Raw genomic sequence first — 1,153,433 nt, 5'->3', positions numbered from 1 at the left:
GATGTATTGAATCGGGACGCAATTTGAGTGATCCATCGTCATTAGGCGGCCCTGAATGTTACAATTCACTGTCGGTTTTTCGTCCGATTCGAAAATCTTTGACTCACAGCAGAACGGCCATAAGGTGCCCGACGCAGCAATAGACCCATGGAGAAGAGTCTGCTGGAGGACGATGTATTGAATCGGGACGCAATTTGAGTGATCCATCGTCATTAGGTGGCCCTGAACGTTACAATTCACTATCAGTTTTTCGTCCCATTCGATAATCTAGACTCACAGCAGAACGGCCATAAGGTGCCCGAGGCAGCAATAGACCCATGGAGACAAGTCTGCTGGAGGACGATGTATTGAATCGGGACGCAATTTGAGTGATCCATCGTCATTAGGTGGCCCTGAACGTTACAATTCACTATCAGTTTTTCGTCCCATTCGATAATCTAGACTCACAGCAGAACGGCCATAAGGTGCCCGAGGCAGCAATAGACCCATGGAGACAAGTCTGCTGGAGGACGATGTATTGAATCGGGACGCAATTTGAGTGATCCATCGTCATTAGGTGGCCCTGAACGTTACAATTCACTATCAGTTTTTCGTCCCATTCGATAATCTAGAATCACAGCAGAACAGCCATAAGGTGCCCGAGGCAGCAATAGACCCATGGAGACAAGTCTGCTGGAGGACGATGTATTGTATCGGGACGCAATTTGAGTGATCCATCGTCATTACGTGGCCCTGAACGTTACAATTCACTATCAGTTTTTCGTCCGATTCGAAAATCTTTGACTCAGCAGAACGGCCAAAAGGTGCCCGAGGCAGCAATAGACCCATGGAGACAAGTCGGCTGGAGGACGATGTATTGAATCGGGACGCAATTTCAGTGTTCCATCGTCAATAGGTGGCCCTGAAAGTAACAACCCACTATCAGTTTTTCGTCCGATTCGAAAACCTTTGACTCACAGCAGAACGGCCATAAGGTGCCCGAGGCAGAAATAGACCCATGGAGACAAGTCTGCTGGAGGACGATGTATTGAATCGGGACGCAATTTAAGTGATTCATCGCCATTAGGTGGCCCTGAACGTTACAATTAACTATCAGTTTTTCGTCCCATTCGATAAACTAAACTCACAGCAGAACGGCCATAAGGTGCCCGAGGCAGCAATAGACCCATGAAGACAAGTCTGCTGGAGGACGATGTATTGAATCGGGACGCAATTTGAGTGTTCCATCGTCATTAGGAGGCCATGAACGTTACAATTCACTATCAGTTTTTCGTCCGACTCGAAAATCTTTGACTCACAGCAGAACGGCCATAAGGTGCCCAAGGCAGCAGTAGACCCATGAAGACAAGTCTGCTGGAGGACGATGTATTGAATCGGGACGCAATTTGAGTGATCCATCGTCATTAGGTGGCCCTGAACATTACAATTCACTTTCAGTTTTTCGTCCGATTCGAAAATCTTTGACTCACAGCAGAACGGACATAAGGTGCCCGAGGCAGCAATAGACCCATGGAGACAAGTCTGCTGGAGGACGATGTATTGAATCGGGACGCAATTTGAGTGATCCATCGTCATTAGGTGGCCCTGAACGTTACAATTCACTATCAGTTTTTCGTCGGATTCGAAAATCTTTGACTCAGCAGAACGGCCAAAAGGTGCCCGAGGCACCAATAGACCCATGGAGACAAGTCGGCTGGAGGACGATGTATTGAATCGGGACGCAATTTGAGTGTTCCATCGTCATTAGGAGGCCATGAACGTTACAATTCACTATCAGTTTTTCGTCCGACTCGAAAATCCTTGACTCACAGCAGAACGGCCATAAGGTGCCCGAGGCAGCAATAGACCCATGGAGACAAGTCTGCTGGAGGACGATGTATTGAATCGGGACGCAATTTGAGTGTTCCATCGTCATTAGGAGGCCATGAACGTTACAATTCACTATCAGTTTTTCGTCCGACTCGAAAATCCTTGACTCACAGCAGAACGGCCATAAGGTGCCCGAGGCAGCAATAGACCCATGGAGACAAGTCTGCTGGAGGACGATGTATTGAATCGGGACGCAATTTGAGTGATCCATCGTCATTAGGTGGCCCTGAACAATACAATTCACTATCAGTTTTTCGTCGGATTCGAAAATCTTTGACTCAGCAGAACGGCCAAAAGGTGCCCGAGGCACCAATAGCCCCATAGAGACAAGTCTGCTGGAGGACGATGTATTGAATCGGGACGCATTTTGAGTGTTCCATCGTCATTAGGAGGCCCTGAATGTTACAATTAACTATCAGTTTTTCGTCCCATTTGATAATCTAGACTCACGGGAGAACGACATAAGGAGCCCGAGGCAGCAATAGACCCATGGAGACAAGTCTGCTGGAGGACGATGTATTGAATCGGGACGCAATTTGAGTGATCCATCGTCATTAGGTGGCCCTGAAAGTTACAATTCACTATCAGTTTTTTGTCCAATTCGAAAATCTTTGACACAGCAGAACGGCCATAAGGTGCCCGAAGCAGCAATAGACCCATGGAGACAAGTCTGCAGGAGGGCGATGTATTGAATCGGGACGCAATTTTAGTGATCCATCGTCATTAGGTGGCCCTGAACGTTACAATTCACTATCAGTTTTTCGTCCGATTCGAAAATCTTTGACTCACAGCAGAACGGCCATAAGGTGCCCGAGGCATCAATAGACGCATGGAGACAAGTCTGCTGGAGGACGATGTATTGAATCGGGACGCAATTTGAGTGATCCATCGTCATTAGGTGGCCTTGAATGTTACAATTGACTTTCAGTTTTTCGACCGATTCGAAAATCTTTGACTCACAGCAGAACTGCCATAAGGTGCCCGAGGCAGCAATAGACCCATGGAGACAAGTCTGCTGGAGGACGATGTATTGAATCGGGACTCAATTTGAGTGTTCCATCGTCATTAGGAGGCCCTGAATGTTACAATTAACTATCAGTTTTTCGTCCCATTCGATAATCTAGACCCACGGGAGAACGACCATAAGGTGCCGGAGGCAAGTCTGCATGAGGACGATGTATTGAATCGGGACGCAATTTGAGTGATCCATCGTTATTAGGTGGCCCTGAACGTTACAATTCACTATCAGTTTTTTGTCCGACTCGAAAATCTTTGACTCACAGCAGAACGGCCATAAGGTGCCCGAGGCAGCAATAGACCCATGGAGACAAGTCTGCTGGAGGACGATGTATCGAATCGGGACACAATTTGAGTGATCCATCGTCATTACGTGGCCCTGAACGTTACAATTCACTATCAGTTTTTCGTCCCATTCGATAATCTAGACTCACAGCACAACGGCCATAAGGTGCCCGACGCAGCAATAGACCCATGGAGACAAGTCTGCTGGAGGACGATGTATTGAATCGGGACGCAATTTGAGTGATCCATCGTCATTAGGTGGCCCTGAACGTTACAATTCACTATCAGTTTTTCGTCCCATTCGATAATCTAGACTCACAGCAGAACGGCCATAAGGTGCCCGAGGCAGCAATAGACCCATGGAGACAAGTCTGCTGGAGGACGATGTATTGAATCGGGACGCAATTTGAGTGATCCATCGTCATTAGGTGGCCCTGAATGTTACAATTCACTATCAGTTTTTCGTCAGATTCGAAAACAGCAGAACGGCCATAAGGTGCCCAAGGCAGCAGTAGATCCATGAAGACAAGTCTGCTGGAGGACGATGTATTGAATCGGAACGCAATTTGAGGTTTCCATCGTCATTAGGAGGCCCTGAACGTTACAATTCACTATCAGTTTTTCGTCCGATTCGAAAATCTTTGACTCACAGCAGAACGGCCATAAGGTGCCCGAGGCATCAATAGACGCATGGAGACAAGTCTGCTGGAGGACGATGTATTGAATCGGGACGCAATTTGAGTGATCCATCGTCATTAGGTGGCCTTGAATGTTACAATTGACTTTCAGTTTTTCGACCGATTCGAAAATCTTTGACTCACAGCAGAACGGCCATAAGGTGCCCGAGGCATCAATAGACGCATGGAGACAAGTCTGCTGGAGGACGATGTATTGAATCGGGACGCAATTTGAGTGTTCCATCGTCATTAGGAGGCCCTGAATGTTACAATTAACTATCAGTTTTTCGTCCCATTTGATAATCTAGACTCACGGGAGAACGACATAAGGAGCCCGAGGCAGCAATAGACCCATGGAGACAAGTCTGTTGGAGGACGATGTATTGAATCGGGACGCAATTTGAGTGATCCATCGTCATTAGGTGGCCCTGAAAGTTACAATTCACTATCAGTTTTTTGTCCAATTCGAAAATCTTTGACACAGCAGAACGGCCATAAGGTGCCCGAAGCAGCAATAGACCCATGGAGACAAGTCTGCAGGAGGGCGATGTATTGAATCGGGACGCAATTTTAGTGATCCATCGTCATTAGGTGGCCCTGAACGTTACAATTCACTATCAGTTTTTCGTCCGATTCGAAAATCTTTGACTCACAGCAGAACGGCCATAAGGTGCCCGAGGCATCAATAGACGCATGGAGACAAGTCTGCTGGAGGACGATGTATTGAATCGGGACGCAATTTGAGTGATCCATCGTCATTAGGTGGCCTTGAATGTTACAATTGACTTTCAGTTTTTCGACCGATTCGAAAATCTTTGACTCACAGCAGAACTGCCATAAGGTGCCCGAGGCAGCAATAGACCCATGGAGACAAGTCTGCTGGAGGACGATGTATTGAATCGGGACTCAATTTGAGTGTTCCATCGTCATTAGGAGGCCCTGAATGTTACAATTAACTATCAGTTTTTCGTCCCATTCGATAATCTAGACCCACGGGAGAACGACCATAAGGTGCCGGAGGCAAGTCTGCATGAGGACGATGTATTGAATCGGGACGCAATTTGAGTGATCCATCGTTATTAGGTGGCCCTGAACGTTACAATTCACTATCAGTTTTTTGTCCGACTCGAAAATCTTTGACTCACAGCAGAACGGCCATAAGGTGCCCGAGGCAGCAATAGACCCATGGAGACAAGTCTGCTGGAGGACGATGTATCGAATCGGGACACAATTTGAGTGATCCATCGTCATTACGTGGCCCTGAACGTTACAATTCACTATCAGTTTTTCGTCCCATTCGATAATCTAGACTCACAGCACAACGGCCATAAGGTGCCCGACGCAGCAATAGACCCATGGAGACAAGTCTGCTGGAGGACGATGTATTGAATCGGGACGCAATTTGAGTGATCCATCGTCATTAGGTGGCCCTGAACGTTACAATTCACTATCAGTTTTTCGTCCCATTCGATAATCTAGACTCACAGCAGAACGGCCATAAGGTGCCCGAGGCAGCAATAGACCCATGGAGACAAGTCTGCTGGAGGACGATGTATTGAATCGGGACGCAATTTGAGTGATCCATCGTCATTAGGTGGCCCTGAATGTTACAATTCACTATCAGTTTTTCGTCAGATTCGAAAACAGCAGAACGGCCATAAGGTGCCCAAGGCAGCAGTAGATCCATGAAGACAAGTCTGCTGGAGGACGATGTATTGAATCGGAACGCAATTTGAGGTTTCCATCGTCATTAGGAGGCCCTGAACGTTACAATTCACTATCAGTTTTTCGTCCGATTCGAAAATCTTTGACTCACAGCAGAACGGCCATAAGGTGCCCGAGGCATCAATAGACGCATGGAGACAAGTCTGCTGGAGGACGATGTATTGAATCGGGACGCAATTTGAGTGATCCATCGTCATTAGGTGGCCTTGAATGTTACAATTGACTTTCAGTTTTTCGACCGATTCGAAAATCTTTGACTCACAGCAGAACTGCCATAAGGTGCCCGAGGCAGCAATAGACCCATGGAGACAAGTCTGCTGGAGGACGATGTATTGAATCGGGACTCAATTTGAGTGTTCCATCGTCATTAGGAGGCCCTGAATGTTACAATTAACTATCAGTTTTTCGTCCCATTCGATAATCTAGACCCACGGGAGAACGACCATAAGGTGCCGGAGGCAAGTCTGCATGAGGACGATGTATTGAATCGGGACGCAATTTGAGTGATCCATCGTTATTAGGTGGCCCTGAACGTTACAATTCACTATCAGTTTTTTGTCCGACTCGAAAATCTTTGACTCACAGCAGAACGGCCATAAGGTGCCCGAGGCAGCAATAGACCCATGGAGACAAGTCTGCTGGAGGACGATGTATCGAATCGGGACACAATTTGAGTGATCCATCGTCATTACGTGGCCCTGAACGTTACAATTCACTATCAGTTTTTCGTCCCATTCGATAATCTAGACTCACAGCACAACGGCCATAAGGTGCCCGACGCAGCAATAGACCCATGGAGACAAGTCTGCTGGAGGACGATGTATTGAATCGGGACGCAATTTGAGTGATCCATCGTCATTAGGTGGCCCTGAACGTTACAATTCACTATCAGTTTTTCGTCCCATTCGATAATCTAGACTCACAGCAGAACGGCCATAAGGTGCCCGAGGCAGCAATAGACCCATGGAGACAAGTCTGCTGGAGGACGATGTATTGAATCGGGACGCAATTTGAGTGATCCATCGTCATTAGGTGGCCCTGAAAGTTACAATTCACTATCAGTTTTTTGTCCAATTCGAAAATCTTTGACACAGCAGAACGGCCATAAGGTGCCCGAAGCAGCAATAGACCCATGGAGACAAGTCTGCAGGAGGGCGATGTATTGAATCGGGACGCAATTTTAGTGATCCATCGTCATTAGGTGGCCCTGAACGTTACAATTCACTATCAGTTTTTCGTCCGATTCGAAAATCTTTGACTCACAGCAGAACGGCCATAAGGTGCCCGAGGCATCAATAGACGCATGGAGACAAGTCTGCTGGAGGACGATGTATTGAATCGGGACGCAATTTGAGTGATCCATCGTCATTAGGTGGCCTTGAATGTTACAATTGACTTTCAGTTTTTCGACCGATTCGAAAATCTTTGACTCACAGCAGAACTGCCATAAGGTGCCCGAGGCAGCAATAGACCCATGGAGACAAGTCTGCTGGAGGACGATGTATTGAATCGGGACTCAATTTGAGTGTTCCATCGTCATTAGGAGGCCCTGAATGTTACAATTAACTATCAGTTTTTCGTCCCATTCGATAATCTAGACCCACGGGAGAACGACCATAAGGTGCCGGAGGCAAGTCTGCATGAGGACGATGTATTGAATCGGGACGCAATTTGAGTGATCCATCGTTATTAGGTGGCCCTGAACGTTACAATTCACTATCAGTTTTTTGTCCGACTCGAAAATCTTTGACTCACAGCAGAACGGCCATAAGGTGCCCGAGGCAGCAATAGACCCATGGAGACAAGTCTGCTGGAGGACGATGTATCGAATCGGGACACAATTTGAGTGATCCATCGTCATTACGTGGCCCTGAACGTTACAATTCACTATCAGTTTTTCGTCCCATTCGATAATCTAGACTCACAGCACAACGGCCATAAGGTGCCCGACGCAGCAATAGACCCATGGAGACAAGTCTGCTGGAGGACGATGTATTGAATCGGGACGCAATTTGAGTGATCCATCGTCATTAGGTGGCCCTGAACGTTACAATTCACTATCAGTTTTTCGTCCCATTCGATAATCTAGACTCACAGCAGAACGGCCATAAGGTGCCCGAGGCAGCAATAGACCCATGGAGACAAGTCTGCTGGAGGACGATGTATTGAATCGGGACGCAATTTGAGTGATCCATCGTCATTAGGTGGCCCTGAATGTTACAATTCACTATCAGTTTTTCGTCAGATTCGAAAACAGCAGAACGGCCATAAGGTGCCCAAGGCAGCAGTAGATCCATGAAGACAAGTCTGCTGGAGGACGATGTATTGAATCGGAACGCAATTTGAGGTTTCCATCGTCATTAGGAGGCCCTGAACGTTACAATTCACTATCAGTTTTTCGTCCGATTCGAAAATCTTTGACTCACAGCAGAACGGCCATAAGGTGCCCGAGGCATCAATAGACGCATGGAGACAAGTCTGCTGGAGGACGATGTATTGAATCGGGACGCAATTTGAGTGATCCATCGTCATTAGGTGGCCTTGAATGTTACAATTGACTTTCAGTTTTTCGACCGATTCGAAAATCTTTGACTCACAGCAGAACTGCCATAAGGTGCCCGAGGCAGCAATAGACCCATGGAGACAAGTCTGCTGGAGGACGATGTATTGAATCGGGACTCAATTTGAGTGTTCCATCGTCATTAGGAGGCCCTGAATGTTACAATTAACTATCAGTTTTTCGTCCCATTCGATAATCTAGACCCACGGGAGAACGACCATAAGGTGCCGGAGGCAAGTCTGCATGAGGACGATGTATTGAATCGGGACGCAATTTGAGTGATCCATCGTTATTAGGTGGCCCTGAACGTTACAATTCACTATCAGTTTTTTGTCCGACTCGAAAATCTTTGACTCACAGCAGAACGGCCATAAGGTGCCCGAGGCAGCAATAGACCCATGGAGACAAGTCTGCTGGAGGACGATGTATCGAATCGGGACACAATTTGAGTGATCCATCGTCATTAGGTGGCCCTGAATGTTACAATTCACTATCAGTTTTTCGACCGATTCGAAAATCTTTGAGCACAGCAGAACGGCCGTAAGGTGCCCGAGGCAGCAATAGACGCATGGATACAAGTCAGCTGGATGACGATGTATTGAATCGGGACGCAATTTGAGTGATCCATCGTCATTAGGCGGCCCTGAATGTTACAATTCACTGTCGGTTTTTCGTCCGATTCGAAAATGTTTGACTCACAGCAGAACGGCCATAAGGTGGCTGACGCAGCAATAGACCCATGGAGACAAGTCTGCTGGAGAACGATGTATTGAATCGGGACGCAATTTGAGTGATCCATCGTCATTAGGTGGCCCTGAACGTTACAATTCACTATCAGTTTTTCGTCCCATTCGATAATCTAGACTCACAGCAGAACGGCCATAAGGTGCCCGAGGCAGCAATAGACCCATGGAGACAAGTCTGCTGGAGGACGATGTATTGAATCGGGACGCAATTTGAGTGATCCATCGTCATTACGTGGCCCTGAACGTTACAATTCACTATCAGTTTTTCGTCCCATTCGATAATCTAGAATCACAGCAGAACAGCCATAAGGTGCCCGAGGCAGCAATAGACCCATGGAGACAAGTCTGCTGGAGGACGATGTATTGAATCGGGACGCAATTTGAGTGATCCATCGTCATTACGTGGCCCTGAACGTTACAATTCACTATCAGTTTTTCGTCCGATTCGAAAATCTTTGACTCAGCAGAACGGCCAAAAGGTCCCCGAGGCAGCAATAGACCCATGGAGACAAGTCGGCTGGAGGACGATGTATTGAATCAGGATGCAATTTGAGTGTTCCATCGTCAATAGGTGGCCCTGAACGTAACAATCCACTATCAGTTTTTCGTCCGATTCGAAAACCTTTGACTCACAGCAGAACGGCCATAAGGTGCCCAAGGCAGCAATAGACCCATGGAGACAAGTCTGCTGGAGGACGATGTATTGAATCGGGACGCAATTTAAGTGATTCATCGCCATTAGGTGGCCCTGAACGTTACAATTAACTATCAGTTTTTCGTCCCATTCGATAAACTAAACTCACAGCAGAACGGCCATAAGGTGCCCGAGGCAGCAATAGACCCATGAAGACAAGTCTGCTGGAGGATGATGTATTGAATCGGGACGCAATTTGAGTGTTCCATCGTCATTAGGAGGCCATGAACGTTACAATTCACTATCAGTTTTTCGTCCGACTCGAAAATCTTTGACTCACAGCAGAACGGCCATAAGGTGCCCAAGGCAGCAGTAGACCCATGAAGACAAGTCTGCTAGAGGACGATGTATTGAATCGGGACGCAATTTGAGTGATCCATCGTCATTAGGTGGCCCTGAACATTACAATTCACTATCAGTTTTTCGTCCGATTCGAAAATCTTTGACTCACAGCAGAACGGACATAAGGTGCCCGAGGCAGCAATAGACCCATGGAGACAAGTCTGCTGGAGGACGATGTATTGAATCGGGACGCAATTTGAGTGATCCATCGTCATTAGGTGGCCCTGCACGTTACAATTCACTATCAGTTTTTCGTCCGATTCGAAAATCTTTGACTCAGCAGAACGGCCAAAAGGTGCCCGAGGCAGCAATAGACCCATGGAGACAAGTCGGCTGGAGGACGATGTATTGAATCGGGACGCAATTTGAGTGTTCCATCGTCATTAGGAGGCCATGAACGTTACAATTCACTATCAGTTTTTCGTCCGACTCGAAAATCTTTGACTCACAGCAGAACGGCAATAAGGTGCCCGAGGCAGCAATAGACCCTTGGAGACAAGTCTGCTGGAGGACGATGTATTGAATCGGGACGCAATTTGAGTGATCCATCGTCATTAGGTGGCCCTGAACATTACAATTCACTATCAGTTTTTCGTCCGATTCGAAAATCTTTGAGTCACAGCAGAACAGCCATAAGGTGCCCGAGGCAGCAATAGACGCATGGAGACAAGTCAGCTGGAGAACTATGCATTGAATCGGGACGCAATTTGAGTGATCCATCGTCATTAGGCGGCCATGAATGTTACAATTCACTGTCAGTTTTTCGTCCGATTCGAAAATCTTTGACTCACAGCAGAAGGGCCATAAGGTGCCCGAGGCAGCAATAGCCCCATAGAGACAAGTCTGCTGGAGGACGATGTATTGAATCGGGACGCATTTTGAGTGTTCCATCGTCATTAGGAGGCCCTGAATGTTACAATTAACTATCAGTTTTTCGTCCCATTTGATAATCGAGACTCACGGGAGAACGACATAAGGTGCCCGAGGCAGCAATAGACCCATGGAGACAAGTCTGCTGGAGGACGATGTATTGAATCGGGACGCAATTTGAGTGATCCATCGTCATTAGGTGGCCCTGAACGTTACAATTCACTATCAGTTTTTCGTGCGATTCGAAAATCTTTGACTCACAGCAGAACGGCCATAAGGTGCCCGAAGCAGCAATAGACCCATGGAGACAAGTCTGCTGGAGGACGATGTATTGAATCGGGACGCAATTTTAGTGATCCATCGTCATTAGGTGGCCCTGAACGTTACAATTCACTATGACTTTTTCGTCCGATTCGAAAATCTTTGAGTCACAGCAGAACGGCCATAAGGTGCCCGAGGCATCAATAGACGCATGGAGACAAGTCTGCTGGAGGACGATGTATTGAATCGGGACGCAATTTGAGTGATCCATCGTCATTAGGTGGCCCTGAATGTTACAATTCACTTTCAGTTTTTCGACCGATTCGAAAATCTTTGACTCACAGCAGAACGGCCATAAGGTGCCCGAGGCAGCAATAGACCCATGGAGACAAGTCTGCTGGAGGACAATGTATTGAATCGGGACTCAATTTGAGTGTTCCATCGTCATTAGGAGGCCCTGAATGTTACAATTAACTATCAGTTTTTCGTCCCATTCGATAATCTAGACCCACGGGAGAACGACCATAAGGTGCCCGAGGCAGCAATAGACCCATGGAGACAATTCGGCTGAAGGACGATGTATTGAATCGGGCCGCAATTTGAGTGATCCATCGTCATTAGGTGGCCCTGAACGTTACAATTCACTATCAGTTTTTCGTCCCATTCGATAATCTAGACTCACAGCACAACGGCTATAAGGTGCTCGACGCAGCAATAGACCCATGGAGACAAGTCTGCTGGAGGACGATGTATTGAATCGGGACGCAATTTGAGTGATCCATCGTCATTAGGTGGCCCTGAACGTTACAATTCACTATCAGTTTTTCGTCCCATTCGATAATTTAGACTCACAGCAGAACGGCCATAAGGTGCCCGAGGCAGCAATAGACGCATGGAGACAAGTCTGCTGGAGGACGGTGTATTGAATCGGGACGCAATTTGAGTGATCCATCGTCATTAGGTGGCCCTGAATGTTACAATTCACTATCAGTTTTTCGTCAGATTCGAAAACAGCAGAACGGCCACAAGGTGCCCAAGGCAGCAGTAGACCCATGAAGACAAGTCTGCTGGAGGACGATGTATTGAATCGGAACGCAATTTGAGGTTTCCATCGTCATTAGGAGGCCCTGAACGTTACAATTCACTATCAGTTTTTCGTCCGATTCGAAAATCTTTGACTCACAGCAGAACGGCCATAAGGTGCCCGAGGCAGCAATAGACCCATGGAGACAAGTTTGCTGGAGGACGATGTATTGAATCGGGACGCAATTTGAGTGTTCCATCGTCATTAGGAGGCCATGAACGTTACAATTCACTAACAGTTTTTCGTCCGACTCGAAAATCTTTGACTCACAGCAGAACGGCCATAAGGTGCCCGAGGCAGCAATAGACCCATGGAGACAAGTCTGCTGGAGGACGATGTATTGAATCGGGACGCAATTTGAGTGATCCATCGTCATTAGCTGGCCCTGAACATTACAATTCACTATCAGTTTTTCGACCGATTCGAAAATCTTTGAGTCACAGCAGAACGGCCATAATGTGCCCGAGGCAGCAATAGACGCATGGATACAAGTCAGCTGGATGACGATGTATTGAATCGGGACGCAATTTGAGTGATCCATCGTCATTAGGCGGCCCTGAATGTTACAATTCACTGTCGGTTTTTCGTCCGATTCGAAAATCTTTGACTCACAGCAGAACGGCCATAAGGTGCCCGACGCAGCAATAGACCCATGGAGACAAGTCGGCTGGAGGACGATGTATTGAATCGGGACGCAATTTGAGTGATCCATCGTCATTAGGTGGCCCTGAACGTTACAATTCACTATCAGTTTTTCGTCCCATTCGATAATCTAGACTCACAGCAGAACGGCCATAAGGTGCCCGAGGCAGCAATAGACCCATGGAGACAAGTCTGCTGGAGGACGATGTATTGAATCGGGACGCAATTTGAGTGATCCATCGTCATTAGGTGGCCCTGAACGTTACAATTCACTATCAGTTTTTCGTCCGATTCGAAAATCTTTGACTCAGCAGAACGGCCAAAAGGTGCCCGAGGCAGCAATAGACCCATGGAGACAACTCGGCTGGAGGCCGATGTATTGAATCGGGACGCAATTTGAGTGTTCCATCGTCAATAGGTGGCCCTGAACGTAACAATCCACTATCAGTTTTTCGTCCGTTTCGAAAACCTTTGACTCACAGCAGAACGGCCATAAGGTGCCCGAGGCAGCAATAGACCCATGGAGACAAGTCTGCTGGAGGACGATGTATTGAATCGGGACGCAATTTAAGTGATTCATCGCCATTAGGTGGCCCTGAACGTTACAATTAACTATCAGTTTTTCGTCCCATTCGATAAACTAAACTCACAGCAGAACGGCCATAAGGTGCCCGAGGCAGCAATAGACCCATGAAGACAAGTCCGCTGGAGGACGATGTATTGAATCGGGACGCAATTTGAGTGTTCCATCGTTATTAGGAGGCCATGAACGTTACAATTCACTATCAGTTTTTCGTCCGACTCGAAAATCTTTGACTCACAGCAGAACGGCCATAAGGTGCCCAAGGCAGCAGTAGACCCATGAAGACAAGTCTGCTGGAGGACGATGTATTGAATCGGGACGCAATTTGAGTGATCCATCGTCATTAGGTGGCCCTGAACATTACAATTCACTATCAGTTTTTCGTCCGATTCGAAAATCTTTGACTCACAGCAGAACGGACATAAGGTGCCCGAGGCAGCAATAGACCCATGGAGACAAGTCTGCTGGAGGACGATGTATTGAATCGGGACGCAATTTGAGTGATCCATCGTCATTAGGTGGCCCTGAAAGTTACAATTCACTATCAGTTTTTCGTCCCATTCGATAATCTAGACTCACAGCAGAACGGCCATAAGGCGCCCGAGGCAGCAATAGACCCATGGAGACAAGTCTGCTGGAGGACGATGTATTGAATCGGGACGCAATTTGAGTGATCCATCGTCATTAGGTGGCCCTGAACGTTACAATTCACTATCAGTTTTTCGTCCCATTCGCTAATCTAGACTCACAGCAGAACGGCCATAAGGTGCCCGAGGCAGCAATAGACCCATGGAGACAATTCTGCTGGAGGACGATGTATTGAATCGGGACGCAATTTGAAAGATCCATCGTCATTAGGTGGCCCTGAACGCTACAATTCACTATCAGTTTTTCGTCCCATTCGATAATCTAGACTCACAGCAGAACGGCCATAAGGTGCCAAAGGCAGCAATAGACCCATGGAGTCAAGTCTGCTGGTGGACGATGTATTGAATCGGGACGCAAATTGAATGATCCATCGTCAGTAGGTGGCCCTGAACGTTACAATTCACTATCAGTTTTTCGTCCCATTCGATAATCTAGACTCACAGCAGAACGGCCATAAGGTGCCCGAGGCAGCAATAGACCCATGGAGACAAGTCGGCTGGAGGACGATGTATTGAATCGGGACGCAATTTGAGTGATCCATCGTCATTAGGTGGCCCAGAATGTTACAATTCACTATCAGTTTTTCGTCAGATTCGAAAATCTTTGACTCACAGCAGAACGGACATAAGGTGCCCAAGGCAGCAGTAGACCCATGAAGACAAGTCTGCTGGAGGACGATGTATTGAATCGGAACGCAATTTGAGGTTTCCATCGTCATTAGGAGGCCCTGAACGTTACAATTCACTATCAGTTTTTCGTCCGATTCGAAAATCTTTGACTAACAGCAGAACGGCCATAAGGTGCCCGAGGCAGCAATAGACCCATGGAGACAAGTTTGCTGGAGGACGATGTATTGAATCGGGACGCAATTTGAGTGTTCCATCGTCATTAGGAGGCCATGAACGTTACAATTCACTAACAGTTTTTCGTCCGACTCGAAAATCTTTGACTCACAGCAGAACGGCCATAAGGTGCCCGAGGCAGCAATAGACCCATGGAGACAAGTCTGCTGGAGGACGATGTATAGAATCGGGACGAAATTTGAGTGATCCATCGTCATTAGGTGGCCCTGAACATTACAATTCACTATCAGTTTTTCGACCGATTCGAAAATCTTTAACTCACAGCAGAACGGCCATAAGGTGCCCGAGGCAGCAATAGACGCATGGATACAAGTCAGCTGGATGACGATGTATTGAATCGGGACGCAATTTGAGTGATCCATCGTCATTAGGCGGCCCTGAATGTTACAATTCACTGTCGGTTTTTCGTCCGATTCGAAAATCTTTGACTCACAGCAGAACGGCCATAAGGTGCCCGACGCAGCAATAGACCCATGGAGACAAGTCTGCTGGAGGACGATGTATTGAATCGGGACGCAATTTGAGTGATCCATCGTCATTAGGTGGCCCTGAACGTTACAATTCACTATCAGTTTTTCGTCCCATTCGATAATCTAGACTCACAGCAGAACGGCCATAAGGTGCCCGAGGCAGCAATAGACCCATGGAGACAAGTCTGCTGGAGGACGATGTATTGAATCGGGACGCAATTTGAGTGATCCATCGTCATTACGTGGCCCTGAACGTTACAATTCACTATCAGTTTTTCGTCCGATTCGAAAATCTTTGAGTCAGCAGAACGGCCGAAAGGTGCCCGAGGCAGCAATAGACCCATGGAGACAAGTCGGCTGGAGGACGATGTATTGAATCGGGACGCAATTTGAGTGTTCCATCGTCAATAGGTGGCCCTGAACGTAACAATCCACTATCAATTTTTCGTCCGATTCGAAAACCTTTGACTCACAGCAGAACGGCCATAAGATGCCCGAGGCAGCAATAGACCCATGGAGGCAAGTCTGCTGGAGGACGATGTATTGAATCGGGACGCAATTTAAGTGATTCATCGCCATTAGGTGGCCCTGAACGTTACAATTAACTATCAGTTTTTCGTCCCATTCCATAAACTAAACTCACAGCAGAACGGCAATAAGTTGCCCGAGGCAGCAATAGACCCATGAAGACAAATCTGCTGGAGGACGATGTATTGAATCGGCACGCAATTTGAGTGTTCCATCGTCATTAGGAGGCCATGAACGTTACAATTCACTATCAGTTTTTCGTCCGACTCGAAAATCTTTGACTCACAGCAGAACGGACATAAGGTGCCCGAGGCAGCAATAGACCCATGGAGACAAGTCTGCTGGAGGACGATGTATTGAATCGGGACGCAATTTGAGTGATCCATCGTCATTAGGCGGCCCTGAACGTTACAATTCACTATCAGTTTTTCGTCCCATTCGATAATCTAGACTCACAGCAGAACGGCCATATGGCGCCCGAGGCAGCAATAGACCCATGGAGACAAGTCTGCTGGAGGACGATGTATTGAATCGGGACGCAATTTGAGTGTTCCATCGTCATTAGGAGGCCATGAACGTTACAATTCACTATCAGTTTTTCGTCCGACTCGAAAATCTTTGACTCACAGCAGAACGGCCATAAGGTGCCCGAGGCAGCAATAGACCCATGGAGACAAGTCTGCTGGAAGACGATGTATTGAATCGGGACGCAATTTGAGTGATCCATCGTCATTAGGTGGCCCTGAACATTACAATTCACTATCAGTTTTTCGACCGATTGGAAAATCTTTGAGTCACAGCAGAACGGCCATAAGGTGCCCGAGGCAGCAAGAGACGCATGGATACAAGTCAGCTGGATGACGATGTATTGATTCGGGACGCAATTTGAGTGATCCGTCGTAATTAGGCGGCCCTGAATGCTACAATTCACTGTCGCTTTTGGTCCGATTCGAAAATCTTTGACTCACAGCAGAACGGCCATAAGGTGCCCGACGCAGCAGTAGACCCATGGAGACAAGTCTGCTGGAGGACGATGTATTGAATCGGGACGCAATTTGAGTGATCCATCGTCATTAGGTGGCCCTGAATGTTACAATTCACTATCAGTTTTTCGTCCCATTCGATAATCTAGAATCACAGCAGAACAGCCATAAGGTGCCCGAGGCAGCAATAGACCCATGGAGACAAGTCTGCTGGAGGACGATGTATTGAATCGGGACGCAATTTGAATGATCCATCGTCATTAGGTGGCCCTGAACGTTACAATTCACTATCAGTTTTTCGTCCGATTCGAAAATCTTTGAGTCACAGCAGAACGGCCATAAGGTGCCCGAGGCAGCAATAGACCCATGGAAACAAGTCTGCTGGAGGACGATGTATTGAATCGGGACGCAATTTGAGTGATCCATCGTCATTACGTGGCCCTGAACGTTACAATTCACTATCAGTTTTTCGTCCGATTCGAAAATCTTTGACTCAGCAGAACGGCCAAAAGGTGCCCGAGGCAGCAATAGACCCATGGAGACAAGTCGGCTGGAGGGCGATGTATTGAATCGGGACGCAATTTGAGTGTTCCATCGTCAATAGGTGGCCCTGAACGTAACAATCCACTATCAATTTTTCGTCCGATTCGAAAACCTTTGACTCACAGCAGAACGGCCATAAGATGCCCGAGGCAGCAATAGACCCATGGAGACAAGTCTGCTGGAGGACGATGTATTGAATCGGGACGCAATTTAAGTGATTCATCGCCATTAGGTGGCCCTGAACGTTACAATTAACTATCAGTTTTTCGTCCCATTCGATAAACTAAACTCACAGCAGAACGGCCATAAGGTGCCCGAGGCAGCAATAGACCCATGAAGACAAGTCTGCTGGAGGACGATGTATTGAATCGGCACGCAATTTGAGTGTTCCGTCGTCATTAGGAGGCCATGAACGTTACAATTCGCTATCAGTTTTTCGTCCGACTCGAAAACCTTTGACTCACAGCAGAACGGCCATAAGGTGCCCAAGGCAGCAGTATACCCATGAAGACAAGTCTGCTGGAGGACGATGTATTGAATCGGGACGCAATTTGAGTGATCCATCGTCATTAGGTGGCCCTGAACATTACAATTCACTATCAGTTTTTCGTCCGATTCGAAAATCTTTGACTCACAGCAGAACGGACATAAGGTGCCCGAGGCAGCAATAGACCCATGGAGACAAGTCTGCTGGAGGACGATGTATTGAATCGGGACGCAATTTGAGTGATCCATCGTCATTAGGTGGCCCTGAACGTTACAATTCACTATCAGTTTTTCGTCCCATTCGATAATCTAGACTCACAGCAGAACGGCCATAAGGCGCCCGAGGCAGCAATAGTCCCATGGAGACAAGTGTGCTGGAGGACGATGTATTGAATCGGGACGCAATTTGAGTGATCCATCGTCATTAGGTGGCCCTGAACGTTACAATTCACTATCAGTTTTTCGTCCCATTCGATAATCTAGACTCACAGCAGAACGGCCATAAGGCGCCCGAGGCAGCAATAGACCCATGGAGACAAGTCTGCTGGAGGACGATGTATTGAAGCGGGACGCAATTTAAGTGATTCATCGCCATTAGGTGGCCCTGAACTTTACAATTAACTATCAGTTTTTCGTCCCATTCGATAAACTAAACTCACAGCAGAACGGCCATAAGGTGCCCGAGGCAGCAATAGACCCATGAAGACAAGTCTGCTGGAGGACGATGTATTGAATCGGCACGCAATTTGAGTGTTCCATCGTTATTAGGAGGCCATGAACGTTACAATTCACTATCAGTTTTTCGTCCGACTCGAAAATCTTTGACTCACAGCAGAACGGCCATAAGGTGCCCAAGGCAGCAGTAGACCCATGAAGACAAGTCGGCTGGAGGACGATGTATTGAATCGGGACGCAATTTGAGTGATCCATCGTCATTACGTGCCCCTGAACGTTACAATTCACTATCAGTTTTTCGTCCGATTCGAAAATCTTTGACTCAGCAGAACGGCCAAAAGGTGCCCGAGGCAGCAATAGACCCATGGAGACAAGTCGGCTGGAGGACGATGTATTGAATCGGGACGCAATTTGAGTGATCCATCGTCATTAGGTGGCCCTGAACGTTACAATTCACTATCAGTTTTTCGTCCCATTCGATAATCTAGACTCACAGCAGAACAGCCATAAGGTGCCCGAGGCAGCAATAGACCCATGGAGACAAGTCGGCTGGAGGACGATGTATTGAATCGGGACGCAATTTGAGTGATCCATCGTCATTAGGTGGCCCTGAACGTTACAATTCACTGTCGGTTTTTCGTCCGATCCAAAAATCTTTGACTCACAGCAGAACGGCCATATGGTGCCCGACGCAGCAATAGACCCATGGAGACAAGTCTGCTGGAGGACGATGTATTGAATCGGGACGCAATTTGAGTGATCCATCGTCATTAGGTGGCCCTGAATGTTACAATTCACTATCAGTTTTTCATCCTATTCGATAATCTAGACTCACAGCAGAACGGCCATAAGGTGCCCGAGGCAGCAATAGTCCCATGGAGTCAAGTCGGCTAGTGGACGATGTACTGAATCGGGACGCAATTTGTGTGGTCCATCGTCATTAGGTGGCCCTGAATGTTACAAATCACTATCAGGTTTTTCGTCCGATTCGAAAATCTTTGAGTCACAGCAGAACGGCCATAAGGTGCCCGAGGCAGCAATAGAAACATGGATACAAGTCAGCTGGATGACGATGTATTGAATCGGGACGCAATTTGAGTGATCCATCGTCATTAGGCGGCCCTGAATGTTACAATTCACTGTCGGTTTTTCGTCCGAATCATAAATCTTTTACTCACAGCAGAACGGCCATAAGGTGCCCGACGCAGCAATAGACCCATGGAGACAAGTCTGCTGGAGGACGATGTATTGAATCGGGACGCAATTTGAGTGATCCATCGTCATTAGGTGGCCCTGAACGTTACAATTCACCATCAGTTTTTCGTCCCATTCGATAATCTAGACTCACAGCAGAACGGCCATAAGGTGCCCGAGGCAGCAATAGACCCATGGAGACAAGTCGGCTGGAGGACGATGTATTGAATCGGGACGCAATTTGAGTGATCCATCGTCATTAGGTGGCCCTGAACGTTACAATTCACTATCAGTTTTTCGTCCCATTCGATAATCTAGACTCACAGCAGAACGGCCATAAGGTGCCCGAGGCAGCAATAGACCCATGGAGACAAGTCTGCTGGAGGACGATGTATTGAATCGGGACGCAATTTGAGTGATCCATCGTCATTGGGTGGCCCTGAACGTTACAATTCACTATCAGTTTTTCGTCCCATTCGATAATTCAGAATCACAGCATAACAGCCATAAGGTGCCCGAGACAGCAATAGACCCATGGAGACAAGTTTGCTGGAGGACGATGTATTGAATCGGGACGCAATTTGAATGTTCCATCGTCATTAGGTGGCCTTGAACGTTACAATTCACTATCAGTTTTTCGTCCGATTCGAAAATCTTTGAGTCACAGCAGAACGGCCAAAAGGTGCCCGAGGCAGCAATAGACCCATGGAGACAAGTCGGCTGGAGGACGATGTATTGAATCGGGACGCAATTTGAGTGTTCCATCGTCAATAGGTGGCCCTGAACGTAACAATCCACTATCAGTTTTTCGTCCGTTTCGAAAACCTTTGACTCACAGCAGAACGGCCATAAGGTGCCCGAGGCAGCAATAGACCCATGGAGACAAGTCTGCTGGAGGACGATGTATTGAATCGGGACGCTATTTATGTGATTCATCGCCATTAGGTGGCCCTGAACATTACAATTAACTATCAGTTTTTGGCCCATTCGATAAACTAAACTCACAGCAGAACGGCCATAAGGTGCCCGAGGCAGCAATAGACCCATGAAGACAAGTCTGCTGGAGGACGATGTATTGAATCGGGACGCAATTTGAGTGTTCCATCGTCATTAGGAGGCCATGAACGTTACAATTCACTATCAGTTTTTCGTCCGACTCGAAAATCTTTGACTCTCAGCAGAACGGCCATAAGGTGCCCAAGGCAGCAGTAGACCCATGAAGACAAGTCTGCTGGAGGACGATGTATTGAATCGGGACGCAATTTGAGTGATCCTTCGTCATTAGGTGGCCCTGAACATTACAATTCACTATCAGTTTTTCGTCCGATTCGAAAATCTTTGACTCACAGCAGAACGGACATAAGGTGCCCGAGGCAGCAATAGACCCATGGAGACAAGTCTGCTGGAGGACGATGTATTGAATCGGGACGCAATTTGAGTGATCCATCGACATTAGGTGGCCCTGAACGATACAATTCACTATCAGTTTTTCGTCCCATTCGATAATCTAGACTCACAGCAGAACGGCCATAAGGCGCCCGAGGCAGCAATAGACCCATGGGGACAAGTCTGCTGGAGGACGATGTATTGAATCGGGACGCAATTTGAGTGATCCATCGTCATTGGGTGGCCCTGAACGTTACAATTCACTATCAGTTTTTCGTCCCATTCGATAATTCAGAATCACAGCATAACAGCCTTAAGGTGCCCGAGACAGCAATAGACCCATGGAGACAAGTTTGCTGGAGGACGATGTATTGAATCGGGACGCAATTTGAATGTTCCATCGTCATTAGGTGGCCTTGAACGTTACAATTCACTATCAGTTTTTCGTCCGATTCGAAAATCTTTGAGTCACAGCAGAACGGCCAAAAGGTGCCCGAGGCAGCAATAGACCCATGGAGACAAGTCGGCTGGAGGACGATGTATTGAATCGGGACGCAATTTGAGTGTTCCATCGTCAATAGGTGGCCCTGAACGTAACAATCCACTATCAGTTTTTCGTCCGTTTCGAAAACCTTTGACTCACAGCAGAACGGCCATAAGGTGCCCGAGGCAGCAATAGACCCATGGAGACAAGTCTGCTGGAGGACGATGTATTGAATCGGGACGCTATTTATGTGATTCATCGCCATTAGGTGGCCCTGAACATTACAATTAACTATCAGTTTTTGGCCCATTCGATAAACTAAACTCACAGCAGAACGGCCATAAGGTGCCCGAGGCAGCAATAGACCCATGAAGACAAGTCTGCTGGAGGACGATGTATTGAATCGGGACGCAATTTGAGTGTTCCATCGTCATTAGGAGGCCATGAACGTTACAATTCACTATCAGTTTTTCGTCCGACTCGAAAATCTTTGACTCACAGCAGAACGACCATAAGGTGCCCGAGGCAGCAATAGACCCATGGAGACAAGTCTGCTGGAGGACGATGTATTGAATCGGGACGCAATTTGAGTGATCCATCGTCATTAGGTGGCCCTGAACATTACAATTCACTATCAGTTTTTCGACCGATTGGAAAATCTTTGAGTCACAGCAGAACGGCCGTAAGGTGCCCGAGGCAGCAACAGACGCATGGATACAAGTCAGCTGGATGACGATGTATTGATTCGGGACGCAATTTGAGTGATCCATCGTCATTAGGCGGCCCTGAATGTTACAATTCACTGTCGGTTTTTCGTCCGATTCGAAAATCTTTGACTCACAGCAGAACGGCCATAAGGTGCCCGACGCAGCAATAGACCCATGGAGACAAGTCTGCTGGAGGACGATGTATTGAATCGGGACGCAATTTGAATGATCCATCGTCATTAGGTGGCCCTGAACGTTACAATTCACTATCAGTTTTTCGTCCCATTCGATAATCTAGACTCACAGCAGAACGGCAATAAGGCGCCCGAGGCAGCAATAGACCCATGGAGACAAGTGTGCTGGAGGACGATGTATTGAATCGGGACGCAATTTGAGTGATCCATCGTCATTAGGTGGCCCTGAACGTTACAATTCACTATCAGTTTTTCGTCCCATTCGATAATCTAACCTCACAGCACAACGGCCATAAGGCGCCCGAGGCAGCAATAGACCCATGGAGACAAGTCTGCTGGAGGACGATGTATTGAATCGGGACGCAATTTAAGTGATTCATCGCCATTAGGTGGCCCTGAACGTTACAATTAACTATCAGTTTTTCGTCCCATTCGATAAACTAAACTCACAGCAGAACGGCCATAAGGTGCCCGAGGCAGCAATAGACCCATGAAGACAAGTCTGCTGGAGGACGATGTATTGAATCGGCACGCAATTTGAGTGTTCCATCGTTATTAGGAGGCCATGAACGTTACAATTCACTATCAGTTTTTCGTCCGACTCGAAAATCTTTGACTCACAATAGAACGGCCATAAGGTGCCCAAGGCAGCAGTAGACCCATTAAGACAAGTCGGCTGGAGGACGATGTATTGAATCGGGACGCAATTTGAGTGATCTATCGTCATTACGTGGCCCTGAACGTTACAATTCACTATCAGTTTTTCGTCCGATTCGAAAATCTTTGACTCAGCAGAACGGCCAAAAGGTGCCCGAGGCAGCAATAGACCCATGGAGACAAGTCGGCTGGAGGACGATGTATTGAATCGGGACGCAATTTGAGTGATCCATCGTCATTAGGTGGCCCTGAACGTTACAATTCACTATCAGTTTTTCGTCCCATTCGATAATCTAGACTCACAGCAGAACGGCCATAAGGTGCCCGAGGCAGCAATAGACCCATGGAGACAAGTCGGCTGGAGGACGATGTATTGAATCGGGACGCAATTTGAGTGATCCATCGTCATTAGGTGGCCCTGAACGTTACAATTCACTGTCGGTTTTTCGTCCGATTCAAAAATCTTTGACTCACAGCAGAACGGCCATATGGTGCCCGACGCAGCAATAGACCCATGGAGACAAGTCTGCTGGAGGACGATGTATTGAATCGGGACGCAATTTGAGTGATCCATCGTCATTAGGTGGCCCTGAACGTTACAATTCACTATCAGTTTTTCATCCCATTCGATAATCTAGACTCACAGCAGAACGGCCATAAGGTGCCAGAGGCAGCAATAGTCCCATGGAGTCAAGTCGGCTAGTGGACGATGTACTGAATCGGGACGCAATTTGTGTGGTCCATCGTCATTAGGTGGCCCTGAATGTTACAAATCACTATCAGGTTTTTCGTCCGATTCGAAAATCTTTGAGTCACAGCAGAACGGCCATAAGGTGCCCGAGGCAGCAATAGAAACATGGATACAAGTCAGCTGGATGACGATGTATTGAATCGGGACGCAATTTGAGTGATCCATTGTCATTAGGCGGCCCTGAATGTTACAATTCACTGTCGGTTTTTGGTCCGATTCATAAATCTTTGACTCACAGCAGAACGGCCATAAGGTGCCCGACGCAGCAATAGACCCATGGAGACAAGTCTGCTGGAGGACTATGTATTGAATCGGGACGCAATTTGAGTGATCCATCGTCATTAGGTGGCCCTGAACGTTACAATTCACCATCAGTTTTTCGTCCCATTCGATAATCTAGACTCACAGCAGAACGGCCATAAGGTGCCCGAGGCAGCAATAGACCCATGGAGACAAGTCGGCTGGAGGACGATGTATTGAATCGGGACGCAATTTGAGTGATCCATCGTCATTAGGTGGCCCTGAACGTTACAATTCACTATCAGTTTTTCGTCCCATTCGATAATCTAGACTCACAGCAGAACGGCCATAAGGTGCCCGAGGCAGCAATAGACCCATGGAGAAAGTCTGCTGGAGGACGATGTATTGAATCGGGACGCAATTTGAGTGATCCATCGTCATTGGGTGGCCCTCAACGTTACAATTCACTATCAGTTTTTCGTCCCATTCGATAATTCAGAATCACAGCATAACAGCCATAAGGTGCCCGAGACAGCAATAGACTCATGGGGACAAGTCTGCTGGAGGACGATGTATTGAATCGGGACGCAATTTGAATGTTCCATCGTCATTAGGTGGCCTTGAACGTTACAATTCACTATCAGTTTTTCGTCCGATTCGAAAATCTTTGAGTCACAGCAGAACGGCCATAAGGTGCCCGAGGCAGCAATAGACCCATGGAAACAAGTCTGCTGGAGGACGATGTATTGAATCGGGACGCAATTTGAGTGATCCATCGTCATTACGTGGCCCTGAACGTTACAATTCACTATCAGTTTTTCGTCCGATTCGAAAATCTTTGACTCAGCAGAACGGCCAAAAGGTGCCCGAGGCAGCAATAGACCCATGGAGACAAGTCGGCTGGAGGACGATGTATTGAATCGGGACGCAATTTGAGTGATCCATCGTCATTACGTGGCCCTGAACGTTACAATTCACTATCAGTTTTTCATCCCATTCGATAATCTAGACTCACAGCAGAACGGCCATAAGGTGCCCGAGGCAGCAATAGTCCCATGGAGTCACGTCGGCTAGTGGACGATGTACTGAATCGGGACGCAATTTGTGTGGTCCATCGTCATTAGGTGGCCCTGAATGTTACAAATCACTATCAGGTTTTTCGTCCGATTCGAAAATCTCTGAGTCACAGCAGCACGGCCATAAGGTGCCCGAGGCAGCAATAGAAACTTGGATACAAGTCAGCTGGATGACGATGTATTGAATCGGGACGCAATTTGAGTGATCCATCGTCATTAGGCGGCCCTGAATGTTACAATTCACTGTCGGTTTTTCGTCCGATTCGAAAATCTTTGACTCACAGCAGAACGGCCATAAGGTGCCCGAGGCAGCAATAGACCCATGGAGACAAGTCGGCTGGAGGACGATGTATTGAATCGGGACGCAATTTGAGTGATCCATCGTCATTAGGTGGCCCTGGACGTTACAATTCACCATCAGTTTTTCGTCCCATTCGATAATCTAGACTCACAGCGGAACGGCCATAAGGTGCCCGAGGCAGCAATAGACCCATGGAGACAAGTCGGCTGGAGGACGATGTATTGAATCGGGACGCAATTTGAGTGATCCATCGTCATTAGGTGGCCCTGAACGTTACAATTCACTATCAGTTTTTCGTCCCATTCGATAATCTAGACTCACAGCAGAACGGCCATAAGGTGCCCGAGGCAGCAATAGACCCATGGAGACAAGTCTGCTGGAGGACGATGTATTGAATCGGGACGCAATTTGAGTGATCCATCGTCATTAGGTGGCCCTGAACGTTACAATTCACTATCAGTTTTTCGTCCCATTCGATAATTCAGAGTCACAGCAGAACAGCCATAAGGTGCCCGAGACAGCAATAGACCCATGGAGACAAGTCTGCTGGAGGACGATGTATTGAATCGGGACGCAATTTGAATGTTCCATCGTCATTAGGTGGCCTTGAACGTTACAATTCACTATCAGTTTTTCGTCCGATTCGAAAATCTTTGAGTCACGGCAGAACGGCCATAAGGTGCCCGAGGCAGCAATAGACCCATGGAAACAAGTCTGCTGGAGGACGATGTATTGAATCGGGACGCAATTTATGTGATTCATCGCCATTAGGTAGCCCTGAACGTTACAATTAACTATCAGTTTTTCGTCCCATTCGATAAACTAAACTCACAGCAGAACGGCCATAAGGTGCCCGAGGCAGCAATAGACCCATGAAGACAAGTCTGCTGGAGGACGATGTATTGAATCGGGACGCAATTTGAGTGTTCCATCGACATTAGGAGGCCATGAACGTTACAATTCACTATCAGTTTTTCGTCCGACTCGAAAATCTTTGACTCACAGCAGAACGGCCATAAGGTGCCCAAGGCAGCAGTAGACCCATGAAGACAAGTCTGCTGGAGGACGATGTATTGAATCGGGACGCAATTTGAGTTTTCCATCGTCATTAGGAGGCCCTGAACGTTACAATTCACTATCAGTTTTTCGTCCGATTCGAAAATCTTTGACTCACAGCAGAACGGCCATAAGGTGCCCGAGGCAGCAATAGACCCATGGAGGCAAGTCTGCTGGAGGACGATGTATTGAATCGGGACGCAATTTGAGTGTTCCATCGTCATTAGGAGGCCATGAACGTTACAATTCACTATCAGTTTTTCGTCCGACTCGAAAATCTTTGACTCACAGCAGAACGGCCATAAGGTGCCCGAGGCAGCAATAGACCCATGGAGACAAGTCTGCTGGAGGACGATGTATTGAATCGGGACGCAATTTGAGTGATCCATCGTCATTAGGTGGCCCTGAACATTACAATTCACTATCAGTTTTTCGACCGATTCGAAAATCTTTGAGTCACAGCAGAACGGCCATAAGGTGCCCGACGCAGCAATAGACCCATGGAGACAAGTCTGCTGGAGGACGATGTATTGAATCGGGACGCAATTTCAGTGATCCATCGTCTTTAGGTGGCCCTGAACGTTACAATTAACTATCACTTTTTCGTCCCATTCGATAATCTAGAGTCACAGCAGAACGGCCATAAGGTGCCCGAGGCAGCAATAGACCCATGGAGACAAGTCGGCTGGAGGACGATGTAATGAATCGGGACGCAATTTGAGTGATCCATCGTCATTAGGTGGCCCTGAACGTTACAATTCACTATCAGCTTTTCGTCCCATTCGATAATCTAGACTCACAGCAGAACGGCCATAAGGTGCCCGAGGCAGCAATAGACCCATGGAGACAAGTCTGCTGGAGGACGATGTATTGAATCGGGACGCAATTTGAGTGATCCATCTCATTAGGTGGCCCTGAACGTTACAATTCACTATCAGTTTTTCGTCCCATTCGATAATCTAGAATCACAGCAGAACAGCCATAAGGTGCCCGAGGCAGCAATAGACCCATGGAGACAAGTCTGCTGGAGGACGATGTATTGAATCGGGACGCAATTTGAATGATCCATCGTCATTAGGTGGCCCTGAACGTTACAATTCACTATCAGTTTTTCGTCCGATTCGAAAATCTTTGAGTCACAGCAGAACGGCCATAAGGTGCCCGAGGCAGCAATAGACCCATGGAAACAAGTCTGCTGGAGGACGATGTATTGAATCGGGACGCAATTTGAGTGATCCATCGTCATTAGGTGGCCCTGAACGTTACAATTCACTATCAGTTTTTCGTCCGATTCGAAAATCTTTGACTCACAGCAGAACGGATTTAAGGTGCCCGAGGCAGCAATAGACCCATGGAGACAAGTCTGCTGGAGGACGATGTATTGAATCGGGACGCAATTTGAGTGATCCATCGTCATTAGGAGGCCATGAACGTTACAATTCACTATCAGTTTTTCGTCAGATTCGAAAATCTTTGACTCACAGCAGAACGGCCATAAGGTGCCGAAGGCAGCAGGAGACCCATGAAGACAAGTCTGCTGGAGGACGATGTATTGAATCGGGACGCTATTTGAGTTTTCCATCGTCATTAGGAGGCCCTGAACGTTACAATTCACTATCAGTTTTTCGTCCGATTCGAATATCTTTGAGTCACAGCAGAACGGCCATAAGGTGCCCGACGCAGCAATAGACCCATGGAGACAAGTCTGCTGGAGGACGATGTATTGAATCGGGACGCAATTTCAGTGATCCATCGTCATTAGGTGGCCCTGAGCGTTACAATTCACTATCAGTTTTTCCTCCCATTCGATAATCTAGACTCACAGCAGAACGGCCATAAGGTGCCCGAGGCAGCAATAGACCCATGGAGACAAGTCTGCTGGAGGACGATGTATTGAATCGGGACGCAATTTGAGTGATCCATCGTCATTAGGTGGCCCTGAAAGTTACAATTCACTATCAGTTTTTCGTCCCATTCGATAATCTAGAATCACAGCAGAACAGCCATAAGGTGCCCGAGGCAGCAATAGACCCATGGAGACAAGTCTGCTGGAGGACGATGTATTGAATCGGGACGCAATTTAAGTGATTCATCGCCATTAGGTGGCCCTGAACGTTACAATTAACTATCAGTTTTTCGTCCCATTCGATAAACTAAACTCACAGCAGAACGGCCATAAGGTGCCCGAGGCAGCAATAGCCCCATGAAGACAAGTCTGCTGGTGGACGATGTATTGAATCGGGACGCAATTTGAGTGTTCCATCGTCATTAGGAGGCCATGAACGTTACAATTCACTATCAGTTTTTCGTCCGACTCGAAAATCTTTGACTCACAGCAGAACGGCCATAAGGTGCCCAAGGCAGCAGTAGACCCATGAAGACAAGTCTGCTGGAGGACGATGTATTGAATCGGGACGCAATTTGAGTGATCCTTCGTCATTAGGTGGCCCTGAACATTACAATTCACTATCAGTTTTTCGTCCGATTCGAAAATCTTTGACTCACAGCAGAACGGACATAAGGTGCCCGAGGCAGCAATAGACCCATGGAGACAAGTCTGCTGGAGGACGATGTATTGAATCGGGACGCAATTTGAGTGATCCATCGTCATTAGGTGGCCCTGAACGTTACAATTCACTATCAGTTTTTCGTCCCATTCGATAATCTAGACTCACAGCAGAACGGCCATAAGGCGCCCGAGGCAGCAATAGACCCATGGAGACAAGTCTGCTGGAGGACGATGTATTGAATCGGGACGCAATTTGAGTGATCCATCTCATTAGGTGGCCCTGAACGTTACAATTCACTATCAGTTTTTCGTCCCATTCGATAATCTAGAATCACAGCAGAACTGCCATAAGGTGCCCGAGGCAGCAATAGACCCATGGAGACAAGTCTGCTGGAGGACGATGTATTGAATCGGGACGCAATTTGAATGATCCATCGTCATTAGGTGGCCCTGAACGTTACAATTCACTATCAGTTTTTCGTCCGATTCGAAAATCTTTGAGTCACAGCAGAACGGCCATAAGGTGCCCGAGGCAGCAATAGACCCATGGAAACAAGTCTGCTGGAGGACGATGTATTGAATCGGGACGCAATTTGAGTGATCCATCGTCATTAGGTGGCCCTGAACGTTACAATTCACTGACGGTTTTTCGTCCGATTCAAAAATCTTTGACTCACAGCAGAACGGCCATATGGTGCCCGACGCAGCAATAGACCCATGGAGACAAGTCTGCTGGAGGACGATGTATTGAATCGGGACGAATTTTGAGTGATCCTTCGTCATTAGGTGGCCCTGAACATTACAATTCACTATCAGTTTTTCGTCCGATTCGAAAATCTTTGACTCACAGCAGAACGGATTTAAGGTGCCCGAGGCAGCAATAGACCCATGGAGACAAGTCTGCTGGAGGACGATGTATTGAATCGGGACGCAATTTGAGTGATCCATCGTCATTAGGAGGCCATGAACGTTACAATTCACTATCAGTTTTTTGTCCGACTCGAAAATCTTTGACTCACAGCAGAACGGCCATAAGGTGCCCGAGGCAGCAATAGACCCATGGAGACAAGTCTGCTGGAGGACGATGTATTGAATCGGGACGCAATTTGAGTGATCCTTCGTCATTAGGTGGCCCTGAACATTACAATTCACTATCAGTTTTTCGTCCGATTCGAAAATCTTTGACTCACAGCAGAACGGACATAAGGTGCCCGAGGCAGCAATAGACCCATGGAGACAAGTCTGCTGGAGGACGATGTATTGAATCGGGACGCAATTTGAGTGATCCATCGTCATTAGGTGGCCCTGAACGTTACAATTCACTATCAGTTTTTCGTCCCATTCGATAATCTAGACTCACAGCAGAACGGCCATAAGGCGCCCGAAGCAGCAATAGACCAATGGAGACAAGTCTGCTGGAGGACGATGTATTGAATCGGGACGCAATTTGAGTGATCCATCGTCATTAGGTGGCCCTGAACGTTACAATTCACTATCAGTTTTTCGTCCCATTCGCTAAACTAGACTCACAGAAGAACGGCCATAAGGTGCCCGAGGCAGCAATAGACCCATGGAGACAATTCTGCTGGAGGACGATGTATTGAATCGGGACGCAATTTGAAAGATCCATCGTCATTAGGTGGCCCTGAACGTTACAATTCACTATCAGTTTTTCGTCCCATTCGATAATCTAGACTCACAGCAGAACGGCCATAAGGTGCCAAAGGCAGCAATAGACCCATGGAGACAGGTCTGCTGGAGGACGATGTATTGAATCGGGACGCAATTTGAGTGATCCATCGTCATTAGGTGGCCCTAAATGTTACAATTCACTATCAGTTTTTCGTCAGATTCGAAAATCTTTGACTCACAGCAGAACGGCCATAAGGTGCCGAAGGCAGCAGGAGACCCATGAAGACAAGTCTGCTGGAGGACGATGTATTGAATCGGGACGCTATTTGAGTTTTCCATCGTCATTAGGAGGCCCTGAACGTTACAATTCACTATCAGTTTTTCGTCCGATTCGAATATCTTTGAGTCACAGCAGAACGGCCATAAGGTGCCCGACGCAGCAATAGACCCATGGAGACAAGTCTGCTGGAGGACGATGTATTGAATCGGGACGCAATTTCAGTGATCCATCGTCATTAGGTGGCCCTGAGCGTTACAATTCACTATCAGTTTTTCCTCCCATTCGATAAACTAGACTCACAGCAGAACGGCCATAAGGTGCCCGAGGCAGCAATAGACCCATGGAGACAAGTCTGCTGGAGGACGATGTATTGAATCGGGACGCAATTTGAGTGATCCATCGTCATTAGGTGGCCCTGAAAGTTACAATTCACTATCAGTTTTTCGTCCCATTCGAAAATCTAGAATCACAGCAGAACAGCCATAAGGTGCCCGAGGCAGCAATAGACCCATGGAGACAAGTCTGCTGGAGGACGATGTATTGAATCGGGACGCAATTTAAGTGATTCATCGCCATTAGGTGGCCCTGAACGTTACAATTAACTATCAGTTTTTCGTCCCATTCGATAAACTAAACTCACAGCAGAACGGCCATAAGGTGCCCGAGGCAGCAATAGCCCCATGAAGACAAGTCTGCTGGTGGACGATGTATTGAATCGGGACGCAATTTGAGTGTTCCATCGTCATTAGGAGGCCATGAACGTTACAATTCACTATCAGTTTTTCGTCCGACTCGAAAATCTTTGACTCACAGCAGAACGGCCATAAGGTGCCCAAGGCAGCAGTAGACCCATGAAGACAAGTCTGCTGGAGGACGATGTATTGAATCGGGACGCAATTTGAGTGATCCTTCGTCATTAGGTGGCCCTGAACATTACAATTCACTATCAGTTTTTCGTCCGATTCGAAAATCTTTGACTCACAGCAGAACGGACATAAGGTGCCCGAGGCAGCAATAGACCCATGGAGACAAGTCTGCTGGAGGACGATGTATTGAATCGGGACGCAATTTGAGTGATCCATCGTCATTAGGTGGCCCTGAACGTTACAATTCACTATCAGTTTTTCGTCCCATTCGATAATCTAGACTCACAGCAGAACGGCCATAAGGCGCCCGAGGCAGCAATAGACCCATGGAGACAAGTCTGCTGGAGGACGATGTATTGAATCGGGACGCAATTTGAGTGATCCATCTCATTAGGTGGCCCTGAACGTTACAATTCACTATCAGTTTTTCGTCCCATTCGATAATCTAGAATCACAGCAGAACTGCCATAAGGTGCCCGAGGCAGCAATAGACCCATGGAGACAAGTCTGCTGGAGGACGATGTATTGAATCGGGACGCAATTTGAGTGATCCATCGTCATTAGGTGGCCCTGAACGTTACAATTCACTGACGGTTTTTCGTCCGATTCAAAAATCTTTGACTCACAGCAGAACGGCCATATGGTGCCCGACGCAGCAATAGACCCATGGAGACAAGTCTGCTGGAGGACGATGTATTGAATCGGGACGAATTTTGAGTGATCCTTCGTCATTAGGTGGCCCTGAACATTACAATTCACTATCAGTTTTTCGTCCGATTCGAAAATCTTTGACTCACAGCAGAACGGACATAAGGTGCCCGAGGCAGCAATAGACCCATGGAGACAAGTCTGCTGGAGGACGATGTATTGAATCGGGACGCAATTTGAGTGATCCATCGTCATTAGGTGGCCCTAAATGTTACAATTCACTATCAGTTTTTCGTCAGATTCGAAAATCTTTGACTCACAGCAGAACGGCCATAAGGTGCCCGAGGCAGCAATAGACCCATGGAGACAAGTCGGCTGGAGGACGATGTAATGAATCGGGACGCAATTTGAGTGATCCATCGTCATTAGGTGGCCCTGAACGTTACAATTCACTATCAGCTTTTCGTCCCATTCGATAATCTAGACTCACAGCAGAACGGCCATAAGGTGCCCGAGGCAGCAATAGACCCATGGAGACAAGTCTGCTGGAGGACGATGTATTGAATCGGGACGCAATTTGAGTGATCCATCGTCATTAGGTGGCCCTGAACGTTACAATTCACTATCAGTTTTTCGTCCCATTCGATAATCTAGAATCACAGCAAAACAGCCATAAGGTGCCGGAGGCAGCAATAGACCCATGGAGACAAGTCTGCTGGAGGACGATGTATTGAATCGGGACGCAATTTGAATGATCCATCGTCATTAGGTGGCCCTGAACGTTACAATTCACTATCAGTTTTTCGTCCGATTCGAAAATCTTTGAGTCACAGCAGAACGGCCATAAGGTGCCCGAGGCAGCAATAGACCCATGGAAACAAGTCTGCTGGAGGACGATGTATTGAATCGGGACGCAATTTGAGTGATCCATCGTCATTAGGTGGCCCTGAACGTTACAATTCACTGTCGGTTTTTCGTCCGATTCAAAAATCTTTGACTCACAGCAGAACGGCCATATGGTGCCCGACGCAGCAATAGACCCATGGAGACAAGTCTGCTGTAGGACGATGTATTGAATCGGGACGCAATTTGAGTGATCCTTCGTCATTAGGTGGCCCTGAACATTACAATTCACTATCAGTTTTTCGTCCGATTCGAAAATCTTTGACTCACAGCAGAACGGACATAAGGTGCCCGAGGCAGCAATAGACCCATGGAGACAAGTCTGCTGGAGGACGATGTATTGAATCGGGACGCAATTTGAGTGATCCATCGTCATTAGGTGGCCCTGAACGTTACAATTCACTATCAGTTTTTCGTCCCATTCGATAATCTAGACTCACAGCAGAACGGCCATAAGGCGCCCGAAGCAGCAATAGACCCATGGAGACAAGTCTGCTGGAGGACGATGTAGTGAATCGGGACGCAATTTGAGTGATCCATCGTCATTAGGTGGCCCTGAACGTTACAATTCACTATCAGTTTTTCGTCCCATTCGCTAATCTAGACTCACAGAAGAACGGCCATAAGGTGCCCGAGGCAGCAATAGACCCATGGAGACAATTCTGCTGGAGGACGATGTATTGAATCGGGACGCAATTTGAAAGATCCATCGTCATTAGGTGGCCCTGAACGTTACAATTCACTATCAGTTTTTCGTCCCATTCGATAATCTAGACTCACAGCAGAACGGCCATAAGGTGCCAAAGGCAGCAATAGACCCATGGAGACAGGTCTGCTGGAGGACGATGTATTGAATCGGGACGCAATTTGAGTGATCCATCGTCATTAGGTGGCCCTAAATGTTACAATTCACTATCAGTTTTTCGTCAGATTCGAAAATCTTTGACTCACAGCAGAACGGCCATAAGGTGCCGAAGGCAGCAGTAGACCCATGAAGAGAAGTCTTCTGGAGGACGATGTATTGAATCGGGACGCTATTTGAGTTTTCCATCGTCATTAGGAGGCCCTGAACGTTACAATTCACTATCAGTTTTTCGTCCGATTCGAATATCTTTGAGTCACAGCAGAACGGCCATAAGGTGCCCGACGCAGCAATAGACCCATGGAGACAAGTCTGCTGGAGGACGATGTATTGAATCGGGACGCAATTTCAGTGATCCATCGTCATTAGGTGGCCCTGAGCGTTACAATTCACTATCAGTTTTTCCTCCCATTCGATAATCTAGACTCACAGCAGAACGGCCATAAGGTGCCCGAGGCAGCAATAGACCCATGGAGACAAGTCTGCTGGAGGACGATGTATTGAATCGGGACGCAATTTGAGTGATCCATTGTCATTAGGTGGCCCTGAAAGTTACAATTCACTATCAGTTTTTCGTCCCATTCGATAATCTAGAATCACAGCAGAACAGCCATAAGGTGCCCGAGGCAGCAATAGACCCATGGAGACAAGTCTGCAGGAGGACGATGTATTGAATCGGGACGCAATTTAAGTGATTCATCGCCATTAGGTGGCCCTGAACGTTACAATTAACTATCAGTTTTTCGTCCCATTCGATAAACTAAACTCACAGCAGAACGGCCATAAGGTGCCCGAGGCAGCAATAGACCCATGAAGACAAGTCTGCTGGTGGACGATGTATTGAATCGGGACGCAATTTGAGTGTTCCATCGTCATTAGGAGGCCATGAACGTTACAATTCACTATCAGTTTTTCGTCCGACTCGAAAATCTTTGACTCACAGCAGAACGGCCATAAGGTGCCCAAGGCAGCAGTAGACCCATGAAGACAAGTCTGCTGGAGGACGATGTATTGAATCGGGACGCAATTTGAGTGATCCTTCGTCATTAGGTGGCCCTGAACATTACAATTCACTATCAGTTTTTCGTCCGATTCGAAAATCTTTGACTCACAGCAGAACGGACATAAGGTGCCCGAGGCAGCAATAGACCCATGGAGACAAGTCTGCTGGAGGACGATGTATTGAATCGGGACGCAATTTGAGTGATCCATCGTCATTAGGTGGCCCTGAACGTTACAATTCACTATCAGTTTTTCGTCCCATTCGATAATCTAGACTCACAGCAGAACGGCCATAAGGCGCCCGAGGCAGCAATAGACCCATGGAGACAAGTCTGCTGGAGGACGATGTATTGAATCGGGACGCAATTTGAGTGATCCATCGTCATTAGGTGGCCCTGAACGTTACAATTCACTATCAGTTTTTCGTCCCATTCGCTAATCTAGACTCACAGCAGAACGGCCATAAGGTGCCCGAGGCAGCAATAGACCCATGGAGACAATTCTGCTGGAGGACGATGTATTGAATCGGGACGCAATTTGAAAGATCCATCGTCATTAGGTGGCCCTGAACGTTACAATTCACTATCAGTTTTTCGTCCCATTCGATAATCTAGACTCACAGCAGAACGGCCATAAGGTGCCAAAGGCAGCAATAGACCCATGGAGACAAGTCTGCTGGAGGACGATGTATTGAATCGGGACGCAATTTGAGTGATCCATCGTCATTAGGTGGCCCTGAATGTTACAATTCACTATCAGTTTTTCGTCAGATTCGAAAATCTTTGACTCACAGCAGAACGGCCATAAGGTGCCCAAGGCAGCAGTAGACCCATGAAGACAAGTCTGCTGGAGGACGATGTATTGAATCGGGACGCAATTTGAGTGTTCCAACGTCATTAGGAGGCCATGAACGTTACAATTCACTATCAGTTTTTCGTCCGACTCGAAAATCTTTGACTCACAGCAGAACGGCCATAAGGTGCCCGAGGCAGCAATAGACCCATGGAGACAAGTGTGCTGGAGGACGATGTATTGAATCGGGACGCAATTTGAGTGATCCATCGTCATTAGGTGGCCCTGAACATTACAATTCACTATCAGTTTTTCGACCGATTCGAAAATCTTTGAGTCGCAGCAGAACGGCCATAAGGTGCCCGACGCAGCAATAGACCCATGGAGACAAGTCTGCTGGAGGACGATGTATTGAATCGGGACGCAATTTCAGTGATCCATCGTCATTAGGTGGCCCTGAACGTTACAATTCACTATCAGTTTTTCGTCCCATTCGATAATCTAGAGTCACAGCAGAACGGCCATAAGGTGCCCGAGGCAGCAATAGACCCATGGAGACAAGTCTGCTGGAGGACGATGTAATGAATCGGACGCAATTTGAGTGATCCATCGTCATTAGGTGGCCCTGAACGTTACAATTCACTATCAGCTTTTCGTCCCATTCGATAATCTAGACTCACAGCAGAACGGCCATAAGGTGCCCGAGGCAGCAATAGACCCATGGAGACAAGTCTGCTGGAGGACGATGTATTGAATCGGGACACAATTTGAGTGATCCATCGTCATTAGGAGGCCCTGAACGTTACAATTCACTATCAGTTTTTCGTCCCATTCGATAATCTAGAATCACAGCAGAACAGCCATAAGGTGCCCGAGGCAGCAATAGACCCATGGAGACAAGTCTGCTGGAGGACGATGTATTGAATCGGGACGCAATTTGAGTGATCCATCGTCATTACGTGGCCCTGAACGTTACAATTCACTATCAGTTTTTCGTCCGATTCGAAAATCTTTGACTCAGCAGAACGGCCATAAGGTGCCCGAGGCAGCAATAGACCCATGGAAACAAGTCTGCTGGAGGACGATGTATTGAATCGGGACGCAATTTGAGTGATCCATCGTCATTACGTGGCCCTGAACGTTACAATTCACTATCAGTTTTTCGTCCGATTCGAAAATTTTTGACTCAGCAGAACGGCCAAAAGGCGCCCGAGGCAGCAATAGACCCATGGAGACAAGTCGGCTGGAGGACGATGTATTGAATCGGGACGCAATTTGAGTGTTCCATCGTCATTAGGAGGCCATGAACGTTACAATTCACTATCAGTTTTTCGTCCGACTCGAAAATCTTTGACTCACAGCAGAACGGCCATAAGGTGCCCGAGGCAGCAATAGACCCATGGAGACAAGTCTGCTGGAGGACGATGTATTGAATCGTGACGCAATTTGAGTGATCCATCGTCATTAGGTGGCCCTGAAATATACAATTCACTATCAGTTTTTCGTCCGATTCGAAAATCTTTGAGTCACAGCAGAACAGCCATAAGGTGCCCGAGGCAGCAATAGACGCATGGAGACAAGACAGCTGGAGGACTATGTATTGAATCGGGACGCAATTTGAGTGATCCATCGTCATTAGGAGGCCCTGAATGTTACAATTAACTATCAGTTTTTCGTCCCATTTGATAATCTAGACTCACGGGAGAACGACATAAGGTGCCCGAGGCAGCAATAGACCCATGGAGACAAGTCTGCTGGAGGACGATGTATTGAATCGGGACGCAATTTGAGTGATCCATCGTCATTAGTTGGCCCTGAACGTTACAATTCACTATCAGTTTTTCGTCCCATTCGATAATTCAGAATCACAGCAGAACAGCCATAAGGTGCCCGAGACAGCAATAGACCCATGGAGACAAGTCTGCTGGAGGACGATGTATTGAATCGGGACGCAATTTGAATGTTCCATCGTCATTAGGTGGCCTTGAACGTTACAATTCACTATCAGTTTTTCGTCCGATTCGAAAATGTTTGAGTCACAGCAGAACGGCCATAAGGTGCCCGAGGCAGCAATAGACCCATGGAAACAAGTCTGCTGGAGGACGATGTATTGAATCGGGAAGCAATTTGAGTGATCCATCGTCATTACGTGGCCCTGAACGTTACAATTCACTATCAGTTTTTCGTCCGATTCGAAAATCTTTGACTCAGCAGAACGGCCAAAAGGTGCCCGAGGCAGCAATAGACCCATGGAGACAAGTCGGCTGGAGGACGATGTATTGAATCGGGACGCAATTTGAGTGTTCCATCGTCAATAGGTGGCCCTGAAAGTAACAATCCACTATCAGTTTTTCGTCCGATTCGAAAACCTTTGACTCACAGCAGAACGGCCATGAGGTGCCCGAGGCAGCAATAGACCCATGGAGACAAGTCTGCTGGAGGACGATGTATTGAATCGGGACGCAATTTAAGTGATTCATCGCCATTAGGTGGCCCTGAACGTTACAATTAACTATCAGTTTTTCGTCCCATTCGATAAACTAAACTCACAGCAGAACGGCCATAAGGTGCCCGAGGCAGCAATAGACCCATGAAGACAAGTCTGCTGGAGGACGATGTATTGAATCAGGACGCAATTTGAGTGTTCCATCGTCATTAGGAGGCCATGAACGTTACAATTCACTATCAGTTTTTCGTCCGACTCGAAAATCTTTGACTCACAGCAGAACGGCCATAAGGTGCCCAAGGCAGCAGTAGACCCATGAAGACAAGTCTGCTGGAGGACGATGTATTGAATCGGGACGCAATTTGAGTGATCCTTCGTCATTAGGTGGCCCTGAACATTACAATTCACTATCAGTTTTTCGTCCGATTCGAAAATCTTTGACTCACAGCAGAACGGACATAAGGTGCCCGAGGCAGCAATAGACCCATGGAGACAAGTCTGCTGGAGGACGATGTATTGAATCGGGACGCAATTTGAGTGATCCATCGTCATTAGGTGGCCCTGAACGTTACAATTCACTATCAGTTTTTCGTCCCATTCGATAATCTAGACTCACAGCAGAACGGCCATAAGGCGCCCGAGGCAGCAATAGACCCATGGAGACAAGTCTGCCGGAGGACGATGTATTGAATCGGGACGCAATTTGAGTGATCCATCGTCATTAGGTGGCCCTGAACGTTACAATTCACTATCAGTTATTCGTCCCATTCGCTAATCTAGACTCACAGCAGAACGGCCATAAGGTGCCCGAGGCAGCAATAGACCCATGGAGACAAGTCTGCTGGAGGACGATGTATTGAATCGGGACGCAATTTGAGTGATCCATCGTCATTAGGTGGCCCTGAATGTTACAATTCACTATCAGTTTTTCGTCAGATTCGAAAATCTTTGACTCACAGCAGAACGGCCATAAGGTGCCCAAGGCAGCAGTAGACCCATGAAGACAAGTCTGCTGGAGGACGATGTATTGAATCGGGACGCAATTTGAGTTTTCCATCGTCATTAGGAGGCCCTGAACGTTACAATTCACTATCAGTTTTTCGTCCGATTCGAAAATCTTTGACTCACAGCAGAACGGCCATAAGGTGCCCGAGGCAGCAATAGACCCATGGAGACAAGTCTGCTGGAGGACGATGTATTGAATCGTGTCGCAATTTGAGTGTTCCATCGTCATTAGGAGGCCATGAACGTTACAATTCACTATCAGTTTTTCGACCGATTCGAAAATCTTTGAGTCACAGCAGAACGGCCATAGGGTGCCCGACGCAGCAATAGACCCATGGAGACAAGTCTGCTGGAGGACGATGTATTGAATCGGGACGCTATTTCAGTGATCCATCGTCATTAGGTGGCCCTGAACGTTACAATTCACTATCAGCTTTTCGTCCCATTCGATAATCTAGACTCACAGCAGAACGGCCATAAGGTGCCCGAGGCAGCAATAGACCCATGGAGACAAGTCTGCTGGAGGACGATGTATTGAATCGGGACGCAATTTGAGTGATCCATCGTCATTAGGTGGCCCTGAACGTACAATTCACTATCAGTTTTTCTTCCGATTCAAAAATCTTTGACTCACAGCAGAACGGCCATAAGGTGCCCGAGGCAGCAATAGACCCATGGAGACAAGTCTGCTGGAGGACGATGTATTGAATCGGGACGCAATTTGAGTGATCCATCGTCATTACGTGGCCCTGAACGTTACAATTCACTTTCAGTTTTTCGTCCGATTCGAAAATCTTTGACTCAGCAGAACGGCCATAAGGTGCCCGAGGCAGCAATAGACCCATGGAAACAAGTCTGCTGGAGGACGATGTATTGAATCGGGACGCAATTTGAGTGATCCATCGTCATTACGTGGCCCTGAACGTTACAATTCACTATCAGTTTTTCGTCCGATTCGAAAATTTTTGACTCAGCAGAACGGCCAAAAGGCGCCCGAGGCAGCAATAGACCCATGGAGACAAGTCGGCTGGAGGACGATGTATTGAATCGGGACGCAATTTGAGTGTTCCATCGTCATTAGGAGGCCATGAACGTTACAATTCACTATCAGTTTTTCGTCCGACTCGAAAATCTTTGACTCACAGCAGAACGGCCATAAGGTGCCCGAGGCAGCAATAGACCCATGGAGACAAGTCTGCTGGAGGACGATGTATTGAATCGTGACGCAATTTGAGTGATCCATCGTCATTAGGTGGCCCTGAAATATACAATTCACTATCAGTTTTTCGTCCGATTCGAAAATCTTTGAGTCACAGCAGAACAGCCATAAGGTGCCCGAGGCAGCAATAGACGCATGGAGACAAGTCAGCTGGAGGACTATGTATTGAATCGGGACGCAATTTGAGTGATCCATCGTCATTAGGAGGCCCTGAATGTTACAATTAACTATCAGTTTTTCGTCCCATTTGATAATCTAGACTCACGGGAGAACGACATAAGGTGCCCGAGGCAGCAATAGACCCATGGAGACAAGTCTGCTGGAGGACGATGTATTGAATCGGGACGCAATTTGAGTGATCCATCGTCATTAGGTGGCCCTGAACGTTACAATTCACTATCAGTTTTTCGTCCCATTCGATAATTCAGAATCACAGCAGAACAGCCATAAGGTGCCCGAGACAGCAATAGACCCATGGAGACAAGTCTGCTGGAGGACGATGTATTGAATCGGGACGCAATTTGAATGTTCCATCGTCATTAGGTGGCCTTGAACGTTACAATTCACTATCAGTTTTTCGTCCGATTCGAAAATGTTTGAGTCACAGCAGAACGGCCATAAGGTGCCCGAGGCAGCAATAGACCCATGGAAACAAGTCTGCTGGAGGACGATGTATTGAATCGGGAAGCAATTTGAGTGATCCATCGTCATTACGTGGCCCTGAACGTTACAATTCACTATCAGTTTTTCGTCCGATTCGAAAATCTTTGACTCAGCAGAACGGCCAAAAGGTGCCCGAGGCAGCAATAGACCCATGGAGACAAGTCGGCTGGAGGACGATGTATTGAATCGGGACGCAATTTGAGTGTTCCATCGTCAATAGGTGGCCCTGAACGTAACAATCCACTATCAGTTTTTCGTCCGATTCGAAAACCTTTGACTCACAGCAGAACGGCCATAAGGTGCCCGAGGCAGCAATAGACCCATGGAGACAAGTCTGCTGGAGGACGATGTATTGAATCGGGACGCAATTTAAGTGATTCATCGCCATTAGGTGGCCCTGAACGTTACAATTAACTATCAGTTTTTCGTCCCATTCGATAAACTAAACTCACAGCAGAACGGCCATAAGGTGCCCGAGGCAGCAATAGACCCATGAAGACAAGTCTGCTGGAGGACGATGTATTGAATCAGGACGCAATTTGAGTGTTCCATCGTCATTAGGAGGCCATGAACGTTACAATTCACTATCAGTTTTTCGTCCGACTCGAAAATCTTTGACTCACAGCAGAACGGCCATAAGGTGCCCAAGGCAGCAGTAGACCCATGAAGACAAGTCTGCTGGAGGACGATGTATTGAATCGGGACGCAATTTGAGTGATCCTTCGTCATTAGGTGGCCCTGAACATTACAATTCACTATCAGTTTTTCGTCCGATTCGAAAATCTTTGACTCACAGCAGAACGGACATAAGGTGCCCGAGGCAGCAATAGACCCATGGAGACAAGTCTGCTGGAGGACGATGTATTGAATCGGGACGCAATTTGAGTGATCCATCGTCATTAGGTGGCCCTGAACGTTACAATTCACTATCAGTTTTTCGTCCCATTCGATAATCTAGACTCACAGCAGAACGGCCATAAGGCGCCTGAGGCAGCAATAGACCCATGGAGACAAGTCTGCTGGAGGACGATGTATTGAATCGGGACGCAATTTGAGTGATCCATCGTCATTAGGTGGCCCTGAACGTTACAATTCACTATCAGTTATTCGTCCCATTCGCTAATCTAGACTCACAGCAGAACGGCCATAAGGTGCCCGAGGCAGCAATAGACCCATGGAGACAAGTCTGCTGGAGGACGATGTATTGAATCGGGACGCAATTTGAGTGATCCATCGTCATTAGGTGGCCCTGAATGTTACAATTCACTATCAGTTTTTCGTCAGATTCGAAAATCTTTGACTCACAGCAGAACGGCCATAAGGTGCCCAAGGCAGCAGTAGACCCATGAAGACAAGTCTGCTGGAGGACGATGTATTGAATCGGGACGCAATTTGAGTTTTCCATCGTCATTAGGAGGCCCTGAACGTTACAATTCACTATCAGTTTTTCGTCCGATTCGAAAATCTTTGACTCACAGCAGAACGGCCATAAGGTGCCCGAGGCAGCAATAGACCCATGGAGACAAGTCTGCTGGAGGACGATGTATTGAATCGGGACGCAATTTGAGTGTTCCATCGTCATTAGGAGGCCATGAACGTTACAATTCACTATCAGTTTTTCGACCGATTCGAAAATCTTTGAGTCACAGCAGAACGGCCATAGGGTGCCCGACGCAGTAATAGACCCATGGAGACAAGTCTGCTGGAGGACGATGTATTGAATCGGGACGCTATTTCAGTGATCCATCGTCATTAGGTGGCCCTGAACGTTACAATTCACTATCAGTTTTTCTTCCCATTCGATAATCTAGAGTCGCAGCAGAACGGCCATAAGGTGCCCGAGGCAGCAATAGACCCATGGAGACAAGTCGGCTGGAGGACGATGTAATGAATCGGGACGCAATTTGAGTGATCCATCGTCATTAGGTGGCCCTGAACGTTACAATTCACTATCAGTTTTTCGTCCCATTCGATAATCTAGAATCACAGCAGAACAGCCATAAGGTGCCCGAGGCAGCAATAGACCCATGGAGACAAGTCTGCTGGAGGACGATGTATTGAATCGGGACGCAATTTGAGTGATCCATCGTCATTACGTGGCCCTGAACGTTACAATTCACTATCAGTTTTTCGTCCGATTCGAAAATCTTTGACTCAGCAGAACGGCCAAAAGGTGCCCGAGGCAGGAATAGACCCATGGAGACTAGTCTGCTGGAGGACGATGTATTGAATCGGGACGCAATTTGAGTGATCCATCGTCATTAGGTGGCCCTGAAAATTACAATTCACTATCAGTTTTTCGTCCGATTCGAAAATCTTTGAGTCACAGCAGAACAGCCATAAGGTGCCCGAGGCAGCAATAGACGCATGGAGACAAGTCAGCTGGAGGACTATGTATTGAATCGGGACGCAATTTGAGTGATCCATCGTCATTAGGCGACCATGAATGTTCCAATTCACTGTCAGTTTTTCGTCCGATTCGAAAATCTTTGACTCACAGCAGAAGGGCCATAAGGTGCCCGAGGCAGCAATAGCCCCATAGAGACAAGTCTGCTGGAGGACGATGTATTGAATCGGGACGCATTTTGAGTGTTCCATCGTCATTAGGAGGCCCTGAATGTTACAATTAACTATCAGTTTTTCGTCCCATTTGATAATCTAGACACACGGGAGAACGACATAAGGTGCCCGAGGCAGCAATAGACCCATGGAGACAAATCTGCTGGAGGACGATGTATTGAATCGGAACGCAATTTGAGTGATCCATCGTCATTAGGTGGCCCTGAACGTTACAATTCACTATCAGTTTTTCGTCCCATTCGATGATGTAGAATCACAGCAGAACAGCCATAAGGTGCCCGAGGCAGCAATAGACCCATGGAGACAAGTCTGCTGGAGGACGATGTATTGAATCGGGACGCAATTTGAGTGATCCATCGTCATTAGGTGGCCCTGAACGTTACAATTCACTATCAGTTTTTCGTCCGATTCGAAAATCTTTGAGTCACAGCAGAACGGCCATAAGGTGCCCGAGGCAGCAATAGACCCATGGAAACAAGTCTGCTGGAGGACGATGTATTGAATCGGGATGCAATTTGAGTGATCCATCGTAATTACGTGGCCCTGAACGTTACAAATCACTATCAGTTTTTCGTCCGATTCGAAAATCTTTGACTCAGCAGAACGGCCATAAGGTGCCCGAGGCAGCAATAGACCCATGGAAACAAGTCTGCTGGAGGACGATGTATTGAATCGGGACGCAATTTGAGTGATCCATCGTCATTACGTGGCCCTGAAAGTTACAATTCACTATCAGTTTTTCGTCCGATTCGAAATTCTTTGACTCAGCAGAACGGCCAAAAGGTGCCCGAGGCAGCAATAGACCCATGGAGACAAGTCGGCTGGAGGACGATGTATTGAATCGGGACGCAATTTGAGTGTTCCATCGTCATTAGGAGGCCATGAACGTTACAATTCACTATCAGTTTTTCGTCCGACTCGAAAATCTTTGACTCACAGCAGAACGGCCATAAGGTGCCCGAGGCAGCAATAGACCCATGGAGACAAGTGTGCAGGAGGACGATGTATTGAATCGGGACGCAATTTGAGTGATCCATCGTCATTAGGTGGCCCTGAACATTACAATTCACTATCAGTTTTTCGACCGATTCGAAAATCTTTGACTCACAGCAGAACGGCCATAAGGTGCCCGACGCAGCAATAGACCCATGGAGACAAGTCTGCTGGAGGACGATGTATTGAATCGGGACGCAATTTCAGTGATCCATCGTCATTAGGTGGCCCTGAATGTTACAATTCACTATCAGTTTTTCGTCCCATTCGATAATCTAGAGTCACAGCTGAACGGCCATAAGGTGCCCGAGGCAGCAATAGACCCATGGAGACAAGTCTGCTGGAGGACGATGTAATGAATCGGACGCAATTTGAGTGATCCATAGTCATTAGGTGGCCCTGAACGGTACAATTCACTATCAGCTTTTCGTCCCATTCGATAATCTAGACTCACAGCAGAACGGCCAAAAGGTGCCCGAGGCAGCAATAGACCCATGGAGACAAGTCTGCTGGAGGACGATGTATTGAATCGGGACGCAATTTGAGTGATCCATCGTCATTAGGTGGCCCTGAACGTTACAATTCAATATCAGTTTTTCGTCCCATTCGATAATCTAGAATCACAGCAGAACAGCCATAAGGTGCCCGAGGCAGCAATAGACCCATGGAGACAAGTCTGCTGGAGGACGATGTATTGAATCGGGACGCAATTTGAATGATCCATCGTCATTAGGTGGCCCTGAACGTTACAATTCACTATCAGGTTTTCGTCCGATTCGAAAATCTTTGAGTCACAGCAGAACGGCCGTAAGGTGCCCGAGGTAGCAATAGACCCATGGAAACAAGTCTGCTGGAGGACGATGTATTGAATCGGGACGCAATTTGAGTGATCCATCGTCATTACGTGGCCCTGAAATTTACAATTCACTATCAGTTTTTCGTCCGATTCGAAATTCTTTGACTCAGCAGAACGGCCAAAAGGTGCCCGAGGCAGCAATAGACGCATGGAGACAAGTCAGCTGGAGGACTATGTATTGAATCGGGACGCAATTTGAGTGATCCATCGTCATTAGGCGGCCATGAATGTTACAATTCACTGTCATTTTTTCGTCCGATTCGAAAATCTTTGACTCACAGCAGAAGGGCCATAAGGTGCCCGAGGCAGCAATAGCCCCATAGAGACAAGTCTGCTGGAGGACGATGTATTGAATCGGGACGCATTTTGAGTGTTCCATCGTCATTAGGAGGCCCTGAATGTTACAATTAACTATCAGTTTTTCGTCCCATTTGATAATCTAGACTCACGGGAGAACGACATAAGGTGCCCGAGGCAGCAATAGACCCATTGAGACAAGTCTGCTGGAGGACGATGTATTGAATCGGGACGCAATTTGAGTGATCTATCGTCATTAGGTGGCCCTGAACGTTACAATTCACTATCAGTTTTTCGTCCCATTCGATAATTCAGAATCACAGCAGAACAGCCATAAGGTGCCCGAGACAGCAATAGACCCATGGAGACAAGTCTGCTGGAGGACGATGTATTGAATCGGGACGCAATTTGAGTGATCCATCGTAATTACGTGGCCCTGAACGTTACAATTCAGTATCAGTTTTTCGTCCGATTCGAAAATCTTTGACTCAGCAGAACGGCCATAAGGTGCCCGAGGCAGCAATAGACCCATGGAAACAAGTCTGCTGGAGGACGATGTATTGAATCGGGACGCAATTTGAGTGATCCATCGTCATTACGTGGCCCTGAAAGTTACAATTCACTATCAGTTTTTCGTCCGATTCGAAATTCTTTGACTCAGCAGAACGGCCAAAAGGTGCCCGAGGCAGCAATACACCCATGGAGACAAGTCGGCTGGAGGACGATGTATTGAATCGGGACGCAATTTGAGTGTTCCATCGTCATTAGGAGGCCATGAACGTTACAATTCACTATCAGTTTTTCGTCCGACTCGAAAATCTTTGACTCACAGCAGAACGGCCATAAGGTGCCCCAGGCAGCAATAGACCCATGGAGACAAGTCGGCTGGAGGACGATGTATTGAATCGGGACGCAATTTGAGTGATCCATCGTCATTAGGTGGCCCTGAATGTTACAGTTCACTATCAGTTTTTCGTCCGATTCGAAAATCTTTGACTAACAGCAGAACGGCCATAAGGTGCCCGAGGCAGCAATAGACCCATGAAGACAAGTCTGCTGGAGGACGATGTATTGAATCGGGACGCAATTTGAGTGATCCATCGTCATTAGGTGGCCCTGAACGTTACAATTCACTATCAGTTTTTCGTCCGATTCGAAAATCTTTGACTCAGCAGAACGGCCATAAGGTGCCCGAGGCAGCAATAGACCCATGGAAACAAGTCTGCTGGAGGACGATGTATTGAATCGGGACGCAATTTGAGTGATCCATCGTCATTACGTGGCCCTGAAAGTTACAATTCACTATCAGTTTTTCGTCCGATTCGAAATTCTTTGACTCAGCAGAACGGCCAAAAGGTGCCCGAGGCAGCAATAGACCCATGGAGACAAGTCGGCAGGAGGACGATGTATTGAATCGGGACGCAATTTGAGTGTTCCATCGTCATTAGGAGGCCATGAACGTTACAATTCACTATCAGTTTTTCGTCCGACTCGAAAATCTTTGACTCACAGCAGAACGGCCATAAGGTGCCCGAGGCAGCAATAGACCCATGGAGACAAGTGTGCTGGAGGACGATGTATTGAATCGGGACGCAATTTGAGTGATCCATCGTCATTAGGTGGCCCTGAACATTACAATTCACTATCAGTTTTTCGACCGATTCGAAAATCTTTGAGTCACAGCAGAACGGCCATAAGGTGCCCGACGCAGCTATAGACCCATGGAGACAAGTCTGCTGGAGGACGATGTATCGGGACGCAATTTCAGTGATCCATCGTCATTAGGTGGCCCTGAACGTTACAATTCACTATCAGTTTTTCGTCCCATTCGATAATCTAGAGTCACAGCAGAACGGCCATAAGGTGCCCGAGGCAGCAATAGACCCATGGAGACAAGTCTGCTGGAGGACGATGTAATGAATCGGACGCAATTTGAGTGATCCATCGTCATTAGGTGGCCCTGAACGGTACAATTCACTATCAGCTTTTCGTCCCATTCGATAATCTAGACTCACAGCAGAACGGCCAAAAGGTGCCCGAGGCAGCAATAGACCCATGGAGACAAGTCTGCTGGAGGACGATGTATTGAATCGGGACGCAATTTGAGTGATCCATCGTCATTAGGTGGCCCTGAACGTTACAATTCACTATCAGTTTTTCGTCCCATTCGATAATCTAGAATCACAGCAGAACAGCCATAAGGTGCCCGAGGCAGCAATAGACCCATGGAGACAAGTCTGCTGGAGGACGATGTATTGAATCGGGACGCAATTTGAATGATCCATCGTCATTAGGTGGCCCTGAACGTTACAATTCACTATCAGTTTTTCGTCCGATTCGAAAATCTTTGAGTCACAGCAGAACGGCCATAAGGTGCCCGAGGCAGCAATAGACCCATGGAAACAAGTCTGCTGGAGGACGATGTATTGAATCGGGACGCAATTTGAGTGATCCATCGTCATTACGTGGCCCTGAACGTTACAATTCACTATCAGTTTTTCGTCCGATTCGAAAATCTTTGACTCAGCAGAACGGCCATAAGGTGCCCGAGGCAGCAATAGACCCATGGAAACAAGTCTGCTGGAGGACGATGTATTGAATCGGGACGCAATTTGAGTGATCCATCGTCATTACGTGGCCCTGAACGTTACAATTCACTATCAGTTTTTCGTCCGATTCGAAAATTTTTGACTCAGCAGAACGGCCAAAAGGTGCCCGAGGCAGCAATAGACCCATGGAGACAAGTCGGCTGGAGGACGATGTATTGAATCGGGACGCAATTTGAGTGTTCCATCGTCATTAGGAGGGCATGAACGTTACAATTCACTATCAGTTTTTCGTCCGACTCGAAAATCTTTGACTCACAGCAGAACGGCCATAAGGTGCCCGAGGCAGCAATAGACCCATGGAGACAAGTCTGCTGGAGGACGATGTATTGAATCGTGACGCAATTTGAGTGATCCATCGTCATTAGGTGGCCCTGAAATTTACAATTCACTATCAGTTTTTCGTCCGATTCGAAAATCTTTGAGTCACAGCAGAACAGCCATAAGGTGCCCGAGGCAGCAATAGACGCATGGAGACAAGTCAGCTGGAGGACTATGTATTGAATCGGGACGCAATTTGAGTGATCCATCGTCATTAGGCGGCCATGAATGTTACAATTCACTGTCATTTTTTCGTCCGATTCGAAAATCTTTGACTCACAGCAGAAGGGCCATAAGGTGCCCGAGGCAGCAATAGCCCCATAGAGACAAGCCTGCTGGAGGATTATGTATTGAATCGGGACGCATTTTGAGTGTTCCATCGTCATTAGGAGGCCCTGAATGTTACAATTAACTATCAGTTTTTCGTCCCATTTGATAATCTAGACTCACGGGAGAACGACATAAGGTGCCCGAGGCAGCAATAGACCCATGGAGACAAGTCTGCTGGAGGACGATGTATTGAATCGGGACGCAATTTGAGTCATCCATCGTCATTAGGTGGCCCTGAACGTTACAATTCACTATCAGTTTTTCGTCCCATTCGATAATTCAGAATCACAGCAGAACAGCCATAAGGTGCCCGAGACAGCAATAGACCCATGGAGACAAGTCTGCTGGAGGACGATGTATTGAATCGGGACGCAATTTGAATGTTCCATCGTCATTAGGTGGCCTTGAACGTTACAATTCACTATCAGTTTTTCGTCCGATTCGAAAATCTTTGAGTCACAGCAGAACGGCCATAAGGTGCCCGAGGCAGCAATAGACCCATGGAAACAAGTCTGCTGGAGGACGATGTATTGAATCGGGAAGCAACTTGAGTGATCCATCGTCATTACGTGGCCCTGAACGTTACAATTCACTATCAGTTTTTCGTCCGATTCGAAAATCTTTGACTCAGCAGAACGGCCAAAAGGTGCCCGAGGCAGCAATAGACCCATGGAGACAAGTCGGCTGGAGGACGATGTATTGAATCGGGACGCAATTTGAGTGTTCCATCGTCAATAGGTGGCCCTGAACGTAACAATCCACTATCAGTTTTTCGTCCGATTCGAAAACCTTTGACTCACAGCAGAACGGCCATAAGGTGCCCGAGGCAGCAATAGACCCATGGAGACAAGTCTGCTGGAGGACGATGTATTGAATCGGGACGCAATTTAAGTGATTCATCGCCATTAGGTGGCCCTGAACGTTACAATTAACTATCAGTTTTTCGTCCCATTCGATAAACTAAACTCACAGCAGAACGGCCATAAGGTGCCCGAGGCAGCAATAGACCCATGAAGACAAGTCTGCTGGAGTACGATGTATTGAATCGGGACGCAATTTGAGTGTTCCATCGTCATTAGGAGGCCATGAACGTTACAATTCACTATCAGTTTTTCGTCGGACTCGAAAATCTTTGACTCACAGCAGAACGGCCATAAGGTGCCCAAGGCAGCAGTAGACCCATGAAGACAAGTCTGCTGGAGGACGATGTATTGAATCGGGACGCAATTTGAGTGATCCTTCGTCATTAGGTGGCCCTGAACATTACAATTCACTATCAGTTTTTCGTCCGATTCGAAAATCTTTGACTCACAGCAGAACGGACATAAGGTGCCCGAGGCAGCAATAGACCCATGGAGACAAGTCTGCTGGAGGACGATGTATTGAATCGGGACGCAATTTGAGTGATCCATCGTCATTAGGTGGCCCTGAACGTTACAATTCACTATCAGTTTTTCGTCCCATTCGATAATCTAGACTCACAGCAGAACGGCCATAAGGCGCCCGAGGCAGCAATAGACCCATGGAGACAAGTCTGCTGGAGGACGATGTACTGAATCGGGACGCAATTTGAGTGATCCATCGTCATTAGGTGGCCCTGAACGTTACAATTCACTATCAGTTTTTCGTCCCATTCGATAATCTAGACTCACAGCAGAACGGCCATAAGGTGCCAAAGGCAGCAATAGACCCATGGAGACAAGTCTGCTGGAGGACGATGTATTGAATCGGGACGCAATTTGAGTGATCCATCGTCATTAGGTGGCCCTGAATGTTACAATTCACTATCAGTTTTTCGTCAGATTCGAAAATCTTTGACTCACAGCAGAACGGCCATAAGGTGCCCAAGGCAGCAGTAGACCCATGAAGACAAGTCTGCTGGAGGACGATGTATTGAATCGGGACGCAATTTGAGTTTTCCATCGTCATTAGGAGGCCCTGAACGTTACAATTCACTATCAGTTTTTCGTCCGATTCGAAAATCTTTGACTCACAGCAGAACGGCCATAAGGTGCCCGAGGCAGCAATAGACCCATGGAGACAAGTCTGCTGGAGGACGATGTATTGAATCGGGACGCAATTTGAGTGTTCCATCGTCATTAGGAGGCCATGAACGTTACAATTCACTATCAGTTTTTCGTCCGACTCGAAAATCTTTGACTCACAGCAGAACGGCCATAAGGTGCCCGAGGCAGCAGTAGACCCATGGAGACAAGTCTGCTGGAGGACGATGTATTGAATCGGGACGCAATTTGAGTGATCCATCGTCATTAGGTGGCCCTGAACATTACAATTCACTATCAGTTTTTCGACCGATTCGAAAATCTTTGAGTCACAGCAGAACGGCCATAGGGTGCCCGAGGCAGCAATAGAAACATGGAGACAAGTCGGCTGCAGGACGATGTATTGAATCGGGCCGCAATTTGAGTGATCCATCGTCATTAGGTGGCCCTGAACATTACAATTCACTATCAGTTTTTCGACCGATTCGAAAATCTTTGAGTGACAGCAGAACGGCCATAGAGTGCCCGACGCAGCAATAGACCCATGGAGAGAAGTCTGCTGGAGGACGATATATTGAATCGGGACGCTATTTCAGTGATCCATCGTCATTAGGTGGCCCTGAACGTTACAATTCACTATCAGTTTTTCGTCCCATTCGATAATCTAGAGTCGCAGCAGAACGGCCATAAGGTGCCCGAGGCAGCAATAGACCCATGGAGACAAGTCGGCTGGAGGACAATGTAATGAATCGGGACGCAATTTGAGTGATCCATCGTCATTAGGTGGCCCTGAACGTTACAATTCACTATCAGCTTTTCGTCCCATTCGATAATCTAGACTCACAGCAGAACGGCCATAAGGTGCCCGAGGCAGCAATAGACCCATGGAGACAAGTCTGCTGGAGGACGATGTATTGAATCGGGACGCAATTTGAGTGATCCATCGTCATTAGGTGGCCCTGAAGGTTACAATTCACTATCAGTTTTTCGTCCCATTCGATAATCTAGAATCACAGCAGAACAGCCATAAGGTGCCCGAGGCAGCAATAGACCCATGGAGACAAGTCTGCTGGAGGACGATGTATTGAATCGGGACGCAATTTGAGTGATCCATCGTCATTACGTGGCCCTGAACGTTACAATTCACTATCAGTTTTTCGTCCGATTCGAAAATCTTTGACTCAGCAGAACGGCCAAAACGTGCCCGAGGCAGGAATAGACCCATGGAGACAAGTCTGCTGGAGGACGATGTATTGAATCGGGACGCAATTTGAGTGATCCATCGTCATTAGGTGGCCCTGAACGTTACAATTCACTATCAGTTTTTCGTCCCATTCGATAATCTAGACTCACAGCAGAACGGCCATAAGGCGCCCGAGGCAGCAATGTATTGAATCGGGACGCAATTTGAGTGATCCATCGTCATTAGGTGGCCCTGAAAATTACATTCACTATCAGTTTTTCGTCCGATTCGAAAATCTTTGAGTCACAGCAGAACAGCCATAAGGTGCCCGAGGCAGCAATAGACGCATGGAGACAAGTCAGCTGGAGGACTATGTATTGAATCGGGACGCAATTTGAGTGATCCATCGTCATTAGGCGACCATGAATGTTACAATTCACTGTCAGTTTTTCGTCCGATTCGAAAATCTTTGACTCACAGCAGAAGGGCCATAAGGTGCCCGAGGCAGCAATAGCCCCATAGAGACAAGTCTGCTGGAGGACGATGTATTGAATCGGGACGCAATTTGAGTGATCCATCGTCATTAGGTGGCCCTGAAAATTACATTCACTATCAGTTTTTCGTCCGATTCGAAAATCTTTGAGTCACAGCAGAACAGCCATAAGGTGCCCGAGGCAGCAATAGACCCATGGAGACAAGTCTGCTGGAGGACGATGTATTGAATCGGAACGCAATTTGAGTGATCCATCGTCATTAGGTGGCCCTGAACGTTACAATTCACTATCAGTTTTTCGTCCCATTCGATGACGTAGAATCACAGCAGAACAGCCATAAGGTGCCCGAGGCAGCAATAGACCCATGGAGACAAGTCTGCTGGAGGACGATGTATTGAATCGGGACGCAATTTGAATGATCTATCGTCATTAGGTGGCCCTGAACGTTACAATTCAGTATCAGTTTTTCGTCCGATTCGAAAATCTTTGAGTCACAGCAGAACGGCCATAAGGTGCCCGAGGCAGCAATAGACCCATGGAAACAAGTCTGCTGGAGGACGATGTATTGAATCGGGACGCAATTTGAGTGATCCATCGTAATTACGTGGCCCTGAACGTTACAATTCACTATCAGTTTTTCGTCCGATTCGAAAATCTTTGACTCAGCAGGACGGCCATAAGGTGCCCGAGGCAGCAATAGACCCATGGAAACAAGTCTGCTGGAGGACGATGTATTGAATCGGGACGCAATTTGAGTGATCCATCGTCATTACGTGGCCCTGAAAGTTACAATTCACTATCAGTTTTTCGTCCGATTCGAAATTCTTTGACTCAGCAGAACGGCCAAAAGGTGCCCGAGGCAGCAATAGACCCATGGAGACAAGTCGGCTGGAGGACGATGTATTGAATCGGGACGCAATTTGAGTGTTCCATCGTCATTAGGAGGCCATGAACGTTGCAATTCACTATCAGTTTTTCGTCCGACTCGAAAATCTTTGACTCACAGCAGAACGGCCATAAGGTGCCCGAGGGAGCAATAGACCCATGGAGACAAGTCTGCTGGAGGACGATGTATTGAATCGGGACGCAATTTGAGTGATCCATCGTCATTAGGTGGCCCTGAAAATTACAATCCACTATCAGTTTTTCGTCCGATTCGAAAATCTTTGAGTCACAGCAGAACAGCCATAAGGTGCCCGAGGCAGCAATAGACGCATGGAGACAAGTCAGCTGGAGGACTATGTATTGAATCGGGACGCAATTTGAGTGATCCATCGTCATTAGGCGGCCATGAATGTTACAATTCACTGTCAGTTTTTCGTCCGATTCGAAAATCTTTGACTCACAGCAGAAGGGCCATAAGGTGCCCGAGGCAGCAATAGCCCCATAGAGACAAGTCTGCTGGAGGACGATGTATTGAATCGGGACTCATTTTTAGTGTTCCATCGTCATTAGGAGGCCCTGTATGTTACAATTAACTATCAGTTTTTCGTCCCATTTGATAATCTAGACTCACGAGAGAACGACGTACGGTGCCTGAGGCAGCAATAGACCCATGGAGACAAGTCTGCTGGAGGACGATGTATTGAATCGGGTCGCAATTTGAGTGATCCATCGTCATTAGGTGGCCCTGAACGTTACAATTCACTATCAGTTTTTTGTCCAATTCGAAAATCTTTGACACAGCAGAACGGCCATAAGGTGCCCGAAGCAGCAATAGACCCATGGAGACAAGTCTGCTGGAGGACGATGTATTGAATCGGGACGCAATTTGAGTGATCCATCGTCATTAGGTGGCCCTGAACGTTACAATTCACTATCAGTTTATCGTCCGATTCGAAAATCTTTGAGTCACAGCAGAACGGCCATAAGGTGCCCGAGGCATCAATAGACGCATGGAGACAAGTCTGCTGGAGGACGATGTATTGAATCGGGACGCAATTTGAGTGATCCATCGTCATTAGGTGGCCCTGAATGTTACATTTCACTTTCAGTTTTTCGACCGATTCGAAAATCTTTGACTCACAGCAGAACGGCCATAAGGTACCCGAGGCAGCAATAGACCCATGGAGACAAGTCTGCCGGAGGACGATGTATTGAATCGGGACGCAATTTGAGTGATCCATCGTCATTAGGTGGCCCTGAATGTTACAATTCACTATCAGTTTTTCGTCAGATTCGAAAATCTTTGACTCGTAGCAGAACGGCCATAAGGTGCCCGAGGCAGCAATAGACCCATGGAGACAAGTCGGCTGGAGGACGATGTATTGAATCGGAACGCAATTTGAGTGATCCATCGTCATTAGGTGGCTCTGAAAGTTACAATTCACTATCAGTTTTTCGTCAGATTCGAAAAACTTTGACTCACAGCAGAACGGCCATAAGGTGCCCAAGCCAGCAGTAGACCCATGAGGACAAGTCTGCTGGAGGACGATGTATTGAATCGGGACTCAATTTGAGTCATCCATCGTCATTAGGTGGCCCTGAATGTTACAATTCACTTTCAGTTTTTCGTCCGATTCGAAAATCTTTGAGTCACAGCAGAACGGCCATAAGGTGCCCGAGGCAGCAATAGACGCATGGAGACAAGTCAGCTGGAGGACGATATATTGAATCGGGACGCAATTTGAGTGATCCATCGTCATTAGGCGGCCCTGAATGTTACAATTCACTGTCAGTTTTTCGTCCGATTCGAAAATCTTTGACTCACAGCAGAACGGCCATAAGGTGCCCGAGGCAGCAATAGACCCATGGAGACAAGTCTGCTGGAGGACGATGTATTGAATCGGGACGCATTTTGAGTGTTCCATCGTCATTAGGAGGCCCTGAATGTTACAATTAACTATCAGTTTTTCGTCCCATTCGATAATCTAGACTCACGGGAGAACGACCATAAGGTGCCCGAGGCATCAATAGACCCATGGAGACAAGTCTGCTGGAGGACGATGTATTGAATCGGGACGCAATTTGAGTGATCCATCGTCATTAGGTGGCCCTGAACGTTACAATTCACTGTCAGTTTTTTGTCCAATTCGAAAATCATTGACACAGCAGAACGGCCATAAGGTGCCCGAGGCAGCAATAGACCCATGGAGACAGGTCTGCTGGAGGACGATGTATTGAATCGGGACGCAATTTGAATGATCAATCGTCATTAGGTGGCCTTGAACGTTACAATTCACTATCAGTTTTTCGTCCCATTCCATAATCTAGACTCAATGCAGAACGGCCATAAGGTGCCCGAGGCAGCAATAGAATCATGGAGACAAGTCTGCTGGAGGACGATGTATTGAATCGGGACGCAATTTGAGTGATCCATCGTCATTAGGTGGCCCTGAACGTTACAATTCACTATCTGTTTTTCGTCCCATTCGATAATCTAGACTCACAGCAGAACGGCCATAAGGTGCCCGAGGCAGCAATAGACCCATGGAGACAAGTCTGCTGGAGGACGATGTATTGAATCGGGACGCAATTTGAATGATCCATCGTCATTAGGTGGCCCTGAATGTTACAATTCACTATCAGTTTTTCGTCAGATTCGAAAATCTTTGACTCACAGCAGAACGGCCATAAGGTGCCCGAGGCAGCAATAGACCCATGGAGACAAGTCTGCTGGAGGACGATGTATTGAATCGGGACGCAATTTGAGTGTTCCATCGTCATTAGGAGGCCCTGAACGTTCAATTCACTATCAGTTTTTCGTCCGATTCGAGAATTTTTGAGTCACAGCAGAACGGCCATAAGGTGCCCGAGGCAGCAATAGAATCATGGAAACAAGTCTGCTGGAGGACGATGTATTGAATCGGGACGCAATTTGAGTGATCCATCGTCATTAGGTGGCCCTGAACATTACAATTCACTATCAGTTTTTCGTCCCATTCGATAATCTAGACTCACAGCAGAACGGCCATAAGGTGCCCGAGGCAGCAATAGACCCATGGAGACAAGTCGGCTGGAGGACGATGTATTGAATCGGGACGCAATTTGAGTGATCCATCGTCATTAGGTAGCCCTGAACGTTACAATTCACTATCAGTTTTTCGTCCGATTCGAAAATCTTTGAGTCACAGCAGAACGGCCATAAGGTGCCCGAGGCAGCAATAGACCCATGGAAACAAGTCTGCTGGAGGACGATGTATTGAATCGGGACGCAATTTGAGTGATCATTCGTCATTACGTGGCCATGAACGTTACAATTCACTATCAGATTTTCGTCCGATTCGAAAATCTTTGACTCAGCAGAACGGCCAAAAGGTGCCCGAGGCAGCAATAGACCCATGGAGACAAGTCGGCTGGAGGACGATGTATTGAATCGGGACGCAATTTGAGTGTTCCATCGTCAATAGGTGGCCCTGAACGTAACAATTCACTATCAGTTTTTCGTCCGATTCGAAAATCTTTGACTCACAGCAGAACGGCCATAAGGTGCCCGAGGCAGCAATAGACCCGTGGAGACACGTCTGCTGGAGGACGATGTATTGAATCGGGACGCAATTTGAGTGATCATTCGTCATTACGTGGCCCTGAACGTAACAATTCACTATCAGTTTTTCGTCCGATTCGAAAATTTTTGACTCACAGCAGAACGGCCATAAGGTGCCCAGGCAGCAATAGACCCATGGAGACAAGTCTGCTGGAGGACGATGTATTGAATCGGGACGCAATTTGAGTGTTCCATCGTCATTAGGAGGCCATGAACGTTGCAATTCACTATCAGTTTTTCTTCCGACACGAAAATCTTTGACTCACAGCAGAACGGCCATAAGGTGCCCGAGGTAGCAATAGACCCATGGAAACAAGTCTGCTGGAGGACGATGTATTGAATCGGGACGCAATTTGAGTGATTCATCGTCATTAGGTGGCCCTGAACGTTACAATTAACTATCAGTTTTTCGTCCCATTCGATAAACTAAACTCACAGCAGAACGGCCATAAGGTGCCCGAGGCAGCAATAGTCCCATGGAGACAAGTCTGCTGGAGGACGATGTATTGAATCGGGACGCAATTTGAGTGTTCCATCGTCATTAGGAGGCCATGAACGTTACAATTCACTATCAGTTTTTCGTCCGATTCGAAAATCTTTGACTCACAGCAGAACGGCTATAAGGTGCCCGAGGCAGCAATAGACCCATGGAGACAAGTCTGCTGGAATACGATGTATTGAATCGGGACGCCATTTGAGTGATCCATCGTCATTAGGTGGCCCTGAACGTTACAATTCACTATCAGTTTTTCGTCCGATTCGAAAATCTTTGAGTCACAGCAGAACAGCCATAATGTGCCCGAGGCAGCAATAGACGCATGGAGACAAGTCAGCTGGAGGACGATGTATTGTATCGGGACGCAATTTGAGTGATCCATCGTCATTAGGCGGCCCTGAATGTTACAATTCACTGTCAGTTTTTCGTCCGATTCGAAAATCTTTGACTCACAGCAGAACGGCCATAAGGTGCCCGAGGCAGCAATAGACCCATGGAGACAAGTCTGCTGGAGGACGATGTATTGAATCGGGACGCAATTTGAATGATCCATCGTCATTAGGTGGCCCTGAACGTTACAATTCACTATCAGTTTTTCGTCCCATTCGATAAACTAAACTCACAGCAGAACAGCCATAAGGTGCCAGAGGAAGCAATAGACCCATGTAGTCAAGTCGGCTGGAGGACGATGTATTGAATCGGGACGCAATTTGTGTGGTCCATTGTCATTAGGTGGCCCTGAATGTTACAATTCACTATCAGTTTTTCGTCCGATTCGAAAATCTTTGACTCACAGCAGAACGGCCATAAGGTGCCCGAGGCAGCAATAGACCCATGGAGACAAGTCGGCTGGAGGACGATGTATTGAATCGGAACGCAATTTGAGTGATCCATCGTCATTATGTGGCCCTGAAAGTTACAATTCACTATCAGTTTTTCGTCAGATTCGAGAATCTTTGACTCACAGCAGAACTGCCATAAGGTGCCCAAGGCAGCCAGAGACCCATGAAGACAAGTCTGCTGGAGGACGATGTATTGAATCTGGACGCAATTTGAGGTTTCCATCGTCATTAGGAGGCCCTGAACGGTACAATTCACTATCAGTTTTTCGTCCGATTCGAAAATCTTTGACTCACAGCAGAACGGCCATAAGGTGCCCGAGGCAGCAATAGACCCATGGAGACAAGTCTGCTGGAGGACGATGTATTGAATCGGGACGCAATTTGAATGATCCATCGTCATTGGGTGGCCCTGAATGTTACAATTCACTATCAGTTTTTCGTCAGATTCGAAAATCTTTGACTCACAGCAGAACGGCCATAAGGTGCCCGAGGCAGCAATAGACCCATGGAGACAAGTCTGCTGGAGGACGATGTATTGAATCGAGACGCAATTTGAGTGTTCCATCGTCATTAGGAGGCCCTGAACGTTCAATTCACTATCAGTTTTTCGTCCGATTCGAGAATCTTTGAGTCACAGCAGAACGGCCATAAGGTGCCCGAGGCAGCAATAGACCCATGGAAACAAGTCTGCTGGAGGACGATGTATTGAATCGGGACGCAATTTGAGTGATCCATCGTCATTAGGTGGCCCTGAACGTTACAATTCACTATCAGATTTTCGTCCGATTCGAAAATCTTTGACTCAGCAGAACGGCCAAAAGGTGCCCGAGGCAGCAATAGACCCATGGAGACAAGTCGGCTGGAGGACGATGTATTGAATCGGGACGCAATTTGAGTGTTCCATCGTCAATAGGTGGCCCTGAACGTAACAATTCACTATCAGTTTTTCGTCCGATTCGAAAATCTTTGAGTCACAGCAGAACGGCCATAAGGTGCCCGAGGCAGCAATAGACCCATGGAAACAAGTCTGCTGGAGGACGATGTATTGAATCGGGACGCAATTTGAATGATCCATCGTCATTAGGTGGCCCTGAACGTTACAATTCACTATCAGTTTTTCGTCCCATTCGATAAACTAAACTCACAGCAGAACAGCCATAAGGTGCCAGAGGAAGCAATAGACCCATGTAGTCAAGTCGGCTGGAGGACGATGTATTGAATCGGGACGCAATTTGTGTGGTCCATTGTCATTAGGTGGCCCTGAATGTTACAATTCACTATCAGTTTTTCGTCCGATTCGAAAATCTTTGACTCACAGCAGAACGGCCATAAGGTGCCCGAGGCAGCAATAGACCCATGGAGACAAGTCGGCTGGAGGACGATGTATTGAATCGGAACGCAATTTGAGTGATCCATCGTCATTATGTGGGCCTGAAAGTTACAATTCACTATCAGTTTTTCGTCAGATTCGAGAATCTTTGACTCACAGCAGAACTGCCATAAGGTGCCCAAGGCAGCAGTAGACCCATGAAGACAAGTCTGCTGGAGGACGATGTATTGAATCTGGACGCAATTTGAGGTTTCCATCGTCATTAGGAGGCCCTGAACGGTACAATTCACTATCAGTTTTTCGTCCGATTCGAAAATCTTTGACTCACAGCAGAACGGCCATAAGGTGCCCGAGGCAGCAATAGACCCATGGAGACAAGTCTGCTGGAGGACGATGTATTGAATCGGGACGCAATTTGAATGATCCATCGTCATTGGGTGGCCCTGAGTGTTACAATTCACTATCAGTTTTTCGTCAGATTCGAAAATCTTTGACTCACAGCAGAACGGCCATAAGGTGCCCGAGGCAGCAATAGACCCATGGAGACAAGTCTGCTGGAGGACGATGTATTGAATCGGGACGCAATTTGAGTGTTCCATCGTCATTAGGAGGCCCTGAACGTTCAATTCACTATCAGTTTTTCGTCCGATTCGAGAATCTTTGAGTCACAGCAGAACGGCCATAAGGTGCCCGAGGCAGCAATAGACCCATGGAAACAAGTCTGCTGGAGGACGATGTATTGAATCGGGACGCAATTTGAGTGATCCATCGTCATTAGGTGGCCCTGAACGTTACAATTCACTATCAGTTTTTCGTCCCATTCGATAATCTAGACTCACAGCAGAACGGCCATAAGGTGCCCGAGGCAGCAATAGACCCATGGAGACAAGTCGGCTGGAGGACGATGTATTGAATCGGGACGCAATTTGAGTGATCCATCGTCATTAGGTGGCCCTGAACGTTACAATTCACTATCAGTTTTTCGTCCCATTCGATAATCTAGACTCACAGCAGAACGGCCATAAGGTGCCCGAGGCAGCAATAGACCCATGGAGACAAGTCGGCTGGAGGACGATGTATTGAATCGGGACGCAATTTGAGTGATCCATCGTCATTAGGTGGCCCTGAACGTTACAATTCACTATCAGTTTTTCGTCCCATTCGATAATCTAGAATCACAGCAGAACAGCCATAAGGTGCCCGAGGCAGCAATAGACCCATGGAGACAAGTCTGCTTGAGGACGATGTATTGAATCGGGACGCAATTTGAATGATCCATCGTCATTAGGTGGCCCTGAACGTTACAATTCACTATCAGTTTTTCGTCCGATTCGAAAATCTTTGAGTCACAGCAGAACGGCCATAAGGTGCCCGAGGCAGCAATAGACCCATGGAAACAAGTCTGCTGGAGGACGATGTATTGAATCGGGACGCAATTTGAGTGATCATTCGTCATTACGTGGCCCTGAACGTTACAATTCACTATCAGATTTTCGTCCGATTCGAAAATCTTTGACTCAGCAGAACGGCCAAAAGGTGCCCGAGGCAGCAATAGACCCATGGAGACAAGTCGGCTGGAGGACGATGTATTGAATCGGGACGCAATTTGAGTGTTCCTGAACGTAACAATTCACTATCAGTTTTTCGTCCGATTCGAAAATCTTTGACTCACAGCAGAACGGCCATAAGGTGCCCGAGGCAGCAATAGACCCATGGAGACAAGTCTGCTGGAGGACGGTGTATTGAATCGGGACGCAATTTGAGTGATTCATCGTCATTAGGTGGCCCTGAACGTTACAATTAACTATCAGTTTTTCGTCCCATTCGATAAACTAAACTCACAGCAGAACGGCCATAAGGTGCCCGAGGCAGCAATAGTCCCATGGAGACAAGTCTGCTGGAGGACGATGTATTGAATCGGGACGCAATTTGAGTGTTCCATCGTCATTAGGAGGCCATGAACGTTACAATTCACTATCAGTTTTTCGTTCGACTCGAAAATCTTTGACTCACAGCAGAACGGCCATAAGGTGCCCGAGGCAGCAATAGACCCATGGAGACAAGTCTGCTGGAGGACGATGTATTGAATCGGGACGCAATTTGAGTGATCCATCGTCATTAGGTGGCCCTGAACATTACAATTCACTATCAGTTTTTCGTCCGATTCGAAAATCTTTGAGTCACAGCAGAACAGCCATAATGTGCCCGAGGCAGCAATAGACAAATGGAGACAAGTCAGCTGGAGGACGATGTATTGTATCGGGACGCAATTTGAGTGATCCATCGTCATTAGGCGGCCCTGAATGTTACAATTCACTGTCAGTTTTTCGTCCGATTCGAAAATCTTTGACTCACAGCAGAACGGCCATAAGGTGCCCGAGGCAGCAATAGACCCATGGAGACAAGTCTGCTGGAGGACGATGTATTGAATCGGGACGAATTTTGAGTGTTCCATCGTCATTAGGAGGCCCTGAATGTTACAATTAACTATCAGTTTTTCGTCCCATTCGATAATCTAGACTCACAGGAGAACGACATAAGGTGCCCGAGGCAGCAATAGACCCATGGAGACAAGTCTGCTGGAGGACGATGTATTGAATCGGGACGCAATTTGAGTGATCCATGGGTCATGAACATGAACATGAACATGAACGTTACAATTCACTATCAGTTTTTTGTCCAATTCGAAAATCTTTGACACAGCAGAACAGCCATAATGTGCCCGAGGCAGCAATAGACAAATGGAGACAAGTCAGCTGGAGGACGATGTATTGTATCGGGACGCAATTTGAGTGATCCATCGTCATTAGGCGGCCCTGAATGTTACAATTCACTGTCAGTTTTTCGTCCGATTCGAAAATCTTTGACTCACAGCAGAACGGCCATAAGGTGCCCGAGGCAGCAATAGACCCATGGAGACAAGTCTGCTGGAGGACGATGTATTGAATCGGGACGAATTTTGATCCTGAATGTTACAATTAACTATCAGTTTTTCGTCCCATTCGATAATCTAGACTCACAGGAGAACGACATAAGGTGCCCGAAGCAGCAATAGACCCATGGAGACAAGTCTGCTGGAGGACGATGTATTGAATCGGGACGCAATTTGAATGATCCATCGTCATTAGGTGGCCTTGAACGTTACAATTCACTATCAGTTTTTCGTCCCATTCGATAATCTAGACTCACAGCAGAACGGCCATAAGGTGCCCGAGGCAGCAATCGACCCATGGAGACAAGTCTGCTGGAGGACGATGTATTGAATCGGGACGCAATTTGAATGACCCATCGTCATTAGGTGGCCCTGAACGTTACAATTCACTATCAGTTTTTCGTCCCATTCGATAAACTAAACTCACAGCAGAACAGCCATAAGGTGCCAGAGGAAGCAATAGTCCCATGGAGTCAAGTCGGCTGGAGGACGATGTATTGAATCGGGACGCAATTTGTGTGGTCCATTGTCATTAGGTGGCCCTGAATGTTACAATTCACTATCAGTTTTTCGTACGATTCGAAAATCTTTGACTCACAGCAGAACGGCCATAAGGTGCCCGAGGCAGCAATAGACCCATGGAGACAAGTCGGCTGGAGGACGATGTATTGAATCGGAACGCAATTTGAGTGATCCATCGTCATTATGTGGCCCTGAAAGTTACAATTCACTATCAGTTTTTCGTCAGATTCGAGAATCTTTGACTCACAGCAGAACGGTCATAAGGTGCCCAAGGCAGCAGTAGACCCATGAAGACAAGTCTGCTGGAGGACGATATATTGAATCGGGACGCAATTTGAGGTTTCCATCGTCATTAGGAGGCCCTGAACGGTACAATTCACTATCAGTTTTTCGTCCGATTCGAAAATCTTTGACTCACAGCAGAACGGCCATAAGGTGCCCGAGGCAGCAATAGACCCATGGAGACAAGTCTGCTGGAGGACGATGTATTGAATCGGGACGCAATTTGAGTGATCCATCGTCATTACGTGGCCCTGAACGTTACAATTCACTATCAGTTTTTCGTCCCATTCGATGATCTAGACTCACAGCAGAACGGCCATTAGGTGCCCGAGACAGCAATAGACCCATGGAGACAAGTCGGCTGGAGGACGATGTATTGAATCGGGAAGCAATTTGAGTGATCCATCGTCATTAGGTGGCCCTGAACGTTACAATTCACTATCAGTTTTTCGTCCCATTCGATAATCTAGACTCACAGCAGAACGGACATAAGGTGCCCGAGGCAGCAATAGACCCATGGAGACAAGTCTGCTGGAGGACGATGTATTGAATCGGGACGCAATTTGAGTGATCCATCGTCATTAGGTGGCCCTGAACGTTACAATTCACTATCAGTTTTTCGTCCGATTCGAAATTCTTTGAGTCACAGCGGAACAGCCATAAGGTGCCCGAGGCAGCAATAGACGCATGGAGACAAGTCAGCTGGAGGACGATGTATTGAATCGGGACGCAATTTGAGTGATCCATCGTCATTAGGCGGCCCTGAATGTTACAATTCACTGTCAGTTTTTCGTCCGATTCGAAAATCTTTGACTCACAGCAGAACGGCCATAAGGTGCCCGAGGCAGCAATAGACCCATGGAGACAAGTCTGCTGGAGGACGATGTATTGAATCGGGACGCAATTTGAGTGATCCATCGTCATTACGTGGCCCTGAACGTTACAATTCACTATCAGTTTTTCGTCCCATTCGATAATCTAGACTCACGGGAGAACGACATAAGGTGCCCGAGGCAGCAATAGACCCATGAAGACAAGTCTGCTGGAGGACGATGTATTGAATCGGGACGCAATTTGAGGTTTCCATCGTAATTAGGAGGCCCTGAACGGTACAATTCACTATCAGCTTTTCGTCCGATTCGAAAATCTTTGACTCACAGCAGAACGGCCATAAGGTGCCCGAGGCAGCAATAGACCCATGGAGACAAGTCTGCTGGAGGACGATGTATTGAATCGGGACGCAATTTGAGTGTTCCATCGTCATTAGGAGGCCATGAACGTTACAATTCACTATCAGTTTTTCGTCCGACTCGAAAATCTTTGACTCACAGCAGAACGGCCATAAGGTGCCCGAGGCAGCAATAGACCCATGGAGACAAGTCTGCTGGAGGACGATGTATTGAATCGGGACGCAATGTGAGTGATCCATCGTCATTAGGTGGCCCTGAACGTTACAATTCACTATCAGTTTTTCGTCCCATTCAATAATCTAGACTCACAGCAGAACGGCCATAAGGTGCCCGAGGCAGCAGTAGACCCATGGAGACAAGTCGGCTGGAGGACGATGTATTGAATCGGGACGCAATTTGAGTGTTCCATCGTCAATAGGTGGCCCTGAACGTAACAATTCATTTTTTCGTCCGATTCGAAAATCTTTGACTCACAGCAGAACGGCCAAAAGGTTCCCGAGGCAGCAATAGACCGATGGAGACAAGTCTGCTGGAGGACGATGTATTGAATCGGGACGCAATTTGAGTGATTCATCGTCATTAGGTGGCCTTGAACGTTACAATTAACTATCAGTTTTTCGTCCCATTCGATAAACTAAACTCAGAGCAGAACGGCCATAAGGTGCCCGAGGCAGCAATAGACCCATGGAGACAAGTCTGCTGGAGGACGATGTATTGAATCGGGACGCAATTTGAGTGATCCATCGTCATTAGGTGGCCCTGAACGTTACAATTCACTATCAGTTTTTCGTCCCATTCGATAATCTAGACTCACAGCAGAACGGCCATAAGGTGCCCGAGGCAGCAATAGACCCATGGAGACAAGTCGGCTGGAGGACGATGTATTGAATCGGGACGCACTTTGAGTGTTCCATCGTCAACGTAACAATTCAGTTTTTCGTCCGATTCGAAAATCTTTGACTCACAGGAGAACGGCCATAAGGTGCCCGAGGCAGCAATAGACCCATGGAGACAATTCTGCTGGAGGACGATGTATTGAATCGGGACGCAATTTAAGTGATTCATCGTCATTAGGTGGCCCTGAACGTTACAATTAACTATCAGTTTTTCGTCCCATTTGATAAACTAAACTCACAGCAGAACGGCCATAAGGTGCCCGAGGCAGCAATAGACCCATGGAGACAAGTCTGCTGGAGGACGATGTATTGAATCGGGACGCAATTTGAGTGTTCCATCGTCAGTAGGAGGCGATGAACGTTACAATTCACTATCAGTTTTTCGTCCGACTCGAAAATCTTTGACTCACAGCAGAACGGCCATAAAGTGCCCGAGGCAGCAATAGACCCATGGAAACAAGTCTGCTGGAGGACGATGTATTGAATCGGGACGCAATTTGAGTGATCCATCGTCATTAGGTGGCCCTGAACATTACAATTCACTGTCAGTTTTTCGTCCGATTCGAAAATCTTTGACTCACAGCAGAACGGCCATAAGGTGCCCGAGGCAGTAATAGACCCATGGAGACAAGTCTGCTGGAGGACGATGTATTGAATCGGGACGCATTTTGAGTGTTCCATCGTCATTAGGAGGCCCTGAATGTTACAATTAACTATCAGTTTTTCGTCCCATTCGATAATCTAGACTCACGGGAGAACGACATAAGGAGCCCGAGGCAGCAATAGACCCATGAAGACAAGTCTGCTGGAGGACGATGTATTGAATCGGGACGCAATTTGAGGTTTCCATCGTCGTTAGGAGGCCCTGAACGGTACAATTCACTATCAGTTTTTCGTCCGATTCGAAAATCTTTGACTCACAGCAGAACGGCCATAAGGTGCCCCAGGCAGCAATAGACCCATGGAGACAAGTCTGCTGGAGGACGATGTATTGAATCGGGACGCAATTTGAGTGTTCCATCGTCATTAGGAGGCCATGAACGTTACAATTCACTATCAGTTTTTCGTCCGACTCGAAAATCTTTGACTCACAGCAGAACGGCCATAAGGTGCCCGAGGCAGCAATAGACCCATGGAGACAAGTCTGCTGGAGGACGATGTATTGAATCGGGACGCAATTTGAGTGATCCATCGTCATTAGGTGGCCCTGAACGTTACAATTCACTATCAGTTTTTCGTCCCATTCGATAATCTAGACTCACAGCAGAACGGCCATAAGGTGCCCGAGGCAGCAATAGACCCATGGAGACAAGTCGGCTGGAGGACGATGTATTGAATCGGGACGCAATTTGAGTGTTCCATCGTCAATAGGTGGCCCTGAACGTAACAATTCACTATCAGTTTTTCGTCCGATTCGAAAATCTTTGACTCACAGCAGAACGGCCATAAGGTGCCCGAGGGAGCAATAGACCCATGGAGACAAGTCTGCTGGAGGACGATGTATTGAATCGGGACGCAATTTGAGTGATCCATCGTCATTAGGTGGCCCTGAACGTTACAATTCACTATCAGTTTTCCGTCCCATTCGATAATCTAGACTCACAGCAGAACGGCCGTAAGGTGCCCGAGGCAGCAATAGACCCATGGAGACAAGTCGGCTGGAGGACGATGTATTGAATCGGGACGCAATTTGAGTGTTCCATCGTCAATAGGTGGCCCTGAACGTAACAATTCACTATCAGTTTTTCGTCCGATTCGAAAATCTTTGACTCACAGCAGAACGGCCATAAGGTGCCCGAGGCAGCAATAGACCCATGGAGACAAGTCTGCTGGAGGACGGTGTATTGAATCGGGACGCAATTTAAGTGATTCATCGTCATTAGGTGGCCCTGAACGTTACAATTAACTATCAGTTTTTCGTCCCATTCGATAAACTAAACTCACAGCAGAACGGCCATAAGGTGCCCGAGGCGGCAATAGACCCATGGAGACAAGTCTGCTGGAGGACGATGTATTGAATCGGGACGCAATTTGAGTGTTCCATCGTCAGTAGGAGGCCATGAACGTTACAATTCACTATCAGTTTTTCGTCCGACTCGAAAATCTTTGACTCACAGCAGAACGGCCATAAAGTGCCCGAGGCAGCAATACACCCATGGAAACAAGTATGCTGGAGGACGATGTATTGAATCGGGACGCAATTTGAGTGATCCATCGTCATTAGGTGGCCCTGAACGTTACAATTCACTATCAGTTTTCCGTCCCATTCGATAATCTAGACTCACAGCAGAACGGCCGTAAGGTGCCCGAGGCAGCAATAGACCCATGGAGACAAGTCGGCTGGAGGACGATGTATTGAATCGGGACGCAATTTGAGTGTTCCATCGTCAATAGGTGGCCCTGAACGTAACAATTCACTATCAGTTTTTCGTCCGATTCGAAAATCTTTGACTCACAGCAGAACGGCCATAAGGTGCCCGAGGCAGCAATAGACCCATGGAGACAAGTCTGCTGGAGGACGATGTATTGAATCGGGACGCAATTTAAGTGATTCATCGTCATTAGGTGGCCTCTGAACGTTACAATTAACTATCAGTTTTTCGTCCCATTCGATAAACTAAACTCACAGCAGAACGGCCATAAGGTGCCCGAGGCGGCAATAGACCCATGGAGACAAGTCTGCTGGAGGACGATGTATTGAATCGGGACGCAATTTGAGTGTTCCATCGTCAGTAGGAGGCCATGAACGTTACAATTCACTATCAGTTTTTCGTCCGACTCGAAAATCTTTGACTCACAGCAGAACGGCCATAAAGTGCCCGAGGCAGCAATACACCCATGGAAACAAGTATGCTAGAGGACGATGTATTGAATCGGGACGCAATTTGAGTGATCCATCGTCATTAGGTGGCCCTGAACATTACAATTCACTATCAGTTTTTCGTCCGATTCGAAAATCTTTGAGTCACAGCGGAACAGCCATAAGGTGCCCGAGGCAGCAATAGACGCATGGAGACAAGTCAGCTGGAGGACGATGTATTGAATCGGGACGCAATTTGAGTGATCCATCGTCATTAGGCGGCCCTGAATGTTACAATTCACTGTCAGTTTTTCGTCCGATTCGAAAATCTTTGACTCACAGCAGAACGGCCATAAGGTGCCCGAGGCAGTAATAGACCCATGGAGACAAGTCTGCTGGAGGACGATGTATTGAATCGGGACGCATTTTGAGTGTTCCATCGTCATTAGGAGGCCCTGAATGTTACATTTAACTATCAGTTTTTCGTCCCATTCGATAATCTAGACTCACGGGAGAACGACATAAGGTGCCCGAGGCAGCAATAGATCCATGGAGACAAGTCTGCTGGAGGACGATGTATTGAATCGGGACGCAATTTGAGTGATCCATCGTCATTACGTGGCCCTGAACGTTACAATTCACTATCAGTTTTTCGTCCCATTCGATGATCTAGACTCACAGCAGAACGGCCATAAGGTGTTTGAGGCAGCAATAGACCCATGGAGACAATTCGGCTGGAGGACGATGTATTGAATCGGGACGCAATTTGAGTGATCCATCGTCATTAGGTGGCCCTGAACGTTACAATTCACTATCAGTTTTTCGTCCCATTCGATAATCTAGACTCACAGCAGAACGGCCATAAGGTGCCCGAGGCAGCAATAGACCCATGGAGACAAGTCTGCTGGAGGACGATGTATTGAATCGGGACGCAATTTGAGTGATCCATCGTCATTAGGTGGCCCTGAACGTTACAATTCACTATCCGTTTTTCGTCCCATTCGATAATCTAGACTCACAGCAGAACGGCCATAAGGTGCCCGAGGCAGCAATAGACCCATGGAGACAAGTCGGCTGGAGGACGATGTATTGAATCGGGACGCAATTTGAGTGTTCCATCGTCAGTAGGAGGCCATGAACGTTACAATTCACTATCAGTTTTTCGTCCGACTCGAAAATCTTTGACTCACAGCAGAACGGCCATAAAGTGCCCGAGGCAGCAATAGACCCATGGAAACAAGTCTGCTGGAGGACGATGTATTGAATCAGGACGCAATTTGAGTGATCCATCGTCATTAGGTGGCCCTGAACATTGCAATTCACTATCAGTTTTTCGTCCGATTCGAAAATCTTTGAGTCACAGCGGAACAGCCATAAGGTGCCCGAGGAAGCATTAGACGCATGGAGACAAGTCAGCTGGAGGACGATGTATTGAATCGGGACGCAATTTGAGTGATCCATCGTCATTAGGCGGCCCTGAATGTTACAATTCACTGTCAGTTTTTCGTCCGATTCGAAAATCTTTGACTCTCAGCAGAACGGCCATAAGGTGCCCGAGGCAGTAATAGACCCATGGAGACAATTCGGCTGGAGGACGATGTATTGAATCGGGACGCATTTTGAGTGTTCCATCGTCATTAGGAGGCCCTGAATGTTACAATTAACTATCAGTTTTTCGTCCCATTCGATAATCTAGACTCACGGGAGAACGACATAAGGTGCCCGAGGCAGCAATAGACCCATGAAGACAAGTCTGCTGGAGGACGATGTATTGAATCGGGACGCAATTTGAGGTTTCCATCGTCATTAGGAGGCCCTGAACGGTACAATTCACTATCAGTTTTTCGTCCGATTCGAAAATCTTTGACTCACAGCAGAACGGCCATAAGGTGCCCGAGGCAGCAATAGACCAATGGAGACAAGTCTGCTGAAGGACGATGTATTGAATCGGGACGCAATTTGAGTGATTCATCGTCATTAGGTGGCCCTGAACGTTACAATTAACTATCAGTTTTTCGTCTCATTCGATAAACTAAACTCACAGCAGAACGGCCATAAGGTGGCCGAGGCAGCAATAGACCCATGGAGACAAGTCGGCTGGAGGACGATGTATTGAATCGGGACGCAATTTGAGTGTTCCATCGTCAATAGGTGGCCCTGAACGTAACAATTCACTATCAGTTTTTCGTCCGATTCGAAAATCTTTGACTCACAGCAGAACGGCCATAAGGTGCCCGAGGCAGCAATAGACCCATGGAGACAAGTCTGCTGGAGGACGATGTATTGAATCGGGACGCAATTTGAGTGATTCATCGTCATTAGGTGGCCCTGAACGTTACAATTAACTATCAGTTTTTCGTCCCATTCGATAAACTAAACTCACAGCAGAACGGCCATAAGGTGCCCGAGGCAGCAATAGACCCATGGAGACAAGTCTGCTGGAGGACGATGTATTGAATCGGGACGCAATTTGAGTGTTCCATCGTCATTAGGAGGCCATGAACGTTACAATTCACTATCAGTTTTTCGTCCGACTCGAAAATCTTTGACTCACAGCAGAACGGCCATAAGGTGCCCGAGGCAGCAATAGACCCATGGAAACAAGTCTGCTGGAGGACGATGTATTGAATCGGGACGGAATTTGAGTGATCCATCGTCATTAGGTGGCCCTGAACATTACAATTCACTATCAGTTTTTCGTCCGATTCGAAAATCTTTGAGTCACAGCAGAACAGCCATAAGGTGCCCGAGGCAGCAATAGACCCATGGAGACAAGTCGGCTGGAGGACGATGTATTGAATCGGGACGCAATTTGAGTGTTCCATCGTCAATAGGTGGCCCTGAACGTAACAATTCACTATCAGTTTTTCGTCCGATTCGAAAATCTTTGACTCACAGCAGAACGGCCATAAGGTGCCCGAGGCAGCAATAGACCCATGGAGACAAGTCTGCTGGAGGACGATGTATTGAATCGGGACGCAATTTGAGTGATTCATCGTCATTAGGTGGCCCTGAACATTACAATTAACTATCAGTTTTTCGTCCCATTCGATAAACTAAACTCACAGCAGAACGGCCATAAGGTGCCCGAGGCAGCAATAGACCCATGGAGACAAGTCTGCTGGAGGACGATGTATTGAATCGGGACGCAATTTGAGTGTTCCATCGTCATTAGGAGGCCATGAACGTTACAATTCACTATCAGTTTTTCGTCCAAATCGAAAATCTTTGACTCACAGCAGAACGGCAATAAGGTGCCCGAGGCAGCAATAGACCCATGGAAACAAGTCTGCTGGAGGACGATGTATTGAATCGGGACGGAATTTGAGTGATCCATCGTCATTAGGTGGCCCTGAACATTACAATTCACTATCAGTTTTTCGTCCGATTCGAAAATCTTTGAGTCACAGCAGAACAGCCATAAGGTGACCGAGGCAGCTTTAGACCCATGGAGACAAGTCGGCTGGAGGACGATGTATAGAATCGGGACGCAATTTGAGTGTTCCATCGTCAATAGGTGGCCCTGAACGTAACAATTCACTATCAGTTTTTCGTCCGATTCGAAAATCTTTGACTCACAGCAGAACGGCCATAAGGTGCCCGAGGCAGCAATAGACCCATGGAGACAAGTCTGCTGGAGGACGTTGTATTGAATCGGGACGCAATTTGAATGATCCATCGTCATTAGGTGGCCCTGATCGTTACAATTCACTATCAGTTTTTCGTCCCATTCGATAATCTAGACTCACAGCAGAACGGCCATAAGGTGCCCGAGGCAGCAATAGACCCATGGAGACAAGTCGGCTGGAGGACGATGTATTGAATCGGGACGCAATTTGAGTGTTCCATCGTCAATAGGTGGCCCTGAACGTAACAATTCACTATCAGTTTTTCGTCCGATTCGAAAATCTTTGACTCACAGCAGAACGGCCATAAGGTGCCCGTGGCAGCAATAGACCCATGGAGACAAGTCTGCTGGAGGACGATGTATTGAATCGGGACGCAATTTAAGTGATTCATCGTCATTAGGTGGCCCTGAACGTTACAATTAACTATCAGTTTTTCGTCCCATTCGATAAACTAAACTCACAGCAGAACGGCCATAAGGTGCCCGAGGCAGCAATAGACCCATGGAGACAAGTCTGCTGGAGGACGATGTATTGAATCGGGATGCAATTTGAGTGTTCCATCGTCAGTAGGTGGCCATGAACGTTACAATACACTATCAGTTTTTCGTCCGACTCGAAAATCTTTGTCTCACAGCAGAACGGCCATAAAGTGCCCGAGGCAGCAATAGACCCATGGAAACAAGTCTGCTGGAGGACGATGTATTGAATCGGGACGCAATTTGAGTGATCCATCGTCATTAGGTGGCCCTGAACATTACAATTCACTATCAGTTTTTCGTCCGATTCGAAAATCTTTGACTCTCAGCAGAACGGCCATAAGGTGCCCGAGGCAGTATTAGACCCATGGAGACAAGTCTGCTGGAGGACGATGTATTGAATCGGGACGCATTTTGAGTGTTCCATCGTCATTAGGAGGCCCTGAATGTTACAATTAACTATCAGTTTTTCGTCCCATTCGATAATCTAGACTCACGGGAGAACGACATAAGGTGCCCGAGGCAGCAATAGACCCATGAAGACAAGTCTGCTGGAGGACGATGTATTGAATCGGGACGCAATTTGAGGTTTCCATCGTCATTAGGAGGCCCTGAACGGTACAATTCACTATCAGTTTTTCGTCCGATTCGAAAATCTTTGACTCACAGCAGAACGGCCATAAGGTGCCCGAGGCAGCAATAGACCAATGGAGACAAGTCTGCTGAAGGACGATGTATTGAATCGGGACGCAATTTGAGTGATTCATCGTCATTAGGTGGCCCTGAACGTTACAATTAACTATCAGTTTTTCGTCTCATTCGATAAACTAAACTCACAGCAGAACGGCCATAAGGTGGCCGAGGCAGCAATAGACCCATGGAGACAAGTCGGCTGGAGGACGATGTATTGAATCGGGACGCAATTTGAGTGTTCCATCGTCAATAGGTGGCCCTGAACGTAACAATTCACTATCAGTTTTTCGTCCGATTCGAAAATCTTTGACTCACAGCAGAACGGCCATAAGGTGCCCGAGGCAGCTATAGACCCATGGAGACAAGTCTGCTGGAGGACGATGTATTGAATCGGGACGCAATTTGAGTGATTCATCGTCATTAGGTGGCCCTGAACATTACAATTAACTATCAGTTTTTCGTCCCATTCGATAAACTAAACTCACAGCAGAACGGCCATAAGGTGCCCGAGGCAGCAATAGACCCATGGAGACAAGTCTGCTGGAGGACGATGTATTGAATCGGGACGCAATTTGAGTGTTCCATCGTCATTAGGAGGCCATGAACGTTACAATTCACTATCAGTTTTTCGTCCGACTCGAAAATCTTTGACTCACAGCAGAACGGCCATAAGGTGCCCGAGGCAGCAATAGACCCATGGAAACAAGTCTGCTGGAGGACGATGTATTGAATCGGGACGGAATTTGAGTGATCCATCGTCATTAGGTGGCCCTGAACATTACAATTCACTATCAGTTTTTCGTCCGATTCGAAAATCTTTGAGTCACAGCAGAACAGCCATAAGGTGACCGAGGCAGCTTTAGACCCATGGAGACAAGTCGGCTGGAGGACGATGTATAGAATCGGGACGCAATTTGAGTGTTCCATCGTCATTAGGTGGCCCTGAACGTAACAATTCACTATCAGTTTTTCGTCCGATTCGAAAATCTTTGACTCACAGCAGAACGGCCATAAGGTGCCCGAGGCAGCAATAGACCCATGGAGACAAGTCTGCTGGAGGACGATGTATTGAATCGGGACGCAATTTGAATGATCCATCGTCATTAGGTGGCCCTGATCGTTACAATTCACTATCAGTTTTTCGTCCCATTCGATAATCTAGACTCACAGCAGAACGGCCATAAGGTGCCCGAGGCAGCAATAGACCCATGGAGACAAGTCGGCTGGAGGACGATGTATTGAATCGGGACGCAATTTGAGTGTTCCATCGTCAATAGGTGGCCCTGAACGTAACAATTCACTATCTGTTTTTCGTCCGATTCGAAAATCTTTGACTCACAGCAGAACGGCCATAAGGTGCCCGTGGCAGCAATAGACCCATGGAGACAAGTCTGCTGGAGGACGATGTATTGAATCGGGACGCAATTTAAGTGATTCATCGTCATTAGGTGGCCCTGAACGTTACAATTAACTATCAGTTTTTCGTCCCATTCGATAAACTAAACTCACAGCAGAACGGCCATAAGGTGCCCGAGGCAGCAATAGACCCATGGAGACAAGTCTGCTGGAGGACGATGTATTGAATCGGGATGCAATTTGAGTGTTCCATCGTCAGTAGGTGGCCATGAACGTTACAATACACTATCAGTTTTTCGTCCGACTCGAAAATCTTTGTCTCACAGCAGAACGGCCATAAAGTGCCCGAGGCAGCAATAGACCCATGGAAACAAGTCTGCTGGAGGACGATGTATTGAATCGGGACGCAATTTGAGTGATCCATCGTCATTAGGTGGCCCTGAACATTACAATTCACTATCAGTTTTTCGTCCGATTCGAAAATCTTTGACTCTCAGCAGAACGGCCATAAGGTGCCCGAGGCAGTATTAGACCCATGGAGACAAGTCTGCTGGAGGACGATGTATTGAATCGGGACGCATTTTGAGTGTTCCATCGTCATTAGGAGGCCCTGAATGTTACAATTAACTATCAGTTTTTCGTCCCATTCGATAATCTAGACTCACGGGAGAACGACATATGGTGCCCGAGGCAGCAATAGACCCATGAAGACAAGTCTGCTGGAGGACGATGTATTGAATCGGGACGCAATTTGAGGTTTCCATCGTCATTAGGAGGCCCTGAACGGTACAATTCACTATCAGTTATTCGTCCGATTCGAAAATCTTTGACTCACAGCAGAACGGCCATAAGGTGCCCGAGGCAGCAATAGACCCATGGAGACAAGTCTGCTGGAGGACGATGTATTGAATCGGGACGCAATTTGAGTGATCCATCGTCATTACGTGGCCCTGAACGTTACAATTCACTATCAGTTTTTCGTCCCATTCGATGATCTAGACTCACAGCAGAACGGCCATAAGGTGCCCGAGGCAGCAATAGACCCATGGAGACAATTCGGCTGGAGGACGATGTATTGAATCGGGACGCAATTTGAGTGATCCATCGTCATTAGGTGGCCCTGAACGTTATAATTCACTATCAGTTTTTCGTCCCATTCGATAATCTAGACTCACAGCAGAACGGCCATAAGGTGCACGAGGCAGCAATAGACCCATGGAGACAAGTCTGCTGGAGGACGATGTATTGAATCGGGACGCAATTTCAGTGATCCATCGTCATTAGGTGGCCCTGAACATTACAATTCACTATCAGTTTTTCGTCCCATTCGATAATCTAGACTCACAGCAGAACGGCCATAAGGTGCCCGAGGCAGCAATAGACCCATGGAGACAAGTCGGCTGGAGGACGATGCATTGAATCGGGACGCAATTTGAGTGTTCCATCGTCAATAGGTGGCCCTGAACGTAACAATTCACTATCAGCTTTTCGTCCGATTCGAAAATCTTTGACTCACAGCAGAACGGCCATAAGGTGCCCGAGGCAGCAATAGACCCATGGAGACAAGTCTGCTGGAGGACGATGTATTGAATCGGGACGCAATTTGAGGTTTCCATCGTCATTAGGAGGCCCTGAACGTTCAATTTACTATCAGTTTTTCGTCCGATTCGAAAATCTTTGAGTCACAGCAGAACGGCTATAAGGTGCCCGAGGCAGCAATAGACCCATGGAAACAAGTCTGCTGTAGGACGATGTATTGAATCGGGACGCACTTTGAGTAATCCATCGTCATTAGGTGGCCCTGAACGTTACAATTCACTATCAGTTTTTCGTCCGATTCGAAAATCTTTGACTCAGCAGAACGGCCAAAAGGTGCCCGAGGCAGCAATAGACCCATGGAGACATGTCGGCTGGAGGACGATGTAATGAATCGGGACGCAATTTGAGTGTTCCATCGTCAATAGGTGGCCCTGAACGTAACAATTCACTATCAGTTTTTCGTCCGATTCGAAAATCTTTGACTCACAGCAGAACGGCCATAAGGTGCCCGAGGCAGCAATAGACCCATGGAGACAAGTCTGCTGGAGGACGATGTATTGAATCGGGACGCAATTTGAGTGATCCATCGTCATTAGGTGGCCCTGAACGTTACAATTAACTATCAGTTTTTCGTCCCATTCGATAAACTAAACTCACAGCAGAACGGCCATAAGGTGCCAGAGGAAGCAATAGACCCATGGTGTCAAGCCGGCTGGAGGACGATGTATTGAATCGGGACGCAATTTGTGTGGTCCATTGTCATTAGGTGGCCCTGAATGTTACAATTCACTATCAGTTTTTCGTCCGATTCGAAAATCTTTGACTCACAGCAGAACGGCCATAAGGTGCCCGAGGCAGCAATAGACCCATGAAGACAACTCTGCTGGAGGACGATGTATTGAATCGGGACGCAATTTGAGGTTTCCATCGTCATTAGGAGGCCATGAACGTTACAATTCACTATCAGTTTCTCGTCCGACTCGAAAATCTTTGACTCACAGCAGAACGGCCATAAGGTGCCCGAGGCACCAAAAGACCCATGGAGACAAGTCTGCTGGAGGACGATGTATTGAATCGGGACGCAATTTGAGTGATCCATCGTCTTTACGTGGCCCTGAACGTTACAATTCACTATCAGTTTTTCGTCCCATTCGATGATCTAGACTCACAGCAGAACGGCCATAAGGTGCCCGAGGCAGCAATAGACCCATGGAGACAAGTCGGTTGGAGGACGATGTATTGAATCGGGACGCAATTTGAGTGATCCATCTTCATTAGGTGGTCCTGAACGTTACAATTCACTATCAGTTTTTCGTCCCATTCGATAATCTAGACTCACAGCAGAACGGCCATAAGGCCCCCGAGGCAGCATTAGACCCATGGAGACAAGTGTGCTGGAGGACGATGTATTTAATCGGGACGCAATTTGAGTGATCCATCGTCATTAGGTGGCCCTGAACGTTACAATTCACTATCAGTTTTTCGTCCCATTCGATAATCTAGACTCACAGCAGAACGGCCATAAGGTGCCCGAGCCAGCAATAGACCCATGGAGACAAGTCGGCTGGAGGACGATGTATTGAATCGGGACGCAATTTGAGTGTTCCATCGTCAATTGGTGGCCCTGAACGTAACAATTCACTATCAGTTTTTCGTCCGATTCGAAAATCTTTGACTCACAGCAGAACGGCCATAAGGTGCCCGAGGCAGCAATAGACCCATGGAGACAAGTCTGCTGGAGGACGATGTATTGAATCGGGACGCAATTTGAGTGATTCATCGTCATTAGGTGGCCCTGAACGTTACAATTAACTATCAGTTTTTCGTCCCATTCGATAATCTAGACTCACGAAAGAACGACCTAAGGTGCCCGAGGCAGCAATAGACCCATGGAGACACGTATGCTGGAGGACGATGTATTGAATCGGGACGCAATTTGAGTGATCCATCGTCATTAGGTGGCCCTGAACGTTACAATTCACTATCAAGTTTTTTGTCCAATTCGAAAATCTTTGACACAGCAGAACGGCCATAAGGTGCCCGAAGCAGCAATAGACCCATGGAGACAAGTCTGCTGGAGTACGATGTATTGAATCGGGACGCAATTTGAGTGATCCATCGTCATTACGTGGCCCTGAACGTTACAATTCACTATCAGTTTTTCGTCCTATTCGATGATCTAGACACACAGCAGAACGGCCATAAGGTGCCCGAGGCAGCAATAGACCCGTGGAGACAAGTCGGCTGGAGGACGATGTATTGAATCGGGACGCAATTTGAGTGATCCATCGTCATTAGGTGGCCCTGAACGTTACAATTCACTATCAGTTTTTCGTCCCTTTCGATAATCTAGACTCACAGCAGAACGGCCATAAGGTGCCCGAGGCAGCAATAGACCCATGGAGACAAGTCTGCTGGAGGACGATGTATTGAATCGGGACGCAATTTGAGTGATCCATCGTCATTAGGTGGCCCTGAACGTTACAATTCACTATCAGTTTTTCGTCCCATTCGATAATCTAGACTCACAGCAGAACGGCCATAAGATGCCCGAGGCAGCAATAGACCCATGGAGACAAGTCTGCTGGAGGACGATGTATTGAATCGGGACGCAATTTGAGTGATCCATCGTCATTAGGTGGCCCTGAACGTTACAATTCACTATCAGTTTTTCGTCCCATTCGATAATCTAGACCCACAGCAGAACGGCCATAAGGTGCCTGAGGCAGCAATAGACCCATGGAGACAAGACTGCTGGAGGACGATGTATTGAATCGGGACGCAATTTGAGTGATCCATCGTCATTAGGTGGCCCTGAACGTTACAATTCACTATCAGTTTTTCTTCCCATTCGATAATCTAGACTCACAGCAGAACGGCCATAAGGTGCCCGAGGCAGCAATAGACCCATGGAGACAAGTCTGCTGGAGGACGATGTATTGAATCGGGACGCAATTTGAATGATCCATCGTCATTAGGTGGCCCTGAACGTTACAATTCACTATCAGTTTTTCGTCCCATTCGATAATCTACACTCACAGCAGAACGGCCATAAGGTGCCCGAGGCAGCAATCGACCCATGGAGACAAGTCTGCTGGAGGACGATGTATTGATTCGGACGCAATTTGAATGATCCATCGTCATTAGGTGGCCCTGAACGTTACAATTCACTATCAGTTTTTCGTCCCATTCAATAATCTAGACTCACAGCAGAACGGCCATAAGGTGCCCGAGGCAGCAATAGACCCATGGAGACAAGTCTGCTGGAGGACGATGTATTGAATCGGGTCGCAATTTGAGTAATCCATCGTCATTAGGTGGCCCTGAACGTTACAATTCACTATCAGTTTTTTCGTCAGATTCGAAAATCTTTGACTCTCAGCAGAACGGCCATAAGGTGCCCAAGGCAGCAGTAGACCCATGAAAACAAGTCTGCTGGAGGACGATGTATTGAATCGGGACGCAATTTGAGGTTTCCATCGTCATTAGGAGGCCCTGAACGTTACAATTCACTATCAGTTTTTCGTCCGATTCGAAAATCTTTGACTCACAGCAGAACGGCCATAAGGTGCCCGAGGCAGCAATAGACCCATGGAGACAAGTCTGCTGGAGGACGATGTATTGAATCGGGACGCAATTTGAGTGTTCCATCGTCATTAGGAGGCCCTGAACGTTCAATTCACTATCAGTTTTTCGTCCGATTCGAAAATCTTTGAGTCACAGCAGAACGGCCATAAGGTGCCCGAGGCAGCAATAGACCCATGGAAACAAGTCGGCTGGAGGACGATGTATTGAATCGGGACGCAATTTGAGTGTTCCATCGTCAATAGGTGGCCCTGAACGTAACAATTCTCTATCAGTTTTTCGTCCGATTCGAAAATCTTTGACTCACAGCAGAACGGCCATAAGGTGCACGAGGCAGCAATAGACCCATGGAGACAAGTCTGCTGGAGGACGATGTATTGAATCGGGACGCAATTTGAATGATCCATCGTCATTAGGTGGCCCTGATCGTTACAATTCACTATCAGTTTTTCGTCCCATTCGATAATCTAGACTCACAGCAGAACGGCCATAAGGTGCCCGAGGCAGCAATAGACCCATGGAGACAAGTCGGCTGGAGGACGATGTATTGAATCGGGACGCAATTTGAGTGTTCCATCGTCAATAGGTGGCCCTGAACGTAACAATTCACTATCAGTTTTTCGTCCGATTCGAAAATCTTTGACTCACAGCAGAACGGCCATAAGGTGCCCGTGGCAGCAATAGACCCATGGAGACAAGTCTGCTGGAGGACGATGTATTGAATCGGGACGCAATTTAAGTGATTCATCGTCATTAGGTGGCCCTGAACGTTACAATTAACTATCAGTTTTTCGTCCCATTCGATAAACTAAACTCACAGCAGAACGGCCATAAGGTGCCCGAGGCAGCAATAGACCCATGGAGACAAGTCTGCTGGAGGACGATGTATTGAATCGGGATGCAATTTGAGTGTTCCATCGTCAGTAGGTGGCCATGAACGTTACAATTCACTATCAGTTTTTCGTCCGACTCGAAAATCTTTGTCTCACAGCAGAACGGCCATAAAGTGCCCGAGGCAGCAATAGACCCATGGAAACAAGTCTGCTGGAGGACGATGTATTGAATCGGGACGCAATTTGAGTGATCCATCGTCATTAGGTGGCCCTGAACATTACAATTCACTATCAGTTTTTCGTCCGATTCGAAAATCTTTGACTCTCAGCAGAACGGCCATAAGGTGCCCGAGGCAGTATTAGACCCATGGAGACAAGTCTGCTGGAGGACGATGTATTGAATCGGGACGCATTTTGAGTGTTCCATCGTCATTAGGAGGCCCTGAATGTTACAATTAACTATTAGTTTTTCGTCCCATTCGATAATCTAGACTCACGGGAGAACGACATAAGGTGCCCGAGGCAGCAATAGACCCATGGAGACAAGTCTGCTGGAGGACGATGTATTGAATCGGGACGCAATTTGAGTGTTCCATCGTCATTAGGAGGCCATGAACGTTACAATTCACTATCAGTTTTTCGTTGGACTCGAAAATCTTTGACTCACAGCAGAACGGCCATAAGGTGCCCGAGGCAGCAATAGACCCATGGAGACAAGTCTGCTGGAGGACGATGTATTGAATCGGGACGCAATTTGAGTGATCCATCGTCATTACGTGGCCCTGAACGTTACAATTCACTATCAGTTTTTCGTCCCATTCGATGATCTAGACTCACAGCAGAACGGCCATAAGGTGCCCGAGGCAGCAATAGACCCATGGAGACAATTCGGCTGGAGGACGATGTATTGAATCGGGACGCAATTTGAGTGATCCATCGTCATTAGGTGGCCCTGAACGTTATAATTCACTATCAGTTTTTCGTCCCATTCGATAATCTAGACTCACAGCAGAACGGCCATAAGGTGCCCGAGGCAGCAATAGACCCATGGAGACAAGTCTGCTGGAGGACGATGTATTGAATCGGGACGCAATTTCAGTGATCCATCGTCATTAGGTGGCCCTGAACATTACAATTCACTATCAGTTTTTCGTCCCATTCGATAATCTAGACTCACAGCAGAACGGCCATAAGGTGCCCGAGGCAGCAATAGACCCATGGAGACAAGTCGGCTGGAGGACGATGCATTGAATCGGGACGCAATTTGAGTGTTCCATCGTCAATAGGTGGCCCTGAACGTAACAATTCACTATCAGCTTTTCGTTCGATTCGAAAATCTTTGACTCACAGCAGAACGGCCATAAGGTGCCCGAGGCAGCAATACACCCATGGAGACAAGTCTGCTGGAGGACGATGTATTGAATCGGGACGCAATTTGAGGTTTCCATCGTCATTAGGAGGCCATGAACGTTACAATTCACTATCAGTATCTCGTCCGACTCGAAAATCTTTGACTCACAGCAGAACGGCCATAAGGTGCCCGAGGCACCAATAGACCCATGGAGACAAGTCTGCTGGAGGACGATGTATTGAATCGGGACGCAATTTGAGTGATCCATCGTCTTTACGTGGCCCTGAACGTTACAATTCACTATCAGTTTTTCGTCCGATTCGAAAATCTTTGACTCACAGCAGAACGGCCATAAGGTGCCCGAGGCAGCAATAGACCCATGGAGACAAGTCTGCTGGAGGACGATGTATTGAATCGGGACGCAATTTGAGTGATCCATCGTCATTACGTGGCCCTGAACGTTACAATTAACTATCAGTTTTTCGTCCCATTCGATAAACTAAACTCACAGCAGAACGGCCATAAGGTGCCAGAGGAAGCAATAGACCCATGGTGTCAAGCCGGCTGGAGGACGATGTATTGAATCGGGACGCAATTTGTGTGGTCCATTGTCATTAGGTGGCCCTGAATGTTACAATTCACTATCAGTTTTTCGTCCGATTCGAAAATCTTTGGCTCACAGCAGAACGGCCATAAGGTGCCCGAGGCAGCAATAGACCCATGAAGACAACTCTGCTGGAGGACGATGTATTGAATCGGGACGCAATTTGAGGTTTCCATCGTCATTAGGAGGCCATGAACGTTACAATTCACTATCAGTATCTCGTCCGACTCGAAAATCTTTGACTCACAGCAGAACGGCCATAAGGTGCCCGAGGCACCAATAGACCCATGGAGACAAGTCTGCTGGAGGACGATGTATTGAATCGGGACGCAATTTGAGTGATCCATCGTCTTTACGTGGCCCTGAACGTTACAATTCACTATCAGTTTTTCGTCCCATTCGATGATCTAGACTCACAGCAGAACGGCCATAAGGTGCCCGAGGCAGCAATAGACCCATGGAGACAAGTCGGTTGGAGGACGATGTATTGAATCGGGACGCAATTTGAGTGATCCATCTTCATTAGGTGGTCCTGAACGTTACAATTCACTATCAGTTTTTCGTCCCATTCGATAATCTAGACTCACAGCAGAACGGCCATAAGGCCCCCGAGGCAGCATTAGACCCATGGAGACAAGTCTGCTGGAGGACGATGTATTTAATCGGGACGCAATTTGAGTGATCCATCGTCATTAGGTGGCCCTGAACGTTACAATTCACTATCAGTTTTTCGTCCCATTCGATAATCTAGACTCACAGCAGAACGGCCATAAGGTGCCCGAGCCAGCAATAGACCCATGGAGACAAGTCGGCTGGAGGACGATGTATTGAATCGGGACGCAATTTGAGTGTTCCATCGTCAATTGGTGGCCCTGAACGTAACAATTCACTATCAGTTTTTCGTCCGATTCGAAAATCTTTGACTCACAGCAGAACGGCCATAAGGTGCCCGAGGCAGCAATAGACCCATGGAGACAAGTCTGCTGGAGGACGATGTATTGAATCGGGACGCAATTTGAGTGATTCATCGTCATTAGGTGGCCCTGAACGTTACAATTAACTATCAGTTTTTCGTCCCATTCGATAAACTAAACTCACAGCAGAACGGCCATAAGGTGCCCGAGGCAGCAGTAGACCCATGGAGACAAGTCTGCTGGAGGACGATGTATTGAATCGGGATGCAATTTGAGTGTTCCATCGTCATTAGGAGGCCATGAACGTTACAGATCACTATCAGTTTTTCGTCCGACTCGAAAATCTTTGACTCACAGCAGAACGGCCATAAGGTGCCCGAGGCAGCAATAGACCCATGGAAACAAGTCTGCTGGAGGACGATGTATTGAATCGGGACGCAATTTGAGTGATCCATCGTCATTAGGTGGCCCTGAACATTACAATTCACTATCAGTTATTCGTCCGATTCGAAAATCTTTGAGTCACAGCAGAACAGCCATAAGGTGCCCGAGGTAGCAATAGACGCATGGAGACAAGTCAGCTGGAGGACGATGTATTGAATCGGGACGCAATTTGAGTGATCCATCGTCATTAGGCGGCCCTGAATGTTACAATTCACTGTCAGTTTTTCGTCCGATTCGAAAATCTTTGACTCACAGCAGAACGGCCATAAGGTGCCCGAGGCAGTAATAGACCCATGGAGACAAGTCTGCTGGAGGACGATGTATTGAATCGGGACGCATTTTAAGTGTTCCATCGTCATTAGGAGGCCCTGAATGTTACAATTAACTATCAGTTTTTCGTCCCATTCGATAATCTAGACTCACGAAAGAACGACATAAGGTGCCCGAGGCAGCAATAGATCCATGGAGACACGTCTGCTGGAGGACGATGTATTGAATCGGGACGCAATTTGAGTGATCCATCGTCATTACGTGGCCCTGAACGTTACAATTCACTATCAAGTTTTTTGTCCAATTCGAAAATCTTTGACACAGCAGAACGGCCATAAGGTGCCCGAAGCAGCAATAGACCCATGGAGACAAGTCTGCTGGAGTACGATGTATTGAATCGGGACGCAATTTGAGTGATCCATCGTCATTACGTGGCCCTGAACGTTACAATTCACTATCAGTTTTTCGTCCTATTCGATGATCTAGACACACAGCAGAACGGCCATAAGGTGCCCGTGGCAGCAATAGACCCGTGGAGACAAGTCGGCTGGAGGACGATGTATTGATTCGGGACGCAATTTGAGTGATCCATCGTCATTAGGTGGCCCTGAACGTTACAATTCACTATCAGTTTTTAATCCCTTTCGATAATCTAGACTCACAGCAGAACGGCCATAAGGTGCCCGAGGCAGCAATAGACCCATGGAGAAAAGTCTGCTGGAGGACGATGTATTGAATCGGGACGCAATTTGAGTGATCCATCGTCATTAGGTGGCCCTGAACGTTACAATTCACTATCAGTTTTTCGTCCCATTCGATAATCTAGACTCACAGCAGAACGGCCATAAGATGCCCGAGGCAGCAATAGACCCATGGAGACAAGTCTGCTGGAGGACGATGTATTGAATCGGGACGCAATTTGAGTGATCCATCGTCATTAGGTGGCCCTGAACGTTACAATTCACTATCAGTTTTTCGTCCCATTCGATAATCTAGACCCACAGCAGAACGGCCATAAGGTGCCCGAGGCAGCAATAGACCCATGGAGACAAGACTGCTGGAGGACGATGTATTGAATCGGGACGCAATTTGAGTGATCCATCGTCATTAGTTGGCCCTGAACGTTACAATTCACTATCAGTTTTTCTTCCCATTCGATAATCTAGACTGACAGCAGAACGGCCATAAGGTGCCCGAGGCAGCAATAGACCCATGGAGACAAGTCTGCTGGAGGACGATGTATTGAATCGGGACGCAATTTGAATGATCCATCGTCATTAGGTGGCCCTGAACGTTACAATTCACTATCAGTTTTTCGTCCCATTCGATAATCTACACTCACAGCAGAACGGCCATAAGGTGCCCGAGGCAGCAATCGACCCATGGAGACAAGTCTGCTGGAGGACGATGTATTGATTCGGACGCAATTTGAATGATCCATCGTCATTAGATGGCCCTGAACGTTACAATTCACTATCAGTTTTTCGTCCCATTCAATAATCTAGACTCACAGCAGAACGGCCATAAGGTGCCCGAGGCAGCAATAGACCCATGGAGACAAGTCTGCTGGAGGACGATGTATTGAATCGGGACGCAATTTGAGTAATCCATCGTCATTAGGTGGCCCTGAACGTTACAATTCACTATCAGTTTTTTCGTCAGATTCGAAAATCTTTGACTCTCAGCAGAACGGCCATAAGGTGCCCAAGGCAGCAGTAGACCCATGAAAACAAGTCTGCTGGAGGACGATGTATTGAATCGGGACGCAATTTGAGGTTTCCATCGTCATTAGGAGGCCCCGAACGTTACAATTCACTATCAGTTTTTCGTCCGATTCGAAAATCTTTGACTCACAGCAGAACGGCCATAAGGTGCCCGAGGCAGCAATAGACCCATGGAGACAAGTCTGCTGGAGGACGATGTATTGAATCGGGACGCAATTTGAGTGTTCCATCGTCATTAGGAGGCCCTGAACGTTCAATTCACTATCAGTTTTTCGTCCGATTCGAAAATCTTTGAGTCACAGCAGAACGGCCATAAGGTGCCCGAGGCAGCAATAGACGCATGGAAACAAGTCTGCTGTAGGTCGACGTATTGAATCGGGACGCAATTTGAGTGATCCATCGTCATTAGGTGGCCCTGAACGTTACAATTCACTATCCGTTTTTCGTTCGATTCGAAAATCTTTGACTCAGCAGAACGGCCAAAAGGTGCCCGAGGCAGCAATAGACCCATGGAGACATGTCGGCTGGAGGACGATGTATTGAATCGGGACGCAATTTGAGTGTCCCATCGTCAATAGGTGGCCCTGAACGTAACAATTCACTATCAGTTTTTCGTCCGATTCGAAAATCTTTGACTCACAGCAGAACGGCCATAAGGTGCCCGAGGCAGCAATAGACCCATGGAGACAAGTCTGCTGGAGGACGATGTATTGAATCGGGACGCAATTTGAGTGATCCATCGTCATTAGGTGGCCCTGAACGTTACAATTAACTATCAGTTTTTCGTCCCATTCGATAAACTAAACTCACAGCAGAACGGCCATAAGGTGCCAGAGGAAGCAATAGACCCATGGAGTCAAGTCGGCTGGAGGACGATGTATTGAATCGGGACGCAATTTGTGTGGTCCATTGTCATTAGGTGGCCCTGATTGTTACAATTCACTATCAGTTTTTCGTTCGATTCGGAAATCTTTGACTCACAGCAGAACGGCCATAAGGTGACCGAGGCAGCAATAGACCCATGGAGACAAGTCGGCTGGAGGACGATGTATTGAATCGGGACGCAATTTGAGTGATCCATCGTCATTAGGTGGCCCTGAACGTTACAATTCACTATCAGTTTTCCGTCCCATTCGATAATCCAGATTCACACTAGAACGGCCATAAGGTGCCCGAGGCAGCAATAGACCCATGGAGACAAGTCTGCTGGAGGACGATGTATTGAATCGGGACTCAATTTGAGTGTTCCATCGTCATTAGGAGGCCCTGAATGTTACAATTAACTATCAGTTTTTCGTCCCATTCGATAATCTAGACCCACGGGAGAACGACCATAAGGTGCCGGAGGCAGCAATAGACCCATGGAGACAAGTCTGCTGGAGGACGATGTATTGAATCGGGACGCAATTTGAATGATCCATCGTCATTAGGTGGCCCTGAACGTTACAATTCACTATCAGTTTTTCGTCCCATTCGATAATCTAGACTCACAGCAGAACGGCCATAAGGTGCCCGAGGCAGCAATAGACCCATGGAGACAAGTCTGCTGGAGGACGATGTATTGAATCGGGACGCAATTTGAGTGATCCATCGTCATTAGGTGGCCCTGAATGTTACAATTCACTATCAGTTTTTCGTCAGATTCGAAAATCTTTGACTCACAGCAGAACGGCCATAAGGTGCCCAAGGCAGCAGTAGACCCATGAAGACAAGTCTGCTGGAGGACGATGTATTGAATCGGGACGCAATTTGAGGTTTCCATCGTCATTAGGAGGCCCTGAACGTTACAATTCACTATCAGTTTTTCGTCCGATTCGTAAATCTTTGACTCAGCAGAACAGCCATAAGGCGCCCGAGGCAGCAATAGACGCATGGAGACAAGTCTGCTGGAGGACGATGTATTGAATCGGGACGCAATTTGAGTGATCCATCGTCATTAGGCGGCCCTGAATGTTACAATTCACTGTCAGTTCTTCGTCCCATTCGATAACCTAGACTCACGGGAGAACGACATAAGGTGCCCGAGGCAGCAATAGACCCATGGAGACACGTCTGCTGGAGGACGATGTATTGAATCGGGACGCAATTTGAGTGATCCATCGTCATTAGGTGGCCCTGAACGTTACAATTCACTATCAAGCTTTTTGTCCAATTCGAAAATCTTTGACACAGCAGAACGGCCATAAGGTGCCCGAAGCAGCAATAGACCCATGGAGACAAGTCTGCTGGAGTACGATGTATTGAATCGGGACGCAATTTGAGTGATCCATCGTCATTACGTGGCCCTGAACGTTACAATTCACTATCAGTTTTTCGTCCTATTCGATGATCTAGACACACAGCAGAACGGCCATAAGGTGCCCGTGGCAGCAATAGACCCGTGGAGACAAGTCGGCTGGAGGACGATGTATTGAATCGGGACGCAATTTGAGTGATCCATCGTCATTAGGTGGCCCTGAACGTTACAATTCACTATCAGTTTTTCGTCCCTTTCGATAATCTAGACTCACAGCAGAACGGCCATAAGGTGCCCGAGGCAGCAATAGACCCATGGAGACAAGTCTGCTGGAGGACGATGTATTGAATCGGGACGCAATTTGAGTGATCCATCGTCATTAGGTGGCCCTGAACGTTACAATTCACTATCAGTTTTTCGTCCCATTCGATAATCTAGACTCACAGCAGAACGGCCATAAGATGCCCGAGGCAGCAATAGACCCATGGAGACAACTCTGCTGGAGGACGATGTATTGAATCGGGACGCAATTTGAGTGATCCATCGTCATTAGGTGGCCCTGAACGTTACAATTCACTATCAGTTTTTCGTCCCATTCGATAATCTAGACCCACAGCAGAACGGCCATAAGGTGCCCGAGGCAGCAATAGACCCATGGAGACAAGACTGCTGGAGGACGATGTATTGAATCGGGACGCAATTTGAGTGATCCATCGTCATTAGGTGGCCCTGAACGTTACAATTCACTATCAGTTTTTCTTCCCATTCGATAATCTAGACTCACAGCAGAACGGCCATAAGGTGCCCGAGGCAGCAATAGACCCATGGAGACAAGTCTGCTGGAGGACGATGTATTGAATCGGGACGCAATTTGAATGATCCATCGTCATTAGGTGGCCCTGAACGTTACAATTCACTATCAGTTTTTCGTCCCATTCGATAATCTACACTCACAGCAGAACGGCCATAAGGTGCCCGAGGCAGCAATCGACCCATGGAGACAAGTCTGCTGGAGGACGATGTATTGATTCGGACGCAATTTGAATGATCCATCGTCATTAGGTGGCCCTGAACGTTACAATTCACTATCAGTTTTTCGTCCCATTCAATAATCTAGACTCACAGCAGAACGGCCATAAGGTGCCCGAGGCAGCAATAGACCCATGGAGACAAGTCTGCTGGAGGACGATGTATTGAATCGGGACGCAATTTGAGTGATCCATCGTCATTAGGTGGCCCTGAACGTTACAATTCACTATCAGTTTTTCGTCCCATTCGATAATCTAGACCCACAGCAGAACGGCCATAAGGTGCCCGAGGCAGCAATAGACCCATGGAGACAAGACTGCTGGAGGACGATGTATTGAATCGGGACGCAATTTGAGTGATCCATCGTCATTAGGTGGCCCTGAACGTTACAATTCACTATCAGTTTTTCTTCCCATTCGATAATCTAGACTCACAGCAGAACGGCCATAAGGTGCCCGAGGCAGCAATAGACCCATGGAGACAAGTCTGCTGGAGGACGATGTATTGAATCGGGACGCAATTTGAATGATCCATCGTCATTAGGTGGCCCTGAACGTTACAATTCACTATCAGTTTTTCGTCCCATTCGATAATCTACACTCACAGCAGAACGGCCATAAGGTGCCCGAGGCAGCAATCGACCCATGGAGACAAGTCTGCTGGAGGACGATGTATTGATTCGGACGCAATTTGAATGATCCATCGTCATTAGGTGGCCTTAACGTGACAATTCACTATCAGTTTTTCGTCCCATTCAATAATCTAGACTCACAGCAGAACGGCCATAAGGTGCCCGAGGCAGCAATAGACCCATGGAGACAAGTCTGCTGGAGGACGATGTATTGAATCGGGACGCAATTTGAGTAATCCATCGTCATTAGGTGGCCCGGAACGTTACAATTCACTATCAGTTTTTTCGTCAGATTCGAAAATCTTTGACTCTCAGCAGAACGGCCATAAGGTGCCCAAGGCAGCAGTAGACCCATGAAAACAAGTCTGCTGGAGGACGATGTATTGAATCGGGACGCAATTTGTGTGGTCCATTGTCATTAGGTGGCCCTGATTGTTACAATTCACTATCAGTTTTTCGTTCGATTCGGAAATCTTTGACTCACAGCAGAACGGCCATAAGGTGCCCGAGGCAGCAATAGACCCATGGAGACAAGTCGGCTGGAGGACGATGTATTGAATCGGGACGCAATTTGAGTGATCCATCGTCATTAGGTGGCCCTGAACGTTACAATTCACTATCAGTTTTTCGTCCCATTCGATAATCCAGATTCACACTAGAACGGCCATAAGGTGCCCGAGGCAGCAATAGACCCATGGAGACAAGTCGGCTGGAGGACGATGTATTGAATCGGGACTCAATTTGAGTGTTCCATCGTCATTAGGAGGCCCTGAATGTTACAATTAACTATCAGTTTTTCGTCCCATTCGATAATCTAGACCCACGGGAGAACGACCATAAGGTGCCGGAGGCAGCAATAGACCCATGGAGACAAGTCTGCTGGAGGACGATGTATTGAATCGGGACGCAATTTGAATGATCCATCGTCATTAGGTGGCCCTGAACGTTACAATTCACTATCAGTTTTTCGTCCCATTCGATAATCTACACTCACAGCAGAACGGCCATAAGGTGCCCGAGGCAGCAATCGACCCATGGAGACAAGTCTGCTGGAGTACGATGTATTGAATCGGGACGCAATTTGAATGATCCATCGTCATTAGGTGGCCCTGAACGTTACAATTCACTATCAGTTTTTCGTCCCATTCGATAATCTAGACTCACAGCAGAACGGCCATAAGGTGCCCGAGGCAGCAATAGACCCATGGAGACAAGTCTGCTGGAGGACGATGTATTGAATCGGGACGCAATTTGAGTGATCCATCGTCATTAGGTGGCCCTGAATGTTACAATTCACTATCAGTTTTTCGTCAGATTCGAAAATCTTTGACTCACAGCAGAACGGCCATAAGGTGCCCAAGGCAGCAGTAGACCCATGAAGACAAGTCTGCTGGAGGACGATGTATTGAATCTGGACGCAATTTGAGGTTTCCATCGTCATTAGGAGGCCCTGAACGTTACAATTCACTATCAGTTTTTCGTCCGATGCGTAAATCTTTGACTCAGCAGAACAGCCATAAGGCGCCCGAGGCAGCAATAGACGCATGGAGACAAGTCAGCTGGAGGACGATGTATTGAATCGGGACGCAATTTGAGTGATCCATCGTCATTAGGCGGCCCTGAATGTTACAATTCACTGTCAGTTCTTCGTCCGATTCGAAAATCTTTGACTCACAGCAGAACGGCCATAAGGTGCCCGAGGCAGTAATAGACCCATGGAGACAAGTCTGCTGGAGGACGATGTATTGAATCGGGACTCATTTTGAGTGTTCCATCGTCATTAGGAGGCCCTGAATGTTACAATTAACTATCAGTTTTTCGTCCCATTCGATAACCTAGACTCACGGGAGAACGACATAAGGTGCCCGAGGCAGCAATAGACCCATGGAGACACGTCTGCTGGAGGACGATGTATTGAATCGGGACGCAATTTGAGTGATCCATCGTCATTAGGTGGCCCTGAACGTTACAATTCACCATCAAGTTTTTTGTCCAATTCGAAAATCTTTGACACAGCAGAACAGCCATAAGGTGCCCGAAGCAGCAATAGACCCATGGAGACAAGTCTGCTGGAGTACGATGTATTGAATCGGGACGCAATTTGAGTGATCCATCGTCATTACGTGGCCCTGAACGTTACAATTCACTATCAGTTTTTCGTCCTATTCGATGATCTAGACACACAGCAGAACGGCCATAAGGTGCCCGTGGCAGCAATAGACCCGTGGAGACAAGTCGGCTGGAGGACGATGTATTGAATCGGGACGCAATTTGAGTGATCCATCGTCATTAGGTGGCCCTGAACGTTACAATTCACTATCAGTTTTTCGTCCCTTTCGATAATCTAGACTCACAGCAGAACGGCCATAAGGTGCCCGAGGCAGCAATAGACCCATGGAGACAAGTCTGCTGGAGGACGATGTATTGAATCGGGACGCAATTTGAGTGATCCATCGTCATTAGGTGGCCCTGAACGTTACAATTCAGTATCAGTTTTGAGTAATCCATCGTCATTAGGTGGCCCTGAACGTTACAATTCACTATCAGTTTTTTCGTCAGATTCGAAAATCTTTGACTCTCAGCAGAACGGCCATAAGGTGCCCAAGGCAGCAGTAGACCCATGAAAAAAGTCTGCTGGAGGACGATGTATTGAATCGGGACGCAATTTGAGGTTTCCATCGTCATTAGGAGGCCCTGAACGTTACAATTCACTATCAGTTTTTCGTCCGATTCGAAAATCTTTGACTCACAGCAGAACGGCCATAAGGTGCCCGAGGCAGCAATAGACCCATGGAGACAAGTCTGCTGGAGGACGATGTATTGAATCGGGACGCAATTTGAGTGATCCATCGTCATTAGGAGGCCCTGAACGTTCAATTCACTATCAGTTTTTCGTCCGATTCGAAAATCTTTGAGTCACAGCAGAACGGCCATAAGGTGCCCGAGGCAGCAATAGACCCATGGAAACAAGTCTGCTGTAGGACGACGTATTGAATCGGGACGCAATTTGAGTGATCCATCGTCATTAGGTGGCCCTGAACGTTACAATTCACTATCCGTTTTTCGTCCGATTCGAAAATCTTTGACTCAGCAGAACGGCCAAAAGGTGCCCGAGGCAGCAATAGACCCATGGAGACATGTCGGCTGGAGGACGATGTATTGAATCGGGACGCAATTTGAGTGTCCCATCGTCAATAGGTGGCCCTGAACGTAACAATTAACTATCAGTTTTTCGTCCGATTCGAAAATCTTTGACTCACAGCAGAACGGCCATAAGGTGCCCGAGGCAGCAATAGACCCATGGAGACAAGTCTGCTGGAGGACGATGTATTGAATCGGGACGCAATTTGAGTGATCCATCGTCATTAGGTGGCCCTGAACGTTACAATTAACTATCAGTTTTTCGTCCCATTCGATAAACTAAACTCACAGCAGAACGGCCATAAGGTGCCAGAGGAAGCAATAGACCCATGGAGTCAAGTCGGCTGGAGGACGATGTATTGAATCGGGACGCAATTTGTGTGGTGCATTGTCATTAGGTGGCCCTGATTGTTACAAATCACTATCAGTTTTTCGTTCGATTCGGAAATCTTTGACTCACAGCAGAACGGCCATAAGGTGCCCGAGGCAGCAATAGACCCATGGAGACAAGTCGGCTGGAGGACGATGTATTGAATCGGGACTCAATTTGAGTGTTCCATCGTCATTAGGAGGCCCTGAATGTTACAATTAACTATCAGTTTTTCGTCCCATTCGATAATCTAGACCCACGGGAGAACGACCATAAGGTGCCGGAGGCAGCAATAGACCCATGGAGACAAGTCTGCTGGAGGACGATGTATTGAATCGGGACGCAATTTGAATGATACATCGTCATTAGGTGGCCCTGAACGTTACAATTCACTATCAGTTTTTCGTCCCATTCGATAATCTACACTCACAGCAGAACGGCCATAAGGTGCCCGAGGCAGCAATCGACCCATGGAGACAAGTCTGCTGGAGTACGATGTATTGAATCGGGACGCAATTTGAATGATCCATCGTCATTAGGTGGCCCTGAACGTTACAATTCACTATCAGTTTTTCGTCCCATTCGATAATCTAGACTCACAGCAGAACGGCCATAAGGTGCCCGAGGCAGCAATAGACCCATGGAGACAAGTCTGCTGGAGGACGATGTATTGAATCGGGACGCAATTTGAGTGATCCATCGTCATTAGGTGGCCCTGAATGTTACAATTCACTATCTGTTTTTCGTCAGATTCGAAAATCTTTGACTCACAGCAGAACGGCCATAAGGTGCCCAAGGCAGCAGTAGACCCATGAAGACAAGTCTGCTGGAGGACGATGTATTGAATCGGGACGCAATTTGAGGTTTCCATCGTCATTAGGAGGCCCTGAACGTTACAATTCACTATCAGTTTTTCGTCCGATTCGTAAATCTTTGACTCAGCAGAACAGCCATAAGGCGCCCGAGGCAGCAATAGACGCATGGAGACAAGTCAGCTGGAGGACGATGTATTGAATCGGGACGCAATTTGAGTGATCCATCGTCATTAGGCGGCCCTGAATGTTACAATTCACTGTCAGTTCTTCGTCCGATTCGAAAATCTTTGACTCACAGCAGAACGGCCATAAGGTGCCCGAGGCAGTAATAGACCCATGGAGACAAGTCTGCTGGAGGACGATGTATTGAATCGGGACGCATTTTGAGTGTTCCATCGTCATTAGGAGGCCCTGAATGTTACAATTAACTATCAGTTTTTCGTCCCATTCGATAACCTAGACTCACGGGAGAACGACATAAGGTGCCCGAGGCAGCAATAGACCCATGGAGACACGTCTGCTGGAGGACGATGTATTGAATCGGGACGCAATTTGAGTGATCCATCGTCATTAGGTGGCCCTGAACGTTACAATTCACTATCAGTTTTTTGTCCAATGAGAAAATCTTTGACACAGCAGAACGGCCATAAGGTGCCCGAAGCAGCAATAGACCCATGGAGACAAGTCTGCTGGAGGACGATGTATTGAATCGGGACGCAATTTGAGTGACCCATCGTCATTACGTTGCCCTGAACGTTACAATTCACTATCAGTTTTTCGTCCTATTCGATGATCTAGACTCACAGCAGAACGGCCATAAGGTGCCCGAGGCAGCAAAAGACCCATGGAGACAAGTCGGCTGGAGGACGATGTATTGAATCGGGACGCAATTTGAGTGATCCATCGTCATTACGTGGCCCTGAACGTTACAATTCACTATCAGTTTTTCGTCCCATTCGATAATCTAGACCCACAGCAGAACGGCCATAAGGTGCCCGAGGCAGCAATAGACCCATGGAGACAAGTCTGCTGGAGGACGATGTATTGAATCGGGACGCAATTTGAGTGATCCATCGTCATTAGGTGGCCCTGAACGTTACAATTCACTATCAGTTTTTCGTCCCACTCGGTAATCTAGACTCACAGCAGAACGGCCATAAGGTGCCCGAGGCAGCAATAGACCCATGGAGACAAGTCTGCTGGAGGACGATGTATTGAATCGGGACGCAATTTGAATGATCCATCGTCATTAGGTGGCCCTGAACGTTACAATTCACTATCAGTTTTTCGTCCCATTCGATAATCTAGACTCACAGCAGAACGGCCATAAGGTGCCCGAGGCACCAATAGACCCATGGAGACAAGTCTGCTGGAGGACGATGTATTGAATCGGGACGCAATTTGAGTAATCCATCGTCATTAGGTGGCCCTGATCGTTACAATTCACTATCAGTTTTTCGTCAGATTCGAAAATCTTTGACTCTCAGCAGAACGGCCATAAGGTGCCCAAGGCAGCAGTAGACCCATGAAAACAAGTCTGCTGGAGGACGATGTATTGAATCGGGACGCAATTTGAGGTTTCCATCGTCATTAGGAGGCCCTGAACGTTACAATTCACTATCAGTTTTTCGTCCGATTCGAAAATCTTTGACTCACAGCAGAACGGCCATAAGGTGCCCGAGGCAGCAATAGACCCATGGAGACAAGTCTGCTGGAGGACGATGTATTGAATCGGGACGCAATTTGAGTGTTCCATCGTCATTAGGAGGCCCTGAACGTTCAATTCACTATCAGTTTTTCGTCCGATTCGAAAATCTTTGAGTCACAGCAGAACTGCCATAAGGTGCCCGAGGCAGCAATAGACCCATGGAAACAAGTCTGCTGGAGGACGATGTATTGAATCGGGACGCAATTTGAGTGATCCATCGTCATTAGGTGGCCCTGAACGTTACAATTCACTATCAGTTTTTCGTCCGATTCGAAAATCTTTGACTCAGCAGAACGGCCAAAAGGTGCCCGAGGCAGCAATAGACCCATGGAGACATCTCGGCTGGAGGACGATGTATTGAATCGGGACGCAATTTGAGTGTTCCATCGTCAATAGGTGGCCCTGAACGTAACAATTCACTATCAGTTTTTCGTCCGATTCGAAAATCTTTGACTCACAGCAGAACAGCCATAAGGTGCCCGAAGCAGCAATAGACCAATGGAGACAAGTCTGCTGGAGGACGATGTATTGAATCGGGACGCAAGTTGAGTGATCCATCGTCATTAGGTGGCCCTGAACGTTACAATTAACTATCAGTTTTTCGTCCCATTCGATAAACTAAACTCACAGCAGAACGGCCTTAAGGTGCCAGAGGAAGCAATAGACCCATGGAGTCAAGTCGGCTGGAGGACGATGTATTGAATCGAGACGCAATTTGTGTGGCCCATTGTCATTAGGTGGCCCTGAATGTTACAATTCACTATCAGTTTTTCGTCCGATTCGAAAGTCTTTGACTCACAGCAGAACGGCCATAAGGTGCCCGAGGCAGCAATAGACCCATGGAGACAAGTCGGCTGGAGGTTGATGTATTGAATCGGGACGCAATTTGAGTGTTCCATCGTCATTAGGTGGCCCTGAACGTTACAATTCACTATCAGTTTTTCGTCCCATTCGATAATCCAGATTCACAGCAGAACGGCCATAAGGTGCCCGAGGCAGCAATAGACCCATGGAGACAAGTCTGCTGGAAGACGATGTATTGAATCGGGACTCAATTTGAGTGTTCCATCGTCATTAGGAGGCCCTGAATGTTACAATTAACTATCAGTTTTTCGTCCCATTCGATAATCTAGACCCACGGGAGAACGACCATAAGGTGCCGGAGGCAGCAATAGACCCATGGAGACAAGTCTGCTGGAGGATGATGTATTGAATCGGGACGCAATTTGAATGATACATCGTCATTACGTGGCCCTGAACGTTACAATTCACTATCAGTTTTTCGTCCCATTCGATTATCTACACTCACAGCAGAACGGACATAAGGTGCCCGAGGCAGCAATCGACCCATGAAGACAAGTCTGCTGGAGGACGATGTATTGAATCGGGACGCAATTTGAATGATCCATCGTCATTAGGTGGCCCTGAACGTTACAATTCACTATCAGTTTTTCGTCCGATTCGATAATCTAGACTCACAGCAGAACGGCCATAAGGTGCCCGAGGCAGCAATAGACCCATGGAGTCAAGTCTGCTGGAGGACGATGTATTGAATCGGGACGCAATTTGAGTGATCCATCGTCATTAGGTGGCCCTGAATGTTAGAATTCACTATCAGTTTTTCGTCAGATTCGAAAATCTTTGACTCACAGCAGAACGGCCATAAGGTGCCCAAGGCAGCAGTAGACCCATGAAGACAAGTCTGCTGGAGGACGATGTATTGAATCGGGACGCAATTTGAGGTTTCCATCGTCATTAGGAGGCCCTGAACGTTACAATTCACTATCAGTTTTTCGTCCGATTCGAAAATCTTTGACTCACAGCAGAACGGCCATAAGGTGCCCGAGGCAGCAATAGACCCATGGAGACAAGTCTGCTGGAGGACGATGTATTGAATCGGGACGCAATTTGAGTGTTCCATCGTCATTAGGAGGCCCTGAACGTTCAATTCACTATCAGTTTTTCGTCCGATTCGAAAATCTTTGAGTCACAGCAGAACGGCCATAAGGTGCCCGAGGCAGCAATAGACCCATGGAAGCAAGTCTGCTGTAGAACGATTTATTGAATCGGGACGCAATTTGAGTGATCCATCGTCATTAGGTGGCCCTCAACGTTACAATTCACTATCAGTTTTTCGTCCGATTCGAAAATCTTTGACTCAGCAGAACGGCCAAAAGGTGCCCGAGGCAGCAATAGACCCATGGAGACATGTCGGCTGGAGGACGATGTATTGAATCGGGACGCAATTTGAGTGTTCCATCGTCATTAGGTGGCCCTGAATGTTACAATTAACTATCAGTTATTCGTCCCATTCGATAAACTAAACTCACAGCAGAACGGCCATAAGGTGCCAGAGGAAGCAATAGACCCATGGAGTCAAGTCGGCTGGAGGACGATGTATTGAATCGGGACGCAATTTGTGTGGCCCATTGTCATTAGGTGGCCCTGAATGTTACAATTCACTATCAGTTTTTCGTCCGATTCGAAAATCTTTGACTCACAGCAGAATGGCCATAAGGTGCCCGAGGCAGCAATAGACCCATGGAGACAAGTCCGCTGGAGGACGATGTATTGAATCGGAACGCAATTTGAGTGATCCATCGTCATTAGGTGGCCCTGAAAGTTACAATACACTATCAGTTTTTCGTCAGATTCGAAAATCTTTGACTCACAGCATAACGGCCATAAGGTGCCCAAGGCAGCAGTAGACCCTTGAAGACAAGTCTGCTGGAGGACGATGTACTGAATCGGGACGCAATTTGAGGATTCCATCGTCATTAGGAGGCCCTGAATGGTACAATTCACTATCAGTTTTTCGTCCGATTCGAAAATCTTTGACTCACAGCAGTACGGCCATAAGGTGCCCGAGGCAGCAATAGACCCATGGAGACAAGTCTGCTGGAGGACGATGTATTGAATCGGGACGCAGTTTGAGTGTTCCATCGTCATTATGAGGCCATGAACGTTACAAATCACTATCAGTTTTTCGTCCGACTCGAAAGTCTTTGACTCACAGCAGAACGGCCATAAGGTGCCCGAGGCAGCAATAGACCCATGGAGACAAGTCTGCTGGAGGACGATGTATTGAATCGGGACGCAATTTGAGTGATCCATCGTCATTACGTGGCCCTGAACGTTACAATTCACTATCAGTTTTTCGTCCCATTCGATGATCTAGACTCACAGCAGAACGGCCATAAGGTGCCCGAGGCAGCAATAGACCCATGGAGACAAGTCGGCTGGAGGACGATGTATTGAATCGGGACGCAATTTGAGTGATCCATCGTCATTAGGTGGCCCTGAACGTTACAATTCACTATCAGTTTTTCGTCCCATTCGATAATCTAGACTCACAGCAGAACGGACATAAGGTGCCCGAGGCAGCAATAGACCCATGGAGACAAGTCTGCTGGAGGACGATGAATTGAATCGGGACGAAATTTGAGTGATCCATCGTCATTAGGTGGCCCTGAACGTTACAATTCACTATCAGTTTTTCGTCCCATTCGATAATCTAGACTCACAGCAGAACGGCCATAAGGTGCCCGAGGCAGCAATAGACCCATGGAGACAAGTCGGCTGGAGGACGATGTATTGAATCGGGACGCAATTTGAGTGATCCATCGTCAATAGGTGGCCCTGAACGTAACAATTCACTATCAGTTTTTCGTCCGATTCGAAAATCTTTGACTCACAGCAGAACGGCCATAAGGTGCCCGAGGCAGCAATTGACCCATGGAGGCAAGTCTGCTGGAGGACGATGTATTGAATCGGGACGCAATTTGAGTGTTCCATCGTCATTAGGAGGCCATGAACGTTACAATTCACTATCAGTTTTTCGTCCGACTCGAAAATCTTTGACTCACAGCAGAACGGCCATAAGGTGCCCGAGGCAGCAATAGACCCATGGAAACAAGTCTGCTGGAGGACGATGTATTGAATCGGGACGCAATTTGAGTGATCCATCGTCATTAGGTGGCCCTGAACATTGAAATTCACTATCAGTTTTTCGTCCGATTCGAAAATCTTTGAGTCACAGCAGAACAGCCATAAGGTGCCCGAGGCAGCAATAGACTCATGGAGACAAGTCAGCTGGAGGACGATGTGTTGAATCGGGACGCCATTTGAGTGATCCATCGTCATTAGGCGGCCCTGAATGTTACAATTCACTGTCAGTTTTTCGTCCGATTCGAAAATCATTGACTCACAGCAGAACGGCCATAAGGTGCCCGAGGCAGCAATAGACCCATGGAGACAAGTCTGCTGGAGGACGATGTATTGAATCGGGACGCATTTTGAGTGTTCCATCGTCATTAGGATGCCCTGAATGTTACAATTAACTATTAGTTTTTCGTCCCATTCGATAATCTAGACTCACGGGAGAACGACATAAGGTGCCCGAGGCAGCAATAGACCCATGGAGACAAGTCTGCTGGAGGACGATGTATAGAATCGGGACGCAATTTGAGTGATCCATCGTCATTAGGTGGCCCTGAACGTTACAATTCACCATCAGTTTTTTGTCCAATTCGAAAATCTTTGACACAGCAGAACGGCCATAAGGTGCCCGAAGCAGCAATAGACCCATGGAGACAAGTCTGCTGGAGGACGATGTATTGAATCGGGACGCAATTTGAGTGATCCATTGTCATTAGGCGGCCCTGAATGTTACAATTCACTATCAGTTTTTCGTCCCATTCGATGATCTAGACTCACAGCAGAACGGCCATAAGGTGCCCGAGGCAGCAATATACCCATGGAGACAAGTCGGCTGGAGGACGATGTATTGAATCGGGACGCAATTTGAGTGATCCATCGTCATTAGGTGGCCCTGATCGTTACAATTCACTATCAGTTTTTCGTCCCATTCGATAATCTAGACTCACAGCAGAACGGCCATAAGGTGCCCGAGGCAGCAATAGACCCATGGAGACAAGTCGGCTGGAGGACGATGTATTGAATCGGGACGCAATTTGAGTGTTCCATCGTCATTAGGAGGCCCTGAACGTTCAATTCACTATCAGTTTTTCGTCCGATTCGAAAATCTTTGAGTCACAGCAGAACGGCCATAAGGTGCCCGAGGCAGCAATAGACCCATGGAAACAAGTCTGCTGTAGGACGATGTATTGAATCGGGACGCAATTTGAGTGATCCATCGTCATTAGGTGGCCCTGAACGTTACAATTCACTATCAGTTTTTCGTCCGATTCGAAATTCTTTGACTCAGCAGAACGGCCAAAAGGTGCCCGAGGCAGCAATAGACCCATGGAGACATGTCGGCTGGATGACGATGTATTGAATCGGGACGCAATTTGAGTGTTCCATCGTCAATAGGTGGCCCTGAACGTTACAATTAACTATCAGTTTTTCGTCCCATTCGATAAACTAAACTCACAGCAGAACGGCCATAAGGTGCCCGAGGCAGCAATAGACCCATGGAGACAAGTCGGCTGGAGGACGATGTATTGAATCGGGACGCAATTTGAGTGTTCCATCGTCATTAGGAGGCCATGAACGTTACAATTCGCTATCAGTTTTTCGTCCGACTCGAAAATCTTTGACTCACAGCAGAACGGCCATAAGGTGAACGAGGCAGCAATAGACCCATGGAAACAAGTCTGCTGGAGGACGATGTATTGAATCGGGACGCAATTTGAGTGATCCATCGTCATTAGGTGGCCCTGAACATTAAAATTCACTATCAGTTTTTCGTCCGATTCGAAAATCTTTGAGTCACAGCAGAACAGCCATAAGGTGCCCGAGGCAGCAATAGACGCATGCAGACAAGTCAGCTGGAGGACGATGTATTGAATCGGGACGCAATTTGAGTGATCCATCGTCATTAGGCGGCCCTGAATGTTACAATTCACTGTCAGTTTTTCGTCCGATTCGAAAATCATTGACTCACAGCAGAACGGCCATAAGGTGCCCGAGGCAGGAATAGACCCATGGAGACAAGTCTGCTAGAGGACGATGTATTGAATCGGGACGCATTTTGAGTGTTCCATCGTCATTAGGAGGCCCTGAATGTTACAATTAACTATTAGTTTTTCGTCCCATTCGATAATCTAGACTCACGGGAGAACGACATAAGGTGCCCGAGGCAGCAATAGACCCATGGAGACAAGTCTGCTGGAGGACGATGTATTGAATCGGGACGCAATTTGAGTGATCCATCGTCATTAGGTGGCCCTGAACGTTACAATTCACTATCAGTTTTTTGTCCAATTCGAAAATCTTTGACACAGCAGAACGGCCATAAAGTGCCCGAAGCAGCAATAGACCCATGGAGACAAGTCTGCTGGAGGACGATGTATTGAATCGGGACGCAATTTGAGTGATCCATCGTCATTAGGCGGCCCTGAATGTTACAATTCACTATCAGTTTTTCGTCCCATTCGATGATCTAGACTCACAGCAGAACGGCCATAAGGTGCCCGAGGCAGCAATAGACCCATGGAGACAAGTCGGCTGGCGGACGATGTATTGAATCGGGACGCAATTTGAGTGATCCATCGTCATTAGGTGGCCCTGATCGTTACAATTCACTATCAGTTTTTCGTCCCATTCGATAATCTAGACTCACAGCAGAACGGCCATAAGGTGCCCGAGGCAGCAATAGACCCATGGAGACAAGTCGGCTGGAGGACGATGTATTGAATCGGGACGCAATTTGAGTGTTCCATCGTCATTAGGAGGCCCTGAACGTTCAATTCACTATCAGTTTTTCGTCCGATTCGAAAATCTTTGAGTCACAGCAGAACGGCCATAAGGAGCCCGAGGCAGCAATAGACCCATGGAAACAAGTCTGCTGTAGGACGATGTATTGAATCGGGACGCAATTTGAGTGATCCATCGTCATTAGGTGGCCCTGAACGTTACAATTCACTATCAGTTTTTCGTCCGATTCGAAAATCTTTGACTCAGCAGAACGGCCAAAAGGTGCCCGAGGCAGCAATAGACCCATGGAGACATGTCGGCTGGATGACGATGTATTGAATCGGGACGCAATTTGAGTGTTCCATCGTCAATAGGTGGCCCTGAACGTAACAATTCACTATCAGTTTTTCGTCCGATTCGAAAATCTTTGACTCACAGCAGAACGGCCATAAGGTGCCCGAGGCAGCAACAGACCCATGGAGACAAGTCTGCTGGAGGACGATGTATTGAATCGGGACGCAATTTGAGTGATTCATCGTCATTAGGTGGCCCTGAACGTTACAATTAACTATCAGTTTTTCGTCCCATTCGATAAACTAAACTCACAGCAGAACGGCCATAAGGTGCCCGAGGCAGCAATAGACCCATGGAGACAAGTCGGCTGGAGGACGATGTATTGAATCGGGACGCAATTTGAGTGTTCCATCGTCATTAGGAGGCCATGAACGTTACAATTCGCTATCAGTTTTTCGTCCGACTCGAAAATCTTTGACTCACAGCAGAACGGCCATAAGGTGAACGAGGCAGCAATAGACCCATGGAAACAAGTCTGCTGGAGGACGATGTATTGAATCGGGACGCAATTTGAGTGATCCATCGTCATTAGGTGGCCCTGAACATTAAGATTCACTATCAGTTTTTCGTCCGATTCGAAAATCTTTGAGTCACAGCAGAACAGCCATAAGGTGCCCGAGGCAGCAATAGACGCATGCAGACAAGTCAGCTGGAGGACGATGTATTGAATCGGGACGCAATTTGAGTGATCCATCGTCATTAGGCGGCCCTGAATGTTACAATTCACTGTCAGTTTTTCGTCCGATTCGAAAATCATTGACTCACAGCAGAACGGCCATAAGGTGCCCGAGGCAGGATTAGACCCATGGAGACAAGTCTGCTAGAGGACGATGTATTGAATCGGGACGCATTTTGAGTGTTCCATCGTCATTAGGAGGCCCTGAATGTTACAATTAACTATTAGTTTTTCGTCCCATTCGATAATCTAGACTCACGGGAGAACGACATAAGGTGCCCGAGGCAGCAATAGACCCATGGAGACAAGTCTGCTGGAGGACGATGTATTGAATCGGGACGCAATTTGAGTGATCCATCGTCATTAGGTGGCCCTGAACGTTACAATTCACTATCAGTTTTTTGTCCAATTCGAAAATCTTTGACACAGCAGAACGGCCATAAGGTGCCCGAAGCAGCAATAGACCCATGGAGACAAGTCTGCTGGAGGACGATGTATTGAATCGGGACGCAATTTGAGTGATCCACCGTCATTAGACGGCCCTGAATGTTACAATTCACTATCAGTTTTTCGTCCCATTCGATGATCTAGACTCACAGCAGAACGGCCATAAGGTGCCCGAGGCAGCAATAGACCCATGGAGACAAGTCGGCTGGAGGACGATGTATTGAATCGGGACGCAATTTGAGTGATCCATCGTCATTAGGTGGCCCTGAACGTTACAATTCACTATCAGTTTTACGTCCCATTCGATAATCTAGACTCACAGCAGAACGGCCATAAGGTGCCCGAGGCAGCAATAGACCCATGGAGACAAGTCGGCTGGAGGACGATGTATTGAATCGGGACGAAATTTGAGTGTTCCATCGTCCTTAGGAGGCCCTGAACGTTCAATTCACTTTCAGTTTTTCGTCCGATTCGCAAATCTTTGAGTCACAGCAGAACGGCCATAAGGTGCCCGAGGCAGCAATAGACCCATGGAAACAAGTCTGCTGTAGGACGACGTATTGAATCGGGACGCAATTTGAGTGATCCATCGTCATTAGGTGGCCCTGAACGTTACAATTCACTATCAGTTTTTCGTCCGATTCGAAAATCTTTGACTCAGCAGAACGGCCAAAAGGTGCCCGAGGCAGCAATAGACCCATGGAGACATGTCGGCTGGAGGACGATGTATTGAATCGGGACGCAATTTGAGTGTTCCATCGTCAATAGGGGGCCCTGAACGTAACAATTCACTATCAGTTTCTCGTCCGATTCGAAAATCTTTGACTCACAGCAGAACGGCCATAAGGTGCCCGAGGCAGCAATAGACCCATGGAGGCAAGTCTGCTGGAGGACGATGTATTGAATCGGGACGCAATTTGAGTGATCCATCGTCATTAGGTGGCCCTGAATGTTACAATTAACTATCAGTTTTTCGTCCCATTCGATAAACTAAACTCACAGCAGAACGGCCATAAGGTGCCAGAGGAAGCAATAGACCCATGGAGTCAAGTCGGCTGGAGGACGATGTATTGAATCGGGACGCAATTTGTGTGGCCTATTGTCATTAGGTGGCCCTGAATGTTACAATTCACTATCAGTTTTTCGTCAGATTCGAAAATCTTTGACTCACAGCATAACGGCCATAAGGTGCCCAAGGCAGCAGTAGATCCTTGAAGACAAGTCTGCTGGAGGATGATGTACTGAATCGGGACGCAATTTGAGGTTTCCATCGTCATTAGGAGGCCCTGAATGGTACAATTCACTATCAGTTTTTCGTCCGATTCGAAAATCTTTGACTCACAGCAGAACGGCCATAAGGTGCCCCAGGCAGCAATAGACCCATGGAGACAAGTCTGCTGGAGGACGATGTATTGAATCGGGACGCAATTTGAGTGTTCCATCGTCATTATGAGGCCATGAACGTTACAATTCACTATCAGTTTTTCGTCCGACTCGAAAATCTTTGACTCACAGCAGAACGGCCATAAGGTGCCCGAGGCAGCAATAGACCCAAGAAGACAAGTCTGCTGGAGGACGATGTATTGAATCGGGACGCAATTTGAGTGATCCATCGTCATTACGTGGCCCTGAACGTTACAATTCACTATCAGTTTTTCGTCCCATTCGATGATTTAGACTGACAGCAGAACGGCCATAAGGTGCCCGAGGCAGCAATAGACCCATGGAGACAAGTCGGCTGGAGGACGATGTATTGAATCGGGACGCAATTTGAGTGATCCATCGTCATTAGGTGGCCCTGAACGTTACAATTCACTATCAGTTTTTCGTCCCATTCGATAATCTAGACTCACAGCAGAACGGACATAAGGTGCCCGAGGCAGCAATAGACCCATGGAGACAAGTCTGCTGGAGGACGATGTATTGAATCGGGACGCAATTTGAGTGATCCATCGTCATTAGGTGGCCCTGAACGTTACAATTCACTATCAGTTTTTCGTCCCATTCGATAATCTAGACTCACAGCAGAACGGCCACAAGGTGCCCGAGGCAGCAATAGACCCATGGAGTTAAGTCGGCTGGAGGACGATGTATTGAATCGGGACGCAATTTGAGTGTTCCATCGTCAATAGGTGGCCCTGAACGTAACAATTCACTATCAGTTTTTCGTCGATTCGAAAATCTTTGACTCACAGCAGAACGGCCATAAGGTGCCCGAGGCAGCAATAGACCCATGGAGGCAAGTCTGCTGGAGGACGATGTATTGAATCGGGACGCAATTTGAGTGATCCATCGTCATTAGGTGGCCCTGAATGTTACAATTAACTATCAGTTTTTCGTCCCATTCGATAAACTAAACTCACAGCAGAACGGCCATAAGGTGCCAGAGGAAGCAATAGACCCATGGAGTCAAGTCGGCTGGAGGACGATGTATTGAATCGGGACGCAATTTTGTGGCCCATTGTCATTAGGTGGCCCTGAATGTTACAATTCACTATCAGTTTTTCGTCAGATTCGAAAATCTTTGACTCACAGCATAACGGCCATAAGGTGCCCAAGGCAGCAGTAGACCCTTGAAGACAAGTCTGCTGGAGGATGATGTACTGAATCGGGACGCAATTTGAGGTTTCCATCGTCATTAGGAGGCCCTGAATGGTACAATTCACTATCAGTTTTTCGTCCGATTCGAAAATCTTTGACTCACAGCAGAACGGCCATAAGGTGCCCCAGGCAGCAATAGACCCATGGAGACAAGTCTGCTGGAGGACGATGTATTGAATCGGGACGCAATTTGAGTGTTCCATCGTCATTATGAGGCCATGAACGTTACAATTCACTATCAGTTTTTCGTCCGACTCGAAAATCTTTGACTCACAGCAGAACGGCCATAAGGTGCCCGAGGCAGCAATAGACCCAAGAAGACAAGTCTGCTGGAGGACGATGTATTGAATCGGGACGCAATTTGAGTGATCCATCGTCATTACGTGGCCCTGAACGTTACAATTCACTATCAGTTTTTCGTCCCATTCGATGATTTAGACTGACAGCAGAACGGCCATAAGGTGCCCGAGGCAGCAATAGACCCATGGAGACAAGTCGGCTGGAGGACGATGTATTGAATCGGGACGCAATTTGAGTGATCCATCGTCATTAGGTGGCCCTGAACGTTACAATTCACTATCAGTTTTTCGTCCCATTCGATAATCTAGACTCACAGCAGAACGGACATAAGGTGCCCGAGGCAGCAATAGACCCATGGAGACAAGTCTGCTGGAGGACGATGTATTGAATCGGGACGCAATTTGAGTGATCCATCGTCATTAGGTGGCCCTGAACGTTACAATTCACTATCAGTTTTTCGTCCCATTCGATAATCTAGACTCACAGCAGAACGGCCATAAGGTGCCCGAGGCAGCAACAGACCCATGGAGACAAGTCGGCTGGAGGACGATGTATTGAATCGGGACGCAATTTGAGTGTTCCATCGTCAATAGGTGGCCCTGAACGTAACAATTCACTATCAGTTTTTCGTCGATTCGAAAACTTTGACTCACAGCAGAACGGCCATAAGGTGCCCGAGGCAGCAATAGACCCATGGAGACAAGTCTGCTGGAGGACGATGTATTGAATCGGGACGCAATTTGAGTGATTCATCGTCATTAGGTGGCCCTGAACGTTACAATTAACTATCAGTTTTTCGTCCCATTCGATAAACTAAACTCACAGCAGAACGGCCATAAGGTGCCCGAGGTAGCAATAGACCCATGGAGACAAGTCTGCTGGAGGACGATGTATTGAATCGGGACGCAATTTGAGTGTTCCATCGTCATTAGGAGGCCATGAACGTTACAATTCACTATCAGTTTTTCGTCCGACTCGAAAATCTTTGACTCACAGCAGAACGGCCATAAGGTGCCCGAGGCAGCAATAGACCCATGGAAACAAGTCTGCTGGAGGACGATGTATTGAATCGGGACGCAATTTGAGTGATCCATCGTCATTAGGTGGCCCTGATCATTAAAATTCACTATCAGTTTTTCGTCCGATTCGAAAATCTTTGAGTCACAGCAGAACAGCCATAAGGTGCCCGAGGCAGCAATAGACGCATGGAGACAAGTCAGCTGGAGGACGATGTATTGAATCGGGACGCAATTTGAGTGATCCATCGTCATTAGGCGGCCCTGAATGTTACAATTCACTGTCAGTTTTTCGTCCGATTCGAAAATCATTGACTCACAGCAGAACGGCCATAAGGTGCCCGAGGCAGCAATAGACCCATGGAGACAAGTCGGCTGGAGGACGATGTATTGAATCGGGACGCAATTTGAGTGATCCATCGTCAATAGGTGGCCCTGAACATTAAAATTCACTATCAGTTTTTCGTCCGATTCGAAAATCTTTGAGTCACAGCAGAACAGCCATAAGGTGCCCGACGTAGCAATTGACGCATGGAGACAAGTCAGCTGGAGGACGATGTTTTGAATCGGGACGCAATTTGAGTGATCCATCGTCATTAGGTGGCCCTGAACGTTACAATTCACTATCAGTTTTTTGTCCAATTCGAAAATCTTTGACACAGCAGAACGGCCATAAGGTGCCCGAAGCAGCAATAGACCCATGGAGACAAGTCTGCTGGAGGACGATGTATTGAATCGGGACGCAATTTGAGTGATCCATTGTCATTACGTGGCCCTGAACGTTACAATTCACTATCAGTTTTTCGTCCCATTCGATGATCTAGACTCACAGCAGAACGGCCATAAGGTGCCCGAGGCAGCAATAGACCCATGGAGACAAGTCGGCTGGAGGACGATGTATTGAATCGGGACGCAATTTGAGTGATCCATCGTCATTAGGTGGCCCGGAACGTTACAATTCACTATCAGTTTTTCGTCCCATTCGATAATCTAGACTCACAGCAGAACGGCCATAAGGTGCCCGAGGCAGCAATAGACCCATGGAGACAAGTCTGCTGGAGGACGATGTATTGATTCGGGACGCAATTTGAGTGATCCATCGTCATTAGGTGGCCCTGAACGTTACAATTCACTATCAGTTTTTCGTCCCATTCGATAATCTAGACTCACAGCAGAACAGCCATAAGGTGCCCGAGGCAGCAATAGACCCATGGAGACAAGTCTGCTGGAGGACGATGTATTGAATCGGGACTCAATTTGAATGATCCATCGTCATTAGGTGGCCCTGAACGTTACAATTCACTATCAGTTTTTCGTCCCATTCGATAATCTACACTCACAGCAAAACGGCCATAAGGTGCCCGAGGCAGCAATCGACCCATGGAGACAAGTCGGCTGGAGGACGATGTATTGAATCGGGACGCAATTTGTGTGGCCCATTGTCATTAGGTGGCCCTGAATGTTACAATTCACTATCAGTTTTTCGTCAGATTCGAAAATCTTTGACTCACAGCATAACGGCCATAAGGTGCCCAAGGCAGCAGTAGACCCTTGAAGACAAGTCTGCTGGAGGATGATGTACTGAATCGGGACGCAATTTGAGGTTTCCATCGTCATTAGGAGGCCCTGAATGGTACAATTCACTATCAGTTTTTCGTCCGATTCGAAAATCTTTGACTCACAGCAGAACGGCCATAAGGTGCCCCAGGCAACAATAGACCCATGGAGACAAGTCTGCTGGAGGACGATGTATTGAATCGGGACGCAATTTGAGTGTTCCATCGTCATTATGAGGCCATGAACGTTACAATTCACTATCAGTTTTTCGTCCGACTCGAAAATCTTTGACTCACAGCAGAACGGCCATAAGGTGCCCGAGGCAGCAATAGACCCAAGAAGACAAGTCTGCTGGAGGACGATGTATTGAATCGGGACGCAATTTGAGTGATCCATCGTCATTACGTGGCCCTGAACGTTACAATTCACTATCAGTTTTTCGTCCCATTCGATGATTTAGACTGACAGCAGAACGGCCATAAGGTGCCCGAGGCAGCAATAGACCCATGGAGACAAGTCGGCTGGAGGACGATGTATTGAATCGGGACGCAATTTGAGTGATCCATCGTCATTAGGTGGCCCTGAACGTTACAATTCACTATCAGTTTTTCGTCCCATTCGATAATCTACACTCACAGCAGAACGGCCATAAGGTGCCCGAGGCAGCAATCGACCCATGGAGACAAGTCGGCTGGAGGACGATGTATTGAATCGGGACGCAATTTGAATGATCCATCGTCATTAGGTGGCCCTGAACGTTACAATTCACTATCAGTTTTTCGTCCCATTCGATAATCTAGACTCACAGCAGAACGGCCATAAGGTGCCCGAGGCAGCAATAGACCCATGGAGACAAGTCTGCTGGAGGACGATGTATTGAATCGGGACGCAATTTGAGTGATCCATCGTCATTAGGTGGCCCTGAATGTTACAATTCACTATCAGTTTTTCGTCAGATTCGAAAATCTTTGACTCACAGCAGAACGGCCATAAGGTGCCCAAGGCAGCAGTACACCCATGAAGACAAGTCGGCTGGAGGACGATGTATTGAATCGGGACGCAATTTGAATGATCCATCGTCATTAGGAGGCCCTGAACGTTCAATTCAAAATCAGATTTTCGTCCGATTCGAAAATCTTTGAGTCACAGCAGAACGGCCATAAGGTGCCCGAGGCAGCAATAGACCCATGGAAACAAGTCTGCTGTAGGACGATGTATTGAATCGGGACGCAATTTGAGTGATCCATCGTCATTAGGTGGCCCTGAACCTTACAATTCAGTATCAGTTTTTCGTCCGATTCGAAAATCTTTGACTCAGCAGAACGGCCAAAAGGTGCCCGAGGCAGCAATAGACCCATGGAGACATGTCGGCTGGAGGACGATGTATTGAATCGGGACGCAATTTGAGTATTCCATCGTCAATAGGTGGCCCTGAACGTAACAATTCACTATCAGTTTTTGGTCCGATTCGAAAATCTTTGACTCACAGCAGAACGGCCATAAGGTGCCCGAGGCAGCAATAGACCCATGGAGACAAGTCTGCTGGAGGACGATGTATTGAATCGGGACGCAATTTGAGTGATCCATCGTCATTAGGTGGCCCTGAACGGTACAATTCACTATCAGTTTTTCGTCCGATTCGAAAATCTTTGACTCACAGCAGAACGGCCATAAGGTGCCCGAGGCAGCAATAGACCCATGGAGACAAGTCTGCTGGAGGACGATGTATTGAATCGGGACTCAATTTGAGTGTTCCATCGTCATTAGGAGGCCCTGAATGTTACATTTAACTATCAGTTTATCGTCCCATTCGATAATCTAGAGCCACGGGAGAACGACTATAAGGTGCCGGAGGCAGCAGTAGACCCATGGAGACAAGTCTGCTGGAGGACGATGTATTGAATCGGGACGCAATTTGAGGTTTCCATCGTCATTAGGAGGCCCTGAACGTTACAATTCACTATCAGTTTTTCGTCCGATTCGAAAATCTTTGACTCACAGCAGAACGGCCATAAGGTGCCCGAGGCAGCAATAGAGCCATGGAAACAAGTCTGCTGTAGGACGATGTATTGAATCGGGACGCAATTTGAGTGATCCATCGTCATTAGGTGGCCCTGAACGTTACAATTCACTATCAGTTTTTCGTCCGATTCGAAAATCTTTGACTCAGCAGAACGGCCAAAAGGTGCCCGAGGCAGCAATAGACGCATGGAGACATGTCGGCTGGAGGACGATGTATTGAATCGGGACGCAATTTGGGTGTTCCATCGTCAATAGGTGGCCCTGAACGTAACAATTCACTATCAGTTTTTCGTCCGATTCGAAAATCTTTGACTCACAGCAGAACGGCCATAAGGTGCCCGAGGCAGCAATAGACCCATGGAGACAAGTCTGCTGGAGGACGATGTATTGAATCGGGACGCAATTTGAGTGATCCATCGTCATTAGGTGGCCCTGAACGTTACAATTAACTATCAGTTTTTCGTCCCATTCGATAAACTAAACTCACAGCAGAACGGCCATAAGGTGCCCGAGGCAGCAATAGACCCATGGGGTCAAGTCGGCTGGAGGACGATGTATTGAATCGGGACGCAATTTGTGTGGTCCATTGTCATTACGTGGCCCTGAATGTTACAAATCACTATCAGTTTTTCGTCCGATTCGAAAATCTTTGACACACAGCAGAACGGCCATAAGGTGCCCGAGGCAGCAATAGACCCATGGAAACAAGTCTGCTGGAGGACGATGGATTGAATCGGGACGCAATTTGATTGTTCCATCGTCATTAGGAGGCCATGAACGTTACAATTCACTATCAGTTTTTCGTCCGACTCGAAAATCTTTGACTCACAGCAGAACGGCCGTAAGGTGCCCGAGGCAGCAATAGACCCATGGAGAGAAGTCAGCTGGAGGACGATGTATTGAATCGGGACGCAATTTCAGTGATCCATCGTCATTAGGTGGCCCTGAATGTTACAATTCACTATCAGTTTTTCGTCCGATTCGAAAATCTTTGACTCACAGCAGAACGGCCATAAGGTGCCCGAGGCAGCAATAGACCCATAGAGACATGTTGGCTGGAGGACGATGTGTTGAATCGGGACGCAATTTGAGTGTTCCATCGTCAATAGGTGGCCCTGAACGTAACAATTCACTATCAGTTTTTCGTCCGATTCGAAAATCTTTGACTCACAGCAGAACGGCCATAAGGTGCCCGAGGCAGCAATAGACCCATGGAGACAAGTCTGCTGGAGGACGATGTATTGAATCGGGACGCAATTTGAGTGATCCATCGTCATTAGGTGGCCCTGAACGATACAATTAACTCTCAGTTTTTCGTCCCATTCGATAAACTAAACTCACAGCAGAACGGCCATAAGGTGCCAGAGGAAGCAATAGACCCATGGAGTCAAGTCGGCTGGAGGACGATGTATTGAATCGGGACGCAATTTGTGTGGTCCATTGTCATTAGGTGGCCCTGAATGTTACAATTCACTATCAGTTTTTCGTCCGATTCGAAAATCTTTGACTCACAGCAGAACGGCTATAAGGTGCCCGAGGCAGCAATAGACTCATGGAGACAAGTCGGCTGGAGGACGATGTATTGAATCGGGACGCAATTTGAGTGATCCATCGTCATTAGGTGGCCCTGAACGTTACAATTCACTATCAGTTTTTCGTCCCATTCGATAATCCAGATTCACAGCAGAACGGCCATAAGGTGCCCGAGGCAGCAATAGACCCATGGAGACAAGTCTGCTGGAGGACGATGTATTGAATCGGGACGCAATTTGAGTGATCCATCGTCATTAGGTGGACCTGAACGTAACAATTCACTATCAGTTTTTCGTCCGATTCGAAAATCTTTGACTCACAGCAGAACGGCCATAAGGTGCCCGAGGCAGCAATAGACCCATGGAGACAAGTCTGCTGGAGGACGATGTATTGAATCGGGACTCAATTTGAGTGTTCCATCGTCATTAGGAGGCCCTGAATGTTACAATTAACTATCAGTTTTTCGTCCCATTCGATAATCTAGACCCACGGGAGAACGACCATAAGGTGCCGGAGGCAGCAATAGACCCATGGAGACAAGTCTGCTGGAGGACGATGTATTGAATCGGGACGCAATTTGAGTGATCCATCGTTATTAGGTGGCCCTGAACGTTACAATTCACTATCAGTTTTTTGTCCGACTCGAAAATCTTTGACTCACAGCAGAACGGCCATAAGGTGCCCGAGGCAGCAATAGACCCGTGGAGACAAGTCTGCTGGAGGACGATGTATTGAATCGGGACGCAATTTGGGTGATCCATCGTCATTACGTGGCCCTGAACGTTACAATTCACTATCAGTTTTTCGTCCCATTCGATGATCTAGACTGACAGCAGAACGGCCATAAGGTGCCCGAGGCAGCAATAGACCCATGGAGACAAGTCGGCTGGAGGACGATGTATTGAATCGGGACGCAATTTGAGTGATCCATCGTCATTAGGTGGCCCTGAACGTTACAATTCACTATCAGTTTTTCGGCCCATTCGATAATCTAGACTCACAGCAGAACGGCCATAAGGTGCCCGAGGCAGCAATAGACCCATGGAGACAAGTCTGCTGGAGGACGATGTATTGAATCGGGACGCAATTTGAGTGATCCATCGTCATTAGGTGGCCCTGAACGTTACAATTAACTATCAGTTTTTCGTCCCATTCGATAAACTAAACCCACAGCAGAACGGCCATAAGGTGCCAGAGGAAGCAATAGACCCATGGAGTCAAGTCGGCTGGAGGACGATGTATTGAATCGGGACGCAATTTGTGTGGTCCATTGTCATTAGGTGGCCCTGAATGTTACAATTCACTATCAGTTTTTCGTCCGATTCGAAAATCTTTGACTCACAGCAGAACGGCCATAAGGTGCCCGAGACACCAATAGACCCATGGAGACAAGTCGACTGGAGGACGATGTATTGAATCGGGACGCAATTTGAGTGATCCATCGTCATTAGGTGGCCTGAACGTTACAATTAACTATCAGTTTTTCGTCCCATTCGATAAACTAAAATTACAGCAGAACGGCCATAAGGTGCCAGAGGAAGCAATAGACCCATGGAGTCAAGTCGGCTGGAGGACGATGTATTGAATCGGGACGCAATTTGTGTGGTCCATTGTCATTAGGTGGCCCTGAATGTTACAATTCACTATCAGTTTTTCGTCCGATTCGAAAATCTTTGACACACAGCAGAACGGCCATAAGGTGCCCGAGGCAGCAATAGACCCATGGAAACAAGTCTGCTGGAGGACGATGGATTGAATCGGGACGCAATTTGATTGTTCCATCGTCATTAGGAGGCCATGAACGTTACAATTCACTATCAGTTTTTCGTCCGACTCGAAAATCTTTGACTCACAGCAGAACGGCCGTAAGGTGCCCGAGGCAGCAATAGACCCATGGAGAGAAGTCAGCTGGAGGACGATGTATTGAATCGGGACGCAATTTCAGTGATCCATCGTCATTAGGTGGCCCTGAATGTTACAATTCACTATCAGTTTTTCGTCCGATTCGAAAATCTTTGACTCACAGCAGAACGGCCATAAGGTGCCCGAGGCAGCAATAGACCCATAGAGACATGTTGGCTGGAGGACGATGTGTTGAATCGGGACGCAATTTGAGTGTTCCATCGTCAATAGGTGGCCCTGAACGTAACAATTCACTATCAGTTTTTCGTCCGATTCGAAAATCTTTGACTCACAGCAGAACGGCCATAAGGTGCCCGAGGCAGCAATAGACCCATGGAGACAAGTCTGCTGGAGGACGATGTATTGAATCGGGACGCAATTTGAGTGATCCATCGTCATTAGGTGGCCCTGAACGATACAATTAACTCTCAGTTTTTCGTCCCATTCGATAAACTAAACTCACAGCAGAACGGCCATAAGGTGCCAGAGGAAGCAATAGACCCATGGAGTCAAGTCGGCTGGAGGACGATGTATTGAATCGGGACGCAATTTGTGTGGTCCATTGTCATTAGGTGGCCCTGAATGTTACAATTCACTATCAGTTTTTCGTCCGATTCGAAAATCTTTGACTCACAGCAGAACGGCTATAAGGTGCCCGAGGCAGCAATAGACTCATGGAGACAAGTCGGCTGGAGGACGATGTATTGAATCGGGACGCAATTTGAGTGATCCATCGTCATTAGGTGGCCCTGAACGTTACAATTCACTATCAGTTTTTCGTCCCATTCGATAATCCAGATTCACAGCAGAACGGCCATAAGGTGCCCGCGGCAGCAATAGACCCATGGAGACAAGTCTGCTGGAGGACGATGTATTGAATCGGGACGCAATTTGAGTGATCCATCGTCATTAGGTGGACCTGAACGTAACAATTCACTATCAGTTTTTCGTCCGATTCGAAAATCTTTGACTCACAGCAGAACGGCCATAAGGTGCCCGAGGCAGCAATAGACCCATGGAGACAAGTCTGCTGGAGGACGATGTATTGAATCGGGACTCAATTTGAGTGTTCCATCGTCATTAGGAGGCCCTGAATGTTACAATTAACTATCAGTTTTTCGTCCCATTCGATAATCTAGACCCACGGGAGAACGACCATAAGGTGCCGGAGGCAGCAATAGACCCATGGAGACAAGTCTGCTGGAGGACGATGTATTGAATCGGGACGCAATTTGAGTGATCCATCGTTATTAGGTGGCCCTGAACGTTACAATTCACTATCAGTTTTTTGTCCGACTCGAAAATCTTTGACTCACAGCAGAACGGCCATAAGGTGCCCGAGGCAGCAATAGACCCGTGGAGACAAGTCTGCTGGAGGACGATGTATTGAATCGGGACGCAATTTGAGTGATCCATCGTCATTACGTGGCCCTGAACGTTACAATTCACTATCAGTTTTTCGTCCCATTCGATGATCTAGACTGACAGCAGAACGGCCATAAGGTGCCCGAGGCAGCAATAGACCCATGGAGACAAGTCGGCTGGAGGACGATGTATTGAATCGGGACGCAATTTGAGTGATCCATCGTCATTAGGTGGCCCTGAACGTTACAATTAACTATCAGTTTTTCGTCCCATTCGATAAACTAAACCCACAGCAGAACGGCCATAAGGTGCCAGAGGAAGCAATAGACCCATGGAGTCAAGTCGGCTGGAGGACGATGTATTGAATCGGGACGCAATTTGTGTGGTCCATTGTCATTAGGTGGCCCTGAATGTTACAATTCACTATCAGTTTTTCGTCCGATTCGAAAATCTTTGACTCACAGCAGAACGGCCATAAGGTGCCCGAGACACCAATAGACCCATGGAGACAAGTCGACTGGAGGACGATGTATTGAATCGGGACGCAATTTGAGTGATCCATCGTCATTAGGTGGCCTGAACGTTACAATTAACTATCAGTTTTTCGTCCCATTCGATAAACTAAAATTACAACAGAACGGCCATAAGGTGCCAGAGGAAGCAATAGACCCATGGAGTCAAGTCGGCTGGAGGACGATGTATTGAATCGGGACGCAATTTGTGTGGTCCATTGTCATTAGGTGGCCCTGAATGTTACAATTCACTATCAGTTTTTCGTCCGATTCGAAAATCTTTGACTCACAGCAGAACGGCTATAAGGTGCCCGAGGCAGCAATAGACTCATGGAGACAAGTCGGCTGGAGGACGATGTATTGAATCGGGACGCAATTTGAGTGATCCATCGTCATTAGGTGGCCCTGAACGTTACAATTCACTATCAGTTTTTCGTCCCATTCGATAATCCAGATTCACAGCAGAACGGCCATAAGGTGCCCGAGGCAGCAATAGACCCATGGAGACAAGTCTGCTGGAGGACGATGTATTGAATCGGGACGCAATTTGAGTGATCCATCGTCATTAGGTGGCCCTGAACGTAACAATTCACTATCAGTTTTTCGTCCGATTCGAAAATCTTTGACTCACAGCAGAACGGCCATAAGGTGCCCGAGGCAGCAATTGACCCATGGAGACAAGTCTGCTGGAGGACGATGTATTGAATCGGGACTCAATTTGAGTGTTCCATCGTCATTAGGAGGCCCTGAATGTTACAATTAACTATCAGTTTTTCGTCCCATTCGATAATCTAGACCCACGGGAGAACGACCATAAGGTGCCGGAGGCAGCAATAGACCCATGGAGACAAGTCTGCTGGAGGACGATGTATTGAATCGGGACGCAATTTGAGTGATCCATCGTTATTAGGTGGCCCTGAACGTTACAATTCACTATCAGTTTTTTGTCCGACTCGAAAATCTTTGACTCACAGCAGAACGGCCATAAGGTGCCCGAGGCAGCAATAGACCCATGGAGACAAGTCTGCTGGAGGACGATGTATTGAATCGGGACGCAATTTGAGTGATCCATCGTCATTAGGTGGCCCTGAACGTTACAGTTTTTCGTCCCATTCGATAAACTAAACTCACAGCAGAACGGCCATAAGGTGCCAGAGGAAGCAATAGACCCATGGAGACAAATCTGCTGGAGGACGATGTATTGAATCGGGACGCAATTTGAGTGATCCATCGTTATTAGATGGCCCTGAACGTTACAATTCACTATCAGTTTTTTGTCCGACTCGAAAATCTTTGACTCACAGCAGAACGGCCATAAGGTGCCCGAGGCAGCAATAGACCCATGGAGACAAGTCTGCTGGAGGACGATGTATTGAATCGGGACGCAATTTGAGTGATCCATCGTCATTACGTGGCCCTGAACGTTACAATTCACTATCAGTTTTTCGTCCCATTCGATGATCTAGACTGACAGCAGAACGGCCATAAGGTGCCCGAGGCAGCAATAGACCCATGGAGACAAGTCGGCTGGAGGACGATGTATTGAATCGGGACGCAATTTGAGTGATCCATCGTCATTAGGTGGCCCTGAACGTTACAATTCACTATCAGTTTTTCGGCCCATTCGATAATCTAGACTCACAGCAGAACGGCCATAAGGTGCCCGAGGCAGCAATAGACCCATGGAGACAAGTCTGCTGGAGGACGATGTATTGAATCGGGACGCAATTTGAGAGATCCATCGTCATTAGGTGGCCCTGAACGTTACAATTAACTATCAGTTTTTCGTCCCATTCGATAAACTAAACCCACAGCAGAACGGCCATAAGGTGCCAGAGGAAGCAATAGACCCATGGAGGCAAGTCGGCTGGAGGACGATGTATTGAATCGGGACGCAATTTGTGTGGTCCATTGTCATTAGGTGGCCCTGAATGTTACAATTCACTATCAGTTTTTCGTCCGATTCGAAAATCTTTGACTCACAGCAGAACGGCCATAAGGTGCCCGAGACACCAATAGACCCATGGAGACAAGTCGACTGGAGGACGATGTATTGAATCGGGACGCAATTTGAGTGATCCATCGTCATTAGGTGGCCTGAACGTTACAATTAACTATCAGTTTTTCGTCCCATTCGATAAACTAAAATTACAGCAGAACGGCCATTAGGTGCCAGAGGAAGCAATAGACCCATGGAGTCAAGTCGGCTGGAGGACGATGTATTGAATCGGGACGCAATTTTTGTGGTCCATTGTCATTAGGTGGCCCTGAATGTTACAATTCACTATCAGTTTTTCGTCCGATTCGAAAATCTTTGACTCACAGCAGAACGGCTATAAGGTGCCCGAGGCAGCAATAGACTCATGGAGACAAGTCGGCTGGAGGACGATGTATTGAATCGGGACGCAATTTGAGTGATCCATCGTCATTAGGTGGCCCTGAACGTTACAATTCACTATCAGTTTTTCGTCCCATTCGATAATCCAGATTCACAGCAGAACGGCCATAAGGTGCCCGAGGCAGCAATAGACCCATGGAGACAAGTCTGCTGGAGGACGATGTATTGAATCGGGACGCAATTTGAGTGATCCATCGTCATTAGGTGGCCCTGAACGTAACAATTCACTATCAGTTTTTCGTCCGATTCGAAAATCTTTGACTCACAGCAGAACGGCCATAAGGTGCCCGAGGCAGCAATTGACCCATGGAGACAAGTCTGCTGGAGGACGATGTATTGAATCGGGACTCAATTTGAGTGTTCCATCGTCATTAGGAGGCCCTGAATGTTACAATTAACTATCAGTTTTTCGTCCCATTCGATAATCTAGACCCACGGGAGAACGACCATAAGGTGCCGGAGGCAGCAATAGACCCATGGAGACAAGTCTGCTGGAGGACGATGTATTGAATCGGGACGCAATTTGAGGGATCCATCGTTATTAGGTGGCCCTGAACGTTACAATTCACTATCAGTTTTTTGTCCGACTCGAAAATCTTTGACTCACAGCAGAACGGCCATAAGGTGCCCGAGGCAGCAATAGACCCATGGAGACAAGTCTGCTGGAGGACGATGTATTGAATCGGGACGCAATTTGAGTGATCCATCGTCATTAGGTGGCCCTGAACGTTACAGTTTTTCGTCCCATTCGATAAACTAAACTCACAGCAGAACGGCCATAAGGTGCCAGAGGAAGCAATAGACCCATGGAGACAAATCTGCTGGAGGACGATGTATTGAATCGGGACGCAATTTGAGTGATCCATCGTCATTAGGTGGCCCTGAACGGTACAATTCACTATCAGTTTTTCGTCCGATTCGAAAATCTTTGACTCACAGCAGAACGGCCATAAGGTGCCCGAGGCAGCAATAGACCCATGGAGACAAGTCTGCTGGAGGACGATGTATTGAATCGGGACTCAATTTGAGTGATCCATCGTCATTAGGTGGCCCTGAACGTTACAATTCACTATCAGTTTTTCGTCCCATTCGATAATCCAGATTCACAGCAGAACGGCCATAAGGTGCCCGAGGCAGCAATAGACGCATGGAGACAAGTCTGCTGGAGGACGATGTATTGAATCGGGACGCAATTTGAGTGATCCATCGTCATTAGGTGGCCCTGAACGGTACAATTCACTATCAGTTTTTCGTCCGATTCAAAAATCTTTGACTCACAGCAGAACGGCCATAATGTGCCCGAGGCAGCAATAGACCCATGGAGACAAGTCTGCTGCTGGACGATGTATTGAATCGGGACGCAATTTGAGTGTTCCATCGTCATTAGGAGGCCTTGAACGTTCAATTCACTATCAGTTTTTCGTCCGATTCGAAAATCTTTGAGTCACAGCAGAACGGCCATAAGGTGCCCGAGGCAGCAATAGACCCATGGAAACAAGTCTGCTGTAGGACGATGTATTGAATCGGGACGCAATTTGAGTGATCCATCGTCATTAGGTGGCCCTGAACGTTACAATTCACTATCAGTTTTTCGTCAGATTCGAAAATCTTTGACTCAGCAGAACGGCCAAAAGGTGCCCGAGGCAGCAATAGACCCATGGAGACATGTCGGCTGGAGGACGATGTATTGAATCGGGACGCAATATGTGTGGTCCATTGTCATTAGGTGGCCCTGAATGTTACAATTCACTATCAGTTTTTCGTCCGATTCGAAAATCTTTGACTCACAGCAGAACGGCCATAAGGTGCCCGAGGCAGCAATAGACCCATGGAAACAAGTCTGCTGGAGGACGATGTATTGAATCGGGACGCAATTTGATTGTTCCATCGTCATTAGGAGGCCATGAACGTACAATTCACTATCAGTTTTTCGTCCGACTCGAAAATCTTTGACTCACAGCAGAACGGCCAAAAGGTGCCCGAGGCAGCAATAGACCCATCGAGACAAGTCAGCTGGAGGACGATGTATTGAATCGGGACGCAATTTGACTGATCCATCGTCATTAGGCGGCCCTGAATGTTACAATTCACTGTCAGTTTTTCGTCCGATTCGAAAATCTTTGACTCACAGCAGAACGGCCATAACGTGCCCGAGGCAGCAATAGACCCATGGAGACAAGTCTGCTGGAGGACGATGTATTGAATCGGGACGCATTTTGAGTGTTCCATCGTCATTAGGAGGCCCTGAATGTTACAATTAACTATCAGTTTTTCGTCCCATTCGATAATCTAGACTCACGGGAGAACGACCATAAGGTGCCCGAGGCAGCAATAGACCCATGGAGACAAGTCTGCTGGAGGACGATGTATTGAATCGGGACGCAATTTGAGTGATCCATCGTCATTAGGTGGCCCTGAACGCTACAATTCACTATCAGTTTTTTGTCCAATTCGAAAATCTTTGACAGCAGAACGGCCATAAGGTGCCCGAGGCAGCAATAGACCCATGGAGACAGGTCTGCTGGAGGACGATGTATTGAATCGGGACGCAATATGAGTGATCCATCGTCAGTAGGTGGCCCTGAACGTTACAATTCACTATCAGTTTTTCGTCCGATTCGAAAATCTTTGAGTCACAGCAGAATGGCCATAAGGTGCCCGAGGCATCAATAGACGCATGGAGACAAGTCATCTGGAGGACGATGTATTGAATCGGGACGCAATTTCAGTGATCCATCATCATTAGGTGGCCCTGAATGTTACAATTCACTATCAGTTTTTCGTCAGATTCGAAAATCTTTGACTCACAGCAGAACGGATATAAGGTGCCCAAGGCAGCAGTAGACCCATGAAGACAAGTCTGCTGGAGGACGATGTATTGAATCGGGACGCAATTTGAGGTTTCCATCGTCATTAGGAGGCCCTGAACGTTACAATTCACTATCAGTTTTTCGTCCGATTCGAAAATCTTTGACTCACAGTAGAACGGCCATAAGGTGCCCGAGGCAGCAATAGACCCATGGAGAATGTCGGCTGGAGGACGATGTATTGAATCGGGACGCAATTTGAGTGTTCCATCGTCAATAGGTGGCCCTGAACGTAATAATTCACTATCAGTTTTTCGTCCGATTCGAAAATCTTTGACTCACAGCAGAACGGCCATAAGGTGCCCGAGGCAGCAATAGACCCATGGAGACAAGTCTGCTGGAGGACGATGTATTGAATCGGGACGCAATTTGAGTGATCCATCGTCATTAGGTGGCCCTGAACGTTACAATTAACTATCAGTTTTTCGTCCCATTCGATAAACTAAACTCACAGCAGAACGGCCATAAGGTGCCAGAGGAAGCAATAGACCCATGGAGTCAAGTAGGCTGGAGGACGATGTATTGAATCGGGACGCAATTTGTGTGGTCCATCGTCATTAGGTGGCCCTGAACGCTACAATTCACTATCAGTTTTTCGTCCCATTCGATAATCCAGATTCACAGCAGAACGGCCATAAGGTGCCCGAGGCAGCAATAGACCCATGGAGACAAGTCTGCTGGAGGACGATGTATTGAATCGGGACGCAATTTGAGTGATCCATCGTCATTAGGTGGCCCTGAACGTAACAATTCACTATCAGTTTTTCGTCCGATTCGAAAATCTTTGACTCACAGCAGAACGGCCATAAGGTGCCCGAGGCAGCAATAGACCCATGGAGACAAGTCTGCTGGAGGACGAAGTATTGAATCGGGACTCAATTTGAGTGTTCCATCGTCATTAGGAGGCCCTGAATGTTACAATTAACTATCAGTTTTTCGTCCCATTCGATAATCTAGACCCACGGGAGAACGACCATAAGGTGCCGGAGGCAGCAATAGACCCATGGAGACAAGTCTGCTGGAGGACGATGTATTGAATCGGGACGCAATTTGAGTGATCAATCGTTATTAGGTGGCCCTGAACGTTACAATTCACTATCAGTTTTTCGTCCGACTCGAAAATCTTTGACTCACAGCAGAACGGCCATAAGGTGCCCGAGGCAGCAATAGACCCATGGAGACAAGTCTGCTGGAGGACGATGTATTGAATCGGGACGCAATTTGAGTGATCCATCGTCATTACGTGGCCCTGAACGTTATAATTCACTATCAGTTTTTCGTCCCATTCGATGATCTAGACTGACAGCAGAACGGACATAAGGTGCCCGAGGCAGCAATAGACCCATGGAGACAAGTCGGCTGGAGGACGATGTATTGAATCGGGACGCAATTTGAGTGATCCATCGTCATTAGGTGGCCCTGAACGTTACAATTCACTATCAGTTTTTCGGCCCATTCGATAATCTAGACTCACAGCAGAACGGCCATAAGGTGCCCGAGGCAGCAATAGACCCATGGAGACAAGTCTGCTGGAGGGCGATGTATTGAATCGGGACGCAATTTGAGTGATCCATCGTCATTAGGTGGCAACTGAACGTTACAATTAACTATCAGTTTTTCGTCCCATTCGATAAACTAAACTCACAGCAGAACGGCCATAAGGTGCCAGAGGAAGCAATAGACCCATGGAGTCAAGTCGGCTGGAGGACGATGTATTGTATCGGGACGCAATTTGTGTGGTCCATTGTCATTAGGTGACCCTGAATGTTACAATTCACTATCAGTTTTTCGTCCGATTCGAAAATCTTTGACTCACAGCAGAACGGCTATAAGGTGCCCGAGGCAGCAATAGACTCATGGAGACAAGTCGGCTGGAGGACGATGTATTGAATCGGGACGCAATTTGAGTGATCCATCGTCATTAGGTGGCCCTGAACGTTACAATTCACTATCAGTTTTTCGTCCCATTCGATAATCCAGATTCACAGCAGAACGGCCATAAGGTGCCCGAGGCAGCAATAGACCCATGGAGACAAGTCTGCTGGAGGACGATGTATTGAATCGGGACGCAATTTGAGTGATCCATCGTCATTAGGTGGCCCTGAACGTAACAATTCACTATCAGTTTTTCGTCCGATTCGAAAATCTTTGACTCACAGCAGAACGGCCATAAGGTGCCCGAGGCAGCAATAGACCCATGGAGACAAGTCTGCTGGAGGACGATGTATTGAATCGGGACGCAATTTGAATGATCCATCGTCATTAGGTGGCCCTGAACGTTACAATTCACTATCAGTTTTTCGCCCCATTCGATAATCTACACTCACAGCAGAACGGGCAAAAGGTGCCCGAGGCAGCAATAGACCCATGGAGACATGTCGGCTGGAGGACGATGTATTGAATCGGGACGCAATTTGAGTGTTCCATCGTCAATAGGTGGCCCTGAACGTAACAATTCACTATCAGTTTTTGGTCCGATTCGAAAATCTTTGACTCACAGCAGAACGGCCATAAGGTGCCCGAGGCAGCAATAGACCCATGGAGACAAGTCTGCTGGAGGACGATGTATTGAATCGGGACGCAATTTGAGTGATCCATCGTCATTAGGTGGCCCTGAACGTTACAATTAACTATCAGTTTTTCGTCCCATTCGATAAACTAAAATCACAGCAGAACGGCCATAAGGTGCCAGAGAAAGCAATAGACCCATGGAGTCAAGTCGGCTGGAGGACGATGTATTGAATCGGGACGCAATTTGTGTGGTCCATTGTCATTAGGTGGCCCTGAATGTTACAATTCACTATCAGTTTTTCGTCAGATTCGAAAATCTTTGACTCACAGCAGAACGGCCATAAGGTGCCCAAGGCAGCAGTACAAACATGAAGACAAGTCTGCTGGAGGACGATGTATTGAATCGGGACGCAATTTGAGGTTTCCATCGTCATTAGGAGGCCCTGAACGTTACAATTCACAATCAGTTTTTCGTACGATTCGAAAATCCTTGACTCACAGCAGAACGGCCATAAGGTGCCCGAGGCAGCAATAGGCCAATGGAGACAAGTCTGCTGGAGGACGATGTATTGAATCGGGACGCAATGTGGGTGTTCCAACGTCAATAGGTGCCCCTGAACGTAACAATTCACTATCAGTTTTTCGTCCGATTCGAAAATCTTTGACTCACAGCAGAACGGCCATAAGGTGCCCGAGGCAGCAATAGACCCATGGAGACAAGTCTGCTGGAGGACGATGTATTGAATCGGGACGCAATTTGAGTGTTCCATCGTCATTAGGAGGCCACGAACGTTACAATTCACTATCAGCTTTTCGTCCGACACGAAAATCTTTGACTCACAGCAGAACGGCCGTAAGGTGCCCGAGGCAGCAATAGACCCATGGAGACAAGTCTGCTGGAGGACGAAGTATTGAATCGGGACTCAATTTGAGTGTTCCATCGTCATTAGGAGGCCCTGAATGTTACAATTAACTATCAGTTTTTCGTCCCATTCGATAATCTAGACCCACGGGAGAACGACCATAAGGTGCCGGAGGCAGCAATAGACCCATGGAGACAAGTCTGCTGGAGGACGATGTATTGAATCGGGACGCAATTTGAGTGATCCATCGTCATTAGGTGGCCCTGAACGTTACAATTAACTATCAGTTTTTCGTCCCATTCGATAAACTAAACTCACAGCAGAACGGCCATAAGGTGCCAGAGGAAGCAATAGACCCATGGAGTCAAGTAGGCTGGAGGACGATGTATTGAATCGGGACGCAATTTGTGTGGTCCATCGTCATTAGGTGGCCCTGAACGTTACAATTCACTATCAGTTTTTCGTCCCATTCGATAATCCAGATTCACAGCAGAACGGCCATAAGGTGCCCGAGGCAGCAATAGACCCATGGAGACAAGTCTGCTGGAGGACGATGTATTGAATCGGGACGCAATTTGAGTGATCCATCGTCATTAGGTGGCCCTGAACGTAACAATTCACTATCAGTTTTTCGTCCGATTCGAAAATCTTTGACTCACAGCAGAACGGCCATAAGGTGCCCGAGGCAGCAATAGACCCATGGAGACAAGTCTGCTGGAGGACGAAGTATTGAATCGGGACTCATTTTGAGTGTTCCATCGTCATTAGGAGGCCCTGAATGTTACAATTAACTATCAGTTTTTCGTCCCATTCGATAATCTAGACCCACGGGAGAACGACCATAAGGTGCCGGAGGCAGCAATAGACCCATGGAGACAAGTCTGCTGGAGGACGATGTATTGAATCGGGACGCAATTTGAGTGATCAATCGTTATTAGGTGGCCCTGAACGTTACAATTCACTATCAGTTTTTCGTCCGACTCGAAAATCTTTGACTCACAGCAGAACGGCCATAAGGTGCCCGAGGCAGCAATAGACCCATGGAGACAAGTCTGCTGGAGGACGATGTATTGAATCGGGACGCAATTTGAGTGATCCATCGTCATTACGTGGCCCTGAACGTTATAATTCACTATCAGTTTTTCGTCCCATTCGATGATCTAGACTGACAGCAGAACGGACATAAGGTGCCCGAGGCAGCAATAGACCCATGGAGACAAGTCGGCTGGAGGACGATGTATTGAATCGGGACGCAATTTGAGTGATCCATCGTCATTAGGTGGCCCTGAACGTTACAATTCACTATCAGTTTTTCGGCCCATTCGATAATCTAGACTCACAGCAGAACGGCCATAAGGTGCCCGAGGCAGCAATAGACCCATGGAGACAAGTCTGCTGGAGGGCGATGTATTGAATCGGGACGCAATTTGAGTGATCCATCGTCATTAGGTGGCAACTGAACGTTACAATTAACTATCAGTTTTTCGTCCCATTCGATAAACTAAACTCACAGCAGAACGGCCATAAGGTGCCAGAGGAAGCAATAGACCCATGGAGTCAAGTCGGCAGGAGGACGATGTATTGTATCGGGACGCAATTTGTGTGGTCCATTGTCATTAGGTGACCCTGAATGTTACAATTCACTATCAGTTTTTCGTCCGATTCGAAAATCTTTGACTCACAGCAGAACGGCTATAAGGTGCCCGAGGCAGCAATAGACTCATGGAGACAAGTCGGCTGGAGGACGATGTATTGAATCGGGACGCAATTTGAGTGATCCATCGTCATTAGGTGGCCCTGAACGTTACAATTCACTATCAGTTTTTCGTCCCATTCGATAATCCAGATTCACAGCAGAACGGCCATAAGGTGCCCGAGGCAGCAATAGACCCATGGAGACAAGTCTGCTGGAGGACGATGTATTGAATCGGGACGCAATTTGAGTGATCCATCGTCATTAGGTGGCCCTGAACGTAACAATTCACTATCAGTTTTTCGTCCGATTCGAAAATCTTTGACTCACAGCAGAACGGCCATAAGGTGCCCGAGGCAGCAATAGACCCATGGAGACAAGTCTGCTGGAGGACGATGTATTGAATCGGGACGCAATTTGAATGATCCATCGTCATTAGGTGGCCCTGAACGTTACAATTCACTATCAGTTTTTCGTCCCATTCGATAATCTACACTCACAGCAGAACGGGCAAAAGGTGCCCGAGGCAGCAATAGACCCATGGAGACATGTCGGCTGGAGGACGATGTATTGAATCGGGACGCAATTTGAGTGTTCCATCGTCAATAGGTGGCCCTGAACGTAACAATTCACTATCAGTTTTTGGTCCGATTCGAAAATCTTTGACTCACAGCAGAACGGCCATAAGGTGCCCGAGGCAGCAATAGACCCATGGAGACAAGTCTGCTGGAGGACGATGTATTGAATCGGGACGCAATTTGAGTGATCCATCGTCATTAGGTGGCCCTGAACGTTACAATTAACTATCAGTTTTTCGTCCCATTCGATAAACTAAACTCACAGCAGAACGGCCATAAGGTGCCAGAGGAAGCAATAGACCCATGGAGTCAAGTCGGCTGGAGGACGATGTATTGAATCGGGACGCAATTTGTGTGGTCCATTGTCATTAGGTGGCCCTGAATGTTACAATTCACTATCAGTTTTTCGTCAGATTCGAAAATCTTTGACTCACAGCAGAACGGCCATAAGGTGCCCAAGGCAGCAGTACAAACATGAAGACAAGTCTGCTGGAGGACGATGTATTGAATTGGGACGCAATTTGAGGTTTCCATCGTCATTAGGAGGCCCTGAACGTTACAATTCACAATCAGTTTTTCGTACGATTCGAAAATCCTTGACTCACAGCAGAACGGCCATAAGGTGCCCGAGGCAGCAATAGGCCAATGGAGACAAGTCTGCTGGAGGACGATGTATTGAATCGGGACGCAATTTGAGTGTTCCATCGTCATTAGGAGGCCCTGAACGTTCAATTCACTATCAGTTTTTCGTCCGATTCGAAAATCTTTGACTCACAGCAGAACGGCCATAAGGTGCCCGAGGCAGCAATAGACCCATGGAAAAAAGTCTGCTGTAGGACGATGTATTGAATCGGGACGCAATTTGAGTGATCCATCGTCATTAGGTGGCCCTGATCGTTACAATTCACTATCAGTTTTTCGTCCGATTCGAAAATCTTTGACTCAGCAGAACGGCCAAAAGGTGCCCGAGGCAGCAATAGACCCATGGAGACATGTCGACTGGAGGACGATGTATTGAATCGGGACGCAATTTGAGTGTTCCATCGTCAATAGGTGGCCCTGAACGTAACAATTCACTATCAGTTTTTCGTCCGATTCGAAAATCTATGACTCACAGCAGAACGGCCATAAGGTGCCCGAGGCAGCCTTAGACCCATGGAGACAAGTCTGCTGGAGGACGATGTATTGAATCGGGACGCAATTTGAGTGATCCATCGTCATTAGGTGGCCCTGAACGTTACAATTAACTATCAGTTTTTCGTCCCATTCGATAAACTAAACTCACAGCAGAACGGCCATAAGGTGCCAGAGAAAGCAATAGACCCATGGAGTCAAGTCGGCTGGAGGACGATGTATTGAATCGGGACGCAATTTGTGTGGTCCATTGTCATTAGGTGGCCCTGAATGTTACAATTCACTATCAGTTTTTCGTCCCATTCGATAATCCAGATTCACAGCTGAACGGCCATAAGGTGCCCGAGGCAGCAATAGACCCATGGAGACAAGTCATCTGTAGGACGATGTATTGAATCGGGACGCAATTTGAGTGATCCATCGTCATTAGGTGGCCCTGAACGTTACAATTCACTATCAGTTTTTTGTCCCATTCGATAATCCAGATTCACAGCAGAACGGCCATAAAGTGCCCGAGACAGCAATAGACCCATGGAGACAAGTCTGCTGGAGGACGATGTATTGAATCGGGAAGTAATTTGAGTGTTCCATCGTCATTAGGAGGCCCTGAACGTTCAATTCACTATCAGTTTTTCGTCCGATTCGAAAATCTTTGAGTCACAGCAGAACGGCCATAAGGTGCCCGAGGCAGCAATAGACCCATGGAAACAAGTCTGCTGTAGGACGATGTATTGAATCGGGACGCAATTTGAGTGATCCATCGTCATTAGGTGGCCCTGAACGTTACAATTCACTATCAGTTTTTCGTCCGATTCGAAAATCTTTGACTCAGCAGAACGGCCAAAAGGTGCCCGAGGCAGCAATAGATCCATGGGGACATGTCGGCTGGAGGATGATGTATTGAATCGGGACACAATTTGGGTGTTCCATCGTCAATAGGTGGCCGTGAACGTAACAATTCACTATCAGGTGCCCGAGGCAGCAATAGACCCATGGAGACAAGTCTGCTGGAGGACGATGTATTGAATCGGGACGCAATTTGAGTGATCCATCGTCATTAGGTGGCCCTGAACGTTACAATTAACTATCAGCTTTTCGTCCCATTCGATAAACTAAACTCACAGCAGAACGGCCATAAGGTGCCAGAGGAAGCAATAGACCCATGGAGTCAAGTCGGCTGGAGGACGATGTATTGAATCGGGACGCAATTTGTGTGGTCCATTGTCATTAGGTGGCCCTGAATGTTACAATTCACTATCAGTTTTTCGTCCGATTCGAAAATCTTTGACTCACAGCAGAACGGCCATAAGGTGCCCGACGCAGCAATAGACCCATGGAGACAAGTCTGCTGGAGGACGATGTATTGAATCGGGACGCAATTTGAGGTTTCCATCGTCATTAGGAGGCCCTGAACGTTACAATTCACTATCAGTTTTTCGGCCCATTCGATAATCTAGACTCACAGCAGAACGGCCATAAGGTGCCCGAGGCAGCAATAGACCCATGGAGACAAGTCTGCTGGAGGGCGATGTATTGAATCGGGACGCAATTTGAGTGATCCATCGTCATTAGGTGGCCCTGAACGTTACAATTAACTATCAGTTTTTCGTCCCATTCGATAAACTAAACTCACAGCAGAACGGCCATAAGGTGCCAGAGGAAGCAATAGACCCATGGAGTCAAGTCGGCTGGAGGACGATGTATTGTATCGGGACGCAATTTGTGTGGTCCATTGTCATTAGGTGACCCTGAATGTTACAATTCACTATCAGTTTTTCGTCCGATTCGAAAATCTTTGACTCACAGCAGAACGGCTATAAGGTGCCCGAGGCAGCAATAGACTCATGGAGACAAGTCGGCTGGAGGACGATGTATTTAATCGGGACGCAATTTGAGTGATCCATCGTCATTAGGTGGCCCTGAACGTTACAATTCACTATCAGATTTTCGTCCCATTCGATAATCCAGATACACAGCAGAACGGCCATAAGGTGCCCGAGGCAGCAATAGACCCATGGAGACAAGTCTGCTGGAGGACGATGTATTGAATCGGGACGCAATTTGAGTGATCCATCGTCATTAGGTGGCCCTGAACGTAACAATTCACTATCAGTTTTTCGTCCGATTCGAAAATCTTTGACTCACAGCAGAACGGCCATAAGGTGCCCGAGGCAGCAATAGACCCATGGAGACAAGTCTGCTGGAGGACGATGTATTGAATCGGGACGCAATTTGAATGATCCATCGTCATTAGGTGGCCCTGAACGTTACGATTCACTATCAGTTTTTCGTCCCATTCGATAATCTACACTCACAGCAGAACGGGCAAAAGGTGCCCGAGGCAGCAATAGACCCATGGAGACATGTCGGCTGGAGGACGATGTATTGAATCGGGACGCAATTTGAGTGTTCCATCGTCAATAGGTGGCCCTGAACGTAACAGTTCACTATCAGTTTTTGGTCCGATTCGAAAATCTTTGACTCACAGCAGAACGGCCATAAGGTGCCCGAGGCAGCAATAGACCCATGGAGACAAGTCTGCTGGAGGACGATGTATTGAATCGGGACGCAATTTGAGTGATCCATCGTCATTAGGTGGCCCTGAACGTTACAATTAACTATCAGTTTTTCGTCCCATTCGATAAACTAAACTCACAGCAGAACGGCCATAAGGTGCCAGAGGAAGCAATAGACCCATGGAGTCAAGTCGGCTGGAGGACGATGTATTGAATCGGGACGCAATTTGTGTGGTCCATTGTCATTAGGTGGCCCTGAATGTTACAATTCACTATCAGTTTTTCGTCAGATTCGAAAATCTTTGACTCACAGCAGAACGGCCATAAGGTGCCCAAGGCAGCAGTACAAACATGAAGACAAGTCTGCTGGAGGACGATGTATTGAATCGGGACGCAATTTGAGGTTTCCATCGTCATTAGGAGGCCCTGAACGTTACAATTCACTATCAGTTTTTCGTACGATTCGAAAATCCTTGACTCACAGCAGAACGGCCATAAGGTGCCCGAGGCAGCAATAGACCAATGGAGACAAGTCTGCTGGAGGACGATGTATTGAATCGGAACGCAATTTGAGTGTTCCATCGTCATTAGGAGGCCCTGAACGTTCAATTCACTATCAGTTTTTCGTCCGATTCGAAAATCTTTGACTCACAGCAGAACGGCCATAAGGTGCCCGAGGCAGCAATAGACCCATGGAAACAAGTCTGCTGTAGGACGATGTATTGAATCGGGACGCAATTTGAGTGATCCATCGTCATTAGGTGGCCCTGATCGTTACAATTCACTATCAGTTTTCGTCCGATTCGAAAATCTTTGACTCAGCAGAACGGCCAAAAGGTGCCCGAGGCAGCAATAGACCCATGGAGACATGTCGACTGGAGGACGATGTATTGAATCGGGACGCAATTTGAGTGTTCCATCGTCAATAGGTGGCCCTGAACGTAACAATTCACTATCAGTTTTTCGTCCGATTCGAAAATCTATGACTCACAGCAGAACGGCCATAAGGTGCCCGAGGCAGCCTTAGACCCATGGAGACAAGTCTGCTGGAGGACGATGTATTGAATCGGGACGCAATTTGAGTGATCCATCGTCATTAGGTGGCCCTGAACGTTACAATTAACTATCAGTTTTTCGTCCCATTCGATAAACTAAACTCACAGCAGAACGGCCATAAGGTGCCAGAGAAAGCAATAGACCCATGGAGTCAAGTCGGCTGGAGGACGATGTATTGAATCGGGACGCAATTTGTGTGGTCCATTGTCATTAGGTGGCCCTGAATGTTACAATTCACTATCAGTTTTTCGTCCCATTCGATAATCCAGATTCACAGCTGAACGGCCATAAGGTGCCCGAGGCAGCAATAGACCCATGGAGACAAGTCATCTGTAGGACGATGTATTGAATCGGGACGCAATTTGAGTGATCCATCGTCATTAGGTGGCCCTGAACGTTACAATTCACTATCAGTTTTTCGTCCCATTCGATAATCCAGATTCACAGCAGAACGGCCATAAAGTGCCCGAGACAGCAATAGACCCATGGAGACAAGTCTGCTGGAGGACGATGTATTGAATCGGGAAGTAATTTGAGTGTTCCATCGTCATTAGGAGGCCCTGAACGTTCAATTCACTATCAGTTTTTCGTCCGATTCGAAAATCTTTGAGTCACAGCAGAACGGCCATAAGGTGCCCGAGGCAGCAATAGACCCATGGAAACAAGTCTGCTGTAGGACGATGTATTGAATCGGGACGCAATTTGAGTGATCCATCGTCATTAGGTGGCCCTGAACGTTACAATTCACTATCAGTTTTTCGTCCGATTCGAAAATCTTTGACTCAGCAGAACGGCCAAAAGGTGCCCGAGGCAGCAATAGATCCATGGGGACATGTCGGCTGGAGGATGATGTATTGAATCGGGACACAATTTGGGTGTTCCATCGTCAATAGGTGGCCGTGAACGTAACAATTCACTATCAGGTGCCCGAGGCAGCAATAGACCCATGGAGACAAGTCTGCTGGAGGACGATGTATTGAATCGGGACGCAATTTGAGTGATCCATCGTCATTAGGTGGCCCTGAACGTTACAATTAACTATCAGCTTTTCGTCCCATTCGATAAACTAAACTCACAGCAGAACGGCCATAAGGTGCCAGAGGAAGCAATAGACCCATGGAGTCAAGTCGGCTGGAGGACGATGTATTGAATCGGGACGCAATTTGTGTGGTCCATTGTCATTAGGTGGCCCTGAATGTTACAATTCACTATCAGTTTTTCGTCCGATTCGAAAATCTTTGACTCACAGCAGAACGGCCATAAGGTGCCCGACGCAGCAATAGACCCATGGAGACAAGTCTGCTGGAGGACGATGTATTGAATCGGGACGCAATTTGAGGTTTCCATCGTCATTAGGAGGCCCTGAACGTTACAATTCACTATCAGTTTTTCGTACGATTAGAAAATCCTTCACTCACAGCAGAACGGCCATAAGGTGCCCGAGGCAGCAATAGACCAATGGAGACAAGTCTGCTGGAGGACGATGTATTGAATCGGGACGCAATTTGAGTGTTCCATCGTCATTAGGAGGCCCTGAACGTTCAATTCACTATCAGTTTTTCGTCCGATTCGAAAATCTTTGACTCACAGCAGAACGGCCATAAGGTGCCCGAGGCAGCAATAGACCCATGGAAACAAGTCTGCTGTAGGACGATGTATTGAATCGGGACGCAATTTGAGTGATCCATCGTCATTAGGTGGCCCTGAACGTTACAATTCACTATCAGTTTTTCGTCCGATTCGAAAATCTTTGACTCAGCAGAACGGCCAAAAGGTGCCCGAGGCAGCAATAGATCCATGGAGACATGTCGGCTGGAGGATGATGTATTGAATCGGGACGCAATTTGGGTGTTCCATCGTCAATAGGTGGCCCTGAACGTAACAATTCACTATCAGTTTTTCGTCCGATTCGAAAATCTTTGACTCACAGCAGAACGGCCATAAGGTGCCCGAGGCAGCAATAGACCCATGGAGACAAGTCTGCTGGAGGACGATGTATTGAATCGGGACGCAATTTGAGTGATCCATCGTCATTACGTGGCCCTGAACGTTACAATTCACTATCAGTTTTTCGTCCCATTCGATGATCTAGACTGACAGCAGAACGGCCATAAGGTGCCCGAGGCAGCAATAGACCCATGGAGACAAGTCGGCTGGAGGACGATGTATTGAATCGGGACGCAATTTGAGTGATCCATCGTCATTAGGTGGCCCTGAACGTTACAATTCACTATCAGTTTTTCGGCCCATTCGATAATCTAGACTCACAGCAGAACGGCCATAAGGTGCCCGAGGCAGCAATAGACCCATGGAGACAAGACTGCTGGCGGACGATGTATTGAATCGGGACGCAATTTGAATGATCCATCGTCATTAGGTGGCCCTGAATGTTACAATTCACTATCAGTTTTTGGTCCCATTCGATAATCTACACTCACAGCAGAACGGGCAAAAGGTGCCCGAGGCAGCAATAGACCCATGGAGACATGTCGGCTGGAGGACGATGTATTGAATCGGGACGGAATTTGAGTGTTCCATCGTCAATAGGTGGCCCTGAACGTAACAATTCACTATCAGTTTTTGGTCCGATTCGAAAATCTTTGACTCACAGCAGAACGGCCATAAGGTGCCCAAGGCAGCAGTACAACCATGAAGACAAGTCTGCTGGAGGACGATGTATTGAATCGGGACGCAATTTGAGGTTTCCATCGTCATTAGGAAGCCCTGAACGTTACAATTCACTATCAGTTTTTCGTCCGATTCGAAAATCTTTGACTCAGCAGAACGGCCAAAAGGTGCCCGAGGCAGCAATAGACCCATGGAGACATGTCGGCTGGAGGACGATGTGTTGAATCGGGACGCAATTTGAGTGTTCCATCGTCAATAGGTGGCCCTGAACGTAACAATTCACTATCAGTTTTTTGTCCGATTCGAAAATCTATGACTCACAGCAGAACGGCCATAAGGTGCCCGAGGCAGCAATAGACCCATGGAGACAAGTCTGCTGGAGGACGATGTATTGAATCGGGACGCAATTTGAGTGATCCATCGTCATTAGGTGGCCCTGAACGTTACAATTAACTATCAGTTTTTCGTCCCATTCGATAAACTAAACTCACAGCAGAACGGCCATAAGGTGCAGGAGAAAGCAATAGACCCATGGAGTCAAGTCGGCTGGAGGACGATGTATTGAATCGGGACACAATTTGTGTGGTCCATTGTCATTAGGTGGCCCTGAATGTTACAATTCACTATCAGTTTTTCGTCCCATTCGATAATCCAGATTCACAGCAGAACGGCCATAAGGTGCCCGAGGCAGCAATAGACCCATGGAGACAAGTCTGCTGGAGGACGATGTATTGAATCGGGACGCAATTTGAGTGATCCAACGTCATTAGGTGGCCCTGAACGTTACAATTCACTATCAGTTTTTCGTCCCATTCGATAATCCAGATTCACAGCAGAACGGCCATAAGGTGCCCGAGACCGCAATAGACCCATGGAGACAAGTCTGCTGGAGGACGATGTATGGAATCGGGACGTAATTTGAGTGTTCCATCGTCATTAGGAGGCCCTGAACGTTCAATTCACTATCAGTTTTTCGTCCGATTCGAAAATCTTTGAGTCACAGCAGAACGGCCATGAGGTGCCCGAGGCAGCAATAGACCCATGGAGACAAGTCTGCTGGAGGACGATGTATTGAATCGGGACGTAATTTGAGTGTTCCATCGTCATTAGGAGGCCCTGAACGTTCAATTCACTATCAGTTTTTCGTCCGATTCGAAAATCTTTGAGTCACAGCAGAACGGCCATAAGGTGCCCGAGACAGCAATAGACCCATGGAAACAAGTCTGCTGTAGGACGATGTATTGAATCGGGACGCAATTTGAGTGATCCATCGTCATTAGGTGGCCCTGAACGTTACAATTAACTATCAGTTTTTCGTCCCATTCGATAAACTAAACTCACAGCAGAACGGCCATAAGGTGCCAGAGGAAGCAATAGACCCATGGAGTCAAGTCGGCTGGAGGACGATGTATTGAATCGGGACCCAATTTGTGTGGTCCATTGTCATTAGGTGTCCCTGAATGTTACAATTCACTATCAGTTTTTCGTCCGATTCGAAAATCTTTGACTCACAGCAGAACGGCCATAAGGTGCCCGAGGCAGCAATAGACCCATGGAGACAAGTCTGCTGGAGGACGATGTATTGAATCGGGACGCAATTTGAGGTTTCCATCGTCATTAGGAGGCCCTGAACGTTACAATTCACTATCAGTTTTTCGTACGATTCGAAAATCCTTGACTCACAGCAGAACGGCCATAAGGTGCCCGAGGCAGCAATAGACCAATGGAGACAAGTCTGCTGGAGGACGATGTATTGAATCGGGACGCAATTTGAGTGTTCCATCGTCATTAGGAGGCCCTGAACGTTCAATTCACTATCGGTTTTTCGTCCGATTCGAAAATCTTTGACTCACAGCAGAACGGCCATAAGGTGCCCGAGGCAGCAATAGACCCATGGAAACAAGTCTGCTGTAGGACGATGTATTGAATCGGGACGCAATTTGAGTGATCCATCGTCATTAGGTGGCCCTGATCGTTACAATTCACTATCAGTTTTTCGTCCGATTCGAAAATCTTTGACTCAGCAGAACGGCCAAAAGGTGCCCGAGGCAGCAATAGACCCATGGAGACATGTCGGCTGGAGGACGATGTATTGAATCGGGACGCAATTTGAGTGTTCCATCGTCAATAGGTGGCCCTGAACGTAACAATTCACTATCAGTTTTTCGTCCGATTCGAAAATCTATGTCTCACAGCAGAACGGTCATAAGGTGCCCGAGGCAGCAATAGACCCATGGAGACAAGTCTGCTGGAGGACGATGTATTGAATCGGGACGCAATTTGAGTGATCCATCGTCATTAGGTGGCCCTGAACGTTACAATTAACTATCAGTTTTTCGTCCCATTCGATAAACTAAACTCACAGCAGAACGGCCATAAGGTGCCAGAGAAAGCAATAGACCCATGGAGTCAAGTCGGCTGGAGGACGATGTATTGAATCGGGACGCAATTTGTGTGGTCCATTGTCATTAGGTGGCCCTGAATGTTACAATTCACTATCAGTTTTTCGTCCCATTCGATAATCCAGATTCACAGCAGAACGGCCATAAGGTGCCCGAGGCAGCAATAGACCCATGGAGACAAGTCTGCTGGAGGACGATGTATTGAATCGGGACGCAATTTGAGTGATCCATCGTCATTAGGTGGCCCTGAACGTTACAATTCACTATCAGTTTTTCGTCCCATTCGATAATCCAGATTCACAGCAGAACGGCCATAAAGTGCCCGAGACAGCAATAGACCCATGGAGACAAGTCTGCTGGAGGACGATGTATTGAATCGGGACGTAATTTGAGTGTTCCATCGTCATTAGGAGGCCCTGAACGTTCAATTCACTATCAGTTTTTCGTCCGATTCTAAAATCTTTGAGTCACAGCAGAACGGCCATAAGGTGCCCGAGGCAGCAATAGACCCATGGAAACAAGTCTGCTGTAGGACGATGTATTGAATCGGGACGCAATTTGAGTGATCCATCGTCATTAGGTGGCCCTGAACGTTACAATTCACTATCAGTTTTTCGTCCGATTCGAAAATCTTTGACTCAGCAGAACGGCCAAAAGGTGCCCGAGGCAGCAATAGATCCATGGAGACATGTCGGCTGGAGGATGATGTATTGAATCGGGACGCAATTTGGGTGTTCCAACGTCAATAGGTGGCCCTGAACGTAACAATTCACTATCAGTTTTTCGTCCGATTCGAAAATCTTTGACTCACAGCAGAACGGCCATAAGGTGCCCGAGGCAGCAATAGACCCATGGAGACAAGTCTGCTGGAGGACGATGTATTGAATCGGGACGCAATTTGAGTGATCCATCGTCATTACGTGGCCCTGAACGTTACAATTCACTATCTGTTTTTCGTCCCATTCGATGATCTAGACTGACAGCAGAAAGGCCATAAGGTGCCCGACGCAGCAATAGACCCATGGAGACAAGTCGGCTGGAGGACGATGTATTGAATCGGGACGCAATTTGAGTGATCCATCGTCATTAGGTGGCCCTGAACGTTACAATTCACTATCAGTTTTTCGGCCCATTCGATAATCTAGACTCACAGCAGAACGGCCATAAGGTGCCCGAGGCAGCAATAGACCCATGGAGACAAGCCTGCTGGCGGACGATGTATTGAATCGGGACGCAATTTGAATGATCCATCGTCATTAGGTGGCCCTGAACGTTACAATTCACTATCAGTTTTTGGTCCCATTCGATAATCTACACTCACAGCAGAACGGGCAAAAGGTGCCCGAGGCAGCAATAGACCCATGGAGACATGTCGGCTGGAGGACGATGTATTGAATCGGGACGCAATTTGAGTGTTCCATCGTCAATAGGTGGCCCTGAACGTAACAATTCACTATCAGCTTTTCGTCCGATTAGAAAATCTTTGACTCACAGCAGAACGGCCATAAGGTGCCCGAGGCAGCAATAGACCCATGGAGATAAGTCTGCTGGAGGACGATGTATTGAATCGGGACGCAATTTGAGGTTTCCATCGTCATTAGGAGGCCCTGAACGTTCAATTTACTATCAGTTTTTCGTCCGATTCGAAAATCTTTGAGTCACAGCAGAACGGCTATAAGGTGCCCGAGGCAGCAATAGTCCCATGGAAACAAGTCTGCTGTAGGACGATGTATTGAATCGGGACGCAATTTGAGTAATCCATCGTCATTAGGTGGCCCTGAACGTTACAATTCACTATCAGTTTTTCGTCCGATTCGAAAATCTTTGACTCAGCAGAACGGCCATAAGGTGCCCAAGGCAGCAGTACAACCATGAAGACAAGTCTGCTGGAGGACGATGTATTGAATCGGGACGCAATTTGAGGTTTCCATCGTCATTAGGAGGCCCTGAACGTTACAATTCACTATCAGTTTTTCGTCCGATTCGAAAATCTTTGACTCAGCAGAACGGCCAAAAGGTGCCCGAGGCAGCAATAGACCTATGGGGACATGTCGGCTGGAGGACGATGTATTGAATCGGGACGCAATTTGTGTGGTCCATTGTCATTAGGTGGCCCTGAATGTTACAATTCACTATCAGTTTTTCGGCCCATTCGATAATCTAGACACACAGCAGAACGGCCATAAGGTGCCCGAGGCAGCAATAGACCCTTGGAGACAAGTCTGCTGGAGGACGATGTATTGAATCGGGACGCAATTTGAGTGATCCATCGTCATTAGGTGGCCCTGAACGTTACAATTAACTATCAGTTTTTCGTCCCATTCGATAAACTAAACTCACAGCAGAACGGCCATAAGGTGCAGGAGAAAGCAATAGACCCATGGAGTCAAGTCGGCTGGAGGACGATGTATTGAATCGGGACGCAATTTGTGTGGTCCATTGTCATTAGGTGGCCCTGAATGTTACAATTCACTATCAGTTTTTCGTCCCATTCGATAATCCAGATTCACAGCAGAACGGCCATAAGGTGCCCGAAGCAGCAATAGACCCATGGAGACAAGTCTGCTGGAGGACGATGTATTGAATCGGGACGTAATTTGAGTGTTCCATCGTCATTAGGAGGCCCTGAACGTTCAATTCACTATCAGTTTTTCGTCCGATTCGAAAATCTTTGAGTCACAGCAGAACGGCCATGAGGTGCCCGAGGCAGCAATAGACCCATGGAGACAAGTCTGCTGGAGGACGATGTATTGAATCGGGACGTAATTTGAGTGTTCCATCGTCATTAGGAGGCCCTGAACGTTCAATTCACTATCAGTTTTTCGTCCGATTCGAAAATCTTTGACTCAGCAGAACGGCCAAAAGGTGCCCGAGGCAGCAAGAGATCCATGGAGACATGTCGGCTGGAGGATGATGTATTGAATCGGGACGCAATTTGGGTGTTCCATCGTCAATAGGTGGCCCTGAACGTAACAATTCACTATCAGTTTTTCGTCCGATTCGAAAATCTTTGACTCACAGCAGAACGGCCATAAGGTGCCCGAGGCAGCAATAGACCCATGGAGACAAGTCTGCTGGAGGACGATGTATTGAATCGGGACGCAATTTGAGTGATCCATCGTCATTACGTGGCCCTGAACGTTACAATTCACTATCAGTTTTTCGTCCCATTCGATAATCCAGATTCACAGCAGAACGGCCATAAGGTGCCCGAGACAGCAATAGACCCATGGAGACAAGTCTGCTGGAGGACGATGTATTGAATCGGGACGTAATTTGAGTGTTCCATCGTCATTAGGAGGCCCTGAACGTTCAATTCACTATCAGTTTTTCGTCCGATTCGAAAATCTTTGAGCCACAGCAGAACGGCCATAAGGTGCCCGAGGCAGCAATAGACCCATGGAAACAAGCCTGCTGTAGGACGATGTATTGAATCGGGACGCAATTTGAGTGATCCATCGTCATTAGGTGGCCCTGAACGTTACAATTCACTATCAGTTTTTCGTCCGATTCGAAAATCTTTGACTCAGCAGAACGGCAAAAAGGTGCCCGAGGCAGCAATAGATCCATGGAGACATGTCGGCTGGAGGATGATGTATTGAATCGGGACGCAATGTGGGTGTTCCAACGTCAATAGGTGGCCCTGAACGTAACAATTCACTATCAGTTTTTCGTCCGATTCGAAAATCTTTGACTCACAGCAGAACGGCCATAAGGTGCCCGAGGCAGCAATAGACCCATGGAGACAAGTCTGCTGGAGGACGATGTATTGAATCGGGACGCAATTTGAGTGTTCCATCGTCATTAGGAGGCCACGAACGTTACAATTCACTATCAGTTTTTCGTCCGACACGAAAATCTTTGACTCACAGCAGAACGGCCGTAAGGTGCCCGAGGCAGCAATAGACCCATGGAGACAAGTCAGCTGGAGGACGATGTATTAAATCGGGACGCAATTTGAGTGATCCATCGTCATTACGTGGCCCTGAACGTAACAATTCACTATCAGTTTTTCGTCCGATTCGAAAATCTTTGACTCACAGCAGAACGGCCATAAGGTGCCAGAGGAAGCAATAGACCCATGGAGTCAAGTCGGCTGGAGGACGATGTATTGAATCGGGACGCAATTTGTGTGGTCCATTGTCATTAGGTGGCCCTGAATGTTACAATTCACTATCAGTTTTTCGTCCGATTCGAAAATCTTTGACTCAGCAGAACGGCCAAAAGGTGCCCGAGGCAGCAATAGATCCATGGAGACATGTCGGCTGGAGGACGATGTATTGAATCGGGACGCAATTTGAGTGTTCCATCGTCAATAGGTGGCCCTGAACGTAACAATTCACTATCAGTTTTTCGTCCGATTCGAAAATCTATGACTCACAGCAGAACGGCCATAAGGTGCCCGAGGCAGCAATAGACCCATGGAGACAAATCTGCTGGAGGACGATGTATTGAATCGGGACGCAATTTGAGTGATCCATCGTCATTAGGTGGCCCTGAACGTTACAATTAACTATCAGTTTTTCGTCCCATTCGATAAACTAAACTCACAGCAGAACGGCCATAAGGTGCCAGAGAAAGCAATAGACCCATGGAGTCAAGTCGGCTGGAGGACGATGTATTGAATCGGGACGCAATTTGTGTGGTCCATTGTCATTAGGTGGCCCTGAATGTTACAATTCACTATCAGTTTTTCGTCCCATTCGATAATCCAGATTCACAGCAGAACGGCCATAAGGTGCCCGAGGCAGCAATAGACCCATGGAGACAAGTCTGCTGGAGGACGATGTATTGAATCGGGACGCAATTTGAGTGATCCAACGTCATTAGGTGGCCCTGAACGTTACAATTCACTATCAGTTTTTCGTCCCATTCGATAATCCAGATTCACAGCAGAACGGCCATAAGGTGCCCGAGACAGCAATAGACCCATGGAGACAAGTCTGCTGGAGGACGATGTATTGAATCGGGACGTAATTTGAGTGTTCCATCGTCATTAGGAGGCCCTGAACGTTCAATTCACTATCAGTTTTTCGTCCGATTCGAAAATCTTTGAGCCACAGCAGAACGGCCATAAGGTGCCCGAGGCAGCAATAGACCCATGGAAACAAGCCTGCTGTAGGACGATGTATTGAATCGGGACGCAATTTGAGTGATCCATCGTCATTAGGTGGCCCTGAACGTTACAATTCACTATCAGTTTTTCGTCCGATTCGAAAATCTTTGACTCAGCAGAACGGCCAAAAGGTGCCCGAGGCAGCAATAGATCCATGGAGACATGTCGGCTGGAGGATGATGTATTGAATCGGGACGCAATGTGGGTGTTCCAACGTCAATAGGTGCCCCTGAACGTAACAATTCACTATCAGTGTTTCGTCCGATTCGAAAATCTTTGACTCACAGCAGAACGGCCATAAGGTGCCCGAGGCAGCAATAGACCCATGGAGACAAGTCTGCTGGAGGACGATGTATTGAATCGGGACGCAATTTGAGTGTTCCATCGTCATTAGGAGGCCACGAACGTTACAATTCACTATCAGCTTTTCGTCCGACACGAAAATCTTTGACTCACAGCAGAACGGCCGTAAGGTGCCCGAGGCAGCAATAGACCCATGGAGACAAGTCAGCTGGAGGACGATGTATTAAATCGGGACGCAATTTGAGTGATCCATCGTCATTACGTGGCCCTGAACGTAACAATTCACTATCAGTTTTTCGTCCGATTCGAAAATCTTTGACTCACAGCAGAACGGCCATAAGGTGCCCGAGGCAGCAATAGACCCATGGAGACAAGTCTGCTGGAGGACGATGTATTGAATCGGGACGCAATTTGAGTGATCCATCGTCATTACGTGGCCCTGAACGTTACAATTCACTATCAGTTTTTCGTCCCATTCGATAATCCAGATTCACAGCAGAACGGCCATAAGGTGCCCGAGACAGCAATAGACCCATGGAGACAAGTCTGCTGGAGGACGATGTATTGAATCGGGACGTAATTTGAGTGTTCCATCGTCATTAGGAGGCCCTGAACGTTCAATTCACTATCAGTTTTTCGTCCGATTCGAAAATCTTTGAGCCACAGCAGAACGGCCATAAGGTGCCCGAGGCAGCAATAGACCCATGGAAACAAGCCTGCTGTAGGACGATGTATTGAATCGGGACGCAATTTGAGTGATCCATCGTCATTAGGTGGCCCTGAACGTTACAATTCACTATCAGTTTTTCGTCCGATTCGAAAATCTTTGACTCAGCAGAACGGCAAAAAGGTGCCCGAGGCAGCAATAGATCCATGGAGACATGTCGGCTGGAGGATGATGTATTGAATCGGGACGCAATGTGGGTGTTCCAACGTCAATAGGTGGCCCTGAACGTAACAATTCACTATCAGTTTTTCGTCCGATTCGAAAATCTTTGACTCACAGCAGAACGGCCATAAGGTGCCCGAGGCAGCAATAGACCCATGGAGACAAGTCTGCTGGAGGACGATGTATTGAATCGGGACGCAATTTGAGTGTTCCATCGTCATTAGGAGGCCACGAACGTTACAATTCACTATCAGTTTTTCGTCCGACACGAAAATCTTTGACTCACAGCAGAACGGCCGTAAGGTGCCCGAGGCAGCAATAGACCCATGGAGACAAGTCAGCTGGAGGACGATGTATTAAATCGGGACGCAATTTGAGTGATCCATCGTCATTACGTGGCCCTGAACGTAACAATTCACTATCAGTTTTTCGTCCGATTCGAAAATCTTTGACTCACAGCAGAACGGCCATAAGGTGCCAGAGGAAGCAATAGACCCATGGAGTCAAGTCGGCTGGAGGACGATGTATTGAATCGGGACGCAATTTGTGTGGTCCATTGTCATTAGGTGGCCCTGAATGTTACAATTCACTATCAGTTTTTCGTCCGATTCGAAAATCTTTGACTCAGCAGAACGGCCAAAAGGTGCCCGAGGCAGCAATAGATCCATGGAGACATGTCGGCTGGAGGACGATGTATTGAATCGGGACGCAATTTGAGTGTTCCATCGTCAATAGGTGGCCCTGAACGTAACAATTCACTATCAGTTTTTCGTCCGATTCGAAAATCTATGACTCACAGCAGAACGGCCATAAGGTGCCCGAGGCAGCAATAGACCCATGGAGACAAATCTGCTGGAGGACGATGTATTGAATCGGGACGCAATTTGAGTGATCCATCGTCATTAGGTGGCCCTGAACGTTACAATTAACTATCAGTTTTTCGTCCCATTCGATAAACTAAACTCACAGCAGAACGGCCATAAGGTGCCAGAGAAAGCAATAGACCCATGGAGTCAAGTCGGCTGGAGGACGATGTATTGAATCGGGACGCAATTTGTGTGGTCCATTGTCATTAGGTGGCCCTGAATGTTACAATTCACTATCAGTTTTTCGTCCCATTCGATAATCCAGATTCACAGCAGAACGGCCATAAGGTGCCCGAGGCAGCAATAGACCCATGGAGACAAGTCTGCTGGAGGACGATGTATTGAATCGGGACGCAATTTGAGTGATCCAACGTCATTAGGTGGCCCTGAACGTTACAATTCACTATCAGTTTTTCGTCCCATTCGATAATCCAGATTCACAGCAGAACGGCCATAAGGTGCCCGAGACAGCAATAGACCCATGGAGACAAGTCTGCTGGAGGACGATGTATTGAATCGGGACGTAATTTGAGTGTTCCATCGTCATTAGGAGGCCCTGAACGTTCAATTCACTATCAGTTTTTCGTCCGATTCGAAAATCTTTGAGCCACAGCAGAACGGCCATAAGGTGCCCGAGGCAGCAATAGACCCATGGAAACAAGCCTGCTGTAGGACGATGTATTGAATCGGGACGCAATTTGAGTGATCCATCGTCATTAGGTGGCCCTGAACGTTACAATTCACTATCAGTTTTTCGTCCCATTCGATAATCCAGATTCACAGCAGAACGGCCATAAAGTGCCCGAGACAGCAATAGACCCATGGAGACAAGTCTGCTGGAGGACGATGTATTGAATCGGGACGTAATTTGAGTGTTCCATCGTCATTAGGAGGCCCTGAACGTTCAATTCACTATCAGTTTTTCGTCCGATTCTAAAATCTTTGAGTCACAGCAGAACGGCCATAAGGTGCCCGAGGCAGCAATAGACCCATGGAAACAAGTCTGCTGTAGGACGATGTATTGAATCGGGACGCAATTTGAGTGATCCATCGTCATTAGGTGGCCCTGAACGTTACAATTCACTATCAGTTTTTCGTCCGATTCGAAAATCTTTGACTCAGCAGAACGGCCAAAAGGTGCCCGAGGCAGCAATAGATCCATGGAGACATGTCGGCTGGAGGATGATGTATTGAATCGGGACGCAATTTGGGTGTTCCAACGTCAATAGGTGGCCCTGAACGTAACAATTCACTATCAGTTTTTCGTCCGATTCGAAAATCTTTGACTCACAGCAGAACGGCCATAAGGTGCCCGAGGCAGCAATAGACCCATGGAGACAAGTCTGCTGGAGGACGATGTATTGAATCGGGACGCAATTTGAGTGATCCATCGTCATTACGTGGCCCTGAACGTTACAATTCACTATCTGTTTTTCGTCCCATTCGATGATCTAGACTGACAGCAGAAAGGCCATAAGGTGCCCGACGCAGCAATAGACCCATGGAGACAAGTCGGCTGGAGGACGATGTATTGAATCGGGACGCAATTTGAGTGATCCATCGTCATTAGGTGGCCCTGAACGTTACAATTCACTATCAGTTTTTCGGCCCATTCGATAATCTAGACTCACAGCAGAACGGCCATAAGGTGCCCGAGGCAGCAATAGACCCATGGAGACAAGCCTGCTGGCGGACGATGTATTGAATCGGGACGCAATTTGAATGATCCATCGTCATTAGGTGGCCCTGAACGTTACAATTCACTATCAGTTTTTGGTCCCATTCGATAATCTACACTCACAGCAGAACGGGCAAAAGGTGCCCGAGGCAGCAATAGACCCATGGAGACATGTCGGCTGGAGGACGATGTATTGAATCGGGACGCAATTTGAGTGTTCCATCGTCAATAGGTGGCCCTGAACGTAACAATTCACTATCAGCTTTTCGTCCGATTAGAAAATCTTTGACTCACAGCAGAACGGCCATAAGGTGCCCGAGGCAGCAATAGACCCATGGAGATAAGTCTGCTGGAGGACGATGTATTGAATCGGGACGCAATTTGAGGTTTCCATCGTCATTAGGAGGCCCTGAACGTTCAATTTACTATCAGTTTTTCGTCCGATTCGAAAATCTTTGAGTCACAGCAGAACGGCTATAAGGTGCCCGAGGCAGCAATAGTCCCATGGAAACAAGTCTGCTGTAGGACGATGTATTGAATCGGGACGCAATTTGAGTAATCCATCGTCATTAGGTGGCCCTGAACGTTACAATTCACTATCAGTTTTTCGTCCGATTCGAAAATCTTTGACTCAGCAGAACGGCCATAAGGTGCCCAAGGCAGCAGTACAACCATGAAGACAAGTCTGCTGGAGGACGATGTATTGAATCGGGACGCAATTTGAGGTTTCCATCGTCATTAGGAGGCCCTGAACGTTACAATTCACTATCAGTTTTTCGTCCGATTCGAAAATCTTTGACTCAGCAGAACGGCCAAAAGGTGCCCGAGGCAGCAATAGACCTATGGGGACATGTCGGCTGGAGGACGATGTATTGAATCGGGACGCAATTTGAGTGTTCCATCGTCAATAGGTGGCCCTGAACGTAACAATTCACTATCAGTTTTTCGTCCGATTCGAAAATCTATGACTCACAGCAGAACGGCCATAAGGTGCCCGAGGCAGCAATAGACCCATGGAGACAAGTCTGCTGGAGGACGATGTATTGAATCGGGACGCAATTTGAGTGATCCATCGTCATTAGGTGGCCCTGAACGTTACAATTAACTATCAGTTTTTCGTCCCATTCTATAAACTAAACTCACAGCAGAACGGCCATAAGGTGCAGGAGAAAGCAATAGACCCATGGAGTCAAGTCGGCTGGAGGACGATGTATTGAATCGGGACGCAATTTGTGTGGTCCATTGTCATTAGGTGGCCCTGAATGTTACAATTCACTATCAGTTTTTCGGCCCATTCGATAATCTAGACACACAGCAGAACGGCCATAAGGTGCCCGAGGCAGCAATAGACCCTTGGAGACAAGTCTGCTGGAGGACGATGTATTGAATCGGGACGCAATTTGAGTGATCCATCGTCATTAGGTGGCCCTGAACGTTACAATTAACTATCAGTTTTTCGTCCCATTCGATAAACTAAACTCACAGCAGAACGGCCATAAGGTGCAGGAGAAAGCAATAGACCCATGGAGTCAAGTCGGCTGGAGGACGATGTATTGAATCGGGACGCAATTTGTGTGGTCCATTGTCATTAGGTGGCCCTGAATGTTACAATTCACTATCAGTTTTTCGTCCCATTCGATAATCCAGATTCACAGCAGAACGGCCATAAGGTGCCCGAAGCAGCAATAGACCCATGGAGACAAGTCTGCTGGAGGACGATGTATTGAATCGGGACGTAATTTGAGTGTTCCATCGTCATTAGGAGGCCCTGAACGTTCAATTCACTATCAGTTTTTCGTCCGATTCGAAAATCTTTGAGTCACAGCAGAACGGCCATGAGGTGCCCGAGGCAGCAATAGACCCATGGAGACAAGTCTGCTGGAGGACGATGTATTGAATCGGGACGTAATTTGAGTGTTCCATCGTCATTAGGAGGCCCTGAACGTTCAATTCACTATCAGTTTTTCGTCCGATTCGAAAATCTTTGACTCAGCAGAACGGCCAAAAGGTGCCCGAGGCAGCAAGAGATCCATGGAGACATGTCGGCTGGAGGATGATGTATTGAATCGGGACGCAATTTGGGTGTTCCATCGTCAATAGGTGGCCCTGAACGTAACAATTCACTATCAGTTTTTCGTCCGATTCGAAAATCTTTGACTCACAGCAGAACGGCCATAAGGTGCCCGAGGCAGCAATAGACCCATGGAGACAAGTCTGCTGGAGGACGATGTATTGAATCGGGACGCAATTTGAGTGATCCATCGTCATTACGTGGCCCTGAACGTTACAATTCACTATCAGTTTTTCGTCCCATTCGATAATCCAGATTCACAGCAGAACGGCCATAAGGTGCCCGAGACAGCAATAGACCCATGGAGACAAGTCTGCTGGAGGACGATGTATTGAATCGGGACGTAATTTGAGTGTTCCATCGTCATTAGGAGGCCCTGAACGTTCAATTCACTATCAGTTTTTCGTCCGATTCGAAAATCTTTGAGCCACAGCAGAACGGCCATAAGGTGCCCGAGGCAGCAATAGACCCATGGAAACAAGCCTGCTGTAGGACGATGTATTGAATCGGGACGCAATTTGAGTGATCCATCGTCATTAGGTGGCCCTGAACGTTACAATTCACTATCAGTTTTTCGTCCGATTCGAAAATCTTTGACTCAGCAGAACGGCAAAAAGGTGCCCGAGGCAGCAATAGATCCATGGAGACATGTCGGCTGGAGGATGATGTATTGAATCGGGACGCAATGTGGGTGTTCCAACGTCAATAGGTGGCCCTGAACGTAACAATTCACTATCAGTTTTTCGTCCGATTCGAAAATCTTTGACTCACAGCAGAACGGCCATAAGGTGCCCGAGGCAGCAATAGACCCATGGAGACAAGTCTGCTGGAGGACGATGTATTGAATCGGGACGCAATTTGAGTGTTCCATCGTCATTAGGAGGCCACGAACGTTACAATTCACTATCAGTTTTTCGTCCGACACGAAAATCTTTGACTCACAGCAGAACGGCCGTAAGGTGCCCGAGGCAGCAATAGACCCATGGAGACAAGTCAGCTGGAGGACGATGTATTAAATCGGGACGCAATTTGAGTGATCCATCGTCATTACGTGGCCCTGAACGTAACAATTCACTATCAGTTTTTCGTCCGATTCGAAAATCTTTGACTCACAGCAGAACGGCCATAAGGTGCCAGAGGAAGCAATAGACCCATGGAGTCAAGTCGGCTGGAGGACGATGTATTGAATCGGGACGCAATTTGTGTGGTCCATTGTCATTAGGTGGCCCTGAATGTTACAATTCACTATCAGTTTTTCGTCCGATTCGAAAATCTTTGACTCAGCAGAACGGCCAAAAGGTGCCCGAGGCAGCAATAGATCCATGGAGACATGTCGGCTGGAGGACGATGTATTGAATCGGGACGCAATTTGAGTGTTCCATCGTCAATAGGTGGCCCTGAACGTAACAATTCACTATCAGTTTTTCGTCCGATTCGAAAATCTATGACTCACAGCAGAACGGCCATAAGGTGCCCGAGGCAGCAATAGACCCATGGAGACAAATCTGCTGGAGGACGATGTATTGAATCGGGACGCAATTTGAGTGATCCATCGTCATTAGGTGGCCCTGAACGTTACAATTAACTATCAGTTTTTCGTCCCATTCGATAAACTAAACTCACAGCAGAACGGCCATAAGGTGCCAGAGAAAGCAATAGACCCATGGAGTCAAGTCGGCTGGAGGACGATGTATTGAATCGGGACGCAATTTGTGTGGTCCATTGTCATTAGGTGGCCCTGAATGTTACAATTCACTATCAGTTTTTCGTCCCATTCGATAATCCAGATTCACAGCAGAACGGCCATAAGGTGCCCGAGGCAGCAATAGACCCATGGAGACAAGTCTGCTGGAGGACGATGTATTGAATCGGGACGCAATTTGAGTGATCCAACGTCATTAGGTGGCCCTGAACGTTACAATTCACTATCAGTTTTTCGTCCCATTCGATAATCCAGATTCACAGCAGAACGGCCATAAGGTGCCCGAGACAGCAATAGACCCATGGAGACAAGTCTGCTGGAGGACGATGTATTGAATCGGGACGTAATTTGAGTGTTCCATCGTCATTAGGAGGCCCTGAACGTTCAATTCACTATCAGTTTTTCGTCCGATTCGAAAATCTTTGAGCCACAGCAGAACGGCCATAAGGTGCCCGAGGCAGCAATAGACCCATGGAAACAAGCCTGCTGTAGGACGATGTATTGAATCGGGACGCAATTTGAGTGATCCATCGTCATTAGGTGGCCCTGAACGTTACAATTCACTATCAGTTTTTCGTCCGATTCGAAAATCTTTGACTCAGCAGAACGGCCAAAAGGTGCCCGAGGCAGCAATAGATCCATGGAGACATGTCGGCTGGAGGATGATGTATTGAATCGGGACGCAATGTGGGTGTTCCAACGTCAATAGGTGCCCCTGAACGTAACAATTCACTATCAGTGTTTCGTCCGATTCGAAAATCTTTGACTCACAGCAGAACGGCCATAAGGTGCCCGAGGCAGCAATAGACCCATGGAGACAAGTCTGCTGGAGGACGATGTATTGAATCGGGACGCAATTTGAGTGTTCCATCGTCATTAGGAGGCCACGAACGTTACAATTCACTATCAGCTTTTCGTCCGACACGAAAATCTTTGACTCACAGCAGAACGGCCGTAAGGTGCCCGAGGCAGCAATAGACCCATGGAGACAAGTCAGCTGGAGGACGATGTATTAAATCGGGACGCAATTTGAGTGATCCATCGTCATTACGTGGCCCTGAACGTAACAATTCACTATCAGTTTTTCGTCCGATTCGAAAATCTTTGACTCACAGCAGAACGGCCATAAGGTGCCCGAGGCAGCAATAGACCCATGGAGACAAGTCTGCTGGAGGACGATGTATTGAATCGGGACTCAATTTGAGTGTTCCATCGTCATTAGGAGGCCCTGAATGTTACAATTAACTATCAGTTTTTCGTCCCATTCGATAATCTAGACCCACGGGAGAACGACCATAAGGTGCCGGAGGCAGCAGTAGACCCATGGAGACAAGTCTGCTGGAGGACGATGTATTGAATCGGACGCAATTTGAGTGATCCATCGTTATTAGGTGGCCCTGAACGTTACAATTCACTATCAGTTTTTTGTCCGACTCGAAAATCTTTAACTCACAGCAGAACGGCCATAAGGTGCCCGAGGCAGCAATAGACCCATGGAGACAAGTCTGCTGGAGGACGATGTATTGAATCGGGACGCAATTTGAGTGATCCATCGTCATTAGGTGGCCCTGAACGTTACAATTCACTATCAGTTTTTCGTCCCATTCGATAATCTAGACTCACAGCAGAACGGCCATAAGGTGCCCGAGGCAGCAATAGACCCATGGAGACAAGTCTGCTGGAGGACGATGTATTGAATCGGGACGCAATTTGAGTGATCCATCGTCATTAGGTGGCCCTGAATGTTACAATTCACTATCAGTTTTTCGTCAGATTCGAAAATCTTTGACTCACAGCAGAACGGCCATAAGGTGCCCAAGGCAGCAGTAGACCCGTGAAGACAAGTCTGCTGGAGGACGATGTATTGAATCGGGAAGCTATTTGAGGTTTCCATCGTCATTAGGAGGCCCTGAACGTTACAATTCACTATCAGTTTTTCGTCCGATTCGAAAATCTTTGACTCACAGCAGAACGGCCATAAGGTGCCCGAGGCAGCAATAGACCCATGGAGACAAGTCTGCTGGAGGACGATGTATTGAATCGGGACGCAATTTGAGTGTTCCATCGTCATTAGGAGGCCCTGAACGTTCAATTCACTATCAGTTTTTCGTCCGATTCGAAAATCTTTGACTCACAGCAGAACGGCCATAAGGTGCCCGAGGCAGCAATAGACCAATGGAAACAAGTCTGCTGTTGGACGATGTATTGCATCGGGACGCAATTTGAGTGATCCATCGTCATTAGGTGGCCCTGAACGTTACAATTCACTATCAGTTTTCGTCTGATTCGAAAATCTTTGACTCAGCAGAACGGCCAAAAGTTGCCCGAGGCAGCAATAGACCCATGGAGACATGTCGGCTGGAGGACGATGTATTGAATCGGGACGCAATTTGAGTGTTCCATCGTCAATAGGTGGCCCTGAACGTAACAATTCACTATCAGTTTTTCGTCCGATTCGAAAATCTATGACTCACAGCAGAACGGCCATAAGGTGCCCGAGGCAGCAATAGACCCATGGAGACAAGTCTGCTGGAGGACGATGTATTGAATCGGGACGCAATTTGAGTGATCCATCGTCATTAGGTGGCCCTGAACGTTACAATTAACTATCAGTTTTTCGTCCCATTCGATAAACTAAACTCACAGCAGAACGGTCATAAGGTGCCAGAGAAAGCAATAGACCCATGGAGTCAAGTCGGCTGGAGGACGATGTATTGAATCGGGACGCAATTTGTGTGGTCCATTGTCATTAGGTGGCCCTGAATGTTACAATTCACTATCAGTCTTTCGTCCCATTCGATAATCCAGATTCACAGCAGAACAGCCATAAGGTGCCCGAGGCAGCAATAGACCCATGGAGACAAGTCTGCTGGAGGACGATGTATTGAATCGGGACGCAATTTGAGTGATCCATCGTCATTAGGTGGCCCTGAACGTTACAATTAACTATCAGTTTTTCGTCCCATTCGATAAACTAAACTCACAGCAGAACGGCCATAAGGTGCCAGAGGAAGCAATAGACCCATGGGGTCAAGTCGGCTGGAGGACGATGTATTGAATCGGGACGCAATTTGTGTGGTCCATTGTCATTAGGTGGCCCTGAATGTTACAATTCACTATCAGTTTTTCGTCCGATTCGAAAATCTTTGACTCACAGCAGAACGGCCATAAGGTGCCCGAGGCAGCAATAGACCCATGGAAACAAGTCTGGTGGAGGACGATGTATTGAATCGGGACGCAATTTGAGTGTTCCATCGTGATTAGGAGGCCATGAACGTTACAATTCACTATCAGTTTTTCGTCCGACTCGAAAATCTTTGACTCACAGCAGAACGGCCGTAAGGTGCCCGAGGCAGCAATAGACCCATGGAGACAAGTCAGCTGGAGGACGATGTATTGAATCGGGACGCAATTTGAGTGATCCATCGTCATTAGGTGGCCCTGAACGTAACAATTCACTATCAGTTTTTCGTCCGATTCGAAAATCTTTGACTCACAGCAGAACGGCCATAAGGTGCCCGAGGCAGCAATAGACCCATGGAGACAATTCTGCTGGAGGACGATGTATTGAATCGGGACTCAATTTGAGTGTTCCATCGTCATTAGGAGGCCCTGAATGTTACAATTAACTATCAGTTTTTCGTCCCAATCGATAATCTAGACCCACGGGAGAACGACCATAAGGTGCCGGAGGCAGCAATAGACCCATGGAGACAAGTCTGCTGGAGGACGATGTATTGAATCGGACGCAATTTGAGTGATCCATCGTTATTAGGTGGCCCTGAACGTTACAATTCACTATCAGTTTTTTGTCCGACTCGAAAATCTTTGACTCACAGCAGAACGGCCATAAGGTGCCCGAGGCAGCAATAGACCCATGGAGACAAGTCTGCTGGAGGACGATGTATTGAATCGGGACGCAATTTGAGTGATCCATCGTCATTACGTGGCCCTGAACGTTACAATTCACTATCAGTTTTTCGTCCCATTCGATGATCTAGACTGACAGCAGAACGGCCATAAGGTGCCCGAGGCAGCAATAGACCCATGGAGGAAAGTCGGCTGGAGGACGATGTATTGAATCGGGACGCAATTTGAGTGATCCATCATCATTAGGTGGCCCTGAACGTTACAATTCACTATCAGTTTTTCGTCCCATTCGATAATCTAAACTCACAGCAGAACGGCCATAAGGTGCCCGAGGCAGCAATAGACCCATGGAGACAAGTCTGCTGGAGGACGATGTATTGAATCGGGACGCAATTTGAATGATCCATCGTCATTAGGTGGCCCTGAACGTTACAATTCACTATCAGTTCTTCGTCCCATTCGATAATTTACACTCACAGCAGAACGGCCATAAGGTGCCCGAGGTAGCAATCGACCCATGGAGACAAGTCTGCTGGAGGACGATGTATTGAATCGGGACGCAATTTGAATGATCCATCGTCCTTAGGTGGCCCTGAACGTTACAATTCACTATCAGTTTTTCGTCCCATTCGATAATATAGACTCACAGCAGAACGGCCATAAGGTGCCCGAGGCAGCAATAGACCCATGGAGACAAGTCTGCTGGAGGACGATGTATTGAATCGGGACGCTATTAGAGGTTTCCATCGTCATTAGGAGGCCCTGAACGTTACAATTCACTATCAGTTTTTCGTCCGATTCGAAAATCTTTGACTCACAGCAGAACGGCCATAAGGTGCCCGAGGCAGCAATAGACCCATGGAGACAAGTCTGCTGGAGGACGATGTATTGAATCGGGACGCAATTTGAGTGTTCCATCGTCATTAGGAGGCCCTGAACGTTCAATTCACTATCAGTTTTTCGTCCGATTCGAAAATCTTTGAGTCACAGCAGAACGGCCATAAGGTGCCCGAGGCAGCAATAGACCCATGGAAACAAGTCTGCTGTAGGACGATGTATTGAATCAGGACACAATTTGAGTGATCCATCGTCATTAGGTGGCCCTGAACGTTACAATTCACTATCAGTTTTTCGTCCGATTCGAAAATCTTTGACTCAGCAGAACGGGCAAAAGGTGCCCGAGGCAGCAATAGACCCATGGAGACATGTCGGCTGGAGGACGATGTATTGAATCGGGACGCAATTTGAGTGTTCCATCGTCAATAGGTGGCCCTGAACGTAACAATTCACTATCAGTTTTTGGTCCGATTCGAAAATCTTTGACTCACAGCAGAACGGCCATAAGGTGCCCGAGGCAGCAATAGACCCATGGAGACAAGTCTGCTGGAGGACGATGTATTGAATCGGGACGCAATTTGAGTGATCCATCGTCATTAGGTGGCCCTGAACGGTACAATTCACTATCAGTTTTTCGTCCGATTCGAAAATCTTTGACTCACAGCAGAACGGCCATAAGGTGCCCGAGGCAGCAATAGACCCATGGAGACAAGTCTGCTGGAGGACGATGTATTGTATCGGGACTCAATTTGAGTGTTCCATCGTCATTAGGAGGCCCTGAATATTACAATTAACTATCAGTTTATCGTCCCATTCGATAATCTAGACCCACTGGAGAACGACCATAAGGTGCCGGAGGCAGCAATAGACCCATGGAGACAAGTCTGCTGGAGGACGATGTATTGAATCGGGACGTTACAATTCACTATCAGTTTTTCGTCCGATTCGAAAATCTTTGACTCACAGCAGAACGGCCATAAGGTGCCCGAGGCAGCAATAGACCCATGGAGACAAGTCTGCTGGAGGACGATGTATTGAATCGGGACGCAATTTGAGTGTTACATCGTCATTAGGAGGCCCTGAACGTTCAATTCACTATCAGTTTTTCGTCCGATTCGAAAATCTTTGACTCAGCAGAACGGCCAAAAGGTGCCCGAGGCAGCAATAGACCCATGGAGACATGTCGGCTGGAGGACGATGTATTGAATCGGGACGCAATTTGGGTGTTCCATCGTCAATAGGTGGCCCTGAACGTAACAATTCACTATCAGTTTTTCGTCCGATTCGAAAGTCTTTGACTCACAGCAGAACGGCCATAAGGTGCCCGAGGCAGCAATAGACCCATGGAGACAAGTCTGCTGGAGGACGATGTATTGAATCGGGACGCAATTTGAGTGTTCCATCGTCATTAGGAGGCCCTGAACGTTCAATTCACTATCAGTTTTTCATCCGATTCGAAAATCTTTGAGTCACAGCAGAACGGCCATAAGGTGCCCGAGGCAGCTATAGACCCATGGAAACAAGTCTGCTGTAGGACGATGTATTGAATCGGGACGCAATTTGAGTGATCCATCGTCATTAGGTGGCCCTGAACGTTACAATTCACTATCAGTTTTTCGTCCGATTCGAAAATCTTGGACTCAGCAGAACGGCCAAACGGTGCCCGAGGCAGCAATAGACCCATGGAGACATGTCGGCTGGAGGACGATGTATTGAATCGGGACGCAATTTGGGTGTTCCATCGTCAATAGGTGGCGCTGAACGTAACAATTCACTATCAGTTTTTCGTCCGATTCGAAAATCTTTGACTCACAGCAGAACGGCCATAAGGTGCCCGAGGCAGCAATAGACCCATGGAGACAAGTCTTCTGGAGGACGATGTATTGAATCGGGACGCAATTTGAGTGATCCATCGTCATTAGGTGGCCCTGAACGTTACAATTAACTATCAGTTTTTCGTCCCATTCGATAAACTAAACTCACAGCAGAACGGCCATAAGGTGCCAGAGGAAGCAATAGACCCATGGGGTCAAGTCGGCTGGAGGACGATGTATTGAATCGGGACGCAATTTGTGTGGTCCATTGTCATTACGTGGCCCTGAATGTTACAATTCACTATCAGTTTTTCGTCCGATTCGAAAATCTTTGACTCACAGCAGAACGGCCATAAGGTGCCCGAGGCAGCAATAGACCCATGGAAACAAGTCTGCTGGAGGACGATGTATTGAATCGGGACGCAATTTGAGTGTTCCATCGTCATTAGGAGGCCATGAACGTTACAATTCACTATCAGTTTTTCGTCCGACTCGAAAATCTTTGACTCACAGCAGAACGGCCGTAAGGTGCCCGAGGCAGCAATAGACCCATGGAGACAAGTCAGCTGGAGGACGATGTATTGAATCGGGACGCAATTTGAGTGATCCATCATCATTAGGCGGCCCTGAATGTTACAATTCACTGTCAGTTTTTCGTCCGATTCGAAAATCTTTGACTCACAGCAGAACGGCCATAACGTGCCCGAGGCAGCAATAGACCCATGGAGACAAGTCTGCTGGAGGACGATGTATTGAATCGGGACGCATTTTGAGTGTTCCATCGTCATTAGGAGGCCCTGAATGTTACAATTAACTATCAGTTTTTCGTCCCATTCGATAATCTAGACTCACGGGAGAACGACCATAAGGTGCCCGAGGCAGCAATAGACCCATGGAGACAAGTCTGCTGGAGGACGATGTATTGAATCGGGACGCAATTTGAGTGATCCACCGTCATTAGGTGGCCCTGAACGTTACAATTCACTATCAGTTTTTCGTCCGATTCGAAAATCATTGAGTCACAGCAGAACGGCCATAAGGTGCCCGAGGCATCAATAGACGCATGGAGACAAGTCATCTGTAGGACGATGTATTGAATCGGGACGCAATTTCAGTGATCCATCGTGATTAGGTGGCCCTGAATGTTGCAATTCACTATCAGTTTTTCGTCAGATTCGAAAATCTTTGACTCACAGCAGAACGGCCATAAGGTGCCCAAGGCAGCAGTAGACCCATGAAGACAAGTCTGCTGGAGGACGATGTATTGAATCGGGACGCAATTTGAGGTTTCCATCGTCATTAGGAGGCCCTGAACGTTACAATTCACTATCAGTTTTTCGTCCGATTCGAAAATCTTTGACTCACAGCAGAACGGCCATAAGGTGCCCGAGGCAGCAATAGACCCATGGAGACAAGTCTGCTGGAGGACGATGTATTGAATCGGGACGCAATTTGAGTGATCCATCGTCATTAGGTGGCCCTGAACGTTACAATTAACTATCAGTTTTTCGTCCCATTCGATAAACTAAACTCACAGCAGAACGGCCATAAGGTGCCAGAGGAAGCAATAGACCCATGGAGTCAAGTCGGCTGGAGGACGATGTATTGAATCGGGACGCAATTTGTGTGGTCCATTGTCATTAGGTGGCCCTGAATGTTACAATTCACTATCAGTTTTTCGTCCGATTCGAAAATCTTTGACTCACAGCAGAACGACTATAAGGTGCCCGAGGCAGCAATAGACTCATGGAGACAAGTCGGCTGGAGGGCGATGTATTGAATCGGGACGCAATTTGAGTGATCCATCGTCATTAGGTGGCCCTGAACGTTACAATTCACTATCAGTTTTTTGTCCGACTCGAAAATCTTTGACTCACAGCAGAACGGCCATAAGGTGCCCGAGGCAGCAATAGACCCATGGAGACAAGTCTGCTGGAGGACGATGTATTGAATCGGGACGCAATTTGAGTGATCCATCGTCATTACGTGGCCCTGAACGTTACAATTCACTATCAGTTTTTCGTCCCATTCGATGATCTAGACTGACAGCAGAACGGCCATAAGTTGCCCGAGGCAGCAATAGACCCATGGAGAAAAGTCGGCTGGAGGACGATGTATTGAATCGGGACGCAATTTGAGTGATCCATCATCATTAGGTGGCCGTGAACGTTACAATTCACTATCAGTTTTTCGTCCCATTCGATAATCTAGACTCACAGCAGAACGGCCATAAGGTGCCCGAGGCAGCAATAGACCCATGGAGACAAGTCTGCTGGAGGACGATGTATTGAATCGGGACGCAATTTGAATGATCCATCGTCATTAGGTGGCCCTGAACGTTACAATTCACTATCAGTTCTTCGTCCCATTCGATAAACTACACTCACAGCAGAACGGCCATAAGGTGCCCGAGGCAGCAATCGACCCATGGAGACAAGTCTGCTGGAGGACGATGTATTGAATCGGGACGCAATTTGAATGATCCATCGTCCTTAGGTGGCCCTGAACGTTACAATTCACTATCAGTTATTCGTCCCATTCGATAATCTAGACTCACAGCAGAACGGCCATAAGGTGCCCGAGGCAGCAATAGACCCATGGAGACAAGTCTGCTGGAGGACGATGTATTGAATCGGGACGCTATTAGAGGTTTCCATCGTCATTAGGAGGCCCTGAACGTTACAATTCACTATCAGTTTTTCGTCCGATTCGAAAATCTTTGACTCACAGCAGAACGGCCATAAGGTGCCCGAGGCAGCAATAGACCCAGGGAGACAAGTCTGCTGGAGGACGATGTATTGAATCGGGACGCAATTTGAGTGTTCCATCGTCATTAGGAGGCCCTGAACGTTCAATTCACTATCAGTTTTTCGTCCGATTCGAAAATCTTTGAGTCACAGCAGAACGGCCATAAGGTGCCCGAGGCAGCAATAGACCCATGGAAACAAGTCTGCTGTAGGACGATGTATTGAATCGGGACACAATTTGAGTGATCCATCGTCATTAGGTGGCCCTGAATGTTACAATTCACTATCAGTTTTTCGTCCGATTCGAAAATCTTTGACTCAGCAGAACGGGCAAAAGGTGCCCGAGGCAGCAATAGACCCATGGAGACATGTCGGCTGGAGGACGATGTATTGAATCGGGACGCAATTTGAGTGTTCCATCGTCAATAGGTGGCCCTGAACGTAACAATTCACTATCAGTTTTTGGTCCGATTCGAAAATCTTTGACTCACAGCAGAACGGCCATAAGGTGCCCGAGGCAGCAATAGACCCATGGAGACAAGTCTGCTGGAGGACGATGTATTGAATCGGGACGCAATTTGAGTGATCCATCGTCATTAGGTGGCCCTGAACGGTACAATTCACTATCAGTTTTTCGTCCGATTCGAAAATCTTTGACTCACAGCAGAACGGCCATAAGGTGCCCGAGGCAGCAATAGACCCATGGAGACAAGTCTGCTGGAGGACGATGTATTGAATCGGGACTCAATTTGAGTGTTCCATCGTCATTAGGAGGCCCTGAATATTACAATTAACTATCAGTTTATCGTCCCATTCGATAATCTAGACCCACTGGAGAACGACCATAAGGTGCCGGAGGCAGCAATAGACCCATGGAGACAAGTCTGCTGGAGGACGATGTATTGAATCGGGACGCAATTTGAGGTTTCAATCGTCATTAGGAGGCCCTGAACGTTCAATTCACTATCAGTTTTTCGTCCGATTCGAAAATCTTTGACTCAGCAGAACGGCCAAAAGGTGCCCGAGGCAGCAATAGACCCATGGAGACATGTCGGCTGGAGGACGATGTATTGAATCGGGACGCAATTTGGGTGTTCCATCGTCAATAGGTGGCCCTGAACGTAACAATTCACTATCAGTTTTTCGTCCGATTCGAAAATCTTTGACTCACAGCAGAACGGCCATAAGGTGCCCGAGGCAGCAATAGACCCATGGAGACAAGTCTGCTGGAGGACGATGTATTGAATCGGGACGCAATTTGAGTGTTCCATCGTCATTAGGAGGCCCTGAACGTTCAATTCACTATCAGTTTTTCATCCGATTCGAAAATCTTTGAGTCACAGCAGAACGGCCATAAGGTGCCCGAGGCAGCAATAGACCCATGGAAACAAGTCTGCTGTAGGACGATGTATTGAATCGGGACGCAATTTGAGTGATCCATCGTCATTAGGTGGCCCTGAACGTTACAATTCACTATCAGTTTTTCGTCCGATTCGAAAATCTTGGACTCAGCAGAACGGCCAATAGGTGCCCGAGGCAGCAATAGACCCATGGAGACATGTCGGCTGGAGGACGATGTATTGAATCGGGACGCAATTTGGGTGTTCCATCGTCAATAGGTGGCGCTGAACGTAACAATTCACTATCAGTTTTTCGTCCGATTCGAAAATCTTTGACTCACAGCAGAACGGCCATAAGGTGCTCAAGGCAGCAGTAGACCCATGAAGACAAGTCTGCTGGAGGACGATGTATTGAATCGGGACGCAATTTGAGGTTTCCATCGTCATTAGGAGGCCCTGAACGTTACAATTCACTATCAGTTTTTCGTCCGATTCGAAAATCTTTGACTCACAGCAGAACGGCCATAAGGTGCCCGAGGCAGCAATAGACCCATGGAGACATGTCGGCTGGAGGACGATGTATTGAATCGGGACGCAATTTGAGTGTTCCATCGTCAATAGGTGGCCCTGAACGTAACAATTCACTATCAGTTTTTCGACCGATTCGAAAATCTTTGACCCACAGCAGAACGGCCATAAGGTGCCCGAGGCAGCAATAGACCCATGGTGACAAGTCTGCTGGAGGACGATGTATTGAATCGGGACGCAATTTGAGTGATCCATCGTCATTAGGTGGCCCTGAACGTTACAATTCACTATCAGTTTTTCGTCCCATTCGATAAACTAAACTCACAGCAGAACGGCCATAAGGTGCCAGAGGAAGCAATAGACCCATGGAGTCAAGTCGGCTGGAGGACGATGTATTGAATCGGGACGCAATTTGTGTGGTCCATTGTCATTAGGTGGCCCTGAATGTTACAATTCACTATCAGTTTTTCGTCCGATTCGAAAATCTTTGACTCACAGCAGAACGACTATAAGGTGCCCGAGGCAGCAATAGACTCATGGAGACAAGTCGGCTGGAGGGCGATGTATTGAATCGGGACGGAATTTGAGTGATCCATCGTCATTAGGTGGCCCTGAACGTTACAATTCACTATCAGTTTTTCGTCCCATTCGATAATCCAGATTCACAGCAGAACGGCCATAAGGTGCACGAGGCAGCAATAGACCCATGGAGACAAGTCTGCTCGAGGACGATGTATTGAATCGGGACGCAATTTGAGTGATCCATCGTCATTAGGTGGCCCTGAACGTAACAATTCACTATCAGTTTTTCGTCCGATTCGAAAATCTTTGACTCACAGCAGAACGTCCATAAGGTGCCCGAGGCAGCAATAGACCCATGGAGACAAGTCTGCTGGAGGACGATGTATTGAATCGGGACGCAATTTGAGTGTTCCATCGTCATTAGGAGGCTCTGAACGTTCAATTCACTATCAGTTTTTCGTCCGATTCGAAAATCTTTGAGGCACAGCAAACGGCCATAAGGTGCCCGAGGCAGCACTAGACCCATGGAAACAAGTCTGCTGTAGGACGATGTATTGAATCGGGACGCAATTTGAGTGATCCATCGTCATTAGGTGGCCCTGAACGTTACAATTCACTATCAGTTTTTCGTCCGATTCGAAAATCTTTGACTCAGCAGAACGGCCAAAAGGTGCCCGAGGCAGCAATAGACCCATGGAGACATGTCGACTGGAGGACGATGTATTGAATCGGGACGCAATTTGGGTGTTCCATCGTCAATAGGTGGCCTTGAACGTAACAATTCACTATCAGTTTTTCGTCCGATTCGAAAATCTTTGACTCACAGCAGAACGGCCATAAGGTGCCCGAGGCAGCAATAGACCCATGGAGACAAGTCTGCTGGAGGACGATGTATTGAATCGGGACGCAATTTGAGTGATCCATCGTCATTAGGTGGCCCTGAACGTTACAATTAGCTATCAGTTTTTCGTCCCATTCGATAAACTAAACTCACAGCAGAACGGCCATAAGGTGCCCGAGGCAGCAATAGACCCATGGAAACAAGTCTGCTGGAGGACGATGTATTGAATCGGGACGCAATTTGAGTGTTCCATCGTCATTAGGAGGCCATGAACGTTACAATTCACTATCAGTTTTTCGTCCGACTCGAAAATCTTTGACTCACAGCAGAACGGGCCTAAGGTGCCCGAGGCAGCAATAGCCCCATGGAGACAAGTCAGCTGGAGGACGATGTATTGAATCGGGACGCAATTTGAGTGATCCATCGTCATTAGGCGGCCCTGAATGTTACAATTCACTGTCAGTTTTTCGTCCGATTCGAAAATCTTTGACTCACAGCAGAACGGCCATAACGTGCCCGAGGCAGCAATAGACCCATGGAGACAAGTCTGCTGGAGGACGATGTATTGAATCGGGACGAAATTTGAGTGATCCATCGTCATTAGGTGGCCCTGAACGTTACAATTCACTATCAGTTTTTCGTCCGATTCGAAAATCTTTGAGTCACAGCAGAATGGCCATAAGGTGCCCGAGGCATCAATAGACGCATGGAGACAAGTCATCTGGAGGACGATGTATTGAATCGGGACGCAATTTCAGTGATCCATCGTCATTAGGTGGCCCAGAATGTTACAATTCACTATCAGTTTTTCGTCAGATTCGAAAATCTTTGACTCACAGCAGAACGGCCATAAGATGCCCAAGGCAGCAGTAGACCCATGAAGACAAGTCTGCTGGAGGACGATGTATTGAATCGGGACGCAATTTGAGGTTTCCATCGTCATTAGGAGGCCCTGAACGTTACAATTCACTATCAGTTTTTCGTCCGATTCGAAAATCTTTGACTCACAGCAGAACGGCCATAAGGTGCCCGAGGCAGCAATAGACCCATGGAGACATGTCGGCTGGAGGACGATGTATTGAATCGGGACGCAATTTGAGTGTTCCATCGTCAATAGGTGGCCCTGAACGTAACAATTCACTATCAGTTTTTCGTCCGTTCGAAAATCTTTGACTCACAGCAGAACGGCCATAAGGTGCCCGAGGCAGCAATAGACCCATGGAGACAAGTCTGCTGGAGGACGATGTATTGAATCGGGACGCAATTTGAGTGATCCATCGTCATTAGGTGGCCCTGAACATTACAATTCACTATCAGTTTTTCGACCGATTCGAAAATCTTTGAGTCACAGCAGAACGGCCATAAGGTGCCCGAGGCAGCAATAGACGCATGGAGACAAGTCAGCTGGAGGACGATGTATTGAATCGGGACGCAATTTGAGTGATCCATCGTCATTAGGCGGCCCTGAATGTTACAATTCACTGTCGGTTTTTCGTCCGATTCGAAAATCTTTGACTCACAGCAGAACGGCCATAAGGTGCCCGAGGCAGCAATAGACCCATGGAGACAAGTCTGCTGGAGGACGATGTATTGAATCGGGACGCATTTTGAGTGTTCCATCGTCATTAGGAGGCCCTGAATGTTACAATTAACTATCAGTTTTTTGTCCCATTCGATAATCTAGACTCACGGGAGAACGACCATAAGGTGCCCGACGCAGCAATAGACCCATGGAGACAAGTCTGCTGGAGGACGATGTATTGAATCGGGACGCAATTTGAGTGATCCATCGTCATTAGGTGGCCCTGAACGTTACAGTTCACTATCAGTTTTTCGTCCCATTCGATAATCTAGACTCACAGCAGAACGGCCATAAGGCGCCCGAGGCAGCAATAGACCCATGGAGACAAGTCTGCTGGAGGACGATGTATTGTATCGGGACGCAATTTGAGTGATCCATCGTCATTAGGTGGCCCTGAACGTTACAATTCACTATCAGTTTTTCGTCCCATTCGATAATCTAGACTCACAGCAGAACGGCCATAAGGTGCCCGGGGCAGCAATAGACCCATGGAGTCAAGTCGGCTGGAGGACGATGTATTGAATCGGGACGCAATTTGTGTGGTCCATCGTCATTAGGTGGCCCTGAATGTTACAATTCACTATCAGTTTTTCGTCCGATTCGAAAATCTTTGACTCACAGCAGAACGGCCATATGGTGCCCGAGGCAGCAATAGACCCATGGAGACAAGTCTGCTGGAGGACGATGTATTGAATCGGGACGCAATTTGAGTGATCCATCGTCATTAGGTGGCCCTGAACATTACAATTCACTATCAGTTTTTCGTCCGATTCGAAAATCTTTGAGTCACAGCAGAACGGCCATAAGGTGCCCGAGGCAGCAATAGACGCATGGAGAGAAGTCAGCTGGAGGACGATGTATTGAATCGGGACGCAATTTGAGTGATCCATCGTCATTAGGTGGCCCTGAACGTTACAATTCACTATCAGTTTTTCGTCCCATTCGATAATCTAGACTCACAGCAGAACGGCTATAAGGTGCCCGAGGCAGCAATAGACCCATGGAGACAAGTCGGCTGGAGGACGATGTATTGAATCGGGACGCAATTTGAGTGTTCCATCGTCATTAGGTGGCCCTGAACGTTTCAATTCACTATCAGTTTTTCGTCCCATTCGATAATCTAGACTCACAGCAGAAAGGCCATAAGGTGCCCGAGGCAGCAATAGACCCATGGAGACAAGTCTGCTGGAGGACGATGTATTGAATCGGTACGCATTTTGAGTGTTCCATCGTCATTAGTAGGCCATGAGCGTTACAATTCACTATCAGTTTTTCGTCCGACTCGAAAATCTTTGACTCACAGCAGAACGGCTATAAGGTGCCCGAGGCAGCAATAGACCCATTGAGGCAAGTCTGCTGGAGGACGATGTATTGAATCGGGACGCAATTTGAGGTTTCCATCGTCATTAGGAGGTCCTGAACGTTACAATTCACTATCAGTTTTTCGTCCGATTCGAAAATCTTTGACTCATAGCAGAACGGCCATAAGGTGCCCGAGGCAGCAATAGACCCATGGAGACAAGTCTGCTGGAGGACGATGTATTGAATCGGGACGCATTTTGAGTGTTCCATCGTCATTAGGAGGCCCTGAATGTTACAATTAACTATCAGTTTTTCGTCCCATTCGATAATCTAGACTCACGGGAGAACGACCATAAGGTGCCCGAGGCAGCAATAGACCCATGGAGACAAGTCTGCTGGAGGACGATGTATTGAATCGGGACGCAATTTGAGTGATCCATCGTCATTAGGTGGCCCTGAACGTTACAATTCACTATCAGTTTTTCGTCCCATTCGATAATCTAGACTCACAGCAGAACGGCCATAAGGTGCCCGAGGCAGCAATAGACCCATGGAGACAAGTCGGCTGGAGGACGATGTATTGAATCGGGACGCAATTTGAGTGTTCCATCGTCATTAGGTGGCCCTGAACGTTTCAATTCACTATCAGTTTTTCGTCCCATTCGATAATCTAGACTCACAGCAGAAAGGCCATAAGGTGCCCGAGGCAGCAATAGACCCATGGAGACAAGTTTGCTGGAGGACGATGTATTGAATCGGGACGCAATTTGAATGATCCATCGTCATTAGGTGGCCCTGAACGTTACAATTGACTATCAGTTTTTCGTCCCATTCGATAATCTAGACTCACAGCAGAACGGCCATAAGGTGCCCGAGGCAGCAATAGACCCATGGAGACAAGTATGCTGGAGGACGATGTATTCAATCGGGACGCAATTTGAGTGTTCCATCGTCATTAGGAGGCCCTGAACGTTACAATTGACTATCAGTTTTTCGTCCGATTCGAAAATCTTTGACTCACAGCAGAACGGCCATAAGGTGCCCGAGGCAGCAATAGACCCATGGAGACAAGTCTGCTGGAGGACGATGTATTGAATCGGGACGCAATTTGAGTGATCCATCGTCATTAGGTGGCCCTGAATGTTACAATTCACTATCAGTTTTTCGTCAGATTCGAAAATCTTTGACTCACAGCAGAACGGCCATAAGGTGCCCGAGGCAGCAATAGACCCATGGAGATAAGTCTGCTGGAGGACGATGTATTGAATCGGTACGCATTTTGAGTGTTCCATCGTCATTAGGAGGCCATGAGCGTTACAATTCACTATCAGTTTTTCGTCCGACTCGAAAATCTTTGACTCACAGCAGAACGGCCATAAGGTGCCCGAGGCAGCAATAGACCCATGGAGACAAGTCTGCTGGAGGACGATGTATTGAATCGGGACGCAATTTGAGTGATCCATCGTCATTAGGTGGCCCTGAACATTACAATTCACTATCAGTTTTTCGACCGATTCGAAAATCTTTGACTCACAGCAGAACGGCCATAAGGTGCCCGAGGCAGCAATAGACCCATGGAGATAAGTCTGCTGGAGGACGATGTATTGAATCGGTACGCATTTTGAGTGTTCCATCGTCATTAGGAGGCCATGAGCGTTACAATTCACTATCAGTTTTTCGTCCGACTCGAAAATCTTTGACTCACAGCAGAACGGCCATAAGGTGCCCGAGGCAGCAATAGACCCATGGAGACAAGTCAGCTGGAGGACGATGTATTGAATCGGGACGCAATTTGAGTGATCCATCGTCATTAGGCGGCCCTGAATGTTACAATTCACTGTCGGTTTTTCGTCCGATTCGAAAATCTTTGACTCACAGCAGAACGGCCATAAGGTGCCCGAGGCAGCAATAGACCCATGGAGACAAGTCTGCTGGAGGACGATGTATTGAATCGGGACGCATTTTGAGTGTTCCATCGTCATTAGGAGGCCCTGAATGTTACAATTAACTATCAGTTTTTCGTCCCATTCGATAATCTAGACTCACGGGAGAACGACCATAAGGTGCCCGAGGCAGCAATAGACCCATGGAGACAAGTCTGCTGGAGGACGATGTATTGAATCGGGACGCAATTTGAGTGATCCATCGTCATTAGGTGGCCCTGAACGTTACAATTCACTATCAGTTTTTCGTCCCATTCGATAATCTAGACTCACAGCAGAACGGCCATAAGGTGCCCGAGGCAGCAATAGACCCATGGAGACAAGTCGGCTGGAGGACGATGTATTGAATCGGGACGCAATTTGAGTGATCCATCGTCATTAGGTGGCCCTGAACGTTACAGTTCACTATCAGTTTTTCGTCCCATTCGATAATCTAGACTCACAGCAGAACGGCCACAAGGCGCCCGAGGCAGCAATAGACCCATGGAGACAAGTCTGCTGGAGGACGATGTATTGTATCGGGACGCAATTTGAGTGATCCATCGTCATTAGGTGGCCCTGAACGTTACAATTCACTATCAGTTTTTCGTCCCATTCGATAATCTAGACTCACAGCAGAACGGCCATAAGGTGCCCGGGGCAGCAATAGACCCATGGAGTCAAGTCGGCTGGAGGACGATGTATTGAATCGGGACGCAATTTGTGTGGTCCATAGACATTAGGTGGCCCTGAACATTACAATTCACTATCAGTTTTTCGTCCGATTCGAAAATCTTTGAGTCACAGCAGAACGGCCATAAGGTGCCCGAGGCAGCAATAGACGCATGGAGAGAAGTCAGCTGGAGGACGATGTATTGAATCGGGACGCAATTTGAGTGATCCATCGTCATTAGGTGGCCCTGAACGTTACAATTCACTATCAGTTTTTCGTCCCATTCGATAATCTAGACTCACAGCAGAACGGCCATAAGGTGCCCGAGGCAGCAATAGACCCATGGAGACAAGTCGGCTGGAGGACGAACAATTGAATCGGGACGCAATTTGAGTGATCCATCGTCATTAGGTGGCCCTGAACGTTACAATTCACTATCAGTTTTTCGTCCCATTCGATAATCTAGACTCACAGCAGAACGGCCATAAGGCGCCCGAGGCAGCAATACACCCATGGAGACAAGTCTGCTGGAGGACGATGTATTGAATCGGAACGCAATTTGAGTGATCCATCGTCATTAGGTGGCCCTGAACGTTACAATTCACTATCAGTTTTTCGTCCCATTCGATAATCTAGACTCACAGCACAACGGCCATAAGGTGCCCGGGGCAGCAATAGACCCATGGAGTCAAGTCGGCTGGAGGACGATGTATTGAATCGGGACGCAATTTGTGTGGTCCATCGTCATTAGGTGGCCCTGAATGTTACAATTCACTATCATTTTTTCGTCCGATTCTAAAATCTTTGACTCACAGCAGAACGGCCATATGGCGCCCGAGGCAGCAATAGACCCATGGAGACAAGTCTGCTGGAGGACGATGTATTGAATCGGGACGCAATTTGAGTGATCCATCGTCATTAGGTGGCCCTGAACATTACAATTCACTATCAGTTTTTCGTCCGATTCGAAAATCTTTGACTCACAGCAGAACGGCTATAAGGTGCCCGAGGCAGCAATAGACCCATGGAGGCAAGTCTGCTGGAGGACGATGTATTGAATCGGGACGCAATTTGAGGTTTCCATCGTCATTAGGAGGCCCTGAACGTTACAATTCACTATCAGTTTTTCGTCCGATTCGAAAATCTTTGACTCATAGCAGAACGGCCATAAGGTGCCCGAGGCAGCAATAGACCCATGGAAACAAGTCTGCTGGAGGACGATGTATTGAATCGGGACGCATTTTGAGTGTTCCATCGTCATTAGGAGGCCCTGAATGTTACAATTAACTATCAGTTTTTCGTCCCATTCGATAATCTAGACTCACGGGAGAACGACCATAAGGTGCCCGAGGCAGCAATAGACCCATGGAGACAAGTCTGCTGGAGGACGATGTATTGAATCGGGACGCAATTTGAGTGATCCATCGTCATTAGGTGGCCCTGAACGTTACAATTCACTATCAGTTTTTCGTCCCATTCGATAATCTAGACTCACAGCAGAACGGCCATAAGGTGCCCGAGGCAGCAATAGACCCATGGAGACAAGTCGGCTGGAGGACGATGTATTGAATCGGGACGCAATTTGAGTGTTCCATCGTCATTAGGTGGCCCTGAACGTTTCAATTCACTATCAGTTTTTCGTCCCATTCGATAATCTAGACTCACAGCAGAAAGGCCATAAGGTGCCCGAGGCAGCAATAGACGCATGGAGACAAGTATGCTGGAGGACGATGTATTCAATCGGGACGCAATTTGAGTGTTCCATCGTCATTAGGAGGCCCTGAGCGTTACAATTCACTATCAGTTTTTCGTCCGATTCGAAAATCTTTGAGTCACAGCAGAACGGCCATAAGGTGCCCGAGGCAGCAATAGACCCATGGAAACAAGTCTGCTGGAGGACGATGTATTGAATCGGGACGCAATTTGAGTGATCCATCGTCATTAGGTGGCCCTGAACGTTACAATTCACTATCAGTTTTTCGTCCAATTGGAAGATCTTTGACTCAGCAGAACGGCCAAAAGGTGCCCGAGGCAGCAATAGACCCATGGAGACAAGTCGGCTGGAGGACGATGTATTGAATCGGGACGCAATTTGAGTGTTCCATCGTCAATAGGTGGCCCTGAACGTAACAATTCACTATCAGTTTTTCGTCCGATTCGAAAATCTTTGACTCACAGCAGAACGGCCATAAGGTGCCCGAGGCAGCAATAGACCCATGGAGACAAGTCTGCTGGAGGACGATGTATTGAATCGGGACGCAATTTGAGTGATCCTACGTCATTAGGTGGCCCTGAATGTTACAATTCACTATCAGTTTTTCGTCAGATTCGAAAATCTTTGACTCACAGCAGAACGGCCATAAGGTGCCCGAGGCAGCAATAGACCCATGGAGACAAGTCTGCTGGAGGACGATGTATTGAATCGGTACGCATTTTGAGTGTTCCATCGTCATTAGGAGGCCATGAGCGTTACAATTCACTATCAGTTTTTCGTCCGACTCAAAAATCTTTGACTCACAGCAGAACGGCCATAAGGTGCCCGAGGCAGCAATAGACCCATGGAGACAAGTCTGCTGGAGGACGATGTATTGAATCGGGACGCAATTTGAGTGATCCATCGTCATTAGGTGGCCCTGAACATTACAATTCACTATCAGTTTTTCGACCGATTCGAAAATCTTTGAGTCACAGCAGAACGGCCATAAGGTGCCCGAGGCAGCAATAGACGCATTGAGACAAGTCAGCTGGAGGGCGATGTATTGAATCGGGACGCAATTTGAGTGATCCATCGTCATTAGGCGGCCCTGAATGTTACAATTCACTGTCGGTTTTTCGTCCGATTCGAAAATCTTTGACTCACAGCAGAACGGCCATAAGGTGCCCGAGGCAGCAATAGACCCATGGAGACAAGTCTGCTGGAGGACGATGTATTGAATCGGGACGCATTTTGAGTGTTCCATCGTCATTAGGAGGCCCTGAATGTTACAATTAACTATCAGTTTTTCGTCACATTCGATAATCTAGACTCACGGGAGAACGACCATAAGGTGCCCGAGGCAGCAATAGACCCATGGAGACAAGTCTGCTGGAGGACGATGTATTGAATCGGGACGCAATTTGAGTGATCCATCGTCATTAGGTGGCCCTGAACGTTACAATTCACTATCAGTTTTTCGTCCCATTCGATAATCTAGACTCACAGCAGAACAGCCATAAGGTGCCCGAGGCAGCAATAGACCCATGGAGACAAGTCGGCTGGAGGACGATGTATTGAATCGGGCCGCAATTTGAGTGATCCATCGTCATTAGGTGGCCCTGAACGTTACAGTTCACTATCAGTTTTTCGTCCCATTCGATAATCTAGACTCACAGCAGAACGGCCCTAAGGTGCCCGGGGCAGCATTAGACCCATGGAGTCAAGTCGGCTGGAGGACGATGTATTGAATCGGGACGCAATTTGTGTGGTCCATCGTCATTAGGTGGCCCTGAACATTACAATTCACTATCAGTTTTTCGTCCGATTCGAAAATATTTGACTCACAGCGGAACAGCTGTAAGGTGCCCGAGGCAGCAATAGACCCATGGAGGCAAGTCTGCTGGAGGACGATGTATTGAATCGGGACGCAATTTGAGGTTTCCATCGTCATTAGGAGGCCCTGAACGTTACAATTCACTATCAGTTTTTCGTCCGATTCGAAAATCTTTGACTCATAGCAGAACGGCCATAAGGGGCCCGAGGCAGCAATAGACCCATGGAGACAAGTGTGCTGGAGGACGATGTATTGAATCGGGACGCATTTTGAGTGTTCCATCGTCATTAGGAGGCCCTGAATGTTACAATTAACTATCAGTTTTTCGTCCCATTCGATAATCTAGACTCACGGGAGAACGACCATAAGGTGCCCGAGGCAGCAATAGACCCATGGAGACAAGTCTGCTGGAGGACGATGTATTGAATCGGGACGCAATTTGAGTGATCCATCGTCATTAGGTGGCCCTGAACGTTACAATTCACTATCAGTTTTTCGTCCCATTCGATAATCTAGACTCACAGCAGAAAGGCCATAAGGTGCCCGAGGCAGCAATAGACCCATGGAGACAAGTCTGCTGGAGGACGATGTATTGAATCGGGACGCAATTTGAATGATCCATCGTCATTAGGTGGCCCTGAACGTTACAATTCACTATCAGTTTTTCGTCCGATTCGAAAATCTTTGAGTCACAGCAGAACGGCCGTAAGGTGCCCGAGGCAGCAATAGACCCATGGAAACAAGTCTGCTGGAGGACATTGTATTGAATCGGGACGCAATTTGAGTGATCCATCGTCATTAGGTGGCCCTGAACGTTACAATTCACTATCAGTTTTTCGTCCGATTCGAAAATCTTTGACTCAGCAGAACGGCCAAAAGGTGCCCGAGGCAGCAATAGACCCATGGAGACAAGTCGGCTGGAGGACGATGTATTGAATCGGGACGCAATTTGAGTGTTCCATCGTCAATAGGTGGCCCTGAACGTAACAATTCACTATCAGTTTTTCGTCCGATTCGAAAATCTTTGACTCACAGCAGAACGGCCATAAGGTGCCCGAGGCAGCAATAGACCCATGGAGACAAGTCTGCTGGAGGACGATGTATTGAATCGGGACGGAATTTGAGTGATCCATCGTCATTAGGTGGCTCTGAACGTTACAATTAACTATCAGTTTTTCGCCCCATTCGATAAACTAAACTCTCAGCAGAACGGCCATAAGGTGCCAGAAGAAGCAATAGACCCATGGAGTCAAGTCGGCTGGAGGACGATGTATTGAATCGGGACGCAATTTGTGTGGTCCATTGTCATTAGGTGGCCCTGAATGTTACAATTCACTATCAGTTTTTCGTACCATTCGATAATCTAGACTCACGGGAGAACGACCATAAGGTGCCCGAGGCAGCAATAGACCCATGGAGACAAGTCTGCTGGAGGACTATGTATTGAATCGGGACGGAATTTGAGTGATCCATCGTCATTAGGTGGCCCTGAACGTTACAATTCACTATCAGTTTTTTGTCCAATTCGATAATCTTTGACACAGCAGAACGGCCATAAGGTGCCCGAGGCAGCAATAGACCCATGGAGACAAGTCTGCTGGAGGACGATGTATTGAATCGGGACGCAAGTTGAGTGATCCATCGTCATTAGGTGGCCCTGAACGTTACAATTCACTATCAGTTTTTCGTCCCATTCGATAATCTAGACTCACAGCAGAACGGCCATAAGGTGCCCGGGGCAGCAATAGACCCATGGAGACAAGTCGGCTGGAGGACGATGTATTGAATCGGGACGCAATTTGAGTGATCCATCGTCATTAGGTGGCCCTGAACTTTACAATTAACTATCAGTTTTTCGTCCCATTCGATAAACTAAACTCACAGCAGAACGGCCATAAGGTGCCAGAGGAAGCAATAGACCCATGGGGTCAAGTCGGCTGGAGGACGATGTATTGAATCGGGACGCAATTTGTGTGGTCCATTGTCATTACGTGGCCCTGAATGTTACAATTCACTATCAGTTTTTCGTCCGATTCGAAAATCTTTGACTCACAGCAGAACGGCCATAAGGTGCCCGAGGCAGCAATAGACCCATGGAAACAAGTCTGCTGGAGGACGATGTATTGAATCGGGACGCAATTTGAGTGTTCCATCGTCATTAGGAGGCCATGAACGTTACAATTCACTATCAGTTTTTCGTCCGACTCGAAAATCTTTGACTCACAGCAGAACGGCCGTAAGGTGCCCGAGGCAGCAATAGACCCATGGAGACAAGTCAGCTGGAGGACGATGTATTGAATCGGGACGCAATTTGAGTGATCCATCATCATTAGGCGGCCCTGAATGTTACAATTCACTGTCAGTTTTTCGTCCGATTCGAAAATCTTTGACTCACAGCAGAACGGCCATAACGTGCCCGAGGCAGCAATAGACCCATGGAGACAAGTCTGCTGGAGGACGATGTATTGAATCGGGACGCATTTTGAGTGTTCCATCGTCATTAGGAGGCCCTGAATGTTACAATTAACTATCAGTTTTTCGTCCCATTCGATAATCTAGACTCACGGGAGAACGACCATAAGGTGCCCGAGGCAGCAATAGACCCATGGAGACAAGTCTGCTGGAGGACGATGTATTGAATCGGGACGCAATTTGAGTGATCCACCGTCATTAGGTGGCCCTGAACGTTACAATTCACTATCAGTTTTTCGTCCGATTCGAAAATCATTGAGTCACAGCAGAACGGCCATAAGGTGCCCGAGGCATCAATAGACGCATGGAGACAAGTCATCTGTAGGACGATGTATTGAATCGGGACGCAATTTCAGTGATCCATCGTCATTAGGTGGCCCTGAATGTTGCAATTCACTATCAGTTTTTCGTCAGATTCGAAAATCTTTGACTCACAGCAGAACGGCCATAAGGTGCCCAAGGCAGCAGTAGACCCATGAAGACAAGTCTGCTGGAGGACGATGTATTGAATCGGGACGCAATTTGAGGTTTCCATCGTCATTAGGAGGCCCTGAACGTTACAATTCACTATCAGTTTTTCGTCCGATTCGAAAATCTTTGACTCACAGCAGAACGGCCATAAGGTGCCCGAGGCAGCAATAGACCCATGGAGACATGTCGGCTGCAGGACGATGTATTGAATCGGGACGCAATTTGAGTGTTCCATCGTCAATAGGTGGCCATGAACGTAACAATTCACTATCAGTTTTTCGACCGATTCGAAAATCTTTGACTCACAGCAGAACGGCCATAAGGTGCCCGAGGCAGCAATAGACCCATGGAGACAAGTCTGCTGGAGGACGATGTATTGAATCGGGACGCAATTTGAGTGATCCATCGTCATTAGGTGGCCCTGAACGTTACAATTAACTATCAGTTTTTCGTCCCATTCGATAAACTAAACTCACAGCAGAACGGCCATAAGGTGCCAGAGGAAGCAATAGACCCATGGGGTCAAGTCGGCTGGAGGACGATGTATTGAATCGGGACGCAATTTGTGTGGTCCATTGTCATTACGTGGCCCTGAATGTTACAATTCACTATCAGTTTTTCGTCCGATTCGAAAATCTTTGACTCACAGCAGAACGGCCATAAGGTGCCCGAGGCAGCAATAGACCCATGGAAACAAGTCTGCTGGAGGACGATGTATTGAATCGGGACGCAATTTGAGTGTTCCATCGTCATTAGGAGGCCATGAACGTTACAATTCACTATCAGTTTTTCGTCCGACTCGAAAATCTTTGACTCACAGCAGAACGGCCGTAAGGTGCCCGAGGCAGCAATAGACCCATGGAGACAAGTCAGCTGGAGGACGATGTATTGAATCGGGACGCAATTTGAGTGATCCATCATCATTAGGCGGCCCTGAATGTTACAATTCACTGTCAGTTTTTCGTCCGATTCGAAAATCTTTGACTCACAGCAGAACGGCCATAACGTGCCCGAGGCAGCAATAGACCCATGGAGACAAGTCTGCTGGAGGACGATGTATTGAATCGGGACGCATTTTGAGTGTTCCATCGTCATTAGGAGGCCCTGAATGTTACAATTAACTATCAGTTTTTCGTCCCATTCGATAATCTAGACTCACGGGAGAACGACCATAAGGTGCCCGAGGCAGCAATAGACCCATGGAGACAAGTCTGCTGGAGGACGATGTATTGAATCGGGACGCAATTTGAGTGATCCACCGTCATTAGGTGGCCCTGAACGTTACAATTCACTATCAGTTTTTCGTCCGATTCGAAAATCATTGAGTCACAGCAGAACGGCCATAAGGTGCCCGAGGCATCAATAGACGCATGGAGACAAGTCATCTGTAGGACGATGTATTGAATCGGGACGCAATTTCAGTGATCCATCGTCATTAGGTGGCCCTGAATGTTGCAATTCACTATCAGTTTTTCGTCAGATTCGAAAATCTTTGACTCACAGCAGAACGGCCATAAGGTGCCCAAGGCAGCAGTAGACCCATGAAGACAAGTCTGCTGGAGGACGATGTATTGAATCGGGACGCAATTTGAGGTTTCCATCGTCATTAGGAGGCCCTGAACGTTACAATTCACTATCAGTTTTTCGTCCGATTCGAAAATCTTTGACTCACAGCAGAACGGCCATAAGGTGCCCGAGGCAGCAATAGACCCATGGAGACATGTCGGCTGCAGGACGATGTATTGAATCGGGACGCAATTTGAGTGTTCCATCGTCAATAGGTGGCCATGAACGTAACAATTCACTATCAGTTTTTCGACCGATTCGAAAATCTTTGACTCACAGCAGAACGGCCATAAGGTGCCCGAGGCAGCAATAGACCCATGGAGACAAGTCTGCTGGAGGACGATGTATTGAATCGGGACGCAATTTGAGTGATCCATCGTCATTAGGTGGCCCTGAACGTTACAATTAACTATCAGTTTTTCGTCCCATTCGATAAACTAAACTCACAGCAGAACGGCCATAAGGTGCCAGAGGAAGCAATAGACCCATGGAGTCAAGTCGGCTGGAGGACGATGTATTGAATCGGGACGCAATTTGTGTGGTCCATTGTCATTAGGTGGCCCTGAATGTTACAATTCACTATCAGTTTTTCGTCCGATTCGAAAATCTTTGACTCACAGCAGAACGACTATAAGGTGCCCGAGGCAGCAATAGACTCATGGAGACAAGTCGGCTGGAGGGCGATGTATTGAATCGGGACGCAATTTGAGTGATCCATCGTCATTAGGTGGCCCTGAACGTTACAATTCACTATCAGTTTTTTGTCCGACTCGAAAATCTTTGACTCACAGCAGAACGGCCATAAGGTGCCCGAGGCAGCAATAGACCCATGGAGACAAGTCTGCTGGAGGACGATGTATTGAATCGGGACGCAATTTGAGTGATCCATCGTCATTACGTGGCCCTGAACGTTACAATTCACTATCAGTTTTTCGTCCCATTCGATGATCTAGACTGACAGCAGAACGGCCATAAGGTGCCCGAGGCAGCAATAGACCCATGGAGAAAAGTCGGCTGGAGGACGATGTATTGAATCGGGACGCAATTTGAGTGATCCATCATCATTAGGTGGCCCTGAACGTTACAATTCACTATCAGTTTTTCGTCCCATTCGATAATCTAGACTCACAGCAGAACGGCCATAAGGTGCCCGAGGCAGCAATAGACCCATGGAGACAAGTCTGCTGGAGGACGATGTATTGAATCGGGACGCAATTTGAATGATCCATCGTCATTAGGTGGCCCTGAACGTTACAATTCACTATCAGTTCTTCGTCCCATTCGATAATCTACACTCACAGCAGAACGGCCATAAGGTGCCCGAGGCAGCAATCGACCCATGGAGACAAGTCTGCTGGAGGACGATGTATTGAATCGGGACGCAATTTGAATGATCCATCGTCCTTAGGTGGCCCTGAACGTTACAATTCACTATCAGTTGTTCGTCCCATTCGATAATCTAGACTCACAGCAGAACGGCCATAAGGTGCCCGAGGCAGCAATAGACCCATGGAGACAAGTCTGCTGGAGGACGATGTATTGAATCGGGACGCTATTAGAGGTTTCCATCGTCATTAGGAGGCCCTGAACGTTACAATTCACTATCAGTTTTTCGTCCGATTCGAAAATCTTTGACTCACAGCAGAACGGCCATAAGGTGCCCGAGGCAGCAATAGACCCAGGGAGACAAGTCTGCTGGAGGACGATGTATTGAATCGGGACGCAATTTGAGTGTTCCATCGTCATTAGGAGGCCCTGAACGTTCAATTCACTATCAGTTTTTCGTCCGATTCGAAAATCTTTGAGTCACAGCAGAACGGCCATAAGGTGCCCGAGGCAGCAATAGACCCATGGAAACAAGTCTGCTGTAGGACGATGTATTGAATCGGGACACAATTTGAGTGATCCATCGTCATTAGGTGGCCCTGAATGTTACAATTCACTATCAGTTTTTCGTCCGATTCGAAAATCTTTGACTCAGCAGAACGGGCAAAAGGTGCCCGAGGCAGCAATAGACCCATGGAGACATGTCGGCTGGAGGACGATGTATTGAATCGGGACGCAATTTGAGTGTTCCATCGTCAATAGGTGGCCCTGAACGTAACAATTCACTATCAGTTTTTGGTCCGATTCGAAAATCTTTGTCTCACAGCAGAACGGCCATAAGGTGCCCGAGGCAGCAATAGACCCATGGAGACAAGTCTGCTGGAGGACGATGTATTGAATCGGGACGCAATTTGAGTGATCCATCGTCATTAGGTGGCCCTGAACGGTACAATTCACTATCAGTTTTTCGTCCGATTCGAAAATCTTTGACTCACAGCAGAACGGCCATAAGGTGCCCGAGGCAGCAATAGACCCATGGAGACAAGTCTGCTGGAGGACGATGTATTGAATCGGGACTCAATTTGAGTGTTCCATCGTCATTAGGAGGCCCTGAATATTACAATTAACTATCAGTTTATCGTCCCATTCGATAATCTAGAAGCCGGCCGAAGTGGCCGTGCGGTTAAAGGCGCTGCAGTCTGGAACCGCAAGACCGCTACGGTCGCAGGTTCGAATCCTGCCTCGGGCATGGATGTTTGTGATGTCCTTAGGTTAGTTAGGTTTAACTAGTTCTAAGTTCTAGGGGACTAATGACCTCAGCGGTTGAGTCCCATAGTGCTCAGAGCCATTTGAACCATAATCTAGACCCACTGGAGAACGACCATAAGGTGCCGGAGGCAGCAATAGACCCATGGAGACAAGTCTGCTGGAGGACGATGTATTGAATCGGGACGCAATTTGAGGTTTCAATCGTCATTAGGAGGCCCTGAACGTTCAATTCACTATCAGTTTTTCGTCCGATTCGAAAATCTTTGACTCAGCAGAACGGCCAAAAGGTGCCCGAGGCAGCAATAGACCCATGGAGACATGTCGGCTGGAGGACGATGTATTGAATCGGGACGCAATTTGGGTGTTCCATCGTCAATAGGTGGCCCTGAACGTAACAATTCACTATCAGTTTTTCGTCCGATTCGAAAATCTTTGACTCACAGCAGAACGGCCATAAGGTGCCCGAGGCAGCAATAGACCCATGGAGACAAGTCTGCTGGAGGACGATGTATTGAATCGGGACGCAATTTGAGTGATCCATCGTCATTAGGTGGCCCTGAACGTTACAATTCACTATCAGTTTTTCGTCCGATTCGAAAATCATTGAGTCACAGCAGAACGGCCATAAGGTGCCCGAGGCATCAATAGACGCATGGAGACAAGTCATCTGTAGGACGATGTATTGAATCGGGACGCAATTTCAGTGATCCATCGTCATTAGGTGGCCCTGAATGTTGCAATTCACTATCAGTTTTTCGTCAGATTCGAAAATCTTTGACTCACAGCAGAACGGCCATAAGGTGCCCAAGGCAGCAGTAGACCCATGAAGACAAGTCTGCTGGAGGACGATGTATTGAATCGGGACGCAATTTGAGGTTTCCATCGTCATTAGGAGGCCCTGAACGTTACAATTCACTATCAGTTTTTCGTCCGATTCGAAAATCTTTGACTCACAGCAGAACGGCCATAAGGTGCCCGAGGCAGCAATAGACCCATGGAGACATGTCGGCTGCAGGACGATGTATTGAATCGGGACGCAATTTGAGTGTTCCATCGTCAATAGGTGGCCATGAACGTAACAATTCACTATCAGTTTTTCGACCGATTCGAAAATCTTTGACTCACAGCAGAACGGCCATAAGGTGCCCGAGGCAGCAATAGACCCATGGAGACAAGTCTGCTGGAGGACGATGTATTGAATCGGGACGCAATTTGAGTGATCCATCGTCATTAGGTGGCCCTGAACGTTACAATTAACTATCAGTTTTTCGTCCCATTCGATAAACTAAACTCACAGCAGAACGGCCATAAGGTGCCAGAGGAAGCAATAGACCCATGGAGTCAAGTCGGCTGGAGGACGATGTATTGAATCGGGACGCAATTTGTGTGGTCCATTGTCATTAGGTGGCCCTGAATGTTACAATTCACTATCAGTTTTTCGTCCGATTCGAAAATCTTTGACTCACAGCAGAACGACTATAAGGTGCCCGAGGCAGCAATAGACTCATGGAGACAAGTCGGCTGGAGGGCGATGTATTGAATCGGGACGCAATTTGAGTGATCCATCGTCATTAGGTGGCCCTGAACGTTACAATTCACTATCAGTTTTTTGTCCGACTCGAAAATCTTTGACTCACAGCAGAACGGCCATAAGGTGCCCGAGGCAGCAATAGACCCATGGAGACAAGTCTGCTGGAGGACGATGTATTGAATCGGGACGCAATTTGAGTGATCCATCGTCATTACGTGGCCCTGAACGTTACAATTCACTATCAGTTTTTCGTCCCATTCGATGATCTAGACTGACAGCAGAACGGCCATAAGGTGCCCGAGGCAGCAATAGACCCATGGAGAAAAGTCGGCTGGAGGACGATGTATTGAATCGGGACGCAATTTGAGTGATCCATCATCATTAGGTGGCCCTGAACGTTACAATTCACTATCAGTTTTTCGTCCCATTCGATAATCTAGACTCTCAGCAGAACGGCCATAAGGTGCCCGAGGCAGCAATAGACCCATGGAGACAAGTCTGCTGGAGGACGATGTATTGAATCGGGACGCAATTTGAATGATCCATCGTCATTAGGTGGCCCTGAACGTTACAATTCACTATCAGTTCTTCGTCCCATTCGATAATCTACACTCACAGCAGAACGGCCATAAGGTGCCCGAGGCAGCAATCGACCCATGGAGACAAGTCTGCTGGAGGACGATGTATTGAATCGGGACGCAATTTGAATGATCCATCGTCCTTAGGTGGCCCTGAACGTTACAATTCACTATCAGTTGTTCGTCCCATTCGATAATCTAGACTCACAGCAGAACGGCCATAAGGTGCCCGAGGCAGCAATAGACCCATGGAGACAAGTCTGCTGGAGGACGATGTATTGAATCGGGACGCTATTAGAGGTTTCCATCGTCATTAGGAGGCCCTGAACGTTACAATTCACTATCAGTTTTTCGTCCGATTCGAAAATCTTTGACTCACAGCAGAACGGCCATAAGGTGCCCGAGGCAGCAATAGACCCAGGGAGACAAGTCTGCTGGAGGACGATGTATTGAATCGGGACGCAATTTGAGTGTTCCATCGTCATTAGGAGGCCCTGAACGTTCAATTCACTATCAGTTTTTCGTCCGATTCGAAAATCTTTGAGTCACAGCAGAACGGCCATAAGGTGCCCGAGGCAGCAATAGACCCATGGAAACAAGTCTGCTGTAGGACGATGTATTGAATCGGGACACAATTTGAGTGATCCATCGTCATTAGGTGGCCCTGAATGTTACAATTCACTATCAGTTTTTCGTCCGATTCGAAAATCTTTGACTCAGCAGAACGGGCAAAAGGTGCCCGAGGCAGCAATAGACCCATGGAGACATGTCGGCTGGAGGACGATGTATTGAATCGGGACGCAATTTGAGTGTTCCATCGTCAATAGGTGGCCCTGAACGTAACAATTCACTATCAGTTTTTGGTCCGATTCGAAAATCTTTGACTCACAGCAGAACGGCCATAAGGTGCCCGAGGCAGCAATAGACCCATGGAGACAAGTCTGCTGGAGGACGATGTATTGAATCGGGACGCAATTTGAGTGATCCATCGTCATTAGGTGGCCCTGAACGGTACAATTCACTATCAGTTTTTCGTCCGATTCGAAAATCTTTGACTCACAGCAGAACGGCCATAAGGTGCCCGAGGCAGCAATAGACCCATGGAGACAAGTCTGCTGGAGGACGATGTATTGAATCGGGACTCAATTTGAGTGTTCCATCGTCATTAGGAGGCCCTGAATATTACAATTAACTATCAGTTTATCGTCCCATTCGATAATCTAGAAGCCGGCCGAAGTGGCCGTGCGGTTAAAGGCGCTGCAGTCTGGAACCGCAAGACCGCTACGGTCGCAGGTTCGAATCCTGCCTCGGGCATGGATGTTTGTGATGTCCTTAGGTTAGTTAGGTTTAACTAGTTCTAAGTTCTAGGGGACTAATGACCTCAGCGGTTGAGTCCCATAGTGCTCAGAGCCATTTGAACCATAATCTAGACCCACTGGAGAACGACCATAAGGTGCCGGAGGCAGCAATAGACCCATGGAGACAAGTCTGCTGGAGGACGATGTATTGAATCGGGACGCAATTTGAGGTTTCAATCGTCATTAGGAGGCCCTGAACGTTCAATTCACTATCAGTTTTTCGTCCGATTCGAAAATCTTTGACTCAGCAGAACGGCCAAAAGGTGCCCGAGGCAGCAATAGACCCATGGAGACATGTCGGCTGGAGGACGATGTATTGAATCGGGACGCAATTTGGGTGTTCCATCGTCAATAGGTGGCCCTGAACGTAACAATTCACTATCAGTTTTTCGTCCGATTCGAAAATCTTTGACTCACAGCAGAACGGCCATAAGGTGCCCGAGGCAGCAATAGACCCATGGAGACAAGTCTGCTGGAGGACGATGTATTGAATCGGGACGCAATTTGAGTGTTCCATCGTCATTAGGAGGCCCTGAACGTTCAATTCACTATCAGTTTTTCATCCGATTCGAAAATCTTTGAGTCACAGCAGAACGGCCATAAGGTGCCCGAGGCAGCAATAGACCCATGGAAACAAGTCTGCTGTAGGACGATGTATTGAATCGGGACGCAATTTGAGTGATCCATCGTCATTAGGTGGCCCTGAACGTTACAATTCACTATCAGTTTTTCGTCCGATTCGAAAATCTTGGACTCAGCAGAACGGCCAAAAGGTGCCCGAGGCAGCAATAGACCCATGGAGACATGTCGGCTGGAGGACGATGTATTGAATCGGGACGCAATTTGGGTGTTCCATCGTCAATAGGTGGCGCTGAACGTAACAATTCACTATCTGTTTTTCGTCCGATTCGAAAATCTTTGACTCACAGCAGAACGGCCATAAGGTGCCCAAGGCAGCAGTAGACCCATGAAGACAAGTCTGCTGGAGGACGATGTATTGAATCGGGACGCAATTTGAGGTTTCCATCGTCATTAGGAGGCCCTGAACGTTACAATTCACTATCAGTTTTTCGTCCGATTCGAAAATCTTTGACTCACAGCAGAACGGCCATAAGGTGCCCGAGGCAGCAATAGACCCATGGAAACAAGTCTGCTGGAGGACGATGTATTGAATCGGGACGCAATTTGAGTGTTCCATCGTCATTAGGAGGCCATGAACGTTACAATTCACTATCAGTTTTTCGTCCGACTCGAAAATCTTTGACTCACAGCAGAACGGGCCTAAGGTGCCCGAGGCAGCAATAGCCCCATGGAGACAAGTCAGCTGGAGGACGATGTATTGAATCGGGACGCAATTTGAGTGATCCATCGTCATTAGGCGGCCCTGAATGTTACAATTCACTGTCAGTTTTTCGTCCGATTCGAAAATCTTTGACTCACAGCAGAACGGCCATAACGTGCCCGAGGCAGCAATAGACCCATGGAGACAAGTCTGCTGGAGGACGATGTATTGAATCGGGACGAAATTTGAGTGATCCATCGTCATTAGGTGGCCCTGAACGTTACAATTCACTATCAGTTTTTCGTCCGATTCGAAAATCTTTGAGTCACAGCAGAATGGCCATAAGGTGCCCGAGGCATCAATAGACGCATGGAGACAAGTCATCTGGAGGACGATGTATTGAATCGGGACGCAATTTCAGTGATCCATCGTCATTAGGTGGCCCTGAATGTTACAATTCACTATCAGTTTTTCGTCAGATTCGAAAATCTTTGACTCACAGCAGAACGGCCATAAGATGCCCAAGGCAGCAGTAGACCCATGAAGACAAGTCTGCTGGAGGACGATGTATTGAATCGGGACGCAATTTGAGGTTTCCATCGTCATTAGGAGGCCCTGAACGTTACAATTCACCATCAGTTTTTCGTCCGATTCGAAAATCTTTGACTCACAGCAGAACGGCCATAAGGTGCCCGAGGCAGCAATAGACCCATGGAGACATGTCGGCTGGAGGACGATGTATTGAATCGGGACGCAATTTGAGTGTTCCATCGTCAATAGGTGGCCCTGAACGTAACAATTCACTATCAGTTTTTCGTCCGATTCGAAAATCTTTGACTCACAGCAGAACGGCCATAAGGTGCCCGAGGCAGCAATAGACCCATGGAGACAAGTCTGCTGGAGGACGATGTATTGAATCGGGACGCAATTTGAGTGATCCATCGTCATTAGGTGGCCCTGAACATTACAATTCACTATCAGTTTTTCGACCGATTCGAAAATCTTTGAGTCACAGCAGAACGGCCATAAGGTGCCCGAGGCAGCAATAGACGCATGGAGACAAGTCAGCTGGAGGACGATGTATTGAATCGGGACGCAATTTGAGTGATCCATCGTCATTAGGCGGCCCTGAATGTTACAATTCACTGTCGGTTTTTCGTCCGATTCGAAAATCTTTGACTCACAGCAGAACGGCCATAAGGTGCCCGAGGCAGCAATAGACCCATGGAGACAAGTCTGCTGGAGGACGATGTATTGAATCGGGACGCATTTTGAGTGTTCCATCGTCATTAGGAGGCCCTGAATGTTACAATTAACTATCAGTTTTTTGTCCCATTCGATAATCTAGACTCACGGGAGAACGACCATAAGGTGCCCGAGGCAGCAATAGACCCATGGAGACAAGTCTGCTGGAGGACGATGTATTGAATCGGGACGCAATTTGAGTGATCCATCGTCATTAGGTGGCCCTGAACGTTACAATTCACTATCAGTTTTTCGTCCCATTCGATAATCTAGACTCACAGCAGAACGGCCATAAGGTGCCCGAGGCAGCAATAGACCCATGGAGACAAGTCGGCTGGAGGACGATGTATTGAATCGGGACGCAATTTGAGTGATCCATCGTCATTAGGTGGCCCTGAACGTTACAGTTCACTATCAGTTTTTCGTCCCATTCGATAATCTAGACTCACAGCAGAACGGCCATAAGGCGCCCGAGGCAGCAATAGACCCATGGAGACAAGTCTGCTGGAGGACGATGTATTGTATCGGGACGCAATTTGAGTGATCCATCGTCATTAGGTGGCCCTGAACGTTACAATTCACTATCAGTTTTTCGTCCCATTCGATAATCTAGACTCACAGCAGAACGGCCATAAGGTGCCCGGGGCAGCAATAGACCCATGGAGTCAAGTCGGCTGGAGGACGATGTATTGAATCGGGACGCAATTTGTGTGGTCCATCGTCATTAGGTGGCCCTGAATGTTACAATTCACTATCAGTTTTTCGTCCGATTCGAAAATCTTTGACTCACAGCAGAACGGCCATATGGTGCCCGAGGCAGCAATAGACCCATGGAGACACGTCTGCTGGAGGACGATGTATTGAATCGGGACGCAATTTGAGTGATCCATCGTCATTAGGTGGCCCTGAACATTACAATTCTCTATCAGTTTTTCGTCCGATTCGAAAATCTTTGAGTCACAGCAGAACGGCCATAAGGTGCCCGAGGCAGCAATAGACGCATGGAGAGAAGTCAGCTGGAGGACGATGTATTGAATCGGGACGCAATTTGAGTGATCCATCGTCATTAGGTGGCCCTGAAGGTTACGATTCACTATCAGTTTTTCGTCCCATTCGATAATCTAGACTCACAGCAGAACGGCCATAAGGTGCCCGAGGCAGCAATAGACCCATGGAGACAAGTCGGCTGGAGGACGATGTATTTAATCGGGACGCAATTTGAGTGTTCCATCGTCATTAGGTGGCCCTGAACGTTTCAATTCACTATCAGTTTTTCGTCCCATTCGATAATCTAGACTCACAGCAGAAAGGCCATAAGGTGCCCGAGGCAGCAATAGACCCATGGAGACAAGTCTGCTGGAGGACGATGTATTGAATCGGTACGCATTTTGAGTGTTCCATCGTCATTAGGAGGCCATGAGCGTTACAATTCACTATCACTTTTTCGTCCGACTCGAAAATCTTTGACTCACAGCAGAACGGCTATAAGGTGCCCGAGGCAGCAATAGACCCATGGAGACAAGTCTGCTGGAGGACGATGTATTGAATCGGGACGCAATTTGAGGTTTCCATCGTCATTAGGAGGTCCTGAACGTTACAATTCACTATCAGTTTTTCGTCCGACTCGAAAATCTTTGACTCATAGCAGAACGGCCATAAGGTGCCCGAGGCAGCAATAGACCCATGGAGACAAGTCTGCTGGAGGACGATGTATTGAATCGGGACGCATTTTGAGTGTTCCATCGTCATTAGGAGGCCCTGAATGTTACAATTAACTATCAGTTTTTCGTCCCATTCGATAATCTAGACTCACGGGAGAACGACCATAAGGTGCCCGAGGCAGCAATAGACCCATGGAGACAAGTCTGCTGGAGGACGATGTATTGAATCGGGACGCAATTTGAGTGATCCATCGTCATTAGGTGGCCCTGAACGTTACAATTCACTATCAGTTTTTCGTCCCATTCGATAATCTAGACTCACAGCAGAACGGCCATAAGGTGCCCGAGGCAGCAATAGACCCATGGAGACAAGTCGGCTGGAGGACGATGTATTGAATCGGGACGCAATTTGAGTGTTCCATCGTCATTAGGTGGCCCTGAACGTTTCAATTCACTATCAGTTTTTCGTCCCATTCGATAATCTAGACTCACAGCAGAAAGGCCATAAGGTGCCCGAGGCAGCAATAGACCCATGGAGACAAGTTTGCTGGAGGACGATGTATTGAATCGGGACGCAATTTGAATGATCCATCGTCATTAGGTGGCCCTGAACGTTACAATTCACTATCAGTTTTTCGTCCCATTCGATAATCTAGACTCACAGCAGAACGGCCATAAGGTGCCCGAGGCAGCAATAGACCCATGGAGACAAGTATGCTGGAGGACGATGTATTCAATCGGGACGCAATTTGAGTGTTCCATCGTCATTAGGAGGCCCTGAGCGTTACAATTGACTATCAGTTTTTCGTCCGATTCGAAAATCTTTGAGTCACAGCAGAACGGCCATAAGGTGCCCGAGGCAGCAATAGACCCATGGAGACAAGTCTGCTGGAGGACGATGTATTGAGTCGGGACGCAATTTGAGTGATCCATCGTCATTAGGTGGCCCTGAACGTTACAATTCACTATCAGTTTTTCGTCCGATTCGAAAATCTTTGACTCAGCAGAACGGCCAAAAGGTGCCCGAGGCAGCAATAGACCCATGGAGACAAGTCGGCTGGAGGACGATGTATTGAATCGGGACGCAATTTGAGTGTTCCATCGTCAATAGGTGGCCCTGAACGTAACAATTCACTATCAGTTTTTCGTCCGATTCGAAAATCTTTGACTCACAGCAGAACGGCCATAAGGTGCCCGAGGCAGCAATAGACCCATGGAGACAAGTCTGCTGGAGGACGATGTATTGAATCGGGACGCAATTTGAGTGATCCATCGTCATTAGGTGGCCCTGAATGTTACAATTCACTATCAGTTTTTCGTCAGATTCGAAAATCTTTGACTCACACCAGAACGGCCGTAAGGTGCCCGAGGCAGCAATAGACCCATGGAGACAAGTCTGCTGGAGGACGATGTATTGAATCGGTACGCATTTTGAGTGTTCCATCGTCATTAGGAGGCCATGAGCGTTACAATTCACTATCAGTTTTTCGTCCGACTCGAAAATCTTTGACTCACAGCAGAACGGCCATAAGGTGCCCGAGGCAGCAATAGACCCATGGAGACAAGTCTGCTGGAGGACGATGTATTGAATCGGGACGCAATTTGAGTGTTCCATCGTCATTAGGAGGCCATGAGCGTTACAATTCACTATCAGTTTTTCGTCCGACTCGAAACTCTTTGACCCACAGCAGAACGGCCATTAGGTGCCCGAGGCAGCAAAGACCCATGGAGACAAGTCTGCTGGAGGACGATGTATTGAATCGGGACGCATTTTGAGTGTTCCATCGTCATTAGGAGGCCCTGAATGTTACAATTAACTATCAGTTTTTCGTCCCATTCGATAATCTAGACTCACGGGAGAACGACCATAAGGTGCCCGAGGCAGCAATAGACCCATGGAGACAAGTCTGCTGGAGGACGATGTATTGAATCGGGACGCAATTTGAGTGATCCATCGTCATTAGGTGGCCCTGAACGTTACAATTCACTATCAGTTTTTCGTCCCATTCGATAATCTAGACTCACAGCAGAACGGCCATAAGGTGCCCGAGGCAGCAATAGACCCATGGAGACAAGTCTGCTGGAGGACGATGTATTGAATCGGGACGCAATTTGAGTGATCCATCGTCATTAGGTGGCCCTGAACGTTACAATTCACTATCAGTTTTTCGTCCCATTCGATAATCTAGACTCACAGCAGAACGGCCATAAGGTGCCCGAGGCAGCAATAGACCCATGGAGTCAAGTCGGCTGGAGGACGATGTATTGAATCGGGACGCAATTTGTGTGGTCCATCGACATTAGGTGGCCCTGAACATTACAATTCACTATCAGTTTTTCGTCCGATTCGAAAATCTTTGAGTCACAGCAGAACGGCCATAAGGTGCCCGAGGCAGCAATAGACGCATGGAGAGAAGTCAGCTGGAGGACGATGTATTGAATCGGGACGCAATTTGAGTGATCCATCGTCATTAGGTGGCCCTGAACATTACAATTCACTATTAGTTTTTCGTCCGATTCGAAAAACTTTGACTCACAGCAGAACGGCTATAAGGTGCCCGAGGCAGCAATAGACCCATGGAGGCAAGTCTGCTGGAGGACGATGTATTGAATCGGGACGCAATTTGAGGTTTCCATCGTCATTAGGAGGCCCTGAACGTTACAATTCACTATCAGTTTTTCGTCCGATTCGAAAATCTTTGACTCATAGCAGAACGGCCATAAGGTGCCCGAGGCAGCAATAGACCCATGGAGACAAGTCTGCTGGAGGACGATGTATTGAATCGGGACGCATTTTGAGTGTTCCATCGTCATTAGGAGGCCCTGAATGTTACAATTAACTATCAGTTTTTCGTCCCATTCGATAATCTAGACTCACGGGAGAACGACCATAAGGTGCCCGAGGCAGCAATAGACCCATGGAGACAAGTCTGCTGGAGGACGATGTATTGAATCGGGACGCAATTTGAGTGATCCATCGTCATTAGGTGGCCCTGAACGTTACAATTCACTATCAGTTTTTCGTCCCATTCGATAATCTAGACTCACAGCAGAACGGCCATAAGGTGCCCGAGGCAGCAATAGACCCATGGAGACAAGTCGGCTGGAGGACGATGTATTGAATCGGGACGCAATTTGAGTGTTCCATCGTCATTAGGTGGCCCTGAACGTTTCAATTCACTATCAGTTTTTCGTCCCATTCGATAATCTAGACTCACAGCAGAAAGGCCATAAGGTGCCCGAGGCAGCAATAGACGCATGGAGACAAGTCTGCTGGAGGACGATGTATTGAATCGGGATGCAATTTGAATGATCCATCGTCATTAGGTGGCCCTGAACGTTACAATTGACTATCAGTTTTTCGTCCCATTCGATAATCTAGACTCACAGCAGAACGGCCATAAGGTGCCCGAGGCAGCAATAGACCCATGGAGACAAGTATGCTGGAGGACGATGTATTCAATCGGGACGCAATTTGAGTGTTCCATCGTCATTAGGAGGCCCTGAGCGTTACAATTCACTATCAGTTTTTCGTCCGATTCGAAAATCTTTGAGTCACAGCAGAACGGCCATAAGGTGCCCGAGGCATCAATAGACCCATGGAAACAAGTCTGCTGGAGGACGATGTATTGAATCGGGACGCAATTTGAGTGATCCATCGTCATTAGGTGGCCCTGAACGTTACAATTCACTATCAGTTTTTCGTCCAATTGGAAAACCTTTGACTCAGCAGAACGGCCAAAAGGTGCCCGAGGCAGCAATAGACCCATGGAGACAAGTCGGCTGGAGGACGATGTATTGAATCGGGACGCAATTTGAGTGTTCCATCGTCAATAGGTGGCCCTGAACGTAACAATTCACTATCAGTTTTTCGTCCGATTCGAAAATCTTTGACTCACAGCAGAACGGCCATAAGGTGCCCGAGGCAGCAATAGACCCATGGAGACAAGTCTGCTGGAGGACGATGTATTGAATCGGGACGCAATTTGAGTGATCCTACGTCATTAGGTGGCCCTGAATGTTACAATTCACTATCAGTTTTTCGTCAGATTCGAAAATCTTTGACTCACAGCAGAACGGCCATAAGGTGCCCGAGGCAGCAATAGACCCATGGAGACAAGTCTGCTGGAGGACGATGTATTGAATCGGTACGCATTTTGAGTGTTCCATCGTCATTAGGAGGCCATGAGCGTTACAATTCACTATCAGTTTTTCGTCCGACTCGAAAATCTTTGACTCACAGCAGAACGGCCATAAGGTGCCCGAGGCAGCAATAGACCCATGGAGACAAGTCAGCTGGAGGGCGATGTATTGAATCGGGACGCAATTTGAGTGATCCATCGTCATTAGGCGGCCCTGAATGTTACCATTCACTGTCGGTTTTTCGTCCGATTCGAAAATCTTTGACTCACAGCAGAACGGCCATAAGGTGCCCGAGGCAGCAATAGACCCATGGAGACAAGTCTGCTGGAGGACGATGTATTGAATCGGGACGCAATTTGAGGTTTCCATCGTCATTAGGAGGCCCTGAACGTTACAATTCACTATCAGTTTTTCGTCCGATTCGAAAATCTTTGACTCATAGCAGAACGGCCATAAGGGGCCCGAGGCAGCAATAGACCCACGGAGACAAGTGTGCTGGAGGACGATGTATTGAATCGGGACGCATTTTGAGTGTTCCATCGTCATTAGGAGGCCCTGAATGTTACAATTAACTATCAGTTTTTCGTCCCATTCGATAATCTAGACTCGCGGGAGAACGACCATAAGGTGCCCGAGGCAGCAATAGACCCATGGAGACAAGTCTGCTGGAGGACGATGTATTGAATCAGGACGCAATTTGAGTGATCCATCGTCATTAGGTGGCCCTGAACGTTACAATTCACTATCAGTTTTTCGTCCCATTCGATAATCTAGACTCACAGCAGAATGGCCATAAGGTGCCCGAGGCAGCAATAGACCCATGGAGACAAGTCTGCTGGAGGACGATGTATTGAATCGGGGTCGCAATTTGAATGATCCATCGTCATTAGGTGGCCCTGAACGTTACAATTCACTATCAGTTTTTCGTCCGATTCGAAAATCTTTGAGTCACAGCAGAACGGCCGTAAGGTGCCCGAGGCAGCAATAGACCCATGGAAACAAGTCTGCTGGAGGACATTGTATTGAATCGGGACGCAATTTGAGTGATCCATCGTCATTAGGTGGCCCTGAACGTTGCAATTCACTATCAGTTTTTCGTCCGATTCGAAAATCTTTGACTCAGCAGAACGGCCAAAAGGTGCCCGAGGCAGCAATAGACCCATGGAGACAAGTCGGCTGGAGGACGATGTATTGAATCGGGACGCAATTTGAGTGTTCCATCGTCAATAGGTGGCCCTGAACGTAACAATTCACTATCAGTTTTTCGTCCGATTCGAAAATCTTTGACTCACAGCAGAACGGCCATAAGGTGCCCGAGGCAGCAATAGACCCATGGAGACAAGTCTGCTGGAGGACGATGTATTGAATCGGGACGCAATTTGAGTGATCCATCGTCATTAGGTAGCTCTGAACGTTACAATTAACTATCAGTTTTTCGCCCCATTCGATAAACTAAACTCTCAGCAGAACGGCCATAAGGTGCCAGAAGAAGCAATAGACCCATGGAGTCAAGTCGGCTGGAGGACGATGTATTGAATCGGGACGCAATTTGTGTGGTCCATTGTCATTAGGTGGCCCTGAATGTTACAATTCACTATCAGTTTTTCGTACCATTCGATAATCTAGACTCACGGGAGAACGACCATAAGGTGCCCGAGGCAGCAATAGACCCATGGAGACAAGTCTGCTGGAGGACTATGTATTGAATCGGGACGGAATTTGAGTGATCCATCGTCATTAGGTGGCCCTGAACGTTACAATTCACTATCAGTTTTTTGTCCAATTCGAAAATCTTTGACACAGCAGAACGGCCATAAGGTGCCCGAGGCAGCAATAGACCCATGGAGACAAGTCTGCTGGAGGACGATGTATTGAATCGGGACGCAATTTGAGTGATCCATCGTCATTAGGTGGCCCTGAACGTTACAATTCACTATCAGTTTTTCGTCCGAATCGAAAATCTTTGAGTCACAGCAGAACGGCCATAAGGTGCCCGAGGCAGCAATAGACCCATGGAGACAAGTCTGCTGGAGGACGATGTATTGAATCGGGACGCAAGTTGAGTGATCCATCGTCATTAGGTGGCCCTGAACGTTACAATTCACTATCAGTTTTTCGTCCCATTCGATAATCTAGACTCACAGCAGAACGGCCATAAGGTGCCCGAGGCAGCAATAGACCCATGGAGACAAGTCGGCTGGAGGACGATGTATTGAATCGGGACGCAATTTGAGTGATCCATCGTCATTAGGTGGCCCTGAACGTTACAGTTCACTATCAGTTTTTCGTCCCATTCGATAATCTAGACTCACAGCAGAACGGCCATAAGGTGCCCGGGGCAGCAATAGACCCATGGAGTCAAGTCGGCTGGAGGACGATGTATTGAATCGGGACGCAATTTGTGTGGTCCATCGTCATTAGGTGGCCCTGAATGTTACAATTCACTATCAGTTTTTCGTCCGATTCGAAAATCTTTGACTCACAGCAGAACGGCCATATGGTGCCCGAGGCAGCAATAGACCCATGGAGACAAGTCTGCTGGAGGACGATGTATTGAATCGGGACGCAATTTGAGTGATCCATCGTCATTAGGTGGCCCTGAACGTTACAATTCACTATCAGTTTTTCGTCCGATTCGAAAATCTTTGACTCATAGCAGAACGGCCATAAGGGGCCCGAGGCAGCAATAGACCCATGGAGACAAGTGTGCTGGAGGACGATGTATTGAATCGGGACGCATTTTGAGTGTTCCATCGTCATTAGGAGGCCCTGAATGTTACAATTAACTATCAGTTTTTCGTCCCATTCGATAATCTAGACTCACGGGAGAACGACCATAAGGTGCCCGAGGCAGCAATAGACCCATGGAGACAAGTCTGCTGGAGGACGATGTATTGAATCGGGACGCAATTTGAATGATCCATCGTCATTAGGTGGCCCTGAACGTTACAATTCACTATCAGTTTTTCGTCCGATTCGAAAATCTTTGAGTCACAGCAGAACGGCCGTAAGGTGCCCGAGGCAGCAATAGACCCTTGGGAAACAAGTCTGCTGGAGGACATTGTATTGAATCGGGACGCAATTTGAGTGATCCATCGTCATTAGGTGGCCCTGAACGTTACAATTCACTATCAGTTTTTCGTCCGATTCGAAAATCTTTGACTCAGCAGAACGGCCAAAAGGTGCCCGAGGCAGCAATAGACCCATGGAGACAAGTCGGCTGGAGGACGATGTATTGAATCGGGACGCAATTTGAGTGTTCCATCGTCAATAGGTGGCCCTGAACGTAACAATTCACTATCAGTTTTTCGTCCGATTCGAAAATCTTTGACTCACAGCAGAACGGCCATAAGGTGCCCGAGGCAGCAATAGACCCATGGAGACAAGTCTGCTGGAGGACGATGTATTGAATCGGGACGCAATTTGAGTGATCCATCGTCATTAGGTGGCCCTGAACGTTACAATTAACTATCAGTTTTTCGCCCCATTCGATAAACTAAACTCTCAGCAGAACGGCCATAAGGTGCCAGAAGAAGCAATAGACCCATGGAGTCAAGTCGGCTGGAGGACGATGTATTGAATCGGGACGCAATTTGTGTGGTCCATTGTCATTAGGTGGCCCTGAATGTTACAATTCACTATCAGTTTTTCGTACCATTCGATAATCTAGACTCACGGGAGAACGACCATAAGGTGCCCGAGGCAGCAATAGACCCATGGAGACAAGTCTGCTGGAGGACTATGTATTGAATCGGGACGGAATTTGAGGGATCCATCGTCATTAGGTGGCCCTGAACGTTACAATTCACTATCAGTTTTTTGTCCAATTCGAAAATCTTTGACACAGCAGGACGGCCATAAGGTGCCCGAGGCAGCAATAGACCCATGGAGACAAGTCTGCTGGAGGACGATGTATTGAATCGGGACGCAATTTGAGTGATCCATCGTCATTAGGTGGCCCTGAACGTTACAATTCACTATCAGTTTTTCGTCCGAATCGAAAATCTTTGAGTCACAGCAGAACGGCCATAAGGTGCCCGAGGCAGCAATAGACCCATGGAGACAAGTCTGCTGGAGGACGATGTATTGAATCGGGACGCAAGTTGAGTGATCCATCGTCATTAGGTGGCCCTGAACGTTACAATTCACTATCAGTTTTTCGTCCCATTCGATAATCTAGACTCACAGCAGAACGGCCATAAGGTGCCCGGGGCAGCAATAGACCCATGGAGACAAGTCGGCTGGAGGACGATGTATTGAATCGGGACGCAATTTGAGTGATCCATCGTCATTAGGTGGGCCTGAACGTTACAATTCACTATCAGTTTTTCGTCCCATTCGATAATCTAGACTCACAGCAGAACGGCCATAAGGTGCCCGAGGCAGCAATAGACCCATGGAGACAAGTCTGCTGGAGGACGATGTATTGAATCGGGACGCAATTTGAGTGATCCATCGTCATTAGGTGGCCCTGAACGTTACAATTCACTATCAGTTTTTCGTCCCATTCGATAATCTAGACTCACAGCAGAACGGTCATAAGGTGCCCGAGGCAGCAATAGACCCTTGGAGACAAGTCTGCTGGTGGACGATGTAATGAATCGGGGCGCAATTTGAGTGATCCATCGTCATTAGGTGGCCCTGAACGTTACAATTCATTATCAGTTTTTCGTCCGATTCGAAAATCTTTGACTCACAGCAGAACGGCCATAAGGTGCCCGAGGCAGCAATAGACCCATGGAGACAAGTCTGCTGGAGGACGATGTATTGAATCGGGACGCAATTTGAGTGATCCATCGTCATTAGGTGGCCCTGAATGTTACAATTCACTATCAGTTTTTCGTCCGATTCGAAAATCTTTGACTCACAGCAGAACGGCCATAAGGTGCCCAAGGCAGCAGTAGACCCATGAAGACAAGTCTGCTGGAGGACGATGTATTGAATCGGAAACGCAATTTGAGGTTTCCATCGTCATTAGGAGGCCCTGAACGTTACAATACACTATCAGTTTTTCGTCCGATTCGAAAATCTTAGACTCCCAGCAGAACGGCCATAAGGTGCCCGAGGCAGCAATAGACCCATGGAGACAAGTCTGCTGGAGGACGATGTATTGAATCGGGACGCAATTTGAGTGTTCCATCGTCATTAGGAGGCCATGAGCGTTACAATTCACTATCAGTTTTTCGTCCGACTCGAAAATCTTTGACCCACAGCAGAACGGCCATAAGGTGCCCGAGGCAGCAATTGACCCATGGAGACAAGTCTGCTGCAGGACGATGTATTGAATCGGGACGCAATTTGAGTGATCCATCGTCATTAGGTGGCCGTGAACATTACAATTCACTATCAGTTTTTCGACCGATTCGAAAATCTTTGAGTCACAGCACAACGGCCATAAGGTGCCCGAGGCAGCAATAGACGCATGGAGACAAGTCAGCTGGAGGACGATGTATTGAATCGGGACGCAATTTGAGTGATCCATCGTCATTAGGTGGGCCTGAACGTTACAATTCACTATCAGTTTTTCGTCCCATTCGATAATCTAGACTCACAGCAGAACGGCCATAAGGTGCCCAACGCAGCAGTAGACCCATGAAGACAAGTCTGCTGGAGGACGATGTATTGAATCGGGACGTAATTTGATTGTTCCATCGTCATTAGGAGGCCATGAACGTTACAATTCACTATCAGTTTTACGTCCGATTCGAAAATATTTGACTCACAGCAGAACGGCCATGAGGTGCCCGAGGCAGCAAAAGACCCATGGAGACAAGTCTGCTGCAGGACGATGTATTTAATCGGGTCGCAATTTGAGTGATCCATCGTCATTAGGTGGCCCTGAACGTTGCAATTCACTATCAGTTTTGTGTCCGATTCGAAAATCTTTGACTCACAGCAGAACGGCCATAAGGTGCACGAGGCAGCAATAGACCCATGGAGACAAGTCCGCTGGAGGACGATGTATTAAATCGGGACGCAATTTGAGTGATGCATCGTCATTAGGTGGCCCTGAACGTTACAATTCACTATCAGTTTTTCGTCCCATTCGATAATCTAGACTCACAGCAGAACGGCCATAAGGTGCCCGAGGCAGCAATAGACCCATGGAGGCAAGTCAGCTGGAGGACGATGTATTGAATCGGGACGCAATTTGAGTGATCCTTCGTCATTAGGTGGCCCTGAACGTTACAATTCGCTATCAGTTTTTCGTCCCATTCGATAATCTAGACTCACAACAGAACGGCCATAAGGCGCCCGAGGCAGCAATAGACCCATGGAGACAAGTCTGCTGGAGGACGATGTATTGAATCGGGACGCAATATGAGTGATCCATCGTCATTAGGTGGCCCTGAACGTTACAATTCACTATCAGTTTTTCGTCCCATTCGATAATCTAGACTCACAGCAGAACGTCCATAAGGTGCCCGAGGCAGCAATAGACCCATGGAGACAAGTCCGCTGGAGGACGATGTATTAAATCGGGACGCAATTTGAGTGATCCATCGTCATTAGGTGGGCCTGAACGTTACAATTCACTATCAGTTTTTCGTCCCATTCGATAATCTAGACTCACAGCAGAACGCTCATAAGGTGCCCGAGGCAGCAATAGACCCATGGAGACAAGTCTGCTGGAGGACGATGTATTGAATCGGGGCGCAATTTGAGTGATCCATCGTCATTAGGTGGCCCTGAACGTTACAATTCATTATCAGTTTTTCGTCCGATTCGAAAATCTTTGACTCACAGCAGAACGGCCATAAGGTGCCCGAGGCAGCAATACACCCATGGAGACAAGTCTGCTGGAGGACGATGTATTGAATCGGGACGCAATTTGAGTGATCCATCGTCATTAGGTGGCCCTGAATGTTACAATTCACTATCAGTTTTTCGTCCGACTCGAAAATCTTTGACTCACAGCAGAACGGCCATAAGGTGCCCAAGGCAGCAGTAGACCCATGAAGACAAGTCTGCTGGAGGACGATGTATTGAATCGGAAACGCAATTTGAGGTTTCCATCGTCATTAGGAGGCCCTGAACGTTACAATTCACTATCAGTTTTTCGTCCGATTCGAAAATCTTTGACTCACAGCAGAACGGCCGTAAGGTGCCCGTGGCAGCAATAGACCCATGGAGACAAGTCTGCTGGAGGACGATGTATTGAATCGGGACGCAATTTGCCGGCCGGGGTGACCAAGCGGTTAAAGGCGCTACAGTCTGGAACCGCGCGACCGCTGCGGTCGCAGGTTCGAATCCTGCCTCGGGCATGGATGTGTGTGATGTCCTTAGGTTAGTTAGGTTTAAGTAGTTCTAAGTTCTAGGGGACTGATGACCATAGAAGTTAAGTCCCATAGTGCTCAGAGCCAGCCGGGACGCAATTTGTGTGGTCCATCGTCATTAGGTGGCCCTGAATGTTAAAATTCACTATCAGTTTTTCGTCCGATTCGAAAATCTTTGACTCACAGCAGAACGGCCATATGGTGCCCGAGGCAGCAATAGACCCATGGAGACAAGTCTGCTGGAGGACGATGTATTGAATCGGGACGCAATTTGAGTGATCCATCGTCATTAGGTGGGCCTGAACGTTACAATTCACTATCAGTTTTTCGTCCCATTCGATAATCTAGACTCACGGGAGAACGACCATAAGGTGCCCGAGGCAGCAATAGACCCATGGAGACAAGTCTGCTGGAGGACGATGTATTGAATCGGGTCGCAATTTGAGTGATCCATCGTCATTAGGTGGCCCTGAACGTTACAATTCACTATCAGTTTTGTGTCCGATTCGAAAATCTTTGACTCACAGCAGAACGGCCATAAGGTGCCCGAGGCAGCAATAGACCCATGGAGGCAAGTCAGCTGGAGGACGATGTATTGAATCGGGACGCAATTTGAGTGATCCATCGTCATTAGGTGGCCCTGAACGTTACAATAACTATCAGTTTTTCGTCCCATTCGATAATCTAGACTCACAGCAGAACGGCCATAAGGTGCCCGAGGCAGCAATAGACCCATGGAGACAAGTCTGCTGGAGGACGATGTATTGAATCGGGACGCAATTTGAGTGATCCATCGTCATTAGGTGGCCCTGAACGTTACAATTCACTATCAGTTTTTCGTCCCATTCGATAATCTAGACTCACAGCAGAACGCCCGTAAGGTGCCCGGGGCAGCAATAGACCCATGGAGTCAAGTCGGCTGGAGGACGATGTATTGAATCGGGACGCAATATGTGTGGTCCATCGACATTAGGTGGCCCTGAATGTTACAATTCACTATCAGTTTTTCGTCCGATTCGAAAATCTTTGACTCACAGCAGAACGGCCATATGGTGCCCGAGGCAGCAATAGACCCATGGAGACAAGTCTGCTAGAGGACGATGTATTGAATCGGGACGCAATTTGAGTGATCCATCGTCATTAGGTGGGCCTGAACGTTACAATTCACTATCAGTTTTTCGTCCCATTCGATAATCTAGACTCACAGCAGAACGGCCATAAGGTGCCCGAGGCAGCAATAGACCCATTGAGACAAGTCAGCTGGAGGACGATGTATTGAATCGGGACGCAATTTGAGTGATCCATCGTCATTAGGCGGCCCTGAATGTTACAATTCACTGTCAGTTTTTCGTCCGATTCGAAAATCTTTGACTCACAGCAGAACGGCCATAAGGTGCCCGTGGCAGCAATAGACCCATGGAGACAAGTCTGCTGGAGGACGATGTATTGAATCGGGACGCAATTTGAGTGATCCATCGTCATTAGGTGGGCCTGAACGTTACAATTCACTATCAGTTTTTCGTCCCATTCGATAATCTAGACTCACGGGAGAACGACCATAAGGTGCCCGAGGCAGCAATAGACCCATGGAGACAAGTCTGCTGGAGGACGATGTATGGAATCGGGACGCAAGTTGAGTGATCCATTGTCATTAGGTGGCCCTGAACGTTACAATTCATTATCAGTTTTTCGTCCCATTCGATAATCTAGACTCACAGCAGAACGGCCATAAGGTGCCCGAGGCAGCAATAGACCCATGGAGACAAGTCGGCTGGAGGACGATGTATTGAATCGGGACGCAATTTGAGTGATCCATCGTCATTAGGTGGGCCTGAACGTTACAATTCACTATCAGTTTTTCGTCCCATTCGATAATCTAGACTCACAGCAGAACGGCCATAAGGTGCCCGAGGCAGCAATAGACCCATGGAGACAAGTCTGCTGGAGGACGATGTATTGAATCGGGACGCAATTTGAATGATCCATCGTCATTAGGTGGCCCTGAACGTTACAATTCACTATCAGTTATTCGTCCCATTCGATAATCTAGATTCACAGCAGAACGGCCATAAGGTGCCCGAGGCAGCAATAGACCCATGGAGACAAGTCTGCTGGAGGACGATGTATTGAATCGGGACGCAATTTGAGTGATCCATCGTCATTAGGTGGCCCTGAACGTTACAATTCACTATCAGTTTTTCGTCCGATTCGAAAATCTTTGACTCACAGCAGAACGGCCATAAGGTGCCCAAGGCAGCAGTAGACCCATGAAGACAAGTCTGCTGGAGGACGATGTATTGAATCGGGACGCAATTTGAGGTTTCCATCGTCATTAGGAGGCCCTGAACGTTACAATTCACTATCAGTTTTTCGTCCGATTCGAAAATCTTTGACTCACAGCAGAACGGCCATAAGGTGCCCGAGGCAGCAATACACCCATGGAGACAAGTCTGCTGGAGGACGATGTATTGAATCGGGACGCAATTTGAGTGATCCATCGTCATTAGGTGGGCCTGAACGTTACAATTCACTATCATTTTTTCGTCCCATTCGATAATCTAGACTCACAGCAGAACGGCCATAAGGTGCCCGAGGCAGCAATAGACCCATGGAGACAAGTCAGCTGGAGGACGATGTATTGAATCGGGACGCAATTTGAGTGATCCATCGTCATTAGGCGGCCCTGAATGTTACAATTCACTGTCAGTTTTTCGTCCGATTCGAAAATCTTTGACTCACAGCAGAACGGCCATAAGGTGCACGAGGCAGCAATAGCCCCATGGAGACAAGTCTACTGGAGGACGATGTATTGAATCGGGACGCAATTTGAGTGATCCATCGTCATTAGGTGGGCCTGAACGTTACAATTCACTATCAGTTTTTCGTCCCATTCGATAATCTAGACTCACGGGAGAACGACCATAAGGTGCCCGAGGCAGCAATAGACCCATGGAGACAAGTCTGCTGGAGGACGATGTATTGAATCGGGACGCAAGTTGAGTGATCCATTGTCATTAGGTGGCCCTGAACGTTACAATTCATTATCAGTTTTTCGTCCCATTCGATAATCTAGACTCACAGCAGAACGGCCATAAGGTGCCCGAGGCAGCAATAGACCCATGGAGACAAGTCGGCTGGAGGACGATGTATTGAATCGGGACGCAATTTGAGTGATCCATCGTCATTAGGTGGGCCTGAACGTTACAATTCACTATCAGTTTTTCGTCCCATTCGATAATCTAGACTCACAGCAGAACGGCCATAAGGTGCCCGAGGGAGCAATAGACCCATGGAGACAAGTCTGCTGGAGGACGATGTATTGAATCGGGACGCAATTTGAATGATCCATCGTCATTAGGTGGCCCTGAACGTTACAATTCACTATCAGTTATTCGTCCCATTCGATAATCTAGATTTACAGCAGAACGGCCATAAGGTGCCCGAGGCAGCAATAGACCCATGGAGACAAGTCTGCTGGAGGACGATGTATTGAATCGGGACGCAATTTGAGTGATCCATCGTCATTAGGTGGCCCTGAACGTTACAATTCACTATCAGTTTTTCGTCCCATTCGATAATCTAGACTCACAGCAGAACGGTCATAAGGTGCCCGAGGCAGCAATAGACCCATGGAGACAAGTCTGCTGGAGGACGATGTATTGAATCGGGACGCAATTTGAGTGATCCACCGTCATTAGGAGGCCATGAGCGTTACAATTCACTATCAGTTTTTCGTCCGAATCGAAAATCTTTGACTCACAGCAGAACGGCCATAAGGTGCCCGAGGCAGCAATAGACCCATGGAGACAAGTCTGCTGGAGGACGATGTATTGAATCGGGACGCAATTTGAGTGATCCATCGTTATTAGGTGGCCCTGAACGTTACAATTCACTATCAGTTTTTCGTCCGATTCGAAAATCTTTGACTCACAGCAGAACGGCCATAAGGTGCCCAAGGCAGCAGTAGACCCATGAAGACAAGTCTGCTGGAGGACGATGTATTGAATCGGGACGCAATTTGAGGTTTCCATCGTCATTAGGAGGCCCTGAACGTTACAATTCACTATCAGTTTTTCGTCCGATTCGAAAATCTTTGACTCACAGCAGAACGGCCATAAGGTGCCCGAGGCAGCAATACACCCATGGAGACAAGTCTGCTGGAGGACGATGTATTGAGTCGGGACGCAATTTGAGTGTTCCATCGTCATTAGGAGGCCATGAGCGTTACAATTCACTATCAGTTTTTCGTCCGACTCGAAAATCTTTGACCCAAAGCAGAACGGCCATAAGGTGCCCGAGGCAGCAATAGACCCATGGAGACAAGTCTGCTGCAGGACGATGTATTGAATCGGGACGCAATTTGAGTGATCCATCGTCATTAGGTGGCCCTGAACATTACAATTCACTATCAGTTTTTCGACCGATTTGAAAATCTTTGAGTCACAGCAGAACGGCCATAAGGTGCCCGAGGCAGCAATAGACGCATGGAGACAAGTCAGCTAGAGGACGATGTATTGAATCGGGACGCAATTTGAGTGATCCATCGTCATTAGGTGGCCCTGAACGTTACAATTCACTATCAGTTTTTCGTCCCATTCGATAATCTAGACTCACTGCAGAACGGCCATAAGGCGCCCGAGGCAGCAATAGACCCATGGAGACAAGTCTGCTGGAGGACGATGTATTGAATCGGGACGCAATTTGAGTGATCCATCGTCATTAGGTGGGCCTGAACGTAACAATTCTCTATCAGTTTTTCGTCCCATTCGATAATCTAGACTCACAGCAGAACGGCCATAAGGTGCCCAAGGCAGCAGTAGACCCATGAAGACAAGTCTGCTGGAGGACGATGTATTGAATCGGGACGTAATTTGAGTGTTCCATCGTCATTAGGAGGCCATGAACGTTACAATTCACTATCAGTTTTACGTCCGATTCGAAAATCTTTGACTCACAGCAGAACGGCCATAAGGTGCCCGAGGCAGCAATAGACCCATGGAGTCATGTCGGCTGGAGGACGATGTATTGAATCGGGACGCAATTTGTGTGGTCCATCGTCATTAGGTGGCCCTGAATGTTACAATTCACTATCAGTTTTTCGTCCGATTCGAAAATCTTTGACTCACAGCAGAACGGCCATATGGTGCCCGAGGTAGCAATAGACCCATGGAGACAAGTCTGCTGGAGGACGATGTATTGGATCGGGACGCAATTTGAGTGATCCATCGTCATTAGGTGGTCCTGAAGGTTACAATTAACTAACGGTTTTTCGACCCATTCGATAATCTAGACTCACGGGAGAACGACCATAAGGTGCCCGAGGCAGCAATAGACCCAAGGAGACAAGTGTGCTGGAGGACGATGTATTGAATCGGGTCGCAATTTAAGTGATCCATCGTCATTAGGTGGCCCTGAACGTTACAATTCACTATCAGTTTTGTGTCCGATTCGAAAATTTTTGACTCACAGCAGAACGGCCATAAGGTGCACGAGGCAGCAATAGACCCATGGAGACAAGTCCGCTGGAGGACGATGTATTAAATCGGGACGCAATTTGAGTGATCCATCGTCATTAGGTGGCCCTGAACGTTACAATTCACTATCAGTTTTTCGTCCCATTCGATAATCTAGACTCACAGCAGAACGGCCATAAGGTGCCCGAGGCAGCAATATACCCATGGAGACAAGTCTGCTGGAGGACGATGTATTGAATCGGGACGCAATTTGAGTGATCCATCGTCATTAGGTGGCCCTGAATGTTACAATTCACTATCAGTTTTTCGTCAGATTCGAAAATCTTTGACTCACAGCAGAACGGCCATAAGGTGCCCGAGGCTGCAATAGACCCATGGAGACAAGTCTGCTGGAGGACGATGTATTGAATCGGTACGCAATTTGAGTGTTCCATCGTCATTAGGAGGCCATGAGCGTGACAACTCACTATCAGTTTTTCGTCTGACTCGAAAATCATTGACTCACAGCAGAACGGCCATAAGGTGCCCGAGGCAGCAATAGACCCATGGAGACAAGTCTGCTGCAGGACGATGTATTGAATCGGGACGCAATTTGAGTGATCCAACGTCATTAGGTGGCCCTGAACATTACAATTCACTATCAGTTTTTCGACCGATTCGAAAATCTTTGAGTCACAGCAGAACGGCCATAAGGTGCCCGAGGCAGCAATAGACGCATGGAGACAAGTCAGCTGGAGGACGATGTATTGAATCGGGACGCAATTTGAGTGATCCATCGTCATTAGGCGGCCCTGAATGTTTCAATTCACTGTCGGTTTTTCGTCCGATTCGAAAATCTTTGACTCACAGCAGAACGGCCATAAGGTGCCCGAGGCAGCAATAGACCCATGGAGACAAGTCTGCTGGAGGACGATGTATTGGATCGGGACGCATTTTGAGTGTTCCATCGTCATTAGGAGGCCCTGAATGTTACAATTAACTATCAGTTTTTCGTCCCATTCGATAATCTAGACTCACGGGAGAACGACCATAAGGTGCCCGAGGCAGCAATAGACCCATGGAGACAAGTCATCTGGAGGACGATGTATTGAATCGGGACGCAATTTGAGTGATCCATCGTCATTAGGTGGCCCCGAATGCTACAATTCACTTTCAGTTTTTCGTCCGATTCGAAAATCTTTGACTCACAGCAGAACGGCCATAAGGTGCCCGAGGCAGCAATAGACCCATGGAGACAAGTCTGCTGGAGGACGATGTATTGAATCGGGACGCAAGTTGAGTGATCCATCGTCATTAGGTGGCCCTGAACGTTACAATTCACTATCAGTTTTTCGTCCCATTCGATAATCTAGACTCACAGCAGAACGGCCATAAGGTGCCCGGGGCAGCAATAGACCCATGGAGACAAGTCGGCTGGAGGACGATGTATTGAATCGGGACGCAATTGGAGTGATCCATCGTCATTAGGTGGGCCTGAACGTTACAATTCACTATCAGTTTTTCGTCCCATTCGATAATCTAGACTCACAGCAGAACGGCCATAAGGTGCCCGAGGCAGCAATAGACCCATGGAGACAAGTCTGCTGGAGGACGATGTATTGAATCGGGACGCAATTTGAGTGATCCATCGTCATTAGGTGGCCCTGAACGTTACAATTCACTATCAGTTATTCGTCCCATTCGATAATCTAGATTCACAGCAGAACGGCCATAAGGTGCCCGAGGCAGCAATAGACCCATGGAGACAAGTCTGCTGGAGGACGATGTATTGAATTGGGACGCAATTTGAGTGTTCCACCGTCATTAGGAGGCCATGAGCATTACAATTCACTATCAGTTTTTCGTCCGAATCGAAAATCTTTGACTCACAGCAGAACGGCCATAAGGTGCCCGAGGCAGCAATAGACCCATGGAGACAAGTCTGCTGGAGGACGATGTATTGAATCGGGACGCAATTTGAGTGATCCATCGTCATTAGGTGGCCTTGAACATTACAATTCACTATCAGTTTTTCGACCGATTCGAAAATCTTTGGGTCACAGCACAACGGCCATAAGGTGCCCGAGGCAGCAATAGACGCATGGAGACAAGTCAGCTGGAGGACGATGTATGGAATCGGGACGCAATTTGAGTGATCCATCGTCATTAGGTGGCCCTGAACGTTACAATTCACTATCAGTTTTTCGTCCCATTCGATAATCTAGACTCACAGCAGAACGGCCATAAGGTGCCCAAGGCAGCAGTAGACCCATGAAGACAAGTCTGCTGGAGGACGATGTATTGAATCGGGACGTAATTTGAGTGTTCCATCGTCATTAGGAGGCCATGAACGTTACAATTCACTATCAGTTTTACGTCCGATTCGAAAATATTTGACTCACAGCAGAACGGCCATAAGGTGCCCGAGGCAGCAATAGACCCATGGAGTCAAGTCGGCTGGAGGACGATGTATTGAATCGGGACGCAATTTGTGTGGTCCATCGTCATTAGGTGGCCCTGAATGTTACAATTCACTATCAGTTTTTCGTCCGATTCGAAAATCTTTGACCCACAGCAGAACGGCCATATGGATCCCTAGGCAGCAATAGACCCATGGAGACAAGTCTGCTGGAGGACGATGTATTGGATCGGGACGCAATTTGAGTGATCCATCGTCATTAGGTGGCCCTGAAGGTTACAATTAACTAACGGTTTTTCGTCCCATTCGATAATCTAGACTCACGGGAGAACGACCATAAGGTGCCCGAGGCAGTAATAGACCCATGGAGACAAGTCTGCTGGAGGACGATGTATTGAATCGGGTCGCAATTTGAGTGATCCATCGTCATTAGGTGGCCCTGAACGTTACAATTCACTATCAGTTCTGTGTCCGATTCGAAAATCTTTGACTCACAGCATAACGGCCATAAGGTGCACGAGGCAGCAATAGACCCATGGAGACAAGTCCGCTGGAGGACGATGTATTAAATCGGGACGCAATTTGAGTGATCCATCGTCATTAGGTGGCCCTGAACGTTACAATTCACTATCAGTTTTTCGTCCCATTCGATAATCTAGACTCACAGCAGAACGGCCATAAGGTGCCCGAGGCAGCAATAGACCCATGGAGGCAAGTCAGCTGGAGGACGATGTATTGAATCGGGACGCAATTTGAGTGATCCATCGTCATTAGGTGGCCCTGAACGTTACAATTCGCTATCAGTTTTTCGTCCCATTCGATAATCTAGACTCACAACAGAACGGCCATAAGGCGCCCGAGGCAGCAATAGACCCATAGAGACAAGTCTGCTGGAGGACGATGTATTGAATCGGGACGCAATTTGAGTGATCCATCGTCATTAGGTGGCCCTGAACGTTACAATTCACTATCAGTTTTTCGTCCCATTCGATAATCTAGACTCACAGCAGAACGGCCATAAGGTGCCCGAGGCAGCAATAGACCCATGGAGACAAGTCTGCTGGAGGACGATGTATTGAACCGGGACGCAATTTGAAAGATCCATCGTCATTAGGTGGCCCTGAACGTTACAATTCACTATCAGTTTTTCGTCCCATTCGATAATCTAGACTCACAGCAGAACGGCCATAAGGTGCCCGAGGCAGCAATAGACCCATGGAGACAAGTCTGCTGGAGGACGATGTATTGAATCGGGACGCAATTTGAGTGATCCATCGTCATTAGGTGGCCCTGAACGTTACAATTCACTATCAGTTCTTCGTCCCATTCGATAATCTAGACTCACAGCAGAACGGCCATAAGGTGCCCGGGGCAGCAATAGACACATGGAGTCAAGTCGGCTGGAGGACGATGTATTGAATCGGGACGCAATTTGTGTGGTCCATCGTCATTAGGTGGCCCTGAACGTTTCAATTCACTATCAGTTTTTCGTCCCATTCGATAATCTAGACTCACAGCAGAACGGTCATAAGGTGCCCGAGGCAGCAATAGACCCATGGAGACAAGTCTGCTGGAGGACGATGTATTGAATCGGGGCGCAATTTGAGTGATCCATCGTCATTAGGTGGCCCTGAACGTTACAATTCATTATCAGTTTTTCGTCCGATTCGAAAATCTTTGACTCACAGCAGAACGGCCATAAGGTGCCCGAGGCAGCAATAGACCCATGGAGACAAGTCTGCTGGAGGACGATGTATTGAATCGGGACGCAATTTGAGTGATCCATCGTCATTAGGTGGCCCTGAATGTTACAATTCACTATCAGTTTTTCGTCCGATTCGAAAATCTTTGACTCACAGCAGAACGGCCATAAGGTGCCCAAGGCAGTAGTAGACCCATGAAGACAAGTCTGCTGGAGGACGATGTATTGAATCGGAAACGCAATTTGAGGTTTCCATCGTCATTAGGAGGCCCTGAACGTTACAATTCACTATCAGTTTTTCGTCCGATTCGAAAATCTTTGACTCACAGCAGAACAGCCATAAGGTGCCCGAGGCAGCAATACACCCATGGAGACAAGTCTGCTGCAGGACGATGTATTGAATCGGGTCGCAATTTGAGTGATCCATCGTCATTAGGTGGCCCTGAACGTTACAATTCACTATCAGTTTTTCGTTCCATTCGATAATCTAGACTCACAGCAGAACGGCCATAAGGTGCCCGGGGCAGCAATAGACCCATGGAGTCAATTCGGCTGGAGGACGATGTATTGAATCGGGACGCAATTTGTGTGGTCCATCGTCATTAGGTGGCCCTGAATGTTACAATTCACTATCAGTTTTTCGTCCGATTCGAAAATCTTTGACTCACAGCAGAACGGCCATATGGTGCCCGAGGCAGCAATAGACCCATGGAGACAAGTCTGCTGGAGGACGATGTATTGAATCGGGACGCAATTTGAGTGATCCATCGTCATTAGGTGGGCCTGAACGTTACAATTCACTATCAGTTTTTCGTCCCATTCGATAATCTAGACTCACAGCAGAACGGCCATAAGGTGCCCGAGGCAGCAATAGACCCATGGAGACAAGTCTGCTGGAGGACGATGTATTGAATCGGGACGCAATTTGAGTGATCCATCGTCATTAGGCGGCCCTGAATGTTACAATTCACTGTCAGTTTTTCGTCCGATTCGAAAATCTTTGACTCACAGCAGAACGGCCATAAGGTGCTCGAGGCAGCAATAGACCCATGGAGACAAGTCTGCTGGAGGACTATGTATTGAATCGGGACGCAATTTGAGTGATCCATCGTCATTAGGTGGGCCTGAACGTTACAATTCACTATCAGTTTTTCGTCCCATTCGATAATCTAGACTCACGGGAGAACGACCATAAGGTGCCCGAGGCAGCAATAGACCCATGGAGACAAGTCTGCTGGAGGACGATGTATTGAATCGGGTCGCAATTTGAGTGATCCATCGTCATTAGGTGGCCCTGAACGTTACAATTCACTATCAGTGTTGTGTCCGATTCGAAAATCTTTGACTCACAGCAGAACGGCCATAAGGTGCACGAGGCAGCAATAGACCCATGGAGACAAGTCCGCTGGAGGACGATGTATTAAATCGGGACGCAATTTGAGTGATCCATCGTCATTAGGTGGCACTGAACGTTACAATTCACTATCAGTTTTTCGTCCCATTCGATAATCTAGACTCACAGCAGAACGGCCATAAGGTGCCCGAGGCAGCAATATACCCATGGAGGCAAGTCAGCTGGAGAACGATGTATTGAATCGGGACGCAATTTGAGTGATCCATCGTCATTAGGTGGCCCTGAACGTTACAATTCGCTATCAGTTTTTCGTCCCATTCGATAATCTAGACTCTCAACAGAACGGCCATAAGGCGCCCGAGGCAGCAATAGACCCATGGAGACAAGTCTGCTGGAGGACGATGTACTGAATCGGGACGCAATTTGAGTGATCCATCGTCATTAGGTGGCCCTGAACGTTACAATTCACTATCAGTTTTTCGTCCCATTCGATAATCTAGACTCACAGCAGAACGGCCACAAGGTGCCCGAGGCAGCAATAGACCCATGGAGACAAGTCTGCTGGAGGACGATGTATTGAATCGGGACGCAATTTGAGTGATCCATCGTCATTAGGTGGGCCTGAACGTTACAATTCACTATCAGTTTTTCGTCCCATTCGATAATCTAGACTCACAGCAGAACGGCCATAAGGAGCCCGAGGTAGCAATAGACCCATGGAGACAAGTCAGCTGGAGGACGATGTATTGAATCGGGACGCAATTTGAGTGATCCATCGTCATTAGGCGGCCCTGAATGTTACAATTCACTGTCAGTTTTTCGTCCGATTCGAAAATCTTTGACTCACAGCAGAACGGCCATAAGGTGCCCGAGGCAGCAATAGACCCATGGAGACAAGTCTGCTGGAGGACGATGTATTGAATCGGGACGCAATTTGAGTGATCCATCGTCATTAGGTGGGCCTGAACGTTACAATTCACTATCAGTTTTTCGTCCCATTCGATAATCTAGACTCACGGGAGAACGACCATAAGGTGCCCGAGGCAGCAATAGACCCATGGAGACAAGTCTGCTGGAGGACGATGTATTGAATCGGGACGCAATTTGAGTGATCCATCGTCATTAGGTGGCCCTGAACGTTACAATTCACTATCAGTTTTTCGTCCCATTCGATAATCTAGACTCACAGCAGAACGGCCATAAGGTGCCCGAGGCAGCAATAGACCCATGGAGACAAGTCGGCTGGAGGACGATGTATTGAATCGGGACGCAATTTGAGTGATCCATCGTCATTAGGTGGGCCTGAACGTTACAATTCACTATCAGTTTTTCGTCCCATTCGATAATCTAGACTCACAGCAGAACGGCCATAAGGTGCCCGAGGCAGCAATAGACCCATGGAGACAAGTCTGCTGGAGGACGATGTATTGAATCGGGACGCAATTTGAATGATCCATCGTCATTAGGTGGCCCTGAACGTTACAATTCACTATCAGTTATTCGTCCCATTCGATAATCTAGATTCACAGCAGAACGGCCATAAGGTGCCCGAGGCAGCAATAGACCCATGGAGACAAGTCTGCTGGAGGACGATGTATTGAATCGGGACGCAATTTGAGTGATCCATCGTCATTAGGTGGCCCTGAACGTTACAATTCACTATCAGTTTTTCGTCCCATTCGATAATCTAGACTCACAGCAGAACGGTCATAAGGTGCCCGAGGCAGCAATAGACCCATGGAGACAAGTCTGCTGGAGGACAATGTATTGAATCGGGACGCAATTTGAGTGTTCCATCGTCATTAGGAGGCCATGAGCGTTACAATTCACTATCAGTTTTTCGTCCGAATCGAAAATCTTTGACTCACAGCAGAACGGCCATAAGGTGCCCGAGGCAGCAATAGACCCATGGAGACAAGTCTGCTGGAGGACGATGTATTGAATCGGGACGCAATTTGAGTGATCCATCGTCATTAGGTGGCCCTGAACGTTACAATTCATTATCAGTTTTTCGTCCGATTCGAAAATCTTTGACCCACAGCAGAACGGCCATAAGGTGCCCGAGGCAGCAATAGACCCATGGAGACAAGTCTGCTGGAGGACGATGTATTGAATCGGGACGCAATTTGAGTGATCCGTCGTCATTAGGTGGCCCTGAACGTTACAATTCACTATCAGTTTTTCGTCCGATTCGAAAATCTTTGACTCACAGCAGAACGGCCATAAGGTGCCCAAGGCAGCAGTAGACCCATGAAGACAAGTCTGCTGGAGGACGATGTATTGAATCAGGACGCAATTTGAGGTTTCCATCGTCATTAGGAGGCCCTGAACGTTACAATTCACTATCAGTTTTTCGACCGATTCGAAAATCTTTGACTCACAGCAGAACGGCCATAAGGTGCCCGAGGCAGCAATACACCCATGGAGACAAGTCTGCTGGAGGACGATGTATTGAATCGGGACGCAATTTGAGTGTTCCATCGTCATTAGGAGGCCATGAGCGTTACAATTCACTATCAGTTTTTCGTCCGACTCGAAAATCATTGACCCACAGCAGAACGGCCATAAGGTGCCCGAGGCAGCAATAGACCCATGGAGACAAGTCTGCTGCAGGACGATGTATTGAATCGGGACGCAATTTGAGTGATCCATCGTCATTAGGTGGCCCTGAACATTACAATTCACTATCAGTTTTTCGACCGATTTGAAAATCTTTGAGTCACAGCAGAACGGCCATAAGGTGCCCGAGGCAGCAATAGACGCATGGAGACAAGTCAGCTGGAGGACGATGTATTGAATCGGGACGCAATTTGAGTGATCCATCGTCATTAGGTGGCCCTGAACGTTACAATTCACTATCAGTTTTTCGTCCCATTCGATAATCTAGACTCACAGCAGAACGGCCATAAGGCGCCCGAGGCAGCAATAGACCCATGGAGACAAGTCTGCTGGAGGACGATGTATTGAATCGGGACGCAATTTGAGTGATCCATCGTCATTATGTGGGCCTGAACGTAACAATTCACTATCAGTTTTTCGTCCCATTCGATAATCTAGACTCACAGCAGAACGGCCATAAGGTGCCCAAGGCAGCAGTAGACCCATGAAGACAAGTCTGCTGGAGGACGATGTATTGAATCGGGACGTAATTTGAGTGTTCCATCGTCATTAGGAGGCCATGAACGTTACAATTCACTATCAGTTTTACGTCCGATTCGAAAATCTTTGACTCACAGCAGAACGGCCATAAGGTGCCCGAGGCAGCAATAGACCCATGGAGTCAAGTCGGCTGGAGGACGATGTATTGAATCGGGACGCAATTTGTGTGGTCCATCGTCATTAGGTGGCCCTGAATGTTACAATTCACTATCAGTTTTTCGTCCCATTCGAAAATCTTTGACTCACAGCAGAACGGCCATATGGTGCCCGAGGCAGCAATAGACCCATGGAGACAAGTCTGCTGGAGGACGATGTATTGGATCGGGACGCAATTTGAGTGATCCATCGTCATTAGGTGGTCCTGAAGGTTACAATTAACTAACGGTTTTTCGTCCCAATCGATAATCTAGACTCACGGGAGAACGACCATAAGGTGCCCGAGGCAGCAATAGACCCATGGAGACAAGTGTGCTGGAGGACGATGTATTGAATCGGGTCGCAATTTGAGTGATCCATCGTCATTAGGTGGCCCTGAACGTTACAATTCACTATCAGTTTTGTGTCCGATTCGAAAATCTTTGACTCACAGCAGAACGGCCATAAGGTGCACGAGGCAGCAATAGACCCATGGAGACAAGTCCGCTGGAGGACGATGTATTAAATCGGGACGCAATTTGAGTGATCCATCGTCATTAGGTGGCCCTGAATGTTACAATTAAAATCAGTTTTTCGTCCCATTCGATAATCTAGACTCACGGGAGAACGACCATAAGGTGCCCGAGGCAGCAATGGACCCATGGAGACAAGTCATCTGGAGGACGATGTATTGAATCGGGACGCAATTTGAGTGATCCATCGTCATTAGGTGGGCCTGAACGTTACAATTCACTATCAGTTTTTCGTCCCATTCGATAATCTAGACTCACAGCAGAACGGCCATAAGGTGCCCGAGGCAGCAATAGACCCATGGAGACAAGTCTGCTGGAGGACGATGTATTGAATCGGGACGCAATTTGAATGATCCATCGTCATTAGGTGGCCCTGAACGTTACAATTCACTCTCAGTTATTCGTCCCATTCGATAATCTAGATTCACAGCAGAACGGCCATAAGGTGCCCGAGGCAGCAATAGACCCATGGAGACAAGTCTGCTGGAGGACGATGTATTGAATCGGGACGCAATTTGAGTGATCCATCGTCATTAGGTGGCCCTGAACGTTACGATTCACTATCAGTTTTTCGTCCCATTCGATAATCAAGACTCACAGCAGAACGGTCATAAGGTGCCCGAGGCAGCAATAGACCCATGGAGACAAGTCTACTGGAGGACGATGTATTGAATCGGGCCGCAATTTGAGTGATCCATCGTCATTAGGTGGCCCTGAACGTTACAATTCATTATCAGTTTTTCGTCCGATTAGAAAATCTTTGACTCACAGCAGAAAGGCCATAAGGTGCCCGAGGCAGCAATAGACCCATGGAGACAAGTCTGCTGGAGGACGATGTATTGAATCGGGACGCAATTTGAGTGATCCATCGTCATTAGGTGGCCCTGAATGTTACAATTCACTATCAGTTTTTCGTCCGATTCGAAAATCTTTGACTCACAGCAGAACGGCCATAAGGTGCCCAAGGCAGCAGTAGACCCATGAAGACAAGTCTGCTGGAGGACGATGTATTGAATCGGAAACGCAATTTGAGGTTTCCATCGTCATTAGGAGGCCCTGAACGTTACAATTCACTATCAGTTTTTCGTCCGATTCGAAAATCTCTGACTCACAGCAGAACGGCCATAAGGTGCCCGAGGCAGCAATACACCCATGGAGGACGATGTATTGAATCGGGACGCAATTTGAGTGTTCCATCGTCATTAGGAGGCCATGAGCATTACAATTCACTATCAGTTTTTCATCCGACTAGAAAATCTTTGACCCACAGCAGAACGGCCATAAGGTGCCCGAGGCAGCAATAGACCCATGGAGACAAGTCTGCTGCAGGACGATGTATTGAATCGGGACGCAATTTGAGTGATCCATCGTCATTAGGTGGCCCTGAACATTACAATTCACTATCAGTTTTTCGACCGATTCGAAAATCTTTGAGTCACAGCAGAACGGCCATAAGGTGCCCGAGGCAGCAATAGACGCATGGAGACAAGTCAGCTGGAGGACGATGTATGGAATCGGGACGCAATTTGAGTGATCCATCGTCATTAGGTGGCCCTGAACGTTACAATTCACTATCAGTTTTTCGTCCGATTCGAAAATCTTTGACTCACAGCAGAACGGCCATAAGGTGCCCAAGGCAGCAGTAGACCCATGAAGACAAGTCTGCTGGAGGACGATGTATTGAATCGGGACGTAATTTGAGTGTTCCATCGTCATTAGGAGGCCATGAACGTTACAATTCACTATCAGTTTTACGTCCGATTCGAAAATATTTGACTCACAGCAGAACGGCCATAAGGTGCCCGAGGCAGCAATAGACCCATGGAGTCAAGTCGGCTGGAGGACGATGTATTGAATCGGGACGCAATTTGTGTGGTCCATCGTCAGTACGTAGCCCTGAAAATTACAATTCATTATCAGTTTTTCGTCCGATTCGAAAATCTTTGACTCACAGCAGAAAGGCCATAAGGTGCCCGAGGCAGCAATAGACCCATGGAGACAAGTCTGCTGGAGGACGATGTATTGAATCGAGACGCAATTTGAGTGATCCATCGTCATTAGGTGGCCCTGAATGTTACAATTCACTATCAGTTTTTCGTCCGATTCGAAAATCTTTGACTCACAGCAGAACGGCCATAAGGTGCCCAAGGCAGCAGTAGACCCATGAAGACAAGTCTGCTGGAGGACGATGTATTGAATCGGAAACGCAATTTGAGGTTTCCATCGTCATTAGGAGGCCCTGAACGTTACAATTCACTATCAGTTTTTCGTCCGATTCGAAAATCTTTGACTCACAGCAGAACGGCCATAAGGTGCCCGAGGCAGCAATACACCCATGGAGACAAGTCTGCTGGAGGACGATGTATTGAATCGGGACGCAATTTGAGTGTTCCATCGTCATTAGGAGGCCATGAGCGTTACAATTCACTATCAGTTTTTCGTTCGACTAGAAAATCTTTGACCCACAGCAGAACGGCCATAAGGTGCCCGAGGCAGCAATAGACCCATGGAGACAAGTCTGCTGCAGGGCGATGTATTGAATCGGGACGCAATTTGAGTGATCCATCGTCATTAGGTGGCACTGAACATTACAATTCACTATCAGTTTTTCGACCGATTCGAAAATCTTTGAGTCACAGCAGAACGGCCATAAGGTGCCCGAGGCAGCAATAGACGCATGGAGACAAGTCAGCTGGAGGACGATGTATGGAATCGGGACGCAATTTGAGTGATCCATCGTCATTAGGTGGCCCTGAACGTTACAATTCACTATCAGTTTTTCGTCCGATTCGAAAATCTTTGACTCACAGCAGAACGGCCATTAGGTGCCCAAGGCAGCAGTAGACCCATGAAGACAAGTCTGCTGGAGGACGATGTATTGAATCGGGACGTAATTTGAGTGTTCCATCGTCATTAGGAGGCCATGAACGTTACAATTCACTATCAGTTTTACGTCCGATTCGAAAATATTTGACTCACAGCAGAACGGCCATAAGGTGCCCGAGGCAGCAATAGGCCCATGGAGTCATGTCGGCTGGAGGACGATGTATTGAATCGGGACGCAATTTGTGTGGTCCATCGTCATTAGGTGGCCCTGAATGTTACAATTCACTATCAGTTTTTCGTCCGATTCGAAAATCTTTGACTCACAGCAGAACGGCCATATGGTGCCCGAGGCAGCAATAGACCCATGGAGACAAGTCTGCTGGAGGACGATGTATTGGATCGGGACGCAATTTGAGTGATCCATCGTCATTAGGTGGCCCTGAAGGTTACAATTAACTAACGGTTTTTCGTCCCATTCGATAATCTAGACTCACGGGAGAACGACCATAAGGTGCATGAGGCAGCAATAGACCCATGGAGACAAGTCTGCTGGAGGACGATGTATTGAATCGGGTCGCAATTTGAGTGATCCATCGTCATTAGGTGGCCCTGAACGTTACAATTCACTATCAGTTTTTCGTTCCATTCGAAAATCTTTGACTCACAGCAGAACGGCCATAAGGTGCACGAGGCAGCAATAGACCCATGGAGACAAGTCCGCTGGAGGACGATGTATTAAATCGGGACGCAATTTGAGTGATCCATCGTCATTAGGTGGCCCTGAACGTTAGAATTCACTATCAGTTTTTCGTCCCTTTCGATAATCTAGACTCACAGCAGAACGGCCATAAGGTGCCCGAGGCAGCAATAGACCCATGGAGACAAGTCTGCTGGAGGACGATGTATTGAATCGGGACGCAATTTGAGTGATCCATCGTCATTAGGTGGCCCTCAACGTTACAATTCACTATCAGTTCTTCGTCCCATTCGATAATCTAGACTCACAGCAGAACGGCCATAAGGTGCCCGGGGCAGCAATAGACCCATGGAGTCAAGTCGGCTGGAGGACGATGTATTGAATCGGGACGCAATTTGAGTGATCCATCGTCATTAGGTGGCCCTGAACATTACAATTCACTATCAGTTTTTCGTCCGATTCGAAAATCTTTGACTCATAGCTGAACGGCCATAAGGTGCCCGAGGCAGCAATAGACCCATGGAGACAAGTCTGCTGGAGGACGATGTATTGAATCGGGACGCATTTTGAGTGTTCCATCGTCATTAGGAGGCCCTGAATGTTACAATTCACTATCAGTTCTTCGTCCCATTCGATAATCTAGACTCACGGGAGAACGACCATAAGGTGCCCGAGGCATCAATAGACCCATGGAGACAAGTCTGCTGGAGGACGATGTATTGAATCGGGACGCAATTTGAGTGATCCATCGTCATTAAGTGGCCCTGAACGTTACAATTCACTATCAGTTTTTCGTCCCATTCGATAATCTAGACTAACAGCAGAAAGGCCATAAGGTGCCCGAGGCAGCAATGGACCCATGGAGACAAGTCGGCTGGAGGACGATGTATTGAATCGGGACGCAATTTGAGTGATCCATCGTCATTAGGTGGCCCTGAACGTTTCAATTCACTATCAGTTTTTCGTCCCATTCGATAAACTAAACTCTCAGCAGAACGGCCATAAGGTGCCAGAGGAAGCAATAGACCCATGGAGTCAAGTCGGCTGGAGGACGATGTATTGAATCGGGACGCAATTTGTGTGGTCCATTGTCATTAGGTGGCCCTGAATGTTACAATTCACTATCAGTTTTTCGTCCCATTCGATAATCTAGACTCACGGGAGAACGACCATAAGGTGCCCGAGGCAGCAATAGACCCATGGAGACAAGTCTGCTGGAGGACGATGTATAGAATCGGGACGCAAGTTGAGTGATCCATTGTCATTAGGTGGCCCTGAACGTTACAATTCACTATCAGTTTTTCGTCCCATTCGATAATCTAGACTCACAGCAGAACGGCCATAAGGTGCCCGAGGCAGCAATAGACCCATGGAGACAAGTCGGCTGGAGGACGATGTATTGAATCGGGACGCAATTTGAGTGATCCATCGTCATTAGGTGGGCCTGAACGTTACAATTCACTATCAGTTTTTCGTCCCATTCGATAATCTAGACTCACAGCAGAACGGCCACAAGGTGCCCGAGGCAGCAATAGACCCATGGAGACAAGTCTGCTGGAGGACGATGTATTGAATCGGGAGGCAATTTGAATGATCCATCGTCATTAGGTGGCCCTGAACGTTACAATTCACTATCAGTTTTTCGTCCCATTCGATAATCTAGACTCACAGCAGAACGGCCATAAGGTGCCCGAGGCAGCAATAGACCCATGGAGACAAGTCTGCTGGAGGACGATGTATTGAATCGGGACGCAATTTGAATGATCCATCGTCATTAGGTGGCCCTGAACGTTACAATTCACTATCAGTTATTCGTCCCATTCGATAATCTAGATTCACAGCAGAACGGCCATAAGGTGCCCGAGGCAGCAATAGACCCATGGAGACAAGTCTGCTGGAGGACGATGTATTGAATCGGGACGCAATTTGAGTGATCCATCGTCAATAGGTGGCCCTGAACGTTACAATTCACTATCAGTTTTTCGTCCCATTCGATAATCTAGACTCACAGCAGAACGGTCATAAGGTGCCCGAGGCAGCAATAGACCCATGGAGACTAGTCTGCTGGAGGACGATGTATTGAATCGGGACGCAATTTGAGTGTTCCATCGTCATTAGGAGGCCATGAGCGTTACAATTCACTATCAGTTTTTCGTCCGACTCGAAAATTTTTGACTCACAGCAGAACGGCCATAAGGTGCCCGAGGCAGCAATAGACCCATGGAGACAAGTCTCCTGCAGGACGATGTATTGAATCGGGACGCAATTTGAGTGATCCATCGTCATTAGGAGGCCCTGAACGTTACAATTCTTTATCAGTTTTTCGTCCGATTCGAAAATCTTTGACTCACAGGAGAACGGCCATAAGGTGCCCGAGGCAGCAATAGACCCATGGAGACAAGTCTGCTGGAGGGCGATGTATTGAATCGGGACGCAATTTGAGTGATCCATCGTCATTAGGTGGCCCTGAACGTTACAATTCACTATCAGTTTTTCGTCCGATTCGAAAATCTTTGACTCACAGCAGAACGGCCATAAGGTGCCCAAGGCAGCAGTAGACCCATGAAGACAAGTCTGCTGGAGGACGATGTATTGAATCGGGACGCAATTTGAGGTTTCCATCGTCATTATGAGGCCCTGAACGTTACAATTCACTATCAGTTTTTCGTCCGATTCGAAAATCTTTGACTCACAGCAGAACGGCAATAAGGTCCCCGAGGCAGCAATACACCCATGGAGACAAGTCTGCTGGAGGACGATGTATTGAATCGGGACGCAATTTGAGTGTTCCATCGTCATTAGGAGGCCATGAGCGTTACAATTCACTATCAGTTTTTCGTCCGACTCGAAACTCTTTGACCCACAGCAGAACGGCCATTAGGTGCCCGAGGCAGCAAAGACCCATGGAGACAAGTCTGCTGGAGGACGATGTATTGAATCGGGACGCATTTTGAGTGTTCCATCGTCATTAGGAGGCCCTGAATGTTACAATTAACTATCAGTTTTTCGTCCCATTCGATAATCTAGACTCACGGGAGAACGACCATAAGGTGCCCGACGCAGCAATAGACCCATGGAGACAAGTCTGCTGGAGGACGATGTATTGAATCGGGACGCAATTTGAGTGATCCATCGTCATTAGGTGGCCCTGAACGTTACAATTCACTATCAGTTTTTCGTCCCATTCGATAATCTAGACTCACAGCAGAACGGCCATAAGGTGCCCGAGGCAGCAATAGACCCATGGAGACAAGTCATCTGGAGGACGATGTATTGAATCGGGACGCAATTTGAGTGATCCATCGTCATTAGGTGGGCCTGAACGTTACAATTCACTATCAGTTTTTCGTCCCATTCGATAATCTAGACTCACAGCAGAACGGCCATAAGGTGCCCGAGGCAGCAATAGACCCCTGGAGACAAGTCTGCTGGAGGACGATGTATTGAATCGGGACGCAATTTGAATGATCCATCGTCATTAGGTGGCCCTGAACGTTACAATTCACTATCAGTTATTCGTCCCATTCGATAATCTAGATTCACAGCAGAACGGCCATAAGGTGCCCGAGGCAGCAATAGACCCATGGAGACAAGTCTGCTGGAGGACGATGTATTGAATCGGGACGCAATTTGAGTGATCCATCGTCATTAGGTGGCCCTGAACGTTACAATTCACTATCAGTTTTTCATCCCATTCGATAATCTAGACTCACAGCAGAACGGTCATAAGGTGCCCGAGGCAGCAATAGACCCATGGAGACAAGTCTGCTGGAGGACGATGTATTGAGTCGGGGCGCAATTTGAGTGATCCATCGTCATTAGGTGGCCCTGAACGTTACAATTCATTATCAGTTTTTCGTCCGATTCGAAAATCTTTGACTCACAGCAGAAAGGCCATAAGGTGCCCGAGGCAGCAATAGACCCATGGAGACAAGTCTGCTGGAGGACGATGTATTGAATCGGGACGCAATTTGAGTGATCCATCGTCATTAGGTGGCCCTGAATGTTACAATTCACTATCAGTTTTTCGTCCGATTCGAAAATCTTTGACTCACAGTAGAACGGCCATAAGGTGCCCAAGGCAGCAGTAGACCCATGAAGACAAGTCTGCTGGAGGACGATGTATTGAATCGGAAACGCAATTTGAGGTTTCCATCGTCATTAGGAGACCCTGAACGTTACAATTCACTATCAGTTTTTCGTCCAATTCGAAAATCTTTGACTCACAGCAGAACGGCCATAAGGTGCCCGAGGCAGCAATACACCCATGGAGACAAGTCTGCTGGAGGACGATGTATTGAATCGGGACGCAATTTGAGTGTTCCATCGTCATTAGGAGGCCATGAGCGTTACAATTCACTATCAGTTTTTCGTCCGACTAGAAAATCTTTGACCCACAGCAGAACGGCCATAAGGTGCCCGAGGCAGCAATAGACCCATGGAGACAAGTCTGCTGCAGGACGATGTATTGAATCGGGACGCAATTTGAGTGATCCATCGTCATTAGGTGGCCCTGAACATTACAATTCACTATCAGTTTTTCGACCGATTCGAAAATCTTTGAGTCACAGCAGAACGGCCATAAGGTGCCCGAGGCAGCAATAGACGCATGGAGACAAGTCAGCTGGAGGACGATGTATGGAATCGGGACGCAATTTGAGTGATCCATCGTCATTAGGTGGCCCTGAACGTTACAATTCACTATCAGTTTTTCGTCCGATTCGAAAATCTTTGACTCACAGTAGAACGGCCATAAGGTGCCCAAGGCAGCAGTAGACCCATGAAGACAAGTCTGCTGGAGGACGATGTATTGAATCGGGACGTAATTTGAGTGTTCCATCGTCATTAGGAGGCCACGAACGTTACAATTCACTATCAGTTTTACGTCCGATTCGAAAATATTTGACTCACAGCAGAACGGCCATAAGGTGCCCGAGGCAGCAATAGACCCATGGAGTCAAGTCGGCTGGAGGACGATGTATTGAATCGGGACGCAATTTGTGTGGTCCATCGTCATTAGGTGGCCCTGAACGTTACAATTCATTATCAGTTTTTCGTCCGATTCGAAAATCTTTGACTCACAGCAGAAAGGCCATAAGGTGCCCGAGGCAGCAATAGACCCATGGAGACAAGTCTGCTGGAGGACGATGTATTGAATCGGGACGCAATTTGAGTGATCCATCGTCATTAGGTGGCCCTGAATGTTACAATTCACTATCAGTTTTTCGTCCGATTCGAAAATCTTTGACTCACAGCAGAACGGCCATAAGGTGCCCAAGGCAGCAGTAGACCCATGAAGACAAGTCTGCTGGAGGACGATGTATTGAATCGGAAACGCAATTTGAGGTTTCCATCGTCATTAGGAGGCCCTGAACGTTACAATTCACTATCAGTTTTTCGTCCGATTCGAAAATCTTTGACTCACAGCAGAACGGCCATAAGGTGCCCGAGGCAGCAATACACCCATGGAGACAAGTCTGCTGGAGGACGATGTATTGAATCGGGACGCAATTTGAGTGTTCCATCGTCATTAGGAGGCCATGAGCGTTAAAATTCACTATCAGTTTTTCGTCCGACTAGAAAATCTTTGACCCACAGCAGAACGGCCATAAGGTGCCCGAGGCAGCAATAGACCCATGGAGACAAGTCTGCTGCAGGACGATGTACTGAATCGGGACGCAATTTGAGTGATCCATCGTCATTAGGTGGCCCTGAACATTACAATTCACTATCAGTTTTTCGACCGATTCGAAAATCTTTGAGTCACAGCAGAACGGCCATAAGGTGCCCGAGGCAGCAATAGACGCATGGAGACAAGTCAGCTGGAGGACGATGTATGGAATCGGGACGCAATTTGTGTGATCCATCGTCATTAGGTGGCCCTGAACGTTACAATTCACTATCAGTTTTTCGTCCGATTCGAAAATCTTTGACTCACAGCAGAACGGCCATAAGGTGCCCAAGGCAGCAGTAGACCCATGAAGACAAGTCTGCTGGAGGACGATGTATTGAATCGGGACGTAATTTGAGTGTTCCATCGTCATTAGGATGCCATGAACGTTACAATTCACTATCAGTTTTACGTCCGATTCAAAAATATTTGACTCACAGCAGAACGGCCATAAGGTGCCCGAGGCAGCAATAGACCCATGGAGTCAAGACGGCTGGAGGACGATGTATTGAATCGGGACGCAATTTGTGTGGTCCATCGTCATTAGGTGGCCCTGAATGTTACAATTCACTATCAGTTTTTCGTCCGATTCGAAAATCTTTGACTCACAGCTGAACGGCCATATGGTGCCCGAGGCAGCAATAGACCCATGGAGACAAGTCTGCTGGAGGACGATGTATTGGATCGGGACGCAATTTGAGTGATCCATCGTCATTAGGTGGCCCTGAAGGTTACAATTAACTAACGGTTTTTCGTCCCATTCGATAATCTAGACTCACGGGAGAACGACCATAAGGTGCCCGAGGCAGCAATAGACCCATGGAGACAAGTCTGCTGGAGGACGATGTATTGAATCGGGTCGCAATTTGAGTGATCCATCGTCATTAGGTGGCCCTGAACGTTACAATTCACTATCAGTTTTGTGTCCGATTCGAAAATCTTTGACTCACAGCAGAACGGCCATAAGGTGCACGAGGCAGCAATAGACCCATGGAGACAAGTCCGCTGGAGGACGATGTATTAAATCGGGACGCAATTTGAGTGATCCATCGTCATTAGGTGGCCCTGAACGTTACAATTCACTATCAGTTTTTCGTCCCATTCGATAATCTAGACTCACAGCAGAACGGCCATAAGGTGCCCGAGGCAGCAATAGACCCATGGAGGCAAGTCAGCTGGAGGACGATGTATTGAATCGGGACGCAATTTGAGTGATCCATCGTCATTAGGTGGCCCTGAACGTTACAATTCGCTATCAGTTTTTCGTCCCATTCGATAATCTAGACTCACAACAGAACGGCCATAAGGCGCCCGAGGCAGCAATAGACCCATGGAGACAAGTCTGCTGGAGGACGATGTATTGAATGTGGACGCAATTTGAGTGATCCATCGTCATTAGGTGGCCCTGAACGTTACAATTCACTATCAGTTTTTCGTCCCATTCGATAATCTAGACTCACAGCAGAACGGCCATAAGGTGCCCGAGGCAGCAATAGACCCATGGAGACAAGTCTGCTGGAGGACGATGTATTGAATCGGGACGCAATTTGAAAGATCCATCGTCATTAGGTGGCCCTGAACGTTACAATTCACTATCAGTTTTTCGTCCCATTCGATAATCTAGACTCACAGCAGAACGGCCATAAGGTGCCCGAGGCAGCAATAGACACATGGAGACAAGTCTGCTGGAGGACGATGTATTGAATCGGGACGCAATTTGAGTGATCCATCGTAATTAGGTGGCCCTGAACGTTACAATTCACTATCAGTTCTTCGTCCCATTCGATAATCTAGACTCACAGCAGAACGGCCATAAGGTGCCCGGGGCAGCAATAGACCCATGGAGTCAAGTCGGCTGGAGGACGATGTATTGAATCGGGACGCTATTTGTGTGGTCCATCGTCATTACGTGGCCCTGAATGTTACAATTCACTATCAGTTTTTCGTCCGATTCGAAAATCTTTGACTCACAGCAGAACGGCCGTATGGTGCCCGAGGCAGCAATAGACCCATGGAGACAAGTCTGCTGGAGGACGATGTATTGAATCGGGACGCAATTTGAGTGATCCATCGTCATTAGGTGGCCCTGAACATTACAATTCACTATCAGTTTTTCGTCCGACTCGAAAATCTTTGACTCACAGCAGAACGGCTATAAGGTGCCCGAGGCAGCAATAGACCCATGGAGGCAAGTCTGCTGGAGGACGATGTATTGAATCGGGACGCAATTTGAGGTTTCCATCGTCATTAGGAGGCCCTGAACGTTACAATTCACTATCAGTTTTTCGTCCGATTCGAAAATCTTTGACTCATAGCAGAACGGCCATAAGGGGCCCGAGGCAGCAATAGACCCATGGAGACAAGTCTGCTGGAGGACGATGTATTGAATCGGGACGCATTTTGAGTGTTCCATCGTCATTAGGAGGCCCTGAATGTTAGAATTAACTATCAGTTTTTCGTCCCATTCGATAATCTAGACTCACGGGAGAACGACCATAAGGTGCCCGAGGCAGCAATAGACCCATGGAGACAAGTCTGCTGGAGGACGATGTATTGAATCGGGACGCAATTTGAGTGATCCATCGTCATTAGGTGGCCCTGAACGTTACAATTCACTATCAGTTTTTCGTCCCATTCGATAATCTAGACTCACAGCAGTAAGGCCATAAGGTGCCCGAGGCAGCAATAGACCCATGGAGACAAGTCGGCTGGAGGACGATGTATTGAATCGGGACGCAATTTGAGTGATCCATCGTCATTAGGTGGCCCTGAACGTTTCAATTCATTATCAGTTTTTCGTCCCATTCGATAAACTAAACTCTCAGCAGAACGGCCATAAGGTGCCAGAGGAAGCAATAGACCCATGGAGTCAAGTCGGCTGGAGGACGATGTATTGAATCGGGACGCAATTTGTGTGGTCCATTGTCATTAGGTGGCCCTGAATGTTACAATTCACTATCAGTTTTTCGTCCCATTCGATAATCTAGACTCACGGGAGAACGACCATAAGGTGCCCGAGGCAGCAATAGACCCATGGAGACAAGTCTGCTGGAGGACGATGTATTGAATCGGGACGCAAGTTGAGTGATCCATTGTCATTAGGTGGCCCTGAACGTTACAATTCACTATCACTTTTTCGTCCCATTCGATAATCTAGACTCACAGCAGAACGGCCATAAGGTGCCCGAGGCAGCAATAGATCCATGGAGACAAGTCGGCTGGAGGACGATGTATTGAATCGGGACGCAATTTGAGTGATCCATCGTCATTAGGTGGGCCTGAACGTTACAATTCACTATCAGTTTTTCGTCCCATTCGATAATCTAGACTCACAGCAGAACGGCCATAAGATGCCCGAGGCAGCAATAGACCCATGGAGACAAGTCTGCTGGAGGACGATGTATTGAATCGGGACGCAATTTGAATGATCCATCGTCATTAGGTGGCCCTGAACGTTACAATTCACTATCAGTTATTCGTCCCATTCGATAATCTAGATTCATAGCAGAACGGCCATAAGGTGCCCGAGGCAGCAATAGACCCATGGAGACAAGTCTGCTGGAGGACGATGTATTGAATCGGGACGCAATTTGAGTGATCCATCGTCATTAGGTGGCCCTGAACGTTACAATTCACTATCAGTTTTTCGTCCCATTCGATAATCTAGACTCACAGCAGAACGGTCATAAGGTGCCCGAGGCAGCAATAGACCCATGGAGACAAGTCTGCTGGAGGACTATGTATTGAATCGGGACGTAATTTGAGTGTTCCATCGTCATTAGGAGGCCATGAGCGTTACAATTCACTATCTGTTTTTCGTCCGACTCGAAAATCTTTGACTCACAGCAGAACGGCCAAAAGGTGCCCGAGGCAGCAATAGACCCATGGAGACAAGTCTCCTGCAGGACGATGTATTGAATCGGGACGCAATTTGAGTGATCCATCGTCATTAGGTGGCCCTGAACGTTACAATTCATTATCAGTTTTTCGTCCGATTCGAAAATCTTTGACTCACAGCAGAACGGCCATAAGGTGCCCGAGGCAGCAATAGACCCATGGAGACAAGTCTGCTGGAGGACGATGTATTGAATCGGGACGCAATTTGAAAGATCCATCGTCATTAGGTGGCCCTGAACGTTACAATTCACTATCAGTTTTTCGTCCGATTCGAAAATCTTTGACTCACAGCAGAACGGCCATAAGGTGCCCAAGGCAGCAGTAGACCCATGAAGACAAGTCTGCTGGAGGACGATGTATTGAATCGGGACGCAATTTGAGGTTTCCATCGTCATTAGGAGGCCCTGAACGTTACAATTCACTATCAGTTTTTCGTCCGATTCGAAAATCTTTGACTCACAGCAGAACGGCCATAAGGTGCCCGAGGCAGCAATAGACCCATGGAGACAAGTCTGCTGGAGGACGATGTATTGAATCGGGACGCAATTTGAGTGTTCCATCGTCATTAGGAGGCCATGAGCGTTACAATTCACTATCAGTTTTTCGTCCGACTCGAAAATCTTTGACCTACAGCAGAACGGCCATAAGGTGCCCGAGGCAGCAATAGACCCATGGAGACAAGTCTGCTGGAGGACGATGTTTTGAATCGGGACGCATTTTGAGTGTTCCATCGTCATTAGGAGGCCCTGAATGTTACAATTAACTATCAGTTTTTCGTCCCATTCGATAATCTAGACTCACGGGAGAACGACCATAAGGTGCCCGACGCAGCAATAGACCCATGGAGACAAGTCTGCTGGAGGACGATGTATTGAATCGGGACGCAATTTGAGTGATCCATCGTCATTAGGTGGCCCTGAACGTTACAATTCACTATCAGTTTTTCGTCCCATTCGATAATCTAGACTCACAGCAGAACGGCCATAAGGTCCCCGAGGCAGCAATAGACCCATGGAGACAAGTCAGCTGGAGGACGATGTATTGAATCGGGACGCAATTTGAGTGATCCATCGTCATTAGGTGGCCCTGAACGTTACAATTCACTATCAGTTCTTCGTCCCATTCGATAATCTAGACTCACAGCAGAACGGCCATAAGGTGCCCGGGGCAGCAATAGACCCATGGAGTCAAGTCGGCTGGAGGACGATGTATTGAATCGGGACGCTATTTGTGTGGTCCATCGTCATTACGTGGCCCTGAATGTTACAATTCACTATCAGTTTTTCGTCCGATTCGAAAATCTTTGACTCACAGCAGAACGGCCGTATGGTGCCCGAGGCAGCAATAGACCCATGGAGACAAGTCTGCTGGAGGACGATGTATTGAATCGGGACGCAATTTGAGTGATCCATCGTCATTAGGTGGCCCTGAACATTACAATTCACTATCAGTTTTTCGTCCGACTCGAAAATCTTTGACTCACAGCAGAACGGCTATAAGGTGCCCGAGGCAGCAATAGACCCATGGAGGCAAGTCTGCTGGAGGACGATGTATTGAATCGGGACGCAATTTGAGGTTTCCATCGTCATTAGGAGGCCCTGAACGTTACAATTCACTATCAGTTTTTCGTCCGATTCGAAAATCTTTGACTCATAGCAGAACGGCCATAAGGGGCCCGAGGCAGCAATAGACCCATGGAGACAAGTCTGCTGGAGGACGATGTATTGAATCGGGACGCATTTTGAGTGTTCCATCGTCATTAGGAGGCCCTGAATGTTACAATTAACTATCAGTTTTTCGTCCCATTCGATAATCTAGACTCACGGGAGAACGACCATAAGGTGCCCGAGGCAGCAATAGACCCATGGAGACAAGTCTGCTGGAGGACGATGTATTGAATCGGGACGCAATTTGAGTGATCCATCGTCATTAGGTGGCCCTGAACGTTACAATTCACTATCAGTTTTTCGTCCCATTCGATAATCTAGACTCACAGCAGTAAGGCCATAAGGTGCCCGAGGCAGCAATAGACCCATGGAGACAAGTCGGCTGGAGGACGATGTATTGAATCGGGACGCAATTTGAGTGATCCATCGTCATTAGGTGGCCCTGAACGTTTCAATTCATTATCAGTTTTTCGTCCCATTCGATAAACTAAACTCTCAGCAGAACGGCCATAAGGTGCCAGAGGAAGCAATAGACCCATGGAGTCAAGTCGGCTGGAGGACGATGTATTGAATCGGGACGCAATTTGTGTGGTCCATTGTCATTAGGTGGCCCTGAATGTTACAATTCACTATCAGTTTTTCGTCCCATTCGATAATCTAGACTCACGGGAGAACGACCATAAGGTGCCCGAGGCAGCAATAGACCCATGGAGACAAGTCTGCTGGAGGACGATGTATTGAATCGGGACGCAAGTTGAGTGATCCATTGTCATTAGGTGGCCCTGAACGTTACAATTCACTATCACTTTTTCGTCCCATTCGATAATCTAGACTCACAGCAGAACGGCCATAAGGTGCCCGAGGCAGCAATAGACCCATGGAGACAAGTCGGCTGGAGGACGATGTATTGAATCGGGACGCAATTTGAGTGATCCATCGTCATTAGGTGGGCCTGAACGTTACAATTCACTATCAGTTTTTCGTCCCATTCGATAATCTAGACTCACAGCAGAACGGCCATAAGATGCCCGAGGCAGCAATAGACCCATGGAGACAAGTCTGCTGGAGGACGATGTATTGAATCGGGACGCAATTTGAATGATCCATCGTCATTAGGTGGCCCTGAACGTTACAATTCACTATCAGTTATTCGTCCCATTCGATAATCTAGATTCATAGCAGAACGGCCATAAGGTGCCCGAGGCAGCAATAGACCCATGGAGACAAGTCTGCTGGAGGACGATGTATTGAATCGGGACGCAATTTGAGTGATCCATCGTCATTAGGTGGCCCTGAACGTTACAATTCACTATCAGTTTTTCGTCCCATTCGATAATCTAGACTCACAGCAGAACGGTCATAAGGTGCCCGAGGCAGCAATAGACCCATGGAGACAAGTCTGCTGGAGGACTATGTATTGAATCGGGACGTAATTTGAGTGTTCCATCGTCATTAGGAGGCCATGAGCGTTACAATTCACTATCTGTTTTTCGTCCGACTCGAAAATCTTTGACTCACAGCAGAACGGCCAAAAGGTGCCCGAGGCAGCAATAGACCCATGGAGACAAGTCTCCTGCAGGACGATGTATTGAATCGGGACGCAATTTGAGTGATCCATCGTCATTAGGTGGCCCTGAACGTTACAATTCATTATCAGTTTTTCGTCCGATTCGAAAATCTTTGACTCACAGCAGAACGGCCATAAGGTGCCCGAGGCAGCAATAGACCCATGGAGACAAGTCTGCTGGAGGACGATGTATTGAATCGGGACGCAATTTGAAAGATCCATCGTCATTAGGTGGCCCTGAACGTTACAATTCACTATCAGTTTTTCGTCCGATTCGAAAATCTTTGACTCACAGCAGAACGGCCATAAGGTGCCCAAGGCAGCAGTAGACCCATGAAGACAAGTCTGCTGGAGGACGATGTATTGAATCGGGACGCAATTTGAGGTTTCCATCGTCATTAGGAGGCCCTGAACGTTACAATTCACTATCAGTTTTTCGTCCGATTCGAAAATCTTTGACTCACAGCAGAACGGCCATAAGGTGCCCGAGGCAGCAATAGACCCATGGAGACAAGTCTGCTGGAGGACGATGTATTGAATCGGGACGCAATTTGAGTGTTCCATCGTCATTAGGAGGCCATGAGCGTTACAATTCACTATCAGTTTTTCGTCCGACTCGAAAATCTTTGACCTACAGCAGAACGGCCATAAGGTGCCCGAGGCAGCAATAGACCCATGGAGACAAGTCTGCTGGAGGACGATGTTTTGAATCGGGACGCATTTTGAGTGTTCCATCGTCATTAGGAGGCCCTGAATGTTACAATTAACTATCAGTTTTTCGTCCCATTCGATAATCTAGACTCACGGGAGAACGACCATAAGGTGCCCGACGCAGCAATAGACCCATGGAGACAAGTCTGCTGGAGGACGATGTATTGAATCGGGACGCAATTTGAGTGATCCATCGTCATTAGGTGGCCCTGAACGTTACAATTCACTATCAGTTTTTCGTCCCATTCGATAATCTAGACTCACAGCAGAACGGCCATAAGGTCCCCGAGGCAGCAATAGACCCATGGAGACAAGTCAGCTGGAGGACGATGTATTGAATCGGGACGCAATTTGAGTGATCCATCGTCATTAGGTGGCCCTGAACGTTACAATTCGCTATCAGTTTTTCGTCCCATTCGATAATCTAGACTCACAGCACAACGGCCATAAGGCGCCCGAGGCAGCAATAGACCCATGGAGACAAGTCTGCTGGAGGACGATGTATTGAATCGGGACGCAATTTGAGTGATCCATCGTCATTAGGTGGCCCTGAACGTTACAATTCACTATCAGTTTTTCGTCCCATTCGATAATCTAGACTCACAGCAGAACGGCCATACGGTGCCCGAGGCAGCAATAGACCCATGGAGACAAGTCATCTGGAGGACGATGTATTGAATCGGGACGCAATTTGAGTGATCCATCGTCATTAGGTGGCCCTGAACGTTACAATTCACTATCAGCTTTCGTCCCATTCGATAATCTAGACTCACAGCAGAACGGCCATAAGGTGCCCGAGGCAGCAATAGACCCATGGAGACAAGTCTGCTGGAGGACGATGTATTGAATCGGGACGCAATTTGAGTGATCCATCGTCATTAGGTGGCCCTGAATGTTACAATTCACTATCAGTTTTTCGTCAGATTCGAAAATCTTTGACTCACAGCAGAACGGCCATAAGGTGCCCGAGGCTGCAATAGACCCATGGAGACAAGTCTGCTGGAGGACGATGTATTGAATCGGTACGCAATTTGAGTGTTCCATCGTCATTAGGAGGCCATGAGCGTTACAATTCACTATCAGTTTTTCGTCCGACTCGAAAATCTTTGACTCACAGCAGAACGGCCATAAGGTGCCCGAGGCAGCAATAGACCCATGGAGACAAGTCTGCTGCAGGACGATGTATTGAATCGGGACGCAATTTGAGTGATCCATCGTCATTAGGTGGCCCTGAACATTACAATTCACTATCAGTTTTTCGACCGATTCGAAAATCCTTGTGTCACAGCAGAACGGCCATAAGGTGCCCGAGGCAGCAATAGACGCATGGAGACAAGTCAGCTGGAGGACGATGTATTGAATCGGGACGCAATTTGAGTGATCCATCGTCATTAGGCGGCCCTGAATGTTACAATTCACTGTCGGTTTTTCGTCCGATTCGAAAATCTTTGACTCACAGCAGAACGGCCATAAGGTGCCCGAGGCAGCAATAGACCCATGGAGACAAGTCTGCTGGAGGACGATGTATTGAATCGGGACGCATTTTGAGTGTTCCATCGTCATTAGGAGGCCCTGAATGTTACAATTAACTATCAGTTTTTCGTCCCATTCGATAATCTAGACTCACGGGAGAACGACCATAAGGTGCCCGAGGCAGCAATAGACCCATGGAGACAAGTCTGCTGGAAGACGATGTATTGAATCGGGACGCAATTTGAGTGATCCATCGTCATTAGGTGGCCCTGAACGTTACAATTCACTATCAGTTTTTCGTCCCATTCGATAATCTAGACTCACAGCAGAACGGCCATAAGGTGCCCGAGGCAGCAATAGACCCATGGAGACAAGTCGGCTGGAGGACGATGTATTGAATCGGGACGCAATTTGAGTGATCCATCGTCATTAGGTGGCCCTGAACGTTACAATTCACTATCAGTTTTTCGTCCCATTCGATAATCTAGACTCACAGCAGAACGGCCATAAGGCGCCCGAGGCAGCAATAGACCCATGGAGACAAGTCTGCTGGAGGACGATGTATTGAATCGGGACGCAATTTGAGTGATCCATCGTCATTAGGTGGCCCTGAACGTTACAATTCACTATCAGTTTTTCGTCCCATTCGATAATCTAGACTCACAGCAGAACGGCCATAAGGTGCCCGGGGCAGCAATAGACCCATGGAGTCAAGTCGGCTGGAGGACGATGTATTGAATCGGGACGCAATTTGAGTGATCCATCGTCATTAGGTGGCCCTGAACGTTACAATTCACTATCAGTTTTTCGTCCGATTCGAAAATCTTTGACTCACAGCAGAACGGCCATAAGGTGCCCAAGGCAGCAGTAGACCCATGAAGACAAGTCTGCTGGAGGACGATGTATTGAATCGGGACGCAATTTGAGGTTTCCATCGTCATTAGGAGGCCCTGAACGTTACAATTCACTATCAGTTTTTCGTCCGATTCGAAAATCTTTGACTCACAGCAGAACGGCCATAAGGTGCCCGAGGCAGCAATACACCCATGGAGACAAGTCTGCTGGAGGACGATGTATTGAATCGGGACGCAATTTGAGTGTTCCATCGTCATTAGGAGGCCATGAGCGTTACAATTCACTATCAGTTTTTCGTCCGACTCGAAAATCTTTGACTCACAGCAGAACGGCCATAAGGTGCCCGAGGCAGCAATAGACCCATGGAGACAAGTCTGCTGCAGGACGATGTATTGAATCGGGCCGCAATTTGAGTGATCCATCGTCATTAGGTGGCCCTGAACATTACAATTCACTATCAGTTTTTCGACCGATTTGAAAATCTTTGAGTCACAGCAGAACGGCCATAAGGTGCCCGAGGCAGCAATAGACGCATGGAGACAAGTCAGCTGGAGGACGATGTATTGAATCGGGACGCAATTTGAGTGATCCATCGTCATTAGGTGGCCCTGAACGTTACAATTCACTATCAGTTTTTCGTCCCATTCGATAATCTAGACTCACAGCAGAACGGCCATAAGGCGCCCGAGGCAGCAATAGACCCATGGAGACAAGTCTGCTGGAGGACGATGTATTGAATCGGGACGTAATTTGAGTGTTCCATCGTCATTAGGAGGCCATGAACGTTACAATTCACTATCAGTTTTACGTCCGATTCGAAAATCTTTGACTCACAGCAGAACGGCCATAAGGTGCACGAGGCAGCAATAGACCCATGGAGTCAAGTCGGCTGGAGGACGATGTATTGAATCGGGACGCAATTTGTGTGGTCCATCGTCATTAGGTGGCCCTGAATGTTACAATTCACTATCAGTTTTTCGTCCGATTCGAAAATCTTTGACTCACAGCAGAACGGCCATATGGTGCCCGAGGCAGCAATAGACCCATGGAGACAAGTCTGCTGGAGGACGATGTATTGGATCGGGACGCAATTTGAGTGATCCATCGTCATTAGGTGGTCCTGAAGGATACAATTAACTAACGGTTTTTCGTCCCATTCGATAATCTAGACTCACGGGAGAACGACCATAAGGTGCCCGAGGCAGCAATAGACCCATGGAGACAAGTGTGCTGGAGGACGATGTATTGAATCGGGTCGCAATTTGAGTGATCCATCGTCATTAGGTGGCCCTGAACGTTACAATTCACTATCAGTTTTGTGTCCGATTCGAAAATCTTTGACTCACAGCAGAACGGCCATAAGGTGCACGAGGCAGCAATAGACCCATGGAGACATGTCCGCTGGAGGACGATGTATTAAATCGGGACGCAATTTGAGTGATCCATCGTCATTAGGTGGCCCTGAACGTTACAATTCACTATCAGTTTTTCGTCCCATTCGATAATCTAGACTCATAGCAGAACGGCCATAAGGTGCCCGAGGCAGCAATAGACCCATGGAGACAAGTCTGCTGGAAGACGATGTATTGAATCGGGACGCAATTTCAGTGATCCATCGTCATTAGGTGGCCCTGAATGTTACAATTCACTATCAGTTTTTCGTCAGATTCGAAAATCTTTGACTCACAGCAGAACGGCCATAAGGTGCCCGAGGCTGCAATAGACCCATGGAGGCAAGTCTGCTGGAGGACGATGTATTGAATCGGTACGCAATTTGAGTGTTCCATCGTCATTAGGAGGCCATGAGCGTTACAATTCACTATCAGTTTTTCGTCCGACTCGAAAATCTTTGACTCACAGCAGAACGGCCATAAGGTGCCCGAGGCAGCAATAGACCCATGGAGACAAGTCTGCTGGAGGACGATGTATTGAATCGGGACGCAATTTGAGTGTTCCATCGTCATTAGGAGGCCATGAGCGTTACAATTCACTATCAGTTTTTCGTCCGACTCGAAAATCTTTGACTCACAGCAGAACGGCCATAAGGTGCCCGAGGCAGCAATAGACCCATGGAGACAAGTCTCCTGCAGGACGATGTATTGAATCGGGACGCAATTTGAGTGATCCATCGTCATTAGGTGGCCCTGAACGTTACAATTCATTATCAGTTTTTCGTCCGATTCGAAAATCTTTGACTCACAGCAGAACGGCCATAAGGTGCCCGAGGCAGCAATAGACCCATGGAGACAAGTCTGCTGGAGGACGATGTATTGAATCGGGACGCAATTTGAAAGATCCATCGTCATTAGGTGGCCCTGAACGTTACAATTCACTATCAGTTTTTCGTCCGATTCGAAAATCTTTGACTCACAGCAGAACGGCCATAAGGTGCCCAAGGCAGCAGTAGACCCATGAAGACAAGTCTGCTGGAGGACGATGTATTGAATCGGGACGCAATTTGAGGTTTCCATCGTCATTAGGAGGCCCTGAACGTTACAATTCACTATCAGTTTTTCGTCCGATTCGAAAATCTTTGACTCACAGCAGAACGGCCATAAGGTGCCGGAGGCAGCAATACACCCATGGAGACAAGTCTGCTGGAGGACGATGTATTGAATCGGGACGCAATTTGAGTGTTCCATCGTCATTAGGAGGCCATGAACGTTACAATTCACTATCAGTTTTTCGTCCGATTCGAAAATCTTTGACCTACAGCAGAACGGCCATAAGGTGCCCGAGGCAGCAATAGACCCATGGAGACAAGTCTGCTGGAGGACGATGTATTGAATCGGGACGCATTTTGAGTGTTCCATCGTCATTAGGAGGCCCTGAATGTTACAATTAACTATCAGTTTTTCGTCCCATTCGATAATCTAGACTCACGGGAGAACGACCATAAGGTGCCCGACGCAGCAATAGACCCATGGAGATAAGTCTGCTGGAGGACGATGTATTGAATCGGGACGCAATTTGAGTGATCCATCGTCATTAGGTGGCCCTGAACGTTACAATACACTATCAGTTTTTCGTCCCATTCGATAATCTAGACTCACAGCAGAACGGCCATAAGGTCCCCGAGGCAGCAATAGACCCATGGAGACAAGTCAGCTGGAGGACGATGTATTGAATCGGGACGCAATTTGAGTGATCCATCGTCATTAGGTGGCCCTGAACGTTACAATTCACTATCAGTTTTTCGTCCCATTCGATAATCAAGACTCACAGCAGAACGGCCATAAGGCGCCCGAGGCAGCAATAGACCCATGGAGACAAGTCTGCTGGAGGACGATGTATTGAATCGGGACGTAATTTGAGTGTTCCATCGTCATTAGGAGGCCATGAACGTTACAATTCACTATCAGTTTTACGTCCGATTCGAAAATCTTTGACTCACAGCAGAACGGCCATAAGGTGCCCGAGGCAGCAATAGACCCATGGAGTCAAGTCGGCTGGAGGACGATGTATTGAATCGGGACGCAATTTGTGTGGTCCATCGTCATTAGGTGGCCCTAATGTTACAATTCACTATCAGTTTTTCGTCCGATTCGAAAATCTTTGACTCACAGCAGAACGGCCATATGGTGCCCGAGGCAGCAATAGACCCATGGAGACAAGTCTGCTGGAGGACGATGTATTGGATCGGGACGCAATTTGAGTGATCCATCGTCATTAGGTGGTCCTGAAGGTTACAATTAACTAACGGTTTTTCGTCCCATTCGATAATCTAGACTCACGGGAGAACGACCATAAGGTGCCCGAGGCAGCAATAGACCCATGGAGACAAGTGTGCTGGAGGACGATGTATTGAATCGGGTCGCAATTTGAGTGATCCATCGTCATTAGGTGGCCCTGAACGTTACAATTCACTATCAGTTTTGTGTCCGATTCGAAAATCTTTGACTCACAGCAGAACGGCCATAAGGTGCACGAGGCAGCAATAGACCCATGGAGACATGTCGGCTGGAGGACGATGTATTAAATCGGGACGCAATTTGAGTGATCCATCGTCATTAGGTGGCCCTGAACGTTACAATTCACTATCAGTTTTTCGTCCCATTCGATAATCTAGACTCACAGCAGAACGGCCATAAGGTGCCCGAGGCAGCAATAGACCCATGGAGACAAGTCTGCTGGAAGACGATGTATTGAATCGGGACGCAATTTCAGTGAACCATCGTCATTAGGTGGCCCTGAATGTTACAATTCACTATCAGTTTTTCGTCAGATTCGAAAATCTTTGACTCACAGCAGAACGGCCATAAGGTGCCCGAGGCTGCAATAGACCCATGGAGGCAAGTCTGCTGGAGGACGATGTATTGAATCGGTACGCAATTTGAGTGTTCCATCGTCATTAGGAGGCCATGAGCGTTACATTTCACTATCAGTTTTTCGTCCGACTCGAAAATCTTTGACTCACAGCAGAACGGCCATAAGGTGCCCGAGGCAGCAATAGACCCATGGAGAGAAGTCTGCTGGAGGACGATGTATTGAATCGGGACGCAATTTGAGTGTTCCATCGTCATTAGGAGGCCATGAGCGTTACAATTCACTATCAGTTTTTCGTCCGACTCGAAAATCTTTGACTCACAGCAGAACGGCCATAAGGTGCCCGAGGCAGCAATAGACCCATGGAGACAAGTCTCCTGCAGGACGATGTATTGAATCGGGACGCAATTTGAGTGATCCATCGTCATTAGGTGGCCCTGAACGTTACAATTCATTATCAGTTTTTCGTCCGATTCGAAAATCTTTGACTCACAGCAGAACGGCCATAAGGTGCCCGAGGCAGCAATAGACCCATGGAGACAAGTCTGCTGGAGGACGATGTATTGAATCGGGACGCAATTTGAAAGATCCATCGTCATTAGGTGGCCCTGAACGTTACAATTCACTATCAGTTTTTCGTCCGATTCGAAAATCTTTGACTCACAGCAGAACGGCCATAAGGTGCCCAAGGCAGCAGTAGACCCATGAAGACAAGTCTGCTGGAGGACGATGTATTGAATCGGGACGCAATTTGAGGTTTCCATCGTCATTAGGAGGCCCTGAACGTTACAATTCACTATCAGTTTATCGTTCGATTCGAAAATCTTTGACTCACAGCAGAACGGCCATAAGGTGCCCGAGGCAGCAATACACCCATGGAGACAAGTCTGCTGGAGGACGATGTATTGAATCGGGACGCAATTTGAGTGTTCCATCGTCATTAGGAGGCCATGAGCGTTACAATTCACTATCAGTTTTTCGTCCGACTCGAAAATCTTTGACCTACAGCAGAACGGCCATAAGGTGCCCGAGGCAGCAATAGACCCATGGAGACAAGTCTGCTGGAGGACGATGTATTGAATCGGGACGCATTTTGAGTGTTCCATCGTCATTAGGAGGCCCTGAATGTTACAATTAACTATCAGTTTTTCGTCCCATTCGATAATCTAGACTCACGGGAGAACGACCATAAGGTGCCCGACGCAGCAATAGACCCATGGAGATAAGTCTGCTGGAGGACGATGTATTGAATCGGGACGCAATTTGAGTGATCCATCGTCATTAGGTGGCCCTGAACGTTACAATTCACTATCAGTTTTTCGTCCCATTCGATAATCTAGACTCACAGCAGAACGGCCATAAGGTCCCCGAGGCAGCAATAGACCCATGGAGACAAGTCAGCTGGAGGACGATGTATTGAATCGGGACGCAATTTGAAAGATCCATCGTCATTAGGTGGCCCTGAACGTTACAATTCACTATCAGCTTTCGTCCCATTCGATAATCTAGACTCACAGCAGAACGGCCATAAGGTGCCCGAGGCTGCAATAGACCCATGGAGACAAGTCTGCTGGAGGACGATGTATTGAATCGGTACGCAATTTGAGTGTTCCATCGTCATTAGGAGGCCATGAGCGTTACAATTCACTATCAGTTTTTCGTTCGACTCGAAAATCTTTGACTCACAGCAGAACGGCCATAAGGTGCCCGAGGCAGCAATAGACCCATGGAGACAAGTCTGCTGCAGGACGATGTATTGAATCGGGACGCAATTTGAGTGATCCATCGTCATTAGGTAGCCCTGAACATTACAATTCACTATCAGTTTTTCGACCGATTCGAAAATCTTTGTGTCACAGCAGAACGGCCATAAGGTGCCCGAGGCAGCAATAGACGCAAGGAGACAAGTCAGCTGGAGGACGATGTATTGAATCGGGACGCAATTTGAGTGATCCATCGTCATTAGGCGGCCCTGAATGTTACAATTCACTGTCGGTTTTTCGTCCGATTCGAAAATCTTTGACTCACAGCAGAACGGCCATAAGGTGCCCGAGGCAGCAATAGACCCATGGAGACAAGTCTGCTGGAGGACGATGTATTGAATCGGGAGGCATTTTGAGTGTTCCATCGTCATTAGGAGGCCCTGAATGTTACAATTAACTATCAGTTTTTCGTCCCATTCGATAGTCTAGACTCACGGGAGAACGACCATAAGGTGCCCGAGGCAGCAATAGACCCATGGAGACAAGTCTGCTGGAGGACGATGTATTGAATCGGGACGCAATTTGAGTGATCCATCGTCATTAGGTGGCCCTGAACGTTACAATTCACTATCAGTTTTTCGTCCCATTCGATAATCTAGACTCACAGCAGAACGGCCATAAGGTGCCCGAGGCAGCAATAGACCCATGGAGACAAGTCGGCTGGAGGACGATGTATTGAATCGGGACGCAATTTGAGTGATCCATCGTCATTAGGTGGCCCTGAACGTTACAATTCACTATCAGTTTTTCGTCCCATTCGATAATCTAGACTCACAGCAGAACGGCCATAAGGCGCCCGAAGCAGCAATAGACCCATGGAGACAAGTCTGCTGGAGGACGATGTATTGAATCGGGACGCAATTTGAGTGATCCATCGTCATTAGGTGGCCCTGAACGTTACCATTCACTATCAGTTTTTCGTCCCATTCGATAATCTAGACTCACAGCAGAACGGCCATGAGGTGCCCGGGGCAGCAATAGACCCATGGAGTCAAGTCGGCTGGAGGACGATGTATTGAATCGGGACGCAATTTGAGTGATCCATCGTCATTAGGTGGCCCTGAACGTTACAATTCACTATCAGTTTTTCGTCCGATTCGAAAATCTTTGACTCACAGCAGAACGGCCATAAGGTGCCCAAGGCAGCAGTAGACCCATGAAGACAAGTCTGCTGGAGGACGGTGTATTGAATCGGGACGCAATTTGAGGTTTCCATCGTCATTAGGAGGCCCTGAACGTTGCAATTCACTATCAGTTTTTCGTCCGATTCGAAAATCTTTGACTCACAGCAGAACGGCCATAAGGTGCCCGAGGCAGCAATAGACCCATGGAGACAAGTCTGCTGGAGGACGATGTATTGAATCGGGACGCAATTTGAGTGTTCCATCGTCATTAGGAGGCCATGAGCGTTACAATTCACTATCAGTTTTTCGTCCGACTCGAAAATCTCAGACCCACAGCAGAACGGCCATAAGGTGCCCGAGGCAGCAATAGACCCATGGAGACAAGTCTGCTGCAGGACGATGTATTGAATCGGGACGCAATTTGAGTGATCCATCGTCATTAGGTGGCCCTGAACATTACAATTCACTATCAGTTTTTCGACCGATTTGAAAATCTTTGAGTCACAGCAGAACGGCCATAAGGTGCCCGAGGCAGCAATAGACGCATGGAGACAAGTCAGCTGGAGGACGATGTATTGAATCGGGACGCAATTTGAGTGATCCATCGTCATTAGGTGGCCCTGAACGTTACAATTCACTATCAGTTTTTCGTCCCATTCGATAATCTAGACTCACAGCAGAACGGCCATAAGGCGCCCGAGGCAGCAATAGACCCATGGAGACAAGTCTGCTGGAGGACGATGTATTGAATCGGGACGTAATTTGAGTGTTCCATCGTCATTAGGAGGCCATGAACGTTACAATTCACTATCAGTTTTACGTCCGATTCGAAAATCTTTGACTCACAGCAGAACGGCCATAAGGTGCCCGAGGCAGCAATAGACCCATGGAGTCAAGTCGGCTGGAGGACGATGTATTGAATCGGGACGCAATTTGTGTGGTCCATCGTCATTAGGTGGCCCTGAATGTTCCAATTCACTATCAGTTTTTCGTCCGATTCGAAAATCTTTGACTCACAGAAGAACGGCCATATGGTGCCCGAGGCAGCAATAGACCCATGGAGACAAGTCTGCTGGAGGACGATGTATTGGATCGGGACGCAATTTGAGTGATCCATCGTCATTAGGTGGTCCTGAAGGTTACAATTAACTAACGGTTTTTCGTCCCATTCGATAATCTAGACTCACAGCAGAACGACCATAAGGTGCCCGAGGCAGCAATAGACCCATGGAGACAAGTGTGCTGGAGGACGATGTATTGAACCGGGTCGCAATTTGAGTGATCCATCGTCATTAGGTGGCCCTGAACGTTACAATTCACTATCAGTTTTGTGTCCGATTCGAAAATCTTTGACTCACAGCAGAACGGCCATAAGGTGCACGAGGCAGCAATAGACCCATGGAGACATGTCCGCTGGAGGACGATGTATTAAATCGGGTAGCAATTTGAGTGATCCATCGTCATTAGGTGGCCCTGAACGTTACAATTCACTATCAGTTTTTCGTCCCATTCGATAATCTAGACTCACAGCAGAACGGCCATAAGGTGCCCGAGGCAGCAATAGACCCATGGAGACAAGTCTGCTGGAAGACGATGTATTGAATCGGGACGCAATTTGAGTGATCCATCGTCATTAGGTGGCCCTGAATGTTACAATTCACTATCAGTTTTTCGTCCGATTTTAAAATCTTTGACTCACAGCAGAACGGCCATAAGGTGCCCGAGGCTGCAATAGACCCATGGAGGCAAGTCTGCTGGAGGACGATGTATTGAATCGGTACGCAATTTGAGTGTTCCATCGTCATTAGGAGGCCATGAGCGTTACAATTCACTATCAGTTTTTCGTCCGACTCGAAAATCTTTGACTCACAGCAGAACGGCCATAAGGTGCCCGAGGCAGCAATAGACCCATGGAGACAAGTCTGCTGCAGGACGATGTATTGAATCGGGATGCAATTTGAGTGATCCATCGTCATTAGGTGGCCCTGAACATTACAATTCACTATCAGTTTTTCGACCGATTCGAAAATCTTTGAGTCACAGCAGAACGGCCATAAGGTGCCCGAGGCAGCAATAGACGCATGGAGACAAGTCAGCTGGAGGACGATGTATTGAATCGGGACGCAATTTGAGTGATCCATCGTCATTAGGCGGCCCTGAATGTTACAATTCACTGTCGGTTTTTCGTCCGATTCGAAAATCTTTGACTCACAGCAGAACGGCCATAAGGTGCCCGAGGCAGCAATAGACCCATGGAACAAGTCTGCTCGAGGACGATGTATTGAATCGGGACGCATTTTGAGTGTTCCATCGTCATTAGGAGGCCCTGAATGTTACAATTAACTATCAGTTTTTCGTCCCATTCGATAATCTAGACTCACGGGAGAACGACCATAAGGTGCCCGAGGCAGCAATAGACCCATGGAGACAAGTCTGCTGGAGGACGATGTATTGAATCGGGACGCAATTTGAGTGATCCATCGTCATTAGGTGGCCCTGAACGTTACAATTCACTATCAGTTTTTCGTCCCATTCGATAATCTAGACTCACAGCAGAACGGCCATAAGGTGCCCGAGGCAGCAATAGACCCATGGAGACAAGTCAGCTGGAGGACGATGTTTTGAATCGGGACGCAATTTGAGTGATCCATCGTCATTAGGTGGCCCTGAACGTTACAATTCGCTATCAGTTTTTCGTCCCATTCGACAATCCAGACTCACAGCACAACGGCCATAGGGCGCCCGAGGCAGAAATAGACCCATGGAGACAAGTCTGCTGGAGGACGATGTATTGAATCGGGACGCAATTTGAGTGATCCATCGTCATTAGGTGGCCCTGAACGTTACAATTCACTATCAGTTTTTCGTCCCATTCGATAATCTAGACTCACAGCAGAACGGCCATAAGGTGCCCGAGGCAGCAATAGACCCATGGAGACAAGTCTGCTGGAGGACGATGTATTGAATCGGGACGCAATTTGAAAGATCCATCGTCATTAGGTGGCCCTGAACGTTACAATTCACTATCAGCTTTCGTCCCATTCGATAATCTAGACTCACAGCAGAACGGCCATATGGTGCCCGAGGCAGCAATAGACCCATGGAGACTAGTCTGCTGGAGGACGATGTATTGAATCGGGACGCAATTTGAGTGATCCATCGTCATTAGGTGGCCCTGAATGTTAGAATTCACTATCAGTTTTTCGTCAGATTCGAAAATCTTTGACTCACAGCAGAACGGCCATAAGGTGCCCGAGGCTGCAATAGACCCATGGAGACAAGTCTGCTGGAGGACGATGTATTGAATCGGTACGCAATTTGAGTGTTCCATCGTCATTAGGAGGCCATGAGGGTTACAATTCACTATCAGTTTTTCGTCCGACTCGAAAATCTTTGACTCACAGCAGAACGGCCATAAGGTGCCCGAGGCAGCAATAGACCCATGGAGACAAGTCTGCTGCAGGACGATGTATTGAATCGGGACGCAATTTGAGTGATCCATCGTCATTAGGTGGCCCTGAACATTACAATTCACTATCAGTTTTTCGACCGATTCGAAAATGTTTGAGTCACAGCAGAACGGCCATAAGGTGCCCGAGGCAGCAATAGACGCATGGAGACAAGTCAGCTGGAGGACGATGTATTGAATCGGGACGCAATTTGAGTGATCCATCGTCATTAGGCGGCCCTGAATGTTACATTTCACTGTCGGTTTTTCGTCCGATTCGAAAATCTTTGACTCACAGCAGAACGGCCATAAGGTGCCCGAGGCAGCAATAGACCCATGGAGACAAGTCTGCTGGAGGACGATGTATTGAATCGGGACGCATTTTGAGTGTTCCATCGTCATTAGGAGGCCCTGAATGTTACAATTAACTATCAGTTTTTCGTCCCATTCGATAATCTAGACTCACAGCAGAACGGTCATAAGATGCCCGGGGCAGCAATAGATCCATGGAGTCAAGTCGGCTGGAGGACGATGTATTGAATCGGGACGCAATTTGTGTGGTCCATCGTCATTAGGTGGCCCTGAATGTAACAATTCACTATCACTTTTTCGTCCGATTCGAAAATCTTTGACTCACAGCAGAACGGCCATATGGTGCCCGAGGCAGCAATAGACCCATGGAGACAAGTCTGCTGGAGGACGATGTATTGAATCGGGACGCAATTTGAGTGTTCCATCGTCATTAGGAGGCCCTGAATGTTACAATTAACTAACGGTTTTTCGTCCCATTCGATAATCTAGACTCACGGGAGAACGACCATAAGGTGCCCGAGGCAGCAATAGACCCATGGAGACAAGTCTGCTGGAGGACGATGTATTGAATCGGGACGCAATTTGAGTGATCCATCGTCATTAGGTGGCCCTGAATGTTACAATTCACTATCAGTTTTTCGTCAGATTCGAAGAACTTTGACTCACAGCAGAACGGCCATAAGGTGTCCAAGGCAGCAGTAGACCCAAGAAGACAAGTCTGCTGGAGGACGATGTATTGAATCGGGACGCAATTTGAGGTTTCCATCGTCATTAGGAGGCCCTGAACGTTACAATTCACTATCAGTTTTTCGTCCGATTCGAAAATCTTTGACTCATAGCAGAACGGCCATAAGGTGCCCGCGGCAGCAATAGACCCATGGAGACAAGACTGCTGGAGGACGATGTATTGAATCGGGACGCATTTTGAGTGTTCCATCGTCATTAGGAGGCCCTGAATGTTACAATTAACTATCAGTTTTTCGTCCCATTCGATAATCTAGACTCACGGGAGAACGACCATAAGGTGCCCGAGGCAGCAATAGACCCATGGAGACAAGTCTGCTGGAGGACGATGTATTGAATCGGGACGCAATTTGAGTGATCCATCGTCATTAGGTGGCCCTGAACGTTACAATTCAGTATCAGTTTTTCGTCCCATTCGATAATCTAGACTCACAGCAGAACGGCCATAAGGTGCACGAGGCAGCAATAGACTCATGGAGACAAGTCGGCTGGAGGACGATGTATTGAATCGGGACGCAATTTGAGTGATCCATCGTCATTAGGTGGCCCTGAACTTTTCAATTCACTATCAGTTTTTCGTCCCATTCGATAATCTAGACTCACAGCAGAAAGGCCATAAGGTGCCCGAGGCAGCAATAGACCCATGGAGACAAGTCTGCTGGAGGACCATGTATTGAATCGGGACGCAATTTGAATGATCCATCGTCATTAGGTGGCCCTGAATGTTACAATTGACTATCAGTTTTTCGTCCCATTCGATAATCTAGACTCACAGCAGAACGGCCATAAGGTGCCCGAGGCAGCAATAGACCCATGGAGACAAGTATGCTGGAGGACGATGTATTCAATCGGGACGCAATTTGAGTGTTCCATCGTCATTAGGAGGCCCTGAACGTTACAATTCACTATCAGTTTTTCGTCCGATTCGAAAATCTTTGAGTCACAGCAGAACGGCCATAAGGTGCCCGAGGCAGCAATAGACCCATGGAAGCAAGTCTGCTGGAGGACGATGTATTGAATCGGGACGCAATTTGAGTGATCCATCGTCATTAGGTGGCCCTGAACGTTACAATTCACTATCAGTTTTTCGTCCGATTCGAAAATCTTTGACTCAGCAGAATGGAAAAAAGGTGCCCGAGGCAGCAATAGACCCATGGAGACAAGTCGGCTGGAGGACGATGTATTGAATCGGGACGCAATTTGAGTGTTCCATCGTCAATAGGTGGCCCTGAACGTAACAATTCACTATCAGTTTTTCGTCCGATTCGAAAATCTTTGACTCACAGCAGAACGGACATAAGGTGCCCGAGGCAGCAATAGGCCCATGGAGACAAGTCTGCTGGAGGACGATGTATTGAATCGGGACGCAATTTGAGTGATCCATCGTCATTAGGTGGCCCTGAACGTTACAATTAACTATCAGTTTTTCGTCCCATTCGATAAACTAAACTCTCAGCAGAACGGCCATAAGGTGCCAGAGGAAGCAATAGACCCATGGACTCAAGTCGGCTGGAGGACGATGTATTGAATCGGGACGCAATTTGTGTGGTCCATTGTCATTAGGTGGCCCTGAATGTTACAATTCACTATCAGTTTTTCGTCCCATTCGATAATCTAGACTCACGGGAGAACGACCATAAGGTGCCCGAGGCAGCAATAGACCCATGGAGACAAGTCTGCAGGAGGACTATGTATTGAATCGGGACGGAATTTTAGTGATCCATCGTCATTAGGTGGCCCTGAATGTTACAATTCACTTTCAGTTTTTCGCCGATTGGAAAATCTTTGACTCATAGCAGAACGGCCATAAGGTGCCCGAGGCAGCAATAGACCCATGGAGACAAGTCGGCTGGAGCACGATGTATTGAATCGGGACGCAATTTGAGTGATCCATCGTCATTAGGTGGGCCTGAACGTTACAATTCACTATCAGTTTTTCGTCCCATTCGATAATCTAGACTCACAGCAGAACGGCCATAAGGTGCCCGAGGCAGCAATAGACCCATGGAGACAAGTCTGCTGGAGGACGATGTATTCAATCGGGACGCAATTAGAATGATCCATCGTCATTAGGTGGCCCTGAACGTTACAATTCACTATCAGTTTTTCGTCCCATTCGATAATCTAGAGTCACAGCAGAACGGCCATAAGGTGCCCGAGGCAGCAATAGACCCATGGAGACAAGTCTGCTGGATTACGATGTATTGAATCGGGACGCAATTTGAATGATCCATCGTCATTAGGTGGCCCTGAACGTTATAATTCACTATCAGTTATTCGTCCCATTCGATAATCTAGATTCACAGCAGAACGGCCATAAGGTGCCCGAGGCAGCAATAGACCCATGGAGACAAGTCTGCTGGAGGACGATGTATTGAGTCGGGACGCAATTTGAGTGATCCATCGTCATTAGGTGGCCCTGAAAGTTACAATTCACTATCAGTTTTTCGTCCCATTCGATAATCTAGACCCACAGCAGAACGGTCATAAGGTGCCCGAGGCAGCAATAGACCCATGGAGACAAGTCTGCTGGAGGACGATGTATTGAATCGGGACGCAATTCGAGTGATCCATCGTCATTAGGTGGCCCTGAACATTACAATTCACTATCAGTTTTTCGTCCGATTCGAAAATCTTTGACACACAGCAAAACGGCTATAAGGTGCCCGAGGCAGCAATAGACCCATGGAGGCAAGTCTGCTGGAGGACGATGTATTGGAACGGGACGCAATTTGAGTGTTCCATCGTCATTAGGAGGCCCTGAATGTTAAAATTAACTAACGGTTTTTCGTCCCATTCGATAATCTAGACTCACGGGAGAACGACCATAAGGTGCCCCAGGCAGCAATAGACCCATGGAGACAAGTCTGCTGGAGGACGATGTATTGAATCGGGACGCAATTTGAGTGATCCATCGTCATTAGGTGGCCCTGAATGTTACAATTCACTATCAGTTTTTCGTCAGATTTGAAAATCTTTGACTCACAGCAGAACGGCCATAAGGTGCCCAAGGCAGCAGTAGACACATGAAGACAAGTCTGCTGGAGGACGATGTATTGAATCGGGACGCAATTTGAGGTTTCCATCGTCATTAGGAGGCCCTGAACGTTACAATTCACTATCAGTTTTTCGTCCGATTCGAAAATCTTTGACTCATAGCAGAACGGCCATAAGGTGCCCGAGGCAGCAATAGACCCATGGAGACAAGACTGCTGGAGGACGATGTATTGAATCGGGACGCATTTTGAGTGTTCCATCGTCATTAGGAGGCCCTGAATGTTACAATTAACTATCAGTTTTTCGTCCCATTCGATAATCTAGACTCACGGGAGAACGACCATAAGGTGCCCGAGGCAGCAATAGTCCCATGGAGACAAGTCTGCTGGAAGACGATGTATTGATTCGGGACGCAATTTGAGTGATCCATCGTCATTAGGTGGCCCTGAACGTTACAATTCAGTATCAGTTTTTCGTCCCATTCGACAATCTAGACTCACAGCAAAAAGGCCATAAGGTGCCCGAGGCAGCAATAGACCCATGGAGACAAGTCTGCTGGAGGACGATGTATTGAATCGGGACGCAATTTGAATGATCCATCGTCATTAGGTGGCCCTGAATGTTACAAATGACTATCAGTTTTTCGTCCCATTCGATAATCTAGACTCACAGCAGAACGGCCATAAGGTGCCGGAGGCAGCAATAGACCCATGGAGACAAGTATGCTGGAGGACGATGTATTCAATCGGGACGCAATTTGAGTGTTCCATCGTCATTAGGAGGCCCTGAACGTTACAATTCACTATCAGTTTTTCGTCCTATTCGAAAATCTTTGAGTCACAGCAGAACGGCCATAAGGTGCCCGAGGCAGCAATAGACCCATGGAAACAAGTCTGCTGGAGGACGATGTATTGAATCGGGACGCAATTTGAGTGATCCATCGTCATTAGGTGGCCCTGAACGTTACAATTCACTATCAGTTTTTCGTCCGATTCGAAAATCTTTGACTCAGCAGAATGGACAAAAGGTGCCCGAGGCAGCAATAGACCCATGGAGACAAGTCGGCTGGAGGACGATGTATTGAATCGGGACGCAATTTGAGTGTTCCATCGTCAATAGGTGGCCCTGAACGTAACAATTCACTATCAGTTTTTCGTCCGATTCGAAAATCTTTGACTCACAGCAGAACGGCCATAAGGTGCCCGAGGCAGCAATAGGCCCATGGAGACAAGTCTGCTGGAGGACGATGTATTGAATCGGGACGCAATTTTAGTGATCCATCGTCATTAGGTGGCACTGAACGTTACAATTCACTATCAGTTTTTCGTCCCATTCGATAAACTAAACTCTCAGCAGAACGGCCATAAGGTGCCAGAGGAAGCAATAGACCCATGGAGTCAAGTCGGCTGGAGGACGATGTATTGAATCGGGACGCAATTTGTGTGGTCCATTGTCATTAGGTGGCACTGAATGTTACAATTCACTATCAGTTTTTCGTCCCATTCGATAATCTAGACTCACGGGAGAACGACCATAAGGTGCCCGAGGCAGCAATAGACCCATGGAGACAAGTCTGCTGGAGGACTATGTATTGAATCGGGACGGAATTTTAGTGATCCATCGTCATTAGGTGGCCCTGAACGTTACAATTCACTATCAGTTTTTTGTCCAATTCGAAAATCTTTGACACAGCAGAACGGCAATGAGGTGCCCGAGGCAGCAATGGACCCATGGAGACAAGTCTGCTGGAGGACGATGTATTGAATCGGGACGCAATTTGAGTGATCCATCGTCATTAGGTGGCCCTGAACGTTACAATTCACTATCAGTTTTTCGTCCGAATCGAAAATCTTTGAGTCACAGCAGAACGGCCATAAGGTGCCCGAGGCATCAATAGACGCATGGAGACAAGTCATCTGGAGGACGATGTATTGAATCGGGACGCAATTTGAGTGATCCATCGTCATTAGGTGGCCCTGAATGTTACAATTCACGTTCATTTTTTCGTCCGATTGGAAAATCTTTGACTCATAGCAGAACGGCCATAAGGTGCCCGAGGCAGCAATAGACCCATGGAGACAAGTCGGCTGGAGGACGATGTATTGAATCGGGACGCAATTTGAGTGATCCATCGTCATTAGGTGGGCCTGAACGTTACAATTCACTATCAGTTTTTCGTCCCATTCGATAATCTAGACTCACAGCAGAACGGCCATAAGGTGCCCGAGGCAGCAATAGACCCATGGAGACAAGTCTGCTGGAGGACGATGTATTGAATCGGGACGCAATTAGAATGATCCATCGTCATTAGGTGGCCCTGAACGTTACAATTCACTATCAGTTTTTCGTCCCATTCGATAATCTAGACTCACAGCAGAACGGCCATAAGGTGCCCGAGGCAGCAATAGACCCATGGAGACAAGTCTGCTGGATTACGATGTATTGAATCGGGACGCAATTTGAATGAACCATCGTCATTAGGTGGCCCTGAACGTTACAATTCACTATCAGTTATTCGTCCCATTCGATAATCTAGATTCACAGCAGAACGGCCATAAGGTGCCCGAGGCAGCAATAGACCCATGGAGACAAGTCTGCTGGAGGACGATGTATTGAGTCGGGACGCAATTTGTTGATCCATCGTCATTAGGTGGCCCTGAACGTTACAATTCACTATCAGTTTTTCATCCAATTCGATAATCTAGACTCACAGCAGAACGGTCATAAGGTGCCCGAGGCAGCGACAGACCCATGGATACAAGTCTGCTGGAGGACGATGTATTGAATCGGGACGCAATTTGAGTGTTCCATCGTCATTAGGAGGCCATGAGCGTTACAATTCACTATCAGTTTTTCGTCCGACTCGAAAATCTTTGACTCACAGCAGAACAGCCATAAGGTGCCCGAGGCAGCAATAGACCCATTGAGACAAGTCTGCTGCAGGACGATGTATTGAATCGGGACGCAATTTGAGTGATCCATCGTCATTAGGTGGCCCTGAACGTTACAATTCACTATCAGTTTTTCGTCCGATTCGAAAATCTTTGACTCACAGCAGAACGGCCATAAGGTGCCCGAGGCAGCAATAGACCCATGAAGACAAGTCTGCTGGAGGACGATGTATTGAATCGGGACGCAATTTGAGTGATCCATCGTCATTAGGTGGCCCTGAATGTTACAATTCACTATCAGTTTTTCGTCAGATTCGAAAATCTTTGACTCACAGCAGAACGGCCATAAGGTGCCCAAGGCAGCAGTAGACCCATGAAGACAAGTCTGCTGGACGACGATGAATTGAATCGGGACACAATTTGAGTTTTCCATCGTCATTAGGAGGCCCTGAACGTTACAATTCACTATCAGTTTTTCGTCCGATTCGAAAATCTTTGACTCACAGCAGAACGGCCATAAAGTACCCGAGGCAGCAATAGACCCATGGAGACAATTCTGCTGGAGGACGATGTATTGAATCGGGACGCAATTTGAGTGTTCCATCGTCATTAGGTGGCCCTGAATGTTACAATTCACTATCAGTTTTTTGTCCAATTCGAAAATCTTTGACACAGCAGAACGGCCATAAGGTGCCCGAGGCAGCAATAGACCCATGGAGACAAGTCGGCTGGAGGCCGATGTATTGAATCGGGACGCAATTTGAGTGATCCATCGTCATTAGGTGGCCCTGAACGTTACAATTCACTATCAGTTATTCGTCCCATTCGATAATCTAGATTCACAGCAGAACGGCCATAAGGTGCCAGAGGCAGCAATAGACCCATGGAGACAAGTCTGCTGGAGGACGATGTATTGAGTCGGGACGCAATTTGAGTGATCCATCGTCATTAGGTGGCCCTGAACGTTACAATTCACTATCAGTTTTTCGTCCCATTCGATAATCTAGACTCACAGCAGAACGGTCATAAGGTGCCCGAGGCAGCAATAGACCCATGGAGACAAGTCTGCTGGAGGACGATGTATTGAATCGGAACGCAATTTGAGTGTTCCATCGTCATTAGGAGGCCATGAGCGTTACAATTCACTATCAGTTTTTCGTCCGACTCGAAAATCTTTGACTCACAGCATTACGGCCATAAGGTGCCCGAGGCAGCAATAGACCCATTGAGACAAGTCTGCTGAAGGACGATGTATTGAATCGGGACGCAATTTGAGTGATCCATCGTCATTAGGTGGCCCTGAATGTTACAATTCACTATCAGTTTTTCGTCAGATTTGAAAATCTTTGACTCACAGCAGAACGGCCATAAGGTGCCCAAGGCAGCAGTAGACACATGAAGACAAGTCTGCTGGAGGACGATGTATTGAATCGGGACGCAATTTGAGGTTTCCATCGTCATTAGGAGGCCCTGAACGTTACAATTCACTATCAGTTTTTCGTCCGATTCGAAAATCTTTGACTCATAGCAGAACGGCCATAAGGTGCCCGAGGCAGCAATAGACCCATGGAGACAAGACTGCTGGAGGACGATGTATTGAATCGGGACGCATTTTGAGTGTTCCATCGTCATTAGGAAGCCCTGAATGTTACAATTAACTATCAGTTTTTCGTCCCATTCGATAATCTAGACTCACGGGAGAACGACCATAAGGTGCCCGAGGCAGCAATAGTCACATGGACAAGTCTGCTGGAGGACAATGTATTGAATCGGGACGCAATTTGAGTGATCCATCGTCATTAGGTGGCCCTGAACGTTACAATTCAGTATCAGTTTTTCGTCCCATTCGATAATCTAGACTCACAGCAGAACGGCCATAAGGTGCCCGAGGCAGCAATAGACTCATGGAGACAAGTCGGCTGGAGGACGATGTATTGAATGGGGACGCAATTTGAGTGATCCATCGTCATTAGGTGGCCCTGAACGTTTCAATTCACTATCAGTTTTTCGTCCCATTCGAAAATCTAGACTCACAGCAGAAAGGCCATAAGGTGCCCGAGGCAGCAATAGACCCATGGAGACAAGTCTGCTGGAGGACGATGTATTGAATCGGGACGCAATTTGAATGATCCATCGTCATTAGGTGGCCCTGAATGTTACAATTGACTATCAGTTTTTCGTCCCATTCGATAATCTAGACTCACAGCAGAACGGCCATAAGGTGCCCGAGGCAGCAATAGACCCATGGAGACAAGTCTGCTGGAGGACGATGTATTCAATCGGGACGCAATTTGAGTGTTCCATCGTCATTAGGAGGCCCTGAACGTTACAATTCACTATCAGTTTTTCGTCCGATTCGAAAATCTTTGAGTCACAGCAGAACGGCCATAAGGTGCCGAGGCAGCAATAGACCCATGGAAACAAGTCTGCTGGAGGACGATGTATTGAATCGGGACGCAATTTGAGTGATCCATCGTCATTAGGTGGCCCTGAACGTTACAATTCACTATCAGTTTTTCGTCCGATTCGAAAATCTTTGACGCAGCAGAATGGACAAAAGGTGCCCGAGGCAGCAATAGACCCATGGAGACAAGTCGGCTGGAGGACGATGTATTGAATCGGGACGCAATTTGAGTGCTCCATCGTCAATAGGTGGCCCTGAACGTAACAATTCACTATCAGTTTTTCGTCCGATTCGAAAATCTTTGACTCACAGCAGAACGGCCATAAGGTGCCCGAGGCAGCAATAGGCCCATGGAGACAAGTCTGCTGGAGGACGATGTATTGAATCGGGACGCAGTTTGAGTGATCCATCGTCATTAGGTGGCCCTGAACGTTACAATTAACTATCAGTTTTTCGTCCCATTCGATAAACTAAACTCTCAGCAGAACGGCCATAAGGTGCCAGAGGAAGCAATAGACCCATGGAGTCAAGTCGGCTGGAGGACGATGTATTGAATCGGGACGCAATTTGTGTGGTCCATTGTCATTAGGTGGCACTGAATGTTACAATTCACTATCAGTTTTTCGTCCCATTCGATAATCTAGACACACGGGAGAACGACCATAAGGTGCCTGAGGCAGCAATAGACCCATGGAGACAAGTCTGCTGGAGGACTATGTATTGAATCGGGACGGAATTTGAGTGATCCATCGTCATTAGGTGGCCCTGAACGTTACAATTCACTATCAGTTTTTCTTCCCATTCGATAATCTAGACTCACAGCAGAACGGCCATAAGAAGCACGAGGCAGCAATAGACCCATGGAGACAAGTCTGCTGGATTACGATGTATTGAATCGGGACGCAATTTGAATGATCCATCGTCATTAGGTGGCCCTGAACGTTACAATTCACTATCAGTTTTTCGTCCCATTCGATAATCTAGACTCACAGCAGAACGGCCATAAGGTGCCCGAGGCAGCAATAGACCCATGGAGACAAGTCTGCTGGATTACGATGTAATGAATCGGGACGCAATTTGAATGATCCATCGTCATTAGGTGGCCCTGAACGTTACAATTCACTATCAGTTATTCGTCCCATTCGATAATCTAGATTCACAGCAGAACGGCCATAAGGTGCCCGAGGCAGCAATAGACCCATGGAGACATGTCTGCTGGAGGACGATGTATTGAGTCGGGACGCAATTTGAGTGATCCATCGTCATTAGGTGGCCCTGAACGTTACAATTCACTATCAGTTTTTCGTCCCATTCGATAATCTAGACTCACAGCAGAACGGTCATAAGGTGCCCGAGGCAGCAATAGACCCATGGATACAAGACTGCTGGAGGACGATGTATTGAATCGGGACGCAATTTGAGTGTTCCATCGTCATTAGGAGGCCATGAGCGTTACAATTCACTATCAGTTTTTCGTCCGATTCGAAAATCTTTGACTCACAGCAGAACGGCCATAAGGTGCCCGAGGCAGCAATAGACCCATGAGACAAGTCTGCTGCAGGACGATGTATTGATTCGGGACGCAATTTGAGTGATCCATCGTCATTAGGTGGCCCTGAACGTTACAATTCACTATCAGTTTTTCGTCCGATTCGAAAATCTTTGACTCACAGCAGAACGGCCATAAGGTGCCCGAGGCAGCAATAGACCCATGGAGACATGTCTGCTGGAGGACGATGTATTGAATCGGGACGCAATTTGAGTGATCCATCGTCATTAGGTGGCCCTGAATGTTACAATTCACTATCAGTTTTTCGTCAGATTCGAAAATCTTTGACTCACAGCAGAACGGCCATAAGGTGCCCAAGGCAGCAGTAGACCCATGAAGACAAGTCTGCTGGAGGACGATGTATTGAATCGGGACACAATTTGAGTTTTCCATCGTCATTAGGAGGCCCTGAACGTTACAATTCACTATCAGTTTTTCGTCCGATTCGAAAATCTTTGACTCACAGCAGAACGGCCATAAGGTGCCCGAGGCAGCAATAGACCCATGGAGACAATTCTGCTGGAGGACGATGTATTGAATCGGGACGCAATTTGAGTGTTCCATCGTCATTAGAAGGCCCTGAACGTTACGATTCACTATCAGTTTTTCGTCCGATTCGAAAATCTTTGAGTCACAGCAGAACTGCCATAAGGTGCCCGAGGCAGCATTTTACCCATGGAGACAAGTCTGCTGGAGGACGATGTATTGAATCGGGACGCAATTTGAGTGATCCATCGTCATTAGGTGGCCCTGAACGTTACATTTAACTATCAGTTTTTCGTCCCATTCGATAAACTAAACTCTCAGCAGAACGGCCATAAGTTGCCAGAGGAAGCAATAGACCCATGGAGTCAAGTCGGCTGGAGGACGATGTATTGAATCGGGACGCAATTTGTGTGGTCCATTGTCATTAGGTGGCCCTGAATGTTACAATTCACTATCAGTTTTTCGTCCCATTCGATAATCTAGACTCACGGGAGAACGACCATAAGGTGCCCGAGGCAGCAATAGACCCATGGAGACATGTCTGCTGGAGGACTATGTATTGAATCGGGACGGAATTTGAGTGATCCATCGTCATTAGGTGGCCCTGAACGTTACAATTCACTATCAGTTTTTTGTCCAATTCGAAAATCTTTGACACAGCAGAACGGCCATAAGGTGCCCGAGGCAGCAATAGACCCATGGAGACAAGTCGGCTGGAGGACGATGTATTGAATCGGGACGCAATTTGAGTGATCCATCGTCATTAGGTGGGCCTGAACGTAAGAATTCACTATCAGTTTTTCGTCCCATTCGATAATCTAGACTCACAGCAGAACGGCCATAAGGTGCCCGAGGCAGCAATAGACCCATGGAGACAAGTCTGCTGGAGGACGATGTATTGAATCGGGACGCAATTAGAATGATCCATCGTCATTAGGTGGCCCTGAACGTTACAATTCACTATCAGTTTTTCGTCCCATTCGATAATCTAGACTCACAGCAGAACGGCCATAAGGTGCCCGAGGAAGCAATAGACCCATGGAGACAAGTCTGCTGGATTACGATGTATTGAATCGGGACGCAATTTGAATGATCCATCGTCATTAGGTGGCCCTGAACGTTACAATTCACTATCAGTTTTTCGTCCCATTCGATAATCTAGACTCACAGCAGAACGGTCATAAGGTGCCCGAGGCAGCAATAGACCCATGGAGACAAGTCTGCTGGAGGACGATGTATTGAATCGGGACGCAATTTGAGTGATCCATCGTCATTAGGTGGCCCTGAACGTTACAATTCACTATCAGTTTTTCGTCCGATTCGAAAATCTTTGACTCACAGCAGAACGGCCATAAGGTGCCCGAGGCAGCAATAGACCCATGGAGACAAGTCTGCTGGAGGACGATGTATTGAATCGGGACGCAATTTGAGTGATCCATCGTCAGTAGGTGGCCCTGAATGTTATAATTCACTATCGGTTTTTCGTCAGATTCGAAAATCTTTGACTCACAGCAGAACGGCCATAAGGTGCCCAAGGCAGCAGTAGACCCATGAAGACATGTCTGCTGGAGGACGATGTATTGAATCGGGACACAATTTGAGTTTTCCATCGTCATTAGGAGGCCCTGAACGTTACAATTCACTATCAGTTTTTCGTCCGATTCGAAAATCTTTGACTCACAGCAGAACGGCCATAAGGTGCCCGAGGCAGCAATAGACCCATGGAGACAATTTTGCTGGAGGACGATGTATTGAATCGGGACGCAATTTGAGTGTTCCATCGTCATTAGAAGGCCCTGAACGTTACGATTCACTATCAGTTTTTCGTCCGATTCGAAAATCTTTGAGTCACAGCAGAACGGCCATAAGGTGCCCGAGGCAGCATTGGACCCATGGAGACAAGTCTGCTGGAGGACGATGTATTGAATCGGGACGCATTTTTAATGATCCATCGTCATTAGGTGGCCCTGAACGTTACATTTAACTATCAGTTTTTCGTCCCATTCGATAAACTAAACTCTCAGCAGAACGGCCATAAGTTGCCAGAGGAAGCAATAGACCCATGGAGTCAAGTCGGCTGGAGGACGATGTATTGAATCGGGACGCAATTTGTGTGGTCCATTGTCATTAGGTGGCCCTGAATGTTACAATTCACTATCAGTTTTTCGTCCCATTCGATAATCTAGACTCACGGGAGAACGACCATAAGGTGCCCGAGGCAGCAATAGACCCATGGAGACATGTCTGCTGGAGGACTATGTATTGAATCGGGACGGAATTTGAGTGATCCATCGTTATTAGGTGGCCCTGAACGTTACAATTCACTATCAGTTTTTTGTCCAATTCGAAAATCTTTGACACAGCAGAACGGCCATAAGGTGCCCGAGGCAGCAATAGACCCATGGAGACAAGTCGGCTGGAGGACGATGTATTGAATCGGGACGCAATTTGAGTGATCCATCGTCATTAGGTGGGCCTGAACGTAACAATTCACTATCAGTTTTTCGTCCCATTCGATAATCTAGACTCACAGCAGAACGGCCATAAGGTGCCCGAGGCAGCAATAGACCCATGGAGACAAGTCTGCTGGAGGACGATGTATTGAATCGGGACGCAATTAGAATGATCCATCGTCATTAGGTGGCCCTGAACGTTACAATTCACTATCAGTTTTTCGTCCCATTCGATAATCTAGACTCACAGCAGAACGGCCATAAGGTGCCCGAGGAAGCAATAGACCCATGGAGACAAGTCTGCTGGATTACGATGTATTGAATCGGGACGCAATTTGAATGATCCATCGTCATTAGGTGGCCCTGAACGTTACAATTCACTATCAGTTTTTCGTCCCATTCGATAATCTAGACTCACAGCAGAACGGTCATAAGGTGCCCGAGGCAGCAATAGACCCATGGAGACAAGTCTGCTGGAGGACGATGTATTGAATCGGGACGCAATTTGAGTGTTCCATCGTCATTAGGAGGCCATGAGCGTTACAATTCACTATCAGTTTTTCGTCCGACTCGAAAATCTTTGACTCACAGCAGAACGGCCATAAGGTGCCCGAGGCAGCAATAGACCCATTGAGACAAGTCTGCTGCAGGACGATGTATTGAATCGGGACGCAATTTGAGTGATCCATCGTCATTAGGTGGCCCTGAACGTTACAATTCACTATCAGTTTTTCGTCCGATTCGAAAATCTTTGACTCACAGCAGAACGGCCATAAGGTGCCCGAGGCAGCAATAGACCCATGGAGACAAGTCTGCTGGAGGACGATGTATTGAATCGGGACGCAATTTGAGTGATCCATCGTCATTAGGTGGCCCTGAATGTTACAATTCACTATCAGTTTTTCGTCAGATTCGAAAATCCTTGACTCACAGCAGAACGGCCATAAGGTGCCCAAGGCAGCAGTAGACCCATGAAGACAAGTCTGCTGGAGGACGATGTATTGAATCGGGACGCAATTTGAGTTTTCCATCGTCATTAGGAGGCCCTGAACGTTACAATTCACTATCAGTTTTTCGTCCGATTCGAAAATCTTTGACTCACAGCAGAACGGCCATAAGGTGCCCGAGGGAGCAATAGACCCATGGAGACAATTCTGCTGGAGGACGATGTATTGAATCGGGACGCAATTTGAGTGATCCATCGTCATTAGGTGGCCCTGAACGTTACAATTAACTATCAGTTTTTCGTCCCATTCGATAAACTAAACTCTCAGCAGAACGGCCATAAGTTGCCAGAGGAAGCAATAGACCCATGGAGTCAAGTCGGCTGGAGGACGATGTATTGAATCGGGACGCAATTTGTGTGGTCCATTGTCATTAGGTGGCCCTGAATGTTACAATTCACTATCAGTTTTTCGCCCCATTCGATAATCTAGACTCACGGGAGAACGACCATAAGGTGCCCGAGGCAGCAATAGACCCATGGAGACAAGTCTGCTGGAGGACTATGTATTGAATCGGGACGGAATTTGAGTGATCCATCGTCATTAGGTGGCCCTGAACGTTACAATTCACTATCAGTTTTTCGTCCAATTCGAAAATCTTTGACACAGCAGAACGGCCAATGAGGTGCCCGAGGCAGCAATAGACCCATGGAGACAAGTCTGCTGGAGGACGATGTATTGAATCGGGACGCAATTTGAAAGATCCATCGTCATTAGGTGGCCCTGAACGTTACAATTCACTATCAGTTTTTCGTACGAATCGAAAATCTTTGAGTCACAGCAGAACGGCTATAAGGTGCCCGAGGCATCAATAGACGCATGGAGACAAGTCATCTGGAGGACGATGTATTGAATCGGGACGCAAGTTGAGTGATCCATCGTCATTAGGTGGCCCTGAACGTTACAATTCACTATCAGTTTTTCGTCCCATTCGATAATCTAGACTCACAGCAGAACGGCCATAAGGTGCCCGAGGCAGCAATAGACCCATTGTGACAAGTCGGCTGGAGGACGATGTATTGAATCGGAACGCAATTTGAGTGATCCATCGTCATTAGGTGGCCCTGAATGTTACAATTCACTTTCAGTTTTTCGTCCGATTGGAAAATCTTTGACTCACAGCACAACGGCCATAAGGTGCCCGAGGCAGCAATAGGCCCATGGAGACAAGTCTGCTGGAGGACGATGTATTGAATCGGGACGCAAGTTGAGTGATCCATCGTCATTAGGTGGCCCTGAACGTTACAATTCACTATCAGTTTTTCGTCCCATTCGATAATCTAGACTCACAGCAGAACGGCCATAAGGTGCCCGAGGCAGCAATAGACCCATTGTGACAAGTCGGCTGGAGGACGATGTATTGAATCGGGACGCAATTTGAGTGATCCATCGTCATTAGGTGGGCCTGAACGTTGCAATTCACTATCAGTTTTTCGTCCCATTCGATAATCTAGACTCACAGCAGAACGGCCATAAGGTGCCCGAGGCAGCAATAGACCCATGGAGACAAGTCTGCTGGAGGACGATGTATTGAATCGGGACGCAATTAGAATGATCCATCGTCATTAGGTGGCCCTGAACGTTACAATTCACTATCAGTTTTTCGTCCCATTCGATAACCTAGACTCACAGCAGAAAGGCCATAAGGTGCCCGAGGCAGCAATAGACCCATGGAGACAAGTCTGCTGGAGGACGATGTATTGAATCGGGACGCAATTTTAATGATCCATCGTCATTAGGTGGCCCTGAACGTTACAATTCACTATCAGTTTTTCGTCCCATTCGATATCCTAGACTCACAGCAGAAAGGCCATAAGGTGCCCGAGGCAGCAATAGACCCATGGAGACAAGTCTGCTGCAGGACGATGTATTGAATCGGGACGCAATTTGAGTGATCCATCGTCATTAGGTGGCCCTGAACGTTACAATTCACTATCAGTTTTTCGTCCCATTCGATATCCTAGACTCACAGCAGAAAGGCCATAAGGTGCCCGAGGCAGCAATAGACCCATGGAGACAAGTCTGCTGGAGGACGATGTATTGAATCGGGACGCAATTTGAGTGATCCATCGTCATTAGGTGGCCCTGAACGTTACAATTCACTATCAGTTTTTCGTACGAATCGAAAATCTTTGAGTCACAGCAGAACGGCTATAAGGTGCCCGAGGCATCAATAGACGCATGGAGACAAGTCATCTGGAGGACGATGTATAGAATCGGAACGCAATTTGAGTGATCCATCGTCATTAGGTGGCCCTGAATGTTACAATTCACTTTCAGTTTTTCGTCCGATTGGAAAATCTTTGACTCACAGCACAACGGCCATAAGGTGCCCGAGGCAGCAATAGGCCCATGGAGACAAGTCTGCTGGAGGACGATGTATTGAATCGGGACGCAAGTTGAGTGATCCATCGTCATTAGGTGGCCCTGAACGTTACAATTCACTATCAGTTTTTCGTCCCATTCGATAATCTAGACTCACAGCAGAACGGCCATAAGGTGCCCGAGGCAGCAATAGACCCATGGAGACAAGTCGGCTGGAGGACGATGTATTGAATCGGGACGCAATTTGAGTGATCCATCGTCATTAGGTGGGCCTGAACGTTGCAATTCACTATCAGTTTTTCGTCCCATTCGATAATCTAGACTCACAGCAGAACGGCCATAAGGTGCCCGAGGCAGCAATAGACCCATGGAGACAAGTCTGCTGGAGGACGATGTATTGAATCGGGACGCAATTAGAATGATCCATCGTCATTAGGTGGCCCTGAACGTTACAATTCACTATCAGTTTTTCGTCCCATTCGATAACCTAGACTCACAGCAGAAAGGCCATAAGGTGCCCGAGGCAGCAATAGACCCATGGAGACAAGTCTGCTGGAGGACGATGTATTGAATCGGGACGCAATTTTAATGATCCATCGTCATTAGGTGGCCCTGAACGTTACAATTCACTATCAGTTATTCGTCCCATTCGATAATCTAGATTCACAGCAGAACGGCCATAAGGTGCCCGAGGCAGCAATAGACCCATGGAGACAAATCTGCTGGAGGACAATGAATTGAGTCGGGACGCAATTTGAGTGATCCATCGTCATTAGGTGGCCCTGAACGGTACAATTCACTATCAGTTTTTCGTCCCATTCGATAATCTAGACTCACAGCAGAACGGTCATAAGGTGCCCGAGGCAGCAATAGACCAATGGAGACAAGTCTGCTGGAGGACGATGTATTGAATCGGGACGCAATTTGAGTGTTCCATCGTCATTAGGTGGCCATGAGCGTTACAATTCACTATCAGTGTTTCGTCCGACTCGAAAATCTTTGACTCACAGCAGAACGGCCATAAGGTGCCCGAGGCAGCAATAGACCCATGGAGACAAGTCTGCTGCAGGACGATGTATTGAATCGGGACGCAATTTGAGTGATCCATCGTCATTAGGTGGCCCTGAACGTTACAATTCACTATCAGTTTTTCGTCCGATTCGAAAATCTTTGACTCACAGCAGAACGGCCATAAGGTGCCCGAGGCAGCAATAGACCCATGGAGACAAGTCTGCTGGAGGACGATGTATTGAATCGGGACGCAATTTGAGTGATCCATCGTCATTAGGTGGCCCTGAATGTTACAATTCACTATCAGTTTTTCGTCAGATTCGAAAATCTTTGACTCACAGCAGAACGGCCATAAGGTGCCCAAGGCAGCAGTAGACCCATGAAGACAAGTCTGCTGGAGGACGATGTATTGAATCGGGACGCAATTTGAGGTTTCCATCGTCATTAGGAGGCCCTGAACGTTACAATTCACTATCAGTTTTTCGTCCGATTCGAAAATCTTTGACTCACAGCAGAACGGCCATAAGGTGCCCGAGGCAGCAATAGACCCATGGAGACAAGTCTGCTGCAGGACGATGTATTGAATCGGGACGCAATTTGAGTGATCCATCGTCATTAGGTGGCCCTGAACATTACAATTCACTATCAGTTTTTCGACCGATTCGAAAATCTTTGAGTCACAGCAGAACGGCCATAAGGTGCCCGAGGCAGCAATAGACGCATGGAGACAAGTCAGGTGGAGGACGATGTATTGAATCGGGACGCAATTTGAGTGATCCATCGTCATTAGGCGGCCCTGAATGTTACAATTAACTATCAGTTTTCGTCCCATTCGATAATCTAGACTCACCGGAGAACGACCATAAGGTGCCCGAGGCAGCAATAGACCCATGGAGACAAGTCTGCTGGAGGACTATGTATTGAATCGGGACGGAATTTGAGTGATCCATCGTCATTAGGTGGCCCTGAACGTTACTATTCACTATCAGTTTTTTGTCCAATTCGAAAATCTTTGACACAGCAGAACGGCCATAAGGTGCAGCAATAGACCCAGTGAGACAAGTCTGCTGGAGGACGATGTATTGAATCGGGACGGAATTTGAGTGATCCATCGTCATTAGGTGGCCCTGAACGTTACAATTCACTATCAGTTTTTTGTCCAATTCGAAAATCTTTGACACAGCAGAACGGCCATAAGGTGCAGCTATAGACCCATGGAGACAAGTCTGCTGGAGGACGATGTATTGAATCGGGACGCAAGTTGAGTGATCCATCGTCATCCATCGTCCTGAACGTTACAATTCACTATTAGTTTTTCGTCCCATTCGATAATCTAGACTCACAGCAGAACGGCCATAAGGTGCCCGAGGCAGCAATAGACCCATGGAGACAAGTCGGCTGGAGGACGATGTATTGAATCGGGACGCAATTTGAGTGATCCATCGTCATTAGGTGGGCCTGAGCGTTACAATTCACTATCAGTTTTTCGTCCCTTTCGATAATCTAGACTCACAGCAGAACGGCCATAAGGTGCCCGAGGCAGCAATAGACCCATGAAGACAAGTCTGCTGGAGGACGATGTATTGAATCGGGACGCAATTAGAATGATCCATCGTCATTAGGTGGCCCTGAACGTTACAATTCACTATCAATTATTCGTCCCATTCGATAATCTAGACTCACAGCAGAACGGCCATAAGGTGCCCGAGGCAGCAATAGACCCATGGAGACAAGTCGGCTGGAGGACGATGTATTGAATCGGGACGCAATTTGAGTGATCCATCGTCATTAGGTGGCCCTGAACGTTACAATTCACAATCAGTTTTTCGTCCCATTCGATAATCTAGACTCACAGCAGAACGGCAATAAGGTGCCCGAGGCAGCAATAGACCCATGGAGAGAAGTCTGCTGGAGGACGATGTATTGAATCGGGACGCAATTTGAGTGATCCATCGTCATTAGGTGGCCCTGAACGTTACAATTCACTATCAGTTTTTCGTCCCATTCGATAATCTAGACTCACAGCAGAACGGCCATAAGGTGCCCGAGGCAGCAATAGACCCATGGAGACAAGTCTGCTGGAGGACGATGTATTGAATCGGGACGCAATTTGAGTGATCCATCGTCATTAGGTGGCCCTGAACGTTACAATTCACTATCAGTTTTTCGTCCGATTCGAAAATCTTTGACTCACAGCAGAACGGCCATAAGGTGCCCGATGCAGCAATAGACCCATGGAGGCAAGTCTGCTGGAGGACGATGTATTGAATCGGGACGCAATTTGACTGTTCCATCGTCATTAGGAGGCCATGAACGTTACAATTCACTATCAGTTTTTCGTCCGACTCGAAAATCTTTGACTCACAGCAGAACGGCCATAAGGTACCCGAGGCAGCAATAGACCCATGGAGACAAGAGTGCTGGAGGACGATGTATTGAATCGGGACGCAATTTGAGTGATCCATCGTCATTATGTGGCCCTGAACATTACTATTCACTATCAGTTTTTCGTCCGATTCGAAAATCTTTGAGTCACAGCAGAACGGCCATAAGGTGCCCGAGGCAGCAATAGACGCATGGAGACAAGTCAGCTGGAGGACGATGTATTGAATCGGGACGCAATTTGAGTGATCCATCGTCATTAGGCGGCCCAGAATGTTACAATTCACTGTCAGTTTTTCGTCCGATTCGAAAATCTTTGACTCACAGCAGAACGGCCACAAGGTTCCCGAGGCAGCAATAGACCCATGGAGACAAGTCTGCTGGAGGACGATGTATTGAATCGGAACGCATTTTGAGTGTTCCATCGTCATTAGGAGGCCCTGAATGTTACAATTAACTATCAGTTTTTCGTCCCATTCGATAATCTAGACACACGGGAGAACGACCATAAGGTGCCCGAGGCAGCAATAGACCCATGGAGACAAGTCTGCTGGAGGACGATGTATTGAATCGGGACGCAATTTGAGTGATCCATCGTCATTAGGTGGCCCTGAACGTTACAATTCACTATCAGTTCTTTGTCCGATTCGAAAATCTTTGACTCACAGCAGAACGGCCATAAGGTGCCCGAGGCAGCAATAGACCCATGGAGACAAGTCTGCTGGAGGACGATGTATTGAATCGGGACGCAATTTGAGTAATCCATCGTCATTAGGTGGCCCTGAACGTTACAATTCACTATCAGTTTTTCGTCCGATTCGAAAATCTTTGAGTCACAGCAGAACGGCCATAAGGTGCCCGAGGCAGCAATAGACCCATGGAGACAAGTCTGCTGCAGGACGATGTATTGAATCGGGACGCAATTTGAGTGATCCATCGTCATTAGGTGGCCCTGAACATTACAATTCACTATCAGTTTTTCGACCGATTCGAAAATCTTTGAGTCACAGCAGAACGGCCATAAGGTGCCCGAGGCAGCAATAGACGCATGGAGACAAGTCAGCTGGAGGACGATGTATTAAATCGGGACGCAATTTGAGTGATCCATCGTCATTAGGCGGCCCTGAAAGTTACAATTCACTGTCGGTTTTTCGTCCGATTCGAAAATCTTTGACTCACAGCAGAACGGCCATAAGGTGCCCGAGGCAGCAATAGACCCATGGAGACAAGTCTGCTGGAGGACGATGTATTGAATCGGGACGCATTTTGAGTGATCCATCGTCATTAGGAGGCCCTGAATGTTACAATTAACTATCAGTTTTTCGTCCCATTCGATAATCTAGACTCACGGGAGAACGACCATAAGGTGCCCGAGGCAGCAATAGACCCATGGAGACAAGTCTGCTGGAGGACTATGTATTGAATCGGGACGGAATTTGAGTGATCCATCGTCATTAGGTGGCCCTGAACGTTACAATTCACTATCAGTTTTTTGTCCAATTCGAAAATCTTTGACACAGCAGAACGGCCATAAGGTGCAGCTATAGACCCATGGAGACAAGTCTGCTGGAGGACGATGTATTGAATCGGGACGCAAGTTGAGTGATCCATCGTCATCCATCGTCCTGAACGTTACAATTCACTATCAGTTTTTCGTCCCATTCGATAATCTAGACTCACAGCAGAACGGCCATAAGGTGCCCGAGGCAGCAATAGTCCCATGGAGACAAGTCGGCTGGAGGACGATGTATTGAATCGGGACGCAATTTGAGTGATCCATCGTCATTAGGTGGCCCTGAATGTTACAATTAACTATCAGTTTTTCGTCCCATTCGATAATCTAGACTCACGGGAGAACGACCATAAGGTGCCCGAGGCAGCAATAGACCCATGGAGACAAGTCTGCTGGAGGACTATGTATTGAATCGGGACGGAATTTGAGTGATCCATCGTCATTAGGTGGCCCTGAACGTTACAATTCACTATCAGTTTTTAGTCCAATTCGAAAATCTTTGACACAGCAGAACGGCCATAAGGTGCAGCTATAGACCCATGGAGACAAGTCTGCTGGAGGACGATGTATTGAATCGGGACGCAAGTTGAGTGATCCATCGTCATCCATCGTCCTGAACGTTACAATTCACTATCAGTTTTTCGTCCCATTCGATAATCTAGACTCACAGCAGAACGGCCATAAGGTGCCCGAGGCAGCAATAGACCCATGGAGACAAGTCGGCTGGAGGACGATGTATTGAATCGGGACGCAATTTGAGTGATCCATCGTCATTAGGTGGGCCTGAGCGTTACAATTCACTATCAGTTTTTCGTCCCTTTCGATAATCTAGACTCACAGCAGAACGGCCATAAGGTGCCCGAGGCAGCAATAGACCCATGAAAACAAGTCTGCTGGAGGACGATGTATTGAATCGGGACGCAATTAGAATGATCCATCGTCATTAGGTGGCCCTGAACGTTACAATTCACTATCAATTATTCGTCCCATTCGATAATCTAGACTCACAGCAGAACGGCCATAAGGTGCCCGAGGCAGCAATAGACCCATGGAGACAAGACTGCTGGAGGACGATGTATTGAATCGGGACGCAATTTGAGTGATCCATAGTCATTAGGTGGCCCTGAACGTTACAATTCACAATCAGTTTTTCGTCCCATTCGATAATCTAGACTCACAGCAGAACGGCAATAAGGTGCCCGAGGCAGCAATAGACCCATGGAGGCAAGTCTGCTGGAGGACGATGTATTGAATCGGGACGCAATTTGAGTGATCCATCGTCATTAGGTGGCCCTGAACGTTACAATTCACTATCAGTTTTTCGTCCCATTCGATAATCTAGACTCACAGCAGAACGGCCATAAGGTGCCCGAGGCAGCAATAGACCCATGGAGACAAGTCTGCTGGAGGACGATGTATTGAATCGGGACGCAATTTGAGTGATCCATCGTCATTAGGTGGCCCTGAACGTTACAATTCACTATCAGTTTTTCGTCCGATTCGAAAATCTTTGACTCACAGCAGAACGGCCATAAGGTGCCCGAGGCAGCAATAGACCCATGGAGGCAAGTCTGCTGGAGAACGATGTATTGAATCGGGACGCAATTTGAGTTTCCATCGTCATTAGGAGGCCATGAAAGTTACAATTCACTATCAGTTTTTCGTCCGACTCGAAAATCTTTGACTCACAGCAGAACGGCCATAAGGTACCCGAGGCAGCAATAGACCCATGGAGACAAGAGTGCTGGAGGACGATGTATTGAATCGGGACGCAATTTGAGTGATCCATCGTCATTAGGTGGCCCTGAACATTACTATTCACTATCAGTTTTTCGTCCGATTCGAAAAATCTTTGAGTCACAGCAGAACGGCCATAAGGTGCCCGAGGCAGCAATAGACGCATGGAGACAAGTCAGCTGGAGGACGATGTATTGAATCGGGACGCAATTTGAGTGATCCATCGTCATTAGGCGGCCCAGAATGTTACAATTCACTGTCAGTTTTTCGTCCGATTCGGACTCACAGCAGAACGGCCATAAGGTTCCCGAGGCAGCAATAGACCCATGGAGACAAGTCTGCTGGAGGACGATGTATTGAATCGGGACGCAATTTGAGTGATCCATCGTCATTAGGTGGCCCTGAACGTTACAATTCACTATCAGTTCTTTGTCCGATTCGAAAATCTTTGACTCACAGCAGAACGGCCATAAGGTGCCCGAGGCAGCAATAGACCCATGCAGACAAGTCTGCTGGAGGACGATGTATTGAATCGGGACGCAATTTGAGTAATCCATCGTCATTAGGTGGCCCTGAACGTTACAATTCACTATCAGTTTTTCGTCCGATTCGAAAATCTTTGAGTCACAGCAGAACGGCCATAAGGTGCCCGAGGCAGCAATAGACGCTAGGAGACAAGTCATCTGGAGGACGATGTATTGAATCGGGACGCAATTTGAGTGATCCATCGTTATTAGGTGGCCCTGAATGTTACAATTCACTTTCAGTTTTTCGTCCGATTCGAAAATCTTTCACTCACAGCAGAACGGCCATAAGGTGCCCGAGGCAGCAATAGACCCATGCAGACAAGTCTGCTGGAGGACGATGTATTGAATCGGGACGCAATTTGAGTGATCCATCGTCATTAGGTGGCCCTGAACGTTACAATTCACTATCAGTTTTTCGTCCCATTCGATAATCTAGACTCACAGCAGAACGTCCATAAGGTGCCCGAGGCAGTTATAGACCCATGGAGACAAGTCTGCTGGAGGACGATGTATTGAATCAGTACGCAATTTGAATGATCCATCGTCATTAGGTGGCCCTGAACGTTACAATTCACTATCAGTTTTTCGTCCCATTCGATAATCTAGTCTCACAGCAGAACGTCCATAAGGTGCCCGAGGCCGCAATAGACCCATGGAGACAAGTCTGCTGGAGGACGATGTATTGAATCGGGACGCAATTTGAGGTTTCTATCGTCATTAGGAGGCCCTGAACGTTACAATTCACTATCAGTTTTTCGTCCGATTCGAAAATCTTTGACTCACAGCAGAACGGCCATAAGGTGCCCGAGGCAGCAATAGACCCATGGAGACAAGTCTGCTAGAGGACGATGTATTGAATCGGGACGCAATTTGAGTGTTCCATCGTCATTAGGAGGCCATGAACGTTACAATTCACTATCAGTTTTTCGTCCGACACGAAAATCTTTGACTCACAGCAGAACGGCTATAAGGTGCCCGAGGCAGCAATAGACCCATGGAGACAAGTCTGCTGGAGGACGATGTATTGAATCGGGACGCATTTTGAGTGTTCCATCGTCATTAGGAGGCCCTGAATGTTACAATTAACTATCAGTTTTTCGTCCCATTCGATAATCTAGACACACGGGAGAACGACCATAAGGTGCCCGAGGCAGCAATAGACCCATGGAGACAAGTCTGCTGGAGGACGATGTATTGAATCGGGACGCAATTTGAGTGATCCATCGTCATTAGGTGGCCCTGAACGTTACAATTCACTATCAGTTCTTTGTCCGATTCGAAAATCTTTGACTCACAGCAGAACGGCCATAAGGTGCCCGAGGGAGCAATAGACCCATGCAGACAAGTCTGCTGGAGGACGATGTATTGAATCGGGACGCAATTTGAGTGATCCATCGTCAATAGGTGGCACTGAACGTTACAATTCACTATCAGTTTTTCGTCCGATTCGAAAATCTTTGAGTCACAGCAGAACGGCCATAAGGTGCCCGAGGCAGCAATAGACGCATGGAGACAAGTCATCTGGAGGACGATGTATTGAATCGGGACGCAATTTGAGTGATCCATCGTTATTAGGTGGCCCTGAATGTTACAATTCACTTTCAGTTCTTCGTCCGATTCGAAAATCTTTGACTCACAGCAGAACGGCCATAAGGTGCCCGAGGCAGCAATAGACCCATGCAGACAAGTCTGCTGGAGGACGATGTATTGAATCGGGACGCAATTTGAGTGATCCATCGTCATTAGGTGGCCCTGAACGTTACAATTCACTATCAGTTTTTCGTCCGACTCGAAAATCTTTGACTCACAGCAGAACGGCTATAAGGTGCCCGAGGCAGCAATAGACCCATGGAGACAAGAGTGCTCGAGGACGATGTATTGAATCGGGACGCAATTTGAGTGATCCATCGTCATTAGGTGGCCCTGAACATTACAATTCACTATCACTTTTTCGTCCGATTCGAAAATCTTTGAGTCACAGCAGAACGGCCATAAGGTGTCAGAGGAAGCAATAGACCCATGGAGTCAAGTCGGCTGGAGGACGATGTATTGATTCGGGACGCAATTTGTGTGGTCCATTGTCATTAGGTGGCACTGAATGTTACAATTCACTATCAGTTTTTCGTCCCATTCGATAATCTAGACTCACGGGAGAACGACCATAAGGTGCCCGAGGCAGCAATAGACCCATGGAGACAAGTCTGCTGGAGGACTATGTATTGAATCGGGACGGAATTTTAGTGATCCATCGTCATTAGGTGGCCCTGAACGTTACAATTCACTATCAGTCTTTTGTCCAATTCGAAAATCTTTGACACAGCAGAACGGCCATAAGGTGCCCGAGGCAGCAATAGACCCATGGAGTCAAGTCTGCTGGAGGGCGATGTATTGAATCGGGACGCAATTTGAGTGATCCATCGTCATTAGGTGGACCTGAACGTTACAATTCACTATCAGTTTTTCGTCCGAATCGAAAATCTTTGTGTCACAGCAGAACGGCCATAAGGTGCCCGAGGCATCAATAGACGCATGGAGACAAGTCATCTGGAGGACGATGTATTGAATCGGGACGCAATTTGAGTGATCCATCGTCATTAGGTGGCCCTGAATGTTACAATTCACTTTCAGTTTTTCGTCCGATTGGAAAATCTTTGACTCATAGCAGAACGGCCATAAGGTGCCCGAGGCAGCAATAGACCCATGGAGACAAGTCGGCTGGAGGACGATGTATTGAATCGGGACGCAATTTGAGTGATCCATCGTCATTAGGTGGGCCTGAAAGTTACAATTCACTATCAGTTTTTCGTCCCATTCGATAATCTAGACCTCACGGGAGAACGACCATAAGGTGCCCGAGGCAGCAATAGACCCATGGAGACAAGTCTGCTGGAGGACTATGTATTGAATCGGGACGGAATTTGAGTGATCCATCGTCATTAGGTGGCCCTGAACGTTACAATTCACTATCAGTTTTTCGTCCCATTCGATAATCTAGACTCACAGCAGAACGGCCATAAGGTGCACGAGGCAGCAATAGACCCATGGAGACAAGTCTGCTGGATTACGATGTATTGAATCGGGACGCAATTTGAATGATCCATCGTCATTAGGTGGCCCTGAACGTTACAATTCACTATCAGTTTTTCGTCCCATTCGATAATCTAGACTCACAGCAGAACGGCCATAAGGTGCCCGAGGCAGCAATAGACCCATGGAGACAAGTCTGCTGGATTACGATGTATTGAATCGGGACGCAATTTGAATGATCCATCGTCATTAGGTGGCCCTGAACGTTACAATTCACTATCAGTTATTCGTCCCATTCGATAATCTAGATTCACAGCAGAACGGCCATAAGGTGCCCGAGGCAGCAATAGACCCATGGAGACATGTCTGCTGGAGGACGATGTATTGAGTCGGGACGCAATTTGAGTGATCCATCGTCATTAGGTGGCCCTGAACGTTACAATTCACTATCAGTTTTTCGTCCCATTCGATAATCTAGACTCACAGCAGAACGGTCATAATGTGCCCGAGGCAGCAATAGACCCATGGATACAAGTCTGCTGGAGGACGATGTATTGAATCGGGACGCAATTTGAGTGTTCCATCGTCATTAGGAGGCCATGAGCGTTACAATTCACTATCAGTTTTTCGTCCGACTCGAAAATCTTTGACTCACAGCAGAACGGCCATAAGGTGCCCGAGGCAGCAATAGACCCATTGAGACAAGTCTGCTGCAGGACGATGTATTGAATCGGGACGCAATTTGAGTGATCCATCGTCATTAGGTGGCCCTGAACGTTACAATTCACTATCAGTTTTTCGTCCGATTCGAAAATCTTTGACTCACAGCAGAACGGCCATAAGGTGCCCGAGGCAGCAATAGACCCATGGAGACAAGTCTGCTGGAGGACGATGTATTGAATCGGGACGCAATTTGAGTGATCCATCGTCTTTAGGTGGCCCTGAATGTTACAATTCACTATCAGTTTTTCGTCAGATTCGAAAATCTTTGTCTCACAGCAGAACGGCCATAAGGTGCCCAAGGCAGCAGTAGACCCATGAAGACAAGTCTGCTGGAGGACGATGTATTGAATCGGGACACAATTTGAGTTTTCCATCGTCATTAGGAGGCCCTGAACGTTACAATTCACTATCAGTTTTTCGTCCGATTCGAAAATCTTTGACTCACAATTGAACGGCCATAAGGTGCCCGAGGCAGCAATAGACCCATGGAGACAATTCTGCTGGAGGACGATGTATTGAATCGGGACGCAATTTGAGTGTTCCATCGTCATTAGGAGGCCCTGAACGTTACAATTCACTATCAGTTTTTCGTCCGATTCGAAAATCTTTGAGTCACAGCAGAACGGCCATAAGGTGCCCGAGGCAGCATTGGACCCATGGAGACAAGTCTGCTGGAGGACGATGTATTGAATCGGGACGCAATTTGAGTGATCCATCGTCATTAGGTGGCCCTGAACGTTACATTTAACTATCAGTTTTTCGTCCCATTCGATAAACTAAACTCTCAGCAGAACGGCCATAAGTTGCCAGAGGAAGCAATAGACCCATGGAGTCAAGTCGGCTGGAGGACGATGTATTGAATCGGGACGCAATTTGTGTGGTCCATTGTCATTAGGTGGCCCTGAATGTTACAATTCACTATCAGTTTTTCGTCCCATTCGATAATCTAGACTTACGGGAGAACGACCATAAGGTGCCCGAGGCAGCAATAGACCCATGGAGACAAGGCTGCTGGAGGACGATGTATTGAATCGGGACGCAATTAGAATGATCCATCGTCATTAGGTGGCCCTGAACGTTACAATTCACTATCAGTTTTTCGTCCCATTCGATAATCTAGACTCACAGCAGAACGGCCATAAGGTGCCCGAGGAAGCAATAGACCCATGGAGACAAGTCTGCTGGATTACGATGTATTGAATCGGGACGCAATTTGAATGATCCATCGTCATTAGGTGGCCCTGAACGTTACAATTCACTATCAGTTTTTCGTCCCATTCGATAATCTAGACTCACAGCAGAACGGTCATAAGGTGCCCGAGGCAGCAATAAACCCATGGAGACAAGTCTGCTGGAGGACGATGTATTGAATCGGGACGCAATTTGAGTGTTCCATCGTCATTAGGAGGCCATGAGCGTTACAATTCACTATCAGTTTTTCGTCCGACTCGAAAATCTTTGACTCACAGCAGAACGGCCATAAGGTGCCCGAGGCAGCAATAGACCCATTGAGACAAGTCTGCTGCAGGACGATGTATTGAATCGGGACGCAATTTGAGTGATCCATCGTCATTAGGTGACCCTGAACGTTACAATTCACTATCAGTTTTTCGTCCGATTCGAAATTCTTTGACTCACAGCAGAACGGCCATAAGGTGCCCGAGGCAGCAATAGACCCATGGAGACAAGTCTGCTGGAGGACGATGTATTGAATCGGGACGCAATTTGAGTGATCCATCGTCATTAGGTGGCCCTGAATGTTACAATTCACTATCAGTTTTTCGTCAGATTCGAAAATCTTTGACTCACAGCAGAACGGCCATAAGGTGCCCAAGGCAGCAGTAGACCCATGAAGACAAGTCTGCTGGAGGACGATGTATTGAATCGGGACGCAATTTGAGTTTTCCATCGTCATTAGGAGGCCCTGAACGTTACAATTCACTATCAGTTTTTGGTCCAATTCGAAAATCTTTGACACAGCAGAACGGCCATAAGGTGCCCGAGGCAGCAATAGACCCATGGAGACAAGTCTGCTGGAGGACGATGTATTGAATCGGGACGCAATTTGAGTGATCCATCGTCATTATGTGGCCCTGAACGTTACAATTCACTATCAGTTTTTCGTACGAATCGAAAATCTTTGAGTCACAGCAGAACGGCTATAAGGTGCCCGAGGCATCAATAGACGCATGGAGACAAGTCATCTGGAGGACGATGTATAGAATCGGAACGCAATTTGAGTGATCCATCGTCATTAGGTGGCCCTGAATGTTACAATTCACTTTCAGTTTTTCGTCCGATTGGAAAATCTTTGACTCACAGCACAACGGCCATAAGGTGCCCGAGGCAGCAATAGGCCCATGGAGACAAGTCTGCTGGAGGACGATGTATTGAATCGGGACGCAAGTTGAGTGATCCATCGTCATTAGGTGGCCCTGAACGTTACAATTCACTATCAGTTTTTCGTCCCATTCGATAATCTAGACTCACAGCAGAACGGCCATAAGGTGCCCGAGGCAGCAATAGACCCATGGAGACAAGTCGGCTGGAGGACGATGTATTGAATCGGGACGCAATTTGAGTGATCCATCGTCATTAGGTGGGCCTGAACGTTACAATTCACTATCAGTTTTTCGTCCCATTCGATTATCTAGACTCACAGCAGAACGGCCATAAGGTGCCCGAGGCAGCAATAGACCCATGGAGACAAGTCTGCTGGAGGACGATGTATTGAATCGGGACGCAATTAGAATGATCCATCGTCATTAGGTGGCCCTGAACGTTACAATTAACTATCAGTTTTTCGTCCCATTCGATAAACTAAACTCTCAGCAGAACGGCCATAAGTTGCCAGAGGAAGCAATAGACCCATGGAGTCAAGTCGGCTGGAGGACGATGTATTGAATCGGGACGCAATTTGTGTGGTCCATTGTCATTAGGTGGCCCTGAATGTTACAATTCACTATCAGTTTTTCGCCCCATTCGAAAATCTTTGAGTCACAGCAGAACGGCCATAAGGTGCCCGAGGCAGCAATAGACCCATGGAGACAAGTCTGCTGGAGGACGATGTATTGAATCGGGACGCAATTTGAGTGATCCATCGTCATTAGGTGGCCCTGAACGTTACAATTCACTATCAGTTTTTTGTCCAATTCGAAAATCTTTGACACAGCAGAACGGCCATAAGGTGCCCGAGGCAGCAATAGACCCATGGAGACAAGTCTGCTGGAGGACGATGTATTGAATCGGGACGCAATTTGAGTGATCCATCGTCATTAGGTGGCCCTGAACGTTACAATTCACTATCAGTTTTTCGTACGAATCGAAAATCTTTGAGTCACAGCAGAACGGCTATAAGGTGCCCGAGGCATCAATAGACGCATGGAGACAAGTCTGCTGGAGGACAATGAATTGAGTCGGGACGCAATTTGAGTGATCCATCGTCATTAGGTGGCCCTGAACGTTACAATTCACTATCAGTTTTTCGTCCCATTCGATAATCTAGACTCACAGCAGAACGGTCATAAGGTGCCCGAGGCAGCAATAGACCAATGGAGACAAGTCTGCTGGAGGACGATGTATTGAATCGGGACGCAATTTGAGTGTTCCATCGTCATTAGGTGGCCATGAGCGTTACAATTCACTATCAGTGTTTCGTCCGACTCGAAAATCTTTGACTCACAGCAGAACGGCCATAAGGTGCCCGAGGCAGCAATAGACCCATGGAGACAAGTCTGCTGCAGGACGATGTATTGAATCGGGACGCAATTTGAGTGATCCATCGTCATTAGGTGGCCCTGAACGTTACAATTCACTATCAGTTTTTCGTCCGATTCGAAAATCTTTGACTCACAGCAGAACGGCCATAAGGTGCCCGAGGCAGCAATAGACCCATGGAGACAAGTCTGCTGGAGGACGATGTATTGAATCGGGACGCAATTTGAGTGATCCATCGTCATTAGGTGGCCCTGAATGTTACAATTCACTATCAGTTTTTCGTCAGATTCGAAAATCTTTGACTCACAGCAGAACGGCCATAAGGTGCCCAAGGCAGCAGTAGACCCATGAAGACAAGTCTGCTGGAGGACGATGTATTGAATCGGGACGCAATTTGAGGTTTCCATCGTCATTAGGAGGCCCTGAACGTTACAATTCACTATCAGTTTTTCGTCCGATTCGAAAATCTTAGACTCACAGCAGAACGGCCATAAGGTGCCTGAGGCAGCAATACACCCATGGAGACAAGTCTGCTGGAGGACGATGTATTGAATCGGGACGCAATTTGAGTGTTCCATCGTCATTAGGAGGCCATGAGCGTTACAATTCACTATCAGTTTTTCGTCCGACTCGAAAATCTTTGACTCACAGCAGAACGGCCATAAGGTGCCCGAGGCAGCAATAGACCCATGGAGACAAGTCTGCTGCAGGACGATGTATTGAATCGGGACGCAATTTGAGTGATCCATCGTCATTAGGTGGCCCTGAACGTTACAATTCACTATCAGTTTTTCGACCGATTCGAAAATCTTTGAGTCACAGCAGAACGGCCATAAGGTGCCCGAGGCATCAATAGACGCATGGAGACAAGTCAGCTGGAGGACGATGTATTGAATCGGGACGCAATTTGAGTGATCCATCGTCATTAGGTGGCCCTGAACGTTACAATTCACTATCAGTTTTTCGACCGATTCGAAAATCTTTGAGTCACAGCAGAACGGCCATAAGGTGCCCGAGACAGCAATAGACCCATGGAGACAAGTCTGCTGGAGGACGATGTATTGAATCGGGACGCATTTTGAGTGATCCATCGTCATTAGGAGGCCCTGAATGTTACAATTAACTATCAGTTTTTCGTCCCATTCGATAATCTAGACTCACGGGGGAACGACCATAAGGTGCCCGAGGCAGCAATAGACCCATGGAGACAAGTCTGCTGGAGGACTATGTATTGAATCGGGACGGAATTTGAGTGATCCATCGTCATTAGGTGGCCCTGAACGTTACAATTCACTATCAGTTTTTTGTCCAATTCGAAAATCTTTGACACAGCAGAACGGCCATAAGGTGCAGCAATAGACCCATGGAGACAAGTCTGCTGGAGGGCGATGTATTGAATCGGGACGGAATTTGAGTGATCCATCGGCATTAGGTGGCCCTGAACGTTACAATTCACTATCAGTTTTTTGTCCAATTCGAAAATCTTTGACACAGCAGAACGGCCATAAGGTGCAGCTATAGACCCATGGAGACAAGTCTGCTGGAGGACGATGTATTGAATCGGGACGCAAGTTGAGTGATCCATCGTCATCCATCGTCCTGAACGTTACAATTCACTATCAGTTTTTCGTCCCATTCGATAATCTAGACTCACAGCAGAACGGCCATAAGGTGCCCGAGGCAGCAATAGACCCATGGAGACAAGTCGGCTGGAGGACGATGTATTGAATCGGGACGCAATTTGAGTGATCCATCGTCATTAGGTGGGCCTGAGCGTTACAATTCACTATCAGTTTTTCGTCCCTTTCGATAATCTAGACTCACAGCAGAACGGCCATAAGGTGCCCGAGGCAGCAATAGACCCATGAAGACAAGTCTGCTGGAGGACGATGTATTGAATCGGGACGCAATTAGAATGATCCATCGTCATTAGGTGGCCCTGAACGTTACAATTCACTATCAATTATTCGTCCCATTCGATAATCTAGACTCACAGCAGAACGGCCATAAGGTGCCCGAGGCAGCAATAGACCCATGGAGACAAGAGTGCTGGAGGACGATGTATTGAATCGGGACGCAATTTGAGTGATCCATCGTCATTAGGTGGCCCTGAATGTTACAATTCACTATCAGTTTTTCGTCCCATTCGATAATCTAGACTCACAGCAGAACGGCCATAAGGTGCCCGAGTCAGCAATAGACCCATGGAGACAAGTCGGCTGGAGGACGATGTATTGAATCGGGACTCAATTTGAGTGATCCATCGTCATTAGGTGGCCCTGAACGTTACAATTCACAATCAGTTTTTCGTCCCATTCGATAATCTAGACTCACAGCAGAACGGCAATAAGGTGCCCGAGGCAGCAATAGACCCATGGCGAGAAGTCTGCTGGAGGACGATGTATTGAATCGGGACGCAATTTGAGTGATCCATCGTCATTAGGTGGCCCTGAACGTTACAATTCACTATCAGTTTTTCGTCCCATTCGATAATCTAGACTCACAGCAGAACGGCCATAAGGTGCCCGAGGCAGCAATAGACCCATGGAGACAAGTCTGCTGGAGGACGATGTATTGAATCGGGACGCAATTTGAGTGATCCATCGTCATTAGGTGGCCCTGAACGTTACAATTCACTATCAGTTTTTCGTCCGATTCGAAAATCTTTGACTCACAGCAGAACGGCCATAAGGTGCCCGAGGCAGCAATAGACCCATGGAGGCAACTCTGCTGGAGGACGATGTATTGAATCGGGACGCAATTTGAGTGTTCCATCGTCATTAGGAGGCCATGAACGTTACAATTCACTATCAGTTTTTCGTCCGACTCGAAAATCTTTGACTCATAGTAGAACGGCCATAAGGTACCCGAGGCAGCAATAGACCCATGGAGACAAGAGTGCTGGAGGACGATGTATTGAATCGGGACGCAATTTGAGTGATCCATCGTCATTAGGTGGCCCTGAACATTACTATTCACTATCAGTTTTTCGTCCGATTCGAAAATCTTTGAGTCACAGCAGAACGGCCATAAGGTGCCCGAGGCAGCAATAGACGCATGGAGACAAGTCAGCTGGTGGACGATGTATTGAATCGGGACGCAATTTGAGTGATCCATCGTCATTAGGCGGCCCAGAATGTTACAATTCACTGTCAGTTTTTCGTCCGATTCGAAAATCTTTGACTCACAGCAGAACGGCCATAAGGTTCCCGAGGCAGCAATAGACCCATGGAGACAAGTCTGCTGGAGGACGATGTATTGAATCGGGACGCATTTTGAGTGTTCCATCGTCATTAGGAGGCCCTGAATGTTACAATTAACTATCAGTTTTTCGTCCCATTCGATAATCTAGACACACGGGAGAACGACCATAAGGTGCCCGAGGCAGCAATAGACCCATGGAGACAAGTCTGCTGGAGGACGATGTATTGAATCGGGACGCAATTTGAGTGATCCATCGTCATTAGGTGGCCCTGAACGTTACAATTCACTATCAGTTCTTTGTCCGATTCGAAAATCTTTGACTCACAGCAGAACGGCCATAAGGTGCCCGAGGCAGCAATAGACCCATGCAGACAAGTCTGCTGGAGGACGATGTATTGAATCGGGACGCAATTTGAGTAATCCATCGTCATTAGGTGGCCCTGAACGTTACAATTCACTATCAGTTTTTCGTCCGATTCGAAAATCTTTGAGTCACAGCAGAACGGCCATAAGGTGCCCGAGGCAGCAATAGACCCATGCAGACAAGTCTGCTGGAGGACGATGTATTGAATCGGGACGCAATTTGAGTAATCCATCGTCATTAGGTGGCCCTGAACATTACAATTCACTATCAGTTTTTCGTCCGATTCGAAAATCTTTGAGTCACAGCAGAACGGCCATAAGGTGCCCGAGGCAGCAATAGACGCAAGGAGACAAGTCATCTGGAGGACGATGTATTGAATCGGGACGCAATTTGAGTGATCCATCGTTATTAGGCGGCCCTGAATGTTACAATTCACTTTCAGTTTTTCGTCCGATTCGAAAATCTTTCACTCACAGCAGAACGGCCATAAGGTGCCCGAGGCAGCAATAGACCCATGCAGACAAGTCTGCTGGAGGACGATGTATTGAATCGGGACGCAATTTGAGTGATCCATCGTCATTAGGTGGCCCTGAACGTTACAATTCACTATCAGTTTTTCGTCCCATTCGATAATCTAGACTCACAGCAGAACGTCCATAAGGTGCCCGAGGCAGTAATAGACCCATGGAGACAAGTCTGCTGGAGGACGATGTATTGAATCAGTACGCAATTTGAATGATCCATCGTCATTAGGTGGCCCTGAACGTTACAATTCACTATCAGTTTTTCGTCCCATTCGATAATCTAGACTCACAGCAGAACGTCCATAAGGTGCCCGAGGCCGCAATAGACCCATGGAGACAAGTCTGCTGGAGGACGATGTATTGAATCGGGACGCAATTTGAGTGATCCATCGTCATTAGGTGGCCCTGAACGTTACAATTCACTATCAGTTTTTCGTCCCATTCGATAATCTAGACTCACAGCAGAACGGCCGTAAGGTGCCCGAGGCAGCAATAGACCCATGGAGACAAGTCTGCTGGAGGACGATGTATTGAATCGGGACGCAATTTGAGGTTTCTATCGTCATTAGGAGGCCCTGAACGTTACAATTCACTATCAGTTTTTCGTCCGATTCGAAAATCTTTGACTCACAGCAGAACGGCCATAAGGTGCCCGAGGCAGCAATAGACCCATGGAGACAAGTCTGCTGGAGGACGATGTATTGAATCGGGACGCAATTTGAGTGTTCCATCGTCATTAGGAGGCCATGAACGTTACAATTCACTATCAGTTTTTCGTCCGACTCGAAAATCTTTGACTCACAGCAGAACGGCTATAAGGTGCCCGAGGCAGCAATAGACCCATGGAGACAAGAGTGCTGGAGGACGATGTATTGAATCGGGACGCAATTTGAGTGATCCATTGTCATTAGATGGCCCTGAACATTACAATTCACTATCAGTTTTTCGTCCGATTCGAAAATCTTTGAGTAACAGCAGAACGGCCATAAGGTGCCCGAGGCAGCAATAGAGCCATGGAGACAAGTCTGCTGGAGGACGATGTATTGAATCGGGACGCAATTTGAGTGTTCCATCGTCATTAGGAGGCCATGAACGTTACAATTCACTATCTGTTTTTCGTCCGACTCGAAAATCTTTGACTCACAGCAGAACGGCCATAAGTTGCCCGAGGCAGCAATAGACCCATGGGGACAAGAGTGCTGGAGGACGATGTATTGAATCGGGACGCAATTTGAGTGATCCATCGTCATTAGGTGGCCCTGAACATTACAATTCACTATCAGTTTTTCGTCCGATTCGAAAATCTTTGAGTCACAGCAGAACGGCCATAAGGTGCCCGAGGCAGCAATAGACGCATGGAGACAAGTCATCTGGAGGATGATGTATTGAATCGGGACGCAATTTGAGTGATCCATCGTTATTAGGTGGCCCTGAATGTTACAATTCACTTTCAGTTTTTCGTCCGATTCGAAAATCTTTCACTCACAGCAGAACGGCCATAAGGTGCCCGAGGCAGCAATAGACCCATGCAGACAAGTCTGCTGGAGGACGATGTATTGAATCGGGACGCAATTTGAGTGATCCATCGTCATTAGGTGGCCCTGAACGTTACAATTCACTATCAGTTTTTCGTCCCATTCGATAATCTAGACTCACAGCAGAACGTCCAGAAGGTGCCCGAGGCAGCAATAGACCCATGGAGACAAGTCTGCTGGAGGACGATGTATTGAATCGGGACGCAATTTGAGTGTTCCATCGTCATTAGGAGGCCATGAACGTTACAATTCACTATCAGTTTTTCGTCCGACTCGAAAATCTTTGACTCACAGCAGAACGGCTATAAGGTGCCCGAGGCAGCAATAGACCCATGGAGACAAGAGTGCTGGAGGACGATGTATTGAATCGGGACGCAATTTGAGTGATCCATCGTCATTAGGTGGCTCTGAACATTACAATTCACTATCAGTTTTTCGTCCGATTCGAAAATCTTTGAGTCACAGCAGAACGGCCATAAGGTGCCCGAGGCAGCAATAGACCCATGGAGACAAGTCTGCTGGAGGACGATGTATTAAATCGGGACGCATTTTGAGTTATCCATCGTCATTAGGAGGCCCTGAATGTTACAATTAACTATCAGTTTTTCGTCCCATTCGATAATCTAGACCCACGGGAGAACGACCATAAGGTGCCCGAGGCAGCAATAGACCCATGGAGACAAGTCTGCTGGAGGACTATGTATTGAATCGGGACGGAATTTGAGTGATCCATCGTCATTAGGTGGCCCTGAACGTTACAATTCACTATCAGTTTTTTGTCCAATTCGAAAATCTTTGACACAGCAGAACGGCCATAAGGTGCCAGAGGCAGCAATAGACCCATAGAGACAAGTCTGCTGGAGGACAATGTATTGAATCGGGACGCAATTTCAGTGATCCATCGTCATTAGGTGGCCCTGAACGTTACAATTCACTATCAGTTTTTCGTCCGATTCGAAAATCTTTGAGTCACGGCAGAACGGCCATAAGGTGCCCGAGGCATCAATAGACGCATGGAGACAAGTCATCTGGAGGACGATGTATTGAATCGGGACGCACTTTGAGTGATCCATCGTCATTAGGTGGCAATGAATGTTACAATTCACTTTCAGTTTTTCGTCCGATTCGAAAATCTTAGACTCACAGCAGAACGGCCATAAGGTGCCCGAGGCAGCAATAGACCCATGGAGACAAGTCTGCTGGAGGACGATGTATTGAATCGGGACGCAAGTTGAGTGTTCCATCGTCATTAGGTGGCCCTGAACGTTACAATTCACTATCAGTTTTTCGTCCCATTCGATAATTTAGACTCACAGCAGAACGGCCATATGGTGCCCGAGGCAGCAATAGACCCATAGAGACAAGTCGGCTGGAGGACGATGTATTGAATCGGGACGCAATTTGAGTGATCCATCGTCATTAGGTGGGCCTGAACGTTACAATTCACTATCAGTTTTTCGTCCCATTCGATAATCTAGACTCACAGCAGAACGGCCGTAAGGTGCCCGAGGCAGCAATAGACCCATGAAGACAAGTCTGCTGGAGGACGATGTATTGAATCGGGACGCAATTAGAATGATCCATCGTCATTAGGTGGCCCTGAACGTTACAATTCACTATCAGTTTTTCGTCCCATTCGATAATCTAGACTCACAGCAGAACGGCCTTAAGGTGCCCGAGGCAGCAATAGACCCATGGAGACAAGTCTGCTGGAGGACGATGTATTGAATCGGGACGCAATTTGAGTGATCCATCGTCATTAGGTGGCCCTGAACGTTACAATTCACTATCAGTTTTTCGTCCCATTCGATAATCTAGACTCACAGCAGAACGGCCATAAGGTGCCCGAGGCAGCAATAGACCCATGGAGACAAGTCGGCTGGAGGACCATGTATTGAATCGGGACGCAATTTGAGTGATCCATCGTCATTAGGTGGCCCTGAACGTTACAATTCACAATCAGTTTTTCGTCCCATTCGATAATCTAGACTCACAGCAGAACGGCAATAAGGTGCCCGAGGCAGCAATAGACCCATGGAGACAAGTCTGCTGGAGGACGATGTATTGAATCGGGACGCAATTTGAGTGATCCATCGTCATTAGGAGGCCCTGAACGTTACAATTCACTATCAGTTTTTCGTCCGATTCGAAAATCTTTGACTCACAGCAGAACGGCCATAAGGTGCCCGAGGCAGCAATAGACCCATGGAGACAAGTCTGCTGGAGGACGATGTATTGAATCGGGACGCAATTTGAGTGTTCCATCGTCATTAGGAGGCCATGAACGTTACAATTCACTATCAGTTTTTCGTCCGACTCGAAAATCTTTGACTCACAGCAGAACGGCCATAAGGTGCCCGAGGCAGGAATAGACCCATGGAGACAAGAGTGCTGGAGGACGATGTATTGAATCTGGACGCAATTTGAGTGATCCATCGTCATTAGGTGGCCCTGAACATTACAATTCACTATCAGTTTTTCGTCCGATTCGAAAATCTTTGAGTCACAGCAGAACGGCCATAAGGTGCCCGAGGCAGCAATAGACGCATGGAGACAAGTCAGCTGGAGGACGATGTATTGAATCGGGACGCAATTTGAGTGATCCATCGTCATTAGGCTGCCCAGAATGTTACAATTCACTGTCAGTTTTTCGTCCGATTCGAAAATCTTTGACTCACAGCAGAACGGCCATAAGGTTCCCGAGGCAGCAATAGACCCATGGAGACAAGTCTGCTGGAGGACGATGTACTGAATCGGGACGCATTTTGAATGTTCCATCGTCATGGGGAGGCCCTGAATGTTACAATTAACTATCAGTTTTTCGTCCCATTCCATAATCTAGACACACGGGAGAACGACCTTAAGGTGCCCGAGGCAGCAATTGACCCATGGAGACAAGTCTGCTGGAGGACGATGTATTGAATCGGGACGCAATTTGAGTGATCCATCGTCATTAGGTGGCCCTGAACGTTACAATTCACTATCAGTTCTTTGTCCGATTCGAAAATCTTTGACTCACAGCAGAACGGCCATAAGGTGCCCGAGGCAGCAATAGACCCATGCAGACAAGTCTGCTGGAGGACGATGTATTGAATCGGGACGCAATTTGAATGATCCATCGTCATTAGGTGGCCCTGAACGTTACAATTCACTATCAGTTTTTCGTCCGATTCGAAAATCTTTGAGTCACAGCAGAACGGCCATAAGGTGCCCGAGGCAGCAATAGACGCATGGAGACAAGTCATCTGGAGGACGATGTATTGAATCGGGACGCAATTTGAGTGATCCATCGTCATTAGGTGGCCCTGAACGTTACAATTCACTATCAGTTTTTCGTCCCATTCGATAATCTAGACTCACAGCAGAACGGCCATAAGGTGCCCGAGGCAGCAATAGACCCATGGAGACAAGTCTGCTGGAGGACGCTGTATTGAATCGGGACGCAATTTGAGGTTTCCATCGTCATTAGGAGGCCATGAACGTTACAATTCACTATCAGTTTTTCGTCCGATTCGAAAATCTTTGACTCACAGCAGAACGGTCATAAGGTGCCCGAGGCAGCAATAGACCCATGGAGACAAGTCTGCTGGAGGACGATGTATTGAATCGGGACGCAATTTGAGTGTTCCATCGTCATTAGGAGGCCATGAACGTTACAATTCACTATCAGTTTTTCGTCCGACTCGAAAATCTTTGACTCACAGCAGAACGGCCGTAAGGTGCCCGAGGCAGTAATAGACCCATGGAGACAAGTCTGCTGGAGGACGATGTATTGAATCGGGACGCAATTTGAGTGATCCATCGTCATTAGGTGGCCCTGAACGTTACAATTCACTATCAGTTTTTCGTCCCATTCGATAATCTAGACTCACAGCAGAACGGCCATAAGGTGCCCGAGGCAGCAATAGACCCATGGAGACAAGTCTGCTGGAGGACGATGTATTGAATCGGGACGCAGTTTGAGGTTTCCATCGTCATTAGGAGGCCCTGAACGTTACAATTCACTATCAGTTTTTCGTCCGATTCGAAAATCTTTGACTCACAGCAGAACGGCCATAAGGTGCCCGAGGCAGCAATAGACCCATGGAGACAAGTCTTCTGGAGGACGATGTATTGAATCGGGACGCAATTTGAGTGTTCCATCGTCATTAGGAGGCCATGAACGTTACAATTCACTATCAGTTTTTCGTCCGACTCGAAAATCTTTGACTCACAGCAGAACGGCCATAAGGTGCCCGAGGCAGCAATAGACCCATGGAGACAAGAGTGCTGGAGGACGATGTATTGAATCGGGACGCAATTTGAGTGATCCATCGTCATTAGGTGGCCCTGAACATTACAATTCACTATCAGTTTTTCGTCCGATTCGAAAATCTTTGAGTCACAGCAGAACGGCCATAAGGTGCCCGAGGCAGCAATAGACGCATGGAGACAAGTCAGCTGGAGGACGATGTATTGAATCGGGACGCAATTTGAATGATCCATCGTCATTAGGTGGCCCTGAACGTTACAATTCACTATCAGTTTTTCGTCCCATTCGATAATCTAGACTCACAGCAGAACGTCCATAAGGTGCCCGAGGCAGCAATAGACCCATGGAGACAAGTCTGCTGGAGGACGATGTATTGAATCGGGACGCAATTTGAATGATCCATCGTCATTAGGTGGCCCTGAACGTTACAATTCACTATCAGTTTTTCGTCCCATTCGATAATCTAGACTCACAGCAGAACGTCCATAAGGTGCCCGAGGCAGCAATAGACTCATGGAGACAAGTCTGCTGGAGGACGATATATTGAATCGGGACGCAATTTGAGTGATCCATCGTCATTAGTTGGCCCTGAACGTTACAATTCACTATCAGGTTTTCGTCCCATTCGATAATCTAGACTCGCAGCAGAACGGCCATAAGGTGCCCGAGGCAGCAATAGACCCATGGAGACAAGTCTGCTGGAGGACGATGTATTGAATCGGGACGCAATTTGAGTGTTCCATCGTCATTAGGAGGCCATGAACGTTACAATTCACTATCAGTTTTTCGTCCGACTCGAAAATCTTTGACTCACAGCAGAACGGCTATAAGGTGCCCGAGGCAGCAATAGACCCATGGATACAAGAGTGCTGGAGGACGATGTATTGAATCGGGACGCAATTTGGGTGATCCATCGTCATTAGGTGGCCCTGAACATTACAATTCACTATCAGTTTTTCGTCCGATTCGAAAATCTTTGAGTCACAGCAGAACGGCCATAAGGTGCCCGAGGCAGCAATAGACGCATGGAGACAAGTCAGCTGGAGGACGATGTATTGAATCGGGACGCATTTTGAGTGATCCATCGTCATTAGGCGGCCCTGAATGTTACAATTCACTGTCGGTTTTTCGTCCGATTCGAAAATCTTTGACTCACAGCAGAACGGCCATAAGGTGCCCGAGGCAGCAATAGACCCATGGAGACAAGTCTGCTGGAGGACGATATATTAAATCGGGACGCATTTTGAGTGATCCATCGTCATTAGGAGGCCCTGAATGTTACAATTAACTATCAGTTTTTCGTCCCATTCGATAATCTAGACTCACGGGAGAACGACCATAAGGTGCCCGAGGCAGCAATAGACCCATGGAGACAAGTCTGCTGGAGGACTATGTATTGAATCGGGACGGAATTTGAGTGATCCATCGTCATTAGGTGGCCATGAACGTTACAATTCACTATCAGTTTTTTGTCCAATTCGAAAATCTTTGACACAGCAGAACGGCCATAAGGTGCCAGAGGCAGCAATAGACCCATAGAGACAAGTCTGCTGGAGGACAATGTATTGAATCGGGACGCAATTTGAGTGATCCATCGTCATTAGGTGGCCCTGAACGTTACAATTCACTATCAGTTTTCCGACCGATTCGAAAATCTTTGAGTCACAGCAGAACTTCCATAAGGTGCCCGAGGCATCAATAGACGCATGGAGACAAGTCATCTGGAGGACGATGTATTGAATCGGGACGCACTTTGAGTGATCCATCGTCATTAGGTGGCCCTGAATGTTACAATTCACTTTCAGTTTTTCGTTCGATTCGAAAATCTTTGACTCACAGCAGAACGGCCATAAGGTGTCCGAGGCAGCAATAGACCCATGGAGACAAGTCTGCTGGAGGACGATGTATTGAATCGGGACGCAAGTTGAGTGATCCATCGTCATTAAGTGGCCCTGAACGTTACAATTCACTATCAGTTTTTCGTCCCATTCGATAATCTAGACTCACAGCAGAACGGCCATAAGGTGCCCGAGGCAGCAATAGACCCATGGAGACAAGTCGGCTGGAGGACGATGTATTGAATCGGGACGCAATTTGAGTGATCCATCGTCATTAGGTGGGCCTGAACGTTACAATTCACTATAAGTTTTTCGTCCCATTCGATAATCTAGACCCACAGCAGAACGGCCATAAAGTGCCCGAGGCAGCAATAGACCCATGAAGACAAGTCTGCTGGAGGACGATGTATTGAATCGGGACGCAATTAGAATGATCCATCGTCATTAGGTGGCCCTGAACGTTACAATTCACTATCAGTGTTTCGTCCCATTCGATAATCTAGACTCACGGCAGAACGGCCTTAAGGTGCCCGAGGCAGCAATAGACCCATGGAGACAAGTCTGCTGGAGGACGATGTATTGAATCGGGACGCAATTTGAATGATCCATCGTCATTAGGTGGCCCTGAACGTTACAATTCACTATCAATTATTCGTCCCATTCGATAATCTAGACTCACAGCAGAACGGCCATAAGGTGCCCGAGACAGCAATAGACCCATGGAGACAAGTCTGCTGGAGGATGATGTATTGAATCGGGACGCAATTTGAGTGATCCATCGTCATTAGGTGGCCCTGAACGTTACAATTCACTATCTGTTTTTCGTCCCATTCGATAATCTAGACTTACAGCAGAACGGCCATAAGGTGCCCGAGGCAGCAATAGACCCATGGAGACAAGTCGGCTGGAGGACGATGTATTGAATCGGGACGCAATTTCAGTGATCCATCGTCATTGGTGGCCCTGAACGTTACAATACACAATCAGTTTTTCGTCCCATTCGATAATCTAGACTCACAGCAGAACGGCAATAAGGTGCCCGAGGCAGCAATAGACCCATGGAGACAAGTCTGCTGGAGGACGATGTATTGAATCGGGACGCAATTTGAGTGATCCATCGTCATTAGGTGGCCCTGAACGTTACAATTCACTATCAGTTTTTCGTCCCATTCGATAATCTAGACTCACAGCAGAACGGCCACAAGGTGCCCGAGGCAGCAATAGACCCATGGAGACAAGTCTGCTGGAGGACGATGTATTGAATCGGGACGCAATTTGAGTGATCCATCGTCATTAGGAGGCCATGAACGTTACAATTCACTATCAGTTTTTCGTCCGACTCGAAAATCTTTGACTCACAGCAGAACGGCCATAAGATGCCCGAGGCAGCAATAGACCCATGGAGACAAGTCTGCTGGAGGACGATGTATTGAATCGGGACGCAATTTGAGTGATCCATCGTCATTAGGTGGCCCTGAACGTTACAATTCACTATCAGTTCTTTGTCCGATTCGAAAAACTTTGACTCACAGCAGAACGGCCATAAGGTGCCCGAGGCAGCAATAGACGCATGGAGACAAGTCTGCTGGAGGACGATGTATTGAATCGGGACGCAATTTGAGGTTTCCATCGTCATTAGGAGGCCATGAACGTTACAATTCACTATCAGTTTTTCGTCCGATTCGAAAATCTTTGACTCACAGCAGAACGGCCATAAGGTGCCCGAGGCAGCAATAGACCCATGGAGACAAGTCTGCTGGAGGACGATGTATTGAATCGGACGCAATTTGAGTGTTCCATCGTCATTAGGAGGCCATGAACGTTACAATTCACTATCAGTTTTTCGTCCGACTCGAAAATCTTTGACTCACAGCAGAACGGCCATAAGGTGCCCGAGGCAGCAATAAACCCATGGAGTCAAGAGTGCTGGAGGACGATGTATTGAATCGGGACGCAATTTGAGTGATCGATCGTCATTAGGTGGCCCTGAACATTACAATTCACTATCAGTTTTTCGTCCGATTCGAAAATCTTTGAGTCACAGCAGAACGGCCATAAGGTGCCCGAGGCAGCAATAGACGCATGGAGACAAGTCAGCTGGAGGACGATGTATTGAATCGGGACGCAATTTGAGTGATCCATCATCATTAGGCGGCCCTGAATGTTACAATTCACTTTCAGTTTTTCGTCCGATTCGAAAATCTTTCACTCACAGCAGAACGGCCATAAGGTGCCCGAGGCAGCAATAGACCCATGCAGACAAGTCTGCTGGAGGACGATGTATTGAATCGGGACGCAATTTGAGTGATCCATCGTCATTAGGTGGCCCTGAACGTTACAATTCACTATCAGTTTTTCGTCCCATTCGATAATCTAGACTCACAGCAGAACGTCCATAAGGTGCCCGAGGCAGCAATAGACCCATGGAGACAAGTCTGCTGGAGGACGATGTATTGAATCGGGACGCAATTTGAATGATCCATCGTCATTAGATGGCCGTGAACGTTACAATTCACTATCAGTTTTCCGTCCCATTCGATAATCTAGACTCACAGCAGAACGTCCATAAGGTGCCCGAGGCAGCAATAGACTCATGGAGACAAGTCTGCTGGAGGACGATATATTGAATCGGGACGCAATTTGAGTGATCCATCGTCATTAGTTGGCCCTGAACGTTACAATTCACTATCAGGTTTTCGTCCCATTCGATAATCTAGACTCACAGCAGAACGGCCATAAGGTGCCCGAGGCAGCAATAGACCCATGGAGACAAGTCTGCTGGAGGACGATGTATTGAATCGGGACGCAATTTGAGGTTTCTATCGTCATTAGGAGGCCCTGAACGTTACAATTCACTATCACTTTTTGGTCCGATTCGAAAATCTTTGACTCACAGCAGAACGGCCATAAGGTGCCCGAGGCAGCAATAGACCCATGGAGACAAGTCTGCTGGAGGACGATGTATTGAATCGGGACGCAATTTGAGTGTTCCATCGTCATTAGGAGGCAATGAACGTTACAATTCACTATCAGTATTTCGTCCGTCTCGAAAATCTTTGACTCACAGCAGAACGGCTATAAGGTGCCCGAGGCAGCAATAGACCCATGGAGACAAGAGTGCTGGAGGACGATGTATTGAATCGGGACGCAATTTGAGTGATCCATCGTCATTAGGTGGCCCTGAACATTACAATTCACTATCAGTTTTTCGTCCGATTCGAAAATGTTTGAGTCACAGCAGAACGGCCATAAGGTGCCCGAGGCAGCAATAGACGCATGGAGACAAGTCAGCTGGAGGACGATGTATTGAATCGGGACGCAATTTGAGTGATCCATCGTCATTAGGCGGCCCTGAATGTTACAATTCACTGTCGGTTTTTCGTCCGATTCGAAAATCTTTGACTCACAGCAGAACGGCCATAAGGTGCCCGAGGCAGCAATAGACCCATGGAGACAAGTCTGCTGGAGGACGATATATTAAATCGGGACGCATTTTGAGTGATCCATCGTCATTAGGAGGCCCTGAATGTTACAATTAACTATCAGTTTTTCGTCCCATTCGATAATCTAGACTCACGGGAGAACGACCATAAGGTGCCCGAGGCATCAATAGACGCATGGAGACAAGTCATCTGGAGGACGATGTATTGAATCGGGACGCACTTTGAGTGATCCATCGTCATTAGGTGGCCCTGAATGTTACAATTCACTTTCAGTTTTTCGTTCGATTCGAAAATCTTTGACTCACAGCAGAACGGCCATAAGGTGCCCGAGGCAGCAATAGACCCATGGAGACAAGTCTGCTGGAGGACGATGTATTGAATCGGGACGCAAGTTGAGTGATCCATCGTCATTAAGTGGCCCTGAACGTTACAATTCACTATCAGTTTTTCGTCCCATTCGATAATCTAGACTCACAGCAGAACGGCCATAAGGTGCCCGAGGCAGCAATAGACCCATGGAGACAAGTCGGCTGGAGGACGATGTATTGAATCGGGACGCAATTTGAGTGATCCATCGTCATTAGGTGGGCCTGAACGTTACAATTCACTATAAGTTTTTCGTCCCATTCGATAATCTAGACCCACAGCAGAACGGCCATAAGGTGCCCGAGGCAGCAATAGACCCATGAAGACAAGTCTGCTGGAGGACGATGTATTGAATCGGGACGCAATTAGAATGATCCATCGTCATTAGGTGGCCCTGAACGTTACAATTCACTATCAGTGTTTCGTCCCATTCGATAATCTAGACTCACGGCAGAACGGCCTTAAGGTGCCCGAGGCAGCAATAGACCCATGGAGACAAGTCTGCTGGAGGACGATGTATTGAATCGGGACGCAATTTGAATGATCCATCGTCATTAGGTGGCCCTGAACGTTACAATTCACTATCAATTATTCGTCCCATTCGATAATCTAGACTCACAGCAGAACGGCCATAAGGTGCCCGAGACAGCAATAGACCCATGGAGACAAGTCTGCTGGAGGATGATGTATTGAATCGGGACGCAATTTGAGTGATCCATCGTCATTAGGTGGCCCTGAACGTTACAATTCACTATCTGTTTTTCGTCCCTTTCGATAATCTAGACTCACAGCAGAACGGCCATAAGGTGCCCGAGGCAGCAATAGACCCATGGAGACAAGTCGGCTGGAGGACGATGTATTGAATCGGGACGCAATTTGAGTGATCCATCGTCATTGGTGGCCCTGAACGTTACAATTCACAATCAGTTTTTCGTCCCATTCGATAATCTAGACTCACAGCAGAACGGCAATATTGTGCCCGAGGCAGCAATAGACCCATGGAGACAAGTCTGCTGGAGGACGATGTATTGAATCGGGACGCAATTTGAGTGATCCATCGTCATTAGGTGGCCCTGAACGTTACAATTCACTATCAGTTTTTCGTCCCATTCGATAATCTAGACTCACAGCAGAACGGCCACAAGGTGCCCGAGGCAGCAATAGACCCATGGAGACAAGTCTGCTGGAGGACGATGTATTGAATCGGGACGCAATTTGAGTGATCCATCGTCATTAGGAGGCCATGAACGTTACAATTCACTATCAGTTTTTCGTCCGACTCGAAAATCTTTGACTCACAGCAGAACGGCCATAAGATGCCCGAGGCAGCAATAGACCCATGGAGACAAGTCTGCTGGAGGACGATGTATTGAATCGGGACGCAATTTGAGTGATCCATCGTCATTAGGTGGCCCTGAACGTTACAATTCACTATCAGTTCTTTGTCCGATTCGAAAAACTTTGACTCACAGCAGAACGGCCATAAGGTGCCCGAGGCAGCAATAGACGCATGGAGACAAGTCTGCTGGAGGACGATGTATTGAATCGGGACGCAATTTGAGGTTTCCATCGTCATTAGGAGGCCATGAACGTTACAATTCACTATCAGTTTTTCGTCCGATTCGAAAATCTTTGACTCACAGCAGAACGGCCATAAGGTGCCCGAGGCAGCAATAGACCCATGGAGACAAGTCTGCTGGAGGACGATGTATTGAATCGGGACGCAATTTGAGTGTTCCATCGTCATTAGGAGGCCATGAACGTTACAATTCACTATCAGTTTTTCGTCCGACTCGAAAATCTTTGACTCACAGCAGAACGGCCATAAGGTGCCCGAGGCAGCAATAGACCCATGGAGTCAAGAGTGCTGGAGGACGATGTATTGAATCGGGACGCAATTTGAGTGATCCATCGTCATTAGGTGGCCCTGAACATTACAATTCACTATCAGTTTTTCGTCCGATTCGAAAATCTTTGAGTCACAGCAGAACGGCCATAAGGTGCCCGAGGCAGCAATAGACGCATGGAGACAAGTCAGCTGGAGGACCATGTATTGAATCGGGACGCAATTTGAGTGATCCATCATCATTAGGCGGCCCTGAATGTTACAATTCACTGTCGGTTTTTCGTCCGATTCGAAAATCTTTGACTCACAGCAGAACGGCCATAAGGTGCCCGAGGCAGCAATAGACCCATGGAGACAAGTCTGCTGGAGGACGATGTATTGAATCGGGACGCATTTTGAGTGATCCATCGTCATTAGGAGGCCCTGAATGTTACAATTAACTATCAGTTTTTCGTCCCATTCGATAATCTAGACTCACAGCAGAACGGCCATAAGGTGCCCGAGGCAGCAATAGACCCATGGAGACAAGTCTGCTGGAGGACGATGTATTGAATCGGGACGCAATTTGAGGTTTCCATCGTCATTAGGAGGCCATGAACGTTACAATTCACTATCAGTTTTTCGTCCGATTCGAAAATCTTTGACTCACAGCAGAACGGCCATAAGGTGCCCGAGGCAGCAATAGACCCATGGAGACAAGTCTGCTGGAGGACGATGTATTGAATCGGGACGCAATTTGAGTGTTCCATCGTCATTAGGAGGCCATGAACGTTACAATTCACTATCAGTTTTTCGTCCGACTCGAAAATCTTTGACTCACAGCAGAACGGCCATAAGGTGCCCGAGGCAGCAATAGACCCATGGAGTCAAGAGTGCAGGAGGACGATGTATTGAATCGGGACGCAATTTGAGTGATCCATCGTCATTAGGTGGCCCTGAACATTACAATTCACTATCAGTTTTTCGTCCGATTCGAAAATCTTTGAGTCACAGCAGAACGGCCATAAGGTGCCCGAGGCAGCAATAGACGCATGGAGACAAGTCAGCTGGAGGACGATGTATTGAATCGGGACGCAATTTGAGTGATCCATCATCATTAGGCGGCCCTGAATGTTACAATTCACTGTCGGTTTTTCGTCCGATTCGAAAATCTTTGACTCACAGCAGAACGGCCATAAGGTGCCCGAGGCAGCAATAGACCCATGGAGACAAGTCTGCTGGAGGACGATGTATTGAATCGGGACGCAATTTGAATGATCCATCGTCATTAGGTAGCCCTGAACGTTACAATTCACTATCAATTATTCGTCCCATTCGATAATCTAGACTCACAGCAGAACGGCCATAAGGTGCCCGAGGCAGCAATAGACCCATGGAGACAAGTCGGCTGGAGGACGATGTATTGAATCGGGACGCAATTTGAGTGAACCATCGTCATTAGGTGGCCCTGAACGTTACAATTCACAATCAGTTTTTCGTCCCATTCGATAATCTAGACTCACAGCAGAACGGCAATAAGGTGCCCGAGGCTGCAATAGACCCATGGAGACAAGTCTGCTGGAGGACAATGTATTGAATCGGGACGCAATTTGAGTGATCCATCGTCATTAGGTGGCCCTGAACGTTACAATTCACTATCAGTTTTTCGTCCCATTCGATAATCTAGACTCACAGCAGAACGGCCATAAGGTGCCCGAGGCAGCAATAGACCCATGGAGACAAGTCTGCTGGAGGACGATGTATTGAATCGGGACGCATTTTGTATGTTCCATCGTCATGAGGAGGCCCTGAATGTTACAATTAACTATCAGTTTTTCGTCCCATTCGATAATCTAGACACACGGGAGAACGGCCATAAGGCGCCCGAGGCAGCAATAGACCCATGGAGACAAGTCTGCTGGAGGACGATGTATTGAATCGGGACGCAATTTGAGTGTTCCATCGTCATTAGGAGGCCATGAACGTTACAATTCACTATCAGTTTTTCGTCCGACTCGAAAATCTTTGACTCACAGCAGAACGGCCATAAGGTGCCCGAGGCAGCAATAGACCCATGGAGACAAGAGTGCTGGAGGACGATGTATTGAATCGGGACGCAATTTGAGTGATCCATCGTCATTAGGTGGCCCTGAACATCAGTTTTTCGTCCGATTCGAAAATCTTTGAGTCACAGCAGAACGGCCATAAGGTGCCCGAGGCAGCAATAGACGCATGGAGACAAGTCAGCTGGAGGACGATGTATTGAATCGGGACGCAATTTGAGTGATCCATCGTCATTAGGCTGCCCAGAATGTTACAATTCACTGTCAGTTTTTCGTCCGATTCGATAATCTAGACACACGGGAGAACGGCCATAAGGTGCCCGAGGGAGCAATAGACCCATGGAGACAAGTCTGCTGGAGGACGATGTATTGAATCGGGACGCAAGTTGAGTGATCCATCGTCATTAGGTGGCCCTGAACGTTACAATTCACTATCAGTTTTTCGTCCCATTCGATAATCTAGACTCACAGCAGAACGGCCATAAGGTGCCCGAGGCAGCAATAGACCCATGGAGACAAGTCGGCTGGAGGACGATGTATTGAATCGGGACGCAATTTGAGTGATCCATCGTCATTAGGTGGGCCTGAACGTTACAATTCACTATCAGTTTTTCGTCCCATTCGATAATCTAGACTCACAGCAGAACGGCCACAAGGTGCCCGAGGCAGCAATAGACCCATGGAGACAAGTCTGCTGGAGGACGATGTATTGAATCGGGACGCAATTTGAGGTTTCCATCGTCATTAGGAGGCCCTGAACGTTACAATTCACTATCAGTTTTTCGTCCGATTCGAAAATCTTTGACTCACAGCAGAACGGCCATAAGGTGCCCGAGGCAGCACTAGACCCATGGAGACAAGTCTGCTGGAGGACGATGTATTGAATCGGGACGCAATTTGAGTGTTCCATCGTCATTAGGAGGCCATGAACGTTACAATTCACTATCAGTTTTTCGTCCGACTCGAAAATCTTTGACTCACAGCAGAACGGCCATAAGGTGCCCGAGGCAGCAATAGACCCATGGAGACAAGTCTGCTGGAGGACGATGTATTGAATCGGGACGCAATTTGAGTGATCCATCGTCATTAGGTGGCCCTGAACGTAACAATTCACTATCAGTTCTTTGTCCGATTCGAAAAACTTTGACTCACAGCAGAACGGCCATAAGGTGCCCGAGGCAGCAATACACCCATGCAGACAAGTCTGCTGGAGGACGATGTATTGAATCGGGACGCAATTTGAATGATCCATCGTCATTAGGTGGCCCTGAACGTTTCAATTCACTATCCGTTTTTCGTCCGATTCGAAAATCTTTGAGTCACAGCAGAACGGCCATAAAGTGCCCGAGGCAGCAATAGACGCATGGAGACAAGTCATCTGGAGGACGATGTATTGAATCGGGACGCAATTTGAGTGATCCATCGTCATTAGGAGGCCCTGAACGTTACAATTCACTATCAGTTTTTCGTCCCATTCGATAATGTAGACTCACAGCAGAACGGCCATAAGGTGCCCTAGGCAGCAATAGACCCATGGAGACAAGTCTGCTGGAGGACGATGTATTGAATCGGGACGCAATTTGAGGTTTCCATCGTCATTAGGAGGCCATGAACGTTACAATTCACTATCAGTTTTTCGTCCGATTCGAAAATCTTTGACTCACAGCAGAACGGCCATAAGGTGCCCGAGGCAGCAATAGACCCATGGAGACAAGTCTGCTGGAGGACGATGTATTGAATCGGGACGCAATTTGAGTGTTCCATCGTCATTAGGAGGCCATGAACGTTACAATTCACTATCAGTTTTTCGTCCGACTCGAAAATCTTTGACTCACAGCAGAACGGCCATAAGGTGCCCGAGGCAGCAATAGACCCATGGAGTCAAGAGTGCTGGAGGACGATGTATTGAATCGGGACGCAATTTGAGTGATCCATCGTCATTAGGTGGCCCTGAACATTACAATTCACTATCAGTTTTTCGTCCGATTCGAAAATCTTTGAGTCACAGCAGAACGGCTATAAGGTGCCCGAGACAGCAATAGACGCATGGAGACAAGTCAGCTGGAGGACGATGTATTGAATCGGGACGCAATTTGAGTGATCCATCATCATTAGGCGGCCCTGAATGTTACAATTCACTGTCGGTTTTTCGTCCGATTCGAAAATCTTTGACTCACAGCAGAACGGCCATAAGGTGCCCGAGGCAGCAATAGACCCATGGAGACAAGTCTGCTGGAGGACGATGTATTGAATCGGGACGCATTTTGAGTGATCCATCGTCATTAGGAGGCCCTGAATGTTACAATTAACTATCAGTTTTTCGTCCCATTCGATAATCTAGACTCACGGGAGAACGACCATAAGGTGCCCGAGGCAGCAATAGACCCATGGAGACAAGTCTGCTGGAGGACTATGTATTGAATCGGGACGGAATTTGAGTGATCCATCGTCATTAGGTGGCCCTGAACGTTACAATTCACTATCAGTTTTTTGTCCAATTCGAAAATCTTTGACACAGCAGAACGGCCATAAGGTGCCCGAGGCAGCAATAGACCCATAGAGACAAGTCTGCTGGAGGACGATGTATTAAATCGGGACGCAATTTGAGTGATCCATCGTCATTAGGTGGCCCTGAACGTTACAATTCACTATCAGTTTTTCGTCCGATTCGAAAATCTTTGAGTCACAGCAGAACGGCCATAAGGTGCCCGAGGCATCAATAGACGCATGGAGACAAGTCATCTGGAGGACGATGTATTGAATCGGGACGCAATTTGAGTGATCCATCGTCATTAGGTTGCCCTGAATGTTACAATTCACTTTCAGTTTTTCGTCCGATTCGAAAATCTTTGACTCACAGCAGAACGGCCATAAGGTGCCCGAGGCAGCAATAGACCCATGGAGACAAGTCTGCTGGAGGACGATGTATTGAATCGGGACGCAATTTGAGGTTTCCATCGTCATTAGGAGGCCCTGAACGTTACAATTCACTATCAGTTTTTCGTCCGATTCGAAAATCTTTGACTCACTGCAGAACGGCCATAAGGTGCCCGAGGCAGCAATAGATCCATGGAGACAAGTCTGCTGGAGGACGATGTATTGAATCGGGACGCAATTTGAGTGTTCCATCGTCATTAGGAGGCCATGAACGTTACAATTCACTATCAGGTTTTCGTCCGACTCGAAAATCTTTGACTCACAGCAGAACGGCCATAAGGTGCCCGAGGCAGCATTAGACCCATGGAGACAAGTCTGCTGGAGGACGATGTATTGAATCGGGACGCAATTTGAGTGATCCATCGTCATTAGGTGGCCCTGAACGTTACAATTCACTATCAGTTTTTCGTCCCATTCGATAATCTAGACTCACAGCAGAACGGCCATAAGGTGCCCGAGGCAGCAATAGACCCATGGAGACAAGTCTGCTGGAGGACGATGTATTGAATCGGGACGCAATTTGAGGTTTCCATCGTCATTAGGAGGCCCTGAACGTTACAATTCACTATCAGTTTTTCGTCCGATTCGAAAATCTTTGACTCACAGCAGAACGGCCATAAGGTGCCCGAGGCAGCAATAGACCCATGGAGACAAGAGTGCTGGAGGACGATGTATTGAATCGGGACGCAATTTGAGTGATCCATCGTCATTAGGTGGCCCTGAACATTACAATTCACTATCAGTTTTTCGTCCGATTCGAAAATCTTTGAGTCACAGCAGAACGGCCATAAGGTGAACGAGGCAGCAAAAGACGCATGGAGACAAGTCAGCTGGAGGACGATGTATTGAATCGGGACGCAATTTGAATGATCCATCATCATTAGGCGGCCCTGAATGTTACAATTCACTGTCGGTTTTTCGTCCGATTCGAAAATCTTTGACTCACAGCAGAACGGCCATAAGGTGCCCGAGGCAGCAATAGACCCATGGAGACAAGTCTGCTGCAGGACTATGTATTGAATCGGGACCGCAATTTGAGTGATCCATCGTCATTAGGTGGCCCTGAACGTTACAATTCACTATCAGTTTTTTGTCCAATTCGAAAATCTTTGACACAGCAGAACGGCCATAAGGTTCCCGAGGCAGCAATAGACCCATAGAGACAAGTCTGCTGGAGGACGATGTATTGAGTCGGGACGCCTTTTGAGTGATACATCGTCATTAGGTGGCCCTGAACGTTACAATTCACTATCAGTTTTTCGTCCGATTCAAAAATCTTTGAGTCACAGCAGAACGGCCATAAGGTGCCCGAGGCATCAATAGACGCATGGAGACAAGTCATCTGGAGGACGATGTATTGAATCGGGACGCAATTTGAGTGATCCATCGTCATTAGGTGGCCCTGAATGTTACAATTCACTTTCAGTTTTTCGTCCGATTCGAAAATCTTTGACTCACAGCAGAACGGCCATAAGGTGCCCGAGGCAGCAATAGACCCATGGAGACAAGTCTGCTGGAGGACGATGTATTGAATCGGGACGCATTTTGAGTGATCCATCGTCATTAGGAGGCCCTGAATGTTACAATTATCTATCAGTTTTTCGTCCCATTCGATAATCTAGACTCACGGGAGAACGACCATAAGGTGCCCGAGGCAGCAATAGACCCATGGAGACAAGTGTGCTGGAGGACTATGTATTGAATCGGGACGGAATTTGAGTGATCCATCGTCATTAGGTGGCCCTGAACGTTACAATTCACTATCAGTTTTTTGTCCAATTCGAAAATCTTTGACACAGCAGAACGGCCATAAGGTGCCCGAGGCAGCAATAGACCCATAGAGACAAGTCTGCTGGAGGACGATGTATTGAATCGGGACGCAATTTGAGTGATCCATCGTCATTAGGTGGCCCTGAACGTTACAATTCACTATCAGTTTTTCGTCCGATTCGAAAATCTTTGAGTCACAGCAGAGCGGCCATAAGGTGCCCGAGGCATCAATAGACGCATGGAGACAAGTCATCTGGAGGACGATGTATTGAATCGGGACGCAATTTGAGTGATCCATCGTCATTAGGTTGCCCTGAATGTTACAATTCACTTTCAGTTTTTCGTCCGATTCGAAAATCTTTGACTCACAGCAGAACGGCCATAAGGTGCCCGAGGCAGCAATAGACCCATGGAGACAAGTCTGCTGGAGGACGATGTATTGAATCGGGACGCAAGTTGAGTGATCCATCGTCATTAGGTGGCCCTGAACGTTACAATTCACTATCAGTTTTTCGTCCCATTCGATAATCTAGACTCACAGCAGAACGGCCATAAGGTGCCCGAGGCAGCAATAGACCCATGGAGACAAGTCGGCTGGAGGACGATGTATTGAATCGGGACGCAATTTGAGTGATCCATCGTCATTAGGTTGGCCTGAACGTTACAATTCACTATCAGTTTTTCGTCCCATTCGATAATCTAGACTCACAGCAGAACGGCCATAAGGTGCCCGAGGCAGCAATAGACCCATGGAGACAAGTCTGCTGGAGGACGATGTATTGAATCGGGACGCAATTTGAATGATCCATCGTCAATAGGTAGCCCTGAACGTTACAATTCACTATCAATTATTCGTCCCATTCGATAATCTAGACTCACAGCAGAACGGCCATAAGGTGCCCGAGGCAGCAATAGACCCATGGAGACAAGTCTGCTGGAGGACGATGTATTGAATCGGGACGCAATTTGAGTGATCCATCGTCATTAGGTGGCCCTTAACGTTACAATTCACTATCAGTTTTTCGTCCCATTCGATGATCTAGACTCACAGCAGAACGGCCATAAGGTGCCCGAGGCAGCAATAGACCCATGGAGACAAGTCGGCTGGAGGACGATGTATTGAATCGGGACGCAATTTGAGTGATCCATCGTCATTAGGTGGCCCTGAACGTTAAAATTCACAATCAGTTTTTCGTCCCATTCGATAATCTAGACTCACAGCAGAACGGCAATAAGGTGCCCGAGGCAGCAATAGACCCATGGAGACAAGTCTGCTGGAGGACGATGTATTGAATCGGGACGCAATTTGAGTGATCCATCGTCATTAGGTGGCCCTGAACGTTACAATTCACTATCAGTTTTTCGTCCCATTCGATAATCTAGACTCACAGCAGAACGGCCATAAGGTGCCCGAGGCAGCAATAGACCCATGGAGACAAGTCTGCTGGAGGACGATGTATTGAATCAGGACGCAATTTGAGGTTTCCATCGTCATTAGGAGGCCCTGAACGTTACAATTCACTATCAGTTTTGCGTCCGATTCGAAAATCTTTGACTCACAGCAGAACGGCCATAAGGTGCCCGAGGCAGCAATAGATCCATGGAGACAAGTCTGCTGGAGGACGATGTATTGAATCGGGACGCAATTTGAGTGTTCCATCGTCATTAGGAGGCCATGAACGTTACAATTCACTATCAGGTTTTCGTCCGACTCGAAAATCTTTGACTCACAGCAGAACGGCCATAAGGTGCCCGAGGCAGCATTAGACCCATGGAGACAAGTCTGCTGGAGGACGATGTATTGAATCGGGACGCAATTTGAGTGATCCATCGTCATTAGGTGGCCCTGAACGTTACAATTCACTATCAGTTTTTCGTCAGATTCGATAATCTAGACTCACAGCAGAACGGCCATAAGGTGCCCGAGGCAGCAATAGACCCATGGAGACAAGTCTGCTGGAGGACGATGTATTGAATCGGGACGCAATTTGAGGTTTCCATCGTCATTAGGAGGCCCTGAACGTTACAATTCACTATCAGTTTTTCGTCCGATTCGAAAATCTTTGACTCACAGCAGAACGGCCATAAGGTGCCCGAGGCAGCAATAGACCCATGGAGACAAGAGTGCTGGAGGACGATGTATTGAATCGGGACGCAATTTGAGTGATCCATCGTCATTAGGTGGCCCTGAACATTACAATTCACTATCAGTTTTTCGTCCGATTCGAAAATCTTTGAGTCACAGCAGAACGGCCATAAGGTGAACGAGGCAGCAATAGACGCATGGAGACAAGTCAGCTGGAGGACGATGTATTGAATCGGGAAGCAATTTGAGTGATCCATCATCATTAGGCGGCCCTGAATGTTACAATTCACTGTCGGTTTTTCGTCCGATTCGAAAATCTTTGACTCACAGCAGAACGGCCATAAGGTGCCCGAGGCAGCAATAGACCCATGGAGACAAGTCTGCTGGAGGACTATGTATTGAATCGGGACGGAATTTGAGTGATCCATCGTCATTAGGTGGCCCTGAACGTTACAATTCACTATCAGTTTTTTGTCCAATTCGAAAATCTTTGACACAGCAGAACGGCCATAAGGTGCCCGAGGCAGCAATAGACCCATAGAGACAAGTCTGCTGGAGGACGATGTATTGAATCGGGACGCAATTTGAGTGATCCATCGTCATTAGGTGGCCCTGAACGTTACAATTCACTATCAGTTTTTCGTCCGATTCGAAAATCTTTGAGTCACAGCAGAACGGCCATAAGGTGCCCGAGGCATCAATAGACGCATGGAGACAAGTCATCTGGAGGACGATGTATTGAATCGGGACGCAATTTGAGTGATCCATCGTCATTAGGTGGCCCTGAATGTTACAATTCACTTTCAGTTTTTCGTCCGATTCGAAAATCTTTGACTCACAGCAGAACGGCCATAAGGTGCCCGAGGCAGCAATAGACCCATGGAGACAAGTCTGCTGGAGGACGATGTATTGAATCGGGACGCAAGTTGAGTGATCCATCGTCATTAGGTGGGCCTGAACCTTACAATTCACTATCAGTTTTTCGTCTCATTCGATAATCTAGACTCACAGCAGAACGGCCATAAGGTGCCCGAGGCAGCAATAGACCCATGGAGACAAGTCTGCTGGAGGACGATGTATTGAATCGGCACGCAATTTGAATGATCCATCGTCATTAGGTGGCCGTGAACGTTACAATTCACTATCAATTATTCGTCCCATTCGATAATCTAGACTCACAGCAGAACGGCCATAAGGTGCCCGAGGCAGCAATAGACCCATGGAGACAATTCTGCTGGAGGACGATGTATTGAATCGGGACGCAATTTGAGTGATCCATCGTCATTAGGTGGCCCTGAACGTTACAATTCACTATCAGTTTTTCGTCCCATTCGATGATCTAGACTCACAGCAGAACGGCCATAAGGTGCCCGAGGCAGCAATAGACCCATGGAGACAAGTCGGCTGGAGGACGATGTATTGAATCGGGACGCAATTTGAGTGATCCATCGTCATTAGGAGGCCCTAAACGTTACAATTCACTATCAGTTTTTCGTCCGATTCGAAAATCTTTGACTCACAGCAGAACGGCCATAAGGTGCCCGAGGCAGCAATAGACCCATGGAGACAAGTCTGCTGGAGGACGATGTATTGAATCGGGACGCAATTTGAGTGTTCCATCGTCATTAGGAGGCCATGAACGTTTCAATTCACTATCAGTTTTTCGTCCGACTCGAAAATCTTTGACTCACAGCAGAACGGCCATAAGGTGCCCGTGGCAGCAATAGACCCATGGAGACAAGTCTGCTGGAGGACGATGTATTGAATCGGGACGCAATTTGAGTGATCCATCGTCATTAGGTGGCCCTGAACGTTACAATTCACTATCAGTTCTTTGTCCGATTCGAAAATCTTTGAGTCACAGCAGAACGGCCATAAGGTGCCCGAGGCAGCAATAGACCCATGCAGACAAGTCTGCTGCAGGACGATGTATTGAATCGGGACGCAATTTGAGTGATCCATCGTCATTAGGTGGCCCTGAACGTTACAATTCACTATCAGTTTTTCGTCCGATTCGAAAATCTTTGAGTCACAGCAGAACGGCCATAAGGTGCAGAAGGCAGCAATAGACGCATGGAGACAAGTCATCTGGAGGACGATGTATTGAATCGGGACGCAATTTGAATGATCCATCGTTATTAGGTGGCCCTGAATGTTACAATTCACTTTCAGTATTTCGTCCGATTCGAAAATCTTTCACTCACAGCAGAACGGCCATAAGGTGCCCGAGGCAGCAATAGACCCAAGCAGACAAGTTTGCTGGAGGACGATGTATTGCATCGGGACGCAATTTGAATGATCCATCGTCATTAGGTGGCCCTGAACGTTACAATTCACTATCCGTTTTTCGTCCCATTCGATAATCTAGACTCACAGCAGAACGTCCATAAGGTCCCGAGGCAGCAATAGACCCATGGAGACAAGTCTGCTGGAGGACGATGTATTGAATCGGGACGCAATTTGAATGATCCATCGTCATTAGGTGGCCCTGAACGTTACAATTCACTATAAGTTTTTCGTCCCATTCGATAATCTAGACTCACAGCAGAACGGCCATAAGGTGCCCGAGGCAGCAATAGACCCATGGAGACAAGTCTGCTGGAGGACGATGTATTGAATCGGGACGCAATTTGAATGATCCATCGTCATTAGGTGGCCCTGAACGTTACAATTCACTATCAGTTTTTCGTCCCATTCGATAATCTAGACTCACAGCAGAACGGCCATAAGGTGCCCGAGGCAGCAATAGACCCATGGAGACAAGTCTGCTGGAGGACGATGTATTGAATCGGGACGCAATTTGAGTGATCCATCGTCATTAGGTGGCCTTGAATGTTACAATTCACTATCAGTTTTGCGTCAGATTGGAAAATCTTTGACTCACAGCAGAACGGCCATAAGGTGCCCAAGGCAGCAGTAGACCCATGAAGACAAGTGTGCTGGAGTACGATGTATTGAATCGGGACGCAATTTGAGTGATCCATCGTCATTAGGTGGCCCTGAATGATACAATTCACTTTCAGTTTTTCGTCCGATTCGAAAATCTTTGACTCACAGCAGAACGGCCATAAGGTGCCCGAGGCAGCAATAGACCCATGGAGACAAGTCGGCTGGAGGACGATGTATTGAATCGGGACGCAATTTGAGTGATCCATCGTCATTAGGAGGCCCTAAACGTTACAATTCACTATCAGTTTTTCGTCCGATTCGAAAATCTTTGACTCACAGCAGAACGGCCATAAGGTGCCCGAGGCAGCAATAGACCCATGGAGACAAGTCTGCTGGAGGACGATGTATTGAATCGGGACGCAATTTGAGTGTTCCATCGTCATTAGGAGGCCCTGAACGTTACAATTCACTATCAGTTTTGCGTCCGATTCGAAAATCTTTGACTCACAGCAGAACGGCCATAAGGTGCCCGAGGCAGCAATAGATCCATGGAGACAAGTCTGCTGGAGGACGATGTATTGAATCGGGACGCAATTTGAGTGTTCCATCGTCATTAGGAGGCCATGAACGTTACAATTCACTATCAGGTTTTCGTCCGACTCGAAAATCTTTGACTCACAGCAGAACGGCCATAAGGTGCCCGAGGCAGCATTAGACCCATGGAGACAAGTCTGCTGGAGGACGATGTATTGAATCGGGACGCAATTTGAGTGATCCATCGTCATTAGGTGGCCCTGAACGTTACAATTCACTATCAGTTTTTCGTCAGATTCGATAATCTAGACTCACAGCAGAACGGCCATAAGGTGCCCGAGGCAGCAATAGACCCATGGAGACAAGTCTGCTGGAGGACGATGTATTGAATCGGGACGCAATTTGAGGTTTCCATCGTCATTAGGAGGCCCTGAACGTTACAATTCACTATCAGTTTTTCGTCCGATTCGAAAATCTTTGACTCACAGCAGAACGGCCATAAGGTGCCCGAGGCAGCAATAGACCCATGGAGACAAGAGTGCTGGAGGACGATGTATTGAATCGGGACGCAATTTGAGTGATCCATCGTCATTAGGTGGCCCTGAACATTACAATTCACTATCAGTTTTTCGTCCGATTCGAAAATCTTTGAGTCACAGCAGAACGGCCATAAGGTGAACGAGGCAGCAATAGACGCATGGAGACAAGTCAGCTGGAGGACGATGTATTGAATCGGGAAGCAATTTGAGTGATCCATCATCATTAGGCGGCCCTGAATGTTACAATTCACTGTCGGTTTTTCGTCCGATTCGAAAATCTTTGACTCACAGCAGAACGGCCATAAGGTGCCCGAGGCAGCAATAGACCCATGGAGACAAGTCTGCTGGAGGACTATGTATTGAATCGGGACGGAATTTGAGTGATCCATCGTCATTAGGTGGCCCTGAACGTTACAATTCACTATCAGTTTTTTGTCCAATTCGAAAATCTTTGACACAGCAGAACGGCCATAAGGTGCCCGAGGCAGCAATAGACCCATAGAGACAAGTCTGCTGGAGGACGATGTATTGAATCGGGACGCAATTTGAGTGATCCATCGTCATTAGGTGGCCCTGAACGTTACAATTCACTATCAGTTTTTCGTCCGATTCGAAAATCTTTGAGTCACAGCAGAACGGCCATAAGGTGCCCGAGGCATCAATAGACGCATGGAGACAAGTCATCTGGAGGACGATGTATTGAATCGGGACGCAATTTGAGTGATCCATCGTCATTAGGTGGCCCTGAATGTTACAATTCACTTTCAGTTTTTCGTCCGATTCGAAAATCTTTGACTCACAGCAGAACGGCCATAAGGTGCCCGAGGCAGCAATAGACCCATGGAGACAAGTCTGCTGGAGGACGATGTATTGAATCGGGACGCAAGTTGAGTGATCCATCGTCATTAGGTGGGCCTGAACCTTACAATTCACTATCAGTTTTTCGTCTCATTCGATAATCTAGACTCACAGCAGAACGGCCATAAGGTGCCCGAGGCAGCAATAGACCCATGGAGACAAGTCTGCTGGAGGACGATGTATTGAATCGGGACGCAATTTGAATGATCCATCGTCATTAGGTGGCCGTGAACGTTACAATTCACTATCAATTATTCGTCCCATTCGATAATCTAGACTCACAGCAGAACGGCCATAAGGTGCCCGAGGCAGCAATAGACCCATGGAGACAATTCTGCTGGAGGACGATGTATTGAATCGGGACGCAATTTGAGTGATCCATCGTCATTAGGTGGCCCTGAACGTTACAATTCACTATCAGTTTTTCGTCCCATTCGATGATCTAGACTCACAGCAGAACGGCCATAAGGTGCCCGAGGCAGCAATAGACCCATGGAGACAAGTCGGCTGGAGGACGATGTATTGAATCGGGACGCAATTTGAGTGATCCATCGTCATTAGGAGGCCCTAAACGTTACAATTCACTATCAGTTTTTCGTCCGATTCGAAAATCTTTGACTCACAGCAGAACGGCCATAAGGTGCCCGAGGCAGCAATAGACCCATGGAGACAAGTCTGCTGGAGGACGATGTATTGAATCGGGACGCAATTTGAGTGTTCCATCGTCATTAGGAGGCCATGAACGTTTCAATTCACTATCAGTTTTTCGTCCGACTCGAAAATCTTTGACTCACAGCAGAACGGCCATAAGGTGCCCGTGGCAGCAATAGACCCATGGAGACAAGTCTGCTGGAGGACGATGTATTGAATCGGGACGCAATTTGAGTGATCCATCGTCATTAGGTGGCCCTGAACGTTACAATTCACTATCAGTTCTTTGTCCGATTCGAAAATCTTTGAGTCACAGCAGAACGGCCATAAGGTGCCCGAGGCAGCAATAGACCCATGCAGACAAGTCTGCTGCAGGACGATGTATTGAATCGGGACGCAATTTGAGTGATCCATCGTCATTAGGTGGCCCTGAACGTTACAATTCACTATCAGTTTTTCGTCCGATTCGAAAATCTTTGAGTCACAGCAGAACGGCCATAAGGTGCAGAAGGCAGCAATAGACGCATGGAGACAAGTCATCTGGAGGACGATGTATTGAATCGGGACGCAATTTGAATGATCCATCGTTATTAGGTGGCCCTGAATGTTACAATTCACTTTCAGTATTTCGTCCGATTCGAAAATCTTTCACTCACAGCAGAACGGCCATAAGGTGCCCGAGGCAGCAATAGACCCAAGCAGACAAGTTTGCTGGAGGACGATGTATTGAATCGGGACGCAATTTGAATGATCCATCGTCATTAGGTGGCCCTGAACGTTACAATTCACTATCCGTTTTTCGTCCCATTCGATAATCTAGACTCACAGCAGAACGTCCATAAGGTCCCGAGGCAGCAATAGACCCATGGAGACAAGTCTGCTGGAGGACGATGTATTGAATCGGGACGCAATTTGAATGATCCATCGTCATTAGGTGGCCCTGAACGTTACAATTCACTATAAGTTTTTCGTCCCATTCGATAATCTAGACTCACAGCAGAACGGCCATAAGGTGCCCGAGGCAGCAATAGACCCATGGAGACAAGTCTGCTGGAGGACGATGTATTGAATCGGGACGCAATTTGAATGATCCATCGTCATTAGGTGGCCCTGAACGTTACAATTCACTATCAGTTTTTCGTCCCATTCGATAATCTAGACTCACAGCAGAACGGCCATAAGGTGCCCGAGGCAGCAATAGACCCATGGAGACAAGTCTGCTGGAGGACGATGTATTGAATCGGGACGCAATTTGAGTGATCCATCGTCATTAGGTGGCCTTGAATGTTACAATTCACTATCAGTTTTGCGTCAGATTGGAAAATCTTTGACTCACAGCAGAACGGCCATAAGGTGCCCAAGGCAGCAGTAGACCCATGAAGACAAGTGTGCTGGAGTACGATGTATTGAATCGGGACGCAATTTGAGTGATCCATCGTCATTAGGTGGCCCTGAATGTTACAATTCACTTTCAGTTTTTCGTCCGATTCGAAAATCTTTGACTCACAGCAGAACGGCCATAAGGTGCCCGAGGCAGCAATAGACCCATGGAGACAAGTCGGCTGGAGGACGATGTATTGAATCGGGACGCAATTTGAGTGATCCATCGTCATTAGGTGGCCCTGAACGTAACAATTCACTATCAGTTTTTCGTCCCATTCGATAATCTAGACTCACAGCAGAACGCCCATAAGGTGCCCGAGGCAGCAATAGACCCATGGAGACAAGTCGGCTGGAGGACGATGTATTGAATCGGGACGCAATTTGACTGACCCATCGTCATTAGGTGGGCCTGAACGTTACAATTCACTATCAGTTTTTCGTCCCATTCGATAATCTAGACTCACAGCAGAATGGCCATAAGGTGCCCGAGGCAGCAATAGACCCATGGAGACAAGTCTGCTGGAGGACGATGTATTGAATCGGGACGCAATTAGAATGATCCATCGTCATTAGGTGGCCCTGAACGTTACAATTCACTATCAGTTTTTCGTCCCATTCGATAATCTAGACTCACAGCAGAACGGCCATAAGGTGCCCGAGGCAGCAATAGACCCATGGAGACAAGTCTGCTGGAGGACGATGTATTGAATCGGGACGCAATTTGAATGATCCATCGTCATTTGGTGGCCCTGAACGTTACAATTCACTATAAGTTTTTCGTCCCATTCGATAATCTAGACTCACAGCAGAACGGCCATAAGGTGCCCGAGGCAGCAATAGACCCATGGAGACAAGTCTGCTGGAGGACGATGTATTGAATCGGGACGCAATTTGAGTGATCCATCGTCATTAGGTGGCCCTGAACGTTACAATTCACTATCAGTTTTTCGTCCGATTCGAAAATCTTTGACTCACAGCAGAACGGCCATAAGGTGCCCGAGGCAGCAATAGACCCATGGAGACAAGTCTGCTGGAGGACGATGTATTGAATCGGGACGCAATTTGAGTGTTCCATCGTCATTAGGAGGCCCTGAACGTTACAATTCACTATCAGTTTTGCGTCCGATTCGAAAATCTTTGACTCACAGCAGAACGGCCATAAGGTGCCCGAGGCAGCAATAGATCCATGGAGACAAGTCTGCTGGAGGACGATGTATTGAATCGGGACGCAATTTGAGTGTTCCATCGTCATTAGGAGGCCATGAACGTTACAATTCACTATCAGGTTTTCGTCCGACTCGAAAATCTTTGACTCACAGCAGAACGGCCATAAGGTGCCCGAGGCAGCATTAGACCCATGGAGACAAGTCTGCTGGAGGACGATGTATTGAATCGGGACGCAATTTGAGTGATCCATCGTCATTAGGTGGCCCTGAACGTTACAATTCACTATCAGTTTTTCGTCAGATTCGATAATCTAGACTCACAGCAGAACGGCCATAAGGTGCCCGAGGCAGCAATAGACCCATGGAGACAAGTCTGCTGGAGGACGATGTATTGAATCGGGACGCAATTTGAGGTTTCCATCGTCATTAGGAGGCCCTGAACGTTACAATTCACTATCAGTTTTTCGTCCGATTCGAAAATCTTTGACTCACAGCAGAACGGCCATAAGGTGCCCGAGGCAGCAATAGACCCATGGAGACAAGAGTGCTGGAGGACGATGTATTGAATCGGGACGCAATTTGAGTGATCCATCGTCATTAGGTGGCCCTGAACATTACAATTCACTATCAGTTTTTCGTCCGATTCGAAAATCTTTGAGTCACAGCAGAACGGCCATAAGGTGAACGAGGCAGCAATAGACGCATGGAGACAAGTCAGCTGGAGGACGATGTATTGAATCGGGAAGCAATTTGAGTGATCCATCATCATTAGGCGGCCCTGAATGTTACAATTCACTGTCGGTTTTTCGTCCGATTCGAAAATCTTTGACTCACAGCAGAACGGCCATAAGGTGCCCGAGGCAGCAATAGACCCATGGAGACAAGTCTGCTGGAGGACTATGTATTGAATCGGGACGGAATTTGAGTGATCCATCGTCATTAGGTGGCCCTGAACGTTACAATTCACTATCAGTTTTTTGTCCAATTCGAAAATCTTTGACACAGCAGAACGGCCATAAGGTGCCCGAGGCAGCAATAGACCCATAGAGACAAGTCTGCTGGAGGACGATGTATTGAATCGGGACGCAATTTGAGTGATCCATCGTCATTAGGTGGCCCTGAACGTTACAATTCACTATCAGTTTTTCGTCCGATTCGAAAATCTTTGAGTCACAGCAGAACGGCCATAAGGTGCCCGAGGCATCAATAGACGCATGGAGACAAGTCATCTGGAGGACGATGTATTGAATCGGGACGCAATTTGAGTGATCCATCGTCATTAGGTGGCCCTGAATGTTACAATTCACTTTCAGTTTTTCGTCCGATTCGAAAATCTTTGACTCACAGCAGAACGGCCATAAGGTGCCCGAGGCAGCAATAGACCCATGGAGACAAGTCTGCTGGAGGACGATGTATTGAATCGGGACGCAAGTTGAGTGATCCATCGTCATTAGGTGGGCCTGAACCTTACAATTCACTATCAGTTTTTCGTCTCATTCGATAATCTAGACTCACAGCAGAACGGCCATAAGGTGCCCGAGGCAGCAATAGACCCATGGAGACAAGTCTGCTGGAGGACGATGTATTGAATCGGGACGCAATTTGAATGATCCATCGTCATTAGGTGGCCGTGAACGTTACAATTCACTATCAATTATTCGTCCCATTCGATAATCTAGACTCACAGCAGAACGGCCATAAGGTGCCCGAGGCAGCAATAGACCCATGGAGACAATTCTGCTGGAGGACGATGTATTGAATCGGGACGCAATTTGAGTGATCCATCGTCATTAGGTGGCCCTGAACGTTACAATTCACTATCAGTTTTTCGTCCCATTCGATGATCTAGACTCACAGCAGAACGGCCATAAGGTGCCCGAGGCAGCAATAGACCCATGGAGACAAGTCGGCTGGAGGACGATGTATTGAATCGGGACGCAATTTGAGTGATCCATCGTCATTAGGAGGCCCTAAACGTTACAATTCACTATCAGTTTTTCGTCCGATTCGAAAATCTTTGACTCACAGCAGAACGGCCATAAGGTGCCCGAGGCAGCAATAGACCCAAGCAGACAAGTTTGCTGGAGGACGATGTATTGAATCGGGACGCAATTTGAATGATCCATCGTCATTAGGTGGCCCTGAACGTTACAATTCACTATAAGTTTTTCGTCCCATTCGATAATCTAGACTCACAGCAGAACGGCCATAAGGTGCCCGAGGCAGCAATAGACCCATGGAGACAAGTCTGCTGGAGGACGATGTATTGAATCGGGACGCAATTTGAATGATCCATCGTCATTAGGTGGCCCTGAACGTTACAATTCACTATCAGTTTTTCGTCCCATTCGATAATCTAGACTCACAGCAGAACGGCCATAAGGTGCCCGAGGCAGCAATAGACCCATGGAGACAAGTCTGCTGGAGGACGATGTATTGAATCGGGACGCAATTTGAGTGATCCATCGTCATTAGGTGGCCTTGAATGTTACAATTCACTATCAGTTTTGCGTCAGATTGGAAAATCTTTGACTCACAGCAGAACGGCCATAAGGTGCCCAAGGCAGCAGTAGACCCATGAAGACAAGTGTGCTGGAGTACGATGTATTGAATCGGGACGCAATTTGAGTGATCCATCGTCATTAGGTGGCCCTGAATGTTACAATTCACTTTCAGTTTTTCGTCCGATTCGAAAATCTTTGACTCACAGCAGAACGGCCATAAGGTGCCCGAGGCAGCAATAGACCCATGGAGACAAGTCGGCTGGAGGACGATGTATTGAATTGGGGCGCAATTTGAGTGATCCATCGTCATTAGGTGGCCCTGAACGTAACAATTCACTATCAGTTTTTCGTCCCATTCGATAATCTAGACTCACAGCAGAACGCCCATAAGGTGCCCGAGGCAGCAATAGACCCATGGAGACAAGTCGGCTGGAGGACGATGTATTGAATCGGGACGCAATTTGACTGACCCATCGTCATTAGGTGGGCCTGAACGTTACAATTCACTATCAGTTTTTCGTCCCATTCGATAATCTAGACTCACAGCAGAATGGCCATAAGGTGCCCGAGGCAGCAATAGACCCATGGAGACAAGTCTGCTGGAGGACGATGTATTGAATCGGGACGCAATTAGAATGATCCATCGTCATTAGGTGGCCCTGAACGTTACAATTCACTATCAGTTTTTCGTCCCATTCGATAATCTAGACTCACAGCAGAACGGCCATAAGGTGCCCGAGGCAGCAATAGACCCATGGAGACAAGTCTGCTGGAGGACGATGTATTGAATCGGGACGCAATTTGAATGATCCATCGTCATTTGGTGGCCCTGAACGTTACAATTCACTATAAGTTTTTCGTCCCATTCGATAATCTAGACTCACAGCAGAACGGCCATAAGGTGCCCGAGGCAGCAATAGACCCATGGAGACAAGTCTGCTGGAGGACGATGTATTGAATCGGGACGCAATTTGAGTGATCCATCGTCATTAGGTGGCCCTGAACGTTACAATTCACTATCAGTTTTTCGTCCGATTCGAAAATCTTTGACTCACAGCAGAACGGCCATAAGGTGCCCGAGGCAGCAATAGACCCATGGAGACAAGTCTGCTGGAGGACGATGTATTGAATCGGGACGCAATTTGAGTGTTCCATCGTCATTAGGAGGCCCTGAACGTTACAATTCACTATCAGTTTTGCGTCCGATTCGAAAATCTTTGACTCACAGCAGAACGGCCATAAGGTGCCCGAGGCAGCAATAGATCCATGGAGACAAGTCTGCTGGAGGACGATGTATTGAATCGGGACGCAATTTGAGTGTTCCATCGTCATTAGGAGGCCATGAACGTTACAATTCACTATCAGGTTTTCGTCCGACTCGAAAATCTTTGACTCACAGCAGAACGGCCATAAGGTGCCCGAGGCAGCATTAGACCCATGGAGACAAGTCTGCTGGAGGACGATGTATTGAATCGGGACGCAATTTGAGTGATCCATCGTCATTAGGTGGCCCTGAACGTTACAATTCACTATCAGTTTTTCGTCAGATTCGATAATCTAGACTCACAGCAGAACGGCCATAAGGTGCCCGAGGCAGCAATAGACCCATGGAGACAAGTCTGCTGGAGGACGATGTATTGAATCGGGACGCAATTTGAGGTTTCCATCGTCATTAGGAGGCCCTGAACGTTACAATTCACTATCAGTTTTTCGTCCGATTCGAAAATCTTTGACTCACAGCAGAACGGCCATAAGGTGCCCGAGGCAGCAATAGACCCATGGAGACAAGAGTGCTGGAGGACGATGTATTGAATCGGGACGCAATTTGAGTGATCCATCGTCATTAGGTGGCCCTGAACATTACAATTCACTATCAGTTTTTCGTCCGATTCGAAAATCTTTGAGTCACAGCAGAACGGCCATAAGGTGAACGAGGCAGCAATAGACGCATGGAGACAAGTCAGCTGGAGGACGATGTATTGAATCGGGAAGCAATTTGAGTGATCCATCATCATTAGGCGGCCCTGAATGTTACAATTCACTGTCGGTTTTTCGTCCGATTCGAAAATCTTTGACTCACAGCAGAACGGCCATAAGGTGCCCGAGGCAGCAATAGACCCATGGAGACAAGTCTGCTGGAGGACTATGTATTGAATCGGGACGGAATTTGAGTGATCCATCGTCATTAGGTGGCCCTGAACGTTACAATTCACTATCAGTTTTTTGTCCAATTCGAAAATCTTTGACACAGCAGAACGGCCATAAGGTGCCCGAGGCAGCAATAGACCCATAGAGACAAGTCTGCTGGAGGACGATGTATTGAATCGGGACGCAATTTGAGTGATCCATCGTCATTAGGTGGCCCTGAACGTTACAATTCACTATCAGTTTTTCGTCCGATTCGAAAATCTTTGAGTCACAGCAGAACGGCCATAAGGTGCCCGAGGCATCAATAGACGCATGGAGACAAGTCATCTGGAGGACGATGTATTGAATCGGGACGCAATTTGAGTGATCCATCGTCATTAGGTGGCCCTGAATGTTACAATTCACTTTCAGTTTTTCGTCCGATTCGAAAATCTTTGACTCACAGCAGAACGGCCATAAGGTGCCCGAGGCAGCAATAGACCCATGGAGACAAGTCTGCTGGAGGACGATGTATTGAATCGGGACGCAAGTTGAGTGATCCATCGTCATTAGGTGGGCCTGAACCTTACAATTCACTATCAGTTTTTCGTCTCATTCGATAATCTAGACTCACAGCAGAACGGCCATAAGGTGCCAGAGGCAGCAATAGACCCATGGAGACAAGTCTGCTGGAGGACGATGTATTGAATCGGGACGCAATTTGAATGATCCATCGTCATTAGGTGGCCGTGAACGTTACAATTCACTATCAATTATTCGTCCCATTCGATAATCTAGACTCACAGCAGAACGGCCATAAGGTGCCCGAGGCAGCAATAGACCCATGGAGACAATTCTGCTGGAGGACGATGTATTGAATCGGGACGCAATTTGAGTGATCCATCGTCATTAGGTGGCCCTGAACGTTACAATTCACTATCAGTTTTTCGTCCCATTCGATGATCTAGACTCACAGCAGAACGGCCATAAGGTGCCCGAGGCAGCAATAGACCCATGGAGACAAGTCGGCTGGAGGACGATGTATTGAATCGGGACGCAATTTGAGTGATCCATCGTCATTAGGAGGCCCTAAACGTTACAATTCACTATCAGTTTTTCGTCCGATTCGAAAATCTTTGACTCACAGCAGAACGGCCATAAGGTGCCCGAGGCAGCAATAGACCCATGGAGACAAGTCTGCTGGAGGACGATGTATTGAATCGGGACGCAATTTGAGTGTTCCATCGTCATTAGGAGGCCATGAACGTTTCAATTCACTATCAGTTTTTCGTCCGACTCGAAAATCTTTGACTCACAGCAGAACGGCCATAAGGTGCCCGTGGCAGCAATAGACCCATGGAGACAAGTCTGCTGGAGGACGATGTATTGAATCGGGACGCAATTTGAGTGATCCATCGTCATTAGGTGGCCCTGAACGTTACAATTCACTATCAGTTCTTTGTCCGATTCGAAAATCTTTGAGTCACAGCAGAACGGCCATAAGGTGCCCGAGGCAGCAATAGACCCATGCAGACAAGTCTGCTGCAGGACGATGTATTGAATCGGGACGCAATTTGAGTGATCCATCGTCATTAGGTGGCCCTGAACGTTACAATTCACTATCAGTTTTTCGTCCGATTCGAAAATCTTTGAGTCACAGCAGAACGGCCATAAGGTGCAGAAGGCAGCAATAGACGCATGGAGACAAGTCATCTGGAGGACGATGTATTGAATCGGGACGCAATTTGAATGATCCATCGTTATTAGGTGGCCCTGAATGTTACAATTCACTTTCAGTATTTCGTCCGATTCGAAAATCTTTCACTCACAGCAGAACGGCCATAAGGTGCCCGAGGCAGCAATAGACCCAAGCAGACAAGTTTGCTGGAGGACGATGTATTGAATCGGGACGCAATTTGAATGATCCATCGTCATTAGGTGGCCCTGAACGTTACAATTCACTATCCGTTTTTCGTCCCATTCGATAATCTAGACTCACAGCAGAACGTCCATAAGGTCCCGAGGCAGCAATAGACCCATGGAGACAAGTCTGCTGGAGGACGATGTATTGAATCGGGACGCAATTTGAATGATCCATCGTCATTAGGTGGCCCTGAACGTTACAATTCACTATAAGTTTTTCGTCCCATTCGATAATCTAGACTCACAGCAGAACGGCCATAAGGTGCCCGAGGCAGCAATAGACCCATGGAGACAAGTCTGCTGGAGGACGATGTATTGAATCGGGACGCAATTTGAATGATCCATCGTCATTAGGTGGCCCTGAACGTTACAATTCACTATCAGTTTTTCGTCCCATTCGATAATCTAGACTCACAGCAGAACGGCCATAAGGTGCCCGAGGCAGCAATAGACCCATGGAGACAAGTCTGCTGGAGGACGATGTATTGAATCGGGACGCAATTTGAGTGATCCATCGTCATTAGGTGGCCTTGAATGTTACAATTCACTATCAGTTTTGCGTCAGATTGGAAAATCTTTGACTCACAGCAGAACGGCCATAAGGTGCCCAAGGCAGCAGTAGACCCATGAAGACAAGTGTGCTGGAGTACGATGTATTGAATCGGGACGCAATTTGAGTGATCCATCGTCATTAGGTGGCCCTGAATGTTACAATTCACTTTCAGTTTTTCGTCCGATTCGAAAATCTTTGACTCACAGCAGAACGGCCATAAGGTGCCCGAGGCAGCAATAGACCCATGGAGACAAGTCGGCTGGAGGACGATGTATTGAATCGGGACGCAATTTGAGTGATCCATCGTCATTAGGTGGCCCTGAACGTAACAATTCACTATCAGTTTTTCGTCCCATTCGATAATCTAGACTCACAGCAGAACGCCCATAAGGTGCCCGAGGCAGCAATAGACCCATGGAGACAAGTCGGCTGGAGGACGATGTATTGAATCGGGACGCAATTTGACTGACCCATCGTCATTAGGTGGGCCTGAACGTTACAATTCACTATCAGTTTTTCGTCCCATTCGATAATCTAGACTCACAGCAGAATGGCCATAAGGTGCCCGAGGCAGCAATAGACCCATGGAGACAAGTCTGCTGGAGGACGATGTATTGAATCGGGACGCAATTAGAATGATCCATCGTCATTAGGTGGCCCTGAACGTTACAATTCACTATCAGTTTTTCGTCCCATTCGATAATCTAGACTCACAGCAGAACGGCCATAAGGTGCCCGAGGCAGCAATAGACCCATGGAGACAAGTCTGCTGGAGGACGATGTATTGAATCGGGACGCAATTTGAATGATCCATCGTCATTTGGTGGCCCTGAACGTTACAATTCACTATAAGTTTTTCGTCCCATTCGATAATCTAGACTCACAGCAGAACGGCCATAAGGTGCCCGAGGCAGCAATAGACCCATGGAGACAAGTCTGCTGGAGGACGATGTATTGAATCGGGACGCAATTTGAGTGATCCATCGTCATTAGGTGGCCCTGAACGTTACAATTCACTATCAATTTTTCGTCCCATTCGATAATCTAGACTCACAGCAGAACGGCCATAAGGTGCCCGAGCAGCAATAGACCCATGGAGACAAGTCTGCTGGAGGACGATGTATTGATTCGGGAAGCAATTTGAGTGATCCATCGTCATTATGTGGCCCTGAACGTTACAATTCACTATCAGTTTTTCGTCCGATTCGAAAATCTTTGAGTCACAGCAGAACGGCCATAAGGTGCCCGAGGCAGCAATAGACGCATGGAGACAGGTCATCTGGAGGACGATGTATTGAATCGGGACGCAATTTCAGTGATCCATCATCATTAGGTGGCCATGAATGTTACAATTCACTATCAGTTTTTCGTCTCATTCGATAATCTAGACACACAGCAGAGCGGCCATAAGTGCCCGAGGCAGCAATAGACCCATGGAGACAAGTCTGCTGGAGGACAATGTATTGAATCGGGACGCAATTTGAATGATCCATCGTCATTAGGTGGCCCTGAACGTTACAATTCACTATCAGTTCTTCGTCTCATTCGATAATCTAGACTCACAGCAGAACGGCCATAAGGTGCCCGAGGCAGCAATAGACCCATGGAGACAAGTCTGCTGGAGGACGATGTATTGAATCGGGACGCAATTTGAGTGATCCATCGTTATTAGGTGGCCCTGAATGTTACAATTCACTATCAGTTTTTCGTCAGATTCGAAAATCTTTGACTCACAGCAGAACGGCCATAAGGTGCCCAAGGCAGCAGTAGACCCATGAAGACAAGTCTGCTGGAGGACGATGTATTGAATCGGGACGCAATTTGAGGTTTCCATCGTCATTAGGAGGCCCTGAACGTTACAATTCACAATCCGTTTTTCGTCCGATTCGAAAATTTGTGACTCACAGCAGAACGGCCATAAGGTGCCCGAGGCAGCAATAGACGCATGGAGACAAGTCATCTAGAGGACGATGTATTGAATCGGGACGCAATTTGAGTGATCCATCGTCATTAGGTGGCCCTGAATGTTACAATTCACTTTCAGTTTTTCGTCCGATTCGATAATCTTTCACTCACAGCAGAACGGCCATAAGGTGCCCGACGCAGCAATAGACCCATGGAGACAAGTCATCTGAAGGACGATGTATTGAATCGGGACGCAATTTGAGTGATCCATCGTCACTAGGTGGCCATGAATGTTACAATTCACTATCAGTTTTTCGTCCCATTCGATAATCTAGACTCACAGCAGAACGGCCATAAGGTGCCCGAGGCAGCAATAGACCCATGGAGACAAGTCTGCTGGAGGACGATGTATTGAATCGGGACGCAATTTGAATGATCCGTCGTCATTAGGTGGCCCTGAACGTTACAATTCACTATCAGTTTTTCGTCCCATTCGATAATCTAGACTTACATCAGAACGGCCATAAGGTGCCCGAGGCAGCAATAGACCCATGGAGACAAGTCTGCTGGAGGACGATGTATTGAATCGGGACGCAATTTGAATGATCCATCGTCATTAGGTGGCCCTGAACGTTACAATTCACTATCAGTTTTTCGTCCCATTCGATAATCTAGACTCACAGCAGAACGGCCATAAGGTGCCCGAGGCAGCAATAGACCCATGGAGACAAGTCTGCTGGAGGACGATGTATTGAATCGGGACGCAAATTGAGTGATCCATCGTCATTAGGTGGCCCTGAATGTTACAATTCACTATCAGTTTTTCGTCAGATTCGAAAATCTTTGACTCACAGCAGAACGGCCATAAGGTGCCCAAGGCAGCAGTAGACCCATTAAGACAAGTCTGCTGGAGGACGATGTATTGAATCGGGACGCAATTTGAGGTTTCCATCGTCATTAGTAAACCCTGAACGTTACAATTCACAATCAGTTTTTCGTCCGATTCGAAAATCTTTGACTCACAGCAGAACGGCCATAAGGTGCCCGAGGCAGCAATAGACCCATGGAGACAAGTCTGCTGGAGGACGATGTATTGAAACGGGACGCAATTTGAGTGATCCATCGTCATTAGGAGGCCATGAACGTTACAATTCACTATCAGTTTTTCGTCCGACTCGAAAATCTTTGACTCACAGCAGATCGGCCACAAGGTGCCCGAGGCAGCAATAGACCCATGGAGACAAGTCTCCTGGAGGACGATGTATTGAATCGGGACGCAATTTGAGTGATCCATCGTCATTAGGTGGCCCTGAACGTTACAATTCACTATCAGTTTTTCGTACCATTCGATAATCTAGACTCACAGCAGAACGGCCATAAGGTGCCCGAGGCAGCAATAGACCCATGGAGACAAGTCTGCTGGAGGACGATGTATTGAATCGGGACGCAATTTGAGGTGTCCATCGTCATTAGGAGGCCCTGAACGTTACAATTCACTATCAGTTTTTCGTCCGATTCGAAAATCTTTGACTCACAGCAGAACGGCCGTAAGGTGCCCGAGGCAGCAATAGACCCATGGAGACAAGTCTGCTGGAGGACGATGTATTGAATCGGGACGCAATTTGAGTGTTCCATCGTCATTAGGAGGCCATGAACGTTACAATTCACTATCAGTTTTTCGTCCGACTCGAAAATCTTTGACTCACAGCAGAACGGCCATAAGGTGCCCAAGGCAGCAATAGACCCATGGAGACAAGACTGCTGGAGGACGATGTATTGAATCGAGACGCAATTTGAGTGATCCATCGTCATTAGGTAGCCCTGAATATTACAATTCACTATCAGTTTTTCGTCCGATTCGAAAATCTTTGAGTCACAGCAGAACGGCCATAAGGTGCCCGAGGCAGCAATAGACGCATGGAGACAAGTCAGCTGGAGGACGATGTATTGAATCGGGACGCAATATGAGTGATCCATCGTCATTAGGCGGCCCTGAATGTTACAATTCACTGTCGGTTTTTCGTCCGATTCGAAAATCTTTGACTCACAGCAGAACGGCCATAAGGTGCCCGAGGCAGCAATAGACCCATGGAGACAAGTCTGCTGGAGGACGATGTATTGAATCGGGACGCATTTTGAGTGTTCCATCGTCATTAGGAGGCCCTGAATGTTACAATTAACTATCAGTTTTTCGTCCCATTCGATAATCTAGACCCACGGGAGATCGACTATAAGGTGCCCGAGGCAGCAATAGACCCATGGAGACAAGTCTGCTGGAGGCCGATGTATTGAATCGGGACGCAATTTGAGTGATCCATCGTCATTAGGTGGCCCTGAACGTTACAATTCACTATCAGTTCTTTGTCCGATTCGAAAACCTTTGACTCACAGCAGAACGGCCATAAGGTGCCCGAGGCAGCAATAGACCCATGGAGACAAGTCTGCTGGAGGACGATGTATTGAACCGGGACGCAATTTGAGTGATCCATCGTCGTTAGGTGGCCCTGAACGTTACAATTCACTATCAGTTTTTAGTCCCATTCGATAATCTAGACTCACAGCAGAACGGCCATAAGGTGTCCGAGGCAGCAATAGACCCATGGAGACAAGTCTGCTGGAGGACGATGTATGGAATCGGGACGCAATTTGAGTGATCCATCGTCATTAGGTGGCCCTGAACGTTACATTTCACTATCAGTTTTTCGTCCCATTCGATAATCTAGACTCACAGCAGAACGGCCATCAGGTGCCCGAGGTAGCAATAGACCCATGGAGACAAGTCTGCTGGAGGACGATGTATTGAATCGGGACGCAATTTGAGGTTTCCATCGTCATTACGAGGCCCTGAACGTTACAATTCACTATCAGTTTTTCGTCCGATTCGAAAATCTTTGACTCACAGCAGAACGGCCTAAGGTGCCCGAGGCAGCAATAGACCCATGGAGACAAGTCTGCTGGAGGACGATGTATTGAATCGGGACGCAATTTGAATGATCCATCGTCATTAGGTGGCCCTGAACGTTACAATTCACTATCAGTTTTTCGTCCCACTCGATAATCTAGACTCACAGCAGAACGGCCATAAGGTGCCCGAGGCAGCAATAGACCCATGGAGACAAGTCTGCTGGAGGACGATGTATTGAATCGGGACGCAATTTGAGTGATCCATCGTCATTAGGTGGCCCTGAATGTTACAATTTACTATCAGTTTTTCGTCAGATTCGAAAATCTTTGACTCACAGCAGAACGGCCATAAGGTGCCCAAGGCAGCAGTAGACCCATTAAGACAAGTCTGCTGGAGGACGATGTATTGAATCGGGACGCAATTTGAGGTTTCTATCGTCATTAGGAGGCCCTGAACGTTACAATTCACAATCAGTTTTTCGTCCGATTCGAAAATCTTTGACTCACAGCAGAACGGCCATAAGGTGCCCGAGGCAGCAATAGACCCATGGAGACAAGTCTGCTGGAGGACGATGTATTGAATCGGGACGCAATTTGAGTGTTCCATCGTCATTAGGAGGCCATGAACGTCACAATTCACTATCAGTTTTTCGTCCGACTCGAAAATCTTTGACTCACAGCAGAACGGCCATAAGGTGCCCGAGGCAGCAATAGACCCATGGAGACAAGAGTGCTGGAGGACGATGTATTGAATCGGGACGCAATTTGAGTGATCCATCGTCATTAGGTGGCCCTGAACATTACAATTCACTATCAGTTTTTCGTCCGATTCGAAAATCTTTGAGTCACAGCAGAACGGCCATAAGGTGAACGAGGCAGCAATAGACGCATGGAGACAAGTCAGCTGGAGGACGATGTATTGAATCGGGACGCAATTTGAGTGATCCATCATCATTAGGTGGCCCTGAATGTTACAATTCACTGTCGGTTTTTCGTCCGATTCGAAAATCTTTGACTCACAGCAGAACGGCCATAAGGTGCCCGAGGCAGCAATAGACCCATGGAGACAAGTCTGCTGGAGGACTATGTATTGAATCGGGACGGAATTTGAGAGATCCATCGTCATTAGGTGGCCCTGAACGTTACAATTCACTATCAGTTTTTTGTCCAATTCGAAAATCTTTGACACAGCAGAACGGCCATAAGGTGCCCGAGGCAGCAATAGACCCATAGAGACAAGTCTGCTGGAGGACGATGTATTGAATCGGGACGCAATTTGAGTGATCCATCGTCATTAGGTGGCCCTGAACGTTACAATTCACTATCAGTTTTTCGTCCGATTCGAAAATCTTTGAGTCACAGCAGAACGGCCATAAGGTGCCCGAGGCATCAATAGACGCATGGAGACAAGTCATCTGGAGGACGATGTATTGAATCGGGACGCAATTTGAGTGATCCATCGTCATTAGGTGGCCCTGAATGTTACAATTCACTTTCAGTTTTTCGTCCGATTCGAAAATCTTTGACTCACAGCAGAACGGCCATAAGGTGCCCGAGGCAGCAATAGACCCATGGAGACAAGTCTGCTGGAGGACGATGTATTGAATCGGGACGCAAGTTGAGTGATCCATCGTCATTAGGTGGGCCTGAACGTTACAATTCACTATCAGTTTCTCGTCTCATTCGATAATCTAGACTCACAGCAGAACGGCCATAAGGTGCCCGAGGCAGCAATAGACCCATGGAGACAAGTCTGCTGGAGGACGATGTATTGAATCGGGACGCAATTTGAATGATCCATCGTCATTAGGTGGCCCTGAACGTTACAATTCACTATCAATTATTCGTCCTATTCGATAATCTAGACTCACAGCAGAACGGCCATAAGGTGCCCGAGGCAGCAATAGACCCATGGAGACAAGTCTGCTGGAGGACGATGTATTGAATCGGGACGCAATTTGAGTGATCCATCGTCATTAGGTGGCCCTGAACGTTACAATTCACTATCAGTTTTTCGTCCCATTCGATGATCTAGACTCACAGCAGAACGGCCATAAGGTGCCCGAGGCAGCAATAGACCCATGGAGACAAGTCGGCTGGAGGACGATGTATTGAATTGGGACGCAATTTGAGTGATCCATCGTCATTAGGTGGCCCTGAACGTTACAATTCACAATCAGTTTTTCGTCCCATTCGATAATCTAGACTCACAGCAGAACGGCAATAAGGTGCCCGAGGCAGCAATAGACCCATGGAGACAAGTCTGCTGGAGGACGATGTATTGAATCGGGACGCAATTTGAGTGATCCATCGTCATTAGGTGGCCCTGAACGTTACAATTCACTATCAGTTTTTCGTCCCATTCGATAATCTAGACTCACAGCAGAACGGCCATAAGGTGCCCGAGGCAGCAATAGACCCATGGAGACAAGTCTGCTGGAGGACGATGTATTGAATCGGGACGCAATTTGAGGTTTCCATCGTCATTAGGAGGCCCTAAACGTTACAATTCACTATCAGTTTTTCGTCCGATTCGAAAATCTTTGACTCACAGCAGAACGGCCATAAGGTGCCCGAGGCAGCAATAGACCCATGGAGACAAGTCTGCTGGAGGACGATGTATTGAATCGGGACGCAATTTGAGTGTTCCATCGTCATTAGGAGGCCATGAACGTTTCAATTCACTATCAGTTTTTCGTCCGACTCGAAAATCTTTGACTCACAGCAGAACGGCCATAAGGTGCCCGAGGCAGCAATAGACCCATGGAGACAAGTCTGCTGGAGGACGATGTATTGAATCGGGACGCAATTTGAGTGATCCATCGTCATTAGGTGGCCCTGAACGTTACAATTCACTATCAGTTCTTTGTCCGATTCGAAAATCTTTGACTCACAGCAGAACGGCCATATGGTGCCCGAGGCAGCAATAGACCCATGCAGACAAGTCTGCTGGAGGACGATGTATTGAATCGGGACGCAATTTGAGTGATCCATCGTCATTAGGTGGCCCTGAACGTTACAATTCACTATCAGTTTTTCGTCCGATTCGAAAATCTTTGAGTCACAGCAGAACGGCCATAAGGTGCAGAAGGCAGCAATAGACGCATGGAGACAAGTCATCTGGAGGACGATGTATTGAATCGGGACGCAATTTGAATGATCCATCGTTATTAGGTGGCCCTGAATGTTACAATTCACTTTCAGGTTTTCGTCCGATTCGAAAATCTTTCACTCACAGCAGAACGGCCATAAGGTGCCCGAGGCAGCAATAGACCCAAGCAGACAAGTTTGCTGGAGGACGATGTATTGAATCGGGACGCAATTTGAATGATCCATCGTCATTAGGTGGCCCTGAACGTTACAATTCACTATCAGTTTTTCGTCCCATTCGATAATCTAGACTCACAGCAGAACGTCCATAAGGTCCCGAGGCAGCAATAGACCCATGGAGACAAGTCTGCTGGAGGACGATGTATTGAATCGGGACGCAATTTGAATGATCCATCGTCATTAGGTGGCCCTGAACGTTACAATTCACTATAAGTTTTTCGTCGCATTCGATAATCTAGACTCACAGCAGAACGGCCATAAGGTGCCCGAGGCAGCAATAGACCCATGGAGACAAGTCTGCTGGAGGACGATGTATTGAATCGGGACGCAATTTGAATGATCCATCGTCATTAGGTGGCCCTGAACGTTACAATTCACTATCAGTTTTCCGTCCCATTCGATAATCTAGACTCACAGCAGAACGGCCATAAGGTGCCCGAGGCAGCAATAGACCCATGGAGACAAGTCTGCTGGAGGACGATGTATTGAATCGGGACGCAATTTGAGTGATCCATCGTCATTAGGTGGCCTTGAATGTTACAATTCACTATCAGTTTTGCGTCAGATTGGAAAATCTTTGACTCACAGCAGAACGGCCATAAGGTGCCCAAGGCAGCAGTAGACCCATGAAGACAAGTGTGCTGGAGGACGATGTATTGAATCGGGACGCAATTTGAGTGATCCATCGTCATTAGGTGGCTCTGAATGTTACAATTCACTTTCAGTTTTTCGTCCGATTCGAAAATCTTTGACTCACAGCAGAACGGCCATAAGGTGCCCGAGGCAGCAATAGACCCATGGAGACAAGTCATCTGGAGGACGATGTATTGAATCGGGACGCAATTTGAGTGATCCATCGTCATTAGGTGGCCCTGAACGTTACAATTCACTATCAGTTTTTCGTCCCATTCGATAATCTAGACTCACAGCAGAACGCCCATAAGGTGCCCGAGGCAGCAATAGACCCATGGAGACAAGTCGGCTGGAGGACGATGTATTGAATCGGGACGCAATTTGAATGATCCATCGTCATTAGGTGGCCCTGAACGTTACAATTCACTATCAATTATTCGTCCTATTCGATAATCTAGACTCACAGCAGAACGGCCATAAGGTGCCCGAGGCAGCAATAGACCCATGGAGACAAGTCTTCTGGAGGACGATGTATTGAATCGGGACGCAATTTGAGTGATCCATCGTCATTAGGTGGCCCTGAACGTTACAATTCACTATCAGTTTTTCGTCCCATTCGATGATCTAGACTCACAGCAGAACGGCCATAAGGTGCCCGAGGCAGCAATAGACCCATGGAGACAAGTCGGCTGGAGGACGATGTATTGAATCGGGACGCAATTTGAGTGATCCATCGTCATTAGGTGGCCCTGAACGTTACAATTCACAATCAGTTTTTCGTCCCATTCGATAATCTAGACTCACAGCAGAACGGCAATAAGGTGCCCGAGGCAGCAATAGACCCATGGAGACAAGTCTGCTGGAGGACGATGTATTGAATCGGGACGCAATTTGAGTGATCCATCGTCATTAGGTGGCCCTGAACGTTACAATTCACTATCAGTTTTTCGTCCCATTCGATAATCTAGACTCACAGCAGAACGGCCATAAGGTGCCCGAGGCAGCAATAGACCCATGGAGACAAGTCATCTGGAGGACGATGTATTGAATCGGGACGCAATTTGAATGATCCATCGTTATTAGGTGGCCCTGAATGTTACAATTCACTTTCAGTTTTTCGTCCTATTCGAAAATCTTTCACTCACAGCAGAACGGCCATAAGGTGCCCGAGGCAGCAATAGACCCAAGCAGACAAGTTTGCTGGAGGACGATGTATTGAATCGGGACGCAATTTGAGTGATCCATCGTCATTAGGTGGCCTTGAATGTTACAATTCACTATCAGTTTTGCGTCAGATTGGAAAATCTTTGACTCACAGCAGAACGGCCATAAGGTGCCCAAGGCAGCAGTAGACCCATGAAGACAAGTGTGCTGGAGGACGATGTATTGAATCGGGACGCAATTTGAGTGATCCATCGTCATTAGGTGGCCCTGAATGTTACAATTCACTTTCAGTTTTTCGTCCGATTCGAAAATCTTTGACTCACAGCAGAACGGCCATAAGGTGCCCGAGGCAGCAATTGATGCATGGAGACAAGTCATCTGGAGGACGATGTATTGAATCGGGACGCAATTTGAGTGATACACCATCATTAGGTGGCCATGAATGTTACAATTCACTATCAGTTTTTCGTCCCATTCGATAATCTAGACTCACAGCAGAACGGCCATAAGGTGCCCGAGGCAGCAATAGACCCATGGAGACAAGTCTGCTGGAGGACGGTGTATTGAATCGGGACGCAATTTGAATGATCCATCGTCATTAGGTGGCCCTGAACGTTACAATTCACTATCAGTTTTTCGTCCCATTCGATAATCTAGACACACAGCAGAACGGCCATAAGGTGCCCGAGGCAGCAATAGACCCATGGAGACAAGTCTGCTGGAGGACAATGTATTGAATCGGGACGCAATTTGAATGATCCATCGTCATTAGGTGGCCCTGAACGTTACAATTCACTATCAGTTCTTCGTCCCATTCGATAATCTAGACTCACAGCAGAACGGCCATTAGGTGCCCGAGGCAGCAATATACCCATGGAGACAAGTCTGCTGGAGGACGATGTATTGAATCGGGACGCAATTTGAGTGATCCATCGTTATTAGGTGGCCCTGAATGTTACAATTCACTATCAGTTTTTCGTCAGATTCGAAAATCTTTGACTCACAGCAGAACGGCCATAAGGTCCCCAAGGCAGCAGTAGACCCATGAAGACAAGTCTGCTGGAGGACGATGTATTGAATCGGGACGCAATTTGAGGTTTCCATCGTCATTAGGAGGCACTGAACGTTACAATTCACAATCAGTTTTTCGTCCGATTCGAAAATTTTTGACTCACAGCAGAACGGCCATAAGGTGCCCGAGGCAGCAATAGACGCATGGAGACAAGTCATCTAGAGGACGATGTATTGAATCGGGACGCAATTTGAGTGATCCATAGTCATTAGGTGGCCCTGAATGTTACAATTCACTTTCAGTTTTTCGTCCGATTCGATAATCTTTCACTCACAGCAGCACGGCCATAAGGTGCCCGACGCAGCAATAGACCCATGGAGACAAGTCATCTGAAGGACGATGTATTGAATCGGGACGCAATTTGAGTGATCCATCGTCACTAGGTGGCCATGAATGTTACAATTCACTATCAGTTTTTCGTCCCATTCGATAATCTAGACTCACAGCAGAACGGCCATAAGGTGCCCGAGGCAGCAATAGACCCATGGAGACAAGTCTGCTGGAGGACGATGTATTGAATCGGGACGCAATTTGAATGATCCATCGTCATTAGGTGGCCCTGAACGTTACAATTCACTATCAGTTTTTCGTCCCATTCGATAATCTAGACTCACATCAGAACGGCCATAAGGTGCCCGAGGCAGCAATAGACCCATGGAGACAAGTCTGCTGGAGGACGATGTATTGAATCGGGACGCAATTTGTATGATCCATCGTCATTAGGTGGCCCTGAACGTTACAATTCACTATCAGTTTTTCGTCCCATTCGATAATCTAGACTCACAGCAGAACGGCCATAAGGTGCCCGAGGCAGCAATAGACCAATGGAGACAAGTCTGCTGGAGGACGATGTATTGAATCGGGACGCAATTTGAGTGATCCATCGTCATTAGGTGGCCCTGAATGTTACAATTCACTATCAGTTTTTCGTCAGATTCGAAAATCTTTGACTCACAGCAGAACGGCCATAAGGTGCCCAAGGCAGCAGTAGACCCATTAAGACAAGTCTGCTGGAGGACGATGTATTGAATCGGGACGCAATTTGAGGTTTCCATCGTCATTAGGAGGCCCTGAACGTTACAATTCACAATCAGTTTTTCGTCCGATTCGAAAATCTTTGACTCACAGCAGAACGGCCATAAGGTGCCCGAGGCAGCAATAGACCCATGGAGACAAGTCTCCTGGAGGACGATGTATTGAATCGGGACGCAATTTGAGTGATCCATCGTCACTAGGTGGCCCTGAACGTTACAATTCACTATCAGTTTTTCGTCCCATTCGATAATCTAGACTCACAGCAGAACGGCCATAAGGTGCCCGAGGCAGCAATAGACCCATGGAGACAAGTCTGCTGGAGGACGATGTATTGAATCGGGACGCAATTTGAGGTTTCCATCGTCATTAGGAGGCCCTGAACGTTACAATTCACTATCAGTTTTTCGTCCGATTCGAAAATCTTTGACTCACAGCAGAACGGCCGTAAGGTGCCCGAGGCAGCAATAGACCCATGGAGACAAGTCTGCTGGAGGACGATGTATTGAATCGCGACGCAATTTGAGTGTTCCATCGTCATTAGGTGGCCCTGAACGTTACAATTCACTATCAGTTTTTCGTCCCATTCGATAATCTAGACTCACAGCAGAACGTCCATAAGGTCCCGAGGCAGCAATAGACCCATGGAGACAAGTCTGCTGGAGGACGATGTATTGAATCGCGACGCAATTTGAGTGTTCCATCGTCATTAGGAGGCCATGAACGTTACAATTCACTATCAGTTTTTCGTCCGACTCGAAAATCTTTGACTCACAGCAGAACGGCCATAAGGTGCCCAAGGCAGCAATAGACCCATGGAGACAAGACTGCTGGAGGACGATGTATTGAATCGAGACGCAATTTGAGTGATCAATCGTCATTAGGTAGCCCTGAACATTACAATTCACTATCAGTTTTTCGTCCGATTCGAAAATCTTTGAGTCACAGCAGAACGGCCATAAGGTGCCCGAGGCAGCAATAGACGCATGGAGACAAGTCAGCTGGAGGACGATGTATTGAATCGGGACGCAATATGAGTGATCCATCGTCATTAGGCGGCCCTGAATGTTACAATTCACTGTCGGTTTTTCGTCCGATTCGAAACTCTTTGACTCACAGCAGAACGGCCATAAGGTGCCCGAGGCAGCAATAGACCCATGGAGACAAGTCTGCTGGAGGACGATGTATTGAATCGCGACGCATTTTGAGTGTTCCATCGTCATTAGGAGGCCATGAACGTTACAATTCACTATCAGTTTTTCGTCCGACTCGAAAATCTTTGACTCACAGCAGATCGGCCACAAGGTGCCCGAGGCAGCAATAGACCCATGGAGACAAGTCTCCTGGAGGACGATGTATTGAATCGGGACGCAATTTGAGTGATCCATCGTCACTAGGTGGCCCTGAACGTTACAATTCACTATCAGTTTTTCGTCCCATTCGATAATCTAGACTCACAGCAGAACGGCCATAAGGTGCCCGAGGCAGCAATAGACCCATGGAGACAAGTCTGCTGGAGGACGATGTATTGAATCGGGACGCAATTTGAGGTTTCCATCGTCATTAGGAGGCCCTGAACGTTACAATTCACTATCAGTTTTTCGTCCGATTCGAAAATCTTTGACTCACAGCAGAACGGCCGTAAGGTGCCCGAGGCAGCAATAGACCCATGGAGACAAGTCTGCTGGAGGACGATGTATTGAATCGCGACGCAATTTGAGTGTTCCATCGTCATTAGGAGGCCATGAACGTTACAATTCACTATCAGTTTTTCGTCCGACTCGAAAATCTTTGACTCACAGCAGAACGGCCATAAGGTGCCCAAGGCAGCAATAGACCCATGGAGACAAGACTGCTGGAGGACGATGTATTGAATCGAGACGCAATTTGAGTGATCCATCGTCATTAGGTAGCCCTGAACATTACAATTCACTATCAGTTTTTCGTCCGATTCGAAAATCTTTGAGTCACAGCAGAACGGCCATAAGGTGCCCGAGGCAGCAATAGACGCATGGAGACAAGTCAGCTGGAGGACGATGTATTGAATCGGGACGCAATTTGAGTGATCCATCGTCATTAGGCGGCCCTGAATGTTACAATTCACTGTCGGTTTTTCGTCCGATTCGAAACTCTTTGACTCACAGCAGAACGGCCATAAGGTGCCCGAGGCAGCAATAGACCCATGGAGACAAGTCTGCTGGAGGACGATGTATTGAATCGCGACGCATTTTGAGTGTTCCATCGTCATTAGGAGGCCCTGAATGTTACAATTAACTATCAGTTTTTCGTCCCATTCGATAATCTAGACCGACGGGAGATCGACTATAAGGTGCCCGAGGCAGCAATAGACCCATGGAGACAAGTCTGCTGGAGGCCGATGTATTGAATCGGGACGCAATTTGAGTGATCCATCGTCATTAGGTGGCCCTGAACGTTACAATTCACTATCAGTTCTTAGTCCGATTCGAAAATCTTTGACTCACAGCAGAACGGCCATAAGGTGCCCGAGGAAGCAATAGACCCATGGAGACAAGTCTGCTGGAGGACGATGTATTGAATCGGGACGCAATTTGAGTGATCCATCGTCATTAGGTGGCCCTGAACGTTACAATTCACTATCAGTTTTTAGTCCCATTCGATAATCTAGACTCACAGCAGAACGGCCATAAGGTGCCCGAGGCAGCAATAGACCCATGGAGACAAGTCTGCTGGAGGACGATGTATTGAATCGGGACGCAATTTGAGTGATCCATCGTCATTAGGTGGCCCTGAACGTTACATTTCACTATCAGTTTTTCGTCCCATTCGATAATCTAGACTCACAGCAGAACGGCCATCAGGTGCCCGAGGTAGCAATAGACCCATGGAGACAAGTCTGCTGGAGGACGAAGTATTGAATCGGGACGCAATTTGAGGTTTCCATCGTCATTACGAGGCCCTGAACGTTACAATTCACTATCAGTTTTTCGTCCGATTCGAAAATCTTTGACTCACAGCAGAACGGCCGTAAGGTGCCCGAGGCAGCAATAGACCCATGGAGACAAGTCTGCTGGACGACGATGTATTGAATCGGGACGCAATTTGAATGATCCATCGTCATTAGGTGGCCCTGAACGTTACAATTCACTATCAGTTCTTCGTCCCATTCGATAATCTAGACTCACAGCAGAACGGCCATTAGGTGCCCGAGGCAGCAATAGACCCATGGAGACAAGTCTGCTGGAGGACGATGTATTGAATCGGGACGCAATTTGAGTGATCCATCGTTATTAGGTGGCCCTGAATGTTACAATTCACTATCAGTTTTTCGTCAGATTCGAAAATCTTTGACTCACAGCAGAACGGCCATAAGGTCCCCAAGGCAGCAGTAGACCCATGAAGACAAGTCTGCTGGAGGACGATGTATTGAATCGGGACGCAATTTGAGGTTTCCATCGTCATTAGGAGGCACTGAACGTTACAATTCACAATCAGTTTTTCGTCCGATTCGAAAATTTTTGACTCACAGCAGAACGGCCATAAGGTGCCCGAGGCAGCAATAGACGCATGGAGACAAGTCATCTAGAGGACGATGTATTGAATCGGGACGCAATTTGAGTGATCCATCGTCATTAGGTGGCCCTGAATGTTACAATTCACTTTCAGTTTTTCGTCCGATTCGATAATCTTTCACTCACAGCAGAACGGCCATAAGGTGCCCGACGCAGCAATAGACCCATGGAGACAAGTCATCTGAAGGACGATGTATTGAATCGGGACGCAATTTGAGTGATCCATCGTCACTAGGTGGCCATGAATGTTACAATTCACTATCAGTTTTTCGTCCCATTCGATAATCTAGACTCACAGCAGAACGGCCATAAGGTGCCCGAGGCAGCAATAGACCCATGGAGACAAGTCAGCTGGAGGACGATGTATTGAATCGGGACGCAATTTGAATGATCCATCGTCATTAGGTGGCCCTGAACGTTACAATTCACTATCAGTTTTTCGTCCCATTCGATAATCTAGACTCACATCAGAACGGCCATAAGGTGCCCGAGGCAGCAATAGACCCATGGAGACAAGTCTGCTGGAGGACGATGTATTGAATCGGGACGCAATTTGAATGATCCATCGTCATTAGGTGGCCCTGAACGTTACAATTCACTATCAGTTTTTCGTCCCATTCGATAATCTAGACTCACAGCAGAACGGCCATAAGGTGCCCGAGGCAGCAATAGACCAATGGAGACAAGTCTGCTGGAGGACGATGTATTGAATCGGGACGCAATTTGAGTGATCCATCGTCATTAGGTGGCCCTGAATGTTACAATTCACTATCAGTTTTTCGTCAGATTCGAAAATCTTTGACTCACAGCAGAACGGCCATAAGGTGCCCAAGGCAGCAGTAGACCCATTAAGACAAGTCTGCTGGAGGACGATGTATTGAATCGGGACGCAATTTGAGGTTTCCATCGTCATTAGGAGGCCCTGAACGTTACAATTCACAATCAGTTTTTCGTCCGATTCGAAAATCTTTGACTCACAGCAGAACGGCCATAAGGTGCCCGAGGCAGCAATAGACCCATGGAGACAAGTCTGCTGGAGGACGATGTATTGAATCGGGACGCAATTTGAGTGTTCCATCGTCATTAGGAGGCCATGAACGTTACAATTCACTATCAGTTTTTCGTCCGACTCGAAAATCTTTGACTCACAGCAGATCGGCCCCAAGGTGCCCGAGGCAGCAATAGACCCATGGAGACAAGTCTCCTGGAGGACGATGTATTGAATCGGGACGCAATTTGAGTGATCCATCGTCACTAGGTGGCCCTGAACGTTACAATTCACTATCAGTTTTTCGTCCCATTCGATAATCTAGACTCACAGCAGAACGGCCATAAGGTGCCCGAGGCAGCAATAGACCCATGGAGACAAGTCTGCTGGAGGACGATGTATTGAATCGGGACGCAATTTGAGGTTTCCATCGTCATTAGGAGGCCCTGAACGTTACAATTCACTATCAGTTTTTCGTCCGATTCGAAAATCTTTGACTCACAGCAGAACGGCCGTAAGGTGCCCGAGGCAGCAATAGACCCATGGAGACAAGTCTGCTGGAGGACGATGTATTGAATCGCGACGCAATTTGAGTGTTCCATCGTCATTAGAAGGCCATGAACGTTACAATTCACTATCAGTTTTTCGTCCGACTCGAAAATCTTTGACTCACAGCAGAACGGCCATAAGGTGCCCAAGGCAGCAATAGACCCATGGAGACAAGACTGCTGGAGGACGATGTATTGAATCGAGACGCAATTTGAGTGATCCATCGTCATTAGGTAGCCCTGAACATTACAATTCACTATCAGTTTTTCGTCCGATTCGAAAATCTTTGAGTCACAGCAGAACGGCCATAAGGTGCCCGAGGCAGCAATAGACGCATGGAGACAAGTCAGCTGGAGGACGATGTATTGAATCGGGACGCAATATGAGTGATCCATCGTCATTAGGCGGCCCTGAATGTTACAATTCACTGTCGGTTTTTCGTCCGATTCGAAACTCTTTGACTCACAGCAGAACGGCCATAAGGTGCCCGAGGCAGCAATAGACCCATGGAGACAAGTCTGCTGGAGGACGATGTATTGAATCGCGACGCATTTTGAGTGTTCCATCGTCATTAGGAGGCCATGAACGTTACAATTCACTATCAGTTTTTCGTCCGACTCGAAAATCTTTGACTCACAGCAGATCGGCCACAAGGTGCCCGAGGCAGCAATAGACCCATGGAGACAAGTCTCCTGGAGGACGATGTATTGAATCGGGACGCAATTTGAGTGATCCATCAACACTAGGTGGCCCTGAACGTTACAATTCACTATCAGTTTTTCGTCCCATTCGATAATCTAGACTCACAGCAGAACGGCCATAAGGTGCCCGAGGCAGCAATAGACCCATGGAGACAAGTCTGCTGGAGGACGATGTATTGAATCGCGACGCAATTTGAGTGTTCCATCGTCATTAGGAGGCAATGAACGTTACAATTCACTATCAGTTTTTCGTCCGACTCGAAAATCTTTGACTCACAGCAGAACGGCCATAAGGTGCCCAAGGCAGCAATAGACCCATGGAGACAAGACTGCTGGAGGACGATGTATTGAATCGAGACGCTATTTGAGTGATCCATCGTCATTAGGTAGCCCTGAACATTACAATTCACTATCAGTTTTTCGTCCGATTCGAAAATCTTTGAGTCACAGCAGAACGGCCATAAGGTGCCCGAGGCAGCAATAGACGCATGGAGACAAGTCAGCTGGAGGACGATGTATTGAATCGGGACGCAATATGAGTGATCCATCGTCATTAGGCGGCCCTGAATGTTACAATTCACTGTCGGTTTTTCGTCCGATTCGAAACTCTTTGTCTCACAGCAGAACGGCCATAAGGTGCCCGAGGCAGCAATAGACCCATGGAGACAAGTCTGCTGGAGGACGATGTATTGAATCGCGACGCATTTTGAGTGTTCCATCGTCATTAGGAGGCCCTGAATGTTACAATTAACTATCAGTTTTTCGTCCCATTCGATAATCTAGACCGACGGGAGATCGACTATAAGGTGCCCGAGGCAGCAATAGACCCATGGAGACAAGTCTGCTGGAGGCCGATGTATTGAATCGGGACGCAATTTGAGTGATCCATCGTCATTAGGTGGCCCTGAACGTTACAATTCACTATCAGTTCTTTGTCCGATTCGAAAATCTTTGACTCACAGCAGAACGGCCATAAGGTGCCCTAGGCAGCAATAGACCCATGGAGACAAGTCTGCTGGAGGACGATGTATTGAATCGGGACGCAATTTGAGTGATCCATCGTCATTAGGTGGCCCTGAACGTTACAATTCACTATCAGTTTTTAGTCCCATTCGATAATCTAGACTCACAGCAGAACGGCCATAAGGTGCCCGAGGCAGCAATAGACCCATGGAGACAAGTCTGCTGGAGGACGATGTATTGAATCGGGACGCAATTTGAGTGATCCATCGTCATTAGGTGGCCCTGAACGTTACATTTCACTATCAGTTTTTCGTCCCATTCGATAATCTAGACTCACAGCAGAACGGCCATCAGGTGCCCGAGGTAGCAATAGACCCATGGAGACAAGTCTGCTGGAGGACGAAGTATTGAATCGGGACGCAATTTGAGGTTTCCATCGTCATTACGAGGCCCTGAACGTTACAATTCACTATCAGTTTTTCGTCCGATTCGAAAATCTTTGACTCACAGCAGAACGGCCGTAAGGTGCCTGAGGCAGCAATAGCCCCATGGAGACAAGTCTGCTGGACGACGATGTATTGAATCGGGACGCAATTTGAATGATCCATCGTCATTAGGTGGCCCTGAACGTTACAATTCACTATCAGTTTTTCGTCCCATTCGATAATCTAGACTCACAGCAGAACGGCCATAAGGTGCCCGAGGCAGCAATAGACCCATGGAGACAAGTCTGCTGGAGGACGATGTATTGAATCGGGACGCAGTTTGAGTGATCCATCGGCATTAGGTGGCCCTGAATGTTACAATTCACTATCAGTTTTTCGTCAGATTCGAAAATCTTTGACTCACAGCAGAACGGCCATAAGGTGCCCAAGGCAGCAGTAGACCCATTAAGACAAGTCTGCTGGAGGACGATGTATTGAATCGGGACGCAATTTGAGGTTTCCATCGTCATTAGGAGGCCCTGAACGTTACAATTCACAATCAGTTTTTCGTCCGATTCGAAAATCTTTGACTCACAGCAGAACGGCCATAAGGTGCCCGAGGCAGCAATAGACCCATGGAGACAAGTCTGCTGGAGGACGATGTATTGAATCGGGACGCAATTTGAGTGTTCCATCGTCATTAGGAGGCCATGAACGTTACAATTCACTATCAGTTTTTCTCCGACTCGAAAATCTTTGACTCACAGCAGATCGGCCACAAGGTGCCCGAGGCAGCAATAGACCCATGGAGACAAGTCTCCTGGAGGACGATGTATTGAATCGGGACGCAATTTGAGTGATCCATCGTCATTAGGTGGCCCTGAACGTTACAATTCACTATCAGTTTTTCGTCCCATTCGATAATCTAGACTCACAGCAGAACGGCCATAAGGTGCCCGAGGCAGCAATAGACCCATGGAGACAAGTCTGCTGGAGGACTATGTATTGAATCGGGACGCAATTTGAGGTTTCCATCGTCATTAGGAGGCCCTGATCGTTACAATTCACTATCAGTTTTTCGTCCGATTCGAAAATCTTTGACTCACAGCAGAACGGCCGTAAGGTGCCCGAGGCAGCAATAGACGCATGGAGACAAGTCAGCTGGAGGACGATGTATTGAATCGGGACGCAATATGAGTGATCCATCGTCATTAGGCGGCCCTGAATGTTACAATTCACTGTCGGTTTTTCGTCCGATTCGAAACTCTTTGACTCACAGCAGAACGGCCATAAGGTGCCCGAGGCAGCAATAGACCCATGGAGACAGGTCTGCTGGAGGACGATGTATTGAATCGCGACGCATTTTGAGTGTTCCATCGTCATTAGGAGGCCATGAACGTTACAATTCACTATCAGTTTTTCGTCCGACTCGAAAATCTTTGACTCACAGCAGATCGGCCACAAGGTGCCCGAGGCAGCAATAGACCCATGGAGACAAGTCTCCTGGAGGACGATGTATTGAATCGGGACGCAATTTGAGTGATCCATCGTCACTAGGTGGCCCTGAACGTTACAATTCACTATCAGTTTTTCGTCCCATTCGATAATCTAGACTCACAGCAGAACGGCCATAAGGTGCCCGAGGCAGCAATAGACCCATGGAGACAAGTCTGCTGGAGGACGATGTATTGAATCGGGACGCAATTTGAGGTTTCCATCGTCATTAGGAGGCCCTGAACGTTACAATTCACTATCAGTTTTTCGTCTGATTCGAAAATCTTTGACTCACAGCAGAACGGCCGTAAGGTGCCCGAGGCAGCAATAGACCCATGGAGACAAGTCTGCTGGAGGACGATGTATTGAATCGGGACGCAATTTGAGTGATCCATCGTCATTAGGTGGCCCTGAACGTTACAATTCACTATCAGTTTTTAGTCCCATTCGATAATCTAGACTCACAGCAGAACGGCCATAAGGTGCCCGAGGCAGCAATAGACCCATGGAGACAAGTCTGCTGGAGGACGATGTATTGAATCGGGACGCAATTTGAGTGATCCATCGTCATTAGGTGGCCCTGAACGTTACATTTCACTATCAGTTTTTCGTCCCATTCGATAATCTAGACTCACAGCAGAACGGCCATGAGGTGCCCGAGGTAGCAATAGACCCATGGAGACAAGTCTGCTGGAGGACGAAGTATTGAATCGGGACGCAATTTGAGGTTTCCATCGTCATTACGAGGCCCTGAACGTTACAATTCACTATCAGTTTTTCGTCCGATTCGAAAATCTTTGACTCACAGCAGAACGGCCGTAAGGTGCCTGAGGCAGCAATAGACCCATGGAGACAAGTCTGCTGGACGACGATGTATTGAATCGGGACGCAATTTGAATGATCCATCGTCATTAGGTGGCCCTGAACGTTACAATTCACTATCAGTTTTTCGTCCCATTCGATAATCTAGACTCACAGCAGAACGGCCATAAGGTGCCCGAGGCAGCAATAGACCCATGGAGACAAGTCTGCTGGAGGACGATGTATTGAATCGGGACGCAGTTTGAGTGATCCATCGGCATTAGGTGGCCCTGAATGTTACAATTCACTATCAGTTTTTCGTCAGATTCGAAAATCTTTGACTCACAGCAGAACGGCCATAAGGTGCCCAAGGCAGCAGTAGACCCATTAAGACAAGTCTGCTGGAGGACGATGTATTGAATCGGGACGCAATTTGAGTGTTCCATCGTCATTAGGAGGACATGAACGTTACAATTCACTATCAGTTTTTCGTCCGACTCGAAAATCTTTGACTCACAGCAGATCGGCCACAAGGTGCCCGAGGCAGCAATAGACCCATGGAGACAAGTCTCCTGGAGGACGATGTATTGAATCGGGACGCAATTTGAGTGATCCATCGTCATTAGGTGGCCCTGAACGTTACAATTCACTATCAGTTTTTCGTCCCATTCGATAATCTAGACTCACAGCAGAACGGCCATAAGGTGCCCGAGGCAGCAATAGACCCATGGAGACAAGTCTGCTGGAGGACTATGTATTGAATCGGGACGCAATTTGAGGTTTCCATCGTCATTAGGAGGCCCTGATCGTTACAATTCACTATCAGTTTTTCGTCCGATTCGAAAATCTTTGACTCACAGCAGAACGGCCGTAAGGTGCCCGAGGCAGCAATAGACCCATGGAGACAAGTCTGCTGGAGGACGATGTATTGAATCGGGACGCAATTTGAGTGTTCCATCGTCATTAGGAGGCCATGAACGTTACAATTCACTATCAGTTTTTCGTCCGACTCGAAAATCTTTGACTCACAGCAGAACGGCCATAAGGTGCCCAAGGCAGCAATAGACCCATGGAGACAAGACTGCTGGAGGACGATGTATTGAATCGGGACGCAATTTGAGTGATCCATCGTCATTAGGTAGCCCTGAAGATTACAATTCACTATCAGTTTTTCGTCCGATTCGAAAATCTTTCACTCATAGCAGAACGGCCATAAGGTGCCCGACGCAGCAATAGACCCATGGAGACAAGTCATCTGAAGGACGCTGTATTGAATCGGGACGCAATTTGAGTGATCCATCGTCACTAGGTGGCCATGAATGTTACAATTCACTATCAGTTTTTCGTCCCATTCGATAATCTAGACTCACAGCAGAACGGCCATAAGGTGCCCGAGGCAGCAATAGACCCATGGAGACAAGTCTGCTGGAGGACGATGTATTGAATCGGGACGCAATTTGAATGATCCATCGTCATTAGGTGGCCCTGAACGTTACAATTCACTATCAGTTTTTCGTCCCATTCGATAATCTAGACTCACATCAGAACGGCCATAAGGTGCCCGAGGCAGCAATAGACCCATGGAGACAAGTCTGCTGGAGGACGATGTATTGAATCGGGACGCAATTTGAATGATCCATCGTCATTAGGTGGCCCTGAACGTTACAATTCACTATCAGTTTTTCGTCCCATTCGATAATCTAGACTCACAGCAGAACGGCCATAAGGTGCCCGAGGCAGCAATAGACCAATGGAGACAAGTCTGCTGGAGGACGATGTATTGAATCGGGACGCAATTTGAGTGATCCATCGTCATTAGGTGGCCCTGAATGTTACAATTCACTATCAGTTTTTCGTCAGATTCGAAAATCTTTGACTCACAGCAGAACGGCCATAAGGTGCCCAAGGCAGCAGTAGACCCATTAAGACAAGTCTGCTGGAGGACGATGTATTGAATCGGGACGCAATTTGAGGTTTCCATCGTCATTAGGAGGCCCTGAACGTTACAATTCACAATCAGTTTTTCGTCCGATTCGAAAATCTTTGACTCACAGCAGAACGGCCATAAGGTGCCCGAGGCAGCAATAGACCCATGGAGACAAGTCTGCTGGAGGACGATGTATTGAATCGGGACGCAATTTGAGTGTTCCATCGTCATTAGGAGGCCATGAACGTTACAATTCACTATCAGTTTTTCGTCCGACTCGAAAATCTTTGACTCACAGCAGATCGGCCACAAGGTGCCCGAGGCAGCAATAGACCCATGGAGACAAGTCTCCTGGAGGACGATGTATTGAATCGGGACGCAATTTGAGTGATCCATCGTCATTAGGTGGCCCTGAACGTTACAATTCACTATCAGTTTTTCGTCCCATTCGATAATCTAGACTCACAGCAGAACGGCCATAAGGTGCCCGAGGCAGCAATAGACCCATGGAGACAAGTCTGCTGGAGGACGATGTATTGAATCGGGACGCAATTTGAGGTTTCCATCGTCATTAGGAGGCCCTGAACGTTACAATTCATTATCAGTTTTTCGTCCGATTCGAAAATCTTTGACTCACAACAGAACGGCCGTAAGGTGCCCGAGGCAGCAATAGACCCATGGAGACAAGTCTGCTGGAGGACGATGTATTGAATCGCGACGCAATTTGAGTGTTCCATCGTCATTAGGAGGCCATGAACGTTACAATTCACTATCAGTTTTTCGTCCGACTCGAAAATCTTTGACTCACAGCAGAACGGCCATAAGGTGCCCAAGGCAGCAATAGACCCATGGAGACAAGACTGCTGGAGGACGATGTATTGAATCGAGACGCAATTTGAGTGATCCATCGTCATTAGGTAGCCCTGAACATTACAATTCACTATCAGTTTTTCGTCCGATTCGAAAATCTTTGAGTCACAGCAGAACGGCCATAAGGTGCCCGAGGCAGCAATAGACGCATGGAGACAAGTCAGCTGGAGGACTATGTATTGAATCGGGACGCAATATGAGTGATCCATCGTCATTAGGCGGCCCTGAATGTTACAATTCACTGTCGGTTTTTCGTCCGATTCGAAACTCTTTGACTCACAGCAGAACGGCCATAAGGTGCCCGAGGCAGCAATAGACCCATGGAGACAAGTCTGCTGGAGGACGATGTATTGAATCGGGACGCAATTTGAGTGATCCATCGTCATTAGGTGGCCCTGAACGTTACAATTCACTATCAGTTTTTAGTCCCATTCGATAATCTAGACTCACAGCAGAACGGCCATAAGGTGCCCGAGGCAGCAATAGACCCATGGAGACAAGTCTGCTGGAGGACGATGTATTGAATCGGGACGCAATTTGAGTGGTCCATCGTCATTAGGTGGCCCTGAACGTTACATTTCACTATCAGTTTTTCGTCCCATTCGATAATCTAGACTCACAGCAGAACGGCCATCAGGTGCCCGAGGTAGCAATAGACCCATGGAGACAAGTCTGCTGGAGGACGAAGTATTGAATCGGGACGCAATTTGAGGTTTCCATCGTCATTACGAGGCCCTGAACGTTACAATTCACTATCAGTTTTTCGTCCGATTCGAAAATCTTTGACTCACAGCAGAACGGCCGTAAGGTGCCCGAGGCAGCAATAGACCCATGGAGACAAGTCTGCTGGAGGACGATGTATTGAATCGGGACGCAATTTGAATGATCCATCGTCATTAGGTGGCCCTGAACGTTACAATTCACTATCAGTTTTTCGTCCCATTCGATAATCTAGACTCACAGCAGAACGGCCATAAGGTGCCCGAGGCAGCAATAGACCCATGGAGACAAGTCTGCTGGAGGACGATGTATTGAATCGGGACGCAGTTTGAGTGATCCATCGGCATTAGGTGGCCCTGAATGTTACAATTCACTATCAGTTTTTCGTCAGATTCGAAAATCTTTGACTCACAGCAGAACGGCCATAAGGTGCCCAAGGCAGCAGTAGACCCATTAAGACAAGTCTGCTGGAGGACGATGTATTGAATCGGGACGCAATTTGAGGTTTCCATCGTCATTACGAGGCCCTGAACGTTACAATTCACTATCAGTTTTTCGTCCGATTCGAAAAGCTCTTACTCACAGCAGAACGGCCGTAAGGTGCCTGAGGCAGCAATAGACCCATGGAGACAAGTCTGCTGGACGACGATGTATTGAATCGGGACGCAATTTGAATGATCCATCGTCATTAGGTGGCCCTGAACGTTACAATTCACTATCAGTTTTTCGTCCCATTCGATAATCTAGACTCACAGCAGAACGGCCATAAGGTGCCCGAGGCAGCAATAGACCCATGGAGACAAGTCTGCTGGAGGACGATGTATTGAATCGGGACGCAGTTTGAGTGATCCATCGGCATTAGGTGGCCCTGAATGTTACAATTCACTATCAGTTTTTCGTCAGATTCGAAAATTTTTGACTCACAGCAGAACGGCCATAAGGTGCCCAAGGCAGCAGTAGACCCATTAAGACAAGTCTGCTGGAGGACGATGTATTGAATCGGGACGCAATTTGAGGTTTCCATCGTCATTAGGAGGCCCTGAACGTTACAATTCACAATCAGTTTTTCGTCCGATTCGAAAATCTTTGACTCACAGCAGAACGGCCATAAGGTGCCCGAGGCAGCAATAGACCCATGGAGACAAGTCTGCTGGAGGACGATGTATTGAATCGGGACGCAATTTGAGTGTTCCATCGTCATTAGGAGGCCATGAACGTTACAATTCACTATCAGTTTTTCTCCGACTCGAAAATCTTTGACTCACAGCAGATCGGCCACAAGGTGCCCGAGGCAGCAATAGACCCATGGAGACAAGTCTCCTGGAGGACGATGTATTGAATCGGGACGCAATTTGAGTGATCCATCGTCATTAGGTGGCCCTGAACGTTACAATTCACTATCAGTTTTTCGTCCCATTCGATAATCTAGACTCACAGCAGAACGGCCATAAGGTGCCCGAGGCAGCAATAGACCCATGGAGACAAGTCTGCTGGAGGACTATGTATTGAATCGGGACGCAATTTGAGGTTTCCATCGTCATTAGGAGGCCCTGATCGTTACAATTCACTATCAGTTTTTCGTCCGATTCGAAAATCTTTGACTCACAGCAGAACGGCCGTAAGGTGCCCGAGGCAGCAATAGACCCATGGAGACAAGTCTGCTGGAGGACGATGTATTGAATCGGGACGCAATTTGAGTGTTCCATCGTCATTAGGAGGCCATGAACGTTACAATTCACTATCAGTTTTTCGTCCGACTCGAAAATCTTTGACTCACAGCAGAACGGCCATAAGGTGCCCAAGGCAGCAATAGACCCATGGAGACAAGACTGCTGGAGGACGATGTATTGAATCGGGACGCAATTTGAGTGATCCATCGTCATTAGGTAGCCCTGAAGATTACAATTCACTATCAGTTTTTCGTCCGATTCGAAAATCTTTCACTCACAGCAGAACGGCCATAAGGTGCCCGACGCAGCAATAGACCCATGGAGACAAGTCATCTGAAGGACGCTGTATTGAATCGGGACGCAATTTGAGTGATCCATCGTCACTAGGTGGCCATGAATGTTACAATTCACTATCAGTTTTTCGTCCCATTCGATAATCTAGACTCACAGCAGAACGGCCATAAGGTGCCCGAGGCAGCAATAGACCCATGGAGACAAGTCTGCTGGAGGACGATGTATTGAATCGGGACGCAATTTGAATGATCCATCGTCATTAGGTGGCCCTGAACGTTACAATTCACTATCAGTTTTTCGTCCCATTCGATAATCTAGACTCACATCAGAACGGCCATAAGGTGCCCGAGGCAGCAATAGACCCATGGAGACAAGTCTGCTGGAGGACGATGTATTGAATCGGGACGCAATTTGAATGATCCATCGTCATTAGGTGGCCCTGAACGTTACAATTCACTATCAGTTTTTCGTCCCATTCGATAATCTAGACTCACAGCAGTACGGCCATAAGGTGCCCGAGGCAGCAATAGACCAATGGAGACAAGTCTGCTGGAGGACGATGTATTGAATCGGGACGCAATTTGAGTGATCCATCGTCATTAGGTGGCCCTGAATGTTACAATTCACTATCAGTTTTTCGTCAGATTCGAAAATCTTTGACTCACAGCAGAACGGCCATAAGGTGCCCAAGGCAGCAGTAGACCCATTAAGACAAGTCTGCTGGAGGACGATGTATTGAATCGGGACGCAATTTGAGGTTTCCATCGTCATTAGGAGGCCCTGAACGTTACAATTCACAATCAGTTTTTCGTCCGATTCGAAAATCTTTGACTCACAGCAGAACGGCCATAAGGTGCCCGAGGCAGCAATAGACCCATGGAGACAAGTCTGCTGGAGGACGATGTATTGAATCGGGACGCAATTTGAGTGTTCCATCGTCATTAGGAGGCCATGAACGTTACAATTCACTATCAGTTTTTCGTCCCATTCGATAATCTAGACTCACAGCAGAACGGCCATAAGGTGCCCGAGGCAGCAATAGACCCATGGAGACAAGTCTGCTGGAGGACGATGTACTGAATCGGGACGCAATTTGAGGTTTCCATCGTCATTAGGAGGCCCTGAACGTTACAATTCACTATCAGTTTTTCGTCCGATTCGAAAATCTTTGACTCACAGCAGAACGGCCGTAAGGTGCCCGAGGCAGCAATAGACCTATGGAGACAAGTCTGCTGGAGGACGATGTATTGAATCGCGACGCAATTTGAGTGTTCCATCGTCATTAGGAGGCCCTGAACGTTACAATTCACTATCAGTTTTTCGTCCGACTCGAAAATCTTTGACTCACAGCAGAACGGCCATAAGGTGCCCAAGGCAGCAATAGACCCATGGAGACAAGACTGCTGGAGGACGATGTATTGAATCGAGACGCAATTTGAGTGATCCATCGTCATTAGGTAGCCCTGAACATTACAATTCACTATCAGTTTTTCGTCCGATTCGAAAATCTTTGAGTCACAGCAGAACGGCCATAAGGTGCCCGAGGCAGCAATAGACGCATGGAGACAAGTCAGCTGGAGGACTATGTATTGAATCGGGACGCAATATGAGTGATCCATCGTCATTAGGCGGCCCTGAATGTTACAATTCACTGTCGGTTTTTCGTCCGATTCGAAACTCTTTGACTCACAGCAGAACGGCCATAAGGTGCCCGAGGCAGCAATAGACCCATGGAGACAAGTCTGCTGGAGGCCGATGTATTGAATCGGGACGCAATTTGAGTGATCCATCGTCATTAGGTGGCCCTGAACGTTACAATTCACTATCAGTTCTTTGTCCGATTCGAAAATCTTTGACTCACAGCAGAACGGCCATAAGGTGCCCGAGGCAGCAATAGACCCATGGAGACAAGTCTGCTGGAGGACGATGTATTGAATCGGGACGCAATTTGAGTGATCCATCGTCATTAGGTGGCCCTGAACGTTACAATTCACTATCAGTTTTTAGTCCCATTCGATAATCTAGACTCACAGCAGAACGGCCATAAGGTGCCCGAGGCAGCAATAGACCCATGGAGACAAGTCTGCTGGAGGACGATGTATTGAATCGGGACGCAATTTGAGTGGTCCATCGTCATTAGGTGGCCCTGAACGTTACATTTCACTATCAGTTTTTCGTCCCATTCGATAATCTAGACTCACAGCAGAACGGCCATCAGGTGCCCGAGGTAGCAATAGACCCATGGAGACAAGTCTGCTGGAGGACGAAGTATTGAATCGGGACGCAATTTGAGGTTTCCATCGTCATTACGAGGCCCTGAACGTTACAATTCACTATCAGTTTTTCGTCCGATTCGAAAATCTTTGACTCACAGCAGAACGGCCGTAAGGTGCCCGAGGCAGCAATAGACCCATGGAGACAAGTCTGCTGGAGGACGATGTATTGAATCGGGACGCAATTTGAATGATCCATCGTCATTAGGTGGCCCTGAACGTTACAATTCACTATCAGTTTTTCGTCCCATTCGATAATCTAGACTCACAGCAGAACGGCCATAAGGTGCCCGAGGCAGCAATAGACCCATGGAGACAAGTCTGCTGGAGGACGATGTATTGAATCGGGACGCAGTTTGAGTGATCCATCGGCATTAGGTGGCCCTGAATGTTACAATTCACTATCAGTTTTTCGTCAGATTCGAAAATCTTTGACTCACAGCAGAACGGCCATAAGGTGCCCAAGGCAGCAGTAGACCCATTAAGACAAGTCTGCTGGAGGACGATGTATTGAATCGGGACGCAATTTGAGGTTTCCATCGTCATTACGAGGCCCTGAACGTTACAATTCACTATCAGTTTTTCGTCCGATTCGAAAATCTTTGACTCACAGCAGAACGGCCGTAAGGTGCCCGAGGCAGCAATAGACCCATGGAGACAAGTCTGCTGGAGGACGATGTATTGAATCGGGACGCAATTTGAGTGGTCCATCGTCATTAGGTGGCCCTGAACGTTACATTTCACTATCAGTTTTTCGTCCCATTCGATAATCTAGACTCACAGCAGAACGGCCATCAGGTGCCCGAGGTAGCAATAGACCCATGGAGACAAGTCTGCTGGAGGACGAAGTATTGAATCGGGACGCAATTTGAGGTTTCCATCGTCATTACGAGGCCCTGAACGTTACAATTCACTATCAGTTTTTCGTCCGATTCGAAAATCTTTGACTCACAGCAGAACGGCCGTAAGGTGCCCGAGGCAGCAATAGACCCATGGAGACAAGTCTGCTGGAGGACGATGTATTGAATCGGGACGCAATTTGAATGATCCATCGTCATTAGGTGGCCCTGAACGTTACAATTCACTATCAGTTTTTCGTCCCATTCGATAATCTAGACTCACAGCAGAACGGCCATAAGGTGCCCGAGGCAGCAATAGACCCATGGAGACAAGTCTGCTGGAGGACGATGTATTGAATCGGGACGCAGTTTGAGTGATCCATCGGCATTAGGTGGCCCTGAATGTTACAATTCACTATCAGTTTTTCGTCAGATTCGAAAATCTTTGACTCACAGCAGAACGGCCATAAGGTGCCCAAGGCAGCAGTAGACCCATTAAGACAAGTCTGCTGGAGGACGATGTATTGAATCGGGACGCAATTTGAGGTTTCCATCGTCATTAGGAGGCCCTGAACGTTACAATTCACAATCAGTTTTTCGTCCGATTCGAAAATCTTTGACTCACAGCAGAACGGCCATAAGGTGCCCGAGGCAGCAATAGACCCATGGAGACAAGTCTGCTGGAGGACGATGTATTGAATCGGGACGCAATTTGAGTGTTCCATCGTCATTAGGAGGCCATGAACGTTACAATTCACTATCAGTTTTTCGTCCGACTCGAAAATCTTTGACTCACAGCAGATCGGCCACAAGGTGCCCGAGGCAGCAATAGACCCATGGAGACAAGTCTCCTGGAGGACGATGTATTGAATCGGGACGCAATTTGAGTGATCCATCGTCATTAGGTGGCCCTGAACGTTACAATTCACTATCAGTTTTTCGTCCCATTCGATAATCTAGACTCACAGCAGAACGGCCATAAGGTGCCCGAGGCAGCAATAGACCCATGCAGACAAGTCTGCTGGAGGACTATGTATTGAATCGGGACGCAATTTGAGGTTTCCATCGTCATTAGGAGGCCCTGATCGTTACAATTCACTATCAGTTTTTCGTCCGATTCGAAAATCTTTGACTCACAGCAGAACGGCCGTAAGGTGCCCGAGGCAGCAATAGACCCATGGAGACAAGTCTGCTGGAGGACGATGTATTGAATCGGGACGCAATTTGAGTGTTCCATCGTCATTAGGAGGCCATGAACGTTACAATTCACTATCAGTTTTTCGTCCGACTCGAAAATCTTTGACTCACAGCAGAACGGCCATAAGGTGCCCAAGGCAGCAATAGACCCATGGAGACAAGACTGCTGGAGGACGATGTATTGAATCGAGACGCAATTTGAGTGATCCATCGTCATTAGGTAGCCCTGAACATTACAATTCACTATCAGTTTTTCGTCCGATTCGAAAATCTTTGAGTCACAGCAGAACGGCCATAAGGTGCCCGAGGCAGCAATAGACGCATGGCGACAAGTCAGCTGGAGGACGATGTATTGAATCGGGACGCAATATGAGTGATCCATCGTCATTAGGCGGCCCTGAATGTTTTAATTCACTGTCAGTTTTTCGTCCGATTCGAAAATCTTTGACTCACAGCAGAACGGCCATAAGGTGCCCGAAGCAGCAATAGACCCATGGAGACAAGTCTGCTGGAGGCCGATGTATTGAATCGGGACGCAATTTGAGTGATCCATCGTCATTAGGTGGCCCTGAACGTTACAATTCACTATCAGTTCTTTGTCCGATTCGAAAATCTTTGACTCACAGCAGAACGGCCATAAGGTGCCCGAGGCAGCAATAGACCCATGGAGACAAGTCTGCTGGAGGACGATGTATTGAATCGGGACGCAATTTGAGTGATCCATCGTTATTAGGTGGCCCTGAACGTTACAATTCACTATCAGTTTTTAGTCCCATTCGATAATCTAGACTCACAGCAGAACGGCCATAAGGTGCCCGAGGCAGCAATAGACCCATGGAGACAAGTCTGCTGGAGGACGATGTATTGAATCGGGACGCAATTTGAGTGATCCATCGTCATTAGGTGGCCCTGAACGTTACATTTCACTATCAGTTTTTCGTCCCATTCGATAATCTAGACTCACAGCAGAACGGCCATAAGGTGCCCGAGGCAGCAATAGACCCATGGAGACAAGTCTGCTGGAGGACGATGTATTGAATCGGGACGCAATTTGAGGTTTCCATCGTCATTACGAGGCCCTGAACGTTACAATTCACTATCAGTTTTTCGTCCGATTCGAAAATCTTTGACTGACAGCAGAACGGCCGTAAGGTGCCCGAGGCAGCAATAGACCCATGGAGACAAGTCTGCTGGAGGACGATGTATTGAATCGGGACGCAATTTGAGTGTTCCATCGTCATTAGGAGGCCATGAACGTTACAATTCACTATCAGTTTTTCGTCCGACTCGAAAATCTTTGACTCACAGCAGAACGGCCATAAGGTGCCCAAGGCAGCAATAGACCCATGGAGACAAGACTGCTGGAGGACGATGTATTGAATCGGGACGCAATTTGAGTGATCCATCGTCATTAGGTAGCCCTGAACATTACAATTCACTATCAGTTTTTCGTCCGATTCGAAAATCTTTGTGTCACAGCAGAACGGCCATAAGGTGCCCGAGGCAGCAATAGACGCATGGAGACAAGTCTGCTGGAGGACGATGTATTGAATCGGAACGCAATTTGAGTGATCCATCGTCATTAGGCGGCCCAGAATGTTACAATTCACTTTCAGTTTTTCGTCCGATTCGAAAATCTTTCACTCACAGCAGAACGGCCATAAGGTGCCCGAGGCAGCAATAAACCCATGGAGGCAAGTCTGCTGGAGGACGATGTATTGAATAGGGGCGCAATTTGAGTGATCCATCGTCATTAGGTGGCCCTGAACGTTACAATTCACTATCAGTTTTTCGTCCCATTCGATAATCTAGACTCACAGCAGAACGGCCATAAGGTGCCCGAGGCAGCAATAGACCCATGGAGACAAGTCTGCTGGAGGACGATGTAATGAATCGGGACGCAATTTGAATGATCCATCGTCGTTAGGTGGCCCTGAACGTTACAATTCACTATCAGTTTTTCGTCCCATTCGATATTCTAGACTCACAGCAGAACGGACATAAGGTGCCCGGGGCAGCAATAGACCCATGGAGACAAGTCTGCTGGAGGACGATGTATTGAATCGGGACGCAATTTGAATGATCCATCGTCATTAGGTGGCCCTAAACGTTACAATTCACTATCAGTTTTTCGTCCGATTCGAAAATCTTTGACTCACAGCAGAACGGCCATAAGGTGCCCGAGGCAGCAATAGACCCATGGAGACAAGTCTGCTGGAGAACGATGTATTGAATCGGGACGCAATTTGAGTGTTCCATCGTCATTAGGAGGCCATGAACGTTACAATTCACTATCAGTTTTTCGTCCGACTCGAAAATCTTTGACTCACAGCAGAACGGCAATAAGGTGCCCGAGGCAGCAATAGACCCATGGAGACAAGACTGCTGGAGGACGATGTATTGAATCGGGACGCAATTTGAGTGATCCATCGTCATTAGGTGGCCCTGAACATTACAATTCACTATCAGTTTTTCGTCCGATTCAAAAATCTTTGACTCACAGCAGAACGGCCATAAGGTGCCCGAGGCAGCAATAGACCCATGGAGACAAGTCTGCTGGAGGAAGATGTATTGAATCGGGACGCTATTTGAGTGTTCCATCGTCATTAGGAGGCCCTGAATGTTACAATTAACTATCAGTTTTTCGTCCCATTCGATAATCTAGACTCACGGGAGAACGACCATAAGGTGCCCGAGGCAGCAATAGACCCATGGAGACAAGTCTGCTGGAGGACGATGTATTGAATCGGGACGCAATTTGAGTGATCCATCGCCATTAGGTGGCCCTGAACGTTACAATTCACTATCAGTTCTTTGTCCGATTCGAAAATCTTTGACTCACAGCAGAACGGCCATAAGGTGCCCGAGGCAGCAATAGACCCATGGAGACAAGTCTGCTGGAGGACGATGTATTGAATCGGGACGCAATTTGAGTGATCCATCGTCATTAGGTGGCCCTGAACGTTACAATTCACTATCAGTTTTTTGTCCGATTCGAAAATCTTTGAGTCACAGCAGAACGGCCATAAGGTGCCCGAGGCAGCAATAGACGCATGGAGACAAGTCAGCTGGAGGACGATGTATTGAATCGGGACGCAATATGAGTGATCCATCGTCATTAGGCGGCCCTGAATGTTACAATTCACTGTCAGTTTTTCGTCCGATTCGAAAATCTTTGACTCACAGCAGAACGGCCATAAGGTGCCCGAGGCAGCAATAGACCCATGGAGACAAGTCTGCTGGAGGACGATGTGTTGAATCGGGACGCATTTTGAGTGTTCCATCGTCATTAGGAGGCCCTGAATGTTACATTAACTATCAGTTTTTCGTCCGACTCGAAAATCTTTGACTCACAGCAGAACGGCCATAAGGTGCCCAAGGCAGCAATAGACCCATGGAGACAAGACTGCTGGAGGACGATGTATTGAATCGAGACGCAATTTGAGTGATCCATCGTCATTAGGTAGCCCTGAACATTACAATTCACTATCAGTTTTTCGTCCGATTCGAAAATCTTTGAGTCACAGCAGAACGGCCATAAGGTGCCCGAGGCAGCAATAGACGCATGGAGACAAGTCAGCTGGAGGACGATGTATTGAATCGGGACGCAATATGAGTGATCCATCGTCATTAGGCGGCCCTGAATGTTACAATTCACTGTCGGTTTTTCGTCCGATTCGAAACTCTTTGACTCACAGCAGAACGGCCATAAGGTGCCCGAGGCAGCAATAGACCCATGGAGACAAGTCATCTGGAGGCCGATGTATTGAATCGGGACGCAATTTGAGTGATCCATCGTCATTAGGTGGCCCTGAACGTTACAATTCACTATCAGTTCTTTGTCCGATTCGAAAATCTTTGACTCACAGCAGAACGGCCATAAGGTGCCCGAGGCAGCAATAGACCCATGGAGACAAGTCTGCTGGAGGACGATGTATTGAATCGGGACGCAATTTGAGTGATCCATCGTCATTAGGTGGCCCTGAACGTTACAATTCACTATCAGTTTTTAGTCCCATTCGATAATCTAGACTCACAGCAGAACGGCCATAAGGTGCCCGAGGCAGCAATAGACCCATGGAGACAAGTCTGCTGGAGGACGATGTATTGAATCGGGACGCAATTTGAGTGATCCATCGTCATTAGGTGGCCCTGAACGTTACATTTCACTATCAGTTTTTCGTCCCATTCGATAATCTAGACTCACAGCAGAACGGCCATCAGGTGCCCGAGGTAGCAATAGACCCATGGAGACAAGTCTGCTGGAGGACGAAGTATTGAATCGGGACGCAATTTGAGGTTTCCATCGTCATTACGAGGCCCTGAACGTTACAATTCACTATCAGTTTTTCGTCCGATTCGAAAATCTTTGACTCACAGCAGAACGGCCGTAAGGTGCCCGAGGCAGCAATAGACCCATGGAGACAAGTCTGCTGGAGGACGATGTATTGAATCGGGACGCAATTTGAATGATCCATCGTCATTAGGTGGCCCTGAACGTTACAATTCACTATCAGTTTTTCGTCCCATTCGATAATCTAGACTCACAGCAGAACGGCCATAAGGTGCCCGAGGCAGCAATAGACCCATGGAGACAAGTCTGCTGGAGGACGATGTATTGAATCGGGACGCAGTTTGAGTGATCCATCGGCATTAGGTGGCCCTGAATGTTACAATTCACTATCAGTTTTTCGTCAGATTCGAAAATCTTTGACTCACAGCAGAACGGCCATAAGGTGCCCAAGGCAGCAGTAGACCCATTAAGACAAGTCTGCTGGAGGACGATGTATTGAATCGGGACGCAATTTGAGGTTTCCATCGTCATTAGGAGGCCCTGAACGTTACAATTCACAATCAGTTTTTCGTCCGATTCGAAAATCTTTGACTCACAGCAGAACGGCCATAAGGTGCCCGAGGCAGCAATAGACCCATGGAGACAAGTCTGCTGGAGGACGATGTATTGAATCGGGACGCAATTTGAGTGTTCCATCGTCATTAGGAGGCCATGAACGTTACAATTCACTATCAGTTTTTCGTCCGACTCGAAAATCTTTGACTCACAGCAGATCGGCCACAAGGTGCCCGAGGCAGCAATAGACCCATGGAGACAAGTCTCCTGGAGGACGATGTATTGAATCGGGACGCAATTTGAGTGATCCACCGTCATTAGGTGGCCCTGAACGTTACAATTCACTATCAGTTTTTCGTCCCATTCGATAATCTAGACTCACAGCAGAACGGCCATAAGGTGCCCGAGGCAGCAATAGACCCATGGAGACAAGTCTGCTGGAGGACTATGTATTGAATCGGGACGCAATTTGAGGTTTCCATCGTCATTAGGAGGCCCTGATCGTTACAATTCACTATCAGTTTTTCGTCCGATTCGAAAATCTTTGACTCACAGCAGAACGGCCGTAAGGTGCCCGAGGCAGCAATAGACCCATGGAGACAAGTCTGCTGGAGGCCGATGTATTGAATCGGGACGCAATTTGAGTGATCCATCGTCATTAGGTGGCCCTGAACGTTACAATTCACTATCAGTTCTTTGTCCGATTCGAAAATCTTTGACTCACAGCAGAACGGCCATAAGGTGCCCGAGGCAGCAATAGACCCATGGAGACAAGTCTGCTGGAGGACGATGTATTGAATCGGGACGCAATTTGAGTGATCCATCGTCATTAGGTGGCCCTGAACGTTACAATTCACTATCAGTTTTTAGTCCCATTCGATAATCTAGACTCACAGCAGGACGGCCATAAGGTGCCCGAGGCAGCAATAGACCCATGGAGACAAGTCTGCTGGAGGACGATGTATTGAATCGGGACGCAATTTGAGTGATCCATCGTCATTAGGTGGCCCTGAACGTTACATTTCACTATCAGTTTTTCGTCCCATTCGATAATCTAGACTCACAGCAGAACGGCCATAAGGTGCCCGAGGCAGCAATAGACCCATGGAGACAAGTCTGCTGGAGGACGATGTATTGAATCGGGACGCAATTTGAGGTTTCCATCGTCATTACGAGGCCCTGAACGTTACAATTCACTATCAGTTTTTCGTCCGATTCGAAAATCTTTGACTGACAGCAGAACGGCCGTAAGGTGCCCGAGGCAGCAATAGACCCATGGAGACAAGTCTGCTGGAGGACGATGTATTGAATCGGGACGCAATTTGAGTGTTCCATCGTCATTAGGAGGCCATGAACGTTACAATTCACTATCAGTTTTTCGTCCGACTCGAAAATCTTTGACTCACAGCAGAACGGCCATAAGGTGCCCAAGGCAGCAATAGACCCATGGAGACAAGACTGCTGGAGGACGATGTATTGAATCGGGACGCAATTTGAGTGATCCATCGTCATTAGGTAGCCCTGAACATTACAATTCACTATCAGTTTTTCGTCCGATTCGAAAATCTTTGTGTCACAGCAGAACGGCCAGAAGGTGCCCGAGGCAGCAATAGACGCATGGAGACAAGTCTGCTGGAGGACGATGTATTGAATCGGAACGCAATTTGAGTGATCCATCGTCATTAGGCGGCCCAGAATGTTACAATTCACTTTCAGTTTTTCGTCCGATTCGAAAATCTTTCACTCACAGCAGAACGGCCATAAGGTGCCCGAGGCAGCAATAAACCCATGGAGGCAAGTCTGCTGGAGGACGATGTATTGAATAGGGGCGCAATTTGAGTGATCCATCGTCATTAGGTGGCCCTGAACGTTACAATTCACTATCAGTTTTTCGTCCCATTCGATAATCTAGACTCACAGCAGAACGGCCATAAGGTGCCCGAGGCAGCAATAGACCCATGGAGACAAGTCTGCTGGAGGACGATGTAATGAATCGGGACGCAATTTGAATGATCCATCGTCGTTAGGTGGCCCTGAACGTTACAAGTCACTATCAGTTTTTCGTCCCATTCGATATTCTAGACTCACAGCAGAACGGCCATAAGGTGCCCGGGGCAGCAATAGACCCATGGAGACAAGTCTGCTGGAGGACGATGTATTGAATCGGGACGCAATTTGAATGATCCATCGTCATTAGGTGGCCCTGAACGTTACAATTCACTATCAGTTTTTCGTCCGATTCGAAAATCTTTGACTCACAGCAGAACGGCCATAAGGTGCCCGAGGCAGCAATAGACCCATGGAGACAAGTCTGCTGGAGGACGATGTATTGAATCGGGACGCAATTTGAGTGTTCCATCGTCATTAGGAGGCCATGAACGTTACAATTCACTATCAGTTTTTCGTCCGACTCGAAAATCTTTGACTCACAGCAGAACGGCCATAAGGTGCCCGAGGCAGCAATAGACCCATGGAGACAAGACTGCTGGAGGACGATGTATTGAATCGGGACGCAATTTGAGTGATCCATCGTCATTAGGTGGCCCTGAACATTACAATTCACTATCAGTTTTTCGTCCGATTCAAAAATCTTTGACTCACAGCAGAACGGCCATAAGGTGCCCGAGGCAGCAATAGACACATGGAGACAAGTCTGCTGGAGGAAGATGTATTGAATCGGGACGCTATTTGAGTGTTCCATCGTCATTAGGAGGCCATGAATGTTACAATTAACTATCAGTTTTTCGTCCCATTCGATAATCTAGACTCACGGGAGAACGACCATAAGGTGCCCGAGGCAGCAATAGACCCATGGAGACAAGTCTGCTGGAGGACGATGTATTGAATCGGGACGCAATTTGAGTGATCCATCGCCATTAGGTGGCCCTGAACGTTACAATTCACTATCAGTTCTTTGTCCGATTCGAAAATCTTTGACTCACAGCAGAACGGCCATAAGGTGCCCGAGGCAGCAATAGACCCATGGAGACAAGTCTGCTGGAGGACGATGTATTGAATCGGGACGCAATTTGAGTGATCCATCGTCATTAGGTGGCCCTGAACGTTACAATTCACTATCAGTTTTTTGTCCGATTCGAAAATCTTTGAGTCACAGCAGAACGGCCATAAGGTGCCCGAGGCAGCAATAGACGCATGGAGACAAGTCAGCTGGAGGACGATGTATTGAATCGGGACGCAATATGAGTGATCCATCGTCATTAGGCGGCCCTGAATGTTACAATTCACTGTCAGTTTTTCGTCCGATTCGAAAATCTTTGACTCACAGCAGAACGGCCATAAGGTGCCCGAGGCAGCAATAGACCCATGGAGACAAGTCTGCTGGAGGACGATGTGTTGAATCGGTACGCATTTTGAGTGTTCCATCGTCATTAGGAGGCCCTGAATGTTACATTAACTATCAGTTTTTCGTCCGACTCGAAAATCTTTGACTCACAGCAGAACGGCCATAAGGTGCCCAAGGCAGCAATAGACCCATGGAGACAAGACTGCTGGAGGACGATGTATTGAATCGAGACGCAATTTGAGTGATCCATCGTCATTAGGTAGCCCTGAACATTACAATTCACTATCAGCTTTTCGTCCGATTCGAAAATCCTTGAGTCACAGCAGAACGGCCATAAGGTGCCCGAGGCAGCAATAGACGCATGGAGACAAGTCAGCTGGAGGACGATGTATTGAATCGGGACGCAATATGAGTGATCCATCGTCATTAGGCGGCCCTGAATGTTTTAATTCACTGTCAGTTTTTCGTCCGATTCGAAAATCTTTGACTCACAGCAGAACGGCCATAAGGTGCCCGAGGCAGCAATAGACCCATGGAGACAAGTCTGCTGGAGGCCGATGTATTGAATCGGGACGCAATTTGAGTGATCCATCGTCATTAGGTGGCCCTGAACGTTACAATTCACTATCAGTTCTTTGTCCGATTCGAAAATCTTTGACTCACAGCAGAACGGCCATAAGGTGCCCGAGGCAGCAATAGACCCATGGAGACAAGTCTGCTGGAGGACGATGTATTGAATCGGGACGCAATTTGAGTGATCCATCGTCATTAGGTGGCCCTGAACGTTACAATTCACTATCAGTTTTTAGTCCCATTCGATAATCTAGACTCACAGCAGAACGGCCATAAGGTGCCCGAGGCAGCAATAGACCCATGGAGAAAAGTCTGCTGGAGGACGATGTATTGAATCGGGACGCAATTTGAGTGATCCATCGTCATTAGGTGGCCCTGAACGTTACATTTCACTATCAGTTTTTCGTCCCATTCGATAATCTAGACTCACAGCAGAACGGCCATCAGGTGCCCGAGGTAGCAATAGACCCATGGAGACAAGTCTGCTGGAGGACGATGTATTGAATCGGGACGCAATTTGAGGTTTCCATCGTCATTACGAGGCCCTGAACGTTACAATTCACTATCAGTTTTTCGTCCGATTCGAAAATCTTTGACTCACAGCAGAACGGCCGTAAGGTGCCCGAGGCAGCAATAGACCCATGGAGACAAGTCTGCTGGAGGACGATGTATTGAATCGGGACGCAATTTGAGTGTTCCATCGTCATTAGGAGGCCATGAACGTTACAATTCACTATCAGTTTTTCGTCCGACTCGAAAATCTTTGACTCACAGCAGAACGGCCATAAGGTGCCCAAGGCAGCAATAGACCCATGGAGACAAGACTGCTGGAGGACGATGTATTGAATCGGGACGCAATTTGAGTGATCCATCGTCATTAGGTAGCCCTGAAGATTACAATTCACTATCAGTTTTTCGTCCGATTCGAAAATCTTTGTGTCACAGCAGAACGGCCATTAGGTGCCCGAGGCAGCAATAGACGCATGGAGACAAGTCTGCTGGAGGACGATGTATTGAATCGGAACGCAATTTGAGTGATCCATCGTCATTAGGCGGCCCAGAATGTAACAATTCACTGTCAGTTTTTCGTCCAATTCGAAAATCTTTGACTCACAGCAGAACGGCCATAAGGTGCCCGAGGCAGCAATAGACGCATGGAGACAAGTCATCTGGAGGACGATGTATTGAATCGGGATGCAATTAGAGTGATCCATCGTCATTAGGTGGCCCTGAATGTTACAATTCACTTTCAGTTTTTCGTCCGATTCGAAAATCTTTCACTCACAGCAGAACGGCCATAAGGTGCCCGAGGCAGCAATAAACCCATGGAGGCAAGTCTGCTGGAAGACGATGTATTGAATAGGGGCGCAATTTGAGTGATCCATCGTCATTAGGTGGCCCTGAACGTTACAATTCACTATCAGTTTTTCGTCCCATTCGATAATCTAGACTCACAGCAGAACGGCCATAAGGTGCCCGAGGCAGCAATAGACCCATGGAGACAAGTCTGCTGGAGGACGATGTAATGAATCGGGACGCAATTTGAATGATCCATCGTCGTTAGGTGGCCCTGAACGTTACAATTCACTATCAGTTTTTCGTCCCATTCGATATTCTAGACTCACAGCAGAACGGCCATAAGGTGCCCGGGGCAGCAATAGACCCATGGAGACAAGTCTGCTGGAGGACGATGTATTGAATCGGGACGCAATTTGAGTGTTCCATCGTCATTAGGAGGCCATGAACGTTACAATTCACTATCAGTTTTTCGTCCGACTCGAAAATCTTTGACTCACAGCAGAACGGCCATAAGGTGCCCGAGGCAGCAATAGACCCATGGAGACAAGACTGCTGGAGGACGATGTATTGAATCGGGACGCAATTTGAGTGATCCATCGTCATTAGGTGGCCCTGAACATTACAATTCACTATCAGTTTTTCGTCCGATTCGAAAATCTTTGACTCACAGCAGAACGGCCATAAGGTGCCCGAGGCAGCAATAGACCCATGGAGACAAGTCTGCTGGAGGACGATGTATTGAATCGGGACGCTATTTGAGTGTTCCATCGTCATTAGGAGGCCCTGAATGTTACAATTAACTATCAGTTTTTCGTCCCATTCGATAATCTAGACTCACGGGAGAACGACCATAAGGTGCCCGAGGCAGCAATAGACCCATGGAGACAAGTCTGCTGGAGGACGATGTATTGAATCGGGACGCAATTTGAGTGTTCCATCGTCATTAGGAGGCCATGAACGTTACAATTCACTATCAGTTTTTCGTCCGACTCGAAAATCTTTGACTCACAGCAGAACGGCCATAAGGTGCCCGAGGCAGCAATAGACCCATGGAGACAAGTCTGCTGGAGGACGATGTGTTGAATCGGGACGCATTTTGAGTGTTCCATCGTCATTAGGAGGCCCTGAATGTTACATTAACTATCAGTTTTTCGTCCCATTCGATAATCTAGACCCACGGGAGAACGACCAAAAGGTGCCCGAGGCAGCAATAGACCCATGGAGACAAGTCTGCTGGAGTACGATGTATTGAATCGGGACGCAATTTGAGTGATCCATCGTCATTAGGTGGCCCTGAACGTTACAATTCACTATCAGTTATTTGTCCGATTCGAAAAACTTTGACTCACAGCAGAACGGCCATAAGGTGCCCGAGGCAGCAATAGACGCATGGAGACAAGTCATCTGGAGGACGATGTATTGAATCGGGACGCAATTTGAGTGATCCATCGTCATTAGGTGGCCCTGAATGTTACAATTCACTTTCAGTTTTTCGTCCGATTCGATAATCTTTCACTCAGAGCAGAACGGCCATAAGGTGCCCGAGGCAGCAATAGACCCATGGCGACAAGTCTGCTGGAGGACGATGTATTGAATCGGGACGCAATGTGAGTGATCCATCGTCACTAAGTGGCCATGAATGTTACAATTCACTATCAGTTTTTCGTCCTATTCGATAATCTAGACTCACAGCAGAACGGCCATAAGGTGCCCGAGGCAGCAATAGAGCCATGGAGAAAAGTCTGCTGGAGGACGATGTATTGAATCGGGACGCAATTTGAAAGATCCATCGTCATTAGGTGGCCCTGAACGTTACAATTCACTATCAGTTTTTCGTCCCATTCGATAATCTAGACTCACATCAGAACGGCCATAAGGTGCCCGCGGCAGCAATAGACCCATGGAGACAAGTCTGCTGGAGGACGATGTATTGAATCGGGACGCAATTTGAATGATCCATCGTCATTAGGTGGCCCTGAACGTTACAATCCACTACCAGTTTTTCGTCCCATTCGATAATCTAGACTCACAGCAGAACGGCCATAAGGTGCCCGAGGCAGCAATAGACCCATGGAGACAAGTCTGCTGGAGGACGATGTATTGAATCTGGACGCAATTTGAGTGATCCATCGTCATTAGGTGGCCCTGAATGTTACAATTCACTATCAGTTTTTCGTCAGATTCGAAAATCTTTGACTCACAGCAGAACGGCCATAAGGTGCCCAAGGCAGCAGTAGACCCATGAAGACAAGTCTGCTGGACGACGATGTATTGAATCGGGACGCAATTTGAGGTTTCCATCGTCATTAGGAGGCCCTGAACGTTACAATTCACTATCAGTTTTTCGTCCGATTCGAAAATCTTTGACTCACAGCAGAACGGCCGTAAGGTGCCCGAGGCAGCAATAGACCCATGGAGACAAGTCTGCTGGAGGACGATGTATTGAATCGGGACGCAATTTGAGTGTTCCATCGTCATTAGGAGGCCATGAACGTTACAATTCACTATCAGTTTTTCGTCCGACTCGAAAATCTTTGACTCACAGCAGAACGGCCATAAGGTGCCCAAGGCAGCAATAGACCCATGGAGACAAGACTGCTGGAGGACGATGTATTGAATCGGGACGCAATTTGAGTGATCCATCGTCATTAGGTAGCCCTGAAGATTACAATTCACTATCAGTTTTTCGTCCGATTCGAAAATCTTTGTGTCACAGCAGAACGGCCATTAGGTGCCCGAGGCAGCAATAGACGCATGGAGACAAGTCTGCTGGAGGACGATGTATTGAATCGGAACGCAATTTGAGTGATCCATCGTCATTAGGCGGCCCAGAATGTAACAATTCACTGTCAGTTTTTCGTCCAATTCGAAAATCTTTGACTCACAGCAGAACGGCCATAAGGTGCCCGAGGCAGCAATAGACGCATGGAGACAAGTCATCTGGAGGACGATGTATTGAATCGGGATGCAATTAGAGTGATCCATCGTCATTAGGTGGCCCTGAATGTTACAATTCACTTTCAGTTTTTCGTCCGATTCGAAAATCTTTCACTCACAGCAGAACGGCCATAAGGTGCCCGAGGCAGCAATAAACCCATGGAGGCAAGTCTGCTGGAAGACGATGTATTGAATAGGGGCGCAATTTGAGTGATCCATCGTCATTAGGTGGCCCTGAACGTTACAATTCACTATCAGTTTTTCGTCCCATTCGATAATCTAGACTCACAGCAGAACGGCCATAAGGTGCCCGAGGCAGCAACAGACCCATGGAGACAAGTCTGCTGGAGGACGATGTAATGAATCGGGACGCAATTTGAATGATCCATCGTCGTTAGGTGGCCCTGAACGTTACAATTCACTATCAGTTTTTCGTCCCATTCGATATTCTAGACTCACAGCAGAACGGCCATAAGGTGCCCGGGGCAGCAATAGACCCATGGAGACAAGTCTGCTGGAGGACGATGTATTGAATCGGGACGCAATTTGAGTGTTCCATCGTCATTAGGAGGCCATGAACGTTACAATTCACTATCAGTTTTTCGTCCGACTCGAAAATCTTTGACTCACAGCAGAACGGCCATAAGGTGCCCGAGGCAGCAATAGACCCATGGAGACAAGACTGCTGGAGGACGATGTATTGAATCGGGACGCAATTTGAGTGATCCATCGTCATTAGGTGGCCCTGAACATTACAATTCACTATCAGTTTTTCGTCCGATTCGAAAATCTTTGACTCACAGCAGAACGGCCATAAGGTGCCCGAGGCAGCAATAGACCCATGGAGACAAGTCTGCTGGAGGACGATGTATTGAATCGGGACGCTATTTGAGTGTTCCATCGTCATTAGGAGGCCCTGAATGTTACAATTAACTATCAGTTTTTCGTCCCATTCGATAATCTAGACTCACGGGAGAACGACCATAAGGTGCCCGAGGCAGCAATAGACCCATGGAGACAAGTCTGCTGGAGGACGATGTATTGAATCGGGACGCAATTTGAGTGTTCCATCGTCATTAGGAGGCCATGAACGTTACAATTCACTATCAGTTTTTCGTCCGACTCGAAAATCTTTGACTCACAGCAGAACGGCCATAAGGTGCCCGAGGCAGCAATAGACCCATGGAGACAAGTCTGCTGGAGGACGATGTGTTGAATCGGGACGCATTTTGAGTGTTCCATCGTCATTAGGAGGCCCTGAATGTTACATTAACTATCAGTTTTTCGTCCCATTCGATAATCTAGACCCACGGGAGAACGACCAAAAGGTGCCCGAGGCAGCAATAGACCCATGGAGACAAGTCTGCTGGAGTACGATGTATTGAATCGGGACGCAATTTGAGTGATCCATCGTCATTAGGTGGCCCTGAACGTTACAATTCACTATCAGTTATTTGTCCGATTCGAAAAACTTTGACTCACAGCAGAACGGCCATAAGGTGCCCGAGGCAGCAATAGACGCATGGAGACAAGTCATCTGGAGGACGATGTATTGAATCGGGACGCAATTTGAGTGATCCATCGTCATTAGGTGGCCCTGAATGTTACAATTCACTTTCAGTTTTTCGTCCGATTCGATAATCTTTCACTCAGAGCAGAACGGCCATAAGGTGCCCGAGGCAGCAATAGACCCATGGCGACAAGTCTGCTGGAGGACGATGTATTGAATCGGGACGCAATGTGAGTGATCCATCGTCACTAAGTGGCCATGAATGTTACAATTCACTATCAGTTTTTCGTCCCATTCGATAATCTAGACTCACAGCAGAACGGCCATAAGGTGCCCGAGGCAGCAATAGAGCCATGGAGAAAAGTCTGCTGGAGGACGATGTATTGAATCGGGACGCAATTTGAAAGATCCATCGTCATTAGGTGGCCCTGAACGTTACAATTCACTATCAGTTTTTCGTCCCATTCGATAATCTAGACTCACATCAGAACGGCCATAAGGTGCCCGCGGCAGCAATAGACCCATGGAGACAAGTCTGCTGGAGGACGATGTATTGAATCGGGACGCAATTTGAATGATCCATCGTCATTAGGTGGCCCTGAACGTTACAATCCACTACCAGTTTTTCGTCCCATTCGATAATCTAGACTCACAGCAGAACGGCCATAAGGTGCCCGAGGCAGCAATAGACCCATGGAGACAAGTCTGCTGGAGGACGATGTATTGAATCTGGACGCAATTTGAGTGATCCATCGTCATTAGGTGGCCCTGAATGTTACAATTCACTATCAGTTTTTCGTCAGATTCGAAAATCTTTGACTCACAGCAGAACGGCCATAAGGTGCCCAAGGCAGCAGTAGACCCATGAAGACAAGTCTGCTGGACGACGATGTATTGAATCGGGACGCAATTTGAGGTTTCCATCCTCATTAGGAGGCCCTGAACGTTACAATTCACAATCAGTTTTTCGTCCGATTCGAAAATCTTTGACTCACAGCAGAACGGCCATAAGGTGCCCGAGGCAGCAATAGACCCATGGAGACAAGTCTGCTGGAGGACGATGTATTGAAACGGGACGCAATTTGAGTGTTCCATCGTCATTAGGAGGCCATGATCGTTACAATTCACTATCAGTTTTTCGTCCGACTCGAAAATCTTTGACTCACAGCTGATCGGCCATAAGGTGCCCGAGGCAGCAATAGACCCATGGAGACAAGTCTGCTGGAGGACGATGTATTGAATCGGGACGTAATTTGAGTGATCCACCGTCATTAGGTGGCCCTGAACGTTACAATTCACTATCAGTTTTTCGTCCCATTCGATAATCTAGACTCACAGAAGAACGGCCATAAGGTGCCCGAGGCAGCAATAGACCCATGGAGACAAGTCTCCTGGAGGACGATGTATTGAATCGGGACGCAATTTGAGTGTTCCATCGTCAATAGGTGGCCCTGAACGTAACAATTCACTATCAGTTTTTCGTCCGATTCGAAAATCTATGACTCACAGCAGAACGGCCATAAGGTGCCCGAGGCAGCAATAGACCCATGGAGACAAGTCTGCTGGAGGACGATGTATTGAATCGGGACGCAATTTGAGTGATCCATCGTCATTAGGTGGCCCTGAACGTTACAATTAACTATCAGTTTTTCGTCCCATTCGATAAACTAAACTCACAGCAGAACGGCCATAAGGTGCCAGAGAAAGCATTAGACCCATGGAGTCAAGTCGGCTGGAGGACGATGTATTGAATCGGGACGCAATTTGTGTGGTCCATTGTCATTAGGTGGCCCTGAATGTTACAATTCATTATCAGTTTTTCGTCCCATTCGATAATCCAGATTCACAGCAGAACGGCCATAAGGTGCCCGAGGCAGCAATAGACCCATGGAGACAAGTCTGCTGGAGGACGATGTATTGAATCGGGACGCAATTTGAGTGTTCCATCGTCATTAGGAGGCCATGAACGTTACAAATCACTATCAGTTTTTCGTCCGATTCGAAAATCTTTGACTCACAGCAGAACGGCCATAAGGTGCCCAAGGCAGCAATAGACCCATGGAGACAAGACTGCTGGAGGACGATGTATTGAATCGAGACGCAATTTGAGTGATCCATCGTCATTAGGTAGCCCTGAACATTACAATTCACTATCAGTTTTTCGTCCGATTCGAAAATCTTTGAGTCACAGCAGAACGGCCATAAGGTGCCCGAGGCAGCAATAGACGCATGGAGACAAGTCAGCTGGAGGACGATGTATTGAATCGGGACGCAATATGAGTGATCCATCGTCATTAGGTGGCCCTGAATGTTACAATTCACTATCAGTTTTTCGTCAGATTTGAAAATCTTTGACTCACAGCAGAACGGCCATAAGGTGCCCAAGGCAGCAATAGACCCATGAAGACAAGTCCGCTGGAGGACGATGTATTGAATCGGGACGCATTTTGAGTGTTCCATCGTCATTAGGAGGCCCTGAATGTTACAATTAACTATCAGTTTTTCGTCCCATTCGATAATCTAGACCCACGGGAGATCGACTATAAGGTGCCCGAGGCAGCAATAGACCCATGGAGACAAGTCTGCTGGAGGCCGATGTATTGAATCGGGACGCAATTTGAGTGATCCATCGTCATTAGGTGGCCCTGAACGTTACAATTCACTATCAGTTCTTTGTCCGATTCGAAAATCTTTGACTCACAGCAGAACGGCCATAAGGTGCCCGAGGCAGCAATAGACCCATGGAGACAAGTCTGCTGGAGGACGATGCATTGAATCGGGACGCAATTTGAGTGATCCATCGTCATTAGGTGGCCCTGAACGTTACAATTCACTATCAGTTTTTCGTCCGATTCGATAATCTAGACTCACAGCAGAACGGCCATAAGGTGCCCGAGGCAGCAATAGACCCATGGAGACAAGTCTGCTGGAGGACGATGTATTGAATCGGGACGCAATTTGAGTGATCCATCGTCATTAGGTGGCCCTGAACGTTACAATTCACTATCAGTTTTTCGTCCCATTCGATAATCTAGACTCACAGCAGAACGGCCATAAGGTGCCCGAGGCAACAATAGACCCATGGAGACAAGTCTGCTGGAGGACGATGTATTGAATCGGGGCGCAATTTGAGTGATCCATCGTCATTAGGTGGCCCTGAACGTTACAATTCACTATCAGTTTTTCGTCCCATTCGATAATCTAGACTCACAGCAGAACGGCCATAAGGTGCCCGAGGCAGCAATAGACCCATGGAGACAAGTCTGCTGGAGGACGATGTATTGAATCGGGACGCAATTTGAGTGATCCATCGTCATTAGGTGGTCCTGAACGTTACAATTCACTATCAGTTTTTCGTCCCATTCGATAATCTAGACTCACAGCAGAACGGCCATCAGGTGCCCGAGGTAGCAATAGACCCATGGAGACAAGTCTGCTGGAGGACGATGTATTGAATCGGGACGCAATTTGAGGTTTCCATCGTCATTACGAGGCCCTGAACGTTACAATTCACTATCAGTTTTTCGTCCGATTCGAAAATCTTTGACTCACAGCAGAACGGCCGTAAGGTGCCCGAGGCAGCAATAGACCCATGGAGACAAGTCTGCTGGAGGACGATGTATTGAATCGGGACGCAATTTGAGTGTTCCATCGTCATTAGGAGGCCATGAACGTTACAATTCACTATCAGTTTTTCGTCCGACTCGAAAATCTTTGACCCACAGCAGAACGGCCATAAGGTGCCCATGGCAGCAATAGTCCCATGGAGACAAGACTGCTGGAGGACGATGTATTGAATCGGGACGCAATTTGAGTGATCCATCGTCATTAGGTAGCCCTGAACATTACAATTCACTATCAGTTTTTCGTCCGATTCGAAAATCTTTGAGTCACAGCAGAACGGCCATAAGGTGCCCGAGGCAGCAATAGACGCATGGAGACAAGTCTGCTGGAGGACGATGTATTGAATCGGAACGCAATATGAGTGATCCATCGTCATTAGGCGGCCCAGAATGTAACAATTCACTGTCAGTTTTTCGTCCAATTCGAAAATCTTTGACTCACAGCAGAACGGCCATAAGGTGCCCGAGGCAGCAATAGACGCATGGAGACAAGACTGCTGGAGGACGATGTATTGAATCGAGACGCAATTTGAGTGATCCATCGTCATTAGGTAGCCCTGAACATTACAATTCACTATCAGTTTTTCGTCCGATTCGAAAATCTTTGAGTCACAGCAGAACGGCCATAAGGTGCCCGAGGCAGCAATAGACGCATGGAGACAAGTCAGCTGGAGGACGATGTATTGAATCGGGACGCAATATGAGTGATCCATCGTCATTAGGTGGCCCTGAATGTTACAATTCACTATCAGTTTTTCGGCCGATTCGAAAATCTTTGACTCACAGCAGAACGGCCGTAAGGTGCCCGAGGCAGCAATAGACCCATGGAGACAAGTCTGCTGGAGGACGATGTATTGAATCGGGACGCAATTTGAGTGTTCCATCGTCATTAGGAGGCCATGAACGTTACAATTCACTATCAGTTTTTCGTCCGACTCGAAAATCTTTGACCCACAGCAGAACGGCCATAAGGTGCCCATGGCAGCAATAGTCCCTTGGAGACAAGACTGCTGGAGGACGATGTATTGAATCGGGACGCAATTTGAGTGATCCATCGTCATTAGGTAGCCCTGAACATTACAATTCACTATCAGTTTTTCGTCCGATTCGAAAATCTTTGAGTCACAGCAGAACGGCCATAAGGTGCCCGAGGCAGCAATAGACGCATGGAGACAAGTCAGCTGGAGGACGATGTATTGAATCGGGACGCAATATGAGTGATCCATCGTCATTAGGTGGCCCTGAATGTTACAATTCACTATCAGTTTTTCGTCAGATTTGAAAATCTTTGACTCACAGCAGAACGGCCATAAGGTGCCCAAGGCAGCAATAGACCCATGAAGACAAGTCTGCTGGAGGACGATGTATTGAATCGGGACGCATTTTGAGTGTTCCATCGTCATTAGGAGGCCCTGAATGTTACAATTAACTATCAGTTTTTCGTCCCATTCGATAATCTAGACCCACGGGAGATCGACTATAAGGTGCCCGAGGCAGCAATAGACCCATGGAGACAAGTCTGCTGGAGGCCGATGTATTGAATCGGGACGCAATTTGAGTGATCCATCGTCATTAGGTGGCCCTGAACGTTACAATTCACTATCAGTTCTTTGTCCGATTCGAAAATCTTTGACTCACAGCAGAACGGCCATAAGGTGCCCGAGGCAGCAATAGACCCATGGAGACAAGTCTGCTGGAGGACGATGTATTGAATCGGGACGCAATTTGAGTGATCCATCGTCATTAGGTGGCCCTGAACGTTACAATTCACTATCAGTTTTTCGTCCGATTCGATAATCTAGACTCACAGCAGAACGGCCATAAGGTGCCCGAGGCAGCAATAGACCCATGGAGACAAGTCTGCTGGAGGACGATGTATTGAATCGGGACGCAATTTGAGTGATCCATCGTCATTAGGTGGCCCTGAACGTTACAATTCACTATCAGTTTTTCGTCCCATTCGATAATCTAGACTCACAGCAGAACGGCCATAAGGTGCCCGAGGCAGCAATAGACCCATGGAGACAAGTCTGCTGGAGGACGATGTATTGAATCGGGGCGCAATTTGAGTGATCCATCGTCATTAGGTGGCCCTGAACGTTACAATTCACTATCAGTTTTTCGTCCCATTCGATAATCTAGACTCACAGCAGAACGGCCATAAGGTGCCCGAGGCAGCATTAGACCCATGGAGACAAGTCTGCTGGAGGACGATGTATTGAATCGGGACGCAATTTGAGTGATCCATCGTCATTAGGTGGCCCTGAACGTTACAATTCACTATCAGTTTTTCGTCCCATTCGATAATCTAGACTCACAGCAGAACGGCCATCAGGTGCCCGAGGTAGCAATAGACCCATGGAGACAAGTCTGCTGGAGGACGATGTATTGAATTGGGACGCAATTTGAGGTTTCCATCGTCATTACGAGGCCCTGAACGTTACAATTCACTATCAGTTTTTCGTCCGATTCGAAAATCTTTGACTCACAGCAGAACGGCCGTAAGGTGCCCGAGGCAGCAATAGACCCATGGAGACAAGTCTGCTGGAGGACGATGTATTGAATCGGGACGCAATTTGAGTGTTCCATCGTCATTAGGAGGCCATGAACGTTACAATTCACTATCAGTTTTTCGTCCGACTCGAAAATCTTTGACCCACAGCAGAACGGCCATAAGGTGCCCATGGCAGCAATAGTCCCATGGAGACAAGACTGCTGGAGGACGATGTATTGAATCGGGACGCAATTTGAGTGATCCATCGTCATTAGGTAGCCCTGAACATTACAATTCACTATCAGTTTTTCGTCCGATTCGAAAATCTTTGAGTCACAGCAGAACGGCCATAAGGTGCCCGAGGCAGCAATAGACGCATGGAGACAAGTCTGCTGGAGGACGATGTATTGAATCGGAACGCAATTTGAGTGATCCATCGTCATTAGGCGGCCCAGAATGTAACAATTCACTGTCAGTTTTTCGTCCAATTCGAAAATCTTTGACTCACAGCAGAACGGCCATAAGGTGCCCGAGGCAGCAATAGACGCATGGAGACAAGTCATCTGGAGGACGATGTATTGAATCGGGATGCAATTAGAGTGATTCATCGTCATTAGGTGGCCCTGAAGATTACAATTCACTTTCAGTTTTTCGTCCGATTCGAAAATCTTTCACTCACAGCAGAACGGCCATAAGGTGCCCGAGGCAGCAATAGACCCATGGAGACAAGTCTGCTGGAGGACGATGTATTGAATAGGGGTGCAATTTGAGTGATCCATCGTCATTAGGTGGCCCTGAACGTTACAATTCACTATCAGTTTTTCGTCCCATTCGATAATCTAGACTCACAGCAGAACGGCCATAAGGTGCCCGAGGCAGCAATAGACCCATGGAGACAAGTCTGCTGGAGGACGATGTAATGAATCGGGACGCAATTTGAATGATCCATCGTCATTAGGTGGCCCTGAACGTTACAATTCACTATCAGTTTTTCGTCCCATTCGATAATCTAGACTCACAGCAGAACGGCCATAAGGTGCCCGAGGCAGCAATAGACCCATGGAGACAAGTCTGCTGGAGGACGATGTATTGAATCGAGACGCAATTTGAATGATCCATCGTCATTAGGTGGCCCTGAACGTTACAATTCACTATCAGTTTTTCATCCGATTCGAAAATCTTTGACTCACAGCAGAACGGCCATAAGGTGCCCGAGGCAGCAATAGACCCATGGAGACAAGTCTGCTGGAGGACGATGTATTGAATCGGGACGCAATTTGAGTGTTCCATCGTCATTAGGAGGCCATGAACGTTACAATTCACTATCAGTTTTTCGTCAGATTCGAAAATCTTTGACTCACAGCAGAACGGCCATAAGGTGCCCAAGGCAGCAGTAGACCCATGAAGACAACTCTGCTGGAGGACGATGTATTGAATCGGGACGCAATTTGAGGTTTCCATCGTCATTAGGAGGCCCTGAACTTTACAATTCACTATCAGTTTTTCGTCCGATTCGAAAATCTTTGACTCACAGCAGAACGGCCATAAGGCGCCCGAGGCAGCAATAGACCCTTGGAGACAAGTCTGCTGGAGGACGATGTATTGCATCGGGACGCAATTTGAGTGATCCATCGTCATTAGGTGGCCCTGAACGTTACAATTCACTATCAGTTTTTCGTCCCATTCGATAATCTAGACTCACAGCAGAACGGCCATAAGGTGCCCGAGGCAGCGATAGACCCATGGAGACAAGTCTGCTGGAGGACGATGTATTGAATCGAGCGCAATTTGAGTGTTCCATCGTCATTAGTTGGCCCTAAACGTTACAATTCACTATCAGTTTTTCGTCCGATTCGAAAATCTTTGAGTCACAGCAGAACGACCATAAGGTGCCCGAGGCAGCAATAGACCCATGGAGACAAGTCGGCTGGAGGACGGTGTATTTAATCGGGACGCAATTTGAGTGATCCATCGTCATTAGGTGGCCCTGAACGTTACAATTCACTATCAGTTTTTTGTGTCATTCGATAATCTAGACTCACAGCAGAACGGCCATAAGGTGCCCGAGGCAGTAATAGACCAATGGAGACAAGTCTGCTGGAGGACGATGTATTGAATCGGGACGCAATTTGAGTGATCCATCATCTTTAGGTCGCCCTGAACGTTACAATTCACTATCAGTTTTTCGTCCCATTCGATAAACTAGACTCACAGCAGAACGGTAATAGGGTGGCCGAGGCAGCAATAGACCTATGGAGTCGAGTCCGCTGGAGGACGATGTATTGCATCGGGACGCAATTTGTGTGGTCCATCGTCATTTGGTGGAACTGAATGATACAATTCACTATCAGTTTTTCGTCCGATTCGAAAATCTTTGACTCACAGCAGAACGGTCATAAGGTGCCCGAGGCAGCAATAGACATATGGAGACAAGTCTGCTGGAAGACGATGTATTGAATCGGGACGCAATGTGAGTGATCCATCGTCATTAAGTGGCCCTGAACGTTACAATTCACTATGAGTTTTTCGTCCGATTCGAAAATATTTGACTCAGCAGAACGGCTAAAAGGTGCCCGAGGCAGCAATAGACCCATGGAGACAAGTCGGCTGGAGGACGATGTATTGAATTGGGACGCAATTTGTGTGGTCCATCGTCATTAGGTGGCCCTGAATGTTACAATTCACTATCAGTTTTTCGTCCGATTCGAAAATCTTTGACTCACAGCAGAACGGCTATAAAGTGCCCGAGGCATCAATAGACCCATGGAGACAAGTCTGCTGGAGGACGATGTATTGAATCGGGACGCAATTTGAGTGATCCATCGTCATTAGGTGGCCCTGAATGTTACAATTCACTATCAGTTTTTCGTCCGATTCGAAAATCTTTGAGTCACAGCAGAACGGCCATAAGGTGCCCGAGGCAGTAATAGACGCATGGTGACAAGTCTGCTGGTGGACGATGTATTGAATCGGGACGCAATTTGAGTGATCCATCGTCATTAGATGGCCCTGAATGTTACAATTCACTTTCAGTTTTTCGTCCGATTCGAAAATCTTTGACTCAAGCAGAACGGCCATAAGGTGCCCGAGGCAGCAATAGACCAATGGAGACAAGTCTGCTGGAGGACGATGTATTGAATCGGGACGCAATTTGAGTGTTCCATCGTCATTAGGAGGCCCTGAATGTTACAATTAACTATCAGTTTTTCGTCCCATTCGATAATCTAGACTCACAGCAGAACGGCCATAAGGTGCCCGAGGCAGTAATAGACGCATGGTGACAAGTCTGCTGGTGGACAATGTATTGAATCGGGACGCAATTTGAGTGATCCATCGTCATTAGGTGGCCCTGAATGTTACAATTCACTTTCAGTTTTTCGTCCGACTCGAAAATCTTTGAGTCACAGCAGAACGGCCATATGGTGCCCGAGGCAGCAATGGACCCATGGAGACAAGTCTGCTGGAGGACGATGTATTGAATCGGGACGCAATTTGAGTGATCCATCGTCATTAGGTGGCCCTGAACGTTACAATTCACTATCAGTTTTTCGTCCCATTCGTAAATCTTTGACTCAGTAGAACGGCTAAAAGGTGACCGAGGCAGCTATAGACCCATGGAGACAAGTCGGCTGGAGGACGATGTATTGAATCGGGACGCAATTTGAGTGTTCCATCGTCAATAGGTGGACCAGAACGTAACAATTCACTATCAGTTTTTCGTCCGATTCGAAAATCTTTGACTCACAGCAGAACGGCCATTAGGTGCCCGAGGCAGCAATACACCCATGGAGACAAGTCTGCTGGAGGACGATGTATTGAATCGGGACGCAATTTGAGTGATCCATCGTCATTAGGTGGCCCTGAACGTTACAATTCACTATCAGTTTTTCGTCCCATTCGATAATCTAGACTCACAGCAGAACGGCCATAAGGTGCCCGAGGCAGCAATAGACCCATGGAGTCATGTCGGCTGGAGGACGATGTATTGAATCGGGACGCAATTTGTGTGGTCCATCGTCATTAGGTGCCCCTGAATGTTACAATTCACTATCAGTTTTTCGTCCGATTGGAAAATCTTTGACTCACAGCAGAACGGCTATAAAGTGCCCGAGGCATCAATAGACCCATGGAGACAAGTCTGCTGGAGGACGATGTATTGAATCGGGACGCAATTTGAGTGATCCATCGTCATTAGGTGGCCCTGAATGTTACAATTCACTATCAGTTTTTCGTCCGATTCGAAAATCTTTTTGTCACAGCAGAACGGCCATAAGGTGCCCGAGGCAGTAATAGACGCATGGTGACAAGTCTGCTGGTGGACGATGTATTGAATCGGGACGCAATTTGAGTGATCCATCGTCATTAGATGGCCCTGAATGTTACAATTCACTTTCAGTTTTTCGTCCGATTCGAAAATCTTTGACTCACAGCAGAACGGCCATAAGGTGCCCGAGGCAGCAATAGACCAATGGAGACAAGTCTGCTGGAGGACGATGTATTGAATCGGGACGCAATTTGAGTGTTCCATCGTCATTAGGAGGCCCTGAATGTTACAATTAACTATCAGTTTTTCGTCCCATTCGATAATCTAGACTCACAACAGAACGGCCATTAGGTGCCCGAGGCAGTAATAGACGCATGGTGACAAGTCTGCTGGTGGACAATGTATTGAATCGGGACGCAATTTGAGTGATCCATCGTCATTAGGTGGCCCTGAATGTTACAATTCACTTTCAGTTTTTCGTCCGATTCGAAAATCTTTGACTCAGTAGAACGGCTAAAAGGTGACCGAGGCAGCAATAGACCCATGGAGACAAGTCGGCTGGAGGACGATGTATTGAATCGGGACGCAATTTGAGTGTTCCATCGTCAATAGGTGGACCAGAACGTAACAATTCACTATCAGTTTTTCGTCCGATTCGAAAATCTTTGACTCACAGCAGAACGGCCATAAGGTGCCCGAGGCAGCAATACACCCATGGAGACAAGTCTGCTGGAGGACGATGTATTGAATCGGGACGCAATTTGAGTGATTCATCGTCATTAGGTTGCCCTGAACGTTACAATTCACTATCAGTTTTTCGTCCCATTCGTAAATCTTTGACTCAGTAGAACGGCTAAAAGGTGACCGAGGCAGCAATAGACCCATGGAGACAAGTCGGCTGGAGGACGATGTATTGAATCGGGGCGCAATTTGAGTGTTCCATCGTCAATAGGTGGACCAGAACGTAACAATTCACTATCAGTTTTTCGTCCGATTCGAAAATCTTTGACTCACAGCAGAACGGCCATAAGGTGCCCGAGGCAGCAATACACCCATGGAGACAAGTCTGCTGGAGGACGATGTATTGAATCGGGACGCAATTTGAGTGATCCATCGTCATTAGGTGGCACTGAACGTTACAATTCACTATCAGTTTTTCGTCCCATTCGATAATCTAGACTCACAGCAGAACGGCCATAAGGTGCCCGAGGCAGCAATAGACCCATGGAGTCATGTCGGCTGGAGGACGATGTATTGAATCGGGACGCAATTTGTGTGGTCCATCGTCATTAGGTGCCCCTGAATGTTACAATTCACTATCAGTTTTTCGTCCGATTCGAAAATCTTTGACTCACAGCAGAACGGCTATAAAGTGCCCGAGGCATCAATAGACCCATGGAGACAAGTCTGCTGGAGGACGATGTATTGAATGGGGACGCAATTTGAGTGATCCATCGTCATTAGGTGGCCCTGAATGTTACAATTCACTATCAGTTTTTCGTCCGATTCGAAAATCTTTGAGTCACAGCAGAACGGCCATAAGGTGCCCGAGGCAGTAATAGACGCATGGTTACAAGTCTGCTGGTGGACGATGTATTGAATCGGGACGCAATTTGAGTGATCCATCGTCATTAGATGGCCCTGAATGTTACAATTCACTTTCAGTTTTTCGTCCGATTCGAAAATCTTTGACTCACAGCAGAACGGCCATAAGGTGCCCGAGGCAGCAATAGACCAATGGAGACAAGTCTGCTGGAGGACGATGTATTGAATCGGGACGCAATTTGAGTGTTCCATCGTCATTAGGAGGCCCTGAATGTTACAATTAACTATCAGTTTTTCGTCCCATTCGATAATCTAGACTCACAGCAGAACGGCCATAAGGTGCCCGAGGCAGTAATAGACGCATGGTGACAAGTCTGCTGGTGGACAATGTATTGAATCGGGACGCAATTTGAGTGATCCATCGTCATTAGGTGGCCCTGAATGTTACAATTCACTTTCAGTTTTTCGTCCGATTCGAAAATCTTTGACTCACAGCAGAACGGCCATAAGGTGAACGAGGCATCAATAGACCCATGAAGACAAGTCTGCTGGAGGACGATGTATTGAATCGGGACGCAATTTGAGTGTTCCATCATCATTAGGAGGCCCTGAACGTAACAATTCACTATCAGTTTTTCGTCCGACTCGAAAATCTTTGAGTCACAGCAGAACGGCCATATGGTGCCCGAGGCAGCAATGGACCCATGGAGACAAGTCTGCTGGAGGACGATGTATTGAATCGGGACGCAATTTGAGTGATCCATCGTCATTAGGTGGCCCTGAACGTTACAATTCACTATCAGTTTTTCGTCCCATTCGTAAATCTTTGACTCAGTAGAACGGCTAAAAGGTGACCGAGGCAGCAATAGACCCATGGAGACAAGTCGGCTGGAGGACGATGTATTGAATCGGGACGCAATTTGAGTGTTCCATCGTCAATAGGTGGACCAGAACGTAACAATTCACTATCTGTTTTTCGTCCGATTCGAAAATCTTTGACTCACAGCAGAACGGCCATAAGGTGCCCGAGGCAGCAATACACCCATGGAGACAAGTCTGCTGGAGGACGATGTATTGAATCGGGATGCAATTTGAGTGATCCATCGTCATTAGGTGGCCCTGAACGTTACAATTCACTATCAGTTTTTCGTCCCATTCGATAATCTAGACTCACAGCAGAACGGCCATAAGGTGCTCGAGGCAGCAATAGACCCATGGAGTCAAGTCGGCTGGAGGACGATGTATTGAATCGGGACGTAATTTGATGGTCCATCGTCATTAGGTGGCCCTGATTGTTACAATTCACTATCAGTTTTTCGTCCGATTCGAAAATCTTTGACTCACAGCAGAACGGCCATAAGGTGCCCGAGGCATCAATAGACCCATGGAGACAAGTCTGCTGGAGGACGATGTATTGAATCGGGACGCAATTTGAGTGTTCCATCGTCATTAGGAGGCCCTGAACGTTACAATTCACTATCAGTTTTTCGTCCGATTCGAAAATCTTTGAGTCACAGCAGAACGGCCATAAGGTGCCCGAGGCAGCAATTGACCCATGGAGACAAGTCTGCTGGAGGACGATGTATTGAATCGGGACGCAATTTGATTGATCCATCGTCATTAGGTGGCCCTGAACGTTACAATTCACTATCAGTTTTTCGTCCGATTCGAAAATCTTTGACTCAGCAGAACGGCTAAAAGGTGCCCGAGGCAGCAATAGACCCATGGAGACAAGTCGGCTGGAGGACGATGTATTGAATCGGGACGCAATTTGTGTGGTCCATCGTCATTAGGTGGCCCTGAATGTTACAATTCGCCTATCAGTTTTTCGTCCGATTCGAAAATCTTTGAGTCACAGCAGAACGGCCATAAGGTGCCCTTGGCAGCAATGGACCCATGGAGACAAGTCTGCTGGAGGACGATGTATTGAATCGGGACGCAATTTGAGTGATCCATCGTCATTAGGTGGCCCTGAACGTTACAATTCACTATCAGTTTTTCGTCCCATTCGATAATCTAGACTCACAGCAGGACGGCCATAAGGTGCCCGAGGCAGCAATAGACCAATGGAGACAAGTCTGCTGGAGGACGATGTATTGAATCGGGACGCAATTTGAGTGATCCATCGTCTTTAGCTCGCCATCAACGTTACAATTCACTATCAGTTTTTCGTCCCATTCGATAAACTAGACTCACAGCAGAACGGCCATAAGGTGCCCGAGGCAGCAATAGACCCATGGAGTCAAGTCCGCTGGAGGACGATGTATTGAATCGGGACGCAATTTGTGTGGTCCATCGTCATTAGGTGGAACTGAATGTTACAATTCACTATCAGTTTTTCGTCCGATTCGAAAATCTTTGACTCACAGCAGAACGGCCATAAGGTGCCCGAGGCAGCAATAGACTCATAGAGACAAGTCTGCTGGAGGACGATGTATTGAATCGGGACGCAATTTGAGTGTTCCATCGTCATCAGGAGGCCCTGAACGTTACAATTCACTATGTTTTTCGTCCGATTCGAAAATCTTTAACTCACAGCAGAACGGCCATAAGGTGCCCGAGGCAACAATAGACCCATGGAGACAAGTCGGCTGGAGTATTGAATGCAGACAAGTCTGCTGGAGGACGATGTATTGAATCGGGACGCAATTTGAGTGATCCATCGTCATTAGGTGGCCCTGAACGTTACAATTCACTATCAGTTTTTCGTCCCATTAGATAATCTAGACTCACAGCAGAACGGCCATAAGGTGCCCGAGGCAGCAATAGACCCATGGAGTCAAGTCGGCTGGAGGACGATGTATTGAATTGGGACGCAATTTGTGTGGTCCATCGTCATTAGGTGGCCCTGAATGTTACAATTCACTATCAGTTTTTCGTCCGATTCGAAAATCTTTGACTCACAGCAGAACGGCCATAAGGTGACCGAGGCATCAATAGACAAATGGAGACAAGTCTGCTGGAGGACGATGTATTGAATCGGGACGCAATTTGATTGATCCATCGTCATTAGGTGGCCCTGAGTGTTACAATTCACTATCAGTTTTTCGTCAGATTTGAAAATCTTTGACTCACAGCAGAACGGCCATAAGGTGCACAAGGCAGCAATAGACCCATGAAGACAAGTCTGCTGGAGGACGATGTATTGAATCGGGACGCAATTTGAGTGTTCCATCGTCATTAGGAGGGCCTGAACGTTGCAATTCACTATCAGTCTTTCGTCCGATTCGAAAATCTTTGAGTCACAAGACAACGGCCATAAGGTGCCCGAGGCAGTAATAGACGCATGGTGACAAGTCTGCTGGTGGATGATGTATTGAATCGGGACGCAATTTGAGTGATCCATCGTCATTAGGTGGCCCTGAATGTTACAATTCACTTTCAGTTTTTCGTCCGATTCGAAAATCTTTGACTCACAGCAGAACGGCCATAAGGTGCCCGAGGCAGCAAAAGACCAATGGAGACAAGTCTGCTGGAGGACGATGTATTGAATCGGGACGCAATTTGAGTGTTCCATCGTCATTAGGAGGCCCTGAATGTTATAATTAACTATCAGTTTTTCGTCCCATTCGATAATCTAGACTCACAGCAGAACGGCCATAAGGTGCCCGAGGCAATTTGAGTGATCCATCGTCATTAAGTGGCCCTGAATGTTACAATTCACTATCAGTTTTTCGTCCGATTCGAAAATCTTTGACTCACAGCAGAACGGCCATAAGGTGCCCGAGGCATTAATAGACCCATGGAGACAAGTCTGCTGGAGGACGATGTATTGAATCGGGACGCAATTTGAGTGATCCATCGTCATTAGGTGGCCCTGAATGTTACAATTCACTATCAGTTTTTCGTCCGATTCGAAAATCTTTGACTCACAGCAGAACGGCCATAAGGTGCCCAAGGCAGCAATAGACCCATGAAGACAAGTCTGCTGGAGGACGATGTATTGAATCGGGACGCAATTTGAGTGTTCCATCGTCATTAGGAGGCCCTGAACGTTACAATTCACTATCAGTCTTTCGTCCGATTCGAAAATCTTTGAGTAACAGCAGAACGGCCATAAGATGTCCGAGGCAGTAATAGACGCATGGTGACAAGTCTGCTGGTGGACGATGTATTGAATCGGGACGCAATTTGAGTGATCCATCGTCATTAGGTTGCCCTGAACGTTATACTTCACTGTCCGTTTTTTGTCCGATTCGAAAATCTTTGACTCACAGCAGAACGGCCATAAGGTGCCCGAGGCAGCAATAGACCCATGGAGACAAGTCTGCTGGAGGACGATGTATTGAATCGGGACGCAAATTGAGTGATCCATCGTCATTAGGTGGCCCTGAACGTTACGATTCACTATCCGTTTTTCGTCCCATTAGAGAATCTAGACTCACAGCAGAACGGCCATAAGGTGCCCGAGGCTTCAATAAACCCATGGAGACAAGTCTGCTGGAGGACGATGTATTGAATCGGGACGCAATTTGAGTGATCCATCGTCATTAGGTGTAGTTTTTCGTAGTATTTGAAAATCTTTGACTCACAGCAGAACGGCCATAAGGTGCACAAGGCAGCAATAGTCCCATGAAGACAAGTCTGCTGGAGGACGATGTATTGAATCGGGACGCAATTTGAGTGTTCCATCGTCATTAGGAGGCCCTGAACGTTGCAATTCACTATCAGTCTTTCGTCCGATTCGAAAAACTTTGAGTCACAGCAGAACGGCCATAAGGTGCCCGAGGCAGTAATAGACGCATGGTGACAAGTCTGCTGGTGGACGATGTATTGAATCGGGACGCAATTTGAGTGATCCATCGTCATTAGGTGGCCCTAAATGTTACAATTCACTTTCAGTTTTTCGTCCGATTTGAAAATCTTTGACTCACAGCAGAACGGCCATAAGGTGCCCGAGGCAGCAATAGACCAATGGAGACCAGTCTGCTGGAGGACGATGTATTGAATCGGGACGCAATTTGAGTGATCCATCGTCATTAGGTGGCCCTGAATGTTACAATTCACTATCCGTTTTTCGTCCCATTAGATAATCTAGACTCACAGCAGAACGGCCATAAGGTGCCCGAGGCAGCAATAGACCCATGGAGTCAAGTCGGCTGGAGGACGATGTATTGAATCGGGACGCAATTTGAGTGATCCATCGTCATTAGGTGGCCCAGAACGTTACAATTCACTATCAGTTTTTCGTCCCATTCGATAATCTAGACTCACAGCAGAACGGCCATAAGGTGCCCGAGGCAGCAATAGACCAATGGAGACAAGTCTGCTGGAGGACGATGTATTGAATCGGGACGCAATTTGAGTGATCCATCGTCTTTAGGTCGCCATGAACGTTACAATTCACTATCAGTTTTTCGTCCCATTCGATAAACTAGACTCACAACAGAACGGCCATAAGGTGCCCGAGGCAGCAATAGACCCATGGAGTCAAGTCCGCTGGAGGACGATGTATTGAATGGGGACGCAATTTGTGTGGTCCATCGTCATTAGGTGGAACTGAATGTTACAATTCACTATCAGTTTTTCGTCCGATTCGAAAATCTTTGACTCACAGCAGAACGGCCATAAGGTGCCCGAGGCAGCAATAGACTCATGGAGACAAGTCTGCTGGAGGACGATGTATTGAATCGGGACGCAATTTGAGTGTTCCATCGTCATCAGGAGGCCCTGAACGTTACAATTCACTATGTTTTTCGTCCGATTCGAAAATCTTTAACTCACAGCAGAACGGCCATTAGGTGCCCGAGGCAACAATAGACCCATGGAGACAAGTCGGCTGGAGTATTGAATGCAGACAAGTCTGCTGGAGGACGATGTATTGAATCGGGACGCAATTTGAGTGATCCATCGTCATTAGGTGGCCCTGAACGTTACAATTCACTATCAGTTTTTCGTCCCATTCGATAGTCTAGACTCACAGCAGAACGGCCATAAAGTACCCGAGGCACCAATAGACCCATGCAGTCATGTCGGCTGGAGGACGATGTATTGAATCGGGACGCAATTTGTGTGGTCCATCGTCATTAGGTGGCCCTGAATGTTACAATTCACTATCAGTTTTTCGTCCGATTCGAAAATTTTTGACTCACAGCAGAACGGCTATAAGGTGCCCGAGGCATCAATAGACCCATGGAGACAAGTCTGCTGGAGGACGATGTATTGAATCGGGACGCAATTTGAGTGATCCATCGTCATTAGGTGGCCCTGAATGTTACAATTCACTATCAGTTTTTCGTCCGATTCGAAAATCTTTGAGTCACAGCAGAACGGCCATAAGGTGCCCGAGGAAGTAATAGACGCATGGTGACAAGTCTGCTGGTGGACGATGTATTGAATCGGGACGCAATTTGAGTGATCCATCGTCATTAGATGGCCCTGAATGTTACAATTCACTTTCAGTTTTTCGTCCGATTCGAAAATCTTTGACTCACAGCAGAACGGCCATAAGGTGCCCGAGGCAGCAATAGACCAATGGAGACAAGTCTGCTGGAGGACGATGTATTGAATCGGGACGCAATTTGAGTGTTCCATCGTCATTAGGAGGCCTTGAATGTTACAATTAACTATCAGTTTTTCGTCCCATTCGATAATCTAGACTCACAGCAGAACGGCCATAAGGTGCCCGAGGCAGTAATAGACGCATGGTGACAAGTCTGCTGGTGGACAATGTATTGAATCGGGACGCAATTTGAGTGATCCATCGTCATTAGGTGGCCCTGAATGTTACAATTCACTTTCAGTTTTTCGTCCGATTCGAAAATCTTTGACTCACAGCAGAACGGCCATAAGGTGAACGAGGCATCAATAGACCCATGAAGACAAGTCTGCTGGAGGACGATGTATTGAATCGGGACGCAATTTGAGTGTTCCATCATCATTAGGAGGCCCTGAACGTAACAATTCACTATCAGTTTTTCGTCCGACTCGAAAATCTCTGAGTCACAGCAGAACGGCCATATGGTGCCCGAGGCAGCAATAGACCCATGGAGACAAGTCTGCTGGAGGACGATGTATTGAATCGGGACGCAATTTGAGTGATCCATCGTCATTACGTGGCCCTGAACGTTACAATTCACTATCAGTTTTTCGTCCCATTCGTAATTCTTTGACTCAGTAGAACGGCTAAAAGGTGACCGAGGCAGCAATAGACCCATGGAGACAAGTCGGCTGGAGGACGATGTATTGAATCGGGACGCAATTTGAGTGTTCCATCGTCAATAGGTGGACCTGAACGTAACAATTCACTATCAGTTTTTCGTCCGATTCGAAAATCTTTGACTCACAGCAGAACGGCCATAACGTGCCCGAGGCAGCAATACACCCATGGAGACAAGTCTGCTGGAGGACGATGTATTGAATCGGGACGCAATTTGAGTGATCCATCGTCATTAGGTGGCCCTGAACGTTACAATTCACTATCAGTTTTTCGTCCCATTCGATAATCTAGACTCACAGCAGAACGGCCATAAGGTGCTCGAGGCAGCAATAGACCCATGGAGTCAAGTCGGCTGGAGGACGATGTATTGAATCGGGACGTAATTTGTGTGGTCCATCGTCATTAGGTGGCCCTGAATGTTACAATTCACTATCAGTTTTTCGTCCGATTCGAAAATCTTTGAGTCACAGCAGAACGGCCATAAGGTGCCCGAGGCAGCAATAGACCCATGGAGACAAGTCGGCTGGAGGACGATGTATTGAATCGGGACGCAATTTGAGTGTTCCATCGTCAATAGGTGGCCCTTAACGTAACAATTCACTATCAGTTTTTCGTCCGATTCGAAAATCTTTGACTCACAGCAGAACGGCCATAAGGTGCCCGAGGCAGCAATAGACCCATGGAGACAAGTCTGCTGGAGGACGATGTATTGAATCGGGACGCAATTAGAGTGATCCATCGTCATTAGGTGGCCCTGAACGTTACAATTCACTATCAGTTTTTCGTCCCATTCGATAATCTAGACTCACAGCAGAACGGCCATAAGGTGCCCGAGGCAGCAATAGACCCAAGGAGTCAAGTCGGCTGGAGGACGATGTATTGAATCGGGACGCAATTTGTGTGGTCCATCGTCATTAGGTGGCCCTGAATGTTACAATTCACTTTCAGTTTTTCGTCCGATTCGAAAATCTTTGACTCACAGCAGAACGGCCATAAGGTGAACGAGGCATCAATAGACCCATGAAGACAAGTCTGCTGGAGGACGATGTATTGAATCGGGACGCAATTTGAGTGTTCCATCATCATTAGGAGGCCCTGACCGTAACAATTCACTATCAGTTTTTCGTACGACTCGAAAATCTTTGAGTCACAGCAGAACGGCCATATGGTGCCCGAGGCAGCAATGGACCCATGGAGACAAGTCTGCTGGAGGACGATGTATTGATTCGGGACGCAATTTGAGTGATCCATCGTCATTAGGTGGCCTTAACGTTACAATTCACTATCAGTTTTTCGTCCCATTCGTAAATCTTTGACTCAGTAGAACGGCTAAAAGGTGACCGAGGCAGCAATAGACCCATGGAGCCAAGTCGGCTGGAGGACGATGTATTGAATCGGGACGCAATTTGTGTGGTCCATCGTCATTAGGTGGCCCTGAATGTTACACTTCGCCTATCACTTTTTCGTCCGATTCGAAAATCTTTGAGTCACAGCAGAACGGCCATAAGGTGCCCTTGGCAGCAATGGACCCATGGAGACAAGTCTGCTGGAGGACGATGTATTGAATCGGGACGCAATTTGAGTGTTCCATCGTCATCAGGAGGCCCTGAACGTTACAATTCACTATGTTTTTCGTCCGATTCGAAAATCTTTAACTCACAGCAGAACGGCCATAAGGTGCCCGAGGCAACAATAGACCCATGGAGACAAGTCGGCTGGAGTATTGAATGCAGACAAGTCTGCTGGAGGACGAAGTATTGAATCGGGACGCAATTTGAGTGATCCATCGTCATTAGGTGGCCCTGAACGTTACAATTCACTATCAGTTTTTCGTCCCATTAGATAATCTAGACTCACAGCAGAACGGCCATAAGGTGCCCGAGGCAGCAATAGACCCATGGAGTCAAGTCGGCTGGAGGACGATGTATTGAATCGGGACGCAATTTGTGTGGTCCATCGTCATTAGATGGCCCTGAATGTTACAATTCACTATCAGTTTTTCGTCTGATTCGAAAATCTTTGACTCACAGCAGAACGGCCATAAGGTGACCGAGGCATCAATAGACAAATGGAGACAAGTCTGCTGGAGGACGATGTATTGAATCGGGACGCAATTTGATTGATCCATCGTCATTAGGTGGCCCTGAATGTTACAATTCACTATCAGTTTTTCGTCAGATTTGAAAATCTTTGACTCACAGCAGAACGGCCATAAGGTGCACAAGGCAGCAATAGACCCATGAAGACAAGTCTGCTGGAGGACGATGTATTGAATCGGGACGCAATTTGAGTGTTCCATCGTCATTAGGAGGGCCTGAACGTTGCAATTCACTATCAGTCTTTCGTCCGATTCGAAAATCTTTGAGTCACAAGACAACGGCCATAAGGTGCCCGAGGCAGTAATAGACGCATGGTGACAAGTCTGCTGGTGGATGATGTATTGAATCGGGACGCAATTTGAGTGATCCATCGTCATTAGGTGGCCCTGAATGTTACAATTCACTTTCAGTTTTTCGTCCGATTCGAAAATCTTTGACTCACAGCAGAACGGCCATAAGGTGCCCGAGGCAGCAAAACACCAATGGAGACAAGTCTGCTGGAGGACGATGTATTGAATCGGGACGCAATTTGAGTGTTCCATCGTCATTAGGAGGCCCTGAATGTTATAATTAACTATCAGTTTTTCGTCCCATTCGATAATCTAGACTCACAGCAGAACGGCCATAAGGTGCCCGAGGCAGCAATAGACCCATGGAGACAAGTCTGCTGGAGGACGATGTATTGAATCGGGACGCAATTTGAGTGTTCCATCGTCATTAGGAGGCCCTGAACGTTACAATTCACTATCAGTTTTTCGTCCGATTCGAAAATCTTTGACTCACAGCAGAACGGCCATAATGTGCCCGAGGCAGCAATGGACCCATGGAGACAAGTCTGCTAGAGGACGATGTATTAAATCGGGACGCAATTTGAGTGAACCATCGTCATTAGGTGGCCCTGAACGTTACAATTCACTATCAGTTTTTCGTCCGATTCGAAAATCTTTGACTCACAGCAGAACGGCCATAAGGTGCCCGAGGCAGCAATAGACCCATGGAGTCAAGTCCGCTGGAGGACGATGTATTGAATCGGGACGCAATTTGTGTGGTCCATCGTCATTAGGTGGAACTGAATGTTACAATTCACCATCAGTTTTTCGTCCGATTCGAAAATCTTTGACTCACAGCAGAACGGCCATAAGGTGCCCGAGGCAGCAATAGACCCATGGAGACAAGTCTGCTGGAGGACGATGTATTGAATCGGGACGCAATTTGAGTGTTCCATCGTCATCAGGAGGCCCTGAACGTTACAATTCACTATCAGTTTTTCGTCCGATTCGAAAATCTTTAACTCACAACAGAACGGCCATAAGGTGCCCGAGGCAGCAATAGACCCATGGAGACAAGTCGGCTGGAGAATTGAATGCAGACAAGTCTGCTGGAGGACGATGTATTGAATCGGGACGCAATTTGAGTGATCCATCGTCATTGTGTGGCCCTGAACGTTACAATTCACTACCAGTTTTTCGTCCGATTCGAAAATCTTTGACTCAGTAGAACGGCTAAAAGGTGACCGAGGCAGCAATAGACCCATGGAGACAAGTCGGCTGGAGGACGATGTATTGAATCGGGACGCAATTTGAGTGTTCCATCGTCAATAGGTGGACCTGAACGTAACAATTCACTATCAGTTTTTCGTCCGATTCGAAAATCTTTGACTCACAGCAGAACGGCCATAAGGAGCCCGAGGCAGCAATAGACCCATGGAGACAAGTCTGCTGGAGGACGATGTATTGAATCGGGACGCAATTTGAGTGATCCATCGTCATTTAGTGGCCCTGAATGTTACAATTCACTATCAGTTTTTCGTCCGATTCGAAAATCTTTGACTCACAGCAGAACGGCCATAAGGTGCCCGAGGCATCAATAGACCCATGGAGACAAGTCTGCTGGAGGACGATGTATTGAATCGGGACGCAATTTGAGTGATCCATCGTCATTAGGTGGCCCTGAATGTTACAATTCACTATCAGTTTTTCGTCCGATTCGAAAATCTTTGACTCACAGCAGAACGGCCATAAGGTGCCCAAGGCAGCAATAGACCCATGAAGACAATTCTGCTGGAGGACGATGTATTGAATCGGGACGCAATTTGAGTGTTCCATCGTCATTAGGAGGCCCTGAACGTTACAATTCACTATCAGTCTTTCGTCCGATTCGAAAATCTTTGAGTAACAGCAGAACGGCCATAAGATGTCCGAGGCAGTAATAGACGCATGGTAACAAGTCTGCTGGTGGACGATGTATTGAATCGGGACGCAATTTGAGTGATCCATCGTCTTTAGGTGGCCCTGAACGTTATACTTCACTGTCCGTTTTTTGTCCGATTCGAAAATCTTTGACTCACAGCAGAACGGCCATAAGGTGCCCGAGGCAGCAATAGACCCATGGAGACAAGTCTGCTGGAGGACGATGTATTGAATCGAGACGCAAATTGAGTGATCCATCGTCATTAGGTGGCCCTGAACGTTACGATTCACTATCCGTTTTTCGTCCCATTAGATAATCTAGACTCACAGCAGAACGGCCATAAGGTGCCCGAGGCTTCAATAAACCCATGGAGACAAGTCTGCTGGAGGACGATGTATTGAATCGGGACGCAATTTGAGTGATCCATCGTCATTAGGTGTAGTTTTTCGTAGTATTTGAAAATCTTTGACTCACAGCAGAACGGCCATAAGGTGCACAAGGCAGCAATAGTCCCATGAAGACAAGTCTGCTGGAGGACGATGTATTGAATCGGGACGCAATTTGAGTGTTCCATCGTCATTAGGAGGCCCTGAACGTTGCAATTCACTATCAGTCTTTCGTCCGATTCGAAAATCTTTGAGTCACAGCAGAACGGCCATAAGGTGCCCGAGGCAGTAATAGACGCATGGTGACAAGTCTGCTGGTGGACGATGTATTGAATCGGGACGCAATTTGAGTGATCCATCGTCATTAGGTGGCCCTAAATGTTACAATTCACTTTCAGTTTTTCGTCCGATTCGAAAATCTTTGACTCACAGCAGAACGGCCATAAGGTGCCCGAGGCAGCAATAGACCAATGGAGACCAGTCTGCTGGAGGACGATGTATTGAATCGGGACGCAATTTGAGTGTTCCATCGTCATTAGGAGGCCCTGATTGTTACAATTAACTATCAGTTTTTCGTCCCATTCGATAATCTAGACTCACAGCAGAACGGCCATAAGGTGCCCGAGGCAGCTATAGACCCATGGAGACAAGTCTCCTGGAGGACGATGTATTGAATCGGGACGCAATTTGAGTGATCCATCGTCATTAGGTGGCCCTGAACGTTACAATTCACTATTAGTATTTCGTCCCATTCGATAATCTAGACTCACAGCAGAACGGCCATAAGGTGCCCGAGGCAGCAATAGACCAATGGAGACAAGTCTGCTGGAGGACGATGTATTGAATCGGGACGCAATTTGAGTGATCCATCGTCTTTAGGTCGTCATGAACGTTACAATTCACTATCAGTTTTTCGTCCCATTCGATAAACTAGACTCACAGCAGAACGGCCATAAGGTGCCCGAGGCAGCAATAGACCCATGGAGTCAAGTCCGCTGGAAGACAATGTATTGAATCGGGACGCAATTTGTGTGGTCCATCGTCATTAGGTGGAACTGAATGTTACAATTCACTATCAGTTTTTCGTCCGATTCGAAAATCTTTGACTCACAGCAGAACGGCCATAAGGTGCCCGAGGCAGCAATAGACCCATGGAGACAAGTCTGCTGGAGGACGATGTATTGAATCGGGACGCAATTTGAGTGTTCCATCGTCATCAGGAGGCCCTGAACGTTACAATTCACTATCAGTTTTTCGTCCGATTCGAAAATCTTTAACTCACAACAGAACGGCCATAAGGTGCCCGAGGCAGCAATAGACCCATGGAGACAAGTCGGTTGGAGTATTGAATGCAGACAAGTCTGCTGGAGGACGATGTATTGAATCGGGACGCAATTTGAGTGATCCATCGTCATTAGGTGGCTCTGAACGTTACAATTCACTATCAGTTTTTCGTCCGATTCGAAAATCTTTGACTCAGTAGAACGGCTAAAAGGTGACCGAGGCAGCAATAGACCCATGGAGACAAGTCTGCTGGAGGACGATGTATTGAATCGGGACGCAATTTGAGTGATCCATCGTCATTAGGTGGCCCTGAAAGTTACAATTCACTATCAGTTTTTCGTCCGATTCGTAAATCTTTGACTCATAGCAGACCGGCCATAAGGTGCCCGAGGCAGCAATAGACACATGGAGACAAGTCTGCTGGAGGACGATGTATTGAATCGGGACGCAATTTGAGTGATCCATCGTCATTAGGTGGCCCTGAACGTTACAATTCACTATCAGTTTTTCGTCCCATTCGATAATCTAGACTCACAGCAGAACGGCCATAAGGTGCCCGAGGCAGCAATAGACCAATGGAGACAAGTCTGCTGGAGGACGATGTATTGAATCGGGACGCAATTTGAGTGATCCATCGTCTTTAGGTCGCCATGAACGTAACAATTCACTATCAGTTTTTCGTCCCATTCGATAATCTAGACTCACAGCAGAACGGCCATAAGGTGCCCGAGGCAGCAATAGACCCATGGAGAGAAGTCTGCTGGAGGACGATGTATTGAATCGGGACGCAATTTGAGTGTTCCATCGTCATTAGGAGGCCCTGAACGTTACAATTCACTATCAGTTTTTCGTCCGATTCGAAAATCTTTGAGTCACAGCAGAACGGCCATAAGGTGCCCGAGGCAGCAATGGACCAATGGAGACAAGTCTGCTGGAGGACGATGTATTGAATCGGGACGCAATTTGAGTGATCCATCGTCATTAGGTGGCCCTGAACGTTACAATTCACTATCAGTTTTTCGTCCTATTCGAAAATCTTTGACTCAGTAGAACGGCTAAAAGGTGACCGAGGCAGCAATAGACCCATGGAGACAAGTCGGCTGGAAGACGATGTATTGAATCAGGACGCAATTTGAGTGTTCCATCGTCAATAGGTGGACCTGAACGTAACAATTCACTATCAGTTTTTCGTCCGATTCGAAAATCTTTGACTCACAGCAGAACGGCCATAAGGTGCCCGAGGCAGCAATAGACCCATGGAGACAAGTCGGCTGGAGGACGATGTATTGAATCGGGACGCAATTTGAGTGTTCCATCGTCAATAGGTGGACCTGAACGTAACAATTCACTATCAGTTTTTCGTCCGATTCGAAAATTTTTGACTCACAGCAGAACGGCCATAAGGTGCCCGAGGCAGCAATAGACCCATGGAGACAAGTCTGCTGGAGGACGATGTATTGAATCGGGACGCAATTTGAGTGTTCCATCGTCATCAGGAGGCCCTGAACGTTACAATTCACTATCAGTTTTTCGTCCGATTCGAAAATCTTTAACTCACAACAGAACGGCCATAAGGTGCCCGAGGCAGCAATAGACCCATGGAGATAAGTCGGCTGTATTGAATGCAGACAAGTCTGCTGGAGGACGATGTATTGAATCGGGACGCAATTTGAGTGATCCATCGTCATTAGGTGGCCCTGAACGTTACAATTCACTATCAGTTTTTCGTCCGATTCGAAAATCTTTGACTCAGTAGAACGGCTAAAAGGTGACCGAGGCAGCAATAGACCCATGGAGACAAGTCGGCTGGAGGACGATGTATTGAATCGTGACGCAATTTGAGTGTTCCATCGTCAATAGGTGGACCTGAACGTAACAATTCAATATCAGTTTTTCGTCCGATTCGAAAATCTTTGACTCACAGCAGAACTGCCATAAGGTGCCCGAGGCAGCAATACACCCATGGAGACAAGTCTGCTGGAGGACGAAGTATTGAATCGGGACGCAATTTGAGTGATCCATCGTCATTAGGTGGCCCTGAAAGTTACAATTCACTATCCGTTTTTCGTCCGATTCGAAAATCTTTGACTCACAGCAGAACGGCCATAAGGTGCCCGAGGCAGCAATAGACCCATGGAGACAAGTCTGCTGGAGGACGATGTATTGAATCGGGACGCAAATTGAGTGATCCATCGTCATTAGGTGGCCCTGAACGTTACGATTCACTATCCGTTTTTCGTCCCATTAGATAATCTAGACTCACAGCAGAACGGCCATAAGGTGCCCGAGGCTTCAATAAACCCATGGAGACAAGTCGGCTGGAGGACGATGTATTGAATCGGGACGCAATTTGAGTGTTCCATCGTCATCAGGAGGCCCTGAACGTTACAATTCACTATCAGTTTTTCGTCCGATTCGAAAATCTTTAACTCACAACAGAACGGCCATAAGGTGCCCGAGGCAGCAATAGACCCATGGAGACAAGTCGGTTGGAGTATTGAATGCAGACAAGTCTGCTGGAGGACGATGTATTGAATCGGGACGCAATTTGAGTGATCCATCGTCATTAGGTGGCTCTGAACGTTACAATTCACTATCAGTTTTTCGTCCGATTCGAAAATCTTTGACTCAGTAGAACGGCTAAAAGGTGACCGAGGCAGCAATAGACCCATGGAGACAAGTCTGCTGGAGGACGATGTATTGAATCGGGACGCAATTTGAGTGATCCATCGTCATTAGGTGGCCCTGAAAGTTACAATTCACTATCAGTTTTTCGTCCGATTCGTAAATCTTTGACTCATAGCAGACCGGCCATAAGGTGCCCGAGGCAGCAATAGACACATGGAGACAAGTCTGCTGGAGGACGATGTATTGAATCGGGACGCAATTTGAGTGATCCATCGTCATTAGGTGGCCCTGAACGTTACAATTCACTATCAGTTTTTCGTCCCATTCGATAATCTAGACTCACAGCAGAACGGCCATAAGGTGCCCGAGGCAGCAATAGACCAATGGAGACAAGTCTGCTGGAGGACGATGTATTGAATCGGGACGCAATTTGAGTGATCCATCGTCTTTAGGTCGCCATGAACGTAACAATTCACTATCAGTTTTTCGTCCCATTCGATAATCTAGACTCACAGCAGAACGGCCATAAGGTGCCCGAGGCAGCAATAGACCCATGGAGAGAAGTCTGCTGGAGGACGATGTATTGAATCGGGACGCAATTTGAGTGTTCCATCGTCATTAGGAGGCCCTGAACGTTACAATTCACTATCAGTTTTTCGTCCGATTCGAAAATCTTTGAGTCACAGCAGAACGGCCATAAGGTGCCCGAGGCAGCAATGGACCAATGGAGACAAGTCTGCTGGAGGACGATGTATTGAATCGGGACGCAATTTGAGTGATCCATCGTCATTAGGTGGCCCTGAACGTTACAATTCACTATCAGTTTTTCGTCCTATTCGAAAATCTTTGACTCAGTAGAACGGCTAAAAGGTGACCGAGGCAGCAATAGACCCATGGAGACAAGTCGGCTGGAAGACGATGTATTGAATCAGGACGCAATTTGAGTGTTCCATCGTCAATAGGTGGACCTGAACGTAACAATTCACTATCAGTTTTTCGTCCGATTCGAAAATCTTTGACTCACAGCAGAACGGCCATAAGGTGCCCGAGGCAGCAATAGACCCATGGAGACAAGTCGGCTGGAGGACGATGTATTGAATCGGGACGCAATTTGAGTGTTCCATCGTCAATAGGTGGACCTGAACGTAACAATTCACTATCAGTTTTTCGTCCGATTCGAAAATTTTTGACTCACAGCAGAACGGCCATAAGGTGCCCGAGGCAGCAATAGACCCATGGAGACAAGTCTGCTGGAGGACGATGTATTGAATCGGGACGCAATTTGAGTGTTCCATCGTCATCAGGAGGCCCTGAACGTTACAATTCACTATCAGTTTTTCGTCCGATTCGAAAATCTTTAACTCACAACAGAACGGCCATAAGGTGCCCGAGGCAGCAATAGACCCATGGAGATAAGTCGGCTGGAGTATTGAATGCAGACAAGTCTGCTGGAGGACGATGTATTGAATCGGGACGCAATTTGAGTGATCCATCGTCATTAGGTGGCCCTGAACGTTACAATTCACTATCAGTTTTTCGTCCGATTCGAAAATCTTTGACTCAGTAGAACGGCTAAAAGGTGACCGAGGCAGCAATAGACCCATGGAGACAAGTCGGCTGGAGGACGATGTATTGAATCGTGACGCAATTTGAGTGTTCCATCGTCAATAGGTGGACCTGAACGTAACAATTCAATATCAGTTTTTCGTCCGATTCGAAAATCTTTGACTCACAGCAGAACTGCCATAAGGTGCCCGAGGCAGCAATACACCCATGGAGACAAGTCTGCTGGAGGACGAAGTATTGAATCGGGACGCAATTTGAGTGATCCATCGTCATTAGGTGGCCCTGAAAGTTACAATTCACTATCCGTTTTTCGTCCGATTCGAAAATCTTTGACTCATAGCAGAACGGCCATAAGGTGCCCGAGGCAGCAATAGACACATGGAGACAAGTCTGCTGGAGGACGATGTATTGAATCGGGACGCAATTTGAGTGATCCATCGTCATTAGGTGGCCCTGAACGTTACAATTCACTATCAGTTTTTCGTCCCATTCGATAATCTAGACTCACAGCAGAACGGCCATAAGGTGCCCGAGGCAGCAATAGACCCATGGAGACAAGTCTGCTGGAGGACGATGTATTGAATCGGGACGCAATTTGAGTGTTCCATCGTCATTAGGAGGCCCTGAACGTTACAATTCACTATCAGTTTTTCGTCCGATTCGAAAATCTTTGAGTCACAGCAGAACGGCCATAAGGTGCCCCAGGCAGCAATGGACCCATGGAGACAAGTCTGCTGGAGGACGATGTATTGAATCGGGACGCAATTTGAGTGATCCATCGTCATTAGGTGGCCCTGAACGTTACAATTCACTATCAGTTTTTCGTCCGATTCGAAAATCTTTGACTCAGTAGAACGGCTAAAAGGTGACCGAGGCAGCAATAGACCCATGGAGACAAGTCGGCTGGAAGACGATGTATTGATTCGGGACGCAATTTGAGTGTTCCATCGTCAATAGGTGGACCTGAACGTAACAATTCACTATCAGTTGTTCGTCCGATTCGAAAATCTTTGACTCACAGCAGAGCGGCCATAAGGTGCCCGAGGCAGCAATAGACCCATGGAGACAAGTCTGCTGGAGGACGATGTATTGAGTCGGGACGCAATTTGAGTGTTCCATCGTCATCAGGAGCCCCCGAACATTACAATTCACTATCAGTTTTTCGTCCGATTCGAAAATCTTTAACTCACAACAGAAGGGCCATAAGGTGCCCGAGGCAGCAATAGGCCCATGGAGACAAGTCGGCTGGAGTATTGAATGCAGACAAGTCTGCTGGAGGACGATGTATTGAATCGGGACGCAATTTGAGTGATCCATCGTCATTAGGTGGCCCTGAACGTTACAATTCACTATCAGTTTTTCGTCCGATTCGAAAATCTTTGACTCAGTAGAACGGGTAAAAGGTGACCGAGGCAGCAATAGACCCATGGAGGCAAGTCGGCTGGAGGACGATGTATTGAATCGGGACGCAGATTGAGTGTTCCATCGTCAATAGGTGGACCTGAACGTAACAATTCACTATCAGTTTTTCGTCCGATTCGAAAATCTTTGACTCACAGCAGAACGGCCATAAGGTGCCCGAGGCAGCAATAGACCCATGGAGACAAGTCTGCTGGAGGACGATGTATTGAATCGGGACGCAATTTGAGTGTTCCATCGTCATCAGGAGCCCCCGAACATTACAATTCACTATCAGTTTTTCGTCCGATTCGAAAATCTTTAACTCACAACAGAACGGCCATAAGGTGCCCGAGGCAGCAATAGACCCATGGAGACAAGTCGGCTGGAGTATTGAATGCAGACAAGTCTGCTGGAGGACGATGTATTGAATCGGGACGCAATGTGAGTGATCCATCGTCATTAGGTGGCCCTGAACGTTTCAATTCATTATCAGTTTTTCGTCCGATTCGAAAATCTTTGACTCAGTAGAACGGGTAAAAGGTGACCGAGGCAGCAATATACCCATGGAGGCAAGTCGGCTGGAGGACGATGTATTGAATCGGGACGCAATTTGAGTGTTCCATCGTCAATAGGTGGACCTGAACGTAACAATTCACTATCAGTTTTTCGTCCGATTCGAAAATCTTTGACTCACAGCAGAACGGCCATAAGGTGCCCGAGGCAGCAAAAGACCTATGGAGACAAGTCTGCTGGAGGACGATGTATTGAATCGGGACGCAATTTGAGGGATCCATCGTTATTAGGTGGCCCTGAAAGTTACAATTCACTATCAGTTTTTCGTCCGATTCGAAAATCTTTGACTCATAGCAGAACGGCCATAAGGTGCCCGAGGCAGCAATAGACACATGGAGACAAGTCTGCTGGAGGACGATGTATTGAATCGGGACGCAATTTGAGTGATCCATCGTCATTAGGTGGCCCTGAACGTTACAATTCACTATCAGTTTTTCGTCCCATTCGATAACCTAGACTCACAGCAGAACGGCCATAAGGTGCCCGAGGCAGCAATAGACCAATGGAGACAAGTCTGCTGGAGGACGATGTATTGAATCGAGACGCAATTTGAGTGATCCATCGTCTTTAGGTCGCCATGAACGTTACAATTCACTATCAGTTTTTCGTCCCATTCGATAAACTAGACTCACAGCAGAACGGCCATAAGGTGCCCGAGGCAGCAATAGACCCATGGAGTCAAGTCCGCTGGAGGACGATGTATTGAATCGGGACGCAATTTGTGTGGTCCATCGTCATTAGGTGGAACTGAATGTTACAATTCACTATCAGTTTTTCGTCCGATTCGAAAATCTTTGACTCACAGCAGAACGGCCATAAGGTGCCCGAGGCAGCAATAGACCCATGGAGACAAGTCTGCTGGAGGACGATGTATTGAATCGGGACGCAATTTGAGTGTTCCATCGTCATCAGGAGGCCCTGAACGTTACAATTCACTATCAGTTTTTCGTCCGATTCGAAAATCTTTGACTCAGTAGAACGGCTAAAAGGTGACCGAGGCAGCAATAGACCCATGGAGACAAGTCGGCTGGAGGACGATGTATTGAATCGGGACGCAATTTGAGTGTTCCATCGTCAATAGGTGGACCTGAACGTAACAATTCACTATCAGTTTTTCGTCCGATTCGAAAATCTTTGACTCACAGCAGAACGGCCATAAGGTGCCCGAGGCAGCAGTAGACCCATGGAGACAAGTCTGCTGGAGGACGATGTATTGAATCGGGACGCAATTTGAGTGATCCATCGTCATTAGGTGGCCCTGAATGTTACAATTCACTATCAGTTTTTCGTCCGATTCGAAAATCTTTGACTCACAGCAGAACGGCCATAAGGTGCCCGAGGCATCAATAGACCCATGGAGACAAGTCTGCTGGAGGACGATGTATTGAATCGGGACGCAATTTGAGTGATCCATCGTCATTAGGTGGCCCTGAATGTTACAATTCACTATCAGTTTTTCGTCAGATCTGAAAATCTTTGACTCACAGCAGAACGGCCATAAGGTGCCCAAGGCAGCAATAGACCCATGAAGACAAGTCTGCTGGAGGATGATGTATTGAATCGGGACGCAATTTTTTGTGTTCCATCGTCATTAGGAGGCCCTGAACGTTACAATTCACTATCAGTCTTTCGTCCGATTCGAAAATCTTTGAGTAACAGCAGAACGGCCATAAGATGCCCGAGGCAGTAATAGACGCATGGTGACAAGTCTGCTGGTGGACGATGTATTGAATCGGGACGCAATTTGAGTGATCCATCGTCATTAGGTGGCCCTGAACGTTATACTTCACTGTCCGTTTTTTGTCCGATTCGAAAATCTTTGACTCACAGCAGAACGGCCATAAGGTGCCCGAGGCAGCAATAGACCCATGGAGACAAGTCTGCTGGAGGACGATGTATTGAATCGGGACGCAATTTGAGTGATCCATCGTCATTAGGTGGCCCTGAACGTTACAATTCACTATCCGTTTTTCGTCCCATTAGATAATCTAGACTCACAGCAGAACGGCCATAAGGTGCCCGAGGCAGCAATAGACCCATGGAGTCAAGTCGGCTGGAGGACGATGTATTGAATCGGGACGCAATTTGTGTGGTCCATCGTCATTAGGTGGCCCTGAATGTTACAATTCACTATCAGTTTTTCGTCCGATTCGAAAATCTTTGACTCACAGCAGAACGGCCATAAGGTGACCGAGGCATCAATAAACCCATGGAGACAAGTCTGCTGGAGGACGATGTATTGAGTCGGGACGCAATTTGAGTGATCCATCGTCATTAGGTGAAGTTTTTCGTCAGATTTGAAAATCTTTGACTCACAGCAGAACGGCCATAAGGTGCACAAGGCAGCAATAGACCCATGAAGACAAGTCTGCTGGAGGACGATGTATTGAATCGGGACGCAATTTGAGTGTTCCATCGTCATTAGGAGGCCCTGAACGTTGCAATTCACTATCAGTCTTTCGTCCGATTCGAAAATCTTTGAGTCACAGCAGAACGGCCATAAGGTGCCCGAGGCAGTAATAGACGCATGGTGACAAGTCTGCTGGTGGACGATGTATTGAATCGGGACGCAATTTTAGTGATCCATCGTCATTAGGTGGCCCTAAATGTTACAATTCACTTTCAGTTTTTCGTCCGATTCGAAAATCTTTCACTCACAGCAGAACGGCCATAAGGTGCCCGAGGCAGCAATAGACCAATGGAGACAAGTCTGCTGGAGGACGATGTATTGAATCGGGACGCAATTTGAGTGTTCCATCGTCATTAGGAGGCCCTGAATGTTACAATTAACTATCAGTTTTTCGTCCCATTCGATAATCTAGACTCACAGCAGAACGGCCATAAGGTGCCCGTGGCAGCAATAGACCAATGGAGACAAGTCTGCTGGAGGACGATGTATTGAATCGGGACGCAATTTGAGTGATCCATCGTCATTAGGTGGCCCTGAACGTTACAATTCACTATCAGTTTTTCGTCTGATTCGAAAATTTTTGACTCAGTAGAACGGCTAAAAGGTGACCGAGGCAGCAATAGACCCATGGAGACAAGTCGGCTGGAGGACGATGTATTGAATCGGGACGCAATTTGAGTGTTCCATCGTCAATAGGTGGACCTGAACGTAACAATTCACTATCAGTTTTTCGTCCGATTCGAAAATCTTTGACTCACAGCAGAACGGCCATAAGGTGCCCGAGGCAGCAATAGACCCATGGAGACAAGTCTGCTGGAGGACGATGTATTGAATCGGGACGCAATTTGAGTGATCCATCGTCATTAGGTGGCCCTGAAAGTTACAATTCACTATCAGTTTTTCGTCCGATTCGAAAATCTTTGACTCATAGCAGAACGGCCATAAGGTGCCCGACGCAGCAATAGACACATGGAGACAAGTCTGCTGGAGGACGATGTATTGAATCGGGACGCAATTTGAGTGATCCATCGTCATTAGGTGGCCCTGAACGTTACAATTCACTATCAGTTTTTCGTCCCATTAGATAATCTAGACTCACAGCAGAACGGCCATAAGGTGCCCGAGGCAGCAATAGACCCATGGAGTCAAGACGGCTGGAGGACGATGTATTGAATCGGGACGCAATTTGTGTGGGCCATTGTCATTAGGTGGCCCTGAATGTTACAATTCACTATCAGTTTTTCGTCCGATTCGAAAATCTTTGACTCACAGCATAACGGCCATAAGGTGCCCGAGGCATCAATAGACCCATGGAGACAAGTCTGCTTGAGGACGATGTATTGAATCGGGATGCAATTTGAGTGATCCATCGTCATTAGGTGGCCCTGAATGTTACAATTCACTATCAGATTTTCGTCAGATTTGAAAATCTTTGACTCACAGCAGAATGGCCATAAGGTGCCCGAGGCAGCAATAGACCCATGATGACAAGTCTGCTGGAGGACGATGTATTGAATCGGGACGCAATTTGAGTGTTCCATCGTCATTAGAAGGACCTGAACGTTTCAATTCACTATCAGTCTTTCGTCCGATTCGAAAATCTTTGAGTCACAGCAGAACGGCCATAAGGTGCCCGAGGCAGTAATAGACGCATGGTGACAACTCTGCTGGTGGACGATGTATTGAATCGGGACGCAATTTGAGTGATCCATCGTCATTAGGTGGCCCTGAACGTTACACTTCACTGTCCGGTTTTTGTCCGATTCGAAAATCTTTGACTCACAGCAGAACGGCCATAAGGTGCTCGAAACAGCAATAGACCCATGGAGACAAATCTGCTGGAGGACGATGTATTGAATCGGGACGCAATTTGAGTGATCCATCGTCATTAGGTGGCCCTGAACGTTACAATTCACTATCAGTTTTTCGTCCCATTAGATAATCTAGACTCACAGCAGAACGGCCATAAGGTGCCCGAGGCAGCAATAGACCCATGGAGTCAAGTCGGCTGGAGGACGATGTATTGAATCGGGACGCAATTTGTGTGGTCCATCGTCATTAGGTGGCCCTGAATGTTACAATTCACTATCAGTTTTTCGTCCGATTCGAAAATCTTTGACTCACAGCAGAACGGCCATAAGGTGACCGAGGCATCAATAGACCCATGGAGACAAGTCTGCTGGAGGACGATGTATTGAATCGGGACGCAATTTGAGTGATCCATCGTCATTAGGTGAACCTGAATGTTACAATTCACTATCAGTTTTTCGTCCGATTCGAAAATCTTTGACTCACAGCAGAACGGCCATAAGGTGCCCGAGGCAGCAATAGACCCATGGAGACAAGTCTGCTGGAGGACGATGTATTGAATCGGGACGCAATTTGAGTGATCCATCGTCATTAGGTGGCCCTGAACGTTACAATTCACTATCCGTTTTTCGTCCCATTAGATAATCTAGACTCACAGCAGAACGGCCATAAGGTGCCCGAGGCAGCAATAGACCCATGGAGTCAAATCGGCTGGAGGACGATGTATTGAATCGGGACGTAATTTGTGTGGTCCATCGTCATTAGGTGGCCCTGAATGTTACAATTCACTATCAGTTTTTCGTCCGATTCGAAAATCTTTGACTCACAGCAGAACGGCCATAAGGTGACCGAGGCATCAATAAACCCATGGATACAAGTCTGCTGGAGGACGATGTATTGAGTCGGGACGCAATTTGAGTGATCCATCGTCATTAGGTGTAGTTTTTCGTCAGATTTGAAAATCTTTGACTCACAGCAGAACGGCCATAAGGTGCACAAGGCAGCAATAGACCCATGAAGACAAGTCTGCTGGAGGACGATGTATTGAATCGGGACGCAATTTGAGTGTTCCATCGTCATTAGGAGGCCCTGAACGTTGCAATTCACTATCAGTCTTTCGTCCGATTCGAAAATCTTTGAGTCACAGCAGAACGGCCATAAGGTGCCCGAGGCAGTAATAGACGCATCGTGACAAGTCTGCTGGTGGACGATGTATTGAATCGGGACGCAATTTTAGTGATCCATCGTCATTAGGTGGCCCTAAATGTTACAATTCACTTTCAGTTTTTCGTCCGATTCGAAAATCTTTCACTCACAGCAGAACGGCCATAAGGTGCCCGAGGCAGCAATAGACCAATGGAGACAAGTCTGCTGGAGGACGATGTATTGAATCGGGACGCAATTTGAGTGTTCCATCGTCATTAGGAGGCCCTGAATGTTACAATTAACTATCAGTTTTTCGTCCCATTCGATAATCTAGACTCACAGCAGAACGGCCATAAGGTGCCCGTGGCAGCAATAGACCAATGGAGACAAGTCTGCTGGAGGACGATGTATTGAATTGGGACGCAATTTGAGTGATCCATCGTCTTTAGGTCGCCATGAACGTTACAATTCACTATCAGTTTTTCGTCCCATTCGATAAACTAGACTCACAGCAGAACGGCCATAAGGTGCCCGAGGCAGCAATAGACCCATGGAGTCAAGTCCGCTGGAGGACGATGTATTGAATCGGGACGCAATTTGAGTGTTCCATCGTCATTAGGAGGCCCTGAATGTTACAATTAACTATCAGTTTTTCGTCCCATTCGATAATCTAGACTCACAGCAGAACGGCCATAAGGTGCCCGAGGCAGCAATAGACCCATGGAGACAAGTCTGCTGGAGGACGATGTATTGAATCGGGATGCAATTTGAGTGTTCCATCGTCATTAGGAGGCCCTGAACGTTACAATTCACTATCAGTTTTTCGTCCGATTCGAAAATCTTTGAGTCACAGCAGAACGGCCATAAGGTGCCCGAGGCAGCAATGGACCCATGGAGACAAGTCTGCTGGAGGACGATGTATTGAATCGGGACGCAATTTGAGTGATCCATCGTCATTAGGTGGCCCTGAACGTTACTATTCACTATCAGTTTTTCGTCTGATTCGAAAATTTTTGACTCAGTAGAACGGCTAAAAGGTGACCGAGGCAGCAATAGACCAATGGAGACAAGTCTGCTGGAGGACGATGTATTGAATCGGGACGCAATTTGAGTGATCCATCGTCTTTAGGTCGCCATGAACGTTACAATTCACTATCAGTTTTTCGTCCCATTCGATAAACTAGACTCACAGCAGAACGGCCATAAGGTGCCCGAGGCAGCAATAGACCCATGGAGTCAAGACGGCTGGAGGACGATGTATTGAATCGGGACGCAATTTGTGTGGTCCATTGTCATTAGGTGGCCCTGAATGTTACAATTCACTATCAGTTTTTCGTCCGATTCGAAAATCTTTGACTCACAGCATAACGGCCATAAGGTGCCCGAGGCATCAATAGACCCATGGAGACAAGTCTGCTTGAGGACGATGTATTGAATCGGGATGCAATTTGAGTGATCCATCGTCATTAGGTGGCCCTGTATGTTACAATTCACTATCAGATTTTCGTCAGATTTGAAAATCTTTGACTCACAGCAGAATGGCCATAAGGTGCCCGAGGCAGCAATAGACCCATGATGACAAGTCTGCTGGAGGACGATGTATTGAATCGGGACGCAATTTGAGTGTTCCATCGTCATTAGAAGGCCCTGAACGTTTCAATTCACTATCAGTCTTTCGTCCGATTCGAAAATCTTTGAGTCACAGCAGAACGGCCATAAGGTGCCCGAGGCAGTAATAGACGCATGGTGACAACTCTGCTGGTGGACGATGTATTGAATCGGGACGCAATTTGAGTGATCCATCGTCATTAGGTGGCCCTGAACGTTACACTTCACTGTCCGGTTTTTGTCCGATTCGAAAATCTTTGACTCACAGCAGAACGGCCATAAGGTGCTCGAGGCAGCAATAGACCCATGGAGACAAATCTGCTGGAGGACGATGTATTGAATCGGGACGCAATTTGAGTGATCCATCGTCATTAGGTGGCCCTGAACGTTAGAATTCACTATCAGTTTTTCGTCCCATTAGATAATCTAGACTCACAGCAGAACGGCCATAAGGTGCCCGAGGCAGCAATAGACCCATGGAGTCAAGTCGGCTGGAGGACGATGTATTGAATCGGGACGCAATTTGTGTGGTCCATCGTCATTAGGTGGCCCTGAATGTTACAATTCACTATCAGTTTTTCGTCCGATTCGAAAATCTTTGAGTCACAGCAGAACGGCCATAAGGTGACCGAGGCATCAATAGACCCATGGAGACAAGTCTGCTGGAGGACGATGTATTGAATCGGGACGCAATTTGAGTGATCCATCGTCATTAGGTGGCCCTGAACGTTACAATTCACTATCAGTTTTTCGTCCGATTCGAAAATCTTTGACTCACAGTAGAGGGGCCATAAGGTGCCCGAGGCAGCAATAGACCCATGGAGACAAGTCTGCTGGAGGACGATGTATTGAATCGGGACGCAATTTGAGTGATCCATCGTCATTAGGTGGCCCTGAAAGTTACAATTCACTATCAGTTTTTCGTCCGATTCGAAAATCTTTGACTCATAGCAGAACGGCTATAAGGTGCCCGAGGCAGCAGTAGACACATGGAGACAAGTCTGCTGGAGGACGATGAATTGAATCGGGACGCAATTTGAGTGATCCATCGTCATTAGGTGGCCCTGAACGTTACAATTCACTATCAGTTTTTCGTCCCATTCGATAACCTAGACTCACTGCAGAACGGCCATAAGGTGCCCGAGGCAGCAATAGACCAATGGAGACAAGTCTGCTGGAGGACGATGTATTGAATCGGGACGCAATTTGAGTGATCCATCGTCTTTAGGTCGCCATGAACGTTACAATTCACTATCAGTTTTTCGTCCCATTCGATAAACTAGACTCACAGCAGAACGGCCATAAGGTGCCCGAGGCAGCAATAGACCCATGGAGTCAAGTCCGCTGGAGGACGATGTATTGAATCGGGACGCAATTTGTGTGGTCCATCGTCATTAGGTGGAACTGAATGTTACAATTCACTATCAGTTTTTCGTACGATTCGAAAATCTTTGACTCACAGCAGAACGGCCATAAGGTGACCGAGGCAGCAATAGACCCATGGAGACAAGTCTGCTGGAGGACGATGTATTGAATCGGGACGCAATTTGTGTGTTCCATCGTCATCAGGAGGCCCTGAACGTTACAATTTACTATCAGTTTTTCGTCCGATTCGAAAATCTTTGACTCAGTAGAACGGCTAAAAGGTGACCGAGGCAGCAATAGACCCATGGAGACAAGTCGGCTGGAGGACGATGTATTGAATCGGGACGCAATTTCAGTGTTCCATCGTCAATAGGTGGACCTGAACGTAACAATTCACTATCAGTTTTTCGTCCGATTCGAAAATCTTTGACTCACAGCAGAACGGCCATAAGGTGCCCGAGGCAGCAATAGACCCATGGAGACAAGTCTGCTGGAGGACGATGTATTGAATCGGGACGCAATTTGAGTGATCCATCGTCATTAGGTGGCCCTGAATGTTACAATTCACTATCAGTTTTTCGTCCGATTCGAAAATCTTTGACTCACAGCAGAACGGCCATAAGGTGCCCGAGGCATCAATAGAACCATGGAGACAAGTCTGCTGGAGGACGATGTATTGAATCGGGACGCAATTTGAGTGATCCATCGTCATTAGGTGGCCCTGAATGTTACAATTCACTATCAGTTTTTCGTCAGATTTGAAAATCTTTGACTCACAGCAGAACGGCCATAAGGTGCCCAAGGCAGCAATAGACCCATGAAGACAAGTCTGCTGGAGGACGATGTATTGAATCGGGACGCAATTTGAGTGTTCCATCGTCATTAGGAGGCCCTGAACGTTACAATTCACTATCAGTCTTTCGTCCGATTCGAAAATCTTTGAGTAACAGCAGAACGGCCATAAGATGCCCGAGGCAGTAATAGACGCATGGTGACAAGTCTGCTGGTGGACGATGTATTGAATCGGGACGCAATTTGAGTGATCCATCTTCATTAGGTGGCCCTGAACGTTATACTTCACTGTCCGTTTTTTGTCCGATTCGAAAATCTATGACTCACAGCAGAACGGCCATAAGGTGCCCGAGGCAGCAATAGACCCATGGAGACAAGTCGGCTGGAGGACGATGTATTGAATCGGGACGCAATTTGAGTGTTCCATCGTCAATAGGTGGACCTGAACGTAACAATTCACTATCAGTTTTTCGTCCGATTCGAAAATCTTTGACTCACAGCAGAACGGCCATAAGGTGCCCGAGGCAGCAATAGACCAATGGAGACAAGTCTGCTGGAGGACGATGTATTGAATCGGGACGCAATTTGAGTGATCCATCGTCTTTAGGTCGCCATGAACGTTACAATTCACTATCAGTTTTTCGTCCCATTCGATAAACTAGACTCACAGCAGAACGGCCATAAGGTGCCCGAGGCAGCAATAGACCGCTGGAGGACGATGTATTGAATCGGGACGCAATTTGTGTGGTCCATCGTCATTAGGTGGAACTGAATGTTACAATTCACTATCAGTTTTTCGTCCGATTCGAAAATCTTTGACTCACAGCAGAACGGCCATAAGGTGCCCGAGGAAGCAATAGACCCATGGAGACAAGTCTGCTGGAGGACGATGTATTGAATCGGGACGCAATTTGAGTGTTCCATCGTCATCAGGAGGCCCTGAACGTTACAATTCACTATCAGTTTTTCGTCCGATTCGAAAATCTTTAACTCACAGCAGAACGGCCATAAGGTGCCCGAGGCAGCAATAGACCCTTGGAGTCAAGTCGGCTGGAGGACGATGTATTGAATCGGGACGCAATTTGTGTGGTCCATTGTCATTAGGTGGCCCTGAATGTTACAATTCACTATCAGTTTTTCGTCCGATTCGAAAATCTTTGACTCACAGCATAACGGCCATAAGGTGCCCGAGGCATCAATAGACCCATGGAGACAAGTCTGCTTGAGGACGATGTATTGAATCGGGAAGCAATTAGAGTGATCCATCGTCATTAGGTGGCCCTGAATGTTACAATTCACTATCAGATTTTCGTCAGATTTGAAAATCTTTGACTCACAGCAGAATGGCCATAAGGTGCCCGAGGCAGCAATAGACCCATGATGACAAATCTGCTGGAGGACGATGTATTGAATCGGGACGCAATTTGAGTGTTCCATCGTCATTAGGAGGCCCTGAACGTTTCAATTCACTATCAGTCTTTCGTCCGATTCGAAAATCTTTGAGTCACAGCAGAACGGCCATAAGGTGCCCGAGGCAGTAATAGACGCATGGTGACAACTCTGCTGGTGGACGATGTATTGAATCGGGACGCAATTTGAGTGATCCATCGTCATTAGGTGGCCCTGAACGTTACACTTCACTGTCCGTTTTTTGTCCGATTCGAAAATCTTTGACTCACAGCAGAACGGCCATAAGGTGCCCGAGGCAGCAATAGACCCATGGAGACAAATCTGCTGGAGGACGATGTATTGAATCGGGACGCAATTTGAGTGATCCATCGTCATTAGGTGGCCCTGAACGTTAGAATGCACTATCAGTTTTTCGTCCCATTAGATAATCTAGACTCACAGCAGAACGGCCATAAGGTGCCCGAGGCAGCAACAGACACATGGAGACAAGTCTGCTGGAGGACGAGGTATTGAATCGGGACGCAATTTGAGTGATCCATCGTCATTAGGTGGCCCTGAAAGTTACAATTCACTATCAGTTTTTCGTCCGATTCGAAAATCTTTGACTCATAGCAGAACGGCCATAAGGTGCCCGAGGCAGCAATAGACCCATGGAGTCAAGTCCGCTGGAGGACGATGTATTGAATCGGGACGCAATTTGTGTGGTCCATCGTCATTAGGTGGAACTGAATGTTACAATTCACTATCAGTTTATCGTCCGATTCGAAAATCTTTGACTAACAGCAGAACGGCCATAAGGTGCCCGAGGCAGCAATAGACCCATGGAGACAAGTCTGCTGGAGGACGATGTATTGAATCGGGACTCAATTTGAGTGTTCCATCGTCATCAGGAGGCCCTGAACGTTACAATTCACTATCAGTTTTTCGTCCGATTCGAAAATCTCACAGCAGAACGGCCATAAGGTGCCCGAGGCAGCAATAGACCCATGGAGACAAGTCGGCTGGAGTATAGAATGCAGACAAGTCTGCTGGAGGACGATGTATTGAATTTGAGTGATCCATCGCCATTAGGTGGCCCTGAACGTTACAATTCACTATCACTATCACTATCACCTCCAGCCGACTTGACTCCATGGGTCTATTGCTGCCTCGGGCACCTTATGGCCGTTCTGCTGTGAGTCTAGATTATCGAATGGGACGAAAAACTGATAGTGAATTGTAAAGTTCAGGGCCACCTAATGACGATGGATCATTCAAATTTAATACATCGTCCTCCAGCAGACTTGTCTGCATTCAATACTCCAGCCGACTTGTCTCCATGGGTCTATTGCTGCCTCGGGCACCTTATGGCCGTTCTGCTGTGAGATTTTCGAATCGGACGAAAAACTGATAGTGAATTGTAACGTTCAGGGCCTCCTGATGACGATGGAGCACTCAATTTGAGTGTTCCATAGTCATTAGGAGGCCCTGAATGTTACAATTAACTATCAGTTTTTCGTCCCATTCGATAATCTAGAGTCACAGCAGAACGGCCATAAGGTGCCCGAGGCAGCAATAGACCCATGGAGACAAGTCTGCTGGAGGACGATATATTGAATCGGGACGCAATTTGAGTGTTCCATCGTCATTAGGAGGCCCTGAACGTTACAATTCACTATCAGTTTTTCGTCCGATTCGAAAATCTTTGAGTCACAGCAGAACGGCCATAAGGTGCCCGAGGCAGCAATGGACCCATGGAGACAAGTCTGCTGGAGGACGATGTATTGAATCGGGACGCAATTTGAGTGATCCATCTCATTAGGTGGCCCTGAACGTTACAATTCACTATCAATTTTTCGTCAGATTCGACAATCTTTCACTCAGTAGAACGGCTAAAAGGTGACCGAGGCAGCAATAGACCCATGGAGACAAGTCGGCTGGAGGACGATGTATTGAATCGGGACGCAATTTGAGTGTTCCATCATCAATAGGTGGACCTGAACGTAACAATTCACTATCAGTTTTTCATCCGATTCGAAAATCTTTGAGTCACAGCAGAACGGCCATAAGGTGCCCGAGGCAGCAATAGACCCATGGAGACAAGTCTGCTGGAGGACGATGTATTGAATCGGGACGCAATTTGAGTGGTCCATCGTCTTTAGGTCGCCATGAACGTTACAATTCACTATCAGTTTTTCGTCCCATTCGATAAACTAGACTCACAGCAGAACGGCCATAAGGTGCCCGAGGCAGCAATAGACCCATGGAGTCAAGTCCGCTGGAGGACGATGTATTGAATCGGGACGCAATTTGTGTGGTCCATCGTCATTAGGTGGAACTGAATGTTACAATTCGCTATCAGTGTTTCGTCCGATTCGAAAATCTTTGACTCACAGCAGAACGGCCATAAGGTGCCCGAGGCAGCAATAGACCCATGGAAACAAGTCTGCTGGAGGACCATGTATTGAATCTTGACGCAATTTGAGTGTTCCATCGTCATTAGGAGGCCCTGAACGTTACAATTCACTATCAGTTTTTCGTCCGATTCGAAAATCTTTGAGTCACAGCAGAACGGCCATAAGGTGGCCGAGGCAGCAATGGACCCATGGAGACAAGTCTGCTGGAGGACGATGTATTGAATCGGGACGCAATTTGAGTGATCCATCGTCATTAGGTGGCCCTGAACGTTACAATTCACTATCAGTTTTTCGTCCGATTCGAAAATCTTTGACTCACAGCAGAACGGCCATAAGGTGCCCGAGGCAGCAATAGTCCCATGGAGACAAGTCTGCTGGAGGACGATGTATTGAATCGGGACGCAATTTGAGAGATCCATCGTCATTAGGTGGCCCTGAAAGTTACAATTCACTATCAGTTTTTCGTCCGATTCGAAAATCTTTGACTCATAGCAGAATGGCCATAAGGTGCCCGAGGCAGCAATAGACACATGGAGACAAGTCTGCTGGAGGACGATGTATTGAATCGGGACGCAATTTGAGTGATCCATCGTCATTAGGTGGCCCTGAACGTTACAATTCACTATCAGTTTTTCGTCCCATTCAATAATCTAGACTCACAGCAGAATGGCCATAAGGTGCCATAGGCAGCAATAGACCAATGGAGACAAGTCTGCTGGAGGACGATGTATTGAATCGGGACGCAATTTGAGTGATCCATCGTCTTTAGGTCGCCATGAACGTTACAATTCACTATCAGTTTTTCGTCCCATTCGATAAACTAGACTCACAGCAGAACGGCCATAAGGTGCACGAGGCAGCAATAGACCCATGGAGACAAGTCTGCTGGAGGACGATGTATTGAATCGGGACGCAATTTGAGTGTTCCATCGGCATCAGGAGGACCTGAACGTTACAATTCACTATCAGTTTTTCGTCCGATTCGAAAATCTTTAACTCACAGCAGAACGGCCATAAGGTGCCCGAGGCAGCAATAGACCCATGGAGACAAGTCGGCTGGAGTATTGAATGCAGACAAGTCTGCTGGAGGACGATGTATTGAATCGGGACGCAATTTGAGTGATCCATCGTCATTAGGTGGCCCTGAACGTTACAATTCACTATCAGTTTTTCGTCCCATTCGATAATCTAGACTCACAGCAGAACGGCCATAAGGTGCCCGAGGCAGCAATAGACCCATGGAGTCAAGTCGGCTGGAGGACGATGTATTGAATCGGGACGCAATTTGTGTGGTCCATTGTCATTAGGTGGCCCTGAATGTTACAATTCACTATCAGTTTTTCGTCCGATTCGAAAATCTTTGACTCACAGCATAACGGCCATAAGGTGCCCGAGGCATCAATAGACCCATGGAGACAAGTCTGCTGGAGGACGATGTATTGAATCGGGACGCAATTTGAGTGATCCACCGTCATTAGGTGGCCCTGAATGTTACAATTCAATGTCAGTTTTTTGTCCGATTCGAAAATCTTTGACTCACAGCAGAACGGCCATAAGGTGCCCGAGGCAGCAATAGACCCATGGAGACAAGTCTGCTGGAGGACGATGTATTGAATCGGGACGCAATTTGAGTGATCCATCGTCATTAGGTGGCCCTGAACGTTACAATTCACAATCAGTTTTTCGTCCCATTAGATAATCTAGACTCACAGCAGAACGGCCATAAGGTGCCCGAGGCAGCAATAGACCCATGGAGTCAAGTCGGCTGGAGGACGATGTATTGAATCGGGACGCAATTTGTGTGGTCCGTCGTCATTAGGTGGCCCTGAATGTTACAATTCACTATCAGTTTTTCGTCCGATTCGAAAATCTTTGACTCACAGCAGAACGGCCATAAGGTGACCGAGGCATCAATAGACCCATGGAGACAAGTCTGCAGGAGGACGATGTATTGAATCGGGACGCAATTTGAGTGATCCATCGTCATTAGGTGTAGTTTTTCGTCAGATTTGAAAATCTTTGACTCACAGCGGAACGGCCATAAGGTGCACAAGGCAGCAATAGACCCATGAAGACAAGTCTGCTGGAGGACGATGTATTGAATCGGGACGCAATTTGAGTGTTCCATCGTCATTAGGAGGCCCTGAACGTTGCAATTCACTATCAGTCTTTCGTCCGATTCGAAAATCTTTGAGTCACAGCAGACGGCCATAAGGTGCGCGAGGCAGTAATAGACGCATGGTGACAAGTCTGCTGGTGGACGATGTATTGAATCGGGACGCAATTTGAGTGATCCATCGTCATTAGGTGGCCCTGAAATTTACAATTCACTTTCAGTTTTTCGTCCGATTCGAAAATCTTTGACTCACAGCAGAACGGCCATAAGGTGCCCGAGGCAGCAATAGACCAATGGAGACAAGTCTGCTGGAGGACGATGTATTGAATCGGGACGCAATTTGAGTGTTCCATCGTCATTAGGAGGCCCTGAATGTTACAATTCACTATCAGTTTTTCGTCCGATTCGAAAATCTTTGAGTCACAGCAGAACGGCCATAAGGTGCCCGAGGCAGCAATAGACGCATGGAGACAAGTCAGCTGGAGGGCGATGTATTGAATCGGGACGCATTTTGAGTGTTTCATCGTCATTAGGAGGCCCTGAATGTTACAATTAACTATCAGTTTTTCGTCCCATTCGATAATCTAGACTCACGGGAGAACGACCATAAGGTGCCCGAGGGAGCAATAGACCCATGGAGACAAGTCTGCTGGAGGACGATGTATTGAATCGGGACGCAATTTGAGTGATCCATCGTCATTAGGTGGCCCTGAAAGTTACAATTCACTATCAGTTTTTCGTCCGATACGAAAATCTTTGACTCATAGCAGAACGGCCATAAGGTGCCCGAGGCAGCAATAGACCAATGGAGACAAGTCTGCTGGAGGACGATGTATTGAATCGGGACGCAATTTGAGTGAGCCATCGTCTTTAGGTCGCCATGAACGTTACAATTCACTATCAGTTTTTCGTCCCATTCGATAAACTAGACTCACAGCAGAACGGCCATAAGGTGCCCGAGGCAGCAATAGACCCATGGAGTCAAGTCCGCTGGAGGACGATGTATTGAATCGGGATGCAATTTGTGTGGTCCATCGTCATTAGGTGGAACTGAATGTTACAATTCACTATCAGTTTTTCGTCCGACTCGAAAATCTCCGACTCACAGCAGAACGGCCATAAGGTGCCCGATTCAGCAATAGACCCATGGAGACAAGTCGGCTGGAGTATTGAATGCAGACAAGTCTGCTGGAGGACGATGTATTGAATCGGGATGCAATTTGAGTGATCCATCGTCAATAAGTGGCCCTGAACGTTACAATTCACTATCAGTTTTTCGTCCCATTCGATAATCTAGACTCACAGCAGAACGGCCATAAGGTGCCCGAGGCAGCAATAGACCCATGGAGTCAAGTCGGCTGGAGGACGATGTATTGAATCGGGACGCAATTTGTGTGGTCCATTGTCATTAGGTGGCCCTGAATGTTACAATTCACTATCAGTTTTTCGTCCGATTCGAAAATCTTTGACTCACAGCAGAACGGCCATAAGGTGCCCGAGGCAGCAATAGACCCATGGAAACAAGTCTGCTGGAGGACGATGTATTGAATCGGGACGCAATTTGAGTGTTCCATCGCCATTAGGAGGCCCTGAACGTTACAATTCACTATCACTCTTTCGTCCGATTCGAAAATCTTTGAGTCACAGCAGAACGGCCATAAGGTGCACGAGGCAGTAATAGACGCATGGTCACAAGTCTGCTGGTGGACGATGTATTGAATCGGGACGCAATTTGAGTGATCCATCGTCATTAGGTGGCCCTGAATGTAACAATTCACTTTCAGTTTTTCGTCCGATTCGAAAATCTTTGCCTCACAGCAGAACGGCCATAAGGTGCCCGAGGCAGCAATAGACCCATGGAAACAAGTCTGCTGGAGGACGATGTTTTGAATCGGGACGCAATTTGACTGTTCCATCGTCATTAGGAGGCCCTGAACGTTACAATTCACTATCAGTCTTTCGTCCGATTCGAAAATCTTTGAGTAACAGCATAACGGCATAAGGTGCCCGAGGCAGTAATAGACGCATGGTGACAAGTCTGCTGGTGGACGATGTATTGAATCGGGACGCAATTTGAGTGTTCCATCGTCATTAGGAGGCCCTGAACGTTGCAATTCAGTATCAGTCTTTCGTCCGATTCGAAAATCTTTGAGTCACAGCAGAACGGCCATAAGGTGCCCGAGGCAGTAGTAGACGCATGGTGACAAGTCTGCTGGTGGATGATGTATTGAATCGGGACGCAATTTGAGTGATCCATTTTCATTAGGTGGCCCTGAATGTTACAATTCACTTTCAGTTTTTCGTCCAATTCGAAAATCTTTGACTCACAGCAGAACGGCCATAAGGTGCCCGAGGCAGCAATAGACCAATGGAGACAAGTCTGCTGAAGGACGATGTATTGAATCGGGACGCAATTTGAGTGTTCCATCGTCATTAGGAGGCCCTGAGTGTTACAATTAACTATCAGTTTTTCGTCCCATTCGATAATCTAGACTCACAGCAGAACGGCCATAAGGTGCCCGAGGCAGCAATAGACCCATGGAGACAAGTCTGCTGGAGGACGATGTATTGAATCGGGACGCAATTTGAGTGTTCCATTGTCATTAGGAGGCCCTGAACGTTACAATTCACTATCAGTTTTTCGTCCGATTCGAAAATCTTTGAGTCACAGCAGAACGGCCATAAGGTGCCCGAGGCAGCAATGGACCCATGGAGACAAGTCTGCTGGAGGACGATGTATTGAATCGGGACGCAATTTGAGTGATCCATCGTCAATAGGTGGGCCTGAACGTTACAATTCACTATCAGTTTTTCGTCCGATTCGAAAATCTTTGACTCACAGCAGAACGGCCATAAGGTGCCCGAGGCAGCAATAGACCCATGGAGACAAGTCTGTTGGAGGACGATGTATTGAATCGGGACGCAATTTGAGTGATCCATCGCCATTAGGTGGCCCTGAAAGTTACAATTCACTATCAGTTTTTCGTCCGATTCGAAAATCTTTGACTCATAGCAGAACGGCCATACGGTGCCCGAGGCAGCAATAAACACATGGAGACAAGTCAGCTGGAGGACGATGTATTGAATCGGGACGCAATTTGAGTGATCCATCGTCATTAGGTGGCCCTGAACGTTACAATTCACTATCAGTTTTTCGTCCCATTCGATAATCTAGACTCACAGCAGAACGGCCATAAGGTGCCCGAGGCAGCAATAGACCAATGGAGACAAGTCTGCTGGAGGACGATGTATTCAATCGGGACGCAATTTGAGTGATCCATCGTCTTTAGGTCGCCATGAACGTTACAATTCACTATCAGTTTTTCGTCCCATTCGATAAACTAGACTCACAGCAGAACGGCCATAAGGTGCCCGAGGCAGCAATAGACCCATGGAGTCAAGTCCGCTGGAGGACGATGTATTGAATCGGGACGCATTTTGTGTGGTCCATCGTCATTAGGTGGAACTGAATGTTACAATTCACTATCAGTTTTTCGTCCGATTCGAAAATCTTTGACTCACAGCAGAACGGCCATATGGTGCCCGAGGCAGCAATAGACCCATGGAGAAAAGTCTGCTGGAGGGCGATGAATTGAATCGGGACGCAATTTGAGTGTTCCATCGTCATCAGGAGGCCCTGAACGTTACAATTCACTATCAGTTTTTCGTCCGAATCGAAAATCTTTAACTCACAGCAGAACGGCCATAAGGTGCCCGAGGCAGCAATAGACCCATGGAGTCAAGTCGGCTGGAGGACGATGTATTGAATCGGGACGCAATTTGTGTGGTCCATTGTCATTAGGTGGCCCTGAATGTTACAATTCACTATCAGTTTTTCGTCCGATTCGAAAATCTTTGACTCACAGCATTACGGCCATAAGGTGCCCGAGGCATCAATAGACCCTTGGAGACAAGTCTGCTGGAGGACGATGTATTGAATCGGGACGCAATTTGAGTGATCCATCGTCATTAGGTGGCCCTGAATGTTACAACTCACTATCAGTTTTTCGTCACATTCGAAAATCTTTGACTCACAGCAGAATGGCCATAAGGTACCCGAGGCAGCAATAGACCCATGAAGACAAGTCTGCTGGAGGACGATGTATTGAATCGGGACGCAATTTGAGTGTTCCAACGTCATTAGGAGGCCCTGAACGTTACAATTCACTATCAGTCTTTCGTCCGATTCGCAAATCTTTGAGTCACAGCAGAACGGCCATAAGGTGCCCGAGGCAGTAATAGACGCATGGTGACACGTCTGCTGGTGGACGATGTATTGAATCGGGACGCAATTTGAGTGATCCATCGTCATTAGGTGGCCCTGAATGTTACAATTCACATTCAGTTTTTCGTCCGATTCGAAAATCTTTGACTCACAGCAGAACGGCCATAAGGTGCCCGAGGCAGCAATAGACCCATGGAGACAAGTCTGCTGGAGGACGATGTATTGAATCGGGACGCAATTTGAGTGTTCCATCGTCATTAGGAGGCCCTGAATGTTACAATTAACTATCAGCTTTTCGTCCCATTCGATAATCTAGACTCACAGGAGAACGACCATAAGGTGCCCGAGGCAGCAATAGACCCATGGAGACAAGTCTGCTGGAGGACGATGTATTGAATCGGGACGCAATTTGAGTGTTCCATCGTCATTAGGAGGCCCTGAACGTTACAATTCACTAACAGTCTTTCGTCCGATTCGAAAATCTTTGAGTAACAGCAGAACGGCCATAAGGTGCCCGAGGCAGTAATAGACGCATGGTGACAAGTCTGCTGGTGGACGATGTATTGAATCGGGACGCAATTTGAGTGTTCCATCGTCATTAGGTGGCCCTGAATGTAACAATTCACTTTCAGTTTTTCGTCCGATTCGAAATTCTTTGAGTAACAGCAGAACGGCCATAAGGTGCCCGAGGCAGCAATAGACCCATGGAGACAAGTCGACTGGAGGACGATGTATTGAATCGGGACGCAATTTGAGTGTTCCATCGTCATTAGGAGGCCCTGAATGTTACAATTAACTATCAGTTTTTCGTCCCATTCGATAATCCAGACTCACGGGAGAACCACCATAAGGTGCCCGAGGCAGCAATAGACCCATGGAGACAAGTCTGCTGGAGGACGATGTATTGAATTGGGACGCAATTTGAGTGATCCGTCGTCATTAGGTGGCCCTGAACGTTACAATTCACTATCAGTTTTTTGTCCGATTCGAAAATCTTTGACTCACAGCAGAATGGCCATAAGGTGGCCGAGGCAGCAATAGACCCATGGAGACAAGTCTGCTGGAGGACGATGTATTGAATCGGGACGCAATTTGAGTGATCCATCGTCATTAGGTGGCCCTGAACGTTACAATTCACTATCAGTTTTTTCTCCGATTCGAAAATCTTTGACTCACAGCAGTACGGCCATAAAGTGCCCGAGGCAGCAATAGACCCATGGAGACAAGTCTGCTGGAGGACGAGGTATTGAATCGGGACGCTATTTGAGTGTTCCATCGTCATTAGGAGGCCCTGAGCGTTACAATTCACTATCAGTTTTTCGTCCGAATTCGAAAAACTTTGACTCACACAGCAGAACAGCCATAAGGTGCCCGAGGCAGCAATAGACCCATGGAGACAAGTCTGCTGGAGGACGATGTATTGAATCGGGACGCAATTTGAGTGATCCATTGTCATTAGGTGGCCCTGAACGTAACTATCACTATCAGTTTTTCGTCCGATTCGAAAATCTTTGACTCACAGCAGAACAGCCATAAGGTGCCCGAGGCAGCAATAGACCCAAGGAGGCAAGTCTCCTGGAGGACGATGTATTGAATCGGGACGCAATTTGAGTGTTCCATCATCATTAGGAGGCCCTGAACGTTACAATTCACTATCAGTTTTTCGTCCGATTCGAAAATCTTTGACTCACAGCAGAACGGCCATAAGGTGCCCGAGGCAGCAATAGACCCATGGAGACAAGTCGACTGGAGGACGATGTATTGAATCGGGACGCAATTTGAGTGTTCCATCGTCATTAGGAGGCCCTGAATGTTACAATTAACTATCAGTTTTTCGTCCCATTCGATAATCCAGACTCACGGGAGAACGACCATAAGGTGCCCGAGGCAGCAATAGACTCATGGAGACAAGTCTGCTGGAGGACGAAGTATTGAATCGGGACGCAATTTGAGTGATCCATGGTCATTAGGTGGCCCTGAAAGTTACAATTCATTATCAGTTTTCCGTCCGATTCGAAAATCTTTGACTCACAGCAGAACGGCCATAAGGTGCCCAAGGCAGCAATAGACCCATGGAGACAAGTCTACTGGAGGACGATGTATTGAATCGGGACGCAAATTGAGTGATCCATCGTCATTAGGTGGCCTTGAACGTTACAATTCACTATCAGTTTTTCGTCCCATTCGATAATCTAGACTCACAGCAGAACGGCCATAAGGTGCCCGAGACAGCAATAGACCCATGGAGTCAAGTCTGCTGGAGGACGATGTATTGTATCGGGACGCAATTTGAGTGATCCATCGTCATTAGGTGGCCCTGAACGTTTCAATTCACTATCAGTTTTTCGTGCCATTCGATAATCTAGACTCACAGCAGAACGGCCGTAAGGTGCCCGAGGCAGCAATAGACCCATGGAGTCAAGTCGGCTGGAGGACGATGTATTGAATCGGGACGCAATTTGAGTGTTCCATCGTCATTAAGTGGCCCTGAACGTTACACTTCACTGTCCGTTTTTTGTCCGATTCGAAAATCTTTGACTCACAGCAGAACGGCCATAAGGTGCCCGAGGCAGCAATAGACCCATGGAGACAAGTCTGCTGCAGGACGATGTATTGAATCGGGACGCAATTTGAGTGATCCATCGTCAAGAGGTGGCCCTGAACGTTACAATTCACTATCAGTTTTTCGTCCCATTAGATAATCTACACTCACAGCAGAACGGCCATAAGGTGCCCGAGGCAGCAATAGACCCATGGAGTCAAGTCGGCTGGAGGACGATGTATTGAATCGGGACGCAATTTGTGTGGTCCATCGTCATTAGGTGGCCCTGAATGTTACAATTCACTATCAGTTTTTCGTCCGATTCGAAAATCTTTGACTCACAGCAGAACGGCCATAAGGTGCCCGAGGCAGCAATAGACCCATGGAGACAAGTCGGCTGGAGTATTGAATGCAGACAAGTCTGCTGGAGGACGATGTTTTGAATCGGGACGCAATTTGAGTGATCCATCGTCATTAGGTGGCCCTGAACGTTACAATTCACTATCAGTTTTTCGTCCCATTCGATAATCTAGACTCACAGCAGAACGGCCATAAGGTGCCCGAGGCAGCAATAGACCCATGGAGTCAAGTCGGCTGGAGGACGGTGTATCGAATCGGGACGCAATTTGTGTGGTCCATTGTCATTAGGTGGCCCTGAATGTTACAATTCACTATCAGTTTTTTGTCCGATTCGAAAATCTTTGACTCGCAGCATAACGGCCATAAGGTGCCCGAGGCATCAATAGACCCATGGAGACAAGTCTGCTGGAGGACGATGTATTGAATCGGGACGCAATTTGAGTGATCCATCGTCATTAGGTGGCCCTGACTGTTACAATTCAATGTCAGTTTTTTGTCCGATTCGAAAATCTTTGACTCACAGCAGAACGGCCATAAGGTGCCCGAGGCAGCAATAGACCCATGGAGACAAGTCGGCTGGAGGACGATGTATTGAATCGGGACGCAATTTGAGTGTTCCATCGTTAATACGTGGACCTGAACGTAACAATTCACTATCAGTTTTTCGTCCAATTCGAAAATCTTTGACTCACAGCAGAACGACCATAAGGTGCCCGAGGCAGCAATAGACCCATGGAGACAAGTCTGCTGGAGGACGATGTATTCAATCGGGACGCAATTTGAGTGATCCATCGTCAAGAGGTGGCCCTGAACGTTACAATTCACTATCAGTTTTTCGTCCCATTAGATAATCTAGACTCACAGCAGAACGGCCATAAGGTGCCCGAGGCAGCAATAGACCCATGGAGTCAAGTCGGCTGGAGGACGATGTATTGAATCGGGACGCAATTTCTGTGGTCCATCGTCATTAGGTGGCCCTGAATGTTACAATTCACTATCAGTTTTTCGTCCGATTCGAAAATCTTTGACTCACAGCAGAACGGCCATAAGGTGCCCGAGGCAGCAATAGACCCATGGAGACAAGTCTGCTGGAGGACGATGTATTGAATCGGGACGCAATTTGAGTGATCCATCGTCATTAGGTGGCCCTGAATGTTACAATTCACTATCAGTTTTTCGTCAGATTTGAAAATCTTTGACTCACAGCAGAACGGCCTTAAGGTGCACAAGGCAGCAATAGACCCATGGAGACAAGTCTGCTGGAGGACGATGTATTGAATCGGGACGCAATTTGAGTGATCCATCGTCATTAGGTGGCCCTGAAAGTTACAATTCACTATCAGTTTTTCGTCCGATTCGAAAATCTTTGACTCACCGCAGAACGGCCATAAGGTGCCCGAGGCAGCAATAGACCCATGGAGACATGTCGGCTGGAGTATTGAATGCAGACAAGTCTACTGGAGGACGATGTATTGAATCGGGACGCAATTTGAGTGATCCATCGTCATTAGGTGGCCCTGAACGTTACAATTCACTATCACTTTTTCGTCCCATTCGATAATCTAGACTCACAGAAGAACGGCCATATGGTGCCCGAGGCAGCAATAGACCCATGGAGTCAAGTCGGCTGGAGGACGATGTATTGAATCGGGACGCAATTTGTGTGGTCCATTGTCATTAGGTGGCCCTGAATGTTACAATTCACTATCAGTTTTTCGTCCGATTCGAAAATCTTTGACTCACAGCATAACGGCCATAAGGTGCCCGAGGCATCAATAGACCCATGGAGACAAGTCTGCTGGAGGACGATGTATTGAATCGGGACGCAATTTGAGTGATCCATCGTCATTAGGTGGCCCTGAATGTTACAATTCACTATCAGTTTTTCGTCAGATTTGAAAATCTTTGACTCACAGCAGAACGGCCATAAGGTGCCCGAGGCAGCAATAGACCCATGAAGACAAGTCTGCTGGAGGACGATGTATTGAATCGGGACGCAATTTGAGTGTTCCATCGTCATTAGGAGGCCCTGAACGTTACAATTCACTATCAGTTTTTCGTCCGATTCGAAAATCTTTGACTCACAGCAGAACGGCCATAAGGTGCCCGAGGCAGCAATAGACCCATGGAGACAAGTCTGCTGGAGGACGATGTATTGAATCGGGACGCAATTTGAGTGTTCCATCGTCATTAGGTGGCCCTGAAAGTTACAATTCACTATCAGTTTTTCGTCCGATTCGAAAATCTTTGACTCATAGCAGAACGGCCATAAGGTGCCCGAGGCAGCAATAGACACATGGAGACAAGTCTGCTGGAGGACGATGTATTGAATCGGGACGCAATTTGAGTGATCCATCGTCATTAGGTGGCCCTGAACGTTACAATTCACTATCAGTTTTTCGTCCCATTCGATAATCTAGACTCACAGCAGAACGGCCATAAGGTGCCCGAGGCAGCAATAGACCAATGGAGACAAGTCTGCTGGAGGACGATGTATTGAATCGGGACGCAATTTGAGTGCTCCATCGTCTTTAGGTCGCCATGAACGTTACAATTCACTATCAGTTTTTCGTCCCATTCGATAAACTAGACTCACAGCAGAACGGCCATAAGGTGCCCGAGGCAGCAATAGACCCATGGAGTCAAGACCGCTGGAGGACGATGTATTGAATCGGGACGCAATTTGTGTGGTCCATCGTCATTAGGTGGAACTGAATGTTACAATTCACTATCAGTTTTTCGTCCGATTCGAAAATCTTTGACTCACAGCAGAACGGCCATAAGGTGCCCGAGGCAGCAATAGACCCATGGAGAAAAGTCTGCTGGAGGGCGATGTATTGAATCGGGACGCAATTTGAGTGTTCCATCGTCATCAGGAGGCCCTGAACGTTACAATTCACTATCAGTTTTTCGTCCGATTCGAAAATCTTTAACTCACACCACAACGGCCATAAGGTGCCCGAGGCAGCAATAGACACATGGAGACATGTCGGCTGGAGTATTGAATGCAGACAAGTCTACTGGAGGACGATGTATTGAATCGGGACGCAATTTGAGTGATCCATCGTCATTAGGTGGCCCTGAACGTTACAATTCACTATCAGTTTTTCGTCCCATTCGATAATCTAGACTCACAGCAGAACGGCCATAAGGTGCCCGAGGCAGCAATAGACCCATGGAGTCAAGTCGGCTGGAGGACGATGTATTGAATCGGGACGCAATTTGTGTGGTCCATTGTCATTAGGTGGCCCTGAATGTTACAATTCACATTCAGTTTTTCGTCCGATTCGAAAATCTTTGACTCACAGCAGAACGGCCATAAGGTGCCCGAGGCAGCAATAGACCCATGAAGACAAGTCTGCTGGAGGACGATGTATTGAATCGGGACGCAATTTGAGTGATCCATCGTCATTAGGTGGCCCTGAACGTTACAATTCACTATCAGTCTTTCGTCCGATTCGAAAATCTTTGAGTCACAGCAGAACGGCCATAAGGTGCCCGAGGCAGTAATAGACGCATGGTGACAAGTCTGCTGGTGGACGATGTATTGAATCGGGACGCAATTTGAGTGATCCATCGTCATTAGGTGGCCCTGAATGTTACAATTCACATTCAGTTTTTCGTCCGATTCGAAAATCTTTGACTCACAGCAGAACGGCCATAAGGTGCCCGAGGCAGCAATAGACCCATGGAGACAAGTCTGCTGGAGGACGATGTATTGTATCGGGACGCAATTTGAGTGTTCCATCGTCATTAGGAGGCCCTGAATGTTACAATTAACTATCAGCTTTTCGTTCCATTCGATAATCTAGACTCACGGGAGAACGACCATAACGTGCCCGAGGCAGCAATAGACCCATGGAGACAAGTCTGCTGGAGGACGATGTATTGAATCGGGACGCAATTTGAGTGTTCCATCGTCATTAGGAGGCCCTGAACGTTACAATTCACTATCAGTCTTTCTTCCGATTCGAAAATCTTTGAGTAACAGCAGAACGGCCATAAGGTGCCCGAGGCAGTAATAGACGCATGGTGACAAGTCTGCTGGTGGACGATGTATTGAATCGGGACGCAATTTGAGTGTTCCATCGTCATTAGGTGGCCCTGAATGTAACAATTCACTTTCAGTTTTTCGTCCGATTCGAAAATCTTTGACTCACAGCAGAACGGCCATAAGGTGCCCGAGGCAGCTATAGACCCATGGAGACAAGTCGACTGGAGGACGATGTATTGAATCGGGACGCAATTTGAGTGTTCCATAGTCATTAAGAGGCCCTGAACGTTACAATTCACTATCAGTTTTTCGTCCGATTCGAAAATCTTTGACTCACAGCAGAACGGCCATAAGGTGCCCGAGGCAGCAATAGACCCATGGAGACAAGTCGGCTGGAGGACGATGTATTGAATCGGGACGCAATTTGAGTGTTTCATCGTCATTAGGTGGCCCTGAACGTTACACTTCACTGTCCGTTTTTTGTCCGATTCGAAAATCTTTGACTCACAGCAGAACGGCCATAAGGTGCCCGAGGCAGCAATAGACCCATGGAGACAAGTCTGCTGCAGGACGATGTATTGAATCGGGACGCAATTTGAGTGATCCATCGTCAAGAGGTGGCCCTGAACGTTACAATTCACTATCAGTTTTTCGTCCATTAGATAATCTACACTCACAGCAGAACGGCCATAAAGTGCCCGAGGCAGCAATAGACCCATGGAGTCAAGTCGGCTGGAGGACGATGTATTGAATCGGGACGCAATTTGTGTGGTCCATCGTCATTAGGTGGCCCTGAATGTTACAATTCACTATCAGTTTTTCGTCCGATTCGAAAATCTTTGACTCACAGCAGAACGGCCATAAGGTGCCCGAGGCAGCAATAGACCCATGGAGACAAGTCGGCTGGAGTATTGAATGCAGACAAGTCTGCTGGAGGACGATGTATTGAATCGGGACGCAATTTGAGTGATCCATCGTCATTAGGTGGCCCTGAACGTTACAATTCACTATCAGTTTTTCGTCCCATTCGATAATCTAGACTCACAGCAGAACGGCCATAAGGTGCCCGAGGCAGCAATAGACCCATGGAGTCAAGTCGGCTGGAGGACGATGTATCGAATCGGGACGCAATTTGTGTGGTCCATTGTCATTAGGTGGCCCTGAATGTTACAATTCACTATCAGTTTTTTGTCCGATTCGAAAATCTTTGACTCACAGCAGAACGACCATAAGGTGCCCGAGGCAGCAATAGACCCATGGAGACAAGTCTGCTGGAGGACGATGTATTGAATCGGGACGCAATTTGAGTGATCCATCGTCATTAGGTGGCCCTGAACGTTATACTTCACTGTCCGTTTTTTGTCCGATTCGAAAATCTTTGACTCACAGCAGAACGGCCATAAGGTGCCCGAGGTAGCAATAGACCCATGGAGACAAGTCGGCTGGAGGACGATGTATTGAATCGGGACGCAATTTGAGTTTTCCATCGTCAATAGGTGGACCTGAACGTAACAATTCACTATCAGTTTTTCGTCCGATTCGAAAATCTTTGACTCACAGCAGAACGACCATAAGGTGCCCGAGGCAGCAAGAGACCCATGGAGACAAGTCTGCTGGAGGACGATGTATTCAATCGGGACGCAATTTGAGTGATCCATCGTCAAGAGGTGGCCCTGAACGTTACAATTCACTATCAGTTTTTCGTCCCATTAGATAATCTAGACTCACAGCAGAACGGCCATATGGTGCCCGAGGCAGCAATAGACCCATGGAGTCAAGTCGGCTGGAGGACGATGTATTGAATCGGGACGCAATTTCTGTGGTCCATCGTCATTAGGTGGCCCTGAATGGTACAATTCACTATCAGTTTTTCGTTCGATTCGAAAATCTTTGACTCACAGCAGAACGGCCATAAGGTGACCGAGGCATCAATAGACCCATGGAGACAAGTCTGCTGGAGGACGATGTATTGAATCGGGACGCAATTTGAGTGATCCATCGTCATTAGGTGGCCCTGAATGTTACAATTCACTATCAGTTTTTCGTCAGATTTGAAAATCTTTGACTCACAGCAGAACGGCCTTAAGGTGCACAAGGCAGCAATAGACCCATGGAGACAAGTCTGCTGGAGGACGATGTATTGAATCGGGACGCAATTTGAGTGATCCATCGTCATTAGGTGGCCCTGAAAGTTACAGTTCACTATCAGTTTTTCGTCCGATTCGAAAATCTTTGACTCACCGCAGAACGGCCATAAGGTGCCCGAGGCAGCAATAGACCCATGGAGACATGTCGGCTGGAGTATTGAATGCAGACAAGTCTACTGGAGGACGATGTATTGAATCGGGACGCAATTTGAGTGATCCATCGTCATTAGGTGGCCCTGAACGTTACAATTCACTATCAGTTTTTCGTCCCATTCGATAATCTAGACTCACAGAAGAACGGCCATAAGGTGCCCGAGGCAGCAATAGACCCATGGAGTCAAGTCGGCTGGAGGGCGATGTATTGAATCGGGACGCAATTTGAGTGATCCATCGTCATTTGGTGGCCCTGAATGTTACAATTCACTATCAGTTTTTCGTCCGATTCGAAAATCTTTGACTCACAGCATAACGGCCATAAGGTGCCCGAGGCATCAATAGACCCATGGAGACAAGTCTGCTGGAGGACGATGTATTGAATCGGGACGCAATTTGAGTGATCCATCGTCATTAGGTGGCCCTGAATGTTACAATTCACTATCAGTTTTTCGTCAGATTTGAAAATCTTTGACTCACAGCAGAACGGCCATAACGTGCCCGAGGCAGCAATAGACCCATGAAGACAAGTCTGCTGGAGGACGATGTATTGAATCGGGACGCAATTTGAGTGTTCCATCGTCATTAGGAGGCCCTGAACGTTACAATTCACTATCAGTTATTCGTCCGATTCGAAAATCTTTGACTCACAGCAGAACGGCCATAAGGTGCCCGAGGCAGCAATAGACCCATGGAGACAAGTCTGCTGGAGGACGATGTATTGAATCGGGACACAATTTGAGTGATCCATCGTCATTAGGTGGCCCTGAAAGTTGCAATTCACTATCAGTTTTTCGTCCGATTCGAAAATCTTTGACTCATAGCAGAACGGCCATAAGGTGCCCGAGGCAGCAATAGACACTTGGAGACAAGTCTGCTGGAGGACGATGTATTGAATCGGGACGCAATTTGAGTGATCCATCGTCATTAGGTGGCCCTGAACGTTACAATTCACTATCAGTTTTTCGTCCCATTCCATAATCTAGACTCACAGCAGAACGGCCATAAGGTGCCCGAGGCAGCAATAGACCAATGGAGACAAGTCTGCTGGAGGACGATGTATTGAATCGGGACGCAATTTGAGTGCTCCATCGTCTTTAGGTCGCCATGAACGTTACAATTCACTATCAGTTTTTCGTCCCATTCGATAAACTAGACTCACAGCAGAACGGCCATAAGGTGCCCGAGGCAGCAATAGACCCATGGAGTCAAGACCGCTGGAGGACGATGTATTGAATCGGGACGCAATTTGTGTGGTCCATCGTCATTAGGTGGAACTGAATGTTACAATTCACTATCAGTTTTTCGTCCGATTCGAAAATCTTTGACTCACAGCCGAACGGCCATAAGGTGCCCGAGGCAGCAATACACCCACGGAGAAAATTCTGCTGGAGGGCGATGTATTGAATCGGGACGCAATTTGAGTGTTCCATCGTCATCAGGAGGCCCTGAACGTTACAATTCACTATCAGTTTTTCGTCCGATTCGAAAATCTTTAACTCACACCAGAACGGCCATAAGGTGCCCGAGGCAGCAATAGACCCATGGAGACATGTCGGCTGGAGTATTGAATGCAGACAAGTCTACTGGAGGACGATGTATTGAATCGGGACGCAATTTGAGTGATCCATCGTCATTAGGTGGCCCTGAACGTTACAATTTACTATCAGTTTTTCGTCCCATTCGATAATCTAGACTCACAGCAGAACGGCCATAGGGTGCCCGAGGCAGCAATAGACCCATGGAGTCAAGTCGGCTGGAGGACGATGTATTGAATCGGGACGCAATTTGTGTGGTCCATTGTCATTAGGTGGCCCTGAATGTTACAATTCACTATCAGTCTTTCGTCCGATTCGAAATTCTTTGAGTAACAGCAGAACGGCCATAAGGTGCCCGAGGCAGTAATAGACGCATGGTGACAAGTCTGCAGGTGGACGATGTATTGAATCGGGACGCAATTTGAGTGATCCATCGTCATTAGGTGGCCCTGAACGTTACAATTCACTATCAGTTTTTCGTCCCATTCGATAGTCTAGACTCACAGCAGAACGGCCATAGGGTGCCCGAGGCAGCAATAGACCCATGGAGTCAAGTCGGCTGGAGGACGATGTATTGAATCGGGACGCAATTTGTGTGGTCCATTGTCATTAGGTGGCCCTGAATGTTACAATTCACTATCAGTCTTTCGTCCGATTCGAAATTCTTTGAGTAACAGCAGAACGGCCATAAGGTGCCCGAGGCAGTAATAGACGCATGGTGACAAGTCTGCAGGTGGACGATGTATTGAATCGGGACGCAATTTGAGTGTTCCATCGTCATTAGGTGGCCCTGAATGTAAAAATTCACTTTCAGTTTTTCGTCCGATTCGAAAATCTTTGACTCACAGCAGAACGGCCATAAGGTGCGCGAGGCAGCAATAGACCCATGGAGACAAGTCGACTGGAGGACGATGTATTGAATCGGGACGCAATTTGAGTGTTCCATAGTCATTAAGAGGCCCTGAACGTTACAATTCACTATCAGTTTTTCGTCCGATTCGAAAATCTTTGACTCACAGCAGAACGGTCATAAGGTGCCCGAGGCAGCAATAGACCCATGGAGACAAGTCGACTGGAGGACGATGTATTGAATCGGGACGCAATTTGAGTGTTCCATCGTCATTAGGAGGCCCTGAATGTTACAATTAACTATCAGTTTTTCGTCCCATTCGATAATCCAGACTCACGGGAGAACGACCATAAGGTGCCCGAGGCAGCAATAGACCCATGGAGACAAGTCTGCTGGAGGACGATGTATTGAATTGGGACGCAATTTGAGTGATCCGTCGTCATTAGGTGGCCCTGAACGTTACAATTCACTATCAGTTTTTTGTCCGATTCGAAAATCATTGACTCACAGCAGAACGGCCATAAGGTGCCCGAGACGGCAATAGACCCATGGAGACAAGTCTGCTGGAGGACGATGTATTGAATCGGGACGCAATTTATGTGATCCATCGTCATTAGGTGGCCCTGAACGTTACAATTCACTATCAGTTTTTTCTCCGATTCGAAAATCTTTGACTCACAGCAGTACGGACATAAAGTGCCCGAGGAGGCAATAGACCCATGGAGACAAGTCTGCTGGAGGACGAGGTATTGAATCGGGACGCTATTTGGGTGTTCCATAGTCATTAGGAGGCCCTGAACGTTACAATTCACTATCAGTTTTTCGTCCGATTCGAAAAACTTTGACTCACACAGCAGAACGGCCATAAGGTGCCCGAGGCAGCAATAGACCCATGGAGACAAGTCTGCTGGAGGACGATGTATTGAATCGGGACGCAATTTGAGTGATCCATTGTCATTAGGTGGCCCTGAACGTAACAATCACTATCAGTTTTTCGTCCGATTCGAAAATCTTTGACTCACAGCAGAACAGCCATAAGGTGCCCGAGGCAGCAATAGACCCAAGGAGACAAGTCTCCTGGAGGACGATGTATTGAATCGGGACGCAATTTGAGTGTTCCATCGTCATTAGGAGGCCCTGAACGTTACAATTCAATATCAGTTTTTCGTCCGATTCGAAAATCTTTGACTCACAGCAGAACGGCCATAAGGTGCACGAGGCAGCAATAGACCCATGGAGACAAGACGACTGGAGGACGATGCATTGAATCGGGACGCAATTTGAGTGTTCCATCGTCATAAGGTGGCCCTGAACGTTTCATTTCACTATCAGTTTTTCGTGCCATTCGATAATCTAGACTCACAGCCGTTCGGCCGTAAGGTGCCCGAGGCAGCAATAGACCCATGGAGTCAAGTCGGCTGGAGGACGATGTATTGAATCGGGACGCAATTTGAGTGTTCCATCGTCATTAGGTGGCCCTGAACGTTACACTTCACTGTCCGTTTTTTGTCCGATTCGAAAATCTTTGACTCACAGCGGAACGGCCATAAGGTGCCCGAGGCAGCAATAGACCCATGGAGACAAGTCTGCTGGAGGACGATGTATTGAATCGGGACGCAATTTGAGTGATCCATCGTCAAGAGGTGGCCCTGAACGTTACAATTCACTATCAGTTTTTCGTCCCATTAGATAATCTAGACTCACAGCAGAACGGCCATAAGGTGCCCGAGGCAGCAATAGACCCATGGAGTCAAGTCGGCTGGAGGACGATGTATTGAATCGGGACGCAATTTGTGTGGTCCATCGTCATTAGGTGGCCCTGAATGTTACAATTCACTATCAGTTTTTCGTCCGATTCGAAAATCTTTGACTCACAGCAGAACGGCCATAAGGTGACCGAGGCATCAATTGACCCATGGAGACAAGTCTGCTGGAGGACGATGTATTGAATCGGGACGCAATTTGAGTGATCCATCGTCATTAGGTGGCCCTGAATGTTACAATTCACTATCAGTTTTTCGTCAGATTTGAAAATCTTTGACTCACAGCAGAACGGCCTTAAGGTGCACAAGGCAGCAATAGACCCATGGAGACAAGTCTGCTGGAGGACGATGCATTGAATCGGGACGCAATTTGAGTGATCCATCGTCATTAGGTGGCCCTGAAAGTTACAATTCACTATCAATTTTTCGTCCGATTCGAAAATCTTTGACTCACAGCAGAACGGCCGTAAGGTGCCCGAGGCAGCAATAGACCCATGGAGACATGTCGGCTGGAGTATTGAATGCAGACAAGTCTACTGGAGGACGATGTATTGAATCGGGACGCAATTTGAGTGATACATCGTCATTAGGTGGCCCTGAATGTTACAATTCACTATCAGTTTTTCGTCAGATTTGAAAATCTTTGACTCACAGCAGAACGGCCATAAGGTGCCCGAGGCAGCAATAGACCCATGAAGACAAGTCTGCTGGAGGACGATGTATTGAATCGGGACGCAATTTGAGTGTTCCATCGTCATTAGGAGGCCCTGAACGTTACAATTCACAATCAGTTTTTCGTCCGATTCGAAAATCTTTGACTCACAGCAGAACGGCCATAAGGTGCCCGAGGCAGCAATAGACCCATGGAGACAAGTCTGCTGGAGGACGATGTATTGAATCGGGACGCAATTTGAGTGATCCATCGTCATTAGGTGGCCCTGAAAGTTGCAATTCACTATCAGTTTTTCGTCCGATTCGAAAATCTTTGACTCATAGCAGAACGGCCATAAGGTGCCCGAGGCAGCAATAGACACATGGAGACAAGTCTGCTGGAGGACGATGTATTGAATCGGGACGCAATTTGAGTGATCCATCGTCATTAGGTGGCCCTGAACGTTACAATTCACTATCAGTTTTTCGTCCCATTCCATAATCTAGACTCACAGCAGAACGGCCATAAGGTGCCCGAGGCAGCAATAGACCAATGGAGACAAGTCTGCTGGAGGACGATGTATTGAATCGGGACGCAATTTGAGTGCTCCATCGTCTTTAGGTCGCCATGAACGTTACAATTCACTATCAGTTTTTCGTCCCATTCGATAATCTAGATTCGCAGCAGAACGGCCATAAGGTGCCCGAGGCAGCAATAGACCCATGGAGTCAAGACCGCTGGAGGACGATGTATTGAATCGGGACGCAATTTGTGTGGTCCATCGTCATTAGGTGGAACTGAATGTTACAATTCACTATCAGTTTTTCGTCCGATTCGAAAATCTTTGACTCACAGCAGAACGGCCATAAGGTGCCCGAGGCAGCAATAGACCCATGGAGAAAATTCTGCTGGAGGGCGATGTATTGAATCGGGACGCAATTTGAGTGTTCCATCGTCATCAGGAGGCCCTGAACGTTACAATTCACTATCAGTTTTTCGTCCGATTCGAAAATCTTTAACTCACACCAGAACGGCCATAAGAAGCCCGAGGCAGCAATAGACCCATGGAGACATGTCGGCTGGAGTATTGAATGCAGACAAGTCTACTGGAGGACGATGTATTGAATCGGGACGCAATTTGAGTGATCCATCGTCATTAGGTGGCCCTGAACGTTACAATTCACTATCAGTTTTTCGTCCCATTCGATAATCTAGACTCACAGCAGAACGGCCATAAGGTGCCCGAGGCAGCAATAGACCCATGGAGTCAAGTCGGCTGGAGGACGATGTATTGAATCGGGACGCAATTTGTGTGGTCCATTGTCATTAGGTGGCCCTGAATGTTACAATTCACTATCAGTTTTTCGTCCGATTCGAAAATCTTTGACTCACAGCAGAACGGCCATAAGGTGCCCGAGGCAGCAATAGACCCATGGAGACAAGTCGACTGGAGGACGATGTATTGAATCGGGACGCAATTTGAGTGATCCGTCGTCATTAGGTGGCCCTGAACGTTACAATTCACTATCAGTTTTTTGTCCGATTCGAAAATCTTTGACTCACAGCAGAACGGCCATAAGGTGCCCGAGACGGTATTGACCCATGGAGACAAGTCTGCTGGAGGACGATGTATTGAATCGGGACGCAATTTATGTGATCCATCGTCATTAGGTGGCCCTGAACGTTACAATTCACTATCAGTTTTTTCTCCGATTCGAAAATCTTTGACTCACAGCAGTACGGCCATAAAGTGCCCGAGGAGGCAATAGACCCATGGAGACAATTCTGCTGGAGGACGAGGTATTGAATCGGGACGCTATTTGAGTGTTCCATCGTCATTAGGAGGCCCTGAACGTTACAATTCACTATCAGTTTTTCGTCCGATTCGAAAAACTTTGACTCACACAGCAGAACGGCCATAAGGTGCCCGAGGCAGCAATAGACCCATGGAGACAAGTCTGCTGGAGGACGATGTATTGAATCGGGACGCAATTTGAGTGATCCATTGTCATTAGGTGGCCCTGAACGTAACAATCACTATCAGTTTTTCGTCCGATTCGAAAATCTTTGACTCACAGCAGAACAGCCATAAGGTGCCCGAGGCAGCAATAGACCCAAGGAGACAAGTCTCCTGGAGGACGATGTATTGAATCGGGACGCAATTTGAGTGTTCCATCGTCATTAGGAGGCCCTGAACGTTACAATTCACTATCAGTTTTTCGTCCGATTCGAAAATCTTTGACTCACAGCAGAACGGCCATAAGGTGCACGAGGCAGCAATAGACCCATGGAGACAAGACGACTGGAGGACGATGTATTGAATCGGGACGCAATTTGAGGGTTCCATCGTCATAAGGTGGCCCTGAACGTTTCAATTCACTATCAGTTTTTCGTGCCATTCGATAATCTAGACTCACAGCCGTTCGGCCGTAAGGTGCCCGAGGCAGCAATAGACCCATGGAGTCAAGTCGGCTGGAGGACGATGTATTGAATCGGGACGCAATTTGAGTGTTCCATCGTCATTAGGTGGCCCTGAACGTTACACTTCACTGTCCGTTTTTTGTCCGATTCGAAAATCTTTGACTCACAGCAGAACGGCCATAAGGTGCCCGAGGCAGCAATAGACCCATGGAGACAAGTCTGCTGGAGGACGATGTATTGAATCGGGACGCAATTTGAGTGATCCATCGTCAAGAGGTGGCCCTTAACGTTACAATTCACTATCAGTTTTTCGTCCCATTAGATAATCTAGACTCACAGCAGAACGGCCATAAGGTGCCCGAGGCAGCAATAGACCCATGGAATCAAGTCGGCTGGAGGACGATGTATTGAATCGGGACGCAATTTGTGTGGTCCATCGCCATTAGGTGGCCCTGAATGTTACAATTCACTATCAGTTTTTCGTCCGATTCGAAAATTTTTGGCTCACAGCAGAACGGCCATAAGGTGACCGAGGCATCAATTGACCCATGGAGACAAGTCTGCTGGAGGACGATGTATTGAATCGGGACGCAATTTGAGTGATCCATCGTCATTAGGTGGCCCTGAATGTTACAATTCACTATCAGTTTTTCGTCAGATTTGAAAATCTTTGACTCACAGCAGAACGGCCTTAAGGTGCACAAGGCAGCAATAGACCCATGGAGACAAGTCTGCTGGAGGACGATGTATTGAATCGGGACGCAATTTGAGTGATCCATCGTCATTAGGTGGCCCTGAAAGTTACAATTCACTATCAATTTTTCGTCCGATTCGAAAATCTTTGACTCACAGCAGAACGGCCGTAAGGTGCCCGAGGCAGCAATAGACCCATGGAGACAAGTCGGCTGGAGTATTGAATGCAGACAAGTCTGCTGGAGGACGATGTATTGAATCGGGACGCAATTTGAGTGATCCATCGTCATTAGGTGGCCCTGAACGTTACAATTCACTATCAGTTTTTCGTCCCATTCGAAAATCTAGACTCACAGCAGAACGGCCATAAGGTGCCCGAGGCAGCAATAGACCCATGGAGTCAAGTCGGCTGGAGGACGATGTATCGAATCTGGACGATATTTGTGTGGTCCATTGTCATTAGGTAGCCCTGAATGTTACAATTCACTATCAGTTTTTCGTCCGATTCGAAAATCTTTGACTCGCAGCATAACGGCCATAAGGTGCCCGAGGCATCAATAGACCCATGGAGACAAGTCTGCTGGAGGACGATGTATTGAATCGGGACGCAATTTGAGTGATCCATCGTCATTAGGTGGCCCTGAATGTTACAATTCAATGTCAGTTTTTTGTCCGATTCGAAAATCTTTGACTCACAGCAGAACGGCCATAAGGTGCCCGAGGCAGCAATAGACCCATGGAGACAAGTCGGCTGGAGGACGATGTATTGAATCGGGACGCAATTTGAGTGTTCCATCGTCAATAGGTGGACCTGAACGTAACAATTCACTATCAGTTTTTCGTCCGATTCGAAAATCTTTGACTCACAGCAGAACGACCATAAGGTGCCCGAGGCAGCAATAGACCCATGGAGACAAGTCTGCTGGAGGACGATGTATTGAATCGGGACGCAATTTGAGTGATCCATCGTCATTAGGTGGCCCTGAACGTTATACTTCACTGTCCGTTTTTTGTCCGATTCGAAAATCTTTGACTCACAGCAGAACGGCCATAAGGTGCCCGAGGCAGCAATAGACCCATGGAGACAAGTCTGCTGGAGGACGATGTATTGAATCGTGACGCAATTTCAGTGATCCATCGTCATTAGGTGGCCCTGAACGTACCAATTCACTATCAGTTTTTCGTCCCATTAGATAATCTAGACTCACAGCAGAACGGCCATAAGGTGCCCGAGGCAGCAATAGACCCATGGAGTCAAGTCGGCTGGAGGACGATGTATTGAATCGGGACGCAATTTGTGTGGTCCATCGTCATTAGGTGGCCCTGAATGTTACAATTCACTTTCAGTTTTTCGTCCGATTCGAAAATCTTTGACTCACAGCAGAACGGCCATAAGGTGACCGAGGCATCAATAGACCCATGGAGACAAGTCTGCTGGAGGACGATGTATTGAATCAGGACGCAATTTGAGTGATCCATCGTCATTAGGTGTAGTTTTTCGTCAGATTTGAAAATCTTTGACTCACAGCAGAACGGCCATAAGGTGCCCGAGGCATCAATAGACCCATGGAGACAAGTCTGCTGGAGGACGATGTATTGAATCGGGACGAAAATTTGAGTGATCCATCGTGATTAGGTGGCCCTGAATGTTACAATTCACTATCAGTTTTTCGTCAGATTTGAAAATCTTTGACTCACAGCAGAACGGCCATAAGGTGCCCGAGGCAGCAATAGACCCATGAAGTCAAGTCTGCTGGAGGACGATGTATTGAATCGGGACGCAATTTGAGTGTTCCATCGCCATTAGGAGGCCCTGAACGTTACAATTCACTATCAGTCTTTCGTCCGATTCGAAAATTTTTGAGTCACAGCAGAACGGCCATAAGGTGCCCGAGGCAGTAATAGACGCATGGTCACAAGTCTGCTGGTGGACGATGTATTGAATCGGGACGCAATTTGAGTGGTCCATTGTCATTAGTCGGCCCTGAATGTTACAATTCACTATCAGTTTTTCGTCCGATTCGAAAATTTTTGACTCGCAGCATAACGGCCATAAGGTGCCCGAGGCATCAATAGACCCATGGAGACAAGTCTGCTGGAGGACGATGTATTGAATCGGGACGCAATTTGAGTGATCCATCGTCATTAGGTGGCCCTGAACGTTACAATTCACTATCAGTTTTTCGTCCCATTCGATAATCTAGACTCACAGCAGAACGGCCATAAGGTGCCCGAGGCAGCAATAGACCCATGGAGTCAAGTCGGCTGGAGGACGATGTATCGAATCGGGACGCAATTTGTGTGGTCCATTGTCATTAGGTGGCCCTGAATGTTACAATTCACTATCAGTTTTTCGTCAGATTCGAAAATCTTTGACTCGCAGCATAACGGCCATAAGGCGCCCGAGGCATCAATAGACCCATGGAGACAAGTCTGCTGGAGGACGATGTATTGAATCGGGACGCAATTTGAGTGATCCATCGTCATTAGGTGGCCCTGAATGTTACAATTCAATGTCAGTTTTTTGTCCGATTCGAAATTCTTTGACTCACAGCAGAACGGCCATAAGGTGCCCGAGGCAGCAATAGACCCATGGAGACAAGTCGGCTGGAGGACGATGTATTGAATCGGGACGCAATTTGAGTGTTCCATCGTCAATAGGTGGACCTGAACGTAACAATTCACTATCAGTTTTTCGTCCGATTCGAAAATCTTTGACTCACAGCAGAACGACCATAAGGTGCCCGAGGCAGCAATAGACCCATGGAGACAAGTCTGCTGGAGGACGATGTATTGAATCGGGACGCAATTTGAGTGATCCATCGTCATTAGGTGGCCCTGAACGTTATACTTCACTGTCCGTTTTTTGTCCGATTCGAAAATCTTTGACTCACAGCAGAACGGCCATAAGGTGCCCGAGGCAGCAATAGACCCATGGAGACAAGTCGGCTGGAGGACGATGTATTGAATCGGGACGCAATTTGAGTGATCCATCGTCATTAGGAGTAGTTTTTCGTCAGATTTGATAATCTTTGACTCACAGCAGAACGGCCATAAGGTGCCCGAGGCAGCAATAGACCCATGGAGACAAGTCTGCTGGAGGTCGATGTATTGAATCGGGACGTAATTTGAGTGTTCCATCGCCTTTAGGAGGCCCTGAACGTTACAATTCACTATCAAGCTTTCGTCCGATTCAAAAATCTTTGAGTCACAGCAGAACGGCCATAAGGTGCCCGAGGCAGTAATAGACGCATGGTCACAAGTCTGCTGGTGGACGATGTATTGAATCGGGACGCAATTTGAGTGATCCATCGTCATTAGGTGGCCCTGATTGTTACAATTCACTTTCAGTTTTTCGTCCGATTCGAAAATCTTTGACTCACAGCAGAACGGCCATAAGGTGCCCGAGGCAGCAATAGACCCATGGAGACAAGTCTGCTGGAGGACGATGTATTGAATCGGGACGTAATTTGAGTGTTCCATCGTCATTAGGAGGCCCTGAACGTTACAATTCACTATCAGTCTTTCGTCCGATTCGAAAATCTTTGACTCACAGCAGAACGGCCATAAGGTGCCCGAGGCAGCAATAGACCCATGGAGACATGTCGGCTGGAGTATTGAATGCAGACAAGTCTACTGGAGGACGATGTATTGAATCGGGACGCAATTTGAGTGATCCATCGTCATTAGGTGGCCCTGAACGTTACAATTCACTATCAGTTTTTCGTCCCATTCGATAATCTAGACTCACAGCAGAACGGCCATAAGGTGCCCGAGGCAGCAATAGACCCATGGAGTCAAGTCGGCTGGAGGACGATGTATTGAATCGGGACGCAATTTGTGTTTTCCATTGTCATTAGGTGGCCCTGAATGTTACAAATCACTATCAGTTTTTCGTCCGATTCGAAAATCTTTGACTCACAGCATAACGGCCATAAGGTGCCCGAGGCATCAATAGACCCATGGAGACAAGCCTGCTGGAGGACGATGTATTGAATCGGGACGCAATTTGAGTGATCCATCGTCATTAGGTGGCCCTGAATGTTACAATTCACTATCAGTTTTTCGTCAGAATTGAAAATCTTTGACTCGCAGCAGAACGGCCATAAGGTGCCCGAGGCAGCAATAGACCCATGAAGACAAGTCTGCTGGAGGACGATGTATTGAATCGGGACGCAATTTGAGTGTTCCATCGTCATTAGGAGGACTTGAACGTTACGATTCACTATCAGTTTTTCGTCCGATTCGAAAATCTTTGACTCACAGCAGAACGGCCATAAGGTGCCCGAGGCAGCAATAGACCCATGGAGACAAGTCTGCTGGAGGACGATGTATTGAATCGGGACGCAATTTGAGTGATCCATCGTCATTAGGTGGCCCTGAAAGTTACAATTCACTATCAGTTTTTCGTCCGTTTCGAAAATCTTTGACTCATAGCAGAACGGCCATAAGGTGCCCGAGGCAGCAATAGACACATGGAGACAAGTCTGCTGGAGGACGATGTATTGAATCGGGACGCAATTTGAGTGATCCATCGTCATTAGGTGGCCCTGAACGTTACAATTCACTATCAGTTTTTCGTCCCATTCGATAATCTAGACTCACAGCAGAACGGCCATAAGGTGCCCGAGGCAGCAATAGACCAATGGAGACAAGTCTGCTGGAGGACGATGTATTGAATCGGGACGCAATTTGAGTGATCCATCGTCTTTAGGTCGCCATGAACGTTACAATTCACTATCAGTTTTTCGTCCCATTCGATAAACTAGACTCACAGCAGAACGACCATAAGGTGCCCGAGGCAGCAATAGACCCATGGAGTCAAGTCCGCTGGAGGACGATGTATTGAATCGGGACGCAATTTGTGTGGTCCATCGTCATTAGGTGGAACTGAATGTTACAATTCACTATCAGTTTTACGTCCGATTCGAAAATCTTTGACTCACAGCAGAACGGCCATAAGGTGCCCGAGGCAGCAATAGACCCATGGAGAAAAGTCTGCTGGAGGGCGATGTATTGAATCGGGACGCAATTTGAGTGTTCCATCGTCATCAGGAGGCCCTGAACGTTACAATTCACTATCAGTTTTTCGTCCGATTCGAAAATCTTTAACTCACAGCAGAACGGCCATGAGGTGCCCGAGGCAGCAATAGACCATGGAGACATGTCGGCTGGAGAATTGAATGCAGACAAGTCTACTGGAGGACGATGTATTGAATCGGGACGCAATTTGAGTGATCCATCGTCATTAGGAGGCCCTGAACGTTACAATTCACTATCAGTCTTTCGTCCGATTCGAAAATCTTTGAGTAACAGCAGAACGGCCATAAGGTGCCCGAGGCAGTAATAGACGCATGGTGACAAGTCTGCTGGTGGACGATGTATTGAATCGGGACGCAATTTGAGTGTTCCATCGTCATTAGGTGGCCCTGAATGTAACAATTCACTTTCAGTTTTTCGTCCGATTCGAAAATCTTTGACTCACAGCAGAACGGCCATAAGGTGCCCGAGGCAGCAATAGACCCATGGAGACAAGTCGACTGGAGGACGATGTATTGAATCGGGACGCAATTTGAGTGTTCCATTGTCATTAGGAGGCCCTGAACGTTACAATTCACTATCAGTTTTTCGTCCGATTCGAAAATCTTTGACTCACAGCAGAACGGCCATAAGGTGCCCGAGGCAGCAATAGACCCATGGAGACAAGTCGACTGGAGGACGATGTATTGAATCGGGACGCAATTTGAGTCATCCATCGTCATTAGGAGGGCCTGAATGTTACAATTAACTATCAGTTTTTCGTCCCATTCGATAATCCAGACTCACGGGAGAACGACCATAAGGTGCCCGAGGCAGTAATAGACCCATGGAGACAAGTCTGCTGGAGGACGATGTATTGAATTGGGACGCAATTTGAGTGATCCGTCGTCATTAGGTGGCCCTGAACGTTACAATTCACTATCAGTTTTTTGTCCGATTCGAAAATCTTTGACTCACAGCAGAACGGCCATAAGGTGCCCGAGGCGGCAATAGACCCATGTAGACAAGTCTGCTGGAGGACGATGTATTGAATCGGGACGCAATTTGAGTGATCCATCGTCATTAGGTGGCCCTGAACGTTACAATTCACTATCAGTTTTTTCTCCTATTTGAAAATCTTTGACTCACAGCAGTACGGCCACAAAGTGCCCGAGGCAGCAATAGACCCATGGAGACAAGTCTGCTGGAGGACGAGGTATTGAATCGGGACGCTATCTGGGTGTTCCATCGTCATTAGGTGGCCCTGAAAGTTACAATTCACTATCAGTTTTTCGTCCGATTCGAAAATCTTTGACTCACAGCAGAACGGCCATAAGGTGCCCGAGGCAGCAATAGATCCATGGAGACAAGTCGGCTGGAGTATTGAATGCAGACAAGTCTGCTGGAGGACGATGTATTGAATCGGGACGCAATTTGAGTGATCCATCGTCATTAGGTGGCCCTGAACGTTACAATTCACTATCAGTTTTTCGTCCCATTCGATAATCTAGACTCACAGCAGAACGGCCATAAGGTGCCCTAGGCAGCAATAGACCCATGGAGTCAAGTCGGCTGGAGGACGATGTATCGAATCGGGACGCAATTTGTGTGGTCCATTGTCATTAGGTGGCCCTGAATGTTACAATTCACTATCAGTTTTTCGTCCGATTCGAAAATCTTTGACTCGCAGCATAACGGCCATAAGGTGCCCGAGGCATCAATAGACCCATGGAGACAAGTCTGCTGGAGGACGATGTATTGAATCGGGACGCAATTTGAGTGATCCATCGTCATTAGGTGGCCCTGAATGTTACAATTCAATGTCAGTTTTTTGTCCGATTCGAAAATCTTTGACTCACAGCAGAACGGCCATAAGGTGCCCGAGGCAGCAATAGACCCATGGAGACAAGTCGGCTGGAGGACGATGTATTGAATCGGGACGCAATTTGAGTGTTCCATCGTCAATAGGTGGACCTGAACGTAACAATTCACTATCAGTTTTTCGTCCGATTCGAAAATCTTTGACTCACAGCAGAACGACCATAAGGTGCCCGAGGCAGCAATAGACCCATGGAGACAAGTCTGCTGGAGGACGATGTATTAAATCGGGACGCAATTTGAGTGATCCATCGTCATTAGGTGGCCCTGAAAGTTATACTTCACTGTCCGTTATTTGTCCGATTCGAAAATCTTTGACTCACAGCAGAACGGCCATAAGGTGCCCGAGGCAGCAATAGACCCATGGAGTCAAGTCGGCTGGAGGACGATGTATTGAATCGGGACGCAATTTGTGTGGTCCATCGTCATTAGGTGGCCCTGAATGTTACAATTCACTTTCAGTTTTTCGTCCGATTCGAAAATCATTGACTCACAGCAGAACGGCCATAAGGTGACCGAGGCATCAATAGACCCATGGAGACAAGTCTGCTGGAGGACGATGTATTGAATCGGGACGCAATTTGAGTGATCCATCGTCATTAGGTGTAGTTTTTCGTCAGATTTGAAAATCTTTGACTCACAGCAGAACGGCCATAAGGTGCCCGAGGCATCAATAGACCCATGGAGACAAGTCTGCTGGAGGACGATGTACTGAATCGGGACGCAATCTGAGTGATCGATCGTGATTAGGTGGCCCTGAATGTTACAATTCACTATCAGTTTTTCGTCAGATTTGAAAATCTTTGACTCACAGCAGAACGGCCATAGGGTGCACGAGGCAGCAATAGACCCATGAAGACAAGGCTGCTGGAGGACGATGTATTGAATCGGGACGCAATTTGAGTGTTCCATCGCCATTAGGAGGCCCTGAACGTTACAATTCACTATCAGTCTTTCGTCCGATTCGAAAATCTTTGAGTAACAGCATAACGGCCATAAGGTGCCCGAGGCAGTAATAGACGCATGGTGACAAGTCTGCTGGTGGACGATGTATTGAGTCGGGACGCAATTTGAGTGATCCATCGTCATTAGGTGGCCCTGAATGATACAATTCACTTTCAGTTTTTCGTCCGATTCGAAAATCTTTCACTCACAGCAGAACGGCCATAAGGTGCCCGAGGCAGCAATAGACCCATGGAGACAAGTCTGCTGGAGGACGATGTATTGAATCGGGACGCAATTTGAGTGATCCATCGTCATTAGGTGGCCCTGAACGTTACAATTCACTATCAGTTTTTCGTCCCAATAGATAATCTAGACTCACAGCAGAACGGCCATAAGGTGCCCGAGGCAGCAATAGACCCATGGAGTCAAGTCGGCTGGAGGACGATGTATTGAATCGGGACGCAATTTGTGTGGTCCATCGTCATTATGTGGCCCTGAATGTTACAATTCACTTTCAGTTTTTCGTCCGATTCGAAAATCTTTGACTCACAGCAGAACGGCCATAAGGTGACCGAGGCATCAATAGACCCATGGAGACAAGTCTGCTGGAGGACGATGTATTGAATCGGGACGCAATTTGAGTGATCCATCGTCATTAGGTGTAGTTTTTCGTCAGATTTGAAAATCTTTGAATCACAGCAGAACGGCCATAAGGTGCCCGAGGCAGCAATAGACCCATGGAGACAAGTCTGCTGGAGGACGATGTATTGAATCGGGACGCAATTTGAGTGATCCATCGTGATTAGGTGGCCCTGAATGTTACAATTCACTATCAGTTTTTCGTCAGATTTGAAAATCTTTGACTCACAGCAGAACGGCCATAAGGTGCCCGAGGCAGCAATAGACCCATGAAGACAAGTCTGCTGGAGGACGATGTATTGAATCGGGATGCAATTTGAGTGTTCCATCGCCATTAGGAGGCCCTGAACGTTACAATTCACTATCAGTCTTTCGTCCGATTCGAAAATCTTTGAGTCACAGCAGAACGGCCATAAGGTGCCCGAGGCAGTAATAGACGCATGGTCACAAGTCTGCTGGAGGACGATGTATTGACTTGGGACGCAATTTGAGTGATCCGTCGTCATTAGGTGGCCCTGAACGTTACAAGTCACTATCAGTTTTTTGTCCGATTCGAAAATCTTTGACTCACAGCAGAACGGCCATAAGGTGCCCGAGGCGGCAATAGACCCATGTAGACAAGTCTGCTGGAGGACGATGTATTGAATCGGGACGCAATTTGAGTGATCCATCGTCTTTAGGTCGCCATGAACGTTACAATTCATTATCAGTTTTTCGTCCCATTCGATAAACTAGACTCACAGCAGAACGGCCATAAGGTGCCCGAGGCAGCAATAGACCCATGGAGTCAAGTCCGCTGGAGGACGATGTATTGAATCGGGACGCAATTTGAGTGTTCCATCGTCATCAGGAGGCCCTGAACGTTACAATTCACTATCAGTTTTTCGTCCGATTCGAAAATCCTTGACTTACAGCATAACGGGCATAAGGTGCCCGAGGCATCAATAGACCCATGGAGACAAGTCTCCTGGAGGACGATGTATTGAATCGGGACGCAATTTGAGTGATCCATCGTCATTAGGTGGCCCTGAATGTTACAATTCACTATCAGTTTTTCGTCAGATTTGAAAATCTTTGACTCACAGCAGAACGGCCATAAGGTGCCCGAGGCAGCAATAGACCCATGAAGACAAGTCTGCTGGAGGACGATGTATTGAATCGGGACGCAATTTCAGTGTTCCATCGTCATTAGGAGGCCCTGAACGTTACAATTCACTATCAGACTTTCGTCCGATTCGAAAATCTTTGAGTCACAGCAGAACGGCCATAAGGTGCCCGAGGCAGTAATAGACGCATGGTGACAAGTCTGCTGGTGGACGATGTATTGAATCGGGACGCAATTTGAGTGATCCATCGTCATTAGGTGGCCCTGAATGTTACAATTCACTTTCAGTTTTTCGTCCGATTCGAAAATCTTTGACTCACAGCAGAACGGCCATAAGGTGCCCGAGGCAGCAATAGACCCATGGAGACAAGTCTGCTGGAGGACGATGTATTGAATCGGGACGCAATTTGAGTGTTCCATCGTCATTAGGAGGCCCTGAATGTTACAATTAACTATCAGTTTTTCGTCCCATTCGATAATCCAGACTCACGGGAGAACGACCATAAGGTGCCCGTGGCAGCAATAGACCCATGGAGACAAGTCTGCTGGAGGACGATGTATTGAATTGGGACGCAATTTGAGTGATCCGTCGTCATTAGGTGGCCCTGAACGTTACAATTCACTATAAGTTTTTTGTCCGATTCGAAAATCTTTGACTCACAGCAGAACGGCCATAAGGTGCCCGAGGCAGCAATAGACCCATGGAGACAAGTCTGCTGGAGGACGATGTATTGAATCGGGACGCAATTTGAGTGATCCATCGTCATTAGGAGGCCCTGAACGTTACAATTCACTATCAGTCTTTCGTCCGATTCGAAAATCTTTGAGTAACAGCATAACGGCCATAAGGTGCCCGAGGCAGTAATAGACGCATGGTGACAAGTCTGCTGGTGGACGATGTATTGAGTCGGGACGCAATTTGAGTGATCCATCGTCATTAGGTGGCCCTGAATGTTACAATTCACTTTCAGTTTTTCGTCTGATTCGAAAATCTTTCACTCACAGCAGAACGGCCATAAGGTGCCCGAGGCAGCAATAGACCCATGGAGACAAGTCTGCTGGAGGACGATGTATTGAATCGGGACGCAATTTGAGTGATCCATCGTCATTAGGTGGCCCTGAACGTTACACTTCACTGTCCGTTTTTTGTCCGATTCGAAAATCTTTGACTCACAGCAGAACGGCCATAAGGTGCCCGAGGCAGCAATAGACCCATGGAGACAAGTCTGCTGGAGGACGATGTATTGAATCGGGACGCAATTTGAGTGATCCATCGTCATTAGGTGGCCCTGAACGTTACAATTCACTATCAGTTCTTCGTCCCATTAGATAATCTAGACTCACAGCAGAACGGCCATAAGGTGCCCGAGGCAGCAGTAGACCCATGGAGTCAAGTCGTCTGGAGGACAATGTATTGAATCGGGACGCAATTTGTGTGGTCCATCGTCATTAGGTGGCCCTGAATGTTACAATTCACTATCAGTTTTTCGTCCGATTCGAAAATCTTTGACTCACAGCAGAACGGCCATAAGGTGACCGAGGCATCAATAGACCCATGGAGACAAGTCGGCTGGAGGACGATGTATTGAATCGGGACGCAATTTGAGTGATCCATCGTCATTAGGTGGCCCTGAATGTTACAATTCACTATCAGTTTTTCGTCAGATTTGAAAATCTTTGACTCACAGCAGAACGGCCATATGGTGCACAAGGCTGCAATAGACCCATGAAGACAAGCCTGCTGGAGGACGATGTATTGAATCGGGACGCAATTTGAGTGTTCCATCGTCATTAGGAGGCCCTGAAGGTTGCAATTCAGTATCAGTCTTTCGTCCGATTCGAAAATCTTTGAGTAACAGCAGAACGGCCATAAGGTGCCCGAGGCAGTAATAGACGCATGGTGACAAGTCTGCAGGTGGACGATGTATTGAATCGGGACGCAATTTGAGTGTTTCATCGTCATTAGGTGGCCCTGAATGTAACAATTCACTTTCAGTTTTTCGTCCGATTCGAAAATCTTTGACTCACAGCAGAACGGCCATAAGGTGCCCGAGGCAGCAATAGACCCATGGAGACAAGTCGACTGGAGGACGATGTATTGAATCGGGACGCAATTTGAGTGTTCCATTGTCATTAGGAGGCCCTGAGCGTTACAATTCACTATCAGTTTTTCGTCCGATTCGAAAATCTTTGACTCACAGCAGAACGGCCATAAGGTGCCCGAGGCAGCAATAGACCCATGGAGACAAGTCGACTGGAGGACGATGTATTGAATCGGGACGCAATTTGAGTCATCCATCGTCATTAGGAGGCCCTGAATGTTACAATTAACTATCAGTTTTTCGTCCCATTCGATAATCCAGACTCACGGGAGAACGACCATAAGGTGCCCGAAGCAGTAATAGACCCATGGAGACAAGTCTGCTGGAGGACGATGTATTGACTTGGGACGCAATTTGAGTGATCCGTCGTCATTAGGTGGCCCTGAACGTTACAATTCACTATCAGTTTTTTGTCCGATTCGAAAATCTTTGACTCACAGCAGAACGGCCATAAGGTGCCCGAGGCGGCAATAGACCCATGTAGACAAGTCTGCTGGAGGACGATGTATTGAATCGGGACGCAATTTGAGTGATCCATCGTCTTTAGGTCGCCATGAACGTTACATTTCATTATCAGTTTTTCGTCCCATTCGATAAACTAGACTCACAGCAGAACGGCCATAAGGTGCCCGAGGCAGCAATAGACCCATGGAGTCAAGTCCGCTGGAGGACGATGTATTGAATCGGGACGCAATTTGAGTGTTCCATCGTCATCAGGAGGCCCTGAACGTTACAATTCACTATCAGTTTTTCGTCCGATTCGAAAATCCTTGACTTACAGCATAACGGGCATAAGGTGCCCGAGGCATCAATAGACCCATGGAGACAAGTCTGCTGGAGGACGATGTATTGAATCGGGACGCAATTTGAGTGATCCATCGTCATTAGGTGGCCCTGAATGTTACAATTCACTATCAGTTTTTCGTCAGATTTGAAAATCTTTGACTCACAGCAGAACGGCCATAAGGTGCCCGAGGCAGCAATAGACCCATGAAGACAAGTCTGCTGGAGGACGATGTATTGAATCGGGACGCAATTTCAGTGTTCCATCGTCATTAGGAGGCCCTGAACGTTACAATTCACTATCAGTCTTTCGTCCGATTCGAAAATCTTTGAGTCACAGCAGAACGGCCATAAGGTGCCCGAGGCAGTAATAGACGCATGGTGACAAGTCTGCTGGTGGACGATGTATTGAATCGGGACGCAATTTGAGTGATCCATCGTCATTAGGTGGCCCTGAATGTTACAATTCACTTTCAGTTTTTCGTCCGATTCGAAAATCTTTGACTCACAGCAGAACGGCCATAAGGTGCCCGAGGCAGCAATAGACCCATGGAGACAAGTCTGCTGGAGGACGATGTATTGAATCGGGACGCAATTTGAGTGTTCCATCGTCATTAGGAGGCCCTGAATGTTACAATTAACTATCAGTTTTTCGTCCCATTCGATAATCCAGACTCACGGGAGAACGACCATAAGGTGCCCGAGGCAGCAATAGACCCATGGAGACAAGTCTGCTGGAGGACGATGTATTGAATTGGGACGCAATTTGAGTGATCCGTCGTCATTAGGTGGCCCTGAACGTTACAATTCACTATCAGTTTTTTGTCCGATTCGAAAATCTTTGACTCACAGCAGAACGGCCATAAGGTGCCCGAGGCAGCAATAGACCCATGGAGACAAGTCTGCTGGAGGACGATGTATTGAATCGGGACGCAATTTGAGTGATCCATCGTCATTAGGAGGCCCTGAACGTTACAATTCACTATCAGTCTTTCGTCCGATTCGAAAATCTTTGAGTAACAGCATAACGGCCATAAGGTGCCCGAGGCAGTAATAGACGCATGGTGACAAGTCTGCTGGTGGACGATGTATTGAGTCGGGACGCAATTTGAGTGATCCATCGTCATTAGGTGGCCCTGAATGTTACAATTCACTTTCAGTTTTTCGTCCGATTCGAAAATCTTTCACTCACAGCAGAACGGCCATAAGGTGCCCGAGGCAGCAATAGACCCATGGAGACAAGTCTGCTGGAGGACGATGTATTGAATCGGGACGCAATTTGAGTGATCCATCGTCATTAGGTGGCCCTGAAAGTTACACTTCACTGTCCGTTTTTTGTCCGATTCGAAAATCTTTGACTCACAGCAGAACGGCCATAAGGTGCCCGAGGCAGCAATAGACCCATGGAGACAAGTCTGCTGGAGGACGATGTATTGAATCGGGACGCAATTTGAGTGATCCATCGTCATTAGGTGGCCCTGAACGTTACAATTCACTATCAGTTCTTCGTCCCATTAGATAATCTAGACTCACAGCAGAACGGCCATAAGGTGCCCGAGGCAGCAATAGACCCATGGAGTCAAGTCGTCTGGAGGACGATGTATTGAATCGGGACGCAATTTGAGTGTTCCATCGTCATTAGGAGGCCCTGAAGGTTGCAATTCAGTATCAGTCTTTCGTCCGATTCGAAAATCTTTGAGTAACAGCAGAACGGCCATAAGGTGCCCGAGGCAGTAATAGACGCATGGTGACAAGTCTGCTGGTGGACGATGTATTGAATCGGGACGCAATTTGAGTGTTCCATCGTCATTAGGTGGCCCTGAATGTAACAATTCACTTTCAGTTTTTCGTCCGATTCGAAAATCTTTGACTCACAGCAGAACGGCCATAAGGTGCCTGAGGCAGCAATAGACCCATGGAGACAAGTCGACTGGAGGACGATGTATTGAATCGGGACGCAATTTGAGTGTTCCATTGTCATTAGGAGGCCCTGAACGTTACAATTCACTATCAGTTTTTCGTCCGATTCGAAAATCTTTGACTCACAGCAGAACGGCCATAAGGTGCCCGAGGCAGCAATAGACCCATGGAGACAAGTCGACTGGAGGACGATGTATTGAATCGGGACGCAATTTGAGTCATCCATCGTCATTAGGAGGCCCTGAATGTTACAATTAACTATCAGTTTTTCGTCCCATTCGATAATCCAGACTCACGGGAGAACGGCCATAAGGTGCCCGAGGCAGTAATAGACCCATGGAGACAAGTCTGCTGGAGGACGATGTATTGACTTGGGACGCAATTTGAGTGATCCGTCGTCATTAGGTGGCCCTGAACGTTACAATTCACTATCAGTTTTTTGTCCGATTCGAAAATCTTTGACTCACAGCAGAACGGCCATAAGGTGCCCGAGGCGGCAATAGACCCATGTAGACAAGTCTGCTGGAGGACGATGTATTGAATCGGGACGCAATTTGAGTGATCCATCGTCTTTAGGTCGCCATGAACGTTACAATTCATTATCAGTTTTTCGTCCCATTCGATAAACTAGACTCACAGCAGAACGGCCATAAGGTGCCCGAGGCAGCAATAGACCCATGGAGTCAAGTCCGCTGGAGGACGATGTATTGAATCGGGACGCAATTTGAGTGTTCCATCGTCATCAGGAGGCCCTGAACGTTACAATTCACTATCAGTTTTTCGTCCGATTCGAAAATCCTTGACTTACAGCATAACGGGCATAAGGTGCCCGAGGCATCAATAGACCCATGGAGACAAGTCTGCTGGAGGACGATGTATTGAATCGGGACGCAATTTGAGTGATCCATCGTCATTAGGTGGCCCTGAATGTTACAATTCACTATCAGTTTTTCGTCAGATTTGAAAATCTTTGACTCACAGCAGAACGGCCATAAGGTGCCCGAGGCAGCAATAGACCCATGAAGACAAGTGTGCTGGAGGACGATGTATTGAATCGGGACGCAATTTCAGTGTTCCATCGTCATTAGGAGGCCCTGAACGTTACAATTCACTATCAGTCTTTCGTCCGATTCGAAAATCTTTGAGTCACAGCAGAACGGCCATAAGGTGCCCGAGGCAGTAATAGACGCATGGTGACAAGTCTGCTGGTGGACGATGTATTGAATCGGGACGCAATTTGAGTGATCCATCGTCATTAGGTGGCCCTGAATGTTACAATTCATTTTCAGTTTTTCGTCCGATTCGAAAATCTTTGACTCACAGCAGAACGGCCATAAGGTGCCCGAGGCAGCAATAGACCCATGGAGAGAAGTCTGCTGGAGGACGATGTATTGAATCGGGACGCAATTTGAGTGTTCCATCGTCATTAGGAGGCCCTGAATGTTACAATTAACTATCAGTTTTTCGTCCCATTCGATAATCCAGACTCACGGGAGAACGACCATAAGGTGCCCGAGGCAGCAATAGACCCATGGAGACAAGTCTGCTGGAGGACGATGTATTGAATTGGGACGTAATTTGAGTGATCCGTCGTCATTAGGTGGCCCTGATCGTTACAATTCACTATCAGTTTTTTGTCCGATTCGAAAATCTTTGACTCACAGCAGAACGGCCATAAGGTGCCCGAGGCAGCAATAGACCCATGGAGACAAGTCTGCTGGAGGACGATGTATTGAATCGGGACGCAATTTGAGTGATCCATTGTCATTAGGTGGCCCTGAACGTAACAATCACTATCAGTTTTTCGTCCGATTCGAAAATCTTTGACTCACAGCAGAACAGCCATAAGGTGCCCGAGGCAGCAATAGACACAAGGAGACAAGTCTCCTGGAGGACGATGTATTGAATCGGGACGCAATTTGAGTGTTCCATCGTCATTAGGAGGCCCTGAACGTTACAATTCACTATCAGTTTTTCGTCCGATTCGAAAATCTTTGACTCACAGCAGAACGGCCATAAGGTGCCCGAGGCAGCAATAGACCCATGGAGACAAGTCGACTGGAGGACGATGTATTGAATCGGGACGCAATTTGAGTGATCCATCGTCATTAGGAGGCCCTGAATGTTACAATTAACTATCAGTTTTTCGTCCCATTCGATAATCCAGACTCACTGGAGAACGACCATAAGGTGCCCGAGGCAGCAATAGACCCATGGAGACAAGTCTGCTGGAGGACGATGTATTGAATTGGGACGCAATTTGAGTGATCCGTCGTCATTAGGTGGCCCTGAACGTTACAATTCACTATCAGTTTTTTGTCCGATTCGGAAATCTTTGACTCACAGCAGAACGGCCATAAGGTGCCCGAGGCAGCAATAGACCCATGGAGACAAGTCTGCTGGAGGACGATGTATTGAATCGGGACGCAATTTGAGTGATCCATCGTCATTAGGTGGCCCTGAAAGTTACAATTCATTATCAGTTTTCCGTCCGATTCGAAAATCTTTGACTCACAGCAGAACGGCCATAAGGTGCCCGAGGCAGCAATAGCCCCATGGAGTCAAGTCGGCTGGAGGACGATGTATTGAATCGGGACGCAATTTGAGTGTTCCATCGTCATTAGGTGGCCCTGAACGTTACACTTCACTGTCCGTTTTTTGTCCGATTCGAAAATCTTTGACTCACAGCAGAACGGCCATAAGGTGCCCGAGCCAGCAATAGACCCATGGAGATAAGTCTGCTGGAGGACGATGTATTGAATCGGGACGCAATTTGAGTGATCCATCGTCATTAGGTGGCCCTGAACGTTACAATTCACTATCAGTTTTTCGTCCCATTAGATAATCTAGACTCACAGCAGAACGGCCATAAGGTGCCCGAGGCAGCAATAGACCCGTGGAGTCAAGTCGTCTGGAGGACAATGTAGTGAATCGGGACGCAATTTGTGTGGTCCATCGTCATTAGGTGGCCCTGAATGTTACAATTCACTATCAGTTTTTCGTCCGATTCGAAAATCTTTGACTCACAGCAGAACGGCCATAAGGTGACCGAGGCATCAATAGACCCATGGAGACAAGTCTGCTGGAGGACGATGTATTGAATCGGGACGCAATTTGAGTGATCCATCGTCATTAGGTGGCCCTGAATGTTACAATTCACTATCAGTTTTTCGTCAGATTTGAAAATCTTTGACTCACAGCAGAACGGCCATAAGGTGCACAAGGCAGCAATAGACCCATGAAGACAAGTCTGCTGGACGACGATGTATTGAATCGGGACGCAATTTGAGTGTTCCATCGTCATTAGGAGGCCCTGAACGTTGCAATTCAGTATCAGTCTTTCGTCCGATTCGAAAATCTTTGAGTCACAGCAGAACGGCCATAAGGTGCCCGAGGCAGTAATAGACGCATGGTGACAAGTCTGCTGGTGGATGATGTATTGAATCGGGACGCAATTTGAGTGATCCATCGTCATTAGGTGGCCCTGAATGTTACAATTCACTTTCAGTTTTTCGTCCGATTCGATAATATAGACTCACAGCAGAACGGCCATAAGGTGCCCGAGGCAGCAATAGACCCATGGAGACAAGTCTGCTGGAGGACGATGTATTGAATCGGGACGCAATTTGAGTGTTCCATTGTCATTAGGAGTCCCTGAACGTTACAATTCACTATCAGTTTTTCGTCCGATTCGAAAATCTTTGAGTCACAGCAGAACGGCCATAAGGTGCCCGAGGCAGCAATAGACCCATGGAGACAAGTCTGCTGGAGGACGATGTATTGAATCGGGACGCAATTTGAGTGATCCATCGTCATTAGGTGGCCCTGAAAGTTACAATTCACTATCAGTTTTTCGTCCGATTCGAAAATCTTTGACTCATAGCAGAACGGCCATAAGGTGCCCGAGGCAGCAATAGACACATGGAGACAAGTCTGCTGGAGGACGATGTATTGAATCGGGACGCATTTTGAGTGATCCATCGTCATTAGGTGGCCCTGAACGTTACAATTCACTATCAGTTTTTCGTCCCATTCGATAATCTAGACTCACAGCAGAACGGCCATAAGGTGCCCGAGGAAGCAATAGACCAATGGAGACAAGTCTGCTGGAGGACGATGTATTGAATCGGGACGCAATTTGAGTGATCCAATGTCTTTAGGTCGCCATGAACGTTACAATTCACTATCAGTTTTTCGTCCCATTCGATAAACTAGACTCACAGCAGAACGGCCATAAGGTGCCCGAGGCAGCAATAGACCCATGGAGTCAAGTCCGCTGGAGGACGATGTATTGAATCGGGACGCAATTTGTGTGGTCCATCGTCATTAGGTGGAACTGAATGTTACAATTCACTATCAGTTTTTCGTCAGATTTTAAAATCTTTGACTCACAGCAGAACGGCCTTAAGGTGCACAAGGCAGCAATAGACCCATGGAGACAAGTCTGCTGGAGGACGATGTATTGAATCGGGACGCAATTTGAGTGATCCATCGTCATTAGGTGGCCCTGAAAGTTACAATTCACTATCAGTTTTTCGTCCGATTCGAAAATCTTTGACTCACAGCAGAACGGCCATAAGGTGCCCGAGGCAGCAATAGACCCATGGAGACAAGTCGGCTGGAGTATTGAATGCAGACAAGTCTGCTGGAGGGCGATGTATTGAATCGGGACGAAATTTGAGTGATCCATCGTCATTAGGTGGCCCTGATCGTTACAATTCACTATCAGTTTTTCGTCCCATTCCATAATCTAGACTCACAGCAGAACGGCCATAAGGTGCCCGAGGCAGCAATAGACCCATGGAGTCAAGTCGGCTGGAGGACGATGTATCGAATCGGGACGAAATTTGTGTGGTCCATTGTCATTAGGTGGCCCTGAATGTTACAATTCACTATCAGTTTTTCGTCCGATTCGAAAATCTTTGACTCGCAGCATAACGGCCATAAGGTGCCCGAGGCATCAATAGACCCATGGAGACAAGTCTGCTGGAGGACGATGTATTGAATCGGGACACAATTTGAGTGATCCATCGTCATTAGGTGGCCCTGAATGTTACAATTCAATGTCAGTTTTTTTTCCGATTCGAAAATCTTTGACTCACAGCAGTACGGCCATAAGGTGCACGAGGCAGCAATAGCCCCATGGAGTCAAGTCGGCTGGAGGACGATGTATTGAATCGGGACGCAATTTGAGTGTTCCATCGTCATTAGGTGGCCCTGAACGTTACACTTCACTATCAGTTTTTCGTCCGATTCGAAAATCTTTCACTCACAGCAGAACGACCATAAGGTGCCCGAGGCAGCAATAGACCCATGGAGACAAGTCTGCTGGAGGACGCTGTATTGAATCAGGACGCAATTTGAGTGATCAATCGTCATTAGGTGGCCCTGAACGTTATACTTCACTGTCCGTTTTTTGTCCGATTCGAAAATCTTTGACTCACAGCAGAACGGCCATAAGGTGCCCGAGGCAGCAATAGACCCATGGAGTCAAGTCGGCTGGAGGACGATGTATTGAATCGGGACGCAATTTGTGTGGTCCATCGTCATTAGGTGGCCCTGCATGTTACAATTCACTATCAGTTTTTCGTCCGATTCGAAAATCTTTGACTCACAGCAGAACGGCCATAAGGTGACCGAGGCATCAATAGACCCATGGAGACAAGTCTGCTGGAGGACGATGTATTGAATCGGGACGCAATTTGAGTGATCCATCGTCATTAGGTGTAGTTTTTCGTCAGATTTGAAAATCTTTGACTCACAGCAGAACGGCCATAAGGTGCACAAGGCAGCAATAGACCCATGAAGACAAGTCTGATGGAGGACGATGTATTGAATCGGGACGCAATTTGAGTGTTCCATCGTCATTAGGAGGCCCTGAACGTTGCAATTCACTATCAGTCTTTCGTCCGATTCGAAAATCTGTGAGTCACAGCAGAACGGCCATAAGGTGCCCGAGGCAGTAATAGACGCATGGTGACAAGTCTGCTGGTAGACGATGTATTGAATCGGGACGCAATTTGAGTGTTCCATCGTCATTAGGAGGCTCTGAATGTTACAATTAACTATCAGTTTTTCGTCCCATTCGATAATCTAGACTCACAGCAGAACGGCCATAAGGTGCCCGAGGCAGCAATAGACTCATGGAGACATGTCAGCTGGAGTATTGAATGCAGACAAGTCTACTGGATTACGATGTATTGAATCGTGACGCAATTTGAGTGATCCATCGTCATTAGGTGGCCCTGAACGTTACAATTCACTATCAGTTTTTCGTCAGATTTGAAAATCTTTGACTCACAGCAGAACGGCCTTAAGGTGCACAAGGCAGCAATAGACCCATGGAGTCAAGTCTGCTGGAGGACGATGTATTGAATCGGGACGCAATTTGAGTGATCCATCGTCATTAGGTGGCCCTGAAAGTTACAATTCACTATCAGTTTTTCGTCCGATTCGAAAATCTTTGACTCACAGCAGAATGGCCATAAGGTGCCCGAGGCAGCAATAGACCCATGGAGGCAAGTCGGCTGGAGTATTGAATGCAGACAAGTCTGCTGGAGGGCGATGTATTGAATCGGGACGCAATTTGAGTGATCCATCGTCATTAGGTGGCCCTGATCGTTACAATTCACTATCAGTTTTTCGTCCCATTCGATAATCTAGACTCACAGCAGAACGGCCATAAGGTGCCCGAGGCAGCAATAGACCCATGGAGTCAAGTCGGCTGGAGGACGATGTATCGAATCGGGACGCAATTTGTGTGGTCCATTGTCATTAGGTGGCCCTGAATGTTACAATTCACTATCAGTTTTTCGTCCGATTCGAAAATCTTTGACTCGCAGCATAACGGCCATAAGGTGCCCGAGGCATCAATAGACCCATGGAGACAAGTCTGCTGGAGGACGATGTATTGAATCGGGACACAATTTGAGTGATCCATCGTCATTAGGTGGCCCTGAATGTTACAATTCAATGTCAGTTTTTTGTCCGATTCGAAAATCTTTGACTCACAGCAGTACGGCCATAAGGTGCCCGAGGCAGCAATAGCCCCATGGAGTCAAGTCGGCTGGAGGACGATGTATTGAATCGGGACGCAATTTGAGTGTTCCATCGTCATTAGGTGGCCCTGAACGTTACACTTCACTATCAGTTTTTCGTCCGATTCGAAAATCTTTGACTCACAGCAGAACGACCATAATGTGCCCGAGGCAGCAATAGACCCATGGAGACAAGTCTGCTGGAGGACGCTGTATTGAATCGGGACGCAATTTGAGTGATCAATCGTCATTAGGTGGCCCTGAACGTTATCCTTCACTGCCCGTTTTTTGTCCGAATCGAAAATCTTTGACTCACAGCAGAACGGCCATAAGGTGCCCGAGGCAGCAATAGACCCATGGAGTCAAGTCGGCTGGAGGACGATGTATTGAATCGGGACGCAATTTGTGTGGTCCATCGTCATTAGGTGGCCCTGAATGTTACAATTCACTTTCAGTTTTTCGTCCGATTCGAAAATCTTTGACTCACAGCAGAACGGCCATAAGGTGACCGAGGCATCAATAGACCCATGGAGACAAGTCTGCTGGAGGACGATGTATTGAATCGGGACGCAATTTGTGTGATCCATCGTCATTAGGAGGCCCTGAACGTTACAATTCACTATCAGTCTTTCGTCCGATTCGAAAATCTTTGAGTCACAGCAGAACGGCCATAAGGTGCCCGAGGCAGTAATAGACGCATGGTGACAAGTCTGCTGGTGGACGATGTATTGAATCGGGACGCAATTTGAGTGATCCATCGTCATTAGGTGGCACTGAATGTTACAATTCACTTTCAGTTTTTCGTCCGATTCGAAAATCTTTGACTCACAGCAGAACGGCCATAAGGTGCCCGAGGCAGCAATAGACCCATGGAGACAAGTCTGCTGGAGGACGATGTATTGAATCGGGACGCAATTTGAGTGTTCCATCGTCATTAGGAGGCCCTGAATGTTACAATTAACTATCAGCTTTTCGTCCCATTCGATAATCTAGACTCACGGGAGAACGACCATAAGGTCCCCGAGGCAGTAATAGACGCATGGTGACAAGTCTGCTGGTGGACGATGTATTGAATCGGGACGCAATTTGAGTGTTCCATCGTCATTAGGTGGCCCTGAATGTTACAATTCACTTTCAGTTTTTCGTCCGATTCGAAAATATTTGACTCACAGCAGAACGGCCATAAGGTGCCCGAGGCAGCAATAGACCCATGGAGACAAGTCGACTGGAGGACGATGTATTGAATCGGGACGCAATTTGAGTGTTCCATCGTCATTAGGAGGCCCTGAACGTTGCAATTCACTATCAGTCTTTCGTCCGATTCGAAAATCTTTGAGTCACAGCAGAACGGCCATAAGGTGCCCGAGGCAGTAATAGACACATGGTGACACGTCTGCTGGTAGACGATGTATTGAATCGTGACGCAATTTGAGTGATCCATCGTCATTAGGTGGCCCTGAACGTTACTATTCACTATCAGTTTTTCGTCCCATTCGATAATCTAGACTCACAGCAGAACGGCCATAAGGTGCCCGAGGCAGCAATAGACCAATGGAGACAAGTCTGCTGGAGGACGATGTATTGAATCGGGACGCAATTTGAGTGATCCATCGTCTTTAGGTCGCCATGAACGTTACAATACACTATCAGTTTTTCGTCCCATTCGATAAACTAGACTCACAGCAGAACGGCCATAAGGTGCCCGAGGCAGCAATAGACCCATGGAGTCAAGTCCGCTGGAGGACGATGTATTGAATCGGGACGCAATTTGTGTGGTCCATCGTCATTAGGTGGAACTGAATGTTACAATTCACTATCAGTTTTTCGTCCGATTCGAAAATCTTTGACTCACAGCAGAACGGCCATAAGGTGCCCGAGGCAGCAATAGACCCATGGAGACATGTCGGCTGGAGTATTGAATGCAGACAAGTCTACTGGAGGACGATGTATTGAATCGGGACGCAATTTGAGTGATCCATCGTCATTAGGTGGCCCTGAACGTTACAATTCACTATCAGTTTTTCGTCCCATTCGATAATCTAGACTCACAGCAGAACGGCCATAAGGTGCCCGAGGCAGCAATAGACCCATGGAGTCAAGTCGGCTGGAGGACGATGTATTGAATCGGGACGCAATTTGTGTGGTCCATTGTCATTAGGTGGCCCTGAATGTTACAATTCACTATCAGTTTTTGGTCCGATTCGAAAATCTTTGACTCACAGCATAACGGCCATAAGGTGCCCGAGGCATCAATAGACCCATGAAGACAAGTCTGCTGGAGGACGATGTATTGAATCGGGACGCAATTTGAGTGTTCCATCGTCATTAGGAGGCCCTGAACGTTACAATTCACTATCAGTCTTTCGTCGGATTCGAAAATCTTTGAGGCACAGCAGAACGGCCATAAGGTGCCCGAGACAGTAATAGACGCATGGTGACAAGTCTGCTGGTGGACGATGTATTGAATCGGGACGCAATTTGAGTGATCCATCGTCATTAGGTGGCCCTGAATGTTACAATTCACTTTCAGTTTTTCGTCCGATTCGTAAATCTTTGACTCACAGCAGAACGGCCATAAGGTGCCCGAGGCAGCAATAGACCAATGGAGACAAGTCTGCTGGATGACGATGTATTGAATCGGGACGCAATTTGAGTGTTCCATCGTCATTAGGAGGCCCTGAATGTTACAATTAACTATCAGTTTTTCGTCCCATTCGATAATCTAGACTCACAGCAGAACGGCCATAAGGTGCCCGAGGCAGCAATAGACCCATGGAGACAAGTCTGCTGGAGGACGATGCATTGAATCGGGACGCAATTTGAGTGTTCCATTGTCATTAGGAGGCCCTGAAAGTTACAATTCACTATCAGTTTTTCGACCGATTCGAAAATCTTTGAGTCACAGCATAACGGCCATAAGGTGCCCGAGGCAGCAATGGACCCATGGAGACAAGTCTGCTGGAGGACGATGTATTGAATCGGGACGCAATTTGAGTGATCCATCGTCATTAGGTGGGCCTGAACGTTACAATTCACTATCAGTTTTTCGTCCAATTCGAAAATCTTTGACTCACAGCAGATCGGCCATAAGGTGCCCGAGGCAGCAATACACCCATGGAGACAAGTCTGCTGGAGGACGATGTATTGAATCGGGACGCAATTTGAGTGATCCATCGTCATTAGGTGGCCCTGAAAGTTACAATTCACTATCAGTTTTTCGTCCGATTCGAAAATCTTTGACTCATAGCAGAACGGCCATAAGGTGCCCGAAGCAGCAATAGACACATGGAGACAAGTCTGCTGGAGGACGATGTATTGAATCGGGACGCAATTTGAGTGATCCATCGTCATTAGGTGGCCCTGAACGTTACAATTCACTATCAGTTTTTCGTCCTATTCGATAATCTAGACTCACAGCAGAACGGCCATAAGGTGCCCGAGGCAGCAATAGACCCATGGAGACAAGTCGGCTGGAGTATTGAATGCAGACAAGTCTGCTGGAGGGCGATGTATTGAATCGGGACGCAATTTGAGTGATCCATCGTCATTAGGTGGCCCTGAACGTTACAATTCACTATCAGTTTTTCGTCCCATTCGATAATCTAGACTCACAGCAGAACGGCCATAAGGTGCCCGAGGCAGCAATAGACCCATGGAGTCAAGTCGGCTGGAGGACGATGTATCGAATTGGGACGCAATTTGTGTGGTCCATTGTCATTAGGTGGCCCTGAATGTTACAATTCACTATCAGTTTTTCGTCCGATTCGAAAATCTTTGACTCGCAGCATAACGGCCATAAGTTGCCCGAGGCATCAATAAGACCCATGGAGACAAGTCTGCTGGAGGACGATGTATTGAATCGGGACGCAATTTGAGTGATCCATCGTCATTAGGTGGCCCTGAATGTTACAATTCAATGTCAGTTTTTTGTCCGATTCGAAAATCTTTGACTCACAGCTGTACGGCCATAAGGTGCCCGAGGCAGCAATAGACCCATGGAGACAAGTCGGCTGGAGGACGATGTATTGAATCGGGACGCAATTTGAGTATTCCATCGTCAATAGGTGGACCTGAACGTAACAATTCACTATCAGTTTTTCGTCCGATTCGAAAATCTTTGACTCACAGCAGAACGACCATAAGGTGCCCGAGACAGCAATAGAGCCATGGAGACAAGTCTGCTGGAGGACGATGTATTGAATCGGGACGCAATTTGAGTGATCCATCGTCATTAGGTGGCCCTGAACGTTATACTTCACTGTCCGTTTTTTGCCGATTCGAAAATCTTTGACTCACAGCAGAACGGCCATAAGGTGCCCGAGGCAGCAATAGAACCATGGAGACAAGTCTGCTGGAGGACGATGTATTGAATCGGGACGCAATTTGAGTGATCCATCGTCATTAGGTGGCCCTGAACGTTACAATTCACTATCAGTTTTTCGTCCCATTAGATAATCTAGACTCACAGCAGAACGGCCATAAGGGGCCCGAGGCAGCAATAGACCCATGGAGTCAAGTCGGCTGGAGGACGATGTATTGAATCGGGACGCAATTTGTGTGGTCCATCGTCATTAGGTGGCCCTGAATGTTACAATTCACTTTCAGTTTTTCGTCCGATTCGAAAATCTTTGACTCACAGCAGAACGGCCATAAGGTGACCGAGGCATCAATAGACCCATGGAGACAAGTCTGCTGGAGGACGATGTATTGAATCGGGACGCAATTTGAGTGATCCATCGTCATTAGGTGTAGTTTTTCGTCAGATTTGAAAATCTTTGACTCACAGCAGAACGGCCATAAGGTGCACAAGGCAGCAATAGACCCATGAAGACAAGTCTGATGGAGGACGATGTATTGAATCGGGACGCAATTTGAGTGTTCCATCGTCATTTGGAGGCCCTGAACGTTGCAATTCACTATCAGTCTTCCGTCCGATTCGAAAATCTTTGAGTCACAGCAGAACGGCCATAAGGTGCCCGAGGCAGTAATAGACGCATGGTGACAATTCTGCTAGTAGACGATGTATTGAATCGTGACGCAATTTGAGTGATCCATTGTCATTACGTGGCCCTGAAATTTACAATTCACTTTCAGTTTTTCGTCCGATTCGAAAATCTTTGACTCACAGCAGAACGGCCATAAGGTGCCCGAGGCAGCAATAGACCAATGGAGACAAGTCTGCTGGAGGACGATGTATTGAATCGGGACGCAATTTGAGTGATCCATCGTCATTAGGTGGCCCTGAAAGTTACAATTCACTATCAGTTTTTCGTCCGATTCGAAAATCTTTGACTCACAGCAGAACGGCCATAAGGTGCCCGAGGCAGCAATAGACCCATGGAGACAAGTCGGCTGGAGTATTGAATGCAGACAAGTCTGCTGGAGGGCGATGTATTGAATCGGGACGAAATTTGAGTGATCCATCGTCATTAGGTGGCCCTGATCGTTACAATTCACTATCAGTTTTTCGTCCCATTCCATAATCTAGACTCACAGCAGAACGGCCATAAGGTGCCCGAGGCAGCAATAGACCCATGGAGTCAAGTCGGCTGGAGGACGATGTATCGAATCGGGACACAATTTGTGTGGTCCATTGTCATTAGGTGGCCCTGAATGTTACAATTCACTATCAGTTTTTCGTCCGATTCGAAAATCTTTGACTCGCAGCATAACGGCCATAAGGTGCCCGAGGCATCAATAGACCCATGGAGACAAGTCTGCTGGAGGACGATGTATTGAATCGGGACACAATTTGAGTGATCCATCGTCATTAGGTGGCCCTGAATGTTACAATTCAATGTCAGTTTTTTTTCCGATTCGAAAATCTTTGACTCACAGCAGTACGGCCATAAGGTGCCCGAGGCAGCAATAGCCCCATGGAGTCAAGTCGGCTGGAGGACGATGTATTGAATCGGGACGCAATTTGAGTGTTCCATCGTCATTAGGTGGCCCTGAACGTTACACTTCACTATCAGTTTTTCGTCCGATTCGAAAATCTTTCACTCACAGCAGAACGACCATAAGGTGCCCGAGGCAGCAATAGACACATGGAGACAAGTCTGCTGGAGGACGCTGTATTGAATCGGGACGCAATTTGAGTGATCAATCGTCATTAGGTGGCCCTGAACGTTATACTTCACTGTCCGTTTTTTGTCCGATTCGAAAATCTTTGACTCACAGCAGAACGGCCATAAGGTGCCCGAGGCAGCAATAGACCCATGGAGTCAAGTCGGCTGGAGGACGATGTATTGAATTGGGACGCAATTTGTGTGGTCCATCGTCATTAGGTGGCCCTGCATGTTACAATTCACTATCAGTTTTTCGTCCGATTCGAAAATCTTTGACTCACAGCAGAACGGCCATAAGGTGACCGAGGCATCAATAGACCCATGGAGACAAGTCTGCTGGAGGACGATGTATTGAATCGGGACGCAATTTGAGTGATCCATCGTCATTAGGTGTAGTTTTTCGTCAGATTTGAAAATCTTTGACTCACAGCAGAACGGCCATAAGGTGCACAAGGCAGCAATAGACCCATGAAGACAAGTCTGATGGAGGACGATGTATTGAATCGGGACGCAATTTGAGTGTTCCATCGTCATTAGGAGGCCCTGAACGTTGCAATTCACTATCAGTCTTTCGTCCGATTCGAAAATCTTTGAGTCACAGCAGAACGGCCATAAGGTGCCCGAGGCAGCAATAGACCCATGGAGACATGTCAGCTGGAGTATTGAATGCAGACAAGTCTACTGGAGGACGATGTATTGAATCGTGACGCAATTTGAGTGATCCATCGTCATTAGGTGGCCCTGAACGTTACAATTCACTATCAGTTTTTCGTCAGATTTGAAAATCTTTGACTCACAGCAGAACGGCCTTAAGGTGCACAAGGCAGCAATAGACCCATGGAGACAAGTCTGCTGGAGGACGATGTATTGGATCGGGACGCAATTTGAGTGATCCATCGTCATTAGGTGGCCCTGAAAGTTACAATTCACTATCAGTTTTTCGTCCGATTCGAAAATCTTTGACTCACAGCAGAACGGCCATAAGGTGCCCGAGGTAGCAATAGACCCATGGAGGCAAGTCGGCTGGAGTATTGAATGCAGACAAGTCTGCTGGAGGGCGATGTATTGAATCGGGACGCAATTTGAGTGATCCATCGTCATTAGGTGGCCCTGATCGTTACAATTCACTATCAGTTTTTCGTCCCATTCGATAATCTAGACTCACAGCAGAACGGCCATAAGGTGCCCGAGGCAGCAATAGACCCATGGAGTCAAGTCGGCTGGAGGACGATGTATCGAATCGGGCCGCAATTTGTGTGGTCCATTGTCATTAGGTGGCCCTGAATGTTACAATTCACTATCAGTTTTTCGTCCGATTCGAAAATCTTTGACTCGCAGCATAACGGCCATAAGGTGCCCGAGGCATCAATAGACCCATGGAGACAAGTCTGCTGGAGGACGATGTATTGAATCGGGACACAATTTGAGTGATCCATCGTCATTAGGTGGCCCTGAATGTTACAATTCAATGTAAGTTTTTTGTCCGATTCGAAAATCTTTGACTCACAGCAGTACGGCCATAAGGTGCCCGAGGCAGCAATAGCCCCATGGAGTCAAGTCGGCTGGAGGACGATGTATTGAATCGGGACGCAATTTGAGTGTTCCATCGTCATTAGGTGGCCCTGAACGTTACACTTCACTATCAGTTTTTCGTCCGATTCGAAAATCTTTGACTCACAGCAGAACGACCATAATGTGCCCGAGGCAGCAATAGACCCATGGAGACAAGTCTGCTGGAGGACGCTGTATTGAATCGGGACGCAATTTGAGTGATCAATCGTCATTAGGTGGCCCTGAACGTTATCCTTCACTGTCCGTTTTTTGTCCGAATCGAAAATCTTTGACTCACAGCAGAACGGCCATAAGGTGCCCGAGGCAGCAATAGACCCATGGAGTCAAGTCGGCTGGAGGACGATGTATTGAATCGGGACGCAATTTGTGTGGTCCATCGTCATTAGGTGGCCCTGAATGTTACAATTCACTTTCAGTTTTTCGTCCGATTCGAAAATCTTTGACTCACAGCAGAACGGCCATAAGGTGACCGAGGCATCAATAGACCCATGGAGACAAGTCTGCTGGAGGACGATGTATTGAATCGGGACGCAATTTGAGTGATCCATCGTCATTAGGTGTAGTTTTTCGTCAGATTTGAAAATCTTTGACTCACAGCAGAACGGCCATAAGGTGCACAAGGCAGCAATAGACCCATGAAGACAAGTCTGATGGAGGACGATGTATTGAATCGGGACGCAATTTGAGTGTTCCATCGTCATTAGGAGGCCCTGAACGTTGCAATTCACTATCAGTCTTTCGTCCGATTCGAAAATCTTTGAGTCACAGCAGAACGGCCATAAGGTGCCCGAGGCAGTAATAGACGCATGGTGACAAGTCTGCTGGTAGACGATGTATTGAATCGGGACGCAATTTGAGTGTTCCATCGTCATTAGGAGGCCCTGAATGTTACAATTAACTATCAGTTTTTCGTCCCATTCGATAATCTAGACTCACAGCAGAACGGCCATAAGGTGCCCGAGGCAGCAATAGACGCATGGAGACAAGTCAGCTGGAGGGCGATGTATTGAATCGGGACGCAATTTGAGTGATCCATCGTCATTAGGCGGCCTTGAATGTTACAATTCACTGTCAGTTTTTCGTCCGATTCGAAAATCTTTGACTCACAGCAGAACGGCCATAAGGAACCCGAGTCAGCAATAGACCCATGGAGACAAGTCTGCTGGAGGACGATGTATTGAATCGGGACGCAATTTGTGTGATCCATCGTCATTAGGAGGCCCTGAACGTTACAATTCACTATCAGTCTTTCGTCCGATTCGAAAATCTTTGAGTCACAGCAGAACGGCCATAAGGTGCCCGAGGCAGTAATAGACGCATGGTGACAAGTCTGCTGGTGGACGATGTATTGAATCGGGACGCAATGTGAGTGATCCATCGTCATTAGGTGGCACTGAATGTTACAATTCACTTTCAGTTTTTCGTCCGATTCGAAAATCTTTGACTCACAGCAGAACGGCCATAAGGTGCCCGAGGCAGCAATAGACCCATGGAGACAAGTCTGCTGGAGGACGATGTATTGAATCGGGACGCAATTTGAGTGTTCCATCGTCATTAGGAGGCCCTGAATGTTACAATTAACTATCAGCTTTTCGTCCCATTCGATAATCTAGACTCACGGGAGAACGACCATAAGGTGCCCGAGGCAGTAATAAACGCATGGTGACAAGTCTGCTGGTGGACGATGTATTGAATCGGGACGCAATTTGAGTGTTCCATCGTCATTAGGTGGCCCTGAATGTTACAATTCACTTTCAGTTTTTCGTCCGATTCGAAAATATTTGACTCACAGCAGAACGGCCATAAGGTGCCCGAGGCAGCAATAGACCCATGGAGACAAGTCGACTGGAGGACGATGTATTGAATCGGGACGCAATTTGAGTGGTCCATCGTCATTAGGAGGCCATGAACGTTGCAATTCACTATCAGTCTTTCGTCCGATTCGAAAATCTTTGAGTCACAGCAGAACGGCCATAAGGTGCCCGAGGCAGTAATAGACGCATGGTGACAAGTCTGCTGGTAGACGATGTATTGAATCGTGACGCAATTTGAGTGATCCATCGTCATTAGGTGGCCCTGAACGTTACTATTCACTATCAGTTTTTCGTCCCATTCGATAATCTAGACTCACAGCAGAACGGCCATAAGGTGCCCGAGGCAGCAATAGACCAATGGAGACAAGTCTGCTGGAGGACGATGTATTGAATCGGGACGCAATTTGAGTGATCCATCGTCTTTAGGTCGCCATGAACGTTACAATACACTATCAGTTTTTCGTCCCATTCGATAAACTAGACTCACAGCAGAACGGCCATAAGGTGCCCGAGGCAGCAATAGACCCATGGAGTCAAGTCCGCTGGAGGACGATGTATTGAATCGGGACGCAATTTGTGTGGTCCATCGTCATTAGGTGGAACTGAATGTTACAATTCACTATCAGTTTTTCGTCCGATTCGAAAATATTTGACTCACAGCAGAACGGCCATAAGGTGCCCGAGGCAGCAATAGACCCATGGAGACATGTCGGCTGGAGTATTGAATGCAGACAAGTCTACTGGAGGACGATGTATTGAATCGGGACGCAATTTGAGTGATCCATCGTCATTAGGTGGCCCTGAACGTTACAATTCACTATCAGTTTTTCGTCCCATTCGATAATCTAGACTCACAGCAGAACGGCCATAAGGTGCCCGAGGCAGCAATAGACCCATGGAGTCAAGTCGGCTGGAGGACGATGTATTGAATCGGGACGCAATTTGTGTGGTCCATTGTCATTAGGTGGCCCTGAATGTTACAATTCACTATCAGTTTTTCGTCCGATTCGAAAATCTTTGACTCACAGCATAACGGCCATAAGGTGCCCGAGGCATCAATAGACCCATGAAGACAAGTCTGCTGGAGGACGATGTATTGAATCGGGACGCAATTTGAGTGTTCCATCGTCATTAGGAGGCCCTGAACGTTACAATTCACTATCAGTCTTTCGTCGGATTCGAAAATCTTTGAGGCACAGCAGAACGGCCATAAGGTGCCCGAGACAGTAATAGACGCATGGTGACAAGTCTGCTGGTGGACGATGTATTGAATCGGGACGCAATTTGAGTGATCCATCGTCATTAGGTGGCCCTGAATGTTACAATTCACTTTCAGTTTTTCGTCCGATTCGTAAATCTTTGACTCACAGCAGAACGGCCATAAGGTGCCCGAGGCAGCAATAGACCAATGGAGACAAGTCTGCTGGATGACGATGTATTGAATCGGGACGCAATTTGAGTGTTCCATCGTCATTAGGAGGCCCTGAATGTTACAATTAACTATCAGTTTTTCGTCCCATTCGATAATCTAGACTCACAGCAGAACGGCCATAAGGTGCCCGAGGCAGCAATAGACCCATGGAGACAAGTCTGCTGGAGGACGATGTATTGAATCGGGACGCAATTTGAGTGTTCCATTGTCATTAGGAGGCCCTGAACGTTACACTTCACTATCAGTTTTTCGTCCGATTCGAAAATCTTTGACTCACAGCAGAACGACCATAATGTGCCCGAGGCAGCAATAGACCCATGGAGACAAGTCTGCTGGAGGACGCTGTATTGAATCGGGACGCAATTTGAGTGATCAATCGTCATTAGGTGGCCCTGAACGTTATCCTTCACTGTCCGTTTTTTGTCCGAATCGAAAATCTTTGACTCACAGCAGAACGGCCATAAGGTGCCCGAGGCAGCAATAGACCCATGGAGTCAAGTCGGCTGGAGGACGATGTATTGAATCGGGACGCAATTTGTGTGGTCCATCGTCATTAGGTGGCCCTGAATGTTACAATTCACTTTCAGTTTTTCGTCCGATTCGAAAATCTTTGACTCACAGCAGAACGGCCATAAGGTGACCGAGGCATCAATAGACCCATGGAGACAAGTCTGCTGGAGGACGATGTATTGAATCGGGACGCAATTTGAGTGATCCATCGTCATTAGGTGTAGTTTTTCGTCAGATTTGAAAATCTTTGACTCACAGCAGAACGGCCATAAGGTGCACAAGGCAGCAATAGACCCATGAAGACAAGTCTGATGGAGGACGATGTATTGAATCGGGACGCAATTTGAGTGTTCCATCGTCATTAGGAGGCCCTGAACGTTGCAATTCACTATCAGTCTTTCGTCCGATTCGAAAATCTTTGAGTCACAGCAGAACGGCCATAAGGTGCCCGAGGCAGTAATAGACGCATGGTGACAAGTCTGCTGGTAGACGATGTATTGAATCGGGACGCAATTTGAGTGTTCCATCGTCATTAGGAGGCCCTGAATGTTACAATTAACTATCAGTTTTTCGTCCCATTCGATAATCTAGACTCACAGCAGAACGGCCATAAGGTGCCCGAGGCAGCAATAGACGCATGGAGACAAGTCAGCTGGAGGGCGATGTATTGAATCGGGACGCAATTTGAGTGATCCATCGTCATTAGGCGGCCTTGAATGTTACAATTCACTGTCAGTTTTTCGTCCGATTCGAAAATCTTTGACTCACAGCAGAACGGCCATAAGGAACCCGAGTCAGCAATAGACCCATGGAGACAAGTCTGCTGGAGGACGATGTATTGAATCGGGACGCAATTTGTGTGATCCATCGTCATTAGGAGGCCCTGAACGTTACAATTCACTATCAGTCTTTCGTCCGATTCGAAAATCTTTGAGTCACAGCAGAACGGCCATAAGGTGCCCGAGGCAGTAATAGACGCATGGTGACAAGTCTGCTGGTGGACGATGTATTGAATCGGGACGCAATGTGAGTGATCCATCGTCATTAGGTGGCACTGAATGTTACAATTCACTTTCAGTTTTTCGTCCGATTCGAAAATCTTTGACTCACAGCAGAACGGCCATAAGGTGCCCGAGGCAGCAATAGACCCATGGAGACAAGTCTGCTGGAGGACGATGTATTGAATCGGGACGCAATTTGAGTGTTCCATCGTCATTAGGAGGCCCTGAATGTTACAATTAACTATCAGCTTTTCGTCCCATTCGATAATCTAGACTCACGGGAGAACGACCATAAGGTGCCCGAGGCAGTAATAAACGCATGGTGACAAGTCTGCTGGTGGACGATGTATTGAATCGGGACGCAATTTGAGTGTTCCATCGTCATTAGGTGGCCCTGAATGTTACAATTCACTTTCAGTTTTTCGTCCGATTCGAAAATATTTGACTCACAGCAGAACGGCCATAAGGTGCCCGAGGCAGCAATAGACCCATGGAGACAAGTCGACTGGAGGACGATGTATTGAATCGGGACGCAATTTGAGTGTTCCATCGTCATTAGGAGGCCATGAACGTTGCAATTCACTATCAGTCTTTCGTCCGATTCGAAAATCTTTGAGTCACAGCAGAACGGCCATAAGGTGCCCGAGGCAGTAATAGACGCATGGTGACAAGTCTGCTGGTAGACGATGTATTGAATCGTGACGCAATTTGAGTGATCCATCGTCATTAGGTGGCCCTGAACGTTACTATTCACTATCAGTTTTTCGTCCCATTCGATAATCTAGACTCACAGCAGAACGGCCATAAGGTGCCCGAGGCAGCAATAGACCAATGGAGACAAGTCTGCTGGAGGACGATGTATTGAATCGGGACGCAATTTGAGTGATCCATCGTCTTTAGGTCGCCATGAACGTTACAATACACTATCAGTTTTTCGTCCCATTCGATAAACTAGACTCACAGCAGAACGGCCATAAGGTGCCCGAGGCAGCAATAGACCCATGGAGTCAAGTCCGCTGGAGGACGATGTATTGAATCGGGACGCAATTTGTGTGGTCCATCGTCATTAGGTGGAACTGAATGTTACAATTCACTATCAGTTTTTCGTCCGATTCGAAAATATTTGACTCACAGCAGAACGGCCATAAGGTGCCCGAGGCAGCAATAGACCCATGGAGACATGTCGGCTGGAGTATTGAATGCAGACAAGTCTACTGGAGGACGATGTATTGAATCGGGACGCAATTTGAGTGATCCATCGTCATTAGGTGGCCCTGAACGTTACAATTCACTATCAGTTTTTCGTCCCATTCGATAATCTAGACTCACAGCAGAACGGCCATAAGGTGCCCGAGGCAGCAATAGACCCATGGAGTCAAGTCGGCTGGAGGACGATGTATTGAATCTGGACGCAATTTGTGTGGTCCATTGTCATTAGGTGGCCCTGAATGTTACAATTCACTATCAGTTTTTCGTCCGATTCGAAAATCTTTGACTCACAGCATAACGGCCATAAGGTGCCCGAGGCATCAATAGACCCATGAAGACAAGTCTGCTGGAGGACGATGTATTGAATCGGGACGCAATTTGAGTGTTCCATCGTCATTAGGAGGCCCTGAACGTTACAATTCACTATCAGTCTTTCGTCGGATTCGAAAATCTTTGAGGCACAGCAGAACGGCCATAAGGTGCCCGAGACAGTAATAGACGCATGGTGACAAGTCTGCTGGTGGACGATGTATTGAATCGGGACGCAATTTGAGTGATCCATCGTCATTAGGTGGCCCTGAATGTTACAATTCACTTTCAGTTTTTCGTCCGATTCGTAAATCTTTGACTCACAGCAGAACGGCCATAAGGTGCCCGAGGCAGCAATAGACCAATGGAGACAAGTCTGCTGGATGACGATGTATTGAATCGGGACGCAATTTGAGTGTTCCATCGTCATTAGGAGGCTCTGAATGTTACAATTAACTATCAGTTTTTCGTCCCATTCGATAATCTAGACTCACAGCAGAACGGCCATAAGGTGCCCGAGGCAGCAATAGACCCATGGAGACAAGTCTGCTGGAGGACGATGTATTGAATCGGGACGCAATTTGAGTGTTCCATTGTCATTAGGAGGCCCTGAACGTTACAATTCACTATCAGTTTTTCGACCGATTCGAAAATCTTTGAGTCACAGCAGAACGGCCATAAGGTGCCCGAGGCAGCAATGGACCCATGGAGACAAGTCTGCTGGAGGACGATGTATTGAATCGGGACGCAATTTGAGTGATCCATCGTCATTAGGTGGGCCTGAACGTTACAATTCACTATCAGTTTTTCGTCCAATTCGAAAATCTTTGACTCACAGCAGAACGGCCATAAGGTGCCCGAGGCAGCAATAGACCCATGGAGACAAGTCTGCTGGAGGACGATGTATTGAATCGGGACGCAATTTGAGTGATCCATCGTCATTAGGTGGCCCTGAAAGTTACAATTCACTATCAGTTTTTCGTCCGATTCGAAAATCTTTGACTCATAGCAGAACGGCCATAAGGTGCCCGAAGCAGCAATAGACACATGGAGACAAGTCTGCTGGAGAACGATGTATTGAATCGGGACGCAATTTGAGTGATCCATCGTCATTAGGTGGCCCTGAACGTTACAATTCACTATCAGTTTTTCGTCCTATTCGATAATCTAGACTCACAGCAGAACGGCCATAAGGTGCCCGAGGCATCAATAGACCCATGAAGACAAGTCTGCTGGAGGACGATGTATTGAATCGGGACGCAATTTGAGTGTTCCATCGTCATTAGGAGGCCCTGAACGTTACAATTCACTATCAGTCTTTCGTCGGATTCGAAAATCTTTGAGGCACAGCAGAACGGCCATAAGGTGCCCGAGGCATCAATAGACCCATGAAGACAAGTCTGCTGGAGAACGATGTATTGAATCGGGACGCAATTTGAGTGATCCATCGTCATTAGGTGGCCCTGAACGTTACAATTCACTATCAGTTTTTCGTCCTATTCGATAATCTAGACTCACAGCAGAACGGCCATAAGGTGCCCGAGGCAGCAATGGACCCATGGAGACAAGTCTGCTGGAGGACGATGTATTGAATCGGGACGCAATTTGAGTGATCCATCGTCATTAGGTGGCCCTGAACGTTACAATTCACTATCAGTTTTTCGTCCCATTCGATAATCTAGACTCACAGCAGAACGGCCATAAGGTGCCCGAGGCAGCAATAGACCCATGGAGTCAAGTCGGCTGGAGGACGATGTATTGAATCGGGACGCAATTTGTGTGGTCCATTGTCATTAGGTGGCCCTGAATGTTACAATTCACTATCAGTTTTTCGTCCGATTCGAAAATCTTTGACTCACAGCATAACGGCCATAAGGTGCCCGAGGCATCAATAGACCCATGAAGACAAGTCTGCTGGAGGACGATGTATTGAATCGGGACGCAATTTGAGTGTTCCATCGTCATTAGGAGGCCCTGAACGTTACAATTCACTATCAGTCTTTCGTCGGATTCGAAAATCTTTGAGGCACAGCAGAACGGCCATAAGGTGCCCGAGACAGTAATAGACGCATGGTGACAAGTCTGCTGGTGGACGATGTATTGAATCGGGACGCAATTTGAGTGATCCATCGTCATTAGGTGGCCCTGAATGTTACAATTCACTTTCAGTTTTTCGTCCGATTCGTAAATCTTTGACTCACAGCAGAACGGCCATAAGGTGCCCGAGGCAGCAATAGACCAATGGAGACAAGTCTGCTGGATGACGATGTATTGAATCGGGACGCAATTTGAGTGTTCCATCGTCATTAGGAGGCCCTGAATGTTACAATTAACTATCAGTTTTTCGTCCCATTCGATAATCTAGACTCACAGCAGAACGGCCATAAGGTGCCCGAGGCAGCAATAGACCCATGGAGACAAGTCTGCTGGAGGACGATGTATTGAATCGGGACGCAATTTGAGTGTTCCATTGTCATTAGGAGGCCCTGAACGTTACAATTCACTATCAGTTTTTCGACCGATTCGAAAATCTTTGAGTCACAGCAGAACGGCCATAAGGTGCCCGAGGCAGCAATGGACCCATGGAGACAAGTCTGCTGGAGGACGATGTATTGAATCGGGACGCAATTTGAGTGATCCATCGTCATTAGGTGGGCCTGAACGTTACAATTCACTATCAGTTTTTCGTCCAATTCGAAAATCTTTGACTCACAGCAGAACGGCCATAAGGTGCCCGAGGCAGCAATAGACCCATGGAGACAAGTCTGCTGGAGGACGATGTATTGAATCGGGACGCAATTTGAGTGATCCATCGTCATTAGGTGGCCCTGAAAGTTACAATTCACTATCAGTTTTTCGTCCGATTCGAAAATCTTTGACTCATAGCAGAACGGCCATAAGGTGCCCGAAGCAGCAATAGACACATGGAGACAAGTCTGCTGGAGAACGATGTATTGAATCGGGACGCAATTTGAGTGATCCATCGTCATTAGGTGGCCCTGAACGTTACAATTCACTATCAGTTTTTCGTCCTATTCGATAATCTAGACTCACAGCAGAACGGCCATAAGGTGCCCGAGGCAGCAATAGACCAATGGAGACAAGTCTGCTGGAGGACGATGTATTGAATCGGGACGCAATTTGAGTGATCCATCGTCTTTAGGTCGCCATGAACGTTACAATTCACTATCAGTTTTTCGTCCCATTCGATAAACTAGACTCACAGCAGAACGGCCATAAGGTGCCCGAGGCAGCAATAGACCCATGGAGTCAAGTCCGCTGGAGGACGATGTATTGAATCGGGACGCAATTTGTGTGGTCCATCGTCATTAGGTGGAACTGAATGTTACAATTCACTATCAGTTTTTCGTCCGATTCGAAAATCTTTGACTCACAGCAGAACGGCCATAAGGTGCCCGAGGCAGCAATAGACCCATGGAGAAAAGTCTGCTGGAGGACGATGTATTGAATCGGGACGCAATTTGAGTGTTCCATCGTCATCAGGAGGCCCTGAACGTTACAATTCACTATCAGTCTTTCGTCCGATTCGAAAATCTTTAACTCACAGCAGAACGGCCATAAGGTGCCCGAGGCAGCAATAGACCCATGGAGACATGTCGGCTGGAGTATTGAATGCAGACAAGTCTACTGGAGGACGATGTATTGAATCGGGACGCAATTTGAGTGATCCATCGTCAAGAGGTGGCCCTGAACGTTACAATTCACTATCAGTTTTTCGTCCCATTAGATAATCTAGACTCACAGCAGAACGGCCATAAGGTGCCCGAGGCAGCAATAGACCCATGTAGTCAAGTCGGCTGGAGGACGATGTATTGAATCGGGACGCAATTTGTGTGGTCCATCGTCATTAGGTGGCCCTGAATGTTACAATTCACTATCAGTTTTTCGTCCGATTCGAAAATCTTTGACTCACAGCAGAACGGCCATAAGGTGACCGAGGCAGCAATAGACCCATGGAGACAAGTCTGCTGGAGGACGATGTATTGAATCGGGACGCAATTTGAGTGATCCATCGTCATTAGGTGGCCCTGAATGTTACAACTCTCGATCAGTTTTTCGTCAGATTTGAAAATCTTTGACTCACAGCAGAACGGCCTTAAGGTGCACAAGGCAGCAATAGACCCATGGAGACAAGTCTGCTGGAGGACGATGTATTGAATCGGGACGCAATTTGAGTGATCCATCGTCATTAGGTGGCCCTGAAAGTTACAATTCACTATCAGTTTTTCGTCCGATTCGAAAATCTTTGACTCACAGCAGAACGGCCATAAGGTGCCCGAGGCAGCAATAGACCCATGGAGACAAGTCGGCTGGAGTATTGAATGCAGACAAGTCTGCTGGAGGGCGATGTATTGAATCGGGACGCAATTTGAGTGATCCATCGTCATTAGGTGGCCCTGAACGTTACAATTCACTATCAGTTTTTCGTCCCATTCGATAATCTAGACTCACAGCAGAACGGCCATAAGGTGCCCGAGGCAGCAATAGACCCATGGAGTCAAGTCGGCTGGAGGACGATGTATCGAATTGGGACGCAATTTGTGTGGTCCATTGTCATTAGGTGGCCCTGAATGTTACAATTCACTATCAGTTTTTCGTCCGATTCGAAAATCTTTGACTCGCAGCATAACGGCCATAAGGTGCCCTAGGCATCAATAAGACCCATGGAGACAAGTCTGCTGGAGGACGATGTATTGAATCGGGACGCAATTTGAGTGATCCATCGTCATTAGGTGGCCCTGAATGTTACAATTCAATGTCAGTTTTTTGTCCGATTCGAAAATCTTTGACTCACAGCTGTACGGCCATAAGGTGCCCGAGGCAGCAATAGACCCATGGAGACAAGTCGGCTGGAGGACGATGTATTGAATCGGGACGCAATTTGAGTGTTCCATCGTCAATAGGTGGACCTGAACGTAACAATTCACTATCAGTTTTTCGTCCGATTCGAAAATCTTTGACTCACAGCAGAACGACCATAAGGTGCCCGAGACAGCAATAGAGCCATGGAGACAAGTCTGCTGGAGGACGATGTATTGAATCGGGACGCAATTTGAGTGATCCATCGTCATTAGGTGACCCTGAACGTTATACTTCACTGTCCGTTTTTTGCCGATTCGAAAATCTTTGACTCACAGCAGAACGGCCATAAGGTGCCCGAGGCAGCAATAGAACCATGGAGACAAGTCTGCTGGAGGACGATGTATTGAATCGGGACGCAATTTGAGTGATCCATCGTCATTAGGTGGCCCTGAACGTTACAATTCACTATCAGTTTTTCGTCCCATTAGATAATCTAGACTCACAGCAGAACGGCCATAAGGTGCCCGAGGCAGCAATAGACCCATGGAGTCAAGTCGGCTGGAGGACGATGTATTGAATCGGGACGCAATTTGTGTGGTCCATCGTCATTAGGTGGCCCTGAATGTTACAATTCACTTTCAGTTTTTCGTCCGATTCGAAAATCTTTGACTCACAGCAGAACGGCCATAAGGTGACCGAGGCATCAATAGACACATGGAGACAAGTCTGCTGGAGGACGATGTATTGAATCGGGACGCAATTTGAGTGATCCATCGTCATTAGGTGTAGTTTTTCGTCAGATTTGAAAATCTTTGACTCACAGCAGAACGGCCATAAGGTGCACAAGGCAGCAATAGACCCATGAACACAAGTCTGATGGAGGACGATGTATTGAATCGGGACGCAATTTGAGTGTTCCATCGTCATTAGGAGGCCCTGAACGTTGCAATTCACTATCAGTCTTCCGTCCGATTCGAAAATCTTCGAGTCACAGCAGAACGGCCATAAGGTGCCCGAGGCAGTAATAGACGCATGGTGACAATTCTGCTAGTAGACGATGTATTGAATCGTGACGCAATTTGAGTGATCCATTGTCATTACGTGGCCCTGAAATTTACAATTCACTTTCAGTTTTTCGTCCGATTCGAAAATCTTTGACTCACAGCAGAACGGCCATAAGGTGCCCGAGGCAGCAATAGACCAATGGAGACAAGTCTGCTGGAGGACGATGTATTGAATCGGGACGCAATTTGAGTGTTCCATCGTCATTAGGAGGCCCTGAATGTTACAATTAACTATCAGTTTTTCGTCCCATTCGATAATCTAGACTCACAGCAGAACGGCCATAAGGTGCCCGAGGCAGCAATAGACGCATGGAGACAAGTCAGCTGGAGGGCGATGTATTGAATCGGGACGCAATTTGAGTGATCCATCGTCATTAGGTGGCACTGAATGTTACAATTCACTTTCAGTTTTTCGTCCGATTCGAAAATCTTTGACTCACAGCAGAACGGCCATAAGGTGCCCGAGGCAGCAATAGACCCATGGAGACAAGTCTGCTGGAGGACGATGTATTGAATCGGGACGCAATTTGAGTGTTACATCGTCATTAGGAGGCCCTGAATGTTACAATTAACTATCAGCTTTTCGTCCCATTCGATAATCTAGACTCACGGGAGAACGACCATAAGGTGCCCGAGGCAGTAATAGACGCATGGTGACAAGTCTGCTGGTGGACGATGTATTGAATCGGGACGCAATTTGAGTGTTCCATCGTCATTAGGTGGCCCTGAATGTTACAATTCACTTTCAGTTTTTCGTCCGATTCGAAAATATTTGACTCACAGCAGAACGGCCATAAGGTGCCCGAGGCAGTAATAGCCCCATGGAGACAAGTCGACTGGAGGACAATGTATTAAATCGGGACGCAATTTGAGTGTTCCATCGTCATTAGGAGGCCCTGAACGTTGCAATTCACTATCAGTCTTTCGTCCGATTCGAAAATCTTTGAGTCACAGCAGAACGGCCATAAGGTGCCCGAGGCAGTAATAGACGCATGGTGACAAGTCTGCTGGTAGACGATGTATTGAATCGTGACGCAATTTGAGTGATCCATTGTCATTAGGTGGCCCTGAAATTTACAATTCACTTTCAGTTTTTCGTCCGATTCGAAAATCTTGGACTCACAGCAGAACGGCCAAAAGGTGCCCGAGGCAGCAATAGACTAATGGAGACAAGTCTGCTGGAGGACGATGTATTGAATCGGGACGCAATTTGAGTGTTCCATCGTCATTAGGAGGCCCTGAATGTTACAATTAACTATCAGTTTTTCGTCCCATTCGATAATCTAGACTCACAGCAGAACGGCCATAAGGTGCCCGAGGCAGCAATAGACGCATGGAGACAAGTCAGCTGGAGGGCGATGTATTGAATCGGGACGCAATTTGAGTGATCCATCGTCATTAGGCGGCCCTGAATCTTACAATTCACTGTCAGTTTTTCGTCCGATTCGAAAATCTTTGACTCACAGCAGAACGGCCATAAGGAACCCGAGTCAGCAATAGACCCATGGAGACAAGTCTGCTGGAGGACGATGTATTGAATCGGGACGCAATTTGAGTGATCCATCGTCATTAGGAGGCCCTGAACGTTACAATTCACTATCAGTCTTTCGTCCGATTCGAAAATCTTTGAGTCACAGCGGAACGGCCATAAGGTGCCCGAGGCAGTAATAGACGCATGGTGACAAGTCTTCTGGTTGACGATGTATTGAATCGGGACGCAATTTGAGTGATCCATCGTCATTAGGCGGCACTGAATGTTACAATTCACTTTCAGTTTTTCGTCCGATTCGAAAATCTTTGACTCACAGCAGAACGGCCATAAGGTGCCCGAGGCAGCAATAGACGCATGGAGACAAGTCAGCTGGAGGGCGATGTATTGAATCGGGACGCAATTTGAGTGATCCATCGTCATTAGGCGGCCTTGAATGTTACAATTCACTGTCAATTTTTCGTCCGATTCGAAAATCTTTGACTCACAGCAGAACGGCCATAAGGAACCCGAGTCAGCAATAGACCCATGGAGACAAGTCTGCTGGAGGACGATGTATTGAATCGGGACGCAATTTGAGTGATCCATCGTCATTAGGAGGCCCTGAACGTTACAATTCACTATCAGTCTTTCGTCCGATTCGAAAATCTTTGAGTCACAGCAGAACGGCCATAAGGTGCCCGAGGCAGTAATAGACGCATGGTGACAAGTCTGCTGGTGGACGATGTATTGAATCGGGACGCAATTTGAGTGATCCATCGTCATTAGGTGGCCCTGAATGTTACAATTCACTATCAGTTTTTCGTCAGATTTGAAAATCTTTGACTCACAGCAGAACGGCCATAAGGTGCCCGAGGCAGCAATAGACCCATGAAGACAAGTCTGCTGGAGGACGATGTATTGAATCGGGACGCAATTTGTGTGGTCCATCGTCATTAGGTGGCCCTGAATGTTACAATTCACTATCAGTTTTTCGTCCGATTCGAAAATCTTTGACTCACAGCAGAACGGCCATAAGGTGACCGAGGCAGCAATAGACCCATGGAGACAAGTCTGCTGGAGGACGATGTATTGAATCGGGACGCAATTTGAGTGATCCATCGTCATTAGGTGGCCCTGAATGTTACAATTCTCGATCAGTTTTTCGTCAGATTTGAAAATCTTTGACTCACAGCAGAACGGCCTTAAGGTGCACAAGGCAGCAATAGACCCATGGAGACAAGTCTGCTGGAGGACGATGTATTGAATCGGGACGCAATTTGAGTGATCCATCGTCATTAGGTGGCCCTGAAAGTTACAATTCACTATCAGTTTTTCGTCCGATTCGAAAATCTTTGACTCACAGCAGAACAGCCATAAGGTGCCCGAGGCAGCAATAGACCCATGGAGACAAGTCGGCTGGAGTATTGAATGCAGACAAGTCTGCTGGAGGGCGATGTATTGAATCGGGACGCAATTTGAGTGATCCATCGTCATTAGGTGGCCCTGAACGTTACAATTCACTATCAGTTTTTCGTCCCATTCGATAATCTAGACTCACAGCAGAACGGCCATAATGTGCCCGAGGCAGCAATAGACCCATGGAGTCAAGTCGGCTGGAGGACGATGTATCGAATTGGGACGCAATTTGTGTGGTCCATTGTCATTAGGTGGCCCTGAATGTTACAATTCACTATCAGTTTTTCGTCCGATTCGAAAATCTTTGACTCGCAGCATAACGGCCATAAGGTGCCCGAGGCATCAATAAGACCCATGGAGACAAGTCTGCTGGAGGACGATGTATTGAATCGGGACGCAATTTGAGTGATCCATCGTCATTAGGTGGCCCTGAACGTTATACTTCACTGTCCGTTTTTTGCCGATTCGAAAATCTTTGACTCACAGCAGAACGGCCATAAGGTGCCCGAGGCAGCAATAGAACCATGGAGACAAGTCTGCTGGAGGACGATGTATTGAATCGGGACGCAATTTGAGTGATCCATCGTCATTAGGTGGCCCTGAACGTTACAATTCACTATCAGTTTTTCGTCCCATTAGATAATCTAGACTCACAGCAGAACGGCCATAAGGTGCCCGAGGCAGCAATAGACCCATGGAGTCAAGTCGGCTGGAGGACGATGTATTGAATCGGGACGCAATTTGTGTGGTCCATCGTCATTAGGTGGCCCTGAATGTTACAATTCACTTTCAGTTTTTCGTCCGATTCGAAAATCTTTGACTCACAGCAGAAAGGCCATAAGGTGACCGAGGCATCAATAGACCCATGGAGACAAGTCTGCTGGAGGACGATGTATTGAATCGGGACGCAATTTGAGTGATCCATCGTCATTAGGTGTAGTTTTTCGTCAGATTTGAAAATCTTTGACTCACAGCAGAACGGCCATAAGGTGCACAAGGCAGCAATAGACCCATGAAGACAAGTCTGATGGAGGACGATGTATTGAATCGGGACGCAATTTGAGTGTTCCATCGTCATTAGGAGGCTCTGAACGTTGCAATTCACTATCAGTCTTCCGTCCGATTCGAAAATCTTTGAGTCACAGCAGAACGGCCATAAGGTGCCCGAGGCAGTAATAGACGCATGGTGACAATTCTGCTAGTAGACGATGTATTGAATCGTGACGCAATTTGAGTGATCCATTGTCATTACGTGGCCCTGAAATTTACAATTCACTTTCAGTTTTTCGTCCGATTCGAAAATCTTTGACTCACAGCAGAACGGCCATAAGGTGCCCGAGGCAGCAATAGACCAATGGAGACAAGTCTGCTGGAGGACGATGTATTGAATCGGGACGCAATTTGAGTGTTCCATCGTCATTAGGAGGCCCTGAATGTTACAATTAACTATCAGTTTTTCGTCCCATTCGATAATCTAGACTCACAGCAGAACGGCCATAAGGTGCCCGAGGCAGCAATAGACGCATGGAGACAAGTCAGCTGGAGGGCGATGTATTGAATCGGGACGCAATTTGAGTGATCCATCGTCATTAGGTGGCACTGAATGTTACAATTCACTTTCAGTTTTTCGTCCGATTCGAAAATCTTTGACTCACAGCAGAACGGCCATAAGGTGCCCGAGGCAGCAATAGACCCATGGAGACAAGTCTGCTGGAGGACGATGTATTGAATCGGGACGCAATTTGAGTGTTACATCGTCATTAGGAGGCCCTGAATGTTACAATTAACTATCAGCTTTTCGTCCCATTCGATAATCTAGACTCACGGGAGAACGACCATAAGGTGCCCGAGGCAGTAATAGACGCATGGTGACAAGTCTGCTGGTGGACGATGTATTGAATCGGGACGCAATTTGAGTGTTCCATCGTCATTAGGTGGCCCTGAATGTTACAATTCACTTTCAGTTTTTCGTCCGATTCGAAAATATTTGACTCACAGCAGAACGGCCATAAGGTGCCCGAGGCAGCAATAGACCCATGGAGACAAGTCGACTGGAGGACGATGTATTGAATCGGGACGCAATTTGAGTGTTCCATCGTCATTAGGAGGCCCTGAACGTTACAATTCACTATCAGTTTTTCGTCCGATTCGAAAATCTTTGACTCACAGCAGAACGGCCATAAGGTGCCCGAGGCAGTAATAGCCCCATGGAGACAAGTCGACTGGAGGACGATGTATTGAATCGGGACGCAATTTGAGTGTTCCATCGTCATTAGGAGGCCCTGAACGTTGCAATTCACTATCAGTCTTTCGTCCGATTCGAAAATCTTTGAGTCACAGCAGAACGGCCATAAGGTGCCCGAGGCAGTAATAGACGCATGGTGACAAGTCTGCTGGTAGACGATGTATTGAATCGTGACGCAATTTGAGTGATCCATTGTCATTAGGTGGCCCTGAAATTTACAATTCACTTTCAGTTTTTCGTCCGATTCGAAAATCTTGGACTCACAGCAGAACGGCCATAAGGTGCCCGAGGCAGCAATAGACTAATGGAGACAAGTCTGCTGGAGGACGATGTATTGAATCGGGACGCAATTTGAGTGTTCCATCGTCATTAGGAGGCCCTGAATGTTACAATTAACTATCAGTTTTTCGTCCCATTCGATAATCTAGACTCACAGTAGAACGGCCAGAAGGTGCCCGAGGCAGCAATAGACGCATGGAGACAAGTCAGCTGGAGGGCGATGTATTGAATCGGGACGCAATTTGAGTGATCCATCGTCATTAGGCGGCCCTGAATCTTACAATTCACTGTCAGTTTTTCGTCCGATTCGAAAATCTTTGACTCACAGCAGAACGGCCATAAGGAACCCGAGTCAGCAATAGACCCATGGAGACAAGTCTGCTGGAGGACGATGTATTGAATCGGGACGCAATTTGAGTGATCCATCGTCATTAGGAGGCCCTGAACGTTACAATTCACTATCAGTCTTTCGTCCGATTCGAAAATCTTTGAGTCACAGCGGAACGGCCATAAGGTGCCCGAGGCAGTAATAGACGCATGGTGACAAGTCTGCTGGTGGACGATGTATTGAATCGGGACGCAATTTGAGTGATCCATCGTCATTAGGCGGCACTGAATGTTACAATTCACTTTCAGTTTTTCGTCCGATTCGAAAATCTTTGACTCACAGCAGAACGGCCATAAGGTGCCCGAGGCAGCAATAGACGCATGGAGACAAGTCAGCTGGAGGGCGATGTATTGAATCGGGACGCAATTTGAGTGATCCATCGTCATTAGGCGGCCTTGAATGTTACAATTCACTGTCACTTTTTCGTCCGATTCGAAAATCTTTGACTCACAGCAGAACGGCCATAAGGAACCCGAGTCAGCAATAGACCCATGGAGACAAGTCTGCTGGAGGACGATGTATTGAATCGGGACGCAATTTGAGTGATCCATCGTCATTAGGAGGCCCTGAACGTTACAATTCACTATCAGTCTTTCGTCCGATTCGAAAATCTTTGAGTCACAGCAGAACGGCCATAAGGTGCCCGAGGCAGTAATAGACGCATGGTGACAAGTCTGCTGGTGGACGATGTATTGAATCGGGACGCAATTTGAGTGATCGATCGTCATTAGGTGGCCCTGAATGTTATAATTCACTATCAGTTTTTCGTCAGATTTGAAAATCTTTGACTCACAGCAGAACGGCCATAAGGTGCCCGAGGCAGCAATAGACCCATGAAGACAAGTCTGCTGGAGGACGATGTATTGAATCGGGACGCAATTTGAGTGTTCCATCGTCATTAGGAGGCCCTGAACGTTACAATTCACTATCAGTCTTTCGTCCGATTCGAAAATCTTTGAGTCACAGCAGAACGGCCATAAGGTGCCCGAGGCAGTAATAGACGCATGGTGACAAGTCTGCTGGTGGACGATGTATTGAATCGGGACGCAATTTGAGTGATCCATCGTCATTAGGTGGCACTGAATGTTACAATTCACTTTCAGTTTTTCGTCCGATTCGAAAATCTTTGACTCACAGCAGAACGGCCATAAGCTGCCCGAAACAGCAATAGACCCATGGAGACAAGTCTGCTGGAGGACGATGTATTGAATCGGGACGCAATTTGAGTGTTCCATCGTCATTAGGAGGCCCTGAATGTTACAATTAACTATCAGCTTTTCGTCCCATTCGATAATCTAGACTCACGGGAGAACGACCATAAGGTGCCCGAGGCAGCAATAGACCCATGGAGACAAGTCTGCTGGAGGTCGATGTATTCAATCGGGACGCAATTTGAGTGTTCCATCGTCATTAGGAGGCCCTGAACGTTACAATTCACTATCAGTTTTTCGTCCGATTCGAAAATCTTTGAGTAACAGCAGAACGGCCATAAGGTGCCCGAGGCAGTAATAGACGCATGGTGACAAGTCTGCTGGTGGACGATGTATTGAATCGGGACGAAATTTGAGTGTTCCATCGTCATTAGGTGGCCCTGAACGTTACAATTCACTATCAGTTATTTCTCCGATTCGAAAATCTTTGACTCACAGCAGTACGGCCATAAAGTGCCCGACGCAGCAATAGACCCATGGAGACAAGTCTGCTGGAGGACGAGGTATTGAATCGGGACGCTATTTGAGTGTTCCATCGTCATTAGGAGGCCCTGAACGTTACAATTCACTATCAGTTTTTCGTCCGATTCGAAAAACTTTGACTCACAGCAGAACGGCCATAAGGTGCCCGAGGCAGCAATAGACCCATGGAGACAAGTCTGCTGGAGGACGGTGTATTGAATCGGGACGCAATTTGAGTGATCCATCGTCATTAGGTGGCCCTGAACGTTACAATTTACCATCAGTTTTTCGTCCCATTCGATAATCTAGACTCACAGCAGAACGGCCATAAGGTGCCCGAGGCAGCAATAGACCCATGGAGACAAGTCTGCTGGAGGACGATGTATTGAATCGGGACGCAATTTGAGTGATCCATTGTCATTAGGTGGCCCTGAACGTAACAATCACTATCAGTTTTTCGTCCGATTCGAAAATCTTTGACTCACAGCAGAACAGCCATAAGGTGCCCGAGGCAGCAATAGACCCAAGGAGACAAGTCTCCTGGAGGACGATGTATTGAATCGGGACGCAATTTGAGTGTTCCATCGTCATTAGGAGGCCCTGAACGTTACAATTCACTATCAGTTTTTCGTCCGATTCGAAAATCTTTGACTCACAGCAGAACGGCCATAAGGTGCCCGAGGCAGCAATAGACCCATGGAGACAAGTCGACTGGAGGACGATGTATTGAATCGGGACGCAATTTGAGTGTTCCATCGTCATTAGGAGGCCCTGAATGTTACAATTAACTATCAGTTTTTCGTCCCATTCGATAATCCAGACTCACGGGAGAACGACCATAAGGTGCCCGAGGCAGCAATAGACCCATGGAGACAAGTCTGCTGGAGGACGATGTATTGAATTGGGACGCAATTTGAGTGATCCGTCGTCATTAGGTGGCCCTGAACGTTACAATTCACTATCAGTTTTTTGTCCGGTTCGAAAATCTTTGACTCACAGCAGAACGGCCATAAGGTGCTCGAGGCAGCAATAGCCCCATGGAGTCAAGTCGGCTGGAGGACGATGTATTGAATCGGGACGCAATTTGAGTGATCCATCGTCATTAGGTGGCCCTGAATGTTACAATTCACTATCAGTTTTTTGTCAGATTTGAAAATCTTTGACTCACAGCAGAACGGCCTTAAGGTGCACAAGGCAGCAATAGACCCATGGAGACAAGTCTGCTGGAGGACGATGTATTGAATCGGGACGCAATTTGAGTGATCCATCGTCATTAGGTGGCCCTGAAAGTTACAATTCACTATCAGTTTTTCGTCCGATTCGAAAATCTTTGACTCACAGCAGAACGGCCATAAGGTGCCCGAGGCAGCAATAGACCCATGGAGACAAGTCGGCTGGAGTATTGAATGCAGACAAGTCTGCTGGAGGACGATGTATTGAATCGGGACGCAATTTGAGTGATCCATCGTCATTAGGTGGCCCTGAACGTTACAATTCACTATCAGTTTTTCGTCCCATTCGATACTCTAGACTCACAGCAGAACGGCCATAAGGTGCCCGAGGCAGCAATAGACCCATGCAGTCAAGTCTGCTGGAGGACGATGTATTGAATCGGGCCGCAATTTGAGTGATCCATCGTCATTAGGTGGCCCTGAATGTTACAATTCAATGTCAGTTTTTTGTCCGATTCGAAAATCTTTGACTCACAGCAGTACGGCCATAAGGTGCCCGAGGCAGCAATAGACCCATGGAGACAAGTCTGCTGGAGGACGATGTATTGAATCGGGACGCAATTTGAGTGATCCATCGTCATTAGGTGGCCCTGAACGTTATACTTCACTGTCCGTTTTTTGTCCGATTCGAAAATCTTTGACTCACAGCAGAACGGCCATAAGGTGCCCGAGGCAGCAATAGACCCATGGAGACAAGTCTGCTGGAGGACGATGTATTGAATCGGAACGCAATTTGAGTGATCCATCGTCATTAGGTGGCCCTGAACGTTACAATTCACTATCAGTTTTTCGTCCCATTAGATAATCTAGACTCACAGCAGAACGGCCATAAGGTGCCCGAGGCAGCAATAGACCCATGGAGTCAAGTCGGCCGGAGGACGATGTATTGAATCGGGACGCAATTTGTGTGGTCCATCGTCATTAGGTGGCCCTGAATGTTACAATTCACTTTCAGTTTTTCGTCCGATTCGAAAATCTTTGACTCACAGCAGAACGGCCATAAGGTGAGCGAGGCATCAATAGACCCATGGAGACAAGTCTGCTGGAGGACGATGTATTGAATCGGGACGCAATTTGAGTGATCCATCGTCATTAGGTGTAGTTTTTCGTCAGATTTGAAAATCTTTGACTCACAGCAGATGGCCGTAAGGTGCACAAGGCAGCAATAGACCCATGAAGACAAGTCTGCTGGAGGACGATGTATTGAATCGGGACGCAATTTGAGTGTTCCATCGTCATTAGGAGGCCCTGAACGTTGCAATTCACTATCAGTCATTCGTCCGATTCGAAAATCTTTGAGTCACAGCAGAACGGCCATAAGGTGCCCGAGGCAGTAATAAACGCATGGTGACAAGTCTGCTGGTGGACGATGTATTGAATCGTGACGCAATTTGAGTGATCCATTGTCATTAGGTGGCCCTGAAATTTACAATTCACTTTCAGTTTTTCGTCCGATTCGAAAATCTTTGACTCACAGCAGAACGGCCATAAGGTGCCCGAGGCAGCAATAGACCAATGGAGACAAGTCTGCTGGAGGACGATGTATTGAATCGGGACGCAATTTGAGTGTTCCATCGTCATTAGGAGGCCCTGAATGTTACAATTAACTATCAGTTTTTCGTCCCATTCGATAATCTAGACTCACAGCAGAACGGCCATAAGGTGCCCGAGGCAGCAATAGACCCATGGAGACAAGTCTGCTGGAGGACGATGTATTGAATCGGGACGCAATTTGAGTGATCCATCGTCATTAGGTGGCCCTGAACATAACAATTCACTATCAGTTTTTCGTCCGATTCGAAAATCTTTGAGTCACAGCAGAACGGCCATAAGGTGCCCGAGGCAGCAATATACGCATGGAGACAAGTCAGCTGGAGGGCGATGTATTGAATCGGGACGCAATTTGAGTGATCCATCGTCATTAGGCGGCCTTGAATGTTACAATTCACTGTCAGTTTTTCGTCCGATTCGAAAATCTTTGACTCACAGCAGAACGGCCATAAGGAACCCGAGTCAGCAATAGACCCATGGAGACAAGTCTGCTGGAGGACGATGTATTGAATCGGGACGCAATTTGAGTGATCCATCGTCATTAGGTGGCCCTGAACGTTACAATTCACTATCAGTTTTTCGTCCCATTAGATAATCTAGACTCACAGCAGAACGGCCATAAGGTGCCCGAGGCAGCAATAGACCCATGGAGTCAAGTCGGCTGGAGGACGATGTATTGAATCGGGACGCAATTTGTGTGGTCCATCGTCATTAGGTGGCCCTGAATGTTACAATTCACTTTCAGTTTTTCGTCCGATTCGAAAATCTTTGACTCACAGCAGAACGGCCATAAGGTGAGCGAGGCATCAATAGACCCATGGAGACAAGTCTGCTGGAGGACGATGTATTGAATCGGGACGCAATTTGAGTGATCCATCGTCATTAGGTGTAGTTTTTCGTCAGATTTGAAAATCTTTGACTCACAGCAGAACGGCCATAACGTGCACAAGGCAGCAATAGACCCATGAAGACAAGTCTGCTGGAGGACGATGTATTGAATCGGGAAGCAATTTGAGTGTTCCATCGTCATTAGGAGGCCCTGAACGTTGCAATTCACTATCAGTCATTCGTCCGATTCGAAAATCTTTGAATCACAGCAGAACGGCCATAAGGTGCCCGAGGCAGTAATAAACGCATGGTGACAAGTCTGCTGGTGGACGATGTATTGAATCGTGACGCAATTTGAGTGATCCATTGTCATTAGGTGGCCCTGAAATTTACAATTCACTTTCAGTTTTTCGTCCGATTCGAAAATCTTTGACTCACAGCAGAACGGCCATAAGGTGCCCGAGGCAGCAATAGACCAATGGAGACAAGTCTGCTGGAGGACGATGTATTGAATCGGGACGCAATTTGAGTGTTCCATCGTCATTAGGAGGCCCTGAATGTTACAATTAACTATCAGTTTTTCGTCCCATTCGATAATCTAGACTCACAGCAGAACGGCCATAAGGTGCCCGAGGCAGCAATAGACCCATGGAGACAAGTCTGCTGGAGGACGATGTATTGAATCGGGACGCAATTTGAGTGATCCATCGTCATTAGGTGGCCCTGAACATAACAATTCACTATCAGTTTTTCGTCCGATTCGAAAATCTTTGAGTAACAGCAGAACGGCCATAACGGGCCCGAGGCAGTAATAGACGCATGGTGATTAGTCTGCTGGTGGACGATGTATTGAGTCGGGACGCAATTTCAGTGATCCATCGTCATTAGGTGGCCCTGAATGTTACAATTCACTTTCAGTTTTTCGTCCGATTCGAAAATCTTTCACTCACAGCAGAACGGCCATAAGGTGCCCGAGGCAGCAATAGACCCATGGAGACAAGTCTGCTGGAGGACGATGTATTGAATCGGGACGCAATTTGAGTGATCCATCGTCATTAGGTGGCCCTGAACGTTACACTTCACTGTCCGTTTTTTTTCCGATTCGAAAATCTTTGACTCACAGCAGAACGGCCATAAGGTGCCCGAGGCAGCAATAGACCCATGGAGACAAGTCTGCTGGAGGACGATGTATTGAATCGGGACGCAATTTGAGTGATCCATCGTCATTAGGTGGCCCTGAACGTTACAATTCACTATCAGTTTTTCGTCCCATTAGATAATCTAGACTCACAGCAGAACGGCCATAAGGTGCCCGAGGCAGCAATAGACCCATGGAGTCAAGTCGTCTGGAGGACAATGTATTGAATCGGGACGCAATTTGTGTGGTCCATCGTCATTAGGTGGCCCTGAATGTTACAATTCACTATCAGTTTTTCGTCCGATTCGAAAATCTTTGACTCACAGCAGAACGGCCATAAGGTGCCCGAGGCAGCAATAAACCCATGGAGACAAGTCTGCTGGAGGACGATGTATTGAATCGGGACGCAATTTGAGTGATCCATCGTCATTAGGTGGCCCTGAACGTTACAATTCACTATCAGTTTTTCGTCCCATTAGATAATCTAGACTCACAGCAGAACGGCCATAAGGTGCCCGAGGCAGCAATAGACCCATGGAGTCAAGTCGTCTGGAGGACAATGTATTGAATCGGGACGCAATTTGTGTGGTCCATCGTCATTAGGTGGCCCTGAATGTTACAATTCACTGTCAGTTTTTCGTCCGATTCGAAAATCTTTGACTCACAGCAGAACGGCCATAAGGTGACCGAGGCATCAATAGACCCATGGAGACAAGTCTGCTGGAGGACGATGTATTGAATCGGGACGCAATTTGAGTGATCCATCGTCATTAGGTGGCCCTGAATGTTACAATTCACTATCAGTTTTTCGTCAGATTTGAAAATCTTTGACTCACAGCAGAACGGCCATAAGGTGCACAAGGCAGCAATAGACCCATGAAGACAAGTCTGCTGGAGGACGATGTATTGAATCGGGACGCAATTTGAGTGTTCCATCGTCATTAGGAGGCCCTGAACGTTGCAATTCAGTATCAGTCTTTCGTCCGATTCGAAAATCTTTGACTCACAGCAGAACGGCCATAAGGTGCCCGAGGCAGCAATAGACCCATGGAGACAAGTCTGCTGGAGGACGATGTATTGAATCGGGACGCAATTTGAGTGTTCCATTGTCATTAGGAGGCCCTGAACGTTACAATTCACTATCAGATTTTCGTCCGATTCGAAAATCTTTGAGTCACAGCAGAACGGCCATAAGGTGCCCGAGGCAGCAATGGACCCATGGAGACAAGTCTGCTGGAGGACGATGTATTGAATCGGGACGCAATTTGAGTGATCCATCGTCATTAGGTGGGCTTGAACGTTACAATTCACTATCAGTTTTTCGTACGATTCGAAAATCTTTGACTCACAGCAGAACGGCCATAAGGTGCCCGAGGCAGCAATAGACCCATGGAGACAAGTCTGCTGGAGGACGATGTATTGAATCGGGACGCAATTTGAGTGATCCATCGTCATTAGGTGGCCCTGAAAGTTACAATTCACTATCAGTTTTTCGTCCGATTCGAAAATCTTTGACTCATCGCAGAACGGCCATAAGGTGCCCGAGGCAGCAATAGACACATGGAGACAAGTCTGCTGGAGGACGATGTATTGAATCGGGACGCAATTTGAGTGATCCATCGTCATTAGGTGGCCCTGAACGTTACAATTCACTATCAGTTTTTCGTCCCATTCGATAATCTAGACTCACAGCAGAACGGCCATAAGGTGCCCGAGGCAGCAATAGACCAATGGAGACAAGTCTGCTGGAGGACGATGTATTGAATCGGGACGCAATTTGAGTGATCCATCGTCTTTAGGTCGCCATGAACGTTACAATTCACTATCAGTTTTTCGTCCCATTCGATAAACTAGACTCACAGCAGAACGGCCATAAGGTGCCCGAGGCAGCAATAGACCCATGGAGTCAAGTCGGCTGGAGGACGATGTATTGAATCGGGACGCAATTTGTGTGGTCCATCGTCATTAGGTGGAACTGAATGTTACAATTCACTATCAGTTTTTCGTCCGATTCGAAAATCTTTGACTCACAGCAGAACGGCCATAAGGTGCCCGAGGCAGCAATAGACCCATGGAGACAAGTCTGCTGGAGGACGATGTATTGAATCGGGACGCAATTTGAGTGATCCATCGTCTTTAGGTCGCCATGAACGTTACAATTCACTATCACTTTTTCATCCCATTCGATAATCTAGACTCACAGCAGAACGGCCATAAGGTGCCCGAGGCAGCAATACACGCATGGAGACAAGTCTGCTGGAGGACGATGTATTGAATCGGGACGCAATTTGAGTGATCCATCGTCATTAGGTGGCCCTGAACGTTACAATTCACTATCAGTTTTTCGTCCCATTAGATAATCTAGACTCACAGCAGAACGGCCATAAGGTGCCCGAGACAGGAATAGACCCATGGAGACAAGTCTGCTGGAGGACGATGTATTGAATCGGGACGCAATTTGAGTGTTCCATCGTCATTAGGAGGCCCTGAACGTTACAATTCACTATCAGTCTTTCGTCCGATTCGAAAATCTTTGAGTAACAGCAGAACGGCCATAAGGTGCCCGAGGCAGTAATAGACGCATGGTGACAAGTCTGCTGGTGGACGATGTATTGAGTCGGGACGCAATTTGAGTGATCCATCGTCATTAGGTGGCCCTGAATGTTACAATTCACTTTCAGTTTTTCGTCCGATTCGAAAATCTTTCACTCACAGCAGAACGGCCGTAAGGTGCCCGAGGCAGCAATAGACCCATGGAGACAAGTCTGCTGGAGGACGATGTATTGAATCGGGACGCAATTTGAGTGATCCATCGTCATTAGGTGGCCCTGAACGTTACAATTCACTATCAGTTTTTCGTCCCATTAGATAATCTAGACTCAAGGCAGAACGGCCATAAAGTGCCCGAGGCAGCAATAGACCCATGGAGTCAAGTCGTCTGGAGGACAATGTATTGAATCGGGACGCAATTTGTGTGGTCCATCGTCATTAGGTGGCCCTGAATGTTACAATTCACTATCAGTTTTTCGTCCGATTCGAAAATCTTTGACTCACAGCAGAACGGCCATAAGGTGACCGAGGCATCAATAGACCCATGGAGACAAGTCTGCTGGAGGACGATGTATTGAATCGGGACGCAATTTGAGTAATCCATCGTCATTAGGTGGCCCTGAATGTTACAATTCACTATCAGTTTTTCGTCAGATTTGAAAATCTTTGACTCACAGCAGAACGGCAATAAGGTGCACAAGGCAGCAATAGACCCATGAAGACAAGTCTGCTGGAGGACGATGTATTGAATCGGGACGCAATTTGAGTGTTCCATCGTCATTAGGAGGCCCTGAACGTTGCAATTCAGTATCAGTCTTTCGTCCGATTCGAAAATCTTTGAGTCACAGCAGAACGGCCATAAGGTGCCCGAGGCAGCAATAGACCCAAGGAGACAAGTCTGCTGGAGGACGATGTATTGAATCGGGACGCAATTTGAGTGTTCCATTGTCATTAGGAGGCCCTGAACGTTACAATTCACTATCAGTTTTTCGTCCGATTCGAAAATCTTTGAGTCACAGCAGAACGGCCATAAGGTGCCCGAGGCAGCAATGGACCCATGGAGACAAGTCTGCTGGAGGACGATGTATTGAATCGGGACGCAATTTGAGTGATCCGTCGTCATTAGGTGGCCTTGAACGTTACAATTCACTATCAGTTTTTCGTCCGATTCGAAAATCTTTGACTCACAGCAGAACGGCCATAAGGTGCCCGAGGCAGCAATAGACCCATGGAGACAAGTCTGCTGGAGGACGATGTATTGAATCGGGACGCAATTTGAGTGATCCATCGTCATTACGTAGCCCTGAAAGTTACAATTCACTATCAGTTTTTCGTCCCATTCCATAATCTAGACTCACAGCAGAACGGCCATAAGGTGCCCGAGGCAGCAATAGACCAATGGAGACAAGTCTGCTGGAGGACGATGTATTGAATCGGGACGCAATTTGAGTGATCCATCGTCTTTAGGTCGCCATGAACGTTACAATTCACTATCAGTTTTTCGTCCCATTCGATAAACTAGACTCACAGCAGAACGGCCATAAGGTTCCCGAGGCAGCAATAGACCCATGGAGTCAAGTCCGCTCGAGGACGATGTATTGAATCGGGACGCAATTTGTGTGGTCCATCGTCATTAGGTGGAACTGAATGTTACAATTCACTATCAGTTTTTCGTCCGATTCGAAAATCTTTGACTCACAGCAGAACGGCCATAAGGTGCCCGAGGCAGCAATAGACGCATGGAGACAAGTCTGCTGGAGGTCGATGTATTGAATCGGGACGCAATTTGAGTGTTCCATCGTCATCAGGAGGCCCTGAACGTTACAATTCACTATCAGTTTTTCGTCCGATTCGAAAATCTTTAACTCACAGCAGAACGGCCATAAGGTGCCCGAGGCAGCAATAGACCCATGGAGACATGTCGGCTGGAGTATTGAATGCAGACAAGTCTACTGGAGGACGATGTATTGAATCGGGACGCAATTTGAGTGATCCATCGTCATTAGGTGGCCCTGAACGTTACAATTCACTATCAGTTTTGCGTCCCATTCGATAATCTAGACTCACAGCAGAACGGCCATAAGGTGCCCGAGGCAGCAATAGACCCATGGAGTCAAGTCGGCTGGAGGCGATGTATTGAATCGGGACGCAATTTGTGTGGTCCATTGTCATTAGGTGGCCCTGAATGTTACAATTCACTATCAGTTTTTCGTCCGATTCGAAAATCTATGACTCACAGCATAACGGCCACAAGGTGCCCGAGGCATCAATAGACCCATGGAGACAAGTCTGCTGGAGGACGATGTATTGAATCGGGACGCAATTTGAGTGTTCCATCGTCATTAGGAGGCCCTGAACGTTACAATTCACTATCAGTCTTTCGTCCGATTCGAAAATCTTTGAGTAACAGCAGAAAGGCCATAAGGTGCCCGAGGCAATAATAGACGCATGGTGACATGTCTGCTGGTGGACGATGTATTGAATCGGGACGTAATTTCAGTGATCCATCGTCATTAGGTGGCCCTGAATGTCACAATTCACTATTAGTTTTTCGTCAGATTTGAAAATCTTTGACTCACAGCAGAACGGCCTTAAGGTGCACAAGGCAGCAATAGACCCATGGAGACAAGTCTGCTGGAGGACGATGTATTGAATCGGGACGCAATTTGAGTGATCCATCGTCATTAGGTGGCCCTGAAAGTTACAATTCACTATCAGTTTTTCGTCCGATTCGAAAATCTTTGACTCATAGCAGAACGGCCATAAGGTGCCCGAGGCAGCAATAGACACATGGAGACAAGTCTGCTGGAGAACGAAGTATTGAATCGGGACGCAATTTGAGTGATCCATCGTCATTAGGTGGCCCTGAACGTTACAATTCACTATCAGTTTTTCGTCCCATTCGATAATCTAGACTCACAGCAGAACGGCCATAAGGTGCCCGAGGCAGCAATAGACCAATGGAGGCAAGTCTGCTGGAGGACGATGTATTGAATCGGGACGCAATTTGAGTGATCCATCGTCTTTAGGTCGCCATGAACGTTACAATTCACTATCAGTTTTTCGTCCCATTCGATAAACTAGACTCACAGCAGAACGGCCATAAGGTGCCCGAGGCAGCAATAGACCCATGGAGTCAAGTCCGCTCGAGGACGATGTATTGAATCGGGACGCAATTTGTGTGGTCCATCGTCATTAGGTGGAACTGAATGTTACAATTCACTATCAGTTTTTCGTCCGATTCGAAAATCTTTGACTCACAGCAGAACGGCCATAAGGTGCCCGAGGCAGCAATAGACCCATGGAGACAAGTCTGCTGGAGGACGATGTATTGAATCGGGACGCAATTTGAGTGATCCATCGTCATTAGGTGTAGTTTTTCGTCAGATTTGAAAATCTTTGACTCACAGCAGAACGGCCATAAGGTGCCCGAGGCAGCAATAGACCCATGGAGACAAGTCTGCTGGAGGACGATGTATTGAATCGGGACGCATTTTGAGTGTTTCATCGTCATTAGGAGGCCCTGAATGTTACAATTAACTATCAGTTTTTCGTCCCATTCGATAATCTAGACTCACGGGAGAACGACCATAAGGTGCCCGAGGCAGCAATAGACCCATGGAGACAAGTCTGCTGGAGGACGATGTATTGAATCGGGACGCAATTTGAGTGATCCATCGTCATTAGGTGGCCCTGAAAGTTACAATTCACTATCAGTTTTTCGTCCGATTCGAAAATCTTTGACTCATAGCAGAACGGCCATAAGGTGCCCGAGGCAGCAATAGACATATGGAGACAAGTCTGCTGGAGGACGATGTATTGAATCGGGACGCAATTTGAGTGATCCATCGTCTTTAGGTCGCCATGAACGTTACAATTCACTATCACTTTTTCATCCCATTCGATAATCTAGACTCACAGCAGAACGGCCATAAGGTGCCCGAGGCAGAAATAGACCAATGGAGACAAGTCTGCTGGAGGACGATGTATTGAATCGGGACGCAATTTGAGTGATCCATCGTCATTAGGTGGCCCTGAACGTTACAATTCACTATCAGTTTTTCGTCCCATTCGATAATCTAGACTCACAGCAGAACGGCCATAAGGTGCCCGAGGCAGCAATAGACCAATGGAGGCAAGTCTGCTGGAGGACGATGTATTGAATCGGGACGCAATTTGAGTGATCCATCGTCTTTAGGTCGCCATGAACGTTACAATTCACTATCAGTTTTTCGTCCCATTCGATAAACTAGACTCACAGCAGAACGGCCATAAGGTGCCCGAGGCAGCAATAGACCCATGGAGTCAAGTCCGCTCGAGGACGATGTATTGAATCGGGACGCAATTTGTGTGGTCCATCGTCATTAGGTGGAACTGAATGTTACAATTCACTATCAGTTTTTCGTCCGATTCGAAAATCTTTGACTCACAGCAGAACGGCCATAAGGTGCCCGAGGCAGCAATAGACCCATGGAGACAAGTCTGCTGGAGGACGATGTATTGAATCGGGACGCAATTTGAGTGATCCATCGTCATTAGGTGTAGTTTTTCGTCAGATTTGAAAATCTTTGACTCACAGCAGAACGGCCATAAGGTGCCCGAGGCAGCAATAGACCCATGGAGACAAGTCTGCTGGAGGACGATGTATTGAATCGGGACGCATTTTGAGTGTTTCATCGTCATTAGGAGGCCCTGAATGTTACAATTAACTATCAGTTTTTCGTCCCATTCGATAATCTAGACTCACGGGAGAACGACCATAAGGTGCCCGAGGCAGCAATAGACCCATGGAGACAAGTCTGCTGGAGGACGATGTATTGAATCGGGACGCAATTTGAGTGATCCATCGTCATTAGGTGGCCCTGAAAGTTACAATTCACTATCAGTTTTTCGTCCGATTCGAAAATCTTTGACCCATAGCAGAACGGCCATAAGGTGCCCGAGGCAGCAATAGACATATGGAGACAAGTCTGCTGGAGGACGATGTATTGAATCGGGACGCAATTTGAGTGATCCATCGTCTTTAGGTCGCCATGAACGTTACAATTCACTATCACTTTTTCATCCCATTCGATAATCTAGACTCACAGCAGAACGGCCATAAGGTGCCCGAGGCAGAAATAGACCAATGGAGACAAGTCTGCTGGAGGACGATGTATTGAATCGGGACGCAATTTGAGTGATCCATCGTCATTAGGTGGCCCTGAACGTTACAATTCACTATCAGTTTTTCGTCCCATTCGATAATCTAGACTCACAGCAGAACGGCCATAAGGTGCCCGAGGCAGCAATAGACCCATGGAGACAAGTCTGCTGGAGGACGATGTATTGATCCGGGACGCAATTTGAGTGATCCATCGTCATTAGGTGGCCCTGAACGCTACAATTCACTATCAGTTTTTCGTTCCATTAGATAATCTAGACTCACAGCAGAACGGCCATAAGGTGCCCGAGGCAGCAATAGACCCATGGAGCCAAGTCGTCTGGAGGACAATGTATTGAATCGGGACGCAATTTGTGTGGTCCATCGTCATTAGGTGGCCCTGAATGTTACAATTCACTATCAGTTTTTCGTCCGATTCGAAAATCTTTGACTCACAGCAGAACGGCCATAAGGTGACCGAGGCATCAATAGACCCATAGAGACAAGTCTGCTGGAGGACGATGTATTGAATCGGGACGCAATTTGAGTGTTCCATCGTCATTAGGAGGCCCTGAACGTTGCAATTCAGTATCAGTCTTTCGTCCGATTCGAAAATCTTTGGTTACAGCAGAACGGCCATAAGGTGCCCGAAGCAGCAATAGACCCATGGAGACAAGTCTGCTGGAGGACGATGTATTGAATCGGGACGCAATTTGAGTGTTCCATTGTCATTAGGAGGCCCTGAACGTTACAATTCACTATCAGTTTTTCGTCCGATTCGAAAATCTTTGAGTCACAGCAGAACGGCCATAAGGTGCCCGAGGCAGCAATGGACCCATGGAGACAAGTCTGCTGGAGGACGATGTATTGAATCGGGACGCAATTTGAGTGATCCATCGTCATTAGGTGGGCTTGAACGTTTCAATTCACTATCAGTTTTTCGTCCGATTCGAAAATCTTTGACTCACAGCAGAACGGCCATAAGGTGCCCGAGGCAGCAATAGACCCATGGAGACAAGTCTGCTGGAGGACGATATATTGAATCGGGACGCAATTTGAGTGATCCATCGTCATTAGGTGGCCCTGAAAGTTACAATTCACTATCAGTTTTTCGTCCGATTCGAAAATCTTTGACTCATCGCAGAACGGCCATAAGGTGCCCGAGGCAGCAATAGACACATGGAGACAAGTCTGCTGGAGGACGATGTATTGAATCGGGACGCAATTTGAGTGATCCATCGTCATTAGGTGGCCCTGAACGTTACAATTCACTATCAGTTTTTCGTCCCATTCGATAATCTAGACTCACAGCAGAACGGAAATAAGGTGCCCGAGGCAGCAATAGACCAATGGAGACAAGTCTGCTGGAGGACGATGTATTGAATCGAGACGCAATTTGAGTGATCCATCGTCTTTAGGTCGCCATGAACGTTACAATTCACTATCAGTTTTTCGTCCCATTCGATAAACTAGACTCACAGCAGAACGGCCATAAGGTGCCCGAGGCAGCAATAGACCCATGGAGTCAAGTCCGCTCGAGGACGATGTATTGAATCGGGACGCAATTTGTGTGGTCCATCGTCATTAGGTGGAACTGAATGTTACAATTCACTATCAGTTTTTCGTCCGATTCGAAAATCTTTGACTCACAGCAGAACGGCCATAAGGTGCCCGAGGCAGCAATAGACCCATGGAGACAAGTCTGCTGGAGGACGATGTATTGAATCGGGACGCAATTTGAGTGTTCCATCGTCATCAGGTGGCCCTGAACGTTACAATTCACTATCAGTTTTTCGTCCGATTCGAAAATCTTTAACTCACAGCAGAACGGCCATAAGGTGCCCGACGCAGCAATAGACCCATGGAGACACGTCGGCTGGAGTATTGAATGCAGACAAGTCTACTGGAGGACGATGTATTGAATCGGGACGCATTTTGAGTGTTTCATCGTCATTAGGAGGCCCTGAATGTTACAATTAACTATCAGTTTTTCGTCCCATTCGATAATCTAGACTCACGGGAGAACGACCATAAGGTGCCCGAGGCAGCAATAGACCCATGGAGACAAGTCTGCTGGAGGACGATGTATTGAATCGGGACGCATTTTGAGTGTTTCATCGTCATTAGGAGGCCCTGAATGTTACAATTAACTATCAGTTTTTCGTCCCATTCGATAATCTAGACTCACGGGAGAACGACCATAAGGTGCCCGAGGCAGCAATAGACCCATGGAGACAAGTCTGCTGGAGGACGATGTATTGAATCGGGACGCAATTTGAGTGATCCATCGTCATTAGGTGGCCCTGAAAGTTACAATTCACTATCAGTTTTTCGTCCGATTCGAAAATCTTTGACTCATAGCAGAACGGCCATAAGGTGCCCGAGGCAGCAATAGACATATGGAGACAAGTCTGCTGGAGGACGATGTATTGAATCGGGACGCAATTTGAGTGATCCATCGTCTTTAGGTCGCCATGAACGTTACAATTCACTATCACTTTTTCATCCCATTCGATAATCTAGACTCACAGCAGAACGGCCATAAGGTGCCCGAGGCAGAAATAGACCAATGGAGACAAGTCTGCTGGAGGACGATGTATTGAATCGGGACGCAATTTGAGTGATCCATCGTCATTAGGTGGCCCTGAACGTTACAATTCACTATCAGTTTTTCGTCCCATTCGATAATCTAGACTCACAGCAGAACGGCCATAAGGTGCCCGAGGCAGCAATAGACCCATGGAGACAAGTCTGCTGGAGGACGATGTATTGATCCGGGACGCAATTTGAGTGATCCATCGTCATTAGGTGGCCCTGAACGTTACAATTCACTATCAGTTTTTCGTCCCATTAGATAATCTAGACTCACAGCAGAACGGCCATAAGGTGCCCGAGGCAGCAATAGACCCATGGAGCCAAGTCGTCTGGAGGACAATGTATTGAATCGGGACGCAATTTGTGTGGTCCATCGTCATTAGGTGGCCCTGAATGTTACAATTCACTATCAGTTTTTCGTCCGATTCGAAAATCTTTGACTCACAGCATAACGGCCATAAGGTGACCGAGGCATCAATAGACCCATAGAGACAAGTCTGCTGGAGGACGATGTATTGAATCGGGACGCAATTTGAGTGTTCCATCGTCATTAGGAGGCCCTGAACGTTGCAATTCAGTATCAGTCTTTCGTCCGATTCGAAAATCTTTGAGTTACAGCAGAACGGCCATAAGGTGCCCGAAGCAGCAATAGACCCATGGAGACAGTCTGCTGGAGGACGATGTATTGAATCGGGACGCAATTTGAGTGTTCCATTGTCATTAGGAGGCCCTGAACGTTACAATTCACTATCAGTTTTTCGTCCGATTCGAAAATCTTTGAGTCACAGCAGAACGGCCATAAGGTGCCCGAGGCAGCAATGGACCCATGGAGACAAGTCTGCTGGAGGACGACGTATTGAATCGGGACGCAATTTGAGTGATCCATCGTCATTAGGTGGGCTTGAACGTTTCAATTCACTATCAGTTTTTCGTCCGATTCGAAAATCTTTGACTCACAGCAGAACGGCCATAAGGTGCCCGAGGCAGCAATAGACCCATGGAGACAAGTCTGCTGGAGGACGATATATTGAATCGGGACGCAATTTGAGTGATCCATCGTCATTAAGTGGCCCTGAAAGTTACAATTCACTATCAGTTTTTCGTCCGATTCGAAAATCTTTGACTCATCGCAGAACGGCCATAAGGTGCCCGAAGCAGCAATAGACACATCGAGACAAGTCTGCTGGAGGACGATGTATTGAATCGGGACGCAATTTGAGTGATCCATCGTCATTAGGTGGCCCTGAACGTTACAATTCACTATCAGTTTTTCGTCCCATTCGATAATCTAGACTCACAGCAGAATGGAAATAAGGTGCCCGAGGCAGCAATAGACCAATGGAGACAAGTCTGCTGGAGGACGATGTATTGAATCGAGACGCAATTTGAGTGATCCATCGTCTTTAGGTCGCCATGAACGTTACAATTCACTATCAGTTTTTCGTCCCATTCGATAAACTAGACTCACAGCAGAACGGCCATAAGGTGCCCGAGGCAGCAATAGACCCATGGAGTCAAGTCCGCTCGAGGACGATGTATTGAATCGGGACGCAATTTGTGTGGTCCATCGTCATTAGGTGGAACTGAATGTTACAATTCACTATCAGTTTTTCGTCCGATTCGAAAATCTTTGACTCACAGCAGAACGGCCATAAGGTGCCCGAGGCAGCAATAGACCCATGGAGACAAGTCTGCTGGAGGACGATGTATTGAATCGGGACGCAATTTGAGTGTTCCATCGTCATCAGGTGGCCCTGAACGTTACAATTCACTATCAGTTTTTCGTCCGATTCGAAAATCTTTAACTCACAGCAGAACGGCCATAAGGTGCCCGACGCAGCAATAGACCCATGGAGACATGTCGGCTGGAGTATTGAATGCAGACAAGTCTACTGGAGGACGATGTATTGAATCGGGACGCAATTTGAGTGATCCATCGTCATTAGGTGGCCCTGAACGTTACAATTCACTATCAGTTTTTCGTCCCATTCGATAATCTAGACTCACAGCAGAACGGCCATAAGGTGCCCGAGGCAGCAATAGACCCATGGAGTCAAGTCGGCTGGAGGACGATGTATTGAATCGGGACGCAATTTGTGTGGTCCATTGTCATTAGGTGGCCCTGAATGTTACAATTCACTATCAGTTTTTCGTCCGATTCGAAAATCTTTGACTCACAGCATAACGGCCATAAGGTGCCCGAGGCATCAATAGACCCATGGAGACAAGTCTGCTGGAGGACGATGTATTGAATCGGGACGCAATTTGAGTGATCCTTCGTCATTAGGTGGCCCTGAATGTTACAATTCACTATCAGTTTTTCGTCAGATTTGAAAATCTTTTACTCACAGCAGAACGGCCATAAGGTGCCCGAGGCGGCAATAGACCCATGAAGACAAGTCTGCTGGAGGACGATGTATTGAATCGGGACGCAATTTGAGTGTTCCATCGTCATTAGGAGGCCCTGATCGTTACAATTCACTATCAGTCTTTCGTCCGATTCGAAAATCTTTGAGTCACAGCAGAACGGCCATAAGGTGCCCGAGGCAGTAATAGACGCATGGTGACAAGTCTGCTGGTGGACGATGTATTGAATCGGGACGCAATTTGAGTGATCCATCGTCATTAGGTGGCCCTGAATGTTACAATTCACTTTCAGTTTTTCGTCCGATTCGAAAATCTTTGACTCACAGCAGAACGGCCATAAGGTGCCCGAGGCAGCAATAGACCCATGGAGACAAGTCTGCTGGAGGACGATGTATTGAATCGGGACGCAATTTGAGTGTTCCATCGTCATTAGGAGGCCCTGATTGTTACAATTAACTATCAGCTTTTCGTCCCATTCGATAATCTAGACTCACGGAAGAACGACCATAAGGTGCCCGAGGCAGCAATAGACCCATGGAGACAAGTCTGCTGGAGGACGATGTATTGAATCGGGACGCAATTTGAGTGTTCCATCGTCATTAGGAGGCCCTGAACGTTACAATTCACTATCAGTCTTTCGTCCGATTCGAAAATCTTTGAGTAACAGCAGAACGGCCATAAGGTGCCCGAGGCAGTAATAGACGCATGGTGACAAGTCTGCTGGTGGACGATGTATTGAATCGGGACGTAATTTCAGTGATCCATCGTCATTAGGTGGCCCTGAATGTTACAATTCACTTTCAGTTTTTCGTCCGATTCGAAAATCTTTCACTCACAGCAGAACGGCCATAAGGTGCCCGAGGCAGCAATAGACCCATGGAGTCAAGTCCGCTGGAGGACGATGTATTGAATCGGGACGCAATTTGTGTGGTCCATCGTCATTAGGTGGAACTGAATGTTACAATTCACTATCAGTTTTTCGTCCGATTCGAAAATCTTTGACTCACAGCAGAACGGCCATAAGGTGCCCGAGGCAGCAATAGACCCATGGAGACAAGTCTGCTGGAGGACGATGTATTGAATCGGGACGCAATTTGAGTGTTCCATCGTCATCAGGAGGCCTTGAACGTTACAATTCACTATCAGTTTTTCGTCCGATTCGAAAATCTTTAACTCACAGCAGAACGGCCATAAGGTGCCCGAGGCAGCAATAGACCCATGGAGACAAGTCGGCTGGAGTATTGAATGCAGACAAGTCTGCTGGAGGACGATGTATTGAATCGGGACGCAATTTGAGTGATCCATCGTCATTAGGTGGCCCTGAACGTTACAATTCACTATCAGTTTTTCGTCCCATTCGATAATCTAGACTCACAGCAGAACGGCCATAAGGTGCCCGAGGCAGCAATAGACCCATGGAGTCAAGTCGGCTGGAGGACGATGTATTGAATCGGGACGCAATTTGTGTGGTCCATTGTCATTAGGTGGCCCTGAATGTTACAATTCACTATCAGTTTTTCGTCCGATTCGAAAATCTTTGACTCACAGCAGAACGGCCTTAAGGTGCACAAGGCAGCAATAGACCCATGGAGACAAGTCTGCTGGAGGACGATGTATTGAATCGGGACGCAATTTGAGTGATCCATCGTCATTAGGTGGCCCTGAATGTTACAATTCACTATCAGTTTTTCGTCAGATTTGGAAATCTTTGCTTCACAGCAGAACGGCCATAAGGTGCCCGAGGCAGCAATAGATCCATGAAGACAAGTCTGCTGGAGGACGATGTATTGAATCGGGACACAATTTGTGTGGTCCATTGTCATTAGGTGGCCCTGAATGTTACAATTCACTATCAGTTTTTCGTCCGATTCGAAAATCTTTGAGTCACAGCATAACGGCCATAAGGTGCCCGAGGCATCAATAGACCCATGGTGACAAGTCTGCTGGTGGACGAAGTATTGAATCGGGACGCAATTTGAGTGATCCATCGCCATTAGGTGGCCCTGAATGATACAATTCACTATCAGTTTTTCGTCCGATTCGAAAATCTTTGACTCACAGCAGAACGGCCATAAGGTGCCCGAGGCATCAATAGACCCATGGTGACAAGTCTGCTGGTGGATGATGTATTGAATCGGGACGCAATTTGAGTGATCCATCGCCATTAGGTGGCCCTGAATGTTACAATTCACTTTCAGTTTTTCGTCCGATTCGAAAATCTTTGACTCACAGCAGAACGGCCATAAGGTGCCCGAGGCAACAATAGACCCATGGAGACAAGTCTGCTGGAGGACGATGTATTGAATCGGGACGCAATTTGAGTGATCCATCGTCATTAGGTGGCCCTGAACGTTACAATTCAATGTCAGTTTTTTGTCCGATTCGAAAATCTTTGACTCACAGCAGAACGGCCATAAGGTGCCCGAGGCAGCAATAGACCCATGGAGACAAGTCTGCTGGAGGACGATGTATTGAATCGGGACGCAATTTGAGTGATCCATCGTCTTTAGGTCGCCATGAACGTTACAATTCACTATCACTTTTTCATCCCATTCGATAATCTAGACTCACAGCAGAACGGCCATAAGGTGCCCGAGGCAGCAATAGACGCATGGAGACAAGTCTGCTGGAGGACGATGTATTGAATCGGGACGCAATTTGAGTGATCCATCGTCATTAGGTGGCCCTGAACGTTACAATTCACTATCAGTTTTTCGTCCCATTCGATAATCTAGACTCACAGCAGAACGGCCATAAGGTGCCCGAGACAGGAATAGACCCATGGAGACAAGTCTGCTGGAGGACGATGTATTGAATCGGGACGCAATTTGAGTGTTCCATCGTCATTAGGAGGCCCTGAACGTTACAATTCACTATCAGTCTTTCGTCCGATTCGAAAATCTTTGAGTAACAGCAGAACGGCCATAAGGTGCCCGAGGCAGTAATAGACGCATGGTGACAAGTCTGCTGGTGGACGATGTATTGAGTCGGGACGCAATTTGAGTGATCCATCGTCATTAGGTGGCCCTGAATGTTACAATTCACTTTCAGTTTTTCGTCCGATTCGAAAATCTTTCACTCACAGCAGAACGGCCATAAGGTGCCCGAGGCAGCAATAGACCCATGGAGACAAGTCTGCTGGAGGACGATGTATTGAATCGGGACGCAATTTGAGTGATCCATCGTCATTAGGTGGCCCTGAACGTTACAATTCACTATCAGTTTTTCGTCCCATTAGATAATCTAGACTCACAGCAGAACGGCCATAAGGTGCCCGAGGCAGCAATAGACCCATGGAGTCAAGTCGTCTGGAGGACAATGTATTGAATCGGGACGCAATTTGTGTGGTCCATCGTCATTAGGTGGCCCTGAATGTTACAATTCACTATCAGTTTTTCGTCCGATTCGAAAATCTTTGACTCACAGCAGAACGGCCATAAGGTGACCGAGGCATCAATAGACCCATGGAGACAAGTCTGCTGGAGGACGATGTATTGAATCGGGACGCAATTTGAGTAATCCATCGTCATTAGGCGGCCCTGAATGTTACCATTCACTATCAGTTTTTCGTCAGATTTGAAAATCTTTGACTCACAGCAGAACGGCAATAAGGTGCACAAGGCAGCAATAGACCCATGAAGACAAGTCTGCTGGAGGACGATGTATTGAATCGGGACGCAATTTGAGTGTTCCATCGTCATTAGGAGGCCCTGAACGTTGCAATTCAGTATCAGTCTTTCGTCCGATTCGAAAATCTTTGAGTCACAGCAGAACGGCCATAAGGTGCCCGAGGCAGCAATAGACCCATGGAGACAAGTCTGCTGGAGGACGATGTATTGAATCGGGACGCAATTTGAGTGTTCCATTGTCATTAGGAGGCCCTGAACGTTACAATTCACTATCAGTTTTTCGTCCGATTCGAAAATCTTTGAGTCACAGCAGAACGGCCATAAGGTGCCCGAGGCAGCAATGGACCCATGGAGACAAGTCTGCTGGAGGACGATGTATTGAATCGGGACGCAATTTGAGTGATCCGTCGTCATTAGGTGGCCTTGAACGTTACAATTCACTATCAGTTTTTCGTCCGATTCGAAAATCTTTGACTCACAGCAGAACGGCCATAAGGTGCCCGAGGCAGCAATAGACCCATGGAGACAAGTCTGCTGGAGGACGATGTATTGAATCGGGACGCAATTTGAGTGATCCATCGTCATTAGGTAGCCCTGAAAGTTACAATTCACTATCAGTTTTTCGTCCGATTCGAAAATCTTTGACTCATCGCAGAACGGCCATAAGGTGCCCGAGGCAACAATAGACACATGGAGACAAGTCTGCCGGAGGACGATGTATTGAATCGGGACGCAATTTGAGTGATCCATCGTCATTAGGTGGCCCTGAACGTTACAATTCACTATCAGTTTTTCGTCCCATTCGATAATCTAGACTCACAGCAGAACGGCCATAAGGTGCCCGAGGCAGCAATAGACCAATGGAGACAAGTCTGCTGGAGGACGATGTATTGAATCGGGACGCAATTTGAGTGATCCATCGTCTTTAGGTCGCCATGAACGTTACACTTCACTATCAGTTTTTCGTCCCATTCGATAAACTAGACTCACAGCAGAACGGCCATAAGGTTCCCGAGGCAGCAATAGACCCATGGAGTCAAGTCCGCTCGAGGACGATGTATTGAATCGGGACGCAATTTGTGTGGTCCATCGTCATTAGGTGGAACTGAATGTTACAATTCACTATCAGTTTTTCGTCCGATTCGAAAATCTTTGACTCACAGCAGAACGGCCATAAGGTGCCCGAGGCAGCAATAGACCCATGGAGACAAGTCTGCTGGAGGTCGATGTATTGAATCGGGACGCAATTTGAGTGTTCCATCGTCATCAGGAGGCCCTGAACGTTACAATTCACTATCAGTTTTTCGTGCGATTCGAAAATCTTTAACTCACAGCAGAACGGCCATAAGGTGCCCGAGGCAGCAATAGACCCATGGAGACATGTCGGCTGGAGTATTGAATGCAGACAAGTCTACTGGAGGACGATGTATTGAATCGGGACGCAATTTGAAAGATCCATCGTCATTAGGTGGCCCTGAACGTTACAATTCACTATCAGTTTTTCGTCCCATTCGATAATCTAGACTCACAGCAGAACGGCCATAAGGTGCCCGAGGCAGCAATAGACCCATGGAGTCAAGTCGGCTGGAGGCGATGTATTGAATCGGGACGCAATTTGTGTGGTCCATTGTCATTAGGTGGCCCTGAATGTTACAATTCACTATCAGTTTTTCGTCCGATTCGAAAATCTATGACTCACAGCATAACGGCCATAACGTGCCCGAGGCATCAATAGACCCATGGAGACAAGTCTGCTGGAGGACGATGTATTGAATCGGGACGCAATTTGAGTGTTCCATCGTCATTAGGAGGCCCTGAACGTTACAATTCACTATCAGTCTTTCGTCCGATTCGAAAATCTTTGAGTAACAGCAGAAATGCCATAAGGTGCCCGAGGCAGTAATAGACGCATGGTGACAAGTCTGCTGGTGGACGATGTATTGAATCGGGACGTAATTTCAGTGATCCATCGTCATTAGGTGGCCCTGAATGTTACAATTCACTTTCAGTTTTTCGTCCGATTCGAAAATCTTTGACTCACAGCAGAACGGCCTTAAGGTGCACAAGGCAGCAATAGACCCATGGAGACAAGTCTGCTGGAGGACGATGTATTGAATCGGGACGCAATTTGAGTGATCCATCGTCATTAGGTGGCCCTGAATGTTACAATTCACTATCAGTTTTTCGTCAGATTTGGAAATCTTTGCTTCACAGCAGAACGGCCATAAGGTGCCCGAGGCAGCAATAGATCCATGAAGACAAATCTGCTGGAGGACGATGTATTGAATCGGGACACAATTTGTGTGGTCCATTGTCATTAGGTGGCCCTGAATGTTACAATTCACTATCAGTTTTTCGTCCGATTCGAAAATCTTTGAGTCACAGCATAACGGCCATAAGGTGCCCGAGGCATCAATAGACCCATGGTGACAAGTCTGCTGGTGGACGAAGTATTGAATCGGGACGCAATTTGAGTGATCCATCGCCATTAGGTGGCCCTGAATGTTACAATTCACTATCAGTTTTTCGTCCGATTCGAAAATCTTTGACTCACAGCAGAACGGCCATAAGGTGCCCGAGGCATCAATAGACCCATGGTGACAAGTCTGCTGGTGGACGATGTATTGAATCGGGACGCAATTTGAGTGATCCATCGCCATTAGGTGGCCCTGAATGTTACAATTCACTTTCAGTTTTTCGTCCGATTCGAAAATCTTTGACTCACAGCAGAACGGCCATAAGGTGCCCGAGGCAACAATAGACCCATGGAGACAAGTCTGCTGGAGGACGATGTATTGAATCGGGACGCAATTTGAGTGATCCATCGTCATTAGGTGGCCCTGAACGTTACAATTCAATGTCAGTTTTTTGTCCGATTCGAAAATCTTTGACTCACAGCAGAACGGCCATAAGGTGCCCGAGGCAGCAATAGACCCATGGAGACAAGTCTGCTGGAGGACGATGTATTGAATCGGGACGCAATTTGAGTGATCCATCGTCTTTAGGTCGCCATGAACGTTACAATTCACTATCACTTTTTCATCCCATTCGATAATCTAGACTCACAGCAGAACGGCCATAAGGTGCCCGAGGCAGCAATAGACGCATGGAGACAAGTCTGCTGGAGGACGATGTATTGAATCGGGACGCAATTTGAGTGATCCATCGTCATTAGGTGGCCCTGAACGTTACAATTCACTATCAGTTTTTCGTCCCATTCGATAATCTAGACTCACAGCAGAACGGCCATAAGGTGCCCGAGACAGGAATAGACCCATGGAGACAAGTCTGCTGGAGGACGATGTATTGAATCGGGACGCAATTTAAGTGTTCCATCGTCATTAGGAGGCCCTGAACGTTACAATTCACTATCAGTCTTTCGTCCGATTCGAAAATCTTTGAGTAACAGCAGAACGGCCATAAGGTGCCCGAGGCAGTAATAGACGCATGGTGACAAGTCTGCTGGTGGACGATGTATTGAGTCGGGACGCAATTTGAGTGATCCATCGTCATTAGGTGGCCCTGAATGTTACAATTCACTTTCAGTTTTTCGTCCGATTCGAAAATCTTTCACTCACAGCAGAACGGCCATAAGGTGCCCGAGGCAGCAATAGACCCATGGAGACAAGTCTGCTGGAGGACGATGTATTGAATCGGGACGCAATTTGAGTGATCCATCGTCATTAGGTGGCCCTGAACGTTACAATTCACTATCAGTTTTTCGTCCCATTAGATAATCTAGACTCACAGCAGAACGGCCATAAGGTGCCCGAGGCAGCAATAGACCCATGGAGTCAAGTCGTCTGGAGGACAATGTATTGAATCGGGACGCAATTTGTGTGGTCCATCGTCATTAGGTGGCCCTGAATGTTACAATTCACTATCAGTTTTTCGTCCGATTCGAAAATCTTTGACTCACAGCAGAACGGCCATAAGGTGACCGAGGCATCAATAGACCCATGGAGACAAGTCTGCTGGAGGACGATGTATTGAATCGGGACGCAATTTGAGTAATCCATCGTCATTAGGTGGCCCTGAATGTTACAATTCACTATCAGTTTTTCGTCAGATTTGAAAATCTTTGACTCACAGCAGAACGGCAATAAGGTGCACAAGGCAGCAATAGACCCATGAAGACAAGTCTGCTGGAGGACGATGTATTGAATCGGGACGCAATTTGAGTGTTCCATCGTCATTAGGAGGCCCTGAACGTTGCAATTCAGTATCAGTCTTTCGTCCGATTCGAAAATCTTTGAGTCACAGCAGAACGGCCATAAGGTGCCCGAGGCAGCAATAGACCCATGGAGACAAGTCTGCTGGAGGACGATGTATTGAATCGGGACGCAATTTGAGTGTTCCATTGTCATTAGGAGGCCCTGAACGTTACAATTCACTATCAGTTTTTCGTCCGATTCGAAAATCTTTGAGTCACAGCAGAACGGCCATAAGATGCCCGAGGCAGCAATGGACCCATGGAGACAAGTCTGCTGGAGGACGATGTATTGAATCGGGACGCAATTTGAGTGATCCGTCGTCATTAGGTGGCCTTGAACGTTACAATTCACTATCAGTTTTTCGTCCGATTCGAAAATCTTTGACTCACAGCAGAACGGCCATAAGGTGCCCGAGGCAGCAATAGACCCATGGAGACAAGTCTGCTGGAGGACGATGTATTGAATCGGGACGCAATTTGAGTGATCCATCGTCATTAGGTGTAGTTTTTCGTCAGATTTGAAAATCTTTGACTCACAGCAGAACGGCCATAAGGTGCCCGAGGCAGCAATAGACCCATGGAGACAAGTCTGCTGGAGGACGATGTATTGAATCGGGACGCATTTTGAGTGTTTCATCGTCATTAGGAGGCCCTGAATGTTACAATTAACTATCAGTTTTTCGTCCCATTCGATAATCTAGACACACGGGAGAACGACCATAAGGTGCCCGAGGCAGCAATAGACCCATGGAGACAAGTCTGCTGGAGGACGATGTATTGAATCGGGACGCAATTTGAGTGATCCATCGTCATTAGGTGGCCCTGAAAGTTACAATTCACTATCAGTTTTTCGTCCGATTCGAAAATCTTTGACTCATAGCAGAACGGCCATAAGGTGCCCGAGGCAGCAATAGACATATGGAGACAAGTCTGCTGGAGGACGATGTATTGAATCGGGACGCAATTTGAGTGATCCATCGTTTTTAGGTCGCCATGAACGTTACAAATCACTATCACTTTTTCATCCCATTCGATAATCTAGACTCACAGCAGAACGGCCATAAGGTGCCCGAGGCAGAAATAGACCAATGGAGACAAGTCTGCTGGAGGACGATGTATTGAATCGGGACGCAATTTGAGTGATCCATCGTCATTAGGTGGCCCTGATCGTTACAATTCACTATCAGTTTTTCGTCCCATTCGATAATCTAGACTCACAGCAGAACGGCCATAAGGTGCCCGAGGCAGCAATAGACCCATGGAGACAAGTCTGCTGGAGGACGATGAATTGAATCGGGACGCAATTTGAGTGTTCCATCGTCATTAGGAGGCCCTGAACGTTACAATTCACTATCAGTCTTTCGTCCGATTCGAAAATCTTTGAGTAACAGCAGAACGGCCATAACGTGCCCGAGGCAGTAATAGACGCATGGTGACAAGTCTGCTGGTGGACGATGTATTGAGTCGGGACGCAATTTGAGTGATCCATCGTCATTAGGTGGCCCTGAATGTTACAATTCACTTTCAGTTTTTCGTCCGATTCGAAAATCTTTCACTCACAGCAGAACGGCCATAAGGTGCCCGAGGCAGCAATAGACCCATGGAGACAAATCTGCTGGAGGACGATGTATTGAATCGGGACGCAATTTGAGTGATCCATCGTCATTAGGTGGCCCTGAACGTTACACTTCACTTCCGTTTTTTGTCCGATTCGAAAATCTTTGACTCACAGCAGAACGGCCATAAGGTGCCCGAAGCAGCAATAGACCCATGGAGACAAGTCTGCTGGAGGACGATGTATTGATCCGTGACGCAATTTGAGTGATCCATCGTCATTAGGTGGCCCTGAACGTTACAATTCACTATCAGTTTTTCGTCCCATTAGATAATCTAGACTCACAGCAGAACGGCCATAAGGTGCCCGAGGCAGCAATAGACCCATGGAGCCAAGTCGTCTGGAGGACAATGTATTGAATCGGGACGCAATTTGTGTGGTCCATCGTCATTAGGTGGCCCTGAATGTTACAATTCACTATCAGTTTTTCGTCCGATTCGAAAATCTTTGACTCACAGCAGAACGGCCATAAGGTGACCGAGGCATCAATAGACCCATAGAGACAAGTCTGCTGGAGGACGATGTATTGAATCGGGACGCAATTTGAGTGTTCCATCGTCATTAGGAGGCCCTGAACGTTGCAATTCAGTATCAGTCTTTCGTCCGATTCGAAAATCTTTGAGTCACAGCAGAACGGCCATAAGGTGCCCGAAGCAGCAATAGACCCATGGAGACAAGTCTGCTGGAGGACGATGTATTGAATCGGGACGCAATTTGAGTGTTCCATTGTCATTAGGAGGCCCTGAACGTTACAATTCACTATCAGTTTTTCGTCCGATTCGAAAATCTTTGAGTCACAGCAGAACGGCCATAAGGTGCCCGAGGCAGCAATGGACCCATGGAGACAAGTCTGCTGGAGGACGATGTATTGAATCGGGACGCAATTTGAGTGATCCATCGTCATTAGGTGGGCTTGAACGTTTCAATTCACTATCAGTTTTTCGTCCGATTCGAAAATCTTTGACTCACAGCGGAACGGCCATAAGGTGCCCGAGGCAGCAATAGACCCATGGAGACAAGTCTGCTGGAGGACGATATATTGAGTCGGGACGCAATTTGAGTGATCCATCGTCATTAGGTGGCCCTGAAAGTTACAATTCACTATCAGTTTTTCGTCCGATTCGAAAATCTTTGACTCATCGCAGAACGGCCATAAGGTGCCCGAGGCAGCAATAGACACATGGAGACAAGTCTGCTGGAGGACGATGTATTGAATCGGGACGCAATTTGAGTGATCCATCGTCATTAGGTGGCCCTGAACGTTACAATTCACTATCAGTTTTTCGTCCCATTCGATAATCTAGACTCACAGCAGAACGGCCATAAGGTGCCCGAGGCAGCAATAGACCAATGGAGACAAGTCTGCTGGAGGACGATGTATTGAATCGGGACGCAATTTGAGTGATCCATCGTCTTTAGGTCGCCATGATCGTTACAATTCACTATCAGTTTTTCGTCCCATTCGATAAACTAGACTCACAGCAGAACGGCCATAAGGTGCCCGAGGCAGCAATAGACCCATGGAGTCAAGTCCGCTCGAGGACGATGTATTGAATCGGGACGCAATTTGTGTGGTCCATCGTCATTAGGTGGAACTGAATGTTACAATTCACTATCAGTTTTTCGTCCGATTCGAAAATCTTTGACTCACAGCAGAACGGCCATAAGGTGCCCGAGGCAGCAATAGACCCATGGAGACAAGTCTGCTGGAGGACGATGTATTGAATCGGGACGCAATTTGAGTGTTCCATCGTCATCAGGTGGCCCTGAACGTTACAATTCACTATCAGTTTTTCGTCCGATTCGAAAATTTTTAACTCACAGCAGAACGGCCATAAGGTGCCCGACGCAGCAATAGACCCATGGAGACATGTCGGCTGGAGTATTGAATGCAGACAAGTCTACTGGAGGACGATGTATTGAATCGGGACGCAATTTGAGTGATCCATCGTCATTAGGTGGCCCTGAACGTTACAATTCACTATCAGTTTTTCGTCCCATTCGATAATCTAGACTCACAGCAGAACGGCCATAAGGTGCCCGAGGCAGCAATAGACCCATGGAGTCAAGTCGGCTGGAGGACGATGTATTGAATCGGGACGCAATTTGTGTGGTCCATTGTCATTAGGTGGCCCTGAATGTTACAATTCACTATCAGTTTTTCGTCCGATTCGAAAATCTTTGACTCACAGCATAACGGCCATAAGGTGCCCGAGGCATCAATAGCCCCATGGAGACAAGTCTGCTGGAGGACGATGTATTGAATCGGGACGCAATTTGAGTGATCCATCGTCATTAGGTGGCCCTGAATGTTAGAATTCACTATCAGTTTTTCGTCAGATTTGAAAATCTTTGACTCACAGCAGAACGGCCATAAGGTGCCCGAGGCAGCAATAGACCCATGAAGACAAGTCTGCTGGAGGACGATATATTGAATCGGGACGCAATTTGAGTGATCCATCGTCATTAGGTGGCCCTGAAAGTTACAATTCACTATCAGTTTTTCGTCCGATTCGAAAATCTTTGACTCATCGCAGAACGGCCATAAGGTGCCCGAGGCAGCAATAGACACATGGAGACAAGTCTGCTGGAGGACGATGTATTGAATCGGGACGCAATTTGAGTGATCCATCGTCATTAGGTGGCCCTGAACGTTACAATTCACTATCAGTTTTTCGTCCCATTCGATAATCTAGACTCACAGCAGAACGGCCATAAGGTGCCCGAGGCAGCAATAGACCAATGGAGACAAGTCTGCTGGAGGACGATGTATTGAATCGGGACGCAATTTGAGTGATCCATCGTCTTTAGGTCGCCATGAACGTTACAATTCACTATCAGTTTTTCGTCCCATTCGATAAACTAGACTCACAGCAGAACGGCCATAAGGTGCCCGAGGCAGCAATAGACCCATGGAGTCAAGTCCGCTCGAGGACGATGTATTGAATCGGGACGCAATTTGTGTGGTCCATCGTCATTAGGTGGAACTGAATGTTACAGTTCACTATCAGTTTTTCGTCCGATTCGAAAATCTTTGACTCACAGCAGAACGGCCATAAGGTGCCCGAGGCAGCAATAGACCCATGGAGACAAGTCTGCTGGAGGACGATATATTGAATCGGGACGCAATTTGAGTGATCCATCGTCATTAGGTGGCCCTGAAAGTTACAATTCACTATCAGTTTTTCGTCCGATTCGAAAATCTTTGACTCATCGCAGAACGGCCATAAGGTGCCCGAGGCAGCAATAGACACATGGAGACAAGTCTGCTGGAGGACGATGTATTGAATCGGGACGCAATTTGAGTGATCCATCGTCATTAGGTGGCCCTGAACGTTACAATTCACTATCAGTTTTTCGTCCCATTCGATAATCTAGACTCACAGCAGAACGGCCATAAGGTGCCCGAGGCAGCAATAGACCAATGGAGACAAGTCTGCTGGAGGACGATGTATTGAATCGGGACGCAATTTGAGTGATCCATCGTCTTTAGGTCGCCATGAACGTTACAATTCACTATCAGTTTTTCGTCCCATTCGATAAACTAGACTCACAGCAGAACGGCCATAAGGTGCCCGAGGCAGCAATAGACCTATGGAGTCAAGTCCGCTCGAGGACGATGTATTGAATCGGGACGCAATTTGTGTGGTCCATCGTCATTAGGTGGAACTGAATGTTACAGTTCACTATCAGTTTTTCGTCCGATTCGAAAATCTTTGACTCACAGCAGAACGGCCATAAGGTGCCCGAGGCAGCAATAGACCCATGGAGACAAGTCTGCTGGAGGACGATGTATTGAATCGGGACGCAATTTGAGTGTTCCATCGTCATCAGGTGGCCCTAAACGTTACAATTCACTATCAGTTTTTCGTCCGATTCGAAAATTTTTAACTCACAGCAGAACGGCCATAAGGTGCCCGAGGCAGCAATAGACCCATGGAGTCAAGTCGGCTGGAGGACGATGTATTGAATCGGGACGCAATTTGTGTGGTCCATTGTCATTAGGTGGCCCTGAATGTTACAATTCACTATCAGTTTTTCGTCCGATTCGAAAATCTTTGACTCACAGCATAACGGCCATAAGGTGCCCGAGGCATCAATAGCCCCATGGAGACAAGTCTGCTGGAGGACGATGTATTGAATCGGGACGCAATTTGAGTGATCCATCGTCATTAGGTGGCCCTGAATGTTAGAATTCACTATCAGTTTTTCGTCAGATTTGAAAATCTTTGACTCACAGCAGAACGGCCATAAGGTGCCCGAGGCAGCAATAGACCCATGAAGACAAGTCTGCTGGAGGACGATGTATTGAATCGGGACGCAATTTGAGTGTTCCATCGTCATTAGGAGGCCCTGATCGTTACAATTCACTATCAGTCTTTCGTCCGATTCGAAAATCTTTGAGTCACAGCAGAACGGCCATAAGGTGCCCGAGGCAGTAATAGACGCATGGTGACAAGTCTGCTGGTGGACGATGTATTGAATCGGGACGCAATTTGAGTGATCCATCGTCATTAGGTGGCCCTGAATGTTACAATTCACTTTCAGTTTTTCGTCCGATTCGAAAATCTTTGACTCACAGCAGAACGGCCATAAGGTGCCCGAGGCAGCAATAGACCCATGGAGACAAGTCTGCTGGAGGACGATGTATTGAATCGGGACGCAATTTGAGTGTTCCATCGTCATTAGGAGGCCCTGATTGTTACAATTAACTATCAGCTTTTCGTCCCATTCGATAATCTAGACTCACGGAAGAACGACCATAAGGTGCCCGAGGCAGCAATAGACCCATGGAGACAAGTCTGCTGGAGGACGATGTATTGAATCGGGACGCAATTTGAGTGTTCCATCGTCATTAGGAGGCCCTGAACGTTACAATTCACTATCAGTCTTTCGTCCGATTCGAAAATCTTTGAGTAACAGCAGAACGGCCATAAGGTGCCCGAGGCAGTAATAGACGCATGGTGACAAGTCTGCTGGTGGACGATGTATTGAATCGGGACGTAATTTCAGTGATCCATCGTCATTAGGTGGCCCTGAATGTTACAATTCACTTTCAGTTTTTCGTCCGATTCGAAAATCTTTCACTCACAGCAGAACGGCCATAAGGTGCCCGAGGCAGCAATAGACCCATGGAGTCAAGTCCGCTGGAGGACGATGTATTGAATCGGGACGCAATTTGTGTGGTCCATCGTCATTAGGTGGAACTGAATGTTACAATTCACTATCAGTTTTTCGTCCGATTCGAAAATCTTTGACTCACAGCAGAACGGCCATAAGGTGCCCGAGGCATCAATAGACCCATGGAGACAAGTCTGCTGGAGGACGATGTATTGAATCGGGACGCAATTTGAGTGTTCCATCGTCATCAGGAGGCCCTGAACGTTACAATTCACTATCAGTTTTTCGTCCGATTCGAAAATCTTTAACTCACAGCAGAACGGCCATAAGGTGCCCGAGGCAGCAATAGACCCATGGAGACAAGTCGGCTGGAGTATTGAATGCAGACAAGTCTGCTGGAGGACGATGTATTGAATCGGGACGCAATTTGAGTGATCCATCGTCATTAGGTGGCCCTGAACGTTACAATTCACTATCAGTTTTTCGTCCCATTCGATAATCTAGACTCACAGCAGAACGGCCATAAGGTGCCCGAGGCAGCAATATACCCATGGAGTCAAGTCGGCTGGAGGACGATGTATTGAATCGGGACACAATTTGTGTGGTCCATTGTAATTAGGTGGCCCTGAATGTTACAATTCACTATCAGTTTTTCGTCCGATTCGAAAATCTTTGACTCACAGCAGAACGGCCTTAAGGTGCACAAGGCAGCAATAGACCCATGGAGACAAGTCTGCTGGAGGACGATGTATTGAATCGGGACGCAATTTGAGTGATCCATCGTCATTAGGTGGCCCTGAATGTTACAATTCACTATCAGTTTTTCGTCAGATTTGGAAATCTTTGCTTCACAGCAGAACGGCCATAAGGTGCCCGAGGCAGCAATAGATCCATGAAGACAAGTCTGCTGGAGGACGATGTATTGAATCGGGACACAATTTGTGTGGTCCATTGTCATTAGGTGGCCCTGAATGTTACAATTCACTATCAGTTTTTCGTCCGATTCGAAAATCTTTGAGTCACAGCATAACGGCCATAAGGTGCCCGAGGCATCAATAGACCCATGGTGACAAGTCTGCTGGTGGACGAAGTATTGAATCGGGACGCAATTTGAGTGATCCATCGCCATTAGGTGGCCCTGAATGTTACAATTCACTTTCAGTTTTTCGTCCGATTCGAAAATCTTTGACTCACAGCAGAACGGCCATAAGGTGCCCGAGGCATCAATAGACCCATGGTGACAAGTCTGCTGGTGGACGATGTATTGAATCGGGACGCAATTTGAGTGATCCATCGCCATTAGGTGGCCCTGAATGTTACAATTCACTTTCAGTTTTTCGTCCGATTCGAAAATCTTTGACTCACAGCAGAACGGCCATAAGGTGCCCGAGGCAGCAATAGACCCATGGAGACAAGTCTGCTGGAGGACGATGTATTGAATCGGGACGCAATTTGAGTGATCCATCGTCATTAGGTGGCCCTGAACGTTACAATTCAATGTCAGTTTTTTGTCCGATTCGAAAATCTTTGACTCACAGCAGAACGGCCATAAGGTGCCCGAGGCAGCAATAGACCCATGGAGACAAGTCTGCTGGAGGACGATGTATTGAATCGGGACGCAATTTGAGTGATCCATCGTCATTAGGTGGCCCTGAACGTTACAATTCACTATCAGTCTTTCGTCCGATTCGAAAATCTTTGAGTCACAGCAGAACGGCCATAAGGTGCCCGAGGCAGTAATAGACGCATGGTGACAAGTCTGCTGGTGGACGATGTATTGAATCGGGACGCAATTTGAGTGATCCATCGTCATTAGGTGGCCCTGAATGTTACAATTCACTTTCAGTTTTTCGTCCGATTCGAAAATCTTTGACTCACAGCAGAACGGCCATAAGGTGCCCGAGGCAGCAATAGAATCATGGAGACAAGTCTGCTGGAGGACGATGTATTGAATCGGGACGCAATTTGAGTGTTCCATCGTCATTAGGAGGCCCTGAAAGGTACAATTCACTATCAGTTTTTCGTCCGATTCGAAAATCTTTGAGTCACAGCAGAACGGCCATAAGGTGCCCGAGGCAGCAATAGACCCATGGAGACAAGTCTGCTGGAGGACGATGTATTGAATCGGGACGCAATTTGAGTGATCCATGGTCATTAGGTGACCCGGAACGTTACAATTCACTATCAGTTTTTCGTCCGATTCGAAAATCTTTAACTCACAGCAGAACGGCCATAAGGTGCCCGAGGCAGCAATAGACCCATGGAGACAAGTCGGCTGGAGTATTGAATGCAGACAAGTCTGCTGGAGGACGATGTATTGAATCGGGACGCAATTTGAGTGATCCATCGTCATTAGGTGGCCCTGAACGTTACAATTCACTATCAGTTTTTCGTCCCATTCGATAATCTAGACTCACAGCAGAACGGCCATAAGGTGCCCGAGGCAGCAATAGACCCATGGAGACAAGTCTGCTGGAGGACGATGTATTGAATCGGGACGCAATTTGAGTGATCCATCGTCATTAGGTGGCCCTGAACGTTACAATTCAATGTCAGTTTTTCGTCCGATTCGAAAATCTTTGACTCACAGCAGAACGGCCTTAAGGTGCACAAGGCAGCAATAGACCCATGGAGACAAGTCTGCTGAAGGACGATGTATTGAATCGGGACGCAATTTGAGTGATCCATCGCCATTAGGTGGCCCTGAATGTTACAATTCACTTTCAGTTTTTCGTCCGATTCGAAAATCTTTGACTCACAGCAGAACGGCCATAAGGTGCCCGAGGCAGCAATAGACCCATGGAGACAAGTCTGCTGGAGGACGATGTATTGAATCGGGACGCAATTTGAGTGATCCATCGTCATTAGGTGGCCCTGAACGTTACAATTCACTATCAGTCTTTCGTCCGATTCGAAAATCTTTGAGTCACAGCAGAACGGCCATAAGGTGCCCGAGGCAGTAATAGACGCATGGTGACAAGTCTGCTGGTGGACGATGTATTGAATCGGGACGCAATTTGAGTGATCCATCGTCATTAGGTGGCCCTGAATGTTACAATTCACTTTCAGTTTTTCGTCCGATTCGAAAATCTTTGACTCACAGCAGAACGGCCATAAGGTGCCCGAGGCAGCAATAGAATCATGGAGACAAGTCTGCTGGAGGACGATGTATTGAATCGGGACGCAATTTGAGTGTTCCATCGTCATTAGGACGCCCTGAAAGTTACAATTCACTATCAGTTTTTCGTCCGATTCGAAAATCTTTGAGTCACAGCAGAACGGCCATAAGGTGCCCGAGGCAGCAATAGACCCATGGAGACAAGTCTGCTGAAGGACGATGTATTGAATCGGGACGCAATTTGAGTGATCCATGGTCATTAGGTGACCCGGAACGTTACAATTCACTATCAGTTTTACGTCCGATTCGAAAATCTTTGACTCAGCAGAACGGCCAGAAGGTGCCCGAGGCAGCAATAGACCCATGGAGACAAGTCGGCTGGAGGACGATGTATTGAATCGGGACGCAATTTGAGTGTTCCATCGTGATTAGGAGGCCCTGAATGTTCCAATTAACTATCAGTTTTTCGTCCCATTCGATAATCTAGACACACGGGAGAACGACCATAAGGTGCCCGGGGCAGCAATAGACCCATGGAGACAAATCTGCTGGAGGACGATGTATTGAATCGGGACGCAATTTGAGTGATCCATCGTCATTAGGTGGCCCTGAACGTTACAATTCAATGTCAGTTTTTTGTCCGATTCGAAAATCTTTGACTCACAGCAGAACGGCCATAAGGTGCCCGAGGCAGCAATAGACCCATGGAGACAAGTCTGCTGGAGGACGATGTATTGAATCGGGACGCAATTTGAGTGATCCATCGTCATTAGGTGGCCCTGAACGTTACAATTCACTATCAGTCTTTCGTCCGATTCGAAAATCTTTGAGTCACAGCAGAACGGCCATAAGGTGCTGGAGGCAGTAATAAACGCATGGTGACAAGTCTGCTGGTGGACGATGTATTGAATCGGGACGCAATTTGTGTGGTCCATCGTCATTAGGTGGAACTGAATGTTACAATTCACTATCAGTTTTTCGTCCGATTCGAAAATCTTTGACTCACAGCAGAACGGCCATAAGGTGCCCGAGGCAGCAATAGACCCATGGAGACAAGTCTGCTGGACGACGATGTATTGAATCGGGACGCAATTTGAGTGTTCCATCGTCATCAGGAGGCCCTGAACGTTACAATTCACTATCAGTTTTTCGTCCGATTCGAAAATCTTTAACTCACAGCAGAATGGCCATAAGGTGCCTGAGGCAGCAATAGACCCATGGAGACAAGTCGGCTGGAGTATTGAATGCAGACAAGTCTGCTGGAGGACGATGTATTGAATCGGGACGCAATTTGAGTGATCCATCGTCATTAGGTGGCCCTGAACGTTACAATTCACTATCAGTTTTTCGTCCCATTCGATAATCTAGACTCACAGCAGAACGGCCATAAGGTGCCCGAGGCAGCAATAGACCCATGGAGTCAAGTCGGCTGGAGGACGATGTATTGAATCGGGACGCAATTTGTGTGGTCCATTGTCATTAGGTGGCCCTGATGTTACAATTCACTATCAGTTTTTCGTCCGATTCGAAAATCTTTGAGTCACACCAGAACGGCCATAAGGTGCCCGAGGCAGCAATAGACCCATGGAGACAAGTCTGCTGGAGGACGATGTATTGAATCGAGACGCAATTTGAGTGATCCATGGTCATTAGGTGGCCCTGAACGTTACAATTCACTATCAGTTTTACGTCCGATTCGAAAATCTTTGACTCAGCAGAACGGCTAAAAGGTGCCCGAGGCAGCAATAGACCCATGGAGACAAGTCGGCCGGAGGACGATGTATTGAATCGGGACGCAATTTGAGTGTTCCATCGTCAATAGGTGGCCCTGAAAGTTACAATTCACTATCAGTTTTTCGTCCGATTCGAAAATCTTTGACTCATAGCAGAACGGCCATAAGGTGCCCGAGGCAGCAATAGACACATGGAGACAAGTCTGCTGGAGGACGATGTATTGAATCGGGACGCAATTTGAGAGATCCATCGTCATTAGGTGGCCCTGAACGTTACAATTCACTATCAGTGTTTCGTCCCATTCGATAATCTAGACTCACAGCAGAACGGCCATAAGGTGCCCGAGGCAGCAATAGACCCATGGAGACAAGTCTGCTGAAGGACGATGTATTGAATCGGGACGCAATTTGAGTGATCCATCGTCATTAGGTGGCCCTGAATGTTACAATTCACTATCAGTTTTTCGTCAGATTTGAAAATATTTGACTCACAGCAGAACGGCCTTAAGGTGCACAAGGCATCAATAGACCCATGGAGACAAGTCTGCTGGAGGACGATGTATTGAATCGGGACGCAAATTGACTGATCCATCGTCATTAGGTGGCCCTGAACGTTACAATTCACTATCAGTCTTTCGTCCGATTCGAAAATCTTTGAGTCACAGCAGAACGGCCATAAGGTGCTGGAGGCAGTAATAAACGCATGGTGACAAGTCTGCTGGTGGACGATGTATTGAATCGGGACGCAATTTGAGTGATCCTTCGTCATTAGGTAGCCCTGAATGTTACAATTCACTATCAGTTTTTCGTCCCATTCGATAATCTAGTCTCACAGCAGAACGGCCATAAGGTGCCCGAGGCAGCAATAGACCCATGGAGTCAAGTCCGCTGGAGGACGATGTATTGAATCGGGACGCAATTTGTGTGGTCCATCGTCATTAGGTGGAACTGAATGTTACAATTCACTATCAGTTTTTCGTCCGATTCGAAAATCTTTGACTCACAGCAGAACGGCCATAAGGTGCCCGAGGCAGCAATAGACCCATGGAGACAAGTCTGCTGGAGGACGATGTATTGAATCGGGACGCAATTTGAGTGTTCCATCGTCATCAGGAGGCCCTGAACGTTACAATTCACTATCAGTTTTTCGTCCGATTCGAAAATCTTTAACTCACAGCAGAACGGCCATAAGGTGCCCGAGGCAGCAATAAACCCATGGAGACAAGTCGGCTGGAGTATTGAATGCAGACAAGTCTGCTGGAGGACGATGTATTGAATCGGGACGCAATTTGAGTGATCCATCGTCATTAGGTGGCCCTGAACGTTACAATTCACTATCAGTTTTTCGTCCCATTCGATAATCTAGACTCACAGCAGAACGGCCATAAGGTGCCCGAGGCAGCAATGGACCCATGGAGTCAAGTCGGCTGGGGGACGATGTATTGAATCGGGACGCAATTTGTGTGGTCCATTGTCATTAGGTGGCCCTGAATGTTACAATTCACTATCAGTTTTTCGTCCGATTCGAAAATCTTTGAGTCACAGCAGAACGGCCATAAGGTGCCCGAGGCAGCAATAGGCCCATGGAAACAAGTCTGCTGGAGGACGATGTATTGAATCGAGACGCAATTTGAGTGATCCATGGTCATTAGGTGGCCCTGAATGTTACAATTCACTATCAGTTTTACGTCCGATTCGAAAATCTTTGACTCAGCAGAACGGCTAAAAGGTGCCCGAGGCAGCAATAGACCCATGGAGACAAGTCGGCCGGAGGACGATGTATTGAATCGGGACGCAATTTGAGTGTTCCATCGTCAATAGGTGGCCCTGAAAGTTACAATTCACTATCAGTTTTTTGTCCGATTCGAAAATCTTTGACTCATAGCAGAACGGCCATAAGGTGCCCGAGGCAGCAATAGACACATGGAGACAAGTCTGCTGGAGGACGATGTATTGAATCGGGACGCAATTTGAGTGATCCATCGTCATTAGGTGGCCCTGAACGTTACAATTCACTATCAGTTTTTCGTCCCATTCTATAATCTAGACTCACAGCAGAACGGCCATAAGGTGCCCGAGGCAGCAATAGACCCATGGAGACAAGTCTGCTGAAGGACGATGTATTGAATCGGGACGCAATTTGAGTGATCCATCGTCATTAGGTGGCCCTGAATGTTACAATTCACTATCAGTTTTTCGTCAGATTTGAAAATCTTTGACTCACAGCAGAACGGCCTTAAGGTGCACAAGGCATCAATAGACCCATGGAGACAAGTCTGCTGGAGGACGATGTATTGAATCGGGACGCAATTTGAGTGATCCATCGTCATTAGGTGGCCCTGAATGTTACAATTCACTATCAGTTTTTCGTCAGATTTGGAAATCTTTGCTTCACAGCAGAACGGCCATAAGGTGCCCGAGGCAGCAATAGACCCATGAAGACAAGTCTGCTGGTGGACGATGTATTGAATCGGGACGCAATTTGTGTGGTCCATTGTCATTAGGTGGCCCTGAATGTTACAATTCACTATCAGTTTTTCGTCCGATTCGAAAATCTTTGAGTCACAGCATAACGGCCATAAGGTGCCCGAGGCATCAATAGACCCATGGTGACAAGTCTGCTGGTGGACGATGTATTGAATCGGGACGCAACTTGAGTGATCCATCGCCATTAGGTGGCCCTGAATGTTACAATTCACTTTCAGTTTTTCGTCCGATTCGAAAATCTTTGACTCACAGCAGAACGGCCATATTGTGCCCGAGGCAGCAATAGACCCATGGAGACAAGTCTGCTGGAGGACGATGTATTGAATCGGGACGCAATTTGAGTGATCCATCGTCATTAGGTGGCCCTGAACGTTACAATTCAATGTCAGTTTTTTGTCCGATTCGAAAATCTTTGACTCACAGCAGAACGGCCATAAGGTGCCCGAGGCAGCAATAGACCCATGGAGACAAGTCTGCTGGAGGACGATGTATTGAATCGGGACGCAATTTGAGTGATCCATCGTCATTAGGTGGCCCTGAACGTTACAATTCACTATCAGTCTTTCGTCCGATTCGAAAATCTTTGAGTCACAGCAGAACGGCCATAAGGTGCCCGAGGCAGTAATAGACGCATGGTGACAAGTCTGCTGGTGGACGATGTATTGAATCGGGACGCAATTTGAGTGATCCATCGTCATTAGGTGGCCCTGAATGTTACAATTCACTTTCAGTTTTTCGTCCGATTCGAAAATCTTTGACTCACAGCAGAACGGCCATAAGGTGCCCGAGGCAGCAATAGAATCATGGAGACAAGTCTGCTGGAGGACGATGTATTGAATCGGGACGCAATTTGAGTGTTCCATCGTCATTAGGAGGCCCTGAAAGTTACAATTCACTATCAGTTTTTCGTCCGATTCGAAAATCTTTGAGTCACAGTAGAACGGCCATAAGGTGCCCGAGGCAGCAATAGACCCATGGAGACAAGTCTGCTGGAGGACGATGTATTGAATCGGGACGCAATTTGAGTGATCCATGGTCATTAGGTGACCCTGAACGTTACAATTCACTATCAGTTTTTCGTCCGATTCGAACATCTTTGACTCAGCAGAACGGCCAGAAGGTGCCCGAGGCAGCAATAGACCCATGGAGACAAGTCGGCTGGAGGACGATGTATTGAATCGGGACGCAACTTGAGTGTTTCATCGTCATTAGGAGGCCCTGAATGTTCCAATTAACTATCAGTTTTTCGTCCCATTCGATAATCTAGACACACGGGAGAACGACCATAAGGTGCCCGAGGCAGCAATAGACCCATGGAGACAAGTCGGCTGGAGTATTGAATGCAGACAAGTCTGCTGGAGGACGATGTATTGAATCGGGACGCAATTTGAGTGATCCATCGTCATTAGGTGGCCCTGAACGTTACAATTCACTATCAGTTTTTCGTCCCATTCGATAATCTAGACTCACAGCAGAACGGCCATAAGGTGCCCGAGGCAGCAATAGACCCATGGAGTCAAGTCGGCTGGAGGACGATGTATTGAATCGGGACGCAATTTGTGTGGTCCATTGTCATTAGGTGGCCCTGAATGTTACAATTCACTATCAGTTTTTCGTCCGATTCGAAAATCTTTGACTCACAGCAGAACGGCCATAAGGTGCCCGAGGCAGCAATAGACCCATGGAGACAAGTCTGCTGGAGGACGATGTATTGAATCGGGACGCAATTTGAGTGTTCCATCGTCATCAGGAGGCCCTGAACGTTACAATTCACTATCAGTTTTTCGTCCGATTCGAAAATCTTTAACTCACAGCAGAACGGCCATAAGGTGCCCGAGGCAGCAATAAACCCATGGAGACAAGTCGGCTGGAGTATTGAATGCAGACAAGTCTGCTGGAGGACGATGTATTGAATCGGGACGCAATTTGAGTGATCCATCGTCATTAGGTGGCCCTGAACGTTACAATTCACTATCAGTTTTTCGTCCCATTCGATAATCTAGACTCACAGCAGAACGGCCATAAGGTGCCCGAGGCAGCAATGGACCCATGGAGTCAAGTCGGCTGGGGGACGATGTATTGAATCGGGACGCAATTTGTGTGGTCCATTGTCATTAGGTGGCCCTGAATGTTACAATTCACTATCAGTTTTTCGTCCGATTCGAAAATCTTTGAGTCACAGCAGAACGGCCATAAGGTGCCCGAGGCAGCAATAGACCCATGGAAACAAGTCTGCTGGAGGACGATGTATTGAATCGAGACGCAATTTGAGTGATCCATGGTCATTAGGTGGCCCTGAATGTTACAATTCACTATCAGTTTTACGTCCGATTCGAAAATCTTTGACTCAGCAGAACGGCTAAAAGGTGCCCGAGGCAGCAATAGACCCATGGAGACAAGTCGGCCGGAGGACGATGTATTGAATCGGGACGCAATTTGAGTGTTCCATCGTCAATAGGTGGCCCTGAAAGTTACAATTCACTATCAGTTTTTTGTCCGATTCGAAAATCTTTGACTCATAGCAGAACGGCCATAAGGTGCCCGAGGCAGCAATAGACACATGGAGACAAGTCTGCTGGAGGACGATGTATTGAATCGGGACGCAATTTGAGTGATCCATCGTCATTAGGTGGCCCTGAACGTTACAATTCACTATCAGTTTTTCGTCCCATTCTATAATCTAGACTCACAGCAGAACGGCCATAAGGTGCCCGAGGCAGCAATAGACCCATGGAGACAAGTCTGCTGAAGGACGATGTATTGAATCGGGACGCAATTTGAGTGATCCATCGTCATTAGGTGGCCCTGAATGTTACAATTCACTATCAGTTTTTCGTCAGATTTGAAAATCTTTGACTCACAGCAGAACGGCCTTAAGGTGCACAAGGCATCAATAGACCCATGGAGACAAGTCTGCTGGAGGACGATGTATTGAATCGGGACGCAATTTGAGTGATCCATCGTCATTAGGTGGCCCTGAATGTTACAATTCACTATCAGTTTTTCGTCAGATTTGGAAATCTTTGCTTCACAGCAGAACGGCCATAAGGTGCCCGAGGCAGCAATAGACCCATGAAGACAAGTCTGCTGGTGGACGATGTATTGAATCGGGACGCAATTTGTGTGGTCCATTGTCATTAGGTGGCCCTGAATGTTACAATTCACTATCAGTTTTTCGTCCGATTCGAAAATCTTTGAGTCACAGCATAACGGCCATAAGGTGCCCGAGGCATCAATAGACCCATGGTGACAAGTCTGCTGGTGGACGATGTATTGAATCGGGACGCAACTTGAGTGATCCATCGCCATTAGGTGGCCCTGAATGTTACAATTCACTTTCAGTTTTTCGTCCGATTCGAAAATCTTTGACTCACAGCAGAACGGCCATATTGTGCCCGAGGCAGCAATAGACCCATGGAGACAAGTCTGCTGGAGGACGATGTATTGAATCGGGACGCAATTTGAGTGATCCATCGTCATTAGGTGGCCCTGAACGTTACAATTCAATGTCAGTTTTTTGTCCGATTCGAAAATCTTTGACTCACAGCAGAACGGCCATAAGGTGCCCGAGGCAGCAATAGACCCATGGAGACAAGTCTGCTGGAGGACGATGTATTGAATCGGGACGCAATTTGAGTGATCCATCGTCATTAGGTGGCCCTGAACGTTACAATTCACTATCAGTCTTTCGTCCGATTCGAAAATCTTTGAGTCACAGCAGAACGGCCATAAGGTGCCCGAGGCAGTAATAGACGCATGGTGACAAGTCTGCTGGTGGACGATGTATTGAATCGGGACGCAATTTGAGTGATCCATCGTCATTAGGTGGCCCTGAATGTTACAATTCACTTTCAGTTTTTCGTCCGATTCGAAAATCTTTGACTCACAGCAGAACGGCCATAAGGTGCCCGAGGCAGCAATAGAATCATGGAGACAAGTCTGCTGGAGGACGATGTATTGAATCGGGACGCAATTTGAGTGTTCCATCGTCATTAGGAGGCCCTGAAAGTTACAATTCACTATCAGTTTTTCGTCCGATTCGAAAATCTTTGAGTCACAGTAGAACGGCCATAAGGTGCCCGAGGCAGCAATAGACCCATGGAGACAAGTCTGCTGGAGGACGATGTATTGAATCGGGACGCAATTTGAGTGATCCATGGTCATTAGGTGACCCTGAACGTTACAATTCACTATCAGTTTTTCGTCCGATTCGAACATCTTTGACTCAGCAGAACGGCCAGAAGGTGCCCGAGGCAGCAATAGACCCATGGAGACAAGTCGGCTGGAGGACGATGTATTGAATCGGGACGCAACTTGAGTGTTTCATCGTCATTAGGAGGCCCTGAATGTTCCAATTAACTATCAGTTTTTCGTCCCATTCGATAATCTAGACACACGGGAGAACGACCATAAGGTGCCCGAGGCAGCAATAGACCCATGGAGACAAGTCGGCTGGAGTATTGAATGCAGACAAGTCTGCTGGAGGACGATGTATTGAATCGGGACGCAATTTGAGTGATCCATCGTCATTAGGTGGCCCTGAACGTTACAATTCACTATCAGTTTTTCGTCCCATTCGATAATCTAGACTCACAGCAGAACGGCCATAAGGTGCCCGAGGCAGCAATAGACCCATGGAGTCAAGTCGGCTGGAGGACGATGTATTGAATCGGGACGCAATTTGTGTGGTCCATTGTCATTAGGTGGCCCTGAATGTTACAATTCACTATCAGTTTTTCGTCCGATTCAAAAATCTTTGAGTCACAGCAGAACGGCCATAAGGTGCCCGAGGCAGCAATAGACCCATGGAGACAAGTCTGCTGGAGGACGATGTATTGAATCGAGACGCAATTTGAGTGATCCATGGTCATTAGGTGGCCCTGAATGTTACAATTCACTATCAGTTTTACGTCCGATTCGAAAATCTTTGACTCAGCAGAACGGCTAAAAGGTGCCCGAGGCAGCAATAGACCCATGGAGACAAGTCGGCCGGAGGACGATGTATTGAATCGGGACGCAATTTGAGTGTTCCATCGTCAATAGGTGGCCCTGAAAGTTACAATTCACTATCAGTTTTTTGTCCGATTCGAAAATCTTTGACTCATAGCAGAACGGCCATAAGGTGCCCGAGGCAGCAATAGACACATGGAGACAAGTCTGCTGGAGGACGATGTATTGAATCGGGACGCAATTTGAGTGATCCATCGTCATTAGGTGGCCCTGAACGTTACAATTCACTATCAGTTTTTCGTCCCATTCGATAATCTAGACTCACAGCAGAACGGCCATAAGGTGCCCGAGGCAGCAATAGACCCATGGAGACAAGTCTGCTGAAGGACGATGTATTGAATCGGGACGCAATTTGAGTGATCCATCGTCATTAGGTGGCCCTGAATGTTACAATTCACTATCAGTTTTTCGTCAGATTTGAAAATCTTTGACTCACAGCAGAACGGCCTTAAGGTGCACAAGGCATCAATAGACCCATGGAGACAAGTCTGCTGGAGGACGATGTATTGAATTGGGACGCAATTTGAGTGATCCATCGTCATTAGGTGGCCCTGAATGTTACAATTCACTATCAGTTTTTCGTCAGATTTGGAAATCTTTGCTTCACAGCAGAACGGCCATAAGGTGCCCGAGGCAGCAATAGCCCCATGAAGACAAGTCTGCTGGAGGACGATGTATTGAATCGGGACGCAATTTGTGTGGTCCATTGTCATTAGGTGGCCCTGAATGTTACAATTCACTATCAGTTTTTCGTCCGATTCGAAAATCTTTGAGTCACAGCATAACGGCCATAAGGTGCCCGAGGCATCAATAGACCCATGGTGACAAGTCTGCTGGTGGACGATGTATTGAATCGGGACGCAATTTGAGTGATCCATCGCCATTAGGTGGCCCTGAATGTTACAATTCACTTTCAGTTTTTCGTCCGATTCGAAAATCTTTGACTCACAGCAGAACGGCCATAAGGTGCCCGAGGCAGCAATAGACCCATGGAGACAAGTCTGCTGGAGGACGATGTATTGAATCGGGACGCAATTTGAGTGATCCATCGTCATTAGGTGGCCCTGAAAGTTACAATTCAATGTCAGTTTTTTGTCCGATTCGAAAATCTTTGACTCACAGCAGAACGGCCATAAGGTGCCCGAGGCAGCAATAGACCCATGGAGACAAGTCTGCTGGAGGACGATGTATTGAATCGGGACGCAATTTGAGTGATCCATCGTCATTAGGTGGCCCTGAACGTTACAATTCACTATCAGTCTTTCGTCCGATTCGAAAATCTTTGAGTCACAGCAGAACGGCCATAAGGTGCCCGAGGCAGTAATAGACGCATGGTGACAAGTCTGCTGGTGGACGATGTATTGAATCGGGACGCAATTTGAGTGATCCATCGTCATTAGGTTGCCCTGAATGTTACAATTCACTTTCAGTTTTTCGTCCGATTCGAAAATCTTTGACTCACAGCAGAACGGCCATAAGGTGCCCGAGGCAGCAATAGAATCATGGAGACAAGTCTGCTGGAGGACGATGTATTGAATCGGGACGCAATTTGAGTGTTCCATCGTCATTAGGAGGCCCTGAAAGTTACAATTCACTATCAGTTTTTCGTCCGATTCGAAAATCTTTGAGTCACAGCAGAACGGCCATAAGGTGCCCGAGGCAGCAATAGTCCCATGGAGACAAGTCTGCTGGAGGACGATGTATTGAATCGGGACGCAATTTGAGTGATCCATGGTCATTAGGTGACCCTGAACGTTACAATTCACTATCAGTTTTACGTCCGATTCGAACATCTTTGACTCAGCAGAACGGCCAGAAGGTGCCCGAGGCAGCAATAGACCCATGGAGACAAGTCGGCTGGAGGACGATGTATTGAATCGGGACGCAACTTGAGTGTTCCATCGTCATTAGGAGGCCCTGAATGTTCCAATTAACTATCAGTTTTTCGTCCCATTCGATAATCTAGACACACGGGAGAACGACCATAAGGTGCCCGAGGCAGCAATAGACCCATGGAGACAAGTCTGCTGGAGGACGATGTATTGAATCGGGACGCAATTTGAGTGATCCATCGTCATTAGGTGGCCCTGAACGTTACAATTCAATGTCAGTTTTTTGTCCGATTCGAAAATCTTTGACTCACAGCAGAACGGCCATAAGGTGCCCGAGGCAGCAATAGACCCATGGAGACAAGTCTGCTGGAGGACGATGTATTGAATCGGGACGCAAATTGACTGATCCATCGTCATTAGGTGGCCCTGAACGTTTTAATTCACTATCAGTCTTTCGTCCGATTCGAAAATCTTTGAGTCACAGCAGAACGGCCATAAGGTGCTGGAGGCAGTAATAAACGTTTGGTGACAAGTCTGCTGGTGGACGATGTATTGAATCGGGACGCAATTTGAGTGATCCATCGTCATTAGGTGGCCCTGAATGTTACAATTCACTATCAGTTTTTCGTCCCATTCGATTATCTAGACTCACAGCAGAACGGCCATCAGGTGCCCGAGGCAGCAATAGACCCATGGAGTCAAGTCCGCTGGAGGACGATGTATTGAATCGGGACGCAATTTGTGTGGTCCATCGTCATTAGGTGGAACTGAATGTTACAATTCACTATCAGTTTTTCGTCCGATTCGAAAATCTTTGACTCACAGCAGAACGGCCATAAGGTGCCCGAGGCAGCAATAGACCCATGGAGACAAGTCTGCTGGAGGACGATGTATTGAATCGGGACGCAATTTGAGTGTTCCATCGTCATCAGGAGGCCCTGAACGTTACAATTCACTATGTTTTTCGTCCGATTCGAAAATATTTAACTCACAGCAGAACGGCCATAAGGTGCCCGAGGCAGCAATAGACCCATGGAGACAAGTCGGCTGGAGTATTGAATGCAGACAAGTCTGCTGGAGGACGATGTATTGAATCGGGACGCAATTTGAGTGATCCATCGTCATTAGGTGGCCCTGAACGTTACAATTCACTATCAGTTTTTCGTCCCATTCGATAATCTAGACTCACAGCAGAACGGCCATAAGGTGCCCGAGGCAGCAATAGACCCATGGAGTCAAGTCGGCTGGAGGACGATGTATTGAATCGGGACGCAATTTGTGTGGTCCATTGTCATTAGGTGGCCCTGAATGTTACAATTCACTATCAGTTTTTCGTCCGATTCGAAAATCTTTGAGTCACAGCAGAACGGCCATAAGGTGCCCGAGGCAGCAATAGACCCATGGAGACAAGTCTGCTGGAGGACGATGTATTGAATCGAGACGCAATTTGAGTGATCCATGGTCATTAGGTGGCCCTGAACGTTACAATTCACTATCAGTTTTACGTCCGATTCGAAAATCTTTGACTCAGCAGAACGGCTAAAAGGTGCCCGAGGCAGCAATAGACCCATGGAGACAAGTCGGCCGGAGGACGATGTATTGAATCGGGACGCAATTTGAGTGTTCCATCGTCAATAGGTGGCCCCGAAAGTTACAATTCACTATCAGTTTTTCGTCCGATTCGAAAATCTTTGACTCATAGCAGAACGGCCATAAGGTGCCCGAGGCAGCAATAGACACATGGAGACAAGTCTGCTGGAGGACGATGTATTGAATCGGGACGCAATTTGAGTGATCCATCGTCATTAGGTGGCACTTAACGTTACAATTCACTATCAGTTTTTCGTCCCATTCGATAATCTAGACTCACAGCAGAACGGCCATAAGGTGCCCGAGGCAGCAATAGACCCATGGAGACAAGTCTGCTGAAGGACGATGTATTGAATCGGGACGCAATTTGAGTGATCCATCGTCATTAGGTGGCCCTGAATGTTACAATTCACTATCAGTTTTTCGTCAGATTTGAAAATCTTTGACTCACAGCAGAACGGCCTTAAGGTGCACAAGGCATCAATAGACCCATGGAGACAAGTCTGCTGGAGGACGATGTACTGAATCGGGACGCAAATTGACTGATCCATCGTCATTAGGTGGCCCTGAACGTTACAATTCACTATCAGTCTTTCGTCCGTTTCGAAAATCTTTGAGTCACAGCAGAACGGCCATAAGGTGCTGGAGGCAGTAATAAACGCATGGTGACAAGTCTGCTGGTGGACGATGTATTGAATCGGGACGCAATTTGAGTGATCCATCGTCATTAGGTGGCCCTGAATGTTACAATTCACTATCAGTTTTTCGTCCCATTCGATAATCTAGTCTCACAGCAGAACGGCCATAAGGTGCCCGAGGCAGCAATAGACCCATGGAGTCAAGTCCGCTGGAGGACGATGTATTGAATCGGGACGCAATTTGTGTGGTCCATCGTCATTAGGTGGAACTGAATGTTACAATTCACTATCAGTTTTTCGTCCGATTCGAAAATCTTTGACTCACAGCAGAACGGCCATAAGGTGCCCGAGGCAGAAATAGACCCATGGAGACAAGTCTGCTGGAGGACGATGTATTGAATCGGGACGCAATTTGAGTGTTCCATCGTCATCAGGAGGCCCTGAACGTTACAATTCACTATCAGTTTTTCGTCCGATTCGAAAATCTTTAACTCACAGCAGAACGGCCATAAGGTGCCCGAGGCAGCATTAGACCCATGGAGACAAGTCGGCTGGAGTATTGAATGCAGACAAGTCTGCTGGAGGACGATGTATTGAATCGGGACGCAATTTGTGTGGTCCATTGTCATTAGGTGGCCCTGAATGTTACAATTCACTATCAGTTTTTCGTCCGATTCGAAAATCTTTGAGTCACAGCATAACGGCCATAAGGTGCCCGAGGCATCAATAGACCCATGGTGACAAGTCTGCTGGTGGACGATGTATTGAATCGGGACGCAATTTGAGTGATCCATCGCCATTAGGTGGCCCTGAATGTTACAATTCACTTTCAGTTTTTCGTCCGATTCGAAAATCTTTGACTCACAGCAGAACGGCCATATTGTGCCCGAGGCAGCAATAGACCCATGGAGACAAGTCTGCTGGAGGACGATGTATTGAATCGGGACGCAATTTGAGTGATCCATCGTCATTAGGTGGCCCTGAACGTTACAATTCAATGTCAGTATTTTGTCCGATTCGAAAATCTTTGACTCACAGCAGAACGGCCATAAGGTGCCCGAGGCAGCAATAGACCCATGGAGACAAGTCTGCTGGAGGACGATGTATTGAATCGGGACGCAATTTGAGTGATCCATCGTCATTAGGTGGCCCTGAACGTTACAATTCACTATCAGTCTTTCGTCCGATTCGAAAATCTTTGAGTCACAGCAGAACGGCCATAAGGTGCCCGAGGCAGTAATAGACGCATGGTGACAAGTCTGCTGGTGGACGATGTATTGAATCGGGACGCAATTTGAGTGATCCATCGTCATTAGGTGGCCCTGAATGTTACAATTCACTTTCAGTTTTTCGTCCGATTCGAAAATCTTTGACTCACAGCAGAACGGCCATAAGGTGCCCGAGGCAGCAATAGAATCATGGAGACAAGTCTGCTGGAGGACGATGTATTGAATCGGGACGCAATTTGAGTGTTCCATCGTCATTAGGAGGCCCTGAAAGTTACAATTCACTATCAGTTTTTCGTCCGCTTCGAAAATCTTTGAGTCACAGCAGAACGGCCATAAGGTGCCCGAGGCAGCAATAGACCCATGGAGACAAGTCTGCTGGAGGACGATGTATTGAATCGGGACGCAATTTGAGTGATCCATGGTCATTAGGTGACCCTGAACGTTGCAATTCACTATCAGTTTTACGTCCGATTCGAACATCTTTGACTCAGCAGAACGGCCAGAAGGTGCCCGAGGCAGCAATAGACCCATGGAGACAAGTCGGCTGGAGGACGATGTATTGAATCGGGACGCAACTTGAGTGTTCCATCGTCATTAGGAGGCCCTGAATGTTCCAATTAACTATCAGTTTTTCGTCCCATTCGATAATCTAGACACACGGGAGAACGACCATAAGGTGCCCGAGGCAGCAATAGACCCATGGAGACAAGTCTGCTGGAGGACGATGTATTGAATCGGGACGCAATTTGAGTGATCCATCGTCATTAGGTGCCCCTGAACGTTACAATTCAATGTCAGTTTTTTGTCCGATTCGAAAATCTTTGACTCACAGCAGAACGGCCATAAGGTGCCCGAGGCAGCAATAGACTAATGGAGACAAGTCTGCTGGAGGACGATGTATTGAATCGGGACGCAAATTGACTGATCCATCGTCATTAGGTGGCCCTGAACGTTACAAATCACTATCAGTCTTTCGTCCGATTCGAAAATCTTTGAGACACAGCAGAACGGCCATAAGGTGCTGGAGGCAGTAATAAACGCATGGTGACAAGTCTGCTGGTGGACGATGTATTGAATCGGGACGCAATTCGAGTGATCCATCGTCATTAGGTGGCCCTGAATGTTACAATTCACAATCAGTTTTTCGTCCCATTCGATAATCTAGACTCACAGCAGAACGGCCATAAGGTGCCCGAGGCAGCAATAGACCCATGGAGTCAAGTCCGCTGGAGGACGATGTATTGAATCGGGACGCAATTTGTGTGGTCCATCGTCATTAGGTGGAACTGAATGTTACAATTCACTATCAGTTTTTCGTCCGATTCGAAAATCTTTGACTCACAGCAGAACGGCCATAAGGTGCCCGAGGCAGCAATAGACCCATGGAGACAAGTCTGCTGGAGGACGATGTATTGAATCGGGACGCAATTTGAGTGTTCCATCGTCATCAGGAGGCCCTGAACGTTACAATTCACTATCAGTTTTTCGTCCGATTCGAAAATCTTTAACTCACAGCAGAACGGCCATAAGGTGCCCGAGGCAGCAATAGACCCATGGAGACAAGTCGGCTGGAGTATTGAATGCAGACAAGTCTGCTGGAGGACGATGTATTGAATCGGGACGCAATTTGAGTGATCCATCGTCATTAGGTGGCCCTGAACGTTACAATTCACTATCAGTTTTTCGTCCCATTCGATAATCTAGACTCACAGCAGAACGGCCATAAGGTGCCCGAGGCAGCAATAGACCCATGGAGTCAAGTCGGCTGGAGGACGATGTATTGAATCGGGACGCAATTTGTGTGGTCCATTGTCATTAGGTGGCCCTGAATGTTACAATTCACTATCAGTTTTTCGTCCGATTCGAAAATCTTTGAGTCACAGCAGAACGGCCATAAGGTGCCCGAGGCAGCAATAGACCCATGGAGACAAGTCTGCTGGAGGACGATGTATTGAATCGAGACGCAATTTGAGTGATCCATGGTCATTAGGTGGCCCTGAATGTTACAATTCACTATCAGTTTTACGTCCGATTCGAAAATCTTTGACTCAGCAGAACGGCTAAAAGGTGCCCGAGGCAGCAATAGACCCATGGAGACAAGTCGGCCGGAGGACGATGTATTGAATCGGGACGCAATTTGAGTGTTCCATCGTCAATAGGTGGCCCTGAAAGTTACAATTCACTATCAGTTTTTTGTCCGATTCGAAAATCTTTGACTCATAGCAGAACGGCCATAAGGTGCCCGAGGCAGCAATAGACACATGGAGACAAGTCTGCTGGAGGACGATGTATTGAATCGGGACGCAATTTGAGTGATCCATCGTCATTAGGTGGCCCTGAACGTTACAATTCACTATCAGTTTTTCGTCCCATTCGATAATCTAGACTCACAGCAGAACGGCCATAAGGTGCCCGAGGCAGCAATAGACCCATGGAGACAAGTCTGCTGAAGGACGATGTATTGAATCGGGACGCAATTTGAGTGATCCATCGTCATTAGGTGGCCCTGAATGTTACAATTAACTATCAGTTTTTCGTCAGATTTGAAAATCTTTGACTCACAGCAGAACGGCCTTAAGGTGCACAAGGCATCAATAGACCCATGGAGACAAGTCTGCTGGAGGACGATGTATTGAATCGGGACGCAATTTGAGTGATCCATCGTCATTAGGTGGCCCTGAATGTTACAATTCACTATCAGTTTTTCGTCAGATTTGGAAATCTTTGCTTCACAGCAGAACGGCCATAAGGTGCCCGAGGCAGCAATAGACCCATGAAGACAAGTCTGCTGGAGGACGATGTATTGAATCGGGACGCAATTTGTGTGGTCCATTGTCATTAGGTGGCCCTGAATGTTACAATTCACTATCAGTTTTTCGTCCGATTCGAAAATCTTTGAGTCACAGCATAACGGCCATAAGGTGCCCGAGGCATCAATAGACCCATGGTGACAAGTCTGCTGGTGGACGATGTATTGAATCGGGACGCAATTTGAGTGATCCATCGCCATTAGGTGGCCCTGAATGTTACAATTCACTTTCAGTTTTTCGTCCGATTCGAAAATCTTTGACTCACAGCAGAACGGCCATAAGGTGCCCGAGGCAGCAATAGACCCATGGAGACAAGTCTGCTGGAGGACGATGTATTGAATCGGGACGCAATTTGAGTGTTCCATCGTCATTAGGTGGCCCTGAAAGTTACAATTCAATGTCAGTTTTTTGTCCGATTCGAAAATCTTTGACTCACAGCAGAACGGCCATAAGGTGCCCGAGGCAGAAATAGACCCATGGAGACAAGTCTGCTGGAGGACGATGTATTGAATCGGGACGCAATTTGAGTGATCCATCGTCATTAGGTGGCCCTGAACGTTACAATTCACTATCAGTCTTTCGTCCGATTCGAAAATCTTTGAGTCACAGCAGAACGGCCATAAGGTGCCCGAGGCAGTAATAGACGCATGGTGACAAGTCTGCTGGTGGACGATGTATTGAATCGGGACGCAATTTGAGTGATCCATCGTCATTAGGTGGCCTGAATGTTACAATTCACTTTCAGTTTTTCGTCCGATTCGAAAATCTTTGACTCACAGCAGAACGGCCATAAGTTGCCCGAGGCAGCAATAGAATCATGGAGACAAGTCTGCTGGAGGACGATGTATTGAATCGGGACGCAATTTGAGTGTTCCATCGTCATTAGGAGGCCCTGAAAGTTACAATTCACTATCAGTTTTTCGTCCGATTCGAAAATCTTTGAGTCACAGCAGAACGGCCATAAGGTGCCCGAGGCAGCAATAGACCCATGGAGACAAGTCTGCTGGAGGACGATGTATTGAATCGGGACGCAATTTGAGTGATCCATGGTCATTAGGTGACCCTGAACGTTACAATTCACTATCAGTTTTACGTCCGATTCGAACATCTTTGACTCAGCAGAACGGCCAGAAGGTGCCCGAGGCAGCAATAGACCCATGGAGACAAGTCGGCTGGAGGACGATGTATTGAATCGGGACGCAACTTGAGTGTTCCATCGTCATTAGGAGGCCCTGAATGTTCCAATTAACTATCAGTTTTTCGTCCCATTCGATAATCTAGACACACGGGAGAACGACCATAAGGTGCCCGAGGCAGCAATAGACCCATGGAGACAAGTCTGCTGGAGGACGATGTATTGAATCGGGACGCAATTTCAGTGTTCCATCGTTATTAGGAGGACCTGAATGTTACAATTAACTACCAGTTTTTCGTCCCATTCGATAATCTAGACTCATGGGAGAACGACCATAAGGTGCCCGAGGCAGCAATAGACCCATGGAGACAAGTCTGCTGGAGGACTATGTATTGAATCGGGACGCAATTTGAGTGATCCATCGTCATTAGGTGGCCCTGAACGTTACAATTCACTGTCAGTTTTTTGTCCGATTCAAAAATCTTTGACTCACAGCAGAACGGCCAGTAGGTGCCCGAGGCAGCAATAGATCCATGGAGAAAAGTCTGCTGGAGGACGATGTATTGAATCGGGACGCAATTTGCGTGGTCCATCGTCATTAGGTGGCCCTGAACGTTACAATTTACTATCAGTTTTTCGTCCCATTCGATAATCCAGACTCACAGCAGAACGGCCATAAGGTGCCCGAGGCAGTAATAGACCCATGGAGACAAGTCGGCTGGAGTATTGAATGCAGACAAGTCTACTGGAGGACGATGTATTGAATCGGGACGCAATTTGAGTGATCCATCGTCAGGTGGCCCTGAACGTTACAATTCACTATCAGTTTTTCGTCCGATTCGAAAATCTTTAACTCACAGCAGAACGGCCATAAGGTGCCCGAGGCATCAATAGACCCATGGAGACAAGTCTGCTGGAGGACGATGTATTGAATCGGGACGCAATTTGAGTGATCCATCGTCATTAGGTGGCCCTGAATGTTACAATTCACTATCAGTTTTTCGTCAGATTTGAAACCCTTTGACTCACAGCAGAACGGCCATAAGGTGCCCGAGGCAGCAATAGACCCATGAAGACAAGTCTGCTGGAGGACGATGTATTGAATCGGGACGCAATTTGAGTGATCCATGGTCATTAGGTGGACCTGAACGTTACAATTCACTATCAGTCTTTCGTCCGATTCGAAAATCTTTGAGTCACAGCAGAACGGCCATAAGGTGCCCGAGGCAGTAATAGACGCATGGTGACAAGTCTGCTGGTGGACGATGTATTGAATCGGGACGCAATTTGAGTGATCCATCGTCATTAGGTGGCCCTGAATGTTACAATTCACTTTCAGTTTTTCGTCCGATTCGAAAATCTTTGACTCACAGCAGAACGGCCATAAGGTGCCCGAGGCAGCAATAGACCCATGGAGACAAGTCTGCTGGAGGACGATGTATTGAATCAGGACGCAATTTGAGTGTTCCATCGTCATTAGGAGGCCCTGAATGTTACAATTAACTATCAGTTTTTCGTCCCATTCGATAATCTAGACTCACGGGAGAACGACCATAAGGTGCCCGAGGCAGCAATAGACCCATGGAGACAAGTCTGCTGGAGGACGATGTATTGAATCGGGAGGCAATTTGAGTGATCCATGGTCATTAGGTGGCCCTGAATGTTACAATTCACTATCAGTTTTTCGTCCGATTCGAAAATCTTTGACTCATAGCAGAGCGGCCATAAGGTGCCCGAGGCAGCAATAGACACATGGAGACAAGTCTGCTGGAGGACGATGTATTGAATCGGGACGCAATTTGAGTGTTCCATCGTCATTAGGTGGCCCAGAACGTTACAATTCACTATCAGTTTTTCGTCCCATTCGATAATCTAGACTCACAGCAGAACGGCCATAAGGTGCCCGAGGCAGCAATAGACCCATGGAGACAAGTCTGCTGGAGGACGATGTATTGAATCGGGACGCAATTTGAGTGATCCATCGTCATTAGGTGGCCCTGAATGTTACAATTGACTATCAGTTGTTCGTCAGATTCGAAAATCTTTGACTCACAGCAGAACGGCCATAAGGTGCCCAAGGCAGCAATAGACCCATGAAGACAAGTCTGCTGGAGGACGATGTATTGAATCGGGAGGCAATTTGAGTGTTCCATCGTCATTAGGAGGCCCTGAACGTTACAATTCACTATCAGTTTTTCGTCCGATTCGAAAATCTTTGACTCACAGCAGAACGGCCATATGGTGCCCGAGGCAGCAATAGACCCATGGAGACAAGTCTGCTGGAGGACGATGTATTGAATCGGGACGCAATTTGAGTGACCCATCGTCATTAGGTGGCCCTGAACGTTACAATTAACTGTCAGTTTTTTTCCGATTCGAAAATCTTTGACTCACAGCAGACCGGCAATAAGGTGCCCGAGGCAGCAGTAGACCCATGGAGACAATTCTGCTGGAGGACGATGTATTGAATCGGGACGCAATTTGAGTGTTCCATCCTCATTAGGAGGCCCTGAATGTTACAATTAACTATCAGTTTTTCGTCCCATTCGATAATCTAGACTCACGGGAGAACGACCATATGGTGCCCGAGGCAGCAATAGACCCATGGAGACAAGTCTGCTGGAGGACGATGTATTGAATCAGGACGCAATTTGAGTGACCCATCGTCATTAGGTGGCCCTGAACGTTACAATTATCTGTCAGTTTTTTGTCCGATTCGAAAATCTTTGACTCACAGCAGAACGGCCATAAGGTGCCCGAGGCAGCAATAGACCCATGGAGACAAGTCTGCTGGAGGACGATGTATTGAATCGGGACGCAATTTGAGTGATCCATCGTCATTAGGTGGCCCTGAACGTTACAATTCACTATCAGTCTTTCGTCCGATTCGAAAATCTTTGAGTCACAGCAGAACGGCCATAAGGTGCCCGAGGCAGTAATAGACGCATGGTGACAAGTCTGCTGTTGGACTACGTATTGAATCGGGACGCAATTTGAGTGATCCATCGTCATTAGCTGGCCCTGAATGTTACAATTCACTTTCAGTTTTTCGTCCGATTCGAAAATCTTTGACTCACAGCAGAACGGCCATAAGGTGCCCGAGGCAATAATAGATCCATGGAGACAAGTCTGCTGGAGGACGGTGTATTGAATCGGGACGCAATTTGAGAGTTCCATCGTCATTAGGCGGCCCTGAACGTTACAATTCACTATCAGTTTTTCGTCCGATTCGAAATTCTTTGAGTCTCAGCAGAACGGCCATAAGGTGCCCGAGGCAGCAATAGACCCATGGAGACAAGTCTGCTGGAGGACGATGTATTGAATCGGGACGCAATTTGAATGATCCATCGTCATTAGGTGGCCCTGAACGTTACAATTCACTATCAGTTTTTCGTCCCATTCGAAAATCTTTGACTCAGCAGAACGGCCAAAAGGTGCCCGAGGCAGCAATAGACCCATGGAGACAAGTCGGCTGGAGGACGATGTATTGAATCGGGACGCAATTTGAGTGTTCCATCGTCAATAGGTGGCCCTGAACGTAACAATTCACTATCAGTTTTTCGTCCGATTCGAAAATCTTTGACTCACAGTAGAACGGTCATAAGGTGCCCGAGGCAGCAATAGACCCATGGAGACAAGTCTGCTGGAGGACGATGTATTGAATCGGGACGCAATTTCAGAGTTCCATCGTCATTAGGAGGACCTGAATGTTACAATTAACTATCAGTTTTTCGTCCCATTCGATAATCTAGACTCACGGGAGAACGACCATAAGGTGCCCGAGGCAGCAATAGACCCATGGAGACAAGTCTGCTGGAGGACGATGTATTGAATCGGGACGCAATTTGAGTGATCCATCGTCATTAGGTGGCCCTGAACGTTACAATTCACTGTCAGTTTTTTGTCCGATTCGAAAATCTTTGACTCACAGCAGAACGGCCATTAGGTGCCCGAGGCAGCAATAGATCCATGGAGACAAGTCTGCTGGAGGACTATGTATTGAATCGGGACGCAATTTGCGTGGTCCATCGTCATTAGGTGGCCCTCAACGTTACAATTTACTATCAGTTTTTCGTCCCATTCGATAATCTAGAGTCACAGCAGAACGGCCATAAGGTGCCCGAGGCAGCAATAGACCCATGGAGTCAAGTCGGCTGGAGGACGATGTATTGAATCGGGACGCAGTTTGAGTGATCCATCGTCATTAGGTGGCCCTGAACGTTACAATTCACTATCAGTTTTTAGTCCGATTCGAAAATCTTTGACTCACAGCAGAACGGCCATAAGGTGCCCGAGGCAGCAATAGACCCATGGAGACAAGTCTGCTGGAGAACGATGTATTGAATCGGGACGCAATTTGAGTGTTCCATCGTCATTAGGAGGCCATGAACGTTACAATTCACTATCAGTCTTTCGTCCGATTCGAAAATCTTTGAGTCACAGCAGAACGGCCATAAAATGCCCGAGGCAGTAATAGAAGCATGGTGACAAGTCTGCTGTTGGACGATGTATTGAATTGGGACGCAATTTGAGTGATCCATCGTCATTAGGTGGCCCTGAATGTTACAATTCACTTTCAGTTTTTCGTCCGATTCGAAAATCTTTGACTCACAGCAGAACGGCCATAAGGTGCCCGAGGCAGCAATAGATCCATGGAGACAAGTCTGCTGGAGGACGATGTATTGAATCGGGACGCAATTTGAGGGTTCCATCGTCATTAGCAGGCCCTGAACGTTACAATTCACTATCAGTTTTTCGTCCGATTCGAAATTCTTTGAGTCTCAGCAGAACGGCCATAAGGTGCCCGAGGCAGCAATAGACCCATGGAGACAAGTCTGCTGGAGGACGATGTGTTGAATCGGGACGCCATTTGAGTGATCCATCGTCATTTGGTGGCCCTGAACGTTACAATTCACTATCAGTTTTTCGTCCCATTCGAAAACCTTTGACTCAGCAGAACGGCCAAAAGGTGCCCGAGGCAGCAATAGACCCATGGAGACAAGTCGGCTGGAGGACGATGTATTGAATCGGGACGCAATTTGAGTGTTCCATCGTCAATACGTGGCCCTGAACGTAACAATTCACTATCAGTTTTTCGTCCGATTCGAAATTCTTTGACTCACAGTAGAACGGCCATAAGGTGCCCGAGGCAGCAATAGACCCATGGAGACAAGTCTGCTGGAGGACGATGTATTGAATCGGGACGCAATTTCAGTGTTCCATCGTTATTAGGAGGACCTGAATGTTACAATTAACTATCAGTTTTTCGTCCCATTCGATAATCTAGACTCACGGGAGAACGACCATAAGGTGCCCGAGGCAGCAATAGACCCATGGAAACAAGTCTGCTGGAGGACTATGTATTGAATCGGGACGCAATTTGAGTGATCCATCGTCATTAGGTGGCCCTGAACGTTACAATTCACTGTCAGTTTTTTGTCCGATTCAAAAATCTTTGACTCACAGCAGAACGGCCAGTAGGTGCCCGAGGCAGCAATAGATCCATGGAGACAAGTCTGCTGGAGGACGATGTATTGAATCGGGACGCAATTTGCGTGGTCCATCGTCATTAGGTGGCCCTGAACGTTACAATTTACTATCAGTTTTTCGTCCCATTCGATAATCCAGACTCACAGCAGAACGGCCATAAGGTGCCCGAGGCAGCAATAGACCCATGGAGTCAAGTCGGCTGGAGGGCGATGTATTGAATCGGGATGCAGTTTGAGTGATCCATCGTCATTAGGTGGCCCTGAACGTTACAATTCACTATCAGTTTTTTGTCCGATTCGAAAATCTTTGACTCACAGCAGAACGGCCATTAGGTGCCCGAGGCAGCAATAGATCCATGGAAACAAGTCTGCTGGAGGACGATGTATTGAATCGGGACGCAATTTGAGTGATCCATCGCCATTAGGTAACCCTGAACGTTACAATTTACTATCAGTTTTTCGTCCCATTCGATAAACTTGACTCACAGCAGAACGGCCATAAGGTGCCCGAGGCAGCAATAGACCCATGGAGTCAAGTCGGCTGGAGGACGATGTATTGAATCGGGACGCAATTTGTGTGGTCCATCGTCATTAGGAGGCCCTGAACGTTACAATTCACTATCAGTTTTTCGTCCGATTCGAAAATCTTTGAGTCACAGCAGAACGGCCATAAGGTGCCCGAGGCAGCAATAGACCCATGGAGACAAGTCTGCTGGAGGACGATGTATTGAATCGGGACGCAATTTGAGTGATCCATCGTCATTAGGTGGCCCTGAATGTTACAATTCACTATCAGTTTTTCGTCAGATTCGAAAATCTTTGACTCACAGCAGAACGGCCATAAGGTGCCCGAGGCAGCAATAGACCCATGGAGACAAGTCTGCTGGAGGACGATGTATTGAATCGGGACGCAATTTGAGTGATCCATCGTCATTAGGTGGCCCTGAACGTTACAATTCACTATCAGTCTTTCGTCCGATTCGAAAATCTTTGAGTCACAGCAGAACGGCCATAAGGTGCCCGAGGCAGTAATAGACGCATGGTGACAAGTCTGCTGTTGGACTACGTATTGAATCGGGACGCAATTTGAGTGATCCATCGTCATTAGCTGGCCCTGAATGTTACAATTCACTATCAGTTTTTCGTCCGATTCGAAATTCTTTGAGTCTCAGCAGAACGGCCATAAGGTGCCCGAGGCAGCAATAGACCCATGGAGACAAGTCTGCTGGAGGACGATGTATTGAATCGGGACGCAATTTGAGTGATCCATCGTCATTAGGTGGCCCTGAACGTTACAATTCACTATCAGTTTTTCGTCCCATTCGAAAATCTTTGACTCAGCAGAACGGCCAAATGGTGCCCGAGGCAGCAATAGACCCATGGAGACAAGTCTGCTGGAGGACGATGTATTGAATCGGGACGCAATTTCAGAGTTCCATCGTCATTAGGAGGACCTGAATGTTACAATTAACTATCAGTTTTTCGTCCCATTCGATAATCTAGACTCACGGGAGAACGACCATAAGGTGCCCGAGGCAGCAATAGACTCATGGAGACAAGTCTGCTGGAGGACGATGTATTGAATCGGGACGCAATTTGAGTGATCCATCGTCATTAGGTGGCCCTGAACGTTACAATTCACTGTCAGTTTTTTGTCCGATTCGAAAATCTTTGACTCACAGCAGAACGGCCATAAGGTGCCCGAGGCAGCAATAGACCCATGGAGTCAAGTCGGCTGGAGGATGATGTATTGAATCGGGACGCAGTTTGAGTGATCCATCGTCATTAGGTAGCCCTGAACGTTACAATTCACTATCAGTTTTTAGTCCGATTCGAAAATCTTTGACTCACAGCAGAACGGCCATTAGGTGCCCGAGGCAGCAATAGATCCATGGAGACAAGTCTGCTGGAGGACGATGTATTGAATCGGGACGCAATTTGAGTGATCCATCGTCATTAGGTAACCCTGAACGTTACAATTTACTATCAGTTTTTCGTCCCATTCGATAATCTTGACTCACAGCAGAACGGCCATAAGGTGCCCGAGGCAGCAATAGACCCATGGAGTCAAGTTGGCTGGAGGACGATGTATTGAATCGGGACGCAATTTGTGTGGTCCATCGTCATTAGGTGGCCCTGAATGTTAAAATTCACTATCAGTTTTTCGTCCGATTCGAAAATCTTTGACCCACAGCAGAACGGCCATAAGGTGCCCGAGGCAGCAATAGACCCATGGAGACAAGTCTGCTGGAGGACGATGTATTGAATCGAGACGCAATTTGAGTGTTCCATCGTCATTAGGAGGCCCTGAACGTTACAATTCACTATCACTTTTTCGTCAGATTCGAAAATCTTTGACTCACAGCAGAACGGCCATAAGGTGCCCAAGGCAGCAATAGACCCATGAAGACAAGTCTGCTGGAGGACGATGTATTGAATCGGGACGCAATTTGAGTGTTCCATCGTCATTAGGAGGCCCTGAACGTTACAATTCACTATCAGTTTTTCGTCCGATTCGAAAATCTTTGACTCACAGCAGAACGGCCATAAGGTGCCCGAGGCAGCAATAGACCCATGGAGACAAGTCTGCTGGAGGACGATGTATTGAATCGGGACGCAATTTGAGTGTTCCATCGTCATTAGGAGGCCATGAACGTTACAATTCACTATCAGTCTTTCGTCCGATTCGAAAATCTTTGAGTCACAGCAGAACGGCCATAAGGTGCCCGAGGCAGTAATAGAAGCATGGTGACAAGTCTGCTGTTGGACGATGTATTGAATTGGGACGCAATTTGAGTGATCCATCGTCATTAGGTGGCCCTGAATGTTACAATTCACTTTCAGTTTTTCGTCCGATTCGAAAATCTTTGACTCACAGCAGAGCGGCCATAAGGTGCCCGAGGCAGCAATAGATCCATGGAGACAAGTCTGCTGGAGGACGATGTATTGAATCGGGACGCAATTTGAGGGTTCCATCGTCATTAGGAGGCCCTGAACGTTACAATTCACTATCAGTTTTTCGTCCGATTCGAAATTCTTTGAGTCTCAGCAGAACGGCCATAAGGTGCCCGGGGCAGCAATAGACCCATGGAGACAAGTCTGCTGGAGGACGATGTGTTGAATCGGGACGCAATTTGAGTGATCCATCGTCATTTGGTGGCCCTGAACGTTACAATTCACTATCAGTTTTTCGTCCCATTCGAAAATCTTTGACTCAGCAGAACTGCCAAAAGGTGCCCGAGGCAGCAATAGACCCATGGAGGCAAGTCGGCTGGAGGACGATGTATTGAATCGGGACGCAATTTGAGTGTTCCATCGTCAATACGTGGCCCTGAACGTAACAATTCACTATCAGTTTTTCGTCCGATTCGAAAATCTTTGACTCACAGTAGAACGGCCATAAGGTGCCCGAGGCAGCAATAGACCCATGGAGACAAGTCTGCTGGAGGAGGATGTATTGAATCGGGACGCAATTTCAGTGTTCCATCGTTATTAGGAGGACCTGAATGTTACAATTAACTATCAGTTTTTCGTCCCATTCGATAATCTAGACTCACGGGAGAACGACCATAAGGTGCCCGAGGCAGCAATAGACCCATGGAGACAAGTCTGCTGGAGGACTTTGTATTGAATCGGGACGCAATTTGAGTGATCCATCGTCATTAGGTGGCCCTGAACGTTACAATTCACTGTCAGTTTTTTGTCCGATTCAAAAATCTTTGACTCACAGCAGAACGGCCAGTAGGTGCCCGAGGCAGCAATAGATCCATGGAGACAAGTCTGCTGGAGGACGATGTATTGAATCGGGACGCAATTTGCGTGGTCCATCGTCATTAGGTGGCCCTGAACGTTACAATTTACTATCAGTTTTTCGTCCCATTCGATAATCTAGACTCACAGCAGAACGGCCATAAGGTGCCCGAGGCAGCAATAGACCCATGGAGTCAAGTCGGCTGGAGGACGATGTATTGAATCGGGACGCAGTTTGAGTGATCCATCGTCATTAGGTAGCCCTGAACGTTACAATTCACTATCAGTTTTTAGTCCGATTCGAAAATCTTTGACTCACAGCAGAACGGCCATTAGGTGCCCGAGGCAGCAATAGATCCATGGAGACAAGTCTGCTGGAGGACGATGTATTGAATCGGGACGCAATTTGAGTGATCCATCGTCATTAGGTAACCCTGAACGTTACAATTTACTATCAGTTTTTCGTCCCATTCGATAATCTTGACTCACAGCAGAACGGCCATAAGGTGCCCGAGGCAGCAATAGACCCATGGAGTCAAGTCGGCTGGAGGACGATGTATTGAATCGGGACGCAATTTGTGTGGTCCATCGTCATTAGGTGGCCCTGAATGTTAAAATTCACTATCAGTTTTTCGTCCGATTCGAAAATCTTTGACCCACAGCAGAACGGCCATAAGGTGCCCGAGGCAGCAATAGACCCATGGAGACAAGTCTGCTGGAGGACGATGTATTGAATCGAGACGCAATTTGAGTGTTCCATCGTCATTAGGAGGCCCTGAACGTTACAATTCACTATCACTTTTTCGTCAGATTCGAAAATCTTTGACTCACAGCAGAACGGCCATAAGGTGCCCAAGGCAGCAATAGACCCATGAAGACAAGTCTGCTGGAGGACGATGTATTGAATCGGGACGCAATTTGAGTGTTCCATCGTCATTAGGAGGCCCTGAACGTTACAATTCACTATCAGTTTTTCGTCCGATTCGAAAATCTTTGACTCACAGCAGAACGGCCATAAGGTGCCCGAGGCAGCAATAGACCCATGGAGACAAGTCTGCTGGAGGACGATGTATTGAATCGGGACGCAATTTGAGTGTTCCATCGTCATTAGGAGGCCATGAACGTTACAATTCACTATCAGTCTTTCGTCCGATTCGAAAATCTTTGAGTCACAGCAGAACGGCCATAAGGTGCCCGAGGCAGTAATAGAAGCATGGTGACAAGTCTGCTGTTGGACGATGTATTGAATTGGGACGCAATTTGAGTGATCCATCGTCATTAGGTGGCCCTGAATGTTACAATTCACTTTCAGTTTTTCGTCCGATTCGAAAATCTTTGACTCACAGCAGAGCGGCCATAAGGTGCCCGAGGCAGCAATAGATCCATGGAGACAAGTCTGCTGGAGGACGATGTATTGAATCGGGACGCAATTTGAGGGTTCCATCGTCATTAGGAGGCCCTGAACGTTACAATTCACTATCAGTTTTTCGTCCGATTCGAAATTCTTTGAGTCTCAGCAGAACGGCCATAAGGTGCCCGGGGCAGCAATAGACCCATGGAGACAAGTCTGCTGGAGGACGATGTGTTGAATCGGGACGCAATTTGAGTGATCCATCGTCATTTGGTGGCCCTGAACGTTACAATTCACTATCAGTTTTTCGTCCCATTCGAAAATCTTTGACTCAGCAGAACTGCCAAAAGGTGCCCGAGGCAGCAATAGACCCATGGAGGCAAGTCGGCTGGAGGACGATGTATTGAATCGGGACGCAATTTGAGTGTTCCATCGTCAATACGTGGCCCTGAACGTAACAATTCACTATCAGTTTTTCGTCCGATTCGAAAATCTTTGACTCACAGTAGAACGGCCATAAGGTGCCCGAGGCAGCAATAGACCCATGGAGACAAGTCTGCTGGAGGAGGATGTATTGAATCGGGACGCAATTTCAGTGTTCCATCGTTATTAGGAGGACCTGAATGTTACAATTAACTATCAGTTTTTCGTCCCATTCGATAATCTAGACTCACGGGAGAACGACCATAAGGTGCCCGAGGCAGCAATAGACCCATGGAGACAAGTCTGCTGGAGGACTTTGTATTGAATCGGGACGCAATTTGAGTGATCCATCGTCATTAGGTGGCCCTGAACGTTACAATTCACTGTCAGTTTTTTGTCCGATTCAAAAATCTTTGACTCACAGCAGAACGGCCAGTAGGTGCCCGAGGCAGCAATAGATCCATGGAGACAAGTCTGCTGGAGGACGATGTATTGAATCGGGACGCAATTTGCGTGGTCCATCGTCATTAGGTGGCCCTGAACGTTACAATTTACTATCAGTTTTTCGTCCCATTCGATAATCTAGACTCACAGCAGAACGGCCATAAGGTGCCCGAGGCAGCAATAGACCCATGGAGTCAAGTCGGCTGGAGGACGATGTATTGAATCGGGACGCAGTTTGAGTGATCCATCGTCATTAGGTGGCCCTGAACGTTACAATTCACTATCAGTTTTTTGTCCGATTCGAAAATCTTTGACTCACAGCAGAACGGCCATTAGGTGCCCGAGGCAGCAATAGATCCATGGACACAAGTCTGCTGGAGGACGATGTATTGAATCGGGACGCAATTTGAGTGATCCATCGCCATTAGGTAACCCTGAACGTTACAATTTACTATCAGTTTTTCGTCCCATTCGATAAACTTGACTCACAGCAGAACGGCCATAAGGTGCCCGAGGCAGCAATAGACCCATGGAGTCAAGTCGGCTGGAGGACGATGTATTGAATCGGGACGCAATTTGTGTGGTCCATCGTCATTAGGAGGCCCTGAACGTTACAATTCACTATCAGTTTTTCGTCCGATTCGAAAATCTTTGAGTCACAGCAGAACGGCCATAAGGTGCCCGAGGCAGCAATAGACCCATGGAGACAAGTCTGCTGGAGGACGATGTATTGAATCGGGACGCAATTTGAGTGATCCATCGTCATTAGGTGGCCCTGAATGTTACAATTCACTATCAGTTTTTCGTCAGATTCGAAAATCTTTGACTCACAGCAGAACGGCCATAAGGTGCCCAAGGCAGCAATAGACCCATGAAGACAAGTCTGCTGGAGGACGATGTATTGAATCGGGACGGAATTTGAGTGTTCCATCGTCATTAGGAGGCCCTGAACGTTACAATTCACTATCAGTTTTTCGTCCGATTCGAAAATCTTTGACTCACAGCAGAACGGCCATAAGGTGCCCGAGGCAGCAATAGACCCATGGAGACAAGTCTGCTGGAGGACGATGTATTGAATCGGGACGCAATTTGAGTGATCCATCGTCATTAGGTGGCCCTGAACGTTACAATTCACTATCAGTTTTTCGTCCGATTCGAAAATCTTTGAGTCACAGCAGAACGGCCATAAGGAGCCCGAGGCAGTAATAGACGCATTCTGACAAGTCTGCTGTTGGACGATGTATTGAATCGGGACGCAATTTGAGTGATCCATCGTCATTAGGTGGCCCTGAATGTTACAATCCACTTTCAGTTTTTCGTCCGATTCAAAAATCTGTGACTCACAGCAGAACGGCCATAAGGTGCCCGAGGCAGCAATAGATCCATGGAGACAAGTCTGCTGGAGGACGATGTATTGAATCGGGACGCAATTTGAGAGTTCCATCGTCATTAGGAGGCCCTGAACGTTACAATTCACTATCAGTTTATCGTCCGATTCGAAATTCTTTGAGTCTCAGCAGAACGGCCATAAGGTGCCCGAGGCAGCAATAGACCCATGGAGACAAGTCTCCTGGAGGACGATGTATTGAATCGGGACGCAATTTGAGTGATCCATCGTCATTAGGTGGCCCTGAAAGTTACAATTCACTATCAGTTTTTCGTCCCATTCGAAAATCTTTGAGTCACAGCAGAACGGCCATTAGGTGCCCAGGCAGCAATAGACCCATGGAGACAAGTCTGCTGGAGGACGATGTATTGAATTGGGACGCAATTTGAGTGATCCATCGTCATTAGGTGGCCCTGAACGTTACAATTCACTATCAGTTTTTCTTCCGATTCGAAAATCTTTGAGTCACAGCAGAACGGCCATAAGGTGCACGAGGCAGCAATAGACCCATGGAGACAAGTCTGCTGGAGGACGATGTATTGAATCGGGACGCAATTTGAGTGTTCCATCGTCATTAGGAGGCCCTGAATGTTACAATTAACTATCAGTTATTCGTCCCATTCGATAATGTAGACTCACGGGAGAACGACCATAAGGTGCCCGATGCAGCAATAGACCCATGGAGACAGGTCGGCTGGAGGACGATGTATTGAATCGGGACGCAGTTTGAGTGATCCATCGTCATTAGGTGGCCCTGAACGTTACAATTCACTATCAGTTTTTTGTCCGATTCGATAATCTTTGACTCACAGCAGAACGGCCATTAGGTGCCCGAGGCAGCAATAGATCCATGGAGACAAGTCTGCTGGAGGACGATGTATTGAATCGGGACGCAATTTGAGTGATCCATCGTCATTAGGTGGCCCTGAACGTTACAATTTACTATCAATTTTTCGTCCCTTTCGATAATCTAGACTCACAGCAGAACGGCCATAAGATGCCCGAGGCAGCAATAGACCCATGGGATCAAGTCGGCTGGAGGACGATGTATTGAATCGGGACGCAATTTGTGTGGTCCATCGTCATTAGGTGGCCCTGAATTTTAAAATTCACTATCAGTTTTTCGTCCGATTCGAAAATCTTTGACCCACAGCAGAACGGCCATAAGGTGCCCGAGGCAGCAATAGACCCATGGAGACAAGTCTGCTGGAGGACGATGTATTGAATCGGGACGCAATTTGAGTGTTCCATCGTCATTAGGAGGCCCTGAACGTTACAATTCACTATCAGTTTTTCGTCCGATTCCAAAATCTTTGAGTCACAGCAGAACGGCCATAAGGTGCCCGAGGCAGCAATAGACCCATGGAGACAAGTCTGCTGGAGGACGATGTATTGAATCGGGACGCAATTTGAGTGATCCATCGTCATTAGGTGGCCCTGAATGTTACAATTCACTATCAGTTTTTCGTCAGATTCGAAAATCTTTGACTCACAGCAGAACGGCCATAAGGTGCCCAAGGCAGCAATAGACCCATGAAGACAAGTCTGCTGGAGGACGATGTATTGAATCGGGACGCAATTTGAGTGTTCCATCGTCATTAGGAGGCCCTGAACGTTACAATTCACTATCAGTTTTTCGTCCGATTCGAAAATCTTTGACTCACAGCAGAACGGCCATAAGGTGCCCGAGGCAGAAGTAGACCCATGGAGACAAGTCTGCTGGAGGACGATGTATTGAATCGGGACGGAATTAGAGTGATCCATCGTCATTAGGTGGCCCTGAACGTTACAATTCACTATCAGTCTTTCGTCCGATTCGAAAATCTTTGAGTCACAGCAGAACGGCCATAAGGTGCCCGAGGCAGTAATAGACGCATGGTGACAAGTCTGCTGGTGGACGATGTATTGAATCGGGACGCAATTTGAGTGATCCATCGTCATTAGGTGGCCCTGAATGTTACAATTCACTTTCACTTTTTCGTCCGATTCGAAAATCTTTGACTCACAGCAGAACGGCCATAAGGTGCCCGAGGCAGCAATAAACCCATGGAGACAAGTCTGCTGGAGGACGATGTATTGAATCGGGACGCAATTTGAGTGTTCCATCGTCATTAGGAGGCCCTGAATGTTACAATTAACTATCAGTTTTTCGTCCCATTCGATATTCTAGACTCACGGGAGAACGACCATATGGTGCCCGAGGCAGCAATAGACCCATGGAGACAAGTCTGCTGGAGGACGATGTATTGAAGTGGGACGCAATTTGCGTGTTCCATTGTCATTAGGAGGCCCTGAACGTTACAATTCACTATCAGTTTTTCGTCCGATTCGAAAATCTTTGACTCACAGCAGAACGGCCATAAGGTGCCCGAGGCAGCAATAGACCCATGGAGACAAGTCTCCTGGAGGACGATGTATTGAATCGGGACGCAATTTGAGTGATACATCGTCATTAGGTGGCCCTGAATGTTAAAATTCACTATCAGTTTCTCGTCCGATTCGAAAATCTTTCACTCACAGCAGAACGGCCATAAGGTGCCCGAGGCAGCATTAGACCCATGGAGACAAGTCATCTGGAGGACGATGTATTGAATCGGGACGCAATTTGAGTGTTCCATCGTCATTAGGAGGCCCTGAATGTTACAATTAACTATCAGTTTTTCGTCGCATTCGATAATCTAGACTCACGGGAGAACGACCATAAGGTGCCCGAGGCAGCAATAGACCCATGGAGACAAGTCTGCTGGAGGACGATGTATTGAATCGGGACGCAATTTGAGTGATCCATCGTCATTAGGTGGCCCTGAACGTTACAATTCACTATCAGTTTTTCGTCCCATTCGATAATGTAGACTCACAGCAGAACGGCCATAAGTTGCCCGAGGCAGCAATAGACCCATGGAGACAAGTCTGCTGGAGGACGATGTATTGATACGGGACGCAATTTGAGTGATCCATCGTCATTAGGTGGCCCTGAACGTTACAATTCACTATCAGTTTTTCGTCCTATTCGATAATCTAGACCCACAGCAGAACGGCCATAACGTGCCCGAGGCAGCAATAGACCCATGGAGTCAAGTCGGCTGGAGGACGATGTATTGAATCGGGACGCAATTTGTGTGGTCCATCGTTATTAGGTGGCCCTGAATGTTACAATTCACTATCAGATTTTCGTCCGATTCGAAAATCTTTGACTGACTGCAGAACGGCCATAAGGTGCCCGAGGCAGCAATAGACCCATGGAGACAAGTCTGCTGGAGGACGATGTATTGAATCGGGACGCAATTTGAGTGTTCCATCGTCAATAGGAGGCCCTGAACGTTACAATTCACAATCAGTTTTTCGTCCGATTCGAAAATCTTTGAGTCACAGCAGAACGGCCATTAGGTGCCCTAGGCAGCAATAGACCCATGGAGACAAGTCTGCTTGAGGACGATGTATTGAATCGGGACGCAATTTGAGTGATCCATCGTCATTAGGAGGCCCTGAACGTTACAATTCACTATCAGTTTTTCGTCCGATTCGAAAATCTTTGACTCACAGCAGAACGGCCATAAGGTGCCCGAGGCAGCAATAGACCCTTGGAGACAAGTCTGCTGGAGGACGATGTATTGAATCGGGACGCAATTTGAGTGTTCCATCGTCATTAGGAGGCCATGAACGTTACAATTCACTATCAGTTTTTCGTCCCATTCGAAAATCTTTGACTCACAGAAGAACGGCCATAAGGTGCCCGAGGCAGCAGTAGACCCATGGAGACAAGTCTGCTGGAGGACGATGTATTGAATCGGGACGCAATTTGAGTGATCTATCGTCATTAGGTGGCCCTGAAGGTTACAATTCACTATCAGTCTTTCGTCCGATTCGAAAATCTTTGAGTCACAGCAGAACGGCCATAAGGTGCCCGAGGCAGTAATAGACGCATGGTGACAAGTCTGCTGGTGGACGATGTATTGAATCGGGACGCAATTTGAGTGATCCATCGTCATTAGGTGGCCCTGAATGTTACAATTCACTTTCACTTTTTCGTCCGATTCGAAAATCTTTGACTCACAGCAGAACGGCCAAAAGGTGCCCGAGGCAGCAATAAACCCATGGAGACAAGTCTGCTGGAGGACGATGTATTGAATCGGGACGCAATTTGAGTGTTCCATCGTCATTAGGAGGCCCTGAATGTTACAATTAACTATCAGTTTTTCGTCCCATGCGATATTCTAGACTCACGGGAGAACGACCATATGGTGCCCGAGGCAGCAATAGACCCATGGAGACAAGTCTGCTGGAGGACGATGTATTGAATCGGGACGCAATTTGAGTGACCCAACGTCGGTAGGTGGCCCTGAACGTTACAATTAACTGTCAGTTTTTTGTCCGATTCGAAAACCTTTGACTCACAGCAGAACGGCCATAAGGTGCCCGAGGCAGCAATAGACCCATGGAGACAAGTCTGCTGGAGGACGATGTATTGAATCGGGACGCAATTTGAGTGTTCCATCGTCATTAGGAGGCCCTGAACGTTACAATTCACAATCAGTTTTTCGTCCGATTCGAAAATCTTTGACTCACAGCAGAACGGCCATAAGGTGCCCGAGGCAGCAATAGGCCCATGGAGACAAGTCTGCTGGAGGACGATGTATTGAATCGGGACGCAATTTGAGTGTTTCATCGTCATTAGGAGGCCCTGAATGTTACAATTAACTATCAGTTTTTCATCCCATTCGATAATCTAGACTCACGGGAGAACAACCATATGGTGCCCGAGGCAGCAATAGACCCATGGAGACAAGTCTGCTGGAGGACGATGTATTGAATCGGGACGCAATTTGAGTGACGCATCTTCATTAGGTGGCCCTGAACGTTACAATTAACTGTCAGTTTTTTGTCCGATTCGAAAATCTTTGACTCACAGCAGAACGGCCATAAGGTGCCCGAGGCAGCAATAGACCCATGGAGACAAGTCTGCTGGAGGACGATGTATTGAATCGGGACGCAATTTGAGTGATCCATCGTCATTAGGTGGCCCTGAACGTTACAATTCACTGTCAGTTTTTTGTCCGATTCGAAAATCTTTGACTCACAGCAGAACGGCCATAAGGTGCCCGAGGCAGCAATAGACCCATAGAGACAAGTCTGCTGGAGGACGGTGTATTGAATCGGGACGCAATTTGAGTGATCCATCGTCATTAGGTGGCCCTGAACGTTACAATTTACTATCAGTTTTTCGTCCCATTCGATAATCTAGACTCACAGCAGAACGGCCATAAGGTGCCCGAGGCAGCAATAGACCCATGGAGTCAAGTCGGCTGGAGGACGATGTATTGAATTGGGACGCAATTTGCGTGTTCCATTGTCATTAGGAGGCCCTGAACGTTACAATTCACTATCAGTTTTTCGTCCGATTCGAAAATCTTTGACTCACAGCAGAACGGCCATAAGGTGCCCGAGGCAGCAATAGACCCATGGAGATAAGTCTGCTGGAGGACGATGTATTGAATCGGGACGCAATTTGAGTGATCCATCGTCATTAGGTGGCCCTGAACGTTACAATTCACTGTCAGTTTTTTGTCCGATTCGAAAATCTTTGACTCACAGCAGAACGGCCATAAGGTGCCCGAGGCAGCAATAGACCCATGGAGACAAGTCTGCTGGAGGACGATGTATTGAATCGGGACGCAATTTGAGTGATCCATCGTCATTAGGTGGCCCTGAACGCTACAATTTACTATCAGTTTTTCGTCCCATTCGATAATCTAGACTCACAGCAGAACGGCCATAAGGTGCCCGAGGCAGCAATAGACCCATGGAGTCAAGTCGGCTGGAGGACGATGTATTGAATCGGGACGCAATTTGTGTGGTCCATCGTCATTAGGTGGCCCTGAATGTTACAATTCACTATCAGATTTTCGTCCGATTCGAAAATCTTTGACTCAGAGCAGAACGGCCAAAAGGTGCCCGAGGCAGCAATAGACCCATGGAGACAAGTCGGCTGGAGGACGATGTATTGAAGTGGGACGCAATTTGCGTGTTCCATTGTCATTAGGAGGCCCTGAACGTTACAATTCACTATCAGTTTTTCGTCCGATTCGAAAATCTTTGACTCACAGCAGAACGGCCATAAGGTGCCCGAGGCAGCAATAGACCCATGGAGACAAGTCTCCTGGAGGACGATGTATTGAATCGGGACGCAATTTGAGTGATCCATCGTCATTAGGTGGCCCTGAATGTTAAAATTCACTATCAGTTTCTCGTCCGATTCGAAAATCTTTCACCCACAGCAGAACGGCCATAAGGTGCCCGAGGCAGCATTAGACCCATGGAGACAAGTCTGCTGGAGGACGATGTATTGAATCGGGACGCAATTTGAGTGTTCCATCGTCATTAGGAGGCCCTGAATGTTACAATTAACTATCAGTTTTTCGTCGCATTCGATAATCTAGACTCACGGGAGAACGACCATAAGGTGCCCGAGGCAGCAATAGACCCATGGAGACAAGTCTGCTGGAGGACGATGTATTGAATCGGGTCGCAATTTGAGTGATCCATCGTCATTAGGTGGCCCTGAACGTTACAATCCACTATCAGTTTTTCGTCCCATTCGATAATCTAGACTCACAGCAGAACGGCCATAAGTTGCCCGAGGTGGCAATAGACCCATGGAGACAAGTCTGCTGGAGGACGATGTATTGAATCGGGACGCAATTTGAGTGATCCATCGTCATTAGGTGGCCCTGAACATTACAATTCACTATCAGTTTTTCGTCCTATTCGATAATCTAGACCCACAGCAGAACGGCCATAAGGTGCCCGAGGCAGCAATAGACCCATGGAGTCAAGTCGGCTGGAGGACGATGTATTGAATCGGGACGCAATTTGTGTGGTCCATCGTGATTAGGTGGCCCTGAATGTTACAATTCACTATCAGATTTTCGTCCGATTCGAAAATCTTTGACTCACAGCAGAACGGCCAAAAGGTGCCCGAGGCAGCAATAGACCCATGGAGACAAGTCGGCTGGAGGACGATGTATTGAAGTGGGACGCAATTTGCGTGTTCCATTGTCATTAGGAGGCCCTGAACGTTACAATTCACTATCAGTTTTTCGTCCGATTCGAAAATGTTTGACTCACAGCAGAACGGCCATAAGGTGCCCGAGGCAGCAATAGACCCATGGAGACAAGTCTCCTGGAGGACGATGTATTGAATCGGGACGCAATTTGAGTGATACATCGTCATTAGGTGGCCCTGAATGTTAAAATTCACTATCAGTTTCTCGTCCGATTCGAAAATCTTTCACTCACAGCAGAACGGCCATAAGGTGCCCGAGGCAGCATTAGACCCGTGGAGACAAGTCTGCTGGAGGACGATGTATTGAATCGGGACGCAATTTGAGTGTTCCATCGTCATTAGGAGGCCCTGAATGTTACAATTAACTATCAGTTTTTCGTCGCATTCGATAATCTAGACTCACGGGAGAACGACCATAAGGTGCCCGAGGCAGCAATAGACCCATGGAGACAAGTCTGCTGGAGGACGATGTATTGAATCGGGACGCAATTTGAGTGATCCATCGTCATTAGGTGGCCCTGAACGTTACAATTCACTATCAGTTTTTCGTCCCATTCGATAATCTAGACTCACAGCAGAACGGCCATAAGTTGCCCGAGGCAGCAATAGACCCATGGAGACAAGTCTGCTGGAGGACGATGTATTGAATCGGGACGCAATTTGAGTGATCCATCGTCATTAGGTGGCCCTGAACGTTACAATTCACTATCAGTTTTTCGTCCTATTCGATAATCTAGACCCAAAGCAGAACGGCCATAAGGTGCCCGAGGCAGCAATAGACCCATGGAGTCAAGTCGGCTGGAGGACGATGTATTGAATCGGGACGCAATTTGTGTGGTCCATCGTCATTAGGTGGCCCTGAATGTTACAATTCACTATCAGATTTTCGTCCGATTCGAAAATCTTTGACTGACTGCAGAACGGCCATAAGGTGCCCGAGGCAGCAATAGACCCATGGAGACAAGTCTGCTGGAGGACGATGTATTGAATCGGGACGCAATTTGAGTGTTCCATCGTCAATAGGAGGCCCTGAACGTTACAATTCACAATCAGTTTTTCGTCCGATTCGAAAATCTTTGACACACAGAAGAACGGCCATAAGGTGCCCGAGGCAGCAGTAGACCCATGGAGACAAGTCTGCTGGAGGACGATGTATTGAATCGGGACGCAATTTGAGTGATCTATCGTCATTAGGTGGCCCTGAAGGTTACAATTCACTATCAGTCTTTCGTCCGATTCGAAAATCTTTGAGTCACAGCAGAACGGCCATAAGGTGCCCGAGGCAGTAATAGACGCATGGTGACAAGTCTGCTGGTGGACGATGTATTGAATCGGGACGCAATTTGAGTGATCCATCGTCATTAGGTGGCCCTGAATGTTACAATTCACTTTCACTTTTTCGTCCGATTCGAAAATCTTTGACTCACAGCAGAACGGCCATAAGGTGCCCGAGGCAGCAATAAACCCATGGAGACAAGTCTGCTGGAGGACGATGTATTGAATCGGGACGCAATTTGAGTGTTCCATCGTCATTAGGAGGCCCTGAATGTTACAATTAACTATCAGTTTTTCGTCCCATTCGATATTCTAGACTCACGGGAGAACGACCATATGGTGCCCGAGGCAGCAATAGACCCATGGAGACAAGTCTGCTGGAGGACGATGTATTGAATCGGGACGCAATTTGAGTGACCCAACGTCGGTAGGTGGCCCTGAACGTTACAATTAACTGTCAGTTTTTTGTCCGATTCGAAAACCTTTGACTCACAGCAGAACGGCCATAAGGTGCCCGAGGCAGCAATAGACCCATGGAGACAAGTCTGCTGGAGGACGATGTATTGAATCGGGACGCAATTTGAGTGTTCCATCGTCAATAGGAGGCCCTGAACGTTACAATTCACAATCAGTTTTTCGTCCGATTCGAAAATCTTTGACACACAGAAGAACGGCCATAAGGTGCCCGAGGCAGCAGTAGACCCATGGAGACAAGTCTGCTGGAGGACGATGTATTGAATCGGGACGCAATTTGAGTGTTTCATCGTCATTAGGAGGCCCTGAATGTTACAATTAACTATCAGTTTTTCATCCCATTCGATAATCTAGACTCACGGGAGAACAACCATATGGTGCCCGAGGCAGCAATAGACCCATGGAGACAAGTCTGCTGGAGGACGATGTATTGAATCGGGACGCAATTTGAGTGACGCATCTTCATTAGGTGGCCCTGAACGTTACAATTAACTGTCAGTTTTTTGTCCGATTCGCAAATCTTTGACTCACAGCAGAACGGCCATAAGGTGCCCGAGGCAGCAATAGACCCATGGAGACAAGTCTGCTGGAGGACGATGTATTGAATCGGGACGCAATTTGAGTGATCCATCGTCATTAGGTGGCCCTGAACGTTACAATTCACTGTCAGTTTTTTGTCCGATTCGAAAATCTTTGACTCACAGCAGAACGGCCATAAGGTGCCCGAGGCAGCAATAGACCCATGGAGACAAGTCTGCTGGAGGACGGTGTATTGAATCGGGACGCAATTTGAGTGATCCATCGTCATTAGGTGGCCCTGAACGTTACAATTTACCATCAGTTTTTCGTCCCATTCGATAATCTAGACTCACAGCAGAACGGCCATAAGGTGCCCGAGGCAGCAATAGACCCATGGAGTCAAGTCGGCTGGGGGACGATGTATTGAATTGGGACGCAATTTGCGTGTTCCATTGTCATTAGGAGGCCCTGAACGTTACAATTCACTATCAGTAATTCGTCCGATTCGAAAATCTTTGACTCACAATAGAACGGCCATAAGGTGCCCGAGGCAGCAATAGACCCATGGAGACAAGTCTGCTGGAGGACGATGTATTGAATCGGGACGCAATTTGAGTGATCCATCGTCATTAGGTGGCCCTGAACGTTACAATTCACTGTCAGTTTTTTGTCCGATTCGAAAATCTTTGACTCACAGCAGAACGGCCATAAGGTGCCCGAGGCAGCAATAGACCCATGGAGACAAGTCTGCTGGAGGACGATGTATTGAATCGGGACGCAATTGGAGTGATCCATCGTCATTAGGTGGCCCTGAACGCTACAATTTACTATCAGTTTTTCGTCCCATTCGATAATCTAGACTCACAGCAGAACGGCCATAAGGTGCCCGAGGCAGCAATAGACCCATGGAGTCAAGTCGGCTGGAGGACGATGTATTGAATCGGGACGCAATTTGTGTGGTCCATCGTCATTAGGTGGCCCTGAATGTTACAATTCACTATCAGATTTTCGTCCGATTCGATTATCTTTGACTCACAGCAGAACGGCCAAAAGGTGCCCGAGGCAGCAATAGACCCATGGAGACAAGTCGGCTGGAGGACGATGTATTGAAGTGGGACGCAATTTGCGTGTTCCATTGTCATTAGGAGGCCCTGAACGTTACAATTCACTATCAGTTTTTCGTCCGATTCGAAAATCTTTGACTCACAGCAGAACGGCCATAAGGTGCCCGAGGCAGCAATAGACCCATGGAGACAAGTCTCCTGGAGGACGATGTATTGAATCGGGACGCAATTTGAGTGATCCATCGTCATTAGGTGGCCCTGAATGTTAAAATTCACTATCAGTTTCTCGTCCGATTCGAAAATCTTTCACCCACAGCAGAACGGCCATAAGGTGCCCGAGGCAGCATTAGACCCATGGAGACAAGTCTGCTGGAAGACGATGTATTGAATCGGGACGCAATTTGAGTGTTCCATCGTCATTAGGAGGCCCTGAATGTTACAATTAACTATCAGTTTTTCGTCGCATTCGATAATCTAGACTCACGGGAGAACGACCATAAGGTGCCCGAGGCAGCAATAGACCCATGGAGACAAGTCTGCTGGAGGACGATGTATTGAATCGGGACGCAATTTGAGTGATCCATCGTCATTAGGTGGCTCTGAACATTACAATTCACTATCAGTTTTTCGTCCTATTCGATAATCTAGACCCACAGCAGAACGGCCATAAGGTGCCCGAGGCAGCAATAGACCCATGGAGTCAAGTCGGCTGGAGGACGATGTATTGAATCGGGACGCAATTTGTGTGGTCCATCGTGATTAGGTGGCCCTGAATGTTACAATTCACTATCAGATTTTCGTCCGATTCGAAAATCTTTGACTCACAGCAGAACGGCCAAAAGGTGCCCGAGGCAGCAATAGACCCATGGAGACAAGTCGGCTATAGGACGATGTATTGAAGTGGGACGCAATTTGCGTGTTCCATTGTCATTAGGAGGCCCTGAACGTTACAATTCACTATCAGTTTTTCGTCCGATTCGAAAATCTTTGACTCACAGCAGAACGGCCATAAGGTGCCCGAGGCAGCAATAGACCCATGGAGACAAGTCTCCTGGAGGACGATGTATTGAATCGGGACGCAATTTGAGTGATACATCGTCATTAGGTGGCCCTGAATGGTAAAATTCACTATCAGTTTCTCGTCCGATTCGAAAATCTTTCACTCACAGCAGAACGGCCATAAGGTGCCCGAGGCAGCATTAGACCCGTGGAGACAAGTCTGCTGGAGGACGATGTATTGAATCGGGACGCAATTTGAGTGTTCCATCGTCATTAGGAGGCCCTGAATGTTACAATTAACTATCAGTTTTTCGTCGCATTCGATAATCTAGACTCACGGGAGAACGACCATAAGGTGCCCGAGGCAGCAATAGACCCATGGAGACAAGTCTGCTGGAGGACGATGTATTGAATCGGGACGCAATTTGAGTGATCCATCGTCATTAGGTGGCCCTGAACGTTACAATTCACTATCAGTTTTTCGTCCCATTCGATAATCTAGACTCACAGCAGAACGGCCATAAGTTGCCCGAGGCAGCAATAGACCCATGGAGACAAGTCTGCTGGAGGACGATGTATTGAATCGGGACGCAATTTGAGTGATCCATCGTCATTAGGTGGCCCTGAACGTTACAATTCACTATCAGTTTTTCGTCCTATTCGATAATCTAGACCCAAAGCAGAACGGCCATAAGGTGCCCGAGGCAGCAATAGACCCATGGAGTCAAGTCGGCTGGAGGACGATGTATTGAATCGGGACGCAATTTGTGTGGTCCATCGTCATTAGGTGGCCCTGAATGTTACAATTCACTATCAGATTTTCGTCCGATTCGAAAATCTTTGACTGACTGCAGAACGGCCATAAGGTGCCCGAGGCAGCAATAGACCCATGGAGACAAGTCTGCTGGAGGACGATGTATTGAATCGGGACGCAATTTGAGTGTTCCATCGTCAATAGGAGGCCCTGAACGTTACAATTCACAATCAGTTTTTCGTCCGATTCGAAAATCTTTGACACACAGAAGAACGGCCATAAGGTGCCCGAGGCAGCAGTAGACCCATGGAGACAAGTCTGCTGGAGGACGATGTATTGAATCGGGACGCAATTTGAGTGATCTATCGTCATTAGGTGGCCCTGAAGGTTACATTTCACTATCAGTCTTTCGTCCGATCCGAAAATCTTTGAGTCACAGCAGAACGGCCATAAGGTGCCCGAGGCAGTAATAGACGCATGGTGACAAGTCTGCTGGTGGACGATGTATTGAATCGGGACGCAATTTGAGTGATCCATCGTCATTAGGTGGCCCTGAATGTTACAATTCACTTTCACTTTTTCGTCCGATTCGAAAATCTTTGACTCACAGCAGAACGGCCATAAGGTGCCCGAGGCAGCAATAAACCCATGGAGACAAGTCTGCTGGAGGACGATGTATTGAATCGGGACGCAATTTGAGTGTTCCATCGTCATTAGGAGGCCCTGAATGTTACAATTAACTATCAGTTTTTCGTCCCATTCGATATTCTAGACTCACGGGAGAACGACCATATGGTGCTCGAGGCAGCAATAGACCCATGGAGACAAGTCTGCTGGAGGACGATGTATTGAATCGGGACGCAATTTGAGTGACCCAACGTCGGTAGGTGGCCCTGAACGTTACAATTAACTGTCAGTTTTTTGTCCGATTCGAAAACCTTTGACTCACAGCAGAACGGCCATAAGGTGCCCGAGGCAGCAATAGACCCATGGAGACAAGTCTGCTGGAGGACGATGTATTGAATCGGGACGCAATTTGAGTGATCCATCGTCATTAGGTGGCCCTGAATGTTACAATTCACTTTCACTTTTTCGTCCGATTCGAAAATCTTTGACTCACAGCAGAACGGCCATAAGGTGCCCGAGGCAGCAATAAACCCATGGAGACAAGTCTGCTGGAGGACGATGTATTGAATCGGGACGCAATTTGAGTGTTCCATCGTCATTAGGAGGCCCTGAATGTTACAATTAACTATCAGTTTTTCGTCCCATTCGATATTCTAGACTCACGGGAGAACAACCATATGGTGCCCGAGGCAGCAATAGACCCATGGAGACAAGTCTGCTGGAGGACGATGTATTGAATCGGGACGCAATTTGAGTGACGCATCTTCATTAGGTGGCCCTGAACGTTACAATTAACTGTCAGTTTTTTGTCCGATTCGCAAATCTTTGACTCACAGCAGAACGGCCATAAGGTGCCCGAGGCAGCAATAGACCCATGGAGACAAGTCTGCTGGAGGACGATGTATTGAATCGGGACGCAATTTGAGTGATCCATCGTCATTAGGTGGCCCTGAACGTTACAATTCACTGTCAGTTTTTTGTCCGATTCGAAAATCTTTGACTCACAGCAGAACGGCCATAAGGTGCCCGAGGCAGCAATAGACCCATGGAGACAAGTCTGCTGGAGGACGGTGTATTGAATCGGGACGCAATTTGAGTGATCCATCGTCATTAGGTGGCCCTGAACGTTACAATTTACCATCAGTTTTTCGTCCCATTCGATAATCTAGACTCACAGCAGAACGGCCATAAGGTGCCCGAGGCAGCAATAGACCCATGGAGTCAAGTCGGCTGGAGGACGATGTATTGAATTGGGACGCAATTTGCGTGTTCCATTGTCATTAGGAGGCCCTGAACGTTACAATTCACTATCAGTAATTCGTCCGATTCGAAAATCTTTGACTCACAGCAGAACGGCCATAAGGTGCCCGAGGCAGCAATAGACCCATGGAGACAAGTCTGCTGGAGGACGATGTATTGAATCGGGACGCAATTTGAGTGATCCATCGTCATTAGGTGGCCCTGAACGTTACAATTCACTGTCAGTTTTTTGTCCGATTCGAAAATCTTTGACTCACAGCAGAACGGCCATAAGGTGCCCGAGGCAGCAATAGACCCATGGAGACAAGTCTGCTGGAGGACGATGTATTGAATCGGGACGCAATTGGAGTGATCCATCGTCATTAGGTGGCCCTGAACGCTACAATTTACTATCAGTTTTTCGTCCCATTCGATAATCTAGACTCACAGCAGAACGGCCATAAGGTGCCCGAGGCAGCAATAGACCCATGGAGTCAAGTCGGCTGGAGGACGATGTATTGAATCGGGACGCAATTTGTGTGGTCCATCGTCATTAGGTGGCCCTGAATGTTACAATTCACTATCAGATTTTCGTCCGATTCGAAAATCTTTGACTCACAGCAGAACGGCCAAAAGGTGCCCGAGGCAGCAATAGACCCATGGAGACAAGTCGGCTGGAGGACGATGTATTGAAGTGGGACGCAATTTGCGTGTTCCATTGTCATTAGGAGGCCCTGAACGTTACAATTCACTATCAGTTTTTCGTCCGATTCGAAAATCTTTGACTCACAGCAGAACGGCCATAAGGTGCCCGAGGCAGCAATAGACCCATGGAGACAAGTCTCCTGGAGGACGATGTATTGAATCGGGACGCAATTTGAGTGATCCATCGTCATTAGGTGGCCCTGAATGTTAAAATTCACTATCAGTTTCTCGTCCGATTCGAAAATCTTTCACCCACAGCAGAACGGCCATAAGGTGCCCGAGGCAGCATTAGACCCATGGAGACAAGTCTGCTGGAGGACGATGTATTGAATCGGGACGCAATTTGAGTGTTCCATCGTCATTAGGAGGCCCTGAATGTTACAATTAACTATCAGTTTTTCGTCGCATTCGATAATCTAGACTCACGGGAGAACGACCATAAGGTGCCCGAGGCAGCAATAGACCCATGGAGACAAGTTTGCTGGAGGACGATGTATTGAATCGGGACGCAATTTGAGTGATCCATCGTCATTAGGTGGCCCTGAACGTTACAATTCACTATCAGTTTTTCGTCCCATTCGATAATCTAGACTCACAGCAGAACGGCCATAAGTTGCCCGAGGCAGCAATAGACCCATGGAGACAAGTCTGCTGGAGGACGATGTATTGAATCGGGACGCAATTTGAGTGATCCATCGTCATTAGGTGGCCCTGAACGTTACAATTCACTATCAGTTTTTCGTCCTATTCGATAATCTAGACCCACAGCAGAACGGCCATAAGGTGCCCGAGGCAGCAATAGACCCATGGAGACAAGTCTCCTGGAGGACGATGTATTGAATCGGGACGCAATTTGAGTGATACATCGTCATTAGGTGGCCCTGAATGTTAAAATTCACTATCAGTTTCTCGTCCGATTCGAAAATCTTTCACACACAGCAGAACGGCCATAAGGTGCCCGAGGCAGCATTAGACCCATGGAGACAAGTCTGCTGGAGGACGATGTATTGAATCGGGACGCAATTTGAGTGTTCCATCGTCATTAGGAGGCCCTGAATGTTACAATTAACTATCAGTTTTTCGTCGCATTCGATAATCTAGACTCACGGGAGAACGACCATAAGGTGCCCGAGGCAGCAATAGACCCATGGAGACAAGTCTGCTGGAGGACGATGTATTGAATCGGGACGCAATTTGAGTGATCCATCGTCATTAGGTGGCCCTGAACGTTACAATTCACTATCAGTTTTTCGTCCCATTCGATAATCTAGACTCACAGCAGAACGGCCATAAGTTGCCCGAGGCGGCAATAGACCCATGGAGACAAGTCTGCTGGAGGACGATGTATTGAATCGGGACGCAATTTGAGTGATCCATCGTCATTAGGTGGCCCTGAACGTTACAATTCACTATCAGTTTTTCGTCCTATTCGATAATCTAGACCCACAGCAGAACGGCCATAAGGTGCCCGAGGCAGCAATAGACCCATGGAGTCAAGTCGGCTGGAGGACGATGTATTGAATCGGGACGCAATTTGTGTGGTCCATCGTGATTAGGTGGCCCTGAATGTTACAATTCACTATCAGATTTTCGTCCGATTCGAAAATCTTTGACTCACAGCAGAACGGCCAAAAGGTGCCCGAGGCAGCAATAGACCCATGGAGACAAGTCGGCTGGAGGACGATGTATTGAAGTGGGACGCAATTTGCGTGTTCCATTGTCATTAGGAGGCCCTGAACGTTACAATTCACTATCAGTTTTTCGTCCGATTCGAAAATCTTTGACTCACAGCAGAACGGCCATAAGGTGCCCGAGGCAGCAATAGACCCATGGAGACAAGTCTCCTGGAGGACGATGTATTGAATCGGGACGCAATTTGAGTGATACATCGTCATTAGGTGGCCCTGAATGTTAAAATTCACTATCAGTTTCTCGTCCGATTCGAAAATCTTTCACTCACAGCAGAACGGCCATAAGGTGCCCGAGGCAGCATTAGACCCATGGAGACAAGTCTGCTGGAGGACGATGTATTGAATCGGGACGCAATTTGAGTGTTCCATCGTCATTAGGAGGCCCTGAATGTTACAATTAACTATCAGTTTTTCGTCGCATTCGATAATCTAGACTCACGGGAGAACGACCATAAGGTGCCCGAGGCAGCAATAAACCCATGGAGACAAGTCTGCTGGAGGACGATGTATTGAATCGGGACGCAATTTGAGTGATCCATCGTCATTAGGTGGCCCTGAACGTTACAATTCACTATCAGTTTTTCGTCCTATTCGATAATCTAGACCCAAAGCAGAACGGCCATAAGGTGCCCGAGGCAGCAATAGACCCATGGAGTCAAGTCGGCTGGAGGACGATGTATTGAATCGGGACGCAATTTGTGTGGTCCATCGTCATTAGGTGGCCCTGAATGTTAAAATTCACTATCAGTTTTTCGTCCCATTCGATAATCTAGACTCACAGCAGAACGGCCATACTTTGCCCGAGGCAGCAATAGACCCATGGAGACAAGTCTGCTGGAGGACGATGTATTGAATCGGGACGCAATTTGAGTGATCCATCGTCATTAGGTGGCCCTGAACGTTACAATTCACTATCAGTTTTTCGTCCTATTCGATAATCTAGACCCAAAGCAGAACGGCCATAAGGTGCCCGAGGCAGCAATAGACCCATGGAGTCAAGTCGGCTGGAGGACGATGTATTGAATCGGGACGCAATTTGTGTGGTCCATCGTCATTAGGTGGCCCTGAATGTTACAATTCACTATCAGATTTTCGTCCGATTCGAAAATCTTTGACTGACTGCAGAACGGCCATAAGGTGCCCGAGGCAGCAATAGACCCATGGAGACAAGTCTGCTGGAGGACGATGTATTGAATCGGGACGCAATTTGAGTGTTCCATCGTCAATAGGAGGCCCTGAACGTTACAATTCACAATCAGCTTTTCGTCCGATTCGAAAATCTTTGAGTCACAGCAGAACGGCCATTAGGTGCCCTAGGCAGCAATAGACCCATGGAGACAAGTCTGCTTGAGGACGATGTATTGAATCGGGACGCAATTTGAGTGATCCATCGTCATTAGGAGGCCCTGAACGTTACAATTCACTATCAGTTTTTCGTCCGATTCGAAAATCTTTGACTCACAGCAGAACGGCCATAAGGTGCCCGAGGCAGCAATAAACCCATGGAGACAAGTCTGCTGGAGGACGATGTATTGAATCGGGACGCAATTTGAGTGTTCCATCGTCATTAGGAGGCCCTGAATGTTACAATTAACTATCAGTTTTTCGTCCCATTCGATATTCTAGACTCACGGGAGAACGACCATATGGTGCCCGAGGCAGCAATAGACCCATGGAGGACGATGTATTGAATCGGGACGCAATTTGAGTGACCCAACGTCGGTAGGTGGCCCTGAACGTTACAATTAACTGTCAGTTTTTTGTCCGATTCGAAAACCTTTGACTCACAGCAGAACGGCCATAAGGTGCCCGAGGCAGCAATAGACCCATGGAGACAAGTCTGCTGGAGGACGATGTATTGAATCGGGACGCAATTTGAGTGTTCCATCGTCATTAGGAGGCCCTGAACGTTACAATTCACAATCAGTTTTTCGTCCGATTCGAAAATCTTTGACTCACAGCAGAACGGCCATAAGGTGCCCGAGGCAGCAATAGGCCCATGGAGACAAGTCTGCTGGAGGACGATGTATTGAATCGGGACGCAATTTGAGTGTTTCATCGTCATTAGGAGGCCCTGAATGTTACAATTAACTATCAGTTTTTCATCCCATTCGATAATCTAGACTCACGGGAGAACAACCATATGGTGCCCGAGGCAGCAATAGACCCATGGAGACAAGTCTGCTGGAGGACGATGTATTGAATCGGGACGCAATTTGAGTGACGCATCTTCATTAGGTGGCCCTGAACGTTACAATTAACTGTCAGTTTTTTGTCCGATTCGCAAATCTTTGACTCACAGCAGAACGGCCATAAGGTGCCCGAGGCAGCAATAGACCCATGGAGACAAGTCTGCTGGAGGACGATGTATTGAATCGGGACGCAATTTGAGTGATCCATCGTCATTAGGTGGCCCTGAACGTTACAATTCACTGTCAGTTTTTTGTCCGATTCGAAAATCTTTGACTCACAGCAGAACGGCCATAAGGTGCCCGAGGCAGCAATAGACCCATGGAGACAAGTCTGCTGGAGGACGGTGTATTGAATCGGGACGCAATTTGAGTGATCCATCGTCATTAGGTGGCCCTGAACGTTACAATTTACCATCAGTTTTTCGTCCCATTCGATAATCTAGACTCACAGCAGAACGGCCATAAGGTGCCCGAGGCAGCAATAGACCCATGGAGTCAAGTCGGCTGGAGGACGATGTATTGAATTGGGACGCAATTTGCGTGTTCCATTGTCATTAGGAGGCCCTGAACGTTACAATTCACTATCAGTAATTCGTCCGATTCGAAAATCTTTGACTCACAGCAGAACGGCCATAAGGTGCCCGAGGCAGCAATAGACCCATGGAGACAAGTCTGCTGGAGGACGATGTATTGAATCGGGACGCAATTTGAGTGATCCATCGTCATTAGGTGGCCCTGAACGTTACAATTCACTGTCAGTTTTTTGTCCGATTCGAAAATCTTTGACTCACAGCAGAACGGCCATAAGGTGCCCGAGGCAGCAATAGACCCATGGAGACAAGTCTGCTGGAGGACGATGTATTGAATCGGGACGCAATTGGAGTGATCCATCGTCATTAGGTGGCCCTGAACGCTACAATTTACTATCAGTTTTTCGTCCCATTCGATAATCTAGACTCACAGCAGAACGGCCATAAGGTGCCCGAGGCAGCAATAGACCCATGGAGTCAAGTCGGCTGGAGGACGATGTATTGAATCGGGACGCAATTTGTGTGGTCCATCGTCATTAGGTGGCCCTGAATGTTACAATTCACTATCAGATTTTCGTCCGATTCGAAAATCTTTGACTCACAGCAGAACGGCCAAAAGGTGCCCGAGGCAGCAATAGACCCATGGAGACAAGTCGGCTGGAGGACGATGTATTGAAGTGGGACGCAATTTGCGTGTTCCATTGTCATTAGGAGGCCCTGAACGTTACAATTCACTATCAGTTTTTCGTCCGATTCGAAAATCTTTGACTCACAGCAGAACGGCCATAAGGTGCCCGAGGCAGCAATAGACCCATGGAGACAAGTCTCCTGGAGGACGATGTATTGAATCGGGACGCAATTTGAGTGATCCATCGTCATTAGGTGGCCCTGAATGTTAAAATTCACTATCAGTTTCTCGTCCGATTCGAAAATCTTTCACCCACAGCAGAACGGCCATAAGGTGCCCGAGGCAGCATTAGACCCATGGAGACAAGTCTGCTGGAGGACGATGTATTGAATCGGGACGCAATTTGAGTGTTCCATCGTCATTAGGAGGCCCTGAATGTTACAATTAACTATCAGTTTTTCGTCGCATTCGATAATCTAGACTCACGGGAGAACGACCATAAGGTGCCCGAGGCAGCAATAGACCCATGGAGACAAGTCTGCTGGAGGACGATGTATTGAATCGGGACGCAATTTGAGTGATCCATCGTCATTAGGTGGCCCTGAACGTTACAATTCACTATCAGTTTTTCGTCCCATTCGATAATCTAGACTCACAGCAGAACGGCCATAAGTTGCCCGAGGCAGCAATAGACCCATGGAGACAAGTCTGCTGGAGGACGATGTATTGAATCGGGACGCAATTTGAGTGATCCATCGTCATTAGGTGGCCCTGAACGTTACAATTCACTATCAGTTTTTCGTCCTATTCGATAATCTAGACCCACAGCAGAACAGCCATAAGGTGCCCGAGGCAGCAATAGACCCATGGAGACAAGTCTCCTGGAGGACGATGTATTGAATCGGGACGCAATTTGAGTGATACATCGTCATTAGGTGGCCCTGAATGTTAAAATTCACTATCAGTTTCTCGTCCGATTCGAAAATCTTTCACTCACAGCAGAACGGCCATAAGGTGCCCGAGGCAGCATTAGACCCATGGAGACAAGTCTGCTGGAGGACGATGTATTGAATCGGGACGCAATTTGAGTGTTCCATCGTCATTAGGAGGCCCTGAATGTTACAATTAACTATCAGTTTTTCGTCGCATTCGATAATCTAGACTCACGGGAGAACGACCATAAGGTGCCCGAGGCAGCAATAGACCCATGGAGACAAGTCTGCTGGAGGACGATGTATTGAATCGGGACGCAATTTGAGTGATCCATCGTCATTAGGTGGCCCTGAACGTTACAATTCACTATCAGTTTTTCGTCCCATTCGATAATCTAGACTCACAGCAGAACGGCCATAAGTTGCCCGAGGCGGCAATAGACCCATGGAGACAAGTCTGCTGGAGGACGATGTATTGAATCGGGACGCAATTTGAGTGATCCATCGTCATTAGGTGGCCCTGAACGTTACAATTCACTATCAGTTTTTCGTCCTATTCGATAATCTAGACCCACAGCAGAACGGCCATAAGGTGCCCGAGGGAGCAACAGACCCATGGAGTCAAGTCGGCTGGAGGACGATGTATTGAATCGGGACGCAATTTGTGTGGTCCATCGTGATTAGGTGGCCCTGAATGTTACAATTCACTATCAGATTTTCGTCCGATTCGAAAATCTTTGACTCACAGCAGAACGGCCAAAAGGTGCCCGAGGCAGCAATAGACCCATGGAGACAAGTCGGCTGGAGGACGATGTATTGAAGTGGGACGCAATTTGCGTGTTCCATTGTCATTAGGAGGCCCTGAACGTTACAATTCACTATCAGTTTTTCGTCCGATTCGAAAATCTTTGACTCACAGCAGAACGGCCATAAGGTGCCCGAGGCAGCAATAGACCCATGGAGACAAGTCTCCTGGAGGACGATGTATTGAATCGGGACGCAATTTGAGTGATACATCGTCATTAGGTGGCCCTGAATGTTAAAATTCACTATCAGTTTCTCGTCCGATTCGAAAATCTTTCACTCACAGCAGAACGGCCATAAGGTGCCCGAGGCAGCATTAGACCCATGGAGACAAGTCTGCTGGAGGACGATGTATTGAATCGGGACGCAATTTGAGTGTTCCATCGTCATTAGGAGGCCCTGAATGTTACAATTAACTATCAGTTTTTCGTCGCATTCGATAATCTAGACTCACGGGAGAACGACCATAAGGTGCCCGAGGCAGCAATAGACCCATGGAGACAAGTCTGCTGGAGGACGATGTATTGAATCGGGACGCAATTTGAGTGATCCATCGTCATTAGGTGGCCCTGAACGTTACAATTCACTATCAGTTTTTCGTCCCATTCGATAATCTAGACTCACAGCAGAACGGCCATACTTTGCCCGAGGCAGCAATAGACCCATGGAGACAAGTCTGCTGGAGGACGATGTATTGAATCGGGACGCAATTTGAGTGATCCATCGTCATTAGGTGGCCCTGAACGTTACAATTCACTATCAGTTTTTCGTCCTATTCGATAATCTAGACCCAAAGCAGAACGGCCATAAGGTGCCCGAGGCAGCAATAGACCCATGGAGTCAAGTCGGCTGGAGGACGATGTATTGAATCGGGACGCAATTTGTGTGGTCCATCGTCATTAGGTGGCCCTGAATGTTACAATTCACTATCAGATTTTCGTCCGATTCGAAAATCTTTGACTGACTGCAGAACGGCCATAAGGTGCCCGAGGCAGCAATAGACCCATGGAGACAAGTCTGCTGGAGGACGATGTATTGAATCGGGACGCAATTTGAGTGTTCCATCGTCAATAGGAGGCCCTGAACGTTACAATTCACAATCAGTTTTTCGTCCGATTCGAAAATCTTTGAGTCACAGCAGAACGGCCATTAGGTGCCCTAGGCAGCAATAGACCCATTGAGACAAGTCTGCTTGAGGACGATGTATTGAATCGGGACGCAATTTGAGTGATCCATCGTCATTAGGAGGCCCTGAACGTTACAATTCACTATCAGTTTTTCGTCCGATTCGAAAATCTTTGACTCACAGCAGAACGGCCATAAGGTGCCCGAGGCAGCAATAGACCCTTGGAGACAAGTCTGCTGGAGGACGATGTATTGAATCGGGACGCAATTTGAGTGTTCCATCGTCATTAGGAGGCCATGAACGTTACAATTCACTATCAGTTTTTCGTCCGATTCGAAAATCTTTGACTCACAGAAGAACGGCCATAAGGTGCCCGAGGCAGCAGTAGACCCATGGAGACAAGTCTGCTGGAGGACGATGTATTGAATCGGGACGCAATTTGAGTGATCTATCGTCATTAGGTGGCCCTGAAGGTTACAATTCACTATCAGTCTTTCGTCCGATTCGAAAATCTTTGAGTCACAGCAGAACGGCCATAAGGTGCCCGAGGCAGTAATAGACGCATGGTGACAAGTCTGCTGGTGGACGATGTATTGAATCGGGACGCAATTTGAGTGATCCATCGTCATTAGGTGGCCCTGAATGTTACAATTCACTTTCACTTTTTCGTCCGATTCGAAAATCTTTGACTCACAGCAGAACGGCCATAAGGTGCCCGAGGCAGCAATAAACCCATGGAGACAAGTCTGCTGGAGGACGATGTATTGAATCGGGACGCAATTTGAGTGTTCCATCGTCATTAGGAGGCCCTGAATGTTACAATTAACTATTAGTTTTTCGTCCCATTCGATATTCTAGACTCACGGGAGAACGACCATATGGTGCCCGAGGCAGCAATAGACCCATGGAGACAAGTCTGCTGGAGGACGATGAATTGAATCGGGACGCAATTTGAGTGACCCAACGTCGGTAGGTGGCCCTGAACGTTACAATTAACTGTCAGTTTTTTGTCCGATTCGAAAACCTTTGACTCACAGCAGAACGGCCATAAGGTGCCCGAGGCAGCAATAGACCCATGGAGACAAGTCTGCTGGAGGACGATGTATTGAATCGGGACGCAATTTGAGTGTTCCATCGTCATTAGGAGGCCCTGAACGTTACAATTCACAATCAGTTTTTCGTCCGATTCGAAAATCTTTGACTCGCAGCAGAACGGCCATAAGGTGCCCGAGGCAGCAATAGGCCCATGGAGACAAGTCTGCTGGAGGACGATGCATTGAATCGGGACGCAATTTGAGTGTTTCATCGTCATTAGGAGGCCCTGAATGTTACAATTAACTATCAGTTTTTCATCCCATTCGATAATCTAGACTCACGGGAGAACAACCATATGGTGCCCGAGGCAGCAATAGACCCATGGAGACAAGTCTGCTGGAGGACGATGTATTGAATCGGGACGCAATTTGAGTGTTTCATCGTCATTAGGAGGCCCTGAATGTTACAATTCACTATCAGTTTTTCGTCCGATTCGAAAATCTTTGACTCACAGAAGAACGGCCATAAGGTGCCCGAGGCAGCAATAGACCCATGGAGACAAGTCTGCTGGAGGACGATGTATTGAATCGGGACGCAATTTGAGTGATCCATCGTCATTCGGTGGCCCTGAACGTTACAATTCACTGTCAGTTTTTTGTCCGATTCGAAAATCTTTGACTCACAGCAGAACGGCCATAAGGTGCCCGAGGCAGCAATAGACCCATGGAGATAAGTCTGCTGGAGGACGGTGTATTGAATCGGGACGCAATTTGAGTGATCCATCGTCATTAGGTGGCCCTGAACGTTACAATTTACCATCAGTTTTTCGTCCCATTCGATAATCTAGACTCACAGCAGAACGGCCATAAGGTGCCCGAGGCAGCAATAGACCCATGGAGTCAAGTCGGCTGGAGGACGATGTATTGAATTGGGACGCAATTTGCGTGTTCCATTGTCATTAGGAGGCCCTGAACGTTACAATTCACTATCAGTTTTTCGTCCGATTCGAAAATCTTTGACTCACAGCAGAACGGCCATAAGGTGCCCGAGGCAGCAATAGACCCATGGAGACAAGTCTGCTGGAGGACGATGTATTGAATCGGGACGCAATTTGAGTGATCCATCGTCATTAGGTGGCCCTGAACGTTACAATTCACTGTCAGTTTTTTGTCCGATTCGAAAATCTTTGACTCACAGCAGAACGGCCATAAGGTGCCCGAGGCAGCAATAGACCCATGGAGACAAGTCTGCTGGAGGACGATGTATTGAATCGGGACGCAATTTGAGTGATCCATCGTCATTAGGTGGCCCTGAACGCTACAATTTACTATCAGTTTTTCGTCCCATTCGATAATCTAGACTCACAGCAGAACGGCCATAAGGTGCCCGAGGCAGCAATAGACCCATGGAGTCAAGTCGGCTGGAGGACGATGTATTGAATCGGGACGCAATTTGTGTGGTCCATCGTCATTAGGTGGCCCTGAATGTTACAATTCACTATCAGATTTTCGTCCGATTCGAAAATCTTTGACTCACAGCAGAACGGCCAAAAGGTGCCCGAGGCAGCAATAGACCCATGGAGACAAGTCGGCTGGAGGACGATGTATTGAAGTGGGACGCAATTTGCGTGTTCCATTGTCATTAGGAGGCCCTGAACGTTACAATTCACTATCAGTTTTTCGTCCGATTCGAAAATCTTTGACTCACAGCAGAACGGCCATAAGGTGAACGAGGCAGCAATAGACCCATGGAGACAAGTCTCCTGGAGGACGATGTATTGAATCGGGACGCAATTTGAGTGATCCATCGTCATTAGGTGGCCCTGAATGTTAAAATTCACTATCAGTTTCTCGTCCGATTCGAAAATCTTTCACCCACAGCAGAACGGCCATAAGGTGCCCGAGGCAGCATTAGACCCATGGAGACAAGTCTGCTGGAGGACGATGTATTGAATCGGGACGCAATTTGAGTGTTCCATCGTCATTAGGAGGCCCTGAATGTTACAATTAACTATCAGTTTTTCGTCGCATTCCATAATCTAGACTCACGGGAGAACGACCATAAGGTGCCCGAGGCAGCAATAGACCCATGGAGACAAGTCTGCTGGAGGACGATGTATTGAATCGGGACGCAATTTGAGTGATCCATCGTCATTAGGTGGCCCTGAACGTTACAATTCACTATCAGTTTTTCGTCCCATTCGATAATCTAGACTCACAGCAGAACGGCCATAAGTTGCCCGAGGCAGCAATAGACCCATGGAGACAAGTCTGCTGGAGGACGATGTATTGAATCGGGACGCAATTTGAGTGATCCATCGTCATTAGGTGGCCCTGAACGTTACAATTCACTATCAGTTTTTCGTCCTATTCGATAATCTAGACCCACAGCAGAACGGCCATAAGGTGCCCGAGGCAGCAATAGACCCATGGAGTCAAGTCGGCTGGAGGACGATGTATTGAATCGGGACGCAATTTGTGTGGTCCATCGTGATTAGGTGGCCCTGAATGTTACAATTCACTATCAGATTTTCGTCCGATTCGAAAATCTTTGACTCACAGCAGAACGGCCAAAAGGTGCCCGAGGCAGCAATAGACCCATGGAGACAAGTCGGCTGGAGGACGATGTATTGAAGTGGGACGGAATTTGCGTGTTCCATTGTCATTAGGAGGCCCTGAACGTTACAATTCACTATCAGTTTTTCGTCCGATTCGAAAATCTTTGACTCACAGCAGAACGGCCATAAGGTGCCCGAGGCAGCAATAGACCCATGGAGTCAAGTCGCCTGGAGGACGATGTATTGAATCGGGACGCAATTTGTGTGGTCCATCGTCATTAGGTGGCCCTGAATGTTACAATTCACTATCAGATTTTCGTCCGATTCGAAAATCTTTGACTCACTGCAGAACGGCCATAAGGTGCCCGAGGCAGCAATAGACCCATGGAGACAAGTCTGCTGGAGGACGATGTATTGAATCGGGACGCAATTTGAGTGTTCCATCGTCATTAGGAGGCCCTGAACGTTACAATTCACTATCAGTTTTTCGTCCGATTCGAAAATCTTTGAGTCACAGCAGAACGGCCATTAGGTGCCCTAGGCAGCAATAGACCCATGGAGACAAGTCTGCTTGAGGACGATGTATTGAATCGGGACGCAATTTGTGTGGTCCATCGTCATTAGGTGGCCCTGAATGTTAAAATTCACTATCAGTTTTTCGTCCGATTCGAAAATCTTTGACCCACAGCAGAACGGCCATAAGGTGCCCGAGGCAGCAATAGACCCATGGAGACAAGTCTGCTGGAGGACGATGTATTGAATCGGGACGCAATTTGAGTGTTCCATCGTCATTAGGAGGCCCTGAACGTTACAATTCACTATCAGTTTTTCGTCCGATTCAAAAATCTTTGAGTCACAGCAGAACGGCCATAAGGTGCCCCAGGCAGCAATAGACCCATGGAGACAAGTCTGCTGGAGGACGATGTATTGAATCGGGACGCAATTTGAGTGATCCATCGTCATTAGGTGGCCCTGAACGTTACAATTCACTATCAGTTTTTCGTCCCATTCGATAATCTAGACTCACAGCAGAACGGCCATAAGGTGCCCGAGGCAGCAATAGACCCATGGAGTCAAGTCGCCTGGAGGACGATGTATTGAATCGGGACGCAATTTGTGTGGTCCATCGTCATTAGGTGGCCCTGAATGTTACAATTCACTATCAGATTTTCGTCCGATTCGAAAATCTTTGACTCACTGCAGAACGGCCATAAGGTGCCCGAGGCAGCAATAGACCCATGGAGACAAGTCTGCTGGAGGACGATGTATTGAATCGGGACGCAATTTGAGTGTTCCATCGTCATTAGGAGGCCCTGAACGTTACAATTCACTATCAGTTTTTCGTCCGATTCGAAAATCTTTGAGTCACAGCAGAACGGCCATTAGGTGCCCTAGGCAGCAATAGACCCATGGAGACAAGTCTGCTTGAGGATGATGTATTGAATCGGGACGCAATTTGTGTGGTCCATCGTCATTAGGTGGCCCTGAATGTTAAAATTCACTATCAGTTTTTCGTCCGATTCGAAAATCTTTGACCCACAGCAGAACGGCCATAAGGTGCCCGAGGCAGCAATAGACCCATGGAGACAAGTCTGCTGGAGGACGATGTATTGAATCGGGACGCAATTTGAGTGTTCCATCGTCATTAGGAGGCCCTGAACGTTACAATTCACTATCAGTTTTTCGTCCGATTCAAAAATCTTTGAGTCACAGCAGAACGGCCATAAGGTGCCCCAGGCAGCAATAGACCCATGGAGACAAGTCTGCTGGAGGACGATGTAATGAATCGGGACGCAATTTGAGTGATCCATCGTCATTAGGTGGCCCTGAACGTTACAATTCACTATCAGTTTTTCGTCCCATTCGATAATCTAGACTCACAGCAGAACGGCCATAAGGTGCCCGAGGCAGTAATAGACCCATGGAGACAAGTCTCTTGGAGGACGATGTATTGAATCGGGACGCAATTTGAGTGATCCATCGTCATTAGGAGGCCCTGAACGTTACAATTCACTATCAGTTTTTCGTCCGATTCGAAAATCTTTGACTCACAGCAGAACGGCCATAAGGTGCCCGAGGCAGAAATAGACCCAAGGAGACAAGTCGGCTGGAGGACGATGTATTGAATTGGGACGCAATTTGCGTGTTCCATCGTCATTAGGAGGCCCTGAACGTTACAATTCACTATCAGTTTTTCGTCCGATTCGAAAATCTTTGACTCACAGCAGAACGGCCATAAGGTGCCCGAGGCTGCAATAGACCCAAGGAGACAAGTCTGCTGGAGGACGATGTATTGAATCGGGACGCAATTTGTGTGTTCCATCGCCATTAGGAGGCCCTGAACGTTACAATTCACTATCAGTTTTTCGTCCGATTCGAAAATCTTTGAGTCACAGCAGAACGGCCATAAGGTGCACGAGGCAGCAATAGACCCATGGAGACAAGTCTGCTGGAGGACGATGTATTGAATCGGGACGCAATTTGAGTGTTCCATCGTCATTAGGAGGCCCTGAATGTTACAATTAACTATCAGTTTTTCGTCCCATTCGATAATGTAGCCTCACGGGAGAACGACCATAAGGTGCCCGAGGCAGCAATAGACCCATGGAGACAGGTCGGCTGGAGGACGATGTATTGAATCGGGACGCAGTTTGAGAGATCCATCGTCATTAGGTGGCCCTGAACGTTACAATTCACTATCAGTTTTTTGTCCGATTCGATAATCTTTGACTCACAGCAGAACGGCCATTAGGTGCCCGAGGCAGCAATAGATCCATGGAGACAAGTCTGCTGGAGGACGATGTATTGAATTGGGACGCAATTTGAGTGATCCATCGTCATTAGGTGGCCCTGAACGTTACAATTTACTATCAGTTTTTCGTCCCATTCGATAATCTAGACTCACAGCAGAACGGCCATAAGATGCCCGAGGCAGCAATAGACCCATGGAGTCAAGTCGGCTGGAGGACGATGTATTGAATCGGGACGCAATTTGTGTGGTCCATCGTCATTAGGTGGCCCTGAATTTTAAAATTCACTATCAGTTTTTCGTCCGATGCGAAAATCTTTGACCCACAGCAGAACGGCCATAAGGTGCCCGAGGCAGCAATAGACCCATGGAGACAAGTCTGCTGCAGGACGATGTATTGCATCGGGACGCAATTTGAGTGATCCATCGTCATTAGGTGGCCCTGAACGTTACAGTTCACTATCAGATTTTCGTCCGATTCGAAAATCTTTGACTCACAGCAGAACGGCCAAAAGGTGCCCGAGGCAGCAATAGACCCATGGAGACAAGTCTGCTGGAGGACGATGTATTGAATCGGGACGCAATTTGAGTGTTCCATCGTCATTAGGAGGCCCTGAACGTTACAATTCACTATCAGTTTTTCGTCCGATTCAAAAATCTTTGAGTCACAGCAGAACGGCCATAAGGTGCCCCAGGCAGCAATAGACCCATGGAGACAAGTCTGCTGGAGGACGATGTAATGAATCGGGACGCAATTTGAGTGATCCATCGTCATTAGGTGGCCCTGAACGTTACAATTCACTATCAGTTTTTCGTCCCATTCGATAATCTAGACTCACAGCAGAACGGCCATAAGGTGCCCGAGGCAGTAATAGACCCATGGAGACAAGTCTCTTGGAGGACGATGTATTGAATCGGGACGCAATTTGAGTGATCCATCGTCATTAGGAGGCCCTGAACGTTACAATTCACTATCAGTTTTTCGTCCGATTCGAAAATCTTTGACTCACAGCAGAACGGCCATAAGGTGCCCGAGGCAGAAATAGACCCAAGGAGACAAGTCGGCTGGAGGACGATGTATTGAATTGGGACGCAATTTGCGTGTTCCATCGTCATTAGGAGGCCCTGAACGTTACAATTCACTATCAGTTTTTCGTCCGATTCGAAAATCTTTGACTCACAGCAGAACGGCCATAAGGTGCCCGAGGCTGCAATAGACCCAAGGAGACAAGTCTGCTGGAGGACGATGTATTGAATCGGGACGCAATTTGTGTGTTCCATCGCCATTAGGAGGCCCTGAACGTTACAATTCACTATCAGTTTTTCGTCCGATTCGAAAATCTTTGAGTCACAGCAGAACGGCCATAAGGTGCACGAGGCAGCAATAGACCCATGGAGACAAGTCTGCTGGAGGACGATGTATTGAATCGGGACGCAATTTGAGTGTTCCATCGTCATTAGGAGGCCCTGAATGTTACAATTAACTATCAGTTTTTCGTCCCATTCGATAATGTAGCCTCACGGGAGAACGACCATAAGGTGCCCGAGGCAGCAATAGACCCATGGAGACAGGTCGGCTGCAGGACGATGTATTGAATCGGGACGCAGTTTGAGAGATCCATCGTCATTAGGTGGCCCTGAACGTTACAATTCACTATCAGTTTTTTGTCCGATTCGATAATCTTTGACTCACAGCAGAACGGCCATTAGGTGCCCGAGGCAGCAATAGATCCATGGAGACAAGTCTGCTGGAGGACGATGTATTGAATTGGGACGCAATTTGAGTGATCCATCGTCATTAGGTGGCCCTGAACGTTACAATTTACTATCAGTTTTTCGTCCCATTCGATAATCTAGACTCACAGCAGAACGGCCATAAGATGCCCGAGGCAGCAATAGACCCATGGAGTCAAGTCGGCTGGAGGACGATGTATTGAATCGGGACGCAATTTGTGTGGTCCATCGTCATTAGGTGGCCCTGAATTTTAAAATTCACTATCAGTTTTTCGTCCGATGCGAAAATCTTTGACCCACAGCAGAACGGCCATAAGGTGCCCGAGGCAGCAATAGACCCATGGAGACAAGTCTGCTGGAGGACGATGTATTGAATCGGGACGCAATTTGAGTGTTCCATCGTCATTAGGAGGCCCTGAACGTTACAATTCACTATCAGTTTTTCGTCCGATTCGAAAATCTTTGACTCACAGCAGAACGACCATAAGGTGCCCGAGGCATAAATAGGCCCATGGAGACAAGTCTGCTGCAGGACGATGTATTGAATCGGGACGCAATTTGAGTGATCCATCGTCATTAGGTGGCCCTGAACGTTACAGTTCACTATCAGATTTTCGTCCGATTCGAAAATCTTTGACTCACAGCAGAACGGCCAAAAGGTGCCCGAGGCAGCAATAGACCCATGGAGACAAGTCGGCTGGAGGACGATGTATTGAATTGGGACGCAATTTGCGTGTTCCATCGTCATTAGGAGGCCCTGAATGTTACAATTAACTATCAGTTTTTCGTCGCATTCGATAATCTAGACTCACGGGAGAACGACCATATGGTGCCCGAGGCAGCAATAGACCCATGGAGACAAGTCTGCTGGAGGACGATGTATTGAATCGGGACGCAATTTGAGTGATCCATCGTCATTAGGTGGCCCTGAACGTTACAATTCATTGTCAGTTTTTTGTCCGATTCGAAAATCTTTGACTCACAGCAGAACGGCCATAAGGTGCCCGAGGCAGCAATAGACCCATGGAGACAAGTCTGCTGCAGGACGATGTATTGCATCGGGACGCAATTTGAGTGATCCATCGTCATTAGGTGGCCCTGAACGTTACAGTTCACTATCAGATTTTCGTCCGATTCGAAAATCTTTGACTCACAGCAGAACGGCCAAAAGGTGCCCGAGGCAGCAATAGACCCATGGAGACAAGTCGGCTGGAGGACGATGTATTGAATTGGGACGCAATTTGCGTGTTCCATCGTCATTAGGAGGCCCTGAACGTTACAATTCACTATCAGTTTTTCGTCCGATTCGAATATCTTTGACTCACAACAGAACGGCCATAAGGTGCCCGAGGCAGCAATAGACCCAAGGAGACAAGTCTGCTGGAGGACGATGTATTGAATCGGGACGCAATTTGTGTGTTCCATCGCCATTAGGAGGCCCTGAACGTTACAATTCACTATCAGTTTTTCGTCCGATTCGAAAATCTTTGAGTCACAGCAGAACGGCCATTAGGTGCCCTAGGCAGCAATAGACCCATGGAGACAAGTCTGCTTGAGGACGATGTATTGAATCGGGACGCAATTTGAGTGTTCCATCGTCATTAGGAGGCCCTGAACGTTACAATTCACTATCAGTTTTTCGTCCGATTCGAAAATCTTTGAGTCACAGCAGAACGGCCATTAGGTGCCCTAGGCAGCAATAGACCCATGGAGACAAGTCTGCTTGAGGACGATGTATTGAATCGGGACGCAATTTGTGTGGTCCATCGTCATTAGGTGGCCCTGAATGTTAAAATTCACTATCAGTTTTTCGTCCGATTCGAAAATCTTTGACCCACAGCAGAACGGCCATAAGGTGCCCGAGGCAGCAATAGACCCATGGAGACAAGTCTGCTGGAGGACGATGTATTGAATCGGGACGCAATTTGAGTGTTCCATCGTCATTAGGAGGCCCTGAACGTTACAATTCACTATCAGTTTTTCGTCCGATTCGAAAATCTTTGAGTCACAGCAGAACGGCCATAAGGTGCCCGAGGCAGCAATAGACCCATGGAGACAAGTCTGCTGGAGGACGATGTATTGAATCGGGACGCAATTTGAGTGATCCATCGTCATTAGGTGGCCCTGAACGTTACAATTCACTATCAGTTTTTCGTCCCATTCGATAATCTAGACTCACAGCAGAACGGCCATAAGGTGCCCGAGGCAGTAATAGACCCATGGAGACAAGTCTGTTGGAGGACGATGTATTGAATCGGCCGTTCTGCTGTGAGTCAAAGATTTTCGAATCGGACGAAAATCTGATAGTGAACTGTAACGTTCAGGGCCACCTAATGACGATGGATCACTCAAATTGCGTCCCGATTCAATACATCGTCCTGCAGCAGACTTGTCTCCATGGGCCTATTTATGCCTCGGGCACCTTATGGTCGTTCTGCTGTGAGTCAAAGATTTTCGAATCGGACGAAAAACTGATTGTGAATTGTAACGTTCAGGGCCTCCTAATGACGATGGAACACTCAAATTGCGTCCCGATTCAATACATCGTCCTCCAGCAGACTTGTCTCCATGGGTCTATTGCTGCCTCGGGCACCTTATGGCCGTTCTGCTGTGACTCTAAGATTTTCGAATCGGACGAAAGGCTGATAGTGAATTGTAACGTTCAGGGCCTCCTAATGACGATGGATCACTCAAATTGCGTCCCGATTCAATACATCGTCCTCCAGCAGACTTGTCTCCATGGGTCTATTGCTTCCTCGGGCACCTTATGGCCATTCTGCAGTGAGTCAAAGATTTTCGAATCGGACGAAAATCTGATAGTGAATTGTAACATTCAGGGCCACCTAATGACGATGGACCACACAAATTGCGTCCCGATTCAATACATCGTCCTCCAGCCGACTTGACTCCATGGGTCTATTGCTGCCTCGGGCACCTTATGGCCGTTCTGCTGTGAGTCTAGATTATCGAATGGGACGAAAAACTGATAGTGAATTGTAACGTTCAGGGCCACCTAATGACGATGGATCACTCAAATTGCGTCCCCATTCAATACATCGTCCTCCAGCAGACTTGTCTCCATGGGTCTATTGCTGCCTCGGGCAACTTATGGCCGTTCTGCTGTGAGTCTAGATTATCGAATGGGACGAAAAACTGATAGTGAATTGTAACGTTCAGGGCCACCTAATGACGATGGATCACTCAAATTGCGTCCCGATTCAATACATCGTCCTCCAGCAGACTTGTCTCCATGGGTCTATTGCTGCCTCGGGCACCTTATGGCCGTTCTGCTGTGACTCAAAGATTTTCGAATCGGACGAAAAACTGATAGTGAATTGTAACGTTCAGGGCCTCCTAATGACGATGGAACACTCAAATTGCGTCCCGATTCAATACATCGTCCTCCAGCAGACTTGTCTCCATGGGTCTATTGCTGCCTCGGGCACCTTATGGTCGTTCTCCCGTGAGTCTAGATTATCGAATGCGACGAAAAACTGATAGTTAATTGTAACATTCAGGGCCTCCTAATGACGATGGAACACTCAAATTGCGTCCCGATTCAATACATCGTCCTCCAGCAGACTTGTCTCCATGGGTCTAATGCTGCCTCGGGCACCTTATGGCCGTTCTGCTGTGAGTGAAAGATTTTCGAATCGGACGAGAAACTGATAGTGAATTTTAACATTCAGGGCCACCTAATGACGATGGATCACTCAAATTGCGTCCCGATTCAATACATCGTCCTCCAGCAGACTTGTCTCCTTGGGTCTATTGCTGCCTCGGGCACGTTATGGCCGTTCTGTTGTGAGTCAAAGATATTCGAATCGGACGAAAAACTGATAGTGAATTGTAACGTTCAGGGCCTCCTAATGACGATGGAACACGCAAATTGCGTCCCAATTCAATACATCGTCCTCCAGCCGACTTGTCTCCATGGGTCTATTGCTGCCTTGGGCACCTTTTGGCCGTTCTGCTGTGAGTCAAAGATTTTCGAATCGGACGAAAATCTGATAGTGAACTGTAACGTTCAGGGCCACCTAATGACGATGGATCACTCAAATTGCGTCCCGATTCAATACATCGTCCTCCAGCAGACTTGTCTCCATGGGTCTATTGCTGCCTCGGGCACCTTATGGTCGTTCTCCCGTGAGTCTAGATTATCGAATGCGACGAAAAACTGATAGTTAAATGTAACATTCAGGGCCTCCTAATGACGATGGAACACTCAAATTGCGTCCCGATTCAATACATCGTCCTCCAGCAGACTTGTCTCCATGGGTCTAATGCTGCCTCGGGCACCTTATGGCCGTTCTGCTGTGAGTGAAAGATTTTCGAATCGGACGAGAAACTGATAGTGAATTTTAACATTCAGGGCCACCTAATGACGATGGATCACTCAAATTGCGTCCCGATTCAATACATCGTCCTCCAGCAGACTTGTCTCCATGGGTCTATTGCTGCCTCGGGCACCTTATGGCCGTTCTGTTGTGAGTCAAAGATATTCGAATCGGACGAAAAACTGATAGTGAATTGTAACGTTCAGGGCCTCCTAATGACGATGGAACACGCAAATTGCGTCCCAATTCAATACATCGTCCTCCAGCCGACTTGTCTCCATGGGTCTATTGCTGCCTCGGGCACCTTTTGGCCGTTCTGCTGTGAGTCAAAGATTTTCGAATCGGACGAAAATCTGATAGTGAACTGTAACGTTCAGGGCCACCTAATGACGATGGATCACTCAAATTGCGTCCCGATGCAATACATCGTCCTGCAGCAGACTTGTCTCCATGGGTCTATTGCTGCCTCGGGCACCTTATGGCCGTTCTGCTGTGAGTCAAAGATTTTCGAATCGGACAAAAAACTGACAATGAACTGTAACGTTCAGGGCCACCTAATGACGATGGATCACTCAAATTGCGTCCCGATTCAATACATCGTCCTCCAGCAGACTTGTCTCCATGGGTCTATTGCTGCCTCAGGCACCATATGGTCGTTCTCCCGTGAGTCTAGATTATCGAATGCGACGAAAAACTGATAGTTAATTGTAACATTCAGGGCCTCCTAATGACGATGGAACACGCAAATTGCGTCCCAATTCAATACATCGTCCTCCAGCCGACTTGTCTCCATGGGTCTATTGCTGCCTCGGGCACCTTTTGGCCGTTCTGCTGTGAGTCAAAGATTTTCGAATCGGACGAAAATCTGATAGTGAACTGTAACGTTCAGGGCCACCTAATGACGATGGATCACTCAAATTGCGTCCCGATTCAATACATCGTCCTGCAGCAGACTTGTCTCCATGGGCCTATTTATGCCTCGGGCACCTTATGGTCGTTCTGCTGTGAGTCAAAGATTTTCGAATCGGACGAAAAACTGATAGTGAATTGTAACGTTCAGGGCCTCCTAATGACGATGGAACACTCAAATTGCGTCCCGATTCAATACATCGTCCTCCAGCAGACTTGTCTCCATGGGTCTATTGCTGCCTCGGGCACCTTATGGCCGTTCTGCTGTGGGTCAAAGATTTTCGCATCGGACTAAAAACTGATAGTGAATTTTAAAATTCAGGGCCACCTAATGACGATGGACCACACAAATTGCGTCCCGATTCAATACATCGTCCTCCAGCCGACTTGACTCCATGGGTCTATTGCTGCCTCGGGCATCTTATGGCCGTTCTGCTGTGAGTCTAGATTATCGAATGGGACGAAAAACTGATAGTAAATTGTAACGTTCAGGGCCACCTAATGACGATGGATCACTCAAATTGCGTCCCAATTCAATACATCGTCCTCCAGCAGACTTGTCTCCATGGATCTATTGCTGCCTCGGGCACCTAATGGCCGTTCTGCTGTGAGTCAAAGATTATCGAATCGGACAAAAAACTGATAGTGAATTGTAACGTTCAGGGCCACCTAATGACGATGGATCTCTCAAACTGCGTCCCGATTCAATACATCGTCCTCCAGCCGACCTGTCTCCATGGGTCTATTGCTGCCTCGGGCACCTTATGGTCGTTCTCCCGTGAGGCTACATTATCGAATGGGACGAAAAACTGATAGTTAATTGTAACATTCAGGGCCTCCTAATGACGATGGAACACTCAAATTGCGTCCCGATTCAATACATCGTCCTCCAGCAGACTTGTCTCCATGGGTCTATTGCTGCCTCGTGCACCTTATGGCCGTTCTGCTGTGACTCAAAGATTTTCGAATCGGACGAAAAACTGATAGTGAATTGTAACGTTCAGGGCCTCCTAATGGCGATGGAACACACAAATTGCGTCCCGATTCAATACATCGTCCTCCAGCAGACTTGTCTCCTTGGGGCTATTGCAGCCTCGGGCACCTTATGGCCGTTCTGCTGTGAGTCAAAGATTTTCGAATCGGACGAAAAACTGATAGTGAATTGTAACGTTCAGGGCCTCCTAATGACGATGGAACACGCAAATTCCGTCCCAATTCAATACATCGTCCTCCAGCCGACTTGTCTCCTTGGGTCTATTTCTGCCCGAGGCAGCAATAGACCCATGGAGACATGTCGGCTGGAGGAGGATGTATTGAATTGGGACGCAATTTGCGTGTTCCATCGTCATTAGGAGGCCCTGAATGTTACAATTAACTATCAGTTTTTCGTCCCATTCGATAATCTAGACTCACGGGAGAACGACCATATGGTGCCCGAGGCAGCAATAGACCCATGGAGACAAGTCTGCTGGAGGACGATGTATTGAATCGGGACGCAATTTGAGTGATCCATCGTCATTAGGTGGCCCTGAACGTTACAATTCATTGTCAGTTTTTTTGTCCGATTCGAAAATCTTTGACTCACAGCAGAACGGCCATAAGGTGCCCGAGGCAGCAATAGACCCATGGAGACAAGTCTGCTGCAGGACGATGTATTGCATCGGGACGCAATTTGAGTGATCCATCGTCATTAGGTGGCCCTGAACGTTACAGTTCACTATCAGATTTTCGTCCGATTCGAAAATCTTTGACTCACAGCAGAACGGCCAAAAGGTGCCCGAGGCAGCAATAGACCCATGGAGACAAGTCGGCTGGAGGACGATGTACTGAATTGGGACGCAATTTGCGTGTTCCATCGTCATTAGGAGGCCCTGAACGTTAAATTCACTATCAGTTTTTCGTCCGATTCGAATATCTTTGACTCACAACAGAACGGCCATAAGGTGCCCGAGGCAGCAATAGACCCATGGAGACAAGTCTGCTGGAGGACGATGTATTGAATCGGGACGCAATTTGAGTGATCCATCGTCATTAGGTGGCCCTGAATGTTAAAATTCACTATCAGTTTCTCGTCCGATTCGAAAATCTTTCACTCACAGCAGAACGGCCATAAGGTGCCCGAGGCAGCATTAGACCCATGGAGACAAGTCTGCTGGAGGACGATGTATTGAATCGGGACGCAATTTGAGTGTTCCATCGTCATTAGGAGGCCCTGAATGTTACATTTAACTATCAGTTTTTCGTCGCATTCGATAATCTAGACTCACGGGAGAACGACCATAAGGTGCCCGAGGCAGCAATAGACCCATTGAGACAAGTCTGCTGGAGGACGATGTATTGAATCGGGACGCAATTTGAGTGATCCATCGTCATTAGGTGGCCCTGAACGTTACAGTTCACTATCAGATTTTCGTCCGATTCGAAAATCTTTGACTCACAGCAGAACGGCCAAAAGGTGCCCGAGGCAGCAATAGACCCATGGAGACAAGTCTGCTGGAGGACGATGTATTGAATCGGGACGCAATTTGAGTGATCCATCGTCATTAGGTGGCCCTGAATGTTAAAATTCACTATCAGTTTCTCGTCCGATTCGAAAATCTTTCACTCACAGCAGAACGGCCATAAGGTGCCCGAGGCAGCATTAGACCCATGGAGACAAGTCTGCTGGAGGACGATGTATTGAATCGGGACGCAATTTGAGTGTTCCATCGTCATTAGGAGGCCCTGAATGTTACAATTAACTATCAGTTTTTCGTCGCATTCGATAATCTAGACTCACGGGAGAACGACCATAAGGTGCCCGAGGCAGCAATAGACCCATGGAGACAAGTCTGCTGGAGGACGATGTATTGAATCGGGACGCAATTTGAGTGTTCCATCGTCATTAGGAGGCCCTGAACGTTACAATTCACTATCAGTTTTTCGTCCGATTCGAAAATCTTTGAGTCACAGCAGAACGGCCATAATGTGCCCGAGGCAGCAATAGACCCATGGAGACAAGTCTGCTGGAGGACGATGTATTGAATCGGGACGCAATTTGAGTGATCCATCGTCATTAGGTGGCCCTGAACGTTACAATTCACTATCAGTTTTTCGTCCCATTCGATAATCTAGGCTCACAGCAGAACGGCCATAAGTTGCCCGAGGCAGCAATAGACCCATGGAGTCAAGTCTGCTGGAGGACGATGTATTGAATCGGGACGCAATTTGAGTGATCCATCGTCATTAGGTGGCCCTGAACGTTACAATTCACTATCAGTTTTTCGTCCCATTCGATAATCTAGACTCACAGCAGAACGGCCATAAGGTGCCCGAGGCAGCAATAGACCCATGGAGTCAAGTCGGCTGGAGGACGATGTATTGAATCGGGACGCAATTTGTGTGGTCCAATGTCATTAGGTGGCCCTGAATGTTACAATTCACTATCAGATTTTCGTCCGATTCGAAAATCTTTGACTCACTGCAGAACGGCCATAAGGTGCCCGAGGCAGCAATAGACCCATGGAGACAAGTCTGCTGGAGGACGATGTATTGAATCGGGACGCAATTTGAGTGTTCCATCGTCATTAGGAGGCCCTGAACGTTACAATTCACTATCAGTTTTTCGTCCGATTCGAAAATCTTTGAGTCACAGCAGAACGGCCATAAGGTGCCCGAGGCAGCAATAGACCCATGGAGACAAGTCTGCTGCAGGACGATGTATTGCATCGGGACGCAATTTGAGTGATCCATCGTCATTAGGTGGCCCTGAACGTTACAGTTCACTATCAGATTTTCGTCCGATTCGAAAATCTTTGACTCACAGCAGAACGGCCAAAAGGTGCCCGAGGCAGCAATAGACCCATGGAGACAAGTCGGCTGGAGGACGATGTACTGAATTGGGACGCAATTTGCGTGTTCCATCGTCATTAGGAGGCCCTGAACGTTAAATTCACTATCAGTTTTTCGTCCGATTCGAATATCTTTGACTCACAACAGAACGGCCATAAGGTGCCCGAGGCAGCAATAGACCCATGGAGACAAGTCTGCTGGAGGACGATGTATTGAATCGGGACGCAATTTGAGTGATCCATCGTCATTAGGTGGCCCTGAATGTTAAAATTCACTATCAGTTTCTCGTCCGATTCGAAAATCTTTCACTCACAGCAGAACGGCCATAAGGTGCCCGAGGCAGCATTAGACCCATGGAGACAAGTCTGCTGGAGGACGATGTATTGAATCGGGACGCAATTTGAGTGTTCCATCGTCATTAGGAGGCCCTGAATGTTACATTTAACTATCAGTTTTTCGTCGCATTCGATAATCTAGACTCACGGGAGAACGACCATAAGGTGCCCGAGGCAGCAATAGACCCATTGAGACAAGTCTGCTGGAGGACGATGTATTGAATCGGGACGCAATTTGAGTGATCCATCGTCATTAGGTGGCCCTGAACGTTACAGTTCACTATCAGATTTTCGTCCGATTCGAAAATCTTTGACTCACAGCAGAACGGCCAAAAGGTGCCCGAGGCAGCAATAGACCCATGGAGACAAGTCGGCTGGAGGACGATGTATTGAATTGGGACGCAATTTGCGTGACCCATCGTCATTAGGAGGCCCTGAACGTTACAATTCACTATCAGTTTTTCGTCCGATTCGAATATCTTTGACTCACAACAGAACGGCCATAAGGTGCCCGAGGCAGCAATAGACCCATGGAGACATGTCTGCTGGAGGACGATGTATTGAATCGGGACGCAATTTGAGTGATCCATCGTCATTAGGTGGCCCTGAATGTTAAAATTCACTATCAGTTTCTCGTCCGATTCGAAAATCTTTCACTCACAGCAGAACGGCCTAAAGGTGCCCGAGGCAGCATTAGACCCATGGAGACAAGTCTGCTGGAGGACGATGTATTGAATCGGGACGCAATTTGAGTGATCCATCGTCATTAGGTGGCCCTGAACGTTACAATTCACTATCAGTTTTTCGTCCCATTCGATAATCTAGACTCACAGCAGAACGGCCATAAGTTGCCCGAGGCAGCAATAGACCCATGGAGTCAAGTCTGCTGGAGGACGATGTATTGAATCGGGACGCAATTTGAGTGATCCATCGTCATTAGGTGGCCCTGAACGTTACAATTCACTATCAGTTTTTCGTCCCATTCGATAATCTAGACTCACAGCAGAACGGCCATAAGGTGCCCGAGGCAGCAATAGACCCATGGAGTCAAGTCGGCTGGAGGACGATGTATTGAATCGGGACGCAATTTGTGTGGTCCAATGTCATTAGGTGGCCCTGAATGTTACAATTCACTATCAGATTTTCGTCCGATTCGAAAATCTTTGACTCACTGCAGAACGGCCATAAGGTGCCCGAGGCAGCAATAGACCCATGGAGACAAGTCTGCTGGAGGACGATGTATTGAATCGGGACGCAATTTGAGTGTTCCATCGTCATTAGGAGGCCCTGAACGTTACAATTCACTATCAGTTTTTCGTCCGATTCGAAAATCTGTGAGTCACAGCAGAACGGCCATTAGGTGCCCTAGGCAGCAATAGACCCATGGAGACAAGTCTGCTTGAGGACGATGTATTGAATCGGGACGCAATTTGTGTGGTCCATCGTCATTAGGTGGCCCTGAATGTTAAAATTCACTATCAGTTTTTCGTCCGATTCGAAAATCTTTGACCCACAGCAGAACGGCCATAAGGTGCCCGAGGCAGCAATAGACCCATGGAGACAAGTCTGCTGGAGGACGATGTATTGAATCGGGACGCAATTTGAGTGTTCCATCGTCATTAGGAGGCCCTGAACGTTACAATTCACTATCAGTTTTTCGTCCGATTCGAATATCTTTGACTCACAACAGAACGGCCATAAGGTGCCCGAGGCAGCAATAGACCCATGGAGACATGTCTGCTGGAGGACGATGTATTGAATCGGGACGCAATTTGAGTGATCCATCGTCATTAGGTGGCCCTGAATGTTAAAATTCACTATCAGTTTCTCGTCCGATTCGAAAATCTTTCACTCACAGCAGAACGGCCTAAAGGTGCCCGAGGCAGCATTAGACCCATGGAGACAAGTCTGCTGGAGGACGATGTATTGAATCGGGACGCAATTTGAGTGTTCCATCGTCATTAGGAGGCCCTGAATGTTACAATTAACTATCAGTTTTTCGTCGCATTCGATAATCTAGACTCACGGGAGAACGACCATAAGGTGCCCGAGGCAGCAATAGACCCATGGAGACAAGTCTGCTGGAGGACGATGTATTGAATCGGGACGCAATTTGAGTGTTCCATCGTCATTAGGAGGCCCTGAACGTTACAATTCACTATCAGTTTTTCGTCCGATTCGAAAATCTTTGAGTCACAGCAGAACGGCCATAATGTGCCCGAGGCAGCAATAGACCCATGGAGACAAGTCTGCTGGAGGACGATGTATTGAATCGGGACGCAATTTGAGTGATCCATCGTCATTAGGTGGCCCTGAACGTTACAATTCACTATCAGTTTTTCGTCCCATTCGATAATCTAGACTCACAGCAGAACGGCCATAAGTTGCCCGAGGCAGCAATAGACCCATGGAGTCAAGTCTGCTGGAGGACGATGTATTGAATCGGGACGCAATTTGAGTGATCCATCGTCATTAGGTGGCCCTGAACGTTACAATTCACTATCAGTTTTTCGTCCCATTCGATAATCTAGACTCACAGCAGAACGGCCATAAGGTGCCCGAGGCAGCAATAGACCCATGGAGTCAAGTCGGCTGGAGGACGATGTATTGAATCGGGACGCAATTTGTGTGGTCCAATGTCATTAGGTGGCCCTGAATGTTACAATTCACTATCAGATTTTCGTCCGATTCGAAAATCTTTGACTCACTGCAGAACGGCCATAAGGTGCCCGAGGCAGCAATAGACCCATGGAGACAAGTCTGCTGGAGGACGATGTATTGAATCGGGACGCAATTTGAGTGTTCCATCGTCATTAGGAGGCCCTGAACGTTACAATTCACTATCAGTTTTTCGTCCGATTCGAAAATCTTTGAGTCACAGCAGAACGGCCATTAGGTGCCCTAGGCAGCAATAGACCCATGGAGACAAGTCTGCTTGAGGACGATGTATTGAATCGGGACGCAATTTGTGTGGTCCATCGTCATTAGGTGGCCCTGAATGTTAAAATTCACTATCAGTTTTTCGTCCGATTCGAAAATCTTTGACCCACAGCAGAACGGCCATAAGGTGCCCGAGGCAGCAATAGACCCATGGAGACAAGTCTGCTGGAGGACGATGTATTGAATCGGGACGCAATTTGAGTGTTCCATCGTCATTAGGAGGCCCTGAACGTTACAATTCACTATCAGTTTTTCGTCCGATTCGAAAATCTTTGAGTCACAGCAGAACGGCCATAAGGTGCCCGAGGCAGCAATAGACCCATGGAGACAAGTCTGCTGGAGGACGATGTATTGAATCGGGACGCAATTTGAGTGATCCATCGTCATTAGGTGGCCCTGAACGTTACAATTCACTATCAGTTTTTCGTCCCATTCGATAATCTAGACTCACAGCAGAACAGCCATAAGGTGCCCGAGGCAGCAATAGACCCATGGAGACAAGTCTGTTGGAGGACGATGTATTGAATCGGGACGCAATTTGAGTGATCCATCGTCATTAGGTGGCCCTGAACGTTACAATTCACTATCAGTTTTTCGTCCCATTCGATAATCTAGACTCACAGCAGAACGGCCATAAGGTGCCCGAGGCAGCGATAGACCCATGGAGTCAAGTCGGCTGGAGGACGATGTATTGAATCGGGACGCAATTTGTGTGGTCCATCGTCATTAGGTGGCCCTGAATGTTACAATTCACTATCAGATTTTCGTCCGATTCGAAAATCTTTGACTCACTGCGGAACGGCCATAAGGTGCCCGAGGCAGCAATAGACCCATGGAGACAAGTCTGCTGGAGGACGATGTATTGAATCGGGACGCAATTTGAAAGATCCATCGTCATTAGGTGGCCCTGAACGTTACAATTCACTATCAGTTTTTCGTCCGATTCGAAAATCTTTGAGTCACAGCAGAACGGCCATTATGTGCCCGAGGCAGCAATAGACCCATGGAGACAAGTGTGCTGGAGGACGATGTATTGAATCGGGACGCAATTTGAGTGATCCATCGTCATTAGGTGGCCCTGAACGTTACAATTCACTATCAGTTTTTCGTCCGATTCGAAAATCTTTGACTCACAGCAGAACGGCCAAAAGGTGCCCGAGGCAGCAATAGACCCATGGAGACAAGTCGGCTGGAGGACGATGTATTGAATTGGGACGCAATTTGCGTGTTCCATCGTCATTAGGAGGCCCTGAACGTTACAATTCACTATCAGTTTTTCGTCCGATTCGAAAATCTTTGACTCACAGCTCAACGGCCATAAGGTGCCCGAGGCAGCAATAGACCCAAGGAGACAAGTCTGCTGGAGGACGATGTATTGAATCGGGACGCAATTTGTGTGTTCCATCGCCATTAGGAGGCCCTGAACGTTACAATTCACTATCAGTTTTTCGTCCGATTCGAAAATCTTTGAGTCACAGCAGAACGGCCATAAGGTGCACGAGGAAGCAATAGACCCATGGAGACAAGTCTGCTGGAGGACGATGTATTGAATCGGGACGCAATGTGAGTGTTCCATCGTCATTAGGAGGCCCTGAATGATACAATTAACTATCAGTTTTTCGTCCCATTCGATAATGTATACTCACGGGAGAACGACCATAAGGTGCCCGAGGCAGCAATAGACCCATGGAGACAAGTCTTCTGGAGGACGATGTATTGAATCGGGACGCAATTTGAGTGTTCCATCGTCATTAGGAGGCCCTGAATGTTACAATTAACTATCAGTTTTTCGTCAGATTCGATAATCTTTGACTCACAGCAGAACGGCCATTAGGTGCCCGAGGCATCAATAGATCCATGGAGACAAGTCTGCTGGGGGACGATGTATTGAATCGGGACGCAAAATGAGTGATCCATCGTCATTAGGTGGCCCTGAACGTTACAATTTACTATCAGTTTTTCGTCCCAATCGATAATCTAGACTCACAGCAGAACGGCCATAAGATGCCCTAGGCAGCAATAGACCCATGGAGTCAAGTCGGCTGGAGGACGATGTATTGAATCGGGACGCAATTTGTGTGGTCCATCGTCATTAGGTGGCCCTGAATTTTAAAATTCACTATCAGTTTTTCGTCCGATTCGAAAATCTCTGACCCACAGCAGAACGGCCATAAGGTGCCCGAGGCAGCAATAGACCCATGGAGACAAGTCTGCTGGAGGACGATGTATTGAATCGGGACGCAATTTGAGTGTTCCATCGTCATTAGGATGCCCTGAACGTTACAATTCACTATCAGTTTTTCGTCCGATTCGAAAATCTTTGAGTCACAGCAGAACGGCCATAAGGTGCCCGAGGCAGCAATAGACCCATGGAGACAAGTCTGCTGGAGGACGATGTATTGAATCGGGACGCAATTTGAGTGATCCATCGTCATTAGGTGGCCCTGAATGTTACAATTCACTATCAGTTTTTCGTCAGATTCGAAAATCTTTGACTCACAGAAGAACGGCCATAAGGTGCCCGACGCAGCAATAGACCCATGGAGAAAAGTCTGCTGGAGGACGATGTATTGAATCGGGACGCAATTTGAGTGATCCATCGTCATTAGGTGGCCCTGAACGTTACTATTCACTATCAGTCTTTCGTCCGATTCGAAAATCTTTGAGTCACAGCAGAACGGCCATAAGGTGCCCGAAGCAGCAATAGACCCATGGAGACAAGTCTGCTGGAGGACGATGTATTGAATCGGGACGCAATTTGAGTGTTCCATCGTCATTAGGAGGCCCTGAACGTTACAATTCACAATCAGTTTTTCGTCCGATTCGAAAATCTTTGACTCACAGCAGAACGACCATAAGGTGCCGGAGGCATAAATAGACCCATGGAGACAAGTCTGCTGGAGGACGATGTATTGAATCGGGACGCAATTTGAGTGTTTCATCGTCATTAGGAGGCCCTGAATGTTACAATTAACTATCAGTTTTTCGTCCCATTCGATAATCTAGACTCACGGGAGCACGACCATATGGTGCCCGAGGCAGCAATAGACCCATGGAGACAAGTCTGCTGGAGGACGATGTATTGAATCGGGACGCAATTTGAGTGACCCAACGTCATTAGGTGGCCCTGAACGTTACAATTAACTGTCAGTTTTTTGTCCGATTCGAAAATCTTTGACTCACAGCAGAACGGCCATAAGGTGCCCGACGCAGCAATAGACCCATGGAGACAAGTCTGCTGGAGGACGATGTATTGAATCGGGACGCAATTTGAGTGTTCCATCGTCATTAGGAGGCCCTGAACGTTACAACTCACAATCAGTTTTTCGTCCGATTCGAAAATCTTTGACTCACAGCAGAACGACCATAAGGTGCCCGAGGCATAAATAGACCCATGGAGACAAGTCTGCTGGAGGACGATGTATTGAATCGGGACGCAATTTGAGTGTTTCATCGTCATTAGGAGGCCCTGAATGTTACAATTAACTATCAGTTTTTCGACCCATTCGATAATCTAGACTCACGGGAGAACGACCATATGGTGCCCGAGGCAGCATTAGACCCATGGAGACAAGTCTGCTGGAGGACGATGTATTGAATCGGGACGCAATTTGAGTGACCCATCGTCATTAGGTGGCCCTGAACGTCACAATTAACTGTCAGTTTTTTGTCCGATTCGCAAATCTTTGAGTCACAGCAGAACGGCCATAAGGTGCCCGAGGCAGCAATAGACCCATGGAGACAAGTCTGCTGGAGGACGATGAATTGAATCGGGACGCAATTTGAGTGATCCATCGTCATTAGGTGGCCCTGAACGTTACAATTCACTATCAGTTTTTCGTCCCATTCGGTAATCTAGACTCACAGCAGAACGGCCATAAGTTGTCCGAGGCAGCAATAGACCCATGGAGACAAGTCTGCTGGAGGACGATGTATTGAATCGGGACGCAATTTGAGTGATCCATCGTCATTAGGTGGCCCTGAACGTTACAATTCACTATCAGTTTTTCGTCCCATTCGATAATCTAGACTCACAGCAGAACGGCCATAAGGTGCCCGAGGCAGCAACAGACCCATGGAGTCAAGTCGGCTGGAGGACGATGTATTGAATCGGGACGCAATTTGTGTGGTCCATCGTCATTAGGTGGCCCTGAATGTTACAATTCACTATCAGATTTTCGTCCGATTCGAAAATCTTTGACTCACTGCAGAACGGCCATAAGGTGCCCGAGGCAGCAATAGACCCATGGAGACAAGTCTGCTGGAGGACGGTATATTGAATCGGGACGCAATTTGAGTGTTCCATCGTCATTAGGAGGCCCTGAACGTTACAATTCACTATCAGTTTTTCGTCCGATTCAAAAATCTTTGACTCACAGCAGAACGGCCATAAGGTGCCCTAGGCAGCATTATACCCATGGAGACAAGTCTGCTTGAGGACGATGTATTGAATCGGGACGCAATTTGAGTGATCCATCGTCATTAGGTGGCCCTGAACGTTACAATTCACTATCAGTTTTTCGTCCGATTCGAAAATCTTTGACTCACAGCAGAACGGCCAAAAGGTGCCCGAGGCAGCAATAGACCCATGGAGACAAGTCGGCTGGAGGACGATGTATTGAATTGGGACGCAATTTGCGTGTTCCATCGTCATTAGGAGGCCCCGAACGTTACAATTCACTATCAGTCTTTCGTCCGATTCGAAAATCTTTGACTCACAGCAGAACGGCCATAAGGTGCCCGAGGCAGCAATAGACCCATGGAGACAAGTCTGCTGGAGGACGATGTATTGAATCGGGACGCAATTTGAGTGTTCCATCGTCATTAGGAGGCCCTGAATGTTACAATTAACTATCAGTTTTTCGTCCCATTCGATAATCTAGACTCACGGGAGAACGACCATAAGGTGCCCGAGGCAGCAATAGACCCATGGAGACAAGTCTGCTGGAGGACGATGTATTGAATCGGGACGCAATTTGAGTGTTCCATCGTCATTAGGAGGCCCTGAACGTTACAATTCACTATCAGTTTTTCGTCAGATTCGAAAATCTTTGAGTCACAGCAGAACAGCCATAATGTGGCCGAGGCAGCAATAGACCCATTGAGACAAGTCTGCTGGAGGACGATGTATTGAATCGGGACGCAATTTGAGTGATCCATCGTCATTAGGTGGCCCTGAACGTTACAATTCACTATCAGTTTTTCGTCCGATTCGAAAATCTTTGACTCATAGCAGAACGGCCATAAGGTGCCCGAGGCAGCAATAGACACATGGAGACAAGTCTGCTGGAGGACGATGTATTGAATCGGGACGCAATTTGAGTGATCCATCGTCATTAGGTGGCCCTGAACGTTACAATTCACTATCAGTTTTTCGTCCCATTCGATAATCTAGACTCACAGCAGAACGGCCATAAGGTGCCCGAGGCAGCAATAGACACATGGAGACAAGTCTGCTGGAGGACGATGTATTGAATCGGGACGAAATTTGAGTGATCCATCGTCATTAGGTGGCCCTGAACGTTACAATTCACTATCAGTTTTTCGTCCGATTCGAAAATCTTTGACTCATAGCAGAACGGCCATAAGGTGCCCGAGGCAGCAATAGACACATGGAGACAAGTCTGCTGGAGGACGATGTATTGAATCGGGACGCAATTTGAGTGATCCATCGTCATTAGGTGGCCCTGAACGTTACAATTCACTATCAGTTTTTCGTCCGATTCGAAAATCTTTGACTCATAGCAGAACGGCCATAAGGTGCCCGAGGCAGCAATAGACACATGGAGACAAGTCTGCTGGAGGACGATGTATTGAATCGGGACGCAATTTGAGTGTTCCATCGTCATTAGGAGGCCCTGAATGTTATAATTAACTATCAGTTTTTCGTCCCATTCGATAATCTAGACTCACGGGAGAACGACCATAAGGTGCCCGAGGCAGCAATAGACCCATGGAGACAAGTCTGCTGGAGGACGATGTATTGAATCGGGACGCAATTTGAGTGATCCATCGTCATTAGGTGGCCCTGAACGTTACAATTCACTATCAGTCTTTCGTCCGATTCGAAAATCTTTGAGTCACAGCAGAACGGCCATTAGGTGCCCGAGGCAGTAATAGACGCATGGTGACAAGTCTGCTGGTGGACGATGTATTGAATCGGGACGCAATTTGAGTGATCCATCGTCATTAGGTGGATCTGAATAATACAATTCACTTTATGTTTTTCGTCCGATTCGAAAATCTTTGACTCACAGCAGAACGGCCATAAGGTGCCCGAGGCAGCAATAGACCCAGGGAGACAAGTCTGCTGGAGGACGATGTATTGAATCGGGACGCAATTTGAGTGTTCCATCGTCATTAGGAGGCCCTGAACGTTACAATTCACTATCAGATTTTCGTCCGATTCGAAAATCTTTGAGTCACAGCAGAACGGCCATAATGTGGCCGAGGCAGCAATAGACCCATTGAGACAAGTCTGCTGGAGGACGATGTATTGAATCGGGACGCAATTTGAGTGATCCATCGTCATTTGGTGGCCCTGAACGTTACAATTCACTATCAGTTTTTCGTCCGATTCGAAAATCTTTGACTCATAGCAGAACGGCCATAAGGTGCCCGAGGCAGCAATAGACCCATGGAGACAAGTCTGCTGGAGGACGATGTATTGAATCGGGACGCAATTTGAGTGTTCCATCGTCATTAGGAGGCCCTGAACGTTACAATTCACTATCAGTTTTTCGTCCGATTCGAAAATCTTTGAGTCACAGCAGAACGGCCATAAGGTGCCCGAGGCAGCAATAGACCCATGGAGACAAGTCTGCTGCAGGACGATGTATTGCATCGGGACGCAATTTGAGTGATCCATCGTCATTAGGTGGCCCTGAACGTTACAGTTCACTATCAGATTTTCGTCCGATTCGAAAATCTTTGACTCACAGCAGAACGGCCAAAAGGTGCCCGAGGCAGCAATAGACCCATGGAGACAAGTCGGCTGGAGGACGATGTACTGAATTGGGACGCAATTTGCGTGTTCCATCGTCATTAGGAGGCCCTGAACGTTAAATTCACTATCAGTTTTTCGTCCGATTCGAATATCTTTGACTCACAACAGAACGGCCATAAGGTGCCCGAGGCAGCAATAGACCCATGGAGACAAGTCTGCTGGAGGACGATGTATTGAATCGGGACGCAATTTGAGTGATCCATCGTCATTAGGTGGCCCTGAATGTTAAAATTCACTATCAGTTTCTCGTCCGATTCGAAAATCTTTCACTCACAGCAGAACGGCCATAAGGTGCCCGAGGCAGCATTAGACCCATGGAGACAAGTCTGCTGGAGGACGATGTATTGAATCGGGACGCAATTTGAGTGTTCCATCGTCATTAGGAGGCCCTGAATGTTACATTTAACTATCAGTTTTTCGTCGCATTCGATAATCTAGACTCACGGGAGAACGACCATAAGGTGCCCGAGGCAGCAATAGACCCATTGAGACAAGTCTGCTGGAGGACGATGTATTGAATCGGGACGCAATTTGAGTGATCCATCGTCATTAGGTGGCCCTGAACGTTACAGTTCACTATCAGATTTTCGTCCGATTCGAAAATCTTTGACTCACAGCAGAACGGCCAAAAGGTGCCCGAGGCAGCAATAGACCCATGGAGACAAGTCGGCTGGAGGACGATGTATTGAATTGGGACGCAATTTGCGTGTTCCATCGTCATTAGGAGGCCCTGAACGTTACAATTCACTATCAGTTTTTCGTCCGATTCGAATATCTTTGACTCACAACAGAACGGCCATAAGGTGCCCGAGGCAGCAATAGACCCATGGAGACATGTCTGCTGGAGGACGATGTATTGAATCGGGACGCAATTTGAGTGATCCATCGTCATTAGGTGGCCCTGAATGTTAAAATTCACTATCAGTTTCTCGTCCGATTCGAAAATCTTTCACTCACAGCAGAACGGCCTAAAGGTGCCCGAGGCAGCATTAGACCCATGGAGACAAGTCTGCTGGAGGACGATGTATTGAATCGGGACGCAATTTGAGTGTTCCATCGTCATTAGGAGGCCCTGAATGTTACAATTAACTATCAGTTTTTCGTCGCATTCGATAATCTAGACTCACGGGAGAACGACCATAAGGTGCCCGAGGCAGCAATAGACCCATGGAGACAAGTCTGCTGGAGGACGATGTATTGAATCGGGACGCAATTTGAGTGTTCCATCGTCATTAGGAGGCCCTGAACGTTACAATTCACTATCAGTTTTTCGTCCGATTCGAAAATCTTTGAGTCACAGCAGAACGGCCATAATGTGCCCGAGGCAGCAATAGACCCATGGAGACAAGTCTGCTGGAGGACGATGTATTGAATCGGGACGCAATTTGAGTGATCCATCGTCATTAGGTGGCCCTGAACGTTACAATTCACTATCAGTTTTTCGTCCCATTCGATAATCTAGACTCACAGCAGAACGGCCATAAGTTGCCCGAGGCAGCAATAGACCCATGGAGTCAAGTCTGCTGGAGGACGATGTATTGAATCGGGACGCAATTTGAGTGATCCATCGTCATTAGGTGGCCCTGAACGTTACAATTCACTATCAGTTTTTCGTCCCATTCGATAATCTAGACTCACAGCAGAACGGCCGTAAGGTGCCCGAGGCAGCAATAGACCCATGGAGTCAAGTCGGCTGGAGGACGATGTATTGAATCGGGACGCAATTTGTGTGGTCCAATGTCATTAGGTGGCCCTGAATGTTACAATTCACTATCAGATTTTCGTCCGATTCGAAAATCTTTGACTCACTGCAGAACGGCCATAAGGTGCCCGAGGCAGCAATAGACCCATGGAGACAAGTCTGCTGCAGGACGATGTATTGCATCGGGACGCAATTTGAGTGATCCATCGTCATTAGGTGGCCCTGAACGTTACAGTTCACTATCAGATTTTCGTCCGATTCGAAAATCTTTGACTCACAGCAGAACGGCCAAAAGGTGCCCGAGGCAGCAATAGACCCATGGAGACAAGTCGGCTGGAGGACGATGTACTGAATTGGGACGCAATTTGCGTGTTCCATCGTCATTAGGAGGCCCTGAACGTTAAATTCACTATCAGTTTTTCGTCCGATTCGAATATCTTTGACTCACAACAGAACGGCCATAAGGTGCCCGAGGCAGCAATAGACCCATGGAGACAAGTCTGCTGGAGGACGATGTATTGAATCGGGACGCAATTTGAGTGATCCATCGTCATTAGGTGGCCCTGAATGTTAAAATTCACTATCAGTTTCTCGTCCGATTCGAAAATCTTTCACTCACAGCAGAACGGCCATAAGGTGCCCGAGGCAGCATTAGACCCATGGAGACAAGTCTGCTGGAGGACGATGTATTGAATCGGGACGCAATTTGAGTGTTCCATCGTCATTAGGAGGCCCTGAATGTTACATTTAACTATCAGTTTTTCGTCGCATTCGATAATCTAGACTCACGGGAGAACGACCATAAGGTGCCCGAGGCAGCAATAGACCCATTGAGACAAGTCTGCTGGAGGACGATGTATTGAATCGGGACGCAATTTGAGTGATCCATCGTCATTAGGTGGCCCTGAACGTTACAGTTCACTATCAGATTTTCGTCCGATTCGAAAATCTTTGACTCACAGCAGAACGGCCAAAAGGTGCCCGAGGCAGCAATAGACCCATGGAGACAAGTCGGCTGGAGGACGATGTATTGAATTGGGACGCAATTTGCGTGTTCCATCGTCATTAGGAGGCCCTGAACGTTACAATTCACTATCAGTTTTTCGTCCGATTCGAATATCTTTGACTCACAACAGAACGGCCATAAGGTGCCCGAGGCAGCAATAGACCCATGGAGACATGTCTGCTGGAGGACGATGTATTGAATCGGGACGCAATTTGAGTGATCCATCGTCATTAGGTGGCCCTGAATGTTAAAATTCACTATCAGTTTCTCGTCCGATTCGAAAATCTTTCACTCACAGCAGAACGGCCTAAAGGTGCCCGAGGCAGCATTAGACCCATGGAGACAAGTCTGCTGGAGGACGATGTATTGAATCGGGACGCAATTTGAGTGTTCCATCGTCATTAGGAGGCCCTGAATGTTACAATTAACTATCAGTTTTTCGTCGCATTCGATAATCTAGACTCACGGGAGAACGACCATAAGGTGCCCGAGGCAGCAATAGACCCATGGAGACAAGTCTGCTGGAGGACGATGTATTGAATCGGGACGCAATTTGAGTGTTCCATCGTCATTAGGAGGCCCTGAACGTTACAATTCACTATCAGTTTTTCGTCCGATTCGAAAATCTTTGAGTCACAGCAGAACGGCCATAATGTGCCCGAGGCAGCAATAGACCCATGGAGACAAGTCTGCTGGAGGACGATGTATTGAATCGGGACGCAATTTGAGTGATCCATCGTCATTAGGTGGCCCTGAACGTTACAATTCACTATCAGTTTTTCGTCCCATTCGATAATCTAGACTCACAGCAGAACGGCCATAAGTTGCCCGAGGCAGCAATAGACCCATGGAGTCAAGTCTGCTGGAGGACGATGTATTGAATCGGGACGCAATTTGAGTGATCCATCGTCATTAGGTGGCCCTGAACGTTACAATTCACTATCAGTTTTTCGTCCCATTCGATAATCTAGACTCACAGCAGAACGGCCATAAGGTGCCCGAGGCAGCAATAGACCCATGGAGTCAAGTCGGCTGGAGGACGATGTATTGAATCGGGACGCAATTTGTGTGGTCCAATGTCATTAGGTGGCCCTGAATGTTACAATTCACTATCAGATTTTCGTCCGATTCGAAAATCTTTGACTCACTGCAGAACGGCCATAAGGTGCCCGAGGCAGCAATAGACCCATGGAGACAAGTCTGCTGGAGGACGATGTATTGAATCGGGACGCAATTTGAGTGTTCCATCGTCATTAGGAGGCCCTGAACGTTACAATTCACTATCAGTTTTTCGTCCGATTCGAAAATCTTTGAGTCACAGCAGAACGGTCATTAGGTGCCCTAGGCAGCAATAGACCCATGGAGACAAGTCTGCTTGAGGACGATGTATTGAATCGGGACGCAATTTGTGTGGTCCATCGTCATTAGGTGGCCCTGAATGTTAAAATTCACTATCAGTTTTTCGTCCGATTCGAAAATCTTTGACCCACAGCAGAACGGCCATAAGGTGCCCGAGGCAGCAATAGACCCATGGAGACAAGTCTGCTGGAGGACGATGTATTGAATCGGGACGCAATTTGAGTGTTCCATCGTCATTAGGAGGCCCTGAACGTTACAATTCACTATCAGTTTTTCGTCCGATTCGAAAATCTTTGAGTCACAGCAGAACGGCCATAAGGTGCCCGAGGCAGCAATAGACCCATGGAGACAAGTCTGCTGGAGGACGATGTATTGAATCGGGACGCAATTTGAGTGATCCATCGTCATTAGGTGGCCCTGAACGTTACAATTCACTATCAGTTTTTCGTCCCATTCGATAATCTAGACTCACAGCAGAACAGCCATAAGGTGCCCGAGGCAGCAATAGACCCATGGAGACAAGTCTGTTGGAGGACGATGTATTGAATCGGGACGCAATTTGAGTGATCCATCGTCATTAGGTGGCCCTGAACGTTACAATTCACTATCAGTTTTTCGTCCCATTCGATAATCTAGACTCACAGCAGAACGGCCATAAGGTGCCCGAGGCAGCGATAGACCCATGGAGTCAAGTCGGCTGGAGGACGATGTATTGAATCGGGACGCAATTTGTGTGGTCCATCGTCATTAGGTGGCCCTGAATGTTACAATTCACTATCAGATTTTCGTCCGATTCGAAAATCTTTGACTCACTGCGGAACGGCCATAAGGTGCCCGAGGCAGCAATAGACCCATGGAGACAAGTCTGCTGGAGGACGATGTATTGAATCGGGACGCAATTTGAAAGATCCATCGTCATTAGGTGGCCCTGAACGTTACAATTCACTATCAGTTTTTCGTCCGATTCGAAAATCTTTGAGTCACAGCAGAACGGCCATTATGTGCCCGAGGCAGCAATAGACCCATGGAGACAAGTGTGCTGGAGGACGATGTATTGAATCGGGACGCAATTTGAGTGATCCATCGTCATTAGGTGGCCCTGAACGATACAATTCACTATCAGTTTTTCGTCCGATTCGAAAATCTTTGACTCACAGCAGAACGGCCAAAAGGTGCCCGAGGCAGCAATAGACCCATGGAGACAAGTCGGCTGGAGGACGATGTATTGAATTGGGACGCAATTTGCGTGTTCCATCGTCATTAGGAGGCCCTGAACGTTACAATTCACTATCAGTTTTTCGTCCGATTCGAAAATCTTTGACTCACAGCTGAACGGCCATAAGGTGCCCGAGGCAGCAATAGACCCAAGGAGACAAGTCTGCTGGAGGACGATGTATTGAATCGGGACGCAATTTGTGTGTTCCATCGCCATTAGGAGGCCCTGAACGTTACAATTCACTATCAGTTTTTCGTCCGATTCGAAAATCTTTGAGTCACAGCAGAACGGCCATAAGGTGCACGAGGAAGCAATAGACCCATGGAGACAAGTCTGCTGGAGGACGATGTATTGAATCGGGACGCAATGTGAGTGTTCCATCGTCATTAGGAGGCCCTGAATGATACAATTAACTATCAGTTTTTCGTCCCATTCGATAATGTATACTCACGGGAGAACGACCATAAGGTGCCCGAGGCAGCAATAGACCCATGGAGACAAGTCTTCTGGAGGACGATGTATTGAATCGGGACGCAATTTGAGTGTTCCATCGTCATTAGGAGGCCCTGAATGTTACAATTAACTATCAGTTTTTCGTCAGATTCGATAATCTTTGACTCACAGCAGAACGGCCATTAGGTGCCCGAGGCATCAATAGATCCATGGAGACAAGTCTGCTGGAGGACGATGTATTGAATCGGGACGCAATTTGAGTGATCCATCGTCATTAGGTGGCCCTGAACGTTACAATTTACTATCAGTTTTTCGTCCCAATCGATAATCTAGACTCACAGCAGAACGGCCATAAGATGCCCTAGGCAGCAATAGACCCATGGAGTCAAGTCGGCTGGAGGACGATGTATTGAATCGGGACGCAATTTGTGTGGTCCATCGTCATTAGGTGGCCCTGAATTTTAAAATTCACTATCAGTTTTTCGTCCGATTCGAAAATCTCTGACCCACAGCAGAACGGCCATAAGGTGCCCGAGGCAGCAATAGACCCATGGAGACAAGTCTGCTGGAGGACGATGTATTGAATCGGGACGCAATTTGAGTGTTCCATCGTCATTAGGATGCCCTGAACGTTACAATTCACTATCAGTTTTTCGTCCGATTCGAAAATCTTTGAGTCACAGCAGAACGGCCATAAGGTGCCCGAGGCAGCAATAGACCCATGGAGACAAGTCTGCTGGAGGACGATGTATTGAATCGGGACGCAATTTGAGTGATCCATCGTCATTAGGTGGCCCTGAATGTTACAATTCACTATCAGTTTTTCGTCAGATTCGAAAATCTTTGACTCACAGCAGAACGGCCATAAGGTGCCCATGGCAGCAATAGACCCACGAAGACAAGTCTGCTGGAGGACGATGTATTGAATCGGGACGCAATTTGAGTGTTCCATCGTCATTAGGAGGCCCTGAACGTTACAATTCACTATCAGTTTTTCGTCCGATTCGAAAATCTTTGACTCACAGCAGAACGGCCATAAGGTGCCCGAGGCAGCAATAGACCCATGGAGACAAGTCTGCTGGAGGACGATGTATTGAATCGGGACGCAATTTAAGTGTTCCATCGTCATTAGGAGGCCATGAACGTTACAATTCACTATCAGTTTTTCGTCCGATTCGAAAATCTTTGACTCACAGAAGAACGGCCATAAGGTGCCCGAGGCAGCAGTAGACCCATGGAGACAAGTCTGCTGGAGGACGATGTATTGAATCGGGACGCAATTTGAGTGACCCAACGTCATTAGGTGGCCCTGAACGTTACAATTAACTGTCAGTTTTTTGTCCGATTCGAAAATCTTTGACTCACAGCAGAACGGCCATAAGGTGCCCGACGCAGCAATAGACCCATGGAGAAAAGTCTGCTGGAGGACGATGTATTGAATCGGGACGCAATTTGAGTGATCCATCGTCATTAGGTGGCCCTGAACGTTACTATTCACTATCAGTCTTTCGTCCGATTCGAAAATCTTTGAGTCACAGCAGAACGGCCATAAGGTGCCCGAGGCAGCAATAGACCCATGGAGACAAGTCTGCTGGAGGACGATGTATTGAATCGGGACGCAATTTGAGTGTTCCATCGTCATTAGGAGGCCCTGAACGTTACAATTCACAATCAGTTTTTCGTCCGATTCGAAAATCTTTGACTCACAGCAGAACGACCATAAGGTGCCGGAGGCATAAATAGACCCATGGAGACAAGTCTGCTGGAGGACGATGTATTGAATCGGGACGCAATTTGAGTGTTTCATCGTCATTAGGAGGCCCTGAATGTTACAATTAACTATCAGTTTTTCGTCCCATTCGATAATCTAGACTCACGGGAGCACGACCATATGGTGCCCGAGGCAGCAATAGACCCATGGAGACAAGTCTGCTGGAGGACGATGTATTGAATCGGGACGCAATTTGAGTGACCCAACGTCATTAGGTGGCCCTGAACGTTACAATTAACTGTCAGTTTTTTGTCCGATTCGAAAATCTTTGACTCACAGCAGAACGGCCATAAGGTGCCCGACGCAGCAATAGACCCATGGAGACAAGTCTGCTGGAGGACGATGTATTGAATCGGGACGCAATTTGAGTGTTCCATCGTCATTAGGAGGCCCTGAACGTTACAACTCACAATCAGTTTTTCGTCCGATTCGAAAATCTTTGACTCACAGCAGAACGACCATAAGGTGCCCGAGGCATAAATAGACCCATGGAGACAAGTCTGCTGGAGGACGATGTATTGAATCGGGACGCAATTTGAGTGTTTCATCGTCATTAGGTGGCCCTGAACGTTACAATTCACTATCAGTTTTTCGTCCCATTCGGTAATCTAGACTCACAGCAGAACGGCCATAAGTTGTCCGAGGCAGCAATAGACCCATGGAGACAAGTCTGCTGGAGGACGATGTATTGAATCGGGACGCAATTTGAGTGATCCATCGTCATTAGGTGGCCCTGAACGTTACAATTCACTATCAGTTTTTCGTCCCATTCGATAATCTAGACTCACAGCAGAACGGCCAAAAGGTGCCCGAGGCAGCAACACACCCATGGAGTCAAGTCGGCTGGAGGACGATGTATTGAATCGGGACGCAATTTGTGTGGTCCATCGTCATTAGGTGGCCCTGAATGTTACAATTCACTATCAGATTTTCGTCCGATTCGAAAATCTTTGACTCACTGCAGAACGGCCATAAGGTGCCCGAGGCAGCAATAGACCCATGGAGACAAGTCTGCTGGAGGACGGTATATTGAATCGGGACGCAATTTGAGTGTTCCATCGTCATTAGGAGGCCCTGAACGTTACAATTCACTATCAGTTTTTCGTCCGATTCAAAAATCTTTGACTCACAGCAGAACGGCCATAAGGTGCCCTAGGCAGCATTAGACCCATGGAGACAAGTCTGCTTGAGGACGATGTATTGAATCGGGACGCAATTTGAGTGATCCATCGTCATTAGGTGGCCCTGAACGTTACAATTCACTATCAGTTTTTCGTCCGATTCGAAAATCTTTGACTCACAGCAGAACGGCCAAAAGGTGCCCGAGGCAGCAATAGACCCATGGAGACAAGTCGGCTGGAGGACGATGTATTGAATTGGGACGCAATTTGCGTGTTCCATCGTCATTAGGAGGCCCCGAACGTTACAATTCACTATCAGTCTTTCGTCCGATTCGAAAATCTTTGACTCACAGCAGAACGGCCATAAGGTGCCCGAGGCAGCAATAGACCCATGGAGACAAGTCTGCTGGAGGACGATGTATTGAATCGGGACGCAATTTGAGTGTTCCATCGTCATTAGGAGGCCCTGAATGTTACAATTAACTATCAGTTTTTCGTCCCATTCGATAATCTAGACTCACGGGAGAACGACCATAAGGTGCCCGAGGCAGCAATAGACCCATGGAGACAAGTCTGCTGGAGGACGATGTATTGAATCGGGACGCAATTTGAGTGTTCCATCGTCATTAGGAGGCCCTGAACGTTACAATTCACTATCAGTTTTTCGTCCGATTCGAAAATCTTTGAGTCACAGCAGAACGGCCATAATGTGGCCGAGGCAGCAATAGACCCATTGAGACAAGTCTGCTGGAGGACGATGTATTGAATCGGGACGCAATTTGAGTGATCCATCGTCATTAGGTGGCCCTGAACGTTACAATTCACTATCAGTTTTTCGTCCGATTCGAAAATCTTTGACTCATAGCAGAACGGCCATAAGGTGCCCGAGGCAGCAATAGACACATGGAGACAAGTCTGCTGGAGGACGATGTATTGAATCGGGACGCAATTTGAGTGATCCATCGTCATTAGGTGGCCCTGAACGTTACAATTCACTATCAGTTTTTCGTCCCATTCGATAATCTAGACTCACAGCAGAACGGCCATAAGGTGCCCGAGGCAGCAATAGACACATGGAGACAAGTCTGCTGGAGGACGATGCATTGAATCGGGACGAAATTTGAGTGATCCATCGTCATTAGGTGGCCCTGAACGTTACAATTCACTATCAGATTTTCGTCCGATTCGAAAATCTTTGACTCATAGCAGAACGGCCATAAGGTGCCCGAGGCAGCAATAGACACATGGAGACAAGTCTGCTGGAGGACGATGTATTGAATCGGGACGCAATTTGAGTGATCCATCGTCATTAGGTGGCCCTGAACGTTACAATTCACTATCAGTTTTTCGTCCGATTCGAAAATCTTTGACTCATAGCAGAACGGCCATAAGGTGCCCGAGGCAGCAATAGACACATGGAGACAAGTCTGCTGGAGGACGATGTATTGAATCGGGACGCAATTTGAGTGTTCCATCGTCATTAGGAGGCCCTGAATGTTACAATTAACTATCAGTTTTTCGTCCCATTCGATAATCTAGACTCACGGGAGAACGACCATAAGGTGCCCGAGGCAGCAATAGACCCATGGAGACAAGTCTGCTGGAGGACGATGTATTGAATCGGGACGCAATTTGAGTGATCCATCGTCATTAGGTGGCCCTGAACGTTACAATTCACTATCAGTCTTTCGTCCGATTCGAAAATCTTTGAGTCACAGCAGAACGGCCATTAGGTGCCCGAGGCAGTAATAGACGCATGGTGACAAGTCTGCTGGTGGACGATGTATTGAATCGGGACGCAATTTGAGTGATCCATCGTCATTAGGTGGATCTGAATAATACAATTCACTTTATGTTTTTCGTCCGATTCGAAAATCTTTGACTCACAGCAGAACGGCCATAAGGTGCCCGAGGCAGCAATAGACCCAGGGAGACAAGTCTGCTGGAGGACGATGTATTGAATCGGGACGCAATTTGAGTGTTCCATCGTCATTAGGAGGCCCTGAACGTTACAATTCACTATCAGTTTTTCGTCCGATTCGAAAATCTTTGAGTCACAGCAGAACGGCCATAATGTGGCCGAGGCAGCAATAGACCCATTGAGACAAGTCTGCTGGAGGACGATGTATTGAATCGGGACGCAATTTGAGTGATCCATCGTCATTTGGTGGCCCTGAACGTTACAATTCACTATCAGTTTTTCGTCCGATTCGAAAATCTTTGACTCATAGCAGAACGGCCATAAGGTGCCCGAGGCAGCAATAGACCCATGGAGACAAGTCTGCTGGAGGACGATGTATTGAATCGGGACGCAATTTGAGTGTTCCATCGTCATTAGGAGGCCCTGAACGTTACAATTCACTATCAGTTTTTCGTCCGATTCGAAAATCTTTGAGTCACAGCAGAACGGCCATAAGGTGCCCGAGGCAGCAATAGACCCATGGAGACAAGTCTGCTGCAGGACGATGTATTGCATCGGGACGCAATTTGAGTGATCCATCGTCATTAGGTGGCCCTGAACGTTACAGTTCACTATCAGATTTTCGTCCGATTCGAAAATCTTTGACTCACAGCAGAACGGCCAAAAGGTGCCCGAGGCAGCAATAGACCCATGGAGACAAGTCGGCTGGAGGACGATGTACTGAATTGGGACGCAATTTGCGTGTTCCATCGTCATTAGGAGGCCCTGAACGTTAAATTCACTATCAGTTTTTCGTCCGATTCGAATATCTTTGACTCACAACAGAACGGCCATAAGGTGCCCGAGGCAGCAATAGACCCATGGAGACAAGTCTGCTGGAGGACGATGTATTGAATCGGGACGCAATTTGAGTGATCCATCGTCATTAGGTGGCCCTGAATGTTAAAATTCACTATCAGTTTCTCGTCCGATTCGAAAATCTTTCACTCACAGCAGAACGGCCATAAGGTGCCCGAGGCAGCATTAGACCCATGGAGACAAGTCTGCTGGAGGACGATGTATTGAATCGGGACGCAATTTGAGTGTTCCATCGTCATTAGGAGGCCCTGAATGTTACATTTAACTATCAGTTTTTCGTCGCATTCGATAATCTAGACTCACGGGAGAACGACCATAAGGTGCCCGAGGCAGCAATAGACCCATTGAGACAAGTCTGCTGGAGGACGATGTATTGAATCGGGACGCAATTTGAGTGATCCATCGTCATTAGGTGGCCCTGAACGTTACAGTTCACTATCAGATTTTCGTCCGATTCGAAAATCTTTGACTCACAGCAGAACGGCCAAAAGGTGCCCGAGGCAGCAATAGACCCATGGAGACAAGTCGGCTGGAGGACGATGTATTGAATTGGGACGCAATTTGCGTGTTCCATCGTCATTAGGAGGCCCTGAACGTTACAATTCACTATCAGTTTTTCGTCCGATTCGAATATCTTTGACTCACAACAGAACGGCCATAAGGTGCCCGAGGCAGCAATAGACCCATGGAGACATGTCTGCTGGAGGACGATGTATTGAATCGGGACGCAATTTGAGTGATCCATCGTCATTAGGTGGCCCTGAATGTTAAAATTCACTATCAGTTTCTCGTCCGATTCGAAAATCTTTCACTCACAGCAGAACGGCCTAAAGGTGCCCGAGGCAGCATTAGACCCATGGAGACAAGTCTGCTGGAGGACGATGTATTGAATCGGGACGCAATTTGAGTGTTCCATCGTCATTAGGAGGCCCTGAATGTTACAATTAACTATCAGTTTTTCGTCGCATTCGATAATCTAGACTCACGGGAGAACGACCATAAGGTGCCCGAGGCAGCAATAGACCCATGGAGACAAGTCTGCTGGAGGACGATGTATTGAATCGGGACGCAATTTGAGTGTTCCATCGTCATTAGGAGGCCCTGAACGTTACAATTCACTATCAGTTTTTCGTCCGATTCGAAAATCTTTGAGTCACAGCAGAACGGCCATAATGTGCCCGAGGCAGCAATAGAACCATGGAGACAAGTCTGCTGGAGGACGATGTATTGAATCGGGACGCAATTTGAGTGATCCATCGTCATTAGGTGGCCCTGAACGTTACAATTCACTATCAGTTTTTCGTCCGATTCGAAAATCTTTGAGTCACAGCAGAACGGCCATTAGGTGCCCTAGGCAGCAATAGACCCATGGAGACAAGTCTGCTTGAGGACGATGTATTGAATCGGGACGCAATTTGTGTGGTCCATCGTCATTAGGTGGCCCTGAATGTTAAAATTCACTATCAGTTTTTCGTCCGATTCGAAAATCTTTGACCCACAGCAGAACGGCCATAAGGTGCCCGAGGCAGCAATAGACCCATGGAGACAAGTCTGCTGGAGGACGATGTATTGAATCGGGACGCAATTTGAGTGTTCCATCGTCATTAGGAGGCCCTGAACGTTACAATTCACTATCAGTTTTTCGTCCGATTCGAAAATCTTTGAGTCACAGCAGAACGGCCATAAGGTGCCCGAGGCAGCAATAGACCCATGGAGACAAGTCTGCTGGAGGACGATGTATTGAATCGGGACGCAATTTGAGTGATCCATCGTCATTAGGTGGCCCTGAACGTTACAATTCACTATCAGTTTTTCGTCCCATTCGATAATCTAGACTCACAGCAGAACAGCCATAAGGTGCCCGAGGCAGCAATAGACCCATGGAGACAAGTCTGTTGGAGGACGATGTATTGAATCGGGACGCAATTTGAGTGATCCATCGTCATTAGGTGGCCCTGAACGTTACAATTCACTATCAGTTTTTCGTCCCATTCGATAATCTAGACTCACAGCAGAACGGCCATAAGGTGCCCGAGGCAGCGATAGACCCATGGAGTCAAGTCGGCTGGAGGACGATGTATTGAATCGGGACGCAATTTGTGTGGTCCATCGTCATTAGGTGGCCCTGAATGTTACAATTCACTATCAGATTTTCGTCCGATTCGAAAATCTTTGACTCACTGCGGAACGGCCATAAGGTGCCCGAGGCAGCAATAGACCCATGGAGACAAGTCTGCTGGAGGACGATGTATTGAATCGGGACGCAATTTGAAAGATCCATCGTCATTAGGTGGCCCTGAACGTTACAATTCACTATCAGTTTTTCGTCCGATTCGAAAATCTTTGAGTCACAGAGAACGGCCATTATGTGCCCGAGGCAGCAATAGACCCATGGAGACAAGTGTGCTGGAGGACGATGTATTGAATCGGGACGCAATTTGAGTGATCCATCGTCATTAGGTGGCCCTGAACGTTACAATTCACTATCAGTTTTTCGTCCGATTCGAAAATCTTTGACTCACAGCAGAACGGCCAAAAGGTGCCCGAGGCAGCAATAGACCCATGGAGACAAGTCGGCTGGAGGACGATGTATTGAATTGGGACGCAATTTGCGTGTTCCATCGTCATTAGGAGGCCCTGAACGTTACAATTCACTATCAGTTTTTCGTCCGATTCGAAAATCTTTGACTCACAGCTGAACGGCCATAAGGTGCCCGAGGCAGCAATAGACCCAAGGAGACAAGTCTGCTGGAGGACGATGTATTGAATCGGGACGCAATTTGTGTGTTCCATCGCCATTAGGAGGCCCTGAACGTTACAATTCACTATCAGTTTTTCGTCCGATTCGAAAATCTTTGAGTCACAGCAGAACGGCCATAAGGTGCACGAGGAAGCAATAGACCCATGGAGACAAGTCTGCTGGAGGACGATGTATTGAATCGGGACGCAATGTGAGTGTTCCATCGTCATTAGGAGGCCCTGAATGATACAATTAACTATCAGTTTTTCGTCCCATTCGATAATGTATACTCACGGGAGAACGACCATAAGGTGCCCGAGGCAGCAATAGACCCATGGAGACAAGTCTTCTGGAGGACGATGTATTGAATCGGGACGCAATTAGAGTGTTCCATCGTTATTAGGAGGCCCTGAATGTTACAATTAACTATCAGTTTTTCGTCAGATTCGATAATCTTTGACTCACAGCAGAACGGCCATTAGGTGCCCGAGGCATCAATAGATCCATGGAGACAAGTCTGCTGGAGGACGATGTATTGAATCGGGACGCAATTTGAGTGATCCATCGTCATTAGGTGGCCCTGAACGTTACAATTTACTATCAGTTTTTCGTCCCAATCGATAATCTAGACTCACAGCAGAACGGCCATAAGATGCCCTAGGCAGCAATAGACCCATGGAGTCAAGTCGGCTGGAGGACGATGTATTGAATCGGGACGCAATTTGTGTGGTCCATCGTCATTAGGTGGCCCTGAATTTTAAAATTCACTATCAGTTTTTCGTCCGATTCGAAAATCTCTGACCCACAGCAGAACGGCCATAAGGTGCCCGAGGCAGCAATAGACCCATGGAGACAAGTCTGCTGGAGGACGATGTATTGAATCGGGACGCAATTTGAGTGTTCCATCGTCATTAGGATGCCCTGAACGTTACAATTCACTATCAGTTTTTCGTCGGATTCGAAAATCTTTGAGTCACAGCAGAACGGCCATAAGGTGCCCGAGGCAGCAATAGACCCATGGAGACAAGTCTGCTGGAGGACGATGTACTGAATCGGGACGCAATTTGAGTGATCCATCGTCATTAGGTGGCCCTGAATGTTACAATTCACTATCAGTTTTTCGTCAGATTCGAAAATCTTTGACTCACAGCAGAACGGCCATAAGGTGCCCATGGCAGCAATAGACCCACGAAGACAAGTCTGCTGGAGGACGATGTATTGAATCGGGACGCAATTTGAGTGTTCCATCGTCATTAGGAGGCCCTGAACGTTACAATTCACTATCAGTTTTTCGTCCGATTCGAAAATCTTTGACTCACAGCAGAACGGCCATAAGGTGCCCGAGGCAGCAATAGACCCATAGAGACAAGTCTGCTGGAGGACGATGTATTGAATCGGGACGCAATTTAAGTGTTCCATCGTCATTAGGAGGCCATGAACGTTACAATTCACTATCAGTTTTTCGTCCGATTCGAAAATCTTTGACTCACAGAAGAACGGCCATAAGGTGCCCGAGGCAGCAGTAGACCCATGGAGACAAGTCTGCTGGAGGACGATGTATTGAATCGGGACGCAATTTGAGTGACCCAACGTCATTAGGTGGCCCTGAACGTTACAATTAACTGTCAGTTTTTTGTCCGATTCGAAAATCTTTGACTCACAGCAGAACGGCCATAAGGTGCCCGACGCAGCAATAGACCCATGGAGAAAAGTCTGCTGGAGGACGATGTATTGAATCGGGACGCAATTTGAGTGATCCATCGTCATTAGGTGGCCCTGAACGTTACTATTCACTATCAGTCTTTCGTCCGATTCGAAAATCTTTGAGTCACAGCAGAACGGCCATAAGGTGCCCGAGGCAGCAATAGACCCATGGAGACAAGTCTGCTGGAGGACGATGTATTGAATCGGGACGCAATTTGAGTGTTCCATCGTCATTAGGAGGCCCTGAACGTTACAATTCACAATCAGTTTTTCGTCCGATTCGAAAATCTTTGACTCACAGCAGAACGACCATAAGGTGCCGGAGGCATAAATAGACCCATGGAGACAAGTCTGCTGGAGGACGATGTATTGAATCGGGACGCAATTTGAGTGTTTCATCGTCATTAGGAGGCCCTGAATGTTACAATTAACTATCAGTTTTTCGTCCCATTCGATAATCTAGACTCACGGGAGCACGACCATATGGTGCCCGAGGCAGCAATAGACCCATGGAGACAAGTCTGCTGGAGGACGATGTATTGAATCGGGACGCAATTTGAGTGACCCAACGTCATTAGGTGGCCCTGAACGTTACAATTAACTGTCAGTTTTTCGTCCGATTCGAAAATCTTTGACTCACAGCAGAACGGCCATAAGGTGCCCGACGCAGCAATAGACCCATGGAGACAAGTCTGCTGGAGGACGATGTATTGAATCGGGACGCAATTTGAGTGTTCCATCGTCATTAGGAGGCCCTGAACGTTACAACTCACAATCAGTTTTTCGTCCGATTCGAAAATCTTTGACTCACAGCAGAACGACCATAAGGTGCCCGAGGCATAAATAGACCCATGGAGACAAGTCTGCTGGAGGACGATGTATTGAATCGGGACGCAATTTGAGTGTTTCATCGTCATTAGGAGGCCCTGAATGTTACAATTAGCTATCAGTTTTTCGACCCATTCGATAATCTAGACTCACGGGAGAACGACCATATGGTGCCCGAGGCAGCATTAGACCCATGGAGACAAGTCTGCTGGAGGACGATGTATTGAATCGGGACGCAATTTGAGTGACCCATCGTCATTAGGTGGCCCTGAACGTCACAATTAACTGTCAGTTTTTTGTCCGATTCGCAAATCTTTGAGTCACAGCAGAACGGCCATAAGGTGCCCGAGGCAGCAATAGACCCATGGAGACAAGTCTGCTGGAGGACGATGAATTGAATCGGGACGCAATTTGAGTGATCCATCGTCATTAGGTGGCCCTGAACGTTACAATTCACTATCAGTTTTTCGTCCCATTCGGTAATCTAGACTCACAGCAGAACGGCCATAAGTTGTCCGAGGCAGCAATAGACCCATGGAGACAAGTCTGCTGGAGGACGATGTATTGAATCGGGACGCAATTTGAGTGATCCATCGTCATTAGGTGGCCCTGAACGTTACAATTCACTATCAGTTTTTCGTCCCATTCGATAATCTAGACTCACAGCAGAACGGCCATAAGGTGCCCGAGGCAGCAACAGACCCATGGAGTCAAGTCGGCTGGAGGACGATGTATTGAATCGGGACGCAATTTGTGTGGTCCATCGTCATTAGGTGGCCCTGAATGTTACAATTCACTATCAGATTTTCGTCCGATTCGAAAATCTTTGACTCACTGCAGAACGGCCATAAGGTGCCCGAGGCAGCAATAGACCCATGGAGACAAGTCTGCTGGAGGACGGTATATTGAATCGGGACGCAATTTGAGTGTTCCATCGTCATTAGGAGGCCCTGAACGTTACAATTCACTATCAGTTTTTCGTCCGATTCAAAAATCTTTGACTCACAGCAGAACGGCCATAAGGTGCCCTAGGCAGCATTAGACCCATGGAGACAAGTCTGCTTGAGGACGATGTATTGAATCGGGACGCAATTTGAGTGATCCATCGTCATTAGGTGGCCCTGAACGTTACAATTCACTATCAGTTTTTCGTCCGATTCGAAAATCTTTGACTCACAGCAGAACGGCCAAAAGGTGCCCGAGGCAGTAATAGACCCATGGAGACAAGTCGGCTGGAGGACGATGTATTGAATTGGGACGCAATTTGCGTGTTCCATCGTCATTAGGAGGCCCCGAACGTTACAATTCACTATCAGTCTTTCGTCCGATTCGAAAATCTTTGACTCACAGCAGAACGGCCATAAGGTGCCCGAGGCAGCAATAGACCCATGGAGACAAGTCTGCTGGAGGACGATGTATTGAATCGGGACGCAATTTGAGTGTTCCATCGTCATTAGGAGGCCCTGAACGTTACAATTCACTATCAGTTTTTCGTCCGATTCGAAAATCTTTGAGTCACAGCAGAACGGCCATAATGTGGCCGAGGCAGCAATAGACCCATTGAGACAAGTCTGCTGGAGGACGATGTATTGAATCGGGACGCAATTTGAGTGATCCATCGTCATTAGGTGGCCCTGAACGTTACAATTCACTATCAGTTTTTCGTCCGATTCGAAAATCTTTGACTCATAGCAGAACGGCCATAAGGTGCCCGAGGCAGCAATAGACACATGGAGACAAGTCTGCTGGAGGACGATGTATTGAATCGGGACGCAATTTGAGTGATCCATCGTCATTAGGTGGCCCTGAACGTTACAATTCACTATCAGTTTTTCGTCCCATTCGATAATCTAGACTCACAGCAGAACGGCCATAAGGTGCCCGAGGCAGCAATAGACACATGGAGACAAGTCTGCTGGAGGACGATGTATTGAATCGGGACGAAATTTGAGTGATCCATCGTCATTAGGTGGCCCTGAACGTTACAATTCACTATCAGTTTTTCGTCCGATTCGAAAATCTTTGACTCATAGCAGAACGGCCATAAGGTGCCCGAGGCAGCAATAGACACATGGAGACAAGTCTGCTGGAGGACGATGTATTGAATCGGGACGCAATTTGAGTGATCCATCGTCATTAGGTGGCCCTGAACGTTACAATTCACTATCAGTTTTTCGTCCGATTCGAAAATCTTTGACTCATAGCAGAACGGCCATAAGGTGCCCGAGGCAGCAATAGACACATGGAGACAAGTCTGCTGGAGGACGATGTATTGAATCGGGACGCAATTTGAGTGTTCCATCGTCATTAGGAGGCCCTGAATGTTACAATTAACTATCAGTTTTTCGTCCCATTCGATAATCTAGACTCACGGGAGAACGACCATAAGGTGCCCGAGGCAGCAATAGACCCATGGAGACAAGTCTGCTGGAGGACGATGTATTGAATCGGGACGCAATTTGAGTGATGCATCGTCATTAGGTGACCCTGAACGTTACAATTCACTATCAGTCTTTCGTCCGATTCGAAAATCTTTGAGTCACAGCAGAACGGCCATTAGGTGCCCGAGGCAGTAATAGACGCATGGTGACAAGTCTGCTGGTGGACGATGTATTGAATCGGGACGCAATTTGAGTGATCCATCGTCATTAGGTGGATCTGAATAATACAATTCACTTTATGTTTTTCGTCCGATTCGAAAATCTTTGACTCACAGCAGAACGGCCATAAGGTGCCCGAGGCAGCAATAGACCCAGGGAGACAAGTCTGCTGGAGGACGATGTATTGAATCGGGACGCAATTTGAGTGTTCCATCGTCATTAGGAGGCCCTGAACGTTACAATTCACTATCAGTTTTTCGTCCGATTCGAAAATCTTTGAGTCACAGCAGAACGGCCATAATGTGGCCGAGGCAGCAATAGACCCATTGAGACAAGTCTGCTGGAGGACGATGTATTGAATCGGGACGCAATTTGAGTGATCCATCGTCATTTGGTGGCCCTGAACGTTACAATTCACTATCAGTTTTTCGTCCGATTCGAAAATCTTTGACTCATAGCAGAACGGCCATAAGGTGCCCGAGGCAGCAATAGACACATGGAGACAAGTCTGCTGGAGGACGATGTATTGAATCGCGACGCAATTTGAGTGATCCATCGTCATTAGGTGGCCCTGAACGTTACAATTCACTATCAGTTTTTCGTCCCATTCGATAATCTAGACTCACAGCAGAACGGCCATAAGGTGCCCGACGCAGCAATAGACCCATGGAGACAAGTCGGCTGGAGGACGATGTATTGAATTGGGACGCAATTTGCGTGTTCCATCGTCATTAGGAGGCCCTGAACGTTACAATTCACTATCAGTTTTTCGTCCGATTCGAAAATCATTGACTCACAGCAGAACGGCCATAAGGTGCCCGAGGCAGCAATAGACCCATGGAGACAATTCTGCTGGAGGACGATGTATTGAATCGGGACGCAATTAGAGTGTTCCATCGTCATTAGGAGGCTCTGAACGTTACAATTCACTATCAGTTTTTCGTCCGATTCGAAAATCTTTGACTCACAACAGAACGGCCATAAGGTGCCCGAGGCAGCAATAGACCCATGGAGACAAGTCTGCTGGAGGACGATGTATTGAATCGGGACGCAATTTGAGTGATCCATCGTCATTAGATGGCCCTGAATGTTAAATTCACTATCAGTTTCTCGTCCGATTCGAAAATCTTTGACTCACAGCAGAACGGCCATAAGGTGCCCGAGGCAGCAATAGACCCATGGAGACAAGTCTGCTGGAGGACGATGTTATGAATCGGGACGCAATTTGAGTGTTCCATCGTCATTAGGAGGCTTTGAATGTTGCAATTACCTATCAGTTTTTCGTCCCATTCGATAATCTAGACTCACGGGAGAACGACCATAAGGTGCCCGAGGCAGCAATAGACCCATGGAGACAAGTCTGCTGGAGGACGATGTATTGAATCGGGACGCAATTTGAGTGTTCCATCGTCATTAGGAGGCCCTGAACGTTACAATTCACTGTCAGTTTTTCGTCCGATTCGAAAATCTTTGTGTCACAGCAGAACGGCCATAATGTGGCCGAGGCAGCAATAGACCCATTGAGACAAGTCTGCTGGAGGACGATGTATTGAATCGGGACGCAATTTGAGTGATCCATCGTCATTAGGTGGCCCTGAACGTTACAATTCACTATCAGTTTTTCGTCCGATTCGAAAATCTTTGACTCATAGCAGAACGGCCATAAGGTGCCCGAGGCAGCAATAGACACATGGAGACAAGTCTGCTGGAGGACGATGTATTGAATCGCGACGCAATTTGAGTGATCCATCGTCATTAGGTGGCCCTGAACGTTACAATTCACTATCAGTTTTTCGTCCCATTCGATAATCTAGACTCACAGCAGAACGGCCATAAGGTAGCCGAGGCAGCAATAGACACATGGAGACAAGTCTGCTGGAGGACGATGTATTGAATCGGGACGCAATTTGAGTGATCCATCGTCATTAGGTGGCCCTGAACGTTACAATTCACTATCAGTTTTTCGTCCGATTCGAAAATCTTTGACTCATAGCAGAACGGCCATAAGGTGCCCGAGGCAGCAATAGACACATGGAGACAAGTCTGCTGGAGGACGATGTATTTAATCGGGACGCAATTTGAGTGATCCATCGTCATTAGGTGGCCCTGAACGTTACAATTCACTATCAGTTTTTCGTCCGATTCGAAAATCTTTGACTCATAGCAGAACGGCCATAAGGTGCCCGAGGCAGCAATAGACACATGGAGACAAGTCTGCTGGAGGACGATGTATTGAATCGGGACGCAATTTGAGTAATCCATCGTCATTAGGAGGCCCTGAATGTTACAATTAACTATCAGTTTTTCGTCCCATTCGATAATCTAGACTCACGGGAGAACGACCATAAGGTGCCCGAGGCAGCAATAGACCCATGGAGACAAGTCTGCTGGAGGACGATGTATTGAATCGGGACGCAATTTGAGTGATCCATCGTCATTAGATGGCCCTGAAAGTTACAATTCACTATCAGTTTTTCGTCCGATTCGAAAATCTTTGACTCATAGCAGAACGGCCATAAGGTGCCCGAGGCAGCAATAGACCCATGGAGACAAGTCTGCTGGAGGACGATGTATTGAATCGGGACGCAATTTGAGTGTTTCATCGTCATTAGGAGGCCCTGAATGTTACAATTAACTATCAGTTTTTCGTCCCATTCGATAATCTAGACTCACGGGAGAACGACCATATGGTGCCCGAGGCAGCAATAGACCCATGGAGACAAGTCTGCTGGAGGACGATGTATTGAATCGGGACGCAATTTGAGTGACCCAACGTCATTAGGTGGCCCTGAACGTTACAATTAACTGTCAGTTTTTTGTCCGATTCGAAAATCTTTGACTCACAGCAGAACGGCCATAAGGTGCCCGACGCAGCAATAGCCCCATGGAGACAAGTCTGCTGGAGGACGATGTATTGAATCGGGACGCAATTTGAGTGATCCATCGTCATTAGGTGGCCCTGAACGTTACAATTCACTATCAGTCTTTCGTCCGATTCGAAAATCTTTGAGTCACAGCAGAACGGCCAAAAGGTGCCCGAGGCAGCAATAGACCCATGGAGACAAGTCTGCTGGAGGACGATGTATTGAATCGGGACGCAATTTGAGTGTTCCATCGTCATTAGGAGGCCCTGAACGTTACAATTCACAATCAGTTTTTCGTCCGATTCGAAAATCTTTGACTCACAGCAGAACGACCATAAGGTTCCCGAGGCATAAATAGACCCATGGAGACAAGTCTGCTGGAGGACGATGTATTGAATCGGGACGCAATTTGAGTGTTTCATCGTCATTAGGAGGCCCTGAATGTTACAATTAACTATCAGTTTTTCGACCCATTCGATAATCTAGACTCACGGGAGAACGACCATATGGTGCCCGAGGCAGCAATAGACCCATGGAGACAAGTCTGCTGGAGGACGATGTATTGAATCGGGACGCAATTTGAGTGACCCATCGTCATTAGGTGGCCCTGAACGTCACAATTAACTGTCAGTTTTTTGTCCGATTCGCAAATCTTTGAGTCACAGCAGAACGGCCATAAGGTGCCCGAGGCAGCAATAGACCCATGGAGACAAGTCTGCTGGAGGACGATGTATTGAATCGGGACGCAATTTGAGTGATCCATCGTCATTAGGTGGCCCTGAACGTTACAATTCACTATCAGTTTTTCGTCCCATTCGATAATCTAGACTCACAGCAGAACGGCCATAAGTTGCCCGAGGCAGCAATAGACCCATGGAGACAAGTCTGCTGGAGGACGATGTATTGAATCGGGACGCAATTTGAGTGATCCATCGTCATTAGGTGGCCCTGAACGTTACAATTCACTATCATTTTTTCGTCCCATTCGATAATCTAGACTCACAGCAGAACGGCCATAAGGTGCCCGAGGCAGCAACTGACCCATGGAGTCAAGTCGGCTGGAGGACGATGTATTGAATCGGGACGCAATTTGTGTGGTCCATCGTCATTAGGTGGCCCTGAATGTTACAACTCACTATCAGATTTTTGTCCGATTCGAAAATCTTTGACTCACTGCAGAACGGCCATAAGGTGCCCGAGGCAGCAATAGACCCATGGAGACAAGTCTGCTGGAGGACGATGTATTGAATCGGGACGCAATTTGAGTGTTCCATCGTCATTAGGAGGCCCTGAACGTTACAATTCACTATCAGTTTTTCGTCCGATTCGAAAATCTTTGAGTCACAGCAGAACGGCCATAAGGTGCCCTAGGCAGCAATAGACCCATGGAGACAAGTCTGCTTGAGGACGATGTATTGAATCGGGACGCAATTTGAGTGATCCATCGTCATTAGGTGGCCCTGAACGTTACAATTCACTATCAGTTTTTCGTCCGATTCGAAAATCTTTGACTCACAGCAGAACGGCCAAAAGGTGCCCGAGGCAGCAATAGACCCATGGAGACAAGTCGGCTGGAGGACGATGTATTGAATTGGCACGCAATTTGCGTGTTCCATCGTCATTAGGAGGCCCTGAACGTTACAATTCACTATCAGTTTTTCGTCCGATTCGAAAATCTTTGACTCACAGCAGAACGGCCATAAGGTGCCCGAGGCAGCAATAAACCCATGGAGACAATTCTGCTGGAGGACGATGTATTGAATCGGGACGCAATTTGAGTGTTCCATCGTCATTAGGAGGCCCTGAACGTTACAATTCACTATCAGTTTTTCGTCCGATTCGATAATCTTTGACTCACAACAGAACGGCCATAAGATGCCCGAGGCAGCAATAGACCCATGGAGACAAGTCTGCTGGAGGACGATGTATTGAATCGGGACGCAATTTGAGTGATCCATCGTCATTAGATGGCCCTGAATGTTAAATTTCACTATCAGTTTCTCGTCCGATTCGAAAATCTTTCACTCACAGCAGAACGGCCATAAGGTGCCCGAGGCAGCAATAGACACATGGCGACAAGTCTGCTGGAGGACGATATATTGAAACGGGACGCAATTTGAGTGATCCATCGTCATTAGGTGGCCCTGAACGTTACAATTCACTATCAGTTTTTCGTCCCATTCGATAATCTAGACTCACAGCAGAACGGCCATAAGGTAGCCGAGGCAGCAATAGACACATGGAGACAAGTCTGCTGGAGGACGATGTATTGAATCGGGACGCAATTTGAGTGATCCATCGTCATTAGGTGGCCCTGAATGTTACAATTCACTATCAGTTTTTCGTCCGATTCGAAAATCTTTGACTCATAGCAGAACGGCCATAAGGTGCCCGAGGCAGCAATAGACACATGGAGACAAGTCTGCTGGAGGACGATGTATTGAATCGGGACGCAATTTGAGTGATCCATCGTCATTAGGTGGCCCTGAACGTTACAATTCACTATCAGTTTTTCGTCCGATTCGAAAATCTTTGACTCATAGCAGAACGGCCATAAGGTGCCCGAGGCAGCAATAGACACATGGAGACAAGTCTGCTGGAGGACGATGTATTGAATCGGGACGCAATTTGAGTGATCCATCGTCATTAGGTGGCCCTGAACGTTACAATTCACTATCAGTCTTTCGTCCGATTCGAAAATCTTTGACTCACAGCAGAACGGCCATAAGGTGCCCGAGGCAGTAATAGACGCATGGTGACAAGTCTGCTGGTGGACGATGTATTGAATCGGGACGCAATTTGAGTGATCCATCGTCATTAGGTGGCCCTGAATAATACAATTCACTTTCAGTTTTTCGTCCGATTCGAAAATCTTTGACTCACAGCAGAACGGCCATAAGGTGCCCGAGGCAGCAATAGACCCAGGGAGACAAGTCGGCTGGAGGACGATGTATTGAATCGGGACGCAATTTGAGTGTTCCATCGTCATTAGGAGGCCCTGAACGTTACACTTCACTATCAGTTTTTCGTCCGATTCGAAACTCTTTGAGTCACAGCAGAACGGCCATAATGTGGCCGAGGCAGCAATTGACCCATGGAGACAAGTCTGCTGGAGGACGATGTATTGAATCGGGACGCAATTTGAGTGATCCATCGTCATTAGGTGGCCCTGAACGTTACACTTCACTATCAGTTTTTCGTCCGATTCGAAAATCTTTGACTCATAGCAGAACGGCCATAAGGTGCCCGAGGCAGTAATAGACACATGGAGACAAGTCTGCTGGAGGACGATGTATTGAATCGGGACAAAATTTGAGTGATCCATCGTCATTAGATGGCCCTGAACGTTACAATTCACTATCAGTTTTTCGTCCGATTCGAAAATCTTTGACTCATAACAAAACGGCCATAAGGTGCCCGAGGCAGCAATAGACCCATGGAGACAAGTATGCTGGAGGACGATGTATTGAATCGGGACGCAATTTGAGTGTTTCATCGTCATTAGGAGGCCCTGAATGTTACAATTAACTATCAGTTTTTCGTCCCATTCGATAATCTAGACTCACGGGAGAACGACCATATGGTGCCCGAGGCAGCAATAGACCCATGGAGACAAGTCTGCTGGAGGACGATGTATTAAATCGGGACGCAATTTGAGTGACCCAACGTCATTAGGTGGCCCTGAACGTTACAATTAACTGTCAGTTTTTTGTCCGATTCGAAAATCTTTGACTCACAGCAGAACGGCCATAAGGTGCCCGACGCAGCAATAGACCCATGGAGACAAGTCTGCTGGAGGACGATGTATTGAATCGGGACGCAATTTGAGTGATCCATCGTCATTAGGTGGCCCTGAACGTTACAATTCACTATCAGTCTTTCGTCCGATTCGAAAATCTTTGAGTCACAGCAGAACGGCCAAAAGGTGCCCGAGGCAGCAATAGACCCATGGAGACAAGTCTGCTGGAGGACGATGTATTGAATCGGGACGCAATTTGAGTGTTCCATCGTCATTAGGTGGCCCTGAACGTTACAATTCACAATCAGTTTTTCGTCCGATTCGAAAATCTTTGACTCACAGCAGAACGACCATAAGGTTCCCGAGGCATAAATAGACCCATGGAGACAAGTCTGCTGGAGGACGATGTATTGAATCGGGACGCAATTTGAGTGACCCATCGTCATTAGGTGGCCCTGAACATCACAATTAACTGTCAGTTTTTTGTCCGATTCGCAAATCTTTGAGTCACAGCAGAACGGCCATAAGGTGCCCGAGGCAGCAATAGACCCATGGAGACAAGTCTGCTGGAGGACGATGTATTGAATCGGGACGCAATTTGAGTGATCCATCGTCATTAGGTGGCCCTGAACGTTACAATTCACTATCAGTTTTTCGTCCCATTCGATAATCTAGACTCACAGCAGAACGGCCATAAGTTGCCCGAGGCAGCAATAGACCCATGGAGACAAGTCTGCTGGAGGACGATGTATTGAATCGGGACGCAATTTGAGTGATCCATCGTCATTAGGTGGCCCTGAACGTTACAATTCACTATCATTTTTTCGTCCCATTCGATAATCTAGACTCACAGCAGAACGGCCATAAGGTGCCCGAGGCAGCAAAAGACCCATGGAGTCAAGTCGGCTGGAGGACGATGTATTGAATCGGGACGCAATTTGTGTGGTCCATCGTCATTAGGTGGCCCTGAATGTTACAATTCACTATCAGATTTTTGTCCGATTCGAAAATCTTTGACTCACTGCAGAACGGCCATAAGGTGCCCGAGGCAGCAATAGACCCATGGAGACAAGTCTGCTGGAGGACGATGTATTGAATCGGGACGCAATTTGAGTGTTCCATCGTCATTAGGAGGCCCTGAACGTTACAATTCACTATCAGTTTTTCGTCCGATTCGAAAATCTTTGAGTCACAGCAGAACGGCCATAAGGTGCCCTAGGCAGCAATAGACCCATGGAGACAAGTCTGCTTGAGGACGATGTATTGAATCGGGACGCAATTTGAGTGATCCATCGTCATTAGGTGGCCCTGAACGTTACAATTCACTATCAGTTTTTCGTCCGATTCGAAAATCTTTGACTCACAGCAGAACGGCCAAAAGGTGCCCGAGGCAGCAATAGACCCATGGAGACAAGTCGGCTGGAGGACGATGTATTGAATTGGCACGCAATTTGCGTGTTCCATCGTCATTATTAGGCCCTGAACGTTACAATTCACTATCAGTTTTTCGTCCGATTCGAAAATCTTTGAGTCACAGCAGAACGGCCATAAGGTGCCCTAGGCAGCAATAGACCCATGGAGACAAGTCTGCTTGAGGACGATGTATTGAATCGGGACGCAATTTGAGTGATCCATCGTCATTAGGTGGCCCTGAACGTTACAATTCACTATCAGTTTTTCGTCCGATTCGAAAATCTTTGACTCACAGCAGAACGGCCAAAAGGTGCCCGAGGCAGCAATAGACCCATGGAGACAAGTCGGCTGGAGGACGATGTATTGAATTGGCACGCAATTTGCGTGTTCCATCGTCATTATTAGGCCCTGAACGTTACAATTCACTATCAGTTTTTCGTCCGATTCGAAAATCTTTGACTCACAGCAGAACGGCCATAAGGTGCCCGAGGCAGCAATAGACCCATGGAGACAATTCTGCTGGAGGACGATGTATTGAATCGGGACGCAATTTGAGTGTTCCATCGTCATTAGGAGGCCCTGAACGTTACAATTCACTATCAGTTTTTCGTCCGATTCGAAAATCTTTGACTCACAACAGAACGGCCATAAGGTGCCCGAGGCAGCAATAGACCCATGGAGACAAGTCTGCTGGAGGACGATGTATTGAATCGGGACGCAATTTGAGTGATCCATCGTCATTAGATGGCCCTGAATGTTAAAATTCACTATCAGTTTCTCGTCCGATTCGAAAATCTTTCACTCACAGCAGAACGGCCATAAGGTGCCCGAGGCAGCAATAGACCCATGGAGACAAGTCTGCTGGAGGACGATGTATTGAATCGGGACGCAATTTGAGTGTTCCATCGTCATTAGGAGGCCCTGAATGTTACAATTAACTATCAGTTTTTCGTCCGATTCGAAAATCTTTGACTCACAGCAGAACGGCCATAAGGTGCCCGAGGCAGCAATAGACCCATGGAGACAATTCTGCTGGAGGACGATGTATTGAATCGGGACGCAATTTGAGTGTTCCATCGTCATTAGGAGGCCCTGAACGTTACAATTCACTATCAGTTTTTCGTCCGATTCGAAAATCTTTGACTCACAACAGAACGGCCATAAGGTGCCCGAGGCAGCAATAGACCCATGGAGACAAGTCTGCTGGAGGACGATGTATTGAATCGGGACGCAATTTGAGTGATCCATCGTCATTAGATGGCCCTGAATGTTAAAATTCACTATCAGTTTCTCGTCCGATTCGAAAATCTTTCACTCACAGCAGAACGGCCATAAGGTGCCCGAGGCAGCAATAGACCCATGGAGACAAGTCTGCTGGAGGACGATGTATTGAATCGGGACGCAATTTGAGTGTTCCATCGTCATTAGGAGGCCCTGAATGTTACAATTAACTATCAGTTTTTCGTCCCATTCGATAATCTAGACTCACGGGAGAACGACCATAAGGTGCCCGAGGCAGCAATAGACCGTTGGAGACAAGTCTGCTGGAGGACAATGTATTGAATCGGGACGCAATTTGAGTGATCCATCGTCATTAGGTGGCCCTGAACGTTACAATTCACTATCAGTTTTTCGTCCGATTCGAAAATCTTTGACTCATAGCAGAACGGCCATAAGGTGCCCGAGGCAGCAATAGACACATGGAGACAAGTCTGCTGGAGGACGATGTATTGAATCGGGACGCAATTTGAGTGATCCATCGTCATTAGGTGGCCCTGAACGTTACAATTCACTATCAGTTTTTCGTCCGATTCGAAAATCTTTGACTCATAGCAGAACGGCCATAAGGTGCCCGAGGCAGCAATAGACACATGGAGACAAGTCTGCTGGAGGACGATGTATTGAATCGGGACGCAATTTGAGTAATCCATCGTCATTAGGAGGCCCTGAATGTTACAATTAACTATCAGTTTTTCGTCCCATTCGATAATCTAGACTCACGGGAGAACGACCATAAGGTGCCCGAGGCAGCAATTAACCCCTGGAGACAAGTCTGCTGGAGGACGATGTATTGAATCGGGACGCAATTTGAGTGATCCATCGTCATTAGGTGGCCCTGAACGTTACAATTCACTATCAGTCTTTCATCCGATTCGAAAATCTTTGAGTCACAGCAGAACGGCCATAAGGTGCCCGAGGCAGTAATAGACGCATGGTGACAAGTCTGCTGGTGGACGATGTATTGAATCGGGACGCAATTTGAGTGATCCATCGTCATTAGGAGGCCCTGAACGTTACAATTCACTATCAGTTTTTCGTCCGATTCGAAAATCTTTGAGTCACAGCAGAACGGCCATAAGGTGCCCTAGGCAGCAATAGACCCATGGAGACAAGTCTGCTTGAGGACGATGTATTGAATCGGGACGCAATTTGAGTGATCCATCGTCATTAGGTGGCCCTGAACGTTACAATTCACTATCAGTTTTTCGTCCGATTCGAAAATCTTTGACTCACAGCAGAACGGCCAAAAGGTGCCCGAGGCAGCAATAGACCCATGGAGACAAGTCGGCTGGAGGACGATGTATTGAATTGGCACGCAATTTGCGTGTTCCATCGTCATTATTAGGCCCTGAACGTTACAATTCACTATCAGTTTTTCGTCCGATTCGAAAATCTTTGACTCACAGCAGAACGGCCATAAGGTGCCCGAGGCAGCAATAGACCCATGGAGACAATTCTGCTGGAGGACGATGTATTGAATCGGGACGCAATTTGAGTGTTCCATCGTCATTAGGAGGCCCTGAACGTTACAATTCACTATCAGTTTTTCGTCCGATTCGAAAATCTTTGACTCACAACAGAACGGCCATAAGGTGCCCGAGGCAGCAATAGACCCATGGAGACAAGTCTGCTGGAGGACGATGTATTGAATCGGGACGCAATTTGAGTGATCCATCGTCATTAGATGGCCCTGAATGTTAAAATTCACTATCAGTTTCTCGTCCGATTCGAAAATCTTTCACTCACAGCAGAACGGCCTTAAGGTGCCCGAGGCAGCAATAGACCCATGGAGACAAGTCTGCTGGAGGACGATGTATTGAATCGGGACGCAATTTGAGTGATCCATCGTCATTAGGTGGCCCTGAACGTTACAATTCACTATCAGTTTTTCGTCCGATTCGAAAATCTTTGACTCATAGCAGAACGGCCATAAGGTGCCCGAGGCAGCAATAGACACATGGAGACATGTCTGCTGGAGGACGATGTATTGAATCGGGACGCAATTTGAGTGATCCATCGTCATTAGGTGGCCCTGAACGTTACAATTCACTATCAGTTTTTCGTCCGATTCGAAAATCTTTGACTCATGGCAGAACGGCCGTAAGGTGCCCGAGGCAGCAATAGACACATGGAGACAAGTCTGCTGGAGGACGATGTATTGAATCGGGACGCAATTTGAGTATTCCATCGTCATTAGGAGGCCCTGAATGTTACAATTAACTATCAGTTTTTCGTCCCATTCGATAATCTAGACTCACGGGAGAACGACCATAAGGTGCCCGAGGCAGCAATAGACCCATGGAGACAAGTCTGCTGGAGGACGATGTATTGAATCGGGACGCAATTTGAGTGATCCATCGTCATTAGGTGGCCCTGAACGTTACAATTCACTATCAGTCTTTCGTCCGATTCGAAAATCTTTGAGTCACAGCAGAACGGCCATAAGGTGCCCGAGGCAGTAATAGACGCATGGTGACAAGTCTGCTGGTGGACGATGTATTGAATCGGGACGCAATTTGAGTGATCCATCGTCATTAGGTGGCCCTGAATAATACAATTCACTTTCAGTTTTTCGTCCGATTCGAAAATCTTTGACTCACAGCAGAACGGCCATAAGGTGCCCGAGGCAGCAATAGACCCAGGGAGACAAGTCTGCTGGAGGACGATGTATTGAATCGGGAAGCAATTTGAGTGTTCCATCGTCATTAGGAGGCCCTGAACGTTACAATTCACTATCAGTTTTTCGTCCGATTCGAAACTCTTTGAGTCACAGCAGAACGGCCATAATGTGGCCGAGGCAGCAATAGACCCATGGAGACAAGTCTGCTGGAGGACGATGTATTGAATCGGGACGCAATTTGAGTGATCCATCGTCATTAGGTGGCCCTGAACGTTACACTTCACTATCAGTTTTTCGTCCGATTCGAAAATCTTTGACTCATAGCAGAACGGCCATAAGGTGCCCGAGGCAGCAATAGACACATGGAGACAAGTCTGCTGGAGGACGATGTATTGAATCGGGACGCAATTTGAGTGATCCATCGTCATTAGATGGCCCTGAACTTTACAATTCACTATCAGTTTTTCGTCCGATTCGAAAATCTTTGACTCATAGCAGAACGGCCATAAGGTGCCCAAGGCAGCAATAGACCCATGGAGACAAGTCTGCTGGAGGACGATGTATTGAATCGGGACGCAATTTGAGTGTTTCATCGTCATTAGGAGGCCTGAATGTTACAATTAACTATCAGTTTTTCGTCCCATTCGATAATCTAGACTCACGGGAGAAAGACCATATGGTGCCCGAGGCAGCAATAGACCCATGGAGACAAGTCTGCTGGAGGACGATGTATTGAATCGGGACGCAATTTGAGTGACCCAACGTCATTAGGTGGCCCTGAACGTTACAATTAACTGTCAGTTTTTTGTCCGATTCGAAAATCTCTGACTCACAGCAGAACGGCCATAAGGTGCCCGACGCAGCAATAGACCCATGGAGACAAGTCTGCTGGAGGACGATGTATTGAATCGGGACGCAATTTGAGTGATCCATCGTCATTAGGTGGCCCTGAACGTTACAATTCACTATCAGTCTTTCGTCCGATTCGAAAATCTTTGAGTCACAGCAGAACGGCCATAAGGTGCCCGAGGCAGCAATAGACCCATGGAGACAAGTCTGCTGGAGGACGATGTATTGAATCGGGACGCAATTTGAGTGTTCCATCGTCATTAGGAGGCCCTGAACGTTACAATTCACAATCAGTTTTTCGTCCGATTCGAAAATCTTTGACTCACAGCAGAACGACCATAAGGTGCCCGAGGCATAAATAGACCCATGGAGACAAGTCTGCTGGAGGACGATGTATTGAATCGGGACGAAATTTGAGTGTTCCATCGTCATTAGGAGGCCCTGAACGTTACAATTCACAATCAGTTTTTCGTCCGATTCGAAAATCTTTGACTCACAGCAGAACGACCATAAGGTGCCCGAGGCATAAAGAGACCCATGGAGACAAGTCTGCTGGAGGACGATGTATTGAATCGGGTCGCAATTTGAGTGTTTCATCGTCATTAGGAGGCCCTGAATGTTACAATTAACTATCAGTTTTTCGACCCATTCGATAATCTAGACTCACGGGAGAACGACCATATGGTGCCCGAGGCAGCAATAGACCCATGGAGACAAGTCTGCTGGAGGACGATGTATTGAATCGGGACGCAATTTGAGTGACCGATCGTCATTAGGTGGCCCTGAACGTCACAATTAACTGTCAGTTTTTTGTCCGATTCGCAAATCTTTGAGTCACAGCAGAACGGCCATAAGGTGCCCGAGGCAGCAATAGACCCATGGAGACAAGTCTGCTGGAGGACGATGTATTGAATCGGGACGCAATTTGAGTGATCCATCGTCATTAGGTGGCCCTGAACGTTACAATTCACTATCAGTTTTTCGTCCCATTCGATAATCTAGACTCACAGCAGAACGGCCATAAGTTGCCCGAGGCAGCAATAGACCCATGGAGACAAGTCTGCTGGAGGACGATGTATTGAATCGGGACGCAATTTGAGTGATCCATCGTCATTAGGTGGCCCTGAACGTTACAATTCACTATCAGTTTTTCGTCCCATTCGATAATCTAGACTCACAGCAGAACGGCCATAAGGTGCCCGAGGCAGCAACAGACCCATGGAGTCAAGTCGGCTGGAGGACGATGTATTGAATCGGGACGCAATTTGTGTGGTTCATCGTCATTAGGTGGCCCTGAATGTTTCAATTCACTATCAGATTTTTGTCCGATTCGAAAATCTTTGACTCACTGCAGAACGGCCATAAGGTGCCCGAGGCTGCAATAGACCCATGGAGACAAGTCTGCTGGAGGACGATGTATTGAATCGGGACGCAATTTGAGTGTTCCATCGTCATTAGGAGGCCCTGAACGTTACAATTCACTATCAGTTTTTCGTCCGATTCGAAAATCTTTGAGTCACAGCAGAACGGCCATATGGTGCCCGCGGCAGCAATAGACCCATGGAGACAAGTCTGCTGGAGGACGATGTATTGAATCGGGACGCAATTTGAGTGATCCATCGTCATTAGGTGGCCCTGAACGTTACAATTCACTATCAGTTTTTCGTCCCATTCGCTAATCTAGACTCACAGCAGAACGGCCATAAGTTGCCCGAGGCAGCAATAGACCCATGGAGACAAGTCTGCTGGAGGACGATGTATTGAATCGGGACGTAATTTGAGTGATCCATCGTCATTAGGTGGCCCTGAACGTTACAATTCACTATCATTTTTTCGTCCCATTCGATAATCTAGACTCACAGCAGAACGGCCATAAGGTGCCCGAGGCAGCAACAGACCCATGGAGTCAAGTCGGCTGGAGGACGATGTATTGAATCGGGACGCAATTTGTGTGGTCCATCGTCATTAGGTGGCCCTGAATGTTACAATTCACTATCAGATTATTGTCCGATTCGAAAATCTTTGACTCACTGCAGAACGGCCATAAGGTGCCCGAGGCAGCAATAGACCCATGGAGACAAGTCTGCTGGAGGACGATGTATTGAATCGGGACGCAATTTGAGTGTTCCATCGTCATTAGGAGGCCCTGAACGTTACAATTCACTATCAGTTTTTCGTCCGATTCGAAAATCTTTGAGTCACAGCAGAACGGCCATAAGGTGCCCTAGGCAGCAATAGACCCATGGAGACAAGTCTGCTTGAGGACGATGTATTGAATCGGGACGCAATTTGAGTGATCCATCGTCATTAGGTGGCCCTGAACGTTACAATTCACTATCAGTTTTTCGTCCGATTCGAAAATCTTTGACTCACAGCAGAACGGCCAAAAGGTGCCCGAGGCAGCAATAGACCCATGGAGACAAGTCGGCTGGAGGACGATGTATTGAATTGGCACGCAATTTGCGTGTTCCATCGTCATTATTAGGCCCTGAACGTTACAATTCACTATCAGTTTTTCGTCCGATTCGAAAATCTTTGACTCACAGCAGAACGGCCATAAGGTGCCCGAGGCAGCAATAGACCCATGGAGACAATTCTGCTGGAGGACGATGTATTGAATCGGGACGCAATTTGAGTGTTCCATCGTCATTAGGAGGCCCTGAACGTTACAATTCACTATCAGTTTTTCGTCCGATTCAAAAATCTTTGACTCACAACAGAACGGCCATAAGGTGCCCGAGGCAGCAATAGACCCATGGAGACAAGTCTGCTGGAGGACGATGTATTGAATCGGGACGCAATTTGAGTGATCCATCGTCATTAGATGGCCCTGAATGTTAAAATTCACTATCAGTTTCTCGTCCGATTCGAAAATCTTTCACTCACAGCAGAACGGCCATAAGGTGCCCGAGGCAGCAATAGACCCATGGAGACAAGTCTGCTGGAGGACGATGTATTGAATCGGGACGCAATTTGAGTGTTCCATCGTCATTAGGAGGCCCTGAATGTTACAATTAACTATCAGTTTTTCGTCCCATTCGATAATCTAGACTCACGGGAGAACGACCATAAGGTGCCCGAGGCAGCAATAGACCCATGGAGACAAGTCTGCTGGAGGACGATGTATTGAATCGGGACGCAATTTGAGTGATCCATCGTCATTAGGTGGCCCTGAACGTTACAATTCACTATCAGTTTTTCGTCCGATTCGAAAATCTTTGACTCATAGCAGAACGGCCATAAGGTGCCCGAGGCAGCAATAGACACATGGAGACAAGTCTGCTGGAGGACGATGTATTGAATCGGGACGCAATTTGAGTGATCCATCGACATTAGGTGGCCCTGAACGTTACAATTCACTATCAGTTTTTCGTCCGATTCGAAAATCTTTGACTCATAGCAGAACGGCCATAAGGTGCCCGAGGCAGCAATAGACACTTGGAGACAAGTCTGCTGGAGGACGATGTATTGAATCTGGACGCAATTTGAGTAATCCATCGTCATTAGGAGGCCCTGAATGTTACAATTAACTATCAGTTTTTCGTCCCATTCGATAATCTAGACTCACGGGAGAACGACCATAAGGTGCCCGAGGCAGCAATAGACCCATGGAGACAAGTCTGCTGGAGGACGATGTATTGAATCGGGACGCAATTTGAGTGATCCATCGTCATTAGGTGGCCCTGAACGTTACAATTCACTATCAGTCTTTCGTCCGATTCGAAAATCTTTGAGTCACAGCAGAACGGCCATAAGGTGCCCGAGGCAGTAATAGACGCATGGTGACAAGTCTGCTGGTGGACGATGTATTGAATCGGGACGCAATTTGAGTGATCCATCGTCATTAGGTGGCCCTGAATAATACAATTCACTTTCAGTTTTTCGTCCGATTCGAAAATCTTTGACTCACAGCAGAACGGCCATAAGGTGCCCGAGGCAGCAATAGACCCTGGGAGACAAGTCTGCTGGAGGACGATGTATTGAATCGGGACGCAATTTGAGTGATCCATCGTCATTAGGTGGCCCTGAACGTTACACTTCACTATCAGTTTTTCGTCCGATTCGAAAATCTTTGACTCATAGCAGAACGGCCATAAGGTGCCCGAGGCAGCAATAGACACATGGAGACAAGTCTGCTGGAGGACGATGTATTGAATCGGGACGCAATTTGAGTGATCCATCGTCATTAGATGGCCCTGAACGTTACAATTCACTATCAGTTTTTCGTCCGATTCGAAAATCTTTGACTCATAGCAGAACGGCCATAAGGTGCCCGAGGCAGCAATAGACCCATGGAGACAAGTCTGCTGGAGGACGATGTATTGAGACGGGACGCAATTTGAGTGTTTCATCGTCATTAGGAGGCCCTGAATGTTACAATTAACTATCAGTTTTTCGTCCCATTCGATAATCTAGACTCACGGGAGAACGACCATATGGTGCCCGAGGCAGCAATAGACCCATGGAGACAAGTCTGCTGGAGGACGATGTATTTTATCGGGACGCAATTTGAGTGACCCAACGTCATTAGGTGGCCCTGAACGTTGCAATTAACTGTCAGTTTTTTGTCCGATTCGAAAATCTTTGACTCACAGCAGAACGGCCATAAGGTGCCCGACGCAGCAATAGACCCATGGAGACAAGTCTGCTGGAGGACGATGTATTGAATCGGGACGCAATTTGAGTGATCCATCGTCATTAGGTGGCCCTGAACATTACAATTCACTATCAGTCTTTCGTCCGATTCGAAAATCTTTGAGTCACAGCAGAACGGCCATAAGGTGCCCGAGGCAGCAATAGACCCATGGAGACAAGTCTGCTGGAGGACGATGTATTGAATCGGGACGCAATTTGAGTGTTCCATCGTCATTAGGAGGCCCTGAACGTTACAATTCACAATCAGTTTTTCGTCCGATTCGAAAATCTTTGACTCACAGCAGAACGACCATAAGGTGCCCGAGGCATAAATAGACCCATGGAGACAAGTCTGCTGGAGGACGATGTATTGAATCGGGACGCAATTTGAGTGTTTCATCGTCATTAGGAGGCCCTGAATGTTACAATTAACTATCAGTTTTTCGACCCATTCGATAATCTAGACTCACGGGAGAACGACCATATGGTGCCCGAGGCAGCAATAGACCCATGGAGACAAGTCTGCTGGAGGACGATGTATTGAATCGGGACGCAATTTGAGTGACCGATCGTCATTAGGTGGCCCTGAACGTCACAATTAACTGTCAGTTTTTTGTCCGATTCGCAAATCTTTGAGTCACAGCAGAACGGCCATAAGGTGCCCGAGGCAGCAATAGACCCATGGAGACAAGTCTGCTGGAGGACGATGTATTGAATCGGGACGCAATTTGAGTGATCCATCGTCATTAGGTGGCCCTGAACGTTACAATTCACTATCAGTTTTTCGTCCCATTCGATAATCTAGACTCACAGCAGAACGGCCATAAGTTGCCCGAGGCAGCAATAGACCCATGGTGACAAGTCTGCTGGAGGACGATGTATTGAATCGGGACGCAATTTGAGTGATCCATCGTCATTAGGTGGCCCTGAACGTTACAATTCACTATCAGTTTTTCGTCCCATTCGATAATCTAGACTCACAGCAGAACGGCCATAAGGTGCCCGAGGCAGCAACAGACCCATGGAGTCAAGTCGGCTGGAGGACGATGTATTGAATCGGGACGCAATTTGTGTGGTCCATCGTCATTAGGTGGCCCTGAACGTTACAATTCACTATCAGTTTTTCGTCCGATTCGAAAATCTTTGACTCATAGCAGAACGGCCATAAGGTGCCCGAGGCAGCAATAGACACATGGAGACAAGTCTCCTGGAGGACGATGTATTGAATCGGGACGCAATTTGAGTGATCCATCGTCATTAGGTGGCCCTGAACGTTACAATTCACTATCAGTTTTTCGTCCGATTCGAAAATCTTTGACTCACAGCAGAACGGCCAAAAGGTGCCCGAGGCAGCAATAGACCCATGGAGACAAGTCGGCTGGAGGACGATGTATTGAATTGGGACGCAATTTGCGTGTTCCATCGTCATTAGGAGGCCCTGAACGTTACAATTCACTATCAGTTTTTCGTCCGATTCGAAAATTTTTGACTCACAGCAGAACGGCCATAAGGTGCCCGAGGCAGCAATAGACCCATGGAGACAATTCTGCTGGAGGACGATGTATTGAATCGGGACGCAATTTGAGTGTTCCATCGTCATTAGGAGGCCCTGAACGTTACAATTCACTATCAGTTTTTCGTCCGATTCGAAAATCTTTGACTCACAACAGAACGGCCATAAGGTGCCCGAGGCAGCAATAGACCCATGGAGACAAGTCTGCTGGAGGACGATGTATTGAATCGGGACGCAATTTGAGTGATCCATCGTCATTAGATGGCCCTGAATGTTAAAATTCACTATCAGTTTCTCGTCCGATTCGAAAATCTTTGACTCACAGCAGAACGGCCATAAGGTGCCCGAGGCAGCAATAGACCCATGGAGACAAGTCTGCTGGAGGACGATGTATTGAATCGGGACGCAATTTGAGTGTTCCATCGTCATTAGGAGGCCCTGAATGTTGCAATTAACTATCAGTTTTTCGTCCCATTCGATAATCTAGACTCACGGGAGAACGACCATAAGGTGCCCGAGGCAGCAATAGACCCATGGAGACAAGTCTGCTGGAGGACGATGTATTGAATCGGGACGCAATTTGAGTGTTCCATCGTCAATAGGAGGCCCTGAACGTTACAATTCACTATCAGTTTTTCGTCCGATTCGAAAATATTTGTGTCACAGCAGAACGGCCATAATGTGGCCGAGGCAGCAATAGACCCATTGAGACAAGTCTGCTGGAGGACGATGTATTGAATCGGGACGCAATTTGAGTGATCCATCTTCATTAGGTGGCCCTGAACGTTACAATTCACTATCAGTTTTTCGTCCGATTCGAAAATCTTTGACTCATAGCAGAACGGCCATAAGGTGCCCGAGGCAGCAATAGACACATGGAGACAAGTCTCCTGGAGGACGATGTATTGAATCGGGACGCAATTTGAGTGATCCATCGTCATTAGGTGGCCCTGAACGTTACAATTCACTATCAGTTTTTCGTCCCATTCGATAATCTAGACTCACAGCAGAACGGCCATAAGGTAGCCGAGGCAGCAATGGACACATGGAGACAAGTCTGCTGGAGGACGATGTATTGAATCGGGACGCAATTTGAGTGATCCATCGTCATTAGGTGGCCCTGAACGTTACAATTAACTATCAGTTTTTCGTCCGATTCGAAAATTTTTGACTCATAGCAGAACGGCCATAAGGTGCCCGAGGCAGCAATAGACACATGGAGACAAGTCTGCTGGAGGACGATGTATTGAATCGGGACGCAATTTGAGTGATCCATCGTCATTAGGTGGCCCTGAACGTTACAATTCACTATCAGTTTTTCGTCCGATTAAAAAATCTTTGACTCATAGCAGAACGGCCATAAGGTGCCCGAGGCAGCAATAGACACATGGAGACAAGTCTGCTGGAGGACGATGTATTGAATCGGGACGCAATTTGAGTAATCCATCGTCATTAGGAGGCCCTGAATGTTACAATTAACTATCAGTTTTTCGTCCCATTCGATAATCTAGACTCACGGGATAACGACCATAAGGTGCCCGAGGCAGCAATAGACCCATGGAGACAAGTCTGCTGGAGGACGATGTATTGAATCGGGACGCAATTTGAGTGATCCATCGTCATTAGGTGGCCCTGAACGTTACAATTCACTATCAGTCTTTCGTCCGATTCGAAAATCTTTGAGTCACAGCAGAACGGCCATAAGGTGCCCGAGGCAGTAATAGACGCATGGTGACAAGTCTGCTGGTGGACGATGTATTGAATCGGGACGCAATTTGAGTGATCCATCGTCATTAGCTGGCCCTGAATAATACAATTCACTTTCAGTTTTTCGTCCGATTCGAAAATCTTTGACTCACAGCAGAACGGCCATAAGGTGCCCGAGGCAGCAATAGACCCAGGGAGACAAGTCGGCTGGAGGACGATGTATTGAATCGGGACGCAATTTGAGTGTTCCATCGTCATTAGGAGGCCCTGAACGTTACAATTCACTATCAGTTTTTCGTCCGATTCGAAACTCTTTGAGTCACAGCAGAACGGCCATAATGTGGCCGAGGCAGCAATAGACCCATGGAGACAAGTCTGCTGGGGGACGATGTATTGAATCGGGACGCAATTTGAGTGATCCATCGTCATTAGGTGGCCCTGAACGTTACACTTCACTATCAGTTTCTCGTCCGATTCGAAAATCTTTGACTCATAGCAGAACGGCCATAAGGTGCCCGAGGCAGCAATAGACACATGGAGACAAGTCTGCTGGAGGACGATGTATTGAATCGGGACGCAATTTGAGTGATCCATCGTCATTAGATGGCCCTGAACGTTACAATTCACTATCAGTTTTTCGTCCGATTCGAAAATCTTTGACTCATAGCAGAACGGCCATAAGGTGCCCGAGGCAGCAATAGACCCATGGAGACAAGTCTGCTGGAGGACGATGTATTGAATCGGGACGCAATTTGAGTGTTTCATCGTCATTAGGAGGCCCTGAATGTTACAATTAACTATCAGTTTTTCGTCCCATTCGATAATCTAGATTCACGGGAGAACGACCATATGGTGCCCGAGGCAGCAATAGACCCATGGAGACAAGTCTGCTGGAGGACGATGTATTGAATCGGGACGCAATTTGAGTGACCCAACGTCATTAGGTGGCCCTGAACGTTACAATTAACTGTCAGTTTTTTGTCCGATTCGAAAATCTTTGACTCACAGCAGAACGGCCATAAGGTGCCCGAGGCAGCAATAGACACTTGGAGACAAGTCTGCTGGAGGACGATGTATTGAATCTGGACGCAATTTGAGTAATCCATCGTCATTAGGAGGCCCTGAATGTTACAATTAACTATCAGTTTTTCGTCCCATTCGATAATCTAGACTCACGGGAGAACGACCATAAGGTGCCCGAGGCAGCAATAGACCCATGGAGACAAGTCTGCTGGAGGACGATGTATTGAATCGGGACGCAATTTGAGTGATCCATCGTCATTAGGTGGCCCTGAACGTTACAATTCACTATCAGTCTTTCGTCCGATTCGAAAATCTTTGAGTCACAGCAGAACGGCCATAAGGTGCCCGAGGCAGTAATAGACGCATGGTGACAAGTCTGCTGGTGGACGATGTATTGAATCGGGACGCAATTTGAGTGATCCATCGTCATTAGGTGGCCCTGAATAATACAATTCACTTTCAGTTTTTCGTCCGATTCGAAAATCTTTGACTCACAGCAGAACGGCCATAAGGTGCCCGAGGCAGCAATAGATCCAGGGAGACAAGTCTGCTGGAGGACGATGTATTGAATCGGGACGCAATTTGAGTGATCCATCGTCATTAGGTGGCCCTGAACGTTACACTTCACTATCAGTTTTTCGTCCGATTCGAAAATCTTTGACTCATAGCAGAACGGCCATAAGGTGCCCGAGGCAGCAATAGACACATGGAGACAAGTCTGCTGGAGGACGATGTATTGAATCGGGACGCAATTTGAGTGATCCATCGTCATTAGATGGCCCTGAACGTTACAATTCACTATCAGTTTTTCGTCCGATTCGAAAATCTTTGACTCATAGCAGAACGGCCATAAGGTGCCCGAGGCAGCAATAGACCCATGGAGACAAGTCTGCTGGAGGACGATGTATTGAATCGGGACGCAATTTGAGTGTTTCATCGTCATTAGGAGGCCCTGAATGTTACAATTAACTATCAGTTTTTCGTCCCATTCGATAATCTAGACTCACGGGAGAACGACCATATGGTGCCCGAGGCAGCAATAGACCCATGGAGACAAGTCTGCTGGAGGACGATGTATTTTATCGGGACGCAATTTGAGTGACCCAACGTCATTAGGTGGCCCTGAACGTTGCAATTAACTGTCAGTTTTTTGTCCGATTCGAAAATCTTTGACTCACAGCAGAACGGCCATAAGGTGCCCGACGCAGCAATAGACCCATGGAGACAAGTCTGCTGGAGGACGATGTATTGAATCGGGACGCAATTTGAGTGATCCTTCGTCATTAGGTGGCCCTGAACATTACAATTCACTATCAGTCTTTCGTCCGATTCGAAAATCTTTGAGTCACAGCAGAACGGCCATAAGGTGCCCGAGGCAGCAATAGACCCATGGAGACAAGTCTGCTGGAGGACGATGTATTGAATCGGGACGCAATTTGAGTGTTCCATCGTCATTAGGAGGCCCTGAACGTTACAATTCACAATCAGTTTTTCGTCCGATTCGAAAATCTTTGACTCACAGCAGAACGACCATAAGGTGCCCGAGGCATAAATAGACCCATGGAGACAAGTCTGCTGGAGGACGATGTATTGAATCGGGACGCAATTTGAGTGTTTCATCGTCATTAGGAGGCCCTGAATGTTACAATTAACTATCAGTTTTTCGACCCATTCGATAATCTAGACTCACGGGAGAACGACCATATGGTGCCCGAGGCAGCAATAGACCCATGGAGACAAGTCTGCTGGAGGACGATGTATTGAATCGGGACGCAATTTGAGTGACCCATCGTCATTAGGTGGCCCTGAACGTCACAATTAACTGTCAGTTTTTTGTCCGATTCGCAAATCTTTGAGTCACAGCAGAACGGCCATAAGGTGCCCGAGGCAGCAATAGACCCATGGAGACAAGTCTGCTGGAGGACGATGTATTGAATCGGGACGCAATTTGAGTGATCCATCGTCATTAGGTGGCCCTGAACGTTACAATTCACTATCAGTTTTTCGTCCCATTCGATAATCTAGACTCACAGCAGAACGGCCATAAGTTGCCCGAGGCAGCAATAGACCCATGGAGACAAGTCTGCTGGAGGACGATGTATTGAATCGGGACGCAATTTGAGTGATCCATCGTCATTAGGTGGCCCTGAACGTTACAATTCACTATCAGTTTTTCGTCCCATTCGATAATCTAGACTCACAGCAGAACGGCCATAAGTTGCCCGAGGCAGCAACAGACCCATGGAGTCAAGTCGGCTGGAGGACGATGTTTGAATCGGGACGCAATTTGTGTGGTCCATCGTCATTCGGTGGCCCTGAATGTTACAATTCACTATCAGATTTTTGTCCGATTCGAAAATCTTTGACTCACTGCAGAACGGCCATAAGGTGCCCGAGGCAGCAATAGACCCATGGAGACAAGTCTGCTGGAGGACGATGTATTGAATCGGGACGCAATTTGAGTGTTCCATCGTCATTAGGAGGCCCTGAACGTTACAATTCACTATCAGTTTTTCGTCCGATTCGAAAATCTTTGAGTCACAGCAGAACGGCCATAAGGTGCCCTAGGCAGCAATAGACCCATGGAAACAAGTCTGCTTGAGGACGATGTATTGAATCGGGACGCAATTTGAGTGATCCATCGTCATTAGGTGGCCCTGAACGTTACAATTCACTATCAGTTTTTCGTCCGATTCGAAAATCTTTGACTCACAGCAGAACGGCCAAAAGGTGCCCGAGGCAGCAATAGACCCATGGAGACAAGTCGGCTGGAGGACGATGTATTGAATTGGGACGCAATTTGCGTGTTCCATCGTCATTAGGAGGCCGTGAACGTTACAATTCACTATCAGTTTTTCGTCCGATTCGAAAATCTTTGACTCACAGCAGAACGGCCATAAGGTGCCCGAGGCAGCAATAGACCCATGGAGACAATTCTGCTGGAGGACGATGTATTGAATCGGGACGCAATTTGAGTGTTCCATCGTCATTAGGAGGCCCTGAACGTTACAATTCACTATCAGTTTTTCGTCCGATTCGAAAATCTTTGACTCACAACAGAACGGCCATAAGGTGCCCGAGGCAGCAATAGACCCATGGAGACAAGTCTGCTGGAGGACGATGTATTGAATCGGGACGCAATTTGAGTGATCCATCGTCATTAGATGGCCCTGAATGTTAAAATTCACTATCAGTTTCTCGTCCGATTCGAAAATCTCTGACTCACAGCAGAACGGCCATAAGGTGCCCGAGGCAGCAATAGACACATGGAGACAAGTCTGCTGGAGGACGATGTATTGAATCGGGACGCAATTTGAGTGTTCCATCGTCATTAGGAGGCCCTGAATGTTGCAATTAACTATCAGTTTTTCGTCCCATTCGATAATCTAGACTCACGGGAGAACGACCATAAGGTGCCCGAGGCAGCAATAGACCCATGGAGACAAGTCTGCTGGAGGACGATGTATTGAATCGGGACGCAATTTGAGTGTTCCATCGTCATTAGGAGGCCCTGAACGTTACAATTCACTATCAGTTTTTCGTCCGATTCGAAAATATTTGTGTCACAGCAGAACGGCCATAATGTGGCCGAGGCAGCAATAGACCCATTGAGACAAGTCTGCTGGAGGACGATGTATTGAATCGGGACGCAATTTGAGTGATCCATCGTCATTAGGTGGCCCTGAACGTTACAATTCACTATCAGTTTTTCGTCCGATTCGAAAATCTTTGACTCATAGCAGAACGGCCATAAGGTGCCCGAGGCAGCAATAGACACATGGAGACAAGTCTCCTGGAGGACGATGTATTGAATCGGGACGCAATTTGAGTGATCCATCGTCATTAGGTGGCCCTGAACGTTACAATTCACTATCAGTTTTTCGTCCCATTCGATAATCTAGACTCACAGCAGAACGGCCATAAGGTAGCCGAGGCAGCAATAGACACATGGAGACAAGTCTGCTGGAGGACGATGTATTGAATCGGGACGCAATTTGAGTGATCCATCGTCATTAGGTGGCCCTGAACGTTACAATTAACTATCAGTTTTTCGTCCGATTCGAAAATCTTTGACTCATAGCAGAACGGCCATAAGGTGCCCGAGGCAGCAATAGACACATGGAGACAAGTCTGCTGGAGGACGATGTATTGAATCGGGACGCAATTTGAGTGATCCATCGTCATTAGGTGGCCCTGAACGTTACAATTCACTATCAGTTTTTCGTCCGATTAAAAAATCTTTGACTCATAGCAGAACGGCCATAAGGTGCCCGAGGCAGCAATAGACACATGGAGACAAGTCTGCTGGAGGACGATGTATTGAATCGGGACGCAATTTGAGTAATCCATCGTCATTAGGAGGCCCTGAATGTTACAATTAACTATCAGTTTTTCGTCCCATTCGATAATCTAGACTCACGGGAGAACGACCATAAGGTGCCCGAGGCAGCAATAGACCCATGGAGACAAGTCTGCTGGAGGACGATGTATTGAATCGGGACGCAATTTGAGTGATCCATCGTCATTAGGTGGCCCTGAACGTTACAATTCACTATCAGTCTTTCGTCCGATTCGAAAATCTTTGAGTCAAAGCAGAACGGCCATAAGGTGCCCGAGGCAGTAATAGACGCATGGTGACAAGTCTGCTGGTGGACGATGTATTGAATCGGGACGCAATTTGAGTGATCCATCGTCATTAGGTGGCCCTGAATAATACAATTCACTTTCAGTTTTTCGTCCGATTCGAAAATCTTTGACTCACAGCAGAACGGCCATAAGGTGCCCGAGGCAGCAATAGACCCAGGGAGACAAGTCGGCTGGAGGACGATGTATTGAATCGGGACGCAATTTGAGTGTTCCATCGTCATTAGGAGGCCCTGAACGTTACAATTCACTATCAGTTTTTCGTCCGATTCGAAACTCTTTGAGTCACAGCAGAACGGCCATAATGTGGCCGAGGCAGCAATAGACCCATGGAGACAAGTCTGCTGGAGGACGATGTATTGAATCGGGACGCAATTTGAGTGATCCATCGTCATTAGGTGGCCCTGAACGTTACACTTCACTATCAGTTTCTCGTCCGATTCGAAAATCTTTGACTCATAGCAGAACGGCCATAAGGTGCCCGAGGCAGCAATAGACACATGGAGACAAGTCTGCTGGAGGACGATGTATTGAATCGGGACGCAATTTGAGTGATCCATCGTCATTAGGTGGCCCTGAACATTACAATTCACTATCAGTCTTTCGTCCGATTCGAAAATCTTTGAGTCACAGCAGAACGGCCATAAGGTGCCCGAGGCAGCAATAGACCCATGGAGACAAGTCTGCTGGAGGACGATGTATTGAATCGGGACGCAGTTTGAGTGTTCCATCGTCATTAGGAGGCCCTGAACGTTACAATTCACAATCAGTTTTTCGTCCGATTCGAAAATCTTTGACTCACAGCAGAACGACCATAAGGTGCCCGAGGCATAAATAGACCCATGGAGACAAGTCTGCTGGAGGACGATGTACTGAATCGGGACGCAATTTGAGTGATCCATCGTCATTAGGTAGCCCTGAACGTTACACTTCACTATCAGTTTTTCGTCCGATTCGAAAATCTTTGACTCATAGCAGAACGGCCCTAAGGTGCCCGAGGCAGCAATAGACACATGGAGACAAGTCTGCTGGAGGACGATGTATTGAATCGGGACGCAATTTGAGTGATCCATCGTCATTAGATGGCCCTGAACGTTACAATTCACTATCAGTTTTTCGTCCGATTCGAAAATCTTTGACTCATAGCAGAACGGCCATAAGGTGCCCGAGGCAGCAATAGACCCATGGAGACAAGTCTGCTGGAGGACGATGTATTGAATCGGGACGCAATTTGAGTGTTTCATCGTCATTAGGAGGCCCTGAATGTTACAATTAACTATCAGTTTTTCGTCCCATTCGATAATCTAGACTCACGGGAGAACGACCATATGGTGCCCGAGGCAGCAATAGACCCATGGAGACAAGTCTGCTGGAGGACGATGTATTTTATCGGGACGCAATTTGAGTGACCCAACGTCATTAGGTGGCCCTGAACGTTGCAATTAACTGTCAGTTTTTTGTCCGATTCGAAAATCTTTGACTCACAGCAGAACGGCCATAAGGTGCCCGACGCAGCAATAGACCCATGGAGACAAGTCTGCTGGAGGACGATGTATTGAATCGGGACGCAATTTGAGTGATCCATCGTCATTAGGTGGCCCTGAACATTACAATTCACTATCAGTCTTTCGTCCGATTCGAAAATCTTTGAGTCACAGCAGAACGGCCATAAGGTGCCCGAGGCAGCAATAGACCCATGGAGACAAGTCTGCTGGAGGACGATGTATTGAATCGGGACGCAATTTGAGTGACCGATCGTCATTAGGTGGCCCTGAACGTCACAATTAACTGTCAGTTTTTTGTCCGATTCGCAAATCTTTGACTCACAGCAGAACGACCATAAGGTGCCCGAGGCATAAATAGACCCATGGAGACAAGTCTGCTGGAGGACGATGTATTGAATCGGGACGCAATTTGAGTGTTTCATCGTCATTAGGAGGCCCTGAATGTTACAATTAACTATCAGTTTTTCGACCCATTCGATAATCTAGACTCACGGGAGAACGACCATATGGTGCCCGAGGCAGCAATAGACCCATGGAGACAAGTCTGCTGGAGGACGATGTATTGAATCGGGACGCAATTTGAGTGACCGATCGTCATTAGGTGGCCCTGAACGTCACAATTAACTGTCAGTTTTTTGTCCGATTCGCAAATCTTTGAGTCACAGCAGAACGGCCATAAGGTGCCCGAGGCAGCAATAGACCCATGGAGACAAGTCTGCTGGAGGACGATGTATTGTATCGGGACGCAATTTGAGTGTTCCATCGTCATTAGGTGGCCCTGAAAGTTACAATTCACTATCAGTTTTCCGTCCCATTCGATAATCTAGACTCACAGCAGAACGGCCATAAGTTGCCCGAGGCAGCAATAGACCCATGGAGACAAGTCTGCTGGAGGACGATGTATTGAATCGGGACGCAATTTGAGTGATCCATCGTCATTAGGTGGCCCTGAACGTTACAATTCACTATCAGTTTTTCGTCCCATTCGATAATCTAGACTCACAGCAGAACGGCCATAAGTTGCCCGAGGCAGCAACAGACCCATGGAGTCAAGTCGGCTGGAGGACGATGTATTGAATCGGGACGCAATTTGTGTGGTCCATCGTCATTAGGTGGCCCTGAATGTTACAATTCACTATCAGATTTTTGTCCGATTCGAAAATCTTTGACTCACTGCAGAACGGCCATAAGGTGCCCGAGGCAGCAATAGACCCATGGAGACAAGTCTGCTGGAGGACGATGTATTGAATCGGGACGCAATTTGAGTGTTCCATCGTCATTAGGAGGCCCTGAACGTTACAATTCACTATCAGTTTTTCGTCCGATTCGAAAATCTTTGAGTCACAGCAGAACGGCCATAAGGTGCCCTAGGCAGCAATAGACCCATGGAAACAAGTCTGCTTGAGGACGATGTATTGAATCGGGACGCAATTTGAGTGATCCATCGTCATTAGGTGGCCCTGAACGTTACAATTCACTATCAGTTTTTCGTCCGATTCGAAAATCTTTGACTCACAGCAGAACGGCCAAAAGGTGCCCGAGGCAGCAATAGACCCATGGAGACAAGTCGGCTGGAGGACGATGTATTGAATTGGGACGCAATTTGCGTGTTCCATCGTCATTAGGAGGCCGTGAACGTTACAATTCACTATCAGTTTTTCGTCCGATTCGAAAATCTTTGACTCACAGCAGAACGGCCATAAGGTGCCCGAGGCAGCAATAGACCCATGGAGACAATTCTGCTGGAGGACGATGTATTGAATCGGGACGCAATTTGAGTGTTCCATCGTCATTAGGAGGCCCTGAACGTTACAATTCACTATCAGTTTTTCGTCCGATTCGAAAATCTTTGACTCACAACAGAACGGCCATAAGGTGCCCGAGGCAGCAATAGACCCATGGAGACAAGTCTGCTGGAGGACGATGTATTGAATCGGGACGTTATTTGAGTGAACCATCGTCTTTAGATGGCCCTGAATGTTAAAATTCACTATCAGTTTCTCGTCCGATTCGAAAATCTTTGACTCATAGCAGAACGGCCATAAGGTGCCCGAGGCAGCAATAGACCCATGGAGACAAGTCTGCTGGAGGACGATGTATTGAATCGGGACGCAATTTGAGTGTTTCATCGTCATTAGGAGGCCCTGAATGTTACAATTAACTATCAGTTTTTCGTCCCATTCGATAATCTAGATTCACGGGAGAACGACCATATGGTGCCCGAGGCAGCAATAGACCCATGGAGACAAGTCTGCTGGAGGACGATGTATTGAATCGGGACGCAATTTGAGTGACCCAACGTCATTAGGTGGCCCTGAACGTTACAATTAACTGTCAGTTTTTTGTCCGATTCGAAAATCTTTGACTCACAGCAGAACGGCCATAAGGTGCCCGAGGCAGCAATAGACACTTGGAGACAAGTCTGCTGGAGGACGATGTATTGAATCTGGACGCAATTTGAGTAATCCATCGTCATTAGGAGGCCCTGAATGTTACAATTAACTATCAGTTTTTCGTCCCATTCGATAATCTAGACTCACGGGAGAACGACCATAAGGTGCCCGAGGCAGCAATAGACCCATGGAGACAAGTCTGCTGGAGGACGATGTATTGAATCGGGACGCAATTTGAGTGATCCATCGTCATTAGGTGGCCCTGAACGTTACAATTCACTATCAGTCTTTCGTCCGATTCGAAAATCTTTGAGTCACAGCAGAACGGCCATAAGGTGCCCGAGGCAGTAATAGACGCATGGTGACAAGTCTGCTGGTGGACGATGTATTGAATCGGGACGCAATTTGAGTGATCCATCGTCATTAGGTGGCCCTGAATAATACAATTCACTTTCAGTTTTTCGTCCGATTCGAAAATCTTTGACTCACAGCAGAACGGCCATAAGGTGCCCGAGGCAGCAATAGATCCAGGGAGACAAGTCTGCTGGAGGACGATGTATTGAATCGGGACGCAATTTGAGTGATCCATCGTCATTAGGTGGCCCTGAACGTTACACTTCACTATCAGTTTTTCGTCCGATTCGAAAATCTTTGACTCATAGCAGAACGGCCATAAGGTGCCCGAGGCAGCAATAGACACATGGAGACAAGTCTGCTGGAGGACGATGTATTGAATCGGGACGCAATTTGAGTGATCCATCGTCATTAGATGGCCCTGAACGTTACAATTCACTATCAGTTTTTCGTCCGATTCGAAAATCTTTGACTCATAGCAGAACGGCCATAAGGTGCCCGAGGCAGCAATAGACCCATGGAGACAAGTCTGCTGGAGGACGATGTATTGAATCGGGACGCAATTTGAGTGTTTCATCGTCATTAGGAGGCCCTGAATGTTACAATTAACTATCAGTTTTTCGTCCCATTCGATAATCTAGACTCACGGGAGAACGACCATATGGTGCCCGAGGCAGCAATAGACCCATGGAGACAAGTCTGCTGGAGGACGATGTATTTTATCGGGACGCAATTTGAGTGACCCAACGTCATTAGGTGGCCCTGAACGTTGCAATTAACTGTCAGTTTTTTGTCCGATTCGAAAATCTTTGACTCACAGCAGAACGGCCATAAGGTGCCCGACGCAGCAATAGACCCATGGAGACAAGTCTGCTGGAGGACGATGTATTGAATCGGGACGCAATTTGAGTGATCCATCGTCATTAGGTGGCCCTGAACGTTACAATTCACTATCAGTTTTTCGTCCCATTCGATAATCTAGACTCACAGCAGAACGGCCATAAGTTGCCCGAGGCAGCAACAGACCCATGGAGTCAAGTCGGCTGGAGGACGATGTTTGAATCGGGACGCAATTTGTGTGGTCCATCGTCATTAGGTGGCCCTGAATGTTACAATTCACTATCAGATTTTTGTCCGATTCGAAAATCTTTGACTCACTGCAGAACGGCCATAAGGTGCCCGAGGCAGCAATAGACCCATGGAGACAAGTCTGCTGGAGGACGATGTATTGAATCGGGACGCAATTTGAGTGTTCCATCGTCATTAGGAGGCCCTGAACGTTACAATTCACTATCAGTTTTTCGTCCGATTCGAAAATCTTTGAGTCACAGCAGAACGGCCATAAGGTGCCCTAGGCAGCAATAGACCCATGGAAACAAGTCTGCTTGAGGACGATGTATTGAATCGGGACGCAATTTGAGTGATCCATCGTCATTAGGTGGCCCTGAACGTTACAATTCACTATCAGTTTTTCGTCCGATTCGAAAATCTTTGACTCACAGCAGAACGGCCAAAAGGTGCCCGAGGCAGCAATAGACCCATGGAGACAAGTCGGCTGGAGGACGATGTATTGAATTGGGACGCAATTTGCGTGTTCCATCGTCATTAGGAGGCCGTGAACGTTACAATTCACTATCAGTTTTTCGTCCGATTCGAAAATCTTTGACTCACAGCAGAACGGCCATAAGGTGCCCGAGGCAGCAATAGACCCATGGAGACAATTCTGCTGGAGGACGATGTATTGAATCGGGACGCAATTTGAGTGTTCCATCGTCATTAGGAGGCCCTGAACGTTACAATTCACTATCAGTTTTTCGTCCGATTCGAAAATCTTTGACTCACAACAGAACGGCCATAAGGTGCCCGAGGCAGCAATAGACCCATGGAGACAAGTCTGCTGGAGGACGATGTATTGAATCGGGACGCAATTTGAGTGATCCATCGTCATTAGATGGCCCTGAATGTTAAAATTCACTATCAGTTTCTCGTCCGATTCGAAAATCTCTGACTCACAGCAGAACGGCCATAAGGTGCCCGAGGCAGCAATAGACACATGGAGACAAGTCTGCTGGAGGACGATGTATTGAATCGGGACGCAATTTGAGTGTTCCATCGTCATTAGGAGGCCCTGAATGTTGCAATTAACTATCAGTTTTTCGTCCCATTCGATAATCTAGACTCACGGGAGAACGACCATAAGGTGCCCGAGGCAGCAATAGACCCATGGAGACAAGTCTGCTGGAGGACGATGTATTGAATCGGGACGCAATTTGAGTGTTCCATCGTCATTAGGAGGCCCTGAACGTTACAATTCACTATCAGTTTTTCGTCCGATTCGAAAATATTTGTGTCACAGCAGAACGGCCATAATGTGGCCGAGGCAGCAATAGACCCATTGAGACAAGTCTGCTGGAGGACGATGTATTGAATCGGGACGCAATTTGAGTGATCCATCGTCATTAGGTGGCCCTGAACGTTACAATTCACTATCAGTTTTTCGTCCGATTCGAAAATCTTTGACTCATAGCAGAACGGCCATAAGGTGCCCGAGGCAGCAATAGACACATGGAGACAAGTCTCCTGGAGGACGATGTATTGAATCGGGACGCAATTTGAGTGATCCATCGTCATTAGGTGGCCCTGAACGTTACAATTCACTATCAGTTTTTCGTCCCATTCGATAATCTAGACTCACAGCAGAACGGCCATAAGGTAGCCGAGGCAGCAATAGACACATGGAGACAAGTCTGCTGGAGGACGATGTATTGAATCGGGACGCAATTTGAGTGATCCATCGTCATTAGGTGGCCCTGAACGTTACAATTAACTATCAGTTTTTCGTCCGATTCGAAAATCTTTGACTCATAGCAGAACGGCCATAAGGTGCCCGAGGCAGCAATAGACACATGGAGACAAGTCTGCTGGAGGACGATGTATTGAATCGGGACGCAATTTGAGTGATCCATCGTCATTAGGTGGCCCTGAACGTTACAATTCACTATCAGTTTTTCGTCCGATTAAAAAATCTTTGACTCATAGCAGAACGGCCATAAGGTGCCCGAGGCAGCAATAGACACATGGAGACAAGTCTGCTGGAGGACGATGTATTGAATCGGGACGCAATTTGAGTAATCCATCGTCATTAGGAGGCCCTGAATGTTACAATTAACTATCAGTTTTTCGTCCCATTCGATAATCTAGACTCACGGGAGAACGACCATAAGGTGCCCGAGGCAGCAATAGACCCATGGAGACAAGTCTGCTGGAGGACGATGTATTGAATCGGGACGCAATTTGAGTGATCCATCGTCATTAGGTGGCCCTGAACGTTACAATTCACTATCAGTCTTTCGTCCGATTCGAAAATCTTTGAGTCAAAGCAGAACGGCCATAAGGTGCCCGAGGCAGTAATAGACGCATGGTGACAAGTCTGCTGGTGGACGATGTATTGAATCGGGACGCAATTTGAGTGATCCATCGTCATTAGGTGGCCCTGAATAATACAATTCACTTTCAGTTTTTCGTCCGATTCGAAAATCTTTGACTCACAGCAGAACGGCCATAAGGTGCCCGAGGCAGCAATAGACCCAGGGAGACAAGTCGGCTGGAGGACGATGTATTGAATCGGGACGCAATTTGAGTGTTCCATCGTCATTAGGAGGCCCTGAACGTTACAATTCACTATCAGTTTTTCGTCCGATTCGAAACTCTTTGAGTCACAGCAGAACGGCCATAATGTGGCCGAGGCAGCAATAGACCCATGGAGACAAGTCTGCTGGAGGACGATGTATTGAATCGGGACGCAATTTGAGTGATCCATCGTCATTAGGTGGCCCTGAACGTTACACTTCACTATCAGTTTCTCGTCCGATTCGAAAATCTTTGACTCATAGCAGAACGGCCATAAGGTGCCCGAGGCAGCAATAGACACATGGAGACAAGTCTGCTGGAGGACGATGTATTGAATCGGGACGCAATTTGAGTGATCCATCGTCATTAGGTGGCCCTGAACATTACAATTCACTATCAGTCTTTCGTCCGATTCGAAAATCTTTGAGTCACAGCAGAACGGCCATAAGGTGCCCGAGGCAGCAATAGACCCATGGAGACAAGTCTGCTGGAGGACGATGTATTGAATCGGGACGCAGTTTGAGTGTTCCATCGTCATTAGGAGGCCCTGAACGTTACAATTCACAATCAGTTTTTCGTCCGATTCGAAAATCTTTGACTCACAGCAGAACGACCATAAGGTGCCCGAGGCATAAATAGACCCATGGAGACAAGTCTGCTGGAGGACGATGTATTGAATCGGGACGCAATTTGAGTGATCCATCGTCATTAGGTGGCCCTGAACGTTACACTTCACTATCAGTTTTTCGTCCGATTCGAAAATCTTTGACTCATAGCAGAACGGCCCTAAGGTGCCCGAGGCAGCAATAGACACATGGAGACAAGTCTGCTGGAGGACGATGTATTGAATCGGGACGCAATTTGAGTGATCCATCGTCATTAGATGGCCCTGAACGTTACAATTCACTATCAGTTTTTCGTCCGATTCGAAAATCTTTGACTCATAGCAGAACGGCCATAAGGTGCCCGAGGCAGCAATAGACCCATGGAGACAAGTCTGCTGGAGGACGATGTATTGAATCGGGACGCAATTTGAGTGTTTCATCGTCATTAGGAGGCCCTGAATGTTACAATTAACTATCAGTTTTTCGTCCCATTCGATAATCTAGACTCACGGGAGAACGACCATATGGTGCCCGAGGCAGCAATAGACCCATGGAGACAAGTCTGCTGGAGGACGATGTATTTTATCGGGACGCAATTTGAGTGACCCAACGTCATTAGGTGGCCCTGAACGTTGCAATTAACTGTCAGTTTTTTGTCCGATTCGAAAATCTTTGACTCACAGCAGAACGGCCATAAGGTGCCCGACGCAGCAATAGACCCATGGAGACAAGTCTGCTGGAGGACGATGTATTGAATCGGGACGCAATTTGAGTGATCCATCGTCATTAGGTGGCCCTGAACATTACAATTCACTATCAGTCTTTCGTCCGATTCGAAAATCTTTGAGTCACAGCAGAACGGCCATAAGGTGCCCGAGACAGCAATAGACCCATGGAGACAAGTCTGCTGGAGGACGATGTATTGAATCGGGACGCAATTTGAGTGTTCCATCGTCATTAGGAGGCCCTGAACGTTACAATTTACAATCAGTTTTTCGTCCGATTCGAAAATCTTTGACTCACAGCAGAACGACCATAAGGTGCCCGAGGCATAAATAGACCCATGGAGACAAGTCTGCTGGAGGACGATGTATTGAATCGGGACGCAATTTGAGTGTTTCATCGTCATTAGGAGGCCCTGAACGTTACAATTCACAATCAGTTTTTCGACCCATTCGATAATCTAGACTCACGGGAGAACGACCATATGGTGCCCGAGGCAGCAATAGACCCATGGAGACAAGTCTGCTGGAGGACGATGTATTGAATCGGGACGCAATTTGAGTGACCGATCGTCATTAGGTGGCCCTGAACGTCACAATTAACTGTCAGTTTTTTGTCCGATTCGCAAATCTTTGAGTCACAGCAGAACGGCCATAAGGTGCCCGAGGCAGCAATAGACCCATGGAGACAAGTCTGCTGGAGGACGATGTATTGTATCGGGACGCAATTTGAGTGTTCCATCGTCATTAGGTGGCCCTGAACGTTACAATTCACTATCAGTTTTCCGTCCCATTCGATAATCTAGACTCACAGCAGAACGGCCATAAGTTGCCCGAGGCAGCAATAGACCCATGGAGACAAGTCTGCTGGAGGACGATGTATTGAATCGGGACGCAATTTGAGTGATCCATCGTCATTAGGTGGCCCTGAACGTTACAATTCACTATCAGTTTTTCGTCCCATTCGATAATCTAGACTCACAGCAGAACGGCCATAAGTTGCCCGAGGCAGCAACAGACCCATGGAGTCAAGTCGGCTGGAGGACGATGTATTGAATCGGGACGCAATTTGTGTGGTCCATCGTCATTAGGTGGCCCTGAATGTTACAATTCACTATCAGATTTTTGTCCGATTCGAAAATCTTTGACTCACTGCAGAACGGCCATAAGGTGCCCGAGGCAGCAATAGACCCATGGAGACAAGTCTGCTGGAGGACGATGTATTGAATCGGGACGCAATTTGAGTGTTCCATCGTCATTAGGAGGCCCTGAACGTTACAATTCACTATCAGTTTTTCGTCCGATTCGAAAATCTTTGAGTCACAGCAGAACGGCCATAAGGTGCCCTAGGCAGCAATAGACCCATGGAAACAAGTCTGCTTGAGGACGATGTATTGAATCGGGACGCAATTTGAGTGATCCATCGTCATTAGGTGGCCCTGAACGTTACAATTCACTATCAGTTTTTCGTCCGATTCGAAAATCTTTGACTCACAGCAGAACGGCCAAAAGGTGCCCGAGGCAGCAATAGACCCATGGAGACAAGTCGGCTGGAGGACGATGTATTGAATTGGGACGCAATTTGCGTGTTCCATCGTCATTAGGAGGCCGTGAACGTTACAATTCACTATCAGTTTTTCGTCCGATTCGAAAATCTTTGACTCACAGCAGAACGGCCATAAGGTGCCCGAGGCAGCAATAGACCCATGGAGACAATTCTGCTGGAGGACGATGTATTGAATCGGGACGCAATTTGAGTGTTCCATCGTCATTAGGAGGCCCTGAACGTTACAATTCACTATCAGTTTTTCGTCCGATTCGAAAATCTTTGACTCACAACAGAACGGCCATAAGGTGCCCGAGGCAGCAATAGACCCATGGAGACAAGTCTGCTGGAGGACGATGTATTGAATCGGGACGTTATTTGAGTGATCCATCGTCATTAGATGGCCCTGAATGTTAAAATTCACTATCAGTTTCTCGTCCGATTCGAAAATCTTTGACTCACAGCAGAACGGCCATAAGGTGCCCGAGGCAGCAATAGACACATGGAGACAAGTCTGCTGGAGGACGATGTATTGAATCGGGACGCAATTTGAGTGTTCCATCGTCATTAGGAGGCCCTGAATGTTGCAATTAACTATCAGTTTTTCGTCCCATTCGATAATCTAGACTCACGGGAGAACGACCATAAGGTGCCCGAGGCAGCAATAGACCCATGGAGACAAGTCTGCTGGAGGACGATGTATTGAATCGGGACGCAATTTGAGTGTTCCATCGTCATTACGAGGCCCTGAACGTTACAATTCACTATCAGTTTTTCGTCCGATTCGAAAATATTTGTGTCACAGCAGAACGGCCATAATGTGGCCGAGGCAGCAATAGACCCATTGAGACAAATCTGCTGGAGGACGATGTATTGAATCGGGACGCAATTTGAGTGATCCATCGTCATTAGGTGGCCCTGAACGTTACAATTCACTATCAGTTTTTCGTCCGATTCGAAAATCTTTGACTCATAGCAGAACGGCCATAAGGTGCCCGAGGCAGCAATAGACACATGGAGACAAGTCTCCTGGAGGACGATGTATTGAATCGGGACGCAATTTGAGTGATCCATCGTCATTAGGTGGCCCTGAACGTTACAATTCACTATCAGTTTTTCGTCCCATTCGATAATCTAGACTCACAGCAGAACGGCCATAAGGTAGCCGAGGCAGCAATAGACACATGGAGACAAGTCTGCTGGAGGACGATGTATTGAATCGGGACGCAATTTGAGTGATCCATCGTCATTAGGTGGCCCTGAACGTTACAATTAACTATCATTTTTTCGTCCGATTCGAAAATCTTTGACTCATAGCAGAACGGCCATAAGGTGCCCGAGGCAGCAATAGACACATGGAGACAAGTCTGCTGGAGGACGATGTATTGAATCGGGACGCAATTTGAGTGATCCATCGTCATTAGGTGGCCCTGAACGTTACAATTCACTATCAGTTTTTCGTCCGATTAAAAAATCTTTGACTCATAGCAGAACGGCCATAAGGTGCCCGAGGCAGCAATAGACACATGGAGACAAGTCTGCTGGAGGACGATGTATTGAATCGGGACGCAATTTGAGTAATCCATCGTCATTAGGAGGCCCTGAATGTTACAATTAACTATCAGTTTTTCGTCCCATTCGATAATCTAGACTCACGGGAGAACGACCATAAGGTGCCCGAGGCAGCAATAGACCCATGGAGACAAGTCTGCTGGAGGACGAAGTATTGAATCGGGACGCAATTTGAGTGATCCATCGTCATTAGGTGGCCCTGAACGTTACAATTCACTATCAGTCTTTCGTCCGATTCGAAAATCTTTGAGTCACAGCAGAACGGCCATAAGGTGCCCGAGGCAGTAATAGACGCATGGTGACAAGTCTGCTGGTGGACGATGTATTGAATCGGGACGCAATTTGAGTGATCCATCGTCATTAGGTGGCCCTGAATAATACAATTCACTTTCAGTTTTTCGTCCGATTCGAAAATCTTTGACTCACAGCAGAACGGCCATAAGGTGCCCGAGGCAGCAATAGACCCAGGGAGACAAGTCGGCTGGAGGACGATGTATTGAATCGGGACGCAATTTGAGTGTTCCATCGTCATTAGGAGGCCCTGAACGTTACAATTCACTATCAGTTTTTCGTCCGATTCGAAACTCTTTGAGTCACAGCAGAACGGCCATAATGTGGCCGAGGCAGCAATAGACCCATGGAGACAAGTCTGCTGGAGGACGATGTATTGAATCGGGACGCAATTTGAGTGATCCATCGTCATTAGGTGGCCCTGAACGTTACACTTCACTATCAGTTTCTCGTCCGATTCGAAAATCTTTGACTCATAGCAGAACGGCCATAAGGTGCCCGAGGCAGCAATAGACACATGGAGACAAGTCTGCTGGAGGACGATGTATTGAATCGGGACGCAATTTGAGTGATCCATCGTCATTAGATGGCCCTGAACGTTACAATTCACTATCAGTTTTTCGTCCGATTCGAAAATCTTTGACTCATAGCAGAACGGCCATAAGGTGCCCGAGGCAGCAATAGACCCATGGAGACAAGTCTGCTGGAGGACGATGTATTGAATCGGGACGCAATTTGAGTGTTTCATCGTCATTAGGAGGCCCTGAATGTTACAATTAACTATCAGTTTTTCGTCCCATTTGATAATCTAGATTCACGGGAGAACGACCATATGGTGATCGAGGCAGCAATAGACCCATGGAGACAAGTCTGCTGGAGGACGATGTATTGAATCGGGACGCAATTTGAGTGACCCAACGTCATTAGGTGGCCCTGAACGTTACAATTAACTGTCAGTTTTTTGTCCGATTCGAAAATCTTTGACTCACAGCAGAACGGCCATAAGGTGCCCGACGCAGCAATAGACCCATGGAGACAAGTCTGCTGGAGGACGATGTATTGAATCGGGACGCAATTTGAGTGATCCATCGTCATTAGGTGGCCCTGAACGTTACAATTCACTATCAGTCTTTCGTCCGATTCGAAAATCTTTGAGTCACAGCAGAACGGCCATAAGGTGCCCGAGGCAGTAATAGACCCATGGAGACAAGTCTGCTGGAGGACGATGTATTGAATCGGGACGCAATTTGAGTGTTCCATCGTCATTAGGAGGCCCTGAACGTTACAATTCACAATCAGTTTTTCGTCCGATTCGAAAATCTTTGAGTCACAGCAGAACGACCATAAGGTGCCCGAGGCATAAATAGACCCATGGAGACAAGTCTGCTGGAGGACGATGTATTGAATCGGGACGCAATTTGAGTGTTTCATCGTCATTAGGAAGCCCTGAATGTTACAATTAACTATCAGTTTTTCGACCCATTCGATAATCTAGACTCACGGGAGAACGACCATATGGTGCCCGAGGCAGCAATAGACCCATGGAGACAAGTCTGCTGGAGGACGATGTATTGAATCGGGACGCAATTTGAGTGACCCATCGTCATTAGGTGGCCCTGAACGTCACAATTAACTGTCAGTTTTTTGTCCGAATCGCAAACCTTTGAGTCACAGCAGAACGGCCATAAGGTGCCCGAGGCAGCAATAGACCCATGGAGACAAGTCTGCTGGAGGACGATGTATTGAATCGGGACGCAATTTGAGTGTTCCATCGTCATTAGGAGGCCCTGAACGTTACAATTCACTATCAGTTTTTCGTCCGATTCGAAAATCTTTGTGTCACAGCAGAACGGCCATAATGTGGCCGAGGCAGCAATAGACCCATTGAGACAAGTCTGCTGGAGGACGATGTATTGAATCGGGACGCAATTTGAGTGATCCATCGTCATTAGGTGGCCCTGAACGTTACAATTCACTATCAGTTTTTCGTCCGATTCGAAAATCTTTGACTCATAGCAGAACGGCCATAAGGTGCCCGAGGCAGCAATAGACACATGGAGACAAGTCTGCTGGAGGACGATGTATTGAATCGGGACGCAATTTGAGTGATCCATCGTCATTAGGTGGCCCTGAACGTTACAATTCACTATCAGTTTTTCGTCCCATTCGATAATCTAGACTCACAGCAGAACGGCCATAAGGTAGCCGAGGCAGCAATAGACACATGGAGACAAGTCTGCTGGAGGACGATGTATTGAATCGGGACGCAATTTGAGTGATCCATCGTCATTAGGTGGCCCTGAACGTTACAATTAACTATCAGTTTTTCGTCCGATTCGAAAATCTTTGACTCATAGCAGAACGGCCATAAGGTGCCCGAGGCAGCAATAGACACATGGAGACAAGTCTGCTGGAGGACGATGTATTGAATCGGGACGCAATTTGAGTGATCCATCGTCATTAGGTGGCCCTGAACGTTACAATTCACTATCAGTTTTTCGTCCGATTCGAAAATCTTTGACTCATAGCAGAACGGCCATAAGGTGCCCGAGGCAGCAATAGACACATGGAGACAAGTCTGCTGGAGGACGATGTATTGAATCGGGACGCAATTTGAGTAATCCATCGTCATTAGGAGGCCCTGAATGTTACAATTAACTATCAGTTTTTCGTCCCATTCGATAATCTAGACTCACGGGAGAACGACCATAAGGTGCCCGAGGCAGCAATAGACCCATGGAGACAAGTCTGCTGGAGGACGATGTATTGAATCGGGACGCAATTTGAGTGATCCATCGTCATTAGGTGGCCCTGAACGTTACAATTCACTATCAGTCTTTCGTCCGATTCGAAAATCTCTGAGTCACAGCAGAACGGCCATAAGGTGCCCGAGGCAGTAATAGACGCATGGTGACAAGTCTGCTGGTGGACGATGTATAGAATCGGGACGCAATTTGAGTGATCCATCGTCATTAGGTGGCCCTGAATAATACAATTCACTTTCAGTTTTTCGTCCGATTCGAAAATCTTTGACTCACAGCAGAACGGCCATAAGGTGCCCGAGGCAGCAATAGACCCAGGGAGACAAGTCGGCTGGAGGACGATGTATTAAATCGGGACGCAATTTGAGTGTTCCATCGTCATTAGGAGGCCCTGAACGTTACAATTCACTATCAGTTTTTCGTCCGATTCGAAACTCTTTGAGTCACAGCAGAACGGCCATAATGTGGCCGAGGCAGCAATAGTCCCATGGAGACAAGTCTGCTGGAGGACGATGTATTGAATCGGGACGCAATTTGAGTGATCCATCGTCATTAGGTGGCCCTGAACGTTACACTTCACTATCAGTTTTTCGTCCGATTCGAAAATCTTTGACTCATAGCAGAACGGCCATAAGGTGCCCGAGGCAGCAATAGACACATGGAGACAAGTCTGCTGGAGGACGATGTATTGAATCGGGACGCAATTTGAGTGATCCATCGTCATTAGATGGCCCTGAACGTTACAATTCACTATCAGTTTTTCGTCCGATTCGAAAATCTTTGACTCATAGCAGAACGGCCATTAGGTGCCCGAGGCAGCAATAGACCCATGGAGACAAGTCTGCTGGAGGACGATGTATTGAATCGGGACGCAATTTGAGTGTTTCATCGTCATTAGGAGGCCCTGAATGTTACAATTAACTATCAGTTTTTCGTCCCATTCGATAATCTAGATTCACGGGAGAACGACCATATGGTGCCCGAGGCAGCAATAGACCCATGGAGACAAGTCTGCTGGAGGACGATGTATTGAATCGGGACGCAATTTGAGTGACCCAACGTCATTAGGTGGCCCTGAACGTTACAATTAACTGTCAGTTTTTTGTCCGATTCGAAAATCTTCGACTCACAGCAGAACGGCCATAAGGTGCCCGACGCAGCAATAGACCCATGGAGACAAGTCTGCTGGAGGACGATGTATTGAATCGGGACGCAATTTGAGTGATCCATCGTCATTAGGTGGCCCTGAACGTTACAATTCACTATCAGTCTTTCGTCCGATTCGAAAATCTTTGAGTCACAGCAGAACGGCCATAAGGTGCCCGAGGCAGCAATAGACCCATGGAGACAAGTCTGCTGGAGGACGATGTATTGAATCGGGACGCAATTAGAGTGTTCCATCGTCATTAGGAGGCCCTGAACGTTACAATTCACAATCAGTTTTTCGTCCGATTCGAAAATCTTTGAGTCACAGCAGAACGACCATAAGGTGCCCGAGGCATAAATAGACCCATGGAGACAAGTCTGCTGGAGGACGATGTATTGAATCGGGACGCAATTTGAGTGTTTCATCGTCATTAGGAGGCCCTGAATGTTACAATTAACTATCAGTTTTTCGACCCATTCGATAATCTAGACTCACGGGAGAACGACCATATGGTGCCCGAGGCAGCAATAGTCCCATGGAGACAAGTCTGCTGGAGGACGATGTATTGAATCGGGACGCAATTTGAGTGACCCATCGTCATTAGGTGGCCCTGAACGTCACAATTAACTGTCAGTTTTTTGTCCGATTCGCAAATCTTTGAGTCACAGCAGAACGGCCATAAGGTGCCCGAGGCAGCAATAGACCCATGGAAACAAGTCTGCTGGAGGACGATGTATTGAATCGGGACGCAATTTGAGTGATCCATCGTCATTAGGTGGCCCTGAACGTTACAATTCACTATCAGTTTTTCGTCCCATTCGATAATCTAGACTCACAGCAGAACGGCCATAAGTTGCCCGAGGCAGCAATAGACCCATGGAGACAAGTCTGCTGGAGGACGATGTATTGAATCGGGACGCAATTTGAGTGATCCATCGTCATTAGGTGGCCCTGAACGTTACAATTCACTATCAGTTTTTCGTCCCATTCGATCATCTAGACTCACAGCAGAACGGCCATAAGGTGCCCGAGGCAGCAACAGACCCATGGAGTCAAGTCGGCTGGAGGACGATGTATTGAATCGGGACGCAATTTGTGTGGTCCATCGTCATTAGGTGGCCCTGAATGTTACAATTCACTATCAGATTTTTGTCCGATTCGAAAATCTTTGACTCACTGCAGAACGGCCATAAGGTGCCCGAGGCAGCAATAGACCCATGGAGACAAGTCTGCTGGAGGACGATGTATTGAATCGGGACGCAATTTGAGTGTTCCATCGTCATTAGGAGGCCCTGAACGTTACAATTCACTATCAGTTTTTCGTCCGATTCGAAAATCTTTGAGTCACAGCAGAACGGCCATAAGGTGCCCTAGGTAGCAATAGACCCATGGAGACAAGTCTGCTTGAGGACGATGTATTGAATCGGGACGCAATGTGAGTGATCCATCGTCATTAGGTGGCCCTGAACGTTACAATTCACTATCAGTTTTTCGTCCGATTCGAAAATCTTTGACTCACAGCAGAACGGCCAAAAGGTGCCCGAGGCAGCAATAGACCCATGGAGACAAGTCAGCTGGAGGTTGATGTATTGAATTGGGACGCAATTTGCGTGTTCCATCGTCATTAGGAGGCCCTGAACGTTACAATTCACTATCAGTTTTTCGTCCGATTCGAAAATCTTTGACTCACAGCAGAACGGCCATAAGGTGCCCGAGGCAGCAATAGACCCATGGAGACAATTCTGCTGGAGGACGATGTATTGAATCGGGACGCAATTTGAGTGTTCCATCGTCATTAGGAGGCCCTGAACGTTACAATTCACTATCAGTTTTTCGTCCGATTCGAAAATCTTTGACTCACAGCAGAACGGCCATAAGGTGCCCGACGCAGCAATAGACCCATGGAGACAAGTCTGCTGGAGGACGATGTATTGAATCGGGACGCAATTTGAGTGATCCATCGTCATTAGGTGACCCTGAACGTTACAATTCACTATCAGTCTTTCGTCCGATTCGAAAATCTTTGAGTCACAGCAGAACGGCCATAAGGTGCCCGAGGCAGCAATAGACCCATGGAGACAAGTCTGCTGGAGGACGATGTATTGAATCGGGACGCAATTAGAGTGTTCCATCGTCATTAGGAGGCCCTGAACGTTACAATTCACAATCAGTTTTTCGTCCGATTCGAAAATCTAGGAGTCACAGCAGAACGACCATAAGGTGCCCGAGGCATAAATAGACCCATGGAGACAAGTCTGCTGGAGGACGATGTATTGAATCGGGACGCAATTTGAGTGTTTCATCGTCATTAGGAGGCCCTGAATGTTACAATTAACTATCAGTTTTTCGACCCATTCGATAATCTAGACTCACGGGAGAACGACCATATGGTGCCCGAGGCAGCAATAGACCCATGGAGACAAGTCTGCTGGAGGACGATGTATTGAATCGGGACGCAATTTGAGTGACCCATCGTCATTAGGTGGCCCTGAACGTCACAATTAACTGTCAGTTTTTTGTCCGATTCGCAAATCTTTGAGTCACAGCAGAACGGCCATAAGGTGCCCGAGGCAGCAATAGACCCATGGAGACAAGTCTGCTGGAGGACGATGTATTGAATCGGGACGCAATTTGAGTGATCCATCGTCATTAGGTGGCCCTGAACGTTACAATTCACTATCAGTTTTTCGTCCCATTCGATAATCTAGACTCACAGCAGAACGGCCATAAGTTGCCCGAGGCAGCAATAGACCCATGGAGACAAGTCTGCTGGAGGACGATGTATTGAATCGGGACGCTATTTGAGTGATCCATCGTCATTAGGTGGCCCTGAACGTTCGATCATCTAGACTCACAGCAGAACGGCCATAAGGTGCCCGAGGCAGCAACAGACCCATGGAGTCAAGTCGGCTGGAGGACGATGTATTGAATCGGGACGCAATTTGTGTGGTCCATCGTCATTAGGTGGCCCTGAATGTTACAATTCACTATCAGATTTTTGTCCGATTCGAAAATCTTTGACTCACTGCAGAACGGCCATAAGGTGCCCGAGGCAGCAATAGACCCATGGAGACAAGTCTGCTGGAGGACGATGTATTGAATCGGGACGCAATTTGAGTGTTCCATCGTCATTAGGAGGCCCTGAACGTTACAATTCACTATCAGTTTTTCGTCCCATTCGATCATCTAGACTCACAGCAGAACGGCCATAAGGTGCCCGAGGCAGCAACAGACCCATGGAGTCAAGTCGGCTGGAGGACGATGTATTGAATCGGGACGCAATTTGTGTGGTCCATCGTCATTAGGTGGCCCTGAATGTTACAATTCACTATCAGATTTTTGTCCGATTCGAAAATCTTTGACTCACTGCAGAACGGCCATAAGGTGCCCGAGGCAGCAATAGACCCATGGAGACAAGTCTGCTGGAGGACGATGTATTGAATCGGGACGCAATTTGAGTGTTCCATCGTCATTAGGAGGCCCTGAACGTTACAATTCACTATCAGTCTTTCGTCCGATTCGAAAATCTTTGAGTCACAGCAGAACGGCCATAAGGTGCCCTAGGCAGCAATAGACCCATGGAGACAAGTCTGCTTGAGGACGATGTATTGAATCGGGACGCAATGTGAGTGATCCATCGTCATTAGGTGGCCCTGAACGTTACAATTCACTATCAGTTTTTCGTCCGATTCGAAAATCTTTGAGTCACAGCAGAACGGCCATAATGTGGCCGAGGCAGCAATAGACCCATGGAGACAAGTCTGCTGGGGGACGATGTATTGAATCGGGACGCAATTTGAGTGATCCATCGTCATTAGGTGGCCCTGAACGTTACACTTCACTATCAGTTTCTCGTCCGATTCGAAAATCTTTGACTCATAGCAGAACGGCCATAAGGTGCCCGAGGCAGCAATAGACACATGGAGACAAGTCTGCTGGAGGACGATGTATTGAATCGGGACGCAATTTGAGTGATCCATCGTCATTAGATGGCCCTGAACGTTACAATTCACTATCAGTTTTTCGTCCGATTCGAAAATCTTTGACTCATAGCAGAACGGCCATAAGGTGCCCGAGGCAGCAATAGACCCATGGAGACAAGTCTGCTGGAGGACGATGTATTGAATCGGGACGCAATTTGAGTGTTTCATCGTCATTAGGAGGCCCTGAATGTTCCAATTAACTATCAGTTTTTCGTCCCATTCGATAATCTAGATTCACGGGAGAACGACCATATGGTGCCCGAGGCAGCAATAGACCCATGGAGACAAGTCTGCTGGAGGACGATGTATTGAATCGGGACGCAATTTGAGTGACCCAACGTCATTAGGTGGCCCTGAACGTTACAATTAACTGTCAGTTTTTTGTCCGATTCGAAAATCTTTGACTCACAGCAGAACGGCCATAAGGTGCCCGAGGCAGCAATAGACACTTGGAGACAAGTCTGCTGGAGGACGATGTATTGAATCTGGACGCAATTTGAGTAATCCATCGTCATTAGGAGGCCCTGAATGTTACAATTAACTATCAGTTTTTCGTCCCATTCGATAATCTAGACTCACGGGAGAACGACCATAAGGTGCCCGAGGCAGCAATAGACCCATGGAGACAAGTCTGCTGGAGGACGATGTATTGAATCGGGACGCAATTTGAGTGATCCATCGTCATTAGGTGGCCCTGAACGTTACAATTCACTATCAGTCTTTCGTCCGATTCGAAAATCTTTGAGTCACAGCAGAACGGCCATAAGGTGCCCGAGGCAGTAATAGACGCATGGTGACAAGTCTGCTGGTGGACGATGTATTGAATCGGGACGCAATTTGAGTGATCCGTCGTCATTAGGTGGCCCTGAATAATACAATTCACTTTCAGTTTTTCGTCCGATTCGAAAATCTTTGACTCACAGCAGAACGGCCATAAGGTGCCCGAGGCAGCAATAGATCCAGGGAGACAAGTCTGCTGGAGGACGATGTATTGAATCGGGACGCAATTTGAGTGATCCATCGTCATTAGGTGGCCCTGAACGTTACACTTCACTATCAGTTTTTCGTCCGATTCGAAAATCTTTGACTCATAGCAGAACGGCCATAAGGTGCCCGAGGCAGCAATAGACACATGGAGACAAGTCTGCTGGAGGACGATGTATTGAATCGGGACGCAATTTGAGTGATCCATCGTCATTAGATGGCCCTGAACGTTACAATTCACTATCAGTTTTTCGTCCGATTCGAAAATCTTTGACTCATAGCAGAACGGCCATAAGGTGCCCGAGGCAGCAATAGACCCATGGAGACAAGTCTGCTGGAGGACGATGTATTGAATCGGGACGCAATTTGAGTGTTTCATCGTCATTAGGAGGCCCTGAATGTTACAATTAACTATCAGTTTTTCGTCCCATTCGATAATCTAGACTCACGGGAGAACGACCATATGGTGCCCGAGGCAGCAATAGACCCATGGAGACAAGTCTGCTGGAGGACGATGTATTTTATCGGGACGCAATTTGAGTGACCCAACGTCATTAGGTGGCCCTGAACGTTGCAATTAACTGTCAGTTTTTTGTCCGATTCGAAAATCTTTGACTCACAGCAGAACGGCCATAAGGTGCCCGACGCAGCAATAGACCCATGGAGACAAGTCTGCTGGAGGACGATGTATTGAATCGGGACGCAATTTGAGTGATCCATCGTCATTAGGTGGCCCTGAACATTACAATTCACTATCAGTCTTTCGTCCGATTCGAAAATCTTTGAGTCACAGCAGAACGGCCATAAGGTGCCCGAGGCAGCAATAGACCCATGGAGACAAGTCTGCTGGAGGACGATGTATTGAATCGGGACGCAATTTGAGTGTTCCATCGTCATTAGGAGGCCCTGAACGTTACAATTCACAATCAGTTTTTCGTCCGATTCGAAAATCTTTGACTCACAGCAGAACGACCATAAGGTGCCCGAGGCATAAATAGACCCATGGAGACAAGTCTGCTGGAGGACGATGTATTGAATCGGGACGCAATTTGAGTGTTTCATCGTCATTAGGAGGCCCTGAATGTTACAATTAACTATCAGTTTTTCGACCCATTCGATAATCTAGACTCACGGGAGAACGACCATATGGTGCCCGAGGCAGCAATAGACCCATGGAGACAAGTCTGCTGGAGGACGATGTATTGAATCGGGACGCAATTTGAGTGACCCATCGTCATTAGGTGGCCCTGAACGTCACAATTAACTGTCAGTTTTTTGTCCGATTCGCAAATCTTTGAGTCACAGCAGAACGGCCATAAGGTGCCCGAGGCAGCAATAGACCCATGGAGACAAGTCTGCTGGAGGACGATGTATTGAATCGGGACGCAATTTGAGTGATCCATCGTCATTAGGTGGCCCTGAACGTTACAATTCACTATCAGTTTTTCGTCCCATTCGATAATCTAGACTCACAGCAGAACGGCCATAAGTTGCCCGAGGCAGCAATAGACCCATGGAGACAAGTCTGCTGGAGGACGATGTATTGAATCGGGACGCAATTTGAGTGATCCATCGTCATTAGGTGGCCCTGAACGTTACAATTCACTATCAGTTTTTCGTCCCATTCGATAATCTAGACTCACAGCAGAACGGCCATAAGTTGCCCGAGGCAGCAACAGACCCATGGAGTCAAGTCGGCTGGAGGACGATGTTTGAATCGGGACGCAATTTGTGTGGTCCATCGTCATTAGGTGGCCCTGAATGTTACAATTCACTATCAGATTTTTGTCCGATTCGAAAATCTTTGACTCACTGCAGAACGGCCATAAGGTGCCCGAGGCAGCAATAGACCCATGGAGACAAGTCTGCTGGAGGACGATGTATTGAATCGGGACGCAATTTGAGTGTTCCATCGTCATTAGGAGGCCCTGAACGTTACAATTCACTATCAGTTTTTCGTCCGATTCGAAAATCTTTGAGTCACAGCAGAACGGCCATAAGGTGCCCTAGGCAGCAATAGACCCATGGAAACAAGTCTGCTTGAGGACGATGTATTGAATCGGGACGCAATTTGAGTGATCCATCGTCATTAGGTGGCCCTGAACGTTACAATTCACTATCAGTTTTTCGTCCGATTCGAAAATCTTTGACTCACAGCAGAACGGCCAAAAGGTGCCCGAGGCAGCAATAGACCCATGGAGACAAGTCGGCTGGAGGACGATGTATTGAATTGGGACGCAATTTGCGTGTTCCATCGTCATTAGGAGGCCGTGAACGTTACAATTCACTATCAGTTTTTCGTCCGATTCGAAAATCTTTGACTCACAGCAGAACGGCCATAAGGTGCCCGAGGCAGCAATAGACCCATGGAGACAATTCTGCTGGAGGACGATGTATTGAATCGGGACGCAATTTGAGTGTTCCATCGTCATTAGGAGGCCCTGAACGTTACAATTCACTATCAGTTTTTCGTCCGATTCGAAAATCTTTGACTCACAACAGAACGGCCATAAGGTGCCCGAGGCAGCAATAGACCCATGGAGACAAGTCTGCTGGAGGACGATGTATTGAATCGGGACGCAATTTGAGTGATCCATCGTCATTAGATGGCCCTGAATGTTAAAATTCACTATCAGTTTCTCGTCCGATTCGAAAATCTCTGACTCACAGCAGAACGGCCATAAGGTGCCCGAGGCAGCAATAGACACATGGAGACAAGTCTGCTGGAGGACGATGTATTGAATCGGGACACAATTTGAGTGTTCCATCGTCATTAGGAGGCCCTGAATGTTGCAATTAACTATCAGTTTTTCGTCCCATTCGATAATCTAGACTCACGGGAGAACGACCATAAGGTGCCCGAGGCAGCAATAGACCCATGGAGACAAGTCTGCTGGAGGACGATGTATTGAATCGGGACGCAATTTGAGTGTTCCATCGTCATTAGGAGGCCCTGAACGTTACAATTCACTATCAGTTTTTCGTCCGATTCGAAAATATTTGTGTCACAGCAGAACGGCCATAATGTGGCCGAGGCAGCAATAGACCCATTGAGACAAGTCTGCTGGAGGACGATGTATTGAATCGGGACGCAATTTGAGTGATCCATCGTCATTAGGTGGCCCTGAACGTTACAATTCACTATCAGTTTTTCGTCCGATTCGAAAATCTTTGACTCATAGCAGAACGGCCATAAGGTGCCCGAGGCAGCAATAGACACATGGAGACAAGTCTCCTGGAGGACGATGTATTGAATCGGGACGCAATTTGAGTGATCCATCGTCATTAGGTGGCCCTGAACGTTACAATTCACTATCAGTTTTTCGTCCCATTCGATAATCTAGACTCACAGCAGAACGGCCATAAGGTAGCCGAGGCAGCAATAGACACATGGAGACAAGTCTGCTGGAGGACGATGTATTGAATCGGGACGCAATTTGAGTGATCCATCGTCATTAGGTGGCCCTGAACGTTACAATTAACTATCAGTTTTTCGTCCGATTCGAAAATCTTTGACTCATAGCAGAACGGCCATAAGGTGCCCGAGGCAGCAATAGACACATGGAGACAAGTCTGCTGGAGGACGATGTATTGAATCGGGACGCAATTTGAGTGATCCATCGTCATTAGGTGGCCCTGAACGTTACAATTCACTATCAGTTTTTCGTCCGATTAAAAAATCTTTGACTCATAGCAGAACGGCCATAAGGTGCCCGAGGCAGCAATAGACACATGGAGACAAGTCTGCTGGAGGACGATGTATTGAATCGGGACGCAATTTGAGTAATCCATCGTCATTAGGAGGCCCTGAATGTTACAATTAACTATCAGTTTTTCGTCCCATTCGATAATCTAGACTCACGGGAGAACGACCATAAGGTGCCCGAGGCAGCAATAGACCCATGGAGACAAGTCTGCTGGAGGACGATGTATTGAATCGGGACGCAATTTGAGTGATCCATCGTCATTAGGTGGCCCTGAACGTTACAATTCACTATCAGTCTTTCGTCCGATTCGAAAATCTTTGAGTCAAAGCAGAACGGCCATAAGGTGCCCGAGGCAGTAATAGACGCATGGTGACAAGTCTGCTGGTGGACGATGTATTGAATCGGGACGCAATTTGAGTGATCCATCGTCATTAGGTGGCCCTGAATAATACAATTCACTTTCAGTTTTTCGTCCGATTCGAAAATCTTTGACTCACAGCAGAACGGCCATAAGGTGCCCGAGGCAGCAATAGACCCAGGGAGACAAGTCGGCTGGAGGACGATGTATTGAATCGGGACGCAATTTGAGTGTTCCATCGTCATTAGGAGGCCCTGAACGTTACAATTCACTATCAGTTTTTCGTCCGATTCGAAACTCTTTGAGTCACAGCAGAACGGCCATAATGTGGCCGAGGCAGCAATAGACCCATGGAGACAAGTCTGCTGGAGGACGATGTATTGAATCGGGACGCAATTTGAGTGATCCATCGTCATTAGGTGGCCCTGAACGTTACACTTCACTATCAGTTTCTCGTCCGATTCGAAAATCTTTGACTCATAGCAGAACGGCCATAAGGTGCCCGAGGCAGCAATAGACACATGGAGACAAGTCTGCTGGAGGACGATGTATTGAATCGGGACGCAATTTGAGTGATCCATCGTCATTAGGTGGCCCTGAACATTACAATTCACTATCAGTCTTTCGTCCGATTCGAAAATCTTTGAGTCACAGCAGAACGGCCATAAGGTGCCCGAGGCAGCAATAGACCCATGGAGACAAGTCTGCTGGAGGACGATGTATTGAATCGGGACGCAATTTGAGTGTTCCATCGTCATTAGGAGGCCCTGAACGTTACAATTCACAATCAGTTTTTCGTCCGATTCGAAAATCTTTGACTCACAGCAGAACGACCATAAGGTGCCCGAGGCATAAATAGACCCATGGAGACAAGTCTGCTGGAGGACGATGTATTGAATCGGGACGCAATTTGAGTGATCCATCGTCATTAGGTGGCCCTGAACGTTACACTTCACTATCAGTTTTTCGTCCGATTCGAAAATCTTTGACTCATAGCAGAACGGCCCTAAGGTGCCCGAGGCAGCAATAGACACATGGAGACAAGTCTGCTGGAGGACGATGTATTGAATCGGGACGCAATTTGAGTGATCCATCGTCATTAGATGGCCCTGAACGTTACAATTCACTATCAGTTTTTCGTCCGATTCGAAAATCTTTGACTCATAGCAGAACGGCCATAAGGTGCCCGAGGCAGCAATAGACCCATGGAGACAAGTCTGCTGGAGGACGATGTATTGAATCGGGACGCAATTTGAGTGTTTCATCGTCATTAGGAGGCCCTGAATGTTACAATTAACTATCAGTTTTTCGTCCCATTCGATAATCTAGACTCACGGGAGAACGACCATATGGTGCCCGAGGCAGCAATAGACCCATGGAGACAAGTCTGCTGGAGGACGATGTATTTTATCGGGACGCAATTTGAGTGACCCAACGTCATTAGGTGGCCCTGAACGTTGCAATTAACTGTCAGTTTTTTGTCCGATTCGAAAATCTTTGACTCACAGCAGAACGGCCATAAGGTGCCCGACGCAGCAATAGACCCATGGAGACAAGTCTGCTGGAGGACGATGTATTGAATCGGGACGCAATTTGAGTGATCCATCGTCATTAGGTGGCCCTGAACATTACAATTCACTATCAGTCTTTCGTCCGATTCGAAAATCTTTGAGTCACAGCAGAACGGCCATAAGGTGCCCGAGGCAGCAATAGACCCATGGAGACAAGTCTGCTGGAGGACGATGTATTGAATCGGGACGCAATTTGAGTGTTCCATCGTCATTAGGAGGCCCTGAACGTTACAATTCACAATCAGTTTTTCGTCCGATTCGAAAATCTTTGACTCACAGCAGAACGACCATAAGGTGCCCGAGGCATAAATAGACCCATGGAGACAAGTCTGCTGGAGGACGATGTATTGAATCGGGACGCAATTTGAGTGTTTCATCGTCATTAGGAGGCCCTGAATGTTACAATTAACTATCAGTTTTTCGACCCATTCGATAATCTAGACTCACGGGAGAACGACCATATGGTGCCCGAGGCAGCAATAGACCCATGGAGACAAGTCTGCTGGAGGACGATGTATTGAATCGGGACGCAATTTGAGTGACCGATCGTCATTAGGTGGCCCTGAACGTCACAATTAACTGTCAGTTTTTTGTCCGATTCGCAAATCTTTGAGTCACAGCAGAACGGCCATAAGGTGCCCGAGGCAGCAATAGACCCATGGAGACAAGTCTGCTGGAGGACGATGTATTGTATCGGGACGCAATTTGAGTGTTCCATCGTCATTAGGTGGCCCTGAACGTTACAATTCACTATCAGTTTTCCGTCCCATTCGATAATCTAGACTCACAGCAGAACGGCCATAAGTTGCCCGAGGCAGCAATAGACCCATGGAGACAAGTCTGCTGGAGGACGATGTATTGAATCGGGACGCAATTTGAGTGATCCATCGTCATTAGGTGGCCCTGAACGTTACAATTCACTATCAGTTTTTCGTCCCATTCGATAATCTAGACTCACAGCAGAACGGCCATAAGTTGCCCGAGGCAGCAACAGACCCATGGAGTCAAGTCGGCTGGAGGACGATGTATTGAATCGGGACGCAATTTGTGTGGTCCATCGTCATTAGGTGGCCCTGAATGTTACAATTCACTATCAGATTTTTGTCCGATTCGAAAATCTTTGACTCACTGCAGAACGGCCATAAGGTGCCCGAGGCAGCAATAGACCCATGGAGACAAGTCTGCTGGAGGACGATGTATTGAATCGGGACGCAATTTGAGTGTTCCATCGTCATTAGGAGGCCCTGAACGTTACAATTCACTATCAGTTTTTCGTCCGATTCGAAAATCTTTGAGTCACAGCAGAACGGCCATAAGGTGCCCTAGGCAGCAATAGACCCATGGAAACAAGTCTGCTTGAGGACGATGTATTGAATCGGGACGCAATTTGAGTGATCCATCGTCATTAGGTGGCCCTGAACGTTACAATTCACTATCAGTTTTTCGTCCGATTCGAAAATCTTTGACTCACAGCAGAACGGCCAAAAGGTGCCCGAGGCAGCAATAGACCCATGGAGACAAGTCGGCTGGAGGACGATGTATTGAATTGGGACGCAATTTGCGTGTTCCATCGTCATTAGGAGGCCGTGAACGTTACAATTCACTATCAGTTTTTCGTCCGATTCGAAAATCTTTGACTCACAGCAGAACGGCCATAAGGTGCCCGAGGCAGCAATAGACCCATGGAGACAATTCTGCTGGAGGACGATGTATTGAATCGGGACGCAATTTGAGTGTTCCATCGTCATTAGGAGGCCCTGAACGTTACAATTCACTATCAGTTTTTCGTCCGATTCGAAAATCTTTGACTCACAACAGAACGGCCATAAGGTGCCCGAGGCAGCAATAGACCCATGGAGACAAGTCTGCTGGAGGACGATGTATTGAATCGGGACGTTATTTGAGTGATCCATCGTCATTAGATGGCCCTGAATGTTAAAATTCACTATCAGTTTCTCGTCCGATTCGAAAATCTTTGACTCACAGCAGAACGGCCATAAGGTGCCCGAGGCAGCAATAGACACATGGAGACAAGTCTGCTGGAGGACGATGTATTGAATCGGGACGCAATTTGAGTGTTCCATCGTCATTAGGAGGCCCTGAATGTTGCAATTAACTATCAGTTTTTCGTCCCATTCGATAATCTAGACTCACGGGAGAACGACCATAAGGTGCCCGAGGCAGCAATAGACCCATGGAGACAAGTCTGCTGGAGGACGATGTATTGAATCGGGACGCAATTTGAGTGTTCCATCGTCATTACGAGGCCCTGAACGTTACAATTCACTATCAGTTTTTCGTCCGATTCGAAAATATTTGTGTCACAGCAGAACGGCCATAATGTGGCCGAGGCAGCAATAGACCCATTGAGACAAATCTGCTGGAGGACGATGTATTGAATCGGGACGCAATTTGAGTGATCCATCGTCATTAGGTGGCCCTGAACGTTACAATTCACTATCAGTTTTTCGTCCGATTCGAAAATCTTTGACTCATAGCAGAACGGCCATAAGGTGCCCGAGGCAGCAATAGACACATGGAGACAAGTCTCCTGGAGGACGATGTATTGAATCGGGACGCAATTTGAGTGATCCATCGTCATTAGGTGGCCCTGAACGTTACAATTCACTATCAGTTTTTCGTCCCATTCGATAATCTAGACTCACAGCAGAACGGCCATAAGGTAGCCGAGGCAGCAATAGACACATGGAGACAAGTCTGCTGGAGGACGATGTATTGAATCGGGACGCAATTTGAGTGATCCATCGTCATTAGGTGGCCCTGAACGTTACAATTAACTATCATTTTTTCGTCCGATTCGAAAATCTTTGACTCATAGCAGAACGGCCATAAGGTGCCCGAGGCAGCAATAGACACATGGAGACAAGTCTGCTGGAGGACGATGTATTGAATCGGGACGCAATTTGAGTGATCCATCGTCATTAGGTGGCCCTGAACGTTACAATTCACTATCAGTTTTTCGTCCGATTAAAAAATCTTTGACTCATAGCAGAACGGCCATAAGGTGCCCGAGGCAGCAATAGACACATGGAGACAAGTCTGCTGGAGGACGATGTATTGAATCGGGACGCAATTTGAGTAATCCATCGTCATTAGGAGGCCCTGAATGTTACAATTAACTATCAGTTTTTCGTCCCATTCGATAATCTAGACTCACGGGAGAACGACCATAAGGTGCCCGAGGCAGCAATAGACCCATGGAGACAAGTCTGCTGGAGGACGAAGTATTGAATCGGGACGCAATTTGAGTGATCCATCGTCATTAGGTGGCCCTGAACGTTACAATTCACTATCAGTCTTTCGTCCGATTCGAAAATCTTTGAGTCACAGCAGAACGGCCATAAGGTGCCCGAGGCAGTAATAGACGCATGGTGACAAGTCTGCTGGTGGACGATGTATTGAATCGGGACGCAATTTGAGTGATCCATCGTCATTAGGTGGCCCTGAATAATACAATTCACTTTCAGTTTTTCGTCCGATTCGAAAATCTTTGACTCACAGCAGAACGGCCATAAGGTGCCCGAGGCAGCAATAGACCCAGGGAGACAAGTCGGCTGGAGGACGATGTATTGAATCGGGACGCAATTTGAGTGTTCCATCGTCATTAGGAGGCCCTGAACGTTACAATTCACTATCAGTTTTTCGTCCGATTCGAAACTCTTTGAGTCACAGCAGAACGGCCATAATGTGGCCGAGGCAGCAATAGACCCATGGAGACAAGTCTGCTGGAGGACGATGTATTGAATCGGGACGCAATTTGAGTGATCCATCGTCATTAGGTGGCCCTGAACGTTACACTTCACTATCAGTTTCTCGTCCGATTCGAAAATCTTTGACTCATAGCAGAACGGCCATAAGGTGCCCGAGGCAGCAATAGACACATGGAGACAAGTCTGCTGGAGGACGATGTATTGAATCGGGACGCAATTTGAGTGATCCATCGTCATTAGATGGCCCTGAACGTTACAATTCACTATCAGTTTTTCGTCCGATTCGAAAATCTTTGACTCATAGCAGAACGGCCATAAGGTGCCCGAGGCAGCAATAGACCCATGGAGACAAGTCTGCTGGAGGACGATGTATTGAATCGGGACGCAATTTGAGTGTTTCATCGTCATTAGGAGGCCCTGAATGTTACAATTAACTATCAGTTTTTCGTCCCATTTGATAATCTAGATTCACGGGAGAACGACCATATGGTGATCGAGGCAGCAATAGACCCATGGAGACAAGTCTGCTGGAGGACGATGTATTGAATCGGGACGCAATTTGAGTGACCCAACGTCATTAGGTGGCCCTGAACGTTACAATTAACTGTCAGTTTTTTGTCCGATTCGAAAATCTTTGACTCACAGCAGAACGGCCATAAGGTGCCCGACGCAGCAATAGACCCATGGAGACAAGTCTGCTGGAGGACGATGTATTGAATCGGGACGCAATTTGAGTGATCCATCGTCATTAGGTGGCCCTGAACGTTACAATTCACTATCAGTCTTTCGTCCGATTCGAAAATCTTTGAGTCACAGCAGAACGGCCATAAGGTGCCCGAGGCAGCAATAGACCCATGGAGACAAGTCTGCTGGAGGACGATGTATTGAATCGGGACGCAATTTGAGTGTTCCATCGTCATTAGGAGGCCCTGAACGTTACAATTCACAATCAGTTTTTCGTCCGATTCGAAAATCTTTGAGTCACAGCAGAACGACCATAAGGTGCCCGAGGCATAAATAGACCCATGGAGACAAGTCTGCTGGAGGACGATGTATTGAATCGGGACGCAATTTGAGTGTTTCATCGTCATTAGGAAGCCCTGAATGTTACAATTAACTATCAGTTTTTCGACCCATTCGATAATCTAGACTCACGGGAGAACGACCATATGGTGCCCGAGGCAGCAATAGACCCATGGAGACAAGTCTGCTGGAGGACGATGTATTGAATCGGGACGCAATTTGAGTGACCCATCGTCATTAGGTGGCCCTGAACGTCACAATTAACTGTCAGTTTTTTGTCCGATTCGCAAACCTTTGAGTCACAGCAGAACGGCCATAAGGTGCCCGAGGCAGCAATAGACCCATGGAGACAAGTCTGCTGGAGGACGATGTATTGAATCGGGACGCAATTTGAGTGTTCCATCGTCATTAGGAGGCCCTGAACGTTACAATTCACTATCAGTTTTTCGTCCGATTCGAAAATCTTTGTGTCACAGCAGAACGGCCATAATGTGGCCGAGGCAGCAATAGACCCATTGAGACAAGTCTGCTGGAGGACGATGTATTGAATCGGGACGCAATTTGAGTGATCCATCGTCATTAGGTGGCCCTGAACGTTACAATTCACTATCAGTTTTTCGTCCGATTCGAAAATCTTTGACTCATAGCAGAACGGCCATAAGGTGCCCGAGGCAGCAATAGACACATGGAGACAAGTCTGCTGGAGGACGATGTATTGAATCGGGACGCAATTTGAGTGATCCATCGTCATTAGGTGGCCCTGAACGTTACAATTCACTATCAGTTTTTCGTCCCATTCGATAATCTAGACTCACAGCAGAACGGCCATAAGGTAGCCGAGGCAGCAATAGACACATGGAGACAAGTCTGCTGGAGGACGATGTATTGAATCGGGACGCAATTTGAGTGATCCATCGTCATTAGGTGGCCCTGAACGTTACAATTAACTATCAGTTTTTCGTCCGATTCGAAAATCTTTGACTCATAGCAGAACGGCCATAAGGTGCCCGAGGCAGCAATAGACACATGGAGACAAGTCTGCTGGAGGACGATGTATTGAATCGGGACGCAATTTGAGTGATCCATCGTCATTAGGTGGCCCTGAACGTTACAATTCACTATCAGTTTTTCGTCCGATTCGAAAATCTTTGACTCATAGCAGAACGGCCATAAGGTGCCCGAGGCAGCAATAGACACATGGAGACAAGTCTGCTGGAGGACGATGTATTGAATCGGGACGCAATTTGAGTAATCCATCGTCATTAGGAGGCCCTGAATGTTACAATTAACTATCAGTTTTTCGTCCCATTCGATAATCTAGACTCACGGGAGAACGACCATAAGGTGCCCGAGGCAGCAATAGACCCATGGAGACAAGTCTGCTGGAGGACGATGTATTGAATCGGGACGCAATTTGAGTGATCCATCGTCATTAGGTGGCCCTGAACGTTACAATTCACTATCAGTCTTTCGTCCGATTCGAAAATCTCTGAGTCACAGCAGAACGGCCATAAGGTGCCCGAGGCAGTAATAGACGCATGGTGACAAGTCTGCTGGTGGACGATGTATAGAATCGGGACGCAATTTGAGTGATCCATCGTCATTAGGTGGCCCTGAATAATACAATTCACTTTCAGTTTTTCGTCCGATTCGAAAATCTTTGACTCACAGCAGAACGGCCATAAGGTGCCCGAGGCAGCAATAGACCCAGGGAGACAAGTCGGCTGGAGGACGATGTATTAAATCGGGACGCAATTTGAGTGTTCCATCGTCATTAGGAGGCCCTGAACGTTACAATTCACTATCAGTTTTTCGTCCGATTCGAAACTCTTTGAGTCACAGCAGAACGGCCATAATGTGGCCGAGGCAGCAATAGTCCCATGGAGACAAGTCTGCTGGAGGACGATGTATTGAATCGGGACGCAATTTGAGTGATCCATCGTCATTAGGTGGCCCTGAACGTTACACTTCACTATCAGTTTTTCGTCCGATTCGAAAATCTTTGACTCATAGCAGAACGGCCATAAGGTGCCCGAGGCAGCAATAGACACATGGAGACAAGTCTGCTGGAGGACGATGTATTGAATCGGGACGCAATTTGAGTGATCCATCGTCATTAGATGGCCCTGAACGTTACAATTCACTATCAGTTTTTCGTCCGATTCGAAAATCTTTGACTCATAGCAGAACGGCCATTAGGTGCCCGAGGCAGCAATAGACCCATGGAGACAAGTCTGCTGGAGGACGATGTATTGAATCGGGACGCAATTTGAGTGTTTCATCGTCATTAGGAGGCCCTGAATGTTACAATTAACTATCAGTTTTTCGTCCCATTCGATAATCTAGATTCACGGGAGAACGACCATATGGTGCCCGAGGCAGCAATAGACCCATGGAGACAAGTCTGCTGGAGGACGATGTATTGAATCGGGACGCAATTTGAGTGACCCAACGTCATTAGGTGGCCCTGAACGTTACAATTAACTGTCAGTTTTTTGTCCGATTCGAAAATCTTTGACTCACAGCAGAACGGCCATAAGGTGCCCGACGCAGCAATAGACCCATGGAGACAAGTCTGCTGGAGGACGATGTATTGAATCGGGACGCAATTTGAGTGATCCATCGTCATTAGGTGGCCCTGAACGTTACAATTCACTATCAGTCTTTCGTCCGATTCGAAAATCTTTGAGTCACAGCAGAACGGCCATAAGGTGCCCGAGGCAGCAATAGACCCATGGAGACAAGTCTGCTGGAGGACGATGTATTGAATCGGGACGCAATTAGAGTGTTCCATCGTCATTAGGAGGCCCTGAACGTTACAATTCACAATCAGTTTTTCGTCCGATTCGAAAATCTTTGAGTCACAGCAGAACGACCATAAGGTGCCCGAGGCATAAATAGACCCATGGAGACAAGTCTGCTGGAGGACGATGTATTGAATCGGGACGCAATTTGAGTGTTTCATCGTCATTAGGAGGCCCTGAATGTTACAATTAACTATCAGTTTTTCGACCCATTCGATAATCTAGACTCACGGGAGAACGACCATATGGTGCCCGAGGCAGCAATAGACCCATGGAGACAAGTCTGCTGGAGGACGATGTATTGAATCGGGACGCAATTTGAGTGACCCATCGTCATTAGGTGGCCCTGAACGTCACAATTAACTGTCAGTTTTTTGTCCGATTCGCAAATCTTTGAGTCACAGCAGAACGGCCATAAGGTGCCCGAGGCAGCAATAGACCCATGGAGACAAGTCTGCTGGAGGACGATGTATTGAATCGGGACGCAATTTGAGTGATCCATCGTCATTAGGTGGCCCTGAACGTTACAATTCACTATCAGTTTTTCGTCCCATTCGATAATCTAGACTCACAGCAGAACGGCCATAAGTTGCCCGAGGCAGCAATAGACCCATGGAGACAAGTCTGCTGGAGGACGATGTATTGAATCGGGACGCAATTTGAGTGATCCATCGTCATTAGGTGGCCCTGAACGTTACAATTCACTATCAGTTTTTCGTCCCATTCGATCATCTAGACTCACAGCAGAACGGCCATAAGGTGCCCGAGGCAGCAACAGACCCATGGAGTCAAGTCGGCTGGAGGACGATGTATTGAATCGGGACGCAATTTGTGTGGTCCATCGTCATTAGGTGGCCCTGAATGTTACAATTCACTATCAGATTTTTGTCCGATTCGAAAATCTTTGACTCACTGCAGAACGGCCATAAGGTGCCCGAGGCAGCAATAGACCCATGGAGACAAGTCTGCTGGAGGACGATGTATTGAATCGGGACGCAATTTGAGTGTTCCATCGTCATTAGGAGGCCCTGAACGTTACAATTCACTATCAGTTTTTCGTCCGATTCGAAAATCTTTGAGTCACAGCAGAACGGCCATAAGGTGCCCTAGGCAGCAATAGACCCATGGAGACAAGTCTGCTTGAGGACGATGTATTGAATCGGGACGCAATGTGAGTGATCCATCGTCATTAGGTGGCCCTGAACGTTACAATTCACTATCAGTTTTTCGTCCGATTCGAAAATCTTTGACTCACAGCAGAACGGCCAAAAGGTGCCCGAGGCAGCAATAGACCCATGGAGACAAGTCAGCTGGAGGTTGATGTATTGAATTGGGACGCAATTTGCGTGTTCCATCGTCATTAGGAGGCCCTGAACGTTACAATTCACTATCAGTTTTTCGTCCGATTCGAAAATCTTTGACTCACAGCAGAACGGCCATAAGGTGCCCGAGGCAGCAATAGACCCATGGAGACAATTCTGCTGGAGGACGATGTATTGAATCGGGACGCAATTTGAGTGTTCCATCGTCATTAGGAGGCCCTGAACGTTACAATTCACTATCAGTTTTTCGTCCGATTCGAAAATCTTTGACTCACAGCAGAACGGCCATAAGGTGCCCGACGCAGCAATAGACCCATGGAGACAAGTCTGCTGGAGGACGATGTATTGAATCGGGACGCAATTTGAGTGATCCATCGTCATTAGGTGGCCCTGAACGTTACAATTCACTATCAGTCTTTCGTCCGATTCGAAAATCTTTGAGTCACAGCAGAACGGCCATAAGGTGCCCGAGGCAGCAATAGACCCATGGAGACAAGTCTGCTGGAGGACGATGTATTGAATCGGGACGCAATTAGAGTGTTCCATCGTCATTAGGAGGCCCTGAACGTTACAATTCACAATCAGTTTTTCGTCCGATTCGAAAATCTTTGAGTCACAGCAGAACGACCATAAGGTGCCCGAGGCATAAATAGACCCATGGAGACAAGTCTGCTGGAGGACGATGTATTGAATCGGGACGCAATTTGAGTGTTTCATCGTCATTAGGAGGCCCTGAATGTTACAATTAACTATCAGTTTTTCGACCCATTCGATAATCTAGACTCACGGGAGAACGACCATATGGTGCCCGAGGCAGCAATAGACCCATGGAGACAAGTCTGCTGGAGGACGATGTATTGAATCGGGACGCAATTTGAGTGACCCATCGTCATTAGGTGGCCCTGAACGTCACAATTAACTGTCAGTTTTTTGTCCGATTCGCAAATCTTTGAGTCACAGCAGAACGGCCATAAGGTGCCCGAGGCAGCAATAGACCCATGGAGACAAGTCTGCTGGAGGACGATGTATTGAATCGGGACGCAATTTGAGTGATCCATCGTCATTAGGTGGCCCTGAACGTTACAATTCACTATCAGTTTTTCGTCCCATTCGATAATCTAGACTCACAGCAGAACGGCCATAAGTTGCCCGAGGCAGCAATAGACCCATGGAGACAAGTCTGCTGGAGGACGATGTATTGAATCGGGACGCTATTTGAGTGATCCATCGTCATTAGGTGGCCCTGAACGTTACAATTCACTATCAGTTTTTCGTCCCATTCGATCATCTAGACTCACAGCAGAACGGCCATAAGGTGCCCGAGGCAGCAACAGACCCATGGAGTCAAGTCGGCTGGAGGACGATGTATTGAATCGGGACGCAATTTGTGTGGTCCATCGTCATTAGGTGGCCCTGAATGTTACAATTCACTATCAGATTTTTGTCCGATTCGAAAATCTTTGACTCACTGCAGAACGGCCATAAGGTGCCCGAGGCAGCAATAGACCCATGGAGACAAGTCTGCTGGAGGACGATGTGTTGAATCGGGACGCAATTTGAGTGTTCCATCGTCATTAGGAGGCCCTGAACGTTACAATTCACTATCAGTTTTTCGTCCGATTCGAAAATCTTTGAGTCACAGCAGAACGGCCATAAGGTGCCCTAGGCAGCAATAGACCCATGGAGACAAGTCTGCTTGAGGACGATGTATTGAATCGGGACGCAATGTGAGTGATCCATCGTCATTAGGTGGCCCTGAACGTTACAATTCACTATCAGTTTTTCGTCCGATTCGAAAATCTTTGACTCACAGCAGAACGGCCAAAAGGTGCCCGAGGCAGCAATAGACCCATGGAGACAAGTCAGCTGGAGGTTGATGTATTGAATTGGGACGCAATTTGCGTGTTCCATCGTCATTAGGAGGCCCTGAACGTTACAATTCACTATCAGTTTTTCGTCCGATTCGAAAATCTTTGACTCACAGCAGAACGGCCATAAGGTGCCCGAGGCAGCAATAGACCCATGGAGACAATTCTGCTGGAGGACGATGTATTGAATCGGGACGCAATTTGAGTGTTCCATCGTCATTAGGAGGCCCTGAACGTTACAATTCACTATCAGTTTTTCGTCCGATTCGAAAATCTTTGACTCACAACAGAACGGCCATAAGGTGCCCGAGGCAGCAATAGACCCATGGAGACAAGTCTGCTGGAGGACGATGTATTGAATCGGGACGCAATTTGAGTGATCCATCGTCATTAGGTGGCCCTGAACGTTACAATTCACTATCAGTTTTTCGTCCGATTCGAAAATCTTTGACTCATAGCAGAACGGCCATAAGGTGCCCGAGGCAGCAATAGACACATGGAGACAAGTCTGCTGGAGGACGATGTATTGAATCGGGACGCAATTTGAGTGATCCATCGTCATTAGGTGGCCCTGAACGTTACAATTCACTATCAGTTTTTCGTCCGATTCGAAAATCTTTGACTCATAGCAGAACGGCCATAAGGTGCCCGAGGCAGCAATAGACACATGGAGACAAGTCTGCTGGAGGACGATGTATTGAATCGGGACGCAATTTGAGTAATCCATCGTCATTAGGAGGCCCTGAATGTTACAATTAACTATCAGTTTTTCGTCCCATTCGATAATCTAGACTCACGGGAGAACGACCATAAGGTGCCCGAGGCAGCAATAGACCCATGGAGACAAGTCTGCTGGAGGACGATGTATTGAATTGGGACGCAATTTGAGATATCCATCGTCATTAGGTGGCCCTGAACGTTACAATTCACTATCAGTTTTTCGTCCCATTCGATAATCTAGACTCACAGCAGAACGGCCATAAGGTAGCCGAGGCAGCAATAGACACATGGAGACAAGTCTGCTGGAGGACGATGTATTGAATCGGGACGCAATTTGAGTGATCCATCGTCATTAGGTGGCCCTGAACGTTACAATTCACTATCAGTTTTTCGTCCGATTCGAAAATCTTTGACTCATAGCAGAACGGCCATAAGGTGCCCGAGGCAGCAATAGACACATGGAGACAAGTCTGCTGGAGGACGATGTATTGAATCGGGACGCAATTTGAGTGATCCATCGTCATTAGGTGGCCCTGAACGTTACAATTCACTATCAGTTTTTCGTCCGATTCGAAAATCTTTGACTCATAGCAGAACGGCCATAAGGTGCCCGAGGCAGCAATAGACACATGGAGACAAGTCTGCTGGAGGACGATGTATTGAATCGGGACGCAATTTGAGTAATCCATCGTCATTAGGAGGCCCTGAATGTTACAATTAACTATCAGTTTTTCGTCCCATTCGATAATCTAGACTCACGGGAGAACGACCATAAGGTGCCCGAGGCAGCAATAGACCCATGGAGACAAGTCTGCTGGAGGACGATGTATTGAATCGGGACGCAATTTGAGTGATCCATCGTCATTAGGTGGCCCTGAACGTTACAATTCACTATCAGTCTTTCGTCCGATTCGAAAATCTTTGAGTCACAGCAGAACGGCCATAAGGTGCCCGAGGCAGTAATATACGCATGGTGACAAGTCTGCTGGTGGACGATGTATTGAATCGGGACGCAATTTGAGTGATCCATCGTCATTAGGTGGCCCTGAATAATACAATTCACTTTCAGTTTTTCGTCCGATTCGAAAATCTTTGACTCACAGCAAAACGGCCATAAGGTGCCCGAGGCAGCAATAGACCCAGGGAGACAAGTCGGCTGGAGGACGATGTATTGAATCGGGACGCAAATTGAGTGTTCCATCGTCATTAGGAGGCCCTGAACGTTACAAATCACTATCAGTTTTTCGTCCGATTCGAAACTCTTTGAGTCACAGCAGAACGGCCATAATGTGGCCGAGGCAGCAATAGACCCATGGAGACAAGTCTGCTGGAGGACGATGTATTGAATCGGGACGCAATTTGAGTGATCCATCGTCATTAGGTGGCCCTGAACGTTACACTTCACTATCAGTTTTTCGTCCGATTCGAAAATCTTTGACTCATAGCAGAACGGCCATAAGGTGCCCGAGGCAGCAATAGACACATGGAGACAAGTCTGCTGGAGGACGATGTATTGAATCGGGACGCAATTTGAGTGATCCATCGTCATTAGATGGCCCTGAACGTTACAATTCACTATCAGTTTTTCGTCCGATTCGAAAATCTTTGACTCATAGCAGAACGGCCATAAGGTGCCCGAGGCAGCAATAGACCCATGGAGACAAGTCTGCTGGAGGACGATGTATTGAATCGGGACGCAATTTGAGTGTTTCATCGTCATTAGGAGGCCCTGAATGTTACAATTAACTATCAGTTTTTCGTCCCATTCGATAATCTAGACTCACGGGAGAACGACCATATGGTGCCCGAGGCAGCAATAGACCCATGGAGACAAGTCTGCTGGAGGACGATGTATTGAATCGGGACGCAATTTGAGTGACCCAACGTCATTAGGTGGCCCTGAACGTTACAATTAACTGTCAGTTTTTTGTCCGATTCGAAAATCTTTGACTCACAGCAGAACGGCCATAAGGTGCCCGACGCAGCAATAGACCCATGGAGACAAGTCTGCTGGAGGACGATGTATTGAATCGGGACGCAATTTGAGTGATCCATCGTCATTAGGTGGCCCTGAACGTTACAATTCACTATCAGTCTTTCGTCCGATTCGAAAATCTTTGAGTCACAGCAGAACGGCCATAAGGTGCCCGAGGCAGCAATAGACCCATGGAGACAAGTCTGCTGGAGGACGATGTATTGAATCGAGACGCAATTTGAGTGTTCCATCGTCATTAGGAGGCCCTGAACGTTACAATTCACAATCAGTTTTTCGTCCGATTCGAAAATCTTTGACTCACAGCAGAACGACCATAAGGTGCCCGAGGCATAAATAGACCCATGAAGACTAGTCTGCTGGAGGACGATGTATTGAATCGGGACGCAATTTGAGTGTTTCATCGTCATTAGGAGGCCCTGAATGTTACAATTAACTATCAGCTTTTCGACCCATTCGATAATCTAGACTCACGGGAGAACGACCATATGGTGCCCGAGGCAGCAATAGACCCATGGAGACAAGTCTGCTGGAGGACGATGTATTGAATCGGGACGCAATTTGAGTGACCCATCGTCATTAGGTGGCCCTGAACGTCACAATTAACTGTCAGTTTTTTGTCCGATTCGCAAATATTTGAGTCACAGCAGAACGGCCATAAGGTGCCCAAGGCAGCAATAGACCCATGGAGACAAGTCTGCTGGAGGACGATGTATTGAATCGGGACGCAATTTGAGTGATCCATCGTCATTAGGTGGCCCTGAACGTTATAATTCACTATCAGTTTTTCGTCCCATTCGATAATCTAGACTCACAGCAGAACGGCCATAAGTTGCCCGAGGCAGCAATAGACCCATGGAGACAAGTCTGCTGGAGGACGATGTATTGAATCGGGACGCAATTTGAGTGATCCATCGTCATTAGGTGGCCCTGAACGTTACAATTCACTATCAGTTTTTCGTCCCATTCGATAATCTAGACTCACAGCAGAACGGCCATAAGGTGCCCGAGGCAGCAACAGACCCATGGAGTCAAGTCGGCTGGAGGACGATGTATTGAATCGGGACGCAATTTGTGTGGTCCATCGTCATTAGGTGGCCCTGAATGTTACAATTCACTATCAGATTTTTGTCCGATTCGAAAATCTTTGACTCACTGCAGAACGGCCATAAGGTGCCCGAGGCAGCAATGGACCCATGGAGACAAGTCTGCTGGAGGACTATGTATTGAATAGGGACGCAATTTGAGTGTTCCATCGTCATTAGGAGGCCCTGAACGTTACAATTCACTATCAGTTTTTCGTCCGATTCGAAAATCTTTGAGTCACAGCAGAACGGCCATAAGGTGCCCTAGGCAGCAATAGACCCATGGAGACAAGTCTGCTTGAGGACGATGTATTGAATCGGGACGCAATTTGAGTGATCCATCGTCATTAGGTGGCCCTGAACGTTACAATTCACTATCAGTTTTTCGTCCGATTCGAAAATCTTTGACTCACAGCAGAACGGCCAAAAGGTGCCCGAGGCAGCAATAGACCCATGGAGACAAGTCGGCTGGAGGACGATGTATTGAATTGGGACGCAATTTGCGTGTTCCATCGTCATTAGGAGGCCCTGAACGTTACAATTCACTATCAGTTTTTCGTCCGATTCGAAAATCTTTGACTCACAGCAGAACGGCCATAAGGTGCCCGAGGCAGCAATAGACCCATGGAGACAATTCTGCTGGAGGACGATGTATTGAATCGGGACGCAATTTGAGTGTTCCATCGTCATTAGGAGGCCCTGAACGTTACAATTCACTATCAGTTTTTCGTCCGATTCGAAAATCTTTGACTCACAACAGAACGGCCATAAGGTGCCCGAGGCAGCAATAGACCCATGGAGACAAGTCTGCTGGAGGACGATGTATTGAATCGGGACGCAATTTGAGTGATCCATCGTCATTAGATGGCCCTGAATGTTAAAATTCACTATCAGTTTCTCGTCCGATTCGAAAATCTTTCACTCACAGCAGAACGGCCATAAGGTGCCCGAGGCAGCAATAGACCCATGGAGACAAGTCTGCTGGAGGACGATGTATTGAATCGGGACGCAATTTGAGTGTTCCATCGTCATTAGGAGGCCCTGAATGTTGCAATTAACTATCAGTTTTTCGTCCCATTCGATAATCTAGACTCACGGGAGAACGACCATAAGGTGCCCGAGGCAGCAATAGACCCATGGAGACAAGTCTGCTGGAGGACGATGTATTGAATCGGGACGCAATTTGAGTGATCCATCGTCATTAGGTGGCCCTGAACGTTACAATTCACTATCAGTTTTTCGTCCGATTCGAAAATCTTTGACTCATAGCAGAACGGCCATAAGGTGCCCGAGGCAGCAATAGACACATGGAGACAAGTCTGCTGGAGGTCGATGTATTGAATCGGGACGCAATTTGAGTGATCCATCGTCATTAGGTGGCCCTGAACGTTACAATTCACTATCAGTTTTTCGTCCGATTCGAAAATCTTTGACTCATAGCACAACGGCCATAAGGTGCCCGAGGCAGCAATAGACACATGGAGACAAGTCTGCTGGAGGACGATGTATTGAATCGGGACGCAATTTGAGTAATCCATCGTCATTAGGAGGCCCTGAATGTTATAATTAACTATCAGTTTTTCGTCCCATTCGATAATCTAGACTCACGGGAGAACGACCATAAGGTGCCCGAGGCAGCAATAGACCCATGGAGACAAGTCTGCTGGAGGACGATGTATTGAATCGGGACGCAATTTGAGTGATCCATCGTCATTAGGTGGCCCTGAACGTTACAATTCACTATCAGTCTTTCGTCCGATTCGAAAATCTTTGAGTCACAGCAGAACAGCCATAAGGTGCCCGAGGCAGTAATAGACGCATGGTGACAAGTCTGCTGGTGGACGATGTATTGAATCGGGACGCAATTTGAGTGATCCATCGTCATTAGGTGGCCCTGAATAATACAATTCACTTTCAGTTTTTCGTCCGATTCGAAAATCTTTGACTCACAGCAGAACGGCCATAAGGTGCCCGAGGCAGCAATAGACCCAGGGAGACAAGTCTGCTGGAGGACGATGTATTGAATCGGGACGCAATTTGAGTGTTCCATCGTCATTAGGAGGCCCTGAACGTTACAATTCACTATCAGTTTTTCGTCCGATTCGAAACTCTTTGAGTCACAGCAGAACGGCCATAATGTGGCCGAGGCAGCAATAGACCCATGGAGACAAGTCTGCTGGAGGACGATGTATTGAATCGGGACGCAATTTGAGTGATCCATCGTCATTAGGTGGCCCTGAACGTTAGACTTCACTATCAGTTTTTCGTCCGATTCGAAAATCTTTGACTCATAGCAGAACGGCCATAAGGTGCCCGAGGCAGCAATAGACACATGGAGACAAGTCTGCTGGAGGACGATGTATTGAATCGGGACGCAATTTGAGTGATCCATCGTCATTAGATGGCCCTGAACGTTACAATTCACTATCAGTTTTTCGTCCGATTCGAAAATCTTTGACTCATAGCAGAACGGCCATAAGGTGCCCGATGCAGCAATAGACCCATGGAGACAAGTCTGCTGGAGGACGATGTATTGAATCGGGACGCAATTTGAGTGTTTCATCGTCATTAGGAGGCCCTGAATGTTACAATTAACTATCAGTTTTTCGTCCCATTCGATAATCTAGACTCACGGGAGAACGACCATATGGTGCCCGAGGCAGCAATAGACCCATGGAGACACGTCTGCTGGAGGACGATGTATTGAATCGGGACGCAATTTGAGTGACCCAACGTCATTAGGTGGCCCTGAAAGTTACAACAAACTGTCAGTTTTTTGTCCGATTCGAAAATCTTTGACTCACAGCAGAACGGCCATAAGGTGCCCGACGCAGCAATAGACCCATGGAGACAAGTCTGCTGGAGGACGATGTATTGAATCGGGACGCAATTTGAGTGATCCATCGTCATTAGGTGGCCCTGAACGTTACAATTCACTATCAGTCTTTCGTCCGATTCGAAAATCTTTGACTCACAGCAGAACGGCCATAAGGTGCCCGAGGCAGCAATAGACCCATGGAGACAAGTCTGCTGGAGGACGATGTATTGAATCGGGACGCAATTTGAGTGTTCCATCGTCATTAGGAGGCCCTGAACGTTACAATTCACAATCAGTTTTTCGTCCGATTCGAAAATCTTTGACTCACAGCAGAACGACCATAAGGTTCCCGAGGCATAAATAGACCCATGGAGACAAGTCTGCTGGAGGACGATGTATTGAATCGGGACGCAATTTGAGTGTTTCATCGTCATTAGGAGGCCCTGAATGTTACAATTAACTATCAGTTTTTCGACCCATTCGATAATCTAGACTCACGGGAGAACGACCATATGGTGCCCGAGGCAGCAATAGACCCATGGAGACAAGTCTGCTGGAGGACGATGTATTGAATCGGGACGCAATTTGAGTGACCCATCGTCATTAGGAGGCCCTGAACGTCACAATTAACTGTCAGTTTTTTGTCCGATTCGCAAATCTTTGAGTCACAGCAGAACGGCCATAAGGTGCCCGAGGCAGCAATAGACCCATGGAGACAAGTCTGCTGGAGGACGATGTATTGAATCGGGACGCAATGTGAGTGATCCATCGTCATTAGGTGGCCCTGAACGTTACAATTCACTATCAGTTTTTCGTCCCATTCGATAATCTAGACTCACAGCAGAACGGCCATAAGTTGCCCGAGGCAGCAATAGACCCATGGAGACAAGTCTGCTGGAGGACGATGTATTGAATCGGGACGCAATTTGAGTGATCCATCGTCATTAGGTGGCCCTGAACGTTACAATTCACTATCAGTTTTTCGTCCCATTCGATAATCTAGACTCACAGCAGAACGGCCATAAGGTGCCCAAGGCAGCAACAGACCCATGGAGTCAAGTCGGCTGGAGGACGATGTATTGAATCGGGACGCAATTTGTGTGGTCCATCGTCATTAGGTGGCCCTGAATGTTACAATTCACTATCAGATTTTTGTCCGATTCGAAAATCTTTGACTCACTGCAGAACGGCCATAAGGTGCCCGAGGCAGCAATAGACCCATGGAGACAAGTCTGCTGGAGGACGATGTATTGAATCGGGACGCAATTTGAGTGTTCCATCGTCTTTAGGAGGCCCTGAACGTTACAATTCACTATCAGTTTTTCGTCCGATTCGAAAATCTTTGAGTCACAGCAGAACGGCCATAAGGTGCCCTAGGCAGCAATAGACCCATGGTGACAAGTCTGCTTGAGGACGATGTATTGAATCGGGACGCAATTTGAGTGATCCATCGTCATTAGGTGGCCCTGAACGTTACAATTCACTATCAGTTTTTCGTCCGATTCGAAAATCTTTGACTCACAGCAGAACGGCCAAAAGGTGCCCGAGGCAGCAATAGACCCATGGAGACAAGTCGGCTGGAGGACGATGTATTGAATTGGGACGCAATTTGCGTGTTCCATCGTCATTAGGAGGCCCTGAACGTTACAATTCACTATCAGTTTTTCGTCCGATTCGAAAATCTTTGACTCACAGCAGAACGGCCATAAGGTGCCCGAGGCAGCAATAGACCCATGGAGACAATTCTGCTGGAGGACGATGTATTGAATCGGGACGCAATTTGAGTGTTCCATCGTCATTAGGAGGCCCTGAACGTTACAATTCACTATCAGTTTTTCGTCCGATTCGAAAATCTTTGACTCACAACAGAACGGCCATAAGGTGCCCGAGGCAGCAATAGACCCATGGAGACAAGTCTGCTGGAGGACGATGTATTGAATCGGGACGCAATTTGAGTGATCCATCGTCATTAGGTGGCCCTGAACGTTACAATTCACTATCAGTCTTTCGTCCGATTCGAAAATCTTTGAGTCACAGCAGAACAGCCATAAGGTGCCCGAGGCAGTAATAGACGCATGGTGACAAGTCTGCTGGTGGACGATGTATTGAATCGGGACGCAATTTGAGTGATCCATCGTCATTAGGTGGCCCTGAATAATACAATTCACTTTCAGTTTTTCGTCCGATTCGAAAATCTTTGACTCACAGCAGAACGGCCATAAGGTGCCCGAGGCAGCAATAGACCCAGGGAGACAAGTCTGCTGGAGGACGATGTATTGAATCGGGACGCAATTTGAGTGTTCCATCGTCATTAGGAGGCCCTGAACGTTACAATTCACTATCAGTTTTTCGTCCGATTCGAAACTCTTTGAGTCACAGCAGAACGGCCATAATGTGGCCGAGGCAGCAATAGACCCATGGAGACAAGTCTGCTGGAGGACGATGTATTGAATCGGGACGCAATTTGAGTGATCCATCGTCATTAGGTGGCCCTGAACGTTAGACTTCACTATCAGTTTTTCGTCCGATTCGAAAATCTTTGACTCATAGCAGAACGGCCATAAGGTGCCCGAGGCAGCAATAGACACATGGAGACAAGTCTGCTGGAGGACGATGTATTGAATCGGGACGCAATTTGAGTGATCCATCGTCATTAGATGGCCCTGAACGTTACAATTCACTATCAGTTTTTCGTCCGATTCGAAAATCTTTGACTCATAGCAGAACGGCCATAAGGTGCCCGATGCAGCAATAGACCCATGGAGACAAGTCTGCTGGAGGACGATGTATTGAATCGGGACGCAATTTGAGTGTTTCATCGCCCTGAATGTTACAATTAACTATCAGTTTTTCGTCCCATTCGATAATCTAGACTCACGGGAGAACGACCATATGGTGCCCGAGGCAGCAATAGACCCATGGAGACACGTCTGCTGGAGGACGATGTATTGAATCGGGACGCAATTTGAGTGACCCAACGTCATTAGGTGGCCCTGAAAGTTACAACAAACTGTCAGTTTTTTGTCCGATTCGAAAATCTTTGACTCACAGCAGAACGGCCATAGGGTGCCCGACGCAGCAATAGACCCATGGAGACAAGTCTGCTGGAGGACGATGTATTGAATCGGGACGCAATGTGAGTGATCCATCGTCATTAGGTGGCCCTGAACGTTACAATTCACTATCAGTTTTTCGTCCCATTCGATAATCTAGACTCACAGCAGAACGGCCATAAGTTGCCCGAGGCAGCAATAGACCCATGGAGACAAGTCTGCTGGAGGACGATGTATTGAATCGGGACGCAATTTGAGTGATCCATCGTCATTAGGTGGCCCTGAACGTTACAATTCACTATCAGTTTTTCGTCCCATTCGATAATCTAGACTCACAGCAGAACGGCCATAAGGTGCCCAAGGCAGCAACAGACCCATGGAGTCAAGTCGGCTGGAGGACGATGTATTGAATCGGGACGCAATTTGTGTGGTCCATCGTCATTAGGTGGCCCTGAATGTTACAATTCACTATCAGATTTTTGTCCGATTCGAAAATCTTTGACTCACTGCAGAACGGCCATAAGGTGCCCGAGGCAGCAATAGACCCATGGAGACAAGTCTGCTGGAGGACGATGTATTGAATCGGGACGCAATTTGAGTGTTCCATCGTCTTTAGGAGGCCCTGAACGTTACAATTCACTATCAGTTTTTCGTCCGATTCGAAAATCTTTGAGTCACAGAAGAACGGCCATAAGGTGCCCTAGGCAGCAATAGACCCATGGTGACAAGTCTGCTTGAGGACGATGTATTGAATCGGGACGCAATTTGAGTGATCCATCGTCATTAGGTGGCCCTGAACGTTACAATTCACTATCAGTTTTTCGTCCGATTCGAAAATCTTTGACTCACAGCAGAACGGCCAAAAGGTGCCCGAGGCAGCAATAGACCCATGGAGACAAGTCTGCTGGAGGACGATGTATTGAATTGGGACGCAATTTGCGTGTTCCATCGTCATTAGGAGGCCCTGAACGTTACAATTCACTATCAGTTTTTCGTCCGATTCGAAAATCTTTGACTCACAGCAGAACGGCCATAAGGTGCCCGAGGCAGCAATAGACCCATGGAGACAATTCTGCTGGAGGACGATGTATTGAATCGGGACGCAATTTGAGTGTTCCATCGTCATTAGGAGGCCCTGAACGTTACAATTCACTATCAGTTTTTCGTCCGATTCGAAAATCTTTGACTCACAACAGAACGGCCATAAGGTGCCCGAGGCAGCAATAGACCCATGGAGACAAGTCTGCTGGAGGACGATGTATTGAATCGGGACGCAATTTGAGTGATCCATCGTCATTAGATGGCCCTGAATGTTAAAATTCACTATCAGTTTCTCGTCCGATTCGAAAATCTTTCACTCACAGCAGAACGGCCATAAGGTGCCCGAGGCAGCAATAGACCCATGGAGACAAGTCTGCTGGAGGACGATGTATTGAATCGGGACGCAATTTGAGTGTTCCATCGTCATTAGGAGGTCCTGAATGTTACAATTAACTATCAGTTTTTCGTCCCATTCTATAATCTAGACTCACGGGAGAACGACCATAAGGTGCCCGAGGCAGCAATAGACCCATGGAGACAAGTCTGCTGGAGGACGATGTATTGAATCGGGACGCAATTTGAGTGTTCCATCGTCATTAGGAGGCCCTGAACGTTACAATTCACTATCAGTTTTTCGTCCGATTCGAAAATCTTTGAGTCACAGCAGAACGGCCATAATGTGGCCGAGGCAGCAATAGACCCATTGAGACAAGTCTGCTGGAGGACGATGTATTGAATCGGGACGCAATTTGAGTGATCCATCGTCTTTAGGTGGCCCTGAACGTTACAATTCACAATCAGTTTTTCGTCCGATTCGAAAATCTTTGACTCATAGCAGAACGGCCATAAGGTGCCCGAGGCAGCAATAGACACACGGAGACAAGTCTGCTGGAGGACGATGTATTGAATCGGGACGCAATTTGAGTGATCCATCGTCATTAGGTGGCCCTGAACGTTACAATTCACTATCAGTTTTTCGTCCCATTCGATAATCTAGACTCACAGCAGAACGGCCATAAGGTGCCCGAGGCAGCAATAGACACATGGAGACAAGTGTGCTGGAGGACGATGTATTGAATCGGGACGCAATTTGAGTGATCCATCGTCATTGGGTGGCCCTGAACGTTACAATTCACTATCAGTTTTTCGTCCGATTCGAAAATCTTTGACTCATAGCAGAACGGCCATAAGGTGCCCGAGGCAGCAATAGACACATGGAGACAAGTCTGCTGGAGGACGATGTATTGAATCGGGACGCAATATGAGTGATCCATCGTCATTAGGTGGCCCTGAACGTTACAATTCACTATCAGTTTTTCGTCCGATTCGAAAATCTTTGACTCATAGCAGAACGGCCATAAGGTGCCCGAGGCAGCAATAGACACATGGAGACAAGTCTGCTGGAGGACGATGTATTGAATCGGGACGCAATTTGAGTGTTCCATCGTCATTAGGAGGCCCTGAATGTTACAATTAACTATCAGTTTTTCGTCCCATTCGATAATCTAGACTCACGGGAGAACGACCATAAGGTGCCCGAGGCAGCAATAGACCCATGGAGACAAGTCTGCTGGAGGACGATGTATTGAATCGGGACGCAATTTGAGTGATCCATCGTCATTAGGTGGCCCTGAACGTTACAATTCACTATCAGTCTTTCGTCCGATTCGAAAATCTTTGAGTCACAGCAGAACGGCCATTAGGTGCCCGAGGCAGTAATAGACGCATGGTGACAAGTCTGCTGGTGGACGATGTATTGAATCGGGACGCAATTTGAGTGATCCATCGTCATTAGGTGGCCCTGAATAATACAATTCACTTTCAGTTTTTCGTCCGATTCGAAAATCTTTGACTCACAGCAGAACGGCCATAAGGTGCCCGAGGCAGCAATAGACCCAGGGAGACAAGTCTGCTGGAGGGCGATGTATTGAATCGGGACGCAATTTGAGTGTTCCATCGTCATTAGGAGGCCCTGAACGTTACAATTCACTATCAGTTTTTCGTCCGATTCGAAAATCTTTGAGTCACAGCAGAACGGCCATAATGTGGCCGAGGCAGCAATAGACCCATTGAGACAAGTCTGCTGGAGGACGATGTATTGAATCGGGACGCAATTTGAGTGATCCATCGTCATTAGGTGGCCCTGAACGTTACAATTCACTATCAGTTTTTCGTCCGATTCGAAAATCTTTAACTCATAGCAGAACGGCCATAAGGTGCCCGAGGCAGCAATAGACACATGGAGACAAGTCTGCTGGAGGACGATGTATTGAATCGGGACGCAATTTGAGTGATCCATCGTCATTAGGTGGCCCTGAACGTTACAATTCACTATCAGTTTTTCGTCCCATTCGATAATCTAGACTCACAGCAGAACGGCCATAAGGTGCCCGAGGCAGCAATAGACACATGGAGACAAGTCTGCTGGAGGACGATGTATTGAATCGGGACGCAATTTGAGTGACCCATCGTCATTAGGTGGCCCTGAACGTTACAATTCACTATCAGTTTTTCGTCCGATTCGAAAATCTTTGACTCACAGCAGGACGGCCAAAAGGTGCCCGAGGCAGCAATAGACCCATGGAGACAAGTCGGCTGGAGGACGATGTATTGAATTGGGACGCAATTTGCGTGTTCCATCGTCATTAGGAGGCCCTGAACGTTACAATTCACTATCAGTTTTTCGTCCGATTCGAAAATCTTTGACTGACAGCAGAACGGCCATAAGGTGCCCGAGGCAACAATAGACCCATGGAGACAATTCTGCTGGAGGACGATGTATTGAATCGGGACGCAATTTGAGTGTTCCATCGTCATTAGGAGGCCCTGAACGTTACAATTCACTATCAGTTTTTCGTCCGATTCGAAAATCTTTGACTCACAACAGAACGGCCATAAGGTGCCCGAGGCAGCAATAGACCCATGGAGACAAGTCTGCTGGAGGACGATGTATTGAATCGGGACGCAATTTGAGTGATCCATCGTCATTAGATGGCCCTGAATGTTAAAATTCACTATCAGTTTCTCGTCCGATTCGAAAATCTTTGACTCACAGCAGAACGGCCATAAGGTGCCCGAGGCAGCAATAGACCCATGGAGACAAGTCAGCTGGAGGACGATGTATTGAATCGGGACGCAATTTGAGTAATCCATCGTCATTAGGAGGCCCTGAATGTTACAATTAACTATCAGTTTTTCGTCCCATTCGATAATCTAGACTCACGGGAGAACGACCATAAGGTGCCCGAGGCAGCAATAGACCCATGGAGACAAGTCTGCTGGAGGACGATGTATTGAATCGGGACGCAATTTGAGTGATCCAACGTCATTAGGTGGCCCTGAACGTTACAATTCACTATCAGTCTTTCGTCCAATTCGAAAGTCTTTGAGTCACAGCAGAACGGCCATAATGTGGCCGAGGCAGCAATAGACCCATGGAGACAAGTCTGCTGGAGGACGATGTACTGAATCGGGACGCAATTTGAGTGATCCATCGTCATTAGGTGGCCCTGAACGTTACACTTCACTATCAGTTTTTCGTCCGATTCGAAAATCTTTGACTCATAGCAGAACGGCCATAAGGTGCCCGAGGCAGCAATAGACACATGGAGACAAGTCTGCTGGAGGACGATGTATTGAATCGGGACGCAATTTGAGTGATCCATCGTCATTAGATGGCCCTGAACGTTACAATTCACTATCAGTTTTTCGTCCGATTCGAAAATCTTTGACTCATAGCAGAACGGCCATAAGGTGCCCGAGGCAGCAATAGACCCATGGAGACAAGTCTGCTGGAGGACGATGTATTGAATCGGGACGCAATTTGAGTGTTCCATCGTCATTAGGACGCCCTGAATGTTACAATTAACTATCAGTTTTTCGTCCCATTCGATAATCTAGACTCACGGGAGAACGACAATAAGGTGCCCGAGGCAGCAATAGACGCATGGTGACAAGTCTGCTGGTGGACGATGTATTGAATCGGGACGCATTTTGAGTGATCCATCGTCATTAGGTGGCCCTGAATAATACAATTCACGTTCAGTTTTTCGTCCGATTCGAAACTCTTTGAGTCACAGCAGAACGGCCATAATGTGGCCGAGGCAGCAATAGACCCATGGAGACAAGTCTGCTGGAGGCCGATGTATTGAATCGGGACGCAATTTGAGTGTTCCATCGTCATTAGGAGGCCCTGAACGTTACAATTCACTATCAGTTTTTCGTCCGATTCGAAAATCTTTGTGTCACAGCAGAACGGCCATAATGTGGCCGAGGCAGCAATAGACCCATTGAGACAAGTCTGCTGGAGGACGATGTATTGAATCGGGACGCAATTTGAGTGATCCATCGTCATTAGGTGGCTCTGAACGTTACAATTCACTATCAGTTTTTCGTCCGATTCGAAAATCTTTGACTCATAGCAGAACGGCCATAAGGTGCCCGAGGCAGCAATAGACACATGGAGACAAGTCTGCTGGAGGACGATGTATTGAATCGGGACGCAATTTGAGTGACCCAACGTCATTAGGTGGCCCTGAACGTTACAATTAACTGTCAGTTTTTTGTCCGCTTCGAAAATCTTTGACTCACAGCAGAACGGCCATAAGGTGCCGACGCAGCAATAGACCCATGGAGACAAGTCTGCTGGAGGACGATGTATTGAATCGGGACGCAATTTGAGTGTTTCATCGTCATTAGTAGGCCCTGAATGTTACAATTAACTATCAGTTTTTCATCCGATTCGAAAATCTTTGACTCATAGCAGGACGGCCATAAGTTGCCCGAGGCAGCAATAGACACATGGAGACAAGTCTGCTGGAGGACGATGTATTGAATCGGGACGCAATTTGAGTAATCCATCGTCATTAGGAGGCCCTGAATGTTACAATTAACTATCAGTTTTTCGTCCCATTCGATAATCTAGACTCACGGGAGAACGACCATAAGGTGCCCGAGGCAGCAATAGACCCATGGAGACAAGTCTGCTGGAGGACGATGTATTGAATCGGGACGCAATTTGAGTGATCCAACGTCATTAGGTGGCCCTGAACGTTACAATTCACTATCAGTCTTTCGTCCGATTCGAAAATCCTTGAGTCACAGCAGAACGGCCATAAGGTGCCCGAGGCAGTAATAGACGCATGGTGACAAGTCTGCTGGTGGACGATGTATTGAATCGGGACGCAATTTGAGTGATCCATCGTCATTAGGTGGCCCTGAATAATACAATTCACTTTCAGTTTTTCGTCCGATTCGAAAATCTTTGACTCACAGCAGAACGGCCATAAGGTGCCCGAGGCAGCAATAGACCCAGGGAGAAGAGTCTGCTGGAGGACGATGTATTGAATCGGGACGCAATTTGAGTGTTCCATCGTCATTAGGAGGCCCTGAACGTTACAATTCACTATCAGTTTTTCGTCCGATTCGAAACTCTTTGAGTCACAGCAGAACGGCCATAATGTGGCCGAGGCAGCAATAGACCCATGGAGACAAGTCTGCTGGAGGACGATGTATTGAATCGGGACGCAATTTGAGTGATCCATCGTCATTAGGTGGCCCTGAACGTTACACTTCACTATCAGTTTTTCGTCCGATTCGAAAATCTTTGACTCATAGCAGAACGGCCATAAGGTGCCCGAGGCAGCAATAGACACATGGAGACAAGTCTGCTGGAGGACGATGTATTGAATCGGGACGCAATTTGAGTGATCCATCGTCATTAGATGGCCCTGAACGTTACAATTCACTATCAGTTTTTCGTCCGATTCGAAAATCTTTGACTCATAGCAGAACGGCCATAAGGTGCCCGAGGCAGCAATAGACCCATGCAGACAAGTCTGCTGGAGGACGATGTATTGAATCGGGACGCAATTTGAGTGTTCCATCGTCATTAGGAGGCCCTGAATGTTACAATTAACTATCAGTTTTTCGTCCCATTCGATAATCTAGACTCACGGGAGAACGACAATAAGGTGCCCGAGGCAGCAATAGACGCATGGTGACAAGTCTGCTGGTGGACGATGTATTGAATCGGGACGCATTTTGAGTGATCCAACGTCATTAGGTGGCCCTGAATAATACAATTCACTTTCAGTTTTTCGTCCGATTCGAAAATCTTTGACTCACAGCAGAACGGGCATAAGGTGCCCGAGGCAGTAATAGACCCATGGAGACAAGTCTGCTGGAGGACGATGTATTGAATCGGGACGCAATTTGAGTGTTCCATCGTCATTAGGAGGCCCTGAACGTTACAATTCACTATCAGTTTTTCGTCCGATTCGAAAATCTTTGAGTCACAGCAGAACGGCCATAATGTGGCCGCGGCAGCAATAGACCCATGGAGACAAGTCTGCTGGAGGACGATGTATTGAATCCGGACGCAATTTGAGTGATCCATCGTCATTAGGTGGCCCTGAACGTTGCAATTCACTATCAGTTTTTCGTCCGATTCGAAAAGCTTTGACTCATAGCAGAACGGCCATAAGGTGCCCGAGGCAGCAGTAGACACATGGAGACAAGTCTGCTGGATGACGATGTATTGAATCGGGACGCAATTTGAGTGATCCATCGTCATTAGGTGGCCCTGAACGTTACAATTCACAATCAGTTTTTCGTCCCATTCGATAATCTAGACTCACAGCAGAACGGCCATAAGGTGCCCGAGGCTGCAATAGCCCCATGGAGTCAAGTCGGCTGGAGGACAATATATTGAATCGGGACGCAATTTGTGTGGTCCATCGTCATTAGGTGGCCCTGAATGTTACAATTCACTATCAGATTTTCGTCCGATTCGAAAATCTTTGACTCACTGCAGAACGGCCATAAGGTGCCCGAGGCAGCAATAGACCCATGGAGACAAGTCTGCTGGAGGACGATGTATTGAATCGGGACGCAATTTGAGTGTTCCATCGTCATTAGGAGGCCCTGAACGTTACAATTCACTATCAGTTTTTCGTCCGATTCGAAAATCTTTGAGTTACAGCAGAACGGCCATAAGGTGCCCGAGGCAGCAATAGACCCATGGAGACAAGTCTGCTGGAGGACGATGAATTGAATCGGGACGCAATTTGAGTGTTCCATCGTCATTAGGAGGCCCTGAACGTTACAATTCACTATCAGTTTTTCGTCCGATTCGAATATCTTTGACTCACAACAGAACGGCCATAAGGTGCCCGAGGCAGCAATAGACCCATGGAGACAAGTCTGCTGGAGGACGATGTATTGAATCGGGACGCAATTTGAGTGATCCATCGTCATTAGGTGGCCCTGAATGTTAAAATTCACTATCAGTTTCTCGTCCGATTCGAAAATCTTTCACTCACAGCAGAACAGCCATAAGGTGCCCGAGGCAGCATTAGACCCATGGAGACAAGTCTGCTGGAGGACGATGTATTGAATCGGGACGCAATTTGAGTGTTCCATCGTCATTAGGAGGCCCTGAATAATACAATTAACTATCAGTTTTTCGTCGCATTCGATAATCTAGACTCACGGGAGAACGACCATAAGGTGCCCGAGGCAGCAATAGACCCATGGAGACAAGTCTGCTGGAGGACGATGTTTTAAATCGGGACTCAATTTCAGTGATCCATCGTCATTAGGTGGCCCTGAACATTACAGTTCACTATCAGATTTTCGTCCGATACGAAAATCTTTGACTCACAGCAGAACGGCCAAAAGGTGCCCGAGGCAGCAATAGACCCATGGAGACAAGTCGGCTGGAGGACGATGTATTGAATTGGGACGCAATTTGCGTGTTCCATCGTCATTAGGAGGCCCTGAACGTTACAATTCACTATCAGTTTTTCGTCCGATTCGAATATCTTTGACTCACAACAGAACGGCCATAAGGTGCCCGAGGCAGCAATAGACCCATGGAGACAAGTCTGCTGGAGGACGATGTATTTAATCGGGACGCAATTTGAGTGTTCCATCGTCATTAGGAAGCCCTGAATGTTACAATTAACTATCAGTTTTTCGTCGCATTCGATAATCTAGACTCACGGGAGGACGACCATAAGGTGCCCGAGGCAGCAATAGACCCATGGAGACAAGTCTGCTGGAGGACGATGTATTGAATCGGGACGCAATTTGAGTGTTCCATCGTCATTAGGAGGCCCTGAACGTTACAATTCACTATCAGTTTTTCGTCCGATTCGAAAATCTTTGAGTCACAGCAGAACGGCCATAAGGTGCCCGAGGCAGCAATAGACCCATGGAGACAAGTCTGCTGGAGGACGATGTATTGAATCGGGACGCAATTTGAGTGATCCATCGTCATTAGGTGGCCCCGAACGTTACAATTCACTATCAGTTTTTCGTCCCATTCGATAATCTAGACTCACAGCAGAACGGCCATAAGTTGCCCGAGGCAGAAATAGACCCATGGAGACAAGTCTGCTGGAGGACGATGTATTGAATCGGGACGCAATTTGAGTGATCCATCGTCATTAGGTGGCCCTGAACGTTACAATTCACTATCAGTTTTTCGTCCCATTCGATAATCTAGACTCACAGCAGAACGGCCATAAGGTGCCCGAGGCAGCAATAGACCCATGGAGTCAAGTCGGCTGGAGGACGATGTATTGAATCGGGACGCAATTTGTGTGGTCCATCGTCATTATGAGGCCCTGAACGTTACAATTCACTATCAGTTTTTCGTCCGATTCGAAAATCTTTGAGTCACAGCAGAACGGCCATTAGGTGCCCTAGGCAGCAATACACCCATAGAGACAAGTCTGCTTGAGGACGATGTATTGAATCGGGACGCAATTTGTGTGGTCCATCGTCATTAGGGGCCCTGAATGTTAAAATTCACTATCAGTTTTTCGTCCGATTCGAAAATCTTTGACCCACAGCAGAACGGCCATAAGGTGCCCGAGGCAGCAATAGACCCATGGAGACAAGTCTGCTGGAGGACGATGTATTGAATCGGGACGCAATTTGAGTGTTCCATCGTCATTAGGAGGCCCTGAACGTTACAATTCACTATCAGTTTTACGTCCCATTCGATAATCTAGACTCACGGGAGAACGACCATAAGGTGCCTGAGGCAGCAATAGACCCATGGAGACAAGTCTGCTGGAGGACGATGTATTGAATCGGGACGCAATTTGAGTGTTCCATCGTCATTAGGAGGCCCTGAACGTTACAATTCACTATCAGTTTTTCGTCCGATTCGAAAATCTTTGAGTCACAGCAGAACGGCCATAATGTGGCCGAGGCAGCAATAGACCCATTGAGACAAGTCTGCTGGAGGACGATGTATTGAATCGGGACGCAATTTGAGTGATCCATCGTCATTAGGTGGCCCTGAACGTTACAATTCACTATCAGTTTTTCGTCCGATTCGAAAATCTTTGACTCATAGCAGAACGGCCATAAGGTGCCCGAGGCAGCAATAGACACATGGAGACAAGTCTGCTGGAGGACGATGTATTGAATCGGGACGCAATTTGAGTGATCCATCGTCATTAGGTGGCCCTGAACGTTACAATTCACTATCAGTTTTTCGTCCCATTCGATAATCTAGACTCACAGCAGAACGGCCATAAGTAGCCCGAGGCAGCAATAGACACATGGAGACAAGTGTGCTGGAGGACGATGTATTGAATCGGGACGCAATTTGAGTGATCCATCGTCATTAGGTGGCCCTGAACGTTACAATTCACTATCAGTTTTTCGTCCGATTCGAAAATCTTTGACTCATAGCAGAACGGCCATAAGGTGCCCGAGGCAGCAATAGACACATGGAGACAAGTCTGCTGGAGGACGATGTATTGAATCGGGACGCAATTTGAGTGATCCATCGTCATTAGGTGGCCCTGAACGTTACAATTCACTATCAGTTTTTCGTCCGATTCGAAAATCTTTGACTCATAGCAGAACGGCCATAAGGTGCCAGAGGCAGCAATAGACACATGGAGACAAGTCTGCTGGAGGACGATGTATTGAATCGGGACGCAATTTGAGTGTTCCATCGTCATTAGGAGGCCCTGAATGTTACAATTAACTATCAGTTTTTCGTCCCATTCGATAATCTAGACTCACGGGAGAACGACCATAAGGTGCCCGAGGCAGCAATAGACCCATGGAGACAAGTCTGCTGGAGGACGATGTATTGAATCGGGACGCAATTTGAGTGATCCATCGTCATTAGGTGGCCCTCAACGTTACAATTCACTATCAGTCTTTCGTCCGATTCGAAAATCTTTGAGTCACAGCAGAACGGCCATTAGGTGCCCGAGGCAGTAATAGACGCATGGTGACAAGTCTGCTGGTGGACGATGTATTGAATCGGGACGCAATTTGAGTGATCCATCGTCATTAGGTGGCCCTGAATAATACAATTCACTTTCAGCTTTTCGTCCAATTCGAAAATCTTTGACTCACAGCAGAACGGCCATAAGGTGCCCGAGGCAGCAATAGACCCAGGGAGACAAGTCTGCTGGAGGACGATGTATTGAATCGGAACGCAATTTGAGTGTTCCATCGTCATTAGGAGGCCCTGAACGTTACAATTCACTATCAGTTTTTCGTCCGATTCGAAAATCTTTGAGTCACAGCAGAACGGCCATAATGTGGCCGAGGCAGCAATAGACCCATTGAGACAAGTCTGCTGGAGGACGATGTATTGAATCGGGACGCAATTTGAGTGATCCATCGTCATTAGGTGGCCCTGAACGTTACAATTCACTATCAGTTTTTCGTCCAATTCGAAAATCTTTAACTCATAGCAGAACGGCCATAAGGTGCCAGAGGCAGCAATAGACACATGGAGACAAGTCTGCTGGAGGACGATGTATTGAATCGGGACGCAATTTGAGTGATCCATCGTCATTAGGTGGCTCTGAACGTTACAATTCACTATCAGTTTTTCGTCCCATTCGATAATCTAGACTCACAGCAGAACGGCCATAAGGTGCCCGAGGCAGCAATAGACACATGGAGACACGTCTGCTGGAGGACGATGTATTGAATCGGGACGCAATTTCAGTGATCCATCGTCATTAGGTGGCCCTGAACGTTACAATTCACTATCAGTTTTTCGTCCGATTCGAAAATCTTTGACTCACAGCAGAACGGCCAAAAGGTGCCCGAGGCAGCAATAGACCCATGGAGACAAGTCGGCTGGAGGACGATGTATTGAATTGGGACGCAATTTGCGTGTTCCATCGTCATGAGGAGGCCCTGAACGTTACAATTCACTATCACTTTTTCGTCCGATTCGAAAATCTTTGACTCACAGCAGAACAGCCATAAGGTGCCCGAGGCAACAATAGACCCCTGGAGACAATTCTGCCCGGAGGACGATGTATTGAATCGGGACGCAATTTGAGTGTTCCATCGTCATTAGGAGGCCCTGAACGTTACAATTCACTATCAGTTTTTCGTCCGATTCGAAAATCTTTGACTCACAACAGAACGGCCATAAGGTGCCCGAGGCAGCAATAGACCCATGGAGACAAGTCTGCTGGAGGACGATGTATTGAATCGGGACGCAATTTGAGTGTTCCATCGTCATTAGGAGGCCCTGAATGTTACAATTAACTATCAGTTTTTCGTCCCATTCGATAATCTAGACTCACGGGAGAACGACCATAAGGTGCCCGAGGCAGCAATAGACCCATGGAGACAAGTCTGCTGGAGGACGATGTATTGAATCGGGACGCAATTTGAGTGATCCATCGTCATTAGGTGGCCCTGAACGTTACAATTCACTATCAGTTTTTCGTCCGATTCGAAAATCTTTGACTCATAGCAGAACGGCCATAAGGTGCCCGAGGCAGCAATAGACACATGGAGACAAATCTGCTGGAGGACGATGTATTGAATCGGGACGCAATTTGAGTGATCCATCGTCATTAGGTGGCCCTGAACGTTACAATTCACTATCAGTTTTTCGTCCCATTCGATAATCTAGACTCACAGCAGAACGGCCATAAGGTAGCCGAGGCAGCAATAGACACATGGAGACAAGTCTGCTGGAGGACGATGTATTGAATCGGGACGCAATTTGAGTGATCCATCGTCATTAGGTGGCCCTGAACGTTACAATTCACTATCAGTTTTTCGTCCGATTCGAAAATCTTTGACTCATAGCAGGACGGCCATAAGTTGCCCGAGGCAGCAATAGACACATGGAGACAAGTCTGCTGGAGGACGATGTATTGAATCGGGACGCAATTTGAGTAATCCATCGTCATTAGGAGGCCCTGAACGTTACAATTCACTATCAGTCTTTCGTCCGATTCAAAAATCTTTGAGTCACAGCAGAACGGCCATAAGGTGCCCGAGGCAGTAATAGACGCATGGTGACAAGTCTGCTGGTGGACGATGTATTGAATCGGGACGCAATTTGAGTGATCCATCGTCATTAGGTGGCCCTGAATAATACAATTCACTTTCAGTTTTTCGTCCGATTCGAAAATCTTTGACTCACAGCAGAACGGCCATAAGGTGCCCGAGGCAGTAAGAGACGCATGGTGACAAGTCTGCTGGTGGACGATGTATTGAATCGGGACGCAATTTGAGTGTTCCATCGTCATTAGGAGGCCCTGAACGTTACAATTCACTATCAGTTTTTCGTCCGATTCGAAAATCTTTGACTCACAACAGAACGGCCATAAGGTGCCCGAGGCAGCAATAGACCCATGGAGACAAGTCTGCTGGAGGACGATGTATTGAATCGGGACGCAATTTGAGTGATCCATCGTCATTAGATGGCCCTGAATGTTAAAATTCACTATCAGTTTCTCGTCCGATTCGAAAATCTTTGACTCACAGCAGAACGGCCATAAGGTGCCCGAGGCAGCAATAGACCCATGGAGACAAGTCTGCTGGAGGACGATGTATTGAATCGGGACGCAATTTGAGTGTTCCATCGTCATTAGGAGGCCCTGAATGTTACAATTAACTATCAGTTTTTCGTCCCATTCGATAATCTAGACCCCCGGGGAACGACCATAAGGTGCCCGAGGCAGCAATAGACCCATGGAGACAAGTCTGCTGGAGGACGATGTATTGAATCGGGACGCAATTTGAGTGATCCAACGTCATTAGGTGGCCCTGAACGTTACAATTCACTATCAGTCTTTCGTCCGATTCGAAAATCTTTGAGTCACAGCAGAACGGCCATAAGGTGCCCGAGGCAGTAATAGACGCATGGTGACAAGTCTGCTGGTGGACGATGTATTGAATCGGGACGCAATTTGAGTGATCCATCGTCATTAGGTGGCCCTGAATAATACAATTCACTTTCAGTTTTTCGTCCGATTCGAAAATCTTTGACTCACAGCAGAACGGCCATAAGGTGCCCGAGGCAGCAATAGACCCAGGGAGAAGAGTCTGCTGGAGGACGATGTATTGAATCGGGACGCAATTTGAGTGTTCCATCGTCATTAGGAGGCCCTGAACGTTACAATTCACTATCAGTTTTTCGTCCGATTCGAAACTCTTTGAGTCACAGCAGAACGGCCATAATGTGGCCGAGGCAGCAATAGACCCATGGAGACAAGTCTGCTGGAGGACGATGTATTGAATCGGGACGCAATTTGAGTGATCCATCGTCATTAGGTGGCCCTGAACGTTACACTTCACTATCAGTTTTTCGTCCGATTCGAAAATCTTTGACTCATAGCAGAAGGGCCATAAGGTGCCCGAGGCAGCAATAGACACATGGAGACAAGTCTGCTGGAGGACGATGTATTGAATCGGGACGCAATTTGAGTGATCCATCGTCATTAGATGGCCCTGAACGTTACAATTCACTATCAGTTTTTCGTCCGATTCGAAAATCTTTGACTCATAGCAGAACGGCCATAAGGTGCCCGAGGCAGCAATAGACCCATGGAGACAATTCTGCTGGAGGACGATGTATTGAATCGGGACGCAATTTGAGTGTTCCATCGTCATTAGGAGGCCCTGAATGTTACAATTAACTATCAGTTTTTCGTCCCATTCGATAATCTAGACTCACGGGAGAACGACAATAAGGTGCCCGAGGCAGCAATAGACGCATGGTGACAAGTCTGCTGGTGGACGATGTATTGAATCGGGACGCATTTTGAGTGATCCATCGTCATTAGGTGGCCCTGAATAATACAATTCACTTTCAGTTTTTCGTCCGATTCGAAAATCTTTGACTCACAGCAGAACGGCCATAAGGTGCCCGAGACAGTAATAGACCCATGGAGACAAGTCTGCTGGAGGACGATGTATTGAATCGGGACGCAATTTGAGTGTTCCATCGTCATTAGGAGGCCCTGAACGTTACAATTCACTATCAGTTTTTCGTCCGATTCGAAAATCTTTGAGTCACAGCAGGACGGCCAAAAGGTGCCCGAGGCAGCAATAGACCCATGGAGACAAGTCGGCTGGAGGACGATGTATTGAATCCGGACGCAATTTGAGTGATCCATCGTCATTAGGTGGCCCTGAACGTTGCAATTCACTATCAGATTTTCGTCCGATTCGAAAAGCTTTGACTCATAGCAGAACGGCCATAAGGTGCCCGAGGCAGCAGTAGACACATGGAGACAAGTCTGCTGGATGACGATGTATTGAATCGGGACGCAATTTGAGTGATCCATCGTCATTAGGTGGCCCTGAACGTTACAATTCACTATCAGTTTTTCGTCCCATTCGATAATCTAGACTCACAGCAGAACGGCCATTAGGTGCCCGAGGCTGCAATAGCCCCATGGAGTTAAGTCGGCTGGAGGACAATGTATTGAATCGGGACGCAATTTGTGTGGTCCATCGTCATTAGGTGGCCCTGAATGTTACAATTCACTATCAGATTTTCGTCCGATTCGAAAATCTTTGACTCACTGCAGAACGGCCATAAGGTGCCCGAGGCAGCAATAGACCCATGGAGACAAGTCCGCTGGAGGACGATGTATTGAATCGGGACGCAATTTGAGTGTTCCATCGTCATTAGGAGGCCCTGAACGTTACAATTCACTATCAGTTTTTCGTCCGATTCGAAATTCTTTGAGTTACAGCAGAACGGCCATAAGGTGCCCGAGGCAGCAATAGACCCATGGAGACAAGTCTGCTGTAGGACGATGAATTGAATCGGGACGCAATTTGAGTTTTCCATCGTCATTAGGAGGCCCTGAACGTTACAATTCACTATCAGTTTTTCGTCCGATTCGAATATCTTTGACTCACAACAGAACGGCCATAAGGTGCCCGAGGCAGCAATAGACCCATGGAGACAAGTCTGCTGGAGGACGATGTATTGAATCGGGACGCAATTTGAGTGATCCATCGTCATTAGGTGGCCCTGAATGTTAAAATTCACTATCAGTTTCTCGTCCGATTCGAAAATCTTTCACTCACAGCAGAACGGCCATAAGGTGCCCGAGGCAGCATTAGACCCATGGAGACAAGTCTGCTGGAGGACGATGTATTGAATCGGGACGCAATTTGAGTGTTCCATCGTCATTAGGAGGCCCTGAATAATACAATTAACTATCAGTTTTTCGTCGCATTCGATAATCTAGACTCACGGGAGAACGACCATAAGGTGCCCGAGGCAGCCATAGACCCATGGAGACAAGTCTGCTGGAGGACGATGTTTTGAATCGGGACGCAATTTGAGTGATCCATCGTCATTAGGTGGCCCTGAACATTACAGTTCACTATCAGATTTTCGTCCGATACGAAAATCTTTGACTCACAGCAGAACGGCCAAAAGGTGCCCGAGGCAGCAATAGACCCATGGAGACAAGTCGGCTGGAGGACGATGTATTGAATTGGGACGCAATTTGCGTGTTCCATCGTCATTAAGAGGCCCTGAACGTTACAATTCACTATCAGTTTTTCGTCCGATTCGAATATCTTTGACTCACAACAGAACGGCCATAAGGTGCCCGAGGCAGCAATAGACCCATGGAGACATGTCTGCTGGAGGACGATGTATTGAATCGGGACGCAATTTGAGTGATCCATCGTCATTAGGTGGCCCTGAATGTTAAAATTCACTATCAGTTTCTCGTCCGATTCGAAAATCTTTCACTCACAGCAGAACGGCCATAAGGTGCCCGAGGCAGCATTAGACCCATGGAGACAAGTCTGCTGGAGGACGATGTATTGAATCGGGACGCAATTTGAGTGTTCCATCGTCATTAGGAGGCCCTGAATGTTACAATTAACTATCAGTTTTTCGTCGCATTCGATAATCTAGACTCACGGGAGAACGACCATAAGGTGCCCGAGGCAGCAATAGACCCATGGAGACAAGTCTGCTGGAGGACGATGTATTGAATCGGGACGCAATTTGAGTGTTCCATCGTCATTAGGAGGCCCTGAACGTTACAATTCACTATCAGTTTTTCGTCCGATTCGAAAATCTTTGAGTCACAGCAGAACGGCCATAAGGTGCCCGAGGCAGCAATAGACCCATGGAGACAAGTCTGCTGGAGGACGATGTATTGAATCGGGACGCAATTTGAGTGATCCATCGTCATTAGGTGGCCCTGAACGTTACAATTCACTATCAGTTTTTCGTCCCATTCGATAATCTAGACTCACAGCAGAACGGCCATAAGGTGCCCGAGGCAGCAATAGACCCATGGAGTCAAGTCGGGTGGAGGACGATGTATTGAATCGGGACGCAATTTGTGTGGTCCATCGTCATTATTTGGCCCTGAATGTTACAATTCACTATCAGATTTTCGTCCGATTCGAAAATCTTTGACTCACTGCAGAACGGCCATAAGGTGCCCGAGGCAGCAATAGACCCATGGAGACAAGTCTGCTGGAGGACGATGTATTGAATCGGGACGCAATTTGAGTGTTCCATCGTCATTATGAGGCCCTGAACGTTACAATTCACTATCAGTTTTTCGTCCGATTCGAAAATCTTTGAGTCACAGCAGAACGGCCATTAGGTGCCCTAGGCAGCAATAGACCCATAGAGACAAGTCTGCTTGAGGACGATGTATTGAATCGGGACGCAATTTGTGTGGTCCATCGTCATTAGGTGGCCCTGAATGTTAAAATTCACTATCAGTTTTTCGTCCGATTCGAAAATCTTTGACCCACAGCAGAACGGCCATAAGGTGCCCGAGGCAGCAATAGACCCATGGAGAAAAGTCTGCTGGAGGACGATGTATTGAATCGGGACGCAATTTGAGTGTTCCACCGTCATTAGGAGGCCCTGAACGTTATAATTCACTATCAGTTTTTCGTCCGTTTCGAAAATCTTTGAGTCACAGCAGAACGGCCATAAGGTGCCCGAGGCAGCAATACACCCATGGAGACAAGTCTGCTGGAGGACGATGTATTGAATCGGGACGCAATTTGAGTGATCCATCGTCATTAGGTGGCCCTCAACGTTACAATTCACTATCAGATTTTCGTCCGATTCGAAAATCTTTGACTCACTGCAGAACGGCCATAAGGTGCCCGAGGCAGCAATAGACCCATGGAGACAAGTCTGCTGGAGGACGATGTATTGAATCGGGACGCAATTTGGAAGATCCATCGTCATTAGGTGGCCCTGAACGTTACAATTCACTATCAGTTTTTCGTCCGATTCGAAAATCTTTGAGTCACAGTAGAACGGCCATTATGTGCCCGAGGCAGCAATAGACCCATGGAGACAAGTCTGCTGGAGGACGATGTACTGAATCGGGACGCAATTTGAGTGATCCATCGTCATTAGGTGGCCCTGAACGTTACAATTCACTATCAGTTTTTCGTCCGATTCGAAAATCTTAGACTCACATCAGAACGGCCAAAAGGTGCCCGAGGCAGCAATAGACTCATGGAGACAAGTCGGCTGGAGGACGATGTATTGAATTGGGACGCAATTTGCGTGTTCCATCGTCATTAGGAGGCCCTGAACGTTACAATTCAGTATCAGTTTTTCGTCCGATTCGAAAATCTTTGACTCACAGCAGAACGGCCATAAGGTGCCCGAAGCAGCAATAGACCCAAGGAGACAAGTCTGCTGGAGGACGATGTATTGAATCGGGACGCAATTTGTGTGTTCCATCGCCATTAGGAGGCCCTGAACGTTACAATTCACTATCAGTTTTTCGTCCGATTCGAAAATCTTTGAGTCACAGCAGAACGGCCATAAGGTGCACGAGGCAGCAATAGACCCATGGAGACAAGTCTGCTGGAGGACGATGTATTGAATCGGGACGCAATTTGAGTGTTCCATCGTCATTAGGAGGCCCTGAATGTTACAATTAACTATCAGTTTTTCGTCCCATTCGATAATGTAGACTCACGGGAGAACGACCATAAGGTGCCCGAGGCAGCAATAGACCCATGGAGACAAGTCGGCTGGAGGACGATGTATTGAATCCGGACGCAATTTGAGTGATCCATCGTCATTAGGTGGCCCTGAACGTTGCAATTCACTATCAGATTTTCGTCCGATTCGAAAAGCTTTGACTCATAGCAGAACGGCCATAAGGTGCCCGAGGCAGCAGTAGACACATGGAGACAAGTCTGCTGGATGACGATGTATTGAATCGGGACGCAATTTGAGTGATCCATCGTCATTAGGTGGCCCTGAACGTTACAATTCACTATCAGTTTTTCGTCCCATTCGATAATCTAGACTCACAGCAGAACGGCCATTAGGTGCCCGAGGCTGCAATAGCCCCATGGAGTCAAGTCGGCTGGAGGACAATGTATTGAATCGGGACGCAATTTGTGTGGTCCATCGTCATTAGGTGGCCCTGAATGTTACAATTCACTATCAGATTTTCGTCCGATTCGAAAATCTTTGACTCACTGCAGAACGGCCATAAGGTGCCCGAGGCAGCAATAGACCCATGGAGACAAGTCCGCTGGAGGACGATGTATTGAATCGGGACGCAATTTGAGTGTTCCATCGTCATTAGGAGGCCCTGAACGTTACAATTCACTATCAGTTTTTCGTCCGATTCGAAAATCTTTGAGTTACAGCAGAACGGCCATAAGGTGCCCGAGGCAGCAATAGACCCATGGAGACAAGTCTGCTGTAGGACGATGAATTGAATCGGGACGCAATTTGAGTTTTCCATCGTCATTAGGAGGCCCTGAACGTTACAATTCACTATCAGTTTTTCGTCCGATTCGAATATCTTTGACTCACAACAGAACGGCCATAAGGTGCCCGAGGCAGCAATAGACCCATGGAGACAAGTCTGCTGGAGGACGATGTATTGAATCGGGACGCAATTTGAGTGATCCATCGTCATTAGGTGGCCCTGAATGTTAAAATTCACTATCAGTTTCTCGTCCGATTCGAAAATCTTTCACTCACAGCAGAACGGCCATAAGGTGCCCGAGGCAGCATTAGACCCATGGAGACAAGTCTGCTGGAGGACGATGTATTGAATCGGGACGCAATTTGAGTGTTCCATCGTCATTAGGAGGCCCTGAATAATACAATTAACTATCAGTTTTTCGTCGCATTCGATAATCTAGACTCACGGGAGAACGACCATAAGGTGCCCGAGGCAGCCATAGACCCATGGAGACAAGTCTGCTGGAGGACGATGTTTTGAATCGGGACGCAATTTGAGTGATCCATCGTCATTAGGTGGCCCTGAACATTACAGTTCACTATCAGATTTTCGTCCGATACGAAAATCTTTGACTCACAGCAGAACGGCCAAAAGGTGCCCGAGGCAGCAATAGACCCATGGAGACAAGTCGGCTGGAGGACGATGTATTGAATTGGGACGCAATTTGCGTGTTCCATCGTCATTAAGAGGCCCTGAACGTTACAATTCACTATCAGTTTTTCGTCCGATTCGAATATCTTTGACTCACAACAGAACGGCCATAAGGTGCCCGAGGCAGCAATAGACCCATGGAGACAAGTCTGCTGGAGGACGATGTATTGAATCGGGACGCAATTTGAGTGATCCATCGTCATTAGGTGGCCCTGAATGTTAAAATTCACTATCAGTTTCTCGTCCGATTCGAAAATCTTTCACTCACAGCAGAACGGCCATAAGGTGCCCGAGGCAGCATTAGACCCATGGAGACAAGTCTGCTGGAGGACGATGTATTGAATCGGGACGCAATTTGAGTGTTCCATCGTCATTAGGAGGCCCTGAATGTTACAATTAACTATCAGTTTTTCGTCGCATTCGATAATCTAGACTCACGGGAGAACGACCATAAGGTGCCCGAGGCAGCAATAGACCCATGGAGACAAGTCTGCTGGAGGACGATGTATTGAATCGGGACGCAATTTGAGTGTTCCATCGTCATTAGGAGGCCCTGAACGTTACAATTCACTATCAGTTTTTCGTCCGATTCGAAAATCTTTGACTCACAGCAGAACGGCCATAAGGTGCCCGAGGCAGCAATAGACCCATGGAGACAAGTCTGCTGGAGGACGATGTATTGAATCGGGACGCAATTTGAGTGATCCATCGTCATTAGGTGGCCCTGAACGTTACAATTCACTATCAGTTTTTCGTCCCATTCGATAATCTAGACTCACAGCAGAACGGCCATAAGGTGCCCGAGGCAGCAATAGACCCATGGAGTCAAGTCGGGTGGAGGACGATGTATTGAATCGGGACGCAATTTGTGTGGTCCATCGTTATTATTTGGCCCTGAATGTTACGATTCACTATCAGATTTTCGTCCGATTCGAAAATCTTTGACTCACTGCAGAACGGCCATAAGGTGCCCGAGGCAGCAATAGACCCATGGAGACAAGTCTGCTGGAGGACGATGTATTGAATCGGGACGCAATTTGAGTGTTCCATCGTCATTATGAGGCCCTGAACGTTACAATTCACTATCAGTTTTTCGTCCGATTCGAAAATCTTTGAGTCACAGCAGAACGGCCATTAGGTGCCCTAGGCAGCAATAGACCCATAGAGACAAGTCTGCTTGAGGACGATGTATTGAATCGGGACGCAATTTGTGTGGTCCATCGTCATTAGGTGGCCCTGAATGTTAAAATTCACTATCAGTTTTTCGTCCGATTCGAAAATCTTTGACCCACAGCAGAACGGCCATAAGGTGCCCGAGGCAGCAATAGACCCATGGAGAAAAGTCTGCTGGAGGACGATGTATTGAATCGGGACGCAATTTGAGTGTTCCACCGTCATTAGGAGGCCCTGAACGTTATAATTCACTATCAGTTTTTCGTCCGATTCGAAAATCTTTGAGTCACAGCAGAACGGCCATAAGGTGCCCGAGGCAGCAATACACCCATGGAGACAAGTCTGCTGGAGGACGATGTATTGAATCGGGACGCAATTTGAGTGATCCATCGTCATTAGGTGGCCCTCAACGTTACAATTCACTATCAGATTTTCGTCCGATTCGAAAATCTTTGACTCACTGCAGAACGGCCATAAGGTGCCCGAGGCAGCAATAGACCCATGGAGACAAGTCTGCTGGAGGACGATGTATTGAATCGGGACGCAATTTGGAAGATCCATCGTCATTAGGTGGCCCTGAACGTTACAATTCACTATCAGTTTTTCGTCCGATTCGAAAATCTTTGAGTCACAGTAGAACGGCCATTATGTGCCCGAGGCAGCAATAGACCCATGGAGACAAGTCTGCTGGAGGACGATGTACTGAATCGGGACGCAATTTGAGTGATCCATCGTCATTAGGTGGCCCTGAACGTTACAATTCACTATCAGTTTTTCGTCCGATTCGAAAATCTTAGACTCACATCAGAACGGCCAAAAGGTGCCCGAGGCAGCAATAGACTCATGGAGACAAGTCGGCTGGAGGACGATGTATTGAATTGGGACGCAATTTGCGTGTTCCATCGTCATTAGGAGGCCCTGAACGTTACAATTCAGTATCAGTTTTTCGTCCGATTCGAAAATCTTTGACTCACAGCAGAACGGCCATAAGGTGCCCGAAGCAGCAATAGACCCAAGGAGACAAGTCTGCTGGAGGACGATGTATTGAATCGGGACGCAATTTGTGTGTTCCATCGCCATTAGGAGGCCCTGAACGTTACAATTCACTATCAGTTTTTCGTCCGATTCGAAAATCTTTGAGTCACAGCAGAACGGCCATAAGGTGCACGAGGCAGCAATAGACCCATGGAGACAAGTCTGCTGGAGGACGATGTATTGAATCGGGACGCAATTTGAGTGTTCCATCGTCATTAGGAGGCCCTGAATGTTACAATTAACTATCAGTTTTTCGTCCCATTCGATAATGTAGACTCACGGGAGAACGACCATAAGGTGCCCGAGGCAGCAATAGACCCTTGGAGACAGGTCGGCTGGAGGACGATGTATTGAATCGGGACGCAGTTTGAGTGATCCATCGGCATTAGGTGGCCCTGAACGTTACAATTCACTATCAGTTTTTTGTCCGATTCGATAATCTTTGACTCACAGCAGAACGGCCATTAGGTGCCCGAGGTAGCAATAGATCCATGGAGACAAGTCTGCTGGAGGACGATGTATTGAATCGGGACGCAATTTGAGTGATCCATCGTCATTAGGTGGCCCTGAACGTTACAATTTACTATCAGTTTTTCGTCCCATTCGATAATCTAGACTCACAGCAGAACGGCCATAAGATGCCCGAGGCAGCAATAGACCCATGGAGTCAAGTCGGCTGGAGGACGATGTATTGAATCGGGACGCTATTTGTGTGGTCCATCGTCATTAGGTGGCCCTGAATTTTAAAATTCACTATCAGTTTTTCGTCCGATTCGAAAATCTTTGACCCACAGCAGAACGGCCATAAGGTGCCCGAGGCAGCAATAGACCCATGGAGACAAGTCTGCTGGAGGACGATGTATTGAATCGGGACGCAATTTGAGTGTTCCATCGTCATTAGGAGGCCCTGAACGTTACAATTCACTATCAGTTTTTCGTCCGATTCGAAAATCTTTGAGTCACAGCAGAACGGCCATAAGGTGCCCGAGGCAGCAATAGACCCATGGAGACAAGTCTGCTGGAGGACGATGTATTGAATCGGGACGCAATTTGAGTGATCCATCGTCATTAGGTGGCCCCGAACGTTACAATTCACTATCAGTTTTTCGTCCCATTCGATAATCTAGACTCACAGCAGAACGGCCATAAGTTGCCCGAGGCAGCAATAGACCCATGGAGACAAGTCTGCTGGAGGACGATGTATTGAATCGGGACGCAATTTGAGTGATCCATCGTCATTAGGTGGCCCTGAACGTTACAATTCACTATCAGTTTTTCGTCCCATTCGATAATCTAGACTCACAGCAGAACGGCCATAAGGTGCCCGAGGCAGCAATAGACCCATGGAGTCAAGTCGGGTGGAGGACGATGTATTGAATCGGGACGCAATTTGTGTGGTCCATCGTCATTATTTGGCCCTGAATGTTACAATTCACTATCAGATTTTCGTCCGATTCGAAAATCTTTGACTCACTGCAGAACGGCCATAAGGTGCCCGAGGCAGCAATAGACCCATGGAGACAAGTCTGCTGGAGGACGATGTATTGAATCGGGACGCAATTTGAGTGTTCCATCGTCATTATGAGGCCCTGAACGTTACAATTCACTATCAGTTTTTCGTCCGATTCGAAAATCTTTGAGTCACAGCAGAACGGCCATTAGGTGCCCTAGGCAGCAATAGACCCATAGAGACAAGTCTGCTTGAGGACGATGTATTGAATCGGGACGCAATTTGTGTGGTCCATCGTCATTAGGTGGCCCTGAATGTTAAAATTCACTATCAGTTTTTCGTCCGATTCGAAAATCTTTGACCCACAGCAGAACGGCCATAAGGTGCCCGAGGCAGCAATAGACCCATGGAGACAATTCTGCTGGAGGACGATGTATTGAATCGGGACGCAATTTGAGTGTTCCATCGTCATTAGGAGGCCCTGAACGTTACAATTCACTATCAGTTTTTCGTCCGATTCGAAAATCTTTGACTCACAACAGAACGGCCATAAGGTGCCCGAGGCAGCAATACACCCATGGAGACAAGTCTGCTGGAGGACGATGTATTGAATCGGGACGCAATTTGAGTGATCCATCGTCATTAGGTGGCCCTCAACGTTACAATTCACTATCAGTTTTTCGTCCGATTCGAAAATCTTTGAGTCACAGCAGAACGGCCATTATGTGCCCGAGGCAGCAATAGACCCATGGAGACAAGTCTGCTGGAGGACGATGTACTGAATCGGGACGCAATTTGAGTGATCCATCGTCATTAGGTGGCCCTGAACGTTACAATTCACTATCAGTTTTTCGTCCGATTCGAAAATCTTTGACTCACAGCAGAACGGCCAAAAGGTGCCCGAGGCAGCAATAGACCCATGGAGACAAGTCGGCTGGAGGACGATGTATTGAATTGGGACGCAATTTGCGTGTTCCATCGTCATTAGGAGGCCCTGAACGTTACAATTCAGTATCAGTTTTTCGTCCGATTCGAAAATCTTTGACTCACAGCAGAACGGCCATAAGGTGCCCGAAGCAGCAATAGACCCAAGGAGACAAGTCTGCTGGAGGACGATGTATTGAATCGGGACGCAATTTGTGTGTTCCATCGCCATTAGGAGGCCCTGAACGTTACAATTCACTATCAGTTTTTCGTCCGATTCGAAAATCTTTGAGTCACAGCAGAACGGCCATAAGGTGCACGAGGCAGCAATAGACCCATGGAGACAAGTCTGCTGGAGGACGATGTATTGAATCGGGACGCAATTTGAGTGTTCCATCGTCATTAGGAGGCCCTGAATGTTACAATTAACTATCAGTTTTTCGTCCCATTCGATAATGTAGACTCACGGGAGAACGACCATAAGGTGCCCGAGGCAGCAATAGACCCATGGAGACAGGTCGGCTGGAGGACGATGTATTGAATCGGGACGCAGTTTGAGTGATCCATCGGCATTAGGTGGCCCTGAACGTTACAATTCACTATCAGTTTTTTGTCCGATTCGATAATCTTTGACTCACAGCAGAACGGCCATTAGGTGCCCGAGGCAGCAATAGATCCATGGAGACAAGTCTGCTGGAGGACGATGTATTGAATCGGGACGCAATTTGAGTGATCCATCGTCATTAGGTGGCCCTGAACGTTACATTTTACTATCAGTTTTTCGTCCCATTCGATAATCTAGACTCACAGCAGAACGGCCATAAGATGCCCGAGGCAGCAATAGACCCATGGAGTCAAGTCGGCTGGAGGACGATGTATTGAATCGGGACGCTATTTGTGTGGTCCATCGTCATTAGGTGGCTCTGAATTTTAAAATTCACTATCAGTTTTTCGTCCGATTCGAAAATCTTTGACCCACAGCAGAACGGCCATAAGGTGCCCGAGGCAGCAATAGACCCATGGAGACAAGTCTGCTGGAGGACGATGTATTGAATCGGGACGCAATTTGAGTGTTCCATCGTCATTAGGAGGCCCTGAACGTTACAATTCACTATCAGTTTTTCGTCCGATTCGAAAATCTTTGAGTCACAGCAGAACGGCCATAAGGTGCCCGAGGCAGCAATAGACCCATGGAGACAAGTCTGCTGGAGGACGATGTATTGAATCCGGACGCAATTTGAGTGATCCATCGTCATTAGGTGGCCCTGAATGTTACAATTCACTATCAGTTTTTCGTCAGATTCGAAAATCTATGACTCACAGCAGAACGGCCATAAGGTGCCCAAGGCAGCAATAGACCCATGAAGACAAGTCTGCTGGAGGACGATGTATTGAATCGGGACGCAATTTGAGTGTTCCATCGTCATTAGGAGGCCCTGAACGTTACAATTCACTATCAGTTTTTCGTCCGATTCGAAAATCTTTGAGTCACAGCAGAACGGCCATAAGGTGCCCGAGACAGCAATAGACCCATGGAGACAATTCTGCTGGAGGACGATGTATTGAATCGGGACGCAATTTGAGTGATCCATCGTCATTAGGTGGCCCCGAACGTTACAATTCACTATCAGTTTTTCGTCCCATTCGATAATCTAGACTCACAGCAGAACGGCCATAAGTTGCCCGAGGCAGCAATAGACCCATGGAGACAAGTCTGCTGGAGGACGATGTATTGAATCGGGACGCAATTTGAGTGATCCATCGTCATTAGGTGGCCCTGAACGTTACAATTCACTATCAGTTTTTCGTCCCATTCGATAATCTAGACTCACAGCAGAACGGCCATAAGGTGCCCGAGGCAGCAATAGACCCATGGAGTCAAGTCGGGTGGAGGACGATGTATTGAATCGGGACGCAATTTGTGTGGTCCATCGTCATTATTTGGCCCTGAATGTTACAATTCACTATCAGATTTTCGTCCGATTCGAAAATCTTTGACTCACTGCAGAACGGCCATAAGGTGCCCGAGGCAGCAATAGACCCATGGAGACAAGTCTGCTGGAGGACGATGTATTGAATCGGGACGCAATTTGAGTGTTCCATCGTCATTATGAGGCCCTGAACGTTACAATTCACTATCAGTTTTTCGTCCGATTCGAAAATCTTTGAGTCACAGCAGAACGGCCATTAGGTGCCCTAGGCAGCAATAGACCCATAGAGACAAGTCTGCTTGAGGACGATGTATTGAATCGGGACGCAATTTGTGTGGTCCATCGTCATTAGGTGGCCCTGAATGTTAAAATTCACTATCAGTTTTTCGTCCGATTCGAAAATCTTTGACCCACAGCAGAACGGCCATAAGGTGCCCGAGGCAGCAATAGACCCATGGAGAAAAGTCTGCTGGAGGACGATGTATTGAATCGGGACGCAATTTGAGTGTTCCATCGTCATTAGGAGGCCCTGAACGTTATAATTCACTATCAGTTTTTCGTCCGATTCGAAAATCTTTGAGTCACAGCAGAACGGCCATAAGGTGCCCGAGGCAGCAATACACCCATGGAGACAAGTCTGCTGGAGGACGATGTATTGAATCGGGACGCAATTTGAGTGATCCATCGTCATTAGGTGGCCCTCAACGTTACAATTCACTATCAGTTTTTCGTCCGATTCGAAAATCTTTGAGTCACAGCAGAACGGCCATTATGTGCCCGAGGCAGCAATAGACCCATGGAGACAAGTCTGCTGGAGGACGATGTACTGAATCGGGACGCAATTTGAGTGATCCATCGTCATTAGGTGGCCCTGAACGTTACAATTCACTATCAGTTTTTCGTCCGATTCGAAAATCTTTGACTCACAGCAGAACGGCCAAAAGGTGCCCGAGGCAGCAATAGACCCATGGAGACAAGTCGGCTGGAGGACGATGTATTGAATTGGGACGCAATTTGCGTGTTCCATCGTCATTAGGAGGCCCTGAACGTTACAATTCAGTATCAGTTTTTCGTCCGATTCGAAAATCTTTGACTCACAGCAGAACGGCCATAAGGTGCCCGAAGCAGCAATAGACCCAAGGAGACAAGTCTGCTGGAGGACGATGTATTGAATCGGGACGCAATTTGTGTGTTCCATCGCCATTAGGAGGCCCTGAACGTTACAATTCACTATCAGTTTTTCGTCCGATTCGAAAATCTTTGAGTCACAGCAGAACGGCCATAAGGTGCACGAGGCAGCAATAGACCCATGGAGACAAGTCTGCTGGAGGACGATGTATTGAATCGGGACGCAATTTGAGTGTTCCATCGTCATTAGGAGGCCCTGAATGTTACAATTAACTATCAGTTTTTCGTCCCATTCGATAATGTAGACTCACGGGAGAACGACCATAAGGTGCCCGAGGCAGCAATAGACCCATGGAGACAGGTCGGCTGGAGGACGATGTATTGAATCGGGACGCAGTTTGAGTGATCCATCGGCATTAGGTGGCCCTGAACGTTACAATTCACTATCAGTTTTTTGTCCGATTCGATAATCTTTGACTCACAGCAGAACGGCCATTAGGTGCCCGAGGCAGCAATAGATCCATGGAGACAAGTCTGCTGGAGGACGATGTATTGAATCGGGACGCAATTTGAGTGATCCATCGTCATTAGGTGGCCCTGAACGTTACAATTTACTATCAGTTTTTCGTCCCATTCGATAATCTAGACTCACAGCAGAACGGCCATAAGATGCCCGAGGCAGCAATAGACCCATGGAGTCAAGTCGGCTGGAGGACGATGTATTGAATCGGGACGCTATTTGTGTGGTCCATCGTCATTAGGTGGCTCTGAATTTTAAAATTCACTATCAGTTTTTCGTCCGATTCGAAAATCTTTGACCCACAGCAGAACGGCCATAAGGTGCCCGAGGCAGCAATAGACCCATGGAGACAAGTCTGCTGGAGGACGATGTATTGAATCGGGACGCAATTTGAGTGTTCCATCGTCATTAGGAGGCCCTGAACGTTACAATTCACTATCAGTTTTTCGTCCGATTCGAAAATCTTTGAGTCACAGCAGAACGGCCATAAGGTGCCCGAGGCAGCAATAGACCCATGGAGACAAGTCTGCTGGAGGACGATGTATTGAATCGGGACGCAATTTGAGTGATCCATCGTCATTAGGTGGCCCTGAATGTTACAATTCACTATCAGTTTTTCGTCAGATTCGAAAATCTATGACTCACAGCAGAACGGCCATAAGGTGCCCAAGGCAGCAATAGACCCATGAAGACAAGTCTGCTGGAGGACGATGTACTGAATCGGGACGCAATTTGAGTGATCCATCGTCATTAGGTGGCCCTGAACGTTACAATTCACTATCAGTTTTTCGTCCGATTCGAAAATCTTTGACTCACAGCAGAACGGCCAAAAGGTGCCCGAGGCAGCAATAGACCCATGGAGACAAGTCGGCTGGAGGACGATGTATTGAATTGGGACGCAATTTGCGTGTTCCATCGTCATTAGGAGGCCCTGAACGTTACAATTCAGTATCAGTTTTTCGTCCGATTCGAAAATCTTTGACTCACAGCAGAACGGCCATAAGGTGCCCGAAGCAGCAATAGACCCAAGGAGACAAGTCTGCTGGAGGACGATGTATTGAATTGGGACGCAATTTGTGTGTTCCATCGCCATTAGGAGGCCCTGAACGTTACAATTCACTATCAGTTTTTCGTCCGATTCGAAAATCTTTGAGTCACAGCAGAACGGCCATAAGGTGCACGAGGCAGCAATAGACCCATGGAGACAAGTCTGCTGGAGGACGATGTATTGAATCGGGACGCAATTTGAGTGTTCCATCGTCATTAGGAGGCCCTGAATGTTACAATTAACTATCAGTTTTTCGTCCCATTCGATAATGTAGACTCACGGGAGAACGACCATAAGGTGCCCGAGGCAGCAATAGACCCATGGAGACAGGTCGGCTGGAGGACGATGTATTGAATCGGGACGCAGTTTGAGTGATCCATCGGCATTAGGTGGCCCTGAACGTTACAATTCACTATCAGTTTTTTGTCCGATTCGATAATCTTTGACTCACAGCAGAACGGCCATTAGGTGCCCGAGGCAGCAATAGATCCATGGAGACAAGTCTGCTGGAGGACGATGTATTGAATCGGGACGCAATTTGAGTGATCCATCGTCATTAGGTGGCCCTGAACGTTACAATTTACTATCAGTTTTTCGTCCCATTCGATAATCTAGACTCACAGCAGAACGGCCATAAGATGCCCGAGGCAGCAATAGACCCATGGAGTCAAGTCGGCTGGAGGACGATGTATTGAATCGGGACGCTATTTGTGTGGTCCATCGTCATTAGGTGGCTCTGAATTTTAAAATTCACTATCAGTTTTTCGTCCGATTCGAAAATCTTTGACCCACAGCAGAACGGCCATAAGGTGCCCGAGGCAGCAATAGACCCATGGAGACAAGTCTGCTGGAGGACGATGTATTGAATCGGGACGCAATTTGAGTGTTCCATCGTCATTAGGAGGCCCTGAACGTTACAATTCACTATCAGTTTTTCGTCCGATTCGAAAATCTTTAACTCACAGCAGAACGGCCATTATGTGCCCGAGGCAGCAATAGACCCATGGAGACAAGTCTGCTGGAGGACGATGTATTGAATCGGGACGCAATTTGAGTGATCCATCGTCATTAGGTGGCCCTGAATGTTACAATTCACTATCAGTTTTTCGTCAGATTCGAAAATCTATGACTCACAGCAGAACGGCCATAAGGTGCCCAAGGCAGCAATAGACCCATGAAGACAAGTCTGCTGGAGGACGATGTATTGAATCGGGACGCAATTTGAGTGTTCCATCGTCATTAGGAGGCCCTGAACGTTACAATTCACTATCAGTTTTTCGTCCGATTCGAAAATCTTTGAGTCACAGCAGAACGGCCATAAGGTGCCCGAGGCAGCAATAGACCCATGGAGACAAGTCTGCTGGAGGACGATGTATTGAATCGGGACGCAATTTGAGTGATCCATCGTCATTAGGTGGCCCCGAACGTTACAATTCACTATCAGTTTTTCGTCCCATTCGATAATCTAGACTCACAGCAGAACGGCCATAAGTTGCCCGAGGCAGCAATAGACCCATGGAGACAAGTCTGCTGGAGGACGATGTATTGAATCGGGACGCAATTTGAGTGATCCATCGTCATTAGGTGGCCCTGAACGTTACAATTCACTATCAGTTTTTCGTCCCATTCGATAATCTAGACTCACAGCAGAACGGCCATAAGGTGCCCGAGGCAGCAATAGACCCATGGAGTCAAGTCGGGTGGAGGACGATGTATTGAATCGGGACGCAATTTGTGTGGTCCATCGTCATTATTTGGCCCTGAATGTTACAATTCACTATCAGATTTTCGTCCGATTCGAAAATCTTTGACTCACTGCAGAACGGCCATAAGGTGCCCGAGGCAGCAATAGACCCATGGAGACAAGTCTGCTGGAGGACGATGTATTGAATCGGGACGCAATTTGAGTATTCCATCGTCATTATGAGGCCCTGAACGTTACAATTCACTATCAGTTTTTCGTCCGATTCGAAAATCTTTGAGTCACAGCAGAACGGCCATTAGGTGCCCTAGGCAGCAATAGACCCATAGAGACAAGTCTGCTTGAGGACGATGTATTGAATCGGGACGCAATTTGTGTGGTCCATCGTCATTAGGTGGCCCTGAATGTTAAAATTCACTATCAGTTTTTCGTCCGATTCGAAAATCTTTGACCCACAGCAGAACGGCCATAAGGTGCCCGAGGCAGCAATAGACCCATGGAGAAAAGTCTGCTGGAGGACGATGTATTGAATCGGGGCGCAATTTGAGTGTTCCATCGTCATTAGGAGGCCCTGAACGTTATAATTCACTATCAGTTTTTCGTCCGATTCGAAAATCTTTGAGTCACAGCAGAACGGCCATAAGGTGCCCGAGGCAGCAATACACCCATGGAGACAAGTCTGCTGGAGGACGATGTATTGAATCGGGACGCAATTTGAGTGATCCATCGTCATTAGGTGGCCCTCAACGTTACAATTCACTATCAGTTTTTCGTCCGATTCGAAAATCTTTGAGTCACAGCAGAACGGCCATTATGTGCCCGAGGCAGCAATAGACCCATGGAGACAAGTCTGCTGGAGGACGATGTACTGAATCGGGACGCAATTTGAGTGATCCATCGTCATTAGGTGGCCCTGAACGTTACAATTCACTATCAGTTTTTCGTCCGATTCGAAAATCTTTGACTCACAGCAGAACGGCCAAAAGGTGCCCGAGGCAGCAATAGACCCATGGAGTCAAGTCGGCTGGAGGACGATGTATTGAATTGGGACGCAATTTGCGTGTTCCATCGTCATTAGGAGGCCCTGAACGTTACAATTCAGTATCAGTTTTTCGTCCGATTCGAAAATCTTTGACTCACAGCAGAACGGCCATAAGGTGCCCGAAGCAGCAATAGACCCAAGGAGACAAGTCTGCTGGAGGACGATGTATTGAATCGGGACGCAATTTGTGTGTTCCATCGCCATTAGGAGGCCCTGAACGTTACAATTCACTATCAGTTTTTCGTCCGATTCGAAAATCTTTGAGTCACAGCAGAACGGCCATAAGGTGCACGAGGCAGCAATAGACCCATGGAGACAAGTCTGCTGGAGGACGATGTATTGAATCGGGACGCAATTTGAGTGTTCCATCGTCATTAGGAGGCCCTGATTGTTACAATTAACTATCAGTTTTTCGTCCCATTCGATAATGTAGACTCACGGGAGAACGACCATAAGGTGCCCGAGGCAGCAATAGACCCATGGAGACAGGTCGGCTGGAGGACGATGTATTGAATCGGGACGCAGTTTGAGTGATCCATCGGCATTAGGTGGCCCTGAACGTTACAATTCACTATCAGTTTTTTGTCCGATTCGATAATCTTTGACTCACAGCAGAACGGCCATTAGGTGCCCGAGGCAGCAATAGATCCATGGAGACAAGTCTGCTGGAGGACGATGTATTGAATCGGGACGCAATTTGAGTGATCCATCGTCATTAGGTGGCCCTGAACGTTACAATTTACTATCAGTTTTTCGTCCCATTCGATAATCTAGACTCACAGCAGAACGGCCATAAGATGCCCGAGGCAGCAATAGACCCATGGAGTCAAGTCGGCTGGAGGACGATGTATTGAATCGGGACGCTATTTGTGTGGTCCATCGTCATTAGGTGGCTCTGAATTTTAAAATTCACTATCAGTTTTTCGTCCGATTCGAAAATCTTTGACCCACAGCAGAACGGCCATAAGGTGCCCGAGGCAGCAATAGACCCATGGAGACAAGTCTGCTGGAGGACGATGTATTGAATCGGGACGCAATTTGAGTGTTCCATCGTCATTAGGAGGCCCTGAACGTTACAATTCACTATCAGTTTTTCGTCCGATTCGAAAATCTTTGAGTCACAGCAGAACGGCCATAAGGTGCCCGAGGCAGCAATAGACCCATGGAGACAAGTCTGCTGGAGGACGATGTATTGAATCGGGACGCAATTTGAGTGATCCATCGTCATTAGGTGGCCCTGAATGTTACAATTCACTATCAGTTTTTCGTCAGATTCGAAAATCTATGACTCACAGCAGAACGGCCATAATGTGCCCAAGGCAGCAATAGACCCATGAAGACAAGTCTGCTGGAGGACGATGTATTGAATCGGGACGCAATTTGAGTGTTCCATCGTCATTAGGAGGCCCTGAACGTTACAATTCACTATCAGTTTTTCGTCCGATTCCAAAATCTTTGACTCACAGCAGAACGGCCATAAGGTGCCCGAGGCAGCAATAGACCCATGGAGTCAAGTCTGCTGGAGGACGATGTATTGAATCGGGACGCAATTTAAGTGTTCCATCGTCATTAGGAGGCCATGAACGTTACAATTCACTATCAGTTTTTCGTCCGATTCGAAAATCTTTGACTCACAGAAGAACGGCCATAAGGTGCCCGAGGCAGCTGTAGACCCATGGAGACAAGTCTGCTGGAGGACGATGTATTGAATCGGGACGCAATTTGAGTGACCCAACGTCATTAGGTGGCCCTGAACGTTACAATTAACTGTCAGTTTTTTGTCCGATTCGAAAATCTTTGACTCACAGCAGAACGGCCATAAGGTGCCGAAGCAGCAATAGACCCATGGAGACAAGTCTGCTGGAGGACGATGTATTGAATCGGGACGCAATTTGAGTGTTCCATCGTCTTTAGGTGGCCCTGAACGTTACAATTCACTATCAGTCTTTCGTCCGATTCGAAAATCTTTGAGTCACAGCAGAACGGCCATAAGGTGCCCGAGGCAGCAATAGACCCATGGAGACAAGTCTGCTGGAGGACGATGTATTGAATCGGGACGCAATTTGAGTGTTCCATCGTCATTAGGAGGCCCTGAACGTTACAATTCACAATCAGTTTTTCGTCCGATTCGAAAATCTTTGACTCACAGCAGAACGACCATAAGGTGCCCGAGGCATAATTAGACCCATGGAGACAAGTCTGCTGGAGGACGATGTATTGAATCGGGACGCAATTTGAGTGTTTCATCGTCATTAGGAGGCCCTGAATGTTACAATTAACTATCAGTTTTTCGTCCCATTCGATACTCTAGACTCACGGGAGAACGACCATATGGTGCCCGAGGCAGCAATAGACCCATGGAGACAAGTCTGCTGGAGGACGATGTATTGAATCGGGACGCAATTTGAGTGACCCAACGTCATTAGGTGGCGCTGAACGTTACAATTACCTGTCAGTTTTTTGTCCGATTCGAAAATCTTTGACTCACAGCAGAACGGCCATAAGGTGCCCGACGCAGCAATAGACCCATGGAGACAAGTCTGCTGGAGGACGATGTATGAATCGGGACGCAATTTCAGTGATCCATCGTCATTAGGTGGCCCTGAACGTTACAATTCACTATCAGTCTTTCGTCCGATTCGAAAATCTTTGAGTCACAGCAGAACGGCCATAAGGTGCCCGAGGCAGCAATAGACCCATGGAGACAAGTCTGCTGGAGGACGATGTATTGAATCGGGACGCAATTTGAGTGTTCCATCGTCATTAGGAGGCCCTGAACGTTACAATTCACAATCAGTTTTTCGTCCGATTCGAAAATCTTTGACTCACAGCAGAACGACCATAAGGTGCCCGAGGCATAAATAGACCCATGGAGACAAGTCGGCTGGAGGACGATGTATTGAAACGGGACGCAATTTGAGTGTTCCATCGTCATTAGGAGGCCCTGAATGTTACAATTAACTATCAGTTTTTCGTCCCATTCGATAATCTAGACTCACGGGAGAACGACCATAAGGTGCCCGAGGCAGCAATAGACCCATGGAGACAAGTCTGCTGGAGGACGATGTATTGAATCGGGACGCAATTTGAGTGATCCATCGTCATTAGGTGGCCCTGAACGTTACAATTCACTATCAGTTTTTCGTCCGATTCGCAAATCTTTGAGTCACAGCATAAAGGCCATAAGGTGCCCGAGGCAGCAATAGACCCATGGAGACAACTCTGCTGGAGGACGATGTATTTAATAGGGACGCAATTTGAGTGATCCATCGTCATTAGGTGGCCCTGAACGTTACAATTCACTATCAGTTTTTCGTCCTATTCGAAAATCTTTGACTCAGAGCAGAACGGCCATAACGTGCCCGAGGCAGCAATAGACCCATGGAGACAAGTCTGCTGAAGGACGATGTATCTAATCGGGACGCAATTTGAGTGATCCATCGTCATTAGGTGGCCCTGAACGTTACAATTCACTATCAGTTTTTCGTCCTATTCGAAAATCTTTGACTCAGAGCAGAACGGCCATAACGTCCCCGAGGCAGCAATAGACCCATGGAGACAATTCTGCTGGAGGACGATGTATTGAATCGGGACGCAATTTGAGCGATCCATCGTCATTAGGTGGCCCTGAACGTTACAATTCACTATCAGTTTTTCGTCCGATTCGAAAATCTTTGACTCACAGCAGAACTGCCATAAAGTGCCCGAGGCAGCAATAGACCCATGGAGACAAATCTGCTGGAGGACGAGGTATTGAATCGGGACGCAATTTGAGTGTTCCATCGTCATTAGGAGGCCCTGAACGTTACAATTCACTATCAGTTTTTCTTCCGATTCGAAAATCTTTGACTCACAGCAGAACGGCCATAAGGTGCCCGAGGCAGCAATAGACCCATGGAGACAAGTCTGCTGGAGGACGATGTATTGAATCGGGACGCAATTTGAGTGATCCATCGTCATTAGGTGGCCCTGAACGTTACAATTCACTATCAGTTTTTCGTCCGATTCGAAAATCTTTGACTCACAGCAAAACGACCATAAGGTGCCCGAGGCAGCAATAGACCCATGGAGACAAGTCTGCTGGAGGACGAGGTATTTAATCGGGACGCAATTTGAGTGATCCATCGTCATTAGGTGGCCCGGAACGTTACAATTCACTATCAGTTTTTCGTCCGATTCAAAAATCTTTGACTCACAGCAGAACGGCCATAAGGTGCCCGAGGCAACAATAGACCCATGGAGACAAGTCTGCTGGAGGACGATGTATTGAATCGGGACGCAATTTGAGTGTTCCATCGTCATTAGGAGGCCCTGAATGTTACAATTCACTATCAGTTTTTCGTCCTATTCGAAAATCTTTGACTCAGAGCAGAACGGCCATAACGTGCCCGAGGCAGCAATAGACCCGTGGAGACAAGTCTGCTGGAGGACGATGTATTGAATCGGGACGCAATTTGAGTGATCCATCGTCATTAGGTGGCCCTGAACGTTACAATTCACTATCAGTTTTTCGTCCGATTCGAAAATCTTTGACTCACAGCAGAACTGCCATAAAGTGCCCGAGGCAGCAATAGACCCATGGAGACAAGTCTGCTGGAGGACGAGGTATTGAATCGGGACGCAATTTGAGTGTTCCATCGTCATTAGGAGGCCCTGAACGGTACAATTCACTATCAGTTTTTCTTCCGATTCGAAAATCTTTGACTCACAGCAGAACGGCCATAAGGTGCCCGAGGCAGCAATAGACCCATGGAGACAAGTCTGCTGGAGGACGATGTATTGAATCGGGACGCAATTTGAGTGATCCATCGTCATTAGGTGGCCCTGAACGTTACAATTCACTATCAGTTTTTCGTCCGATTCGAAAATCTTTGACTCACAGCAAAACGACCATAAGGTGCCCGAGGCAGCAATAGACCCATGGAGACAAGTCTGCTGGAGGACGAGGTAAATAATCGGGACGCAATTTGAGTGATCCATCGTCATTAGGTGGCCCGGAACGTTACAATTCACTATCAGTTTTTCGTCCGATTCAAAAATCTTTGACTCACAGCAGAACGGCCATAAGGTGCCCGAGGCAGCAATAGACCCATGGAGACAAGTCTGCTGGAGGACGATGTATTGAATCGGGACGCAATTTGAGTGTTCCATCGTCATTAGGAGGCCCTGAATGTTACAATTAACTATCAGTTTTTCGTCCCATTCGATAATCTAGACTCACGGGAGAACGACCATAAGGTGCCAGAGACAGCAATAGACCCATGGAGACAAGTCTGCTGGAGGACGATGTATTGAATCGGGACGCAATTTGAGTGATCCATCGTCATTAGGTGGCCCTGAACGTTACTATTCACTATCAGTTTTTCGTCCGATTCGAAAATCTTGGACTCACAGCATAACGGCCATAAGGTGCCCGAGGCAGCAATAGACCCATGGAGACAACTATGCTGGAGGACGATGTATTTAATCGGGACGCAATTTGAGTGATCCATCGTCATTAGGTGGCCCTGAACGTTACAATTCACTATCAGTTTTTCGTCCTATTCGAAAATCTTTGACTCAGAGCAGAACGGCCATAACGTGCCCGAGGCAGCAATAGACCCATGGAGACAAGTCTGCTGGAGGACGATGTATTGAATCGGGACGCAATTTGAGTGATCCATCGTCATTAGGTGGCCCTGAACGTTACAATTCACTATCAGTTTTTCGTCCGATTCGAAAATCTTTGACTCACAGCAGAACTGCCATAAAGTGCCCGAGGCAGCAATAAACCCATGGAGACAAGTCTGCTGGAGGACGATGTATTGAATCGGGACGCAATTTGAGTGTTCCATCGTCATTAGGAGGCCCTGAACGTTACAATTCACTATCAGTTTTTCTTCCGATTCGAAATTCTTTGACTCACAGCAGAACGGCCATAAGGTGCCCGAGGCAGCAATAGACCCATGGAGACAAGTCTGCTGGAGGACGATGTATTGAATCGGGACGCAATTTGAGTGATCCATCGTCATTAGGTGGCCCTGAACGTTACAATTCACTATCAGTTTTTCGTCCGATTCGAAAATCTTTGACTCACAGCAAAACGACCATAAGGTGCCCGAGGCAGCAATAGACCCATGGAGACAAGTCTGCTGGAGGACGAGGTATTTAATCGGGACGCAATTTGAGTGATCCATCGTCATTAGGTGGCCCGGAAAGTTACAATTCACTATCAGTTTTTCGTCCGATTCAAAAATCTTTGACTCACAGCAGAACGGCCATAAGGTGCCCGAGGCAGCAATAGACCCATGGAGACAAGTCTGCTGGAGGACGATGTATTGAATCGGGACGCAATTTGAGTGTTCCATCGTCATTAGGAGGCCCTGAATGTTACAATTAACTATCAGTTTTTCGTCCCATTCGATAATCTAGACTCACGGGAGAACGACCATAAGGTGCCCGAGGCAGCAATAGACCCATGGAGACAAGTCTGCTGGAGGACGATGTATTGAATCGGGACGCAATTTGAGTGATCCATCGTCATTAGGTGGCACTGAACGTTACAATTCACTATCAGTTTTTCGTCCGATTCGAAAATCTTGGACTCACAGCATAACGGCCATAAGGTGCCCGAGGCAGCAATAGACCCATGGAGACAACTCTGCTGGAGGACGATGTATTTAATCGGGACGCAATTTGAGTGATCCATCGTCATTAGGTGGCCCTGAACGTTACAATTCACTATCAGTTTTTCGTCCTATTCGAAAATCTTTGACCCAGAGCAGAACGGCCATAACGTGCCCGAGGCAGCAATAGACCCATGGAGACAAGTCTGCTGGAGGACGATGTATTTAATCGGGACGCAATTTGAGTGATCCATCGTCATTAGGTGGCCCTGAACGTTACAATTCACTATCAGTTTTTCGTCCTATTCGAAAATCTTTGACTCAGAGCAGAACGGCCATAACGTGCCCGAGGCAGCAATAGACCCATGGAGACAAGTCTGCTGGAGGACGATGTATTGAATCGGGACGCAATTTGAGTGATCCATCGTCATTAGGTGGCCCTGAACGTTACAATTCACTATCAGTTTTTCGTCCGATTCGAAAATCTTTGACTCACAGCAGAACTGCCATAAAGTGCCCGAGGCAGCAATAGACCCATGGAGACAAATCTGCTGGAGGACGAGGTATTGAATCGGGACGCAATTTGAGTATTCCATCGTCATTAGGAGGCCCTGAACGTTACAATTCACTATCAGTTTTTCTTCCGATTCGAAAATCTTTGACTCACAGCAGAACGGCCATAAGGTGCCCGAGGCAGCAATAGACCCATGGAGACAAGTCTGCCGGAGGACGATGTATTGAATCGGGACGCAATTTGAGTGATCCATCGTCATTAGGTGGCCCTGAACGTTACAATTCACTATCAGTTTTTCGTCCGATTCGAAAATCTTTGACTCACAGCAAAACGACCATAAGGTGCCCGAGGCAGCAATAGACCCATGGAGACAAGTCTGCTGGAGGACGAGGTATTTAATCGGGACGCAATTTGAGTGATCCATCGTCATTAGGTGGCCCGGAACGTTACAATTCACTATCAGTTTTTCGTCCGATTCAAAAATCTTTGACTCACAGCAGAACGGCCATAAGGTGCCCGAGGCAGCAATAGACCCATGGAGACAAGTCTGCTGGAGAACGATGTATTGAATCGGGACGCAATTTGAGTGTTCCATCGTCATTAGGAGGCCCTGAATGTTACAATTAACTATCAGTTTTTCGTCCCATTCGATAATCTTAACTCACGGGAGAACGACCATAAGGTGCCCGAGGCAGCAATAGACCCATGGAGACAAGTCTGCTGGAGGACGATGTATTGAATCGGGACGCAATTTGAGTGATCCATCGTCATTAGGTGGCCCTGAACGTTACAATTCACTATCAGTTTTTCGTCCGATTCGAAAATCTTGGACTCACAGCATAACGGCCATAAGGTGCCCGAGGCAGCAATAGACCCATGGAGACAACTCTGCTGGAGGACGATGTATTTAATCGGGACGCAATATGAGTGATCCATCGTCATTAGGTGGCCCTGAACGTTACAATTCACTATCAGTTTTTCGTCCTATTCGAAAATCTTTGACTCAGAGCAGAACTGCCATAACGTGCCCGAGGCAGCAATAGACCCATGGAGACAAGTCTGCTGGAGGACGATGTATTTAATCGGGACGCAATTTGAGTGATCCATCGTCATTAGGTGGCCCTGAACGTTACAATTCACTATCAGTTATTCGTCCGATTCGAAAATCTTTGACTCACAGCAGAACTGCCATAAAGTGCCCGAGGCAGCAATAGACCCATGGAGACAAGTCTGCTGGAGGACGATGTATTGAATCGGGACGCAATTTGAGTGATCCATCGTCATTAGGAGGCCCTGAACGTTACAATTCACTATCAGTTTTTCTTCCGATTCGAAAATCTTTAACTCACAGCAGAACGGCCATTAGGTGCCCGAGGCAGCAATAGACCCATGGAGACAAGTCTGCTGGAGGACGATGTATTGAATCGGGACGCAATTTGAGTGATCCATCGTCATTAGGTGGCCCTGAACGTTACAATTCACTATAAGTTTTTCGTCCGATTCGAAAATCTTTGACTCACAGCAAAACGACCATAAGGTGCCCGAGGCAGCAATAGACCCATGGAGACAAGTCTGCTGGAGGACGAGGTATTTAATCGGGACGCAATTTGAGTGATCCATCGTCATTAGGTGGCCCGGAACGTTACAATTCACTATCAGTTTTTCGTCCGATTCAAAAATCTTTGACTCACAGCAGAACGGCCATAAGGTGCCCGAGGCAGCAATAGACCCATGGAGACAAGTCTGCTGGAGGACGATGTATTGAATCGGGACGCAATTTGAGTGTTCCATCGTCATTAGGAGGCCCTGAATGTTACAATTAACTATCAGTTTTTCGTCCCATTCGATAATCTAGACTCACGGGAGAACGACCATAAGGTGCCCGAGGCAGCAATAGACCCATGGAGACAAGTCTGCTGGAGGACGATGTATTGAATCGGGACGCAATTTGAGTGATCCATCGTCATTAGGCGGCCCTGAACGTTACAATTCACTATCAGTTTTACGTCCTATTCGAAAATCTTTGACTCAGAGCAGAACGGCCATAACGTGCCCGAGGCAGCAATAGACCCATGGAGACAAGCCTGCTGGCGGACAAGGTATTGAATCGGGACGCAATTTGAGTGTTCCATCGTCATTAGGAGGCCCTGAACGTTATAATTCACTATCAGTTTTTCGTCCGATTCGAAAATCTTTGACTCACAGCAGAACGGCCATAAGGTGCCCGAGGCAGCAATAGACCCATGGAGACAATTCCGCTGGAGGACGATATATTGAATCGGGACGCAATTTCAGTAATCCATCGTCATTAGGTGGCCCTGAACGTTACAATTCACTATCAATTTTTCGTCCGATTCGAAAATCTATGACTCACAGCAGATCGGCCATAAGGTGCCCGAGGCAGCAATAGACCCATGGAGACAAGTCTGCTGGAGGACGATGTATTGAATCGGGACGCAATTTGAGTGTTCCATCGTCATTAGGAGGCCCTGAATGTTACAATTAACTATCAGTTTTTCGTCCAATTCGATAATCTAGACTCACGGGAGAACGACCATAAGGTGCCCGAGGCAGCAATAGACCCATGGAGACAAGTCTGCTGGAGGACGATGTATTGAATCGGGACGCAATTTGAGTGATCCATCGTCATTAGGTGGCCCTGAACGTTACAATTCACTATCAGTTTTTCGTTAGATTCGAAATTCTTTGACTCACAGCAGAACGCCCATAAGGTGCCCGAGGCAACAATAGACCCATGGAGACAAGTCTGCTGGAGGACGAAGTATTGAATCGGGACGCAATTTGAGTGTTCCATCGTCATTAGGAGGCCCTGAACGTTACAATTCACTATCAGTTCTTCGTCCGATTCGAAAATCTTTGACTCACAGCAGAACGGCCATAAGGTGCCCGAGGCAGCAATAGACCCATGGAGACAAGTCTGCTGGAGGACGAGGTATTGAATCGGGACGCAATTTGAGTGTTCCATCGTCATTAGGAGGCCCTGAACGTTACAATTCACTATCAGTTTTTCTTCCGATTCGAAAATCTTTGACTCACAGCAGAACGGCCATAAGGTGCCCGAGGCAGCAATAGACCCATGGAGACAAGTCTGCTGGAGGACGATGTATTGAAACGGGACGCAATTTGAGTGATCCATCGTCATTAGGTGGCCCTGAACGTTACAATTCACTATCAGTTTTTCGTCCGATTCGAAAATCTTTGACTCACAGCAAAACGGCCATAACGTGCCCGAGGCAGCAATAGACCCATGGAGACAAGTCTGCTGGAGGACGAGGTATTTAATCGGGACGCAATTTGAGTGATCCATCGTCATTAGGTGGACCTGAACGTTACAACTCACTATCAGTTTTTCGTCCGATTCAAAAATCTTTGACTCACAGCAGAACGCCCATAAGGTGCCCGAGGCAGCAATAGACCCATGGAGACAAGTCTGCTGGAGGACGATGTATTGAATCTGGACTCAATTTGAGTGATCCATCGTCATTAGGAGGCCCTGAATGTTACAATTAACTATCAGTTTTTTGTCCCATTCGATAATCTGCGACTCACGGGAGAACGACCATAAGGTGCCCGAGGCAGCAATAGACCCATGGAGACAAGTCTGCTGGAGGACGATGTATTGAATCGGGACGCAATTTGAGTGATCCATCGTCATTAGGTGGCCCTGAACGTTACAATTCACTTTCAGTTTTTCGTCCGATTCGAAAATCTTTGACTCACAGCAGAACGGCCATAAGGTGCCCGAGGCAGCAATAGACCCATGGAGACAAGTCTGCTGGAGGACGAGGTATTGAATCGGGACGCAATTTCAGTGTTCCACCGTCATTAGGAGGCCCTGAACGTTACAATGCACTATCAGTTTTTCGTCCGATTCGAAAATCTTTGACTCACAGCAGAACGGCCATAAGGTGCCCGAGGCAGCAATAGACCCATAGAGACAAGTCTGCTGGAGGACGATGTGTTGAATCGGGACGCAATTTGAGTGATCCATCGTCATTAGATGGCCCTGAACGTTACAATTCACTTTCAGTTTTTCGTCCTATTCGAAAATCTTTGACTCAGAGCAGAACGGCCATAACGTGCCCGAGGCAGCAATAGACCCATGGAGACAAGTCTGCTGGAGGACGATGTATTTAATCGGGACGCAATTTGAGTGATCCATCGTCATTAGGTGGCCCTGAACGTTACAATTCACTATCAGTTTTTCGTCCTATTCGAAAATCTTTGACTCAGAGCAGAACGGCCATAACGTGCCCGAGGCAGCAATAGACCCATGGAGACAAGTCTGCTGGAGGACGATGTATTGAATCGGGACGCAATTTGAGTGATCCATCGTCATTAGGTGGCCCTGAACGTTACAATTCACTATCAGTTTTTCGTCCGATTCGAAAATCTTTGACTCACAGCAGAACTGCCATAAAGTGCCCGAGGCAGCAATAGACCCATGGAGACAAATCTGCTGGAGGACGAGGTATTGAATCGGGACGCAATTTGAGTATTCCATCGTCATTAGGAGGCCCTGAACGTTACAATTCACTATCAGTTTTTCTTCCGATTCGAAAATCTTTGACTCACAGCAGAACGGCCATAAGGTGCCCGAGGCAGCAATAGACCCATGGAGACAAGTCTGCCGGAGGACGATGTATTGAATCGGGACGCAATTTGAGTGATCCATCGTCATTAGGTGGCCCTGAACGTTACAATTCACTATCAGTTTTTCGTCCGATTCGAAAATCTTTGACTCACAGCAAAACGACCATAAGGTGCCCGAGGCAGCAATAGACCCATGGAGACAAGTCTGCTGGAGGACGAGGTATTTAATCGGGACGCAATTTGAGTGATCCATCGTCATTAGGTGGCCCGGAACGTTACAATTCACTATCAGTTTTTCGTCCGATTCAAAAATCTTTGACTCACAGCAGAACGGCCATAAGGTGCCCGAGGCAGCAATAGACCCATGGAGACAAGTCTGCTGGAGAACGATGTATTGAATCGGGACGCAATTTGAGTGTTCCATCGTCATTAGGAGGCCCTGAATGTTACAATTAACTATCAGTTTTTCGTCCCATTCGATAATCTTAACTCACGGGAGAACGACCATAAGGTGCCCGAGGCAGCAATAGACCCATGGAGACAAGTCTGCTGGAGGACGATGTATTGAATCGGGACGCAATTTGAGTGATCCATCGTCATTAGGTGGCCCTGAACGTTACAATTCACTATCAGTTTTTCGTCCGATTCGAAAATCTTGGACTCACAGCATAACGGCCATAAGGTGCCCGAGGCAGCAATAGACCCATGGAGACAACTCTGCTGGAGGACGATGTATTTAATCGGGACGCAATTTGAGTGATCCATCGTCATTAGGTGGCCCTGAACGTTACAATTCACTATCAGTTTTTCGTCCTATTCGAAAATCTTTGACTCAGAGCAGAACTGCCATAACGTGCCCGAGGCAGCAATAGACCCATGGAGACAAGTCTGCTGGAGGACGATGTATTTAATCGGGACGCAATTTGAGTGATCCATCGTCATTAGGTGGCCCTGAACGTTACAATTCACTATCAGTTATTCGTCCGATTCGAAAATCTTTGACTCACAGCAGAACTGCCATAAAGTGCCCGAGGCAGCAATAGACCCATGGAGACAAGTCTGCTGGAGGACGATGTATTGAATCGGGACGCAATTTGAGTGATCCATCGTCATTAGGAGGCCCTGAACGTTACAATTCACTATCAGTTTTTCTTCCGATTCGAAAATCTTTGACTCACAGCAGAACGGCCATTAGGTGCCCGAGGCAGCAATAGACCCATGGAGACAAGTCTGCTGGAGGACGATGTATTGAATCGGGACGCAATTTGAGTGATCCATCGTCATTAGGTGGCCCTGAACGTTACAATTCACTATAAGTTTTTCGTCCGATTCGAAAATCTTTGACTCACAGCAAAACGACCATAAGGTGCCCGAGGCAGCAATAGACCCATGGAGACAAGTCTGCTGGAGGACGAGGTATTTAATCGGGACGCAATTTGAGTGATCCATCGTCATTAGGTGGCCCGGAACGTTACAATTCACTATCAGTTTTTCGTCAGATTCAAAAATCTTTGACTCACAGCAGAACGGCCATAAGGTGCCCGAGGCAGCAATAGACCCATGGAGACAAGTCTGCTGGAGGACGATGTATTGAATCGGGACGCAATTTGAGTGTTCCATCGTCATTAGGAGGCCCTGAATGTTACAATTAACTATCAGTTTTTCGTCCCATTCGATAATCTAGACTCACGGGAGAACGACCATAAGGTGCCCGAGGCAGCAATAGACCCATGGAGACAAGTCTGCTGGAGGACGATGTATTGAATCGGGACGCAATTTGAGTGATCCATCGTCATTAGGCGGCCCTGAACGTTACAATTCACTATCAGTTTTACGTCCTATTCGAAAATCTTTGACTCAGAGCAGAACGGCCATAACGTGCCCGAGGCAGCAATAGACCCATGGAGACAAGCCTGCTGGCGGACAAGGTATTGAATCGGGACGCAATTTGAGTGTTCCATCGTCATTAGGAGGCCCTGAACGTTATAATTCACTATCAGTTTTTCGTCCGATTCGAAAATCTTTGACTCACAGCAGAACGGCCATAAGGTGCCCGAGGCAGCAATAGACCCATGGAGACAAGTCTGCTGGAGGACGATGTATTGAAACGGGACGCAATTTGAGTGATCCATCGTCATTAGGTGGCCCTGAACGTTACAATTCACTATCAGTTTTTCGTCCGATTCGAAAATCTTTGACTCACAGCAAAACGGCCATAACGTGCCCGAGGCAGCAATAGACCCATGGAGACAAGTCTGCTGGAGGACGAGGTTTATTAATCGGGACGCAATTTGAGTGATCCATCGTCATTAGGTGGACCTGAACGTTACAACTCACTATCAGTTTTTCGTCCGATTCAAAAATCTTTGACTCACAGCAGAACGCCCATAAGGTGCCCGAGGCAGCAATAGACCCATGGAGACAAGTCTGCTGGAGGACGATGTATTGAATCTGGACTCAATTTGAGTGATCCATCGTCATTAGGAGGCCCTGAATGTTACAATTAACTATCAGTTTTTTGTCCCATTCGATAATCTAGACTCACGGGAGAACGACCATAAGGTGCCCGAGGCAGCAATAGACCCATGGAGACAAGTCTGCTGGAGGACGATGTATTGAATCGGGACGCAATTTGAGTGATCCATCGTCATTAGGTGGCCCTGAACGTTACAATTCACTTTCAGTTTTTCGTCCGATTCGAAAATCTTTGACTCACAGCAGAACGGCCATAAGGTGCCCGAGGCAGCAATAGACCCATGGAGACAAGTCTGCTGGAGGACGAGGTATTGAATCGGGACGCAATTTCAGTGTTCCACCGTCATTAGGAGGCCCTGAACGTTACAATGCACTATCAGTTTTTCGTCCGATTCGAAAATCTTTGACTCACAGCAGAACGGCCATAAGGTGCCCGAGGCAGCAATAGGCCCATGGAGACAAGTCTGCTGGAGGACGATGTATTGAATCGGGACGCAATTTGAGTGATCCATCGTCATTAGGTGGCCCTGATTGTTACAATTCACTATCAGTTTTTCGTCCGATTCGAAAATCCTTGACTCACAGCAGAACGGCCATAAGGTGCCCGAGGCAGCAATTGACCCATGGAGACAAGTCTGCTGGAGGACGATGTATTGAGTCGGGACGCTATTTGCGTGTTCCATCGTCATTAGGTGGCCCTGAATGTTACAATTAACTATCAGTTTTTCGTCCCATTCGATAATCTAGACTCACAGCAGAACGGCCATAAGGTGCCCGAGGCAGCAATAGACCCATGGAGACAAGTCGGCTGGAGGACGATGTATTAAATCGGTACGCAATTTGAGAGATCCATCGTCATTAGGTGGCCCTGAAAGTTACAATTCACTATCAGTTTTTCGTCCGATTCGAAAATCTTTGACTCACAGCAGAACGACCATAACGTGCCCGAGGCAGCAATAGACCCATGGAGACATGTCGGCTGGAGGACGATGTATTGAATCGGGACGCAATTTGAGTGTTCCATCGTCATTTGGAGGCCCTGAATGTTACAATTAACCATCAGTTTTTCGTCCCATTCGATTATCTAGACTCACGGGAGAACGACCATTAGGTGCCCGAGGCAGTAATAGACCCATGGAGACAAGTCTGCTGGAGGACGATGTATTGAATCGGGACGCAATTTGAGTGATCAATCGTCATTAGGTGGCCCTGAACGTTACATTTCACTATCAGTTTTTCGCCGATTGGAAAATCTTTGACTAACAGCAGATTGGCCATAAGGTGCCCGAGCCAGCAATAGACCCATGGAGACAAGTCTGCTGGAGGACCATGTATTGAATCGGGACGCAATTTGAGTGTTCCATCGTCATTAGGAGGCCCTGAACGTTACAATTCACTATCAGGTTTTCGTCCGATTCGAAAATCTTTGGCTCACAGCAGAACGGCCATAAGGTGCCCGAGGCAGCAATAGACCCATCGAGACAAGTCTGCTGGAGGACGATGTATTGAATCGGGACGCAATTTGAGTGTTCCATCGTCATTAGGACGCCCTGAACGTTACAATTCACTATCAGTTTTTCGTCCGATTCGAAAATCTTTGACTCACAGCAGAACGCCCATAAGGTGCCCGAGGCTGCAATTGACCCATGGAGACAAATCTGCTGGAGGACGATGTATTGAATCGGGACGCAATTTGAGTGTTCCATCGTCATTAGGTGGCCCTGAACATTACAATTCACTATCAGTTTTTCGTCCGATTCGAAAATCTTTGACTCACAACAGAACGGCCATAAGGTGCCCGAGGCAGCAATAGACCCATGGAGACAAGTCGGCTGGAGGACGATGTATTGAATAGGGACGCAATTTGGGTGATCCATCGTCATTAGGTGGCCCTGATAGTTACAATTCACTATCAGTTTTTCGACCGATTCGATAATCTTTGACTCACAGCAGAACGGCCATAATATGCCCGAGGCAGCAATAGACCCATGGAGACAAGTCTGCTGGAGGACGATGTATTGAATCGGGACGCAATTTGAGTGATCCAACGTCATTAGTTGGAGCTGAACGTTACAATTCACTATCAGTTTTTCGTCCGATTTGAAATTCTTTGACTCACAGCAGAACGGCCATAAGGTGCCCGAGGCAGCAATAGACCCATGGAGACAAGTCTGCTGGAGGACGATGTATTGAATCGGGACGCAATTTGAGTGATCCATCGTCATTAGGTGGCCCTGAACGCTACAATTCACTATCAGTTTTTCGTCCGATTCGAAAATCTTTGACTCACAGCAGAACGGCCATAAGGTGCCCGAGGCAGCAATAGACCCATGGAGACAAGCCTGCTGGCGGACAAGGTATTGAATCGGGACGCAATTTGAGTGTTCCATCGTCATTAGGAGGCCCTGAACGTTATAATTCACTATCAGTTTTTCGTCCGATTCGAAAATCTTTGACTCACAGCAGAACGGCCATAAGGTGCCCGAGGCAGCAATAGACCCATGGAGACAATTCCGCTGGAGGACGATATATTGAATCGGGACGCAATTTCAGTAATCCATCGTCATTAGGTGGCCCTGAACGTTACAATTCACTATCAATTTTTCGTCCGATTCGAAAATCTATGACTCACAGCAGATCGGCCATAAGGTGCCCGAGGCAGCAATAGACCCATGGAGACAAGTCTGCTGGAGGACGATGTATTGAATCGGGACGCAATTTGAGTGTTCCATCGTCATTAGGAGGCCCTGATTGTTACATTTAACTATCAGTTTTTCGTCCAATTCGATAATCTAGACTCACGGGAGAACGACCATAAGGTGCCGAGGCAGCAATAGACCCATGGAGACAAGTCTGCTGGAGGACGATGTATTGAATCGGGACGCAATTTGAGTGAACCATCGTCATTAGGTGGCCCTGAACGTTACAATTCACTATCAGTTTTTCGTTAGATTCGAAATTCTTTGACTCACAGCAGAACGCCCATAAGGTGCCCGAGGCAACAATAGACCCATGGAGACAAGTCTGCTGGAGGACGAAGTATTGAATCGGGACGCAATTTGAGTGTTCCATCGTCATTAGGAGGCCCTGAACGTTACAATTCACTATCAGTTCTTCGTCCGATTCGAAAATCTTTGACTCACAGCAGAACGGCCATAAGGTGCCCGAGGCAGCAATAGACCCATGGAGACAAGTCTGCTGGAGGACGAGGTATTGAATCGGGACGCAATTTGAGTGTTCCATCGTCATTAGGAGGCCCTGAACGTTACAATTCACTATCAGTTTTTCTTCCGATTCGAAAATCTTTGACTCACAGCAGAACGGCCATAAGGTGCCCGAGGCAGCAATAGACCCATGGAGACAAGTCTGCTGGAGGACGATGTATTGAAACGGGACGCAATTTGAGTGATCCATCGTCATTAGGTGGCCCTGAACGTTACAATTCACTATCAGTTTTTCGTCCGATTCGAAAATCTTTGACTCACAGCAAAACGGCCATAACGTGCCCGAGGCAGCAATAGACCCATGGAGACAAGTCTGCTGGAGGACGAGGTATTTAATCGGGACGCAATTTGAGTGATCCATCGTCATTAGGTGGACCTCAACGTTACAACTCACTATCAGTTTTTCGTCCGATTCAAAAATCTTTGACTCACAGCAGAACGCCCATAAGGTGCCCGAGGCAGCAATAGACCCATGGAGACAAGTCTGCTGGAGGACGATGTATTGAATCTGGACTCAATTTGAGTGTTCCATCGTCATTAGGAGGCCATGAATGTTACAATTAACTATCAGTTTTTTGTCCCATTCGATAATCTAGACTCACGGGAGAACGACCATAAGGTGCCCGAGGCAGCAATAGACCCATGGAGACAAGTCTGCTGGAGGACGATGTATTGAATCGGGACGCAATTTGAGTGATCCATCGTCATTAGGTGGCCCTGAACGTTACAATTCGAAAATCTTTGACTCACAGCAAAACGGCCATAACGTGCCCGAGGCAGCAATAGACCCATGGAGACAAGTCTGCTGGAGGACGAGGTTTATTAATCGGGACGCAATTTGAGTGATCCATCGTCATTAGGTGGACCTGAACGTTACAACTCACTATCAGTTTTTCGTCCGATTCAAAAATCTTTGACTCACAGCAGAACGCCCATAAGGTGCCCGAGGCAGCAATAGACCCATGGAGACAAGTCTGCTGGAGGACGATGTATTGAATCTGGACTCAATTTGAGTGATCCATCGTCATTAGGAGGCCCTGAATGTTACAATTAACTATCAGTTTTTTGTCCCATTCGATAATCTAGACTCACGGGAGAACGACCATAAGGTGCCCGAGGCAGCAATAGACCCATGGAGACAAGTCTGCTGGAGGACGATGTATTGAATCGGGACGCAGTTTGAGTGATCCATCGTCATTAGGTGGCCCTGAACGTTACAATTCACTTTCAGTTTTTCGTCCGATTCGAAAATCTTTGACTCACAGCAGAACGGCCATAAGGTGCCCGAGGCAGCAATAGACCCATGGAGACAAGTCTGCTGGAGGACGAGGTATTGAATCGGGACGCAATTTCAGTGTTCCACCGTCATTAGGAGGCCCTGAACGTTACAATGCACTATCAGTTTTTCGTCCGATTCGAAAATCTTTGACTCACAGCAGAACGGCCATAAGGTGCCCGAGGCAGCAATAGGCCCATGGAGACAAGTCTGCTGGAGGACGATGTATTGAATCGGGACGCAATTTGAGTGATCCATCGTCATTAGGTGGCCCTGATTGTTACAATTCACTATCAGTTTTTCGTCCGATTCGAAAATCCTTGACTCACAGCAGAACGGCCATAAGGTGCCCGAGGCAGCAATTGACCCATGGAGACAAGTCTGCTGGAGGACGATGTATTGAGTCGGGACGCTATTTGCGTGTTCCATCGTCATTAGGTGGCCCTGAATGTTACAATTAACTATCAGTTTTTCGTCCCATTCGATAATCTAGACTCACAGCAGAACGGCCATAAGGTGCCCGAGGCAGCAGTAGACCCATGGAGACATGTCGGCTGGAGGACGATGTATTGAATCGGGACGCAATTTGAGTGTTCCATCGTCATTAGGAGGCCCTGAATGTTACAATTAACCATCAGTTTTTCGTCCCATTCGATTATCTAGACTCACGGGAGAACGACCATTAGGTGCCCGAGGCAGTAATAGACCCATGGAGACAAGTCTGCTGGAGGACGATGTATTGAATCGGGACGCAATTTGAGTGATCAATCGTCATTAGGTGGCCCTGAACGTTACATTTCACTATCAGTTTTTCGCCGATTGGAAAATCTTTGACTAACAGCAGATTGGCCATAAGGTGCCCGAGCCAGCAATAGACCCATGGAGACAAGTCTGCTGGAGGACCATGTATTGAATCGGGACGCAATTTGAGTGTTCCATCGTCATTAGGAGGCCCTGAACGTTACAATTCACTATCAGGTTTTCGTCCGATTCGAAAATCTTTGGCTCACAGCAGAACGGCCATAAGGTGCCCGAGGCAGCAATAGACCCATCGAGACAAGTCTGCTGGAGGACGATGTATTGAATCGGGACGCAATTTGAGTGTTCCATCGTCATTAGGACGCCCTGAACGTTACAATTCACTATCAGTTTTTCGTCCGATTCGAAAATCTTTGACTCACAGCAGAACGCCCATAAGGTGCCCGAGGCTGCAATTGACCCATGGAGACAAATCTGCTGGAGGACGATGTATTGAATCGGGACGCAATTTGAGTGTTCCATCGTCATTAGGTGGCCCTGAACATTACAATTCACTATCAGTTTTTCGTCCGATTCGAAAATCTTTGACTCACAACAGAACGGCCATAAGGTGCCCGAGGCAGCAATAGACCCATGGAGACAAGTCGGCTGGAGGACGATGTATTGAATAGGGACGCAATTTGGGTGATCCATCGTCATTAGGTGGCCCTGATAGTTACAATTCACTATCAGTTTTTCGACCGATTCGATAATCTTTGACTCACAGCAGAACGGCCATAATATGCCCGAGGCAGCAATAGACCCATGGAGACAAGTCTGCTGGAGGACGATGTATTGAATCGGGACGCAATTTGAGTGATCCAACGTCATTAGTTGGAGCTGAACGTTACAATTCACTATCAGTTTTTCGTCCGATTTGAAATTCTTTGACTCACAGCAGAACGGCCATAAGGTGCCCGAGGCAGCAATAGACCCATGGAGACAAGTCTGCTGGAGGACGATGTATTGAATCGGGACGCAATTTGAGTGATCCATCGTCATTAGGTGGCCCTGAACGCTACAATTCACTATCAGTTTTTCGTCCGATTCGAAAATCTTTGACTCACAGCAGAACGGCCATAAGGTGCCCGAGGCAGCAATAGACCCATGGAGACAAGCCTGCTGGCGGACAAGGTATTGAATCGGGACGCAATTTGAGTGTTCCATCGTCATTAGGAGGCCCTGAACGTTATAATTCACTATCAGTTTTTCGTCCGATTCGAAAATCTTTGACTCACAGCAGAACGGCCATAAGGTGCCCGAGGCAGCAATAGACCCATGGAGACAATTCCGCTGGAGGACGATATATTGAATCGGGACGCAATTTCAGTAATCCATCGTCATTAGGTGGCCCTGAACGTTACAATTCACTATCAATTTTTCGTCCGATTCGAAAATCTATGACTCACAGCAGATCGGCCATAAGGTGCCCGAGGCAGCAATAGACCCATGGAGACAAGTCTGCTGGAGGACGATGTATTGAATCGGGACGCAATTTGAGTGTTCCATCGTCATTAGGAGGCCCTGAATGTTACATTTAACTATCAGTTTTTCGTCCAATTCGATAATCTAGACTCACGGGAGAACGACCATAAGGTGCCGAGGCAGCAATAGACCCATGGAGACAAGTCTGCTGGAGGACGATGTATTGAATCGGGACGCAATTTGAGTGAACCATCGTCATTAGGTGGCCCTGAACGTTACAATTCACTATCAGTTTTTCGTTAGATTCGAAATTCTTTGACTCACAGCAGAACGCCCATAAGGTGCCCGAGGCAACAATAGACCCATGGAGACAAGTCTGCTGGAGGACGAAGTATTGAATCGGGACGCAATTTGAGTGTTCCATCGTCATTAGGAGGCCCTGAACGTTACAATTCACTATCAGTTCTTCGTCCGATTCGAAAATCTTTGACTCACAGCAGAACGGCCATAAGGTGCCCGAGGCAGCAATAGACCCATGGAGACAAGTCTGCTGGAGGACGAGGTATTGAATCGGGACGCAATTTGAGTGTTCCATCGTCATTAGGAGGCCCTGAACGTTACAATTCACTATCAGTTTTTCTTCCGATTCGAAAATCTTTGACTCACAGCAGAACGGCCATAAGGTGCCCGAGGCAGCAATAGACCCATGGAGACAAGTCTGCTGGAGGACGATGTATTGAAACGGGACGCAATTTGAGTGATCCATCGTCATTAGGTGGCCCTGAACGTTACAATTCACTATCAGTTTTTCGTCCGATTCGAAAATCTTTGACTCACAGCAAAACGGCCATAACGTGCCCGAGGCAGCAATAGACCCATGGAGACAAGTCTGCTGGAGGACGAGGTATTTAATCGGGACGCAATTTGAGTGATCCATCGTCATTAGGTGGACCTGAACGTTACAACTCACTATCAGTTTTTCGTCCGATTCAAAAATCTTTGACTCACAGCAGAACGCCCATAAGGTGCCCGAGGCAGCAATAGACCCATGGAGACAAGTCTGCTGGAGGACGATGTATTGAATCTGGACTCAATTTGAGTGTTCCATCGTCATTAGGAGGCCATGAATGTTACAATTAACTATCAGTTTTTTGTCCCATTCGATAATCTAGACTCACGGGAGAACGACCATAAGGTGCCCGAGGCAGCAATAGACCCATGGAGACAAGTCTGCTGGAGGACGATGTATTGAATCGGGACGCAATTTGAGTGATCCATCGTCATTAGGTGGCCCTGAACGTTACAATTCGAAAATCTTTGACTCACAGCAAAACGGCCATAACGTGCCCGAGGCACCAATAGACCCATGGAGACAAGTCTGCTGGAGGACGAGGTTTATTAATCGGGACGCAATTTGAGTGATCCATCGTCATTAGGTGGACCTGAACGTTACAACTCACTATCAGTTTTTCGTCCGATTCAAAAATCTTTGACTCACAGCAGAACGCCCATAAGGTGCCCGAGGCAGCAATAGACCCATGGAGACAAGTCTGCTGGAGGACGATGTATTGAATCTGGACTCAATTTGAGTGATCCATCGTCATTAGGAGGCCCTGAATGTTACAATTAACTATCAGTTTTTTGTCCCATTCGATAATCTAGACTCACGGGAGAACGACCATAAGGTGCCCGAGGCAGCAATAGACCCATGGAGACAAGTCTGCTGGAGGACGATGTATTGAATCGGGACGCAGTTTGAGTGATCCATCGTCATTAGGTGGCCCTGAACGTTACAATTCACTTTCAGTTTTTCGTCCGATTCGAAAATCTTTGACTCACAGCAAAACGGCCATAAGGTGCCCGAGGCAGCAATAGACCCATGGAGACAAGTCTGCTGGAGGACGAGGTATTGAATCGGGACGCAATTTCAGTGTTCCACCGTCATTAGGAGGCCCTGAACGTTACAATGCACTATCAGTTTTTCGTCCGATTCGAAAATCTTTGACTCACAGCAGAACGGCCATAAGGTGCCCGAGGCAGCAATAGGCCCATGGAGACAAGTCTGCTGGAGGACGATGTATTGAATCGGGACGCAATTTGAGTGATCCATCGTCATTAGGTGGCCCTGATTGTTACAATTCACTATCAGTTTTTCGTCCGATTCGAAAATCCTTGACTCACAGCAGAACGGCCATAAGGTGCCCGAGGCAGCAATTGACCCATGGAGACAAGTCTGCTGGAGGACGATGTATTGAGTCGGGACGCTATTTGCGTGTTCCATCGTCATTAGGTGGCCCTGAATGTTACAATTAACTATCAGTTTTTCGTCCCATTCGATAATCTAGACTCACAGCAGAACGGCCATAAGGTGCCCGAGGCAGCAATAGACCCATGGAGACAAGTCGGCTGGAGGACGATGTATTAAATCGGTACGCAATTTGAGAGATCCATCGTCATTAGGTGGCCCTGAAAGTTACAATTCACTATCAGTTTTTCGTCCGATTCGAAAATCTTTGACTCACAGCAGAACGACCATAACGTGCCCGAGGCAGCAATAGACCCATGGAGACATGTCGGCTGGAGGACGATGTATTGAATCGGGACGCAATTTGAGTGTTCCATCGTCATTAGGAGGCCCTGAATGTTACAATTAACCATCAGTTTTTCGTCCCATTCGATTATCTAGACTCACGGGAGAACGACCATTAGGTGCCCGAGGCAGTAATAGACCCATGGAGACAAGTCTGCTGGAGGACGATGTATTGAATCGGGACGCAATTTGAGTGATCAATCGTCATTAGGTGGCCCTGAACGTTACATTTCACTATCAGTTTTTCGCCGATTGGAAAATCTTTGACTAACAGCAGATTGGCCATAAGGTGCCCGAGCCAGCAATAGACCCATGGAGACAAGTCTGCTGGAGGACCATGTATTGAATCGGGACGCAATTTGAGTGTTCCATCGTCATTAGGAGGCCCTGAACGTTACAATTCACTATCAGGTTTTCGTCCGATTCGAAAATCTTTGGCTCACAGCAGAACGGCCATAAGGTGCCCGAGGCAGCAATAGACCCATCGAGACAAGTCTGCTGGAGGACGATGTATTGAATCGGGACGCAATTTGAGTGTTCCATCGTCATTAGGACGCCCTGAACGTTACAATTCACTATCAGTTTTTCGTCCGATTCGAAAATCTTTGACTCACAGCAGAACGCCCATAAGGTGCCCGAGGCTGCAATTGACCCATGGAGACAAATCTGCTGGAGAACGATGTATTGAATCGGGACGCAATTTGAGTGTTCCATCGTCATTAGGTGGCCCTGAACATTACAATTCACTATCAGTTTTTCGTCCGATTCGAAAATCTTTGACTCACAACAGAACGGCCATAAGGTGCCCGAGGCAGCAATAGACCCATGGAGACAAGTCGGCTGGAGGACGATGTATTGAATAGGGACGCAATTTGGGTGATCCATCGTCATTAGGTGGCCCTGATAGTTACAATTCACTATCAGTTTTTCGACCGATTCGATAATCTTTGACTCACAGCAGAACGGCCATAATATGCCCGAGGCAGCAATAGACCCATGGAGACAAGTCTGCTGGAGGACGATGTATTGAATCGGGACGCAATTTGAGTGATCCAACGTCATTAGTTGGAACTGAACGTTACAATTCACTATCAGTTTTTCGTCCGATTTGAAATTCTTTGACTCACAGCAGAACGGCCATAAGGTGCCCGAGGCAGCAATAGACCCATGGAGACAAGTCTGCTGGAGGACGATGTATTGAATCGGGACGCAATTTGAGTGATCCATCGTCATTAGGTGGCCCTGAACGCTACAATTCACTATCAGTTTTTCGTCCGATTCGAAAATCTTTGACTCACAGCAGAACGGCCATAAGGTGCCCGAGGCAGCAATAGACCCATGGAGACAAGCCTGCTGGCGGACAAGGTATTGAATCGGGACGCAATTTGAGTGTTCCATCGTCATTAGGAGGCCCTGAACGTTATAATTCACTATCAGTTTTTCGTCCGATTCGAAAATCTTTGACTCACAGCAGAACGGCCATAAGGTGCCCGAGGCAGCAATAGACCCATGGAGACAATTCCGCTGGAGGACGATATATTGAATCGGGACGCAATTTCAGTAATCCATCGTCATTAGGTGGCCCTGAACGTTACAATTCACTATCAATTTTTCGTCCGATTCGAAAATCTATGACTCACAGCAGATCGGCCATAAGGTGCCCGAGGCAGCAATAGACCCATGGAGACAAGTCTGCTGGAGGACGATGTATTGAATCGGGACGCAATTTGAGTGTTCCATCGTCATTAGGAGGCCCTGAATGTTACATTTAACTATCAGTTTTTCGTCCAATTCGATAATCTAGACTCACGGGAGAACGACCATAAGGTGCCGAGGCAGCAATAGACCCATGGAGACAAGTCTGCTGGAGGACGATGTATTGAATCGGGACGCAATTTGAGTGAACCATCGTCATTAGGTGGCCCTGAACGTTACAATTCACTATCAGTTTTTCGTTAGATTCGAAATTCTTTGACTCACAGCAGAACGCCCATAAGGTGCCCGAGGCAACAATAGACCCATGGAGACAAGTCTGCTGGAGGACGAAGTATTGAATCGGGACGCAATTTGAGTGTTCCATCGTCATTAGGAGGCCCTGAACGTTACAATTCACTATCAGTTCTTCGTCCGATTCGAAAATCTTTGACTCACAGCAGAACGGCCATAAGGTGCCCGAGGCAGCAATAGACCCATGGAGACAAGTCTGCTGGAGGACGAGGTATTGAATCGGGACGCAATTTGAGTGTTCCATCGTCATTAGGAGGCCCTGAACGTTACAATTCACTATCAGTTTTTCTTCCGATTCGAAAATCTTTGACTCACAGCAGAACGGCCATAAGGTGCCCGAGGCAGCAATAGACCCATGGAGACAAGTCTGCTGGAGGACGATGTATTGAAACGGGACGCAATTTGAGTGATCCATCGTCATTAGGTGGCCCTGAACGTTACAATTCACTATCAGTTTTTCGTCCGATTCGAAAATCTTTGACTCACAGCAAAACGGCCATAACGTGCCCGAGGCAGCAATAGACCCATGGAGACAAGTCTGCTGGAGGACGAGGTATTTAATCGGGACGCAATTTGAGTGATCCATCGTCATTAGGTGGACCTGAACGTTACAACTCACTATCAGTTTTTCGTCCGATTCAAAAATCTTTGACTCACAGCAGAACGCCCATAAGGTGCCCGAGGCAGCAATAGACCCATGGAGACAAGTCTGCTGGAGGACGATGTATTGAATCTGGACTCAATTTGAGTGTTCCATCGTCATTAGGAGGCCATGAATGTTACAATTAACTATCAGTTTTTTGTCCCATTCGATAATCTAGACTCACGGGAGAACGACCATAAGGTGCCCGAGGCAGCAATAGACCCATGGAGACAAGTCTGCTGGAGGACGATGTATTGAATCGGGACGCAATTTGAGTGATCCATCGTCATTAGGTGGCCCTGAACGTTACAATTCACTTTCAGTTTTTCGTCCGATTCGAAAATCTTTGACTCACAGCAGAACGGCCATAAGGTGCCCGAGGCAGCAATAGACCCATGGAGACAAGTCTGCTGGAGGACGAGGTATTGAATCGGGACGCAATTTCAGTGTTCCACCGTCATTAGGAGGCCCTGAACGTTACAATGCACTATCAGTTTTTCGTCCGATTCGAAAATCTTTGACTCACAGCAGAACGGCCATAAGGTGCCCGAGGCAGCAATAGACCCATGGAGACAAGTCTGCTGGAGGACGATGTGTTGAATCGGGACGCAATTTGAGTGATCCATCGTCATTAGGTGGCCCTGAACGTTACAATTCACTTTCAGTTTTTCGTCCGATTCGAAAATCTTTGATTCACAGCAGAACGGCTATAAGGTGCCCGAGGCAGCAATAGGCCCATGGAGACAAGTCTGCTGGAGGACGATGTATTGAATCGGGACGCAATTTGAGTGATCCATCGTCATTAGGTGGATCTGATTGTTACAATTCACTATCAGTTTTTCGTCCGATTCGAAAATCCTTGACTCACAGCAGAACGGCCATAAGGTGCCCGAGGCAGCAATTGACCCATGGAGACAAGTCTGCTGGAGGACGATGTATTGAGTCGGGACGCTATTTGCGTGTTCCATCGTCATTAGGTGGCCCTGAATGTTACAATTAACTATCAGTTTTTCGTCCCATTCGATAATCTAGACTCACAGCAGAACGGCCATAAGGTGCCCGAGGCAGCAATAGACCCATGGAGACAAGTCGGCTGGAGGACGATGTATTAAATCAGTACGCAATTTGAGAGATCCATCGTCATTAGGTGGCCCTGAAAGTTACAATTCACTATCAGTTTTTCGTCCGATTCGAAAATCTTTGACTCACAGCAGAACGACCATAACGTGCCCGAGGCAGCAATAGACCCATGGAGACATGTCGGCTGGAGGACGATGTATTGAATCGGGACGCAATTTGAGTGTTCCATCGTCATTAGGAGGCCCTGAATGTTACAATTAACCATCAGTTTTTCGTCCCATTCGATTATCTAGACTCACGGGAGAACGACCATAAGGTGCCCGAGGCAGTAATAGACCCATGGAGACAAGTCTGCTGGAGGACGATGTATTGAATCGGGACGCAATTTGAGTGATCCATCGTCATTAGGTGGCCCTGAACGTTACATTTCACTATCAGTATATCGCCGATTGGAAAATCTTTGACTAACAGCAGATTGGCCATAAGGTGCCCGAGCCAGCAATAGACCCATGGAGACAAGTCTGCTGGAGGACCATGTATTGAATCGGGACGCAATTTGAGTGTTCCATCGTCATTAGGAGGCCCTGAACGTTACAATTCACTATCAGGTTTTCGTCCGATTCGAAAATCTTTGGCTCACAGCAGAACGGCCATAAGGTGCCCGAGCCAGAAATAGACCCATGGAGACAAGTCGGCTGGAGGACGATGTATTCAATCGGGACGCAATTTGAGTGATCCATCGTCATTAGGTGGCCCTGAATGTTACAATTCGCTATCAGTTTTTCGTCCGATTCGAAAATCTTTGACTCACATCAGAACGGCCATAAGGTGCCCGAGGCAGCAATAGACCCATCGAGACAAGTCTGCTGGAGGACGATGTATTGAATCGGGACGCAATTTGAGTGTTCCATCGTCATTAGGACGCCCTGAACGTTACAATTCACTATCAGTTTTTCGTCCGATTCGAAAATCTTTGACTCACAGCAGAACGCCCATAAGGTGCCCGAGGCTGCAATTGACCCATGGAGACAAATCTGCTGGAGGACGATGTATTGAATCGGGACGCAATTTGAGTGTTCCATCGTCATTAGGTGGCCCTGAACATTACAATTCACTATCAGTTTTTCGTCCGATTCGAAAATCTTTGACTCACAACAGAACGGCCATAAGGTGCCCGAGGCAGCAATAGACCCATGGAGACAAGTCGGCTGGAGGACGATGTATTGAATAGGGACGCAATTTGAGTGATCCATCGTCATTAGGTGGCCCTGATAGTTACAATTCACTATCAGTTTTTCGACCGATTCGATAATCTTTGACTCACAGCAGAACGGCCATAATATGCCCGAGGCAGCAATAGACCCATGGAGACAAGTCTGCTGGAGGACGATGTATTGAATCGGGACGCAATTTGAGTGATCCATCGTCATTAGGTGGCCCTGAATGTTACAATTCGCTATCAGTTTTTCGTCCGATTCGAAAATCTTTGACTCACATCAGAACGGCCATAAGGTGCCCGAGGCAGCAATAGACCCATCGAGACAAGTCTGCTGGAGGGCGATGTATTGAATCGGGACGCAATTTGAGTGTTCCATCGTCATTAGGAGGCCCTGAATGTTACAATTAACTATCAGTTTTTCGTCCCATTCGATAATCTAGACTCACGGGAGAACGGCTATAAGGTGCCCGAGGCAGCAATAGACCCATGGAGACAAGTCTGCTGGAGGACGATGTATTGAATCGGGACGCAATTTGAGTGATCCATCGTCATTAGGTGGCCCTGAATGTTACAATTCACTATCAGTTTTTCGTCCGATTCGAAAATCTTTGACTCACAGCAGAACGACCATAAGGTGCCCGAGGCAGCAATAGACCCATGGAGACAAGTCGGCTGGAGGACGATGTATTGAATCGGGACGCAATTTGAGTGTTCCATCGTCATTAGGATTCCCTGAATGTTACAATTAACCATCAGTTTTTCGTCCCATTCGATAATCTAGACTCACGGGAGAACGACCATAAGGTGCCCGAGGCAGCAATAGACCCATGGAGACAAGTCTGCTGGAGGACGATGTATTGAATCGGGACGCAATTTGAGTGTTCCATCGTCATTAGGAGGCCCTGAATGATACATTTAACTATCAGTTTTTCGTCCAATTCGATAATCTAGACTCACGGGAGAACGACCATAAGGTGCCCGAGGCAGCAATAGACTCATGGAGACAAGTCTGCTGGAGGACGATGTATTGAATCGGGACGCAATTTGAGTGAACCATCGTCATTAGGTGGCCCTGAACGTTACAATTCACTATCAGTTTTTCGTTAGATTCGAAATTCTTTGACTCACAGCAGAACGCCCATAAGGTGCCCGAGGCAACAATAGACCCATGGAGACAAGTCTGCTGGAGGACGAAGTATTGAATCGGGACGCAATTTGAGTGTTCCATCGTCATTAGGAGGCCCTGAACGTTACAATTCACTATCAGTTCTTCGTCCGATTCGAAAATCTTTGACTCACAGCAGAACGGCCATAAGGTGCCCGAGGCAGCAATAGACCCATGGAGACAAGTCTGCTGGAGGACGAGCTATTGAATCGGGACGCAATTTGAGTGTTCCATCGTCATTAGGAGGCCCTGAACGTTACAATTCACTATCAGTTTTTCTTCCGATTCGAAAATCTTTGACTCACAGCAGAACGGCCATAAGGTGCCCGAGGCAGCAATAGACCCATGGAGACAAGTCTGCTGGAGGACGATGTATTGAAACGGGACGCAATTTGAGTGATCCATCGTCATTAGGTGGCCCTGAACGTTACAATTCACTATCAGTTTTTCGTCCGATTCGAAAATCTTTGACTCACAGCAAAACGGCCATAACGTGCCCGAGGCAGCAATAGACCCATGGAGACAAGTCTGCTGGAGGACGAGGTATTTAATCGGGACGCAATTTGAGTGATCCATCGTCATTAGGTGGACCTGAACGTTACAACTCACTATCAGTTTTTCGTCCGATTCAAAAATCTTTGACTCACAGCAGAACGCCCATAAGGTGCCCGAGGCAGCAATAGACCCATGGAGACAAGTCTGCTGGAGGACGATGTATTGAATCTGGACTCAATTTGAGTGTTCCATCGTCATTAGGAGGCCATGAATGTTACAATTAACTATCAGTTTTTTGTCCCATTCGATAATCTAGACTCACGGGAGAACGACCATAAGGTGCCCGAGGCAGCAATAGACCCATGGAGACAAGTCTGCTGGAGGACGATGTATTGAATCGGGACGCAATTTGAGTGATCCATCGTCATTAGGTGGCCCTGAACGTTACAATTCACTTTCAGTTTTTCGTCCGATTCGAAAATCTTTGACTCACAGCAGAACGGCCATAAGGTGCCCGAGGCAGCAATAGACCCATGGAGACAAGTCTGCTGGAGGACGAGGTATTGAATCGGGACGCAATTTCAGTGTTCCACCGTCATTAGGAGGCCCTGAACGTTACAATGCACTATCAGTTTTTCGTCCGATTCGAAAATCTTTGACTCACAGCAGAACGGCCATAAGGTGCCCGAGGCAGCAATAGACCCATGGAGACAAGTCTGCTGGAGGACGATGTGTTGAATCGGGACGCAATTTGAGTGATCCATCGTCATTAGGTGGCCCTGAACGTTACAATTCACTTTCAGTTTTTCGTCCGATTCGAAAATCTTTGACTCACAGCAGAACGGCCATAAGGTGCCCGAGGCAGCAATAGACCCATGGAGACAAGCCTGCTGGCGGACAAGGTATTGAATCGGGACGCAATTTGAGTGTTCCATCGTCATTAGGAGGCCCTGAACGTTATAATTCACTATCAGTTTTTCGTCCGATTCGAAAATCTTTGACTCACAGCAGAACGGCCATAAGGTGCCCGAGGCAGCAATAGACCCATGGAGACAATTCCGCTGGAGGACGATATATTGAATCGGGACGCAATTTCAGTAATCCATCGTCATTAGGTGGCCCTGAACGTTACAATTCACTATCAATTTTTCGTCCGATTCGAAAATCTATGACTCACAGCAGATCGGCCATAAGGTGCCCGAGGCAGCAATAGACCCATGGAGACAAGTCTGCTGGAGGACGATGTATTGAATCGGGACGCAATTTGAGTGTTCCATCGTCATTAGGAGGCCCTGAATGTTACATTTAACTATCAGTTTTTCGTCCAATTCGATAATCTAGACTCACGGGAGAACGACCATAAGGTGCCCGAGGCAGCAATAGACCCATGGAGACAAGTCTGCTGGAGGACGATGTATTGAATCGGGACGCAATTTGAGTGAACCATCGTCATTAGGTGGCCCTGAACGTTACAATTCACTATCAGTTTTTCGTTAGATTCGAAATTCTTTGACTCACAGCAGAACGCCCATAACGTGCCCGAGGCAACAATAGACCCATGGAGACAAGTCTGCTGGAGGACGAAGTATTGAATCGGGACGCAATTTGAGTGTTCCATCGTCATTAGGAGGCCCTGAACGTTACAATTCACTATCAGTTCTTCGTCCGATTCGAAAATCTTTGACTCACAGCAGAACGGCCATAAGGTGCCCGAGGCAGCAATAGACCCATGGAGACAAGTCTGCTGGAGGACAAGGTATTGAATCGGGACGCAATTTGAGTGTTCCATCGTCATTAGGAGGCCCTGAACGTTACAATTCACTATCAGTTTTTCTTCCGATTCGAAAATCTTTGACTCACAGCAGAACGGCCATAAGGTGCCCGAGGCAGCAATAGACCCATGGAGACAAGTCTGCTGGAGGACGATGTATTGAAACGGGACGCAATTTGAGTGATCCATCGTCATTAGGTGGCCCTGAACGTTACAATTCACTATCAGTTTTTCGTCCGATTCGAAAATCTTTGACTCACAGCAAAACGGCCATAACGTGCCCGAGGCAGCAATAGACCCATGGAGACAAGTCTGCTGGAGGACGAGGTATTTAATCGGGACGCAATTTGAGTGATCCATCGTCATTAGGTGGACCTGAACGTTACAACTCACTATCAGTTTTTCGTCCGATTCAAAAATCTTTGACTCACAGCAGAACGCCCATAAGGTGCCCGAGGCAGCAATAGACCCATGGAGACAAGTCTGCTGGAGGACGATGTATTGAATCTGGACTCAATTTGAGTGTTCCATCGTCATTAGGAGGCCATGAATGTTACAATTAACTATCAGTTTTTTGTCCCATTCGATAATCTAGACTCACGGGAGAACGACCATAAGGTGCCCGAGGCAGCAATAGACCCATGGAGACAAGTCTGCTGGAGGACGATGTATTGAATCGGGACGCAATTTGAGTGATCCATTGTCATTAGGTGGCCCTGAACGTTACAATTCACTTTCAGTTTTTCGTCCGATTCGAAAATCTTTGACTCACAGCAGAACGGCCATAAGGTGCCCGAGGCAGCAATAGACCCATGGAGACAAGTCTGCTGGAGGACGAGGTATTGAATCGGGACGCAATTTCAGTGTTCCACCGTCATTAGGAGGCCCTGAACGTTACAATGCACTATCAGTTTTTCGTCCGATTCGAAAATCTTTGACTCACAGCAGAACGGCTATAAGGTGCCCGAGGCAGCAATAGACCCATGGAGACAAGTCTGCTGGAGGACGATGTGTTGAATCGGGACGCAATTTGAGTGATCCATCGTCATTAGGTGGCCCTGAACGTTACAATTCACTTTCAGTTTTTCGTCCGATTCGAAAATCTTTGATTCACAGCAGAACGGCTATAAGGTGCCCGAGGCAGCAATAGGCCCATGGAGACAAGTCTGCTGGAGGACGATGTATTGAATCGGGACGCAATTTGAGTGATCCATCGTCATTAGGTGGCCCTGATTGTTACAATTCACTATCAGTTTTTCGTCCGATTCGAAAATCCTTGACTCACAGCAGAACGGCCATAAGGTGCCCGAGGCAGCAATTGACCCATGGAGACAAGTCTGCTGGAGGACGATGTATTGAGTCGGGACGCTATTTGCGTGTTCCATCGTCATTAGGTGGCCCTGAATGTTACAATTAACTATCAGTTTTTCGTCCCATTCGATAATCTAGACTCACAGCAGAACGGCCATAAGGTGCCCGAGGCAGCAATAGACCCATGGAGACAAGTCGGCTGGAGGACGATGTATTAAATCGGTACGCAATTTGAGAGATCCATCGTCATTAGGTGGCCCTGAAAGTTACAATTCACTATCAGTTTTTCGTCCGATTCGAAAATCTTTGACTCACAGCAGAACGACCATAACGTGCCCGAGGCAGCAATAGACCCATGGAGACATGTCGGCTGGAGGACGATGTATTGAATCGGGACGCAATTTGAGTGTTCCATCGTCATTAGGAGGCCCTGAATGTTACAATTAACCATCAGTTTTTCGTCCCATTCGATTATCTAGACTCACGGGAGAACGACCATAAGGTGCCCGAGGCAGTAATAGACCCATGGAGACAAGTCTGCTGGAGGACGATGTATTGAATCGGGACGCAATTTGAGTGATCCATCGTCATTAGGTGGCCCTGAACGTTACATTTCACTATCAGTATATCGCCGATTGGAAAATCTTTGACTAACAGCAGATTGGCCATAAGGTGCCCGAGCCAGCAATAGACCCATGGAGACAAGTCTGCTGGAGGACCATGTATTGAATCGGGACGCAATTTGAGTGTTCCATCGTCATTAGGAGGCCCTGAACGTTACAATTCACTATCAGGTTTTCGTCCGATTCGAAAATCTTTGGCTCACAGCAGAACGCCCATAAGGTGCCCGAGCCAGAAATAGACCCATGGAGACAAGTCGGCTGGAGGACGATGTATTCAATCGGGACGCAATTTGAGTGATCCATCGTCATTAGGTGGCCCTGAATGTTACAATTCGCTATCAGTTTTTCGTCCGATTCGAAAATCTTTGACTCACATCAGAACGGCCATAAGGTGCCCGAGGCAGCAATAGACCCATCGAGACAAGTCTGCTGGAGGACGATGTATTGAATCGGGACGCAATTTGAGTGTTCCATCGTCATTAGGACGCCCTGAACGTTACAATTCACTATCAGTTTTTCGTCCGATTCGAAAATCTTTGACTCACAGCAGAACGCCCATAAGGTGCCCGAGGCTGCAATTGACCCATGGAGACAAATCTGCTGGAGGACGATGTATTGAATCGGGACGCAATTTGAGTGTTCCATCGTCATTAGGTGGCCCTGAACATTACAATTCACTATCAGTTTTTCGTCCGATTCGAAAATCTTTGACTCACAACAGAACGGCCATAAGGTGCCCGAGGCAGCAATAGACCCATGGAGACAAGTCGGCTGGAGGACGATGTATTGAATAGGGACGCAATTTGAGTGATCCATCGTCATTAGGTGGCCCTGATAGTTACAATTCACTATCAGTTTTTCGACCGATTCGATAATCTTTGACTCACAGCAGAACGGCCATAATATGCCCGAGGCAGCAATAGACCCATGGAGACAAGTCTGCTGGAGGACGATGTGTTGAATCGGGACGCAATTTGAGTGATCCATCGTCATTAGGTGGCCCTGAACGTTACAATTCACTTTCAGTTTTTCGTCCGATTCGAAAATCTTTGACTCACAGCAGAACGGCCATAAGGTGCCCGAGGCAGCAATAGACCCATGGAGACAAGCCTGCTGGCGGACAAGGTATTGAATCGGGACGCAATTTGAGTGTTCCATCGTCATTAGGAGGCCCTGAACGTTTAATTCACTATCAGTTTTTCGTCCGATTCGAAAATCTTTGACTCACAGCAGAACGGCCATAAGGTGCCCGAGGCAGCAATAGACCCATGGAGACAATTCCGCTGGAGGACGATATATTGAATCGGGACGCAATTTCAGTAATCCATCGTCATTAGGTGGCCCTGAACGTTACAATTCACTATCAATTTTTCGTCCGATTCGAAAATCTATGACTCACAGCAGATCGGCCATAAGGTGCCCGAGGCAGCAATAGACCCATGGAGACAAGTCTGCTGGAGGACGATGTATTGAATCGGGACGCAATTTGAGTGTTCCATCGTCATTAGGAGGCCCTGAATGTTACATTTAACTATCAGTTTTTCGTCCAATTCGATAATCTAGACTCACGGGAGAACGACCATAAGGTGCCCGAGGCAGCAATAGACCCATGGAGACAAGTCTGCTGGAGGACGATGTATTGAATCGGGACGCAATTTGAGTGAACCATCGTCATTAGGTGGCCCTGAACGTTACAATTCACTATCAGTTTTTCGTTAGATTCGAAATTCTTTGACTCACAGCAGAACGCCCATAAGGTGCCCGAGGCAACAATAGACCCATGGAGACAAGTCTGCTGGAGGACGAAGTATTGAATCGGGACGCAATTTGAGTGTTCCATCGTCATTAGGAGGCCCTGAACGTTACAATTCACTATCAGTTCTTCGTCCGATTCGAAAATCTTTGACTCACAGCAGAACGGCCATAAGGTGCCCGAGGCAGCAATAGACCCATGGAGACAAGTCTGCTGGAGGACGAGGTATTGAATCGGGACGCAATTTGAGTGTTCCATCGTCATTAGGAGGCCCTGAACGTTACAATTCACTATCAGTTTTTCTTCCGATTCGAAAATCTTTGACTCACAGCAGAACGGCCATAAGGTGCCCGAGGCAGCAATAGACCCATGGAGACAAGTCTGCTGGAGGACGATGTATTGAAACGGGACGCAATTTGAGTGATCCATCGTCATTAGGTGGCCCTGAACGTTACAATTCACTATCAGTTTTTCGTCCGATTCGAAAATCTTTGACTCACAGCAAAACGGCCATAACGTGCCCGAGGCAGCAATAGACCCATGGAGACAAGTCTGCTGGAGGACGAGGTATTTAATCGGGACGCAATTTGAGTGATCCATCGTCATTAGGTGGACCTGAACGTTACAACTCACTATCAGTTTTTCGTCCGATTCAAAAATCTTTGACTCACAGCAGAACGCCCATAAGGTGCCCGAGGCAGCAATAGACCCATGGAGACAAGTCTGCTGGAGGACGATGTATTGAATCTGGACTCAATTTGAGTGTTCCATCGTCATTAGGAGGCCATGAATGTTACAATTAACTATCAGTTTTTTGTCCCATTCGATAATCTAGACTCACGGGAGAACGACCATAAGGTGCCCGAGGCAGCAATAGACCCATGGAGACAAGTCTGCTGGAGGACGATGTATTGAATCGGGACGCAATTTGAGTGATCCATCGTCATTAGGTGGCCCTGAACGTTACAATTCACTTTCAGTTTTTCGTCCGATTCGAAAATCTTTGACTCACAGCAGAACGGCCATAAGGTGCCCGAGGCAGCAATAGACCCATGGAGACAAGTCTGCTGGAGGACGAGGTATTGAATCGGGACGCAATTTCAGTGTTCCACCGTCATTAGGAGGCCCTGAACGTTACAATGCACTATCAGTTTTTCGTCCGATTCGAAAATCTTTGACTCACAGCAGAACGGCCATAAGGTGCCCGAGGCAGCAATAGACCCATGGAGACAAGTCTGCTGGAGGACGATGTGTTGAATCGGGACGCAATTTGAGTGATCCATCGTCATTAGGTGGCCCTGAACGTTACAATTCACTTTCAGTTTTTCGTCCGATTCGAAAATCTTTGATTCACAGCAGAACGGCTATAAGGTGCCCGAGGCAGCAATAGGCCCATGGAGACAAGTCTGCTGGAGGACGATGTATTGAATCGGGACGCAATTTGAGTGATCCATCGTCATTAGGTGGCCCTGATTGTTACAATTCACTATCAGTTTTTCGTCCGATTCGAAAATCCTTGACTCACAGCAGAACGGCCATAAGGTGCCCGAGGCAGCAATTGACCCATGGAGACAAGTCTGCTGGAGGACGATGTATTGAGTCGGGACGCTATTTGCGTGTTCCATCGTCATTAGGTGGCCCTTAATGTTACAATTAACTATCAGTTTTTCGTCCCATTCGATAATCTAGACTCACAGCAGAACGGCCATAAGGTGCCCGAGGCAGCAATAGACCCATGGAGACAAGTCGGCTGGAGCACGATGTATTAAATCGGTACGCAATTTGAGAGATCCATCGTCATTAGGTGGCCCTGAAAGTTACAATTCACTATCAGTTTTTCGTCCGATTCGAAAATCTTTGACTCACAGCAGAACGACCATAACGTGCCCGAGGCAGCAATAGACCCATGGAGACATGTCGGCTGGAGGACGATGTATTGAATCGGGACGCAATTTGAGTGTTCCATCGTCATTAGGAGGCCCTGAATGTTACAATTAACCATCAGTTTTTCGTCCCATTCGATTATCTAGACTCACGGGAGAACGACCATAAGGTGCCCGAGGCAGTAATAGACCCATGGAGACAAGTCTGCTGGAGGACGATGTATTGAATCGGGACGCAATTTGAGTGATCCATCGTCATTAGGTGGCCCTGAACGTTACATTTCACTATCAGTATATCGCCGATTGGAAAATCTTTGACTAACAGCAGATTGGCCATAAGGTGCCCGAGCCAGCAATAGACCCATGGAGACAAGTCTGCTGGAGGACCATGTATTGAATCGGGACGCAATTTGAGTGTTCCATCGTCATTAGGAGGCCCTGAACGTTACAATTCACTATCAGGTTTTCGTCCGATTCGAAAATCTTTGGCTCACAGCAGAACGGCCATAAGGTGCCCGAGCCAGAAATAGACCCATGGAGACAAGTCGGCTGGAGGACGATGTATTCAATCGGGACGCAATTTGAGTGATCCATCGTCATTAGGTGGCCCTGAATGTTACAATTCGCTATCAGTTTTTCGTCCGATTCGAAAATCTTTGACTCACATCAGAACGGCCATAAGGTGCCCGAGGCAGCAATAGACCCATCGAGACAAGTCTGCTGGAGGACGATGTATTGAATCGGGACGCAATTTGAGTGTTCCATCGTCATTAGGACGCCCTGAACGTTACAATTCACTATCAGTTTTTCGTCCGATTCGAAAATCTTTGACTCACAGCAGAACGCCCATAAGGTGCCCGAGGCTGCAATTGACCCATGGAGACAAATCTGCTGGAGGACGATGTATTGAATCGGGACGCAATTTGAGTGTTCCATCGTCATTAGGTGGCCCTGAACATTACAATTCACTATCAGTTTTTCGTCCGATTCGAAAATCTTTGACTCACAACAGAACGGCCATAAGGTGCCCGAGGCAGCAATAGACCCATGGAGACAAGTCGGCTGGAGGACGATGTATTGAATAGGGACGCAATTTGAGTGATCCATCGTCATTAGGTGGCCCTGATAGTTACAATTCACTATCAGTTTTTCGACCGATTCGATAATCTTTGACTCACAGCAGAACGGCCATAATATGCCCGAGGCAGCAATAGACCCATGGAGACAAGTCTGCTGGAGGACGATGTATTGAATCGGGACGCAATTTGAGTGATCCAACGTCATTAGTTGAAGCTGAACGTTACAATTCACTATCAGTTTTTCGTCCGATTTGAAATTCTTTGACTCACAGCAGAACGGCCATAAGGTGCCCGAGGCAGCAATAGACCCATGGAGACAAGTCGGCTGGAGGACGATGTATTGAATCGGGACGCAATTTGAGTGATCCATCGTCATTAGGTGGCCCTGAATGTTACAATTGACTATCAGATTTTCGTCAGATTCGAAAATCTTTGACTAACAGCAGAACGGCCATAAGGTGCCCGAGGCAGCAATAGACCCATGGAGACAAGTCTGCTGGAGGGCGATGTATTGAATCGGGACGCAATTTGAGTGTTCCATCGTCATTAGGAGGCCCTGAATGTTACAATTAACTATCAGTTTTTCGTCCCATTCGATAATCTAGACTCACGGGAGAACGGCTATAAGGTGCCCGAGGCAGCAATAGACCCATGGAGACAAGTCTGCTGGAGGACGATGTATTGAATCGGGACGCAATTTGAGTGATCCATCGTCATTAGGTGGCCCTGAATGTTACAATTCACTATCAGTTTTTCGTCCGATTCGAAAATCTTTGACTCACAGCAGAACGACCATAAGGTGCCCGAGGCAGCAATAGACCCATGGAGACAAGTCGGCTGGAGGACGATGTATTGAATCGGGACGCAATTTGAGTGTTCCATCGTCATTAGGATTCCCTGAATGTTACAATTAACCATCAGTTTTTCGTCCCATTCGATAATCTAGACTCACGGGAGAACGACCATAAGGTGCCCGAGGCAGCAATAGACCCATGGAGACAAGTCTGCTGGTGGACGATGTATTGAATCGGGACGCAATTTGAGTGATCCATCGTCATTAGGTGGCCCTGAATGTTACAATTCACTATCAGTTTTTCGTCCGATTCGAAAATCTTTAAGGTCCCCGAGGCAGCAATAGACCCATCGAGACAAGTCTGCTGGAGGACGAGGTAGAGAATCGGGACGCAATTTGAGTGTTCCATCGTCATTAGGAGGCCCTGACCGTTACAATTCACTATCAGTTTTTCGTCCGATTCGAAAATCTTTGACTCACAGCAGAACGGCCATAAGGTGCCCGAGGCAGCAATAGACCCATGGAGACAAGTCGGCTGGAGGACGATGTATTAAATCGGGACGCAATTTGAGTGATCCATCGTCATTAGGTGGCCCTGATAGTTACAATTCACTATCAGTTTTTCGTCCGATTCGAAAATCTTTGACTCACAGCAGAACGACCATAAGGTGCCCGAGGCAGCAATAGACCCATGGAGACAAGTCTGCTGGAGGACGATGTATTGAATCGGGACGCAATTTGAGTGATCCATCGTCATTACGTGGCCCTGAACGTTACATTTCACTATCAGTTTTTCGTCCGATTCGAAAATCTTTGACTCACAGCATAACGCCCATAAGGTGCCCGAGGTAGCAATAGACCCATAGAGACAAGTCTGTTGGAGGACGAGGTATTGAATCGGGGCGAAATTTGAGTGTTCCATCGTCATTAGGAGGCCCTGAACGTTACAATTCACTATCAGTTTTTTGTCCGATTTGAATACCTTTGACTAACAGCAGATTGGCCATAAGGTGCCCGAGGCAGCAATAGACCCATGGAGACAAGTCTGCTGGAGGACCATGTATTGAATCGGGACGCAATTTGAGTGTTCCATCGTCATTAGGAGGCCCTGAACGTTACAATTCACTATCAGGTTTTCGTCCGATTCGAAAATCTTTGACTCACAGCAGAACGGCCATAAAGTGCCCAAGGCAGCAATAGACCCATGGAGACAAATCTGCTGGAGGACGATGTGTTGAATCGGGACGCAATTTGAGTGATCCATCGTCATTAGGTGGCCCTGAACGTTACAATTCACTATCAGTTTTTCGTCCGATTCGAAAATCTTTGACTCACAGCAGAACGGCCATAAGGTGCCCGAGGCAGCAATAGGCCCATGGAGACAAGTCTGCTGGAGGACGATGTATTGAATCGGGACGCAATTTGAGTGATCCATCGTCATTAGGTGGCCCTGAACGTTACAATTCACTATCAGTTTTTCGTCCGATTCGAAAATCTTTGACTCACAGCAGAACGGCCATAAGGTGCCCGAGGCAGCAATAGACCCATAGAGACAAGTGTGCTGGAGGACGATGTATTGAATCGGGACGCAATTTGAGTGTTCCATCGTCATTAGGTGGCCCTGAATGTTACAATTAACTATCAGTTTTTCGTCCAATTCGATAATCTAGACTCACAGCAGAACGGCCATAAGGTGCCCGAGGCAGCAATAGACCCATGGAGTCAAGTCGGCTGGAAGACGATGTATTGGATCGGGACGCAATTTGTGTGGTCCATCGTCATTAGGTGGCACTGAATGTTACAATTCACTATCAGTTTTTCGTCCGATTCGAAAATCTTTGACTCACAGCAGAACGGCCATAAGGTGACCGAGACAGCAATAGACCCATGGAGACAAGTCTGCTGGAGGACAATGTAATGAATCGGGACGCAATTTGAGTGTTCCATCGTCATTAGGAGGCCCTGAACGTTACAATTCACTATCAGTTTTTCGTCCGATTCGAAAATCTTTGACTCACAACAGAACGGCCATAAGGTGCCCGAGGCAGCAATAGACCCATGGAGACAAGTCTGCTGGAGGACGATGTATTGAATCGGGACGCAATTTGAGTGATCCATCGTCATTAGGTGGCCCTGAACGTTACAATTCACTATCAGTTTTTCGTCCGATTCGAAAATCTTTGACTCACAGCAGAACGGCCATAAGGTGCCCGAGGCAGCAATAGACCCATGGAGACAACTCGGCTGGAGGACGATGTATTAAATCGGTACGCAATTTGAGTGATCCATCGTCATTAGGTGGCCCTGAAAGTTACAATTCACTATCAGTTTTTCGTCCGATTCGAAAATCTTTGACTCACAGCAGAAGGACCATAAGGTGCCCGAGGCAGCAATAGACCCATGGAGACAAGTCGGCTGGAGGACGATGTATTGAATCGGGACGCAATTTGAGTATTCCATCGTCATTAGGAGGCCCTCATTGTCACAATTAACCATCAGTTTTTCGTCCCATTCGATAATCTAGACCCAAGGGAGAACGACCATAAGGTGCCCGAGGCAGCAATAGACCCAAGGAGACAAGTCTGCTGGAGGACGATGTATTGAATCGGGACGCAATTTGAGTGATCCATCGTCATTAGGTGGCCCTGAACGTTACAATTCACTATCAGTTTTTCGTCCGATTCGAAAATCTTTGACTCACAGCAGAACGGCCATAAGGTGCCCGAGGCAGCAATAGACCCATAGAGACAAGTCTGCTGGAGGACGATGTATTGAATCGGTACGCAATTTGAGTGATCCATCGTCATTAGGTGGCCCTGAACGTTACAATTCACTATCAGTTTTTCGTCCGATTCGAAAATCTTTAAGGTGCCCGAGGCAGCAATAGACCCATGGAGACAAGTCTGCTGGAGGACGAGGTATTGAATCGGGACGCAATTTGAGTGATCCATCGTCATTAGGTGGCCCTGAACGTTACAATTCACTATCAGTTTTTCGTCCGATTCGAAAATCTTTGACTCACAGCAGAACGGCCATAAGGTGCCCGAGGTAGCAATAGACCCATAGAGACAAGTCTGTTGGAGGACGAGGTATTGAATAGGGGCGCAATTTGAGTGCTCCATCGTCATTAGGAGGCCCTGAACGTTACAATTCACTATCAGTTTTTCGTCCGATTCGAAAATCTTTGACTAACAGCAGAACGGCCATAAGGTGACCGAGACAGCAATAGACCCATGGAGACAAGTCTGCTGGAGGACAATGTAATGAATCGGGACGCAATTTGAGTGTTCCATCGTCATTAGGAGGCCCTGAACGTTACAATTCACTATCAGTTTTTCGTCCCATTCGAAAATCTTTGACTCACAGCAGAACGGCCATAAGGTGCCCGAGGCAGCAATAGACCCATGGAGACAAGTCGGCTGGAGGACGATGTATTAAATCGGTACGCAATTTGAGTGATCCATCGTCATTAGGTGGCCCTGAAAGTTACAATTCACTATCAGTTTTTCGTCCGATTCGAAAATCTTTGACTCACAGCAGAAGGACCATAAGGTGCCCGAGGCAGCAATAGACCCATGGAGACAAGTCGGCTGGAGGACGATGTATTGAATCGGGACGCAATTTGAGTGTTCCATCGTCATTAGGAGGCCCTCAATGTCACAATTAACCATCAGTTTTTCGTCCCATTCGATAATCTAGACTCACGGGAGAACGACCATAAGGTGCCCGAGGCAGCAATAGACCCATGGAGACAAGTCTGCTGGAAGACGATGTATTGAAACGGGACGCAATTTGAGTGATCAATCGTCATTAGGTGGTCCTGAACGTTACATTTCACTATCAGTTTTTCGTCCGATTGGAAAATCTTTGACTCACAGCATAACGGACATAAAGTGCCCGAGGCAGCAATAGACCCATAGAGACAAGCCTGTTGGAGGCCGAGGTATTGAATCGGGACGCAATTTGAGTGTTCCATCGTCATTAGGAGGCCCTGAACGTTACAATTCACTATCAGTTTTTTGTCCGATTTGAAAATCATTGACTAACAGCAGATTGGCCATAAGGTGCCCGAGGCAGCAATAGACCCATGGAGACCAGTCTGCTGGAGGACCATGTATTGAATCGGGACGCAATTTGAGTGTTCCATCGTCATTAGGAGGCTCTGAACGTTACAATTCACTATCAGTTTTTCGTCCGATTCGAAAATCTTTGATTCACAGCAGAACGGCCATAAGGTGCCCGAGGCAGCAATAGACACATGGAGACAAGTCTGCTGGTGGACGATGTATTGAATCGGGACGCAATTTGAGTGATCCAACGTCATTAGGTGGCCCTGAACGTTACAATTCACTATCAGTTTTTCGTCCGATTCGAAATTCTTTGACTCACAGCAGAACGGCCATAAGGTGCCCGAGGCAGCAATAGACCGATGGAGACAAGTCGGCTGGAGGACGATGTATTGAATCGGGACGCAATTTGAGTGTTACATCGTCATTAGGAGGACCTGAATGTTACAATTAACTATCAGTTTTTCGTCCCATTCGATAATCCAGACTCACGGGAGAACGACCATAAGGTGCCCGAGGCAGCAATAGACCCATGGAGACAAGTCTGCTGGAAGGCGATGTTTTGAATCGGGACGCAATTTGAGTGATCCATCGTCATTAGGTGGCCCTGAACGTTACAATTCACTATCAGTTTTTCGTCCGATTCGAAAATCTTTGTCTCACAGCAAAACGCCCGTAATGTGCCCGAGGCAGCAATGGACCCATGGAGTTAAGTCTGCTGGAGGACGAGGTATTGAATCGGGACGCAATTTGAGTGATCCATCGTCATTAGGTGGCCCTGAACGTTACAATTCACTTTCAGTTTTTCGTCCGATTCGAAAATCCTTGATTCACAGCAGAACGGCTATAAGGTGCCCGAGGCAGCAATAGGCCCATGGAGACAAGTCTGCTGGAGGACGATGTATTGAATCGGGACGCAATTTGAGTGATCCATCGTCATTAGGTGGCCCTGAACGTTACAATTCACTTTCAGTTTTTCGTCCGATTCGAAAATCTTTGATTCACAGCAGAACGGCTATAAGGTGCCCGAGGCAGCAATAGGCCCATGGAGACAAGTCTGCTGGAGGACGATGTATTGAATCGGGACGCAATTTGAGTGATCCATCGTCATTAGGTGGCCCTGATTGTTACAATTCACTATCAGTTTTTCGTCCGATTCGAAAATCCTTGACTCACAGCAGAACGGCCATAAGGTGCCCGAGGCAGCAATTGACCCATGGAGACAAGTCTGCTGGAGGACGATGTATTGAGTCGGGACGCTATTTGCGTGTTCCATCGTCATTAGGTGGCCCTGAATGTTACAATTAACTATCAGTTTTTCGTCCCATTCGATAATCTAGACTCACAGCAGAACGGCCATAAGGTGCCCGAGGCAGCAATAGACCCATGGAGACAAGTCGGCTGGAGGACGATGTATTAAATCGGTACGCAATTTGAGAGATCCATCGTCATTAGGTGGCCCTGAAAGTTACAATTCACTATCAGTTTTTCGTCCGATTCGAAAATCTTTGACTCACAGCAGAACGACCATAACGTGCCCGAGGCAGCAATAGACCCATGGAGACATGTCGGCTGGAGGACGATGTATTGAATCGGGACGCAATTTGAGTGTTCCATCGTCATTAGGAGGCCCTGAATGTTACAATTAACCATCAGTTTTTCGTCCCATTCGATTATCTAGACTCACGGGAGAACGACCATAAGGTGCCCGAGGCAGTAATAGACCCATGGAGACAAGTCTGCTGGAGGACGATGTATTGAATCGGGACGCAATTTGAGTGATCAATCGTCATTAGGTGGCCCTGAACGTTACATTTCACTAACAGTATATCGCCGATTGGAAAATCTTTGACTAACAGCAGATTGGCCATAAGGTGCCCGAGCCAGCAATAGACCCATGGAGACAAGTCTGCTGGAGGACCATGTATTGAATCGGGACGCAATTTGAGTGTTCCATCGTCATTAGGAGGCCCTGAACGTTACAATTCACTATCAGGTTTTCGTCCGATTCGAAAATCTTTGGCTCACAGCAGAACGGCCATAAGGTGCCCGAGCCAGAAATAGACCCATGGAGACAAGTCGGCTGGAGGACCATGTATTCAATCGGGACGCAATTTGAGTGATCCATCGTCATTAGGTGGCCCTGAATGTTACAATTCGCTATCAGTTTTTCGTCCGATTCGAAAATCTTTGCCTCACATCAGAACGGCCATAAGGTGCCCGAGGCAGCAATAGACCCATCGAGACAAGTCTGCTGGAGGACGATGTATTGAATCGGGACGCAATTTGAGTGTTCCATCGTCATTAGGACGCCCTGAACGTTAGAATTCACTATCAGTTTTTCGTCCGATTCGAAAATCTTTGACTCACAGCAGAACGCCCATAAGGTGCCCGAGGCTGCAATTGACCCATGGAGACAAATCTGCTGGAGGACGATGTATTGAATCGGGACGCAATTTGAGTGTTCCATCGTCATTAGGTGGCCCTGAACATTACAATTCACTATCAGTTTTTCGTCCGATTCGAAAATCTTTGACTCACAACAGAACGGCCATAAGGTGCCCGAGGCAGCAATAGACCCATGGAGACAAGTCGGCTGGAGGACGATGTATTGAATAGGGACGCAATTTGAGTGATCCATCGTCATTAGGTGGCCCTGATAGTTACAATTCACTATCAGTTTTTCGACCGATTCGATAATCTTTGACTCACAGCAGAACGGCCATAATATGCCCGAGGCAGCAATAGACCCATGGACACAAGTCTGCTGGAGGACGATGTATTGAATCGGGACGCAATTTGAGTGATCCAACGTCATTAGTTGGAGCTGAACGTTACAATTCACTATCAGTTTTTCGTCCGATTTGAAATTCTTTGACTCACAGCAGAACGGCCATAAGGTGCCCGAGGCAGCAATAGACCCATGGAGACAAGTCGGCTGGAGGACGATGTATTGAATCGGGACGCAATTTGAGTGATCCATCGTCATTAGGTGGCCCTGAATGTTACAATTGACTATCAGATTTTCGTCAGATTCGAAAATCTTTGACTAACAGCAGAACGGCCATAAGGTGCCCGAGGCAGCAATAGACCCATGGAGACAAGTCTGCTGGAGGGCGATGTATTGAATCGGGACGCAATTTGAGTGTTCCATCGTCATTAGGAGGCCCTGAATGTTACAATTAACTATCAGTTTTTCGTCCCATTCGATAATCTAGACTCACGGGAGAACGGCTATAAGGTGCCCGAGGCAGCAATAGACCCATGGAGACAAGTCTGCTGGAGGACGATGTATTGAATCGGGACGCAATTTGAGTGATCCATCGTCATTAGGTGGCCCTGAATGTTACAATTCACTATCAGTTTTTCGTCCGATTCGAAAATCTTTGACTCACAGCAGAACGACCATAAGGTGCCCGAGGCAGCAATAGACCCATGGAGACAAGTCGGCTGGAGGACGATGTATTGAATCGGGACGCAATTTGAGTGTTCCATCGTCATTAGGATTCCCTGAATGTTACAATTAACCATCAGTTTTTCGTCCCATTCGATAATCTAGACTCACGGGAGAACGACCATAAGGTGCCCGAGGCAGCAATAGACCCATGGAGACAAGTCTGCTGGAGGACGATGTATTGAATCGGTACGCAATTTGAGTGATCCATCGTCATTAGGTGGCCCTGAATGTTACAATTCACTATCAGTTTTTCGTCCGATTCGAAAATCTTTAAGGTCCCCGAGGCAGCAATAGACCCATGGAGACAAGTCTGCTGGAGGACGAGGTAGAGAATCGGGACGCAATTTGAGTGTTCCATCGTCATTAGGAGGCCCTGACCGTTACAATTCACTATCAGTTTTTCGTCCGATTCGAAAATCTTTGACTCACAGCAGAACGGCCATAAGGTGCCCGAGGCAGCAATAGACCCATGGAGACAAGTCGGCTGGAGGACGATGTATTAAATCGTTACGCAATTTGAGTGATCCATCGTCATTAGGTGGCCCTGAAAGTTACAATTCACTATCAGTTTTTCGTCCGATTCGAAAATCTTTGACTCACAGCAGAACGACCATAAGGTGCCCGAGGCAGCAATAGACCCATGGAGACAAGTCTGCTGGAGGACGATGTATTGAATCGGGACGCAATTTGAGTGATCCATCGTCATTACGTGGCCCTGAACGTTACATTTCACTATCAGTTTTTCGTCCGATTCGAAAATCTTTGACTCACAGCATAACGCCCATAAGGTGCCCGAGGTAGCAATAGACCCATAGAGACAAGTCTGTTGGAGGACGAGGTATTGAATCGGGGCGAAATTTGAGTGTTCCATCGTCATTAGGAGGCCCTGAACGTTACAATTCACTATCAGTTTTTTGTCCGATTTGAATACCTTTGACTAACAGCAGATTGGCCATAAGGTGCCCGAGGCAGCAATAGACCCATGGAGACAAGTCTGCTGGAGGACCATGTATTGAATCGGGACGCAATTTCAGTGTTCCATCGTCATTAGGAGGCCCTGAACGTTACAATTCACTATCAGGTTTTCGTCCGATTCGAAAATCTTTGACTCACAGCAGAACGGCCATAAAGTGCCCAAGGCAGCAATAGACCCATGGAGACAAATCTGCTGGAGGACGATGTGTTGAATCGGGACGCAATTTGAGTGATCCATCGTCATTAGGTGGCCCTGAACGTTACAATTCACTATCAGTTTTTCGTCCGATTCGAAAATCTTTGACTCACAGCAGAACGGCCATAAGGTGCCCGAGGCAGCAATAGGCCCATGGAGACAAGTCTGCTGGAGGACGATGTATTGAATCGGGACGCAATTTGAGTGATCCATCGTCATTAGGTGGCCCTGAACGTTACAATTCACTATCAGTTTTTCGTCCGATTCGAAAATCTTTGACTCACAGCAGAACGGCCATAAGGTGCCCGAGGCAGCAATAGACCCATGGAGTCAAGTCGGCTGGAAGACGATGTATTGGATCGGGACGCAATTTGTGTGGTCCATCGTCATTAGGTGGCACTGAATGTTACAATTCACTATCAGTTTTTCGTCCGATTCGAAAATCTTTGACTCACAGCAGAACGGCCATAAGGTGACCGAGACAGCAATAGACCCATGGAGACAAGTCTGCTGGAGGACAATGTAATGAATCGGGACGCAATTTGAGTGTTCCATCGTCATTAGGAGGCCCTGAACGTTACAATTCACTATCAGTTTTTCGTCCGATTCGAAAATCTTTGACTCACAACAGAACGGCCATAAGGTGCCCGAGGCAGCAATAGACCCATGGAGACAAGTCTGCTGGAGGACGATGTATTGAATCGGGACGCAATTTGAGTGATCCATCGTCATTAGGTGGCCCTGAACGTTACAATTCACTATCAGTTTTTCGTCCGATTCGAAAATCTTTGACTCACAGCAGAACGGCCATAAGGTGCCCGAGGCAGCAATAGACCCATGGAGACAAGTCGGCTGGAGGACGATGTATTAAATCGGTACGCAATTTGAGTGATCCATCGTCATTAGGTGGCCCTGAAAGTTACAATTCACTATCAGTTTTTCGTCCGATTCGAAAATCTTTGACTCACAGCAGAAGGACCATAAGGTGCCCGAGGCAGCAATAGACCCATGGAGACAAGTCGGCTGGAGGACGATGTATTGAATCGGGACGCAATTTGAGTATTCCATCGTCATTAGGAGGCCCTCAATGTCACAATTAACCATCAGTTTTTCGTCCCATTCGATAATCTAGACTCAAGGGAGAACGACCATAAGGTGCCCGAGGCAGCAATAGACCCATGGAGACAAGTCTGCTGGAGGACGATGTATTGAATCGGGACGCAATTTGAGTGATCCATCGTCATTAGGTGGCCCTGAACGTTACAATTCACTATCAGTTTTTCGTCCGATTCGAAAATCTTTGACTCACAGCAGAACGGCCATAAGGTGCCCGAGGCAGCAATAGACCCATAGAGACAAGTCTGCTGGAGGACGATGTATTGAATCGGGACGCAATTTGAGTGATCCATCGTCATTAGGTGGCCCTGAACGTTACAATTCACTTTCAGTTTTTCGTCCGATTCGAAAATCTTTAAGGTGCCCGAGGCAGCAATAGACCCATGGAGACAAGTCTGCTGGAGGACGAGGTATTGAATCGGGACGCAATTTGAGTGATCCATCGTCATTAGGTGGCCCTGAACGTTACAATTCACTATCAGTTTTTCGTCCGATTCGAAAATCTTTGACTCACAGCAGAACGGCCATAAGGTGCCCGAGGTAGCAATAGACCCATAGAGACAAGTCTGTTGGAGGACGAGGTATTGAATAGGGGCGCAATTTGAGTGCTCCATCGTCATTAGGAGGCCCTGAACGTTACAATTCACTATCAGTTTTTCGTCCAATTCGAAAATCTTTGACTAACAGCAGAACGGCCATAAGGTGACCGAGACACCAATAGACCCATGGAGACAAGTCTGCTGGAGGACAATGTAATGAATCGGGACGCAATTTGAGTGTTCCATCGTCATTAGGAGGCCCTGAACGTTACAATTCACTATCAGTTTTTCGTCCCATTCGAAAATCTTTGACTCACAGCAGAACGGCCATAAGGTGCCCGAGGCAGCAATAGACCCATGGAGACAAGTCGGCTGGAGGACGATGTATTAAATCGGTACGCAATTTGAGTGATCCATCGTCATTAGGTGGCCCTGAAAGTTACAATTCACTATCAGTTTTTCGTCCGATTCGAAAATCTTTGACTCACAGCAGAACGACCATAAGGTGCCCGAGGCAGCAATAGACCCATGGAGACAAGTCGGCTGGAGGACGATGTATTGAATCGGGACGCAATTTGAGTGTTCCATCGTCATTAGGAGGCCCTCAATGTCACATTTAACCATCAGTTTTTCGTCCCATTCGATAATCTAGACTCACGGGAGAACGACCATAAGGTGCCCGAGGCAGCAATAGACCCATGGAGACAAGTCTGCTGGAAGACGATGTATTGAAACGGGACGCAATTTGAGTGATCAATCGTCATTAGGTGGTCCTGAACGTTACATTTCACTATCAGTTTTTCGTCCGATTGGAAAATCTTTGACTCACAGCATAACGGACATAAAGTGCCCGAGGCAGCAATAGACCCATAGAGACAAGCCTGTTGGAGGCCGAGGTATTGAATCGGGACGCAATTTGAGTGTTCCATCGTCATTAGGAGGCCCTGAACGTTACAATTCACTATCAGTTTTTTGTCCGATTTGAAAATCATTGACTAACAGCAGATTGGCCATAAGGTGCCCGAGGCAGCAATAGACCCATGGAGACCAGTCTGCTGGAGGACCATGTATTGAATCGGGACGCAATTTGAGTGTTCCATCGTCATTAGGAGGCTCTGAACGTTACAATTCACTATCAGTTTTTCGTCCGATTCGAAAATCTTTGATTCACAGCAGAACGGCCATAAGGTGCCCGAGGCAGCAATAGACACATGGAGACAAGTCTGCTGGAGGACGATGTATTGAATCGGGACGCAATTTGAGTGATCCAACGTCATTAGGTGGCCCTGAACGTTACAATTCACTATCAGTTTTTCGTCCGATTCGAAATTCTTTGACTCACAGCAGAACGGCCATAAGGTGCCCGAGGCAGCAATAGACCCATGGAGACAAGTCGGCTGGAGGACGATGTATTGAATCGGGACGCAATTTGAGTGTTACATCGTCATTAGGAGGACCTGAATGTTACAATTAACTATCAGTTTTTCGTCCCATTCGATAATCCAGACTCACGGGAGAACGACCATAAGGTGCCCGAGGCAGCAATAGACCCATGGAGACAAGTCTGCTGGAGGGCGATGTTTTGAATCGGGACGCAATTTGAGTGATCCATCGTCATTAGGTGGCCCTGAACGTTACAATTCACTATCAGTTTTTCGTCCGATTCGAAAATCTTTGACTCACAGCAAAACGCCCGTAATGTGCCCGAGGCAGCAATGGACCCATGGAGATAAGTCTGCTGGAGGACGAGGTATTGAATCGGGACGCAATTTGAGTGTTCCATCGTCATTAGGAGGCCCTGAACGTTACAATTCACTATCAGTTTTTCGTCCGATTCGAAAATCTTTGACTCACAGCAGAACGGCCATAAGGTGCCCGAGGCAGCAATAGACCCATGGAGACAAGTCTGCTGGAGGACAAAGTATTGAATCGGGACGCAATTTGAGTGATCCATCGTCATTAGGTGGCCCTGAACGTTACAATTCACTATCAGTTTTTCGTCCGATTCGAAAATCTTTGACTCACAGCAGAACGGCCATAACGTGCCCGAGGCAGCAATAGACCCATGGAGACAAGTCTGCTGGAGGACGATGTATTGAATCGGGACGCAATTTGAGTGATCCATCGTCATTAGGTGGCCCTGAACGTTACAATTCACTATCAGTTTTTCGTCCGATTCGAAAATCTTTGACTCACAGCAGAACTGCCATAAGGTGCCCGAGGCAGCAATAGGCTCATGGAGACAAGTCTGCTGGAGGACGAGGTATTAAATCGGGACGCAATTTGAGTGTTCCATCGTCATTAGGAGGCCCTGAACGTTACAATTCACTATCAGTTTTTCGTCCGATTCGAAAATCTTTGACTCACAACAGAACGGCCATAAGGTGCCCGAGACAGCAATAGACCCATGGAGACAAGTCTGCTGGAGGACGATGTATTGATTCGGGACGCAATTTGAGTGATCCATCGTCATTAGGTGGCCCTGAACGTTACAATTCACTATCAGTTTTTCGTCCGATTCGAAAATCTTTGACTCACAGCAGAACGGCCATAAGGTGCCCGAGGCAGCAATAGACCCATAGAGACAAGTCTGCTGGAGGACGATGTATTGAATCGGGACGCAATTTGAGTGATCCATCGTCATTAGGTGGCCCTGAACGTTACAATTCACTATCAGTTTTTCGTCCGATTCGAAAATCTTTGACTAACAGCAGAACGGCCATAAGGTGACCGAGACAGCAATAGACCCATGGAGACAAGTCTGCTGGAGGACAATGTAATGAATCGGGACGCAATTTGCGTGTTCCATCGTCATTAGGAGGCCCTGAACGTTACAATTCACTATCAGTTTTTCGTCCGATTCGAAAATCTTTGACTCACAGCAGAACGGCCATAAGGTGCCCGAGGCAGCAATAGACCCATGGAGACAAGTCGGCTGGAGGACGATGTATTAAATCGGTACGCAATTTGAGTGATCCATCGTCTTTAGGTGGCCCTGAAAGTTACAATTCACTATCAGTTTTTCGTCCGATTCGAAAATCTTTGACTCACAGCAGAAGGACCATAAGGTGCCCGAGGCAGCAATAGACCCATGGAGACAAGTCGGCTGGAGGACGATGTATTGAATCGGGACGCAATTTGAGTGTTCCATCGTCATTAGGAGGCCCTCAATGTCACAATTAACCATCAGTTTTTCGTCCCATTCGATAATCTAGACTCACGGGAGAACGACCATAAGGTGCCCGAGGCAGCAATAGACCCATGGAGACAAGTCTGCTGGAAGACGATGTATTGAATCGGGACGCAATTTGAGTGATCAATCGTCATTAGGTGGTCCTGAACGTTACATTTCACTATCAGTTTTTCGTCCGATTGGAAAATCTTTGACTCACAGCATAACGGACATAAAGTGCCCGAGGCAGCAATAGACCCATAGAGACAAGCCTGTTGGAGGCCGAGGTATTGAATCGGGACGCAATTTGAGTGTTCCATCGTCATTAGGAGGCCCTGAACGTTACAATTCACTATCAGTTTTTTGTCCGATTTGAAAATCATTGACTAACAGCAGATTGGCCATAAGGTGCCCGAGGCAGCAATAGACCCATGGAGACCAGTCTGCTGGAGGACCATGTATTGAATCGGGACGCAATTTGAGTGTTCCATCGTCATTAGGAGGCTCTGAACGTTACAATTCACTATCAGTTTTTCGTCCGATTCGAAAATCTTTGATTCACAGCAGAACGGCCATAAGGTGCCCGAGGCAGCAATAGACACATGGAGACAAGTCTGCTGGAGGACGATGTATTGAATCGGGACGCAATTTGAGTGATCCAACGTTATTAGGTGGCCCTGAACGTTACAATTCACTATCAGTTTTTCGTCCGATTCGAAATTCTTTGACTCACAGCAGAACGGCCATAAGGTGCCCGAGGCAGCAATAGACCCATGGAGACAAGTCGGCTGGAGGACGATGTATTGAATCGGGACGCAATTTGAGTGTTACATCGTCATTAGGAGGCCCTGAATGTTACAATTAACTATCAGTTTTTCGTCCCATTCGATAATCCAGACTCACGGGAGAACGACCATAAGATGCCCGAGGCAGCAATAGACCCATGGAGACAAGTCTGCTGGAGGGCGATGTATTGAATCGGGACGCAATTTGAGTGATCCATCGTCATTAGGTGGCCCTGAACGTTACAATTCACTATCAGTTTTTCGTCCGATTCGAAAATCTTTGACTCACAGCAAAACGCCCGTAATGTGCCCGAGGCAGCAATGGACCCATGGAGATAAGTCTGCTGGAGGACGAGGTATTGAATCGGGACGCAATTTGAGTGTTCCATCGTCATTAGGAGGCCCTGAACGTTACAATTCACTATCAGTTTTTCGTCCGATTCGATAATCTTTGACTCACAGCAGAACGGCCATAAGGTGCCCGAGCCAGCAATAGACCCATGGAGACAAGTCTGCTGGAGGACGAAGTATTGAATCGGGACGCAATTTGAGTGATCCATCGTCATTAGGTGGCCCTGAACGTTACAATTCACTATCAGTTTTTCGTCCGATTCGAAAATCTTTGACTCACAGCAGAACGGACATAACGTGCCCGAGGCAGCAATAGACCCATGGAGACAAGTCTGCTGGAGGACGATGTATTGAATCGGGACGCAATTTGAGTGATCCATCGTCATTAGGTGGCCCTGAACGTTACAATTCACTATCAGTTTTTCGTCCGATTCGAAAATCTTTGACTCACAGCAGAACTGCCATAAGGTGCCCGAGGCAGCAATAGACTCATGGAGACAAGTCTGCTGGAGGACGAGGTATTGAATCGGGACGCAATTTGAGTGTTCCATCGTCATTAGGAGGCCCTGAACGTTACAATTCACTATCAGTTTTTCGTCCGATTCGAAAATCTTTGACTCACAGCAGAACGGCCATAAGGTGCCCGAGGCAGCAATAGACCCATGGAGACAAGTCTGCTGGAGAACGATGTGTTGAATCGGGACGCAATTTGAGTGATCCATCGTCATTAGGTGGCCCTGAACGTTACAATTCACTATCAGTTTTTCGTCCGATTCGAAAATCTTTGAATAACAGCAGAACGGCCATAAGGTGACCAAGACAGCAACAGACCCATGGAGACAAGTCTGCTGGAGGACGATGTATTGAATCGGGACGCAATTTGAGTGTTCCATCGTCATTAGGAGGCCCTGACCGTTACAATTCACTATCAGTTTTTCGTCCGATTCGAAAATCTTTGACTCACAGCAGAACGGCCATAAGGTGCCCGAGGCAGCAATAGACCCATGGAGACCAGTCTGCTGGAGGACCATGTATTGAATCGGGACGCAATTTGAGTGTTCCATCGTCATTAGGAGGCTCTGAACGTTACAATTCACTATCAGTTTTTCGTCCGATTCGAAAATCTTTGATTCACAGCAGAACGGCCATAAGGTGCCCGTGGCAGCAATAGACACATGGAGACAAGTCTGCTGGAGGACGATGTATTGAATCGGGACGCAATTTGAGTGATCCAACGTCATTAGGTGGCCCTGAACGTTACAATTCACTATCAGTTTTTCGTCCGATTCGAAATTCTTTGACTCACAGCAGAACGGCCATAAGGTGCCCGAGGCAGCAATAGACCCATGGAGACAAGTCGGCTGGAGGACGATGTATTGAATCGGGACGCAATTTGAGTGTTACATCGTCATTAGGAGGACCTGAATGTTACAATTAACTATCAGTTTTTCGTCCCATTCGATAATCCAGACTCACGGGAGAACGACCATAAGGTGCCCGAGGCAGCAATAGACCCATGGAGACAAGTCTGCTGGAGGGCGATGTTTTGAATCGGGACGCAATTTGAGTGATCCATCGTCATTAGGTGGCCCTGAACGTTACAATTCACTATCAGTTTTTCGTCCGATTCGAAAATCTTTGACTCACAGCAAAACGCCCGTAATGTGCCCGAGGCAGCAATGGACCCATGGAGATAAGTCTGCTGGAGGACGAGGTATTGAATCGGGACGCAATTTGAGTGTTCCATCGTCATTAGGAGGCCCTGAACGTTACAATTCACTATCAGTTTTTCGTCCGATTCGAAAATCTTTGACTCACAGCAGAACGGCCATAAGGTGCCCGAGGCAGCAATAGACCCATGGAGACAAGTCTGCTGGAGGACAAAGTATTGAATCGGGACGCAATTTGAGTGATCCATCGTCATTAGGTGGCCCTGAACGTTACAATTCACTATCAGTTTTTCGTCCGATTCGAAAATCTTTGACTCACAGCAGAACGGCCATAACGTGCCCGAGGCAGCAATAGACCCATGGAGACAAGTCTGCTGGAGGACGATGTATTGAATCGGGACGCAATTTGAGTGATCCATCGTCATTAGGTGGCCCTGAACGTTACAATTCACTATCAGTTTTTCGTCCGATTCGAAAATCTTTGACTCACAGCAGAACTGCCATAAGGTGCCCGAGGCAGCAATAGACTCATGGAGACAAGTCTGCTGGAGGACGAGGTATTGAATCGGGACGCAATTTGAGTGTTCCATCGTCATTAGGAGGCCCTGAACGTTACAATTCACTATCAGTTTTTCGTCCGATTCGAAAATCTTTGACTCACAACAGAACGGCCATAAGGTGCCCGAGGCAGCAATAGACCCATGGAGACAAGTCTGCTGGAGGACGATGTATTGAATCGGGACGCAATTTGAGTGATCCATCGTCATTAGGTGGCCCTGAACGTTACAATTCACTATCAGTTTTTCGTCCGATTCGAAAATCTTTGACTCACAGCAGAACGGCCATAAGGTGCCCGAGGCAGCAATAGACCCATAGAGACAAGTCTGCTGGAGGACGATGTATTGAATCGGGACGCAATTTGAGTGATCCATCGTCATTAGGTGGCCCTGAACGTTACAATTCACTATCAGTTTTTCGTCCGATTCGAAAATCTTTAAGGTGCCCGAGGCAGCAATAGACCCATGGAGACAAGTCTGCTGGAGGACGAGGTATTGAATCGGGACGCAATTTGAGTGATCCATCGTCATTAGGTGGCCCTGAACGTTACAATTCACTATCAGTTTTTCGTCTGATTCGAAAATCTTTGACTCACAGCAGAACGGCCATAAGGTGCCCGAGGTAGCAATAGACCCATAGAGACAAGTCTGTTGGAGGACGAGGTATTGAATAGGGGCGCAATTTGAGTGCTCCATCGTCATTAGGAGGCCCTGAACGTTACAATTCACTATCAGTTTTTCGTCCGATTCGAAAATCTTTGACTAACAGCAGAACGGCCATAAGGTGACCGAGACAGCAATAGACCCATGGAGACAAGTCTGCTGGAGAACAATGTAATGAATCGGGACGCAATTTGAGTGTTCCATCGTCATTAGGAGGCCCTGAACGTTACAATTCACTATCAGTTTTTCGGCCGATTCGAAAATCTTTGACTCACAGCAGAACGGCCATAAGGTGCCCGAGGCAGCAATAGACCCATGGAGGCAAGTCGGCTGGAGGACGATGTATTAAATCGGTACGCAATTTGAGTGATCCATCGTCATTAGGTGGCCCTGAAAGTTACAATTCACTATCAGTTTTTCGTCCGATTCGAAAATCTTTGACTCACAGCAGAAGGACCATAAGGTGCCCGAGGCAGCAATAGACCCATGGAGACAAGTCGGCTGGAGGACGATGTATTGAATCGGGACGCAATTTGAGTGTTCCATCGTCATTAGGAGGCCCTCAATGTCACAATTAACCATCAGTTTTTCGTCCCATTCGATAATCTAGACTCACGGGAGAACGACCATAAGGTGCCCGAGGCAGCAATAGACCCATGGAGACAAGTCTGCTGGAAGACGATGTATTGAATCGGGACGCAATTTGAGTGATCAATCGTCATTAGGTGGTCCTGAACGTTACATTTCACTATCAGTTTTTCGTCCGATTGGAATATCTTTGACTCACAGCATAACGGACATAAAGTGCCCGAGGCAGCAATAGACCCATAGAGACAAGCCTGTTGGAGGCCGAGGTATTGAATCGGGACGCAATTTGAGTGTTCCATCGTCATTAGGAGGCCCTGAACGTTACAATTCACTATCAGTTTTTTGTCCGATTTGAAAATCATTGACTAACAGCAGATTGGCCATAAGGTGCCCGAGGCAGCAATAGACCCATGGAGACCAGTCTGCTGGAGGACCATGTATTGAATCGGGACGCAATTTGAGTGTTCCATCGTCATTAGGAGGCTCTGAACGTTACAATTCACTATCAGTTTTTCGTCCGATTCGAAAATCTTTGATTCACAGCAGAACGGCCATAAGGTGCCCGAGGCAGCAATAGACACATGGAGACAAGTCTGCTGGAGGACGATGTATTGAATCGGGACGCAATTTGAGTGATCCAACGTTATTAGGTGGCCCTGAACGTTACAATTCACTATCAGTTTTTCGTCCGATTCGAAATTCTTTGACTCACAGCAGAACGGCCATAAGGTGCCCGAGGCAGCAATAGACCCATGGAGACAAGTCGGCTGGAGGACGATGTATTGAATCGGGACGCAATTTGAGTGTTACATCGTCATTAGGAGGCCCTGAATGTTACAATTAACTATCAGTTTTTCGTCCCATTCGATAATCCAGACTCACGGGAGAACGACCATAAGATGCCCGAGGCAGCAATAGACCCATGGAGACAAGTCTGCTGGAGGGCGATGTATTGAATCGGGACGCAATTTGAGTGATCCATCGTCATTAGGTGGCCCTGAACGTTACAATTCACTATCAGTTTTTCGTCCGATTCGAAAATCTTTGACTCACAGCAAAACGCCCGTAATGTGCCCGAGGCAGCAATGGACCCATGGAGATAAGTCTGCTGGAGGACGAGGTATTGAATCGGGACGCAATTTGAGTGTTCCATCGTCATTAGGAGGCCCTGAACGTTACAATTCACTATCAGTTTTTCGTCCGATTCGATAATCTTTGACTCACAGCAGAACGGCCATAAGGTGCCCGAACCAGCAATAGACCCATGGAGACAAGTCTGCTGGAGGACGAAGTATTGAATCGGGACGCAATTTGAGTGATCCATCGTCATTAGGTGGCCCTGAACGTTACAATTCACTATCAGTTTTTCGTCCGATTCGAAAATCTTTGACTCACAGCAGAACGGACATAACGTGCCCGAGGCAGCAATAGACCCATGGAGACAAGTCTGCTGGAGGACGATGTATTGAATCGGGACGCAATTTGAGTGATCCATCGTCATTAGGTGGCCCTGAACGTTACAATTCACTATCAGTTTTTCGTCCGATTCGAAAATCTTTGACTCACAGCAGAACTGCCATAAGGTGCCCGAGGCAGCAATAGACTCATGGAGACAAGTCTGCTGGAGGACGAGGTATTGAATCGGGACGCAATTTGAGTGTTCCATCGTCATTAGGAGGCCCTGAACGTTACAATTCACTATCAGTTTTTCGTCCGATTCGAAAATCTTTGACTCACAGCAGAACGGCCATAAGGTGCCCGAGGCAGCAATAGACCCATGGAGACAAGTCTGCTGGAGAACGATGTGTTGAATCGGGACGCAATTTGAGTGATCCATCGTCATTAGGTGGCCCTGAACGTTACAATTCACTATCAGTTTTTCGTCCGATTCGAAAATCTTTGACTAACAGCAGAACGGCCATAAGGTGACCAAGACAGCAACAGACCCATGGAGTCAAGTCTGCTGGAGGACGATGTATTGAATCGGGACGCAATTTGAGTGTTCCATCGTCATTAGGAGGCCCTGACCGTTACAATTCACTATCAGTTTTTCGTCCGATTCGAAAATCTTTGACTCACAGCAGAACGGCCATAAGGTGCCCGAGGCAGCAATAGACCCATGGAGACAAGTCTGCTGGAGGACCATGTATTGAATCTGGACGCAATTTGAGTGTTCCATCGTCATTAGGAGGCCCTGAACGTTACAATTCACTATCAGGTTTTCGTCCGATTCGAAAATCTTTGACTCACAGCAGAACGGCCATAAGGTGCCCGAGCCAGCAATAGACCCATGGAGACAAGTCTGCTGGAGGACGATGTATTGAATCAGGACGCAATTTGAGTGTTCCATCCTCATTAGGAGGCCCTGAACGTTACAATTCACTATCAGTTTTTCGTCCGATTCGAAAATCTTTGACTCACAGCAGAACGGCCATAATGTGTCCGAGGCAGCAATAGACCCATGGAGACAAGTCTGCTGGAGGACGATGTATTGAATCCGGACGCAATTTGAGTGATCTATCGTCATTAGGTGGCCCTGAACGTTACAATTCACTAGCAGTTTTTCCTCCCATTCGATAATCTAGACTCACAGCAGAACGGCCATAAGGTGCCGAGGCAGCAATTACCCATGGAGTCAAGTCGGCTGGAGGACGATGTATTGAATCGGGACGCAATTTGTGTGGTCCATCGTCATTAGGTGGCCCTGAATGTTACAATTCACTATCAGTTTTTCGTCCGATTCGAAAATCTTTGACTCACAGCAGAACGGCCATAAGGTGCTCGAGGCAGCAATAGACCCATGGAGACAAGTCTGCTGGAGGACGATGTATTGAATCCGGACGCAATTTGAGTGATCCAACGTCATTAGGTGGCCCTGAACGTTACAATTCACTATCAGTTTTTCGTCAGATTTGAAAATCTTTGACTTACAGCAGTACGGCCATAAGGTGCCCTAGGCAGCAATAGACCCATGGAGACAAGTCTGCTGGAGGGCGATGTATTGAATCGGGACGCAATTTGAGTGTTCCATCGTCATTAGGAGGCCCTGAACGTTACAATACACTATCAGGTTTTCGTCCGATTCGAAAATCTTTGACTCACAGCAGAACGGCCATAAGGTGCCCGAGCCAGCAATAGACCCATGGAGACAAGTCTGCTGGAGGACGATGTATTGAATCGGGACGCAATTTGAGTGATCCATCGTCATTAGGTGGCCCTGAATGTTACAATTCGCTATCAGTTATTCGTCTGATTCGAAAATCTTTGACTCACAGCAGAACGGCCATAAGGTGCCCGAGGCAGCAATAGACCCATCGAGACAAGTCTGCTGGAGGACGATTTATTGAATCGGGACGCAATTTGAGTGTTCCATCGTCATTAGGAGGCCCTGAACGTTACAATTCACTATCAGTTTTTCGTCCGATTCGAAAATCTTTGACTCACAGCAGAACGACCATAATGTGCCCGAGGCACCAATAGACCCATGGAGACAAGTCTGCTGGAGGACGATGTATTGAATCGGGACGCAATTTGAGTGTTCCATCGTCATTAGGTGGCCCTGAACGTTACAATTCACTATCAGTTTTTCCTCCCATTCGATAATCTAGACTCACAGCAGAACGGCCATAAGGTGCCGAGGCAGCAATTACCCATGGAGTCAAGTCGGCTGGAGGACGATGTATTGAATCGGGACGCAATTTGTGTGGTCCATCGTCATTAGGTGGCCCTGAATGTTACAATTCACTATCAGTTTTTCGTCCGATTCGAAAATCTTTGACTCACAGCAGAACGGCCATAAGGTGCCCGAGGCAGCAATAGACCCATGGAGACAAGTCTGCTGGAGGACGATGTATTGAATCGGGACGCAATTTGAGTGATCCATCGTCATTAGGTGGCCCTGAACGTTACAATTCACTATCAGTTTTTCGTCCGATTAGGAAAATCTTTGATTCACAGCAGAACGGCCATAAGGTGCCCGAGGCAGCAACAGACCCATGGAGACAAGTCTGCTGGAGGACGATGTATTGAATCGGGACGCAATTTGAGAGTTCCATCGTCATTAGGAGGCCCTGAATGTTACAATTAACTATCAGTTTTTCGTCCCATTCGATAATCTAGACTCACAGCAGAACGGCCATAAGGTGCCCGAGGCAGCAATAGACCCATGGAGTCAAGTCGCCTGGAGGACGATGTATTGGATCGGGACGCAATTTGTGTGGTCCATCGTCATTAGGTGGCACTGAATGTTAGAATTCACTATCAGTTTTTCGTCCGATTCGAAAATCTTTGACTAGCAGCTGAACGGCCATAAGGTGACCGAGACAGCAATAAACCCATGGAGACAAGTCTGCCGGAGGACGATGTATTGAATCGTGACGCAATTTGAGTGTTCCATCGTCATTAGGAGGCCCTGACCGTTACAATTCACTATCAGTTTTTCGTCCGATTCGAAAATCTTTGACTCACAGCAGAACGGCCATAAGGTGCAGAGGCAGCAATAGACCCATGGAGACAAGTCTGCTGGAGGACGATGTATTGAATCCGGACGCAATTTGAGTGATCCGACGTCATTTGGTGGCCCTGAACGTTACAATTCACTATCAGTCTTTCGTCCGATTCGAAATTCTTTGACTCACAGCAGAACGGCCATAAGGTGACCGAGACAGCAATAGACCCATGGAGACAAGTCTGCTGGAGGACAATGTAATGAATCGGGACGCAATTTGAGTGTTCCATCGTCATTAGGAGGCCCTGAACGTTACAATTCACTATCAGTTTTTCGTCCGATTCGAAAATCTTTGACTCACAGCAGAACGGCCATAAGGTGCCCGAGGCAGCAATAGACCCATGGAGACAAGTCGGCTGGAGGACGATGTATTAAATCGGTACGCAATTTGAGTGATCCATCGTCATTAGGTGGCCCTGAAAGTTACAATTCACTATCAGTTTTTCGTCCGATTCGAAAATCTTTGACTCACAGCAGAAGGACCATAAGGTGCCCGAGGCAGCAATAGACCCATGGAGACAAGTCGGCTGGAGGACGATGTATTGAATCGGGACGCAATTTGAGTGTTCCATCGTCATTAGGAGGCCCTCAATGTCACAATTAACCATCAGTTTTTCGTCCCATTCGATAATCTAGACTCACGGGAGAGCGACCATAAGGTGCCCGAGGCAGCAATAGACCCATGGAGACAAGTCTGCTGGAAGACGATGTATTGAATCGGGACGCAATTTGAGTGATCAATCGTCATTAGGTGGTCCTGAACGTTACATTTCACTATCAGTTTTTCGTCCGATTGGAAAATCTTTGACTCACAGCATAACGGACATAAAGTGCCCGAGGCAGCAATAGACCCATAGAGACAAGCCTGTTGGAGGCCGAGGTATTGAATCGGGACGCAATTTGAGTGTTCCATCGTCATTAGGAGGCCCTGAACGTTACAATTCACTATCAGTTTTTTGTCCGATTTGAAAATCATTGACTAACAGCAGATTGGCCATAAGGTGCCCGAGGCAGCAATAGACCCATGGAGACCAGTCTGCTGGAGGACCATGTATTGAATCGGGACGCAATTTGAGTGTTCCATCGTCATTAGGAGGCTCTGAACGTTACAATTCACTATCAGTTTTTCGTCCGATTCGAAAATCTTTGATTCACAGCAGAACGGCCATAAGGTGCCCGAGGCAGCAATAGACACATGGAGACAAGTCTGCTGGAGGACGATGTATTGAATCGGGACGCAATTTGAGTGATCCAACGTTATTAGGTGGCCCTGAACGTTACAATTCACTATCAGTTTTTCGTCCGATTCGAAATTCTTTGACTCACAGCAGAACGGCCATAAGGTGCCCGAGGCAGCAATAGACCCATGGAGACAAGTCGGCTGGAGGACGATGTATTGAATCGGGACGCAATTTGAGTGTTACATCGTCATTAGGAGGCCCTGAATGTTACAATTAACTATCAGTTTTTCGTCCCATTCGATAATCCAGACTCACGGGAGAACGACCATAAGATGCCCGAGGCAGCAATAGACCCATGGAGACAAGTCTGCTGGAGGGCGATGTATTGAATCGGGACGCAATTTGAGTGATCCATCGTCATTAGGTGGCCCTGAACGTTACAATTCACTATCAGTTTTTCGTCCGATTCGAAAATCTTTGACTCACAGCAAAACGCCCGTAATGTGCCCGAGGCAGCAATGGACCCATGGAGATAAGTCTGCTGGAGGACGAGGTATTGAATCGGGAAGCAATTTGAGTGTTCCATCGTCATTAGGAGGCCCTGAACGTTACAATTCACTATCAGTTTTTCGTCCGATTCGATAATCTTTGACTCACAGCAGAACGGCCATAAGGTGCCCGAACCAGCAATAGACCCATGGAGACAAGTCTGCTGGAGGACGAAGTATTGAATCGGGACGCAATTTGAGTGATCCATCGTCATTAGGTGGCCCTGAACGTTACAATTCACTATCAGTTTTTCGTCCGATTCGAAAATCTTTGACTCACAGCAGAACGGACATAACGTGCCCGAGGCAGCAATAGACCCATGGAGACAAGTCTGCTGGAGGACGATGTATTGAATCGGGACGCAATTTGAGTGATCCATCGTCATTAGGTGGCCCTGAACGTTACAATTCACTATCAGTTTTTCGTCCGATTCGAAAATCTTTGACTCACAGCAGAACTGCCATAAGGTGCCCGAGGCAGCAATAGACTCATGGAGACAAGTCTGCTGGAGGACGAGGTATTGAATCGGGACGCAATTTGAGTGTTCCATCGTCATTAGGAGGCCCTGAACGTTACAATTCACTATCAGTTTTTCGTCCGATTCGAAAATCTTTGACTCACAGCAGAACGGCCATAAGGTGCCCGAGGCAGCAATAGACCCATGGAGACAAGTCTGCTGGAGAACGATGTGTTGAATCGGGACGCAATTTGAGTGATCCATCGTCATTAGGTGGCCCTGAACGTTACAATTCACTATCAGTTTTTCGTCCGATTCGAAAATCTTTGACTAACAGCAGAACGGCCATAAGGTGACCAAGACAGCAACAGACCCATGGAGACAAGTCTGCTGGAGGACGATGTATTGAATCGGGACGCAATTTGAGTGTTCCATCGTCATTAGGAGGCCCTGACCGTTACAATTCACTATCAGTTTTTCGTCCGATTCGAAAATCTTTGACTCACAGCAGAACGGCCATAAGGTGCCCGAGGCAGCAATAGACCCATGGAGACAAGTCTGCTGGAGGACCATGTATTGAATCTGGACGCAATTTGAGTGTTCCATCGTCATTAGGAGGCCCTGAACGTTACAATTCACTATCAGGTTTTCGTCCGATTCGAAAATCTTTGACTCACAGCAGAACGGCCATAAGGTGCCCGAGCCAGCAATAGACCCATGGAGACAAGTCTGCTGGAGGACGATGTATTGAATCAGGACGCAATTTGAGTGTTCCATCCTCATTAGGAGGCCCTGAACGTTACAATTCACTATCAGTTTTTCGTCCGATTCGAAAATCTTTGACTCACAGCAGAACGGCCATAATGTGCCCGAGGCAGCAATAGACCCATGGAGACAAGTCTGCTGGAGGACGATGTATTGAATCCGGACGCAATTTGAGTGATCTATCGTCATTAGGTGGCCCTGAACGTTACAATTCACTAGCAGTTTTTCCTCCCATTCGATAATCTAGACTCACAGCAGAACGGCCATAAGGTGCCGAGGCAGCAATTACCCATGGAGTCAAGTCGGCTGGAGGACGATGTATTGAATCGGGACGCAATTTGTGTGGTCCATCGTCATTAGGTGGCCCTGAATGTTACAATTCACTATCAGTTTTTCGTCCGATTCGAAAATCTTTGACTCACAGCAGAACGGCCATAAGGTGCTCGAGGCAGCAATAGACCCATGGAGACAAGTCTGCTGGAGGACGATGTATTGAATCCGGACGCAATTTGAGTGATCCAACGTCATTAGGTGGCCCTGAACGTTACAATTCACTATCAGTTTTTCGTCAGATTTGAAAATCTTTGACTTACAGCAGTACGGCCATAAGGTGCCCTAGGCAGCAATAGACCCATGGAGACAAGTCTGCTGGAGGGCGATGTATTGAATCGGGACGCAATTTGAGTGTTCCATCGTCATTAGGAGGCCCTGAACGTTACAATTCACAATCAGGTTTTCGATGATTCGAAAATCTTTGACTCACAGCAGAACGGCCATAAGGTGCCCGAGCCAGCAATAGACCCATGGAGACAAGTCTGCTGGAGGACGATGTATTGAATCGGGACGCAATTTGAGTGATCCATCGTCATTAGGTGGCCCTGAATGTTACAATTCGCTATCAGTTATTCGTCTGATTCGAAAATCTTTGACTCACAGCAGAACGGCCATAAGGTGCCCGAGGCAGCAATAGACCCATCGAGACAAGTCTGCTGGAGGACGATTTATTGAATCGGGACGCAATTTGAGTGTTCCATCGTCATTAGGAGGCCCTGAACGTTACAATTCACTATCAGTTTTTCGTCCGATTCGAAAATCTTTGACTCACAGCAGAACGACCATAATGTGCCCGAGGCACCAATAGACCCATGGAGACAAGTATGCTGGAGGACGATGTATTGAATCGGGACGCAATTTGAGTGTTCCATCGTCATTAGGTGGCCCTGAACGTTACAATTCACTATCAGTTTTTCCTCCCATTCGATAATCTAGACTCACAGCAGAACGGCTATAAGGTGCCGAGGCAGCAATTACCCATGGAGTCAAGTCGGCTGGAGGACGATGTATTGAATCGGGACGCAATTTGTGTGGTCCATCGTCATTAGGTGGCCCTGAATGTTACAATTCACTATCAGTTTTTCGTCCGATTCGAAAATCTTTGACTCACAGCAGAACGGCCATAAGGTGCCCGAGGCAGCAATAGACCCATGGAGACTAGTCTGCTGGAGGACGATGTATTGAATCGGGACGCAATTTGAGTGATCCATCGTCATTAGGTGGCCCTGAACGTTACAATTCACTATCAGTTTTTCGTCCGATTAGGAAAATCTTTGATTCACAGCAGAACGGCCATAAGGTGCCCGAGGCAGCAACAGACCCATGGAGACAAGTCTGCTGGAGGACGATGTATTGAATCGGGACGCAATTTGAGAGTTCCATCGTCATTAGGAGGCCCTGAATGTTACAATTAACTATCAGTTTTTCGTCCCATTCGATAATCTAGACTCACAGCAGAACGGCCATAAGGTGCCCGAGGCAGCAATAGACCCATGGAGTCAAGTCGCCTGGAGGACGATGTATTGGATCGGGACGCAATTTGTGTGGTCCATCGTCATTAGGTGGCACTGAATGTTAGAATTCACTATCAGTTTTTCGTCCGATTCGAAAATCTTTGACTAGCAGCTGAACGGCCATAAGGTGACCGAGACAGCAATAAACCCATGGAGACAAGTCTGCCGGAGGACGATGTATTGAATCGTGACGCAATTTTAGTGTTCCATCGTCATTAGGAGGCCCTGACCGTTACAATTCACTATCAGTTTTTCGTCCGATTCGAAAATCTTTGACTCACAGCAGAACGGCCATAAGGTGCAGAGGCAGCAATAGACCCATGGAGACAAGTCTGCTGGAGGACGATGTATTGAATCCGGACGCAATTTGAGTGATCCGACGTCATTTGGTGGCCCTGAACGTTACAATTCACTATCAGTCTTTCGTCCGATTCGAAATTCTTTGACTCACAGCAGAACGGCCATAAGGTGCCCGAGGCAGCAATAGACCCATGGAGACAAGTCGGCTGGAGGACGATGTATTGAATCGGGACGCAATTTGAGTGTTCCATCGTCATTAGGAGGCCCTCAATGTCACAATTAACCATCAGTTTTTCGTCCCATTCGATAATCTAGACTCACGGGAGAGCGACCATAAGGTGCCCGAGGCAGCAATAGACCCATGGAGACAAGCCTGCTGGAAGACGATGTATTGAATCGGGACGCAATTTGAGTGATCAATCGTCATTAGGTGGTCCTGAACGTTACATTTCACTATCAGTTTTTCGTCCGATTGGAAAATCTTTGACTCACAGCATAACGGACATAAAGTGCCCGAGGCAGCAATAGACCCATAGAGACAAGCCTGTTGGAGGCCGAGGTATTGAATCGGGACGCAATTTGAGTGTTCCATCGTCATTAGGAGGCCCTGAACGTTACAATTCACTATCAGTTTTTTGTCCGATTTGAAAATCATTGACTAACAGCAGATTGGCCATAAGGTGCCCGAGGCAGCAATAGACCCATGGAGACCAGTCTGCTGGAGGACCATGTATTGAATCGGGACGCAATTTGAGTGTTCCATCGTCATTAGGAGGCTCTGAACGTTACAATTCACTATCAGTTTTTCGTCCGATTCGAAAATCTTTGATTCACAGCAGAACGGCCATAAGGTGCCCGAGGCAGCAATAGACACATGGAGACAAGTCTGCTGGAGGACGATGTATTGAATCGGGACGCAATTTGAGTGATCCAACGTTATTAGGTGGCCCTGAACGTTACAATTCACTATCAGTTTTTCGTCCGATTCGAAATTCTTTGACTCACAGCAGAACGGCCATAAGGTGCCCGAGGCAGCAATAGACCCATGGAGACAAGTCGGCTGGAGGACGATGTATTGAATCGGGACGCAATTTGAGTGTTACATCGTCATTAGGAGGCCCTGAATGTTACAATTAACTATCAGTTTTTCGTCCCATTCGATAATCCAGACTCACGGGAGAACGACCATAAGATGCCCGAGGCAGCAATAGACCCATGGAGACAAGTCTGCTGGAGGGCGATGTATTGAATCGGGACGCAATTTGAGTGATCCATCGTCATTAGGTGGCCCTGAACGTTACAATTCACTATCAGTTTTTCGTCCGATTCGAAAATCTTTGACTCACAGCAAAACGCCCGTAATGTGCCCGAGGCAGCAATGGACCCATGGAGATAAGTCTGCTGGAGGACGAGGTATTGAATCGGGACGCAATTTGAGTGTTCCATCGTCATTAGGAGGCCCTGAACGTTACAATTCACTATCAGTTTTTCGTCCGATTCGATAATCTTTGACTCACAGCAGAACGGCCATAAGGTGCCCGAGCCAGCAATAGACCCATGGAGACAAGTCTGCTGGAGGACGAAGTATTGAATCGGGACGCAATTTGAGTGATCCATCGTCATTAGGTGGCCCTGAACGTTACAATTCACTATCAGTTTTTCGTCCGATTCGAAAATCTTTGACTCACAGCAGAACGGACATAACGTGCCCGAGGCAGCAATAGACCCATGGAGACAAGTCTGCTGGAGGACGATGTATTGAATCGGGACGCAATTTGAGTGATCCATCGTCATTAGGTGGCCCTGAACGTTACAATTCACTATCAGTTTTTCGTCCGATTCGAAAATCTTTGACTCACAGCAGAACTGCCATAAGGTGCCCGAGGCAGCAATAGACTCATGGAGACAAGTCTGCTGGAGGACGAGGTATTGAATCGGGACGCAATTTGAGTGTTCCATCGTCATTAGGAGGCCCTGAACGTTACAATTCACTATCAGTTTTTCGTCCGATTCGAAAATCTTTGACTCACAGCAGAACGGCCATAAGGTGCCCGAGGCAGCAATAGACCCATGGAGACAAGTCTGCTGGAGAACGATGTGTTGAATCGGGACGCAATTTGAGTGATCCATCGTCATTAGGTGGCCCTGAACGTTACAATTCACTATCAGTTTTTCGTCCGATTCGAAAATCTTTGACTAACAGCAGAACGGCCATAAGGTGACCAAGACAGCAACAGACCCATGGAGACAAGTGTGCTGGAGGACGATGTATTGAATCGGGACGCAATTTGAGTGTTCCATCGTCATTAGGAGGCCCTGACCGTTACAATTCACTATCAGTTTTTCGTCCGATTCGAAAATCTTTGACTCACAGCAGAACGGCCATAAGGTGCCCGAGGCAGCAATAGACCCATGGAGACAAGTCTGCTGGAGGACCATGTATTGAATCTGGACGCAATTTGAGTGTTCCATCGTCATTAGGAGGCCCTGAACGTTACAATTCACTATCAGGTTTTCGTCCGATTCGAAAATCTTTGACTCACAGCAGAACGGCCATAAGGTGCCCGAGGCAGCAATAGACCCATCGAGACAAGTCTGCTGGAGGACGATTTATTGAATCGGGACGCAATTTGAGTGTTCCATCGTCATTAGGAGGCCCTGAACGTTACAATTCACTATCAGTTTTTCGTCCGATTCGAAAATCTTTGACTCACAGCAGAACGACCATAATGTGCCCGAGGCAGCAATAGACCCATGGAGACAAGTCTGCTGGAGGACGATGTATTGAATCGGGACGCAATTTGAGTGTTCCATCGTCATTAGGTGGCCCTGAACGTTACAATTCACTATCAGTTTTTCCTCCCATTCGATAATCTAGACTCACAGCAGAACGGCCAGAAGGTGCCGAGGCAGCAATTACCCATGGAGTCAAGTCGGCTGGAGGACGATGTATTGAATCGGGACGCAATTTGTGTGGTCCATCGTCATTAGGTGGCCCTGAATGTTACAATTCACTATCAGCTTTTCGTCCGATTCGAAAATCTTTGACTCACAGCAGAACGGCCATAAGGTGCCCGAGGCAGCAACAGACCCATGGAGACAAGTCTGCTGGAGGACGATGTATTGAATCGGGACGCAATTTGAGTGATCCATCGTCATTAGGTGGCCCTGAACGTTACAATTCACTATCAGTTTTTCGTCCGATTAGGAAAATCTTTGATTCACAGCAGAACGGCCATAAGGTGCCCGAGGCAGCAACAGACCCATGGAGACAAGTCTGCTGGAGGACGATGTATTGAATCGGGACGCAATTTGAGTGTTCCATCGTCATTAGGAGGCCCTGAATGTTACAATTAACTATCAGTTTTTCGTCCCATTCGATAATCTAGACTCACAGCAGAACGGCCATAAGGTGCCCGAGGCAGCAATAGACCCATGGAGTCAAGTCGCCTGGAGGACGATGTATTGGATCGGGACGCAATTTGTGTGGTCCATCGTCATTAGGTGGCACTGAATGTTAGAATTCACTATCAGTTTTTCGTCCGATTCGAAAATCTTTGACTAGCAGCTGAACGGCCATAAGGTGACCGAGACAGCAATAAACCCATGGAGACAAGTCTGCCGGAGGACGATGTATTGAATCGTGACGCAATTTGAGTGTTCCATCGTCATTAGGAGGCCCTGACCGTTACAATTCACTATCAGTTTTTCGTCCGATTCGAAAATCTTTGACTCACAGCAGAACGGCCATAAGGTGCAGAGGCAGCAATAGACCCATGGAGACAAGTCTGCTGGAGGACGATGTATTGAATCCGGACGCAATTTGAGTGATCCGACGTCATTTGGTGGCCCTGAACGTTACAATTCACTATCAGTCTTTCGTCCGATTCGAAATTCTTTGACTCACAGCAGAACGGCCATAAGGTGCCCGAGGCAGCAATAGACCCATGAAGACAAGTCGGCTGGAGGACGATGTATTGAATCGGGACGCAATTTGAGTGATCCATCGTCATTAGGTGGCCCTGAATGTTACAATTCACTATCAGTTTTTCGTCAGTTTCGAAAATCTTTGACTCACAGCAGAACGGCCATAAGGTGCCCTAGGCAGCAATAGACCCATGGAGACAAGTCTGCTGGAGGGCGAGGTATTGAATCGGGACGCAATTTGAGTGATCCATCGTCATTAGGAGGCCCTGAACGATACAATTCACTATCAATTCTTTGTCCGATTTGAAAATCTTTGACTAACAGCAGAACGGCCATAAGGTGCCCGAGGCAGCAATAGACCCATGGAGACAAGTCTGCTGGAGGACCATGTATTGAATCGGAACGCAATTTGAGTGTTCCATCGTCATTAGGAGGCCCTGAACGTTACAATTCACTATCAGGTTTTCGTCCGATTCGATAATCTTTGACTCACAGCAGAACGGCCATAAGTTGCCCGAGCCAGCAAAAGAACCATGGAGACAAGTCGGCTGGAGGACGATGTATTGAATCGGGACGCAATTTGAGTGATCCATCGTCATTAGGTGGCCCCGAATGTTACAATTCGCTATCAGTTTTTCGTCCGATTCGAAAATCTTTAACTCACAGCAGAACGGCCATAAGGTGCCCGAGGCAGCAATAGACCCATGGAGACAAGTCGCCTGGAGGACGATGTATTGAATAGGGACGCAATTTGAGTGATCCATCGTCATTAGGTGGCCCTGAAAGTTACAATTCACTATCAGTTTTTCGTCCGATTCGAAAATCTTTGACTCACAGCAGAACGGCCATAATGTGCCCGAGGCAGCAATAGACCCATGGAGACAAGTCTGCTGGAGGACGATGTATTGAATCGGGACGCAATTTGAGTGATCCATCGTCATTAGGTGGCCCTGAACGTTACAATTCATTATCAGTTTTTCCTCCCATTCGATAATCTAGACTCACAGCAGAACGGCTATAAGGTGCCCGAGGCAGCAATAGACCCATGGAGTCAAGTCGGCTGGAGGACGATGTATTGAATCGGGACGCAATTTGTGTGGTCCATCGTCATTAGGTGGCCCTGAATGTTACAATTCACTATCAGTTTTTCGTCCGATTCGAAAATCTTTGACTCACAGCAGAACGGCCATAAGGTGCCCGAGGCAGCAATAGACCCATGGAGACAAGTCTGCTGGAGGACGATGTATTGAATCCGGACGCAATTTGAGTGATCGAACGTCATTAGGTGGCCCTGAACGTTACAATTCACTATCAGTTTTTCGTCCGATTCGAAATTCTTTGACTCACAGCAGAACGGCCATAAGGTGCCCGAGGCAGCAATAGACCCATGGAGACAAGTCGGCTGGAGGACGATGTATTGAATCGGGACGCAATTTGAGTGATCCATCGTCATTAGGTGGCCCTGAATGTTACAATTGACTATCAGTTTTTCGTCAGATTCGAAAATCTTTGACTCACAGCAGAACGGCCATAAGGTGCCCTAGGCAGCAATAGACCCATGGAGACAAGTCTGCTGGAGGGCGATGTATTGAATCGGGACGCAATTTGAGTGTTCCATCGTCATTAGGAGGCCCTGAATGTTACAATTAACTATCAGTTTATCGTCCCATTCGATAATCTAGACTCACGGGAGAACGACCATAAGGTGCCCGAGGAAACAATAGACATATGGAGACAAGTCTGCTGGAGGACGAGGTATTGAATCGGGACGCAATTTGAGTGTTCCATCGTCATTAGGAGGCCCTGAACGTTACAATTAACTATCAGTTTTTCGTCCCATTCGATAATCTAGACTCACGGGAGAACGACCATAAGGTGCCCGAGGCAGCAATAGACCCATGGAGACAAGTCTGCTGGAGGACGATGTATTGAATCGGGACGCAATTTGAGTGTTCCATCGTCATTAGGAGGCCCTGAACGTTACAATTCACTATCAGTTTTTTGTCCGATTTGAGAATCTTTGACTAACAGCAGAACGGCCATAAGGTGCCCGAGGCAGCAATAGACCCATGGAGACAAGTCTGCTGGAGGACCATGTATTGAATCGGGACGCATTTGAGTGTTCCATCGTCATTAGGAGGCCCTGAACGTTACAATTCACTATCAGGTTTTCGTCCGATTCGAAAATCTTTGACTCACAGCAGAACGGCCATAAGGTGCCCGAGCCAGCAAAGGACCCATGGAGACAAGTCGGCTGGAGGACGATATATTGAATCGGGACGCAATTTGTGTGGTCCATCGTCATTAGGAGGCCCTGAATGATACATTTAACTATCAGTTTTTCGTCCCATTCGATAATCTAGACTCACGGGAGAACGACCATAAGGTGCCCGAGGCAACAATAAACCCATGGAGTCAAGTCTGCTGGAGGACGAGGTATTGAATCGGGACGCGATTTGAGTGTTCCATCGTCATTAGGAGGCCCTGAACGTTACAATCTCCCATAAGTCCAACCCCTCGTCCAAGTCGTGGGAGATGGGCAACGGCACAAAGTAGGGGACTGCCTATAGGGGCGATGTACAGCGGGGACTTCGTGTGCCCCAGGACCGCTACGGTAGCTGAGAAGGCTCTATGGGAACCCTGAAACGTGACGGCTAACGGGGCTCTGGTGAAGCTGCGATAGGCCTAGCAAGCCAGTAGTGGATAAATCAACTGCTTTTAAAAAGGGAACATGCCTCGGATCACGGAACGGATCTAAAGGAAACCGACCAAGCAATGGAAAAGGATTACGAGATGGTTTACGACTGGGCACCTTAAACATAAGGACTCTAACTGGGAAGTTAGAAGAAATTGTAGAAATGATGGAAAGGAGGAAATTGGACATCTTGGGACTTGCTGAGACTAGGTGGAGAGGAGTTGGTGAAAAACCACTAAGTAAAGGATGTAAACTGTACTGTATAGGGAATGAGAGGGGAAGAAATGGAGTGGCAATAGTGGTCAGAGAGGGTCTGCAGGAGGAGGTGGAAGGTATCAATGATCGAATGATAAAAGCCAGAGTACGAGTGAAAGGAAAAAGCATTGAAATCATCCAAGCATATGCCCCACAGGTGGGGTGTACAAAAAAGGAGAAGGAGGAATTTGAAGATGACATGCAAAAGCAGCTAAATGGAGGTAATCAGATTATAATAGGGGACCTCAATGCACATGTTGGCACAGACAGGAAAGGATTCGAGGAGATAATGGGACCAGAGGGCTGGGGGAACCGAAATAGAGAAGGAAAATTGTTGCTGGAATTCTGCAAGAGGAATGGGCTGACGATCGCAAATTCCTGGTACAAGAAGAGAAGTAGTCACAAAATAACTTGGTACAGTGGGGACTGGTCCCAAACTTCAGTAGTAGACTATGTACTAGTGGATAGGCAGATGATGAGCAGCCTCACAGATGTTAAGGTCGTTCCATCTGAGGCCTTAGACAGTGACCATCGGCTGTTGGTAGCCACCCTGAGAGAGAAAAAAGATAGGAGGGCAACAGGTATACAGGAGAAAAGGTTGAAGACATGGATGCTGAAAGAGGATGAACGGAGGACCCAGTACCAGACACTGATCAGGAAGAAGCTGCCAAAGGAAGATCAGAGAACAGTGGAAGAAGAATGGGGAGATTTTAAGAGGGCCCTAGTTGAGGCAGCTGAGATTGTGTGCGGAAGAACTAGCACAAAGAGGAGAAGTAAGGAAACCCCATGGTGGAACAACATATGTAAAGAGGCAGTACTTCGAAAGAACAAAGCCTTCAGAGAATGGTTCCAGACCCGAACAGAGGAAGCTAGGGTAAAATATAAGGAAAGCAAGAAAGCGGCACAGACCATAGTAAGGGCGGAGAAGAAGAAGTGGATGGAAAAATGGACAAGAATGTTAGAAGAGGACAGTGAAGGGAACAAAAAAGTACTTTACACCATGGTAAGAAATAAGAGGAAGGACAGAAGCGAGTGCCTGAGGATCATGGATAATAATGGAAGAGTTGTGGAGGAAATGCATGAGCTCAAAAAGATTTGGAAGGAGTACTTTGAAGATCTGTTGAATGCCGCCAAGCGGGTAACTAACAGCGATGGAGAGCCTAAGGCAGCAGACGATGATAATAGTGGGGAAATTGATGATCTAACTTGGAATGAAGTGGAAGAAGCCATAAAGAGGATGAAAGGGGGCAAGGCACCAGGTTGGGACGAAGTAACAGTGGATATGATACGAGCAGCAGGAGAAGTAGGAACCCAGTGGCTATACAGAGTGCTGAGGGTGGTGTGGAAGGAGAACGGAATTCCTGAGGATTGGAAGAAAGGAATTATAGTCCCGATCTTCAAGAAAGGGGATAAAAGGAGATGTGGGAACTACAGAGGAATCACCCTGCTATGCCACTGTGGAAAAATCTATGAAAAGATCCTGGAGAAGAGAATAAGAAGCAGTATTGAAAGTAGACTGCAAGAGGAGCAGTATGGTTTCAGACCGGGAAGATCAACAACGGACCTCATATTTGCGGTAAGGCAACTGCAGGAAAGGCACTATGAGTACGGGAAGGACTTAATCATGGCCTTTTTAGATATTGAGAAGGCGTATGACAGTATCTGTAGGGACAAGCTCTGGGATGTGCTGAACGCAAAAGGGATAGATGAAGAGATAACACGAAAAGTCAGAAAAATGTATGAGGGAAGTGAGAGTTGTGTGAAAGTGGGGAGGGAATGTACTGCATGGTTCAAGCTGGAAAATGGGCTGCGACAGGGAAGTGCACTTTCGCCTTTATTGTTTATTATTGTTATGGATGAAATCCTACAGCAAGTGTCAGATGCAATTGGAGATCATAAAATGAAAGCAGTGCTTTTTGCCGATGACCTGATGTTATGGGGAAATTGCGAGAAGGAGGTGCAAGAGCAGTTAGATGCATGGGAGGCAACGGCAGCACAATATGGAATGCATTTCTCTGCAAAGAAAAGTAGAATAATTGTCACAACAAGGAAGACGAATAGGCCAAATGTGGATATAACTTGTGGAGGGGAAAAACTACAAGTGGTAGAGAACTTCAAGTACCTGGGAAGCGTGATTGAAAGTAAGGGGGGAAACGCAATGGAAATAAATGAAAGGTGCAGAAAAGCAGGGCAGTTCTACAAATGCATTAGGGGGCTTATTTGGAGCAAGGAGGTGCCACAGAAATCCAAGGGAATTATATACCGAACCTACTTTGTCCCCATATTGGCATACGGAAGTGAGACATGGGTAATGCACAAAAGCGACAAAAGTAGAATACAGGCTAGCGAAATGAAGTTCCAGAGGAGCAGGTTGGGTGTAACAAGACGAGACAGATTGCGAAATGAGTATGTGAGGGAAAGACTAAAGGAGGAACCAGTACAGGACAGGATAGAAAAATCAAGACTGCAGTGGTATGGACACATGAAGAGAATGGATGAGGGAAGAATTCCTAAGAGGATGTTTGATCTGCAACTGGAGGGGAAGAGGCCCAGAGGAAGACCAAGAGATAGATGGGTGAAGGGAGTGAAGGAATGTGTGACGAGAAGGGGAGAGAACTGGACGAAGGTGGAAGAGGGGGAATGGTGGAAAGACAGAACACGATGGAGAGGCTTGTGTTCCCGACAGACCCAGCCAGTGGCTGGAAACTGTCCAAGATGATGATGATGATCAGTTTATCGTCCGATTCGAAAATCTTTGACTCACAGCATAACGGCCATAAGGTTCCCGAGGCAGCAATAGACCCATGGAGACAAGTCTGCTGGAGACGATGTATTGAATGGGGATGCAATTTGAGTGATCCATCGTCATTAAGTGGCCCTGAACGTTACAATTCACTATCAGTTTTTCGTCCGATTCGAAAATCTAGGACTCACAGCAGAACGGCCATAAGGTTCCCGAGGCAGCAATAGACCCATGGAGACAAGTCTGCTGGAGGACAAGGAATTGAATCGGGACGCAATTTGAGTGTTCCATCGTCATTAGGCGGCCCTGAACGTTACAATTCACTATCAGTTTTTCGTCCGATTCGAAAATCTTTGACTCACAGCAGAACGGCCATAAGGTGCCCGAGGCAGCAATAGACCCATGGAGACAAGTCTGCTGGAGGACGATATATTGAATCGGGACGCAATTTGAGTAATCCATCGTCATTAGGTGGCCCTGAACGTTTTAATTCACTATCAGTTTTTCGTCCGATTCGAAAATCTTTGACTCACGGGAGAACGGCCATAATGTGCCCGAGGCAGCAATAGCCCCATGGAGACAAGTCTGCTGGAGGACGATGTATTGAATCGGGACGCAATTTGAGTGATCCATCGTCATTAGGTGGCCCTGAACGTTACAATTCACTATCAGTTTTTCCTCCCATTCGATAATCTAGACTCACAGCAGAACGGCCATAAGGTGCCCGAGGCAGCAATAGACCCATGGAGTCAAGTCGGCTGGAGGACGATGTATTGAATCGGGACGCAATTTGAGTGATCCATCGTCATTAGGTGGCCCTGAACGTTACAATTCACTATCAGTTTTTCCTCCCATTCGATAATCTAGACTCACAGCAGAACGGCCATAAGGTGCCCGAGGAAACAATAGACATATGGAGACAAGTCTGCTGGAGGACGATGTATTGAATCGGGACGCAATTTGAGTGATCCATCGTCATTAGGTGGCCCTGAACGTTACAATTCACTATCAGTTTTTCGTCCGATTCGGAAAATCTTTGATTCACAGCAGAACGGCCATAAGGTGCCCGAGGCAGCAACAGACCCATGGAGACAAGTCTGCTGGAGGACGATGTATTGAATCGGGACGCAATTTGAGTGTTCCATCGTCATTAGGAGGCCCTGAATGTTACAATTAACTATCAGTTTTTCGTCCCATTCGATAATCTAGACTCACAGCAGAACGGCCATAAGGTGCCCGAGGCAGCAATAGACCCAAGGAGTCAAGTCGGCTGGAGGACGATGTATTGGATCGGGACGCAATTTGTGTGGTCCATCGTCATTAGGTGGCACTGAATGTTACAATTCACTATCAGTTTTTCGTCCGATTCGAAAATCTTTGACTAGCAGCAGAACAGCCATAAGGTGACCGAGACAGCAAGAAAACCCATGGAGACAAGTCTGCTGGAGGACGATGTATTGAATCGTGACGCAATTTGAGTGTTCCATCGTCATTAGGAGGCCCTGACCCTTACAATTCACTGTCGGTTTTTCGTCCGATTCGAAAATCTTTGACTCACAGCAGAACGGCCATAAGGTGCCCGAGGCAGCAATAGACCCATGGAGACAAGTCTGCTGGAGGACGATGTATTGAATCCGGACGCAATTTGAGTGATCCAACGTCATTTGGTGGCCCTGAACGTTACAATTCACTATCAGTTTTTCATCCGATTCGAAATTCTTTGACTCACAGCAGAACGGCCATAAGGTGCCCGAGGCAGCAATAGACCCATGGAGACAAGTCGGCTGGAGGACGATGTATTGAATCGGGACGCAATTTGAGTGATCCATCGTCATTAGGTGGCCCTGAATGTTACAATTGACTATCAGTTTTTCGTCAGATTCGAAAATCTTTGACTCACAGCAGAACGGCCATAAGGTGCCCTAGGCAGCAATAGACCCATGGAGACAAGTCTGCTGGAGGGCGAGGTATTGAATCGGGACGCAATTTGAGTGTTCCATTGTCATTAGGAGGCCCTGATGGATACAATTCACTATCAGTTTTTTGTCCGATTTGAAAATCTTTGACTAACAGCAGAACGGCCATAAAGGTGCCCGATGCAGCAATAGACCCATGGAGACAAGTCTGCTGGAGGACGATGTATTGAATCGGGACGCAATTTGAGTGTTCCATCGTCATTAGGAGGCCCGGAACATTACAATTCACTATCAGTTTTTCGTCCGACTCGAAAATCTTTGAATCACAACAGAACGGCCATAAGGTGCCCGAGGCAGCAATAGACCGATGGAGACAAGTCGCCTGGAGGACGATGTATTGAATAGGGACGCAATTTGAGTGATCCATCGTCATTAGGTGGCCCTGAAACTTACAATTCACTATCAGTTTTTCGTCCGATTCGAAAATCTTTGACTCACATTAGAACGGCCATAATGTGCCCGAGGCAGCAATAGACCCATGGAGACAAGTCTGCTGGAGGACGATGTATTGAATCGGGACGCAATTTGAGTGATCCATCGTCATTAGGTGGCCCTGAACGTTACAATTCATTATCAGTTTTTCCTCCCATTCGATAATCTAGACTCACAGCAGAACGGCCATAAGTTGCCCGAGGCAGCAATAGACCCATGGAGTCAAGTCGGCTGGAGGACGATGTATTGAATCGGTACGCAATTTGTGTGGTCCATCGTCATTAGGTGGCCCTGAATGTTACAATTCACTATCAGTTTTTCGTCCGATTCGAAAATCTTTGACTCACAGCAGAACGGCCATAAGGTGCCCGAGGCAGCAATAGACCCATGGAGACAAGTCTGCTGGAGGACGATGTATTGAATCCGGACGCAATTTGAGTGATCCAACGTCATTAGGTGGCCCTGAACGTTACAATTCACTATCAGTTTTTCGTCCGATTCGAAATTCTTTGACTCACAGCAGAACGGCCATAGGGTGCCCGAGGCAGCAATAGACCCATGGAGACAAGTCGGCTGGAGGACGATGTATTGAATCGGGACGCAATTTGAGTGATCCATCGTCATTAGGTGGCCCTGAATGTTACAATTGACTATCAGTTTTTCGTCAGATTCGAAAATCTATGACTCACAGCAGAACGGCCATAAGGTACCCTAGGCAGACAAGTCTGCTGGAGGGCGATGTATTGAATCGGGACGCAATTTGGGTGTTCCATCGTCATTAGGAGGCCCTGAATGTTACAATTAACTATCAGTTTATCGTCCCATTCGATAATCTAGACTCACGGGAGAACGACCATAAGGTGCCCGAGGAAACAATAGACATATGGAGACAAGTCTGCTGGAGGACGAGGTATTGAATCGGGACGCAATTTGAGTGTTCCATCGTCATTAGGAGGCCCTGAACGTTACAATTAACTATCAGTTTTTCGTCCCATTCGATAATCTAGACTCACGGGAGAACTACCATAAGGTGCCCGAGGCAGCAATATACCCATGGAGACAATCTGCTGGAGGACGATGTATTGAATCGGGACGCAATTTGAGTGTTCCATCGTCATTAGGAGGCAGTGAACGTTACAATTCACTATCAGTTTTTTGTCCGATTTGAGAATCTTTGACTAACAGCAGAACGGCCATAAGGTGCCCGAGGCAGCAATAGACCCATGGAGACAAGTCTGCTGGAGGACCATGTATTGAATCGGGACGCATTTGAGTGTTCCATCGTCATTAGGAGGCCCTGAACGTTACAATTCACTATCAGGTTTTCGTCCGATTCGAAAATCTTTACTCACAGCAGAACGGCCATAAGGTGCCCGAGCCAGCAATAGACCCATGGAGACAAGTCGGCTGGAGGACGATGTATTGAATCGGGACGCAATTTGTGTGGTCCATCGTCATTAGGAGGCCCTGAATGTTACAATTAACTACCAGTTTTTCGTCCCATTCGATAATCTAGACTCACGGGAGAACGACCATAAGGTGCCCAAGGCAACAATAGACCCATGGAGTCAAGTCTGCTGGAGGACGACGTATTGAATCGAGACGCAATTTGAGTGTTCCATCGTCATTAGGAGGCCCTGAACGTTACAATTCACTATCAGTTTTTCGTCCGATTCGAAAATCTTTGACTCAGAGTATAACGGCCATAAGGTTCCCGAGGCAGCAATAGACCCATGGAGACAAGTCTGCTGGAGGACGATATATTGAATCGGGACGCAATTTGAGTATTCCATCGTCATTAGGTGGCCCTGAACGTTACAATTCACTATCAGTTTTTCGTCCGATTCGAAAATCTTTGACTCACGGGAGAACGGCCATAATGTACCCGAGGCAGCAATAGACCAATGGAGACAAGTCTGCTGGAGGACGATGTATTGAATCGGGACGCAATTTGAGTGATCCATCGTCATTAGGTGGCCCTGAACGTTACAATTCACTATCAGTTTTTCCTCCCATTCGATAATCTAGACTCACAGCAGAACGGCCATAAGGTGCCCGAGGCAGCAATAGACCCATGGAGTCAAGTCGGCTGGAGGACGATGTATTGAATCGGGACGCAATTTGAGTGATCCATCGTCATTAGGTGGCCCTGAACGTTACAATTCACTCTCAGTTTTTCCTCCCATTCGATAATCTAGACTCACAGCAGAACGGCCATAAGGTGCCCGAGGCAGCAATAGACCCATGGAGTCAAGTCGGCTGGAGGACGATGTATTGAATCAGGACGCAATTTGTGTGGTCCATCGACATTAGGTGGCCCTGAATGTTACAATTCACTATCAGTTTTTCGTCCGATTCGAAAATCTTTGACTCACAGCAGAACGGCCATAAGGTGCCCGAGGCAGCAATAGACCCATGGAGACAAGTCTGCTGGAGGACGATGTATTGAATCCGGACGCAATTTGAGTGATCCAACTTCATTAGGTGGCCCTGAACGTTACAATTCACTATCAGTTTTTCGTCCGATTTGAAATTCTTTGACTCACAGCAGAACGGCCATAAGGTGCCCGAGGAAACAATAGACATATGGAGACAAGTCTGCTGGAGGACGATGTATTGAATCGGGACGCAATTTGAGTGATCCATCGTCATTAGGTGGCCCTGAACGTTACAATTCACTATCAGTTTTTCGTCCGATTCGGAAAATCTTTGATTCACAGCAGAACGGCCATAAGGTGCCCGAGGCAGCAACAGACCCATGGAGACAAGTCTGCTGGAGGACGATGTATTGAATCGGGACGCAATTTGAGTGTTCCATCGTCATTAGGAGGCCCTGAATGTTACAATTAACTATCAGTTTTTCGTCCCATTCGATAATCTAGACTCACAGCAGAACGGCCATAAGGTGCCCGAGGCAGCAATAGACCCAAGGAGTCAAGTCGGCTGGAGGACGATGTATTGGATCGGGACGCAATTTGTGTGGTCCATCGTCATTAGGTGGCACTGAATGTTACAATTCACTATCAGTTTTTCGTCCGATTCGAAAATCTTTGACTAGCAGCAGAACAGCCATAAGGTGACCGAGACAGCAAGAAAACCCATGGAGACAAGTCTGCTGGAGGACGATGTATTGAATCGTGACGCAATTTGAGTGTTCCATCGTCATTAGGAGGCCCTGACCCTTACAATTCACGATCAGTTTTTCGTCCGATTCGAAAATCTTTGACTCACAGCAGAACGGCCATAAGGTGCCCGAGGCAGCAATAGACCCATGGAGACAAGTCTGCTGGAGGACGATGTATTGAATCCGGACGCAATTTGAGTGATCCAACGTCATTTGGTGGCCCTGAACGTTACAATTCACTATCAGTTTTTCATCCGATTCGAAATTCTTTGACTCACAGCAGAACGGCCATAAGGTGCCCGAGGCAGCAATAGACCCATGGAGACAAGTCGGCTGGAGGACGATGTATTGAATCGGGACGCAATTTGAGTGATCCATCGTCATTAGGTGGCCCTGAATGTTACAATTGACTATCAGTTTTTCGTCAGATTCGAAAATCTTCGACTCACAGCAGAACGGCCATAAGGTGCCCTAGGCAGCAATAGACCCATGGAGACAAGTCTGCTGGAGGACGATGTATTGAATCGGGACGCAATTTGAGTGTTCCATCGTCATTAGGAGGCCCGGAACATTACAATTCACTATCAGTTTTTCGTCCGACTCGAAAATCTTTGAATCACAACAGAACGGCCATAAGGTGCCCGAGGCAGCAATAGACCGATGGAGACAAGTCGCCTGGAGGACGATGTATTGAATAGGGACGCAATTTGAGTGATCCATCGTCATTAGGTGGCCCTGAAACTTACAATTCACTATCAGTTTTTCGTCCGATTCGAAAATCTTTGACTCACATTAGAACGGCCATAATGTGCCCGAGGCAGCAATAGACCCATGGAGACAAGTCTGCTGGAGGACGATGTATTGAATCGGGACGCAATTTGAGTGATCCATCGTCATTAGGTGGCCCTGAACGTTACAATTCATTATCAGTTTTTCCTCCCATTCGATAATCTAGACTCACAGCAGAACGGCCATAAGTTGCCCGAGGCAGCAATAGACCCATGGAGTCAAGTCGGCTGGAGGACGATGTATTGAATCGGTACGCAATTTGTGTGGTCCATCGTCATTAGGTGGCCCTGAATGTTACAATTCACTATCAGTTTTTCGTCCGATTCGAAAATCTTTGACTCACAGCAGAACGGCCATAAGGTGCCCGAGGCAGCAATAGACCCATGGAGACAAGTCTGCTGGAGGACGATGTATTGAATCCGGACGCAATTTGAGTGATCCAACGTCATTAGGTGGCCCTGAACGTTACAATTCACTATCAGTTTTTCGTCCGATTCGAAATTCTTTGACTCACAGCAGAACGGCCATAAGGTGCCCGAGGCAGCAATAGACCCATGGAGACAAGTCGGCTGGAGGACGATGTATTGAATCGGGACGCAATTTGAGTGATCCATCGTCATTAGGTGGCCCTGAATGTTACAATTGACTATCAGTTTTTCGTCAGATTCGAAAATCTATGACTCACAGCAGAACGGCCATAAGGTACCCTAGGCAGACAAGTCTGCTGGAGGGCGATGTATTGAATCGGGACGCAATTTGGGTGTTCCATCGTCATTAGGAGGCCCTGAATGTTACAATTAACTATCAGTTTATCGTCCCATTCGATAATCTAGACTCACGGGAGAACGACCATAACGTGCCCGAGGAAACAATAGACATTTGGAGACAAGTCTGCTGGAGGACGAGGTATTGAATCGGGACGCAATTTGACGGGTTCCATCGTCATTAGGGGGCCCTGAACGTTACAATTAACTATCAGTTTTTCGTCCCATTCGATAATCTAGACTCACGGGAGAACGACCATAGTGTGCCCGAGGCAGCAATATACCCATGGAGACAATCTGCTGGAGGACGATGTATTGAATCGGGACGCAATTTGAGTGTTCCATCGTCATTAGGAGGCCCTGAACGTTACAATTCACTATCAGTTTTTTGTCCGATTTGAGAATCTTTGACTAACAGCAGAACGGCCATAAGGTGCCCGAGGCAGCAATAGACCCATGGAGACAAGTCTGCTGGAGGACCATGTATTGAATCGGGACGCATTTGAGTGTTCCATCGTCATTAGGAGGCCCTGAACGTTACAATTCACTATCAGGTTTTCGTCCGATTCGAAAATCTTTACTCACAGCAGAACGGCCATAAGGTGCCCGAGCCAGCAATAGACCCATGGAGACAAGTCGGCTGGAGGACGATGTATTGAATCGGGACGCAATTTGTGTGGTCCATCGTCATTAGGAGGCCCTGAATGTTACAATTAACTACCAGTTTTTCGTCCCATTCGATAATCTAGACTCACGGGAGAACGACCATAAGGTGCCCGAGGCAACAATAGACCCATGGAGTCAAGTCTGCTGGAGGACGACGTATTGAATCGAGACGCAATTTGAGTGTTCCATCGTCATTAGGAGGCCCTGAACGTTACAATTCACTATCAGTTTTTCGTCCGATTCGAAAATCTTTGACTCAGAGTATAACGGCCATAAGGTTCCCGAGGCAGCAATAGACCCATGGAGACAAGTCTGCTGGAGGACGATATATTGAATCGGGACGCAATTTGAGTATTCCATCGTCATTAGGTGGCCCTGAACGTTACAATTCACTATCAGTTTTTCGTCCGATTCGAAAATCTTTGACTCACGGGAGAACGGCCATAATGTACCCGAGGCAGCAATAGACCAATGGAGACAAGTCTGGTGGAGGACGATGTATTGAATCGGGACGCAATTTGAGTGATCCATCGTCATTAGGTGGCCCTGAACGTTACAATTCACTATCAGTTTTTCCTCCCATTCGATAATCTAGACTCACAGCAGAACGGCCATAAGGTGCCCGAGGCAGCAATAGACCCATGGAGTCAAGTCGGCTGGAGGACGATGTATTGAATCGGGACGCAATTTGAGTGATCCATCGTCATTAGGTGGCCCTGAACGTTACAATTCACTCTCAGTTTTTCCTCCCATTCGATAATCTAGACTCACAGCAGAACGGCCATAAGGTGCCCGAGGCAGCAATAGACCCATGGAGTCAAGTCGGCTGGAGGACGATGTATTGAATCGGGACGCAATTTGTGTGGTCCATCGACATTAGGTGGCCCTGAATGTTACAATTCACTATCAGTTTTTCGTCCGATTCGAAAATCTTTGACTCACAGCAGAACGGCCATAAGGTGCCCGAGGCAGCAATAGACCCATGGAGACAAGTCTGCTGGAGGACGATGTATTGAATCCGGACGCAATTTGAGTGATCCAACTTCATTAGGTGGCCCTGAACGTTACAATTCACTATCAGTTTTTCGTCCGATTTGAAATTCTTTGACTCACAGCAGAACGGCCATAAGGTGCCCGAGGCAGCAATAGACCCATGGAGACAAGTCGGCTGGAGGACGTTGTATTGAATCGGGACGCAAATTGAGTGATCCATCGTCATTAGGTGGCCCTGAATGTTACAATTCACTATCTGTTTTTCGTCAGATTCGAAAATCTTTGACTCACAGAAGAACGGCCATAAGGTGCCCTAGGCAGCAATAGACCCATGGAGACAAGTCTGCTGGAGGGCGATGTATTGAATCGGGACGCAATTTGAGTGTTCCATCGTCATTAGGAGGCCCTGAATGTTACAATTAACTATCAGTTTATCGTCCCATTCGATAATCTAGACTCACGGGAGAACGACCATAAGGTGCCCGAGGAAACAATAGACATATGGAGACAAGTCTGCTGGAGGACGAGGTATTGAATCGGGACGCAATTTGAGTGTTCCGTCGTCATTAGGAGGCCCTGAACGTTACAATTAACTATCAGTTTTTCGTCCCATTCGATAATCTAGACTCACAGCAGAACGGCCATAAGGTGCCCGAGGCAGCAATAGACCCATGGAGACAAGTCTGCTGGAGGACGATGTATTGAATCGGGACGCAATTTGAGTGTTCCATCGTCATTAGGAGGCCCTGAACGTTACAAATCACTATCAGTTTTTTGTCCGATTTGAAAATCTTTGACTAACAGCAGAGCGGCCATAAGGTGCCCGAGGCAGCAATAGACCCATGGAGACAAGTCTGCTGGAGGACCATGTATTGAATCGGGACGCATTTGAGTGTTCCATCGTCATTAGGAGGCCCTGAACGTTACAATTCACTATCAGGTTTTCGTCCGATTCGAAAATCTTTGACTCACAGCAGAACGGCCGTAAGGTGCCCGAGCCAGCAATAGACCCATGGAGACAAGTCGGCTGGAGGACGATGTATTGAATCGGGACGCAAATTGAGTGATCCATCGTCATTAGGTGGCCCTGAATGTTACAATTCACTATCAGTTTTTCGTCAGATTCGAAAATCTTTGACTCACACCAGAACGGCCATAAGGTGCCCTAGGCAGCAATAGACCCATGGAGACAAGTCTGCTGGAGGGCGATGTATTGAATCGGGACGCAATTTGAGTGTTCCATCGTCATTAGGAGGCCCTGAATGTTACAATTAACTATCAGTTTATCGTCCCATTCGATAATCTAGACTCACGGGAGAACGACCATAAGGTGCCCGAGGAAACAATAGACATATGGAGACAAGTCTGCTGGAGGACGAGGTATTGAATCGGGACGCAATTTGAGTGTTCCGTCGTCATTAGGAGGCCCTGAACGTTACAATTAACTATCAGTTTTTCGTCCCATTCGATAATCTAGACTCACGGGAGAACGACCATAAGGTGCCCGAGGCAGCAATAGACCCATGGAGACAAGTCTGCTGGAGGACGATGTATTTAATCGGGACGCAATTTGAGTGTTCCATCGTCATTAGGAGGCCCTGAACGTTACAATTCACTATCAGGTTTTCGTCCGATTCGAAAATCTTTGACTCACAGCAGAACGGCCATAAGGTGCCCGAGCCAGCAACAGACCCATGGAGACAAGTCGGCTGGAGGACGATGTATTGAATCGGGACGCAATTTGTGTGGTCCATCGTCATTAGGAGGCCCTGAATGTTACAATTAACTATCAGTTTTTCGTCCCATTCGATAATCTAGACTCACGGGAGAACGACCATAAGGTGCCCGAGGCAACAATAGACCCATGGAGTCAAGTCTGCTGGAGGACGAGGTATTGAATCGGGACGCAATATGAGTGTTCCATCGTCATTAGGAGGCCCTGAACGTTACAATTCACTATCAGTTTTTCGTCCGATTCGAAAATCTTTGACTCACAGCATAACGGCCATAAGGTTCCCGAGGCAGCAATAGACCCATGGAGACAAGTCTGCTGGAGGACGATGTATTGAACGGGGATGCAATTTGAGTGATCCATCGTCATTAAGTGGCCCTGAACGTTACAATTCACTATCAGTTTTTCGTCCGATTCGAAAATCTTTGACTCACAGCAGAACGGCCATAAGGTGCCCGAGGCAGCAATAGACCCATGGAGACAAGTCTGCTGGAGGACCATGTATTGAATCGGGACCCATTTGAGTGTTCCATCGTCATTAGGAGGCCCTGAACGTTACAATTCACTATCAGGTTTTCGTCCGATTCGAAAATCTTTGACTCACAGCAGAACAGCCATAAGGTGCCCGAGCCAGCAATAGACCCATGGAGACAAGTCGGCTGGAGGACGATGTATTGAATCGGGACGCAATTTGTGTGGTCCATCGTCATTAGGAGGCCCTGAATGTTACAATTAACTACCAGTTTTTCGTCCCATTCGATAATCTAGACTCACGGGAGAACGACCATAAGGTGCCCGAGGCAACAATAGACCCATGGAGTCAAGTCTGCTGGAGGACGACGTATTGAATCGGGACGCAATTTGAATGTTCCATCGTCATTAGGAGGCCCTGAACGTTACAATTCACTATCAGTTTTTCGTCCGATTCGAAAATCTTTGACTCACAGCATAACGGCCATAAGGTTCCCGAGGTAGCAATAGACCCATGGAGACAAGTCTGCTGGAGGACGATATATTGAATCGGGACGCAATTTGAGTATTCCATCGTCATTAGGTGGCCCTGAACGTTACAATTCACTATCAGTTTTTCGTCCGATTCGAAAATCTTTGACTCACGGGAGAACGGCCATAATGTGCCCGAGGCAGCAATAGACCAATGGAGACAAGTCTGCTGGAGGACGATGTATTGAATCGGGACGCAATTTGAGTGATCCATCGTCATTAGGTGGCCCTGAACGTTACAATTCACTATCAGTTTTTCCTCCCATTCGATAATCTAGACTCACAGCAGAACGGCCATAAGGTGCCCGAGGCAGCAATAGACCCATGGAGTCAAGTCGGCTGGAGGACGATGTATTGAATCGGGACGCAATTTGAGTGATCCATCGTCATTAGGTGGCCCTGAACGTTACAATTCACTCTCAGTTTTTCCTCCCATTCGATAATCTAGACTCACAGCAGAACGGCCATAAGGTGCCCGAGGCAGCAATAGACCCATGGAGTCAAGTCGGCTGGAGGACGATGTATTGAATCGGGACGCAATTTGTGTGGTCCATCGACATTAGGTGGCCCTGAATGTTACAATTCACTATCAGTTTTTCGCCCGATTCGAAAATCTTTGACTCACAGCAGAACGGCCATAAGGTGCCCGAGGCAGCAATAGACCCATGGAGACAAGTCTGCTGGAGGACGATGTATTGAATCCGGACGCAATTTGAGTGATCCAACTTCATTAGGTGGCCCTGAACGTTACAATTCACTATCAGTTTTTCGTCCGATTTGAAATTCTTTGACTCACAGCAGAACGGCCATAAGGTGCCCGAGGCAGCAATAGACCCATGGAGACAAGTCGGCTGGAGGACGATGTATTGAATCGGGACGCAATTTGAGTGATCCATCCTCATTAGGTGGCCCTGAACGTTACAATTGACTACCAGTTTTTCGTCAGATTCGAAAATCTTTGACTCACAGCAGAACGGCCATAAGGTGCCCTAGGCAGCAATAGACCCATGGAGACAAGTCTGCTGGAGGGCGATGTAATGAATCGGGACGCAATTTGAGTGTTCCATCGTCATTAGGAGGCCCTGAACGTTACAATTCACTATCAGGTTTTCGTCCGATTCGAAAATCTTTGACTCACAGCAGAACGGCCATAAGGTGCCCGAGCCAGCAATAGACCCATGGAGACAAGTCGGCTGGAGGACGATGTATTGAATCGGGACGCAAATTGAGTGATCCATCGTCATTAGGTGGCCCTGAATGTTACAATTCACTATCAGTTTTTCGTCAGATTCGAAAATCTTTGACTCAGCAGAACGGCCATAAGGTGCCCTAGGCAGCAATAGACCCATGGAGACAAGTCTGCTGGAGGGCGATGTATTGAATTGGGACGCCATTTGAGTGTTCCATCGTCATTAGGAGGCCCTGAATGTTACAATTAACTATCAGTTTATCGTCCCATTCGATAATCTAGACTCACGGGAGAACGACCATAAGGGGCCCGAGGAAACAATAGACATATGGAGACAATTCTGCTGGAGGACGAGGTATTGAATCGGGACGCAATTTGAGTGCTCCGTCGTCATTAGGAGGCCCTGAACGTTACAATTAACTATCAGTTTTTCGTCCCATTCGATAATCTAGACTCACGGGAGAACGACCATAAGGTGCCCGAGGCAGCAATAGACCCATGGAGACAAGTCTGCTGGAGGACGATGTATTGAATCGGGACGCAATTTGAGTGTTCCATCGTCATTAGGAGGCCCTGAACGTTACAAATCACTATCAGTTTTTTGTCCGATTTGAAAATCTTTGACTGACAGCAGAGCGGCCATAAGGTGCCCGAGGCAGCAATAGACCCATGGAGACAAGTCTGCTGGAGGACCATGTACTGAATCGGGACGCATTTGAGTGTTCCATCGTCATTAGGAGGCCCTGAACGTTACAATTCACTATCAGGTTTTCGTCCGATTCGAAAATCTTTGACTCACAGCAGAACGGCCATAAGGTGCCCGAGCCAGCAATAGACCCATGGAGACAAGTCGGCTGGAGGACGATGTATTGAATCGGGACGCAAATTGAGTGATCCATCGTCATTAGGTGGCCCTGAATGTTACAATTCACTATCAGTTTTTCGTCAGATTCGAAAATCTTTGACTCACAGCAGAACGGCCATAAGGTGCCCTAGGCAGCAATAGACCCATGGAGACAAGTCTGCTGGAGGGCGATGTATTGAATCGGGACGCAATTTGAGTGTTCCATCGTCATTAGGAGGCCCTGAATGTTACAATTAACTATCAGTTTAACGTCCCATTCGATAATCTAGACTCACGGGAGAACGACCATAAGGTGCCCGAGGAAACAATAGACATATGGAGACAAGTCTGCTGGAGGACGAGGTATTGAATCGGGACGCAATTTGAGTGTTCCGTCGTCATTAGGAGGCCCTGAACGTTACAATTAACTATCAGTTTTTCGTCCCATTCGATAATCTAGACTCACGGGAGAACGACCATAAGGTGCCCGAGGCAGCAATAGACCCATGGAGACATATCTGCTGGAGGACGATGTATTGAATCGGGACGCAATTTGAGTGTTCCATCGTCATTAGGTGGCCCTGAATGTTACAATTAACTATCAGTTTATCGTCCCATTCGATAATCTAGACTCACGGGAGAACGACCATAAGGTGCCCGAGGAAACAATAGACATATGGAGACAAGTCTGCTGGAGGACGAGGTATTGAATCGGGACGCAATTTGAGTGTTCCGTCGTCATTAGGAGGCCCTGAACGTTACAATTAACTATCAGTTTTTCGTCCCATTCGATAATCTAGACTCACGGGAGAACGACCATAAGGTGCCCGAGGCAGCAATAGACCCATGGAGACAAGTCTGCTGGAGGACGATGTATTTAATCGGGACGCAATTTGAGTGTTCCATCGTCATTAGGAGGCCCTGAACGTTACAATTCACTATCAGGTTTTCGTCCGATTCGAAAATCTTTGACTCACAGCAGAACGGCCATTAGGTGCCCGAGCCAGCAACAGACCCATGGAGACAAGTCGGCTGGAGGACGATGTATTGAATCGGGACGCAATTTGTGTGGTCCATCGTCATTAGGAGGCCCTGAATGTTACAATTAACTATCAGTTTTTCGTCCCATTCGATAATCTAGACTCACGGGAGAACGACCATAAGGTGCCCGAGGCAACAATAGACCCATGGAGTCAAGTCTGCTGGAGGACGAGGTATTGAATCGGGACGCAATTTGAGTGTTCCATCGTAATTAGGAGGCCCTGAACGTTACAATTCACTATCAGTTTTTCGTCCGATTCGAAAATCTTTGACTCACAGCATAACGGCCATAAGGTTCCCGAGGCAGCAATAGACCCATGGAGACAAGTCTGCTGGAGGACGATGTATTGAACGGGGATGCAATTTGAGTGATCCATCGTCATTAAGTGGCCCTGAACGTTACAATTCACTATCAGTTTTTCGTCCGATTCGAAAATCTTTGACTCACAGCAGAACGGCCATAAGGTTCCCGAGGCAGCAATAGACCCATGGAGACAAGTCTGCTGGAGGACAAGGAATTGAATCGGGACGCAATTTGAGTGTTCCGTAGTCATTAGGCGGCCCTGAACGTTACAATTCGCTATCAGTTTTTCGTCCGATTCGAAAATCTTTCACTCACAGCAGAACGGCCATAAGGTGCCCGAGGCGGCAATAGACCCATGGAGACAAGTCTGCTGGAGGACGATATATTGAATCGGGACGAAATTTGAGTAATCCATCGTCATTAGGTGGCCCTGAAGGTTACAATTCACTATCAGTTTTTCGTCCGATTCGAAAATCTTTGACTCACAGCAGAACGGCCATAAGGTGCCCGAGGCAGCAATAGACCCATGGAGACAAGTCTGCTGGAGGACGATGTATTGAATCGGGACGCAATTTGAGTGATCCATCGTCATTAGGTGGCCCTGGACGTTACAATTCACTATCAGTTTTTCCTCCCATTCGATAATCTAGACTCACAGCAGAACGGCCATAAGGTGCCCGAGGCAGCAATAGACCCATGGAGTCAAGTCGGCTGGAGGACGATGTATTGAATCGGGACGCAATTTGTGTGGTCCATCGTCATTAGGTGGCCCAGAATGTTACAATTCACTATCAGTTTTTCGTCCGATTCGAAAATCTTTGACTCACAGCAGAACGGCCATAAGGTGCCCGAGGCAGCAATAGACCCATGGAGACAAGTCTGCTGGAGGACGATGTATTGAATCCGGACGCAATTTAAGTGATCCAACTTCATTAGGTGGCCCTGAACGTTACAATTCACTATCAGTTTTTCGTCAGATTCGAAATTCTTTGACTCACAGCAGAACGGCCATAAGGTGCTCGAGGCAGCAATAGACCCATGGAGACAAGTCGGCTGGAGGACGATGTATTGAATCGGGACGCAATTTGAGTGATCCATCGTCATTAGGTGGCCCTGAATGTTACAATTGACTATCAGTTTTTCGTCCCATTCGATAATCTTTGACTCACAGCAGAACGTCCATAAGGTGTCCTAGGCAGCAATAGACCCATGGAGACAAGTCTGCTGGAGGGCGATGTAATGAATCGGGACGCAATTTGAGTGTTCCATCGTCATTAGGAGGCCCTGAATGTTACAATTAACTATCAGTTTATCGTCCCATTCGATAATCTAGACTCACGGGAGAACGACCACAAGGTGCCCGAGGAAACAGTAGACATATGGAGACATGTCTGCTGGAGGACGATGTATTGAATCGGGACGCAATTTGAGTGATCCATCGTCATTAGGTGGCCCTGAACGTTACAATTCACTATCAGTTTTTCCTCCCATTCGATAATCTAGACTCACAGCAGAACGGCCATAAGGTGCCCGAGGCAGCAGTAGACCCATGGAGTCAAATCGGCTGGAGGACGATGTATTGAATCGGGACGCAATTTGAGTGATCCATCGTCATTAGGTGGTCCTGAACGTTACAATTCACTATCAGTTTTTCCTCCCATTCGATAATCTAGACTCACAGCAGAACGGCCATAAGGTGCCCGAGGCAGCAATAGACCCATGGAGTCAAGTCTGCTGGAGGACGATGGATTGAATCGGGACGCAATTTGAGTGTTCCATCGTCATTAGGAGGCCCTGAACGTTACAATTCACTATCAGGTTTTCGTCCGATTCGAAAATCTTTGACTCACAGCAGAACGGCCATAAGGTGCCCGAGCCAGCAATAGACCCATGGAGACAAGTCGGCTGGAGGACGATGTATTGAATCGGGACGCAATTTCAGTGATCCATCGTCATTAGGTGGCCCTGAATGTTACAATTCACTATCAGTTTTTCGTCAGATTCGAAAATCTTTGACTCACAGCAGAACGGCGATAAGGTGCCCTAGGCAGCAATAGACCCATGGAGACAAGTCTGCTGGATGGCGATGTATTGAATCGGGACGCAATTTGAGTGTTCCATCGTCATTAGGAGGCCCTGAATGTTACAATTAACTATCAGTTTATCGTCCCATTCGATAATCTAGACTCACAGGAGAACGACCATAAGGTGCCCGAGGAAACAATAGACATATGGAGACAAGTCTGCTGGAGGACGAGGTATTGAATCGGGACGCAATTTGAGTGTTCCGTCGTCATTAGGAGGCCCCGAACGTTACAATTAACTATCAGTTTTTCGTCCCATTCGATAATCTAGACTCACGGGAGAACGACCATAAGGTGCCCGAGGCAGCAATAGACCCATGGAGACAAGTCTGCTGGAGGACGATGTATTGAATCGGGACGCAATTTGAGTGTTCCATCGTCATTAGGAGGCCCTGAATGTTACAATTAACTATCAGTTTATCGTCCAATTCGATAATCTAGACTCACGGGAGAACGACCATAAGGTGCCCGAGGAACCAATAGACATATGGAGACAAGTCTGCTGGAGGACGAGGTATTGAATCGGGACGCAATTTGAGTGTTCCGTCGTCATTAGGAGGCCCTGAACGTTACAATTAACTATCAGTTTTTCGTCCCATTCGATAATCTAGACTCACGGGAGAACGACCATAAGGTGCCCGAGGCAGCAATAGACCCATGGAGACAAGTCTGCTGGAGGACGATGTATTTAATCGGGACGCAATTTGAGTGTTCCATCGTCATTAGGAGGCCCTGAACGTTACAATTCACTATCAGTTTTTCGTCCGATTCGAAAATCTTTGACTCACAGAAGAACGGCCAAAAGGTGCCCGAGGCAGCAATAGACCCATGGAGACAAGTCTGCTGGAGGACGATATATTGAATCGGGACGCAATTTGAGTAATCCATCGTCATTAGGTGGCCCTGAACGTTACAATTCACTATCAGTTTTTCGTCCGATTCGAAAATCTTTGACTCACGGGAGAACGGCCATAATGTGCCCGAGGCAGCAATAGACCCAAGGAGACAAGTCTGCTGGAGGACGATGTATTGAATCGGGACGCAATTTGAGTGATCCATCGTCATTAGGTGGCCCTGAACGTTACAATTCACTATCAGTTTTTCCTCCCATTCGATAATCTAGACTCACAGCAGAACGGCCATAAGGTGCCCGAGGCAGCAATAGACCCATGGAGTCAAGTCGGCTGGAGGACGATGTATTGAATCGGGACGCAATTTCAGTGATCCATCGTCATTAGGTGGTCCTGAACGTTACAATTCACTATCAGTTTTTCCTCCCATTCGATAATCTAGACTCACAGCAGAACGGCTATAAGGTGCCCGAGGCAGCAATAGACCCATGGAGTCAAGTCGGCTGGAGGACGATGTATTGAATCGGGACGCAATTTGTGTGGTCCATCGTCATTAGGTGGCCCTGAATGTTACTATTCACTATCAGTTTTTCGTCCGATTCGAAAATCTTTGACTCACAGCAGAACGGCCATAAGGTGCCCGAGGCAGCAATAGACCCATGGAGACAAGTCTGCTGGAGGACGATGTATTGAATCCGGACGCAATTTGAGTGATCCAACGTCATTAGGTGGCCCTGAACGTTACAATTCACTATCAGTTTTTCGTCCGATTCGAAATTCTTTGACTCACAGCAGAACGGCCATAAGGTGCCCGAGGCAGCAATAGACCCATGGAGACAAGTCGGCTGGAGGACGATGTATTGAATCGGGACGCAATTTGAGTGATCCATCGTCATTAGGTGGCCCTGAATGTTACAATTGACTATCAGTTTTTCGTTAGATTCGAAAATCTTTGACTCACAGCAGAACGGCCATAAGGTGCCCTAGGCAGCAATAGACCCATGGAGACAAGTCTGCTGGAGGCCGATGTAATGAATCGGGACGCAATTTGAGTGTTCCATCGTCATTAGGAGGCCCTGAACGTTACAATTCACTATCAGGTTTTCGTCTGATTCGAAAATCTTTGACTCACAGCAGAACGGCCATAAGGTGCCCGAGCCAGCAATAGACCCATGGAGACAAGTCGGCTGGAGGACGATGTATTGAATCGGGACGCAAATTGAGTGATCCATCGTCATTAGGTGGCCCTGAATGTTACAATTCACTATCAGTTTTTCGTCAGATTCGAAAATCTTTGACTCACAGCAGAACGGCCATAAGGTGCCCTAGGCAGCAATAGACCCATGGAGACAAGTCTGCTGGAGGGCGATGTATTGAATCATGACGCAATTTGAGTGTTCCATCGTCATTAGGAGGCCCTGAATGTTACAATTAACTATCAGTTTATCGTCGTATTCGATAATCTATACTCACGGGAGAACGACCATAAGGTGCCCGAGGAAACAATAGACATATGGAGACAAGTCTGCTGGAGGACGAGGTATTGAATCGGGACGCAATTTGAGTGTTCCGTCGTCATTAGGAGGCCCTGAACGTTACAAATCACTATCAGTTTTTTGTCCGATTTGAAAATCTTTGACTAACAGCAGAGCGGCCATAAGGTGCCCGAGGCAACAATAGACCCATGGAGACAAGTCTGCTGGAGGACCATGTATTGAATCGGGACGCATTTGAGTGTTCCATCGTCATTAGGAGGCCCTGAACGTTACAATTCACTATCAGTTTTTCGTCCGACTCGAAAATCTTTGACTCACAACAGAACGGCCATAAGGTGCCCGAGGCAGCAATAGACCCATGGAGACAAGTCGCCTGGAGGACGATGTATTGAATAGGGACGCAATTTGAGTGATCCATCGTCATTAGGTGGCCCTGAACGTTACAATTCACTATCAGTTTTTCCTCCCATTCGATAATCTAGACACACAGCAGAACGGCCATAAGGTGCCCGAGGCAGCAATAGACCCATGGAGTCAAGTCGGCTGGAGGACGATGTATTGAATCGGGACGCAATTTGAGTGATCCATCGTCATTAGGTGGTCCTGAACGTTACAATTCACTATCAGTTTTTCCTCCCATTCGATAATCTAGACTCACAGCAGAACGGCCATAAGGTGCCCGAGGCAGCAATAGACCCATGGAGTCAAGTCGGCTGGAGGACGATGTATTGAATCGGGACGCAATTTGTGTGGTCCATCGTCATTAGGTGGCCCTGAATGTTACAATTCACTATCAGTTTTTCGTCCGATTCGAAAATCTTTGACTCACAGCAGAACGGCCATAAGGTGCCCGAGGCAGCAATAGACCCATGGAGACAAGTCTGCTGGAGGACGATGTATTGAATCCGGACGCAATTTGAGTGATCCAACGTCATTAGGTGGCCCTGAACGTTACAATTCACTATCAGTTTTTCGTCCGATTCGAAATTCTTTGACTCACAGAAGAACGGCCATAAGGTGCCCGAGGCAGCAATAGACCCATGGAGACAAGTCTGCTGGAGGACGAGATATTGAATCGGGACGCAATTTGAGTAATCCAACGTCATTAGGAGGCCCTGAACGTTACAATTCACTATCAGTTTTTCGTCCGATTCGAAAATCTTTGACTCACAGAAGAACGGCCATAAGGTGCCCGAGGCAGCAATAGACCCATGGAGACAAGTCTGCTGGAGGACGATATATTGAATCGGGACGCAATTTGAGTAATCCATCGTCATTAGGTGGCCCTGAACGTTACAATTCACTATCAGTTTTTCGTCCGATTCGAAAATCTTTGACTCACGGGAGAACGGCCATAATGTGCCCGAGGCAGCAATAGACCCAAGGAGACAAGTCTGCTGGAGGACGATGTATTGAATCGGGACGCAATTTGAGTGATCCATCGTCATTAGGTGGCCCTGAACGTTACAATTCACTATCAGTTTTTCCTCCCATTCGATAATCTAGACTCACAGCAGAACGGCCATAAGGTGCCCGAGGCAGCAATAGACCCATGGAGTCAAGTCGGCTGGAGGACGATGTATTGAATCGGGACGCAATTTCAGTGATCCATCGTCATTAGGTGGTCCTGAACGTTACAATTCACTATCAGTTTTTCCTCCCATTCGATAATCTAGACTCACAGCAGAACGGCTATAAGGTGCCCGAGGCAGCAATAGACCCATGGAGTCAAGTCGGCTGGAGGACGATGTATTGAATCGGGACGCAATTTGTGTGGTCCATCGTCATTAGGTGGCCCTGAATGTTACTATTCACTATCAGTTTTTCGTCCGATTCGAAAATCTTTGACTCACAGCAGAACGGCCATAAGGTGCCCGAGGCAGCAATAGACCCATGGAGACAAGTCTGCTGGAGGACGATGTATTGAATCCGGACGCAATTTGAGTGATCCAACGTCATTAGGTGGCCCTGAACGTTACAATTCACTATCAGTTTTTCGTCCGATTCGAAATTCTTTGACTCACAGCAGAACGGCCATAAGGTGCCCGAGGCAGCAATAGACCCATGGAGACAAGTCGGCTGGAGGACGATGTATTGAATCGGGACGCAATTTGAGTGATCCATCGTCATTAGGTGGCCCTGAATGTTACAATTGACTATCAGTTTTTCGTTAGATTCGAAAATCTTTGACTCACAGCAGAACGGCCATAAGGTGCACTAGGCAGCAATAGACCCATGGAGACAAGTCTGCTGGAGGCCGATGTAATGAATCGGGACGCAATTTGAGTGTTCCATCGTCATTAGGAGGCCCTGAACGTTACAATTCACTATCAGGTTTTCGTCTGATTCGAAAATCTTTGACTCACAGCAGAACGGCCATAAGGTGCCCGAGCCAGCAATAGACCCATGGAGACAAGTCGGCTGGAGGACGATGTATTGAATCGGGACGCAAATTGAGTGATCCATCGTCATTAGGTGGCCCTGAATGTTACAATTCACTATCAGTTTTTCGTCAGATTCGAAAATCTTTGACTCACAGCAGAACGGCCATAAGGTGCCCTAGGCAGCAATAGACCCATGGAGACAAGTCTGCTGGAGGGCGATGTATTGAATCATGACGCAATTTGAGTGTTCCATCGTCATTAGGAGGCCCTGAATGTTACAATTAACTATCAGTTTATCGTCGTATTCGATAATCTATACTCACGGGAGAACGACCATAAGGTGCCCGAGGAAACAATAGACATATGGAGACAAGTCTGCTGGAGGACGAGGTATTGAATCGGGACGCAATTTGAGTGTTCCGTCGTCATTAGGAGGCCCTGAACGTTACAAATCACTATCAGTTTTTTGTCCGATTTGAAAATCTTTGACTAACAGCAGAGCGGCCATAAGGTGCCCGAGGCAACAATAGACCCATGGAGACAAGTCTGCTGGAGGACCATGTATTGAATCGGGACGCATTTGAGTGTTCCATCGTCATTAGGAGGCCCTGAACGTTACAATTCACTATCAGTTTTTCGTCCGACTCGAAAATCTTTGACTCACAACAGAACGGCCATAAGGTGCCCGAGGCAGCAATAGACCCATGGAGACAAGTCGCCTGGAGGACGATGTATTGAATAGGGACGCAATTTGAGTGATCCATCGTCATTAGGTGGCCCTGAACGTTACAATTCACTATCAGTTTTTCCTCCCATTCGATAATCTAGACTCACAGCAGAACGGCCATAAGGTGCCCGAGGCAGCAATAGACCCATGGAGTCAAGTCGGCTGGAGGACGATGTATTGAATCGGGACGCAATTTGAGTGATCCATCGTCATTAGGTGGTCCTGAACGTTACAATTCACTATCAGTTTTTCCTCCCATTCGATAATCTAGACTCACAGCAGAACGGCCATAAGGTGCCCGAGGCAGCAATAGACCCATGGAGTCAAGTCGGCTGGAGGACGATGTATTGAATCGGGACGCAATTTGTGTGGTCCATCGTCATTAGGTGGCCCTGAATGTTACAATTCACTATCAGTTTTTCGTCCGATTCGAAAATCTTTGACTCACAGCAGAACGGCCATAAGGTGCCCGAGGCAGCAATAGACCCATGGAGACAAGTCTGCTGGAGGACGATGTATTGAATCCGGACGCAATTTGAGTGATCCAACGTCATTAGGTGGCCCTGAACGTTACAATTCACTATCAGTTTTTCGTCCGATTCGAAATTCTTTGACACACAGCAGAACGGCCATAAGGTGCCCGAGGCAGCAATAGACCCTTGGAGACAAGTCTGCTGGAGGACGATGTATTGAATCGGGACGCAATTTGAGTGTTCCATCGTCATTAGGAGGCCCTGAATGTTACAATTAACTATCAGTTTATCGTCCAATTCGATAATCTAGACTCACGGGAGAACGACCATAAGGTGCCCGAGGAACCAATAGACATATGGAGACAAGTCTGCTGGAGGACAAGGTATTGAATCGGGACGCAATTTGAGTGTTCCGTCGTCATTAGGAGGCCCTGAACGTTACAATTAACTATCAGTTTTTCGTCCCATTCGATAATCTAGACTCACGGGAGAACGACCATAAGGTGCCCGAGGCAGCAATAGACCCATGGAGACAAGTCTGCTGGAGGACGATGTATTTAATCGGGACGCAATTTGAGTGTTCCATCGTCATTAGGAGGCCCTGAACGTTACAATTCACTATCAGTTATTCGTCCGATTCGAAAATCTTTGACTCACAGAAGAACGGCCATAAGGTGCCCGAGGCAGCAATAGACCCATAGAGACAAGTCTGCTGGACGACGATATATTGAATCGGGACGCAATTTGAGTAATCCAACGTCATTAGGAGGCCCTGAACGTTACAATTCACTATCAGTTTTTCGTCCGATTCGAAAATCTTTGACTCACAGAAGAACGGCCATAAGGTGCCCGAGGCAGCAATAGACCCATGGAGACAAGTCTGCTGGAGGACGATATATTGAATCGGGACGCAATTTGAGTAATCCATCGTCATTAGGTGGCCCTGAACGTTACAATTCACTATCAGTTTTTCGTCCGATTCGAAAATCTTTGACTCACGGGAGAACGGCCATAATGTGCCCGAGGCAGCAATAGACCCAAGGAGACAAGTCTGCTGGAGGACGATGTATTGAATCGGGACGCAATTTGAGTGATCCATCGTCATTAGGTGGCCCTGAACGTTACAATTCACTATCAGTTTTTCCTCCCATTCGATAATCTAGACTCACAGCAGAACGGCCATAAGGTGCCCGAGGCAGCAATAGACCCATGGAGTCAAGTCGGCTGGAGGACGATGTATTGAATCGGGACGCAATTTGAGTGATCCATCGTCATTAGGTGGTCCTGAACGTTACAATTCACTATCAGTTTTTCCTCCCATTCGATAATCTAGACTCACAGCAGAACGGCTATAAGGTGCCCGAGGCAGCAATAGACCCATGGAGTCAAGTCGGCTGGAGGACGATGTATTGAGTCGGGACGCAATTTGTGTGGTCCATCGTCATTAGGTGGCCCTGAATGTTACAATTCACTATCAGTTTTTCGTCCGATTCGAAAATCTTTGACTCACAGCAGAACGGCCATAAGGTGCCCGAGGCAGCAATAGACCCATGGAGACAAGTCTGCTGGAGGACGATGTATTGAATCCGGACGCAATTTGAGTGATCCAACGTCATTAGGTGGCCCTGAACGTTACAATTCACTATCAGTTTTTCGTCCGATTCGAAATTCTTTGACTCACAGCAGAACGGCCATAAGGTGCCCGAGGCAGCAATAGACCCATGGAGACAAGTCGGCTGGAGGACGATGTATTGAATCGGGACGCAATTTGAGTGATCCATCGTCATTAGGTGGCCCTGAATGTTACAATTGACTATCAGTTTTTCGTTAGATTCGAAAATCTTTGACTCACAGCAGAACGGCCATAAGGTGCCCTAGGCAGCAATAGACCCATGGAGACAAGTCTGCTGGAGGCCGATGTAATGAATCGGGACGCAATTTGAGTGTTCCATCGTCATTAGGAGGCCCTGAACGTTACAATTCACTATCAGGTTTTCGTCCGATTCGAAAATCTTTGACTCACAGCAGAACGGCCATAAGGTGCCCGAGCCAGCAATAGACCCATGGAGACAAGTCGGCTGGAGGACGATGTATTGAATCGGGACGCAAATTGAGTGATCCATCGTCATTAGGTGGCCCTGAATGTTACAATTCACTATCAGTTTTTCGTCAGATTCGAAAATCTTTGACTCACAGCAGAACGGCCATAAGGTGCCCTAGGCAGCAATAGACCCATGGAGACAAGTCTGCTGGAGGGCGATGTATTGAATCATGACGCAATTTGAGTGTTCCATCGTCATTAGGAGGCCCTGAATGTTACAATTAACTATCAGTTTATCGTCGTATTCGATAATCTATACTCTCGGGAGAACGACCATAAGGTGCCCGAGGAAACAATAGACATATGGAGACAAGTCTGCTGGAGGACGAGGTATTGAATCGGGACGCAATTTGAGTGTTCCGTCGTCATTAGGAGGCCCTGAACGTTACAAATCACTATCAGTTTTTTGTCCGTTTTGAAAATCTTTGACTAACAGCAGAGCGGCCATAAGGTGACCGAGGCAGCAATAGACCCATGGAGACAAGTCTGCTGGAGGACCATGTATTGAATCGGGACGCATTTGAGTGTTCCATCGTCATTAGGAGGCCCTGAACGTTACAATTCACTATCAGTTTTTCGTCCGACTCGAAAATCTTTGACTCACAACAGAACGGCCATAAGGTGCCCGAGGCAGCAATAGACCCATGGAGACAAGTCGCCTGGAGGACGATGTATTGAATAGGGACGCAATTTGAGTGATCCATCGTCATTAGGTGGCCCTGAACGTTACAATTCACTATCAGTTTTTCCTCCCATTCGATAATCTAGACTCACAGCAAAACGGCCATAAGGTGCCCGAGGCAGCAATAGACCCATGGAGACAAGTCGGCTGGAGGACGATGTATTGAATCGGGACGCAATTTGAGTGATCCATCGTCATTAGGTGGTCCTGAACGTTACAATTCACTATCAGTTTTTCCTCCCATTCGATAATCTAGACTCACAGCAGAACGGCCATAAGGTGCCCGAGGCAGCAATAGACCCATGGAGTCAAGTCGGCTGGAGGACGATGTATTGAATCGGGACGCAATTTGTGTGGTCCATCGTCATTAGGTGGCCCTGAATGTTACAATTCACTATCAGTTTTTCGTCCGATTCGAAAATCTTTGACTCACAGCAGAACGGCCATTAGGTGCCCGAGGCAGCAATAGACCCATGGAGACAAGTCTGCTGGAGGACGATGTATTGAATCCGGACGCAATTTGAGTGATCCAACGTCATTAGGTGGCCCTGAACGTTACAATTCACTATCAGTTTTTCGTCCGATTCGAAATTCTTTGACACACAGCAGAACGGCCATAAGGTGCCCGAGGCAGCAATAGACCCATGGAGACAAGTCTGCTGGAGGACGATGTATTGAATCGGGACGCAATTTGAGTGATCCATCGTCATTAGGTGGCCCTGAATGTTACAATTGACTATCAGTTTTTCGTTAGATTCGAAAATCTTTGACTCACAGCAGAACGGCCATAAGGTGCCCTAGGCAGCAATAGACCCATGGAGACAAGTCTGCTGGAGGCCGATGTAATGAATCGGGACGCAATTTGAGTGTTCCATCGTCATTAGGAGGCCCTGAACGTTACAATTCACTATCAGGTTTTCGTCCGATTCGAAAATCTTTGACTCACAGCAGAACGGCCATAAGGTGCCCGAGCCAGCAATAGACCCATGGAGACAAGTCGGCTGGAGGACGATGTATTGAATCGGGACGCAAATTGAGTGATCCATCGTCATTAGGTGGCCCTGAATGTTACAAATCACTATCAGTTTTTCGTCAGATTCGAAAATCTTTGACTCACAGCAGAACGGCCATAAGGTGCCCTAGGCAGCAATAGACCCATGGAGACAAGTCTGCTGGAGGGCGATGTATTGAATCATGACGCAATTTGAGTGTTCCATCGTCATTAGGAGGCCCTGAATGTTACAATTAACTATCAGTTTATCGTCCCATTCGATAATCTATACTCACGGGAGAACGACCATAAGGTGCCCGAGGAAACAATAGACTTATGGAGACAAGTCTGCTGGAGGACGAAGTATTGAATCGGGACGCAATTTGAGTGTTCCGTCGTCATTAGGAGGCCCTGAACGTTACAATTAACTATCAGTTTTTCGTCCCATTCGATAATCTAGACTCACGGGAGAACGACCATAAGGAGCCCGAGGCAGCAATAGACCCATGGAGACAAGTCTGCTGGAGGACGATGTATTGAATCGGGACGCAATTTGAGTGTTCCATCGTCATTAGGAGGCCCTGAACGTTACAAATCACTATCAGTTTTTTGTCCGATTTGAAAATCTTTGACTAAAAGCAGAGCGGCCATAAGGTGCCCGAGGCAGCAATAGACCCATGGAGACAAGTCTGCTGGAGGACCATGTATTGAATCGGGACGCATTTGAGTGTTCCATCGTCATTAGGAGGCCCTGAACGTTACAATTCACTATCAGTTTTTCGTCCGACTCGAAAATCTTTGACTCACAACAGAACGGCCATAAGGTGCCCGAGGCAGCAATAGACCCATGGAGACAAGTCGCCTGGAGGACGATGTATTGAATAGGGACGCAATTTGAGTGATCCATCGTCATTAGGTGGCCCTGAAAGTTACAATTCACTATCAGTTTTTCGTCCGATTCGAAAATCTTTGACTCACAGCAGAACGACCATAATGTGCCCGAGGCAGCAATAGACCCATTGAGACAAGTCTGCTGGAGGACGATGTATTGAATCCGGACGCAATTTGAGTGATCCAACGTCATTAGGTGGCCCTGAACGTTACAATTCACTATCAGGTTTTCGTCCGATTCGAAAATCTTTGACCCACAGCAGAACGGCCATAAGGTGCCCGAGCCAGCAATAGACCCATGGAGACAAGTCGGCTGGAGGACGATGTATTGAATCGGGACGCAAATTGAGTGATCCATCGTCATTAGGTGGCCCTGAATGTTACAATTCACTATCAGTTTTTCGTCAGATTCGAAAATCTTTGACTCACAGCAGAACGGCCATAAGGTGCCCTAGGCAGCAATAGACCCATGGAGACAAGTCTGCTGGAGGGCGATGTATTGAATCGGGACGCAATTTGAGTGTTCCATCGTCATTAGGAGGCCCTGAATGTTACAATTAACTATCAGTTTATCGTCCCATTCGATAATCTAGACTCACGGGAGAACGACCATAAGGTGCCCGAGGAAACAATAGACATATGGAGACAAGTCTGCTGGAGGACGAGGTATTGAATTGGGACGAAATTTGAGTGTTCCGTCGTCATTAGGAGGCCCTGAACGTTACAATTAACTATCAGTTTTTCGTCCCATTCGATAATCTAGACTCACGGGAGAACGACCATAAGGTGCCCGAGGCAGCAATAGACCCATGGAGACATATCTGCTGGAGGACGAGGTATTGAATCGGGACGCAATTTGAGTGTTCCGTCGTCATTAGGAGGCCCTGAACGTTACAATTAACTATCAGTTTTTCGTCCCATTCGATAATCTAGACTCACGGGAGAACGACCATAAGGTGCCCGAGGCAACAATAGACCCATGGAGTCAAGTCTGCTGGAGGACGAGGTATTGAATCGGGACGCAATTTGAGTGTTCCATCGTCATTAGGAGGCCCTGAACGTTCCAATTCACTATCAGTTTTTCGTCCGATTCGAAAATCTTTGACTCACAGCATAACGGCCATAAGGTTCCCGAGGCAGCAATAGACCCATGGAGACAAGTCTGCTGGAGGACGATGTATTGAACGGGGATGCAATTTGAGTGATCTATCGTCATTAAGTGGCCCTGAACGTTACAATTCACTATCAGTTTTTCGTCCGATTCGAAAATCTTTGACTCACAGCAGAACGGCCATAAGGTTCCCGAGGCAGCAATCGACCCATGGAGACAAGTCTGCTGGAGGACAAGGAATTGAATCGGGACGCAATTTGAGTGTTCCATCGTCATTAGGCGGCCCTGAACGTTCCAATTCGCTATCAGTTTTTCGTCCGATTCGAAAATCTTTGACTCACAGCAGAACGGCCATAAGGTGCCCGAGGCAGCAATAGACCCATGGAGACAAGTCTGCTGGAGGACGATATATTGAATCGGGACGCAATTTGAGTAATCCATCGTCATTAGGTGGCCCTGAAGGTTACAATTCACTATCAGTTTTTCGTCCGATTCGAAAATCTTTGACTCACAGCAGAACGGCCATAAGGTGCCCGAGGCAGCAATAGACCCATGGAGTCAAGTCGGCTGGAGGACGATGTATTGAATCGGGACGCAATTTGTGTGGTCCATCGTCATTAGGTGGCCCAGAATGTTACAATTCACTATCAGTTTTTCGTCCGATTCGAAAATCTTTGACTCACAGCAGAACGGCCATAAGGTGCCCGAGGCAGCAATAGACCCATGGAGACAAGTCTGCTGGAGGACGATGTATTGAATCCGGACGCAATTTAAGTGATCCATCGTCATTAGGTGGCCCTGAAAGTTACAATTCACTATCAGTTTTTCGTCCGATTCGAAAATCTTTGACTCACAGTAGAACGGCCATAAGGTGCCCGAGGCAGCAATAAACCCATGGAGACAAGTCTGCTGGAGGACCATGTATTGAATCGGGACGCATTTGAGTGTTCCATCGTCATTAGGAGGCCCTGAACGTTACAATTCACTATCAGTTTTTCGTCCGACTCGAAAATCTTTGACTCACAACAGAACGGCCATAAGGTGCCCGAGGCAGCAATAGACCCATGGAGACAAGTCGCCTGGAGGACGATGTATTGAATAGGGACGCAATTTGAGTGATCCATCGTCATTAGGTGGCCCTGAAAGTTACAATTCACTATCAGTTTTTCGTCCGATTCGAAAATCTTTGACTCACAGCAGAACGACCATAATGTGCCCGAGGCAGCAATAGACCCATTGAGACAAGTCTGCTGGAGGACGATGTATTGAATCCGGACGCAATTTGAGTGATCCAACGTCATTAGGTGGCCCTGAACGTTACAATTCACTATCAGGTTTTCGTCCGATTCGAAAATCTTTGACTCACAGCAGAACGGCCATAAGGTGCCCGAGCCAGCAATAGACCCATGGAGACAAGTCGGCTGGAGGACGATGTATTGAATCGGGACGCAAATTGAGTGATCCATCGTCATTTGGTGGCCCTGAATGTTACAATTCACTATCAGTTTTTCGTCAGATTCGAAAATCTTTGACTCACAGCAGAACGGCCATAAGGTTCCCGAGGCAGCAATCGACCCATGGAGACAAGTCTGCTGGAGGACAAGGAATTGAATCGGGACGCAATTTGAGTGTTCCATCGTCATTAGGCGGCCCTGAACGTTACAATTAACTATCAGTTTTTCGTCCCATTCGATAATCTAGACTCACGGGAGAACGACCATAAGGTGCCCGAGGCAGCAATAGACCCATGGAGACATATCTGCTGGAGGACGAGGTATTGAATCGGGACGCAATTTGAGTGTTCCGTCGTCATTAGGAGGCCCTGAACGTTACAATTAACTATCAGTTTTTCGTCCGATTCGAAATTCTTTGACTCACAGTAGAACGGCCATAAGGTGCCCGAGGCAGCAATAGACCCATGGAGACAAGTCGGCTGGAGGACGATGTATTGAATCGGGACGCAATTTGAGTGATCCATCGTCATTAAGTGGCCCTGAACGTTACAATTCACTATCAGTTTTTCGTCCGATTCGAAAATCTTTGACTCACAGCAGAACGGCCATAAGGTTCCCGAGGCAGCAATCGACCCATGGAGACAAGTCTGCTGGAGGACAAGGAATTGAATCGGGACGCAATTTGAGTGTTCCATCGTCATTAGGCGGCCCTGAACGTTACAATTCGCTATCAGTTTTTCGTCCGATTCGAAAATCTTTGACTCACAGCAGAACGGCCATAAGGTGCCCGAGGCAGCAATAGACCCATGGAGACAAGTCTGCTGGAGGACGATATATTGAATCGGGACGCAATTTGAGTAATCCATCGTCATTAGGTGGCCCTGAAGGTTACAATTCACTATCAGTTTTTCGTCCGATTCGAAAATCTTTGACTCACAGCAGAACGGCCATAAGGTGCCCGAGGCAGCAATAGCCCCATGGAGACAAGTCTGCTGGAGGACGATGTATTGAATCGGGACGCAATTTGAGTGATCCATCGTCATTAGGTGGCCCTGGACGTTACAATTCACTATTAGTTTTTCCTCCCATTCGATAATCTAGACTCACAGCAGAACGGCCATAAGGTGCCCGAGGCAGCAATAGACCCATGGAGTCAAGTCGGCTGGAGGACGATGTATTGAATCGGGACGCAATTTGTGTGGTCCATCGTCATTAGGTGGCCCAGAATGTTACAATTCACTATCAGTTTTTCGTCCGATTCGAAAATCTTTGACTCACAGCAGAACGGCCATAAGGTGCCCGAGGCAGCAATAGACCCATGGAGACAAGTCTGCTGGAGGACGATGTATTGAATCCGGACGCAATTTAAGTGATCCAACTTCATTAGGTGGCCCTGAACTTTACAATTCACTATCAGTTTTTCGTCAGATTCGAAATTCTTTGACTCACAGCAGAACGGCCATAAGGTGCCCGAGGCAGCAATAGACCCATGGAGACAAGTCGGCTGGAGGACGATGTATTGAATCGGGACGCAATTTGAGTGATCCATCGTCATTAGGTGGCCCTGAATGTTACAATTGACTATCAGTTTTTCGTCAGATTCGAAAATCTTTGACTCACAGCAGAACGGCCATAAGGTGCCCTAGGCAGCAATAGACCCATGGAGACAAGTCTGCTGGAGGGCGATGTAATGAATCGGGACGCAATTTGAGTGTTCCATCGTCATTAGGAGGCCCTGAATGTTACAATTAACTATCAGTTTATCGTCCCATTCGATAATCTAGACTCACGGGAGAACGACCATAAGGTGCCCGAGGAAACAGTAGACATATGGAGACAAGTCTGCTGGAGGACGAGGTATTGAATCGGGACGCAATTTGAAAGTTCCGTCGTCATTAGGAGGCCCTGAACGTTACAATTAACTATCAGTTTTTCGTCCCATTCGATAATCTAGACTCACGGGAGAACAACCATAAGGTGCCCGAGGCAGCAATAGACCCATGGAGACAAGTCTGCTGGAGGACGATGGATTGAATCGGGACGCAATTTGAGTGTTCCATCGTCATTAGGAGGCCCTGAACGTTACAATTCACTATCAGTTTTTTGTCCGATTTGAAAATCTTTGACTAACAGCAGAACGGCCATAAGGTGCCCGAGGCAGCAATAGACCCATGGAGACAAGTCTGCTGGAGGACCATGTATTGAATCGGGACGCATTTGAGTGTTCCATCGTCATTAGGAGGCCCTGAACGTTACAATTCACTATCAGGTTTTCGTCCGATTCGAAAATCTTTGACTCACAGCAGAACGGCCATAAGGTGCCCGAGCCAGCAATAGACCCATGGAGACAAGTCGGCTGGAGGACGATGTATTGAATCGGGACGCAATTTGAGTGATCCATCGTCATTAGGTGGCCCTGAATGTTACAATTCACTATCAGTTTTTCGTCAGATTCGAAAATCTTTGACTCACAGCAGAACGGCGATAAGGTGCCCTAGGCAGCAATAGACCCATGGAGACAAGTCTGCTGGATGGCGATGTATTGAATCGGGACGCAATTTGAGTGTTCCATCGTCATTAGGAGGCCCTGAATGTTACAATTAACTATCAGTTTATCGTCCCATTCGATAATCTAGACTCACGGGAGAACGACCATAAGGTGCCCGAGGAAACAATAGACATATGGAGACAAGTCTGCTGGAGGACGAGGTATTGAATCGGGACGCAATTTGAGTGTTCCGTCGTCATTAGGAGGCCCTGAACGTTACAATTAACTATCAGTTTTTCGTCCCATTCGATAATCTAGACTCACTGGAGAACGACCATAAGGTGCCCGAGTCATGCAATAGACCCATGGAGACAAGTCTGCTGGAGGACGATGTATTTAATCGGGACGCAATTTGAGTGTTCCATCGTCATTAGGAGGCCCTGAACGTTACAATTCACTATCAGTTTTTCGTCCGATTCAAAAATCTTTGACTCACAGCAGAACGGCCATAAGGTGCCCGAGGCAGCAATAGACCCATGGAGACAAGTCTGCTGGAGGACGATATATTGAATCGGGACGCAATTTGAGTAATCCATCGTCATTAGGTGGCCCTGAACGTTACAATTCACTATCAGTTTTTCGTCCGATTCGAAAATCTTTGACTCACGGGAGAACGGCCATAATGTGCCCGAGGCAGCAATAGACCCAAGGAGACAAGTCTGCTGGAGGACGATGTATTGAATCGGGACGCAATTTGAGTGATCCATCGTCATTAGGTGGCCCTGAACGTTACAATTCACTATCAGTTTTTCCTCCCATTCGATAATCTAGACTCACAGCAGAACGGCCATAAGGTGCCCGAGGCAGCAATAGACCCATGGAGTCAAGTCGGCTGGAGGACGATGTATTGAATCGGGACGCAATTTGAGTGACCCATCGTCATTAGGTGGTCCTGAACGTTACAATTCACTATCAGTTTTTCCTCCCATTCGATAATCTAGACTCACAGCAGAACGGCCATAAGGTGCCCGAGGCAGCAATAGACCCATGGAGTCAAGTCGGCTGGAGGACGATGTATTGAATCGGGACGCAATTTGTGTGGTCCATCGTCATTAGGTGGCCCTGAATGTTACAATTCACTATCAGTTTTTCGTCCGATTCGAAAATCTTTGACTCACAGCAGAACGGCCATAAGGTGCCCGAGGCCGCAATAGACCCATGGAGACAAGTCTGCTGGAGGACGATGTATTGAATCCGGACGCAATTTGAGTGATCCAACGTCATTAGGTGGCCCTGAGCGTTACAATTCACTATCAGTTTTTCGTCCGATTCGAAATTCTTTGACTCACAGTAGAACGGCCATAAGGTGCCCGAGGCAGCAATAGACCCATGGAGACAAGTCGGCTGGAGGACGATGTATTGAATCGGGACGCAATTTGAGTGATCCATCGTCATTAGGTGGCCCTGAATGTTACAATTGACTATCAGTTTTTCGTTAGATTCGAAAATCTTTGACTCACAGCAGAACGGCCATAAGGTGCCCTAGGCAGCAATAGACCCATGGAGACAAGTCTGCTGGAGGCCGATGTAATGAATCGGGACGCAATTTGAGTGTTCCATCGTCATTAGGAGGCCCTGAATGTTACAATTAACTATCAGTTTATCGTCCCATTCGATAATCTAGACTCACGGGAGAACGACCATAAGGTGCCCGAGGAAACAATAGACATATGGAGACAAGTCTGCTGGAGGACGAGGTATTGAATCGGGACGCAATTTGAGTGTTCCGTCGTCATTAGGAGGCCCTGAACGTTACAATTAACTATCAGTTTTTCGTCCCATTCGATAATCTAGATTCACGGGAGAACGACCATAAGGTGCCCGAGGCAGCAATAGACCCATGGAGACAAGTCTGCTGGAGGACGATGTATTGAATCGGGACGCAATTTGAGTGTTCCATCGTCATTAGGTGGCCCTGAACGTTACAATTCACTATCAGTTTTTCCTCCCATTCGATAATCTAGACTCACAGCAGAACGGCCATAAGGTGCCCGAGGCAGCAATAGACCCATGGAGTCAAGTCGGCTGGAGGACGATGTATTGAATCGGGACGCAATTTGAGTGACCCATCGTCATTAGGTGGTCCTGAACGTTACAATTCACTATCAGTTTTTCCTCCCATTCGATAATCTAGACTCACAGCAGAACGGCCATAAGGTGCCCGAGGCAGCAATAGACCAATGGAGTCAAGTCGGCTGGAGGACGATGTATTGAATCGGGACGCAATTTGTGTGGTCCATCGTCATTAGGTGGCCTTGAATGTTACAATTCACTATCAGTTTTTCGTCCGATTCGAAAATCTTTGACTCACAGCAGAACGGCCATAAGGTGCCCGAGGCAGCAATAGACCCATGGAGACAAGTCTGCTGGAGGACGATGTATTGAATCCGGACGCAATTTGAGTGATCCAACGTCGTTAGGTGGCCCTGAGCGTTACAATTCACTATCAGTTTTTCGTCCGATTCGAAATTCTTTGACTCACAGTAGAACGGCCATAAGGTGCCCGAGGCAGCAATAGACCCATGGAGACAAGTCGGCTGGAGGACGATGTATTGAATCGGGACGCAATTTGAGTGATCCATCGTCATTAGGTGGCCCTGAATGTTACAATTGACTATCAGTTTTTCGTTAGATTCGAAAATCTTTGACTCGCAGCAGAACGGCCATAAGGTGCCCTAGGCAGCAATAGACCCATGGAGACAAGTCTGCTGGAGGCCGATGTAATGAATCGGGACGCAATTTGAGTGTTCCATCGTCATTAGGAGGCCCTGAATGTTACAATTAACTATCAGTTTATCGTCCCATTCGATAATCTAGACTCACGGGAGAACGACCATAAGGTGCCCGAGGAAACAATAGACATATGGAGACAAGTCTGCTGGAGGACGAGGTATTGAATCGGGACGCAATTTGAGTGTTCCGTCGTCATTAGGAGGCCCTGAACGTTACAATTAACTATCAGTTTTTCGTCCCATTCGATAATCTAGATTCACGGGAGAACGACCATAAGGTGCCCGAGGCAGCAATAGACCCATGGAGACAAGTCTGCTGGAGGACGATGTATTGAATCGGGACGCAATTTGAGTGTTCCATCGTCATTAGGAGGCCCTGAACGTTACAATTCACTATCAGTTCTTTGTCCGATTTGAAAATCTTTGACTAACAGCAGAACGGCCATAAGGTGCCCGAGGCAGCAATAGACCCATGGAGACAAGTCTGCTGGTGGACCAAGTATTGAATCGGGACGCATTTGAGTGTTGCATCGTCATTAGGAGGCCCTGAACGTTACAATTCACTATCAGTTTTGCGTGCGATTCGAAAATCTTTGACTCACAGCATAACGGCCATAAGGTTCCCGAGGCAGCAATAGACCCATGGAGACAAGTCTGCTGGAGGACGATGTATTGAATGGGGATGCAATTTGAGTGATCCATCGTTATTAAATGGCCCTGAACGTTACAATTCAATATCAGTTTTTCGTCCGATCCGAAAATCTTTGACTCACAGCAGAACGGCCATAAGGTTCCCGAGGCAGCAATAGACCCATGGAGACAAGTCTGCTGGAGGACAAGGAATTGAATCGTGACGCAATTTGAGTGTTCCATCGTAATTAGGAGGCCCTGAACGTTACAATTCACTATCAGTTTTTCGTCCGATTCGAAAATCTTTGACTCACAGCAGAACGGCCATAAGGTGCCCGAGGCAGCAATAGACCCATGGAGACAAGTCTGCTGGAGGACGATGTATTGAATCCGGACGCAATTTGAGTGATCCAACGTTATTTGGTGGCCCTGAACGTTACAATTCACTATCAGTTTTTCGTCCGATTCGAAATTCTTTGACTCACAGCAGAACGGCCATAAGGTGCCCGAGCCAGCAAAAGACCCATGGAGACAAGTCGGCTGGAGGACGATGTATTGAATCGGGACGCAATTTGAGTGATCCATCGTGATTAGGTGGCCCTGAATGTTACAATTCGCTATCAGTTTTTCGCCGATTCGAAAATCTTTGACTCACAGCAGAACGGCCATAAGGTGCCCGAGGCAGCAATAGACCCATCGAGACAACTCTGCTGGAGGACGATGTATTGAATCGGGACGCAATTTGAGTGTTCCATCGTCATTAGGAGGCCCTGAACATTACAATTCACTATCAGATTTTCGTCCGACTCGAAAATCTTTGACTCACAACAGAACGGATATAAGGTGCCCGAGGCAGCAATAGACCCATGGAGACAAGTCGCCTGGAGGACGATGTATTGAATAGGGACGCAATTTGAGTGATCCATCGTCATTAGGTGGCCCTGAAAGTTACAATTCACTATCAGTTTTTCGTCCGATTCGAAAATCTTTGACTCACAGCAGAACGACCATAATGTGCCCGAGGCAGCAATAGACCCATGGAGACAAGTCGGCTGGAGGACGATGTTTTGAATCGGGACGCAATTTGAGTGTTCCATCGTCATTAGGAGGCCCTGAACGTTACAATTTACTATCAGTTTTTCGTCCGATTCGAAAATCTTTGACTCACTGCATAACGGCCATAAGGTTCCCGAGGCAGCAATAGACCCATGGAGACAAGTCTGCTGGAGGACGATGTATTGAATGGGGATGCAATTTGAGTGATCCATCGTCATTAAATGGCCCTGAACGTTGATGATGATGATGAGCGTTTGCGTCATTGGCCGGGAGGCCCCTCGCGGGGCAGGTCCGGCCGCCTTGGGCAACCTGCACGCCGGATGGGGATGAAATGATGATGAACACAACACAACACCCAGTCCCTGAGCGGAGAAAATCTCCGACCCAGCCGGGAATCGAACCCGGGCCCGGAGGACGACAATCCGTCACGCTGAACACTCAGCTACTGGGGCGGACGTCCTGAACGTTACAATTCACTATCAGTTTTTCGTCCGATTCGAAAATCTTTGACTCACAGCAGAACGGCCATAAGGTTCCCGAGGCAACAATAGACCCATTGAGACAAGTCTGCTGGAGGACAAGGAATTGAATCGGGACGCAATTTGAGTGTTCCATCGTCATTAGGAGGCCCTGAACGTTACAATTCACTATCAGTTTTTCGTCCGATTCGAAAATCTTTGACTCACAGCAGAACGGCCATAAGGTGCCCGAGGCAGCAATAGACCCATGGAGACAAGTCTGCTGGAGGACGATATATTGAATCGGGACGCAATTTGAGTAATCCATCGTCATTAGGTGGCCCTGAAAGTTACAATTCACTATCAGTTTTTCGTCCGATTCGAAAATCTTTGACTCACGGGAGAACGGCCATAATGCGACCTAGGCAGCAATAGACCCATGGAGACAAGTCTGCTGGAGGACGATGTATTGAATCGGGACGCAATTTGAGTGATCCATCGTCATTAGGTGGCCCTGAACGTTACAATTCACTATCAGTTTTTCCTCCCTTTCGATAATCTAGACTCACAGCAGAACGGCCATAAGGTGCCCGAGGCAGCAATAGACCCATGGAGACAAGTCTGCTGGAGGACGATGGATTGAATCCGGACGCAATTTGAGTGATCCAACGTCATTTGGTGGCCCTGAACGTTACAATTCCCTATCAGTTTTTCGTCCGATTCGAAATTCTTTGACTCACAACAGAACGGCCATAAGGTGCCCGAGGCAGCAATAGACCCATGGAGACAAGTCGGCTGGAGGACGATGTATTGAATCGGGACGCAATTTGAGTGATCCATCGTCATTAGGTGGCCCTGAATGTTACAATTGACTATCAGTTTTTCGTCAGATTCGAAAATCTTTGACTCACAGCAGAACGGTCATAAGGTGCCCTAGGCAGCAATAGACCCATGGAGACAAGTCTCCTGGAGGGCGAGGTATTGAATCGGGACGCAATTTGAGTGTTCCATCGTCATTAGGAGGCCCTGAACGATACAATTCACTATCAGTTTTTTGTCCGATTTGAAAATCTTTGACTAACAGCAGAACGGCCATAAGGTGCCCGAGGCAGCAATAGACCCATGGAGACAAGTCCGCTGGAGGACCATGCATTAAATCGGGACGCAATTTGAGTGTTCCATCGTCATTAGGAGGCCCTGAACGTTACAATTCACTATCAGGTTTTCGTCCGATTCGAAAATCTTTGACTCACAGCAGAACGGCCTTAAGGTGCCCGAGGCAGCAATAGACCCATGGAGACAAGTCTGCTGGAGGGCGAGGTATTGAATCGGGACGCAATTTGAGTGTTCCATCGTCATTAGGAGGCCCTGAACGATACAATTCACTATCAGTTTTTTGTCCGATTTGAAAATCTTTGACTAACAGCAAAACTTCCATAAGGGGCCCGAGGCAGCAATAGACCCATGGAGACAAGTCTGCTGGGGGACGATGTATTGAATCGGGACGCAATTTGAGTGATCCATCGTCATTAGGTGGCCCTGATCGTGACAATTCACTATCAGTTTTTCCTCCCATTCGATAATCTAGACTCACAGCAGAACGGCCATAAGGTGCCCGAGGCAGCAATAGACCCATGGAGTCAAGTCGGCTGGAGGAAGATGTATTGAATCGGGACGCAATTTGTGTGGTCCATCGTCATTAGGTGGCCCTGAATGTTACAATTCACTATCAGTTTTTCGTCCGATTCGAAAATCTTTGACTCACAGCAGAACGGCCATAAGGTGCCCGAGGCAGCAATAGACCCATGGAGACAAGTCTGCTGGAAGGCGATGTATTGAATCGGGACGCAATTTGAGTGTTCCATCGTCATTAGGAGGCCCTGAACGTTACAATTCACTATCAGTTTTTCGTCCGATTCGAAAATCTTTGACTCACAGCAGAACGGCCATAAGGTGCCCGAGGCAGCAATAGACCCATGGAGACAAGTCTGCTGGAGGACGATATATTGAATCGGGACGCAATTTGAGTAATCCATCGTCATTAGGTGGCCCTGAACGTTACAATTCACTATCAGTTTTTCGTCCGATTCGAAAATCTTTGACTCACGGGAGAACGGCCATAATGCGCCCGAGGCAGCAATAGACCCATGGAGACAAGTCTGCTGGAGGACGATGTATTGAATCGAGACGGAATTTGAGTGATCCATCGTCATTAGGTGCCCCTGAACGTTACAATTCACTATCAGTTTTTCCTCCCTTTCGATAATCTAGACTCACAGCAGAACGGCCATAAGGTGCCCGAGGCAGCAATAGACCCATGGAGACAAGTCTGCTGGAGGACGATGGATTGAATCCGGACGCAATTTGAGTGATCCAACGTCATTTGGTGGCCCTGAACGTTACAATTCCCTATCAGTTTTTCGTCCGATTCGAAATTCTTTGACTCACAACAGAACGGCCATAAGGTGCCCGAGGCAGCAATAGACCCATGGAGACAAGTCGGCTGGAGGACGATGTATTGAATCGGGAGGCAATTTGAGTGATCCATCGTCATTAGGTGGCCCTGAATGTTACAATTGACTATCAGTTTTTCGTCAGATTCGAAAATCTTTGACTCACAGCAGAACGGTCATAAGGTGCCCTAGGCAGCAATAGACCCATGGAGACAAGTCTCCTGGAGGGCGAGGTATTGAATCGGGACGCAATTTGAGTGTTCCATCGTCATTAGGAGGCCCTGAACGATACAATTCACTATCAGTTTTTTGTCCGATTTGAAAATCTTTGACTAACAGCAGAACGGCCATAAGGTGCCCGAGGCAGCAATAGACCCAGCGAGACAAGTCCGCTAGGGGACCATGTATTAAATCGGGACGCAATTTGAGTGTTCCATCGTCATTAGGAGGCCCTGAACGTTACAATTCACTATCAGGTTTTCGTCCGATTCGAAAATTTTTGACTCACAGCAGAACGGCCATAATGTGCCCGAGGCAGCAATAGACCCATGGAGTCAACTCGGCTGGAGGACGATGTATTGAATCGGGACGCAATTTGTGTGGTCCATCGTCATTAGGTGGCCCTGAATGTTACAATTCACTATCAGTTTTTCGTCCGATTCGAAAATCTTTGACTCACAGCAGAACGGCCATAAGGTGCCCGAGGCAGCAATAGACCCATGGAGACAAGTCTGCTGGAGGGCGAGGTATTGAATCGGGACGCAATTTGAGTGTTCCATCGTCATTAGGAGGCCCTGAACGATACAATTCACCATCAGTTTTTTGTCCGATTTGAAAATCTTTGACTAACAGCAGAACTTCCATAAGGGGCACGAGGCAGCAATAGACCCATGGAGACAAGTCTGCTGGGGGACGATGTATTGAATCGGGACGCAATTTGAGTGATCCATCGTCATTAGGTGGCCCTGATCGTTACAATTCACTATCAGTTTTTCCTCCCATTCGATAATCTAGACTCACAGCAGAACGGCCATAAGGTGCCCGAGGCAGCAATAGACCCATGGAGTCAAGTCGGCTGGAGGACGATGTATTGAATCGGGACGCAATTTGTGTGGTCCATCGTCATTAGGTGGCCCTGAATGTTACAATTCACTATCAGTTTTTCGTCCGATTCGAAAATCTTTGACTCATAGCAGAACGGCCATAAGGTGCCCGAGGCAGCAATAGACCCATGGAGACAAGTCTGCTGGAGGACCATGTATTGAATCGGGACGCAATTTGAGTGTTCCATCGTCATTAGGAGGTCCTGAACGTTACAATTCACTATCAAGTTTTCGTCCGATTCGAAAATCTTTGACTCACAGCAAAACGGCCATAAGGTGCCCGAGCCAGCAAAAGACCCATGGAGACAAGTCGGCTGGAGGACGATGTATTGAATCGGGACGCAATTTGAGTGATCCATCGTCATTAGGTGGCCCTGAATGTTACAATTCGCTATCAGTTTTTCGTCCGATTCGAAAATCTTTGACTCACAGCAGAACGGCCATAAGGTGCCCGAGGCAGCAATAGACCCATCGAGACAACTCTGCTGGAGGACGATGTATTGAATCGGGACGCAATTTGTGAGGTCCATCGTCATTAGGAGCCCCTGAGTGTTACAATTAACTATCAGTTTTTCGTCCCATTCGATAATCTAGACTCACGGGAGAACGACCATAAGGTGCCCGAGGCAACAATAGACCCATGGAGTCAAGTCTGCTGGAGGACGAGGTATTGAATCGGGACGCAATTTGAGTGTTCCATCGTCATTAGGAGGCCCTGAACGTTACAATTCACTATCAGTTTTTCGTCCGATTCGAAAATCTTTGACTCACAGCAGAACGGCCATAAGGTGCCCGAGGCAGCAATAGACCCATGGAGACAAGTCTGCTGGAGGACGATATATTCAATCGGGACGCAATTTGAGTAATCCATCGTCATTAGGTGGCCCTGAACGTTACAATTCACTATCAGTTTTTCGTCCGATTCGAAAATCTTTGACTCACGGGAGAACGGCCATAATGTGCCCGAGGCAGCAATAGACCCATGGAGGCAAGTCTGCTGGAGGACGATGTATTGAATCGGGACGCAATTTGAGTGATCCATCGTCATTAGGTGGCCCTGAACGTTACAATTCACTATCAGTTTTTCCTCCCATTCGATAATCTAGACTCACAGCAGAACGGCCATAAGGTGCCCGAGGCAGCAATAGACCCATGGAGTCAAGTCGGCTGGAGGACGATGTATTGAAGCGGGACGCAATTTGTGTGGTCCATCGTAATTAGGTGGCCCTGAATGTTACAATTCTCTATCAGTTTTTCGTCCGATTCGATAATCTTTGACTCACAGCAGAACGGCCATAAGGTGTCCGAGGCAGCAATAGACCCATGGAGACAAGTCGGCTGGAAGACGATGTATTGAATCGGGACGCAATTTGAGTGATCCATCGTCATTAGGTGGCGCTGAATGTTACAATTGACTATCAGTTTTTCGTCAGATTCGAAAATCTTTGACTCACAGCAGAACGGTCATAAGGTGCCCTAGGCAGCAATAGACCCATGGAGACAAGTCTCCTGGAGGGCGAGGTATTGAATCGGGACGCAATTTGAGTGTTCCATCGTCATTAGGAGGCCCTGAACGATACAATTCACTATCAGTTTTTTGTCCGATTTGAAAATCTTTGACTAACAGCAGAACGGCCATAAGGTGCCCGAGGCAGCAATAGACCCATGGAGACAAGTCCGCTGGAGGACCATGTATTAAATCGGGACGCAATTTGAGTGTTCCATCGTCATTAGGAGGCCCTGAACGTTACAATTCACTATCAGGTTTTCGTCCGATTCGAAAATCTTTGACTCACAGCAGAAAGGCCATAAGGTGCCCGAGCCAGCAATAGACCCATGGAGACAAGTCGACTGGAGTACGATGTATTGAATCGGGACGCAATTTGAGTGATCCATCGTCATTAGGTGGCCCTGAATGTTACAATTCGCTATCAGTTTTTCGTCCGATTCGAAAATCTTTGACTCACAGCAGAACGGCCATAAGGTGGCCGAGGCAGCAATAGACCCATCGAGACAAGTCTGCTGGAGGACGATGTATTGAATCGGGACGCAATTTGAGTGTTCCATCGTCATTAGAAGGCCCTGAACATTACAATTCACAATCAGTTTTTCGTCCGACTCGAAAATCTTTGACTCACAACAGAACGGCCATAAGGTGCCCGAGGCAGCAATAGACCCATGGAGACAAGTCGCCTGGAGGACGATGTATTGAATAGGGACGCAATTTGAGTGATCCATCGTCATTAGGTGGCCCTGAAAGTTACAATTCACTATCAGTTTTTCGTCCGATTCGAAAATCTTTGACTCACAGCAGAACGGCCATAATGTGCCCGAGGCAGCAATAGACCCATGGAGTCAACTCGGCTGGAGGACGATGTATTGAATCGGGACGCAATTTGTGTGGTCCATCGTCATTAGGTGGCCCTGAATGTTACAATTCACTATCAGTTTTTCGTCCGATTCGAAAATCTTTGATTCACAGCAGAACGGCCATAAGGTGCCCGAGGCAGCAATAGACCCATGGAGACAAGTCTGCTGGAGGGCGAGGTATTGAATCGGGACGCAATTTGAGTGTTCCATCGTCATTAGGAGGCCCTGAACGATACAATTCACTATCAGTTTTTTGTCCGATTTGAAAATCTTTGACTAACAGCATAACTTCCGTAAGGGGCCCGAGGCAGCAATAGACCCATGGAGACAAGTCTGCTGGGGGACGATGTATTGAATCGGGACGCAATTTGAGTGATCCATCGTCATTAGGTGGCCCTGATCGTTTCAATTCACTATCAGTTTTTCCTCCCATTCGATAATCTAGACTCACAGCAGAACGGCCATAAGGTGCCCGAGGCAGCAATAGACCCATGGAGTCAAGTCGGCTGGAGGACGATGTATTGAATCGGGACGCAATTTGTGTGGTCCATCGTCATTAGGTGGCCCTGAATGTTACAATTCACTATCAGTTTTTCGTCCGATTCGAAAATCTTTGACTCACAGCAGAACGGCCATAAGGTGCCCGAGGCAGCAATAGACCCATGGAGACAAGTCTGCTGGAGGGCGATGTATTGAATCGGGACGCAATTTGAGTGTTCCATCGTCATTAGGAGGCCCTGAACGTTACAATTCACTATCAGTTTTTCGTCCGATTCGAAAATCTTTGACTCACAGCAGAACGGCCATAAGGTGCCCGAGGCAGCAATAGACCCATGGAGACAAGTCTGCTGGAGGACGATATATTGAATCGGGACGCAATTTGAGTAATCCATCGTCATTAGGTGGCCCCGAACGTTACAATTCACTATCAGTTTTTCGTCCGATTCGAAAACCTTTGACTCACGGGAGAACGGCCATAATGCGCCCGAGGCAGCAATAGACCCATGGAGACAAGTCTGCTGGAGGACGATGTATTGAATCGAGACGGAATTTGAGTGATCCATCGTCATTAGGTGGCCCTGAACGTTACAATTCACTATCAGTTTTTCCTCCCTTTCGATAATCTAGACTCACAGCAGAACGGCCATAAGGTGCCCGAGGCAGCAATAGACCCATGGAGACAAGTCTGCTGGAGGACGATGGATTGAATCCGGACGCAATTTGAGTGATCCAACGTCATTTGGTGGCCCTGAACGTTACAATTCACTATCAGTTTTTTGTCCGATTCGAAATTCTTTGACTCACAAGAGAACGGCCATAAGGTGCCCGAGGCAGCAATAGACCCATGGAGACAAGTCGGCTGGAGGACGATGTATTGAATCGGGAGGCAATTTGAGTGATCCATCGTCATTAGGTGGCCCTGAATGTTACAATTGACTATCAGTTTTTCGTCAGATTCGAAAATCTTTGACTCACAGCAGAACGGTCATAAGGTGCCCTAGGCAGCAATAGACCCATGGAGACAAGTCTCCTGGAGGGCGAGGTATTGAATCGGGACGCAATTTGAGTGTTCCATCGTCATTAGGAGGCCCTGAACGATACAATTCACTATCAGTTTTTTGTCCGATTTGAAAATCTTTGACTAACAGCAGAACGGCCATAAGGTGCCCGAGGCAGCAATAGACCCATGGAGACAAGTCCGCTGGAGGACCATGTATTAAATCGGGACGCAATTTGAGTGTTCCATCGTCATTAGGAGGCCCTGAACGTTACAATTCACTATCAGGTTTTCGTCCGATTCGAAAATTTTTGACTCACAGCAGAACGGCCATAAGGTGCCCGAGCCAGCAATAGACCCATGGAGACAAGTCGCCTGGAGGACGATGTATTGAATAGGGACGCAATTTGAGTGATCCATCGTCATTAGGTGGCCCTGAAAGTTACAATTCACTATCAGTTTTTCGTCCGATTCGAAAATCTTTGACTCACAGCAGAACGGCCATAATGTGCCCGAGGCAGCAATAGACCCATGGAGTCAACTCGGCTGGAGGACGATGTATTGAATCGGGACGCAATTTGTGTGGTCCATCGTCATTAGGTGGCCCTGAATGTTACAATTCACTATCAGTTTTTCGTCCGATTCGAAAATCTTTGACTCACAGCAGAACGGCCATAAGGTGCCCGAGGCAGCAATAGACCCATGGAGACAAGTCTGCTGGAGGGCGAGGTATTGAATCGGGACGCAATTTGAGTGTTCCATCGTCATTAGGAGGCCCTGAACGATACAATTCACTATCAGTTTTTTGTCCGATTTGAAAATCTTTGACTAACAGCAGAACTTCCATAAGGGGCCCGAGGCAGCAATAGACCCATGGAGACAAGTCTGCTGGGGGACGATGTATTGAATCGGGACGCAATTTGAGTGATCCATCGTCATTAGGTGGCCCTGATCGTTACAATTCACTATCAGTTTTTCCTCCCATTCGATAATCTAGACTCACAGCAGAACGGCCATAAGGTGCCCGAGGCAGCAATAGACCCATGGAGTCAAGTCGGCTGGAGGACGATGTATTGAATCGGGACGCAATTTGTGTGGTCCATCGTCATTAGGTGGCCCTGAATGTTACAATTCACTATCAGTTTTTCGTCCGATTCGAAAATCTTTGACTCATAGCAGAACGGCCATAAGGTGCCCGAGGCAGCAATAGACCCATGGAGACAAGTCTGCTGGAGGACCATGTATTGAATCGGGACGCAATTTGAGTGTTCCATCGTCATTAGGAGGTCCTGAACGTTACAATTCACTATCAAGTTTTCGTCCGATTCGAAAATCTTTGACTCACAGCAAAACGGCCATAAGGTGCCCGAGCCAGCAAAAGACCCATGGAGACAAGTCGGCTGGAGGACGATGTATTGAATCGGGACGCAATTTGAGTGATCCATCGTCATTAGGTGGCCCTGAATGTTACAATTCGCTATCAGTTTTTCGTCCGATTCGAAAATCTTAGACTCACAGCAGAACGGCCATAAGGTGCCCGAGGCAGCAATAGACCCATCGAGACAACTCTGCTGGAGGACGATGTATTGAATCGGGACGCAATTTGAGTGTTCCATCGTCATTAGGAGGCCCTGAACATTACAATTCACTATCAGTTTTTCGTCCGATTCGAAATTCTTTGACTCACAGCAGAACGGCCATAAGGTGCCCGAGGCAGCAATAGACCCATGGAGACAAGTCGGCTGGAGGACGATGTAATGAATCGGGACGCAATTTGAGTGATCCATCGTCATTAGGTGGCCCTGAATGTTACAATTGACTATCAGTTTTTCGTCAGATTCGAAAATCTTTGACACACAGCAGAACGGCCATAAGGTGCCCTAGGCAGCAATAGACCCATGGAGACAAGTCTGCTGGAGGGCGATGTATTGAATCGGGACGCAATTTGATTGTTTCATCGTCATTAGGAGGCCCTGAACGTTACAATTAACTATCAGTTTTTCGTCCCATTCGATAATGTAGACTCACGGGAGAACGACCATAAGGTGCCCGAGGCAGCAATAGACCCATGGAGACAAGTCTGCTGGAGGACGATGTATTGAATCGGGACGCAATTTGAGTGTTCCATCGTCATTAGGAGGCCCTGAACGTTACAATTCACTATCAGTTTTTTGTCCGATTTGAAAATCTTTGACTAACAGCAGAACGGCCATAAGGTGCCCGAGGCAGCAATAGACCCATGGAGACAAGTCTGCTGGAGGACCATGTATTGAATCGGGACGCATTTGAGTGTATCCATCGTCATTAGGAGGCCCTGAACGTTACAATTCACTATCAGGTTTTCGTCCGATTCGAAAATCTTTGACTCACAGCACAACGGCCATAAGGCGCCCGAGCCAGCAATAGACCCATGGAGACAAGTCGGCTGGAGGACGATGTATTGAATCGGGACGCAATTTGTGTGGTCCATCGTCATTAGGAGCCCCTGAATGTTACAATTAACTATCAGTTTTTCGTCCCATTCGATAATCTAGACTCACGGGAGAACGACCATAAAGTGCCCGAGGCAACAATAGACCCATGGAGTCAAGTCTGCTGGAGGACGAGGTATTGAATCGGGACGCAATTTGAGTGTTCCATCGTCATTAGGAGGCCCTGAACGTTACAATTCACTATCAGTTTTTCGTCCGATTCGAAAATCTTTGACTCACAGCAGAACGGCCATAAGGTTCCCGAGGCAGCAATAGACCCATGGAGACAAGTCTGCTGGAGGACGATGTATTGAATGGGGATGCAATTTGAGTGATCCATCGTCATTAAATGGCCCTGAACGTTGATGATGATGATGAGCGTTTGCGTCATTGGCCGGGAGGCCCCTCGCGGGGCAGGTCCGGCCGCCTTGGGCAACCTGCACGCCGGATGGGGATGAAATGATGATGAACACAACACAACACCCAGTCCCTGAGCGGAGAAAATCTCCGACCCAGCCGGGAATCGAACCCGGGCCCGGAGGACGACAATCCGTCACGCTGAACACTCAGCTACTGGGGCGGACGTCCTGAACGTTACAATTCACTATCAGTTTTTCGTCCGATTCGAAAATCTTTGACTCACAGCAGAACGGCCATAAGGTTCCCGAGGCAACAATAGACCCATTGAGACAAGTCTGCTGGAGGACAAGGAATTGAATCGGGACGCAATTTGAGTGTTCCATCGTCATTAGGAGGCCCTGAACGTTACAATTCACTATCAGTTTTTCGTCCGATTCGAAAATCTTTGACTCACAGCAGAACGGCCATAAGGTGCCCGAGGCAGCAATAGACCCATGGAGACAAGTCTGCTGGAGGACGATATATTGAATCGGGACGCAATTTGAGTAATCCATCGTCATTAGGTGGCCCTGAAAGTTACAATTCACTATCAGTTTTTCGTCCGATTCGAAAATCTTTGACTCACGGGAGAACGGCCATAATGCGACCTAGGCAGCAATAGACCCATGGAGACAAGTCTGCTGGAGGACGATGTATTGAATCGGGACGCAATTTGAGTGATCCATCGTCATTAGGTGGCCCTGAACGTTACAATTCACTATCAGTTTTTCCTCCCTTTCGATAATCTAGACTCACAGCAGAACGGCCATAAGGTGCCCGAGGCAGCAATAGACCCATGGAGACAAGTCTGCTGGAGGACGATGGATTGAATCCGGACGCAATTTGAGTGATCCAACGTCATTTGGTGGCCCTGAACGTTACAATTCCCTATCAGTTTTTCGTCCGATTCGAAATTCTTTGACTCACAACAGAACGGCCATAAGGTGCCCGAGGCAGCAATAGACCCATGGAGACAAGTCGGCTGGAGGACGATGTATTGAATCGGGACGCAATTTGAGTGATCCATCGTCATTAGGTGGCCCTGAATGTTACAATTGACTATCAGTTTTTCGTCAGATTCGAAAATCTTTGACTCACAGCAGAACGGTCATAAGGTGCCCTAGGCAGCAATAGACCCATGGAGACAAGTCTCCTGGAGGGCGAGGTATTGAATCGGGACGCAATTTGAGTGTTCCATCGTCATTAGGAGGCCCTGAACGATACAATTCACTATCAGTTTTTTGTCCGATTTGAAAATCTTTGACTAACAGCAGAACGGCCATAAGGTGCCCGAGGCAGCAATAGACCCATGGAGACAAGTCCGCTGGAGGACCATGCATTAAATCGGGACGCAATTTGAGTGTTCCATCGTCATTAGGAGGCCCTGAACGTTACAATTCACTATCAGGTTTTCGTCCGATTCGAAAATCTTTGACTCACAGCAGAACGGCCTTAAGGTGCCCGAGGCAGCAATAGACCCATGGAGACAAGTCTGCTGGAGGGCGAGGTATTGAATCGGGACGCAATTTGAGTGTTCCATCGTCATTAGGAGGCCCTGAACGATACAATTCACTATCAGTTTTTTGTCCGATTTGAAAATCTTTGACTAACAGCAAAACTTCCATAAGGGGCCCGAGGCAGCAATAGACCCATGGAGACAAGTCTGCTGGGGGACGATGTATTGAATCGGGACGCAATTTGAGTGATCCATCGTCATTAGGTGGCCCTGATCGTGACAATTCACTATCAGTTTTTCCTCCCATTCGATAATCTAGACTCACAGCAGAACGGCCATAAGGTGCCCGAGGCAGCAATAGACCCATGGAGTCAAGTCGGCTGGAGGAAGATGTATTGAATCGGGACGCAATTTGTGTGGTCCATCGTCATTAGGTGGCCCTGAATGTTACAATTCACTATCAGTTTTTCGTCCGATTCGAAAATCTTTGACTCACAGCAGAACGGCCATAAGGTGCCCGAGGCAGCAATAGACCCATGGAGACAAGTCTGCTGGAAGGCGATGTATTGAATCGGGACGCAATTTGAGTGTTCCATCGTCATTAGGAGGCCCTGAACGTTACAATTCACTATCAGTTTTTCGTCCGATTCGAAAATCTTTGACTCACAGCAGAACGGCCATAAGGTGCCCGAGGCAGCAATAGACCCATGGAGACAAGTCTGCTGGAGGACGATATATTGAATCGGGACGCAATTTGAGTAATCCATCGTCATTAGGTGGCCCTGAACGTTACAATTCACTATCAGTTTTTCGTCCGATTCGAAAATCTTTGACTCACGGGAGAACGGCCATAATGCGCCCGAGGCAGCAATAGACCCATGGAGACAAGTCTGCTGGAGGACGATGTATTGAATCGAGACGGAATTTGAGTGATCCATCGTCATTAGGTGCCCCTGAACGTTACAATTCACTATCAGTTTTTCCTCCCTTTCGATAATCTAGACTCACAGCAGAACGGCCATAAGGTGCCCGAGGCAGCAATAGACCCATGGAGACAAGTCTGCTGGAGGACGATGGATTGAATCCGGACGCAATTTGAGTGATCCAACGTCATTTGGTGGCCCTGAACGTTACAATTCCCTATCAGTTTTTCGTCCGATTCGAAATTCTTTGACTCACAACAGAACGGCCATAAGGTGCCCGAGGCAGCAATAGACCCATGGAGACAAGTCGGCTGGAGGACGATGTATTGAATCGGGAGGCAATTTGAGTGATCCATCGTCATTAGGTGGCCCTGAATGTTACAATTGACTATCAGTTTTTCGTCAGATTCGAAAATCTTTGACTCACAGCAGAACGGTCATAAGGTGCCCTAGGCAGCAATAGACCCATGGAGACAAGTCTCCTGGAGGGCGAGGTATTGAATCGGGACGCAATTTGAGTGTTCCATCGTCATTAGGAGGCCCTGAACGATACAATTCACTATCAGTTTTTTGTCCGATTTGAAAATCTTTGACTAACAGCAGAACGGCCATAAGGTGCCCGAGGCAGCAATAGACCCAGCGAGACAAGTCCGCTAGGGGACCATGTATTAAATCGGGACGCAATTTGAGTGTTCCATCGTCATTAGGAGGCCCTGAACGTTACAATTCACTATCAGGTTTTCGTCCGATTCGAAAATTTTTGACTCACAGCAGAACGGCCATAATGTGCCCGAGGCAGCAATAGACCCATGGAGTCAACTCGGCTGGAGGACGATGTATTGAATCGGGACGCAATTTGTGTGGTCCATCGTCATTAGGTGGCCCTGAATGTTACAATTCACTATCAGTTTTTCGTCCGATTCGAAAATCTTTGACTCACAGCAGAACGGCCATAAGGTGCCCGAGGCAGCAATAGACCCATGGAGACAAGTCTGCTGGAGGGCGAGGTATTGAATCGGGACGCAATTTGAGTGTTCCATCGTCATTAGGAGGCCCTGAACGATACAATTCACCATCAGTTTTTTGTCCGATTTGAAAATCTTTGACTAACAGCAGAACTTCCATAAGGGGCACGAGGCAGCAATAGACCCATGGAGACAAGTCTGCTGGGGGACGATGTATTGAATCGGGACGCAATTTGAGTGATCCATCGTCATTAGGTGGCCCTGATCGTTACAATTCACTATCAGTTTTTCCTCCCATTCGATAATCTAGACTCACAGCAGAACGGCCATAAGGTGCCCGAGGCAGCAATAGACCCATGGAGTCAAGTCGGCTGGAGGACGATGTATTGAATCGGGACGCAATTTGTGTGGTCCATCGTCATTAGGTGGCCCTGAATGTTACAATTCACTATCAGTTTTTCGTCCGATTCGAAAATCTTTGACTCATAGCAGAACGGCCATAAGGTGCCCGAGGCAGCAATAGACCCATGGAGACAAGTCTGCTGGAGGACCATGTATTGAATCGGGACGCAATTTGAGTGTTCCATCGTCATTAGGAGGTCCTGAACGTTACAATTCACTATCAAGTTTTCGTCCGATTCGAAAATCTTTGACTCACAGCAAAACGGCCATAAGGTGCCCGAGCCAGCAAAAGACCCATGGAGACAAGTCGGCTGGAGGACGATGTATTGAATCGGGACGCAATTTGAGTGATCCATCGTCATTAGGTGGCCCTGAATGTTACAATTCGCTATCAGTTTTTCGTCCGATTCGAAAATCTTTGACTCACAGCAGAACGGCCATAAGGTGCCCGAGGCAGCAATAGACCCATCGAGACAACTCTGCTGGAGGACGATGTATTGAATCGGGACGCAATTTGTGAGGTCCATCGTCATTAGGAGCCCCTGAGTGTTACAATTAACTATCAGTTTTTCGTCCCATTCGATAATCTAGACTCACGGGAGAACGACCATAAGGTGCCCGAGGCAACAATAGACCCATGGAGTCAAGTCTGCTGGAGGACGAGGTATTGAATCGGGACGCAATTTGAGTGTTCCATCGTCATTAGGAGGCCCTGAACGTTACAATTCACTATCAGTTTTTCGTCCGATTCGAAAATCTTTGACTCACAGCAGAACGGCCATAAGGTGCCCGAGGCAGCAATAGACCCATGGAGACAAGTCTGCTGGAGGACGATATATTCAATCGGGACGCAATTTGAGTAATCCATCGTCATTAGGTGGCCCTGAACGTTACAATTCACTATCAGTTTTTCGTCCGATTCGAAAATCTTTGACTCACGGGAGAACGGCCATAATGTGCCCGAGGCAGCAATAGACCCATGGAGGCAAGTCTGCTGGAGGACGATGTATTGAATCGGGACGCAATTTGAGTGATCCATCGTCATTAGGTGGCCCTGAACGTTACAATTCACTATCAGTTTTTCCTCCCATTCGATAATCTAGACTCACAGCAGAACGGCCATAAGGTGCCCGAGGCAGCAATAGACCCATGGAGTCAAGTCGGCTGGAGGACGATGTATTGAAGCGGGACGCAATTTGTGTGGTCCATCGTAATTAGGTGGCCCTGAATGTTACAATTCTCTATCAGTTTTTCGTCCGATTCGATAATCTTTGACTCACAGCAGAACGGCCATAAGGTGTCCGAGGCAGCAATAGACCCATGGAGACAAGTCGGCTGGAAGACGATGTATTGAATCGGGACGCAATTTGAGTGATCCATCGTCATTAGGTGGCGCTGAATGTTACAATTGACTATCAGTTTTTCGTCAGATTCGAAAATCTTTGACTCACAGCAGAACGGTCATAAGGTGCCCTAGGCAGCAATAGACCCATGGAGACAAGTCTCCTGGAGGGCGAGGTATTGAATCGGGACGCAATTTGAGTGTTCCATCGTCATTAGGAGGCCCTGAACGATACAATTCACTATCAGTTTTTTGTCCGATTTGAAAATCTTTGACTAACAGCAGAACGGCCATAAGGTGCCCGAGGCAGCAATAGACCCATGGAGACAAGTCCGCTGGAGGACCATGTATTAAATCGGGACGCAATTTGAGTGTTCCATCGTCATTAGGAGGCCCTGAACGTTACAATTCACTATCAGGTTTTCGTCCGATTCGAAAATCTTTGACTCACAGCAGAAAGGCCATAAGGTGCCCGAGCCAGCAATAGACCCATGGAGACAAGTCGACTGGAGTACGATGTATTGAATCGGGACGCAATTTGAGTGATCCATCGTCATTAGGTGGCCCTGAATGTTACAATTCGCTATCAGTTTTTCGTCCGATTCGAAAATCTTTGACTCACAGCAGAACGGCCATAAGGTGGCCGAGGCAGCAATAGACCCATCGAGACAAGTCTGCTGGAGGACGATGTATTGAATCGGGACGCAATTTGAGTGTTCCATCGTCATTAGAAGGCCCTGAACATTACAATTCACAATCAGTTTTTCGTCCGACTCGAAAATCTTTGACTCACAACAGAACGGCCATAAGGTGCCCGAGGCAGCAATAGACCCATGGAGACAAGTCGCCTGGAGGACGATGTATTGAATAGGGACGCAATTTGAGTGATCCATCGTCATTAGGTGGCCCTGAAAGTTACAATTCACTATCAGTTTTTCGTCCGATTCGAAAATCTTTGACTCACAGCAGAACGGCCATAATGTGCCCGAGGCAGCAATAGACCCATGGAGTCAACTCGGCTGGAGGACGATGTATTGAATCGGGACGCAATTTGTGTGGTCCATCGTCATTAGGTGGCCCTGAATGTTACAATTCACTATCAGTTTTTCGTCCGATTCGAAAATCTTTGACTCACAGCAGAACGGCCATAAGGTGCCCGAGGCAGCAATAGACCCATGGAGACAAGTCTGCTGGAGGGCGAGGTATTGAATCGGGACGCAATTTGAGTGTTCCATCGTCATTAGGAGGCCCTGAACGATACAATTCACTATCAGTTTTTTGTCCGATTTGAAAATCTTTGACTAACAGCATAACTTCCGTAAGGGGCCCGAGGCAGCAATAGACCCATGGAGACAAGTCTGCTGGGGGACGATGTATTGAATCGGGACGCAATTTGAGTGATCCATCGTCATTAGGTGGCCCTGATCGTTTCAATTCACTATCAGTTTTTCCTCCCATTCGATAATCTAGACTCACAGCAGAACGGCCATAAGGTGCCCGAGGCAGCAATAGACCCATGGAGTCAAGTCGGCTGGAGGACGATGTATTGAATCGGGACGCAATTTGTGTGGTCCATCGTCATTAGGTGGCCCTGAATGTTACAATTCACTATCAGTTTTTCGTCCGATTCGAAAATCTTTGACTCACAGCAGAACGGCCATAAGGTGCCCGAGGCAGCAATAGACCCATGGAGACAAGTCTGCTGGAGGGCGATGTATTGAATCGGGACGCAATTTGAGTGTTCCATCGTCATTAGGAGGCCCTGAACGTTACAATTCACTATCAGTTTTTCGTCCGATTCGAAAATCTTTGACTCACAGCAGAACGGCCATAAGGTGCCCGAGGCAGCAATAGACCCATGGAGACAAGTCTGCTGGAGGACGATATATTGAATCGGGACGCAATTTGAGTAATCCATCGTCATTAGGTGGCCCCGAACGTTACAATTCACTATCAGTTTTTCGTCCGATTCGAAAATCTTTGACTCACGGGAGAACGGCCATAATGCGCCCGAGGCAGCAATAGACCCATGGAGACAAGTCTGCTGGAGGACGATGTATTGAATCGAGACGGAATTTGAGTGATCCATCGTCATTAGGTGGCCCTGAACGTTACAATTCACTATCAGTTTTTCCTCCCTTTCGATAATCTAGACTCACAGCAGAACGGCCATAAGGTGCCCGAGGCAGCAATAGACCCATGGAGACAAGTCTGCTGGAGGACGATGGATTGAATCCGGACGCAATTTGAGTGATCCAACGTCATTTGGTGGCCCTGAACGTTACAATTCACTATCAGTTTTTTGTCCGATTCGAAATTCTTTGACTCACAAGAGAACGGCCATAAGGTGCCCGAGGCAGCAATAGACCCATGGAGACAAGTCGGCTGGAGGACGATGTATTGAATCGGGAGGCAATTTGAGTGATCCATCGTCATTAGGTGGCCCTGAATGTTACAATTGACTATCAGTTTTTCGTCAGATTCGAAAATCTTTGACTCACAGCAGAACGGTCATAAGGTGCCCTAGGCAGCAATAGACCCATGGAGACAAGTCTCCTGGAGGGCGAGGTATTGAATCGGGACGCAATTTGAGTGTTCCATCGTCATTAGGAGGCCCTGAACGATACAATTCACTATCAGTTTTTTGTCCGATTTGAAAATCTTTGACTAACAGCAGAACGGCCATAAGGTGCCCGAGGCAGCAATAGACCCATGGAGACAAGTCCGCTGGAGGACCATGTATTAAATCGGGACGCAATTTGAGTGTTCCATCGTCATTAGGAGGCCCTGAACGTTACAATTCACTATCAGGTTTTCGTCCGATTCGAAAATTTTTGACTCACAGCAGAACGGCCATAAGGTGCCCGAGCCAGCAATAGACCCATGGAGACAAGTCGGCTGGAGTACGATGTATTGAATCGGGACGCAATTTGAGTGATCCATCGTCATTAGGTGGCCCTGAATGTTACAATTCGCTATCAGTTTTTCGTCCGATTCGAAAATCTTTGACTCACAGCAGAACGGCCATAAGGTGCCCGAGGCAGCAATAGACCCATCGAGACAAGTCTGCTGGAGGACGATGTATTGAATCGGGACGCAATTTGAGTGTTCCATCGTCATTAGAAGGCCCTGAACATTACAATTCACAATCAGTTTTTCGTCCGACTCGAAAATCTTTGACTCACAACAGAACGGCCATAAGGTGCCCGAGGCAGCAATAGACCCATGGAGACAAGTCGCCTGGAGGACGATGTATTGAATAGGGACGCAATTTGAGTGATCCATCGTCATTAGGTGGCCCTGAAAGTTACAATTCACTATCAGTTTTTCGTCCGATTCGAAAATCTTTGACTCACAGCAGAACGGCCATAATGTGCCCGAGGCAGCAATAGACCCATGGAGTCAACTCGGCTGGAGGACGATGTATTGAATCGGGACGCAATTTGTGTGGTCCATCGTCATTAGGTGGCCCTGAATGTTACAATTCACTATCAGTTTTTCGTCCGATTCGAAAATCTTTGACTCACAGCAGAACGGCCATAAGGTGCCCGAGGCAGCAATAGACCCATGGAGACAAGTCTGCTGGAGGGCGAGGTATTGAATCGGGACGCAATTTGAGTGTTCCATCGTCATTAGGAGGCCCTGAACGATACAATTCACTATCAGTTTTTTGTCCGATTTGAAAATCTTTGACTAACAGCAGAACTTCCATAAGGGGCCCGAGGCAGCAATAGACCCATGGAGACAAGTCTGCTGGGGGACGATGTATTGAATCGGGACGCAATTTGAGTGATCCATCGTCATTAGGTGGCCCTGATCGTTACAATTCACTATCAGTTTTTCCTCCCATTCGATAATCTAGACTCACAGCAGAACGGCCATAAGGTGCCCGAGGCAGCAATAGACCCATGGAGTCAAGTCGGCTGGAGGACGATGTATTGAATCGGGACGCAATTTGTGTGGTCCATCGTCATTAGGTGGCCCTGAATGTTACAATTCACTATCAGTTTTTCGTCCGATTCGAAAATCTTTGACTCATAGCAGAACGGCCATAAGGTGCCCGAGGCAGCAATAGACCCATGGAGACAAGTCTGCTGGAGGACCATGTATTGAATCGGGACGCAATTTGAGTGTTCCATCGTCATTAGGAGGTCCTGAACGTTACAATTCACTATCAAGTTTTCGTCCGATTCGAAAATCTTTGACTCACAGCAAAACGGCCATAAGGTGCCCGAGCCAGCAAAAGACCCATGGAGACAAGTCGGCTGGAGGACGATGTATTGAATCGGGACGCAATTTGAGTGATCCATCGTCATTAGGTGGCCCTGAATGTTACAATTCGCTATCAGTTTTTCGTCCGATTCGAAAATCTTAGACTCACAGCAGAACGGCCATAAGGTGCCCGAGGCAGCAATAGACCCATCGAGACAACTCTGCTGGAGGACGATGTATTGAATCGGGACGCAATTTGAGTGTTCCATCGTCATTAGGAGGCCCTGAACATTACAATTCACTATCAGTTTTTCGTCCGATTCGAAATTCTTTGACTCACAGCAGAACGGCCATAAGGTGCCCGAGGCAGCAATAGACCCATGGAGACAAGTCGGCTGGAGGACGATGTAATGAATCGGGACGCAATTTGAGTGATCCATCGTCATTAGGTGGCCCTGAATGTTACAATTGACTATCAGTTTTTCGTCAGATTCGAAAATCTTTGACACACAGCAGAACGGCCATAAGGTGCCCTAGGCAGCAATAGACCCATGGAGACAAGTCTGCTGGAGGGCGATGTATTGAATCGGGACGCAATTTGATTGTTTCATCGTCATTAGGAGGCCCTGAACGTTACAATTAACTATCAGTTTTTCGTCCCATTCGATAATGTAGACTCACGGGAGAACGACCATAAGGTGCCCGAGGCAGCAATAGACCCATGGAGACAAGTCTGCTGGAGGACGATGTATTGAATCGGGACGCAATTTGAGTGTTCCATCGTCATTAGGAGGCCCTGAACGTTACAATTCACTATCAGTTTTTTGTCCGATTTGAAAATCTTTGACTAACAGCAGAACGGCCATAAGGTGCCCGAGGCAGCAATAGACCCATGGAGACAAGTCTGCTGGAGGACCATGTATTGAATCGGGACGCATTTGAGTGTATCCATCGTCATTAGGAGGCCCTGAACGTTACAATTCACTATCAGGTTTTCGTCCGATTCGAAAATCTTTGACTCACAGCACAACGGCCATAAGGCGCCCGAGCCAGCAATAGACCCATGGAGACAAGTCGGCTGGAGGACGATGTATTGAATCGGGACGCAATTTGTGTGGTCCATCGTCATTAGGAGCCCCTGAATGTTACAATTAACTATCAGTTTTTCGTCCCATTCGATAATCTAGACTCACGGGAGAACGACCATAAAGTGCCCGAGGCAACAATAGACCCATGGAGTCAAGTCTGCTGGAGGACGAGGTATTGAATCGGGACGCAATTTGAGTGTTCCATCGTCATTAGGAGGCCCTGAACGTTACAATTCACTATCAGTTTTTCGTCCGATTCGAAAATCTTTGACTCACAGCAGAACGGCCATAAGGTGCCCGAGGCAGCAATAGACCCATGGAGACAAGTCTGCTGGAGGACGATATATTGAATCGGGACGCAATCTGAGTAATCCATCGTCATTAGGTGGCCCTGAACGTTACAATTCACTATCAGTTTTTCGTCCGATTCGAAAATCTTTGACTCACGGGAGAACGGCCATAATGTGCCCGAGGCAGCAATAGACCCATGGAGGCAAGTCTGCTGGAGGACGATGTATTGAATCGGGACGCAATTTCAGTGATCCATCGTCATTAGGTGGCCCTGAACGTTACAATTCACTATCAGTTTTTCCTCCCATTCGATAATCTAGACTCACAGCAGAACGGCCATAAGGTGCCCGAGGCAGCAATAGACCCATGGAGTCAAGTCGGCTGGAGGACGATGTATTGAAGCGGGACGCAATTTGTGTGGTCCATCGTAATTAGGTGGCCCTGAATGTTACAAGTCACTATCAGTTTTTCGTCCGATTCGATAATCTTTGACTCACAGCAGAACGGCCATAAGGTGTCCGAGGGAGCAATAGACCCATGGAGACAAGTCGGCTGGAGGACGATGTATTGAATCGGGACGCAATTTGAGTGATCCATCGTCATTAGGTGGCGCTGAATGTTACAATTGACTATCAGTTTTTCGTCAGATTCGAAAATCTTTGACTCACAGCAGAACGGCCATAACGTGCCCTAGGCAGCAATAGACCCATGGAGACAAGTCTGCTGGAGGGCGATGTATTGAATCGGGACGCAATTTGATTGTTCCATCGTCATTAGGAGGCCCTGAACGTTACAATTAACTATCAGTTTTTCGTCCCATTCGATAATCTAGACTCACGGGAGAACGACCATAAGGTGCCCGAGGCAGCAATAGACCCATGGAGACAAGTCTGCTGGAGGACGATGTATTGAATCGGGGCGCAATTTGAGTGTTCCATCGTCATTAGGAGGCCCTGAACGTTACAATTCACTATCACTTTTTTGTCCGATTTGAAAATCTTTGACTAACAGCAGAACGGCCAAAAGGTGCCCGAGGCAGCAATAGACCCATGGATACAAGTCTGCTGGAGGACCATGTATTGAATCGGGACGCATTTGAGTGTTCCATCGTCATTAGGAGGCCCTGAACGTTACAATTCACTATCAGGTTTTCGTCCGATTCGAAAATCTTTGACTCACAGCAGAACGGCCATAAGGTGCCCGAGCCAGCAATAGACCCATGGAGACAAGTCGGCTGGAGGACGATGTATTGAATCGGGACGCAATTTGTGTGGTCCATCGTCATTAGGAGGCCCTGAATGTTACAATTAACTATCAGTTTTTCGTCCCATTCGATAATCTAGACTCACGGGAGAACGACCATAAGGTGCCCGAGGCAACAATAGACCCATGGAGACAAGTCTGCTGGAGGACGAGGTATTGAATCGGGACGCAATTTGAGTGTTCCATCGTCATTAGGAGGCCCTGAACGTTACAATTCACTATCAGTTTTTCGTCCGATTCGAAAATCTTTGACTCACAGCAGAACGGCCATAAGGTGCCCGAGGCAGCAATAGACCCATGGAGACAAGTCTGCTGGAGGACGATATATTGAATCGGGACGCAATTTGAGTAATCCATCGTCATTAGGTGGCCCTGAACGCTACAATTCACTATCAGTTTTTCGTCCGATTCGAAAATCTTTGACTCACGGGAGAACGGCCATAATGTGCCCGAGGCAGCAATAGACCCATGGAGACAAGTCTGCTGGAGGACGATGTATTGAATCGGGACGCAATTTGAGTGATCCATCGTCATTAGGTGGCCCTGAACGTTACAATTCACTATCAGTTTTTCCTCCCATTCGATAATCTAGACTCACAGCAGAACGGCCATAAGGTGCCCGAGGCAGCAATAGACCCATGGAGTCCAGTCGGCTGGAGGACGATGTATTGAAGCGGGACGCAATTTGTGTGGTCCATCGTCATTAGGTGGCCCTGAATGTTACAATTCACTATCAGTTTTTCGTCCGATTCGATAATCTTTGACTCACAGCAGAACGTCCATAAGGTGCCCGAGGCAGCATTAGACCCATGGAGACAAGTCTGCTGGAGGACGATGTATTTAATCCGGACGCAATTTGAGTGATCCAACGTCATTTGGTGGCCCTGAACGTTACAATTCACTATCAGTTTTTCGTCCGATTCGAAATTCTTTGACTCACAGCAGAACGGCCATAAGGTGCCCGAGGCAGCAATAGACCCATGGAGACAAGTCGGCTGGAGGACGATGTATTGAATCGGGACGCAATTTGAGTGATCCATCGTCATTAGGTGGAACTGAATGTTACAATTGACTATCAGTTTTTCGTCAGATTCGAAAATCTTTGACTCACAGCAGAACGGCCATAAGGTGCCCTAGGCAGCAATAGACCCATGGAGACAAGTCTGCTGGAGGGCGAGGTATTGAATCGGGACGCAATTTGAGTGTTCCATCGTCATTAGGAGGTCCTGAACGATACAATTCACTATCAGTTTTTTGTCCGATTTGAAAATCTTTGACTAACAGCAGAACGGCCATAAGGTGCCCGAGGCAGCAATAGACCCATGGAGACAAGTCTGCTGGAGGACCATGTATTGAATCGGGACGCAATTTGAGTGTCCATCGTCATTAGGAGGCCCTGAGCGTTACAATTCACTATCAGTTTTTCGTCCCATTCGATAATCTAGACTCACGGGAGAACGACATTAAGGTGCCCGAGGAAACAATAGACACATGGAGACAAGTCTGCTGGAGGACGATGTATTGAATCGGGACGCAATTTGAGTGTTCCATCGTCATTAGGAGGCCCTGAACGTTACAATTCACTATCAGTTTTTTGTCCCATTCGATAATCTAGACTCACGGGAGAACGACCATAAGGTGCCCGAAGCAACAATAGACCCATGGAGTCAAGTCTGCTGGAGGACGAGGTATTGAATCGGTACGCAATTTGAGTGTTCCATCGTCATTAGGAGGCCCTGAACGTTACAATTCACTAACAGTTTTTCGTCCGATTCGAAAATCTTTGACTCACAGCATAACGGCCATAAGGTTCCCGAGGCAGCAATAGACCCATGGAGACAATTCTGCTGGAGGACGATGTATTGAATGGGGATGCAATTTGAGTGATCCATCGCCATTAAGTGGCCCTGAACGTTACAATTCACTATCAGGTATTCGTCGGATTCGAAAATCTTTGACTCACAGCAGAACGGCCATAAGGTTCCCGAGGCAGCAATAGACCCATGGAAACAAGTCTGCTGGAGGACAAGGAATTGAATCGGGACGCAATTTGAGTGTTCCATCGTCATTAGGAGGCCCTGAACGTTACAATTCACTATCAGTTTTTCGTCCGATTCGAAAATCTTTGACTCACAGCAGAACGGCCATAAGGTGCCCGAGGCAGCAATAGACCCATGGAGACAAGTCTGCTGGAGGACGATATATTGAATCGGGACGCAATTTGAGTAATCCATCGTCATTAGGTGGCCCTGAACGTTACAATTCACTATCAGTTTTTCGTCCGATTCGAAAATCTTTGACTCACGGGAGAACGGCCGCAATGTGCCCGAGGCAGCAATAGACCCATGGAGACAAGTCGGCTGGAGGACGATGTATTGAATCGGGACGCAATTTGAGTGTTCCATCGTCATTAGGAGGCCCTGAATGTTACAATTAACTATCAGTTTTTCGTCCCATTCGATAATCCAGACTCACGGGAGAACGACCATGAGGTGCCCGAGGCAGCAATAGACCCATGGAGACAAGTCTGCTGGAGGACGATGTATTGAATCGGGACGCAATTTGAGTGATCCATCGTCATTAGGTGGCCCTGAACGTTACAATTCACTATCAGTTTTTCGTCCGATTCGAAAATCTTTGACTCACAGCAGAACGCCCATAAGGTGCCCGAGGCAGCAATAGACCCATGGAGATAAGTCTGCTGGAGGACGAGGTATTGAATCGGGACGCAATTTGAGTGTTCCATCGTCATTAGGACGCCCTCAACGTTGCAATTCACTATCAGTTTTTCGTCCGATTCGAAAATCTTTGACTCACAGCAGAACGGCCATAAGGTGCCCGAGGCAGCAATAGACCCATGGAGACAAGTCTGCTGGAGGACGATGTATTGAATCGGGACGCAATTTGAGTGATCCATCGTCATTAGGTGGCCCTGAACGTTACAATTCACTATCAGTTTTTCGTCCGATTCGAAAATCTTGGACTCACAGCAGAACGGCCATAACGTGCCCGAGGCAGCAATAGACCCATGGAGACAAGTCTGCTGGAGGACGATGTATTGAATCGAGACGCAATTAGAGTGATCCATCGTCATTAGGTGGCCCTGAGCGTTACAATTCAATATCAGTTTTTCGTCCGATTCGAAAATCTTTGACTCACACCAGAACTGCCATAAGGTGCCCGAGGCAGCAATAGACCCATGGAGACATGTCTGCTGGAGGACGATGTGTTGAATCGGGACGCAATTTGAGTGATCCATCGTCATTGGGTGGCCCTGAACGTTACAATTCACTATCAGTTTATCGTCCGATTCGTAAATCTTTGACTCACAGCAGAACGGCCATAAGGTGCCCGAGGCAGCAATAGACCCATGGAGACAAGTCTGCTGGAGGACGATGTATTGAATCGGGACGCAATTTGAGTGTTCCATCGTCATTAGTAGGCCCTGAACGTTACAATTAACTATCAGTTTTTCGTTCCATTCGATAATCTAGACTCACAGCAGAACGGCCATAAGGTGCCCGAGGCAGCAATAGCCCCATGGAGTCAAGTCGGCTGGAGGACGATGTATTGGATCGGGACGCAATTTGTGTCGTCCATCGTCATTAGGTGGCACTGAATGTTACAATTCACTATCAGTTTTTCGTCCGATTCGAAAATCTTTAACTAACAGCAGAACGGCCATAAGGTGACCGAGGCAGCAATAGACCCATGGAGACAAGTCTGCTGGAGGACGATGTATTGAATCGGGACGCAATTTGAGTGATCCATCGTCATTAGGTGGCCCTGAACCTTACAATTCACTATCAGATTTTCGTCCGATTCGAAAATCTTTGACTCACAGCAGAACGGCCATAAGGCGCCCGAGGCAGCAATACACCCATGGAGACAAGTCGGCTGGAGGACGATGTATTAAATCGGGACGCAATTTGACTGATCCATCGTCATTAGGTGGCCCTGAAAGTTACCATTCACTATCAGTTTTTCGTCCGATTCGAAAATCTTTGACTCACAGCAGAACGACCATAAGATGCCCGAGGCAGCAATAGACCCATGGAGACAAGTCTGCTGGAGGACGATGAATCGAATCGGGACGCAATTTGAGTGATCCATCGTCATTAGGTGACCCTGAACGTTTCAATTCACTATCAGTTTTTCGTCCGATTCGAAAATCTTAGACTCACAGCAGAACGGCCATAACGTGCCCGAGGCAGCAATAGACCCATGGAGACAAGTCTGCTGGAGGACGATGTATTGAATCGGGACGCAATTTGAGTGATCCATCGTCATTAGGTGGCCCTGAACCTTACAATTCACTATCAGATTTTCGTCCGATTCGAAAATCTTTGACTCACAGCAGAACGGCCATAAGGCGCCCGAGGCAGCAATACACCCATGGAAACAAGTCTGCTGGGGGACGAGGTATTGAATCGGGACGCAATTTGAGTGTTCCATCGTCATTAGGAGGCCCTGAACGTTACAATTCACTATCAGTTTTTCGTCCGATTCGAAAATCTTTGACTCACAGCAGAACGGCCATAAGGTGCCCGGGGCAGCAATAGCCCCATGGAGACAAGTCTGCTGGAGGACGATGTGTTGAATTGGGTCGCAATTTGAGTGATCTATCGTCATTAGGTGGCCCTCAACGTTACAATTCACTATCAGTTTTTCGTCCGATTCGAAAACCTTTGACTCACAGCAGAACGGCCATAAGGTGCCCGGGGCAGCAATAGGCCCATGGAGACAAGTCTGCTGGAGGACGACGTATTGAATCGGGACGCAATTTGAGTGATCCATCGGCATTAGGTGGCCCTGAACGTTACAATTCACTATCAGTTTTTCGTCCGATTCGAAAATCTTTGACTCACAGCAGAACGGCCATAAGGTGCCCGAGGCAGCAATAGACCCATGGAGACAAGTCTGCTGGAGGACGATGTATTGAATCGGGACGCAATTTGAGTGATCCATCGTCATTAGGTGGCCCTGAACGTTACAATTCACTATCAGTTTTTCGTCCGATTCGAAAATTTTTGACTCACAGCAGAACGGCCATAGGGTTCCCGAGGCAGCAATAGACCCATGGAGACAAGTCTGCTGGAGGACGATGTATTGAATCGGGACGCAATTTGAGTGATCCATCGTCATTAGGTGGCCCTGAACGGTTACAATTCACTATCAGTTTTTCGTCCGATTCGAAAATCTTGGACTCACAGCAGAACGGCCATAACGTGCCCGAGGCAGCAATAGACCCATGGAGACAAGTCTGCTGGAGGACGATGTATTGAATCGGGACGCAATTTGAGTGATCCATCGTCATTAGGTGGCCCTGAGCGTTACAATTCACTATCAGTTTTTCGTCCGATTCGAAAATCTTTGACTCACACCAGAACGGCCATAAGGTGCCCGAGGCAGCAATAGACCCATGGAGACAAGTCTGCTGGAGGACGAGGTATTGAATCGGGACGCAATTTGAGTGTTCCATCGTCATTAGGAGGCCCTGAACGTTACAATTCACTATCAGTTTTTCGTCCGATTCGAAAATCTTTGACTCACAGCAGAACGGCCATTAGGTGCCCGAGGCAGCAATAGACACATGGAGACAAGTCTGCTGGAGGACGATGTGTTGAATGGGGACGCAATTTGAGTGATCCATCGTCATTGGAAGGCCCTGAACGTTACAATTCACTATCACTTTTTCGTCCGATTCGTAAATCTTTGACTCACAGAAGAACGGCCATAAGGTGCCCGAGGCAGCAATAGACCCATGGAGACAAGTCTGCTGGAGGACGATGTATTGAATCGGGACGCAATTTGAGTGTTCCATCGTCATTAGGAGGCCCTGAATGTTACAATTAACTATCAGTTTTTCGTTCCATTCGATAATCTAGACTCACAGCAGAACGGCCATAAGGTGCCCGAGGCAGCAATAGACCCATGGAGTCAAGTCGGCTGGAGGACGATGTATTGGATCGGGACGCAATTTGTGTGGTCCATCGTCATTAGTTGGCACTGAATGTTACAATTCACTATCAGTTTTTCGTCCGATTCGAAAATCTTTAACTAACAGCAGAACGACCATAAGGTGACCGAGGCAGCAATAGACCCATGGAGACAAGTCTGCTGGAGGACGATGTATTGAATCGGGACGCAATTTGAGTGTTCCATCGTCATTAGGAGGCCCTGACCGTTACAATTCACTATCAGTTTTTCGTCCGATTCGAAAATCTTTGACTCACAGCAGAACGGCCATAAGGTGCCCGAGGCAGCAATAGACCCATGGAGACAAGTCGGCTGGAGGACGATGTATTAAATCGGGACGCAATTTGAGTGATCCATCGTCATTAGGTGGCCCTGAAGGTTACCATTCACTATCAGTTTTTCGTCCGATTCAAAAATCTTTGACTCACAGCAGAACGACCATAAGGTGCCCGAGGCAGCAATAGACCTATGGAGACAAGTCTGCTGGAGGACGATGTATTGAATCGGGACGCAATTTGAATTATCCATCGGCATTAGGTGGCCCTGAACGTTACAATTCACTATCAGTTTTTCGTCCGATTCGAAAATCTTTGACTCACAGCAGAACGGCCATAAGGTGCCCGAGGCAGCAATAGACCCATGGAGACAAGTCTGCTGGAGGACGAGGTATTGAATCGGGACGCAATTTGAGTGTTCCATCGTCATTAGGAGGCCCTGAACGTTACAATTCACTATCAGTTTTTCGTCCGATCCGAAAATCTTTGACTCACAGCAGAACGGCCATAAGGTGCCCGAGGCAGCAATAGCCACATGGAGACAAGTCTGCTGGAGGACGATGTGTTGAATTGGGACGCAATTTGAGTGATCCATCGTCATTAGGTGGCCCTGAACGTTACAATTCACTATCAGTTTTTCGTCCGATTCGAAAACCTTTGACTCACAGCAGAACGGCCATAAGGTGCCCGGGGCAGCAATAGGCCCATGGAGACAAGTCTGCTGCAGGACGATGTATTGAAGCGGGACGCAATTTGAATTATCCATCGGCATTAGGTGGCCCTGAACGTTACAATTCACTATCAGTTTTTCGTCCGATTCGAAAATCTTTGACTCACAGCAGAACGGCCATAAGGTGCCCGAGGCAGCAATAGACCCATGGAGACAAGTCTGCTGGAGGACGATGTATTGAATCGGGACGCAATTTGAGTGTTCCATCGTCATTAGGAGGCCCTGAATGTTACAATTAACTATCAGTTTTTCGTCCCATTCGATAATCTAGACTCACAGCAGAACGGCCATAAGGTGCCCGAGGCAGCAATAGACCCATGGAGTCAAGTCGGCTGGAGGACGATGTATTGGATCGGGACGCAATTAGTGTGGTCCATCGTCATTAGGTGGCACTGAATGTTACAATTCACTATCAGTTTTTCGTCCGATTCGAAAATCTTTGACTCACAGCAGAACGGCCATAAGGTGACCGAGGCAGCAATACACCCATGGAGACAAGTCTGCTGGAGGACGAGGTATTGAATCGGGACGCAATTTGAGTGTTCCATCGTCATTAGGAGGCCCTGAACGTTACAATTCACTATCAGTTTTTCGTCCGATTCGAAAACCTTTGACTCACAGCAGAACGGCCATAAGGTGCCCGGGGCAGCAATAGGCCCATGGAGACAAGTCTGCTGGAGGACGATGTATTGAATCGGGACGCAATTTGTGTGATCCATCGGCATTAGGTGGCCCTGAACGTTACAATTCACTATCAGTTTACCGTCCGATTCGAAAATCTTTGACTCACAGCAGAACGGCCATAGGGTGCCCGAGGCAGCAATAGACCCATGGAGACAAGTCTGCTGGAGGACGATGTATTGAATCGGGACGCAATTTGAGTGTTCCATCGTCATTAGGAGGCCCTGAATGTTACAATTAACTATCAGTTTTTCGTCCCATTCGATAATCTAGACTCACAGCAGAACGGCCATAAGGTGCCCGAGGCAGCAATAGACCCATGGAGTCAAGTCGGCTGGAGGACGATGTATTGGATCAGGACGCAATTTGTGTGGTCCATCGTCATTCGGTGGCACTGAATGTTACAATTCACTATCAGTTTTTCGTCCGATTCGAAAATCTTTGACTCACAGCAGATCGGCCATAAGGTGACCGAGGCAGCAATAGACTCATGGAGACAAGTCTCCTGGAGGACGATGTATTGAATCGGGACGCAATTTGAGTGTTCCATCGTCATTAGGAGGCCCTGACCGTTACAATTCACTATCAGTTTTTCGTCCGATTCGAAAATCTTTGACTCACAGCAGAACGGCCATAAGGTGCCCGAGGCAGCAATAGACCCATGGAGACAAGTCGGCTGGAGGACGACGTATTAAATCGGGACGCAATTTGAGTGATCCATCGTCATTAGGTGGCCCTGAAAGTTACAATTCACTATCAGTTTTTCGTCCGATTCGAAAATCTTTGACTCACAGCAGAACGACCATAAGGTGCCCGAGGCAGCAATAGACCCATGGAGACAAGTCGGCTGGAGGACGATGTATTGAATCGGGACGCAATTTGAGTGTTCCATCGTCATTAGGAGTCCCTGAATGTTACAATTAACCATCAGTTTTTCGTCCCATTCGATAATCTAGACTCACGGGAGAACGACCATAAGGTGCCCGAGGCAGCAATAGACCCATGGAGTCAAGTCTGCTGGAGGACGATGTATTGAATCGGGACGCAATTTGAGTGATCCATCGTCATTAGGTGGCCCTGAGCGTTACAATTCACTATCAGTTTTTCGTCCGATTCGAAAATCTTTGACTCACAGCAGAACGGCCATAAGGTGCCCGAGGCAGCAATAGACCCATGGAGACAAGTCTGCTGGAGGACGAGGTATTGAATCGGGACGCAATTTGAGTGTTCCATCGTCATTAGGAGGCCCTGAACGTTACAATTCACTATCAGTTTTTCGTCCGATTCGAAAATCTTTGACTCACAGCAGAACGGCCATAAGGTGCCCGAGGCAGCAATAGACCCATGGAGTCAAGTCGGCTGGAGGACGATGTATTGGATCGGGACGCAATTTGTGTGGTCCATCGTCATTAGGTGGCACTGAATGTTACAATTCACTATCAGTTTTTCGTCCGATTCGAAAATCTTTGACTAACAGCAGAACGGCTATAAGGTGCCCGAGGCAGCAATAGACCCATGGAGACAAGTCGGCTGGAGGACGATGTATTAAATCGGGACGCAATTTGAGTGTTCCATCGTCATTAGGAGGCCCGGAAAGTTACAATTCACTATCAGTTTTTCGTCCGATTCGAAAATCTTTGACTCACAGCAGAACGACCATAAGGTGCCCGAGGCAGCAATAGACCCATGGAGACAAGTCGGCTGGAGGACGATGTATTGAATCGGGACGCAATTTGAGTGTTCCATCGTCATTAGGAGGCCCTGAATGTTGCAATTAACCATCAGTTTTTCGTCCCATTCGATAATCTAGACTCACGGGAGAACGACCATAAGGTGCCCGAGGCAGCAATAGAAACATGGAGACAAGTCTGCTGGAGGACGATGTGTTGAATCGGGACGCAATTTGAGTGAACCATCGTCATTAGGTGGCCCTGAACGTTACAATTCACTATCAGTTTTTCGTCCGAATCGAAATCCTTTGACTCACAGCAGAACGGCCATAAGGTGCCCGGGGCAGCAATAGGCCCATGGAGACAAGTCTGCTGGAGGACGATGTATTGAATCGGGACGCAATTTGAGTGCTCCATCGTCATTAGGAGGCCCTGAATGTTACAATTAACTATCAGTTTTTCGTCCCATTCGATAATCTAGACTCACAGCAGAACGGCCATAAGGTGCCCGAGGCAGCAATAGACCCATGGAGTCAAGTCGGCTGGAGGACGATGTATTGGATCGGGACGCTATTTGTGTGGTCCATCGTCATTAGGTGGCACTGAATGTTACAATTCACTATCAGTTTTTCGTCCGATTCGAAAATCTTTGACTAACAGCAGAACGGCAATAAGGTGACCGAGGCAGTAATAGACTCATGGAGACAAGTCTGCTGGAGGACGATGTATTGAATCGGGACGCAATTTGAGTGTTCCATCGTCATTAGGAGGCCCAGACCGTTACAATTCACTATCTGTTTTTCGTCCGATTCGAAAGTCTTTGACTCACAGCAGAACGGCCATAAGGTGCCCGAGGCAGCAATAGACCCATGAAGACAAGTCGGCTGGAGGACGATGTATAAAATCGGGACGCAATTTGAGTGATCCATCGTCATTAGGTGGCCCTGAAAGTTACAATTCACTATCAGTTTTTCGTCCGATTCGAAAATCTTTGACTCACAGCAGAACGACCATAAGGTGCCCGAGGCAGCAATAGACCCATGGAGACAAGTCGGCTGGAGGACGATGTATTGAATCGGGACGCAATTTGAGTGTTCCATCGTCATTAGGAGGCCCTGAATGTTACAATTAACCATCAGTTTTTCGTCCCATTCGATAATCTAGACTCACGGGAGAACGACCATAAGGTGCCCGAGGCAGCAATAGATCCATGGAGACAAGTCTGCTGGAGGACGATGTATTGAATCGGGACGCAATTTGAGCGATCCATCGTCATTAGGTGGCCCTGAACGTTACATTTCACTATCAGTTTTTCGTCCGATTCGAAAATCTTAGACTCACAGCATAACGGCCATAAGGTGCCCGAGGCAGCAATAGACCCATAGAGACATTTCTGTTGGAGGACGAGGTATTGAATCGGGACGCAATTTGAGTGTTCCATCGTCATTAGGAGGCCCTGAACGTTACAATTCACTATCAGTTTTTCGTCCGATTTGAAAATCTTTGACTAACAGCAGAACGGCCATAAGGTGCCCGAGGCAGCAATAGACCCATGGAGACAAGTCTGCTGGAGGACGATGTGTTGAATCGGGACGCAATTTGAGTGATCCATCGTCATTGGAAGGCCCTGAACGTTACAATTCACTATCACTTTTTCGTCCGATTCGTAAATCTTTGACTCACAGAAGAACGGCCATATTGTGCCCGAGGCAGCAATAGACCCATGGAGACAAGTCTGCTGGAGGACGATGTATTGAATCGGGACGCAATTTGAGTGTTCCATCGTCATTAGGAGGCCCTGAATGTTACAATTAACTATCAGTTTTTCGTTCCATTCGATAATCTAGACTCACAGCAGAACGGCCATAAGGTGCCCGAGGCAGCAATAGACCCATGGAGTCAAGTCGGCTGGAGGACGATGTATTGGATCGGGACGCAATTTGTGTGGTCCATCGTCATTAGTTGGCACTGAATGTTACAATTCACTATCAGTTTTTCGTCCGATTCGAAAATCTTTAACTAACAGCAGAACGGCCATAAGGTGACCGAGGCAGCAATAGACCCACGGAGACAAGTCTGCTGGAGGACGATGTATTGAATCGGGACGCAATTTGAGTGTTCCATCGTCATTAGGAGGCCCTGACCGTTACAATTCACTATCAGTTTTTCGTCCGATTCGAAAATCTTTGACTCACAGCAGAACGGCCATAAGGTGCCCGAGGCAGCAATAGACCCATGGAGACAAGTCGGCTGGAGGACGATGTATTAAATCGGGACGCAATTTGAGTGATCCATCGTCATTAGGTGGCCCTGAAGGTTACCATTCACTATCAGTTTTTCGTCCGATTCGAAAATCTTTGACTCACAGCACAACGACCATAAGGTGCCCGAGGCAGCAATAGACCTATGGAGACAAGTCTGCTGGAGGACGATGTATTGAATCGGGACGCAATTTGAGTGATCCATCGTCATTAGGTGGCCCTGAACCTTACAATTCACTATCAGTTTTTCGTCCGATTCGAAAATCTTTGACTCACAGCAGAACGGCCATAAGGTGCCCGAGGCAGCAATAGACCCATGGAGACAAGTCTGCTGGAGGACGAGGTATTGAATCGGGACGCAATTTGAGTGTTCCATCGTCATTAGGAGGCCCTGAACGTTACAATTCACTATCAGTTTTTCGTCCTATCCGAAAATCTTTGACTCACAGCAGAACGGCCATAAGGTGCCCGAGGCAGCAATAGCGACATGGAGACAAGTCTGCTGGAGGACGATGTGTTGAATTGGGACGCAATTTGAGTGATCCATCGTCATTAGGTAGCCCTGAACGTTACAATTCACTATCAGTTTTTCGTCCGATTCGAAAACCTTTGACTCACAGCAGAACGGCCATAAGGTGCCCAGGGCAGCAATAGGCCCATGGAGACAAGTCTGCTGGAGGACGATGTATTGAATCGGGACGCAATTTGAGTGATCCATCGGCATTAGGTGGCCCTGAACGTTACAATTCACTATCAGTTTTTCGTCCGATTCGAAAATCTTTGACTCACAGCAGAACGGCCATAAGGTGCCCGAGGCACCAATAGACCCATGGAGACAAGTCTGCTGGAGGACGATGTATTGAATCGGGACGCAATTTGAGTGTTCCATCGTCATTAGGAGGCCCTGAATGTTACAATTAACTATCAGTTTTTCGTCCCATTCGATAATCTAGACTCACAGCAGAACGGCCATAAGGTGCCCGAGGCAGCAATAGACCTATGGAGTCAAGTCGGCTGGAGGACGATGTATTGGATCGGGACGCAATTTGTGTGGTCCATCGTCATTAGGTGGCACTGAATGTTACAATTCACTATCAGTTTTTCGTCCGATTCGAAAATCTTTGACTCACAGCAGATCGGCCATAAGGTGACCGAGGCAGCAATAGACTCATGGAGACAAGTCTGCTGGAGGACGATGTATTGAATCGGGACGCATTTTGAGTGTTCCATCGTCATTAGGAGGCCCTGACCGCTACAATTCACTATCAGTTTTTCGTCCGATTCGAAAATCTTTGACTCACAGCAGAACGGCCATAAGGTGCCCGAGGCAGCAATATACCCATGGAGACAAGTCGGCTGGAGGACGATGTATTAAATCGGGACGCAATTTGAGTTATCCATCGTCATTAGGTGGCCCTGAAAGTTACTATTCACTATCAGTTTTTCGTCCGATTCGAAAATCTTTGACTCACAGCAGAACGACCATAAGGTGCCCGAGGCAGCAATAGACCCATGGAGACAAGTCGGCTGGAGGACGATGTATTGAATCGGGACGCAATTTGAGTGTTCCATTGGCATTAGGAGTCCCTGAATGTTACAATTAACCATCAGTTTTTCGTCCCATTCGATAATCTAGACTCACGGGAGAACGACCATAAGGTGCCCGAGGCAGCAATAGACCCATGGAGACAAGTCTGCTGGAGGACGATGTATTGAATCGGGACGCAATTTGAGTGATCCATCGTCATTAGGTGGCCCTGAGCGTTACAATTCACTATCAGTTTTTCGTCCGATTCGAAAATCTTTGACTCACAGCAGAACGGCCATAAGGTGCCCGAGGCAGCAATAGACCCATGGAGACAAGTCTGCTGGAGGACGAGGTATTGAATCGGGACGCAATTTGAGTGTTCCATCGTCATTAGGAGGCCCTGAACGTTACAATTCACTATCAGTTTTTCGTCCGATTCGAAAATCTTTGACTCACAGCAGAACGGCCATAAGGTGCCCGAGGCAGCAATAGCCCCATGGAGACAAGTCTACTGGAGGACGATGTGTTGAATTGGGACGCAATTTGAGTGATCCATCGTCATTAGGTGGCCCTGAACGTTACAATTCACTATCAGTTTTTCGTCCGATTCGAAAACCTTTGACTCACAGCAGAACGGCCATAAGGTGCCCGGGGCAGCAATAGGCCCATGGAGACAAGTCTGCTGGAGGACGATGTATTGAATCGGGACGCAATTTGAGTGATCCATCGGCATTAGGTGGCCCTGAACGTTACAATTCACTATCAGTTTTCCGTCCGATTCGAAAATCTTTGACTCACAGCAGAACGGCCATAAGGTGCCCGAGGCAGCAATAGACCCATGGAAACAAGTCTGCTGGAGGACGATGTATTGAATCGGGACGCAATTTGAGTGTTCCATCGTCATTAGGAGGCCCTGAATGTTACAATTAACTATCAGTTTTTCGTCCCATTCGATAATCTAGACTCACAGCAAAACGGCCATAAGGTGCCCGAGGCAGCAATAGTCCCATGGAGTCAAGTCGGCTGGAGGACGATGTATTGGATCGGGACGCAATTTGAGTGTTCCATCGTCATTAGGAGGCCCGGAAAGTTACAATTCACTATCAGTTTTTCGTCCGATTCGAAAATCTTTGACTCACAGCAGAACGACCATAAGGTGCCCGAGGCAGCAATAGACCCATGGAGACAAGTCGGCTGGAGGACGATGTATTGAATCGGGACGCAATTTGAGTGTTCCATCGTCATTAGGAGGCCCTGAATGTTACAATTAACCATCAGTTTTTCGTCCCATACGATAATCTAGACTCACGGGAGAACGACCATAAGGTGCCCGAGGCAGCAATAGACCCATGGAGACAAGTCTGCTGGAGGACGAGGTATTGAATCGGGACGCAATTTGAGTGTTCCATCGTCATTAGGAGGCCCTAAACGTTACAATTCACTATCAGTTTTTCGTCCGATTCGAAAATGTTTGACTCACAGCAGAACGGCCATAAGTTGCCCGAGGCAGCAATAGACCCATGGAGACAAGTATGCTGGAGGACGAGGTATTGAATCGGGACGCAATTTGAGTGTTCCATCGTCATTAGGAGGCCCTGAACGTTACAATTCACTATCAGTTTTTCGTCCGATTCGAAAATCTTTGACTCACAGCAGAACGGCCATAAGGTGCCCGAGGCAGCAATAGAAACATGGAGACAAGTCTGCTGGAGGACGATGTGTTGAATCGGGACGCAATTTGAGTGATCCATCGTCATTATCTGGCCCTGAACGTTACAATTCACTATCAGTTTTTCGTCCGAATCGAAATCCTTTGACTCACAGCAGAACGGCCGTAAGGTGCCCGGGGCAGCAATAGGCCCATGGAGACAAGTCTGCTGGAGGACGATGTATTGAATCGGGACGCAATTTGAGTGTTCCATCGTCATTAGGAGGCCCTGAATGTTACAATTAACTATCAGTTTTTCGTCCCATTCGATAATCTAGACTCACAGCAGAACGGCCATAAGGTGCCCGAGGCAGCAATAGACCCATGGAGTCAAGTCGGCTGGAGGCCGATGTATTGGATCGGGACGCTTTTTGTGTGGTCCATCGTCATTAGGTGGCACTGAATGTTACAATTCACTATCAGTTTTTCGTCCGATTCGAAAATCTTTGACTAACAGCAGAACGGCAATAAGGCGACCGAGGCAGCAATAGACTCATGGAGACAAGTCTGCTGGAGGACGATGTATTGAATCGGGACGCAATTTGAGTGTTCCATCGTCATTAGGAGGCCCTGACCGTTACAATTCACTATCAGTTTTTCGTCCGATTCGAAAGTCTTTGACTCACAGCAGAACGGCCATAAGGTGCCCGAGGCAGCAATAGACCCATGAAGACAAGTCGGCTGGAGGACGATGTATAAAATCGGGACGCAATTTGAGTGATCCATCGTCATTAGGTGGCCCTGAAAGTTACAATTCACTATCAGTTTTTCGTCCGATTCGAAAATCTTTGACTCACAGCAGAACGACCATAAGGTGCCCGAGGCAGCAATAGACCCATGGAGACAAGTCGGCTGGAGGACGATGTATTGAATCGGGACGCAATTTGAGTGTTCCATCGTCATTAGGAGGCCCTGAATGTTACAATTAACCATCAGTTTTTCGTCCCATTCGATAATCTAGACTCACGGGAGAACGACCATAAGGTGCCCGAGGCAGCAATAGACCCATGGAGACAAGTCTGCTGGAGGACGATGTATTGAATCGGGACGCAATTTGAGCGATCCATCGTCATTAGCTGGCCCTGAACGTTACATTTCACTATCAGTTTTTCGTCCGATTCGAAAATCTTAGACTCACAGCATAACGGCCATAAGGTGCCCGAGGCAGCAATAGACCCATAGAGACATTTCTGTTGGAGGACGAGGTATTGAATCGGGACGCAATTTGAGTGTTCCATCGTCATTAGGAGGCCCTGAACGTTACAATTCACTATCAGTTTTTTGTCCGATTTGAAAATCTTTGACTAACAGCAGAACGGCCATAAGGTGCCCGAGGCAGCAATAGACCCATGGAGACAAGTCTGCTGGAGGACCATGTATTGAATCGGGACGCAATTTGAGTGTTCCATCGTCATTAGGAGGCCCTGAACGTTACAATTCACTATCAGGTTTTCGTCCGATTCGAAAATCTTTGACTCACAGCAGAACGGCCATAAGGTGCCCGAGCCAGTAATAGACCCATGGAGACAAGACGGCTGGAGGACGATGTATTGAATCGCGATGCAATTTGAGTTTTCCATCGTCATTAGGAGGCCCTGAACGTTACAATTAACTATCAGTTTTGCGTCGGATTCGAAAATCTAGACTCACATGAGACGGACCATAAGGTGCCCGAGGTTAGCAATATCCCCTTGGAGACAAGTCGGCTGGAGGGCGATGTAATGAATCGCGATGCAATTTGAGATTTCCATCCTCATTAAGAGGCCCTGAATGTTACAATTAACATCAGCTTTGCGTCCGATTCAAAAAGCTAGACTCACAGGAGTCGGACCATAAGGTGCACGAGGCAGCAATATTCCCTTGGAGACAAGTCGGCTGGAGGACGATGAATTGAATCTGGACGGAATGTGAGTATTCATCGTCATTAGGAGACCCTGAACGCTACAATTAACCGTCAGTTTTGCTTGGGATTCGAAAATCTAGACACACAGGAGACGGACCATAAGGTGCCCGAGGCAGCAATATCCCCTTGTAGACAAGTCGGCTGGAGGACGATGTATTGAATCGCGACGCAATTTGAGTGTTCCATCGTCATTAGGATGCCCTCAACGTAACAATTTACCATCAGTTTTGCATCGGATTCGAAAATCTAGACTCACAGGAGACTGACCGTAAGGTTCGTGAGGCAGCATTATCCCCTTGGAGACAAGTCGGCTGGAGGACGCTCTATTGAATCGCGACGCAATTTGAGTTTTCCATCGTCATTAGGAGGCCTGAACGGTACAATTAACTATCAGTTTTGCGTTCGATTCGAAAATGTAGACTCACAGGAAAACGACATTAAGGTGCCATAGGCAGCAATACACCCTTGGAGACAAGTCAGCTGGAGGACGATTTATTGAATCGCGACGCAATTTGAGTGTTCCATCGTCATTAGGAGGCCCTGAACGTTACAACTAACCATCAGTTTCTCATCGGATTAAAAAAACTAGACTCACAGGAGATTGACCATAATGTGCCAGAGGCAGCAATATCCCCTTGGAGACAAGTCGGCTGGAGGACGATGTTTTGAATCGCGATGCAATTTGAGTTTTCCATCATCATTAGGAGACACTGAACATTACAATTAACTATCATTTTTGGGTCCGATTCGAAAATCTAGACTCACAGGTACTGAATATAAGGGGCCCGAGGCAGCAATACCCCCTTGGAGACAAGTTGGCTGGACGACGATGTGTTGAATCGCGATGCAATTTGAGTTTTCCATCGTGATTAGAAGACCCTGAACGTTATAATTAACTATCAGTATTGCGTCGGATTCGAAAATCTAGACTCACTGTAAACGGACAATAAGGTGCCCGAGGCAGCAATATCCCCTTGGAGACAAGTTGGCTGGAGGACGATTTATTGATTCGCACATGCAATTTGAGTGATCCATCGTCATTAGGAGGCCCTGAACGTTACATTAGCCATCAGTTTTGCGTCGGATTCGAAAATCTAGACTCACAGGAGAAGGACCATAAGGTGCCCGAGGCAGCAATATCCCCTAGGAGACAAGTCGGCTGGAGGACGATTTATTGAATCGCGATGCAATTTGAGTGTTCCATCGTCATTAGGAGGCCCTGAACGTTACAATTAACCATCAGTTTTGCATCGCATTCGAAAATCTAGACTCACAGGAGACTGAACGTAAGGTGCCCGAGGCAGCAATATCCCCTTGGAGACAAGTCGGCTGGAGGACGCTGTATTGAGTCGCGATGCAATTTGAGGTTTCCATAGTCATTAGGAGGCCCTGAACGTTACAATTAACAATCAGTTATCCGTCCGATTCGAAAATCTAGACTCACAGGAAAACGACCATAAGGTGCCACAGGCAGCAATATCCCCTTGGAGACAAGTCGGCTGGAGGACGATGTATTGAATCGCAATGCAATATGAGTTTTCCATCGTCATTAGGAGGCCCTGAACGTTACAATTAACTATCAGTTTTGCGTCGGATTCGAAAATCTAGACTCACAAGAGACGGACCATAAGGTGCCCGAGGTTAGCAATATCCCCTTGGAGACAAGTCGGCTGGAGGACGATGTATTGAATCGCGACGCAATTTGAGTTTTCCATCGTCATTAGGAGGCCCTGAACGTTACAACTAACCATCAGTTTCTCATCGGATTAAAAAAACTAGACTCACAGGAGACTGACCGTAAGGTGCGTAAGGTAGCATTATCCCCTTGGAGACAAATCGGCTCGAGGACGCTGTATTGAATCGCGACGCAATTTGAGTGTTCCATCGTCATTAGGATGCCCTCAACGTTACAATTAACCATCAGTTTTGAGTTCGATTTGAAAATGTAGACTCACAGGAAAACGACATTAAGGTGCCATAGGCTGCAATACACCCTTGGAGACAAGTCAGCTGGAGTACGATTTATTGAATCGCGACGCAATTTGAGTGTTCCATCGTCATTAGGAGGCCCTGAACGTTACAACTAACCATCAGTTTCTCATCGGATTAAAAAAACTAGACTCACAGGAGACTGACCATAAGTTGCCAGAGGCAGCAATATCCCCTTGGAGACAAGTCGGCTGGAGGACGATGTTTTGATTCGCGATGCAATTTGAGTTTTCCATCGTCATTAGGAGGCCCTGAACGTTACAATTAACAATCAGTTATCCGTCCGATTCGAAAATCTAGACTCACAGGAAAACGACCATAAGGTGCCCGAGGCAGCAATATCCCCTTGGAGACAAGTTGGCTGGAGGACGATTTATTGAATCGCGACGTAATTTGAGTGTTCCATCGTCATTAGGAGGCCCTGAACGTTACAATTAACCATCAGCTTCGAGTCGGATTCGAAAATCTAGACTCATAGGAGACGGACCATAAGGTGCCCGAGGCAGCAATATCCCCTTCTAGACAAATCGGCTGGAGGACGATGTATACAATCGCGACGCAATTTGAGTGTTCCACCGTCATTAGGATGCCCTGAACGTTACAATTAACCATCAGTTTTGCATCGGATTCGAAAATCTAGACTCACAGGAGAACGACCATAAGGTGCCCGACGTATCAATATCCCCTTGGAGACAAGTCGGCTGGAGGACGATGTTTTGAATCGCGATGCAATTTGAGTTTTCCATCGTCATTAGGAGGCCCTGAACATTACAATTAACTATCAGTTTTGCGTCCGATTCGAAAATCTAGACTCACAGGTACAGACCATAAGGTGCCCGAGGCAGTAATACCCCCTTGGAGACAAGTTGGCTGGAGGACGATGTGTTGAATCGCGATGCAATTTGAGTTTTCCATCGTGATGAGAAGACCCTGAACGTTATAATTAACTATCAGTTTTGCGTCGGATTCGAAAATCTAGACTCACTGTAAACGGACAATAAGGTGCCCGAGGCAGCAATATCCCCTTGGAGACAAGTTGGCTGGAGGACGATTTATTGAATCGCACATGCAATTTGAGTGATCCATCGTCATTAGGAGGCCCTGAACATTACAATTAGCCATCAGTTTTGCGTCGGATTCGAAAATCTAGACTCACAGGAGACGGACCATAAGGTGCCCGAGGCAGCAATATCCCCTAGGAGACAAGTCGGCTGGAGGACGATTTATTGAATCGCGATGCAATTTGAGTGTTCCATCGTCATTAGGAGGCCCTGAACGTTACAATTAACCATCAGTTTTGCGTCGAATTCGAAAATCTAGACTCACAGGAGACGGACCATAAGGTGTCCGAGGCAGCAATATCCCCTTGTAGACACTTGTAGACACCATAAGGTGTCCGATTTATTGAATCGCGACGCAATTTGAGTGTTCCATCGTCATTAGGAGGCCCTGAACGTTACAATTAACCATAAGTTTTGCGTCGTATTCGAAAATCTAGACTCACAGGAGACTGACCATAAGGTGCCCGAGGCAGCAATATCCCCTTGTAGACAAGTCGGCTGGAGGACGATGTATTGAATCGCGACGCAATTTGAGTGTTCCATCGTCATTAGGATGCCCTGAACGTTACAATTAACCATCAGTTTTGCATCGCATTCGAAAATCTAGACTCACAGGAGACTGAACGTAAGGTGCCCGAGGCAGCAATATCCCCTTGGAGACAAGTCGGCTGGAGGACGCTGTATTGAGTCGCGATGCAATTTGAGGTTTCCATCGTCATTAGGAGGCCCTGAACGTTACAATTAACAATCAGTTAACCGTCCGATTCGAAAATCTAGACTCACAGGAAAACAACCATAAGGTGCCCGAGGCAGCAATATCCCCTTGGAGACAAGTTGGCTGGAGGACGATTTATTGAATCGCGACGCGATTTGAGTGTTCCATCGTCATTAGGAAGCCCTGAATGTTACAATTAATCATCAGTTTTGAGTCGGATTCGAAAATCCAGACTCACAGGAGACGGACCATAAGGTGCCCGTGGCAGCAATATCCCCTTGGAGACAAGTCGGATGGAGGACGATTTATTGATTAGCGACGTAATTTGAGTGTTCCATCGTCATTAGGAGGCCCTGAACGTTACAATTAACCATCAGCTTCGAGTCGGATTCGAAAATCTAGACTCACAGGAGACGGACCATAAGGTGCCCGAGGCAGCAATATCCCCTTCTAGACAAATCGGCTGGAGGACGATGTATTCAATCGCGTCGCAATTTGAGTGTTCCACCGTCATTAGGATGCCCTGAACGTTACAATTAACCATCAGTTATGCATCGGATTCGAAAATCTAGACTCACAGGAGAACGACCATAAGGTGCCCGACGTATCAATATCCCCTTGGAGACAAGTCGGCTGGAGAAAGATTTATTGAATCGCGACGCAATTAGAGTGTTCCATTGTCATTAGGAGGCACTGAACGTTACAATTAACTATCAGTTTTGCGTCGGATTCGAAAATCTAGACTCACAAGAGACGGACCATAAGGTGCCCGAGGTTAGCAATATCCCCTTGGTGACAAGTCGGCTGGAGGACGATGTATTGAATCGCGACGCTATTTGAGTTTTCCATCGTCATTAGGAGGCCCTGAACGTTACAACTAACCATCAGTTTCTCATCGGATTAAAAAAACTAGACTCACAGGAGACTGACCGTAAGGTGCGTGAGGCAGCATTATCCCCTTGGAGACAAGTCGGCTCGAGGACGCTGTATTGAATCGCGACGCAATTTGAGTGTTCCATCGTCATTAGGATGCCCTCAACGTTACAATTAACCATCAGTTTTGCGTTCGATTCGAAAATGTAGACTCACAGGAAAACGACATTAAGGTGCCATAGGCTGCAATACACCCTTGGAGACAAGTCACCTGGAGGACGATTTATTGAATCGCGACGCAATTTGAGTGTTCCATCGTCATTAGGAGGCCCTGAACGTTACAACTAACCATCAGTTTCTCATCGGATTAAAAAAACTAGACTCACAGGAGACTGACCATAAGGTGCCAGAGGCAGCAATATCCCCTTGGAGACAAGTCGGCTGGAGGACGATGTTTTGAATCGCGATGCAATTTGAGTTTTCCATCGTCATTAGGAGGCCCTGAACATTACAATTAACTATCAGTTTTGCGTCCGATTCGAAAATCTAGACTCACAGGTACAGACCATAAGGTGCCCGAGGCAGCAATATCCCCTTGGAGACAAGTTGGCTGGAGGACGATGTGTTGAATCGCGATGCAATTTGAGTTTTCCATCGTGATGAGAAGACCCTGAACGTTATAATTAACTATCAGTTTTGCGTCGGATTCGAAAATCTAGACTCACTGTAAACGGACAATAAAGTGCCCGAGGCAGCAATATCCCCTTGGAAACAAGTCGGCTGGAGGACGATGTATTGAATCGCGATGCAATTTGAGTTTTCCATCGCCATTAGGAGGCCCTGAACGTTACAATTAACTATCAGTTTTTCGTCGGATTCGAAAATCTAGACTCGCAGGAGACGGACCGTAAGGTGATCATGGCAGCAATATCCCCTTGTAGACAAGTCGGCTGGAGGACGATGTATTGAATCGCGACGCAATTTGAGTGTTCCATCGTCATTAGGATGCTCTGAACGTTACAATTAACCATCAGTTTTGCATCGCATTCGAAAATCTAGACTCACAGGAGACTGAACGTAAGGTGCCCGAGGCAGCAATATCCCCTTGGAGACTAGTCGGCTGGACGACGCTGTATTGAGTCGCGATGCAATTTGAGGTTTCCATCGTCATTAGGAGGCCCTGAACGTTACAATTAACTATCAGTTACCCGTCCGATTCGAAAATCTAGACTCACAGGAAAACGACCATAAGGTGCCCGCGGCAGCAATATCCCCTTGGAGACAAGTTGGCTGGAGGACGATTTATTGAATCGCGACGCGATTTGAGTGTTCCATCGTCATTAGGAAGCCCTGAATGTTACAATTAATCATCAGTTTTGCGTCGGATTCGAAAATCCAGACTCACAGGAGACGGACCATAAGGTGCCCGTGGCAGCAATATCCCCTTGGAGACAAGTCGGCTGGAGGACGATTTATTGAATCGCGACGTAATTTGAGTGTTCCATCGTCATTGGGTGGCCCTGAACGTTACAATTAACCATCAGCTTCGAGTCGGATTCGAAAATCTAGACTCACAGGAGACGGACCATAAGGTGCCCGAGGCAGCAATATCCCCTTCTAGACAAGTCGGCTGGAGGGCGATATATTCAATCGCGACGCAATTTGAGTGTTCCACCGTCATTAGGATGCCCTGAACGTTACAATTAACCATCAGTTTTGCATCGGATTCGAAAATCTAGACTCACAGGAGACTGACAGTAAGGTGCCCGAGGCAGCAATATCCCCTTGTAGACAAGTCGGCTGGAGGACGATGAATAGAATCGCGATGCCATTTGAGTGTTCCATTATCATTAGGAGGCCCTGAACTTTACAATTAACTATCAGTTTTGCGTCGGCTTCGAAAATCTAGACTCACAGGAGAACGACCATAAGTTGCCATGGGCAGCAATAGACCCTTGGAGACAAGGCGGCTGGAGGACGATGTATTGAATCGCGACTCCATTTGAGTGTTCCATCGTCATTAGGAGGCCCTAAACGTTACAATTAACTATCAGTTTTGCGTCCGATTCCAAAATCTAGACGCACAGGAGACGGACCATAAGGTGCCCGAAGCAGCAATATCCCCTTGAAGACAAGTCGGCTGGAGGACGATATATTGATTCGCGACGCAATTTGAGTTTTCCATCGCCATTCGGAGGCCCTGAACGTTTCAATTAACTATCAATTTTGCGTCCGATTCGAAAATCTAGACTCACAGAAGGCGGACCATATGGTGCCCGAGGCAGCAATATTCCCTTGGAGACACGTTGGCTGGAGGACGATGTATTTAATCGCGACGCTATTTGAGTTTTCCATCGTCATTACGAGGCCTTGAACGTTACTATTAACTATCGGTTTTGCGTCGAATCGAAAATCTAGACTCACGGGAGACGGACCATAAGGTGTCCGAGGCGGTAATATCAACTTGGAGACAAGTCGGCTAGAGGACGATGTATTGAATCGCGTTGCAATTTGAGTTTTCCATCGTCATTAGGAGGACCTGAATGTTACAATTGACATCAGCTTTGCGTCCGATTCAAAAATCCAGACTCACAGCAGTCGGAGCATATGGTGCACGAGGCAGCAATATACCCTTGGAAACAAGTCGGCTGGAGAACGATGTATTGAATCGCGATGCAATTTCAGTTTTCCATCGCCATTAGGAGGCCCTGAACGTTACAATTAACTATCAGTTTTTCGTCGGATTCGAAAATCTAGACTCGCAGGAGACGGACCATAAGGTGATCATGGCAGCAATATCCCCTTGTAGACAAGTCGGCTGGAGGACGATGTATTGAATCGCGACGCAATTTAAGTGTTCCATCGTTATTAGGAGGCCCTGAACGTTACAATTAACCATCAGTTTTGCGTCGGATTCGAAAATCTAGACTCACAGGAGACGGACCATAAGGTGTACGAGGCAGTTATATTCCCTTGGAGACAAGTCTGCTGGAGGACGATGTATTGAATCTGGACGGGATGTGAGTGTTCCATCGTCATTAGGAGACCCTGAACGTTACAATTAACCATCAGTTTTGCGTTGGATTCGAAAATCTAGACTCACAGGAGACGAACCATAAGGTGCCCGAGGCAGCAATATCCCGTTGTAGACAAGTCGGCTGGAGGACGATGTATTGAATCGCGACGGAATTTGAGTGTTCCATCGTCATTAGGATGCCCTGAACGTTACAATTAACCATCAGTTTTGCATCGGATTCGAAAATCTAGACTCACAGGGGACTGACCGTAAGGTGCCCGAGGCAGCAATATCCCCTTGGAGACAAGTCTGATGGAGGACGCTGTATTGAATCGCGATGCAATTTGAGATTTCCATCGTCATTAGGAGGCCCTGAACGTTACAATTAACTATCAGTTTTGCGTCCGATTCTAAAATCCAAACTCACAGGAAAACGACCATAAGGTGCCATAGGCAGCAATACACCCTTGGAGACAAGTCGGCTGGAGGACGATGTATCGAATCGCGTTGCCATTTGAGTGTTCCATCATCATTAGGAGGCCCTGAACTTTACACTTAACTATCAGTTTTGCGTCGGATTCGAAAATCTATACTCGCAGGAGAACGACCATAAGGTGCCACAGGCAGCAATAGACCCTTGAAGACAAGGCTGCTGGAGGACGATGTATTGAATCGCGATACAATTTCAGTTTCCCATCGCCATTAATAGGCCCTGAACATTACAATTAACTATCAGTTTTGCGTCGGATTCGAAAATCTAGACTCGCAGGAGACGGAACAGAAGGTGCCCAAGGCAGCCATATCCCCTTGTAGACAAGTCAGCTGGAGGACGATGTATTGAAACGCGACGCAATTTGAGTGTTCCATCGTCATTAGGAGGCCCGGAACGTTACAATTAACCATCAGTTTTGCGTCGGATTCCAAAATCTAGACTCACAGGAGGCGGACCATAAGGTACCCGAGGCAGCAATATCCCCTTCGAGACAGGTCGGCTGGAGGAAGATGTCTTGAATCGCGATACAATTTGAGATTTCCATCGTCATTAGGAGGCCCTGAATGTTACAATTAACATCAGTTTTGCGTCGGATTCCAAAATCGAGACTCACAGGAACCGGACCATAAGGTGCCCGAGGCAGCAATATCCCCTTGGAGACAAGTCGGCTGGAGGACGATTTATTGAATCGCGACGCAATTTGAGTTTTCCATCGCCATTAGGAGGCCCTGAACGTTACAATTAACTATCAGTTTTTCGTCGGATTCGAAAATCTAGACTCGCAGGAGACGGACCATAAGGTGATCATGGCAGCAATATCCACTTGTAGACAAGTCGGCTGGAGGACGATGTATTGAATCGCGACGCAATTTAAGTGTTCCATCTTCATTAGGAGGCCCTGAACGTTACAATTAACCATCAGTTTTGCGTCGGATTCGAAAATCTAGACTCAAAGGACGACGACCATAAGGTGCCACAGGCAGCAATAGACCCTTGGAGACGAGTCGGCTGGAGGATGATGTATTGAATCGCGATGCCATTTGAGTATTCCATCGTGATTAGGAAGCCCTGAAAGTTACAATTAACTACCAGTTTTGCATTCGATTCGAAAATCTAGACTCACAGGAGACGGACCATTAGGTGCCCGAGGCAGCAAAAACAACCATCGTCATTAGGAGGCCCTGAACGTTACTATCAGTTTTGCGTCCGATTCGAAAATCTAGACTCACAGGAGACGGACCATAAGGTGTACGAGGCAGTTATATTCCCTTGGAGACAAGTCTGCTGGAGGACGATGTATTGAATCTGGACGGGATGTGAGTGTTCCATCGTCATTAGGAGACCCTGAACGTTACAATTAACCATCAGTTTTGCGTTGGATTCGAAAATCTAGACTCACAGGAGACGAAACATAAGGTGCCCGAGGCAGCAATATCCCGTTGTAGACAAGTCGGCTGGAGGACGCTGTATTGAATCGCGATGCAATTTGAGATTTCCATCGTCAATAGGAGGCCCTGAACGTTACAATTAACTATCAGTTTTGCGTCCGATTCTAAAATCCAAACTCACAGGAAAACGACCATAAGGTGCCATAGGCAGCAATACACCCTTGGAGACAAGTCGGCTGGAAGACGATGTATCGAATCGCGTTGCCATTTGAGTGTTCCATCATCATTAGGAGGCCCTGAACTTTACAATTAACTATCAGTTTTGCGTCGGATTCGAAAATCTATACTCGCAGGAGAACGACCATAAGGTGCCATGGGCAGCAATAGACCCTTGGAGACAAGTCGGCTGGAGGACGATGTAGTGAATCGCGATTCCATTTGAGTGTTCCATCGTCATTAGGAGGCCCTGAACGTTAAAATTAACTATCAGTTTTGCATACGATTCGAAAATCTAGACTCACAGGAGACGGACCATACGGTGCCCGAGACAGCAATTTCTCCTTGGAGACAAGTCGGCTGGAGGAAGATGTCTTGAATCGGATACAATTTGAGATTTCCATCGTCATTAGGAGGCCCTGAATGTTACAATTAACATCAGTTTTGCGTCGGATTCGAAAATCTAGACTCACAGGAGAACGACCGTAAGGCGCCACAGGCAGCAATAGACCCTTGGAGACAAGGCTGCTGGAGGACGATGTATTGAATCGCGATGCAATTTCAGTTTTCCATCGCCATTAGGAGGACCTGAATATTACAATTAACATCAGTTTTGCGTCGGATTCGAAAATCTAGACTCACAGGAGACGGACCATAAGGTGCCCGAGGCAGCAATCTCCCCTTGGAGACAAGTTAGCTGGAGGACGATGTATTGAATCGCGATGCAATATGAGTTTTCCATCGCCATTAGGAGGCCCTGAACGTTACAATTAGCTATCAGTTTTGCGTCCGTTTCGAAAATCTAGACTCACAGGAGACGGACCATAAGGTGTACGAGGCAGTTATATTCCCTTGGAGACAAGTCGGCTGGAGGACGATGTATTGAATCTGGACGGAATGTGAGTGTTCCATCGTCATTAGGAGGCCCTGAACGTCACAATTAACTATCAGTTTTGCGTCCGATTCGAAAATCTAGACTCACAAGAAACGGACCATTAGGTGCCCGAGGCAGCAATATCCCCTTGGAGACAAGTCGGCTGGAGGACGATTTACTTAATCGCGACGCAATTTGAGTGTTCCATCATCATTAGGAGGCCCTGAACTTTACAATTAACTATCAGTTTTGCGTCGGATTCGAAAATCTAGACTCACAGGAGAACGACCATAAAGTGCATGGGCAGCAATAGAACCTTGGAGACAAGTCGGCTGGAGGACGATGTATTGAATCGCGATGCCATTTGAGTGTTCCATCGTCATTAGGTGGCATTGAACGTTTCAATTAACCATCAGTTTTGCGTCGGATTCGAAAATCAAGACTCACAGGAGAACGACCATAAGGTGCCCGACGTATCAATATCCCCTTGGAAACAAGTCGGCTGGAGGACGATGTATTGAATCGCGATGCCATTTGAGTGTCCCATCCTGAGTAGGAAGCCCTGAAAGTTACAATTAACTACCAGTTTTGCATCCGGTTCGAAAATCTAGACTCACAGGAGGCGGACTATAAGGTGCCCGAGGCAGCAATATCCCCTTTGACACAAGTCGGCTGGAGGACGATGTATTTAATCGCGATGCAATTTGAGTTTTCCATCGTCATTAGGAGGCCCTGTACGTTACAATTAACTATCAGTTCTGCATCATATTCGTAAATCTAGACTCACAGGAGACGGACCCTAAAGTGTCCCAAGACAGAAATATCCCGTTGGAGACAAGTCGGCTGGAGGACGATGTATTGAATCGCGACGCAATTTGAGTGTTCCATCGTCATTAGGATGCCCTGAACGTTACAATTAACCATCAGTTTTGCGTCGGATTCGAAAATCTTGACTCACAGGAGACGGACCGTAAGGTGCCCGAGACAGCAATATCCCCTTGGAGACAAGTCGGCTGGAAGACGATGTATTGAATCGGGATGCAGTCATAGTGCTCCATCGTCATTAGGAGGCCCTGAACGTTACAATTAACTGTCAGTTTTGCGTCGGATACGAAAATCTAGACCCACAGGAAACGGACCATAAGGTGCCCGAGGCAGCAATATCCCCTTGGAGACAAGTCGGCTGGAGGACGATGTATTGATTCGCGATGCTATTTGAGATTTTTATCGTCATTAGGAGGCCCTGAACGTAACAATTAACATCGGTTTTGCGACCGATTCGAAAATCTAGACTCATAGTAGACGGACCGTAAGGTGCCCGAGGCAGCAATATCCCCTTGGAGTCAAGTCGGCTGGAGGACGATGTATTGAATCGCGACGCAATTTGAGTGTTCCATCGTCATTAGGAGGCCCTGAACGTTACAATTAACCATCCGTTTTGCGTCGGAATCGAAAATCTAGACTCACAAGAGACGGACCATAAGGTGCCCGAGGCAGCAATATCCCCTTCGAGACAGGTCGGCTGGAGGACGATGTATTGATTCGCAATGCAATTTGAGATATTCATCGCCATTAGAAGGCCCTGAACGTTACAATTAACTATCAGTTTTGCGACCGATTCGAAAATCTAGTCTCACAGGAGACGGACCATAAAGTGCTCGAGACAGCAGAATCCCCTTGGAGACAAGTTGGCTGGAGGACGATGTATTGAATCGCGACGCAATTTCAGTGTTCCATCGTCATTAGGAGGCCCTGAACGTTACAATTAACCATCCGTTTTGCGTCGGAATCGAAAATCTAGACTCACAAGAGACGGACCATAAGGTGCCCGAGGCCGCAATATCCCCTTCGAGACAGGTCGGCTGGAGGACGATGTATTGATTCGCAATGCAATTTGAGATTTTCATCGCCATTAGAAGGCCCTGAACGTTACAATTAACTATCAGTTTTGCGACCGATTCGAAAATCTAGTCTCACAGGAGACGGACCATAAAGTGCTCGAGACAGCAGAATCCCCTCGGAGACAAGTCGGCTGGAGGACGATGTATTGAATCGCGACGCAATTTCAGTGTTCCATCGTCATTAGGAGGCCCTGAACGTTACAATTAACCATCCGTTTTGCGTCGGAATCGAAAATCTAGACTCACAAGAGACGGACCATAAGGTGCCCGAGGCCGCAATATCCCCTTGGAGGCAAGTCGCCTGGAGAACGATGTATTGAATCGCGATGCAGTTTGAGTGCTCCATCGTCATTAGGAGGCCCTGAACGTTACAATTAACTATCAGTTTTGCGTCCGATTCGAAAATCTAGACTCACAGGAAGCGCACCATTAGGTGCCCGAGGCAGCAATATCCCCTTGGTGACAATTCGGCTGGAGGACGATGTATTGAATCGCGATGCATTTTGAGTTTTCCATCGTCATTAGAGGACCTGATCGTTACAATTAACTATCAGTTTTGCGTCGGATTCGAAAATCTAGACTGACAGGAGACGGATAATAAGGTGCCCGAGGCAGCAATATCACCTTGGAGACAAGTCGGCTGGAGGACGATGTATTGAATCGCGATGCAATTTGAGATTTCCATCGTCATTAGGAGGCCCTGAATGTTACAATTACCTATCCGTTTTGCGTCCGTTTCGAAAATATAGACTCACAGGACACGGAGCATAAGGTGCCCGAGGCAGCAATATCCACTTGGAGACAAGTCGGCTGGAGGACGATGTATTGATTCGCGATGCAATTTGAGTTTTCCATCGCCATTAGAAGGCCCTGAACCTTACAATTAACTATCAGTTTTGCGTCCGATTCGGAAATCTAGACTCACAGGAGACGCACCATAAGGTGCCCCAGGCATGAATATCCCCTTGGTGACAAGTCGGTTGGAGGACGATGTATTGAATCTCGTCGCAATTTGAGATTTCCATCGTCATTAGGAGGCCCTGAACCTTACAATTAACTATCAGTTTTGCATCCGATTCGAAAATCTAGACTCACATTAGACGGACCATAAAGTGCCCAAGACAGCAATATCCCGTTGGAGACAAGTCGGCTGGAGGACGATGTATTGAATCGCGACGCCATTTGAGTGTTCCATCGTCATTAGGAGGCCCTGAACGTTACAATTAACCACCAGTTTTGCGTCGGATTCGAAAATCTTGACTCAAAAGAGACGGACCATAGGGTGCCCGAGGCAGCAATATCCCCTTGGAGACAAGTCGGCTGGAAGACGATGTATTGAATTGCGATGCAGTTTGAGTGCTCCATCGTCATTAGGAGGCCCTGGACGTTACAATTAACAGTCAGTTTTGCGTCGGATACGAAAATCTAGACTCACAGGAAATGGACCATAAAGTGCCCGAGGCAGCTATATCCCCTTGGAGACAAGTCGGCTGGACGAAGTATTATTGAATCGCGACGCAATTTGAGTGATCCATCGTCATTAGGAGGCTCTGAACGTTACAATTAACCATCAGATTTGCGTCGGGTTCGAAAATCTAGCCTCACAGTAGACGGATCATATGGTGCCCGAGGCAGCAATATCCCCTTGGAGAGAAGTCGGCTGGAGGACGATGTATTGAATCGCGATGCAATTTGAGATTTCTATCGTCATTAGGAGCCCCTAAATGCTACAATTAACGCCAGTTTTGCGTCCGATTCGATAAAATAGACTCACAAGAGACGGAGCATAAGGTGCCCGAGGCAGCAATATCCCCTTGGAGACAAGTCGGCTGGAGGACGATGTATTGAATCGCAATACTATTTGAGATTTCCATCGTCATTAGAAGGCCTGAATGTTACAATTAACATCAGTTTTGCGCCGGATTCTAATATCTAGACTCACAGGAGACGGACCATAAGGTGCCCGAGGCAGCAATATCCCCTTGGAGACAAGTCGGCTGGAGGACGATGTATTGAATCGCGATGCCATTTGTGTGTTCCATCGTGATTAAGAAGGCCTGAAAGTTACAATTAACTATCAGTTTTGCATCCGATTCGAAAATCTAGACTCACAGGAGACGGATCATAAGGTGCTCGAGGCAGCAAAATCCCCGTGGAGACAAGTCGGCTGGAGGACGATGTATTGAATCGTGATGCAATTTGAGATTTCTATCGTCATTAGGAGGCCCTGAATGTTACAATTGACATCTGTTTTGCTTCCGATTCGAAAATATAGACTCAAAGGAGTCGGAGCATAAGGTGCCCGAGGCAGCAATATATCCTTGGAGACAAGTCGGCTGGAGGACGATGTATTGAATCGCGATGCAATTTGAGTTTTCCATCGTCTTTAGAGGCCCTGAGCGTCACAATTAACTATCAGTTTTGCGTCGGATTCGAAAATCTAGACTCACAGGAGACGGATCATAAGGTGCCCGAGGCAGCAATATCCCCTTGGAGTGAAGTCGGCTGGACGACGATGTATTCAATCGCTATGCAATTTGAGATTTCCACCGTCATTAGGAGGCCCTGAATGTTACAATTAACATCAGTTTTGCGTCAGATTCCAAAAACTAGACTCAAAGGAGACAGACCATAAGGTGTACGAGGCAAAAATATTCCCTTGGAGACAAGTCGGCTGGAGGACGATGTATTGAATCTGGACGGAATGTGAGTGTTCCATCGTCATTAGGAGACCCTGAACGTTACAATTAACCATCAGTTTTGCGTCGGATTCGAATATCTAGACTCAGAGGAGACGGACCATAAGGTGCCCCAGGCAGCAATATCCCCTTGGAGACAAGTCGGCTGGAGGACGATATAATGAATCTCGTCGCAATTTGAGTGTTCCCTCTTCAATAGGAGGCCCTGAACGTTACAATTACCTATCAGATTTGCGTCCTATTTGAAAATCTAGACTTACAAGATACGGACCATAAGGTGCCCGATGCAGCAATATTCCCTTGGAGACTCGTCGGCTGGAGGAAGATGTATTGAATCGCGATGCCATTTGAGTGTTCCATCATGATTAGGAAGCCCTGAAAGTTACAATTAACTACCAGTTTTGCATCCGATTCGAAAATCTAGACTCACAGAAGACGGACCATAAGGTGCCCAAAGCAGCAATATCCCCTTAGATACAAGTCGGCTGGAGGACGATGTATTTAATCGCGATGCAATTTGAGTTTTCCATCGTCATTAGGAGGCCCTGAACGTTACAATTAACTATCAGTTTTGCGTCGGATCGAAAATCTAGGCTCACGGGAGACGGACCATAAGGTGCCCGACGCAGCAATATCCCCTTGGAGACAAGTCGGCTGGAGGACGATGTATTGAATCGCGATGCAATATGAGATTTCCATCGTAATTAGGAGGCCCTGAATGTTACAATTAACATCAGTTTTGCGTCCGATTCGAAAATCTAGACTCACAGGAGACGGACCATAAGGTGTACGAGGCAGTTACATTCATTTGGAGACAAGTCGGCTGGAGGACGATGTATTGAATCTGGACGGAATGTGAGTGTTCCATCGTCATTAGGAGACCCTGAACGTTACAGTTAACCATCAGTTTTGCGTCGGATTCGAAAATTTAGACTCACTGGAGACGGACCAAAAGGTGCCCCAGGCAGGAATATCCCCTTCGAGACAAGTCGGCTGGAGGACGATGTATTGATTCGCAATGCAATTTGAGATTTTCATCGCCATTAGAAGGCCCTGAACGTTACAATTAACTATCAGTTTTGCGACCGATTCGAAAATCTAGACTCACAGGAGACGGACCATAAAGTGCCCGAGACAGCAGAATCCCCTTGGAGACAAGTCGGCTGGAGGACGATGTATTGAATCGCGACGCAATTTCAGTGTTCCATCGTCATTAGGAGGCCCTGAACGTTACAATTAACCATCCGTTTTGCGTCGGAATCGAAAATCTAGACTCACAAGAGACGGACCATAAGGTGCCCGAGGCCGCAATATCCCCTTGGAGTCAAGTCGGCTGGAGAACGATGTATTGAATCGCGATGCAGTTTGAGTGCTCCATCGTCATTAGGAGGCCCTGAACGTTACAATTAACTATCAGTTTTGTGTCCGATTCGAAAATCTAGACTCACAGGAAACGCACCATTAGGTGCCCGAGGCAGCAATATCCCCTTGGTGACAATTCGGCTGGAGGACGATGTATTGAATCGCGATGCATTTTGAGTTTTCCATCGTCATTAGAGGACCTGATCGTTACAATTAACTATCAGTTTTGCGTCGGATTCGAAAATCTAGACCGACAGGAGACGGATAATAAGGTGCCCGAGGCAGCAATATCACCTTGGAGACAAGTCGGCTGGAGGACGATGTATTGAATCGCGATGCAATTTGAGATTTCCATCGTCATTAGGAGGCCCTGAATGTTACAATTATCTATCAGTTTTGAGTCCGTTTCGAAAATATAGACTCACAGGACACGGAGCATAAGGTGCCCGAGGCAGCAATATCCACTTGGAGACAAGTCGGCTGGAGGACGATGTATTGATTCGCGATGCAATTTGAGTTTTCCATCGCCATTAGAAGGCCCTGAACCTTACAATTAACTATCAGTTTTGCGTCCGATTCGGAAATCTAGACTCACAGGAGACGCACCATAAGGTGCCCCAGGCATGAATATCCCCTTGGAGAGAAGTCGGCTGGAGGACGATGTATTGATTCGCGATGCAATTTGAGTGTTCCCTCGTCATTAAGAGGCCCTGAACGTTACAATTAACTATCAGTTTTGTGTCGGATTCGAAAATCTAGACTCACAGGAGACGGATCATAAGGTGCCCGAGGCAGTAATATCCCCTGGGAGACAAGTTGGCTGGAGGACGATGTATCGATTCGCGATGCAATTTGAGATTTCCATCGTCATTAGGAGGCCCTGAACCTTACAATTAACTATCAGTTTTGCATCCGATTCGAAAATCTAGACTCACATTAGACGGACCATAAAGTGCCCGAGACAGCAATATCCCGTTGGAGACAAGTCGGCTGGAGGACGATGTATTGAATCGCGACGCCATTTGAGTGTTCCATCGTCATTAGGAGGCCCTGAACGTTACAATTAACCACCAGTTTTGCGTCGGATTCGAAAATCTTGACTCAAAAGAGACGGACCATAGGGTGCCCGAGGCAGCAATATCCCCTTGGAGACAAGTCGGCTGGAAGACGATGTATTGAATTGCGATGCAGTTTGAGTGCTCCATCGTCATTAGGAGGCCCTGGACGTTACAATTAACAGTCAGTTTTGCGTCGGATACGAAAATCTAGACTCACAGGAAATGGACCATAAGGTGCCCGAGGCAGCTATATCCCCTTGGAGACAAGTCGGCTGGACGAAGTATTATTGAATCACGACGCAATTTGAGTGATCCATCGTCATTAGGAGGCTCTGAACGTTACAATTAACCATCAGATTTGCGTCGGGTTCGAAAATCTAGCCTCACAGTAGACGGATCATATGGTGCCCGAGGCAGCAATATCCCCTTGGAGAGAAGTCGGCTGGAGGACGATGTATTGAATCGCGATGCAATTTGAGATTTCCATCGTCATTAGGAGGCCCTGAACCTTACAATTAACTATCAGTTTTGCGTCCGATTCGATAAAATAGACTCACAAGAGACGGAGCATAAGGTGCCCGAGGCAGCAATATCCCCTTGGAGACAAGTCGGCTGGAGGACGATGTATTGAATCGCGATACAATTTGAGATTTCCATCGTCATTAGAAGGCCTGAATGTTACAATTAACATCAGTTTTGCGTCGGATTCTAATATCTAGACTCACAGGAGACGGACCAAAAGGTGCCCGAGGCAGCAATATCCCCTTGGAGACAAGTCGGCTGGAGGACGATGTATTGAATCGCGATGCCATTTGTGTGTTCCATCGTGATTAAGAAGGTCTGAAAGTTACAATTAACTATCAGTTTTGCATCCGATTCAAAAATCTAGACTCACAGGAGACGGATCATAAGGTGCTCGAGGCAGCAAAATCCCCGTGGAGACAAGTCGGCTGGAGGACGATGTATTGAATTGTGATGCAATTTGAGATTTCTATCGTCATTAGGAGGCCCTGAATGTTACAATTGACATCTGTTTTGCTTCCGATTCGAAAATATAGACTCAAAGGAGTCGGAGCATAAGGTGCCCGTGGCAGCAATATATCCTTGGAGACAAGTCGGCTGGAGGACGATGTATTGAATCGCGATGCAATTTGAGTTTTCCATCGTCATTAGAGGCCCTGAGCGTCACAATTAACTATCAGTTTTGCGTCGGATTCGAAAATCTAGACTCACAGGAGACGGATCATAAGGTGCCCGAGGCAGCAATATCCCCTTGGAGTGAAGTCGGCTGGAGGACGATGTATTCAGTCGCGATGCAATTTGAGATTTCCACCGTCATTAGGAGGCCCTGAATGTTACAATTAACATCAGTTTTGCGTCAGATTCCAAAAACTAGACTCAAAGGAGACAGACCATAAGGTGTACGAGGCAAAAATATTCCCTTGGAGACAAGTCGGCTGGAGGACGATGTATTGAATCTGGACGGAATGTGAGTGTTCCATCGTCATTAGGAGACCCTGAACGTTACAATTAACCATCAGTTTTGCGTCGGATTCGAATATCTAGACTCAGAGGAGACGGACCATAAGGTGCCCCAGGCAGCAATATCCCCTTGGAGACAAGTCGGATGGAGGACGAAATAATGAATCTCGTCGCAATTTGAGTGTTCCCTCTTCATTAGGAGGCCCTGAACGTTACAATTACCTATCAGATTTGCGTCACGAGGCAGTTACATTCATTTGGAGACAAGTCGGCTGGAGGACGATGTATTGAATCTGGACGGAATGTGAGTGTTCCATCGTCATTAGGAGACCCTGAAGGTTACAGTTAACCATCAGTTTTGCGTCGGATTCGAAAATTTAGACTCACTGGAGACGGACCAAAAGGTGCCCCAGGCAGGAATATCCTCTTGGAGACAAGTCGGCTGGAGGACGATGTATTGAACCTCGTCGCAATTTGAGTGTTCCCTCGTCATTAGAAGGCCCTGAACGTTACAATTAACTATCTGTTTTGCGACCGATTCGAAAATCTAGACTCACAAGAGACGGACCATAAGGTGCCCGAGGCAGCAATATCCCCTTGGAGACAAGTCGGCTGGAAGACGATGTATTGAATAGCGATGCAGTTTGAGTGCTCCATCGTCATTAGGAGGCCCTGAACGTTACAATTAACTGTCAGTTTTGCGTCGGATACGAAAATCTAGACTCACAGGAAACGCACCATAAGGTGCCCTAGGCAGCAATATCCCCTTGGAGACAAGTCGGCTGGAGGACGATGTATTGATTCGCGATGAAATTTGAGATTTTCATCGTCATTAGGAGGCCCTGAACGTAAGAATTAACATCAGTTTTGCGACCGATTCGAAAATCTAGACTCACAGTAGACGCACCATAAGGTGCCCGAGACAGCAATATCCCCTTGGAGACCAGTCGGCTGGAGGACGATGTATTGATTCGCGATGCAATTTGAGTTTTCCATCGTCATTAGAGGCCCTGAACGTTACAATTAACTATCAGTTTTGCGTCGGATTCGAAAATCTTGACTCACAGGAGAAGGATCATAAGGTGCCCGAGGCAGCAATATCCCCTTGGAGACAAGTCGGCTGGAGGACGATGTATTGAATCGCGATGCAATTTGAGATTTCCAGCGTCATTAGGTGGCCCTGAATGTTACAATTAACATCAGTTTTGCGTCAGATTCGAAAAACTAGACTCCCAGGAGACGGACCATAAGGTGCCCGAGGCAGCAATATCCCCTTCGAGACAAGTCGGCTGGAGGACGATGTATTGATTCGCAATGCAATTTGAGATTTTCATCGCCATTAGAAGGCCCTGAACGTTACAATTAACCATCAGTTTTGCGTCGGATTCGAAAATCTAGACTCGCAGGAGACGGACCATAAGGTGCCCAAGGCAGCAATATCCCCTTGTAGACAAGTCGGCTGGAGGACGATGTATTGAATCGCGATGCAATTTGAGTTTTCCATCGCCATTAGGAGGCCCTGAACGTTACAATTAACTATCAGTTTTGCGTCCGATTCGAAAATCTAGACTCACAGGAGACGGACCATAAGGTGTACGAGGCAGAAATATTCCCTTGGAGACAAGTCGGCTGGAGGACGATGTATTGAATCGCGATGCCATTTGAGTGTTCCATCGTGATTAGGAAGCCCTGAAAGTTACAATTAACTATCAGTTTTGCATCCGATTCAAAAATCTAGACTCACAGGAGACGGACCATAAAGTGCCCGAGACAGCAGAATCCCCTTGGAGACAAGTCGGCTGGAGGACGATGTATTGAATCGCGACGCAATTTGAGTGTTCCATCGTCATTAGGAGGCCCTGAACGTTACAATTAACCATCCGTTTTGCGTCGGAATCGAAAATCTAGACTCACAACAGACGGACCATAAGGTGCCCGAGGCAGCAATATCTCCTTGGAGACAAGTCGGCTGGAGGACGATGTATTGAATCGCGATGCCATTTGAGTGTTCCATCGTGATTAGGAAGCCCTGAAAGTTACAATTAACTATCAGTTTTGCATCCGCTTCAAAAATCTAGACTCACAGGAGACGGACCATAAAGTGCCCGAGACAGCAGAATCCCCTTGGAGACAAGTCGGCTGGAGGACGATGTATTGAATCGCGACGCAATTTGAGTGTTCCATCGTCATTAGGAGGCCCTGAACGTTACAATTAACCATCCGTTTTGCGTCGGAATCGAAAATCTAGACTCACAAGAGACGGACCATTAGGTGCCCGAGGCCGCAATATCCCCTTGGAGACAAGTCGGCTGGAGGACGTATTATTGAATCGCGACGCACTTTGAGTGTTCCATCGTCATTAGGAGGCCCTGAACGTTACAATTAACCATCAGATTTGCGTCGGATTCGAAAATCTAGACTCACAGTAGACGGACCATAAGGTGCCCGAGGCAGCAATATCCCCTTGGTGACAATTCGGCTGGGGGACGATGTATTGAATCGCGATGCATTTTGAGTTTTCCATCGTCATTTGAGGACCTGATCGTTACAATTAACTATCAGTTTTGCGTCGGATTCGAAAATCTAGACTGACAGGAGACGGATAATAAGGTGCCCGAGGCAGCAATATCACCTTGGAGGCAATTCGGCTGGAGGACGATGTATTGAATCGCGATGCAATTTGAGATTTCCATCGTCATTAGGAGGCCCTGAATGTTACAATTAACATCAGTTTTGCGTCCGTTTCGAAAATATAGACTCACAGGAGACGGACCATAAGGTGCCCGAGGCAGCAATATCCACTTGGAGACAAGTCGGCTGGAGGACGATGTATTGATCCGCGATGCAATTTGAGTTTTCCATCGCCATTAGAAGGCCCTGAACCTTACAATTAACTATCAGTTTTACGTCCGATTCGGAAATCTAGACTCACAGGAGACGGACCATAAGGTGTACGAGGCAGTTATATTCCCTTGGAGACAAATCGGCTGGAGGACGATGTATTGTTTCTGGACGGAATGTGAGTGTTCCATCGTCATTAGGAGACCCTGAACGTTACAATTAACCATCAGTTTCGTGTCGGATTCGAAAATCTAAACTCACAGGAGACGGACCATAAGGTGCCCCAGGCATGAATATCCCCTTGGTGAAAAGTCGGTTGGAGGACGATGTATTGAATCGCGATGCCATTTGAGTGTTCCATCGTGATTAGGAAGCCCTGAAAGTTACAATTAACTATCAGTTTTGCATCCGATTCGAAAATCTAGACTCACATTAGACGGACCAAAAGTGCCCGAGACAGTAATATCCCGTTGGAGACAAGTCGGCTGCAGGACGATGTATTGAATCGCGACGCAATTTGAGTGTTCCATCGTCATTAGGAGGCCCTGAACGTTACAATTAACCATCAGTTTCGCGTCGGATTCGAAAATCTTGACTCACAAGAGACGGACCATAGGGTGCCCGAGGCAGCAATATCCCCTTGGAGACAAGTCGGCTGGAAGACGATGTATTGAATCGCGATGCATTTTGAGTGCTCCATCGTCATTAGGAGGCCCTGGACGTTACAATTAATAGTCAGTTTTGCGTCGGATACGAAAATCTAGACTCACAGGAAACGGACCATAAGGTGCCCGAGGCAGCTATATCCCCTTGGAGACAAGTCGGCTGGACGACGTATTATTGAATCGCGACGCAATTTGAGTGATACATCGTCATTAGGTGGCCCTGAACGTTACAATTAACCATCAGATTTGCGTCGGATTCGTAAATCTAGACTCACAGTAGACGGATCATATGGTGCCCGAGGCAGCAATATCCCCTTGGAGAGAAGTCGGCTGGAGGTCGATGTATTGAATCGCGATGCAATTTGAGATTTCTATCGTCATTAGGAGCCCCTAAATGTTACAATTAACGTCAGTTTTGCGTCCGATTCGATAAAATAGACTCACAGGAGACGGAGCATAAGGTGCCCGAGGCAGCAATATCCCCTTGGAGACAAGTCGGCTGGAGGACGATGTATTGAATCGCTATACAATTTGAGATTTCCATCGTCATTAGAAGGCCTGATTGTTACAATTATCATCAGTTTTGCGTCGGATTCTAATATCTAGACTCACAGGAGACGGACCATAAGGTGCCCGAGGCAGCAATATCCCCTTGGAGACAAGTCGGCTGGAGGATGATGTGTTGAATCGCGATGCCATTTGTGTGTTCCATCGTGATTAGGAAGCCCTGAAAGTTACAATTAACTATCAGTTTTGCATCCGATTCGAAAATCTAGACTCACAGGAGACGGACCATAAGGTGCCCGAGGCAGCAATATCCCCTTGGAGACAAGTCGGCTGGTGGACGATATATTGATTCTCGTCGCGATTTGAGTGTTCCCTCGTCATTAGGAGGCCCTGAACGTTACAATTAACTATCAGTTATGCGTCCGATTCGAAAATCTAGACTCACAGTAGACGGACCATAAATTGCCCGAGGCAGCAATATTCCCTTGGAGACAAGTCGGCTGGAGGACGTATTATTGAATCGCGACGCAATTTGAGTGTTCCATCGTCGTTAGGAGGCCCTGAACGTTACAATTAACCATCAGATTTGCGTCGGAATCGAAAATCTTGACTCACAGTAGACGGACCATAAATTGCCCGAGGCAGCAATATTCCCTTGGAGACAAGTCGGCTGGAGGACGATGTATTGAATCGCGACGCAATTTGAGTGTACCATCGTCATCAGGAGGCCCCGAACATTTCAATTAACCATCAGTTTTGCGTCGGATTCGAAAATCTAGACTCACAGGAGACGGACCATAAGGTGCCCGAGGCAGCAATATCCCCTTGGAGACAAGTCGGCTGGAGGACGATGTATTGAATCGCGATGAAATTTGAGTTTTCCATCGCCATTAGGCGGCTCTGAACGTTACAAATAACTATCAGTTTTGCGTCCGATTCGAATATCTAGACTCACAGGAGACGGACCATAAGGTGTACGAGGCAGAAATATTCCCTTGGAGACAAGTCGGCTGGAGGACGATGTATTGAATCTGGACGGAATGTGAGTGTTCCCTCGTCATTAGGAGGCCCTGAACGTTACAATTAACTATCAGTTTTGCGTCCGATTCGAAAATCTAGACTCACAAGAGACGGCCCATAAGGTGCCCGAGGCAGCAATATCCACGTGGAGACAAGTCGCCTGGAGGACGATGTATTGAATCGCGATGCCATTTGAGTGTTCCATCGTGATTAGGAAGCCCTGAAAGTTACAATTAACTATCATTTTTGCATCTGATTCAAAAATCTAGACTCACAGGAGACGCAACATAAAGTGCCCGAGACAGCAATATCCCGTTGGAGACAAGTCGGCTGGAGGACCATGTATTCAATCGCGACGCAATTTGAGAGTTCCATCGTCATTAGGAGGCCCTGAACGTTACAATTAACTATCAGTTTTGCGTCCGATTCGAAAATCTAGACTCACAGGAGACGGACCATAAGGTGTACGAGGCAGAAGTATTCCCTTGGAGACAAGTCGGCTGAAGGACGATGTATTCAATCGCGACGCAATTTGAGTGTTCCATCGTCATTAGGAGGCCCTGAACGTTACAATTAACCATCAGTTTTGCGTCGGATTCGAAAATCTTGACTCACAAGAGACGGACCATAAGGTGCCCGAGGCAGCAATATCCCCTTGGAGACAAGTCGGCTGGGAGACGATGTATTGAATCGCGATGCAATTTGAGTTTTCCATCGTCATTAGAGGCCCTGAACGTTACAATTAACTATCAGTTTTGCGTCGGATTCGAAAGTCTACACTCACAGGAGACGGATCATAAGTTGCCCGAGGCAGCAATATCCCCTTGGAGACAAGTCGGCTGGAGGACGATGTATTGAATCGCGATGCAATTTGAGATTTCCATCGTCATTAGGAGGCCCTGAATCTTACAATTAACATCAGTTTTGCGTCAGATTCCAAAAACTAGACTCACAGGAGACGGACCATAAGGTGCCCGAGGCAGCAATGTCCGCTTGGAGACAATTCGGCTAGAGAACGATGTATTGAATCGCGATGCAATTTGAGATTTGAATCGTCATTAGGAGGCCCTGAATAATACAATTAACATCAGTTTGGCGTCAGATTCGAAAATCTAGACTCACAGGAGACGGACCATAAGGTGCCCGAGGCAGCAATAACCCCTTGGAGACAAGTCGGCTGAAGGACGACGTGTTGTATCGCGATGCAATTTGAGTTTTCCATCGCCATTAGGAGGCCCTGAACGTTACAATTAACTATCAGTTTTGCATCCGATTCGAAAATCTAGACTCACACGAGACGGACCATATGGTGCCCGAGGCAGCAATATCCCCTTGTAGACAAGTCGGCTGGAGGACAATGTATTGAATCTGGACGGAATGTGAGTGTTCCATTGTCATCAGGAGGCCCTGAACGTTACAATTAACCATCAGTTTTGCGTCCGATTCGAAAATCTAGACTCACAGGAGACGGACCATAAGGTGACTGAGGCAGCAATATCCCCTTGGAGACAAGTCGGCTGGAGGACGATGTATTAAATCGCGAGGCAATTTGAGTTTTCCATCTTCATTAGCAGGCCCTGAATGTTACAATTAACATCAGTTTTGCGTCAGATTCGAAAAACTAGACTCACAGGAAACGGACCATAAGGTTCCCGAGGCAGCAATATCCCCTTGTAGACAAGTCGGCTGGAGGACAATGTATTGAATCTGGACGGAATGTGAGTGTTCCATTGTCATCAGGAGGCCCTGAACGTTACAATTAACCATCAGTTTTGCGTCCGATTCGAAAATCTAGACTCACAGGAGACGGACCATAAGGTGTACGAGGCAGAAATATTCCCTTGGAGACAAGTCGGCTGGAGGACGATGTATTGAATCTGGACGGAATGTGAGTGTTCCATCGTCATTAGGAGACCCTGAACGTTACAATTAACCATTAGTTTTGCGTCGGATTCGAAAATCTAAACTCACAGGAGACGGACCATAAGGTGCCCCAGGCAGCAATATCCCCTTGGAGACAAGTCGGCTGGTGGACGATATATTGATTCTCGTCGCGATTTGAGTGTTCCCTCGTCATTAGGAGGCCCTGAACGTTACAATTACCTATCAGTTTTGCGTCCGATTCAAAAATCTAGACTCACAAGAGACGGCCCATAAGGTGTCCGAGGCAGCAATATCCCCTTGGAGACAAGTCGGCTGGAGGACGATGTATTGATTCGCGATGCAATTTGAGATTTTCATCGCCATTAGGAGGTCCTGAACGTTACAATTAACTATCAGTTTTGTGTCGGATTCGAAAATCTAGACTCACAGGAAACTGACCATAAGGTGCCCGAGGCAGCAATATCCCCTTGGAGACAAGTCGGCTGGAGGACGTATTATTGAATCGCGACGCAATTTGAGTGTTCCATCGTCGTTAGGAGGCCCTGAACGTTACAATTAACCATCAGATTTGCGTCGGAATCGAAAATCTAGACTCACAGTAGACGGACCATAAATTGCCCGAGGCAGCAATATTCCCTTGGAGACAAGTCGGCTGGAGGACGATGTATTGATTCGCGATGCAATTTGTGTTTTCCATCGCCATTAGGAGGCCCTGAACGTTACAATTAACTATCAGTTTTGCGTCGGATTCGAAAATCTAGACTCACAGGAGACGGACATAAGGTGCCCGAGGCAGCAATATCCCATTGGAGACAAATCGGCTGGAGGACGATGTATTGAATCGCGATGAAATTTGAGTTTTCCATCGCCATTAGGCGGCTCTGAACGTTACAAATAACTATCAGTTTTGCGTCCGATTCGAAAATCTAGACTCACAGGAGACGGACCATAAGGTGTACGAGGCAGAAATATTCCCTTGGAGACAAGTCGGCTGGAGGACGATGTATTGAATCTGGACGGAATGTGAGTGTTCCCTCGTCATTAGGAGGCCCTGAACGTTACAATTAACTATCAGTTTTGCGTCCGATTCGAAAATCTAGACTCACAAGAGACGGCCCATAGGGTGCCCGAGGCAGCAATATCCACTTGGAGACAAGTCGCCTGGAGGACGATGTATTGAATCGCGATGCCATTTGAGTGTTCCATCGTGATTAGGAAGCCCTGAAAGTTACAATTAACTATCATTTTTGCATCCGATTCGAAAATCTAGACTCACATGAGACGCAACATAAAGTGCCCGAGACAGCAATATCCCGTTGGAGACAAGTCGGCTAGAGGACCATGTATTCAATCGCGACGCAATTTGAGAGTTCCATCGTCATTAGGAGGCCCTGAACGTTACAATTAACTATCAGTTTTGCGTCCGATTCGAAAATCTAGACTCACAGGAGACGGACCATAAGGTGTACGAGGCAGAAGTATTCCCTTGGAGACAAGTCGGCTGGGAGACGATGTATTGAATCGCGATGCAATTTGAGTTTTCCATCGTCATTAGAGGCCCTGAACGTTACAATTAACTATCAGTTTTGCGTCGGATTCGAAAATCTACACTCACAGGAGACGGATCATAAGTTGCCCGAGACAGCAATATCCCCTTGGAGACAAGTCGGCTGGAGGACGATGTATTGAATCGCGATGCAATTTGAGATTTCCATCGTCATTAGGAGGCCCTGAATCTTACAATTAACATCAGTTTTGCGTCAGATTCCAAAAACTAGACTCACAGGAGACGGACCATAAGGTGCCCGAGGCAGCAATGTCCGCTTGGAGACAATTCGGCTAGAGGACGATGTATTGAATCGCGATGCAATTTGAGATTTGAATCGTCATTAGGAGGCCCTGAATAATACAATTAACATCAGTTTGGCGTCGGATTCGAAAATCTAGACTCACAGGAGACGGACCATAAGGTGCCCGAGGCAGCAATAACCCCTTGGAGACAAGTCGGCTGAAGGACGACGTGTTGTATCGCGATGCAATTTGAGTTTTCCATCGCCATTAGGAGGCCCTGAACGTTACAATTAACTATCAGCTTTGCATCCGATTCGAAAATCTAGACTCACACGAGACGGACCATATGGTGCCCGAGGCAGCAATATCCCCATGTAGACAAGTCGGCTGGAGGACAATGTATTGAATCTGGACGGAATGTGAGTGTTCCATTGTCATCAGGAGGCCCTGAACGTTACAATTAACCATCAGTTTTGCGTCCGATTCGAAAATCTAGACTCACAGGAGACGGACCATAAGGTGACTGAGGCAACAATATCCCCTTGGAGACAAGTCGGCTGGAGGACGATGTATTAAATCGCGAGGCAATTTGAGTTTTCCATCTTCATTAGCAGGCCCTTAATGTTACAATTAATCATCAGTTTTGCGTCGGATTCGAAAATCTAGACTCACAGGAGACGGACCATAAGGTGTACGAGGCAGAAGTATTCCCTTGGAGACAAGTCGGCTGAAGGACGATGTATTCAATCGCGACGCAATTTGAGTGTTCCATCGTCATTAGGAGGCCCTGAACGTTACAATTAACCATCAGTTTTGCGTCGGATTCGAAAATCTTGACTCACAAGAGACGGACCATAAGGTGCCCGAGGCAGCAATATCCCCTTGGAGACAAGTCGGCTGGGAGACGATGTATTGAATCGCGATGCAATTTGAGTTTTCCATCGTCATTAGAGGCCCTGAACGTTACAATTAACTATCAGTTTTACGTCGGATTCGAAAATCTACACTCACAGGAGACGGACCATAAGTTGCCCGAGGCAGCAATATCCCCTTGGAGACAAGTCGGCTGGAGGACGATGTATTGAATCGCGATGCAATTTGAGATTTCCATCGTCATTAGGAGGCCCTGAATCTTACAATTAACATCAGTTTTGCGTCAGATTCCAAAAACTAGACTCACAGGAGACGGACCATAAGGTGCCCGAGGCAGCAACGTCCGCTTGGAGACAATTCGGCTAGAGAACGATGTATTGAATCGCGATGCAATTTGAGATTTGAATCGTCATTAGGAGGCCCTGAATAATACAATTAACATCAGTTTGGCGTCGGATTCGAAAATCTAGACTCACAGGAGACGGACCATAAGGTGCCCGAGGCAGCAATAACCCCTTGGAGACAAGTCGGCTGAAGGACGACGTGTTGTATCGCGATGCAATTTGAGTTTTCCATCTCCATTAGGAGGCCCTGAACGTTACAATTAACTATCAGTTTTGCATCCGATTCGAAAATCTAGACTCACACGAGACGGACCATATGGTGCCCGAGGCAGCAATATCCCCTTGTAGACAAGTCGGCTGGAGGACAATGTATTGAATCTGGACGGAATGTGAGTGTTCCATTGTCATCAGGAGGCCCTGAACGTTACAATTAACCATCAGTTTTGCGTCCGATTCGAAAATCTAGACTCACAGGAGACGGACCATAAGGTGACTGAGGCAGCAATATCCCCTTGGAGACAAGTCGGCTGGAGGACGATGTATTAAATCGCGAGGCAATTTGAGTTTTCCATCTTCATTAGCAGGCCCTTAATGTTACAATTAATCATCAGTTTTGCGTCGGATTCGAAAATCTAGACTCACAGGAGACGGATCATAAGGTGCCCGAGGCAGCAATATCACCTTGGATTCGGCTGGAGGACGATGTATTGAATCGCGATGCAATTTGAGATTTCCATCGTCATTAGGAGGCCCTGAATCTTACAATTAACATCAGTTTTGCGTCAGATTCGAAAAACTAGACTAACAGGAGACGGACCATAAGGTGCCCGAGGCAGCAATATCCCCTTGGAGACAAGTCGGCTGGTGGACGATATATTGATTCTCGTCGCGATTTGAGTGTTCCCTCGTCATTAGGAGGCCCTGAACGTTACAATTAACTATCAGTTATGCGTCCGATTCGAAAATCTAGACTCACAGGAGACGGACCATAAGGTGTACGAGGCAGAAATATTCCCTTGGAGACAAGTCGGCTGGAGGACGATGTATTGAATCTGGACGGAATGTGAGTGTTCCATCGTCATTAGGAGACCCTGAACGTTACAATTAACCATTAGTTTTGCGTCGGATTCGAAAATCTAAACTCACAGGAGACGGACCATAAGGTGCCCCAGGCAGCAATATCCCCTTGGAGACAAGTCGGCTGGTGGACGATATATTGATTCTCGTCGCGATTTGAGTGTTCCCTCGTCATTAGGAGGCCCTGAACGTTACAATTACCTATCAGTTTTGCGTCCGATTCAAAAATCTAGACTCACAAGAGACGGCCCATAAGGTGTCCGAGGCAGCAATATCCCCTTGGAGACAAGTCGGCTGGAGGACGATGTATTGATTCGCGATGCAATTTGAGATTTTCATCGCCATTAGGAGGTCTTGAACGTTACAATTAACTATCAGTTTTGTGTCGGATTCGAAAATCTAGACTCACAGGAAACTGACCATAAGGTGCCCGAGGCAGCAATATCCCCTTGGAGACAAGTCGGCTGGAGGACGTATTATTGAATCGCGACGCAATTTGAGTGTTCCATCGTCGTTAGGAGGCCCTGAACGTTACAATTAACCATCAGATTTGCGTCGGAATCGAAAATCTAGACTCACAGTAGACGGACCATAAATTGCCCGAGGCAGCAATATTCCCTTGGAGACAAGTCGGCTGGAGGACGATGTATTGATTCGCGATGCAATTTGTGTTTTCCATCGCCATTAGGAGGCCCTGAACGTTACAATTAACTATCAGTTTTGCGTCGGATTCGAAAATCTAGACTCACAGGAGACGGACATAAGGTGCCCGAGGCAGCAATATCCCATTGGAGACAAATCGGCTGGAGGACGATGTATTGAATCGCGATGCAATTTGAGATTTCCATCGTCATTAGGAGGCCCTGAATCTTACAATTAACATCAGTTTTGCGTCAGATTCCAAAAACTAGACTCACAGGAGACGGACCATAAGGTGCCCGAGGCAGCAACGTCCGCTTGGAGACAATTCGGCTAGAGAACGATGTATTGAATCGCGATGCAATTTGAGATTTGAATCGTCATTAGGAGGCCCTGAATAATACAATTAACATCAGTTTGGCGTCGGATTCGAAAATCTAGACTCACAGGAGACGGACCATTAGGTGCCCGAGGCAGCAATAACCCCTTGGAGACAAGTCGGCTGAAGGACGACGTGTTGTATCGCGATGCAATTTGAGTTTTCCATCGCTATTAGGAGGCCCTGAACGTTACAATTAACTATCAGTTTTGCATCCGATTCGAAAATCTAGACTCACACGAGACGGACCATATGGTGCCCGAGGCAGCAATATCCCCTTGTAGACAAGTCGGCTGGAGGACAATGTATTGAATCTGGACGGAATGTGAGTGTTCCATTGTCATCAGCAGGCCCTGAACGTTACAATTAACCATCAGTTTTGCGACCGATTCGAAAATCTAGACTCACAGGAGACGGACCATAAGGTGACTGAGGCAGCAATATCCCCTTGGAGACAAGTCGGCTGGAGGACGATGTATTAAATCGCGAGGCAATTTGAGTTTTCCATCTTCATTAGCAGGCCCTTAATGTTACAATTAATCATCAGTTTTGCGTCGGATTCGAAAATCTAGACTCACAGGAGACGGATCATAAGGTGCCCGAGGCAGCAATATCACCTTGGATTCGGCTGGAGGACGATGTATTGAACCGCGATGCAATTTGAGATTTCCATCGTCATTAGGAGGCCCTGAATCTTACAATTAACATCAGTTTTGCGTCAGATTCGAAAAACTAGACTAACAGGAGACGGACCATAAGGTGCCCGAGGCAGCAATATCCCCTTGGAGACAAGTCGGCTGGTGGACGATATATTGATTCTCGTCGCGATTTGAGTGTTCCCTCGTCATTAGGAGGCCCTGAACGTTACAATTAACTATCAGTTATGCGTCCGATTCGAAAATCTAGACTCACAGGAGACGGACCATAAGGTGTACGAGGCAGAAATATTCCCTTGGAGACAAGTCGGCTGGAGGACGATGTATTGAATCTGGACGGAATGTGAGTGTTCCATCGTCATTAGGAGACCCTGAACGTTACAATTAACCATTAGTTTTGCGTCGGATTCGAAAATCTAAACTCACAGGAGACGGACCATAAGGTGCCCCAGGCAGCAATATCCCCTTGGAGACAAGTCGGCTGGTGGACGATATATTGATTCTCGTCGCGATTTGAGTGTTCCCTCGTCATTAGGAGGCCCTGAACGTTACAATTACCTATCAGTTTTGCGTCCGATTCAAAAATCTAGACTCACAAGAGACGGCCCATAAGGTGTCTGAGGCAGCAATATCCCCTTGGAGACAAGTCGGCTGGAGGACGATGTATTGATTCGCGATGCAATTTGAGATTTTCATCGCCATTAGGAGGTCTTGAACGTTACAATTAACTATCAGTTTTGTGTCGGATTCGAAAATCTAGACTCACAGGAAACTGACCATAAGGTGCCCGAGGCAGCAATATCCCCTTGGAGACAAGTCGGCTGGAGGACGTATTATTGAATCGCGACGCAATTTGAGTGTTCCATCGTCGTTAGGAGGCCCTGAACGTTACAATTAACCATCAGATTTGCGTCGGAATCGAAAATCTAGACTCACAGTAGACCGACCATAAATTGCCCGAGGCAGCAATATTCCCTTGGAGACAAGTCGGCTGGAGGACGATGTATTGATTCGCGAAGCAATTTGTGTTTTCCATCGCCATTAGGAGGCCCTGAACGTTACAATTAACTATCAGTTTTGCGTCGGATTCGAAAATCTAGACTCACAGGAGACGGACATAAGGTGCCCGAGGCAGCAATATCCCATTGGAGACAAATCGGCTGGAGGACGATGTATTGAATCGCGATGCAATTTGAGATTTCCATCGTCATTAGGAGGCCCTGAATGTTACAATTAACATCAGTTTTGCGTCAGATTCGAAAAACTAGACTCACAGGAAACGGACCATAAGGTTCCCGAGGCAGCAATATCCCCTTGGAGACAAGTCGGCTGGAGGACGATGTATTGATTCGCGATGCAATTTGAAATTTTCATCGCCATTAGGAGGTCCTGAATGTTACAATTAACTATCAGTTTTGTTTCGGATTCGAAAATCTAGACTCCAAGGAGACGGACCATAAGGTGCCAAAGGCAGCAATATCCCCTTGTAGACAAGTCGGCTGGAGGACGATGTATTGAATCGCGACGCAATTTGAGTGTTCCATCGTCATTAGGAGGCCCTGAACGTTTCAATTAACCATCAGTTTTGCGTCGGATTCGAAAATCTAGACTCACAGGAGACGGACCATAAGGTGCCCGAGGCAGCAATATCCCCTTGGAGACAAGTCGGCTGGAGGACGATGTATTGAATCGCGATGAAATTTGAGTTTTCCATCGCCATTAGGCGGCTCTGAACGTTACAAATAACTATCAGTTTTGCGTCCGATTCGAAAATCTAGACTCACAGGAGACGGACCATAAGGTGTACGAGGCAGAAATATTCCCTTGGAGACAAGTCGGCTGGAGGACGATGTATTGAATCTGGACGGAATGTGAGTGTTCCCTCGTCATTAGGAGGCCCTGAACGTTACAATTAACTATCAGTTTTGCGTCCGATTCGAAAATCTAGACTCACAAGAGACGGCCCATAAGGTGCCCGAGGCAGCAATATCCACTTGGAGACAAGTCGCCTGGAGGACGATGTATTGAATCGCGATGCCATTTGAGTGTTCCATCGTGATTAGGAAGCCCTGAAAGTTACAATTAACTATCATTTTTGCATCCGATTCGAAAATCTAGACTCACATGAGACGCAACATAAAGTGCCCGAGACAGCAATATCCCGTTGGAGACAAGTCGGCTAGAGGACCATGTATTCAATCGCGACGCAATTTGAGAGTTCCATCGTCATTAGGAGGCCCTGAACGTTACAATTAACTATCAGTTTTGCGTCCGATTCGAAAATCTAGACTCACAGGAGACGGACCATAAGGTGTACGAGGCAGAAGTATTCCCTTGGAGACAAGTCGGCTGGGAGACGATGTATTGAATCGCGATGCAATTTGAGTTTTCCATCGTCATTAGAGGCCCTGAACGTTACAATTAACATCAGTTTTGCGTCAGATTCCAAAAACTAGACTCACAGGAGACGGACAATAAGGTGCCCGAGGCAGCAATGTCCGCTTGGAGACAATTCGGCTAGAGGACGATGTATTGAATCGCGATGCAATTTGAGATTTGAATCGTCATTAGGAGGCCCTGAATAATACAATTAACATCAGTTTGGCGTCGGATTCGAAAATCTAGACTCACAGGAGACGGACCATAAGGTGCCCGAGGCAGCAATAACCCCTTGGAGACAAGTCGGCTGAAGGACGACGTGTTGTATCGCGATGCAATTTGAGTTTTCCATCGCCATTAGGAGGCCCTGAACGTTACAATTAACTATCAGCTTTGCATCCGATTCGAAAATCTAGACTCACACGAGACGGACCATATGGTGCCCGAGGCAGCAATATCCCCATGTAGACAAGTCGGCTGGAGGACAATGTATTGAATCTGGACGGAATGTGAGTGTTCCATTGTCATCAGGAGGCCCTGAACGTTACAATTAACCATCAGTTTTGCGTCCGATTCGAAAATCTAGACTCACAGGAGACGGACCATAAGGTGACTGAGGCAACAATATCCCCTTGGAGACAAGTCGGCTGGAGGACGATGTATTAAATCGCGAGGCAATTTGAGTTTTCCATCTTCATTAGCAGGCCCTTAATGTTACAATTAATCATCAGTTTTGCGTCGGATTCGAAAATCTAGACTCACAGGAGACGGACCATAAGGTGTACGAGGCAGAAGTATTCCCTTGGAGACAAGTCGGCTGAAGGACGATGTATTCAATCGCGACGCAATTTGAGTGTTCCATCGTCATTAGGAGGCCCTGAACGTTACAATTAACCATCAGTTTTGCGTCGGATTCGAAAATCTTGACTCACAAGAGACGGACCATAAGGTGCCCGAGGCAGCAATATCCCCTTGGAGACAAGTCGGCTGGGAGACGATGTATTGAATCGCGATGCAATTTGAGTTTTCCATCGTCATTAGAGGCCCTGAACGTTACAATTAACTATCAGTTTTACGTCGGATTCGAAAATCTACACTCACAGGAGACGGACCATAAGTTGCCCGAGGCAGCAATATCCCCTTGGAGACAAGTCGGCTGGAGGACGATGTATTGAATCGCGATGCAATTTGAGATTTCCATCGTCATTAGGAGGCCCTGAATCTTACAATTAACATCAGTTTTGCGTCAGATTCCAAAAACTAGACTCACAGGAGACGGACCATAAGGTGCCCGAGGCAGCAACGTCCGCTTGGAGACAATTCGGCTAGAGAACGATGTATTGAATCGCGATGCAATTTGAGATTTGAATCGTCATTAGGAGGCCCTGAATAATACAATTAACATCAGTTTGGCGTCGGATTCGAAAATCTAGACTCACAGGAGACGGACCATAAGGTGCCCGAGGCAGCAATAACCCCTTGGAGACAAGTCGGCTGAAGGACGACGTGTTGTATCGCGATGCAATTTGAGTTTTCCATCTCCATTAGGAGGCCCTGAACGTTACAATTAACTATCAGTTTTGCATCCGATTCGAAAATCTAGACTCACACGAGACGGACCATATGGTGCCCGAGGCAGCAATATCCCCTTGTAGACAAGTCGGCTGGAGGACAATGTATTGAATCTGGACGGAATGTGAGTGTTCCATTGTCATCAGGAGGCCCTGAACGTTACAATTAACCATCAGTTTTGCGTCCGATTCGAAAATCTAGACTCACAGGAGACGGACCATAAGGTGACTGAGGCAGCAATATCCCCTTGGAGACAAGTCGGCTGGAGGACGATGTATTAAATCGCGAGGCAATTTGAGTTTTCCATCTTCATTAGCAGGCCCTTAATGTTACAATTAATCATCAGTTTTGCGTCGGATTCGAAAATCTAGACTCACAGGAGACGGATCATAAGGTGCCCGAGGCAGCAATATCACCTTGGATTCGGCTGGAGGACGATGTATTGAATCGCGATGCAATTTGAGATTTCCATCGTCATTAGGAGGCCCTGAATCTTACAATTAACATCAGTTTTGCGTCAGATTCGAAAAACTAGACTAACAGGAGACGGACCATAAGGTGCCCGAGGCAGCAATATCCCCTTGGAGACAAGTCGGCTGGTGGACGATATATTGATTCTCGTCGCGATTTGAGTGTTCCCTCGTCATTAGGAGGCCCTGAACGTTACAATTAACTATCAGTTATGCGTCCGATTCGAAAATCTAGACTCACAGGAGACGGACCATAAGGTGTACGAGGCAGAAATATTCCCTTGGAGACAAGTCGGCTGGAGGACGATGTATTGAATCTGGACGGAATGTGAGTGTTCCATCGTCATTAGGAGACCCTGAACGTTACAATTAACCATTAGTTTTGCGTCGGATTCGAAAATCTAAACTCACAGGAGACGGACCATAAGGTGCCCCAGGCAGCAATATCCCCTTGGAGACAAGTCGGCTGGTGGACGATATATTGATTCTCGTCGCGATTTGAGTGTTCCCTCGTCATTAGGAGGCCCTGAACGTTACAATTACCTATCAGTTTTGCGTCCGATTCAAAAATCTAGACTCACAAGAGACGGCCCATAAGGTGTCCGAGGCAGCAATATCCCCTTGGAGACAAGTCGGCTGGAGGACGATGTATTGATTCGCGATGCAATTTGAGATTTTCATCGCCATTAGGAGGTCTTGAACGTTACAATTAACTATCAGTTTTGTGTCGGATTCGAAAATCTAGACTCACAGGAAACTGACCATAAGGTGCCCGAGGCAGCAATATCCCCTTGGAGACAAGTCGGCTGGAGGACGTATTATTGAATCGCGACGCAATTTGAGTGTTCCATCGTCGTTAGGAGGCCCTGAACGTTACAATTAACCATCAGATTTGCGTCGGAATCGAAAATCTAGACTCACAGTAGACGGACCATAAATTGCCCGAGGCAGCAATATTCCCTTGGAGACAAGTCGGCTGGAGGACGATGTATTGATTCGCGATGCAATTTGTGTTTTCCATCGCCATTAGGAGGCCCTGAACGTTACAATTAACTATCAGTTTTGCGTCGGATTCGAAAATCTAGACTCACAGGAGACGGACATAAGGTGCCCGAGGCAGCAATATCCCATTGGAGACAAATCGGCTGGAGGACGATGTATTGAATCGCGATGCAATTTGAGATTTCCATCGTCATTAGGAGGCCCTGAATCTTACAATTAACATCAGTTTTGCGTCAGATTCCAAAAACTAGACTCACAGGAGACGGACCATAAGGTGCCCGAGGCAGCAACGTCCGCTTGGAGACAATTCGGCTAGAGAACGATGTATTGAATCGCGATGCAATTTGAGATTTGAATCGTCATTAGGAGGCCCTGAATAATACAATTAACATCAGTTTGGCGTCGGATTCGAAAATCTAGACTCACAGGAGACGGACCATTAGGTGCCCGAGGCAGCAATAACCCCTTGGAGACAAGTCGGCTGAAGGACGACGTGTTGTATCGCGATGCAATTTGAGTTTTCCATCGCTATTAGGAGGCCCTGAACGTTACAATTAACTATCAGTTTTGCATCCGATTCGAAAATCTAGACTCACACGAGACGGACCATATGGTGCCCGAGGCAGCAATATCCCCTTGTAGACAAGTCGGCTGGAGGACAATGTATTGAATCTGGACGGAATGTGAGTGTTCCATTGTCATCAGGAGGCCCTGAACGTTACAATTAACCATCAGTTTTGCGTCCGATTCGAAAATCTAGACTCACAGGAGACGGACCATAAGGTGACTGAGGCAGCAATATCCCCTTGGAGACAAGTCGGCTGGAGGACGATGTATTAAATCGCGAGGCAATTTGAGTTTTCCATCTTCATTAGCAGGCCCTTAATGTTACAATTAATCATCAGTTTTGCGTCGGATTCGAAAATCTAGACTCACAGGAGACGGATCATAAGGTGCCCGAGGCAGCAATATCACCTTGGATTCGGCTGGAGGACGATGTATTGAATCGCGATGCAATTTGAGATTTCCGTCGTCATTAGGAGGCCCTGAATCTTACAATTAACATCAGTTTTGCGTCAGATTCGAAAAACTAGACTAACAGGAGACGGACCATAAGGTGCCCGAGGCAGCAATATCCCCTTGGAGACAAGTCGGCTGGTGGACGATATATTGATTCTCGTCGCGATTTGAGTGTTCCCTCGTCATTAGGAGGCCCTGAACGTTACAATTAACTATCAGTTATGCGTCCGATTCGAAAATCTAGACTCACAGGAGACGGACCATAAGGTGTACGAGGCAGAAATATTCCCTTGGAGACAAATCGGCTGGAGGACGATGTATTGAATCTGGACGGAATGTGAGTGTTCCATCGTCATTAGGAGACCCTGAACGTTACAATTAACCATTAGTTTTGCGTCGGATTCGAAAATCTAAACTCACAGGAGACGGACCATAAGGTGCCCCAGGCAGCAATATCCCCTTGGAGACAAGTCGGCTGGTGGACGATATATTGATTCTCGTCGCGATTTGAGTGTTCCCTCGTCATTAGGAGGCCCTGAACGTTACAATTACCTATCAGTTTTGCGTCCGATTCAAAAATCTAGACTCACAAGAGACGGCCCATAAGGTGTCCGAGGCAGCAATATCCCCTTGGAGACAAGTCGGCTGGAGGACGATGTATTGATTCGCGATGCAATTTGAGATTTTCATCGCCATTAGGAGGTCTTGAACGTTACAATTAACTATCAGTTTTGTGTCGGATTCGAAAATCTAGACTCACAGGAAACTGACCATAAGGTGCCCGAGGCAGCAATATCCCCTTGGAGACAAGTCGGCTGGAGGACGTATTATTGAATCGCGACGCAATTTGAGTGTTCCATCGTCGTTAGGAGGCCCTGAACGTTACAATTAACCATCAGATTTGCGTCGGAATCGAAAATCTAGACTCACAGTAGACCGACCATAAATTGCCCGAGGCAGCAATATTCCCTTGGAGACAAGTCGGCTGGAGGACGATGTATTGATTCGCGAAGCAATTTGTGTTTTCCATCGCCATTAGGAGGCCCTGAACGTTACAATTAACTATCAGTTTTGCGTCGGATTCGAAAATCTAGACTCACAGGAGACGGACATAAGGTGCCCGAGGCAGCAATATCCCATTGGAGACAAATCGGCTGGAGGACGATGTATTGAATCGCGATGCAATTTGAGATTTCCATCGTCATTAGGAGGCCCTGAATGTTACAATTAACATCAGTTTTGCGTCAGATTCGAAAAACTAGACTCACAGGAAACGGACCATAAGGTTCCCGAGGCAGCAATATCCCCTTGGAGACAAGTCGGCTGGAGGACGATGTATTGATTCGCGATGCAATTTGAAATTTTCATCGCCATTAGGAGGTCCTGAATGTTACAATTAACTATCAGTTTTGTTTCGGATTCGAAAATCTAGACTCCAAGGAGACGGACCATAAGGTGCCAAAGGCAGCAATATCCCCTTGTAGACAAGTCGGCTGGAGGACGATGTATTGAATCGCGACGCAATTTGAGTGTTCCATCGTCATTAGGAGACCCTGAACGTTACAATTAACCATTAGTTTTGCGTCGGATTCGAAAATCTAAACTCACAGGAGACGGACCATAAGGTGCCCCAGGCAGCAATATCCCCTTGGAGACAAGTCGGCTGGTGGACGATATATTGATTCTCGTCGCGATTTGAGTGTTCCCTCGTCATTAGGAGGCCCTGAACGTTACAATTACCTATCAGTTTTGCGTCCGATTCAAAAATCTAGACTCACAAGAGACGGCCCATAAGGTGTCCGAGGCAGCAATATCCCCTTGGAGACAAGTCGGCTGGAGGACGATGTATTGATTCGCGATGCAATTTGAGATTTTCATCGCCATTAGGAGGTCCTGAACGTTACAATTAACTATCAGTTTTGTGTCGGATTCGAAAATCTAGACTCACAGGAAACTGACCATAAGGTGCCCGAGGCAGCAATATCCCCTTGGAGACAAGTCGGCTGGTGGACGATATATTGATTCTCGTCGCGATTTGAGTGTTCCCTCGTCATTAGGAGGCCCTGAACGTTACAATTAACTATCAGTTATGCGTCCGATTCGAAAATCTAGACTCACAGGAGACGGACCATAAGGTGTACGAGGCAGAAATATTCCCTTGGAGACAAGTCGGCTGGAGGACGATGTATTGAATCTGGACGGAATGTGAGTGTTCCATCGTCATTAGGAGACCCTGAACGTTACAATTAACCATTAGTTTTGCGTCGGATTCGAAAATCTAAACTCACAGGAGACGGACCATAAGGTGCCCCAGGCAGCAATATCCCCTTGGAGACAAGTCGGCTGGTGGACGATATATTGATTCTCGTCGCGATTTGAGTGTTCCCTCGTCATTAGGAGGCCCTGAACGTTACAATTACCTATCAGTTTTGCGTCCGATTCAAAAATCTAGACTCACAAGAGACGGCCCATAAGGTGTCCGAGGCAGCAATATCCCCTTGGAGACAAGTCGGCTGGAGGACGATGTATTGATTCGCGATGCAATTTGAGATTTTCATCGCCATTAGGAGGTCTTGAACGTTACAATTAACTATCAGTTTTGTGTCGGATTCGAAAATCTAGACTCACAGGAAACTGACCATAAGGTGCCCGAGGCAGCAATATCCCCTTGGAGACAAGTCGGCTGGAGGACGTATTATTGAATCGCGACGCAATTTGAGTGTTCCATCGTCGTTAGGAGGCCCTGAACGTTACAATTAACCATCAGATTTGCGTCGGAATCGAAAATCTAGACTCACAGTAGACGGACCATAAATTGCCCGAGGCAGCAATATTCCCTTGGAGACAAGTCGGCTGGAGGACGATGTATTGATTCGCGATGCAATTTGTGTTTTCCATCGCCATTAGGAGGCCCTGAACGTTACAATTAACTATCAGTTTTGCGTCGGATTCGAAAATCTAGACTCACAGGAGACGGACATAAGGTGCCCGAGGCAGCAATATCCCATTGGAGACAAATCGGCTGGAGGACGATGTATTGAATCGCGATGCAATTTGAGATTTCCATCGTCATTAGGAGGCCCTGAATCTTACAATTAACATCAGTTTTGCGTCAGATTCCAAAAACTAGACTCACAGGAGACGGACCATAAGGTGCCCGAGGCAGCAACGTCCGCTTGGAGACAATTCGGCTAGAGAACGATGTATTGAATCGCGATGCAATTTGAGATTTGAATCGTCATTAGGAGGCCCTGAATAATACAATTAACATCAGTTTGGCGTCGGATTCGAAAATCTAGACTCACAGGAGACGGACCATTAGGTGCCCGAGGCAGCAATAACCCCTTGGAGACAAGTCGGCTGAAGGACGACGTGTTGTATCGCGATGCAATTTGAGTTTTCCATCGCTATTAGGAGGCCCTGAACGTTACAATTAACTATCAGTTTTGCATCCGATTCGAAAATCTAGACTCACACGAGACGGACCATATGGTGCCCGAGGCAGCAATATCCCCTTGTAGACAAGTCGGCTGGAGGACAATGTATTGAATCTGGACGGAATGTGAGTGTTCCATTGTCATCAGGAGGCCCTGAACGTTACAATTAACCATCAGTTTTGCGTCCGATTCGAAAATCTAGACTCACAGGAGACGGACCATAAGGTGACTGAGGCAGCAATATCCCCTTGGAGACAAGTCGGCTGGAGGACGATGTATTAAATCGCGAGGCAATTTGAGTTTTCCATCTTCATTAGCAGGCCCTTAATGTTACAATTAATCATCAGTTTTGCGTCGGATTCGAAAATCTAGACTCACAGGAGACGGATCATAAGGTGCCCGAGGCAGCAATATCACCTTGGATTCGGCTGGAGGACGATGTATTGAATCGCGATGCAATTTGAGATTTCCATCGTCATTAGGAGGCCCTGAATCTTACAATTAACATCAGTTTTGCGTCAGATTCGAAAAACTAGACTAACAGGAGACGGACCATAAGGTGCCCGAGGCAGCAATATCCCCTTGGAGACAAGTCGGCTGGTGGACGATATATTGATTCTCGTCGCGATTTGAGTGTTCCCTCGTCATTAGGAGGCCCTGAACGTTACAATTAACTATCAGTTATGCGTCCGATTCGAAAATCTAGACTCACAGGAGACGGACCATAAGGTGTACGAGGCAGAAATATTCCCTTGGAGACAAGTCGGCTGGAGGACGATGTATTGAATCTGGACGGAATGTGAGTGTTCCATCGTCATTAGGAGACCCTGAACGTTACAATTAACCATTAGTTTTGCGTCGGATTCGAAAATCTAAACTCACAGGAGACGGACCATAAGGTGCCCCAGGCAGCAATATCCCCTTGGAGACAAGTCGGCTGGTGGACGATATATTGATTCTCGTCGCGATTTGAGTGTTCCCTCGTCATTAGGAGGCCCTGAACGTTACAATTACCTATCAGTTTTGCGTCCGATTCAAAAATCTAGACTCACAAGAGACGGCCCATAAGGTGTCCGAGGCAGCAATATCCCCTTGGAGACAAGTCGGCTGGAGGACGATGTATTGATTCGCGATGCAATTTGAGATTTTCATCGCCATTAGGAGGTCTTGAACGTTACAATTAACTATCAGTTTTGTGTCGGATTCGAAAATCTAGACTCACAGGAAACTGACCATAAGGTGCCCGAGGCAGCAATATCCCCTTGGAGACAAGTCGGCTGGAGGACGTATTATTGAATCGCGACGCAATTTGAGTGTTCCATCGTCGTTAGGAGGCCCTGAACGTTACAATTAACCATCAGATTTGCGTCGGAATCGAAAATCTAGACTCACAGTAGACCGACCATAAATTGCCCGAGGCAGCAATATTCCCTTGGAGACAAGTCGGCTGGAGGACGATGTATTGATTCGCGAAGCAATTTGTGTTTTCCATCGCCATTAGGAGGCCCTGAACGTTACAATTAACTATCAGTTTTGCGTCGGATTCGAAAATCTAGACTCACAGGAGACGGACATAAGGTGCCCGAGGCAGCAATATCCCATTGGAGACAAATCGGCTGGAGGACGATGTATTGAATCGCGATGCAATTTGAGATTTCCATCGTCATTAGGAGGCCCTGAATGTTACAATTAACATCAGTTTTGCGTCAGATTCGAAAAACTAGACTCACAGGAAACGGACCATAAGGTTCCCGAGGCAGCAATATCCCCTTGGAGACAAGTCGGCTGGAGGACGATGTATTGATTCGCGATGCAATTTGAAATTTTCATCGCCATTAGGAGGTCCTGAATGTTACAATTAACTATCAGTTTTGTTTCGGATTCGAAAATCTAGACTCCAAGGAGACGGACCATAAGGTGCCAAAGGCAGCAATATCCCCTTGTAGACAAGTCGGCTGGAGGACGATGTATTGAATCGCGACGCAATTTGAGTGTTCCATCGTCATTAGGAGACCATGAACGTTACAATTAACCATTAGTTTTGCGTCGGATTCGAAAATCTAAACTCACAGGAGACGGACCATAAGGTGCCCCAGGCAGCAATATCCCCTTGGAGACAAGTCGGCTGGTGGACGATATATTGATTCTCGTCGCGATTTGAGTGTTCCCTCGTCATTAGGAGGCCCTGAACGTTACAATTACCTATCAGTTTTGCGTCCGATTCAAAAATCTAGACTCACAAGAGACGGCCCATAAGGTGTCCGAGGCAGCAATATCCCCTTGGAGACAAGTCGGCTGGAGGACGATGTATTGATTCGCGATGCAATTTGAGATTTTCATCGCCATTAGGAGGTCCTGAACGTTACAATTAACTATCAGTTTTGTGTCGGATTCGAAAATCTAGACTCACAGGAAACTGACCATAAGGTGCCCGAGGCAGCAATATCCCCTTGGAGACAAGTCGGCTGGAGGACGTATTATTGAATCGCGACGCAATTTGAGTGTTCCATCGTCGTTAGGAGGCCCTGAACGTTACAATTAACCATCAGATTTGCGTCGGAATCGAAAATCTAGACTCACAGTAGACGGACCATAAATTGCCCGAGGCAGCAATATTCCCTTGGAGACAAGTCGGCTGGAGGACGATGTATTGATTCGCGATGCAATTTGTGTTTTCCATCGCCATTAGGAGGCCCTGAACGTTACAATTAACTATCAGTTTTGCGTCGGATTCGAAAATCTAGACTCACAGGAGACGGACATAAGGTGCCCGAGGCAGCAATATCCCATTGGAGACAAATCGGCTGGAGGACGATGTATTGAATCGCGATGAAATTTGAGTTTTCCATCGCCATTAGGCGGCTCTGAACGTTACAAATAACTATCAGTTTTGCGTCCGATTCGAAAATCTAGACTCACAGGAGACGGACCATAAGGTGTACGAGGCAGAAATATTCCCTTGGAGACAAGTCGGCTGGAGGACGATGTATTGAATCTGGACGGAATGTGAGTGTTCCCTCGTCATTAGGAGGCCCTGAACGTTACAATTAACTATCAGTTTTGCGTCCGATTCGAAAATCTAGACTCACAAGAGACGGCCCATAGGGTGCCCGAGGCAGCAATATCCACTTGGAGACAAGTCGCCTGGAGGACGATGTATTGAATCGCGATGCCATTTGAGTGTTCCATCGTGATTAGGAAGCCCTGAAAGTTACAATTAACTATCATTTTTGCATCCGATTCGAAAATCTAGACTCACATGAGACGCAACATAAAGTGCCCGAGACAGCAATATCCCGTTGGAGACAAGTCGGCTAGAGGACCATGTATTCAATCGCGACGCAATTTGAGAGTTCCATCGTCATTAGGAGGCCCTGAACGTTACAATTAACTATCAGTTTTGCGTCCGATTCGAAAATCTAGACTCACAGGAGACGGACCATAAGGTGTACGAGGCAGAAGTATTCCCTTGGAGACAAGTCGGCTGGGAGACGATGTATTGAATCGCGATGCAATTTGAGTTTTCCATCGTCATTAGAGGCCCTGAACGTTACAATTAACTATCAGTTTTGCGTCGGATTCGAAAATCTACACTCACAGGAGACGGATCATAAGTTGCCCGAGACAGCAATATCCCCTTGGAGACAAGTCGGCTGGAGGACGATGTATTGAATCGCGATGCAATTTGAGATTTCCATCGTCATTAGGAGGCCCTGAATCTTACAATTAACATCAGTTTTGCGTCAGATTCCAAAAACTAGACTCACAGGAGACGGACCATAAGGTGCCCGAGGCAGCAATGTCCGCTTGGAGACAATTCGGCTAGAGGACGATGTATTGAATCGCGATGCAATTTGAGATTTGAATCGTCATTAGGAGGCCCTGAATAATACAATTAACATCAGTTTGGCGTCGGATTCGAAAATCTAGACTCACAGGAGACGGACCATAAGGTGCCCGAGGCAGCAATAACCCCTTGGAGACAAGTCGGCTGAAGGACGACGTGTTGTATCGCGATGCAATTTGAGTTTTCCATCGCCATTAGGAGGCCCTGAACGTTACAATTAACTATCAGCTTTGCATCCGATTCGAAAATCTAGACTCACACGAGACGGACCATATGGTGCCCGAGGCAGCAATATCCCCATGTAGACAAGTCGGCTGGAGGACAATGTATTGAATCTGGACGGAATGTGAGTGTTCCATTGTCATCAGGAGGCCCTGAACGTTACAATTAACCATCAGTTTTGCGTCCGATTCGAAAATCTAGACTCACAGGAGACGGACCATAAGGTGACTGAGGCAACAATATCCCCTTGGAGACAAGTCGGCTGGAGGACGATGTATTAAATCGCGAGGCAATTTGAGTTTTCCATCTTCATTAGCAGGCCCTTAATGTTACAATTAATCATCAGTTTTGCGTCGGATTCGAAAATCTAGACTCACAGGAGACGGACCATAAGGTGTACGAGGCAGAAGTATTCCCTTGGAGACAAGTCGGCTGAAGGACGATGTATTCAATCGCGACGCAATTTGAGTGTTCCATCGTCATTAGGAGGCCCTGAACGTTACAATTAACCATCAGTTTTGCGTCGGATTCGAAAATCTTGACTCACAAGAGACGGACCATAAGGTGCCCGAGGCAGCAATATCCCCTTGGAGACAAGTCGGCTGGGAGACGATGTATTGAATCGCGATGCAATTTGAGTTTTCCATCGTCATTAGAGGCCCTGAACGTTACAATTAACTATCAGTTTTACGTCGGATTCGAAAATCTACACTCACAGGAGACGGACCATAAGTTGCCCGAGGCAGCAATATCCCCTTGGAGACAAGTCGGCTGGAGGACGATGTATTGAATCGCGATGCAATTTGAGATTTCCATCGTCATTAGGAGGCCCTGAATCTTACAATTAACATCAGTTTTGCGTCAGATTCCAAAAACTAGACTCACAGGAGACGGACCATAAGGTGCCCGAGGCAGCAACGTCCGCTTGGAGACAATTCGGCTAGAGAACGATGTATTGAATCGCGATGCAATTTGAGATTTGAATCGTCATTAGGAGGCCCTGAATAATACAATTAACATCAGTTTGGCGTCGGATTCGAAAATCTAGACTCACAGGAGACGGACCATAAGGTGCCCGAGGCAGCAATAACCCCTTGGAGACAAGTCGGCTGAAGGACGACGTGTTGTATCGCGATGCAATTTGAGTTTTCCATCTCCATTAGGAGGCCCTGAACGTTACAATTAACTATCAGTTTTGCATCCGATTCGAAAATCTAGACTCACACGAGACGGACCATATGGTGCCCGAGGCAGCAATATCCCCTTGTAGACAAGTCGGCTGGAGGACAATGTATTGAATCTGGACGGAATGTGAGTGTTCCATTGTCATCAGGAGGCCCTGAACGTTACAATTAACCATCAGTTTTGCGTCCGATTCGAAAATCTAGACTCACAGGAGACGGACCATAAGGTGACTGAGGCAGCAATATCCCCTTGGAGACAAGTCGGCTGGAGGACGATGTATTAAATCGCGAGGCAATTTGAGTTTTCCATCTTCATTAGCAGGCCCTTAATGTTACAATTAATCATCAGTTTTGCGTCGGATTCGAAAATCTAGACTCACAGGAGACGGATCATAAGGTGCCCGAGGCAGCAATATCACCTTGGATTCGGCTGGAGGACGATGTATTGAATCGCGATGCAATTTGAGATTTCCATCGTCATTAGGAGGCCCTGAATCTTACAATTAACATCAGTTTTGCGTCAGATTCGAAAAACTAGACTAACAGGAGACGGACCATAAGGTGCCCGAGGCAGCAATATCCCCTTGGAGACAAGTCGGCTGGTGGACGATATATTGATTCTCGTCGCGATTTGAGTGTTCCCTCGTCATTAGGAGGCCCTGAACGTTACAATTAACTATCAGTTATGCGTCCGATTCGAAAATCTAGACTCACAGGAGACGGACCATAAGGTGTACGAGGCAGAAATATTCCCTTGGAGACAAGTCGGCTGGAGGACGATGTATTGAATCTGGACGGAATGTGAGTGTTCCATCGTCATTAGGAGACCCTGAACGTTACAATTAACCATTAGTTTTGCGTCGGATTCGAAAATCTAAACTCACAGGAGACGGACCATAAGGTGCCCCAGGCAGCAATATCCCCTTGGAGACAAGTCGGCTGGTGGACGATATATTGATTCTCGTCGCGATTTGAGTGTTCCCTCGTCATTAGGAGGCCCTGAACGTTACAATTACCTATCAGTTTTGCGTCCGATTCAAAAATCTAGACTCACAAGAGACGGCCCATAAGGTGTCCGAGGCAGCAATATCCCCTTGGAGACAAGTCGGCTGGAGGACGATGTATTGATTCGCGATGCAATTTGAGATTTTCATCGCCATTAGGAGGTCTTGAACGTTACAATTAACTATCAGTTTTGTGTCGGATTCGAAAATCTAGACTCACAGGAAACTGACCATAAGGTGCCCGAGGCAGCAATATCCCCTTGGAGACAAGTCGGCTGGAGGACGTATTATTGAATCGCGACACAATTTGAGTGTTCCATCGTCGTTAGGAGGCCCTGAACGTTACAATTAACCATCAGATTTGCGTCGGAATCGAAAATCTAGACTCACAGTAGACGGACCATAAATTGCCCGAGGCAGCAATATTCCCTTGGAGACAAGTCGGCTGGAGGACGATGTATTGATTCGCGATGCAATTTGTGTTTTCCATCGCCATTAGGAGGCCCTGAACGTTACAATTAACTATCAGTTTTGCGTCGGATTCGAAAATCTAGACTCACAGGAGACGGACATAAGGTGCCCGAGGCAGCAATATCCCATTGGAGACAAATCGGCTGGAGGACGATGTATTGAATCGCGATGCAATTTGAGATTTCCATCGTCATTAGGAGGCCCTGAATCTTACAATTAACATCAGTTTTGCGTCAGATTCCAAAAACTAGACTCACAGGAGACGGACCATAAGGTGCCCGAGGCAGCAACGTCCGCTTGGAGACAATTCGGCTAGAGAACGATGTATTGAATCGCGATGCAATTTGAGATTTGAATCGTCATTAGGAGGCCCTGAATAATACAATTAACATCAGTTTGGCGTCGGATTCGAAAATCTAGACTCACAGGAGACGGACCATTAGGTGCCCGAGGCAGCAATAACCCCTTGGAGACAAGTCGGCTGAAGGACGACGTGTTGTATCGCGATGCAATTTGAGTTTTCCATCGCTATTAGGAGGCCCTGAACGTTACAATTAACTATCAGTTTTGCATCCGATTCGAAAATCTAGACTCACACGAGACGGACCATATGGTGCCCGAGGCAGCAATATCCCCTTGTAGACAAGTCGGCTGGAGGACAATGTATTGAATCTGGACGGAATGTGAGTGTTCCATTGTCATCAGGAGGCCCTGAACGTTACAATTAACCATCAGTTTTGCGTCCGATTCGAAAATCTAGACTCACAGGAGACGGACCATAAGGTGACTGAGGCAGCAATATCCCCTTGGAGACAAGTCGGCTGGAGGACGATGTATTAAATCGCGAGGCAATTTGAGTTTTCCATCTTCATTAGCAGGCCCTTAATGTTACAATTAATCATCAGTTTTGCGTCGGATTCGAAAATCTAGACTCACAGGAGACGGATCATAAGGTGCCCGAGGCAGCAATATCACCTTGGATTCGGCTGGAGGACGATGTATTGAATCGCGATGCAATTTGAGATTTCCATCGTCATTAGGAGGCCCTGAATCTTACAATTAACATCAGTTTTGCGTCAGATTCGAAAAACTAGACTAACAGGAGACGGACCATAAGGTGCCCGAGGCAGCAATATCCCCTTGGAGACAAGTCGGCTGGTGGACGATATATTGATTCTCGTCGCGATTTGAGTGTTCCCTCGTCATTAGGAGGCCCTGAACGTTACAATTAACTATCAGTTATGCGTCCGATTCGAAAATCTAGACTCACAGGAGACGGACCATAAGGTGTACGAGGCAGAAATATTCCCTTGGAGACAAGTCGGCTGGAGGACGATGTATTGAATCTGGACGGAATGTGAGTGTTCCATCGTCATTAGGAGACCCTGAACGTTACAATTAACCATTAGTTTTGCGTCGGATTCGAAAATCTAAACTCACAGGAGACGGACCATAAGGTGCCCCAGGCAGCAATATCCCCTTGGAGACAAGTCGGCTGGTGGACGATATATTGATTCTCGTCGCGATTTGAGTGTTCCCTCGTCATTAGGAGGCCCTGAACGTTACAATTACCTATCAGTTTTGCGTCCGATTCAAAAATCTAGACTCACAAGAGACGGCCCATAAGGTGTCCGAGGCAGCAATATCCCCTTGGAGACAAGTCGGCTGGAGGACGATGTATTGATTCGCGATGCAATTTGAGATTTTCATCGCCATTAGGAGGTCTTGAACGTTACAATTAACTATCAGTTTTGTGTCGGATTCGAAAATCTAGACTCACAGGAAACTGACCATAAGGTGCCCGAGGCAGCAATATCCCCTTGGAGACAAGTCGGCTGGAGGACGTATTATTGAATCGCGACGCAATTTGAGTGTTCCATCGTCGTTAGGAGGCCCTGAACGTTACAATTAACCATCAGATTTGCGTCGGAATCGAAAATCTAGACTCACAGTAGACCGACCATAAATTGCCCGAGGCAGCAATATTCCCTTGGAGACAAGTCGGCTGGAGGACGATGTATTGATTCGCGAAGCAATTTGTGTTTTCCATCGCCATTAGGAGGCCCTGAACGTTACAATTAACTATCAGTTTTGCGTCGGATTCGAAAATCTAGACTCACAGGAGACGGACATAAGGTGCCCGAGGCAGCAATATCCCATTGGAGACAAATCGGCTGGAGGACGATGTATTGAATCGCGATGCAATTTGAGATTTCCATCGTCATTAGGAGGCCCTGAATGTTACAATTAACATCAGTTTTGCGTCAGATTCGAAAAACTAGACTCACAGGAAACGGACCATAAGGTTCCCGAGGCAGCAATATCCCCTTGGAGACAAGTCGGCTGGAGGACGATGTATTGATTCGCGATGCAATTTGAAATTTTCATCGCCATTAGGAGGTCCTGAATGTTACAATTAACTATCAGTTTTGTTTCGGATTCGAAAATCTAGACTCCAAGGAGACGGACCATAAGGTGCCAAAGGCAGCAATATCCCCTTGTAGACAAGTCGGCTGGAGGACGATGTATTGAATCGCGACGCAATTTGAGTGTTCCATCGTCATTAGGAGGCCCTGAACGTTTCAATTAACCATCAGTTTTGCGTCGGATTCGAAAATCTAGACTCACAGGAGACGGACCATAAGGTGCCCGAGGCAGCAATATCCCCTTGGAGACAAGTCGGCTGGAGGACGATGTATTGAATCGCGATGAAATTTGAGTTTTCCATCGCCATTAGGCGGCTCTGAACGTTACAAATAACTATCAGTTTTGCGTCCGATTCGAAAATCTAGACTCACAGGAGACGGACCATAAGGTGTACGAGGCAGAAATATTCCCTTGGAGACAAGTCGGCTGGAGGACGATGTATTGAATCTGGACGGAATGTGAGTGTTCCCTCGTCATTAGGAGGCCCTGAACGTTACAATTAACTATCAGTTTTGCGTCCGATTCGAAAATCTAGACTCACAAGAGACGGCCCATAAGGTGCCCGAGGCAGCAATATCCACTTGGAGACAAGTCGCCTGGAGGACGATGTATTGAATCGCGATGCCATTTGAGTGTTCCATCGTGATTAGGAAGCCCTGAAAGTTACAATTAACTATCATTTTTGCATCCGATTCGAAAATCTAGACTCACATGAGACGCAACATAAAGTGCCCGAGACAGCAATATCCCGTTGGAGACAAGTCGGCTAGAGGACCATGTATTCAATCGCGACGCAATTTGAGAGTTCCATCGTCATTAGGAGGCCCTGAACGTTACAATTAACTATCAGTTTTGCGTCCGATTCGAAAATCTAGACTCACAGGAGACGGACCATAAGGTGTACGAGGCAGAAGTATTCCCTTGGAGACAAGTCGGCTGAAGGACGATGTATTCAATCGCGACGCAATTTGAGTGTTCCATCGTCATTAGGAAGCCCTGAACGTTACAATTAACCATCAGTTTTGCGTCGGATTCGAATATCTTGACTCACAAGAGACGGACCATAAGGTGCCCGAGGCAGCAATATCCCCTTGGAGACAAGTCGGCTGGGAGACGATGTATTGAATCGCGATGCAATTTGAGTTTTCCATCGTCATTAGAGGCCCTGAACGTTACAATTAACTATCAGTTTTGCATCGGATTCGAAAATCTAGACTCACACGAGACGGACCATATGGTGCCCGAGGCAGTAATATCCCCATGTAGACAAGTCGGCTGGAGGACAATGTATTGAATCTGGACGGAATGTGAGTGTTCCATTGTCATCAGGAGGCCCTGAACGTTACAATTAACCATCAGTTTTGCGTCCGATTCGAAAATCTAGACTCACAGGAGACGGACCATAAGGTGACTGAGGCAACAATATCCCCTTGGAGACAAGTCGGCTGGAGGACGATGTATTAAATCGCGAGGCAATTTGAGTTTTCCATCTTCATTAGCAGGCCCTTAATGTTACAATTAATCATCAGTTTTGCGTCGGATTCGAAAATCTAGACTCACAGGAGACGGATCATAAGGTGCCCGAGGCAGCAATATCACCTTGGAGTCGGCTGGAGGACGATGTATTGAATCGCGATGCAATTTGAGATTTCCATCGTCATTAGGAGGCCCTGAATCTTACAATTAACATCAGTTTTGCGTCAGATTCGAAAAACTAGACTAACAGGAGACGGACCATAAGGTGCCCGAGGCAGCAATATCCCCTTGGAGACAAGTCGGCTGGTGGACTATATATTGATTCTCGTCGCGATTTGAGTGTTCCCTCGTCATTAGGAGGCCCTGAACGTTACAATTAACTATCAGTTATGCGTCCGATCGAAAATCTAGACTCACAGGAGACGGACCATAAGGTGTACGAGGCAGAAATATTCCCTTGGAGACAAGTCGGCTGGAGGACGATGTATTGAATCTCGACGGAATGCGAGTGTTCCATCGTCATTAGGAGACCCTGAACGTTACAATTAACCATTAGTTTTGCGTCGGATTCGAAAATCTAAACTCACAGGAGACGGACAATAAGGTGCCCCAGGCAGCAATATCCCCTTGGAGACAAGTCGGCTGGTGGACGATATATTGATTCTCGTCGCGATTTGAGTGTTCCCTCGTCATTAGGAGGCCCTGAACGTTACAATTACCTATCAGTTTTGCGTCCGATTCAAAAATCTAGACTCACAAGAGACGGCCCATAAGGTGTCCGAGGCAGCAATATCCCCTTGGAGACAAGTCGGCTGGAGGACGATGTAATGATTCGCGATGCAATTTGAGATTTTCATCGCCATTAGGAGGTCCTGAACGTTACAATTAACTATCAGTTTTGTGACTGATTCGAAAATCTAGACTCACAGGAAACTGACCTTAAGGTGCCCGAGGCAGCAATATCCCATTGGAGACAAGTCGGCTGGAGGACGTATTATTGAATCGCGACGCAATTTGAGTGTTCCATCGTCGTTAGGAGGCCCTGAACGTTACAATTAACCATCAGATTTGCGTCGGAATCGAAATTCTAGACTCACAGGAGACGGACCATAAGGTGCCCGAGGCAGCAATATCCCCTTGGAGACAAGTCGGCTGGAGGACGATGTATTGAATCGCGATGAAATTTGAGTTTTCCATCGCCATTAGGCGGCTCTGAACGTTACAAATAACTATCAGTTTTGCGTCCGATTCGAAAATCTAGACTCACAGGAGACGGCCCATAAGGTGTACGAGGCAGAAATATTCCCTTGGAGTCAAGTCGGCTGGAGGACGATGTATTGAATCTGGACGGAATGTGAGTGTTCCCTCGTCATTAGGAGGCCCTGAACGTTACAATTAACTATCAGTTTTGCGTCCGATTCGAAAATCTAGACTCACAAGAGACGGCCCATAAGGTGCCCGAGGCAGCAATATCCACTTGGAGACAAGTCGCCTGGAGGACGATGTATTGAATCGCGATGCCATTTGAGTGTTCCATCGTGATTAGGAAGCCCTGAAAGTTACAATTAACTGTCATTTTTGCATCCGATTCGAAAATCTAGACTCACAGGAGACGCAACATAAAGTGCCCGAGACAGCAATATCCCGTTGGAGACAAGTCGGCTGGAGGACCATGTATTCAATCGCGACGCAATTTGAGAGTTCCATCGTCATTAGGAGGCCCTGAACGTTACAATTAACTATCAGTTTTGCGTCCGATTCGAAAATCTAGACTCACAGGAGACGGACCATAAGGTGTACGAGGCAGAAGTATTCCCTTGGAGACAAGTCGGCTGAAGGACGATGTATTCAATCGCGACGCAATTTGAGTGTTCCATCGTCATTAGGAGGCCCTGAACGTTACAATTAACCATCAGTTTTGCGTCGGATTCGAAAATCTTGACTCACAAGAGACGGACCATAAGGTGCCCGAGGCAGCAATATCCCCTTGGAGACAAGTCGGCTGGGAGACGATGTATTGAATCGCGATGCAATTTAAGATTTCCATCGTCATTAGAGGCCCTGAACGTTACAATTAACTATCAGTTTTGCGTCGGATTCGAAAATCTACATTCACAGGAGACGGATCATAAGTTGCCCGAGGCAGCAATATCCCCTTGGAGACAAGTCCGCTGGAGGACGATGTATTGAATCGCGATGCAATTTGAGATTTCCATCGTCATTAGGAGGCCCTGAATCTTACAATTAACATCAGTTTTGCGTCAGATTCCAAAAACTAGACTCACAGGAGACGGACCATAAGGTGCCCGAGGCAGCAATATCCCCTTGGAGACAAGTCGGCTGGAGGACGATGTATTGAATCTGGACGGAATGTGAGAGTTCCCTCGTCATTAGGAGGCCCTGAACGTTACAATTAACTATCAGTTTTGCGTCCGATTCGAAAATCTAGACTCACAAGAGACGGCCCATAAGGTGCCAGAGGCAGCAATATCCACTTGGAGACAAGTCGCCTGGAGGACGATGTATTGAATCGCGATGCCATTTGAGTGTTCCATCGTGATTAGGAAGCCCTGAAAGTTACAATTAACTATCATTTTTGCATCCGATTCGAAAATCTAGACTCACAGGAGACGCAACATAAAGTGCCCGAGACAGCAATATCCCGTTGGAGACAAGTCGGCTGGAGGACCATGTATTCAATCGCGACGCAATTTGAGAGTTCCATCGTCATTAGGAGGCCCTGAACGTACAATTAACTATCAGTTTTGCGTCCGATTCGAAAATCTAGACTCACAGGAGACGGACCATAAGGTGTACGAGGCAGAAGTATTCCCTTGGAGACAAGTCGGCTGAAGGACGATGTATTCAATCGCGACGCAATTTGAGTGTTCCATCGTCATTAGGAGGCCCTGAACGTTACATTAACCATCAGTTTTGCGTCGGATTCGAAAATCTTGACTCACAAGAGACGGACCATAAGGTGCCCGAGGCAGCAATATCCCCTTGGAGACAAGTCGGCTGGGAGACGATGTATTGAATCGCGATGCAATTTGAGTTTTCCATCGTCATTAGAGGCCCTGAACGTTACAATTAACCATCAGTTTTGCGTCGGATTCGAAAATCTACACTTACAGGAGACGGATCATAAGTTGCCCGAGGCAGCAATATCCCCTTGGAGACAAGTCGGCTGGAGGACGATGTATTGAATCGCGATGCAATTTGAGATTTCCATCGTCATTAGGAGGCCCTGAATCTTATAATTAACGTCAGTTTTGCGTCAGATTCCAAAAACTAGACTCACAGGAGACGGACCATAAGGTGCCCGAGGCAGCAATATCCCCTTGGAGACAAGTCGGCTGGAGGACGATGTATTGATTCGCGATGCAATTTGAGTTTTCCATCGCCATTAGGAGGCCCTGAACGTTACAATTAACTATCAGTTTTGCGTCCGATTCGAAAATCTAGACTCGCAGGAGACGGACCATAAGGTGTACGAGGCACAAATATACCCTAGGAGACAAGTTGGCTGGAGGACGATGTATTTAATCTGGACGGAATATGAGTGTTCCTTCGTCATTAGGAGACCCCGAACGTTACAATTAACCATCATTTTTGCGTCGGATTCGAAAATCTAAACTCACAGGAGACGGACCATAAGGTGCCCCAGGCAGCAATATCCCCTTCGAGACAAGTCGGCTGGAGGACAATGTATTGAATCGCGATGCCATTTGAGTGTTCCATCGTGATTAGGAAGCCCTGAAAGTTACAATTAACCATCAGTTTTGCATCCGATTCGAAAACCTAGTCTCACAGGAGACGGACTATAAAGTGCCCGAGACAGCAGCATATCTTGGAGACAAGTCGGCTGGAGGACGATGTATTGAATCGCGATGCAGTTTGAGTGCTCCATCGTAATTAGGAGGCCCTGAACGTTACAATTAACTATCAGTTTTGCGTCCGATTTGAAAATCTAGACTCACAGGAAACGGACCATAAGGTGCCCGAGGCAATAATGTCCGCTTGGAGACAATTCGGCTAGAGGACGATGTATTGAATCGCGATGCAATTTGAGATTTGAATCGTCATTAGGAGGCCCTGAATAATACAATTAGCATCAGTTTGGCGTCGGATTCGAAAATCTAGACTCACAGGAGACGGACCATAAGGTGCCCGAGGCAGCAATAACCCCTTGGAGACAAGTCGGCTGAAGGACGACGTGTTGTATCGCGATGCAATTTGAGTTTTCCATCGCCATTAGGAGGCCCTGAATGTTACAATTAACATCAGTTTTGCGTCGGATTCCAAACTCTAGACTCACATGAGACGGACCATAAGGTGCCCGAGGCAGCAATTTCCCCTTGGAGACAAGTCGGCTGGAGGACGATGTATTGATTCGCGATGCAATTTGAGATTTTCATCGCCGTTAGGAGGCCCTGAACGTTACAATTAACCATCAGTTTTGCGTCCGATTCGAAAATCTAGACTCACAGGAGACGGAGCATAAGGTGCCCGAGGCAGCAATATCCCCTTGGAGATAAGTCGGCTGGAGGACGATGTATTGAATCGCGTTGCAATTTGAGTTTTCCATCGTCATTAGATGCCCTGAATGTTTCAATTAACCATCAGTTTAGCGTCGGATTCGAAAATATAGACTCACAGGAGCCGGATCATAAGGTGCCCGAGGCAGCAATATCAACTTGGAGACAAGTCGGCTGGAGGACGATGTATTGAATCGCAATGCAATTTGAGTTTTCCATCGCCATTAGGAGGCCCTCAACGTTACAATTACCTATCAGTTTTGCGTCCGATTCGAAAATCTATACTCACAAGAGACGGACCATAAGGTGCCCGAGGCAGCAATATGCCCTTGGAGACAAGTCGGCTGGAGGATGATGTATTGAATCGCGAGCCATTTGAGTGTTCCATCGTCATTAGGCGGCCTTGATCGTTACAATTAACCATCAGTTTTCCGTCGGATTCGAAAATCTAGACTCACAAGAGACGGACCATAAGATGCCCGAGGCAGCAATATCCCCTTGGAGACAAGTCGGCTATGAGACGATGTATTGAATTGCGATGCAGTTTGAGTGCTCCATCGTCATTAGGAGGCCCTCAACGTTACAATTAACTGTCAGTTTTGCGTCGGATACGAAAATCTAGACTCACAGGAGACGGATCATAAGGTGCCCGAGGCAGCAATATCCCCTTGGACACAAGTCGGCTGGAGGACGTAAATTGAGTGTTCCATCGTCATTAGGAGGCCCTGAACGTTACAATTAACCATCAGATTTGCGTCGGATTCGAAAATCTAGACTCATAGTAGACGGACCATAAGGTGCCCGAGGCGGCAATATCCCCTTGGAGACAAGTCGGCTGGAGGACGATGTATTGAATCGCGATGCAATTTGAGTTTTCCATCGTCATTAGAGGAACTGAACGTTACAATTAACTATCAGTTTTGCGTCGGATTCGAAAAACTAGACTCACAGGAGACGGACCATAAGGTGCCTGAGGCAGCAATATACCCTTGGAGACAAGTCGGCTGGAGGACGATGTATTGATTCGCGATGCAATTTGAGACTTCCATCGTCATTAGGAGGCCCTGAATGTTACAATTAACATCAGATTTTCGTCAGATTCGAAAATCTAGATTCACAGGAGACGGACCATAAAGTGCCCGAGACAGCAATATCCCGTTGGAGACAAGCCTGCTGGAGGACGATGTATTGAATCGCGATGCAATTTGAGTTTTCCATCGTCATTAGAGGAACTGAACGTTACAATTAACTATCAGTTTTGCGTCGGATTCGAAAAACTAGACTCACAGGAGACGGACCATAAGGTGCCTGAGGCAGCAATATACCCTTGGAGACAAGTCGGCTGGAGGACGATGTATTAAATCACGAGGCAATTTGAGTTTTCCATCTTCATTAGCAGGCCCTGAATGTTACATTTAACATCAGTTTTGCGTCCGATTCGAAAATCTAGACTCGCAGGAGACGGACCATAAGGTGCCCAAGGCAGCAATATCCCCTTGTAGACAAGACGGCTGGAGGACGATGTATTGAATCGCGACGCAATTTGAGTGTTCCATCGTCATTAGGAGGCCCTGAACGTTTCAATTAACTATCAGGTTTGCGTCGGATTCGAAAATCTAGACTCACAGGAGACGGACCATAAGGTGCCCGAGGCAGCAATATCCCCTTGGAGACAAGTCGGCTGGAGGACGATGTATTGAATCGCGATCCAAATTGAAATTTCCATCGTCATTAGGAGGTCCTGAATGTTACAATTAACATCAGTTTTGCGTCGGATTCCAAACTCTAGACTCACAGGAGACGGACCATAAGGTGCCCGAGGCAGCAATTTTCCCTTGGAGACAAGTCGGCTGGAGGACGATGTATTGATTCGCGATGCAATTTGAGTTTTCCATCGTCATTAGAGGCCCTGAACGTTTCAATTAACCATCAGTTTTGCGTCGGATTCGAAAATATAGACTCTCAGGAGCCGGATCATAAGGTGCCCGAGGCAGCAATATTAACTTGGAGACAAGTCGGCTGGAGGACGATGTATTGAATCGCAATGCAATTTGAGTTTTCCATCGCCATTAGGAGGCCCTCAACGTTACAGTTACCTATCAGTTTTGCGTCCGATTCGAAAATCTAGACTCACAAGAGACGGACCAAAAGGTGCCCGAGGCAGCAATATGCCCTTGGAGACAAGTCGGCTGGAGGATGATGTATTGAATCGCGAGCCATTTTAGTGTTCCATCGTCATTAGGCGGCCTTGATCGTTACAATTAACCAGCAGTTTTCCGTCGGATTCGAAAATCTAGACGCACAAGAGACGGACCATAAGGTGCCCGAGGCAGCAATATCCCCTTGGATACAAGTCGGCTGGAGGAAGATGTATTGAATCGCGATGCAGTTTGAGTGCTCCATTGTCATTAGGAGGCCCTGAACGTAACAATTAACATCAGTTTTGCGACCTATTCGAAAATCTAGACTCACAGTAGACGGATCATAAGGTGCCCGAGGCAGCAATATCCCCTTGGAGACAAGTCGGCTGGAGGACGATGTATTGATTGGCGATGCAATTTGAGATTTTCAACGCCATTAGGAGGCCATGAAGGTTACAATTAACTATCAGTTTTGCGTCGGATTCGAAAATCTAGACTCGCAGGAGACAGACCATAAGGTGCCCAAGGCAGCAATATCCCCTTGTACACAAGTCGGCTGGAGGAAGATGTATTGAATCGCGGCGCAATTTCAGTGTTCCATCGTCATTAGGAGGCCCTGAACGTTTCAATTAACCATCAGTTTTGTGTCGGATTCGAAAATCTAGACTCACAGGAGACGGACCATAAGGTTCCCGAGGCAGCAATATCCCCTTGGAGACAAGTCGGCTGGAGGACGATGTATTGAATCGCGATGCAATTTGAGTTTTCCATCGCCATTAGGATGACCTGAACGTTACAATTAACTATCAGTTTTGCGTTCGATTCGAAAATCTAGACTCACAGGAGACGGAACATAAAGTGCCCGAGACAGCAATATCCCGTTGGAGACAAGTCGGCTGGAGGACGATGTATTCAATCGCGACGCAATTTGAGTGTTCCATCGTCATTAGGAGGCCCTGAACGTTACAATTAACCATCAGTTTTGCGTCGGATTCGAAAATCTTGACTCACAAGAGACGGACCATCAGGTGCCCGAGGCAGCAATATCCCCTTGGAGACAAGTCGGCTATGAGACGATGTATTGAATCGCGATGCAGTTTGAGTGCTCCATCGTCATTAGGAGGCCCTGAACGTTACAATTAACTGTCAGTTTTGCGTCGGATACGATAATCTAGACTCACAGGAGACGGATCATAAGGTGCCCGAGGCAGCAATATCCCCTTGGAGACAAGTCGGCTGGAGGACGTAAATTGAGTGTTCCATCGTCATTAGGAGGCCCTGAACGTTACAATTAACCATCAGATTTGCGTCGGATTCGAAAATCTAGACTCATATTAGACGGACCATAAGGTGCCCGAGGCGGCAATATCCCCTGGGAGACTAGTTGGCAGGAGGACGATGTATTGATTCGCGATGCAATTTGAGATTTCCATCGTCATTAGGAGGCCCTGAATGTTACAATTAACATTAGTTTTGCGTCAGATTCGAAAAACTAGACTCACACGAGACGGACCATAAGGTGCCCGAGGCAGCAATATCCCCTTGGAGACAAATCGGCTGGAGGACGATGTATTGATTGGCGATGCAATATGAAATTTTCATCGCCATTAGGAGGCCCTGAACGTTACAATTAACTATCAGTTTTGCGTCGGATTCGAAAATCTAGACTCCCAGGAGACGGACCATAAGGTGCCCGAGGCAGCAATATCCCCTTGGAGACAAGTCGGCTGGAGGACGTATTATTGAATCGCGACGCAATTTGAGTGTTCCATCGTCATTAGGAGGCCCTGAACGTTACAATTAACCATCATATTTGCGTCGGATTCGAGAATTTAGACTCACAGTAGACGGACCATAAGGTGCCCGAGGCAGCAATATCCCCTTGGAGACAAGTCGGCTGGAGGACGATGTATTGAATCGGGATGCAATTTGAGATTTCCATCGTCATTAGGAGGCCCTGAATGTTACAATTAACATCAGTTTTGCGTCCGATTCGAAAATACAGACTCACAGGAGACAGAGCATAAGGTGCCCGAGGCAGCAATATCCCCTTGGAGACAAGTCGGCTGGAGGACGATGTATTGAATCGCGATGCAATTTGAGTTTTCCATCGTCATTAGTGGCCCTGAACGTTACAATTAACTATCAGTTTTGCGTCGGATTCGAAAATCTACACTCACAGGACACGGATCATAAGGTGCCCGAGGCAGCAATATCCCCTTGGAGACAAGTCGGCTGGAGGACCATGTATTGAATCGCGATACAATTTGAGATTTCCATCGTCATTAGGAGGCCCTGAATGTTGTAATTAACATCAGTTTTGCGTCAGATTCGAAAAACTAGACTCACAGGAGACGGACCATAAGGTGCCGGAGACAGCAATATCCCCTTGGAGACAAGTCGGCTGGAGGACGATGTATTGATTCGCGATGCAATTTGAGATTTTCATCGCCGTTTTGAGGCCTTGAACGTTACAATTAACCATGAGTTTTGCGTCCGATTCGAAAATCTAGACTCACAGGAGACGGAGCATAAGGTGCCCGACGCAGCAATATCCCCTTGGAGGCAAGTCGGCTAGAGGACGATGTATTGATTCGCGATGCAATTTGAGTTTTCCATCGTCATTAGAGGCCCTGAACGTTACAATTAACTACAGTTTTGCGTCGGATTCGAAAATCTACACTCACAGGAGATGGATCATAAGGTGCCCGAGGCAGCAATATCCCCTTGGAGACAAGTCGTCTGGAGGACGATGTATTGAATCGCGATGCAATTTGAGATTTCCATCGTCATTAGGAGGCCCTGAATGTTACAATTAACATCAGTTTTGCGTCAGATTCGAAAAACTAGACTCACAGGAGACGGCCATACGGTGCCCAAGGCAGCAATATCCCCTTGGAGACAAGTCGGCTGGAGGACGATGTATTGATTCGCGATGCTATTTGAGATTTTCATTGCCATTAGGAGGCCCTGAACGTTGCAATTAACTATCAGTTTTGCGTCGGATTCGGAAATCTAGACTCGCAGGAGACGGACCATAAGGTGCCCTAGGCAGCAATATCCCCTTGGAGACAAGTCGGCTGGAGGACGATGTATTGATTCGCGATGCAATTTTAGATTTTCATCGCTATTAGGAGGCCCTGAACGTTACAATTAACTATCAGTTTTGCGTCGGATTCGGAAATCTAGACTCGCAGGAGACGGACCATAAGGTGCCCAAGGCAGCAATATCCCATTGGAGACAAGTCGGCTGGAGGACGATGTATTGAATCGCGATGCAATTTGAGTTTTCCATCGCCATTAGGAGGCCCTGAACGTTACAATTAACTATCAGTTTTGCGTCCGATTCGAAAATCTAGACTCACAGGAGACGGACCATAAGGTGTACCAGGCAGAAATATTCCCTAGGAGACAAGTCGGCTGGAGGACGATGTATTGACTCTGGACGGAATGTGAGTGTTCCATCGTCATTAGGAGACCCTGAACGTTACCATTAACCATCAGTTTTGCGTCGGATTCGAAAATCTAGACTCAGAGGAGACGGACCATAAGGTGCCTGAGGCAGCAATATCCCCTTGGAGACAAGTCGGCTGGAGGACGATGTATTGAATCGCGATGCAATTTGAGTTTTCCATCGCCATTAGGATGCCCTGAAAGTTACAATTTACTATCAGTTTTGCATCCGATTCGAAAATCTAGACTCACAGTAGACGGAACATAAAGTGCCCGAGACAGCAATATCCCGTTGGAGACAAGTCGGCTGGAGGACGATGTATTCAATCGCGACGCAATTTGAGTGTTCCATCGTCATTAGGAGGCCCTGAACGTTACATTTAACCATCAGTTTTGCGTCGGATTCGAAAATCTTGACTCACAAGAGACGGACCATAAGGTGCCCCATTGGAGACAAGTCGGCTATGAGACGATGTATTGAATCGCGATGCAGTTTGGGTGCTCCATCGTCATTAGGAGGCCCTGAACGTTACAGTTAACCATCAGATTTGCGTCGGATTCGAAAATCTAGACTCATAGTAGACAGACCATAAGGTGCCCGAGGCGGCAATATCCCCTTGGAGACAAGTCGGCTGGAGGACGATGTATTGAATCGCGATGCAATTTGAGATTCCAATCGTCATTAGGAGGCCCTGAATGTTATAATTAACATCAGTTTTGCGTCCGATTCGAAAATACAGACTCACAGGAGACGGAGCATAAGGTGCCCGAGGCAGTAATATCCCCTGGGAGACAAGTTGGCTGGAGGACGATGTATTGATTCGCGATGCAATTTGAGAATTTCATCGTCACTAGGAGGCCCTGAACGTAACAATTAACATCAGTTTTGCGACCGATTCGAAAATCTAGACTCACAGTAGACGGACCATAAGGTGCCCGAGGCAGCAATATCCCCTTGGAGACAAGTCGGCTGGAGGACGATGTATTGATTCGCGATGCAATTTGAGATTTCCATCGTCATTAGGAGGCCCTGATTGTTACAATTAACATCAGTTTTGCGTCAGATTCGAAAAACTAGACTCACACGAGACGGACCATAAGGTGCCCGAGGCAGCAATATCCGCTTGGAGACTAGTCGGCTGGAGGGCGATGTATTGATTGGCGATGCAATATGAAATTTTCATCGCCATTAGGAGGCCCTGAACGTTACAATTAACTATCAGTTTTGCGTCGGATTCGAAAATCTAGACTCGCAGGAGACGGACCATAAGGTGCCCGAGGCAGCAATATCCCCTTGGAGACAAGTCGGCTGGAGGACGTATTATTGAATCGCGACGCAATTTGAGTGTTCCATCGTCATTAGGAGGCCCTGAACGTTACAATTAACCATCATATTTGCGTCGGATTCGAGAATTTAGACTCACAGTAGACGGACCATAAGGTGCCCGAGGCAGCAATATCCCCTTGGAGACAAGTCGGCTGGAGGACGATGTATTGAATCGGGATGCAATTTGAGATTTCCATCGTCATTAGGAGGCCCTGAATGTTACAATTAACATCAGTTTTGCGTCCGATTCGAAAATACAGACTCACAGGAGACAGAGCATAAGGTGCCCGAGGCAGCAATATCCCCTTGGAGACAAGTCGGCTGGAGGACGATGTATTGAATCGCGATGCAATTTGAGTTTTCCATCGTCATTAGTGGCCCTGAACGTTACAATTAACTATCAGTTTTGCGTCGGATTCGAAAATCTACACTCACAGGACACGGATCATAAGGTGCCCGAGGCAGCAATATCCCCTTGGAGACAAGTCGGCTGGAGGACCATGTATTGAATCGCGATACAATTTGAGATTTCCATCGTCATTAGGAGGCCCTGAATGTTGTAATTAACATCAGTTTTGCGTCAGATTCGAAAAACTAGACTCACAGGAGACGGACCATAAGGTGCCGGAGACAGCAATATCCCCTTGGAGACAAGTCGGCTGGAGGACGATGTATTGATTCGCGATGCAATTTGAGATTTTCATCGCCGTTTTGAGGCCTTGAACGTTACAATTAACCATGAGTTTTGCGTCCGATTCGAAAATCTAGACTCACAGGAGACGGAGCATAAGGTGCCCGACGCAGCAATATCCCCTTGGAGGCAAGTCGGCTAGAGGACGATGTATTTTTTCGCGATGCAATTTGAGTTTTCCATCGTCATTAGAGGCCCTGAACGTTACAATTAACTACAGTTTTGCGTCGGATTCGAAAATCTACACTCACAGGAGATGGATCATAAGGTGCCCGAGGCAGCAATATCCCCTTGGAGACAAGTCGTCTGGAGGACGATGTATTGAATCGCGATGCAATTTGAGATTTCCATCGTCATTAGGAGCCCCTGAATGTTACAATTAACATCAGTTTTGCGTCAGATTCGAAAAACTAGACTCACAGGAGACGGCCATAAGGTGCCCAAGGCAGCAATATCCCCTTGGAGACAAGTCGGCTGGAGGACGATGTATTGATTCGCGATGCAATTTGAGATTTTCATTGCCATTAGGAGGCCCTGAACGTTGCAATTAACTATCAGTTTTGCGTCGGATTCGGAAATCTAGACTCGCAGGAGACGGACCATAAGGTGCCCAAGGCAGCAATATCCCCTTGGAGACAAGTCGGCTGGAGGACGATGTATTGATTCGCGATGCAATTTTAGATTTTCATCGCTATTAGGAGGCCCTGAACGTTACAATTAACTATCAGTTTTGCGTCGGATTCGGAAATCTAGACTCGCAGGAGACGGACCATAAGGTGCCCAAGGCAGCAATATCCCATTGGAGACAAGTCGGCTGGAGGACGATGTATTGAATCGCGATGCAATTTGAGTTTTCCATCGCCATTAGGAGGCCCTGAACGTTACAATTAACTATCAGTTTTGCGTCCGATTCGAAAATCTAGACTCACAGGAGACGGACCATAAGGTGTACCAGGCAGAAATATTCCCTAGGAGACAAGTCGGCTGTAGGACGATGTATTGACTCTGGACGGAATGTGAGTGTTCCATCGTCATTAGGAGACCCTGAACGTTACCATTAACCATCAGTTTTGCGTCGGATTCGAAAATCTAGACTCACAGGAGACGGACCATAAGGTGCCCGAGGCAGCAATATCCCCTTGGAGACAAGTCGGCTGGAGGACGATGTATTGAATCGCGATGCAATTTGAGTTTTCCATCGCCATTAGGATGCCCTGAAAGTTACAATTTACTATCAGTTTTGCATCCGATTCGAAAATCTAGACTCACAGTAGACGGAACATAAAGTGCCCGAGACAGCAATATCCCGTTGGAGACAAGTCGGCTGGAGGACGATGTATTCAATCGCGACGCAATTTGAGTGTTCCATCGTCATTAGGAGGCCCTGAACGTTACATTTAACCATCAGTTTTGCGTCGGATTCGAAAATCTTGACTCACAAGAGACGGACCATAAGGTGCCCGAGACAGCAATATCCCCTTGGAGACAAGTCGGCTGGAGGACGATGTATTGAATCGCGATGCAATTTGAGAATTTCATCGTCACTAGGAGGCCCTGAACGTAACAATTAACATCAGTTTTGCGACCGATTCGAAAATCTAGACTCACAGTAAACGGACCATAAGGTGCCCGAGGCAGCAATATCCCCTTGGAGACAAGTCGGCTGGAGGACGATGTATTGATTCGCGATGCAATTTGAGATTTCCATCGTCATTAGGAGGCCCTGAATGTTACAATTAACATCAGTTTTGCGTCAGATTCGAAAAACTAGACTCACACGAGACGGACCATAAGGTGCCCGAGGCAGCAATATCCGCTTGGAGACTAGTCGGCTGGAGGGCGATGTATTGATTGGCGATGCAATATGAAATTTTCATCGCCATTAGGAGGCCCTGAACGTTACAATTAACTATCAGTTTTGCGTCGGATTCGAAAATCTAGACTCGCAGGAGCGGACCATAAGGTGCCTAAGGAAGCAATATCCCCTTGCAGATAAGTCGGCTGGAGGACGATGTATTGAATCGCGGCACAATTTGAGTGTTCCATCGTCATTAGGAGGCCATGAACGTTTCAATTAACCATCAGTTTTGCGTCGGATTCGAAAATCTAGACTCACAGGAGACGGACCATAAGGTGCCCGAGGCAGCAATACCCCCTTGGAGACAAGTCGGCTGGAGGACGATGTATTGATTGGCGATGCAATTTGAGATTTTCAACGCCATTAGGAGGCCCTGAACGTTACAATTAACATCAGTTTTGTGTCGGATTCGAAAATCTAGACTCACAGGAGACGGAACATAAAGTGCCCCAGGCAGCAATATCCCCTTGGAGACTAGTCGGCTGGAGGACGATGTATTGAATCGCACATGCAATTTGAGTTTTCCATCGTCATTAGGAGGCCCTGAACGTTACAATTATCCATCAGTTTTGCGTCGGATTCGAAAATCTTGACTCACAAGAGACGGACCATAAGGTGCCCGAGGCAGCAATATCCCCTTGGAGACAAGTCGGCTATGAGACGATGAATTGAATCGCGATGCAGTTTGAGTGCTCCATCGTCATTAGGAGGCCCAGAACGTTACAATTAACTGTCAGTTTTGCGTCGGATACGATAATCTAGACTCACAGGAGACGGATCATAAGGTGCCCGAGGCAGCAATATCCCCTTGGAGACAAGTCGGCTGGAGGACGTAAATTGAGTGTTCCATCGTCATTAGGAGGCCCTGAACGTTACAATTAACCATCAGATTTGCGTCGGATTCGAAAATCTAGACTCATATTAGACGGACCATAAGGTGCCCGAGGCGGCAATATCCCCTTGGAGACAAGTCGGCTGGAGGACGATGTATTGAATCGCGATGCAATTTGAGATTCCAATCGTCATTAGGAGGCCCTGAATGTTACAAATAACATCAGTTTTGCGTCCGATTCGAAAATACAGACTCACAGGAGACGGAGCATAAGGTGCCCGAGGCAGTAATATACCCTGGGAGACAAGTTGGCTGGAGGACGATGTATTGATTCGCGATGCAATTTGAGATTTCCATCGTCATTAGGAGGCCCTGAATGTTACAATTAACATTAGTTTTGCGTCAGATTCGAAAAACTAGACTCACACGAGACTGACCATAAGGTGCCCGAGGCAGCAATATCCCCTTGGAGGCAAGTCGGCTGGAGGACGTATTATTGAATCGCGACGCAATTTGAGTGTTCCATCGTCATTAGGAGGCCCTGAACGTTACAATTAACAATCATATTTGCGTCGGATTCGAGAATTTAGACTCACAGTAGACGGACCATAAGGTGCCCGAGGCAGCAATATCCCCTTGGAGACAAGTCGGCTGGAGGACGATGTATTGAATCGCGATGCAATTTGAGATTTCCATCGTCATTAGGAGGCCCCGAATGTTACAATTAACATCAGTTTTGCGTCCGATTCGAAAATACAGACTCACAGGAGACAGAGCATAAGGTGCCCGAGGCAGTAATATCCCCTTGGAGACAAGTCGGCTGGAGGACGATGTATTGAATCGCGATGCAATTTGAGTTTTCCATCGTCATTAGTGGCCCTGAACGTTACAATTAACTATCAGTTTTGCGTCGGATTCGAAAATCTACACTCACAGGACACGGATCATAAGGTGCCCGAGGCAGCAATATCCCCTTGGAGACAAGTCGGCTGGAGGACCATGTATTGAATCGCGATACAATTTGAGATTTCCATCGTCATTAGGAGGCCCTGAATGTTACAATTAACATCAGTTTTGCGTCAGATTCGAAAAACTAGACTCACAGGAGACGGACCATAAGGTGCCGGAGGCAGCAATATCCCCTTGGAGACAAGTCGGCTGGAGGACGATGTATTGATTCGCGATGCAATTTGAGATTTTCATCGCCGTTTTGAGGCCTTGAACGTTACAATTAACCATCAGTTTTGCGTCCGATTCGAAAATCTAGACTCACAGGAGACGGAGCATAAGGTGCCCGACGCAGCAATATCCCCTTGAAGGCAAGTCGGCTGGAGGACGATGTATTGAATCGCGATGCATTTTGAGTTTTCCATCGCCATTAGGATGCCCTGAAAGTTACAATTAACTATCAGTTTTGCGTCGGATTCGAAAATCTAGACTCGCAGGAGCGGACCATAAGGTGCCTAAGGAAGCAATATCCCCTTGCAGATAAGTCGGCTGGAGGACGATGTATTGAATCGCGGCACAATTTGAGTGTTCCATCGTCATTAGGAGGCCATGAACGTTTCAATTAACCATCAGTTTTGCGTCGGATTCGAAAATCTAGACTCACAGGAGACGGACCATAAGGTGCCCGAGGCAGCAATACCCCCTTGGAGACAAGTCGGCTGGAGGACGATGTATTGATTGGCGATGCAATTTGAGATTTTCAACGCCATTAGGAGGCCATGAAGGTTACAATTAACTATCAGTTTTGCGTCGGATTCGAAAATCTAGACTCGCAGGAGACAGACCATAAGGTGCCCAAGGCAGCAATATCCCCTTGTACACAAGTCGGCTGGAGGACGATGTATTGAATCGCGGCGCAATTTCAGTGTTCCATCGTCATTAGGAGGCCCTGAACGTTTCAATTAACCATCAGTTTTGTGTCGGATTCGAAAATCTAGACTCACAGGAGACGGAACATAAAGTGCCCGACGCAGCAATATCCCCTTGGAGGCAAGTCGGCTAGAGGACGATGTATTGATTCGCGATGCAATTTGAGTTTTCCATCGTCATTAGAGGCCCTGAACGTTACAATTAACTACAGTTTTGCGTCGGATTCGAAAATCTAGACTCACAGGAGACGGACCATAAGGTGCCGGAGACAGCAATATCCCCTTGGAGACAAGTCGGCTGGAGGACGATGTATTGATTCGCGATGCAATTTGAGATTTTCATCGCCGTTTTGAGGCCTTGAACGTTACAATTAACCATGAGTTTTGCGTCCGATTCGAAAAACTAGACTCACAGGAGACGGCCATAAGGTGCCCAAGGCAGCAATATCCCCTTGGAGACAAGTCGGCTGGAGGACGATGTATTGATTCGCGATGCAATTTGAGATTTTCATTGCCATTAGGAGGCCCTGAACGTTGCAATTAACTATCAGTTTTGCGTCGGATTCGGAAATCTAGACTCGCAGGAGACGGACCATAAGGTGCCCAAGGCAGCAATATCCCCTTGGAGACAAGTCGGCTGGAGGACGATGTATTGATTCGCGATGCAATTTTAGATTTTCATCGCTATTAGGAGGCCCTGAACGTTACAATTAACTATCAGTTTTGCGTCGGATTCGGAAATCTAGACTCGCAGGAGACGGACCATAAGGTGCCCAAGGCAGCAATATCCCATTGGAGACAAGTCGGCTGGAGGACGATGTATTGAATCGCGATGCAATTTGAGTTTTCCATCGCCATTAGGAGGCCCTGAACGTTACAATTAACTATCAGTTTTGCGTCCGATTCGAAAATCTAGACTCACAGGAGACGGACCATAAGGTGTACCAGGCAGAAATATTCCCTAGGAGACAAGTCGGCTGTAGGACGATGTATTGACTCTGGACGGAATGTGAGTGTTCCATCGTCATTAGGAGACCCTGAACGTTACCATTAACCATCAGTTTTGCGTCGGATTCGAAAATCTAGACTCACAGGAGACGGACCATAAGGTGCCCGAGGCAGCAATATCCCCTTGGAGACAAGTCGGCTGGAGGACGATGTATTGAATCGCGATGCAATTTGAGTTTTCCATCGCCATTAGGATGCCCTGAAAGTTACAATTTACTATCAGTTTTGCATCCGATTCGAAAATCTAGACTCACAGTAGACGGAACATAAAGTGCCCGAGACAGCAATATCCCGTTGGAGACAAGTCGGCTGGAGGACGATGTATTCAATCGCGACGCAATTTGAGTGTTCCATCGTCATTAGGAGGCCCTGAACGTTACATTTAACCATCAGTTTTGCGTCGGATTCGAAAATCTTGACTCACAAGAGACGGACCATAAGGTGCCCGAGACAGCAATATCCCCTTGGAGACAAGTCGGCTGGAGGACGATGTATTGAATCGCGATGCAATTTGAGAATTTCATCGTCACTAGGAGGCCCTGAACGTAACAATTAACATCAGTTTTGCGACCGATTCGAAAATCTAGACTCACAGTAGACGGACCATAAGGTGCCCGAGGCAGCAATATCCCCTTGGAGACAAGTCGGCTGGAGGACGATGTATTGATTCGCGATGCAATTTGAGATTTCCATCGTCATTAGGAGGCCCTGAATGTTACAATTAACATCAGTTTTGCGTCAGATTCGAAAAACTAGACTCACACGAGACGGACCATAAGGTGCCCGAGGCAGCAATATCCGCTTGGAGACTAGTCGGCTGGAGGGCGATGTATTGATTGGCGATGCAATATGAAATTTTCATCGCCATTAGGAGGCCCTGAACGTTACAATTAACTATCAGTTTTGCGTCGGATTCGAAAATCTAGACTCGCAGGAGCGGACCATAAGGTGCCTAAGGAAGCAATATCCCCTTGCAGATAAGTCGGCTGGAGGACGATGTATTGAATCGCGGCACAATTTGAGTGTTCCATCGTCATTAGGAGGCCATGAACGTTTCAATTAACCATCAGTTTTGCGTCGGATTCGAAAATCTAGACTCAATGGAGACGGACCATAAGGTGCCCGAGGCAGCAATACCCCCTTGGAGACAAGTCGGCTGGAGGACGATGTATTGATTGGCGATGCAATTTGAGATTTTCAACGCCATTAGGAGGCCATGAAGGTTACAATTAACTATCAGTTTTGCGTCGGATTCGAAAATCTAGACTCGCAGGAGACAGACCATAAGGTGCCCAAGGCAGCAATATCCCCTTGTACACAAGTCGGCTGGAGGACGATGTATTGAATCGCGGCGCAATTTCAGTGTTCCATCGTCATTAGGAGGCCCTGAACGTTTCAATTAACCATCAGTTTTGTGTCGGATTCGAAAATCTAGACTCACAGGAGACGGACCATAAGGTGCCCGAGGCAGCAATATCCCCTTGGAGACAAGTCGGCTATGAGACGATGAATTGAATCGCGATGCAGTTTGAGTGCTCCATCGTCATTAGGAGGCCCTGAACGTTACAATTAACTGTCAGTTTTGCGTCGGATACGATAATCTAGACTCACAGGAGACGGATCATAAGGTGCCCGAGGCAGCAATATCCCCTTGGAGACAAGTCGGCTGGAGGACGTAAATTGAGTGTTCCATCGTCATTAGGAGGCCCTGAACGTTACAATTAACCATCAGATTTGCGTCGGATTCGAAAATCTAGACTCATATTAGACGGACCATAAGGTGCCCGAGGCGGCAATATCCCCTTGGAGACAAGTCGGCTGGAGGACGATGTATTGAATCGCGATGCAATTTGAGATTCCAATCGTCATTAGGAGGCCCTGAATGTTACAAATAACATCAGTTTTGCGTCCGATTCGAAAATACAGACTCACAGGAGACGGAGCATAAGGTGCCCGAGGCAGTAATATACCCTGGGAGACAAGTTGGCTGGAGGACGATGTATTGATTCGCGATGCAATTTGAGATTTCCATCGTCATTAGGAGGCCCTGAATGTTACAATTAACATTAGTTTTGCGTCAGATTCGAAAAACTAGACTCACACGAGACTGACCATAAGGTGCCCGAGGCAGCAATATCCCCTTGGAGGCAAGTCGGCTGGAGGACGTATTATTGAATCGCGACGCAATTTGAGTGTTCCATCGTCATTAGGAGGCCCTGAACGTTACAATTAACAATCATATTTGCGTCGGATTCGAGAATTTAGACTCACAGTAGACGGACCATAAGGTGCCCGAGGCAGCAATATCCCCTTGGAGACAAGTCGGCTGGAGGACGATGTATTGAATCGCGATGCAATTTGAGATTTCCATCGTCATTAGGAGGCCCTGAATGTTACAATTAACATCAGTTTTGCGTCCGATTCGAAAATACAGACTCACAGGAGACAGAGCATAAGGTGCCCGAGGCAGCAATATCCCCTTGGAGACAAGTCGGCTGGAGGACGATGTATTGAATCGCGATGCAATTTGAGTTTTCCATCGTCATTAGTGGCCCTGAACGTTACAATTAACTATCAGTTTTGCGTCGGATTCGAAAATCTACACTCACAGGACACGGATCATAAGGTGCCCGAGGCAGCAATATCCCCTTGGAGACAAGTCGGCTGGAGGACCATGTATTGAATCGCGATACAATTTGAGATTTCCATCGTCATTAGGAGGCCCTGAATGTTACAATTAACATCAGTTTTGCGTCAGATTCGAAAAACTAGACTCACAGGAGACGGACCATAAGGTGCCGGAGGCAGCAATATCCCCTTGGAGACAAGTCGGCTGGAGGACGATGTATTGATTCGCGATGCAATTTGAGATTTTCATCGCCGTTTTGAGGCCTTGAACGTTACAATTAACCATCAGTTTTGCGTCCGATTCGAAAATCTAGACTCACAGGAGACGGAGCATAAGGTGCCCGACGCAGCAATATCCCCTTGAAGGCAAGTCGGCTAGAGGACGATGTATTGAATCGCGATGCAATTTGAGTTTTCCATCGCCATTAGAGGCCCTGAACGTTACAATTAACTATCAGTTTTGCGTCGGATTCGAAAATCTACACTCACAGGAGATAGATCATAAGGTGCCCGAGGCAGCAATATCCCCTTGGAGACAAGTCGTCTGGAGGACGATGTATTGAATCGCGATGCAATTTGAGATTTCCATCGTCATTAGGAGGCCCTGAATGTTACAATTAACATCAGTTTTGCGTCAGATTCGAAAAACTAGACTCACAGGAGACGGCCATAAGGTGCCCAAGGCAGCAATATCCCCTTGGAGACAACTCGGCTGGAGGACGATGTATTGATTCGCGATGCAATTTGAGATTTTCATTGCCATTAGGAGGCCCTGAACGTTGCAATTAACTATCAGTTTTGCGTTGGATTCGGAAATCTAGACTCGCAGTAGACGGACCATAAGGTGCCCAAGGCAGCAATATCCCCTTGGAGACAAGTCGGCTGGAGGACGATGTATTGATTCGCGATGCAATTTGAGATTTTCATCGCTATTAGGAGGCCCTGAACGTTACAATTAACTATCAGTTTTGCGTCGGATTCGGAAATCTAGACTCGCAGGACACGGACCATAAGGTGCCCAAGGCAGCAATATCCCATTGGAGACAAGTCGGCTGGAGGACGATGTATTGAATCGCGATGCAATTTGAGTTTTCCATCGCCATTAGGAGGCCCTGAACGTTACAATTAACTATCAGTTTTGCGTCCGATTCGAAAATCTAGACTCACAGGAGACGGACCATAAGGTGTACCAGGCAGAAATATTCCCTAGGAGACAAGTCGGCTGGAGGACGATGTACTGAATCTGGACGGAATGTGAGTGTTCCATCGTCATTAGGAGACCCTGTACGTTACAATTAACCATCAGTTTTGCGACGGATTCGAAAATATAAACTCACAGGAGACGGACCATAAGGTGCCCTAGGCAGCAATATCCCCTTGGAGACAAGTCGGCTGGAGGACGATATATTGAATCTCGTCGCAATTTGAGTGTTCCCTCGTAATTTGGAAGCCCACAACGTTACAATTACGTATCAGTTTTGCGTCCGATTCGAAAATCTAGACTCATAAGAGACGGACCATAAGGTGCCCGAGGCAGCAATATCCCCTTGGAGACAAGTCGGCTGGAGGACGATGTATTGAATCGCGATGCCATTTGAGTGTTCCATCGTGATTAGGAAGCCCTGAAAGTTACAATTTACTATCAGTTTTGCATCCGATTCGAAAATCTAGTCTCACAGGAGACGGACTACAAAGTGCCCGAGACAGCAGCATATCTTGGAGACAAGTCGGCTGGAGGGCGATGTATTGAATCGCGACAAAATTTGAGTGTTCCATCGTCATTAGGAGGCCCTGACCGTTTCAATTAACCATCAGTTTTGTGTCGGATTCGAAAATCTAGACTCACAGGAGACGGACCATAAGGTGCCGGAGGCAGCAATATCCCCTTGGGGACAAGTCGGCTGGAGGACGATGTATTGAATCGCGATGCAATTTGAGTTTTCCATCGCCATTAGGATGCCCTGAAAGTTACAATTTACTATCAGTTTTGCATCCGATTCGAAAATCTAGACTCACAGGAGACGGAACATAAAGTGCCCGAGACAGCAATATCCCGTTGGAGACAAGTCGGCTGGAGGACGATGTATTCAATCGCGACGCAATTTGAGTGTTCCATCGTCATTAGGAGGCCCTGAACGTTACAATTAACCATCAGTTTTTCGTCGGATTCGAAAATCTTGACTCACAAGAGACGGACCATAAGGTGCCCGAGGCAGCAATATCCCATTGGAGACAAGTCGGCTATGAGACGATGTATTGAATCGCGATGCAGTTTGAGTGCTCCATCGTCATTAGGAGGCCCTGAACGTTACAATTAACCATCAAATTTCGTCGGATTCGAAAATCTAGACTCATAGTAGACAGACCATAAGGTGCCCGAGGCGGCAATATCCCCTTGGAGACAAGTCGGCTGGAGGACGATGTATTGAATCGCGATGCAATTTGAGATTCCAATCGTCATTAGGAGGCCCTGAATGTTATAATTAACATCAGTTTTGCGTCCGATTCGAAAATACAGACTCACAGGAGACGGAGCATAAGGTGCCCGAGGCAGTAATATCCCCTGGGAGACAAGTTGGCTGGAGGACGATGTATTGATTCGCGATGCAATTTGAGAATTTCATCGTCACTAGGAGGCCCTGAACGTAACAATTAACATCAGTTTTGCGACCGATTCGAAAAATCTAGACTCACAGTAGACGGACCATAAGGTGCCCGAGGCAGCAATATCCCCTTGGAGACAAGTCGGCTGGAGGACGATGTATTGAATCGCGATGCAATTTGAGATTTCCATCGTCATTAGGAGGCCCTGAATGTTACAATTAACATCAGTTTTGCGACCGATTCGAAAATCTAGACTCACAGTAGACGGACCATAAGGTGCCCGAGGCAGCAATTTCCCCGTGGAGACAAGCCGGCTGGAGGACGATGTATTGAATCGCGATGCAATTTGAGTTTTCCATCGTCATTAGTTGCCCTGAACGTTACAATTAACTATCAGTTTTGCGTCGGATTCGAAAATCTACACTCACAGGACACGGATCATAAGGTGCCCGAGGCAGCAATATCCCCTTGGAGACAAGTCGGCTGGAGGACGATGTATTGAATCGCGGCACAATTTGAGTGTTCCATCGTCATTAGGAGGCCATGAACGTTACAATTAACTATCAGTTTTGCGTCGGATTCGAAAATCTAGACTCGCAGGAGACGGACCATAAGGTGCGTAAGGAAGCAATATCCCCTTGCAGATAAGTCGGCTGGAGGACGATGTATTGAATCGCGGCACAATTTGAGTGTTCCATCGTCATTAGGAGGCCATGAACGTTTCAATTAACCATCAGTTTTGCGTCGGATTCGAAAATCTAGACTCACAGGAGACGGACCATAAGGTGCCCGAGGCAGCAATATCCCCTTGGAGACATGTCGGCTGGAGGACGATGTATTGAATCGCGATGCAATTTGAGTTTTCCATCGTCATTAGGAGGCCCTGAACGTTACAATTAACCATCAGTTTTGCGTCGGATTCGAAAATCTTGACTCACAAGAGACGGACCATAAGGTGTCCCAGGCAGCAATATCCCCTTGGAGACAAGTCGGCTGGAGGACGTATTATTGAATCGCGACGCAATTTGAGTGTTCCATCGTCATTAGGAGGCCCTGAACGTTACAATTAACCATCATATTTGCGTCGGATTCGAGAATTTAGACTCACAGTAGACGGACCATAAGGTGCCCGAGGCAGCAATATCCCCTTGGAGACAAGTCGGCTGGAGGACGATGTATTGAATCGCGATGCAATTTGAGATTTCCATCGTCATTAGGAGGCCCTGAATGTTACAATTAACATCAGTTTTGCGACCGATTCGAAAATCTAGACTCACAGTAGACGGACCATAAGGTGCCCGAGGCAGCAATTTCCCCGTGGAGACAAGCCGGCTGGAGGACGATGTATTGAATCGCGATGCAATTTGAGTTTTCCATCGTCATTAGTTGCCCTGAACGTTACTATTAACTATCAGTTTTGCGTCGGATTCGAAAATCTACACTCACAGAACACGGATCATAAGGTGCCCGAGGCAGCAATATCCCCTTGGAGACAAGTCGGCTGGAGGACGATGTATTGAATCGCGATACAATTTGAGATTTCCATCGTCATTAGGAGGCCCTGAATGTTGTAATTAACATCAGTTTTGCGTCAGATTCGAAAAACTAGACTCACAGGAGACGGACCATAAGGTGCCGGAGGCAGCAATGTCCCCTTGGAGACAAGTCGACTGGAGGACGATGTATTGATTCGCGATGCAATTTGAGATTTTCATCGCCGTTTGGAGGCCTTGAACGTTACAATTAACCATCATTTTTGCGTCCGATTCGAAAATCTAGAATCACAGTAGACGGACCATAAGGTGCCCGAGGCAGCAATATCCCCGTGGAGACAAGCCGGCTGGAGGACGATGTATTGAATCGCGATGCAATTTGAGTTTTCCATCGTGATTAGTTGCCCTGAACGTTACAATTAACTATCAGTTTTGCGTCGGATTCGAAAATCTACACTCACAGGACACGGATCATAAGGTGCCCGAGGCAGCAATATCCCCTTGGAGACAAGTCGGCTGGAGGACCATGTATTGAATCGCGATACAATTTGAGATTTCCATCGTCATTAGGAGGCCCTGAATGTTGTAATTAACATCAGTTTTGCGTCAGATTCGAAAAACTAGACTCACAGGAGACGGACCATAAGGTGCCGGAGGCAGCAATATCCCCTTGGAGACAAGTCGGCTGGAGGACGATGTATTGATTCGCGATGCAATTTGAGATTTTCATCGCCGTTTGGAGGCCTTGAACGTTACAATTAACCATCAGTTTTGCGTCCGATTCGAAAATCTAGACTCACAGGAGAGGGAGCATAAGGTGCCCGAGGCAGCAATATCCCCTTGGAGACAAGTCGGCTGGAGGACGATGTATTGAATCGCGATGCAATTTGAGTTTTCCATCGTCATTAGAGGCCCTGAACGTTACAATCAACTATCAGTTTTGCGTCGGATTCGAAAATCTACACTCACAGGAGACGGATCATAAGGTGCCCAAGGCAGCAATATCCCCTTGGAGACAAGTCGTCTGGAGGACGATGTATTGAATCGCGATGCAATTTGAGATTTCCATCGTCATTAGGAGGCCCTGAATGTTACAATTAACATCAGTTTTGCGTCAGATTCGAAAAACTAGACTCACAGGAGACGGACCATAAGGTGCCCGAGGCAGCAATATCCCCTTGGAGACAAGTCGGCTGGAGGACGATGTATTGATTCGCGATGCAATTTGACATTTTCATCGCCATTAGGAGGCCCTGAACGTTACAATTAACTATCAGTTTTGCGTCGGATTCGGAAATCTAGACTCGCAGGAGACGGACCATAAGGTGCCCAAGGCAGCAATATCCCCTTGGAGACAAGTCGGCTGGAGGACGATGTATTGATTCGCGATGCAATTTGAGATTTTCATCGCCGTTTGGAGGCCTTGAACGTTACAATTAACCATCAGTTTTGCGTCCGATTCGAAAATCTAGACTCACAGGAGAGGGAGCATAAGGTGCCCGAGGCAGCAATATCCCATTGGAGACAATTCGGCTGGAGGACGATGTATTGAATCGCGATGCAGTTTGAGTGCTCCATCGTAATTAGGAGGCCCTGAACGTTACAATTAACTATCAGTTTTGCGTCCGATTCGAAAATCTAGACTCACAGGAAGCGGACCATAAGGTGCCCGAGGCAGCAATATCCCCTTAGAGACAAGTCGGCTGAAGGACGTCGTGTTGTATCGCGATGCAATTTGAGTTTTCCATCGCCATTAGGAGGCCCTGAACGTTACAATTAACTATCAGTTTTGCATCCGATTCGAAAATCTAGACTCACACGAGACGGACCATATGGTGCCCGAGGCAGCAATATCCCCTTGTAGACAAGTCGGCTGGAGGACAATGTATTGAATCTGGACGGAATGTGAGTGTTCCATTGTCATCAGGAGGCCCTGAACGTTACAATTAACCATCAGTTTTCGTCCGATTCGAAAATCTAGACTCACAGGAGACGGACCATAAGGTGACTGAGGCAGCAATATCCCCTTGGAGACAAGTCGGCTGGAGGACGATGTATTAAATCGCGAGGCAATTTGAGTTTTCCATCTTCATTAGCAGGTCCTTAATGTTACAATTGATCATCAGTTTTGCGTCGGATTCGAAAATCTAGACTCACAGGAGACGGATCATAAGGTGCCCGAGGCAGCAATATCCCCTTGGAGACAAGTCGGCTGAAGGACGATGTATTGAATCGCGATGCAATTTGAGTGTTCCATCGCCATTAGGAGGCATTCAACGTTACAATTACCTAACAGTTTTGCGTCCGATTCGAAAATCTAGACTCACAAGAGACGGACCATAAAGTGCCCGAGACAGCAGTATCCCCTTGGAGACAAGTCGGCTGGAGGACGATGTATTGAATCGCGACGCAATTTGAGTGTTATATCGTCATTAGGTGGCCCTGAACGTTACAATTAACCATCAGTTTTGCGTCGGGTTCGAAAATCTAGACTCACAAGAGACGGACCATAAGGTGCCGGAGGCAGCAATATCCCCTTGGAGACAAGTCGGCTGGAGGACGATGTATTGACTCGCGATACAGTTTGAGTGCTCCATCCTCATTTGGAGGCCCTGAACGTTACAATTAACTGTCAGTTTTGCGTCCGATTCGAAAATCTAGATTCACAGGAAACGGACCATAAGGTGCCCGAGGCAGCAATATCCCCTTGGAGACAAGTCGGCTGGAGGACGTATTATTGAATCGCGACGCAATTTGAGTGTTCCATCGTCATTAGGAGGCCCTGAACGTTACAATTAACCATCAGATTTTCGTCAGATTCGTAAATCTAGACTCACAGGAGACGGACCATAAAGTGCCCGAGACAACAATATCCCGTTGGAGACAAGCCTGTTGGAGGACGATGTATTGAATCGCGATGCAATTTGAGTTTTCCATCGTCATTAGAGGAACTGAACGTTACAATTAACTATCAGTTTTGCGTCGGATTCGAAAAACTAGACTCACAGGAGACGGACCATAAGGTGCCTGAGGCAGCAATAACCCCTTGGAGACAAGTCGGCTGGAGGACGATGTATTAAATCGCGAGGCAATTTGAGTTTTCCATCTTCATTAGCAGGCCCTGAATTATACAATTAATCATCAGTTTTGCGTCGGATTCGAAAATCTAGACTCACAGGACACGGATCATAAGGTGCCCGAGGCAGCAATATCACCATGGAGTCGGCTGGAGGACGATGTATTGAATCGCGATGCAATTTGAAATTTCCATCGTCATTAGGAGGCCCTGAATGTTACATTTAACATCAGTTTTGCGTCCGATTCGAAAATCTAGACTCATAGGAGACGGACCATAAGGTGCCCGAGGCAGCAAGATCCCCTTGGAGACAAGTCGGCTGGAGGACGATGAATTGAATCGCGATCCAAATTGAAATTTCCATCGTCATTAGGAGGCCCTGAATGTTACAATTAACATCAGTTTTGCGTCGGATTCCAAACTCTAGACTCACAGGAGACGGACCATAAGGTGCCCGAGGCAGCATTTTCCCCTTGGAGACAAGTCGGCTGGAGGACGATGTATTGATTCGCGATGCAATTTGAGATTTTCATCGCCGTTAGGAGGCCCTGAACGTTACAATTAACCATCAGTTTTGCGTCCGATTCGAAAATCTAGAATCACAGGAGCCGGAGCATAAGGTGCCCGAGGCAGCAATATCCCCTTGGAGATAAGTCGGCTGGAGGACGATGTATTGAATCGCGTTGCAATTTGAGTTTTCCATCGTCATTAGAGGCCCTGAACGTTTCAATTAGCCATCAGTTTTGCGTCGGATTCGAAAATCTAGACTCACAAGAGACGGACCATAAGGTGCCGGAGGCAGCAATATCCCCTTGGAGACAAGTCGGCTGGAGGACGATGTATTGACTCGCGATACAGTTTGAGTGCTCCATCCTCATTTGGAGGCCCTGAACGTTACAATTAACTGTCAGTTTTGCGTCCGATTCGAAAATCAAGATTCACAGGAAACGGGCCATAAGGTGCCCGAGGCAGCAATATCCCCTTGGAGACAAGTCGGCTGGAGGACGTATTATTGAATCGCGACGCAATTTGAGTGTTCCATCGTCATTAGGAGGCCCTGAACCTTACAATTAACCATCAGATTTTCGTCAGATTCGAAAATCTAGACTCACAGGAGACGGACCATAAAGTGCCCGAGACAGCAATATCCCGTTGGAGACAAGCCTGCTGGAGGACGATGTATTGAATCGCGATGCAATTTGAGTTTTCCATCGTCATTAGAGGAACTGAGCGTTACAATTAACTATCAGTTTTGCGTCGGATTCGAAAAACTAGACTCACAGGAGACGGACCATAAGGTGCCTGAGGCAGCAATAACCCCTTGGAGACAAGTCGGCTGGAGGACGATGTATTAAATCGCGAGGCAATTTGAGTTTTCCATCTTCATTAGCAGGCCCTAAATGTACAATTAATCATCAGTTTTGCGTCGGATTCGAAAATCTAGACTCACAGGAGACGGATCATAAGGTGCCCGAGGCACCAATATCACCTTGGAGTCGGCTGGAGGACGATGTATTGAATCACGATGCAATTTGAAATTTCCATCGTCATTAGGAGGCCCTGAATGTTACATTTAACATCAGTTTTGCGTCCGATTCGAAAATCTAGACTCGCAGGAGACGGACCATAAGGTGCCCAAGGCAGCAATATCCCCTTGTAGACAAGACGGCTGGAGGACGATGTATTGAATCGCGACGCAATTTGAGTGTTCCATCGTCATTAGGAGGCCCTGAACGTTTCAATTAACTATCAGTTCTGCGTCGGATTCGAAAATCTAGACTCACAGGAGACGGACCATAAGGTGCCCGAGGCAGCAATATCCCCTTGGACACAAGTCGGCTGGAGGACGATGTATTGAATCGCGATCCAAATTGAAATTTCCATCGTCATTAGGAGGTCCTGAATGTTACAATTAACATCAGTTTTGCGTCGGATTCCAAACTCTAGACTCACAGGAGACGGACCATAAGGTGCCCGAGGCAGCAATTTCCCCTTGAAGACAAGTCGGCTGGAGGACGATGTATTGATTCGCGATGCAATTTGAGATTTTCATCGCCGTTACGAGGCCCTGAACGTTACAATTAACCATCAGTTTTGCGTCCGATTCGAAAATCTAGACTCACAGGAGACGGAGCATAAGGTGCCCGAGGCAGCAATATCCCCTTGGAGATAAGTCGGCTGGAGGACGATGTATTGAATCGCGTTGCAATTTGAGTTTTCCATCGTCATTAGAGGCCATGAACGTTTCAATTAACCATCAGTTTTGCGTCGGATTCGAAAATATAGACTCTCAGGAGCCGGATCATAAGGTGCCCGAGGCAGCAATATCAACTTGGAGACAAGTCGGCTGGAGGGCGATGTATTGAATCGCAATGCAATTTGAGTTTTCCATCGCCATTAGGAGGCCCTCAACGTTACAATTACCTATCAGTTTTGCGTCCGATTCGAAAATCTAGACTCACAAAAGACGGACCAAAACGTGCCCGAGGCAGCAATATGCCCTTGGAGACAAATCGGCTGGAGGATGATGTATTGAATCGCGAGCCATTTTAGTGTTCCATCGTCATTAGGCGGCCTTGATCGTTACAATTAACCATCAGTTTTCCGTCGGATTCGAAAATCTAGACTCACAAGAGACGGACCATAAGGTGCCCGAGGCAGCAATATCCCCTTGGATACAAGTCGGCTGGAGGAAGATGTATTGAATCGCGATGCAGTTTGAGTGCTCCATTGTCATTAGGAGGCCCTGAACGTAACAATTAACATCAGTTTTGCGACCTATTCGAAAATCTAGACTCACAGTAGACGGATCATAAGGTGCCCGAGGCAGCAATATCCCCTAGGAGACAAGTCGGCTGGAGGACGATGTATTGAATCGCGGCGCAATTTCAGTGTTCCATCGTCATTAGGAGGCCCTGAACGTTTCAATTAACCATCAGTTTTGTGTCGGATTCGAAAATCTAGACTCACAGGAGACGGAACATAAAGTGCCCGAGACAGCAATATCCCGTTGGAGACAAGTCGGCTGGAGGACGATGTATTCAATCGCGACGCAATTTGAGTGTTCCATCGTCATTAGGAGGCCCTGAACGTTACAATTAACAATCAGTTTTGCGTCGGATTCGAAAATCTTGACTCACAAGAGACGGACCATAAGGTGCCCGAGGCAGCAATATCCCCTTGGAGACAAGTCGGCTATGAGACGATGTATTGAATCGCGATGCAATTTGAGTGCTCCATCGTCATTAGGAGGCCCTGAACGTTACAATTAACTGTCAGTTTTGCGTCGGATACGATAACCTAGACTCACAGGAGACGGATCATAAGGTGCCCGAGGCACCAATATCCCCTTGGAGACAAGTCGGCTGGAGGACGTAAATTGAGTGTTCCATCGTCATTAGGAGGCCCTGAACGTTACAATTAACCATCAGATTTGTGTCGGATTCGAAAATCTAGACTCATAGTAGACGGACCATAAGGTGCCCGAGGCGGCAATATCCCCTTGGAGACAAGTCGGCTGGAGGACGATGTATTGAATCGCGATGCAATTTGAGATTCCAATCGTCATTAGGAGGCCCTGAATGTTACAATTAACATCAGTTTTGCGTCCGATTCGAAAATACAAACTCACAGGAGACGGAGCATAAGGTGCCCGAGGCAGTAATATCCCCTGGGAGACAAGTTGGCTGGAGGACGATGTATTGATTCGCGATGCAATTTGAGATTTCCATCGCCATTAGGAGGCCCGGAATGTTACAATTAACATTAGTTTTGCGTCAGATTCGAAAAACTAGACTCACACGAGACGGACCATAAGGTGCCCGAGGCAGCAATATCCCCTTGGAGACAAATCGGCTGGAGGACGATGTATTGATTGGCGATGCAATATGAAATTTTCATCGCCATTAGGAGGCCCTGAACGTTACAATTAACTATCAGTTTTGCGTCGGATTCGAAAATCTAGACTCGCAGGAGACGGACCATAAGGTGCCCAAGGCAGCAATATCCCCTTGTAGACAAGTCGGCTGGAGGACGATGTATTGAATCGCGGCACAATTTGAGTTTTCCATCGTCATTAGGAGGCCCTGAACGTTACAATTAACCATCAGTTTTGCGTCGGATTCGAAAATCTTGACTCACAAGAGACGGACCATAAGGTGCCCGAGGCAGCAATATCCCCGTGGAGACAAGTCGGCTGGAGGACGTATTATTGAATCGCGACGCAATTTGAGTGTTCCATCGTCATTAGGAGGCCCTGAACGTTACAATTAACCATCATATTTGCGTCGGATTCGAGAATTTAGACTCACAGTAGACGGACCATAAGGTGCCCGAGGCAGCAATATCCCCTTGGAGACAAGTCGGCTGCTGGACAATGTATTGAATCGCGATGCAATTTGAGATTTCCATCGTCATTAGGAGGCCCTGAATGTTACAATTAACATCAGTTTTGCGTCCGATTCGAAAATACAGACTCACAGGTGACAGAGCATAAGGTGCCCGAGGCAGCAATATCCCCTTGGAGACAAGTCGGCTGGAGGACGATGTATTGAATCGCGATGCAATTTGAGTTTTCCATCGTCATTAGTGGCCCTGAACGTTACAATTAACTATCAGTTTTGCGTCGGATTCGAAAATCTACACTCACAGGACACGGATCATAAGGTGCCCGAGGCAGCAATATCCCCTTGGAGACAAGTCGGCTGGAGGACCATGTATTGAATCGCGATACAATTTGAGATTTCCATCGTCATTAGGAGGCCCTGAATGTTGTAATTAACATCAGTTTTGCGTCAGATTCGAAAAACTAGTCTCACAGGAGACGGACCATAAGGTGCCGGAGGCAGCAATATCCCCTTGGAGACAAGTCGGCTGGAGGACGATGTATTGATTCGCGATGCAATTTGAGATTTTCATCGCCGTTTTGAGGCCTTGAACGTTACAATTATTCATCAGTTTTGCGTCCGATTCGAAAATCTAGACTCACAGGAGACGGACCATAAGGTGCCCAAGGCAGCAATATCCCCTTGGAGACAAGTCGGCTGGAGGACGATGTATTGAATCGCGATGCAATTTGAGTTTTCCATCGTCATTAGAGGCCCTGAACGTTACAATTAACTATCAGTTTTGCGTCGGATTCGAAAATCTACACTCACAGGAGATGGATCATAAGGTGCCCGAGGCAGCAATATCCCCTTGGAGACAAGTCGTCTGGAGGACGATGTATTGAATCGCGATGCAATTTGAGATTTCCATCGTCATTAGGAGGCCCTGAATGTTACAATTAACATCAGTTTTGCGTCAGATTCGAAAAACTAGACTCACAGGAGACGGCCATAAGGTGCCCAAGGCAGCAATATCCCCTTGGAGACAAGTCGGCTGGAGGACGATGTATTGATTCGCGATGCAATTTGAGATTTTCATTGCCATTAGGAGGCCCTGAACGTTGCAATTAACTATCAGTTTTGCGTCGGATTCGGAAATCTAGACTCGCAGGAGACGGACCACAAGGTGCCCAAGGCAGCAATATCCCCTTGGAGACAAGTCGGCTGGAGGACGATGTATTGATTCGCGATGCAATTTGAGATTTCCATCGCTATTAGGAGGCCCTGAACGTTACAAATAACTATCAGTTTTGCGTCGGATTCGGAAATCTAGACTCGCAGGAGACGGACCATAAGGTGCCCAAGGCAGCAATATCCCATTGGAGACAAGTCGGCTGGAGGACGATGTATTGAATCGCGATGCAATTTAAGTTTTCCATCGCCATTAGGAGGCCCTGAACGTTGCAATTAACTATCAGTTTTGCGTCCGATTCGAAAATCTAGACTCACAGGAGACGGACCATAAGGTGCCCAAGGCAGCAATATCTCCTTGGAGACAAGTCGGCTGGAGGACGATATATTGAATCTCGTCGCAATTTGAGTGTTCCCTCGTAATTTGGAAGCCCTCAACGTTACAATTACGTATCAGTTTTGCGTCCGATTCGAAAATCTAGACTCATAAGAGACGGACCATAAGGTGCCCGAGGCAGAAATATCCCCTTGGAGACAAGTCGGCTGGAGGACGATGTATTGAATCGCGATGCCATTTGAGTGTTCCATCGTGATTAGGAAGCCCTGAAAGTTACAATTAACTATCAGTTTTGCAACCGATTCGAAAATCTAGTCTCACAGGAGACGGACTATAAAGTGCCCGAGACAGCAGCATATCTTGGAGACAAGTCGGCTGGAGGGCGATGTATTGAATCGCGACAAAATTTGAGTGTTCCATCGTCATTAGGAGGCCCTGACCGTTTCAATTAACCATCAGTTTTGTGTCGGATTCGAAAATCTAGACTCACAGGAGACCGACCATAAGGCGCCCGAGGCTGCAATATCCCATTGGAGACAAGTCGGCTATGAGACGATGTATTGAATCGCGATGCAGTTTGAGTGCTCCATCGTCATTAGGGGGCCCTGAACGTTACAATTAACCATCAGATTTGCGTCGGATTCGAAAATCTAGACTCATAGTAGACGGACCATAAGGTGCCCGAGGCGGCAATATCCCCTTGGAGACAAGTCGGCTGGAGGACGATGTATTGAATCGCGATGCAATTTGAGATTCCAATCGTCATTAGGAGGCCCTGAATGTTATAATTAACAAAAGTTTTGCGTCCGATTCGAAAATACAGACTCACAGGAGACGGAGCATAAGGTGCCCGAGGCAGTAATATCCCCTGGGCGACAAGTTGGCTGGAGGACCATCTATTGATTCGCGATGCAATTTCAGACTTTCATCGTCACTAGGAGGCCCTGAACGTAACAATTAACATCAGTTTTGCGACCGATTCGAAAATCTAGACTCACAGTAGACGGACCATAAGGTGCCCGAGGCAGCAATATCCCCTTGGAGACAAGTCGGCTGGAGGACGATGTATTGCTTCGCGATGCAATTTGAGATTTCCATCGTCATTAGGAGGCCCTGAATGTTACAATTAACTTCAGTTTTGCGTCAGATTCGAAAAACTAGACTCACACGAGACGGACCATAAGGTGCCCGAGGCAGCAATATCCCCTTGGAGACTAGTCGGCTGGAGGGCGATGTATTGATTGGCGATGCAATATGAAATTTTCATCGCCATTAGGAGGCCCTGAACGTTACAATTAACCATCAGTTTTGCGTCGGATTCGAAAATCTTGACTCACAAGAGACGGACCATAAGGTGTCCGAGGCAGCAATATCCCCTTGGAGACAAGTCGGCTGGAGGACGTATTATTGAATCGCGACGCAATTTGAGTGTTCCATCGTCATTAGGAGGCCCTGAACGTTACAATTAACCATCATATTTGCGTCGGATTCGAGAATTTAGACTCACAGTAGACGGACCATAAGGTGCCCGAGGCAGCAATATCCCCGTGGAGACAAGTCGTCTGGAGGACGATGTATTGAATCGCGATGCAATTTGAGATTTCCATCGTCATTAGGAGGCCCTGAATGTTACAATTAACATCAGTTTTGCGTCAGATTCGAAAAACTAGACTCACAGGAGACGGACCATAAGGTGCCCGAGGCAGCAATATCCCCGTGGAGACAAGTCGTCTGGAGGACGATGTATTGAATCGCGATGCAATTTGAGATTTTCATCGCCATTAGGAGGCCCTGAACGTTACAATTAACTATCAGTTTTGCGTCGGATTCGGAAATCTAGACTCGCAGGAGACGGACCATAAGGTGCCCAAGGCAGCAATATCCCCTTGGAGACAAGTCGGCTGGAGGACGATGTATTGATTCGCGATGCAATTTGAGATTTTCATCGCCATTAGGAGGCCCTGAACGTATCAATTAACTATCAGTTTTGCGTCGGATTCGAAAATCTTGACTCACAAGAGACGGACCATAAGGTGCCCGAGGCAGCAATATCCCATTGGAGACAAGTCGGCTGGAGGACGTATTATTGAATCGCGACGCAATTTGAGTGTTCCATCGTCATTAGGAGGCCCTGAACGTTACAATTAACCATCATATTTGCGTCGGATTCGAGAATTTAGACTCACAGTAGACGGACCATAAGGTGCCCGAGGCAGCAATATCCCCTTGGAGACAAGTCGGCTGGAGGACGATGTATTGATTCGCCATGCAATTTGAGATTTCCATCGTCATTAGGAGGCCCTGAATGTTACAATTAACATCAGTTTTGCGTCAGATTCGAAAAACTAGACTCACACGAGACGGACCATAAGGTGCCCGAGGCAGCAATATCCCCTTGGAGACTAGTCGGCTGGAGGGCGATGTATTGATTGGCGATGCAATATGAAATTTTCATCGCCATTAGGAGGCCCTGAACGTTACAATTAACTATCAGGTTTGCGTCGGATTCGAAAATCTAGACTCGCAGGAGATGGACCATAAGGTGCCTAAGGAAGCAATATCCCCTTGCAGATAAGTCGGCTGGAGGACGATGTATTGAATCGCGGCACAATTTGAGTGTTCCATCGTCATTAGGAGGCCATGAACGTTTCAATTAACCATCAGTTTTGCGTCGGATTCGAAAATCTAGACTCACAGGAGACGGACCATAAGGTGCCCGAGGCAGCAATATCCCCTTGGAGACATGTCGGCTGGAGGACGATGTATTGAATCGCGATGCAATTTGAGTTTTCCATCGTCATTAGGAAGCCCTGAACGTTACAATTAACCATCAGTTTTGCGTCGGATTCGAAAATCTTGACTCACAAGAGACGGACCATAAGGTGTCCGAGGCAGCAATATCCCCTTGGAGACAAGTCGGCTGGAGGACGTATTATTGAATCGCGACGCAATTTGAGTGTTCCATCGTCATTAGGAGGCCCTGAACGTTACAATTAACCATCATATTTGCGTCGGATTCGAGAATTTAGACACACAGTAGACGGACCATAAGGTGCCCGAGTCAGCAATATCCCCTTGGAGACAAATCGGCTGGAGGACGATGTATTGAATCGCGATGCAATTTGAGATTTCCATCGTCATTAGGAGGCCCTGAATGTTACAATTAACATCAGTTTTGCGTCAGATTCGAAAAACTAGACTCACAGGAGACGGACCATAAGGTGCCCGAGGCAGCAATATCCCCTTGGAGACAAGTTGGCTGGAGGACGATGTATTGACTCGCGATGCAATTTGAGATTTTCATCGTCATTAGGAGGCCCTGAACGTAACAATTAACATCAGTGTTGCGACCGACTCGAAAATCTAGACTCACAGTAGACGGACCATAAGGTGCCCGAGGCAGCAATATCCCCGTGGAGACAAGCCGGCTGGAGGACGATGTATTGAATCGCGATGCAATTTGAGTTTTCCATCGTGATTAGTTGCCCTGAACGTTACAATTAAATATCAGTTTTGCGTCGGATTCGAAAATCTACACTCACAGGACACGGATCATAAGGTGCCCGAGGCAGCAATATCGCCTTGGAGACAAGTCGGCTGGAGGACCATGTATTGAATCGCGATACAATTTGAGATTTCCATCGTCATTAGGAGGCCCTGAATGTTGTAATTAACATCAGTTTTGCGTCAGATTCGAAAAACTAGACTCACAGGAGACGGACCATAAGGTGCCGGAGGCAGCAATATCCCCTTGGAGACAAGTCGGCTGGAGGACGATGTATTGATTCGCGATGCAATTTGAGATTTTCATCGCCGTTTGGAGGCCTTGAACGTTACAATTAACCATCAGTTTTGCGTCCGATTCGAAAATCTAGACTCACAGGAGAGGGAGCATAAGGTGCCCGAGGCAGCAATATCCCCTTGGAGACAAGTCGGCTGGAGGACGATGTATTGAATCGCGATGCAATTTGAGTTTTCCATCGTCATCAGAGGCCCTGAACGTTACAATTAACTATCAGTTTTGCGCCGGATTCGAAAATCTACACTCACAGGAGACGGATCATAAGGTGCCCGAGGCAGCAATATCCCCTTGGAGACAAGTCGTCTGGAGGACGATGTATTGAATCGCGATGCAATTTGAGATTTCCATCGTCATTAGGAGGCCCTGAATGTTACAATTAACATCAGTTTTGCGTCAGATTCGAAAAACTAGACTCACAGGAGACGGACCAAAAGGTGCCCGAGGCAGCAATATCCCCTTGGAGACAAGTCGGCTGGAGGCCGATGTATTGATTCGCGATGCAATTTGAGATTTTCATCGCCATTAGGAGGCCCTGAACGTTACAATTAACTATCAGTTTTGCGTCGGATTCGGAAATCTAGACTCGCAGGAGACGGACCATAAGGTGCCCAAGGCAGCAATATCCCCTTGGAGACAAGTCGGCTGGAGGACGATGTATTGATTCGCGATGCAATTTGAGATTTTCATCGCCATTAGGAGGCCCTGAACGTATCAATTAATTATCAGTTTTGCGTCGGATTCGGAAATGTAGACTCGCAGGAGACGGACCATAAGGTGCCCAAGGCAGCAATATCCCCTTGGAGACAAGTCGGCTGGAGGACGTATTATTGAATCGCGACGCAATTTGAGTGTTCCATCGTCATTAGGAGGCCCTGAACGTTACAATTAACCATCATATTTGCGTCGGATTCGAGAATTTAGACTCACAGTAGACGGACCATAAGGTGCCCGAGGCAGCAATATCCCCTTGGAGACAAGTCGGCTGGAGGACGATGTATTGAATCGCGATGCAATTTGAGATTTCCATCGTCATTAGGAAGTCCTGAATGTTACAATTAACATCAGTTTTGCGTCCGATTCGAAAATACAGACTCACAGGAGACAGAGCATAAGGTGCCCCAGACAGCAATATCCCCTTGGAGACAAGTCGGCTGGAGGACGATGTATTGAATCGCGATGCAATTTGAGTTTTTCATCGTCATTAGTGGCCCTGAACGTTACAATTAACTATCAGTTTTGCGTCGGATTCGAAAATCTACACTCACAGGACACGGATCATAAGGTGCCCGAGGCAGCAATATCCCCTGGGAGACAAGTTGGCTGGAGGACGATGTATTGATTCGCGATGCAATTTGAGAATTTCATCGTCACTAGGAGGCCCTGAACGTAACAATTAACATCAGTTTTGCGACCGATTCGAAAATCTAGACTCACAGTAGACGGACCATAAGGTGCCCGAGGCAGCAATATCCCCTTGGAGACAAGTCGGCTGGAGGACGATGTATTGATTCGCGATGCAATTTGAGATTTCCATCGTCATTAGGAGGCCCTGAATGTTACAATTAACATCAGTTTTGCGTCAGATTCGAAAAACTAGACTCACACGAGACGGACCATAAGGTGCCCGAGGCAGCAATATCCCCTTGGAGACTAGTCGGCTGGAGGGCGATGTATTGATTGGCGATGCAATATGAAATTTTCATCGCCATTAGGAGGCCCTGAACGTTACAATTAACTATCAGGTTTGCGTCGGATTCGAAAATCTAGACTCGCAGGAGATGGACCATAAGGTGCCTAAGGAAGCAATATCCCCTTGCAGATAAGTCGGCTGGAGGACGATGTATTGAATCGCGGCACAATTTGAGTGTTCCATCGTCATTAGGAGGCCATGAACGTTTCAATTAACCATCAGTTTTGCGTCGGATTCGAAAATCTAGACTCACAGGAGACGGACCATAAGGTGCCCGAGGCAGCAATATCCCCTTGGAGACATGTCGGCTGGAGGACGATGTATTGTATCGCGATGCAATTTGAGTTTTCCATCGTCAGTAGGAAGCCCTGAACGTTACAATTAACCATCAGTTTTGCGTCGGATTCGAAAATCTTGACTCACAAGAGACGGACCATAAGGTGTCCGAGGCAGCAATATCCCCTTGGAGACATGTCGGCTGGAGGACGATGTATTGAATCGCGATGCAATTTGAGATTTCCATCGTCATTAGGAGGCCCTGAATGTTACAATTAACATCAGTTTTGCGTCCGATTCGAAAATACAGACTCACAGGAGACGGAGCATAAGGTGCCCGAGGCAGCAATATCCCTTTGGAGACAAGTTGGCTGGAGGACGATGTATTGACTCGCGATGCAATTTGAGATTTTCATCGTCATTAGGAGGCCCTGAACGCAACAATTAACATCAGTTTTGCGACCGACTCGAAAATCTAGACTCGCAGTAGACGGACCATAAGGTGCCCGAGGCAGCAATATCCCCGTGGAGACAAGCCGGCTGGAGGACGATGTATTGAATCGCGATGCAATTTGAGTTTTCCATCGTGATTAGTTGCCCTGAACGTTACAATTAACTATCAGTTTTGCGTCGGATTCGAAAATCTACACTCACAGGACACGGATCATAAGGTGCCCGAGGCAGCAATATCCCCTTGGAGACAAGTCGGCTGGAGGACCATGTATTGAATCGCGATACAATTTGAGATTTCCATCGTCATTAGGAGGCCCTGAATGTTGTAATTAACATCAGTTTTGCGTCAGATTCGAAAAACTAGACTCACAGGAGATAGACCATAAGGTGCCGGAGGCAGCAATATCCCCTTGGAGACAAGTCGGCTGGAGGACGATGTATTGATTCGCGATGCAATTTGAGATTTTCATCGCCGTTTGGAGGCCTTGAACGTTACAATTAACCATCAGTTTTGCGTCCGATTCGAAAATCTAGACTCACAGGAGACGGACCATAAGGTGCCCGAGGCAGCAATATCCCCTTGGAGACATGTCGGCTGGAGGACGATGTATTGTATCGCGATGCAATTTGAGTTTTCCATCGTCAGTAGGAAGCCCTGAACGTTACAATTAACCATCAGTTTTGCGTCGGATTCGAAAATCTTGACTCACAAGAGACGGACCATAAGGTGTCCGAGGCAGCAATATCCCCTTGGAGACATGTCGGCTGGAGGACGATGTATTGAATCGCGATGCAATTTGAGTTTTCCATCGTCATTAGAGGCCCTGAACGTTACAATTAACTATCAGTTTTGCGCCGGATTCGAAAATCTACACTCACAGGAGACGGATCAAAAGGTGCCCGAGGCAGCAATATCCCCTTGGAGACAAGTCGGCTGGAGGACGATGTATTGAATCGCGATGCAATTTGAGATTTCCATCGTCATTAGGAGGCCCTGAATGTTACAATTAACATCAGTTTTGCGTCAGATTCGAAAAACCAGACTCACAGGAGACGGACCATAAGGTGCCCGAGGCAGCAATATCCCCTTGGAGCCAAGTCGGCTGGAGGCCGATGTATTGATTCGCGATGCAATTTGAGATTTTCATCGCCATTAGGAGGCCCTGAACGTTACAATTAACTATCAGTTTTGCGTCGGATTCGGATATCTAGACTCGCAGGAGACGGACCATAAGGTGCCCAAGGCAGCAATATCCCCTTGGAGACAAGTCGGCTGGAGGACGATGTATTGATTCGCGATGCAATTTGAGATTTTCATCGCCATTAGGAGGCCCTGAACGTATCAATTAATTATCAGTTTTGCGTCGGATTCGGAAATGTAGACTCGCAGGAGACGGACCATAAGGTGCCCAAGGCAGCAATATCCCATTGGAGACAAGTCGGCTGGAGGACGATGTATTGAATCGCGATGCAATTTGAGTTTTCCATCGTCATTAGGAGACCCTGAACGTTACAATTAACCATCAGTTTTGCGTCGGATTCGAAAATCTTGACTCACAAGAGACGGACCATAAGGTGCCCGAGGCAGCAATATCCCCTTGGAGACAAGTCGGCTGGAGGACCATGTATTGAATCGCGATACAATTTGAGATTTCCATCGTCATTAGGAGGCCTTAATGTTGTAATTAACATCAGTTTTGCGTCAGATTCGAAAAACTAGTCTCACAGGAGACGGACCATATGGTGCCGGAGGCAGCAATATCCCCTTGGAGACAAGTCGGCTGGAGGACGATGTATTGATTCGCGATGCAATTTGAGATTTTCATCGCCGTTTTGAGGCCTTGAACGTTACAATTATTCATCAGTTTTGCGTCCGATTCGAAAATCTAGACTCACAGGAGACGGACCATAAGGTGCCCAAGGCAGCAATATCCCCTTGGAGACAAGTCGGCTGGAGGACGATGTATTGAATCGCGATGCAATTTGAGTTTTCCATCGTCATTAGAGGCCCTGAACGTTACAATTAACTATCAGTTTTGCGTCGGATTCGAAAATCTACACTCACAGGAGATGGATCATAAGGTGCCCGAGGCAGCAATATCCCCTTGGATACAAGTCGTCTGGAGGACGATGTATTGAATCGCGATGCAATTTGAGATTTCCATCGTCATTAGGAGGCCCTGAATGTTACAATTAACATCAGTTTTGCGTCAGATTCGAAAAACTAGACTCACAGGAGACGGCCATAAGGTGCCCAAGGCAGCAATATCCCCTTGGAGACAAGTCGGCTGGAGGACGATGTATTGATTCGCGATGCAATTTGAGATTTTCATTGCCATTAGGAGGCCCTGAACGTTGCAATTAACTATCAGTTTTGCGTCGGATTCGGAAATCTAGACTCGCAGGAGACGGACCACAAGGTGCCCAAGGCAGCAATATCCCCTTGGAGACAAGTCGGCTGGAGGACGATGTATTGATTCGCGATGCAATTTGAGATTTTCATCGCTATTAGGAGGCCCTGAACGTTACAAATAACTATCAGTTTTGCGTCGGATTCGGAAATCTAGACTCGCAGGAGACGGACCATAAGGTGCCCAAGGCAGCAATATCCCATTGGAGACAAGTCGGCTGGAGGACGATGTATTGAATCGCGATGCAATTTAAGTTTTCCATCGCCATTAGGAGGCCCTGAACGTTGCAATTAACTATCAGTTTTGCGTCCGATTCGAAAATCTAGACTCACAGGAGACGGACCATAAGGTGCCCAAGGCAGCAATATCTCCTTGGAGACAAGTCGGCTGGAGGACGATATATTGAATCTCGTCGCAATTTGAGTGTTCCCTCGTAATTTGGAAGCCCTCAACGTTACAATTACGTATCAGTTTTGCGTCCGATTCGAAAATCTAGACTCATAAGAGACGGACCATAAGGTGCCCGAGGCAGCAATATCCCCTTGGAGACAAGTCGGCTGGAGGACGATGTATTGAATCGCGATGCCATTTGAGTGTTCCATCGTGATTAGGAAGCCCTGAAAGTTACAATTAACTATCAGTTTTGCATCCGATTCGAAAATCTAGTCTCACAGGAGACGGACTATAAAGTGCCCGAGACAGCAGCATATCTTGGAGACAAGTCGGCTGGAGGGCGATGTATTGAATCGCGACAAAATTTGAGTGTTCCATCGTCATTAGGAGGCCCTGACCGTTTCAATTAACCATCAGTTTTGTGTCGGATTCGAAAATCTAGACTCACAGGAGACCGACCATAAGGCGCCCGAGGCAGCAATATCCCATTGGAGACAAGTCGGCTATGAGACGATGTATTGAATCGCGATGCAGTTTGAGTGCTCCATCGTCATTAGGAGGCCCTGAACGTTACAATTAACCATCAGATTTGCGTCGGATTCGAAAATCTAGACTCATAGTAGACGGACCATAAGGTGCCCGAGGCGGCAATATCCCCTTGGAGACAAGTCGGCTGGAGGACGATGTATTGAATCGCGATGCAATTTGAGATTCCAATCGTCATTAGGAGGCCCTGAATGTTATAATTAACAAAAGTTTTGCGTCCGATTCGAAAATACAGACTCACAGGAGACGGAGCATAAGGTGCCCGAGGCAGTAATATCCCCAGGGAGACAAGTTGGCTGGAGGACGATCTATTGATTCGCGATGCAATTTGAGACTTTCATCGTCACTAGGAGGCCCTGAACGTAACAATTAACATCAGTTTTGCGACCGATTCGAAAATCTAGACTCACAGTAGACGGACCATAAGGTGCCCGAGGCAGCAATATCCCCTTGGAGACAAGTCGGCTGGAGGACGATGTATTGCTTCGCGATGCAATTTGAGATTTCCATCGTCATTAGGAGGCCCTGAATGTTACAATTAACTTCAGTTTTGCGTCAGATTCGAAAAACTAGACTCACACGAGACGGACCATAAGGTGCCCGAGGCAGCAATATCCCCTTGGAGACTAGTCGGCTGGAGGGCGATGTATTGATTGGCGATGCAATATGAAATTTTCATCGCCATTAGGAGGCCCTGAACGTTACAATTAACCATCAGTTTTGCGTCGGATTCGAAAATCTTGACTCACAAGAGACGGACCATAAGGTGTCCGAGGCAGCAATATCCCCTTGGAGACAAGTCGGCTGGAGGACGTATTATTGAATCGCGACGCAATTTGAGTGTTCCATCGTCATTAGGAGGCCCTGAACGTTACAATTAACCATCATATTTGCGTCGGATTCGAGAATTTAGACTCACAGTAGACGGACCATAAGGTGCCCGAGGCAGCAATATCCCCGTGGAGACAAGTCGTCTGGAGGACGATGTATTGAATCGCGATGCAATTTGAGATTTCCATCGTCATTAGGAGGCCCTGAATGTTACAATTAACATCAGTTTTGCGTCAGATTCGAAAAACTAGACTCACAGGAGACGGACCATAAGGTGCCCGAGGCAGCAATATCCCCGTGGAGACAAGTCGTCTGGAGGACGATGTATTGAATCGCGATGCAATTTGAGATTTTCATCGCCATTAGGAGGCCCTGAACGTTACAATTAACTATCAGTTTTGCGTCGGATTCGGAAATCTAGACTCGCAGGAGACGGACCATAAGGTGCCCAAGGCAGCAATATCCCCTTGGAGACAAGTCGGCTGGAGGACGATGTATTGATTCGCGATGCAATTTGAGATTTTCATCGCCATTAGGAGGCCCTGAACGTATCAATTAACTATCAGTTTTGCGTCGGATTCGAAAATCTTGACTCACAAGAGACGGATAATAAGGTGCCCGAGGCAGCAATATCCCATTGGAGACAAGTCGGCTGGAGGACGTATTATTGAATCGCGACGCAATTTGAGTGTTCCATCGTCATTAGGAGGCCCTGAACGTTACAATTAACCATCATATTTGCGTCGGATTCGAGAATTTAGACTCACAGTAGACGGACCATAAGGTGCCCGAGGCAGCAATATCCCCTTGGAGACAAGTCGGCTGGAGGACGATGTATTGAATCGCGAAGCAATTTGAGATTTCCATCGTCATTAGGAAGCCCTGAATGTTACAATTAACATCAGTTTTGCGTCCGATTCGAAAATACAGACTCACAGGAGACAGAGCATAAGGTGCCCCAGACAGCAATATCCCCTTGGAGACAAGTCGGCTGGAGGACGATGTATTGAATCGCGATGCAATTTGAGTTTTCCATCGTCATTAGTGGCCCTGAGCGTTACAATTAACTATCAGTTTTGCGTCGGATTCGAAAATCTACACTCACAGGACACGGATCATAAGGTGCCCGAGGCAGCAATATCCCCTGGGAGACAAGTTGGCTGGAGGACGATGTATTGATTCGCGATGCAATTTGAGAATTTCATCGTCACTAGGAGGCCCTGAACGTAACAATTAACATCAGTTTTGCGACCGATTCGAAAATCTAGACTCACAGTAGACGGGCCATAAGGTGCCCGAGGCAGCAATATCCCCTTGGAGACAAGTCGGCTGGAGGACGATGTATTGATTCGCGATGCAATTTGAGATTTCCATCGTCATTAGGAGGCCCTGAATGTTACAATTAACATCAGTTTTGCGTCAGATTCGAAAAACTAGACTCACACGAGACGGACCATAAGGTGCCCGAGGCAGCAATATCCCCTTGGAGACTAGTCGGCTGGAGGGCGATGTATTGATTGGCGATGCAATATGAAATTTTCATCGCCATTAGGAGGCCCTGAACGTTACAATTAACTATCAGGTTTGCGTCGGATTCGAAAATCTAGACTCGCAGGAGATGGACCATAAGGTGCCTAAGGAAGCAATATCCCCTTGCAGATAAGTCGGCTGGAGGACGATGTATTGAATCGCGGCACAATTTGAGTGTTCCATCGTCATTAGGAGGCCATGAACGTTTCAATTAACCATCAGTTTTGCGTCGGATTCGAAAATCTAGACTCACAGGAGACGGACCATAAGGTGCCCGAGGCAGCAATATCCCCTTGGAGACATGTCGGCTGGAGGACGATGTATTGAATCGCGATGCAATTTGAGTTTTCCATCGTCATTAGGAAGCCCTGAACGTTACAATTAACCATCAGTTTTGCGTCGGATTCGAAAATCTTGACTCACAAGAGACGGACCATAAGGTGTCCGAGGCAGCAATATCCCCTTGGAGACAAGTCGGCTGGAGGACGTATTATTGAATCGCGACGCAATTTGAGTGTTCCATCGTCATTAGGAGGCCCTGAACGTTACAATTAACCATCATATTTGCGTCGGATTCGAGAATTTAGACACACAGTAGACGGACCATAAGGTGCCCGAGTCAGCAATATCCCCTTGGAGACAAATCGGCTGGAGGACGATGTATTGAATCGCGATGCAATTTGAGATTTCCATCGTCATTAGGAGGCCCTGAATGTTACAATTAACATCAGTTTTGCGTCCGATTCGAAAATACAGACTCACAGGAGACGGAGCATAAGGTGCCCGAGGCAGCAATATCCCCTTGGAGACAAGTTGGCTGGAGGACGATGTATTGACTCGCGATGCAATTTGAGATTTTCATCGTCATTAGGAGGCCCTGAACGTAACAATTAACATCAGTGTTGCGACCGACTCGAAAATCTAGACTCACAGTACACGGACCATAAGGTGCCCGAGGCAGCAATATCCCCGTGGAGACAAGCCGGCTGGAGGACGATGTATTGAATCGCGATGCAATTTGAGTTTTCCATCGTGATTAGTTGCCCTGAACGTTACAATTAAATATCAGTTTTGCGTCGGATTCGAAAATCTACACTCACAGGACACGGATCATAAGGTGCCCGAGGCAGCAATATCCCCTTGGAGACAAGTCGGCTGGAGGACCATGTATTGAATCGCGATACAATTTGAGATTTCCATCGTCATTAGGAGGCCCTGAATGTTGTAATTAACATCAGTTTTGCGTCAGATTCGAAAAACTAGACTCACAGGAGACGGACCATAAGGTGCCGGAGGCAGCAATATCCCCTTGGAGACAAGTCGGCTGGAGGACGATGTATTGATTCGCGATGCAATTTGAGATTTTCATCGCCGTTTGGAGGCCTTGAACGTTACAATTAACCATCAGTTTTGCGTCCGATTCGAAAATCTAGACTCACAGGAGAGGGAGCATAAGGTGCCCGAGGCAGCAATATCCCCTTGGAGACAAGTCGGCTGGAGGACAATGTATTGAATCGCGATGCAATTTGAGTTTTCCATCGTCATTAGAGGCCCTGAACGTTACAATTAACTATCAGTTTTGCGCCGGATTCGAAAATCTACACTCACAGGAGACGGATCATAAGGTGCCCGAGGCAGCAATATCCCCTTGGAGACAAGTCGTCTGGAGGACGATGTATTGAATCGCGATGCAATTTGAGATTTCCATCGTCATTAGGAGGCCCTGAATGTTACAATTAACATCAGTTTTGCGTCAGATTCGAAAAACTAGACTCACAGGAGACGGACCATAAGGTGCCCGAGGCAGCAATATCCCCTTGGAGACAAGTCGGCTGGAGGCCGATGTATTGATTCGCGATGCAATTTGAGATTTTCATCGCCATTAGGAGGCCCTGAACGTTACAATTAACTATCAGTTTTGCGTCGGATTCGGAAATCTAGACTCGCAGGAGACGGACCATAAGGTGCCCAAGGCAGCAATATCCCCTTGGAGACAAGTCGGCTGGAGGACGATGTATTGATTCGCGATGCAATTTGAGATTTTCATCGCCATTAGGAGGCCCTGAACGTATCAATTAATTATCAGTTTTGCGTCGGATTCGGAAATGTAGACTCGCAGGAGACGGACCATAAGGTGCCCAAGGCAGCAATATCCCCTTGGAGACAAGTCGGCTGGAGGACGTATTATTGAATCGCGACGCAATTTGAGTGTTCCATCGTCATTAGGAGGCCCTGAACGTTACAATTAACCATCATATTTGCGTCGGATTCGAGAATTTAGACTCACAGTAGACGGACCATAAGGTGCCCGAGGCAGCAATATCCCCTTGGAGACAAGTCGGCTGGAGGACGATGTATTGAATCGCGATGCAATTTGAGATTTCCATCGTCATTAGGAAGTCCTGAATGTTACAATTAACATCAGTTTTGCGTCCGATTCGAAAATACAGACTCACAGGAGACAGAGCATAAGGTGCCCCAGACAGCAATATCCCCTTGGAGACAAGTCGGCTGGAGGACGATGTATTGAATCGCGATGCAATTTGAGTTTTCCATCGTCATTAGTGGCCCTGAACGTTACAATTAACTATCAGTTTTGCGTCGGATTCGAAAATCTACACTCACAGGACACGGATCATAAGGTGCCCGAGGCAGCAATATCCCCTGGGAGACAAGTTGGCTGGAGGACGATGTATTGATTCGCGATGCAATTTGAGAATTTCATCGTCACTAGGAGGCCCTGAACGTAACAATTAACATCAGTTTTGCGACCGATTCGAAAATCTAGACTCACAGTAGACGGACCATAAGGTGCCGGAGGCAGCAATATCCCCTTGGAGACAAGTCGGCTGGAGGACGATGTATTGATTCGCGATGCAATTTGAGATTTCCATCGTCATTAGGAGGCCCTGAATGTTACAATTAACATCAGTTTTGCGTCAGATTCGAAAAACTAGACTCACACGAGACGGACCATAAGGTGCCCGAGGCAGCAATATCCCCTTGGAGACTAGTCGGCTGGAGGGCGATGTATTGATTGGCGATGCAATATGAAATTTTCATCGCCATTAGGAGGCCCTGAACGTTACAATTAACTATCAGGTTTGCGTCGGATTCGAAAATCTAGACTCGCAGGAGATGGACCATAAGGTGCCTAAGGAAGCAATATCCCCTTGCAGATAGGTCGGCTGGAGGACGATGTATTGAATCGCGGCACAATTTGAGTGTTCCATCGTCATTAGGAGGCCATGAACGTTTCAATTAACCATCAGTTTTGCGTCGGATTCGAAAATCTATACTCACAGGAGACGGACCATAAGGTGCCCGAGGCAGCAATATCCCCTTGGAGACATGTCGGCTGGAGGACGATGTATTGAATCGCGATGCAATTTGAGTTTTCCATCGTCAGTAGGAAGCCCTGAACGTTACAATTAACCATCAGTTTTGCGTCGGATTCGAAAATCTTGACTCACAAGAGACGGACCATAAGGTGTCCGAGGCAGCAATATCCCCTTGGAGACATGTCGGCTGGAGGACGATGTATTGAATCGCGATGCAATTTGAGATTTCCATTGTCATTAGGAGGCCCTGAATGTTACAATTAACATCAGTTTTGCGTCCGATTCGAAAATACAGACTCACAGGAGACGGAGCATAAGGTGCCCGAGGCAGCAATATCCCCTTGGAGACAAGTTGGCTGGAGGACGATGTATTGACTCGCGATGCAATTTGAGATTTTCATCGTCATTAGGAGGCCCTGAACGTAACAATTAACATCAGTTTTGCGACCGACTCGAAAATCTAGACTCGCAGTAGACGGACCATAAGGTGCCCGAGGCAGCAATATCCCCGTGGAGACAAGCCGGCTGGAGGACGATGTATTGAATCGCGATGCAATTTGAGTTTTCCATCGTGATTAGTTGCCCTGAACGTTACAATTAACTATCAGTTTTGCGTCGGATTCGAAAATCTACACTCACAGGACACGGATCATAAGGTGCCCGAGGCAGCAATATCCCCTTGGAGACAAGTCGGCTGGAGGACCATGTATTGAATCGCGATACAATTTGAGATTTCCATCGTCATTAGGAGGCCCTGAATGTTGTAATTAACATCAGTTTTGCGTCAGATTCGAAAAACTAGACTCACAGGAGATAGACCATAAGGTGCCTGAGGCAGCAATATCCCCTTGGAGACAAGTCGGCTGGAGGACGATGTATTGATTCGCGATGCAATTTGAGATTTTCATCGCCGTTTGGAGGCCTTGAACGTTACAATTAACCATCAGTTTTGCGTCCGATTCGAAAATCTAGACTCACAGGAGAGGTAGCATAAGGTGCCCGAGGCAGCAATATCCCCTTGGAGACAAGTCGGCTGGAGGACGATGTATTGAATCGCGATGCAATTTGAGTTTTCCATCGTCATTAGAGGCCCTGAACGTTACAATTAACTATCAGTTTTGCGCCGGATTCGAAAATCTACACTCACAGGAGACGGATCAAAAGGTGCCCGAGGCAGCAATATCCCCTTGGAGACAAGTCGGCTGGAGGACGATGTATTGAATCGCGATGCAATTTGAGATTTCCATCGTCATTAGGAGGCCCTGAATGTTACAATTAACATCAGTTTTGAGTCAGATTCGAAAAACCAGACTCACAGGAGACGGACCATAAGGTGCCCGAGGCAGCAATATCCCCTTGGAGACAAGTCGGCTGGAGGCCGATGTATTGATTCGCGATGCAATTTGAGATTTTCATCGCCATTAGGAGGCCCTGAACGTTACAATTAACTATCAGTTTTGCGTCGGATTCGGAAATCTAGACTCGCAGGAGACGGACCATAAGGTGCCCAAGGCAGCAATATCCCCTTGGAGACAAGTCGGCTGGAGGACGATGTATTGATTCGCGGTGCAATTTGAGATTTTCATCGCCATTAGGAGGCCCTGGACGTATCAATTAATTATCAGTTTTGCGTCGGATTCGGAAATGTAGACTCGCAGGAGACGGACCATAAGGTGCCCAAGGCAGCAATATCCCCTTGGAGACAAGTCGGCTGGAGGACGTATTATTGAATCGCGACGCAATTTGAGTGTTCCATCGTCATTAGGAGGCCCTGAACGTTACAATTAACCATCATATTTGCGTCGGATTCGAGAATTTAGACTCACAGTAGACGGACCATAAGGTGCCCGAGGCAGCAATATCCCCTTGGAGACAAGTCGGCTGGAGGACGATGTATTGAATCGCGATGCAATTTGAGATTTCCATCGTCATTAGGAAGTCCTGAATGTTACAATTAACATCAGTTTTGCGTCCGATTCGAAAATACAGACTCACAGGAGACAGAGCATAAGGTGCCCCAGACAGCAATATCCCCTTGGAGACAAGTCGGCTGGAGGACGATGTATTGAATCGCGATGCAATTTGAGTTTTCCATCGTCATTAGTTGCCCTGAACGTTACAATTAACTATCAGTTTTGCGTCGGATTCGAAAATCTACACTCACAGGACACGGATCATAAGGTGCCCGAGGCAGCAATATCCCCTTGGAGACAAGTCGGCTGGAGGACCATGTATTGAATCGCGATACAATTTGAGATTTCCATCGTCATTAGGAGGCCCTGAATGTTGTAATTAACATCAGTTTTGCGTCAGATTCGAAAAACTAGACTCACAGGAGACGGACCATAAGGTGCCGGAGGCAGCAATATCCCCTTGGAGACAAGTCGGCTGGAGGACGATGTATTGATTCGCGATGCAATTTGAGATTTTCATCGCCGTTTGGAGGCCTTGAACGTTACAATTAACCATCAGTTTTGCGTCCGATTCGAAAATCTAGACTCACAGGAGAGGGAGCATAAGGTGCCCGAGGCAGCAATATCCCCTTGGAGACAAGTCGGCTGGAGGACGATGTATTGAATCGCGATGCAATTTGAGTTTTCCATCGTCATTAGAGGCCCTGAACGTTACAATTAACTATCAGTTTTGCGCCGGATTCGAAAATCTACACTCACAGGAGACGGATCATAAGGTGCCCGAGGCAGCAATATCCCCTTGGAGACAAGTCGTCTGGAGGACGATGTATTGAATCGCGATGCAATTTGAGATTTCCATCGTCATTAGGAGGCTCTGAATGTTACAATTAACATCAGGTTTGCGTCAGATTCGAAAAACTAGACTCACAGGAGACGGACCATAAGGTGCCCGAGGCAGCAATATCCCATTGGAGACAAGTCGGCTGGAGGACGATGTATTGAATCGCGATGCAATTTGAGTTTTCCATCGCCATTAGGAGGCCCTGACCGTTACAATTAACTATCAGTTTTGCGTCCGATTCGAAAATCTAGACTCACAGGAGACGTACCATAAGGTGTACCAGGCAGAAATATTCCCTAGGAGACAAGTCGGCTGGAGGACGATGTATTGCATCTGGACGGAACGTGAGTGTTCCATCGTCATTAGGAGACCCTGAACGTTACAATTAACCATCAGTTTTGCGTCGGATTCGAAAATCTTGACTCACAAGAGACGGACCATAAGGTGCCCGAGGCAGCAATAACCCATTGGAGACAAGTCGGCTGGAGGACGATGTATTGATTCGCGATGCAATTTGAGATTTTCATCGCCGTTTGGAGGCCTTGAACGTTACAATTAACCATCATATTTGCGTCGGATTCGAGAATTTAGACTCACAGTAGACGGACCATAAGGTGCCCGAGGCAGCAATATCCCCTTGGAGACAAGTCGGCTGGAGGACGATGTATTGAATCGCGATGCAATTTGAGATTTCCATCGTCATTAGGAAGCACTGAATGTTACAATTAACATCAGTTTTGCGTCCGATTCGAAAACACAGACTCACAGGAGACCGAGCATAAGGTGCCCCAGACAGCAATATCCCCTTGGAGACAAGTCGGCTGGAGGACGATGTATTGAATCGCGATGCAATTTGAGTTTTCCATCGTCATTAGTGGCCCTGAACGTTACAATTAACTATCAGTTTTGCGTCGGATTCGAAAATCTACACTCACAGGACACGGATCATAAGGTGCCCGAGGCAGCAATATCCCCTTGGAGACAAGTCGGCTGGAGGACCATGTATTGAATCGCGATACAATTTGAGATTTCCATCGTCATTAGGAGGCCCTGAATGTCGTAAATAACGTCAGTTTTGCGTCAGGTTCGAAAATCTAGACTCACAGGAGACGGAGAATAAGGTGCCCGACGCAGCAATATCCCCTTGGAGGCAAGTCGGCTAGAGGACGATGTATTGAATCGCGATGCAATTTGAGTTTTCCATCGTCATTAGAGGCCCTGAACGTTACAATTAACTATCAGTTTTGCGTCGGATTCGAAAATCTACACTCACAGGAGACGGATCATAAGGTGCCCGAGGCAGCAATATCCCCTTGGAGACAAGTCGGCTGGAGGACCATGTATGGAATTGCGATGCAATTTGAGATTTCCATCGTCATTAGGAGGCCCTGAATGTTACAATTAACATCAGTTTTGCGTCAGATTCGAAAAACTAGACTCACAGGAGACGGCCATAAGGTTCCCAAGGTAGCAATATCCCCTTGGAGACAAGTCGGCTGGAGGACGATGTATTGATTCGCGATGCAATTTGAGATTTTCATTGCCATTAGGAGGCCCTGAACGTTGCAATTAACTATCAGTTTTGCGTCGGATTCGGAAATCTAGACTCGCAGGAGACGGACCATTAGGTGCCCAAGGCAGCAATATCCCCTTGGAGACAAGTCGGCTGGAGGACGATGTATTGATTCGCGATGCAATTTGAGATTTTCATCGCTATTAGGAGGCCCTGAACGTTACAATTAACTATCAGTTTTGCGTCCGATTCGAAAATCTCGACTCATAAGAGACGGACCATAAGGTGCCCGAGGCAGCAATATCCCCTTGGAGACAAGTCGGCTGGAGGACGATGTATTGAATCGCGATGCCATTTGAGTGTTCCATCGTGATTAGGAAGCCCTGAAAGTTACAATTAACTATCAGTTTTGCATCCGATTCGAAAATATAGTCTCACAGGAGACGGACTATAAAGTGCCCAAGACAGCAGCATATCTTGGAGACAAGTCGGCTGGAGGGCGATGTATTGAATCGCGACAAAATTTGAGTGTTCCATCGTCATTACGAGGCCCTGACCGTTTCAATTAACTATCAGTTTTGTGTCGGATTCGAAAATCTAGACTCACAGGAGACGGACCATAAGGTGCCCGAGGCAGCAATATCCCCTTGGAGACAAGTCGGCTGGAGGACGATGTATTGAATCGCGATGCAATTTGAGTTTTCCATCGCCATTAGGACGCCCTGAAAGTTACAATTTACTATCAGTTTTGCATCCGATTCGAAAATCTAGACTCACAGGAGACGGAACATAAAGTGCCCGAGACAGCAATATCCCGTTGGAGACAAGTCGGCTGGAGGACGATGTATTCAATCGCGACGCAATTTGAGTGTTCCATCGTCATTAGGAGGCCCTGAACGTTACAATTAACCATCAGTTTTGCGTCGGATTCGAAAATCTTGACTCACAAGAGACGGACCATAAGGTGCCCGAGGCAGCAATATCCCATTGGAGACAAGTCGGCTATGAGACGATGTATTGAATCGCGATGCAGTTTTAGTGCTCCATCGTCATTAGGAGGCCCTGAACGTTACAATTAACCATCAGATTTGCGTCGGATTCGAAAATCTAGACTCATAGTAGACGGACCATAAGGTACCCGAGGCGGCAATATCCCCTTGGAGACAAGTCGGCTGGAGGACGATGTATTGAATCGCGATGCAATTTGAGATTCCAATCGTCATTAGGAGGCCCTGAATGTTATAATTAACATCAGTTTTGCGTCCGATTCGAAAATACAGACTCACAGGAGACGGAGCGTAAGGTGCCCGAGGCAGTAATATCCCCTGGGAGACAAGTTGGCTGGAGGACGATGTATTGATTCGCGATGCAATTTGAGAATTTCATCGTCACTAGGAGGCCCTGAACGTAACAATTAACCATCAGTTTTGCGTCGGATTCGAAAATCTAGACTCGCAGGAGACGGACCATAAGGTGCCTAAGGAAGCAATATCCCCTTGCAGATGAGTCGGCTGGAGGACGATGTATTGAATCGCGGCACAATTTGAGTGTTCCATCGTCATTAGGAGGCGATGAACGTTTCAATTAACCATCATTTTTGCGTCGGATTCGAAAATCTAGACTCACAGGAGACGGACCATAAGGTGCCCGAGGCAGCAATATCCCCTTGGAGACATGTCGGCTGGAGGACGATGTATTGAATCGCGATGCAATTTGAGTTTTCCATCGTCATTAGGAGGCCCTGAACGTTACAATTAACCATCAGTTTTGCGTCGGATTCGAAAATCTTGACTCACAAGAGACGGACCATAAGGTGTCCGAGGCAGCAATATCCCCTTGGAGACAAGTCGGCTGGAGGACGTATTATTGAATCGCGACGCAATTTGAGTGTTCCATCGTCATTAGGAGGCCCTGAACGTTACAATTAACCATCATATTTGCGTCGGATTCGAGAATTTAGACTCACAGTAGACGGACCATAAGGTGCCCGAGGCAGCAATATCCCCTTGGAGACAAGTCGGCTGGAGGACGATGTATTGAATCGCGATGCAATTTGAGATTTCCATCGTCATTAGGAGGCCCTGAATGTTACAATTAACATCTGTTTTGCGTCCGATTCGAAAATACACACTCACAGGAGACGGAGAATAAGGTGCCCGAGGCAGCAATATCCCCTTGGAGACAAGTTGGCTGGAGGACGATGTATTGATTCGCGATGCAATTTGAGATTTTCATCGTCATTAGGAGGCCCTGAACGTAACAATTAACATCAGTTTTGCGACCGATTCGAAAATCTAGACTCACAGTAGACGGACCATAAGGTGCCCGAGGCAGCAATATCCCCGTGGAGACAAGCCGGCTGGAGGACGATGTATTGAATCGCGATACAATTTGAGATTTCCATCGTCATTAGGAGGCCCTGAAAGTTGTAATTAACATCAGTTTTGCGTCAGATTCGAAAAACTAGACTCACAGGAGACGGACCATAAGGTGCCGGAGGCAGCAATATCCCCTTGGAGACAAGTCGGCTGGAGGACGATGTATTGATTCGCGATACAATTTGAGATTTTCAACGCCGTTTGGAGGCCTTGAACGTTACAATTAACCATCAGTTTTGCGTCCGATTCGAAAATCTAGACTCACAGTAGACGGACCATAAGGTGCCCGAGGCAGCAATATCCCCGTGGAGACAAGCCGGCTGGAGGACGATGTATTGAATCGCGATGCAATTTGAGTTTTCCATCGTGATTAGTTGCCCTGAACGTTACAATTAACTATCAGTTTTGCGTCGGATTCGAAAATCTACACTCACAGGAGACGGACCATAAGGTGCCCAAGGCAGCAATATCCCCTTGGAGACAAGTCGGCTGGAGGACGATGTAATGAATCGCGATGCAATTTGAGATTACCATCGTCATTAGGAGGCCCTGAATGTTACAATTAACATCAGTTTTGCGTCAGATTCGAAAAACTAGACTCACAGGAGACGGACCATAAGGTGCTCGAGGCAGCAATATGCCCTTGGAGACAAGTCGGCTGGAGGACGATGTATTGATTCGCGATGCAATTTGAGATTTTCATCGCCATTAGGAGGCCCTGAACGTTACAATTAACTATCAGTTTTGCGTCGGATTCGGAAATCTAGACTCGCAGGAGACGGACCATAAGGTGCCCAAGGCAGCAATATCCCCTTGGAGACAAGTCGGCTGGAGGACGATGTATTGAATCGCGATGCAATTTGAGTTTTCCATCGCCATTACGAGGCCCTGAACGTTACAATTAACTATCAGTTTTGCGTGCGATTCGAAAATCTAGACTCACAGGAGACGTACCATAAGGTGTACCAGGCAGAAATATTCCCTAGGAGACAAGTCGGCTGGAGGACGATGTATTGAATCTGGACGGAACGTGAGTGTTCCATCGTCATTAGGAGACCCTGAACGTTACAATTAACCATCAGTTTTCCGACGGATTCGAAAATCTAAACTCACAGGAGACGGACCATAAGGTGCCCCAGGCAGCAATACCCCCTTGGAGACAAGTCGGCTGGTGGACGATATATTGAATCTCGTCGCAATTTGAGTGTTCCCTCGTCATTAGGAAGCCCTCAACGTTACAATTACGTATCAGTTTTGCGTCCGATTCGAAAATCTAGACTCATAAGAGACGGACCATAAGGTGCCCGAGGCAGCAATATCCCCTTGGAGACAAGTCGGCTGGAGGACGATGTATTGAATCGCGATGCCATTTGAGTGTTCCATCGTGATTATGAAGCCCTGAAAGTTACAATTAACTATCAGTTTTGCATCCGATTCGAAAATCTAGTCTCACAGGAGACGGACTATAAAGTGCCCGAGACGCAGCATATCTTGGAGACAAGTCGGCTGGAGGACGATGTATTGAATCGCGACAAAATTTGAGTGTTCCATCGTCATTAGGAGGCCCTGAATGTTACAATTAACATCAGTTTGGAGTCGGATTCGAGAATCTAGACTCACAGGAGACGGACCATAAGGTGCCCGAGGCAGCTATAACCCCTTGGAGACAAGTCGGCTGAAGGACGACGTGTTGAATCGCGATGCAATTTGAGTTTTCCATCGCCATTAGGAGGACCTGAACGTTACAATTAACTATCAGTTTTGCATCCGATTCGAAAATCTAGACTCACAGGAGACGGACCATAAGGTGCCCGAGGCAGCAATATCCCCTTGGAGACAAGTCGGCTGGAGGACAATGTATTGAATCTGGACGGAATGTGAGTGTTCCATTGTCATCAGGAGGCCCTGAATGTTACAATTAACCATCAGTTTTGCGTCCGATTCGAAAATCTAGACTCACAAGAGACGGACCATAAGGTGCCATAGGCAGGAATATCCACTTGAAGACAAGTCAGCTGGAGGACGATGTATTGAATCGCGATCCAATTTGAGTTTTCCATCGTCATTAGGAGGCCCTGAACGTTACAATTAACTATCGGTTTTGCTTCCGATTCGAAAATCTTGACTCACAGGTGACGGACCATAAGGTGCCTGAGGCGGCAATATCCCCTTGGAGACCAGTCGGCTGGAGGAAGATTTATTGAATCGCGACGCAATTTGAGTTTTCCATCGTCATTAGGAGGCACTGAACGTTACAATTAACCATCAGTTTTGCGTCGGATTTGAAAATCTAGACTCACAGGAGACGGACCATTAGGTGCCCCAGGCAGCAATATCCCCTTGGAGACTAGTCGGCTGGAGGACGATGTATTGAATCGCACATGCAATTTGAGTTTTCCATCGTCATTAGGAGGCCCTGAACGTTACAATTAACCATCAGTTTTGCGTCGGATTCGAAAATCTAGACTCTCAGGAGACGGACCATAAGGTGCCTGAGGCAGCAATATCCCCTTGGAGACAAGTCGGCTTGAGGACGATGTATTAAATCGCGATGCAATTTGAGTTTTCCATCGTCATTAGGAGGCCCTGAACGTTACAATTAATCATCAGTTTTCCGTCGGATTCGAAAATCTAGACTCACAGGAGACGGATCATAAGGTGCCCAAGGCAGCAATATCACCTTGGAGTCGGCTGGAGGACGATGTATTGAATCGCGATGCAATTTGAGATATCCATCGTCATTAGGAGGCCCTGAATGTTACAATTAACATAAGTATTGCGTCGGATTCCAAAATCTAGACTCACAGGAGACGGACCATAAGGTGCCCGAGGCAGCAATATCCCCTTGGAGACAAGTCGGCTGGAGGACGATGTATTGATTCGTGATGCAATTTGAGATTTTCATCGCCGTTAGGAGGCCCTGAACGTTACAATTAACCATGAGTTTTGCGTCCGATTCGAAAATCTAGACTCACAGGAGACGGACCATAAGGTGCCCGAGGCAGCAATATCCCCTTGGAGACAAGTCGGCTGGAAGACGATGTATTAAATCGCGTTGCAATTTGAGTTTTCCATCGTCACTAGAGGCCCTGATCGTTACAATTAACTATCAGTTTTGCGTCCGATTCCAAAATCTAGACTCACAGGAGATCGACCATAAGGTGTGCGAGGCAGAAATATTCCCTTGGAGACAAGTCGGCTGGAGGACGATATATTGTATCTCGTCGCAATTTGAGTGTTCCATCGTCAAAAGGAGGCCCTCAACGTTACAATTACCTATCAGTTTTCGTCCGATTCGAAAATCTAGACTCGCAGGAGACGGACCATAAGGTGCCCAAGGCAGCAATATCCCCTTGTAGACAAGTCGGCAGGAGGACGATGTATTGAATCGCGGCGCAATTTGAGTGTTCCATCGTCATTAGGAGGCCCTGAACGTTTCAATTAACCATCAGCTTTGCGTCGGATTCGAAAATCTAGACTCACAGGAGACGGACCATAAGGTGCCGGAGGCAGCAATATCCCCTTGGAGACAAGTCGGCTGGAGGACGATGTATTGAATCGCGATGCAATTTGAGTTTTCCATCGCCATTAGGAGGCCCTGAACGTTACAATTAACTATCAGTTTTGCGTCCGATTCGAAAATCTAGACTCACAGGAGTCGGACCATAAGGTGCCCGAGGCAGCAATATCCCCTTGGAGACAAGTCGCCTGGAGGACGATGTATTGAATCGCGGTGCCATTTGAGTGTTCCATCGTGATTAGGAAGCCCTGAAAGTTACAATTAACTACCAGTTTTGCATCCGATTCGAAAATGTAGACTCACAGGAGACGGACCGTAAGGTGCCCGAGGCAGCAATATCCCCTTGGACACAAGTTGGCTGGAGGACGATGTATTGAATCGCTATGCAATTTGAGATTTCCATCGTCATTAGGAGGCCCTGAATGTTACAATTAACATCAGTTTTCCGTCAGATTCGAAAAACTAGACTCACAGGAGACGGACCATAAAGTTCCCGAGGCAGCACTATCCCCTTGGAGACAAGTCGGCTGGAGGACGATGTATTGAATCTCGATGTAGTTTTAGATATTCATCGCCATTAGGAGGCCCTGAACCTTACAATTAACTATCAGTTTTGCGTCGGATTCGAACAACTAGACTCACAGGAGACGGACCATATGGTGTACGAGGCAGAAATATTCCCTAGGAGACAAGTCGGCTGGAGGACGATGTATTGAATCTGGACGGAATGTGAGTGTTCCATCGTCATTAGGAGACCCTGAACGTTACAATTAACCATCAGTTTTGTGTCGGATTCGAAAATCTAAACTCACAGGAGACGGACCATAAGGTGCCCCAGGCAGCAATATCCCCTTGGACACAAGACGGCCAGAGGACGATATATTGATTCGCGATGCAATTTGAGATTTTCATCGCCGTTTGGAGGCCTTGAACGTTACAATTAACCATCATATTTGCGTCGGATTCGAGAATTTAGACTCACAGTAGACGGACCATAAGGTGCCCGAGGCAGCAATATCCCCTTGGAGACAAGTCGGCTGGAGGACGATGTATTGAATCGCGATGCAATTTGAGATTTCCATCGTCATTAGGAAGCACTGAATGTTACAATTAACATCAGTTTTGCGTCCGATTCGAAAACACAGACTCACAGGAGACCGAGCATAAGGTGCCCCAGACAGCAATATCCCCTTGGAGACAAGTCGGCTGGAGGACGATGTATTGAATCGCGATGCAATTTGAGTTTTCCATCGTCATTAGTGGCCCTGAACGTTACAATTAACTATCAGTTTTGCGTCGGATTCGAAAATCTACACTCACAGGACACGGATCATAAGGTGCCCGAGGCAGCAATATCCCCTTGGAGACAAGTCGGCTGGAGGACCATGTATTGAATCGCGATACAATTTGAGATTTCCATCGTCATTAGGAGGCCCTGAATGTCGTAAATAACGTCAGTTTTGCGTCAGGTTCGAAAATCTAGACTCACAGGAGACGGAGAATAAGGTGCCCGACGCAGCAATATCCCCTTGGAGGCAAGTCGGCTAGAGGACGATGTATTGAATCGCGATGCAATTTGAGTTTTCCATCGTCATTAGAGGCCCTGAACGTTACAATTAACTATCAGTTTTGCGTCGGATTCGAAAATCTACACTCACAGGAGACGGATCATAAGGTGCCCGAGGCAGCAATATCCCCTTGGAGACAAGTCGGCTGGAGGACCATGTATGGAATTGCGATGCAATTTGAGATTTCCATCGTCATTAGGAGGCCCTGAATGTTACAATTAACATCAGTTTTGCGTCAGATTCGAAAAACTAGACTCACAGGAGACGGCCATAAGGTTCCCAAGGTAGCAATATCCCCTTGGAGACAAGTCGGCTGGAGGACGATGTATTGATTCGCGATGCAATTTGAGATTTTCATTGCCATTAGGAGGCCCTGAACGTTGCAATTAACTATCAGTTTTGCGTCGGATTCGGAAATCTAGACTCGCAGGAGACGGACCATTAGGTGCCCAAGGCAGCAATATCCCCTTGGAGACAAGTCGGCTGGAGGACGATGTATTGATTCGCGATGCAATTTGAGATTTTCATCGCTATTAGGAGGCCCTGAACGTTACAATTAACTATCAGTTTTGCGTCCGATTCGAAAATCTCGACTCATAAGAGACGGACCATAAGGTGCCCGAGGCAGCAATATCCCCTTGGAGACAAGTCGGCTGGAGGACGATGTATTGAATCGCGATGCCATTTGAGTGTTCCATCGTGATTAGGAAGCCCTGAAAGTTACAATTAACTATCAGTTTTGCATCCGATTCGAAAATATAGTCTCACAGGAGACGGACTATAAAGTGCCCAAGACAGCAGCATATCTTGGAGACAAGTCGGCTGGAGGGCGATGTATTGAATCGCGACAAAATTTGAGTGTTCCATCGTCATTAGGAGGCCCTGACCGTTTCAATTAACTATCAGTTTTGTGTCGGATTCGAAAATCTAGACTCACAGGAGACGGACCATAAGGTGCCCGAGGCAGCAATATCCCCTTGGAGACAAGTCGGCTGGAGGACGATGTATTGAATCGCGATGCAATTTGAGTTTTCCATCGCCATTAGGACGCCCTGAAAGTTACAATTTACTATCAGTTTTGCATCCGATTCGAAAATCTAGACTCACAGGAGACGGAACATAAAGTGCCCGAGACAGCAATATCCCGTTGGAGACAAGTCGGCTGGAGGACGATGTATTCAATCGCGACGCAATTTGAGTGTTCCATCGTCATTAGGAGGCCCTGAACGTTACAATTAACCATCAGTTTTGCGTCGGATTCGAAAATCTTGACTCACAAGAGACGGACCATAAGGTGCCCGAGGCAGCAATATCCCATTGGAGACAAGTCGGCTATGAGACGATGTATTGAATCGCGATGCAGTTTTAGTGCTCCATCGTCATTAGGAGGCCCTGAACGTTACAATTAACCATCAGATTTGCGTCGGATTCGAAAATCTAGACTCATAGTAGACGGACCATAAGGTACCCGAGGCGGCAATATCCCCTTGGAGACAAGTCGGCTGGAGGACGATGTATTGAATCGCGATGCAATTTGAGATTCCAATCGTCATTAGGAGGCCCTGAATGTTATAATTAACATCAGTTTTGCGTCCGATTCGAAAATACAGACTCACAGGAGACGGAGCGTAAGGTGCCCGAGGCAGTAATATCCCCTGGGAGACAAGTTGGCTGGAGGACGATGTATTGATTCGCGATGCAATTTGAGAATTTCATCGTCACTAGGAGGCCCTGAACGTAACAATTAACCATCAGTTTTGCGTCGGATTCGAAAATCTAGACTCGCAGGAGACGGACCATAAGGTGCCTAAGGAAGCAATATCCCCTTGCAGATGAGTCGGCTGGAGGACGATGTATTGAATCGCGGCACAATTTGAGTGTTCCATCGTCATTAGGAGGCGATGAACGTTTCAATTAACCATCATTTTTGCGTCGGATTCGAAAATCTAGACTCACAGGAGACGGACCATAAGGTGCCCGAGGCAGCAATATCCCCTTGGAGACATGTCGGCTGGAGGACGATGTATTGAATCGCGATGCAATTTGAGTTTTCCATCGTCATTAGGAGGCCCTGAACGTTACAATTAACCATCAGTTTTGCGTCGGATTCGAAAATCTTGACTCACAAGAGACGGACCATAAGGTGTCCGAGGCAGCAATATCCCCTTGGAGACAAGTCGGCTGGAGGACGTATTATTGAATCGCGACGCAATTTGAGTGTTCCATCGTCATTAGGAGGCCCTGAACGTTACAATTAACCATCATATTTGCGTCGGATTCGAGAATTTAGACTCACAGTAGACGGACCATAAGGTGCCCGAGGCAGCAATATCCCCTTGGAGACAAGTCGGCTGGAGGACGATGTATTGAATCGCGATGCAATTTGAGATTTCCATCGTCATTAGGAGGCCCTGAATGTTACAATTAACATCTGTTTTGCGTCCGATTCGAAAATACACACTCACAGGAGACGGAGAATAAGGTGCCCGAGGCAGCAATATCCCCTTGGAGACAAGTTGGCTGGAGGACGATGTATTGATTCGCGATGCAATTTGAGATTTTCATCGTCATTAGGAGGCCCTGAACGTAACAATTAACATCAGTTTTGCGACCGATTCGAAAATCTAGACTCACAGTAGACGGACCATAAGGTGCCCGAGGCAGCAATATCCCCGTGGAGACAAGCCGGCTGGAGGACGATGTATTGAATCGCGATACAATTTGAGATTTCCATCGTCATTAGGAGGCCCTGAAAGTTGTAATTAACATCAGTTTTGCGTCAGATTCGAAAAACTAGACTCACAGGAGACGGACCATAAGGTGCCGGAGGCAGCAATATCCCCTTGGAGACAAGTCGGCTGGAGGACGATGTATTGATTCGCGATACAATTTGAGATTTTCAACGCCGTTTGGAGGCCTTGAACGTTACAATTAACCATCAGTTTTGCGTCCGATTCGAAAATCTAGACTCACAGTAGACGGACCATAAGGTGCCCGAGGCAGCAATATCCCCGTGGAGACAAGCCGGCTGGAGGACGATGTATTGAATCGCGATACAATTTGAGATTTCCATCGTCATTAGGAGGCCCTGAAAGTTGTAATTAACATCAGTTTTGCGTCAGATTCGAAAAACTAGACTCACAGGAGACGGACCATAAGGTGCCGGAGGCAGCAATATCCCCGTGGAGACAAGCCGGCTGGAGGACGATGTATTGAATCGCGATGCAATTTGAGTTTTCCATCGTGATTAGTTGCCCTGAACGTTACAATTAACTATCAGTTTTGCGTCGGATTCGAAAATCTACACTCACAGGAGACGGACCATAAGGTGCCCAAGGCAGCAATATCCCCTTGGAGACAAGTCGGCTGGAGGACGATGTAATGAATCGCGATGCAATTTGAGATTACCATCGTCATTAGGAGGCCCTGAATGTTACAATTAACATCAGTTTTGCGTCAGATTCGAAAAACTAGACTCACAGGAGACGGACCATAAGGTGCTCGAGGCAGCAATATGCCCTTGGAGACAAGTCGGCTGGAGGACGATGTATTGATTCGCGATGCAATTTGAGATTTTCATCGCCATTAGGAGGCCCTGAACGTTACAATTAACTATCAGTTTTGCGTCGGATTCGGAAATCTAGACTCGCAGGAGACGGACCATAAGGTGCCCAAGGCAGCAATATCCCCTTGGAGACAAGTCGGCTGGAGGACGATGTATTGAATCGCGATGCAATTTGAGTTTTCCATCGCCATTACGAGGCCCTGAACGTTACAATTAACTATCAGTTTTGCGTGCGATTTGAAAATCTAGACTCACAGGAGACGTACCATAAGGTGTACCAGGCAGAAATATTCCCTAGGAGACAAGTCGGCTGGAGGACGATGTATTGAATCTGGACGGAACGTGAGTGTTCCATCGTCATTAGGAGACCCTGAACGTTACAATTAACCATCAGTTTTCCGACGGATTCGAAAATCTAAACTCACAGGAGACGGACCATAAGGTGCCCCAGGCAGCAATACCCCCTTGGAGACAAGTCGGCTGGTGGACGATATATTGAATCTCGTCGCAATTTGAGTGTTCCCTCGTCATTAGGAAGCCCTCAACGTTACAATTACGTATCAGTTTTGCGTCCGATTCGAAAATCTAGACTCATAAGAGACGGACCATAAGGTGCCCGAGGCAGCAATATCCCCTTGGAGACAAGTCGGCTGGAGGACGATGTATTGAATCGCGATGCCATTTGAGTGTTCCATCGTGATTATGAAGCCCTGAAAGTTACAATTAACTATCAGTTTTGCATCCGATTCGAAAATCTAGTCTCACAGGAGACGGACTATAAAGTGCCCGAGACGCAGCATATCTTGGAGACAAGTCGGCTGGAGGACGATGTATTGAATCGCGACAAAATTTGAGTGTTCCATCGTCATTAGGAGGCCCTGAATGTTACAATTAACATCAGTTTGGAGTCGGATTCGAGAATCTAGACTCACAGGAGACGGACCATAAGGTGCCCGAGGCAGCTATAACCCCTTGGAGACAAGTCGGCTGAAGGACGACGTGTTGAATCGCGATGCAATTTGAGTTTTCCATCGCCATTAGGAGGACCTGAACGTTACAATTAACTATCAGTTTTGCATCCGATTCGAAAATCTAGACTCACAGGAGACGGACCATAAGGTGCCCGAGGCAGCAATATCCCCTTGGAGACAAGTCGGCTGGAGGACAATGTATTGAATCTGGACGGAATGTGAGTGTTCCATTGTCATCAGGAGGCCCTGAATGTTACAATTAACCATCAGTTTTGCGTCCGATTCGAAAATCTAGACTCACAAGAGACGGACCATAAGGTGCCATAGGCAGGAATATCCACTTGAAGACAAGTCAGCTGGAGGACGATGTATTGAATCGCGATCCAATTTGAGTTTTCCATCGTCATTAGGAGGCCCTGAACGTTACAATTAACTATCGGTTTTGCTTCCGATTCGAAAATCTTGACTCACAGGTGACGGACCATAAGGTGCCTGAGGCGGCAATATCCCCTTGGAGACCAGTCGGCTGGAGGAAGATTTATTGAATCGCGACGCAATTTGAGTTTTCCATCGTCATTAGGAGGCACTGAACGTTACAATTAACCATCAGTTTTGCGTCGGATTTGAAAATCTAGACTCACAGGAGACGGACCATTAGGTGCCCCAGGCAGCAATATCCCCTTGGAGACTAGTCGGCTGGAGGACGATGTATTGAATCGCACATGCAATTTGAGTTTTCCATCGTCATTAGGAGGCCCTGAACGTTACAATTAACCATCAGTTTTGCGTCGGATTCGAAAATCTAGACTCTCAGGAGACGGACCATAAGGTGCCTGAGGCAGCAATATCCCCTTGGAGACAAGTCGGCTTGAGGACGATGTCTTAAATCGCGATGCAATTTGAGTTTTCCATCGTCATTAGGAGGCCCTGAACGTTACAATTAATCATCAGTTTTCCGTCGGATTCGAAAATCTAGACTCACAGGAGACGGATCATAAGGTGCCCAAGGCAGCAATATCACCTTGGAGTCGGCTGGAGGACGATGTATTGAATCGCGATGCAATTTGAGATATCCATCGTCATTAGGAGGCCCTGAATGTTACAATTAACATAAGTATTGCGTCGGATTCCAAAATCTAGACTCACAGGAGACGGACCATAAGGTGCCCGAGGCAGCAATATCCCCTTGGAGACAAGTCGGCTGGAGGACGATGTATTGATTCGTGATGCAATTTGAGATTTTCATCGCCGTTAGGAGGCCCTGAACGTTACAATTAACCATGAGTTTTGCGTCCGATTCGAAAATCTAGACTCACAGGAGACGGACCATAAGGTGCCCGAGGCAGCAATATCCCCTTGGAGACAAGTCGGCTGGAAGACGATGTATTAAATCGCGTTGCAATTTGAGTTTTCCATCGTCACTAGAGGCCCTGATCGTTACAATTAACTATCAGTTTTGCGTCCGATTCCAAAATCTAGACTCACAGGAGATCGACCATAAGGTGTGCGAGGCAGAAATATTCCCTTGGAGACAAGTCGGCTGGAGGACGATATATTGTATCTCGTCGCAATTTGAGTGTTCCATCGTCAAAAGGAGGCCCTCAACGTTACAATTACCTATCAGTTTTCGTCCGATTCGAAAATCTAGACTCGCAGGAGACGGACCATAAGGTGCCCAAGGCAGCAATATCCCCTTGTAGACAAGTCGGCAGGAGGACGATGTATTGAATCGCGGCGCAATTTGAGTGTTCCATCGTCATTAGGAGGCCCTGAACGTTTCAATTAACCATCAGCTTTGCGTCGGATTCGAAAATCTAGACTCACAGGAGACGGACCATAAGGTGCCGGAGGCAGCAATATCCCCTTGGAGACAAGTCGGCTGGAGGACGATGTATTGAATCGCGATGCAATTTGAGTTTTCCATCGCCATTAGGAGGCCCTGAACGTTACAATTAACTATCAGTTTTGCGTCCGATTCGAAAATCTAGACTCACAGGAGTCGGACCATAAGGTGCCCGAGGCAGCAATATCCCCTTGGAGACAAGTCGCCTGGAGGACGATGTATTGAATCGCGGTGCCATTTGAGTGTTCCATCGTGATTAGGAAGCCCTGAAAGTTACAATTAACTACCAGTTTTGCATCCGATTCGAAAATGTAGACTCACAGGAGACGGACCGTAAGGTGCCCGAGGCAGCAATATCCCCTTGGACACAAGTTGGCTGGAGGACGATGTATTGAATCGCTATGCAATTTGAGATTTCCATCGTCATTAGGAGGCCCTGAATGTTACAATTAACATCAGTTTTCCGTCAGATTCGAAAAACTAGACTCACAGGAGACGGACCATAAAGTTCCCGAGGCAGCACTATCCCCTTGGAGACAAGTCGGCTGGAGGACGATGTATTGAATCTCGATGTAGTTTTAGATATTCATCGCCATTAGGAGGCCCTGAACCTTACAATTAACTATCAGTTTTGCGTCGGATTCGAACAACTAGACTCACAGGAGACGGACCATATGGTGTACGAGGCAGAAATATTCCCTAGGAGACAAGTCGGCTGGAGGACGATGTATTGAATCTGGACGGAATGTGAGTGTTCCATCGTCATTAGGAGACCCTGAACGTTACAATTAACCATCAGTTTTGTGTCGGATTCGAAAATCTAAACTCACAGGAGACGGACCATAAGGTGCCCCAGGCAGCAATATCCCCTTGGACACAAGACGGCCAGAGGACGATATATTGAATCGCGACGCAATTTGAGTGATCCATCGTCATTAGGTGGCCCTGAACGTTACAATTAACCATCACTTTTGCGTCCGATTCGAAAATCTAGACTGACAAGAGACGGACCATAAGGTGCCCGAGGCAGCAATATCCTCTTGGAGACAATTCCGCTGGAGGACGATGTATTGAATCGCGATGCAATTTGAGATTTCAATCGTCATTAGGAGGCCCTGAATGTTACAATTAACATCAGTTTGGCGTCGGATTCGAAAATCTAGACTCACAGGAGACGGACCATAATGTGCCCCAGGCAGCAATATCCCCTTGGAGACTAGTCGGCTGGAGGACGATGTATTGAATCGCACATGCAATTTGAGTTTTCCATCGTCATTAGGAGGCCCTGGACGTTACAATTAACCGGCAGTTTTGCGTCGGATTCGAAAATCTAGACTTACAGGGGATGTCCGAGGCAGCAATATCCCCTTGGAGACAAGTCGGCTGGAGGACGATGTATTAAATCTCGATGCAATTTGAGTTTTCCATCGTCATTAGCAGGCCCTGAGCGTTACAATTAATCATCAGTTTTGCGTCGGATTCGAAAATCTAGGCTCACAGGAGACGGATCATAAGGTGCCCGAGGCAGCAATATCACCTTGGAGTCGGCTGGAGGACGATGTATTGAATCGCGATGCTTTTTGCGATTTCCATCGTCATTAGGAGGCCCTGAATGTTACAATTAACATCAGTTTTGCGTCCGATTCGAAAATCTAGACTCACAGGAGACGGAGCATAAGGTGCCTGAGGCAGCAATATCCCCTTGGAGACAAGTCGGCTGGAGGACGATGTATTGAATTGCGTTGCAATTTGAGTTTTCCATCGTCATTAGAGGCCCTGTACGTTACAATTAACTATCAGTTTTGCGTCGGATTCGAAAATCTACACTCACAGGAGACGGACCATAAGGTGTGCGAGGCAGAAATATTCCCTTGGAGACAAGTCGGCTGGAGGACGATATATTGTATCTCGTCGCAATTTGAGTGTTCCCTCGTCAAAAGGAGGCCGTCAACGTTACAATTACCTATCAGTTTTCGTCCGATTCGAAAATCTAGACTCGCAGGAGACGGACCATAAGGTGCCAAGGCAGCAATATCCCCTTGTAGAGAAGTCGGCAGGAGGACGATGTATTGAATCGCGGCGCAATTTGAGTGTTCCATCGTCATTAGGAGGCCCTGAACGTTTCAATTAACCATCAGCTTTGCGTGGGATTCGAAAATCTAGACTCACAGGAGACGGACCATAAGGTGCCGGAGGCAGCAATATCCCCTTGGAGACAAGTCGGTTGGAGGACGATGTATTGAATCGCGATGCAATTTGAGTTTTCCATCGCCATTAGGAGGCCCTGAACGTTACAATTAACTATCAGTTTTGCGTCCGATTCGAAAATCTAGACTCACAGGAGTCGGACCATAAGGTGCCCGAGGCAGCAATATCCCCTTGGAGACAAGTCGCCTGGAGGACGATGTATTGAATCGCGATGCCATTTGAGTGTTCCATCGTGATTAGGAAGCCCCGAAAGTTACAATTAACTATCAGTTTTGCATCCGATTCGAAAATGTAGACTCACAGGAGACGGACCATAAGGTGCCCGAGGCAGCAATATCCCCTTGGAGACAAGTCGGCTGGAGGACGATGTATTGAATCGCGATGCAATTTGAGATTTCCATCGTCATTAGGAGGCCCTGAATGTTACAATTAACATCAGTTTTGCGTCCGATTCGAAAAAAACAGACTCACAGGAGACGGAGCATAAGGTGCCCGAGGCAGCAATATCCCCTTGGAGACAAGTTGGCTTGACGACGATGTATTGATTCGCTATGCAATCTGAGATTTTCATCGTCATTAGGAGGCCCTGAACGTAACAATTAACATCAGTTTTGCGTCCGATTCGAAAATCTAGACTCACAGGAGACGCAGCATAAGGTGCCCGAGGCAGCAATATCCCCTTGGAGACAAGTCGGCTGGAGTACGATGTATTGAATCGCGATGCAATTTGAGATTTCCATCGTCATTAGAGGCCCTGAACGTTACAATTAACTATCAGTTTTGCGTCGGATTCGAAAATCTACACTCACAGGAGACGGACCATAAGGTGCCCGAGGCAGCAATATCCCCTTGGAGACATGTCGGCTGGAGGACGATGTATTGAATCGCGATGCAATTTGAGATTTTCATCGCCATTAGGAGGCCCTGAACGCTACAATTAACTATCAGTTTTGCGTCGGATTCGAAAATCTAGACTCGCAGGAGACGGACCACAAAGTGCCCAAGGCAGCATAATCCCCTTGTAGACAAGTCGGCTGGAGGACGATGTATTGAATCGCGACGCAATTTGAGTGTTCCATCGTCATTAGGAGGCCCTGATTGTTTCAATTAACCATCAGTTTTGCGTCGGATTCGAATATCTAGACTCACAGGAGACGGACCATAAGGTGCCCGAGGCAACAATATCCCCTTGGAGACAAGTCGGCTGGAGGACGATATATTGTATCTCGTCGCAATTTGGGTGTTCCCTCGTCATTAGGAGGCCCTCAACGTTACAATTATTTATCAGTTTTGCGTCCGATTCGAAAATCTAGAATCACAAGAGACTGACCATAAGGTGCCCGAGGCAACAATATGCCATTGGAGACAAGTCGGCTGGAGGATGATGTATTGTATCGCGATGCCATTTGAGTGTTCCATCGTGATTAGGAAGCCCTGAAAGTTACAATTAACTATCAGTTTTGCATCCGATTCGAAAATCTAGACTCACAGGAGACGGACTATAAAGTGTCCGAGACAGCAGCATATCTTGGAGACAATTTGGCTGGAGGACGATATATTGAATCGCAACGCAATTTGAGTGTTCCATCGTCATTAGGCGGCCCTGAACGTTACAATTAACCATCAGTTTTGCGTCGAATTCGAAAATCTAGACTCATAAGAGACGGACCATAAGGTGCCCGAGGCAGCGATATCCCCTTGGAGACAAGACGTCTGGAGGACGATGTATTGAATCGCGATGCAGTTTGAGTACTCCATCGTAATTAGGAAGCCCAGGACGTTACAATTAACTATCAGTTTTGCGTCCGATTCGAAAATCTAGACTCACAGGAAACGGACCATAAGGTGCCCGAGGCAGCAATATCCGCTCGGAGACAAGTCGGCTGGAGGACGATGTAACGAATCGCGATGCAATTTGAGATTTCAATCGTCATTAGGAGGCCCTGAATGTCACAATTAACATCAGTTTTGCGTCCGATTCGAAAACCTAGACTCACAGGAGACGGACCATAAGGTGCCCGAGGCAGCAATAACCCCTTGGAGACAAGTCGGCTGAAGGACGACGTATTGAATCGCGATGCAATTTGAGTTTCCCATCGCCATTAGGAGGCCCTGAACGTTACAATTAACTATCAGTTTTGCGTCCGATTTGAAAATCTAGACTCACAGGAGACGGACCATAAGTTGTACAAGGTAGCAATATTCCCTTGGAGACAAGTCGACTGGAGGACGATGTATTGAACCGCGATGCCATTTGAGTGTTCCATCGTGATTAGGAAACCCTGAAATTTACAATTAACTATCAGTTTTGCATCCAATTCGAAAATCTAGACTCACAAGAGACCGACCATAAGGTGCCCGAGACAGCAATATCCCCTTGTAGACAAGTCGGCTGGAGGACGATGTATTGAATCGCGACATAATTTGAGTGTTCCATCGTCATTAGGAGGCCCTGAACGTTTCAATTAACCATCAGTTTTGCGTCGGATTCGACAATCTTGACTCACAGGAGACGGACCATAAGGTGCCCGAGACAGCAATATCCCCTTGGAGGCCCTGAACGTTGCAATTAACTATCAGTTTTGCAACCGATTCGAAAATCTAGACTCACAGGAGACGGACCATAAGGTGTACGAGGCAGAAATATTCCCTAAAAGACAAGACGGCTGGAGGACGATGTATTGAATCTGGACGGAATGTGAGTGTACCATCGTCATTAGGAGACCCTGAACGTTACAATTAACCATCAGTTTTGCATCGTATTCGAAAATCTAAACTCACAGGAGACGGACCATGAGGTGCCCCAGGCAGCAATATCCCCTTGGACACAAGTCGGCAGGAGGACGATATATTGAATCGCGATGCAATTTGAGATTTCAATCGTCATTAGGAGGTCCTGAATGTTACAATTAACATCAGTTTGGCGTAGGATTCGAAAATCTAGACTCACAGGAGACGGATCATAAGGTGCCCGAGGCAGCAATATTACCTTGGAAACAAGTCGGCTTGAGCACGATGTATTGAATCGCGATGCAATTTGAGTCGTCCATCGTCATTAGAGGCCCTGAACGTTACAAGTAACTATCAGTTTTGCGTCGGATTCGAAAATCTAGACTCACAAGAGACTGATCATAAGGTGCCCGAGGAAGCAATATCCCCTGGGAGACAAGTCGTCTGGAGGACGATGTATTGAATCGCGATGCAATTTGAGATTTCCATCGTCATTTAGAGGCCCTGAATGTTACAATTAACATCTGTTTTGCGTCAGATTCGAAAAACTAGACTTACAGGAGACGGACCATAAGGTGCCCGAGGCAGCAATATCCCCATGGAGACAAGTCGGCTGGAGGACGATGTCTTGATTCGCGATGCAATTTAAGATTTTCATCGCCATTAGGAGGCCCTGAAAGTTACAATTAACTATCAGTATTGCGTCGGATTCGAAAATCTAGACTCGCAAGAGACGGACCATAAGGTGCCCAAGGCAGCAATATCCACTTGTAGACAATTCGGCTGGAGGACGATGTATTGAATCGCGACGCAATTTGAGTGTTCCATCGTCATTAGGAGGCCCTGAACGTATCAATCAATCATCAGTTTTACGTCGGATTCGAAAATCTGGACTCACAGGAGACGGACCATAAAGTGCCCGAGGCAGTAATATCCCCTTGGAGACAAGTCGGCTGGAGGACGATGTATTGAATCGAGATACAATTTGAGATTTCCATCGTCATTAGGAGGCCCTGAATGTTACAATTAACATCAGTTTTGCGTCGGATTCCAAAATCTAGACTCACAGGAGACGGACCATAAGGTGCCCGAGGCAGCAATATCCCCTTGGAGACAAGTCGGCCGGAGGACGATGTACTGTATAGCGATGCAACTTGAGTTTTCCATCGCCATTATGAGGCCCTGAACGTTACAATTAACTATCAGTTTTGCGTCCGATTTGAAAATCTAGACTCACAGGAGACGGACCATAAGGTGTACAAGGCAGCAATATTCCCTTGGAGACAAGTCGGCTGGAGGACGATGTATTGAATCTGGACGGAATGTGAGTGTTCCATCGTCATTAGGAGACCCTGAACATTACAATAAACCGTCAGTTTTGCGTCGGATTCGAAAATCTAGACTCACAGGAGACGGACCATAAGGTGCCCCAGGCAGCAATATCCCCTTGGAGGCAAGTCGGCTGGAGGACGATGTATTGAATCGCGATGCAATTTGAGTTTTCCATCGTCATTAGGAGGCCCTGAACGTTACTATTAACTATCGGTTTTGCGTCCGATTCGAAAATCTAGACTCACAGGAGACGGACCATAAGGTGCCTGAGGCGGCAATATCCCCTTGGAGACAAGTTGGCTGTAGGAGGATTTATTGAATCGCGACGCAATTTGAGTGTTCCATCGTCATTAGGAGGCACTGAACGTTACAATTAACCATCAGTTTTGCGTCGGATTTGAATATCTAGCCACACGGGAGACGGACCATCAAGTGCCCGAGGCAGCAATATCCCCTTGGAGACTAGTCGGCTGGAGGACGATGTATTGAATCGCACATGCAATTTGAGTTTTCCATCGTCATTACGAGGCCCTGAACGTTACAATTAACCATCAGTTTTGCGTCAGATTCAAAAATCTAGACTTACAGGGGACGGACCATATGGTGTCCGAGGCAGCAATATCCCCTTGGAGACAAGTCGGCTGGAGGGCGATTTATTGAATCGCGACGCAATTTGAGTGTTCTGTCGTCTTTAGGAGGCCCTGAACGTTATAATTAACAATCAGTTTTGCGTCGGATTCGAAACTCTAGACTCACAGGAGACGGACCATAAAGTGCCTGAGGCAGAAATATCCCCTTGGAGACAAGTCGGCTGGAGGACGATGTATTAAATTGCGATTAAATTTGAGTTTCCCATCTTCATTAGACACCCAGAACGTTACAATTAACATCAGTTTTGCGTCAGATTCGAAAAACTAGACTCACAGGAGACGGACAATAAGGTGCCCGAGGCAGCAATATTTCCTTGGAGACAAGTCGGCTGGAGGACGATGTATTGAATCGCGACGCAATTTGAGTGTTTAATCGTCATTTGGAGGCCCTGAACGTTACAATTGACCATCAGTTTTGCGTCGGATTCGAAAATCAAGACTCACAGGAGACGGACCATACGGTGCCCCTGGCAGCTATATCCCCTTGGAAACAAATCGGCTGGAGGACGATGTATTGAATCGCGATGCAATTTGAGTGTTCCATCGTCATTAGGAGGCCCTGAACGTTACAATTAACCATCAGTTTTGCGTCGGATTCGAAAATCAAGACTCACAGGAGACGGACAATAAGGTGCCCGAGGCAGCAATAACCCCTTGGAGACAAGTCGGCTGGAGGACGATGTATTGAATCGCGAAGCCATTTGAGTGTTCCATCGTGATTAGGAAGCCCTAAAAGTTACAATTAACTATCAGTTTTGCATCCAATTCGAAAATCTAGACTCACAGGAGACCGACCATAAAGTGCCCGAGACAGCAGTATCCCCTTGGAGACAAGTCGGCTGGAGGACGATGTATTGAATCGCGACGCAATTTTAGTGTTCCATCGTCATTAGGAGGCCCTGAGCTTTACAATTAACCTCGGATTGGAAAATCTAGACTCACAGGAGACGGACCTTAAGGTGCCCGACGTATCAATATCCCCTTGGAGACAAGTCGGCTGGAGGACGATGTATTGAATCTCGTCGCAATTTGAGTGATCCCTCGTCATTACGAGGCCCTGAACGTTACAATTAACTATTTGCTTTGCGTCCGATTCGTCAATCTAGACTCACAAGAGACGGACCATATGGTGCCATAGGCAGCAATATCCCCTTGAAGGCAAGTTGGAGGGAGGACGATGTATTGAATAGCGATTGAATTTGAGTTTTCCATCGTCATTAGGAGGCCCTGAACGTTACAATTAACTATCAGTTTTGCGTCCGATTCGAAAATCTAGACTCAGAGGAGACGGACCATAAGGTGTACAAGGCAGCAATATTCCCTTGGAGACAAGTCGGCTGGAGGACGATGTATTGAATCTGGACGGAATGTGAGTGTTCCATCGTCATTAGATGACCCTGAACGTTACAATTAACAATCACTTTTGCGTCGGATTCGAAAATCTAGTCTCACAGGAGACGGACCATAAGGTGCTCCAGGCAGCAATATCCCCTTGGAGACAAGTCGGCTGGAGGACGATATATTGAATCTCGTTGCAATTTGAGTGTCCCTCGTCATTAGGAGGCCCCGAACGTTACAATTACCTACCACTTTTGCGTCCGATTCAAAGATCAAGACTCACAAGCGACGGAACATAAGGTGCCCGAGGCAGCAATATCCGCTTGGAGACAAGTCGGCTGGAGGACGATGTATTCATTCGCGATGCAATTTGTGTTTTCCATCGCCATTAGGAGGCCCTGAACGTTACAAGTAACTATCAGTTTTGCGTCCGATTCGAAAATCTAGACTCACAGGAGACGGACAATAAGGTGCCCAAGGGAGCAATATCCCCTTGTAGACAAGTCGGCTGGAGGAAGATGTATAGAATTGCGACGCAATTTGAATGTTCCATCGTCATTAGGAGGCCCTGAACGTTACAATTAACCATCAGTTTTGCGTCAGATTCGAAAATCTAGACTCACAGGAGACGGACCATAATGTGCCCGAGGCAGCAATATCCCCTTGGAGACAAGTCGGCTGGAGGACGATGTATTGAATCTCGTCGCAACTTGAGTTTCCCCTCGTCATTAGGAGGCCCTGAACGTTACAAATAACTATCAGTTTTGCGTCCGATTCGAAATTCTAGACTCACAGGAGACGGACCATAAGGTGCCGAGGCAGCAATATCCCGTTGGAGGCAAGTCGGCTGGGTGAAGATTTATTGAATCGCGACGCAATTTGAGTGTTCCATCGTCATTAGGAGGCCCTGAACGTTACAATTAACCATCAGATTTGCGTCGGATTCGAAAATCTAGACTCACAGGAGATGGACCATAAGGTGCCATAGGCAGCAATAGACCCTTGGAGACAAGTGCCTGGAGGACGATATATTAAATCTCGATGCCATTTGAGTGTTCCATCGTCATTAGGAGGTCCTGAACGTTACAATTAACCATCAGTTTTGCGTCGGAATCGAAAATTTAGACTCACAGGAGATGGACCATAAGGAGCCCAAAGCAGCAATATCCCCTTGGAGACAAGTCGGCTGGAGGACGATGTATTGAATCACGATGCAATTTGAGTGTTCCATCGTCATTAGGAGGCCCTGAACGTTACAATTAACTATCAGTTTTGCGTCCGATTCTAAAATCTAGACTCACAGGAGACGGACCATTAGGTGCCCGAGGCAGCAATATCCCCTAGGATGTATTGAATCTGGACGGAATGTGAGCATTCCATCGTCATTAGGAGGGGCTGAACGTTACAATAAACTATCAGTTTTGCAGCCGATTCGAAAATCTAGACTCACAGGAGACGGACCATAAGGTGCCCGAAACAGCAAAATCCCCTAGGAGACAAGTCGGCTGGAGGACGATGTATTGAATCGCTACTCAATTTGAGTGTTCCATCGTCATTAGGAACCCCTGAACGTTACAATTAAGCATCAGTTTTGCGTCGGATTCGAAAGTCTTGTCTCACAGGAAACGGACCATAAGGTGTCCGAGGCAGCAATATCCCCTTGGAGAGAAATCGGCTGGAGGACGATGTATTGAATCGCGATGGAATTTGAGATTTCCATCGTCATTAGAAGGCCCTGAATGTTACAGTTAACATCAGTTATGCGTCCGATTCGAAAATCTACACTCACAGGTGACGGACCATGAGGTGCCCGAGGCAGCAATATCCCCTTGGTGACAAGTCGGCTGGAGGACGATGTATTGATTCACGATGTAATTTGAGATTTCCATCGTCATTAGGAAGCCCTGAACGTTACAATTAACCATCAGTTTGCGTCGGATTCGAAAATCTATACTCACAGGAGACGGACCATAAGGAAAAAAAATCAGCAATATCCCCTTGGAGACAAGTCGGCTGGAGGACGATTTGTTGATCGCGACGCAATTTAAGTTTTCCATCGTCATTAGGAGACCCTGAACGTCACAATTAACCATCAGTTTTGCGTCAGAATCTAAAATCTAGACTCGCAGGAGAACGACCATAAGGTGCCATAGGCAGCAATAGACCCTTGGAGGCAAGTCGGCTGGAGGACGATGTATTGAAACGCGATGCCATTTGAGTTTTCCATCGTCATTAGGAGGCCCTGAACGTTACAATTAACCATCAGTTTTGCATCGGATTCGAAAATCTAGACTCACAGGAGACAGACAATAAAGTGCCCGAGGCAGCAATATCCCCTTGGAGACAAGTCGGCTGGATAACGATGATTTGAATCGCGAAGCAACTTGAGTTTTCCATCGTCATTAGGAGGCCCTGAACGTGACAATTAAATATCAGTTTTGCGTCCGATTCCAAAATCTAGACTCACAGGAGAACGACCATAAGGTGCCATGGGCAGCAATAGACCTTTGGAGACAAGGCGGCTGGAGGATGATGTATTGGATCGCGATGCAATTTGAGTGTCCCATCGTCATTAGGAGGCCCTGAACGTTACAATTAACTATCAGTTTTGCGTCCGATACATAAATATAGACTAACAGGTGACGGACCATAAGGTGCCCGAGGCAGCAGTATCCCCTTGGAGACAAGTCGGCTGGAGGACGATTTATTGATCGCGACGCAATTTAAGTTTTCCATCGTCATTAGGAGACCCTGAACGTTACAATTGACCATCAGTTTTGCGTCGGATTCGAAAATCTAGACTCACAGGAGATGGACCATAAGGAGCCCAAAGCAACAATATCCCCTTATAGACAAGTCGGCTGGAGGACGATGTATTGAATCGCGATGCAATTTGAGTGTTCCATCGTCATTAGGAGGCCCTGAACGTTACAATTACTTATCAGTTGTGCGTCCGATTCAAAGATCTAGACTCACAAGCGACGGAACATAAGGTGCCCGAGGCAGCAATTTCCGCTTGGAGACAAGTCGGCTGGAGGACGATTTATTGAATCACGACGCAATTTGAGTGTTCTGTCGTCTTTAGGAGGCCCTGAACGTTACAATTAACCATCAGTTTTGCGTCGGAATCGAAAATCTAGACTCACAGGAGACGGACCATAAGATGCCTGAGGCAGCAATATCCCCTTGGAGACAAGTCGGCTGGAGGACGATGTATTAAATCGCGATGCAATTTGAGTTTTCCATCGTCATTAGCAGGCCCTGAACGTTACAATTAATCATCAGTTTTGCGTCGGAATCGTAAATCTAGACTCTCAGGAGACGGATCACAAGGTGCCCGAGGCAGCAATATCACCTTGGAGACAAGTTGGCTGGAGGACGATGTATTGATTCGCGATGCAATTTGAGATTTATATCGTCATTAGGATGCCCTGAATATTTCAATTAACATCAGTTTTGCGTCCGATTCGAAAATATAGACTCACAGGAGACGGAGCATAAGGTGCCCGATTCAGCAATATCACCTTGGAGACAAGTCGGCTGGAGGACAAAGTATTGATTCTGGACGGAATGTGAGTGTTCCATTGTCATCAGGAGGCCCTGAATGTTACAATTAACTATCAGTTTTGCGTCCGATTCGAAAATCTAGACTCACAGGAGACGGACCATAAGGTGTACAGGGCAGCAATATTCCCTTGGAGACAAGTCGGCTGGAGGACGATGTATTGAAACTGGACGGAATGTAAGTGTTCCATCGTCATTAGGAGACCCTGAACGATAGAATTAACCATGAGTTTTGCGTCCGATTCGAAAATCTAGACTCACAGGAGACGGACCATCAGGTGCCCCTGGCAGCAATGTCCCCTAGATTACAAGTCGGCTATAGGACGATATATTGAATCTCGTCGCAATTTGAGTGTTCCCTCGTCATTAGGAGGCACTGCACGTTACAATTACCTATCAGTTTTGCGTCCGATTCGAAAATCTAGACTCACAAGAGACGGACCATAAGGTGCCTGAGGCAGCAATAACCCCTTGGAGACAAGTCGGCTGGAAGACGATGTATTGAATCGCGATGCAGTTTGAGTGCTCCATCGTCATTTGGAGGCCCTGAACGTTACAATTAACTATCAGTTTTGCGTCCGATTCGAAAATCTAGACTCACAGGAAACGGACCATAAGGTGCCCGTGGCAGCAATATCCCCTTGGAGAAAAGTCGGCTGGAGGACGTATTATTGAATCGCGACGTAATTTGAGTGTTCCATCGTCATTAGGAGGCCCTCAACGTTACAATTAACCATCATATTAGCGTCGGATTCGAAAATCTAGACTCACAGTAGACGGACCATAAGGTGCCCGAGGCAGCAATATCCCCTCTGAGACAAGTCGGCTGGAGGACGATGTATTGAATTGCGACGCAATTTGAGTGTTCCATCGTGATTAGGAAGCCCTGAAAGTTACGATTAACTATCAGATTTGCATCCGATTCGAAAATCTAGACTCACAGGAGACGGACCATAAAGTGCCCGAGGCAGCAATATCCCCTTGGAGACAAGTCAGCTGGAGGACCATGTATTGAATCGCGATGCAGTTTGAGTGCTCCATCGTGATTAGGAGGCCCTGAACGTTACAATTAACTATCAGTTTTGCGTCCGATTCGAAAATGTAGACTCACAGGAGACTGACAATAAAGTGCCCGAGGCAGCAATATCCCCTTGGAGACAAGTCGGCTGGATAACGATGATTTGAATCGCGATGCAATTTGAGTTTTCCATCGTCATTAGGAGGCCCTGAACGTGACAATTAAATATCAGTTTTCGTCCGATTCGAAAATCTAGACTCACAGGAGAACGACCATAAGGTGCCATAGGCAGCAATAGACCTTTGGATACAAGGCGGCTGGAGGATGATGTATTGGATCGCGATGCAATTTGAGTGTTCCATCGTCATTAGGAGGCCCTGAACGTTACAATTAACTATCAGTTTTGCGTCCGATACATAAATATAGACTAACAAGTGACGGACCATAAGGTGCCCGAGGCAGCAGTATCCCCTTGGAGACAAGTCGGCTGGAGGACGATATATTGAATCTCGTTGCAGTTTGAGTGTCCCTCGTCATTAGGAGGCGCTGATCGTTGCAATTACCATACAGTTTTGCGTCCGATTCAAAGATCTAGACTCACAAACGTCGGAACATAAGGTGCCCGAGGCAGCAATATCCGCTTGGAGACAAGTCGGCTGGAGGACGATGTATTGATTCGCGATGCAATTTGTGTTTTCCATCGCCATTAGGAGGCCCTGAACGTTACAATTAACCATCAGTTTTGCGTCCGATTCGAAAATCTAGACTCATAGGAGACGGACCATAAGGTGCCCAAGGGAGCAATATCCCCTTGTATACAAGTCGGCTGGAGGAAGATTTATTGAATTGCGACGCAATTTGAGTGTTCCATCGTCATTAGGAGGCCCTCAACGTTACAATTAACCATCATATTAGCGTCGGATTCGAAAACCTAGACTCACAGTAGACGGACCATAAGGTGCCCGAGGCAGCAATGTCCCCTCTGAGACAAGTCGGCTGGAGGACGATGTATTGAATTGCGACGCAATTTGAAGGTTCCATCGTGATTAGGAAGCCCTGAAAGTTACGATTAACTATCAGATTTGCATCCGATTCGAAAATCTAGACTCAAAGGAGACGGACCATAAAGTGCCCGAGGCAGCAATATGCCCTTGGAGACAAGTCGGCTGGAGGACCACGTATTGAATCGCGATGCAGTTTGAGTGCTCCATCGTCATTTGGAGGCCCTGAACGTTACAATTAACTATCAGTTTTGCGTCCGATTCGAAAATCTACACTCACAGGAGACGGACCATAAGGTGCCCAAGGGAGCAATATCCCCTTGTAGACAAGTCGGCTGGAGGACGATGCATTGGATTGCGCCGCAATTTGAGTGTTCCATCGTCGTTAGGAGGCCCTGAACGTTACAATTAACCATCAGTTTTGCGTCAGATTCAAAAATCTAGACTCATAGGAGACGGAACATAATGTGCCCGATGCAGTAATATCCCCTTGGAGACAAGTCGGCTGGAGGACGATGTATTGAATTGCGATGCAATTTGTGTTTTCCATCGCCATTAGGAGGCCCTGAACGTTACAATTAACTATCAGTTTTGCGTCCGATTCGAAAATCTAGACTCATAGGAGACGGACCATAAGGTGCCCAAGGGAGCAATATCCCCTTGTAGACAGGTCGCCTGGAGGAATTGCGACAAAATTTGAGTGTTCCATCGTCATTAGGAGGCCCTGAACGTTACAATTAACCATCAGTTTTGCGTCAGATTCGAAAATCTAGACTCACAGGAGACGGACCATTATGTGCCCGAGGCAGCAATATCCCCTTGGAGACAAGTCGGCTGGAGGACGATGTATTGAATCGCGATGCAATTTGAGATTTCAATCGTCATTAGGAGGTCCCTGAATGTTACAATTAACATCAGTTTGGCGTCGGATTCGAAAATCTAGACTCACAGGAGACGGACCATAAGGTGCCCGAGGCAGCAATAACCCCTTGGAGACAAATCGGCTGAAGGACGACGTATTAAATTGCGATGCAATTTGAGTTTTCCATCGCCATTAGGAGGCCCTGAACGTGACAATTAAATATCAGTTTTGAATCCGATTCGAAAATCTAGACTCACAAGAGACGGACCATAAGGTGCCTGAGGCAGCAATAACCCCTTGGAGACCAGTCGGCTGGAGGACGATGTATTGAAACTGGACGGAATGTGAGTGTTCCGTCGTCATTAGGAGACCCTGAACGATACAATTAACCATCAGTTTTGCGTCGGATTCGAAAATCTAGACTCACAGGTGACGGACCATAAGGTGCCCCTGGCAGCAATATCCGCTTGAAGACAAGTCGGCTGGAGGACAATATATTGAATCTCGTCGCAATTTGAGTGTTCTCTCGTCATTAGGAGGCCCTGAACGTTACAATTACCTATCAGTTTTGCGTCCGATTCGAAAATCTAGACTCACAAGAGACGGACCATAAGGTGCCTGAAGCAGCAATAACCCCTTGGAGACAGGTCGGCTGGAGGACGATGTATTGAATCGCGACGCTATTTGAGTGTTCCATCGTCATTAGGAGGCCCTGAACGTTACAATTAACCATCAGTTTTGCGTCGGATTCGAAAATCTAGACTCACAAGAGACGGACCATAAGGTGCCCGAGGCAGCAATATCCCCTTGGAGACAAGTCGTCTGGAGGACGATGTATTGAATCGCGATGCAGTTTGAGTGCTCCATCGTCATTTGGATGCCCTGAACGTTACAATTAACTATCAGTTTTGCGTCCGATTCGAAAATCTAGACTCACAGGAAACGGACCATAAGGTGCCCAAGGCAGCAATATCCCCTTGGAGAAAAGTCGGCTGGAGGACGTATTATTGAATCGCGACGCAATTTGAGTGTTCCATCGTCATTAGGAGGCCCTGAACGTTACAATTAACCATCATATTTGCGTCGGATTCGAAAATCTAGACTCACAGGAGACTGATCATAAGGTGCCCGAGGCAGCAATATCACCTTGGAGAAAAGTAGGCTGGAGGACGATGTATTGAATCGCGATGCAATTTGAGATTTCCATCGTCATTAGGAGGCTCTGAATGTTACAATTAACATCAGTTTTGCGTACGATTCGAAAATCTAGACTCACAGGAGACGGATCATAAGGTGCCCGAGGCAGCAATATCCCCTTGGAGACAAGTCGGCTGGAGGACGATGTATTGAATCTGGACGGAATGTGAGTGCTCCATCGTCATTAGATGACCCTGAATGTTACAATTAACAATCAGTTTTGCGTCGGATTCGAAAATCTAGATTCACAGGAGACGGACCATAAGGTGCCCCAGGCAGCAATATCCCCTTGGAGACAAGTCGACTGGAGGACGATATATTGAATCTCGTTGCAATTTGAGTGTCCCTCGTCATTAGGAGGCCCTGATCGTTACAATTACCTATCAGTTTTGCGTCCGATTCAAAGATCTAGACTCACAAGCGACGGAACATAAGGTGCCCGAGGCAGCTATATCCCCTTGGAGACAAGTCGGCTGGAGGACGATGTATTGAATCGCGACGCAATTTGAGTGTTCCATCGTCATTAGGAGGCCCTGAACGTTACAATTAACCATCAGTTTTGCGTCGGATTCGAAAATCTAGACTCACAAGAGACGGACCATAAGGTGCCCGAGGCAGCAATATCCCCTTGGAGACAAGTCGGCTGGAGGACCATGTATTGAATCGCGATGCAGTTTGAGTGCCCCATCGTGATTAGGAGGCCCTGAACGTTACAATTAATTATCAGTTTTGCGTCCGATTCGAAAATCTAGACTTACAGGAAACGGACCATAAGGTGCCCGAGGCAGCAATATCCCCTTGGAGACAAGTCGGCTGGAGGACGTATTATTGAATCGCGACGCAATTTGAGTGATCCATCGTCATTAGGAGGACCTGAACGTTACAATTAATCATCAGATTTGCGTCGGAACCGAAAATCTAGACTCACAGTAGACGGACCATAAGGTGCCCGAAGCAGCAATATCCCCTTGGAGACAAGTCGGCTGGAGGACGATGTATTGAATCGCGATGCAATTTGAGTTTTCCATCGTCATTAGAGACCCTGAACGTTACTATTAAGTATCAGTTTTGCGTCGGATTCGAAAATCTAGACTATCCGGAGACGGATCGTAAGGTGCCCGAGGCAGCAATATCACCTTCGAGACAAGTCGGCTGGAGGACGATGTATTGAATCGCGATGCAATTTGCAATTTGAGATTTCCATCGTCATTAGGAGGCCCTGAATGTTACAATTAACATCAGTTTTGCGTCCGATTCGAAAATATGGACTCACAGGAGACGGAGCATAAGGTGCCCGAGGCAGCAATATCTGCTTGGAGACAAATCGGCTGGAGGACGATGTATTGATTCGCGATGCAATTTGAGTGTTCCATCGTCATTAGGAGGCCCTGAACGTTACAAATAACCATCACTTTTGCGTCAGATTCGAAAATCTAGACTCACAGGAGACGGACCATAATGTGCCCGAGGCAGCAATATCCCCTTGGAGGCAAGTCGGCTGGAGGACGATGTATTGAATTGCGATGCAATTTGAAATTTCAATCGTCATAAGAAGGCCCTGAATGTTACAATTAACATCAGTTTGGCGTCGGATTCGAAAATCAAGACTCACAGGAGACGGACCATAAGGTGCCCGAGGCAGCAATATCCCCTTGGAGACAAGTCGGCAGGAGGACAATGTATTTAATCTGGACGGAATGTGAGTGTTCCATTGTCATCAGGAGGCCCTGAACGTTACAATTAACCATCAGTTTTGCGTCGGATTGGAAAATCTAGACTCACAGGAGACGGACCTTAAGGTGCTCTACGTATCAATATCCCCTTGGGGACAAGTCGGCTGGAGGACGATGTATTGAATCTCGTCGCAATTTGAGTGTTCCCTCGTCATTAGGAGGCCCGGAACGTGACAATTAACTATTAGCTCTGCGTCCGATTCGACAATCTAGACTCACAAGAGACGGACCATAAGGTGCCATAGGCACCAATATCCCCTTGAAGACAAGTCGGAGGGAGGACGATGTAAGAATCGCGATGCAATTTGAGTTTTCCGTCGTCATTAGGAGGCCCTGAACGTTACAATTAGCTATCGGTTTTGCGTCCGATTCGAAAATCTAGACTCACAGGAGACGGACCATAAGGTGGCCATGGCAGCAATATCCCCTACCAGACAAGTCGGCTGGAGGACGATGTATTGATTTGCGACGCAATTTGCGTGTTCCATCGTCATTAGGAGGCCCTGAACGTTACAATCAACCATCAGTTTTGCGTCCGATTCGAAAATCTAGACTCACAGTAGACGGACCATAAGGTGGCCAAGGCAGCAATATCCCCTTGCAGACAAGTCGGCTGGAGGACGATGTATTGAATTGCGACGCAATTTGAGTGTTCCATCGTCATTAGGAGGCCTTGAACGTTACAATTAACCATCAGTTTTGCGTCAGATTCGAAAATCTAGACTCACAGGAGACGGACCATAAGGTGTACAAGGCAGCAACATTCCCTAGGAGCCAAGTCGGCTGGAGGACGATGTATTGAATCCGGACGGAATGTGAGTGTTCCATCGAGATGTATTGAATCAGGACGGAATGTGCGTGTTCCATCGTCATTAGATGACCCTGAACGTTACAATTAACAATCAGTTTTGCGTCGGATTCGAAAATCTAGACTCATAGGAGACGGACCATAAGGTCCCTGAGGCAGCAATATCCCCTTTGAGACAAGTCGACCGGAGGACGATATATTGAATCTCGTTGCAATTTGAGTGTGCCTCGTCATTAGGAGGCCCTGAACGTTACAATTACCTATCAGTTTTGCGTCCGATTCAAAGATCTTGACTCACAAGCGACGGAACATAAGGTGCCCGTGGCAGCAATATCCCCTTGGAGACAAGTCGGCTGGAGGACGATGTATTGAATCACGATGCCATTTGAGTGTTCCATCGTGATTAGGAAGCCCTGAAAGTTACAATTAACTCAGATTTGCATCCGATTCGAAAATCTAGGCTCACAGGAGACGGACCATAAAGTGCCCGAGACAGCAGTATCCCCTTGGAGACAAGTCGGCTGGAGGACGATGTATTGAATCGCGACGCAATTTGAGTGTTCCATCGTCATTAGGAGGCCCTGAACGTTACAATTAACCATCAGTTTTGCGTCGGATTCGAAAATCTAGACTCACAAGAGACGGAGCATAAGGTGCCCGAGGCAGCAATATCCCCTTGGAGGCATGTCGGCTGGAGGACGTATTATTGAATCGCGACGCAATTTGAGTGTTCCATCGTCATTAGGAGGAGCTGAACGTTACAATTAACCATCAGATTTGCGTCGGATTCGAAGATCTAGACTCACAGGAGACGGACCATAATGTGCCCGAGGCAGCAGTATCCCCTTGGAGACAAGTCGGCTGGAGGACGATGTATTGAATCTCGATGCAATTTGAATTTTCCATCATCATTAGAGGCCCTGAACGTTACACTTAACATCAGTTTTGCGTCCGATTCGAAAATATAGACTCACAGGAGACGGACCATAAGTTGCCCAAGGGAGCAATATCCCCTTGTAGACAAGTCGGCTGGAGGACGATGTATTGAATTGCGACGCAATTTGAGTGTTCCATCGTCATTAGGAGGCCCTGAACGTTACAATTAACCATCAGTTTTGCGTCAGATTCGAAAATCTAGACTCACAGGAGACGGACCATAATGTGCCCGAGGCAGCAGTATCCCCTTGGAGACAAGTCGGCTGGAGGACGATGTATTGAATAGCGATGCAATTTGAGATTTCCATCGTCATTAGGAGGCCCTGAATGTTACAATTAACATCAGTTTGGCGTCGGATTCGATAATCTAGACTCACAGGAGACGTACCATAAGGTGCCTGAGGCAGCAATATCCTCTTGGAGACAAGTCGGCTGGAGGACGTATTATTGAATCGTGACGCAATTTGAGTGTTCCATCGTCATTAGGAGGCCCTGAACGTTACAATTAACCATCAGATTTGCGTCGGATTCGAAAATCTAGACTCACAGTAGACGGACCATAAGGTGCCCGAGGCAGCAATATCCCCTTGGAGACTAGTCGGCTGGAGGACGATGTATTGAATCGCGATGCAATTTGAGTTTTCCATCGTCATTAGAGGGCCTGAACGTTACAATTAACTATCAGTTTTGGGTCGGATTCGAAAATCTAGACTCACCGGAGACGGATCGTAAGGTGCCCGAGGCAGCAATATCACCTAGGAGACAAGTCGGCTGGAGGACGATGTATTGAATCGCGATGCAATTTGAGATTTCCATCGTAATTAGGAGGCCCTGAATGTTACAATTAACATATGTTTTGCGTCCGATTCGAAAATATGGACTCACAGGAGACGGAGCATAAGGTGCCCGAGGCAGCAATATCCGCTTGGAGACAAGTCGGCTGGAGGACGATGTATTGATTCGCGATGCAATTTGAGTTTTCAATCGGCATTAGGAGGCCCTGAACGTTACAATTAACTATAAGTTTTGCGTCCGAATCGAAAATCTAGACTCACAGGAGACGGACCATAAGGTGCCCAAGGGAGCAATATCCCCTTGTAGACAAGTTGGCTGGAGGACGATGTATTGAATTGCGACGCAAATTGAGCGTTCCATCGTCATTAGGAGGCCCTGAACGTTACAATTAACCATCATTTTTGCGTCAGATTCGAAAATCTAGACTCACAGGAGACGGACCATAAGGTGGCCAAGGCAGCAATATCCCCTTGCAGACAAGTCGGCTGGAGGACGATGTATTGAATTGCGACGCAATTTGCGTGTTCCATCGTCATTAGGAGGCCCTGAACGTTACAATTAACCATCAGTTTTGCGTCCGATTCGAAAATCTAGACTCACACGAGACGGACCATAAGGTGCCCGAGGCAGCAACATCCCCTTGGAGACAAGTCGGCTGGAGGACGATGTATTGAATCGCGACGCAATTTGAGTGTTCCATCGTCTTTAGGAGGCCCTGAACGTTACAATTAACCATCATTTTTGCGTCGGATTCAAAGATCTAGACTCACAAGCAACGGAACATAAGGAGCCCGTGGCAGCAATATCCCCTTGGAGACAAGTCGGCTGGAGGACGTATTATTGAATCGTGACGCAATTTCAGTGTTCCATCGTCATTAGGAGGCCCTGAACGTTACAATTAACCATCAGATTTGCGTCGGATTCGAAAATCTAGACTCACAGTAGACGGACCATAAGGTGCCCGAGGCAGTAATATCCGCTTGGAGACAAGTCGGCTGGAGGACGATGTATTGATTCGCGATGCAATTTGAGTTTTCCATCGCCATTAGGAGGCCCTGAACGTTACAATTAACTATCAGTTTTGCGTCCGATTCGAAAATCTAGACTCACAGGAGACGGACCATAAGGTGCCCAAGGGAGCAGTATCCCCTTGTAGACAAGTCGTCTGGAGGACGACGTATTGAATTGCGACGCAATTTGAGTGTTCCATCGTCATTAGGAGGCCCTGAACGTTACAATTAACCATCAGTTTTGCGTCGGATTGGAAAATCTAGACTCACAGGAGACGGACCATAAGGTGCCCGACGTATCAATATCCCCTTGTAGACAAGTCGTCTGGAGGACGATGTATTGAATTGCGACGCAATTTGAGTGTTCCATCGTCATTAGGAGGCCCTGAACGTTACAATTAACCATCAGTTTTGCGTCCGATTCGAAAATATGGACTCACAGGAGACGGAGCATAAGGTGCCCGAGGAAGCAATATCCGCTTGGAGCGGCTGGAGGACGATGTATTGAATTGCGACGCAATTTGAGTGTTCCCTCATCATTAGGAGGCCCTGAACGTTACAATTAACTATTAGCTTTGCGTCTGATTCGACAATCTAGACTCACAAGAGACGGACCATAAGGTGCCATAGGCACCAGTATCCCCTTGTAGACAAGTCGGAGGGAGGACGATGTATTGAATCGCGATGCAATTTGAGTTTTCCATCGTCATTAGGAGGCCCTGAACGTTACAATTAACCATCAGTTTTGCGTCCGATTCGAAAATCTAGACTCACAGGAGACGGACCATAAGGTGGCCAAGGCAGCAATATCCCCTTGGAGACAAGTCGGCTGGAGGACCATGTATTGAATCTCGTCGCAATTTGAGTGTTCCCTCGACATTAGGAGGCCCTGAACGTTACAATTAACTATCGGTTTTGTGTCCGATTCGAAAATCTAGACTCAGAGGAGACGGACCATAAGGTGCCTGAGGCAGCAATATCCCCTTGGAGACAAGTCGGCTGGAGGACGATGTATTGAATCTCGTCGCAATTTGAGTGTTCCCTCGCCATTAGGAGGCCCTGAACGTTACAATTAACCATCAGATTTGCGTCGGATTCGAAAATCTAGACTCACAGGAGACGGACCATAAGGTGCCCGAGGCAGCAATATCCCCTTGGAGACTAGTCGAATGGAGGACGATGTATTGAATCGCACATGCAATTTGAGTTTTTCATTGTCATTAGGAGGCCCTGAACGTTACGATTAACCATCAGATTTGCGTCGGATACGAAAATCTAGACTCACAGTAGACAAACCATAAGGTGCTCGAGGCAGCAATATCCCCTTGGAGATAAGTCGGCTGGAGGACGATGTATTGAATCGCGATGTAATTTGAGTTTTCCATCGTCATTAGAAGCCCTGAACGTTACAAATAACTATCAGTTTTGCGTCGGATTCGAAAATCTAGACTCACAGGAGACCGATAATAAGGTGTCCGAGGCAGCAATATCCACTTGCAGACAGGTCGGCTGGAAGACGATGTATTGAATCGCAATGCAATTTGAGATTTCCATCGTAATTAGGTGGCCCTGAATGTTACAATTAACATAAGTTTTGCCTCCGATTCGAAAATATAGACTCACAGGAGACGCACCATAAGGTGCCAGAGGCAGCAATATCCCCTTGGAGACAAGTCGGCTGGAGGACGTATTATTGAATCACGACGCAATTTGAGTGTTCTATCGTCATTAGGAGGCCCTCAACGTTACAATTAACGATCAGATTTGCGTCGGATTCGAAAATCTAGACTCACCCGCGGCAGCAATATCCCCTTGGAGGCAAATCGGCTGGAGGACGATGTATTGAATCGTGATGCAATTTGAGTTTTCCATCGTCATTAGAGGCCCTGAACATTACAATTAACTATCAGTTTTGCGTCGGATTCGAAAATCTAGACTCACAGGAGACGGATCATAAGGTGCCCGAGGCAGCAATATCACCTTGGAGAAAAGTCGGCTGGAGGATGATGTATTGAATCGTGATTCAATTTGAGATTTCCATCGTCATTAGCAGGCCCTGAATGTTACAATTAACATCAGTTTTGCGACCGATTCGAAAATATAGACTCACAGGAGACGGAGCATAAGGTGCCCGAGGTAGCAATATCCACTTGGAGACAAGTCGGCTGGAGGACGATGTATTGAATCGCGATGTAATTTGAGTTTTCCATCGCCATTTAGAGGCCCTCAACGTTACAATTAACTATCAGTTTTGCGTCCGATTCGAAAATCTAGACTCACAGGAGACGGACCATAAGGTGCCCAAGGCAGCAATATCCCATTGTAGACAAGTCGGCTGGAGGACGATGTATTGAATTGCGACGCAATTTGAGTGTTCCAACGTCATTAGGAGGCCCTGAACGTTACAATTAACCATCAGTTTTGCGTCCGATTCGAAAATCTAGACTCACAGGAGACGGACCATAATGTGCCCGAGGCAGCAATATCCCCTTGGAGGCAAGTCGGCTGGAGGACGATGTATTGAATCGCGATGCAATTTGAATTTTCCATCGCCATTAGGAAGCCATGAATGTTACAATTAACATCAGTTTGGCGTCGCATTCGAAAATCTAGACTCACAGGTGACGGACCATAAGGTGCCCCAGGCAGTAATATCCCCTTGGAGAAAAGTCGGCTGGAGGACAATGTATTGAATCTGGACGGAATGTGAGTGTTCCATTGTCATCAGGAGGCCCTGAACGTTACAATTAACCATCAGTTTTGCGTCGGATTCGAAAATGTAGACTCACAGGAGACGGACCTTAAGGTGCCCGAGATATCAATATCCCCTTGGAGACAAGTCGGCTGGAGGACGATGTATTGAAACTCGTCGCAATTCGAGTGTTCCCTCGTCATTAGGAGGCCCTGAACATTACAATTAACTATCAGTTTTGCGTCCGATTCGAAAATCTAGACTCACAGTAGACGGACCATAAGGTGCCCGAGGCAGCAATATCCCCTTGGAGACAAGTCGGCTGGAGGACGATGTATTGAATCGCGATGCAATTTGAGTTTTCCATCGTCATTAGAGGCCCTGAACGTTACAATTAACTATCAGTTTTGCGTCGGATTGGAAAATCTAGACTCACAGGAGACGGACCATAAGGTGCCCGACGTATCAATCTTCCCTTGGAGACAAGTCGGCTGGAGGACGATGTATTGAATCTCGTCGCAATTTGAGTGTTCCCTCGTCATTAGGAGGTCCTGAACGTTACAATTAACTATTAGCTTTGCGTCCGATTCGACAATCTAGACTCACAAGAGACGGACCATAAGGTGCCATAGGCACCAATATCCCCTTGAAGACAAGTCGGAGGGGGACGATGCAATTTGAGTTTTCCATCGTCATTAGGAGGCCCTGAACGTTACAAATAACTATCGGTTTTGCGTCCGATTCGAAAATCTAGACTCAGAGGAGACGGACCATAAGGTGCCTGAGGCAGCAGTATCCCCTTGTAGACAAGTCGGCTGGAGGAGGTTTTATTGAATCGCGACGCAATTTAAGTGTTCCATCGTCATTAGGAGGCACTGAACGTTACAATTAACTATCAGTTTTGCGTCGGATTCGATAATCTAGACTCACGGGAGACGGACCATAAGGTGCCCGAGGCAGCAATATCCTCTTGGAGACTAGTCGGCTGGAGGACGATGTATTGAATCGCACATGCAATTTGAGTTTTCCATCGTCATTAGCAGGCCCTGAACGTTACAATTAACCATCATTTTTGCGTCGGATTCGAAAATCTAGACTCACAGGGGACGGCCCATATGGTGTCCGAGGCAGCAATATCCCCTTGGAGACTAGTCGGCTGGAGGACGATTTATTGAATCGCGATGCAATTTGAGTGTTCTGTCGTCTTTAGGAGGCCCTGAACGTTGCAATTAACTATCAGTTTTGCGTCGGATTCGAAAATCTAGACTCACAGGAGACGGATCATAAGGTGCTCGAGGCAGCAATATCACCTTGGAGACAAGTCGGCTGAAGGACGATGTAATGAATCGCGATGCAATTTGAGATTTCCATCGTCATTAGGACGCCCTGAATGTATCAATTAACATCATTTTTGCGTCCGATTCGAAAATCTAGACTCACAGGAGACGGACCATAAGGTGCCCGAGGTATCAATATCCCCTTGGAGACAAGTCGGCTGGAGGACGATGTATTGAATCTCGTCTCAATTTGAGTGTTCCCTCGCCATTAGAAGGCCCTGAACGTTACAATTAACCATCAGATTTGCGTCGGATTCGAAAATCTAGACTCACAGGAGACGGATCATAAGGTGCCCGAGGCAGCAATATCACCTTGGAGACAAGTCGGCTGGAGGACGAAGTATTGAATCGCGATTCAATTTGAGATTTCCATCGTCATTAGGAGGCCCTGAATGTTACAATTAACATCAGTTTTGCGACCGATTCGAAAATATAGACTCACAGGAGACGGAGCATAAGGTGCCCAAGGTAGCAATATCCACTTGGAGACAAGCCGGCTGGAGGACGATGTATTGAATCGCGACGTAATTTGAGTTTTCCATCGCCATTTAGAGGCCCTGAACGTTACAATTAACTATCAGTTTTGCGTCCGATTCGAAAATCTAGACTCACAGGAGACGGACCATAAGGTGCCCAAAACAGCAATATCCCATTGTAGACAAGTCGGCTGGAGGACGATGTATTGAATTGCGACGCAATTTGAGTGTTCCAACGTCATTAGGAGGCCCTGAACGTTACAATTAACCATCAGTTTTGCGTCAGATTCGAAAATCTAGACTCACAGGAGACGGACCATAATGTGCCCGAGGCAGCAATATCCCCTTGGAGGCAAGTCGGGTGGAGGATGTGATATTATTGGATTTCAGACATTTTGCATATGAGAAAAGGACAGCCACCAAGCTGTAGTTTGCAGTGATACTAAGCATGACAACACGAGAGTAAAAAAAAAAAAAAAAAAAAAAACGAAATCTGTTTATAACGTTCGCCTACGCGGCCAGCGTTTAAAAGGTACTTTTAAATACTATGACTCGCTGGGCGCAGATATTTAAAATCATTGCGGCAGCGCTTGATAGCAAGAAGCTGCAAAACAGAAGAAAGAACAATTTATCATTTGTTAGGAAAATTCTAGAGTCTTTATAGTTGGTTGTACTTCTGGTCGCCGATATGTTAACATGTACTTCATTACCTTTGATGTTTGGTTGCCGACTTGTTAAGACGTGTTGTGTAGCACCGCTACAAGTTATATTTCTTTTGGTGTGAAAAACCACGTTATCACCAAGAAAACAAAAACGCTTTTATAAACTTTGTGACGACAAAAAATACTTACGCGCACGCCAGGACATTTAATTTTTACAAAATATCACACATACAGAAGCAGCGATTGTTGGACTGCTCCATGTATGAGAAAAACATAAAAATGTAAGTTTTGTATTCATTGTAAATTTGGTAATGTTTATAGTTTAACGCCTTTCTTCTTTAAAAATATACTTTTCCTCCACTGTACAGAAAATCTATGCTTATTCTTTTCTTTAAATTAACCACAAATAATGTTTATGTTTAAATGAACTTTGTTACAGGTTCGCTCTTTATCGCAGTGTGTCGATTGTATTTGGGAGACCATTAACGTGTTCAATTTACGATCTGACAGCCTTTTTTACAAAATTTCACTGTGTTGCATTCATTTCCAATTTTTTTTATTATTCAAATAGGTCCCTTAGGTAATTTCATTGAAGAGTCTGATTGCGTGAAAGCAATCCGGGTTAAGAGGTCATTTGAGAAACTATTTTCACGCAATCAATCCGTACGTCTCCTAAACACAATCGAGAACCGACGCATCATCGATCATTCATTAATTTTTCTCTTTTTCCAAGTCGTACCAAGAAACGGCCAAGGAGAACTGCCGTGAGTACGCAATCCAGTGTTAAAAGGTTGCATTCTTTATCTTGTCGGCAAACATTGCCATGAATTATCAACATCAATGTTATATATTTGGTTAAATAAGAAAAGCCAAAAAACCTTTTAACGCTAGATGTGGCGCCCGAACTGGGACCTAACTAAAAAACTAATTTGTTCTTTTTACTTTCATGCTACCATCTGGAGAAAATTGGAAGCCAAAACCAGTGATAAAAAAAAGGACGCATATGCAGAAAATCGCAGCAAGAATCCACAACAGCAATAAATAGCAGCGCGCAAGACAACTAATGTGAGTACGATTTTTCATTACATTTGAAGCTTTGCGTACCGAGCATTCAGTCGGCTCGTGACATTCACTCTTTACGTTTTTTTCCTTTTCCTCAAGCAATTTAATTTCCAAATTTCTGTTTCTTTAATTTCTGTTTCTTTTTTTCTATTAGACCCGCCTCTATTTCATCATTTCGCTTACAATAGTTAGAAATAGTTAGCAAGAATTTCCATTGTTGTGCATTTTAGTGAATCACAATGGCCGCTATCTGTGCCAGTTTCAGTGCTCTATAAGTGTTTTTCATTTATTTTATCTCTCTCGTTGCCATATTGGCATTTTCGTGTGTCAGAGTTTCAAATGTTTATAACGCGCAAGCAATATCTGAGAAATCAGGACGCGAAATCCTTGGTGCACCTGACAAGTGAAAATCATAATTTTAAAAAAAATTATCTTTTCTAGCTCGTGCAGTGTAACTACTTTAAATTTACGATGGCTGATGAGCAACCAAGGCAACTTAGTCCGCGCGCGGGTGTAAACAAACCTGAATCTCGTAGTGAGGGAACAACAGACGACGAAGCGACACGTGAGCTGTCGGCGCCACAGACCGCGTCGCAGTCACATGAATGCTCGCTGTCAGATATACTAAAATTGTTTGCTGATATGAAAACCAGTTTTGAAGCAAACATGGCACAGTTAACAAACCAAAGTGACACTATTGAAACGCAAATCAGTCAGTTAACAAACCAAAGTGACAATATTGAAACGCAAATCAGTCAGTTAGCAAATCAAAGTGACAGCAGGTTCAGCAGTTTAGAATCAAGGATAGAGGACATCCAAGCACAAATCAAAAATTCGAATGACACCATGGAGGAAAAAATTAAAGCCATTACCACTGCTTACGCAAGCGAGCTAAACGCAAGCGTACACGCAAAAATTGATAGTGTTCTTTCGATGGTGGAATCCGCCGAGACCAATATTGGTAGCAAGTTCATAGATATGCAGGCCCAAATAGATGTGTGTAAATCAACTGTGAGTGACTCTTTGAAACATTACAGTGATGTTTCAAAGAGAGTAAGCCAAATGACAGAAAGTGTCAGCCACGTTGGCGAGCGAGTCGAAGACCTTGCTCAGCAAATATCCGATGTCAATATTGACAAAAAGATCGCAGATGTCAACACCGGTATAAGCAATACACTTAATAGGGAATTTGAAGAGTGGATGCAATCCAAAGAACAGTACATTGTCAGCAAGGTACACGCTGAACGCACGGGGTCCCGGGTTCGATTCCCGGCGGGGTCAGGGATTTTCACCTGCCTCGAGATGACTGGGTGTTTGTGTTGTTCTCATCATTTCATCATCATCCAGGAAAGTGGCGAAATTGGACTGAGCAAAGATTGGATAATTGTACGGGCGCTGATAACCATGCAGTTGAGCGCCCCACAAACCAAACATCATCCCTCTACACGCTGAACTAAAGGGTACGGTTAAATCTGCTACAGCAGAAATCTTAACCGCTCCCGGTACTTCTGGTGACACTTTAACCAGTGAATTAGGTGAAATCAGACGAGCATTTAGCCACGATCTTCCGGAATGGAAACGTCAGCTAAGCAATGATATAGATCAACTAAAACGACAAGTTACGGAATTGCAAGGTGACAATCAAAGTGAGTATTCGCTACCGCCAGAACACGATAATCGTCAATATCCCGAGTGTCAGGTACAATTCTCACCAACAGTAAATAATACGCGTTGCGAAACTTCTACGTCACGTAGTCATGCCGATCAACTAACACTCGTTGAACTAATGCGAGACGAGAGTGTGCTAAAACACAGAGTTTTTCAGCCATTTATACCTGAAAAACGAAATATACATCCCATGGTATTTCTAAAATCATTCACAGGTGCTTTTCCGGAATCATGGAACGACAGGCAGCGGATACAGTTCATCTTAGGCTATGTACACGGTGAAGGATCAATTTGGGGTACAGAAATAATAGACAAATGTCACACCTATGCAGATTTTGAAAAGCATTTTTTGAATAAATTCTGGAGTTCAGGTATACAACAAAGACTCCGAAAGGAGGTTTACAACGCCGAACCTTTCAACACCAAAGGAGGAGGTTTGAGACGTTATTTTGAAAAATATCTACGTAAAATTCAGTATTGGGACACGCCCATTTCAACCAAAGATGTAATCATGATCTTAAAGTCAAAACTTCCTGTGTCAATAAGAGAAAAACTAGTTAATGTGAGTGAAGAAGACCTCGAAGCCTTTTTTCTGTTCTTGACAATTTGGATATGATCTATGAGGATGTGCGTGCGAGCGCGCGGAATAATTATAATAATGGACCGCCCGCTCCGCAGCAGCACATAACAAATTGCGTCAATGGAATGTCATAACAACATAACACGGGACAACCAAACGCTCAGCCTTACGGCAATCATAACAGTTTCAACCGCCGTAATGGAAAACAATATAACAAATATCCACACCAGAATAGATACAATCCGATTTATCAAAACACACAGCAACAATACGGTAATTCACCGATAAATCATAACGGTAATTACCAGTACCAGAACAACAAGACGAATAATGGAAATCGTCACAAGGGGAAGAAATGGACCAATTATAACAGACCACAACAGTACAGTCAGCCGAGTCATTTCACTCCCTCTCAGCAAATAAATTTTTCCCAGCCGAAAAATGCGACATTTTCTCACCAACCGAACCAACAGTTCAGGAACAATAGTCAGGACAATTCGTCGGATGCTTTTCCTGACACAGCCGGTTATAATAGCCAAGGAAATCCGACTATTTTTTACACACAGGCGAACCAAGCACCAAACGCGATGTCAAATAACACGCAATCAACAGATGCACAAGTCGTATGGGATACGAACGCAAATTTTCGACCTGGTAGGTCGCAAAATACTAATCAAATAAAAATAACTGACATTTCAGCTCCACCCCAGTCGGAAAACCATTAGTAGCTTCTTTATGCCTCCACGGGGAAACTGCGGGACCAATAAGCTCTCATATCTTTAACCACTCATGCCAACCTAAGAAAAAAGGCGCATGACAAACGCATTAGCAAAGTCTTATCGTATCGTATAAATGAACGAGTGCTATTAAAGACCCACTTCAAACCATCTTTGATTCATCATAAGAATCGCAAGTGGCAGCACTTGTATGAAGGACCATATATTATCTTAAGAAAGCCGCACATTGGTTGCTATCTATTAGCTGACCCTGTATCTGGACGAATAAAAGGATTGTTTCATCACGCAGACTTGAAGAAATACCGAGTCAACCATTGAAAATATCTGTTAAGTTAAGCTGCTAAAAGAAAATATACACACACACTATAAGTTGTCATACTATGTGTGAAGTACCAACGTATGTAAGAGTAGTGCACAGGACTAACACCCTGTCGACCTGCCACAACAAGATAAGTAATTTATATGAGCACCTTAAGTAAAACACATTTATTGTAGGAGAGCAAGATTTGCCTTAGATGTAAGTTAGTTTTAAGTTAATTGAGCCATGAACGGACACAGCCGAAAGAGCTGACATATATTATAGTAGGGACGTGCTAAGTGCCACCTGCTACCACTAGTTTTAAGTATAGCAAAGCTCTCTCCTCTTGAATGAAATAAATTAAAATGATCATTCATACCAGAATGAATGCTCGTAGGTAAAAAAAATAAATAAATAAATAAATAAAAATTATCAAGGTCGCTTACTCTAATGAGGTAAATGTTATGTTATGCATAAGGAGTGTGTGACAACAAATTTTATGAGACCACCTATGAAACGCAGCAGGCAAAAAGCAGCAGCTTAGCATATAAGAATCAAGAAAGTCAATAACGATCCAGGTAGCAGAAAAGAAGTGCGCAACTCAATTATTTTATTATAATACGGATAAAACCGTATACGCTCATAACAATTTTACGGCACAGTGCAGCTGAAATACAAAGATCATTTATAAATAAATTAGTTTAGTACTAGAAATATCTATTTCAGGTCCTCGAGATACGACGATTTTTTTTTTAGAAAACAATTTTACGATACATGGAACAGAAGATAGTTCACTGCTAATGCATGGTTTAAGAAATTTTAGATATGCATAGAAAATTGTTAAGAGAGCTGGATCAGACGACACTGAAACCACTGTATCGATTTAATTATACTATTTGTCATGAAAAACTAAGGTGATAATAATTTATGTTAAGCTCATCATATCATACGTCATTAACACTGTGTCTTCAAATCTCTTCACTCCATAAAAGGCTTTTGTGTTTTCCTCTAACCAGTATCCTTACCATCCTACCTTAACCAGTAGAGAAGTGAATTTTACGAGCTGGTTGCATGATTGGTACATACAGGCTATACGAATGGATAGTCGTGACACATTGGTTGTCGACGAGCTATGCTTATTCTCCGCAAATTGCGAGTTCAATTAAGATTTGTTATGTGCAATTGCACGACAGGGAACACCAAGCTTCCCAATTACCCTAATGGTAGTTTGAACACGAACTGTTCATCACGTAAACGAAGCCACATTGACTATGTCTTCAAACTAACGACGTAATAGAGAGAAAATAAAAGAGCTGAACTTGCGAAAAGAGTAACTGTTGTAAAAAGAAAAGAATAACAAGATTTCGAACAAAGTGTAAACCTAAAGTGCCTTGGAAGCACAAACTACGAACAAGAGACACGCTTTTCGTCAGGCCTTGTAGTCACAGAGACTAAATATTTCTTTGTAAATAATTTTTAGACATGATATGTATACTAAATGTTAACTGTACTTTGTAGTAATAATGCAGTCAGTAATAAATGGACACGTATGTGCTGCTGCGTGTGAACCGACTATAGACAAGTAATTAATGGACACGTATAAAAGTGGTGCGTGTGAACCTTAACATGACGACCAAATAAATGTGAACACGAATTAATAATAAAGTGTCAACTGAAAAGGTGATAACTCCAAGGGCACGTGTGAAATACCGCGTGTGAAGTAATGTTATAAGTACTTGTACCACGAAACCACGATGTAGAAAGCCGAAGAGTGAAAGTGAATAAGTGTTGTACTTACCACAAACGGTACTGTACGCCTTTCCACGGACACATTCTTCGAAACAGCTGCGGGAGTCGCCGCATCTGGCTGCTTCCGTAATCCAGAGTCGATGAAAAACTGTGTAAAAACTCACACCACGGCTAGTAGACACCTAACGCTCTGCTTCTCGCAGAATACTGCTGCTAGCGTTGTGGAACTGTCAAGTTATTATCACGTGATTGTGACCAACGGACGTAACACTGTGTACGCTGAGCGCTCAACAATCAATTTTTCTTTGCACAACGAGCGCGGATGCCAAATGTGTTTGAAATGCATTCAAAATAAAATATGATAAAGCAACGAATTAAGCACTCATGTACCTTGTGAAATTATAAAGACACTAATCGGAAGAGTCTTCAGCTCGATTTTGACAATTGCTACCGAATTTACTGACCAGGCCGAGTAATGACGAAAACGTGTCGAACCAAATAAAACCAGGAAAATAGATAAATATGAGAACTAAGCATTCCTAAGAGAATGAGACCTTATGTACATAAACAATTGTTATCCTTACCTAACCCAATTTTCTTTTAGACTAAGTTATTAGTAAGTAAGCACATTCTAATACAGATTTTTTTTCTGTATTTTTCATGTACGAAAACATAAATGGAAGCACGGACAAGTGTCAAGTGAAATAGAGACCGCCACCATACGGCACAACATGTTGCAGACCCAGTCTTCCAGTTCCTGACCCACGACGTATTTCCAACGCAACATCACACCCCGACAACTACTCCAACTTCCACAGTGAAAGTGATGCCCTACTTTTCCTCCACTGTGAAAGTGTAATCAATTTCCCCACTCAAGTGCAGTGCTATCATTTATACCCGAAGTTCTACCACTCCTAGTGCAACTCATACCTACCCAAGTGTAGTGAAACGTTTTTTTTTTTTTTTTTTTTTTTTGCAGGTCATAAAAGCCACAAATAAGTAAAGTGCTACGTATTTACTGCAAGAAATCTTCGACGAAACAACGACAAAAATATTCCTGTAGTATGTCACTGTAAAACAAGAATGTCAATTTTTTGTAACATATTTTTTCCACGAGTGCACACAGCACCCAGACTTCCTGCGAAGTCAAGTAATTTATTTCTTTGTTTTCTTTATATTTATTATGCCATGTATAATGTATCTATGTATGTGTCTCTTTATCTTAATTTCAATATCTTTTACCGAGAAATGAACATTTGTTATCCTTGTACAATACATTAGAAAGGGCACAGTTCAATTGTCATGTAGTTACAATATGGACAAATTACTATCAATTTCAGTCGTACGAATATACTTACCTGATACTCTGTATGTTAATCACTTTGTCTGATGCAGTGTGTAAAATCTGTTGTAAAGAATTTTTGCAAGTAATACTAACTTGTTTCACGAAAGCAATAATATCACGACTACGCGTGAGTCTCGATGATCCTGACGGAGTCATCGCTCCTCACGCGGGAAGCAATGTGATATTATTGGATTTCAGACATTTTGCATATGAGAAAAGGACAGCCACCAAGCTGTAGTTTGCAGTGATACTAAGCATGACAACACGAGAGTAAAAAAAAAAAAAAAAAAAAAAAAAACGAAATCTGTTTATAACGTTCGCCTACGCGGCCAGCGTTTAAAAGGTACTTTTAAATACTATGACTCGCTGGGCGCAGATATTTAAAATCATTGCGGCAGCGCTTGATAGCAAGAAGCTGCAAAACAGAAGAAAGAACAATTTATCATTTGTTAGGAAAATTCTAGAGTCTTTATAGTTGGTTGTACTTCTGGTCGCCGATATGTTAACATGTACTTCATTACCTTTGATGTTTGGTTGCCGACTTGTTAAGACGTGTTGTGTAGCACCGCTACAAGTTATATTTCTTTTGGTGTGAAAAACCACGTTATCACCAAGAAAACAAAAACGCTTTTATAAACTTTGTGACGACAAAAAATACTTACGCGCACGCAAGGACATTTAATTTTTACAAAATATCACACATACAGAAGCAGCGATTGTTGGACTGCTCCATGTATGAGAAAAACATAAAAATGTAAGTTTTGTATTCATTGTAAATTTGGTAATGTTTATAGTTTAACGCCTTTCTTCTTTAAAAATATACTTTTCCTCCACTGTACAGAAAATCTATGCTTATTCTTTTCTTTAAATTAACCACAAATAATGTTTATGTTTAAATGAACTTTGTTACAGGTTCGCTCTTTATCGCGGTGTGTCGATTGTATTTGGGAGACCATTAACGTGTTCAATTTACGATCTGACAGCCTTTTTTACAAAATTTCACTGTGTTGCATTCATTTCCAATTTTTTTTATTATTCAAATAGGTCCCTTAGGTAATTTCATTGAAGAGTCTGATTGCGTGAAAGCAATCCGGGTTAAGAGGTCATTTGAGAAACTATTTTCACGCAATCAATCCGTACGTCTCCTAAACACAATCGAGAACCGACGCATCATCGATCATTCATTAATTTTTCTCTTTTTCCAAGTCGTACCAAGAAACGGCCAAGGAGAACTGCCGTGAGTACGCAATCTAGTGTTAAAAGGTTGCATTCTTTATCTTGTCGGCAAACATTGCCATGAATTATCAACATCAATGTTATATTTGGTTAAATAAGAAAAGCCAAAAAACCTTTTAACGCTAGAAGGACGATGTATTGAATCACGATGCAATTTGAGTTTTCCATCGCCATTAGGAGGCCCTGATTGTTACAATTAACATCAGTTTGGCGTCGCATTCGAAAATCTAGACTCACAGGTGACGGACCATAAGGTGCCCGAGGCAGCAATAACCCCATGGAGACAAGTCGGCTGAAGGACGACTTATTGAATCGCGATCCAATATGAGTTTTCCATCGCCATTAGGAGGCCCTTAACGTTACAATTAACTATCAGTTTTGCATCCAATTCGAAAATCTAGACTCACAGGAGACGGACCATAAGGTGCCCCAGGCAGCAATATCCCCTTGGAGACAAGTCGGCTGGAGGACAATGTATTGAATCTGGACGGAATGTGAGTGTTCCATTGTCATCAGGAGGCCCCGAACGTTACAATTAACCATCAGTTTTGCGTCGGATTCGAAAATGTAGACTCACAGGAGACGGACCATAAGGTGCCCGAGGTATCAATATCCCCTTGGAGACAAGTAGGCTGGAGGACGATGTATTGAATCTCGTCGCAATTCGAGTGTTCCCTCGTCATTAGGAGGCCCTGAATGTTACAATTAACGATCAGTTTTGCGTCCGATTCGAAAATCTAGACTCACAAGAAACGGACCATGAGGTGCCATAGGCAGCAATATCCCCTTCAAGACAAGTCGGCTGGAGGACGATGTATTGAATCGCGATGCAATTTGAGTTTTCCAACGTCATTAGGAGGCCCTGAACGTTACAATTAACTATCAGTTTTGCGTCCGATTCGAAAATCTAGAATCCCGTCGCAATTTGACTGTACCCTCGTCATTAGGAGGCCGTGAACGTTACAATTAACTACCGGTTTGCGTGGGATTCGAAAATCTAGACTAACAGGAGACGGACCATAAGGTGTAAGAGGCAGCAATATCCGCTTAGAGACGAGTCGGCTGGAGGACGATGTATTAAATCGCGATGCAATTTGAGATTTCCATCGTTATTGGGAGGCCCTGAGCGTTACAATTAAGTATCAGTTTTGCGTCCGATTCGAAAATTTAGACTCACTGGAGACGGACCATAAGGTGCCTAAGGCAGCAATATCCCCTTGTAGACAAGTCGGCTGGAGGACGATGTGTTGATCGCGACGCAATTTGAGTGTTCCATCGTCATTAGGAAACCCTGAACGTTACAATTAACCATCAATTTTGCGTCGGATTCGGAAACCTAGACTCACAGGAGACGGACCAAGTGCCGGACGCAGCAATATCCCCTTGGAGACAAGTCGGCTGGAGGACGATGTATTAAATCGCGATGCAATTTGAGATTTCCATCGTCATTAGGTGGCTCTGAACGTTACAATTAACATCAGTTTTGCGTCCGATTCGAAAATCTAGACTCACAGGAGACGGACCATAAGGTGCTCGAGGCACCAATATCCCCTTGGAGACAAGTCGGTTGGAGGAAGATTTATTGAATCGCGACGCAATATGAGTGTTCCATCGTCATTAGGAGGTCCTGAATGTCACAATTAACCATCAGTTTTGCGTCGGATTCGAAAATCTAGACTCACAGTATACGGACCATAAGGAACCCTAGGCAGCAATATCCCCTTGGAGACAAGTCGGCTGGAGGACGATGTATTGAATCGCGATGCAATTTGAGTGTTCCATCGTCATTAGGAGGCCCTGAACGTTACAATTAACCATCAATTTTGCGTCGGATTTGAAAATCTAGATTCACAGGAGACGGATCATAAGGTGCCCGAGGCAGCAATATCCCCTTGGAGACAAGTCGGCTGAAGGATGATGTACTGAATCGCGATGCAATTTGACTACTCCATCCTCATTAGCAGGCCCTGAACGTTACAATTAACTATCAGTTTTGCGTCGGATTCGAAAATCAAGACTCACAGGAAACGGACCATAGGGTGCCCGAGGCAGCAATGCCCCCTTGGAGACAAATCGGGTGGAGGACGATTTATTGAATCGCGACGCAATTTGAGTGTTCCAAAGTCATTAGGAGGCCCTGAACGTTACAATTAACCATCAGTTTAGCGTCGGATTCGGAAATCCTGACTCACAGTATACGGACCATAAGGAGCCCTAGGCAGCAATATCCCCTTGGAGACAAGTGGGCTGGAGGACGATGTATTGAATCGCGATGCAATTTGAGTTTTCCATCGTCATTAGGAGGCCCTGAACGGTACAATTAACTATCAGTTTTGCGTCGGATTCGAAAATCTAGACTCACAGGAGACGGTCCATATGGTGCCCGAGGTAGCACTATCCCCTTGGAGACAAGTCGGCTTGAGGACGATGTACTGAATCGCGATGCAATTTGAGTTTTCCATCGTCATTGGGAGGCCCTGAACGTTACAATTAACTATCAGTCTTGCGTCCGATTCGAAAATCTAGACTCACAGGAGACGGAGCATAAGGTGCCCGAGGCAGCAATATCCCCTAGGAGACAAGTCGACTGGAGGACGATGTATTGAGTCGCGACGCAATTTGAGTGTTCCATCGTCATTAGGAGGCCTTGGAGACAAGTCGGCTGGAGGACGATGTATTGAATCGAGACGCAGTTTGAGTGTTCCATCGTCATTAGGAAGCCATGAACGTTACAATTAACCATCACTTTTGCGTCGGATTCGAAAATCTAGACACACAGGAGACGGGCCATAAGGTGCCCGAGGCAGCAATATCCCCTTGGAGACAAGTCTGCTGGAGGACGATTTATTGAATCGCGACGCAATTTGAGTGTTCCATCGTCATTAGGAGGCCCTGAACGTTACAATTAACCTTCAGTTTTGCGTCGGATTCGAAAATCTAGACCCACAGTAGACGGACCATAAGGTGCCCGAGGCAGCAATATCCCCTTGGAGACAAGTCGGCTGGAGGACGATGTATTGAATCACGAAGCAATTTGAGGTTTCCATCGTCATTAGGAGGCCCTGAACGTTACAATTAACCATCAGTTTTGCGTCCGATTCAATACATCGTCCTCCAGCCGACTTGTCTCCTTGGGGATATTGCTGCCTCGGGCTCCTTATGGTCCGTCTTCGGTGAGTCTAGATTTTCGAATCCGACGCAAAACTGATGGTTAATTGTAACGTTCAGGGCCTCCTAATGACGATGGAACACTCCAATTGCGTCGCGATTCAATAAATCGTTCTCCAGCCGACTTGTCTCCAAGGGGATATGGCTGCCTCGGGCACCTTATGGTCCGTTTCCTGTGAGTCTAGATTTTCGAATCCGACGCAAAACTGATAGTTAATTGTAACGTTCAGGGCCTCCTAATGACGATGGAACACTCAAATTGCGTCGCGATTCAATACATCGTCCTCCAGCCGAATTGTCTGCAAGTGGGTATTGCTGCCTTGGGCACCTTATGGACCGTCTCCTGTGAGTCTAGATTTTCGATTACGACGCAAAACTGATAGTTAATTGTAACGTTCTGGGCCTCCTAATGACGATGGTAAACTCAAATTGCATCGCGATTCATTACATCGTCCTCCAGCCGACTTGTCTCCAAGGGCACATTGCTGCCTCGGGCACGTTATGGTCGTTCTCCTGTGAATTTAGATTTTCGAATCGGACGCAAAACTGATGGTTAATTGTGCGTTCAGGGCCTCCTAATGACGATGGGAAACTCAAATTGCATCGCGATTCAATACATCGTCCTCCAGGCGACTTGTCTCCAAGGGGATATTGCTGCCTCGCGCACCTTATGGTCCGTCTCCTGTGAGTCCAGATTTTCGAATCCGACGCAAAACTGATGGTTAATTGTAACGTTCAGGGCTTCCTAATGACGATGGAACACTCAAACTGCGTCGCGATTCAATACATCGTCCTCCAGCCGACTTGTCTCCAAGGGTCTATTGCTGCCCGTGGCACGTTATGGTCGTTCTCCTGTGAGTCTAGATTCTCGAATCGGACGCAAAACTGATGGTTAATTGTAACGTTCAGGGCCTCCCAATGACGACGGAGCACTCAAATTGCATCGCAATTCAATACATCGTCCTCCAGCGGACCTGTCTCCAAGGGGATATTGCTGCCTCGGGCACCATATGGACCGTCTCCTGTGAGTGTAGATTTTCGAATCCGACGCAAAACTGATAGTTAATTGTAACGTTCAGGGCCTCCTAATGGCGATGGAAAACTCAAATTGCATCGCGATTCAATACATCGTCCTCCAGCCGACTTGTCTCCAAGGGGATATTGCTGCCTCGGGCTCCTTATGGTCCGTCTACTGTGGGTCTAGATTTTCGAATCCGACGCAAAACTGATGGTTAATTGTAACGATCAGGGCCTCCTAATGACGATGGAACTCTCAAATTGCGTCGCGATTCAATAAATCGTCCTCCAGCCGACTTGTCTCCAAGGGGATATTGCTGCCTCGGGCACCTTATGGTCCGTTTCCTGTGAGTCTAGATTTTCGAATCCGACGCAAAACTGATAGTTAATTGTAACGTTCAGGGCCTGCTAATGACGATGGAGTACTCAAATTGAATCGCGATTCAATACATCATCCTCCAGCCGACTTGTCTCCAAGGGGATATTGCTGCCTCGGGCACCTTATGGTCCGTCTCCTGTGAGTCTAGATTTTCGAATCCGACGCTAAACTGATGGTTAATTGTAACGTTCAGGGCCCGCTAATGACGATGGAACCCTCACATTCCGTGCAGATTCAATACATCGTCCTCCAGCCGACTTGTCTCCAAGGGGTTATTGCTCCCACGGGCACCTTATGGTCCGTCTCCTGTGAGTCTATATTTTCGAATCGGACGCAAAACTTATGTTAATTGTAACATTCAGGGCCTCCGAATGACGATGGAAATCTCAAATTGCATCCCGATTCAATACATTGTCCTCTAGCCGACTTGTCACCAGGTGGATATTGCTGCCTCGGGCACCTTATAAACCGTCTCCTGTGAGTCTAGATTTTCGAATCCGACGCAAAACTGATAGTTATTTGTAACGTTCAGGGCCTCTAATGACGATGGAAAACTCAAATTGCATCTCGATTCAATACATCGTCCTCCAGGCGACTTGTCTCCAAGGGGATATTGCTGCCTCGGGCACCTTATGGTTTGTCCACTGTGAGTCTAGATTTTCGAATCCGACGCAAATCTGATGGTTAATTGTAACGTTCAGTGCCTCCTAATGACGATGGAACACCCACATTGCGTCGCGATTCAATAAATCTTCCTCCAGCCGACTTGTCTACAAGGGGATATTGCTGCCTCAGGCTAGTTATGGTAAGTCTCCTGTGAGTCTAGATTTTCGAATGCGACGCCAAACTGATGTTAATTGTAACATTCAGGGCCTCCTAATGGCGATGGAAAACTCAAATTGCATCGCGATTCAATACATCGTCCTCCAGCCGACTTGCCTCCAAGGAAATATTGCTGCCTCGGGCACATTATGGTCCGTCTCCTGTGAGTCTAAATTTTCGAATCGGACGCAAAACTGATACTTAATTGTAACGCTCAGGGCCTCTAAATGGCGATGGAAATCTCAAATTGCATCGCGATTCAATACATCGTCCCCCAGCTGACTTGTCTCCAAGGGGATATTGCTACCTCGGGCACCTTATGGTCCGTCTGATGTGAGTCTAGATCTTAGAATCCGACGCAAAACTGATGGTTAATTCTAACGTTCAGGGCCTCCTAATGACGATGGAACACTCAAATTGCGTAGCGATTCATTACATTGTCCTCCAGCCGACTTGTCTCCAAGGGGATATTCCCGCCTCGGGCACCTTATGCTCCGTCTCCTGTTAGTCTAGGTTTTCGAATCGGACGCAAAACTGATGTTATTTGTAACATTCAGGGCCTCCTAATGGCGATGGAAATCTCAAATTGCATCGCGATTCAATACATCGTCCTCCAACCGACTTGTCTCCAAGGGGATACTGCTGCCTCGGGCACTTTATGGTGCGTCTCCTTTGAGACTGAATTTTCGAATCCGACGCAAAACTGATGGTTAATTGTAACGTTCAGGGCCTAATAATGACGAGGGAACACTCAAATTGCGACGAGATTCAATACATGGTCCTCCAGCCGACTTGTCTCCAAGGGGATATTGCTGCCTCGGGCACCTTATGGTTCGTCTCGTGTGAGTCTAGATTGTCGATTCCGACGCAAAACTGATGGTTAATTGTAACGTTCAGGCCCTACTAATGACGATAGAACACTGACATTCCGTCCAGATTCAATACATCGTCCTCCAGCTGACTTGTCTCCAAGGGGATATTGTTCCGTCTCCTGTGAGTCTAGATTTTCGAATCCGACGCAAAACTGTTGGTTAATTGTAACGTTCTGGGCCTCCTAATGACGATGGAAAACTAAAATTGCATCGCGATTTAATACATCGTCCTCCAGCCGACTTGTCTCCAAGGGCATATTGCTGCCTCGGGCTGCTTATGGTCCGTCTACTGTGAGTCTAGATTTTCTAATCTGACGCAAAACTGATAGTTAATTGTAACGTTCAGGGCCTCCAAATGACGATGGAGCACTCAATTTGCATCGCGATTCAATACATCGTCCTCCAGCCGACTCGTCTCCAAGGGGATATTGCTGCCTCTAGCGCCTTATGGTCCGTCTTCTGTGAGTCTAGATTTTCGAATCCGACGCAAAACTGATGGTTAATTATAACGTTCCTCCTAATGAGGCTGGAAAACTCAAATTGCATCGCGATTCAATACATCGCCCTCCAGCCGACTTGTCTCCAAGGGGATATTGCTGCCTCGGGCACTTTATTGTCCGTCTCCTATGAGTCTATATTTTCGAATCGGACGAAGAACTTGTGTTAATTGTAACATTCAGGGCCGCCTAATGACGATGGAAATCTCAAATTGCATCGCGATTCAATACATCGTCCTCCAGCCGACTTGTCTCCAGGTGGATATTGCTGCCTCGGGCACCTTATGATCCGTCTCCTGTGAGTCTAGATTTACGAATCCCACGCAAAAGTGATAGTTATTTGTAACGTTCAGGGTTTCTAGTGACGATGGAAAACTTAAATTGCATCTCGATTCAATACATCGTCCTCCAGGCGACTTGTCTCCAAGGGGATATTGCTGCCTCGGGCACCTTATGGTTTGTGTACTGTGAGACTAGATTTTCGAACCCGCGCGTATGTGATGGTTAATTGTAACGTTCAGGGCCTCCTAATTACGATGGATCAATCAAATTGCGTCGCGATTCAATAATACGTCCTCCAGCCGACTTGTCTCCAAGGGGATATTGCTACCTCAATCACCTTATGGTCCGTTTCCTGAGAGTCTAGATTTTCGAATCCGACGCAAAACTGATAGTTAATTGTAACGTACAGGGCCTCCTAATGACAATGGAGCACTCAAACTGCATCGCGATTCCATACATCGTAATCCAGCCGACTTGTCTCCAAGGGGATATTGCTGCCTCGGGCACCTTATGGTCCTTCTCTTGTGAGGCTAGATTTTCGAATCTGACTCAAAACTGATGGTTAATTGTAACGTTCAGGGCCTCCTAATGGCGATAGAAAACTCAAATTACATCGCGAATCAATACATCGTCCTCCTGCCGACTTGTCTCCAAGTGGATATTGCTGCCTCAGGCACCTTATGCTCCGTCTCCGTTGTGTTTATATTTTCAAATCGGACGCAAAACTGATGTTAATTGTAACATTCAGGACCTCCTAATGACGATGGAAATCTCAAATTGCATCGCGATTCAATACATAGTCCTCCAGCCGACTTGTCTCCAAGGTGATATTGCTGCCTCGGGCCCTTTATGATCCGTCTCCTGTGAGTCTAGATTTTCGAATCCGACGCAAAACTGATAGTTAATTGTAATGTTCAGGGCTTCTAATGACGATGGAATACTCAAATTGCATCGCGATTCAATACATCGTCCTCCAGCCGACTTGTCTCCAACGGGTTATTGCTGCCTCGGGCACCTTATGGTTTGTCTACTGTGAGTCTAGATTTTCGAATCCGACGCAAAACTGATGGTTAGTTGTGACATTCAGGGCCTCCTAATGACGATGGAACACTCATATTGCGTCGCGATTCAATAAATCTTCCTCCAGCCGACTTGTCTCCAAGGGGATATTGCTGCCTCGAGCACCTTATGGTCCGTCTCCTGTGAGTCTAGATTTTCTAAGCCGACGCAAGACTGATAGTTAATTCTATCGTTCAGGGCGTCCAAATGACGATGGAAAACTCAAATTGCATCGCGATTCAATACATCGTCCTCCAGCCTACTTGCCTCCAAGGGATATTGCTGCCTCTTGCACCTTATGGTCCGTCTCCTGTTAGTCTAGATTTTCGAATCCCACGCAAACTGATAGGTAATTGTAACGTTCACGGCCTCCTAATGACGAAGGTACACTCAAAATGCGACGAGATTCTACATTTTCGAATCGGACGCAAAACGGATAGTTAATTGTAACGTTCAGGGCCTCCTAATGGCGATGGAAATCTCAAATTGCATCGCGATTCAATACATCGTCCTCCAGCCGACTTGTCTCCAAGCGGATATTGCTGCCTCGGGCACCTTATGATCCGTCTCCTGCGAGTCTAGATTTTCGAATCCGACGCAAAAGTGATAGTTATTTGTAACGTTCAGGGTTTCTAGTGAGGATGGAAAACTCAAATCGCATCTCGATTCAATACATCGTCCTCCAGGCGACTTGTCTCCAAGGGGATATTGCTGCCTCGGGCACCTTATGGTTTGTCTACTGTGAGTCTAGATTTTCGAATCCGACGCATATCTGATGATTAATTGTAACGTTCAGGGCCTCCTAATGACGATGGAGCACTCAAACTGCATCGCGATTCAATACATCGTAATCCATCCGACTTGTCTCCAAGGGCACATTGCTGCCTCGGGCACGTTATGGTCGTTCTCCTGTGAATTTAGATTTTCGAATCGGACGCAAAACTGATGGTTAATTGTGCGTTCAGGGCCTCCTAATGACGATGGGAAACTCAAATTGCATCGCGATTCAATACATCGTCCTCCAGGCGACTTGTCTCCAAGGGGATATTGCTGCCTCGCGCACCTTATGGTCCGTCTCCTGTGAGTCCAGATTTTCGAATCCGACGCAAAACTGATGGTTAATTGTAACGTTCAGGGCTTCCTAATGACGATGGAACACTCAAACTGCGTCGCGATTCAATACATCGTCCTCCAGCCGACTTGTCTCCAAGGGTCTATTGCTGCCCGTGGCACGTTATGGTCGTTCTCCTGTGAGTCTAGATTCTCGAATCGGACGCAAAACTGATGGTTAATTGTAACGTTCAGGGCCTCCCAATGACGACGGAGCACTCAAATTGCATCGCAATTCAATACATCGTCCTCCAGCGGACCTGTCTCCAAGGGGATATTGCTGCCTCGGGCACCATATGGACCGTCTCCTGTGAGTGTAGATTTTCGAATCCGACGCAAAACTGATAGTTAATTGTAACGTTCAGGGCCTCCTAATGGCGATGGAAAACTCAAATTGCATCGCGATTCAATACATCGTCCTCCAGCCGACTTGTCTCCAAGGGGATATTGCTGCCTCGGGCTCCTTATGGTCCGTCTACTGTGGGTCTAGATTTTCGAATCCGACGCAAAACTGATGGTTAATTGTAACGATCAGGGCCTCCTAATGACGATGGAACTCTCAAATTGCGTCGCGATTCAATAAATCGTCCTCCAGCCGACTTGTCTCCAAGGGGATATTGCTGCCTCGGGCACCTTATGGTCCGTTTCCTGTGAGTCTAGATTTTCGAATCCGACGCAAAACTGATAGTTAATTGTAACGTTCAGGGCCTGCTAATGACGATGGAGTACTCAAATTGAATCGCGATTCAATACATCATCCTCCAGCCGACTTGTCTCCAAGGGGATATTGCTGCCTCGGGCACCTTATGGTCCGTCTCCTGTGAGTCTAGATTTTCGAATCCGACGCTAAACTGATGGTTAATTGTAACGTTCAGGGCCCGCTAATGACGATGGAACCCTCACATTCCGTGCAGATTCAATACATCGTCCTCCAGCCGACTTGTCTCCAAGGGGTTATTGCTCCCCCGGGCACCTTATGGTCCGTCTCCTGTGAGTCTATATTTTCGAATCGGACGCAAAACTTATGTTAATTGTAACATTCAGGGCCTCCGAATGACGATGGAAATCTCAAATTGCATCCCGATTCAATACATTGTCCTCTAGCCGACTTGTCACCAGGTGGATATTGCTGCCTCGGGCACCTTATAAACCGTCTCCTGTGAGTCTAGATTTTCGAATCCGACGCAAAACTGATAGTTATTTGTAACGTTCAGGGCCTCTAATGACGATGGAAAACTCAAATTGCATCTCGATTCAATACATCGTCCTCCAGGCGACTTGTCTCCAAGGGGATATTGCTGCCTCGGGCACCTTATGGTTTGTCCACTGTGAGTCTAGATTTTCGAATCCGACGCAAATCTGATGGTTAATTGTAACGTTCAGTGCCTCCTAATGACGATGGAACACCCACATTGCGTCGCGATTCAATAAATCTTCCTCCAGCCGACTTGTCTACAAGGGGATATTGCTGCCTCAGGCTAGTTATGGTAAGTCTCCTGTGAGTCTAGATTTTCGAATGCGACGCCAAACTGATGTTAATTGTAACATTCAGGGCCTCCTAATGGCGATGGAAAACTCAAATTGCATCGCGATTCAATACATCGTCCTCCAGCCGACTTGCCTCCAAGGAAATATTGCTGCCTCGGGCACATTATGGTCCGTCTCCTGTGAGTCTAAATTTTCGAATCGGACGCAAAACTGATACTTAATTGTAACGCTCAGGGCCTCTAAATGGCGATGGAAATCTCAAATTGCATCGCGATTCAATACATCGTCCCCCAGCTGACTTGTCTCCAAGGGGATATTGCTACCTCGGGCACCTTATGGTCCGTCTGATGTGAGTCTAGATCTTAGAATCCGACGCAAAACTGATGGTTAATTCTAACGTTCAGGGCCTCCTAATGACGATGGAACACTCAAATTGCGTAGCGATTCATTACATTGTCCTCCAGCCGACTTGTCTCCAAGGGGATATTCCCGCCTCGGGCACCTTATGCTCCGTCTCCTGTTAGTCTAGGTTTTCGAATCGGACGCAAAACTGATGTTATTTGTAACATTCAGGGCCTCCTAATGGCGATGGAAATCTCAAATTGCATCGCGATTCAATACATCGTCCTCCAACCGACTTGTCTCCAAGGGGATACTGCTGCCTCGGGCACTTTATGGTGCGTCTCCTTTGAGACTGAATTTTCGAATCCGACGCAAAACTGATGGTTAATTGTAACGTTCAGGGCCTAATAATGACGAGGGAACACTCAAATTGCGACGAGATTCAATACATGGTCCTCCAGCCGACTTGTCTCCAAGGGGATATTGCTGCCTCGGGCACCTTATGGTTCGTCTCGTGTGAGTCTAGATTGTCGATTCCGACGCAAAACTGATGGTTAATTGTAACGTTCAGGCCCTACTAATGACGATAGAACACTGACATTCCGTCCAGATTCAATACATCGTCCTCCAGCTGACTTGTCTCCAAGGGGATATTGTTCCGTCTCCTGTGAGTCTAGATTTTCGAATCCGACGCAAAACTGTTGGTTAATTGTAACGTTCTGGGCCTCCTAATGACGATGGAAAACTAAAATTGCATCGCGATTTAATACATCGTCCTCCAGCCGACTTGTCTCCAAGGGCATATTGCTGCCTCGGGCTGCTTATGGTCCGTCTACTGTGAGTCTAGATTTTCTAATCTGACAAAAAACTGATAGTTAATTGTAACGTTCAGGGCCTCCAAATGACGATGGAGCACTCAATTTGCATCGCGATTCAATACATCGTCCTCCAGCCGACTCGTCTCCAAGGGGATATTGCTGCCTCTAGCGCCTTATGGTCCGTCTTCTGTGAGTCTAGATTTTCGAATCCGACGCAAAACTGATGGTTAATTATAACGTTCCTCCTAATGAGGCTGGAAAACTCAAATTGCATCGCGATTCAATACATCGCCCTCCAGCCGACTTGTCTCCAAGGGGATATTGCTGCCTCGGGCACTTTATTGTCCGTCTCCTATGAGTCTATATTTTCGAATCGGACGAAGAACTTGTGTTAATTGTAACATTCAGGGCCGCCTAATGACGATGGAAATCTCAAATTGCATCGCGATTCAATACATCGTCCTCCAGCCGACTTGTCTCCAGGTGGATATTGCTGCCTCGGGCACCTTATGATCCGTCTCCTGTGAGTCTAGATTTACGAATCCCACGCAAAAGTGATAGTTATTTGTAACGTTCAGGGTTTCTAGTGACGATGGAAAACTTAAATTGCATCTCGATTCAATACATCGTCCTCCAGGCGACTTGTCTCCAAGGGGATATTGCTGCCTCGGGCACCTTATGGTTTGTGTACTGTGAGACTAGATTTTCGAACCCGCGCGTATGTGATGGTTAATTGTAACGTTCAGGGCCTCCTAATTACGATGGATCAATCAAATTGCGTCGCGATTCAATAATACGTCCTCCAGCCGACTTGTCTCCAAGGGGATATTGCTACCTCAATCACCTTATGGTCCGTTTCCTGAGAGTCTAGATTTTCGAATCCGACGCAAAACTGATAGTTAATTGTAACGTACAGGGCCTCCTAATGACAATGGAGCACTCAAACTGCATCGCGATTCCATACATCGTAATCCAGCCGACTTGTCTCCAAGGGGATATTGCTGCCTCGGGCACCTTATGGTCCTTCTCTTGTGAGGCTAGATTTTCGAATCTGACTCAAAACTGATGGTTAATTGTAACGTTCAGGGCCTCCTAATGGCGATAGAAAACTCAAATTACATCGCGAATCAATACATCGTCCTCCTGCCGACTTGTCTCCAAGTGGATATTGCTGCCTCAGGCACCTTATGCTCCGTCTCCGTTGTGTTTATATTTTCAAATCGGACGCAAAACTGATGTTAATTGTAACATTCAGGACCTCCTAATGACGATGGAAATCTCAAATTGCATCGCGATTCAATACATAGTCCTCCAGCCGACTTGTCTCCAAGGTGATATTGCTGCCTCGGGCCCTTTATGATCCGTCTCCTGTGAGTCTAGATTTTCGAATCCGACGCAAAACTGATAGTTAATTGTAATGTTCAGGGCTTCTAATGACGATGGAATACTCAAATTGCATCGCGATTCAATACATCGTCCTCCAGCCGACTTGTCTCCAACGGGTTATTGCTGCCTCGGGCACCTTATGGTTTGTCTACTGTGAGTCTAGATTTTCGAATCCGACGCAAAACTGATGGTTAGTTGTGACATTCAGGGCCTCCTAATGACGATGGAACACTCATATTGCGTCGCGATTCAATAAATCTTCCTCCAGCCGACTTGTCTCCAAGGGGATATTGCTGCCTCGAGCACCTTATGGTCCGTCTCCTGTGAGTCTAGATTTTCTAAGCCGACGCAAGACTGATAGTTAATTCTATCGTTCAGGGCGTCCAAATGACGATGGAAAACTCAAATTGCATCGCGATTCAATACATCGTCCTCCAGCCTACTTGCCTCCAAGGGATATTGCTGCCTCTTGCACCTTATGGTCCGTCTCCTGTTAGTCTAGATTTTCGAATCCCACGCAAACTGATAGGTAATTGTAACGTTCACGGCCTCCTAATGACGAAGGTACACTCAAAATGCGACGAGATTCTACATTTTCGAATCGGACGCAAAACGGATAGTTAATTGTAACGTTCAGGGCCTCCTAATGGCGATGGAAATCTCAAATTGCATCGCGATTCAATACATCGTCCTCCAGCCGACTTGTCTCCAAGCGGATATTGCTGCCTCGGGCACCTTATGATCCGTCTCCTGCGAGTCTAGATTTTCGAATCCGACGCAAAAGTGATAGTTATTTGTAACGTTCAGGGTTTCTAGTGAGGATGGAAAACTCAAATCGCATCTCGATTCAATACATCGTCCTCCAGGCGACTTGTCTCCAAGGGGATATTGCTGCCTCGGGCACCTTATGGTTTGTCTACTGTGAGTCTAGATTTTCGAATCCGACGCATATCTGATGATTAATTGTAACGTTCAGGGCCTCCTAATGACGATGGAGCACTCAAACTGCATCGCGATTCAATACATCGTAATCCATCCGACTTGTCTCCAAGGGGATATTGCTGCATCGGGCACATTATGGTCCTTCTCTTGTGAGTCTAGATTTACGAATCTGACGCAAAACTGATGGTTAATTGTAACGTTCAGGGCCTCCTAATGACGATGGAACACTCAAATTGCGTCGCAATTCAATACATCGTCCTCCAGCCGACTTGTCTACAAGGGGATATTGCTGCCTTGGGCACCATATGGTCCGTCTCCTGTGAGTTTAGATTTTCGAATCGGACGAAAAACTGATAGTTTATTGTAACGTTCAGGGCCTCCTAATGGCGATGGAAAACTCAAATTACATCGCGAATCAATACATCGTCCTCCTGCCGACTTGTCTCCAAGTGGATATTGCTGCCCTGGAACCTTATGCTCCGTCTCCGGTGTGTTTATATTTATGAATCGGACGCAAAACTGATGTTAATTGTAACTTTCAGTGCCCCCTAATGACGATGGAAATCTCAAATTGCATCGCGATTCAATACTTCGTCCTCCAGCCGACTTGTCTCCAAGGTGATATTGCTGCCTCGGGCACTTTATGATCCGTCTCCTGTGAGTCTAGATTTTCGAATCCGACGCAAAACTGATAGTTAATTGTAACGTTCAGGGCTTCTAATGACGATGGAAAACTCAAATTGCAGCGCGATTCAATACATCGTCCTCCAGCCGACTTGTCTCCAAGGGGATATTGCTGCCTCGGGCACCTTATGGTTTGTCTACTGTGAGTCTAGATTTTCGAATCCGACGCAAATCTGATGGTTAATTGTAACGTTCAGGGCCTCCTAATGACGATGGAGCAATCAAATTGCATTGCGATTCAATACATCGTCTTCCAGCCGACTTGTCTCCAAGGGGATAATGCTGCCTCGGGCACCTTGTGGTTTGTTTACTGTGAGTCTACATTTTCGAATCCGACGCAAATCTGATGGTTAATTGTAACGTTCAGAGCCTTCTAATGACGAGGGAACACTCAAATTGCGACGAGATTCAATACATCGTCCTCCAGCCGCATTGTCTCCAAGGGGATATCGATACCTCGGGCACCTTATGGTCCGTCTCCTGTGAGTCTAGATTTTCAAATCCGACGCAAAACTGATGGTTAATTGTAACGTTCAGGGCCTCCTAATGACGATGGAGCAATCAAATTGCATTGCTATTCAATACATCGTCCTCCAGCCGACTCGTCTCCAAGGGGATATTGCTGCCTCGGGCGCCTTATGGTCCGTCTCCTGTCAGTCTAGATTTTGAATCCGACGCAAAACTGATGGTAAATTGTAACGTTCAGGGCCTCCTATTGACGATGGAACACTCAAATTGCGACGCGATTCAATACATCGTCCTCCAGCCGAAATGTCTACAAGGGGATATTGCTGCCACGGGCACCTTATGCTCCGTCTCCTGTGAGTCTATATTTTCGAATCGGACGCAAAACTGATGTTAATTGAAACATTCAGGGCCTCCTAATGACGATGGAAATCTCAAATTGCTTCGCGATTCAAACATCGACCTCCAGCCGGCTTGTCTCCAAGGGGATATTGCTCCCTCAGGCACCTTATGGTCCGTCTCCTGTGAGTCTAGATTTTCGAATCCGACGCAAAACTGATGGTTAATTGTAACGTTCAGGGCCTCGTAAAGACGACAGAACACTCAAATTGCGTCGCGATTCAATAAATCGTCCTCCAGCCGACTTGTCTCCAAGGGGATATTGCTGCCTCGGACACCATATGGTCCGTCCCCTGTAAGTCTAGATTTTCGAATCCGACGCAAAACTGATGGTTAATTGTAACTTTCAAGGCCTCCTAATGACGATGGAAAACTCAAATTGCATGTCGATTCAATACGTCGTCCTCCAGCCGACTAGTCTCCAAGGGGATAATGCTGCCCCGGGCACCTTATGGTCCGTCTCCTGTGAGTCTAGATTTTCGAATCCGACGCAAAACTGATAGTTAATTGTAACGTTCAGTGCCTCCTAATCACGATGGGACACTTAAATTGCGTCGCGATTCAATAAACCTTCCTCCAGCCGACTTGTCTCCAAGGGGATATTGCTGCCTCAGGCACCTTATGGTCCGGCTCCTGTGAGTCTAGATTTTCGAATCCGACGCAAAACTGATAGTTAACTGTAACGTTCAGTGCCTCCTAATGACGATGGATTACTCAAATTGAGTCGCGATTCAATAAATCTTCCTCCAGCCGACTTGTCTCCAAGGAGATATTGATACGTCGGGCACCTTATGGTCCGTCTACTGTGAGTCTAAATTTTCGAATCCGACGCAGAACTGATGGTTAATTGTAACGTTCAGGGCCTCCTGATGACAATGGAACACTCACATTCCGTCCAGATTCAATATATTGTCCTCCAGCCGACTTGTCTCCAACGGGATATTGCTGCCTCGGGCACCTTATGGTCCGTCTCCTGTGAGTCTAGATTTTCGCATCGGATGCAAAACTGATAGTTAATTGTAACGTTCAGGGCCTCCTAATGGCGATGGAAAAGTCAAATTGCTTCGCGATTCAAAACGTCGTCCTTCAGCCGACTTTTCTCCAAGGGGTTATTGCTGCCTCGGGCACCTTATGGTCCGTCTCCTGTGAGTCTAGATTTTAGAATCCGACGCAAATCTGATGGTTAATTGTAACGTTCAGGGCCTCCTAATGACGATGGAACACTCAAATTGCGTCGTGATTCAATACATCGTCCTCCAGCCGACTTGTCTCCAGGGGATACACCTGTCTTGGGCACTTTATGGTCCGTCTCCTGTGAGTCTAGATTTTCGAATCGGATGCAAAACTGATAGTTAATTGTAACTTTCAGGGCCTCCTAATGACGAGGGACACTCAAATTGCGACGAGATTCAATATATCGTCCTCCAGCCGACTTGTCTCCAAGGGGATATTGCTGCCTGGGGCACCTTATGGTCCGTCTCCTGTGAGTCTAGATTTTCGAATCTGACGCAAAACTGATGGTTAATTGTAACGTTCAGGGCCTCCTAATTACGATGGAACAATCAAATTGCGTCGCAATTCAATACATCGTCCTCCAGCCGACTTGTCTGCAAGGGGATATTGCTGCCTTGGCCACCTTATGATCCGTCTCCTGTGAGTCTAGATTTTCGAATCGGACGCAAAACTGATGTTAATTGTAACATTCAGTGCCTCCTAATGACGATGGAAATCTCAAATTGCATCGCGATTCAATACATCGTCCTCCAGCCGACTTGTCTCCAAGGTGATATTGCTGCCTCGGGCACCTTATGATCCGTCTCCTGTGAGTCTAGATTTTCGAATCCGACACAAAAATGATAGTTAATTGTAACGTTCAGGGCCTCTAATGACGATGGAAAACTCAAATTGCATTGCGATTCAATACATCGTCCTCCAGACGACTTGTCTCCAAGGGGATATTGCTGCCTCGGGCACCTTATGGTCCGTCTACTGTGAGACAAATTTTTCGAATCCGACGCAAATATGATGGTTAATTGTAACGTTCAGGGCCTCCTATTGACGATGGAACACTCAAATTGCGTCGCGATTCAATAATACGTCCTCCAGCCGACTTATCTCCAAGGGGATATTGCTGCCTCGGGCACCTTATGGTCAGTTTCCTGTGAGTTTAGATTTTCGAATCGGACGCAAAACTGATATGTAATTGTAAAGTTCAGGGCCTTCTAATGACAAAGGAACACTCAAATTGCGACGAGATTCAATATATCGTCCTCCAGCCGACTTGTCTCCAAGGGGATATTGCTGCCAGGGGCACCTTATGGTCCGTCTCCTGTGTGTCCAGATTTTCGAATCCGACGTTAAACTGATGGTTAATTGTAACGTTCAGGGTCTCCTAATGACGATGGAACACTCTTATTCCGTCCAGATTCAATACATCGTCCTCCAGCAAAATTGTCTCCAAGGGAATATTGCTGTCTTGTACACCTTCTGGTCCGTCTCCTGTGAGTCTAGATTTTCGAATCGGACGCAAAACTGATAGGTAAATGTAACGTTCAGGGCCTGCTGATGACAATGGAACACTCACATTCCGTCCAGATTCAATACACTGTCCTCCAGCCGACTTGTCTCCAAGTTGATATTGCTGCCTGGGGAACCTTATGCTCCGTCTCCTGTGAGTCTATGTTTTCGAATCTGACGCAAAACTGATGTTAATTGAAACATTTAGGGCCTCCAAATGACGATGGAAATCTCAAATTGCATCGCGATTCAATACATCGTCCTCCAGCCGACTTGTCTCCAAGGTGATATTGCTGCCTCGGGCACCTTATGATCCGTCTCCTCAAGGTCTAGAATTTCGAATCTGACGCAAAACTGATAGTTAATTGTAACGTTCAGGTTCTCCTAATGACGATGGAAAGCTCAAATTGCATGTGCGATTCAATACATCGTCCTCCAGCCGACTAGTCTCCAAGGGGATTTTGCTGCATCGGGCACCTTATGGTCCGTCTCCTGTGAGTCTAGATTTTCGCATCGGATACAAAACTGATAGTTAATTGTAACGTTCAGGGCCTCCTAATGGCGATGGAAAAGTCAAATTGCATCGCGATTCAATACGTCGTCCTTCAGCCAACTTGTCTCCAAGGGGTTATTGCTGCCTCGGGCACCTTATGGTCCGTCTCCTGTGAGTCTAGATTTTAGAATCCGACGCAAATCTTGTGGTTATTTGCAACGTTCAGGGCCTCCTAATGACGATGGAAAACTCAAATTGCGTCCCGATTCAATATTACGTCCTCCAGCCAACTTGTCTCCAAGGGGATATTGCTGCCTCGGGCACCTTATGGTCCGTTTCCTGTGAGTCTAAATTTTCGAATCGGACGCAAAACTGATAGTTAATTGTAACGTTCAGGGCCTCCTAATGACGATGGAGCACTCAAACTGCATCGCGATTCAATGCATCGTCCTCCAGCCGACTTGTCTCCAAGGGGAAATTGCTGCCTCGGGCACCTTATGGTCCGTCTTTTCTGAGTATAAATTTTCGAATCCGACGCAAAACTAATGGTTAATTGTAACGTTCAGGGCCTCCTAATGACGATGGAGCACTCAATTTGCATCGCGAATCAATACATCGTCCTCCAGCCGACTTGTCTCCAAGGGGACACTGCTGTCTCGGGCACTTTATGGTCCGTCTCCTGTGAGAATAGATTTTCGAATCGGATGCAAAACTGATAGTTAATTGTAATTATCAGGGCTTCCTAATCACGATGGAACACTCAAATGGCATCGCGATTCATTACATCATCCTCCAGCCGACTTGTCTCCAATGGGTTATTGCTGCCTCGAGCACCTTATGGACCGCCTCCTGTGAGTCTAGATTTTCGAATCGGACGCAAAACTGATAGGTAATTGTAACGTTCAGGGCCTCCTAATGACGAGGGAACACTCAAATTGCGAGGAGGTTCAATATATCGTCCTCTAGCCGACTTGTCTCCAAGGGGATATTGCTGCCAGGGGCACCTTATGGTCCGTCTCCTGTGTGTCTAGATTTTCGAATCCGACGCAAAACTGATGGTTAATTGTTACGTTCAGGGTCTCCTAATGACGATGGAACACTCACATTCCGTCCAGATCCAATACATCGTCCTCCAGCCGACTTGTCTCCAAGGTGATATAGCTGCCTCGGGCACCTTATGATCCGTCTCCTCAGAGTCTAGATTTTCGATTCCGACGCAAAACTGATGATTAATTGTAACGTTCACGGCCTGCTAATGACGTTGGAAAACTCAAATTGCATCGCGATTTAATACATCGTCCTCCAGCCGACTTGTCTCCAAGGAGATATTGCTGCCTCAGGCACCTTATGGTCCGTCTCCTGTGAGTCTAGATTTTCGAATCCGACGCAAAACTGTTGGTTAATTGTAACGTTCAGGGCCTCCTAATGACGATGGAAAACTCAAATTGCATGTGCGATTCAATACATCGTCCTCCAGCCGACTAGTCTCCAAGGGGATATTGCTCCCTCGGGCACCTTATGGTCCGTATCCTGTGAGTCTAGATTTTCGAATCCGACGCAAAACTGATAGTTAATTGTAACGTTCAGTGCCTCCTAATGACAATGGAACACTCAAATTGCGTCGCGATTCAATAAATCTTCCTCCAGCCGACTTGTCTCCAAGGGGATATTGATACGTCGGGCACCTTATGGTCCGTCTACTGTGAGTCTAGATTTTCAAATCCGACGCAAAACTGATAGTTAATTGTAACGTTCAGGGCCTCCTAATGACGATGGAAAACTCAAATTGCATGTGCGATTCAATACATCGTCCTCCAGCCGACTAGTCTCCAAGGGGATATTGCTCCCTCGGGCACCTTATGGTCCGTATCCTGTGAGTCTAGATTTTCGAATCCGACGCAAAACTGATGTTAATTGTTACGTTCAGGGTCTCCTAATGACGATGGAACACTCACATTCCGTCCAGATTCAATACATTGTCCTCCAGCCGACTTGTCTCCAAGGGGATATTGCTGCCTCGGGCACCTTATGGTCCGTCTCCTGTGAGTCTAGACTTTCGCATCGGATGCAAAACTGATAGTTAATTGTAACGTTCAGGGCCTCCTAATGACGATGGAACACTCAAACTGCGTCCCGATTCAATAATACGTCCTCCAGCCGACTTGTCTCCACGGTGATATTGCTGCCTCGGGCACCTTATGCTCCGTCTCCTGTGAGTCTGATGTTAATTGTTACGTTCAGGGTCTCCTAATGACGATGGAACACTCACATTCCGTCCAGATTCAATACATTGTCCTCCAGCCGACTTGTCTCCAAGGGGATATTGCTGCCTCGGGCACCTTATGGTCCGTCTCCTGTGAGTCTAGACTTTCGCATCGGATGCAAAACTGATAGTTAATTGTAACGTTCAGGGCCTCCTAATGACGATGGAACACTCAAACTGCGTCCCGATTCAATAATACGTCCTCCAGCCGACTTGTCTCCACGGTGATATTGCTGCCTCGGGCACCTTATGCTCCGTCTCCTGTGAGTCTGTCTTTTCGAATCGGACGCAAAACTGATGTTAACTAAAACATTCAGGGCCTCCTAATGACGATGGAAATCTCAAATTACGTCGCAATTCATTACATCGTCCTCCAGCCGACTTGTCTGCAAGGGGATATTGCTGCCTTGGCCACCTTATGATCCGTCTCCTGTGAGTCTAGATTTTCGAATCGGACGCAAAACTGATGTTAATTGGAACGTTCAGGGCCTCCTAATGACGATGGAACACACAAATTGCGTCGCGATTCAATAAATCGTCCTCCAGCCGCCTTGTCTCCAAGGGGATATTGCTGCCTCGGACACCATACGGTTCGTCTCCTGTGAAGCCTAGATTTTCGAATCGGACGCAAAACTGATAGTTAATTGTAACGTTCAGGGCCTCCTAATGACGATGGAGCACTCAAACAGCATCGCGAATCAATACATCGTCCTCCAGCCGACTTGTCTCCAAGGGGATATTGCTGCCTCGGGCACCTTATGATCCGTCTCTTGTGAGTCTAGATTTTAGAATCCGACGCAAAACTGATGGTTAATTGTAACGTTCAGGACCTCCTAATGACGATGGAACACTTAAATTGCGTCGCGATTCAATACATCGTCCTCCAGCCGACTTGTCTCCAAGGGGATACTGCTGTCTCGGGCACTTTATGTTCCGTCTCCTGTGATACTAGATTTTCGAATCGGATGCAAAACTGATAGTTAATTGTAACTTTCAGGGCTTCCTAATCACGATGGAACACTCAAATGGCATCGCGATTAAATACATCGTCCTCCAGCCGACTTGTCTCCAAGGGGTTATTGCTGCCTCGGGCACCTTATGTTCCGTCTCTTGTGAGTCTAGATTTTCGAATCGGACGCAAAACTGATATGTAATTATAATGTTCAGTGCCTCCTAATGACAAAGGAACACTCAAATTGCGACGAGATTCAATATATCGTCCTCCAGCCGACTTGTCTCCAAGGGGATATTGCTGCCAGGGGCACCTTATGGTCCGTCTCCTGTGTGTCTAGATTTTCGAATCCGACGTTAAAGTGATGGTTAATTGTAACGTTCAGGGTCTCCTAATGACGATGGAACACTCTTATTCCGTCCAGATTCAATACATCGTCCTCCAGCAAACTTGTCTCCAAGGGAATATTGCTGCCTTGTACACCTTCTGGTCCGTCTCCTGTGAGTCTAGATTTTCGAATCGGACGCAAAACTGATAGTTAATTGTAACGTTCACTGCCTGCTGATGACAATGGAACACTCACATTCCGTCCAGATTCAATACATTGTCCTCCAGCCGACTTGCCTCCAAGGTGATATTGCTGCCTCGGGAACCTTATGCTCCGTCTCCTGTGAGTCTATGTTTTCGAAACGGACGCAAAACTGATGTTAATTGAAACATTCAGGGCCTCCAAATGACGATGGAAATCTCAAATTGCATCACGATTCAATACATCGTCCTCCAGCCGACTTGTCTCCGAGGGGATATTGCTGCCTCGGGCACCTTATGGTCCGTCTCTTTGAGTCTAGATTTTAGAATCCGACGCAAAACTGATGGTTAATTGTAACGTTCAGGGCCTCCTAATGACGATGGAACACTTAAATTGCGTCGCGATTCAATACATCGTCCTCCAGCCGACTTGTCTCCAAGGGGATACTGCTGTCTCGGGCACTTTATGGTCCGTCTCCTGTGAGACTAGATTTTCGAATCGGATGCAAAACTGATAGTTAATTGTTACTTTCAGGGCTTCCTAATCACGATGGAACACTCAAATGGCATCGCGATTCAATACATCGTTCTCCAGCCGACTTGTCTCCAAGGGGTTATTGCTGCCTCGGGCACCTTATGGTCCGTCTCTTGTGAGTCTAGATTTTCGAATCGGACGCAAAATTGATATGTAATTGTAATGTTCAGGGCCTCCTAATGACAAAGGAACACTCAAATTGCGACGAGATTCAATATATCGTCCTCCAGCCGACTTGTCTCCAAGGGGATGTTGCTGCCAGGGACACCTTTTGGTCCGTTTCCTGTGAGTCTAGATTTTCGAATCGGACGAAAAACTTATAGTTAATTGTAACGTTCAGGGCCTGCTGATGACAATGGAACACTCACACTCCGTCCAGATTCAATACATTGTCCTCCAGCCGACTTGTCTCCAAGGTGATATTGCTGCCTCGGGAACCTTATGCTCCGTCTCCTGTGAGTCTATGTTTTCGAATCGGACGCAAAACTGATGTTAATTGAAACATTCAGGGCCTCCAAATGACGATGGAAATCTCAAATTGCATCGCGATTCAATACATCGTCCTCCAGCCGACTTGTCTCCAAGGTGATATTGCTGCCTCGGGCACGTTATGATCCGTCTCCTCAAGGTCTAGATTTTCGATTCCGACGCAAAACTGATGATTTATTGTAACGTTCAGGGCCTCCTAAAGACGAAAGACAACTCAAATTGCGTCGCGATTCAATAGAACGTCCTCCAGCCGACTTGTCTCCAAGGGGATATTGCTGCCTCGGACACCATATGGTCCAACCCCTGTAAGTCTAGAATTTCGAATCCGACGCAAAACTGATAGTTAATTGTAACGTTCAGGTTCTCCTAATGACGATGGAAAACTCAAATTGCATGTGCGATTCAATACATCGTCCTCCAGCCGACTAGTCTCCAAGGGGATTTTGCTGCCTCGGGCACCTTATGGTCCGTCTCCTGTGAGTCTAGATTTTCACATCGGATACAAAACTGATAGTTAATTGTAACGTTCAGGGCCTCCTAATGACAATGGAACACTCAAATTGCTTCGCGATTCAATAAATCTTCCTCCAGCCGACTTGTCTCCAAGGGGATATTGATACGTCGGGCACCTTATGGTCCGTCTACTGTGAGTCTAGATTTTCGAATCCGACGCAAAACTGATGGTTAATTGTAACGTTCAGGGCCTCCTGATGACAATGGAACACTCACATTCCGTCCAGATTCAATTCATTGTCCTCCAGCCGACTTCTCTCCAAGGGGATATTGCTGCCTCGGGCACCTTATGGTCCGTCTCCTGTGAGTCTAGATTTTCGCATCGGATACAAAACTGATAGTTAATTGTAACGTTCAGGGCCTCCTAATGGCGATGGAAAAGTCAAATTGCATCGCGATTCAATACGTCGTCCTTCAGCCAACTTGTCTCCAAGGGGATATTGCTGCCAGGGGCACCTTATGGTCCGTCTCCTGTGTGTCTAGATTTTCGAATCCGACGTTAAACTGATGGTTAATTGTAACGTTCAGGGTCTCCTAATGACGATGGAACACTCTTATTCCGTCCAGATTCAATACATCGTCCTCCAGCAAACTTGTCTCCAAGGGAATATTGCTGCCTTGTACACCTTCTGGTCCGTCTCCTGTGAGTCTAGATTTTCGAATCGGACGAAAAACGTATAGTTAATTGTAACGTTCAGGGCCTGCTGATGACAATGGAACACCCACATTCCGTCCAGATTCAATACATTGTCCTCCAGCCGACTTGTCTCCAAGGTGATATTGCTGCCTCGGGAACCTTATGCTCCGTCTCCTGTGAGTCTATGTTTTCGAATCGGACGCAAAACTGATGTTAATTGAAACATTCAGGGCCTCCAAATGACGATGGAAATCTCAAATTGCATCGCGATTCAATACATCGTCCTCCAGCCGACTTGTCTCCAAGGTGATATTGCTGCCTCGGGCACCATATGATCCGTCTCCTCAAGGTCTAGATTTTCGATTCCGACGCATAACTGATGATTAATTGTAACGTTCAGGGCCTCCTAAAGACGAAAGACAACTCAAATTGCGTCGCGATTCAATAGAACGTCCTCCAGCCGACTTGTCTCCAAGGGGATATTGCTGCCTCGGACACCATATGGTCCAACCCCTGTAAGTCTAGAATTTCGAATTCGACGCAAAACTGATAGTTAATTGTAACGTTCAGGTTCTCCTAATGACGATGGAAAACTCAAATTGCATGTGCGATTCAATACATCGTCCTCCAGCCGACTAGTCTCCAAGGGGATTTTGCTGCCTCGGGCACCTTATGGTCCGTCTCCTGTGAGTCTAGATTTTCACATCGGATACAAAACTGATAGTTAATTGTAACGTTCAGGGCCTCCTAATGACAATGGAACACTCAAATTGCTTCGCGATTCAATAAATCTTCCTCTAGCCGACTTGTCTCCAAGGGGATATTGATACGTCGGGCACCTTATGGTCCGTCTACTGTGAGTCTAGATTTTCGAATCCGACGCAAAACTGATGGTTAATTGTAACGTTCAGGGCCTCCTGATGACAATGGAACACTCACATTCCGTCCAGATTCAATACATTGTCCTCCAGCCGACTTGTCTCCAAGGGGATGTTGCTGCCTCGGGCACCTTATGGTCCGTCTCCTGTGAGTCTAGATTTTCGCATCGGATACAAAACTGATAGTTAATTGTAACGTTCAGGGCCTCCTAATGGCGATGGAAAAGTCAAATTGCATCGCGATTCAATACGTCGTCCTTCAGCCAACTTGTCTCCAAGGGGATATTGCTGCCAGGGGCACCTTATGGTCCGTCTCCTGTGTGTCTAGATTTTCGAATCCGACGTTAAGCTGATGGTAAATTGTAACGTTCAGGGTCTCCTAATGACGATGGAACACTCTTATTCCGTCCAGATTCAATACATCGTCCTCCAGCAAACTTGTCTCCAAGGGAATATTGCTGCCTTGTACACCTTCTGGTCCGTCTCCTGTGAGTCTAGATTTTCGAATCGGACGAAAAACTTATAGTTAATTGTAACGTTCAGGGCCTGCTGATGACAATGGAACACCCACATTCCGTCCAGATTCAATACATTGTCCTCCAGCCGACTTGTCTCCAAGGTGATATTGCTGCCTCGGGAACCTTATGCTCCGTCTCCTGTGAGTCTATGTTTTCGAATCGGACGCAAAACTGATGTTAATTGAATTATTCAGGGCCTCCAAATGACGATGGAAATCTCAAATTGCATCGCGATTCAATACATCGTCCTCCAGCCGACTTGTCTCCAAGGTGATATTGCTGCCTCGGGCACCATATGATCCGTCTCCTCAAGGTCTAGATTTTCGATTCCGACGCATAACTGATGATTAATTGTAACGTTCAGGGCCTCCTAAAGACGAAAGACAACTCAAATTGCGTCGCGATTCAATAGAACGTCCTCCAGCCGACTTGTCTCCAAGGGGATATTGCTGCCTCGGACACCATATGGTCCAACCCCTGTAAGTCTAGAATTTCGAATCCGACGCAAAACTGATAGTTAATTGTAACGTTCAGGTTCTCCTAATGACGATGGAAAACTCAAATTGCATGTGCGATTCAATACATCGTCCTCCAGCCGACTAGTCTCCAAGGGGATTTTGCTGCCTCGGGCACCTTATGGTCCGTCTCCTGTGAGTCTAGATTTTCACATCGGATACAAAACTGATAGTTAATTGTAACGTTCAGGGCCTCCTAATGACAATGGAACACTCAAATTGCTTCGCGATTCAATAAATCTTCCTCTAGCCGACTTGTCTCCAAGGGGATATTGATACGTCGGGCACCTTATGGTCCGTCTACTGTGAGTCTAGATTTTCGAATCCGACGCAAAACTGATGGTTAATTGTAACGTTCAGGGCCTCCTGATGACAATGGAACACTCACATTCCGTCCAGATTCAATACATTGTCCTCCAGCCGACTTGTCTCCAAGGGGATATTGCTGCCTCGGGCACCTTATGGTCCGTCTCCTGTGAGTCTAGATTTTCGCATCGGATACAAAACTGATAGTTAATTGTAACGTTCAGGGCCTCCTAATGGCGATGGAAAAGTCAAATTGCACCGCGATTCAATACGTCGTCCTTCAGCCAACTTGTCTCCAAGGGGTTATTGCTGCCTCGGGCACCTTATGGTCAGTCTCCAGTGAGTCTAGATTTTAGAATCCGACGCAAATCTGATGGTTATTTGCAACGTTCAGGGCCTCCTAATGACGATGGAAAACTCAAATTGCGTCCCGATTCAATATTACGTCCTCCAGCCAACTTGTCTCCAAGGGGATATTGCTGCCTCGGGCACCTGATGGTCCGTCTCTTCTGAGTATAAATTTTCGAATCCGACGCAAAACTAATGGTTAATTGTAACGTTCAGGGCCTCCTGATGACGATGGAGCACTCAAACTGCATCGCGAATCAATACATCGTCCTCCAGCCGACTTGTCTCCAAGGGGATATTGCTGCCTCGGGCACCTTATGGTCCGTCTCTTGTGAGTCTAGATTTTAGAATCCGACGCAAAACTGATGGTTAATTGTAACGTTCAAGGCCTCCTAATAACGATGGAACACTCAAATTGCGTCGCGATTCAATACATCGTCCTCCAGCCGACTTGTCTCCAAGGGGACACTGCTGTCTCGGGCACTTTATGGTCCGTCTCCTGTGAGAATAGATTTTCGAATCGGATGCAAAACTGATAGTTAATTGTCACTATCAGGGCTTCCTAATCACGATGGAACACTCAAATTGCATCGCGATTTAATACATCGTCCTCCAGCCGACTTGTCTCCAAGGAGATATTGCTGCCTCAGGCACCTTATGGTCCGTCTCCTGTGAGTCTAGATTTTCGAATCCGACGCAAAACTGTTGGTTAATTGTAACGTTCAGGGCCTCCTAATGACGATGGAAAACTCAAATTGCATGTGCGATTCAATACATCGTCCTCCAGCCGACTAGTCTCCAAGGGGATATTGCTCCCTCGGGCACCTTATGGTCCGTATCCTGTGAGTCTAGATTTTCGAATCCGACGCAAAACTGATAGTTAATTGTAACGTTCAGTGCCTCCTAATGACAATGGAACACTCTAATTGCGTCGCGATTCAATAAATCTTCCTCCAGCCGACTTGTCTCCAAGGGGATATTGATACGTCGGGCACCTTATGGTCCGTCTACTGTGAGTCTAGATTTTCAAATCCGACGCAAAGCTGATAGTTAATTGTAACGTTCAGGGCCACCTAATGACGATGGAAAACTCAAATTGCATGTGCGATTCAATACATCGTCCTCCAGCCGACTAGTCTCTAAGGGGATATTGCTGCCTCGGGCACCTTATGGTCCGTATCCTGAGAGTCTAGATTTTCGAATCCGACGCAAAACTGATAGTTAATTGTAACGTTCAGTGCCTCCTAATGACAATGGAACACTCAAATTGCGTCGCGATTCAATAAATATTCCTCCAGCCGACTTGTCTCCAAGGGGATATTGATACGTCGGGCACCTTATGGTCCGTCTACTGTGAGTCTAGATTTTCGAATCCGACGCAAAACTGATGGTTAATTGTAACGTTCAGGGCCTCCTGATGACAATGGAACACTCACATTCCGTCCAGATTCAATACATTGTCCTCCAGCCGACTTGTCTCCAAGGTGATATTGCTGCCTCGGGCACCTTATTCTCCGTCTCCTGTGAGTCTGTCTTTTCGAATCGGACGCAAAACTGATGTTAACTAAAACTTTCAGGGCCTCCTAATGACGATGGAAATCTCAAATTGCATCGCGATTCAATACATCGTCCTCCAGCCGATTTGTCTCCAAGGTGATATTGCTGCCTCGGGCACCTTATGATCCGTCTCCTGAGAGTCTAGATTTTCGATTCCGACGCAAAACTGATGATTAATTGTAACGTTCAGGGCCTGCTAATGACAATGGAAAACTCAAATTGCATCGCGATTTAAAACGTCGTCCTCCAGCCGACTTGTCCCCATGGGGATATAGCTGCCTCAGCCACCTTATGGTCCGTCTCCTGTGAGTCTAGATTTTCGAATCCGACGCAAAACTGATGGTTAATTGTAACGTTCAGGGCCTCCCAAAGACGACAGACAACTCAAATTGCGTCGCGATTCAATAAATCGTCCTCCAGCCGACTTGTCTCCTAGGGGATATTGCTGAATCGGGCACCTTATGGTCCGTCTCCTGTGAGTCTAGATTTTAGAATCCGACGCAAACCTCATAGTTAATTGTAACGTTCAGTGCCTCCTAATGACGATGGAACACTCAAATTGCATCGCGATTCAATAAACCTTCCTCCAGCCGACTTGTCTCCAAGGGGATATTGCTGCCTCAGGTTCCTTATGGTCCGTCTCCTGTGAGTCTAGATTTTAGAATCCGACGCAAATCTGATGGTTAATTGTAACGTTCAGGGCCTCCTAATGACGAAGGAACACTCAAATTGCGTCCCGATTCAGTAATACGTCCTCCAGCCGACTTGTCTCCATGGGGATATTGCTGCCACGGGCACCTTATGGTCCGTTTCCTGTGAGTCTAGATTTTCGAATCGGACGCAAAACTGATAGTTAATTGTAACGTTCAGAGCCACCTAATGACGATGGAGCACTCAAACTGCATCGCGATTCAATACATCGTCCTCCAGCCGACTTGTCTCCAAGGGGATATTGCTGCCTCGGGCACCTTATGGTCCGTCTCTTGTGAGTCTAGATTTTCGAATCGGACGCAAAACTGATAGGTAATTGTAACGCTCAGGGCCTCCTAATGACGAGGGACACTCAAATTGCGACGAGATTCAATATATCGTCCTCCAGCCGCCTTGTCTCCAAGGAGATATTGCTGCGTGGGGCACCTTATGGTCCGTCTCCTGTGAGTCTAGATTTTCGAATCAGACGCAAAACTGATGGTTAATTGTATCGTTCAGGGTCTCCTAATGACGATGGAACACTCACATTCCGTGCAGATTCAATACATCGTCCTCCAGCCGACTTGTCTCCAAGTGAATATTACTGCCTTGTACACCTTATCGTCCGTCTCCTGTGAGGCTAGATTTTCGAATCTGACGCAAAAATGATGGTTAATTGTAACGTTCAGGGCCTCCTAATGACGATGGAACACTCAAATTGCGTCGCAATTCAATACATCGTCCTCTAGCCGACTTGTCTGCAAAAGGATATTGCTGCCTTGGCCACCTTATGACCGTCTCCTGTGAGTCTAGATTTTCGAATCGGACGCAAAACTGATGTTAATTGTAACGTTCAGGGCCTCCTAATGACGATGGAGCACTCAAACTGCATCGCCATTCAATACATCGTCCTCCAGCCGACTTGCCTCCAAGGGGATATTGCTGCCTCGGGCACCTTATGGTCCGTCTCTTGTGAGTCTAGGTTCTCGAATCGGACGCAAAACTGATAGGTAATTGTACCGTTCAGGGTTTCCTAATGACGAGAGAACACTCAAATTGCGACGAGATTCAATATATCGTCCTCCAGCCGACTTATCTCCAAGGGGATATTGCTGCCAGGGGCACCTTATGGTCCGTCTCCTGTGTGTCTAGATTTTCGAATCCGACGCTAAACTGATGGTTAATTGTAACTTTCAGGGTCTCCTAATGACGATTGAACACTCACATTCCGTCCAGATTCAATACATTGTCCTCCAGCCGACTTGTCACCAAGGTGATATTGCTGCCTCGGGCACCTTATGCTCCGCCTCCTGTGAGTCTGTCTTTTCGAATCGGTCGCAAAACTGATGTTAACTGAAACATTCAGGGCCTCCTAATGACGATGGAAATCTCAAATTGCATCGCGATTCAATACATCGTCCTCCAGCCGACTTGTCTCCAAGGTGATATTGCTGCCTCGGGCACCTTATGATCCGTCTCCTGAGAGTCTAGATTTTCGATTCCGACGATAAACTGATGATTAATTGTAACGTTCAGGGCCTGCTAATGACGATGGAAAACTCAAATTGCATCGCGATTTAATACATCGTCCTCCAGCCGACTTGTCCCCAAGGGGATATTGCTGCCTCAGGCACCTTATGGTCCGTCTCCTGTGAGTCTAGATTTTCGAATCCGACGCAAAACTGATGGTTAATTGTAACGTTCAGGGCCTCCCAAAGACGACAGACAACTCAAATTGCGTCGCGATTCAATAAATCGTCCTCCAGCCGACTTGTCTCCTAGGGGATATTGCAGAATCGGGCACCTTATGGTCCGTCTCCTGTGAGTCTAGATTTTAGAATCCGACGCAAACCTCATAGTTAATTGTAACGTTCAGTGCCGACTAATGACGATGGAACACTCAAATTGCATCGCGATTCAATAAACCTTCCTCCAGCCGACTTGTCTCCAAGGGGATATTGCTGCCTCGGGCACCTTATGGTCCGTCTCCTGTGAGTCTAGACTTTCGCATCGGATGCAAAACTGATAGTTAATTGTAACGTTCAGGGCCTCCTAATGGCGATGGAAAAGTCAAATTGCATCGCGATTCAATACGTCGTCCTTCAGCCGACTTGTTTCCAAGGGGTTATTGCTGCCTCGGGCACCTTATGGTCCGTCTCCTGTGAGTCTAGATTTTAGAATCCGACGCAAATCTGATGGTTAATTGTAACGTTTAGGGCCTCCTAATGACGAAGGAACACTCAAATTGCGTCCCGATTCAGTAATACGTCCTCCAGCCGACTTGTCTCCATGGGGATATTGCTGCCACGGGCACCTTATGGTCCGTTTCCTGTGAGTCTAGATTTTCGAATCGGACGCAAAACTGATAGTTAATTGTAACGTTCAGAGCCACCTAATGACGATGGAGCACTCAAACTGCATCGCGATTCAATACATCGTCCTCCAGCCGACTTGCCTACAAGGGGAATTTGCTGCCTCGGTCACCTTATGGTCCGTCTCTTGTGAGTCTAAATTTTCGAATCCGACGCAAAACTGATGGTTAATTGTAACGTTCAGGGCCTCCTAATGACGATGGAACACTCAATTTGCGTCGCGATTCAATACTTCGTCCTCCAGCCGACTTGTCTCCAACGGGATACATCTGTCTCGGGCACTTTATGGTCCGTCTCCTGTGAGTCTAGATTTTCGAATCGGATGCAAAACTGATAGTTAATTGTAACTTTCAGGGCTTCCTAATCACGATGGAACACTCAAATGGCATCGCGATTCAATACATCTTCCTCCAGCCGACTTGTCTCCAAGGGGATATTGCTGCCTCGGGCACCTTATGGTCCGTCTCTTGTGAGTCTAGATTTTCGAATCGGACGCAAAACTGATAGGTAATTGTAACGCTCAGGGCCTCCTAATGACGAGGGACACTCAAATTGCGACGAGATTCAATATATCGTCCTCCAGCCGCCTTGTCTCCAAGGGGATATTGCTGCGTGGGGCACCTTATGGTCCGTCTCCTGTGAGTCTAGATTTTCGAATCAGACGCAAAACTGATGGTTAATTGTAACGTTCAGGGTCTCCTAATGACGATGGAACACTCAAATTGCGACGAGATTCAATATATCGTCCTCCAGCCGACTTATCTCCAAGGGGATATTGCTGCCAGGGGCACCTTATGGTCCGTCTCCTGTGTGTCTAGATTTTCGAATCCGACGCTAAACTGATGGTTAATTGTAACGTTCAGGGTCTCCTAATGACGATTGAACACTCACATTCCGTCCAGATTCAATACATTGTCCTCCAGCCGACTTGTCTCCAAGGTGATATTGCTGCCTCGGGCACCTTATGCTCCGCCTCCTGTGAGTCTGTCTTTTCGAATCGGACGCAAAACTGATGTTAACTGAAACATTCAGGGCCTCCTAATGACGATGGAAATCTCAAATTGCATCGCGATTCAATACATCGTCCTCCAGCCGACTTGTCTCCAAGGTGATATTGCTGCCTCAGGCACCTTATGGTCCGTCTCCTGTGAGTCTGGATTTTCGAATCCGACGCAAAACTGATGGTTAATTGTAACGTTCAGGGCCTCCTGATGACAATGGAACACTCACATTCCGTCCAGATTCAATACATTGTCCTCCAGCCGACTTGTCTCCAAGGGGATATTGCTCCCTTGGGCACCTTATGGTCCGTCTCCTGTGAGTCTATATTTTCGAATCGGACGCAAAACGATGTATTGAATCGCGATGAAAATTGAGATTTCCATCGCCATTAGGAGGCCCTGAACGTTACAAATAACTATCAGTTTTTCGTCCGATTCGAAAATCTAGAATCTCGTCGCAATTTGAGTGTTCCTTTGTCATTATTAGGCCCTGAACGTTACAATTAATCATCAGTTTTGCGTCGGATTAAATATCTAGATTCACAGGAGACGGATCATAAGGTGCCCGAGGCAGCAATATCCCCTTGGAGACAAGTTGGCTGGAGGACGATGTATTGAATCGCGATGCAATTTGAGATTTCCATCGTCATTAGGAGGCCCTGCATGTTACAATTACCATCAGTTTTGCGTCCGATTCGAAAATCTAGACTAACAGGAGACGGAGCATAAGGTGCCCTTGGCAGCAATATCCCCTAGGAGACAAGTCGGCTGGATTACGATGTATTGAATCGCGATGCAATTTGAGTTTTCCATCGCCATTTAGAGGCCCTGAACGGTACAATTAAGTATCAGTTTTGCGTCCGATTCGAAAATTAGACTCATTGGAGACGGACCATAAGGTGCCCAAGGCAGCAATATCCCCTTGTAGACAAGTCGCCTTCAGGACGATGCATTGAATCGCGACGCAATTTGAGTGTTCCATCGTCATTAGGAGGAACTGAACGTTACAATTAACCATCAGTTTTTCGTCGGATTCGAAAATCTAGACTCACAGGAGAACGACCATAACGTTCCACAGGCAGCAATAGACCCTTGGAGACAAGTCGGCTGGAGGACGATTTTTTGAATCGCGACGCAATTTGAGTGTTCCATCGTCATTACGAGGCCCTTAACGTTACAATTAACCATGAGATTTGCGTCGGATTCGAAAATCTAGACTCACAGTAGACGGACCATAAGGTCCCCTTGGAGACAAGTCGGCTGGAGGAAGATTTATTGAATTGCGACGCAATTTGAGTGTTCCATCGACATTAGGAGGCCCTGAACGTTACAATTAACCATCAGTTATTCGTCGGATTCGAAAATCTAGACTCACAGGAGGTGCCCAAAGCAACAATTTCCCCTTGGAGACAAGTCGGCTATAGGACGATGTATTGAATCGCGATGCAATTTGAGTACTCCATCATCATTAGGAGGCCCTAAACGTTACAATTAACTATCAGATTTGCGTCCGATTCGAAAATCTAGCCTCACAGGAGACGGACCATTAGGTGCCCACGGCAGCAATATCCCCTTGTAGACAGGTCGGCTGGAGGACGATGTATTGAATCGCGACGCAATTTGAGTGTTCCATCTTCATTAGGAGGCCCTGAACGTTACAATTAACCATCAGTTTTGCGTCGGATTGGAAAATCAAGTCTCAGAGGAAACGGACCATAAGGTGCCCGAGGCAGCAATATCCCATTGGAGACAAGTCGGCTGGAGGACGATTTATTGATTCGCGACGCAATTTGAGTGTTCCATCGTCATTAGGAGGCCCTTAACGTTACAATTAACCATGAGATTTGCGTCGGATTCGAAAATCTAGACTCACAGTAGACGGACCATAAGGTCCCCTTGGAGACAAGTCGGCTGGAGGAAGATTTATTGAATTGCGACGCAATTTGAGTGTTCCATCGACATTAGGAGGCCCTGAACGTTACAATTAACCATCAGTTATTCGTCGGATTCGAAAATCTAGACTCACAGGAGGTGCCCAAAGCAACAATTTCCCCTTGGAGACAAGTCGGCTGGAGGACGATGTATTGAATCGCGATGCAATTTGAGTATTCCATCATCATTAGGAGGCCCTAAACGTTACAATTAACTATCAGATTTGCGTCCGATTCGAAAATCTAGCCTCACAGGAGACGGACCATAAGGTGCCCAAGGCAGCAATATCCCCTTGTAGACAGGTCGGCTAAAGGACGATGTATTGAATCGCGACGCAATTTGAGTGTTCCATCTTCATTAGGAGGCCCTGAACGTTACAATTAACCATCAGTTTTGCGTCGGATTGAAAAATCAAGTCTCAGAGGAAACGGACCATAAGGTGCCCGAGGCAGCAATATCCCATTGGAGACAAGTCGGCTGGAGGACGATTTATTGATTCGCGACGCAATTTGAGTGTTCCATCGTCATTAGGAGGCCCTGAACGTTACAATTAACCATAAATTTTGCGTGGATTCGAAAACCTAGACTCACAGGGACGGACCATAAGGTGCCCGAGGCAGCAATATCCGCTTGTAGACACGTCGGCTGGAGAACGATGTATTGAATCGCGATGAAAATTGAGATTTCCATCGCCATTAGGAGCCTCTGAACGTTACAATTAACTATCAGTTTTGCGTCGGATTCGAAAATATAGACTCACAGGAGACGGACCATATGGCGTCCGAGGCCGCAATATCCCCTTGGAGACAAGTCGGCTGGAGGACGAGTTATTGAATCGCGACCCCATTTGTGTGTTCCATCGTCATTAGGCGGCCTTGAACGTTACAATTAACCATCAGTTTTTCGTCCGATTCGAAAATCTAGACTCACAGAAGACGGCCCATAAGGTGCCCGAGGCAGCAATATGCCCTTGGAGACAAGTCGGCTGGAGGTCGATGTATTGAATCGCGATGCAATTTGAGTTTTCATCGTGATTAGGAGGCCCTAAATGTTAGAATTAAATATCAGTTTTGCGTATTATTCGAAAATCTACACTCGCAGGAGACGGATCATAAGGTGCCTGAGGCAGCAATATCCCCTTGGAGAAAAGTCGGCTGGAGGACGATGTAAAGAATCGCGATGCAATTTAATTTTCCAATGTCATTAGGAGGCCCTGAACGTTACAATTAACCTACAGTTTTGCGTCGGCTTCGAAATTATAGACTCACAGGAAACGGACCATATGGTGTCCGAGGCAGCAATATCCCCTTGCAGACAAGTCGGCTGGAGGACAAGTTATTGAATCGCGACCTAATTTGTGTGTTCCATCGTCATTAGGCGGCCCTGAACGTTACAATTAACCATCAGTGTTGCGTCCGATTCGAAAATCTAGACTCACAGCAGACGGACCATCAGGTGCCCGAAGCAGCAATATCCCCTTGGAGTCAAGTCGGCTGGAGGACGATGTATTGAATCGCGATGAAATTTGAGTTTTCCATCGTCATTAGGAGGCCCTAAACATTAGAATTAACCATCAGTTTTGCGTCCGATTCGAAAATTTAGACTCACAGGAGACGGACCATAAGGTGCCCGAGGCAGCAATATCCCCTTGGAGACAAGTCGTCTGGAGGAGGATGATGTGTTGAATCGCGATGCAATTTGAGTTTTCCGTCGTCATAAGAGGCCCTGAACGCTACAATTAACCAACAGTTTTGCGTCGGATTCGAAAATATAGTCTCACAGGAGACGGACCATAAGGTGCCCGAGGCAGCAATATAACCTTGGAGTCAATTCGGCTGGAGGGCGATGTATTGAATCGCGATGCAATTTGAGTTTTCTATCGTCATTAGGAGGCCCTGAACATTACAATTAACTATCAGTTATGCGTCCGATTGGAAAACCTAGACTCACAGGAGACGGACCATAAGGTGCCCAAGGTAGCAATATCCCCTTGTAGACAAGTCGGCTGGAGGACGATCTATTGAATTGCGACGCAATTTGAGTGTTCCATCGACATTAGGAGGCCCTGAGCGTTACAATTAACCATCAGTTATTCGTCGGATTCGAAAATCTAGACTCACAGGAGGTGCCCAAAGCAACAATTTCCCCTTGGAGACAAGTCGGCTGGAGGACGATGTATTGAATCGCGATGCAATTTGAGTATTCCATCATCATTAGGAGGCCCTAAACGTTACAATTAACTATCAGATTTGCGTCCGATTCGAAAATCTAGCCTCACAGGAGACGGACCATAAGGTGCCCAAGGCAGCAATATCCCCTTGTAGACAGGTCGGCTGGAGGACGATGTATTGAATCGCGACGCAATTTGAGTGTTCCATCTTCATTAGGAGGCCCTGAACGTTACAATTAACCATCAGTTTTGCGTCGGATTGGAAAATCAAGTAACAGAGGAAACGGACCATAAGGTGCCCGAGGCAGCAATATCCCATTGGAGACAAGTCGGCTGGAGGACGATTTATTGATTCGCGACGCAATTTGAGTGTTCCATCGTCATTAGGAGGCCCTTAACGTTACAATTAACCATGAGATTTGCGTCGGATTCGAAAATCTAGACTCACAGTAGACGGACCATAAGGTCCCCTTGGAGACAAGTCAGCTGGAGGAAGATTTATTGAATTGCGACGCAATTTGAGTGTTCCATCGACATTAGGAGGCCCTGAACGTTACAATTAACCATCAGTTATTCGTCGGATTCGAAAATCTAGACTCACAGGAGGTGCCCAAAGCAACAATTTCCCCTTGGAGACAAGTCGGCTGGAGGACGATGTATTGAATCGCGATGCTATTTGAGTATTCCATCATCATTAGGAGGACCTAAACGTTTAAATTAACTATCAGATTTGCGTCCGATTCGAAAATCTAGCCTCACAGGAGACGGACCATAAGGTGCCCAAGGCAGCAATATCCCCTTGTAGACAGGTCGGCTAAAGGACGATGTATTGAATCGCGACGCAATTTGAGTGTTCCATCTTCATTAGGAGGCCCTGAACATTACAATTAACCATCAGTTTTGCGTCGGATTGGAAAATCAAGTCTCAGAGGAAACGGACCATAAGGTGCCCGAGGCAGCAATATCCCATTGGAGACAAGTCGGCTGGAGGACGATTTATTGATTCGCGACGCAATTTGAGTGTTCCATCGTCATTAGGAGGCCCTGAACGTTACAATTAACCATAAATTTTGCGTGGATTCGAAAACCTAGACTCACAGGGACGGACCATAAGGTGCCCGAGGCAGCAATATCCGCTTGTAGACACGACGGCTGGAGTACGATGTATTGAATCGCGATGAAAATTGAGATTTCCATCGCCATTAGGAGCCTCTGAACGTTACAATTATCCATCAGATTTGCGTCGGATTCGAAAACCTAGACTCACAGGAGACGGACTTTATGGTGCCCAAGGTAGCAATATCTACTTGGAGACAAGACGGCTGGAGGACGATGTATTGAATCTCGTCGCAATTTGAGTGTTCCGTCGTCATTAGGAGGCCCTGAACGTTACAATTAACTATCAGTTTTGCGTCCGACTCGAAAATCTAAACTCACAGGAGACGGACCATAAGGTGCCAGAGGCAGCATTATCCCCTTGGAGACAAGGATGCTAGAGGACAATGTATTCAATCGCGATGCAATTTGAGTTCTCCATCGTTATTAGGAGGCCCTGAACGATATAAATAAATATTAGCTTTGCGTCGGATTCGAAAATCTAGACTCACAGGAGTTGGCCCATAAGGTGCCCGAGGCAGCAATATCCCCTTGGAGAAAAGTCGGCTGGAGGACGGTGTAATGAATCGCGATGCAATTTAATTTTCCATCGTCATTAGGAGGCCCTGAACGTTACAATTAACCTACAGTTTACGTCGGCTTCGAAATTATAGACTCACAGGAAACGGACCATATGGTGTCCGAGGCAGCAATATCCCCTTGCAGACAAGTCGGCTGGAGGACAAGTTATTGAATCGCGACCCAATTTGTGTGTTCCATCGTCATTAGGCGGCCCTGAACGTTACAATTAACCATCAGTGTTGCGTCCGATTCGAAAACCTAGACTCACTGCAGACGGACCATCAGGTGCCCGAGGCAGCAATATCCCCTTGGAGTCAAGTCGGCTGGAGGACGATGTATTGAATCGCGATGAAATTTGAGTTTTCCATCGTCATTAGGAGGCCCTAAACATTAGAATTAACCATCAGTTTTGCGTCCGATTCGAAAATCTAGACTCACAGGAGACGGACCATAAGGTGCCCGAGGCAGCAATATCCCCTTGGAGACAAGTCGTCTGGAGGAGGATGATGTGTTGAATCGCGATGCAATTTGAGTTTTCCGTCGTCATAAGAGGTCCTGCACGCTACAATTAACCAACAGTTTTGCGTCGGCTTCGAAAATATAGTCTCACAGGAGACGGACCATAAGGTGCCCGAGGCAGCAATATAACCTTGGAGTCAATTCGGCTGGCGGGCGATGTATTGAATCGCGATGCAATTTGAGTTTTCTATCGTCATTAGGAGGCCCTGAACATTACAATTAACTATCAGTTATGCGTCCGATTGGAAAACCTAGACTCACAGGAGACGGACCATAAGGTGCCCAAGGCAGCAATATCCCCTTGTAGACAAGTCGGCTGGAGGACGATCTATTGAATCGCGACGCCACTTGAGTGTTGCATCGTCATTAGGAGGCCCTGAACGTAACAATAACCATCAGTTTTGCGTCGGATACGAAAACCTAGACTCACAGGAGACGGACCATAAGGTGCCCAAGGCAGCAATATCCCCTTGGAGACAAGTCGGCTGGAGGACGAGGTATTGATCTCGTCGCAATTTGAGTGTTCGCTCGTCATTATGAGGCCCTGAACGTTACAATTAACTATCAGTTTGCTTGAATTTCGAAAATATAGACTCTCAGGAGACAAACCATATGGTGTCCGAGGCAGCAATATCCCCTTGGAGACAAGTCGGCTGGAGGACGAGTTATTGAATCGAGATCCAATTTGAGTGTTCCATCGTCATTAGGCGGCGCTGAACGTTACAATTAACCATCAGTTTTGCGTCCGATTCGAAAATCTAGACTCACAGGAGGCGGACCATAAGGTGCCCGAGGCAGCAAAATCCCCTTGGAGACAAGTCGGCTGGAGGACGATGTATTGAATCGCGATGCAATTTGAGTTTTCCATCGTCATTAGGAGGCCATAAACGTTAGAATTAACTATCAGTTTTGCGTCCGATTCGAAAATCTAGACTCACTGGAGACGGAGCATAACGTGCCCGAGGCAGCAATATCCCCTTGGAGACAAGTCTTCTGGAGGAGGATGATGTGTTGAATCGCGAGACAATTTGAGTTTTCCGTCGTCATTAGGAGGCCCTGAACGTTTCAATTAACTATCAGTTTTGCGTCAGATTCGAAAATCTAGACTCACAGGAGACGGTCAATAAGGTGATTGAAGCAGCAATATCCCCTTGGAGACAAGTCGGCTGGAGGACGATGTATTGAATCGCGATGCAATTTGAGTTTTCCATCGTGATTAGGAGGCCCTAAACGTTAGAATTAAATTTCATTTTTGCGTCGGATTCGAAAATATAGACTCACAGGAGACAACCCACAATGTGCCCGAGGCTGCAATATCCCCATGGAGACAAGTCGGCTGGAGGACGATGTATTGAATCGCGATGCAATTTGAGTTTTCCATCGTGATTAGGAAACCCTAAACGTTAGTATTAACTATCAGTTTTGCGTCCGATTCGAAAATATAGACTCACAGGGGACAGACCATAAGGTGCCCGAGGCAGCAATATCCCCTTGGAGACAAGTCGGCTGGAGGACGATGAATTGAATCGCGATGAAATTTGACTTTCCCATCGTCATTAGGAGGCCCTGAACGTTACAATTAACTATCAGTTTTGCGTCCGATTCGAAAATCTAGACTCACAGGAGACGGACCATAAGGTGCCCGAAGCAGCAATATCCCTTGGAGACAAGTTGGCTGGAGGACGATGTATTGAATCGCGATGCAATGTGAGTTTTCCATCGTCATTAGGAGGCCCTGAACGTTACAATTAACTATCAGTTTTGCGTCCGATTCGAAAACCTAGACTCACAAGAGACGGACCATAAGGTGCCCAAGGCAGCAATATCCCCTTGGAGTCAAGTCGGCTGGAGGGCGATGTATTGAATCTCATCGCAATTTGAGTGTTCCCTCATCATTAGGAGGCCCTGAACGTTACAATTAACTATCAGTTTTGCGTCCGATTCGAAAATCTAGACTCACACGACACGGACCATAAGGTGCCCGAAGCAGAAATATCCCCTTGGAGACAAGTCGGCTGGAGCTCGATGTATTGAATCGCGATGAAATTTTAGTTTCCCATCGTCATTAGGAGGCCCTGAACGTTACAATTAACCAACAGTTTTGCGTCGGATCCTAAAATCTAGACTCACAGGAGACGGACCATATGGTGTCCGAGGCAGCAATATCCCCTTGGAGACAAGTCGGCTGGAGGACGATGTATTGAATCGCGATGCAATTTGAGTGTTCCATTGTCATTAGGCGGGCCTGAAAGTTACAATTAACTATCAGTTTTGCGTCCGATTCGAAAATCTAGACTCACAGAAGACGGACCATAAGGTGCCCGATGCAGCAATATCCCCTTGGAGACAAGTCGGCTGGAGGACGATGTATTGAATCGCACATGCAATTTGAGTTTTCCATCGTGATTAGGAGGCCCTAAACGTTAGAATTTACTATCAGTTTTGCGTCCGATTCGAAAATCTAGACTCACAGGAGACGGACCATAAGGTGTCCGAGGCAGCAATATCCCCTTGTAGACAAGTCGGCTGGAGGACGATGTAATGAATCGCGACGCAATTTGAGTGTTCCATGGTCATTAGGAGGCCCTGAACGTTACAATTAACCATCAGTTTTGCGTCGGATACGAAAACCTAGACTCACAGGAGACAGACCATGAGGTGCCCAAGGCAGCAATATCCCCTTGGAGACAAGTCGGCTGGAGGATGATGTATTGATTCTCGTCGAAATTTGAGTGTTCGCTCGTCATGAGGAGGCCCTGAACGTTACAATTAACTATCAGTTTGCGTGGAATTGGAAAATATAGACTCACAGGAGACGGATCATAAGGTGCCCGAGACAGCAATATCCCCTTGGAGACAAGTAGGCTGGTGGACAATGTATTGAATCGCGATGCAATTTGAGTTCTCCATCGTTATTAGGACGCCCTGAACGATACAATTAACTATTAGTTTTGCGTCGGATTCGAAAATCTAGACTCATAGGGGACGGACCATAAGGTGCCCGAGGCAGCAATATCCCCTTGGAGACAAGTCGGCTGGAGGACGATGTATTGAATCGCGATGCAATTTGAGTTTTCCATCGTGATTAGGAGGCCCTAAACGTTAGAATTAACTATTAGTTTTGCGTCGGATTCGAAAATCTAGACTCACAGGAGTCGGACCATAAGGTGCCCGAGGCAGAAATATCCCCTTGGAGAAAATTGGCTGGAGGACAATGTCTTGAATCGCGATGCAATTTGAGTTTTCCATCGTTATTAGGACGCCCTGTACGATACAATTAACTATTAGTTTTGCGTCGGATTCGAAAATCTAGACTCACAGGGGATGGACCATAAGGTGCCCGCGGCAGCAATATCCACTTGGAGAGAAGTCGGCTGGAGGAAGATTTATTTAATTGCGACGCAATTTGAGTGTTCCATCGTCATTAGGAGGCCCTGAACGTTACAATCAACCATCATTTTTGCGTCGGATTCAAAAATCTAGACTCACAGGAAGTGCCCGAAGCAGCAATATACCCTTGCAGACAAGTGGGCTGGAGGACGATGTATTGAATCGCGATGCAATTTTAGCTTTCCATCGTCATTAGGAGGCCGTGAACGTTGCAATTAACCAACAGTTTTGCGTCGGATTCGAAAATATAGACTCACAGGAGACAAACCATATGGTGTCCGAGGCAGCAATATCCCCTTGGAATCAAGTCGGCTGGAGGACGAGTTATTGAATCGCGATCCAATTTGAGTGTTCCATCGTCATTAGGCGGCGCTGAACGTTACAATTAACCATCAGTTTTGCGTCCGATTCGAAAATGTAGACTCACAGGAGACGGACCATAAGGTGCCCGAGGCAGCAAAATCCCCTTGGAGACAAGTCGGCTGGAGGACGATGTATTGAATCGCGATGCAATTTGAGTTTTCCATCGTCATTAGGAGGCCATAAACGTTAGAATTAACTATCAGTTTTGCGTCCGATTCGAAAATCTAGACTCACTGGAGACGGAGCATAAGGTGCCCGAGGCAGCAATATCCCCTTGGAGACAAGTCTTCTGGAGGAGGATGATGTGTTGAATCGCGATGCAATTTGAGTTTTCCGTCGTTATTAGGAGGCCCTGAACGTTTCAATTAACTATCAGTTTTGCGTCAGATTCGAAAATCTAGACTCACAGGAGACGGACCATAAGGTGATTGAAGCAGCAATATCCCCTTTGAGACAAGTCGGCTGGAGGACGATGTATTGAATCGCGATGCAATTTGAATTTTCCATCGTGATTAGGAGGCCCTAAACGTTAGAATTAAATTTCAGTTTTGCGTCGGATTCGAAAATATAGACTCACAGGAGACAAACCATAATGTGCCCGAGGCTGCAATATCCCCATGGAGACAAGTCGGCTGGAGGACGATGTATTGAATCGCGATGCAATTTGAGTTTTCCATCGTGATTATGAGGCCCTAAACGTTAGTATTAACTATCAGTTTTGCGTCCGATTCGAAAATATAGACTCACAGGGGACAGACCATAAGGTGCCCGAGGCAGCAATATCCCCTTGGAGACAAGTCGGCTGGAGGACGATGAATTGAATCGCGATGAAATTTGACTTTTCCATCGTCATTAGGAGGCCCTGAACGTTACAATTAACTATCAGTTTTGCGTCCGATTCGAAAATCTAGACTCACAGGAGACGGACCATAAGGTGCCCGAAGCAGCTATATCCCCTTGGAGACAAGTTGGCTGGAGGACGATGTATTGAATCGCGATGCAATGTGAGTTTTCCATCGTCATTAGGAGGCCCTGAACGTTACAATTAACTATCAGTTTTGCGTCCGATTCGAAAACCTAGACTCACAAGAGACGTACCATAAGGTGCCCAAGGCAGCAATATCCCCTTGGAGTCCAGTCGGCTGGAGGCCGATGTATTGAATCTCATCGCAATTTGAGTGTTCCCTCATCATTAGGAGGCCCTGAACGTTACAATTAACTATCAGTTTTGCGTCCGATTCGAAAATCTAGACTCACACGACACGGACCATAAGGTGCCCGAAGCAGAAATATCCCCTTGGAGACAAGTCGGCTGGAGCTCGATGTATTGAATCGCGATGAAATTTTAGTTTCCCATCGTCATTAGGAGGCCCTGAACGTTACAATTAACCAACAGTTTTGCGTCGGATTCTAAAATCTAGACTCACAGGAGACGGACCATATGGTGTCCGAGGCAGCAATATCCCCTTGGAGACAAGTCGGCTGGAGGACGATATATTGAATCGCGATGCAATTTGAGTGTTCCATTGTCATTAGGCGGGCCTGAAAGTTACAATTAACTATCAGTTTTGCGTCCGATTCGAAAATCTAGACTCACAGGAGACGGACCATAAGGTGCCCGATGCAGCAATATCCCCTTTGAGACAAGTCGGCTGGAGGACGATGTATTGAATCGCACTTGCAATTTGAGTTTTCCATCGTGATTAGGAGGCCCTAAACGTTAGATTTAACTATCAGTTTTGCGTCCGATTCGAAAATCTAGACTCACAGGAGACGGACCATAAGGTGTCCGAGGCAGCAATATCCCCTTGTAGACAAGTCGGCTGGAGGACGATGTATTGAATCGCGACGCAATTTGAGTGTTCCATCATCATTAGGAGGCCCTGAACCTTACAATCAACCATCATTTTTGCGTCGGATTCAAAAATCTAGACTCACAGGAAGTGCCCGAGGCAGCAATATACCCTTGCAGACAAGTGGGCTGGAGGACGATGTATTGAATCGCGATGCAATTTTAGCTTTCCATCGTCATTAGGAGGCCGTGAACGTTGCAATTAACCAACAGTTTTGCGTCGGATTCGAAAATATAGACTCACAGGAGACAAACCATATGGTGTCCGAGGCAGCAATATCCCCTTGGAGACAAGTCGGCTGGAAGACGAGTTATTGAATCGCGATCCAATTTGAGTGTTCCATCGTCATTAGGCGGCGCTGAACGTTACAATTAACCATCAGTTTTGCGTCCGATTCGAAAATCTAGACTCACAGGAGACGGACCATAAGGTGCCCGAGGCAGCAAAATCCCCTTGGAGACAAGTCGGCTGGAGGACGATGTATTGAATCGCGATACAATTTGAGTTTTCCATCGTCATTAGGAGGCCATAAACGTTAGAATTAACTATCAGTTTTGCGTCCGATTCGAAAATCTAGACTCACTGGAGACGGAGCATAAGGTGCCCGAGGCAGCAATATCCCCTCGGAGACAAGTCTTCTGGAGGAGGAAGATGTGTTGAATCGCGATGCAATTTGAGTTTTCCGTCGTCATTAGGAGGCCCTGAACGTTTCAATTAACTATCAGTTTTGCGTCAGATTCGAAAATCTAGACTCACAGGAGACGGACCATAAGGTGATTGAAGCAGCAATATCCCCTTGGAGACAAGTCGGCTGGAGGACGATGTATTGAATCGCGATGCAATTTGAGTTTTCCATCGTGATTAGGAGGCCCTAAACGTTAGAATTAAATTTCAGTTTTGCGTCGGATTCGAAAATATAGACTCACAGGAGACAAACCATAATGTGCCCGAGGCTGCAATATCCCCATGGAGACAAGTCGGCTGGAGGACGATGTATTGAATCGCGATGCAATTTGAGTTTTCCATCGTGATTAGGAGGCCCTAAACGTTAGTATTAACTATCAGTTTTGCGTCCGATTCGAAAATATAGACTCACAGGGGACAGACCATAAGGTGCCCGAGGCAGCAATATCCCCTTGGACACAAGTCGGCTGGAGGACGATGAATTGAATCGCGATGAAATTTGACTTTTCCATCGTCATTAGGAGGCCCTGAACGTTACAATTAACTATCAGTTTTGCGTCCGATTCGAAAATCTAGACTCACAGGAGACGGACTATAAGGTGCCCGAGGCAGCAATATCCCCTTTTAGACAAGTCGGGTGGAGGACGATGTATTGAATCGCGACGCAATTTGAGTGTTCCATCGTCATTAGGAGGCCCTGAACCTTACAATTAACCATCAGTTTTGCGTCGGATACGAAAACCTAGACTCACAGGAGACAGACCATGAGGTGCCCAAGGCAGCAATATCCTCTTGGAGACAAGTCGGCTGGAGGACGAGGTATTGAATCTCGTCGCAATTTGAGTGTTCGCTCGTCATTATGAGGCCCTGAACGTTACAATTAACTATCAGTTTGCTTGAAATTCGAAAATATAGACTCACAGGAGACGGACCATAAGGTGCCCGAGGCAGCAATATCCCCTTGGAGACAATTGGCTGGAGGACAATGTCTTGAATCGCGATGCAATTTGAGTTTTCCATCGTTATTAGGACGCCCTGTACGGTACAATTAACTATTAGTTTTGCGTCGTATTCGAAAATCTAGACTCACAGGGGACGGACCATAAGGTGCCCGAGGCAGCAATATCCCCTTGGAGAGAAATCGGCTGGAGGAAGATTTATTGAATTGCGACGCAATTTGAGTGTTCCATCGTCATTAGGAGGCCCTGAACGTTACAATCAACCATCATTTTTGCGTCGGATTCAAAAATCTAGACTCACAGGAAGTGCCCGAAGCAGCAATATACCCTTGCAGACAAGTGGGCTGGAGGACGATGTATTGAATCGCGATGCAATTTTAGCTTTCCATCGTCATTAGGAGGCCGTGAACGTTGCAATTAACCAACAGTTTCGCGTCGGATTCGAAAATATAGACTCACAGGAGACAAACCATATGGTGTCCGAGGCAGCAATATCCCTTTGGAGACAAGTCGGCTGGAGGGCGAGTTATTGAATCGCGATCCAATTTGAGTGTTCCATCGTCATTAGGCGGCGCTGAACGTTACAATTAACCATCAGTTTTGCGTCCGATTCGAAAATCTAGACTCACAGGAGACGGACCATAAGGTGCCCGAGGCAGCAAAATCCCCTTGGAGACAAGACGGCTGGAGGACGATGTATTGAATCGCGATGCACTTTGAGTTTTCCATCGTCATTAGGAGGCCATAAACGTTAGAATTAACTATCAGTTTTGCGTCCGATTCGAAAATCTAGACTCACTGGAGACGGAGCGTAAGGTACCCGAGGCAGCAATATAGCCTTGGAGACAAGTCTTCTGGAGGAGGATGATGTGTTCAATCGCGATGCAATTTGAGTTTTCCGTCGACATTAGGAGGCCCTGAACGTTTCAATTAACTATCAGTTTTGCGTCAGATTCGAAAATCTAGACTCACAGGAGACGGACCATAAGGTGATTGAAGCAGCAATATCCCCTTGGAGACAAGTCGGCTGGAGGACGATGTATTGAATCGCGATGCAATTTGAGTTTTCCATCGTGATTAGGAGGCCCTAAACGTTAGAATTAAATTTCAGTTTTGCGTCCGATTCGAAAATCTAGACTCACAGGAGACAGACCTTAAGGTGCCCGAGGCTGCAATATCCCCATGGAGACAAGTCGGCTGGAGGACGATTTATTGAATCGCGATGCAATTTGAGTTTTCCATCGTGATTAGGAGGCCCTGAACGTTACAATTAACTATCAGTTTTGCGTCCGATTCGAAAATCTAGACTCACAGGAGACGGACCATAAGGTGCCCGAAGCAGCAATATCCCCTTGGAGGCAAGTTGGCTGGAGGACGATGTATTGAATCGCGATGCAATTTGAGTTTTCCATCGTCATTAGGAGGCCCTGAACGTTACAATTAACTATCAGTTTTGCGTCCGATTCGAAAACCTAGACTCACAAGAGACGGACCATAAGATGCCCGAAGCAGAAATATCCCCTTGGAGACAAGTCGGCTGGAGCTCGATGTATTGAATCGCGATGAAATTTTAGTTTCCCATCGTCATTAGGAGGCCCTGAACGTTACAATTAACCAACAGTTTTGCGTCGGATTCTAAAATCTAGACTCACAGGAGACGGACCATATGGTGTCCTAGGCAGCAATATCCCCTTGGAGACAAGTCGGCTGGAGGACGATGTACTGAATCGCGATGCAATTTGAGTTTTCCATCGTGATTAGGAGGCCCTAAACGTTAGAATTAACTATCAGTTTTGCGTCCGATTCGAAAATCTAGACTCACAGGAGACGTACCATAAGGTGTCCGAGTCAGCAATATCCCCTTGTAGACAAGTCGGCTGGAGGACGATGTATTGAATCGCGACGCAATTTGAGTGTTCCATGGTCATTAGGAGGCCCTGAACGTTACAATTAACCATCAGTTTTGCGTCGGATACGAAAACCTAGACTCACAGGAGACAGACCATGAGGTGCCCAAGGCAGCAATATCCCCTTGGAGACAAGTCGGCTGGAGGATGATGTATTGAATCTCGTCGCAATTTGAGTGTCCGCTCGTCATGAGGAGCCCCTGAACGTTACAATTAACTATCAGTTTGCGTGGAATTGGAAAATAAAGACTCACAGGAGACGGATCATAAGGTGCCCTAGACAGCAATATCCAATTGGAGACAAGTAGGCAGGCGGACAATGTATTGAATCGCGATGCAATTTGAGTTTTCCATAGTTATTAGGACGCCCTGAACGATACAATTAACTATTAGTTTTGCGTCGGATTCGAAAACCTAGACTCATAGGGGACGGACCATAAGGTGCCCGAGGCAGCAATATCCCCTTGGAGACAAGTCGGCTGGACGACAATGTATTGAATCGCGATGCAATTTGAGTTTTCCATCGTGATTAGGAGGCCCTAAACGTTGGAATTAACTATCAGTTTTGCGTCCGATTCGAAAATCTAGACTCACAGGAGACGGACTATAAGGTGCCCGAGGCAGCAATATCCCCATTTAGACAAGTCGGGTGGAGGACGATGTATTGAATCGCGACGCAATTTGAGTGTTCCATCGTCATTAGGAGGCCCTGAACGTTACAATTAACCATCAGTTTTGCGTCGGATACGAGAACCTAGACTTACAGGATACAGACCATGAGGTGCCCAAGGTAGCAATATCCCCTTGGAGACAAGTCGGCTGGAGGACGATGTATTGAATCTCGTCGCAATTTGAGTGTTCGCTCGTCATTAGGAGGCCCTGAACGTTACAATTAACTATCAGTTTGCGTGGAATTGGAAAATATAGACTCACAGGAGACGGACCATAAGGTGTCCGAGACAGATATATCCCCTTGGAGACAAGTAGGCTGGAGGACAATGTAATTAATCGCGATGCAATTTGTGTTTTCCATCGTTATTAGGACGCCCTGAACGATACAATTAACTATTAGTTTTGCGTCGTATTCGAAAATCTAGACTCACAGGGGACGGACCATAAGGTGCCCGAGGCAGCAATATCCCCTTGGAGACAAGTCGGCTGGAGGAAGATTTATTGAATTGCGACACAATTTGAGTGTTCCATCGTCATTAGGAGGCCCTGAACGTAACAATCAACCATCATTTTTGCGTCGGATTCAAAAATCTAGACTCACAGGAGGTGCCCGAAGCAGCAATATCCCCTTGGAGACAAGTGGGCTGGAGGACGATGTAATGAATCGCGATGAAATTTTAGTTTTCCATCGTCATTAGGAAGCCCTGAACGTTGCATTTAACCAACAGTTTTGCTTAGGATTCGAAAATATAGACTCACAGGAGACGGACCATATGGTGTCCGAGGCAGCAATATCCCCTTGGAGACAAGTGGGCTGGAGGACCAGTTATTGAATCGCGATCCAATTTGAGTGTTCCATCGTCATTAGGCGTCGCTGAACGTTACAATTAACCATCAGGTTTGCGTCCGATTCGAAAATCTAGACTCACAGGAGACGGACCATAAGGTGCCCGAGGCAGCAATATCGCCTTGGAGACAAGTCGGCTGGAGGAGGATGTATTGAATCGCGATGCAATTTGAGTTTTCCATCGTCATTAGGAGGCCCTAAACGTTAGAATTAACTATCAGTTTAACGTCCGATTCGAAAATCTAGACTCACAGGAGACGGACCATAAGGTGCCCGAGGCAGCAATATCCCCTTGGATACAAGTCGTCTGGAGGAGGATGATGTGTTGAATCGCGATGCAATTTGAGTTTTCCGTCGTGATTAGGAGGCCCTGAACGTTACAATTAACCAACAGTTTGCGTCCGATTCGAAAATCTAGACTCACAGGAGACGGACAATAAGGTGTCCAAGGCAGCAATATCCCGTTGGAGACAAGTCGGATGGAGGAAGATGTATTGAATCGCGACCCAATTTGAGTGTTCCATCGTCATTAGGAGGCCCTGAACGTTACAATTACCCATCAATTTTGCGTCGGATTAGAAAATCTAGACTTACAGGACACGAACCATAAGGTGCCCGAGGCAGCAATATCCCCTTGGAGACAAGTCGGCTGGAGGAAGATGTATTGAATCGCGATGCAATTTGAGTTTTCCATCGTGATTAGGAGGCCCTAAACGTTAGTACTAACTATTAGTTTTGCGTCCGATTCGAAAATCTAGACTGACAGGAGACGGACCATAAGGTGCCCGAAGCAGCAATATCCACATGGAGACAAGTCGGCTGGAGGACGCTGTATTGAACCGCGATGCAATTTGAGTTTTCCATCGTCATTAGGAGGCCCTGAACGTTACAATTAACTATCAGTTTTGCTTCCGATTCGAAAACCTAGACTCACAAGAGACGGACCATAAGGTGCCCAAGGCAGTAATATCCCCTTGCAGACAAAGTCGGCTGGAGGACGATGTATTGAATCGCGATGCAATTTGAGTTTTCCGTCGTCATTAGGAGGCCCTGAACGTGACAATTAACTATCAGTTTTGCGTCCGATTCGAAAATCTAGACTCACAGGAGACGGATATTAAGGTGCCCAAGGCAGCAATATCCCCTTGGAGACAAGTCGGCTGGAGGACGATGTATTGAATCGCGATGCAATTTGAGTTCTCCATTGCTATTAGGAGGCCCTGAACGTTACAGTTCACTATCAGTTTTGCGTCCGATTCGAAAATCTAGACTCACAGGAGACGGACCATAAGGTGCCAGAGGCAGCAATATCCCCATGGAGACAAGTCGGCTGGAGGACGATGTATTGAATCTGGTTGGAATGTGAGTGTTCCATCGTCATTAGGAGGCCCTGAACGTTACTATTAACAATCAGTTTTGCGTTGGAATCGAAAATCTAGACTCACAGGAGACGGACCATAAGGTGCACGAGGCAGCAATATCCCCTTGGAGACAAGTCGTCTGGAGGACGATGTATTGAATCTCGTCGCAATTTGAGTGTTCCCTCGTCATTAGTTGGCGCTGAACGTTACAATTAACTATCAGTTTTCCGTCCGATTCGAAAATCTAGACTCACAGGAGATGGACCATAAGGTGCCCAAATCAGCAATATCCCCTTGTAGACAAGTCGGCTGGAGCACAGTGTATTGAATCGGGTCGCAATTTGAGTATTCCATCGTCATTAGGTGGCCCTGAACGTTACAATTAACCATCAGTTTTGTGTCGGATTCGAAAACCTAGACTCACAGGAGACGGACCTAAGGCGCCAGAGGCAGCAATATCCCCTTGGAGACAAGTGGGTTGGAGGACGATGTATTGAATCTGGACGGAATGTGAGTGTTGCATCGTCATTAGGAGGCCCTGAACGTTACAATTATCCATCAGTTTTGCGTCGGATTCGAAAATCTAGACTCACAGGAGGTATCCGAGGCAGCAATATCCCCTTGGAGACAAGTAGGCTGGAGGACGATGTATTGAATGGCGACCCAATTAGTGTTCCGTCGTCATTAGGCGGCCCTGAACGTTACAATTAACTATCAGTTTTGCGTCCGATTCGAAAATCTAGACTCACAGGAAACGGACCATAAGGTGCTTGAGGCAGCAATATTCCCTTGGAGACAAATCGGCAGGAAGACGATGTATTGAATCGCGATGCAATTTGAGTTTTCCATCGTCATTAGGAGGCCCAGAACGTTACAATTAACCATTAGTTTTGCGTCGGATTCGAAAATCTAGACTGACAGGAGACGGACCATAGGGTGCCCGAGGCAGCAATATCCCCTTGGACACAAATCGGCATGTGGACGATGAATTGAATCTCGATGCAATTTTAGTTTTCCATCGTCATTAGGAGGGGCTGAACGTTACAATTAACCATCAGTTTTGCGTCGGATTCGAAAATCTAAACTCGCAGGAGACGAACCGTATGGTGTCCGAGGCAGCAATATCCCCTTGGAGACAAGTGGGTTGGAGGACGATGTATTGAATCTGGACGGAATGTGAGTGTTCCATCGTCATTAGGAGGCCCTGAACGTTACAATTAAACGTCAGTTTTGCGTCGGTTCGAAAATCTAGACTCACAGGAGGCGGACCATAAGATGCCCGAGGCAGCAATATCCCCTTGGAGACAAGTCGGCTGGAGGACGATGTATTGAATCTCGACGCAATTTGAGTGTTCCCTCGTCATTAGGAGGCCCTGAACGTTACAATTAACTATCAGTTTGCGTGGGATTCAAAAATCTAGACTCACAGGAGACGGACCATAAGGTGCCCGAGGCAGCAATATCCCCTTGGAGACAAGTGGGCTGGAATACGATGTATTGAATTGCGATGCAATTAGATTGTTCCATCGTCATTAGGACTCCCTGAGCGATACAATTAACTATCAGTTTTGCGTCGGATTCGAAAATGTAGACTCACAGGAGACGGACCATAAGGTGCCCGAGGCAGCAATATCCCCTTGGAGACAAGTCGGCTGGAGGAAGATTTATTGAATTGCGTCGCAATTAGATTGTTCCATCGTCATTAGGAGGCCCTGAACGTTACAATTAACCATCAGTTTTGCATCGGATTCGAAAATCTAAGACTCACAGGAGGTGCCCGAAGCAATAATATCCCCTTGGTGACAAGTCGGATGGAGAACGATGTATTGAATCGCGATGCAATTTTAGTTTTCCATCGTCATTAGGAGGCCCTAAACGTTACAATTAACCAACAGTTTTGCGTCGGATTCGTAAATCTAGCCCACAGGAGACGGATCATATGGTGTCCGAGGCAGCATTATCCCCTTTGAGACAAGTCGGCTGGAGGACGGGTTATTGAATCGCGACCCAATTTGCGTGTTCCATCGTCATTAGGCGGCCCTGAACGTTACAATTAACCATCAGTTTTGCGTCCGATTCGAAAATTTAGACTTACAGGAGATAGACCATAAGGTGCCCGAGGCAGCAATATCCCCTTGGTGACACTTCAGCTGGAGGACGATATATTGAATCGCGATGCAATTTGAGTTTTCCGTCGTCATTAGGAGGCCCTGAACGTGACAATTAACTATCAGTTTTGCGTCCGATTCGAAAATCTAGACTCACAGGAGACGGACAATAAGGTGCCCAAGGCAGCAATATCCCCTTGGAGACAAGTCGGCTGGAGGACGATGTATTGAATCGCGATGCAATTTGAGTTCTCCATTGCTATTAGGAGGCCCTGAACGTTACAGTTAACTATCAGTTTTGCGTCCGATTCGAAAATCTAGACTCACAGGAGACGGACCATAAGGTGCCGGAGGCAGCAATATCCCCATGGAGACAAGTCGGCTGGAGGACAATGTATTGAATCTGGTTGGAATGTGAGTGTTCCATCGTCATTAGGAGGCCCTTAACGTTACAATTAACCATCAGTTTTGCGTTGGAATCGAAAATCTAGACTCACAGGAGACGGACCATAAGGTGCACGAGGCAGCAATATCCCCTTGGAGACAAGTCGTCTGGAGCACAGTGTATTGAATCGCGTCGCAATTTGAGTATTCCATCGTCATTAGGTGGCCTTGAACGTTACAACTAACCATCAGTTTTGTGTCGGATTCGAAAACCTAGTCTCACAGGAGACGGACCTAAGGCGCCAGAGGCAGCAATATCCCCTTGGAGACAAGTACGTTGGAGGACGATGTATTGAATCTGGACGGAATGTGAGTGTTCCATCGTCATTAGGAGGCCCTGAACGTTACAATTAACCATCAGTTTTGCGTCGGATTCGAAAATCTAGACTCGCAGGAGACGAACCGTATGGTGTCCGAGGCAACAGTATCCCCTATGAGACAAGTCGGCTTAAGGACGATTTATTGAATCGCGACGCAATTTGTGTGTTCCATCGTAATTAGGAGGCCCTGAACGTTACAATTAACTATCAGTTTTGCGTCGGATTCGAAAACCTAGACTCACAGGAGACGGACCATAAGGAGCCGGAGGCAGCAATATCCCCTTGGAGACAAGTGGGTTGGAGGACGATGTATTGAATCTGGACGGAATGTGAGTGTTCCATCGTCATTAGGAGGCCCTGAACGTTACAATTAAACGTCAGTTTGGCGTCGGTTCGAAAATCTAGACTCACAGGGGACGGAACTAAGGTGCCGGAGGCAGCAATATCCCCTTGGAGACAAGTGGGTTGGAGGACGATGTATTGAATCTGGACGGAATGTGAGTGTTCCATCGTCATTAGGAGGCCCTGAACGTTACAATTATCCATCAGTTTTGCGTCGGATTCGAAAATCTAGACTCACAGGAGACGGACCGTATGGTGTCTGAGGCAGCAATATCCCCTTGGAGACAAGTCGGCTGGAGGACGATTTATTGAATCGCGACCCAATTTGAGTGTTCCGTCGTCATTAGGCGGCCCTGAACGTTACAATTAACCATCAGTTTTGCGTCCGATTCGAAAATCTAGACTCACAGGAAACGGACCATAAGGTGCCTGAGGCAGCAATATTCCCTTGAAGACAAGTCGGCTAGAGGACGATGTATTGAATCGCGATGCAATTTGTGTTTTCCATCGTCATTAGGAGGCCCAGAACGTTACAATTAACCATTAGTTTTGCGTCGGATTCGAAAATCTAGACTGACAGGAGACGGACCATAAGGTGCCCGAGGCAGCAATATCCCCTTGGACACAAATCGGCTGGAGGACGATGAATTGAATCGCGAAGCAATTTTAGTTTTCCATCGTCATTAGGAGGGGCTGAACGTTACAATTAACCATCAGTTTTGCGTCGGATTCGAAAATCTAGACTGGCAGGAGACGAACCGTATGGTGTCCGAGGCAGCAATATCCCCTAAGAGACAAGTCGGCTTAAGGACGATTTATTGAATCGCGACGCAATTTGTGTGTTCCATCGTAATTAGGAGGCCCTGAACGTTACAATTAACCATCAGTTTTGCGTCGGATTCGAAAATGTAGACTCACAGGAGACGGTCCATAAGGTGCCCGAGGCAGCAATATCCCCTTGGAGACAAATAGGCTGGAGGACGATGTATTTAATCGCGATGCAATTTGAGTTTTCCATCGCCATTAGGAGGCGCTGAACGTTACAATTAACCTTCAGTTTTGCGTCGGATTCGAAAATCTAGACTCACAGGAGGTGCCCTTTGGAGTCAAGTCGGCTGGAGGACGATGTATTGAATCGCGATGCAATTTTTGTTTTCCATCGTCATTAGGAGGCCCTGAACGTTACAATTAACCATCAGTTTTGCATCGGATTCGCAAAATCTATACTCACAGGAGATGGACCATATGGTGTCCGAGGCAGCAATATCCCCTCGGAGACAAGTCGGCTGGAGGACGATTTATTGAATCGCGATGGAATTTGAGTTTTCCATCGTCATTAGGAGGCCCTGAAAGTTACAATTAACCATCAGTTTTGCGTCCGATTCGAAAATCTAGACTCACAGGAAACGGACCATAAGGTGCCCGAGGCAGCAATATCCCCTTGGAGACAAGTCGGCTGGAGGACGATGTATTGAATCGCGATGGAATTTGAGTTTTCCATCGTCATTAATAGGCCCTGAAAGTTACAATTAACCATCAGTTTTGCGTCGGATTCGAAAATGTAGACTGACAGGATGTAATCTCACCACGGAAAATTACCTTCTACCACGCCATGATTAATAATGGTCGATCAAATCATCAACATTTATTTACGTATGAAAACTATTTGAGCAGATTTTCTAGTAATATATGCGCCGACAGCTCGTCGACGCCAAGGTTTTTTTCGAGCACGTTTATTCTTTGGAATAACAGAGGTACACAGATGTATGCTCCATGGTCATTATAGTTATAGTTATGGAAAGATAGAATGAAAGAGAGAGAAAGGAACAGCTTCGGAAAGTATCGGTTGGAAGATTTTCGTATTGCGAAAGGAGATTTATTTACTCTTCTTAGCGCTAAAGCGAGGCAGGAAAGTTTGTGCCGCTAGCGGGGTAGACAAAGAGAAAGAAGGACATGTAAAAGTAAATTTCATGAGACTTTAAATCCACGGAAACGGAACATGTACGGAAATGGATTCAATATACAATTTTCCTCAGAAATAAGGTTTGTGACCATTTCATTTTAGAGTGAATGACGAATGCGTTCTCTGTCTGAATCGTTGATGATTGTCTGTGGCCTGTAATTAATTGGGAAGTTTCAGCTGTGACGAAGAGAGCCTGCAATCTATGAGTTTTATTGAAATCGTCCAAAAAGGCTTCGTCCACATCTGAAATTTTATATCTGTCGTAAACAGAACGAAGTGTTCAAAACGATCGATTTTTTCCCAACTGAATGCAGCGTTTAATAATAATAACGTATATGAAGATCTTTTCTAGCAAGCCAGCCGCTGAATATTAAGAAGAAGGGCTCCACCAGAGATTTTAATAGGCTGATTTCATGTAACTTAAGACTTTCAGCAAAATCGATTTAAGTAGTAAGGGCATTCATTAGAATGGCCAATCCGTGACAGGACACGTTTTTGGACGTTGTTAAAATAATTTTGTTCTTTGTTTCATGTGAACTAGACGAGACAACTTAACGTGGGAAAGAGAAGAAATACTCGCAGGCGCATTATTTCTTCGACAAATAAAAGCAGCACGCTGGACGCAGAAAAGAGGCCAGATCTATAATTTTTTTGTAAACTTTATAGTATTGAGGAAGTAGTCGTAGATTTGAACATTTTCTAATTGTGTTCATAACAGAAGTAGTTTGATTCACTTGCCCTAGTTGCATTTACCTGTACAAGTACCATAACAAAGTAGCCACAGTAGTATTCTTGTGAAGGGAGATATATATATATCTTGAGTGTAGAACATTTATATGGTTTTAACTAGGGCAATGTTTAAGATGAGTCAAGCAGAGCAGAGCAACACGCAACAGCCTTCAGCTGTGAGCACTGAGGATAATGATGTAGTAAGAAGTGTTGTAGAACCGATCGCTACAGATAGCGCAATAGAACGCCCGGTAGACACGGCTGGAGATGTATCAGCCAGTATGCAACATGGATTAGACCCATTGGTCATTATCATGAGGCAGATGCAGATGTTAACGGAGACCGTGAATAATATGAATACAAAATTAGCCGCAGTTACTGAAGGGCAAAACCATTTGAATACAAAATTAGCCTCAGTTACTGAAGGGTAAAACCAATTGAATACCAAATTAGCCTCAGTTACTGAAGGGGAAGAAAATTTGAAAACCGACATTAACGCGAAGTTTGCCGCGGTGAATGAGGGGCAAAATGATTTGAATACGAAGTTAGCATCAGTTACGGAAGGGCAGGAAAAGCTGAAAGCTGAGATTAAGCAGCAGTTACATGACAGCTTTTCCGAATTAGAACAACGGATAGAGGCGAAGACAAAGGAACTTAAAGATCAGGCCGAAGAGACGGAACGAAAATTAACTGCACAAATCGAATTGGTTAAAGCTCAATGTGAGGAATCTACTCACCGCGTATGTGTAGAAATGAAGGAGTACGTGGCTATTAAGATAGGTACCGTACGCGAACAGGTGGAAATGGTTCCGCAATTAGTACAAAAGCAAGATGCCATGTCGTGTGCAATTGCGCAACTTCCTGAATTGGCACGTACGCAGACGAACATAAAGGAAAGTGTGGAACATCTGACAGAACGTCAAGACGTTATAGACCACCAGATTAATGTATTAACGGGTAAATTTTCCGAAATCACATTAGAAAACAAAAGGCTAATGTGTGAAAACGTTGAACATAATGTTAAAGAAGCATTCCAGAGTCTGTGCGGCAAACAGGAAGAGAATTTGTTTGCGAAAGGACTAGAGGAAGTGCGACAGCAGTTAGGTGCTGATCTCGAGCATTGGAAACAAACGATAGCAGAGTCGATACGCGTTTCACAACAAGGCTCAGAACAAATGAATACCGGCCAGCAGCAGAAGTTGCCAGCGACTATAGAGCCAGTTACTGCACATTCGCACACAATACCGACTTGTGTGAGTAACTGAAATATTAAATTGCCACGAGCTAGTTGTTCACGTGAAGTTTTATCTGACGGAGATTACGAAAGCCTTTGTCATGCTGAAGAAAAAATGATAAAGCATCGGCAATTTCAGATTTTTAATACTGACAAAAGGGGGGTCCATCCGATTGTTTTTATTCGAAGTTTTAGAGGAGTTCTACCCAGAAATTGGTCGGAGTGGCAGAAGATCAGTTTCGTTACTGGGTATATACAAGGTTCGGGGGCGATATGGGCCTCGGACATGACTTCTGTTTGCTCGACCTATGACGATTTTGAGAAAGCGTTTTTAGCAAAGTTCTGGTCAGAAGGAGTACAGGAACGCCTAAGGCAGGAGGTGCTCTACCCAGAGCCTTTCTCTTTTTCGAAAGGAAGCCTTAGGAAGTATTTTGAAAAATATATAAATAAAACTAGATATTGGGACAGACCTATGCCTTTGCCAGACATAATAAACATACTTAAAGCAAGATTACCAACGAGCATCCGGAATCAATTAATTTACGGCAACGATAAAGACCTGGAGTCGTTCCTCACGACGTTAGATCATATAGATATTATAGAAGAGAACAACCAGAAAGCCCGTAACAACAGATTCCAATATCGGGAGATAGAACCTCCGCTAAATGGTAGGCAAGGGAACGCACAGAGATCGATAAATAGTGGAGAAACCCCTCAAAATCTCAATAACAATACCGGCAATAGTCTTGCGAGGGGCTATCCAAGGAACAACAGGAATGGGAAACGATACAATCCCGTATGGGGGAACGAAAGGAATTTCAGACCACAAGCTTGGAACAATAACAGTAATAGAAAGTGGAACCAACCGGGGGAAACAAACTCAAATAACCAACATCAGTGGGGACGGACATCCGCGAATCAACCGGTAATTACCGAAGTGACGGATGAGGTCAACCACCAGGTGAATCAAAATCCAACAAACTTGTAAGGACCCACTCGTGCCCCGGAGGAGCGGTCAACAATAGGTTGAGGGGCAACAGGATATGTGTACCTATGCTAACGTATAATATGGACGATTACTGGCAGATGAATTAACCGAGGACTTAGAACCCAAAGATGAGAATAAGGAACAGGTGGCAGTAGCCGAAGTGCAAGTCATTTTGGAAACTGTACCTATAGTGGCAGTTTTAGACACAGCTGCAACCACAAATGTTATTTCGGAGGCTCTATTCAACAAGATCAGAAATATACGACGAGTACCAATTTTTCCAGTTCAAAATTGCAAAATAATAGGCGCCGTTGGGGCTCGATCGGCGAATGTAAAAGTGCAGTCACTACTTAGTGTAGAAGTAGGAAATGTAGCAATATTAAGCACATTCCTTGTGGTGAAAAATTTGGTGGTAGACTGCATTATCGGAGTCGACAGCCTACGTCAATACGGATGCAGAATAGATTTTAAAACAGGAAAAATTTTGTTAGATGTAAATAAACAAGAAATTGAATTGGACTTGTTGAAAAAAGAAAGCCTTACAGAAAATATAATAGTGGGATCAGTGTGCAAGTAATCAGGACTGCACGAAATTCTAAACAGCACGGGAATAATGAGTTCAAAGTCAAAGGAGATTTCGGTCAATTAGTGGATGAGAAGTTAAATGAATCCGACTGCATCACTGAAGATCAGAAGAAGCAGCTCAAAGGATTATTATCAGCGTATGAAAACGTGTTTGATGAAAGGCCAGGAGTGATTAAAGGATACATATGCCATCTCTACGTTAAGCCGCACGAAACGTATTGTAGAACTTTCTATCCTGTTCCCTGGAGGTTAAAGGCTCAAGTTCAAAAGGAAATAGATCGCATGTTGAAATGGGGTTTGATCGAACCCTCTACAAGCCCATACTGCTCCCCATTGTTGGTTGTGCCAAAAGCAAATGGAACTGTGAGACTGGTACTCGACGCCAGGGAAATAAATAAAATTATAATTCCAGTGAGGACACACCCGGAAAACATAGACGAACTGATACAACGGTTCCAGGATGTCCAATATTTGACGAGCATCGATTTGCGGAGTTCTTATTGGCAAGTCAAGCTGGATGAGGTATCGAGGAAATATACAGCTTTCATTTATGCAGGAAGAAGTTACCAATTTACTGTAGTTCCTTTCGGACTCAACATTAGTGCTGGAATTTTTATATCAGCGCTAGATTACGCATTAGGCCCAGAACTAAGAAGCAGGATAACAGTATTTGTTGATGATATGCTTATTGCATCGAAGACCTGGGAAGAGCATATTACTTTACTGAGTCGGGTGTTGGACGTTTTCAAAACCATGGGAATAACTACTAACCTACAGAAATCACATTTTGCACTAAATAGAATCAAGTTCCTGGGGCATATAATTGACGCAAAGGGAATTTTACCGACCAAGGAGAAGTTAATGGCGATTAGTAAGTTTCCAACACCAAGAAATAGGAGGCAATTAAAAGGGTTTATGGGTCTTGCATCATTTTTTAGAAGATTTATCACGAATCAGGCCATGAATGCAGCAGCACTGAATAGTTTGCTGAAGAAGGATGTGCCCTGGCTCTGGACATTCGAGTGTCAAGAAGCATTTGAAGAAATAAAGAAGCAATTAGTAAATGCACCGCTTTTGTACCATCCGGACATGCAAGAGGAATTCTATTTGTCAACAGATTCGTCAAATGTGGGTCTTGGAGCGTGCCTTTTCCAAGTACGCAAGATAAATGGACAGCTTACCTTTTGTCCTATTGCGTTTGCTAGTCGTGTTTTGTCCAACTGTGAACGAACGTACACGACGACAGAATTAGAGGCTCTTGCGGTCGTCTGGGGATTTAAAAAATTTCACTATTACTTATATGGGTCGAAGACTATCGTATATTGCGACCACCAATCATTAACGTTTTTACAAACGTGTAAACTGTTACACCCCAGACTCGCTAGATGGACTCTCGCCCTGCAACAATACCAGTTTCAGATCGTACATGTCTCAGGGCAGCAAAACATTATTGCTGACGCTCTATCAAGGTCACCGCAGGGTTTAACCAAAGAGATTGAAGTAAATAATTCCTCAGAATTCCCGATATTGCTGCTGCAGGAAAATCCATATAAGACGTACTACATCAATTTGTGTGTGCATATGGCCCAGTTACAGAAAAAGGATGCTCAATGGGGAAGTGTCATTCAAAGGCTACAACAGCAACCTTCGGATCAGATTGCAAATTATTACAAGCTAGTAAATGGCGTATTATTTTTCCGCTGTGGAAGGCCAAACAAAGTCCGTTGGTGTGTTTGTATACCTGAGGCACAAATAGAGAAACTTGTCTGGTTCACTCATTTGACCTGGGGACATTTCGGTGCGACGAAATGTGCAGACAAGATAAGTGCGTACTGTTATTTCCCCAACATAAAGCGCAGAGTGCACGAGGTCTTAAAGAGGTGCATAATCTGCCAAAAAACAAAGCCGGATTCAAAAGGGACTAAGCACCCATTATGCTCTATATTAGTACAAGAACCAAAAGGATTAATTTCGTGCGATCTGTGTGGACCGTTACCTACTTCAAGAGGTGGTGTTAAATATGTGTTAGCGTTTCTAGATGTGTGCACGAAATACGTTAAGCTATACCCGATAAAGACGGCTACAGCCAAAGTAATTGTATTAAGATTAATAAGAGATTATCTTCCACATGTGGGTATACCAAAGGCGATCATAACTGACAATGCTAAAATATTTACGGGACTCCGGTGGAAGCAGACTTTGTCTCAAGTAGGTGTGAAACACGTACTAACATCATTTTACCACCCACAAGGTAATTTGGTGGAGAGGATTTTTAGAGAATTCAATCGATTTATGAGGACGTATTGCCATAATAAGCAAACTGCGTGGGCAAATTATGTGGAAGAGTTTGAGCAAATATACAATAACATGCCACACTCCTCAACTGGATATACACCTCGTGAATTGATGTTCGAAGAGAAGGAGGAAAACTTCTGGACTCACCATATCCCCAAAACTCAGGAAACCGAGGTGCCTTGGGAAGAAAAAATAAGACAAGCTATCATGACGAAAAAGGCTGATCAAAGAAAACAACGATATGACAAATTGATCAAGAGGGTACAGACATACCATGTCGGCGAGAAGGTACTAGTCAAACGACATACCAAATCATCCGTAATAAAGAAAAGTATAAAGAAGTGGGAGTTACTATATACTGGACCATACATTATCCTACAAATTCCGAATCCTGGAGCTTATCTGTTAGCATACCCGGGATCGAACAAAATAAAAGGGTTATTTCCTCATAACGACTTAAAAAGATATAATGAAGATTAGAAGATAGGGAGGAATGGTGTTCCGAGTGACAGAGATGAACGCTCGTAAAAAATATAACAATAAACTGTGTGTGTGTAGTGTTAAAAGCCTTTAAATTGAAATAGTTAGTCAGTGACAGAGTATAGAAATAGTTACTAATTAGTACTATTAAGTGTTGTAAAAAAGAATAGTGGAGATAGGCTTCACCTATGGTTTAGGTGAACATAGAACTTTAGCATTGCTAATGTTATCAAATGTATAAAAGATCTGACTGACCTTCAAGAAGAATAAAATGTTTCCCTGCAAATGACGCTGAATAATCTAAAGAGGTTCGAGTGAAGATTCGTATATAATCTCATGTGAACGCTTAAATAAGTAAATATGTGAATTGTGGTAGTGAATTGTGAGTGACGGTTAACGCCGCAACGATTATTTCCCGCGCAAAACAGTTGACGTCAGCGCGAGAATTAAAATCGATATAGACCATACAGATATTCTTTGTAAGAGACTCGCACCAAACGCGAGGATAAATTGATTCATGTTGAACTTTAAAAGGAATAGGTGGTATAATTAGAAGTTAAGAGTTTTAATTTTTTATTGAATGATTAAAGAAAGTAGTATTCATAGATTCACTAGTAATTTAATGGTTCGTGTTCATTTGGGAATTTTGTGTGAAAAATCCATTTCCATATATGAGCATGGATGAACGCCGTATGAATCAGAGAGTAAATGAAAGAAGTGAATCCGCATTCTTCAATGCTAATAACTTCTACATTTCAGCACTTAAGTGTAGAAATATATGTATTTAGAATAAAAAGTGTTTTTTTGAGTATAGCTAAATTATATGACTTATCAAAGAAATATGGATGATGTCTTGAAATAAAATGAACTACACTTTCCATTATTCGATAATTTGAATCCAAAATCTATAGTCAGTTACATGAATCCTTTAAATTACGAAGAACAAATCAGTCATAGGAAATCTGTAAAAACTTTTGAACTTATAAGCACAAGTGGGGAGGCAAAGTCAAAAGGAGTATTCAAACGAGAGTAAATCGGATGATGCTTTTGGCAACATCATTAATTAAGAGTTGAACTCCTTGAAGTACGTCGTAACTAAAAGGATCCATGAAGCCACAAGGATTTTGCTTTCAAAAAGGAGAATCTTGGACGGTGCTACCTAATCAGTTCTCTTACAGGAAGAGTTTCCCTTTTGGTCATTGCTAATCCTTTTGGAATGAATGTTGCATGTGAATTCGAGTATCCCTGTCCCTTCTACTCTTCCCATCGTGGGCCGCGTAGAAGATCAACGACAGAGGGGGCCGCATAGAAGACCGACTACCAATGTGGACGTCGGGGACATGCAAGACCCGGGGGAGTTTAGCACCGCAAGATATATTGTCCTAGAAGCAAATTGTAAAACGCAAATTCACGTTATTTATTGTAAAACGTTTTTTTTTTTTTTTTTTGCTAGAGGCATAAACTACTCTTCTCCAAATCGTGGTACTAATTAGGCCCTATCTTTCCTTTAGAGATAAATTTCAAAATTATTTTTGTTCTTCTATAAGCTTTCCTATCTTCTATGTACCGTAGGCTGGGGGTCTAAGCTTAAGAGGTTTTCCAAGGTTTCCCTGCTTAAGAAGGTTCCCGAATGGGTAGACCCTAACATACGTTCATGAAAGATCATCTTCCTTGGTTGTGCACAGCAAACATAACACCTAGATGCACGTAAAAGTAATACAGCCGCGGTACCGGTCTCTTCATTTCTTCTGTCTTCAACATTTCTTTTCTTCGTCTAGTTCAAACACAATATTCTTTTTCAGTCGGAGGACTGACAATTATCACTTCCGGGTTATCCACGCTAATAGATAGCTCGCGAAGTGTGTTCGGTGAATAAAAAACTGACCTCACAACTTCGCTCGCTGCGAGGGGCATTGATCATCCACATTTATTTACGTATGAAAAGTATCTGAGCAGATTTTCTAGTAATATATGCGCCGACAGCTCGTCGACGCCAAGGTATTTTTCGAGTACGTTTATTCTTTGGAATAACAGAGGTACACAGATGTATGCTCCATGGTCATTATAGTTATAGTTATGGAAAGATAGAATGAAAGAGAGAGAAAGGAACAGCTTCGGAAAGTATCGGTTGGATGATTTTCGTATTGCAAAAGGAGATTTATTTACTCTTCTTCGCGCTAAAGCGAGGCAGGAAAGTTTGTGCCGCTAGCGGGGTAGACAAAGAGAAAGAAGGACTTGTAAAAGTAAATTTCATGAGACTGAAAATCCACGGAAACGGAACATGTACGGAAATGGATTCAATACACAATTTTCCTCAGAAATAAGGTTTGTGGCCATTTCATTTTAAAGTGAATGACGAATGCGTTCTCCGTCTGAATCGTTGATGATTGTCTGGGGCCTGTAATTAATTGGGAAGTTTCAGCTGTGACGAAAAGAGCCTGCAATCTCTGAGTTTTATTGAAATCGTCCAAAAAGGCTTCGTCCACATCTGAAATTTTATATCTGTCGTAAACTGAACGAAGTGTTCAAAACGATCGATTTTTTCCCAACTGAATGCAGCGCTTAATAATAATAACGTATATGCAGATCTTTTCTAGCAAGCCAGCCGCTGAATATTAAGAAGAAGGGCTCCACCAGAGATTTTAATAGGCTGATTTCATGTAACTTAAGCCTCTCAGCAAAATCGATTTAAGTAGTAAGGGCATTCATTAGAAGGAGACGGACCATAAGGTGCCCGAGGCAACAATATCCCCTTGGAGACAAGTCGGCTGGAGGACGATGTATTGAATCGTGATGCAATTTTAGTTTTCCATCGTCATTAGGAGGCACTGAACGTTACAATTAACCATCAGTTTTGCGTCGGATTCGAAAACCTAGACTCACAGGAGACGAACCGTATGGTGTCCGAGGTAGCAATATCCCCTAAGAGACAAGTCGGCTGGAGGACGATTTATTGAATCGCGACGCAATTTGTGTGTTCCATCGTCATTAGGAGGCCCTGAACGTTACAATTAACCATCAGTTTTGCGTCGGATTCGAAAATGTAGACTCACAGGAGACGGACCATACGGTGCCCGAGGCAGCAATATCCCCTTGGAGGCAAGTAGGCTGGAGGACGATGTATTGAATCGCGATGCAATTTGTGTTATCCATCGCCATTAGGAGGTCCTGAACGTTACAAATAACTATCAATTTTTCGTCGGATTCGAAAATCTAGACTCACAGGAGACGGACCATAAAGTGCCGGAGGCAGCAATATCCCCTTGGAGACTAGTCGGCTGGAGGACGATGTATTGAATCTGGACTGAATGTGAGTGTTCCATCGTCATTAGGAGGCCCTGAACGTTACAATTAACCATCAGTTTTGCGTCGGATTCGAAAATCTAGACTCACAGGAGACGGACCATAAGGTGCCCGAGGCAGCAATATCCCCTTGGAGACAAGTCGGCTGGAGGACGATATATTGAGTCGCGATGCAAGTTTTGTTTTCCATCGTCATTACGAGGCCCTCAACGTTACAATTAACCATCAGTTTTGCGTCGGATTCGAAAATCTAGACTCACAGGAAACGGACAATAAGGTGCCCGAGGCAGCAATATCCCCTTGGAGACAAGACGGCTGGAGGACGATGTATTGAACCTGGACGGAATGTGAGTGTTACATCGTCATTAGGAAGCCCTGAACGTTACAATTAACCATCAGTTATGCGTCGGATTCGAAAATCTAGACTCACAGGAGATGTACCATAAGGAGCCCGAGGCAGCAATATCCCCTTGGAGACATGTCGGCTGGAGGACGATGTATTGAATCGCGATGCAATTTGAGTTTTCCATCGTCATTACGAGGCCCTGAACGTTACAATTAACCATCAGTTTTTCGTCCGATTCGAAAATCTAGACTCACAGGAGACGGACCATAAGGTGCCCGAGGCAGCAATATCCCCTAGGAGACAAGTCGACTGGAGGACGATGTATTGAATCTGGACGGAATGTGAGTGTTCCATCGTCATTAGGAGGCCCTGAAAGTTACAATTAACCATCAGTTTTGCGTCGGATTCGAAAATCTAGACTCACAGGAGGTGCCCGAAGCAGCAATATCCCCTTGGAGACAAGTCGGCTGGAGGACGATGTATTGAATCGCGATTCAATTTTAGTTTTCCATCGTCATTAGGACGCCCTGAACGTTACAATTATCCATCAGTTTTGCGTCGGATTCGAAAATATAGACTCACAGGAGACGGACCATATGGTGTCCGAGGCACCAATATCCCCTTGGAGACAAGTCGGCTGGAGGACGATTTATTGAATCGCGACCCAATTTGAGTGTTCCGTCGTCATTAGGCGGCCCTGAACGTTACAATTAACCATCAGTTTTGCGTACGATTCGAAAATCTACACTCACAGGAAACGGACCATAAGGTGCCCGAGGCAGCAATATCCCCTTGGAGACAAGTCGGCTGGAGGACGATGTATTGAATCGCGATGCAATTTGAGTTCTCCATCGTCATCAGGCTGCCCTGAACGTTACAATTAACCATCAGTTTTGCGTCGGATTCGAAAATGTAGACTCACAGGAGACGGACCATAAGGTGCCCGAGGCAGCAATATCCCCTTGGAGACAAGTAGGCTGGAGGACGATGTATTTAATCGCGATGCAATCTGAGTTTTCCATCGCCATTAGGAGGCGCTGAACGTTACAATTAACCTTCAGTTTTGCGTCGGATTCAAAAATCTAGACTCGCAGAAGGTGCCCGATGCAGCAATATCCCCTTGGAGTCAAGTCGGCTGGAGGACGATGTATTGAATCGCGATGCAATTTTTCTTTTCCGTCGTCATTAGGCGGCCCTGAACGTTACAATTAACCATCAGTTTTGCGTCCGATTCGAAAATCTAGACTCACAGGAAACGGACCATAAGGTGCCCGAGGCAGCAATTTCCCCTTGGAGACAAGTCGGCTGAAGGACGATGGATTAAATCGCGATGCCATTTTAGTTATCCATCGTCATTAGGAGGTCCTGAACGACACAATTAACCATCAGTTTTGCGTCGGATTCGAAAATCTAGACTCACAGGAGACGGACCATATGGCGACCGAGACAGCAATATCCCCTTGGAGACAAGTCGGCTGGACGACGTTGTATTGAATCGTGATGCAATTTGAGTTTTCCATCGTCATTAGGAGGCCCTGAACGTTACAATTAACCATCAGTTTTGCGTCGGATTCGAAAATCTACACTGACAGGGGACGGACCATAAGATGCCCGAGGCAACAATATCCCCTTGGAGACAAGTCGGCTGGAGGACGATGGATTGAATCGCGATGCCATTTTAGTTATCCATCGTCATTAGGAGGTCCTGAACGATACAATTAACCATCAGTTTTGCGTCGGATTCGTAAATCTAGACTCACAGGAGTCGGACCATATGGCGACCGAGGCAGCAATATCCCCTTGGAGACAAGTCGGCTGGAGGACGATGTATTGAATCGCGATTCAATTTTAGTTTTCCATCGTCATTAGGAGGCCCTGAACGTTACAATTATCCATCAGTTTTGCGTCGGATTCGAAAATATAGACTCACAGGAGACGGACCATATGGTGTCCGAGACAGCAATATCCCCTTGGAGACAAGTCGGCTGGAGGACGATTTATTGAATCGCGACCCAATTTGAGTGTTCCGTCGTCATTAGGCGGCCCTGAACGTTACAATTAACCATCAGTTTTGCGTACGATTCGAAAATTTACACTCACAGGAAACGGAGCATAAGGTGCCCGAGGCAGCAATATCCCCTTGGAGACAAGTCGGCTGGAGGACGATGTATTGAATCGCGATGCAATTTGAGTTTTCCATCGTCATCAGGCTGCCCTGAACGTTACAATTAACCATCAGTTTTGCGTCGGATTCGAAAATCTAGACTCGGAGGAGACGAATCGTATGGTGTCCGAGGCAGCAGTATCCCCTAAGAGACAAGTCGGCTGGAGGACGATTTATTGAATCGCGACGGATTTTGTGTGTTCCATCGTAATTAGGAGGCCCCAAACGTTACAATTAACCATCAGTTTTGCGTCGGATTCGAAAATGTAGACTCACAGGAGACGGACAATAAAGTGCCGGAGGCAGCAATATCCCCTTGGAGACTAGTCGGCTGGAGGACGATGTATTGAATCTGGACGGAATGTGAGTGTTCCATCGTCATTAGGAGGCCCTGAACGTTACAATTAACCATCAGTTTTGCGTCGGATTCGAAAATCTACACTGACAGGGGACGGACCATAAGGTGCCCGAGGCAACAATATCCCCTTGGAGACAAGTCGGCTGGAGAACGATGGATTGAATCGCGATGCCATTTTAGTTATCCATCGTCATTAGGAGGTCCTGAACGATACAATTAACCATCAGTTTTGCGTCCGATTCGAAAATCTAGACTCACAGGAGACGGACCATATGGCGACCGAGGCAGCAATATCCCCCTGGAGACAAGTCGGCTGGACGACGATATATTGAATCGCGATGCAATTTTTGTTTTCCATCGTCATTACGAGGCCCTCAACGTTACAATTAACCATCAGTTTTGCGTCGGATTCGAAAATCTAGACTCACAGGAAACGGACCATAAGGTGCCCGAGGCAGCAATATCCCCTTGGAGACAAGACGGCTGGAGGACGATGTATTGATCCTGGACGGAATGTGAGTGTTACATCGTCATTAGGAAGCCCTGAACGTTACAATTAACCATCAGTTATGCGTCGGATTCGAAAATCTAGACTCACAGGAGATGTACCATAAGGAGCCCGAGGAGCCCCTTGGGGACAAGTCGGCTGGAGGACGATTTATTGAAGTTCGACGCAATTTGAGTGTTCCATCGTCATTAGGAGGCCCGGAACGTTACAATTAACCATCAATTTTGCGTCTGATTCGAAAATCTAGACTCACAGTAGGTGCGCGAAGCAGCAAAATCCCCTTGGAGACAAGTCGGCTGGAGGACGATGTATTGAATCGCGATGCAATTTGTGTTTTCCATCGCCATTAGGAGGTCCTGAACGTTACAATTAACTATCAATTTTGCGCCCGATTCGAAAATGTAGACACACAGGAGACGGACCATAAGGTGCCCGAGGCAGCAATATCCCCTTCGAGACAAGTCGGCTGGAGGACGATGTATTGAATCTCGTCGCAATTTGAGTGTTCCTTCGTCATTAGGAGGCCCTGAACGTTACAATTAACTATCAGTTTTGCGTCCGATTCGAAAATCTAGACTCACAAAAGACGGACCTATAGGTGCCTGAGGCACAAATATCCCCTTGGAAACATGTCGGCTGGAGGAAGATTTATTGAATCGCGCCGCAATTTGAGTGTTCCATCGTCATTAGGAGGCCCTGAACGTTACAATTAACTATCAGTTTTGCGTCGGATTCAAAAATCTAAACTCACAGGAAACGGACCATAAGGTGCCCGAGGCAGCAATATCCCCTTGGAGACAAGTAGGCTGGAGGACGATGTATTGAATCGCGATGCAATTTGAGTTTTCCATCGTCATTAGGAGGCCCTGAACGTTACAATTAACCATCCGTTTTGCGTCGGATTCGAAAATCTAGACTCACAGGAGACGGACCATAAGGTGCCCGAGGCAGCAATATCCCCTTGGAGAAAAGTCGGCTGGAGGACGATGTATTGAATCTCGTCGCAATTTGAGTGGTTCCCTCGTCATTAGGAAGTCCTGAACGTTAGAATTAACTATCAGTTTTGCGTCCGATTCGAAAATCTAGACTCACAGGAGACGGACCATAAGGTGCCCGAGGCAGCAATATCCCCTTGGAGACAAGTCGGCTGGAGGACGATGTATTGAAACTGGACGGAATGTGAGTGTTCCATCGTCATTAGGAAGCCCTGAACGTTACAATTAATCATCAGTTATGCGTCGGATTCGAAAAACTAGACTCACAGGAGATGTACCATAAGGTGCCCGAGGCAGCAATATCCCCTTGGAGACAAGTCGGCTGGAGGACGATTTATTGAAGTTCGGCGCAATTTGAGTGTTCCATCGTCGTTAGGAGGTCATGAACGTTACAATTAACCATCAGTTTTGCGTCGGATTCGAAAATCTAGACTCACAGGAGGTGTCCGAAGCAGCAAATTCCCCTTGGAGACAAGTCGGCTGGAGGACGATGTATTGAATCGCGATGCAATTTTTGTTTTCCATCGTCATTAGGAGGCCCTGAACGTTACAATTAACCATCAGTTTTGCGTCGGATTCGAAAATCTAGACTCACAGGAGACGGACCATATATCGTCCGAGGCAGCAATATCCCCTTGGAGGCAAGTAGGCTGGAGGACGATGCATTGAATCGCGATGGGATTTGTGTTTTCCATCGCCATTAGGAGGTCCTGAACGTTACAATTAACTATCAACTTTGCGCCCGATGCGAAAATCTAGACTCACAGGAGACGGACCATGAAGTGCCCGAGGCAGCAATATCCCCTTGGAGACAAGTCGGCTGGAGGACGATGTATTGAATTTGGATGGAATGTGATTGTTCCATCGTCATTAGGAGGCCATGAACGTTACAATTAACTATTAGTTTTGCGTCCGATTCGAAAATCTAGACTCACAGGAGACGGACCATAAGGTGCCCGAGGCAGCAATATCCCCTTGGAGACAAGTCGGGTGGAGGACGATATATTGAATCGCGATGCAATTTTTGTTTTCCATCGTCATTACGAGCCCCTGAACGTTACAATTAACCATCAGTTTTGCGTCGGATTCGAAAATTTAGACTCACAGGATGTGCAGGAAACAGCAATACCCCCTCGGAGACAAGTCGGCTAGAGGACGATGTATTGAATCGCGAAGCAATTTGAGTTTTCTATGGCTATTAGGAGGCACTGAACGCTACAATTTACTATCAGTTTTGCGTCCGATTCGAAAATGTAGACTCACAGGAGATGGACCATAAGGTGCCCGAGGCAGCAATATCCCCTTGGAGACAAGTCGGCTGGAGGACGATGTATTGAATCTGGACGGAATGTGAGTGTTCCATCGTCATTAGGAGGCACTGAACGTTACAATTAACCATCAGTTTTGCGTCGGATTCGAAATTCTATACTAACAGGAGACGGACCATAAGGTGCCCGAGGCAGCAATATCCCCTTGGAGACAAATCAGCTCTAGGACGATGTATTGAATCGCGATGCAATTTTAGTTTTCCATCGTCATAAGGAGGCCCTGAACGTTGCAATTAACCATCAGTTTTGCGTCGGATTCGAGAATCTATACTCACAGGAGACGAATCGTATGGTGTCCGAGGCAGCAATATCCCCTTGGAGACAAATCGGCTGCTGGACGATTTATTGAATCGCGACGCAATTTGTGTGTTCCCTCGTCATTAGGAGGCCCTGAACGTTACAATTAACAATCAGTTTTGCGTCGGATTCGAAAATCTAGACTCACAGGAGACGGAACATTAGGTTCCCGAGGCAGCAATATCCCCTTGGAGACAAATCGACTTGAGGACGATGTATTGCATCGCGATGCAATTTGAGTTTTCCATCGTTATTAGAAGGCCCTGAACGTTACAATTAACCATCAGTTTTGCGTCGGATTCGAAAATCTAGACTCACAGGGGACGAACCGTATGGTGTCCGAGGCAGCAATATCCCCTAAGAGACAAGTCGGCTGGAGGATGATTTATTGAATCGTGAAGCAATATGTGTGTTCCATCGTCATTAGGAGGCCCTGAACGTTGCAATTAACCATCAGTTTTGCGTCGGATTCGAAAATCCAGACTCACAGGAGACGGACGATATGGCGTCCGAGGCAGCAATATCGCCTTGGAGACAAGTTGGCTGGAGGACGATATATTGAATCGCGATGCAATTTTTGTTTTCCATCGTCGTTACGAGGCCCTGAACGTTACAATTAACCGTCAGTTTTGCGTCGGATTCGAAAATTTAGACTCACAGGTTGTGCTTGAAGCAGCAATACCCCCTTGGAGACAAGTCGGCTGGAGGACGATGTATTGAATCGCGATGCAATTTGAGTTTTCCATCGCTATTAGGAGGCACTGAAAGCTACAATCAACTATCAGTTTTGCGTCCGATTCGAAAATCTAGACTCACAGGAGACGGACGGTAAGGTGCCCGAGGCAGCAATATCCCCTTGGAGACAAGTCGGCTGGAGGACGATGTATTGAATCTGGACGGAATGTGGGTGTTCCATCGTCATTAGGAGGCTTTGAACGGTACAATTAACCATCAGTTTTGCGCCGGATTCGAAAATCTAGACCCACAGGAGACGGACCATAAGGTGCCCGAGGCAGCACTATCTCCTTGGAGACAAGTCGGCTGGAGGACGATGTAATGAATCTCGTCGCACTTTGAGTGTTCCCTCGTCATTAGGAGGCCCTGAACGTTACAATTAACTATCAGTTTTGCGTCCGATTCCAAAATCTAGACTCACAGTAGACGGACCATAAGGTGCCCGAGGCAACAATATCCCCTTGGAGACAAGTCGGCTGGAGGATGATTTATTGAATCGCGACGCAATTTGAGTGTTCCATCGTCATTAGGAGGCCCTGAACGTTACAATTAACCATCAGTTTTGCGTCGGATTCGAGAATCTATACTCACAGGAGACGAACCGTATGGTGTCCGAAGCAGCAATATCCCCTTGGAGACAAGTCGGCTGGAGGACGATGTATTGCATCGCGATGCAATTTGAGTTTCCCATCGCCATTAGGAGGCGCTGAACGTTACAATTAACTATCAGTTTTGCGTCCGATTCGAAAATCGAGACTCACAGGAGACGGACCATAAGGTGCCCAGGGCAGCAATATCCCCTTGTAGACAAGTCGGCTGGAGGACGATGTATTGAATCTCGTCGCACTTTGAGTGTTCCCTCGTCATTAGGAGGCCCTGAACGTTACAATTAACTATCAGTTTTGCGTCCGATTCCAAAATCTAGACTCACAGTAGACGGACCATAAGGTGCCCGAGGCAACAATATCCCCTTGGAGACAAGTCGGCTGGAGGACGATTTATTGAATTGCGACGCAATTTGAGTGTTCCATCGTCATTAGGAGGCCCTGAACGTTACAATTAACAATCAGTTTTGCGTCGGATTCGAGAATCTATACTCACAGGAGACGAACCGTATGGTGTCCGAAGCAGCAATATCCCCTTGGAGAAAAGTCGGCTGGAGGACGATGTATTGAATCGCGATGCAATTTCAGTGTTCCATCGTCATTAGGAGGCCCTGAACGATACAATTAACCATCAGTTTTGCGTCGGATTCGAAAATCTAGACCCACAGGAGACGGAACATAAAGTGCCCGAGGCAGCAATATCCCCTTGGAGACACGTCGGCTGGAGGACGATGTATTGAATCGCGATGCAATTTGAAATTTCCATCGTCATTAGGATGCCCTGAATGATGATATTAACATCAGTTTTGCGTTCGATTCGAAAATCTAGACTCACAGGAGACGGACCATAAGGTGCCCGAGGCAACAATATCCCCTTGGAGACAAGTAGGCTGGAGGACGATGTATTGAATCTGGACTGAATGTGAGTGTTCCATCGTCATTAGGAGGCCCTGAACGTTACAATTAACCATAAGTTTTGCGTCGGATTGGAAAATCTAGACTCACAGGAGACGGACCATAAGGTGCCTGAGCCAGCAATATCCTCTTGGGGACAAGTCGGCTGGAGGACGATGTATTGAATCTCGTCGCTATTTGAGTGTTCCCTCGTCATTAGGAGGCCCTGAACGTTACAATTATCTATCAGTTTTGCGTCCGATTGGAAAATCTAGACTCACAGGAGACGGAACATAAGGTGCCAGAGGCAGCAATATCCCCTTGGAGACAAGTAGACTGGAGGACCATGTATTGAATAGCGATGCAATTTGAGTTTTCCATCGTCATTAGGAGGCCCTTAACGTCCGATTCGAAAATCTTGACTCAAAGGAGACGGACCATAAGGTGAACGAGGAAGCAATATAACCTTGGAGACAAGTCGGCTGGAGGAAGATGTATTTAATCTGGACGGAATGTGAGTGTTCCATCGTCATTAGGAGGCCCTGAACGTTACAATTAACCATAATAATTAGTTTTGCGTCGGAATCGAAAATCAAGACTCACAGGAGACGGAATATATATTGTCCGAGGCAGCAACATCCCCTTAGAGACAAGTCAGCTGGAGGACGATGTATTGAATCTGGTCGGAATGTGAGTGTTCCATCGCCATTAGGAGGTCCTGAACGTTACAATTAACTATCAGTTTTGCGCCCGATTCGAAAATCTAGACTCACAGGAGACGGACCATAAAGTGCCCGAGGCAGTAATATCCCAATGGAGACAAGTCGGCTGGAGGACGATGTATTGAATCTGGACGGAATGTGAGTGTTCCATCGTTATTAGGAGGCCCTGAACGTTACAATTAACCATCAGTTTTGTGTCGGATTCGAAAATCTAGACTCACAGGAGACGGACCATAAGGTGCCAGAGGCAGCAATATCCCCTTGGAGACAAGTCGGCTGGAGGACGATGTATTGAATCTCGTCGCAATTTGAGTGTTCCCTCGTCATTAGGAGGCCCTGAACGTTACAATTAACTTTCAGATTTGCGTCCGATTCGAAAATCTAGACTCACAAAAGACGGACCATAAGGTGCCCGAGGCAGTAATATCTCCTTGGAGACAAGTCGGCTGGAGGAAGATTTATTGAATCGCGACGCAATTTGAGTGTTCCATCGTCATTTGGAGGCCCTGAACGTTGCAATTAACTATCAGTTTTGCGTCAAAATCTAAAATCTAGACTCACAGGAGACGGACCATAAGGTGCCGGAGGCAGCAATATCCCCTTGGAGACAAGTAGGCTGGAGGACGATGTATTGAATCTGGACGGAATGTGAGTGTTCCATCGTCATTAGGAGTACCTGAACGTTACAATTAACCATCAGTTTTGCGACGGATTCGAAAATCTAGACTCACAGGAGGTGCCCGAAGAAGCAAAATCCCCTTGGAGACAAGTCGGCTGGATGACGATGTATTGAATCGCGATGCAATTTTAATTTTCCATCGTCATTAGGAGGCCCTGAACGTTACAATTAACAATCAGTTTTGCGTCGGATTCGAAAATCTAGACTCACAGGAGACGGACCATAAGGTGTCCGAGGCAGCAATATCCCCTTGGAGACAAGTCGGCTGGAGGACGATGAATTGAATCACGACGGAATGTGAGTGTTCCATCGTCATTAGGAGGCCCTGACCGTTACAACTAACCATCAGTTTTGCGTCGGATTCGAATATCTAGACTCACAGGAGACGGACCATAAGGTGAACGAGGAAGCAATATAACCTTGGAGACAAGTCGGCTGGAGGAAGATGTATTGAATCTAGACGGAATGTGAGTGTTCCATCTTCATTAGGAGGCCCTGAACGTTACAATTAACCATAAGTTTTGCGTCGGATTAGAAAATCTAGACTCACAGGAGACGGACCATAAGGTGCCTGAGCCAGCAATATCCCCTTGGTGACAAGTCGGCTGGAGGACGATGTATTGAATCTCGTCACTATTTGAGTGTTCCCTCGTCATTAGGAGGCCCTGAACGTTACAATTATATATCAGTTTTGCGTCCGATTGGAAAATCTAGACTCACAGGAGACGGAACATAAGGTGAACGAGGAAGCAATATAACCTTGGAGACAAGTCGGCTGGAGGAAGATGTATTTAATCTGGACGGAATGTGAGTGTTCCATCGTCATTAGGAGGCCCTGAACGTTACAATTAACCATAATAATTAGTTTTGCGTCGGAATCATAAAATCAAGACTCACAGGAGACGGAATATATATTGTCCGAGGCAGCAACATCCCCTTAGAGACAAGTCGGCTGGAGGACGATGTATTGAATCTCGTCGGAATGTGAGTGTTCCATCGCCATTAGGAGGTCCTGAACGTTACAATTAAGTATCAGTTTTGCGCCCGATTCGAAAATCTAGACTCACAGGAGACGGACCATAAAGTGCCCGAGGCAGCAATATCCCCTTGGAGACAAGTCGGCTGGAGGATGATGTATTGAATCGCGATGCAATTTCAGTGTTCCCTCGTCATTAGGAGGCCCTGAACGTTACAATTAACTATCAGTTTTGCGTCCGATTCGAAAATCTAGACTCACAGGAGACGGTCCATAAGGTGCCCGAGGCAGCAATATCCCCTTGGAGACAAGTCGGCTGGAGGAAGATTTATTGAATCGCGAATAAATTTGAGTGTTCCATCGTCATTAGGAGGCCCTGAACATTACCATTAAACATCAGTTTTTTGTCGGATTCGAAAACCTACAGTAACAGGAGACGGACCATAACGTGCCCGAGGCAGCAATATCCCCTTGGAGACAAATCGGCTGGAGGACGAGGTATTGAATCGCGATGCAATTTTAGTTTTCCATCGTCATTAGGAGGCCCTGATCGTTACAATTAACCATCAGTTTTGCGTCGGATTCGAGAATCTATACTCACAGGAGACGAACCGTATGGTGTCCGAGGCAGCAATATCACCTTGGAGACAAGTCGGCTGCAGGACAAATTATTGAATCGCGACGCAATTTGTTTGTTCCCTCGTCATTAGGAGGCCCTGAACGTTACAATTAACCATCAGTTTTGCGTCGGATTCGAAAATCTAGACTCACAGGAGATGGAACATAAGGTGCCCGAGGCAGCAATATCCCCTTGGAGACAAGTCGGCTGGAGGACTATGTATTGAATCGCGATGCAAATTGAGATTTCCATCGTCATTAGGAGGCCCTGAATATTACAATTAACATCAGTTTTGCGTCCGATTCGAAAATCTAGACTCACAGGAGACGGAGCATTATTTTCATGAGGCAGCAATATCCCCTTGGAGACAAGTCTGCTGGAGGACAATGTATTGCATCGCGATTCAATTTGAGTTTTCCATCGCCATTAGGAGGCCCTGAACGTTACAATTAACTATCAGTTTTGCGTCCGATTCGAAAATCAAGACTCACTGGAAACGGACCATAGGGTGCCCAGGGCAGCAATATCCCCTTGTAGACAAGTCGGCTGGAGGCCGATGTATTGAATCGCGACGCAATTTGAGTGTTCCATCGTCATTAGGAGGCCCTGAACGTTACAATTAACCATCAGTTTTGCGTCGGATTCGAAAATCCAGAATCACAGGAGACGGACGATAAGGTGCCCAAGGCAGCAATATCCCCTTGCAGACACGTCGGCTGGAGGACGATGAATTGAATCGCGGCGCAATTTGAGATTCCCATCGTCATTAGGAGGCCCTGAATGTTGCAATTATCATTAGTTTTGCGTCCGATTCAAAAAGCGAGACTTACAGGAGACGGACCATAAGGTGCCCGAGGCACAAATATCCCCTTGGAGACAAGTAGGCTAGAGGACGATGTATTGAATCGCGATGCAATTTGAGTTTTCCATCGCCATTAGGACGCCCTGAACGTTACAATTAACTATCAGTTTTGCGTCCGATTCGAAAATCTAGACTCACAGGAGACGGACCATAAGGTGCCCGAGGTAGCAATATCCCCTTGGAGACAAATCGGCTGGAGCACGATGTATTGAATCTGGACGGAATGTGAGTGTTCAATCGTCATTAGGAGGCCCTGACCGTTACAACTAATCATGAGTTTTGCGTCGGATTCGAAAATCTAGACTCACAACAGACGTACTACAAGGTGCCCGAGGCAGCAATATCCCCTTGAAGACACGTCGGCTGGAGGACGATGTATTGAATCGCGATGCAATTCGAGATTTCCATCGTCATTAGGATGCCTTGAATGATGCATTTAACATCAGTTTTGCGTCTGATTCGAAAATCTAGACTCACAGGAGTCGGACCATAAGGTGCCGGAGGCAGCAATATGCCCTTGGAGACAAGTAGGCTGGAGGACGATGTATTGAATCGCGATGCAATTTGAGTTTCCCATCGCCATTAGGAGGCCCTGAAAGTTGCAATTAACTATCAGTTTTGCGTCGGATTCGAAAATCTAGACTCACAGGAGACGGACCATAAGGTGCCCGAGGCAGCAATATCCCCTTGGAGACAAGTCGGCTGGAGGACGATGTATTGAATCTCATCGCTAATTGAGTGTTCCCTCGTCATTAGGAGGCCCTGAACGTTACAATTAACCATCAGTTTTGCGTCGGATTCGAAAATCTAGACTCACAGGAGACGGACCATAAGATGCCGGAGGCAGCAATATCCCCTTCGAGAAGAGTCGGCTGGAGGACGATGTATTGAATCTCGTCGCAATTTGAGTATTCCCTCGTCATTAGGAGGCCCTGAACGTTACAATTAACCATCAGTTTTGCGTCGGATTCGACAATCTAGACTCACAGGAGCTGCCCGAAGCAGCAAAATCCCCTTGGAGACAAGTCGGCTGGAGGACGATGCATTGAATCGCGATGCAATTTGAGATTTCCATCGTGATTAGGATGCCCTGAATGATGCAATTAACATCAGTTTTGCGTCCGATTCGAAAATCTAGACTCACAGGAGACGGACCATAAGGTGCCCGAGGCAGCAATATCCCCTTGGAGACAAGTCGGCTGGAGGACGGTGTACTGAATCTGCACGGAATGTGAGTGTTCCATCGTCATTAGGAGGCCATGAACGTTACAATTAACCATCAGTTTTGCGTCGGATTCGAAAATCTAGACTAACAGGAGACGGACATAAGGTGCCCGAGGCTGCATTATGCCCTTGGAGACAAGTCGGCTGGAGGACGATGTATTGAATCTCGTCGCAATTTGAGTGTTCCCTCGTCATTCGTCATTAGGAGGCCCTGAACGTCACAATTAACTATCAGTTTTTCGTCCGATTGGAAAATCTAGACTCATGGGAGACGGGCCATAAGGTGCCCGAGGCAGCAATGTCCCCTTGGAGATAAGTCGGCTGGAGGAAGATTTATAGAATCGCGACGCAATTTGAGTGTTCCATCGTCATTAGGAGGCCCTGAACGTTACAATTAACTATCAGTTTTGCGTCGGATACGAAAATCTAGACTCACAGGAGGTGCCCAAAGCAGTAAAATCCCCTTGGAGACAAGTCGGCTGGAGGACGATGAATTGAATCGCGATGCAATTTTTGTTTTCCATTGTCATTAGGAGGCCCTGAACGTTACAATTAACCATCAGTTTTTCGTCGGATTCGAAAATCTAGACTCACAGGAGACAGACCAAAAGGTGCCCGAGGCAGCAATATCCCCTTGCAGACAAGTCGGCTGGAGGACGATGTATTGAAGCTGGACGGAATGTGAGTGTTCCATCGTCATTAGGAGGCACTGAACGTTACAATTAACCATCAGTTTTGCGTCGGATTCGAGAATCTATACTCACAGGAGACGAACCGTATGGTGTCCGAGGTAGCAATATCCCCTTGGAGACAAGTCGGCTGCCTGAACGTTACAATTAACTATCAGTTTTGCGTCCGATTGTAAAATTTAGACTCACAGGAGACGGGCCATAAGGTGCCCGAGGCAGTACTATCCCCGTGGAGACAAGTCGGCTGGAGGAAGATTTATACAATCGCGACGCAATTTGAGTGTTCCATCGTCATTAGGAGGCCCTGATCGTTACAATTAACTATCAGTTTTGCGTCCGATTCAAAAATCTAAACTCACGGGAGACAACCCATAAGGTACTCGAGGCAGCAATATCCCCTTGGAGACAAGTCGGCTGGAGGACGATATACTGAATCTGGACGGAATGTGAGTGATCCATCGTCATTAGGAGGCCATGAACGTAACAATTAACCATCAGTTATGCGTCGGATTCGAAAATCTAGACTCACAGGAGACGGACCATAAGGTGCCCGCGGCTGCAATATCCCCTTGGAGACAAGTCGGCTGGAGGACGATGTATTGAATCTCGTCGCAATTTGAGTGTTCCCTCGTCGTTCGTCATTAGGAGGCACTGAACGTTACAATTAACTATCAGTTTTCCGTCCGATTGGAAAATCTAGACTCACAGGAGACGGGCCATAAGGTGCCCGAGGCAGCAATTTCCCCTCGGAGATAAGTCGGCTGGAGGAAGATTTATAGAATCGCGACGCAATTTGAGTGTTCCATCGTCATTAGGAGGCCCTGAACGTTACAATTAACTATCAGTTTTGCGTCGGATTCGAAAATCTAGACTCACAGGAGGTGCCCAAAGCAGCAAAATCCCCTTGGAGACAAGTCGGCTGGACGACGATGTATTGAATCGCGATGCAATTTTTGATTTCCATCGTCATTAGGAGGCCCTTAACGTTACAATTAACCATCAGTTTTGCGTCGGATTCGAAAATCTAGACTCACAGGAGACGGATCATATGGCGTCCGAGGCAGCAATATCCCCTTGGATACAAGTCGGCTGGAGGACGATATGTTGAATCGCGATGCAATTTTTGTTTTCCATCGTCATTAGGAGGCACTGAACGTTACAATTTACCATCAGTTTTGCGTCGGATTCGAAAATCTAGACTCACAGGATGTGCCCGTAGCAGCAATATCCCCTTGGAGACAAGTCGGCTGGAGGACGATGTATTGAATCTGGACGGAATGAGAGTGTTCCATCGTCATTAGGAGGCCCTGAACGTTATAATTAACCATCAGTTTTGCGTCGGATTCGAAAATCTAGACTCACAGGAGACGGACCATAAGGTGCCCGAGGCAGCAATATCCCCTTGGAGACAAGTCGGCTGGAAGACGATGTATTGAATCTCGTCGCAATTTGAGTGTTCCCTCGTCATTAGGAGGCCCTGAACGTTACAATTAACTATCAGTTTCGCGTCCGATTCGAAGATCTAGACTCACAGGAGACGGACCATAAGGTGCCCGAGGCAGCAATATCCTCTTGGAGACAAGTCGGTTGGAGGAAGATTTATTGAATCGCGAAGCAATTTGAGTGTTCTATCGTCATTAGGAGGCCCTGAACGTTACAATTAACCATCAGTTTTGCGTCGGATTCGAAAATCTATACTAACAGGAGACGGACCATAAGGTGCCCGAGGCAGCAATATCCCCTTGGAGACAAATCGGCTGGAGGACGATGTATTGAATCGCGATGCAATTTTAGTTTTCCATCGTCATTAGGAGACCCTGAACGTTACAATTAACCATCAGTTTTAAGTCGGATTCGAGAACTATACTCACAGGAGACGAACCGTACGGTGTCCATGGCAGCAAAATCCCCTTAGAGACAAGTCGGCTGCAGGACAATTTATTGAATCGCGACGCAATTTGTGTGTTCCCTCGTCTTTAGGAGGCCCTTAACGTTACAATTAACCATCAGTTTTGCGTCGGATTCGAAAATCTGGACTCACAGGAGACGGAGCATAAGGTGCCCGAGGCAGCAATATCCCCTTGGAAACAAGTCGAGTGGAGGACGATGTATGGAATCGCGATGCAATTTGAGTTTTCCATCGTCATTAGGAAGCCCGGAACGTTACAATTAACTATCAGTTTTGCGTCCGATTCGAAAATCTAGACTCACAGGAGACGGACCATAAGTTGATCGAGGCAGCAATATCCACTTGGAGACAAGTCGGCTGGAGGACGATGTATTGAATCGCGATGCAAATTGAGATTTCCATCGTCATTAGGAGGCCCTGAATATTACAATCAACATCAGTTTTGCGTCCGATTCGAAAATCTAGACTCACAGGAGACGGAGCATTATTTTCACGAGGCAGCAATATCCCCTTGGAGACAAGTCTGCTGGAGGACGATGTATTGCATCGCGATTCAATATGAGTTTTCCATCGACATTAGGAGGCCCTGAACGTTACAATTAACTATCAGTTTTGCGTCCGATTCGAAAATCAAGACTCACTGGAAACGGACCATAGGGTGCCCAGGGCAGCAATATCCCCTTGTAGACAAGTCGGCTGGAGGCCGATGTATTGAATCGCGACGCAATTTGAGTGTTCCATCGTCATTAGGAGGCCCTGAACGTTACAATTAACCATCAGTTTTGCGTCGGATTCGAAAATCCAGAATCACAGGAGACGGACGATAAGGTGCCCGAGGCAGCAATATCCCCTTGCAGACACGTCGGCTGGAGGACGATGAATTGAATCGCGGTGCAATTTGAGATTCCCATCGTCATTAGGAGGCCCTGAATGTTGCAATTATCATTAGTTTTGCGTCCGATTCAAAAATCGAGACTTACAGGAGACGGACCATAAGGTGCCCGAGGCACAAATATCCCCTTGGAGACAAGTAGGCTAGAGGACGATGTATTGAATCGCGATGCAATTTGAGTTTTCCATCGCCATTAGGACGCCCTGAACGTTACAATTAACTATCTGTTTTGCGTCCGATTCGAAAATCTAGACTCACAGGAGACGGACCATAAGGTGCCCGAGGTAGCAATATCCCCTTGGAGACAAGTCGGCTGGAGGACGATGTATTGAATCTGGACGGAATGTGAGTGTTCTATCGTCATTAGGAGGCCCTGACCGTTACAACTAACCATGAGTTTTGCGTCGGATTCGAAAATCTAGACTCACAACAGACGTACTACAAGGTGCCCGAGGCAGCAATATCCCCTTGGAGACACGTCAACTGGAGGACGATATATTGAATCGGGATGCAATTTGAGATTTCCATCGTCATTAGGATGCCCTGAATGATGCAATTAACATCAGTTTTGCTTCCGATTCGAAAATCTAGACTCACAGGAGACGGACCATAAGGTGCCCGAGGCAGCAATATCCCCTTGGAGACAAGTAGGCTGGAGGACGATGTATTGCATCGCGATGCAATTTGAGTTTTCCATCGCCATTAGGAGGCCCTGAACGTTACAATTAACTATCAGTTTTGCGTCCGATTCGAAAATCAAGAGTCACAGGAGACGGACCATAAGGTGCCCAGGGCAGCAATATCCGCTTGTAGACAAGTCTGCTGGAGGACGATGTATTGAATCTGGACGGAATGTGAGTGTTCCATCGTCATTAGGAGGCCCTGAACTTTACAATTAACCATCCGTTTTGCGTCGGATTCGAAAATCTGGACCCACAAAAGACGGACCATAAGGTGCCCGAGGCAGCAATATCCCCTTGGAGACAAGTTGGCTGGAGGACGATGTATTGAATCTCGTCGCTAATTGAGTGTTCCCTCGTCATTAGGAGGCCAAGAACGTTACAATTAACTCTCAGTTTTGCGTCCGATTGTAAAATCTAGACTCCCAGGAGACGGGCGATAAGGTTCCCGAGGCAGTAATATCCCCTTGGAGACAAGTCGGCTGGAGGACGATTTATTGAATCGCGACGCAATTTGAGTGTTCCATCGTCATTAGGAGGCGTCCGAATTGAAAATCTAGACTCACAGGAGACGGACCATAAGGTGCCCGGGGCAGCAATATCCCCTTGGAGACAAGTCGGCTGGAGGACGATGTATCGAATCTGGACGGAATGTGAGTGTTCCGTCTTCATTAGGAGGCCCTTGGAGACAAACCGGCTGGAAGACGATGTATTGAATGGCGATGCAATTTTAGTTTTCCATCGTCATTAGGAGGCCCTGAACGTTACAATTAACCATCAGTTTTGCGTCGGATTCGAAAATCTAGACTCACAGGAGACGAACCGTATGGTGTCCGAGGCAGCAATATCCCCTTGGAGACAAGACGGCTGGAGGACGATTTATTGAATCGCGACGCAATTTGTGTGTTCCATCGTCATTATGAGGCCCTGAACGTTACAATTAACCATCAGTTTTGCGTCGGATTCGAAAATCTAGACTGACAGGAGACGGGTTATAAGGTGCCCGAGGCAGCAATATCCCCTTGGATACAAATCGGCTGGAGGACGATGTATTGAATCGCGATGCAATTTTAGTTTTCCATCGTCATTAGGAGGCCCTGATCGTTACAATTAACATCAGTTTTGCGTCCGATTCGAAAATCTAGACTGACTGGAAACGGAGCATAAGGTACCCGAGGCAGTAATATCCCCTTGGAGACAAGTCGTCTGGAGGACGATGTATTGAAACGCGATGCAATTTGAGTTTTCCATCGCCATTAGGAGGCCCTGAACGTTACAATTAACTATCAGTTTTGCGTCCGATTCGAGAATCAAGACTCACAGGAGACGGACCAATAGGTGCCCATGGCAGCAATATCCCCTTGTAGACAAGTCGGCTGGAGGAGGATGTATTGAATCTGGACGGAATGTGAGTGCTCCTTCGTCATTAGGAGGCCCTGAACGTTACAATTAACGATCAGTTTTGCGTCGGATTTGAAAATCTAGACTCACAGGAGACGGACCATAAGGTGCCCGAGGCAGCAATATCCCCTTAGAGACAAGTCGGCTGGAGGACGATGTACTGAATCGCGATGCAATTTGAGTTTTCCATCGTCATTAGGAGGCCCTGAACGTTTCAATTAACTATCAGTTTTGCGTCCGATTCGAAAATCTAGACTCACCATAAGCTCTCCGATGCAGCAAATCCACTTGGAATCAAGTCACCTGGAGGAAGATTTATTGAATCGCGACGCAATTTGAGTGTTCCATCGTCATTTGGAGGCCCTGAACGTTTCAATTAACTATCAGTTTTGCGTCCGATTCGAAAATCTAGACTCACCATAAGCTGTCCGATGCAGCAAATCCACTTGGAATCAAGTCACCTGGAGGAAGATTTATTGAATCGCGACGCAATTTGAGTGTTCCATCGTCATTTGGAGGCCCTGAACGTTACAATTAACCATCAGTTTTGCGTCGGATTCGAAAATCTGCACTCACAGGAGACGGACCATAAGGTGCCCGAGGCAGCAATATCCCCTTGGAGACAAGTCGGTTGGAGGACGATGTACTGAATCGCGATGCAATTTGAGTTTTCCATCGTCATTAGGAGGCCCTGAACGTTTCAATTAACTATCAGTTTTGCGTCCGATTCGAAAATCTAGACTCACAATAAGCTGTCCGATGCAGCAAATCCACTTGGAATCAAGTCACCTGGAGGAAGATTTATTGAATCGCGACGCAATTTGAGTGTTCCCTCGTCATTTGGAGGCCCTGAACGTTACATTTAACCATCAGTTTTACGTCGGATTCGAAAATCTGCACTCACAGGAGACGGACCATAAGGTGCCCGAGGCTGCAATATCCCCTTCGAGAAGAGTCGGCTGGAGGACGATGTATTGAATCTCGTCGCAATTTGAGTATTCCCTCGTCATTAGGAGGCCCTGAACGTTACAATTAACTATCAGTTTTGCGTCCGATTCGAAATCTAGACTCACAGGAGACGGACCATAAGTTGATCGAGGCAGCAATATCCACTTGGAGACAAGTCGGCTGGAGGACGATGTATTGAATCGCGATGCAAATTGAGATTTCCATCGTCATTAGGAGGCCCTGAATATTACAATTAACATCAGTTTTGCGTCCGATTCGAAAATCTAGACTCACAGGAGACGGAGCATTATTTTCACGAGGCAGCAATATCCCCTTGGAGACAAGTCTGCTGGAGGACGATGTATTGCATCGCGATTCAATTTGAGTTTTCCATCGACATTAGGAGGCCCTGAACGTTACAATTAACTATCAGTTTTGCGTCCGATTCGAAAATCAAGACTCACTGGAAACGGACCATAGGGTGCCCAGGGCAGCAATATCCCCTTGTAGACAAGTCGGCTGGAGGCCGATGTATTGAATCGCGACGCAATTTGAGTGTTCCATCGTCATTAGGAGGCCCTGAACGTTACAATTAACCATCAGTTTTGCGTCGGATTCGAAAATCCAGAATCACAGGAGACGGACGATAAGGTGCCCGAGGCAGCAATATCCCCTTGCAGACACGTCGGCTGGAGGACGATGAATTGAATCGCGGTGCAATTTGAGATTCCCATCGTCATTAGGAGGCCCTGAATGTTGCAATTATCATTAGTTTTGCGTCCGATTCAAAAATCGAGACTTACAGGAGACGGACCATAAGGTGCCCGAGGCACAAATATCCCCTTGGAGACAAGTAGGCTAGAGGACGATGTATTGAATCGCGATGCAATTTGAGTTTTCCATCGCCATTAGGACGCCCTGAACGTTACAATTAACTATCTGTTTTGCGTCCGATTCGAAAATCTAGACTCACAGGAGACGGACCATAAGGTGCCCGAGGTAGCAATATCCCCTTGGAGACAAGTCGGCTGGAGGACGATGTATTGAATCTGGACGGAATGTGAGTGTTCTATCGTCATTAGGAGGCCCTGACCGTTACAACTAACCATGAGTTTTGCGTCGGATTCGAAAATCTAGACTCACAACAGACGTACTACAAGGTGCCCGAGGCAGCAATATCCCCTTGGAGACACGTCAACTGGAGGACGATATATTGAATCGGGATGCAATTTGAGATTTCCATCGTCATTAGGATGCCCTGAATGATGCAATTAACATCAGTTTTGCTTCCGATTCGAAAATCTAGACTCACAGGAGACGGACCATAAGGTGCCCGAGGCAGCAATATCCCCTTGGAGACAAGTAGGCTGGAGGACGATGTATTGCATCGCGATGCAATTTGAGTTTTCCATCGCCATTAGGAGGCCCTGAACGTTACAATTAACTATCAGTTTTGCGTCCGATTCGAAAATCAAGAGTCACAGGAGACGGACCATAAGGTGCCCAGGGCAGCAATATCCGCTTGTAGACAAGTCTGCTGGAGGACGATGTATTGAATCTGGACGGAATGTGAGTGTTCCATCGTCATTAGGAGGCCCTGAACTTTACAATTAACCATCCGTTTTGCGTCGGATTCGAAAATCTGGACCCACAAAAGACGGACCATAAGGTGCCCGAGGCAGCAATATCCCCTTGGAGACAAGTTGGCTGGAGGACGATGTATTGAATCTCGTCGCTAATTGAGTGTTCCCTCGTCATTAGGAGGCCAAGAACGTTACAATTAACTCTCAGTTTTGCGTCCGATTGTAAAATCTAGACTCGCAGGAGACGGGCGATAAGGTTCCCGAGGCAGTAATATCCCCTTGGAGACAAGTCGGCTGGAGGACGATTTATTGAATCGCGACGCAATTTGAGTGTTCCATCGTCATTAGGAGGCGTCCGAATTGAAAATCTAGACTCACAGGAGACGGACCATAAGGTGCCCGGGGCAGCAATATCCCCTTGGAGACAAGTCGGCTGGAGGACGATGTATCGAATCTGGACGGAATGTGAGTGTTCCGTCTTCATTAGGAGGCCCTTGGAGACAAACCGGCTGGAAGACGATGTATTGAATGGCGATGCAATTTTAGTTTTCCATCGTCATTAGGAGGCCCTGAACGTTACAATTAACCATCAGTTTTGCGTCGGATTCGAAAATCTAGACTCACAGGAGACGAACCGTATGGTGTCCGAGGCAGCAATATCCCCTTGGAGACAAGACGGCTGGAGGACGATTTATTGAATCGCGACGCAATTTGTGTGTTCCATCGTCATTATGAGGCCCTGAACGTTACAATTAACCATCAGTTTTGCGTCGGATTCGAAAATCTAGACTGACAGGAGACGGGTTATAAGGTGCCCGAGGCAGCAATATCCCCTTGGATACAAATCGGCTGGAGGACGATGTATTGAATCGCGATGCAATTTTAGTTTTCCATCGTCATTAGGAGGCCCTGATCGTTACAATTAACATCAGTTTTGCGTCCGATTCGAAAATCTAGACTGACTGGAAACGGAGCATAAGGTACCCGAGGCAGTAATATCCCCTTGGAGACAAGTCGTCTGGAGGACGATGTATTGAAACGCGATGCAATTTGAGTTTTCCATCGCCATTAGGAGGCCCTGAACGTTACAATTAACTATCAGTTTTGCGTCCGATTCGAGAATCAAGACTCACAGGAGACGGACCAATAGGTGCCCATGGCAGCAATATCCCCTTGTAGACAAGTCGGCTGGAGGAGGATGTATTGAATCTGGACGGAATGTGAGTGCTCCTTCGTCATTAGGAGGCCCTGAACGTTACAATTAACGATCAGTTTTGCGTCGGATTTGAAAATCTAGACTCACAGGAGACGGACCATAAGGTGCCCGAGGAAGCAATATTCCCTTGGAGACAAGTCGGCTGGAGGACTATGTATTGAATTTCGTCGCAATTTGATTCTTCCCTCGTCATTAGGAGACCGTGAACGTTACAATTAATTATCAGTTTTGCGTCGGATTTGAAAATCTAGACTCACAGGAGACGGACCATAAGGTGCCCGAGGCAGCAATATCCCCTTAGAGACAAGTCGGCTGGAGGACGATGTACTGAATCGCGATGCAATTTGAGTTTTCCATCGTCATTAGGAGGCCCTGAACGTTTCAATTAACTATCAGTTTTGCGTCCGATTCGAAAATCTAGACTCACCATAAGCTGTCCGATGCAGCAAATCCACTTGGAATCAAGTCACCTGGAGGAAGATTTATTGAATCGCGACGCAATTTGAGTGTTCCATCGTCATTTGGAGGCCCTGAACGTTTCAATTAACTATCAGTTTTGCGTCCGATTCGAAAATCTAGACTCACCATAAGCTGTCCGATGCAGCAAATCCACTTGGAATCAAGTCACCTGGAGGAAGATTTATTGAATCGCGACGCAATTTGAGTGTTCCATCGTCATTTGGAGGCCCTGAACGTTACAATTAACCATCAGTTTTGCGTCGGATTCGAAAATCTGCACTCACAGGAGACGGACCATAAGGTGCCCGAGGCAGCAATATCCCCTTGGAGACAAGTCGGTTGGAGGACGATGTACTGAATCGCGATGCAATTTGAGTTTTCCATCGTCATTAGGAGGCCCTGAACGTTTCAATTAACTATCAGTTTTGCGTCCGATTCGAAAATCTAGACTCACAATAAGCTGTCCGATGCAGCAAATCCACTTGGAATCAAGTCACCTGGAGGAAGATTTATTGAATCGCGACGCAATTTGAGTGTTCCATCGTCATTTGGAGGCCCTGAACGTTACATTTAACCATCAGTTTTGCGTCGGATTCGAAAATCTGCACTCACAGGAGACGGACCATAAGGTGCCCGAGGCTGCAATATCCCCTTCGAGAAGAGTCGGCTGGAGGACGATGTATTGAATCTCGTCGCAATTTGAGTATTCCCTCGTCATTAGGAGGATCTGAACGTTACAATTAACCATCGGTTTTGCGTCGGATTCGACAATCTAGACTCACAGGAGCTGCCCGAAGCAGCAAAATCCCCTTGGAGACAAGTCGGCTGGAGGACGATGCATTGAATCGCGATGCAATTTGAGATTTCCATCGTGATTAGGATGCCCTGAATGATGCAATTAACATCAGTTTTGCGTCCGATTCGAAAATCTAGACTCACAGGAGACGGACCATAAGGTGCCCGAGGCAGCAATATCCCCTTGGAGACAAGTCGGCTGGAGGACGGTGTACTGAATCTGGACGGAATGTGAGTGTTCCATCGTCATTAGGAGGCCATGAACGTTACAATTAACCATCAGTTTTGCGTCGGATTCGAAAATCTAGACTCACAGGAGACGGACATAAGGTGCCCGAGGCTGCAATATCCCGTTGGAGACAAGTCGGCTGGAGGACGATGTATTGAATCTCGTCGCAATTTGAGTGTTCCCTCGTCATTCGTCATTAGGAGGCCCTGAACGTCACAATTAACTATCAGTTTTTCGTCCGATTGGAAAATCTAGACTCATGGGAGACTGGCCATAAGGTGCCCGAGGCAGCAATGTCCCCTTGGAGATAAGTCGGCTGGAGGAAGATTTATAGAATCGCGACGAAATTTGAGTGTTCCATCGTCATTAGGAGGCCCTGAACGTTACAATTAACTATCAGTTTTGCGTCGGATTCGAAAATCTAGACTCACAGGAGGTGCCCAAAGCAGTAAAATCCCCTTGGAGACAAGTCGGCTGGAGGACGATGAATTGAATCGCGATGCAATTTTTGTTTTCCATTGTCATTAGGAGGCCCTGAACGTTACAATTAACTATCAGTTTTGCGACGGATTCGAAAATCTAGGCTCACAGTATGTGCCCGAAACAGCAATATCCCCTTGGAGACAAGTCGGCTGGAGGACGATGTATTGAATCGCGATGCAATTTGAGTTTTCCATCGCTATTAGGAGGCACTGAACGTTACAATTAACTATCAGTTTGGCGTCCGATTCGAAAATCTAGACTCACAGGAGACAGACCAAAAGGTGCCCGAGGCAGCAATATCCCCTTGCAGACAAGTAGGCTAGAGGACGATGTATTGAAGCTGGACGGAATGTGAGTGTTCCATCGTCATTAGGAGGCACTGAACGTTACAATTAACCATCAGTTTTGCGTCGGATTCGAGAATCTATACTCACAGGAGACGAACCGTATGGTGTCCGAGGCAGCAATATCCCCTTGGAGACAAGTCGGCTGCCTGAACGTTACAATTAACTATCAGTTTTGCGTCCGATTGTAAAATTTAGACTCACAGGAGACGGGCCATAAGGTGCCCGAGGCCGTACTATCCCCTTGGAGACAAGTCGGCTGGAGGAAGATTTATACAATCGCGACGCAATTTGAGTGATCCATCGTCATTAGGAGGCCCTGATCGTTACAATTAACTATCAGTTTTGCGTCAAAATCGAAAATCTATACTCACAGGAGACGGACCATAAGGTGCCCGAGGCAGCAATATCCCCTTGGAGACAAGTCGGCTGGAGGAAGATTTATTGAATTTCGACGCAATTTGAGTATTCCATCGTCACTAGGATGCCCTGAACGTTACAATTAACCATGAGTTTTGCGTCGGATTCGACAATCTAGACTCACAGGAGCTGCCCGAAGCAGCAAAATCCCCTTGGAGGCAAGTCGGCTGGACGACGATGTATTGAATCGCGATACAATTTTAGTTTTCCATCGTCATTAGGAGGCCCTCAAAGTTACAATTAACCATCAGTTTTGCGTCGGATTCGAAAATCTAGACTCACAGGAGACGGACAATAAGGTGCCGGAGGCAGCAATATCCCCTTGGAGAAGAGTCGGCTGGAGGACGATGTATTGAATCTCGTCGCAATTTGAGTGTTCCCTCGTCATTAGGAGGCCCTGAACGTTACAATTAACTATCAGTTTTGCTTCCGATTCAAAAATCTAAACTCACAGGAGACAACCCATAAGGTGCCCGAGGCAGCAATATCCCCTTGGAGACAAGTCGGCTGGAGGACGATATACTGAATCTGGACGGAATGTGAGTGATCCATCGTCATTAGGAGGCCATGAACGTTACAATTAACCATCAGTTATGCGTCGGATTCGAAAATCTAGACTCACAGGAGACGGACCATAAGGTGCCCGCGGCTGCAATATCCCCTTGGAGACAAGTCGGCTGGAGGACGATGTATTGAATCGCGATCCAAATTGAGATTTCCATCGTCATTAGGAGGCCCTGAATATTACAATTAACATCAGTTTTGCGTCCGATTCGAAAGTCTAGACTCACAGGAGACGGAGCATTATTTTCACGAGGCAGCAATATCCCCTTGGAGACAAGTCTGCTGGAGGACGATGTATTGCATCGCGATTCAATTTGAGTTTTCCATCACCATTAGGAGGCCCTGAACGTTACAATTAACTATCAGTTTTGCGTCCGATTCGAAAATCTAGACTCACAGGAGACGGACCATAAGGTGCCCGAGGTAGCAATATCCCCTTGGAGACAAGTCGGCTGGAGGACGATGTATTGAATCTGGACGGAATGTGAGTGTTCTATCGTCATTAGGAGGCCCTGACCGTTACAACTAACCATGAGTTTTGCGTCGGATTCGAAAATCTAGACTCACAACAGACGTACTACAAGGTGCCCGAGGCAGCAATATCCCCTTGAAGACACGTCGGCTGGAGGACGATGTATTGAATCGCGATGCAATTTGAGATTTCCATCGTCATTAGGATGCCTTGAATGATGCAATTAACATCAGTTTCGCGTCCGATTCGAAAATCTAGTCTCACAGGGGTCAGACCATAAGGTGCCCGAGGCAGCAATATGCCCTTGGAGACAAGTAGGCTGGAGGACGATGTATTGAATCGCGATGCAATTTGAGTTTCCCATCGCCATTAGGAGGCCCTGAACGTTACAATTAACTATCAGTTTTGCGTCGGATTCGAAAATCTAGACTCACAGGAGACGGACCATAAGGTGCCCGAGGCAGCAATATCCCCTTGGAGACAAGTCGGCTGGAGGACGATGTATTGAATCTCATCGCTAATTGAGTGTTCCCTCGTCATTAGGAGGCCCTGAACGTTACAATTGTCTATCAGTTTGGCGTCCGATTGTAAAACCTAGACTAGCAGGAGACGGGGGATAAGGTGCCCGAGGCAGTAATATCCCCTTGGAGACAAGTCGGCTGGAGGAAGATTTATTGAATCGCGACGCAATTTGAGTGTTCCATCGTCATTAGGAGGCCCTGAACGTTACAATTAACCATCAGTTTAGCGTCGGATTCGAAAATCTAGACTCACAAGAGACGGACTATAAGGTGCCCGAGGCAGCAATATCCCCTTGGAGACACGTCAACTAGAGGACGATATATTGAATCGGGATGCAATTTGAGATTTCTATCGTCATTAGGATGCCCTGAATGATGCAATTAACATCAGTTTTGCTTCCGATTCGAAAATCTAGACTCACAGGAGACGGACCATAAGGTGCCCGAGGCAGCAATATCCCCTTGGAGACAAGTAGGCTGGAGGACGATGTATTGCATCGCGATGCAATTTGAGTTTTCCATCGCCATTAGGAGGCCCTGAACGTTACAATTAACTATCAGTTTTACGTCCGATTACAAAATCAAGAGTCACAGGAGACGGACCATAAGGTGCCCAGGGCAGCAATATCCGCTTGTAGACAAGTCTGCTGGAGGACGATGTATTGAATCGCGACGCAATATGAGTGTTCCATCGTCATTAGGAGGCCCTGAACGTTACAAATAACCATCAGTTTTGCGTCGGATTCGAGAATCTATACTCACAGGAGACGAACCGTACGGTGTCCGAGGCAGCAATATCCCCTTGGAGACAAGTCGGCTGCAGGACAAATTATTGAATCGCGACGCAATTTGTGTGTTCCCTCGTCATTAGGTGCCCCTGAATGTTGCAATTATCATCAGTTTTGCATCCGATTCAAAAATCTAGACTCACAGGAGACGGACCATATGGTGCCCCAGGCAGCAATATCCCCTTGGAGACAAGTCGGCTGGAGGACGATGTATTGAATCTGGACGGAATGTGAGTGTTCCATCGTCATTAGGAGGCCCTGAACGTTACAATTAACCATCCGTTTTGCGTCGGATTCGAAAATCTGGACCCACAGGAGACGGACCATAAGGTGCCCGAGGCAGCAATATCCCCTTGGAGACAAGTCGGCTGGAGGACGATGTATTGAATCTCGTCGCTAATTGAGTGTTCCCTCGTCATTAGGAGGCCAAGAACGTTACAATTAACTCTCAGTTTTGCGTCCGATTGTAAAATCTAGACTCGCAGGAGACGGGCGATAAGGTGCCCGAGGCAGTAATATCCCCTTGGAGACAAGTCGGCTGGAGGACGATTTATTGAAACGCGACGCAAATTGAGTGTTCCATCGTCATTAGGAGGCGTCCGATTTGAAAATCTAGACTCACAGGAGACGGACCATAAGGTGTCCGAGGCAGCAATATCCCCTTGGAGACAAGTCGTCTGGAGGACGATGTATTTAATCGCTATGCAATTTGAGTTTTCCATCGTCATTAGGTGGCCCTGAACGTTACAATTAACTATCAGTTTTCCGTCCGATTCGAAAATCTAGACTAAAAAGAGAGCGACCATAAGGTGCCCAAGGCAGCAATATCGCCTTGGAGACAAATCGGCTAGAGGACGATGTATTGAATCGCGATGCAAATTGAGTTTTCCATCGCTTTTAGGAGACACTGAACATTACAATTAACTATCAGTTTTGCGTCCGATTTGAAAATCTAGACTCACAGGAGACGGACCATAAGGTGCCCGAGGCAGCAATATCCCCTTGGAGACAAGTCGGATGGAGGACGATGTATCGAATCTGGACGGAATGTGAGTGTTCCGTCTTCTTTAGGAGGCCCTTGGAGACAAACCGGCTGGAGGACGATGCAATTTTAGTTTTCCATCGTCATTAGGAGGCCCTGAACGTTACAATTAACCATCAGTTTTTCGTCGGATTCGAAAATATAGACTCACAGTAGACGAACCGTATGGTGTCCGAGGTAGCAATATCCCCTTGGAGACAAGACGGCTGGAGGACGATTTATTGAATCGCGATGCAATTTGTGTGTTCCATCGTCATTATGAGGCCCTGAACGTTACAATTAACCATCAGTTTTGCGTCGGATTCGAAAATCTAGACTGACAGGAGACGGGTCATAAGGTGCCCGAGGCAGCAATATCCCCTTGGATACAAATCGGCTGGAGGACGATGTATTGAATCGCGATGCAATTTTAGTTTTCCATCGTCATTAGGAGGCCCTGAACGTTACATTTAACAATGAGTTTTGCGTCGGATTCGAAAATCTAGGCTTCCCAGGAGACGAACCGTATGGTGTCGAGGCAGCAATATCCCCTTGGAGACAAGGCGGCTGGAGGACGATTTATTGAATCGCGACACAATTTGTGTGTTCCATCGTCATTACGAGGCACTGAACGTTACAATTAACCATCAGCTTTGCGTCGGATTTGAATATCTAGACTCACAGGAGACGGACCATAAGGTGCCCGAGGTAGCAATATCCCCTTGGAGACAAGTCGGCTGGAGGACGATGTATTGAGTCGCGATGCAATTTTAGATTTCCATCGTCATTAGGAAGCCCTGATCGTTACAATTAACATCAGTTTTGCGTCCGATTCGAAAATCTAGACTCACTGGAAACGGAGCATAAGGTACCCGAAGCAGTAATATCCCCTTGGAGACAAATCGTCTGGAGGACGATGTATTGAAACGCGATGCAATTTGAGTTTTCCATCGCCATTAGGAGGCCCTGAACGTTACAATTAACTATCAGTTTTGCGTCCGATTCGAACAAAAGACTTACAGGAGACGGACCATAAGATGCCCGAGGCAGCAATATCCCCTTGGAGACAAGTCGGCTGGAGGACGATGTATTGAATCTGGACGGAATGTGAGTGCTCCATCGTCATTTGGAGGCCCTGAACGTTACAATTAACCATCAGTTTTGCGTCGGATTCGAAAATCTGCACTCACAGGAGACGGACCATAAGGTGCCCGAGGCAGCAATATCCCCTTGGAGACAAGTCGGTTGGAGGACGATGTACTGAATCGCGATGCAATTTGAGTTTTCCATCGTCATTAGGAGGCCCTGAACGTTTCAATTAACTATCAGTTTTGCGTCGGATTCGAAAATCTAGACTCACAGGAGACGGACCATAAGGTGCCCGAGGAAGCAATATTCCCTTGGAGACAAGTCGGCTGGAGGACTATGTATTGAATTTCGTCGCAATTTGATTCTTCCCTCGTCATTAGGAGGCCGTGAACGTTACAATTAATTATCAGTTTTGTGTCGGATTTGAAAATCTAGACTCACAGGAGACGGATCATAAGGTGCCCGAGGCAGCAATATCCCCTTAGAGACAAGTCGGCTGGAGAACGATGTATAGAATCTGGACTGAATGTGAGTGTTCCATCGTCATTTGGAGGCCCTGAACGTTACAATTAACCATCAGTTTTGCGTCGGATTCGAAAATCTGCACTCACAGGAGACGGACCATAAGGTGCCCGAGGCAGCAATATCCCCTTGGAGACAAGTCGGTTGGAGGACGATGTACTGAATCGCGATGCAATTTGAGTTTTCCATCGTCATTAGGAGGCCCTGAACGTTTCAATTAACTATCAGTTTTGCGTCGGATTCGAAAATCTAGACTAAAAGGAGAGCGACCATAAGGTGCCCAAGGCAGCAATATCGCCTTGGAGACAAATCGGCTAGAGGACGATGTATTGAATCGCGATGCAATTTGAGTTTTCCATCGCTATTAGGAGACACTGAACATTACAATTAACTATCAGTTTTGCGTCCGATTTGAAAATCTAGACTCACAGGAGACGGACCATATGGTGCCCGAGGCAGCAATATCCCCTTGGAGACAAGTCGGCTGGAGGACGATGTATCGAATCTGGACGGAATGTGAGTGTTCCGTCTTCATTAGGAGGCCCTTGGAGACAAATCGGCTGGAGGATGATGTATTGCATCGCGATGCAATTTTGGTTTTCCATCGCCATTACGAGGCCCTGAATGTTGCAATTATCATCAGTTTTGCATCCGATTCAAAAATCTAGACTCACAGGAGACGGACCATAAGGTGCCCCAGGAACAAATATCCCCTTGGAGACAAGTGGGCTAGAGGACGATGTATTGAATCGCGATGCAATTTGAGTTTTCCATCGCCATTAGGAGGCCCTGAACGTTACAATTAACTATCGGTTTTGCGTCCGATTCGAAAATCTAGACTCACAGGAGACGGACCATAAGGTGCCCGAGGTAGCAATATCCCCTTGGAGACAAGTCGGCTGGAGGACGATGTATTGAATCTGGACGGAATGTGAGTGTTCCATCGTCATTAGGAGGCCCTGACCGTTACAACTAACCATGAGTTTTGCGTCGGATTCGAAAATCTAGACTCACAAGAGACGCACCATAAGGTGCCCGAGGCAGCAATATCCCCTTGGACACACGTCGGCTGGAGGACGATGTACTGAATCGCGATGCAATTTGAGATTTCAATCGTCATTAGGAGGCCCTGAACGTTACAATTAACTATCGGTTTTGCGTCCGATTTGAAAATCTAGACTCACAGGAGACATACCATAAGGTGCCCGAGGCAGCAGTATCCCCTTGGAGACAAGTAGGCTGGAGGACGATGTATTGAATCGCTATGCAATTTGAGTTTCCCATCGCCATTAGGAGGCCCTGAAAGTTACAATTAACTATCAGTTTTGTGTCCGATTTGAAAATCTTGACTCACAAGAGACGGACCATAAGGTGCCCGAGGCAGCAATATCCCCTTGGAGACAAGTCGGCTGGAGGACGATGTATTGAATCTGGACGGAATATGAGTGTACCATCGTCATTAGGAGGCCCTGAACGTTACAATTAACCATCCGTTTTGCGTCGGATTCAAAAATCTAGACTCACAGATGATGCCCGAAGCAGCAAAATCCCCTTGGAGACAAGTCGGCTGGACGCCGATGTATTGAATCGCGATGCAATTTTAGTTTTATATCGTCATTAGGATGCCCTGAACGTTACAATTAATCATCAGTTTTGGGTCGGATTCGAAAATCTAGACTCACAGGAGACGGACTATATGGTGTCCGAGGCTGCAATATCCCCTTGGAGACAAGTCGGCTGGAGGACGATGTATTGAATCTGGACGGAATGTGAGTGTTCCATCGTCATTAGGAGGCCCTGAACGTTACAATCAACCATCAGTTTTGCGACGGATTCGAAAATCTGCACTCACAGGAGACGGACCATAAGGTGCCCGAGGCAGCAATATCCCCTTGGAGACAAGTCGGTTGGAGGACTATGTATTGAATCGCGATGCAATTTGAGTTTTCCATCGTCATTAGGAGGCCCTGAACGTTACAATTAACTATCAGTTTTGCGTCCGATTCGAAAATCTAGACCCACAAGAGACTGACCATAAGGTGTCCGAGGCACCAAGAGACAACTTGGAGACAACTCACCTGGAGGAAGATTTATTGAATCGCGACGCAATTTGAGTGTTCCATCGTCATTAGGAGGCTCTGAACGTTACAATTAACCATAAGTTTTTCGTCGGATTCGAAAATCTGCACACACAGGAGACGGACCATTAGGTGCCCGAGGCAGCAATATCCCCTTGGAGACAAGTCGGTTGGAGGACGATGTATTGAATCGCGATGCAATTTGAGTTTTCCATCGTCATTAGGAGGCCCTGAACGTTACAATTAACTATTAGTTTTGCGTCCGATTCGAAAATCTAGACTCACAGGAGACTGACCATAAGGTGTCCGAGGCAGCAAATCCCCTTGGAGACAAATCACCTGGAGGAAGATTTATTGAATCGCGACGCAATTTGAGTGTTCTATCGTCATTAGGAGGCCCTGAACGTTACAATTAACCATCAGTTTTGCGTCGGATTCGAAAATCTAGACACTCAGGAGACAAACCGTATGGTGTCCGAGGCAGCAATATCCCCTTGGAGACAAGTCGTCTGGAGGACGATGTATTGAAACGCGATGCAATTTGAGATTTCCATCGCCGTTAGGAGGCCCTGAACGTTACAATTAACTATCAGTTTTTCGTCCGATTCGAAAATCAATACCCACAGGAGACGGACCAAAAGGTGCACATGGCAGCAATATCCCCTTGTAGACAAGTCGGCTGGAAGAGGATGTATTGAATCTGGACGGAATGTGAGTGTTCCATCGTCATTAGGAGGCCCTGAGCGTTCAATTAACGATCAGTTTTGCGTCCGATTCGAAAATCTAGACTCACAGGAGACTGACCATAAGGTGTCCGAGGCAGCAAATACCCATGGAGACAAATCACCTGGAGGAAGATTTATTGAATCGCGACGCAATTTGAGTGTTCCATCGTCATTAGGAGGCCCTGAACGTTACAATTAACCATCAGTTTTGCGTCGGAATCGAAAATCTAGACTCACAGGAGACAAACCGTACGGTGTCCGAGGCAGCAATATCCCCTTGGAGACAAGTCGGCTGGAGGACGGTTTATTGAATCGCGACGCAATTTGTGTGTATCATCGTCATTACGAGGCCCTGAACGTTACAATTAACCATCAGTTTTGCGTCCGATTCGAAATTCTAGACTCACAGGAGACTGACCATAAAGTGTCCGAGGAAGCAAATCACCTAGGAGGCAAGTCAGCTGGAGGAAGATTTATTGAATCGCGAAGCAATTTGAGTGTTCCATCGTCATTAGGAGGCCCTGAAAGTTACAATTTACCATCAGTTTTGCGTCGGATTCGAAAATCTATACTAACATTAGTAGGACCATATGGTGCCCGAGGCAGCAATATCCTCTTGGAGACAAATCGGCTGGAGGAAGATGTCTTGAATGGCGATGCAATTTTAGTTTTCCATCGTCATTAGGAGGCCCTGAACGTTACAATTAACCATCAGTTTTGCGTCGGATTCGAAAATCTAGACTCACAGGAGACGAACCGTATGGTGTCCGAGGCAGCAATATCCCCTTGGAGACAAGTCGGCTGGAGGACGATTTATTGAATCGCGACGCAATTTGTGTGTTCCATCGTCATTAGGAGGCCCTGAACGTTACAATTAACCATCAGTTTTGCGTCGGATTCGAAACTCCAGACTGACAGGAGACGGACCATAAGGTGCCCGAGGCAGCAATATACCCTTGGAGACAAGTCGGCTGGAGGACGATGAATTGAATCTGGACGGAATGTGAGTGTTCCATCGTCATATGGAGGCCCTGAACGTTACCATTAACCATCAGTTTTGCGTCGGATTCGAAAATCTGCACTCACAGGAGACGGACCATAAGGTGCCCGAGGCAGCAATATCCCCTTGGAGACAAGTCGGTTGGAGGACGATGTATTGAATCGCGTGCAATTTGAGTTTTCCATCGTCATTAGGAGGCCCTGAACGTTACAATTAACTATCAGTTTTGCGTCGGATTCGAAAATCTAGACTGACACGAGACGGACCATAAGGTGCCCGAGGCAGCAATATCCCCTTGGAGACATATCGGCTGGAGGACGATGTATGGAATGGCGATGCAATTTTAGTTTTCCATCGTCATTAGGAGGCCCTGAACGTTACAATTAACCATGAGTTTTACGTCGGATTCGAAAATCTAGACTCACAGGAGACAAACCGTATGGTGTCTGAGGCAGCAATATCCCCTTGGAGACAAGTCGGCTGGATGACGATATATTGAATCGCGACGCAATTTGTGTGTTTCATCGTCATTAGGAGGCCCTGAACGTTACAATTAACCATCAGTTTTGCGTCCGATTCGAAAATCTAGACTCACGGGAGACGGACCATAAGGTGCCCGAGGCAGCAATATCCCCTTGGAGACAAGTCGGCTGGAGGACGATGTATTGAGTCGCGATGCAATTTGAGATTTCCATCGTCATTAGAAAGCCCTGATCGTTACAATTAACATCAGTTTTGCGTCCGATTCGAAAATCTAGACTCACTGGAGACGGAGCATAAGGTTCCCGAGGCAGTAATATTCCCTTGGAGACAAGTCGTCTGGAAGACGATGTATTGAAACGCGATGCAATTTGAATTTTCCATCGCCATTAGGAGGCCCTGAACGTTACAATTAACTATGTTTAGCGTCCGATTCGAAAATCTAGACTCAGAGGAGACGGACCTTAAGGTGCCCGAGGCAGCAATATCCCCTTGGAGACAAGTCGGCTGGAGGACGATGTATTGAATCTGGACGGAATGTGGGTGTTCCATCGTCATTTGGAGGCCCTGAACGTTACAATCAACCATCAGTTTTGCGTCGGATTCGAAAATCTGCACTCACAGGAGACGGACCATAAGGTGCCCGAGGCAGCAATATCCCCTTGGAGACAAGTTGGTTGGAGGACGATGTGTTGAATCGCGATGCAATTTCAGTTTTCCATCGTCATTAGGAGGGCCTGAACGTTACAATTAACTATCAGTTTTGCGTCCGATTCGAAAATCTAGACTCACAGGAGACTGACCATAAGGTGTCCGAGGAAGCAAATCCCCTTGGAGACAAGTCACCTGGAGGAAGATTTTTTGAATCGCGACGCAATTTGAGTGTTCCATCGTCATTAGGAGGCCGTGAACGTTACAATTAACTATCAGTTTTGCGTCCGATTTGAAAATCTAGACTCACAGGCGACGGACCATAAGGTGCCCGAGGCAGCAATATCCCTTGGAGACAAGTCGGCTGGATAACGATGTATTGAATCTGGACGGAATGTGAGTGTTCCATCGTCATTTGGTGGCCCTGAACGTTACAATTAACCATCAGTTTTGCGTCGGATTCGAAAATCTGCACACACAGGAGACGGACCATTAGGTGCCCGAGGCTGCAATAGCCCCTTGGAGACAAGTCGGTTGGAGGACGATGTATTGAATCGCGATGCAATTTGAGTTTTCCATCGTCATTAGGAGGCCCTGAACGTTACAATTAACTATCAGTTTTGCGCCGGATTCGAAAATCTAGACTCACAGGAGACTCACCATAAGGTGACCGAGGCAGCAAATCCCGTTGGATACAAATCACCTGGAGGAAGATTTATTGAATCGCGACGCAATTTGAGTGTTCCATCGTCGTTAGGAGGCCCTGAACGTTACAATTAACCATCAGTTTTGCGTCGGATTCGAAAATCTAAACTCACAGGAGACAAACCGAATGGTGTCCGAGGCAGCAATATCCCCTTGGAGACAAGTCGGCTGGAGGACGATTTATTGAATCGCGACGCAATTTGTGTGTTTCATCGTTATTAGGAGGCCCTGAACGTTACAATTAACCATCAGTTTTGCGTCGGATTCGAAAATCTAGACTCACAAGAGACGGAACATAAGGTGCCCGAGGCAGCAATATCCCCTTGGAGACAAATCGGCTAGAGGACGATGTCTTGAATGGCGATGCAATTTTAGATTTCCATCGTCATTAGGAGGCCCTGAACGTTACAATTAACCATCAGTTTTGCGTCGGATTCGAAAATCTAGACTCACAGGAGACGAACCGTATGGTGTCCGAGGCAGCAATATCCCCTTGGAAACAAGTCGGCTGGAGGACGATTTATTGAATCGCGACGCAATTTGTGTGTTCCATCGTCATTATCAGGCCCTGAACGTTACAATTAACCATCAGTTTTGCGTCGGATTCGCAAATCTAGACTCACAGGAGACGGACCATAGGGTGTCCGAGGCAGCAAATCCCCTCGGAGACAAGTCGGCTGGAGGAAGCTTTATTGAATCGCGACGCAATTTGAGTGTTCCATCGTCATTGCGAGGCCCTGAAAGTTACAATTAACCATCAGTTTTGCTACGTATTCGAAAATCTGCACTCACAGTAGACGGACCATAAGGTGCCCGAGGCAGCAATGTCCCCTTGGAGTCAAGTCGGTTGGAGGACGATGTATTGAATCGCGATGCAATTTGAGTTTTCCATCGTAATTAGGATGCCCTGAACGTTACAAGTAACTATCAGTTTTGCGTCCGATTCGAAAATCTAGACTCACAGGAGACGGACCATAAGGTGTCCGAGGCAGTAAGTCCCCTAGGAGACAAGTCAGCTGGAGGAAGATTTACTGAATCGCGACGCAATTTGAGTGTTCCATCGTCATTAGGAGGCCCTGAACGTTGCAATTTACCATCAGTTTTGCGTCGGATTCGAAAATCTATACTGACATTAGACGGACCATGTGGTTCCCGAGGCAGCAATATCCCCTTGGAGACAAGTCGGATGGAGGACGATGTATCGAATCTGGACGGAATGTGAGTGTTCCGTCTTCTTTAGGAGGCCCTTGGAGACAAACCGGCTGGAGGACGATGCAATTTTAGTTTTCCATCGTCATTAGGAGGCCCTGAACGTTACAATTAACCATCAGTTTTTCGTCGGATTCGAAAATATAGACTCACAGTAGACGAACCGTATGGTGTCCGAGGTAGCAATATCCCCTTGGAGACAAGACGGCTGGAGGACGATTTATTGAATCGCGATGCAATTTGTGTGTTCCATCGTCATTATGAGGCCCTGAACGTTACAATTAACCATCAGTTTTGCGTCGGATTCGAAAATCTAGACTGACAGGAGACGGGTCATAAGGTGCCCGAGGCAGCAATATCCCCTTGGATACAAATCGGCTGGAGGACGATGTATTGAATCGCGATGCAATTTTAGTTTTCCATCGTCATTAGGAGGCCCTGAACGTTACATTTAACAATGAGTTTTGCGTCGGATTCGAAAATCTAGGCTTCCCAGGAGACGAACCGTATGGTGTCGAGGCAGCAATATCCCCTTGGAGACAAGGCGGCTGGAGGACGATTTATTGAATCGCGACACAATTTGTGTGTTCCATCGTCATTACGAGGCACTGAACGTTACAATTAACCATCAGCTTTGCGTCGGATTTGAATATCTAGACTCACAGGAGACGGACCATAAGGTGCCCGAGGTAGCAATATCCCCTTGGAGACAAGTCGGCTGGAGGACGATGTATTGAGTCGCGATGCAATTTTAGATTTCCATCGTCATTAGGAAGCCCTGATCGTTACAATTAACATCAGTTTTGCGTCCGATTCGAAAATCTAGACTCACTGGAAACGGAGCATAAGGTACCCGAAGCAGTAATATCCCCTTGGAGACAAATCGTCTGGAGGACGATGTATTGAAACGCGATGCAATTTGAGTTTTCCATCGCCATTAGGAGGCCCTGAACGTTACAATTAACTATCAGTTTTGCGTCCGATTCGAACAAAAGACTTACAGGAGACGGACCATAAGGTGCCCGAGGCAGCAATATCCCCTTGGAGACAAGTCGGCTGGAGGACGATGTATTGAATCTGGACGGAATGTGAGTGCTCCATCGTCATTTGGAGGCCCTGAACGTTACAATTAACCATCAGTTTTGCGTCGGATTCGAAAATCTGCACTCACAGGAGACGGACCATAAGGTGCCCGAGGCAGCAATATCCCCTTGGAGACAAGTCGGTTGGAGGACGATGTACTGAATCGCGATGCAATTTGAGTTTTCCATCGTCATTAGGAGGCCCTGAACGTTTCAATTAACTATCAGTTTTGCGTCGGATTCGAAAATCTAGACTCACAGGAGACGGACCATAAGGTGCCCGAGGAAGCAATATTCCCTTGGAGACAAGTCGGCTGGAGGACTATGTATTGAATTTCGTCGCAATTTGATTCTTCCCTCGTCATTAGGAGGCCGTGAACGTTACAATTAATTATCAGTTTTGTGTCGGATTTGAAAATCTAGACTCACAGGAGACGGATCATAAGGTGCCCGAGGCAGCAATATCCCCTTAGAGACAAGTCGGCTGGAGGACGATGTATAGAATCTGGACTGAATGTGAGTGTTCCATCGTCATTTGGAGGCCCTGAACGTTACAATTAACCATCAGTTTTGCGTCGGATTCGAAAATCTGCACTCACAGGAGACGGACCATAAGGTGCCCGAGGCAGCAATATCCCCTTGGAGACAAGTCGGTTGGAGGACGATGTACTGAATCGCGATGCAATTTGAGTTTTCCATCGTCATTAGGAGGCCCTGAACGTTTCAATTAACTATCAGTTTTGCGTCGGATTCGAAAATCTAGACTAAAAGGAGAGCGACCATAAGGTGCCCAAGGCAGCAATATCGCCTTGGAGACAAATCGGCTAGAGGACGATGTATTGAATCGCGATGCAATTTGAGTTTTCCATCGCTATTAGGAGACACTGAACATTACAATTAACTATCAGTTTTGCGTCCGATTTGAAAATCTAGACTCACAGGAGACGGACCATATGGTGCCCGAGGCAGCAATATCCCCTTGGAGACAAGTCGGCTGGAGGACGATGTATCGAATCTGGACGGAATGTGAGTGTTCCGTCTTCATTAGGAGGCCCTTGGAGACAAATCGGCTGGAGGATGATGTATTGCATCGCGATGCAATTTTGGTTTTCCATCGCCATTACGAGGCCCTGAATGTTGCAATTATCATCAGTTTTGCATCCGATTCAAAAATCTAGACTCACAGGAGACGGACCATAAGGTGCCCCAGGAACAAATATCCCCTTGGAGACAAGTAGGCTAGAGGACGATGTATTGAATCGCGATGCAATTTGAGTTTTCCATCGCCATTAGGAGGCCCTGAACGTTACAATTAACTATCGGTTTTGCGTCCGATTCGAAAATCTAGACTCACAGGAGACGGACCATAAGGTGCCCGAGGTAGCAATATCCCCTTGGAGACAAGTCGGCTGGAGGACGATGTATTGAATCTGGACGGAATGTGAGTGTTCCATCGTCATTAGGAGGCCCTGACCGTTACAACTAACCATGAGTTTTGCGTCGGATTCGAAAATCTAGACTCACAAGAGACGCACCATAAGGTGCCCGAGGCAGCAATATCCCCTTGGACACACGTCGGCTGGAGGACGATGTACTGAATCGCGATGCAATTTGAGATTTCAATCGTCATTAGGAGGCCCTGAACGTTACAATTAACTATCGGTTTTGCGTCCGATTTGAAAATCTAGACTCACAGGAGACATACCATAAGGTGCCCGAGGCAGCAGTATCCCCTTGGAGACAAGTAGGCTGGAGGACGATGTATTGAATCGCTATGCAATTTGAGTTTCCCATCGCCATTAGGAGGCCCTGAAAGTTACAATTAACTATCAGTTTTGTGTCCGATTTGAAAATCTTGACTCACAAGAGACGGACCATAAGGTGCCCGAGGCAGCAATATCCCCTTGGAGACAAGTCGGCTGGAGGACGATGTATTGAATCTGGACGGAATATGAGTGTACCATCGTCATTAGGAGGCCCTGAACGTTACAATTAACCATCCGTTTTGCGTCGGATTCAAAAATCTAGACTCACAGATGATGCCCGAAGCAGCAAAATCCCCTTGGAGACAAGTCGGCTGGACGCCGATGTATTGAATCGCGATGCAATTTTAGTTTTATATCGTCATTAGGATGCCCTGAACGTTACAATTAATCATCAGTTTTGGGTCGGATTCGAAAATCTAGACTCACAGGAGACGGACTATATGGTGTCCGAGGCTGCAATATCCCCTTGGAGACAAGTCGGCTGGAGGACGATGTATTGAATCTGGACGGAATGTGAGTGTTCCATCGTCATTAGGAGGCCCTGAACGTTACAATCAACCATCAGTTTTGCGACGGATTCGAAAATCTGCACTCACAGGAGACGGACCATAAGGTGCCCGAGGCAGCAATATCCCCTTGGAGACAAGTCGGTTGGAGGACTATGTATTGAATCGCGATGCAATTTGAGTTTTCCATCGTCATTAGGAGGCCCTGAACGTTACAATTAACTATCAGTTTTGCGTCCGATTCGAAAATCTAGACCCACAAGAGACTGACCATAAGGTGTCCGAGGCACCAAGAGACAACTTGGAGACAACTCACCTGGAGGAAGATTTATTGAATCGCGACGCAATTTGAGTGTTCCATCGTCATTAGGAGGCTCTGAACGTTACAATTAACCATAAGTTTTTCGTCGGATTCGAAAATCTGCACACACAGGAGACGGACCATTAGGTGCCCGAGGCAGCAATATCCCCTTGGAGACAAGTCGGTTGGAGGACGATGTATTGAATCGCGATGCAATTTGAGTTTTCCATCGTCATTAGGAGGCCCTGAACGTTACAATTAACTATTAGTTTTGCGTCCGATTCGAAAATCTAGACTCACAGGAGACTGACCATAAGGTGTCCGAGGCAGCAAATCCCCTTGGAGACAAATCACCTGGAGGAAGATTTATTGAATCGCGACGCAATTTGAGTGTTCTATCGTCATTAGGAGGCCCTGAACGTTACAATTAACCATCAGTTTTGCGTCGGATTCGAAAATCTAGACACTCAGGAGACAAACCGTATGGTGTCCGAGGCAGCAATATCCCCTTGGAGACAAGTCGTCTGGAGGACGATGTATTGAAACGCGATGCAATTTGAGATTTCCATCGCCGTTAGGAGGCCCTGAACGTTACAATTAACTATCAGTTTTTCGTCCGATTCGAAAATCAATACCCACAGGAGACGGACCAAAAGGTGCACATGGCAGCAATATCCCCTTGTAGACAAGTCGGCTGGAAGAGGATGTATTGAATCTGGACGGAATGTGAGTGTTCCATCGTCATTAGGAGGCCCTGAGCGTTCAATTAACGATCAGTTTTGCGTCCGATTCGAAAATCTAGACTCACAGGAGACTGACCATAAGGTGTCCGAGGCAGCAAATACCCATGGAGACAAATCACCTGGAGGAAGATTTATTGAATCGCGACGCAATTTGAGTGTTCCATCGTCATTAGGAGGCCCTGAACGTTACAATTAACCATCAGTTTTGCGTCGGAATCGAAAATCTAGACTCACAGGAGACAAACCGTACGGTGTCCGAGGCAGCAATATCCCCTTGGAGACAAGTCGGCTGGAGGACGGTTTATTGAATCGCGACGCAATTTGTGTGTATCATCGTCATTACGAGGCCCTGAACGTTACAATTAACCATCAGTTTTGCGTCCGATTCGAAATTCTAGACTCACAGGAGACTGACCATAAAGTGTCCGAGGAAGCAAATCACCTAGGAGGCAAGTCAGCTGGAGGAAGATTTATTGAATCGCGAAGCAATTTGAGTGTTCCATCGTCATTAGGAGGCCCTGAAAGTTACAATTTACCATCAGTTTTGCGTCGGATTCGAAAATCTATACTAACATTAGTAGGACCATATGGTGCCCGAGGCAGCAATATCCTCTTGGAGACAAATCGGCTGGAGGAAGATGTCTTGAATGGCGATGCAATTTTAGTTTTCCATCGTCATTAGGAGGCCCTGAACGTTACAATTAACCATCAGTTTTGCGTCGGATTCGAAAATCTAGACTCACAGGAGACGAACCGTATGGTGTCCGAGGCAGCAATATCCCCTTGGAGACAAGTCGGCTGGAGGACGATTTATTGAATCGCGACGCAATTTGTGTGTTCCATCGTCATTAGGAGGCCCTGAACGTTACAATTAACCATCAGTTTTGCGTCGGATTCGAAACTCCAGACTGACAGGAGACGGACCATAAGGTGCCCGAGGCAGCAATATACCCTTGGAGACAAGTCGGCTGGAGGACGATGAATTGAATCTGGACGGAATGTGAGTGTTCCATCGTCATATGGAGGCCCTGAACGTTACCATTAACCATCAGTTTTGCGTCGGATTCGAAAATCTGCACTCACAGGAGACGGACCATAAGGTGCCCGAGGCAGCAATATCCCCTTGGAGACAAGTCGGTTGGAGGACGATGTATTGAATCGCGTGCAATTTGAGTTTTCCATCGTCATTAGGAGGCCCTGAACGTTACAATTAACTATCAGTTTTGCGTCGGATTCGAAAATCTAGACTGACACGAGACGGACCATAAGGTGCCCGAGGCAGCAATATCCCCTTGGAGACATATCGGCTGGAGGACGATGTATGGAATGGCGATGCAATTTTAGTTTTCCATCGTCATTAGGAGGCCCTGAACGTTACAATTAACCATGAGTTTTACGTCGGATTCGAAAATCTAGACTCACAGGAGACAAACCGTATGGTGTCTGAGGCAGCAATATCCCCTTGGAGACAAGTCGGCTGGATGACGATATATTGAATCGCGACGCAATTTGTGTGTTTCATCGTCATTAGGAGGCCCTGAACGTTACAATTAACCATCAGTTTTGCGTCCGATTCGAAAATCTAGACTCACGGGAGACGGACCATAAGGTGCCCGAGGCAGCAATATCCCCTTGGAGACAAGTCGGCTGGAGGACGATGTATTGAGTCGCGATGCAATTTGAGATTTCCATCGTCATTAGAAAGCCCTGATCGTTACAATTAACATCAGTTTTGCGTCCGATTCGAAAATCTAGACTCACTGGAGACGGAGCATAAGGTTCCCGAGGCAGTAATATTCCCTTGGAGACAAGTCGTCTGGAAGACGATGTATTGAAACGCGATGCAATTTGAATTTTCCATCGCCATTAGGAGGCCCTGAACGTTACAATTAACTATGTTTAGCGTCCGATTCGAAAATCTAGACTCAGAGGAGACGGACCTTAAGGTGCCCGAGGCAGCAATATCCCCTTGGAGACAAGTCGGCTGGAGGACGATGTATTGAATCTGGACGGAATGTGGGTGTTCCATCGTCATTTGGAGGCCCTGAACGTTACAATCAACCATCAGTTTTGCGTCGGATTCGAAAATCTGCACTCACAGGAGACGGACCATAAGGTGCCCGAGGCAGCAATATCCCCTTGGAGACAAGTTGGTTGGAGGACGATGTGTTGAATCGCGATGCAATTTCAGTTTTCCATCGTCATTAGGAGGGCCTGAACGTTACAATTAACTATCAGTTTTGCGTCCGATTCGAAAATCTAGACTCACAGGAGACTGACCATAAGGTGTCCGAGGAAGCAAATCCCCTTGGAGACAAGTCACCTGGAGGAAGATTTTTTGAATCGCGACGCAATTTGAGTGTTCCATCGTCATTAGGAGGCCGTGAACGTTACAATTAACTATCAGTTTTGCGTCCGATTTGAAAATCTAGACTCACAGGCGACGGACCATAAGGTGCCCGAGGCAGCAATATCCCTTGGAGACAAGTCGGCTGGATAACGATGTATTGAATCTGGACGGAATGTGAGTGTTCCATCGTCATTTGGTGGCCCTGAACGTTACAATTAACCATCAGTTTTGCGTCGGATTCGAAAATCTGCACACACAGGAGACGGACCATTAGGTGCCCGAGGCTGCAATAGCCCCTTGGAGACAAGTCGGTTGGAGGACGATGTATTGAATCGCGATGCAATTTGAGTTTTCCATCGTCATTAGGAGGCCCTGAACGTTACAATTAACTATCAGTTTTGCGCCGGATTCGAAAATCTAGACTCACAGGAGACTCACCATAAGGTGACCGAGGCAGCAAATCCCGTTGGATACAAATCACCTGGAGGAAGATTTATTGAATCGCGACGCAATTTGAGTGTTCCATCGTCGTTAGGAGGCCCTGAACGTTACAATTAACCATCAGTTTTGCGTCGGATTCGAAAATCTAAACTCACAGGAGACAAACCGAATGGTGTCCGAGGCAGCAATATCCCCTTGGAGACAAGTCGGCTGGAGGACGATTTATTGAATCGCGACGCAATTTGTGTGTTTCATCGTTATTAGGAGGCCCTGAACGTTACAATTAACCATCAGTTTTGCGTCGGATTCGAAAATCTAGACTCACAAGAGACGGAACATAAGGTGCCCGAGGCAGCAATATCCCCTTGGAGACAAATCGGCTAGAGGACGATGTCTTGAATGGCGATGCAATTTTAGATTTCCATCGTCATTAGGAGGCCCTGAACGTTACAATTAACCATCAGTTTTGCGTCGGATTCGAAAATCTAGACTCACAGGAGACGAACCGTATGGTGTCCGAGGCAGCAATATCCCCTTGGAAACAAGTCGGCTGGAGGACGATTTATTGAATCGCGACGCAATTTGTGTGTTCCATCGTCATTATCAGGCCCTGAACGTTACAATTAACCATCAGTTTTGCGTCGGATTCGCAAATCTAGACTCACAGGAGACGGACCATAGGGTGTCCGAGGCAGCAAATCCCCTCGGAGACAAGTCGGCTGGAGGAAGCTTTATTGAATCGCGACGCAATTTGAGTGTTCCATCGTCATTGCGAGGCCCTGAAAGTTACAATTAACCATCAGTTTTGCTACGTATTCGAAAATCTGCACTCACAGTAGACGGACCATAAGGTGCCCGAGGCAGCAATGTCCCCTTGGAGTCAAGTCGGTTGGAGGACGATGTATTGAATCGCGATGCAATTTGAGTTTTCCATCGTAATTAGGATGCCCTGAACGTTACAAGTAACTATCAGTTTTGCGTCCGATTCGAAAATCTAGACTCACAGGAGACGGACCATAAGGTGTCCGAGGCAGTAAGTCCCCTAGGAGACAAGTCAGCTGGAGGAAGATTTACTGAATCGCGACGCAATTTGAGTGTTCCATCGTCATTAGGAGGCCCTGAACGTTGCAATTTACCATCAGTTTTGCGTCGGATTCGAAAATCTATACTGACATTAGACGGACCATGTGGTTCCCGAGGCAGCAATATCCCCTTGGAGACAAATCGGCTGGAGGACGATGTATGGAATGGCGATGCAATTTTAGTTTTCCATCGTCATTAGGAGGCCCTGAACGTTACAATTAACCATGAGTTTTACGTCGGATTCGAAAATCTAGACTCACAGGAGACAAACCGTATGGTGTCTGAGGCAGCAATATCCCCTTGGAGACAAGTCGGCTGGATGACGATATATTGAATCGCGACGCAATTTGTGTGTTTCATCGTCATTAGGAGGCCCTGAACGTTACAATTAACCATCAGTTTTGCGTCCGATTCGAAAATCTAGACTCACGGGAGACGGACCATAAGGTGCCCGAGGCAGCAATATCCCCTTGGAGACAAGTCGGCTGGAGGACGATGTATTGAGTCGCGATGCAATTTGAGATTTCCATCGTCATTAGAAAGCCCTGATCGTTACAATTAACATCAGTTTTGCGTCCGATTCGAAAATCTAGACTCACTGGAGACGGAGCATAAGGTTCCCGAGGCAGTAATATTCCCTTGGAGACAAGTCGTCTGGAAGACGATGTATTGAAACGCGATGCAATTTGAATTTTCCATCGCCATTAGGAGGCCCTGAACGTTACAATTAACTATGTTTAGCGTCCGATTCGAAAATCTAGACTCAGAGGAGACGGACCTTAAGGTGCCCGAGGCAGCAATATCCCCTTGGAGACAAGTCGGCTGGAGGACGATGTATTGAATCTGGACGGAATGTGGGTGTTCCATCGTCATTTGGAGGCCCTGAACGTTACAATCAACCATCAGTTTTGCGTCGGATTCGAAAATCTGCACTCACAGGAGACGGACCATAAGGTGCCCGAGGCAGCAATATCCCCTTGGAGACAAGTTGGTTGGAGGACGATGTGTTGAATCGCGATGCAATTTCAGTTTTCCATCGTCATTAGGAGGGCCTGAACGTTACAATTAACTATCAGTTTTGCGTCCGATTCGAAAATCTAGACTCACAGGAGACTGACCATAAGGTGTCCGAGGAAGCAAATCCCCTTGGAGACAAGTCACCTGGAGGAAGATTTTTTGAATCGCGACGCAATTTGAGTGTTCCATCGTCATTAGGAGGCCGTGAACGTTACAATTAACTATCAGTTTTGCGTCCGATTTGAAAATCTAGACTCACAGGCGACGGACCATAAGGTGCCCGAGGCAGCAATATCCCTTGGAGACAAGTCGGCTGGATAACGATGTATTGAATCTGGACGGAATGTGAGTGTTCCATCGTCATTTGGTGGCCCTGAACGTTACAATTAACCATCAGTTTTGCGTCGGATTCGAAAATCTGCACACACAGGAGACGGACCATTAGGTGCCCGAGGCTGCAATAGCCCCTTGGAGACAAGTCGGTTGGAGGACGATGTATTGAATCGCGATGCAATTTGAGTTTTCCATCGTCATTAGGAGGCCCTGAACGTTACAATTAACTATCAGTTTTGCGCCGGATTCGAAAATCTAGACTCACAGGAGACTCACCATAAGGTGACCGAGGCAGCAAATCCCGTTGGATACAAATCACCTGGAGGAAGATTTATTGAATCGCGACGCAATTTGAGTGTTCCATCGTCGTTAGGAGGCCCTGAACGTTACAATTAACCATCAGTTTTGCGTCGGATTCGAAAATCTAAACTCACAGGAGACAAACCGAATGGTGTCCGAGGCAGCAATATCCCCTTGGAGACAAGTCGGCTGGAGGACGATTTATTGAATCGCGACGCAATTTGTGTGTTTCATCGTTATTAGGAGGCCCTGAACGTTACAATTAACCATCAGTTTTGCGTCGGATTCGAAAATCTAGACTCACAAGAGACGGAACATAAGGTGCCCGAGGCAGCAATATCCCCTTGGAGACAAATCGGCTAGAGGACGATGTCTTGAATGGCGATGCAATTTTAGATTTCCATCGTCATTAGGAGGCCCTGAACGTTACAATTAACCATCAGTTTTGCGTCGGATTCGAAAATCTAGACTCACAGGAGACGAACCGTATGGTGTCCGAGGCAGCAATATCCCCTTGGAAACAAGTCGGCTGGAGGACGATTTATTGAATCGCGACGCAATTTGTGTGTTCCATCGTCATTATCAGGCCCTGAACGTTACAATTAACCATCAGTTTTGCGTCGGATTCGCAAATCTAGACTCACAGGAGACGGACCATAGGGTGTCCGAGGCAGCAAATCCCCTCGGAGACAAGTCGGCTGGAGGAAGCTTTATTGAATCGCGACGCAATTTGAGTGTTCCATCGTCATTGCGAGGCCCTGAAAGTTACAATTAACCATCAGTTTTGCTACGTATTCGAAAATCTGCACTCACAGTAGACGGACCATAAGGTGCCCGAGGCAGCAATGTCCCCTTGGAGTCAAGTCGGTTGGAGGACGATGTATTGAATCGCGATGCAATTTGAGTTTTCCATCGTAATTAGGATGCCCTGAACGTTACAAGTAACTATCAGTTTTGCGTCCGATTCGAAAATCTAGACTCACAGGAGACGGACCATAAGGTGTCCGAGGCAGTAAGTCCCCTAGGAGACAAGTCAGCTGGAGGAAGATTTACTGAATCGCGACGCAATTTGAGTGTTCCATCGTCATTAGGAGGCCCTGAACGTTGCAATTTACCATCAGTTTTGCGTCGGATTCGAAAATCTATACTGACATTAGACGGACCATGTGGTTCCCGAGGCAGCAATATCCCCTTGGAGACAAATCGGCTGGAGGACGATGTCTTGAATGGCGATGCAGTTTTAATTTTCCATCCTCATTAGGAGGCCCTGAACGTTACAGTTAACCATCAGTTTTGCGTCGGATTCGAAAATCTAGACTCACAGGAGACGAACCGTATGGTGTCCGAGGCAGCAATATCCCCTTGGAGACAAGTCGGCTGGAGGACGATTTATTGAATCGCGACGCAATTTGTGTGTTCCATCGTCATTAGGAGGCCCTGAACGTTACAATTAACCATCAGTTTTGCGACGTATTCGAAAATCGGCACTCACAGGAGACGGACCATAAGGTTCCAGTGGCAGCAATATCCCCTTGGAGACAAGTCTGCTGGCGGATGGTGTATTGCATCGCGATGCAATTTGGGTTTTCCATCGCCATTAGGAGGCCCTGAACGTTACAATTAACCGTCAGTTTTGCGTCGGATTCGAAAATCTAGACTCACAGGAGAAGGACCATAACGTGCATGAGGCAGCAATATCCCCTTGGAGACACGTCGGCTGGAGGACGATGTATTGAATCGCGATGCAATTTGATATTCCTATCGTAATTAGGAGGCCCTGAATGTTGCAATTATCATCAGTTTTGCATCCGATTCAAAAATCTAGACTCACAGGAGACGGACCATAAGGTGCCCCAGGCACAAATATCCAATTGGAGACAAGTAGGCTAGAGGACGATGTATTGAATCGCGATGCAATTTGAGTTTTCCATCGCCATTAGGAGGCCCTGAACGTTACAATTAACTATCGGTTTTGCTTCCGATTCGAAAATCTAGACTCACAGGAGACGGACCATAAGGTGCCCGAGGTAGCAATATCCCCTTGAAGACAAGTCGGCTGAAGGACGATGTATTGAATCTGGACGGAATGTGGGTGTTCCATCGTCATTAGGAGGCCCTCACCGTTACAACTAACCATGAGTTTTGCGTCGGATTCGAAAATCTAGACTCACAAGAGACGCACCATAAGGTGCCCGAGGCAGCAATATCACCTTGGACACACGTCCGCTGGAGGACGATGTATTGAATCGCGATGCAATTTGAGATTTCCATCGTCATTAGGATGCCCTGAATGATGCAATTAACAGGAATTTTGCGTCCGATTTGAAAATCTAGACTCACAGGAGACATACCATAAGGTGCCCGGGGCAGCAATATCCCCTTGGAGACAAGTAGGCTGGAGGACGATGTATTGAATCGCGATGCAATTTGAGTTTCCCATCGCCATTAGGAGGCCCTGAACGTTCAATTAACCATCAGTTTTGCGTCGGATTCGAAAATCTAGACTCACAGGAGACTGACCATAAGGTGACCGAGGCAGCAATATCCCCTTGGAGGGAAATCGGCTGGAGGACGATGTATGGAATGGCGATGCAATTTTAGTTTTCCATCGTCATTAGGAGGCCCTGAACGTTACAATTAACCATCAGTTTTGCGTCCGATTCAAAAATCTAGACTCCCGAGGCAGCAATATCCCCTTGGAGACAAGTCGTCTGGAGGACGATGTATTGAAACGCGATGCAATTTGAGATTTCCATCGCCGTTAGGAGGCCCTGAACGTTACAATTAACTATCAGTTTTGCGTCCGATTCGAAAATCAAGACCCACAGGAGACGGACCAAAAGGTGCACATGGCAGCAATATCCCCTTGTAGACAAGTCGGCTGAAAGAGGATGTATTGAATCTGGACGGAATGTGAGTGTTCCATCGTCATTAGGAGGCCATGAACGTTCAATTAACGATCAGTTTTGCGTCGGATTCGAAAAACTAGACTCACAGGAGACGAACCATAAGGTGTCCGAGGCAGTAAATCCCCTAGGAGACAAGTCAGCTGGAGGAAGATTTATTGAATCGCAATGCAATTTGAGTGTTCCATCGTCATTAGGAGGCCCTGAACGTTACAATTTACCATCAGTTTTGCGTCGGATACGAAAATCTACACTCACAGGAGACGGACCATACGGTTCCAGAGGCAGCAATATCCCCTTGGAGACAAGTCTGCTGGCGGATGATGTATTGCATCGCGATGCAATTTGGGTTTTCCATCGCCATTAGGAGGCCCTGAACGTTACAATTAACTATCAGTTTTGCGTCCGACTCGAAAATCAAGACTCACAGGAGACGGACCATAAGGTGCCCAGGGCAGCAATATCCGCTTGTAGACAAATCGGCTGGAGGACGATGTATTGAATCGCGATGTAATTTGAGTGTTCCATCGTCATTACGAGGCTCTGAACGTTACAATTAACCGTCAGTTTTGCGTCGGATTCGAAAATCTAGATCACAGGAGAAGGACCATAAGGTGCCCGAGGCAGCAATATCCCCTTGGAGACACGTCGGCTGGAGGACGATGTATTGAATCGCGCCGCAATTTGAGATTCCTATCGTAATTAGGAGGCCCTGAATGTTGCAATTATCATCAGTTTTGCATCCGATTCAAAAATCTAGACTCACAGGAGACGGACCATAAGGTCCCCCAGGCACAAATATCCCCTTGGAGACAAGTAGGCTAGAGGACGATGTATTGAATCGCGATGCAATTTGAGTTTTCCATCGCCATTAGAAGGCCCTGAACGTTACAATTAACTATCGGTTTTGCGTCCGATTCGAAAATGTAGACTCACAGGAGACGGACCATAAGGTGCCCGAGGTAGCAATATCCCCTTGGAGACAAGTAGGCTGGAGGACGATGTATTGAATCGCGATGCAATTTGAGTTTCCCATCGCCATTAGGAGGCCCTGAACGTTACAATTAATCATCAGTTTTGGGTCGGATTCGAAAATCTAGACTCACAGGAGACGGACTATATGGTGTCCGAGGCTGCAATATCCCCTTGGAGACAAGTCGGCTGGAGGACGATGTATTGTATGTGGACGGAATGTGAGTGTTCCATCGTCATTAGGAGGCCCTGAACGTTACAATCAACCATCAGTTTTGCGTCGGATTCGAAAATCTGCACCCACAGGAGACGGACCATAAGGTGCCCGAGGCAGCAATATCCCCTTGGAGACATGTCGGTTGGAGGACGATGTATTGTATCGCGATGCAATTTGAGTTTTCCATCGTCATTAGGAGGCCCTGAACGTTACAAATAACTATCAGTTTTGCGTCCGATTCGAAAATCTAGACCCACAGTAGACTGACCATAAGGTGTCCGAGGCAGCAAATCCCCTTGCAGACAAGTCACCTGGAGGAAGATTTATTGAATCGCGACGCAATTTGAGTGTTCCTTCGTCATTAGGAGGCCCTGAACGTTACAATTAACTATCAGTTTTGCGTCGGATTCGAAAATCTAGACTGACACGAGACGGACCATAAGGTGACCGAGGCAGCAATATCCCCTTGGAGGCAAATCGGCTGGAGGACGATGTATGGAATGGCGATGCAATTATAGTTTTCCATCGTCATTAGGAGGCCCTGAACGTTACAATTAACCATAAGTTTTGCGTCGGATTCGAAAATCTAGACTCACAGGAGACAAACCGTATGGTGTCCGAGGCAGCAATATCCCCTTGGAGACAAGTCGGCTGGAGGACGATTTATTGAATCGCGACGCAATTTGTGTGTTTCATCGTAATTAGGAGGCCTTGAACGTTACAATTAACCATCAGTTTTGCGTCCGATTCAAAAATCTAGACTCCCGAGGCAGCAATATCCCCTTGGAGACAAGTCGTCTGGAGGACGATGTATTGAAACGCGATGCAATTTGAGATTTCCATCGCCGTTAGGAGGCCCTGAACGTTACAATTAACTATCAGTTTTGCGCCGGATTCGAAAATCTAGACTCACAGGAGACTCACCATAAGGTGACCGAGGCAGCAAATCCCGTTGGATACAAATCACCTGGAGGAAGATTTATTGAATCGCGACGCAATTTGAGTGTTCCATCGTCGTTAGGAGGCCCTGAACGTTACAATTAACCATCAGTTTTGCGTCGGATTCGAAAATCTAAACTCACAGGAGACAAACCGAATGGTGTCCGAGGCAGCAATATCCCCTTGGAGACAAGTCGGCTGGAGGACGATTTATTGAATCGCGACGCAATTTGTGTGTTTCATCGTTATTAGGAGGCCCTGAACGTTACAATTAACCATCAGTTTTGCGTCGGATTCGAAAATCTAGACTCACAAGAGACGGAACATAAGGTGCCCGAGGCAGCAATATCCCCTTGGAGACAAATCGGCTAGAGGACGATGTCTTGAATGGCGATGCAATTTTAGATTTCCATCGTCATTAGGAGGCCCTGAACGTTACAATTAACCATCAGTTTTGCGTCGGATTCGAAAATCTAGACTCACAGGAGACGAACCGTATGGTGTCCGAGGCAGCAATATCCCCTTGGAAACAAGTCGGCTGGAGGACGATTTATTGAATCGCGACGCAATTTGTGTGTTCCATCGTCATTATCAGGCCCTGAACGTTACAATTAACCATCAGTTTTGCGTCGGATTCGCAAATCTAGACTCACAGGAGACGGACCATAGGGTGTCCGAGGCAGCAAATCCCCTCGGAGACAAGTCGGCTGGAGGAAGCTTTATTGAATCGCGACGCAATTTGAGTGTTCCATCGTCATTGCGAGGCCCTGAAAGTTACAATTAACCATCAGTTTTGCTACGTATTCGAAAATCTGCACTCACAGTAGACGGACCATAAGGTGCCCGAGGCAGCAATGTCCCCTTGGAGTCAAGTCGGTTGGAGGACGATGTATTGAATCGCGATGCAATTTGAGTTTTCCATCGTAATTAGGATGCCCTGAACGTTACAAGTAACTATCAGTTTTGCGTCCGATTCGAAAATCTAGACTCACAGGAGACGGACCATAAGGTGTCCGAGGCAGTAAGTCCCCTAGGAGACAAGTCAGCTGGAGGAAGATTTACTGAATCGCGACGCAATTTGAGTGTTCCATCGTCATTAGGAGGCCCTGAACGTTGCAATTTACCATCAGTTTTGCGTCGGATTCGAAAATCTATACTGACATTAGACGGACCATGTGGTTCCCGAGGCAGCAATATCCCCTTGGAGACAAATCGGCTGGAGGACGATGTATGGAATGGCGATGCAATTTTAGTTTTCCATCGTCATTAGGAGGCCCTGAACGTTACAATTAACCATGAGTTTTACGTCGGATTCGAAAATCTAGACTCACAGGAGACAAACCGTATGGTGTCTGAGGCAGCAATATCCCCTTGGAGACAAGTCGGCTGGATGACGATATATTGAATCGCGACGCAATTTGTGTGTTTCATCGTCATTAGGAGGCCCTGAACGTTACAATTAACCATCAGTTTTGCGTCCGATTCGAAAATCTAGACTCACGGGAGACGGACCATAAGGTGCCCGAGGCAGCAATATCCCCTTGGAGACAAGTCGGCTGGAGGACGATGTATTGAGTCGCGATGCAATTTGAGATTTCCATCGTCATTAGAAAGCCCTGATCGTTACAATTAACATCAGTTTTGCGTCCGATTCGAAAATCTAGACTCACTGGAGACGGAGCATAAGGTTCCCGAGGCAGTAATATTCCCTTGGAGACAAGTCGTCTGGAAGACGATGTATTGAAACGCGATGCAATTTGAATTTTCCATCGCCATTAGGAGGCCCTGAACGTTACAATTAACTATGTTTAGCGTCCGATTCGAAAATCTAGACTCAGAGGAGACGGACCTTAAGGTGCCCGAGGCAGCAATATCCCCTTGGAGACAAGTCGGCTGGAGGACGATGTATTGAATCTGGACGGAATGTGGGTGTTCCATCGTCATTTGGAGGCCCTGAACGTTACAATCAACCATCAGTTTTGCGTCGGATTCGAAAATCTGCACTCACAGGAGACGGACCATAAGGTGCCCGAGGCAGCAATATCCCCTTGGAGACAAGTTGGTTGGAGGACGATGTGTTGAATCGCGATGCAATTTCAGTTTTCCATCGTCATTAGGAGGGCCTGAACGTTACAATTAACTATCAGTTTTGCGTCCGATTCGAAAATCTAGACTCACAGGAGACTGACCATAAGGTGTCCGAGGAAGCAAATCCCCTTGGAGACAAGTCACCTGGAGGAAGATTTTTTGAATCGCGACGCAATTTGAGTGTTCCATCGTCATTAGGAGGCCGTGAACGTTACAATTAACTATCAGTTTTGCGTCCGATTTGAAAATCTAGACTCACAGGCGACGGACCATAAGGTGCCCGAGGCAGCAATATCCCTTGGAGACAAGTCGGCTGGATAACGATGTATTGAATCTGGACGGAATGTGAGTGTTCCATCGTCATTTGGTGGCCCTGAACGTTACAATTAACCATCAGTTTTGCGTCGGATTCGAAAATCTGCACACACAGGAGACGGACCATTAGGTGCCCGAGGCTGCAATAGCCCCTTGGAGACAAGTCGGTTGGAGGACGATGTATTGAATCGCGATGCAATTTGAGTTTTCCATCGTCATTAGGAGGCCCTGAACGTTACAATTAACTATCAGTTTTGCGCCGGATTCGAAAATCTAGACTCACAGGAGACTCACCATAAGGTGACCGAGGCAGCAAATCCCGTTGGATACAAATCACCTGGAGGAAGATTTATTGAATCGCGACGCAATTTGAGTGTTCCATCGTCGTTAGGAGGCCCTGAACGTTACAATTAACCATCAGTTTTGCGTCGGATTCGAAAATCTAAACTCACAGGAGACAAACCGAATGGTGTCCGAGGCAGCAATATCCCCTTGGAGACAAGTCGGCTGGAGGACGATTTATTGAATCGCGACGCAATTTGTGTGTTTCATCGTTATTAGGAGGCCCTGAACGTTACAATTAACCATCAGTTTTGCGTCGGATTCGAAAATCTAGACTCACAAGAGACGGAACATAAGGTGCCCGAGGCAGCAATATCCCCTTGGAGACAAATCGGCTAGAGGACGATGTCTTGAATGGCGATGCAATTTTAGATTTCCATCGTCATTAGGAGGCCCTGAACGTTACAATTAACCATCAGTTTTGCGTCGGATTCGAAAATCTAGACTCACAGGAGACGAACCGTATGGTGTCCGAGGCAGCAATATCCCCTTGGAAACAAGTCGGCTGGAGGACGATTTATTGAATCGCGACGCAATTTGTGTGTTCCATCGTCATTATCAGGCCCTGAACGTTACAATTAACCATCAGTTTTGCGTCGGATTCGCAAATCTAGACTCACAGGAGACGGACCATAGGGTGTCCGAGGCAGCAAATCCCCTCGGAGACAAGTCGGCTGGAGGAAGCTTTATTGAATCGCGACGCAATTTGAGTGTTCCATCGTCATTGCGAGGCCCTGAAAGTTACAATTAACCATCAGTTTTGCTACGTATTCGAAAATCTGCACTCACAGTAGACGGACCATAAGGTGCCCGAGGCAGCAATGTCCCCTTGGAGTCAAGTCGGTTGGAGGACGATGTATTGAATCGCGATGCAATTTGAGTTTTCCATCGTAATTAGGATGCCCTGAACGTTACAAGTAACTATCAGTTTTGCGTCCGATTCGAAAATCTAGACTCACAGGAGACGGACCATAAGGTGTCCGAGGCAGTAAGTCCCCTAGGAGACAAGTCAGCTGGAGGAAGATTTACTGAATCGCGACGCAATTTGAGTGTTCCATCGTCATTAGGAGGCCCTGAACGTTGCAATTTACCATCAGTTTTGCGTCGGATTCGAAAATCTATACTGACATTAGACGGACCATGTGGTTCCCGAGGCAGCAATATCCCCTTGGAGACAAATCGGCTGGAGGACGATGTCTTGAATGGCGATGCAGTTTTAATTTTCCATCCTCATTAGGAGGCCCTGAACGTTACAGTTAACCATCAGTTTTGCGTCGGATTCGAAAATCTAGACTCACAGGAGACGAACCGTATGGTGTCCGAGGCAGCAATATCCCCTTGGAGACAAGTCGGCTGGAGGACGATTTATTGAATCGCGACGCAATTTGTGTGTTCCATCGTCATTAGGAGGCCCTGAACGTTACAATTAACCATCAGTTTTGCGACGTATTCGAAAATCGGCACTCACAGGAGACGGACCATAAGGTTCCAGTGGCAGCAATATCCCCTTGGAGACAAGTCTGCTGGCGGATGGTGTATTGCATCGCGATGCAATTTGGGTTTTCCATCGCCATTAGGAGGCCCTGAACGTTACAATTAACCGTCAGTTTTGCGTCGGATTCGAAAATCTAGACTCACAGGAGAAGGACCATAACGTGCATGAGGCAGCAATATCCCCTTGGAGACACGTCGGCTGGAGGACGATGTATTGAATCGCGATGCAATTTGATATTCCTATCGTAATTAGGAGGCCCTGAATGTTGCAATTATCATCAGTTTTGCATCCGATTCAAAAATCTAGACTCACAGGAGACGGACCATAAGGTGCCCCAGGCACAAATATCCAATTGGAGACAAGTAGGCTAGAGGACGATGTATTGAATCGCGATGCAATTTGAGTTTTCCATCGCCATTAGGAGGCCCTGAACGTTACAATTAACTATCGGTTTTGCTTCCGATTCGAAAATCTAGACTCACAGGAGACGGACCATAAGGTGCCCGAGGTAGCAATATCCCCTTGAAGACAAGTCGGCTGAAGGACGATGTATTGAATCTGGACGGAATGTGGGTGTTCCATCGTCATTAGGAGGCCCTCACCGTTACAACTAACCATGAGTTTTGCGTCGGATTCGAAAATCTAGACTCACAAGAGACGCACCATAAGGTGCCCGAGGCAGCAATATCACCTTGGACACACGTCCGCTGGAGGACGATGTATTGAATCGCGATGCAATTTGAGATTTCCATCGTCATTAGGATGCCCTGAATGATGCAATTAACAGGAATTTTGCGTCCGATTTGAAAATCTAGACTCACAGGAGACATACCATAAGGTGCCCGGGGCAGCAATATCCCCTTGGAGACAAGTAGGCTGGAGGACGATGTATTGAATCGCGATGCAATTTGAGTTTCCCATCGCCATTAGGAGGCCCTGAACGTTCAATTAACCATCAGTTTTGCGTCGGATTCGAAAATCTAGACTCACAGGAGACTGACCATAAGGTGACCGAGGCAGCAATATCCCCTTGGAGGGAAATCGGCTGGAGGACGATGTATGGAATGGCGATGCAATTTTAGTTTTCCATCGTCATTAGGAGGCCCTGAACGTTACAATTAACCATCAGTTTTGCGTCCGATTCAAAAATCTAGACTCCCGAGGCAGCAATATCCCCTTGGAGACAAGTCGTCTGGAGGACGATGTATTGAAACGCGATGCAATTTGAGATTTCCATCGCCGTTAGGAGGCCCTGAACGTTACAATTAACTATCAGTTTTGCGTCCGATTCGAAAATCAAGACCCACAGGAGACGGACCAAAAGGTGCACATGGCAGCAATATCCCCTTGTAGACAAGTCGGCTGAAAGAGGATGTATTGAATCTGGACGGAATGTGAGTGTTCCATCGTCATTAGGAGGCCATGAACGTTCAATTAACGATCAGTTTTGCGTCGGATTCGAAAAACTAGACTCACAGGAGACGAACCATAAGGTGTCCGAGGCAGTAAATCCCCTAGGAGACAAGTCAGCTGGAGGAAGATTTATTGAATCGCAATGCAATTTGAGTGTTCCATCGTCATTAGGAGGCCCTGAACGTTACAATTTACCATCAGTTTTGCGTCGGATACGAAAATCTACACTCACAGGAGACGGACCATACGGTTCCAGAGGCAGCAATATCCCCTTGGAGACAAGTCTGCTGGCGGATGATGTATTGCATCGCGATGCAATTTGGGTTTTCCATCGCCATTAGGAGGCCCTGAACGTTACAATTAACTATCAGTTTTGCGTCCGACTCGAAAATCAAGACTCACAGGAGACGGACCATAAGGTGCCCAGGGCAGCAATATCCGCTTGTAGACAAATCGGCTGGAGGACGATGTATTGAATCGCGATGTAATTTGAGTGTTCCATCGTCATTACGAGGCTCTGAACGTTACAATTAACCGTCAGTTTTGCGTCGGATTCGAAAATCTAGATCACAGGAGAAGGACCATAAGGTGCCCGAGGCAGCAATATCCCCTTGGAGACACGTCGGCTGGAGGACGATGTATTGAATCGCGCCGCAATTTGAGATTCCTATCGTAATTAGGAGGCCCTGAATGTTGCAATTATCATCAGTTTTGCATCCGATTCAAAAATCTAGACTCACAGGAGACGGACCATAAGGTCCCCCAGGCACAAATATCCCCTTGGAGACAAGTAGGCTAGAGGACGATGTATTGAATCGCGATGCAATTTGAGTTTTCCATCGCCATTAGAAGGCCCTGAACGTTACAATTAACTATCGGTTTTGCGTCCGATTCGAAAATGTAGACTCACAGGAGACGGACCATAAGGTGCCCGAGGTAGCAATATCCCCTTGGAGACAAGTAGGCTGGAGGACGATGTATTGAATCGCGATGCAATTTGAGTTTCCCATCGCCATTAGGAGGCCCTGAACGTTACAATTAATCATCAGTTTTGGGTCGGATTCGAAAATCTAGACTCACAGGAGACGGACTATATGGTGTCCGAGGCTGCAATATCCCCTTGGAGACAAGTCGGCTGGAGGACGATGTATTGTATGTGGACGGAATGTGAGTGTTCCATCGTCATTAGGAGGCCCTGAACGTTACAATCAACCATCAGTTTTGCGTCGGATTCGAAAATCTGCACCCACAGGAGACGGACCATAAGGTGCCCGAGGCAGCAATATCCCCTTGGAGACATGTCGGTTGGAGGACGATGTATTGTATCGCGATGCAATTTGAGTTTTCCATCGTCATTAGGAGGCCCTGAACGTTACAAATAACTATCAGTTTTGCGTCCGATTCGAAAATCTAGACCCACAGTAGACTGACCATAAGGTGTCCGAGGCAGCAAATCCCCTTGCAGACAAGTCACCTGGAGGAAGATTTATTGAATCGCGACGCAATTTGAGTGTTCCTTCGTCATTAGGAGGCCCTGAACGTTACAATTAACTATCAGTTTTGCGTCGGATTCGAAAATCTAGACTGACACGAGACGGACCATAAGGTGACCGAGGCAGCAATATCCCCTTGGAGGCAAATCGGCTGGAGGACGATGTATGGAATGGCGATGCAATTATAGTTTTCCATCGTCATTAGGAGGCCCTGAACGTTACAATTAACCATAAGTTTTGCGTCGGATTCGAAAATCTAGACTCACAGGAGACAAACCGTATGGTGTCCGAGGCAGCAATATCCCCTTGGAGACAAGTCGGCTGGAGGACGATTTATTGAATCGCGACGCAATTTGTGTGTTTCATCGTAATTAGGAGGCCTTGAACGTTACAATTAACCATCAGTTTTGCGTCCGATTCAAAAATCTAGACTCCCGAGGCAGCAATATCCCCTTGGAGACAAGTCGTCTGGAGGACGATGTATTGAAACGCGATGCAATTTGAGATTTCCATCGCCGTTAGGAGGCCCTGAACGTTACAATTAACTATCAGTTTTGCGTCCGATTCG

Source organism: Schistocerca cancellata, chromosome 1 (genome assembly GCF_023864275.1).
Source record: "Schistocerca cancellata isolate TAMUIC-IGC-003103 chromosome 1, iqSchCanc2.1, whole genome shotgun sequence".
In the NCBI taxonomy this organism is placed as follows: Eukaryota; Metazoa; Arthropoda; class Insecta; order Orthoptera; family Acrididae; genus Schistocerca; species Schistocerca cancellata.
The sequence above is the reverse complement of the archived record's forward strand: the minus strand, read 5'-3'. Positions refer to the sequence as shown.